Below are 1,099,418 nucleotides of genomic sequence, written 5' to 3' on the forward strand. Positions count from 1 at the left end.
GCAATGTTGCAGGCAGCACTGTGTCAGCACCCGAGAAGCAGGAAATAGAAATAAAGGGGAAATTACCAGAATTAGCATTGATTTTGATACTTAGGTTACTTTGCTTTGATGGAAGAGTAACTGTTGAAACAAGCAGAAGAAAAACAGGCTTCTATCTCTGAGAGATAACATAAGAGATATGGAGATCCCTGTGGAGGTTAACAAACCACCTTCTGCTGTCAGTTTTGGTCTGAATAGGAAAACTAGCTGGCACCCTTAAAATTTTTATCATTGCAGGCCAGTAAAGAACTGGTAACTGAACTGGTGTGAATATAGCATAATTCTTTGACTTCGGTGCAACTGAACCTCAAGAAATGTGCAAGATTATTTCCACTGATTTCAGCTAAGCTAAATCTTTCTATGCCATCTGGTATTTTGCAGTGTTTGCAGCCACATCAGAGATCAGCTTTCCCTAAGTAACCCTTTGGCGTTATTTGTGCTCCCAGAGGGAAACAGGAAAGGAATACAGGCATAGGTCAAAACACAGACAACTGAAACACTGGGTGGAACAGCAGCATTACCAGCATCAACTAGGCTGATTGAAAGGAATGTATTACTGGGTTGGGTTTTTTTTTTGTTTTTAATCCAGCATGATTTAAAAAAAAATTTGATCCCAAAATTATTCAGTTCTTCCCTATCACAATGGCTCAGCTAGTTTGCGACACTGGACAGCACTGTGTTTCCACAGATGCAGCTCCTTAGCAGTTGAGTGCACATCTGCAGGGAGGACATTTCACCTGCGCACACTCATTCAGGAAGGCAGTCCCTTTCACAAATTCTAAATACAAAATGCGCCTTTCCCTTTCCCCTCCTCCTTTGATATCCAAAGAGTTCACTTCAGTCCAGCTAATTTAGGAGAGGGATGTTTAGGAGACCTACATGAAAACAAAACATTTTTATTTCAGAAATTACCCGCCTTTTCGAATGACAAACTGGCCTCCCTTTAATGGATAGCAGCCCCTTGGCTTCCCCAGAGGCCTGAAACCAAGAATGGGTGGGGGTGGGGGAGGAAAGTCCTTTGCTCTTTCTTGATTTGTTGGTCATTCTCCCCTAGCCAAGAGGAGAAAAAGCAGGTCTGTAAGACAGTCTGTGCTAACCAGTGTCTTTTGAGATTGATAATTAGAAAGGAGATATGCATAATCAGGTATCTTCCCTGGCATAATGGTGAGGCCATGTTGACTGGAGGGGGGGGACTTGGTTTGGAGACAACATTCATTCCCCCCCATTACTGTTTTAACTCCTTGTGCTGTTGCTCTGATAGCACGGTGACAAAGAATACTATGATGAATTCCAATTGGATGGGAGAGGTATGAGGGGTTAATCCCGGCGCATTGGAAGCATGTCTAGGAAATATTCAGCAATCCCGATGAAATACACAACTTGTGCAATACCAAAGAGTGGGGCAATGACCAGGGCTCTGCAATATGCCCCCTTCAAAAAGGCTGTGGGACCTTCATTCCGCCAGATTTTCCTAAAAAGGCACACAAAGAAATCAGATGAGACTACGTGTGTTCACCACAACTCCCATTTAAGTGTTCCCAATCAGAATATCTGTTACTTCAGTCATGCCCGCCCCGCCCCTGTTTTGCTTTAGAGCACACAGTTATCTATAACAAACAGGCTTTCCCACATGAGCAGCATACTTTACAAAGGCATTTCAAGTACAATGAAAAACCAATTTCCTGCTCATCTCAATGGCTATTTGGCCAGGAAAAGCATAAAAATGGTTATCTGCTGCAAATTTCATTCACATATGTGTCAGCCTTTGCCCAAACAAAGCTCAGCCTGCGTTTCCAGGCTTGCTTGTAGTGGATTTTAAGAGCAATGCAAAATAAATGGGGGGGGGGGTGCAGGCAGCAACAGCTGATGGGGAGGTGTCTGACTTCCTGGCGATGGAGTTGCTGCCACTTAATGGGTGAGAAGAGTGGGAGGGACCAGGCAGTGGGGATGCCAGCAGTGTGTGGTTGCCCCTGTGGAGCCAATCTTGCACTCCCCCGCACAGCACCAATGCCCATGCCAAGCCCCCTGCTGCTTCACCCTTCCCCATGCTGCTAAGTGACAGTGACTCTGGGAGCTCAGATGGGCAGTGCTGTCCCTTCCTCCCAGTTGCTACTGGATGCAGGATGAGACACACTTCAAGGTTGGAACCTATCAACGGGTCCAGCCAAAAAAGCAAGGGCCCTCCTGGATCAGACCAATGCCCTATCTACTCCAGCATCCTGTTCCCTGCAATAGTCAACTGGATGCCTATGGGAAGAAAGTCCACAGCCGCCTCTCTTCTATTGTCGTTCCCCACACCCGCTGGCAACTTGTGCCTACTATGGCATCTCCAATCCTGGAGGAAGTGTATAGCCATCAAGGCAAGCTGCCATAGTTAGTATATTGTATTTCATTCACTGTATTTTAATAAGAATCTCACAGTTTTATCAAAGTGGATTTGGATACATGCAGCAGCCCCCACCAGAAGCATGTATCCAATTCATATATGAGTAAAATTCTGTTTTTATGCCTGCAACACAATCCTTTTGGTAGTAAGCCTCTGTGTTCACTGGTATCCTTGGGACAAACACCCAGGTTTTGCCGATTGCTGATCACCCTCAAAAGATCATTTACCTGGCACAGTCTATGATCCCTGAGTATGTGTCCTCGTTGACCCCCCTCTGCAAGGACTGCAATCTTGTCTTGATTACTGGGGAAAGAAGACAGCAGCGTTTGATACAATCAGTGCTCTAGTCTGTATCTAATTAATTTCTCCAGGCTTCCTTTAGCTGTTTAGGCATATACAAGTATCCCAGCATTGCTAAGCTGGAAGAGATTTTTATGACCTCCCCTTTTACAACTCTCTCTCCATGAACAGATTAGTCTTTATCATCCGGACATGCTTTTTACTAAGCTCTTCATTTGCTTCTGTCATTATGATGAAGTCGCCTCCCTCCTTTAACACATTATGCTGCACCTCTGCCACATTCTGCATCAACTGCAAGGCTCTCAGCCTCTGACTATATCACAAAGAAGTGGGACTCTGCCACAAAATCTTGCAATGCATTTCTGGTGTATGAGTGCTACCTGAGTCTGTGGCTGTTTGCTCCCTAGAGGGTTCAGATGTTCCTCTGTTAAGGTGTAGTACCTGAGGGCTCCCTTCTTCAAGGGAGAAACATGCTCTAACAGGCTACAGCCCTGGTTAGCTCCGGAGAGCTGTAAGCCCCCTCGTTGCTTTGAGAATGTCCCCCCCCCCAATCAAATGGCAAGAGATCAGGCAGAGATCACTTCTATAACTGACATGCATTTAGCGTTCCTTCAAATCTGTAGTACAGAATTTCCCCTTTCTACAAGAAGGGCCTGTGGCTGACTGCATCTCTTCAATTCTCTTTCTCAAGTGGAAAGTATACAAACCTCCACTAGCTGGAACAATCAGGATAGCAGCTTCGCTTACTGTGGTACTGGGTGCTTTGCAACTTAGATCTTTTGCCCCTCTTTCTTAACACTGCTGTAGTTCTCTGCATTATATGCCAGCTTGCCTCCTGTGACAGTGTGCTTCGTGAGAACACAAAAACACCAGTGTTCACACTCTTTCCTCAGTTTCCCCGTTGCCAACTGTTCTGGTGAACCTCCCCACATTTCACATGCACAGCGCCTTGACTGAACTTTGCTGCAGTACCTACCATCACAAGGATTCACTGCTACAGCTGCTGTGCTGCCAGCCAGGCACCCAGCAAGGAAGGACACATAGAATGGAGCCTTGACATCCGGGGTTGTCTGCCCTAGTTTGTTCAGGTTTGCAAACAATGGAAAATAAACAATGGAAAACGGTACATCCCTGCAGAAGGAGAAGCAAGACCATGAGGGACAAGGGAAGAGCTTTTTCCTTTAGTCCTTTAATACCAAGCTGCCCCATGCCAATTGTAGGGGTGGTTAGTTGTGCACAGAAAGAAGATTCCCCTTTCCATAGTTTTCAAATGCATCAGGTATTTCTCTTTCTACACTGTTCTCATTTAGTACTATGAAACTCCAGTGCAGTGTATCACCATCTCCCTCCCTTACCCACTCTGTCCCCATCCCTAACTGAGTCAATACCCAGGGAACAACATGTGTTCCTATTCATTCCTTGTTGTTACCCCAGACTACTGGGCACCATTTGGATTTTAGGTCCTCCAGAGGGCCTAAAGGGGTGCCCTACCTTAGCAACGTAGCGCCAAGTCCCTTATAAAGTCCTGCGATGCCTTTGCTCCGAAGCAAGTCCCTTGTGATTTGCATTGCTGTCGTCCGTGTCTCCACAACAGACTCTGCTGCCCCAGCACCAGTGGAAGGGTTTAACTGAGCTTGTGCGGCCATTAGCTTCTTCTGAGCAGCTGAAGAGGAATCAAGACAGAGTTGTCATTTACCGCAATAAACATGAATGCAGCATGCAAGTTACAGACAATGACATAACATAAATGTCTTGCTTCTGACAGGAGGACGAATAGGCCAGCCACAAATGTAATGAACTGAACATTGCTTAAGGTCAGTTGTACTGCCCTCTGATAAGTCACTAGAAACCGCCTTTATCCAGTTAAGTTGTGCTGTTGAATTTTAGCTCTAAGTAAAATATTTATGTGACTGTCACGACACCATATTCTCTGAGCATATCACAGGATTTAACACACAGTGCACTCCACTGTCATATATATATATATATATATATATATATATATATGACAAAGCATTTACCCAGAGATCTATGCAGTCTGTTCACTTCTTCTCCCCCAAACTACTTCCATTGCGCTTCTCCTATTTTATCAGAAGATGGAGCCCATGTAAATCCCCTGAGCTAATATATTTGCTCACATAGCCTCTGTTGCAACTGAGGCACTAAATCCCAGTATTGTGCTGCAGTGCGAATCTTTCTGCAGCCTTCTAATTTAACACATTAGTAACAGAGGATTTTAAGTACAACTGGAAACTGGTAAGATACAAAAAGATTCAGAGGCAAATGGGAAATCAGAAGCAGAGGGAGATACTAAGTCCCAGCGATGAGTGGTTGTTATTCACAATAGTCCTGTCTAACAGGATATTTATATTGGAGCTTTTGAAGACAAACAGCGTTGGTGGTTCAATTCTGTGGTTGCAAAAATTTCCCACTGAACTCCTCTGTGCTAAGCAGTTCCTGCATTATTAGAATTCATTGTTAATGCAATAGTATCATTAAGCTATCCCCTCTCCCAACTTACACACACACACACACACACACACACACACGCCCCTTTCCCCCTATGTTCCACACCTGTCAACAGAAAAGATCCAGTATTCTAGATTTTGTCCTGAAATTTACTTGGGGGGAAATGAGACAACACAACAATGGTAGGTAAGGTTGTTTGGGGCAAGAACACAAGTTCTTAATGCTTAAGGGCTTTGGCACACTGCCAGACCTTCTAACTGGGGTGGAAACAGAAAGAAAGTGTCATAGAAAAAACACACCATAAGGGGCAACTAATCCTCCTCCCTTTTTTGCATTAGTTATCCAGTTTAATAATTCACAAGCTGAACGCAAGCTATTGTTTTACCAGCCTCCTCTTCCCTATACAGATATCTAAAGATACAATTTCAGGCTCTCTCACATCAGGAGAATGGAAAGAGAACAACTCATCATTTGGCTCACAAGGCTGAGGTCCTTCCCAATGATGTAATATATCCTGGAGCTACTCAGGGAAAGAACGACTTCAGTTAACAGAACTGCTGAAAGGGCTCCGAATCCCTAAAAATTATTAAGGTATATATTGTATATTGTAACCGATTATGTCATTATGTTGTGTTCTAATTATACTCAGTGGTGTGCCCCACATTTTACTGATTCACTGTTGATGGCCTTTGGGCAAAGCAGTAAAAACTTAGTTTTGGATATTTGCTGAGGATATTTGTATATCACCCCTTAATAAAACCTGATCCCAGGGCAGTTCAGTCCTATTTCCCTCCCACCACTGCCCTCCCATCATCTGCAAAGCCATGGGAGACATTTTCTGTTGCTGCATGGGCATGGTGAGGAGAGAAGAGAGACAGGTGAGGTACCAATTCGGCCTGCATCCTGCAGCTGGATTTTGAGCATCTCCATGGGAGTGGTGACAATCACCTGGCAGGTCCCTGCCCCACAGCCAGCCAGCATTTCCTTAATCAGGGTCAGCTTCTTCCTGACAAAAAGATAGGAAAGAGAAGGAGAGAGAGACAAAGAAAAATCAGCTGATTGACCCCAACTGGGTTAACCTGCCTCCAGGCAAAGCAACAGCCAGGCTTGTTTCTCTCTGTGATAAGCCTTGTCTCTGTCACTTACGGATCACAGAAGGAACAAACCCTGGGGAATGTTAGTCATCAGACATGCCCAATTTTGACTTGATTGGTAATGAATGCAATGCAGTAAAAAAGTCTGGAGGTAACCAAGTGTCTTAAACTATCCAAGGCAGTGAAGAGACACTCAAGAGAAACAAAAAAAAATGCTGTTGGATATCCAGATGCACAGTGCTGAATAATACACCACCAAAGACCAGCTTTCACCACAACCAAAGCCATTCTTTGGTGAGAAAGTCTCCCCAGAAGCTCAGGGAAATGCAGAAGCTTTCCTTCTGATCCAGTGAGCATATGTTGCCATTGTGCTCCTACGAAAGGTACAGGCAAGCTAAACAAGTATAATCCCCCAGGCACTTAGGCAAGCAAGTGCACATCCAAAGAAAATTAAATTAAAACACTGCAGGGGAGGGGGTGCAGCAGAGAGAATTTCCAGAAGACTAGTTGTGTTAGTATGGACCAGGGAAAAATGTGAAGGTTGGTGGTCAACATGGGGCTATTCAGGGGCTCATCTTGCAAATAAAACCTCTCTGATGGCAAGCAATTCATCTATCCCTGATCTCAGATCCCCAGCAGTCAACACAGAATACATTCAACTGCTTTCATCAGTTCTTCTCATAATGATTCATCCTCTGTCCAAATATAAGACATATAATCCACAGGCAGAACCATCACTGTCATACCAAAATCCATTGGCCAAGGGGAGAAAGCAGGAACTATGAAGGAGGAAAGCTACTGTGCAGCAGTGGCTTGTGAGGGGATGTGGGGGTGCAGAGAGGCAATGCACCCACCAGAACAAGCATAGGACAAGTTGAGCTGAGCTCTGGAGCAACTGCGGCCACCCCAGAGCTCCCCCAATCTTGCCACCACTGTGATTTTATTTAATTGTATCTATTTTTATATATTTTTTGTTTTATGGTGTAAACCACTTTGAGACTAGGTGGAATAAAGCAATAACATAAAGTTGTTGCTGGTGTTGTAACAAAGTAAATAAATAAGATGTTCATTAGGTTCTTTAAAGGCAGGGATGTGGAGCATTTGGTCCTCCAGGAGATAATGGTGTTACTAGACCACAACTCTCATCATCCCAACCATTGGCCGTAATTTCTGGGACTGATAGGAGTTGGTAGTCTAGCATCATTGATGTCTGGAGGGCCACACCTTCCCCACCACTCTTTACAAGGGATCACAAACTGGACAGCCTAAATAACCAAGTGCCTAAGATAGATCAAAGGCAAAACAAATCAGAAAGAATTGGAGATCTGAAATGACTTGTCCACTTTTAGTCCCTTAAACCTGCAGGATATTAAACATCTCATTTATAATGGGAGTCCATTTAAAACAAAACAAAACAAAACCATGACACTTTGCCTGTAGCAGAAAGCAAAGGCAGAGTCCTGCATGTGCATGTAGAGCTGTATCACTGGACCACGCTCTCCTGCGCTGCTTCCTCCTGCGCTGCTTCCTCCTGCACTGCTTCCTATTAATTTGCAGCATTAAGGCAGGCAGTAAGATTTACATTTACTAGAAGGTCACATATTAAGTGAGAGAGAGAACATTCTCTCACTGTGTCCCATCCAAATTCCCTGGCTCTTTCCACTCTGGAATGATGTGATTGTCTGATGGAGCTGTGTAGAATCTGTCCATGTGTTCAGCACCATTTACTCAACTTTAATCTAACCCCAATTAATAAAGAAGTTGGTAATCCTACTGGAGGTGTGGGGGAGGTGAGGTCACCTTACAACTGCTCCATTTAGACCAGTACTCAGGTTTAAGAACGGTTTAAACTGGATATCAGGCTTATCTCTATATGGCCTTTCAGGTAGCCGTCCACCTTGCTTACTTGTATTAGCAAGGTTCAGATGCCTGCTTGCAGATCCACCCATGAAGGCATTTCCCAATGGCTGCTTCCTCCAGCAATTATGCTGCTTCTATGAACAGACACATTGATTCAGCACATTATCACTAGCATCCCACAACGTGAGTATGTCAATTGCTATGATGGTCGCTTCTGGCCAAATGGAGAGGCAGGATTGGCATAGATGGGACAGCAACCATTGCACCAAACTAGGCAATCAAAAGTGAAAACCCTCCCAACATCTGGGGGATCCTGTTAAGAGACTTCCCATTTAACATCCTGCGTTGCTGCTACAACACTGGGAAGCTCCTGTCTAAGAAGAAACTGCTGCTATTGCAATAACCAAATGTACTGCAGTGCTTTGAATTAGTAGAATATTATCTGACACATTGAATCCCAGCACTTTGCAATGGGAGGGATAAGGATAAACTTATATCATCACTTTAGTTGCCCACAGTAAGGAGAAAAACATCAGGAAGCAGCAGGCTATGTGAATTTGGTTTAAAGCCCAAAGAGATCCAAAAGGAGAAAAATCTCTTTACGAATACGGAAAATTCTCCAGACACAAAACTGCTCAGTTGCTGTACTTCCTCAGGAGATTTAGAACAGCCAAGGATCCTGGCCAATGGATGGCAACTTGCCCTAACAGCTAAAGGTGCAAACGGCGGCCTGTCAAGTTTACTCCTTCCAATCCAAGCACAACAGCTTTGAAGCTTAGCATCTGTGAACCGTCAACAACTTCAACCCTGTGGAAAAAGTCAGGTAGCATAAAGTTCACCCCCTTTGCCTAAGGGAACTGCCACTGCTGAAAGCTTCCTCAAGTACTTTGTTGACTTCCCTAAAGATATAACAGAATTGCTTCAGGGAACTACAGGCAGTTAATTTCTCAGACTGCATGGCTGCTGTTTGGATTCATCCTCCTTTCATCTGAGGGGATTATAGGTGGAAGGCCACAGTGAAGATTATTAAATCACTAAATATAGATTTCTCCTTTGAGAACATAGGAAGGAATTTTTCCATATCAAATCACATTGGTGTGAAAGGAAATTAAAGAGCTGTTGACATTTCCCCCAAACAATTCATTATTGCAGTTGACTAGCTACATGCGTGTGGAAGTGGAATCTGGTAGGGAGGGCCTCCATTTTCTATAAAGTCATACCTCGGGTTACAGACGCTTCAAGTTGCGCATTTTCAGGTTGTGCACCATGCTGAACCCGGAAGTACCAGAACGGGTTAATTCTGGGTTTCGGCACTGGAGCATGTGCAGAAGCACTAAATCGCGCTTTGCGCATGTGCAGAAGCGCTGAATCACAACTCGCGTGTGTGTAGACGCGGCGCTGCAGGTTGCGAACGTGCTTCCCGCACGGATCACGTTCACAACCCGAGCATCCACTGTATTCTTTCTCCGCCCCTCAAAGCTCTTAAGCCACCTCACAAATTTAGGAGAAAATGTGGATATCTTCAGGGAGTTACTGCTTTAGAACTTGAAGTGTAGGGGGGAAAGTTGGTGGCAACCCTTTGAGAAACATTGTCAGTATATATGCGGTATATGCTGCAGTCACTTTTTTGAAAGTCTCTAAAACGAGACACAAACTTAATTTCTGTCACAGTGAGTAGAAGATAGTGCATAGTCTACTAGTGGACAACTGGCTAATTTCTAGCAGAACGCAAAGCACCTGCTGGTTGCTGGGATATTTGCAGAGAATACTAAGACTAGGTGGATCTTAGTCTGATCCAGCAAGGCGACAGTTTCCATTTCAAGCAAGAGTATATAATCAAGATCAGTAAATACAGTGAAGTAAGGTGGCCAATACTAAATTATTCAGGGCCATTAAAACAAGATTGTGAAGAACTCCAGACTGAGCTAATGGGCAGTAATATGGCAAAGCATTTCAATGTATACAAGTGTAAAGTGATGCATGTTGGGTTTAAAAAATCTTAATTTCACATAAATGTTTATGAGGTCTGAACTGGTGGTGACAGACCAGGAATGAGACCTTGGTGTCCTAATGAATAGGTTTCATGAAGATGTTGACTCAGAATGCCACAGCCGTGAAAAAAGGCAAATGCCATGCTAGGGATCATTAGGAAAGGAAGTGAAAATAAAACAGCTGGTATCATAATGCTGCTATTCAAATCTATGGTACTATCGCATTTGGAATGCTGTGAACACTTCTGGCCATGCAGAAAAGGGCAGCCCAAATTATCAAGGGGCTCCCCTATGAGGAAAGGTAATAGCATTTGGAACTCTTTAGTTTAGGGGAAAGCTGAGTAAGAGGCAACATGATAGACATGTAAATAATTTATTTATGGTATGAAGAAAGTGGATGAAGAAAAGTTTCTCTCACACACATAACACTAGAACTCATGGACATCCAATGAAGCTGAATATTAATTTTTTCAAGACAGATAAAGGAAAATACTTATTCACACAATGCATAATTAAATTATGGAAGTCATTTCCGCAAGAGGCAGTGATGGCCTCCAAATTGGATGGTTTTAAACAAATTTAGGCAATTTCTGTTCTCCAAGCAAAATAGAACACAAAGCAGGAAGGGGGGTGGTTTAAAGATATTGGTTTCCCTGCCGTTTTTGATTACGTCCACAAAGAAACAACTAATGTAATAATGCTTAGCAGCTAGGCAGAGAAAGAGCTAAAATCAGCAGCTTTCCAGCCCCACTCTAGAACAACAAACAAAGTGAAGGTCAAGATTAAAAAGCAAAGTTATGTGATACCACAGGAAGGAGTAAGCTTGAGTGATGATATGGTACCGAAATGCAGCAATATTTTCAAATGCTTGAAAGTGATTTTGGGAAAGCAATGCTTTTTAATTACAAACGTCGAGACACAGTAGCCAACATGAAATTAATGAGACAAGTCAGGCTTTCTTAGAGCGATGATGTTCTTTACTGACAGTGTGTAGAAGTCATAACTATGTAATGCAATACAGCCTGGGAATAATATAACTTGCTTGCTTCATTCATGATGGTCATTTTCAAAGTCTTGTAAGTAAGTATCCTTGTGGCAAAGTTTGCCATACTGAAATCCTATGCATGTTTACTTGGAAGCAATCCCACTGGGTTCGACAGGGCTGATTTCCTTGTAAGTGGATTTAAGACTGCAGCCCTAGAACCCTGAAGACGTGCATCTAGTAATCTAGTACTGCAGTTTTAAGCATTTCCCTAAATTATAGCAACTCGTCTTCTGAGATGATGGAACAGGTGGGCTGCTGTGGAAAAAGAGTTTGTTACGGCAAGTGTACTGTGCCTGGAAAAATAAAATTAATTGATTGTTCAACAGAAAACTCATCTCCATGACTTAAAATTGCTGGCGGAGCATCTTACATTGTTTTGCTTGCTGACCGATCCGCAGCATTTTTTTGTAGTCATTTCGTTGTTTTGATATACTGTTTACTGCTTTTGGAGCCTTTGGGCTAAAAATAGGGTTGTTGTTTTTTAATAAAAAGAATGCCCAGACTTACTGCCACATTGAAATGGGCAGAAGAAAGAGGAGCAGCTCCAAATTTCAGATAATTCCCATAGTCTAAAAACCTATTTTCTTATTCAACAGATACACTATAGATTATGTGCGATAAACTAAGCCACTGTTGACCTTCTCTTGTTGAACAATGCAAAATCTAGTTTTAATTACCCCTGTAGTTTTTTGTAGGTTTAATTTGATGTTAAATTTACAACTCTGAAGCAAGTGATGATTTCCCATCCTTTGAAATGGGAATAAAAATAAAGTAGCGGATTGCTCATTTATGCAGGAAAAAAAATAGTTTGTAAATGACAATGAAAATTAAAAGAAAAACGAAATACCCCAGTTGCCTATTCTCAGTGGCTTCTAGAACTCACAGGATCATGAGAAAGTCCATTAGCTGGGGGAGCAGGAAGGGATTAGAAGCGGGGTGTAAGGAATTGGTTGGCTTGAGCCACTAACAACTTATAGTATTCTTAGGGTTATAGGAATGTACACCCTGAATATTAAAATGCTCACCACTCTGCACTACATGGGGAGGTTTTGATATGGAGGAAAGAAAACATATACCTTTTCTGTTCCCCACAATCCCAGTTATACAACAAGACTTCAGGTTGGGGGCTAGTACAATGGGAGAGGTTCAGAAAGGTGAACAATTGCTGTGTGTGTGTGCATGCGTGTGTGTGTGTGTATTTCCCCCTCCCCTACTCCTAAAAACTACCACCATGAGCCACAAACAGTGCTAAGGCTGCTGTTCCACGATGACTAAGATCCCTAAAAATGAGCACATCTGATGATACACTGCAACATTTTGTTGAGCTTCCCAGTAAAAGAAAGATCCCTGTGTTCTGTCCCATCCTTCCAATGTCCTGTCACATTGTAGTGCAGCGTTGGGGAACCTTTTTGGCCCAGTGGGCCAGACCTTTATCTGTCCCCACCCCCATGGGCCAACTTTGATAGGTGGGTGGGGCATTATGACATCATAATGATGTCAGATGCTTGGCAGGTGGATTGCCCCACCGACCTTTCAAAGATCCTTGCACAACACTTCCTGAGCTCCAAACAGCCATCTGGTTGTCAGGCACTGGGGAGTCACAGCTCAAGGGGCTTTGCTAGGTTTTTTCCTAAACTCATAGCACTGTATGAGGATGAAGCAATTCTGACAGGAACAGACTTGATCTGTGGTGGTTAGACTCATGTGAGGCAGGAAAAAACTGCCTCTTTCCTAGTGGTGTCTCTGAATGCACATTTGTAATTTCCCCCACATAACTGAATAGCTCCCACAAGGAAGAGAAAATGACTGCATCTGGAAACACTCTTATATCTAGGACAACTTGGAGACACTTGCTTAACATCACCGCTCTACTGTCCATTAAATTCAACTGCTTCTACTTTTGGACTTGTGAGCTGCAATGCTTAATGAAGACATTAAAAATTTCAAGCCACAACAGCAGTGGATTTTTGCTGCCTCTGCAGTCTCTTTACAAAAGCTGCAATAGCATTAACAGGCTGAGTGCTAATGCATTTCCTATCTCTGTGTACATATATAACACATGGTGAATATGCAGTGCTACCATTTTTATCCTTATGCAAACATATCTAAGATGCTGCAAAGCAGTCCCTGTAGCCAGATGTTTTTACCAAGTAAAACCGGTTCCACAGAACTGGACCTGCATTACAAACAAGCCACTTAACATGCACAACATACTAATAATGTCTGCCAAGAAAGGAACTTACAGTACTTTTCTGTGTATAAGCTGAGGTTTTTTTTTATTTAAAAACTATGTTAAAGTTTGGTGATTGTCTTATACACAGATAGTGCACAGGGGGGACGTGTGATTGGTTGCTGCCGGGAGCTGGAGATGGTCAGCGGCTATTTGGCGTGTCACTGGTGGCAAGGGCTGGTGTTGATTGGGTGTCGCTGTGGTAAATGGGCGGCTTTATGCGAGTGGCAGCATATGTCAGGCGGGTGAGCGATTTCCAGCAATCTCCCCCCCAAAAAAAGCTCAACAACTCTGAGCAATCTCCCCCCATTTTCTGAATTCTGAGTCCCCCAAAATAGGGGGCGTCTTATACAGGAGGGTGTGTTATGCATGGAAAAATATGTTACATTCATCCTACAAGCAATTCGACCTTGGAGACTGTCTTTAGTGGTCATTTTTATTGTAAATACATAGGCTGTGATACACAAGTGCTTGTGGGCCAGGAAATTAATAATTAGAACTAAATACAGAAACAACATTTGAGAAGGAGTTATAACACTCTTAGGCTAATAACTATGCAGAGTGTTAATGGGACCATCTGAAAACTATCAATAGTGGTCTTCATAATCAGCACGGCTACAGAACTTCAAATGTGGGTTATAAGCACATTAGAATGAGAACTAAAACTCTGTGTGAACCTTCTTAGGGCTTAGCCATGTTTTCTAACATAGAGTAAATTGATACTCCTCATTCAGGAGACTATGCCTGTTCTTTCTGGGGTGGATCAGGGAAAAATTACAACTTTCTACTCCCACCACTTGAAATTTGGGTTACAAACTGAAATTTTTATAACTTTTGGGCTGAGCTGAGAAATGAAAACAAGACCAAACGCAGCAGGCATAGAGGTGATGCTGCCTGTGGACTGCATCCAAGCAGCTTCATTGCAAAGCGTAGTGGTATTTCTAGGCTTGAAAAAGTAATATATATTTAGCCTTCATTGTTTCAGAGAATGCCTTGAAATAGCTTGAGTGTATCTGTGTTTGACAGGTTCAATAAACAGAAAGCATTTCTACCTTTGTTATATTGCACTACCCAAGAGGCTACTACTTTTATAAATAAAAAAAGACAAGCACCTGTGTTTTAGGATTAACTACCCTTTTGCAAAATTTTGCCGTGAAGCAAGCTCTCAAGGATCGCACATAGTAATGGTCAGAGTGTTTAGCATACCGTACCTTTGTATAGGGAAAGGGACCCCTGACCATTAGGACCAGTCGTGGCCGACTCTAGGGTTGCGGCGCTCATCTTGTTTTATTTGCCAAGGGAGCCAGCATAAACCTTCCAGGTCATGTGACCAGCATGACTAAGCCGCTTCTGGCAAACCAGAGCAGCTCATGGAAACGCTGTTTACCTTCCCTCCAGAGCGGTACCTATTTATCTACTTGTACTTTGATGTGCTTTCGAACTGCTAGGTTGGCAGGAGCAGGGACCAAGCAATGGGAGCTCACCCCATCGCGGGGATTCGAACCGCCGAACTTCTGATCGGCAAGTCCCAGGCTCTGTGGTTTAACCCACAGTGCCACCCGCGTCCCTACAGCGCCACCCACATCCCTTAGTATACCAAAAGGCTAAAATCACCACCAAAGCCCAATATGTTGGGAAATGTGAAACTGATTTTAAAAACAAAACAAAATAAAACTGAAATGCAGCTGCAGATGGCCTTCTACAAAATTTTGAACTAGAATTTTTTCCTATATTTATTTGCATTAACAAATGTTCAGTTTGCTTTGGAAATTGTTCTGGTGCCCTAGAGAGTGATCTAATTTAGCTTGTTTACTTTACTTGTATTTAGTTAATGAAGCTAAACTCCCATGCTTACCTAATACAGTGTTACCTCTGGTTAAGAACTTAATTCGTTTTGGAGGTCCGTTCTTAACCTGAAAACAGTTCTTAACCTGAGGTACCACTTTAGTTAATGGGGCCTCCCAGTGCCGCTGCGCTGCCGCCACACGATTTCTGTTCTCATCCTGAAGCAAAGTTCTTAACCCAAGGTACTATTTCTGGGTTAGCGGAGTCTGTAACCTGAAGCGTCTGTAACCTGAAGCGTCTGTAACCCGAGGTACCACTGTATTGTATTTGCAACTGGCATTCATTCATCATTACTAATGAACTTATGAAACAGAGCATTTTCCACAGAAAAATAAGGCACTGGGTAATCATCTGCCCCACATTGCTGTCTACAAGGGAAAGGTTTTCTTATCTGTATACTTAACCCCTTTCTGCCTTTGACCATTTTCTCACTAACTGCTTCCCCATCCAAGAAACAAGGCATTCAAATCCTTTCTCCTGCTGGTAGGCAAGCAGGAGAAGTGGAGCCTATTTCGAGTGAAGGGGGGGGGGGACAGTCTAAAGAGATGGGTTAATACTCCTCCTGCTGAAATGAGATTTGCATTCCACCCATGGCCACAATCCAGCTTTTAAGAAATGGCATTTGTAATCTATTTCCCAGGCCCTGAATTTTGCATAAATCCAAGTTTAAAGTGAATTTTAAGTGCCTTGCCTTGGTGAAATGTCATTGGTGAAGGTCACTGAAACAATTTCAGTGAGATTCCCAAAGGCAGTCTCCAGAGGATACACCTCTTGTATCATTTTGCACAAGGCCATTCCTCAAATAATATATTGGTAAAGAACAAACAAACAAACTAACTAACAAACAAAGCAGTTTAACCTCTGTTTGTTAGTGCCAAACTTGCAATTCTTCAGCAGCTAGAATTTGCAGCAGAAACAAAGGGCCTCTAAGCATTAACACATGAATAATCACAGATACTGCCTTTGTTTTTGGATATTTTCCCACATTTGGTGGCAAAGTAACCTTGGCTGAGATGCAAAGGAGTCCTTTCAGTCAGCAGCCTCTCACTTTCAATTCCCGTGCATCATCTTCATCAAGTGTGCAGAATGACACATCTACTCTGTTGTATAAAGGCTCTGTAAAATTCAGATACACCTCTACTACTCAATGCCTCTTTTTGATCATCCGAAAGCAATAGTGAGGTAATACCTTTATTCGCTTCAGCTAAGGGCCAAATGTGACGATGATGCTTTAAATGTGCAAATTAAATGTGTTTGGAAATTTATAGCTGTGGTGTTTCTGATCAGCATCATGGAATGCAGGGAGAGGGTAGGTAACCTTTTGCCTCTGCAAAAAAAATCTCAGCTCCCACCAAATGCTGCAGACAGAAAAGTATGGTCACTGTCCCTTTGGACAAATAAAAGGCAGCAGTTACTGGGGTTGTCATCTCTGGTAGGAGGACTTCATGGTATGCACAGTGTCCTGCAAACAATCCAAGGAAATTGCCAGGAGAGTGTGTGACAATCAACCTAGAAATGCAATTGCGTCTTTCCTAGTCCATGAATAGCTCCACAACTGGCCTTGGGCAAACAAGATATTGAATATTGTGTAATCTCCTTTGCAATTATTTATAAAAAGCTTAACATTTGAACCCCAAAATGATCTCTGTGATGAGCTACAATACATTAATCATTACTGAACAAACCAGTCTACTCAGATGCCAACTTTGTTCTCAAAGGAGAGCCCCGGTGGGACCAGCAGTCACTCTCTGCATTGGCTCCTTGTTTGCGGAATGCTCTCCCAAGGGAGGCTCACCTCGTACCTTCATTATACATCTTTAGGCCCCTGGCAAAAATGTTCCTCTTCAACCAGGCATTGGGCTGATTAATATTCTTTGTCCTTTTAAATGTGTTTGTAGGAAGGAGGGGTCATTGCTTTGCTTTGTTTTTATTATGCATTTTGTGTTTTTATTTTGTATTTTTATGATGTGAACTGCCCCGAGATCTTCAGATGAATGGCAATATATTACTTTAATAAATTAGTAAGTGAAAGGGAATAATATTGTCTTGAGCTATGGTCTCCACAAAATAGGGACAAGTCACCTCAAACCAAATGCAAAGCAGCAAAACAAAGTGCATCCACCAAAAGAAAGAGAAACACTTGTCTGTGGTATAAATTAAATGTGTCAGTGGTATCCCATTGTTTTCAAAGCAGAGGCAGTCAAGCAGCTGAATAATACACTTGACTCGATGGCAACAATACCAAGTACTATGGACAGCTGCCTCAGTGCATCCACACTGGAAGCAATGGGGTGCCATCAAAATATCCCAGTCATGCCACCCCTCCTAGAATCCATTATACACAGTGCCCTCTATCACACTCACCCATCTCTGGCCAGATGATGCCGGAAGAAATCATTGGCAGCTAGTTTGATGGCTTTTTCTGGAGTCACTAGTGTCAGATTCACTGCAGCCCCTGGGCAAGAAATATGGAGAACAGAACGTTAAGAGAATTAGGGAAGACTTAAAAGCTAAAAAATTGTGTTTCTTGGTGACCATCAACCTCACCCAGAAAACTGAGCTGGAGGAGATAAGGCACTGTAGAATCAACAGAAGCTAGAAATGCAGACCAATTCTAGGAGCCACACCAGAAACAAAACTTATGCTATGTTGGAAGCCAGTGGTGGTACCCATTTCCATCCAAACCAATGTTTGCTACTTACATTAGCAGTTGCCTCCCCTGCCATACTGTGGCATAGGATTCATTCAGTACTAACTGGGACCACGGATGCACTCCATTCAGATGGGTCAGGGAGGAGGGGTTTTTCTCTAGTGGGGCAGGGCCAGCCAGTCCACTGCCAGCAATCAGATGCTGCTTCAGTTGCATATGCACAAACTGCTACTTGCCCTGCATCATCTAGATCAGAACCTGTGGCCCTCCAGATGTTGCTGGTCTAGATCTCCAATAATCCCTGCCTATTGTCCACGTTGGCTGGGGCTCATGGAAGCTGAGAGCCCAACAGCTTCTGGAGGGACACAGCCCACCCTCAAAAAAAGCCCTCTTTCAATAGTTCAAGGCTTAGAAGGAGTCGGTGAATTTTTCTCTTCCAGAGGCATGTCTCTCTTCCCTCTGCCAGCTTTGATTTATTCGCTTTACAAACAGGTTACATCTGTCAAAAAGTGTTAAAAGGCATTGCTCCCTTTAACATACTATGCCCTGACCCAAAGGTCATGCACATTAATGGAGCACACCTCAATTCTGGGGGGAAAGGAAGAGCTAGGTGATGAAAACCCTGGTTAAATTCTCACCTCAACTATCTGTTCACTGGGTAGCCTTAGAGAAGCCACTGTCTGCTTCACACACATGTGCAGAAATTAAGGTACTCATCTACTTTATAGAATTGTTGTAAAAATTGCTGAGTTCATGAATGCAAAGCACTTTGCTAAGTATTTATTTTGCACCACAAAAGAGAGAGAGAAGTATTTCCTGTGGTAACTCTGAATAATCATCTCTACTTAATTAACAGCATACACTGACCTAACTGTGGCCTCAAGCTCCTTTGTTCCGAACTAAAACTTGCCTCAGTTCAAAAAGTGTGTTCAATCTATGCATCCCTATCAGGGTCAGCATCAGGGGTTGGCAGCTAGTTTGCGGCAGACCATACTAAAGCACCTTTCTCCAGTTTCAACAGAGTAGGCGCACACCCAACTCTGTCCTCTGGTATGTAAACAGCACGTGACGTTCACATGGTGAATGTGTGTACTCTATTATCGGGAGCAACAAACAGCAAATCCCTCTGAAGGCATTACAAACTGTGTGCTGCTCTGGATAACAAAGGAAAGCAGCATTAGTGACACCAGAGTGACCCACACCACTGAGGTCACTTAGGAAAGGGAATCGAGTTACGGCCGCTGCTTTTCCCCCATGAGAAGGATGACCTCTCGTTTGCTTGTTCCCCAACTATGCAGAATTCACAGAGTACTTTGCATGATGAAGGGCCATCTGCAGTAGATTAGGGCAAGAGCCATCTCCTGTACAATCTCTTCCTCTAAAGGTTGCTTACACTTGTGATTCAGGGCCAAACTAGACATGGTGCTCAAGGCATCCCTGGGGTCAGGAGTCAGAACAGCTGCTGAAGCCTTCACCCAACAGGGAACCACTGCCACCCACTGGAGTCCTGTTTCTTCTCTTCTTTGCTGTTGTCACTTGTTACCTGGCCCTCTAAGCTAGCGGGAGCAAGGAGGAGAAACATCCGCCTCATCCGCTGGCCTCTCCCTTCTAGCCAGCTGGGCAGGCTGGGCCCCAAAGGGAAAGGTCATGGGAATGGGTATTAGCAGAAGTGGGAGCTCATTCAAGGAGAGTGGTTGAGCGTAGAGCTGGCACTGATTCCTATCATCTAGGTAATGGCTATCAAAGACTGGCATATTCTTTCTTGCTAAAGGTAAAGGTAAAGGGACCCCTGACCATTAGGTCCAGTCATGACCAACTCTGGGGTTGCGCACTCATCTCGCTCTAGTCACTCTCCCACTTGAACTCCTTTCAGCATACAAAAACCTGGTACACTGTATACTAATACTAATGAAACAGCTTCTGGGTCAATATTTTTGTATCTCAAATGAATTAAAGTCAGGAAAAATGTATTTCCAGATAAAAGGTCAATCTGATTTTCTTCTAAATCTTTAATGTTTTCAGCAAAGCTGCTTGGTGGGGGAAGGGGGGAGCTATAATAATCCTTGTCCTCAGTAACCCACTGTGGCTGCAAATCACTGGAGAAAGACAAGCACACCTCCACTGACTCCCAGTATATTTTAGTCTCCGAAATGCAGTCCTCGGCATACAGGCCAGGGGTGTTGGTGCTAGACGTTGCCTAATTTACTAGGGCTGAAATGTAGAATTGCTCATAAATAAGGCTGCCTAGGCTTCAGACGCCAGCAAATGACTGGGAGGCAGAACAGACAGTCACCATAAAGCCAGCATTTTACAAGGTTTTACTAAGGGCCCCATAAACCTTTGATAGATTGACTACACATCAAGAACAACTACCTGGTTGATTTGTTGCTCTACTAAAATGCTTCATGTATTCCTTTCCATTTAAAAAAATCCTCAGTATTTCTCATAAAATATATTTTATTATAAAATCTTGTTCTATATACATCCTTCTCATACAAAGTAGTACTGTTTAATTTGTTGCTTTAATTGGTAATGAATCAACACTGGGAAATTTTTGCTAATCATCAGTGTGCTTGTACAAATCAACCAGTTAAAAAAAATAATGTCAGCCATATGGAAGCATTAAATATTAGAAAGAAACCAGATAGAATGTGTGGTTTTTCTTCCCTTCTCCATCAGTCATCTAATTCCCTGCCGTACATTTGCAAATGCAACAAAGCTTCTACTTTTGTTATCAGAATATATTACCAAAAATACATGCAGTTCTGTATAGGCAATGTCCTAATGCACACAATTGTGGTCAACGAATCTGAGGGTTATGCATATTTTTTTGCACCTATCTGCATTTATCAGGCTAAAGAGAAAATAACCTCAGCAGAGCTGATGTTTGACGCAAGTGGGATCTGCATCAATGTACTACTGCGTGCTGCTGGAGGACACAATCGGAGAGATTATAGAACAGCCACAAAGTGTATAAATATACTATGTATTGAAGTTAAATAAAGCCTCATTATGTTCCATCCAGCAGCTAGGAATAGTCTGCCTGTTACAGTGGGAGCCCAGGGATGACGTTGAGGGTATTCTTAGTAAGAAGGCTGCCTGCCTTGGGTGGTCTTCGCTGCTCCAGTTCTGTGCTACAGAGACCATTTGGCAAAGGTTTGGCCCTGGCACACTCACAACGCAAGAGGAAACCAATGCAGAGCAAACTGGAGGGAAGCTTCATGCCCTTAGTGTCCAAGGGCTAACTAGAATAGGAGCTGCCATCCAGAAACTGTACTGAGATATTTAACGAGCTGCAAAGGAATCTCACCCTTTCCTGACTCAAAGTAAAGATATCTGCTTTGTACATCTATATTTTCCAACGTGTCCAGAGAGGGCACATGATGAACTAAGTAAAATCTCAACTCCTTGCTTGTTACAACGGATTTGTCAGAGCTGACACAAAACACAGCCATTTGCTTCCCTGTCTAGGGACTGTTCTCCACTCAACTGTTCAACCAGCCAATCCTAATGCAGCTCCCACTCCACACACCTCTGTCTGTCTGCCCACCACCCACCTGTAACTTGGCAGCAAGAACACTTTGCCCTCAACAGTCAGTCATGGCATCCCCATTGCCCAAAACTAGTCCCCTTTCCTGGAAAACCTGAACAAGATCTGGTAAGATCCTATTCAACTGGGAGAAACAAACTTCAAAGGTCATTCAACTTGGACTTGTGTAATCAACTAATTAAAGGTAAACTGTCAATAGTACTGCCAAGGTGATACAACCATGGTTTACTGCATGAATGCTTCTTATAAACAGATAAATATCTGCACGCTCTTGCAATTCTATACTACAAGAAAATGAATGAGATTCCAGTTGTGACTGCACCCTCCTAATCACATGAGAAACTTCCAAGGTTTGCAGCTGTTTGAACTCCAGCTATGTGTCTTTGATCTCTGACCACATACAGAAATATGCAAGCCAAGACAGATAAGACATGTAAGATTAACTGAAAGGTAAATTGGCTAATTTGTTACATGCTTCCTCCCCTCTGCAAGCACCGACTACTTTTTATTATCCAAGAGAGCCTTTCTGCTTTTAAACAGCTGCATGATTAGCAAAAATTCAGCACAGATGAAGTTTTTCCTCAGTGTGCAGATACAGTGGTGGGAAGAGCTCTACCTGTTGGGTTTCAGCTTCTCACACAGCCACTAAAGTCATAGGAGACCACCTAGGAAAAAAGCAGCAACTGTTGCAACCAAGAATTAGCCTCTGGAACCCACTGCTACAATTGTACAGGAGCCCGGGCATTGTACAGGAGCCCGGGCACTTAAAAAACTGCAGTGTGCTGTTTCCATCTTGATAAAAAGAATCCCTTCCATTGCTCCAATCACATTTGTTGATTCAGTTGTTTTAATTGATTAATCAACTGAATCAGTGTGCTGATGTCAAATAAATCTGCGTAAAGTAAGAAGGATAGAAACAAAAAGAAACAAGAAAGCACTTTGCTAAATGATTTGGGCATATCTCATAGCCAATGCCACCTTGGTGGTGCAGGAACTCTGCTCTTCTTATTCACCATATCTCACCCCATAGGCAAACCTACACAAAAATTAGCACTCTAGGCCAGAGAAAAGCTTTGCCTGTTGATTTTCAAATTACCATGCAGATCCTAAAGGCACAGAAAGCCAGGACTAAATGTTGGCAACCCAAACCCAGGAATAACATCTTTTCCTCCTTCTCCAACAAGGCTTCCTACTGTGATAAATCATTCATAATAATGCACCTTAACACTGACCTCTGTACATGCCAAAATACCCTTCGGAACGGATTGTCTTGATAAGGCAGTCAGACCTATTGAAAAGAGGGAGGACAAGAAAAGTCACTGATTGGGGTTTTAAACATAGTTTCAGTCCCTTGATACAACATAAGTCATTACAAATAGTGTTTTAAGTCTGGCCACATTGCTCAGCTAGCTGCTCTTTGTCCTGTGTTAGTCATCTGGCTGCAGGTGAGAAGAGCAGGCAATTCATACACCTCAGCAGGCTTCACTAGAAAGGCAGAAAAGAGATGGAACATTTTTTTCCAGTTTTATGTTGGTGGAAAAATGGAAGTCTTTGTAAAAACTGATACAAGACCAGGTGCAGCAAAAAGCAACAGCACCTCTCTCTGAAGGATGCACTGCCTTTCATAAGACATATCAGAATAACCCCCAGGAGTTATCCTTAGCTAATTAAAAGGCAATGCCAGAAGCAAAACTGCTTTCCTGATCTACAGATTTCTTTGGAATCATGTACCTAACGCTTTTTGCTTGTCCCCATGCTAAAGCCTACAGATGAACGGGGGGCATGGAGTGCAATGCTATTATTGTCCACTCAAAAGCATCCGCTGAGTTCAATGGTACTTACTCAAAGGTAAGTGCACATAGGATTGCAGCTGTAATCCATTAGGAATGTTGAGTATGTAGGGGCTTATATTGGATTTTTGATGGCTCAATTATTAAAGTTAATACCCTGTACAAATGATAACCAAGAAGTTAATCATGAATCGTTTCAATTTTTAAAACTGAAACTTAAAAATATATATATTATGTTCTATAATAAGAGATGACAGGGTGGGTGACAGGAGAAGGACTGTTGCACATTTGATAGTAGTATAGGAGAAAGAAATTCTCTGTTCTAAACAACTACTAAACAACTAGTGCAAGACCCAAATGTAAAACTCTTGTTCAAATAAGAAAAAAATAAGCACAGTACTGCAAAGCAGCTTTACTGTGCAAATTGATTGTTCAAAAAAGAAATGATTGATGAATAACTACTACACAATTTCTTTCACTTTGTAACTCAAGTACTTACATGCTTGTGTACATTCTCTGGCCATTCTGCTGATTCTGTAGGCGAGTTTTTGCCAGGTCAATAGGAAATACACAGGTGACCCCAATTAGCCCAGCTATCCCTCCATTGATCAGCTTGGCAGGTAAACTGTGAGGAAAAGTGATAGAGAGGCACAAGAAGACATCAAAAGGTGAAATAACTATAGCAGCCATATGTTCAATCAAGATACATGAGCAATAATAATAAGAAAAAATAAAAAAAATTATACCCTGCCCTCCCTGGCCAGAGCAGGGCTCAGGGCAGCTAACACCAGTAAAATTACAATAAAAACATAATAGGGGGGGCAATTTAAATTCCAATTTAAAATGCAGCCTCATTTTAAAAGTAGCCCAAAGATCAAAACCATAACGGGAGGGAAACATAAGGGTCAGACTGAGTCCAAACCAAAGGCCAGGCAGAACAGCTCTGTTTTGCAGGCCCTGCAGAAAGATGTCAAGTCCCGCAGGGTCCTAGTCTCTTGTGACAGAGTGTTCCACCAAGTCAGGGCCAGTACTGAAAAGGCCCTGGCCCTAGTTGAGACCACTCTAACCACCTTGCGACTTGGGACCTTCAAAGTGTTGTAATTGTGGACCTTAAGGTCCTCCGCAGGGCATACCAGGAGAGGCAGTCCCATAGGTACTAGGACCTCAGAAAACTCTCATTGCATCTTAGGGACCAACAGGTTTGTTGTGGTGGAAGCTTTCATGGATTAGAGTCCCATTCATCAGATGGGTTAGTTATGGAGACTCCTCTTCATGAAAGGTTATGGTACTTAAGGAATCACAAGACTCTTAGCTTAGGTTTTTCCGTGCCAGACTAGAGTTCCTCATTTGGAATGTGACTATTCAGATACAAGATCAATGGGTGCTGCTGTCAAGCAAGCATGTGTACAATTGCCATAGAAAAATCTACATAATCTCATGGTCACAGGACATCAGAAAATTTTTTCATGGAAAGCCTGAGATTCACATAATTCTTTTATGATTGCAACAGTTGCAGAAAAAAAGAAAAAGAAATAGTAGTAGTAGTAGTAGCGCCCATAGTATAGTAATGACTCACTAGTTGCACAAAAGCAGTATTGTAGAACTTTGCTGAAATTTGCTGATTTCAGAATAAAGAAGCCTAAGAGCAGGAAACCCACCTCTCAAATGAAGTTAAGTTTAAAAGACCCCCCCCCCAAAAAAACTTTATATCTTTGTGCCCAGTCATATATTAGGGCCTATAATGCCTGGCACTGAGCCTATATCAGAAGGTTTATAAGAAGGGGGGGGGTTGAGAAGTGAGCTCCACTTTGGTCAACTGACAAAAGAACTCTGAGGGCTTTCAAATAGGCCAGAAATGGGACAGTTGGTCATGCAGAGGATGGTCTCAGAAAGAGAGACATACCGTATTTTTCGCTCTATAACACGCACCTGACCATAACACGCACGTAGTTTTTAGAGGAGGAAAACAAGAAAAAAAATATTCTAAACGAAACAGTGGATGTATGATTTTTGTGGTTCATGCTGTGGCCACAGACGTGATCCAACGGTGAGTTTGGGGTAGCCCAATGCAAAAATCCTGAGGATCCACGTGGAGCCATGCTTTGTAACCACGTTTTTGCGCCATTGCAGCCCCATGAAACAGTGGGTGCGTGTGTGTTTTTTGGTGCAGGCTGTAGCCATGGATATGCTATGTGATCTGATGGTGAACTTGGGGTGACCCAGTGCAAAAATCCTGAGGATCCATGTGGATCCGTGCTTTGTAACCACGTTTTAAGTGGGGAGGGAAGGAAAAGCATTCAAGGGACAAGGAACACGCGTGGGGTGTGTGGAGAAGGATGCTGCTAATAATGCAGAAGAGGGGTTTAAGGGGAGAAGGAACACGCGTGGGGTGTGTGGAGAAGGATGCTGCTAATGATGCAGGAGATGGGTTTAAGGGGAGAAGGAGCTCATGTGGGGTGTGTGGAGAAGGATGCTGCTAATGATGCAGGAGAGGGGTTTATGGGGAGAAGGAACACGCGTGGGGTGTGTAGAGAAGGATGCTGCTAATGATGCAGGAGATGGGTTTAAGGGGAGAAGGAGCTCATGTGGGGTGTGTGGAGAAGGATGCTGCTAATGATGCAGGAGAGGGGTTTATGGGGAGAAGGAACACGCGTGGGGTGTGTAGAGAAGGATGCTGCTAATGATGCAGGAGAGGGGTTTAAGGGGAGAAGGAGCTCATGTGGGGTGTGTGGAGAAGGATGCTGCTAATGATGCAGGAGAGGGGTTTATGGGGAGAAGGAACACGCGTGGGGTGTGTAGAGAAGGATGCTGCTAATGATGCAGGAGAGGGGTTTAAGGGGAGAAGGAGCTCATGTGGGGTGTGTGGAGAAGGATGCTGCTAATGATGCAGGAGAGGGGCTTATGGGGAGAAGGAACACGTGTGGGGTGTGTAGAGAAGGATGCTGCTAATGATGCAGGAGAGGGGTTTAAGGGGAGAAGGAGCTCGCGTGGGGTGTGTGGAAAAGGAGCTTTTCGGTGAGCTGAGCGGGGAGGGGGGAGGGAAAGAGCACTGTTGCTTTAAAGGAGCCAACCAGACAGCAGCCACTTACAGCAGTGTAAGCAGCTCCTTTCCTCTCCCGCTTTGCTCCTTCTCTCCCTCTTTGCTGCTTTACGCAGCTAATGGTGAATCCCCTGCAACCCAAGTCCTGCTCAGCGGATCAGCTGAGACGCTGGGAGAATCGTAATTTCCCCCTCTCCCTCATCCCGTGCCCTCCTGTCCCCAGCAGCCTTTTTAAAAACTTTTTTACTGGTTTTCACTGCGCTCGTGGCTCAGAGCCCTCCTGTGCCCTGCCATCCCTCTGCAGCCTCATTGCTCCGTTTAGAGAGCGCACGGACCTTTGCTAGCTGAGGCTGCAGCAGCTGTTGCTGGCTACACGGCGCTTTTCCGGCTCGCTATGGCTCCCGTTTGTCCCTCCTCGTGTGTAAGCGGCTGCTGCCCACTTTGCTGCCATGGCTCTCCTTCCCTCCCTCCTCCTCGGCTCCTCCCCCTCCTCCTGGCTGTAAAGCAAGCAAAGCTAGAGCCGTGCAAAGCCCTGCAAGCGGCTCCCGCTTTGCTTGACTGACGGCAGCCATAGCTCCGGTCGAGTGCATTCGCTCCATAACACGCACAGGGATTTTCCCTTACTTTCTAGGAGCAAAAAAGTGCGTGTTTTGGAGCGAAAATTACGGTAATAGCCTTTAAAAAAATAGTTATCCAGAGCTGATTATTCCGAGTTTGCATTTCATGATTTATAAACAATTAAAATCATGGAGCCTTCCCTTCCTCTAAATCTGAAACTATAGTAAATTAACACTGGCCCACCTTGGAAATTCCGCAGATTATGAAAAACATCCCAGAGTAAAGTTTATAATGACAATCCCGTTGTATTCTGCAACACAATTCTGCAAGTAGACAAAGAATCTCTTACAGCAAACAGGTCTAAACCAGTATTCTCACTCTCCAACCCACACTCCCTGGTGCGTGTTATGCAGCCTAAATATTATTAGTTGAGTACAGCCAGGCAGCTGGACTAATATAAATCCAGACACTTACCTACATACAAAATAAACCATGAGAACAAAGCCCACTATACTCTCAAAATCAGAAACACTAGAAAATCTGAAAGGGCCAGACTACAGAAGTTGCATAGAACACATGGATGAACAGAAAAGTCTTTGTCTGGCACCAAAAAGACCACAAAGAGCAGGCATCCCCAAACTCAGCCCTCCATATGTTTTGGGACTGCAACTCCCATCATCCCTAGCCAACAGGACCAGTGGTCAGGGATGGTGGGAATTGTAGTCCCAAAACATATGGAGGGCCGAGTTTGGGGATGCCTGACAAAGAGGGTGAAAGGCTAGCTTTCATGGGAAGGCTATTGCATAAGTGAGTGCCACTATTGAAAAGACCACCCCCCATTGGTTACTGCCTTACTTCATTGGGCAGGGCCACCTGAATCAAAGTCTTTGAAGAGGGTCTTAAAGTTCCACCACATGCATATGGCAGAGGACATTTTTTTCAATCTGGTCCCAAATGGTTTAGGCTCTATGAATTAAAATCAGACCTTTAACTTGGGCCTAAAACTGGACGGACACAGCTAATATAGTCAAACTGCCCAGCGCCAGCTATTAGTATTGTGCTCTATTCTGGAACAACTGTATTTGCAGACTTTTTTTATTAGGTGGCTATATACAATGCATTGCAATAGTCTAAAATGGAAGGTTACCAGAACATGGGTAATTGTAGCCACACTATCTTTACCCAAACAAGGTTGCAGCTGGTGACTTAGCTGATAACAGCGCTTTGAGGAACATAGGTCTCTTAGCTTCAGATGAAAGTGCTGGATCAATAAGCACCCCAGATTGCAAACTGTGGTCCTTTATGGGGGATGGAATCCCATGTAAAATAGGCTGAAAATAATCACCTGGGTGAATGAACAACTATCAGCATTCTTGTTTGAACTGAGTCTCAGTTTATTCACCTCACCCAGCCAATAATCACTCCCAAATACTGGTTCAGGGCTGTGACAACCTCAGTCAGTTAAGTCCAATGAAAGTGAGAGAGAAAGCTGGGTGCCATCTCCTTAGGGGGACAAATCAGATCAAATCTCAGGATAACCTCTCCCAGCAGCTTCATGTAGATGTTAAACAGCAAGGAAACCCTGTGGACTCACAAAGCACTAAGGGGTGAAGAGTATTATCCCAGCACTACTTTCCAGAAATGGCTATCAAAAAATGAGTAGAACTACTGCTGAGCAGTGCCTCTCAAACCTACCCTAGACAACCAATATCAAGAAGGACACCATTTGTGATGGCACCAAAAGCCTTTAAGGAGTCCAGGTCAGAGAATCAAAAGGGTTGCGCTTCCCTTGTCTTTCACTCAAAAAAAGTAATCCCACGGGGCAACCAAGGGAGTTTGTTGTCACACAGCTAGTAGTTCTCTGTGTCGTCCCATCCTGCATTTTTAAAAAACCACACACATTAAAACCTGTTGTCTCAATTATAAGATGTGCCAGTAAGAGGATCTCTTTTCCCTGAAACCATTAAAATAACAAAATCCCCAACTCTTTGTCAGAAGACAACACTCATTGTCTCGCTAAGGCTCTCTCTACAAAAGCTGCTCTTAGGTAACAATGAAATTGGAAAATCACTCATGAAATAGACAATGGCTGGACGTAAGCAGAGCCAAAGGATCAGAAGGCATTTTCTCAAAGGGCAACAGCAAGTAGAAAAGCTGCTCAGATTCTCAGAGGGAGACTCGCTTTTCAGGAAAGGTCTGGCAGCACACCCAAAATGGTTGATTCGGAAGAGCCAGCCATTAAGCAGAAGTATCAAAGTCGGGCCTTGACAACTCACCTGAGCATTACGTGCCATTTGCTGTGATATGTTCTGTGTCTGTTAAACAGCTCTGTTGTCTGTTAAACAGACACTGCAAGAACACTTGCTTGATTCCATTCTAAAGTCACAGATTGCTGTGATGGTAGGGTAAAGGTAAAGGGAGCCCTGCCATTAGGTCCAGTCGTGACCGACTCTGGGGTTGCGGCGCTCATTTCGCTTTATTGGCCGAGGGAGCCGGCGTACATGTGGCCAGCATGACTGAGCCGCTTCTGGCGAACCAGAGCAGCGCACAGAAACACTGTTTATCTTCCCGCTGGAGCGATACCTATTTATCTACTTGCACTTGGATGTGCTTTCGAACTGCTAGGTTGGCAGGAGCAGGGACCGAGCAACGGGAGCTCACCCCGTCACGGGGATTCGAACCGTTGACCTTCTGATCGGCAAGTCCTAGGCTCTGTGGTTTAACCCACAGCGCCGGTACAAAACAACAAATTAGCTACATAATTACAGCGTATGCCAGGGGTTGGCAACCTTTTTGTCCTAGTGGGCCAGATCATCATCATCTCCCATCCCCCAGTGGGTAGAGTAACCCACCTGACAAAGTTGAACCATGGGGTTTGGGGGGGGGTAGTCTACTTCCCCAGCATGCTTCCCCAAAGGGAACAAGCATCCAGCAGGACTAAACCCATCAGCTAACATCACCCAGTGAGTGACAGGCAGCTGTGGTTTGCGGGGAATGACCTCACATGCCAACTTGGAGCGCCTGTCGGGCCAAGGTTGGCCAGTGAGCCAGAGGTTCCCCACCTCTGGTTTATGCCCTAACATCTTGTAGTTCATTGCCTGCTGGTCAACTGTAAACCCACAAAATATAAAATACTCTGGTTTATTAAGACAACAATGGTGACACATAAATAATAGAGATATGCTGAGGACCAAGTTTTTAGTTTGATATATGGTACCTTAAATGACTCAGGACCGCAATACCTCAAGGACCGCCTCTTTCCATATGAACCTACCCAGACCTTCAGATCATCTTCTGAGGCCCTCCTTCGTGTGCCTTCTCCTTGAGAGGTCCAGAGGGTAGCAACATGAGAACAGGCCTTCTCTGTAGTGGCTTCCTATCTGTGGAATGCCTTCCCCAAGGAAGTTTGCATGGTGCCTTCATTATACATCTTTAGGCATCAGGCAAAGACATTCCTTTTTAACTAGGCCTTTGGTTGATCTGATTTACATCCTATGCCCTTTTAAAATGTGGTTTTTTGGGGGGGGGCTATTGTGTTTTTATTATGTATTTTGTGGTTTTATATCTTGATTTTATTCTGTGAACTGCTCTTATACCCCCTGGTATAGGGTTGTATATAAATTCAATTATTATTAGTAGTAGTAGTAGTACCCAGAATTTTGTGTGTTGGCTACCAAAGAAGAGATAACTTATTGCTTGTATAGCATATTAGGAATTGTTAACTTGTTCCTGGATCCAAATTGGTTGCTGGAGGGTCAGGTAGCCTCATTTGAAATGAAAACCTTTTACCAGCTATGGCTGTTACATTCTCTATGACCATTATTGGACAGGGATGGTCTGGCCACAGAAGATTCAGGCATTGGTAACCTCTAGACTTGATTACTGCAATGTGCAGTACATGGGGCTACCCTTGGGCCTGGTCTGGGGGCTCCAGCTGGTGCAAAATGCTTCAGTCAGACTATTGGTGAGGTAAGACTCTCCCTAGCACATAACACCTATTAAGCTTTTCTATAGCACTAACTTTAACCCCTAGAAAAACATGCCATTACTATAAGATATTATGCCTCAGTTTAATATAATTTCTGCAACATCACCCATTGCTTTAACCCAGGATTGGTAAATATTCACCCAGTGGAAAGCTGTCATGGATCGCCTTCCAGTAATATATAGGCAAGCTCACAAAGCTATTTCCCATGAAAACAGGCAGTATATTTCTTAGTAACCCCACTCAACTTTTCACCTTCCATTTTCCTCATACTTCCCCCCACCCCACAACGTTTGCAGCAAAAAAACAACAACTCTGCAATATCATTTGCCTGTCCTGACTGTGCAAAAGGCAAAAAGAGCTCAGTAAACCCAGCAGAAGAATTAAAGTAAGATCACTGCACAGTCTTACTTTATAGCCTCAAACTTTGCAGCCTTAAATTGCATGCATACTATATTTGTAAGAAGCAGAATTCCGATGAGACGTTTTGCTCCCTGATTTGATCTTCTCACAGAGAAAAGAGTTGAAATTGCACAACCTTGCACAACATCAAAGTCCTTTTCCCTCCCTGCTGATAGTTGGGAGGGGAGCTGACGTGTTGGATAAAATCTGGCTGGAGGCTGCATATGGCCTGTTTTAACTCCTCTAGACTTTCTATTTCCCAGATAAATATGTACATTAATTAAAAGATGTTTGCATGCCCCAATTTTTTATTATTGGTATTTCAAAGGTGCATTCCTGTGCTTCTAAAATAAATTAATAATATTGCCAGTATCATACAAAACTTATTTATCTTACTTCTATTTTAAACGTCAGAATTATAGGGTTAGTTCCAGAGTGACTTAAGTTGAAATTCGCTCCCACTGATTTCAATGGGAGTTAAATCAAGTTATGATTAAATTAACATGGATCTAGTTCTAAGGACAAACAGGCCCATATACTCATGGAAAGTAATTCCACAGTGCATTATGAGTGTGAGTTTGATTGTTTACTAATTTTCCCCGGCTGAATCCACTCACATTACATTGTATGCTGCTGCATGGAGTGTCCTGATAACTAGCTTTTTGTAGAGTGCAAGTGGCTGCCAAAAGAAGGGGAACAGAAAAGACCTGATGCAGACAGAAACAACAACCCAACTCTTTGCACCCCAGTGCAAAAGTGTATCTATCCACCTCAAAAACTAACAACTGGGCTTGTCTCCCAAACATGCAGGATGTCTAAAGCTTATGAATCACCTATGCAGATATGATTTCAAGCATGTGGGTCCTTGTATCAAAAGTATTCCTGTCCCATGGAATACAGGGCATACTCTCAGCTAAGTGGGCACAGCATTGCAGCCTGAATGTTTGAATCTGCTCCATGTGCTGCTCCTCCTATCCTGTTCCAACCACAAGACCATCAGGGGCAGTAATGAAGAAAGGCAAAGGGGCAGAGAAAGACGAGAGTACTTTGGGATGTGTTGTGGACCTTACGAATGAAGAAAAGCAAATGTGGAAGAACAAAAGGAACCAGAAGCAGAGACAACAGTTGAGAGAAGAAATGCTTTTACCTGATCTGCTTATCAGCCATTTAATACAGATTTGATCTTGTGGAAACTAGATTTGTTCTTCCAGAAGTCTTTCAAATTCTTTGGCGTTCAGTCACGTATTTCTGAGCAAATGGTTATCTAGAAAGAGACAGAAATACCAGGATTATAGTTTCTCATCATCGCTATAAGCTTTTTATATTCAATAAGAGCACTTACAATCTCTGTCATCATCAGGAGAATCATGCAAAGTAGATTAGGCATCCTCATTTTCAGAAAAGAACCAAAAAACAAAGAGGCATAATCTAAAAACATCCAAAGAAGAGTATAAAATATTTTCTCTTCCACATCCAAATTTTAAAGCAGTAAAGAGCAGTCTTCCAGGGTCTATGACCTACAAAGGAAGATGCCAAGGTTCAAACATCCCAGGAAAACCACATTATCTGCCTAAGAAAGGGCATCCCTGGATTCCTTCTCCGGAGACATGGAGCTTCTGCTCTTATTTCAAACAAGGTAGAGGTACTCTTTCAGCAACCTTTTTCAGCCATGGGCCGGTCCACCATCCTCAGACCATGTAGTGGGCCAGACTATATTTTGAAAAAATAAATAAATGAATGAATTCCTATGCCCCACAAATAACCCAGAGGTGCTGTTTAAATAAAAGGACACATTCTACTCATGTAAAAACACACTGATTCCCGGACCATCCACGGGCCCGATTTAGAAGGTGATTGGGCCTTAGGTTGCTTACCCCTGCTCTACACCATTCTTACTTCTTGACACTCTGGCAAGTGGAAACTTGCAGTGATGTCTGTTCCCCCTCTACATGCTCTCATGAATGGACCATACCTCTCACATTCACACAAGATTGATCTGATGGGACAGCACCAGATTTAGGGTGCTGTGGGCAGTTCCCCCCCCCAAGGGTGCTGAGTCGAGGCAGTGCAAAATTGAGAAGATCTGTTTGGGGGCGCCAAATTTTGGCCTTGCTAAGGGCATCTTACTACCAAAAATTACCAAAGTCCGCCCCTGGATTAGATTTCCTTTAAATCAGGCTAACTTTATTAAGTCGTCAGATTGTTGAAAAACTGGTCAAGTAGGCATGCCAACTTGTTGAACTAACCCCAATAATAATTTTAGTAAACCATTACACAGCATTGTTTTAACACTGCAGACACAATGTAAATCATGCCTCTTGAACCTTATATTACTTTGCAATCTATACCAGATCCATATGGAAGTTCCTTCCATTTGTACTGGTTGTTGGCTCAAGTCATGCAGAAACAGCCTTATCTTGATTCTCAAAATGTTTACCAAACCTACACAGAGAACATCATTTCATTTGTAAGTTATTCATATTCACGTTTAATCTTTTTTTTTTAAGAGCAGTATATTTCCAAGCTATTTTCTGCTGCTAACTGAAGCAAGACTGTGAAATCACACCCACTCACCCCGCGGTACCCAGGCAAGGCGCCTGCCCAAAGGTGCCAAGCTGCTGTGCTGCCAGGAGGGCATCGGAAGAGCTAAAGGGGGGGACTTGCTAAAGGGGGGGGGACTTCTTTTTAAAAAGAAGAAGTGCCTTCTGCATAAAACTCTTAATGAAGAGAAGGGTGGAGTAGAATGAATCAGTAAGTATGAAAAAAGGGGGGGGAACCTTGCAGGGTGGAGGTTTTTTTTTCTAATGAACCTCATACTAAAAGCAACTGTGCAGAGTCACAAAAAGAAGTAACAATAAGCCCCACATGCAAAACAGAAAAATTGAAAAAAGTAAATGCTGTATCCTAAAGTGACTGGGCATTGCCTGAAGTGACAGCCTTGGATTTAGGAACTGTTGAGACCCTATAACACCGGTCCTGAAAGATGTACATTGTCTCCCAGTACGTTTCCAAGCACAATTTGAGGTGTTGGTGCTGACCTTTAAAGCCCTAAATGGCCTCAGCCCAGTATACCTGAAGGAGCGTCTCCACCCCCATTGTTCTACCTGAGGTCCAGCTCCGAGGGCCTTCTGGCGGTTCCTGCACTGTGCGATGTGAAGTTACAGGGAATCAGGCAGAGGGCCTTCTTGGTGGTGACGCCCGCCCTGTGGAATGCCGTCCCATAATATGTCAAGGAAATAAACAACTATCTGACTTTTAGAAGACATATGAAGGCAGCCCTGTTTAGGGAAGTTTTTAATGTTTGATGTTTTATTCTGTTGGAAGCCACCCAGAGTGGCTGGGGAAACCCAGCCGAATGGGTGGGGTATAAATAATAAATAATAATAATTGTTGTTGTTATTATAACCTGCTTAAAACTCACTCAGGATTTTCAGGCACACTGGTGTATTAATTTGATCCACAAACTTGTGGTGCATTTTGTATTTGGTTTCATAAATGTTACTGTTGTTTTATACTGTTTGCCAATATGATATATCATTGCTTTACTCATAGAGCAAGGTAAAATTAAAAATAACCCTGCAGTTTTAGATGCTGAGCACCGCTCAATGCATGTTTTTTGCAACAATCTCTACACACATATTTTCTCATCAAAAATTGCATAACACATTTCAGAAAAAGGAAGATATATTTGCTCTCTGCAGGGTTTGAAAATTTTGATCTATGCACATAATATGCAACAGTGATACTGTTCCAACGGGATTAGGTAAGCGCTAGTGCAAATTCACACACACATAATTGTACTCTATTTCTTCACTATTCAGATATGGCATGTACTGTATGTGTGAAACAGTTATTATAAATCAAGAAAATGCAGAGCTTTTGTTTCCCCCACCTCTGCCACCACACTGCAACACTTTTCAGCAGTGCTTCTTTTCTAGAAAAACAGGTGCAGGAACTCCCACTTCTCCCACTTTAAGGACGACTCAGTTTCCCCGGCTGGGGAAAAAACCCCTGCTTTTCAGTACAGACAGTTCACACATTCATCAGTGTCCTAAAACAATGTCATCAAGTGATGAGAGAAGTGATGTAATCTGTGATAAATTAGCTCCTGAAACTTCAATCTGGTAGCATAAGGACAGCAGTACAGAACAGGTTAAGATGGAAGAATACAGGCTTGAAAACATTCTGCTGAATAGCTGAAGAGTTACTAAAGCAAATAAAAAAGACAATTGTCTCCATCAGGTAGTTTTTATTACCAAAAAGACTCTGGAAGATATGTTTGGCAGTGGGCTAACATCTGCTAGGTCCTTCTAAGCAGAAGCCTGCATGCCAACCTGGGTTCCTAATGCAAGCGATTGGGGGCTAGGGGAAGGGGGGGCGCTGTTTTAGCTGGATAGCAAACTAACTGCAATGCAATTGAGCTCTTGACCCACAAATTTGTCCATGCATCAGAAGTGACAGTAGCATAAATGCACCCATTTCAAAACATCCCATTCACAGCATTACTGTGTTTCACCCAGATACAGAACAGCAATAGTAACCAGTGGTGGCTACTTCCCTTTTGGGACTGCTAGGGTGGAAGGCATGGAAGAAAACAACAGGAGCCAGAGCCAACTCATTCTAGTTTGTCCCTATCCTCTTCCTCCCTACAAAGGAGTATAAGGGCAACAATGAGATGGAGGAGGAGGAGGAGGAGGAAGAGGACAGTTAAAGCTACCCACCCCAACTGGTTTTAACTAAGACAACAGGCAAGCAGAGGCTGGCTGAGGGCAGATTGAGATTGGTGGGGCAGTGTCTCATTTGCCCTAATGAACTAGCCTCCTTTGATAGTGAGGGCTCATCCAGACTTGTCCCTGCCCTGCCGCTTTCCCCCTAGGAAAACTCATTATTTACCACTGAATCGGACCAAATGTCAATCGGGTTTTCTCTGAACTGACATTTTCCTGATTTATCACTGAAGAGCTGGCTTTCCTGGGGAAAGTGGCAGAGCATGGGGGAAAACGCTTGGACCTGTGCTTTCTAGACATAGGACAAGTCTGGATGAGCCCTGATTTATGTATTGCCTCTAGGTAAAACGTGTTCTTTTATGGCCCAGTAGAAATAACAGTTGATGCTGTAAACATTCCAGCCCCCTGGAGAAGTGGGAAAGCATGAATTAAAAACTAGCCGTTTCCAAGTCTGAAGCTGAACTGCATTCACCCTTTCTTAAGTGTTTTGCTTGCCTGACATCAGCTGGGAACCAGCTTCCGTCTAGCAATTCACCATATCTCATTTGCTCTCAGAGACATTCCACTTCAAATGACTGACATGCCCCGAAGGTAGAGAAGTTGTCAGTTGTTGGCATGGGAAACAGGTCAGCTACCATCCTCCCCACCAGAGGCTCTTCATTATCAGCAACTTTGGAATGAGTTGTACAGATACATTTGCATACTGTAAGGGAATTATACACATCAGTTCCAGAAGAGGGTTTGATTCTTGTTTACATTTATAAGTGTGTCAAGTAATTGCAGAGAGCCAAATATATTCCAAAAAAAAAAAGAGAAGAAGATGTAATTTTGACAGACCAAGAAGATCAGCTTTCATTTAAATAATGAAAAATAAACAGGCTTAGGTGTTTGGTCTGCATTATTTGTTTCAACTCTCTCATATCTCTGCAAACCACTGGTAGCATATTGACTGAGCCCTCCAGTCTAGTGGTGCTGTTGCAGAACGCCAGATCTGCCCATAAGAAAACCATGCTCATCAATGACTTGATTGTGGATGAATGGGCAGATCCAGCAGGCATTACAGAGACTTGGGCAAAAAAGCTGGGTGGGCCATATCTTACCCAGCTATGCCCACCTGGGTTTTCAGTACTGCACCAGGCTAGACTGGGGTGGTCAAGGCAGTGGTGTTGCTATTGTCCATAAGAGTGCCATCTCCCTGACCAGGAAATCTTTTGACCTTGAGACAGGTTTAGAGGGTCTGCAGCTGGTGTTGGGCCAGAGAGGCAGATTGTTGTTCACCATTTCTGGGGTATTGCTGGAGGATCCTAGGATAATAGGGTATTTATACTCTCTGTACCACCACTGGCAGCCCTACAGGTGAGGAAATTATTGTAATTATATTATTAAGAGATGCCAGAAGTTCTGAAAAGAGGAAATATTAAGATGACCAAGTTTATTCTATCTTTCATCATTTCTCAATAGCGAGAAAGCACTAATTTTAAAGCACCTACTTCCCCCACCCATACACAAAAAAGAGCCCACTATCTGGAAGCAATCTTCAAGGTTAGCTGCAAGGTGGAAATTCAGAGGGAATGTGGAATGACGCATTATTTAGGAAGGCTTATCTTAATATGAACTGATGGCATGTGTTTTTTTCTTTCACCCCCCCCCCCGCTTTTCTTTCTTTGTTACACTGGTTGTTAAAAATAATTAAAAGACTTATCTTAACCAGGTGCCGAGAAAAGAATCAAAGGCGGTACTTCAAGCAAAGAGGAGCCTCAAAAATTATGTCATGGAGATCTTGGCTGAAAATCTACCTCTTTGAAGGAAAGGACCAAAGGATAATCTACTCCAGCATTCTGTTCCCACAGCAGCTTGTGGTAGCCCACCAGCAGGACATGAGTGCAATAGCACAACAACAGTGCTAATTGACGGGTGTCTGTGTGCTTTCTTCTCTCTGCTGTTGAACAGATGCCACTCTGCTAAGTAAAGAACTGTGCACAGCTCCAAAGTTCACACATGGTTGCATCAGTAGAAACTGAGCCAAGGACAGAAATCATTAGCTATTTTGTACTTGTTCCTTGGGGACTAACACAGCAACAATTTTAGGAATAAAAAACTTACTATAGGAGGCAGGCAAATCCACTTCTTGAACTATCCTATATACAGTAAATATTATGAGTGTGGACCATGCTGCTCTAAGACTTTTCTGACGTTATCAGTAAGATTTCCTTGGCAAGCCAACAAAACAAATACTGTTCAGGGCAGAAACGCCTGACCTATCACAACAAAGGACACTGCTTAAGGTTTGCTATCTTTTATTAAACTGTCTGAAGGCGCTCCAAGGTTTTGAAACCAAATTCTTTTAATCTGTTCTGTTTAACATTACACTTACAAACATGTCTGATATTACACACACACTGTCTTTCATCCACTCTACAAGGTAAACTGTTTCATTGAAAGGGAGATGGCATAGGAGAGTCCAGCTGACAGCAGCTTAATGTTAACACTTTCCAGAGTAAAAGAAAAAGAAAAAAGTTGCCCAATTAAGAAATATTAATTATACAACAGGACATTAATTTTCACCTGCAAGTGGTGAACAATTCAGTGCAAGTGGTGAAGAAACTGCTATATTATTCATTTAACTAATGATCAATTTATGTTTATCCTATTTTTCATTAGTTTAAAAAGAGTAGCAAGTTGTTTGAAACAGTTTCCAATGTTGTTTTCATTGTTGCAACCCACCCAGGGACGAACTTTTGACTAGAGTTTAGATGCTAAAGTTGATCAGAATCCACATGGGCAGTCAAACCTACTCCAAGTATGTTGTTTTAGGTTTTCAAATTATTATTATTATTATTATTATTATTATTATTATTATTATTATTCCTCCTCACTCAATTTACCGCTCTTTCCTCTATGGTTTCCTTTTTGTCTATTGCTTGCAAGCCCTGTGGAGTAAGAGGCCTGTCAAACCTGTTCTTTGTAAAACACAATGTACACAAATTAATTATACCAGCTTTTTGGAGGGGGGGTATGAGAAATATCTTGTGATTTAAATGTGTGGGCAACATCTGTTGAATAGATCACTGGATTTCTTATCTTTCATGTGCTGTTCTCTTACTGTAGGATCAGAGAAAGCCAAACAGCCATGTTTTCTACATTATTTCCAGTTACCTATCTCCCTCCACTCGCACCCCCAGCAGGGTTCTGGCTGATACTAAACATATGAGAAATTGTATCAGAGGATTTGTACATTATTTCAAGATTCACTTCCCTATTTCTAGGGATAGGTAAGACTCAAGCATTTTTAAAAAAACCAACAACTGATGCAGATTAACTTCAACAGAACTGTCCCCTCCCCACCCCCCCAAAAAAGTCAGTTTCCAACCCTACCAATTTTCTAATCCTATAAACTGATTTTAGGATTGTGTTCTTAAAAATGCACCAGCGTGTATACATTCAGTAAACATTCAGTTGCTTAGCCTATCACTGCAGCTCTGTGACAAAACAAGTCCCACCTGCTGAACTGCTCCCTGCGACACAGGGCTTGTCCACACTTACCTTTAGTCCAGGGGTCAGCAAGGTTTATCTTTCCTGGGCCGGATCAGTCCCGCAGAGATTCCTCTGTGGGCTGGATCATGCGCACCCACAATTTTCAGAGTCTGCGCACACATGATTTTCGGCGCCGCAGAAAGAAGTCCCCATGCTCTTCAGTGCCAGTTTAGTGCAGTGGGCAAGCAAGGGGCTTGGGGGCGGGTCAAACAACCTCTGCAGGCTGCTTCCGGTCCATGGGCCTTAGGTTGCTGACCCCTGCTTTAGCCCCACACTTTCCAGGCACAGCTCCATGCTTTAAAGCTCTGTATCTGAGCTCTCTCTCTCTCTCTCTCTCTCTCTCTCTCTCTCTCTCTCTCATTTCCATTCCAGAGCTTTTCCCATGAAAACTCACTCTTTAACGCTGAAACACAACAAACCGCAATTTGAATTTTCCATGGATTGCTTTTTGCTCTGATTCATCAGTAAGGAGTAGGGTTCAACGGGGAAACCTCTGGAGCAAAAGAAAGAAAGAAAGAAAGAGCACTCAGACACAGAGTTTTAAAGCACAGACCATGCCTGGAAAGCATGGAGGAAAGGTTAAGTGTGGATAAGCACACAGCTGAGACACAATAGTCCTCTCTAAGCCAGTAAGCTCCCTACCTGAGTTTTAAGCACAAACCCTTCATTTCTGAGAGGCTGGTAATATCCCAGCAAAGGCCTCTCCATCCATGATCAGAGCTATATTTACCTAGAAGCGTTCTATTTATGGGCCATGACCCCACTAAATTTTCCAATCATTGTTGAAGCTCCAGTAGTACAAAATCCCCCCACAGCAAATACATTCTTGCATCGCAACAAATGGATGCCTTTGCATTTTGTGCCAGTGCAACACTGCAGTGGTTAAAATCTCTTGTAAATATAAAGCCTACAAGTTCCATGATCACTGCAGATGGTGACAGCAGTCACGAAATTAAAAGACACCTGCTTCTTGAAGAAAAGTAATGACAAACCTAGACAGCATCTTAAAAAGCAGAGACATCACCTTGCCAACAAAGGTCCGTATAGTAAAAGCTTTGGTTTTCCCAGTAGTGATGTATGGAAGTGAGAGCTGGACCGTAAACAAGGCTGATCGCCGAAGAAGTGATTCTTTTGAATTATGGTCCTGGAGGAGACTCTTGAGAGTCCCATGGACTGCAAGAAGATCAAACCTATCCATTCTGAAGGAAATCAGCCCTGAGTGCTCACTGGAAGGACAGGTCCTGAAGCTGAGGCTCCAATACTTTGGCCACCTCATGAGGAGAGACGACTCCCTGGAAAAGACCCTGATGTTGGGAAAGATGGAGGGCACAAGGAGAAGGGGACGACAGAGGACGAGATGGTTGGATAGTGTTCTCGAAGCTACCAACATGAGTCTGACCAAACTGCGGGAGGCAGTGGAAGACAGGAGTGCCTGGCGTGCTCTGGTCCATGGGGTCACGAAGAGTCGGACACGACTAAACAACAACAACAATAACAAGTTCAAACTCGTTCTTTCCATTAATTCCAACAGCCATTCAGGTGAATTACACTTTAACCACTAACACTAACACTAACACTAACTAACACAGGTGGTCATTCTGTTCAGTAAACGCAACTGCAGATACCTTCTGGGGCACAGCACAGATTTGGCCTTGTTTCAGTGCCTTCTCTTGAGCCAGGGAGACACCACCATACCTGCATATAGCTGCCGCAACAATATCCTAGCAGGATCCCTTTGTGATCTTGGCTGTTCCCTAATGGCTGTCCAAAAGGAAATACAGTTCAGTGACTCAAGAATCCACAGCTTCAATCACACATTCTCACATTCTCGCCTGCACTCTCTTTCTCACCTTTTTTCCTACCTCTCAGTTTTACGTGTACCAAAATTGAATTTCTCTTTCTTCAAACACTCCAGAGTCCACATATCAGGGCAAATGCACCAGGAACCTTATTGCCATGCTGAAAAGGCAGCAATTAACTTTTGCCCCCACTTTATTACAGAACGGAAGTACTTTATCAAAAGAAGCACAGTCCACTTTGTTACACAATGCATTTGGAAATGCTCTGTGTCCTAATAGCAAGGCTCAAAAGAAACCAACAAAAGCAACATAACAACTCATCGTCCAAGGTCCCCTCTGCATTCTGGCCCCTAACTGCCATGTTGGTAACTTACAGATCTACAATGAAGCTGCAGAACCCCAGACACAGATCCCATCTCTCTGCTGGAGTGTTCTACTATCCCAATACACACCATCCTTGGGTGTTCTATCAAGAGACTCCAGAACAGGATGTCCAGCATGATCTGATGGACAGCTTACTTTGAAGTAAAATTCACTCTCTCAGCCAGCAGAGGAATTAGCTTCTCTTGGCATCAGAGGCTGAATGCAACCCCTTGCTGTGCCGTTCTTGGGCAGACATTTCATACAAAATCATGCCAAATGGAGGAAAGTAGTCTTCCCACATCTAGAACGCAACTGCCACCTAGGGAATTTAGATTTACTTACCTACCACCACCACGGATCATGAAATGCAGCAACAAATATACACAGAGAGGCAGACACCAATAGGAAACAGATCTAAATCCAAGTCAAGCCTCTCTACTGCCACCCCTCATGCAGACACTTATTGAAGGGGAAAGGAACCAAATAGAACCAAATGTTCAGATGGAACAGTGCTGCACCTCAAGCACCAAGAAGCAGAGTCTGGATTGCAGCTATCAATATGAAAAGTTAGTTACTAATCCACTGCCTGTGCCAGACCAGTCTATGATCAGGGAAAGAAAAAGTGCCCAGCCTCCGCCCCCACCGCCTCCTTCAGGTACAGAAACACAATCTGGAAATGAAGAGGAAAAAAGACAAGCCCAAGAAGCAACATACACTGCAAAAAGATCGTGACCAGCAATATGCAATGACTTGCATGGAACATTATTAACTGAAAGCCTAATTCTTCTGTGATAAATGTGCCAGGTCAAGGCAGCTTCAGTGCTGTGCCCAGGATTTACAATGGTGAGATGGGAGTGTTTTGCCAAAACCTACAAAAGGTCTATCAAGGTCTCAGCAGATGCCGAGTTTGCCCCACTTCCACTATGGTCAAGCAGATACACTGAGACTCTGGGGCACATCTCTGTCTCTAGAGCATTGTATAAATGCTTTTTCTGCAATGTTGAAGAGCAGACACTCTGGCCTGCATGTTGTCTTCCCACTTCCCCCGGCAGGTGAGGCATCATTTTGAGATCACATGACATCAGCTGACTGGTGCGGAGAGTGAGCCTCTTTGAACTTGTGCTGTCAGAACCAATCAGCTGGTTGATGCTAGGAGTGCATCTTTCAAGTAGATGCTTCAAAAGGAGCACAGTGCCTGCAAACGGGAGACACCAGTCCAAAAGATCACTAGGGATGCTGAGTTACAGCCCTCCAACCCTGTATGGTGTTGAAACATTCTGACAAAAGTAAAGAACACCTTACCTAAAGATCCAGCAGTGTCTTCCTAGTTCAGAGCTGCCAATCAATCAAATGGCCTGGGAGTCTTATCTCCAGTATGGTCCATCGCACGCCTTCACTGACCACACAAATTACTGAATCACCTTCAGGGCAAGGAAGCAGTGGAGCAAATAACCTTAGAAGGGCCAAAGTGACTGACTCAGCATTAGCCTCTTCCACAATTCCCTTTAAATAGCAGCACAGGTGTCAAGGAGTGTGAAGATGAATGCACTGGAGCACAGAGGTGTAAAGTTTGCAGTTTGCTTGTACTTGCAGTTAAAGAATTTTGGGCTGGGGAAGGAGAACTGTGATGCAGGTGAAGGCAAGATGCAGGAGGACAGCACAGCATGATTAGATGTGAGATGTCATTTTAAAAGTTCTTCCTGGGCACCTGCTAGACGGGTGGTCCACCAACTCATCTGAATCTTGCACCCCTGCCATACACCTTTATAAACCAAGTGAACAGGCTAACTATGCACTCATAATTGTGCATAGTTTGGCAATAACAGAGGTGAGAAAGGGCACAGAAAGTCAGAACCAGGGTTCTATGCAGAGTATTAAAGCTGTCAAACTTCTCTTCTCAACAGACAATACCTCCACATTTCCCATAATTTTTGTTAGGAGGATTGCAATAACAAGAAACAATTTGGGGGTTTTGCAGGCAAATGCACACACAATCACATAAACATTTGTGCAGTGCATTGGATCAATGAAGCCCTGGACATAGGCAGGAAGGGTTCATGAAGCATGAATGTTCTCAGGCCCTCCAATATATGGGAGAGGGGGAGAAGATAAGGTATCAGCTTTAGGTCAATTGACAGAAGCAGTTGTCATCATATGGTGAGTGCAATGTCATGTGTAAATTGGCCACCACAGATCAAACACCAAGGGCGGAACTTCCATATTTATGTAAAATCACGTCGAACATGATAATCGTCAAAGGAGTCTGTTCATCTACTCAGAAATGAGTTTTCAAGTTTTAAGTAACCAAGAGTGAGGTATCAAGAGAATTGCATGTACATGTGATTCAAATTATTCATTAGAATTCCACAGACTGCACTTCTCAATGGAAGAGATAAAAATGCCGTTACGTGGAACCTTCACCCAACAGCCTCAGAGTTCATCTAATCCAGCACCCTGTGGATGCAGGAAATCCACTGCTATTGCATCCCTTACACAGGTTTTTTAGCGAAGGCTAGAAGAATCCACCACCATCCAAGGCAGTCTGCCCACTTTCAAACAGCTCATATGTTCAGGAAGTTCTTCCTAATGCAGAGGTGGTGAGCCTGTGGTCTTCTCAATGGTATTGTGACTATAACTTCCATCATCCCAGACCACTGGCCATGCTGATTGGGCTGGGCAGCAGTTGTGAGTCCAAAACATCTGGAGGGCCACAGCTTCCCCACCCACAATCTATGAACTATAGCGTGTTCAGGGCTCCCCTCATCCTGGGCATGCTGTCTATAGAGCGTGGAATTCAACCAATTGTCAAGTGGGGAATGTGCATGGGGAACTGGGTCTACTCATGCCATGAAACTTTCCCCCTCTCACCTCCTGCCGTGTGCCCCCCAACCCTGTTCTAGGTTTCCCTCTCCCAACCCTTCAGAGCAGATTTAGGGTGGGGGGAGGGAGGAAAGTCCCACTGTGTGAGTAGACCCCATCCCACACATGCAATTAAGTTGAACTCTATCCATAGGACTTTTTACCCTCATTGGAACCCAGGAATGGGAAATTAAACAATACTCTCAAAAATCCTAGTCCTGCTGCTGTTTGTTCTTTGTATAAGCCTTACCAAATCTCCTCAAAACAACTAACCATATGAATCTGTTTCTCAGACTGCCTAGCAACCAGTATCTTCATTGGCTGCATGCCTTCTCTTGCACACGTGGGGGTTTCTAAAATATTTTGTTTGCAGTCCTGTTAAACAACAGAGCAGAACAAGTCTCATAAAATGAATGGCTCTCTGCACAGACATTTTTCAGTTCCAAATCACCAGTCTGTCTACCCAACTATTATCAAAAGGTTTCCTTTTGGGCACTAGAACAAATAAAATATTTAAGATGACTACTTTCCTTACATCTTGTCTTTTAAAGTAATCAGGGCTCTGCTGGTGTTTCAAGAGACAAGAAAAACAACCACATTCAGAAAATACTGAAAACCCTGGCAATTTGAGGACTGCAGAAAGCAAACTGGTGTACCTAATCTTTACTGTAGCCTTGAGGTGTATATTTTGAGGACCCATCCTATTTTTGCAATAATTAAGCTCTTTTAAGCTTTTTTTTTTAATGCTGCAGTTTAAATTATTGTACAGTGGTACCTCAGGTTAAGAACTTAATTCGTTCTGGAGGTCCGTTCTTAACCTGAAACTGTTCTTAACCTGAGGTTCCACTTTAGCTAATGGGGCGTCCCACTGCCGCTGTGCCGCGATTTCTGTTCTCATCCTGATGTAAAGTTCTTTACCCGAGGTACTATCTGTAGGATAGCGGAGTCTGTAACCTGAAGCGTCTATAACCCGAGGTATCACTGTAATCCACCCTGGGACCTCAGAATGAAGGGTGGATTGTTGTTATTAAATAGTCCAAGGGGACAAAGCTAAGAGACGAGACTCTAAACAACAGGTTTGTTCTCGATATCCACCAGCATGACCATTACAAGACTAGGCTACATTACGTAGTCAGGAACAATCAGTTTGCATTTACCCAATTCATTTTTAGAATTACCGTATTTTTTGCTGTATAAGACTCACTTTTTCCCTCCTAAAAAGTAAGGGGAAATGTGTGTGTGTCTTATGGAGCGAATGCAGGCTGCACAGCTATCCCAGAAGCCAGAACAGCAAGAGGGATCGCTGCTTTCGCTGTGCAGTGATCCCTCTTGCTGTTCTGGCTTCTGGGATTCAGAATATTTTTTTTCTTGTTTTCCTCCTCCAAACACTAGGTGCGTCTTATGGTCTGGTGCATCTTATAGAGCGAAAAATGCGGTAATTTAAAGGAGGGAGGCAGGGTAGTGCCTAGAAGAGCCTTCACAAACCTGTACCTTCCAAACATTTTGGACTACAATTCCCATCAACCCCAGCCAGCATGCAGAGAGAGCTGTAGTCCAAAACATCTAGGGCACCAGAATAGTGAATGTGGCTCTAATTAGCCAACACCGGCAAATGCAGACGTTTGCGGCATCCCTAGTCAGGAGGAGGAAGATATGGGAGCCTAGCAACAGGTAAGTCTGGCCTATATTCCTGTCTGCCTCTCCAGTGCTGCACAGGAGCCTATTCCCTGGCGTGGCAGATTAAGAGACTAAACTACACTCCAAGGTAGATAGGGGGTTGTGACATTTCAGATTTGGGGAGGTGGATTTAGGAAGGCACAATTCAATGCACAGCAAGGTTCAAAGGCCCACTTTTGGATGTTTTCAACAAGCTTTTCCCAGGTCTCTGCTTGGAGGTTCATTCCATGTTGTTTTTAAACCTCTGTAGCTCTTGTGCTGTTTAAAAATTATTTTAGCTGTTTTTAAGGACATGTCGGCAAATTGCAATGGGACATATGTGTGGAGGGCGACTCACAAAATAAGAAGTAACAACAGAAACATTTTTAAAGCACTGTATTTCATGTGCTTTTAGGAATAATTACTTGTAGTCTGAAATGCAGAGGGATAGGCAGTTTGCCCCTCTAGATGGCATGTATCTAGTATTAGTTGAAAGTCTTGTAATTTGGGCCTTCAGTAATGACACAGCCCCCCCCCCTTTTTTGGCCACCTACATTCTAAGGAGAAGGCAGGCTGGCAAATTAAGGGCCTACAGGCTTTAAATGGCTGAGTAATGCAGGATCTCAGGTGGGGGAAAGGCTTCAGGTAGCCATGAAGGGTTAGAAAGCATCCAAAAGAATGCCTTCGAACCTTGATGAGAATCAAATCTCCTCTTTCCCTGGAACCTGAAATGGCACCCCAGTGTGTAGCCCCCTGTTGACAGGCACAGCTGCCTACTCCCTTGAAGCACACGTCAAGATGTGAAGGCTGACATAGAAAATGAAAGAACACATCCTAATCCCATTTTTAAAAAGAAATATCAAAATATTTTGATATCTTCCTGCAGCCACGAACCTTTGAACGTCTAAAAATAGGCACACCGGATCTATAACAATGAAAGCGCTCTCCGGCACCCTGGTTTTCCCCCTTTTATTTTTAGTCTCAGTATGCAAGGTCTTTTTTAATCTTGACATTTGCTTATATAATTTGATTATTAACCTTAAACTTAGACAGTATTTCTTAAGTAGGAGAGGGGATTGAAATGTAATGGTTTGCATGTTGCCAACACACACACAAAAACACAGCCCTACCATTTTTTCTTGCAAATAACCTTCTAAACTTTGCCACCTCTTAGCATGTTTCAACCTCCTTCACCTTGGGAACCATATATCCATATGAAATTATTATTATTAGTAGTAGTAGTAGCAGCAGCAACAGTAGTAGTAGTAGTAGTAATGAAGTATAAACAGGTAAAACACCTTAGGAGCTAAAGATCACACTGCTGTTGACCACAGGCAGGTCATGGATAGTCCCCCATACAGAATGATGCAACTTCTGTGCAAACAGTGGCTGGTTTCGCTTCTTTCTCCCCCACATGCTAGCAACAACTAATTCAATATATCTCTAGCTCTTATTACCTGTTAAAGCTGTAACATGGCCTCTGTTTGCTCCATGTTGTCCATCTGGGATGACACTTTCTTTTTAGTTCAATTTGCATAGGTTTGACACAACTAAAGGAAAATGGACGCCTTCTGTTTTGGTCCTCTAAGAACACAACACAAGGACAAAGGGAGGTCGTTTTTATTTAAAAACAACAACAACCCACTAATATTCAAAGATGACTTCTGCTGCTCGCTCTTGGTTAATGTTTGTAAGAGGAATCTGTAACCACGAGGGCAGAGTGCTCAGACAGGTGAAAAACTCAGCACAAAACATGTAGTTTGCACTGCAAAACCCTGTCATGGTATTGGGGCAAAGGTACAGCTTTAACATGAAATAAATGCCAGCAATCTATTTAATTCATTGTTGCCGATACCTGGAATGGGGGGGGGGGGGAGAGAAGCATCCACTGAAGCTGCTCCCAGTTACATCAGGGAGTGTGTCGCTGGTCTTCTCCAGAGCAAATGAGACAGGGAGGGCACCATGGAGTGAAGTGGCCAGAAGAGTTAAATGACTAGTAATAGGTAGAATTTTGCTTCCCCTTCCACAAATCCCTCCGTGTTCAAGGGAGCAGATGAAAGAGCTGCCAGAATTCAGGCAACGAATGGGAAACACACACAAGAGCCCGTTTGGGAGGCAGGCAGTCTCCAAGCAACAGGTAGCAACTGTGCAGCAATAGCCTCTCTGCTCAGAGACCCACGGGTGTTGCCATGTGCGCACAGAGCTTCCTCGTGGGTAACAGGAGCTCTCCAAGTACATCAGAATGCACACAGAGAGTAGATGAAATCAGGCCAGAAGTTCATACCGTAGACAGAGGAACAACTTGGTAAATAATATTCACTCTCATGGGTGAAAGGAAATATATCATGTATACTACTTCCTGAACCATTGTTTGTGCCTACTGGGGAAAAGCAGACATTCAGCTTGGCATATCCTACGAGCTGCAGAGACTGTAAACTGAAGCACACACACAAACATTAATTTGTTGTTGTTGTCGTTTAGTCGTTTAGTCGTGTCCGACTCTTCGTGACCCCATGGACCAGAGCACGCCAGGCATATATATAAATTCCTGCCTGCGCAAAACTAACATGACAGGACAAAGTTTGCCAGACCAGCCATCTTTCTAACAAACTGGTTTAGTATGGGCAGGAATATTTTTTTTGTAGGAGCAAGGAACATTCAAACATGCAGTCTCAAACAGCAGAGCCCAGCAAAAGCTACATTGTTAAAAAAATGTTCCAAGTAACTGTAACTCTAGCTGGATGAAAGAGGCTGAGTTTAAAAGCTATGTCAGTCTGCAAATTTCTGACTCGCACAGCACTCTTCCAAATGAGCAGCATTGGAAAATAGTCAGTTTTCTCAGCAAGAGGGAGAGCATAAATATAACAAATATAAATAATTTTTCACTGTTTGAAAGAGGAGGGGAGGGAGGGAGAGCAAATCATACTATGTTTTTCACTTTTAATACCCAATACCCAAGGACACTGTATGGAAGGATCAATGGAATGTCTCAAGAGCTCCATCAATTGCTTTGGCCGTTTGACTATAGCTTTCCACTTGGTTCAGTCCCTAAATGGAGTTGCTGGCCATTGAACCCGAGCTTCTGCAGGCAACACAGATATTCTACCAGCCTTTTCCTTTTAAACAGTGCCGGTCTTGCCCTTCAGCCTGCATGGCCAGCTGTAGAAGCGGCAGCTATGGGGAAGTGCTGGGTTGCTTGGATTACAAGCTGCACCTCTAGTACACAGTTATTAAAAGATGTAGGAGCCACATCCTCTCATTTCCTGCAAACCCCACCACCACCATTCAGCAAAGGAAAGCGGCCTACTTTAGGTAGTACCATGAGAGAGGGAGGATAGAGGGAGGGGGCACCTGAATGGTGCAACAATAACTCTCTCTCTCTCTCTCTTTTTAAGTACTGTATTGCTCCTAACAGGAGGGGTCACATTTGGACTCCACTTCAGGCAGCAAAATGTCTTAGGCCAGCGCTGCTTTTAAAGGCATTGTGTTCATCATCAAGGCAAAGCACTTGGACAGAAACGTGCATATTGGGGTTTTTTTAATAGACAAAGCACAGCCTTTCTGGGCACTGGGGGCCTTGTGAGCAGAGACAGCATAGCCGGTGTTTAATACATTCAAACAGCATTGAAAGATCATTAAAAGAAACCTCAAGAAGCCTTGAAGAGTTTGGGAAGGGGGGAAGGAAGAGGATCAACATGTTCCAGTTCATCACTTTGTGGGAATATGGTGCAGCCATGGCAGCATCCCATAGGCATGAAAGGTCCCATTCATTCCCCATTAGTAACAAAATACAGTTCCTGCCCAAAACTGGCTGCTTCATCTGAAGGAAAGAGAGAGTGCTTCAAGAGCCTAGGAGAAAAATCCTTCTTTCTGGCAGGGAGCCCTGGATTGCCTCACCAGCAAACAGTTTCCAGCAGCCTTAGGAGATAACTGTTTCTTGGGGACTGCATGTGCTCATCTGAGTCTCCCCTGGGGTGGGAGGTGCTTCGGAAAAGAAACACAAGTTTAAACAAAGCAGAATGTTGCCTCTAGTCTTAGTTTGCATCGCGTAAATGTGTGTTTGGGGATGCAAGGGAGAGAGGAGAGAAGTTGAACCACCTCTAAGGTGAAATCCCAGCTGCCAGGAGAAAGCTGTCACCAAGACAGTAGGAGATGCTTGCTGAAAACAAAAGGGATTGAAGGATATCCTCAAAAGTCTCCGTATCAGTTCCTGCTAAGCTTTGGGTTTTTGCCAGTATGGAAATCGTAGGTTTAGCATCTGGAAGGCTAACTGGTTTGTGTGTCTGTTATTGGGCCCAACTATACTGACAGGGGTGTCCAAATGTTTTTCAAAGAGGGCTAGATTTGATGAAGTGAAGGGCCGTGAGGGCCGACCAAAGCTGATGACCTTTATTGTGGTTGTGGAGCTTTTTTATGATTCTACCCCCAAGTTGTTGTGCTTTTTTTTTTTAGGATTGAAGTTCTTGAGGGTTTTTTTGGGATTTTACCCCAGGAAATAAACTGCCACAGGGGCCGGATTAAACTGACCAGAGGACCAGATTAGACCCCCGAAATGGACTTTGGACATGCCTGGTGGACAGTAAAGCTGGTCCGGTAGCACAGAGCTTCTCTCATTTTCAGGACTTTTGTTTCATTTTCTTCCTCACCGCCCTCCCTCCCCTGTCTCTTGAGGTGTTTTGTTACCTCTTGTATTGTTATTTGGACAGGTATGCAGCAATTCCACTAAAAGCCCAGAGGGGAGAAAAGGCCAGTATCAGCTATTACTAAAGCCAGCACTTACCTATACAGTTTTCAACGACTCATATCTCTTTTAATCAGGCAGCAGGCAGGCAAGAAACCACCAAAAGCATCATCATCATCATCATCATCTCTCTCTCTCTCTCTCTCTCTCTCTCTCTCTCTTTACCATGAGTCAGTTAATTTCAAGAAGATGCAAGGAAAAGCATTATGATGGGCCAAATGCCAGGTACTATGCACTTATGTCCTTTGGGGGACATGTTGCTTGACTACAACTCTCATGACTGTTGGCTGTGGGGTCTGCGGCTGATGGGCAGTTGAGAGTCTCAATAACACCTGGAGGGTCATGGGTTCCCCACTCCTAACACCACCTTTGGAAGCAAACTAAATATATATATATATATTAAATATTCTCCAGCAACCCATGAGCTCTTCATTTAGAGTGAGAGAATAACTTGATGGCCTCCGATGTTACACAAAGCAAGCTGTAGCCAGCATGTTTTGCAGCAGGCACCCAATGCTCACCGTTTTTCCAATGCACATTTTTGGGTGCTGCCATTCAAGGCAGGACATAAATTCTTGAAATCAAGCAAACCTTAAGTGACACAGTCCAAATGGGAGCCTCTTTCTCTCATGCTCTTGAACTACTGCTGCTGCTGCTTCCTAACACACCCTCCTGGCAATAAGAATGGCACAGTGTGCCAAGAGCCACTTGCCAGAGCCAAGAACGGATCTTTCATTGCTTTTTGGCATGGTGGGTAGAAACCTAGAAATGCCCTATTCATATCTGCACAGCTATCTTTTCTTTCCTTATAGAAGGTAGAATTATGGGAACAAGTAATTTGCAATTTATCTGATAGGGGCAAATACCAATTAATCAGTAGCTGCCATTTTTTGACAGATACACAGAGCTGAAGATTTCTTTCTTTGGGGGAAGAGTTAAACCTTTTTGTTTTCCCCGTCTTGATCCACGCTCGGCAGCTAGTCACTAGAAACACACCTCTAATGCAGCAAATAAAGGCTATAGGAAGAAAGAGTGCAACCTTGTTACACAGCCTAACTCCAAATTAGGCAGCAAATTTGCAAACACTGCACATGATGCACCTGGGGCCTTATCTCTATCTCTCTGTTCTGAGAATACCACGGGCATACCAAATGCCAGCAGCTCCTGCCAGAGATGTTTTGGACTATCAAGAAACTAAGAAACCACAATAATTAGCAGCAGAGGTAATAACTACTATGATACAAGCAAGATTGCTTCCAGGATCAATGTTCCATAGGTGGTAGGTGAACGCTAGGTGATATGTTTTTATAGGACTAGAGTTTAATTGCTAATAGTGAAAGTGCAAGAAGATTTCCTTCCCTCTGTGAACATAGCAAGTTGCTCCTGTGTTTATGCAAGCAAAAGGAGGAAGACAGAGCATCACTGTTAGTCCTCTTCATAGATGGAATGTGAGCGTCAAGAGAACTCAGGTTTAGCAGCCACCACTTATGGGATATACAGGCCTGAAAATAAGCAACCTTTCCATTCTGCCCAGTGGTGAAGTGCTCTATGAAACACAAATGCTTGCACGTTCCTACACCACCATCTCCCCCGTTCAGTACCTCTTTTTTTCCCCTCAGAGCAGCTTGGCAACTGTGGAGTGTATCAACGGGCTTTTTAAAAAGAATCGGTACACACTTCAGTCTTTTAGCATTTTATGCTCTTAAGAGTGAGAACTGATGCAAGACACGTACAAGCATACTTAACCCACAGGCATATCAACAAGCACATCACAAAAAAGAACAAACAAGGTTAGGCCACCTATCACAGTCTCTGCTTGTTGAAGTCTTCTTTTTCCTGTCACATGAGCAAAACTAAACAAATGTTAAGGGCAGAAGCTCAGCTTTGTTATTGCATTTCCACCAGTTAGGTCCCTGATCTACTCTCACTGAAGGCTTACATCAGAGCATGCAGTGCAGACTAGCTTTACTTATTTAGAATCCCACAGAAACCACACACACACACACACACACACACACACACACACACACACCATTAGGCATGTAGTCTCAGAAATGTAACTCAAATTACCTCCCCACCCCCCACCCCCAAAAAAACTCTCAAGGAAGGGAAAGTGGTGTTTTACAATCTCTAGGCCAGAAATCTTTCTACAGAAGAAGAATGATGCTTTTGATTTTTTGTGAACTTGACCCTTTGCCAAAACCTTGCAGGATGTCATGAGATCTGTGTTCATCCTTTCCCTTGGGTAATAAGATAATATTTTCCAAGGTATTATCTTGAAACGATAAACCACTTTGGAGAGCTCCCCTACCCTTTTTGCTTGAAAGCAACAACCCAGAGAAACTGGGATTATTTACATACCAGTACTTGACCAAGTACTTTTACTCTTTGTGGGCACGGATGTGTATCTACAACTCTACCTGAAACATTGTGGAAAGATACCCCACTGGCATATTAAAAAAATAATCCCAGCTGCAGCACAGCAACCTATTGTAACCACTGACAGATAGGGCACTTTACGTAGTGACACAAGCAGTGAGGCAGGTTCCTGGCCCAAAGAACTTGCAGTTGCAGTTTAGATCATGTGAAAGACAACAGAGGGGTGGGGAAAGGGAAATGAACAAGGGATGCAGCTATACATTTGTGCTTTACTTCATTTTACTGCAGCAAGCCTCAATGTCAGTTGCATGAGAGCAGCTTTTATAGTGGGAACATACTGATGGTATTATAGTAGAGAAAATAACTGTCAGTAAGGCCTTGTGGTAAAGAGCCACATTAATCATCCCAACAGTAACTGTGACGAATCGTGAGAGGAAGTTTTTCCCAACTGGCACAGCCCATTTTTGAAAAGGGTTTCCCAGAAGAGAATCCTGATAGGTGTCCATCAGGCTGTGGGCTGTGGGTGGCTGGGAGCAGTTTCCAAGCCTGACAAGGGCTCCTTCAACCCAACTCGGGGGGGGGGGCTTTAGATTTAGTTTCTCACAACCTAGAGCAAGGGTTCCTAACCTGAAGGCCACATCTGGCTCCCCAATAGATTTCATCTGTTCCAGCCATTTTTGTTTTTGTTTTTTAAAAAAATATTCCAGCCATTTTTTTCTTTTTTCTTTTTTTTTATAACAAAGCCTTAACATTTGACTATTCCTCTGGGTTCTCCCTCTGGGATATCATACCAAAAGGTTGTTTGGGCTCTACAATTTCTTCTACTTAAAAAACAAAACAAAAACAAAATGTATTTTTTAAGTGATGCAAAAAGGTTTGTGCCTCTCTCCAGCATCCCCTCAAAGTTATCCTTTAAACAAAATAAACCGACGCACCCACTTTTTCTCCTCTCCACTGGTACTCAGAACAGTCTTGAAACAGCTTCCAAGGTTTCTTTCTGCCTGTGCAACCTTGAGTCAGCAACTCAAGTAATAGGGATTGATCTACTTCAGTGCGTGGGCCATTTGTCCCGTCATTTGTTAATGGGGTTACTTAAGACGGTTACTAGACATGCACACAAGTTCTTTGTGCTTAAGTGATCTAATAATGCACCTACTAATTACATTAATTCAAATGTGCTGTGAAGTAAAGGCGCAGGGCCAGTTCAGACAGAGGAAATGACATAAAGAAGGACAAAAGGAAATGAGGAAATGAGCTACAATGGGAGAAATATTCTAAAGAATCTTACAGTACGGGACAGTGATGGCAGTGTATTCTGCAACTGCTGAATATGTTTGAATTTAACTCTCACTGTGGGGAAAGAGTAACCATGATGGATGAGGGGCTGCTGGGATTTCTGTTGCAGTTCCAGCTGTATCATTAACCTCTTGTGTGCTAGCAGAAAGGTACCAACAGGCTTTCTTTATCTCATGCAGCTGGGAAAAGAGGTCTAATGTGTATAGGGAGTGGGGTTTGAGAATATTGACGATTCCATCCCTGATAGGTAAAAATGGAAGCAAAGCTTTTTAGCGTCCCCCTTCAGAAACGTGACCATGGACTCATATTATAGTTAATATTTACTTTTACTAGAAATGAGCAGAAGCAGTAGTTTGCAGCACCAGAGCATATATAGGGGCAGCTGAAGGCATATGAGCCCAATATTACGTTCTGCTGCACAACAGCACTACACAAGATGAGGCAGTAGACTTCCAATTTTTCTCCCAAAGAAGAATGCTCTTGTTCCAGGCCCACTCCCTGCATTGGGAAATATCATCTGTCCTGTCAAAGCAGGTTTGGGTCCCCCATGTGTGTCTGACAAACACTTTTTGACATATTGGTTGCATTGTCTTGCACAACATATACTATATTCAAACCTCCCTTTCCCCTTCATAATCTCTTTACTTTTTCTAGGATGAGGCTTCCTTGTGCTGTGCTGCCACTTTCACCAACTAGTGGAAGTAAAGCAGGGAGGAAGTCCACAAAATTATTATTTTTTATTCTCTGCTTCTTTAAAACTTTCTGCTTCCATGATCCCCACCACCAACAGGCTCAAACTTGCACTAAGCAACAACAGACTGCAGATAATGGATATTTAGAGGTGTAGGGTTAAAATCCTATTATTAAAAAAAAAACAAAAAACCCACCCTCGGTGGGATCCAGAATGGAATAGATGGACAAGGAGTGAAAATCAGCATGCCAAGTATGTTAAACATACATGAAGAAGCAACATGTATTTAAAAACAGAATGTGCACGGCATTTAAAAGCACTAAAAATGAACTTATGAAAATAGCAAACAAATATTTAAGCAAAATAATATACAATTTAATTATTATTTAATGTAAGATTTCTTTTACACTAATTAGCCCAGATCTTATTGCTAGCAGGATCCCACAACAGAGGTGAGATGGGGGTCAAAGTGGGAGAGAGAGAGTTGTTGTTGTTTTTTGGCAGTGATGCCCCTGTTATAGAATAGCCTCCCTAATGCGGGCTGATGGTGCCAACACATCTATCCCTCAGACATCTCATGAAGAACACATTCCAATAATTTAAAATCGTCTTGCCACTTTTAGCGTCTTATCTGATATTTTTGTTCTGGTCTTGTCATTATATTTCTATTTTTGTAGCAAACTCTCCTAAAATAGAGTGAGGTGAAGGGCAGCATACAAATATTTTAATATCTTGCTTTCCCAAGAGTCTTTGGCTGACCCCATTTCAAAATGGAATCAGCCACGTATAGTCTCAAATAGTGAGCCAGGAAAAGCAGAGTGTTCACACCATGGCTAATTTGGTTTAAATGAATGCTACAAAGAAGACCTTGTCTTTCTTAACAGTCTTTCTGCGGGTTTTAAAAGATGATCCAAACAGGATGGGCAGAAACTGCTTTTTAGCCATCAGAGTTCCAAGTCTAATGCAAATACAGCAGACATTCTGACCTGGCAAACATAGCTGGCACCTGAACACATTCAAATAGAACACATCCACACATTACACTGAACCAAGGGACAGGTTATATTCACACCTATAGACATTTTTCTCGGAAAGAGTGTACACTGGTTGATATGTTCAGCTCAATTGTTGAGTACACACATTCTACATTCACTGAACATTACAATAACTTTATGAGTATACAGCTCAACTATTGTGTACACGTATTGTACGCTTGTTGAATATAACATGTGAACACCCCTACAGTCCAAACAGGATCCATGGAAGTGGTTAGGGGCTTCAGAAGCGGACTGGTTTGCTTACCAAACTTAAAGTCCGACCAAACATTAAGTTGGGAGGTTTAAGTTGGGAGGTTTAAGTTCCTCAGCTCTACGCCAAATCTTGCATTCCTCTTGATTTCATGCCTTCAGCTATTCTACCTTCATACGACCAACAACCTGATTTCAGAGGTGTCCAAATTCTGGTTCAGTCGAACTCATAGTTAACAACTATGAATTAGGAAATAAATCCCCTTTTCAAAATATTGGCATGAAAGCTAAGTTCTCCAGAGATCACTATAACCCCTGATCCCAACGGTATTGGGATTATGACTTGGTTATGTTATCTTTCACGTAGTCAGGATATACAAATTCCATACAAACCATCTCAAGGTCACGCAAGTGCAGGATCTGCTATTGATCTCACAGTGGCCACAGATCTTGGGGGGGAGGGGAGAGAAGCGATAGCTTAGCGGTAGAGCAGCTGCTTTGCATGCAGATAGTTCTAAGAAGGTCCCAGCATATCCAGGAAAGGCATTGCCAACATAATTGGCACGGATATGGAATAATGAAAGACACATGAGACTCTTGAGTGCAGATCATTAAAAGTGGTACCTCCAGAAAACCAAGCCACATACTGACGCATTATGCGCTGTTAGAATCAGAAGAAGCATAATATGGAGGGAACGTTGTTCTAAATATAAACAGTTTTGAGGAAAGCAGCTGACATGGTCCTGAAGAATGAATTAGTGCCGAAATAAAATGCTTCTACCCAAAGGCAACTATTGATTACACAAGTAAGATTTCATCTGATAGCACAGGCTTCCAGACCAGTTAGAAAATGGTAGGGAAACAAACCCTAGTTTACACAGTTGTAAACTGGAGTGTAATGGTCAAAGGGTACCTCCAGGCTCTCACTATTTTCAGGTGCGGCTTAGTCACACCCTGGCAAATTTGGGCTGTGCAATTAACACTCTTGCAAAACAAGCCCAATTCCCCAAAAGACTGGACTTTTTGCGGTAAGAAAAGTTGTGGAGAAACGCTCTGCAACATCATCTAATCTCCTCACAAACATATCAGGCTAAATGCTCATTAAGCAGGCCATCAGAAAGTGGCCAGAACTGATACTGCAAGGAAACCATTGGGTGATGATAGGAAACCAATGTGCCCAGCCAGATCTACTGATTTCATCAGAAGACAGTGGTTCTCCGCCCACCGCCCCCAAGACACTTTGGTCTCCAAGTAAGGACAGTGTGCATGTCAGAAGCCCTCCAGTAAGTGTAGAATTGAACCAATAAGACAGGGCAACCAACATGATGATTATCATGTTGCAGGCTTAGACTGCAACTCCCATCAGCCCCAGCTAGAATGGCCAATGGCCAGGGATGTTGGGAGTTATAGTCCACAGTATCTGAACGTGACATTGGCAATCCCTGCAGTAGGGGGATTGGGCAAATTAAATGCCAAAAAAACATGGAAATGAAAAGTGGAACTGCTCATACACTTTGGGGGCAGCATGGCAGTTTAACTCTGTGCTGCAAAATGAAGCAGTAAAGGTCCAATGACAGATCAAAGTGAGACAGGAAAGAAAGGATATGACTAAAGGTTTCTCACTCCCAGGTCTTTATTCTTAGGCGCACTCACTAGAGAGCTCTAGGAATAATTTATAGTTTCTCCAAGGCCATCTCTCTTGTCAAGCACACACAGCTCAGGAGAAACAGCTTCATTTTACAGCCCCTTTCAGCTGACAGAGCAAACCACCTCTACATTCCCACTGAGTTGCCACACTGGGCATCCCATGGAACCCCCCCACCAACGCTTCTCTCCCCACTTCTTCTGAACCCAAACGTCATCTCAATCAGAGACTTTACCCCTCCCTCCCCTTTTGTAATATACGGGACTTCACGCAACCAAGGCTTTTTTTCAGCCTTAACCCACCAGAACCCAGTTCAAGCACCTCTCAGGTGGGCGCCATTGCTTTTCTAAGAGAACAAGGGAGGCATTTGCTGTGAGTTGCAGCACTTCTTTTTCAGGAAAAATAGCACTGCGCCCAATGGTTCAGCTGTATGCCTATTTCAGGTAAACAGCTATGCTTGCAAGTGCGTGCGTGCGTGCCTGCCTGCATGCTGTGCCACCCCATCTGCTCCAGACCATGGATTATCATGATCAGCCTGCAAAGAGCAGCTCAAGGCTGCATGTACACAGAAGCACAATAATCACACAGATCTCCTCAGCCATTATCCAACTGCAGAGAAACCTCATCACGTACTTCACGTTGCAGAACACCCTCTATCAGGCTCTGGAATACCAGGCATACACAAATATATATATATGTACATGAGTCACATGCAAGCACATTGACAACAGTGGCTGTCCTTTCCTTCCAAAGCAAAATCCAGGCCATCTGTTGATCAATTTGTGAATACAGTTCCCTCTCCTGGGAGAAAGCTAGGAGGGATCCTTTCGTTTCTTTGACTACAAGACATTTAAAAAGCATTCTCTGCTCACCACTAAAATATCTAAGTCTCAATTACGTTTGCAAAACAGTACTGATGCTCAGAGCCCCCAGGTTCCAAGAGCTTGATAGAAACTGTGTTGGTGTGCAGGTGGAGTAAAGCAGAGCCAATTGCAAACCAACAGGCCATAAAACTGTTTGCAAGCACAATCTACATGAATAAAGGGTTTCAGTCAATGGAGACACAGATTTATACAAGCACCACTTTTCAAACTGATTTGGAGTGCTCCCATAAAAACTAATTGCCACAGCTGGTGAATCAGACAGGCTTAACAAGGAACCCTGTTAAAAGGACTCCTGAACTGGGAGGCTGGTCTTCTTCCCAGTGGATTGCATTGGCAGCAAGAGGGAGGCCACTAAAAACAGAAGAAGTGGTGGTAAAACATCATTTTGAAATAAAGTGCAAACTGACAACGACAGTGTTGTGAATCAATCGGTGGCACAATTTTGGACGCATGCAGAAATGTAAACAACAATCAGTGAGACATAGAATTTGCCCCAAGGCAAGCATTTCTGAATCATTATCTGATATACTGGCAACAAGAGCATCTCTCTAGTGGGCCCTGAAACACATGGGCTGCTGGTTAGGACATAACATTACTGACTTAATAAACCATGGTTTATTAAGCTGGGAATGAAGAATGGGCCTTCTTCACATCCTTCTGTGACCTGGAACCAGGTTCAGACAATGGCTTCCTGTCCTATTTAGCCAACTGACATTTAAAAATGAAAAAGAAATCCTGTTTTGGACATAATGGAAACTGTGCTTTCAATAGGAGCTGTGGTTTAAAGAAGCCAGGGCCAAAGCACTGAAGGCAGTGTACAGTGTAAATGACCCATGCTAATTCCTGGTTTAATAAATTATTATTTATTAAGCTGGAAATATTGCATCTGAACCAATTCAAACATGTTGTTAATTTATATGGTTCTTCTCTGAACGACAACTCATTTGCATGGATAAATTCAGACATCGTGCCAAACCAGGATTAAGGAAGTTTGGTGCAGTGCCTGAACTAATGGACCATTGTTTATAAACAGCCAGCAAAAACAAACTAGAATCTAAAACAAGGTTATGAAGTTTGCTTGCAAATAATGGTTTGTGTCAAGTGTTTAAATTGACATACCATAGTTATGGCCATAGCTCCTTCTTAAGAGAAGCTACACCATGGAGACAAGAGTGAACTTATTAAAGCAGAATTCTGAGTGTACAGAAAACAGAAAATGACAAGAAAATGACCTATAAGCCATGGTTTGCCTCTTGTACATTTGGAATTTCTAACCATGGCTTGGGTTGTGAACTATGGCTAGGCATTAGAGACCGAGAGGTGGGGAAATGTAGGTGGTTATATAACCTGTGACAAGAAATAATGGTTTCATAGGTAAATCTGGCTCTGGCCTCAATTCTCTGCTACTAAATTCGCATACTATTTAGTGGGAATGTGTTTTGTCTTCTCAACTTTAGAGATGACAACAGAAGTGAGAATTATAACAGTTCCAGAAAGTATACACAGAGATCCTTCAGGATCTCTACCAGAGAAGAATCGGTGCACAGACATATTAAAGAACTGTTTGTTTACTGCAGTAGAAACTTGTGAGAACAGAGAGCTACTTTTCAGTTGCATACCATGACATCGAGAATCAAGGAAATGACAGGCAAAGAGAGAGAGAGAATGAAAAACACTAGGAAGTTTGGGACAAACATAAATGGGATATAGGACTGCTCTGCCTAAAAAGTAATATCCGAAGGAGATAGTGGGTGCTTCCCCCTTTTTCTTCTTTTCCTTTAAAGCCAAATGATATATGGAGAATTGGAGCAAAGAATTCGTGATAAACACACCACAGCTAGATTCACAGATGCAGGATGCACAGAATCCTGCTAGACAGAAGCTTGGGATGAATCATCATCACACAGCCATATGGAGCTGTTTCTGGAGAGGCAGAAGCACCCACCAAAAACAGAATGATTAAAGAGGATGTCATGACTCAGTATGAAATGTCATTGCTCTAATCTGAGATATTAAAATGAATCAAAATGCAAAATGTAAAAGCCCTCAGGCCTTTAACTCAATCCAAGATGCTTGTGCATATACCAACCTTCACCAAGCTGGTGCCCTCCAGCTGTTTTGGGCTACAACTCCCATCAGTCTCATCCAACACAGCTGTGCTAGCTGGTCTGATGGGAGTTTTAGTCCAAAACAGCTGGGGGGCATCTGTTTGGTGAAGGGTGGCATATGTGGTAGCAGCCTCTGGATCAGCAAATTCTGCCTAAAATCGGGTAACTACATCTGAGTCAATGTCTGCACTCTGCTTGGTGAAAGTAGAACCATGGAACTCATTGCCACAAGGAAAATGATGGATGGCAAATGATGGCAAAGAATGGATAAGACATCGGTAGAAAGTGATGTCAGTAACTGTCAATCAATTATGCCAAAAACTGTCACCATTTTGTGTCTGGCTCTGCCCCAACCTTTTATGACTGGTTGGCCTCAGCTGTCTCAAGTGGGCCATGGGGATGGAAAGTTTGAGCAGTCCTGATCTACAAGCCACAGATTCCCCAACCCTTAACTACTCCAACAGATCTTTCCAGCAAGCTGAAAATTGAAGTGATGTACATAAATTTGTGAGCTTGGTTATAAAAAGTAGATACCTTTACTCATTACCGTCTAGCACGTTTCTTCTGTAGTAATGCTGAAATGTTATATAAGTAATTGAAAGGGGACAAAAGATCATCTCCCTCTTCCATGTCTGTAAAAGGGAACAGAATCTTTGGTGTACCAACTTGAAAAGAGATGGAAGTTCATGCAATATTATCAGAATCAGGGTATCAGTTGTAGCCTATTTTGGTAGATCCACTGAAATTAATGGGCATGGCAAATTTAAGGTCCATTAATTTTTATGAGTGTACTTGGAAAAGAATCTAGTTGGATATAACCCCATATCCTCCCAACTTCCCTCCCCACCTTTATTTGTTTTTTATAAGTGGTGGGTGTTTCGTTTGTTTGTTCTTTTGTTTTGATTTGTTTTATTTTGTTTTTAGGTTTCTGATTAACCTTACAAAGCCCATCAGTATTGTTTGGCAGGTCAAGAAACCTATCTGAAATATTTTGATCTCTCTCTCTCTCCTTGCAAATTGTGAGTGGGGGGCCTGCATGTGTGCTGAAGACGCACCTCTTTACCCTGGCCTTTGACACCTGAGATGTGTGTTTTCAAAGCCCACCCTGTTCCTGTGGTTGTAATCTGCCCTGTTTTTAATTTGCTGTATGATCCACATAGAAAAGCACAAGTATAGCCCACCCCCTTCAATCCCCTCCTGCTGTTTATACCCACATCTGACTCATCTAGAGCCACTCATGATGGCGCAGCGGCATCATTTAACACAGGTCCATTGGTCCCAAGTGCTGCACCAGTGTAACTCTGATGCAAAGCCATGCTGATAATTTTGTACTAGTACTGTGTCATCCTCCCCTCCTTCTGTCTCTTAGACTAGGATAGCAGACCACAAGGGCGGGCTATGAAACCTGTGGTCTTCCAAGTTCTAATGAACCACAATTCCCATCATCCCTGACCACTGACCATGCTGGCTGGGGCCAGAGGGCCACAGGTTGTCTATCGCTTCCATAGGGCTTTGTTCTTAGCGTAAAGGGATATGGTGGTTAGGGTGTTAGGTGGGGGAGACCGGAGTTCAAATGCTCATTCAGTCATAAAGTTCCCTGGGTGCCCTTAAAACAGTTTTCTCCTCTTTCTTATACACCCACATCTCACATGACTGTGTGAAGTGAACTGTATATGCTGCCCTCAATGTGCACTTCCTGTGGCAGCCTAACGCTGCAGTAAAATGCTAGTATTAAAAAAGAAAGAGTTACCAAATGTACTCCGCCAAATCAATAGCACATCAACACTGCAACATAAAGGAGCACGTTACAAGGAACTAAATAAAATCAAGGAATCTGCATGTTCGGGGTGGGGCTTTGAAAAAACTGTAATGCCTTTACAGCAACTGTGTAGCTTCCCCTGAAATCTATGTACACCTCATCAACATCTAATCCAGGCATGGACATACTTGGCCCTCCAGATGTTTTGGGACTACAATTTCCATCATCCCTGACCACTGGTCCTGTTAGCTAGGGATTATGGGAGTTGTAGTTCCAAAACATCTGAAGGGCCAAGTTTGGCCATGCCTGATCTAATCCAATGGTATTAATTTGCATGATTAAACAGCATTCCAGCATGTCTGCTTGCTTGCATTATGGAGAGGCATCTGCTTTTACTTAATACTTTGGCAATCAATTCTCTGGATAGAAGGACGGTGCGAAACTGGGAGGCAAAATTATTGTATGAATGGTCTATCATTCATCTTGCCTGAAATATGTTAAGGTTGGGTCTAGATATATGGACAAATGAGGTGGTGGAGTCTAGAGGCAGAATAGACAGGACCACTTCAGACTACAGTGGTACCTTGTTTTAAGAACAGCTTAATTTATGAACAACTTGGATTAAGAACGCTGCAAACCCGGAAGTAGGTGTTTTGGTTTGTGAATTTTGCCTTGGAAGCAGAACATGTTCGGCTTCCTGTTGAGTGTGTGCCATTTGTAAACTGAATCCCACGCTGCTATGGGAAAGAATGCTTTGGTTTAAGAACGGACTTCCAGAACGGATTAAGTTTGTAAACCAAGGTACCTCTATACTTGCAGTAGTGGAATATAGTGGTGAAAAGCCAGTGGTGCTGTAGTGCTTAGTGTGTTGGACTAGGACCCGGGTTCAAATCTTCACTCAACCATGAAACTCACTAGGTGACCCTGGGCCAGTCACAGTCATTCAGCCTAACCTCCCTGACATGGATAAAATGGGAAGGAAGGCAACGAACCATGCATGTCACCTTGAGCTCCTTAGAGGAGGGGGTGGGATATGAGTGCTGTAAATAAATAAAATACTGAATCTTAAAAACCATAGAAATCTCCTTGCAAATATTAAAAAATAGCAGCTTAGGGAGGAAGATTCAAGCCCAACCCTCTCCCTGCCATGCTAGCCTTCTATTTGCAGGGGAATTTGACATAGGGGAACATTCATAGCGTGATTTCGCCACATACAATCTGACATAGCACAGCCCATTCTACCATCTCATTCCCACCTCATTCTGCTGTATGTGAAGATGTAGCCTGATATCAAGGTCAAAATGGAGCTCTATTAATAAAGCCTGGTAAATAGGCCTGCCTATGTTGCCAGCCCGTTGGCAGTTTGGTAGAGAAGAGGTGGAGAGCTCTGTCCCTCCTGCAACAGCAACCTGCATCATTTCAAAACTGGGTGCAGAGGAGGGGGGCTTCCCCCTTCTGGTAGACCTTTTGGTTCTCCGTTGATTTACCTAATCCTCTTTTAATGCACACAGCATCTTATCATCTATGACTAGTGCTTAAATTAAATGCCATTTACTTAGGACAATTCCCTCATCAAAGTGCTATTTATCCAATACCACTACAGCCTGCATTTTATTTGACATTTGGTAGCATCTGCAATTTCAGCCATGCTGTGCATTCTTGGTTTCAATAGTTTGTTTTATTTTTTATTTTATTTTACTTTATTTTATTTGCAGTTCTGTACCATGGTTCTTACTTAGCTTTTTCATTTTTCAGCTCAAACATCCCCCCTTTGCTTGGCCTCCTTTAAAGTGCAATATTGTGCAGTGCTCTCCAGGAAAAGGGATTATATAAACTAATGTACTTTGGAAAAACCCACCACACATATCTCAAAATCAGTGCCTCTGCACACTCTAACTGCATGTACCCAACTTTTAAGAGAGTTTGAAGTCAGAGTTCTCCTTTAGTGATTATGTATAGAAGGCCAGTATTGCACAAAATCCCAGGATTTGCAAGCAAATGAACTTTCCCATTGGAGCAATCACATTTGTAATTAACTTTACCGTCTTTGCTTTGTGTGTGGTTGCCTTGGGGGGGGGTTGCCTTAGGAAAGCATTTTTCAAATAAGTAAAACAATGTCTAGATTGATCCCTACTCTCTGTTTGATTATGCTGGTTCAGATCTATTAGTAACTACAGTATTCATACAGCACCTTGTTCCTTAGCACACTTTCTCCATTAATGCAAAGAACAGCATATTTAGGATTGTGGTGGCAGCATGGGAAATACTGTGCAGCATGGTTTCCCAAACTTGGATCCCCAGCTGTTTTTGGACTACAATTCCCATCATCCCTGACCACTGCTCCTGCTAGCTAGGGATGACGGGAGTTGTAGTCCAGCAGCAGCAGGTGACCCTGCTTTATGGTCTTGAATATTTAGTTCTTCTGCAGTCCTGAGAGGCGAAGGTTGCTGTTATTTACATTTCGCAGATGAGAAATTGGGACCAAGGGATAGTAGCCTACCAACAATCACACCTAGGAAGCCTATGCTTGGGCATACACTGGAAACCCAGATGTACACAAACCATTTCCTTCACTGGATTACACAGATTCATGGGATCTTCAAGTAGCAGTGGTTTGTTTTTGTAAAAACACATGCACGTCTCCCTAGTCTTACTGTACATTGAACTTTCAAAGTTTCATATATTAACAGATACAGCATAGAACTAAATTCAGTGGGCTACACTTTTTTCAGCCCAGAGAGAAACCAGTGGAGGAAGCTGTATTTCTTGGTGTTTATGGGGTAATAATCCTAAAGGAGGAAGAAATACATGGCTAGAAACATGGAAGTGGCTCAACAGCTCAGAGGAAGAAACCTGGGCCACAATGCCAGATACAGATTAGAAAGACCTGAATTCAAATCCCCACTCAGCCATCATAATCAGTTAGTGACCTTGGATAAGTTACCATTTCACCCTAACCTATCTCAAAGGGCTGCTGCATGGATAAAATATGGAAGGGGTGTGTGGAATGACTCCCAAATACGCCACTCAAAGCTCTGTGCAGGACAGACAATGTTAAATAAATGGAATAAATGCATAAATTGATTTTCTTTTGAACAACTATATTAGGAAGCTTATATGTGTGTTTTCTTTTCTATGCTGCCAAGATAAGTTGATAAGGAAAGCATAAAGCTAGAGAAATGAGTTCATCACATCAGGCCCCTCTCTAAGAAAGATGTGGCGACTTATGTATTATTCATTGCTTCATTTTAATGAATGGCCTATGGCAAGGATACTGCCTTGTTTAAAAATTATAACTAAAAACCCAGCCATCTGTCTACAAAGTCTCTGAGCATCACATTCACTGCAGCTACCCCACGGCTGAGCAGAAGCCAGATAATTGACCAACCTCTTTTTGTGCTAGGTGCTGCAGGAGCTCAAATCAAAGCAAGCCAAGAGAATGGCAACACCCAATCAGATGGGAGACCCAAGGTCATATATGGCAGAGGAGCTGCAGAGTGAAGATCAAATTCTAATCTCCAGCATGGTAATCCAGTGCCAAGCCTATGCTAGAAAATGTAAGCAAATTTAAAACAAACAAACAAACACACACACACACACACACACACACACACACACCAAAGCAAACATATTGCATAGCTTTCAGAGGCCTGTTTTTCATGGACACATTTTTGGAAAATCACCCTGAGAATGCCCATTTGGATAGGATGGAAGGCAGCTGAACCCTGTGGCTGAACCCAAGTGCTGCTTAGGGCGGCAATACTCTTTTCACAAGCAGCAGACTAGGAAAAGGAGCCTTTATCAGTGAATCCCAGCAAAAGCTTTGGATGATGAGTCTGAGACCCTGTGCACAATCCTGCCTTAATATTCGGAGTTAACCTACCACAAGGCTCACACCATTTTTATATACTGACAGGGAGATCAGTTACAAACCACTCAGGCCTATAGCGCTGAAATCAAGCTAAGTGAGCAGATTCAGTCCTTCAGGATATGTGGAGATTTGTCGACGATGACAAATTTGTCCTTTGTCAACATACTGTGGTCACCTCTGATTCTGTACATCAGCTGGAATGTTAGAAGGATGTTGGAATGAAGTTACGTGGTTTTAGCAGAAATGTTATAAAAGATTAAGAAAAAATAGATTGTTAATTGGTGAGAATGTAGAGTTACATCATATTAAGATAAATTATTAGGATAAAAATAAAGAGGGAAAGGATTTGCTGAAATAGCTAACTGAACTAGAATACAAAAAAGGGAGGTGTAAGGAGGTCAAGGAAATAAGCAAATGAAAGATAAGTGATGGAAGGATTGATTTGTTTTTTTCCCCCTGTCTTAATTGTTTTTACTTTTCTGTGTTTTTGCATTTTTTCTCTTTTCTTTTTTTTCCAATTTTGTAATCTTCCAAAACCTTAATAAATATTATTTTTTTAAAAAAAAATGTGTGTGTGTGTGTATACATAGATAGATACACACATGGATAGACAGATACACACATATACACACACACACACACAAAGAGAGAGAGAGAGAGAGAGAGAGAGAGAGAGAGAGAGAGAGAGAGAGACAAGCTTCATGCAGCTTGATTGGTGCTGGCAGGCTAAGGCTGCCGTCTCCCTCAGAGGAGGTGGAGACTTTGGCCTGAGAATCTGCCACGCTGCTTCCAGCATGTAGGAGGCAGCACAACAAGAGGCTGCCCTGCTGGAGAACCAGGTTGGAGGGCAGGCACTGCTTCTGCAAGGGGAGTGGGAATCTAGAAGGCATTTGCCCAGTCCAGTATCCACATCAAACCGCTGGGCACCAAGATGCTTAAAAACACTTTAAGCCACCCAAGGAGAGGAGAGGGCCACAAGAGTCCCTGCATTTTCACGGGGTTGAAACAGCAGCAGCAGCAGCAGCAGCAGCAGCAAGGTGGTATTACTTTGTTTCCGCCACGAAGTTCCCAGGGTCACTGGCAGCATTCATAAAGGAGCACCCCTCAAACGCTAAGTCAAAGGTCGCGCTATCGGAAGCCAAGCTGAGGCTGAGGGGCGAGCAGGTGAAAAGGTCACGCGGCCGCTTTGGCGCGTGGCCTCGAGAGGGAGCCCCGCGGCGGGGCTGAGGGAAAAGTTAAGCCCACGCAGGACCAGAGCGCGGAGCATCCCAGACACGCGCAGAGCAACTGCCCTCTTCTTCCCCCCTATTGACCTCACACGCCCCCAACGCTTCAGTATTGAGCTCCGGGCACTTCCCAGCCGCCCCAGTGCTCTAATGTCAGGCTAGGCAACGCAGCCAGATACGGGGAGGATACAGGAAGGGGTTCGTGGCCACGCTCCCGAGGGGTGCAGCGGGGCTCCCCATATGGCTGAGGAGGACGCTGGGCTCCAGTCAAACTTTCCGGCTGCTCCAAGGGAAAGGGTGGAGATGTAGTAAAGATAAAGGGGGCATGATGCAACAGATCCCTACTCCCTCGGGGGTGGGGGGTTGGAGATGGAGGGAGGAAGGAAGAGCAGGATCTCCCGGGTGGAGTTGGCCGAGAAGACGCCCTCCTCGCGCCGCTCGGTGTCCGCGGCGGAGTTCCCTGCGGGCGCCGCGGCTTTAATCCTGCCGTTTCGCTCTGCATTTGAGCAGGAGGAAAGGACACGCGCGCACTAGGTGGGAGGCTAATCCCTGCCGGGTTGCAACCGGCCGCGCCGCGCCAGCTCACCATGCAACGGAGGGAGGGACGGAGGGCGGAGAAGGGTTGCAACCCCGGCTGCATTGGCAAACCATTCCCAATAACGCTCAGCGGAGCAATTCCAGGCGCTCATCCGCCCGCCCGCCCTTGGGGCTGGAGCGAGGAAGCTTGTGAGGAAGCGTGGGGCAGATGACGCTCCCCACATCCCCACAGCCCATCTGGCATCCCAGAGCGGCAAGGGAAGGGGGCGAAAAGGAACCAAGGGCACTCACCGAGCCGTACGGGCGCTCCGCCTCTGTCGGGAAACAGCCGGGAAAGCACCGATCTGGCTGAGTCTATGGCTGGCTGGCTGCTCCCTCGCTCGCTCGCTCTTTCCCTCCCTCGACTCTCTGGCTGTTCCTTTAAGTGGTACAAACCAGGATGTCCGTGCAGTTTCTTTCCCAGCACCAGCTCGGCACCGCCGCCTCTGGCTGCTGCGCGCAATGGCAGCCACTTTCCCCGCTTGCTGCCACTCTCTCTCTGGGCTCCGCACAATAGTTTCCAGCCCCAGGAGGGCTCACGTGAAAGCGCCCGCGTCAAAACTCTCCCCGACTTAGTACACTACTCACTCCTCCCATCACCGGTCCAGCGCTGCTTGCTGCTGCTTGCTGCTGTCAGAAGCGGGAGGGGGCCGCCCGCTGACGTCACGACACGCCCGTTTGCGGATGAGGTCAGATTTCGCAGCCTGCGAAAATCACACACGAGAGAAATAAAAAATCTCGCCGAGGGGGCGGGGGAAAGCAAAGTTAGGGAGAAACTTTGGGCTTCCTAATCGACGCTTTGCATAAAGATCGCCCTTATTTTTCGGAATTCTTTTGGTTTCCCCCTTGCTACCAACGTATTAAGAAAATAAGACGTTGTTTGCAAAAAGGTAGGGAATAAGCCTACAATCATATGGGCACTCATTTGGGAGCAAGTCCCCTTGAAATCAGTGGAAATAACTTTATGCATAAGATTAGTCTGTGTGCATCAATCAGTTACCTGGGATCCTGGAGAATCTAAAGGTCAGTTAGAAGGCAATCTATGTATACTCAGAAGTAAATCCTCCTAATTAATTAAATGGGGCTTACTCCCAGGTAAGTGAAGTCAGGATTCAGCCTAAATACCCCACTCTCAAGACTGCCTTTCCCCCCCTAGATAACCATCTTATGCCCACAGCTGAGATTGTGTGTGTGCATGCACAGATTGCACACTTCTGAACTAAAGAGAGAAAACAAGGATGTGTTTCTTGGCAACTATGCATATTGCCCAGAGAATGTGCATATTGCTCAGAAAGTGCATAAAATGCATTGGAGATACGCACATTGGCGATTATGCATATTGGCAAAAGAATGTACAAAATTCACTCAAGATACTCACGTACCCCAGCACTTGTTGGGGCTTATGCATATTGGCTAGTAGAAATATGCACATTCCCCAGTACTTATTGGATATTGTGCATATTGACTGGGAAATGTGCACAATTCACTCTTCATGGACAGGTGATGCACACATTCTCCATGCAACTTAGTTAACATGTACAATGGTCAATTGTTAGGCACTTTATAACAACTCAACTTCCATTACCCCTAACATATACACAGCATCTCAAACTGGCCTCTTGGGCATAACATTTCTAGTGGAAACGAACACACTGTGTAACTCAGTTTTCTGCAGCATGGATCGGGCAAGGGAGGCACCACTGCTTCACCATGTGACGTGCCATCCACCAAGCGCCTGTGTCATCAAAGCACAGCCAACTTCCACAGTCCCACTTCCTGAGACGGCAGTTGTGGTTTTCTAGGAACTTGTGTTAGCAGTTTGAGAGCAGATAGAGAACACAGATGTCTAGATTGTTCAGTCATGTACAATATTACCTGGACAAATTGCAGCATCCGGAAAGCTCCTGGGCTTCTGAAGAATGTGGGGCAGGACAACAGTGCTATTTTGCATATGGACAATTTCCAAAAAGAAAGACTAGTTTGCTTTTCATTCGTCTTGCTGTTTTAGATTGATGGGAAGGCACAAATATATGTTAATATTCACTTAGGCTGTGCATGCACTATACCTTTAAAGTGTGTTTGAAGCACATTTTTCCACTGAAAGAATTCTGGGCACTGTAGTTTACTCCTCACAGGGTTACAATTCCCAGAACCCTTAGCAAACCACAGTGCCCAGAATTCTTTGAGTGGAAAAATGAGTTTTGAATGCTTTAAAGGTCTATAGTGTGCACACTACCATAATCTCATTTGTCTCCATCATTAGTCTGCAAAATTAGTCTGAGGGCAAGCAAGAAGAAGGGGAGGGGAATAATTTTAAAGCAAATATCAAAGGCATACAGGCTCCAGCTTGGAAACTGCCTTTTTGCTTGAAAGGAAGCCATTCAAAGAGACCCACTTCCTCTTTCACACAGAAGCTAGACTGGTCAGGGCAGCATGTATGACAGTTACTTGAACAGCTGTCAGGTGCCATGTATGCCTGCACACTTAAATGAGGAAGAGGAGCAAATATTTTGGCTGCTTTGATATTCAAAAAGGGTGAAAGAGTAAGGATCAGGAGGCAGAGCTATAAAAATAAGAGATATTCCTGCAATAGTATTCTGTGTCATCAGCATTCTCTCCTAATGAGTTATCATCCTGCCATGAAACATCGTCCTTGGCAGCTCCAACTATTAAATAATACTGCCTATGGGGCTTTTCCTCCCTCCCTCTGAAAACAATGTATAAAGAATTATTCTGTTTGTTTTTAAGAATGTGGGCATTTTCTTTTTAGTGAAGACAAAACTTTAGCCTTGCTCACTGCCTAGGATTTACATTAGATAATTCAGCAGAGAGATTTTGAGACGCGAAACTGTTTTGCAGATAGATTTTGGAGGGGGGATATTTAAGATGAATAAACAGGGAAGACTCCCTGGAAAAGACCCTGATGTTGGGAAAGATGGAGGGCACAAGGAGAAGGGGACGACAGAGGATGAGATGGTTGGACAGTGTTCTCGAAGCTACCAACATGAGTTTGACCAAACTGCGGGAGGCAGTGGGAAATGACTGGCAGAATCCGAGACCAGGGAGAAGAGTCGGTGGAAGAAGATTGGAAAAAATTTAAAGTTTATTTACAGAAATACTGTAAAATTAAGTTACAGATAGGTAGCCGTGTTGGTCTGCCATAGTCAAAACAAAAATTTTTTTTTCCTTCCTGTAGCACCTTAAAGACCAACTAAGTTAGTTCTTGGTATGAGCTTTCGTGTGCATGCACACTTCTTCAGTATCTGAAGAAGTGTGCATGCACAAGAAAGCTCATAACAAGAACTAACTTAGTTGGTCTTTAAGGTGCTACTGGAAGGAATTTTTTTTTTTTTTTTGTAAAATTAAGGAATGTTAGAAGGATGCTGGAATGAAGTTACATGGCTTTAGCGGAAAGGTTATAAAGAATTAAGTAAAAATAGATTGTTAATGGGTCAAAGTGGAAAATTTAAGGTTAGATTGGGTTAAGATAAATTATGGAACAAAAATTGAGTAAGATGGAAAGGATTTGCTGAAACAAGTAAATGAAAGATAAAGATATGGAAATATTGGATGTGTTTTTAAATGCTTTTGTTTTTCTTTTTTCTGTTTTACTGTATTGTTTTTTGCTTTTTTTCTTATGTATTTAATTTTTCATTTTTTCATTCTTCTTTTTTCCTGTAATCTTTAAGCCTTTAATAAATATTATTTAAAAAAAAACCTGCGGGAGGCAGTGGAAGACAGGAGTGCCTGGTGTGCTCTGGTCCATGGGGTCACGAAGAGTCGGACAAGACTAAACGACTAAACAACAACAACAAACAGGGAAGACAATAATGAATTATTTTGCACAGTGCAAGGGACAAGAAGAGCTTGAGTAGGAAAAGTAGGATGAGGCTCACAATAGGAATACACATTTTGAAAATGCAGAGAAAAACCACTCAGCAGAAAGCAATGTGGGTACATTAATGATTGCACAGCAATAGGAGCAGATAGGCCATACTACATCAAAGTGTGAGGCAATTTCTTTGAAATCAGGGCACACTGTTACACTTCACCAATTTCCCCCCATAATGAAGCAACGGGCTATTAGCCAATTAGCTTGCATGTATCACATCCTTGACAGATATATGTGCAGGCAAAAATTAATGCTCTTTGACCATAAGAGAACATTGTTTAGAGTTAGAAGAATCAAACCTCTTTCCTAGCACCACCACACTGCTGACTCTGCTCTTACACCTGCAGCTCTCACTGGTACAGTAAGAACATTGCTGTTTGCAGGTGATAAATCACATTTCAAGTCATGTAGGAAAGCGCTTTTCAACTGTGCTTGGCAATTATTTTTGAAGAGAATGGGGTGGGGGACCCCTCCCTCCTCCCTTACCACAACAGTGACACTAGTTTTGTATTCTAGTTCAGTAGCTTGAGAACCATTCTGTTGTGTGAAGCAGGAAGCAGTGTGGCTGTAAGGGATAGCCTTCTAAACAGGGAATAGGGCAATGTTTTGCTTCCTAGGAACCCACAATATTGTTATATGGGTTGCATCCCAATTCTTTACTGCTGCATGTGCATTTTTTGAGCATATTGATTGGGGAACTACACTGCAAAATTCAGAAAAGTGTGCTTTTAGAAGGATGGCTGCATTTTTGTTCTTGTCTTGCTTTGGAAAGTATGGATTCAGTGGGTTCACCTTACAACAGGAACTGAATTGAATTTCTTCCCCAGCACTACTCAGAAGGAGTAGTGCTATTCCTATTGAATTCAGCTTTCGGAAGGAATTCTCAAGGTTTGAAAAAGATTTGTTGGAAAATAATGAAAAAATATTAACAAAAATGTATAAACTACTGTAGGAATGGGAAACAAAAGATGAACAAGTTAAAGATGTAATGGTAAAATGGGCAATAATATCCCACTCAAGGACATAATGTCCCACTCGGGTCATGGGAAAGCTGTGGAAGAAGGATCTAAAATTTACTGCATGTAGTTCGTTAAAGGAAAACTATAAGAAAATGATGTACCATTGGTACCTAACCCTAGTTAAGATTGCAAAGATGTATAAAAATTGCACCAAAACATGTTAGAAATGTAAAGATAATGATGGTACCGTTATGCATATGTGGTGGACTTGTAGAAGGGCAAAAGACTTATGGGAAATGATTTATAATGAGTTAAAAATGTTTAAGATAACCTTTCATAAAAAACCAGAAACCTTTTTGCTCGGAATAGTGGGGGAAGAGATATCAAGGACTCTAAAGAGACTGTTTATGTATGCTACCACGGCCGCTAGAATGTTGTTTGCCCAAAAATGGAAAGAAGGTACACCGACGAAGCAAGAATGGATAACGAAGAAGATACTATGCCAAAATGGCAAAACTTACTGTGAAGATCAGGCAACAAGACGAGAAGAAATTTACACAAGATTGAATCAAATTTATAGAATATGTTAAAGAACACTGTAAATATGTTAAAACATTAGCAGGGTTGTTGTAACATTTATGACGGGATAAATTTGAACAATTTATTTATTAATAAGGTTTGAAACTTAGAGGAAAAATAATGATATGCAAGATTATGACTGATTGAATTTGGAAGCAAGGGCGGGGGGCGGAGAGGAAGTCAAACAAGATGAATTTGATATAGAATGGAATGTAAAATGTTGTTATCAAATTTTTTGGGATTTATTTTTTTAAAAGGAAATCCTATTGAATTCAATTGAGTTTACTCCCAGGTTAGTGGGATTAGGACTGCAGCCCATGCTGCTAAAAGCAGCTAACTCAGATAGCTGCCTGTAGGAAAGAAGTTTCACATCTCTTTTTATCTGGGTTTTAAAAAATTATGTAACGGAATAATTCATGTTCAGCCAACATCAGGCTGTTACCAAGGTTTCCTGCTCAAAACAAAAATGAATTATTTTTTCCCCTTCTTTAGACAAGAGTAAGAGAAACAGACTGCATACTAACATACAATTCCATACAAAAAGATGCAACAAATTTCATGATTTAAATAATGTGACCAGCAACTGTGCTTAAGATCATCAATGCAGGAGAATACCAGACTTCCACACAAACCCATATCAGGGCAGTGGATTCCCTGGAATCTACAGCACGCTGTCAGTATCAATGTAGAACAAGAAAAACATGCAGTGGACCCATTTTGTATTGGCTTTTATACTGAGGAATGCTTTCCTCAAAAGCCTTGTGTTCAAGGGCATTTTCTTTCAATTCCTCTCTCCGTCTTTTCTTCTTCCCCATTTTGCACATTGAGAAAAGCTGAGAGCCACCTGTGGCTCATTGCATAGGAGGTCTAAGTACCATGGGGAGGGGGTGATAAAACCTCCCCACTCACCTTTGGGGGTGTCTCTAGTGCCGAGTTTCCTGCACAGAGCGAGGAGTTGCACTAGTTGATCTAGGTAGAGCACTGGTTTTCAGCTGGCAGGTCAAATATGCAGCGGGCGATAAAGAAATGGATCCCAAAGTGCATGCTTGGGTTAAAGGTGAATTTATGTCTAAAAACACTGAAGACGACTCATCTTACACATGCATACCAGAGCAACATTACCGTTTCAAGCACCACGAACACCTAATTTTTTAAACATTTTACTGTGGTCTATAAAGTATTGCTGATCTCTTTTAAAAATAAGCTGCAACACTTGTTTTTTTTGCATGTTGTTCCCACAGCTTCATCGGTTACAGCAGCAAAAGGGTTAATTCTCCTCTCCTCTCCCCCTTTAATTTGGTATAGCTTTTCAAGAAGCAGTTGCCAAGCACAGTTCAGCCTGTGAGTTAAAGGAAGGAGAGAAAGAGTCTAATCTGCTCAGGTCTTATCTTGGGGCTAAAATACTTTACGTTCTTTATTGCAGACTGATTGATGGGGTTGTCTTGGCCAAGAAACCAGCCTGGCTCAGGCAAGGTTCCATTTTCTTCGCACGTATAAAATCTGGAGCTGTGTTGCTTCCACCTAGTGTACATCAGGCTGCATTACAAGCCCAGTTTATGGACTTTAAAAATTTACATGGCTAATATAAGTGATTTAAGTTCTCGTGCACTACTTATGGTAATTTACGGACTGGACAGGTTAGGATCAGTTACCCCATGCTCCAGTGACCTCTGATCTAGATTGGTGCAATGTGGTCAGCACCAGACTACCTGGGAAAGTGTTCTGGAAGCTGCAGGATGCGGCTGGTAGGGTTGTAAACAAGTGACCCAGTTTGCCACATTCAGAACCACATAATACTGCTTCTGAGTGTACAGTGGTACCTTGGTTCTCAAACTTTATCCGTTCCGGAAGTCCGTTCCAAAACCAAAGTGTTCCAAAACCATGGTGCACTTTCCCATAGAAAGTAATGTAAAATGGATTAATTCCTTCCAGACTTCTAAAAACAATCCGTAAAACAGCAATTTAACATGAATTTTACTATCTAACGAGAACACTGATCCATAAAATGAAAGCAATAAACGATGTACTGCAGACACACAATCAATCAATCAGGAGCTGAACTGGGTTCCACACAGTCACAAAAAAACAAAACAAAAAGAGCAGCAAAAACAAAAATGCAAAATAAATAGCAAAAATTGACAGACCTCAGAATAACACTCAAAACGGAAGTGTGGCACTCAAATCAGAAGCATAACACTCAAAATGGAGCATGTTCGGCTTCCGAAAAAAGTTTGCAAACCGGAACACTTCCAGGTTTGCAGGGTTTGGGTTCCAAATTGTTTGAGTACCAAGGCGTTTGAGAACCAAGGTACCACTGTACTGTGTTGGCTGCCTATATGCTATTGGGGCCCAGTTAAATGTTGTCTTGCTAACTTACTTAGCCCTGAATGCCTTGGGTCTCAAGTATCTGAAGTAGAAATAGCCCAACTTATGATCTGCTGGGGAGACCGTCTGTACCGTCTGTTTCCGTAGACAACTGGACCGAGGCGGGTCGGGACTGCTGATTCTTTTAGACTTGTCAGCAGCCTTCAGCATGGTTGATCATGATCTTTTGGACCACTTGCCTTGCCGACAAGGGGATTCAGGGCACAGTCCGACAATGGCTGCGTTCCTTTATCTCAGGTTGGGAACAGAGGGTAGCACTAGGGAAGGAGATGTCGTTGCGGCACCCCTTGGTGTGTGGAGTGCCACAGGGCGCAATCCTTTCCCCGATGCTTTTAAACATCTTTATGTGCCCCCTTGCCCAGATTGTCCGGAGTTTCGGGCTGGGTTGTCATCAATATGCTGATGACACCCAACTCTTTATCTGTTGATGGACGGCCATCCTGAGTCGGCCCCGGACACCCTGACCAGATGTCTGGAAGCTGTGGCTGGATGGCTGCATGGGAGCCAGTTGAAGTTAAACCCTTCGACAACAGAGGTCCTCTGGCTGGGTCGGGACGGCATGGGATTGGGGGGCCAACTCCCATCTCTTGCGGGGACTCAACTTGTGCCAGTGCTTCTGTCAAGAGTTTGGGTGTAACCTTCGACGCCTCCCTCTCCATGGAGGCGCAGGTTGCAGCTACAGCAAAGGCAGCATTTTTCCATCTCCGCCATATCAAACAGTTGGTCCCTTACCTTTCCCGCCCTGATCTGGCCACAGTGATCCATTGGACGGTCACCTCCAGGCTTGATTACTGTAACTCACTCTACGTGGGGCTGCCCTTGAAGTTTTCCCAGAAACTCCAGTGGGTGCAGAATGCCGCGGCAAGGCTCCTTACAGGGTCCTCGTGGCGGGACCATATTCACCCAGTGCTTTTCCAGCTGCACTGGCTCCCGATGGAGTACAGGGTCAGGTTTAAGGTGCTGGTTGTGACCTTTAAAGCCCTTCGCGGCCTAGGACCCTCGTACCTAAGGGACCGCCTCTCCTGGTATGCCCTGCGGAGGACCTTAAGGTCCATAAATAGCAACACTCTAGAGGTCCTGGGCCCTAAGGAAGTCAGATTAGCCTCAACCAGGGGCCAGGGCCTTTTCAACACTGGCTCCGGCCTGGTGGAACGCTCTGTCTCATGAGACCAGGGCCCTGCGGGATCTGATTTCTTTCCGCAGGGCCTGTAAGACAGAGTTGTTCCGCCTGGCCTTTGGCTTGGAATCAGCCTGATCCCCTCCCCCTTTCCTTTTCCTTCTGTAATGGAACCCCTTATTTGGGGACTTCCCTGGCTTTTTTCTGGCCCACGTAGGACCAGTCTGGATAGTTGGCCTTGGTGAAGATTTTACGTTTTCTCCCCCCAACAGTTTTTGATCTGGGCTTCCACTGAAATGAGGCTTCATTTTAAGTTGTATTTTAATCCTGTTTTTAAGTTGTATTTTAATCCATTGTTTTTATACCTGATGTTAGCCGCCCTGAGCCTGGTCTTGGCCAGGGAGGGCAGGGTATAAATAAAAATTATATTATTATTATTATTAATATTATTATTATTATTACCAGCCTGACACTGAGCATAGCAGCAGCATGTCCCTGAAGGTCCAGAGGGCATAGGTACTGAGAGGTGAGGGTTGCTGAAACCTATCCTCCTCAAACAGCCATGCATCCCACACTTACGACCAGTGACAATGTGAAGGTTTGAATTTTGTTTTTATTTCATTTGTGTCGTGCCTTTTTCCTCCAAGCAGCTCAATGCTTTTGCATTTCATCCTCACAACAATCCTGTGAGGTAGGCTAGGTTGAGAGATAGCAGCCGAGACCAGAAGAAACTGGCAGTTAATAACAAGGCATAGCAACAGTTCCCCCAACTGGGAGCGTAAGTAGTAGGCCCAGAGTCCTTCCCCAAGTGAACCAGATGTAAAGTCTGATAGCAGATAGCAGGCACATGTCACTTTTCCTGGTTCCCACTCCCAAATCCCATGATCCTTCAGTTATTAAAATAAAATCTAAAGCCATGCATGTTGTGGGGGAATACAAGAGAATCTTCTCTGAGCAAGGCCCTCCAACCTTTCTGGACCCAAGGGGTGCATTTGGAAGTCTAAGAAAATGTCATGATGCCAGATTTAACTAACTGGTCCTGCTCCCAGAAGCCCACACAAGGACTCCTGTTAGCACAATGAGGCTTTCCTCTCCTTACTCATGCCCCTGCCCAGTTGGGTAAGGAGAATCCCCAGAAACAGCAGATAGGGGAGGAGAGAGGAGATCCCATCAGTCAAGAGGAAGGGCTTGTGCTGAGAAAACAAGCTTCTTAGAACAACGTGGGATTTCGTCTACGGGTTCCACAAAATACCCATTCCACAGAAGAAAAACTACCAATGCTCAGGAAACCTCCCCCTCAAAACATGAGGCAAAATACCAATTGCCACCCCCAAAAAACAAAATAAAAATGGAGACAAAGTAGGCAACACCCAGCCCAAAAAAGCAGGCAACACACACACCAAACTATTGGCCAAGCAAAAAAGGAGGCCAAGCACCCTATTGTGGGGCCCACAAGCATACAGGGTGGGGGAGAGCTAAGGAGGAGGTAGCGTCTGTTTTCCAGATAGCTGAGCCCCATGGAAGAATCGGAATGCAATTTAGGAGGGGCAGGAGGCCTTGCCAAGAACCAAGGAGGGTGTCTGAGGGCATGGTGACACCCACAGAAACCATCTTGAATTTAACAGCAGATCACAGATGGTTTTCCCCCCTTATAGGAGTAGTGGTGGACATGAAATAAATAAGTCACCAAACTGGCAACATTTAGGGCTCAGCATGTCTCTGCGTCATTAATGTTCAGCAGGGCATTCTCAAGCTAGCAGCCCTGGGTGAGAACATCTGGGGGCTTGACAAGAGACCAAGCATTAGTACTTGGGGCTAGATGCATGTTGTCAACAGTCCTCAGCCTCAGCTCCTTCACAGATCCACTGCCAGTCCTTTGCCTGGTTCCTGCCTGCCCCATGCAAGCCACAGCAAGGCAATGGAGGCCTCTTGCCGGCAGCTACACCATGGCAATGGCAGAGTCTTCGGTGCTGCTCTCCTGGTCTAGACCCACTCTCCTGATGGACTCCCTGTACTTTTGCCTTCCCAGCGCAATGATGGCTGTGATTTCATCTGCTATGTCTTGGCGGCCACTCTCCTTCATGGCGCTGATCAGCTTGTCGACACAGTCGGGGTGTTTTTCATTTTGCTGAGCCCAGGAGAAGAGCATATGCAGAACCTGAGCACCAAGGTCGTCTCTGGAAAATACAGATGGCGCAGCACACAATGGTAAGTCTCATTGAAATATTTACAATATGCCTTTTCATTTGCTCCAGAAAGCTTACAATAGTTTGAAACACACAAAGCATAAAACAATAAAATCCTAAGACATGTTTCATTAGCAAATAAATTTCAGATTAGGCAGCGACCCAAGCACTTCTCCAGAAGCCTACCGACTGGCTTCGTAGAGCAGGGGACACAGAAACAGAAAGGTCGGCATTATCAAAGCTGCAGGTTCTTCTGCCTAATTTAGCACCACCTGAGAAATCACACGTGTTTTAAAAACAAGCTTCAGTCCTTATGGGGCAGGGAGAGAGGAGGAGACATGGAAGCTCACAGACATTTTCTATAATTGTCTAAAGACCAGAAGGATTCTGGTTTTGGATTTTGCACTCATCAAAAGTTCCAGCCCCTCACTTCTTTCAGTCCTGGCCTCCACCCATCTATTGCCAGCCACCCCAATATTTTCCAAATCCCAGCTTTCGTTTTCCAGTCATTCTCTGAGGTTTGGAGAGAGGGAGACAAAACAACTTCTGCAAGAAAAAAATGAGAAGCATCTAAGACCTGCTACCAAGTGTTGGAGTGCTCTTGTTCAGGGTGCCAGCCAGTCACACCCTCCCCTCTAGGCTGTTGCTATATGCTAGCAAAGTTCTTCAGGATGTTGCTACACAACAACTTCCTTCATCTCTGACCACTGGCTGTACTGGCTGGAGCTGAATACCACCAACATCTGGAGTTTCTCATTCCTGTTATATTATGCTGTAAGGAGCTCAAGGACTCCCTGCCTTCCGGTCAAAATAATCAGTGTTTCATTTTTCTTTCTCAACTGATACTCAATATTCTGCAACTACTGAGCCTGCTCCATCATTATTTGGCTGTTTGGGCAGTGTTTTTGCCACCTTAGTGCTAGATTCAGCCTCACTCACCTGTAATTGTATCGTATCTGCTCTACTTCCTGGTAAGACAAACCCAGGTTTAAGCCAATCGTTGGCCAATCAGCTCCAACACGGCCAGCAATGGCAAGTAGGTTGGCCTGGGTCAAGTAGCCAGTTTCAGCATTCCCCAAATTCAGAGGGGGAAGAGAAAAGCCATTTGGGGTTGTAGGCTGCTCCTTCCCCTGGGATTTCAATTTCTGCCAAAACAGAATAAAAAAACCACATATGTCTATTATTCATGGGCCAAGAAAAACCAGCAACACAGCAATCGAACCTGCCACAATTATCTCTCCACTTAGGAACATAGAAAGCTACTATATATTGAGTCAGTCTATTGATCCATCTACTTCAGTGCTGTCTCCATTGTCTGGCAGTGGCTCTCCAGGGCTTCAGGCAAGAGACATTTTCAGCCCTATGTGGAGATGTTGGGGACTGATCCAGGGATCTTAGGCAACTTACGGGTAGCTTGATTGGCAAGGTGGCTAGCCAATGGGAATCAGGGCCTTTCCTCCTCTTGGTAACCTCTTCAGGAATGTCATCTGGAACAGCACCTCGGTAAAAGGAAACCTTAAAAGATCAAAAAGTTACAAAAATGCAATTATAATAATAGGAAACACATCATAGACTATAGATCCACATACAATACAGATTCTCTTAACCGCTGCAGCATAACAAAAATAAGGGAGGAGAAAATCAGCAGCAGGATATTTAAAATACAAAAATGGTGCCCAAATACAGAATCTTCCCTCTATCCGAAGTAACTCTTAATCCCAGCCAGCCACAGAAACGACGCCTGGGAGCTCTCCTCTCTTTTCCCAGTCTCTCACCTTGGGTGATCTTTACTTCCCTGCCTGTCCCTCAGGGTCCTTCCACCATTTCCCCTTGTTCCTCCTAGCACAGATATGAAGGGCAATAAAGTGAATCCTCCACTGATTACAGAGGATTCATGCTATGTTCTTCGAAGTCAGTAAACCAGAGTTGGCATCTTCCCCACTTGCCCTCCTCTGCCCCACCAAAACCATTGAATTTGTATGCCAGAGAAGATTATGTTCCTATCCAGGCACAAAATGATGAAACTAAATATAATTTATGCCTATGATCTTATTTGGAACAAGTTACACAACACGTACTAAAATTTATGATCTCTCAGCTTGCTTAAGAGAGCTTTCTTGGAAAATATAGCTAGCTAAATTTGCATGGTTTATTTTGGCACCAATATTTGAGGTTTTATAACAGTTTTGATGCTTGGAAAAGTGAAGGCGTTTGGGCAAGCCTAGGCAGGAGACCCTACCTGGACCCCATCAGTCACTGAAGCCTTTTGCAAATAGGGCTTGCATGTTTTGAAATTTCTCTCTATAACATTTTGCATTTTTTTAAAAAAAATTGAGATTCTGGGCTAGGGACTGGATTCTGCACCTTTCACAAACATTTAAGTGCAATCCAGAGAAATACGTGGGACTGGAGCAATTAACTCTGATTTGTTTCAGCAGGATTTAAGTGCACTCATGTTTTGGATCGTGGCCAAGGACTCTGAGAAGATAAGTAACCCTGCTTATGAACTGGCATATGATTAGGAATGAGGACAATGAGGAAAAGGAATGAGAGATATGTCCATTTATTAAGATGCGTATTATAAGTGAATATATCATGGGCAACTTTGCTGGGGCCAAGAAGGAGAAACTGATGTACCTGCCCTTTCACAGATTTGCTTTTCCTGTCCACTTCAGAGGTGATGTAGACTTCCTTCACATTTTTCAAGTGAGAGAAAAAGCTGAATGAAATTCTTCCGTCAGTGCAGTCTGGGCGGTCTGAGTTAAGTTGGAGGCAATGCAGGCAAAGCATCAGTTTGCATTAAGCCACAGTGCTGTAAAAGGCTAAAAATCAAGAGGCAACAAGACAAATGGGGTCCTGCCCACCTGTCAAAGTTGGCCTGTTGGGGTGTGTGGGCAAGATGAGGATCTGGGATAATCCAGTTCCCCCCACTGATTCTGCATCATTAATTGGCCGGCGAAAATGAGAAAATCAATGGTTTTGCATGGACATACTCACTGATAGATGATCTGTCTTCACTGACTGGTTTGGGGGATTTCCCACCATCCACTATGTCCCAATGCAGGAGAATATCACCTGCTGAGCAGACCCCTTTTGACAGGCAAAGGCCAGGAAAACATGGTGTCTTATCTTACATTAGCATCTCAATGCTAGCCAAGGAGGGGCCTTCCCCTATTCAGTGGCCAGCACAAAAATCAAAAGGTACTGCTATTATTATTTATAAGCAAGTCTGACTTAAGCTTGTGGCTGCACAATCACTTCTGAGCCCTGAAAAAGCCTCCTTTCATAAGACCCCTTTGTGTCAACAGATTTGAGGATGGTGGGCAAGGGCCAAGTCCCTTTGCTCTTCAGGGGTATTTACACAAGCGGGCTCTGCTGCACTTCACCTGCATCAATGCTGATGCCTCGTTCAAAGGCTGCAAAGAACTGCTCCCCTTCAACCATCTCTACCATGTCCGATGGCTCAGGGCCTCGGTATCTGTCGTGGAGCCTTTTCAAAACAGGATCAACCTACAAGACATCCAGGAAGAGATTTTTTAAGAAATAGATCTTGGGGGTTCACGGGGCCAATTCATTTCATTACTCTTTGTGCGGTTTCAATGGGAGGATGAAGGTTTCTGAGGGAGAAGCTTTGTAAATGCAAGAGCAGCTGGTGCGGTGCTGCAGTACCATCCTCCTGACCCCACTTGCCAGGCCAGTACCAAGGTCTGGGCTGCATGGGCACACCAGCAGGGGTACCAGACTGGGCACACTAGTGCACCCATAAAACCCTGAACTCACTACCACCCTGCCACACCCATCCTTTGCAAACGGCAGTGACACCCAGTGTTGAAAGGGTAGCTTCTGCTGCACTACCCCAGCCATTCTTGCTGCTTTATTTGCTTCTGTTACCCCTATTATGAGGACTCGTGCCAAGCTGACCACCTAAGCTGGCCTCGCTCACCCTGTTGCAGCAAACCATAGATTGCACTAGCCAATGTTTCCTGCTCTCGCCATGCTTGCTGCTCTTACTTCAACTAAAGCCCATCATAAAAGAATGCACAAAGCCAATCTCAAGTATTCATAGGAGAAGGCTCTACTCACAACCAGCTGGTTCCCACCCACCCCGCTTCAAACCCAGAAAGGTCTCTCTGGATTTCATGTATTATATAGCTCATGCTAGTGAGCACAGCTTCTGCTCCAGTCCTGCACAACTTGTGCCCTCCTCTTTTTTTTGCAATCCAGGAAGAGAGCAACAGCAGGCGACTTACTGATCCCCTGGTGACCAGAGGGCTGTGTTTAGTTTGGTGGGTTACGAGATGCTCTAAACATAGATAAGTTTTTGGCTGCATTTCATGCTTGCAGATCACAAGCGGATGGGCACTACTGCATGCGCATGTACACACACAAAACCAGGACAGTGAACAATTTACCTTGTGCTTTGGGACACACTGCAGCAAGACTTGCTCAGGATCTTTCTTCCTCTGCAGAGCTATGAAGTTCACCTGGTACATGCGCAACCTTTTATAGACATATTTGGCAAAGCCACCGATATAGGTCTTGGTGGTGCACCACAACCAGTACCTGGGGGAAAGAGTGGGGATTTGCAAAATCATTTTGATTTGTTTGTTTTTTTCGCTTGTGAGCACATATATTGCAAATGAGGGTGGCATGAGTGCAAAGTTCTGTTTCTCTATGCGAGAAGAAACATATGGAGGTGTGCAAGTGTACTTCTATGTCAAAGGAAAACTGAACAGATGATACAGAAAACAGACCCGCCCCCCGCCCCAGTAGGGGCAATCTGATTCACCTATTTAAATACCTACCAAAAGCAAGGAAATGATGTGTGATTGAGGAAAAGGAAGAAGCTGTGAATCTCATTATTGAATACACATACAAAACAAAACATGATCATTCCACAAGGTACAACTCAGAGACAATACTTAGCGTGATGAGTTGAATGTGCCTGTGCTGATCGGCGTTCATGATGAAATGCATATGCAATTTCTTCACCCTGAGCACAACTCTGAACTCAATCCCAGTATCTACTATTCCGCAGCAAAGCATCTAAAAGCAGATGGATCAAGTGCCATGGTGCATTTGAGTTTACTGTGAAGCATGAGGCATCAGCACAACTGCTTCCCTGCAGATACAAAGCCCGCCTTCATGTGATCAACTCACATTCTCCATGTCTGAGTGAATCAGCAACATGAACAAGCCATTATGATACTATAAATTTTGTCCAGCACACCTGGTACCTATAAGATTGGATTCCTCTGTGTCTATATTCTTTGCTAAATGTTCTAGAAAGACAAAAATAGCCTGAGTTGGACTACGTTCAAGTATACACTGCAGGAAATCACTAAGAACCAGAATCAGATCTGCAGCCTGGCTCATATAAGCCCAATATGATCCTTCTTGCCTGGTGGAGAAGCAGGAACCGAGGACCATTTAACAAAGAATACTAAACAGTTATCTTACTGTTGACTACCCACTCCCACCCCTTGTTCAGAGGAAAGAGGAAACAACTGGATGAATATGGTCTCTTCTTTGTGGAGCTCCCAGTTCTTATGCTATATATAATGTGTATGGAGGGCAGGAAGGGATGGAACCTTCTCTTCTTGCTGGCCCAGGAAGATGTATGAAGTGTGCCTCCTGGGTCAACTCACCAGGAGAAGTGTGTGACTTCAAACAAAGCATAGAGGTGGGTGAACTCCAGCACCACCTGACTGGTGATGTCATTCCAGTTCTGAGCATTCCAGTCACTGTGCAGCAGATGCACCCTGGAGCGATCCAGGGTCAGACCTGTGGACCAAAAAAAATATGCTGTTATCTACAGACCTCAAGGACAAACTATATTCAGTGCATAATCAGGATGGATGAGGTTTTGTTCCAATAATAATAATAATAATAATAATAATAATAATAATAATAATTTATTATTTATACCTTGCCCATCTGGCTGAGTTTCCCCAGCCACTCTAGGCGGCTTCCAATCGAGTGTTAAAAACAATACAGCATTAAATATTAAAAACTTCCCTAAACAGGGCTGCCTTCAGATGTCTTTTAAAGATAAGATAGCTACTTATTTCCTTCACATCTGAAGGGAGGGCGTTCCACAGGGCGGGTGCCACTACCGAGAAGGCCCTCCGCCTGGTTCCCGGTAACCTCACTTCTCGTAATGAGGGAACCGCCAGAAGGCCTTCGGCACTGGATTATCAATGGAACATGTGAAATTGTGAAATGACTGGGGCGGCGTGACCCAGAATAAACAAGAGCACCTTGCAGTTCAGTGTGCTATAGTGCCCTATACTTGCACAACCCAATTTCCTCAACAGAAGATTAACTGTCCAGCTTGAAAGCGCATTTAATTGTACCAACGTTCTGCAAATTTAACTAGCATGTGAAATTCAGGTGTGGTAATTCTAAGGAAGCATTAACAGTTCTGTCAAAACACTTCTGCTGAGGGAATTTCTAGATCAAACCTACCTGTGACTCCTGGGGGCAGAGGGAGCTGAATTTTTACAGGCTGAAGGAAGTCGATGCTGGAATTCTGGGAGAGGCAGAGGAGGGGGCTAGCAACCGTCTCAGGATCATTTGTGATCTCCTGTAGGTCCTCTGAAGACACGGGCAGCACCTGAGCATTTAAAAAAAGGGGGGGAATTGGCTCCATCAGGTAGTGTGGGGGCTTCCTACACAAGCAATGGACTTCGTAGGCTCCCCTTCCCACAGCAGCTATCAATGTTTTGAAAAAATGGTCCTGAAAGTGAAGGGTCCCACCAAAGAGGGATCTAACACTGTGGAAGAGGCTGCACTCAGAAGCAATATTGGGAAAGCTCTTTTGGATTCCAGCCACAGGTGTCAATAGTTTTATTCCTAAAAGTAATTATTTGAGCAGTGACTGTATAAGTCAAATAGGAGCTTCCAAAATTCTTTCAGGGCATGTCTTTTTGATTTTATAACACCAGGGCAACATTAAGGCACTCATGACCTAAACTGTGCAACCTGACTGGAATAGGACTTAAAAAAAATTAAATCTCCAATCTTTGAATACATTTCTGGACTCTTTAGGCTTCCTGGGCAGAGGCTTACCTGGAGCTTCACTGTCCTCATCTCCTCAGTCACGCCAGGGGGAAAGGTCACTTTGATGTTGGGATCGACAGTTGAAAAAAGCAAGGCTCCCTCTTGAGGGACTCTGCATTCATTCTCCACAAGTCGAGAGACAACCAAGAACCAGGAGAAGTGAGGGACGCTGCAGCAGGCCACATGCTTCTGTCAGAGGGTGTGGAAGGACAGACAGGCACCATTGTAAAATGCAACAATACTTTAAACAGAGGGAACCAGGCACTGAAAGTGAGCGCAGGTCTTATACCAGCCTTACAAATATCCACGAACTGGCCTGGCTCAAATGTAACAGGGCCACTTCCAAAAACTGGCCATAGCCTGTTGGGTTGCAAATAATGAGCAACAAGCTTGAGTGTGCCCCTTCATCCTCATCTCACACACCCAGCTTCAGAAGAGACCTCCTGCTTTCTTATACCAGAGTTCCCTGTGGCATTCAAACCAGGAAACTCTGGTTTTAAGAAAACTAGGACATCTCCTCTGCAATCTGGGCATGCTGGTTCAGATGATGAAACAGCTAGCTGACTCACAGAAATAACTAGCTCAAGCATGTTGATCATTCATAATCATCACATCTGAATTTGTCCAATTTGTGTTTGACAGACCTACTAACTTACGGAACTTTCCCTTAAAAGCTCTCTCTTTGGCAGTACACAGAACAGACAGGCCAACAAATAAGAATGCAATTCCTAATGGTACTACACATATAACCAACCTTTCCTTCAAAGAGCTCAAAGTGGCACACATGATTGTTGCCCTATCCAATTGATCCTCACAACAATCTTGTCACGTAGGTCAGGTTGAGAAGACAGTGACTGGCCCCTACTGAGCTTCACCAACGAGTGGGGATTTGAATCTGAGTCTCCCCTGCCTAACCACAACACTATGCTGGCTCTTTGTGAAAGGCCACCCATCTCAGTTGCAAATAAAACCAAGTATAAACTTACTTAGCATGCCTAGGTGCAGGACCTTAATGAGTTAACGAACTAGGTGTTGTGTATGACAATCTCTAGGGGAAACACATGGCAAAACTGAAGAGAAAGCAGCTGCAGATTACAGCTCAACCCTCCCTCCAAGCTTCCAGCAGGAATTCAATATGGCACCCAACTGATGAAAGAAGAACTCGCTGAGAAGTGAGGTAACTGGCATGTTTTACAACACGCTGCGCTTCACGACCTACCTTTGGCTTTTCTTTCCATTCCACTCTGGTTCTCAAATCGCTCCAATTTTGCCCACTGAAGGTTCGAATTACAATCTCACGGTCGTGCAGGTACTGTGTGGAGGCATATGGCAGCCAGATCAGCACCTCCTTGAAGAACACAAGACAGAACAAGACAGTTTCCATGAGTTAACCTCCGAGAAGGAAACTTCTCCATAACTCCAGGGAGCAAGAGAAGGACCTCAGGAGCCGACAGCCATTGGGGAGGACGTGGAGAGCAAGTGAAGGTTGTTAGTTTGTCTCATTTCTGCTGTACCTCATAAAGAGGAAGCGGAGAGGGCAACAGCATGGAAGGTTGCATATTACAGCGTCAAGATTGGGGAAAACGCAGCAGTTCCCACATAGCTCACAGACATGCTAGTAGTAAGAGATCGGTTTTATTGCATGGTGAACCGAAAAAGAACTTCTATACACTTCCAGCCAACCTTCAGACCTGCACTGGTTCTTTAACTGGGGATGCTGCACGCAACACTGATTGCAAAGCACAGAAGGTGCAATGCATACAACATGCAAGAACACAATTGCTGAGTTTCAGGGGCCAGGGCTATACAGCCAGAGAGATGGGAACTTTGATGACATTTATTTAGTCATCAAACGTCTAGCAGGTTTTTCGTCTTGCGAGGCATTCGTCTTGCGGGGCACCACTGTAACGTGCTTAATTGTTCTACTATTCTTAAAACGTATTGCAAAAAGGAGGGATTATATTACTAAATACCTTTTCAGCTGTTGTTTTCTAAAAAAGGAGAGGTCCTATCCAAACTAGAACTCTATTTATCTTATTCCCACATTCCACATATCTCACAAGCAGAATGGTTGTCCTGGGGCATTTTTCCTGATGGAACTCGCATTTGATTAAGCCAAACCTCATTGGCAGCAGCCTAAATTCCACAAATGGAATTATCACATTTTAGCACACAGGGTTCTCAGTGGCCAATATTTTTCTTCTTCTTTTCTCCCATGCCCAAGTTGAAAGATTTGGGGGAATTAGCACAGTTCTAGCCTAAACTCCTTTATGACTTCATGAGCTCTTCTTACCTTCTGGAAATGAATCCCATGAGGCTGCAGCTCCAGGACTTCACTCAGCAGGATGTCATGGTCCTTCAGCTTTACCCACTGGGGGTCAGGGGAGTGCTTTTGGAAGTGGATAGTTACCGAAGTGGTGGTGGCACCCAAGGGGAAGCAAAACTGGACACCACAAGCTAGGAAAACTCTGCAGCCTTCAGGGGTCACAGTAAAGCTTAGAAGATACAAAGAGAAGCACAGATGTTTCTACAACGTTACAGGTCTCTTTACTCCAAAGTTCTGAGTTATAAATATCTATAGACTGTCAGAATTCTAGATACAGTTCTAAGGCTTGACTACGCTGTGTTTCACTTAGCTGCAGATCTCCAGATCACTCCAGTCCCATGGGCTTCCCTGCTCTCCCTGGGACCCTGACTGTGGTAACTGAGTTTTGGATACTTGCTCCAAAGGAACAGATAGTCTCACCACCTTCAACAGCATCTGGGTTCCATTTCTAGAATATCTGGAGGATAACTGAATGACTATCAGATACGGCTGCTCCTAGCCATGACTGAGTGCAGAGTTTGGAACTTGCAACTACATGGCTGTTATTATGGGGGGTGGGGTGGAGGCAGAATCATTTTATCCTCAAATCCCTTACACTTGTGACATTCCAGACCCAATACAAGCCCTAAACAACTTGGGATCCAAGTACCCAGGAGAGCACTTCCTCCAGTTCTGCCTCAGCCTTACCCATCTATGAAGGTTTGCTAGGGATCAGCTGTTTGTTATTCCAACTTTAGCTTCTGCTGGGTGTGCAACGATAGAAGACAGAGCATTCTTGGTGGTGTCCCCTTGCAGCTAATTATGACACCCCCTCCCAAATGGCATTTGACTGTCTCCCCACATTGGCCTCAGTTGGGCACAAGGTGAAAACGTTTTCCCAGCACTGCTACTTGATGTAATTTTTTCTTGATATGGCATATTGTTAGCCACTCTGTGTTTCCGCACAGTTGATGGGTGGGATATAAGAGTGACAAAGTAAAATAAGAAACTAAAACTAAGCCTATCCTTGCTATTCTCAGATATTTTCCTTGCTTTTTTCCTCTTTCAGGGCTGGTATGCAGAGGTCCCACTTGCAGGCTCCAAGAATGAGGGGGCCATTGGCCTCTGGATGTATAAGCCTCTAGGCTTATCTGGTGATGATTGCTACTACTGGACTAGTAGCAATCCTAACATCCCAAAGATTAAAACAGTGATGGCACTCCGACTGCAGAATAACCAACAACAGCAAAGACAGTGGCCGCTGTTCCACCCTCAAGAGTCCCATAAGAAACAGAGACCCAGGACCCATGTCCCTGAGCGCTGCTTTGAGATGTTACTTGGTGGTGCCTGCCCTGCTCCCTTCAATAAGTTTGCCACTTGCAACCAGTTTCTTTTTAGAAATCCAGCTTCACCCATTTGTAAAAAACAGGGATGATTAACCCACAGAAACTACCCCTGCATCAACAACTGAACAAGGCATCACAGTGCAATTAATTATTATTAGTATTAGATGTATATCCCTCCCTCCCAGGAGCCATGGGAAGCAAGGAGAATATTATGCCAAAAGTGAATTAGGAAGATACTCTGACATGACGATAGTACAGAAAGACACCGGCCAAAAAAAGTACGTGAAATACCTATCCTCACCAGCTTCAAGGAATAGTCTTTGTAATTTTTCTGGCCTTGAGTTTGAGTCTGCAACAAGTCAGAAAACAAAGTTTACATGAATATAAACAGAACGTGTTAAGTGCTTCTGTAGGAATGAGTATAGTAGTCTTCAACTTTTTCAAACCAAAAACATGCACTTGGGCCTCAATTCTTTCTTTATCATATATTTGTATGGTGGGAGGGCTACTGTTGTGACTCCCCTTTGATTAGCTCTCAAACCAGCGGTGGGTCCTGCTCCACCCGTTGAAGACAAATGGCTTAGTCAAATGTTTTATTATGTTTTTATATGTGATAGAAGCTGCCCAGAGTGGCTGGGGAAATCCAGCCAGATGGGCGGGGTATAAATAATAAAATTGTTGTTGTTGATGCCTTGTTCCCACAGGGCCAGCCCCAGATATTTCACCACTTGAATATTAAACCATGATTTCTATGACATGAACTCCCACCATAATTTCAAAATAAAACCTATGACAGGGTCACTAACATTTATGGATCGGTGGGCACATTTCAAATTTTGAGAGAGTGACAAAATAGCTGCTAGGCAGAGCAGGGCATAACACAAAATGGCTGCAATGCACAACACAAAATTAGAGAGGCAGCCACCCCTGACAACTTTATGCTAACCATGGGAAGACAGCTATGTTCTGCTGGTCATGATTACAGACGTTGTCATGCTGTATAGGTTTTACTTACACACACAGAGAGATGTAGCTGCTGTCTATAGCAATAGGGAGCACCCCTCAGAACCAGGAACATATACAAAGTGGCCACACCAGATTCACTCGCGTGCCACAGATGTTGCTTGGAAGGCACCTGCACGTTTTACCTCACAACTTTGTTTCTAAGAGGGCTACAGACTGACTTTCCTTTTTCAACATGAAAGCTCGGAGACTGGGACATCTGCCCTGAAGTACCCATGAAAGTGTGGGCACCAGATTGGTGACCCCCGTCCTATGAGAAAGTAACATTCACAAGCAACGCCTGTCTAAGGGTAATGGCGATTTTCATTTATCAGCGACTGTAAGTAAAGTCACCAAGCGAATCAACCTGTTTGCTTCAAAGTCACCCACCACAAACCTGGCTTTAGAGTGCCTGAGATAAACACCCAAGAAGCTTTAAGGCAATTTGCATTCAAATTGGTCTCTCTTTTGGCTTTAAGGGCTGCCCACCCTTCTTAGCAGCCTTCTCTTTCTTTTAGCTGTGCCTCATTTTGAGCTGAATCTGAGTCCACTTCAGATGATGTGCCCTCTTGCAGTTGCAGTAATGTGAGGGGAAAAGCAGGGCCAAGCTTGCTGCCCCCCTCAACCCTCGCTCCCCATGCATTGGATGGGAAGGTCTGAAGAAGGAAGCATGCTGTAGGCAAATGCGCTCCCCACATGATTTACTCCCTGTTCACATGTAGTTCTGGGCAGTGCTAGAAAAGGAGGTGCCAGAACTCACCATGAGTGCCTCCCTTGTTCTCTTAGAATGGCAATGGCTCCCATCTGAGAGGTGCCGGAACTGAGCTCCAGTGAGTTCCAGCTGAAAAAAAGCCCTGGATCTGGGTCACATGAGGAGCCTATACTCATAGGGCAGGCTCCCTGAATGGTGGGGAAAGGGCCAGGAGAGAACACAGCAGCAGCAGCAGCAGCAGCAGCAGCAGCAGCAGCAGCAGCAGCAGCAGCAGCAGCAGCAGCGGAGCTTAAGGGCAAAGCCCAGCTTTTTCTATCCAGGCAATTTTGATGGGATGGAGAGGAATGACTGAAGGGGGCTCAGCTGCCTGTGAAAACCAACCAGGTGGTCTTTCAACCAGTCCTTCATATTGTAAGGGCTGCAATTTCAGATGTGTCTACACACATCTCACAAAAAACAACAACCACAGAGCTGCCCTCTGCACCAGCCACACAGATCACACGGCAGCTTCTGGCTGTCGCCAGTTAGAGCAGCTGTTGAACAAATCAGACAGAAGAAAAGCAATTAACCTGGTTGCAGTGGCACCTCTGGCTCTCCTAGAGGATTACCACGGAGGTGCACAAAGGGGAGGCTCTGGATCTCTGGGGGGATGCTGCGCAGCCTATTGTTTTGCAGATCAAGCCTGGACAAGTTGGGAAGGCCGGCCAGGGATGCAGGAACTGTCACCAGAAGATTGCTGTGAAGACGTAGCTGCCGCAGAGACTGCAAATTGCCTGCAAGTCAGAGCAGGAGTGGGAAAGAGAGAGGTCAGCCTACGCTTTGTAAATCCTTATATGCAAGCAACTCTCCCCCATTCACAATTTGCAAATCCCTTATAACAAAAAAGAAAAGAACTCGGGGTCTTGCTTACTTCCACCACAATAAAAACCAGCCCTCAAGCATACATACATACATACATACATACATACATACATACATGCATAGATAGATAGACAGATAGATATAAAATTTATACAGCATACTCATACCATAAACGTTTACTATAGAAAGGTTCTCGTACTAGCCAAAAAGAACGTGCCTGGTATTCGAGGAACACAATGTAATAAATAATCTAATTAACAAAGGTCAGGGGGAGTCAGGCTTAATCCTAGTATTCCCTTGGCATTGTAGCTCACCTCAACAGTGAAGAGGTGTGTGTATGGAGGTGCATGTAAAATCCCTATGGTTTTTGCAAGGCTAGAACGTAGCCTTTTGTACAAAGAGTCAAATCACTTGCTCTACCCACATTGCCTCTAGCCTTGCTCACCACTGTCATGCGGCCCCCAGAATGTGGCCCATTGGGGAATATGGCCCTCAAGCTAAAAAAGGGTTCCTTCCCTTTGTGCTATAATACACTTACATCCTGATTATGTGGGTACCACCATCAGTAGTAGTGGATCTCTCTGCAGCTATACAACACCCTCCAGACTTGCCAAATCTGAAACAGTGGCCAGAAAAGTTTTCCTGTTTAGTCAGGACTCTGGTTATCAGTAATGTGACAGTGCTGCAACAAAGACTGTGCCTTGCTTCAGCCTGAATACAACAACAACAACAACAATATTTATACCTCACCCATCTGACTGGTTTTCCCATTGCAAATCTTAACAACTTTAAATATTTTAGATTGTAACTATTGGGTTTCCTAAAAAGTTGTATCATAAACCACTTTGAGAACACCATATATTTCCTTAAATATTTGCATTTTTTGTATTCCCGTTCATCAAAAATGACCTAATTTAAGCTCATTCTGTGAAAGCAAGCCCCGCTGAGTTAAATGAGACTTACTTCCTAGCAATTGCACAGAAAAACTGCAGCTATGCCATGTGACCCTGAACGTGTCGTAGCCTTAATCTCGTAATTTGTTTAGTCTCAAATTGCATCTTAAAATATTTACTCCCTTTCTCTTGCATTTGGGAACAACTTACCAAGAGAGCTAGGGATTCCTGTTAATAGATTCCCTGAGAGATCCAGCTCTGTGCAACTATGCAGGTTTCCGATCTCTTCGGGAAGCGATTCCAGTGCATTTTCAGAGAGGTCCAGTGTTTCTAGTGCTGCCAGCTCCCCTATGCTCTGTGGCAGACTTTGGAGCTGGTTCTTCATGGCGGAGAAGAAAGTGAGGTTGCTGAGCTGGCCAAAGTCCTCGGGCAGCCCCTGCAGGCTGTTGTGACTCACCAGGAGGCTCCTGAGGCTGCCCAGCTTGGTGATGCAGGGAGGCAGAGCACTGAAGCTGTTGAAGCCCAGATCCAGGTGAGCAAGGTGGCTTAGCTCCCCCAGCTCTTGCGGCAATGATGCCACCAACCCTCTCTGGGGAGTGCCAATTTCATCTCTGGTGTGTCCACCTGCAGGCCAGGAAAATGCAGGAAGAGAAAGTCTCGTTGCAAGGATCTCCGTTAACTAGCCTCATATAAGCACATGGATATCCAATGGAACAATATGGAAGACTGAACAGAGATAACTGGAAAATACAAGAAGCTTGAAGGATTTGGGGCGTGAAGGGACTACAGGTACCCGATAACTGTCAGTGGAAGTGGGTCTGGATTTTTTGCTTTCAGGGCTACAGCAGGAGTGATAAACACGCTACACTCACAAAGAGGTGTCTTTTTTGGCCCCTTAGCTTTCAGTCCAATATAATAACAACGATAATAAAGCAACAAGATTGGTAGCTTGCAGCTGCTTATGAGACACACACAGCTACTGTTGCTTATATTCAGTATAAACTGGTTAATATAAATACCTGTACTAATGAAACATAGGTTTTTAATAGGTTGGCCAGCTGAAACTGTATTAATTTAGCTGCATCAATGAAAGCTACAGTTGCTGTTTTGGCTGTAGATTATTGAAACAAAGAGGATCAAAACAGTTCAAGAGTTAGGCACACACACTTATTCCTAAAGGGCGTGTCACACCAATTTCAAGTATATAGCACAGGAAGAAGAAAAAGACCCCCTCAGCTTAAACTATACGTATAAAAATCAGAGTAAATATCTCTCCAAAGGTTTTTGATGTTGCTACATAGACGCACACAAGATTAAATCATCTCTAATATAATCATAATAAGAAGGGAAGCTACTGTCCCAATTTGGCATTTTCTGAATTTTGACAGATATGGAACTGTCATCATCATTTTTCACTTCTGCAAGCCCCATTCTACAACTAAAGATCAGAAAGCAGTCTTGTTTCATTCACTGTTGAAACAAGGTCTGTTCCAAGCCAAATGTCAGAAGCAATACAGTAGGAAAACCTGACTTTTGTTCAGCCGAAGATAACGAAGGCTTCGAAAGCCCCATGTCTATTCCAACAAGAGAAAGCCCTATTGAAAAGAGTGGGTTTACATTTGAGTAAACACAACAGGCCCATTCCCAAGAGAGGGTGCAGACTCGCCCGTTGTAGGTTTCCTAAGCAGTAAATCTCACCATGCTCAATTCCTGGGTAAGCGTGCATAGGTTTGAAGTTTTGGACTGTACCATGCACTTTCCTGGCAGTAAGTAAGCCCCACTGAACACAGTGGGACTTCTGAGGTGGGGAAATGCATAGGATTGCAGCAGAGTCAGACCATTTTGCACCTTCATGAGAACAGTGGCCTAAGGTCATTTTGATGCGCTTGGTCAGGGAAGGAAACCTAAAAGCTAATCTAAACAGAGGGGAGAAATATAAATTAAAAAGTGAAACAGTCAAAAGACAGAAAGAGAAAAGAAGCATGCAGTTTACCTTTGAGTACAAGGGATTTTAAGCCCTTCAGGACCGGAATGGTGCTTAGTGTGGAAGTGATAAGTTCCTCATTGCAGCTCAGCCTCAAGAATTCCACCTGCTCCACTTCTTCCCTTCTCTTCTCATACAGCTTGAGGAACAGGCGACAGCCCTCTGGGTAGACATCTAAGTTGAGCCTGTTGCCAGCCAAGCAGGAACTAGCAGGTGCCTCGGCCTCCAAAGCACCCTCCCCCAGAGGGTCCCCAAGCTCCTGCGGCCCAGCCATCTTCTGGTGTCACATTGCCAGGGGCTGCGCATGTTTTGACTTGCCAGCCAAACGAGCACCGGTGCCACCGCAAGGGATTGAAATGGAAGATGGAGGAGAGAGGCAGCCCCTGTGAAGAAATGGAGGGAGAGGAGCAAAACGCTGAAGAACCAGTGCACACGCAAAATCCATCCAGATGAAGGAAATAGCAGAAGCTGTACTTGAGGCACTGAGCATAAATGAGGGCAGAACAACACCTTCCCCAGCTGGGCTGTTTAAGTGGCATATTAAGGCATATAATGGGCCCCAAAGCTGATAAAACTAGGAAGGAAGAATGGACGTTTGAAAGACAACGTGGGGAAACTGATTGCGTTTTGAAGTTTCTACATCTTTCATGTACTATTAGAGTTCTTTGCCTCCTCTTTAGAACCACATAAATGCATCTTAATAAAAGAATATTAGATATTTGCAAGCAATATAGCAAGAAAAGTTTAATAGAAAAATTAAAGATCTTTGAGTACCAAATCCCCATCCCTAACACACAGGCAATGCCAGGTATTTCCATGGCATTTTACACATGGGGAACCGATAAAGATAACGAGCTGTGCAAATGTGATTTTTTAAAAAACAGGTGCAGCTTCATTCACAACAGCATGACATGCCACCCATCTACAGGAAGCTAGAGCACTTTCATCCTTGACATCTGGGCACAGTTTCCCTAGGAACTGTGGATGAGGAGTCAACTAAAAAAGGCCAGGATGAATACAATTGACACAGTACAATCCTATGCACATTTACTCAGAAGCAAGTCCCACAGAGTTCCATGGGACTTGCTCCCAAGTCAGCACAGCGCCACAGCTCTAATGCTTTTTTTCACGTGACCCCTTATTTTCTTCTTCAAGTGTAACTTATCCTTATCATTCTTTCATTAGGCACTGTTACAACCTTCAAAAGCAAAAAGCCAATCTTTGGCAAAAGAGCCGTTTTTAAAAAAAAACCTGTCCCCTCTCAGAGCGACTGCACCCCCCCCCCCATACACACACACTCTTACTTACAATTATTTCCCCAGAGAGAGATTTCCCTGATTTAGCAGTGTGGAAGTGATAAATTAACAGATAGCTGCACTGCAATGACAGAAGTGGAACCTGTTGAAACTTTCCCTTACAATATGCACGGCATCTTTCAAGGACAGATGCTGGCACCTCTAGAAATCAATTTCTTGTAGCTGTGTTAATGCAACTATTCCAATCTATTCTGTTTCCCAGCATGCTTTAAAGTAGTGGTAGCCAAAGTGGTGCCCACCAGATATTGCAGACTACAATTCCCATCAGCCCCAGTTAGCAGAGAGAGTCAATGATGGGGATAATGGGAGTTGCAGTCCAAACCATCCAGGGAGCACTATGTAGGCTCTCGCTGCTTTAAACGCTGTTCTCCAGAACTAAAGGAGACATGGAAAACCTGTGGCCCTCCAGTTGTTGCTGGACTCCAACTTCCATCAGCTAGCGGCCAGGGATTATGGGAGTTGTAGTGCAGCAACAACAGGAGAGCCACATGTCCCCCATCTCTAAAGCACATGACAGGGACAGAGATAATGTTTATTTCATTACAGAATTAAATAGGATGGAGAAAGTCGTGGAAATAATTCATCAACAATTGCGTTAATCTGCAGCAATGCCGTTATTACCCAAGAGGGTGCAAAATTAAGCGTGGCGAGTGTCAGGCCAAAGGATGAACCCTGGTCCTTGGCTCCTAAAACGGGAGGGAGGAAGTTCAGGTCAAGTCTTTCTCCCTAATTCCGGGGTGGACGGTTAGCTGTGATTTTTCAGTGAAGAGAAATAAGGCTCTAAGGTGGTTTTAGTCATCAGTACACATTTCCTAAGAAACAGCTTAGCACTGGAAATACAGACTCCAGAGCAAAGTCGTGGCAAAGAAAGGAACGTACGGTTGCAGCCTTGTGCTGCGACGCTACATACAACTCACCAGGAAGTGAGCCCCATTGAACGCAGCGGCGCTTGCTTCTGAGTACCCGCACTTAGGATCAGCTTCTTAGGGCCCGGAGCAGGAAGAGAAAAGCTTTGCATGAAGTTTTCAGATAACCAGCAGAGAAATTGCCCGGATTAAGCAGTGACGTAGGTCTCTAGCCCAGCAGAAGCAAAAGAGCTTCCAAACAAAAGTTTCAATCGAAACGCGCCACCCGACCCGGCCTGTTTCCTCCCGCCCTTTCCTCCGCTTTCCAGACAAGAAAATGTTCTGACATGGGCCGGACAAGCATATTTTGCCTTTTGCCGGTGCTTCTGGCTACTCCGATCCTCGCCGTGCTTATTGGAAAGTTTGTAAAGGCTGCTGATTTCAGTGGCAACTGCTAATCCAAGTAAGCACGCTCCGGATCGCAGCCTTCGGGTCTGCTTGTCGACCTCCTAACGGCTTGCGGCGCAGTTCCAGTCCCCCGCTGTTTGCACATTGCCGCCGAAGCCACAGCCCAATCCTCCCACTCCCTCCTTCCCCTAAAGGAGGCCGATCCCTCCCGCCCTCTTGCACAAGTTCCCGCTTCCCCGGGCTTCCCCGCCTCGGCCAGCGCGGAGGCGGCGAGCAAAGCTTGGGCTTGCTGGGGACGTCCCGGCGAAACTGCGTCCATTGTGATCTGTTCCTTCCTAACAAATGCGCGCTGCCGCGATCCTTAAGGGCTAGTTTTGCAATTGCGATTTGTAGGTCATTGCGGATTCTTGTAACTCGTTAGGCCGGTTCCCCCCGCCCGCCCCCCTGAAACAAGCGGGACCTGCGACAAAATGTTGCCGCGTATTCTACCCCTTTAAAGACGAGTATTCCTATTTAGGGTTTAGCTAGCTAGACAGCCAACCGTGTAATACTCCAGTATGTACTATGATGTAAGAGGCTCAAGCAGACCATTTCATGTTTCCCCTAGTTTTCCACACACATCCCAACATTTTATGGAGGCCATGGAGCATGCTCAGTCCTCATCAATATTTATTTGTTCTTACTCTACTTCTGCCTACTTCAGGATTGTATACATAATACGGAAATACCCAAGTAGTATTTCCTCCCCTTACATATAACACTGTTACATGCCACCCCAATCTCTGAGCGGTATGATATTCCAGGGAATCCAAGTGCTTTACTCAAGAGTTTGTGTTTCCTTTTGGAATGAGGCACAGTGGAGTCTGTGATGTCTTTATGATATATGGTTTATTTACACATATATACAACCTGGGCCTATGATGGAGGGGTTCAACGCATTTAACTCCAATCGGGTCTTGTTTCTCCCATTGCTGCAGCCCTGGATCCAAAAAGAAATCAAAACATGACTCACTGTCCCTCTGCTCAACTTGCTGCATTTAACACACTGCTTAGTGGAAGGAAGGGCTCACACCCATCTGCTGTCTAGCACAAGGTATCTGCTTTATTAATCGGTATACAAATTTAATAAATCATTGTTGTCGTCATCATCGCCCATTACCTTCCTTTGGTTCTCCATAATGGCTCTTCTCCCAGGCCTCCAAAACTCCATTGGCCTGTATTTTTACACTGCTAAATGCAGTGTTTGTCAGCCCTTCTTAATACTCCAAGCATTGATTAAACTCCAGCAGCCACTAGACTTAGGAATTATGGGGAGGGTGTGGCACCCAAGAATTTATGGGTGCGTCAAGGCACCCACAAACTCATAATACCCTTTTTTCTCCTATGTAAACTTAGGTTGAAAAACTACCCCCAGCCCCAGACTATGTTTGCAGTATGTTGTTAAACTGCATTTTTTCAGATTATCAAAGGATGAATGGCCCTTTACTGATAACCTGGGTTTTCAGTGTTCTTGCTTTTTTAACTGTTCCAGTATTCATGCTATTAGCTATTGATAAGTGATTCCCCTCCCCCAAGTTATGCATGGCAGTCTTAATTCTGTTGCACACTGAAAAATGATTGGTCACCTGGGATAGAGGCAGGGCATATGGTTTCCTCCTGTTCAGTGCCTAATAAGATCTCCCCGGAGGGTGTAGTGCTAAGCCCATAACAATTGTTTATGTAGCTATTTATCCTTTGGCTGTTTAGCTACAGATCGTGTGTACAGATCAACTTTTCTTTTTCAGATATGGCTTACTGCTTTAAATGCAAATAAGATCATTATCCAGACAAAGATTTACACATTCTGAAACTTGTTGTCCTTTTGTCCCATGAATAATTTTGAAGATGAGTGATAATACTTTTATTTTATTGGATCATAGTGCTGGTTCTAGGAAGGAACATTAATAAAACACAATGGCATTCCTTTAGTCAGACCCAGTCAAATAACGCTAAGCCAAACCATGGCTTAGTGCAAACGTGCAAGCTTCTGGAGAGATCGTTGCCATGTTGTTTCTCCTCTGGTCCTATTGTGGCTGCAGTGCTGGGAGCTAAGGTTTGGCTTGGCTTGGCATGTCATTTTCAAGCTCCTGGGTTGTCTTCTCCAGACTGAGAGAACAAATATTGCTAACAGTGCATTATTTGCTATGAGCCTGGCTTCTGATGGCATGCTAAGCCAAACCATGGCTTAACTCATAGTAGCACAGGAGGAACACAAGGAACAAAACAATCTCATTCTATTCTCCTGGAGCCTGCACAGTTATAGATTAATATTAAAACACAGTTTAGCTTAATTGGAAGCTGGTTTAGTGTATCTCACCCCTGACTAGTGTGGCTGCAGCCTCTCATACTTTCTCTTCTGCTGTACTTCCTTTGTGCATTGCTATTCATTGGCTCCTTTGAGAAACTGATGCTCTCCTTTGCCAAACTGCTCTTCGCATCATCATCATTTTAATAGCTGTTTCTTGAGAACCATAGTAGTTCTGGATCTAAGGGTCATGAGACCAAGAAACAGGATGAAGGCATGGGTGTAGAAAGGACTGGCCAAATTAATTGCTCTTTCTTGCTGTTTTAAATGATCGAGAGAATGGAGCAGTTCCCCTGTATGCAACAATTACAACATTAGAAGCTTTTTTAGTTTAGAGAAAAGGCGACTCAAGAGGCAACATGACAGACGTATAAAATTCAGGATGCTATGGAGAAAGATGGTAGAAAAAAGATTTTCTTTGTCTCGCCTAATGTTAGAACTCAGAGACATCCAGTGAAGCTGAATGTTGAAAGATTCAGGACAGACAAAATAAAGTACCTCTCTTTGCACAGCACATAGTTAATTAAACTCACTCCCATAAGAGGCAAGTGATGGCCAACAACTTGGATGACTTTAAAAGAGTGTTAAGAGAAATTAATGGAGGGCAGGGTTAGTAACCATGATGGTTATGTTCTACTTCCAGTACAATATCAGAGGCAGTATTCTTCTGAATACCAGCCACTGGAAACTGCAGGAGGGGAGAGTGCTCTCACACTCAGGTCCAGCTTGCTGGCTTCCCACAGGCATCTAGTTGGGCAAATCCCAGCTCTATGTGGAGATGCTGCGGACTGATCCTAGGACCTTCTGCATGCGAATCATATGCTCCTTCACTGAGGCACAGCCTTTCATGGGGCTTACTGGCAAGTCAGTGTACTTAGGACTGAAACACCCCTGGGGCTCAAAAGGTTACAGCAGTATATACAAAAAAAAATTAGTAAGCAGACAAAAAGGGGGACAGGTAAATGGTATGAGAAACTGCTCCTCAATGTTCACTTATGCAACAGTCCTCACACAGTTTCCTGGGAAGAAGCCCCATTGAGCTCAATTGATTTTACTTAGAAGGAAACGTATCTAGGTTCATATTGTTACTGAGTTTGAGAAACCTGCAGCGCAATCCTACGCATGTTTTCTCATAGGCAAGTCTACTCTGTTCAGAAACATCGCCCAAGGCTGGCCGCCTTAAAGGGCTTAGTAACAGAAATGAAAACCACAGGCTGCATTCACACAGCTATCGCGTAATTCAGAGCCGCCACCGCCACAGATCAAAGAAAATATAGCCTCTTTCCCTTCATAGGGCGCTTGCTGACGCCTCTAATCCCGAAACAGCAGTCGCAGAGACCGATTCCTCCCTATGGGCGTCGCTGGTACCTCTAGTGACATGGCGGCTGCAAAGGCGGGCAGGAAGCGTCTCACTTCCGTTTAGTGCTACGACCGTAAGGGCGCCGCTAACTATGCGGTTTCTGGTTGGCTATGCCTTGCGTCCAATGAGAAACCCGGTTGTTGGAGAGTACTGGGAAGAACCCCGCGCCGTAGGCTCCTCCCTTTCCTTTTTGCTATCGCCGTCGTAGAGCGCGCACGTCCAGAGGCCCGAAGTGAGTAGGATTGGGGGGCTTCTTTTACTCTGCGCCCCCTTTTTTGTAATGGATGCGTCCAGAACGTGCTTAGATTCCATCTCCACCGCCTGCCGTTGCGCGGGTTTATAAGCCGGGCAGCTTATAGGCGATACCATGTGGGCCAGGGTGGAGGGGGTGACATGGCGGCCATGTGCTTCCTGATCCAGGTTAGGGAAGGCCCGGCTGGGAAGGAGAGGAGCCTGTGATCGTGGTGGTCTGTGACGAAAGGATGCGGAGGGCATATCATACCCTAGAAACGGCGAAGGCGAAGGGAGTGCTTTAGAAGCCTCCCGGGCAAAAAGGGCGAGTGGAGGTGGTGGGGAGCAGCCCCCCCCATTCCGATTTAAAATAAAAATTTAGAGATTGCAGCAAGTGGGTGAAGATCCTTTTGTGCCCTGGTAAGCGACCGTAGTGCATTAGGTTTTCCCATTTCCGGCTTGTTCTGGCGATGGAGAGTTGAAACTTAAAATCTCAGCGGCATGGCGGCTTTGTCCAACGTGAATGTGGGAGTTGTGATGGTAGCACGTGTCTCCCGTGGGGGGGCTTATTTTTAGAAGGCCCTGAAGTGAAATCGTTATTTTTATAGCCCCCCTTCCGCCCAAGTTAAATATTTTATTTGCAGTTGAGAGAACATGTTGTGTGTTGTAATGTAAGAAGAGGGTGCCTTATACCAAGTCAGGCTGTTTGTTCATCTGCCACAATATTGTCCAGTCATGAATAGTGGTGGCACTGCAGTGTTTGGTAAGGAATAGTAGCATTCACTACTAGATCCTTTTTAAAATTAAAGTCGTAATGTCAGGAATTGAACCTGGTGTTTTCTGCAGGCGAAGCATGTGCTCTAAATAGAAGTTACTTACTGGATGCCCCTAATATGGAATACATAATGGTAGTTCTTAAGCATAGATATATCAAAAATTAAGAGGGCAGCTGTGCATACTCCCCTGGAACTTTATGTGGTATCATCCATTTTAAAACTCACTGGACTATCATATGTATTAAACACAGGAAAAATCATCTGCTGTTCAAATAAGTACCGTGGTACCTCTGGTTACGTACTTAATTCGTTCCGGAGGTCCGTTCTTAACCTGAAACTGTTCTTAACCTGAAGCACCACTTTAGCTAATGGGGCCTCCCACTGCTGCTGTGCGATTTCTGTTCTCATTCTGAAGCAAAGTTCTTAACCCGAGGTACTATTTCTGGGTTAGCGGAGTCTGTAACCTGAAGCGTATGTAACCCGAGGTACCACTGTATCGGCCAATTTTTTTTAAAAAAAACCCTGCCTTATTTTTTCTTTCCCAGAATGCGCTACGTTGCAGCTTACCTTCTTGCTGTCCTTGGGGGCAATGAGTCCCCAAGCTCAAAAGACTTAAAGAAAATTCTTGACAGTGTAGGCATTGAGACGGACGACGAACGTGTGAATAAGGTGAGTGACAGATAGGTGTGCAGTGTGGCATAAATGCCATTCATTGAAAAGACTACACTGGACCACAAGCCCCTTATCACCCAAAGAGAGACTATGCAAAATGAAGGCTTGAAGAATGTTGTTATTGGTTTCTATTTCACAAGTATTCTCTGGATATTTCCTGTGTACCTCTCAGCTGCTTTGGGGCTAACTTTCAGTGCCCAGAATGAATTGGAATAACTAATATTATACTGCATATCCTGTACTAATGAGACTTCCATTTGTATACTGAAGATCACAGGGTGATTTATAGTATTAAAACAAATGAGATCACAAAATACATAGAAAACAAACCAATAACCCCCTCTCCCACAAACATATTTCAAATACCATAGATTGTGTAAGTAGCCAAAGGCCTGGTTATAAAAGGCTTCTTCTGAGCTAGATCTACAGTTCAGTGTTGCATCTTTCTTTGGCTTCTGGACTTAATGCCAACAGGATGGAAGAGCAGATTGCAAGCTGCCATAGCTCAGTTCTGTGTGCGCTATATCTGTCTTTTCTAGTATTAAGATTGGGACAACTGGTAGTCATGCAGAATTTGTACAGCATAAAAAGAAATGCAAATTAAAGTTTTCTCTCTTGAACTTTACTATGGTAAACAACCTAAATGAGCTAATGAGCAATGAAAAAACACCTTTGCTTAATGAAAGGGTATCACTTTTTTAGACAGAAGGTTAATTTTTAAAAGTCCCAATGTTTTGGCTTGGTAGTTTTTCAGCCATTATTAGTAGTTTCTACCAACTTTCCCTGGTTTCAATCACTCCATGATAGACTTTGAAGAAATCTATCTGCCTTCTCAAAAGCCCAGCAAGCATAATGGGAAACTGATGATTTCCCCCACCCAAGGAAATATGGGGCTTGTATAAATTGTATAACAATTCAGTTATTTGAGTTCTTGACTCAGATGAGATTCCAGATGAACATCATGCTGTGCTTGGTAAGAGGTTATTTTATTCCCACTTGGATAGCTAATCTGCTTGACTGTAGCTAACCAAAAGTGCCCTGGGGATCACTATATTTTTTGTGCAAAGCTGCAATAACGCATCTGAGAAGATGGTAATCTCTTTCTGAGTTCAGTGTGGCACAGTGCAGTTTCCCCAGGGCAGCTCTAGGCAAGACCAATTGTATTTTTTTAAAAGTGTTTTGAGTTGCTTCAGTTTCGCAGTATTTTGGCCACAGTTGTTAATTCTTTAGTTCCCTGCACTTAAAACCTTTTTTAGGTAACACTTTTCAACTTGCTTCCCACAGGTCATTAGTGAGCTGAATGGGAAAAACATTGAAGATGTCATCTCCCAAGGTGAGTTTAAAATGGAGACAGGTTTGAAAGGGACCATGAGTCCCTCTTTGGCACTGAAGGTGTTGGGGCTGAGAGGTCATTAGTTCAGAGGTATTTAACTATTTTGCTTACAGCAGAGAGGGTTGTTGGGAGTGAAATTACCACAGCGACATGATTCAGTCTTGAAATAGTCAAGTGGCCAAACTTTAATACTGTAGTTACTCAGCATAGCAAATGGCAATCCAGAGTGTAATCAATAAATATGTGTGGCATTAATGGAATATGCTTGGAAATGTAATGGGTCCATCCTAATTCCTACAGGCTCATGCTGGTGCCTGCTGGGTTTCGCTGGTGGACCACATTAATTTGGGGAAACCCTCATAAAAACAGGCACTTGTTGCCTATTTGTATAGAGGATGTTCTCAACAAATTGCTGTTTAAAAAGCAGCATTGCCTTCTGGGGGGGGGGGGGAATCTTGCTGGTTGAATGGGTCTCTGAAAAGAATAACAATTTCTGTCTTGCCAGTTTGCTCTATTAAAGTCTTCTGCTGCCATCTTGCTCCCTGTCCACCATGCCTCCTTCTGTGATAAAATAATGAAGCTATTTGTCCTAGTCCCAACTTCATACCCCTCTTCCATCTCCCTCAAGCTATCTTGCTTGGTGAGATGACCACCCTACTAGCATCTCCCCGCATTTCCTTAATCCTGTCTGCCCCTCACCTCCTGGTCTTCTCCTTACATCTTAACACCAATACTTGGAATATATGGGTTGCATTTCAGGTATATATCAACATCCTCCTTCTTTACTGGCCAACTTTTTTCTGCCCTCTGCTTCTGGACTTTTGGAACATGCTGTGTATTTCCTAGTGTCTCATGTTTCTCTATTTAAATTTCTCTTTCCCTGTACAATCTCTGTGATATTGCTGATTGTGCCCTTTCCCACACCTTAGGTAGAACTCTTGTTATAGGCTGGTTCTTTTCCATCCTGTCTTCGTTGTTTGCTCACTGTTTCCATTGTGGGCAGTGCCTTCTGGACATACTGAGAATCTTCATGGCTTGTTCATTGGTCCCATGCTACTCATCATTTGCACACTTGGACAACTGTTTTTTTGTAAATTCAGCAGTAGCAGTATCACTTTTGCGCTGTCTTTCCATAGTAATCCATGCTCAAGGTAGCCCACAACACCAAAACATTTTACATAATTCACTAACAGTTATAAGCTATGGCAAAATTTAAGCAGCCGTATGCTCAGTGAACTAATGAAAACATCTCATGGTGGACAAATCCAACAGTGATATATGTATATTTTTGCTGGTAATCAAGTTGTGTGTGTGTGTGTGTGTGTGTGTGTGTGTGTGTACATCATACACACACACCCTTGGATCACCAACAAAAAATAATGCACATCCAAAAATTAATTTTGCCCCAGCAACAACAGTACCCCACCCTGTGGGTCCCTGGGCGTCCTGGGGAGCATGTCAAAGGTCTTCTTGTGCTCTTTGTAGCATCCACCTTGTAGACCAGCAGTGAAGCCTTGGCTTTATTTTGGATTGTTCCCTAACACCCCCCATTGTTAAGTCATGTCAATCAACATTGTAAAACATTCTGGTTTGGTCATCTCCCAACCTAATTATAGTAGGCTTCTATGTTGTTTCCCCTTGTCATTCTGCCCTCCACTCCATGTAGAACTCTATGCCACCCATTGAACTCCTCTTGAATGCCAGCACAGTGGCATTACCTCTCTTCCTGTGAAGCCCTTCTGAACCCCCCATCCTTGTGTGGTCACAGATGCCTCCTTTTTGTTTCCACTGGCAAAATGTTGGAACCTCCTTTCAGGAGGGACTTGCATCTTAGGCTATTAGGTGCCATGTAAATTGTTGGTGCTGAATACATAGTCATAGTAACTACAATGATATGGCTGTTCCTGTTACTATAACAGCTATATCCTTGATTATCTGATAATGTTGATGTGTCTAGATGCCTGCAGGAAAACTGGTACAGCAAACTACAGGACTTGTTAATGCTTATATGAGGCCCTTTGTATTGGCTCTGCTGTTACACATACTCTTTTCTGAGAATATGCTGAATGGTTATAAAATGTGTTTACTGTTCTGGCTCCAGGAATACCATGCAATTGTTTGGATTTATATTCCTAGAAACAAAGAACAGGCATTTCCCCCACTGACGTGCTTGTTCTCACAAGGGAAATAGTATATTGCCAACTTCCCTGGAACTGTTGGCATTAATTGGTAGCTAGTCTTTAAATCTCTAGGGTCCATTCATCATGTAACTTCTGTAGTTGCACAGTGTACTCCTTACCACAGTTCTAAGTTTGGCTTCATGCTGCTAATGGGAACAAAACGTTCCCACTGGTTGCATGGGAGAAGGGCATTGAAGGACCAGTTGGCCTGGTTTATATGCAGGAACTAGGCTGATAGAATATTAAGACTTCCTTTTCTAGCACCTGGTGTGAGTTTGGTGGTCAACTGAAGTTGATCACTGGTATTGTGTCAATAGCCTGTGGTATCTGATGTATTGGGGGCCAACAACCTGAGGCACTTGTGACAAAACTGGTCTTCTAAAGTGCTAGGCAAAAGTTCATCCTTCTGTCCCTCCCTTTATCAGAAATGGACTGGGGTAGGAAGGGGGGAAAGGGTTGGGCAGTAGGGAACAGTGCAGAATTGGGGGTTGTCCTCTGGTTTCTCTCTCATTGGCTTCATACACAGTTCTTCATTTTCCTTGTTAATGTCCCCCAGGTAACAGCAAGCTTGCCAGCATGCCAGTTGGTGGGGCTGTAGCAGTTTCTGCTGGAGGTTCTGCTGCTCCTGCTGCAGGTGCTGCACCAGCAGCTGGTAAGTATAATGCATCATGAAAAGGAAGGTTGGGTGGGCGGGCGGGCATCAAGCGGGAGACTTCAATTTCACGTTGAGTAGCCACAACTCGTATGATATGAGTTGTTACTTTGTTTGGAAACATTGCCCAGTTCGACATTAAAAATTAAAAAAATGTCTTGGCAATAGCTCTTCCAGTTGTAAGGAAAACATTATTGCAAGGTAATGTTCTAGCTCAGACTTCAGATACATTCTCTTCAGCTAAGATACTCTGATTTGGTATGGATGCTGAGACCCAGCCAATCTTCTCTGCTTTCTTTTTACCTTCCTTTTTGCTTATTTGCAGTAGGCAATGTTGGCATATTGTAACATGGGGTTATGAAGTGCAGTGAGACGACATATGGCCTACATGGGTGCTGAACCTAATACAACTTGTTGATGAGCAGTGTCTGCCTTCAGCTATTTGCATCATGACTTTGTTTGGATTTTCTTCTTCTAACTCCAGATTGGTTGACCCTCACACCTCATCTTTAAGGCAGCTGCAGTTGTAGTGGTGATGGGAACATGTGATGCTCTGGGTGTTTCCTGAGCTACAGCTTGCATCACCCCTTGCCATTGACCATGCTGGAGGGAGTTGAACAATGTCTGAGGGCCATAGATTCCCCACCACTAGTATATAGAATTAGCCTATAAAAATGCTGTTTTGAGAGTTGTCTGCTGAACTGTCTATATCTACTTGTCTTTTCAGCGGAGGAGAAGAAAGAAGAAAAGAAAGAAGAGTCTGAAGAATCTGATGATGATATGGGATTTGGGCTGTTCGATTAAACTTTTGTTGAGGGCTAATCTATAATAAAACTTGGTTAAAATATTGTTTTGTTGTGGCGTACTTGATAAGCTTCCTTGCTTTCTACATGTACAGTGTTCTGAATCATTTGGTAATTCTTTAGAAGTAGCATCTTGTGATAAAGTTACAACTCTTGTTATTGTTTTGTGAATTACGGATTTTCTAGAGTGGTTCAAAGCTGTTTGGTATTAACATAAAGTGAGCAATTTGATGTTATTTAACACTGCTAAGAGATTTAAAATAGGTTTTTCCGCAACAAAAAAGTTTTTGCAGTAACTAAAATATTTGGAAGAGAAATAGGCTGATAAGGATGTAGGCAGAGCCTTTTATAAAAACCAGGAGGCAGCTTGTTCATGCTTTTACACCTTAAATGTGATGCCTTAATCTGATATATGTCAGGTGTAGAGGCAGACAAGCTGATGCCTTTTACACAAATTTTGGTTCACTTTATAGAAATTGAGTAAGAGTGTTTCAAAATATGCATCAGACGCATTTTGAATTTAAAAGACTTCTAAAGGGTTAAATGTTCTTCTACAAAACTAATACTGAATTATGGTCAAATCAAGGAGCAGTATACAACCATGCAGAACTACCTCCTGGTTACCCAGACTTCACTATGTCTTACCTGTTCGGAGAAGTTTTTAAAAATTAGATTTTTGCTTTTATTGCCATAAACTTTGCTCTTCTGTGTTAGTATGAAATACAGAGCCCCACGTGCCATGAAATATATTTAAAATACATTTAAATTAGGGTTGCCATATTTCAAAAAGTAAAAATCTGGACATAATAGTTGAATATTTATTTTTTTTTTGCAAGAACTCAAAAAAGGTGTGGGGGGTTTGCTGTTTTTTAGGAAAATCGGCAAAAAACCAACACTTCCAATATGGGGTGCCACATGTCCAGGTTTTCCCATACATTTTAACCACTGACGGAAAATTCCGCCTAGACACCATTTTCAACAGACTAATCCCAGCTATGTCCAGGGATTTCCGGATATATGATAGACCTATTTAAATATATTTAGAATACAGAGCAGCTGAAATCCTCCAGCAGGTTTTCAACACCTGCTTTAAAGAGTGATGGCCATGGCAGAAAAATCAGTCCATGTAACATGCATTGCATACACTCAATATTATACTGGCCCTTGCCTCCCAAATATGAAGTAGAAAAAATGGATATAATAAAGTGATGGCCAAACCAAAGTGGCATAACCTCATAAATTGAAAAATTCTAATTTGAACCCAGATTGGTGCCGTTTGGTATCTTGTCTGTTTTGTGGCCTTCATGAAGCAAAATAATGGCACTACAGTTCTTCAAGTGACAGGGAGTGTAAAGTGAGCTAAGAGTTGGTAGGGACCCCGGGGATCATCTGGTCCAGCCCCCTGCAATGCAGGAATATGCACCTGTCCCTTATGGGAATTAACCTGCAACCTTGGTGTTATCAGCACCACACTTGTGTCCAGTACCTTGGAATACAGATGTAGCTGACTTGGTCCACTCACCTAAGATAGGGTATTTTTAAAAAAAAAAATTCTTGAAGACTGTTAGGAAACTTTTGAAAGTAGCATCCAGTAACAACATACATAACTTTGCTTTAATACATAGGTATTGCACCATGTTACAAGAGATTATATAAAATGCAGCAATTATGTAAACGGAACTAGATACTTGGTCCTCGGAGTGCATATGCTTGTAAAAATGCAATGCACTGCATAAAAGGAAACTGCTGCCATAGAGTTCTAAATATTGGCACAGAAACAAAAACAGCTATAATAAGTGCCTTGGGCAAAGTGCAAAGGCAACCCTATAATGGACTATGGACTTCTTAGCTAGTCTTGAGTAAAAGCTGGCTGGTTCCTAATTCCAGTGAAGTTGGGATATTTTTGCATCATATTTTTAAAAAGGATGGGGAAATTCTGTGACCACACTATAATGTTTTCATATGTAGGCAGCAAGCAAGGCATAGTTGTTTACATTTCTTTCAATGGGTTTGAGACAGCAGCAGGATCTTACTGAATAGGAGAGGTCTATTATGAGCTCCACTCACAGTGCCAGATATTCAGCCTATGAACAAGCATGTGACTTAAGGAATAATATACTGTAAATGAAAATATGGTTTAGAGAACACTGGTGTGGCTTCTGACTGTGAAAGAGCTGACTTTGGGAGAAATGCACACACCCCATTATTGTTTGTCCACCTCTCCCTCTTGTTTCTGTAGACTATTATCACAAAGGATTTCTAATCACATTCCCTGCCCCTCCTCTAGAGTCCAATGCCATTTATAAATAGAGAAAGCAATATGTAGACAGAACAATATGTAAAATAATAACTTCAGCAGTGTTATTAAAACAAAAGTGTATTTCAGAGGATCAGAGTTGAATTCCAGAGATTCACCAGAGGCTCCAGGTAAAGTACACCTTTAATCTTTGGCTTGCTATTGATTACATTTCAGTTCTACAAGGTACCATTTCTCATATACGCTTACATAGATAGTTAGACCACTGCAACCACACACAGCACAACCCACCTGCCATATCTAGTTACCTTCACGAGTCCAAACCTTTTGTTGAAAGTATTCCAGCTGGCCTAGGTATCAGTTCATAAATTTTCTGCTTCCACTTTCTAACTTATAGTTTGACTGACAACAAAGGGGTGGTGAAAGTAAATGGAAAGATGCTAAAACCCTATGAAGTAATCTTGGGTAGTAGGCATCTATAGGACCTTCAGGATTTTTGACAAATAATTGGTAGCTTTCATAATCACTGGAGAATTAGTACGTGGCCTCCAGTATACAGTACTGGACTACAACTTCCAACATCTGTGATGGTTTCATCTGCTAAATTTCAACTTGGAATGCAACTTAAAAGGCATGTCTGCATTGCCTCCCTAACACTCATTGGTAGGACAAACGGGATTGCTGAGGAATTATTTTAATTATTTCCTCCATTCCATTTCATGCTAGCATACAAGGAAAGGTAACAACTTGTAATTAATACATCATGTACTGATATTGTTTAATAGCAAATGTCTCATTAAAAGATCCCAATTAGTATAGATAATCTCAACTAGATTGCCCAGTTAAATTGTCCTTTGATAATTTACCAAATGAATTGCAGTGTTCATGCTGATAATTAACAGTACTAATCTGGTGTGTGAGATCACACTGGCTTTCAGTATTCTCATTTTGGCTGTAGACTTGCCAAAGATGAAGCCTGAGCACCAGGTTTCCTTCTCATTTTAGTTGATGTAGATTAAGTAGGCACTGATTTTATTTTCATTTTAGTATCACAGGCCAAACTGATGTGCCATGATTGGATCCATTGTAGGGGGGAAGATGCAAAATCGATCAGGGTATCACCGTGCGGGGTGGGGGTGGTTATTTCTTACTTTCGAAAACATTCTTCCCACCCCTTGCTGCTAAGTGATGCAAATTTTCTGTGTAGAAAAATAATATCCCAGCCCCCAGACCAGTGTCTCAAAACAGAGCAGCCTGGAGAACATGGGAACTGGCTGTTCTCACTTTACATTAGTCCCTGAGGCCCCAATTTTTAAAAGAAATGGTTAACATCTGAATGCCTACTTTTGAAACACAGGCAGCATGACAAGCAAACAGTAAAGAAAAACAATGGGATCTTTTTAGGTAGCTTGCTACTATTTGGACAGAACCGCTAACCCAGACCATTTCTGTCTAGTCTCTCTGTTCCAACAGATACCCTGAGCTGGTTCACATATAATACTAAGCCAAACCATGGCCAAGCATGAATGAGTGAGTGAGTGAGTGAGGGGGTCACAGTCACCCTTCATTCTAGCAATGCTGCAAATGGATATGACAACAAGTCTCATTACAATTGACCACTGGCTATAATGGCTGGTGAGAGTTGTAATCCAAGAACATTTGGAGGGTCACATGTTCCCCATCCCTGGTTTAAAGACCAACAGATTTGTTGTGGCATACATTCTCATGAAACCAAGCCTGCTTTGCCACTTCATGCATCTGATTAAGTGGACTCTAACCCACCAAAGGATATGCTAAAATAAATCTGTTCGCTACCAAGGTGCTAATTACAAGGCATTTTTCTTGCTAGCTTTTTTTTTTTTTTTTTTGCTGCAACAGACAAGCAGAGCAATCTTGTCATAGCTGTCAACCTTCCCTTTTTTTTGCTGGAAATTCCCTTATTCCAGCTCCGTTTCCTGCTGCTTCCCGCTGCTATCCCGGATTGTTAGATATCCCGTACACTGTCCCCGGGACAGGTGAGGCTGTTGATCCCTTATTTTCGAGGCTGCTGATCCCTTATTTTCAAATCTGAAAGTTGACAGCTATGAATCTTGTACATGTTTACTAGTCTTAGGCCCACTGTGTTTTATGACACTTCCTAGTAAGTCTCACAAGCTGGAAGAAGGTCGTGGTGCAGTCGGGCAATTTTAGACTCCGGACTTACTGGTTTGATAGCTCTCCCATTTATTACTTCACCTCTTCGCAAATGCTGCAGCATTTGGGGGACCCTCTTACTTCTCCTGCTGAGGAGGGCCCCCTAGCCTTGTCCTGAGAGCACCACCGGAAGATGGTCTAACTTTACTTCTCCCCAAAACACCTTCCATAGCTGTCAACGTTTTCCTTTTTTTAAGGGAAATTCCCTTATTCCGAATAGGATTCCTCTCAAGAAAAGGGAAAAGTTGACAGTTATGCTTAACACCCCAATCTCAGGTACGTTGATTTGGGACTGAGCTCCGTGGGGCTCTTTCTCAAGAAAACAAACGCAAGGAGACCACCCTCTTCTGAGCCTCGCCCTTCAAATCCCCGACCCCCAGCCTGGCAAACACAGCGGCCTTTCCTCTGCGCACCACATACGTACCCTTTAACCTCCAGTGTGTACACGCGCGTCACCATAACACGCCTGAGGCAACCGCAATGAGCGAGACCTTCAAACTTGGCTTCCTGGGAAAGCCAGGAGCTCTCCCAAAACAAGCATATCTGGGTCGAAAGCTACAACAGCGGAGCTTGCGAAGATGGCGCCCCCCAGATGCGCGCTCCGGGCGCCCCCGCGATTGGATGCCGCCTCGGAACGCCCTCGAGCTTTCTGGGAAATACTCCCCAGCGGCGGGTTGCTGGAGCCGGTTGGCGAAGCCCGCCCACCCCCCGTCCCAGGCTCGTGCGCGCCCGTCCCCCGAAGGCTCCGAGTCCACCTTCCGAGGGGGCGTGGAGAGTGTCGCCACCGCCTCTGCGCAGCAGCCATTAGCCGCTCGCTGGCGTCGTGGGATTGTGACCAAGCGGGGCTCCTCCCCTCTGCTGGCGCGCACCCGATATAACGCTTCCCTCCCGGCCGTCGGCGCTCAGGTGGAGTTTGCTGCGACTAGAGAGAAGGCGGAAGAAGCAAGTGGCAGCGCGGCGACCACCGGGAGAAAGCCCTTCCTGCACGCCAGGCGCTGAAAAGGAGCCAGGCAGGGAGCTGCCCGGGAGTGCCCAGCCCCGCGCCGGGAGAGCTCGCTCCGTGTCCCTCTTCCTCCGTGGTTGCCCCCCTGCCTCGCTCCGCATCCGTGAGGGTGTGCGAGGAAGAGGAGGTGGTTGTGAGGCGATGTACCCGCTGGGCTCCACCTGGAATATCTCCTTCGCGGGCTGCGGGTTCTTGGGGGTGTACCACATCGGGGTCGCCAGCTGCCTCCAAGAGCACGCGCCTTTCTTGGTAGCGAATGCCAAGAACATTTATGGCGCCTCGGCCGGAGCCCTGACGGCTACAGCCCTGGTCACTGGAGCCTGCCTAGGTAAGGAGCCTGCCTGTGTCATCCTGTGCCTTTGCGTTCCCTTCTGCGCGGTGGGTGGAAAGCAAAAACAGACTCCTGGGAGAGGGGCGCCTTCCTGTCAGTCCTGCCGCTTTCCCTTTCCTTCTGAAGGAAGAATCCAGATGACAACACGCGCCCCCCCCCACCGAAACTAATGGGTGGGTGTGCTTTTTTCAGCGGTGACACACGCAGAGACGGGGCGGGGGGACACACACATACCGCTTATTTGACCCGCAGAACGGATGACTCTCACCTTTTCTGGTTCACGTGAACCTGCCTCATGCTGAGTCAGACCTTAGTACTGCATGCAAAACATACGCTCTTTTGCTGAACCATGCCTTTTTCTCTTCCTTGTTATTAATGTGTCACTTGGGTGTGGGTAGGTACAGGCTTGGATTCTGTTTAAAAGGTTTGCATACTTCTGCCCTTCTGTGGAGATCTCAGGGTTGTTTATAAAAACAATATAAAACTGAAATGATGTGTTTTAGGTGTTGTCTGTTTTTATTTTAAAATGGAATAAAATAAAACACTGCGGAAAAAATTGATTGTCTTTACCTCGTAACTAAAAGACAACAATGTTGGCACCGGCAAGGCCTCTGGGGAGGGAATTCCACAAAGGAGGCACTACCTCTGAGAAGGTTATTGCTCCCTGGTTTTCACCTGCCTTACTTTACTTGGATGGTGTGGGGCCCTGGAAAGATGATCTCAAGGCACAGAGAAGTTGATATAGGAGCAGGTGTTTCTTCAGGTTCCTGAGCCCTAATTTATGTAGTGCTTCAAAATGGACTGGAAGCCATGGAAGTTATTTCAATGCTGGGAAGTTAAGTTTCTACCAAGCAGACCGAGGCAATAGTTTAGTACCTGTTTTTGAACTAACCAAAGATTCTGAATTGTCTTCAAAGCAGCATGTACAATGCAACACAGTGCTCAACCCCAGTGGATGTGTGTGTGTGTGTGTGTGTGTGTGTATACAGGGTGAGTCCTTTAAAAGATGCCCCATGGATTCGGAGTACACATGTTCCACAGAGCCTCTTTTAAAAGACTCACCCTTTGTATATATATTGTTATGAATCTGTGGGTGCAAGACGCCCTACCTTCTTGGAACCAATTGTTGGCATCTCTCTGTCTTGAAAGACAATGGAGTGTGCATTTGGGGGTGAAGTCAGACGGGCTACCTTCTCAGGCAAACGAGTCCCACCTGTCCCACACTTCCCTCTACAGCAGGGGTCAGCAACCTAAGGCCCATGGGCCGGAAGCAGCCCACGGAGGTTGTTTGACCAGCCCGCAAGCTGCCCTCGAACTGAGCTGCCTGCTTGCGCACTGCGCTAAACCGGCTCAGGGACTTGCTTCCATGGCGCCGAAAATCGCATCTGCACAGACGCAGATGCCGAATATCAGCAAAAACATATTCTAACAGTAGCATCTCAAAATCATTTTGCCCTTCCCTAAATATTCATTCATATTCTTTGGGCTTCATGGATTCAGACCTATGCTTTCTACCATATCTTATAAGTGGTGTTGTTTTGTTAATCTTGATTTATTATTTGCTTATCTCTCCGGGAACCTGGAACACAATAAAGCTGCATGTCCTCTAAATTAGATCATCTGTTTGTTTTCAAGCCCTCTGTATGCACACTATCTGAAAGGGAGTGTGGTGTGCATTAGGGGGCACTAACTGTCCTTTAAAAGGATAGTTAGTATTTGTTTTTACCTTCAAAATTGTCTCTCGTGGAATTCTCATAAAGGTTTCTTATAAAGTGTTTTTTTAAAAAAAGGTTTCTAAGGCTGCAATACTGTGACTTAATTCTGAGTAAATATACTTAGAATTGGGCAGCAAGAATCCTCCTTGAAACATGAGCTTAGTCTGTGCTGGACTGAAGGAAACAAGATGTGAGTTGCCACCTGCCAGCTCTGTTTTTTTTTTTAAAAAAAAGATATTTATTGAGATTTTACAAAAACATAAGTTTACAAAATAGAAAAAAGTCACATAGAAAGAAAAAGATACAAAAAAGAAGACATAGAAAAATACATAAAAGAGAAAAAAGAGGAATAAAAATACAAAATACAAAAAACAAATAAATAAAAAAGAATTAAAAAACAAATCCGTTTTTAGTAACTTTAAACTCATTAGCTTGTTTCCTTGGCCTCCCATAGGCTTTGCTTTTGCTTTTAAGTATGGAGGACTGGCTAGAAGCAACACCGATTCTGTTGGGCCGGAGCCCCTCCGAGACCTGGGGCTTAACATCAAGGTCTATCAAAGAGACCGGCAGAAAGGAACTGAGAGAGACATAAGGGCCTCGGACCTGAGATCTCCAGGCTAAATAAATAATATAAAGTCTGATGGATATTGGTTGGGGACTGGAACCGGGAGAAGGGTGGGTGGAGGTTGGGAATCCAAAGGGTACATAAGGATAATTTGCATTGCTTTGTTTGTTTTATATTTTGTTAGTGGTAAGGAAATTGGGTAAACCGTGGAAGGGAAATTTTGGTCGACCTTAGGAAAAAGGCTTAAGAATAAATTAATGAGGTATAAGTATGGATGTGTAATTTTAATAAGGTGAAATTGGTTTTTTTTTCTTTTTTTCTTTTTTTAAATTAAGTGAAAATAAGGCTGTTAAAAATAAATGGAGGAAATGGAAAAAAGATGTAAAGTAAAATAACAGTATGTTAGAATAAATGTTTAAGTCAAGGTGAAGAAATAAGTTAAGGACTTGCTGAATTGACAATTTAAATTGGAATACAAGAAGGGGAGGTGTGAGGAGGTCTGAGAAATAAGGTTGAGGAAAATAAGTATCAGAAACTGTATGTGTTTTTTCTATTTTTCTGTTTAGTTTCGAATATGTTTTTTTGTGTTGTTTTTATTTTGTTTATTTTTTTTGTTTTTGTTTGTTGTGTGTTTTTTGAAAATACCAATAAATATTTAATAAAAAAAATAAATAAATAAATAATCAAATCAGCAAATCCTTATCCTCTTTCGTTTATCTTAACTCTATATCTTAACATATTATAACTCTATATTTTCATCCATTTATCAATTCATTTTTGCATATTCTTATTAACTTTGTTGCTAATGCCACTTATTTTCAGTCCAACATCATTTTAACATTCATTAATTTTACAGTGTTTCTGAAGGTAGTCTTTAAATTTCTTCCAGTCTTCTTCCACCAACTCTTCTCCCAGGTCTCAGATTCTGCCAGTCATTTCCGCCAATTCCATATAATCCATCACCTTCATCTGCCACTCTTCCAGGGTGGGTAACTCTTGTGTCTTCCAATACTTTGCAATAAGCATTCTTGCTGCTGTTGTTGCATACATAAAAAAAGTTCTATCCTTCTTTGGCACCAATTGGCCGACTATGCCCAGGAGAAAGGCCTCTGGTTTCTTCAGGAAGGTATATTTAAATACCTTTTTCATTTCATTATATATCATCTCCCAGAAAGCCTTAATCTTTGGGCACGTCCACCAAAGGTGAAAGAATGTACCTTCATTTTCTTTACATTTCCAACATTTATTATCGGGCAAATGATATATTTTTGCAAGCTTGACTGGTGTCATATACCACCTGTAAATCATTTTCATAATATTCTCTCTTAAGGCATTACATGCCGTAAATTTCATACCGGTGGTCCACAACTGTTCCCAGTCAGCAAACATAATGTTGTGACCAATATCTTGTGCCCATTTGATCATAGCAGATTTAACCGTTTCATCCTGCGTATTCCATTTTATCAGCAAGTTATACATTCTTGAAAGTATCTTAGTTTTGGGATCTAACAGTTCTGTTTCCAATTTTGATTTTTCCACCTGGAAGCCAATTTTTTTATCCAAATTATAGGCCTCTCTTATTTGGTAATAATGAAGCCAGTCTCGCACTTTATCTTTTAATTTCTCAAAACTCTGCAATTCCAATTTGTCTCCTTCTTGTTCCAATATTTCCCAATATTTCGGCCATTTGGTCTCCATATTGAGCTTTTTCTGAGCCTTCGCTTCCATTGGTGACAACCACCTTGGGGTTTTATTTTCCAGTAAATCTTTATATCTTATCCAGACATTGAACAATGCTTTCCTGACAATATGGTTTTTAAATGCTTTATGTGCTTTAACCTTGTCGCACCACAAATATGCATGCCATCCAAAAACGTTGTTAAAACCTTCTAGGTCCAAAATGTCTGTGTTCTCAAGAAGCAGCCAATCTTTCAACCAACAGAATGCTGCTGATTCATAATAAAGTTTAAGGTCTGGCAGGGCAAATCCACCTCTTTCCTTTGCATCAGTTAATATTTTAAATTTTATTCTAGGCTTCTTGCCCTGCCAGACAAATCTGGAAATGTCTCTCTGCCACTTCTTGAAACAATCCATCTTGTCCAAAATTTGCAATGATTGAAACAGAAATAACATTTTTGGCAATACATTCATCTTTATAGCTGCAATTCGACCCAACAGGGAAAGCTTCAAATTTGACCATATTTCCAAATCTTTTTTCACTTCTATCCAACATTTCTCATAGTTATCTTTAAATAAATTTAAATTCTTAGCAGTCATATTAACCCCCAAATATTTTACTTTCTTAACTAATGTTAAACCTGTCTCCTTCTGAAACCTCTCTTTCTCAATTGGTGTAAAATTTTTCTCAAGCACTTTGGTTTTTGACTTGTTCAACTTAAATCCTGCCACATGACCAAATTCTTGAATCAATTCTAATATTCTTTTCGTACTAGATTCTGGCTCCTGTAATGTCCAAACTAGGTCATCTGCAAAAGCTTTCAATTTATATTGTTTGGCTCCGACCTGAATACCTTTAATTAGACGGTCCCTTCTAATCATATTCAGCAAAACCTCCAGAACCGAAATAAAAAGCAATGGGGAAATTGGGCAGCCTTGTCGTGTCCCTTTCTCTATCTTAAATTCCTCTGTCATCACATTATTAACTATTAACTTAGCCTTTTGTTCTGAATAAATTGCACTTATACCATTTTCAAACCCTTGGCCCACCCCCATTCCCTGAAGATTTTTCTTCATAAAATTCCAAGAAATATTATCAAAAGCTTTTTCCGCATCTATAAAAATTAAAACTGCTTTGGTATTGATGTTCACTTGCAGCTTCTCCAAAATGTTAATTATATTCCTCGTATTGTCAGACAGATGTCTATCTGGGAGAAAGCCGGCTTGATCTTTATGTATCTCTTCGACTAGTACCTTTTTTAATCTATTAGCCAAGATATCAGCAAAAATTTTGTAATCCACATTAAGCAGGGATATGGGGCGGTAGTTCTTAAGTTGTGTCTTTTCAGACTCAGTTTTCGGTATAAGTGTAATGTAAGCTTCCTTCCACGACTCTGGCGCCTTTTTCCCCTCCAAAATTTCATTACAGACCTCCTTTAGTGGCTGAATTAACCAATCTTTCAAAGATCTATAGTATTTGGAGGTTAGACCGTCCGGCCCTGGAGATTTACCCAACTGCATGTTCTGAATGGCACCTTCAACCTCCTGTTCTGTAATTTTGTGCCAGCTCTGGACTAGGTGACTCCAAGGTCCATTCCAACCCTAAAATTATGTGATTATTTCCTTCTCGGTTGCAGGGATTTTGTGCCCTTAAGACCCTAACAGATAGAAATCCAGCAGATAAAACAGAGCCTTTGTTTGTTGGGAAAACCTTTCATTGCTAATTTTTTATTTGACCTGCAGCAACTGAAGGCCCAAAGGGTATGCCAGGGCAACAAGGCAGGGGGTGGGTCAGTTCATTTGCTGGCTCTGCATGCAGCCCTGAGTAGTGAATGCACCAGTACTGTACTTTTGTTGGGGCTTATTCCTCTCATTATTCTGCATGTAGGGGCAACACACAGCTTTGTCGCAGAGCACTTGCTTTGTAAATAGAGGTTTCCTGATTCAGTCTCTGCTCTGGCATTGCCTGTTAAACAGGGGACTTGACTAGCTGGTGATAAGGAAATACCCTTTTTTGCCTTAGACTTCAAAGAACTACTGTACTGCTTATCGTAGTAGCCAGTGCTGAACTAGTTAGACTAGTGGTCTTGCTTGTTATATAAGGTAGCTTTCTGTATTCCCAAACTGAGACCTGGTGCTAAGCAAGCACAGGGCTGAGCTTTTGCCAGTGGCATCGCGGGGGGAGGTATGCCCCAGGTGCCATGTTTTGGTTGGTGACAAGAAGGCACCCCGTGGGGTGCTCGCACCGCTGCAGCCGCAAGCGGAGGATCCTGCCACCATCCATATGTCGTTCGAGCGGTGCTGGTCGCAAACACATACAACACATGCGTGGTGTCACGCGCATGCACTCTACAAAGCGACACCGCACATGCGCTCTATGTAGTGACACCACACATGCATCATATGTAGCGGCGCAACGCGTGCGCTGCTGGCGGTTTGCCCCGCCCCAGGTTAGCCTTCGTTTGCCCCTGGCTTTCGCCAAGACTAATTCCTAACTATAGAATAGCTAGGAAGTTCCCTGGTTTCAGCTTTCCCCATTGCATAGTTACAGAACATTGCTTCTGATTACTTTCTTTTAGGCCATTCCTGCTAGTGAGTAGGGGTCTATTTGGGAAGAAGTAGGAAAGCATAATGTTCAGTGCAAGTGGCAATGAAATGGCATAACCTTTCATACATCATGTTGAATGTTTACCATGAGTGCACACTTGCCAATGAGCAGCAACCAATCCCGGCTCTTGAATGAGTCTGTCCTACATGTTTTACACATACAGTACTGTACATGCAAATTTGCTGCTCACAGCCATCTATTCCTTTTGCTGTCCATTCACCAATATAAATACCTATAAGCTTTAAAACATGGGTGGCTTATGGCCACATTAATTGTGTCACTTTATATCAGTAAGAACAGTGTTCAAGTGGCCACTTATTTTAATCTTGCTCGTAATCTAACTGGTAAGCAAAATTAGGCAAACCATTCTGTCATGGAGATTGTACCTTGTGCTGTAATTGCTGGTGATAATGAACATACTTTTGTACTTTGTTTTGTGATTAGTCATTTGAAAGATTCCCTTTCAATTCCATTGGTAATTTAATCAGCTTTGGTGAACAAGAACAGTATAGAGAAAGTTTTCAACCATTTTTTAGAATGCTTAAAAAAAAGATGTGTTTGCTGCCATGGGCTCCTTCAGGAAGAAGGGCAGTATATAAATTGTATTCTTATAGCTTTTGCCATTCTGGGGACATCCAGATGTTCTGAACTAGAACTTCCATCACTGCAGAGCACAGAGTTGTCCAAAATGCCTGGAGAGCACCTGGATGGTGCAGGCTATTTTACACACAAGTGCACACTGGTAATATAATCTTCATTTACTCATTGCCCACCTATACTAGGAGCCATATATGTACATTCATCCCATGGATTCGGGATCAAACACTTCTTTAAAAAGCAAATGGCAGCTGAAACAGCCCAATGAGATATAAAGTGTAGATATGAACTTTGTAGAGGTAGAAACGACAGGAACCCAGGCTTGTTTTGTTAATTAAAAATACCTTTACAAAGTGAGTGATACTAATGAGCATCTAGAAACTTCCAGTTGTAAACTTATTAAGATGTACCCCATGGAGTAACCAGACTTACTGGTTATGGGATATATAGTCTTGAAATGCATTTAAAGTGACGTTACATGCCTCTGGGCGCCAGTTGAACTGGAGTCTCTCCCAATGAGAAAACTCAGTATGTATGCATATTGTGTATGCATACAGTATCTGTTTTAATTGTGGCTCAGGAAAGGAAATCCATAATTAAGATTGCACAAATTTCTGTTAAAACAGACACAAACACATTTAAAGCCTCTGCTGTTCACTTTGTATTGCTATGTGTTATTTATTCAGTAAGGTGTACTATATCCCTGAATACAAAGTGGATGGGAGATAAAGCCCTGGATGTTGCTTTCAAAATCTACAAGTTCATAATTACGGTAGGTTCCTGCCAGCTCCTTCCGAAAAATCTATCTTTCAGATTCCATACTGGCTGCATTATATGGACACTTTTCATTGTCACTCTTTTATGGATGAAGAACAAACTTGCATTTGCCCTTAGAAAGCTGTTTTTCTTTTTAGGGAGGTGAATGAGAGGGGGTAGAGAGGATGTGTTCACACTCCTGTTTTCTGTGCATTCCCAGTTCTGGGGTTTTGATCCAGAACACAACATTAACCCAATATGTATCCTGTATTTTGTTATGAAATGTTGCCATTTGATGCATTGTTTCTCAAACCAGCTTCACACTGATTGGAGTCCTTAAGTCCAATGGTGGAAGAAAAGGAGTGCGGGGGGAGCACACCACCCCTGGCAGCGTGATCCCAGTGGGGTGCCATCGCGGCTGCCCCCCCTCCCCCGTGCTGGGCACCACGCCCCTGCAGGCGGTATGCCCTGCCCCCAGGATGTGTGCCATGCCCCTGCGGGCAGCGAAGGCTTCCAGTGCTGCCTGTGAGCTTGTGCCCTGACTGTAAGAAACTGTTGATCTGTTAAAGAGCAATTAATTGGTTTTCTGTCAGAATAGATAATATTGCTAATTAGGGCTTCTAGGAACAGTTTGGCACATACACATTGATTATCCTATGCTCTCTAAGGCTTAGAATCATAGAACTGTAGAGTTGGAAAATACCCTCAGGGTCATCTAGCCAACCCCCTGCAATGCAAGAATCCTGCCCACAACCGTCCCTGGGCTGCTGGTTAACAGCCAGATGCACTGACCAATTCCACCACTAAGCACCATTGAGTTTTCACATTGGGAGTGACTTTTTAACGTTTACACACGCTACTCACAACTAGGCAAATTTTCTCTAGGTCTGCAGATTTCTCTAGTTCTAAGGCTATAATTACCTGATAAGAGAAGAAGGGAAAGACTAATGAAGGCTAAGGTCTGGATTTAGCAGGTGCCTTCTGTGCCAGCTTTTGAACGCCTGCTGCAAACTTTTCCATCCTGTCAAGCCTATGCAGGGAATTAAGAGTACACCCCCCACAATGGTCTGTTGATGTTTGCTTTTAATTTCTTTTTGCTTTTAACTTGTTATGATGTTACTGTTTGGCTTTATGTTTTTATATTGCTGTAAACCACTGTGATATCTTTTTATGATACAGTGGTATGTAAATATTTTTATAAATAAATGAAATGTTCTGTCATGCCCATGGTGAATAGTAATCTAGTAAAATTTGCATGCATATACCTTAACAACTAAGGCACCATTTCTGGGGCCTTTTTTGTTTTGGGGTCAGGGGATTGGTCAAGCCCATGGAGGGTTAGTCACATTTTGATCCGACCCACTGGATGAAAGCCCTGTGGGGTAGCATGTTAGGTTTGAGGAAAGGAAAGGAAAGAGAAGAGAGGAAGTGGACAGAGTGGCTGGTGGAGTTTGTGGGAAGAAAGAGAATGACTGTGAAGGCGGAAGGGGAAAGGAATAGTTAGACTGAGGGAGAGGAACAGTAGAAGATTACATATAGAGATGGCCTATCAATAGGAAATGATGTTGGTAATTGTCAGCTAATATTGCCAAACCGCCTCCCATGCACACCACAATTCCGTATCTGACTGTGCCCTTGCACCATCGTTTTGTGGTTCATGGGCCTAAGTAATCTATCTCCAGCCTAGAGTGCTGTACATCTGCCTCACCAGATGCCTACATCTTCTCTCAATGGAAGTGTACTTCACCCAGTTGGGATGTTGAACACGTGGCTTCAGAATCATATACCCCAAAGTAATGTGTGCATGAGCCAACCCTCAAAATCATATACTCCTACTCTTAAAAAAAAGTAGCATCCCTAGAACTTGACTCCATAGTTTTAGGGAATGATATCTTTGTTACCAACAAGTTATTTCCAATCTGTCATGTTGAGTTACCTTTGAGGGCAAAACCTCTGTCTCACAAGATCTAGCATAGCCTCAGTCCTGGGTTCAATTTCTCCCCACCCACCCCCTTTTTGCTGTGTGTGTTAGGGTCACTTTATATTAGTCCAAGTGTAGGAGCCAAAACAGGCATGGCAAAGGAGATAACTTTTATTTTAAACATTTTTTAAAAAGCAATTGCTGGTGGCTCACAGTTCGGCGGGAAATAGTAGCTCTGAGTCAAGTAGTTTAGTGTCTAACCCTTTCCTTCCACGTTATTATTAGAATTTTAACATGCAGGCACATTCACACAATGAAGTTGTTCTTAGAACCTACTGGGAAATAATATAGACATCATTTGGGAATCTCTTTTCCCCATCCAACAAAGCTGATCTTGGTTGCAGGAGGGGAGTGTCATGGTCAATGCAGAAATAGCATGGGAAGAGGGTTAAACAACCCTTGCGCCTCTGCCAATCAAAACTGGAGCTTTAAATCTGTTGTGGCTTTTTGTCTATCATATTATTGTTGGCTTGGAACTAGAAGACTTGTACACACCCATGTTGACAGCTGCCAAAGTCCTCTGTGCTCTTGCTGGGAAGCTGGCAACACATTTGCAGAAGTACCAGTGATACACTGATGAGTCAGAAGAATCCCTGTTGTGATGGATCATATGTACCAGTATAGCTCAAGTATCTCCAAAGAAAATGCAAGTAACTGTGTTAGCTACTGCCAGAAAATGGTCATCAACAATAAGTTATTTGAGGGAATCTTACTAGCCTTCTAAAGCATCACTAATCTTTGGCACAATCAGCAAAACCATTAAAGCATGCGAGGACATTCTCAGTAGTGAGGATTCATGCACACACATCCTCTATACTCTGCAGTCAAGAATTGCATATTTTGTGTGATAAAGATGTTTGACATTCCAGAGAGGTTTGCTTAGGATGATATAAGAAGGGTTTTACTAGTGTCTTCCTTAAGACCTTTGGTTCCAGCCTTGATCCAGGACTCAGTGTTGGCTACTCTGTGATCAGGTCTATGTCATTGGGTGATAAAGAAGCAAGTTTCCATGTGACTACAGGGAAAAGAATATGGCTTGACAGGAGACCCTCCTGTAAGGGTGGTGTTAGACATGCTTTTTGATCTGGTCTTCTGAGGCTACTCAGTAACTGTTCCCTTCGTAAGAGGATATTGTTGGCACCTTTGAGCCCTCAAAGACATGTGGTGCAGTCCTAAGTGTGTTTATTTAGAAGTAACTCCAGTTGGGTTCACAAAGGTCTGTTCCCTAGCATGAGTGCAAGGGACTCAATCCTTAATTAAGGGTCTGTGTTTGTATAGAATGTAACCTCTAATGTGCTCTGTTGTATATGAGCAGACCATATAGTTCAACCTTGTATAAGATCAGTGCTTCATTTGCAAGCAATGTGTGTTAACTCTGCTTGAGTTTTAGAAATAGTGACAAATGGAGATGAGAGAGCAATAAACTTGTAGTAAAGTACTAAGACAAGGATGGGCAACCTGTCACCCTCCAGATGTTGCTCTACTACCAATTCCCATCACCTCTGATACGACTCCAACAGTGTCTTGATATTGCTCATCTGTGCACTAAGATATCAAGGAGTCCTATTCTTTTGCACTGTGAGCACTGTTCTCGTGTATTTGTGGCTAGGGAGGAATCTTCCCTAGGTTATATTCTGATGGTTATTAAATGTCTAATTTTATTTTTTGTTATCTCCCGTAGCATATAATAATTTGTTCCTTGGGGCATCTTCATGTGTTTGTCCCTAGACCTGTTCATTACTCTGCAGGAAGCATTGACATGGTGATTATTAATTTAGATATAAATGAATACAGCATATATATTGTCTTTCCAACAAAAATGGTCCCCAAGCTGTTTTTCTAGCAAGGTAAAACCAACATAATAGTACCAACTAATAGCAGCATTCAAAGGTAAAACATAATGAACCAAAAAATCATTAACACCCTATAAATCCTGTCTGAAAAGTATTCCTCTTAATAGCTTTGTGGATTGCCTTTTGTAAGCATTTGCTATTCTGTGCAGATAGCATGCATTCCTGGGTTGTAGGCGTTGTCTGTTCTTGTCACAAGTTTTCCCTCATACTCATGCCTGAGAGAAGTGCTGTTTACAGTACATAATGTTAGGAACGGCTGTGCTTCATGTTCTGGTAGTCAGATAAAGGAGATGGTCACGTGATTTCAGAAATCAGCAATTGGCACAGGTCAGCTGCTAATCTCCTTTCAGAGCCCTTAGGGGGTTATGCGTATATCAGGTGCAAGCTGGCTACTACTAAATTTGTTGTTCAGTCATTTAAACATTATGTAACTACCTTGAGTCGGACAAAATCTCAGACCTTTCTCTTTAAGAATGTGATGGCAACTCCTTTTTTATGAGTGGGTGATCAGGTGACAACAGCATAACTTGGGGGCATTAAGGAGCCATCCTAGTGAATTCTAACCTACTTCATTAGTAGATCTTACAACTTACATTTCATAGGATCATAGAGTTAGAAGGGACCCCCAAGAGTCATCTAGTCCCCCTACAATACAGGAATCTTAACTAAAGCATCCATAACAGATGGCCATCCAATCTCGGCTTAAAAACCTCCAGGAAAGGAGAATCCACAACCTCCCATGGAAGACTGTTTCACTGTTGAACAGCTCTTACTGTCAGATAGTTTTTCCTGATGTTTGGAAACTCTTTTCTTGTAACGTGAAGCGAGGAACATGATTGCTAGATGATGAGCGTTCTTGTTATCTCCCTGTAACTCTTCCAATGCTTCAGAAGGCTCTAGATGTTTGAAGCCTCTTAGGAGTTTTGTGATGGTGGGGCGCATCATTTGTCACTTTCTAAAGAGCCGCCTTTAGTCCTGTCAATTTGTCACTCGAGTATAAAAAGAAAGAGAGAAGAATGAAATTCAGCCCCAGTTGTGCACCTGTCCAGGCTGCCTTTGTTACTTGTGTTACTCAGTATGGACGTAACTTGCTTCAGGAAATGGGAGGCGTTGTACAGTACAGTGGTACCTCGGGTTAAGTACTTAATTCTTAACCTGAAACTGTTCTTAACCTGAAGCACCACTTTAGCTAATGGGGCCTCCTGCTGCCGCCATGCCGCCGGAGCATGATTTCTGTTCTCATCCTGAAGCAAAGTTCTTAACCTGAAGCACTATTTCTGGGTTAGCGGAGTCTGTAACCTGAAGCTTATGTAACTCGAGGTACCACTGTATAGGCTTTCTTGCTTCCGAGATTTGGATTCTGTGATAAGGCATCAGTACTAGAACTTGGCTAAATGAGTTTTCTTAACTGAGTTTTAATACCTCCTCCAATCTCTTACCAAGGACCAGATGCTCTGAACCCTTTATAAGGGCCAGTTGGGTGGAAGCATCAGCTTGTATAGAACACAACTGCCAGAACTGTGGTTCACTGGGGTTAATTGTTGCTCTGGTTTTGTTATGTCTACACTGGTTACCAGTTTTGTTTCTGGGCTCAGTTCAAACTGTTCTTGTTGCCACCGTTAGAATAGAAAACCTCCTTTTAAAAAATGTAATTGAATTTAGTGTCCACAGCTGTATTTTGTGCTTCCACATGATTGCAGTATGCAAGCAGCCATAATCTCTGGCCTATGTTTAGTTAGAGGAGCCTACATTAATGAGACTCCCTTGCAAATTCTTGTTTGTGTACAATGCAAACCTGAATTGTGCAACTGCTCCCCCAGAAACAGACTTGTGGAAAGCTGAAGGAATCCATGGATAGTCTGCTGATGAGAAAGCTCCACTTCTACCACCAGATATTGCAGCACCAAGACTCCCTTGAGGATGGAGTATGCCAATGGCTTAACCAAGTGTATGTGGAAAACTTTAGTCTTTGAACCACACATCACTGTGCCTTGCTTGTGAATTATATTGCCCTTGGGAGGCAGTCCATTGGAATAAATTCATTATAACTTCACTGTTGGCAGCTTGCCCTGAGTAACCGAACACCAATGGGGCAAAGTTAAATTGTAAACCATAAGCCTTAGTACGTAAGCACTAGATGGAAGGGCAAAGAGGACAGAGTTTCAGAGGGAGAGAAAGCCAGTATATGAAGCAACCTAGCAGAGTGAATCCTTGGTGCTTTCATGAGAGGGGATTTTGAAAGGGCGCAGAGGGCCTCCCTAGTGCTGGATCTAGCCTCTAAGGCCTGAATTTGCAATGCAGACTTTTCTCCTCTCTTATCTGGTTATCTCCCTAATGTAGTGATGGCCAAACTTGGCCCTCCAGCTGTTTTGGGACTACAATTCCCAACATCCCTGACCACTGGTCCTATTCTCTAGGGATGATGGGAATTGTAGTCCCAAAACAGCTGGAGGGCCAAGTTTGGTCATCACTGTCCTAATGACTAGAATACTCATGCCTGACTCTTTATTACTATGTTCTCTGGAAGTTCTAGGCCAGCCAGATTTTTAAAACAAAACAAAACAAAACAACCCTTCAACACCATAAAAAAGAACATTGCAAACATGCTAAGGAGTTGTGGGTGATAAAATAGCAAAACTTGCGTATCCTCACAACAGTGCTGTGAGACAGGGTTAGCTCAGAAAGGGTGTGAGTCTTGGCCACAGCCCCATTCAGTGAGTGAGCTTTGCAGTTCATCAGGGATCTGAACCCTGGCCTTTGCACTTTACATTAACACTTGCAATATAGTGTAGTTAGCCTTGGTGAAGACTTGACGTTTTCATCCCCCCAAAAAGCTTTTGATTTGAGTTTCTATTGAAATGAGGCTGTATTTTAATGTTTTAATGTTGTATTTTAATTTGTTTTTAAGTTGTATTTCAATCAATTTGTTTTATACTGGACGTTAGCCGCCCTGAGCCCGGTCTTGGCTGGGGAGGGCAGGGTATAAATAAATTTATTATTATTATTATTATTATTATTATTATTATTGGTTAGAGTGTTGGACCAGGACCCGGAAGACCAGGGTTCAAATCCCCCCATAGCCGTGGGCAGTCATTCACTCTCAGTCTAACCTACCTCACAGGGTTGCTGTGAGAAATAATGGGGAGGAGAAGAACTACGTAGACCACTTTGAGCTCCTTGGATGAAAGATGGAATAGAAATAAATGGGAAGATTAAGTAAATAAATAAGCAAGTAAGCAAAAAAGCAATGCACAACACACTCGGAGTTAGGATTCATTCAAACCCTGCTAAGCTGGACTTGCCAGGACATGAAAAGCAGCCTGAAGCTATTGGGCAGGGTGAGGCACCGCATAAGAGAAGAGATGCTTAAGCTCTACTGGCCCTTCTATTCACATCTTATGATAATTATACTCTTTCCTGCTTCACAAGTGAAAACTGGAGGCTCATGAGAAACCAATGAGTCTCCCCAGCCCCATCACATCTAGTTGGGCACTTGCACTTCTTAAAGGCCTCTGTTGAAGAGGAAAGGGAGAGAGTGTTATAGGAAAGCAAATGTAAGGTAGCACAAATACTCTCTGCTCTCCCCTATGGTCTCACTGGCCGTACAGAATAAATATGGTGAAGATGGTTAATTCTGCATTTCACCAGAAGCAGTCTAGTTTTCTCTGGTCTGAGTGATTAGGAAAGCTTTGGTAACAAGGGTGGAGTCTTGTCTGCTAACTTCACTGGAGGGGGGATGGAGGGGAATGACCTCTGTTCTTGCAGCCATAAGCACTCAAGAAGTGGGGTGGAGGAGTGCAAGTAACAGCATGGTGTTTTTCAGTATAGCTTCACAGCCCACACGTCTGATGAAATGGCTTTGTATCTAAAAGCCACCCCGCCTTGGTAAACCGCTATGGAAACAAACTGCAGTTTGCGCATTGGTAGAGGTAAACTGTTAGTGGCCAACACTTCTTTGCAAAGTATTGATATCACCCAGTGCCAGAATTAGGGCAGTGTGGGCTGTCTCCCCTCACAGGGTACCGAGCCGAGGAGGCGCAAAATTGAGAAGATCCATAATTGAGAAGATCCATTTGGGAGCACCAAATTTTGACCTCACACAGGGCAGCATACTACAAAAGTTTACCGAGTCTGCCCCTGAATCACCACTTTACTTATATCCTGCCTTTCTCCCAAGGAGCTCAAAGCACCATACACAGACACCCACCCACACTGTGGTTCTCCTTATCAGGTGCCTTAGACACACACACACACACACAGAGAGAGAGAGAGAGAGAGAGAGAGAACACGCGCATGTGATTGGACCAAGACCGCTCAATGGAAATTTGAACGTGGGTCTTCCAAGTTCTAGTCAGCCACTCTTAACCACTAGACTAGACCACATTGTTTCTCGTGAGCACTACTGTACACATGCAGCCTTTCCCCAGCCCCTCTGTCTTGTTGTTTTTCCTCTAGTCTGCTGAACTAGGGAGTAGGCAGCAGTGGAATGAGGTGAGGCGAGATGAGGTGAGACTTCAGCTGCATGCAAGACAAGGTAAGGCAAGGCTCAGGCTGTGCTTTAGATACACAGATACACAGTTCCTTCAGCAACAAACAGACTGAGCTCTATATAGTGGCAGGAGCTGCATTTGTTAGCTCCATTTACACTGGACGGTGCATTCTTTTGTTAAAGAGGTCCAGCCTGCCCCATTAGTCTCCTACTGTAGGAGAACCTCTGGTAGGAAATAAGTTAAATAATTGTGGCTGCTAGGAGGTGTCAAACCAGCAGAACTCATAGTTTGCACAATATCACTCAGGACAGTACCATTTCTATTCTGGATGACTCAACTCTGGCTGGCCTTACTTGTTAACTGTAAATTGCAAAACTATGTGCATCCTGAAAATTCTGGTCGCTTTAAACACTGTCTACAGCCACCCACAGCCCTTTTGCAAAATAAAGTGTTCAGATGCTTATCTTCTCACACCTTGTTAGTGGTACTTTATACTTTACTTTCATTCATGCAATGCAAGATGTTAAGTACACAACATACACACCCTTACAAGGAAGATCTCTGTTATTTTTGAAAGTCTGTGACTAAACATGAATGTGTACATAATTATAAGTATATAATCATATGAAATTAGGATCTTTTTGCATTTCAGACTTATGCATCAGTGGATGAGGATTTTTCTTGGAAGAGGGGAGGATTTTCACCTTGATTTTGACGTAGAGCTGAATTATTTAGTGTTGTTGTAAATTGTGGTAATTGATCGCTACGGGTTATCATTGCAATTTGGGAATTTATTGTGCTTTATAAATACAGTGGTACCTCGGGTTAAGAACTTAATTCGTTCTGGAGTTCCGTTCTTAACATGAAACGGTTCTTAACCTGAGGTATCACTTTAGCTAATGGGGCCTCCCGCTGCTGCTGCGCTGCCACGTGATTTCTGTTCTCATCCTGAAGCAAAGTTCTTAAACTGAGGTACTATTTCTGGGTTAACAGAGTCTGTAACCTGAAGCTCCTGTAACCTGAAGCGTCTATAACTCGAGGTACCACTGTACAGCATTAGTGGTAGTGATTTAGATTTAGATTTAGATTTAGATAAATTTATTGTCATTGTCCGTATATACACAGTATACACAACAACGAAAATCAAACACCCCCCCAAAGACCGGGTTCACATACACATTTACACGTATCTCCAACACTCTCATCCTATTCAGACATAATCTATAAAACATAACATAATCCAGAATATAACATAACCTATTTAAAGGCATAACATAACCTAAAACCTATCTCATTCCTTCCTACTCCCTGCTTGCTATTTCTTGCAACTGAATTGAATTGAGTAAATGAAGCTTCTTGTCCCTCTCCCCATTAACAGTACTTTTTCTGGAAAATGCTCATCTCAGTCCTAGTCAGAATCTGAAACAAGGCTTACAAAATGGAAATAATATGCTCTGGAATCTGTTAGGTTCTATAACCAATATTCATCCCCAAATGAATTTACTGCTGCACAGTTATTGAAACCATTTCATTTTCTTAAATGAAAGTGCTGCTAAAGGTAGGGTTCAGAGTGGGGATATCTTGCCATCATGATGTTTTTCATCTTGCATTATTGCATAAAGCCAAAATGCTGTACTGCTTGTGCAGCATGTACGTATGTGAGCTTGCTGAGATTTCTGTATAAAAAAGACGGTCTATCTACTCATTCTCCAGAATCATTTATATATTGTAGTAAAGTAATGCTACCAACAATGAAGGCTGAGCTTATAATTATAGTTTATAATTAAGGAGACTAATGAATAAGGCTAGCTTTAATTGCTCCAAACCCAATAAGCCACAGAACAAAAGGATTCTGATGCCAGTCTGTGTTAAGCTTATCCAGGATGGAAATAGGCCCATCTAGAGAGCTATGTTTTCATGATGCAGCTTGATAAAATTTGAATTAATTTGAAACCTTCTCTTCCCCACTTTTATGGGGAGCTGTTCTTACTGTCCTTGCTTGGCTGAAAGTCACTTTGTGCAAGTGGTATGTTCTCACAGGAACTGGAAGCATAGCCATGGCTCTTGGCCAGGCTTTCTAAGAACTTTCTTTTGCAGAATTATTTGTTTGTGCAGTGCCGTTTCTCAAATATTTGTGCAAGATGACCTTTTAAAAAAAATAATTAATGTGGCAGCTTGTAGTGTAGGAAGGATGGCTCGTGTTCTCTCCTCGTAGAGAATGGCCTTTAACATAGGGCTGCTGTTGTTCAGGGAAGTCTCCTTGCCTTTTTTGCACTGCATCCCAAACAAAGAGGAGTATGAAGAAGTTGCATAGCTGGCCCCATCTTCCCCACCACCCCTCACCCCACCTCAGAAACTGGAAGGCCTGGGAGTGCAGAAGGCCACTCAGACATCAGAACAAATTGTTCTAGTGTACACCATTTCTCAACACTTCTGAGGAAACAAGCCCCATAAAGAGGCAGTAGTCACGTGAGTGTCTTAATGCCTGCAAAGAAGCTTTGTCTCCCATTCAAGGTTATAAACTTCTGTTCTTTTCCAATGATTTATCACTTTATTGGGGTTTTGTTTTTTGCTGCTGTTTTTCGGATTGAGGCAAGGCGTTCTAGGGTGGTGCAGTCTATTGACAACAACATTGCCAGCTGCCAACTTAAGAGATAATATCTGTCCTTGCTTTGTTTGTGCGGTTTTTTGTTTTTTTAAAAAAACAGACTGGAGCAGTAAAGGAAGATGCACCCTCTCCTACTGTGCTCCTCCACTAGTGCCTTTGCCCACCTTTCTTCCCACTTTGCCACAGAAAGTGGGGCTCTCTGGCTCCACAGCAAGAAGGCTGAGCAGAAGAGCAGTGGAGGAGCAAGGCAGGAAGGGCACCTGCTGCAGCATCTTCCGAGGCTTCCAGGCTTTTAGAGGGCTGGTAGGCAGCCTTAGTTAACAGAGAAGGCAACAACTCAACAGCCGGGGAAGGGCTGTCGCTCAGAGATATAGCATCTGCTTTGCAGAAGGTCCCAGGTTCAATCCCTGACATCTCCAGGTGAAGCTGGGGAAGACCTTTTGCCTGAAACCCTGTGTTCCTATGTGTGCAGAAAGCATTTCATAATGGTCTAGAAGGCTAAACCGACTCATTGAGTTCTTTTCCCGAAACAAGCATCTTAAAAAGATACTGTGACTCACTTAGTAGATTGTAATTGGTGGGCATCATTATGACAGTCCCCCTTTCCACAGTTTTTTTTTAGTTACAGAGGAACCTCTGTGCTTATTCCGTGGGTGATCCATAAAAAAAAAGAAGAGTCACTATAAACCTGGACCAGTTGTTGCTGTGGTCGCCTGAGGGTTTTTGACAGATGTGCAAAAATTTGCCTCCCTTGAGATTCTAAGCTTACATTGTGAGAGATAGTTTCATGACTGCCGTATGTACATGGAGAAGGAACAAAGCGAGCAGGAGGAAGGGAGCTTAGTTGTTTATTGGGAAACCACAAAGTGTGTTTTCCTCGGCTGTTCATCTCAGCCCCACCCTCCACTGACTGGAGGTATACATGGTTGCTTCTTGTTGTGTACAATATAGTTGAAAACTTCTTCATTGGTGGTCTAAGGCAGCCTCTTCTGGTGCCTCTGTCAAACTTCCCCAAAGTTAGCAAATAAAATGAGGCAGGCATGGGATACTGCTGGACACTGGGACTGCTGAATTGGGAAAATTGAAACTTTGACAGGAAAGAAGCCCCTTCCCCAATTTCTGCTATGAGGAATCTATGATATGGTTGCTGACTGGAGAGTTGCTATCTTGGGTCTGACCACTGAATACCTCTACCTTTAGTAAGTACCCCCAGCCTTAGCTGCAGGTAACTTAGCTGGCTTCCTGTCATTTGCAATACATTTGTGTGTGTGTGTGTGTGTGTGTGTGTGTGTGTGTTTGTGTGTGAAGTACTGACTGGTGTTGCTGCCTTTTCTTCAGGGATGAAAAACAAATTGGCAAAAAGCAAAGCCTGCTGGAACAGATATGGAATGTGTGAAAACAGGAAGGGTGTGATGTAAAGCAGAATGCCAAGTGGCGGAGAGAGAAAGAGCAACCAGTGTGTCATGGTAGCCTTGTAGGAAAATCCAGGCAGCTGTCATGATCCTGGCTGGAATAAGATGATTTGCAACTGGGAAGAGGCAGAAGGATGCTTTGGAATCAGTGTTTGATAAATCTGTGCAGATCCTACACTGTTGGGAAGCAGCTCTTTTAATGAGGTTGATGCCCAGATGTATAGAGTAGAGTGACCTTGATAGATAAGGCCTATAGCATCTGTTCCAAAGAACTCTTGAAGAAAACAAGTTACATAGCTCTGGCTACTCCCATCACAATGTTACATTGGGGGTGGGGGATTGCATGTGCCTCATAGTTAGAAACAGTCTAGCCTGATTGCAGAGTGGCTGTTTCTGTCTGAAATGGTCCATCTCCCATCCCATCTCCTATATCATGTTGGGTCTCTTTGAGATGGTCTGTTTTTAAAATGTAGCTGGCATACCTTGGAGGTGGAAAGCTGACTACCGTATTTTTCGCTCGATAACACGCACCTGACCATAACACGCACATCGTTTTTAGAGGAGGAAAACAAGGGAAAAAACATTCTGAATGAAACAGTGGATGTATCATTTTTGTGCTTCATGCTGTGGCCACAGACATGTGATCTGATGGTGAATTTGGGGTGACCCAATGCAAAAATCCTGAGAATCCCTGTGGATCCATGCTTTGTAACCACGTTTTTGCACCATTGCAGCCCCAGGCAACAGTGGGTGTGTGATTTTGGGGGGGCAGGCTGTAGCCATGGACATGCTATGTGCTCTGATGGTGAATTTGGGGTGACCCAATGCAAAGATCCTGAGGATCCATGTTTTGTAACCACGTTTTTGCACCATTGCAGCCCCAGGCAACAGTGGGTGCGTGATTTGGGGGGGGGGGCAGGCTGTAGCCATGGACATGCTATGTGATCTGATGGTGAATTTGGGGTGACCCAATGCAAAGATCCTGAGGATCCATGTGGATCCATGCTTTTTAACCACATTTTAAGTGGGGAAGAAAGGAAAAATACAGAATGGACAAGGAGCACGAGAGGGGTGTGCAGAGAAGCAGCTGGCTAAGAATGCAGGAGAGGGGTATAACGGGAGGGAGGAAAGGAAGGCAAAAGTTTTCCCTCACCTACCCACCCAAGCCAGCCAGCGCTCGCTCTCTCTCTCTCTCTCTCTCTCTCTCTCTCTCCCTCCCTCCCTCCTGCATGTTTTCAGCAGCACCGGAGCACAGAGACCTCTGCTTGCCTGGAGGGGAGGGGCTTTCCCTGCTCTTTGTTCCGTTTGAGCAAACACAGCAAGGAAACAGAGGCTGGTGGGCAGTAAGACCCTGAGGCAGAATGCAGGAAAGCAGCCACTTCCTCTTTTCCGGTTTCCCTTCTCCGAGACGTGCGATTTGATTTTTGCCTGATTTTTTTTGCCATTTGGCTCCAGGGACCACACATTCGCTCAATAACACGCACAGACATTTCCCCTTCCTTTTTAGGAGAAAAAATCTGCGTGTTATAGAGGGAAAAATACGGTAAATGATAGCCCTTGCAACAGCGGCAGACCTTGAGGTCTCCCATTTCATCAGCTCCCTATGCAACACCAAAATTCGGCACCCCACCCAATCGAGCCTCTCCCTTTCCATTCTACCTCATAGTCGTAGTGCCCCTGAGGCTCTGCACCCAGTGTGACAAGACCAGTTGTGCTTCCCTAAATCCGCCTCTGCTTGCAATTGTGCAATATCAGTATCAGTATCTGAAACCGCATGTTTTGAAAGGACAAACATTTGTTCTTTGCAGCTCCCCACCTCCAGAATCCCTCTGCTTGTTCCCCTTTCCTCATGCAACAGAGACAGCACCAACTTTCTCAATCAAGGTTTGCATTCTTCAGTCTTAAATTCAAAGTGTCTCCTTGCAGGTCACGCAAATCATATCCTTGGGCCCTTTCTGATGCCCTTGTGAGACCATTTTGATGCCTTGGAATTTATTTAGTTATCCCTTCATCTGTAATCGTGGCTGTGCTCTCCCCCCCCCCCCCATACAAGTGGGTGTGTATTTTGGCCAGTATAGCTTTACTTTCCTCTTGGAATGCTTTTTAAGCCTCACATGTTAAAATGCCCTCTGTGTTGGTCTGTAATGGAATACCTAATGAAGCTGGAATGTTCCTGGCTTTAGCTAGTGCCCTTTGCTCTGAGATGGATCCTCCCCAAGAAGAACCGGGGCTTCCAGAATGACTGTCAGTAGCTATGCCATCTCTTGCTTGCAGATAAATCTTATTTGCCACTAATTTGAATTGCTTTGCTTTTGTGAGTTGAATATTTTTGCAGGTCAAATTGACCCTTCCTGGGAAGAGAGCTGGTGGTGCTTCTAATTATTTTGTGTCTCTCTGTTGCTGTCGTGTGGGACCTCTGGCCTTCTAGATGTGGCTGAATTACAAGTCCTATCAACCCTGGGCACTAGCTATGCTTGCTGGGAACTCTAGTTCAGCAACATCTGGAGGATCAAAGGTTCCCCACCTTGGTTCTGTTGGTTTAAGTATTGGGAGATTATGAGAAGGTACAGGGTTTCCCCAAATTAGAGCTTCTGGGCACCAGCAGGGAGGGCTTATGGAGATGGAGGAGGAAGAGGGGAGAAGAGTCTGGTGGGAACCAGGGCAGCTTGTATGTGATGGTCATGTAGCAGCACCCCAAACAAACATGGCTATAAGCCCACACAATTTGAGGTTAGGTTGCCTGGAATAGGGCCTCCATCTGTACAGCCTTGCTTAATTCCTCTGTGGGAAGCTTATTATGCAGTGACACAAGGGGCAAGCCGTCTCTGGGTTGGTGCCCCAGCTTTGGAATCCCTCTGAGATGTGACTGGAGCTTACACCACTTGAGTTTCCTACGGTAATGTTGGGTTTTCTGGATTTCTTTTTCAAGAATCAAAATACAATTAGGGTAATTTCAATTGGGAAATTTTCTGATGCCCTAAAGCAGACACCCCCAAACTCGGCCCTCCAGATGTTTTGGGACTACAATTCCCATCATCCCTGACCACTGGTCCTGTTAGCTAGGGATGATGGGAGTCGTAGTTCCAAAATATCTGGAGGGCCGAGTTTGGGGGTGCCTGCCCTAGAGAGTGGTCTAATTTAGCATATTTGTTTTTCTTGTACTTAGTAAAGAAAGCTAACAAGCTTGCTTAATACTGTATTTGTAATTGGCATCTGTTCATTGTGAACTTAAGTATTTATGAAATGGAAAGTTTCCATAGAAAAATAAAGCCCCACTTCGTTAGTTTCCAGTGCTAGGTGAAAGCCTTTCTATTCACTCAGGACTTTGGTGGATATTAGTGTCAGGCTTGATGTGTTTTTTTATTATTTTTATGCTTGTAATTAACTGCCTTGTTTTCTAAGGCACTGTAGTATAATGTAAATTTGTATATTATTTGTAACCCTCTCTGGAGCTGCATTGCAATGAAGAGCATATTATAAACAATATTGAGATGGTTGACCAAAATATTGGAGGTTGTATTCAGCTAGGTTTTACTTAAAGAAGATTCACTGAAATTAATAAACATGATTAAGGTTGGGTCCATTAATTTAAGTAGATCTGCTCCAGTAAAGCCTAGCTGACTAGCACCCTGGGTGAGGGATGAACAGAGATTGGGCATACACACAAATTGAGATCACCCATCTTTTATATCCTCTACCAGCCTTATGCTAGGAACTGGAGATAATATCTTAAGGATGTTTATTACTGTGATTCCTCAATAGGAGTCACCTTCCCTCTCCTTCAGCACTCTAGTGTGCGTTCTCTAATTCCCATTAATAATCCTCTCTAGCATTGCCAAAGCTCAGCTTGCTGGTGGCCTTCTTCTGTTAGTGTGTGAGTGTGTTCATAGCATTTCATAAGGTTATAGCACATGCTCAACTATCATCACTGCTGTCATCTACTTTGGAGTCTATCCAAATAAATCCACTCTCCTTTGGCAGTGCATCCAAGCTGAATCGCTCTTCTAGGAAGTCTGAAGTTCACTCTATCCATGTCCCCCTTAAAGGTTATTTGGCCCTTTCAAGGTACACAGCTATGTTCTTGCTTTTAAATAAGTAAAGGACACATTTTATGCATAAGAACTGTACTAATATGTTTGGTAAGGACCCCCTTCCAGAGGACTTAAAGGTCAGCTGAAGAGGAGCTATTCCTTTCGCTTCTGGCTTTCCCTAATTTTAGGGAAGGCTTGCCTCTCTCCAACTGCAACCCAGTGCTTAAGAGTGCAAAGTGTACAAATAATTACAGTCCCACCCTCAGTGATGCCTTGCCATGTCAGTTTCCAAATGTTGCCCATGACCCTAGTAGCACTGCAAAATAAGAGTGTAGTCTGTTTTGTAGATTATTTTTTGTCTTTGTAGGTCCAGGGCAGCAAAGGCAAAGTAGCATCACAGCTTCTGTGCAGCCACTCTGAAGAAACTCATTAGGACTTACTTCATCTCTCCTTCTTTTGTACACAAAATTAGAAAACTAGTTTTAAAAGCAGCTTTCCTCTAGATATCTGCTAGTATTTCTGGTCAGTTTTCATGTAGTTGATGGTGTGTGTGCAGTGCTCAATCCCACATATACTCACAGCATCCTCACTTCTCCAAGTTTGGATCCTTATGTAGCCAAAACATCACTAACCTTCCCTTGTGCAGGGGGTCAGCAGGCTTTGGGGAGCCTCAAGATTTTAAGAATTGCAAAAAATCTTCAGGAACCAAATCAACTCAGTGAACACCGTGCATTCTCAATGGCCATTAAATGCTGACTTTTTTGGGGGGGGGTAGTAGAATGGAATATTCTGGAACCTGCACCCATAAACAGAAGCACTGCACACTGTTAACATTTTGTTGCAGGTGCTACTCGCTTTGCATATTTGCTGGCAGCATTATGAAAAGCAGAGCACAATCTGCTGGTTTTTATGTGCTCTCGCTAGAAACCTAAGAAAGGATATTGGGGCTGTCAGCACCAAAAACTGTGATTGTGAAAACAGTTGACATTTTCTGACTACATCTCTAATCTGCAATATCAGCACTCCTACACTGCAGTTCCTTGCTATTGTTTTGTTGTCGGTTGTCTTTGTGGTTCTTACTTTGTTTTTAATTGTGCAGCTGTACTTACCTTAATTATATATTCGTTAAGCTGCCCTGGGGCTATTTGGTGAAAAACAGGCTAGAAGTACAACTAATCTAAACATTAAAATAAATACGGTATATATATTAAAACCAGGAGATTTTTTTTTAGTGTATATTGCAAGGGCTTGGTTGTTCCCTAAAATCGGTCTCCTCCAGGAGGGATGCCAAGAGCACCTCTCTTTTGCAGGAATCCAAGGAGGAGCAGGCTATGGCTGCTAGTCATGGTGGCTGATGTACCTCCAGGGTCAGGGGCAATTTGGGGCTTTTTAGCTTAGAAAAATAATGGGTCAGACAGGGTATGATAGAGATATATAAAATGATGTATGGTGTGTAGAAGGTAGACAGAAGTTTTTATTCCTTTCCAATAATACTGGAAGACATGGCAATCCATCAAAGCCAAATGGTGGGAGATACAGAACTGACAAAAGAAAGAACTCCCGTACTTCATACAGTGCAGATAAACTAAGGAATTTGCTACCACAAGATATGAGGGTAGCAGATAGGTAAGCACAAGTCCTAACAAATCAGTCTAGGTTCATTGTGAGTTCTGGCAGTTTGAATCTGACAGCTTTTAGTCTCTCTGCCCACTGTCTCTCCCCTACCCCCTTTGCCTTTTGCAAGTTTTTCTGGCTGCCATGCCCTAGAGAGAAAGTGGGAAAATGGGAGTCTTTGTTTTTCTACTAAGTCAGCCTCTGACCCACTGCAGATCACTGGGACAGTTAAGAATGAAGCAGCTGGGCTTTTGTTCCCACAACTGTGGACTGTTTTGGAGCGACGTGATAGAGCAGTGGAACCGTCTCAATAGGGAAAGAATTGCTGGGTTGTTGTTGTTTTGCCCAGTTCACTCCTGTCCAACAGAACTCTGAAGACTGAATCAAAGCCTGTGTTGCTGCCAAGCTTAAGAAGTTCTCTTTGGGGAAATCAGTCCTCCTTTGTGGGGGTTTGTGTATCAAAGTTGGTGGCAGTATCTCACACAGTACTTCAGACAAGTTCGCTCTGAATCATGGAAGGATGCATTTAATCACTAATACCATGTATTTATTTATTACAGTGACTCACAAACTGATCAAATTATTATAGCAAAACATTTTGGCTTCCACTTCCTCAGCCGCTCCAATGTGAGTCAAAGAGTGCTGTAGCCAGGTTGTCAGTTATAGAATGTGGAGGACTGAATATCCCAAAGCGTTGCATTTGCTGTAGCTGAGTGACGCTGCAGTATCCTTTGATTGACATCAGAGCAGTAGAGGAATGTGGAAGTCAAAGCACTTGAAATTCAATTTATTGTGTGTATGTGTGTGTGTACTGGGGGAGTGTCTTTTAGGCCTGGTAGAACGAAGAATTATTGTGGACCAACACCCACTTAACAATCTTAGAATCTTTGCTCAGTGCAGGATCTGCAATGCAGGGTACAACTTCAGCATCCCTGACTGATCGTTATAGCTACTGGTCATGATAACTGAGTTATGGGATAAGTCAGTATCAGAAGCAGTATGCCCTGGATACCAGTCACTGGGGGAACACAAGTGTAGAGTGAGCACACATGTCTTGCATGTGGGTTTCCCATAAGCACCTGGTTGGCCACTGTGAGAGTGGGATGCTAGACTGGAATAGTCTGGTTTAATCCAATAGTGCTCTTTTAAAAATCCACAATGGAGGCTTATTTCGACACTTAAATTTCATCTGCCAGTAAGGGATCATAGAAGTTTTATTATTTTTACACCTGGAATGCTGAGCTCCCCGAGATGCACTGGGCCAGCCCAGATGCTCTGAAATATTCCATGTGAGCACGCCACTGCATAGCAGAAGTAACAAATTATTCTCCAGTTAATGTTTATGATTTTCTGGTCGCAATTTGCATCAGTTTAAATGTTCCTTGACTAATATTTTGAGATAGTGAATATGGTACATTAGGGTTTTGTGGTGCAAGAACAAATATGCCAGATTGCTGCTGATTTCATGATGAGACCATGTTTCAAGAACTAAGACATAGTTAAGCTACATAATCCCTGCTGGCTGCTTTATTAGATGGTATCCTATAGATGTGCAGTATCCAAGTTTGAAAACCAGTGATCACGTAATAGAAGAAAAAATAGAATAGCCTATTATAACATGGTAGATTTGTTTTATACTTAACCTTGAGTATATTTTTGTGGTTAGCAGGAGAAACTGCATGAGAAGGTAAACAACTCTGGATATGGGGGGCGGGGAATAAGGGAAGGGCTTATGGCAGTGAGGTCATTTCCCAATGAAGCTCTAGATTGACAAACAGAAGTTACTCACTATACTAAAATTACAACATTTGAAACATGGGTGCATGCTGCAACAAACTGCTTAGTGGCTGCGGCTTCTTGCAGTGTGCAACCTGTTTGGGGAACCATGTACTTCCTCCTCAGGACTATTTAATTGCATGATTTCTATTACAAATGGCACAAAGGGCATTGCCATTCTGTAATTTTAAAACCACCATTAAAACAACAGTTTGCTGACAGAATATAGCAAGGCTGAAACTCAAATTCTAACTGTTCTTTCAGTCACTGACAAGCCTTCCATGAGCTGTTTTGTCCGTTTCTCTTTCTCGGCAGTACCATAGTTTTGTGATTCTGAAACCACCAGTCATTGTGATGCCTGCATTTCAGAGATAACTGCTGTTTAGAGTGCCTTAACGTGTAAAGCCTGCTAGCTTAGTATCATGCAGCAGCGCCCTCCTAACGTCCGTTGTTCTCTTGTGCCTTAGGTGAGGCTGGTGCAAACATCATCCATGTCTCTAAGGAGGCTCGGAAGAGGTTTCTTGGCCCCTTGCACCCCTCCTTCAACTTAGTGAAAATCATCCGTACCTGCCTATACAAGACCCTGCCAGACAACGGGCATGAGGTGGCCAGTGGACGCTTGGGCATCTCGCTGACGCGGGTCTCAGATGGAGAGAATGTCATCTTATCGGAGTTCAGCTCCAAAGAGGAGCTTATCCAGGCAAGTAATAACATGATGACTGCCTCGTTGCTTTAGATGTGAATCTGTAGGTTCCCAGCCACCAGGGACTGGGACACCTGACTTGACTATGCCTTCATGGTGAAAGGCTGTCTTGTAGCTATCACTTGTTCCATCAGATGATATTTACTTGGTGCTCTGGATACATAAATCCCCCCCCCGCATGTTATTTAGGTTTCATGTGGTGTTTTCCTGTCTCTCTCAGGCATGTGTTTGCAGCACTTTCATCCCAGTCTACTGTGGCCTCATCCCTCCCAGTCTTCAAGGAGTGGTAAGTAAGCCATCGTGGACTTAGGCTTCCAAAATTGCTTGCATTGGTACGAGGTCATGCTGTGATCCTTGCAAGGTTGGCTGTTACTGTCTCCGTATTATACATAGAGGGCTAAAGCTGGAGAAGTGGCTTGCTACTGATTGTCTCGTTTTCATTCCTGTTGGAACTGACGGCCATAAGCCACAAGCTTTAGTCATCGTGTCATCATCCCAGGGACACATCAGGCAGGCTATTAAGTCAAAAGGAGCAGGGTTGAGGGGGAGTATCTTGCTTGATGCTGAAGCCACAAAGTCTGTATTAGTCATAATCTTCAGATTATAAAATGGGTATTTAATATGTGTCTGTCATGACTTACGTAAAGTGGTGAAACTCCCTGCTATATGCAGCTGTGTTTTATCCAGCGCCTGACAAGGGTGCCAACAATATTGCCTTAAGAAAATACATCTGTGTAGCACAGAGCAGTAGATGTTAGCAGTTTTTCCTCTTGTTTTTTTCCAAACTTGAGATTATTTGTTTTCATGCAGTCCTGTTTCAGGCATCAAGGGTGGTGTGTGTGTGTGTCTAGCAGCAAATAAGCCAGCATGTCAGCTAATTGCACTCTTGTTGAGGGCACAGCACACACAGCCTATCAGTGCAGCAGCACCCTTTCCTTGAACTCTTAGACTTTAGTGCCATTGGAATTGGAGATTGCTCAGCACCACCCAGGCCAAAGGGCAATAAATCTGGGGAAGGCAGGAAAAACCCTCTGGCCCAGCTTTCTCTGAGAAGCCCCATGTGACTATTTCATATATAGCAGTAAACCACAACTTATGGCTCAGGGAAGTGAGGCAGAAGCTCCTGAAAAAAACCCTTTTTTCTCTGACAGCATGGCTATGAGGAAGTGTTGTCTTAAACCAGGGGCCAGCAACCTTTTCCAGCAGGGGGCCGGTCTACCGTCCCTCAGACCATGTGGTGGGCCAGACTATATTTTTTTGGGGGGGGAATGTACGAATTCCTATGCCCCACAAATAACCCAGAGATGCATTTTAAATAAAAGGACACATTCTACTCATGTAAGAACAAGCTGATTCCCAGACTGTCTGTGGGCCGGATTTAGAAGGTGAGTGGGCCGCATCCAGCCCCCAGGCCTTAGGTTGCCTACCCCTGCCTTAAACTAACTGCAGTTAAACATAATGTCTGAACCCTGGTTAGGCTTGTTTACATACTTTTTAATGTTACTTATCTTTTCTATATTATTTTTTGGCCATTTTACTATTGAAAATAAATAGTAAAATAAACAAACCATAATGTCTGAACCCTGACATGCTGTGGCTACCCTTTGTCAAAAGGAGCCAACTTCAAACCATAGTTTTATTACGGTGGCTTGTTTCAGTTGACCACAGTTCAGGGTTTTAATACTATGCTAAGCTGTTGTTAATTGAAATCGGAAGTTAAGGCTTCCAGTTTCCTTGCAGCTATGTTGGAGAATAAGAAGAGAAGGAAGATGGCGCAAGCCTGAAACACATCAGCTTATTCCTGCAGTAAGCCATGGTTTATTGTCATTTCAGAACAAGCCACAGTGAACTGTTTAAAGGTAGCTGCACCAAAGGGTTTTGTTTTTCCTTTTCTCCTGATATCTGTTCCATTCTGGTCTGGCTGAGTGGTATTAAGAAAAGCCCATTTGCAACGGCACTAAATCAAATTGAGGTTGTGAACTCAAGGAGCGTCTGGTAGAAGCAGAGTTGTGGAGTTTGTGGAGAAGGTTGGCACGAACAGTTTGTTCCTAACTGGAATGTAGGCGGAAGGTCCCCGATAGACGGCTAGCTTTATTTATTTATTGCTATTGTTACATAATGTTGTTAACAATAACAGCTGGGGGGGGTGTATGTCTTGTTTGGAGATGTGCCTGCTTCATCACCTCTCCCTGGTCTTATTTTAGTTTGGCTCCAAACTCAAAGTATCCCTCTCCTCTAGATTAAACATATTTAGCCCTGTCTATGCATGCAGATAAGGCTAGAGCCAGCAGAGCCTTCACCTCTGTCTCTAGCCAGTCTCATTGCAACCCAAGAGTCTCCCAAATACCTCACAGCAAAAAGCCGGCTGTCTGAAGCAGGAAGCCCTGTTGGGCCAGATGCATCAAACAATTAATAAGTAAAGCAATAATTCAGAAGTGCTTGCCTTCCAGCTAATGTAGGTAGGCAGTGGGTATGTCAGTAGAAGGCCTAGGGATCTTCATTGATTGCTGTCACCCCATGGATCTCACTCATTTTATTTAGATATTTTGATACTACTCTTTATCATAAAGTCACAGGGGGATGCGCAACATATTAAAATGCACAAATGCATATTCCAAGGCCAATTAAAACACCTATATGAAATAAACTCAGCACAAACTAAAATAACAGAGGATAATGTAAGGTGACAAGGGGTGCCATACACTGACCTCAGTGCATTATGCCTCCTAACCTCCAGAAACCTGGGGGTGTATTCACGTCCCTCTTGCATTGAGGCAAGACACTACAGTACTCAGGAGGGAGATAGTTCCATTGTTTTGGAGCTGCCACAGGAAAGGCTGTACTGTGGGTCCTCACACTACTGAATACCTCTGTTGTAGTGGCCATCAGGAGGTTCTCCTTAGCTGATCTTCAGGCCCAGGTGGTAGGTTGGTAAAAGAGAAGTTCTCTTATTTTAATGTCAACATAAGCACTTTGACTTAGGTTCGAAAGAGAATTGGCAAGCTGTGCAGCTGTTTTAGTACTCTGGACCCCTGCATTTTACACTAGTTGCAACTTCTGAACCATTTTGGAAGAGCAGTCCTACAAAGAGTACATGACAGTAGTGTAATCTGAAGGACAGTAGAGCATGGATAATAGTGGTCAGGCTATCTCTATTCAGGAAAGGATGCAAACGAGTGCAACCCCTTCCAGAATAAGGGTGTTCTACTGATTCTCGGACTCTGTGCAACCACAGCACCTCTGCTTGTCTAGATTCAGCGTCTGTTTCTTGGCCCACATCCAGCCCATTACTGCTTCCCCAGGCACCAATGAAACAAATGGAGCTGTGTGTCATCAGTATATTGGTGGCAATTCATATCCCCTGAATATGGCTGCTATAACCTGCCAGACTCGCCAAGCAACTGTGAACTGGTACATTTGCAATTGCCTATAAGTGTTTGGAAATTTGGGGGTGGGACAGACTGTAAACTGTATCTGTATAATAAAACCTTCAATGATTCCTTGTCATTCTTTCTCTCCTCCCAGAGGTATGTTGATGGAGGGATTTCTGACAACCTGCCACAGTATGAGCTGAAGAACACCATCACGGTGTCCCCTTTCTCTGGGGAGAGTGATATCTGTCCACGGGACAGCTCCACAAACATCCATGAGCTCAGGGTCACGAATACCAGCATTCAGTTCAACATGCGCAACCTCTACCGCCTTTCAAAGGCCCTGTTTCCACCAGAGCCTCAGGTGAGAGCCCAGCATGATTGTCTATATTTTTGTAGTGACACTTGAGCTTCCATAGATGGTAAACATTGTTTATGGCTCTTCATTTGAAGGAACTTCAGGCAACCTGAATTTATATACTTTCTAAATACAAATTATGGTAGTCATTCCTCATCAGAGCACTTCATCTGTCTTAGCCCTTATGCTTCTAACACAAGACTGTGCATGTTTACTTGGAAGTGAGTCCCACTGAAGTTGGATGGAGCTTACAGACCTATAGAAACCAACCTGCCCTCCATAAAGCTTCAGTGGTGTTTATGCCACCCATTTCTGAGAGACGGGCATATGGTGTTTCATGAACAGCTGCACATTTCCTTTTAGAAACAAGCAACAAAGTCACTGAAAGGCACGTGGGTGATCAGCCAATGCACTTCATGTAACTTGGGACTCCCACTCCCATTCTTTAGAGGGTGTTGACAGGTAGCCTAATTTGGAGTGGCAAATGCTCATTCTATGATTTAATCTGACTTGTTTTTTTAAAGTGATGGGACAAGAAGCCTTCAAAACTTTTGGAATGCACTGAATGCCTTTTTTTATCCCGTTGGAATAACATGAAGACACCTGAAAATACCTTCAATTAGGCATTGTTTGAAAATGCATATGGGCTGTATTCAGTTGGTGTAGATTGACATTCCTTTGTTGGCCTTCTTTCTTCCCCCATGGGTCAGAGCCATTGCCCAGACCATAACATGTCTCCTCCGTGTTCCTGCCTCTTCCTTTAGTTAGCAACATAACAAATGCTGTTGGTCCGTTCTTGCTTTCTGCCCTTTCTCCCTCTTTTATTGCTGCAGTAGAAAACACTGTTGGGGTAGCAATGGTTGTAACCAGAAAAGAAGCACCTCTTGCCCTTCCAACTGGAATGTTTAGACACAGGCTTTCATCATCATAACTGGCTCTCCTTTATCTCTGTGTGCAGGTTCTGCGGGACATGTGCAAGCAAGGATACAGGGATGCACTGCACTTCTTGAAAAAGAATGGTAAGCACTTAGCAAAAGGTTTTGCCTTCCCTCCCCACCCAAATTTTCTAGCAAAAGTAAAACTGTGTAAAAACATTTTTCTTCTCTGCTTTATAAGTTTCTGTGTGTCCTGTTTGTGCGTAAAATCCATTGGCGGCCATGCTTAACCCTCAGTTGTTCCCTCTAACCAGTTGTTGCTATGCAGAAAACATTTTTAATACTACCTATGCAGCAGCCAGCTTCATTATTACCAATTGTATTTCCACTTAGCTGAGGTTGAGCACCCTTTCCATTCTACATAATTAGAAAAGTTCTGAGTAAATCAAGAGGTTTTACATACATCCCTTCACTACACAAATCGCTGAATGAAAGCAAAATGTTGGATATGACAAGAGAGTCTATTTTGTATTTGATCACATAGATGCAAAATGGCACTGGGTATGATCCACTGGGGTCTTCTCCTGCACAAAATTCATTTAATGGAAGCTGTGCAAGAGCATAACAATGCTTCTCTAGCACTCTGCCTATTATTCTGGCATGAGCCGGTGCTGTGGCCAGAGCACACTGTTTGTGTCTATAGTGTCACCTTGTGGTGACTGTCTGTAGTGCAGCAATCTTGTGCACTGTATTTTTTGTCCTTACAGTTCATGAGTTAACTACTTACATTGATGCAGTTCAGGTCTTGCCTGTGTGCTTCCTACAAGCAACAGTTGGTCACTTGAGAACAGGATACTCAACCAACTGAGGCTTTGCTCTGATCCAGAAGGGCTCTTTTTATGTTCTTATATTACATGATTCAGCAACCCCACTGTGCTATCCCAGAGAAGGCAATTAGAGAGGAAATTGACTTGGTGACAGCCAGAGATTTCTTATGGTTGCAGGTGTGAAAGGGTCTACTTGGGACTTCTTATTGAAGCTATCTATAGTAGTTCTAGAATTCAAATGGTACTTTACAGAATGTGTAGGCATATACATTGGTACCTCTGGTTACAAACTTAATTCATTCTAGAGGTCTGTTCTTAACCTAAAACCATTCTTAACCTGAGGTACCACTTTAGCTAATGGGGCTTCCTGCTGCTGCTGCGCTGCCGCCACGCGATTTCTGTTCTCATCCTGAGGTAAAGTTCTTAACCCGAGGTACTATTCCGGGTTAGCAGAGTCTGTAACCCAAAGTGTTTGTAACCCGAGGTACCACTTCAGGCATGTCCAACAGGTAGATCGCAATCTACTGGTAGATTATGGGGTGTTCCTGGTAGATCCTGGTTGATCTCTGGCCCCTCAGCGATCTCCTTACGAAAAAGCAAAAAAACAAACAAAAAAACCCAAAAAAACTCCCACCAACTCTGGCTTCCTAAAAAAAGCTCCACAACCTTTGGGTAGATCACTGCCAGTCTTTTTATGACAATGAGTAGATCACTGCCAGTTTTGTTATACTGTCAGCAGATCACAGATTATTGGGAGTTGGAGGTCCCTGGATAGATAAACCACATGGTACTGAGTTCTTAGAACTACGTTGCTTCAGTCTGCAGAGGTGGGGTATATTGGTGGGCAGGATTTAACATTTGAATGTCCCTCTATGCACATGTTTTACAAAAAACAACATACTTCTGCTGCACGATACTTCCAGGCATTAGACAGCACATAGTATGTACAACATATGTGTTACAATATTCTTTTAAAATAAACTAAACTTTATTCAAACAGATCCAATGGCAGTGTACAGTTATAACAACAAAGAAAGGAAAACATAATCCACCATGGATCTATTGTTTTAAGATACCTGTGTGGTTTTTTTAAAAAAAATGTTACAAAGACAAATGTAGCACTTAAAAAAGGAAGTCTGAGTAAACAAATAAGTTTTAACCTGATGCCAAAAAGAGTGTAGCATTGATGCCCACTGAGTCTTTTCCCGAGGAGCTATTTCTCTCTGCTTTGTAAACCCTCTTGCCTTGCACAGCTGTCTCACATGCCTTGGTGGCAATTTCATGTCCAGTGCTTATTGTACACGATATCCTCTGTGACAGCAGGTGGCTTTTGGCTGTGACTGCCACTTTCTCCACTGTTAGGAAAGATAATCTGCAAAGCACATTAATTTTTTGGTTGAAGCACAACAGTTCCTTCTCCCATCTTCCTCAGGTCTTCTCCATCGTCCAAGACCCACCAACCCTTTGCTGGCTATTGAAAATGGTGCTGGGGTGAGGAATGCTGAAGAAGAGGAGGAGGAGGAGGCAGGGGAAGAGGACCAGCTGAGAGAGAATGCTGCACTGGCAGAGGCTGAAGATCACATTCTTGAACACTTGCCTCCTAAACTGAACCAAGGTATGATCTTGGGTTGGAGAGTCTGCAGTGTGTCTGTGTCTAACCCAAGGCTCTCCTCATTACACAGACTAGGCTGAGGCTTTTATAATGCTCTAGGGGTGAGGAACATGTAGTTCAGCAGCATCTGATGATGGGCCTCCGCCACGAGTTCCCCACTCTTGACTTATGTCCTGCTTTTTTCCTTTGTGGGAGAAAACAGGAGAAGCGGAGGAAAGAAGACTGCTGAGAGGCTAAAAGATAGACATTCCAATTCTGCACATATGCATACGTTTTATTTTGTTCTGTGCAGATGATTTGGTTTCCCTGGTACATAGTCGAACTACAAGTTCCAGGCTCTGCGGAGGAAGCCATGACGGTTAAATTGATTTCATTGTATAGTTGGCCATAATTGGCCATGTCCAAAGGTAAATTAGGAGACTGTGAATACATGAAATACACAGGGTGGGCAGTATGGCTAATGTAAGGGGATACAATTTGCTCCATGGCCCCCTGCAGACATATCACAGGACTTCAGAAAATCTCTATTTCCCATTAATAACGCAAGTGTACTGAGCAATGTTTTGAAAGTGTGCATGTGTTCACATATGCATGTGGAAATTCTGAAGTTGGTGCACAGCATTGACTTGAAACTCTGGTTCCAATCTCCACTGCCCAGTAAAGTTGGTATCTGAGAAGAACAAGCTGCCTGCCTTGATTTAGGGTCTGGCTATAGTTTTTTATTTTCCTATTGGAACTTCTCTTAGGTGACTCATGAGATAACGCATAGTGGACACAGAAGCATAAAAACCAGCAAAATTGTCGGGAAATGCCTGTAGACAGATAAGATGGGGATCAGTGTTGAGGAGAGATGAATAAAGTGATTTGCTGCCAGCTCTAGAATTAACACAATCTTCCCCCCTAGAACAAACCTCTTGGTCCCCCTGCTTAGTAGTAGATGCATGTTTATGGCTAGAGAGATTTTGTGGATCTTCAAAGTAGTCTGGACATCCAGTAATTGCTTTTAAAATGTTGATGACTTGTGTTTCCAATTCCCACTTCTGTTGTAGCATGTGAAGTCCCTCACTTCATTTCAAACCTACACCTGCAGTGGGAAATTACAAGTTAATGCTGGTTTTTTTTTGTTTTTTTTTGAACTGCGGGGCCTTCAGGGCCCTGGCAATAACATGTTGCTAACTCATACAGCCTAACAGAATTGAAGGTTTCAGAGGCATTCAAGTTCTATAGTGAATACTACCTTTTAAATGAGGCATGGGCCAAACAAAGCAGGCTTGGTCTCATTCTCTGGGGAAGAAGAGTAATAGAAATCCCTCTGGTTGCTTCTCATGAGCTGGGCAAAGTCTTATACTGTATTTTTATTCCTTGCCTTTTGGGCTGATGTTTGGAGCCACAAGCGGGCTAAATTTTGGACAGGTGTTTCTCCTCTAAAAATTGAGAGGGGCAGTTTCTGCTTTCCCCATTGAATTGGTGACTGGAATAACTCACTGTCTCCATCTCTAGCCCTCTTAGAAGCCTGTGCTGAGAGGAGGGGATTGTTCACCGGCATTGCCAACCTGTTGCCTGTGCGCCTGGCCTCTACCTTGATGCTCCCATACACTCTTCCTCTGGAGTCGGCTCTCTCCTTCACTGTTAGGTATGCTCTAAATCCTGTTTCTGATATGCTTTTGGGAAATGCTTGTGATTGGGACCTAGATTGCTGTATCATCTGCATCATTAAGAACTTGATATTCTGTGGGACTTGGTTCTAAATAAAACAAGGGTAAAATCCACTCCAAGGAAATTTATTGAAAGCCAAGAACCCTCTCCCATGTGGTTGTCAATGGCTACTAGCCATGAGGTCTATGTGCAGGGTCAGAGGTGGCTATCAGGAACAGGTAGCAGGAACAAACTCTTGCTCTCATGTGCTGCATCTGGGCTTCCCATAGACACCTAGTTAGCCACCATGGGAAATGGGATTCTGGACTAGAAAGCTCATTGGTCTACTCTAGGAAGGGGAGGCATGCTCTCTATGTGAATACTTGCCATTGTCACAAGAGGCGCCCTTGTGCAGGCTGTTTTTAAGAACACCTTTGCAAAGCTGCAACGTGGCTGGTGCTCCTTCGTGCTTGCAGTGTAGCAATGGCCTGCATTACGTAACAGCGTCCCTGTTGGTCACCTATCTCCTTCAGGTTGCTTGAATGGCTGCCAGATGTCCCTGAGGATATCAGGTGGATGAAGGAGCAGACGAGGAAAGTCTGCCACTATCTGATGAGGAAAGCCAAGAAGAAGCTGGGAAGCCATCTCTCAGCCAGGTAGGATTATCTTGTTTGCTTTTCTAAGTATTGCGACACTGGGAGTTGCCATAGGACTGGCGCCATATAAATGGTAATCAGGGGGACTTTGGCCTCCAATCTGACCATGCTTATTCAGAAATCAGCCCCTTTGTACTCTCCTCCAAGTTTGTGTGCTTAAGATGGCAGTTCTAGATGTGTCATCTTACTTTGCACAGCTCTCTATAAAATAAAGGTGCCTTACTCTTCAGGAAGGTTTAGTGTTACTGTGCCTAGGTAACCGAATACATGGTTATGAAACTACAGTCAATTCCAGCACTGTGCACTTCTTTTTCAAGAAACCAAATAACCAAAAACCCAGGCTTGACAGTCCCCAGTTTTGTTTTGATGGTGAAATAACATAACTAAGTGCCTGAAGTCCTTAGATATTGTACGTAATATATTTGAAAGGGCCTAATTTTCTTTCCAAAGAAAGGGTGGTGTTCAACTAAGTTTTACTCCAGAGTTAAACCCATTGAAATTAATGAACCTGTTAGGGTCTTTGATTTCATTAGATCTACTCTGAGTAAAACTTAGATATAGTAGCACCCCATATACAGAGTGTTCTGAAGAGCTATCTTGGATTAAGTTTAAAACCCAAGCAACCCTCTTCAAATGCATCTATTTGCTCACTCTTGGTTCAGTTTCTTTTCTGCGTGTGAACATGTACCCAGGGCAGTTCAGGACAGTGGGCAAAAATGTATTGTGTGTGAACTGCCAAAAAGTGATTGGATGCTATCTCAAAGGTAGGAGGGGGATGGAGATAGCCATGGATGCTGGAAAACTGGCTTTGGGCTGAACATTGATTCTTGGTATAATAGTCGGTGGTCAATAGCATTGGCAGAGAAACTAACATGTCAGGTCAGAACAACAAAGGGCAAACACAATCCCTATTCTTTTTATAATACATGGCAAAAAAATCATTGAATATATAAATTGTTTGGATAGTGGTAGGAATCCACCTAACACTCACAGGGAAATGTGGTGTGATCTTTTAGAGTAACCAAATGAGATGTTGTATAGCATGACAAATGTATATGATTATATTGGGACGAGTTGTTTGTTATTTTCTACTTTAGCAATTGTTTATATGCTAATAATAATAATGATAATAATAATACAACTTTTTAAAATGTAAGGGGGAGAGAAAGCCACTATGTATATATTTTTCCAACCTAACAACAGGGACCCTATTTCCCTTTAGTTTCCATTGAATGACTTATAAAATCGTTCGTTCCTGCAATAGCAGATGATTTTTATATGATCTTCCAATTCACACATTAATTTCTCAGGACAGTTCTGTATGTCAACTGTCAACCTGCAAAAAATATCAGGATGGTTTGTGCAGACGAATGTGTTGTTTGAAACAGCTTTCAGTAACAAAGCTGTCATTTAATGTTTTACAATATAACAAATAGATGGTTTTTCAAGTGATTTGTTTGCATTTATCGTGTGACAATAAACAGTTACCACTTCAACGGGTGGCTCGTGCATTACATCTGGGTGTCGCACAGTCCACTTGCACTCGGCGGGGTGCGGGTTTTATTGAGAGATAATGGAGCCCATTCTGCCAGTGGAGAATCTCATTTTGCAGAACAGCCCACTCTATGCAGCTTGTGTTCTCACTTGTACACCTGACTCACTTTCTCAGACCGAATGAAACTCAGCAGTGTGACGACCGTCAGCCTGGGGACTCTGGAGGCTCAAAGTTTCCCCTGGACCTCAGTCAGCTCACGTGGCACTTTCTGCTTATGGGCCAATGACGGGACTAGGAAGGGGCAGGACTAGGATAGCCAGGGTGTCAAAGGTCAGTATTGAGGCATGCAAGGAGAATCTGAGCACTGCTCACCTGCACCTTCCATGATCCTAGCCTGTGCTGCTGACTTTTTGTATGTGACGGTAGCATCACACTGGCATCTTGTACTGTTAAGGGGAAATTGCAATGAGGAATGTGTGATCTTTTATCCACCACTCCTCTCTCTGTATCTCCATGTCTAGCCTGGAAGCTCCAGTGCAGCAAGCAGCGCTTGTGAGTACAGCATGACAAACAAACTAAACCTCTTCCTCTCTCTCTTTCTCTCTCTCTCAGGCTGTACTACCACCTGGAACTCAGAAAAAGCCAAAGCTTGCCCCTCCCCTTGAGCATCGGCTATGGGGAGGCGCTGCCCAAGTGGCTGCGGAGTAACCTCTCCCTGACGGACGTTATGACAAAATGGGAGGAGTACCAGCGCCAGCTGATGCTGGGGTTGTTCTGCATTAACGTGGACCTGCAGGCGTCCATCTTCCCATCAGAAGGGCTCCAGATGAGGCACCCGCCAGCAAGCTGCACACAAGAAAGCCTCCAGCTTTTCTGATCTCGTTGCCACACTTTGGGCAGGGGAGGGTAGACAGCCGCTGCCTCTCAACAGCGTCCTAATGGAGCTGTAACACCTGCTAAGAGACTTCTTATTTTCTCATTTGCAGAGTGAGAATTTACATCAATATAGCCATTGTGCAACTGCTAATCTGGTGGCTGCACAGTGTTCAAACCCATAGCAATGTGTCGGGCGTTGCGTACACTCTTAGAGATGATGGTGTATAAATGCCCAGCACATGTGACAAAAGTGCTTGGTCTCTTGGTTGAACCGAAAAGAGTTTTGCTTGGGACACCTTTTCAGAGGCCTCATATCATGTTGAACTTGCTGTTTGTGATAAGAGGATTGGGACACAAATCAGTACTCTGGCATTTCTTTGCTTTTAACCTCCTTTGTTTTACATTAGTGTTGTAAAAGGGTCTTTGTTTTGAAGGAAGCTGAGTCCCTCATAGATCATCTTTGCCTGTGCTACACTGAATAGTGTAAAGCAGGCAGGCTACAACAACTGGCTGCCAGATTGGCTCTTGTTATCTAAGGCAGCCCTTGGTTTTCAACTCTCAGCTGATGCACCTTTTTAAATGCCTGTGCCCCACATTCTCTTTCAAATCTCTCTGGGTGCCACTGCTCTTAATATAGATGTTAGGAATGTAGACATGTAAAAATGAACTCTTAGAACACTAGAGTTCCTTGTTCCTCTCAGGATCACCCTCTTCTAAGGGACTTTTTTTTTTAAACTATGGAGAGAGAAAATATTAGAAGCTCTGAAACATGCTTCGTAAGGGTTGTACTAAAAGTAGGCCCATTGAAATTAATGGCCGTAACTAATTTAGATCCATTAATTTCAGTGGGTCTCATCTGAGTAAAATTGAATTGAATACAATCCTAAATGTATGCTTGAGCTATGCTGTTCTTTTCTTTTCGATGCTCCATGTTGTTTGGATGATGCTATTTCCACCCACCCACCCAAAACAACACTACTACGTTATTCTTCAAATGTGCAGAAAGGATGTAAAGAAGGATAGAGGAAGAATGCAGGAGCTAAGAGAGCTTAGTGTATGTTTTTCAAATGGTTTGTGGCTCATCTGATGAGCTGGAGCTGAGCATGTGAGGAGAGAAGGGGTGTTTTGCCACTCACAAAATGAAAGTGAAGGTGGAGGCCAAAACTGATGCTGGCCAAACTGGATTTAACCTCGAGGAATCCATATGCACTTTGTGCCAGTGGTATATTTGATCACTTTTGAAAGGACCTGGCAACCCCAACAGAATTGTGACTGGTGTGGTGGTTAGTCAGGAGGGTCAGGAGCTGGAGGTCCTAAAAGGGATGGCAGTACAGTGTGAAAAGGATGAAAGAGTGCCAGAAGGTGTCAGAAGTGAATGCACATCCTTCTTTCTATCCACCTGTGTCAGAGGTGGGGAACCTTGCACTCTCCAGATGTTTTTGGACTCCATCAGCTGCAGAAAGCATGACCAATGGTCAGGGAAAGTGGGAGGCGTTGTCCAACATCTGGTGGACCACAGGTTCCCCTCCACTGTACCACAGGCTAGTTCAGTGGATCTTGGTTCCTGTTCTGCAAATGAAACAGGGATTCATGTCTTAGGTTAACCTGGAGGGCTTCCCCCCTATAGTTCATAGAGCCAGAAGGACATTTAGTTACTTGCCAGGTTCTCAAGTTTTCTGAGCCAAAGATCTGGTATGTGTTCCCAATGCTTTTGCAAAGTTCCCCAGTTGCTGGAATTGTTCACTGCAGTGTGTGTTAAAGGTTAAGCACTCCATGTAGCAGTACATGTCCTGTCTGCTATATAGAATCCCTCTCCCTACAGATGCCTTTCAGATGTGATGTACAGACTACTAATTGTCTCAGCACTAAACTGTTATCTCACATTTCACTGCTGTTGCCTTGTTCATGCTACTGCGTAGCCTAGCAGAGATTTGCTGTGGCAGCAAAGCAGCAGCATCCCTTATCATATAGCAATACTATTTTCTGTGGCTTGCTTTTCCATTGGCTTTGGGGCATATCTATATATCTGTATATATAATATAAATATATATTTCTTCCCTGTTGTGATTTGTACCATGAAAGCACAAATAGGTTTGTGCTACAGGGAGAAACAAGTCTTTGTATTTGTACTGCGCAGAGGTTGACTTCCTTTGCACACTAACCTACCATCTTCGATCCTCTCACAACGCAGTCAGTCAGTTGAATGCCAAAGAGAACCCAAGGGGTATTCAGGGGCAGGGGGAGCTGACACAGTACATATCAGTTAAGCAGTGTTAACAGAGATGCAATTCAGAGTGCCACTGCAGAACAAAGGGGTGGGTATTCTTTGTAGGCATACCTCACTACTCAGTGTACATTGAATAGGCTTGTGTTTTTGTTCATTCCAAAGCATCTGAGTAGTGGTGTGTTGCACTGCTGAGCTTTATGAGACTCTTTGAGCCCCATGAGGTACATCCTTGGGGCGTTGTTTTTTTTTAAAAAGAAAATTCAGAGTATAATGATTTGAAATGGGCTCAAGTCAGGACATTATGACTTCGTAGTGCTTTTTTTTATGGTGGCCAATACTAGGATTTCTAGAAATGCTTTCATTTGCAGAGCTTCTGGAGTGACACAGCTGCTAAACAGATTTTGAGAATGAGTAGCGTTATGAAAACCACCTTGATGCTAAAAGAAAAATATTCCAATTCATAATTGACTGCTCATGTAGCATAAGTGCCTGCCTTAACAATTTTGTAAGTAGTTTAGAAACGTGTAATTATTCAAGTCTGAAGCCTTTGTGACTAGGCAGGATGGGAGTGGTGAGCATTTGGCAGTAGCCCATGCAATAGTCCCTCTTCTATAACTTTATGTAAACACACAGGGTGGCAAGGAATTTACTGTTCTCTCTACAAACATTTGCCTTGGAGCTCTAGCTGCGGACTTAACTTTGGAGATGTTGCATGTGTGTTTAGTTTTATGTTGGTTAAGAAAACAATGCAGCCAGCAGCTATTTGTGCAGAGGAAAAATTAGAGGTCCTCTGCATTTTAACTGAAATATAGTCTCTGGTGCCGTTTCTGTGGAAGGCCTTACCTAGAAATGGAACTCCTTATTTGGAGGAAGACATGCCGTTAAATTGTTGCTACCTGTTTCATGCAAAGATTTGTATGATCCCCTGTATTCTCGTTGGGAGGGAGGAAATGCTCATGAAGAGTGCATCATAGTAAACATCTATCTCACCCTTCTTCCATGAAATAATAGCAAGCATCTCTAAGCAGGGCTCTTGGAGTCAACCTATTGAAATACTGTAAGTCCATGGATTTCAGTGGGTCTGCTCTGAGTGTGAGTAGCATGAAATAGCACCCAGAATCTTTTTTCTCTTAAGGAGTGCTTGTATATCAAAAAGTCTTTTCTCTCCTATATAAAGATAATAGCTAGAGACTTGTAATTCATGTGAACTACCATTTGGTCTGCTCCAAGTAATTTTTTTTCCGGGGGGGGGGGTGTTTCTTGTATTTTGAAATATTCAGAAAAAAGACATTGCCTTCGTCATCCCAAGTTCTGCGATGTGCTAATTTCCCCCTTTTGTTTTATCATAATGTAAATGTGAACTTCTTTCCTGTAAGAAAACAGTAAACATGTTTGTATGTGTACATATATAGTCAACCACTAACTTATTCAACACTGTATCTTATGTTGTTGTTTTTTTAATGTCTTGCACAATTTAAATCAGGGGTTCCCAGACTGTGATTTGTGGACCACCAGTAGTCTGCTAGCTTCATCTAGGTGGTCTGTGACATGTATGCAAAGAACACTTACAATTTGAATTCTAGGGGATTCAAATTGTAATACATTAAAATACAAGAAATAAAAGAAGCAATAGAAATGAAATTAAAAATCATACAGCATCTAGCGCAGCACATTGCAGTTGCTAGAACAGGCGGGGGGGATCATTTTAGTCACTCAGCAATTTTTGAGTGGGAAATAAAGTGTGGGAACCACTGATTTAGGTTTTTCTAGTAAGTTGCTGCTTAAGGCAGAATGATTATACTGCTGTGTTTGTTTTGCTGCTAATATGTTATAATTTATATGGCCTCTTCTGTACCAACCCATCTGGTCAGATGGGAAAATAACCAGGGTTATAAATGCTTGTTTCATCAAGTAAAATTCAGTATTTTTTTTCTGCTTTAATTTTTAATTGCTTTAGTTGGACGAAATCCAGATTTTATTGCCAAAACCTAGTATTTTGACATGCATTGGGTGTTTGAAAGGAAAAGAGATCCGTGATGTTCTTTAACCCTAACTTCTTTAAAAAAACAAAAACATGTTAAAATGCTATGGTCTAGGTTAGTCTCAGCTCTAATAACCACCAACCTATAAATTAAGCACAAGTAGTAAGAAGCTATGCACCATAGATGTGTGCCAGCTGGGGGAAGCCAACCTCTCCCACTTTTTGTCTTGGAAAAGGCTTTGTAATGCCAAATTTTGAGTCTTTTGGATAAAGGCTGAAATAGGGTGACGCAGGTGCGAGCTTTTGCGTGACTTGGCACTTAATATGGTTTCCTCAGACTAAAGAATGGCATCTGATTACACCAGAAGCCAATGGAACAATAGCTTGCCTTAATGGCTTGCCTGTATCTTGCTAGTGTAGCATTGTTCTCAAGTTTTCACAGTGCCTTTTCTTCCTTTTTTTAATGCCACTTGCTGCTGCTGTCCTTACAGCACCCATTCCTCTCCTGTTCTCTCTATATCCAGTTTCCTTGCAACCAGTAGCAGCTTGTGGATTGGTAATGTTGCCACAGATGCTGTGGTTGCTGTGACAAGGGACTGGTGTCCTCTTGTTCCACTGATGCACACCAGCCTGACCTGCAATCTGCAGAAAATCCAAAGTGCCAAATAGAGAATAAGACCCAGCCTTTAGAAGTAATTTTATTTTGTATTAGTCTTACTTGAGACCAGAAATCTCTGGGCTGATTTGGGGGGGGGGACGGTACCCTGATGTGATTGTGCACTTGTGGGACAGCCTGTCATAGATCAATGTTAGCACTTGCTCACGAGTAACATGTTTTGTCTGAAGTCAGAGCAGCAACAAGATTAGTGAGGAAACAATTTTATTTTACATGGCGATTATCATTAAGGGAGCATTTTAGTAGTCATTGCTTGAATAGTTCCATGTTTGATATTGTTATGCTTTGCTTCCCCCCCTTCCCCATGTTTTATTGGAAATGTGTTAAGTATTTATTTTGAAACAATATACCTCCCTAATAAAATAATTCCTAAAAATGTGAACTGGGCTGTGTGTGTTTTAATTTGTACCTCCTGGGCTTGGCAGCTGTAATCACATGGTGCTTTCTATTGAAAGCTGAACTTGTTTGATGCAGTCAGCTTGGGGGGAGAGGTGGAGAGAGATGCCTGGCCATCCAAAGATGGAAGGCAGACCCCGAGGTATCCTAAGCTTGGTGACACCAAGGTGCCTCGTGTGACCCTACCCTGACATCCCATTCTCACAACTACTCCTTTGGAAGCCACCAATTATTCTCAGGAGCCCATTAGGAATTGGAGCCATAGCTTGTTACTCACCCAGCCCAGCTAGACTCCTCATCAACCCTTTGCCTCAGTTTTCTACCCCCTGTCTGTCATGAAACCAGGTGATCCAGGAGAACCACCATGTATTTTGCACTGAGATCCTTTGCTGATTTAACAGACATCCAGAAAACCTTTCATTCTGGCCTCTCGTTTAGAGCAGCTATCAACCAGTTGTGAATTCTGAAAGTGCAGGGACTTGTTGGTCCCATCTGACTCTCCTGTGTTTGTGTTGGCCAAGTTGATACTCGTGGGTTTGTTAGTGCTTCATCTGGGACAGATGCAAAATCTATGCACCCCTTATTTATTCCAGCCTCACCATTTTGTGCATATATCGGCCAGATATGCTTATTGTAGCTTAGTGGTACGGACACACATTTCACTTATATAGGTCCCAGATTCAATCCCTGACATCTCCAGGTAGGGCTGGAGATAGGTAGACCCCCATCTGAAACCTTGGACAGCCACTACCTTGCAGTACAGACAACAGTCAGCTTAGATGGTCTGACTCGACATAAAAGACTTTCCTGTGCTGTTAACCAAAGCCACAACACCCAAGATTATGTAAAGGGGAAACGGGGGGGGGGGGGCTTAATAAAAGCACCGTAAAAGTACCTGAAGGAGCGTCTCCACCCCCATCATTCAGCCCAGACACTGAGGTCCAGCTCCGAGAGCATTCTGGCGGTTCCCTCACTACAAGAAGTGAGGTTACAGGGTACTAGGCAGAGGGCCTTTTTGGTAGTGGTGCCCGCCCTGTGGAACGCCCTCCCACCAGATGTCAAGGAAATAAACAACTATCTGACTTTTAGAAGACATCTGAAGGCAGCCCTGTTTAAGGAAGTCTTTAATGTTTTATCGTGCTTTTAATATTCTGTTGAGAGTGACCCAGAGTGGCTGAGGAAACCCAGCCAGAAGAGTGCAGTATAAATAATAATAATAATAATAATAATAATAATAATAATAATAATAACAACAACCATGGATGGTAGCATTAAAAAGTAACATGCTTCTATGATATCCTGACCTAGATACTAACAACAGTCAAAGAAATGTAAGCCAGATTCCCATGGATTCCCCAGATTCCCTTAAGCTAAGGAAATGATTCTCAAAGGAGGCAGTGACAGCCACCAACATGGACGGAATTTAGACAAATTCATGGGGGATATCAATGGCTATTAACCTTGATGGTTATGCTCTGTCTCTACAGAGGCAATAAGGCTTCTGAATATCAGCAGCAGGAGCGGAGAGCGCGCTTGTGTTCAGGTCCCGCATGCGAGTTTGTATCAGGCGCCTGGTTGGCCACTGTGCGAACAGGATGCTGGACTAGATCGCCGTATGTTCAAAGAAAGAACAAAAAGTCCTCATGGATGGCGGCCAATCCACGACAGGTTATGCCGCTGCACCATGCGTTAGTCTTCAGGTGCCGCAGGATCGCTGCTGCTGCTGCTGCTCTGGGAGCTGCCACGAATCTAGGAAGAAGCAAGCCATAGTAAGTCCCTTTTAACTTATCTGCCCCTTCACTGCTTCCGCATACCGTCCGCGTCACTTTCAGACGTGCGCCGGACAGGGAGGGCAGCAGCTCCTGGCGCGGCGAGCGGTTTCCAAGCGCTGCCTTTCCTCCGCCTGGAATCCCTCTGGATCTGTTCTGTTCGATCGAGCCAGGCATTTCGCCACCGGCGCGGCTATATCTGTGCCCGCCTCCCAACCTCCCCCCCGCTTCCACCTCGGCCTTGGAAAAAGCAATACATTGACGCGGACGGGGCTGCTGGTACGTCAAGGTTAATTCGCGCGCTCGGCCAACGGCTTCGCTGCGAGCATTCCCCGCCCGCGGCCCTTGGAGCCTCCCCGCTTCACAATTAGCTGGTCCCGAGGAGGAGGAGGAGAGCGGGGACCCGCCTGCAAACTTTTCGCGCGGCCCTGCACGTGCGCGCCCCCCAAAAGTGGGGCCCGCCTTGCGCGATAGCGCCTCATCCCAGCCACGCGCTACTCAGAAGGAAGCGCCGTCCAAGTTCAGCGGGGCTTCCTCGCGGGTAGCCGCTTATAGGGCGGCAAGCCCGGCTTCGACGCCTCGAGGCAGGGCCCGGGGCAGCTGCTGCAGCAGCAGGAAGAGGTTTGGACGCGGCTCTAACTGGCCACGAGGCGAGCTTCCTTTCCCCTCAAGCAGCCCCAGGGAAGCTGGCCCTGCCCCGCCGCACCTGCTGCGAACACGCTGTGCGCCAGGGAGAGAGAAAAAGTTCAAGCAACGACCGAAGGGTTTCCCTTCTTTCTTTTCCTCCCTCCTCATCTGGCGAGTCCGGCTTCTCCAGGCATTTCCGGGTTGGGGGGGGGGAAAGAAAAGCCTCTCTCTGTTATTTTTCTGTTTGCACATCGATCCCAACTCTTTGGACTGCTGGGCTTTTGTTTAAGATCAGCGAAGGAAAAGAAATTTCCCTCCCCCTTCTGCGTCTCTTCTCCGGTGCCTTCAGGATCAGGGGTATAAGGTAACGCCGGGAGCGATCGGAAACTTTGGGTCCCTCCCCCTTTCTGAGAAGATATCTATTAGAGGGTCTTGGGGGCCGTTTCTCTCGACCTACGTCTCACACGCATATCCAGGTGAGTTTGTGCGGCACCTCACCTGGCTAACGCCGCGGCTTCCCCTCGGAAAGGAACCACTCTTCCCACCTGCAGCCCCATCTGTGGTCTGCCTTGACCTGCGGACAGGTAGCTGGGAGGCGACGCCCCCGAAAGGCTTGCCGATAATGGCCATTGGAAGGAATGCGTCGGTATTACTTGCGAAAGGATGTGATTATTGAGCTGTAGAAAGCTTCCTTTTGAGGTATCCGGAGCCTTCAGTGCCTCGAATGCGTCCTAATCGGCTGACAGAAAATTCCACGAAAGCTTATGGTGCTGGGCCACCCACCTCACTTACTTACGTGGCTCCTCTCCCCGATGAGATTTCTAGAGAGTCAGCTGTTTTCATTCTCTTTTAGCAAACACGTTAAAGATTCTTGTGGCATCTTAGGTGTGTTAATAAACGCTAACAAACTGATAATGAGGTTTTGTGAACACAGAGCCACTTCTTCAGTGCAATCTTAGACGATAAGATGGTGACTTTATTTAGTTATTTTGTTTATAACCACATTTTAAAAACTAAAATGCGTAATGTGGTTCTTTAGCAAAGCACTCCTGAACCTGCTATCTGAAAAAATCCTCTGGGTTAGTTCTTGTGCAGTGACAGGAAGAATTTCATCAGGTGAAGCTGAAATGGATGCGGTTCAGTACTGAGAAAACTGCAGGTGTCAAACTCTTGCATTGTTCTTCACTGCAGTTCTTGCCACTCAAGAGTTGCCTGAGACACTGAAGTTTGGCAGGTGGTGCTTTTCCTGGTGTGGAAAGAAACATGATGGGAAATGTGTCGCCTGCTAAAGTTAAGCGTAAAGGCATATGAGCAAGACCACAAAGGTGTTTGTGTGTGTGTGTTTAAGATTACAGCGGTACCTCGGGTTACATACACCTCAGGTTACAAACACTTCAGATTACAGACTCTGCTAACCTGGAAGTAGTACCTCGGGTTAATAACTTTGCCCCAGGATGAAAACAGAAATCGTGTGGCAGCAGTGGCGGGAGGCCCCATTAGCTAAAGTGGTACCTCAGGTTAAGAACGGTTTCAGGTTAAGTACGGACCTCCGGAACGAATTAAGTTCGTAACCAGAGGTAGCACTAAGAGTATTGTCATGTGTGCTAGCATGTGTCCCCATAGTGTTGCTACATCTTCCTATAAGAGAATCTGCAACCCTTAGTGCATTGCAGACAGAAATGTAACAGGTACAGTTTCCCCCATCACTGTAGTGTTTAATTTCTGCTGCTTATGTCACTGTTATGGGCACAGAACCTTAACAATGACCCAGTTAATGACCTCTGATGCAACCACTCTTATCAGTAATAACTTATGACTCATTTCAATGAGGAATTAGAAATTCTTGTCTTGGCATCTTAAGCACCGTAGGAGTAATTATCAGTTGTCGTAACAGCTGTGGTGATTGATTGTGATTGGATATCTGACACAAGGTGCTCACAGGCTTCTCTGTTGCTCTCCTGTAGAGGTAGAAAAGTGGAGCCTTTCACAAATTCTGCTCTTCGAGTTGAGATTTGAACCAGGGCTCAAGGTGGTAAGTCCCACGTAACTTTTACACAGATCTGCTCTTAGTATTATATAGTTGCCTATGGGTAGGTTCAATTTTCTTGTAGGTGTGTTATTGCTGCAGCTGTAGAAACTCAACTGCTGCATGCTTGGTGTCTGGAACAAGGGCAGTTTTAGGCCCTTAAGGAATGAGGGTAATTAGGAATTGGGATTGCAGATAGATGGAGCAGTCTATACGGACCAAAGGAGTAGCAGAATGAACAGCCACTTGGGGTATAGAAAGAAACTCCAAATTTCAATGAGCCATCTTTCTTCTCTCTGCTACCACATGGAATGGGGATTCTTAGCAATTGAAAAGAGGACAATGTAATTTTGAGACCAAAGGATGGAAAAATCAGGGTATCAATTAAGACAGGTTCCTATTTGCGTAAGACCTATTATCAAGAACAGAAACTTTGTGCTGTTTAAATTGTCTTGTATAGCAGGAGACATTGTTTTGTTGGCACAGTATTTCCCTCTCCCCCCCCCCCCCCATTGCAAATTTTAAGCATTTTTGTAAGAAGTGTCCCATCAGGTTGAGTACTTGGGTGTGGAAGTTGAAGAATGGGATAGAGATAATAAATTATTGTTTCATTTATTTAGTGGCATTTGCTTCCTGGAAAGTGTGCCCTGGTTGCAGCTTTAACTGAACTGTAAATAACATGTAGGAACCAATCCAACTCAATCATACTTAAAAGCATTGACTTCAATGGGATAGAGCATGATTAACTTTATCTTGAATTATGGTGGTGTTGATGTGGAGTTTGTTTTGCTGACATTCCATGGTTTGGTGAAAGCTCTTCAAGGCCATTGTCACAGGTGTGGATTGTTAGTTTACCTGCGAATCCCAGCTCCTTTAAAGTAAATTTATTTGAACTGATAAGCACTTCCAGAAGAAAACTTGGGAAGCATATGAGTGTAATGCTCACATGGAGTGGATGAGGCCTTGCACTTGCAATATTTTTTCTTTCTCTTATTCCTCTTCTATGTCCTTGCTCTGGATAACTGGCTGGATATGCTGAGAAGAATGTCAGCATCCTCACCTGTATGCAATAGTATTTCTGCTGTGAAGTTCATTGGCTCAAATAAGCCAAGACTGAGTGTTATGTACAAATACTATATCTCCTCCATAGGTTAAAAAATAGGAAAGAATGAATAATGTATATAGTGTGGCAAAGGGAAACAAAGCCTATTATTACTCAATTAGTTGTAAATTAACACAGTGTATCTGTGTATCTGTGTATCTGAAGAAGTGTGTATCTGAAGAAGTGTGCATGCACACGAAAGCTCATACCAAGAACTAACTTAGTTGGTCTTTAAGGTGCTACTGGAAGGAAAAAAAATTTTTGTATTAACACAGTGGTCAGATGTGCTCCATTGTTAAGAAAATATATGCCAAAGTATCAGTTAAATAAAAGCTAACTTTTATCAGCCTTTTTCTTGATGATTTAAATCACTACAGCCTGGTTGGGCTTTAGATATTGTTAAGGGGGAGAGAGAGAAAATGGCTGAGCTGTCAGAGCATTCAGGTATGAGCTTGACACACCCAACTGGATGACCAACTTCAAAGACCTGTAGTGAGTGTTTGACGCTGTTTTTTTCTGCCCCATTAAGCACTCCATATCTTGTCATGGCATCAGTCCTGTGAGTTCTTGGTGACATTTTCATTCTGTGTGCTACACATTTTGACTGCCTGATCCTCTGCACCAAATATAAAGTCCGCCAATCACTGAGGTCACACAACCCCCAAATGACATCACTTGAACTTGTGTAATAACAGTTCTCAGTAGCTGCCACTCTGTTGCATCAATTCTTTGCAAGTGCGCCTGCTTCCATTGTGCACGTGGCACTCCTATACCCTCTTTCATTACGTTGCCCATTCCAGTGAAGTAAATGGGAAGATGTATTGACACTGGGAGTTGTGTTCATTGGAGCCCAAATGGCCCCTGGACTGGTGCTCATGTGTTTTTGATAGCAGTTGTCTTGGGTTACTGATATAATAAAGCTTGACTTTTTACTGTTAGATCTGGGTTCTCCTGCTGCCCAGCCTGCCTAGCGTGATGAGTTTTCACTCTAGCCAGGTGTGGAGTGTTTGACAGCAGCTCTCCCTTCGTAACCCATTATAGCGGTTCATTCCAAAGTGCCTGACATGACTCATGGGCGGTGGAGAACTGTGCAACAGAACGCTTTAATGGATGCTCTGGGGGAAGGGTGTGGCTATGTTGAGCTAGAAGAAGTGCAATGGTTTTGTTGGTTCTCTGCTAGATAGATTCATGGTTTAACTTGCTATAATGCAGCTTTGTATATGTGTCCCCATATTGCAGCTTTTGTTAGTGCTTGTTCCTTTTTAAAGGATAAAAGCCACTTCTCCATGACCATATTAAAGACTTCTTCTTACAGAAAACTGAGAATTTTTAGATTTGTGAGAGTGCTGAGAACGCGATTGGGGATCAGAGCCCTACATTCATATGCTTCCAAACGGAACATGGATATAGGGGGTAAATATTGTCTTTGAGGACTGTTTTGCAGACCCATCAGCTGACCAGTCAGGAAATTGAAGGGATTAATCCTGTATATCTATTATTTGAAGTTTAAAGGGAGCATCAAAGTGCAGATAATTTAATTTCCTTCCAGAGACCCTTTTCATGTCACTGGATGATTCTCTGCCCCCATGTTACATTAATAAAATGGACAAAGGGTGAGAGCATATTCTTTTCAACATTAAATGGAAGCAAATGAGCTCCTTGATGAAGAGAAGAGAGAAACAAGCACTTGTTATTTTTCAAGGAAAACCGACCAAAATCCATTTGCCGAAGAGATTATATTTGCATGTGTGGCCTGTTTTGAGTTCCTGAGATTCATATATTTGCATGCATCTCATTGAACTCATATTTCCTGCTTGGTTTTCTTTTTCTGTTCTACCCCCCCCCCCATGCTCCCCATGCTCTCAATAAAACCATTTCTTTTCAGCTGTACATGAGGGAGAGTAATGACATTGCAGCTTGGATTAACTTTGAATAGTGACCTAAGAATCTTGAGTACAAGCCCCATGCCCAAGTATGCTTACAACACAGTTGCCCACCAGGACTTGATTCTCCCTACAGAGGAACATTCTGAGCAGGCTGCCACAAGAAGTCCAAAAGTATATGAGGCAGAAATTATAGGACTTGAGATATCAGAGTTGTTTCAGGAAATACTGCCTTGGGGCAGGAAGTTCAATTAAAGGACCACTAGGTATCCTACCAATTCCATGCTCTTGGAGACAACGAGGGTATGTGTGATGTTCGAAACCTAGGCCTAGCTCACACAAACAGTGGTGGTAAAATGATTCCTAGACTGCATCCTAGACTCCTGGGGCTCTCATGCAATCCTTGGCATTTACACGTTAGTCCACCTCCTCAGACACTTAACTGTAAGAGAAATCTTCTTGCAGCAGCTAATAGTCTAGCTTTACAGCAGGTGCTACTGAAGGATGCAAATCTGGCCAGAACATGATGTCAAGTGGTGTGTTTTGCATATTGTATACCTCCCAATGGATAGTTTGGATTCATGCAAAACCAAGATAAAGCATTAATTCTATGATCCTTGGAAACAAGTGTTTGTGTGTGTGTGTATGTGTATGTATGTATGTATGTATGTATGTAAATACATACAGTGCTTTTTTCTGGGGGGACACAGCATACCCCTAAACATTTTGTGAATCTAAATTTGGCCTCATTGAAGGGCAGTATTTTAATATGAGCAGGAAAATGAGAGTCCCCTTAAACTATTTTTTTTTAAAGAAAAAAAGCACTGCACACACAGAGATAGAGATGTGGATGCATTTTATAGTTCTATATATCTGCATGCAATCCAAAGGGGATTGAGAAAAGCTTGTTCTTCTCAGCTTTTTCAAGATCACCAGCTCCCATTTGACTTAGCAATGTACGGTTTTACCTTTGCTCTTCCTGCGTGATCTTTGATTCTTAGAAGGCATTTCTGCAATGATTTGTGTTCTGTAAATGGCCTTGTTTCAGTCACCTCCATGACCCTAAAAGTGTTTTTAAAAATCCATTCAGGCTCCAGTTAAAATCTTGAAGCAGCTAATAAGGAAAGAGGAAATAAAATCCACAGGCAGCCAAGGCACTCCTACCTGAACTCATATATTTCTCCTGGTATTGGTATGTCAAAGTTTGTTTTTGCTGGGTAAATATTATCTTTGAGGGCTGCTTTGCAGGCCCATCGGGTGACCAGTTGAGGAGGAGGTAAAGGGCATTAAACAATGCTGCTTAGAACTCTCAGGGATCCTGTCAAGTGGCTCCGGTGCTGTGTCCTTTCTCATGGCCCTGTGATAAAGCCTTGTGCTCCTTGATAGTTGCTGCTGTGGCCAAGGCCAGCTTTGCCTTGGCTTGCAGCCCTGAACGGCTGCTTTTCAAAACAAACAGCATCCTACCATGACATTTCCAACAGGCTGGGGTGGCTTTTTGTTTCCTCTGTTTCTGTGCAGTTGAAAACAAGCATATGGCAACAGGCAATTACAGGACACTAAAAAGGGGAGGGGGTGCTTGTAGTTGTTGATCCACACTGCTGCAAGAATATGTGCAACTTTATCATTATCAAATGCAAAATGAATAAGTTCCTAAAGCAAGCATAATTGGTACTCCTTCCCTCCCCCTGCTTCCTTGTCCCTCTGGTCTTGCCTACTTATCACATAATAAATGGCCATCACCAATGCCAGTCTGAGGGCTGCAGCAATTTGTTCAGCCCAAGTGAAAGTTGAAATTTAACTATTGTTTAAATCCCTCCATTCCTAGGCTATCTGACCTGACCTAGAATAAAGCAACAAGGAACAACAAGTAATAGTTCTCCAGGATGCTGTCATTTATCTACAAAGAACAGTTGCCTTCGTGAAACAATTCACTCCTTTCCTTTTATCCCTGATATTATTCATGCTTAGATCCTTGTACCTGCTGCTGCTATTAGTATAGCTGTCACCAATGTGTTACGCGGGTTGGTATGCAGGTCTTCTAGTCATGTTATGATTAGTTGGTGGCTCCATGTTGCCCTCAGCAATAGGCATGCCACAGGTTCAAAAACCCTACACCAAAAACCCTTGAGCTTGTTCTCACTGCCAGTTGCACTGCAGTTTCCCGCGGACTGCTGTTTGCTCCGATTCAGCGGTAAAGGATGGGTTTCCCAGACAAAGCTCTGGGACAAAAGAAAACAACCAGCCTTATTCAGACATGGAGCTTTAAAGCACAGGACCTGTCCCTTGAAAGCATAACACGAAAGGAAGTCTGGATGAGCCCATAGTGCTGCAGGGATTTTGGGATTGCCATATCTGTCCGTATTTTTAAGAAGCAGTGAGGAATGATGTGCGGAGATGGTTAACTAGCAGATACAGGCTGCTCTTGCCCAATCTGAACACATTTCGCCTTAGACCACATGCTATACTGGGCATGTGTATATATTCCAAGCTGTTTTGTCCGCATGACGTGTTAAAAAGTGTCAGGCAGAAATGCTTACAGGCTCTGCATTTGTTTTGATGAGGCAGAGAGCCAGGAAAGTATGAAGATATTCCAGAGATCCTGAAGGAGATTCCAACAGCACACGGAGGGCACTGGGCCACAGTCTCGCTTCCCTCTTCCCACCAGTGGGAAAGCAAGTACATTGGGTTATGATGTGCTAAGCGTGCAGACTTGGGAGTGAGGTCAGTGGTAATCTATAACATATGTGCTTGAGAACGAAGAAAACGGCTCTCAAGAAGGATAGACTCCTTCCAGAAACAGAGTGCTCTAGTTTCTAATGTTAAAACGTTAATCCTCTGAGGTGGGGAAGGGGCATTGGAAAAGCAGGCCTCACCTGGGCACCCCTGCTTGTGTTTTGTTATTGAATTATGTTAAAAGGTTAATCTTTTCAGAAGCCTTATAATCCCCTGAAAGGGTGAGGCTAATACAGCAATAAGCACAGCTTGAGAGAGAGGGTGTGTTGTTTGGAAACCCTCCCTCCTGCTTTTAATTTCCACAAACTATTCATGACCTTTTGAAATCCATCTTAACAGGAGGTTATGAATAGCAAGCAAAAGATTCTCTAAGCAGTGGTCCGCTCCCCCCCCCTTTTCCACCTACACACAGAAACAAAGGCCAGAAAACTGTCCATTCTGAAAATGGCTTTGAAATACAAATTTGATGTGATCAGGGAACATCCACCTCAATGGGTCTTAGTTTTCATCTTCCCCCACAGCTCCTCCAGCCTCATGTGACTCATGGTGGATGTTGTGGATGTTTCATGGGGTCTTTTGACAGGGAAACTCTCTGCAAAGCAGATGTGATTAATTATGGTGCTGATAAGCATATAGAGTGCCTAGTACAAAACATCTCCCCCTTTTTCCAGTGTCGGATTAGGAGTCTCTGTAGAGGCAGTAAACACACCATGCATGTTGCAATTCTTTGTTACTGGGCACCAATCCTTGGATGTTTCTTAATTATGTAGCTACTAAACTCTCAGTTTAGATCGCTTGCCTATGATTATCCTTAGAAATAGATCTAGAAATGTTAAAAAATGTTTATCCCACCGTTTTGTTAGGCTGCAGTACACAAGGTAGCTTATCAACATATAGGTATGTTGATTTACCATCTCTTCAAGAGGCTGTTCTAAACACTAGGTGCTAGCACTGAAAAGGCCTTCTCTCTGGTTCACATCTACTTTATTTTAGATGGCAGAGGGGTCCTAAAAGAGAACCTCAGCTGTTGATTAAAGGTGCTGAGCAGATTCATCGTCATGAAGCAACCACAAGGGAAGGGAACAGCTTGTACTCATTAAAAGAATGAGCTGTGAGCTTGGATGTTTGATCCTCAGTTCAAACCTCACCACATGAACTCACTGGATGGCCTTGCGCAAGTCACTATTCCTCCAGCGTCAGTCCTTATCTCTGTTACATGAAGCCAAGAATATTGGCCTGGCTTTCAAGGGGCATTGCATGAACGTTCTGCTGGACTTCAGCAAATGTGCTTATGCTTGGTACTTTAATGTGTGCCTTGGGACATACCAAGTAAACATAGATGAAGGTAAGGAAGTACAGATTATTTTCACCCACCACTGAGGAACTACAAAGTCTCTGCACACCAGGGATTAGGTCAAAGAATGCTATAACCAGATCATCTTGAGCCCTGGTATCTCCCACTCTTCCCCCAAAAGTTATTTAAAACTGCAATTTTCTGGTGAGGGAGCAGGTTGTGTCAGTTCTTTGACATAATACCAGTGTGTGGAAGGTCTCATTTTGGTTCACCCTGGTATGTTTCTACATTTGTTTCTACAATGTCTGTGTCTGTTCAAGCTGCCAAGTAATAGGAATGAAGCGGCTCTATCTTTCTCAGTTAATAATGATCTCTACAGTCACTCCTCTCGATAAGATATTATTCCAACTGTTGCACAATAAACTGAGCAAACAATCTCCTTGATATCTATTAAAAACTCCCCAAGTATATGCTGACTTTCCTGCCTTTGGGTTAGGTCAGATAGTTTGGCCTTCCAGAGGTTTGCTGAACTGCAACTCCCATAATCCCTGCCCATTGTCCATGCTTGCTTGGCCTGATGGGAGTTGTAGTTCAGCAACATCCAAAGGTCCTCTGGGTTAAGTCCTGTGCAGGTGCAGGTGCAGGTGTCTGTGTGAACTGGCCACCAGCTTTAATTATATCCATTTGTTCAGAATCAGAGCATCTCAAGCTTTGTTGTCATAACCTGGGGGAAGTCTTGTTTTTCCTGCGAGCTCCAAAATTCTGGTTGCTACTGCCAAAAGAAAAGTGTTACTTTCTTTAAAATTCTGACAGAACACCACTGCATGAATTTGGTCCAGAAGTATGTCGATAAATCTGGCATTCTTTCTTGCTTTCCCTTATTCCTCAAACTTCTCCCTGGAACAACTATGAAGTAAAACTTCTCTTCCCTTACTCTTTCCCTACTACTTCAAAGGCCCTTAAAAAATTCACCAGGTTTGCTGATGATTGTACCAAATGATATAGGTTATTAAAAACAAAAGGGGGGAGCCAAGAGCTCCAAAAGCAGTGGGGTGATTATTATTATTTTGGTCACATTGATAAATAAGGACTATTTTAATTCTGTCTGGACATGGCAGGTTATATTTCTGGTTTGTTCCACTGATTGATCATCAGTAAACATTGTTGTGGGTAGTATGAGCACAGTCTGTTACCTTCTGTACTAATCCTCTTCTGCTGAGCATACACCACTAAAACTTCAGACAGATCTTTCCTGTTTTCTTTAAAAGGGATGTTAAAAATAAACTTAATGGGCTAGAAGCAGAAACAACAGGCTTGAGTATTACACCTGCCTGTAGCACCTCTGGGCAATTTTGTACAGCCTGCGACTTTCCTATCCCCCCCCCTTTTTTAAAAAAATCTTAATAAAAATACTGGTGGCGGTTCTACATAAAGTATTGGCAAAAACTTCCTTCTAGCTGGCTTCCTTGAACTTTGACTGCATATGATTTATGATCTGATATTCTAAGCCACATGACATGGACATAAAAAAATACATAGAGAGAGGCTTTGATAGTTTTGAGGGTTGTCTTCACACACACTTCATGCACAGCGGCTCCCAGACTTTGGAACTCCCTCCCTAGAGAAGTCAGACTGGCTCCCTTCTTGCTGTCTTTCTGCCAGCAGGTAAAGACTTTCTTGTTCCAACAGGCTTTTGGGAATTAACTGATTTTAATGAAAGGGTTACTGCCATGCTGTTTTTATTGTGATTATTGCAGTGTTTTAAACAGTTTTTTAAAAATATGCATATAGTTTTAATTCTTTCATTACTTAATTGTATTTTAATGATGGATTTTTCTATGTTTTAGCAGTTCTTGTTTTTATCTGTAAGTCACCTTGAGTCCCATCTAAGAAAAAAGGCAGGGAATGAATGACTGAATGAATGAATGATGCATTTTATTTCTACGCAAGATGGAAACCCCAACCCTGTGTGTCTTTGTGCCCATGGAAGCCTAATCAAGAAAAAGCTGCTTTCCTAGAAGATTACTTAATTGCTCCCAGTCTTCCCAATGTAATTGACATTCCTGTTTTAATAGGAATTACTTTTGGCTATATGGATCAGGAAAGTTTCCAGACTGCACAATTATTTGGGTAACCAATAAACTGGGGCTGCCTCTGGGCTTCATTTGGAAGTTGCAGCTCATGCAGAATGCAGCAGGTAGGGTGCTGAGCAGAGTCCCTGGCTGTACACACATTACTCCTCCGTTTAAAAAATTGCAGTGGCTGTTCATTGGCAACCAAGCCGTGTTCAAGGTTTTTAATATTGCCATTTAAAGCCTTAAAAAACTTGGGACCACTAACAGATCACTTTCCCCAGTTCAGACTCAGTGGACCCTGAGAATCATTGTAGGAGGCCTTGCTGACTATGCTGTGGCCTTCCCTTGTGTCATTTGGGAGGCATCAACAATGGCATTTTCAGATGCTTTTAAAAAATGTATTTGTCTTCCCTGATTGCACTGCTTAACATTATGATTTCGTATATATCACCTAGATTTTATTGGTGATCTGACAATTATATTCTTTCTTGTTAACTGTTTGGAGATTTAGTTTATTTTTAGGTTAAGCGGTTGTATAAATAAAAGTTAGAACTGTTGGCAGCAATGCTTAACGCCTTACCCTTTTTCGTCTTCGCGCAGAATTTGTGGACATGCTGTTAATCTACATTTAGGCAGAGGAGCCTGCAAAACAGATGCGCCACAGAATGTGTGTGTAAGTAGCTCATTTACTAGAGTGATCAGAAAGCAGTGCGTTTCTACAGTTTGGGACAAGCATACAAAATATCCTGTGGAGGGGGCATTATCTATAGTGAATAAACAATGGGATAAATATTCTAGTATGAGTAGAAATTAATGTACAGTACATGCTGGCCACATAACCCGAAAAGCTGTCTGTGGACAACCGCTGGCTCCTTCGGCCTGAAGTGAGATGAGCACCGCACCCCATAGTTGCCTTTGACTGGACTTACCGTCTAGGGGTCCTTTACCTTTATGTATAAGGGATAACTGGGAAATAATTTATTTGCATCCCTCCCCTAATTGACTTGCACACAGTGCAATCCTTTGCATGTCTGCTCAGAAGTACATTCCAGCTAAATATGTGTAGGATTGCAGCCTTAGAGTGTGTTGCTATGTTGGAGCATCCTAAGAAGTGGTCCAAAGAGCAAACTTTCTATGCATACAAAAGTGCCGCTTAAGTTGTCTTCATTTCCTTTCAAACAGTTATATGGATTTTAGTTTGGTGAGGGTGCTGAGAATTTTTTTGAACATGCTAAACTACCCTTGTAGGATTACAATTACCTAAGGAAAGGAGACAGTTGTTAAAATTGTTTTAAGGATGTGGCGTTGTTAGAAAGTGCTTCATGGAAATAAATAATAAGCAGCTTTCAACTGGACATATCAGGACCCCAAGGGTTGCATTCCGCTAAGTTTTACTTAGAGTAGAACCATTGAAATTTATGTACCAAAGTTAGTCTTTGTCATTAATTTCAATGGCTCTGCTCTCAGTAGACGTTAATTGAATGCAACCCTTGGTAGCAACTTCAGGAATTTCGCTTGTGTTTCTCTGAATCTGAACCAGTGGTGTCTTGAACACTAATAATAATAATAATAATAATAATAATAATAATAATAATTAATTAATTGCTTATACCTCGCCCATCTGACCGGGCCTCCCCAGCCACTCTGGCCGGCTCCCAACAGAATCTTAAAAACATGATAAAACATCAAATATTAACAACTTCCCTAAACAAAAGACTGGCTAATCTAAAAGTCCAAAAATGTGTGCTTATTCCAGGGGCGACTAAGCATGTTTGGCCTGGGAGCTGCATGACAGCAATGGGTGCAGCCACCAGCACATTATTGAGTACATACAGCGGGAGCCAATCAACCCCTCCTTTCTCACCAAGTGACAAATCTGATGACCCAAGAGGGGACCAGTCTGCATCCCTGTCAGGGTTCTGGGCTGGACAGGGAGGATTCAACCTTTGTGCTCATCCCAACATGGCTGCCTACTTTATATTCCAATTGCCAATTGGGAGGGTCTTGGCTCTTCCCTGTCCTATCTTCTCCTAATTAGATTCTGTGGTGATCTCTTGCTTAATGCTTTTCTTCTCTTGGCAGCCCACAGCTGCTGACGGAGAATTTTCATTTTACAGAAATATAGAGCAAGTGTAAAAAGAGGGGATGTGGGTAGGCCTCTACCCATAATGCTCAGGGGCACTCAGTCCTGTTCTTTCAAGAAAGCTGTCAGCTGCCCTTTGCTTTTGAAATGCAGGCTTCTGTGAGAAAATCGCAAGTTAATCCCATTGTTACTAGACGTCAATTTCCCTTCTCTTTATTGTCTTTCAGTAATAGGAATGGGGTAATCCCAGTCCTTTGTTTCATATTCAACAAGGCATATTACTTGGGAGCATGATGATGGCCTTTCACTCAATCAGCTGGTTCCCACTTAATAAATACAAGTGAGCAAGGTGAGCTGGTGGGTGCAGCTAATACAGTGCTTATTTCATTCCTCCCTGCTCCTCTTGCTGCTACTGCCATGCTACAGACAGAACAAGCCAGAGTCCAGCTTATTGTGACCTCTGAACCCAGGCTCATCACTTGTTTCTCTTGATATAAACCATGAGTGTTAAGTCAAGAACAAATTTTGGCTTCTATGGAAACATCACCACGAGTTGGACTCTGGCTTATTTCTTGGTGGCAGGGAAACAATGGAGGGTTGAAGGAAGCATTGCATTGGCTGCACCTACCAGCACATTCCTCCTTTGTGTTAAGCCATAGTTGATTTTAAACTATGGTTTAATGTTACTTGCGAATCAGGCCAGTGTTTTGAGGAGTCTAAACAATTCAATCCAACATTGCTTTTTGAAGAAGAATGCCTTATATTTGCAGTTAGATGCACTCCAGTCCATGCGAATAAATGGTCATTTGAAGCAATGGAAAGACCTGGGGAAGAACTCTCTGAAAGTTCCCATGCGGAGGACAAGGAAGAGGATGGAGCAGCCTCAGGCATCTCTTCTTCTCTCTGCTTGAATGATGTGGGAAACATGCAGGTGGAGATGCTGGAGAAGGCCAGGGAGCTCTTCAGGCTCTGTGACAAGGAGGAGAAGGGCTTTATCACCAAGCTGGACATGCAGGTAAGCAGGAAAATTGACCGTTGCCACCTCCTTTGCAGAGGAAAAGCTCTTGCTTTCCTGAACTGCCACCTATGAGCAATGTACTGCCATGTGTAGATTTTATTTGCCATTGTGCTGGAGAGTGATTTCATCAACACCCCACTGATATCAGAAGTCTATAATGTGTGTGTGTTAAGGGGTGTGTGTGTAAGACTTGAAAACTCCTGTTGACACATCAGGGGCTGCTGTTGCTGCTGCTGTGAAATTTGCTCTGTCTGTACTTCCATTCCTTCTCTATCTTAGGGTGATGAAATGCCAGGGAGGACAAGGGATCCTGTATCTTTCACAGCAGTGTGGAATTTCTGGCAGGTGCAACCTGTCATGAAAGCTCCTGCCCAAAAGTTCCTTCGTCCACACAGCTATTAGAAATGTAGAGGCCCCTTTGCTCTCATGCCCCTGATCTACTGTTTCTCCTTCAAAGGCTATGCTGAATGACCGGTGCTTGAGCAAAGCACTAAGCACCTATCACCCAGACACAAAATTCCCCACTCTATGCTCAACAGGTTGATAGTGACCCAGCCTCAGACCTGCTCTCATTTCAGTATGGCTTCAGGCCTGGACATCAGGGCCGGCACAGCCGTTAGGTGAGGTGAGGCTGCCAGCAGAGAAGCAGCACCGGCAACGATTTTGGGTAAGATTGCACCAATTTCTGGCAAGATCTCACCGAAATCATGTAAGATCTTGCAGAGCACATGAGCTCTTGTGCAATTTCAGCGAGATTTCTCTAGAAATTGTCAGAATCTCACCCGAAATCTGTGCCAACAGTAAAGGCGGCAGGGCAGTACTTCCTGTTTCACCTGAAGTGGCAAGTGTGCTGGACATGGTACCGAAACTGCGTTGGTCCCCTTGGCTGATGACTTCTGGATGAGGGAGTTCAACCCTGTGCTTGAATTATTGTTATGGGTGGTTGCTTATGTTATGTTTGTTGCTGTTTTGATTGTATTGTGCGTGTTTTCTGTTGTTACATGCTGCGACTCACCCTGCAACCTTCTGATTGAAAGGCAGGGAATATGTATTAGAAAGAAATCATATCATTAGGCTGAGTGAGGGAGCTAGTGAGTGCACCATTTGCCCTCTATTGGAGGGCAGAGCTTGTCCTGTTCCTCCCAAATTGGTCTGCTTCCCTCAGGTGACACGGAGGACACTATCCGCTTGTTGGCGTTGGAGTAACTTTCACCTGCCAGTCCACTTGGCTTCTGGAATGGGGGGTAGCTTGTCCTTGTCTGAGACTGCAAAATATATTGGGCTGGCCCTGGGCCATTTTATTGCTTTTGTTAAAAACAAAACTAAACTGTAAATCACTCGGGCATCTACCACCAGATCCAGATCTCACTCTGTGCCCATCTTTGGTTTAGGGTAGCAAGGTGAAAAAGGAGGGCAGGTTTCTTGCACCTTTGCAAGAGTTCTGTAGAAGAAAGAATGTCTGCAGGTGGAGTTTGACCTGCAAACTTCCACCTGCTGAATTCCCTTCTTTTGTACAACTGTTAAAGCTCCCAGAGCTCCTGAGGTCACTCGGGGAATTTATCCTGTTTCACGCTTATTAAGCAAGAGCTGGTTTCCCCAGTGAGTTGTGCAATAAATTATGTAATGCCAGATTTTGTACACACACCTGTTAACAGAAGCACTTGCAGTATCTGTCCTGATGGAGTTGCAGTTTTGGTCCTCTTGTACCAAAACATCGTCTTTGCACCACCCCTTTCCTTATTATGAGATTGGACTTCATAGACTTCTGTTGCCTTCTTTTGGAGAACGGCATGAGCTCTCAACAAGCTCCAGTGCTCATTGACTTGAGTTTGGCAAGGGTGAAAAATAAATGTAGTGAGGGGGGTATAGCAACCTCTGGCCCAATCTGTATGTTCAGTAGAAGCTTTCCCTCCTATCATGCATGCAAGCCATGAGCTAGAATGTTTTTGTTTGTTTGTGGAGGTGGAGCAGGAGCAGGAGCAGTCATGCAGCAGGAGGAGAATGGCAGGGGGATGCAGGAGGGACAGTCGAGGAATGGCACTGCTGTCCCCCAGCATTTGCTCCTTGAGGCAGCTGCCCCATCCTGCCTAACAGTAGGGCTGCCTCCTTTCCTCAGGTCACCTTTTTCTGGGTTTGGGCTCAGATTAAGAATTTGCAGCTTGCACACTTTGAATTTGGGCACTTGTGGCAGTAACAGTGAAGGGAGCTGGGAAAATAGGACGAATGGAAGTTTTTTCTTGTGGTTATAATGGTCTGTCCTTTCTTTTTCCTCCTCCTTCACAGCGGCTACAAAGTGAACTTCCTCTCACTCCTGAACAACTAGAATCTGTTTTTGACAGCCTAGAACAAGACAATAATGGGTATCTCACGCCAGTTGAATTCAGTATGGGACTAGGTAAGAGGAATGAGGGAGTGTGAAGCTCAGTGGCTATATGGAGAAAATGACAACTACTGTTGCTTAGCATGTATGTGGGCAGTGGACAGAATGGGAAGAAATGGCCTTAGCTCAGTGGTAGAGTTTCTGCCTTGCATGCAGAGGGCCACAAATTCAATCCCCAGCATCTCCAGGTAGGACTGGGAGAGGTTTCTTGCTGAAAACCCTGGAGAGCTGCTGCCAGTCAGTGTGGACAGTACTGACCTAGATGGACCAGTGAGTCTGATACAGTATAAGGCAGCTTCCTGTGTTCTTAACATAAATATTTTCCTTCCTTGGAATACTGGCAGTTTACCGTATATTAGGCAGCCAAGGCAACTGCAGAGAATTAAGGAACTGTGGTATTGAGATAGAAACCCAGGGACCAGATTCAATACTCCTACATGGCAAATGTTATTTTTGCTAAATATAAAGCAGGCGTGCGCGCATGCGCGCGCGCACACACACACACACACACACACACATATATGAGAATGATGTGCAGCTTCTGGGGCTGTCTTTGCCATACATGCTTTCAAACTTATCTCCAAAAGTGCAGTTCTTGGAGTAGTGAATTCCTGTATATTGCACCAGATTTCATGCTTGCACAGCATGATTGTGGAACGTGCACCCACCCTACTGGTGAGCAATGCTGAGGTGGGGCTATATCATGCCATACACTCACTGTTTCTGCTGAGAAGGCTCTTTCCAATGCTTCCAGTTCAGCGCTCAAGCACGCAGCTCCTGTGGAGACATTGTGCAGCAGCCACCGCAGAGAGATCCACCTGCAGCAAAGTGCAGCCGAAGCTTTTTTGCCAAGTATGAGCTGCATGAGGGAGGGTTTTTCTTTCTTTCTATGGCCCTGTGCTGATTAGAAGAAGCCAAGTTCCTTTTTTCTCCTTAAGAAAACAGCTTTAAGTCAACAGTTCCAGGAATCTGACGAAGATTCCAGGAAGAGTGCTGATCAAAGCTATCAGGAGTGGGGAGTTAGGCAAGAAGGTAACGGCAGGCTCTAATTTGAACTAGAACACAGTCATGTTCGTAGTGTGTTTTGCACAAGCCATAAATGTCGTGGTGTCCTAAAGCTCAGTGGGTAACATCTGGAATTGGACCGACCTGTATTGACATTGTGCAATTGTGCCAGTCCCCAGTCTCTAAGGCCAGAGTGGTTAACTCTTAAAACAACCATACTTTAATGGATCAAACCAATGATGGGTTGGGGAGGGCTGTGTATCAGGCTGTATTGCCTTTTTCATTTAGTAAGTTCTAAAGTGTGACAGATATTGTGCTGCTGTGCATTAAAAGTCTTCATATGGGCAAAGTAAGAAACCATAAGGCATTTTAATTTAAAGGTGTTTTCTATAAAGAGAAGCTTATTGCAATATATGTTTTAGTCAGATGGTTATTTTTTAGTTTTACCCTCCCCTATGTACCAGTCCGTATGCAAAGATAAAACTTTAATTTTTATTTCTGTTTTTATTGTCCTTTCTGTTAGAAGTTACACATTTTGGGGGGGGGGGTAACACTATGGAAGTCTCTCAAACTTGGCATTGTTTAGAGCCTCAGCATGTATTAATCTGGCCCTGATCACTTACCTGGAAGTAAGACCCATTGAATTCAAGTGGGGCTCATTTCTGAGTAGACATGTATAGAACTCCATGGTAAATGCGTTGTTTAAAGTCCAGGACGCAGTCCTTGAACCTGTTTTGAGTGGAACGGCTTACCCTTGGAACATTTGGAATAACAAAAGTGATATGGAGTAATGCAGAGTGCCTTTGAGCATGTGAAGAGCTTCCTTCCTTCATTACAGAAGTGAACCATGGTTCTGTGTTTGAAGTGGACCAGTTCCAGTTCTTTTAATTTTTACTGTTGCCCTGATTTGGCTAAAAGAGGAAGGAGTCTGATATGGAGCTTGTGGATTTCACAAGCTCTCTCCCCTCATAATTCAAACACTGATGCAAGCCATACCTGGGATTAGAGAGATCTTATAGTCCTTTGTTTTTCTCATTCCACTGACTAGGCAAATTCATAGGGATTGAGCAGTATGAGAGCTCTGGAAGCACCAGGCACGAGGAGACTTTTGAGTCAGGCTGGTCAGATGACTTGGACCAGGAAGAGGAAGAGAAGAGGTTTTGCTCCATGTTGGAGCAGCTCGAAGCATCCCAGGTCTTTGAAGAGTAAGTTGGAACTTTCCAACCTGTGCATGTTTATTACAGTGGTACTTTGGTTTAAGAACAGCTTAGTTTATGAACAACTTGGATTAAGAACACTGCAAACCCAGAAGTAGGTGTTTTGGTTTGTGAATTTTGCCTTGGAAGTAGAACATGTTCTGCTTCCTGTTGAGTGTGTTCCATTTGTAAATTGAGTCCCACGCTGCTAGGGGAAAGCACGCCTTGGTTTAAGAACGGGTTAAGTTCGTAAACCAAGGTACCACTGTATTACGATTGCTGTTGCTATCTTTAGGAATCTTGTTTTGCAGAAGCATTGCTTTGACCCTTTCTATCTATCATGTCCTCTTCATTAATATGCATGTGCTATGTTTTCCTGGGTTGCATTGCTACAACAGGAATGGGGAACCTGTGGTCTTCCAGATGATGTTGGGACTAGCATGGGTAGCAGTGGACTAGTAGAAAGGGATGGGTGTATTAGGAGCATAATAAGGCTCGGACAAAATCACATAGGGGAAGAGATTCTCCAACAGTGTATACATGTTCAGATGCATCTTTACTTTTTAAGATGAGGACTTTTGACCTCTTATTTCCTGGATTTTCTCATCTCAGGGAGGGATGACTAGGAGGCTTAACTATAAAGTACTTTAGAATAAGTTCTTTATAGCCTGTTTGGTGCAAGGACTATGCTTATCTATTACTCTCAAGCTAATAAACTTTACTGTTTGTCTTTGCTCCAGTCAGAACGAGGTTCAGGAGCTCTGGGCTCAACTCCGGAAAGAAAAGCCAGAACTCCTAACCAGTTTTGAAGAATTTCTCTTCCACATTTCCTCATATGTCAGGGACATACATCACGAGAAGGAATCAATTGAGCAGGCGTTGAAACGGTAAGCAGTTTCTGGACATCATGTGACTACGCCATAGAAAGTGCAATGCAGTCTTAGGATGCTGTAAGTGGGAGGGAAAGTTTCACTCAGCATCCACAAGAGGATTCGTGAATGCCAAAGAAGGAGGTGGAAGTGTCCAAATGCCTTCAGCGGGACCTATTGCTCTATGAATATTTTCTTCCTCTATAACCCAATCACACCTGCAGCAAACAGGCTGTGCACACACTAAAATTTTGTCTGTATCCAGTGTGCTTCCACCACTAGTTTAGGAAGCGGTGTACACACAGTGTTAGCCACGATCCACTTCCATCTGGTACTTATCCTGTCATTGCTTTTGAAATACTGTTTTGATATATTTTCCCACAACGCTCCCCTTCCAAAAAAACGCAAAAACCTTCCCCAGCTTCAACCCAGATTGGGAAAAAGAACAGACTAGCTGTTTTTTAAGCTAGTAATGTGTACACAGCCTTAGTCTAACCTTAAACAGCATAAGCAGTCGGGTTACAAAAGTTTCCTGAGAAAATCTTCTCAATGTGTAGCTTTTTAAGCCTTTCTGGCGCCCCCTAGTGCCAGAGGATTTCCATATCAATACTCAAGTTCCTGAAAAGTGAGACAGCACATCTTATGTTAGCTGAGATGTATTTATTTTCTTTCAAAGTGGAGAGGCAATTCTCTCTCTTCCCCACCCCCAAATCCCATCTCCCACTTTGTCTTTACGCTGTATCTGTTCCTTGCATTTCATCCCTCTTGCTCTGTGCTTTTAGGAGGGAGGTAGACCATGACCGCGAAATCAGGTGCCTTTATGAAGAAATGGAGCAACAAATCAAAGCAGAAAGGGAGCGGCTGCTGAGCCAGGTAAACACCTCATTCCTTCACTCTCAGGATGCCTGAGCTAGACACTGAGCTCAGTTGCTAAATCAATGAGCCACATCCTTCCAAAGTGCCTGAGATTTATTTTTATGCTGAACGTTGGAGTGAAGAAAAAAACGAAAAGCACCAATTTATCTGCTTTTTGCAGGGATCAATGAAGCATGAGAAGAGCAGCTTGCTTCAGAAAGAGCTGCAGAGCAAAGAACAAGAATTTGAGAAGATGTTGTACCACCAGAAAAAGGTGACTTGGAGGGGGTGACCCTTGTTTCTTTTGCTTGGATTTGGATTTTACCCTCCACATTGTCTACACAGGTCCCGTTGAACTGGCTGGCAGTGTCTTTTGACACCAAAGTCATCGCTTCTTACACATGTACAGGGCTAGAGCTGGATTTGGGCTCTTGTGCCTGAGATGCCACCTTCGCCCCAGCTCCTGCTGGTTCCTGTTGGTGTTACAAGAAAAACCAGTGCCAAAAGCCTTCATTGTAGGGAAACAGACAGCATTGCATACTCTGCTGTGACCAGCTGTTTCACTTCTGCAAGTCATGGGAAGCCCTGAAGTGATGAGTAGACATATGTGAGTGCCCCCCAGTATATAAGATACTTTAGGGAAGGGAAATTCTTCTCACTGTTCTCCTCCCCACCCTCCATCAGCACCAGACAGACTAGGTGTGCTAAAGGAGGAAAAACTCTCAAATCCTCAAATGCATCAGCTGTCGGAGAATCAGTGCCCTGTAAGGTGGGGAGCAAGTAATTTTTTGGAGGGGCTCCTTGGCCCAGTGTAGGAGCTGCCTGTGATTATTTTATCTCTCCAGCCTTATTCTTCAGTGGCTTAAGGGACTTGTAGGAATACAATAAGAGCCCCTGCCAGATCAGGCCAAAGGCCTCTCCAGTCCAGTATGGGAAGCCCACAAGCAGGATAGGAGTGTAACACTCTCCTTCGCATGTATTCCCCAGCAACCGGCGTACAGAGACACATACTGCCTCTAATACATGCTCTACACTAGTGTTTCCCAAACTTGGGTCTCTGGCTGGTTTTGGACTACAATTCCCATCATCCCTATCTAGCAGGACCAGTAGTCAGGGTTGATGGGAATTGTAGTCCAAAAACAGCTGGAGACCCAAATTTGGGAAACACTGCTCTGCGCGCGCACACACACACACACACCCGGCCTTCATGTCCAGTAGCCATTAGCCATTTATAGCTTTATCCTCCAGGAGTTTGTCGAATTCCCTTTTAATGGTCACCACCACCACTTCTTGTAGGAGTGAATTCCATAGTTCAATCTTGCACTTGGTGAAGAACTTCTTTTCTGGCTGCCTTGACTCTCCCACCCTTCAGCTTCCCTGAATGATGTTGGATTCTGGTAATCTATAAGGGAGGGAAAAATTATATTCTCTTTCTCCGTGCTTTGCATTATATGAAACATCTTGCGTCATGACCCCACCACAACCACTGTCCTTTCCCTGACAAGCTAAAAAACCCTGAGCATTGTAACCTCTTCTCATAGAGGAGTTGCTCCAGTTCACCAATAATTTGGCTTGTCCTTTTCTGCACCTTTAGATTCATCTGTACACTTGCATAAGACACAGTGTCCTCCTTTAACCTCCAAGGCCCACAACTTTAGTATGTGATGCCAGCCCCATTCATATTTTAGCTCCAAACAGGTGACTCCACCTCCACCAACCCAAGGAAGGCCATCTGCTCTGTTTGCACATGACGTTATCATCGTGCCATAATATCCTCTTAAAGGAATGCGGCTGAGAGATAACACTGTGTAATTTGCGTTATTGGTGCAGTTTGGGTAAGTCCAGTGTCAGTATTTGCTCTGGGTTGTTTAAAAACTAAAGAGCAGTTACGTTGGGGCAAAACAACAGAGAGGAGATTAAGAATTCCCCCATCTGGGTTTTCTCAGTTCAGGGTCCCTTCCAACTCTTCAATTCTATGACTCTGAGGTTACCCACTCATGTGACCAACAGACATATAGATTAGGACCACAAAAGACAACTTCACAATAGGGAATGAAAATGCAGCTAAAAGGTCTTTGGGGTATTGGTACAATGGTAATTACTGTACCCCTGCAGTGCAGGAATCTCAGCTACAGCATCCATGACAGATGGCCCCCCAACCTCTGCTTATAAACCTCCAGTTCACCACCTTCCAAGGGAATCGCTTCCACGGTCAAACAGTCCTTACTGTGAGAAAGGTCTTCCTGATGTTTAGTTGGACTTTCCTTTCTAGTAACTTAAATCCATTGGTTCAGGTCCTTAACATGTTATCATTATTACTTGAATGCATTGCATCTTAAAAAAAACCACAGATGTATTGCTCTGCTTTCTGTTTTCCATTGTGCAACTTTTTTTTTAATTTAACATATTCCCCTACAGCTCAAAGCTGCTTGCAGACACTGGCTACTGATGCCTTTGTACTTTTGGTTTTTCAGAACTGTTCATCTTGATTTCTTACATATTTTTAGCTGGAACATCAGTTACAATCCCAGAGCTCAGAGCAGCTGGAAATGCGGGTGCAAAATGAGAGGTTGAAAATCTTGAACGACAATCTCCTGGACCAACTGGAGAGAAGCAAATGGGAGCTGGAGGTAGCCCGAGGTCACCTGCAACAGCTGCAGAAAGAAGCCCAGCTAGAGCAGGAACAGAAAAACAGGTGTGTTGGGGTGGGGCTGTAGAACATGCAATGAAAAGTGCCAGTTGCTTTTGCTGTGTGATGCTGGTTTACGCTAATTAGTTAATCAGTGGGACTACAGAATGTAGAAATGAATAGCAATAATATGTGGCTACTGCAAACTGCAGTACTGGCAGTATTTTCAGGTGCCACATAATACCTGGTCTGCATTTGTAAAAAATTGATCTTTTGGTGTGGCAGCACCTACATTTTTGAACTCTCTGACTATTGACATCAGACAGGTCCCTTCACTGTACTCTTTTCAGTGCCTGCTAAAAGTGTTTTTGTTTAGGCAAGCCTTACCCAGATATGTAGACAACCACCTTGAGGTTGTTGTTGTTGTTGTTTTACAGTCAAGTGTTACATTATTTTTATGAAATAAAATTAAAGGGGGTCTGTAAGTACGTACACTTTCTAGCTTCCAGGACTGAGTTAAAGGATTAGAACATGCATGATGTTTTTATTCTCTTCCACAAATCTACTTCCTATGTGGCCTTGAGATAGTAACATTTCTTTTCTCTCTGTCAGGGGTAGCTAACGTTGTGCCATTTAGATGTTCTTAGACTCCAGTTCCCATCGGCCCCAGTCAGCATGGACAATGATGGGAGATGGAGTCCAACGATATCTGGAAGGTAGCGCATTGGCTATCCCGGCTCTGTATAAACTAGAGATAAAAATAATAATTTTTATATAAATATAAATATTTCCTGGTTACATTTCCTAGAAGACCATGATAGAAATGGCTCGGAAAGCAAGCCCCACAGCAATTCACCATAAAAGGTCAATCCAAATCTTGTATTGTCGAAACCACGGCTCCTACCAGTCTGAGAACAAACAATGTGGCAAACAATAACACTGATCTCCACAGCAATCAGTCAGATTACTGTTCAGAATGTATGATGTCACTGCAAATTGGGCAACCTTTTGCTTTATTGAAGAGTAAATCTACTTTCTAATACTGAATTGGCCAAAACATGACTTGAGTTATAAACCGGGATAAGAATTTGGACGCAACGTCTGCAGAACAATTAGATCCCAGTAGGTAGATCTTCAGCCACCTTTTCTTCTCAGATACAAAGTCCCAAATGGTACAGTGGTGTTGTTTTTAGTAATAATAATTTAAAAAATCTAGAGCTGATGTAGGCATTTTAACTTAAATGCAGTATGCACAGTTGACATTCTTTTTCTTATTTTGAACTGTATGCAAACATAGACTAATGGATCATTTTTAACAGGAAAGGCTGCTTTGGGAGGTGGAGTGATTGGGGAGCAGAGCAGTGTGGTGGGTGCAAAAAGGGTGCGTGTAAATTTGGTCCTCAGCTGGAATTTCTCTTGGAAACCAAGAGAATGATATTTTGCATCAGCAAGTCATGGAGAGCAAGAATGGGAGTCAGCTCCTAACCCAGTGTTAATTTAATTAGTCCACCCTCTGCCCTTGATTGCTGCCAGCAGCTTTGGCATTTGGGTCATATTATCAACGTTTGCACAGGACAAAACTTGTAGCCCTTAAAACATTAACCCTCCCTTCCCCTTTTAAATGTAGGGATGTATTCAGAGTCTCTAAGAATATGCAGAAAGAAAAGAAAAGCCTCCTGCGACAACTGGAACTGCTCAGGTAAAGGTGGGGGCATCTTGACATCTGCTCTTCACCATCTGCCTTGAGGGCTTGTTCACATGTATAGGGAGGTATAGAATAAAAAAGCTCCTTGGTGTTATGTCAGCTATTCAAACAAAACCAGCAGAATTGGCGAGACCCACAGGGCTGCCACTTGACCTAAGCAGCAAGCTGTACAGGGGCCAGTGCTTTGGGTGATTCAGGTCCCCAGTGGCAATAGATGGTGCTAAAGTACAGTCATACCTCAGGTTGAATGTGCTTCAGGTTGAGCGCATTCGAGTTGTGCTCCACGGCAACCCAGAAGTAATGGAGCACGTTACTTCCAGGTTTTGCCGCTCGCACATGCGCAGACGCTCAAAATGACGTCATGCGCGGAAGCGGCAACATGCGCAGACGCGCCGTCGCATCTTATGCTGTGTTCAGGATGCAAACAGGGCTCTGGAATGGATCCCGTTCACATCCCGAGGTTCTACTGTAATGTCTGAGAGCAGCACCAAAGCAATTTCTGCAGTGAAGATTTAGGCCACATGATGCTTCTGTGAAAACTGAATGGGGATTTGTGGTTGCGAAAAGGAGTGGTGTCTTCCCCTTTCTCACTTCTCTTTGAGGATTGTTAGTTCCCTACCGTAGTATGTGTAGAGCAACAGCTACTGCTTACCTCTGTGTGTCTTTCTTTCCTTTGGAGCAGAGAGATGAACAAGAAGCTGCGAGACGAGAGAGATGCCTTTGAAGCCAAGAAGCTGGTTAGTCTGAGAAAGAAAATTCTAATCCCCCGTCGCCTCCCCTTTGCAGCTTGCTGTTGTTGCCATCACTTGGGGTCATTTCATTTACAGGGGGGGCATTGACTGAGAAACCCTGTAGTGCCTGCATGTGGACTTATTATTATTATTTTTAAGAGAGAGCTGCACATTTTTAAACCAGGCAATTACAAAGGGGGCAATAAGGACTGCTGGCTCCTGACTCTACAAGAAAGCGTTTACAGTTGGGTGTCCCTCCAACCTGGAGGGGGAGAAAATCTTTTGCACATCTTGAACTTTGTACACTAAGGCTTCCATTCAGAGGAACCGTAGCTGAACCTCCATGTTTTAAGGCTGAGCCATTGCCACCTAGCTTGGAGAAGGCCCAGTTACGTTCTTTCTCTTCCCACCACCACCATTCTGCAGAGTAGTCTGGAATTCATCTCTGGAACCACCTTGCCTCATTCCAGCCTATAGTTCTTCTGTTATATCACCTTGTGCCTATATCCTTCTAGGCTTCCATTGTCATGCAGCCCACAATTAAGAGACTGAAAACAAGATGTCTTTTTGTCTGTTTCTGCCTCTTAGTTTGGCCTGCTCCTGGAATGGGCCTTTTCCATCCCTGGGCAGTTTGTTTTTGGTAGGAGAGATGTAATGTCCACAAAACATACCACTTAGTAGATTTGATCGTAGACCAATGAGGCAGACAACCAAAATGTGAAGATGAGCCAAAAGACCTCTTGCTGCTGATTTCCCTGCTCCACAAATGCAGGGCAGGAATGAAGTATAAAGGGGGGGGGGTGTATGCTGATCAGCTATCTAGTCTTTAGTGTTGTACAAGCGTAGGGTGGATGTTTTTATTGAAGCTGCTATGTATGTTTTTGTGTAAAAAGGAGAGGGAAGTTTCCAGTGCAATGTTCTAGTCTTTGGGTATGATTGTGCAAACATATGTGCACCTGTCTGTCCATGGGTGGCCCATCCTGTTTTGTCCCTCCCCAACACACACTGCTGCTGCCTCCCCACTGAAGCCTTGCTTACCTAGGAGTGGAGAGAGAGAAACTCCAAAGCTGAGCAAGTGTGAGCTGTTCTACAAAGCTTTGCTGCAGGCCTCTCCTACTCGCCTAGAAGGGAGCGTTCCAGCTGCAGTGGAAGTGGTGGGGCAGGCGGAGAGCCGGTGGGGCACCGCCTTTTGTGTTTCCACCACCAGAGGTGGCTTCTTTACCTTGCCTTATGAGTGGGCTGGCTCTCTGGCTGTCCCATGACTCATCTTTCTGATTACTAGGCCTGTGGCTGCATCTCCAGATAAATCTGGGGGCATGTGATCTCCATAGTCTCAATGATATCATTAAATGTAGCAGAAGCAATAGGGAGAAACTGTCTTCTGCTGTTGCAGTTCAGAGAGAGCAATGCAGGGAGTTCTCAGATCCTATTTGGCACTTTAATGTCTTTTTTGAAGAGCATCCCTTTCATGCTGTACCGTGGGATACGTTTTAGAACTCTTGAGTGGGGTCGCATTGAAAGCAATTTACAGTATGGCATGGAGGGACGTGGAGAGACTTCATATGGACATAAATTGGTTTTTCTTCACATGTCGAAGTAGTCGCTGGATGGTCCCTTTGGCAGTCTGCTATCTCTGTTCTCTAGTGGAATATGGGCTCCAGGCAAGCTACAATGGCTTTTGTTGTCTGATCCTCTTTGAAAAGTAAATATTAATGAGATGGAGGTTCTGTTGGATACTGGGAAGAAAGGCACCCACCACTCTTCATGCAGATTGCATCTGATGTGGGAATTCAAAAAGAGCAAGCTTTTGATCTGCATACAGTCATTCTGCAGATTTAAAGAACTGATATAGTGCAGAAACAAATAATATAACACTGTGGACTGTGCTTGCATAAAGGCAGGTTGCATGGGTTAGAGTTAGCACATCAGACTCTTGAAGTAAAATGTAAACCTTCAGTTAATGGAAAAAAGGATCCTTATTTGTTTCTATTTTTTAAACATCCCCCCTTTTTTCTGAACCTCAGTCTTGTATCAAGATGTACCAACTACAGCTATGCTGGATGAACTGGAATGAAGGAAGTTGAGTTCTAATTTTTCTAGGGGGGGGAAATATGTTGCATTATCTTCCTGTCAACTATATATGCGCGCGCGCGCACACACACACACACACACACACACGATATCTGCTCATGCTAACTGCAATTTGCAGCAATCTATCCATTGCAAGAGTGCGCAGTAGAATAGGAAAAAACAAAAGATGTCTGTTTGCCTTAGTTAAAAAAAGTATGGTGTTTCTAGAAAGCTTTTTCTACCATCAAAGAGAATTATCAAGGAGAAAAGAAGTCTGCTGATGCAGCAGCAACTTCCTGTCTTGAAGCCTCTTGATGATGGGCCCTTTGTATATTTCTCTTTTGTCCAAGACTGCAGTGCTTGTGTCTGTCTGTTGGAGCATCTGCAGGCTGTTGCTTTTCTAAGATAGAGAAGAGCACAAACTCCAGTGCACACGTGGGGTATACTGGCATAATGTGGATCTAGTGAGGTTTTTGGTTTTAAAGCCTGAAGGGCCTTCCTAGCCTGATGTTTCTGTTGCTGTTAGATTTGCAACTGTACTGTTTTTAGCTAGAGATTACTGGTTGGTAGTCAATACCAGTCTTCATTCACTGTGACGTAATGATGGACCAGTCAGGTTGCCAGAGTTTAACAGTGCATCATTCTTTAGGAGAGATATCTGGCTTGTTCTTGCCTGCACGTTTATGGCAGTTTGCCAGCGCTGCAAGACATATTTCCAAGTCTGCTTCAACATATAACAGGGAGACCTTGCAATAGTGAAATATTAAAATCTTCTAAATACGCCAAGACTGTTTATGCATAAATGCCAGCACTGGAAATCATTTGGCACTGTGAGGGAGAAGGCCAAACTGGACGAAAGAGATCTGAGTGGATCCATGCACACTTAAATGGGAGGAAATGTCCTGCTGGATGAAGAGCTTGAACTTTGATTTCGGTTTCTGCCAAAATCTTTAATGCTTCAGTCAGCACAGTACATAGGCAAGACAAGAGTTAAAAGGCACAGCAGGTGCCTTGCATGGCGAAGTGCAGCTAAGACATTGATCCAGCAGGTGATTTGCCCCCTGCTTCATCCTTTTGAAGAGATTGCAGTGGGCACATCTGAGTTCTCAGATTGGACCAAGCAATCAGGCACTCCAGTCCTAGTCTAATTTGCTCACAGATGCTTCTAAAAGCATTTCGAAAGAGTTTTCCAACGTTTACTCTAGTAAGGCCCTGAGATACTGTGCAAAACTAGGACAGTTGAAGCACAGTGTGGAAACTCTGCTGATACCTTTACAAGTTCCAAGGCTGCAGAGGACTACTCGGCTCCTTGCATCTTCTTTTCCTCTGCCAATCCCTTCAGGTCCCCAGTTGTTCATTAATCCGGATTACCACCCTAAACATTCTGAAGTTTTGAAATTGATATTTGGAAACATCGTGCCTTGAGCTTCTGCATTTTGTACTGCGCTTTGTTGTACCGCTGTGTGTTATGAATGGAAACTGAGTTTCCCCAAGTCCATACATCCACAAGTTTTGGAGGGAGTTGCGTGCCATGTACAATCTGGTCCTTTGTGTGTCCCTTAATGAGAAACCTGCATGCACCTTCCAGAAGTCTAGGAACCGGTCTCCAGGTACAACCCATTCATTCACAGGTCTAGTTACAGTATATGTGTCTTTGGTATGTGTTTATGACAAATATGATGATGGCAAAATACTGCAAAATTCATGCTGTTGTTGGAATGTGAGCCTGTGATCCAGACTTCCATAATAAAATGCCATGCACCCTGTTATCGTTCTCATCAAATATTTCATGCTTGTGTGTTCTGTCATTGCAATGCAATATTCCTTTATCGTCTGTTTTTAAATGCTAATGTTACACTGAGCCAATAAAAGCTGGCAAGAGCTAGAGAAACAGCCAGGAAACAATTGTCTCTTTCGTGCTCATGTTCCATTGCGTAAAGTGTTTCTTTTGTATGACTGTATTATGACAGACCATTTAGAGGTCCAATGAGATGGTTAAGACTGGGTTCTGAGTCTGCCCAAAGCACACAATAAAACCCACTTGAATGAAACAACTAATATATTTATGAATAATCTTTCCATTCATCATTCTAAACCGTATTCAGCACAATAAATGTCCCATTATGATTAATCTGTTGTGAGCGATCCACACAACTTTGGAAGCAGGGTGCAGAACTGTTACATCTCTGGGATGCATTTTAAAGCTGGGAAATTGTACTTTCACCCTGAGAATGCATTCTTTGCTATTGGAATTTAAATTTTAAATATAAATAACAAGTGGGGTACTGAAGTACCGTAAGTTGAGTACTTTCTGTATGCCAAACCCAAAACTGAAAAACCTTTTAATGTCTCATCAGCCACAAAATGGCAGCTCCTGGGGTAATCTTGACTAACTATTGGAGAGCCTCTCCCAAAGTGACATGGTGGTTGTTTTTTCTTAATTTACTTAGATGACAGATTCCAAATTGCTCTCTCTAATTTTCAGGCACTTGAAAGCAAAAGACCCCTCTTGAAGAAGGGGTCAGCGATAGGCAAATACCTAGTGGAGGAGAAGCCAGTCAAACGGTCAGAGCTCAATATGTTGTGTTGTGTCCCGCTGCATGCTGTCGGTCTGTAGTCACCACAGTCGGTCTGTTGGGTCACACTGTTCTCTCCCTTTCTCCTCTTCAGCTGAACTAAGGTTGAGGCAATGGGTGTCCTTGGGGAATTGCCCTTTGATGAACTTGGGACTGTGGGGCACTGGTGACTGAATGAGACTGTGTAGGTGGGTAGGAGGGGGTGAGTCTAATTTTGATAACAAGGAGATTCAACATATACACACCCTCAAGTTTCCTACATTGCATGCATTTAGAGAGGAGGGGCAGAACACCATAAGCAAAGTTATTTAACACATTTCTGAACTATGTGAGCAGCCCTGGCCTCCTTTGGGATGGTAATATGTAAATATAGAGCACAGATAGGCATATTGGATAATCAAGGCAGTTTGCCAAAAATTATGAACCTCTGGCCCTGTCCACACCTCCACATGTTAATTGTTCATTTGTTTTGTTCATGCATTCATTTCTGTGGGTGTTGACACTTCTTGGAGCTCATCCAAAAGTACAATTCTCAGTGTCCCATCTAGTGGAGCCCCAAGAGGCAAAACCAATTTAAAAACCAGCATACATTTGTAGTGTGGATATGCCTTAGGGATTCTGGAACCCATTGATATACCTGCTGCTGCTCCTCTCCTCCCTCCTCACATTTTAAGATTGTTGGTTTCCTGTCCTCATCAGTGCTGACGTTACATGAAAGTATGGGTAAGTTTTCTGTAAATGCTGATGTTGTTTGTGCTGATGCTTTTGGACATTTCTTCCCATCGTTTGTGTGCCTTGGCACAGGCAGCTTGCTCCAGGAAGTACTCCCCTTGTCCTGCCAAAAGATTTTTATTTGGAAGAGAAAAACTGTAAACTCTTCCTGACCAACACTGCCAGTTTGAAGCAGGGAAGAGGAATCAATTCATCTGTGGAGGACTATGCGGTTCTTAGGAAAACAGAGAGGCAGGAAACAGCAGGAAATGTTGGGAAGCCAAAGTCTCTGATGAAGACCAGCACATTCCAGAGAGAAAAGACCAACAGACCTAATTATCTTCATTTATCGCCAAGAAGGCTGCCCATTGGTAATGAAACTGTGGTGAGTCTAGCTGGCGGGGGGTGGGGAATACTAACCTTATGTATTGTCTTTTTGTTATTGAATCTTGAATCATTTGTGGGCTTTTTTGTGTATACTAAATGGCCCATCCTGACTTTAAGTTGGAGTCCACAGGTCACGCTGGGGTATAGGAAGGAAGAGTGGCATTTCAGTACTTTGGAGAGCTCCAAGTGAGCAACTTGCTCAGGAAAAAGCTGAAGCTTGACTGCAACCTTATAACTCCTATAGTCCAGGTTACCTATATCTCCTGTCTACTTCCCTGCCTGTAACTTTTTAAAACGAGGACCTCCTGGCCTGGAGGTGAGTCCTTCTGCATCTGACAGTTGCAGGCATTGTGGAATGGGATGTACTTGGTTCCTTGCATGAATCAGGCTCATGGGAGTGGCCATGAAGTTCCCTATGTTTAGGGTCCACAGGTTGACAACCATCACCCCGGGTTCAGAATTGTAGCCTCGTTCTGTTCTTCAGCCAGCAGTATAGCAGCCACAGCCTCAATTGATTCAGTCTTCCAAGAATCGTTTAGGGCCAGGGACATGACAATTAGCTTCCTGCACTAATATGCATATTATATTCCTAGTAGCAATTATATTTTCTAATTTTGAAGTGACATTGAACAGAAATGCTAAGGAGAAAAACAAGAAAATCCATCAGCAAAACCTTTGGAATTTTTTTGTTTACCTCCTGTATCTATTCAGGGCCAAATGTTGCAAAGCAGGTGGATATTTTTAAAATTGCTCTTCAGTCTTTGCTTCCTCCCATATGGTATAGTCTGAAAACTGTTTCAGCTAGGTGAATATTAACAGGCTCTGTACAGATATTTTGTACTCCAGGTGAGTTGGGGAAAAGGCCATCACTTCACTATAGGGGTGACATGAATGACTGGATCAGGAGATCCCACATTTATTTAAACACATTATCTCCCTGATAGTGTGAGGTTAAAATTGCTGGACCATGTGAGCTTGAGTGTTACACCTGATCTTTATGCAGATGCTTTCTAGGCAGTGAGAAGTGGGGATAATATCTGAACATAGCCTCAGTCTATGCAACTGGTTGTGCAGATATGAACATGGGTATAAATTTGCTCATATTAGTGTTCCCACTGTCCGTTCCTTGCAATGTTTTAAATGCAATTTGTACCCTAGCTCTATAAACTTTTCTTCTTCCTTTTCATTCTTACCTTGATAATGGCTTTTACATCCAGGTATTGGAGCCAGCTAGTTCTTCTCCTGACCGTGTCTTCAAAGTAGTGTTTCTTGGTAATTCCGGAGTTGGCAAGAGCACCTTCATCCATCGCTTCTGCTACAATAGATTCCTGGCTGGGATCAGCTCAACTATTGGTAACTGAGGCTCCCAAACTGCAGAAAGGAGAGGCATAAGGGAATTTAAGAAGTGCTTAAGTGAGGCTTGTGCCATGTGCTCAACAACTTCTGCAGCAGAAATATTTGTGAACTACACCCCCCCCTTTTCAGTTCTACTGTAAACATGGCAATATTCCCCATGGACATGCCACACTATGTATTCCTTTAGCAGTATAATGTTTAAAGTCAACTAATGTTGAGGATTTTTTTAATGGGTTTTTTTGAATAGTTACAAATGGATAAGGACAAGCTAAGTGCTAAGATCTGACTAATTCAAATCACAACCAATCAGTCAGAGGCAAGGTTTATATATATTTTGATGCTCTAAAAGGCACAATGGCAGGACGCATGTAGTCTGTTCTTTCACCAGGCCTCTTGTCAAGTCTACTCCTTTGCTGCTGTGATCATGGGACTCTTAACTTTGCTCTGTGGCAGGTAGTGGAGGAGTAGGGGATGGATGAGAGGACTGGTGGAGGGATGGTGATAAGAGCAAATGGTGGCTGCTTTCTGTCTTAGTGCCTTAAGAGTGTTTAAAGGCATTAACTCCCAAATCCCTACTAACTGATGGCCATTGGGAAGACTTTTAACTTCAAATTGTAGTAGCATACCAGATGCTTCACGTGCTTTCCATGCAGACAGGAAAATAACCTGCAGCCCACTCTGTATAAATAATGAACCTATTTGCAAGGCCACCCATTTTTCCCCAGCCCTGACCACCTACTGTTTTCTATAGAACCTTTAATTTGTGATTATGCTTTACAGACTTTTCTGTGGTGCCTTCTACGCAACAGTACTGTGAAGGAGTTCATTGCCCACCTTTAACTGCTGGAAACTGCAGCTAAGGGTTCCCCCTCCCAAGCCCAAGGCACAAAAGGAGTCAAGCAGACATGCTTAACCTGGACTCCCAGATTCAAAGTCCAACTCTGGCCACTGTGCTATCCTGGCCTTAGACTCCTCTTGTTTCTCCTGCAGGCGTTGATTACCAGGTGAAGAGCCTGATGGTTGACAACACACAGGTGGTTTTGCAGCTATGGGATACAGCTGGGCAGGAAAGGTAAAGGATTTTGGGCGATTTAGATCAGTAAAGAGCCATAAAAGCACGCCGTGCTACTGAATATGAGGAAACTTGAACCTTCTTCCAAAATTTCCAGATGTTCTTGAACACTAACAGCAATAACTGACTAGCGTAATACTTCGCATATCCAGTACTTTTTTTTTTGCATGCAAGACTCCTTGAATCTGGCCACTTACAGTTTTCTTTATATAAATGGAAGTACTGTATGCTGCACACAAACATGTGTAGCAAGTCCTGATGACCAAGGTATGAGTGGGCATTTAAAACAAAACTTCTCTTGGGGAGAGAGCAATTTGAAGCACAGGGGTGGGGGTGGGGTGGGGGGTCAGGGGAGAAGCAGCTTGAGGAAATGTTTTGGACCCAAGAAGTGAGCAAGGCAAAAGGTTGTGTGCTTCTTCCCCTCTCCCAGCACTTATTTCCTCCAAAGTTCCCCCTTATGAAACTGCTGTTCTCTTATACACATTTGTTTGTCATGTTTAGACAAGCCCTCTAGCGTAGGGTTACCAGATGTTCCTGGAGACAGTTGCCGGATTTGCAAATCTGTCCCTGGACAAATTCTGTCCCCAGAATGTCCCCAGATTTGCAAATCTGTCCCCGGGAAACGTGGCAGTGGCATTCAGCAGCCCGGAGCCAGCCTGGTAGCGCAGTTGGCTCTGGCTGGCTTCAGGAGCTGCTCGCTGCCGTGGCACCTGCCATTTTCCCTTGCCGGTAGTCCCCATATGATGTGTCTTGTGCCACTGCCGAAGGGAAACCAGGGACGTCCAACGGTACAGATCTCCTGCCCCCTTCCCCCTTTGTTTTGACTGATGGGAGAGGCTCAGGAGTTGCGGGCGGCTGGCTGTTGCCCAGTTTTTTAAAAAACTCTGTGCATTTATGTTTCACAGGGTGCGAAAGAAGGCCTTTGTGCCTTTATACAATATGCATGTGTGCTTGGGCCCAGGGTCTTTTGCCTCACCATTCCCACTACCACTCCCTGTTGCTACTCAGCTTTTTTAAAAAAGAATGTCCCTAGATTCATTGAAAAAAATCTGGCAACCAGCCTCCTTTCTCGCTGGCATGCTAACTTTCTACTTGCAGTGAGGTTTTTTGTGCGGGGAGGGGGTTAGAATTCAACGTGTATCCTTCCACCTACTTTTCTGAAATGGCACCCTCTAAGCAGCTGAGAGAAGGGGGAGGAGTAGAGACACACAACTCTACAGGAAATGCAATGGGGACAACGCGGGTCAACATCCAGACCCTTCTTTGCCTAAGTGGCTATATCCTACCTTTCAACTAAATAATTACTTAAAGGGAGAGTAGAGACCCTGCTCAAAAATGTGTGTAGAGGAATATTTATATTAGTTTTGCAGCTATCCACTGCAGTGTAAAACTCTGTGGAGACTCGTTAGCTGCTGCTGTGATTCAGCAAGATAGTGTGATTCAGCAAGACAGTCTTTCTTTTAAAAACCTGTTTTCTCCACCCATGTTTTGAAGCAGAATCTTCTCTATCTCCAAAGTGAACACAAGGGTCCTCCTTCTTATTGGTGCACCTCTTCCAAGTTAAGGGTGTTTTATGACAGTCATGCCAGTGGCTGTAGTACTTCCACTGATGAGAGGCTTGCTAAAATTGTGCTCCTGGTTTATATCCAAGCCCCTTAGGACTGTGCCGTTCCTTGTGCTCTTTGCTGCTGGTGGGAGGGGGGAGAGAAACAGCAGGCTCAGGCCAGATGACACAGCAACTGTTGCACAAGACCAACTACAGTGGTGCCAAACCTCAATGCTAGGAGGTACACAGGAAGCTGCCTTTTGCCAGGACACACTATTTGCATAGCTAGCTGAGTATTGCCTATGGCAGGAATTGCCAACCTTTTTTCAACCTCTGGGAACATTTCAAACTGAAGAAACTGTTGTGGGCACACACCACAACCTATTATATTGGCTGCAATCAAATGCTGTCTTCAAGTCTAATTTCAACCGGGGAAAGGGTTATTGTAGATGCACTCAGTCATCACATTGGGGGCCCCTGGTCTACTCTTGACTGGCAGTAGCTCCCCAGAGTTTCAAGTAGATGCCTGATCTTTAAAAGGAAATGAAACAAACATGCCAGAAATTGAACCTAGGAACTTCTGCCTGCAAAGAACACACTCTGCTATTGGGTTATGGCCCTTCTCAAAACTTTTCCTTTGTGATACCTCCTGTTTTGGCACAAGCACTGCTTGGGAAGCTGTTGTCAGCATGTAACCCAATACCTTACCCAGTTGGAAATCCTCAATTCTTCCAGGCTGCTTCTAAGGTCTCAGCCTTCCAAAGGAAATGTCTGGAATGTGCTCCATACACCATTTTGTAAGTGGAGGCAGGCCTCCGTTTTGAGCTGTTAGCAATAAGAAGGCCACACAGAGGGAGTCCAAATCTGGGTTCAGTTAGGAGTAGTGGAATGTCTGCCAAGATACGAATGCATTTAAGGTTCTCAGATTTTGTTTGGCATTAGATTCCAGAGTATTACCAAGCAGTATTTCCGGAGAGTGGATGGCATCCTGGTCATGTATGACGTCACAGCAGAGTGCTCCTTCATGGTGGTCCGAAACTGGATGAGTTGTATCCAGGTCAGAATAAACTTGGAAGGGAGCACAGATAACTTGGTCTTTACTGTCCATACCTCTTTTTTTTTTTTTTTTTTTTTGATACTGCAGTACTAGCAAATGGTGTCTGTGTGTAGACACACCCCATTCAAGCCATTCAAATATGGTCCTCCTTACAGCAACACTCTGGCCCAAGGAGTCTTAATAACAGGGCAACAAACTGGTGGTGAGAGCTGGAAACCTTGTGGAGCATTAGGGCAGAGGGAGCATGTGTGGCTGTGCAGTTAGCCTATTCGTCTATCTGGAGAAAGGTGTAGGAGGAATCCCTGTTGGCTCTAACCTGAGTAAAGGAGAGAGCTAATAGAGAAAGAGAAGGGTGCTAGCAAAATAATCTTTCCTTAAATTGAGCCTTTTCTGCTTGGCAGGTAGCCTAACCTTAACAATACTCAAGTATTGACTTTAATTATAGTTGAAGCATGCCAAAAAATATTGAGGCAAAGCATTAACTTGACTCTTCTTTAAATAAAAAATATGATAGGTTTATCCCCAATGTTCCTTATTCAGGACATGCAAATTATTCAGATCCCTAAGAACACAAATCGGATTGAACCACCTTAATATTTCTTCTCAAAATGAAAGGCACTATGTAAGTTATTCTAATAATCATAATCTTTATGGATCACCATTTAACTAGGTTCTAGAACCATGCTTAGCTATTGTCTAAACTGAAAATGGTCAGGTGTTCTCTAAGTACCCTTATACTTGAGTGTAGGAATTAGCCTCTCCTTAATTATGAGCACACGCTTCATTGAGCAATGTCTTATGGCTTCTTTTCTTCAGGATGGAATTGAAGATGGTGCAGTGATATTTCTTGTTGGAAACAAAATGGATACAGCAGACAAAGAGGAACCCAAAGTCCCCAGGGCTGAGGGGGAAAGGCTGGCAAAGGTCTGGTTCTCTGTATCTCCCTTTCCTCCTTACACCAATCTCCTTCACTGCTAACAAACTTTATGGCATCTTCCATAACTGATGATAATATTTGGAAATACTTAAGGGAGTTGTTCTGCGCATGAAAATATTTTCTAGGATGGTTCTATACAGAAGGAAGTGAATGAATATTTCAAAGTAGAGGATCTGCCTTGGGAAAAGTCGATCATAAGGCATCACTTTGGAAGCCAGTCTCCTTGCAGTCTCAGAGTAAACCTGTTTAGGGTTAAGCGTTGGTGACACCGGGAGGTAAATGAATGTGTTTTACAGATATAACAGTACAGTATGAGAATCTGCTATTTGAGAAGTAGGGACCTGGAGGAAAATTCATGCTGCTCAGGGATATGTGTGAATTTCCTCTGTGCCTCAAGCATTCCTGCGTAAACATTCTTCCAGTAAACTTATTCAAACCTTAGAATGTTACCTTGGACTTCTGAAGGTTTTGTGAATGGCCCCCACTGAAAAGAACTCAATGTGAGTGAGCTTTGACTCACATAAATTAGGTACCTCATTGAGAATTAGAAAGCAAGAAACCTTTAGGAAGACAGAGTATCTTCACTGTTCATGAAGGTAAACCCTGAATATATTAATGGGTGTAGCAAGAAAGGGGGGAAATGTGATTCCAGTGGCAGATTCTGACAATTGTTGATTGAAGTTACTTTCTGCCTTCTTTCCCTCTTTTTGCAGGAATATAAAGCTGTCTTCTATGAGTGCAGTGCAAGGACTGGCTATAACATTCAGGAGCCCATGCTGCACATGGCAAGGTCTGTGCAAACAGTTCCCATAAAACTGGAAAAAGAGCAGAAGCCACTCATCCAGTTGCAGCAAAGTTGCTAGGCTTGGTCCTGGTTAAACAGCAACAGATGACAAAACATAGCAGTGTGTTGGTTCCAGTTAAACAGTAAGAGTCCAGTGGGTAGAGATAATTTCTTCCTCCGTGTTTTGCAGTTGCCTGGTGTGCTTTGAGCACTGCCACACTGCAAATGTTAGTTAAACTCCATTTATCACAGGGTGGATACTCTGTAGGATTATATATTAAAGACTGCAAGATGCTCAGATACCATACAGCAGGGCTGGGGAACATGTGGCTCTCAAGATGCTGTTGGATCCCATCAGCCCCAGCCAGCATGGCCAATGGTCAGGAACAATGGGAGCTGGGGGTCCAGTAACATCTAGAGGCCTTTAGGTTAACAAGTCCTGCCATAGAGCTTCACCACCACAATCTCACAAGGCAGAATGTTAGCACTTCATTTTAGTGTTTGGGGAATGGAAGGATTGTGGGGGAGGTATATGGCCAATGTAATGATTATATAAGTTCTTAATTCTTTGCTAAGGTTCTGTCTCTTGTTTTTGTCTTGGGAATTCCTGACAGGAGCAGATCTATGCTGGAGATCTGTCCTGTTGGAAGTGCTGCCTTCCCCTGCCGCTGCTACCACTCCCACGCCCACCATGATACCGGCTGCTGCCGTCATTGCCTGCACAGCCCACTCTGCTGCCACTGCATACCCTACCACATCTGGCACTAGTGGAGAAGCAGCAGCACCGTTGGTGCTGATTCAGTGAGATCTCACCAAAAATCGTGTGAGATCTTATTGTTATGTACTGGGTTGAATAGGATCCAAACTGCAGCAGTCTGATTGGTCCTAGAACAATAGGATCCAAAAGGCAGCAGTCTGATTGGTCCTAGAACAATAGGATTCAGAATGCAGCAGTCTGATTGGTCCTAGAACAATGCAGCAGTATGATTGGTTGGCAGGAACCACCCAATCATGCTCCAGATAGAAGTGAATCCACAACCTGATTGGCTTACAGTAGAATTCCGGAATTAGCCAATCATGTGTAGCCCATTGTGTAAATAATGTATATAAAGCAGATACTTTGAGGGGACATTCATTCATTCCTCCTCACCACTATGAGTTGAATAAAGAGCATGAAATCACTTTGCGACTCTGAGTATATTTCACTGGCAACGAGGATGGGATCCCGCTGAGCTGACTGCCACACACAGCAACGCAGCACCGCCACCTGCCGCACCGCTGCCTCGCACCGTGTATCCAGGCTTCAGCTCCGGGACACAAGGAACTCAGAATGGCAACCGACAGCAGCTTCTCACTGTTCAACCCAGCATCTGGAGACTGGGAAGCGTACGCCTCCCGTTTCACCTTCCTCCTAGAAGCCAAAGGGGTCACCGATGAAGAAGACGCCAAGAAGAGGGCAATATTCTTCAGCGTCTGCGGAGAGGAGACGTTTGAAATCGCCCGGGCTCTGCTTGCGCCTGAAGACGTTGCTACTGTTTCATACAAAACAATAATGGAACAGCTGAAGGGGCACTTTTCGCCACAGCCCTCAGTGGTGGCTCGTCGAAATGCCTTCTACGCAAAGCGGCAAGCCCCTGGGGAAACCATAACTGGGTTTGTGACCTCTCTCCGCCAAGCTGCCCGGTTCTGCAACTTCTCAGAGCTGGAGAACATGCTTCGTGACCGCCTCGTCGGTGGCCTGAAGGATGAGAAACTGCAACGACGCCTCTACGCTAAGAAGAACCTAACGTTCCAGGTCGCTCTGGAGGAAGCCCTGGCAACGGAAGCTGCCGAGAGGTCGACACAAGAGGCACGGCCGAGCCAGCTGTCCCAACCGAGGGTCCACCACGAAGACCTCACCGATGACTCAGGATCCAACAGGGAGGAGGTGCACCGAGTACAGCAGCGCACTCATGCAGCCCACATACCACAGCTGCCTCGACAAGAAGGAGGGAACTGCGCAAGCTGTGGAGAAAGTCACGAGAGGAGGACCTGCTGTTTCCGCAACGCAGAGTGCAGGCAATGCAGAAAATTGGGACACATCGCCCAGGTGTGTTGGGCTCGGCCCACCCGACGCCAGGCATCAGATGACCAATCCAAGAGCCCCAGATCCCGGGGCCCAACGCACCAAGGCAACTCGACGGAGCTCACGGACTTCCAGGTATACCAGTTGCCCCACCCCAACGTAGAGAAAATTTATGTAGAGGTACAGATAGAGGGGGGCCCATGCCGCATGGAGCTTGACACGGGTTCAACTCTATCCATAATCTCGGCATGGACCTTAAGGAAACTGTGTCCTACTGGGGGTCCCAAACTCAGGCCGGCCCCATTCACCCTCCGGGACTTCCAGAAATGTAAGGTTCCCACAATGGGGGTGGGGACCTTCAGGGTGCAATACCGAGGGCGGACGCGGCAACTGGACTTGCTTGTGGTCAAGGGCCCCTACATTAGCTTACTGGGATTAGCATGGTTTGGATCACTGGGGCTAGCCGTCACCGGGGTGAACCACACGAGCTTACAAGTGGACGTGGACGCCATATGCAAGGAATTTCCAGGGGTTTTCGATGGGAAATTGGGACAGTATACGGGCCCCCCCATTGCTCTACAGCTTGACCCCGCAGTACGATCGGTCAGGCTCAAGGCCCGCCGGGTCCCATTCACCCTGAAATCCCGTATAGACGAGGAATTGGACTGACTCGTGGAGCAAGGAGTGCTGGAGCCGGTGCCTAATGCCCCCTGGGAAACCCCAATCGTCACACCCGTCAAGCCTAATGGTTCGGTCCGCATCTGCGCAGACTACAAATGTACCATAAACAAGGCCCTCACGGCCCATGCATACCCAGTGCCAGTGGTCAGCCATGTCCTTGCCACCCTGGCTGGGTCGAAAATTTTTGGCAAGCTGGACTTGGCCCAAGCATATCAACAGCTGCCAGTAGATGAGGCCACAGCAGAGGCACAGACGATTGTGATGCACAGAGAAGCGTTCAGGGTAAAGCGGCTGCAATTCGGTGTTAGCGTGGCACCAGGCATATTGCAGAATCTAATGGGCTCTCTCCTTAAAGGGATTCCTGGTGTCACCCCCTTCTTCGATGATGTGTTGATTGCCGGGCCCACACCAGAGGAGTTTGAGGACCGCCTCCGCACCGTTCTGCACCGTTTCCAGACGGCGGGTCTCAAGGTGAAGCGGGAAAAATGTCTACTAGGAGTGCCTCAGGTGGACTTTCTGGGATTTATGGTGGACGCAGAAGGGGTCCACCCGACTGGGGACAAGGTACGGGCCATTTGTGATGCCCCAGCGCCCAAGAACAAGACTGAACTTCAGGCCTTCTTGGGACTATTGAACTTTTACCATTCCTTCCTTCCCCACAAGGCGGCGGTAGCGGAGCCCCTACACAGACTCCTGGACAAGTGGGCCCCTTGGGTGTGGGGCCAGCGCCAGAAGGCCGCATTCCAGGCAGTCAAGGACTTGCTTGTCTCAAACTCGGTCTTGGCACACTTCGACGAGAGGCTGCCGGTGGTGCTAGCATGCGACGCCTCGCCCTATGGCATTGGCGCTGTCCTGGGACACCAACTCCCGGATGGAAGAGAGGTACCGGTGGCATACTTTTCCCAGACACTCAACGCGACCGAGCGGAACTACTCGCAAATCCACAAGGAGGGTCTGGCAATCGTGAAGGGAGTAAAAAAATTCCATGATTTCTTGTACGGGCGGCCCTTCACCGTGGTGACTGACCACAAGCCGTTGCTTGGCTTGTTTGCCCCCGAAAAGCAGACCCCTCAAGTGCTGTCTCCTCGCGTCCTCAGGTGGTCAATTTTCCTTGCCAGCTACCAGTATGCACTGATTCACCGCCCTGGGAAGGCGATGGGCCATGCGGACGCTCTCAGCAGGCTACCACTACCGGAAACAGGCCCCGACCCAGCACCTGCACAAGAGGTTATGAGCCTGGAGCTGCTTCCCGACCGCCCCATTCAGGCACAAGAAGTTGCACACCATTCCAAGAAAGATAGGGTCATCTCCCGGGTCCTGGACTGGGTGTGGAGGGGATGGCCCAGCAATAGCCCCGGGCCAGAATTCGCCGGCTACACAACCCGCAAACATGAACTGTCAGCCCACAAGGGGTGCCTGTTATGGGGAAGCAGGGTCGTTGTTCCCCAGCCCCTCCGCAAAAGGGTCCTCACAGCCCTACACGAGACACACCCAGGGGTAGTAAGAATGAAGGCCCTTGCCAGGAGTTACGTGTGGTGGCCGGGGATCGACGGAGAGATAGAGGCCTGGGTCAAACACTGCCAGGCCTGCCAAGAATCCCGCCCAGATCCCCCAAGGGCCCCAGTCCAGTCCTGGGAGTCCACCCGAGCACCATGGTCACGCCTGCATGTGGACTTCGCTGGCCCCTTCCAGGGGAAAACATTCTTCATAGTGGTGGACTCCTACACCAAATGGCTGGAAGTCGCACTGGTACCGTCCACTTCTACGTCCGCAGCCATCCAGGTACTACGCAGGCTGTTTGCAACCCATGGGCTCCCTGACACTCTCGTCTCAGACAACGGGACTACATTTACGTCAGGAGAATTCCAAACCTTCACAGCGCAGAACGCCATCTGCCACATCTGTTTGGCGCCATTCCACCCTGCCACCAATGGCCAAGCAGAACGCATGGTGCGGACCACCAAGGACACCCTTCGCCGCATGATGCAAGGAGATTGGGAGTACCGCCTTGCCACATTCTTCCTAGCACAGCACAGCACCCCCAGCTCAACGACTGGCCGGAGCCCCGCTGAACTACTAATGGGTCGGCGCCTTGCAATCAGATTGGACCGCCTTCACCCCGATAGAGCTCAGGATGAGGTAGTGGTGGGGGAAGGCAGGAACCCCCGGACCTTCAAGGCCCAGGACCCAGTGTACGCAAAGAATTTTGGGGCAGGCCCTGCATGGGTAGCCGCCACAGTCACCAGGGTCACTGGCCCCGTGTCGTACGAGGTGCTAACAGATGGGGGGCAATGCTGGCGCCGCCACTGCGACCAGATACGGTGACGATTCCCGGGAGAAAACCAGGAGGAGGAGGACGGGTCAGAGGAGTCCCAAGGGAACAGTGGGGCAGTGAGGCCCATAGAGCAGCAGGGGCAAGCAGGAGAGGCAGAATCAGTAAATACAGAGAGGACCCGTGAGGCCGAAAGGACACCGGAACCAGAACCACTACTGAGCGAGCCGGTTGCACCAGACCAAACAGCCCCATCACAGCCAGCATCCTTGGAACACGAGCCAGAACCTGAACCCCGGACCAGGGAACACCCCAGGCCGCAACGCACACGTAGGCCGCCGGCGTACCTTGAGGACTATGAATGCGACCTCCTGGGCAGGACTGGAACTTAGAGGGGAGGGGTGTTATGTACTGAGTTGAATAGGATCCAAACTGCAGCAGTCTGATTGGTCCTAGAACAATAGGATCCAAAAGGCAGCAGTCTGATTGGTCCTAGAACAATAGGATTCAGAATGCAGCAGTCTGATTGGTCCTAGAACAATGCAGCAGTATGATTGGTTGGCAGGAACCACCCAATCATGCTCCAGATAGAAGTGAATCCACAACCTGATTGGCTTACAGTAGAATTCCGGAATTAGCCAATCATGTGCAGCCCATTGTGTAAATAATGTATATAAAGCAGATACTTTGAGGGGACATTCATTCATTCCTCCTCACCACTATGAGCTGAATAAAGAGCATGAAATCACTTTGCGACTCTGAGTATATTTCACATATACTCCACAAGATCTTGCGTGTTTTCAGGCAAGATCTTGCCAGAAATGGACTCAAACTTGTCTGAAATTGACACTGATGGTGGAAGCGCTTCTCCGCTGCTGGCAGAGGTGGCAGGGTGCATGGGGGGGTGTTGCCTCAGGGGGTTTCTGCTGCCTGAGGTAGTGCCCTCACCCTGTCTACTGGTTGAGCCAGCTCTGCCTGTTGGGTTAACTTGCAGATTCCCCAAAAAGGTCAGTTTCTCTCAGCAGATATCACATATTAACTCATAAGCCAGTTTGAGAATACTTGAATTCAAGATCATGTGCAGTCCAGCAAATACATGCACACTCTGTCCCATTAAGTTCAGGAGAAATTGCTCCCAAATAAGTTGTGAAAGATGCACTTTGATTTGAATTTGGCTTGGCTTGGATTGCCTTGGATGCTTTAAGGTACACTGGAAGTCTCTGAAGGAGCAGTGAGCTTAGTCTGGCTTTTTGGATTGTCAGTGTGATGCTAGAGTACTCATCTTTTCATGCTGAGATAATGTATGCTCCTTCCCCCCTCAATTTGAGATTAGTGCCAAGATTTGTCTGTCTCTTACTTTACTCCTTCCCTTCTGTGCTGACCTCCTATTTTGTGTGTGTTGCAGAATCCTGACAGCACATGAGGACAAGCAGAGAGAGCAGGCATTGCACCTGGAGGAGTACAACAAGAGGAAGGGATGCTGTTTGTAACAGAATCGTTCAGGGATATGTTAGAAAATAAAGAACAGCCTAAAGCACAGAGTTGGCTGCCTCCCTGCAAGAAGATAGGGATAACTGTGATTGAACTGAAGGAAGAGTCAAGATCTTTTTTTAAAAAAAAGGGAAAAAAATAGTGCTGTATCAAAGTGACATGACATCTTTTGCAGCTGCAAATCGCTCCTGCTTTTTCCACAATGCTTCAGGGAAGTGCTTCAAATCACAGCTCATAGATCCAGCATTATTGGCTTACCTATAAAACCATTCAAGCTACTTCACAGGGTCTCAAGACTACACTCAGAAACAATGTGAGTTATGCAAGTGTAAGTTATTGCAATGGAGTCGTGCAACAATAAATTGATAATGAGTTAACTGGAGTGGAGTGGTACCAGCTTTCTGCTATAGTCTCACTGCACCAAAAGCATCAATTCCTTGCCTTCATCTTCCCTTCTCTTCCTGGTTCTGCCTGAAGCACTTCCCTCCTGCATGGCAGGGCTACCTCTGGAGATGATCGTAAGTCATGAGCTCAGGAACATAAGAGCCTTCTGGATCAGGTCTGGTGAGGCAAGCTGTTCTCACAGTGACCAACTAGACAGACCCCCGTGGAAAGCATCCAGGCAGGGCATGAGCACAACAGCACTCTGCCCACATGGGATTCCAGCAACTGGTATGCAGTGGCATAATGCCTCTGACCGTGGAGGTAGAACCTAGCCATCATGGCTAGTTGCCATTGATAGCCTTATTCTCTATGAATTTGCCAAATTCTTTTTTAAAGCCATCCAAATTGGTGGCCATCGCTACCTCCTGTGGGAGCTTACCAATAGGATACCTGCTTATTGTGAATGGTTTCCTGCCCAGCTACATATGTTAATACAATCACCTCAGTAATTATCACCACTCCGCTGTGTGAGCCTGTTGTATTTAAGCTGTAATTATCACTGTGGTTTGCATCTCACTGCTGTTCAACTTCCACCCTACATTTTTCTCATTTATTTATCTAAGATTTCACTTCATACACCCAACGAAGGGTGCTTGAGTCCACCAAAGCATACACTAGTGCTGGGGAACCTAGTACTCTTCAGACATCATTGCACCCCAACTAACACCAGCCCAGCCGGCCTGGCCAAAGGTCACAGGTGATGGGAACTGGAACTCCCGCAACATAGTAAAAATAATTTTAAAAAATTTATTATTGATACCCCACCCATGTGGCTTGTGTTGCCACTGGCTCCCCATCCTGACATACAATATAGTATTGTAAATGTGTTACGTCTGTTTAAGCTGGTCAAAAACTCGGATTGCTAATAAAAGTAGGCTCCCCAATATTACTGATAAAGAGCAGTGAAGGAATGGAAATGTATACATAAGAGGTGGACCAGGAATAATACCATTTTACTTAATTCAGTTGCTACCAAGGCTTGACCGAAGCTATAGATCTAAGCAAAATGGGCCTCTAGAGTTAGCAAAATCAGCCCTTAGTTCCGTCTGTTATTTCAATTAATGCTGTATTGTGATAAACATGCAATAATCCAATTGGATTTAAAGATAGCTGTGTGTAAAAGGGGAAGCTCTTTGATGCATTGTTTGCTGCAGCACTGTTCTCTGGAGGGTGGGTGGGGTCATGGGTATAGTCAGGATTTTTGTTAGAGGGGGCAGGACTCTGCTGGGGGAGCTGAACTGATGTGATTGGTTAGTTAAGTATTCCTATTGTTTTACTTTTTCTAGGGGCTATGCCCGTGGGTGGAGTGAAGAGGTCCCCCCCCCACCTAAGCCGAATGAAATGCCCTTGAGGTAGTTTCTGTTCTTGACATGCTGCTGTATATACACACATTATAGATTGGAGGCCCTTACTTGCTGTTCATTCAAGTGAACACACGGTGGTGCTGTGTCATAACAACAACAGCTATCCAAGATGTCAGCAAAGGCGTGATAATATATTTGGAATGTGTGAAGGCCTTAAAGGGAAGTTCAGGAGCCTATTCCTTTCCAGTCTGGGGCCCTCCAGCAGCGCTGGCAGAGGCTGACGGGATTTGTAGTTCAAAAATGCTGGAAGACAGCAGGTTAGCAAAGGCTGCTCCACACACTTTACAATGTGACTGCATTTAGGGCAAAATTAATTGATTAATCCAGTGGGCTGTGCACCCTACCCTGTTTTAATATGCCTAATTTTATGTATGGCATCAAGTTTATCCTGCCCTTCTTTTAAATAAAAATCAAGGCAGCGTAGAAATAGCTTAAAGCCCAATACATGTGCAATTTCTTCACACAGCAGGACCCACTAGAGTGTCCAAGGAAGGACGGAGGGTTTTTTAGTATATTGTACCCATGGGAGCCAACTGCTAGGGGCCAAGGGGTCTTTGCCCCCCCAATAAAATATTTGAGGAGGTTGCCTCCCCCCCCCCGGTTGATGGGCATTGCCATTCAAATGGTTTGCGTGCCTCATGTCATGTGATTATGCAGGGCGGGGCTTACCTGTGCCCCTCCCCCATATTTTATTCAAGTTGGCACCCTTGATTGTGCCCACCCAGGCTAATGACAGTGATGGCACCCTCACTACCCACGTGAAGGAGAGCACATGAGTTGTACCCAGCCACGTTGTCCTATTAGTACAAGGGCTCCTGCCTGTTCAATGGGACGTTCTCCCTCTGTGAACCCCCAAAGCTCTTCAGGTGGTTCCCTAACCCCCTGGAGCAGCGTGGAGGGGGCATGGGAGCAACCAGAATGCATGCCACCCCTTATTGGGGAAAGTTAGGCCTTTCCCCCCTTAGGTGAGTCACTTGCCTAACCCTCCCTCACAGGCTTTTGTAGAAATAAAAGGGAAGAAGGAGAGAGAACCACGCATGCTTGGAGGTCCTTGGAGAAAAGAAGATATACGTGCAAAGAACCAGAAGTGGGATGGGGAGACTTTTTCAGCCATTTTGGGCAACCTTTCAAGTGCTGCATGCCAGAGATGGGTGGGGCCAGAGGCAAAAGTAGGAGGAGCAGCAAATGTCAGATATTAATTTTGTGCAGTAAATTTGTTTCTACACACAATCCTCTCTGTCTTCCTTCCAGAGAAATGAGAGGCTAAAGACACATTCTTACTCATTTATTGTATTAATTATTACATTTATATACTGTCCATCATAAAATCCCAGGGCGGTTCACAGAATAAAATGCAGGATAAAAACAAGTACTGTAAATGAAACAAAACAGGAAAACAATACCCCCCTTCCCACAGACACATTTAAAAGGCTGCAGCATATTAATCAGCCAAACGCCTGGTTGAAGAGGAACGTTTTCGCCTGGTGCTTAAAAATATATAATGAAGGCGCCAGCCAAACCACCTTGGGGAGAGCGTTCCACAAACGGGAAGCCAATACAGAAAAGGCCTGTTCTCATGTTGCCACCCTCATGTGGCGAAGGTATATGAAGAAGGGCCTCGGATGATGAATGCAGAGTCCGGGAAGAAAGCAAGAACACTTGGGGTGCAAAGCTGGGGGGGGGATGTCCTGAAGAAGCAGGTGTTCAATAAAGAAGCATTTGCACCCCATTTGTTAGGTTTCCCTGTAATAATTAACCATATAAATAATACAATGCAGAAGAGGATCCCAGCAATACAATCTTCACAGCCCAGGCTGATCCATGTCAGTCATGAACTGGCAGGAACCAGTGCAGACTGAAGTATTTCATGCACCTAGAGTATAAGTGCTGGGAAAGCTCTCTTTAAAAAAAAAACAACCCTATCACTTGTAGCTGAGCTTTATATTTGGGAAAGTTACTTAGAGCATTAGCTATTAACATTTCAGTCTTGGTTTTAAGATATTTCCTCAAGTCTGCCCTGTTTGTAATTGTGTCGCATGCATTGCGGAGGTTGGAGGTGGGGGGGGAGGAGTGGAGGTGAAAGCAGAAGCTGCTCCTTTGATTTGCCATGTAAAAAAAGAGTTTCAGTTTTCCCTCAGAAATGACTCAGATTCCTGTGAAGTTGGTCCAGCGTTGTTCTTACATTTCCTAAGGAGCTCTGAGGTAGACCAAAAGCTTTCTGAGTCAAGCAGCTGTAGTGTACAAGGGTGATGCATGTTTCCCCCCCCCCCCCACTTCAAATAATTCTGTCAGGTGTTTGGAAGCCTGGCACTAAGGGAAATGGAATTTGTGACTCTCAGTACAGGTAATGTGTCCCCCACCCCTCCTGACTCTTTCATTGCTTCCCAAAAAGGAAGTGTTACACTCAATTAGCATAAGAATTACCTCACATAGATTCGGATCTCTCCTCTTTCACTGTCAGTAGAGATGGCGCATTTAACAACCAGGGCTGGTGTAAGACATTTTGCTGCCTGAGGCAGAACAGTAAGCACCATGCTCACCTTGAGTCAAGGTGTGTAGCACCCAAGACTTACCAGCATATTTTTGCACCAGAAAATCCCTCAAATGCCTTTCCCTGGGAGTAACAACACAGTAATAAAAAATAAAATATGTTTTTCTGCCCTTTTTGTGACACTCAAAATCTGCTTCCTGAGGCAATTGCCTCAATTTGCCTAATGGTAGGACTGATAGCACACAAAAGGTTGTTAATCCTGGGTCACATAAAACATTTTCATAACCGATAACTGCAAAATCAAGTGTTGATTTTAAGGTGTGTATGCAACATAACAAATTGGGAACAGTCCATGGTGGGAAATGGCATTTAAATTAAACTAAAACTAAGCACTATAGATAGATTTAGATGTTGCCAATTGGATACTGACAGATATCAGACTGACTTCCTTTAAAAAAGAAAGAAAGAAAGCTAAGAGGCTGGGCCTCCTGTCAGGGGGAGGAGAGAATAAATTGGAAAATGAACTAAAAATCGTTCTAAGTTCTACCCCAGAATGCATCTAATTCATATTTAGATCACTTAGCAATTATGGGAAGTACTTTCAGGTTTAGTTCAGAGACTTTTGAATTAGTTCAGTGAATTTTGATCAACTGAACTTTTCCATTCCAAGCAGAGGCATTTAAGTCATATCCAGTTTGGCTCTCAGGCTTTATTTACAATAATGCACTGAAAATACATTCCCTCTGGACAATATTAAATAGGAAAATGATGACTCACTTCCAATTCTAAAAAGAGATGCTTTTAGCAGGGGAAATGTTTTTTCTATGACTATCACATCCCGTCATGCCTAGTGCCCGACAGTATTGTTATAGGAGACACTGTATTGAAGTAGGGGAGTCAGTGAGACAAATACATAGGCTCAATAGTCATTAGTGATTTATTACAACACACTTATACCAGTAGATAATCTGTTGCTGGAAGCCAGAGGATTAAGGACTAAAATGAAGCAAGTGCTGGAATGTGCATGTGTATTAATTCACCCAAAATTACGGCGCTTCCACAGTTAGTTGCTTATTCTTCCCTAACCTGGTGCCTTCCAGGTGTTTCCGATTACAACTGTGATTTTTTTTTAAAAAAGAAAGTAATGTGAACATTAAGAAAATAGCGATTCACTACTGCTTTGGGGCGCCTACAGCAGCGCCTGTTGAAATCAGCACAGCAAATCTCACAGGGAGCCTTGACGATGTGCTGTCACTCTCAGTGGGAATTTTTTGCACGTGTATTTTACATATTTTAAGATAGATTCGCTTCTTAGAGTCTATGGGGAAATGGTACCAAAAATATGTAAAATGTATTTTAAGTACATTTTACGCACAATTCTGCCTAAGACTATGGGGGGGGTGTTGAACATAAAATACATTAAAGGTACCATAGATGCACTCTAAGTCTCCCAAACAAAAATATGACATCAGAAATGGCAATATTTAGAAACCAGTAGGCAAATATTTCAACCTGTCAGGACACACTGCTACTATCCTTAAGATGGCCTCCCACAAAGAAATTAAACTTTGAAAAGAGGATCCAATGTGAAATTGCTGAATTACAATTTATCAAGAAGTTCTGTTCTATTCATTTGGGTCTGAATCGAGACAATGGTTTTCTGCTCCTGCTGCTGTGAAGCCTGATTTGCTTATCTCAAGCTCTTGTTACAGAATGTACTTTTTGCATTCCATTGCCATTTGACTCCAACATCTGATGGAAAAAACTCTTCTACTTCGTGAAAGCTTATGTGAAATGTGCTAGTTTTAACGTGCCTCAGGAATCTTTGTTGTAGTTGGTTGAAGAGTACTGTATAAAACTTTGGAAGGTGTTAGCCACTTTGTGATTGAAACTTTATGGAAGAAACTCACAAGTGTCTCAATTCAGGAAAAGCTCTGCCAATTGACTCTGTTGAATGTACAAACTGGACCATACACACATGTGTAAGCATATTTATCAGTGGGCAGGATCCTGATAGAAAGGGAAACAGAAGTTGCATTTTACCACGGACAAAATAGTGTGGTTTATGTGCTGAGAAAATACATACCTGCAGCAACAGAAGCACCACAAGGAAGAAGATTAATTGTAGTCCTCAAACAATAAGACTTGCATATTTTCCTGTACTAGTAAACAATGGTGATTGTCTGGCGCAATTTTGCAGATCAAAGAATTTCCCAGCCTTGGTCCAACCTCTTTGAAATCAATAGAGTTGGATGTGCCTTAAAGCTGCATGGGATTGCAGCCTCTAGTAATTTAAAATAATGGTACCATCCTTTCTGTTCCACACGAATTCCAGTGAGCATTTGTGTGATTTTATGGTTTTGCCACATATTTTTTTTTGTCTGCTTTGATGTTTTTACTGCTATTTTAAATGTTAGAATTTAAATGTTGTGTTTCATGTGAGTTGCTGTAACTCACCTTGGGAGGGTATATGCACCCTAAAGAGGTGGGTTTAGAAAGCAATTTAAAAAATAATCGGCATGGCCACGCCCTTAGAGAATCCAGTATAGGAATAATCCCCCTCCATTCACAACAGTCGCTCCTACAATCCTAGTCCTGATTGAGGACTAGGATTCAAACTTTCTCTGCCCCGCCTAACTGAAGGGCAATGATCGCCTTCTCCCGCTAGGCGTCCCAGACTCGTCGCAGAGAAAGATCAGAGTTTATTCAAACAGTTAAAAATATTCCATTAGCCGCAGGGGCCGAGAACTGGGAGGGGTCTGCGGAGTAGTTGCGGCTTGCTTTGCATTCTCGCTCGCCGCGCTGTCTGGAAACGGATTCTCGCCGAGAACAGAGAAGACCACCGTCATCGCGAGGAAAAAGGTCTGCGCCGGCTCTGGGGCCCGGGGGTTTGTTGGATCGTGCGCGCACGAGGTTGCCTGCGTGTAAGGGAAGGAAAGCAAGCAAGTGGCCAGAAAGAGGGGAGGGGAGGCGGGCGGCGGCGGAAATCCATCCACCTGGAGCGGCAACAAAGGCTCTGGCCTTGAAGCCGGGAGCAAGGAAAGCGGGCTTGCTTTTGCAAGGTTGTTTGGGCGGGTTTGAATCTTCCTGGAGTTGAGCGAGGAGGAGGGGAGCAAATGTGGGCGCGCGAGGCCCGCGAAGTTAGTGAAAGCGGCTTCGGTGAGAGTGCGAGGGATGGGAGACTTCTCTTCCTCTTTGCGCAGGTCTTGGGAAGCCAAGATGCCTTTTGCTTCGAGGAGGAGGAGGAGGGTGGGCGGTGCAGGAGCGCCGAAAGGGGCCCTTCGGTTGGGGTCAGGCTTGCAAAGGGCGGCGCGGGGAGAAGAAGGTACGAGGCCCACGGAGGTGAATGTTGTTTTGATCTCCGAGGGAGTGAGCTCGAACTTGGTGTGTGAGGGGGAGAGAGCAGAGGGTAGAGTTCCTCTTGCTTTGAAACGCATGGGTGGCTCAAATTCCTCTCTCAAGACCGCATTTCCCCCCGTTTATTTCATAACATTTTTCTTAACCACCCCTTCATCATGCGAATCCAAGGGTGTGGAGTGCAGAAAGTGTGACAACCATTTATAAATGCAGTGTAACAAAAACAGAACGAGCCACAAGATTAAAAGGGCAAGCTGGAAATGCTAACTAAGGAACCCAAACAGTTCTGACTAAAAATTCAGACTAATATCTTGATGTTTCTTTAGCATGAAACCTAAAGGATACAGTTGGCTTATATACACTTAAATGTTTTCTTTCTGTTTAAAATAAAAAAAACCTTCTGCCTACATCCTGGCCATCACAATAGTTAAGGGAAAACATATGAAAAGAATGAACTTCTGTACAGCAGGATTCTGCAACACAATCTGTTTTAATCTGCCTAATCTGGACCCTTCCTCCTGGATAGCTGTGATAATAGTGAAGAAAATGTGGGAAACAGTCTAAAAGTATATGGCTTCTGAGGGAAGTTTTTGCTATCTGGACTTTAGGCTTAACTGTATAGGCACACCTTCAAAGAGTTCATTTCCTGTGCTGTGGGGTTTTTGGTTCATCCAGTGCCTGGATTAAGGGCTCAGTCATTGGGAATCCAAGCCTTACTTAGGTCAACAAGGTTGGGGCAAACAGTCAGCTGGAAATGATTTTGCTTGGGTGGAATAACATTGAGTACAGATGAGAGATTTCAGAGACTTCACCCATCATTGCCCACCATATACGGTATATGCACATTTGGCAAAAAACAGTTGGAGTAGAGTACATAGCAGGGCAGAAAAGAAATGAATATGTATTCCAGAGATATGTTGCTCTATGCTACTTTTCAATCTGTTTAATGCATCATTTCATTTGCTGCCTAACTTTTTTTAAAAAATTAAAATGTACATGAAATGTCAGGTTTAAAAAATCGAATATATTTTTCTATTCAGTGTGATTTACTGGATTGCAGTAGGGATTGCATAAGGCCCTTTATCTTGAAGTGTTTCTCAGGGGCGAAAGTTTTGTTTCAGAACCCATCACCAGCAAGTTAAGTTCAGTATTGAACATTCAAGGGGCTCCATGTGATCTGCCTCTGTTTTAGCTCTGCACCTGTCTGACTACTCTTGACTTCTGAAGGCAGTTCTGCACATGATGAGGAAGCATAAGTGAGCCATATTAGCACCATAACGTGGGAAGAAGGTACTTGCATATCTTTCTCTGCAGTGAGACAAATGCAGAAATAGTTCGTATGCATCTTTTCTGAGGCGTGATGCAGGTTGCCCCTACACATGTAGCAGCGGAAGCAGGCAATGATAAAGCACTTGTTCACTTCCTCCCATGATTTTTCTGGGAACTATATTTCACTACATTTTCTAAAGAACTGTAAATGTGAATGGTGTAGAACAAAGTTGAGGAACCTGCAGCCCTTCAGATGTTGGGCTCCCAACTTCCATCAGCCCCAACTGATGCCTGAGAATGATGGACATTGTAATCCAACAGTATCTGGAGAGTGACCTCCCCTGATACAGGCCTTTGAGAGCCCCCTTTGGACTCCAGAAGCAACTAATGCTGTTTACTTTCATTCTTGCGGACACACCCTCCCTCCTCAATAATGGGAAGACATTATAGTAAAAGGAGCTTTTTCTTGCAGTGCTGCATTACACCACAGTGCCAGGCTGGCTAGGGCATCCACTAAGCTGCCCCTCTTAATTATCTAATGGATTGTACAATCTTGCACGGTCTGGGGTGGGGCAGGGCATATGCTTCTTGCAGTTGTATCATTTGTTTCGATCCTCAGTTGACTGAGGAGGGTATGTGTTTATCTGCGTGTTTGTATGTGTGTGCGGGCCATGATGGAGGAAAGGAGAGGGTTGTGGCCTAGCAGGAAAAGGGGCAAATGGTGTGGCTCAGGCAACTTTGAGGAGAAAATGAAAAAAAAAGAGAGGACTGCAAAGGGCAGTTGGACCTGTAGGCAGTTCTGGGCAACTGTATCTAGGATCTTAGAACAAACAAAGGCAAAAAGTTGCAGGCTGCAGTGGAATTTCCTGGCATTGACTGTCAAGGGCTGGAACCGAGCCTTAAAGGAGCAAAGTCCATTTTTTAAACAATGCCGGCCATAAGAAAGTCAAGTTTACCTGAGTTTAGAGTGAAATACTGTAATGAATCAGATTCTGGGTCTTGCATTGGGGCAAGGGTTCTAAGGTGAGAGATGTCTGGAGAGCATGTTAATTTCCGGACCAAAACATACATCTCCTTGTGAAAGAGGTTGTGAAAGAATAACACTGTTTTATTTATTTTTAAAGGTTAGACACATCATCTTGCTTTGGGTGGCACAGGCTTCCTCAGAGTTTAGGAGAGCGAGTCTATGTGTAGCCTTGGTGCCATGCAGAGTTAGCTGTGGCCTGAACCTATCACATTTACTGGGTTGAAGCAAGCCTAACTGATTAGTCATTAAACTACAATCTTTTTCTACAAAGTACAACTTATTTCAGAGGAACCTGCTCTTGTGTAAATATGCATAGGATTGCAACTGGTCTAGACCTAACTTGGACCATTCCCCAGGTTGAAATGTGGATACATAGAGAGCACATTTTCCTAGACTGGGAATGTCTGCACCTTGCTGACCTGGAGGCTTTGTCCCAAGTGTTAGTGGGTGGGCCAACTAAAGGAGTTCATCTCTCATTCTCTGGTCCTCATCTTTTTAGGTTCACTTCTGTAGTCTTCCCATTTTATACCATTCTCAGTTCCTTACCTCTGTGGATTCAGCCTCTTGTGGCAATGGAAGAAAGTGTGTGGAGATTCCAAATATGAACAGGCATATATTTCAAATGTGCAAATTAGCTTGCACATACTGTTAGTATTGGCTTGTACCCTCCCCTTTATGCCTTTGTTAGTGGCAATTGATCAGCTGAAAGAAAATAAAGGGCATACCCCCTTCCCATTTATATATTAAAAATGTCTGGTTGGCTGCAGGTGATTCTGAGTCACTATAGTTGAATGGCGATTTACAGGCTTGACACACATTGTGACCAGGCTTCTTTAAGCATTTACTTTAGACTGGCTTAGGTGGGAGGGTCTGATTGAAGGCAGGGGTAGCAGGCAGCAAGAGGCTGAAGACTAGAAAGCAAGTATTTACCACAGTGGGGCCCTGAACTTCGCTTGGATTTCAGGATACGCCACCAGTCATCAAAATTCAAAACCTGCCGTGATGTTGTCAGCCTTTCATTTGCTCACATTAAACTTAGTTAAAAATTAGTGGGGTCGTGGGAAATCAATGTAAGTAGGCAGGGACTATGTCAGTGGGTTTTAAAAGCAAACAAACTTGGAATAAATTCAATAGGTTTTCACAAGAAAAAGACTGCCTGCCATGTTAAAATTCTAGCTACCTTCACTTTGAATATGTAATTGCTTTTGGCAAAGAAAACATGTGTTTAAAAGAAACATAGCTGATTTTCCACCCCCTGCTCTGAAGGTTGTGTAACAGAACGGGATTCTTGATGGAGTAAACACACACCCCGTGCCAGCATTTCTAGCATGCCATTTGCCAAGTTGCATCCTTGGGGTGCTCATAGTGTTAGCAATGGGGATTCACAGGAGCAGGCCCTCACACTTGTCTCTGCAGCAGGGGAAGGGCCATTTTTTATTTATCCATTTAGACGTGAAAATGTCCAAGAACCCAAACTGATTTTTCTTTAAATGACACATGTGTGTGTGTATGTGTGTGTGTAAGGGAAGTTGGATTCCCTCTGGAATTTGCTATCCCATGCAATCTGTTCCACAACACTTCGCAGCTTAAACCAGCCTTGTTCCATGAAATGTGCTTCCCCCCTCCGCCCATCCTCTCAAAAACCATGTCCTCTGACCCAGGAACATTATTTCCTTTTGTTCCTAAAGGAAACATGCTGCCCTAGGACTGCTGAGTACAGCTCCCACAGAGAGTGCTGGAAGTTGCCCTAAAATAGCATATGGGCCTCCTGCAATGAAAACAAAGCCAGTATTAATTCCAGTTTGAGAGGAGCCACTCCTGCGGGGCAGGCTGGACTTTGCTACTAGCCACACAGATGGCTAAAGAGAAGCCAGTGTAGCAGAGACAGTTCAGCATTGCATGCTGGAAAAAAGGCCCACAGTTCCCAGTGGTAATATGAACCTTAAGCCTATGGCCTACTGCAAGACCCCAAGCCCATCCCCTCAGTCAACATGTGGCAAACCGTCTCTTGGCTACTTGTTCCTGCTTCTTTTGCACCAACACCCACCATTTACCTTCCCTCCCACCTGCCAGGGCTAGAAAAACATCTTTTAAAATATGACCTTGAACTCTGATAGAGTGGTACCTTGTTACTCGAACGGCTTGGCTCCCAAACAAATCGGCTCCCGAACACCGCAAACCCAGAAGTAGGTGTTCTGGTTTGCGAGCATTTTTCGGAAGCCAAATGTCTGACGCGGCTTCTGCTTGAGTGCAGGAAGCTCCTGCAGCCAATCGGAAGCTGCGCCTTGGTTGGCACACGGTTTCAGGAGTTGAACGGACTCCTGGAATGGATTAAGTTCAAGAACCGAGGTACCACTGTAATGTATTTTTCTTGCTGGATGGAGGACAGAGGGGGTTGTGTGTGTGTAGAAATTGGCCTACTGTGCAAAGATAAAATTTACACTAAGTGCTCTGCCTGCTTTTGCCTCCGTTCTCACTGCCTGCCACTGGCATTATTATTATTATTATTATTACTCGGAAGGTTCTCCGGAATGGAATGCAGGCCTTGGACTGAGAAAAGTTCCCCACCCCTGTGTTAAGCCAAACCTTGGCTTAGCTCAGCGTGGTGTGGGAGTAAACAGGACCAGGGTGGAGCAAAGCACTGTCCGGTTCAAAGACATTGCAAGGAAAATCCATATTCTTACAAGTTTTGTTCATCCAGGAATAAACTGGGTAGGGAAGGTAGAAATCATTACCCACATATTTCCCCACTTGCAGTGGTGGCTGTTAAGAGTCCCTGCATTTAAACCTACATGCCAAGCAGGAAACTTTACCCTGGGATGCAGCAGCATTGTGTTGCCTCAATATTTTGTTTTGTTTTTTCAAAAAACAGGAAAGGAATTGATTCTTGTTTCCACTTAGTAACAGAAACCAGGGTAAATTATTCCGCCTGTGACCAATAACTATAGCATTACCTTTTGACACTATAAAGACATATAGGAAAGGGGTTGTTATTTATAATAAGCAGTCAATTTACCTTTTTCAGCCTGTTTCTTTGATTCTGAGGGATAGTCAACATAAGTGTATATGATTATATATCACCTTGCAGAACCCAAGCATACTGATGGTTAGAGGTGCTGGGTGTCAGATATCCGTCTTATGCATTATGCCCTCTGGTGATTTCTGGAAGAAAATGGAAGATAGTGTTCATCATGTTTGGTTGTCTATTGAAACATTTTATGATTTTATAATTTAAATGAGTCTGCTTTGGTAAAACTTAAGACATTTATTGAAAGTATATTATTGGAAGTAAAAAAAGAATTACCGGTAGGTTGTATCCAATATTTGTCACACTCCATTATTGCCTTTAATTTCGGTGGGTTCTTAACTTAAACCCATTAATTTCAGTGTGCCTGCTTTGAGTATGTCTAACATTTGATGCAGCTGGTTACTGCCAAATACAGTTAGCTGTATTTGATTGTATATTCATTCATTCTCAGTGGAGAGCAAAGATCCTTATTCCTCTTATAAGACCCAGTAGCTCTCAGAGCAGTCTTATTTTCGTCTTTGTGAAATAAATTCCTGTGTTTCGGTTCAAATACAGTTCACCTGTCCCATTTCAGAGACATGGGGGTAGCTGGGAAGTGGAGGAAGAGAAAGATGGCCATGTTCTTTCTCAGTCTCGAAAGCAGATAGTGCAGAGGCTTGAGAGAGGGATAGTTGTGTCACTTATTCCCCATTTGTGTTGCAGAAGACCATGTCCAGTGGGCACCTATGACTTGTGCAATTGCATTCAGTATGATGATAGACATGGTCTGTCCACAAAGTGTGGCATTTTAAACATATAAGGTATTCTGCTTCAAATTACTGGGAAAATGAGGGCAGGATCCTGCACAAGTAAAAAAGAAACAGCTGTATGCTTCTTTTGTGGAGAAAAAGTGATGATATGGAAAAGCTCTAGCTGCCTGCAGTAGTTCCTGCTGTGAAACCTCTGTGCATCCAGTGTATAGTGTCTGTTCAGTCACTGCACTGCTTTTGTGTTCAATAGATAGATGTCAGCTGAAAACAAAGGGAGCTACGCAAGTGCTTCTTTTATGTGAAATTATTTAGAATCCTGCTGCTTAAAACAAGAAAGAAAAGAAAAGAGCCATTTAGCTACATTCACTTTGATAGGCACTGTGTATAAGCATTTTAACAGTGCGGTAAACTGTGTCCTGATCCCTTTGTGGGAGTGCTTCCACTACCTTTGTGGTGGAGCAGAGGTGGCTAATTAGTCCTCCAGATATTGCTGGACTGGCATTCCTATCAAACCTGACCAGCATGGCCCAGTGGTCAGAGGTGATGGGCTTTATAGTTCAGCAACATCCTGAGGGCGACAGGTAAGCCAGCCATGCTGTAGTGTAGAGCAGTGTTTTTCAACCAGTGTGCCGTGGTACCCTGGGGTGCCTTGAATGATAGTCAGGGGTGCCACAGTCAACACTGGCCTCTATCCTTCTTTCTTTCCCTCCCTCTTTTGATGCCCTCTTGAGTTTCTGCCTTCTAAAGGCTTGCACAGCTGTTCGTTGTGGCAGCCCTGCTGCTGCCACTGCTGCTTCATGTTCACCTTTGGCCAGTCTCTGTTGGGCCACTGAGCCTGAGGGCATCCTCTGCCCAGGTCCCTGTGGGGCAGCATGAGGAGGCACATCTCTTTGGAGCACGGGGGAGCAGTGGCTGCCCAAGGACACCCAAGGAGACAGGAGAGGAGGCTGAGAGAATATTCCACGAGGGAGGGTGTTCAAAAAGGGGTGAAATGCTGCTAGCTCTGCAGACAAGGGGTGACATAACTGGGCTTCTGAGCCTCACAGGGGTGCCGCAGAAAGAAAGTAGTTGGTCAAGGGAGCCGTGGACTCAGAAAGGTTGAAAACCTCTGGTGTGTAGAGGATTTGCTATGGGAACTGGAACTGGGCTGACTGTGTCAGTTCCACATTCAGAGAAATGTGCTTTCCACAGTTTTGTTGCAGAGTTTAGGTGCTGCTGTGCCTTCCCTCCAGCATTGGCGTCTGGCTTGCCAATAAACTGCCTTTTTAAACCGCCCTTGTCTTTTTGTTGATGGACTGCCCATTGATTTCCCTCTGATGTATACAGAGAGCTCTTCAAAGCAGCTGAGCAACAATTTTGCTGGGTCCTCTCAAAACTATGTGGCGCTGGGAAGGTGGGGAATATAGGGAGAGGGAAGCACTTGTGTTTTTAGCAACAAGCACTGTTAATTTTGGTTCCCCGGAGGATTAATTTCAGGATCTGGTTTAGTTGGTGGTTATGGCTGTTGTAGCAACAGAGCGGGGAGGGGAGCTTGACTGAGAACCATCCTCTCACTGGCACTGATGCATCTTTATTCAGAAGTAAGTCCCACTCATTTTAGTAGTGTTTATTCCAAAGTAAGTGTGCATGGAATTACAGCCGTGGTTTTGGACAATGCAGTATACTGCACCCCCCACTCTGAGCAGTCCCCTTCCCTTCCTCTGGAAAGGATAGGAATGAGGCTTCCTATTTATTAATAGTGACAAATGTGCTTGGATTTCAAAATGGAAGGCAGGGAAACTTGTGTAAATCTGTCCACGGCTTGCTGTAAGAAAGGAACAGAAATGTGGCTGGAAAAGTGGTCCCTGCCTCTGCTGCAAGTTAGTGGCACATCCTGAAATTACATTTGCATCCATTTCTGGTCCATTCAGATTATGGTAAATCATTGGTTTCACGGCTGTTGATAATGTGTATTCCTGCTCTTGGTGTGTGCTAAATGTTCCTCTTGTTAAAAAGCAAGGGCTCCCATCTCTGCCAGCGTGGATTGGTGGACCCAGGCAGCTCATTTCCAGCAGGTTCTGCTACATTTATTTAATATATTTATATCTTGACTTTCACGGGCGCCAACTTGGGGCCCAGGCCTTGTGGGGCCTCAGAGATCATGCCCGAGTCCTCGCGAGACCTCCCAACGTGACTTCCGGTTTGTACCGGAAGTTGCATCAGAGCCCCCAGGCCTCCTGGGCCTCCTATAGTTGGCACCTATGTTGCCTTTACATCATTTGATGTCAAGGAGTGTCTCCACCCCCATTGTTCAACCCAGATGCTGAGGTCCAGCGCCGAGGGCCTTCTGGCGGTTCCCTCACTGTGAGAAGCGAAGTTACAGGGTACCAGGCAGAGGGCCTTCTCGGTAGTGGCGCCCACCCTGTGGAATACCCTCCCATTAGATGTCAAGGAAATAAACAACTACCTGACGTTTAGAAGACACCTGAAGGCAGCCCTGTTTAGGGAAGTTTAGGGAAGTTTTTAATGACTGATGTTGTAATGTATTTTTAATCTTCTTTTGGAATCTGCCCAGAGTGGCTTGGGAAACAAAGCCAGATGGGTGGGGTATAAATAATAAATTATTATTATTATTAAATTATTAAGGTGGCTCATGTAAAACTATCAAATCATGTTAAAAAGTTGACTTATTTTTTAAAAAATGCATTTAAAAAAGCCAATAGAGCCAAACACACCAAGACCACATCAGAGAAAGGGAGCAATTTAGAGGCAGCAATCTTTAGGAAAATGCCCAAGAGAAATGTTTTGAATATGCTTGCCATATAAATGAGAGTGGAGACGTGCTAACTCTGTTTCTTTGGGAAGTGAATTCCAAAGGTGGGATGTGAAAAGTAAGAAGGCCCTGTTCATAGTCACCAGCCACCTCAACTCTAAAGAGGTGGTAATATGAAAGCTATGTCCTCATAAACTCTAGCAAGGAAATCTCCACCCCTGTCAATACATTCCTAATCACACAATCGGAATCCTGTGTATTAAGCAATAATTACATGTCTCCCTGTTTTGGTTATGAGTCACTATCTTATTTCTAGAACTCTTGCCTCTTTACTCATCCACCATCAATTTTCTTATGCCCAAGATTTCTCTTCATCAGTGTGCATTTTTCTTAGGTGTCCGTTTATCAGTGAATCTCCTCCCTTTATCGTCTGTTTCCTTCCATTTGTCAGTATCTTCAAGAAGTACTTATAGACTAATCTTTTGCTCAGGCCTAAGTTGTGTGACTCACTTCCTCAGTTTTCCTCTTAAGCAGCCAATTCTGTGACAAAATAAAGGGCACTAATGATTATGCACTTAAAACAGACAGGAGGGATTTGTGGACAACTTCTGCTCTCAAGCTGACTATTTTAGAAGAGACATCACACAAGGAGAGCAGAAGTTGTCCACAAGTCCCTTCTGTCTGTTTTAAGTGCGTAATCATTAGTGCTCTTTATTTTGTCACAGAATTTACTTTGCTTCTAGGGAAAAGTTGAAGGCTTCATTCCCTGGGGCAGCCTTTCTCAACCTGTGGGTTCCCAGATGTTGTTGAACTATAACTCCCATCACCCCTAGCTAGCAAGGCCAGAGCTCAGGGATGATGGGAGCTGTAGTCCAACAACATCTGGTGACCCACAGGTTAAGAACCGCTGCACCTGGGGCAAGGGGTAGGCGGGGCTGTAGCTCAAAGTGGGCAGGGCCAGAGCAAGAGGCCCTCCTCTTCTTTCTCCCCCTCCCCCTCTTCCTCTCACCTCTCTTTCCCTCACTACAGAAAATCTCCTCACTCCATCCCAAGGCAATTAGACTTGAGGGAAGGGGAGAAATTACCAATTCATGCAAATTTATATCCTGACTTTCACAGTCATTTTGCATCAGAATGCACAGCAGGTTATTTCAGCTTGTTTTTAACTCTCTTCCTAAAATCGGTGGTCTGATATTTTCTTTCCTCCCTACCCAGCAGCAACACACAGTAGTCCTGCATTAGGGCTTCAGTTGCAAGAAATTAGCTTTCCTTGTGAAAGTGCCTGGAGTGAGGCTGGGTTTAGCAAAGTTAGGCCAGATCGAAAAGGGTTGTGTTCCTGAGCCTCACTCTTGACACTTCACTGAAAGACGCTAGTCCTTTTTTATTGTTCTTCTCATCTCAATAACTGTTGAAGTGGCTCCTGTAAATCAATGGTGCAAAGTACTTTTAGAATGAAAGGAGCTTTATTTAAGATGATGATGTTCTATGCAGTGGTGTTTCCATCAATCACCCCCTCAGAGAGCTGTCTTGGAGGCTGACTTCCCAATATAAACACAACGGAGCCAACTGTCTCTCTTGAGGATTCTATAGCACTCTCTGTAAGATGATATTATTGAATACACAGAGGATCTATTGAACACACACACACACACACACACACACACACACACAGGCTTTGTCATTAGCTAAACAGTTCTCTAAAATATGCTTGGTTAAGGCCAGAGATAATTCTCCTTAAACTCTGCAGATTGTGAAATAAAATCCTTTCTACTGACCAAATGCATTTTCCCTTAGCTGTGGGTTTAAAATAGAGATCAGCAACTGGAAGACCCAGGGCCACATCTGTGCAGCTGAGACCAGAGCCATAGCTCAGTGGTAGAGCATACAGAAGGAGCCCTCCATTAAATCCTGGAGAGCTGCTGCCAGTTTCCAGTGCTGAGCCAGAGGAGCCAATGGCCTGTCTTGGTATAAGGCCGCTTCCTATATTTCTAGAAGACAATTGGTGGCAACCACAGCACTCCCAAGGAACAGGATCCAAATTCTCAGAACTAGGCCTCAGCCTAGCCCTAGACCATCTCAGTGACCCAGAAAAGAAATCGCATTACAAATATGCCCACATGCCCCACGCTTTGCCCCGTGAACTCACTGGGCTACACATTTAACACATTTAGCTTGTTAACTCCTACCATGCTCATTATACTCCTTCAGCAATGTTATTAATGCAGCAAACCTTCCATCAGAGCCAGTCTGTAGGGTGAAGGAAGAGATTTTTGAGCCTGCACAACTGCTCCAGTATCCTGTTCTAACAGTAGCCACTCAGTTGCCTCTGGGAAGCTCAAAGCAGAACCTAAGCGCATGAGCACACTCCCAGTGGTTTCCAGAAATTGATATTCCTTTGCCATTGTTTCCATCAGCACCCTTGCTTCCTTAACAGTCATTTCTTTAAGGATTGTTAGCACCAACCCCCCCCCCATCTAGTATTGCTTCAGAAGACAAAAGTGTTGTGTAGTTTTGTGCCACAAGTGTCAGGTTTTGTGCTGTCATCTCTTAGTTGGCATTTTTGTGGGAAGTGACACTAAACCTGGGTTCTGTGGCACAAAACATCATTGTAAGTTTTGATGTGATAACACAATATCTGTTTTTTGGGGTGGGGTGGGGAGAGGTTAACTATGAACCTCAACTGGAACATGTCAGTACCAACTAAGATCTATGGAGGCTTTTTGATATTTTGTGATATAAAACACCACACAGCTTTGGCAATACCTATTTTGGGGTATTGTTGTTAACACTCCTATTCCTTTGGGCCACTCAGACCCAGAAAATATACTGAAAATGAATTATAACCCTGCCTTCTTTTCAAATGCTACTCTTGACACCTTTTGGCTTTACGCTAAGCTGGTCAACGCTGAGGACTAGCCCTGACAAATTGGATCCTATTCCTGGCAATGCTGTGACGACCATCAGTTATGTAGCATCATGGCAATGGCAGCGCTGTGATGACTGCCTTTAGTGCTGGTTTATAGAATACCTGGGAAATAGTTCCCTGGCAACTTCTTTCAACCAAAGCCCTGTAATTTTACTCCAACTACAGACACACTATACCTTTAAAGCACATTTGAAGCACATTTTCTGCCTCAAAGAATTCTGGGCACTGTAATCTGTTAATGGGTTGCTGGGAATGGTAACTCCATGAGGTGTAAACTTTACAGCCCAGAATTCTTTGAGGGGGGAAATGCATTTTACAGGTATAGTGTGTACACATGAATGCCTCCTATTGCAACATAGGGATAACAAATGTGAAAAGTTCCTCCTCGCTCAGTGTGTATTTCTCCCAAGCTGGTATAAGATTGGTCAGGCTTGTGTGTGTGTCTGCTTTCCAAATTGTTTAACATTCAGTTAAGCTCTCTAGGAACCATGCATTTTAGGCATTGGAAGCCATATAAGAATCAGGTGGCTTGTGTCTGAGGTTCCTTTCTTTCCCACAAGCGTCTTGATAATAGAGGAATTAATTTAGATGGGTTCAGGTTTGTGCCTGTCAATGGCAGCAGTCTTTCCCCAAATATTTGGTCTTAAACCTGCAGAGAACATATTTGCTCTTCATAGAGCAAGTCATGCAGACCTTGTTCAGGCAAACTTCCTAATGTCATCAGGTGCAGTTTGGCAGAGTTTTAAAAAACCAACCAAAAAGTCCAACAGCATCTTAAAGATGAACAGCTTAATTGTGGGATAAAGATTATAATAACCAGGAGTCTTTGGCAACTGTTTGCTTTCTATGGATCTCTCAAGAAATCTCTGTAGAAAACAGGGACAGTAAAGTCTAAGTGAGGGAGAACTGTGGGCAAATCTTACTTTTTTTGGGTGGGAGGGAAATCATGGTCTTCTGATTGAGGGCAAATTTCCATGACCTTTTCCTCCACCTCCCTGTTGGCTCATTCAAATAGTTTACAAAGCCGACATGGGTTAAAAGGCAAGCCCTAATAATGTTTGCATGAGTTAGTCTTGTATTTGAGAGCAAGGAAGAGTGGTTTGTGACTTTTGTTTGTTGGTAAGTGTGCAGGCTTATTTTTAAACATCCCTGCATATTAGTCCATGAGTAGAGCTGCTATCAGCTTTGTTTTTAACTCTGTGGAGATACCGAAGGGTTTTAGAACCACATGTCTATTGTCTTTGCAAACAGTTATTTTTGTCTGTTGTTATCTGATGTAGACACTTTCTTAGTCATACAGAATTTGCAGAGTGCTCATCATAAATATATGACCTTATGCATGTTTCAAGACTTGACTAACAGTTACCTAACATTTTTATTAAGGATTTTTAAATGTTACTATTCAAAAGAAGTCCAGAGACCAGGGTAAACACATTTTTTAGAATTGTTATTTATTATTGTGGCTTGTTATGTTTTTTTGAGATCATGGGTGCTGTACAGAGAATGATTAAATTGGTTAGTTTGTTTTAACCATTTTTGTTGTGGTTTGATGTTTATGAAATTGTTTTAAAGGGTTAAATTATGCTTGAGCTGCCTATAAGGTAAGGTAAGTTAAGAATATGATGAATAGATGAAGAAATATTTTGTTTAACATTCTGTTGACTTACGTGTCCTGCTATCTTTTGAAAAAACACCCTCCAATAAAGCTATATACTGGAATGCATTAGGCATATCTTGCAATAAATATTTCTACTTAGGGTTGCCATATGTCTGGAATTTCCTGGACATACCTGGAATACTGCAGTTGGAAGCAGTGTCTGGGTGGAAATTGGCAAAATGTCCGGGAAAATATGGATGTATGGCAACCCCAAGTAGAAATATTTATTGCAAGATATGCCTAATATATTCCAAAATAGCTCAACAACTTTTGTGTCTAATTTTTTTGAAATATGGCAACCTTATTTCTCCTTCAACCATAGTTTTAAGCCTTTGGTCAGGTTCACACACAACGTGAAACCTTTTTGGGCACAGAAACACATTTGAAATTGAAGAAATTGCTGTTGGCATCACAAAATACCCATTTCACAGAGGAAAAAATGGCGATGCTTTCCCTCAAAAAGAAAACCAGACAAAACATTGACACCCTTGCCAAAAACAAATATAACACAGACTAAATGTGCAGGCAGCCTCTGCCCCCCCCCCTGAAAAAGAGCTTTCACTTTTTGGGTTGGTAATGCTCAGTTGTGCTATTTTTGTTGACTTATGTTTCCGTTTAAATGTAAGGATTGCTTGGCCTTTGTTTCCTAAGGTCCTGTTTAGTGTTTAGATCTAAACTCAGGATAGGTTAAAGCAGAAATAGCTTCAGGACCTACTTTCTTTGTTCCTGTACAGGTTGAGACAAGTGTATCTGGCAACATGTGTGTGACTCAATAGATGTATATAGTCTGTAATTATATGTTTGTGTGAGCAAATGGCTTTGCAGAGCATATGCATGCTTGACATTACTTGGGGAGGAGCCCCCAAAGTAGGTGTAATGTATGTGACTGGAGAGTTAGAGCAGTTGAGAGAGAGCTGGGCCCTACCCTTGTGTATGTGGCTTTGTGTATGTGGCTTGGAAAATCACTTGCCCATGCCTAATGTTCATTGTGAGTTACAAAAATGCTTAAAAACACATGTGTGTGCAAATGTGCTGTATAAATGGGTGGACAAAAGGTAGATTGGAATCAAGTGGTAGATCTTGTGGGATAACCAGCCTCTTAGAACCAACATGCTCCAGTCTAATTAGCACATGAAGGGGTTAATACCATAGAGTGAGCTGTCCTGCCAGGCTTAGCTAGATCAATTCTCCTCTCCCCCCCCCCCACCTTGAGAGGAAGGTAATCAAACCTGTTGTTCCCCTTCAGTCTACCTGAGAAGCTCAGCATGGAACGTGATATGAGCTGTTTGCTCCAAGCCATTCTTCTATTCCTATCCCAATAATTTATACTTTCACCACTATAACCAAGCTAAGTTTTACTGCCTGTGTTTTCTGGCTGATATATGGAAAAGCACATGAACCTGACGTTTGAAGAGTTTCTAAATCCTACTTTAACTTACCAAACGTGATCTTTTTCTATGCTAGGGGAAGAGGGAGCTTTGGGAGGAACATAGAAGGGCATCTCACTCCCTTTCTGATTCCTTTTCCTTGCTTAGCTGGTGAATGAGGACCCCAAAAGACTTACATGCCTGCTTTCATTAGCAGAAAAGCTGATGGTGAGCATGAGGAACTGCGGTAATTTCCTTCTCTGTGTATGCATTTGTAAGTAACAAGATGACATTGCCTGCAGGATCTTTGTAGTCTTGCTAATAAAGAACATCTTGAGATGTGTATAAACAGCTCCAGAGAATTCTGCATGTTACGCTTTGCACGGTCTTGTGCAGCCAATAACTCATTATGGTGAATGAGAACAGAATGTCTTAGAATGAAACACAGGCTGTGTAGAAAGAGGGGTGGAACCAAAGAGCACCCCAAATCTAAACACTGCCTGAGTTTGGTGGAGTTTCATGGCCTCTGCTTGTCTGGGCACACTAGTGAGGTTTTGTAGCAGTAGGTTGATGTGTGGGCATCTATGTCTTGGCATGTGGTTGGGTTTGCTGGCCTTTGTGATCTCTTTCAACTCTGTGATTCCTTTTTCCTGCAAGCCTGAAGTTGCAGGCAGAGAATTTATTAAAATATTTATATACTGCTGTATCAGAAAAATGTTTGCAACAATATAAAAACATAAAAACCAAACAATAAAATCATATCAAGTTAATAACAAGTTAAAAGCAAAAAGAAATGAAAAATGGATTGAAATGCTGTGCTGAGGCTCACAGAGAAAATTCTGCTTTCGACTCATGGGTCAACCACTATCTTAAGTGTGAGCACTTCTGTTTTTCAGACTGAGCATAAGTTTGATTTGAGGATGAACCACCTTACCCTTTGAAGAGGGAGAGGTGCAGTTTCTCTTAATAGTAGTTCAATTCTAATTTCCTTTCTCTGTAAGCAAAACAGCTCACTAGGCCTAGATTTGAAAGTTGCCAGTTGCAACCACATCCCTCTTTTTTACAGCCCTCCTTAAGATATAGTGGCATTCCTTTCCTATGGCTGCTAGAGGAGAATATTGTTATATTAGGCATCCATTTCGTATAACTACAAGTGAAGTGCAAATTGAGTGTTTAGTTAATAGGTTCATTGCCGTGTTTCAGTTGATCTAACCAAGCTGTTGTGCCGAGACAGTCTTGTTGCAAAGTTGACTTTGTGGTAGCGCCCCTTTACGCCTAGCTGGTGACTTGTCACATAACCAGTGTGCCAGTGCTCATCCCATTTTTTTCTTCAGCTTTACACTTCGTGTTTGAAGTCAGATTTGTGTGCACAGTGATGCAATGCTATGTGAATTAAGGTGCGGCAGGGATGGGGCGGGGCTAGGCTTGATTGAAAGGGGAAATAATGCCTTGGGTGGTTTTAAACTTGCAATCTCCTGTGTTCAGACTGAGGCAATGTGCCTAAAGCTAAAGGGATCTTTGCCTCCTTTCTTCTGATAAGCAGGGACTTGCGGTGGTTTCCTGAACTTTGCCCTTGATTGGATCAACACTATGAGTGCAGTGAAGGATTTTGTGTGCTCTGCAAATGTAGGCTAGTACATTTCTATTGAGTGCAAATAAGAGAACACCCTCAAAACCCCACCTTTCCAACTCCCCTTGTTTTAAAGAGAAATTTCTAGCCCCTACCGTTGTGAAAATGTATAGGCAGTCATGTTGAATCAAAGAAGTTCGAGGGGTGGGACCGAGCAAGTTTTCCAATTAGTGGGGTGAGGTTTTTTTGTTTTTGTTTTTTGGTGTGTGTTTTTTTGCAAAAGCAGAATAAGCAATATAATCACTTGCTGGATTTGCCTAATTCACATAGGTTGCAGAACCCAGATTTCCTTGGAATGGAATGCAGGATACTGGAACACAAAATTCTGGGGTGGGAATTTTAGTGCAGCATATACAGCTCTGGCGCTAGATAGTCTGTTCCTGTGAGTTGTGTTGACTTTGCATTTCCAGAGCACTGTAGAAAAGACTGATTCCTTCTTCTTGATGGAAATGAAAATAATATGCTAGCAGTGAAGTGGGATGGTCTGTATAGCTTGTTTAATTTCCAGTAGTACTTTCCTTGGGTTGCTGATGTAAATGCAAGAACAGTCTCGTTGTTCAATGGGATGCTATTCCTGGCCAGGGCCAGTGGAGACAGCAATGATTGTTCTATGACTCACTGGCCATCCGTCTTCCATAAATCAGCATGCTTCATAAACCTTCTGCTGTTCTCTGACTACAGCACTAAAATCGATGGGAGAGCCCTCTTTTAGCACCTCTTCACAATCTTGTTTGCTTTACTAGCAGTGCTATGCAACTTGTGGAAGATGGGGATGGGACTAACAAGATCCCATGTAGCTTTAACAGCTTCGTGGAAAAACATGTGGCCAATAGACCAGTTCAATGAGCATTAATCAGAACCCAAAAACTTCAGATTGTGTTTATTATGTACACACAGAAGTCTAGTCAAGCTACCCATATATTTTAAGCATGTTGGATCAGAGTCATGCATAGCTAAATGCTGTCCCTCACTGGGAGAGAAAATATGAGAACATGGTTAATGTGCAGTTGAGTGCAGCTTTAAAATGGAAATATAATACTTTGAAGCAGCTGGTAGCATTTACTTTTGGGTGTCTTGTTCCATAGTTAACATGATACTTCCAACTTCTTCCAGCTGTGACATGTCCATACAAGGGTTGAAAGAACTGATTCATGCACTATGATGGTACATCTCATCATAGATGTGGCCTCTGCTGCACTGATCTGGAATCAGCCCAGCAAACTGCAATCCTTACCAGCATTCTACAGGGGAGAGGAGAGGTAGACTCTCATTCAGAAAAAGGGCAACCAAAAGGATCCAAGGAGATGAAACAACTGCCCTGTGCAGCGGAAAGGTTGCAGCGCCTGGAACTTTTTGCTTAATAGAAAACTTCTATCAGGGCTGAACCCGCAGCCATTTCTCTTGCTAACCACAAGAAGAGCCACAGGCCTATCTAGCCTAACATTCTGTTTCTCAACAGTAGCCAACTAGATGCCAATTGGAAGTGTAGAAACAGGATACTCACCACCATAGCAGTTTCCCTCTTGTGTTCCCAGAAGCTGGTTTTCAGAGATTTACTGTCTCTGGTACTGGATGTAATATACAGGCATCACTACTTGCAGCCATTGATAGTCTTATCCTCAGTGAATTTATCTAATCTCCTTCGAAGGCCATCCAAGTTGGTGACCATCAATGTGTGTTGATCTGTCCTAAATCCATCACCATTCAGCTTCACTGAATGACCCTGGGTTTCTAGCATTATGAGCGGAAATTTTGCATCCTTCTGGGACTGGGACGTGCATTTATCCAGACTGTATGAAGGTAATGGAAGTCATCCTTGCACTGTGTATGTACCTCCAGGGAGTAGGGGGCAATTCAATCATAATTGTATCCATGAAGAGCTGGGTTTGTGACAGGTTTGTAGACCGGATGGCAACTTGCCTGCTGAGATGAAGGTTATAAATGCTACCCATAGTTTAGATAGCCTGTTAGATTGTGCAGAGGAGGAAGTCAGTGTTTGTATGAGCAGGTCTTCACCAATGAGAAGGAGAACTGTAGTTGTGCAGAACTGGAAGGTAACATTGAAGACCACAACCTCTGAGGTGGTAGCTTTCTCTGAAATGCCACCCTGTTCCATGTGCAGGGTGAGTTGGTTAAGTGAAACTGAGCTGTCTCTATGTGTAGATGAGATGGTTACACAGGGAGAAAGATTAAGGTGTTTGGGGCATTGGGGAATGTTTTGGGATAAGCTGGGCCTGTACCACTGAGAGGGGATCCTCTGCTTGAACCAAAATGGAACCAGATGCCTGGTGCTTAACATCAGAAAGGTTGCAGAGCATCTCTTAAACAAACCCTTGGGGGGGAAGCCCACGGAAATGGGAAGGTGTCCATTTCAGGATGAATTATCCCTACAGGGTGAGGATGAACATGTTTCTGATCATCCAAACAGAGGTGGGGTAGAGCTGGACCCTGAGCAAGCAGCAGAACATGAAAGCCAGTCAAACTGCCAGACAGGGAAAACTGTAGTTTCTAGGATCCTGGGTTTTTTTTTGGGGGGGGGGAATCATGACAGCAAAGCCAGTTTATTTTTGTAGCACGTATGTCTGTTTCAGTTGTTGATATAATCTGTTCTATCTATAGATAAACAAAAGGATTTTGTTTTTTGTCCTGGGGACAGTAAATCTCTCATCTTATACAAGCAGTATATCCCGAGTGGTGGTGGTGGGGGAGCAGTGGATGAGAGTGGGATCTTTGAGGACAAATGGATGCCTCTGAAGCTCCTTTTTATGTTTTGGCAGAGCTGTGCGGTAATTTCTCATGAAGACTGGGCTGTCAGGAAGCCTTGTTGTTCTCTCCCTTTTACTATCTTGGATGTATGCTGTCATCTCTCAGCCTCTCCCCTTTGCTTGTGAACCCTGCTTGCTGCCAGCTATGCTGTCACATATCCTAAGAGAAAAAGAATAAAACTTTCCTTGCATAATTGGGTAAAAGGGACAGACTGAGATGGCTCAGACATGGAAATATTCCCATTCTGGGAATCTCCTCCTGCCCCCAGTGTCATGTACCAGTTCCTGAGGAGGTCACATAGCTTCTGAATCATGTGAGGGAGGAAAAAAGGGAAAACTTCTCTGCACCAAACACTTAACTGCACATGAAATCCAGGAGTGGGCTGCTGTTTCTAGCTCTGCATCATTAGGGGAAGCTGAGCAAGATGATTTCTCATGCCTGTGCTCTGGGTTTTTGTGGTTTTCCAGCACAATCCAAGGTGCTAGTGAAAACTTATAACAGGGATGGGGGGCCTGTGGCTCTCTGGATGTCTCTGGACTCCCATCAACCCCGGCCAGCTTGGCCAGTTGTCAGGGTTGAGGGGAGTTGTAGTCCAACAACATCAGGAAGACAACAGGTTTCCCCATTTCTGGCTTATGAAATCTTGGATAGCCTGAACCCAGTCTTCCTTGAAGAAGACTTGGCCACATGACCACATACCTGCTAGTATCAGCAGGGAGCCATAGATTGGTAGAGATGTGCCCTGGCACATAGTGATCTTAACACCAGCGGTAATAGTAGGGAAAGGGCTGTAGCTGAGTGGTAAAGCATCTGTTTTGCATGCAGAAGGTTCCTCCAGGGTCAGTCCCTGGAGACCCACTTCTGGTCAGTGTAGACAACAGATGGACCAGTGGTCTGACTGGGTACAAAGCAGCTTCCATTGACCTGTCCTGGAACTGACAGGGTGGGCTTGCAGTATTACCAGCCGTGTTTTTCCCCTTATGTGTTTCTTAAGTTACATCTTGGCAATGCCTGTTAAGAGTGGTGGTTGAATACAGAAGAAAGCCGGTTGACAGTTGCACACTGGGTGTCAAAGGGGGAAAGGGTTTTCTAACAGAAGTCTTCCCTTTTCTTGAAGCTTTTCCACAGCCCTGCTAAATTGCGACAATGCGTGACTACTCTGAAAACAAGGAAACATGTGGGACCATCTGTCTCAAATATCTCCTCTTCATCTTCAACTTCTTTTTCTGGGTAAGGAGCCAGCTTTAACAATTTTGCTGATTTGTACTATGAATTTGGGAGTATCCTGGAGCAATGGGGCGATTAGGATGACTTTTAATGCTCTTCTGCATGATTTAAAGAGAACAGCCAGTCTGCTCCAAAATTAGCAGATAGTTGGAGCTTAGCTTCTAGCTGCTCCTTTATTTCTCAAAAAGCACAGCCATATTGAGGTGAGTGCTAGGTTAGAACTTCTCCCTAATAGCTTTCTGAAGATGGGGTGTTGGTGGCATAGCCATAGGGGAGCATTCCACTGGGTTATCCCCAGATTGCCTTCTGAAGTGGTAAGTTCCAGGAGGGCTGGAGGCCCTCTACACATACATAGGCCTTTCTTTCTTCCCATAGCTTCCGTCAAAAGTGACCATTAGAAATCTTCGAAGCAGTGTCATAGGCAAGGATAAGAGTGAAAAGGTACTTCACTTGAACTTAGATCCTCATTGAGATCAGCAGGAGCCCCTCTGCCAAGGGACCCTGAATCAGGCCTTGGTGATCCACCACTGATGAGGCAATAGGTGGTTCTGCTAGATAATGGTGCCTCATGTTTTCTCCACCCCAGCTGCATTTAACTCATTATCTTCCTTTCTCTCTTAAGCTGGCAGGTGGAGCTGTGATGGCAGTGGGCATCTGGACCCTGGCTGAAAAGAGCGATTACATAAGCCTCCTGCAGTCCAATACATACATGGCAACAGCCTACATCCTGGTGGTGGCAGGCGTTGTGGTCATGATCACCGGCATCTTGGGCTGCTGTGCTACATTCAGGGAGCAGCGGAGCCTCCTGAGAGTGGTGAGTGTTCTTTGAGCAAGGGGGAAGAACTCAGTGTAGGCAGGGATCGACATGGAGAGCCATGGTAAATTGTAGCAGGGAAATAGGGGTTAAGATAGAAAGAGAGAAATGTTTGGTTGGGGAGACCCACCACTAATTCAGCCCTTGGGAAGCTACTGCCAGTCAGTGTCTGCAATACTGAACTAGATGGACCAGTGAACATAACCCCTGTTGGATCAGGCCAGTGGCCCATCAAGCCCTGCATCCCAGCCAGATGCCTCTGAGAAGCCTGCAAGTGGGACCTAAGCTCAAGAGCATTCTGCCCACCTGCAGTTTCCAGCAACTAGTATTCAGAGGCATGGCTAGACTTGTGTAAGGCATTTTCCTGTGTTCCTATGAGATCCTTCATATGCTCCTCTTTCTGACATCAATAGGAATACTTGTGTTGCAGAAAGTGTGTCAGAGTATAATGTGAAAAGTAGGCTTGCTCCAACTAAATGTGTTGGTGGGGCTGGGAAATGGGCGCGTTCTCTGCCAGTGCAGCAGTGAAAAAGGAAGGTGTGAGTTAGAGGCCTCTTTCGCAGGGACACCGTACAGTAAGGACAAAGAAAGTGCTATGATATTTCTGAAGTGGTATTTCTCATGGCTTGTGATGATACTGGAGCTGACATGGCCTGTAGACCATACCAATCCCTCTTGGCAGGCACACAATGGCCCAGTGTGCAGAAGACTTCTCCCTTTTTGTTTCTGTCTTTCCAAGCCAGCAATTACAGATGAAAAATTTGGTACTGTCCTTTTTTGTTGTTTTGCCACAGAAAACTAATGATTGTCTCTTGGGAACAAAAGAGCCTTTTGTTGCCATTCTCCCCTCCCCTGAGTGGCTGGTTGTGACAGATCTATTGTCGCCTGTCTCTTGGTCTCCGGTTTAGTTAAGCAGCATGCACAACAAACACTTTGTGGCCAGCCAGGCAGAGTTGGCTCAAAGGCTTCTGCCAATCCTGAGCTTAAGCCCATATCCCAGACTTCGTCAGCCTGGCGCCTTCCCTCCAGCTACGTTGGACTACAACTCCCATCAGCCCCAGCCACCACCATGGGAGCTGTAGTCCAACGCAGCTGGAGGGAAGGCACCAGATTGGCAAAGGCTGCCATACCCCAAGCATATTTTCACAAGTCTAGAGGGCCACTTTGCACCAGGTAACCCCAGTTTCTTTCAATGTCATAATCTTGATGCTCAGTACAGAATGTCATATGTAAGGATAGTCTTTGTGGATCATCATGATGAATGAAAATTTGAGGAGTGATGTGTCGGTTGTGTTATTTTATAGCCATAATGATTGAAAGCTAGAAGATATTCCTTTATAATGATGATTGTATGTAGATGGCCCACTGAATTAGAAAGTGTGGGGTCTCTCTCCTCCCCCACCCCTCCAACTCAGATCATATGACTTCCATAAAACTTTATTTTGGAGGTACTCCAGTAGATGATTCACATAGGATATTTAACTGATCTTCCTTCCCAGTTGTGGAATATCATCCTCTCCCTGCCCCAAAGGCAGCTCTCTTTGACTAATAGGAACTCTGATGGATTCTGTCTTCCTGCTCCAACCTCACCTCTTAAAGAAGAAACGTGCTTCTATATATATTAGATGTCTTACAGCTGTGCTGTTTTAAATCTGGACTTTTCTATCAGCCCTGATCGTTCTGCCATTGGAGAAATATACATATAGATATATCTCCTCAGTGGTCTGGTTGTGGGAGGAGGAGTGTACTTTCAAAGGGGACAATGTGAGAACACAAGCACTGGAAATTACAACTTTCCAGCTCCTTAGTTGATTGTTTCCTCTTTCCTTAATGTACAAGCTGGACAAAGGGATGATGTCAGTAGCTCTGACTAACTTGTCTCCAAAAAGAAAGCAAGAAAGCGGTCCCTTGGGTTAAGGTGTGCTTCTGTTCAATTTCAGTCTCCCATTTTGGTTAGCCAGAGCGCTGCTAGGTTACTCATTCTCATGGTATGAAAGGGATACCTTGTCCAAGCATGCAGTTGGTCTGAGGCTTCAGCAACACTTTGTGGGGTGAGTGAATGGCTGATGCAGTGTTCTCACAGACTGAAGGCTGCCTGGCAGAGAAACCCTTCTAACTTCTACTGTTCAGTTAAATAACATTTATGCTATGACCTTCACTAGTGTGTATTTCCAGGGCAGCTAGCAAAGGAAGTAAATAAGAAAATTAAATCCCTCAGATGAAAGATTGAAAGGCAGTTATTAAAGAGCATAAAAAACACACATGCTGGTCTTTAAAAAAACTTTTCAAGAGCAGCATAGAACTTCATAGGTTTTCCAACGGTTGGAAACACTCTGTGAGATAGGGCACCACAACTGAGAAGATCCTTGCCTAGTCACTACCTGCCTTAACTCCAATGGCAGGGGCTTTGCAGGATGGTCTTTGGGTGTCCTAAGTCAGGGTTTGCCTGCATGGTGCTGCAGAAGTCTCCCCTGGGACTTGCAGGGATCCTGCTGGCTGCTGACATGGGCTTGTAAAAAGCAGTCTATTATAGCCAATAGACTAGGTTGTGGTGTGTGTAGCACCTGTGTCACTAAAACTGCAATACCAAAAAACACATTATCAGTAATTGTGTGTGGCTAAGTACCATAATGCCGGTGGCTGATACTTGTATACAAAGAGTTTCCAAGCAAATACATTTCAGATTTCTCCCATTATATTAATTCTAATTCTGTTGCTGATGGTACATGTACAGGTCAGACTGTCATAATCTTAGTGATGTAACGTGTCATGAGTTCTGTATGATCCAAGCCTTGCTCAAGTTCTGGGTTGGTTGTTAGCAGAATGGTCCGCTTTAGGGGGTCTCTGAGCAACTGGGGCAGGGAAATTCTTCTGTGTTGCACCCTGTCCCTGGTTTTATTCTTTGACGGTTCAGTCAAAAGTTCCGGAAGCTGCCCTGTGCTGCTGCAGGCATGTTGCTGACTCTTGCCCACTTGGGAGAGCCCTCCCTGCAAGAAGCCCAGCTATTCTGAAACCCTCCCTGCCCTCACCAAGGAAGCATTCCACTGCCCCCTAACAAGCTTGTGATGAGCTCCTAATGATGTCGCTTTGGAGGGCTTGCATTTCAAGACAAGTGGCGTTGGCAGGAGAGAAGTAGGAACCACAGCTGTGAAAACCGCCCAGGGACGAACCGAGGATTGGTCACTCGTGCTTTGCATGCAGGAATATTTGAGTCTCAATCCCTGGTATTTCCAGTTAAAAGCATTGCAGGTAGCAGGACTATGAAAGACAGCTGTGGAGATCCATTGCATATCTGAGTAGGCATGCTGGGCTGGGTGGACTTGAGTCAGCGTAAGGCAGCTTCATATGTTAACTACACTGGTTTTTGTTGCTGAATCTACTGAACCCAACATTTCATCTCTAGCTGTGCCACTGGATCCCAGCAAGTTACTTTCCCCATTCCGTGCTGCCCATTCTCTGGGCTTTCAAGCGTTGGCACCCACCTCTGCTGGTTTTGCCAGTCTATGTTTCTTAGGGAGGAAGTGCAGTCAATTTGTTAGCTTTGAGCATTTCCTCAAAGATTTGCATAGGGCTGCCTTTCACCGGTGGTGACATTATGCTTTGGTCTTTTCTAACACATGTCATTTTGCTTTTTTTGCAGTATTTTATATTGCTGCTGTGCATCTTCCTGCTTGAGGTAATTGCTGGAATCCTGGCCTATATCTACTACCAGCAGGTAAGCAGCCACTAATAACTAGCAAAGAGCCCCTCAGTTTGACAGACTGTATTTTCCAGGGTTCTCACACCATTGCCTTTCACTTCTCACAAGTGTCCTGGTGTTTGTCATAAAAAAGCATGCACATGTTTGTTTGTTTGTTTGTTTGTTACACTTATATACCACCTTCTCCTTCAAGGGGGTGTACAAGGTTCTCCCCATTTTATCCTCACAACAACCCAGTGAGCTTCATGGCTGAGCGGGGATTTGAACTCTTCATCGCTATGTCACACTGGTTCTCCTTTCGCTCTGCACAGCCCCACCCGTCATTCTGCTGTGGTTTCCCTTCATACTCCCATGCCCAATCCCAGCCAGCCCTATAGTGACAGCAGTGGCAACATCACAGGTGAAAGAAGCCTGCTGCGGGCAGAGGCACTTCGGTTCCCTATGAACATGTCTGTTGCAGAGATGAGTGATGCCCCATACCAAGGCCACTGTGGCCAATAAACCGATACCCTGAACTGATGGGGTGAGGGGTGGGTGTACAAGAGATATTTAAGTGTCCTCGAATAGCAGGCCCGCATTGTGGCGACTGCTGAGAGTTCAATTTAAAGGTGTGTTATGAGCCCATCTCGTCCTACCTTTTTTCTCTCCCGGTACCTTCCTCTGGTGTATAAAAAAAACTTACTTTCATTTCAAATCTTATTTGCATGCATTCGTTTACAATGTTGGCCCAAGCAGAGCCAGTTTTGTGGTGCAGCAATGTATTTATTTATTTGATTCCATTTATGAATCACTTCCCATAAAATATGTTGAAGCCATTTCACAGTGAAAAACGTCATCAACAAAAATAATTCTATGTGTAAAAAAAACCACACCATTTCGTGGGTCTACTCTGAGAATGTCTCTGTACAATATGACCCAGTGATTTATATCAATTTGATTTTTTTTAAATTTAAAAAAAAACTACCACTGCCACCCGAAATGGTATTTGCCTATGAATTGTGTATGAGTTTGCCAATTTAATACTGCATGAAATAGATCAGCATTGAGCTGATCTAGAAAAAGTGTCTTGATGTGTGAAAATACCCTCTAACAAAGCATCTGGCTAGCTGCTGCACCTGTGCTTGGAATACAAATTTCCCTTTGCATTGCCTCTTTCTCTCTTTTCCGTTGTCACATTAGTATGAAATGGACTAACAGTCTGATTGCTTGTGCTGAAGATTCCCCCCTTACTAGCAAAAAGCTGTTGTTACTGTAGCACCTTCCTATTGCATAAATAAGTGCGACTAAACTCAGAAAAGCTCAGTGGGGAAAATAAGAGGTCTACATGCACCAACTTCCTCAGGATCATCCATATTTTGTTTAAACAATTCTGATGTCAGCATTCAGCTACAAGTATACAGATCTGGTGGCCTAAAGGCAATGGGAAGATAGGTATGTGACAGAACACCGTAACTCGGGTCTTCACACATATCCTTTTATAAAACTGATGTGTGCATTTCAACAAAGCTTGATCTCCTGGGCTACACCACATGCTTTCGTAAGCTGCCACCAGCTTTGCATAGATCAGCCGTTCCCAACCTGGTGCTCTCCAGATCTTGCTGAACTACAGCCCCAGCCAGCGTGGTCAAGGTTATCAAGGATGGAAGTTGTAGTCCAAAACATCTGGACGGCACCAGGTGGGGTGGCTGTTCTAGATGGGGTTTTTTATAGTCTGTTCCCTCCACCCCATAGCCTCTTGCAGGGATTTTGTTGCATCTTATTTATTTAATGGGTAAGGTAAAATGAAGCTAACTCCTATATCCAGGTTTGCATGGAAATTTTTAATAGGCTGCCTTGAACAATTCCTAAGCAATCACAACTTCATATGGACAGAAATCATCCAGCATAGAACAGGCCAAACATTTTTTCAAAGAGAGGAAGCTTTCTTTTTCAAAAGCTGTCTGAGGAATCATTAGCTCTTAGGATGGTTATCCAATCAGCTTCCCAGGAAGGATGAGCTAATTTAAAATGCTGTTTCAGGAATGCATGGGATTGGCTTTGATAATGCAAGCAAGTGAGCATGGCATGCTGGGATTTGTAGTTTTGGGAGGGACACCAGTGTTTGTGTGGCTCCTACTTGTTTTGCAAGCCTCTGTTTCTTGTGTCTGCCACGCCTTCCTTGCAAGCCTCCTTTCCCCTTATATCTAGAGTTGAATGCACTTTGTCTTTTGTGATTCTTCCTCTTATTTTCCCCTCCTTGCTTCCCTTTCCCCCAATATGCTTATAAAACTCTGTGTATTTGCTTTTGCTGCCTTTGTTCCACGCTGCAGTTCTTTCCTATGAGCCCACAGGTAATTTATTTTGTTTTTCCTGGAAGGCATCTGCTAATTGAGTCTCTCTCTCATTTTGCTTTTGGTGCCAGCAAACCTTTCCCCTTGTATTTGTGTTAATTATTCATCTCTAAAGCCTCATATCATTTGGGTTCAAATCAAAGCACTAGTCTGGCAAACAAATGATGCTCTAGTCACTCCTTTGATATGTTTACCTTGTACAAGTGGAATTTAAGGATGTATCACTGCTGTATTTTGATGCAAAAACCCTTGCTTTGTTTCCTGGGGCATCTGCTCCCCTCCCCAAGTGCTTCAGTGGTAGAGCATTTTCTTTAGATGCTGAAAGGTCTCTGGGCTGAGTTCCTGACATTTGCAGTTAAAAGATCTCCATGGGTTGGATTGAGAGAGATCTCTGCTCAAGATCCTACAGATATGTAGCCAATCAGGGTTGACAGGTAGTTAGCTGGACGAGTCCATAGTATAAGGCAGCTTTGTTGTTTCTGTGTACATTGTAGTAAGAGTTTGATGGAACTTTCCATGTCATTCACCAGCAGTGAAGTGCATGCATGAGAGAAAATGTAGCTCATGGTGACAACTTCAGAGTTGTACTTTCAAAAGTATTGGGGTTGCTGATAGCCTGTCCCATGAATCCAGTCAAGCCCAGGTGCTTAGGCCCAAGCCAGTGGAGCCCCAGGGCCATAAAACAAGCTAGAATTCAAGTGAAGTGGGATGCCTGTTTATTTTACAGAAAATCTTAGAAAATAAGCTTAGGCTAGAAGCGGCCAGACTTCAGGATTGTGGGATGTGTATTTGGCTTTTTAGAAGACACCCAAGGTCCACCAACTGGAGCAAAATAGTGGCAGTGTGATTCTGGTAGAACGTTGTTGGAACACTTTCAACTCGGGAATTGTTTTCAGTAGCAGAACTAAGCTCACAGTCCAGTTGGACACAAATCAACTGCTGGTTCCCCTCCTGCAGCTTTCTTAATCTCAGCAGCCTAATTTAGAGGGGAGAAGGGGAGTGTGTCATTCCTATTGTTAAAGGATTGGGAGTCAGAATTCTTACAGATCACTCAGATCTCACCAGCAGATTGTGATCTACTTAGGCAAAAGGGAAGAAAGGCTTGTTGCATCTTGGGGATTCTCTAGAGCTTGGGGATTCTCTAGAGCAGGGATGTGATCTTCCATTAGTCCTGGCCTACATGGCCAGTGGCCAGGAAGTTGTGAGTTCTAGTCCTGCTACATCTGGTGAGCCACAGGGTCCTAATCCTGCTCTAGAGCAACCCACTTGCCTAACACTCTGCAACTCTCCATCTCACCTTTGTTTCCCAAATTTATTTATCTTGTAAAATTGGACCAGGGATCTATTGAGTCATTCTGGGTGCAGTTTTGTGTTGGTTATCATACAGAGAGCTATGTCAAAGAAGGATGTTATTCATATTTTTTTTCCATCCCCACTACCTTTTCCCCACCCTATGCAGCTGAATACGGAGCTGAAGCAAAATCTGAAGGAGACAATGACCCAGAAGTACATGAAGCCGGACGAAGTGTCTGTGACTAGTGCGGTGGACAAACTGCAGCAGGAGGTAGGCTTAGGAAATGGATTTAAATAGGGTGATAAGATTCTACATCTTTTGACTATGGAAGGAAGTATTCCACCAAATATGTGGAATGGTTTCTCCACTTGCCTAAAATGCACAACAATTGATACAAGATAATAAACACCAAGGCATCTATCTGTAACAAACATCCATAAAAATGGCAAAAGTAGTTTCTTTCCCAAATAGGTTTTATCTTAAACAATTGCAAACGGAGTAAATAAAGAGTTCACTTGTAATATATCAGAGGTTCAGTGCTCATTTCTTCTCTTTCCAAAATAGATTTTATCTTGAACAACTGCAAACTCAGTAATAAAGAGTCCACTTGTGATATTCCAGTGGTTCAGTGCTTGGACATCGTTCTGGTAATCAGACGTTTCGTCACTAAACTGTAGGAGGTTTGACAAACTGAATGACATCGTTCTCTTTCTATGTTCCTCCCAATGGAAACATGCAGATGGGGACAGATATACCCCTCCTTCAAGTCGTTTACATACTGTCTTCTCTTGTATATATTATTTACTACAAAACTCGATGACTAAGCTCTTTAGCGATGAAACGTCTGATTGATATCCAAGCCCATGATATATCACAAGTGAACTCTTTATTTACTGCATTTGCAGTTGTTTAAGATAAAACCTATTTGGGAAGGAAACTACTTTTGCCATTTTTATGGACATTTCTTGTTTGTTTACATATAGTTGCCTTGGTGATATTATCTTGTGTCGATTGCAGTAGTCTGTTCATTGTTTTATTGTTAAAATGCACAAGGGCATCTATGACATGTATCTTCTGGCCTCATCTCTGTGAACTAGCCTCTGCCCAGCTGGTACCATCCAGATACTGTATTTTGGCCTGCAATGCCCATCAGCCTCAGCTTGCCCTACTGGCTGAGGCTGATGGGAGTTGTAGTCCAAAATATATGGAGAGCACCAGCTGGGCAGAAGCTGGTATACACAGTTGCAATTTGGACCTGCATACTGCTGTTGCAAGAAGATCCTATGTGCTGTGGAATGGGGGTTGCAAGAATCCAGCTGTGCTGTGCTATGGCCTGTAGATTCTATAAACATGGTGGGAATGAGCTTCATTCTCATGCACACCTCCTGTGCACATGGACGATTTTATTATGCGAATTGAGGTCTTGCACACACATTGATGCGCAACAGGCCTTCTTTCCACCTCCCTTTTTTGTGGCAAATGCTATCTGCGTTGCAAAATGAGAGTCTAATTGCATAGAAAAATATATAGGCCTCTGCTCATCTGGATTGTTTGATTCACAACTGGAGAGGGGGAACGCCAGACTTCCATTTTCTTGAGTAGCACATGAAATTATCAAATTACTGTTTTATCTCTCTCTCTCTCTTTTTGTAAATGGCTCTGAGGTTTGTTTGCTTTTTACAGTCAAGCGGTATATACATTTTATGACATGAATAAATAACTATGAACCAGCCTTAAGAGATCTAGAGTTTGTGAGATACAGCTTGTCAGAATATTTGCAGAGTATTTGACCACACAGAGCAGTCCCTTGGATACCCTGACTGGGCTTTCCAAATATAGATAATTTCCCCCATGCCTCCTACTTTGTACAGATCACTTTCCCATGCCTTCTACTTTGGTTAACCTCCTTGGTCAAGAGGTGCTGTACAGGCCACATGTATTATTAGCACATTGCTGCCTCTTGGCTTCATTCCTGGCACAAGAAGTCCCAAAAGAGAAGCACAAGTGCAGCTGGTTAAAATAAACAGGTGGCCATATTTAGTGGTTGCGTCTCCGAAGCACCAATCCACTATACCTTCACATGTCATTTGAAGAGAAAAGTGAGAGCGCAGACACATCTTCATTTGGAGCAAATGTGGCAGCCTTTCCGAATGTGGAAGGTGATGAAGCCCCCGCTACTTCTTTGTCACATCTTTTTCTCGGAGCCAGTAATCTCTAGTGATGGAAGTGTATGATGGGGAATCCAGTTTACAACAGAGCACAGAGAAAAGGCAGAGATTTTATCTTCCATCAAGCAGAGAAGCCCTATTTTAGGTCATTCCATCAGGGAGCACTTGTGTTGTCTGACACACCTAGTTTGGAAAACTTGGACAGGCATCTCATTGTTTTAGGCTGTAATTCATACAGGAGAGGAAGTGCACTCAGCTGCGTAGCTCCAAGGTTACAGAAAGTTATTTGAGACTTGCCGCAGTTCAGAAAGAAGGTGAAACCTTGGCTAGTGACAGGGGAATGATTGGTTCCTACTATTCCTACTTTTTAGTTAGTAAAACCACTTTACCACAGCAATATTTTTATACTTATGTGGCTTTTTAAAATGTTGATATTCTAGACAGTAGTCCAAGTGGGAGATAACCAGAGCATGCACCGCTCTGGTGAGACAGCCCACGGGCAGGTAGGGTCTCAGCCTGCATACCAGATGGAGCTGGTAAACAGCTACCTTGGACACAGAATTAACCTGTGCCTCCCTGGACAGCTGTGAGTCCAAAATGACTCCCAGGCTGTGCACCTGCTCCTTCAGGGGCACAGTTGCCCCATCCAGGACCAGGGAGTCCTCCACACCTGCCTTTCCCCTCAAGAACAGCACTTCTGTCTTGTCAGGATTCATCCTCAATCTGTCAGCCATATTTCAAAAAGTAAAAACCAGGACACCACCCAAATTGTTGGGTTGTTTTTTTTTTACTTGCCTAAGATCCAGGACAAAGCACCTTCTTTTGGAAATTTCCCCCTTTGATATCCCAGTAATGTCCAGGAAAATCTGGGCGTATGGCAGGCCTACACATGCCGAGCTTCTGTCTGCCTGCCTAGGGTGTTTCTCTGCAGACATGACATAAGACGGGAAAATGCAAGGAAGGGAGGAGACTCGCTTGGACTGTAATGGATAGGAAGCATGTGAGCGTACAGCATGCCTGCCAGGAATGAGTTCACTCTATGTCTCTTCTACACCATGCCGAATATTTGATCTGCTTACAGAGAATGTAGCTTGATACAGCGAGAACAACCAGAGTAGCCTCTTCATTGACTGTCAAAAGAGCAGCAGGATGTTTATAGGCCAGCTTACACACATCCCATATATGTATAGTAAGTAGCAGTGACATCACCATGTATATCTTTGTTCAAGGATGGCTTTATATTTAAGGAATGCTTTCTTTAAAAGAAACCAGTCAGCAGTCATAGTTATACTCCCTTACAGAAATGCCAGCTAAACCCAGCTTGGTGTTGCTCTTGGGAAGAAATGTGCACAGCCCTCTAGCTCTGCAAAAGCTCAATAGCTCTTCTATTGTATGACTGGTGGGCTGTATGCTCCTGCAGTTGTGCAGGCCAGAGGTACAGGCATTCACAGACATGATACCATAGACAACTTGAGTGTTGCAACATCTTTTGGCAATAAGCCCTGCAAACTTTACCTTTATGTTTGTGTGTGTTCAGTTTAAGTGCTGTGGCAGCCATAATGCTTCAGATTGGAGTGACAGTGAATGGATCAAATCTCCTGATGCATTAAACCGGAAGTTCCCTGACAGTTGCTGCAAGACAGTGACAGATAAATGTGGCCAAAGAGATCATCCTTCGAATATCTACAAAGAGGTAAGAAATCAGACCTGAGCTGCCTCCCTCTTATCTGAAAGTTAAGTGGATGCCAGATGGCTCTGAGACTACTTTTATCAACAAGTTGCATGCAAGGCACCACAGCAGATTCAGCCTCTCAGCCTGAAGATTTTCTTCTAGAGTAGTCACAAAACTAGTCGCAAATAGATATTTATATTCCTCAACCGTTCTGTTCCAACACGTGGGCAGGTGAGGCAGAGATACTTTGCCACCATCTTGTGGTGTTCTTGGGTTGTTGTTTTTACCATTTTCAATGAAAAGGGACAAACAGTCAGACTTGGCAACCTAAACTGTATTTTTTTTAAAAAAAAGTTTGTCCCCTTAAACTCAAAAATACTTTGGGAAGTTTTTTTTAACCACGGAATTCCAATTTTCCAACTGTCAGTTGATGTTTCAGTCTACAGAGTGTTCTGCCAAAGAGTGATGGCAATGAAGCAATCATTTTTCAACAGGATTCAGAGGGGGATTAAATGATATGAGGAGCATGAATAACTTCTGCAACTAAGCTTGTTTTAGTCAGGCAGAGACAGACTAAGCCCTGTGCCTCGGGGCATGATTGCTGACTGCTGGGCCCAGGTGATTCCTGCTGCCCACCCCCTAGCTTCTTTTCCAAAGTGCAATAGGACATACTTTTGGTGAGAAAAGATACTCGTTTGAAAGGAGATTCCACCATTTTGTATTTCCTTCCCCAGCTTGCCCTGGCCTCCATATCCTCCTCATTCGTCTCTTCTCTCACATTGTCTTGTTTCTACATTGTAGGCCTATTGGGGCAGGGAACTGTCCTCTCATGTAAATCACACAGAAGTGCCATTTATGTGGATATAAAGAAATGTATTAAATAATATTTCCAAAGATTTGGAAAGAATAGTGAAGTATTTATATTCTGCAACATTTGCCTCCAGTCTGCCTTTTGAGATTGACCTGCCTGTGACAGGCTGCTGAAAGGAAACGTAGAAAGAATGACCAGTTTACATAACCAGTTTAAACACATTTCAAAACACTCGTTCCCTCTCCTTAGGGAATCCTGAGAACCATATTTGTATGGGAAGGGACAGGAGATCCTTTAACAAAGGATTTTAAGCATCTTCCCCAAACTAGACCTCTTTGGGGGGAGACATAGAAGTTAAATTGGTACAAAGTACCGTATTTTTGGCTCTATAAGACTCACTTTTTCCGTCCTAAAAAGTAAGGGGAAATGTGTGTGCGTCTTATGGAGCGAATGCAGGCTGCGCAGCTATCCCAGAAGCCAGAACAGCAAGAGGGATTGCTGCTTTCACTGTGCTGCAATCCCTCTTGCTGTTCTGGCTTCTGAGATTCAGAATATTTTTTTTCTTGTTTTCCTCCTCCAAAAACTAGGTGCGTCTTGTGGTCTGGTGCGTCTTATAGAGCGAAAAATACGGTAGTTATAAGTGTGTTCTGTAGATACTCCTTTCCATTTTCATCCTCGCCAGAGCTATCCCATGAGGTAGGCAAGGCTGAGGGATGGTGACTGACTGAAAGCCATCCCATGAGCTTCATAGCTCATGGGGGATTTAAACTTGAGTCTCCTCAGCTCTGCCTTTACTGGCTTGAGCTTTGAAACCATGAGCCATGTACTCATGTGCTTTCTTCCTTAGGCCACTACCCAGTGGGAATACATTTGTGGAATAATCAAACAACTTAAAAAATAAAGCTTGCCTCACACTGCAGCTAATCCTGTTATTTCTCCTGTCTGCAATGACTTGGCAAGGCAGATAAACAGGCCACCAGGAGGCCAAAGACAATATTTTAAAGATGGAGGCAGACAGCGATTGAGCTTCCCTAACGCTGTGTTCTACTTCATCTCTTTTTTTAGTGCCTGTTGATGTTACAGGTTTACAGTTGGCTGCTGATGCTCCACTGATTCAAGCTACTACTACTGATTTGACTTTGTAGGAGCCCTCTATTCAGGCCACATGTGTAACATGGTTAAAGTGAAGCATTAGGCCAAGAAATCCTTGCAAGGATGAGCATTTCTTCAGATGCCCCAGCCCATTTTTTTATTTTCTTGCATTTATTTGCTGTGTGAAAACTTTTTTTTCACATGCGAATCTCGAAACAGCACAAGAAGACACAAATTAAACTTGAAATTATGTCAACAATTTTCTCTCTCTCTTTCTAGGGTGGCTGCATCACTAAACTGGAAAACTTCATCCAGGAACACCTGAAAATCATTGGAGCAGTGGGGATTGGCATTGCTTTTGTACAGGTATGGGCTAGTAATATGCAAGATTGAAGTGGGCAAGGTTAGAGCTTGGGAGACCACCATGCTACAGTTCCTGTCTCAGGTTTACTGTTATGAGCGTAATTGGCGACTGGGTACCTGTAAGCAAAGTCTGACCCATGGATACCTGTCATGCAGTTTACCATTGATCTGAAAGCTGCTATAGGACAGACAAACAAACAAACAGCGCTGCAGAAAACATATGGGTAATCAACCACAGAAGAGAAAGAGAAAGGTTTCAGGAATATCATGAAAGGTGCATACTTCCCCAGCAGGGGCTAGGCAGGAGTGTGGCATAGCACTTGGCCAATTGCTCCGGTGGTTGGCTTTGGATTGGCCTGTTGCCCACTCTAGTTGCCAACAACACTGCATTAGGGCAAAAAGGACATCGATTTCTCTTTGCATCGATTTTTCTCTTTCTCTCTGTAAATTAGAGATAATAGCTTTGCAGTATCCAGAGGATCCTGTGTGCAAATTGTAACCATGTAAAAGCAGCTGGAATTAAGCAGCAGTCCAGCACCACTGGATCCTGGAGGCTTCGTTGGGTTTGCTGTGAATGTGGGAAGTGATTCTATATTCCATCTCTGTGCCTTGAGCAATCTTCTGGTCATGGAAGTAGCTGTCATCTCTGATCTTATTTTTCACACACACACACACACACACACACACACACACACTTTAAGCTCAAGTATCATCTCACATTGCACTGTGTGTGTGTGTGTGTGTGTGTGTGTGTGTGAGAGAGAGAGAGAGAGAGAGAGAGAGAGAGAGAATATTCTCACCCATGCCAATTTCTTTTGCAATTTTCTATATCTCCATGATTTGTGGCAGTCATGAATTTCTGAAGCCAGTGTGTTGGCTGAGCACAGTATATTAACTAGCATTGCTAATGAGTTCTCAAAAGTTACTAGCCCGCGCACACATACACCCAAAGTTGCCTGCCAGCCTGCATACCTGCACTTACCTGTCTTGCCATTTGTGGTTCATTAATGGCCTCAAAAGTTGGCTTGCTTTCAGCTTTCAAATTGCTTCCCTAACTGGAGACAATTCCCACTCAATACAAGCAACCACACAAAGGACTGTTTACATGCCTGATATTAACCTTTGACCCTGACAAGTGGCCCTCAGAAAGTTGCCCTGAATGGAATGTGGCCCTCCCCACCTCCTGGGTTCCCTGCTAAGAAGCTACAGTAGAAGCCAGCTTTGGTGGTGTTTTCTTAGATGTGAGTTATCTGATTCACTGTCAAATTGAGAGAATGTCTCCCCCACAATCATTTTAAAGTTGCAATTTTCCAAAAACATATACATGTAAATCCCTAATAACCTGTGTGCTTTAAAAAAATCCTACAGTTTATGGAGTAAGGGATGGAGGCACTTCTAAAGGTTTGAGGTTGCCAACTCTAGATACAAATGACTCAGTAAAAAAAAAACACCAACATACTATTTACTGAAGGGAAGGTTGTGAAAAACAGAAGTATTTCTGTAAAGCAGTGAGAAGGCAGCCTCTAGTGGTGATTTGTCCCAACAACTGCTCAGACTGAGCAGTGTAATTAGAAGGGGATGCTTTTAAAACAGGGGACCCCAAACTAAGATCCGCGGGTCAGATAAGGCCCGAGGAACTCATTTATCTGGCCCGTGGCGACCTCGCTGCCACTGCCTGCTCTTACTAGCACTGTGCTGCACAGTTGCCCAGAGGAGCACCAGAGGAGCACCGGAAATAGCTTGTGTGCATGCGCAAGTGTTATTTGAGCATGCACAAGTGTTATTTCCAGTGCACATCTGGGTCAGAGGAGGCCCGTGCACATGCGCACAAGCTAATTCTGGTGCTCCTCCGACCCGGAAGTGCACCGGAAATAGTGTGTGCACACGCATATGGGCACGCGCTCTCCAGCCCGCCGCACAATCAGCACTGGAGACACCGGCCTGAGGTGCGGTAAGTTTGCTGACCCCTGTTTTAAAATAACTTCTTTTTCTTAAAATTCAGAACACTACCAGAATAACCCACAGTGATATCTTGGGAGTTTTGACAATCACATAGTAACTATCCATTGCTCGATTTCTCTCTTTCCTTCCCATTTCAAATAATTATGAGAATGTTTCCTTTTCCTTTTTTTTTTTTTAATGGCCAAAGGTGAAATGTGCAGTGATCTTAATGTAATCGTAATGCCAAACCAGTGCATTTCTCCCTTCCTCTCATGCCTTTGCAGCTGTCATTGTAAAGTGCAGTTCACTCAGGACTGGCTCTTTCTCACTTGGGCGAGATTTTCCTTTTACTTCTTACAGAAAACAGCTATTACCAGCTGTCCAAAGGAATGCCCTTGCTTGCAGCATCACATCTCTATTACAGCTGAGCTGCCCTGCTGGAGCATAGGAAATTACCTTTTACGAAGTCATACTTTTGGTTCATTGAGCGGTAACTGAGAGGCAGTGGCTTTCCAGGGTTTTTGACAGGGGTCAGCTATACCTGGAAATGTTGGAGGCTGAGCCTGGGACCTTCTGTGTGAAAGCCAGATGCTGTCCCTGAGCTACAGACCACTGAGCTTGCCCAGGCTTCAGGGTTCACCTGCTGAGGTTTCAGGTCATATTTTCTCTGTACCCATATTGGAAGCTCGGTCCCTTCTGACTGCAAAACTCTGTATGATTGCAAGGGACCAACATTCTCTTCCATGTGAGAAGAATGAAGAGGTGCTGAGATACATGGCTTGATGCATTGCTTCTCCTGTTGCTTACCCATGTTTTGTATTGTTGGTTTTTTTGCCTTCTAGATATTTGGGATGCTCTTCACTTGCTGTTTGTACAGGAATTTGAAATCTGAGCCTTACTAGGGAAGCTTGGAAGACCACCCCACCTGCTTGACTACACCACGTTCCATCCCATCACCCTATCCTTTTAGGCGGCAGCACAGAAAAAAATCAACCTCGCAAGGACTTCTGCTGCTTAAGGAAACTTATTCTTGGATCACCCAGTGCCTCTGCCAGAGAGAGAGAGATCAGTTGTCCTCCTTATGGCAGTCGTGGAGGCCCAGGGCTCACCCAGTCTTTTCTTTGTGGTCCAGAGTCATGGAGTTGTAGAATTCTTATCTGCCAGAAATGTTTCCAAGCCCAGGCCCAAACATTCAGTCTGAAAGAGAGATCATCAACGCTGCCAGGGGCCCTGGCACCTTTCCTGTTTCACTTTTAGCCCTCTTTTAACCAAGACATTGACTCTCCGATCAGCTGACAACTAGCCCACAAGGATGCATAAGGCATTCACAGGTTGGGAGATTTAAATCCTCTCTTCCTGCACCCAGAAGAAGTGCCTTTCTGGACCAGTGGAAGTTCTGATGCGATGGCTCTTTCCCATCCAAGGCAGTGCCTCCTTCTGCTGGGTAATCTCTTCTCCCGATCTCCTTGAGGTTGTGCCTGAGAGATGGATGGACTAGGTTACCCACAAAGCCGGCTGCTTCATCCTCAGGGCCTTCCCTCTGCCCCAACAGGAAGCCCCCCTGGAGACGAGTCTTGTGCCTTTCAGGCCAGGTGTTGGAGGACGTTCTTTTATTCTCTTAATTAGAAGCCTTGGCCTACTTTTTCCAACAGACACACAAACAATAAGCTTTCTGTTGAAATGGTTTCCTGCCTCAACTGTGCTGTCAAGATAACCCGACACTGTGGAATCGTGCAGCTCCCCTTTTCATAGGAATGAGCATCCTCTCCCAGAATGACACATCATTTAACCGGGGAGAACATACTTCTACTTGCTTTTGTGTTGATCTTCAAAGTCTGATTAGCCAGCCAGGTACTCTCTGGCTGGCATGAAAACCCAGAATTCAGCTCTCCTATCCCCCTCTCTCATTAATTTACTGAGTATGCTTCATACCAAAATGATTTCAATTGGCAGTAAGGCATAAAATTGCAAATTGAACTATTTGGTGCAAGGAGAGAAAGTGGCCGGTATCTTTTGTATCCACAGCAGTTGCCTCTTCTGCTGTAGAGGAGGCTATTCTAGGAATGGCTTCCAACAGCGGATTTGCTAGTTTTCCCAATAATTCACCCACTCTAAAGGTTTTCACAGAATATGTTTTAGAAACAGAAAAAGCATCCTTGATAGAGTAGGTGTCCAGATCCTGTTTGTATAGCCAGTGTCCAAGTATTCCTTCCCCATTCTTACATTGACCTGTTTCACGACTGCCTCACATTTTGATTTCAGTAAGGTACCTCTTCCATTTAACAGCTTTTCCCACACCTCATTTGTAGGTCCATTGTAGCAACAGCAGCATGCTGAAGAATATACTTCCTGTAACTGATGGGGAACCAGGTGGGCCCTCCAGATGTTGGACCACAGCTCCCATCATTCCTGGCCATTGGTAATAGTAGCTGGTGGCTGATGGTTGTTGAAGTCCAATATATGGATCCCCATCCCTCTCCTATCCCACTGAAAGTCTCCCGAGTAAACAGTGTGGCCGCTTGTGTATTTGCATTCTATAGGTTCCGTTGAAGCTCTTGCATTGCCCCTCCATAGCCCATTCTTCCCTGTCCCCTTTCACACACCTGGCTGGGGGCAAGAGCAATCACATGGCCTAAAGAAGCTTTTCCCCAGTCTCTGGCGCCTTCCTGACATTGCCAGACTCCCAGCTTCCATCCTACCTTACTGTGGTTGATAGCAGTTGGGAGTCCTAACAACACTGGAGGGCACCAGGCTGTGGAAAGTTGATCTAAGCCCCCACCATCACCACCAAAGGCCAGCGTATACAGGTTTTGCCCAAACTGGGAACCTAGTCTTACACTCCAGGATTTTCCTTAGCTGGCTAAATGTGACTTTCTCCAACTAAAGTAGAGACTAAAGGTAATTCCATCTCCAGCCCTTTGTGGGCTCTGATAGGCAAGCACTTAATATAAACACACCACCCAAGAAAGTCCATGTCACATAATTGCCTCTCATGGGTGCAGTGAAAAATGGAGTGTCCTCTTGGCTGCTTTGCTCAGGAGGTTCAGGAACAGTTCAGGAGGCAGCTGGGGAGATGTAAAGCATGATCACACATGGTAAACGTCCTTGCAGGAGAAAGGTTTTGCGCCATTCTCACTGTAAAGGTGGGTGAGTATCTAAATTATTACAAATTAAATTGCTAAATTATTTCTTTATACCTACCTGATATTTCTCTCCCCACTCCCCAACCTGCAAGAAAACAAAAGATCCTGATTGCAGTTGCTTGAAACAGTATTTGACTACTGAAGTGCATTTGTGTGGATGGCTAGCTTTCTCTCCACCTCCCTCCACTGGGGAACTATATTGTGCCATGGTAAGAGAGGCCAGGGGTTGCCAGTCAGCAATCTGTGCTTGCTCTTTGGTTTTTCCTCATATAATAACCATGCTTTAAATACAGTTTATGTTGCTGGCCAATAAAGCTAATATTGTCTGTATTTTGTCCTGTGTGAGGCTGAAGTGATAACGTGGGTTTGCGGAGTAGCCAAACACCTCATCAGTAACAGGGACGGGGGTCTGGGAGATTGTCAACTACCATATTTCAAATATTTGCGCATCACATGATGCGCCTGACAGTACCTCCTATGATGTCTCAGTCAATATCTCCTGAAAAATTCACAAAGTGCTGGAGGCAGTTCAGTCTTCCTGCTCAGTTCCTATTTCTGACTTGGCGTCTCCTGCATTGAACATGCTGCCACTTGAAAGATGAGCATGTTCATTGGATGCCAGGATTAGACACCCACCCTTCCCATTGGTTCTGAAGAAAGAGCAGTGGTGACTGATGCAGATGGTTGGGGACACATACCTACTCCACACTTTTGTGGTCCTGTCTCTCTTTCTGTTGTTTTAAATGTGGCACTCATTTTGTGTTCTTCTGGGCCCCTTGGCAGCCATTTTGTGACTCTCAAAATTCCAAATGTGCCCAATGGCCCCCTAAGGTTGATGATCCCTCCCCGCGAACCTCACCCTTGATGTAATAGAAGCAGGCTCTTGTGCAACCCAGACTATTGTGCATCAGAAGCACACCAGAAACTCAACCTAATGAGTGAATCCCATGTCTATCTCTGGGTTGGTTCACTATTTTTGAAACTGGAATTACAGTCATTCATACATCCATAGTTTCTGCACTGTAGCATACCATTCAATGCATGTGTAAAGCATATGACTCCCCCCCACCCCCGATCCTGGGCACTGTATCTTTTTTGAAGAGTACTGGGAATTGTAGCCCTGTGAGAGGGCAACTACAATTCCCAGTATTCATTGGGGAAATCATGTGCTTCAAATGTATGGTGTGCATGCAGCCTGGAAGGAAGCAAACCTGCATGTTAATTCTCTAAAAAGCACCTGGAAGGAGGCACCAACTAGTTCTATTTGCCACTAATACGGTTCAGCTGCAGTGAATGCTCTGCCCCAACAAGCTGGGAGAAAGTAGTTAACAGTGCCAGCCAAGCAGTGTGAAGAGTTATCTCATCCAGGTACTAAATCATTTTCCTTTTTAAGCAGAAAAAGGCCAGATTTGGTCGTGATTATTACTTTCTTTGTACCTGTATTGACTTCTGGTGTCCATGTAGCCAATGAGGTGGCTGGGTTTGGTTTGTCAATAGTGTGATACTTCAAGAGAGAAAGCTTTACTACAGATCTGGGAGAGAACCCTTGCTTTCATGTGCTTGGCTGATAAGAGTCCTAACTCCACCCCAGGATGTGATGTTTCTGCGGAGTATCAATGAAACTAAAATATCCAGCCTTTGGTTGAACTGTCTCTGCTTCAGATGGGTTCAGATTGGTCTGCTGAGCCCACAGCTGCTTCTGATATCTTTTCTGATAAGAGAAACTGTTTAGCAGCCACTGGTAGCAAGGAGCAGCATAATTTAACTGTAGGGACGACTTAATCAATTAGACCTTTTGAAAAATATGGCTAGGTGAGCTGGCTTTGTTTTCTAGGCGAATAAACTAATCTCTCTGCCATATAAGAGAGGAAATGTGCTTGTGATAAAAGCATTCCTTCCAACATTCATTGGATGAAAATGTCCCTCTGCCATGGTAGCTTGAGGTGCAAAAAGGGAGAAGGATATCCTTCACCTTTCACTGTTGGGATAGAAGAGGGGATTTCAGCAAGTGTAGCTTGTCATGCAAGCAACTCCTGCTGAAATTCTAGCCAGTTCCATTCCTGGGAAGCTCAAGCCCCACATCTACTACATGGTATTTCCTCTCCCCTCCCCAACCTTTTAGCTCCCCAAGTCTAACATCTGTTTTACCTGATTCTTAGGGGCAGTTTGAGATTTCCAGCATTGCAATACTATTCACGTGGCAGTTATGTATGCTTTATGTTGCAATTTGATTCACACTTCTGGGTGTGTCCCTCCAGTTGAGCTCAGAGGGGCTTGATTCTGATTAGACACTGGATTGCACTGCTAGTATGTTGCTTGTTTTTGATGGACCTTCATTCAAGACAGTTTTTCCTTCAACTAGTAAAAGTGAAGCATTTCAATTTCATGTCAAAATGTTTAGACGGGAGCACTGTATAATATTTTTATAACTTTAAATTTATAGCTTTAAATTGTTTATAGAATTATAGCTTTAATAGAGTCTAAAAAACAAAACACCACCCGCAAACTAATGTGTGGTTTTCTCCAAGGCCACAAATACGTGGGCACATGTAAACCTATGTGCACATATGTGCATCTCCAGAAATGGGAAAAACCTTATTTTGCCATTAATTCCTTTCCAGCATCTGACCACTAGGTGGTGCTTGACATTACACAAGTATGTATATTTAAATGCCAAACATAGCATGCTGCAGGCTAAGAGCAAGGAGTGCTGCTTTTGTTTGTCCTTACAGTGAACTCTGCATCTGCCTTGTGTCCTGCAGCTGTGGTTACTGAATCATCCACTGCCACTACAGCACAAGTTGAGCCTGCCTCTTTCCTGCAGTGGAAAGCAAACTAGGCTGGTGTTCTTATCAGCCAAGATGTCTCTGTGTCTCTGTGTGATTCATTGCTAATCCTGAATCAAAAAGTATGTTTTCTTAAGGACCCCATTCCTTCAATAGTGAATAGTCAGAAGAGAAAGTCTCAATCTAGTGCTCCACCCATGGCATTGATGTGTTCAGTAACACTTTTCCAGCTCCCTAAGGATAGAGAAGCCATGGCCTTCCAGCCATTCATTGGCTCCAGCTCTCATCAATTCCACGCCAGTGGCTTGGTATAGATGAGAGCCATGGCTCAACAACATGGGGTGTGTGTCTTGTGCTCCCCATCCTTGGTTTACCTGAGCCAGAGCAGTGACTATCTCAATTTGGTAAAAGCGGGATCTGTCTGCTTACTGAAGTCACAACTTAGGCTTTGAGTGTGATAGGTATAACAAAGGTGTGAACACTGTGCTCTAAAATGGCACATCCTCTTGAGATGGGTTGGAATTGTTTTCCCTTCACATGGTGAAGACATGAGGCAAACCAAACCAAACCCAAAAACCTGCCCAAAGACTCTTGCCAGCTGACAATGTAGAATCTGAACCTAAGTCATCCATGACTAAAAACTCCATGCAGAGATTCACTCTGTCTTTGCTGCCATTAAATACGAAGGAGGCAAGCTCCACTGGCAATTATAAATATAGGTTAAAAATGCAGAGGAGAAAGTTACCTTATTAAGTCTGCATCGTCTTTGGCTCAGGTCACTTTTCATCATCTTAAATTGGATGGGAAATCTCTGGCCGGATGCAGCTACCTCTGTTCCTCCCCCCCCCAACACCACCCTCTTGGGACTCTCCCCAGGCAACACCACCTTTCCAGAAAGCCTCCCTGGCAATGCTCTGCACTCTTCTCTCTCAGCTGCTTTTGCCTGGCTGGAAGGTGCCCTTGAAGTCTGATGATGCTTTTTGCTTACCTGGATGGAGGATGGGGACTTGACCTCTGCCTAGCTGGAATGTAGGCTACTGTACAAATAGCTTCCCACTGGCCAATAGGAGACGAGCACCAGGGATGATCATGGCCTGGTTCCCAGCCAGATGACAACAAAACAGGCTCAGGTGGTGGCATAACTGCTGGTAATATGGTAACGTAACACATCTGGCCATATGTCACCAATTTAAAAAGAGTAAGTACCAAAGGTGAATCCCCTTCTCTCCCTCCACCAACGGATTGTTGAAACACTTTCAGCAACTTTCCCCCTTTAATCAGCGATAACTACCCTTTCATAACCCTGTTTAATTACCCTGATGTTCTTCCACTTGGGGTAATTAATGGAACAGGCTTTTGAGCCAAATGTTTTTGTTGATATTAACAGCACGGGCTGTCCAGTGCCAATCAAGTATGGCAGGGACACACACACACACACACACGGGGGGGGGGGGGAGACTGTTCTTTTCAAAGGTGTGCTACAGGTAGATATTCAACAGATGCATCTCTTCTTAGCATAGAGATGCAGCAAATGGTTTTCAAAAGGAGCAAAGGCAACGATCATACCAGGCAGCAAGATGCTGGCTGGTATTGGTCAGGTCTATTATGCCTCTGACCTCCCACCAAGGAGAAAGATCTGGCTCCTCCAAGACCCCTGGGATGAATAAAGGATCTTGGATGGGGGGGGGGTATGATATTAGTTTGCACAAAGTGCTTAGGTAGTCTGGAAGCAGAGCAAGTCTCACACACTGCTGCTGCCGTGCAGCATAAACTAGACACAAAAGGAGAGGATGCCAGGGGGAGGGGGCAAGCACAAAGCTGGAGGACCAGGTGAATGCAGGAGAGGGATGAAGCCCTGCACAAAGTGAGAGCAAGCCCCCAGAGGGTGTTACATAGTTCACGTGCCCCAACCTTTTTTGCTCCTTTGAAGTTATGCATAGGTGGCTCGTTGCTTGCTTACTCCCCTTAATCCTGTTCCTCACCCTTCAGAATCCTAAAAAGCTCTGCAATCATGTAGGGGGCATCTAGTGATGCAGCAATGATGGGAGAAAGGCATTTCTTTGCAGCTGCTCCACAAGGACAAGAAAAATATTCCGTTTTAGAGCACACTGCGCAAAAACACAAGCTGGAAGCACATGCTCAACCTATAAAGTATCCTTTGGCCCCAGCCACACTTCATTGAGAGTATGGGGCTAACAATACTTTGCAACTTCACAGTGTTCTAGCAGGGAAACAGTGGCTGAAAGGACTCTGCAAATATTAAATATATGCATGGGGGGGGGGGACCTGACAGCAAGCTCAGTCCTTGGCAACACTCACATTTTACTTATTTACTTTGATTGACAACCTGCCTTTCGACAAAACATTCCCACATGGAATCTTAGTAATCGAAATAACTGCACAATAATAAACCATATTTCTTTTTAAAATACTAAGTATACAGAGAGCTAATGCATCTCGGAGATAATAAAGTCATCCATTCTTTTGGAATAAAAGCATTTTCAAAGCCCATTTTAAACTGAGAAGGTATGTGGTGGAGCTCCTAAGAAAGGAAGCCTCACAGCTGTGGTGCCACTCCTGAAAAGGCCCTGTTTCTCTGAGGTGCACTAAGGGAGGGTCAATGGGCAGGCCCTCTGAAGCTGTGCTTAGGGTTTGGGCTTTCTTAACATCTCTGGCAAGTTGCAGTAGTCCTGTGCTGGGGCTATTCAGTTGTATATTTTTGTTTCTAGTGTTTCAGTTCCCCCATAGTGTAGTGGAGATACCAGGACTGAGTAGGAGCAGCTTAAAGGTAAAGGTAAAGGGACCCCTGACCATTACGTCCAGTCGTGACCGACTCTGGGGTTGTGGCGCTCATCTCGCTTTATTGGCCAAGGGAGCTGGCATACAGCTTCCGGGTCATGTGGCCAGCATGACTAAGCCGCTCCTGGCAAATCAGAGCAGCGCACTGAAACGCCATTCACCTTCCCGACGGAACAGTACCTATTTATCTACTTGCACTTTGACGTGCTTTTGAACTGCTAGGTTGGCAGGAGCAGGGACCGAGCAACGGGAGCTCACCCCGTCGCGGGGATTTGAACCACCGACCTTCTGATTGGCAAGTCTTAGGCTCAGTGGTTTAACCCACAGCACCACCCGCATCCCTAGGAGCAGCTTACTGGCAAGCAAATTTATGACAGAGACGTATCAGTCTCTTAAGCTGCAGTTCTGTACAACCCATGGTGAACCTCTGCCTCTTCCTCCTCTCATTTCCCATTGCAAGCATATCGGAATACTTTGTCTTTGCTCATATTGCAAGGGGCAGGGGCATTTCTCTCCCTTCTGGTCTGTGATAGGGAGGAAAATCACTGTCTGTGCTCTTTGGAGACTGAAGAACAGCAGGACTGATTTCTCCTCCCCACGGCAGTGCTGGGCTGGGAGAAGAGGAACCTCTTTTCACAGCGCTGCAATGGGGAGGACACCCCACTTCGCTGCTCAGTGGAAGAGCAGGGTTTGCATATTCATACCAGCCTGTCGGGTGTGTGGTCATGCTCGGTCTTTGGCAAAGACCACTTTTGCTTTGGCCACACCCTCCACTGATAGGCAGCCTTGGGAGGTTGGCCAACAGCAGATGTGGCCCCTGGGCACCCCTTGGAAGTAAACACAACTCAGCAGGGGCATAATGCTATGCAGGATGGCACTGTTTGCCACGATGCCCAAGTAGCTCGGAAGGATGCATATGCCATGATCATGTGGCCCAGAGAGGGAGTGTGGAACCTTGGTGAGTCTAGCAGTCCATCCAATTTGTTTAGGCAGGAGCCCTGGCAGGGAGTGGTCCTGGCCGCATTCCTCGGCAGTCGCCGGGGCTGTGTGGGGCTGTCAGCTGCGCTCCTGCAACCCCCCCCCACTTCCCCTCAGTCAGCAGGGCGAGAAAGGGTCGCATGTTTGGTTCAATTCATTTCTTCCTTGGAATCTGGCCAAGCTGCTGAGTATTTAGAGAAGCCTAACCGCTCTTTAAAGCCATGTCATCAAGAGCAGCCAAGAAAATGCTGGTGGTATCTTATGACTTACGGCGGTGGGGGGAGGAATGGGCAGGAAAGATAAAAGACCCACACAGTCCAAATGAAAGGTCAATTTTGGGGTGGGTGGGAAGGTTATTTTCTTCACTAAATAACTGAAATCATGCAAGCAGCAAGTATAGCATGTCTCCGGCACATAGATTTGGTGAATCACTCTGTCTCAGAGGGCCGTTTAACTAGCAGGGAATTTGAAGATTGCCTTCATTTGCTATAAGGGAAGCACATTCCCCTTAGCATTGTGGCGGGTTCCTATTCTCTCTCGCACACGGAGCCCATTAGGGTTGGCAGCTCTCTCTCTCTCTCTCTCTCTCTCTCTCTCTCTCTCTCGTGTGTTTTTACCTTCTAATCACTCCTATTGCAGACAAAGAGACTTTTCAGGGCACTTGTGAGCAGCGAGGAGCAGATTCCGCGCAATAAAAGATTCCTGCCCAGCCAAGATAATGATCTCTCCAATTTAAACAGTCTCCCACCTCCACCCACTGCAACCTGCCACTGCCATTCTGCCAAGTGGGCCCAGTGGAAGAGCATTCTCCCCTTTGCCTCCAAAAACAAGTCCTTCTTCCCAGCCCTCTCTTGGCAGGAAAATGAAGGAAGCAGGCCACCTCCTCCTCTGCCTACGGACATGGTGCCCTGTTTAAAAGGATATTTGAAACGAGGAGATCCTCCCAACCTCCAAGCACAGTCATGGGGCTACCCACTTCCCATTCAAAGCAAAACAAAACAATGGGAGCCTTGCTGTTGATTTTACTACATCACAACCTGCAGCTCACAATTCACATTTTATTTCCTGCACCCGGTGTGCTGCCAAGTATCCACTTCCCAATGGCTATTTGGCTGCTTTCTTTTAATAGGCTTGCCTCCCACTTCTCTCCAGCCTGCATGAGGCAGCTCACAACAATCACATAGCTAAAACAACACACAAATATATCAGCTACAAAACTCACAGAGGACATCGCGGCACTGTATATTTCACCCAGCACCCATTCACTCACGAGCAAGGCATGACTCTCTTTGCTGCTGAAACAGGCACCCTTCCCAAAAGCCAAGGAGGATACATTCAGAGGAATCTCTGCTGGAAGACTGTTCCATGGACTTGGTCTCAGAACCAGAAGAAATGCATCACGGGGCAATGGGCTCATTCACATTTTGACTTGTCCTATATTTTGACTGGTCTGTATACCAGTCCTCAAAATGCTCTATCTGCACTAAGATCCATACGTTTGGTTTGTTCTACGTGGTGTAGCAAAACCTGTACTCGTTATATTCAGGCACAAAGCGTATCCCAAGAAAAGAACATATAATGACTCAGAAGGCCATAAGGGATGAATGTAAGCCAGAGAAATGCTCACCATACATCCGTGATATATAAAATCTGCATGCTTTTATTATGTGCTCACTAATGCTATACACCTTTATATCTAGATTTTCTGGGGCAGCTTTTCATTCCTAGGACCACTTCCTAATATTAATTATTTTTCAAGAGACATGCAAGTCCAAACGTTTTAGACTAGAAGGGTGTCTTCCAAGGATTTATGCCCTCTTATTGTATATCAAGGAGATAATCAGATATGTTATCCGACTGTTCTCCTTCCTTACAAATCCCATTCTGTTCATCGCACTTGGGAGCTCTGTCACATTGCTGGGTCTTGTCCTTTGCAGCTATCAGTATGTTGTCTTGCCGCCCCAACCAATCCTTTTTCTGGGCTGCCTAAAGAGAAAGGTAATACTTTTCTATTATGCATCCCCATGCTGGGTGCTATTATAGAGTATTTTACATTTACTGTATCTAAATTAAATCTCATCCCATTTAAACTCATCCATTTGGCTGAGGTCTCTCCGTCACTAAGTGATTCCATTTATCTGCTGTTTTCGCAAGCCCTCCTTGTTTGATCCATGAACATGATCAATATTGCAATGTATTTTCACCTCCAAAACCACTAATGAAGATTTTTGAGAGCAGCCAGCTTGAGACTGACCTGGCACTTCCTGCTCCTAACTGGCTGCATGGGTGTTCTGCATAATTGATTTGTTGACGGGCTGTCAGCTAGCTCTTCTCAGCAATATTCTCAATGGAGATATTTCAGTGATTTATCACATGTTCAGAGTGGGCAGCCTCAAGTCAAACAGGATGGTGCCTTTCCATATACAGTGGTACCTCTGGTTACGTACTTAATTCGTTCCGGAGGTCCGTTCTTAACCTGAAACTGTTCTTAACCTGAAGCACCACTTTAGGTAATGGGGCCTCCCGCTGCCGCTGTGCTGCCGGAGCACAATTTCTGTTCTCATCCTGAAGCAAAGTTCTTAACCCGAGGTACTATTTCTGGGTTAGTGGAGTCTGTAACCTGAAGCATATGTAACCCGAGGTACCACTGTATTTTCAAAAAGCTGCCATTCTCTCTGACTCTTAGAATGCTTCACATATACTATCAGCCTTCATTGGAGGTAAAGGATTGTGAGACTAGGTGGGTATGGCTTTGTCAGGCGAGCGCTCATGCTCTTGGTTTGTGATCTGTCAGGCTGATGGGTCTTTGGGATTGGACCCAACCTGATGCTTTAGACTACAATTCCCATCACCAGTGCTATTTTTTCTAGAAAAAGAGGTGCCGGAACTCACCATGAATGCCTCCCTTGTTCTCTTAGAATGGCAATGGCTCCCATCTGAGAGGTGCCGGAACTGAGTCCCGGCTGAAAAAAAAGCTCTGCCCATCACCCGAGCCATCATTGCCAGTGACTGGGGATTATTTATTTCTTTTAACAGATGCATAACCTGCTTTTCAAGGAACATTCTTCACAAAGCAGCTTATAAAACACGCATAACCAATAAAATATAGTTTTGACCCATCTAAAACATATCTTTTGTAAGACAGCTAAAAGCCAACACAAAAACAACAGATACTCAGCATAATTAGACCTTCCAAAGCGCAAACCAACACACTGTTTCCACAGCTTTGTTTCCAATTAACCACTGGATTAATGGCAGATGTAGTCCAAAAAATTGGGAGGGTACCCAGTTGGGACTAGATAACCTTCCAGCTGTGATCTTGTGTGAACTGTAGGAAATCCCTGTCCTCCAGCTGTTTCCTGGGAGTGCTGCCACCCTTTCCCAGGACCTTCGCAACCAGCTGTACTTTTAAAACCCTGAACCTTGCATCTGGAGCTTCTAAACACCAAGTTGCCTCATGTGTTGTATTAATATTTATCTGTGCAACACTTTGATAAGAAAAACTCTGATGCTTTCTGATTAGAAAAGATGCTTTGTGTAGGTCTCCGCCTAAAGCCTTTCTGTATCTAGCTATATTAAATTCCCTTTGTCAGCTAAATCTGCAATTTTGTCAAAGGAGGCTATTGGAGTCTGTCTGGCACGATCTGTGCTTTATGAACCCAAGTTGCTTATCACTCACCGTGTTGTTCTTTCATAAGGGCTGACATATCGATTCCCATAAAACATTAGCCTGGCTTGGAAATGCAGGCTTGCCACAAGTGAGTGAAACTGACAAGCTGCATGAGAGCTGCCCATTCTTCCATGCAGAGAGGGCTAAAGGACGGTGGCTCCTCTCCCAGGAGGGAATGTCTGCTTCTTGGAGAGCTGAGCCATCGAGGCCATTGGCAGTGGACCAACACATTAAGATGGGCTCGTGCTATGATCACCTGCATGTATGTAGCATACACAGCCGGGATAGCTCAGTTGGTTAGAGCATGGTGCTGATAATGGCAAGGTTGCAGGTTCAATCCCCCTATGGGGAAGCTGCATATTCCTTCATTGCAGGGGATTGGGCTAGATGATCCTCAGGGTCCCTTCCAACTCTACAATTCTATGATTCCAGGATGCAAAAAAGGAAGCGGCTTCCAGCTTACTCACAGTTGTCGGAGGTTGATCTATTAGGGAAAATGGGGCCCCACCCCTACCAACTTCAGTGCTCCCCCAAGGAGCTGCTCCAGTCCAGAGGAGGGCACTGCCTGTCAGTTTCCTCCTCCTCTTCATTCTTAGTGTTACAACTCAGCAGGGAGGCGGACAAGAACAAACTAGAATTAGTTGCTTCAGCAGTATTATTGGATCTGGCTCTGCCCCCTGCTGGTCTCCCTGCCTCCCACCTTCCCAGTCCCAAGGGGTACCTCCCACCCCTGCACACCACTGATGAAACGGGGAAGAGGATACGGAATGTGCAATGCAACACCATTTGAGTGCCAAATGAAAGGGCCACTCCAACAAAACAGGCAGTTGAGGGAGCCACTGGGGGCACCATTTGCTTAAAAATCTCCAAGGAAGGAGAGTCTACCACCTCTCGTGGTCACTGCCCTCGCCAAGGTTTGCTGCTGCTTTCTCCCACCACCCTCGCTCACCGATGGGCCAGAGCAGGACATGCAGCTGACAGGGAATCCCAGGGCTTGAACTGAAAACCTCAGGGAGGTGGGCAGGGAAGGGACAAGAAGGACCCGCAAAACCAAAAAGAAGGAGCCAAGAGAAACCTGGATGTGACTAATGGCCCAATCCAAATCTCTCTGCTGAAATAAATGGACAAGGAGAGGTGTAAAGGTTGTTCTGATCCCAATTGTGATTTTGGGTGGTGTCAGTGACGTGTGCGCCCCATATGTGTATATGCAAGCTAGGAACAGGTAGAAATAAATGGCATGAAAAGCAACAATTGGAGAAGTGAGATGTCTGGGAGAGGTGAGATGTCTGGGAGAGCAATACATGCATAGGCTGTGTAAAGGAATTGAATGGGGTTTTGTTTTGTGTGCATTCAGGCTCTATGCATTATGCTTGCTGTAAGAGAGAAGAGTCAGATTTATCAATGAAATTGACAAAAAATCTGTGCAGCACTTATCTCCCACACAGAGCCCCCGAACCATTCCCTTATCTATAGCCTGCCATGTGATTAGTGACTATAGACAGTCCTTTTGTGGCAAAGAATTTGAAAGCCGCTTTCAGCCATAGGTGAAATCCATTGATGTCCACCTGCCAGCAGAACGGGCACTCTCAGCAGAATGGACTCAGCCTGTAGGGCAGATGAGGGGCTCATGGGGGAGTTCAGTGGGAGAGGAGAGGAAGGGGAGGTCTACATGTGCAGTGTAGGGTGTTCACCAATATCAACCAGTGGAAAAGAAACTGTACCATGAGCTGTCTTTTGAAATATTGTATTGCTCCCACACCATGGATAGCGGCATTATGACATTAAAAAAATAATACCTTCTAAAAGCTACTGATTAATAAAAAGCTAAACTTCTTTACTGTATACATGTTTTGTTTCAGGTATGAGGGTGGGAGGAAAGATATTGGGGCACGAGAGGGGAAAGGAGGAAATTGCCAGCAAATTTTAAAGGTCAACATCTGACTATTGGCACAATTAAATTGCAGCAGAAACAGGAACAACAGTCTACATTAAGAGCATTTGTTGCTTCCTTATACTTTATATAGTAACTACAGTAATGCTGTTCTTGTTCAGATAGTTTTATACATATACAATGGAGGGGAGGAGCAAACAGATTTGTATGTTTGGCGTGCAGGCTTAGCAGAAGAGTCAGTTGTTTACAACAACAGCTTAAAATATAGAACTGGTGAGTTGGCCAGAGAGAGAAGTATACTTATCTGTGGTTCAAAACACCAGTGGGGATTTCTTGTCAAACAATAGAATTGGTTTACTCAAAATTTAATCCGGAGCCTTGAATTGTAAAGACAGATAGTTGTTTGTGGTGCTTAGCCTTTAGATCTCACCTTGGAACAAAGGCTTGTCTCACCTGTGCTCCCTTCATCCCTCTCCAGTGCTCTGCCACCCTAATTCCCCCTTCTTGTCATGTGACACCTCTCCTTAAGTCCCTGCCACAGGTTGAGGCCACACTTCTCTTTATCTCATGTTGTTGTTGTTGTTTAGTCGTGTCCGACTCTTCGTGACCCCATGGACCAGAGCACTCCAGGCACTCCTGTCTTCCACTGCCTCCCGCAGCACCATCTCATTTTTGACCACATCCAACTTACCAAGGTTTATGGTTCTTACATTCCAGGTTCCTATGCAATATTTTTCTTTACAGCATTGGACTTTCCTTTTGCTTCCAGGCATATCCGCAACTGAGCGTCCTTTCGGCTTTGGCCCAGCCACTTCATCAGCTCTGAATCTACTTGTCCTCCGCTCTTTCTCAGTAGCATGTTGGACGCCTTCCGACCTGAGGGTCTCATCTTCCAGCGTCATAACTTTTATATGCCTGTTGTCTTTGTCCATGGAGTTTTCTTGGCAGGGATACTGGAGTGGCTTGCCGGTTCCTGCTCCAGGTGGATCACGTTTGGTCAAAACTTTCCACTATGACCTGTCCATCTTGGGTGGCCCTGCATGGCATAGCTCATAGCTTCTCTGAGTTATTCAAGCCCCTTCGCCACGGCAAGGCAGTGATCCATGAAGGGGTATCTCATGTTAGATGCCAGCAATGTGTCTGAGCACTGCACTTTAACCCGCTCTTTTCATTTGTAGTCTTTCAGCTGATGGTGGGGAAAGTGGTGTGTGTTTCTGAAGGATTTCACACATTATGTTGGAATATCCCCTGAGCAAATAGAAAGCCGGCCGCTGCTCCCATAGACCTTAGCAACCTGACAGAATAATATTAAAAGAATGTGTGAACAGATCACCAGGAAACTTTGCTGGAATGCCACAGGTTGGTTTTGCTCCAAGATGAGCTTGGATACGCTTGCTGAAAGCAACCTTAGACTGAATGTATCTTCAGCCGTTAAGCTTTCACTCAGCATGTTACATACTCTTTCTGTCACATCTAATGCCAAGCTAAATCTATGCCTTTGGACCAAAGCACTTTGGGAAAAGCTCTAAACCTCTTTCCTAACTTTCTTACTGCTAGAATTTATTCTCTTCCCGTCCCAGACAACCCTGAGCTATGGTTTACAGTTGAGTTGTGGCTCAGCAAGTAGGCTAACAATGAACTCTCCTTGTAAGCAGCCTGTCCTGAGACTAGCTCACATTATACATGGCCAGCTTTGTTGCTCTCATGGTTTATAGGAGGATGTCAGCTGTTAATCCTCCGCCTTTGTCTCTTTTCCGTCTCCTAGAGCTCTTCAGTGCTGACTCTGCCATTGCTGCAGCACCCGGTATAAATGCTTCTGATGCAAAAGGTTCATTTTCCTCTTTTGTATCTGCCCTGTTTGGTGGAATGACAATTCCAGGAAAGCCCGCAGGCAATTATGTTAAATTGAGAGCTATATGGTAGTTATGCTGGTTCTACTTCCCAATAAATACAGAGGAAATGAGGCATTGCCTTTATTTGACCACCCCTTCTTCAAAATGCTAAATATTACATCCCTAGGTAGTGTGTGCATGTTTATCAAAATGACAGGGCATCACTGCGGAATGGTGGCAGTGGAAGAACTTTGCTAGTATTTAGCTTTTTTATTGTATTTGTAAAAGGCTCGATAAAGATCTCTGATTTTCAAGATATTGCACTGTGTTGGATGTAAAACCTTTCTGAAAGGCTGGCCATCCATAAGCACAATCGTGCTGTGGATCCTGGGATTGCAGACATACTTACAAGACATGTCAGCTGTTGCAGAATTTTTACGGAAATTGTTTATTGCTGCCAAAGTGCTCGGGGCAGACCATTTTTATTTTTGTTTCTACACAAACAAATCACCTTTTACATTTCCCAGGCCTCTGCAATTACCTCACTCTGGCCCCACAATAAGCACCTCCACAACACTTTATGAAATATAAATACCCTGATTTCCTAGCACAGGAGGCAGTCGCTGGAAGAGAACCAAGATGATCTGTTTACTGCAAAAATAGCAATCAGCATTGTGCATCTTTAAGTGTGTTTGTTCCTAGGAATAGGAAAACAAGTGACCTCCAGATCAATCCAATTAAGTAGCCCATTTTCTATGAAGTAACAATCAAATTAAAAGCAGCTGCTTCTTGCATTACACACCATCTCAACTGCATTAAAAGATTTGCTTGTTTACTTCTAGGAAGCATGCTCAAATTGCCTTTCCGCCCACTAAAAAAACCGCACGCATAGGAACAAAAATGCATTTTTCTGCATCACTTGTGGCAGCATGCTAAGGCACAGCAGCTGTTGCCAGTCAGGAAGATCAATTAGGCAGAACCTGCCCCACCCCCTGCTCCCAATCTGTCTCTAGCGACTCCTAACATGTCTGTACCACTGCAAAGCCAGACCCCATCTAGCCAGATGTTTGGTGTTTCAGGTTTGTTAGGCAATATACTCCACACACAAAGGTGCTCTCCATACTGGCTCCTGCCCTCAAGGCCACACACAATTTTTATGTAAAAAAAAAAAAAAAGAGGTGAGAAACCTATTGTGTGTGTTTACATACCCTGGGGAAGAAGAAGAAAAGTTGTGCAAGATGAATTGCAATTGTGCCTGGGAACTTTGCCCACTGAGCACATCACATATTCATCTACATCTAAGTCTAATTTACATCATGCTGCCTTTTTGCCAAGACTGGCCCTCTAGGTAGCTTACCTTGAAGTCCTAAAAACTTTAACGATAAAATGAACCAGCCACACACACACCAGGCTTTCAGAATTAACATGCTCAAAAACTGACTAATAGCAGCAACACAGAAGAACACCTTAGTAAGCAAATTTTTGAAAGCTATAAAAATCTAGTGGAAAAGATAAGGTTTGGAAAAGCTCTGGATTTACGTAATGCTGGATTCACCGATGAAAAAGCTCTGTTCCAGAACATTTCGCTACCAACAGTAGAGGCATCTGGAGCAGTGGCTCTCCAACATACCTTGGCACCATGGTGATTGTGTCTGTGTGTTTCATATGTGAAAAAAACCTCCCTCAGGTCCAGACTTCCTCAAACTCGGCCCTCCAGATGTTTTGAGACTACAGTTCCCATCATCCCTGACCACTGCTCCTGCTAGCTAGGGATCATGGGAATTGTAGGCCAAAAACACCTGGAGGGCTGAGTTTGAGGAAGCCTGCTCAGGTCAGTTGGAACTTTTTCATGTAAACCAGTACCTTGAAACTGACCTGGAGAACAACTGGTAAATAGCGCAGATCAAAAATAATTGGTGTTACATGCACTCTTGAGCCTGGCAGAATTAGCCTGTTTTAAATATACTGTAAATGTGCAACTTCAATGCCAGAAACTGAACTGGGAGAAGGAGCACCAGCTTGCAAATTTGTTTCTTTCAGTGTCAAGTGTTGGACCCATTGACTGTGTTACCCTTGCCGCAACCACCATTTCTGTGCCCTAAATGAATAAATCAGATTTCACAAGAAGGTATTGCAATGCCTACCTCTGGTTTTGTATAGAATAATGAAGGAGAAAATATCTGATTTGCATATTCTGATTTGCCAAAGTGTGGTTTGCTGTAAAGGGAACTTGATAGTTTTGTTACATAAGTCAGCTTCGTGACCCTAAGCAATTTGCACAGTGCTGGGAGCTGAACTGATGGGTGGGGATGGTGTCTCACCTCCGCCAAGAGATGCCACAGAAGCCCTTTGAAAATGGAGTTGTCCCCAGAGGTCTGGTCACAAACACGTTTGATAACTGAATTCCCACCATGTCCCTTCCGGGACAACCAGCAAATGCATAAGATGCATAAGATGTGAACACCGGTACAATGTTCATAAGCAGAAAATTTGGCAGAAATGAAATGTTTGACTTCCTTAAGGATAAGGAGAACATGGGAGACAAAACCAGGTTTAGTGAGAGTTTGCAACATTATGCCTTTTCATTCTGTCTGATTGCCAGCTGGCAGCTGTGAGATCTGTTTAAAGTTCCAAATGAGAGAGAGAGAGCGCAGATGCTGTGCCTTCCATTCAGGCTTAACAATCAGGACGAAGGTTTTGTCTCATAACAGGTGGAAGAACAGGCCTGAAAGGGCAACAGCTACATCTTCCACCTGTTGCTTTGGATCTTCTGATGCGGGAAAGGGGAACATGTGGCCCACCAGATGCTGTTGGACTCCAACTCCCATAAGCCCCAGTCAGCGTGGTCAGTGCTCAGGGATGGTGGCAGTTGTAGTTCTACAACATCCAGAGGTTCTGGACCCTGTAAAGCTGTGATCTCTGGGTTTGGCAACCCTCACATTCTGGTATTTTATACTACAGGCAACAACTGTTTTAGGCACGTCTGATATGTAAGCGACTGCAAACACGTGCATTGCGCCAACCCAAAAAGTGAACCAAAAATGTCACAAAAAACAGGGTGGGGTGTTTGCAGCCTTTATCAATGGTGTTTCAAATATATGTGATTTCACTTGAATGCGTTGTGCCTTGGAACGTAACCCCCGTGTAAACTGGGAGTTTCCTGTATGTTGTACTTTGAATGTTTGGCAATGCTACATTTTCTTACATTGGGATCAATTGAGTGCTTCTTCTTTTTCCTTCGGCGGCAGCAGCTGCTGGAGGTGAGGAATCTCTTAGCGCTTTTGGATCATGTGGCCCCAGCCATTCCAAAGGATGAGCTGCCATCTCTCTTTCATTCTCCTACAAGCATTTAGGGGATGTGGGACTCAACTCGCTTTTAAAGTAGCATCTCCTAACGAATCAATGACATGACTTTTCCGATGCAGCTCCTTTTAGGTACGCATTTGTTTCGACTAAGCTCTTGAGTATGGCCGAGTCCTTTTTATATTGAAATCCACGATCCTCGATAACATTTTATTATGAGGTTTGCTATTTTTGGTACCACTGTTACTTTGTCATGAGCAAAGCACATAACATTTCATGATATGAAATCATTATGGGTACTGCCGAGTTCATTACTAGGGCATCTCACTGTATTAAGAATGAATCAATAGCACATACTAATATGGCAGCGTGATACCGAGCTGGAGTTATGAATAGCGCATCTAGAAATAGACAAGAGTATTCTCTGGGCCTTTGTCTACTCCTCTTCCATTATCTTGTACAATTGTTTTCTCCCAGGTGCTGGGATGGTTTTAGACGGTGATCTAATGATTTTGTTTAAAGTTGTATGGGCACCATAATGTTGTTTTTCTTTCTTGAAGTTTGGGAAAAAAAATGTCTTTAAGGTCAGGCCTTGCACTCTGCAAATGCCTTCTATCCATCCTTCATTGATTTGTGCATATTTTAGAGGCCATGCTATATGCAAGAATTTACTGGAAGTTCCTTGGAGGAAGACCATTATTTGGTTGCTTGTTTATTTCCTTATCACATTTTTTATCCACCCAACAACAAAGCACAAACAATAAAATGAGCACACACACCCTTGCCCCAAAATCAAATCACAATTAAAATGCAATGTGGAACTTTCCTTGTGCTTGGTCTGGAAATTGCAGTTGTGTAGAATGCCACAGCACGACTGCTGACAGGAGTGAGAATCTGTCAGCATATTACATCCTTCCTCAAGGATGTGAACTGGTTGCCAATTTGTTACTGGGCCAAATTCAGGGTGCTTCTGTTAGTATATAAAGCTCTCAACAGTTTGGAGCCAGTTTACTTTATGGATCACATTACCCCACATATGCCCACTATGGCTGCTCCAATCTGCATAACTGGCCCTTTTCCAAGTGTCACATACAGTTCATTCTGCACTTGCATTTTACTGTGGGAGCACCTATTGTCTAAAACACCCTGTTGCTGTGCTGTTATTGACACCTGCTAAAAGACTTGACATGTAATTTTGTTATGTACGTGTGTGTGTGTGTGTGTGTGTGTGTGTGTGTGTGTGTGTTTGTGTGTGTGTTTTAATCTGGTCATTGAAACTATATTTTGATAATTTTGTGCCTGTTTTAAAGTCTATTCTTGTTGCTATTTTTAATTGAATATTTAAACAATTTTATGTAAACTACTTAGAGATTTAAAATAAAATGGTATATGCAAAAGCAGTAGGAGAATTTGCACTCCCCCAGTCCTTCTCCTCATGTAGGTCCTCTGTCCCTCTAACTTGTGCTGTTAGCAGCTTAAAATGAATTTGCAGTTCAGTCTCATCCAAGACAGACTGGAAGTGCCTAGCCACCTTGCCCAAGCAAGGGACATTTTACGGCTACCTGATAGTTGATGCAAACCTCTGTGTCCAAGGGGAACTTCAGAAGCAGCCTCGCAGCTGCCTCCTTCAAGTTGATTCATAAATGGAGCCCATCCATTTATCTACCGCAAGCATTCTAGACCCTTCAGGTCTGAACTGTCAACTTCAGGTAGGAAGCTGAATGCCCATTATAACAAAGCCCAGATCAGGAATTGTACTTTTTTGGGGACACATTGCCCAAACAGCTCAATCGATTGGATAAGTCCACTTACCTTAAACACGGTGTTGCAGCCGACCACGGCCCCATGTCAGCAATCCACCAGCTGGCTGGGAAGAACTGCAGACCTGCCTGCGAACTGACCAATGGCAGGAGGGCCTGGGTCTGGGGATTCCCCGGGGGCAGGCCCAACTGGGCAACTGGCATCACATGTGTCCGTCCCCCAGGGAATAAATTGACGCTGACACAACACTCTTCCCTGGTTTTTCCATCAGATCTCCCAAACTCCAACCCTTTTTGCAAATGCTTCTTCTGTCATGCTACGACCTTGCTATGGACATTGTCGGCTGCCGTATTCGGGGCCGAGCAGGAATTTTTCCACTTGGCAAATTTGGTTTTCAGCTACTTCACAGCAATCGTCACAACTTTGTGAAGTTAGGCATTGGGTAAGCCTTGGTCTTGGTTGGAGGGGAGGCTGTAGCCTGGGCCTGTCGCTTCTTGGTTAAGCGTATCCCATTAAAGGGATCCGTTCCCTGCCTTGAGATGGCAGCACAGGCATAGTTAGGGTCAATATCAGTGCCCACAGCAAAGAGCTGCATCGCCGCCACCCCCAAATCACTTTACTGTAATAGCCACTTTATAAATTACTACATTTTACATGACCCAATTACTCAAAGCACCCAGAGTGAGGGCAAGGTAAGGAGGGAGGGTGGAAAAAAGCACACCTTTGTGCCACAGTGCAAGAATGGTGGGAACTCACCATGACACACATATACTTCATAAACTTCACAGGTTGATAGGGAATTTTTGTGCCCCCACCCCAGACCTGCACCCCCAGCAGGGGCTGGTTTCCCTGAACCCTAGGTATTCCTCTAGATGCCAGGACTGAATGCAACGCCCTTTCCTTTGTTTTTACAGCCCTTAGCCTGAGTTTTGGCTTGTGCGGGGGGAAAAGTTATACAAGAACGTAATATTGGGTGTGATGATGCGGAAATGGGAGAGGTCTGGGACTGTGGCTGTGCTTAATGTCCAGAAAAAATGATTTGACCCTGACCTGGAAAGAGATGCTGGGGCTGAGCCCTGGTGAGCCCTGGCACCAAAAGGCTGAAACTAGGCCCTGTGCTTCCAGTTTGATAGGAAGCTCCTCTGGGCTCTCAACTGCACCCACCCCCAGCTGGCTGTTGCCTATCCTCAGTTCATGCAAATGGTGTCCAAGTTAGGGGATTCGTCTTCCTCTTTAAAGGACAGCCCAGAGTCCTGCTCCTTCTTCTCTCTTGTTGTAAACAATGCAGCGGATAAAAGTGTAATAAGAATCCTAAAAGTGCTCCTTCAGTGGAACTGATTGCTTGTGTGAATGCTGCCTAATTAGTGTGTGAAGCCCCTCTCCTTAACTGAGCCCTTGCGACATCAGCATGAGGCCATACCCATTTCACAGGCAATACCCCCAAATGGAGCTGGCTAAATGGAACAATCCCCGAGATGCAGGGGGAAAGCATTATTACTGGTATATTTTATTTTTCAGCCTATGGAATCTCAGTGGGCTGCTGCGTCCAGTAATTATTCTTTTTCACCCGTGCTATTAACTTTTAAGTGGCATTCTCCACTGAAATTAATGGGATGTAGAGCTTATGGACACATTCAGAACACTTTATTTTGCTCTGAAATGTGTTGCTGTGTGCGTTGAAACATTACTATTTCCAGCTGATATTATGGCTTTAAAAAACACAAAAACAAACACCCCCAACTTATCTTTCCTACTCAATTTTTTTCTTCTTATGTTTCAATTGCATTTTCTACCAGCCATAATGCCAGTAGCATAAGTAAACAAAACTCCATGATTATTTCTCCCTCTCTCCCCAGCCCTCCCTCAAATAACAACAATCCAATCCTAGAAGTTAATTATGATCGTCCAGGAAATTACGCACCATGGAGAAGGGTATCCATTTATCAAGGTTGCATTTACCAGCGACTGGTGGTATGTTTTTTTTTTCTGACTCAGCTGACAAGAAGAAAAAATAAAGTTAGCGATGGCCCAAGCCTTGGGCCATTTCTGGTAATAATGTGAAGCGCTCAAGCCATTATTAGCTTAATGGTTTAATTTAATAGATCATTCCTGGAGGTAGGCTTTATAGTGCAAACAGTTAGAAAAAGCAAAGTTAATAATAGCTTGAACTGCACAGATCTTTATATGGGAATTGGCCTTCAGCACTAATTATGTTTTGCTTTTCAAATTTTAAGCAACACCTCTTGCTCGATTATTTCAGGTCCCCAGCTTGGATGTTTGGTGTTTCATTATCGTTTGTTATGCTCTGGAATGTATTATGGGAGCACTGAGCTGCAAACCCCTCTGGTTTGAATTTACCTGCTTCCAAATTACGTTTAGGAACGTAGCTCCAACACCGTGTAATATCAGTGAAGAAACAAAACTCCTGCTAAAATCATTACGGTGCACTTATGACTTGTTCACACGCTGCAGGGAAATGCAAAAGAAGGGATTTCAGCAGGTCTGGCTCACATGGCATCCCCTCTTCTATGCCACTGTTAAACATGCCAAAGCCCTGACCCCTTTACATCCTATGGCCAAACCCCAAATGCCAGGTTCCACCCCACTCCTCCCCTTGAACAAGTTCAGGGTTATTGCTGCAGGTGGCTAGTTACTAGTTCAGCACTTGCTGGAGTACGGCTGCTATGGAGCGCCTGTTCCAGTCTGCAACAGCCTTGGATGAGATCAACCAACGTCTGCAAAAAAAGCCTCCGGGAGACACTTCCTTGGTGGAGCCATAGGAAGGATTAACGAAGAGATGTTGGGTTTGCTGAGTAGAGTCAGTTGCCCACAGAAATGTGAACAGGGTGCTGGCTATGGGCTCTGTTCTGGTGGAAGTGGATGAGTAAGAAGGACTTGATGTGAAAAACAATCCCCCTGAAACCTAACCTGGGCTGGATCTAGACACATCAAAAATGGGTTTCAGGAAAACGTGTTGTAAACTTCATTATGGGAAATCACGTTGGCGAAAAACTCCACAAAGCCATATGGTGTCACAGTGTTATAATGCATACAAAACGCTTTTTCTTTACTAGTGTAGCTGAATCCCCAGGCCTGTTATGTTGGTAGACTAGGAGCAACATTTGAGAGCACTTTAAGAAATGGTGGTGGCGGCGGTGGCAGTAGCAACAAACACAACCATTATTCTGGCCACTCCCCCCCCCGCCCCAGCTGGGATGCTTCATGGTTATATTGTGTGTGACTTGTCTGCCTAGTCTGCAGTAAAAGCTGCCCTTCCTTCTCTGGGTTTGGTTCCCTCCATAGTCAAGTGGGAATTAGTTGGAGTCTTAGACCACATTCACAGCATACATGTAAAGCACTATGAACCCACTTTAAACAGTCATAGCTTCACCCAAAGAATTCTGGGAGCTGTAGTTTGATAAAGGACTCAAGAGCCCCTATTCCCCTCCAAGAGCTAAAATTCCCAGCATTTGCTGTGAAGAGGGATTGATTGTTAGCACTCTATGGCAGTTGTAGCTCTCTGAGGGGAACAGGGGCTCCTAAAAACTCAGTACCGTTCACAAACTACAGCTCCCATAATTATTTGGGGGAAAGCTATGACTGCTTAATGCGGCATCATAGTGCTTTAAATATTTGGTGTGAATGTGGCCTTAGTCTTGCCTGTGTAGCAAGCCTTACTTGCTATGCTGAGTTGTCCATCTGTTGTTCACAAATAAATACAGCTATTGAAGTTTTCATGACTTCTGCTTCCTCCTGATATTAGAGGCTGACCCACTGGAGTTTCCTCACACAGTGAGTATCCTTCCCAAGCCCACAGGATGTGGGTCATTGGAATCCATTTCAACAGTTTATATACCACTCATTTCTAAGTGGTTTACAATGGGGTTACACAAGATTAAACTGGTTAAATTAACCATAAAATGAGAAAAAAATAAATGCCAAAATTTCAACAGAGAGGGAGCCCATCTGATCTCAGCCAGGAGGGGATTTTGCAGAACTGGGCCCACAGTATTGAGCCTGGCAGATGCAAGCCATGCATTCATCAAAAGCACAGCTTTAGCACCCGCACAGAAACATATCCAGAACTGGCTGAGTGGTAGTGCAAAATCAGCATTGCATGATCTAGCGGAAGGGTCATGTGGTCAAATGCTGACCAGTTGTGCGCATTCAGGGTTGCCTCCCCCCTTCCTTTCCTTCCCCTTCTCCCATGTCTTTAATAACATCCCCAGAAAGTTTCTCTCCGGTTGTGGGAGAGAGTTGGTGGGGAAAGCTAAACCAGATTTATGATGACAGGCCAACTCTCGGTTGAAAGGTGCTCGAGCAGAAGATTAGCATTCATATGTGAGCTGACCCTGACACAACATCAGAGGCATTGGTGCACAGGCTGGAAGTGAAGAGCTACACAGTCTTCCCTGGGTGCTGCAAATTCAAGCTGCCACTCCTGTTGCTTTCCTCAGTAAACAACTAGAAGAACTGATTTGGAGGCTGCAAAACGACTCCTGAAGCCTGCAAGGGGGTTGTTGGCTGTTGTGTCAAGGTGACTGATAATGCAATAAAAAGGATCCTGGGGAAAGACCCTGGAAGGATGTCTAGAGCAGCTAGAGCAGTCTTTCAGGACTGGGAGAACGTAGCACCTGAAGTTTATAGAGGGTAACAGGCATGGATAAACAAGTGCGGGTTAGCTTGCTTACTTATGTGAGGGGAACCATTAAGTTTTCTGCTTGCAGGTTAAGGAAGTGTGGCACAGGTGAAGGCATTCTTCCTCTCTCTGTGAAGTGACTCTCTGATACCAGAAGTAATCTGGGGTGCTGAAAATCTGGTTGTAGCAGAAGGTGCAGTGAAGAAAGACAGGGGGCAGGGTTAGGCACCCCTCTTTTTCAAGTAAATTGTATTTCCTCCTTTATATTTGGAACAGGGGAGACACATGGCTAAAATGCACAACAGCCCTCTGTCACATCTTCTTAGGCTATGCACAGTAAACAAAAAACAGACAGAAATAAAATCCTTCAGTCTTGAAAGTGGTATGTCAGCTACGAGGCGTTCCTCTCACATGCCACGGAATACATCTGTACATATTTTCTCTTTAAAATGTAAAGTCAATGCAAATATATGAAGTGCCACAGGTGGCTTAGAAACTACTGTTTGATTTCAGAGATGACAAGACTGGGTTGTTGTTGTTGTCCAGGAGTCCAGCAATCAGCAGAGGTCCTAGAGAATGTAGCAGAGGTGGCCAAGGTTAGGTTTATTCTTGATCGTGGAATGCAGTTGGCAAATAAATTCTGAAGTAGTTATGAAGAGCTGTACTGGATCAAACCAAAGCCTTTTCCAGTCTAGCATCCTGTTTGCCTCAGTGGCCAACCAGATTCCTCTGAGAAGCCCACAAGCATGACGTGAGCTCAATAGCCCTCTCCTGCTCTTTCTACTCTAGCAATTAGTAGTTGGAATCATATGTCCTCTGATCCTAGAGACAGTATGCAGCCAGTAGCCATCAATAGCCTTGTCCTCCATGTACTGTATGTGCCTAATCCCCTTTTACAGCCATAGAAGTTGGTGGTCATCACACCTAGCAGAAGCACAGTCCATAGTTTATCTATGCACTGTGTGAAGAAGTCCTTCCTTTTGTCTGTCCTGGATTTCTCAGGCTTCAACTTCCCTGGATATCCTTGGGTTCTACTATTACAAGAAAGGGAGGAAACATTCACCCACTTTCTCCAGAATATACATAATTGTATATAGTTTTATCAAGTCCACCCTCATTTGCCTTGTTGGTCTTGCGTTGGACATCTGCTTGCCTTTACCTTAAACTAAAAAGCCCTAACTGTTGTAACCTTAGCTCCATTAATGGTTTTTCATTGCTAAGAATAAATAGTTGGGCGCCACGCAGGAGCTGCATGTGATTTTTTTGCAAATGTAGACATGTGGTGTCCAGGTACAAGCTTGTGCAATGCCCTTAGCTAAATAGGAAAAACAACGGAAGCAATTTGTCTGCTCTGGATACTGAAACAGCAGACATAGATCCTTGGCAAAGCAGATGTAAAGAGCTCCAGTAAACCTGGCCATTTGGAGTGTGCAATTTTAGACACACTGGAAGAACTTTATGTTGGGAAATTACTTACCAAAATCAGGCTCTTTTATGGTCATTCATCCAAATTTACTAATTCGTTTTCTTTTGTAACTTCCCCCCTTTTTAAAGGAAGACCCTCTACTATTTTCATTCCCAGAAAGCAGATGTTTATGAACTTATACCATTTGCTTTTTCCCCAAAAGTAAAAGCTGGCTAGTTTATTACAGCACTTGCTCTTGCATTTGGGGTGTGGTGTTAGGGATAAACGCGGGATTTCCTTGCATATATATATCTCTAATTCAGCTTTTAGAAAGCATTATGATGATACTCAGTGCTGGCAGGAGCGGGTGCAATGAAAATGGGTCAGGCAGTGGAAATCTGTGAGCTGCTGGCTGAGGCAGAGGGAGGAGGACTGCGACTTTTCCGGGATACTGCTGCATGGAGTAGAGTAGATGTTACAAAAGGAGGCTTCTGATTGGTTGTTCAAAGCGTCCCTTCTTTATTATTGCTGGAGGTGAGGGGTGCCAGATTCTTTTGCTCTGGTGGCTACATAGTTTTAAACCATGGGTAGGCAAACTAAGACCTGGGGGCCGGATCTGGCCCAATCACCTGCTAAATCCAGCCTGCAGATGGTCCGGGAATCAGCGTGTTTTTACATGAGTAGAATGTGTCCTTTTATTTAAAATGCATCTCTGGATTCTTTGTGGGGCATAGGAATTCGTTCATTTCCCCCCAAAAAAATATAGTCCGGCCCCCCACAAGGTCTGAGGGACAGTGGACCGGCCCCCCTGCTGAAAAAGTTTGCTGACCACTGTTTTAAACCCACGAGAGCCAGCAAGGTAGGAGTATGAAGGAGAGCATGGATTTCATGTGAGTGGGTTAAGAAGTCCAAGTAGGGCCCCCACCAGAGAGGAAGGGCAAACCAAACTGATGGACTATGTGGTGGTGGTGAAAATGACTGGGAAGATCAGAAACCAGGAAGAACAGACTTTTAACACTTGTAATGTAACAAGAATTAGGAGTACATGGGATTTATTTATTTTTAATTGAGTGATTTAAAATATGCAGCAGAAAAGGATTAGTGACAAAACCCATGGAGGGGTGGGGGGAAGTCCAGAGATTTGATTGAATCTTTGTTTTTTGTTTTTATTTATGATTTTGAATGTAAATTTTAATTTGTAAAATGAAATAAAAATAAATAATAAAGAAGTCCACAATCCTTTAGCCAACGATCCTTTAGCTCCGTATCCGTGCCTTTAGTGCACAAAATTGCCATTATGGGGCTCCCAGTTCAGACTGGGATCCTAGCAAAGGGTAGGTAGGCTTTTATCCCTGTAGCCCTCCTACAGTTTCCATTCTCCCTGACCATTGGCTATGCTGGCTGGGGCTGAGGGGAGCTGGAGTCCAACCATTTATGGAAGGCCACAACTTACCTGTCCCTGCTTTAACCCATTCCCCACTGCTGGGGTCTCCAGCAATTTGTATAGGAAAAAGAAGTCCAACTGAAGCAAATGGGAGGGTTCCCCCCACCCAATGCAAATTGCTATTGTGAACCCCCACCTCCAAATTGGGACCACATTGGGGGACAAATGGTTAAAGCCTCCTAGCCCCTGCTAGGGTCCTGAGTTAGATGTCCCCTGCCATGCTGGCCATTTGTGTTTTAAAATAGCAGCACTCCATCTAAGAGCACAAATATGGAGCTAATGTGCCATATAGTAAAGTCCCATAATTGGAGCTCCCCATTTTTCTCTCTCTCTTAAAAAGCATCTTGGACAAGATTTTGGTTAGGGCTGCAATACCAGGGAAGAGGGTCTAACCCTTTGTCCCCTTGATACAGTCTGTCCATCAGATCACCCACCCGATGCTGCTATTATAGGTGTTTTGTGGGGCATTTAGAATCAGGATCATGGCTCAGGGATAAATGGTAGCTCTGATTCAAACTGCCTCCCACTTTGCAGAAAAGCAAGGGGAAATCAAATCACCAAACGTCCATGTAATGTCTAATCTTTAACTTAAAAAAAATTATATTGATTTCCTAACTTCAGATCATAATTACAAATTCAGGTGCTCAAAGTAAATTCAGCAAGAACTGAACACGTTTCTTCCCACATACTTTTTAAGGCATAAACATAGTAAACGGCATCTTCCTTCTCCGTTGACCAAATAATGTCTAATTTGACCTTTAGTCCTGAAGTAAGTCCAAAAGTGAAAATGAATTGAAAATCAATTTCCTTTCTCCCATGTAATTATTTGCCACAGGGTAAGTCTAAGTAATGATCTGTGGCTTGCTCGAAACCTTTTTGACCCTCTAGTCACTTGTCCAGTGGCTGCAGGGAATTGAAACAGAATTGCTTGATAATTTGCCCAAAATACATGTATCTGAAATGAGCTATGGGTGTTACTGGCAATTATCGTGGCAAGAGTCTACTTTCATCTATATAATCTCCTCCCTGGAATCAAATATGAGAAAACTCCAGAGTGTATGGACTTTATATAGAAAAGATACATACTCCCACATAGACTATATCTGTGCCACTTAATATATAAAGTATCTCTAAGCAGGGCACAGCAAATTTTAAAAACGTAGATATTATAAAAATAGATAATAAAACCATCAATGCAAATGTCAACCAGTACAATACTAATAAACCATAACAGATGGTAACCCCTTATTCTTCTCACACATATCCCCACTCAGCACCTCTCAGCCTCCTAGCTCTCACTTGTGGCCTAAGGAAACTCACAGGTCATCCCAAAAGATCTCACAACAAAGAACCTGATGGCCTCACCCTAGTCTCTCACTCCAGGGCAGGTGTGCGGAACCCTTGGTCCTCTGGATGTTGGTGCACTGCAACTCCCATCATCCCTGGTCATTTGCTATGCTTGCTAGTTCTGATGGGAGTTGTAGTTTACCAACATATGGAGGACCAAGGGTCAGGCACCAAGGTATGATGGGGTGGCTCCAGACTGCCACAGTTGTGCCCTGTTCAGCAATCCAGCAGCAGCACTCCACATAACTTGTTCCAGGCCACAGCAGGCTAAGTTGGTTTTCCACAGGAGGCCAAATGATGGCAAATAGGACTCCCTCCACTCACAGTTCTTTCACTGGCCTCTGCACATCATAATGCTGCTGGGAGTTGTGAAATACAAATTGAGGTCAAATGCCCTGGCCAGAAAATATTTGTTGGCAGTGTACATAGCAGATGTCTACTGGTGGCTGGATATGTTGTGACATTGTCATGGAGAATTATTGTAAGTGATGAAGGAACCAGCTAGACCTTCTGCTCTTCAAAAGAAGGCCTGTTAGGACTCTGTGATATATGTTTTAATCATCATGGAGATTGTGAAAGTGAGCTCCAGTTTGTTGTCCAATGTGGCAAAGTAAAGTAGGGTTGTTTAATCAGGACTATGATGCTCTATCAAGCCTAGGGAGATTGTACCATAGTAACCTTAAGCACTGTGATTGTGAAAAGAAAGTTTGGTACACATTAGAATTCTGAATGATGGTGCCAAGACAGTCACACTGCATTGTGACCAAGTGACTAGATGGTTTGTGCATATTGTATAGGGAAAAGAGTATGCAGTAAGGCAGCTGAGGTCTTTTGGAAAGAGTAACACTATGCCAATGTGGTGGAAGCTGGTTCAGGAAAGGCACACACCTGGGACTAGGAACTGCAGTGGTCTGGAAAGGCTGACTTTGCTTAAGAGAGAAAGAAGAGGGCTGATTTGTATAAGCATTGCTGGTGCCATAGAACCCAGGTGTGTGTTGTAACTACAAACAGCTTTTTAGTATATTACTCTGGTATATAAAATAAAATATGTTTTTAAGAGACCTGTCAGGAAATATTCTGGCCCCGCTCCCTCCCCTGCTGGCCTAGTCGTGTGGTTTAGTTGGAATGGGCATGGCTCTTGTTCTGTCTCTCTGGCCTTGTTCACATAAAGCATGAGACCATGATTCATTAAACTATGGCCTAGTGTTATGTACCAGCCCTGCTCAGCAACTTAAGTATGCTTGTTTACTGTTAGCAAAGCACAATCTGAAACCATGGTTTGCTTTAATTATGGCTGGGTTAGGTACAAGCCTATGGTTTGTTTATCTACCCCACCCCAGACACTCAATCAAGCTACAAAGGCATGAGGGAAGAGCAGCCAGAAAACAAATCATGCTTTGAAGAAACAAGTCATGGTTTGATTGCCTATGAGACAACTCATGGTTAACTTGTGGGTTTGTTTAGACAAACCGTGGCTTATGTGTTATGTGCGAAGCCCGCTTATGGTGAACTGCTTTCTCAAAATTCAGTACAACTTGTGGTTTACGCATGAATTGTTAAATAAACCATGGCCCAGGGATATGTGCGAACCAGGCCTATGTATATGTTGGAGTAAGTGGAAGATTGCATGAGTTGCTATGCTTGACTAATAATCCTCAGATGTTCATTTGGCTGTTCAACTTACAATTGAACACTGCCAAAATCTGACAACAGTGTCCTACTGCATAGGACAAACAGAACAGTTTCTAGAAAAAAGAAAAAAGAAAAGAAAAGACACATATCTGGTAATACAGAGAAGCCAGTGGAGGAAACATTTCAGCCTCCCAGTCCACTGTGACCTTTAGATGTCCATCCTTGAATAAAGTAATTTCATAGGGCATCTGCACTGTGAAACCCTTGAATACACCAGGCAATTCAGTGCTATAACATGTGGACCAATTTTTAGCACACTACATGCATTAACTGGCTTACCAACTACTGTTTGTTGGTGAATGTTAATGAGGTAATGATCACTGCCTGTACTATTCTGCATTTCCTTTCTTTCTAAACTCACTGTTTACAATTTTCCTTCCCTCCCCATCCAACCATGTATATCTGTAGCTGCAACTCAGAATAACACTTCATGCAACTGATGAAGTAGACTGTGCTAGTCTTTAAAGTGCCACAAGAAGTTTTCTAGGAAGCTCTAGCTCATATATTTTATCTTATTTCAGATATAGAATTGGTTGTGAAATTAGATTTTCCACTGGATCAGATTTTTAGCTGAAATGCTTCTGGGTATTACTTGGAACTGTGATGTGTTTTTAGACAAAGACTGGGCCATCTGGAAGAGAGCCCTGAAGGCAAGGAGGAGTGTCCCAAAGCCTTTACGAAGCTAGTCACCCACTGCTAGTATATCTCAGGTCTTTGGGATGCTTGATTGTAAAGAACACACCTGATTCTAAACCCTCCAAGGTGTCTAGGCTAAGAAACTGTGGGAATTTGATTATTGCCTTCCAGTTGCTGTCGCGTTCTTACACATCTTGTTAGCAGTGGGGTGTTCCCTTGAGCATTTCCCTCATATAATGTAAGCATCTCTTGACCTTCTGTTGACAAGCATCAGGGGATGGGTGGGAGAAGTTCAACATGGTCATTACTGTCTTGCACTTTCCTTGATACACATCAGAGGGGTGGGAGCAGGTGTCAAAAGGACTGCTTGGATTATATTGCTAATGTGCTCAGGAAAGCATGTGTCAGGAGGCAGCCTGGATTGTTTTACTGTGGGTTGCCAACAGCAGGTCAGAGAGCACCTTTAGAGTACAAAGCTTGTAAATCCTAACATGTTACAAGGGATGCTTTATCTAGGTACTGCCATAAGGACTTATTTTATACAGCATTTCTGCAGAAATGGCACTCCTGTTAAGAACTGTATTAGGAATACTTTTAAAAGGACTTTCTGTGTTCATATAGGCCATATTGCTCCTGCAACAATACTGTGAGTTAAATCTGTCCCTGTGTGTGTTTGTTTGTGCGTCCGTGCAGTGCTTTTCTCTGAAAAAATGTTTAGGGGTAGTCTCATTTTCCTACTCATATTGAAATACTGCCCCACAATGAGGCCAAACTTAAATTCACAAAATGTTTAGGGGTATACGTACCCGTGTCCCCCCCAGAAAAAAGCACTGTATGTATGTATATCTTTCCTAAGTCCACCCATTGTTTGTGTTAACTGTATCCCTTCAGGTTGCAAGTGGGGGCTCACCTGACTGAACACTTCTAGAATTCTCCATGGAAGGGCGCATTTCTGTGTATAATACACTTTACTTAGGAGCATTCCGTAATGGAAGCCCCCAGTCGTGATATGAAGTGGGGAAATGTAAGGAAACAGATTCACTTATTCAGCTGCTGTATGTAGATAGCTAGCATCTAAATATTAAGAAGTGTGAGGCAGCAGCTGTGAGCAGCAGATATATATAATATATCATAAGACTCAGAATCTCAGGGCCGTGTGTTTAAGCCCCACGTTGGATGAAAGAGTTCTGCACTGCAAGGGTTGGACTAGCTTATCCTCATGGTCCTTTCCAGCTATGATTCTATATGAAATGTGAGCAGGAAAGCACACTGTAAAATGGAATCGGGAAAGGGCCTAGTTGCACTACACATAATGGAGGGGGAGACTAAACACCAGGCTGCCATTTCCAACTGCAACTTTGTAATATTTAATTCTGCGCTAAGTTATCACATTATGGTAAACAGTAATCTGTATTCACCTATTATGCTATGTGGGTGCCTTATCACTGGGCAAGTGTAGCATCTGAAAACACCGCAAGACTGTCTGTCCTAAATATCTTATAACTTTTAATAGATGGGAGAAAGCATAATCATATTATCTTTATTCAACATGTTGAGAGAGGCACAGGTTTTCAATCAAAAATTCATTTACTCACATATTTCAACTCTTTTCTAACCACTATGATATCCAATGAAAATATCTATATTGGTCTTTGAGAAATGATTTATATTTTTTAAAAAATTAAAATGTATATATGCAGCCCCATACATTCAGGCTCAGCAAATTCTTTTCTTTGTTTGGGGTGGGGGAGAAGAGAGAGGGAGGGAGGGAGGGAGAGAGAAAGCTCAGCAAATTCTAATTCTGTACTGCAGAAGCCAATGCCTGTCTGTCTTCCAGGAAGAAAAGCAGATCCCATGAAATGCTTGTCATAGTTTCCTTGATATTACAGAGAAGAGTAATATTTTATATAGGCAGCACTCACACAAAAAAGTGTGGCTGATCAGATAACAAAGAAGGTAGGAAAGACAAGCTTATACTGTGGAATATGCCTGACAAGCAGCTGGAAAAATACATTGATAAAATATTATCTACTTCATTGTATGTAGGTAATTTCCTGCCCCCATCCCAAACCCATCATTCTCACCCTCACTCCTAAGTTGTAGGTCCTTAAGTTTAAGTGATTTTTTTTTTTAGCTGTTGTTGCCAAGGAGTGTGGTGGTCTCCTTCTTTGGAGGTCTTTAAGCAGAGGCTTGACAACCATATGTAAGAAGTGCTCTGATGGTGTTTCCTGCTTGGCAGGGGGTTGGACTCGATGGCCCTTGTGGTCTCTTCCAACTCTATGATTCTATGATTCTATGAACATTAATAAAATGTTATAAATGGAAATGGGCAAAAAGAATCACATTATAGCAAGACACTCCAGTCTGCACAGGTTTTCTAATATTTTCTAGGGCTAATTTTTATGCAGATAGCTCAGTGGATAGTTCCACGCGTCTGTACTCGCTGGAATTGGCCACACTCAGTTCATGGGCTGCATCAAACCCATGAAGAGGGTTGTTTCCCCACCCAATCATTTCTGCCCTGCTACCACCTCCTCACCATGCTCCTTGAAGAAGCTAAGTGGGAGACCTTGAGTGGGAAACCCTTCTTTATTTTTTGGCTTTTCTCAACTTCCGGGTTGGCGCCTCCAGCAATGGCTGAATTCCTCTGATCGGGAGGAATTTCCTTCGTGTAAATCAGGGTCTGGCCGCCACGACGAAGGCGGGGACCCACTAAAAATCACAGGCGGGAGAAGCCTGTGAACGTGGGATTCGGCTGGCACCTTTTGCGCCTCCCCTACTGGCGGGGAAACCCGGTTTTGGGGATCCGGAGCGACGTGGGGTGAGTGGTGCGGTGCTTCGAATTGACTGCTTCTTTCACGGAGCGAAGCCGCATTGCTGTTGCCAGAGAGCGCTGACTTTTTCCTGTGGACAATTTGATCTTAAAACAACTACCCGTGAGTAGAATGGAAAATTGGATTTTTAAACGTCTTAATTTGGCACCGAAACGGGGAGGTTCCAAACAGGAAGTCCGCCTTCCCCTTTTGTAAATAGACTGAAGCAAAGAGGCTGCAAGCTAAAGTCTTGGAAAGTCCTCTGTAAAGGGTTAAACTTCCATCAGCTAAAATCATTAAACTCCCCTTGGAGGCAGGAGAAGAGGGGGGAAATTTTGGACCGCGTAAGCCTGCAGGATAGAGAGTGAAGAAAGTTAAATTACCACCGCTCTGAACCTAGAAACGGGCTGCTAGTAAGTCTGACGTTTTGGGAAAGTTCATTGACTGTGAATAAAACGTTTGTTGACAGATAGTTAAATAAGAGAAATACATTGTTTCCATTGTTTCCTTCTGCGTTTAAAAAGGAGTAAAAGTAACTGAAAATTGAAACTAATTTTATCGCTTGAACCGTGCTTAAAAGGATTGATACAAATAGAAAATGTTTTCCTCTAGAGGGAGCCTTTGAAACTGTTACAAGAGTTGAGCTGGGGGAATCTCCAGCTGCAAGATAAAAAACCGTGAGAACCAGGGATTGACCTTGGATCGGTAAGAATGTCGACAGAAAAAGCCTTAGTGATTGCATTATGCAAGATAAGTGATTCATTGGAACAGCTCCATAAGAAGACAGACGTGATGACTATCAAAATTGATAACTTGGGACAAAAAGTGACTAATTTGGGACAAAAAGTGAACATCTACACAGAAACTATTTAGGAACTGATATAGGAATCTACTTTGACATGGCAAATTATGGAGAAGGCGAGGGAGAAAGTTGTTGTTGTTGAACCTAAAGTAATACAAGTGGAGAGGGAGAGAGTCCCAGCCTTACAGAGGCAATTTGATGAATATAAGTTGTTGCCTTCTATGACTGAATTTAGAGAAAGTCAGATTTTGAGGATTGGAGCCCTGCTTGGACTGGAGAAGGAAAGTTGGATAGATCCCCCCATGCAGGGATGTACTGACCTTTGGGACCTGGACTTGGGTCAGGAGGAGACTGGAGTTGTGGGGACCTTCAGATTTGGAGGGATTTTGAAACACGTCCTGAAATATCTTTTGGATTTTAGTTTTAACTACGGAGATTTGGCCGACCTGTCGAGAAGGAATAAAAACATTGCTAAGTCGGAGCTTCCCCTAGATCTACTCTTCAGTATCAAAGGAAGGAAATTAAGAACAAGATCAGCAGAAGACAAAGTAAAGTGCATGTATAAATATGAAGAAGATCTGCAGAAGGGACTTGGAAAAGAGTTAAGAGCCTCGGACAGAAGATCACCAGGTTGATGGACCATATGGAATTGACGGAAAGGACTGGCAGAATCCGAGACCAGGGAGAAGAGACGGTGGAAGAAGATTGGAAAAAGTTTAAAGTTTATTTATAGAAATACTGTAAAATTAATGAGTGTTAGAAAAATGTTGGAATGAAATTATATGGCTTTAGTAGAAATATTATAAGGAGTTAAGCACAAATAAGTATTATAGTATTAATGGAAAATAAGGTTAAAATAAGTTAAGAAAATTATATGACAGAAAATAGAGAAAGATGGAAAGGAATTGCTGAAACAATTAATAGAAGTGGAATACAAAAAGGGAGGTGAGAGGAGGTCGATGAAACGAGGGAATGAAAGATAGGGCATTGAAATGGTATGATGTATGTTTTTAAATTGTTTTTGCTTTGTTTTGTTTAGTCTAATGTGTTAACATTGCGTTGTGTATTGTTTATATATTGTATTGTATTTTCTTTCTTTTGCTTCTTCTTCTTTTTTCTTCTTCTTTTTTGTAAGGTTTAAAAGTAATAAATATTATTTTTAAAAAATATATTTTTTGGCTTTTCTCTTTCTTCTAGTGAGGAGTCTCCTTTTCTCTCTGCTCTGCTCTCCCTCCTTGCCTTCTCCCAATTCAGTAAGTGGGAAGGGATATGGTGACAAGCAACGACTGTGTTGGCCACATAGGGAATTTTTGTCTCGTCCCAATAACACCCCCCCACACACACACCTTGAAATGGCACTCAGATAAAGATGGTTGCTGTGGTTGACTATGGTCTTCATCAGCTCCCCTTCAGGCATTCCTATGCTTAGCATAAACGTCTGGAGAAGAATTCTAAGCATGCTCATGTGACCATGTTTGGATTCCTCCCTGTTACTGGCAACCCCGATAATGAAGGCTTCCTGACTCCAGGTAGGAGTCTAGGCACATTCACCTGAATGCATTTATGAATCCCCTTCAGAACTTCGCAAGGAATACAGGGAGGTCTGAAGTGAATGTGGAGCAGCAGGGCTTTCATGCATACCTCCTTCCCACTTTAAGCCTGCAGGCCCGACCAGAAGGCTAGAGTGATTTGCCCAAGGCCATTCAGTCAAGGCACTCAGAGGCATTTCCTGTTGCTGTTTCCCAAGCTATGGAACTCCTTCCCCTGATAGACTGCCAAAACGTTTATCATGTTCTGCACTGGAGCATGATTTCCTTAGTCTGAAAATACTCTTGTGGCTGCTTGACATGGAAAATGGGATGCACACTGGTAAACTGCATATTGCCTGAAACTTGCAAGAGCTGTACTTGCTCCCCTCTCTGTGCACATACTGTAGAACAGGGATGCCAAACCTGTGGTTCCCCAGCCAGCATGGCCAAAGATCAAAGACAGTGGGAGTTGTAGGCCTGACCAACAACATCTGCTCCAGGGAGCCCTGGGTCCCTGTGGAGTGTATGTGCAGTAGAATAAGAAAAAAGACCAGTTTGGTGGTCACGTGTTACAGGGACTAGAATGAGTGTGCATGATGTACAGATGTGAACCTGCCATGAACAGTTAAGTTTCTCCTTTTAAGAGGTAGGTAAAATTTTGGTTAACACAACAGGACTACATTCACTGGATGAAAGATAAGCATCTTCCTATTGAAGCCTATACAGTACTAAAATACAACTCTCTTATAGAGGGGAAATGATTTAGTCTGATTTTTTACTGTGTTACACATGAAAGTAATAGATCACACAGAAGTTGGTAAACAAACAGCTGCAGCACATACCCACTGACAACTTTGTGTACCTTTAAAAAGAAACCAGGGCACGTCCTCTGCGCTAATTACTTCCAGAGCTTAATTGCCAGAATGGAAGCATTTTTCACTTCCTATTTACATATTTAAAACGAAGAGGGTCAAATTCTCATCTCAGTAGCAAAGAAACTGTGACTGAACATTTAAGGACCCATCACACTTCATTTCTCAAGTGCATACTATTAAACGTGTTGATTTTACAGTCCTCAAACATAGGTGGAAAAATCCATTTCACCACATGGGGCCCAATTCCCTTCTGTCCATATAAAACTGTTTTAGTTTTATTGACTGCAGGACAGATTTGAATGCCAGTGAAGAGGATGGCCTATTGTTGTTAGCTGCTCACTTTCAAAAGCCTCTCTCTGCCTTTTGTTTTCTGCAAATTTGTTTTCTGCATGTGCTCTGATAAATTTTATCTCTTGCCAGGAGGACTCCTTAAGCTTTAGTCTCCCCTCTCCCCCAGCTCCAGAGAAAGCTTGTCGTGGCACATGCGACTTGCTTTCTGTTGTATGGCTTTTTAAAGTTTTCCCCAGGTTTGGGTTGAGAGAATTCTTCCCCCCTTCCAACTGCTTATGGCAATAACCAACCTCCACAAAGACTCCTATTCAATCCCACACCCTTTCTCCATGACTGGACTCTTCTTTCTCTCCCCCCTCCTCCTCTGTATTGCTACAGCTTGCTTCCCACCCCACCGCACTCAGCTTGTTATCTCTTTTGCCCACCCTTCGAAATCCTACACTCATCAGCCTGGGGACAAAATGGGTCTGGTAGCCATGACAATAGATTGTTTGCAGTTGCACCAATGGTGCCCTCTTGTGTTGTGTATCTGCATAGGCATGATACCAACCATCTTGGGAAGGTTCAAGCTCTTACTCAGTGGTGGCAAAATTATGAGGGACATAAAACTGGGCTGTAAAATGATCAAGGATAAAACCGGCACATCTGCTAGAGTCAGATAATGCAGGGGTGAAACTCACATAAAAGCTTCTTGCTTCATCTGACCTGGCACCCAGAAGCTAACACAACCTTGTTCCCTAAAGACACAACTTTGGATGGGTAACTTATGCACTCCAGAACCATGTAGCCTAAAACAGAATGTTGTTTTTCCAGGCATTTTCCTAGATAATGTGGCAGGCGTACAAAACATAAGCTCTCCAACCAACTGTGAAACACAAATGCCAGAATTAATCACTTAATGCCCTTTGCATTAGGATAAAGTATGTGGTTTAAAATACAACAGAGCACTTTTAAATGAGGAACTGCTGAATGCTGGGGGAAAAAGAAGAGCAATCTCCTGCATCCCAGTAATAAATGAAAAAGGAAGCTTAACTTGTAAAGATTCACAGAACTGATGAGAATAATAATGGCTAGGAGCTTAATAATGTTCCCAGATCTGAGGGGTTTCCAAAAAGGGAAAGCAAATTAATAAAACTCAATTAAAGCAGTCTTGGCAAAAGGGGACCTCTATAAGGAAGACGCTGTGCACAGCTAGCTATCTCAGTAACTAAATAAATATCCATAGTTTGTCTTCTCTACAGTGTTCCTTACCCCCATGTGCAAAAAATTCACTTATTTACTAGGGACCAAATCATGCATGTGGAGAAAAAGCAAAACTTTTTGGGTACCAAGCCCAAGGACTATTCTGCAGCATTTATTTATTTATTTATTATATTTATTTATTTATTATATTTATACTTACCTTTGTTCTTCAGAAAAACTGTAGGCAGCATACATGGGATTGGATTGTGTGATGGTTTCCCATTCACACACTACCCAGACTTCATCAACATTTCTGTATTGGTGGGACTCTTAATTTCTAGGACTCCGGTGTGCTTTATAGATGCATTTTCTTTCTCAAGCATGCAGGTTGCTTTTATTATTAAATGAAAGACAATGAAAAACAAAAGGGGATGCAAAATCTCAGAACAATCTGCACCAGTAATTTGTGAGATGCGTGTGGAAAAGCAGGCCTACTTTCCTGTAACTAGTTTTTTTTTTTAATGAAACTAAGGAGACTTTATCAATGGCTTTAGGAGATAGCCTGGCAGCGATATGAAGGCAAGATTTCAAATTACAGTGTTTGTAATTTGGTGGTGAGGTTACAAACTTTGCATCTTGCTAAATAAAAGGAAAGCAAAGTTCCTTTCCTCTGTTTTAACAGCTGTGTAAAAGAGATGATCAGCAGCCAAGTATTTATTTTCCAACTTTATGTGCCTAATGAACAGCTGGCTCTGCAATGATTATGGAACATACAAAACAGGTAGAAGCAAAACCTTTTATTTTGCACAGACAAGAAAACAGGCCTTTCACCTGCCCTGTATTACTGAATCTGCTCACTTCCTCTTTAACTGGAGCTTACACCACAGTTCTGGAAAATGGACTGCCAGTTTTGCAATGTGACATGCGAGAGAAATGGAAGGAAGAAGATTGTGCCAGCAATATACACTGGTAGCTTAGAAGATGTTCCCTCAGTCTGAATGCAAGAGATTGAGTTTGATGGATAATGCCCCCCCCCTAAACCCACAGACTGGCTTTTCTAAGCAAACAAAATCCACCCTCCATTTTTATTACTTTTTCATATCACAAGTCATGGTACTTGTCACTCAACTGGATCTCACGTCTTTAAGATAACTTCATATAATGTAATAGTGTGGATCAACACCAGAGAGGTTATTTCCACCCCACCCCTAAAATGATAGGAAGTCCAGGAGTGAACAAGTGAAATAGGTTAGCATGCAGTCAGTTCTCTTTAGTTTCTTGTATGAGAGTCTTGATAGAGTAAGAGGAGTACCACAGGATGAGATGAAGGACAATCCTTACAAAATCACAATGTGGCTATAACGACAACCTTTATTAAAACTGCTGCCAGTGGCACAAAGTACAGTTTTTTTTAAAAAATCACAATTCTCCACAACCCATGAGATTCTGATGAACTTCCACCCCTGTTTTAATTAAATCTACAGTCCCCAACTGTGTGTAAGTGGATTTCATCTTTCAGTAATTTCTTTTCAAGAGGTTAGTGGCTAGGACCTATAGCATGCCCAGAGAGTGAAATCCTTCACTGGACATGATGATCTGCATTTGTAACCCCCTGCAGCTTAGTTTGAGGAGTTCTAGCAGCACGCTGGTCCATATGTATGTAGTATAATACATTTTTTCTGCTATTTATTTCTCCAGAGGGGCATAATTCAGGAGCTTCTCAATCAGATCCACGTGGGCAAGCAGCATTCGCCGACAGCAATATCTCTTCAGACCCAGAGCATCCAAAGCGTCACTAAGAACAAACAAAAAGCAGGTGTGTTTGAAAGAAAAGCAGCATGCTGAAACCTGATCCCAGCCAAATAAAGGGAAAAGCCTTGTCCATGAGATAGAAGAGGAACTATATTACTGTTGTTGTTACAATTTATATTCCTCCCCAAAGATCATAGGGTGGCAGGCACAGTGATAATAAAACAATATTAAAAAACTAAAACAATTTCAAAATATTCTAAAAATATTAAAATATAGTCCATAGAAGCAAGGCGATTGACTGTGGTAGGGGGCTGAACCCCCCACTCCCCAATGATCAAATAGGATTGCTATTTATTTTTCATTTCATAACATTTATATACGGTTTGATTTTAGAAAATGCTATCCTCAGAGCCATTTACAAGACTGTTGCTGTACTCAAGTTATTGTTTCACTTTGATAATCTGCTAGTTTTTAGTTTTTTAATTCATTATGACCATAAACACATTTTAACAATACTGAATGTGACAGGCTTAACTTTATTATTTGCCCATTAAAGAAGCAGATGTAAAAGTACACAACGTCCATCATAGCCTGCCTTGAGTTTCTCTTTAAGAACAGTTATTGGATCCCTAAGATGAAATCTCAGCCACCTGTCTCTTAATTAAGGTCTACCTAGCCACAGACTTTCCCCCCCTTATGTTCCAAGAAAACAAAAGGCCTGGAGGGTAGGCGGGAAACCCACAAGCTTGTATGTCTGTGGACTAGTTTATGTTAGTCTTGTAACAAAGCATCAAATGCACAGAACACCGTTTCTGCCAGTATTGGGCTCCTGAAGGAGCTTCATTCTCCCAAAGACATATAAACAAACCATTACCTGAAAACACATCTAGTATTAGCTTACTTTTACGCCATGCCTGTGCTTTGCGATTCACTGTGCTCCCCATCACAAACACTTCTGGCTTCTAGCAATCTTCAGGAGCCCTTTCTAATTTTCCTCTCTCCCATCCATACAATAAGTGCTGTTTTCACCACAAACCCAGGAGGAGTGAATATGCATAGTAGGGGAAGCAGGATTACAGCAGATGGTCCACACCAATCTAAGTATTATTTGTCATTGTTACTACTACTACTACTACTACTACTACTACTACTACTACTTTTTATGTATACCCAAATGTCTCCTTCAGCAAAGAAGTTAGCAAACACCGGAAGGCTTTGGAAGCACTCTCAAACAACAGGTGTCCATTTTGACACATTCTGTAGGTCCAATATAAAGTCTTCCTACACACATATATTTCGAACGCTGCAGTAGCAGCAGGACTGGAGGAACAAAAGCAGTTTGGTAAGAGGCCATGAAGTAGGCATGGCTAGTCTAAGTCAGGCTATTGGTCCTCCTAGCCTAGTACTGTCTACACCACCAGCAGGTCTTTAATGTTTTCAGACCTGGGAGCCACCTTTAACCTGGCATCATATGACATTCACAATTATTTGCAGCTACAAAGGAAGAATTGGGATCACTCCCAATTTTTAATTTCAAGCACTATATATATATATATGCACTATATATATATATATATATATATATATATATATATATATATATGGAGGGTGGGTGGGTTCCTTTTTTTGCAGCCAGGCAGGGCAACAAAGGTGCCAAATTCAAGAAGTGCCAAATTGAAGCAGAGGCTGGAAAGGAAGAATTGGCTAGAAACTTAAAGTTTACTCCCAATTCCAACTCTGGAATTTGGCTCTGTGCCTTCACCAGTCATGATGGACAGGTGAATGTGTGCCCCCTGCATCACCTTACCAGCCAAATGGGGAGGTCTGGCAGAATTAGTATGCTGGTGGGCCAGAGGTTTCCCAGTGCTGCTCAAATGAATGTGATAAATGATCAGTGAGGGGACAGTAAGTTGGGTGACTGTTTTAGACAGGTTCTTTCTTATTAGTGCCCAGTTAACTCCAAGTTCAGGCTTTGCTATCTATCCTCTACCTTAAAAGATACAGCTTCTCTGGTGTCTAACCTGACCGTTTAGGTCAGCATTAGTTTCTGTTCCATTGGGGCTTTCAATGGAGACTGACGAGCTAAGATTAGCAATGGCTGGGCAGTTGACCCTCTGATGTAGCAACACATTCAAAAAGAAGTTGAGTTTTTCCAAGTGTTATTAATGTACATTTTGACATGTAATAAAGTAATAAATTTCTCATTTAAGAATTTAAATTTCCCATTTAAGAATTTTGCTCATGATTTATGCTAGGGTGGTGGTATGGGCAAACCAAGTTCTCATTCCCATTATGGGCCTACTAGAGTAATTAACATTCAGTTTGAGATGTGAGGTGCTCACAGATCAAGTAGGTAGAAGTCATAAAATAGAAGCAGAAAGCTGATGAGCATAATAAGACAGTGCCTCTTGAACTTAAGAGGCCTCCAGCACACACACTAGATTTCCACATAGGATAAAATCTTCAGTACAGTGTATGACCTCAGAAGTTATTCAAATAATGGTAACAACATAAATCACCCTGTCAAATATTTTAATAGAGGCTCAATCAGTTTCATATTTATTTTATTTTTAGAACTTAGGCTGCAATCCTAAACAGTGGGGTTTACTTCCAAGTAGACATACATAAGATTGTGCTGTTAACCTTCCCAAAATTGCAGAAACGTTTGACACTACAAAATACTTAAAATAAGCCCCCACACTTTGATTGTTATCAACCCATGGTGTAGTTTTTAAAACTCTGAATGTGGAATATTTTTAGCTAAACTAATCAGCAGAACTGAATAGATTTTTGAATATTTTTACCACCTCCAATATTCTAAATAACTGTCTGAAGAAACTCAATGTAAGAGAAAAACAGCATTTCCAAATTCCGCAAAATCTCTGCATCCTCAGACAAGTAAATTATTCCCTTTAGCTGACCCATTTTTTTGCTACAAGAAATGATTTTAATAATATCTGACATATAGATCTGCCCTCAAAATTGTGAGTAGGCACTGAGCTAACAGACAGCTTTGCTGCAAGGGAGAAACTCAAATATGTATTGTCTACCCACTTGGTCAATGTAAAATCATACAATAAATTGCAAGAGAATCTGATTTATGCCTAAGGCATAATTCAGGTGCATTTATCATGCAAATATTGTACTAAAGTACTACTTAATCTCAAATTCTAGATCCATAAATTCCAATTCTGTATTTGCAATGGAAAATCAATTGCTAGCAGAATGGCTATGATTAACTACAACCAGAAACAATGCTGCAAAGGTAAGAAAAATGATGGATACAGCAACAACGAAGAATTATATATGAGACTTCTCTAGACACTAGCTAGTCAAGAAAGAAAGCCTTTCTTCATCCTTTCCTTCTGTATGTTTTTGATTTTATATTATCTAGATGTTTAATTCATATTTGGAAAATAGTGTTACACAGGTCTCAGAAGCTGAATTATGTAGCACCCATAAGTGAAGCATGTACTAGCATTTTTCTTAAAACACATGAGCTCTTAAAACAAGGTTAATAGGTAGAAATCTGCCACAGCACTTGATACTTTGTGATTTTTAAAATCAAGCAAGTGTTCCTTCTGCTTTTCTATATAATTCATGCATTTGAAACTACCATGTTGAAAGAAAGGCTCTGAATGAGCTGGAACCACTGTTCAGATAACATATTACATGTGTTATACTCTATTTTTAGCAGCATCAGCGACACAGTAGAAATAAAGAAGCTTCTTCGTTCTAGTATACAAAACATCTTTTCATATCATCAAATTTAAACCAAGTGTTCATATCATGCAGCTCACATAAACCTGTACACCTTTTAAGAGCTAATTGGTATTCTAAAAAAATCAGATACTATTTAAAATGCCCTAAAATAGAATTTCAGTTCCTTTTAAAAGTGTCTAACTCCTGTAACCACAGGGGGGAAAGAAGCGTGACAGCAGAAAGTTTAGGTACTTTCTAAGATTAGCCTTTAATTAATTATAGGATCTTAGATGTTCTAAGTTCTCAAGAGTTCTGAAGACTCAGCAAGACAATGGGGCCTGTCATTTCATACTACTCAAGAGAAACAGAATTGTTTTCTGAAAAATGGAACCATGGCTACAATTCTATATGTACCTGGGAATAAGCCTATGGAACTATGGAAGCAAGGATAGGACCGTACTGTTAACAGAAATGCAAGAGAGTTATGTTTGTGCGAAACATTACACTGAAATACAGTGGTACTTCAGGTTACAGACGCTTCAGGTTACAGACTCTGCTAGCTAACCCAGAAATAGTACCTTGGGTTAAGAACTTTGCTTCAGGATGAGAACAGAAATCGCGGCACGGCGGCACAGCAGTAGCGGGAGGCCCCATTAGCTAAAGTGGTACCTCAGGTTAAGAACGGACCTCCAGAACGAATTAAGGTCTTAACCCGAGGCACCACTGTACAAAAGATGGGCAACACTATCTTCTGTTCATTGATTTGTTTCCCATGTCAGATGGTAATGCTTAATCAGAGCACTAGAGGATGCTTGAATATAAATGCTGAAATGGTGTCAGTTCTTGCAGCTCTACCTGTGGGGAGAGATTGAAATGCTCCAATTGTATTCGACATTCACTTCTCACTTTGTCAGTAAGTTTTATATGTGGGAAAGTGCTTTCACTTAAGGTTCAGCAATGTAAGACTGAGGTCAACCAAATGATTTTTTCTAAATCAACCTAAGAACTTTCACTTGAATTTCATACCCTGTTTCCCCGAAAATAAGACAGTGTCTTATATTAATTTTTGCTCCCAAAGATGTGCTAGGTCTTATTTTCAGGGAATGTCTTATTTTTCCACGAAGAAGAATACGGTACACATTTATTGTTGAACAAAAAAACAAAAACAAAAAGGAAATTTATTACCTGTATACGGTACAAAGCCTTACAGTAGCTTTGGGGGCCTTATATTCCGGGGTGGCCTTATTATCGGGGAGGCCTTATATTCGGGGGAGGCCTTATATTACAGCAAGAGGCAAAACTGGAAGTAGGTCTTATTTTGGGGGGATGTCTTAATTTCGGGGAAGCAGGGTAGTTAGGCAAAGGAAATTCAAGTTTATACAATCCAACTTAAATATGCAAATCAAGCATGTTTATGGAAGTTTTTCCAATTTTCATAATTCATTTCAAGTGCAGCAAGGGATTCGTTTAATCCGAGTACAACCTTCTACATTGAGCCATATCTGAGAAAAAGCAAAGCAAAGCAAAGGGGGGTTTAAAATGTCTCCAATGTTAGCTCCTCAGTACTGTAGCTACATTTCCCCCATGGAACTCTGAAAAGCCTCCTCAAGAAAATCAGGCAATCTCAATTATTTGTAGGTAACTTGCTAAGTCCACTACCCTTGGAGTTAGCCCCACTGAATTCATTGGACTAAGTTTTGAGTAGACAGGACTAGGATTGCACTTTAAAATATCCCTGAGTTTATGCTTTCATTATTAATATGGTTCTATATGATGTAATTATTATTTATAAAAATTGGACCTACACTTCATAAAACATGAGCACAGGATAAAGAGTGTTATACATACCTTTTTGTGAATGATCCCTGGACTACTGCAAAATGTTAATGGATACTTTTCTCAAAACAGTTGTGAAAACACAAGTGTGTGAAGCAGAGTCCTTACCCTTCTGTATACTCAGCTTGCAGAAGACCAAGATACGCCTCCCATTTGTTTCCAACGATTTTGCCGCAAGTGAAGCATCTCACTGGTATGATCATTTTACACCTAGGGAAACATTAAAAACAGGAAATTTAAACAGTAAGCGCATGATTTGATGTATCTAAAACTAATACCAAGCAGTCTAACCAAGGCATTTAAACTGCATTAGTTCCAAAGGCAAAGGTAAGTGGGTGTGGACCTGGTCAGTGTCTGAAAGTAGGAGCACCGGAGCCCTCTTTCTGGTGTTCAGCCTGAACTGGTCAGGGCAAAAAGCGTGTACAGGGCAGAGGCATGCACACTGGCCCCACCCACATTGTCCCCACACAAGCTGGCTCTACCACTTAACCTTCTTGTGTTGAGCTTCCTGAAGGGGCTTTAAAAGATTTTTCTTCCTGCTCAGTGTGGGAAGGCTGGGGTTTGAACCAACAAGCTGGGGATGTTGTGGGGCAGCACCAGCATGCATGCCCCAGGCTCCTAATGCACTTTTTGTTCTTGCATGCTTAGTCTGGACATCTGAAGCGGACTCCTGAGAGCCCTATGCAATCGGGACAAAGTGTGTATTCAACACAAATCTTAGTACAATTCTGAATATGTGCTCTTACATATGCTAAGGCTGCAGTCCTATGCACACTTACCTTATCAAGTTATTTAATGTATGACTTGAATGTATTTAATTCCAAGAACCTTAATGGTTTTGAAGAAAACCAACACTGGCTATAGATGCTGGTTGGCAAACCAATATCCTTTCTTCAAAATGTTGTCAGCGCTTTGACCTAAGTATATGTTTGCATTTCACCTTTGTATAAGACAGCAGTTTTGATAGGAATTTCACTGAGTCTAGCTTAATCTGGGCTGGCTATGAATTAATATTTTTAAGTTTTATTGAAGCACAGTAACCATTACTGATAACTCAAAGTTACTGATTGCCATTAAGAGTAATCGTTTTTCAATAAACTAATAATTTGATAGCTCAACCAGTTCTCTTTTGCCTTTAAACTGAAGAGCATTATTCCAATAATTTAATTTTTTTTAAAAGATATTTATTGAGATTTTACAAACAAAGAAAATTACAATATAGGAAAAGAAAAAAAAAGAAAAAGAAGAAGACAAAGAAAAAAGATACAAAAATACAGAAAAAAATACAAAATATGTAAAAAATAAAAAAAAATTAAAAACAAATCAAACTTTTCATGTCTTATATTTCAATTACTCGTTTCCTGACCTCCTCACACCTCCCTTTTTTGTATTCCAGTTCACATAGTTAATTCAGCAAATCCTTTCCCTCTTTGTTTTTATCCTAATTATAAATCTTGACATGTTAAACATCATATTTTCATCTAGTTATCAATCCTTTGATATATTCTTTTAATTTTGTTACTAAAACCATCTCATTTCAATCCTGCATCATATTAACATTCATTAATTTTACAGTGTTTCTGCAGATAGTCTTTTTTTTTTTAATTATTTTTTTTATTAAAGGTTTTTATAACAGTAACAAACATATAACAAATACATAAACAGACATAAACAAAAACAAAACAAAAAACATGTACCATTTCATATCTTAATTTCTTATACCTTTCTTCCCCGACTTCCTCATGCTTCCCTTTTCTGTATTCCAAATTCTTATCAATTACTCAGCAAATCTTCCCTTATTTTAATTTAAATTTAATCTTTCCTTATTCTCCTTGTCTTAACCCTTACTAATAGTAACCGTTTACTTTCCAGTCCAACATCATTCTAACTTTCATTAATTTTGTAGTATTTCTTTAAATAGTCCTTGAACTTTTTCCATTCTTCTTGCGCTGCTTCTCTTCCCTGGTTTCGGATTCTGCTCGTCATTTCTGCCAGGCCTTTCTGCAGATAGTCTTTAAATTTCTTCCAATTTTCTTCCACCAACTCTTCTCCCTGGTCGCGGATTCTGCCAGTCATTTCCGCCAATTCCATATAGTCTATCACTTTCATCTGCCATTCTTCCAATTTAATTTAAGACCCATTTACCTCTAAGCAAAAAGGTGAATAAAGATTAAACTGCAGTTAACTGAAGAAGTGTGCATGCACACGAAAGCTTATACCAAGAACAAATTTAAAGGTAAAGGACCCCTGACAGTTAAGTCCAGTCGCGAACGACTCTGGGATTGTGGCGCTCATCTCACTTTACTGGCCAAGGGAGCCGCCGTTTGTCCGCAGACAGTTTTTCTGGGTCATGTGGCCAGCATGACTAAGCCACTTCTGGCGAAACCAGAGCAGCCCACGGAAATGCCGCTTACCTTCCTGCTGGAGGGTACCTATTTATCTACTTGCACTTTTTGTCGTGCTTTCAAACTGCTAGGTTAGTAGGAGCTGGGACTGAGCAACGGGAGCTCACCCTATCGCGGGGATTCAAACAGCCAACCTTCCGACTGGCAAGCCCAAGACTCAGTGGTTTAGACCACAGCGCCACCCACATCCCCAAGAACAAATTTAGTTGGTCTCTAAGGTGCTACTGGACAATTTTTTTATATATATGTCGACTGCAGTTAACTGTTTTTTACAATGCAAAATAAATATTAGAGGCGCTCCTTATCCACCCCTTGGTTTGAGTCAGGCAGCATGCATGACCGGGTCCCTCCATGGGCATTGCTGGGGGGGGGAGGGCAGCTGCCCCTCCCAAATCAATAAAATTCAACAAAAATACAAATACATAGCAAACTGAGGTTCTGCCCCCCAACAAACATCCTGGCTATGTCCCTGGGCCCCACCTATGCTAGAGTGCTGAGTTTGGATGCTGGAGGAACCAAGGAGCTTGCTGGGTGGCCACCAACCAAATCAGCCTCTCGGCCCAGTGCCAACTTGCCTCATGGCTGTGGTGAAGATGAAAAACTGCAACTTAAGCTGCAATCCTATGCGCGGACACTTGGGTGCGAGTCTCACAGCAAGCAATGAGATCCAGAGGAACAGCTTTGTTTGGAATGTCATAACAAACGCAAGTAAGACTCTTGTAGCACCAGAAAGACAACCATATAACTTGTGGCATAAACTTTAGTGAACTACTTGGTAAGAGTGAATGGTGGCTCCAAACGGCGAACTCATATGTCACAATAAATGTGCTAAGTGTTCAAGGCACCACGAGGCTCTTGCTTGAAATCAACTCGTCATCCTCTTGTTCTCCTTAACCCTCCAAGTAAACATGGCCAAGCCCTCGCCCGCCCCAGATTTCGGCAATACTTTAAAGCTACATAAAGAGGGGCGGGTGGCTTCCGTCCTTGCCCACATCAGAGTGCCTGGCCGGGATCGGTGGCCCCGAGCAAGTTGTAAATATGGTGCTACAGAAACTGGAGGAAGGGGCAGAGGAGAAACCGCCCGCGCTCACAGAAACCGGTCTGAGCCTTAGGAAGCGATTTAATCCCGCTTCTCACTCTTTTCTCCTTCAGAATGAAAAGGTAACGCATCATTATTTATTAGCATTACCGTTATGTTAACAGTAGCAGCGGCGGCGGCGAAAGAGCAGGAAAGTCACGACTGCTACGAGATACCTTTCCTTCTCTTACTACGAGCGTTTTTGAAGAGCGGGAGGACGGGGAAAAGGCGACAAAGGGAACCCCGAACTAAAGCGGGAGGCTTGGCGGACCAACTGACCTACCTAACGGACACTCGCCGTGTCCCGCGCGCACCGTTGCCGCCGTTACCAGCTTTGCAAATCGCCACGCCCCCTCCTCGCCGGGCGCTACTAATCCACGCAATGGGGGGAGAACTGTTTTCAGACTTCCGCAGCAGTACGCTACAGTGAGCACGTTAAGAGACAACCGCGGGAGATTTCCGCGCAGATCAACACGCCCCGTGGAGGGCTGGGGACAGCGCCCTCTTCTTTTTCGCTCTATTCTGAACCCGGCCCCTCTCCGAGGGTGAGGAATGGTACGGTCCGAGCGGTACGGCGTCGCGGTTGGCTCAAGAAAGTTGCGTTCAGCGAGGGCTTTCGCGTTTCTCGTGCGCGCTGAGTGGCAGCTGGGGCGTTCGGATTGCAGAGCGCTGAGTCTGGGCAGCGGGAGCAGCTTGAGCTCGCAGCTTCATTGGAGCAAGTGGCGGCGGAGCGTCAGGTACCCCTTTCCATTCGTGTTTCTTTTCGCGCTGTTCTACGGGCACTTGTTGCTAGAGTTTTTTTCTTTCTTTCTCCAAGCGAGAGTTTTAGAAAACGAAGGCTGATTTTTCTGTCTTCCGTACATTGAGTTGTGCTGTTGGCTGGAAAAGTGCAACTGGTGGTGTTGCAGTAGTTCAGCCCCGTCAAGTTTTTCCTTGCTGATGGGAGCTATAAAACGGGAAAAATATAAGGTGGGGAGAGGAAAACGGTGTTTCCTCCGCTCCAAATCTAAATCAGGCTGCTGATGCCTTGCAGAGGAACACAGCTGCTCTGGTGTTATGCTACTTGTGGCGATTTCTTTCTCTCTTTTTTGCGCTGCCAAAACCCACTCAAGTTAGTGGAGATTTGCAGTATGTGCTTGGGAGAAAATGCCTAGATGGCTGTTTCCAAATGGTGATCGCAATCTCGTTGATGTTTCTACGGAAATCACGAGAGAGAACTTTAAATGGAAACACGCTGCCAGAAAGGAGTTTTCGTTTAAAAATCCCTTCATTTTGGAGAGCCTAGGAGAAATAGCAACAACCGCTCTTGGACATTCAATCCAGCCAGACTTTCCCTAATGCTGCTGCCCCGGCGCTCGCTCTCCTTCGGAAATGAAAAACGACCCCCCCCCCGTCCCCAACAAGGAGAGCATCTTTTTCCTTCCTCTCGGGTGTTAACTTGATGGATCCGTGGGTCGCTGGTGTCACGCGAAAACTTGCCCAATATATATATATTAATATTTATATTAATAATAATATAAAATAATATGCGGGGAGTAGCTGCTCTCCAAACCTTTGGGAGGCGGGACCTACAACAGTCCTGTTTTTTTTCTCTGGAAAACAAACCTCTCTGTGCGTCTCGCGCCCCAGTCTCTTCGCACATCGGTAGCCCGATCCAGTGCACGTTTACTCTGAAGTAAATTCCAGATCACGGGTGACAGTGATAGGTTTACTTCCCTTTGAAAGTGCGTAGGCTTTGCAGCCTGAGCAAACCGTATCAACGTTTAGGTTGCATGCCATAATCCCCCCCCTTCGCTCCCCCTCCGGCATTTCTAGGTAGTGGTATATGGTGGTCGGTAGAGCCACATCCTGGTACGCCCTCAGTCCCATGCACACTTATTGGCGGGTGAACCCATGGAATTGAGCGGGACCTCATCCTCCGGAGTAAACAATTACAGGTTACTATTTACTATTTTTATTTGTATTTTGTGTGCCACCCTTCTCCAAGGAGCTCAGGGTGGGGTGGCGTATGCCGCTCTTATTTTCAAAACAGTCCCGCGAGGGAGATTTTGGGCTGAGAGATGTTGACTGACTCAAGGTCGCCCCTTGATGGGTGAGTGGAGAGGTGAGCTGGGGTCTCCTTGGAAAACCTCGTGAAAGGAGGACTATTTGCCATAGCGCAGATTTTTCGGGGGGGGGCGGGAGGCAACATTTCTTGCATATTTTACAGTGGAATTTCTCCCTGTGAAGGAGAAATAAACGTGAATGCAGTTGGAGTTAATAATGGGGCTTCTCTACACTATGGTTTGAGAAGTGTGGGCCTAGTACAACTTTTTATGCAGTCCTCTGTTTGGCTGAGGTGAATGGGTGTGGTCTGCTTGACTTTTCTAGAGTGACTTTGGCTTCTCTCCTGCCACTGGTGCCGAATTAAATTTTAGAGTCTCCTTTAAAAGGGTGAGATTTATTCACAACTGTATTTAAGAACAAACTGTTCCCGCTTCAGGGGGATTAGCATGTGGTGTTTGCAGGATTGTATCCAATGGCAACATTTTATTTGGGAAAGAGCTATAAATCATGGGGGTGGGGAGTTTGAGGCAGAAGAGCAAATGAATAGGATACCAGAGTTTGCAAGCTGTAAGGCTCTGTGTCCTTCCACAAACTATTGCTATGTCTTCAGGCAAAAGACCAAGAGAGATGCTATCAGATTTCTTGATCTCTCCCAGTTGTGTCTCTGAGTATGCTTGGCATTTGAATTGAGTGGGATTGTTATTATTGGTCCTCATTCTGCAAATATTTATCCAACGCTGTGGGTCATGTAGATGTTTACTTCAGAGTAAGTTTCCTTGAACTCCCTGCAACTCACTTTTGAGCAAACACTTGGAAGATTGGGTTCTATTTCTTTCTTACTACAGACTTTCTTTGAGAGATGTACCATTTCCTGAGACGAAAGGGAAGGTGGTGGTAGAGGTTTTTGGTGGGAAAATTGAATTGTGTCCTTGGAAGATTAAGTCTTACTGGGAGAGGTAGACCAAGGGAAAGCAATACATTCTGGCATCTGAGGCAGACCCTAAATTGACGCCTTCCTCCCTGCCAGGGAAGAAGGGGTGAGGAAAGATCTACATCAGGAGCAAGGTGGGGAAAGGAAGTTCAACACCGGGATCTGCTATCCAAGAGGATTCTGCCACCTGAGGCAGTTGTCTCACCTTGCCTCTTGGTTGGGCCAGCCCTGAGGGAACTATCCCTTATAGCAACAGTAGCTAACCTGTTGCTCTCCAGACATTGCTGGACTCCAACTCCTCTGAACCCTAGCTAGCGTGGCCTCTATTTGGGGATGATGGGAGTTGTAGTTCAGCAACATCTAGAAGGCCACATGTTAGCTACTCCTGCACTACCACCAGGAAGACACCATGGTGGCTTATGGGAATTGTATTGGATGGGGTGAGGGGCAAGAGTCAAGGTCTTTCACTTAGGCTAGCTTGCTTAAGCTATAACTTTTACAGCTAGTGGGGGGGAGCAAGATCTGTATAGTCCTCCCCCACCCAAAGTGCACTGGAGGCTATTCATTTAGCAGAAGGAGGAAAGAGTCTTCCAACATCACCTCCTCACAAGGATGAGATTGTTTGTGTGAAGGGCTGTACCTTGAGGAGTGGGTGATTTTTCACATAAGACTTTGTTTCCCATTGCTTTGCCCAGCCGAGCCCAGCCTGCTATACAGTGGACATGAATATATACTGGTGATGCTTGGGGAATCAAAGTATGTGCTGACTATGTGCCCTTTCGAATTACTGTGGACATAATTTCCTGGGACCTCCGTTTGGCCTCTGTAGAAAACAGGATGCTGGACAGGACTTTGCTCTGTTTCACCAGCGTTGTTCTTATTTTCTTACAGCTTGTCTGTCACAGAAAAAAACAAGTCTTGTGGCACCTTAAAAGACTCAATAAATTTATTATAGGTGACATAAGCTTTGGTGGACAAGTTTGATGCATAACAAGTTATCCTCAGTTGGCAGATTTGGGTATAGGTCAGGCATGGGGCACTTGTGGCTCTCCAGATGTTGTGGGATTCCATCTCCCATCAGCCCCAGCCAGGAATGATAGGAGTTATAATCCAGCAACATCTGGAGGGCCGCAGATGCCCCATCCCTGGTACAGAGGATAACAAACAAGTAAGACTGTGACAATCCTTTATATACAAACTCCTCCTTTCACTTCTAATAACTATGTAGCCAAAAATGGCATAATCCACACCAAAAGACATTGGCATGTTTTGGGGAACCCTAAAAGTTGAAGTACAATTAAAAAAATCCTAGAAGTGTGGGGAGAGGGAGAGGACATGCACAAGTGTGGACTGAGCATGCTTAGTGGCCAGAGAACATGGAGTGTCTTTTGGGGGAAAGAAAATGTGGTGGGTTGGAATGTGGTATTCAGACAGTCATTCTCCCCAGAATACTCTATTCCAGACCACCCAGTTTTCTCCCCCCCCAAAAAAAACCACTCTGTGTTCTCTGGCGCCTGAACATGCTCAGTTCACACTGGTGCATGTCTGCTTATGTCCTCCTCCCACCACACACACTTTTAGGATTTTTTGTATTTCTGCAACTTTGGGTGTGAATGGTGCCATTTTTTATTTTATTTTTTTGCTACATGATCATTCGTTGCTGTTATTGTGATTTACTCTTGGGTAATTCTGGAGTTCCTGTGAATAACCAACCTCCTACCTGAACTGCTCATCTTGTCACTTTTAATCCAGTGGTGATATAGATAGGGAAAGGCCCTGACTCATTCCAAGTTCTTTCATTCATTTCTTCCGCCTTTGATTTATTTCTTGACTGTGTGTGTGTGTAGTGGGAGGCAATCAAGTAAACATAATCTATGTAGTTTGCGGAGGCTGTAGATCAGAGGGAGAGAAGCCAATATTTTGCTGAGAGACCAGCTGCCTTTGGCCTTCCTTCAACGGTCACTTAGCAGCAGCAGCAGCCATTCCTTCAGGCTACCTGAACTGTTTCTTTCCCAGCTGGTCATCATAAGAACTGTAACTTTAATAATTGGTATATGAGCTTGCTTGATACCTCCCTTTCTATCCCTTTCCCTTTCTGAGTGATATATTTTAGATTGTTTGTAAGCAGCTCTGGGCGCAAGTCTGAAGGGGCAGGGTAGAAATGCTTTAAATAAATGAAAGGCCTGCAAATAACCAGGAAAAATGTGTCTCACCTCCCCCCCCCTTTCCCCCCTTTCTTTCTGGGTCTTTACATCTCTAAGTTTGTTATTTTAAGTTGGACATTGATGAATTTGGACACTGATTGTACATCATGGACCTTTTAAAACTTACCGAAGTTGGATTGAAACTAGGGTGATTGTGTGTCCTACATTACTGAGACAGTTCTTGTGTTTGAAGAGCTGTTTGGTCCAAGTTCCATTTAAAGATTAAGAACCTTAAGAAAGGAGAGCAAGGGGGCCATTGAAATTGCCTAGCAGTGGTTAGCACCTGGACAGCAGTCTGAGCAGGTGCACAGGTCACCTAGTGAGATGTGTTGTTTCTCTATGTAGTTTCCCCCCTCTAAATTTGCATCTATGCATAGTCATTAGTCTGCACATTTTAAGCAAATTGTGCCATCTTGTCTCTTTTGGGAATGCATTTCATCTCTTTTGGTGATATATGACTTCCTGAAGCTGGTGTTGCACATTAGAAATAAAGATGGAGTGATTCTCAAATTGGATCATACGCAGATTGCTGCATTCCCCCTAAGAATCAGTAATGCTATGTGGTCATTGATCAGGGTGTTGTTGTCCCATGTTTGTGGCTATCATGCACCATCGCTTTGTGCTTTGACAGTGGCTTGCTGTTGGATCAGATTCATTTATTATTGGCAAAGCCAATAATCTTTCAAGAAATCGAAGGAGAGCCAGCATTAAAGTGATAGCACGTAAAGTTCCAGGGTCCAATAGCTGTTTTTGTCATCCTGAGCAGAAGGAGTTAGGCACAATGCGTCTCTTTCAAAATGCAGATTCTCCAGTAATCCCTTATTCATGGGATAGCTGCAATGCTTATCTCAGCATGAAGTGTGCATTAGGAACAAACCAGGGGGAAAATAAGAGAAGTTAAATGAGAAATATGTGTGGGTACTACTGATGTTCAGTAGTTCACTAAAATTACCAGTGGGATAGGGACAAGAGAGTAAAGAAAGGCATAAAAAACCTAACTGTAGCTCCTCCTATGTTGGTCTGTTGCATTACTTAATTGCAGATTCATTAGAATCAGATTCATTTTGATTATGTGTGGTATTGCATTAAGAGTGCAATCCTATACACTTATATAAGTGTGAATAGGATTGCAGCCTTGATGAACTATCAGTGGATTATATTTGCATGGATTTACTTCTAGGTGGACATCCAACGATCTCCATATGGATTGTAAGTGGTCTGTCATTCTCAATTTGATGAAAGCTTTTCAACGTTGAAGCAATGTGACAAGCAAGTGACGGTTTAAAACACCGCATGAAGTGTTTTTAAAGCAAGGTTGGCCAGTAAGTCCCATGGGCTACATCTGGTCCCCGACTTAATTTTATTTCCCTTGACAAAATGTCCTATTGTGTTTTGGTGCAGATGTAGTACTGTAAAACACTTGCCAGTAGTTTTGCTCATAAAGAAGATTGTTTTCAGGGGTTGAGTGTGAGAGAGATTCCACACTTCCCCCTTGGATTTTCAGTGTAATGCCCCATAACTGTGGAACTCTTACTGCTAGATTGTGTTGACTGTGTTATAGATCCTGACTTCTCAACTTCTAACAGCAGAAATGAAGGCAGGGAAGCTTTTGCCAGCTGTTTCTTTTTGTGTCAGAGAAGTTTCACAGGCTAAATTTATGCATATTGGACTGCTGTTAGAAGCAGAGAAAAGGACCAGTAAGAAACAGAAGAAAACAAGCTGGCATCTGAATAGGAAAGGAGGTGGTGGGTTGTGCTGCAAAATTTGCTTCTATTATCTGGAGCGCTGCTGGGAGTGAGCAGCCCCCAAGAGTGCAGAAGTTGACTGGCCCTGGCCTGTTCTAAAGAAACACGCTTTGCAAGTGAAATTAACACATTTTAAAATGGGCACTGAAATTAGCTGCACATTAAACCTGAGTGCCTCCTTGAGGTCAGATCTTAACCATTATTCATGTTGTTGGTAAGTAATACACATACCCATTAACATTCAAGACTTGCATGCACCACCAGGTCTTGATTCATTTCCTTGTGTCTAGTCGCTCTAGTTAATGTTGTGCTATTGTATTGATAAAAAGGTCTTGCAGTACCTAGGGCAAATGTCTGGAAATAAAGATTTCTCATCTTTCTTTCTTTTTTACTTTAGAAGTTGGAACAAGCAAGCCAAGAAAACCCCTTGCTGTGCACCATAGCAAAAGGGTGACATTTGTCATGCTCCCGCAAAACACTTAGGCACATACTTTCTATCCTACTTCCTGTGAGATGCAGAGAGAGGGCCCACATCGCCTCCAAAGCCCCAATACACTGATGGGGCTGGATATAAGCATACAGAGCATCATCTCCAGTCCTAGGTGGCTACTTCCATTGATTTTAATGGAACTTATTTCCACATTAACAAAACAGTAACATGGCCATGTTCTGCCCCAGCTGGTCTCCAGGATATAGGAGAGCAGTCAACAGTTGTAGTACCTCTTCGTTTACCAACTGTTGTGGTAGAACTACATTCAGGCAAGCCCATTTCAGAGCCTTGCCTAGAGTAGAGTGGAGCTGTTGTTTCAGAGGCCTTCTGAAGATTGGCTCAACTAGTCTTGCCGTTGGCCCCTCCATCTCCAGTGAACTGTTTGCATCTTTAAAGGGCTGGTGCCTTGTTCTGCAGGCTCCTGTGGCCCTGGGAATCAGTCTTCTGAATCTCAAAGAGTTCTGCAAAGCCATGTGTTATAGGCTGGAAAGACCTGGTAGGAGAGATGTGGAGAGTCCTTGTTAGTGCCAGCACCAAGGGTCAGCATGGTCAGATATCTGCTGAGAGCCTTCACCCTGGCAAGGGACCCACTGATAAGAGCCCCGTGGCAGTGAGGAGGTAGACTCACAGAGAGTATCTTGCCCAAAGGCCTTGCAGAATGTGGATGCAATATAGCTTGTCATCTAGGTCATCCTGTGGTGGGGTGTCAGCATTTGGCTGAGGAAAGTAGAGAGCATACTTGCATAGATATTAATTGGATGAATATAGCTGAATGAGCAAAAACACAAAACTCAAAGATAGAGGGACTCGGGTGGCGCTGTGGTCTAAACCACTGAGCCTAGGGCTTGCCGATCGGAAGGTCGGCGGAACGTTGGGTCCCTCGGCCAGTAAAGTGAGATGAGTGCCGCAACCCCAGAGTTGTTCATGAATGGACTTAACTGTCAGGGGTCCTTTACCTTTACCTTGATAGATAGATAGATAGATATAGATACAGATACATATGGACTACTTGGGGTGGGGAGGAAGGGCAAGATGCAACTCAAATAAAAAGGGCAATAAATAAAGAAATAAAGCACAGGTGCAGAATTGATATTTTAATTTCCAGAATACAGCTTCCATCACCCTTTACAATTTGCTGTGTTGGCTGGGGGCTGGTAGGAACTGTAGTCCAGCAAAACATCTGAAGTGCACCACATTCCACATTGAAGATCTTGCTCTAACAGCTAACACCACACTGGCTTTTAGGATTGGAGTGTTTCCTTCAGTCCATAAAACAAGAAGAATAAACCATCACTGGGCTAATCAGAGCAAAGGACTCCTGTCATGCACTTTTGACTGGTGGTGTTAAGAGAGAATTCAGCAGATGCTGCTCTTTTTTCCTTTTCTCTTTTCCTTTTCTTATACTGTATCTGTGCATGGTTAGATGCACCTGTTGAAATTCCTTAGCCATCTCCATCTTGTTTGTATGCCCCTACACCCTTTTGATTTTCTAATAGTTCAGTGCAGTAGTTTATGGTCCTGGTGTAAAGTTGCATGTGCAACAGAGAACTAATAAGGCATGCTTTGAAAATTGAACTCTCTGGGACCATATTTCCCCATAGTGTTGTTAGCTAATTTTATTGAATTAAGCCATTCTTCATATTATGTGATTTCCATCGGCATCAGAAAATGAATGTGCTGCTTTGCCATCCTTATGGGTTAAGTTTGTTAGTATTGTATTACTTTTATTAAAGTGCTAGTTTGTCTAGAAATGGAATTTCCACTTCCCCTGACGTGAGAGTTGATAGAAGCCATTACTGATCTGTGTATAAATAATTGTGCCTTAATGCACAGCTTATATTAATGCATTTTCCGTGACTGGGTTTTGAACACATGGATTATTGACCTGATGTGCAGAAACTCCAGCCTCAACTTGAACTGTGGCGAAACCCAAGCAGTGAGTTTTTGCGGCTGTTGAAACATGATTTTTATGACTTGGAGAGCTAATGAAGATACAATTTACTCCCCTTTGCTTACCCAAGGACAGTAATTCTCTACAGCTGTGAACAGAGGGAATTGAATTGGCACTGAGCACAGATGGAACTGCTGTGTACGGTCTTTGGAAACCAATGGGTTATTTTCCCTTCCTTAGCTGTCGAAGTTTTCACAAACTTAAATGTCATTCTGTAATCCTTTGTCAGGAGTGCAGTCGTCTTGAAGAAATTATGTTGTTTTGAAAGTTTTTTTATTGAAGTGGGTGTAAAAAGGGAAATGTTGTTTAAAGCTGAAGACCTAAATGTTTTTGCTGAGAGATAAGTCCCATTGAGCGTAGTGAGATCACTTCCAAGTAAACCCAAGGAGCATTTTGCTGTAAGGCTTTGTGCTCCCCACTTTCTGAGCTGTGAGAAGACTTAGAACAGTGTGATAGGGTCTACTTTCCTTTTGTATAATCAGAGCTTGGTGATGCAAATAGATTCCTGCAGCAGACAGCATAACCTCTGACCCTGCATGAGATATTCATAGAAAGCTACAGCATCCCAAGGTGCTTTACCTTCTGCTAGCCCACAGCCCTTTCTTGCTCTGTCTCTGCTCAAATTCATACTGCAAAAACTCTTTCTAGCATCCTTCTCTGAAGCTGAACTGAATGGAAGCTTGGAGTTGTTGGTTTGGAAGATGACGTTGTACTATGGTGCAATATGGGCTAGATGCCACTGCATGATGCAAACACCAGTCCTGCCTATCTATTTTTCTCTCAAGCTCTGGTGGGTATTACATTCCAACTCTAGAGTCCTAAAGGGGCATTTGGCACATTTAAGTTTTTGATCACCTATGAATTTTATCAAATAAACTATGGTGGTATTGTTTATTCAGACAAACAAACTCCTAACAGTATACTCATAGCTTTGTAATGCTGCAATGTAGGTTGTTATTTTATTAATTGCTTGTACTGTTATAGCCTGATGTTACTTTGGAAGAACTACTGGATTCAGCAGTTATTCTCACAAGTAAGTTATTTTTACAGGAAGAAGAAGGAAAGCAACCTCTCTACAAATGACTATTCTCCTGTCAGGAAAGGGGCCAGGGCCATGAGAGTCTGATGAGCTTTTTTCCAGCTCGGATTGTACCTGGCAGCATGTGTGCTTTGTATGTACTCGAAGGCACACTTCCCATATGCCACCCAGCTGAGCAAGAGGCAGGTGTGCATATTTCCCTTCCTTTTAGGTGGCAGGAGGAAGACAGGCCCAGGTGCTTGCTCACAGACAGACCCAGGGCTGGCCAGGGAAAGGGAGAAGCTGACCTTGCCCTTCTGGAGCACCAGACAGAGGGAGACAGCTTGAACCTCACTCCTAGCCAGGCACACTTGGTGAGCATGTCTCTGTCTCTTCCTCATCTTTCCTTGGCTGTGCATCGGTGTTCTTGAAGTTGCTGGAGGATGGGAGGTGGTGGTGAATGGTTGGGACCTGCAAAGCTCTGAGAGCCGGAGAGAGCAGCCGTTGTGGCAGCAGGAGATGCCTTGAGAAGCTGTGCCTTCTCAGGGTTGTGGTGTCTCCTGGCCTGGCAGCAGCGACAGCTGTCCTGGGCAGCATCTCCTCTTTCTCACTCTCTCACCTCTTTCTCCTCTTTGCTCTCCCCATGTTACGCCATCCAGGCTCAGGGCATGATGTTGTTTGCCACTCCCAACTTGCTTCCTGGGGGATATGCCACCGTTTACCCCCTAGATCTGGGATTGTTGCAAACCTGTAATTCTGAAGGGTGGTCAACGATGACTTGCTGTTGTTCTCTCTTGCCTTAGATGTGATTGGTGTATGTTCAGGGAAACAGCAGGGCTGAGTGAGCCTGTGTTACATAAAATCAGTGATAAGTTGTTTTAACTTGAAGGTCTTTGACACATGCATGTTGTTTCCCTTGTAACACTAGCATAGGGCACTAACAATTCCCATATATACTGATTGTCCCCCTGCCAATGCCAGCCCACAACTTACCTTCATTCACTTTTAGCCTGCCTTCTGCTAGTTCTATAGTACCATTGATAATGAGCCGTAGAGGGTTCACACTTCCTCGAATTCTTAGCACTTTGATGAAGTGATAGTCCCTTGATCTTTGTGACCTTGGACTGTTCTTGGAGACTGCAAAATGTTTTCCTGTACTTGACATTCTCCGACGATTGTCAGAATATATTTTCCTGCTATGAATGGACGATACTCCTATGGATTAGACTGTTGAGCTGGAACAGGGTAGGTAGGCTGTGTGGTGTGTATTGTGTGGCAAAACTAATAGCTACGTTTGCTTGAAATCGATTGACTTGTGATCAGTTATTTGGAGTTGGAATTGTATTGAAATGCTTACTTTTGCATATAGCTCTTGTTACTTTATGCAGAAGGATACACTACTTGGCTGCGCTGCTTCTTAGCCAAAGTTCAGCATGTAGGAGGGTTTACAGGTAGGAACCTGGAGTTCCTTTGTCTAATGAGATTGATACTACTCTTGTTTAACAAGAGATTTTCTCATATGTTGAGCAACTCCAATATGTATTTTCATGAAGTTGTAGTCTCTAATTTAGCGCTCATCAATGTGTAAGACAATGATGACATCTTTGCTCTTGAGCTTAACCCAGTTAAGTGATTCAAGTGGCCAAATAACCTCTCAAATGATTTTATAAATTATCGGTTGAAGTGGGGCGAAGTGTGCTGCATCTTTCTTCCTCGATCTTCTAATTTTCCCACCATCATGAAAAATGGAGTTTCTGTGTTCACACCTTACACTAAGCAAAAAAGTTTTTGTAACCATGTTCAACAAACCATGAGTTATATCACAGGCAAGCTAACAAGCCATGGTGGGGGTTATCCCTTCTTCTAAACCTTGGTTTATTTTCTCAGCTGTTCTTGCCTTGTTGAGTTTCTAGGGTGGGGTGTCCAAACAAAACATGGTTGTGCAATGTCTGGGTTCAGACATATTACCAAGCCATACTGAAAACAAAACATATTTTGTAAGCCACTTGTTTGTGAACAAGGAGCCCTCAAACATGCCCAAGTATCCTGGGACATATGGGCACATAACTCTGTTCACACAGAGTTGTACCTGTTGTACCTTATTTCCGCCTTGAGAGAACTGAGAATGCATTCTAGAACAGACCTGACACCAGTGGAGGCTGATCCATTTAGGCGAATGGTGTACACCTCAAGCAACCCCCACTTGCCTGCCTTATTATTTACAGCCAGTTGGTGGAATTGCATGCTGTTGGCTTAAGCTCTACCTATGGTTTGTCTCTCTGCCTTCTGCCCTGCCAGTCCCAATGGAAAGCAGTTACCACAGGCTGCCATTCTGTCACAGCAGTGCAGTGCAAGATAGTTAGGAGTAGTGTAGGTGAGATGTATTTCAGGAATGTTTGTCCTTCACTACTGAAGTTATCATTGAGGGATCTCTGATACCTCTGAGGAATCTCTGGGATCTCTAAAACACAGTCAGAAGACCCACTCTATAGAGGTCCTCAATCAGTAACAAGAAGATTTACTGGCAGTTTTTCTGTTTTGCTCAAGGCTCTGACCTACCACCAAAAGGTCTTTGCACCTTCACCTGTTTTGTTTCTCTTTCACTCTCATCCCTTGCTGAACGTGGAGATAATACAGTATACTGTACTTCCTGGAACTGCAAGCTCAGGGTATTTTGTTTTCTAATGAACATTGAATTTCTATATATACACCCAGGCGCTTGGATACCACCCAGTAAGTTTTATGCTGTGAAAATGGGAGATGTAGGGGTGGCTAGAGCCTTTTGCTAGGATCCAAAAGTAACTGAATTCTGGGATTATGAAGTAGCCAGAGTGTACAGCTTTTTGCCATCAAGTTTGCTGGGGTGAGCGTCAGCTGTGAAGGAAGTGGGCAAAACAGTGACCAGGAAGAGATGCCATACAGGACTTTATAAATCACGCTAGTAGCATAAATTGCTTGTACCTCTTCTATAAGTGTGATATTTGTGATTCCTTTAATGTGCAAAGAAGCTGGTACATCAGTTGATGTGGCACGGCTTGCACCCCTTCTTCATGGGCAGAAGATGCAGGAAAGATGCAGGGGAAATGGCCAATGCAGTTGAGTGTATAGGGGCTTTGTGGCTGCAAATGCATCCTTTTCCTATCATGTGCGCATGGTGTGGGAAGCTGTGGCCAATCTCCCCTCCCATCATGCCCAAAGCTGTCCCACAGCAGAACTGCCTTGGTGTGCATGCTCTCGCTCCTGCTAGTTAGGAAGAGTGGAATGTATTTTGTCTTTAGATTATAGAACTAGGCATAGGTTTGTGTTTTTGTGCAACTGAGAATTTCTTATTTTTTCTTAATCTTGCCTGTCGACTATGGCTGAAAGTCAGCAGGGACTGCTGACCCTTGAATGATATAAGGAGAGAGAGAGGAAGAAGAGAAGCAGAAATGCACAATTCTACAGGAACTATTAAGCATGTGAAATAAAGCAGCAAAAATTATATTGAAAAAGAAAATAATTGTTAGAATTGGTGCCTTTTTCTTTGTTGTTTGCTTTCTGGAACTTCAGTTGAGCATTGCAAACCTTTTGAGGCAGGCAGTGCATGCTTGGCTGTTTCAGGAAGGAAAGGGCCAAAATATAGATGTCTCTCTGACAGTGAATGGTGATTTTTTTTACCTTCCAGTCTTCTCCCGGTCCCTGCTAGTCAGAGGCATAGCAGTTCAGACCAGCCTTTCCTAACCTGGGGCCCTTCTGCTCTTTTGGACCACAACTTCCATCAGCCCCAGCTAGTTGTAGTACAAAATATCGACGGGGCACACCATGTTGGGGAAGGTTGGCCCAGACTGCTGTGCCTCTGGCTTCCCACTTAGTCAAGGAATGTATTGGGAGCTTTGCTTTTCATTGCCTATTACAGTGGTACCTTGGGTTACATACGCTTCAGGTTACAGACGCTTCAGGTTACAGACTCCGCTAACCCAGAAATAGTACCTCGGGTTAAGAACTTTGCTTCAGGATAAGAACAGAAATCATGCTCCAGTGGCATGGTGGCAGCGGGAGGCCCCATTAGCTAAAGTGGTGCCTCAGGTTAAGAACAGTTTCAGGTTAAGAACAGACCTCCGGAATGAATTAAGTTCTTAACCCGAGGTACCACTGTAATATCTTCTGAATGGAAGAAAACCAGAACAAAAGAGTGGAAAGAAGAAGAAGTGGGTATAATCTGTATTAGCACACTAGTAAGTGCATTAAAAAGACTCATAGAATTGTAGAGTTGGAAGGGACTCTGAGGGTCATCCAGTCCAAACCCTTGCGATGCAGTCTAACAACACAGGCATGCCTTTTCTACTACTTGTTCAAGAATCTAGAATCTAGCTTCAGGCTTGAGGTGGTCAATAATGTTTGGTTTCTAAAGGAGACTTTAATAGAGGCACTGTTACCTGTGGTGTGCACTGCTATCAAAATTCTTTGCTGGTTTTCATTCTGCTTTAAGAACTGCCTGGCTGGAGGTGACAGTGGGATGATGATGATGATGATGATGATGATGATGATGATGATGGGCAGTTGGGTTCTACTATATCAGGTCTGCTAAAACTAATGGCCTAGATCTTGAGCTCTCATCAGTGAATCCAACAGGATGCTCCCTCTGGAGGAAGTGGGAGAAGCTGTTTTCACTGCCACCCCCTGCAACTCTCTGTGCACCTGCTAATTTGCTCCAGAGAATTGAAAAACTTTCCAGAACAGTCTTGGGAGGAATAATAATAATAATAATAATAATAATAATAATAATAATTCGTCCCTGCTCCCGCATGCCGAATTGCTCAGGATCCAAGCTATTCTGTCTCCCAAGTTCAGCGAAACAAATTTAGAACCGCCTGAAGCAGAACAAACGAAGAGGGAAGGGCCCTTTAAGCCTGGCAATGTGGCTGGAGATGTCACAGTTCATATTTGCTAACTTCATATCCCTGATTTCATTAAGTTCAGTGCTTTACAGTTTGCTCTGGAAAAAAAAGTCCCACCATATTAGGTAAGCTTGTTATGTTGGGTGCAATGAAGAACAGCTGTGGAATAAATGCATACATAATATCCATTGCCAATTTGGAAAGCGGCGCCAAGACCTTGACTCGTTTGAAAGGAGGAAAGGGGACTGTTAAGGCAGGTGGCAGGCTGTTTATTTTACACCTTGTTAATTGCTGACTGCTGATTTATATTTCAGTGGTAGGGCTTGATAAAAGGAGAAGAATCCTCTTTTATGTTCGCCAGTTTTGTTAGTGAGGCCCAGGAGAAACTTTTTGCACCTTTCTACTGAGCATGGTAAGTTTTTGGCACCATTAGATATCCTTAAGTTGGGGGATGGGAGGCATACAACAGCTAGCATGATATAAGCAAAGATGTTTCTTGGAAACTAACTGCAATTCTGAAACTGGCAAGCAAAATTTCCACAAATCTCTGTTCAGTGGCATTCAGGCATTGAGCTGGCATGTTGCTAATTTCCACCCTGAAGTTGGCTTTATGGTTTTGTTTTGTGTGGGCAAAAGACACACCGTTTCTTGTCTTTATTGCTTGTTTCCGGAGCTACAATCCCAGACTGAGCTGCTTTAAGCCATCTAGGCATGTCCCTGGTATACACAGCTAAGTGCGGCACACATCTGTTCCATGTGTTACATCTGTATTTTGTAGAATGCTTCCCAAAATCTCCAGTGCACTATGGTAAGCCAAGAATAAATAAATACTAAAGCAGCCTGCGCTACTAATCTGCATCCTTGTAATTGGGTGACCAGATGCAAAAGAGAGTGGTGCTTTGCACCTTTCCTCTGAATGCAACATTTCTCGTTGCTTTTTGTGAGTCCCATCTGTCCAAATTCTATTGTTCAGATGACTATTAAAGGGGCACGGCCCCCTGCCATCTCCTTAGCATCTGGCCACTCTACCTGTTTGGCTGATGTTGCCAAAAGCTGGTAACAGAACCAGTGATGTAGGGCAGAAGAAATTTCGCAACTCTCCCTAGTGCTTTACTTTTCCACGGAAGATAATCCATTTTGAAAATTTCACAACTCCATTTAGTAACAATGAATGGATGCCGATTGCAAATAAAATATTGGGCAAGCTTGGCAGTTTCATTTCTTTTTCTTCTTTTAAACTTTGTTTGCTAAATGCAGGGGAAATAAACATGCTGAATTGGATCACAGTGGCATCAGAAAGTTTTCCAATGCAAACCAGAAATTATCTAGTGCAGATCTACTGTAATTGGCACAGGGTTCCCCCCCCCCCCGGAAGGCCAAACAAATGCTGAGAAGCTTAATGTGTCTGCTCACATCCATATTGTGCATTTAAAGCACACAGCTTCCCTCAAAGAATCCTGGGAGCTGTGGTCTGCTAAGGGTCCTGGGAACTGTAGCTCTGTGAGGGATAAAGCTGCAGTTCCGTGATTGTTAAAGTGGTGTAAATGTGCTTTAAATGTATGGTGAGATTGTGACCTCGGGTTCAACACAGGTGTGCTGCAAAGCCTCCTTTCCCTAGAGTGTTCTCTATCCTGCTCGTTGAGAAAAAGGCCTGAAATTAATTAGTCTGCAATCTGAATCTTCGGGAATCTTTTTTAGGATCAAGGCAGGGATATATAAGAAGCTACTCTACACACCAATGCAAAGCAGCAGAGCAATGCTGCTGTGTATGTCATGGCTGGCCTAATAATAATAATAATAATAATAATACCAGTCTCAGGAATACTAGTTTTAAAATACCCATTTTACTGTGGAGAGGATATATATATATATATATATATATATATACATATATATATGGAGTTAAAATGTTGAAGCAATATATATTTTATTTTAAAGTAAATTTGAGCCTATTCCCCTGCTGATACTCATGGTGGCACAGCATAAATTATAAATGGAGTATAGCTGCAGAGGATGCACACCTGGGGAATTGTGCCGATTATTCCCCCCCCCCCCGCCCCCCGGTAATATTTATTTTTGAAAGCACATCCGAGTGAATCAGTGAATGCTTCCAACTGGGACAATTGCCCAGAGGCTCAAATCTAGGAGTTCTCAATTTAAGACAATAGCACAATATCTAGTTCAGATAATGGATTGGGGATGGGGAGGGCAACCTTCTGGTGATGAGTGATAGTTTTTAAAAGGCGGGGCCAGGATTGTACTTTGCAGTTAAAGATTTTTTTTGGGGGGGTGTACAGCTTTAAGGAATCAAAAGCAACCATTTAAAAGAGGGAAAGGATCACTAAAAGGGCGGGGCACTGCTACAGGGTGGGGGTGATGTTTTTATTTTTAAAAGGGCTGCTGGGGGCTCCTGTGGTTGATGCGGAACAGCAGGAAACATTCAGACCCCAAATAAGCACTGGCAGCAAAGGGTGGGCTTGAGTTGCATCACTGATCACTACAAGTGTCACAAACTCTCTGCATGTGAGCTCAGTGATGTTGGCACAGCTAGGTCCTCTTGGAAGAGCAGTAGTAAAGCATCGTGTATCTGTGGTTTACAATAAAGGGGAAAAGAACAAAGAGTCAAGGGCTCTAAAACATAAAACAACTCAGTGCACATATACAGATAATACAAATAACCACCTAATAATACTGATGATGATGAGCATTAACACTAAAAATAATAAGTAGTGTGGTCTAGTAATGAACAGTCAAGTTGCTTAAGCTTGATTTAAAGCCCTAAACAGTTATCTATAGGAACAAATTCTCTCTTTCTCCCCCCCCCCCCGCCGCCCCATTCAGAGCTAAAGCAGGTGCCAAACAGAGAAAATGCCTTTTTGGCTGTGGTCTCCCATCTAGGAAACACTCGCGCCCCCCCGCAAAGAGTCTTGGCTAGCACCAACATTGTCTTCTTTTGAGGTACAAGCAAAACCCATTTCATTCTCCCAGTCTTTTAGATAGCGAGGCACTTAAAAATCTTTCCAGTTTGCTCTTTTTATTTACCTGCTTGGTGCTTGAAAAGCAACAACAGCAACAGGTGGTTGTTTTGACAAGAGCTGTTCTGTCTATGCTCAGAGACAACTTGGTTAGTCCAAATATGCCAGAGCTGGCACTGAAAAGAAGTTTCATGGGTGAACTCGTGTATTCTGGAGCTGAGCCCTGGCTCAGTTACGACCTGAGTATGTGGGGAGGTGGCAGCAGTGTCACCTTATTTATACTGACACAGAAATGGAAGGACGTATTGGAAAAATGGAACCCAGCCTGTGATTTTTATCTTGTGATAATTTGAGATCACAAACTGATTGGCAGTTCAGAAGCTTAAGGCTGTATTTCAAAATGCACATTTCAAAGGTATGTTGGCAGTTGTATTTGTACAGCTTGATTCTTTCTGATGCAGGGGGAGAAGATATAATCTTCACAAGAGCTCTGAAGCTGCTTAATGACAGCTTTTAGTGATATTTTTGGGCTTTGTTTTAAAGCAAAGCTGCCATTTTGACTTGTCTTTGGCTGAATTATCCTGTGCTGTCTGACATGCCCTTTCTAACAGCAAAGCTGTTATTATGCCAGTATATTGCTGACTAATTGTGACCACTGTCTGCGCACAGATTCTTGGAAGATGACTAAAAGACCCTCCCCCCTTGGAGGGACATAAAGAAGGCTGGCTTTCCTCCTTCTTTGCTTTATATTGCAATCCCTTCCTTCAGGTAGGCCTGCCTTGGGTTAATGAACAGAAAATGGCTAAACCTCTGTTGTATCGCTCCTTGCAAAGGATAGAAAGGTGCTTTTGGAAATCTCTAGTCTTACTTGTCAAGTGAGTGGTGCATAGTGAATATGCAGGAGTGGTCTCTTTTCAGAGCTTGATTCGGTTTCCTGTCTGTAGTTGATCACAAAGCTTTTTATTAGCTCCAAATGGAAAACAGGGCACATCAGTCCTATTTTTCTAGAAAAAGAGGTTCCAGAACTCACCCTGAACACCTCCCTCTTTGTCTTAGAAAGGCAATGGCTCCGACAAGTTTCCCCCTGAAAAAAGCCCTGGGGAATATGCATGCCTGGCTGTGCTGCTGAAATACTGAGAGATGGAGAAAGCCTTGCCTAAATTAAAGTGACTGGACTAATAGCCATTCATTCTCTCTCCTCCCCAGCCTTCTCCAATTGAAACCCCTGAGAACTGAAATTTAGTGCAGAGAGGCAAGAGATCTCCAAAAGATTTTTTTGCCCCCCCTCCCCAAACTATGTTTCACACAGGGGGGAAATGACAGTTAAGCAGGTATACAACAGTTATATAACTTTGTCCATAGGTCTGCATAGGAGAAACTGAGAAAACACTTTATTAAGATTGTGGGGGTGAAATGTTTCTCTTTTAGGTAGCTCATCCTTGGACTTGCAGGATAGTGATATGCCATATGCCATTTCATTTAGGTTTTGATATAAAGGCTCTGAAAATCACTCCACCTAAAAACAGTTTCCACTGAAACCAGCTTTTTCAGCTTTTTAAAAGCAGAATTGCTGCCCTGGGCTGGATAGGGGAGGCACTGTGGGCTGCTTTTTAGCCAGTAGTTCTGCAACCATGATTTACGTAGGCAATGAATCCAGGCAGAAACCATCAAGAGGAGCAGTGGATTTCAACCACTGGGCTGTTCTGCCTCTCAGACAGCTGTGGTTGCAGCTTTTGTCGCTCCCCCCCTACCCACTCTGGTCTGAGTGTTGTGTACTTAAATCCTTGGGAAAGTGCCAAAATGAGCTTGCCATTTTGGCGAGCAGTTGCTCCAGCAACTTTGAGGCAGCGAGATGGAAGTATATCATCTGTTTTTTCTTCCTGATGTAAACAAGTTGGAAAATACTGGTCTGTGAGTTAAATCTCCTGCTTCCCTGCTTTAACATCCCAGTACTAATCCTCTTGATTGACACTAATATATTAACTGGCAGACTGAACCCTTTGTTCCTTTTTTCTCACTGCAAGGAACTATTTTGAACGGCTTTCCCCATTCCCTCTTCTTTCCTATGTCCATGTTGTCAGTGATCCCGCTTATGCAGCCAAAACAGCACCACACATACGTGAGGGTAGGGTGGACAGTGGTGGAATAGTATCTTTTGTAACCCTGACCTGTCTTCTTCTCTCCTATTTGCAAGTGAGGTTCAGTCTGAGTCCAGGCAGCCCCTGCAGGAGAGCTGACGCTGTATTAAACTTTGTGTATGGCAAAAAAGCCCAACTGCGTGACAGGCTTGTGAGTGACAACCAGGCTCTGAAATGACAGCCTTTGCAAATAGAGCCTGAAATCTGGAGTGAGTTCACGTTTCAGCAAGGTACAGACATGAAGGAGGGGACAAACAGGTGAACCAAAGGAGGCTGATTTGAACCCAGCCTTGATCCATTTATGAAACTAATGCTTGTATAACCCCTCCAATGTTAGATTTGTTCTGTCTAGTGGATTTAAAAAAAACACACAAAAACCCAAAAGAAGAATTAAACAAAAACACAAGCTCAGATGCTTCTTTGTGCAGTATTAATGGGCATGGCATTGGCTTCTCTTGACAAATTAAGCATGTCACTTTGAGTGCCCTTAGGGTGATAGACGCTGCTCAGCGTGGTGGGTCTCTCACCTTAAGCATGCATTAAGGAGACATGCTCGGTCTTGCAAGAGATAGTGAAGCTATTGCTCTGCGAATCCAGGAACCATAGGGGTCCTGTGCTTAAAGCACTGCTCTTAAAATCACTTTCTCTCTCTCTTTGCAGTGGGGCACTCTGTAGAACAGCAAATTGCTTTTCCGTTGTGTTCTTCTCAAAATGGACTCTTTTGGGTCTTAAAGCAACCGCTGTGCCTGCACAGTTAACGACTTTTGCAAAAGGTATTTTTATTACAGTGTTTAGAAACTATTATAGTCTAATGGGTAAATAGGAGGAAAGCCCTTAAGCCTGTCCGTTGCCTTTATAAATATGGATTTTGCTTCTTTTGTGTCTCAGGCGTATGTGTTTCATTAAAGTGCTGCTGCTGTAATTTATCTGCAGCACACTGAATGAGAGGATGGGTGCAGGTGGGGAAGGCGGGCGGCAGTGCTGGATGTGTTTCACGCACTTCAAAACTATTAGCAAAGAAGGGATGAAGCCGATTTGTGAGATGCATTACTGGTGGGGGGCGGAATGGGAAGTGTTCGGGACTGGCACTTTTATCAGGGACTGGCACATTGGCAAAGGTTTTGTAAAGCTTTTTTTGGCAGCACAGAGAACTTCAGACAAGCAATCCAGGCTCTCCCTTTTAAATTAAGGGGTTTACAAGGCTAGGCCCACTGAAATTAGTAAGCATGACTTTAACAGATTTGTGGACATATAATAAATGATTGAACATGACTAAGTTAAGTCCATTAATTTCTGAGTAAAACTTAGCTAAATACCACCCATTGTGGATAAACACTGGACTATAACACAGTCACAATATGTTCTCTGTGCAGGAACCCTTCATGCCTCCCTGCAAAAAGGGGGGGGGACAAAAGAGGGAAGAAATGAGATAGTGAAGAAGAAATGAAAGGGAGATGGCGAATCTTTTAAAGTTGTAGATGGCTAGCAAACAGGACAAGTTTTACTAAAAGCATGCTAATTTGTCCTACCTTTGCCAAGGCTCTCTGCTTGCAGCTTGTGCCTAATGCTCCTGGGGAGGGAAAGCATGGACCCAGGAGGAGGTTGTGTACGGGAGCATATTTAGATGGTGAATGTGGGTCTTTGGTGAACTAGAACAGACAGGCTGCAATGCTGTGCTTACTTGGAAGTCTTCCTTCTCCCCCAGAAGTTTCTCCAGAGGGTTGGGAGGCCACACAGAACAGCATGGGAAAGATGGAATTTGTGCAAATGGCCTCCATCCTCCAGGGAACCTCTGCTGGATCTCAATCCTTCCGCAAGCAGAATGTAAACGCTTCCCATCCACAGAAGAGCAACTCTTGAATCCATGAGGAACAGCCTGCTTTAAAGCCCTTCACTTTGCCTAGTCCTGCTAAGAGAGTTTTAGCATTTAATTTCTTGTCTGTTGACAAGGCATGCCATTTCTCTGAGCACAGTAATAGAGTGGTATGAGCTGCATGTTAGAACTCTGGTGCTCCTGGGGTGCATGATTAAATCACGTAGCCCAGCACATCAGGGAACAAGTTATTTAGGAGTTTCTTCTGAAGGGTGGCAGCATCTCCTCTCTCTGATCTGATCTGCAGTTGCTGCTATGCTTTCCTTTGGAGAGTGGGAATAATAAAATAATGTTTTGATCAGGAGGTCACATGATAAAGCTTTCTAGTGATTGAGAAACCCTTCCCTGACAATAGATTGACTAAGAGCAGTACACAGAAAATGATCGTTTTGCATTTGAGATATTTTTACAGCAATGAACTCTCTCTCTCTCTCTCTCTCTCTCTCTGTGTGTGTGTGTGTGTGTGTTTCTGAATAAACATAAGTTTGATCAGAGTTTCAGTTCTGGAGATTAGCTTCACCTTGTTTATTGCCTGTCGAAAAATGTGCCTCACAGCTGCCTGTCCTTCAAGTCATTTTTGGGACATGGAGAACCTCTTCCAGCTTTGCATCAGCATGAAAGTAGCATTTGTCAATTTTTTTTTAATTGTTTCTTGAAATTCTTCAATGTCTTACAAATGTGTTCACGCCTCTGGGTTATTTGCATGCTGATTGCCGTTATCACTTAATAACCTGAACTTGTGAAATTGGTAACATCAGTCATCCCATGATAAGTCTGTCACTGGAGTCCAATCCAGGTAGTGAGAGAGTCTGCAGACTGTGTTCTGAGTGAGACCAAAAGACCTGTGGAAGGGGAGACGGGGAGGTTCAAGGAGAGTAAGAAAAATGACTAAGGATCCAGCAGTGTCCTTTCCTTCCTCTGCAATCACTCTGCAGATGGTTTTGATTAAATGGCAGGTCACAATACCTTGTGATGATGATGCTCATCTTTTCCAGCCTCATAATTCACTCTTATCAGCTTACCTCTTCCTTTCCCCCCACTGGTGAGCAGTTAGTTTGTCACTGTAGCTGACACAGGCCCCACCTGCACTATACATGTAAAGCAGTAGCACCCCACTTGAACCAGTTTTGGCTTCCCCCAAAGGATCCTGGGAACTGTAGTCTGTTTGGGTGCTGAGAGTCACAGAGCTACAATTCCCCAAGTGTATTAACAATCCATCCCTTTAAGCAATTGACTTCTCTGGTCATACACAGCACCCACAGTTGTGGACTGTTTTCAACTATGGGTTGAACTCCTGATTGCTGATGGAGAGCCTGTTTTGTCCGCAAAATGCAGTTAATAAGTATTTTCTTAAATCCTGTGTGTTAAGTAGTGAATTTAATTTCCATGATGAAAAGAAACTCCTTTCTAGCAAAACACTTCCCCTTCCCTTCTGAATGTCTTGTAATTATCAGATTAAATGAAGTTATTTTTTAAAAAAAGGGCTTTGCACATTATACAATTAAAAAGCTTTAATTGCGTAAAGTAAATGTGGAGTGGTGGGGGAGAGATTAATAGTTGTTACTGCAGTGCTGCAATAGATGGAGAATGTAAAAAGCCAAGGTGTAGAAAATAGCTTTGCAGGGTTTAAGTTAAAGTGAACACAAGAAGAAGCTGCTGGATCAGGCCAGTGGCCCATCTAGTCCAGCATCCTATTCTCACAGCAGCTGACCAGATGCCTGTGGGAAACCCACAAGCAGGATTCCAGCACAAAGAGCACTCTCCCCTCCTGTGGTTTCCAGCTACTGCTATTTGGAGACATGAAGCCTCTGGCAGTAGAGGTAGAACATGGCCATCGTGGCATCCTTGTCCTCCATGAATTTGTCTAATCCTCTTTCAAAGCCATCCTAGCTGGTGGCCAGTGTTGCCTCCTGTGGGAGTGAGTTCCATGGTTTAATTATGCACTGCACGAAGAAGTACTTTATCTGTCCTGAATCTTCAGCTTCATGGGATGTTCATTAGCTCTAGTGTAATGAGAGAAGGAAAGATACATTTTTCTAGCCACTTTCTCCATGCCATGCAAGCCTTTATAAACTTCTGTTATGCCCCTTGTTATGTGCCTTTTCTCTAAACTAAAAAGCCCCCTCTTACTGAATGAATTTCATTAGGGACAAATGTAAGAGTCTGTACTTAGGCAGGAAGAACCAGGTGCACAAATATAAGATGGGGGATACCAGGCTTACTAATAGTACATGTGAAAAGGATTTAGGGGTCTTAGTAGACCACAAGCTTAACAAGAGTCAAAAGTGTGATGCAGCAGCAGCAAAAAAGCTAATGCTATTCTGGGCTGCATTGACAGAAGTATAGTGTCCAGGTCAAGGGAAGTCCATAGTCCCTCTCCATTCTGTCTTGGACATGCTACATCTGGAGTACTGAGTCCAGTTCTGGGCACCACAATTTAAGAAGGATATTGACAAGCTGGAATGTGCGCAGAGGAGGGCAACTAGGATGATCAGTGGTCAAAAAACGAAGCCTTATGAGGAGCTCTTGAAGGTGCTTGGTACCAATATGTTTAGCCTGGAAAACAGGAGAAGAGATATGTTAGCCATCTTCAAATATCTAAAGAGCTATCACTTGGAAGACGGAGTTAGCTTGTTTTCTCCTGCTCTGGAGAGTAGGACTCAAACCAATGGTTTTAAGTTACAAGAAAGGAGATTCCTACTAAACATCAGAAAGAGCTTTCTGACAGTAAGAGCTGCTCAACAGTGGAACAGTGGGAGGTTGTGGCTCCTCTTCCTTGGAGGTTTTTAAGCAGAGATTGGAGGGCCATCTGTCATGGATGCATTAGCTGAGATTCCTGCATTTCAGGGGGTTGGACTAGATGACCCTTGGGTTCCCTTTCAGCTCTATGATTCACCAAGGAACATACATAGATATGGGTGCTCTCTACTGTAATAGCATTACAAAAACGTTTCTTCATGATCTACTGTTTTCTGAGGTCCATGGGCATTCTATTTACAGTATTAGCAGCCCTATGCTGTGTCCTACATGTATGGACATTGGGGAATGGCGTAGTTGATGGTAACTGTGGCCTTGTCCACACTTCTGCTTCTCCCATGCCTAGAATTGGCATTTGCTGTGATTGAGCACTGAAGAGCGGTTTTCCCTTGGGGGAAAACAGTGGGGCGAGGGGAAGTGTGGATAAGCCCTGTGTCAAGTTCTTAGTAAGGTTAAGCCTGGGATTTGGGACTCTTGACACCACCATGCTGCAGTTGGAGTTTTTACCCAGGAGAAATAGATGGTAGATGTTTTATTGTGTTTTTATATTTTGCTGGAAGCCGCCCAGAGTGGCTGGGCAAACTAATCAGATGGGCAGCATATAAATATAATAATAATAATGACGACGACGACGCATCTGGCTGAGTTTGATAATCGCTGGAGGGAATATTGGGAGAAGAAATGTCAGGCCAAGTTGTGGAACAGATGTGTTGCCTGATACTTGCATTGCTGTGTTTAGGAACCCTTGGCGTTCTGATTGCCTTGCTGCACCCGTAGGCTTTTGCAAAACAAATGTACATTGTTTTCCTGTTTGTTGTGTGCATCTTGTATGTCAACACTTAAGGTAGTTGCTGACAGGGATGCTCCATTTTCTGAGCATTTCATTTATGTATTATTTTTCTACCTTAGGAAAACAAACGTGATGCTTCCTTCAATAGCAATGGCACGGAATACATTGTATGAAGTGTGGTTGCACATGTGTCCTTTTTATATAATATACAGTGGTACCTCAGGTTAAGAACTTAATTCCTTCTGGAGGTCCGTTCTTAACCCGAAACTGTTCTTAAACTAGGGTACCACTTTAGCTAATAGGGCCTCCCACGCCGCCACCGCTGCACGATTTCTGTTCTCATCCTGAAGCAAAGTTCTTAACCCGAGGTACTATTTCTGGGTAAGCGGAGTCTGTAGCCTGAAGCGTCTGTAGCCTGAAGCATCTGTAACCCGAGGTACCACTGTTCTGGAGATCTGCTGTGCATCTTCTGCATTAATGCTGATGTTTGAGCCTAGGAATCGATGCCATGTGCGGCCCAAGGCATGGGGATTGAGGTAGGGCAAAGTGCAAAAAATCAATTGGAGGTAGTTCTCTAAAAGCTTCCTAGCAATGGATCTGCCACAGCAGTATGATCAATGTTTGAAGTTTTGTTAAGTTCACTGAAGGAAGCTAGAACGTTGGTTGGAAAATCTCAAGCAATTACAGTGAGGGCAGAAGCATTTCCTCAGAAGTAAGTCCCACTGAGTTAAGCCGGTCAGCAAATGTGTTTAGAATTGCAGGTGTAAGAGTGCTATCCTAAGTGGATGTAGCTGTGTGCAAAGCATAAAATCTACTGCCCCTTCCAAAGCCCTGCTGCTTTCTGCAGGCCAGAGCAGGAGCGGGTAGATGTACATGGGGCAAACATCCCTTTCCACCTCTTTAAAAAATTGTGTTGGATCGGGTGGGGATTAATTAAACCATCTCCAAGTTAGCACAAAGGCAGTGTCCCATCCTAGGGCCTCTCTGACTTAAAAGGGGCCTTGGGTCCTTCAGATCCCAGACCGTCACCATCCCACCCCTGCCCCATCCCAGAAGTGCCATTTTGGGGCCTGACACTGACTCCTGGTGGTGAAAGAACTGCCAGTGGTAGCTTTAGGCAGGTGGATATTTCTGTGGGGACCTCGAGGTGGAGGGTGCCTGCCCCGCTGGTGGTGCTCTTCTCCTTTGCACAATCTTAACCCCTTCCAGCCAGCATATCTGGAGGTTAGGATTGTTCTGTGGAAGGGGCTGTTGCTGAGCATTGCATGTTATATACTTTTCCTTTGTCTTTATAGCCCCATGTTGCCCATTTTCTGATATTACATTGCATTTTAGGAGATTTGAAACAAGGCCTGGCTTTAGCCTTTGATGATTACATTAACGGAAGAGCGTGAGGTGGACAATCAGGTGGTTTTAAAATCTGGATCTATCAATATTCTGTTTTAATAGCAGACTTGATTATCTCTTTCTACAAATCCTGTTTAAAAGGAAATCTGAATTTAATTGAAGCGTAAAGTTCTCAGAACTTGAATTCCCTGTCCGTTTATCAAATCTGTTTAAAAGTTGCTTTTTATGTAGAATAGAGTTATGGGAGAAAATGTCTGACCTTCACAGTTACTGCATTATGAATAAGTTGTGCGTTGTATTTGTGGGAGGGATGCAGGTGGCGCTGTGGTCTAAACCACTGAGCCTCTTGGGCTTGCTGATCAGAAGGTTGGCGATTCGAATCCCCGCGACGGGATGAGCTCCCACTGCTCTGTCCCAGCTCCTGCCAACCTAGCAGTTCGAAAGTACGCCAGTGCAAGTAGATAAATAAGTACTCCTGTGGCAGGAAGGTAAACGGCATTTCCGTGCGTTCTGGCACTCGTCACGGTCCTCCGTGCACCAGTAGCGGTTTAGTCATGCTGGCTACATCAACCGGAAAACTGAACAAACGCCAGCTCCCTTGGCCTAAAAGCAAGATCAATGCCGCAACCCCATAGTCGCCTTTGACTGGACTTAACCATCCAAGGGTCCTTTACTTTTTAACTTTTGCATTTGTGGGATTCCTACTATAGACGGGGAGTAGCAAGCCAGTGCAGGGACTTGGAGTCCTGAGATGCTATCCTGTGTCTCACTAGTGCTGTCCACAGAGCCAGTGCAGTTGAGTACTACCTGCCTGAAGGCAGAGATGATTTCCTACTGAACTTACCATCCAAGGTTAAAGTGTTAGAAGCAAGCGGCCCCTGTGGGCTTGTAAGAAGGGCTTGTGAACTCACTCTAGACCTTTAAATTTAATGAGTTCTTAACTGAATAGTTAAGCCATCAAAATATTATTAGAATCTCCATACATGTTTTCTGGCTATCTGATGTAGACAATGATTAAGCCTTGCCTTTTACAAGGATTGCTTGGAACAAGCGGCCAAGGAGCATGCTGGCAGCACCGAACACCTTTTATGGGGCAGCGGCAATTAAAATCTGATTTAAAAGCTCCATTTAAAACTGTAGTTAACGAAATAATCAATTGTTTCGATTAATGCCTCTGGGCCTATGCGCAGTGCTTCTTGGCGTAAGGGAAATGAACTGAGCAGTGGAGAATCTTAAGAGATGAGAATGGCATTCTTGAACTTCATTTCGGGGGGGGGGGGAGTTTCAAAGGAAAAATCTGTTTGCTAAAATTTAAAAGTTGGCCCGAAAGAAAAGCAAATGTTCAAACGCTTATTTATTTATTATTTATTTTTGATGATGCAAAAAGAAGTATTTTCTAACGGAGGGAGGATTTCTTTTCTTTTCTTTTCTTTTCTTTTTTAACCAGGGACAGAAATCCTTCCGACCTGCATCTGTTCTAGTGAGTTCCCAAATGCTGCATGTGGCTGCTTGGTGTCTTTACTTAAAGAAGGTGCTTTCCCCCAGCAATTCTAATGCAGTGGGGGAAGGGGGGGGAATGTTTCACATCTGTTACCCTTGCCTCAGAGATACTTGGATCCTGCCAGATCCTTTCCCTAAATCTATTCTCTCCCCCAACCCCCAGTTTAGTTTTAAGAAAATTACTGATTTACCAACTTTACAAGGAATTAAAAACAACAGACAACTGGCTTGCTGACTTGGCAGCTGCTTTGCCACTGCCAATTCTCCAATTCCTGTTGAGCTGCCATAGTATTAATAGAGAAGAGCTTCAATTTTCTAGGGGAAAATTGAAAGGTGTTCATGTTTTATATTCATTTGTTAGAACATTTAGAACATCCTGGCTTTTGACTTTCAGACATCTCCTAAAGCCCTTTTTTTATGTCAACAGGCCTATGCAATAGCTTACAATTTTCTAGAGTAGCCAGTCATTTTAATGATTGTCCCGTGCTGCTTTTAAAGGGCTTTATGTTGTACACTGCCCCAGCGTTTTGCGAGAGGGTGCTGCATAAATACTTTTATACATAAATATTTATAGCCTGCCGTTCGTGTGAAAACACACCACTCAAGGCCATTTGCAATGTATAATAATGTAAAATTAATTAAAACGGCGCAAAACAATTAACGAAAGAGGCAGGGTCAGCAGTTTAAAAATCATTAAAACATTGTATGCCCAACGAATTAAAAGCCTACACTATCCCTCACTGTTAGCCATGTTGCTGGGTGTTTGTATTCCAACAACATCCGAAGGGCACCGTGTTGTCTATCCCTGCTTGAAGGATTTTGAACGTACCATATAAGACGAGGTTTGTTTATGATAAAACAATGTTAAAAATTGGGGGTCGTCTTATACACAGATAGTGAAGAGGGAGGCGGACCGGGGATTGGTTGCTGCCGCGAGCAGGAGATAGTCATTGGCGATTGGGCGGCTGATTGGCGGCGAGCAGGCATACGATTGGTGGCTTCGGCGACACGTGTGATTGTTTGTTTTGGTCCGGATGGTGAGCAATCCGCCCCCCGAAAAGCTCAACAACTCTGGGCAATCTCCCTCCATTTTCTTAATTTGGAGTCCTCCAAAATAGAGGTTGTCTTATACATTGGGGGGGAGGCGGGTGTTATACACGGAAAAATATGGTAAGTCATTCGGGGCTTTAAAGGCAATTGGCAACACTTTTGAAGTCCACCCAGAAGCACTGCAACTGCTGCATGATCAGTATAACGTCAAAAAAAGCAGATGCCATACAGCCGTACAGAATCCAGCAACATACCAAGGGTATGAAATCCACATTTTGAAGTGCTCAGGGCTCCCACCCCCCACTTCATCAAATAAGATCTCCCACCATTCAAGGGCTATGCTTTCCCCACCAGTTACCACACCCCTACAGCTAGTGTGGGAATAGACTCTCCTCTCCTATTTGCTTACCCCATATGTTGACCCATGCTGCTCTGCAAGTTGAAGGAAGGCCAACAGCATCACTTGGTCCCACTGCCATTTCCTTTACTTTACCATCCTGCTGCGCATCCAGTTTTTTAAAAATAAAAATGAGATCAAATACTACTGTGCGTATTTGCCTCTTTAAAAGTCCACCCCAAACTCTTTCTTCGCTTTGTAGAGCAGCAGCAGCTCTGAATGCCTCATGGAAAGTGAATCATAAATTAAGTAAATATTAATAATAATAACAATGATAGTGGCAGGGAAGAAAGGTAACATTTCCCCAGAAATGGTGAAACTGTGACAAGGCTTGCCCCAGAGAGAGGGGAATGGAACAGAGAATGGTGTAGAAAATTCGCATCCGTGAAATTGCTAAGTTTCCCCCTGCCTCGTGACCGCACAGGAGAAGTTGACATGCTTTAAAAAGCCCTTCCCAAATGTGCACGACTTCTCTATGGCAAATATGGTTGGTGAAGGCCAAAAAAAGAGGTTTTGGTAGAACACGCCTGTTGATAGGTTTTGCAAAAAAGTTCAGGAAGGTCGACACTTGATTTTCCTTGTGGCCAACAAGCATATTTCTGAAACTCAGAAACTTCAGTGCTTAAGTAGTAAATAAATGCCTTTAAATAAATAAAAGTAAAGTACATTTAAAGGCACACACCTGTCTTCCACATACGTATACCAATGGTAGGAAAGAGCCCCAATAGCACTTTAAATGACAGATTGAAATCTGCTTCAGGTAGTGCTTTTAACATACATGCCATTAACACATATTTAGGAAGGCATATTGGGAAGACGACCACTCGTGGCTGTTCTGTAGTTCTCTATAACGAATTGTTTTAAATGATCAACTGTTTGTCTTGTTTATAGCAGAAGAAAATAAAATCTGTGCCTAAGATAGATTCAAGTTTTCCTTTCTAAAGAAAATGTTATTGGTTGTGTTTTTTAGCTGCAGGCGAGATAAATGAAAGAATCCCAGCAGAATACAAAACTTCAATTTGCTTAGTACGTTTTAATAAACTTGCATTTCTGCTGATACTCCTTCTATCTCATAGTGTCATATTCCAATGTACATTATTGCAGGAGTAATATAAAGTGCATTCAGCCACCCTTTTTTTGTTGTGGCTTTGTGCAACCTTTCCTGTTACATCACGACCACATCTAAATTAGATACGCATGTGTAAAACATCCTGTTGCAGACTTCTGCCCATTTTGCCAAGCTGGAATGTGAAATTGGCAAGATTATATCCCATTTAAAAATAGTTCTTGTTCTCGGGAAGTACATTGTAGTGCTGGGATAGCCTAGTTGGTAGAGTTTGAGCCTCTTAATCTTAGGGCTGTGGGTTCAAGCCCCATGTTTGGCAAAAGATTCCTGTATTGCAGGGGGTTGGACTAGATGATCCTCGTGTTCCCTTCCAACTCTGCAATGTTATTATTTATTTGCTGAATTTATATCCTGCCCTTCCTCCCAAAGGAGTCCATAGTGTTGGAAAGAGGGATTCCACAGTATGGAAAAGCGAAAAGAAGCAAATCTACTAAAGCTGAGAACAATACTACTTTAAAGCATTTCAACCCTGCCTTTTGGCCCCCAAAGAGCACCCTCCCAGCTGGCTTCCAGCAAATAGATACAATGATGTCTTCTTTACAAAGAACATTAAATAACCTCAGTTAAAACAGCAGGGGATATAAAACCAGGTCAGGTAGAAATGCAACAACCAGCAGCGTGAGGATAAAAAACACAAGGCAAATGAAAAACTTGACAAAATAATGAAAAGGTTTTTGCAGCCTAGCTAAAACGCAAAAGCAAGGGAGCCAGCTTAGAATATGTTGTACCGTAATTCTCCCAGCATTTGGAGGCACTAGCAACCCCTCATTAAAGAGATCAGGAACACTGGCCTTTTCTCATGAAATAGCTTGTGAGTAGTAGTTGCTGCTGCTGCTGTAATGCTATAAAAGACAACTCCCATCATGGCATAGCTGTCAACCGTCCCTTATTTGGCAGGAAACTCCCTTATCCTAGCGCCGTGTCCCGCTCCTGTCCCTTATTGATGATGTCCCTTAAATTTCCCGGGTTTCATGCTCACCCGGCTCGGGAGGGAAGCAGCAGCTCGGGGTCCTCCGCCACGAGAGAGAGCGCACACTGGCGCAGTCGTCCTGGCGCGAGGAGTTCCATCGGCCCTTCCCCGCCCGAGAGGAGGGGGAGGGAGGGAGACTCTCGCCCACACCACCCGCGAGCCCGGAGGCGGTAGTGATGGTGGCGGCTGAGGAGGCGGCCTGAGAGAGAAGGAAGAGGAGGGGATGGGGAGGGACGCAGAAGGGCGCCGCTGCATCCGCCTCATGCTGGATCGACAGCATCTGTCAATCCTACCAATGTTTGTAACTCTTTACAACAGCAAAATCCCTTTTTTTGGCTGCAGATCCCTTTAGCTGCTGGTCCCTTATTTTCAAATCTGTAAGTTGACAGCTATGCTCCCATCCTCTTATTCTTCTGCCTGCCCATACCCTTGAAGAGTCACGATTTTCTAGGGACAGTCCTGGAATTATGAAAGCCATCCAGGCTTCTGATTTGATCCTGGAATGTCCCTATTTTCCCGGCCAGTGCCTCTACTGCCATGCTCAGGGAGGAGGATAAGCCAGCACTTTCCCTGAACAACGGTGGTGGTGGTGGCTGCCAGAGAACACCCCATTGCCTCTCCATGGACTCTCCATGGCTGCTGCTTCTGGCCACCTCCCCTGGGCAGCCCATAGTGGCTGATGGAATGTGGGCAAGAGGCTGTGGCTGCCAAGGGCCAGGCCCTTGTGACGTGCCAGCTCTGTGAGGGGCAAGCAGGGGCAGGGCTGTCCTGGGCAGGAAGAAAGGGGGAGTGGAGCACAGTGGGGAGCAAGGAGTATTGATTAAACAGAAAGTGCACCCATGTCTAATCTTGCCCTTTTCTAAAAATTGTTTATTATTGTGTATTTCTCTTTTTATAAAACTACCAAAGAATCAAACCAGAATTTAGGGATTTTCTCAGGATGGTGGAGGGTATGTGTGCTGTGTCCCATTGGCGTAGTGGTAGCGGCAGTTGCTCTTCTTTTGATAGAAAATGCTAGGTAGGGGGGAGGGGGACAAAAAAATGGGGTGTTAAGGAGGGTCTGTTGCAGGGAGTGAGAAATGTTCCTATTTTCATCTGAGGAGTGTTGGCGGGTGTGCCAGCCTATCGTGCCGGTTTTTCAATGCACTCACCCACGTCTACAAAAAGTAGTTAATTTGCATTTATAAGCAGTTCTGAAAACCTTAGTTGGTTGTGATTTAAAAGCAAAAAAAAAGAAAAAAGAAAAAAAGAACCATGCTTAATTTAGGATATGGGGGGGAAAGATTTCCCATGTTTCTGTGTCCTTTTGTGCTATGAATGAAATTGTGCACTGAATGCTTTCTGATAAGAGTTAGTTATTGTATTTATTAGTTCTATGTTAGCGCAAGTAGATAGAAGAAATGCCGTTAATGGAGGGACCAGAGTGACATCTTTTCCTGAGCTTGCCCTACTTTTTTTTATTTAAAAACTCGGATATTTTTGGTGTGTGGCTGTCATTTCCAAAAGGGCTGCTTCCTTGGAGAGTGGATGTTCTGGTCCCAAAAGCAGCAATTTCCTTGATTTCAGATCTGGCTTCTTTGCTCTCCGGGTAAATGAAATTATTTTAAAAGGGATCTGCTAGAGCAAGAGAGCCATGAAGTCGCGCAGCCCTCCCACGGCTTTTGGAGAGCTGCGCGAAGCCTGAAGCCTGGGGGGTGCTGAGCTCAGCGTGCCCCCAGGCTTTGGGGTGCAGGCAGCTCTCCAAAAGCCATGGGAGGGCTGCGCGACTTCACACAGCCTTTCCACGGCTTGCGGATAGCTTCCTGAAGCCTGGAGAGCGAGAGGGGTCGGTGCGGCTTCAGCGAAAGCCTGCATTCGCCCCATAGGACGCACACACATTTCCCCTTCATTTTTGGAGGGGAAAAAGTGCGTCCTATAGGGCAAAAATACGGTACCTATTACATTGTCCTAAGTTCTTTGGACCCCCCCTTTTTTTAAAACACAAAAAGTTAATTTACAACCTCACATATTTTTAAATTACTAGTTGGCCCCATAAAAGGTCTATCCTCACTGATTCTGTATCTTTCTTCCTTAATGTGCTTGGTTTTATTGTCCATTCAGCGCTAGATATGCATGAAGCAGGCAGGAAAGCGGAACTGTACAGCATTTGGATGTTAGCGATTCCTTGTTTGCAAATAGGTTTTAATTCCTAATTGTGTGTGACCTGCGATGAGGAAGCTGACATTCTGAGCATAGAATGGATATATGAAAAATGATCAGTCATTTGCATAATTATTCTGCAATCTTTTGGAATGAGTTTATATGGAAGTTATAGAGGGAAGAAAAAGAACTAGGGTCAATGGGGCACAGAAAGTGGGGAGGGGTGAACAAGTCCTACTGATAGCCAGAAGGCTTCCACACACACCCCTTTTAAAATTTTTGAAATATACAGACAAAGATGTTGAAGGTTTATAATGTAGATGTTGAAACACAAAAAACACTTAAAAATAAGTGCCTCTCGATGCTGAATCTTGTGCCAGATCCTTTATTCATGCTTTGTGCAGAGATGTGCAGAATGCTGACTCCTCTGTGTATTCCTGAAATGCCTGCCTTTTGTGTAATCCTTTCTACCTGTGAACTTTTCTTTCTAAAATTTAATGATTGGATGAGACTTTTTCCGCCACAGGAATGATGGCTGTAGAGAGATACCTGTGGAAAGCATTACTTTGGAACTGCAGATCGACTTGGATTTCTCTGGGAAAGCTCAGTGTGCAGAATGCTAGATTCCTTTCCTGCTGTCTCTTGCTCATGCTTCTTTTCTGAAAAGCAAAGCCAAACCCAGCTTATTCTCTTATGCGTATCTATATAAATAGCTACACACGTACAGCCTGAAACATGGCTGAGCTGACCACATTGTTTTTCTTGATTGCCAGGAAGAGAATGTGGTTGGTTTGTTTTACTGTCAGGAGAAGGTTGCCTGGCATGCGGGTATCTCACCCTCCACTGTGATGCTTTTAAAAGGAAGAGGATAACACTTTCATTGAGGTTGCCTCACCGAGTTTTGTACACTTAAGACAAATATCCCATGTACTGAGCTGTGTCTAATACCTAATTAAAAAGGGATTGGGGGGGGGGGGAGGAGAGAAAGAAGCCAGAATCACAGAGGTGAGAACTTTGTGTTTCTAATCTGCCCTGTTTTGTACTTTTCCAAGTGCTTGACGTAGAAGAACATCCAAGTGCTTGATTTCAGATCTGATAGAAGAACATCCAAGCAAGATCTGATAGAAGAACATCCAAGCACTTTTCCAAGTGCTTGACATAGAAGCAACATTTGGTTTGTGTTGGAGAATCTGAAACTTGAGACACATTTCCATTTTGGCGTGGTGAGCGCATGGATCTGAAATGGGGAACCTGTAGCCCTCCTGGTGTCGTTAAATTGTGGTTCCCATCACCCCTTACCTTTGGCTGTGCTTGCTGGAGCTGATAGGAAATGGAGTCATAGAATCATAGGATCATAGAATCATAGAGTTGGAAGAGACCACAAGGGCCATCGAGTCCAACCCCCTGCCAAGCAGGAAACACCATCAGAGCACTCCTGACATATGGTTGTCAAGCCTCTGCTTAAAGACCTCCAAAGAAGGAGACTCCACCACACTCCTTGGCAGCAAATTCCACTGCCGAACAGCTCTTACTGTCAGGAAGTTCTTCCTAATGTTTAGGTGGAATCTTCTTTCTTGTAGTTTGGATCCATTGCTCCATGTCCGCTTCTCTGGAGCAGCAGAAAACAACCTTTCTCCCCCCTCTATGTGACATCCTTTTATATATTTGAACATGGCTATCATATCACCCCTTAACCTCCTCTTCTCCAGGCTAATCACACCTGGTGGCCACAGTTTTTCCATCTGTGTCTTTGGCTTTGGACTGGCTTGCATATCACTTTACACTGCAGTGAAGCTTAACTATGGTGTAGAAGTGAACACACAGAGTTGTAGTGCAAGGAGATAAAACTGCAGCCACTTGGCTCCTCTCCTACTGCTTGCAGAAGCTCTAAACAGAGGCTTGCAATTTCCCACTCTTTAAAAAACCATGAGTGGTATAAAGTCTTATTTACAGTTTGTGGTTTATTTTGAGCGAGGTATTAAACATGGGTTTGGATGTAACACCAAGCCAAACCATGACTTAGGTGCTGGCTTCACGGCAGGAATAAGAGAGGAATGAAGCAGCTGTGATTTTAGCCCAGTGTACCACCAGCATGCGCTGCATTCATCTCTAAATTCTAGGTGAGTGCATTTATGTATTTCCTTGCACATCCCATTCACACAGAGTTTAAAAAATCACACACTTATGTTTCCTCCCTCCCCTGTGTGAACTCTTGGCATGGAATTTGCATAGAGCAGCTCCACTGGAACAAGAAGTGACCTTTCCCATTCCGTGTCAGTACTTAGATTACTTCCATTCCTCATTTTCAATTTGTACTTCTAACTTTCTCGCCCTTGGTGAAACACTTCACTTTGATTAGCATCCCATTTGCCATAGCTGGTCCAGAGTGCCTTGTTAGACAAACCTTGCCCCGACTAATAAAACTGCTTGTCCATACAAAACGTGAGGATAAGCTCATTAAAACGTTTGGTTAATAGTTTGTAATGCTGTTACAATGACTTGCGGCAATCTGTTTCTTCCCTTTCTATCCTGGCAAGCACTGTGGAGATGGCAAAAGCAGCGCCAGTGTTTGTGGGTGCAAAAACCTGAATTGAACACTGAATTATCATACAATGTTCAGGAGGAAGAGGGTAGAAGGAAAAGGAGCACAGCACGGAAATTGTAAAGGTTGTGCAGCCTTGCTTTAAAGGCAGCCCAATCAACAACTGTCCACTGATGGAAGCAGTAGACTTCTGAATAGCAGTTGCTGGAAACCACAGGTTGGGAGAGTGCTGTTATGCTCAGGTCCTACTTGTGGGCTTCCCATAGGCTTCCAGTTGGCCGCTGCAAGAACAAGATGCTGGACTGGATGGGCCACTGGCTTGATCCAGCAGGCTCTTCTTATATTGTCCAATAGCAATACAACTTGAGTATTGCAGCAAAGAGCTTGTGCAGATAATTTAGTTTCAGAGCAAAAGGAGTGACCTCCCATCACTGCCAGTGATTAGTGCTGTACTTGCTATAGCCTCAATTCTGCAGCACTAGCAAGAGATCTCTACAATTATAAGATTCTACATAAGCACTTGACATTCTGCAGCCTTTGGCTTCTGTCCTTTGGTATTTGACAACACAAATTCAGCAATAATCGACAGTTAGCCTCCTGCGGAGTTCAGTATTAGATGTCTGATACTTAATAGTTAACATGGATTAGACCCTGTTGTTTGTCAGCTGGTGTGCAATTTTATTTAGTAGTTGACACAGTTCACTAGGAAAGATCCATTGAAACAGGTGATAAGACTAAAGCAAAACAGTCACATTTTGAACATTGAGGCCAAATTTTGAATTTTAAGTGTTTCAAATTTTAAATCTGCATTTTGGGCAAACCTCAAAACGTTTAGATCAAGGATAGTCAGTGTGATGCTTTTCGGGTCTTATTATAGGGCCAAACCTGTAGCCAAGGTTTGCTCTATGGTACTGTAAGCTGTGGTTAAGGAGGACTCTTACCACAGTCCTGGGGTCAGATGACACACAAAGCCAAACCTGGGTTTAGCTTCCATCCTGTGCTGACCTACAAAGCCTGGGGAGGAGCAATTCACTCCAGTCCCCTCTTTGAGAGCCCGCACGTTTGCCATGAGCCACAAAGTCAATGTAGATAAAATACTGAGCTAAGTGGACCAAAGGCCAGACTCTGTATGAGGCAGCTTCCTATATAGCAGAGCTTGGATGAGATGCAAGGCAAAGTTCTTAGTGGACCAGCTCTTCTTGCTGAAAACAACTAGTCAACTGAAGGAAATACTCTGATGGCTGTTAGTGAAGAGAATACTGAAGAACAGAATCAAACCATTCTGGTGTTTTAACCAAGTTTAATTGGCTAGTTTTAACAGATGCCACTTTCAAGTTAAATAACTGAGTTTTTTAATAATTACATATGCTACGAATGCTGTAAATCCCTCAAAGGGGTGGGAAACTGGATTGGGTTGGTGGGCCACCTCCTGGGTTCCCCCACCTTCGGTGGGCCATTTTAACACATGGGTGGAACCTGCCTACATGCCAATCACTTGATGTCCCTATGATGTCAGGTGATCAGATTTTCCTTGGCACTATAGCACACCGTACTACAAAGGAAAGTCCAAGCCCTCTAAGACCAGCGCTGACTTCAAGCTTAGCTTTCTACAGAGATTGGTTGCACTATAGAGTTGCTCATGTGGGACTCAGTAGCGCATCTGATCCCAGTGAGCATAAAGGCACCACTTATCAGCTGATTGGTGGTAACAGTAAGCCCTGCTTGCCAATGTGCTATTGGGCACATTCGTTAAGGCTTCCAGCTGGCAGCTGCAAATCAACCTGCCCCTCATCTGACATAACATATGACATCATGATTTGGGAGGAAATGGCCTCATAGGCCAAACTGGGATCCATGCAGGACCTGATTAGACCCATGGGGTAGAAGTTCCCCATACCTGCCTTAAATAGTGAAAATATTGTTTTTTGATGTGCTCTGTTTATATCTTTCTCATCTTATTTTGACTTGTTTGATGTTTTATGTTTTAACTATGGCATGATCAGGAAAATACTCCCCTCCCCAACCTTTCTTCCCATTGTGAGTTGAGTGTATGCTTATTCTCTGGAAGCAATGAAATTGCCTAGTGCTTTTCATGCTCGCTTTATCCAAGAAGACTCTGTCCTGAAGAGCTTATCTATTAAACAAAATTGTGGATTTGCCCATGGTATCTGAGCAGATAAGGCAAAATCAAGGCAGAACTAACTGCAGTTCCTAGATCCATGGTTTATCTGCTGGTTTATGCAGTCTCCTAGAAAGGCACACACAGTTGCTATAAGAGGGATAATGGGACAGGGCACTTCTCTTCTCCCTTGGGGCATGGCTGGCTAGTTAATTTGCTGCATGTGGACACTCCATTGGCCAGTTGTGACGGTCTGCTTGTATATAGCAGATTATGTCACGGAAGTGAGTAAGAGAACTTGTGATCCATGACTACCCATAACAGAACAAAAATAAATAAGATGATGAATTACACACAGTCTCCCTCTCTTTTTTGTTTACAATCTGGTATTTTATCCAGTGCATTTGATGACAGTGCAAGGGTCCGTGTTGGGGAAGTTTGGAAGAGCTGTATATCCTTGCTATCATTTTTAGATGATCAGACAGTTGTAGAACTGGTTGAAATTTTAAAAAGAACTTGGTAGCCTAATTTTTTGTGCACTGGGGGTTATTAATTTGTGTGGGGATGTTGGCTCCTGACTTAATTAAATGAAGAAAGCTGGATAAATGCTACATAACTGTTTGCCAGTTGCTTAATTATGATAGCTTTCTTCTCCTGAGATGCCCAGTCCACTTTGACCACAGGATGTGAGATTTGATGTGGTTTAGCTCCTTGGTTAATTCCTTTGCAAGATCTAGCCATTTTTATGGTTCGGTTGTGACCTCAACTGAACATTGTAAAGCTTTCAATATGTGGTTTAAAAACAAATGCATATTGTCAGAGATAAGACATTGCACTATAGCATGCTGAGCAGTGCTTGTGCTATTTTGGGCTGCCCAACACTGTAAAAATTTGCCTGTGATATGCTGGAGTTGGGGGGAAGTGACCTTTTTTGCTCTTGCAAAGTTCTATAAAGCAGCAACTTTGGCATCGCTTAGATTTCCTAGGGTTAACAATGTTTCCCGGAGGGAAGATGTTTTTCAGCTGCAGGGATCTGTAACTAGACGATGCCATCTGGAACTAGACTATTCCTAACCTGTGGTGTTTTGAGCCAGGTAAAGGCTTCTTGTTGTTAAGTGCCAGATTTGCAAATCCCATTTCCAGCAAACACTTTTGTGCTGTCTGGATGAGGAATTGATGCATATGCAGGTGAGCCTTTTGGCCTGGGTGGGATTTTAAACAGTTTTGGGATTCAATCATGTACATAAAACTCTTCCCATTTGAGAGGCATTTGCATCCAGGTTTTGGAAAGAGCCTGCTGTCTAACAAGGCACCTGGCTGGATAGCTGGAAGTCGGAATAAATGATCAGACTATGTCCCCATCTGCACTATACATTTAAAGCAGTATCATTCCACTTTAAACAGTCATAGCTCCCCCGCCTTTAAGAATCATGGGAACTGTAGTTTGTCAAGGGTTCAGAGAGTTGTTAGGAGACCCCTGTGTTGCCCTCACAGAATTCCCAGAGTGGTTTAACAATCTCTTTTCCCAGGAAGAGACCACCATTCAAAACCCTGCTGTGCCATGAAACTCACTGGGTGACCTTTTGCCAGTCATTGCCTCTCTGCCTAACTTACCTCATGTGGTTGTTGTGGGGGGAGGGGGGAGGGGGGAGAGAACCATGTGCCTGCCTGAAGCTCCCTGGAGAACAGCTGGAAAATAAAAGTAGTAAATGAATGCAGGCCTCCAGGCCTCTTGACCTGTTGCTTGGAACTCTCTTCCCAGGTCACACTCCACACTGGCTATTCAAACCCCTCCCCCCCAATATTTTCCATGTTTTCCCTAAACTCTTATAAATGCCTCTAGTTTGTATGGAGGACAGAGAGGTGTCTGTGAATGGGTATATAAATTAGTCTACTGTACCAAGGTATCATTTACATTCATTGCTCCACCCCTTTTGCCTTTGACCCTGCCCGCCACTGGCATGTGGCCCTCAGAAGTTTGCCCAGAAGAGAATGTGGCCCTTGGGTTAAAAATGCTCCCTACCCCTTGTCTGAATGAAAACATGTCATCTCTGCCTTGGTTGTTTGGAGGCAATTTTTTTACCACAAGTGACTAGGTGAGTGGCTTTTTAGAAACTGGATTTAGGAGTAGAGCAGACTTACCAGGAAGGCAGCCATCTAGGACAGGCTGCTGAGGGGCACGACGGTAGACCATTGCAGAGTTACAACACAACAGTTTTCTATTACTAGATCCAACTGATTGCATGGGACTGGTTGTTTTTTTCAATTCCTCTAGGTGGAAACTGCTCTTGCAGTGGAAAGTTTATGGGCCCAGAAGGAAAGATGGTCACCAATACACGGGAAATGCTGTTGGAACGTTGTCATAGTAGAGATGGCAGCAGGAACTGGAGGGAGAGAGGATTTGCATTCTCATTGCTCACTGGAAGAGCAAGCTTCACAAAGCTTACGGTGCTTTGAAAGTTTATTAAAACACACAAACTCATGCACAGAACCGATCTTCCTGCTCTTAAGAAAACCCGTGCCTCTCTGAGAATACATTTGAAAGACAGCCGTTTGTACTGGTTGCAGTTCTGAAGCAAAGTACTAAACAATCTGAGACCAACAAGCAAATAATACCATCCTGTATAACTTGCATCCAGGCCAAGCAGGCAGAATATACTTGGTCTGTTATTCCTGGTTTGTGCATAAGGCTTGGAGTGACACCACAGATGCACGCACATTCCTCTGTGACTTGGGCATGTGTGAAACAGCCAGAGCTTTCATAGCAACCTCCTCAAGCATAGTCTTTTCCATGGAGGCAGTTCGCACATTCGTCTGCAACTTATCAAGTGATGTGAGATGCTGAGTGATGGGCTTACACAGGTGAATCGGCTCACAGTTTCTGTCAGGGGTGCACTATCTATAAATAATTCATAAGAGCGCACTACCCCAAAGTAATTTGGATTTTTTTAAAAAGTCAGTGCTTGTGAGTTGGTTGCAAGTTCTTCCTTTAGGTATGTACTAAGGAGAGGGGGATTTATCTATTTTTTTAAGAAGAGGTGTTTTGGTTCATATAAAAAAATTAATTGTATAATCTTACTTTTTTATTTTACTTCTTTTAGCGCTAATCCCCAAACCTTGTGAAAAAGGCTCAGCAAGCGGGTTCAGCTGAAATGTGGTATATCAGCAACCCACAGAACCGACCCACACGTTCCCTGCTTTTTTTGCCAGCCCAGCAGGTTTTCCTGCCCCTCCTTCACATCGCCCCTCCCTTGCATCACTACTCTTGGGGCTGGAGTAAAGTTGCACAATCTATAAAGCTGTAGCTGTAGTTCAGAGGAATATAGGCTTTGCCATATGTCTGGCACTTGAACCTTCTGCCAGCGTATCTGATGTGTCCTGGCAGTGCCTCTCTCACGGTGGTGGCAACGCAACAAGGTATAGCCCTCAGTGTTCCTTGAGTTCCTCACCCTAAGAAATGCACATAGCAAAAATTCATGAGGCTAGTTCTTTAATGCCCATGGACTTTAAATCCATATGAAGCAGTGTCTGCTCCTCAACCTTGAGCCCATGTCCTTCTGCATCTCTCTGTATTCCTGAACAGAGAGATCAGATGTGAGATGCAAAGCAAACCAGTCCCCCTTGAGGCTTAGGGCGACGTTGATGGTCAGAAGGAAGCAGGGCCACTTAACATTTTCCTCGTGTACCAAACTACCCGCCCTGAAGGCTGCTAGTAAATCAATGGTATGTGATAACTTGCTTGAATCATTACTGAATTTCAGTAACTGAGAAGCAAGGAGGCAGGTAATCATTGTCCGACCTCCACATCATCTGGAAGGAAGGACTACACCTTTTTATAGCCTTTTTGTGTGTGTAACTACTTTCTACTTGGGGTGGAGCCGCAGTAATTCTTCCTTCCTGACCAATGCTCCAAAACCAGTGTGCAGTTCCACACATGTAAATATGTCACGGCCCTTGCCTCATGTGTGCAGGATTGTAGCCCAAATGCAGGAAGCGCAGGATCTCCTCTTCAGCTGCTGGATTTGTATTTGTATTTTATTTGTGTTTTGATGTTTTTCTAGCCACAGTAAAACAACTATAACTCGTGGCAAACCGCAACTTATTTTCCTTCTGTCATGTGCTCGCTTCGTTCCAGGGTGCTGCTCTGGCACAAATATAGCAAGGCTGCAGTAATGATTTGACTTGCATTGGGTGGAGGCTGTTGAACCTCACAGCAAGGCATACATCTTTTCCTCGTTTCCATGCACTTAATGCAGGCAGCATTTCCTTGCCCTTGGTTCCACCATTAGGCACTTTAAAAAAAGTACATTGCCCTAACCTTGTGGGACATGGAAGTCCAATTTTTCATGGTGCTGGCAGGCCCTTCACATTCTCCCTCTCTCTTTCTCCATCCCCCTCCCCGTCTCCCTCCCCTCCTCCAAGGTTTCCTTTTTTCCTACAAAACTGCAAGGGTGGATTGGGAAGCTATTTCTTGCAAGCTCTGGTCACACTGTGAAGATTTCAAGTCTGCCCTCCATGTTTCTGTCTCCCTGATGGTTTGCCTTGAAATTCTTGGCTTTTTGGCCTCAGCTGGGGCTTCTGCTTCTCTTTCTTCTCTTTCCTTTTTATTTTTTTAGCTGCTTTCAAGGCAGATCACATGAGAAATTCAGTGCCTCGCAGTTGGCAGATTAAAAAAAAGAAAAAGCTGGGAGGAAAGATGATCAGCGACTATTTGTCTTTCAGAATGTCTTGACAGTGGTATTTCCTCAGTGGGGTTTATGCTCTTTTAAAACGATGTGGAGGAAGGATGGAAGACATCTTTGGGGGCCCTTGTTAACAGGGCTGCTGAACAAGAGTGTGGAATATTGCTGTGGCTGGAAGGTTAACGCATAATCACAGATAAACTGGAGGACTACTTTGGCCTGGATGTGTTTGTGCACTCATGGCTCTCACTCACTGCTTATGTAGATGCACAAGTGCCAAGGTTATGACTGCCTAGTAGACTTACATCTCTTTCATTTGGTGTAAAAACCACAATACTCAAAAGTGTGCCGCTTCTTATTCCACATGCTCATGCTGGACTCTCAAAAGTCATTATCTAGGACTGGGGGGATCTTTTTGGCTCCACAGGCCAGATCCTTACCAGAATTGGTTCATTGGGCCAAATCTGACAGGTGGATATCATTACCTGACATCACAGTGATACTGGTTGCAAGGTGTTTTGACGTTTCAGCATTGAGAGGTACTGCTATAATCAAGTCCGTCCGTCCCCATTTCAGCAGAGAATTCCATGCAAAACTGTACCTGAATCAGGAAGGGGTTTGCATTGAGTCCTGCCAAACTGCCAGGATTTGATGGTCACCCTACCATCTGAGGAGACGTGCAAATAGCTTTTCTTTCTGAGTAGGCATGGCAGTGGCTGATGTAGGTGTCATTCCGACTCTGCAGCTCTATGATTCTACACATGGGGGGGTATGCCTGCACCATTTAAGAGCTACTGTCTCTTTTTCTACTCTTTTACACATGGCAGCCATTATACTACACTCCCATGTTGGCTATTTTGTTCCTGGCGCTGATGACACTTCCTCAGATTTCCAAATGTGCCTACTGGTCCCAAAAGGTTGGTGGACCCTACATTATTTCCTGTAATACACTGATTTTCTTTAAATAAAGAGTTGAAGCTATGAGTAATGGATTATCACCTGATTGCTTAAAGCAGGGTCTGCTCCAATAATCTATAAGATGGGTGATGGGATCTGATTTCTGGAACAAAGACACATGTGGATGAGGGATGGTTATGCTACTAAAATGCGCTCTGTGTGTGTGTGTGTGTGTGTGTGTGTGTGTACGTGTACATACAGCATAGGGAAGCTATTTTGCAAAGCTGTTTCCATTTAGACATTTTCTTGAAAGTTTTTTTTTAATAGAAATAATATTTGTTGGCTGTGATCTCCAAAGATGTCATTTGGGAGCTTCAAGTATGAAAGATTTACTCTCTGCGTCTTTTGTTGAGCTGTTCATGGTCTGTCCCACATATTTTCTCAGAGATGGCAAAGTACCAGCTTTATTCTAAAGTTTCCCCGGTCTATTATTTCATTTTCTGCTTTCTTCAATTGTAAACTAATTGAGTGTTTCAAAGGCATTAGACTGACAGCCCTCAAGAGATGCAAGCTTTATAATTCCACCATAGAAGCTTAGTATGGGCAGAAACCAAACAAACTTGCCAGTGTGGTTCTTTTGAAAGTGTTCAGAAATTAACTTAAGGGGTATTTGCGCTGGTGCCAGTTCCCAGTTTCTTGCGCTCCCACTTTGAATGATGAAACTGGAGTGGGAGGATTTTATTTTATTTTAAAGAAGAAATGACAAGATACAGAGGAATCCTATGTGGACATGTCTTCTTGCATTATTAGCACAGAGCCTGCTTATCAGCCTGAGTGGCCATCAGTAGAGCTTACCAGGTGTGGGCTTTGGTATGAAGTTTGGGAGCTCAGAATGAAAGCCTCAATGAAGTGAACATTACAAGACACTTCCCCCACCCCCAAATTCTTTCCAGGCTCAGATTTTCATCTGAGCTGGAGAGGGCAGGGGAAATCGGCTCGTCTGCCACCCCCAACTTACCGTCCCTTTCAAAATCTGGTCTCCGTCAGAGAGAAATGAGAAAAGCACATACACACTTGGGGCAATACACACAAGGATCTCTCTCCTCTCTCCTCCTCCTTTTCAATTTGCACACCTCTTAAAGTCACTTCTATGGGCAAAGCAGTTTTAAGTGTGTCCGTCCCACATATGTGCAAAACCCGAGGAAGCCCAAGACCCTAGCTCAGCACTTACCCAACTTGGTGCCCTCCAGATGTTGAGCTACAACTCTTATCCTCCCTCACAATTGGCTATGTTGGCTGGGGCTGATGTCAGTTGTCGATTAACAATCCCTGGAGGGCCACAGGTCTACAATCCCTGCCATAGAGGGACCATTCCTGGGTATGGTGGGGCCATCCTTTCTTTAAAAGTATTTGCTTAGAGCTGCTATATAAGGGACAGTTGTTGGTATGCCTTCAGTTTTAAAAACCACAGATCCTCTTAAGGCATAAAAATATAAACTGTCCTATAGGTTTATAGGATGGAATTGATAAATCAATAAAGCTGCTATGAACTTACCGATTTTCATATTTTATTTGTTGAATTTTTAAATTTGCATAATTCCCATCCACCCCACCAAAAAAATCCCACTGAAGCAGGGCTGGCTCACCCATGAGGCAAAGTGAGGCAACTGCCTCGGGTGGCAGAATCCACAGGGGCAGCAGATCTGGCCTCCTACGGATGCATCCCTCGGTGCACTCCTTGGAGGCTGTGCCTGCCTCCTCCTCAACATTCCCCCTAGTGCAGCCCCTCTGCCCTGTGTGGTAGGTGCGTGTGTACACCATTTTGTGGTTTGCCTCAGGTGTCAAAATGGTTTGGGCTGCCCTGCACTGAAGTAGCTTTGACATATCATGTCAACTTGTTGAATATACTCCTGAGACTCCTTTTTTGGTTTATGACAAAATTTCCTTCCTTAACACTTCTTCATTCACTTTTGCAGCCTATTCCGCCACTTCATATGGAAGGCCTCCACACTGATAATTTCTATCTTACTCATTTCTTTGTTATGTTTGTGTTCTGCCAGTAAGCTTGGAGTGAAGGACTTCTAGGCAGTATCCCATCCAAACCCTGAGCAGATCCTGAGCTGCTTAAGTCCAGAGATGAAACTGCATCAGATTCACTTTTCTTGGTCTCTGGACTCTGGGGAGGGTGGATGTCCTAGTTAAGCCCTTGACTGATGTTGTTGGAGGTGGTTTTCTTCTTGCATAATGATGCCATCCCAGTTGTTGTGCAAGAAGGTTCGGAGCCGGGTGTCAACTGTTATTGCTTCTAAAGCAGGCATCTGTGAGACCTGTGGTAGGCATCTCCAAGTTCCCACTCTCTCTAAGTTGTCAATGTTTAAATGACATTTCCATTTAAGTTTAAATGGTGGTTGTCTTGACAAAGGAAAGTAGTTCCAAAGAGAGTGTTAATGCAGCACCGCAGGCTAGAGAAAAGAAAATATTCTTTGTTCTAAATGAGCTCCCAAGTAAATCTGTCTTCTCTAATGTATGCAGGGGAGAGGAAATATCTTTGTTCTAAATGAACTCCTGAGTAGTGCTGCTTTCTCCTAATGTATCGTGTTCAGTGGCTACTTCAATAAATGACAGTGGCTTGTTTTGATTTAACCCTGGTAAACAAATGCTCTTGTGCCTGGCACTTAATCTTCTTGAGGTTGGTCTTTTTGCAGCAAGGACTGGTGATGAGATTTTCTTTACCCAATCATTTTGAGATGGTGCAAACATCATGGACCCTGTGAGGAGGTATCTCTAAATTGTTCCGCACATGGCAGCTGAAACCACACGGCAAGCCCTTCTACTGCAGCGATTTACCAAGTGGATTAGACTAGCAATGCTACTATTAAGGGTCCAAAGCTACGTATAACGTGACATGGCCACCTGGAAAATGTTCCATGATTTTGCACAGGTACTTCATCCTAAGAATTAGGAACATAGAGAGCAGGTCATTGGTCCATGTAGTTCAATATTGTCTGCACTGGCTGGCAGTGACTCTCCAGGGTTTCAGGCAGAGGTTTTCCCCCAGCCCTACCTGGAGATGCCAAAGGAATCTGGGACCTTCTGCATGCAGAGCATGTGCTGTGGCCCTTCCCACAAAGCGTATGTTGTGCAATAGCATCTAACATTTGAATTATTGAATACGTGCATGTAGTAGTTGTAACATGTCAGAGATCCTAGCTGCAAGACATGTGTGAAAAATATGCACAGGTATACCTCATTGGGCATGTGGCCAGCAGTGGTGGGTTAGGGGACTGTAGTGGTGCAAGCTACCCTCATCTGTTTCTGTTTATATATCAGATTGAGACGTCTTGTGATTTCATACAGTTATGGCTGCTTAATGGTGATCAAATGTTAATATGCCATTAGCTTTTCTGGAGACAAGAGATGAAGACATTCTCCCCAGGTTTGCTGCGTTGATGTCTCTGTAGGGACATCTGAGCTGCAGGGCATCTTATCTGTTAACTCAAGATTCTCTTGGCCCCACACAATTGTCATGGCAGGTTGTTCTTCGTTTCTTCTCTTTTTCCCCTCCCCTTGGTCATTTGCGGTGGATGCTTTGGTTCCCAGTTGGGTTGTCTGACTTTTCTGTACTTGCTGAGCTTAAATCAGCTGTGGGTGTTTGTTTTCCCTCTATCTGCAGCCAAAGACTTTTACTCCTCAACACTTGTTTGCTTACATTCAGCCTCCTGCAATCTGTGATGCAAAAGTACAACCTGGATCTTTTAATACAGGTGACAGATCTTCTTTTTAAAGCAACATTTCTCATGTCTTTCACCTTCCCCCAGCTGTTATATTTCCATCTTTTAATCCATTTGAACTGGTGAGGGAAATGCTGTGTTTGTAGCTGTTAATGTTGGCATTCATTCTCAGGCGGTGTACAGGGTTGGCGCTTGCTGGTGCCACAATGTGTTAAGGTGCCTATGGGTGATCAGTGCTGCCATTTTTTTATCTTCTGGGTATCCTGGTCCCACACAGCAGGACTTCCCCAGCTTCCTCAGGCTTCTGCCTCACCTGTCATTTACATCCGCCGCCTGTAGGCTATAGGAGAGAGAGTAAGGTGAGCTTTCCATGCCTCTCCATTGGCTCTGCTGAAATTGGCTCCTTCCCTCTTTGATTTTTTTCCATTCCAGTTGATCATTGTAAAAAAATCTGTAACTAAGAAATGGTCTCTGAGTTCGCTTTTCATTACCTCTCTCCCAGCTCCTTTTGTGGTGTGTTTTTTTAGGTGACTAAGCCCAAAGGCAGGGGTTCGGTTTTATCATTTGACATTTGATAAGCCGCTCTGTGGGCCTTTTGCAGCTGAGGAGCAGGATATCGATGTTTTATGTAAAATACTAAATACTGCTTGCCTTTAGAGTGTCGTGCAACCGTACAGGGGGTCTGAGATGTGCTCCTCATTCTGGTGTGGCTCAAAAAGGTCAGAAGCAGCAAGTCTTGTCTCTCTAATATGTCCTATGGCAAGAAGGCAAGCTGCCCAGGAGCCCATTAAAAGCTTGGAGACACCCATAAGAAAGACTTAGGCCCAGCACAGCTGTGCTGGTTGAGGCTGATAGTTGTAGGGCACTGGTTTAGACGTCATTATTGGCCTGGGTCAAATGTGTATGGAGGAGAGAGCACAGTTATAACGACGGATTTCTCTCAACTAGAATTAGGTCTCCGTCTCTCAGTAGCTCTGGATTTTTCTTTCTTGTGAGCTTGCTCAGAGTATCTGAATCTGTATTGTGCTTCTGGAAAGGAATTCTGAGCACAGCCCTTTCTCTGACTCACTTTGGGCTTGCTGCACTTTTCTACAAAGCCAAAGGTGGCTGGCTTTGTTGTTTCTTTCTCCCTATCCTGCCGAACGACAGGTGTCTTCTTTGTACTGTTGCCCTGTGAGATGTAAGGGGAGTTGTCAAAAGGAAACGGATTCCTCATCCCGCCATGCTTTTCTGGCATCATTTTTGTTTTGCACAGGGGTTCTTGTTTTGGGGCAGCCTGAAAAAGAAAGACAAACCTTCACAGAGATGTCAAGTGTTGGCTTCCATTGGCCAGGTCTCCTGTTGCCCATGGGAACTTCCTTTGAATCTCTGCAGCAAAGAGAATCACAGCTTCAGGGAAAGTTGGAATCCCAAATCCAGCCCTTGAGTAAATTCTATAAATTTACTTATACCTGCTTACTTTACATAATTATTTTTTTTTAATGGCGGGTGTGTGTGGAATGGGCCTCTGCATGGCACTGATAGCATATATCCTAGTCACAAGAATCCCTTCTCAGTTCTCTGGCTTTTTCTCTTTTTCACCAGGCACTGCCTACATGTTTCCTCTATAATCTTAAAAAACTAGAAACTCTCCCTCCCCACCACAATAAATGCTGATAACCTGCCAGTTAGCAACTGATGTACTGGCACACCGGGCCCTGCCCCGTTTGCTCCTTGAAGAGGAAGGTAGTGAGGAAGCCAGGAATAGTTGCAGCTTCTCAGCATTCAGGAGGCAAATAGGCACAGATGCTGCTTTTCCCTTAAGGGTGACAAAAGAGGTGTATGGCCTGTCACACTGACGCTGCAGTGGAGGTGATGTAGTATGGCTCTGGGAATATGTGCTTGCTAGGAGAAGCATGAAGATACATAGTGCTGGCTGAGTAGTTAAAAACACTTGGTTGCTGCTTGTTCTTATAATAAATGGTAGTCTTTGGTTCTCTCGCCCGCTGAAGGATACTCTTTGACCAAATCGGGCTAAAGAAACAAAAGTAGTTGAATAGGGTACTGTTCTAGGTGGGTGGGGGGCAGGGAAAGACATCAGCTCACAAAAGTGGCAAACCACAGAGGTACCAAAATAGAAGAAGTCGTGCATACATGTGTCTGTGTCTGTGATTTATTCTGGTGTGTTAGTTTGAGCCAGAGGAGTTCTTCATCAAAGGATATAATTTGGTTTATGTAAGTTACTATTAGAGGCTTGCTCACATCTCGGATATCATTTGTAGAGTCAACTGTGTGGTCTGCCTCTTTTGTTTATTTGCGTGAACCTGGTGCTGACCGCATCATTTTCTCCATATATCACCGATGATGGAAACTGGCACACCAGCTGGATGCAAAGTGCAATTTCTGCCTGAGAGGAGCATGTCTTATCAGCATTTGATCACAAAGCTGTTTTGGAAGAAATTGCTTGCATGGTCTGCCTTCTCCCCAAAAAAGTGCAGCGGCTCAGCAGAAGGAGGAGGTGTTGATATCTTGAGGAAAACAATTCTGCAGTCAAATAATGCTTTTCCTCTGTCACATTTTTGTTTTCCTTTACTCTGCTTTCACCACTGGTTTCATTGGATTTCCTTCCTCTGGCTCATCTGCCTGACTGTGGGCACTCAATGTGCTCTCTCTGCTGCCAAACATAAACAGGAATGCAGGTAGCCATGTTCTTCTGTGAAAGGTCATGGTTTTATTGGCAGCAAAAGGCATGAGATTGGTAGTACCAAAGCTATAACGCTAGCTAGCTTTATAGCTGTGATCTTCTTGGACAGGCTCCTCTGAAAAACAGCTTTTGAATGCATTATGTGCAACTGACCATGGAGTTTTGTCACTTACAAGATGAAAACTGTGTGCTGTTACCATGAGAGTACTGTATAGGTGCTGCTGCTGCTGTTCAAAATAATGCTAGCCCTCAGAATGGATGGCATTGGTGTCTTCAGGGTGTGACAAAGAGCAAGATCAGATAAGTTCTACAGAAATGTTTCTGCATTTCCAGTCCACCAAGGATTTAAACAAGGGCCTTGCATACACTGGACTCTGAGTAAGGAGAATGTTGATAAGTAGTAATGACAAAAACTGAGCACTTGGGGACTTGAAAATGTGGCTTAACAGCAAAGTCTGGTTACCTGTTAAAATGACATGAGTTAAGAAAAACTTGCAGATGTTTTCAATTGTGTAAACCTAGAAAGGAACAAGGAAGCCCTGCTTATTGTCACTGGAAGTCCTGCTCTATCTCCTTCAGGTTCCTTCACCTACTCTGACATAAAAGCATAAGGAGAGCCTGCTGGACCAGACCAGTGGCCCATCCAGCCCAACATCTTGTGGGAAGCCTGCAAGCAGGACATGAGCGTGATAGTACTCTCCCCTTCTGCAGTTTCCAGCAACTGGTATTCAGAGGCCTCGGAGAGTGGAGGTAGAACATGGCCATCATGGCTAGTAGTAGCCATTGACAGCCTTGTCTCATCCTCTTTTAAAGCCATCTAGGTTGGTGGCCATCGCTGCTTCCTGTGGGGGCTTTGCTCCATAGCTTAACTATGTGCTGCATGAAGAGGTTTTTTCTTTTGTGTGTCTTGAATCTTCCAGCATTTGGCTTCATTGGATTTCCACAAGTTCTAGTGTTCTAAGAGAGGGAGAAGAACTTTCTCCACTTTCTCCATGCCAAATGTGGTCACTCAGAGGTCCCCACACTCCTGCTGGCATTCTACCTGCATAATTGTTTCTGTAGTTTAAGTTACTTCAAGGGCAGAGTGGTTCTCCTTGTCTTGCTGCCAAATTTGTCTTGACACTTTGCCAGCTGGGGCTTCCTGTAGCTCATAGATTGGGCTCCCCATGCTGGGTTGCTCTAAATGCCTGGCTAGTTCTTCCCAAGGGCTGTAAGAAGCCAATGAGGTCAGGAGTTGTGGCTCAAATTCGGTTTAGTCCCCTGGGAATAGGGAGTGAACAATGGATGTTGATTAAGCGGAGAGTGGGCAATGGCTGGTGAGTCAACCGACAGCAGACTCCTTGTGGGATGGGCCTTCCTTCCTTCCTGAGAACATAGTCCAGTTTAAAAGCTTTCAATAATGCTACCAAAAGAAGCTAACTACCTGGCAGTGATGTTGTTTCTCACACAGTTCCAAAGCTGTCTTCACAGTTGTAAGCATTGGAGGGTGTTTTGTTAATTAATTAATCAATTAATTAAAGCTCTGTTTGATTCTTGTATGTGCTCTGTCTTGACTTGTGAATTACTTCCGCAAGGCCATTCACATATGCAGTGCCTTATGGCTTGCCAAGGCTCCTTCCCTTCAGTCCCCATGAGACCCACAATTCTGAAAGAAAAGGATCACAAGCCTGTAATAAACCTGAGCCTTAAACTTCTTGCTGAATTAGAGTTTATATTATGTTAATATTCTTAGTCATAAAGTGTTGCATAAGAACCAGGAATGAATTAAGGGTTTTATTTTTGTGTGTGTTAAGTTTTAATGCTTTGAGTAGGAAGCCCGGTCAGCCCCCAATGAAGATATTGAGAGTGTTCTCTGAACTTCAGGGAGCCTGAGAGCTTTCTTGGAACAGAAGTACCTCCCCTGTCTAAAAGTGAAGAATGCTGCCACCAGTCCTTCTTTTTCCTCTGAGGGCAACTCTCAAGGCTATAAGTAATTAATGTTGGTTAGAGAGATGAGGAAGGATTCAGCCCAAGGAGCAGGGTACTCTGGTTTCCTCCAGTTCTCGCCAGACATGAATGTGTACCAAAGGGATCTAGACAGAGTGGGAAGAACACACATCAAATCCTAGCAGCCAGTTTTAAGAGAGTTTTATTAAGAATAAGGTTTAAGAGAGTCAATATGAAAGGCAGAATGGTGCATGAAAGGCAACAGGCTTGAAATGTTTATCTATCCTTAGGCAACTACTTATAAATAGGCTTTGGGTCTCCTCATGAGTAGCATCCTGGACAGTCAGATGAGTAATAAGGGATAGTGAGGGACAAAACAATGATGGCAACATTCCACTTTTAAGGGCTCTTGACCCAGGTGATTGGCAGGTGACTCTGAGCAGCCAGTGACAGGGAAAATGTTGTTACCTCTTTTTTGCACGTTGGAAAGTGAGGCTACTGCATCATTTATTATGATTTGTTATTATTTTGTTTATTTATTGTTTTACTTATTTCCCGCCCTTCACTCTAAGTTCCAGAGAGGGTTACAACAACTTAAAATACAACATTTAAAACTGTCTTGGAAATGGCTGTTGGAGTTGCCCAACTTCCTTGCCAGGCAGAAACTCCACAGGCTGTGAATTGAGACTTGGCAGAAATTATCATAAAGGGACAGGCTGGGGAGAGGCCAGAACCCTTGCCCCAAATGTGACTTACCAGCCTAGAACTTAGAACAGTGGTTGCCCATTGAACTTGAAGAACAACTTGACTGCATGTTCTCTGAATACTCTGCGCTGAGACAGGTTTCAAGCTTGCCTGTATGCTTGAGTGCCTGTGTGTGACTCTCTCTGGGTGTATTCACTCAGGCAGGATGGAACACACAGTTTCCAGAACAGGAGATTATCTGTGAGTGTGGTTAGTAGATCTTTTTTGGAAGACTATCCTCATTTTGAGTAAATATGCTAGGCAAGACCAGATACTGACATAGTACCTGGAGGTGTTCTGGTTGGTTAGGATGCCTTTTTACCTGCTTAAACATTAACTCAATATGGTTGATCTGGGAAGTCCTACTCCATAAGATGCTTCCAGATTCTAACTTCAGTAGCTGAGTCTTGTGCAGCAGTAGCTTATGATTTTGATTGCGGTTTAAAGGTTATGGGTTAAAAGGGGGATTTATCAATTTTGTGGGGGCAGCTGTAAATTTGCAGGTGATCTTTTGCTGAAATATCTGTTGAATAGAAGATGAACCTGTGAAAGGAAAAAGAGTTACTTTTGCTTCCATTTGTTTTTCTTCCTTTCTTGTTGGCAATTTTACCTGGGTAGTGGTCTGAGGAATTGATTTAAGAAAGCCAACACATCACACTTTTCTTTCTGTTCAAAGCAATGCAAATGCTGTCTTTGCTGTGTTTTGGCTGTGGGCACTTAACATTGTTGATGTTTTTGCACACCACACCAGTCTCCGAGTGGTGTGAGATTCCAGGGGTTCCAGATGCTTACCCAGGGATCGTGTTTCCTTTTTAGGAAAGAGGCACTGTGGTGTCTTTATGATATATTTACACATGTATACAACCTGAGCCTACGATAGAGGGGTTCACAGCATCAACACCCCAAAGGTGTATGGTTTTTCCCATAGCCGCTGCCTTGGATTCAAGCAGAAATTAAACACTGCTCTCAAGGGCTGCTATGACTCTCTCTCCAGTTTGCTGCTTTACTTCTAGTTTACATCACTGCAAAAAACTCTATTCCAGACTCTGGCTTTTTCTGTTCAGGGAGGGCCCCCCACCCATTTGCTGTCTCATACTGAGCCCCTTAATCCCCCTTAATGGCTCATCACCCAGGTGATCACCTCACCAAGAGGCTAGCTTGGCTATTCCAATAATTAAATTCTAACACTTGCTGTATCCAGGGATTAGAAGGATCTGGCACCCAGTTTAGCACCCCAAACTCATAACAGTATTATGAAAACAAGACTCGAGGTGCTTTGCTTTGCAATGTTCTTCAAACTATTGATTGTAATCTGGATATGCACTTTGATGTTTTTGCTCCTGTTTTAATATGTCTTTTTTTTTTTTTACTTCTGTGTCTAAAGTAGGTGGGAGAAGGTAGACAATTATGAGAAGAATTATTGCTTTGAAAGCAGAAAGTACCTTTGTTTAGACTGGGATGGGGGCAAATGTGCTCCTTCAGACCCCTCTCTCTGGCTCTTGGGCATTCTGTCTAGGCCATTTGTCTTGTTCACCCTGATTTCCTTTCCCCTTGAGTGCTTTTGCTTTGCTGTAACGGTAACGTATCTTTGAACTGCAATGGTGCCTCTTGCTTCCCTGGATGAAGGTGAGTGCGTATAAAACTCTGGCTTTTGCATATCTGGTGTGTAGCCTAATACTCTGACTAGAAGTAGTGTCTCTCCGGGATTTCAGTCTGGGGACATTCCCAGTTATACCTAATCCTCAGATTCTCCTGGGACCTTCTGCATTTAAAGCAGATGCGGTACTGCTGATCTGCACCCATCCCCTAATGTAGAGCTGCCTCAGTGAAGATGATGGAAATTGTTTCTCAGTAAGCATCTATAAGACTGCAGGTTGTGCCAATTAGCCAGGTAGCTTGTGAGAGTTGCTACTATAATGCACAAGATAAAAAGTGTAAAATAACCACTATCATTTTAATCAGTCGTTCATTATCTCATATGTCAATCAGGGATTCTAGGAAGAAAGGTTTTGTCTCGTTCAACAAACATGTTATCAGCCACAGTTACTGTTTAGTATTTGGAACTGTTGTTTCTACTGCAGTTCTTAAAAAACGGATAGATCTATATGCACTACAAAAATGAATTTTATTTCCCTTGCATTCAGCTCTTGCAGAGGTACATTTCTCATTTTAATAACATTTTAAAACTGCCTGGCTTAAGGATTTTCACTTGAAAGATCTGCTGAAAATCCTTGCTTACATGGAAAATCTATTACATGAAGATATGATCTAAAATTTCATCAAACTCTTAAGATTTATTGTATCTCATCTGACTCGAGGCATGAGTTGCGAGGGTAAGAAATATGAGGCATGGAGCCCTGAAGCAAAGGTGGATTAAAAAAACGAAAAGGGACAAAAGATTTGAGATCAGGGGAAATAATCTATGTTTTCTGGTATGAGGTATTTAAAATACCCTAATTGCCTTCCCACCAAATTCAGGGCTTAAAGGAAAAATGCAAAATGAGATGGCAAAATAAAGTAATGTGAAAGTCTAGCTACTATCTCAATTTTGCAGTCAAACCACTTGCTCAGGTGAGGAATGATTGTTCCTGGGCAAGTAACTTGTCAGAACTGCTGCCCTGGGAGGTAGAAAGGGCACGTAGGAAAACTCAGGGGGCAGAATTGCTAATAGGTTTCACTGGCCCTGGTGCTGCCTTTTCTCGCACGGCAATAAAGTAATGGGGTGGGGTGGGGGAAATGTAACAGCTTAATTTCTGTGTGTCAGAGGCTGCTGCTGAAAGCATGGAAGCAAGGCCAGTCATTTAAAAAAAAGGCAACATAAGTCAACAACCTTGCTTTAGGATGGTGGTCAGTTTTCTGCACTTTCCTGCAAAATTGCATTCCACGTGCCATTTCAGAAATGCTTATCTGGAGTGTGACGTGGGAGGACATTGCTAAAAGGTCTGGCGAAGGTGAGTAACGGTTTTCTATTTTATCGTCTTGGCATGAGATTGGAAAATAAAGTCAGATTGTGATTAATCATGCCATACAGTGTTTGCTATGATATTTCATGTGTTGCCTGTCAATCAATAATAAAATCTCTTCTATCGTTTAATAGATAAAAATAGGGACACATTTTTTTTTTATTTTGTACGCTTGGAACACATCCCTAACCGTTCTTGATTGAAACCCACCAGATGCTTGTGGGAAGAACTGTGTGGTAGCAGCAGTGCTGTCCTTCAGATGTGGACATAATTAGCTTCTCCATTCCTGCACCTGGTGAGGGGAAGTGGTTGCTCTTTCATCTGACCCCCAAGGCCACTGACATGGTCAAAGAAGGAGGTCAACTCTACCAATTTCCCAAAACTGGCGGCCTGAAGGAATGACTATATGCTTGGAGCAGCTCTGACCCCCTGGCCCAAGCATTGTTATCTGCTGTGCTCTGATTTTGGTTCCCAGTGCGTGTGTTTTTCTGGGAAAGGCTTGCTCTTGTCCCCAATGTCATGACTGCCATCATGAGTTGACATCAGCTGTTCTGATTTCTATGTGGAAGCTGGATTCCTGCCGAGACTGTACATGGCTTTGCTCAGATGGAGTTTGTGAGCCAAACTGGTCATTTAAGTCAAATTGTATACCTGCAGTCCAGATGTTAATTGGGCACTTTTAATTATTAAAACGTTGGCACATGCAACCAGATACGAGGTTGCATCCATTTGTGTCCCTCTGCTTGTGCAAGGCTCTTTGCTTCAGCAGATATTTCTGTGAATGGAAGGGGAAGGGAAGTGATATTTGCCAATTTCTCTTTTCTCCCACAGCCCCGCTGTGCCGCTTTCCATATCATTGCAGCCTGCTGTTCTGTAAAGCAGATTTTGGGGCTGCAGAGAGAAGAGAGACTCAGCAAAAAAATGGCTTCTCTTCCCTCCCCTTTCTGCTCATGGAAACCTTTGCTGGATCAAAGAGCTTTCCATGAGCCTACTGACACAATTGGATACAATCCAGAGCTTTTATAGTACCTGGGGGCAAAATTCAAAAACTTTGGTCATGCATCCTTCATTGTGTGATTGTGATAGGATTCCTTTCTGTGGTGTTTTGATCAATGCCTGTGTGCTTTGCTGCCCACTGGTAACCTGTAATGCTTTTTGGGGGGGAAGAGAGATGGAAATTTAAGACTGCTGTATTCTGCAAATGTGCAGTGGCCTGAACATAAGTCCAGAAATAATAATAAAAATAGCTGCAGCTCTCCAAATAATCAGCAACATTTACCCTCTGGATTGACAGTTTTTGTAGAGGGCAGGGATAGAAATAAATTGCTGCTCTGGCCTTTTATGGCTTGATTTTTCTTGATGTAGCTCAGTTGGTAGAGCATGAGAGTCTTAATGTTAGGGTTGTGGGTTTGAGCCCAATGTTGGGCAAAAGATTCCTGAATTGCAGGTAGTGCTTTTTCTGGGGGTTCTCAAGGGTGTGCGGTACTGGCACCTTCCTCCTCTCCCATCCCAAATGTTAAAAGAGTGGCACTTACAACTTCATGGTGAGTACCAGCACCTTTTTTCCTAAATAATAAAAAACTGATTGCAGGAAGTTGGACAAGATGAATTTTGTGGTCCCTTCCAACTCCACAATTCTGTGATACTCTATAGCCACATCCTGTGTCTGATCACATGATTTAAAAGTAAGGAAGAGCTTTGGTTCCTTTGGAGAAATACATATTAGAAAGTAGCTTAAGAATGCCCTATAACAGATTGATAAACTTAATAGCAGAAAATGAGCTTCCCCAAGTTCAGCGTGTAACAGAAGACGATGGGCAAGAATCAAGATGCAACCCAGCCCCCTTAACAAATGTAGGGGAGAGCCATGAAACCTCAAGAATGGCAGTTCTTCGTGCAAACTATACAGTGGAAGCTCAGGTTAAGAACTTAATTTGTTCTGGAGGTCTGTTCTTAACCTGAAGTACCACTTTAGCTAACGGGGCCTCCTGCTGCCGCTGCACCACTGCGCAATTTCTGTTCTCAACCTGAAGCAAAGTTCTTAACCCAAGGTACTATTTCTGGGTTAGCGGAGTCTGTAACCTGAAGCGTCTGTAACCTGAGGTACCACTGTACTTTGTTTTTAAAGTCGTCCTCAAAATATTTGCTAAAGGTAAAGTAAGGAAAGCACCATACTGATAGAAAAAAAAAAGGGGGGGAAGTCATTCCTGAAAATGGGAGACAATAATTGGACTGTTGGTATTAAATAACCAGTTCTTCAGTACTAGTGCAAGAAATGGATATATTGGCCTTTGTATATGCACAGTACTGGAATTTAGCATCACACAAGCTTTCCTTCTGAAATATGTCGGCTGAAGGAAGCAACGTTTTCCCCCACAGCTACATTTTTTGACTTTTTTTCTGTTGGTGGAGGTCACCTTTGTGAATGAGCTTGCTGGGGCCTGGCTTTCTGAGACTGATAACTTATTCCATTGTGAAACAGACAAGTAAGTGCAAGATGGCACACAGGCCAAGGAACTTAAAAAGGGCAAAGGCGTTAAGTTATCTTTTAAAAACCGAATTGAGAAGTGCAGAGTAGGTAATCCCTTAGAAGTAGTAAAATATCTCAGCAGGCCAAAATTACAGTGTCAGTCTTCTGATGTTCTTATCTAAATTGGCATCTAATCTTAGTCTCTAGGAGAATGAACAGGCAAGGATGTTGTTTATAGGGATGTCTGTCTTATTGTTCAAACAGAAGGTGGTAGGTGAAAATCTTCATGATCTCTAATCAAACAAGGCAATTTCAGGTGTAAACTGTTTCCAAATAAAGTCTCTGAGAAAGCTGATTTGTTTGTTTAGGACAAAAGTTATTTTAACTTAATGCGTTGCACTGGGAGATGGAAAAATGCATGGTCTGGCATCAGCGTGGCTTCTGACTTACCCAGCAAAAATGCAAAAGAAATGGGCTGCTTGCTCTTATCTTGGAACTTAGCAGACATCCAGGCTGGCCTTGGGCAGTTTTCTAGAGAAAGATCCTTGCTTTCTGTCGTTGTGAATCCTTCTGAGCCAAGAGCTGCTGCATGATTTCTGAGCTGATGTGAACATAGACAAATTACAGCAGGGGTCATCAATGTGGTGCCCTCAATAACTTGTCCTAACACCCACAAAGCCTCGAAGATTCCCCCCCCCCACTCCCTGTCCCCTTCCATAATGAGGTGGTGAGGTTGATTATCTTTTTCTCCCGGGAAAAGTACATAGAGCTAAAGGAGGATGTTCTTTCTGCTTCCTCTTTGGGCTCTGTGTGCTTTTCCTGCACTACAAGGGTGACAGTGGTGCTGGCACTGGGTTTTCTGATGAAATTTTAGTCTACTCATATTATGCAGAAAAAAAATTATCCACATCCCAAGATCTTTGTGTGCATTTCTCTGCCAGCGACAGCCTGTTATACACTGCAGGAATGCATAGGAGTCGACTCCCAAGAGCCCACTTCTTGTTCCTGTTAAGCCATAGATTGTTTGGATTGCTTTGATACTCTAGGACCTAGCTAATGGAAAGAGAACCCTCAAACCTGCATAAGAATAAACATGGTTTTCAGAGAGCATCAATTCACCCCCGTTTCCCCTTTATGTTGGTTTTGACATGTGAATTACCATGTCCCATCCAAATGGATGGAGATGGCCAGATGGCAAGCCTAATTGCAGTAGCAATTTCCCCCCATCTTCCTGGAGAATGATTTGATATTCAGAACTGCAATTTAAATCCCAGCTGATTAATCAGCCTCCAAGCCGATCATGCTAATGTTCTAGAATGTTGGAGACCAATTCACTCTCCAGTTAACTGGAATAAGCAGAGGCATTCTTCTTGGCATCCTTAACTACTTTGGGCCAAACAATGCACAACTGAATTTCTGTTAAATTAAAGTCTTCCTCTCCCCTACCCGCTTTTGTGTACTGCTCAGTTTTATTTGTATGGTAATATAGTTTTACTGTTTCTAGTTAGCTCTAAAAAAAAAATCTTATTTGAATGTTTGTTTATATAGATTTGATACTGATTTCCTCCTATTTTTTATGCAAGCTATTTAAACTGTTTAGAAATTCTTTTTTATCGTAAGCAGTATATAACTTACATAAATAAATAAAATAGTGTGTGGAAACACAACCTGCTGTTTGCCCAACAGAGGACAATTACATATATATGAACCTCCCCTCCCCTGGCCCATATGCCCGTGTGTGTGTGTGCATGCAATTGTGTGACTGGAAAGATCGCCCAAGGGAAAGGGTTTAAGTACACACACTCTGCTATTGTGCTGAACAAATTAGCATCATCTCCCCTCAGCTGTATTTCAGGATTTTATTTTATTTTTTAAGTTGGGAGACTGCATTGTGAGTAAGAGAACTTAGTGGAAGGGCACAAGACCTAGAAAGTGCTGGGACAGGAAGTTAGGGGGAGGGCCCTGGCTGTGCTTTCCTGACAGCTTCCCCAGGGCAGACTGGTGTGCGTACCTGCACAGAATGCCGTAAAGAACTTTAAGTCAGTGCTATGTTTTAATGAAACAGAGACCTGACTTGATCACAGATGTCCTGTGTAATAGTTGCTCCTCAATTTGCATTTTGAGAATGTGGGATTGGAGTTCAGGGTTTTCTGAGGTGGACATGAGAAAAACCCCTGAAACACTAAACTGTGTTTTTCTTTAAAACTATGATTGTGTGAAAAATGATACATTTCACTAAAGGTCATGTGCTGATGTGGAAATTGTCTTAATTATATATCTCTATCTCTATCTCTATCTCTATCTCTATCTCTATCTCTATCTCTATCTCTATCTCTATCTCTATCTCTATCTCTAACTCTAACTCTAACTCTAACTCTAACTCTAACTCTAACTCTAACTCTATCTATCTCCAGACATCAGTCTTTGAAACAATCCAGATTAATGTTGATGAGAGTGGTGGGGTATTGGACAGTAGACATCAAGCAGAGATAACATTTCCAGGATACCTCTGTGATGATGAAACCTAATAATAATAATAATAATAATATCTTTATTGTCATTGCCCCCTCTCAGGGACAACGAAATTACTTGACTGCTGCATAAAAACACCAATTAAAACAATACAGTATAGTACAGCAAGGAAGATTAGATGACTTTCAAAGTCCAGGCTTCCCATTCAGGGCCGAGATCGCTCTGGAGAACCTGTTGTTGTTTTTTCAAACCCATCATTTTCATGGCAGTTTTGGCACAGCCACCCAAGTCCCCATATTCTACTGTAACCTAGTCTTATGTATGTTTAATAAAGGCGAATGTATATTCTTGATCTGTCACAAGTTTTCTCTCCTTCCTTGCATTAAATTTGAGATTGCAAGTTTCTTGTGGCAAGACGTTATCTGCTTGTACTTTGTGAAGTAATACACACATTGAGGATGCTGTAGTATAAAACAACAACAGTCTGTTGTCAGATTTCCTTAGGTGGAAAAAAATGGGGATTCTTGCCCTGTTGAACTCAACCCTTTGATTAGAGCACTGTATTGTACCTTAAAAATGCTGGGACTACAATAAATTTTCTTCTGGGAATTGATGTTCAGCCTGATCTTGACAAGATGAGACCCCCCCCCCACTTAAACTTTAAGCTGAAAAAGGCACACTTTGCCACTGATGAAACCTGATATTCAACCATGGATCAATAGGCATTCTAGGCTGCAAACTAGATTCTTCAAAGCTTAAAGAATGTAGTTTGCAGCCTATGATGCCCATTGATCTGTGGTTGCTGCTTGAATTTCAGGATGGACAAGGGGTGCCTTTCCAGGTCCATTTCATATGCCAGAGGCACCCTTTCTTCTGAAACTGAGATCTCCCCAATGTTACACACACCATGCTTAATGTTTATCTGGATTCCTACATTGTATGAAATGTAGGGCAACCTTCCAAGACTGCTTGGAAACTACGGTTAGCCCAGAATGCAGCGGGCAGAATCCTATCTGGGACTGATTGTAGCGCCTGGCTCATGTACCACCTATCCCAAAGCAACTGAACTAGTTAACAATTTGTTTCTGAGCTCAATTCAAGGTGCAGTTGTTGATCTTGGTTTTGGTTATCTGAAGGAGTCTCTCCTCCCATATACAGTGGTACCTCGGGTTAAGTACTTAATTCATTCCGGAGGTCCGTTCTTAACCTGAAACTGTTCTTAACCTGAAGCACCACTTTAGCTAATGGGGCCTCTTGCTGCCGCTGCGCCACCGGAGCACGATTTCTGTCCTCACCCTGAAGCAAAGTTCTTAACTCGAGGTACTATTTCTGGTTTAGTGGAGTCTGTAACCTGAAGCGTCTGTAACCTAAAGCGTCTGTAACCTGAAGTACCACTGTACTATCCTTTGTACCTTCTCATCCTTTAGCAAGGCTGTTATGCATGTTGCTTTCTATTCTAAGTGGCCATTAGAAGTGCTGGTACTTAACTCTTAAGAACTGGGTTTGGTTTTTCCCTCTTTCCTCCCTGTCCCTTTCCTCTTTCGTGTATTGCCTTAGATTATAGGTCTGTGGGCAAAGACTTTCTTCTTCTAGTTCATCGTATGGAAGCCACTCTGGAAGCCTTTTTGGTTGAAGAGTGGGATACAAATGCTCTAAATGTAATGTCAATGGGCTTAATAATAATAATAATAATAATTATAATAATAATAATAAATGTTAACAGTAGTAAGTCCACATTTGTGGAATTAAAGGTATCTTATGTATAAAAACCAAATTTATACTTAGAAATTGATATATGAAACTTCACAGGAGGATGACAAGGCAATTCACTTCAAACCTCCTTTATAAACAACTTAGCTAGACAAACCAATGGATTTTAGTAGTCCACTCATTAAAATTGCATACACATCCATCCTAACAAATACCAAACAATAGAATTAGTCTTGGTTGTAACATAGTTGGGGTTTTTATATTGTTATACATTGATTGCGCAGAAGTCTAGTGGTAAATGAATTTGTGAGTTTAGAGCTGTTGTGGTTTATGGGTGTGATAAGAAGGTGGGCAATATAACTTGGATATCAACTTGCTAATGGTTGAAATTAAAAAAGTTTATCCGTGCTTTTCAGAGGCTTTGACTCTGAGTAGAAGATGCATTTGTTTGGAGGATGAGATTATATTTACTGTCCTGGGAAAATCTATATTGATGGTCATTGGGATGTTATGGCAAGACTAAATCTGTAATTTGGGAGTTGTTAGGAAGGACTTTTAATTAATTTTCTAGACATTAAAAAGCGACACATTTTGCCTACAACTCAGAATGACAGTTCATGCATTTGATGAAGTGGACTCTGGTCCATGAAAGCTTATCTCATAATATGTTGCTCCTTTAAGGTGTCACAAGTCATTTTTGTTGCAAGGGAAAATATGGCTACCCCTAGCAGTGTGAAGAACTTGGGTTTTTAGCAAAGAAATTGCTTCTCTCTGATGTATTTTTCCAACTGCCTGAGAAAAAGCTGGATCCTTCTTCTGACATTTGATGAAGGTTTTGGTCAATAGATGTCTGGGTCTTTCCACTTGTTATGCCTACCAATTGTTGGAAAGCTTATTTCACTTCTCTTGTGGATAGTGTATTGTGCCACAGCTGTAGTCAACTATTGGCTGTGTTGTCCTCGGGGGAATCTGTTACTAATGTGTGTTTTGTTTTCAGGCCTCCTTCAGTTTGATTAATAACACTCATGAAACTTTTTTTTTTTAAGCCTGCATAAGAAATAAGTCAGATAAGTGACAAGCATTTCTAATATCCTGTTTCCATCCCATAAAAGAGATGAAGTGAAATAAGTATTGAGCTGTGGGGAAAATTGGGACTGTGAGAGAGGGAGGGCACTTCACTCCCTGACCCCCAACATATATCAAACTGGCAAGGGTCCTAATGCCTTTCTATAAACCTATGATATGTTCTGATATGATATACAATTCTGGTTGCGCTGTATTTAAAAGGATATTGTAGCATGCAACCCATCTGTTGTTTTTGACTGCTAAAGCTTTAAATAGCTGAGTCCAGGGTATATGAATGTGTCTCTGTTCCCTAGCATGGTCACCTATCCTGAATGGCTAGGTTTTTCACTGTTTCACTATCCTGCTGGGCTTAGGGCTCACAGGGAAACTGGAAGCTGTCCAACAGAGTTTTTTCTGGGCAGGTTGAGTTAGGCAAAGGTAAACCAAAGGCAGAGTCAGAACTATGGACAGCTCCCAGTAGGCTCTGCTGGTTAGCTATGGGCAGATATAGTCTCAGTCAGGGGTAGGCAACCTAAGGGCCGTAGGCCGGATGCGGCACAATTGCCTTCTCAATCTGGCCCGTGGACAGTCTGGGAATCAGCATGTTTTTACATGAGTAGAATGTGTCCTTTTATTTAAAATGCATCTCTGGGTTATTTGTGGGGCCTGCCTGGTGTTTTTACATCAGCAGAATGTGTGCTTTTATTTAAAATGCATCTCTGGGTTATTTGTGGGGCATAGGAATTCGTTCATTCCTCCCCCCCCAAATATAGTCCAGCCCCCCACATGGTCTGAGGGATGGTGGACCGGTCCACGGCTGAAAAAGGTTGCTGACCCCTGGTCTTAGTAGTGAGGTGAGGCCATCTGAAGCCAAAAGTAGGCTGTAGTTCTGCCTCCTTGGAGGAGCTGGCTGCGCTGTCTTAAGATGTGGAGGAGATGAAGATGCTCTTGGGGGCTTATCTGCTGAGCTGGGGAAAGCAGAAGGGCTATGTCTTCAGGATGTGAACGCATAGCATGAAGTACTAAGGGCCACACTGCAACCTGAATGGGGCAGCTTGTGTTTCCTTCTCATTTATATTTGTCCCAGGGTAGCGGGGGGGGGGGGGAGTTCAAAAATCATGATACTAGCTATGTTACCCACCTACCATTATCTGCCCCATATCCCCAGTTTCCTGTTTCTTTAGCCTATTGAAATAAGGGATACAAAGCAAAATGTCAGGTAGTATTCTGTCCAATCATTTTTTGGGGGAAAGGGCCTGCTGCCTCCTCCTATTGTTCTTGGCCAAGAAGGAAGTCACACCTAAGTCTGACACCTGTCCCTAGCTCAGTGTTTATGAAGACAAGACTGACAGGGCATGTTTTGAGTTGCCAAACTCATAATATGTTGACCAGCTTATCGTGTGGTCAAGTCTGTTGCATTGCCTTTTGTCTTTGAAAGCTCTCTCTTCACCAGAATAGTTATTATAAAGTGGCCTGGAAACAATAGGTTGACTTCTTCTTCTTTTTAGCTAGTGCAATTCATTGCTGAGTCTGCTTATCACTCTGTCTTTGTCTATTACTCCTTGGAAGGAACCTCTGGTTGTCATGACGACAAGAAATAGGGACTGAGGAAGTGCTAAACTGGCTCTTGCTCTGCTGTAATATTGCCAGTGGGTTGAAGCTCTTCCCAGTCCAAACTTCCAACCTAGCCAGAAGGCTTTTTTAGGCAGTTTGGTCTTGGGGTTGCTAGGAGGCAACAGTCCTTTAACTGAAGTTGCTAGACAACTTCATGGGGATGCTTGTGGGCACTGGGGCAGAGCAGCGACCTTGAAAAACAGTGGAACAAGATCCACAGGCAGCTTCTGTGACTACTGTTTGGCTTGAGCTGTGGGTCATAGCCACAAGGCAACCATGGTGACTGATGCTGGTAGCCTCCTGCAGCACCTGCTACTGTCTTTACATAATGTCTTTAACACATCCATAGTGGTGTTCACTTATCTGGAGCCAATCTAGTATGATCACAGCAATTCAGGCAAGTTCATCCCCTGATCATAAACAGGATTGAGGCAGACCTCAGACCTCACTCTAAACCTTCCTGGTCCCCACAGCATGCTAGGACCCTGTTTTCCTTCAGCTTCCATCTTGATGTGGGGAAAATATGTGGCAAAAGTTTCTCTGTAGTGGCTTCAATACTGTGCAGTTCTCTGCTGAAGGTTCTCTACTAGAGCCCAAGTATATTGACATCTTAGGAAATGCTGCAAATCGTTTTCGCTTACCCGGCTCGTTGACATTGAATTGATTTTTTATGAACCATTTGATGGGTGTTATGGTCTTTTAACAGTACAGGTATGGCTTTATATTGAATTGTGTGTTTACTTTTATATCACCCACCTTGAGCCCATGTAGCAATGATAACAGTAATACCTTTTTTGGATTCTTTCTTTCTTTTTTTGTCGCCATCCTATTGACTTTGTTCCCACGCCTCTCCCTATCCCTCTCTGCTGTATTTAGGAGTGTTGTCTGGCTAGATGAGAGTATGGTGTGCTTTCAGCAAGCTGCCACTTGAATATTCCACTCTTCCAGACGGGATGTTGCCTGTGGAATGTTAATCCTTTGTTCACATCAGGAGAATGAACTTTGTGTGTATACAGACTGACCTGGAGTTCTAAGCCATTACTAAGGGCAGTAGCTCAGTGGCAGAGCCCGTGCTTTACATGCAAAACATCCCAGGTTCAGCCCTTGGCATCTCCAGGTAAAGCTGGGAAAATGCCTCTGTCTGAAACCCTGAAGAGCCACTGCAGTCCGTGACAGCAATACTGGGCTACAGGGACAAATGGTGTGACTTCCTGTGCAACGTAAGGCAGCTTCCTGCATTCCTGTGTCATTGAAATTGGAGGGCCGGGGTGGAATGACCATGATTGCTGATGATGCAGATACAGACTCCCTTTACTCCCTATGGGAGGCAACAATCCCCAGAACAGTATCTCACTTCTTATTGCCCAAGCTGGCAGCAACAGAGAATGGTGTCATGGGCACACTGTTTCGAATGCTATTTAAAACGCGGGTGGTGCTGTGGGTTAAACCACAGAGCCTAGGACTTGCCGATCAGAAGGTTGGCGGTTTGAATCCCCGTGATGGGGTGAGCTCCCGTTGCTCAGTCCCTGCTCCTGCTAGCCTAGCAGTTCAAAAGCACGTCAAGTGCAAGTAGATAAATAGGTACCACTCCGGTGGGAAGGTAAACAGCGTTTCCGTGTGCTGCTCTGGTTCGCCAGAAGCGGCTTAGTCATGCTGGCCACATGACCCAGAAGCTGTATGCCGGCTCCCTCGGCCAATAAAGCAAGATGAGCGCCGCAACCCCAAAGTCAGCCACGACTGGACATAATGGTCAGGGGTCCCTTTACCCTTTACCTATAGGGGCACAGTGGCATTCAACTCTCCAAGGCTGATGGTGTGTGCCTTCTGGTAGCACGAAGGGGACTTTGATGTATTGTGGGCGCCCTTTGCACTGTGCCAGTACCCTTACATGGCACTTACATGCTGCATCATAGAGATAAGCACTGATGTGCTGACCATGGAGTTGGGGTGCAAGCTCTGAACATTCAGGCCTGATCCTGTGTAGTAGTAGTAGAGCTCCATGTTGGATGCAATCCTTACCGGTGGCAGTGGCAGACTGTGGGCTTTAAAATTTCAGCTGCACCCCATGCGACACCAGAATTCAGTGCCCCACTGCCTCTCTCATTCAGTTGTTCATCGTTGTTGCAGTGCCCCGTACGGAGCCCTCTCAGCTCAGCACCCAGTGCGTGTGAACTGGTCCCGCTCCCCTAAATCGTCCTCTGCCAGCGACATGGTTGCCACTGTGTCTCTGGGCTGCTCCCACAGTACTTTGATAACGTTTAAATTTTCCACCCCATGTGGTTAGAGTAGGCTGCATGGTTCTTAAGCATGGCTGCATTGATTGGATCAGATGACATAGTATGCAGCCATGCGCACAGTCTGAACTGTACAGAGCAGGAGCTCTACACGTTTCTGGAGCAGTGTGGGAGTAATTGCAGGAAGTGTTTTGTTTTTAAATTGGCCCTCAGAGTATAGGAGTGGGCTGGTTTGGGGGTGGGGGAGAATAACATACGAAACTGCAAATCATTCTTTTGCAAACTGGATCCTTTTAGAGAGAAACAAGCAGTCAAAAGCTTACATAATGTAGAATCTTGCTGCACCACGCTCACACATTCACTTAATACGCCCCATCAAGAAAATTCCTTTGCAAGCTGATACTATGTTTTCAAGCAGTTACAGACTGGAATAGGATTAAATAACATGGCTGCAAGCGAGAGTTACTTTATTCCACCAACACCCACCCCCATCTCCTACAAATTTACAACATTCATCTGTGCTCTCTTGCTGTAGGGACCTCTGTGTTTAGATCTCTGCTGCGAGCCAGAGTTTATTGCAATAATCAACTTGTATAAAATGACAGGAACTGGAGAAATGAAACGTAAGACACTACAGAATCTCCTATTCCTTGCCGCACCCTTTCCTCCATTTGTTTAGATGGTTATTTTATCTGAAGTAACTTTTACTTATGCCAGTGTGGTGTGGTTAGAGTGCTAAACTAGGACCTGGGGAGACCAGGGTTTAATCCCCACTCAGCTGTTGATTTCATTGAATGACTTTGGGCCAGTCCCTTGCCTTCAGCCTGACCTACAACAGGGTTGTTGTAATGAGATAGGAGAGAAATATATATATATGCCATCCTGGACTCCTTGGAATAATGGTGGGATAAAAATGAAAAAACAAATGAAAGGACAGTTGGTTTATGGCGCAGAATTAGTATTTTCTATTTAAATTAGTTTTTTTTAATCAATTGCTTATTTTTGTTTAAACTGAATTTCTTGTAGCTGTTGCTCTGTGAAAAATGATTTATTATTTTTACTAATATTTTTGAAGCACAGCTTCATTACTATAATTGGTTCATAATCTTAAGGTCTAGTAATCTTGTTAGCAATTCCTGCTCATGTCTTTGAAACATAAATGAGAAAACAAATGTGTCTTGGATTGTAAGGCCATGGAAGCAGCTGTTTACCTTGCAGTTTAATAATAATAATAATAATAATAATAATAATAATAATAATAAAATCATTTATACCCTGCACATCTGGATGGGTTTCCCCAGCCACTCTGGGAGACTTCCAACAAAATATTAAAATACAATAGTGTATGAAACATTAAAAGTTTCCCTAAACAGGGCTGCCTTCAGATGTCTTCTAAAAGTCTGGAAGTTGTTTTTCTCTTTGACATCTGGTGGGAGGGCGTTCCACAGGGCAGGTGCCACTACCGAGAAGGCCCTCTGCCTGGTTCCCTGCAGCCTCTCTTCTCACAGGGAGGGAACCGCCAGAAGGCCCTCAGAGCTGGACCTCCGTGTCCAGGCAGAACAATTGGGGGTGAAGAATCCCTTGGGTAGAGAGGGAACTTTCTTCTCTGAAGCCAAAATGACATGGACAAGAATTGACCAAATCTGGATAACTAGAGGACTGGCTCCCAAGATTCGAAAAGCGGAAATATGCCCTAAAACTTGCTCCGACCATAATGCTGTGAGAATGGAGATGAAACTAACACCAACTGGTTCCTTTAGATGGAGGATGAATGACACCTTGTTTAGAGATGCAGAGGTTACTAAGAAGGCCCAAAAAACCTTGAGAGACTATTTTGAGATAAATATGAACACTACTATGGAAAAAAGAGTAATCTGGGACGCAAGCAAAGCGGTTATGAGGGGGTTTCTAATTCAACAGAATGCAATAAAGAAGAGAACTCAAAATGAGAAAAAAGTTAAAATTTTGGAGAAAATAAAAGAGGAAGAGAGGAAATTGAGAGCGAAACCAAAGTCACAAGAGATTCTGAGAGAAATAAAGTTATACCAAGTTCAATATATGAAAATTATGAACCAGGAAATAGAATGGAAAATCAAACAGATGAGACAAAGGACATTTGAATCGGCTAACAAATGTGGGAAATTGCTAGCTTGGCAAATGAAAAAAAGACAAAAACTTAACACTATTACCAATTTGGAAGTGGAAGGAAAGAATATACAGAATCCAGTAGAAATTAGAAAATGTTTCCAGAGGTATTTTAAACAGTTATATACACAAGGGCCACAGAAAGAAACTGACATAAATTTTTAAAAACAAATGGACTACAAAAAATCTCTCAAGAAAATAAGCTAATGTTGAACTATAAAATAACAGAACAGGAGGTGGAAGGGGCCATCCAGAATATGCAGTTGGGCAAATCTCCAGGGCCGGATGGCCTAACCTCAAAATATTATAGATCTTTGAAAGATTGGATAATCCAACCACTAAAGGAGGTCTGCAATGAAATTTTGGAGGGGAAAAAAGTGCCAGAGTCGTGGAAGGAAGCTTATATTACACTTATACTGAAAACTGAGTCTGAAAAGACACAACTTAAGAACTACCACCCCATATCCCTGCTTAATGTGGATTACAAAATTTTTGCAGATATTTTGGCTAAAAGGCTAAAAAAAGTATTAGTGGAGGAGATACATAAAGACCAAGCTGGCTTTCTCCCGGGTAGACACTTGTCTGACAACACGAGGAATATAATTAACATTTTGGAGAAGTTGCAAGTGAACATTAACACTAAAGCAGTCTTAATCTTTGTAGATGCGGAGAAAGCCTTTGATAATATTTCTTGGAGCTTCATGAAGAAAAATCTTCAGGGGATGGGGGTTGGTCAAGGGTTTGAAAATGGTATAGGTGCAATTTACTCAGAACAAAAGGCTAAACTAATAGTTAATAATGTGGTGACAGAGGAATTTAAGATAGAGAAAGGGACACGACAAGGCTGCCCAATTTCCCCATTGCTCTTTATTTCGGTTCTGGAGGTTTTGCTAAATATGATTATAAGGGACCATCTGATCAAAGGTATACAGGTCGGAGCCAAACAGTACAAATTGAAAGCTTTCGCAGATGACCTAGTATTGACACTACAGGAGCCAGAATCTAGTACTAAAAGAGTATTGGATCTGATTCAAGAATTTGGTCAAGTGGCAGGATTTAAGTTGAATAAGTTAAAAACTAAGGTTGTTGAGAAAAATTTAACACCGATTGAGAAAGAGAGGTTTCAGAAGGAGACAGGGTTAACATTGGTTAAGAAAGTTAAATACCTGGGGGTGAACATGACCGCAAAGCACTTAAATTTATTTAAAGACAACTATGAGAAATGTTGGTCAGAAGTGAAAAAGGATCTAGAAATATGGTCAAACCTGAACCTTTCCTTGCTTGGTCGAATTGCTGTTATAAAGATGAATGTATTGCCAAGAATGTTATTTTTGTTTCAATCGTTGCAAATTTTGGACAAAATGGATTGTTTCAAGAAGTGGCAGAGAGATATTTCTAGATTTATCTGGCAGGGCAAGAAGCCCAGAATAAAATTTAAAATATTAACTGATGTAAAGGAAAGAGGTGGATTTGCCCTGCCAGATCTTAAACTCTATTATGAATCAGCAGCATTTTGCTGGCTGAAAGAATGGCTGCTTCTTGAGAACACAGACATTTTGGATTTAGAAGGTTTTAATAATGTTTTTGGGTGGCATGCATATTTGTGGTATGACAAGGTTAAAGCACACAAAGCATTTAAAAACCATATTGTCAGGAAGGCATTGTATAATGTCTGGATAAGATACAAAGATTTACTTGAAAATAAAACCCCAAGGTGGCTATCACCGATGGAAGCGAAGGCTCAGAAAAAACTCAATATGGAGGCCAAATGGCCGAAATATTGGGAGATTTTGGAACAAGAAGGTGACAAATTGAAATTGCAGAGTTTTGAGAAATTAAAAGATAAAGTGCGAGACTGGCTTCATTATTATCAAATAAGGGAGGCTTACAATATGGATAAAAAAATTGGCTTCCAGGTGGAAAAATCAAAATTGGAAATAGAACTGTTAGATCCCAAAACTAAGATACTATCAAGAATGTATAACTTGCTGTTGAAATGGAATACGCAGGATGAAATGGTTAAATCTGCTATGATTAAATGGGCACAAGATGTTGGACATGACATAATGTTTGCTGACTGGGAACAGTTGTGGACCACAGGTATGAAATTCACGGCATGTAATGCCTTAAGAGAGAATATTATGAAAATGATATACAGGTGGTACATGACACCAGTCAAGCTTGCAAAAAATTATCATTTGTCTGATAATAAATGTTGGAAATGTAAAGAGAATGAAGGTACATTCTTTCACCTTTGGTGGACGTGCCCAAGGATTAAGGCTTTCTGGGAGATGATCTATAATGAAATGAAAAAGGTATTTAAATATACCTTTCTGAAGAAACCAGAGGCCTTTCTCCTGGGCATGGTTGGCCAATTGGTGCCAAAGAAGGATAGAACTTTCTTTATGTACGCTACAACAGCAGCAAGAATACTCATCGCAAAGTATTGGAAGACACAAGATTTACCCACCCTGGAAGAATGGCAGATGAAAGTGATAGACTATATGGAACTGGCGGAAATGACTGGCAGAATCCGAGACCAGGGAGAAGAGTCGGTGGAAGAAGATTGGAAGAAATTCAAAGACTATTTGCAGAAACATTGTAAAATTAATGAATGTTAAAATGATGTCGGATTGAAATGAAGCGGCCTTAGCAACAAGGTTAATAAGAATATGTAAAAATGGATTGATAACGGATGAAAATATAAAGTTATAATATGTTGAGATATAGAATTAAGATAAAAATAAAGAGGGGAATTAACCATGTGAACGGGAACACAAAAAAGGGAGGTGTGAGGAGGTCGGGGGAATAAGTAAATGAAATCTAAGATATGAAAAGATTGATTTGTTTTTAACTATTTTCTATTTATTTTTTCTGTATTTTACATTTCCCCCCCCATGTATTTTTGTCCTTTTTGTATTTTTCCTTCCTCTTCTTTTTTACTCTGTAACTTTTTTCTTTTTGTAAAACTTTAATAAATATCTTTTTTTAAAAAAAAACAATTGGGGGTGAAGACGCTCCTTCAGGTATACTGGACCAACACTCCCCAAAAAATCCTCTCAGAAAGGGCAGGAGTCCACCCTGAACAATATGGGATTGGAATAGGGGGCCAGGGGCAGATGGCAGGTAACTTTTTTATTCTATGAACTTCTCTCAGGACCCAGTTTTCCTCAGTGCATCTTGGGAACTTCTGGTTTGTGCAATTACAGTAGATCAAAATGTTCTGTAGCTCTGGTGCAACAAACTCACTTAAAAAAAAAAGTAACTTTTTGTAGTTAAGGAAGTGATGGAGAAATGCATTGGGAAGCTTAGAACGAACAAAAGATGAGAGGGAAGGTGTATAACCTCCCAGCAAACAAATCAGAATGGATGCTCAGTAAAGACTGAATGCAATCTACCGGTAACTTCAGTGCCAGTTTTGTGCAAGCTAACGAGGGTGGGTGCTCAGGGAATTGGTCATCTGAAGAAGCTCTGATTCACCCAACATATTTCACATGCCAAAGCGAGTTTCCTTGCTGGCAGGTTAGGGAAGGGCCACACCTCAGTGGCGGAGGGTCTGCTTTGCAGGTTAGGTTTAGTAGGTTACGGGTTGAATCCCACCATATCCAGGGAGTGTAATACACTAGTTTCTGCCAGTTAGTGTAGGCAATGCTGAGCCGAATGGACCGATGGTCTGACTCTGTATAAGGCATCATATTACATTATAGGTTTGGCTAAAGCCCTGAACATAAATTTCCTCTGTAAATCCTATTTTCTAATGCAGACCTCTCCACGCACACACAAGAGAGAGACTGGGGTGATTCATTATTGTTTTAAAAAAATTTAAATAGCAGGTCCCAGGGTAGTGGTGGTGAGGGTCAAGACTGGGGCCACCACCTTTGATCAGAGGGATCAACCCTTTCCCACATGCTGTAGTGCTGATGAAAATATATCCCTTCCCTGCAAGCAGTTATTTTCGGTGGGAGAGAAACTGCCTTTGGCTCCAGTGGAAACTTCCCTCCTATGCCAAGTACCATCCTTGGGCGGGGATGGGGGAAGGCTTTGGGATCACAGTGACAATGTCACTGTGTAAAACTCAGAGTAAACCCATTGAAATTAACCAAGTTTGCCATGCCCATCAGTGGGTCTTCTCTGCATAGAACTAGCCTTGGCTACCAGGCACAATCGCTGTTGAGCCTTGCTGTGGCTCCCATTTTCAGTTCTAAAAACAAGCAACCATTGCCAAGCCATGTGTTTAATGTAACCTGCTGTTTGGTTCATCTCGGTGACTCCTCATGCATGTGGGAAATCCAGTATACACACTGGCTTCTCCATTATCTTCAGTGCTCATGCAGCTTTTCATATCATTACTGTCACTGAAATGTTCAAAGCAATATTTCCAATTGCCAGCCTTTTGTCATGTTTTGGTAATTATGTATAATGGAATGCTTCCTCCCTCCAAAAGAATTGCATGACTGGCTACTTCTCTCTTGTATCCTGAGAGTGCAACTTCAGTAATGTTGTCTATGTAGTGTGTCCGTTTCCGAAATATTGCTTGACAGTATGTTGCGATTATCAGCTTAATGTTTCACAGCAGAGCTGTCATTCTGCTTTCTTCCACCCTTGAATGCCTTGCCTTTGTCCAGCTTCTTTCATATATTTATTTCATTGAGATGATGGGATAAAACTGATCTAGATCGCCTGTTCACCAAGCAAACATTGTGTCAGGGATATGCAGGGTTTCTCCACTCCCTGTGGTTTTCAATATATAATAATACATTGCTTGTCTGATATATGAACCAATACACCAGAATTGCTGTATATTTTATCCTCTGATTTAATGCTCCATAACCTCATACAAGTTTCATCAGTGGTACATGGTGATGTAAACACTTGTTACCTCAGTTAGAATCATAGAATTGTAGCTGGAAGGTAGCCCAAGGGCCATCTAGTGCAATCCCCTGCAATGTACTTTATTTATAAGAATATTTATAAACTATCAACTCCTTGATGATGTGGAGGTGCACAATAAAATTAATTTTAATGTGGTAAAAACTAATGTCAAAATAACTGCACATAAGCTATATTTGCTTGCTTCCCATAACCAGCAATATGGTGCCAGCAGTATTCTTGGTGGTGGGTGGAATGTGGCCCGAATGTGGGACAGCCATCATGCCAATGCTAAGCAGGTCTAGTTCTGAACAGTGCCAGCATGGGAGACCACTTGAAAAATCTGTCTGCTGCCTTATGTTCCATTGAGGGGGGTGGGAGGAAATAGATGGGATAAAAATGAATGAAATAAAAATAGTGACCTTGTTGCTCTCATCTTTCAATAGATGTGCCTTCACCAACCTGGTGCCCTCCAGATGTTGCTGGCCCTGAGTACTAAATTTGGTTTTAGATTAATGAACAGCCAAATACACACAGAGCTTTTTACAGGGCAACCCTGTGTCCCTGAACACATTTGCAAATGCACAGGCCCACAGGTTTTTCCACAGTGTCTTTGGTGGAAAAGGCCAACAGAGCTGCCTGAAGCAAACAGGGTTGGAGAATAAGCCATATCCCAAGAGAGTGGTGAAAGACGAGGATAGTGGGGCTGCATTCATCAGGCAGGGCTGTGTGTAGGATGAGAGCCATTGGGGTGTGGTGGGCACTCTTCCTGACAATCAGAGATCTGTTAAACTCTCTTTTTAATATGGAATAAACCTTCAACTCTGTGTTGCTATTTATTGTTCTATTTATTTGCTTGTTATAGGTACCGTAAGTATCCAGTGGATTTGTCCTGTTGGTGCAAGTACTTCCACTTGCATAATGGAACTTCCCCTCCATGGGAACTAACTCCTAGGGGCTGAGCTCCCTTTGCCTGCCCCCAATAAAATATTTGAGGGGGCTGCCTCCCCAAGTTGATGGGCATTGCTATTCAAATGGTGTGTGTGCGCCACATCATGTGGTTGATTCTATGGGTGCAGCTTAAAGGTAAAGGTAAAGGGACCCCTGACCATTAGGTCCAGTCGTGACAGACTCTGGGGTTGCGGCGCTCATCTCGCTTTATTGGCCGAGGGAGCCAGCGTACAGCATGACTAAGCCGCTTTTGGCGAACCAGAGCAGTGCACGGAAATGCCGTTTACCTTCCCGCTGGAGCGGTACCTATTTATCTACTTGCACTTTAACGTGCTTTCGAACTGGTAGGTTGGCAGGAGCAGGGACCAAGCAACGGGAGCTCACTCCGTCGTGGGGATTCGAACCGTCAACCTTCTGATTGGCAAGTCCTAGGCTCTGTGGTTTAACACACAGTGCAGCTTACCTGCCCCCCAATATTTTATTCAAGTTGGCACCCCTGTTCCCTTCTGTTTTCTCTCCCCCCTGCCCACCCCATACCTCCCCAAAATCTGCTCCAGAAGGTTGGCAAAACAAAATCTGCTCCAGAAGTCTGGGAAAACAGATTGGGGGGGTGCATGGGGAGAGGAAAAGGAGGGGTCATCCTGTTGCACATGCTTCATTGGATACAACCCTCTGTCTTTAAAGCATGTAAAACACTCTGGGTGATCCCTCTGAGGACTTAAGGAACACATACCAAGCACACTAACTAAATAAATAAAGTACAACTCTGTGTTTGACAACCTCCTTCTATTGAAGCATTTTTGCTGCTCTCTAGATCTTAAGTTAACAAAGTAAGATAAAATGCCAGAAAAAGTCCGTACAGTGTTTTGCTCAAGATGCATGTGCAGTGGTTTGAAGTATTGTGTACTTGGCATTCTTTAAAGGTCATCCTTTCAGAGTAAGATGGGTAATTACCCAATTGAGCACTCTGTTTTAATGACATCTAAAATGAAAAAAGGCTTTCTTCAAAAAGCGGCGTAAGGACCTGGGCAGCAGATAAGCCAGAATGTGGGTTTTGCAGGAAGTTTTAAGTATAATGTGTCAATCTCTCTTGCAAATGTGTGTGGAACACTAATGCATATAGTGGCTGGGTGGTTGTTTTAGATCACTTTAGTTTTAGCCTAAGGCTGCCCAGCTCTTTTAGAGGGGAAAGTGTCATATATCTGCATAAATTACTTTCTATATATGAACATTTTACCATTGGTGTGTGCAGAGCCAGAGCTTTAAAAGATCATTCCTGGGTTTTTGCCTTCTCCTTCTTTTAGTATAAGGAAGAACAACAATAAGCCTACATTAGCATTTATTAAAAACAAAACGAAAACATTGGCAATAGGGGACCTTAGTCCTTCCAGCAGTAACAGCATAACTTTGATCCAGTTGAGCAATAATATTCCATTGGATGTGAGACTGCTATCCTTTTAAGAAGCCGAGAAGCATACTGCAGATGCTGCCCTCCTCAAAAACATCATTATAATGAGGAGCTACACCTGTGATTTCAGCCTTTCTCAGTCTTCTTAGGAGACATGCCCAGCCTTGTTTGGAAGATGGTCACCTCCACTCTCAGCCATTATCTTTCAGGTATGTGTATTTTTTAAAAGATGTATAATAGCGAGCATCCAAACTGGTATGCACACTAATGAAACACACTTCTAAAGCTGCTTTTACAAAATGCTTTTAAACTCTGGGTGTTTCTTTTTCTGTAGCATATTTACATAATGACCTGTAGTACACATGTTTTTGAATGTCAACATTTTGTGCTCTTCAGAAATTCTGAACCCACTCAGTGTTAGTGCATGTGAGGCCAATCCATCAGCAGGAGTTTCTAGGTGCTAGTTTCTCTGTGGTAAACGCTGACCAAGCTGGAATCTCTTCCTAGGAACAAGGAAACCTGTGTTCATTGATTAAATAGCCACACTTCCAGGGGCTATCCCTTGAATTGCATGGTTGTTAGAAAAGCAATTCTGTACCACAAGAGGTTATTTTAAAGTCATTATGGCTCTTGAATTATTGAGGTTGCAATCCTATATCCTCTTAACTGGGAGGAAGCCTTTTTGAAAGACAGTGGGACTTACTTGAGTGTAGGCATGTATAGGACTGTGTTGTGAATCAGTAAAGCCAGAGCCAATTTTGTAGAGAAAGAGGTGCCGGAACTCACCACGAACACCTCCCTCCTTCTCTTAGAATGGCAATGGTGCCCACCTCTGAGGGGTTGGAAGTGAGTTCCAGCAAGTTCTGACTGAAAAGTTGCAGACTGCAAGGCCTTGTGGCAGCATCGGCATGAAATTACGGCAGCAGCACTGGCAGCCTTCAAGGCCTCACGGCGGTGACAGGGAGGGGCAGCAGTAGTGGTGGCAGCCTGTGATGCCTTACGGCGGCAACAAAAAGTGGTGATATGCTGAAGTTTTAGCTGGTGATATGGTGAGGTTTAGATGCTGATAACATTGCAGTATTTAGCTGGTGAGTTAGCGCGTTGATGGAAACCAGATAACGCCTAGCCCTTACACACATTGGATGATATATTGATATATCGCCCAGACCTAGCAGACAGCTGCACAGGAGACTTTCCCACCCCATGCCCCAAATTAATGCATTATTTTCAGACACCCTGATGGCATGCATCTAAAAACTCAACAGATTTTGTTTCTAAAGGGTAATATTAGGAGCAACAAGTATTAAATTTAAATTCATTGGCTCTAGAATGTATCCTACCAGTTGTTTTGCTTTCAGACCCCTCTTTGTTATCAGTATTTTCTTATAACATTTTTTTTAAAAAAACCCAAACTTCTTGTTATTAGCTACCTTGAGTCTTGTCAGGAAAAAAAGCGGGGGTATCACTTACAGGATTGATAGCCATATAAAGCAAATAGTTGTTAGGCCTGTCTATTGAGACCCTGCAAATGAGAAAGCATCTGAAGGGAAATAATTTCCATTGCAATTTGTACCGGTCATTAGTGATATCATTCCTGACACTTGTCAGAATGAAATTTAAATATTTCTGCCAACAGTAAAAATAAATGCTTGGCTTGTCCAGAATGCATATAAGATAATGATAGGAGGAAGATACTTGTGCCTGGATTTTCGTCTTCTCTTTGGTCCCATGGTGCAGAGCATGGTGATGCTGAGACTGACCTGATAGATTGTTTTGGCTGTCCTCTGCCTCCACTGCTGGAGACAGTGTGCTTCGGGATACCAGTTGCTAGGAATTGCAGCTGGGAAGAGTGCTGTTTTGCGCAGGTCCTGCTTGCAGTCATCTGGTTGGCCATTGCGAGAATAGGATGCTGGCCTAGCTTGACCCATTTCTTTTTATGTTCCTATGTACTGATGCCCAATGTGCTTAACTACAGTCAGCTTCTTCTATTTGATGACTGCTTGCCAAAAGCTGCAGCAGTTTAAATATTGCATCTCTCTTACAGCAGACACATTGGTGGTGTTTGCAATAAGAATGGCACAACCTTTCCCTAATTTGAAAAGCAGATCCTTGAGAAGGGCACAGGAGCTTTTTTTGGAGGCTAGTTGTAACAGAAGGTCAGGCCTACGCTGCTTGCTGCCTCTTCTGTACTGCACTCCTATCTGCTCTTCAGCTCAGTAGTCTGGAAGAAAACCATAATAAGACACAGGTGGGCTCCAAGTGCTAAAGGGGCACTGTTAACTATTCTGCACTCTGTGTGGCACACTTGCCAAGAAGATTGTCCACCTCTGCTTGAGGCAGATCCATGCTATGCACAGGGTCTTGTAACTAAGGAGAAACTGTATGACCTGAGTTACTGTTGTGTCGAGCCCAGCAGTAGCTTTTGTAGGGTCAAGATCTATCAGCTAGACTCTGATTCTATAGACTCAGCTGCTGTTTTGATCTCTTGTTCAGTTGTTGTGTTTTTGTTTTAAGCCACCCTGTGATCCCTATGAGAGGAAGGGCGGGGTATAAGAATAATGAAATACAGTGGTACCTCTAGTTACGAACTTAATTTGTTCCAGAGGTCCATTCTTAACCTGAAACGGTTCTTAACTAGAGGCGTGCTTTCACTAATGGGGCCTCTTGCTGCCGCTGCGCTGCCGGCACACAATTTCTGTTCTCATCCTGGGGCAAAGTTCTCAACTCGAGGTAATTCTTCCAGGTTAGCAGAGTTTGTAACCTGAAGTGTTTGCAACCTGAGGCGTTTGTAACTCGAGGTACGGCTGTACAGTAAATCATATGCAAAGATATAGTCATTTCCTCCCATATAGTCATGCAGCACCAAGTTCTGTAGTGTATGTGCATGTGTGTATTTTGGTAAGGTCATCCCTGACCTTAAAGATAGCTAATTACTTTACTGCAGCTTATGCTCACTCAGGAAATCTTTTCCACCACCACCCGCCTGCTCACCCCTTGCAACTGTGTTTTTACAAAACTCAAACCAAAACCACTGTTGGCATCAGAATATTTTCGTGCTGCCAGAATTCACTGCCATGTGGAAGAATTAGGCTTAGGCAGTTATCTGCCAGTGCGTGTCGATTATGTGTGGCTCAGTCTGACAGACTTCACATCTGCTGCATCCTACATACTTCCAAGAAGAATACTGTTGTGTGAAGGACATTTCAATATAATTGAGGATGACACAGGCTAGGGTAGGTACCGGTACATACCTTTTGGCCACTCTGAACTTTGCTAGTGTGCTTCTTCTTTGGAGAATGAGCTGTGTCCTGTATGTTCCTAGAGTGTATCTGTGGAGGACTAAACTTGGATGTATTTCTTCCAGACAAGGCAACACCTTCTCAGTTGGTAGAGCATGAGACTTTTAATCTCAGGGTCATGGGTTCAAGCCCCATGTCGGGCAAAAGATTTCTGCATTGCAGGGGTTGGACTAGATGATTCTCATGGGCCCCTCCAACTCTACAAGTATATGATTCTATGATAATTGGGAAAAGGTGGAGCAGTTTGCACTGCTTTCTGCTACCTCTTCTAAATCTTTGCCTCAGGTTTCTTGAAGGCGGCATAATCTTTTGTGTGATTAGTCTGATGAGGAGAGGTCTAGCACTGTTACCTATTCTGACCTCTATTTGCCTGTCCTTCAAAACCAACTGGAATTCAAACTAGATCCTCCACTCCCAACCTACACTTGTGGTGCACTATTTGGCACACTGGTGCTATTTCAGTGCTATTTTGAAAAGAAAGGAGGGGTGGAAATCCCCCCATAAGCCCTACAATGTTGCTACTATTATTAATTTATTGATTAATGCTAGGAGAAGGGTACTCATATGAATAGAAAATACCCAGACACTGAGGGTTAAAAGCAAAATTAAATGCTGCAAGACAGTTGGTCTGGACCAAACCCTCAGGTGTTTCTGCAATATGGATAATGAATAGAGAATCCAGAAAAGTATCTTGGATTGTTTCTGACTCAATGATGCTCAGAGTGGACGCACTGAAATCAGTAGACAAGTTGTCCATGGAATCTTATAAAACTCCTTCTAGAAGAAATGGGAGAAATCCTAAAAGCAAGTTGCAGCTGTGTTCCTGCACATTTTACTTTTTTTAGTACTTGGAATATCCCTGTTTAAGTATGAAATCATTCCCTCATACTTTTACCTCCCTCTAAATGTCGTTTCATTCTTGTTTACTGTAAGGTACAATTGAATACACAATACCCAAATCATGTTTCATTAGGGCTCCTGCACAGTTGCATTTATGTTTTTCTTTTGAGCTGTTAGGTCTCCAAAACAATTGAGGAGCATGTGGTGCTTATTAAAGATTACTCAATAGGTCAGCACCATTAGGGGCTCTCAGGAATGGGGAAATGTGTCAAGATGGCTGCCAAAACCGAACAGCTGGCAGCATGGGAGTTGGCCAGCTCTGGATTCATAATTTTGAGGGTTTTTGTTTTGTTTTTTGGATTTATTTATTTTTTGTAAAAGGAAAGTACATTCAATGTGCTGCTTTTGAAAATGATTTTTATAGCAGTGCAGGGACTAAAGTATTGAGACTTCCGCAACCAAATGGGATGTGGTAATTGAATAGCAAAATGTTTTTTAAAACCTGATTCATAGTGCTCATTATGCTTCGTTTCTGGATTTAGCATCTCTAACTTGTTCCTGTTCCAAAATACTTGCAGCAGTGGTTCTGCACATGTGGATTTGTGGTTAGGCAAGACTACATCTAAAGAACTAAAATAGTATAAGTAAATTAGGCATGGCTGAAGATAATCAAATTCAGAGCTGATCCCATCTGTTTAGAGAAATTGATGCCCATGTGATGGAGGTAAAGGCAGAGGGACAAAAATAGTGTAGATATCTAAAGTCCCATATTTTAAAAACATACTTAATCTGACATACTTAATCTCTGAACCCAGTATAGAGGTATGTCTTTGGACAATGCTCTCTAAGCAATGCTTTCTTTTTGTCGGGTGGAAGGAAGTTATGTGTGTGACATATATGTTGACTACATTATAATAGGTATTCTTTGTAAGTCATAGTGGACTTTATAAAGAAATTTGGAGAGCAGTGTTGTTACTTAAGAGGGATAAAGGTTCATGCACTAAACTCATTCACCCTAATTGGGATGAGCACTCTCAATCCCACAGAAATCAGTAGGATGTTTTCGGTGCAGATGTGACTATCCAAGTTGTCTCAGAATTTCTCTGAAGACTCTCTGATATAGCTGGACTTTATCCAGTGTGCCAGACTTCTGAGTTTATATCCTATAATTTACTCCTGTGTGAAACAAAGAGCACAAAGTGTCTGCATTCAAGAGAATTAACAAGAGGTAGATTAGATTGGTATGACTGAGAGACAGCAGTACACTTGTTTCACAAGCAGATTTTGACTTCCCTGGGGTGAATTCCAGAGACTGTTAGCAGAAAATATCAAGAGTTCTATTTTTTGCTTTGTCAGAGGCCATAAGCACAACATCGCTCACCTTTAACCAACCGATGTGGAAACAGGATGCTTTGCTTTCTCAGACATGATTTTAGGGCTCAGAATGGAGGCTGCTGATACCACTCTTTATTTTTTGTTCTACCCAAAGCAGTACACTCATTCACCTGATGTTTCATGGTACCATGAGAGACTGCCATGCACCTAATGAATAATCAGCTCATTAATGCTTTGTTCCATGGGGAAATCCTATACAAGAATTACTCATGAGACATCGAGTTTCATGCCATTACAATGTGAGCCTGAAGAATTAATCATTATTCAGCTGTTATTTTATCGTCACCAGTTAATGCAAATAGATTATTAACGCTTATAAAGAGCAGACTGCTGAAATGAGTGAAAAGTCATGAATTCTCCCTCCTTCTATAAGCACCATAAATTGATGAATTCCTGTCTTCACATATGAAATACCGTATTTTTCGCCCTATAGGACACACTTTTTCCCCTCCAAAAATGAAGGGGAAATCTGGGTGCATCCTATGGGGCGAATGCAGGCTTTCGCTGAAGCTTGGAGAGCGAGAGGGGTCAGTGCGCACTGACCCCTCTCGCTCTCCAGGCTTCAGGAAGATATCCACAGCCTAGGCAGCCCTGCGGGAGTTCCCGCAGGGCTGTCTAGGCTGCGGATAGTAGCCTGCTTCCCGGAGCGCCGGGTGCGCTGAAAGCAGAGCGCCCCGCGCGCCGGACAGACATCCGCAGCGTGGGGAGCCCTGCAGGAGTTCCCTGCAGGGCTCCCCACACTGCGGATAGCAGCCTGCCACCCGGCAGGCAGGGCGCCCTAAAGCAGAGCGCCCCTTGCGCTGGGCAGACATCGGCCAGCCCCACAAGCTCGGGGGACAGCAGGGAGGCGCAGCGCCGCCATCCTGCTGTTCCTCGACCTGGTTCGGTTTCCCCGACCTGCTTTTGGGGGGGAAATAAAGGAAAACATTTTTTCCTTTATTTCCCCCCCAAAAAACTAGGTGCGTCCTATGGGATGGAGCGTCCTATGGGACGAAAAATCCTCGACCCGGTTCGGTTTCCCCGACCTGCTTTTGGGGGGGAAATAAAGGAAAACATTTTTTCCTTTATTTCCCCCCCAAAAAACTAGGTGCGTCCTATGGGACGGAGCGTCCTATGGGTACTAGGCTGCAGCAAGGATTTGAACTCAATACTATGGCTACAGAAGCTGTACAGCTGACAGTACAAAAGAGATGTGGTTCCATTTGCAAAGTTTTTTCTTATCATTGGCTTGGCTTCTGGGACCAAAAGCCTTGAGTCTAGCTGTAGATACAGTGGTGCCTCGCAAGACGAAATTAATTCGTTCCGCGAGTCTTTTCGTCTTGCGATGTTTTTTGTCTTGCGAAGCACGGTCCGTCGCAACTGCGCCTCTTCAAGCGGCTTTAGGAAAAAAGCGAACAAACTCGCAAGACGTTTTCGTCTTGCGAAGCAAGCCCATAGGGAAATTCGTCTTGCGAAGCAACGCAAAAACCGAAAAACCCTTTCGTCTTGCGCGTTTTTTGTTTTGCGAGGCATTCATCTTGCGGGGCACCACTGTACTTATTTGCAGACTTCTATTTAAGCACTTAGTGTGCAGCTATAAACGACAATGAATTACATTGCAACAACCCTCCTTTGAGAGGAGCTACTTATTCTGTGCCGGGCACAGAAATGCACCAGGCTGCTGAAGGAAGAGCAGAGCACTCTGTGCTCTTCTGCTAGCCCCCAGGAAGCTAGTAACTTCTGTGGGTAGAAGGCTGGTTTAATATACCTGTAGTTACTGCAACAAGTGACTGCTCTCAAAGCAGAACACTGGATGCAGCCAGACAAATGGAAGAGGGAAAACACTCCAGTTTTTCAATCTGGCCAGAGTAGTAGTTGCAACTGAGGGGTATCAGCTATTTGGCGGGTTTTTGCTCCTCTTCTCAACAGGCACCTGGTTCTGAAAAAAGTGGGCTTGAGAGCCACTGCCACTTTAAATTTTTTGACTTCTTGCGTCAGATGGCATGAGTCAACATGGTATTCCATCCTTGTACTCATTTTAATATTACAGTGGTACCTTGTTTCTCAAACTTAATCCGTTCCAGAAGTCCGTTCCAAACCAAAGCGTTCCAAAACCAAGATGCACTTTCCCATAGAAAGTAATGCAAAACAGATTAATCCATTCCAGACTTTTTAAAACAACCCCTAAGACAGCAATTTAACATCAATTTTACTATCTTAACGAGACCATTGATCCATAAAATGAAAGCAATAATCAATGTACTGTACTATAAAATAAATAAGACAGTATTGTAGATGACAAAAAATATTTTTTTTCTTCTTCTTACCTGCACTGATGATAGTCATTGTTCGGATGTTGGGCTTTTATCCATTTCCGCAGTCACACAATCAATAAATCAATAGCTAAACTGGGTTCCACGCAGTCACAAAAACAAATTAACTGAAAAAGCCTCAAAAACAAAAATGCAAAATTAATAGTAAAAACAAAAGTGCCAAACTTAATCCGTTCAGGAAGTCCGTTTGACTTCTGAAATGTTCAAAAACCAAGGCTCAGCTTCTGATTGACGCAGGCACCCCAGAAACAATAGCCGACAGCCACATTGGACGTTCGACTTCTGAAAAGCATTCAAAAACCGGAACACACACTTCTGGGTTTTCAGCATTTGAGAACCAAAGCGTTTGAGTTCCAAGGCGTTTGAGAACCAAGATACCACTGTACAAATAAATGCACCAGCAGAATGAAGTACTAAGAGCAGAAAACCGCTAACATTCTGTGCTGGAGTCTCCCAAAAGTTGTTTCATAATTCAGGTATTGTTATGAGTTTGGTGGGGGGTGCCAGACCCCTCTAAACCCTGAATCAAATGTATGTTAAAAGCTGATCAAGCCAAGCTAGTTTCCTGTTGAAGTGATGGGGATCAAGGGACTTGGTACAAGATGGCAAATGAGTGGGGTTCCCTTAACTCACAGGTAGTGAGAACAACAAAGCCAAAGCGGAGAGTAGAGTTTGGGGCAGTGATGTGACCTAGAAGTAAAGCAGCAAGCTGGAGAGAGTCAAAGACCAATGTTTGACATTTGTTTGAATCTAAGGCTGCGGCTATGGGAGGAACAAGACCCTCTTGGGGTGTTGATGCTATGAACCCCTCCATCGCAGTCTCAGGTTGTACATATGTGTAAATAAACCATATATCCTAAGGACATCACAGTCTCTGCTGTGCCTCATTCCAAAAGGAAACACAAACCCTGGTTAAGTGCTTGGGACAACTGGAATCTCGCACTGCATATATGCCAAAGTTGTAGGTTTGGTCTCATAAGGGACAACGGCATATTCTTGCATTGCAGGGGGGTTGGACTAGATGATCCTCAGGGTCCCTTTCAACTCTATGATTCCATGAGGTATCTATGCTTGGAGATTGAGGTGGCATCCAGCAGTATGTATACTGTGGCCTTTCAAGGCATTCAGGGTGGTGGTGACGGTTTAGCTGCATACACTCTTGGATGAGACCGATTATCTCGAGCCATTCTAATTTGGGTTCAGGCCCAGTTGGTTTTCTCATGAAATTGGCCTTTGTTGCCCAGACAGATTACCTTCTCCATGGGAGAGACAAAGGAAGTATGGCCCTGCTGGATCTCTCAGTGACTTTTGATACCATTGACTATGTGTTGACGGTTGGAGGGTCTGTTTTATGGTGGTTCCACTTCTACTCGCAGGGCTGGTCTCAGTAAATAGCATTGGAGGACTATGTCGGTACTGTGGTAAATTAGCTGCAAGGTCCCACGAGGCACTATTTATCCCCAGTGCTATTTAACACGAGGCCAATGAAAGCAGTCATGAGGAGATTTGGGGCACTGTGTCATCCATAGACACAGTCCTTCTAAGTCAAAGACACTATGGGTGAGTGATTCCCAGGGAATTTGGGATATTTGCTAGTTATAAATGGAGTTGCCCTCCCTCTGAAGGAACAGGAGTGCAGTTTAGGGGTCCTTTTGGGATCATCTTAGTTCATGGACACCTAGGTGGCCTCCATGGCAGAATTTCTACCACCAGCTTTAGCTGGTGCATCAACTCCAATCTTTCCTGTACAGGGATAACTTGGCTGCTGTGATTCTTGCACTGGTAACTTCATGTTGAGACTCCAGTAGGTGCAGTGGGGGCTACATCTGTTGAGAATGTTGCAGTCTGGATGATGAGTGGTGCCCCTTACTAGGCATGTCAAGACCAGGCCCCTTGCCTTATGCCAGTATGGAGGGATCTTCACTGACTGCCTATAAGCTACCAAGCCAGTTTTAAGGTATTGTTGCTTCCATATAAAGGCACAAACATCTCTGGACTAGGTTACCTGAAAGACCAGCTTGCCCATCACCACCTGGCAAGAGTGTTAATGTAGCAAATGGAACCCAATTAACTCTGTCATGGCCTGATGATTATCAGTGTGTATGTGGTAATGCAGAGGCAGGCTTTTTCCCTGGTGGCATCAGAGAGGGCCCATCTGTATCGGCATTCTGACAGCTTCTGAAGACATACCTATTTCCACTGGCATCCCCTTGATTTCTTGACCTGAATATCCTGTCCTTCAGTTTCTGTATTGACTTAATGGTACTGCTTTAATTATGGATATTTAGATTTTTATGGTTTTGTGTATCTTGAGTTTTCTGTTTTTTAAACCATTTCAAAATCTATGCTGGAATCGTAGTACTGTAGATAAACGAATAAGTAATATAAATGTGAGCCTGTCCTTAACATTTATAGTTGCCTAATTTCTAGTAACAATTTATAACACAACATAAAAGACTTGTTTCACTTAAATCTTTCTTTCTTTCTTTCTTTCTTTCTTTCTTTCTTTCTTTCTTTCTTTCTTTCTTTCCTCAGCCCACTTGAACTTCTTCTGGAGAGAGAGAAAAAGAGACTCTGACTTTATACACATTTCCCTGCTGATGACCAACAGATTTATATTGTAATACAGTAGAAATCTGGGAACCACCTGTGCAGCTAAAATGGCTTCTAAAGATAAAATCTATTATGCCTCTTGAAAGGCCATTTTGGTCTCCAGAGGAAAAAGGCAATTTTGACTTGACTGGGACCTCATGTATTGATCTTACACAGGAGGTGTTAACAGAAGAGAGAGAGATTAATCTGAGGAAGAAGGTGTTCTCTCTGCCTTGTGGAACATGCCCCAGAATGGTTCTAAAGGAGTGTAAAAAGGAATGCTTATTCTTTGAGAGAATGTGCATTTCATTCTTAAACTTTTCCAAACTTCAGCTGTTCATAGGGAGGAGCCAGTGTGGTGTAGTGCTTTAAGTGTTGGATGAGGACTTGGGAGACCAGGGTTCAAATCCCTTCTTGGCTGTGAAGCTCACTGGATGACCTTGGGCTAGTCACTGACTCTCACCCTAACCTACCTCACAGTGTTGTTGTGGGGATTAAATTAGTGGGGGGAGAGGCATGTACACTACCTTGAGCTCCTTGGAGAAGAGGTAGAGTACAAGGGGAAAACAAAGACTTTTGTGCTGTTCACAAGGAATTTGGCTTGGCAGTCTTTTATCATAGCACAATATGCAGTTCAGTCCAATCGACTTCTGTTCCCTTTTTTTTTGGAATAGCTGAGTAGTGATGCACTTGTTGGTCCAGCTTTTCTATCCCAGACCCGAGCCAAAAAGGACTGACCTGACTTGCAGTGAAAGCAGGCTTGTTCCACAGCAGAGCAAGGCAAAGGGGCCCTTCAGGATTCACCTGTCACAGGGCAGCTATGACTTTTGCAGCCTGGAGCAGCCTGGGCCTCAAAGCCATTCCTGTAACTGTCAGGTGGGGAAGCCCCACAACATCTTTGCAAGCAAGGGATGTCTCAGACATCCATTTCCTATTCTAGATTTCTGCCCCAGAGCCCTGCCCTTTGCCATTTTTCTTGAGGGGAGGGATGGGGATTAAAATAGCGTTTCTCTGTGTGGTTAGGCTGGCAGACGTTGGTTGAATATATGTTGGACCAGGGATAAACAACCTTTTTTAGCCATGGGCCGGTCCACCGTCTCTCAGACCATTTGGGGGGCCGGACTATTTTTTTTTGGGGGGGGGGAATTAACGTATTCCTATGCCCCACAAATAACTCAGAGATGCATTTTAGATAAAAGCACACATTCTGCTCATGTAAAAACACCAGGCAGGCCCCACAAATAACCCAGAGATGCATTTTAAATAAAAGGACACATTCTACTCATGTAAAAACACATGGATTCCTGGACCGTCCGTGGGCCGGATTGAGAAGGTGATTGGGCCGCATACGTCCCCCGGGTCTTAGTCTGCCTACCCCTGTGTTGGACTTAAATATAAAGCTCAGCGTTATCAAGCATGGTTCCCCACTGGAAGGGGTGAAAACTAGAGCATCCTCAGCTGTGTAACACCCAGAAAACTGGCCCTAGAGGTTTTGGAAAGGTGGCTGCTGCTGTGGCCTCCTCTGGCATTATAACTGCCAGCCCAAGATGCCACCGAGACAGTTGTATTGGTCTTCAGAATGGGGACACAGGAAGCTGCCGTATACCAGGTCAGACTGTTTGTCCATCTAGCCTATTTCAATTGGCAGTAGATCTCCAGAGTCTCGTGCAGTGAGATGCCTTTCACTGCTATATAAATACTTTCGATATGCCATTTGACCCTCCATATGCAAAATAAGTGCTTTGCCACTGAGCGGTTCCCCCTCCCTGACCAACCTCCTGGCTAAGGCTGGGAGAATTGCACTGAATGCGAGACACCTGCATATGAATAAATTTTTCTCTAGGCTTTGGGTAGTCTGGGTCAATGGACAACCTTCTGGGTAGTAAGCTGTGAAAATATGTGCTAGATCATTGGCACAACTTATAGGCCTCAGGGTCCAGGAGCACAGATGATTTGCCATTAGATACTAATCCCATCCTATAATATATGCAGCTCGGGATGGAACTTCCAATACTTGATAACTTTTTAGGAAAAACACCTGCCTACTGTTTAGTGATGTATGATGCTGTTCATTATTTAATATCCAGCTGAAAAAACCATTTGAAAAGTGTGGGTGCTTGAATACCTCCCCCGCCAGCAGTGTTAGGGCTTCTAATTGTTTTTCTCTCCGATAACAACATTTTTCTTAGTGGTTAGAACACTGAACAATTTATACACACACAGACCACACACATTCCTAGTTTCAAGCCCATGGAAAGAATACTTTTGAATTCAATAAGCTTTGAATCAGACTTCTTATGATTTTTAGATTTTTGCCTTTGGTACAAAAAGTCAGTCAGTGAGCTCAGCAACCGTGCTGCAGGAATCTGAGTTGGGCAGCTTAGGCTCTATTATATATTATTGGCAGTGCCGGATTTACATATAAGCTAAACAAGCTATAGCTTAGGGCCCCACTCTCTTGGGGGCCCCCAAAAAATTTAAAGGGAAAAACACTGGACGTACATTTCCAAAATAAAATAAAATAAAATAAAATAAAATGGCCTTAGATACCTGTTAGGTCCATAAATTACCATATAGCATATATTCAGCACAAAACCCAGCAACAATCTGTTGTTGACAAAGGACAGCTGGACATATAAAGGGCCCCATTACCTTCAGTAGTTTAGGGCCTCATCAAACCTAAATCCGGCCCTGATTATTTGTAATGGATTATACGTTTAAAGCAGCATCATGCCCCTTTAAACAGTCGTGGCTTCCCCAAAGACTCCTGGAAACTGTAGTTCAGGTTTTGGAAAGTTTCCAGAAGACCCCAGCTCCTCTTATAGAGCTACGGCTCCTAGAATTCCCTGAGAGGAGGAAGCGACTGTTAATCCAGTCTGGGAATTGTAGATTTGTGTGGGAAAACAGGGGTCTCCTAACAACTCTTGGCTCCTCATGCCACCTGCAGTTCCCAGGTGTACTTCCCACTTGCAGATGGTGGGTTTGTACTTTGAAAGGTTTGTGTCCATTACTTAAAAAAAAATAATATTAAAGTTTTCTTGGTTTACAAAGGTATGTGTAATGTCTCATTTGTTGGGACATTAGGGTTACATTAGGAAGAAAAAAGGGGGGGGAGAGGTGGAGGGGCGTTTGTGTCCATTACTGAGACCTGATTACTGAAGTTCTTTCTGTGGTAGCTGATGTTGGATAAAACATGATATCACAGTTTCGAAAAATGAGCATGTGAAATCTGTCTCCGCTAAGGCTTGCAATCCTATCTCATCTTACGATTTTGTTAAATCCTGGTTCTGTTGAGCTTTTTGTTTTGGCTTGAAATCTATTTTTGTCCCCGATTGTGTTAATATTGCTAATCTGACTAAGGTGTGTGTGTGTGTGTGAGAGAGTTTTTAAGGTAAAAGAGAGTTCCAGGCTTTTTTTTGTTATTAACATACCCTCCTCTCTCTCTCTCTCTCTCTCTCTCTCTCTCTCTTTCCCTCTTTCCTCCTGGGTTTGTTGGTCATGGGGTTATTACATTTTGCAGGAATTAGTTTAAGAGAGAAATAGCTGCAAGGCTGCATCCCTACTCTCACTGGTGCACTTGGGTTTCTGTAGCATTAAAAACAGTTGCTAAGATGCCTGGGAAGCAGCATTCAATATCACTGCCACCATCGATTCTTAACTGCAGTGGCCCATAACCTTGGATGAGGCTGTCAGTTTAGTGGATCTCACTCTTGAGTAATGTACATAGGTTTGCAACCTTGGCCGTTTGCAGATATGACACCCTTAAATGCCACTTTCAGCCTCTTTCTTGCTGTTTGTATTGTGTTGCTTTGTTGGGATAGAAAACAAAAAGGGATGTAAAGTGAAACCTACATTGTAACCAATCTCATTACAGACTATAGAAATGCAACTAGCACTTCAGTGTCATTTCAAAAGACAAAGGGAGCTATTCTTCTTAACAATATCCCCCAAGTTCCATTGCAGCAAAACACTGGAGCAGAAAGTTCAGATTTGTATTTCTTACAGGCAGTGTGCATGTCTGTGGTGACCATCGTCCAGCTCGGCTTTCCATATATATATATATATATATATATATATATATATATATATGTATATGTATATGTATATGTACATACACACAATATGCTAATACCAGCCCTAGCGAGTCCTAATGGGGGACATGGCCCCCTCATTTGGTGTTGACTCCAGGCTTGGTGGGATCTTCCAGAAATGCATGGGTAGTTCTGCTGACATATTTTCTCTCGCCCTTCTTCTTTTTAACCAAGGAAGGTCATATGTGAATCTTTAACCTCATTTGGCTGAGTATGCTAGTCTGGCATGAAGGAACAAGAGGCAGAAGCAATTTGGCACCTACACTCTGTCCTACATTGGTGCTTCCAGCCAATCAAGACGCTGACCGCTGCATTCTAACCAGTGGCGTAGCGTGGGGGGTGCAGGGGGGCTGGCCGCACCGGGCGCAACATCTGGGGGTTAGGGTTAGGGGGCGCAAATCCACGGGTTAGGGGTGCAAATTACTTGCCTTGCCACGGGTTCTGACAACCCACGCTACGCCACTGATTCTAACTAACCTTTCCTAAGGAGGGTTGCCTAGCACCATTTTCCTGGTCTTTTCAGTAGCAGCAGAAGACTTCTGTTCACCTAGGTTATTGCTGCATGGATTTGGGAAGGTTTTTTTCATTCACATCTCTGCTTCACAGCTTGATTGTTAAGTGATGGCTAGAATTTGGTTTCATTTATTAACATATCCTAATAACCGTGTTTGCATTTTATTACATTTGGACCTAGCATTGGAAAATTCTTCAATATATTCTCAGCTTGAAATCAGTTGTTCAGAAGAGGTTTAAACTCAAGTTGTGCTGGTCTAAGTTGACATAAGCATGTAATTATTTAAGTGAATCTGTCCTGTATAAATATGGCTCCATGTGCCCTGTGCTTTAATGGTATGCTGATTTTCTCCCCTCTCTTTCCAAATTTTGTGGCAGATACTGAGGGAGTGCTGAGTGACATAAAATTACACTTTTTATGGTCGTTTTGAAAGCACATCCTGTCCTTGTAAAACATTGAAAGGCATTTTGTTTTCATTAGAGCTGTGTGAGTAGGTTTTAACAAGCAAGTATTAACCAAGCAATTTGGAGATAACATTTGCAGCACAGCAGAGTGCTAGCAGTACAAATTTAATGGCAGCAATTGTCCTAAAAATCTGGGAGAGATTTCAGTGCAAAAAGGAGAAAGAGCCGGGCACTGAAGACAGAACACATGAAGGAAAGTGGGTTGTAAGAGGTGCTGGATAGGATCTTGTTCCCAGGAAGTAACAGAAAGCTAGTTTTTTTTGCAATATCCTAAAACTATCTGAGGCTGCAATTCTATACTCACTTTCCTGGGAGTATGCCTCACTTAAATCCAGAGGACTTACTGTGCAATCGTATGCATGTCTGTATAGAAGTAAGAGACTGAACACCCATATATGTGGCCAGAATGTATATACTGGAAGCATTTTTATGATAAATTTGAGCTCCATCTGATGACTGTGGGCATAAAAGATGTGGCTTCATGATGTTTTGACAGCAGTTATGTATGCTCTTTATGGTGTATCTAACCTCTCCAATCAAGCTTGTGCTGTTTCCCCATGTGTCTGCATGGATTGGAGCAACATGGTCTGTGCAGGATCTGTACAGGAGGCTCTGTTGTAGTGATGTGGGAACTTTACCCAAGTACCTTAACTTCTCTTATAGGAATTTACCATACTTCTGACTTAGCCCAAAGTGCTGAATCAGAAAAGGAGGATATTATTGTACAGGCAAGTCAGTTGTTTAATGACAGAGGTAACTGATTTTTCACAAAATGCCCCACCATTGGTACCCATGGCGGTGTTTCTGTACATAGGATGCCTAGTGTTAAGGTTTAGTCTTATTATGAGTTAAGTTTATAAGTGCTGCAACTGGATTTTTGTATAGACTGAGTGAATCCTGATTGTATTGGATTTGATAACCATTACGCTACATTTGCCTTCAGCACAAGTAAAGCTCTGCTGAATGAAGTACTATTGCCTCTGGTCTATTTTGGGGGGAACTCTGCTGAACTCTGTAACTTGTTTAAGGTTTTCCTCCACATGTATGACATACAAATGACAACGTATGAAAATATGGTGTAAAGCTTTGGGGTTTCAGGACTTGAAGAAAGTACTGGCCCTACTTGTTGGTATTCCTTCTGCATATGTCCATACAGAAGTGGGCTTGGCCTTCTGTCCAAGCTAGAATACAATTTTGGCTCTTACATTTTCATAACAGAATGCTCATTTTGCCATCAGTGGCGGATTCTGGGCTCTCAAATTTCAGTGGCACCCTGTGTGATGCTAAAATTTGGCGCCTCCTGCTTCTTGTGCTCCATTCTACAGCTTTGTTGTATCAGCCCCTGCAGTGTGCCAGCCAATGCGACTGCACCAGTTGCACTACCCTAAAACCGCCTCTGCTGCCATCTTCATGTTTGGTGTCTGTAGTTTATTGTTCACTCTTAAATTCTCAAAAGCAAGTTACTGTGTTCCATATACTTGCTGGAGAACTTTGTAGTGAGCTGACTAGGATCCAGCCAATGTCCATATAACAGTTAAAGCATTTTGTGTATGTGCAAGCTTCTTTGACAGATACACTGTACATTCTTTCAGATGTTCTAGGCTGAACCCACGTATCATCAGAAAGCTAACTGGAGTTAATTAATTCAATTCCACATAGAATTGCTTTTACAGAATTGAGGCTTAGTGTCATGCCCTTTGCCTTTCTGGATGACCACTACTGGGCACAGCATTTCTGCGTATTTTGCAAAACAGCTGTAGAGGTGTTATTCATTATATTACTTAGTGCCATCTATATAACTATCCATGGCTTTTCCCCCCAGCCAGAACTCAGTTCTGGCACCTCTCAGGTGGGCGTCATTGCCAATATAAGAGACCAAGGGAGGCATTCATGGTGAGTTCTGGCACCTCTTTTTCTAGTAAAATAGCATTGTAACTATCCTTCTGAAAAAAATATCAGTTTGAGTTTAGCCACAGGAAAACTTTTGTGACACAATGTGAGTTTGTGTACTTTTTGCTGTTAGGTGAGAAAAATTATGTTACTTTGCATACTACTCTATTTGTGGTGGCAGCCGGGAAATTAAGAGCCAGGTTTGTGTCTTGACACTGAATACCTTTTTGTCTAAATAATAACAGCTCCTCCAGTATTAGGTGAGGTGACACTTTTTGACTCTCTTAGAGGCAACAGTGACCACTCCTTATAAGTATTGTAGTATTTTGTTACATAGATATTCATGAAAGGGTTAACGTTGATATGATTTCCAGTAAAAAGTACAAATTTACAGAACTCTTGTCAAATAATGGCTGCCTGTATTAGAAGTTTTTGTTTATTAATCTTCATGGTGTGATCATTTTTTGCTCTTAGCATCTCAGCTCCTTGCCTAGGATTTTGAGTCATGGTAGCATGTGTTCAACAAGCCTTGACAATGGAAAAGCAAGTAGAAAAAATAAACAAAACATGAAATTCACCAGCTGAAATGGATTGGCTGAAAGCCAATACTTCATTCCTTACCCTGGCACTTGCCTTTTAAGGAATTCTCTAACATTGTCTTTTTTGCACTTGGAGATTCTACAAGAAGTACTTTTCCTGTCAACACATCCAGTTAAAACAGTTTTTTCTTTTCTCTTCCCTTCCTGTGACTTATTAATTAGCGCTGTCATAGTACCTGGAAGAGCCAAATGAAATAACAGTCTCTTTACTAGGTACTGTGCTTAAATATAAAAATTATAGTCCCCGTTGTCAGTAACCTATAATCAAAACACTTAAAGCAATCAAAGGAAACAGGCTAATTATTTTAGTAGGTAAAACTTCTTGATATTCACAAGACTGCATAATATTGGTTGTTTAGTCCTTAACAAAGATATAGACATAAATGCTCTAAATAGAATGTATGGATCACGTATATTAAACGATATGCAGTTTATTTTTAAATAAATAAATAAAACTTGGTTCAAGGAGAAGGAAAAAACAAGCTTCTCTCTCTCTCTTTTTTTTAAGAAGAGTATTTAGAGTGGAGTAGCAATAGCAATGCCTTTAAACGTACAATGCTGGAAAAAATATATATACATGACCACCACCCATCCCATATTTTACGCAACCTTTGGGAGTAATCTGCATTCATTTATTTTCCACATGTATGCTAAGATTTGCAGTGATACCCCCAGCCTTGTAAGTTTAATGATTGCAGGAGCGTGTGGTGGTGGAGGACATAACCTGGAGTCTAGTTTTGTGGGCTTCACATGGTGTACAGAAAGTTATTTAAAGAGCCATTCTGTGCCCAGGCTTCTGCATTTTGTCTGTCCTTGCTTCTTGTGGTGAATGTGCTGCTGCTGCTACTGCTGCCCTCTGTGGAGCAACTACCAGGACAGTCCCTAGTCTGGGCTGACCCAAAACATTTCCTTGCCTAAGGTGAAGGATGAGATCCCACCCCTTCCTGTTCCTTATGCAGAAGGTCTCTGGCCTGAGACTGTGGAGTCTCACGTCAACACTGGCAGCAGGACAGTGTCCTCCACCGTACCTGATGGCACCAGGCTAGCTTCAGTGGCCTGTGTCCTCCCCCCTTTGCTGCTTATCCTTGTCCTTTAGCATCTCCCTCAGTCTGCCCAACTGTGGGGCCAGCACTTACCCACACTCATCCCTGCAGCTCCAGCCTCCATGTGTGGGAGAAGGCTGGGAGTTGACTCGCAGCTTTGTGAGACTGAGCCGCCCTAGGTTTCAGCTTTCAGGAGACACTGACAAGTTTATTTCCTGTGACGGGAACTGTTATAACATTTGTCTAGCTGCCTGGTATGACAGATTTGAAATGAGAGACAGTCTTCTTTGCTGCTAGTGTGCACGCTGTTGATTTTGCCTGAGACGTTGAATAAATTTCTTGTTGGGGGGCACAGCCAATAAGACCCCGAGTAATTTTCCTTACCAAAGCAGGGACCGTGTACTTAGAAAGTGAGCATTGGGAAAGACAACCAGAGTACTCAATGATCTTGGTTGAGAGGATAGCTACAATGCACTTCCTAAACCATGCGAAGAGAAGGAACTTTTTGTAGTAAGCTCAGTGAATACAAAGACTGACTTTAGCTCTTGCTTGGTGGTAGTAATTTCTGCTGGGCGAATGACATTTCTGACACCTAGGCTGTGGGTGGCAAAAGCCACTTTCCTGAGGCATTGAGTAGAGCCCCAGCTCCAAGAGCACCAAGCACCCTGACAGGTGTTTATGCACAATTAAGGAAACATCTTCTATAATAGTGTATGATTTGTGATTTTAGGGTGGATGTTTTTTTTTGGCTTTTTATTGTATATATTGTGTGTGTGTGTGTGTGTGTGTGTGTATACACACACTGCAATATGCAAGTATTTATGAATAAGAATAAAAACAATCCATTATTTACAAACAAAGTGGGGACATTCTTACTGTGTTTTGTGAGTGAGAGTTTAAGCTTTTTAAATGACCTAGGAAGACTTGAGTGCTCTAAGCGCTTCCTTAGACCCTTAGAAGAGTGCCATAAATTAAAGCAGCCCTCTGGATGTTCTGAGCTATAACTCCCATCATAGCATCAGAATTATAGAGCTGGAAGGGACCCTCAAGGGACCTCCAATGGGAAGGGACAATTGGAAGTGCAGTCCGAATGGCTGAGTTAGAGGTATACAACAAGCACAAGACTTCATCTTTGATGTTTCTAGTTAGAGAATCTGTTCAACCAAGGTCCAGAAAAGTCCCGGGTTGAACACATCCTACAGAAATGGATTTGGTGTCTGTTGAGAGTCCAGGGCTGTAACTCTTTTAAGGGAAAACAAAACCTAACAGTCATCAGGAGTATGTTTTGCAGCAATGTAGTACAAATCTAGAAACACATCAGATTTCGTCTGAATGAGAGTATGAGTTGCATGGTATAACATCAATCTTTTAAAAAACTCACCATGAAAATAAGCAAAGCAGTATAAGCAGTCTATTTATCCCTGCAGTCCGATGCAAAACATGCAGACTCAAGTAGGAAAAATGGGCTTGCTGGGGTTATAGAATGGCAAAAGCATCGCTTTCAGTGAGTAAAATTAGGAGGCAAACTGTTCTTAAGGGATGAGGGAGTGCTGAGCTTACATGGTTCTCTTTGGATATATTTTCTCTTATTTGCAGAGTGTTCTCTTACTTGTACATAACTCTTTGATGCTAAGAATTCACAGGTGAGTCCTGGATACAACCATTCATCAGAGAGCTTGTCCTTTTGTGCTGATTTCCCCAGGATCTCTGTGTGTTCCTAATCGGTGTCCAATAGTGTTTTGCTGTCAAAGAGGGATGTCGGTTTCAGAGCAATTAGCTCCTTTCTGCCCAGGAGGGTGCAAGACTGCTCTGGAATACTCTCCCACTGCACTTTGGAGTCACAACTGCTGATTAGTCTTTCCCAGAAAGCAGTATTCCAAATGTATGTAGTAGCGAAGTAGTCGTTCCTTACCTACAGGGGGGAAAAATACACAGTATATATATTTTGATGTTATAGCTAGACAACAGTTTTTATGGTAAATCACAGGGATAGATTTAGTCGCTGAAGAGAATGCACCAGGGCAGCATTAAAAGCAGGCATGACATAATACTGTGAAGTTGAAATTGTCTAGGAAGGCAATTGCTTAAGAAGTATGTGGCTGCCTGGGGAGTGTATAGGGAATCCTGTTGTAAAGTTGCATCTGAAGGTTCCTCGTGAATGTGAGTTCTTTCCTTTCTGAAGATACCCATAATTCATTGGTGGCCATGTTGTATTCTTTCGAATGTACTTTTATCCGATGCCCTGTCCTGATGCCAGCTGTTTGATGGAAACTACTGAGAGCCTAGTACTACTTGGCTAGAGCAGAATGAGAGAACAGCTGCCTGCAGCCATGCTGCCCTTCTAGGCGCTGGCTGCCAGAATGCTTGCTTTCATGAGCATGGATGTCAACAGAGCAAAGACGAGACGTCAGTTTTGAGGACTTTTTCTCAGCATGGAGCTGAACCTGTCTTCGAGATAGGCTTAAAAATTTTGTGAAATAATATCCCTCTTAAAACCAGGAACCACTGGGCACAAACACTACATAGCATGTAACACTAAATATTTTGACATGGTCTGGCTGTGCTCTTGAGTCTAAATGGAACCATGCGTTGGTGATGCACCATTTAGTTATGGCAGCTGAGGCACAGCTCCGAGGCACTGATGTGCACAAAGTCAAAACAGTTGGAGGGTTTGAACTGGTCTACCCACACCTTGAGTTTCTCTGAACTTCCTGCTGAAGAACTGTCCTGTAGTCCAGGGGCCTTCACACTGTGTTTCAGGGGAACCCTTAGGTTTTTAGGAAGCTTATCCAGAGTTCTTCAGTGCCCATGTACATAATGACAGACAAGGTTCCCTGAGAGACAGCTTGTCTCCTGTCATCGGTCATCTCTTACAGTGGGAGTTGGGAATCTGTGGCTCTCCAGGTGGTATTGACTCTAACTCTATCATTCCCAACCACCATGACCGAAGGGTCAGGGATGATGGGAGCTGTAGTCCAGCAACATGAGAAGAGTCACATCTTCCCCATCCATCTTACACCAGAATTTCACCAACACACTATGACAGCGAGGCCAAACAAGCCTGGTCAGCAGTCCATGTAGACTGTGAGTGTGTGGCCTCTGCAACATACAGAGTTTTTCTTTGACAGATAAATGCAAAATGTTTCAAAATATCTGCTGTAATTAATGCTATGGAATGCTTGGGCTCAGAATCCTGAGGTGCAACTTAGGGTCAAAGTTCATATGACTGGCAGTCAATTATTCTTCCTCCCCTCAGTTTTCTTACTGAACAGGAAGCAATTGCAGAAAGTCAGGAATAGAAGATTGGCAGGGAGAGGAGCTGCTTAGCCCTTCCCGCTCCTGCCATTTATCCACTGATATCCTATCCTACCTGGAAGAGGTAGAAACAAGGCCATGGCTGCCACTCAAGTGAATGGTATATTCAGTGTCCTTTCATAACCAGGGGGAAAAGCAGCTTAGGTAGTAGATACAGTGGTACCTCGGGTTACAGATGCTTCATGTTACAGACGCTTCATGTTACAGACTCCGCTAACCCAGAAATAGTACCTTAGGTTAAGAACTTTGCTTCAGGATGAGAACAGAAATCGCGCCATGGCAGCGCAGCAGCGGCAGGAGGCCCCATTAGCTAAAATGGTACCTCAGGTTAGGAACAGTTTCAGGTTAAGAACGGACCTCCAGAATGAATTAAGTTCTTAACCCGAGGTACCATTGTACTTTTCAGCAGCAATTGGCCAGAAGAGAAAAGTTTGAGCAGAACAATAATATTCCCTCAGCTCCCTGACTCCGGAGTGTGTTTTCAGAATCATGGAACTGTCCATCACACATTTGTTTAGCCCTAGGAAACCCAACTTTGCTCTTCATTGGCCTTCGTTACATGGAGTTTGATTGGACAAGTAGAAAGTAAGAGGAGTCCAGGGATATCTGAAAAAAAAAAAATTTCTTTGTTAAAGACATTGTGTTTCTCTTTCGACAAGTATTCATATGCCACTTGTAACAAAGCAACCAATCGTGTAGAAGTTTCAGCAAACTATGGTTTGCAGAAGAAGAGTAACACATAAATGGATCTTGTCATTGTTTGCTGTGTCCAGAGAGGTGTGAAGCCTGTGAAATCAATGCAGAATCCACGTGTCTGTCATACATAACATTCCCAAGCCATACAGCAACAAGCAAATGGAAAGCAATGCTTCTGGAGAAGGGTGAGTGTGCATGACTTGCATAGACAACCTCCCCAGTGCCCATTCAGCTCCTAGGGGCTCCTCTGCAGCAGTGCTGGTGAAGTGGGGAGGAGCACAGTGCTGGTCATTTGTGGGTTCACCCATGTGACCTGGAGCTTTTGATGTTATTTGAGCAATGTGGGAAAAGTACAAAGTGCAGCAGCTCTGAGTGGAAGAATGCTTGAAGGGAACCTTTCATTTCTTTTACCCCTCAGGGTGTAGAGTGCAAGTATGTCAACAATCTTATTTCAAACTTTACATTCAAAAATCTCTCTGTACAGTGGTTCCTCAGGTTACATACACTTCAGGTTACAGACGCTTCAGGTTACAGAATCCTCTAACCCAGAAATATTACCTCAGGTTAAGAACTTTGCTTCAGGATGAGAACAGAATCGTGCTCCGGCGGTGCGGCAGCAGCAGGAGGCCCCATTAGCTAAAGTGGTGCTTCAGGTTAAGAACAGTTTCAGGTGAAGAACAGACCTCCGGAACGAATTAAGTACTTAACCTGAGGTACCACTGTACTTAGAATCATAGACTTGCAGAGTTGGAAGGGACCCTGGGGGTCATCTAGTCCAACCCCCTGCAATGCAGGGATATGCAGTTGGTCTGTATGAGGATTGAACCTGCAACCTTGGCGTCATCAGCGCTGCTCTCTAACCGACAAAGCTAATCTGTAGGTTCAAATAGCAGTCTATATATGGAGACAATAAGTTAATGTGATGTCCTCATTGGAACATCACCAAAATGTTTTGATTTTTGTGCTAAGTCTGATGTGAGTGGGTCTTGGGAGCTTTATCTCTTGGAAACACCACTGCTGCTAAAAGGTGTAAATATAATTGGGAGGTGCTGCTGTAGAATGTGAAAGAAATAAGCCAAAAGAGTATATTGGAAAGGGCTGACTCTAGAAGGTGACGGAATATGTAGCAGCAGAGGGGAGACCACATAGATAATTTATAAATCTGTAGAGACGGCTGTCTGTAAGTTTAGACACAGTGTCTTTTATTTGGAGGCAAAGTCAATAGTCAAGACTTGTCTGTTAACCGTGATTCTGCAGTTATTGATGGGGGTAGGTTGAAGTCCCACATTGCATGTCTTAATCTTTTTCTCTAGGATGAAAAGTGAGAGAAGGAATGAAACAGGCACACTGACGCTGATTAGGCTTAATTTCTGAAACGTGCAGTTGTGTTTTCTAACAGCAACACAGCAAGGGAAGGGTAGTGCTTTCAGACTGGGAAACCTCTCATGTAGATATGAATTAGCAATGTCTGCCATCGAAAAATGTCCGAGGGGTGAGTCATGGGCTCCCTTCCTTTTTTCTACCACGCAATGAAAATTAACATTTTCTGGAGCTTGAAAATCCCACAATCTCTAGAGTCCTTTCTGGAGGGTTTTAATTAGATGTTGAGTGAATTTCTCAGTCTTTTATGTGAGCATTTTCAAAACACAGGGAAGAATTCGTTTTATGATCACTTTTGTTTAGTGATGTTCAGTGAAGCTGCATGGGCTAATGTGTGTCCTGTGTGTGTGCTTGCCAATGTCATGCTGCTCACAGTAATGGATATGTGCTTGCCGAAGCTCCACCCAGTTGGCTTTGACTTGCAGCGCACATTTTCAGAAGAGGTCTATGATCCATTAGCAGCAGGGAGCTCAGGGCTATTTGCTGGCCAAGGCTGGGACAACATGCTGCTGCAGCTGATTTGAAGAAAACTTGCACAGTACAACTCCTGGCAGTTCTGCGTTTTAGCATGTCCTTTTTCATAACCAGCTCCACTGTTTTAAAAGAAAATGAGTGTCAGTGACAATGAAGTGGAAGAAGGCAGGCAGGCACAGGAAGCTGCCTTATACCAAGCTAGACCATTTGCTCATTGACCATTTGTTCACCTAGGTCAGTGTTGTGGGTAACCTTTGGCCTTCCAGATGTTGCTGAACTACATTTTGCACCAGCAAGCATGGTAAACAGAAGTTCAGCAACATCTGGAAGGCCAAAGGTTACCCACACCTAGTCTATAGCGGCTGGTAGTGACTCTGTAAGGTTTGAACATGGGACTTTCAACTTGCAGAGAATGTGCTCTGCTACTGAGCTACAGTCCTTTCTCCACATGTGCGTTTTCACGCAAAGGCATGGAGGAGCATTTTTTCATTCTCTGTCTCCTGGAATTCTGATCCACGGAGAGCCATATTGCCAGTGACATCTCCGTAATCAGGCTTCTAGAATTCAGGTGCCACGACTTAAAATTTACCACATTGTCTTCCAGGAGCCAACTTGAGACTGAATCAGTGTATGGGCTAAATTACAAACAGATGTCAAGGTAAGCTGCTATAAAATGCGCACATATGCCAGGGCTTTCTCGTTCCTGAAGTGCCACAATAGAGAGAAAATAAGGAGCAACATTTGAAATAGTCAAAGGCTAGTAGAAAAGCAAAGATTTATCTTTGAAATTATATATCTTGCTGATTCACTTTCTTTATTATAATAATTTAAATAGAAAAATGATATCTAGTGGTAAAGTTTACTGTGAAATTCATTAATCATCATTTCTGCAGAGCAGCAGGATCATCTTCCTCTTCAGCATTAGATGATAATTATTCAAGAGTATTGGAGGTGGGCGGAGGAAATTTGGTTGAAGAGGAAAAAAAGCCTTGTTTATTTTATCTTCCCATCCCATACAAGTCAGTGGGATGGAGAAATTGAGCAGACTGGACAGCTTCTAGTCTATTTAAAGGAAGCTCTTGTAGAAACTGACTGAATATGCTGGAGAAGAATCAAACCCCATATTTTACAATGTTCTTTTTTTTTTAATAATATTTATTAACAGTTTAAAGAATATAAAAGAAAAAAATAATTCAACAAGACAATACAATACAATACAAAAACAAAAACACTACATAACACTGACACTAAAACATTAAATTAACAAAATACAACAAACACAATTTAAAACACATCCATAATTTCAGTATCTTATCTTTCATTCACTTGTTTCCACGATCTCCTCACACCTCCCTTTTTGTATTCCACTTCAATTAACTGTTTCAGCAAATCCTTTCCATCTTCCTCAGTTTTCTGTCCTGTAATTTATCTTAACTTATTTTAACCTTATTTTTTCCCTTTGATACATTAAAAATCCGTTTATACTTAATTCCTTATAACCTTTCTGCTAAAGCCATATAACTTCATTCCAACATTTTTCTAGCATTCATTAATTTTACAGTATTTCTGTAAATAATCTTTAATTTTTTTCCAGTCTTCTTCCACCGACTCCTCTCCCTGGTCTCGGATTCTGCCAGTCATTTCCGCCAGTTCCATATAGTCCATCAACTTCATCTGCCATTCTTCCCGGGTGGGTAAATCTTGTGTCTTCCAATACTTCGCGATAAGTATTCTTGCTGCTGTTGTTGCATACATAAAAAAAGTTCTGTACTTCTTTGGCACCAATTGGCCGACCATGCCCAGGAGAAAGGCCTCTGGTTTCTTCAGGAAGGTATATTTAAATACCTTTTTCATTTCATTATAAATCATCTCCCAGAATGTCTTAATCCTTGGGCATGTCCACCAAAGGTGGAAGAATGTACCTTCAGTCTCATTACATTTCCAACATTTATTGTCAGGTAAATTATAATTTTTTGCAAGCTTGACTGGTGTCATGTACCACCTGTAAATCATTTTCATTAGATTCTCTTTTAAGGCATTACATGCCGTAAATTTCATACCTGTGGTCCATAACAATTCCCAGTCAGCCATCATAATGTTATGTCCAACATCTTGTGCCCATTTAATCATAGCAGATTTTACCATTTCATCCTGAGTGTTCCATTTCAACAGCAAGTTATACATTCTTGACAAATTCTTAATTTTGGGATCTAACAATTCTGTTTCCAATTTAGATTTTTCCACCTGGAAACCAACTTTTTTGTCCGAGTTATATGCCTCCATTATTTGGTAATAATGAAGCCAATCTCGCACTCTGTTTTTCAATTTCTCAAAGCTCTGTAGTTTTATTCTGTCTCCATCTTGTTCTAAAATTTCCCAATATTTCGGCCATTTGGCCTCCATATTGAGTTTTTTCTGAGCCTTCGCTTCCATTGGAGACAGCCATCTTGGGGTTTTATTTTCTAACAAATCCTTATATCTTATCCAAACATTAAACAGTGCTTTTCTAACAATATGGTTTTTAAACGCTTTATGTGCTTTTACCTTATCATACCATAGATATGCATGCCAACCAAATACATTGTTGAAACCTTCTAAATCCAACACATCAGTGTTTTCAAGAAGCAGCCATTCTCTCAGCCAGCAAAAAGCAGCTGATTCATAGTAAAGTTTAAGGTCTGGCAGGGCAAATCCACCTCTTTCTTTAGCATCGGTTAATATCTTAAATTTTATTCGAGGCTTCTTGCCCTGCCAGACAAATCTAGAAATATCTCTCTGCCACTTCTTGAAACAATCCATCTTGTCCAAAATTTGCAATGTTTGAAACAAAAACAACATCCTTGGCAATACATTCATTTTTATCACAGCAATTCGGCCTAGCAATGATAACTTTAAATTTGACCAAATTTCTAAGTCCTTTTTCACTTCAATCCAACATTTTTCATAGTTATCCTTAAATAAGTTCACATTCTTAGCAGTCATGTTAACCCCTAAATATTTCACTTTCTTAACCAATGTTAATCCTGTCTCCTCCTGAAACTTTTCTCTCTCATTCACAGTTAGATTTTTCTCTAAAACCTTAGTTTTCATCTTGTTCAACTTAAAACCTGCGACCTGTCCAAATTCTTGAATCAGTTCCAATACCCTTTTAGTACTAGATTCTGGCTCCTGTAAAGTCAATACTAAATCATCTGCAAATGCTTTCAGTTTATACTGTTTAGCTCTCACTTGTATGCCTTTAACCAATTGGTCCCTTCTAATCATGTTTAACAGAACCTCCAGGACCGAAATAAAAAGCAATGAAGAGATTGGGCAACCTTGTCGTGTTCCTTTCTCAATCCAAACTCTTCTGTCACTACATTGTTCACAATTAATTTTGCCTTTTGTTCTGAGTAAATTGCACCTATACCATTTTCAAAACCTTGACCAACCCCCATCCCCTGTAAATTCTTCTTCATAAAATTCCAAGAGATATTGTCGAAGGCTTTCTCTGCGTCCACAAATATCAGAACTGCTTTAGTATTAATATTCACTTGTAGTTTTTCTAGGATGTTAATTATGTTCCTCGTATTGTCAGACAAATGTCTGCCCGGGAGAAAGCCCACTTGATCTTTATGAATTTCTTCTGCTAACACCTTTTTTAATCTTTTAGCCAAAATGTCTGCAAAAACATATTTTACAATGTTCTTTCCCCCCCCAAAAACATGCAACCATTTTTGAAATGCCAGTGTGAGGGACTTTTGTGAGTACTCATAAGGATAGTCTGCTTACCTTACTTGGTAGGCGGCATTGCGGCTGGGCATCAGGCCCCACAGGATCTGGCCGGGGGTGGAGATCGACACCCTCCTTGTCATGTTTGGCTGCGTTGCCAATGCCAGGCGGGGCCCAGCCCAGGGGCGGCCCTCACTGTCCAATCAGCACTGGTGGGGGCCGTGGCCATGGGAAATTTTAACCGCATCGCGGCCAGGAGACTGTCCTCTTGTGTCCCTTTGCCTGATCTTTTTATGATTTGCCTTGATATGACCTTGCTATGGACAAATGTTGGCTGCCACATTTTGGGACCAGGCAGGATTTTTTCCACTTGGCAAATTGACTCCAGCCATTTGGTTTTCGCCGACCTCATAGCAATTATCACAACTTTGTGAGGTTAGACATTGGGTAAGCTTTGTTTGGGTGTGTGTGGGGGGGGGTGTTGTAGCCTCCACCTGCCCCTCCTCATTAAGGGTATCTTGTTAAAGGGATCCGGGAGTGTGGATTCTGTCCGATGCCTGAATGTGAGCTAGGGATATGGCCCTTGGGGGCCCCTCGGCTGCTCCTGTTCAGTGTTGTCTGATTGTTAACCTAAAGCTGTTTTAGCAAAGAGATGCAATATGCAGAGTGGTGATTTATACTAGGAAACTACCAATGGGGAGTGAAGAGTAGTTTGCTGGTGGTGGTGGGTGACACAGAGGGATTTCCTTGTGCTTCCACCACTCAAATCTCACTCCCTTCAATTAATTTGTTTCTACAATGATACCCCTATGTTGTGTTTCACGTGTATTTAAAATTGCCTGCTGCTTTAAAACCCATTCTACTCATGATACTAAGATTCCCTGTTCTTCCCAAAAGGGACTTAAAGATTTGTCAGACAGCTAAGTCCTCTCAGAGAACACATCATATTAACTTCATTAATTTCCTTCATAAAATGAAAAGGCTTTATGGGATATCTTACTGAGTTTCCTCATTGCTTGTTTGATTTACAGCCTGGCAAAATGTCAGAGACAACAATCTGGCCTTGTATAACAAGGGCTGGGAACATTCTGTTACCTAGTTTCTACCTTGGTTTTCTAAACCCCTGAAAACTATTTCAGTTTAGCACCTGAAAGTGCCAAATGTTTTTGGCTAAGGTCCTCAAAGTGGCGAACACTAAAACTACAACAAACACAAAAATACAATAAACCAATCCAATAAATATAAAATAGCAGAAATTATAAAATAGCAGAAAGCAGGTGCACCGCGAATCACGTTATATATTCATGAGTTGCATGTGTGCCGTCCCCACAAACTCAAATGCCATCCACAAACAGTTGCCCAAACAGTAGACTTTTCCCTAGAAACAGCTACAGATGTGGCAAAATCTCTACAGTTGCTCTCTAGGATAGGGCTAGTTGCTCAACCTTCTGGCTCCTCAACAGGCTGATGTTTTCCAGGGGCAGGGGCAGTGCTTGAGAGGCTACAGTTGGCATTCACCTTGCAGCCAGCCATGGTCTTCTTACTGCTACCTGCCTCCTCTCCTGTCGTGTTGAGATTCCAAGAGCCTCTTGCTCATCACATTCCTCAGCTGTTTACAGTACCAACTGTACAGCTGGAGAGTGGGGAGGGCATCTGTAGATTGCACGGAAGGTGACTGAGGAGATGGGATGCCATATGTGAGCCGGTGCATCCTAAGCAAAATAACTCTATAGTAATTAAAAGAGAATGCACCACTGAAGTACTGTTTTCTCCAGCTCTTGATCAAACATCTGGCTCAGTATGACACCAAATGCTTTTTATGGGACCAGTGTTAGATTGCTTGGATTTGATGAGAGACCTTGTATTCATTTGTAAAAGTTAATACCATTGATATAAAGCCACTGATAATTTGTTATGCTGATGGTGCTTGTCACCTGTGATGTTCAAGTGTCTTTTGATTTAATTTCCGGAAGGGGAGGTGCCAAAGCTGAAGACTGTTTTCTTTGGTGGGCTGAAATTCACCAGGCATGCAGAGTGATGGAAGTGCAAGAGCTGCCAGGATTGGAACCTGAGTTAAGAGCTGAGCATATCTCAGAGGAGGGCTCATAGGAAAACACTGGATGTTTGGGCCACATATATGTAGCCCAGTAGGGCCAGGGTCTGTGTCAAGGAAGCTACAACAGTGATTTTGGGAAATTCAAGCAGGAATGCAGACAGCTAGACAAGGGGATCGGAGGGCCAGGAGCTTGGCAAGCAGGGAGGCTGGAGAGAGGGATATTCTTTTATAAATACTTGTGGCAACAATGCCAAAGGCATGTGCTCCTTCTGAAATGCTATGAACAAACTTTCCTTGATGAGAACATCATCCTTTATTGACAGGGATGGCACAGTTCTGTTTTGAAACTAGGACCGCTTAGGGTAACTTTACACATGATGATGCTGTGAAAATAAAACTAGAGTAAAACCAGGAACAGATTGCACTGCAACTGGAAAGGATGAGAAAAGTACTAAAAGATAGACAATCCAGGGGGAAATGAAAATATATTCTCATGGCACTAAAAATGCTGCAATGTAGGTGCCAGGTGAGTCTCTCTAGGGAGAAGGAGAAGAAGAGGAGTTTGGACTTGATAGCCCACCTTTCACTCCCCTTAAGAAGTCTCAAAGCGGCTAACAATCTCCTTTCCCTTCCTCCCCCACAACAAACACTCTGTGAGGTGAGTGAGGCTGAGAGACTTCAGAGAAGTGTGACTGGCCCAAGGTCACCCAGCAGCTGCATGTGGAGGAGCAGAGACGCGAACCTGGTTCATCAGTTTACGAGTCCACCGCTCTTAACCACTACACCATGCTGACTCCGTACACCATGCTGGGAGGGTATTCCACAACTGGGGACCCACTACTAAAAAGGCCCTCCCTTTTATAGACACCTGCTATACTTTATTTGTATTTTGTTTTGTTTTGTAAGAGAACAATATGTTTGTTACAACTCCAGTATAAAGGGCTGCACATGGAATAGAAACATAATGGGAAAAGATGTGAAAACTGGATGCATCCATCTGCTGTATTAGAGAATTACCATGTTAAAATCATGTGTCTTAATCTCATACCCGCTTTCCTTCCTTCCTCCCTCCTCTTCCTTCTTTGAACAGTTGCATAAGAGAGGACCATTATTGCCTTGCACCTTCGGAGGCTGTCTCTGACATCATTCACAGACATCTTTACCCTGGTGAGTTTCCATAACTTTATAATAGTCAAGGCAGCTAAAGTATTTTTAAAAGCTGGATTTTGTTTACTTCATATTTGTTCTGCAGTAATAACCCACTTAAACTTTTATTGAACAGCTTGGAAAGACCAAAGTTGGAAATTCAGATTGCTGTCTTGAATCTCCTAGTGGTGGTCTGTTCTAGCAGCTTTCAAATGGAAGCCATTTATGTATCTATGTGTTTGATCATTCTTAGAACAAAGCTGTTCTTCATAATGACACCTTTAATCTGTCGTTCTTCACATGTGAATACAAATCATTTTGCTTAAAATAAGGGAAAAACTTGGGGGGTGGACATTAAACATGTATGATTAGACATCTCCCTTTATAAGTGTTAAAACAAAACTGGGCAAAGCAAAAAGAAGTGGAGCAAAACGGGAGGGAAATAGTCCTGCAATGACTTCAGTATAGTAGACATTTAATAGATTTTTCTTTCCATCTATCACTTCTGTTCTATGAAATCTTCAAAACGTTAATGCTTTGATTTCCCCCCTTTTCAGAGGCTCTTGAGAGATTCCATGGGTTTTGGTCCCTGATTTATCCTCTTAGCCTCCTTTGAAAATACTAAGGAAATGTTTTTTCCTCTTTTTCTAGCCTTTATGAAACGATTCATTGACCTCTGTCAGTCTTCTGATCTTTTCCAGCCAATAAATCAGTGGAACATACAGAGCCATCGTAAAGCATTAAATCTTTCAAAATGTAGTTTAATGGTGGTGTTTTCCTCCAGTATACACAGCAGACATCTGTGCTCCCTGTGTTTATATTGCCATCTATCTTTTGGTCAATTTAAAAAACTTCAATGAGTTACAGTGCTCTTGGATCTGAACTCCTCGCTGTGCGTTCATCTTCCTAACACCCTTGTAATGTAAGGATGGGCCGTTTTCAGCTTACATCTGGGAATAGAGCCATAGAATGAGGGAACTCAGCCACTAGTCCTAGAGGTGTAGGAAACTGGAAATGAATTTCTGGAGTTCCAGTTGAGTACCTCTTAGTCTTGGGACTGCATTGCTGTATTTGCCTAGAATCTGGAGAATGTATTTGAGTGTGCACACAAATGTGCATGCAGGCCCATAAACACATGAAATACCATGTAAGAAATGCCTATGTTTCCATCTAACGCCATATTTATATTTTGTATATTAATTCATATTTTTCCATGGGACTACAGCATTTAAAAAGAAAATAAATTAAAACCTTAACCTTTCAGTTGTTACCTTTACTTTAAACAAATAAAAAACCCTAAACCCATAGAATTGTAGAGTTGAAAGGGACCCTGAAGGTGCTATAAGCCAACCCCTTGCAATGCACGAATATCATTTAAAGCATCTATGAGAGATGGCCATCCAACCTCTGCTTAAAAACCTCCAATGAAGGGGACTCCACAACCTCCGGACAGAGTCTGTTCCACTGTTGAACAGCTCTTACAGTCAGAAAGCTCTTCCTGATGTTTAATGCGCATCTCCTTTCTTGTAACTTGAATCCTGCATTCATTTACCTGGGAGTAAATCCCAATGGATGCAGGGGATCTTAATTTTGAGTATACATGCATGGTATTGCACAATTTATAGACTGTCCCACATTGCAAACTGGGGTTTACCAAAAACCTTCATTCTTCTCCCCATTTAGTTTAGTTTAACATTAAATTTGAGGAAGAGTTCTTTGTCATACTCGAATGATAGCTTGCTACTTTGCAACTTTCAATTGTTCCTTATAAAGGTGTTGCTATACTGCTGCTGGGTCGTTGCTGTTTTGAGCTGTATTTTTAATCGGCACACCTGACATTAAAGCTTGAAAACATACAGAGACATGGGAGGCAGTGGGATATCAGAATGTGCTGCACTTGCTGTTTCAATATGTCTTTGTCCTGCCATGTTTTCTCTTCACTTTCACAAGCTCAGCTGGCTTCCCAGTGTCCCTGTGCCTAGATAGAATTCATATATGCTTATATATTGTATATATTACAGTAGACACTGTGTGTGTATGTGGAAAAGTGTGTGTGTGTAATATATATTGTTTGTGAACAGTGATGCCATAACAAAAGTTATTTCTAAAGGTAGTACGACACTAGGATAACCTTTTGTAAATGTGCCACTATTCCTCTAACATAGCAAATGTCATTTTGTGTGGTATATGGGTGCCCATGGTCATGGAAGTAGTTTTGCCATGTAACACGTTCCTTTTTCAGCTGTTAATGGCAGCTCACATATCTAAACCTTTAATTTTGCCTTACTTATTGATTTATGCATAAATAATTCAAGAAAGTAAAGCAACTTCCATACCAACATAAGAAGAGTTCTTTTGGAGGAGACCAAAGGCCCACCTGGCCTAGCATCCTGTTCTCACAGTGGCTAAGTAGATGACTATGGGAAGCCTACAAGAAGGACTTGAGTGCAACAGAGTTTTTCGCTTATGCTTCCCAGCAACTGATATTCAGAGGAATACCACCTCTTGATATTGGAGGTGGTACACAACCATCAAAACTAGTAGCCATTGAAAGCCTTGTCATCCATGAATCTGGCTAGCCTCCTTTTAAAGCTGTCCGAATTGTCAGCCATTACTACAGTTTGTGCTAGCAAATTCCGCAATTTTCCCCTGCACTTTTTTTAAAATGTGAAGAAGTCCTTCCTTTTGTCTGTCCTAATTTTCTAGCTTTCAAGTCCCCCATCGATTTCTCACCCAAGCAGGCTACAGAGCCTGGTTGCTTTCAAGAATTCGAAAACTCACTTGAACCTGAAGAGTGATAGGGCATGTATGGCTCGTTTTCCGTGTTTCATTTGAAGTCAGACCGTTGTGCTTTCTTTGAGTTTGCATTGAGCAGAAGTTAATTGCCTTGATTCAGAAGAAGTTTTAAAAGGTGCCTGCCTTTTGAGGCAGATAAAACAAAGGCGAGAGCCTTTGCCAGAGCTGGCTGGCTCTGCTTTTCCAGCACACGACAACATCTTGTTGCAGGTGCTTCTCCCACCCCCACCTCTATTAATCTCACAGAGTCTAGTCCTGTTTTTGCTGAGATATTGATCCTTAGAAAAAGCTGTGATCATAAGCCTTTACCCAGTATAACTTAGGAAGGAAAGGTAACTGACAGACAGTAGTTTGTTGTGCATGTAAGTGGTCTTTATTTATATACCACTGTATCATAAAAAATATACCACAGCAGTTTATTACTGTATAAAACCAAACCATAGTATAAAATCATTAAAAGTTAAAAAAGCAAAAGCAAAATAATTAAAAGCAAGCATCAGCAGACCATTGTGGGCGTTGTACTCTTAATTGTCTGTATATGCCTGGCAAAATAGAAAAATTGTCAGCAGACATTTAATAGTTGGCATGGAAGGTGCCCACTGAATCTCTTTTGGCAAAGTGTTCCACAGGACTGGGCTGGTGACACTAAAGACTTAGTTTCTAGTCATCATCAAATGAGAACAACCAGAGAGCCTCCTGCTTGTGGGATTTAATGGCATTCTCCATGTACACTAATTTATATGTGCATGAGAATCTGGTCCATGAATACCTGGGCCCTCTTTGACAGTGTACCTTGATTCTTATATCTGCATATCTGGGAGAGGTTCACATGCATTCCTTCATCCAACTAGATTTTATTAATACAGACTGGGTTGGCATATTCTTCTAGGATCAGATGAGAGGTTGTATGCACTAGGGATGGGGAAGCTGTCACCGTCTAGGTGCTGGACTACAGTTGCCACCAACCTCAGCCAGCCAATAGTCAAGAGAAGACTGGAGTCCAACAACATCTGGTGGGCCATAGGTTCGTCCATAGAATAATATCATATAGGACCATCTTTCCATTAAACGACTGGACGTTTCTTAGCAGGACCCCTAGGGCTGAGAGAACTGCAACTAAGTATTCAAAGTTATTGCTTCCCCACCCCAATCACCACCTGCTTGTTGCTACTAATATGGTGGCTGCTCCTTCCTAGCTCTATAATCCTTTCACATTCCCTCCTAAGCACATTCATGGTCTTCAAGATAAATAAGTTCCCAGGATAAAACACAATGGGGAATTCAGGATAGAAGACAAATAACCCTTACCTTCTTACTGTTCTGCTTTGGTGGTGATCTCCTCAGCAGCCGCCCATTAAAAAGACTTAATCCTGGAAGACTTGCTATGGCATTTCTAACTTTCCCCAAAGCTCTGATGTGCCACTTGTTTGTACCATTGCCAGAGGTAATCTGGACCTCCCAGCAGCAATTATGGGAAGCAAAGGGAGATGTCAGGAAAAATAGTCCTCCTCATAGTCCCCAGGTGTCTCGGTAGCTACACTGATCTTTCAGACTGCTTCTTGGTCTAAAATCTTCTCCTCTGCTGTCAAGTCCACCATACTAACTTTAGTATAGTATCTGGGAAAAGCTGTGTCATGCCACAGACTAAGAGCCTTTTAGCTTGTGCCAATGACTTGGGCCTCTGTCTGGTATTTTGGTTTGTTTCCAGCAAAGTCTTTGTACTTGTGGAATGACTCCCACACGTGCAGTGGAACTTTCCCTCCAACTTTCCCTCCCCCTGCCCACCTCAGATCTGCCCTGGAGGATCGGGGAGACACCCCCCCCCCGAGCAGATGTCAGGGTGTGTAGGGTGGAGGAGAGTTTTGTTGTATGAGTAGAAGTTGCTCCATTAGTGCAAAATCTTCATTGGATACAACCCTTTGTTGTGATCTGGAGAGAGGAGGGATATGAAAACAACCCCAGTCAGTCAGGTGGACTGAGTACCTCCTGCAGACTCTGATCCCCCCCCCGCCACAGCATCCTATCTCTGGTGTTGACCTGTTGTTGTTACTTAGAACTAAAAATAAGTCTAATGATCAATATATTCCTGTGCTCTTTGTTTGAAGCTTACATGCAAAACTGAAAGGGAGGGTGCTGATAACTAGAATTGTAGGCTGTGCATCTTTCATGTGTGTATTGCACTGCCCACAACACACACATTGATATGCAGACCGAGGGAATCATTAATGTCTCTGCCCAAGTGTTATGAGCCGAGTTCCCCACCCCAGACAACTTGTGAGTATGCCTTGAGAATTCACCCATTGTTTGTGTATCTTTGATAAAAGCAGATTGATTTTAGAAACCAAAAAGGAATTGTATATTAATATGCAATGGTCTTGTGGAGTTATCAAAATTGTTAAGGCGCTTGAATACATGAAAAGCAGAAATTTGGTATGCACATCATCTGAGACAGCCTGATTACTAGAAAAGTCTGAAAAATAGGACGTTTTTATGCTTCTCACTCAAAATATTCCAGCAATGGGCGAGTCGAACCACATGGAGTAGAGAAGCATGCAATTTCCCCCTTCATTCACTTCAACAATCCTCGGATTGTGGGAGGGGGTATTTCAAGTGGCAGGCAGGAGTGACTCTGTCTGTAGAATAAAAGCCTGTATATTCTAGCACCGTATACGGCACTGTTCTCATTCCTATATGTCGGGATTCTATTTCCCTAGAAACCAAGTGAAAAAGAAAGAATGAAGTCTTCATTAAGGCAACATTCATCCAAGGAAAAATGTAAAGCTAATGCTTTGAAAGGGGGGGGGGAGTCTTTCCCTCCTCTCTCCCCATCCAAACTCAGTTTCTTCTTTTGTGGTCCTACCCTATTACTTAATTCCCTTTTTGGAACCATTTAAATTCCTCCTTCTCTTCTGAGTGAAGGAGTTTTTATATTCAAGAATCTTTCCTTTGTCAGAACCAATATTCTGTTGCTTTGTAACGCTAACCTTCTTGGCTAACTCTCCAGGCAATATTTTTCTTTCTGTCATTTACTGAAGCTGCATGCTTGATTGTTCTGTATATCTTCCTTATCTGTACACATTTCCCCAAAGCTGATTTCTCCTAGTTTTGCGTTTTATCGTCAGATCTTATTCATGATTGGTGCTTTTACCTCCCCCCACCCACCCGCCCTTCACATTTAAGAAGAAAAGTTAAGGTCTAGATAAAGAGGCATGTGTTTTAAGGATTAAGTGAAGAAAATGCTAGGGCCAAACTGCCCCCCTCCCAGTCCCCCCCTTCTAAAACTGATAAATGCTGGTTCAGATAAATGCCTGCACAATACATTGGTGAAGCAATAATGTTTTTTTTATTCTTCCTTAAAAAAAATGAATACACCAAATGCTTTGGGGAAAATCTGTTCAAAGGAAACATAAATCTTTAATTGCTGTTCAATTACTAACAGATCCTTCTCCTGAGATGCTCTATAAGAGGAGCCTATTACACTCATTACGTGTGTGTGTGTGTGTGTGTGTGTGTGTGTGTGTACACAGAAGCAATAGCTTAGTGCATCACACATCCTTTGCAGGAAGAAGAGCCAAACTGAATCACTGGCAGAGCTGCCTGTACTGGGCAAGGTATACCATTGGGTTGACTCTGTATCAGACAGCCTCATACATTCATGTCATAAGCAGGAACATGTATCTTTGTGAAAACCTAAAGGACTAGTTCCCTAATGTACGTTTGAAGAACATAAAGCTGAAAAGGAGACATTAGGGTTTCTGTCTCTTAATAACGCCCGTGGCACCCAGTTAGTGAATTGACTCAAGCTCTGCTGCTTTCTTCTACTAGTTGAGGATCTGGCCCAGTACTTTGGAGAGTATCAGCTTCAAAGGAAGACACAGAAATTGATGGCTGCATTTTTCATTTCTCCATCTAGCCCAGCAGCTGAGAAAGAAACATCCCACTTCTGTGGTCGCATTGGCCTTATGTGTTGTTCACGCCAGCAGACCTTAATGAAGCTCTTGCAGTGGATTGGAATTCAGTCTCCTCCTAGGTTGACGGATGTATTGATCATCCAAGTGAGGTGGAAGTACTGTGGGAGAGAACATGGTTGGGGGAAATGCAGAAAATGTGCAAATTTAGGCAATGTATATTAAGAATCACTATTCATTTCCTTTAAAAGTACAGAGGAAGAGGGGAGATTTCTAAGCTACAACTTTTGAATACTTCTGTGAAGAGCAGGAGATGTGTGGAGGAGGAGAGCAGTATGCAATATGACTAGCAAAATAATCTCCACGAACAAATTCCATTTAAATGTAAATTACCTAAAGTGATGATTTTGGAAGCATAGTCTAGAAAAGCAGAATCATTTCCCCCCTGTCCCCACCCCACCCCCATTCAAATATGTGATTCAGGCATCTGCACGTAGCTAAAAATGACTCCCAAACTCTCCACCACCTACTATGAAGTTCTTAGCAGTGGGCTCCTCCAGGCTGTTCCCCTGAAGCAATGCCTGCAGGTGCTGACAGCTGAGATGTGAGCTTCCATTGCCACAGCCCTGTTGGTGCCAATTAGAATCCTGATGACTGGCACATACCATCTTGGCAGTGCGCTCTGCTTTCTGTTTGGGCGACCAGCTGTATGGAGCCCCTCTCATCCCCTGCAACCTTCCCCGGTTCTCTAAACCTCGCCAAAAACAGGGTAGGGAGATAAGGAAATAGTCATATTTCCTGAAATTCCTTTTCTGTGTGAAGCACAGAATTAGCTTCCCTCAGAGTGTCTAATGAAATATATTAAGAGTGTATGCCCCTGCCCTGAAACCTGGTCTTAGAGTGCATTCAGTTGCAGAGAATAGTGCATTAGTTTTCTTTACTATAATGCTAGCGCTTCTGTTCCATTTTCTAATGTTCCTGAAGTGCCTGTTGCAATACTGAACTGTGGCTTTTTGAAAGATACACCAGCATGTCATGCTAAATTTCACTCACACCAGTGGGCTTGATGTGACGCAACAGTTGAACACCATTGGACAGCATCACTACTCTCCGCACATGTGTGCTTCTATTTCCCCATAATTCACCCATGAAAAGGGCAGGAAAGAACTGTGTGCTGGTGTACCACCCCAAATTTCATCACTTTACACCCCACAATTTTCTGGATTAATGTGGTTGCAGATGGATTTTTTTCTGGAAGCAATTAATACAGAAACGAATGTTAAATTTCAGCTATATTCTGGTAGATTTATGGAACTGGCTTTGATGTCACATGAAGGCCCAGATATAATGCCGAAATTAACGGTTAGAGAAATGGAATAAGTTACTGTGTGAATGCAGCCTCCGATGCCACCAGTGATGCTTACTAAAAACATGGCTGGTTCCTTATTCTATTTGGGTGAATACTAGCAGAGTTTGACAGTCTGGTTGCATAGGGATCTGGTCCAAGTTATTAGTTTTCCCAAACTACTATCTGAAGTTGTGAAATACATATTCCCCTGGCTATTTTCTTAGTGGTCACAGCTGGCTTGCCTTGCTGGCATATGGAACTTAGTGGAGTTATTGTGTCTAAAGATGCATACATGTATGTACATGACCCCAATATGCTGGTGATTGTGCCTCATTCATTTCTCCAAGTCCCATTTAGTTCAGCATTTGGTTCTCACAGTGGCCAACCAGGTGCCTGTAAGAAGCCCATAAGCAGCACCTGAGTGCATCAGCTTCTCTACCCACTTGTGATTCTCAGCAACTGGTATGCAGAGATATCTTGCCTCTGACAGTGTAGGTAGATCATAGCCATGGGTAGAGCATATCCATAATTTATTAATGATACGCACAGTTTGGTACATAATAGCAAGATATTGCAAGGAATTATTTGTCATCTGTGTGGTGAGTTTCCTTTGTGTATATATGCTGATTACTCTCTGTACATTTTTCACCTTGTCTAAGTTTCTCCAAAACTTTCCTGGAGGAAAAAAGCTGACGGCTCATTGCTCTTTAGAGACTTGAAAACAAGACCTTGCATAATCAGGGCTGCCTCTAACATTAGGTAGGGTGAGGTGGCTGTCTGGGAGTGGTGGTGAGGTGTTGGGAGAATCAAGTTGCTTGTGCCATCTGCACTCCTTAAGCTAACTTGTTTCCTTCAGGGGCAGAGGAGCACACTGCTGAAGAGACAGTGTTGAAGAAAGAGTCGACCACCAGTCTGATTATCATCGGCGCATGGATGGGGCATGGCACAGCATCTTGTCTTTTGCCTTGGGCAGCAAAGTGCCTTGGGCTGACTCTGAGAGCTGAAACGGTTAAATTAGTTGACATATAAGATTTTTGAATTGGAGGTGGTGGCTCATTGTAAGGAAAATGGCAGTAACCATGTTACAACTGAAAAAGGGCAACTATTAAACTTGCCCACTATAGGTTGTGTGAAGGTACGTACCGTAAGCTGGTCCACCATGAAGGACCTCCTTAGTCTTGCAATAAGAAGGGTGTTTGTGTTGCAGCTTGCTGACTTGGGGCAGATTGAAGGCATGTTGGAGAATATTAAGCATGCTTTGTTTAACAAGGCATCCTTTTTTAAACTGTCAGACCCTAAAGACAGGAAAAGAGAAACCTTCAAGAAATTACCGTATTTTTTGCTCCATAAGACGCAACCTAGTTTTTAGAGGGGGAATGGAAGGGGGGGAAATTATTTAAAGGGAGCGCTGAGGAGAGCCTGTATGCATGCCAGGCTCTGCTCAGCGCTCCCTTTCATGTGTGGAGCATGTGTGCGGCGATTGCAGGCTTTTCCCTGAGGAGGGAGAAGGGCAGCCTGTCACTCGGGGAAAAGCCCCCAAGAGCCGCACACACGCTCCGCGCAGCTCTTTAAAGGGAGCGCAGCTCTTGGGGGCTTTTCTGGGAAGTGGGGGAAGGGACTGAGGGGCTGCCCTCTGTCCCTTCCCCCACCTCCCACAAAAGCCACGTACCATCCTTTTCAGGAAAACTTTTAGGAGATTTTGACTGTCAGAGATACTTCTATAATGAGCTTTATACAGATAACTTGATGGTCTGAGGAACCCCTTAACAATTTTCATTTGCAGAGACTAAATGTGCCTGCTCAGTGTTACAATGACATTGTTGCTGCCATTTATCGTTATGTTTCTGAGTATGTTCTTGATACATAGAAAGATAAAGGATTATGGCTGGAAAGTTGTAAAAATCCTTGGCATTGCTTAATGGAATTTCATACTCAGAATTATGCTGTTATTGTGCAAGTAACTTGTTTTTTTCTCATAGCTTTGACGCTCGCATTCCTCCTTTGTCTCTACATACTCTGGAAGCAGAACTTCTCAATGTCATGAGCTAAGAGCCTTACCATAGGCTGTGTGTTTTGGAAGTACACATTATCGTGTCTCCAGAGATAAAACAAATATCTGGGGTCTAAATCCTGTAATAGCCCCAAATCGTCCCAGCCATGAAAAGCCCTGGTCCTTGATCAAGTTCCCTGATGGCATTCTCCCACTCAGTGGGTCTTGGTTATGTCAGTCAGGGAAGTTATAGTTCCATCTGATATATTCTAGTAATATTCCTGCTCATGGTATCCCATTGGTGATAACAGTGGATAGTAGTATATTGATGTGCTTCATTATAGGAGAAATGCCAGAGGTAGTAGAATGGCAGAGATGCTTGTGCTTTCTTTTCTAAAGTTTACTTTCAGATTGGGAGAAAACATAGGTAGCTGCAGTGGGAGATAGCCCCAGAAGCTAAGGAGTGTGTGGAAACTGATTTAAACTTAGAAGGATTGACTGCAGCCTTGGTAGCTTCTCTAGACTGGTAGTCAAGTGGGAGGAAATTATTCTTTGTTGATTTTTAATCATCTTCACTGCTGATGTGCATGGTGTAGCAGAACAGCAAAACCTGTCAGGTTTTCACGGGGCCATCTTCCCTGGAAAAAGAAAATCAAGAGTTTATTATGACCAGTGGTTGCAATTTGTTCAGGACTTTCCCCTCAGGGTCCCATGGGCTCTACCTGGCCCTCCAGTCCTGCCCTGTTTGTGTATCTGAATGAGATATTGCATGCGGTGTCCTTGTATAGTTACGAAACCCCATAGTGTGTAGGGTATAGTATGCTATTAAATCAGTATATCACCACAGCTGGAGGAGAATAGGATTATTAAAACTGGATCTGGACAAAATCAAGATAATGATGGTTGCCAAGTTTTGTGGACATTGTGGGGTTTAGACTTCACTGACCACAGAAGAAAGCACCAAGTCTAGGTTTATCATGTTCCCACAGGTGCCAAGCATCTTACCCACTAAGGGTGGAATTATGCTGGTTTCCAGCTTGTACTGAATTAACACCATTTTTCTTGTTTGAAAGCTCTGTGTTTGTTGCGGATTATAGAACCCTGAATTCCTTAAAGGTCACTTATTTCTTCACATCACACTGTGATCATCAAGGCTGACATAATGCCATCTTAACAATGCCATCTATGCAATTATAAATTCCCAAGGTGTGTACAAAGTCATCATGTGGCTATTCCTTTGTTATGGTGCACCTTTCTCCGAAACATCTCCAGGAAATGGTTTTTAAGTTTATATTTCAAATGGCATTTTGGTTTGAGTAAAACAGCACTGGGCAATTCTTTCAATTGACATAATCTTTCACTTAGTATTTTAATCTTTCTCCAATTTTTAGTGCTGGTATTACGTGCTTTGTGCATTTTAGCTGCGGAAATAAATTAATGCATCAGTATCGCCAGCCCTCTGATAATTTTATATAGCTGGTGACAATAAACGTAAATTAGATACATTGAAGTTTAATAAATTGAATAATACATTTATGATTAAGATTTAGTATGTTGAATAATTTATCCTTCAGTGACACCGGCAGCTTCTAGCTTTGGAAAGGAGTTTGAACTTCTGTCCAATCGAAACAGAACTTTATGACTTCTTATGGCACATCAGTCATTGCAAATGATTATGCAAAAGGCTGCAAATAAATATTTTCAGAGTATATTTTCTTCATGCAGCAGTGATTTTAGCAAAATGATAAATCGCCTTAAACTGGAAAGTGAACTGTGTCTCAGTGTCAAGATGGATTATAATCTTAAAGGTGACCTGAAGATAAAGTGTGTTGGTCTTATGCCTTTCTTCTCACATCTTGTGTTGCATAAACATAGTCTACGAATTTATTTCCCTTTTACATTAGAAATTTCAATCATTCCACATCTCCAAAGCTCTGGTTCAAGGAAAAGGAAAATCTGCACATGTTTCAGGGCTGAGTCACATATTCCTGAAAAGTGGATTTCAATCATATTTCTTTGGTCATCCCACAAGTCCCTCAGCTGCTACTGGAGAAGGGCACTTAGGGCATCCCCCCCCACTTACATGGGGGTTACCTTCCAAGCCGTTGCGTGCATAAGTGAAAATTGCATAAGTGGGAAGCACTCTCAAAAAAGCCTTTCCAGCTATCTCTCCTGCTCTGTCTCCAGTCCAGACCAAAATATCTAGAGCCAAAGTTCTGGGGATGGCTGGAGCTGGAGCACACGTGGGAAAGTGGCTGCTGCTGCGCTACTCTGTGTGCTAGCTGTTAGGCAGGGGAGGCTAATCAGCCTAAACAAAGCCTCGCTGTGCCTCTGGTCTCTCTGGGGCTTCCTCCGCCCTCACGGATGTCCTCTTTGAGTAGCAGGGAAGGTCTCCAGCATGCGCTCGCTCTCTATATTTATTTCCTGGCCCATGTTTATATACGGCACCTGTGAGTTGGCACATAAGTGGGGGCTGCCTGTATTGGTTTTTTTAAAGCAGAGTTGTTGATGAGAGAGCGTAATTACTTTTTAGTGTACGCACTCAATTATTTCATCCCACTGCTGTTTCTGGTCAAATCGGTTTGCAGGGTTTGTTTAAGACTGCAAACACTTGCAAACACCCCTTTACTGGGATGATAATGGAATGAGTGCCCTGTTAGTAATGTTGCAATGGAAGTGCATTGAACACTTGACAAGACAAGAGGAATTGCTGTGACTGGAGGTTAGTGGTGTGTAATTATAAATTAGACTAGATAGATGTTTCTGCTCTGAAACTATAAACTGAAGGAGTGAGGAGTCTTCAGAATAATATTAATGATGATGATAATAAAAATTTAAAACCGCTAAAAGTCAGTTCACAAAATGGCGTGGCTGTGGGGATTTCTGTTTCCAGTCACTAAGGGCAATGAGAATGGTTGGGGTTCACCTATGAAGTGATAGTTCACCTATGAAGGGAAGTTACAAAGTCTGGGGTCTCTTAGTTTAGAAAAAAGGCAAGTAAGCAGTGATTGCGACAGAGGTGGATATGCATGGTGCAAAGAAAGTGAACAGGGAGCAGGTTTTCTCCCTTTCTCGTGATCCTGAACTTCTGGGTCATTCAATGAAGTTGAGTGGTGGAAGGTTCATGACTGACAAAAGGAAAAACTACTTCCCGTGACGCATAGCTAAACAGTGACAACAGGATGATGTAATGGTTAGCATTCTGGATAGCTTAAAAGTAGGATTAGACAAATCCTGGAGGATGAGGCTGTCAAGAAATATTGGTAATGGTGGTTGTATGCTGGCTACTGTGGGAGCAGAATGATGAACCCTTGGTCTGATTCAGCAGGGATGTTCTTATGAAATCATTATCCGGTGTTAATGTACTAAAATCCATTAATGGCAGTGATAATAGCAACAGGTGTGCTGTCTGATGGTAGAACTATACTTTTTTTGTTAGTAACAAAATACAGTAGTAATATGAATGCTAGGAAAGTTGGATGGCCTACAACTGAAACACTACTAGATCCCAAAGAAAAAAGGTATAACAAATGCACATTTTATGGCATTCTTAGGGTCTTGAGGCCAATTTCGCTGTGGAAGGGGGACTTTCTCATGCTTTCCAAATTGCACCTGTTGGGCTACAAATACCAATGCTTGAGATAATGGCTTCTCTCTCAGGTTGAAAATATCATACCTCACAAGCTTGTTGCTTTAGGTTGTATAAACATTGTGAATACTTGTACATTTGCAGCAGGGTCTTATCTGCACTTTTCATGTGTTCTAAGACTCTTAAGGCAGGGTTGGGGGCACATAAATGACAGCTACATCCCAAAAGAGCCCCCAGAAAGAGAACGAGGGCCTGAAATTGTCTTCCTGCTTTTGCCAGATAGTGAGCCAGTTTTCAATGTGTGTCTCTTCCCCACCACACCCAAACCAACCCTCTCTCCCTATCCCTGTTTCTGCTCGAAAATGAAGTTGCTTGCATAAGCTGAAATGCACTCACTGGTCTTCCTGTGTTTTTCCCCAAAATGAAATTTCCTAATGGATTTCAGCTTTTGGCCATCTCTGGTCACAAGCTTCTCGCCCACTGGGGCAAATTAAGGCCCTCAGTTTCATTGCTGTCTGCCTTTCATCTAAGCCTCCTATGCCAAGCTATTGTGTTGTACTACCCTGTTATCTCCACCTTTCCCTCTGTTGCTCCTAGTACTGTCTGCTAAATACAGCCCAGGTGAGTGACAAATTGTCTTATGTGACTATATTTACCTAAAAATGTGCAGAAGAGAAGAAGTTCCGTTCTCACTGTCCTGGTTAGCCATTCCAGTTTCCCTGCATTATGCATATACGGGTCAGTTTCCTTTCGTGTATTGCTTACAAAGGGTTTTGTCACATTCTCATTATTTTTCGAAAAGTTCCTGTTAAAATGAATGGTAACTGGATCAGATCCAAAATCAGTGCCTGCAGGTATATTGTTATCACATGAATGGACCCACAGTGTAGGTATTTGAGGCCCTCTAGTGTCTTGACAGTGTTAGATCCATCATTTGCTAGGAAAGATGATTATTCAGCTTCGGAAATGGATTGCCTGCCCTGTCCAGCAGTCTAGAGCAGGTGACAATATTACAGAGATGCTGCTGCTCCCATTGCTTAATCAGTGGCAAGCCATTATCATGATGATGAAATTATTTCATGTACTGGGGATAGTTGCCCTTGCTTCTGATCATATGTGTGTTTGCATGAGTATGTCCTTAAAGTCAGAAGTAAATCATCAGAGGATACTCTGCAAAGTATGTGTCTCTTCTTTCATAGTTCAGTAATGAAGGATAAGAGTGCGTTTGATGTGGGAAATGGCTTCAGTTCCGTCTGGAAGTATTAATATATACAAATGATCTTTAATTTCTGCGGCAGAATGCCTGATGGGGAAAACTGTAATACCTTTGGCAAGTGTGAAGTGCACACTTTTATGGAAAGTGAACATTAAAAAGCAATATTGTAAACACTGTATATAACTTTGCTTATATGTCAAGGCAGAACGAGCTGGAAGAGAAAACTGGCATTTAATAGATGCCTGAAAATTGGAGGAATTAAAAATGCATACATTTGGTAATGCCCATCTGTTACTTTATTTTGCTAAACTTATTCATATGATTTAGTATGCAACTTGGAGGGCAAGATATATTTTTTTGGAATGATGTATATTTTCCCTGTAGCAAATTAGGCCTTTAGGGGAAGAGGGAACAAATTCAACTGCACTTACTGCAAATATGCCTACTGGAAGCCCAGAAAAACTGGTGGGAATGTGTGCTCCTTATTTCATTTTCCTTTAACTCTGGCTTAGTTTTCTTCCACTTATGCACTTTTTTGTGTTCTGGAAATTTAGCACTGAAAAATTTATAGGTATATCTTGCACATCTTTAAACCCCTGGCTGCCGTCCCTTCTTTTGTGAAAGTGGCAACATAACATTCTGCATTTCAATTCAGTGCTTTGCCTTTAAAACAGAGGCAAATTGGTTAGCAATTATGTCTGTAATTTGACAACTTAGTGCTTTAAGCATATTTATGGATGTGTTTGAAATCGCAAAATATGTCATTTGCGACATGAAGCTGTTCTGAGGAGAAGATTGAGTTCCCTAGACAGCATTATGGATTTGGGTGTGTACAGTTCTCCCCTTGCATTATAGCTCCCATCATTGTGCGTACCAAATGCATTTCAGACTTACTGTTTTGAGGGATACATTCCAGCATGGTCTTTTTTCCCAATGAACCCTCGTCCTTTGCAGAGGATTCTGGGGCATATTCTAGCCCAATCACAGTTAAATGTAAGGGGGACTGGACAGCTCTGGACAGCTCATGTTTCCTTAGGTGAATTAATAGTGTATCTACCAGAGATCTAGCATTTATTCTCAGTGCTCCCTCCCTGATTCTTTTTCTACAAGTTAGTTTCTTTCCCTCTCATTCTCATACATTTGCCACATTCATTATATCATGACTACCTTTCCTCATTGCTGTAGGGAATAGTGATTAAATGGTTAATGCTTGAGGCTGACAACTAGGATAGGGGATTCTACGGGTTTGTCTGCACCATAGTTTACTGTGTGTTCTCAGCTGCTTACATTCCCATTAATTTGCATAGTCCTCAAACAACACCAGTCTTGATGCTTTTCCCTTGTAAATTTGGGTTTACCCAATACAGCAATGATCTAATAAGTTGTGGACAATCTGGCTCAAAACTGCTTCACTTGTGGTCACAGACTATTTGTTTCAGTATTTTGCCGTAAGGTGGATCGATGGTCACTTTCTGCTACTCCCATTTTCTTGCCCCCTGCTTTCCATGCGTTCATTTCTTAGCAGGCGGCAAAAAGAGTACAATGAAAGCCCCTTTTCAGAAGCAGATTATAAGAAAAAACAGTTGTAATCTTTTGTATCGTTAACCTGTTCTAGGCTGTAAAACTTAACAGGGCTTTCCTCATTTAGCTATTTGCTTGAAATATTTTCAGCCCACCCTTCTTCACAAGGGACCCCAGGGTGGGGTGCAGTAGCGCCATTTGAAAAATAATAACCATCAGCACAATGATAATCAGCACTCTTGCATCTGCCCGCAAGACAGGATTTTAGGTAGCTCTGAATTTCACAGGTTCCTTTTTATCTGAGAGGTATTGTAGCTCTGAATGCAGTGCTGTGTCCCTGCCTTAAGAAGATCTCCCTGCGCTCAGTAGTTAAACAACTATTACACTGGCAAATAGCAACAGTCCAGGTACAGGCTTGCTTGGAGGCAACTTGGATATGTTCTAGTCTGGCTTCAGGGCTGGCCATGCCGCTGAACCTGCCTTAGTAGCCATGGTTGATGACAGTTGTTGGGAGAAAGATAGGTGGAATGTGACCCTGCTTGTTCCCCTTCATTGATTGGCAGTTTTCAGTACCATGGTATCCTTTTGGAGCATCTCAGAGAGGTGGGGGTTGGGAACCCTATGCTTCAGTGGCTCTGATCCTACCACCAGGGCCATTTCCAGAAAGTAGTTATGGGAGGCTGAGCACCATGGGAGTTGTCCTGTTGTGCTCAGCAGGGTTTCATCTTGTTCACTAAAGCAGCTGGTGGTGGCGGCAGTGTAAGTTACCGGTACCAACATCTGAAAAGAACTGTGATTTTTTTTGCTGGCTGGGTGGAGGGAAATAGTTTATTGTTATGAGAAAGTGACCCTCCAAAATTAATAATTTGCCCCCCCCAAATGCTTTTTATTGAGATTTAAGAACACCAACACCAACCAACAAAAACATCAAATCTTTTTACATATTACATATATCCTACTTTATGCTCCATAGAGCCATTGACTTCCGTCCTTCCCTTCTGCAAGTTTTCTTATTCCAATCTATAATTCACAGTTTCATTGGTTAAAAATTACTCTGTGACATAAGATTTAATTCAATCCTGCCAACGTTTGCATATTTCTACAGTTCTCACTTATATAAACCATAAATTTACTCCATTCTTTTTGGTACTTTGTCTCCTCCTGATTGCGAATTCTTTGTGTCAATTTTGCCATTTCAGCGTATTTGACCAGCTTTATCTGCCATTCCCTTACAGTCGGAATCTCCTGTGACTTCCACTTTTGGGCCATCAAAACTCTAGCTGCTGTTGTTGCATACAGATATAATCTTTGGTCTGTCTTCATAATATCTTCTCCCACCAAGCCTAGCAGAAATTCTTCCAGCTTTTTTGGAAAGGTATATTTAAACATCTTTTTAAACTCATTATAGATCGATTCCCAAAACTCTTTTATTACATGACCACCACATGTGGTAGAAATCGCTGTCCTTTTCCTTGCATTTCCAACAAGTTTTGCTACTTGTCCTATACATTTTTGCCAGCTTGGTGGGAGTGAGATACCAATGATAGACCATTTTCATAACATTCTCTTTTAAAGCAGAGTATGCAGTGAATTTTAGAGTCTCGTTCCAAAGTTTAGCCCATGCATCATAGTCTATGTTATGTCCCAAGTCAATAGCCATTTTGTCATGGCTTCTTTTATGAATTCATCTTTCTAATAAAAGATTGTACATTTTTGTTTGTACAATGTACAAAATTAATAATTTGGAAATGAGTCACTAGGTGCAGACCAGTACTCTAGCAGTTTTTACTTCTGGGTATAGATAGTCCTATAGCCCTTTAAATATCTCCAAAAGACATCTCTGCTGATCATGGAATCCTAGATCATGATCTTTTGGTAATACAGTATACAAATACTGTAGTCAAAAGTTATTTGCTTAACCCATCAATCACCTAAATGGCACCACCTGACCTTATTACGCCACTGACGATGGCGCACTCCTGATTTCTCTTTGGGAAGGGGCAAAAGTGTGCGTCGCCACACCTTCCTGCAGGTATATTGTTACCCCTTCCGGCCAGGGATGCTGTTTTCCCTGGTGGTGTTCTGATATGTTATTTTACCTGGCGCCATCTGCATGCTGCTTTCCCTGGCGCGATCGGTGGTATGTTTTTAGCAGCGTGAGACTCCCTAAAAAAAGCTCAACAGTTTGGAGGGCATTTTTTCCAAAGTATTATTTATTTAATTTTTCAGAGGACAAGCCTTATATTCCCATAGCTCCCAAAGTCCGATTTATAGGTCTCTATAAGGGTGACTAACCAAGAGACATACATCACCAGTTCTCATGAGCTTCTCATCTCAGCCCTGCTAAATATGTTGTGTGAATCATCAGAAGCACCCATTCCAATTTGATGTGTTGCCACAAGCCTTCTTAATGTCTGCTGATCCAGCAGGGTGCCAGATCACGATCATTTTGCATGTGATAAATGAATCAAATTGCTATATGCATGTTGCAGACTGGGCTAGGCAAGGAAATAAAACTGGCTTCTCACACGGTGTTTTTGTGAAGCAGGACATTAGGTATTCCAGACTCATAGCTACACTTTTTGCTTATGTTGAACTGCAGTAGAATAGTAGAATCAAGCTTTGTTACACATCTGTCCTGTTCTTGGCCCTTTGGCAATGACTGGCTTCTTCTTCTAGCTGTGCTGAAACACTCCTTTCCTCTTCCCTCGTGAAAGAGGTTTCCATTTGTCTGCCTGTTTCTTAGGGCACTTTAGAAATTCTTTAGAACCTTGGTGGACTTGGTTGAGCTAACTTCATTGCTGTGAGATGGCCATGGGTGGTGTGCGTGTTTCCTTTCCATTAAACATTTGTCCAGAATTCTTCAGCCTCCACCAGCTGCCTGCACTTTCTGATCTGAAAAAGGTTCATGGGACTTGCATGGCAATGTTTCCCCCTTATGCTTTAATTTCAGTATGGGAAGCCAGGGAGGCCGGCTTGCAAGTGCTTGAATTCTTTAAAGGTAAAAATATGGTACTTAAAAAAACAACAGCAATCAAACGAACAGCTGTCGGGTGCATAGTAGGCAGACCCTTCTAAACTTACAGAATAGCCCAGCTGAAGGCATCATGGCATTTTAAGGAACTTCAGGCACCCAGGAAGACAGCAAAGTACAGACCACCAAAAGGATGATTTGTGCAATGAAATAAAGAAACACCTCTTAGGCATCTTGAAAGTGAGTGCAAACAACCTCTGCACCTCAGTGATGAGAATGTCACTGAGGATATTTGCAGAGGATGCTGGAATAGGTTGACCTTGGTCTGTTTCAGCAAAGCACTTCTCATTATGATAAGCAAGAGTGCATGGTCGGGGCAGCTTAACACAGTTAAGGTAGGCTTAAGTGGAGATCCTGAATATGCATTCTTGTATTGTGATTTTTAAACATGTCGTGTTTGTTTCATTTTTAAGTAGGCCTGCTTCAGAAGTATAAGTCAGTTCTTGCCATCCTATTCTATTTCTGAGTCCTTCTGTTACTTCACTAATGCACACAATCATGTTGGCCTGGAATGTTATGGCAAGATTTTTCCTCAAAGGTTCCACAGTGGAAGTTTATGATGATGGAGACAAACCAAAGTGCAGTAAGAACAATTGCCACTAGTTGTCGCTCAATTACCATTTAAAAGATGGAATACCTTTAGGAAAAAATTGCACCGCAGCTGCTCTTGCCAGTGGGGGGGGGGGATCAGCTTTTCATGTTCAGCTGCTGTTGAATCTTGATTGTGGGGTTTACACAGATTGCTAAATGTGTAGGAAATTCTTTTTCTCTTTCAGATATTTTTGATAGCCAGAAATATGTTCTCTCTCTCTCTGTGTGTGTGTGTGTCTCAACATTATCAGGCTTTCTTTTTAATTTTTAATGTATTTGGCCTGGATGTTGTTGTTGTTTAGTCGTTTAGTCGTGTCCAACTCTTCGTGACCCCATGGACCAGAGCATACCAGGCACTCCTGTCCTTCACTGCCTCCCGCAGTTTGGTCAAACTCATGCTGGTAGCTTCGAGAACACTATCCAACCATCTTGTCCTCTGCCGTCTCCTTCTCCTTGTGCCCTCCATCTTTCCCAACATCAGGGTCTTTTCCAGGGAGTCGTCTCTTCTCATGAGGTGGCCAAAGTATTGGAGCCTCAGCTTCACGATCTGTCCTTCCAGTGAGCACTCAGGGCTGATTTCCTTCAGAATGGATAGGTTTGATCTTCTTGCAGTCCATGGGACTCTCAAGAGTCTCCTCCAACACCACATTAATTGGAGGAAATGAATGAATACATGGTGGAAATATTACATTAGAGGAAGGGCCATAACTCAGTGGCTGAGTATCAGGTTCAATCCCAGACGCCTTCGGGTGGAACTAGAAATGTCCCCAGGCTGAAACCCAGAGAGCCATTGCCTGTCAACATTGACAGTGCTGAACTGGATGGACCAGTGGTCTGACTCTGTGTAAGGCAGTTTCCAATATTGCCAATGCTGAGAGAACAAACACGAAAGTAGTGAAACATTTGGGTCAAGTGATGACAGGCAGACAGACAGACAGACAGACAGACAGACAGACGGTGCAAGACTTTTAAGATGATTCTGCTCGAAGTGGAATTGGAAGGCAGCTTGACTTAAGCAAATAGGTTTGGGTGGTAAATCTGTTAAGATAAATGTAATAGGATGCTAGTCAAACTGTTGTGTCCTCAAAGACTTAGTGAATGTTTGTAAAGCCTACCAACCCAGCAAGCTGCTACAACAGATCTTTAAAAAAGGCATCGAGCTTATGAACACTGAAGCCTTGAGGAAGACATCATCACTTAAATGAAGATGATGGAGTACCCTATGTGCTCATCTTAATGGATGCTGTTGCTGCTTCCTGAGCACCTGGCGGGGGTGGGGGTGGGAGATCAGTATAGATTGTCACCTTACATTATTAGTATTTATGACATGAATTGCCTAAATTTTCTTTGCAGGCCTTGATTGCGCTTGGTGCTCTGAAATTATCGAGTCAGAGGCAGTTTTCATTTAAACCACGGAAGCCAAAATTACAGGAAAAATGCAAAATGTGGCCTCTGTATTCGTGTGTCTGTATGTGCTGCTGTAGACCATTGCTTCTTATAGTATCTGCTGATGCTGGGATCCACTCTGCTGGTTCTCCCTGGGAGGAAATAAATAAATAAATTTGCAGACAAGGAAACTAGCTTGAAGCCTTGGTGTGCTTGTTAAGGTGTGAATCTAATGGGACTGCTGGAAGTTCAAAACATCTGGAGGGTTCAAGATTGGTGAAGGCTGGGTAAGCTTGCAACCAGAGTAGACTAAAACAAGGAGACTTGGGTTCAGATCTCAACTCAGCCATGAACCCTACCTGTGGCTTGTCATACTATCTTAGCCTAATCTTTGCTAAGATAGGTTGTGATGGAAAAAAAATGAGAGGAAGATTTATATTGTGTACACTGGCCTGAGCTTCTTTGGATAAAGGCAAGATTGAAATGAAACAAACCAATAAATAGAAGGGAAAACTGAGCAAGACAAGACAAGGCAGGGACAAAGTGAAGCAGATCAGAGAAAATGTGATGGGCATGTATGTGCATCTGTGGAGTATGTGGGGAGAGGGAGGAGAGATCAGTCTATTCTGTAAGCAGTAAAATGGAAACCCTGTGGCTGCTTTATCAGCACAAAGGGCTGAGCTGGCACAGCAAGTGGTTACAGGGCTAAGCAGAGATTATAAACCCAATTTGAACTAATTCTGGTATAAGGTGTAAGACTGTGTAAGAGTCTTGTTTCCTACATACGAGGTTCCAGCATTTGTGTGTTGTTGTTGTTGTGAGTACATTGGTTTGTTGATTATGCAAAGATGTCTCTAGGTGACTTTCTTACACAGTAAAGAAGCAACCAAGTTGTACAATAAAACAAGTCCAACAGGAGCAGGTGCCTGGTATTTTGTTTGTTTGTTTCCCTCTTTTTCTTTTGCTTGCAGCAGTTGGTATAAGATAGGTCGGGTGGCACAGTCAAAAAGTCCTTACTCCTGGATTGAAAATAAGTGGCATTAGCAACAAAGTTAATAAGAATATGAAAAAAATGAATTGATAATGGATGAAAATATAGAGTTATAATATGTTAAGATACAGAGTTAAGATAAACGAAAGAGGGTAAGGATTTGCTGATTTGATTATTTAAATGGGAATACAAAAAGGGAAGGTGTGAGGAGGCCAAGGAAATAAGCTAATGAGTTCAAAGTTACAAAAAACGGATTTGTTTTTAATTCTTTTTTAGCGATTTGTCTTTTGTATTTTGTATTTTTATTCCTCTTTTTTCTTTTTTTCATGTATTTTTCTATGTTCTCTTTTTTGTATCTTTTTCTTTTTATATGACCTTTTTTCATTTTGTAAACTTATGTTTTTGTAAAACTTCAATAAATATCTTTTTTTTTTTTAAAGAAGTCCTTACTCCTGATGGTGCTCCACACAGCTACAACAACAACAATTTATTATTTATACCCTGCCCATCTGGCTGGGTTTCCCCAGCCACTCTGGGTGGCTCCCTACAGAATATTAAAAACACAATAAAACAAAATACAAACTATACAATAAAACAGAAGAAAAGTTTTGTTTTTAAAAAGTTACATTTATACTAAAATTAAACTAATCCCCAGCCCCAACTAAATGTTTATCCCACCCCCAACAGAGAAAGAAGAAATAAAACAATCAAAATTTAAAAGGCCACAGATTAAAAACTATTTTAAAACATTTTAAAACATTTTTTACATTTGCCCCAGTTTGTTCCAGTCAGTCTGGGCTCTTCAGGACTCCCAGGAGTCTCTTATGCTGAGCAGAGTGAGTCTGGTCTCCGCCCCATAGGCCAGGTGGAAAGGGCCTTGCAGGGCGCGGCCTCCAGACTCACAGCAGGGCAATGTCCTTCCGGTTTCCCAGGAGTCTCCATGATGTTAGAAAGGTTCTTAATGCAGACCCAGGCCCATAGAAATGCAGACCTTGTTCTTTTGCCATTGTTGGCTGGGCCTTGCATTGCAGCATGCAGGGTAAGTAGCCTTTACACATTAAGGTAGTTTAGAGATTTTTGGGGGGTTGTGGTGCAGGGATTAGCTGCATGAGGGAGTTGTCAGATTGAAATCCCAAGGTCTGCCTAGCTCTAGACCTGTTGTGGGTCCAGGATTTGGCATTTTGTCAGCCCCCCTGTCTCTGCCCTTTGGCTTTAGAGGTGCAGCGGCTAACTGCCAGAATCTAATGGTTCTGGTGCCTTTTATCTAGCTGAATTCCAGGCAAAGTCTGTGGGATACATTTCTGCGTACTGCCGCTTGCTTGGTTTGGAGGCATATCAGTTTGTCACATCAGATATGGAAAAGGTGGGGCACTGAGGCAGATGGCTCTCCTGGTTCTTGTAGAAGGACCGCCTTTCATATTACTGTGAGAAAATGTGTGCTTACACAGTTACGCATTTGGAAGAATTTGTCTGAAAACCAATCCAAGGGGAGCTTTTCGTTCTGCTTTCGTTGTGGATTGCTTTGTGCTAAAAATGTATCCTCCTCCACTCATAAATCTGTCACACCATTCCTTTGTTTGCTTTCTCTGATGGCAGTTTTTATTCCGCTGCATACTGTTTACTGCATGGTTTTTGCAGTTTTAGATGAAAAACAGAATGAAAAGTCCCAACAGGAAATTAAAAGTGCATAAAACCCTAAAATGACTTTTTAAAAAAGAAAAAATCTACTGGCTCTGACTCTTGTCTCTAAATGATCCACACTTAATTAAATCTTAATATTTTTAAAGAGCTTGTTCCGTGAGGGATTTTAAACTCCAAGTAGTATCTGCTGTTCTGCCAGAGCACAGCCTTACTGTGTGTGAGTGAATGTTTGCAGTAATGTTTTCTGTTGATAACAGTTGTACTAGCCCGCTACTGCTGATACTGTCACCGGAAGTGCTTTTTATGTTGCTTCCTGAGTTTTCTGGATGTTGATGCTAAATTAAACAGATGTGCCTGTATCTCTGTAGAGATGTACAGCTTACTGATTACAGTTTCTTAATTTTTGAAAATGTATTTTTGAAAATGTATTGTCACTTAAGAAAGGGTTACGACCCTAATATACCATATTTTCCCATGTATAACACCCCCCCCTATTTGGGGGGACTCAAAATTAAGAAAATGGGTGGAGATTGCCCCCGTGTATAAGACAACCCCCCCCTTTTAACATTTTTTAGTAGAAAAACCCCATGTCTTATACATGGAAAAGTATGGTACTTGGTTGTGGGGTGTATGGGGTGTTAGGGAAGGGGAAGTACTTCTGGTGGGAGACATGCTGTGCTCCTTCTGGTGTAGTTTATCCACCTATGGTCTTCACCCTGTTCTCAGCTCTTACCTGTGGCTCCTAAAAGCTGTCAGCATGTGACAGCAGCCACACCACGGCAACGGCTTTGACTGGCTGGCTAAATCAGGTGAGGGTAGCCAATGGGTCTCACACCCTCGGTGAGTTAGGGACTTTCCCTGCATGCAAAGACAGGCTCCAGCAGATTGAGCTGACGAGACCAATTATGGGTCCAACGGTCAGGTCAAGAAGGTGGTTTCTGCACGTGCTATAGAGGGAAGTAAGGGGGTGATGCAGCTCATCAACCTGTGAAGGTTGCCCATTGTCAGGCATGGAGAGTCCCATATAGGAGAAGGAAAACTGATCCTAAACATCTGCTGCCTTGCAGGATATCTATGGGAGAAGAAAAGTCTAAGGAGTAAACCCTACTTCAGCCTGGAGTTGAGTCCCTAAGACCAGGGGAGCCAACTTGGGCCCCAGGTTATAGGTGCCCAGTACGCTTGATGTCATGCATGATCCCTGGCCTTGGAACCTGACTTCTGGTGGCACCAGGAGGTTCTGAGACCTCGGAAAGCATCTCCGAGGTCTTGTGAGACCTCAGAAGTTGCGTTGGGGCCCTGTAGTGTGGGTACTGAGCACCCACAACAATTGCATCTGGGAAGGTCACTTAGGTGCTTTTAACGCAGTGGTTTTACTTTACCCTTAGAGGTGCACTCCATTGTATCTTGAGACAGACAGATGCCAACAAGATACTTGGTTGTTTCTCTTGGTTTAGATTAAAACAGCGGTTTTAGATCCTTAAAAACGCTTGTCGTTCAGTGAAGATAACCTTGTGCCTGTCATATTGAGTAGCATATTTACCACCCAATAACCTTTTTCATTCCCATGTATGAGGATAAGCAGTTCCCAGCACAAAACAGTGGTTGTATCTGTTTACCAGGAACAGTGTCACACAGCCTTAAATAAGAAACAAAACCACTGTGTCTCAGCTAAGTGTCTGTTGCACCCCATACAGATAAACCCCATTAACTGAGCTATTATGATCTCACAGGTTTTATAAACTTCTGTCAGATGAGCTTAGAACTGAAGAAGCAAGAACAAATTTATATTGACACTGTGGTTGCTTCCAAGTTCCAGGCAACTTATTTAATAAGCATTCATACTGAGGAAGACAATACAAACTGCAGGAAAATATTGAAGAGTCATAGAGAAATCTACCTGTCTGAGCCCCCTGCCTTTACATTGTCTTAGCAGGTATGATGTCACTGGGACCTGCACAAACATATCATTATTACCTCGATATTCTATAGTTTAATTACCCAAGAACAGGGGTCTGCACTGCACACTCTTTCCCTTCCCCTCACATCATGCTCAAGAGTTAGCATCTCATTCCTGGTGTCTTTAAACAATAGTTTCCTTTGCCATCTGAAACAGGGAACTGTGTTGTAATGTTGTTTTACTAATCAAGATATACAGAGCCATGGTTTGATCGTGTGGTGTGTCAGATGAAGGGCTCTTGGTACTTTCTAACAGTTTTTTTTTTCATTTTGTGTTGTATGTGGAATAACAACAGAGGATTTACACTAGTGCAGGATTTTTATTTTTTTACAGGCATTCTGTTGTGTTCCATCCTTTCTCTCAACCACTCATGCTTAAAAAGTCAAAAGCCATTTCATCCTTCTAGTATGAAGCAGTAAGGGAGCCGCTGTTGGGTGATTTTCCCTCTAGCTTTACATTCTCTGTGCTAAAATGTTAAAATTTTGCCAGTTCTTTCCTTCTTTGCAGCTAGAGTAATTATATCTATATATTACACACCCACCCCAGCTCTCTAATTAAGGGCCAATCAGATTAGCAGGGGTGAAAAGAAAAAACAGTTAATCATGTGGAAACCAGCAGGAGGAGCCTTAAAGAAAAAGAAGAAGGGGAAATAGTGATAAGAAATAGCCCCACCTGCGGAGTTTCTCTACTCTTCCATTCATCATTCCTTTTAGAAGTATTTTTTTTTCTGTAGTAGGAGAAAGCATGTGATAACTGATGGGGGAGAAAACAGTTTGATTACACAAGAATGTCAGTACCATTCCTCCCCCGCCCCCCAGCAAAATGTGGGTGAATGAGGCATGGCGATTTCATACAAAATACCTCATCTGGAAGAACCTACAGTTTCAGATCCTGGCTAGTACTCTGACATTAAATCACAGTTCCCCATTTCAGATGTAACGGGAAATTGCCCTTTAAAGACAACAGAATTAGAACACTGAAGGCAGCACATGAGGAGAAGGGAGAAGAGGGAGAATGTGGGCCTGATACTGATTCTCAGCTTAATATACTATTAAGCTTTATGAACTTTGTCTGGAACTCTGAATCCAATTTCCAACTGCTTTCTAGTTTAAGTGCGCTCTCTCTCTCTCTCTCTCTCTCTCTCTCTCTCTGTGTGTGTGTGTATGAGAGAGTTGTTTCATAAACTCTTCTTCTCCCACACCTTTGGTTTTCTTTTTAATCATTCTGTTAAGGAAAACACACTTTCTTGAGAAGCTCATTAAGCCCCCATAAATACTGTGCATCTCAACATTTACCCTCAGGAATTAGCAATTGATTGATCGTCTCTCATAATTATGTTTTCAGCCATCTGAAGCCACAAGAAATTATTTGGAGTCTATGGTTGGAGTTATTTAAAGTAGCTGTGTTTAACAACACCAGGCCTTTGGGAACTGTGCTGATTAAGAGAGGAGTGCCAGATGTCTCAGGTATACTAGGTATCAAGGAGGGATTAATTAATATTTTGAATAAATATGTAATTTTCTCTACACAAGTCTCAGGCTGTGCCTAACAGAAATGTTAGAATCCATTGCCAACATTCTTGACAGGAAAACCCGCCAAATAAAAAATTACTTTTTTTCTTTTGCACTTTGCAATCATGTAGGTGGAATGGACCCACCAAGGGCACTCTAACCTCCTAGATTTTTCTTTGAGGCGATTTTGTCTCTGGAAATCAGGTTACATTCTCCATTCTCCAAGCTCTGAATAACAACAATTAATAATACTTTACATTTTATATAGCTCTTCAGAATACACACATGCACATTGCATACAGTTTCTGCTTTTAAATTTTTACCGGGATCACATTGTGGTAAAGGATGGGTTGGCTTAGTGCTATGTATGAACTGGTCCATGGAAATAGAAAGATACGGGATTTAAGTCAACTGGAATTTTAAGAAGGATAAATGTAAATAATTTTCTTCCTCATAAAATGATCCTCTTATTTAATTCTAGAAAATATAAAATGCTACTTAGACTGTAAGCAGAAAATTGCCTTAATTATTAACAATATTTTGCCATATGGCTTCTAATAATGGATGTGGGTTGTTGGAATCCTGCACTTAAGTGCAAGATTCCCATAGGCACTATAAATCTGAAGGGAAATATTTCAGATTTCAGATTGGGAATGATGGTGAATTTCTGGTGAGCTCATTGGATACTCAGGGCAAGAATAGGATGAGAGGCAGGGCATAGAGAGTGACCTGTGTAAGGATTGGAAAACAGAGATTGGTAGAGGATAGTCTATGTGGACATGTGCTATATTCCCTGATCCCTGAAGGTTTAGCAAGAAGCCTTATTCTTATCACATGCTGACCACATATTTCCAAGCTTCTCTGTTGTTAGAAAAGAGAGAAATATATGTAGAAAATGAGAGCTGAAGTTATCTAGCTCCGTATCTGTGCCAGATTATCTGACTGCCAGCTCTGTGCCAGATAAATTTATGCACCGACTAGGTAAATTTTTATTGTATTTATTAATTTACTAAATTTGTTTACCAGCCTTAATCCTGGTAGCCTCCCTGGGGAAAGCATTCGGAAAGCAGGGGCCACCACAGAAAAAGCCTGTTCTTGTGGTGCCACCCCCTGGACCTCTTGTGGAGGGGACATACAAAGAAGGGCCTCAGCTGATGATTTCAGGGTCCAAGTCAGTTCATATGGGGAGAGGCAGTCCTTGAGGTATTGCTGTCCTGAGCCATTTAAGGCTTTAAAGGTCAAAGCCAGCACTTTGAATTGAGCCAGTTCAGTTGGCCAGGATTGGCATTATATGCTCAAATTGTCTTGCCCCAATGAGCAACCTGGCCGCTGAATTCTGCACCAGCTGAAGTTTCCGAACTGTCTTCAGAGGCAGCCCCAGGTTTAATGTGTTGCAGTAATCTAATCCACAGGTTGTCGGACCATAGGCAACAGAGGTTAGGCTATCCCTGTCCAGATAGGGGTGCACAATCATGAAAATTGTGCAAGGATAAACTGGAACCCCTCCCCCACTGGGCATGGTATTTTATACATGGTGGATTGGGGATAATAAAACGTAAATAGCTGGAGGACGTATTTTCCACTGTTAAAAATCAGTTTATTGGTGTTTTTTCTCTACTTAAAGTTAATCTTAAATCTTGTTAATCTGAGCTTTGATTACATGTATGCGTATACACATGCTTGTTGAAGCAAAAATAACTCTCATACATTATAAGAGGAACCGCAGCCATTTAGTTAATTTCCTCTTGCCTTTATAATGCTATAAAGCTATTTTACAAGCTGCCACTATGAAGCTCAATAAGAAAAAATGGATTATTATTTTTAAAAAAGGAAAACACTGGAAATCACATCTTTATGTGAGAGTACCTTTGTTACCGCTGAACTCAATGGTCTAATTTCTGGACTAATCTTTTCCTTAAGCTCTTTCTTTCTTTCTTTCTTTCTTTCTTTCTTTCTTTCTTTCTTATCCTCCAGCAAGGCATTTTGCGGAGAAGTCTGTAGGTGACCAGATATTCTAAATTTTGGGGGAAGATAGTATGTTAAATGTTAAATCAAAATAAGCTGGAAAGTATGTCAGTGGAATTGAGTATCACCGGGAGATAATTTCTCTGTTGCTAGATAAAGGCTATCATAAATCCTCTGTGCTTTTGTATCATATCAGGGGTGCTGAGCCTGTGGCAGCGTTCTTGCTAAGGCGGCTTTCTTTCTATTATCCTAAATGACAGGTTGCATTATTATTCAGTACATCTCATGAATAGGAGCGCTCACCAGGAGGCTGCCCAATAGATCTTTATTGATCTAGGTCTTGGCAAATGCTGAAAACAAACTTTTTTGCAGCTAGCCTTGTAAAGTACAGTTTTCGGCACTGGTTTGAATTCCTGACAGCAGTGATACCAAGCAGTCATGGCAGGTTTTATTACCTGTTCTTATACAGTGGTACCTCGGGTTAAGTACTTAATTCGTTCCGGAGATCAGTTCTTAACCTGAAACTGTTCTTAACCTGAAGCACCACTTTAGCTAATGGGGCCTCCTGCTGCCACTGCACCGCCGGAGCACGATTTCTGTTCTCATCCTGAAGCAAAGTTCTTAACCTGAAGCACTATTTCTGGGTTAGCGGAGTCTGTAACCTGAAGCGTATGTAACCTGAGGTACCACTGTACCTGCTGTTGCTCATGCAAACATTTATTACTTTCCAGGTGACAAAGGAATGGCAACATGTATGCAGCCAACCAAAGTGGTGAATAATTGCCTGATTCAGTCTGTTTTGGTTTCCTTAGCAATGGGCCACTCAGTTGCCTGTTTTGAAATTTGCAAAGCAGTTTGAGGTCAAATTTTCTCAGATCTGTGCCAAAATTAAGGCAGTTCTGTTGGAGGTCTCTGGAGCACTGTCTAGTTACAGCCAGTGAACTCAGTTTCGGGGTTTTTTCTTTTTTTCCTTTTTCAGTTGTACAGAATAAAGTGAAAAAAGAAGAAAAATGTGCAACGTATGCTAATACACATATGATTATTATTAACCTACTATATTCTGTATAAACTCATTCCAAATATCAATATACTTATCTAAACAAAGTCTGTGTCTATAAGCAATTCCAGTGTCTATAAGATTCAGTTGTTGAGGCCTGAGGATGTGGACAGGACACTAGATTCTCCTGTCACCTTGGCAGGCGATAATGTTGAAGCTCTGGTTGATCTCTGGAATGGAGAAATGACTAGGGTGGTTGACATGATCACACCTGAGCGTCCTTTTCCACAGAGTAGAGCCAAACCGTCTCTCCAGGTATGCTGGATCTAGGCCATATGGAGGCACATAGACTGTGAACAGGACACAGAAGTTAACTGTTGTAAAGTGAATGTGGTATTTTTGCCCCAGGTCCATAGGAGATGAAGTTCCATAGTCTGCATCCTTTGCAGCTGGGATGGGGAACCTGTGGCCCTCCAGATTCTGTCAGAAAACTCCCACCAACCCCAGTCAGCAATGAGAGTTGGAATCTAGCCATATCTGGAGGGCCTGTCCTTGCTTTGCAGCTACTAAAAATAATTAAGGGACAATCCTGTGCATTTATGACACTCATATTCATGGAGCTTTTGAAGGCATGGATGGTTATTGATTGATTGCTGCACACCAGAAAAGGTAACATCAAATAAGGCATACTGATGCTACCCAAGTATTTACCTGCACCCCAGGCTGACAAGCTGCTTCACAAGAGGTGAAGACCCCCACCAGTGACTGAGAAACACAGTTCCCTATAACATGCAGATTTCATCTAGTTTGGATTCTGCTTCACTCATCTTCAGCCACTTGACCAGAGTGACCAAATGCTGTTTCAGAATGGAAACTATAGCTCAGTATTATAAGAAAATGAGAGTTAAGTGGCCTTGGGCTACTGATGACATTACACTACAGATCCTTTGGCAATCACTTCCAGCGATGTGTGATGATTGAAATACAATTGACACTGCAAATCAGGTGTGCATACATGTTAAGGATAATCAGGAGCAAAATTATTCAGCAAATTATCCATAAGGCTTTTGTTTTTACTTGCCTGTTTACTTCTGCTGCTTTTTGCTAGAAGGCTCCAATTTATATCTGCCTGATTACATTCCCCACAAAATCAAGCTTAGGTAGCATAGGCTATAATTTAAACTTAAATCACAAATCAGATGTATTTATTACACAAAATTCATACTACCTCTTACTTCCATTCTGGATATTAGCATTTTTGTTGTAGATTTTCATCCCATATTACATACCTTTCATTTAAAATTATGTTTTGAACTTCCCCCTGACAGTTTACATGATCCTCTCACAGCCTCTTCCAGACAAATTCATGGAGGAGACGTCTATCGATGGCTCCTAGTCACAATGGGTCTGCCGTGCACGATTGGAGGCAGCAACGCTTCTGAGTACCAGTTGCTGGAAACCACCGGAGGGGAAAGAGCTCTTGTGCTTGGTTCTGCTTGCATGCTTCCCACAGGCATTTGGTTGGCCACTGTGAGAATAGATGCTGGACTAGATGGGCCACCGGTTTGATCCAGCAGATTGTTCTTATGTTCTTAGAAGAAGAGAAGAAGAGTTTGGATTTGATATCCTGCTTTATCACTGCCCTAAGGAGTCTCAAAGCGGCTAACATTCTCCTTTCCCTTTCTCCCCCACAACAAACACTCTGTGAGGTGAGTGGGGCTGAGAGACTTCAAAGAAGTGTGACTGGCCCAAGGTCACCCAGCAGCTGCATGTGGAGGAGCGGAGACACGAACCCGGTTCCCCAGATTACGAGACTACCGCTCTTAACCACTACACCACACTGGCTCTCTTAGGTAATAATAATAATAATAATAATAATAATAATAATAATAATAATAATTTTTATTTATACCCTGCCCTCCCCGGCCAGAGCCGGGCTCAGGGCGGCTAACACCAGTAAAATTACAATAAAAATATAATAGGGGAAGAAAAAAAAACCAGTTTAAAATACAGGTTAAAATGCAATTTAAAATGCAGCCTCATTTTAAAAGTAGCCCATGGATCAAAACTGTAAGGGGAGGGAATACATAAGGGTCAGACTGAGTCCAAACCAAAGGCCAGGTGGAAGAGCTCTGTCTTGCAGGCCCTGCGGAAAGATGTCAAGTCCTGCAGGGCCCTAGTCTCTTGTGACAGAGCGTTCCACCAAGTTGGGGCCAGTACTGAAAAGGCCCTGACTCTAGTTGAGACCAATCTAACTACCTTGTGACTTGGGACCTCCAAAGTCTTGTCGTTTGTGGACCTTAAGGTCCTCCGTGGGGCATACCAGGAGAGGCGGTCCCGTAGGTACATGGGTCCTAGGCCACATAGGGCCTTAAAGGTCAAAACCATCACCTTAAACCTGACCCTGTACTTCACAGGCACAGGGTTAGGGCTTCTGAAATGGCACAATACTGGCTTCTCTCCCAGCATCAATGGGCAATAACTTCCACTGACTGACTAGCTGCCTCTTGCGCACTGTCCTAACTGTTCGTGGATCTGGTTTCTGCTTCATGTTTCCTGGAACAACTGGAGGAGTGCGATGGCGTTGTGAGGCCCTTGTGCTCCTGGAGTTTGAGCCTGCCAGACTGTGAATCCAACTAAACATAAGGAGAACTTTCTGGGGTTAAACACTGTTTGGCAGTGGGAAGGATTCTTGGAAGGTGGTGGGCTCTCCTTCACTGGAGGTTTTTAAGCAGAGGTTGGATGGGCGTCTGTCAGGGATTCTTGAGCTGTGATTCCTGCATTGCAGGGGGTTGGACTAGATGGCCCCTGGGGGTTCCTTCCAACTCCACAATTCTGTGATTCTATGACATCTAAAATGCTTTTGTAAGAGTAATAAGAACATCTCAGAGTCCTGTGTCACCTTAAAGACTAACAAATTTATTGTGGAATTGCAACATTTAGGAGTAAAACTCAGAGTGGGCTGCCAGGGGACTACTGTTCCCCAAAAAGGTCTTAGCAGTCTTACCTAGAAAAAGCCATTTATTAGTACCTTGGGGCTGCTTTTTTCAAGACATTATTGTTGCATGCATATGATGTATTGGATATTTTAAGGGTTTTTTGCCATTATATATGTTCCATAGCTTGGAACAACTGGAGATGAAGTGTTTAGACAGGACAGATTTTACTTGGGTGTTTTATAGGCAATTTACTATAAAACAGGTTTGTTTTTTTAAAAAAGTATAAGATACAGCATGGGTCCTTCTCCTTCTCCTTCTCCTTCTCCTTCTCCTTCTCCTTCTCCTTCTCCTTCTCCTTCTCCTTCTCCTTCTTCTCCTCCTCCGCTCCCTCCCTCCCTCCCTCTCTCTCTCTCTCTCTCTCTCTCTCTCACACACACACACACACACTGCCTTCATGACTTTAAAAAATCCTTGAGACTATTTTCCACAAACCAATTAATCTGGATATACATGTATTTAAGCTGGCCTTAGTCATGTTGATTTTTTTAGCTTTATTTTTGGCTCCATTGGTTTGTGAATCAAGCCAAGCATTGCTCTGTGTCTCAATTTTCCATCCATAAAGTGGTGGGGGTTTGTGTGTTTTTTAACAGGTGTATTGCGAGGATTAATGAATGTAAGCGAAGCACTTGGATGATGTAGCGGGGTGGCCATCTGTGCATCTAGATGGATGGAATGGTGTTCTCAGATCAATAATCCAGAACTGGCAGGAAAGAACTATATTGGTTGTTGCCAAAGAGTAAGAAGGATAGACTCTGATAAAGAGAAAGAGGTCTCCTGATCTTAGTCATGGCTGATGACAGTCAAAAACTATTTACACTCGCTAGCTCCCTGTGTGCATTTGTCACTGGTGACTGCCACTGATCCACGGAAAGCTTGCTACTGCATGAGTGAAAATCCTCCTTGCTCTGATCTGTACTTTTCCATCCTTTAATTTAGCACCTCATTCCCTCACTTTAGTCAACAACAACAACAACAAATGCAACATCCTTGTTCTCAGAAGCTTACAGTCTGAATTTTGACTGTATGGGGAGGCAACGGAGAGGAACGGAGGAAATTGAGAGACAGTTCATATCATAGGAGACTGCTTTACATCGAAACAGAGTTTTTGTCCATCTAGCTTGATACTGTCTACTATGCATGACAGTGGCTCTCCAGGGTCTCAGGCAGAGTTTCCTTCTCAGCTGCATTAAGCCAAAAGTTTTGAGTTTGCGCTGGGATTTGAATAAAGAGAATAGTTTAGCACCACACAGCTATTCTAGAAGCAGAGTTCCAGGTATAAAGTGCAGTAAAGGGAGGATGGCCCCCCCCCCGAAGGTTAGAGAAGCAAAGGGCTAAACAGCTTAGGGATTCTTGGAGGGGTACATTGAAAAGCTCTGTGCAGGACCCAGGCTGGGAGGCTTCATGAAAACAATCTTCCTCAGACTGAGCCTTAAACAGGAGCTGCAGTTCTGTCCACCTTTTCCTTTAGCAGCCGTTGTCGTTGATGGAGCAGGGGGATACTGTGGTTGCAATACAGCTTCTGAGCTGGAGGCCTTGGAGTCCGTGGAGGGCAGTGTGGCACCCTCAGGCTGGAGGGTTGGAGCGTCATGGTATCCTTCTTGCATAAGTGCTGTTGGAGCTGCTCCTGAGTGCAGTTTCCTCTTCCCCTCTGAATCTCCTCTGAGTCTGTCCCTGGGTCATGACATAGGTATTCCGTAAGTCTCTAGGTATGTTTATTTTTGTTAACTGCACTTGGCTTTTCTCTCAAATCTGGATGAGCACCCATTTGTCTACTTTGGGCTGCTTGCTGTTTGAGGTATCTTACCAATATTGTTGTCCCCAGTGAGGCATGTCCCCCCCCCCCCAACAAACATTCTAACAGATGGACTGGCTGTTCCTTTCTATATTTATTAGACATCTTTTGAACAGAAGAATCCTGGCCTGTGCTGGTGAGTGAACCAACAGTGACCCTTGGTGGCTAAATGTGCTCAGTGCTGAAGGTTGATGGCACAAACTTGCTTTCTTTAGCACCCTGGCTTCATGCTGTATGCAAACGCCTGTGCTATATTTGGCTGTCTGAAGCAGCGGATATTTTATTTTTGAGTTTTAAAGCTAAAGCATTTTCGCACCACATGGGGAAAAGCTTTATACATGCATGGGCTTTAATTGAAAAACAAAACAAAACCTGGTGCCAAATTCAGCATAGCTGTAATGATTCTGTATTAATAGCAGGGCTGTTCAGCGTAAAGTTGCCCACTTCTGCCTACAAAAGAGCAGTTTCAGACAGAGAATTTACATCACAGTGCTCTCAGTCCTTTCTCTTACTCAGAGGGTGCTGAAAACTGTGTGATGTCAGCATTATTATACTTGGCAGATATCAATTTGTTTTTGGGGCATCTGATTTCTGACTCACTTTTTCACCAACTGGTATTTTATTCATTTCTTTCAGATTTTTGTTAGCTAGCTGTTCCTCATAAGCACTTGATAGGAAACTGTGCAAATCAATGTAAATAAAGTTGAAATGTATAGATATTCAGCCTCTACATGGGAACTTGTGAGCCATTTTTGTGGATGAAGCTCAGATAAGTCCCTTTTCAGTCAAAATTCAGTTTTGTGTTGTTTGCTTTCTCTGCCCCTGCCCTTTGGCAGCCAGAGAGGACTTTAATTTTTATCATTACATTGGAGTCTGTTCTACAAAGGCTGTCACAGGATCCAAGCAAATAGCCCAGAGGAGGCCACTGTGAAAGTTCATGGATGGGCCTAAAGTGCAGCAATCAGAGGTATGGAATCAGATCATTATCAAGGTAATTGCTTGAGGGTGGCAGCTGGCCACATCTTTTTTGTCACCCTATCTGTACACAATTCGTCATTGTTGCCTGGTCTTTCTTTCTTTCTTTCTTTCTTTCTTTCTTTCTTTCTTTCTTTCTTTCTTTCATACCCACATTTTCTCAAGGAACTCAAGGTAGCATACACAGCTTACTCCAACCTCATCTGATCCTCTCAACAACCCTGTGAGGTAGGTAAGGGTAGGCTTAGAGCAGTCCTTGTATCTTTTTCTTCCTTTTGTGCTTTCCCCTCTCATCTTATCAAGTGGGGAGCACACAGCCTAAGAGCTTTTGAATTTGAATGTAACAAAAAATGACCCTGAACCATGAAAGAGAGAGGGGAGGAGAAGCTGTTAAGCAGACATTTGTAGATGGCTGGTTTATTCACCATATATTTGTAGAGCTACAACATTAAACCCTGATCGCTCCCCTGTTTGTTTGCATGTTACTTCTGGCAACATAAATGTTACCACTCAGGTCATGGAAAGCATATACAGTATTGTAATGAATGAACCACCTCCTTTTACCTCAGGTATGCTCTTCAAGATGGAACTTTATTGGAAGTGAACTCCTGTGACTTTGTTGTTGTTGTCGTTTAGTCGTGTCCGACTCTTCGTGATCCCATGGACCAGAGTATGCCAGGCACTTCTGTCTTCCACTGTCTCCCGCAGTTTGGTCAAACTCATGCTGGTAGCTTCGAGAACACTGTACAACCATCTTGTCCTCTGTCGTCCCCTTCTTCTTGTGCCCTCCATCTTTCCCAACATCAGGGTCTTTTCCAGGGAGTCGTCTCTTCTCATGAGGTGGCCAAAGTATTGGAGCCTCAGCTTCACGATCTGTCCTTCCAGTGAGCACTCAGGGCTGATTTCTTCAGAATGGATAGATTTAGTCATTTTTTTTATCTTAATAGACTATTCCAGGAACTTCAAACAGATCTTGGCAGATGGACAGAGGTTCGAAATTCTTGTATGAAGAGAATATCAGTGATTAAAATTAATATAATTCCCCAACTGCCCTATCTTTTTATGAATATTACTTTAGAAGTAAGTCATAGAAGAATAAATAAGTGACAGTACTTGGTCTTGGGTTTTCTTTTTTTCAAATGGGCTAATAAGGCTGTTCTGTGGTACTGTTTGCTACAAGGAAACACCATTTCCCCCTTTTCAAAACAGTTACATACGTTTTTGCTGCATTGAAAAGGGGGGAATGGTGTTTCCTTGTAGCAAACAGTACCACAGAGCAGCCTTGTTAGCCCATTAGAAAACTAGATTTATTGCTGATAAGGTAACAAAGACAGAGCAATTAAATCTAATTAAAGTATAATGAATATGCTTCAGTACTGGAACAGAAAAGGTGCTGGATGCTTTTTGCTAAAATCCTTGCTTAAGCAATTATTTAAAATCTGGTGGGTATACAAAGGGAAAATAAGCCCTGGCCTGCTTTGTGAAGCTAATATAATGAGAGGATTGGAAGTTTGGGAAGGGTGTGGTATAATAGAAGTCGAAAAATTACAATGGCATGGCCTTATGAAAAATTACAGGTAAATTATGGGAAGAAGCTGGTGGATAACCAGGGGAGTCTTTAGTATATGCACCGCCGGAGTGCAAAGATCCACCCAGTGCCCCCAGTCTGACGAGTGCAGCCGTTGTGAATGATAAGCGCCACCGCTGGCCCAGCACATCTTTGGTAAATGAGTGCACAAAGTCAAAAGTCCTTTAGTGAAACAGTAGGTATACATTTTGTTAATACCTAGGTATATATGTATTTTGTTTTTCTAGCTTCATCAGAATTATTTATTATTTCATAACAGGTATAATAATAATTATAATGTTAATAATAATAATAATAATAATAATAATAATAATAATAATACTTTATTATTTATACCCCGCCCATCTGGCTGAGCTTCCCCAGCCACTCTGAGTGGCTTCCAATCAAGTGTTAAAAACAATACAGGTAGATAGTTAAGAGCTTAGATGGCTTCAGCAGCGGGTGCCTGGTGCCCCCCAGAATTTGGTGCCTGGGTGCCCTGCACCCCTTATACCCCCGGGAACATATCATTTTGCAATGAACTGCTGTGTCATGTTCGCAGTGAGACATCCACAGATACAGAGTGTTGCTTGATAACTAACTTGTCTAAGGTAAAATGTTACATGTTTAGAAATCTATATGAAAGAAACATGTGTTGTCCTGTATTGGTTAAAAACTAGGACAGAGCACTAACATTTCTCCCCCTGAAAAATCTGTATGTGCATTTTTTTGTATGTATTTTTTTTTTGGGGGGGGGGCTTTTTTCATGGGGTGAAGGAATGCTTTAGAACTACGGTACTTCACTACCCATGTCACATGTAGGCAACCCATAGCTGTCTGGCCCCCATATGCAGCATTCAGGCACCACACCAGCCTCTTTGAAACACTTGACTGCTGCAACTTCTGTTCCGTTGTGGTTTTTTTTAGGGGGGGTTCTGAGAAACATGCTTTTTTCCTAGTTAACAGTGACACAGGCAAAGCCATTTGGCTGTATGATGAAGTGACGACATCACAGAGCTAATGAATAATGAAGCTAGTTCAGAGTAATGTCTATTTGAGAAAAGCGCTGCTCTCACTCTGAGCTAGCTTTGCTTGCACCAAGTGACATGACATGTAGCTGAATGATATCACTTTTAAACAGAGAAGGCATTCTTTTGAACAAGAAAGGGTGCTGATGCTCCAGCCAATCAAGACTGCACACAGCAGCAAATTAATTTGTTTGGAGGCCTTCTGGGGTATTTTCTAGCCTCACTGAAAGAATCTTTATTTCAAACCAGAAATGTTTCTGGGAGACCTCAGTCCCATTAAAAACTGAAAACGTACAGAAGTGAATTACACTTCACACGTGTCATTCTAAGCCAGGGGTGGGCAGAAGGGCAGTCAGGTTCTACTCGTAGATCTCTGGGTGCTTTGCATTAGATTGGCAATGGTTTGCCAATTAAACTCACAACTGTTTAATAGCATTGACAGCAAAACAGCTCCCCTTCCTCCTTACGTTGCTGCTATGAAGAAGGCTAACCAGGAGTGGACTTTAGTGTGAAAGGAGGGTGGGCTCCTTTCTGGTACTGGAAACAAATCCCTAGGCTTAGAACGTGCCCAGAGTCACTTTGTTCTTTAATTATAACTGCATCTAGCTCTACACCTGGTTCTTTACCCTGGATTCTCATTGATAGAGCTTGGGAGTCTAGTAAAAAAGCAACAACAAGAAACAAAGTAGATCTAGCAAGCCTATATAGTATGCCAATCCATGTTCTAAACCAGGGGTAGGCAACCTAAGGCCTGTGGGCCAGATACGGCCCAATCGCCTTCTCAATCTGGCCTGCGAATGGTCCGGGAATCAGCGTGTTTTTACATGAGTAGAATGTGTCCTTTTATTTAAAATGCATCTCTGGGTTATTTGTGGGGCATAGGAATTCGTTCATCCCCCCCCCCAAATATAGTCTGGCCCCCCACAAGGTCTGAGGGACGGTGGACCGGCCCATGGCTGAAAAAGGTTGCTGATCCCTGTTCTAAACAGTGAAAAGGCACCAGCCTTTTTGAAGACGCAACCCTGCACAAAACTTGTTTGTTTCTGTGGTGGGCAGAGTGATCTGGATTACATTCCAATGGAAAGGGCCCTTGCTGCCGCTTTGTTCTGGGAAACATTACATCTACCAGAACTATGAGAGTTAAGTTTCAGTTCCATTTGCCAGTTTCTGTTTTGATCTCTGTGATATTTTTTTTTCCCTGAAAAAGAATTGAAGGGGGGATTTCAGAAGTCAGGGAAGGTTGCACTGCATTTAATTCATGTGAATTCCCTACAGTAGCATTAGATTTATTGTTGCTGGATTCTCATGGAGAGAGCGTAAGTCAGAGCAAGGTTGCCGAAGACAAATAAATCAATGGGTGACACTGGAATTTATGGTCCACTGCAGAAAACAGAATGGGGACCATGATTTATTTATTTATTTACTTTAATAAATTTTAAAAAATAAAATGTGGCGTTATTTATAGAGGTCTGTGGCAGTGAACGATGACAGTTCAATTTGTTTTTGTCTCTGTAGTAGGCAAGTCTTTCCCTAGAAGAAGGCCCTGAGCTATGGGCAGTTGTTTATGAATATGTCTATTCGATGATTTGTCTGTTAAAAACTATATGTTTAGGCATAGGAGAACGAGATGGGGGCTGCTAGGCAGGGTCAGATTGCACCCATCAGAATGAAGTCCGTTAGGAGAGATAACCGTGTTCTGTATTCTTAGTGCCTGCACGATTTCTCTCAACATGAATACGATAAAGCCAAAGGAAATATTCTTTAAAGAGCTTCTGATTTCCCTCTCGTCATTCACAGTGGTGGCTTTAGTTATCAGGCGATAACTGCAACAAACATGAGGTCACTGAGTTGTGAGCAAATGTAGCCCATCTTCCAGTTGCGAACTTTAATCATCCATTTGTACAACCGCTTCCAATTGCTTTACAACTATCCTCTGAATGAAATACTAGTGGAGGGGAGCTTGCCAAAATAGTACCCTGGTGTATGTATTTTATAGTTCTGCAGTCTTGGGAGGACTATAGATACAGAAATTCAAATAATATTCAGACCTTGTAGAGCCAAGATGACAGATAGACCTTTCCCTGGTTAGAGGGGAGTCCCATCTGTAGCATTGTGCTGAGCATGGCTGAATTATAATGGTGCACTTGCAGCAGTTGAATCGGGGCCCAAGATTGCAAGGGGGACCAGACTCTGAGCCTTCTCAAAAACAAAAATAACTTATGTCTGTAGTAGTCCTGGAAGTTATAAAGCAAAATGTGCTGGCGACTTTCTAAGCAATTTATATGAGATGAGCCAGCTGGCTTTTCCCATCTTTCAGTGGTTTTAGCCAATGAATGAAGTCAGGCTGACGAGTGTCTTGAAAAATCCTTGTAGTTATCTCCATAGTTTTGCCAGTGGGGTGGAACACTGGAAAGTGGGAGCAGGTAGGAATAAGAATAGGAAAATTAAGAATAAGAATAATTGGCAGTTAGGGAAAATATGGACCTTGCTTTTCCTTACCATTTTACCTGTAAAAGTAAAATAGCATGTTAATTATGACAATAATGAAAGTGAAAGCAGACCACTCTGCTTTCTAGAGGCCCCTCCCCCCAATGGCTATAGGCCTAAGATTACTTTTCTTGGATTATTAATCCCCTGGGTGGGTGTAAGCGCATTCAAACACAAGGAGACAAGACTTATTCTAAGGTGTCTTATTTCATGCACTCCTTTTTGGGGGATGGGGCTCTTCTTTTGGAAACTGCGCCAGGGTCCCCAACCATTTTGGTGCTGAGCCCTCTGAAATTCGACCCTGGCTAAGGGCTACTTCACACTTGCTAATGGCTCCCTAAACCAAGCACCTTGGAAGCCTGTTGAACTGTGCTCACATAGAGGTGACATGTATTTAAAGTGACCCCACATTCAGGCTCCTGCAGTTTGTATACATACATATCATTTCCCTATGTACCCCTTCCCTTTTTTGGGTCTTCCTTTTGTTGAATTCATTTTGTAATCTCTTAGGAAGCAGGGACTGATTGTCTTGTACTCTTGTAAAACATTGTGTGTGCATTGATATAATAACTAATGTAATTTAATTCATTAATGAACTAACAAATATTGAAAATAATTTGTCAGTTATTTAAACTAAATGCTCCTCTCTATCCCTCTCCCCCTCTCTCTCCTGCTTTGAGGGAATATCTCCTTCTGAGCTTTCCCCGTATTTCTCTTCACAACGGGTTATAGGTATTTCTCCTAGGAGCACCTTAACAGAGAGATTATAGCGTGCAACATGTGTAGAGACCTCACAATCCTCCAAGTGCTAATACTAGCTCAGTTGACACAGTTCAATGGTTAGGACTGCTAATATAATTCAAAGTCCTCCCTTCCATTCAGAAGATGTGTTGAGGAGAATATAGTTGTTAATTAGAAATCAGAAGAGCAGGATTGATAGCTGGAGAACAAGTGAGGCTTTGGGAAGGGGCTTCTTTTGAGTGTGACTCAAAGTAAAATATATACATCTGAGTGCATCTTTTCTTATCATACACAGACATTGATATCCTGTATAGTTATTTATTAGCTGGAATATCAAAATTGTACAGGAAAGGGTATTTTTGATCTGTGCCTACAGTTTTATTAATCAATATGGGGAGAATCCTTTCCCATCACCACTAAGTAAATCTAATCGAGGATTAAGGGGGGAGGGAGGGAGAGAGATCCCAAGCACAGCCTGTGGTAGAAGCAAAGCAGGGAAGGTGGCTGGGAGTGGAGCCTTTTGCAACATCCATGAGGTCACACCCACACCATACATTTAAAACAATTCTGTATGACTTTAGCAATCATCGCTTCCACCAAAGAGTCCTGGGAACTTTAGTTTGTTTAAAAGTGATGAGAGTAGGAGACTCCTCACAGATCAGCAATTCCCAGTGCCTTTAACAAAGTATATTTCCATGATTCCTTGGGGGAAGCCATGACTTTAAAGTAGTATAAGTGCTTTAAATGCCAATTTAGAATTTTTAAATCCATTAAAAACATAAGCATCTAGCAATCTTTCTCACACATCTTCTGCTCATATACTTTAAAGGCTGTCAAGTATATTTAACATATTCACAAATTGGATGTGGAATTGGTTATAATATAATTAGGCTTTATAGGAGAAACCTGTTTTATTACATTATTGTTGTTTTTGTTGTTGTTAAGCTGCTTTTGCAAAACTATTCTAATTGCTTCCAGCCCGCTGGTGAGAATTCTTTTTTCACAGTGGTTTTGCATTAGGTCTGTACAGGCAATATGACATAGCGTAATAGAATCATAGAATTGCAGACTTGGAAAGGAGGGTCATCTAGTCCAACCCCCTGCAATACAGGAATCTCAGCACATGGTCCTCCATGCAGTTTGAAACCATCCTGGACCCTGCTTAGCTTTGCAAATGTGCTAGCAGTTTTATTTCTGCACCAGTAGGATACATCCTCAGGGTATTCTTGTAAAAGCTAAGGAACAGGTAGGGACATGAAAGCACACAACTAAACTATGACGCTACAGGTTTCACTCTAAATACATCATGAAATCCCATTGATTCAGTTCTCCTTTCACTCCAGTTCTCTGCACATTTACTGGGAAGCAGATCCCACTGAGTCCTGTGGAATATACTCCCCAAGTAAGATTGTTTTGGATTGCAAATTCCCTTCCATGTAATGTGCTTATGGCTTGGGTTCTTAGGCTTATGATTTCTTCATGTTCATCACATCTTGCCTCCTGGCCGATATTATTTTGAAGTTCAATGTGACTATAAGAGTTTGGAGCTTAACTTTCCACATGCAATAGTACATTGGTTGCTGGAGTAGCTTTCCGTTGGTGTTCTTATCTGCTATCAGTGCAACTTTTGTCTTTGCAAAGTGATGGCAATGACAACTGAACACACACACACACTGGAGTGGCATTTTGTTAATCTTTTTGCTGGAGGCAGACTTGCTACTCACTCTTTTGAGTAAAGGAAAAATGATGACAGCATTTATCGGGTAGAAAAAATAAATTTCATGCTTCCCCAGGTTTCTTCCAGGTAATGTGTTTTCCTGCCTGTTTGGACTATGAATGCGAACAAATACCTAGGGGGCCATCCTTCCATAGAAAGGGGTTGGATTAAAACACACAAACACATACATTTTCTTTAAACATGTTTAAATAGGCTTTGGTTGGATAGCTATGATAATTATCCCTGCTCAAATTTTCCAGAGTCGTTACGCTTATATATCCATGTAAGTTCTATTTTGAAGTTGCAACAAACCTACTTTTGTGTGCTTTGAAAGCCAATGTTAAAATGATTTCTTCTCTGTAAGCTTCTGATATCACTAGAGAGTATCTGGTAACAGAAGAATAGGAAACTGGATCAAAGTATAGACATAATGAACAATATTGAAAAGGCAGATCAGAAATGTCAGTTGCAAGGCTAGTGAAACTGAAAGGTTATATTTGAAATGGATAACAACTTGTTTTTCCCACACATTGAACAATAAGTCCAGGGAACTGGAAACTATTAAATGTAATCGTTTAATTGACTTCTAAGAGTATAAATCTTTAGAGATTATTATTGTAATGGCTGGTTACTGACTGTTGTCCATGTGGTGAATAACATCTCTGTATGTTTTGGATTCCAAAATACATTCAGTAACAAAGTTTCCTGAATGTTTGGCTGAATATAAGAACTTAATACAATCATATTCATTGTTTATTTAGTCAGTCCCACTATGTTCGATGAAGCTTACTCTCTAGTAACTGTTTGATTGATTTGTATCCTGCCCACCCCCACCAAAGAAGCTTTAGCCTACAAGCCAAATCTTCTGGTTTCGGAAAAGGCCATTACTTTTCCTTTTCACAAAATGGGGATAATACCACCAACTTTGTTTGCAGGGGTTAATGATACAACAGTGACAGCCCATTTTGCCACATTAATGTGCCATGTTGATTTCCCACCTCTCATGTGAAGCAGCAAGTGCAATTAGTGGTAGATTAGCCCTTGTTGCAGACGCCTGTCAGTTTGCAAGTGCCAAGGGAATGGGGCGGCTGTGGCTCTTGTGCATTGAGATTCCAAGCCAGGCTCCCAGCCGTTGCAAATGGATGATCCCATTCTGACCATGCTGGCAGTGATGAATTGAAGCCCTTGAGATACAAGGCTGAGTAGATGCAAGTGACCTTAACTGACATAAAAAAGAAGCCTTATCTATATGAGAGGGGATGCTCAGCTTGTCAACCTCTGCTGTCTGATACAAGAAAACAAGGGAGGGGAATGGGGATGATTTGCTCAAGTACAAGTTGGCATGCTGGAAAACATCTGTGAAAATGCCCAGCCAAGCATGTATTTCTAATCTACAGCCCAACAAACAGGGGGAAGTGTGGTGTAACTGCTTGGTGATAGTAACTGCTCTGCCAGGTGTATGTCTGTATGTTATTTCTTTCTCTTGGCACAGTATTTACTTGTATAGTTATTTTATTGCCGCTTTTTAAAAACATGTAAATGCTGAAATAAAAATTGTAGGGGGCAAGAATCTACCTATCTGAGCATTTCGCTGATACAGGTATGAATTTAAGCACACTTACTTTTGCCATTTTCCAAGGAAATGTTGGCAATTTGCATTTAGTTCACAACTCCAGTGGGTAGGGTGTAGCATGAAGCTCCTCAAGAGCACTGTTTTCAGGGTTTGTGTATGAAACAGTTTACAGGCCTGTGTTTCATCTACATGACCTCTGTCCACATTTGGGCCCTCAATTTCCAAATGAGATACACAACTGCCCGATCAGTTGGAAGAGGCAATGTACACAAGGGGCTAAAAGCTCTATTCTGTGTCCCAGGATTATTATGAGATAGTCTGTAGTTGCATTGTCCCGCAATCTGATTTTGGAAAAAGGCTGAAAACTGCCTCTTTCTTACTCTGCTAACACTTGACTGCTAACTGAAGGTCAAGGTCAAGGAATCATGCAATCCAGAGGGAAGTGTATTGCATACACACACACTGGAAAGGTTGCAATCATGTGATAGGAAAATCGAATTTGTATAACACATTTTACTCTTTATTGAATATGAGTTATTTCTTTTGGGGCAGCTGCCAGGAGCTCAGGTTTTCCAAGAGAGAGCTTTAGTGGGCAGTATTTCTGCCCCTGGCGTTGTTGACACCTATTCCCATGTGCTAGTGGTAGAATGCAATTGTCACTCTAAGATTCTGTTTTGAGTCTAGCAAATTGACTGTGGCCACTACATACAAGTAAGCTTGCAGCAAACTAAATAAATGGAGCACTTACCTCCTGGATAAAACCTAAAGTAAGTGAATTTTATAAACTGATGCTTACAAAAATAAGTTATCTAAGATTTTTACAATTTAATTTTAAGATGCAAGGTAAGATTAAGAACATTTCATTTGTATCTAACCGCTCTGTGTTTATGCATTGCTGGGATGTTCCTTAAAATTTCCTGTAGATTCATGATAGTCCTTTTGTGAAGTATGCTGCTTTGTCTTAGTTCTGCTTTTATTCTCTATCTAATAAGATCTAGCCATTACAAAATAATGTTTTTCTTCTTCTTCTGTAAAACTGTCTCCCTCCATCCCTGGTTTATTTAAATATCTGCTGTTGTTTAAAACTGAATTTTTTTTCTGTTGTTGTGCAAGCTGCCTTCTCTTTTGCTGCTCTCCCCTGCCCTGACTTCATGCAAATCCAGGGTTGTGATGTGGCACTACAGATCCTCCAATGGCGGCTGTGCAATGATAGCCTTACATTTTTATGTGTATAGAAAGATAAAGTCCTCTGCCCAGGGTGATTATTTTTGTAGACCCCTGCATTATCTGAAACCTTTTTCTGTCTGTTTCTTCGGTCTTGAAGCAAGCTCTCATATCCTGTCATCTTCTTAGTTTCAGATTTGGGAATCCGGCTAAGTAAAGTACTGTGCCAAACTTTGTCTGTTAAAGATATGTAATCCAGCTTCTCCTCTGCAATTTAAGTAATGTAGTGGGAAAGATCATGGCAACCTAGCAGTTCAGAAGCACATCAAAGTGCAAGTAGATAAATAGGTACCGCTCCGGCAGGAAGGTAAATGTCTTTTCCATGCACTGCTCTGGTTTGCCAGTAGTGGCTTAGTCATGCTGGCCACATGACCTGGAAAAAATGTCTGCGGACAAACGCCGGCTCCCTCAGCCAGTAAAGCCAGATGAGCACCGCAACCTCAGAGTTGTCCGCGACTGGACCTAATGGTCAGGCGTCCCTTTACCTTTAATGGGAAAGAAACAACAGTTGTTTTAGTTGTTGGCTGTAACAATGCTGAAGACAGCATTGGTTATATCATGACCCTGGGATCAGACTTCCCTTCTTCAGAGAATGAGGTTGGGGATTTGATGTGGGAGACGGAATTGTCCTCAATGCCAGCTCCAGATATGCATTGAAGAGCCAGTTGTGCCAGTATCTCTCTAGCCTAAACATGTTTTGTTGCCCTCCTTTGACTCAGAGGACTCCGAAGCCCTAGAGGGGACCACAGTCTCTTCTGCTCCGTTGGAGTCTATAACTGCTAAAGCAGGCCAGGCCCCTTTATTTAAAGAGGCTGCTCTCATGGTAGGCAGAGCCAACAACTGAAAGAGAGCTGCAGCTCCTGTTTACGGTTCAGATGTCTAGATGTCAGCCTCTGAAGAAACACCTGAGCCCTCTTTTGGTGTCTCCAGCCCACCCATGAGGCAAGGTGAGGCGAGCACTCCAGACAGCAGGCGCAGCTGATCCCGATGTCTATCTTTCTTTCGCCCTGTTCCTGATATAGATATTCTCTTGCCCCTTCTTCCTTGGCAAGGAGGGGGTGCCATTTTGGGGTCTGCCTCAGGTGCCAAAATGTTTTGGGCTGTCTGTGCTCCAGCGTGAGCCCTGTGCTTCTGTACTGCTGAGACCATTGCTCCAAAGCAGAATCCCCCCCCCCCCATTTCTAAACAAAAATATAAATACTAAAAAAGAAAGAGTACTCATTTCTCATTGTGGAATAACAAATCTTTTGGAGGTTTTGTTTTGATCGTAGAAACATACTACAAAAATAGTACCGGTGTCATATTCTTCATCTCCCATATTTCCAGCTCTTAATCTGTAGCCTAGCTGATCTCACCTTGTAGCATCTATTGAGGTACTAGAGAGAGGCATGAAATGATGTAGGCTATGTAGAGCAGCCATTTTCTCTGGGCAGTGGAAACACCCAGATGGCTGGCTTTGAGAAGTGTTCCAGTTGTAATCTCTGATCAAGCTCTTTATCTCCCAATTCCATCTATTAATTGGATGATTGGTGTTAGCTTTACTCATTTGTATTCTGAGGAGATTGAGAATGCAGAAGCAACACATCCAACTGAGCCAAGTCGTATTGCTGCCCTATCAAATATGGTGGTAAAAATAGATGGAAACAGCACTCATTTCTCTCACTGAATTGCAGTAAAGTAATAGTAAGAAGTACAAAGTGGACTTTTGACATGGTTAGCCTTGTCATAATAAGGCATACAAATAAGTGGTCAATCTTTTTATTATTATCAAAGATTTCTTAGATTACAAAAGTATGTGCAATGTCTCCTTTTTTAAATTACATTTTCTGCAGGTCAGTTTCATCTGTTGAGACTTTAGTGTTACATTAGGAAGAAAAAGGGGGGGAAAGGTGGAGGAGACCATGGTGCGTGGAGGTGGGGTCTGGTGGCAATGTTTCTATTTGCTTAATGTATGTGTGGGGTTTTGTGTCAGCGTCGTTTGTGTAGGTTCTCTTGGCTATTCGCTTGTGTTCCTTTGGTGGTGAGAGAGGTTGGGGTTGGCCTAGGATGTGGTTGCTTGTTTGTGATTGGCTGCAGGTGAACTTCGTTTTCATGAGTGAGTGGGGTGGGTGGGTGTTTTGAATCGGATTAGCCATATTGATTCGTATGCTGTTGATGGATTCTTGTCGTTGACTTCTTGGGCTGTGTATGTGATAAAGGGGAGCCATATTGGGGTGAAGGCATCTTCTTCTATTTGTCCCCGTGTCAGTTTCAGTTTATTGGTTAATTTTTCTAGTAGGGCTGTTTCCCATACTATTTGATACCACTGGTCCATGCTTACTTGAGACAGGTCTCTCCAGTGTCTGGTTATGATGCTTCTGGTTGCTGAAAGTAGGTGGGTTATGAGTTCCTTGTGATGCAAGTGGGCATTTTTGATAAGCAGTCAATCTTGAACTGCCACTTTTATTGCTTATCAGCAAAAATGTGCAAATAAATTGTAGGATTATCAGCCCTTGGCGCAGGTCCTGGACTTTGAGGGGTGTGAGGTAAGGCACTGCCTTCAGTCAAGCTCTGGGTAAAGGAAAGAACTGCAGGAAAGCTAATCAGCGAGCGTGGGTCATGTGGGAGTGTCTGGTTCCTTTAAAACAAGGCTGGCTAACCTTTGGCCCTGCAGATGTTACAGGCTACAGTTCCCATTATTCCTATTGACTGTGCTTACTGGGACCCCAGAAGGCACTTAGCACACTGCTGCCACCACCTGGCCACCACCATGACTATGCAGCATTTTTTATTCTGCTTCCAACACCATTCACTGTCTTTCCCATAAGCCTCTGGGATGGCATTTTAGCAGTGGGTGTCAGTGAGGCCACTTTTGAAAGGAAGTGAAGCTGTCCACCGTCTTAATTCACCCCAAATGCAATGCTTTACCTATAGATCTATAAATGTGATGCTACATATTTCATGGAATTATAGAATTGTAGAGTTGAAAGGGACTCTGGATCATCTAGTCCAACCCTCTGCAAAGCAGGAATTTCAGCTAAAGCAACCACACTTTATCATCTTGGCCACCCTCCTCTGCACACATTCCTTTTTGTCAGTATCCTTCTTAAATTGTGGTGTTCAAAACTGGACACAGTACTCCAGGTGTGGTCTGACCAAGGCAGAACAGAGCAGAGCTATTACTTCCCTTGATTTGGACACTATATTTCTGTGGATGCAGCCTAGAATAGCATTGGCTTTTTTTGTTGCTGCATCACACTGTTGACTCATGTGAAGCTTGGGGTCCACTAAGACCCCTAGAACCTTTTCACATGTACTACTGGCAAGCCAGGTGTCCCCCATCTTATATTTATGCAGCTGGCTCTTCCTGTCTAAAAGTAAAACTTTACATTTGTCCCTATTGAGTGCTTGGGGCCATCGGCCAATACCCAACCTGGCCCAAAAACACATGAAGGGCCACAACTTAGTTACCTCTTCTTAGAAAGCTTCCAGGTCAGGCTTGGCCCTTGCAGAATTTAGCATGCTGAGAAAAGTCTTAGACTAGACCCATTCGAACATGATGAAGTTGGGTCCATTAATTCCAGAGTGGGTGTACTCTGAGTAAAACTTAGTTGGGTACCATTTGTTGGTGGTGGGATTGTGAAGTAAAAAGGTTTACAATCTGTTAAAAGACAAGGGGAGAGTGGTGCCATTTCAGGAGGGGGGCAAATAGTAATAAGAAAAGAGGAATAGTAAGAGTGTTGTCCTGATTCCAGTAATGACAGTTTCTATCTCCCTTGGTTTCAAGTTTTTCTGTGAGAGGAACCCACAGGTGCCCAGTTTAATAGCAACCAATCACAGGATAAGACAAGGATTCTGCCATCTCATCATGCAAACATCTAAGCAGACTTTGGGGAATGCAGACAATATGGATGTATTTCTTAGTGTTTTGAAGCGGGAATTAATTCTTGTACAGCCCTAAAGACACTAGAAACCTGTTTTCACTCCACTGAAATACTACCTGTTGCTATGAAGTCCCCCACCCACCCTGACTCTAATTTTGTTGTTGTTATTCCCCTTCCCTTGCTTGAAGCGGGGAAAATGTCAGTGTTTTCGAAGCAGAAAATAAATGAAAGAAATGAGGCCTGGCATTTCTAGAAATCAGTTTTCTGTAGTTATTCGGTAGTGTGCAGAAAGGCCATAGGAGCTTACTTATGCATCCACATGCTCCATATCTTAAGACATTTCATTAGTTCTGCACACGTATAGGTAGTGCGGTGATAGACACATGAAAGTAGCATGCGAATTGGGCGACAAGAGAAAACGGCTTGTTGCAAATCCTTGCCTTAAATGTTTAATACTCTGTTTATTCAAGACAAAGTGTTTCCATCAGCCCTAGTTACGTTGTTTACATTTTTAAGAAGGGGGGAGGGGACTGATTGAAGTGTTTTTATGCTTTTCTGAAAGAAGTCAGATCTAGCCTGCCAGTTCCAATACAAAAGGCGGGGTATCTCACTTGTAAGCTAATGGGATAGGGCATGTGAATGTGGGAGTATATTAGATAAAGAGGGTGCATGGAACCCTCATCTCTTTTCTACTGCTTTGTCCCACAGAGAACACACTCTGTCTGCAAAGGTTGTGCTACGGCTGAAGGAAAAGAAAGAAAGAAAACTGTCTAAACTCTTCAGGTCGGAGCTAAACAATATAAACTGAGAGCATTTGCAGATGACTTAGTACTTACATTGCAAGAGCCAGAAGCTAGCACGAAAAGAGTTTTGGAAATAATTCAAGAGTTTGGTCAAATGGCAGGATTTAAATTGAATAAGTCTAAGACAAAGGTTTTGGAGAAAAATTTGACACAGATAGAAAAGGAAAGGTTTCAGAATGAGACAGGGTTGACTGTGGTTAAAAAAGTGAAATATTTGGGTATAAATATGACAGCTAAAAATGTGAATTTGTTTAAAGATAATTATGAAAAAACTTGGAGAGAAGTGAAAAAAGATTTGGAGATTTGGTCCAACTTGAAGCTTTCCTTGTTAGGCCGTATTGCAGCTATAAAGATGAATGTATTGCCAAGAATGTTGTTTTTGTTCCAAGCATTGCAAATAATTGATAAAATGGATTGTTTCAAGAGGTGGCAAAAAGACATATCTAAATTTGTCTGGCAGGGCAAAAAGCCCAGAATTAAATTTAAGATACTAACGGATTCAAAGGAAAGAGGGGGGTTTGCCCTGCCAGACTTTAAACTTTACTATGAAGCGGCAGCTTTCTGCTGGCTGAAAGAATGGCTACTTCTTGAAAACACAGACATTTTGGATTTGGAAGGTTTTAATAACATTTTTGGGTGGCATGCATATTTGTGGTACGACAAGGTTAAAGCACATAAAAGTTTTAAAAATCATATTGTCAGAAAAGCACTACTAAATGTCTGGGACAGATATAAAGACTTGCTGGAAAATAAAACTCCAAGGTGGCTGTCGCCAATGGAAGCTAAGGCAGTTAAAAAGTTAAATATGGAGTCCAAGTGGCCAAGATACTGGGAAATTTTGGAAAAGGAAGGGGACAAATTGAGATTGCAGAGTTTTGAGAAATTAAAAGGGAAGGTGAGAGATTGGTTTCACTACCATCAAATTAATGAAGCGTTTAAACTGGACAGTAAAATTGGCTTCCAGGTGGAAAAATCAAAATTGGAGACAGAACTGTTAGAACCCAGTACTAAGAATTTGTCCAAAATGTACAATTTGCTGCTGAAATGGAATACACAAGATGAAACGGTTAAATCGGTCATGATTAAATGGGCTCAGGACATTGGTCATAATATTTTGTTTGCTGATTGGGAAAAGTTGTGGACCACCGGGATAAAATTTACGGCATGTAATGCCTTAAGAGAAAACATTATGAAAATGATATATAGGTGGTACATAACCCCAGTCAAGCTTGCAAAGATTTACCATGTGCCTGACAACAAATGTTGGAAATGTAAAGAAACTGAAGGTACATTTTTTCATCTTTGGTGGACCTGCCCGAAGATTAAGGCATTCTGGGAAATGATCTATAATGAACTTAAAAAGGTATTTAAATATACTTTCCCCAAGAAACCAGAGGCCTTTCTCTTGGGTATTGTCGGCCAAGGGGTGTTAAAGACGGATATAACTTTCTTTATGTATGCTACAACAGCAGCTAGAATACTCATTGCGAAGTACTGGAAGACGCAAGAACTACCCACACTGGAAGAATGGCAGATGAAGGTGATAGACTATATGGGCTTGGCAGAAATGACGAGCAGAATCCGAAACCAGGGAAGAGAAGCAGCGCAAGAAGAATGGAAAAAATTCAAGGACTATTTAAAGAAATATCATAAAGTTAATGAAAGTTAGAATGATGTTGGACTGGAAAGTAAATGGTTACTATTAGCAATGGTTAAGACAAGGAAAACAAGGAAGAATAGTCTAAATTTAAATTAAAATAAGGGAAGATTTGCTGAACAATCGATAAGAATTTGGAATACAGAAAGGGGAAGCATGAGGAAGTCGGGGAAGATAGGATATGAAATTAGGACATGAAATGATACATGTTTCTTGTTTTGTTTTTGTTTTTGTATGTTTATGTTTGTTGTATTGTGTTTATATGGAAAAATAAAAATATTTAAAAAAAAAAAAAGAAAACTGTCTAAACTCACTTGGGAATTTAATTGAAATGTACCATGTCTGCAGCCAGCAGGGGGCCCTGACTCTAAGCTTTCATTTTTTAAAAAATGCAAGTCAAGTCTAAATAAAAAGGTAGCCAAACTACCCAGGAGGTAAGCAAGCTAACCCCCTGGTTACTTAGTTCACTTGGATGAGCTCTGCACCCAGGCTATGGTTAAATAAATAAAAAATGTTTTTCTTCTCTTACAAACTAGCTCTGCTTTTGACTGAGAGATACTGCTATGAGAAATCCGCTGATGGAGTAGCAGGTTTGGGTTTCAACATAAGATATATTTTTTTGGTGCTGCATGCTTCATAGAAAGCATTAATATAGTTGTGTTACCTGAAGAGTTGCAGGCTATTTAAAGTGGCAATAGCTCTTTAAAACACTTGGTTAATTGAATGTCAGGAAGAGTTACAGAGCCTGATCAGTCACGTTCAAGCAATGTAATAGCTTTTATTTATTTCAGTAGTTCAGATGTCAGCCTCTATCCAGGGATACTGGTGCAGTTGTTAGTATGTTTTTACCTTCCCTGTTTTCCTCTGCTGCTCTTAATTGCAAAGGAGACAGGTGGAATTTTTAAATTAGTTGGCCTATTACTATCTCTAAAGAGGCTTTTTACCAATATAGAAGCCACTATTGTTGCAGAATGCATATGTGATAGGTAATTCTCCAGCTTCCTTTCCAGAGCTTCAGACATTGGACAATTAAGAGGTTCCTTGGAGATTTACGAGCAGATCCTATTGGTTTCAAGAAATTCCTTCCTCAATCCCCAAGGCGATTCTTCCCCCTCAGATCCTCCGCAATGTTCTTCCATACTTGGCTAAATTGACTCTTCAGACCCTTGACTTGTTTGACCTAATAACAAAGGATACTGACCTGTGTGAGTGTATGTACTTGTCCTTCTGTGTTTAATACGAAAATGACAACCAAAAGTATTGTGATAGTAGGTTTATTGGGTGCATAGTAAAGAGAGAAAAAGGAGCAGAGAAGGGGATTCATTGTAATGCGGTTCTCTGCATCCATCATTCATGGCTTGACTTGAAATATCATACATAATGTAGAAAGTACATGTAAGAGTACAAACTCCAGCAGCTATATAGGCTCCTTCTTGTGATAAATCATCCCATCTCGCAGTCCTGTTTTGAAGTCTTGGTTCTGTATACTGGCTTGTGAAAATGGATTCCCTCCCTCTTACGTTTTCAGAGGGTGGTGGGTGGGCCTTTTTGTGGAGAACAGTATGTGGCAAGGTGAGCTCTTGGCACGTCCAAGATGCTTATTGAAGATGCTAAGCTGGAATTATTGGGTTATCCCTTGGGATGCTTAGCTAATGCTTCTAATTTCTGATGATATCCTGGTTCTGCCCATTTTTTGACCAGATCTAAAGGTAAGGCTGGGGTGGGGGAATAGATACGCCTGCTACTGGCTTAAAATAGGGCATAGGGTAACTGGATAAATCTATTACTGCATATTGGCTATGGGAATGGGCATATTAGTGGACAGAAATTTGACATGCTTTGCCAGTATTTTTGGATGATCCAGAGTATATGTGGAACAGATTTCCTCTTGCCAGAGAAAATGGAATACAGACTGTAAGGACTTCACTTCTACTCATTTAGTAGGAAGGAAATGGATTTGAAGAAGGAAGCTTGACTAAAATGGACTCCAGTGTACTTGAAAACCTTCTTTTGTCCTATTTGATGACCATTAATTGTCCATTTATGTGCTCTCAAGTGCCTACCAAAAATCACTACTTTAGTTTGGAGTAATTAATACAAATACGCTCTTGAGAGCAATAAGCCCCAAACTTCTTAAATAGGCTTTGCATGCCTTCTTCGATAACTGAAACTGCCTTAACATTATCACGTAAAACAGCACTTTACACTGCTGAGCTGGGGAATGGGAAACTTGAGGACTACAGTAGAAGGTTCTTTGATCACTGACAGATGTTGAAGAGAATCAACAGCTAGCTGTACTCAACACCTTAGAATCATAGAATCTTAGAGTTGGAAGGGACCCTGAGGATCATCTAGTCCAACCCCCTGCAATGCAGAAAGATGCAGCTGTCCCATAGGGAGATTGAACCTGCAACCTTGGTGTTAACAGCACCATGCTCTAACCCATGGGTAGGCAAACTAAGGCCCGGGGGCTGGATCCGGCCCAATCGCCTTCTAAATCTGGCCCACGGACGGAATCAACGTGTTTTTACATGAGTAGAATGTGTGCTTTTATTTAAAATGCATCTCTGGCTTATTTGTGGGGCAAAGGAATTCATTCATTTCCCTCCAAAAAATATAGTCCAGCCCCCCACAAGGTCTGAGGGACAGTGGATCGGCCCCCTGCTGAAAACGTTTGCTGACCCCTGCTCTAACCAACTGAACTAAGCAGGCACTTGTTATTGTTTATGTCCCTTTGACTGTCATTGCCCCAGTATTTTTAGTTTTATTTTAGTTTTATTATTTTATTGATTTAATTTTATTTCCAGTTGCTGTTTGGAGGCTAAGATTGAGAAACAGAATACAAATACTTAAAATATGTAAAATAAAATTTAATTTGCCATGTGCCCAGCTGTGCTTCCCAATTTTGTTTTGAAATATTAAGTCCGTATTATAAACAGTAGACCTTTTATCAAGGGTGGACTGCAATTCTTACACTTAAACACACTTAGCGACTCTATTCTAAACTTACTTATTTTGAGAGCCTTATTGAGTAAAGTGGGGTTACTTACAAGTAAATATCCTTAAGAGTGTACTGTCTTGAGTAACTTGCCTCAGAAGCACTGTCTATCCATAAGGTTGTAAGCTGATGTAAAATTAACAAAGCCAGTGTATTTTTTTGTGCATTGTACAGTCTCTGTGGAAGCTGTAGTGTATTTAGCTATTAACTGGGCTAAAATAAAGCACCAATCTCTGGTAATTCTCCATTCTGGAAGCCAGTCTGTTTTGCAATTATTTGATTGGTGTCAACCCAGTATTCCAATTTAGTTAACAAATAACAACTATAGATTCAGATGAGATGTCCAACAGAGTAATGGGCCTGTAATTCTCGGGCTGTCTCTGTTTCTCTTCTTGTGCATGGAGATTATTATGCTATCCATTAGGCAGCAAGGCCTTAGAATCGATGTAAATAAATAATTTAGCCTCCTTCACTCAGCGGAGACCTTGGACTGTTCCAATAGTTCCTCTTCATAAGCTCCCCAAAGCCAACTTAGCCAAATCATGCATGCTATTGACACAGGGGGTTGCCACTTTTTTATTGGCCCTGCTCCTGTGTTTTTAAGAGAAGGCTGATAGAAGAAGTCAAGCAGGAGAAACCTTTATTGGCCTGGAGACAAGACTTGGATGGGCAACCTTTATGGCCCTGAGGGCTTTATTCTGTGGCGGTAGTAGTTGGGCCAACACTTGCATGCATTTGGCGCACACATCCATAGGCCAGATATGCACAGGCACACTCCTCAGCTCTTCCCAGTTCTAGTCAGCTTGGCAGCAAGGAGGTGCAAGATGGGCAGAGAGGCTACTGCCTACCTTCCCTCTCCCTCCCATTTGGTGCTGGCAACCACACTCCCCTCTGCCTGTCCAAAGGGCGTGCAATTGCAATGGAAGAAAGGCATGTAGGCAGAGTCCTCTGTATGCGTCTTCCTCCCTAGGTAAATTGCAGTCACCACAGTCTACCAAACACCTGGTGAGCTGAGGGGTAGTGCAGATTTATTTTGGCACCGGGACTGGGCCATCCACAGTGGTCCATAGGGAGAGCCTGTGTCAGCTGAACGCAGACTTATGGTAATCTTTTGCATTGGGCTGCTGTTGGCATTTGGAGTTGGCGCAAGGAAGTAACTGCACTGCAGCTGGGGTTGGGACAGAGCAGTCCTATGGTGGTGGTGAGGAATTCCATGGCAGAGCTCTGAGTTAGGATCCTTGGCTGCCCTGACACCCCCCCTAAAAAAAGCCCTGCACTCCTTTACATGGGCATAACAGGGTCTTTAGCAGTGTAAATGTCACCCCATGGGCAGGCCTCCCTGTCTCCTGGCAGAGTAATAGTTATGGTACGTTCAACAAGCTCTTAGCCAGTGTTTGGCCACCTTTAGGGTTACACCCTTAGTGGCATTCGGAACAGGATGCACTGCTCACTGAACTGACAGAATCAGACCATCTGCACTTTGTTGTGTGTTTTTGTGTATCAGATGCTTTCAGATATTGTATCATTATGTTGGTTAAGTTACTTGTTGGGCTGAAGTAGGAATCCTACCAAAATGGGCCAAACTTCTTTTTAAAAGTTTAGATACTTGCCAGAAGAATTTCCTGACCAACAGCAGCTGAATCATCACTATTACTGGTTAAGGGAAGAATGTGTCATGTAAAGGCAAAGGAGACCATTGAACAAAATGCAACAATTATCATTAATATACTGTTGTGCACTATTTTTTTTAGACATCTTTATTTGTGGCAGAAATGTGTTGAGAATAATTCATTTTGGGTCCAGGTCAAAATGAATTAAGACTGATACACATGTAGCAGAATTTGGTGGTAAAGGTAAAGGGACCCCTAACCATTAGGTTCAGTCATGGCCGACTCTGGGTTTGCGGCGCTCATCTTGCTTTATTGGTTTGACTAAACTCTAAGGCTGCAGGTGAGGAACCGCACTGTTGGATGCTCCTCCTATAATACAAAAAAGAAGCTCCCTTCAGTTAGAAAACTGAAGGGAATGTCCAGACTGCTCACTGCTGTGCTAGTTTCCTGCTTGCAGAAGGGTTATCATTTTTGAATGTATGGAAGTATCCCAAACTGTGATTCTTGTCCCTGCAGTCCGAAGTGGTGCACTCCATTCTTCCACCTCTTCCTATTGCATGTGTGCAGACCAGGCCTGAGTTGTCATTGCTGAGTGAGGAAGTATTTGTATTGTGGCTTCCAGCCCTTCTTTGTAATGGTTGCTGTTGCATTCCTGAGCTATATTGTCAGTGGCTGCATATATGTGGTCTTCAAAGTTTGCATAAGCCACTCCACAACTGCTGTATATAACAATAGACTATCAAATGACCTGTGCGGACAGTTCGTGATTCTCTTCTCTTTGAACCCTGAGTACCTGAAAGTTGACATTATCTTCAGAGGTCCTTCTCCAGGTGCCCTCTCTTTCAGGGGTGGGAACTGGAAAATTTTGTCTTGTTCTCCCCCATCCTCAGCTGCTGCAAGGAAGGGATCCCAAGCGTGGAATTCAGTGACATGTTTAACATTATGTCCAGTTTCTACTTCTTTGGCGATCACTCGTAGCCAAGTAAGATTGTCTGTTAGGCGACTGTAGAGGCCAATTCTGGAGCCACACGTCCTTCCACAGTGGGGACATAGGCTTCCGGGTGGGAGTTGATCACAGTGAGGATTTGCCAAACGTGCCTTCCTCTTAGCTCTTTTCTCCCTTTTGTCCTGAGTTTGTGCTTCTTCAAAGTCCATGATGCCTTGGTAGAGGCTATTCTCCAACTAGAGCACTCACAGGCCTTGTTTCCCAGTTATCTGTGCTTATACTGCATTTTTAAAGATTTGCCTTGCGAGTGTCTTTTGTTGTCCACCGGCATATCGCTTTCCATTCTTAAGTTGTGAATAGAGTAGTTGCTTTGGAAGATGATAATCAGGCATCCGAACAACATGATCAGTCCAATAAAGTTGATGCTGAAGAATCATTGCTTTGACACTGGGAATCTTTGCTTCTTCCAGTACACTGACATTAGCCTGTCTTCCCAAGTGATATGTATTTTTTTCTGTCTAGTTTACCCATAGTTTTTGTCTAGTTTACCCCAAGAGGTCTCATGGACCAGTGCTAGCTGATTTCTGAGAATGTACGTTGCTACATCTTGTGTTTTATTTCTTTAGGATTCATGATTTTGTGCTTAGTAACGGAGTTGCATCCTCTTTTTCCTGTCTTAAGTGAGGATTGAAGTAATTCACGGCACTGTCATACCTGCATTGTAATCCGTTCGATGAGATGTGTGGGAAACCTCCTGTCTTCAAGCTATTGATCTTTGCCTGCACAAATTCTCATAGGTAATTTTTCTGTAATGCCTAGATTTGGTTTACATATTCTCTGCAGTGTAGCCTTTGCAGTTACTTAAAAAGCTGACGTAAGTAAGACAAGAAGAGACTGACATTTCATCAGTGTGGTGTTGTCCTGTTTCCTTATTCTCATTGATTTGAAGGATGTTTGCTGGGTACAGGTTATGGTCAGTGGGATAAAATAATAATGGGATTTACGGCAAAGAAATATGTCAGTTCAAGGGATTAGAAAGACAGACTGGTGGGGGGGGGGAATCTAACTGTGAGGACTTTGAGCCTTCAGTATCACACCCCCCCTTTGCATTCTTTGTGCAGTAGACTGCTAGAACAGGAAAAAAATATTATTGGTACAATAGATTTGCATTCAAAACATTTTTAATGCTGCATTATAGGGGGGGAAACTGCAAAAATTACATTTGGAATATACAATTCAGATGTTGAATTCTCACCCCCTGTGTTGCTCTTGAGAAGAGGACGTGAATTCTGGCAACTAAAAGCCATTTGAATGGACTTCTGTTTGGAAATGATTGCTTTCGATGCTTCTGTTTTGGTGCTGTGCTGCTGATACTGCTGTTACCAGCAATCTTCCCTGCTCTCACATTTTGAATCTTATCTATAGCCTCACATTTTACTACTGTTATGATCAATTTCAAGGAAAGTTCTTCAGACTGTAGTGGTTCCCTCCTCCGCCCTCTACTCGCCCGCCTCTTTCGCATAGACAGGATTGTTGTCAGTAATTAAAATAAACCAGAAAATGCAGTGGGATCAAAGCAGAGTTTCTGGCAGAAGTTCAGGTGTTTTGCATGTTAACGGTAGATAAGTGTGACAGTTTTATTGTAATGGTTGGGGCTTTGCTTCTGTATGTGATGCTGTTGTGCATTGTGCAAGGTGCTATAATGGCCTGTTCAAAGATTTAGGTGAACAGACCGTTCTTGATCCATCAGGATGAATTAACCAGGTAAGGTGTAGAGAACCAGCTAATATCCCCCACCCTGCACCCCGTGATCCACCGTGTCACTTCAGACTAATGTAGGATTGCCTGTTTGGATGCTCCTCCCCCCCCCCCCGCAAAAGCCCAAACTAAAGCATGCCTGTACATATCTCCATTAGGTGCTTTCTCCCCTATGTGCAGGGAGGTAAGTTTAGTTTTAAAATAAATATAGACAAGCATATAAACATATGATTCTCCCACTTCAAGTATACATTATACAATCCAATAAAAGCACCACAACTGCTGTGTATGTAGATTAGTCTCTTAAGCGCAGATTTTGTTTACAACAGATTGAGGCATAAATGTCACACTCTCTCACAATTGGGAACAAGGGCAGGGTCGGCCCATGCATGAGGCAGACTGAGGAAGCCGCCTCAGATATCAGAATCCAAGGAATGCCTCCACAGGCATCTCCTTGGCAGCCACCACAAAAGCATAAGTAATAAATTAATTAAAAAACACAATTAACATAATTGCTAATTGTGTGAATAGTTCATCTAGTTTGGCCTTTTGGAATTGGAAACCCAAGCTTGTGGTCATAATTTGTTGTATCAGTGCTTGCTATTCGATGTTCAATTCCCAAGTCAGGGTGCAACATTGTCTGCAGATTTTTGGTGCCTGCTGAAAACATTCTTGTTTAGACAAGCCTACCCAGATGCTTAGAAAGCTGAGGTGATTTTAATCTGTTCTAGTATTTTGTGTGTGTAGGGTTGTAATTTTTCCTTTATTTTATTATTTTATCTTTTTGTAAACTGCTTTGAGGTCTGCCCCCCCCCCACAATCAAGCAGTGTATAAATTTTATGAAATAAATAAATAATAAATAGGTTTCCACCCCCATTTGGCAAAACTGAAAGGGAGGAGGATTACAAGCTTGCTGAATATCATAAAGTAAAATGTGCCAAGCTAAACCCAGAATCCCAGCCCTGCCATATAATTTCGCTCCCTGGTAATTAGTCATTCTTCACTGTTTATATCTTCACTGTTTATATTATCAAAAACCATGCATGCATTTCTCCCTCAAAGAGTTTCATTGTTTCCCCTCATAAGCAGAATGCGAGGTGATATATATGCTCATTAGCGGTTTTATATCCCATCCAAGGGAACTGTGTTTGCATCTTCTCTTTCCTTTTTAACAGAATGCCCCATTCTTTTATTTTTTTTTTTTTTAAATAATATTTATTGAAGTTTCCAAAATACAGAAAGAGAAGAAAAGAAATTATGAAGATACATTCAGAACCTTATTTTCAAACATCCACTTTCTGGGACTCCCCCCTTCCCCCACCCCTACTGTATTCCCCTTTCATATTGTTGTTTCCACAAGTTCTATTTCTGATTTAAAGCACAATTTATATACCCCATTGTTCAAATTTAAATTTATACAAACCTTATGCAACACCCTTGATAAAAAAAAAGCAAAAGATCTCTCCCCATAGCCCACCCCCTTTTCTTTCCACAATGTCCCCCTTTTTTCCCATTAAAGTAAAAGCACACAGAATAAAAGTATAAAAAAAATAAAAAATATATTAGAAAAAAGAAAACCAATTCAGAAAATAGTTGCAAGCCTTTGGATTCTAATTCTCCCTCCCCTTCCCCGGTTTAATTTCCCTTATCCTCCAATCTATGTTTCCAGCCTGGAAATCTTAAGTCCATCAATCCCATTTTTCCCCCAACTCCTTGCAGAATTATTTCCCATTTCTAGGATTACTTTCTTTAAAAATTAATTCCTAAATCTTTAAAAATGTCAAATTATAAAATTCCCCCCATTGTTCTTTCAAGGTTATAGTCCAGCTTCCTCTTGTTCCGCTGCTAAAACTTTCTTATTCCGAAGTTTAGTAACTCTACATGGGTTGTTGTTATTCAGGAACAAAAACTTGCGTTCAGTCCCTTCCTTCTTCAGTAAGGTATTCTGTTGTCTCCTTTTAGTCTAAACACCCTGTAGACAAGATTCAGTTTCCGTTTTGCAGCTTTCCCAGGAGATAACCAGTTCTGTGAAATTCCGGAGTGTTGTATTTTTCCCGGCTTACGCCCATCTTTGTAATGTCCCGAAACTCCTCTAGGGGGGTTGTTGTAACTTTGTTTCCAAAAATCCGATTGTTCTCCGTATTTTCGCCATTTTGTATTCAAGTCTTAACAAATTATATCAAGTTGTAACAAATTTGACCAGCAAGGTCCTTGTAATAAAATCCTCTTTAATATTCCGACTTTGACAGCTACTTTGACAGCTGTCAAAATCACCGGCTCTTTTCACCAGGCTCACTCCTCAATCGCCCCGGTTCCCAGGGAGGGGGGTGCATTTTCCTTCTCCTTCAATTCTTCCTCCAGCACAATTCTTGTACTTTCCCATCATGGAATTCTTAATTTAGCAAAGATACCGTTCTTTTTGGGCCTTGGCTTCCCAATCCTTGTTTTAAAATGTCTACAATAGGGAGGGGGACTGACTTCCTTTTTAGATCCCCCCCCGCTCGTCTCAAATCCCAAAAATTTTTCTTCTTTTAAACCCGATTTCCAATTTACTCACGGGTTGTTGTTAAAAGTCCAAATTCTCAATGGAAGAAGTCAGCGCTCTCCGCCGGATGGCATGCGGCTTCGCTCGGCAGGGATGGCAGAGGACTCAAAGCACCACGCTTCTCCCCGGCACCCGATCCGTAGCCTTTAAAAAGGCTCCTTCACGAGTCGGGAGGGCGCTAGCGGTGCTAGCCGAGTCTCCAAGTCCACGGCCCCCGTGGCCGTGGTTTCTAAGGGTCCCCGCATCGCCGGTGCGGTAAAACCCAGCCCCTGCCGAGCCGGCTCCCTCCGGAGCTCGGAGGGAGTCCGCCATTCGGCGATGGCGCCAACCCGGAAGTCCAGAATGCCCCATTCTTTTAACCGGGGTTGACATATAGCCTGGAGAGCTGAATTCTAGGCATACAGCCCAGCGCACCTTTAAGCATCCTCTTTACACTGTAAACTGAAGGACCTGCACAAGAAAGTATTTCTTCACATACCACGAAGTTAATCTGTGGAATTTGTTCCTAGAAGGCGTAGTGATGGTTTTAAAAGGAGATTAAACCAATTCATATATAATAGGGCTGCTATCCATGATGGATGTGTTCTGCCTCCACTCTCAGGAGGCAATATGCCTTTGAATAGCGGTTCCTGGGGAGCCCAAGTTGGTGATGCACTCAGGTCCAGCTTGTGGGCTTCCTGTAGGCAACTGGTTGACTGCTGTGAAAGCAGGATGTTAAACTAGATGGGCCTTTGGCCTGATCCAGCAGGGTTCTGCTTATGTTCTTATTCCCACCAAACTGCCAGGTTTCCCTTTCCTCATAAAGGCTGCAATGCAGCCTTATCTCCTCATACAGTTAAATATTGCAATGGGGGCTTCCCCTTATACTTGGAGCTTCCACTCTTTAATGGCATGAGCTGTTCTACTGCTCCCACCCCAGCTTTTGGTGGTATTTGTGAGGAGCAGATGGGGGGGACATGGGTAGGAAATACACAGTTATTGTGCTTGATTTACATAATTAGAAAACAACTTGCATAAATGGATTTGAGGACTTGGAATGTGGCAGCTTTGACCCAAGATACACACATTCAGCAGGTGATGTTCTTACCACCCCCCACTCTCAGTACATGGAGATAAATGAAAAGGGTTTTATCAGCTACATTTTGTGTGGCCAGCCACTATTAAATGGACAGGAGAAGAGACAGTACAAAAAAATGGCAACCCTGTTTGGAACCGCAGAGCAATCACCTTGCGTAAAATGAAGCTTGGGGTGGGCTGAGGAGAGAGCAGTTTTGAAGAAAATATGTTCAGCAGTTTTTAGCACAACCCTCCAGAGAGTCTATTGTTAAAGTTTCCCTTTTTTATAGGAATTTCAATAATTAATCATGTTTTGGCAGTTTGGTGCAGATTATCCTTCTAATAGCTTTGTTTATACTTACAGTCTTTTCCCTAAGGGAGGGGGGAGCTGTTGTTCATCCTCTTTTCTACATTAGACAAATGTCAATTTCAGTTACAGTGGTATTTTGCTTTATTTCCACAGCTGTGCAGCACAATCCCATGCACGTTCACTCAGTGGGGCTTGTTCACAGGACAATATCCTTAGGATTGTCGTTTCAATGATGGAATCGGGAGATGCTTCCAACCTGACCTAACTGAAGGTGGCATTTAGAGTTGACACTAGTGGTGGGCTTTTCAGTGTTTAGCACACCATTTGAACAACACATGGCTGCCTTGCCTTCTAGTACCAGCATTCTATTGCTGTCACTGTTGTCGTCCTTCCCCTGAACAGAGTTTTAATAGCCAAGGGATTGTGGAAGAGCTTCCAAAAGAATGAAAATCAATATGCAGTGTGCATACTAGAAATTGTTGGCCTAATGGTTGTCTCTGTTTTAACACTTCTGCAATTGGACCAGTGTACACACCTGCAAACATTTGAAAATTGGTCTTGACAAGCAGAACTTGCTACAGAACGTTGCAGTGCGTGGAGTGCAACTGTTAATTTAGCCATGTATTAACTCCGTTTCCTTCCTCCCTCTCTCTCGTTTCCCATTTCTCTTCCCCACAGCTATCAGTCAGCATTCTGCGGCCAATGAGCACACTCACTTCTGATTACACTGCATTATTTGAGGGGTGGGGGTTTTACATTAAGCTGGTTTTTTAAAAAAAACAATTTTTTTTGTACTTCTGCTAACCTTAAGCTTCCCTAGAGCCTGTTAAAACATTCCTCTTGTGGGTAGGTGGTGCCATTTTGGTGACATAAGTACCACCACTCAGAGAATTGAGATGGTGGTTAGTATATACAGTGGTACCTTGGATTAAGAACTTAATTTGATCCATTTAGTTTCTTGTAATCTCCCCATGTTCACCATGTTCTCATTATATATTTTTAAAAGAGAAACATGCCCTGAAGGCTGAATTTTCATTCATGCTTTATGGATTTTGTAGTCTATTACTGCATAAGCAGCTGTTCGCTGCAATTTTATGCCGTGTTTCTTTTGGGAAGTTCACAGCTGCTTTTAAGGGGTTTTCTTAACTAGCTTCTGGTCAGTTAAGACCTACTACATTTGTACAAGAGAACAGATCAAAGACCCTCAGATTTCTAGGTTGTTAAAGAAAAAACCACTTTTACTAGTTGTCATTTACGATTTAGAGATTGCCCTGCAACCTCACAACCTGTCTTACCCTTACTTGTTACTTCAGCTTCAAAGCTGAATGAAGTTTTGACTTCTAGTTCAGGAACACTGGATTTTGCTACTCCCAGAATCTCTGACTCATAATCTATTGCTGTTGAGTGCAGACAGATGAGTGTATCTGTTAATAGTTTTGTTTGTCACAAACTAGCAGTCCTTGGACTATCTGCACTAAGCAGCCCCAGAAGTAAAGAGATGTCCATTCTGCAGTCAGGAAGCTCACAGGTTAGGTTTATTGAATTTATTACTTTCCACAACAAAAAGTCCTGAAGCAATTTACTAGGAGAATAAAATACAACAATAAAAATGCATAAACTTATTTAAAACATAGATTAGAAACACACAGTCTTTGGTGATGCCCAAATGTGGGTCTCCATGGGGAGAGAATTCCGTAGATGGGGAGCTGCTACAGAAAGGGTCTGAACCTCTTTCGAAGGTGGCATGCAGAGAAAGGCCTTGTCACAGTCTGGTTCACAGGGGATCGAAGTCCCGGCAGGGGGCGTCAGAACCGGGGGCAAGATGGCGGGTTGAGAGCAGGAGCAGGGGTCCAGAAGCCAGGAGTCAGGAAGCCAACAGTCCGAGGGTCAGAGAGCTGGGAGTCACAAAGTCAGGGGTCCGAGGATCAAGAAGCAGGGAGTCAAGAAGCCGAGGTTCAAGGGTCAGGAAGCAAGAAGCCAAACGCAGCAAGGCAGGAAGCGTGTTGCTGTGGCAAAGAGCCGAAGGGAAATGCTGACCTTACATCCCTTCCCGGCTCTTGCCACCAGGTGCTGTGAGTTACCAATTGGCCTCACCTGTGTAGCCGCACCTTGTCTCTTCAGAACAAACTTAGGAAGGCCCTAGTCCTGCAAAGTCCTATTGGTCACAGGGCCTGGCTCCAGCACACACACCTGACAGACCTCAAATGACTATTTTCAGGGTCCTGGCCAGTTCATATGGGGAAAGGTTGTCCTTTAGGTATAATGGTGCCAATCCATATTATCAAGGCTGAACCACCCATGAAGCTATGTGAAACAGTCACCTCTGGCTGCGGAAGTGCCCAAGGCACACAGGGTCCCCACACTCCACCACCTTTGTCACTGGCAGAGAAGCAGCACAGGCATTGGCGCTGATTTCCGGTGAGATCTGCTGGAGGTGGGTGGCACGATTGTGGAGGCAGTAGAGTGGGACAGCACTTTCTGTTTTGCCTCAAGCATATAATGCTTTAATGGTTGACCAGCATTTTTAATTGTTATATATTACACCTTCTTGTTCTACTTAACAATCTAGCTTCTCTATTCTGCACTAGTTGTAGTTTCAGAACCATCTTCCCTCATGTGCAATATGATACTATAATCTAACATGGTGGGTTTTTTATTTTTACTGCTGTTGTTGTTGTTATTATTATTATTTGATTATCACACTTATTTGAGGCCCTGTTAAAACTCTCAGTGTTATTTAAAGAAGCAATTGTCTTATCTAGGGACTATTCTAATGTTTCAGAGCTTTAATATTGTGGACTGAAACATCAAATTACATGTCTTATTTACTGTGTAAATACTCTTTTCTGCCAAACATTATTAGTATAGAAGTTTGCAAATGGTAATCACACCATCACATTTTGTAAATGGATTAAAGTGCCTCAGATTATTTTTCTGGGCCATTAAGTTGTCCTTGTGCTTTCACAATGGGCAGCATTGTGGGTCAAATGATGGGCAACTTCGGATTTGCTATTCTCCCTTCCAAACAGAGGACTGTCCTTTCTCTGCAAAGTAGGACATAGGACCATCCTAGCTATTAGATAAATTAATGAAGGGAAGGGCTATCAACAGCTACTAGCCATGATGGATATGCTGTACCTCCACAGTTGGAGGCAGCAATGCTACCCAATACCAGTTGCTGGAAACCACGGGAGGAGAGAGTGCTCATGTTCTGCTCCCTGGTTTCCACAGGCATCTGGTTGGCCACTGTGAGAACAGGATGCTGGACTAGGTAGGCCATTGATCTGATCCAGCAGGATATTCTTATCTTCTTATGTGCCGTCATCTATGTTTGATTTGAAGATTTGTAAACAGACACAAATATTACAGAGTGCCTTAAGGGCACTCCATCTTCAAAAAGAATCAGAGTCCAGGTAAGGAAGTTCTTGTAAGTTTTAATTTCTTTGGGAAGCGGAAAGCACATAGCAATATGCAGAATAGTCTTGCCTCTCCAAACAACAGCAGCAGCAGCAGCAGCAACAACAACAACCCATTTTCACTCTGGTTTTGCGCAGATTCACTTTTTTGTCTCAGCCAGAGATGAAGAAAAGAGTGTTGAAGAACATTTCTGAAGTAGGAAGCGAGGCAAATATATTAGTGCTAGAAAGACACAACTGTTTAAGCGCAGGAACAAGCAGCAAACCAAATTTATGCCTGAGGCATGAAGAACAAGAGAAGAAAAGGTGGCACTCAGTAGCTTCCCCAGGCTCCTCATAAATTTCAAAGTGGTGTCTTTCCTTTTTTAGTAGCCTGTAAAATGCAACTGTGGGACCATTAGATGTTGTGCTGGTGAAGGTGATAGGAAATGAGAGAAGAAATTTCCTGGCCCCGGACATTTAATGATTTGTCAGTCAATTAACTGGAGGTCAGATGTAGCTGCAGGCTGTTAGTGCTACACTCCAGCAGACCATGTTATCAAATTCTTCTGGTTTGTGTCTTCGAAGAGGCAGATGTTTTGAGCCTGTGTGTGTGTTTGTGTGTGAATGTGAATTACTGGTATGCCACATTTTGAATTATGAACACACCCATTTCATTTGTAGAGAATGATGGCACATTGCTCTTTTTAAAAGGAAAAAGAGGAGGCATAACTGATGTATCTTTTCCTAACTGCTTTGGATGATTGCAAAGTCTCTCTGGAGATATACCAGTATATACCAGCAATCGCTGGTCATGTTTAGTGCTGAAGTACTAAACCTACTCCAGATAGATAGAGAAAGAGAGAGAGATAAGGAGTTGGTTTAGTACTTCAGCACTAAACGTAACCAGCGATTGCTGAGCTAGTGAGCCATGGTAACTGCTTATTTGGCTAATCATAATATTCTTTCCACCATGTCCTGCTAAGCTTTTTGCATGGGTTTCTGCATTTTCTGCCTGCTTACTCTCCTGCTGCTGTCATACACAGAGAGAATCCATCTTTCTTGCAGCACATGGAAGCAAAGGGTCGCCAAAGAGACTATACCAAGCATCAAAATCAGAGGTGCCTCTGACATTTCCTGCTGCTTGGGGGTCCTTAGACTTGGGAATTTTGCCATTGAGTTGATTTTTAGCATAATTAAATCTGCAAAGCTGAGGTTTATGAAGGAAGTTTAATTCAAGTCGACAAAACTTCTGCCCACTAAGCTGAAAGTAGACTGCTAGGTACTTCCCACCTAGTTTTACAATTGCAGGCAAAACAAAAATGAGGGAGGCGTTATGAAGCACCTGGCAGGCGATAGTGTTTGTTTGTTTGTTTGTTTGTTTGTTTGTTTGTTTATATCCCACCTTTTTCTTCCAAGGAACTCAAGGTGGCGCACATGTTCCCACCCACAACTTAATCCCCACAGCAGCCCTGTGAGGTAGGTTGGGCTGACAGACAGTGTCAATCTAGGCCAAGTGTTCTTTATGGCAGAGTGTGGATTTGAACCGTGGTCTCCTAGGTCCTAGAGCAAGACTCTAACTACTAAATCACTGCTGGCTTGGTGGCCTGCATTTACCTTGGCATGCAACAGGTTGTGTGACAGGCCTGCCCTCCATCTTTGCTGCCTAATTTAAGGAGAAATCGGATGAAATAAAAGGGAAATAGTCAGAGATGTAGATAAATGCTTTTGGGGGGAGTGGGCAGCTTTTGCTAAAATTTGCTAGAATTAAGCTGTTCAAAAGTTACTGGTATAGATGTGACTCCACAAATACACCAAAAACAAAAGACACCCGGCTCTATTTTGTTTTCTTTTTTATTGAAGAAAAATAGCAGGGCTGAGGAGATGGAAACAGCATGTTAGCTTGACATTGATGATGATTTAAGAATGAAGAAGTGGTGACAGCAAAATAGGGATGTATGCATATGCCTCAATCCTTTCTGGCATTAATTCACACTTTCTTACAGTATTTTCAGTTCCAGTGCAGTTGGTTTATTTTGCAAAAGCATTTTTTCCTTTTAATCATCACTGATGCAGATACACACCCACAAACCCACACAAAATAGACTTGCATAGCTCATCCATCAACAGAACCATTTACCTTCATTGTGTGTTCCCTTTCCAAGTTTATGAATTTCAAGAGGGGCAGCCCCCTTTGTCTTTAAGGTGCCACAATATGTTGTGTTTTGCTGCAAAAGACTAAATCAATGAAGTGCGTAATGACCCATCGCAAAACCATATATTCTGTCTTCTCAAAATTAAGTTTCATTCCATTCTGTTGGGCTTACTTCCATGTAAATAGGATTAGGGCTGCTGTCTCCTTATATTGACGAGAGGACAGTTCAGTATAAACTTGCTGTCCCATCTCATTTCCCTCACTAAGTCATCAGGGAAGGACAGTTTAGGACCCTGTTGATATTTTGCTCTTCATGTTCCTGATGGTATGAGTATCATGTATTCCATAAATGCCTATTTTATAAAGAACATGCTAATGTTTGTGCATCCCCTGAAACACAACACTCAAAAGAGATGTCACAGCACACAGAAACAAGTCACAAAAGAGATTGCTTCTTTCCATGTGAAAAGGACAAGTATTCAGGGATGCACTCCATTGAGTTTTATTCTCTTTCCTGTAGCCGTATTGGAGGAGGAGAGTGGAGTTGGGAGCGGGCTCATACATGTAATGCTAAACTGTGGTTTAGCGCTAATGTCCAAAGACAGCACAAGGACAGCACAGACTCAACTGCTTATAGACAGCGAACTACACAAGTTTGTAATAGCAGCAGCTTGGTGGGGGGAAAAGCACCACGAGGAATCTTTAAACCGACTGTAGAAAAGCCTTTAGCCTCTGCAAATCCACTTCCTGGCCTCCAATCTGTTTCTGATCTGTAGATTTCCTTTAGCAAAAATCCCTGTTGACACTTCCTATCATGTCATGTTTATCCATCTTTAACCAATCTGTTCTTAACTACAATCTCTCTTAATTTGCCTAGTAATGAAATAAGGATTACTAACTTGTATTGTCGAAGGTCATCGCCCGGAGGTTCCCCTCACCTTCAACGTGATGTTATTTCATTGCATTGCAGTGGTTTACCACAATAAGACCCTTTTCTTTATTGAGATGTCTTGTGTGGTGTTAATAAATAAATCCTACTGAGATATGGGAAGGGTTCTTTTTTTAATTCTCATCAATTCATCAGACTTGTTTAATGTAAGTGCTGCAATCATCTTAAATCCAAGCCTATCTGAAAACCTATCTGAAGGCGAAAACTTTTGCTGTTTTGGCTAGCTGTTTTAACGTTTAGACTGTTAATAGTTTTGTAATGTGGTTTTGAGAAAACAAATAAATTGGGCAATTGATCAGGTTACAAATCAAAATATCCCTACTAAGATATACAGGTGAACAACAATCGCTACAGTACTAATTGCATTATGGCTTCCATTAAGCTGAATGTAATTAATGCCACTTTGGAAATTGCTGCAGTGAGGACAGTCTGCAGTTTAATTCTTTGTGGAGTGTGAATACAACGTTCAGTGGGGAAATTTAAGAAGTGTTAAATTTTCTATTATGCCTCTGAACTTCAGAATACAAAGCAAAGGACTGTACTGTTTTTATTGTAAATAGAATAAAAATAGCATTCAGGCATCATACTAAACCATAGTAAGAAGAAGTCTCAGCGAGCCTCAGCTAATGCACTACCCCCCACATTTCTCCTCCAGCATAGCTGTGAGATGAAAAATATTTGCTTCTGATTTTTACTAGCCACAGTTTAGCATGCTTTTCAAACCTTAAATGATGGTTAATGTTAACAATGACTTGTTTAAGCAAGCTGCCTCATAATTCAAAGTTTTAAGTTAGTTTGTTTAAAAAAAAACACAGTTGAGAGTAACCACAGTTTGTTAGGTTTGGATGACACAACAACCCATGAGGCAAGGCGAGGTGACTCCCTCAGACAGCAGGATCCACAGGGGAAGCAGATCCCAATGTAGATCTTTCCCCCCTACCTTGTCCCTGATGTAGAGCTTCCCTCACCCCTTCTTCCCTGGTGCCATTTTGAGGTCTGCCTCAGGTGCCAGAATGGCTAGCTCTGACCCTGGCATCAAGCGTCAGCTACTCTAAACTGGAAGGAAGAGCTTCCAAACCCTTTTGAAGCTGGAGGTGGGTGGTGGGTGGGTGGAAGCATGTAAACACAAACCTTACTGTTACGTATTCACATTGCTCGTTTGAACTGGGCCCATTCATTAACGTCAACAAACTTTATTAATGCGTCTCCCAGATTTGTGCAAAACCTAACATTAGATTGTGGCATGCCCTCAGTGCAAATTTGTATTTTATTATTTATTTGTGATATTTTCTGTGTTTAAAGATGAAAGCCTTCTCAAGGCAGTGTATTGAAACAAAAAATGTGAAGCAGTAACATATATATTACAATTAGCCACAACAGCATTTTTTTTAAAAAAAGCATTCCAAATAATAATAAAAATATGAGCAGCAGTTGAAACCATAAAATACAAAGTAAAGTTAGAAAGGGCTTTGCTGTTCAATTAGTTTTTCAGTACACTTACAGCATAATGAATGTATGTTTACTGCATAATGAATCACTAGACATTACGTTGTAAAAATGGTGACGGGCCCATTTAACAACAATAGTGCCCTAAAAATTTTAAGAAAACAAAAAAGTTTGTAATTTCCCACCAACCAAGTGTCAAAAAAATGCAATATGCAATACAGAGTGAACCACGTTTCTGTCTCTCCCCCCCCCCACCGTTTCTGACACTTCGTTGATCAAATATTTGGTATGCCAAGACCAGTTGCTGAAATTTTCAGATTTTAAAGGCCAAAGCTTGAAAACAGGAGCCAGAATAACTTGTGCCTTGTTCTAGGGGTTCCTAGACCAATACCAGCAAGTTCTCTCTCTCAAACACACTGCCACTTGGTATGATTCAAGGAATGACATGTAGCAAGGTGTGCCAGGAAGAAGAACCCTGGACGTGGTGGCCATTGGTTGTAGAAGAGAATGAGCCAGTGGGAAAAGAGCCCAGCATGAGACTCTTGATCTCAAGCTCATGAGTTTGAGCCCTGACGGGCAAAAGATTCCTGTATGGATGGCCCTCATGGTAGGATTCAACCCTATGATCTATGATTATTTATACAGTTATGGTTTGATATCATTCACCTCTTTAATGGGTTTCTTCAGTTCTCATCCTAATTTAAGAATATTCCTAAGTGCCCATTATTTCTTGATCTGACTCTTGTCCTGTACTTGTCTTGTTCCATGGAAGCTCTTTTGTTAATGGTAGAAAAGACAGTACTCCTGCAATATTCTCTTTCGTGCAAGTTATATCTTTCAATAAAATATGTTCAATAAAAATATCTTCCAATAAAATACTCTTCAACTGAAACCTGCCTGCTTAGATTGTTTTTTAAATGAATTCTGGGTAAACAGAAGAGAACAGAATGTTTGGCTGAGTCCCCTTGTTCTTAAAGAGTTAAACTCGTGTCTGTGTGTGTGTGTGTGTGTGTGTGTGTGTAGCTTCAGGCAGACTATTAGCCTTTAAGTATCTTGTCTTTGAGGATTAGCCTGGACTGTAATAGTCCATTATTGATGACTTCAATCACACTACACTAATTCTCTAAGCAGTTGTAACATACAGTGTGCTAGACCAATGATTCCCAGTTAGCTAGGTACTGCAGACCCCCTCTTTTTCAAAAGCCAAGCCATGGATCCCCTACTTTTGAAACTTTTGACATCTTTATGGTAGTTTTTGTTACATGAGTGTTGCCACGGATACCATGGATGGGTTATGTGAACAACCTGGTGTCTGCGGATCACCAATTGAGAACCACTGTGCTAGACTAATTTTCAGACTTTGGTTTTAAATGTATTTCCATCTCTGCTAGGTATGCTTATGTGTGTGTGGTGGTAAGATGTGATGTCTCATCTGCTTTGCTGTGATCTTAGGCAAATGTTTGCAACACAACTAGTACTGAAGCTGATAGTACTGTGGACCCCAAGCAAATCCCAAGCAGGTTTGCAGATTGGCATGCTTCCTGTGTCTTATTTAGGATCAGGTAGCTGGTGCAGATCTCAGGTGTTCTCTCAGTCTGTTATGAGGTGTGCAAGCTTCACAGTTTATGATTGTGGTGAAGCTGTTGGTGGGGTGGGAGGAATTCGCCCACCAAGCCTCTGACCTCAATGCTTAGCTAGATCTGAGCACCCGGTACAGGAGGCTTTTGGAAAGCAAAGTTTTACATGAGTATGCAAACACTAGAAACTGCCCCATTGGGAGAATACTTAAGAAGGTGGTCTTTTCGCTTTGACATGCTTCCATGGAGACCCTTGTGCTGTGTGTTTCGGCTTGTTCTAATTTGATGCAATGTGTGAACCTTGAGGGTGAATAGAAATCTATCGCCTAATGCTTTGTTTTCTCATCGATACTAATTCAATACTCATATATTGCTCACTTATTTGCAGTATTATGCCCATGTACCTGCAGGAGTTTCTTGTTTTGCTTATTGACCACGTTGCAGAATATTGATCACCTCCACTTTTCCTCCAGTCGTTTCACCACCTTACTCTCTTGTCTGAACCTCCTTGGGCTGTTGGCCATAAGCTAACATTTTATTGGAAAATTAAGATTTGTGTATTCCCCTGTGAAGCTATAAAAGTTTTTCCGTCTGTGTTGGAAATTTGGGAGCAAGAATGAAAATTACTTCCTCCACTGTGAAATGTCTGCAGTGGCTTAATAGTTGCTTTTTCTCTGATAATTGTTTCTTAGCCCCTTCTTTCCTTCCTTCCTTCCTTCCTTCCTTCTACACAGCATAGCTTTCTGCATTCATTTGAAATACTACATTCGAGCAAAGACTGCAGATTCCTAGTCTGTCTTTCATATAAGCATTTCCCATTCCAATACAGGCTTTGCATATACTGTACAGTGGTACCTCGGGTTACATATGCTTCAGGTTACATACGCTTCAGGTTACAGACTCCGCTAACCCAGAAATAGTACCTTGGGTTAAGAACTTTGCTTCAGGATGAGAACAGAAATCGTGCTCCGGCGGCACGGCGGCAGCAGGAGGCCCCATTAGCTAAAGTGGTGCTTCAGGTTAAGAACAGTTTCAGGTTAAGAACAGACCTCCAGAACGAATTAAGTTCTTAACCCGAGGTACCACTGTAGTTATATTTATTTAAATATATATTAACCACACTTCCATGGAAAAATAGCAAGGTGGTGTACAGCATGAAAATGCAATACTAAAATAATTACATCATTAAAAGCATTGATATCTTATCAGTATAACTGGTTGGTAAAAATATCCAAGTGCCAAAGGCCTATATGAAGAGTAAAGTATGAAAAATAAGGTTAAAAGAAATCAGGGATTACTTCTGCCAGACTTCTACTGGCAAGGAGTTGCACAGGGCAGGGTCTGCCACACTTCCCTGGTGAATGAATCGCAGGGGCATGGGAGACCACCAAAAGTGTCCCATCATAAGATCTCGGTGTTCAAGGTGGAGCATAAGGAATCTGTCGATCCTTAAAGGACTTTGGTCCCAAGTTGTTGAGTTCTCAGTGCCTGATTTTTGTAGCCTAACCTAGGGTGAAAGTTTTATATCTCATTACTGTAGTCATAAATGGGAACAGTAGGATTTGGTGGCAACTGGGGGATTTTGGAATTGGAAGCCTACAACAAGGAAGCATATTTGCTGTACTATGTGCATCCTATATTATTAGCGTTGTCAGCAACGTGACAATAGCATGCAACACTTAAGGCAAGGCTGGAGGAGCTGTGGCCCTCCAGTTGCTATTGGTCTCCAGTCTTAGCCAGCATGACCAGTGGTCATGGATTATGGGAGTTGTGGGTCAACAATATCTAGAGGGCCACAGGTTCCCCCATACTAGGCTAACGCATACCTCTTCATTTTTCTTATGTCTTTGGATGTTTTTGCACACACCATCCTGTCTGCTCAGTGCATAACAGCCATCCCCACCCCACTTCAAGGATCATGTTTACCAAATCACTAGCTGTATTACGATTACTAGAGCTTCAGAAGGAAAAAAGTGCCTTTGAATGCAAGCAGAGTACATTTTCTTTATTACCAAATAGCCAAGCCCTCCACCCAACAGCAACAGTATTCATATATTGCTGTTCTGAATGAGTAGAATAATCCCCTTTACCTTTATTTCAGTAACCTAAGTATACATTGAAAATGGTGGTTGAGTGGTTGATACCTACAGCTAGTACAAAAATGGAGCAAGCTATGATTGTGTTTTAAGAACAGCCCAAAAATAAAATAAAAATGCAAGGATATAGTAAAGTGATTTTATCAGGATGAAAGTTCACGCTATGATCTGCCAGCTTTTGAATTAGAAAGCTTTCCCTTCAGACTGGTTGCAATTAGAAATGGAGAAAATAGATATTTCTGGAAGAGGGCACAGAATTTAGCCCAGTCTGCAATCTGTTCGAGTGTTAAGATGACAGGAGAAAAAGTTTCCCCTCGACTAATTAAGAACAGTGTCCTATTTATTTATAACATTTCTATTCAGCTTTTTGCCAGAGTTGCTCTTTAAAATTGTACAGTAAAAACATCCTAATAAAATTAAAACAGTGCAATATGACTTGAATTAAAAGTCTTGCATTATTGTTGCATTGAGGGTAGATAAGCAAATCTCAAGCATGATTCTGTGCATGCCTACTCAAAAGTAAGCCAAATAATTTCAGTAAGCAGTGCTTACTCCAAGTTTGTATTTTGCAATGATCCAATTTTGGAAATACATCAGGCTGCTTGAGAACGAAATGAAAGTTGCTAGTCTCAGAACGCTTGGTTGAACTCGGCAGGCGTTTGTGTGCATGGGTGCTACAATCCCACCCACTCCTACCTCTTTTTCATCTTAATGTCTAGCATCTCTTAAAAAACACTGGGCTTCCCTTCAGTGTTTAGGCAGATGCTGTCAAGAAACCAAACTGCAACACGGTATCGGCACAATACTGGTTGTAACTTTTATTTCCGTGTACACAGATGGTATATAAAATACAAAACAACAGAGGCACAGTCGGTAGAGCTAAGCTAGCAGTCTTGACAATCACTGTCCTCCGCTAAGCATTTTTGGATTTCTTAATTTCTCCCCCAACCCCAGAACTTGAAAAATGGTAGTACTAACGTACGAAGGAGTGCCTATTATTCCCAGGCGAGTGGCAAAGGCAATAATAGCATTGTCAGAATTGGGGGTTTTCGTATTCTCTGGTTATATTATGATTTGCAATTCAAATTTCTATTAAAGTGGTCAGAAAATATAATTAAAAAATTTTTTTTTGGAAATACATCAATGCTTTATTTTATTATTATTTTTTGACAAAGTAATAATAATAAATAAAAATGTGCACGCCATACACAAGACCATTCCATTATAACTATCCAACCTCCCAGAATTTCAGCACCTCTTGCGATGGTTTGACCCCTTTCTGTTTTAACAGTACAAATTCTACAAACATATTCCATATCTCCTCAAAATCATTTCCCCTGCTTATTCCCCATCTCACCTTAATGGCACATGTTAATCTATCATTAATAGCTTATATTTCACACCTCTTTATACCATTCTTCCATTTTATATTCTGTTTGCCCCTTCCACTTCCTAGCTATCATAATTCGTGCAGCTGTCAATAAATTTGTGAGCAAGTCCTTCGTAGCCTGTGAACCTTCCACTGCATCGTAAATTAATAATAACGCTACCTCTGGATTTAGCATCAGTGCTTTTAGCTAAATCAAGCAAAGGGTTTAATTTGAGCCAGACCTTAGAACCAGAACCTGGTTTGAAAGATGCCATGGCTGAATCACAGATGTGTAACTTCTGAGCATTAGCAGGGTGGGGATTAAATATGTTCTAGAACCTTCCCATTTGGATTAAAGTAATGTTAGGGTTTACCAAGGTCCACTGTCCTTCCTCATTTTTAACTTTTAAAGAAAAATATGCCCCTTTTTGTTTGGGGGTATTGCCAGTTTTTTTGACAGTCCCACCCCACTATAAAATGGACATTTGGCAGCGACTATGACAACAGCCCCCCCCTCCAAGTTTGGGGAACTCTGCTCTAGTGTGTTATCTTTGGAGCTGCCTTTGAAGACTGTTCTAAAGCTTCAGTTATTGAGGATATTGGAATGACTGTACCCTTTGCTGCTGAAGTCTGAGAGAAAGATCACAACACAAAAACATGGATCGGTGTGGTGATGCATGAACAAAGACTCTTTAACTGCATTTTTTTGCATTTTTTAATCTTTTCAGAGTGGGCACAGCCTACGGTGGAGGAGCCTCCCCTGGTAATAATCTGAATTTCGGAGAGGTAGCCTCTACAAGCAGAGGGGAAGGGCAAAAGGAGGCCATTAATTCTTCCTCCCAGAACCTTGGCCAGACTATGCCAATTGCTGTGGCACTCCTTGATTCTACATTGATTTTTTTTCCAGGACTCAACAAGGCCAGTTGTTTTGCTCTCTGGACCTGCCACTTACTATTGTTTGTTGGCTTTCTGCTCCTTTTTCAAACTTTCATAGCCACCTTGCATACAGTTGGAAAGAGTGTCAACCGTAATCAGGTGGCATTGACCGCTTCCTCGTTAGCCAGTAGGGGACTTGTGCTCTCGGATTTGTTGCTGGGTCCTGGTAAGATATACCTTCTAATTGGCAGTTAATTAATTTGGACACATTTTTCTTTTTCAGAGTGTTTGAAACTCACAGACTTTGAGGAGCTCCTGCTGTGGAACTGTTCAAACTTGGCGCAGCCACAAATCAGGTACTTTATTTTTTAAGATTAGATCAAAGCTAATTCTTGAGCAGTCATTACAAAGTTTCCTAAAGAGTGGGGAGGATATATTCTAATTTTTAAAGGAATGCTGTGGGTTATTTTGGGATCTTTGCATAGCCAGAAGTAGCCATGTGGTCTGTCTTTTCATTATGTGCCAGCTTGAAGCCCACCATCTAATCCACTAGTCTTCAATAGGTGGGTCAGGACCCTAACCTCTAACCCCTGGGGGGTCACAACTAAATGAAAATGAAATAAAAATGAAATAAAAATGAAGCAACCCCCCCAATAACCCTCCTTTCACAAACACATTTAAAAGACCACATGATGTTTATTTAGCCAAAGGCCTGGTTATAGAGAAATGTTTTCACCTGGCTAAAGAGTTAAGAGGGGTAAAAGTGGGGATCCTGGGTCTGAAAAGGTTGGAGACACTTGGTCTAATTCAGCCCAGAAAGAAAGTGCAAGACCATTCTAATGATTGGCCTTTGGGTCACAGCCAAGCTGCAGAATAAGATGGGAAGGTTTTTTTTAAAAAAAGAGTTTTCTAATGGTGAGTGGAAGAGGCGGGGGAGGAAGAAGGGCCAGCGTGGAAAGGGGGTGAGGACATGGAAGGGGAAGCATCTCTGCAGGATATTGCAGGGGGAGATATTAATGTTTTCATCACCTGGAATGCAATTGTGCTCTTACATAACTGGCATTTGCAAAAACAGTATCAAATTGAATGCAGGGGTGGCTGGGTGATGCTGAAATGCATATCCCAAGGGTCCTCTTGGTTTTGCAAAGTTCTTGATTTCCCTTTTACTGCTGTATGAAATAAGGCCACCTTGCAGGCTGTTAGTGGCAGGAATTGCTCAGTTTTACAGTTCCTTGCTTTTTAGTGCTTAAATTGTCTTAATTTTATGCCTCAAGTTTATGCCTCAGCTCTCTGCACTTAATAGGTTGTGTTAGTTTTTATTCTTCTTTTTATTTTTTCCCCCCAACCAAGAATCCGTTGACATATTTATGAAACAGTATATCCATTTGCTGGTCTACATTGTTTGCTGGATGTTCCAAGGGTGTGGGAGCCCAGGGCTGGAATCTTAAGCTATTATGCATTGCAGCATATTAAATGGGAGAAAGGAGGAAGGACCCTGATTCCCACCAAGCTGCCCATCCCAATTCCAGGACTGAAAAAAGGCTTTCTCTCTGCTAGGAAGAATCTAGCTTATGACACCTTTGAGACCAAAGCAGACAGTTTGGTTCACTGTAGACCCTGGCCTAGGAATAGAGGTGCCATTCCTCAGCACTGAACTGGCATGTGTCTGGTTCCCAAATCTTGGGGAATTACTATTTATAAAGAGGTATAACATGTATGAAGTTTTGCTTCAAAAAAGCAGGTGCTATCCTATTTGTGAATGACAAATCCTTTTCACCTTAACTTTGGGCTCCGTCTCCCCTCCGCACCTTGTAGCACACGACTTCTTTGTTAGACCCTTCTCTTATCACTCTAAAGATCTTCTGCCAGCCCTGTCCCTGCAGTATAGATTCGGCACTTGGCAGGGATCCAGTCATTGGTTTATGTCTGCCATGTATCCTTCCTGTCACTTGAAAAAGAAGCTTTCCTGAATGGTTGTGTGTGCTTGCAGTGCTGCATTGCAACCTTGTATAAATTGTGCTCCCAGACTTGCTGCTAACGCAGCAAATCCTTTTGTTGCCCAGGTTGTACGTGTGCCCTTAGAGAGCATCCGCTGCCGTCTAAGTGATTTCCTTTTACATACCTTCCCAGGGCATCACGTGGATGAATTAGCTAATGTTTGTAAAGCACGCCAAACAGAAGAAAGGTCTCTGCAAGTGCTTGGCGTACTTATTACATAACATACAATTAAATCCGGCTGCACTGTACAAAGCCCACTTCATGTGAAGTGCTGTGTATTTCAAATTAATAGATTTCAGAAGAATTGTATTACATTCAATATGTTGTAAAGCAATCTGTGCCAGAGACTAGGAGATCTCCTGTGTTTTCCCTTGTTATGTTGAATTGCTGTGAATTGCTGTATCTGCAATTTAAATTCTTATATTACAGAAAACCAGAATTGCTAAGTGCTGTACTGCCTCATGTCAAACACCCAGCTAGTACACCAATTCTTTAAACCTCTTTTGTTGACCACAAGCATTATGCTTTCCATTTTAAAGTTCAGAATAGAGTAGTTGCTTTGGAAGACAATAATCAGGCATCCAAACAACATGATCAGTCCAACGAAGTTGCTGCTGAAGAATCGTTGCCTTGACACTGGTGATCGTTGCTTCTTCCAGTACACTGAAGTCTCTTCTGTAATTGATTTGGTTTCTGTAGAAAAAAGCATGCATCACCGAAACATTTCTGAGAAAGTAAGCTCCCGGCCACCTCAATTTGTGTGGCTTTTGTAACTGATAGTGGTTAATTCTCATCCACATTGAGGCTGCTGGTTTATTTTCTGCTCTCCTTCTACAGTAGAACCTCTACTTACGACCGCCTCTACTTGGGCCTGATCCAAGTTGCGACTGCGGCAAACCCGGAACTAAATACCGGGTTTGCTGCGATTTGCGCACGCGCAGAAGTGGCTGCCACCATCTGCACATGTGCAGAAGCGTGCTGCCACTGAATGCACCTGTGCACAATAGCGCTTCTACCAGCAACCCAGATTGACATATGGACAGACCTCCAAAACTGATTATGTCCGTAAGTAGAGCTTCCACTGTATTTTTTTGCTCTCTGGCTATGAGCAGGACCTCCCCCCCCTTACAGACTGGGAACTTCCTCTTGGCAGCTGGAGCTTCTAAATGTCTATAGAGTAAGGAACATTACCAGCCTCTTTAGAAACTACGGGTTCCAGGAGATATTTGGGTATATATTGAATATTTTATGCCCACAACATGCAGCATGCAAAGTCAAATATCTAAACCCGAAAGCCTGCATCAGAGCTGAGATTGCTGCTTGTACATACACACAGAGCCTCCTCTGATCAGTATTTTGCCTTTACAGCCTAAGTTTCATTTGCCTTTGTAGCCAGAAGGAAAAGGAATTGCTCAGTGAGGATTTCACTGCTTATTGATTACTGCCATCAAGTGAGATTGCAGATGCCACTGTCCTGTCATTGGCTAGATATGTGTACAGAATGTGCGCTGGGCTGCCTGTTAACAGCAAGGAGGGTTGGAAAAAGAAGGATTTGGGGTGGTCGGGCGCACATGGTTGTTCATCCTCTTTCTAATGCCACATCTCTGTATATCTTCACAAACTGAATTGTGAGATGAAGGGCATTATCACTATCACAAAAAAAGAGAAAAGCATGGCTGAGAAGCAGGAGGTTGGGTGGGCAGAATGTTTCTCCTTCCTTTTTCTCATCTGAAACCGGTTGCAGGTCCCCACTTGACATGTCTTACAACTGTTTAATAATTCAGGCTCTCCGTTTGTTTGTTTGTTTGTTTGTTTGTTTGTTTGTTTGTTTGTTTTGTTTGACCTAGGCAGCAGTGGCGGCTTGGCAAGGGGCCCACTCCCTTTTCACTTTCCTGGTGCTGCCCATCAAACTGATGAACCTTTTGTTGTGTCCAATAGAGAAAGCGAACTGTTCTGGACAGCCTAGAGAGCATTTATGTATTTGTTGGTTTGATTGAAATTATTTGTATCTTGCTCTCCTTCCCAAAGGAGATCAGAGCAGCATATGCAGGAAAACAGTATAAATAAACAAGTCTCTCAGCAGCTGTAATGTCCAGGAAGGCAGGGAATAAACTAGGCTTTATTTCACCTGGGTCAAAGACCCAGTTTGGCACCCCCTTATGCGCATTTGTGTACACACACACAGGCTGGGAGCCTCAATGGTGCCCCTCTGAAGGTTTTACCTGGGGCAAAATACCCAACTAGCTCCCCCCCCCCAGCTATGGCTCTGTGTGAAGGATCTAAAGCCTGATTACTAAGAAAAGTTTTACCGTATTTTTTGCTCTATAAGACTCACTTTTTCCTTCCTAAAAAATAAGGGGAAATGTGTGTGTATCTTATGGAGCGAATGCAGGCTGCGCAGAAGCCAGAACAGCAAGAGGGATTGCTGCTTTCACTGCACAGCGATCCCTCTTGCTGTTCTGGCTTCTGGGATTCAGAATATTTTTTTTTCTTGTTTTCCTTCTCCAAAAACTAGGTGCGTCTTATGGTCTGGTGCGTCTTATAGAGCGAAAAATACGGTAAGTGCTCTCTCCACCCCCAACATTAACAGTGAAAGAGCCATAAAGACATCCTGGGAGAGGGAGTTCCAGAAGTGGGCACCCCATAATCGTCCTCTCCCCACCCCCATTTATCTTGGTAACTATTGGGCTTCTCCTTTTATAACACGCATAGCACCTGTTTGAAATAATATAGAAGTTTGTATATATGGGCCCATACCCAAAGGATTTTACCATCTATCCTTTAAGGCTAATTCAAGTATAATAATCTATTTTCTTCCCTCTTCCTTTTTTCTAAGTACAGAAACAAAACAAACAGTAGTAATCTTTTAAAAAAATATTGTCCAAGCTGATTTAAAATCCAGTATATCTTCATAAAAACCAGGGATTACAGCTCTAATTATGATCAAGGATGGGCTGAAAATTCCCATAGCACCTGTTTAATCAAGAGCAAAAGGCTTGTTGTATACAGCAGGATTTTCATGTTGCATGCATGGTGACAAAACGCAAGGTATGTACAAACCCTAATATGAAACTTAATGTTGATGTGCTCAGTTTTATTTTGAGGTTGTATGTATTGCTCCTTGCTTTTCCATTTTGGTTTATAATAACTTAAGGTGATATTGACACAATCTTGTTCATTTGGTTTGCTGTATAAGAATACTGCTTGTGTATGTGCTTGCACTTGCCACTGTGTGTGTGTGAGAGAGAGAGAGAGAGATGCGAACCTGCAGTCATACAGTACCTTGGTTTTTTAACAGCTTGATTCCGCAATGTTTTGGCTCCCGAATGCCTCAAACCTGGAAGTGACTGTTCCAGTTTGCAAACTATTTTTGGAAGCCGACTGTCTGACTGGGCTTCCACAGCTTCTGATTGGCTGCAGGAGCTTCCTGCAGCCGATCAGAAGAAGAGTTTGGATTTGATATCCCACCTTTCACTCCCCTTCAGGAGTCTCAAAGTGGCTAACATTCTCCTTTCCCTTCCTCCCCACAACAAACACTCTGTGAGGTGAGTGGGGCTGAGAGACTTCAAAGAAGTGTGACTGGCCCAAGGTCACCCAGCAGCTGCATGTGGAGGAGCGGAGACGCGAACCCAGTTCCCCAGATTAGGAGACTACCGCTCTTAACCACTACAGCACACTGGCCGCACTTTGGTTTCTGAACGTTTTGGAAGTCAAACGGACTTCCGGAACAGATTCCGTTCGACTTCCAAGGTACTGTTCAACTGTATGGGCATATATCCGATGCCTACAACACTTCCTTTTGAGGATGGAATAACTACAAAAATGGGATATGTTCATGTATTGTGGCAGAGAACCCATATGGGAGTCTATAACCCACTCACTCCACATATTATTATTTCTAGAGCCAGCCTAAGCTGAACTGGGAAGTTGCTGGTGGCTGTAGGGAGGCTGCAGTCCTGGGGCTTATGGTCTTGTCTCACTGCTTTCCCCTGGGAAACCGCTCTTTAGCACTCAATCAGAGAAAAAACAGTCAGGTTTTCCTTTCCCCCGAGAAAGCCGCTTATACCCTTGCCAAAAACACAGAAAACCCCTTGGACCTGTGCTTTCTAGGCATGGGACGAGGACGTGTGGACAAGCCCCCAGTCTCAATGTGTCCAATCGCCATTAGCAATATTGACTTGTAGTAACAAAGTGCTATGGTATGCTTTGTATGCAGTAAATTGATTTCAAGCATGTAATCCAAATATATAGTTGCCTTTTCTGGAAGCGGTCATGCAAAGGGCATAAAAAAAATTCCAGCTGTGCAATTTCATGCCTGTTTCCTGAGACGGGAGTTCAGTGTGGGACTTCCTAATACATGTGTTTCAGATTGCAGCCTGAGTAGCAACAGCTCCAGAGATTTATTTTTGTTGCCCTGAGAAAGTTTATTTCTAGTTTGCCACTTTATTATTAGAAGCATCTGCTTCTGTATTAAAGGCTTGGTTTTTATTGCTGCCTAAAAGAGTGATTGTCAGTCTTGCCATTTGATTTGTTTCCCTTAAATGTGAACAACTCGACAAATACAGTCATACCTCGGGATAAATACGCTTCAGGTTGAGTGCTTTCAGGTTGCACTCCGCGGCGACCCAGAAGTAACGGAGCGCGTTACCCAGAAGTAACGGAGCCGCTCGCGCATGTGCAGACAATCAAAATGACGTCACACGCTTGTGTGGAAGCGGCGAAATGTGACCCGCGCACATGCAGACGCACTGTCGCATCTTACATTCTGTTCGGGATGCGAACGGGGCTCCAGAACAGATCCCGTTTGCATCCCGAGGTACAACTGTAGTCAGATCACTATTAGAAGAAGAAGAAAATAATAATCTTGGACTTGTTCATCGGCCTATCAGCTTCGTCTGGGATAGATCCTTCTGGAGAAAGATCTCAAGATCTGCATAATGCAGGTGACCCGTGCACACATACATGGGAGCAATCCTAATTGAATACGACACATGTGTGGAGCCTTGGGGATGCCACAACTATGATGTCGAATGGAAGGCAAGAGGCTTTGGCATCACACAGGGTGCCACTGAAATTTGACATACTAAGGTCTGCCACTGATCTCAAAGTTGAGCTCTCTGTCCCCTATATCCAGGTCTGCAAACATACCTATTATACACATTTCAGAATGTTAAATGTTATCAGAGCTTCTTATAACAATGATTTAAAAAACAAAACAAAAACCGCATCAGATGATTTGAAGCCTGTTAGGCTAACACATGTTAGATCCTATGATTTACACCATGGGTAGGCAACCTAAAGCCTGGGGGCCGGATCCAGCCCAATCGCCTTCTAAATCCGGCCCGCGGACGGTCCGGAAATCAGCGTGTTTTTACATGAGTAGAATGTGTCCTTTTATGTAAAATGCACCTCTGGGTTATTTGTGGGGCATAAGAATTTGTTCTTCTTTTTCTTTCAAAATATAGTCCGGCCCCCCACAAGGTCTGAGGGACAGTGGACCGGCCCTCTGCTGAAAAAGTTTGCTGACCCCTGATTTACACACCTGCACACCAGATGTAGTCAATGTTTGTGAGAGTTCCAACTCCAAAAAGATGGCATCTTCCTTTGCCTCAAAAATGTTGTTTAAAGCAACCAAAGATTTGATTTCTCGTTGTATTGAAAAGATCAGTCCTTGTATATTGATCTTTTGTGCGATCCATATTTCATGCTGCTTTTGCACATATCTGGCTGATAGGATTGCTGCTGGCTCTTGTGGTTTCTGTAATACTTGCCTAGTATATTCAACACACCATCAGAGGAACTCTGTGGAAGCTCTTTTGTGCATCCGGAATAAATTGTGTGGGAGTGATCATAGCACTAACCAAGCCAAGTGGGATACATGCAGAAGGGATCTCAGATGCATATCCTACTTCTCTTACCAGATTAATCATAGAAGACATGAGTACTGACATCTTCTGTTTGCTCTAGCCACTAGCCATCTCAACCTGCTCTTCCTTCTTTTGCTTATTGCAGTTTAACTAACTGATTGGCTTTTTGCCATTGTTGTAGAATCCATGGCACAAAGGAAATGTAAAACACTGTTGCTGTTTTTAGCCCAACTGGAAATATATATTCCAGTGACTTTTGCTATAAAACAAAATAAGGGAGCAGATTACATTGACCTGACCCATGAGGATACCCAGGGGGAAAGCTATATGCCAGGTTTCTGGTATGGTTTTTTTTTTTTTTTTTTTTGAAGTTTCATCTCAAGCAAGGGCTTGGGAGGATGGGGTTACTGCTTGCTTGCTTGCTTGCTTGCTTGAATGCATGACTAAGTCTAGAAACAAAAAACAAAAAAACAAAAAAACTGCTGTCATTCTGCCTACTGCATGGGGGACAGATATGTGTATGCGTAAGAAAAGTCAAAACAGTTTAGCAGAAGGAAAGCACAACAATAATAATATAAAGGAAGCTTTAAGCAAACATGTCCCAAGTCTCCTTTCTTCAGAAATACGTTTTGCGAAGTTTGTGCATATCTGCATAAACAAGAAAAAAGAATGGTGTACACAAAAAGAGAACAAGTGCAAATATTTGGCTGTGCATAGACTTGTCTGTAAGAGGGTAGTGTCCAGGCAAGAAGATGGGCCAGACTATCTAGTGATGTGAATTGTTCATATTCACACCTAAGAATTTTAACCAAAACCAACCATGCTTTCTGAGTGAGAAATATGACACAATTTCAGCAAAACCTATTCCCTTCTTGTCTTTTCAATACTTTTTCTTCCTCCCTCCTTTTCTCTAGCCTTCTTTCTTTCTGCATTATTGCATTATTTTTTTCAGGTAACATGATTTGCTCTCTTCCTCTATCTTCCAAGCTGGAAGCTCCTTGTCTCATTCTATATTTGTGGAAAAGGAATAAAAACAAAATTAAAAGTGGATTCTGTTCCTCTGGTGGGGGGGGGGTGAGGAAGGGAGGAGGTTTTCTCTGCAAGTTTGCTACTTATCCCCCTATTCTTTTCCATGTTTTAGGGAACCTCTGATTCAGAATCATGTGCTTTGGTTTTTGCAATGGGGAAGAGTGATTTCAGGAAATGTGGTACTGAAAAACTAGCTTGGTATATGGAATGTGTATATTGGCATATTGATACTGCACTAGGGGTGATGGTGAGAGAGGCAGAACCAACTTCAGGAATTGGGGCAGAATGAATAAAGCAGGAGATGAAGAATTTAGTTTTAGGACAGGGATGTCTAACTTGTGCCTCTCCCAGATGTTGATAAACTACAATTCCCATAATCCCTTACCATTGTCTGTGTTGGCTGGAGCTGATGGGAGTGTAATTCAGCAACATCTGCAGGACCACAGGTTTGCCACCTCTGTTTTAGGAACAACCAACTTTGACAAATAGGTTTTGTTTGTTTTTTAATAAAAATGTTTATCTGGAAGCTTGACTCTTTAGCCTAAAATCCCTGTGTTTCTGTGGCTACTTGGAATTGAGGGGGAAATGTACTCTACACCTGCACAGAGGCCCCTTACACCAGGGGTCCTCAAACTTTTTAAACAGGGGGCCAGTTCACAGTCCCTCAGACACTGTTGGGGGTCGGATGGGAAGTTTTGGAGAGTGGGCTAGCACGCTCGCGGGAGCTGGGCGCCTCAGAAGCCGGGAGCCTGCAGGAGCTGGCCGAGAACGGTGCACACTGCCCGGTGCACCTCTTCAAGGAGCACGAAGATAGAGACAAGGACAAGCTGGTGCCTCACCTGCAGCTTCCGCCCCGTGTGGGTGTTTCCGCCCCTTCGTCGTCCTGCTCCCTGGAGGTGAAGGCCACCGCCTAGGCTACTTCGCCGCTGGCCTCATCGTCCTCCACCGTCATGTTGGCCACCAATGGGAGCATGGCGGGGAAGGCCCCATCGAGCCCTAGCCCAGGCTGGCTGTCCTCCTCCAGGAACGCCGCTGCTGTCCCCTCACGGGGACACAGAGCAGCAGCAGCTACAGGGGCACCAGGGCGGTAGCGGCGACAGGAGGAAGAGGCCGAGCGGTGGCAGCTCTGCCAATCAAACGCCGTGCCTGGTTTACCTCAGCGTTGCACAGAGACATCTCTGCCAATCAAATGCCACCCCTGGTTTACCTCAGTGCGGCGTTTGATTGGCAGAGACGTCCCCGCACTGAGGTAAACCCAGGGGCGGCATTTGATTGGCAGAGCCTCCATCGCTCAGCCTCTTCCTTCCATTGCCGGGAGCCTTGGCTTCGTGCGGGTTCTTAAATGGCTGGGTAGGCCGGATTTAGAACCCTGACAGGCCTGATGTGGCCCGGGACCGTAGTTTGCCAACCCCTGCCTTACACATTTTGCAATTGAACACTAGCTCATTTTAAGCTCCAATCTCACTGAATCACCAGTGAAGTCAGTCATATTGTTGCTTATCTGCTAAGTGTTACTAATTTGGACCCAAAAAAAAGCTCTATACCAGATGACTATGACTATGGAAGTTCATTGTAGTGACTTTTTGGCTTAGATTCTGAAAGCTGGGAAACTTTGGAGAGGCTTTATGAAATGTATAAACAGATACATCACAGGCACAAAGCTGTCATATTCTAGGCGCCTGCAATCATGTCTGTCTACAAAACCATACATTGAATTGGCTGAGTATCTTGTGCCTTTCTCTCTCCCACCCCAGCCTTTCCAACACAACTGTATTGCTGTAATTGGGAGGTCTCAATTCCAAGGACCCTTCTAGTCTGCTACTATTTTGTAGGTGGGAGTCAGTCACAGACCGGCAAATTCAGATTGCACCATTAAGTGGATTTGGTGCTCTTGTGCAGTAAACCCACTTCCAAAAAACCTGACATTTTTTGTGGCCAGGAAGGCAGGGGGCAAATGTACTGGAAAATGGAGGATAGCAATTGATTGACATGATGATGTGTTCCTTCCTCCATTCAAATCAGAATGAAGGCTCAATAATCAGCTGGTGTTGTATAACCTCCTCCCAAACTTTGTTCAAACAAATCAGGATGACTGCTCAATAAGTAGTTAGTCTGGAAGTGTCCCAAGTCTTAGTGTAAGACCATACACCCTATTTTCCTCTGTCCGTAATCTATATTGGAACTGAGTACACCAAATAACATTGCCTTTGGGCCTCTCTCTCAGGTAATGTTTGAATTCTGTGGAGCATTTCCTGAATGCCATTATGCATTTACAACTTTCCACAGATACATATGGTTAGATCAGTGTCAGAATAAATACATTTTGTGGTACAACATTCACAGCTCACTCATATTTTGTTATCCTTATTGTCAGCAAATCAGTTGATTTTATTATGGCTAAGTCTACCATAACTATACCAATACAGTGGTACCTTGGATTACGAACTTAATTCGTTCTGGAGGTCTGTTCTTAACCTGAAACCATTCTTAACCTGAGGCGTGCTTTTGCTAATGGGGCCTCCCACTGCCGCCGTGCTGCCGGTATACAATTCTCATTCTCATCGCGCTGGTCATGGGACTGAGACGGCTCTGGTTGCCCTAACAGATGATCTTCGTAGACAGCTGGATCGAGGCGGGTCGGGGCTGCTGATTCTTCTAGATCTGTCAGCAGCTTTCGACATGGTCGATCACGAACTTCTGGACCACCGCCTTGCCGACGTGGGGATCCAGGGCACAGTCCTTCAATGGCTGCGCTCGTTTCTCTCTGGTCGGGGACAGAGGGTGGCGCTTGGCGGGGAATTGTCATCGCGCCACTCCTTGGTGTGTGGAGTACCTCAGGGTGCGATACTCTCCCTGATGCTTTTCAACATCTTTATGCGTCCCCTCGCCCAGCTTGTCCGGAGTTTTGGGCTGGGTTGCCATCAGTATGCCGATGACACCCAACTCTATCTGTTGATGGATGGCCATCCTGACTCGGCCCCAGACACACTGACCAGATGTCTGGAAGCTGTGGCTGGATGGTTACGTGGGAGCCGGTTGAAGCTAAATCCTTCGAAGACAGAGGTCCTGTGGCTGGGACGGGACGATATGGGATTGGGGGGGGCAACTCCCATCTCTTGCGGGGGCACAATTAGTGCCAGCACTGTCCGTTAAGAGTTTGGGTGTAATCTTCGACACCTCCCTTTCCATGGAGGCGCAGATTGCAGCTATAACAAAGGCGGCATTTTTCCATCTCCGCCAAGCTAAGCAGTTGGCTCCTTACCTCTCTCGCCCTGACCTAGCCACTGTGATCCACGCGACGGTCACCTCCAGACTCGATTATTGTAACTCGCTCTACGTGGGGCTGCCCTTGAGACTGACCCAGAAACTCCAACGGGTGCAGAATGCCGCGGCGAGACTCCTTACGGGGTCTTCGCTGCGAGATCACATTCACCCGGTGCTATACCAGCTGCACTGGCTCCCGGTGGAGTACAGGATCAGGTTTAAGGTGCTGGTTTTAACCTTTAAAGCCCTATACGCCCTAGGACCCTCGTACCTATGGGACCGCCTCTCCTGGTATGTCCCACAGAGAAACTTACGGTCTTCAAATAAAAACATCTTGAAGGTCCCAGGCCACAGAGAAGTTAGGCTGGCCTCAACTAGAGCCAGGGCTTTTTCGGCTGTGGCTCCGACCTGGTGGAACACTCTGTCACAAGAGACTAGGGCCCTGCGGGACTTGACATCTTTCCGCAGGGCCTGCAAGACAGAGCTGTTCCGCCAGGCCTTTGGCCAGGGCACAGCCTGACTCCCTCCCTCGGCAATCTTCGCGGAGCTCTGGCCCAATGGTGGCCAGTGGCTTGAATTTAATTAATTTTATAATGAATGATTTTAGAGTGTTGTTTGTGTTGTACTTTTGTACTGTTTTATTGTTGTTAGCCGCCCTGAGCCCGGCTTTGGCTGGGGAGGGCGGGATATAAATAAAATTTATTATTATTATTATTATTAGCTGCTTATGGGGTGTGAAACCCACATGCTATTTTGGACTTTCGAAATGCAAGCATCAGTTTTATTCATTAGCGACCAAAATGGTCTTTCATCAGCTACCAGAAAGGCAGAGTCGTCTTAATTTATAATTATCTGCATAATGTTTACCACTTGCCCCTTACCTCAATGTTCACAGCTCTGGTAGCTGTCTGGTGTATCCCCTGACAAAATGACTATTCTGGTATGCTGAAGTCTTATAGCCTATGCATATCCCTCTTTCGAGTACTTTTGGACGCCACCCCAATCTTTGAGCAGTGAGAGACTCCAGGGTTTCCAAGTGCTTACCCAGGGTTGGGTTTCCTTGGAATGAAGGTCAGTGGAAACTGTGGTGTCTTTAAGATATATGGTTTTATTTACACATATATGCACCCTGAACACAGGATGAAAAGAGTTCACAGCATTAACAGCCCAAAAGATCTTTCTTCTCCATTTGGTTTCCAGGGGAACCTCAAAGTCCAATACGGGCTCAGCACAGAACTGGATATGCCCCTCTGTCTGCAGCTTCCAGCGTTCAGATTCAAAACACAACTCTGTCCATTGTTATCCTTCATAGCAGTTAGATGAGCAGGGTGGAGGAAAGGCCCACCCATTTGTTCTGTGGCACAGAGCAGCTTCTTTGGATATGCTAGATTGTGGTGCCTTGACAAACAAACTAGTTTTGCAAGCTTCCTCTTATGCATTCTATCCTCATAGATACAGGGTCCCAAGAATCAGAAGGGACCTGAGGTATCCTCCATACTGACAGACTCCTAAACTCATAACAGTACTAACAAGACTATGCCACAAGTTGTTCACATATAGTCCATTATGATAAATAAGAAATGGCCTTTCTGTCTGTGGGTACAGTAATCTGCAAAAACAAAATCTGTTGAATTGTCCCAAATCACCTGTTGACAGGTATTTCACATACTTGTTTTGTCCAGATTCATTTTATCTTACCAGATTCCTTTAACCTTTCCTCATTGAACTTTGTTTCCAAGCCCCTCGCCATCTTTGTCACCCTCATCTGAACACATTCCAGATTGTCAATAATTTTCTTAAACAGCAGTTATTGACAAATTGGGTATCTGAGCTTCTTTTTGGAATGATATGTTGAATTAACTTCAAGCAGATGAGTCTATCTATCTGTCTTGCCTGTCTCTCTGTATCTCTCTGCCGAGAGAGATTTTTCTGCTTTAACAGACTTGTTGTGAAAACCACATTAAAAGTCATATGCTAGGAGTGAGGTCTGATGGGAACGAATGGTGTATTGGGTACTGGGCTTCTTAAAATCTCAAGATGTGTCCTACGGTCCTGATGCAAAGGACCCTAGAGAGCTGCACAATAGAACCCCTTAACTGTCCCAGCAGTCAAGGTGTCAATCTTTATATTCTTTCTGCTTCACTGAGCTAAACAGCCACAAAAAGCCTTCATCAGTTCCCTATGTAGTCAGTTGTGCAGAGATGAACAAAGCCCTGTCAGCCATGAATCAGGGGATCCGACGCCAGTGTTATGGCTTGTTCTGATCCTGCTTCACGTCAGCCATCAGCCTAGGAGAAGTGTGGAGCCTTTTATAAACAGCTGTTGAACTTTCTGAAACACTGGGACACTGTGATTTCAAAATAGACATTCCTTTTCAAGAGAATTGATCCATCACAATGTGTTTCGAATTTCCACACACACCAGCTTGTCTATTAAGAAAACTCTGCATTCGGCACAGAACCCCTGTGCATTGAAGAAGATTCTGGAACACGTTCTTGGTTTTCCAATCATGTCAACAAGGATCACCGGTCATGCCTGTTGGACCTTAGTGTTGTTCCATGTGTACTGAGGACGTATTCTAGACTGTGCTTAACATTCTTTTCTGAGGCTGTGCTCTGCAGGAGAAGATTGACAGTGATAGTAAACTGTTCTTTAGCAATTCGTGTCTACCCTTCTTTTCTCTGAAGCATTCTCCATAACTTCCAAAGAAACTTGAGGGTTCCTTGGTGCAGAGTCTGAAGAACAAAGACCAAGTTACGGATTGATTAAGTGTTACCACTAAGCACTTGTAGCTCATCACTTAAAATGAATCAGTCCTTTCAAACAAAGGTCAACACATAGAAGTATCTTACAAGTTAGAATAAATACTCTGAAGGCAGAATGCAGTGGTGGGGAGCCTTCAGCCTGTTGACCTAATGAGAGCCTCCTGGCCTCTGAAATTGGCCTGGGAGGCTGTTTGGGGCCTAACACTTGTACCTTTTCCTGTGCCTGACACCAGATGTGGGAAAGTTCAGAAAGAATTCAAACCCTGGAAGGTGACAGAAAAAGATGGCGAATTCAAAAAGTGCCGAATTCAAGCTATGACTGCAAAGGAAGAATCAACTTGATGTCAGGTGATTGGCAGGTAGGAGCCCTCTGCCCAATCAAAGTGCCCTGTGAAATGTTGGCCACTCCTGAATCTGGCCCTCAAGCCAGATTTTCCATAACTGGCATAATTGGTAGCTAAATATAGGTGGTGGCTGTTTTTATCTGTGCTCATGCAGTGTCTTCTGTAGTCAGCCACATCACAAAATTGAATGAGGTGGTACAATTATGTATATGCACACATGCAATGATTAACCTTTCATAGTTTCTCCAACATTGTTAGTGATATGCTGAGGCTTCATTTTGCAATGCCCATCCCGAAATGGCTTCAGTTGACCTAATTTTTCACAATGTGATGAACACCTCTGCCTCCATGGCATCTCAAAATGGTCTCATTATAAAGAGGCCTGAGCATCTAAAATCTCTAGCTGTTTTTGATGATTTAGGCCTCACTGACTTTAATGAAAGATAACATCAGGTTTCATTACCAAGGCAATCAATCCAAGTTCAGCTCTTGGTTAAGTTAATGAAGATATAAACTGGCTGAATTTAGAAAGCAGAGACCATCGCCCATGATTTTTATTGCCTTGCTATAATTCTTGTTTGCCTACCTTTCTCAAAAAAAAAAAACAAAAATATGAAAGGGAAAATTTCACATACCCACAGCTTAAAAAAAACAGTGGTACCTTGGGTTACAGATGCTTCAGGTTACAGACGCTTCAGGTTACAGACTCCGCTAACCCAGAAATAGTACCTTGGGTTAAGAACTTTGCTTCAGGATGAGAACATAAATCGTGCGGCAGCGGCGCAGCGGCAGCAGGAGGCCCCATTAGCTAAAGTGGTACCTCAGTTTCAGGTTAAGAACGAACCTCTGGAATGAATTAAGTATCTCCTATCTGATTCATCATTATTCTCACTTTGTGTGCCTTCCTAGGATCTTATCAGTTCTGTTCAAGATTTTCTGAGAATTTATATGGCAAAAATCCAGCTGCTTTGTATTTGAATTGAACAACTTTGTGAAAATGAGGCAGGAACTGAGACAATCAAATGCTTAAAAGTTAAGGGCAGGTATTAAGTTTTACTCAAAGTAGACTCCATTGTAATTAATGAGCGAAACATAATCATGTTCACTAATTTCTACAGATCTACTCTGAGTCAAACTTAGTTGAATACCAACATGTATTCTTAGGCTGGAATTGAACACTGCACTAATATACTCATTCTGTCAGTGCAATGATCTTCCCACCACCCCCATTCTGGAAATTCTCCTGACACTCCCTTTTACAAGCCAATTAGGGAGGCTGCAGGGACACACACTGGAGGAAACCCCATTGCATTAGTGGGACATGTGCTGCCTCCCGCTAGCAACTATTTAGTTGAATCTGACTCCAAAGGTTGTATTCAGCTAAGTCCTACTTTGAGTAGACAAATTGAAATTAATGAACCTAAGTTAGTCATCTCCATTAACTTCAATATGAGTAGGACTAGCATTGAATACCATAGCTCACAAGCAGCGTTTTTTTTAAAAAAGGAACTGTCTGAACCTTAGGTCATATAAACTACCCTATGTTCCCATACCATCAGAAGCAGTGACTGCATCATTAACTCCCCTTGCTGCTACCCCAGCGTATTAAAAAACTGTTGGCTCATAACAATCATTGCTTTTATTGCAAGGACCACTGTTGGCTGATCTGGTATGGCAGAATGAATAAGAGCAGGAGTTATGAGAAAGAAGTCTCAGCTCAGTTACCACACGTTCTGTTCTATTTAGAACAGTTTTATGTGTTTTATAATTGCAACGGTTTTATTTGGTTTTTATAATTGTGTAGTTTTATTGTTGAAACCCACCCTGGGAACTTAAGGTGAAGGGCAGGTAAGAGGTCTTATAAATAAGTAAAGAACTCATGAGGGGGACTTAAACAAGCCACTGTCACTTTGCTGTATGAAATATGGGGATAATCAGTTATTTATGCTGGCCTACGTCACAGATTTAGCCTAAAGTTTCCTGAGATAATGAATGTAAAGCACTTTGAGCATTTATTATTTATAGTGCTCTTTCCTCAAGAATCTTATTACTATCGTCAACCGACTTTGAGGGCAAGAGCATGTTGTAGCGCATGTTGTAGAGCGTTTTGGAGCATTTAATACAGCCTTCCCAAATTGTACTGCCTGTGGAGCACTAGGCTGGGGTTCTCTGTGTTGCATGCATGTTTGGTGTATGGGGTGTTAGGGGAGGGGTAGCACCTCTGGTAGGGGACACATGGTGCTCCTTCTGGGGTGGTTTGTCCACCTTTGTTCCTCACCCTGCACTCAGCTCTCACCTGTGGCTCATAGAAGCTGTCAGCATGCAACAGTGGCCCAAACCTGGGCAGTTTCTGCACATGCCCAGAGGGAAATGAGGGGGCACATGGGGCTCGTCAACCTGGGAAGGTAGCCCATCTAGGAGAAGAAAAGCTCTGATCCTAAACCTCCACTGTCTTGTGGGATATCTTTGGGAGAAGAAAAGGCTAAGGAGTAAACCCTAAACAAATCCAGAGTGGAGTCCCTAAAATGGTTGGCCTCCTTCTGGCAACTCCTGCAGCCAAGCTGGTGCCAAACGTATTGCTCTGCTGGAGAGGTCACTTCAGTGGTTTGACTTCACCACCGGAGGTGCACTCCATTGTCTCTCAAGACAGATGGATGCCTACAAAATGCATAAGCTGAACTCTATAGAAGCTCACTTTGATGCCAGTGATGCCTGTTTTTAAATCCAGAATTACAAGTGCAAGCTGTAATAGTGGCACTGTTCCCTAGGGCAGTCTCTGAACCCAGAACGAAATCCACAAGCCTCACCCTCTGACTCCCACAAGGGTTAGCCAAATCATGCTCTTCCACAGCATTCTCCTAACTAAAGGGGCTGCCAGAAGTGGAGCTTTCCCCCTCTGCTGTCTTAGCAGAGGCAGCCCATCCCCACCATTCAATGAGGAATTTCTCTCTCACGCTCTGCAGCAATACCCTCCTCCTCTTCCTCTTACATATTTCCATATTCTGCTGGCAGAGTAAAAAAAAAAAGAGCTTGATGGAATATGAAAGCTGGAGAGTGTATTTGTTAAGAAAAGTCCCTGAAGCAATTGCTATCCCTGCCATGGTGGTGACTTTATTATTGGGAGATGCAGTGCTGTGAAGGGTTCCTTCCATCTCCTTTGTTCAGCCATTTAGCAGCAAGCAGCAAGAGCAAAGGGATGTGCAATTGGTCTTCGTGTTCCACTTCCAAATGTTTGGGAGCACCATACGTTCTCGTAGTTGAGATATTTATTGACTTTGAGCCATAATCCCGCAAAACTCATTTAATGGCATCCAGCATCTTAGACTCATTAACTTTTTAAACTGGATGCTTGTTTCGATAACCTACTTGGATTGTGTCTGAACTTAGATCGTACACAGATCCTGGTGTGGAAATGTGTATCTAAATATTAAACAGACCCAATCTGGAGTCAAAATTGGTTTTGCACGAACCACTATAATTACTATTGGAATGAAATTCATCACCAGTTGAAGGGAATGCAGATGGCATAAGCATGTAAATGAAAAAAGAAGAATGGGGAGACAAATATAGAATAAGGAAAGGAACTTGGTGTGGTTAGGGAATTTTAATATTGGTGTTCTTAATGTTATATTTTAAATTGCTTCTTCAATGCACTCTCAATTGCTGAAATATTTTACCTGTAAAATAAGGTAAAAGCTGTATCTTTCTGCTTGGCTCTTAAAAAGGTAGCTTTTTACATTTTTCACCGATGTCTGTAGATTATAATGACATAATCTTTTATTCAGAGTAAAGTATTGACAATTTAACTTTCTAGCTGTTGTATTCTCCTCATGTCCTGTTGTGCTCAATACACTGGGTGGTGTAGGAACTGCAGCATAAATCCTTGACTTGGCAACAGAAATTCCATCCAATTATCTTACTGGCTGGTCTTTATTACACTTCATCTGGTTTTCTGATTTCATTTCATGTCTGCTGACATCTGTTCTGCAAGCGACTCTGGCAGGCATAGATATTTATAGATATACAGATAGATGCACATGTATGTATGCATAATAAATACATAAGGCAATACAATCAATTGTGGGTTATGATACCACCTATTATTGTACAGGAAGTGAGTTATCATTGCTTTCCCCCCTAGTGGCATCAACTCTTAAGATGGCTAAAATAAATGGGGAAAAGTGCAACAAATTAATTCAGAGAGCACACATTCCAACAATCATTCAAAAGTGAATGAGTTGACTTGACAAGCTCAATTTTCAAAGGAATCTCTATCAGGGTACTACAGAAAGGCAGCAAGTGAGGAATTCTACAAGAAGACTCAATTTACCAAATGTCAGGTCGGTGACATTAATTTTCAGCAAGAAGACCAAATTTTCCAATTCTGGAGATTTAATTGGAGGTGTGACTCAGACGGCATGTGTTGCAGAAGGTAGAAGCTCTTTTAATACTGGCCTATGCTTATCTCTCTCTTTTTGGGAGTTTTTCTTTTTGGAAAAAAAGTATTTCTCTTCTCAATAGTAAGTTAACTTGAGGAACATCGACAAAATTGTTTCAAATTGGCATTAAACAGGTAAAGGGACCCCTGACCATTAGGTCCAGTCGTGGCCGACTCTGGGGTTGCGGCGCTTATCTCGCTTTATTGGCCGAGGGAGCCGGCGTATAGCTTCCAGGTCATGTGGCCAGCATGACTAAGCCGCTTCTGGCGTAATCCAAGCAGCGCATGGAAGCGTCGTTTACCTTCCCGCCGGAGCGGTACCTATTTATCTACTTGCACTTTGATGTGCTTTCAGACTGCTAAGTTGGCAGGAGCTGGGACCGAGCAACGGCAGCTCACCCCGTCGCGGGGATTCGAACTGCCGACCTTCTGATCGGCAAGTCCTAGGCTCTGTGGTTTAACCCACAGCGCTACCCGCGTCCCTTAAATTGGCATTAGCTGTACGTATATAGCTTGTTGCATTCCTGCGGGCAGGGAACACCATTGTTCACTTTGGCATACATTGAATGGGTGGTTGAGGTTTTCTAATTGGTGGGTTGGTGTTTGGTTGTTGTTGTTTTTTACTTTGTATGCATATTTCTAAGATTTCATAGAAGAGTTTGGCCAAGATTGCATTTGGCAGCCTGTTCTCATATAACTTTTTGCACTTTTTGCAAAATGCAAACTTTTTGCACTTTTTGCAAAATGACGTCACATACATGCGCGGAAGCTGTGAAACGTGACCCGCGCAGACGCATCTTACGTTTACTTCAGGATGTGAACGGGGCTGCGGAACAGATCCCGTTCGTATCCAGAGGTACCACTGTATTTGTTTTTAGGACCCACCCTATTCTATTGACTGAAATTTGTTTTAACACATTTAATATTGGATCAAATATTAATGCCTCATGGTGAAGGATGGGTATAGACTGAGGCAACTGCTGTCAGAAATAGTATAAACCAGAGACAGGTTTTCACCTCAGTGAGAACTAAGCACCCCCCAAATTCCTTATGTGAACCATATGTGTGTATGCATAATTTGTGATACTGTTTTGACAAAAAGATCACTTGGAAAAAAACAAAGTGAAAAGGACAGGTTGGAGGAAATGAAATTGAATCGAGCGTAAATTGAGAATAAATCTATCCCATCGTTGCATATTTCCTGGAACATTTTACGACAAGAAGTAGACAATAGTAGTAAGGCAGACTGTTTACACAGCAAGAGTCTTAAATGGTTTAGGAAAGCATGCGAGTCCACAATAAGAACACTTTAGAAAGAGGATAAAGGCTTCTGGTACAGAAACGAGCCTACTTTTTCTCTGATATCCATTACACATTTTCTTGACACCACCCCAACCCAGAATTTATAGATGCTGCTGCAAGGCAGCCATTTCCAAGCCAAGAAAATCCCAAGATGCTTGCATCTGTCTAGATGTCAGGGGCATGGTGTGGAAAAGATATTTCAAAAGTGCTAGTCATATGAATGGTTGTGGAAGAGGCAGCTTGTTAGAGAGGATTATGTGAGATGTTAGTTATTACTTCACTGGCCAGCTACCAGCTTCCCAGTGGAGAATGGAGACAGAAGAGCAAAAGCAAATCAATGGCAATTCACCATGAGTTAGAAAAGCAATGTTTAAAGTTTGTACTCCATATTGTTGTTTTTTAAAAAAACAACAACAACAGATCTAAGCATATTGGAATTGTGAGTGACAATTTTCACTTCTGTACCAAACCATTGCTTCTAGTGCAGCTCTGAAATCTGCATATGAAAATGAAGAAAGCAGATTATTTGTAAATATTTCAGTACTCCTTTTCTTTACCTTAACTCTTAAGAAGTTCACGATGACAGAAAAAGAAAATGGAATTACCAGATTAAGATTACCAAATTAAAACAATAAGCAAAAAAAGAAAAGAAAAAGCTTTTCAAAAGTTCAAGGCCTATGTGTGCCTCTGAGTAACAGATGGTCTACATTCTCACAGAAAAAGAAGGGAACACAAGTTAGGTGTGTGTGACATTATATAATAATGTGAAGTCTGAAGGGACTTGTCAAAGAGGTTACATAGCTGGAAATAATGAATAGTTAATGATCAGTCAAATTTTTGGCCCTACATCTAGTATATTTTCATCAGAACTATATTGTAAATTACAAGGCAAATCCCAACAGAGTCAGAATTTGATTCTGTTGTAGAAATTACCATAGCGCTGTGTAACTTTCACTCAGAGAGCATAATCTGTGTCTTCCATGTTTGGGGCCAAAACCCCAACCATTATACTGCTTGTTTCTGTATATTTTATATTCACAGAAGACTATATGCTGACTGAAATGTTCTGTTTCAGACTCAAGTGTCTAAACGAATCTAGTCCACAAAGAATGGGATTTTTTTTTGCCCTGTGATTTTTAATACTTTTCTTCAGCCCTCTGTATTAACTGCCACCTTTAGCAATGGGCCAAGGGGGCACATCTCCATTTTCAGACCCTTATGAAATTGAAATAGCTGTGTCATTGATGCTTCTGACCACCAGCCCCAACAATCACCCCAAGTTATCCTCAGTCATAGCCAAGGGACACACGGTGTTCACTATTGCTCTCTTTCTGGCATGTCAGGCCTGGATCCCTCTGTAGTGCCACCCCAAAACAAATTAAGAGACTGAGGTGATTTTTGGATTGTTGCCTGAGGATATCATTTCAGCTTATCAAAGTCTTGCCTGGCTGAGATGAAGATGGCAGTCCTTAATTGTATCTCAAGGCTGTAGTGGAGTCAGGCCTCCCAAATTGCAGATTCAGGCCAAACATAGTTTCGGACAGCAGTCCTACTCAGGTGAGGCACTTGATGTAATGAACTTTATGCTGTACTATTCTTGTCAGGTGTTTTCTTTAGTAGAAAAATTGAGATAAGCAGTCAAGCCCTATCTTTCCCCTTCTGTAAGTTTAAGATCCCTTCCCTCCCCCACCCCACCTTCAGAGCCCATTGCTTGCTCAGGCCACAGCAGCCTATAAAGACAATTGATTTAATGTGGCAGCAGAGGTGAAGGAAGAGCTGTGTAAGCTGACGGAGCTAGGCTGATATATAAAAACAGCTCCATGCCTCATAAACCTAGGCTTATTATTAGCAGGCTGAGTTAGATCACAAGATGTCAAATGGTGAGCTTGAGAGTCCATTACACTTTAATTCCTCTTTGCTTTCCACACAAGAAAAAATGCACCAAAGTAAGTTTTTTTTAATGGCATTTAAGAGAGAACTCTGCTATTTCAGGATTGTTATTGAAAATAAATATCACTGTACATATTTTTACCTAGTAGGGATAATGGGCTCCAGAAATGAAAGAAGTTTTAGTAGAAGAGGAGGGATGTAAACTGAATTGCCATCCTTTTTCTGGCCTCATGAGCTTTTAATTGTATGTCAGGCAGAAATTCAACAAGTGTAGCATTCTACCATGAGGATGGTATAAACTTCAAGCCCAACGAGAAACAGTTGAGGGAGTTGCGTATGGTTAGCCTGGGGAAGAGGAGACTGAGAGGAGATATGATTCTCATCTTCAAATATGTCAAGGGCTGCCACATGAAAGATGGAGCAGGCTTGTTTTCTCTTGCTCCGGAGGGTAGGACCTGAACCAACAGTTACAAGTTACAAGAAAGGAGATTTCGACTAAACATCAGGAATAACTTTATGTTAGTAAGAGTTGCTTGATAGTGGAACGGACTCCCTTGGAAGGTGGTAGAATTGCCTTCCTTGAAGGTTTTTAAGTAGAGATTGGATGACTTTAGCTGAAATTCCTGCATTGTGGGGGTTGGACTAGATGACCCTTGGGGTCCCTACCAACTCCACAATTCTGTGATTTTTATAAGCACACTCTAGCCATGAGCTTTTGAGCTTATGTATAACAAAGCAAATGTGTTTTTTGTATGTTGTACAGTTTCTGTGGAAACACTAGATGTAAGGTTCATACATGGTATATAAACTGGCTTGCTTATGTAATTTTTGGCTTGTGAGATTATGAACTTTAAAAATTGTTCAATAAGTGCAGATGATACGTTACAATTTTGACGTTGCTTCATAAAATAAATCTCATAAGCCTCTAACCTTGTCTGAACATAGAGGGAAAGGGCTTGCCTGATTTATTGGGGAAAAGCCTTAAGCTCTGGGTGACATTAGCAGTGAAAATGTCAAGTTCTGCAGTATGTAGTACATAAGCATGCTGTAATTTCACTGTACTTAATGTTATGGAACAATAACCAAGGCTTTGTATGGTTCTACGCAGTCGTTTTGTAATACCAAAGGCTGGTCTATTTATCACAGAGGGATCTTGAGGAATGGTCTCTGCATGATGACTTCATCTGCCAGTGTAATATTAATTTAATTTAATTTAATTTACATACCACTTTTATCTTCTGAGGATCTCAAGGTCATGTACACAGTTCTCCTCCTTCCCATTTCATCCTCACAACAAACCTGTGAGGTAGGTCAGGTTAAGAGATGACTGGTCCAAGGTGAGCTTTATGGCTGAGTGGGGATTTGAACCCTGCTCTCCTAGTCCAACACTCTAACCGTTACACCACACTGGCTCTCAGTACATAGAGCTGATCACCATATTTTGCTTCTGCATTACATGACAGTCCATTACATGTGTTATGATCCTGGGAGCAGACCACATCTTCAGGCTGCAGATTCAAAATGGGAGACGGAATTGTCTCCAGGGCCAGCCCCAGATGTATTTGCTAATCCAGAAACTCTGTTGCAAAAGGAGCCCTTTGTGCCAGTATTGCTCCAGCTCTAGGAGGTCACATTGCCCTCCTCTGACTGCAAGAACTCCATCTCAGAAGTCGTAGGGGAATCACAGTCTCCTTTGCTCTTATTTAAGGCTCACTCTGATGTTGACTGCTGCTGAAACAACATTTGAAGCAACCATTCTTATGCATGTTGCCATCCCAATCAGTCACACGCACCACAGTTTGGGCATGTGACAGAATATTGACACAGCCTTTTCAAAACAGCAGATCACTGAAGGCAATTCCTAAAATGCATATTTGGAAAATAAGTCACCCTATTTAGCGGCATGTTGACAAAGTTAGCAAGCTGAGTGATAAAGTGGGCTTATAGTTCTATTTATTCCCAATTGCTGAGATAAATTAAGGGTACATTCCATTTTGGGACCCCTTCTTGCTATCCTAAGAAATTATTCTTTGAGGATCTGTTTCCAGGCCCTCAGGTCCCAGACAATGGCTTCTCAGTTTTTAAAGGGAAGATTTTGCGAGATTTCATATCTGTGGTGGAATACCTTCCCTATTTCTTGCTTATTTTCCAATAGCATGTAAAGTTTGCCTACGATAATGGCAAACTTTTCACAGCAAGTTGTCTGTTGTATCAGGTTTAAGCTGATATGTCCATTCCACATGACTTCTCCATCCTTTTCTCCTTTTATGTCATTTCATTATGTTGTAATCATGCCTGCAAGGGTGGTCATTTTTCATTTTTTAAAAACATCTATATGCTGTGCTGCGTAAATTTTAGGCACCTGACTGATAATATTTTGTCAACTGAAAATATGCTTTAATACCTCTGATCCCATCATAATTTCAAAAGTAGCTTGTTATGCATGCAGTGTTTAAAAATTTGTTAAATTATGTGACAACCATCATTATCACCTTGACATCATAAAAGTTAAGATTTTAGGTTTCGTATAAATTGTATTTCCAATTTTTCGTGCACATTTGTTCTTAGACTTTATTTGGATTTTCATATTTTAAAACTTGTTTATTTAATATTAGCAGTGGCTATCAGCTGCACAATAAAGTGATTGGCTGAAATCATCTTCTTACAAAGGTTAGAATTATTCCACCATGACTGAACTTTGGTGAACCAGGGATGCCTTCCAATCCATTTCCCCCTGTAGCTTTACAATTCTTTATTTTGGTATTGCATACTACTGAAAGTAAGGAAACAGATGTACTGTACAGCAAACTAGATTGTTTTTGTTCCTTTTCTAAAGGAAATAGTAGTGATGGGTAAGGAAGCACTGGAGATTGTAGCGCTCGTAACATTTCATATGGGGATTAGGTGCCATTTTTATATTTAATCTAGTGCAGCACCATGTCATGGCTTGACACCTCATTTCAGACTGGCTTGTAGGAGCCTTGGCAGAGACAGAGGACCACAGAGAATACAGAGTAGGATTAACTGAATTTATATTGAAGATATGTCTCCTTTCATCATAATGGATTTCCAGTCAATGTTCATTAATATGATTCATGTGGAGAAACGTAGAACCAAATTACATCCATATGTGTGAGAAGTCCCTATGGAGGGATACCTGCCTGCTTTCTTTCTGCAATAAAGATTCAAGGCCCTTCCTCAAAAGTTCCTTCCCGAAGACTCCCAAGTAACACCCTCACAACAGAATGACCTCCAACAGAATCTTAAAATGGAAATTCATCGTAAGAACCAATTTCTGACCCCCTCCCAATTCCCCCCTTCCCCTGCAGTCCCAGAGGATTGGGGGATCCTCCTGAACAGCATGGGAGGTGACATGAAGGACATGACAATGGCCTCCGTCCCCCTTTCCTCTAGCAGGATTTGAGTCCCTTCCAGGAATGGAAGGGGGTCTTTCAGTTCAGGGAAGGGGCATTCTGAATCCAACTCAGTGTTCATAACTCCAGTTGTTACTTATTCCTTTGTTCAGTTACATATAACTAACTGCTCAATAAAGTTTAATCCCAATACAGTGGTACCTCGGGTTAAGAACTTAATTCGTTCTGGAGGTCCGTTCTTAACCTGAGGTTCCACTTTAGCTAATGGGGTCTCCTGCTGCCGCTGCACCGCTGCTGCACGATTTCTGTTCTCATCCTGAAGCAAAGTTCTTAACCCGAGGTACTATTTCTGGGTTAGCGGAGTCTGTAACCTGAAGCTTCTGTAACCTGAAGTGTCTGTTACCTGAGGTACCACTGTAGTGGTATACCTGCTTGTGTTTACACATGTAGATACGAAGTGCACAAAGTCGACATAATAGACGTGTAGATGAACAGCAGATGATAAGAATAAGAATATTTGTACCCCGCCCATCTGACTAGGTTGCCGCAGCCAGTCTGGACAGCTTACAGCATATATAAAAGCATAGTAAAACATTAAACCTTAAAAAGCTTCCCTATACAGGGCTGCTTTCAGATGTCTTCTAAAAGTCAGATAGTTTTTTATTTCCTTGATATCTGATGGGAGGGCATTCCACAGGGTGGGCGCCACTACGGAGAATGCCCTCTGCCTGCTTCCCTGTAACCTCACTTCTTGCAGTGAGGGAACCACCAGAAGGCCCTCAGAGTGGGGGTGGAGACGCTCCTTCAGGTAAACTGGGCTAAGGCTTGGAAATGTATTGGGGGCAATGTAGGTCTTTCAGGACCAGTGTTATATGGTCTTGGCAGCTGCTCCCAGTCACCATCCGCATTCTGGATAATTTGTAGTTTCCGAGTCATCTTCAAAGGTAGCCCCACATAGAGCGCATTGCAGTAGTCCAAGCTGGAGAGGGATAATGAAAACATGCAGTACTAGTCTCAGTGTAGTAAAGTGAATTAATTAAACAATGTTGAGAAGAACATGGAAACCAAGTTTAGTTTCAAATGTCAATAGGCTATGATTTAAAAGAAATAAATATTAACAAAATTTGGTTTTCTATTTTTGTTCCTTGGGTTTCTAAAGATAGCAAAGAAATCTCATGTGGAAGCAATTGTTTGGCTTTGGAGAAACAGTGTTAACCCAAATGGGAACCAATTTATTTCTGTGGAGTAGAGACTGGCCCAGTGAAAGCATTTCCATGAACCTGAGTGGAGTCAGCTTGACTCAAATTGAGATGTAGCACAGGCCTCTCTAGAGCATCACTTGGGCACATGGGTTTTCCATTATGTGAAATGAAGGATGTGTTCACCCTGACTAAACTGGGCTTGTAAAGGATAAAGGAATCATTGGCTCAAATTCTATATCCTGTCTTACATGGGGAAGCAGCCTGCATTATCTGATCTCAAAGTATACAAAGAAGTGAGCAGTTTTCTTTGCTCACCATTCCTGTTTACTTCAGAAATGCAGTATAATCAGTAAAAGAAAAAGGTAATAGAATAACATAAACCGGGGAGGGTGGAGGGGAGAGACACAAGAGAGGTCTGGCGGCAAATGAAATGTGTTATTTCCAGCTAGCTCTGCATAACCAGTAAAAGGAGACATAAAGAAGTTTTCAGTGTGAGGCCGGCTCATAATATAAAAACAAACCATCAAATTTTAGTGGAAGCTAAAATAAAGGCTGCAGTATTGGGGGGGGGGAACAGATTCATGTGGAACATCTTTAATGGCAGAGAGAGGGGGAGAAAGAACATGAGTGCATGTTTAGTGCATTTGCTTTTGTTCCAAAAATCATAAGCTTATGCTGAAAATCACCTCAGATCTATTATAGGCTCCAATGCATTGGGGGGGGGGTGAGTGGGCAGGTTGTTGATTATTTTTAAATGCAGGTAGACAAGATTGGGGTCTGTTTGAATCTTTTATACAGCTTGAATTAATACTGGCAAATGTGTAACCATATGGTTTGACTATGTAGAGAAATAAGATGTGACTCTAGAAGATCCTTGATCCGGCTTTGTGTGTGTGTGTGTGTTCACATATTTGTGAATATTTTTTTTTTAATGTAGTGAAACAGACCTACAGTTTATACAATAGGGCCTGACTGTTTTGACTGCCATTGTAGCAATACTATGTGTATTCATGCATACTGTATATTGCAAACATTACCAAGAGAAAACTGATGGGAAGTAATGAGAGAGGGCTCCCAGGCTTTGGAAGAGAACTTTTAATTTTTCTCCTTTATAGTATTTTCTCCCCTTGGGTTTGTTTGCAGGCTGCAGGCCTATTCGTATGCTATCTTTGATTGCTGACATGTGCATTAAAAATACCTCTTGTGAGGTCTTAAGGCACCTAACAACAAGTTGTAATAAAATAAATGTTGATAGTTCATGAAAGCACCTAGATGCAGCAGTTTAAAAAGAGTAAATAAGCAGCTGCTATTAAACAACAATTCTGATTAAAAGGAAGGAACTAAAAAATCTAAGAACAGTTAAAGACCAGTTAACAGTTAAAAAGAGCAGCATTTGCACTGAAAAGGCAGCCATGAAGGTGTCAGACATAGTGAGCTTACTGAAAGCTTCATGAATTTGTATGCCACCCTGGCACAGGCGCCAATCTAATCATTCCAGTTTTTCTAAACATGCAGGCATGAGTACTATACTTTTAAGCTGTTCTTTTGCTGCTCCCCATGGCTTCTCAATTTTAATTAAGTATAAGTTCCCACTGTTTTAATTGCAACCAACAGACAAATGTCATCTTCCCCAGCTGGCAACAGAGTCCATTTATTGGAAATCAAATGCAATTCAATCCCTTTCTCATCTGCAACTTACTTAAAATTTTAAAACCACAGGCCAGTTTCCCATGCTTTCCCTCAAAGCAGCCTAGATTCATAATGTAGAAGCCGTCTAGAGTGACTGAGGCAAAACAGTGTATAAGTCATCATCATCATCATCATCATCATCAAAGCCAAACATTTATACAGGTCTGCTAGCTATATCTGACTGTGCATTTCAACTTTATAGGGAGCCCACATAGAATCATAGAATCATAGAGTTGGAAGAGACCACAAGGGCCATCGAGTCCAACCCCCTGCCAAGCAGGAAACACCATCAGAGCACTCCTGACATATGGTTGTCAAGCCTCTGCTTAAAGACCTCCAAAGAAGGAGACTCCACCACACTCCTTGGCAGCAAATTCCACTGTCGAACAGCTCTTACTGTCAAGAAGTTCTTCCTAATGTTTAGGTGGAATCTTCTTTCTTGTAGTTTGGATCCATTGCTCTGTGTCCGCTTCTCTGGAGCAGCAGAAAACAACCTTTCTCCCTCCTCTATGTGACATCCTTTTATATATTTGAACATGGCTATCATATTACCCCTTAACCTCCTCTTCTCCAGGCTAAACATGCCCAGCTCCCTTAGCCGTTCCTCATAAGGCATCGTTTCCAGGCCTTTGACCATTTTGGTTGCCCTCCTCTGGACACGTTCCTGTTTGTCAGTGTCCTTCTTGAACTGTGGTGCCCAGAACTGGACACAGTACTCCAGGTGAGGTCTGACCAGAGCAGAATACAGTGGCACTATTACTTCCCTTGATCTAGATGCTATACTCCTATTGATGCAGCCCAGAATTGCATTGGCTTTTTTAGCTGCCGCGTCACACTGTTGGCTCATGTCAAGTTTGTGGTCAACCAAGACTCCTAGATCCTTTTCACATGTACTGCTCTCAAGCCAGGTGTCACCCATCTTGTATTTGTGCATTTGGCTTAGTATTGCAGACAAACCAGACCAATGTGAGTACAGTGTACGGGAGACTTAAAAGGACGTTAATCATCTGGTGCAAACTGGATGCTTGATCTCAGGGAACAGAAGCCACCTGAAAAATACCAACTGTGTGATGATGATGGGGTCATACTACCAGTCTTGTAGGGCATGTAACTACAGACTCATAAGAAGGTAAGTACTGCCAAGTTGGTGGAGGGAGATGATCCTTCTACATGAAGTTTATCTCCCAGGGAGGCTCACCTGGAGCCATCATTACATATATTTAGGCACCAGGTGAAAACGTTTCTCTTCAACCAGGTGTTTTTTTGCCCAAGTGCAATACTTTACACTTCTCCCTGTTAAAATTCATCTTGTTTGTTTTGGCCCAGTTCTCTAATCTGTCAAGGTTGTTTTGAAGTGTGATCCTGTCCTCTGGGGTGTTAGCCACCCCTCCCAGTTTGGTGTCATCTGCAAATTTGATCAGGATGCCCTTGAGTCCATCAGCCAAGTCATTGATAAAGATGTTGAATAAGACCGGGCCCAAGACAGAACCCTGTGGCACCCCACTAGTCACTCTTCTCCAGGATGAAGAGGAACCATTGATGAGCACCCTTTGGGTTCGGTCAGTCAGCCAGTTACAAATCCACTGAGTGGTAGCATAGTCAAGACCGCATTTTACCAGCTTCTTTACAAGAATATCATGGGGCACCTTGTCAAATGCCTTGCTGAAATCAAGGTAGGCTACATCCACATGAAAGGACAATGACTATTTCTCTTTTTCCTCTGATATGAAGTGAAAAAGATGAAGCTGGATAGCTTAACTTAGTATGGTTGAGCGGTTGCCCTGGGCAGCAAGACCAGAATATTTGTTGGAACCCTGTAGCATAACTTTTAGCTTATTTTAGAAGCAAGCATGTATTTCAGGTTGCAGAAAAAAATCTGAGCAGTTTCTTGAATGCATTGCTCACAGTGATGGTAACTCTAGCCCAGTGGAAGATCCTGTGATCATAATTTCTCACAGAACAAATACTTTCTCCTAGCCTCCAAGGGCATGTGAAAGAGCTTACAATTTAAGAAGGACGCCTCAGAAGTTATAAAAATGGAATGTTATGCGATGAGATGGCTTTGGCCACAGCAATGGAAAAGGATGGGCCAGGAAGATAAACACCTGTGCAGCATGAAGGAGAGGGCCTTCTAGGTAGTGGCGCCCTCCCTGTGGAACGCCCTCCCTTCATATGTCAAGGAGATAAGGAAATATACAACGTTTCGAAGACATCTGAAGGCAGCCCTGTATTGGGAGGCTTTTAATGCTTGATGTTTTTATTACGTTTTTAGGTACCAACCTCGGGTTACAGACGCTTCAGGTTACAGACTCCACTAACCCAGAAATAGTACCTTGGGTTAAGAACTTTGCTTCAGAATGAGAACAGAAATCACGCAGTGGCAGCAGGAGGCCCCATTAGCTGAAGTGGTACCTTAGGATAAGAACAGTTTCAAGTTAAGAATGGACATCCAGAACGAATTAAGTTCTTAACCCGAGGTACCACTGTATGCTGTAAGCAGCCCAGAGTGGCTGGAGAAACCCAGCCAGATGGGTGGGGTATAAATAATAACATTATTATTATTAGGAATCATGGTCCCAGTCTTGTGTATGGAGACGGATGTGGAGGATGAGCTGGCCAAGTGTGTGGCTGATGAAGAGCTGAGCAGGGCCTCTAACACTGAACCTGCAGAGCTAAGATTGTGGAGCCAGAGTCAGGACCCTCACAAACACCCTTCCCTTCCTTAAGCCCAGTTGCCTCCTGCAGTACCATGCCTGCCCAACAATACAGGGATCATGTTGAGCAAGAGGCCACAGAGTGCATATGAAGTACCCTTTAAGAGTCTCTATTCTCTGAGCAAGAATGGGGTATAAAGCTTGGGAGACGTGGACTTGAGGCAGAAGCTCATACGACCTCAGTTCACTTCCAGCCATAGAGGAAGCAATGCTCATCCATGGTACCACATTGCTCCAGTGGGCTTCATGGGCTGGGGTAGGAATGGCCTATCACTTGGAGTGCACAGCATTTTGTTATTATAAAGACTGAAAACTTTTCGTCATAAAATAATGCCTTTGTGTGCATTTGTGCGATTGTGTGGTTGCATGTCACTTTCACATGAAGAGGTATAATCTGGACAAATTTCAAATAGTTTGAAAGTTACAGCAGTTTAAAAGTGAATAGCAAGTGCTGGAGTCATTTTTGCGACCACCTAAAATGCACGGGAAATCTCTGCTTTTAGCAGCTGAGATTATGCCAAAAATGCAAGGATATTGCATGGCTCTCGATTTCTCTGGTTGTGAAGAAAATACATTGTGTATTCCTAAAAAATATCAGATTTCAGTGTTCCTTTTTTAAATTACTCGTTACAGTCAGCATATGGTCATTGCCAAATTGACACTTCCTGGATGGAGTCAGAAGAAAAATGACCATTATTGGAGAGAGCAGGCTGAAGATCAGAAAGACAGTAGGTGGAGAAAGAGGAACTGCTCTTTTCTGTGTCTTTGTGTGTGAAGTGCTACAGCATATTCTTGCACATGGTGTGCTGTTAAAGGTCTTTGCAGGAGAGGGGAGCTGTCATGACTTCACTTGATTTGCAGTCTCTGTCTTGGCTTGTTTCCTCTAGTGATCATTTGTGCATTTCTTTTGAGAGCTGTGCCATGTCCATTTGTTATCACAGAAAGCAGATCAACAGTGGTTAAATGTGGTCTAGGTGATAATACAGTTGGGTAGATTCAGAGCTGATTGGAAGACAATGCTCAAAGGTCTGTTTCACATTTAGCAGTAAGCCAAACGATTGCTTATTGTAAAAATAAGCAAGCATGCTGGTGCCTGGATGGAAAATTAGAGCTGCTTCACTCTTTCCCTGGCCCTGCTGCTCCCACACAATGGTTTGGCTTAGTGTTAGGCAGGTCAGAAGTGTAATGTGGCTGCATAAAACCATGGATGTGGTTTTAGACTGCATTAAACCATAGTTTCCAAGTTACAAAAAGTAACAGTTTCACTTTTTTCTGCACTAGTTAAATGCCATCTGGAGTTGTTCGTTGAGTTCTGGACACAGAACATTAAGAAGGATTTTGACCAATTGGAATGGGTTCAGAGGAGGGCGGTAAAGATCATCAGTGGAGTGGAAAACAAGTCCTATGAGGAAAGGTTGAAGGAAGAGAAGACTGAGGGAGAACATGATAGTACCCTACACAAATGGCAAAGACTTGTTTTCTTCTGTCCCAGAAGGCAGAACAACAGATAAAGGGCTTAAGTTACAGAACGGTAAATTTGGCTGAACATTAGGAGATTTGTTTAACAATGGGACTAGTTACTTAGGGTTCGTGATGGATTTTTTTTATTATTATCCTATATTGCATTGTCTTTCGTGGAGCATTTGGGAAGATTTTAATACATAATACTTTTATAATGGGGCCGACTTTCACCCTGATGAATTTTCTGTGGTGAATGGCATTGTTTTGGAATGCTAGGAATATCTCCCTGAATCAGAGACCACCTCTGCATCCATTCCATTAAAGAACCTTTATCTAGACAGAAGCAGAACATAGCACATTAATATAGCTTTGCCGTTGTCTGGGAAGCTCCAAGTTATTGCTGTCCTCTGCATCTCCCACTGTGCTCTACAATGGGCTTCCAGATGGCTTTTCAGAGACTAAGCTTTTTGAAGCAAGGAATGATGCCCTTGAATAACTCCCAACATTTGCTAATGGAGTCTGAGTAGGATGCTGTAATGCTTCTAAGTGGCTACTTAAAATTTCTCCAGCTATCTGCTTTTATTTGAATAGCCTGGGATTTAAAATGCAAATGTGCATCTTTTTATAAAGTGCTCTGTGATCAGTGGTACAGTTAGGTAATTTTAGACTCTGGGCTTGATAGTCTCTCGGGGCCCACGTGTATGGTAGCGTGTATTCGAAATGTGGCAATTCAGCCCCGCTTGGCTTAGGGGCCCTCCTTCCTGCTTTGCTGAGTGTAGCCTTGGACTCTGCCCCAAAGCCCTGCCCAGACAGCACCATCATCTGTGCGCTTTGTGGTGGTGCTTTTGCAGCAGGCGGTGCTCTGCTCTTTTTACAGATGAAGGCAATGAAACTGACTGGCTGATACGGCCAGTTTACACCACATATGGATTTTAACTCCTTGCCACCGTCTGGTCCACTCTGCCTAGCTCCTCTCATCCATGCACACATCACAGATGTATTCATAGAATCATATAATTGTAGCGTTTGAAGGGGTCCCAAGTGCTATCTAGTCCAACCCCCTGCAATTCAGGAATCTCGGCTAGAGCATCCATGACAGATGGATGGAATTTTGATAGATGGAATTCTGGCTGGAAAAGTACACAGGGTTACCGAAGGGTGAGACTGGTGTGCTGCTGATGTCACCCATCAAGTATCACACACACTGCAGTCTGGAATTGCTGTGAATGTCACATGCAGCTACCCCAGCTGGGAGCAATTCCATCCCTTTCTGGTAGCTGAAGTATGTGTTCCTCCCTGAGAGGAGAATGCTTGCTGTGCATCGCCAGTGGGAGAACATATGCTATTGATCCTTTCCAGCCAGTCTCAAACTTTCCCCCCTTGTCCTCTTTTATTTGTGGGGCGCTTTTCTTCCTTCTTTTCCTTTTGGTTCTCCTGGTTTTCGCTTGGCTCTTGCTGCCAGTTGGTATTGCAGATTCCTAATAATGGGTTCGGCCAGGCTTATTTGTTAGGGCCAGCTGAGGCATCAGTTCACAGAGCTGCTGCCGAGAGCTTGTTGAATGATGTTAAAATCTGAATGGTTTCAGCTAATTGGCATTTCTCTTACATTTCATTTTCTCTGTGGCAGCAAATTGTCCTGAAAGGTGTCAGAGGAAAATTAAATGACAAGTGCCTCCCTCTCCCGAAACTTCATGGGAAAGCACATCAGCTCTGTTCTCTTGTCGTGAGTGCTTGGGTCTTATTAGCTTTAATGGGAATTAGCTGTGCATACACTGCTGCTGGGCACGTGCTTGGAGCACAATGCGCTCTGTGGCTCCTGGGTGTGTACCAACCCTTATCTTCCATTTCCATATGGATGGTGTGGAAAGAAAAGCTCCTGCAGAGACAGATCCATGCCTCCCGCTTAAGGGCTTGTTCTTCTGTCCCTCCTTCTCCCCCTCCCAATTTCCCTCAGACCCTGATGCAGCTCATCCCCCTTCCTTTATAAGAAGGCAACAATAGAAATGCACGCTATGTTTCAGCCTACTGAGAGGAGAGAATAGATCACTCCTGTGCAATATGGGCACCTCCCACTATTTATCTTCAGGTGTGGAAGGTCTGGTAGATGATCAGAATTATGACCCCCTGAATCATGGAAAATTGGGAGAAATTAGGGTATTGTTTTTAAAACTACAGCAACTGTGCTATATAGGCTCTTCATAAATGAGAGATGTGTAGGATGAAAATAGGAACTAAATGTTGCAACATTTAAATCGACAGAAAGCATTTCTTCTGGTGATCAAAAACTAAATGGCCTTCCTGCCATTTCCGAGGAAGCTTATTATAAGATGCTGATTTAGAACTGTGCTATGAATTTACAGTAACTCAGTTTGTATTTTGGCCAAATTAGTTTTCTGAAAGAAAAGTGACCCATTTCCCAAAGTTCTCATGCCTGTATTGAAACTAGATTTGCCGTGTCTTCCTCACTTCTGTATTCTGCTAGTTCAGAGTCTGCCATGCTTTTCAGTTCTTCCTCCTAGATTTCCTCTCTCATTTTTACAGGATTGCTGCAGTATAAAGCACTGAGCTACTGAGCATGCTGCCTCTGCTTCTGCTGCTGCTGTCACAATTGCTGCTGGCTCTGTTCCTGCTGCTATTGCTGATGGCTTCTTGACTTTGATTTCCATAAACGTTATTGGCTGTGCAGTACTGGCCGATCCCATTCAGCACACAATGTAGCATGGTATTGTGATGCCCTGATGTGCAAAGGTGCAGTAATGCTATAATCATAGTTCAGTGTAGCTCTAGCAACATTTTGATAAAGGGAGTGAAAGAGGATTGAGGTGGTGATCAGTCACACTATATAGGGGCTAAAAAAAAATGGATTGCTTTTACACAGCCTAACACAGAATTCTAATCTGAAACACCCCTCCATTCCCCAGGTATAATATTCTTCAGCTTGTGCATGAATGTGGATTAAGCCTGAATATTTAAGAGTTTTGCTAGTGTTCCTGTGACAGCATCATGCCATAACCCATAGCTGGAGGGGCTCTGGTATTCCATTGACAGCTTTTCCAGTTACATCCTCCCTCTCATGTTCTTACATTGGTGACAAGGTTAGTAGATTTCCCCCTCTTCCCTACAGCGTGTCAGAGCATTTCTAAGTCTCCCCATTCTCAGATGTCACTTGTTCATTTCCTTAACATTAATGCTCACATCCAGATTATTGCTGTCAGTTATAGCAAACGCTGCATGTTTACAAAGGAACACCAATAAAGAATTCTATTTACTTCTCTAGCCCTTCTGACTGTCTCTGAGGAAAATAGCAATATTGGTAATCATGTGCTTCCAAAGAGAGCCTCATCTTCACAAGCAGACCCACTTCTTCCTTTCGAGTTCATATCACATAAGAACAATACCATCTGACTCCCTTCTCTCTGCAACAGATGTGTGATTCATCAAGAGCTTGCAAGGTGTACAAAATTTTCCTCTGCTCCTCTCTTCCTTTGAGAGTTCTGTATTGTTCTGAATCTATTGTCTCCACTCTGTGTTTGAGAAGGCCTTCTGAATATTCATCTTTAAAAATCATTTTTCAATAGAAGATCTAGTCCCTAAAGGTAAACTTACAATGGCTTCATAGAAAAATGTATTCTTTTAATAAAAAAAAGTTGGGATAGAGACGGTAGTAGCAATCCGTGTGCGTTTAACAGACACACCTTATTTCAGAAACCATTTCTGTAGCCAGATAAGATCCTGTTTCCACACACCTTCTTCCCTGCCAGCTGCAGCATTTCTAAAAATGTTTTATTGAGAACCAGAGTCAAGATTATTTATTTATTTGTATATTTATTTCATTTATATCCCACTTTTCCTCCAAGAAGCTCAAGGGTGACGTAAGTGGTTCTTTATCTCCCCATGTATGCCACCCAGTGATGTGAGCGGGTGATTTGTAATAGAAGAAATGATGACAAGACAATAAGATGGGATTAAGATTGGCCACAGCTTTGTTGATTGTAGATGTAAGTAGGGTTTGGCATAGACATTGGGTATGTATCCTAAATCAACCAGCCTGTCTGCTTACTCCTTCAGGGTTCAGGAATCTCCCTGTGACGCAGATCAAATGAAGTGATCCTGATAGGAGAGCATCAGGGTATTCTGTGGCCCAATGGCTCCTTTCTGGACCATTGGACAGAACTCCCTCTGGTCTCCTTTACTGGAATATCCTGAATTCCAGTTCCAGTTAGGGGGGTGGGGGTAGCTGTCAACCCCACCCCCCTGAACTTAGACTATGGATCCAACCCATGCCTTTCTCCCACAAAAGTTATGACAAAAAGCAGAACCCCCAGATAGGCCCAATTTGTCTGCAGGCAAATTCCTTCCTGGCCCATAGATGCCCAGTAACCATTGATTGCCAACTGCTCTGCCCATTCCAAGAGCAGATGACATTTATACTGGAAAATCTTGTGAGCCCCTGTGACTGGCCAAGACCAATGATGACATCAACTGGCCACACAAATGACAGATCCCCGGCTCCCCGTGGCTGAGCTGGACCATAACCACCACTGTCCCTAAAGTGGTAAGTGGTCTTTGCATGGTCTAAACCACTGAACCTCTTGGTCTTGCCAATCAGAAGATCAGCAGTTCAAATCCGTGTGACGGTGTGATCTTCCATTGTTCTGTCCCAGCTCCTGCCAACCTAGCAATTTGAAAGCATACCAGCGTGAGAAGATAAATAGGTACAGTGGTACCTTGGTTTAAGAACAGCTTAGTTTATGAACAACTTGGATTAAGAACGCTGCAAACCCAGAAGTAGGTGTTTTGGTTTGTGAACTTTGCCTTGGAATAAGAACGTGTTGCGCTTCCTGTTGAGTGTGTTCCATTTGTAAATTGAGTCCCCCGCTGCTATGGGAAAGCACGCCTTGGTTTACGAACCCTTTGGTTTAAGAACGGACTTCCGGAACGCATTAAGTTCATAAACCAAGGTACCACTGTACTGCTGTAGAAGGATGATAAACAGCGTTTCTGTGCATTCTGGTACTTGGCACTTGGCACTTGTCACTGCGTCCTGTTGTGCCAGAAGCGGTTTAGTCATGCTGGCCAGTGACCCAGAAGGCTGTCTATGGACAAACACCGACTCCCTTGGCTTGAAGCAGGATGAGCGTTGCACCCCATAGTCGCCTTTGACTGGACTTAACTGTCCAGGGGTCCTTTACGTTTACTAGTGTCCACGAGTACTTATTTGCATTAGATTTAAACTTGGTAATAGCAGGAAGCAGTCTCACATTTTTCCGTGCCCTTTGCATTATGATATTTATTTATAGCAATCTCTAGGAATTATGTATGCAGTAGTAATAGTTTTTAATAATTGCAGTTTTTGTTTTGTTTTTTACTTTTGGCATGCAGATCTATTAATTTAGGACTGGTTGTGACCTTTTTGGTACATCAAGCAATTTTCAGAATGGTTAGCATAGTGAAGATACTGGAGACTATCCCTCTCCCAGGAACCTGATACCAGTGGATATTTTTAGATGCATCAGACAAATTATAGATTACAACCTTCTTTCCTTTTGAGGGAAAACTCCTTTCAGGGTCAGTTGCCAAGGTGTGGGGCCACATAACAGCTGGCTGCGTGCTGATGCCATTATGCTAATTTTTTTTGCATATGACCAGTGAAACAACATTTAACATCTGCTTTGGAAGTTTTGCCTTACTATGCTAAATCTATCTGCATATCACTTTTAGTTACATTAATTGATTGGTTGTCCGTTACCTCACTAAGCCCATTGCTACTACTTCCATGGCTGCTCTCACATCAGCCTCATGAGTGCCTCTGTCTGGCATCAAGGTTAGCCATGTTGTACAAGATAATTCCTTTCAAGGCCTGGCCTTTTGTGTGGTTGCTGTACTGAAGAAGAGAAAACTTTGCACATACTGGGATCAATATGGGAGCTTTAAGAGGCAATCCTGAAGTATGTATAAAGCAGGTCTAATAATGGAAAAGGTATCTTAACAGTTTGCACTGTAATCCCACATTTTCCTTGAAAGGAAACGACATAGCTAGGTAAATTAGGAATTTCTTTATTCACACAATTCATAAACCAACTCCTATTGAGAATATGTCACATGATAGAATTTTTTAATTCACCATTCGTTATTTTACCTCCATTAAAGAGGATGTATACATGAAGGATGATGGAAATCTGACTCATCTTACCTGAAAAGAAAGTTTTCCCATCCTATGTGTAATGTGTACCAGGATTAACAGCATTTTGCAAAATCAATTAGATATCAAGGAGGGCATAACTGAAAAGGCTTGGCCGAACTAGAGGCTAGGGCCTTCAGAAGAAAAGGGCTCAGTGATTTAGCAAAATTGCCTGTCAGATCTATTATTTTAAGTTAGTGCTGTGTCATGATAAGCACACACAAAGTCAATTAATCATGAATTGCACACACAATTCATAGTGTCTTGGATGGGTGGTTAACAAACATTGTCCTCCTGAAGAAGCGACTCATTTATCTCTCTAAGCAGAAAGAAACACCTCTGAGGTCATTCTTCTTGCTGACATGTGCTGCAAGCTGCAACTCTAATAAAGAATGAAAGCCCATTAGCAGAATATACATATGATGACTTCAGAAACAAATTTTGCATTAGTCATTCCTATATGAGGGCATCAGTGCTCAAGTCCCAATTTATATGAATGATGCTTCTTGCTGCCTGTCTGAAAAATCTGCTTAGACATTCTCCCTGTTGTGTGTGGAGCTGCTTTTTTGTGAGTAGCTCCCATGCCTTTTTGAGAATGTCTAAATGAGGATATTATTATACAAGGAGGATATTATTATTATATGTTTATTTACACCTCACCTTCTCCCCTAACAGGGACTCAAGGCAGCTTGCAGATAAAATATGAATAGCTAAAACATGGGGGGGGAAGGTTTTAAAATGTCAATTAAACATTAATAGAATTGGAATGAAGCACAGTGGCCAATATATGGCTTATTTACACATATATACAACCTGAGTTTATGATGGAGGACTTCACAGTGCTAACACTCCAAGAGGGTCTTGTTTCTCCTGTAGGTACAGCCTTGGATTCAAGCAGAAATCAGCCATGACTTTCTCTCTGCCTTTTCCAGCCTGCAGCTTTTTGCAGCCAGCTTGTAGCTCACATAGCAGCAAATTCTCAACTCTCAACTCTGGCTTTTGCTCTTCTATCTCAGACCAGGAGGAGGGGCCCTGTCCCTTCTCCTTTACTTACTTAAAGACTTGCTTTGTTTTCTTAATGGCTCATCACCTTTCCCTTTGTTCTCTCTTAATGGCTCATCTACCAGGCTTATATTTTAACCCTTGCTAGATCTAGAGGCACCTTAAAGACCAACTAAGTTAGTTCTTGGTATGAGCTTTCGTGTGCATGCACACTTCTTCAGATACACTGAAACAGAAGTTGCCAGATCCTTCTATATAGTGAGAAGGTGGGGAGGGGTATTACTCAGAAGGGTGGTGGGAATGGCAGACCAACACGGCTACCTATCTGTAACTAGATCTAGAGGCTCAGTGTTTGGCACCCAGAAACACATAACGGGAATCTGAAACTCATGACACGGAAATCTGACAGCCTCAAACTCATAACACTATATATTTCATCTATTATATACATGGGTAAACTGCAGGAAATTGTGATTGTCTGAATCTGTTCCCCAAAAACGTTGACCTTTTGGAACCAGTAGTCTTCATTAAAGGCCGCTTAGCTACAATCATGTCCTTACATGTTCCAAAATCTTGTACCTGAAAAGCCTTGCTTCCTGTTTGTGAAATAAATTTAACCTCTAATTGTTTTTCAATTGCTTTACATAAATTAACAATTTCTGTACAGAATTTTATGATTAATATGGAGGCTAAAGCTGCATGATAAGGGAATGTGTACAGATTTGCACATAATGCTAAGCAATGGTTAATTTAGCTACCATTTATTAAACCATGACTGAGAATACTGTGCAGATCATGCCCAGAAGCTTAAATATGGTTTGTTTGCAGCCAATAAACTATGACCAATAAACAAAAAAAATAAACAAAATAAACAAAAATAAACAAAAAACAAAAGCCAATAAACAAAAAACCATAGGTCCGTATAGTTAAAGCTATGGTTTTCCCAGTAGTGATGTATGATCGCCAAAGAATTTATGCTTTTGAATTATGGTGCTGGAGGAGACTCTTGAGAGTCCCATGGACTGCAAGAAGATCAAACCTATCCATTCTTAAAGAAATCAGCCCTGAGTGCTCACTGGAAGGACAGATCCTGAAGCTGAGACTCCAATACTTTGGCCACCTCATGAGAAGAGAAGACTCCCTGGAAAATGACCTGATGTTGGGAAAGATGGAGGGCACAAGGAGAAGGGGATGACAGAGGACAAGATGGTTGGATTGCGTTCTCAAAGCTACCAGCATGAGTTTGACCAAACTGCGGGAGGCAGTGGAAGACAGGAGTGCCTGGCGTGCTCTGGTCCATGGGGTCACAAAGAGTCGGACACGACTAAACGACTAAACAACAACAAATAAACTATGATCTGAAGCCATTGTTTTTACTATGATGTAACATTCTTTGTGAACCCAGTACCCTTGCATAATCATGTGGCTTGACCATCCTGTCCTAGATGCTCACCAAGCTACAAAGGCATGAGTCAAAAACAACTAGAAGACAAACCAAATTTTGGAGAAACAGCCCATTGTTTATTTGAATTTGGTCAGGTGGGGCAGCTCATGGTTTGGTAAACAAACCATAGCTGGGTGTTATGTGTGAATCACACCATTGTCTTTGTCTTAAGTGCAGTCAGTAGAATCTAAACACACAATTTTCACTTTCTGTCCGTCCGTCCCCAGTAGCAGGGGGCACATCAAAATCCAGTTTTGTAGTGTCTATCTATAGTGTCTTTGATTTGTTTATCATCACTGCAGACTGGTGAGGTGGGTGAATTTATAACCCCAAACTTTTACAAGAGTAAAGGTTTACAAAGACTCCTCCCTGTTCAATGTTTTGAGAGCTTGAGTTTTCTTTCTTGGTTGTGACTTTCTCTCTGTGCTAAGTAATTAAAAATCAATCAATGACTCAATATTTGGGAAACTATAACAAGCAAGAAAAACACAGTATAATATACAAAGGTTCTATTCCACAAGAAAAATAGTTTAAAGAAATGGAATCAACAGGGAAATATGCCTATTGTTCTACTGTACTGTGAGGGCAATTTAAAAATAATAATTGAGAATGTCCCTCCAGTATTCATGCACTAGGAAGTTAACAGGCTGACTGCAATTCTTTTTGATGATGTGCTTTTGTGTATCTGTGAGAGACAGAGATGCTCACAATCAGATTCAGAATGATGATGATGAATGAATGTATTTAGCATCAAAAAAAGAGATGGATGAAAGTTAGCAGACTACCACAGCCAATAGATGGTATAGTCTCTTTTCATTGTGCTGGTGCTGGCATGATAAGTATAATCTTTTATCTATTACTGATGCTCTTTTCCCTAGAGTTACCTTGTGAAATTGTTTCTTTTTCTGCTTTTTACAAAACTTTGAAGGAAGAAATGTGGATTATTGTGGATTATTGTTAGTTTAACGTGACTGAATGTGTTACATCTGTAAGAAATGTTGAGGTGTGCTGTGTTTTAATACATTAGTAATGTCTTATTAACAACTTAGAAAATATATTTTATTAACAAAGTGCTTTAGAACATGTATTGTTGGGATAGATTATCCTGAGGGTAGCAACCGTTGAATCTTATTTCAGCCTCTGAACATTTAAACCAGAGTTCCAAGTGAGCTGAAAGAGCAGAAGCACCTCTGGCAAGACTCCCTTCTCTTTCATCCTGTTAATAAGTTGTCATGTGTAAGCAGTAGCAGGATGGTTATGAAATCTAACGTCCTGTGATTATGCGGGGGCAAGCTAGCCAAGGATGCTTAAAAAAATGTTCTAATTGGTCATCTTGCTTCAATCTTCCACTGGAAACTGCTCTGAGAACTCTGTGGCTTGTCAATTCAGATGTCAAGCCCACCTCCCTGGGCCCCCCCAACCTCGTTCAATGCCAATGAAAACTAAGAAATGAATAGAAAGAGAACCTACCCACAATAATGTAAGTTTACTACTTCCCCCTTTTCTCTTTCCCTGCTTTCTCTCTCCACTGTTATACTGTATACAACATTAAAGTCTCACATCGAATATAACTGATCCGTAGAAAGGACTTTATGATCTGAAAATAGAGACAATATGTGTACTTCTGTAACCCAAGAAAATCTTTAACAAAAACAATTTTTAAAAAATGTCAAGCCCATCTGAACTGACAAATTGTGATTCACAAACTGTGGTTTCACATCACACTCTAGTGAAGCCAAAGTGATGTTTCTGTGCATTTTGTTAAACCATATATAAAAATCGGAGTTACATTTCAGAAATCAAATATTATTGCTGCCAACCTACTGCTGCAGGATGAAAAGCTTGAAGCACATATCAGTGCATGTGTGGATTTACCGTCTGTTTTATCCTCTCATGCAATCCAAGGCTTTAAAAAGATGGATAGTGGAAACAAGTCCAAAGCACAAACAGAGCCCAGTTTCTCTGGATCTGCACAATCCTAGCAGACAAGAGAAATGAACTTTTATGTGGCTGGTCAGTGAGGAAGAAACACAAATTCCATTTCAGATTAATAGGCTCATGTTAACCTGCATTGTAGGTTGTTCTGTGTTAATAAGTGTATTTCAGTTGGTTAGTTTGTTAGACTTTATTTTTATGCCAGAAATGGCGAAACTTACCGGAAAAATAAGAAATCAAGACAACCAACTTTAATAAAATTATGGAAATGGTTTATTTAATATTTACAAATAAACTGTAAACATAAGAACATTGGCAGGATTATTGTAATAACCTGCAGTTTTATAAGAGTATATAAAGTAGATGAATAAATGAGTAAATTATGTTAAAATGGAATATGCAGAAAATATAAAAAAATAAATTTAAGGAACTGCAGAAAGAGGGGGAAGGAAGTAAAGTTTTGAAATGTTAAAATGATTCTGAAATTATTGAAATGTATAAAACTGAAAATCATAAATAAAATAATAATAATAAAGACATTATTTTTATGCCACCAAAAAAGCCCCCAAGACAGAGCACAAAGGTTAAGAAAAAATACACATTCAACCAGTAAACTGTAGCTTTCAGAATGTTAAGACAACAATGTCTGATAGAGCTGGAGTTAAGCACTTCTAAGGTCCCAGGCAGGGTATGTGGCAGAGCAGGTTGAAAAGCTTGCCCCTTTATACTCTGAACATAGTCTGCCCCCTGCATGTAAGCATGTGATGTCATTTGATTACCCAACTTCCCAGGTTCCATTTTTTTACAGTCTGAGTGATCTGTGTAAACTGATAACTTTCAGAAATATTTGGGTTAGCCATCCACGCACTAGAACAGTATTGGAGGGAAAATAACTCTTGTTGAAGAAAAACAGGGGAAGGGATTTTACCAAAGATTGGTTAGAGAACCATCAGCAGAGAAAGTCTGCAGGCAAAATGAAAACAAAGATGAGATTCCTTGTCTCCCACTATAAGCTTTTTGTGGTTAAGATAAATGTTGCATGTCACATAGTCTTTTAGGGCTCTTCCCTTTCAATTTGCTTTGGGAGTCTTATTTATCCTTCTAGTTTCCACTTGTATCTGAAGTCATCTGTAGGTATTTGTTACACAGCATATTTGAGACTGAAGGCATGAGCGGATGTGTCATTCCTAATAACCACCAAATCAATGTGCAGAAACTTGAATGTGCTACACTGAAATTTTCATGTCTCCAGAGGGTGTCACAAATCTACAGTCCTTGCCAGCTCAGACATAATGGCAAACTATAGTTAAAGGTAAAGGTAAAGGGACCCCTGACCATTAGGTCCAGTCGTGGCCGACTCTGGGGTTGCGGTGCTTATCTTGCTTTATTGGCCGAGGGAGCCGGCGTACAGCTTCTGGGTCATGTGGGCAGCATGACTAAGCCGCTTCTGGCGAACCAGAGCAGCGCACGAAAAACGCCGTTTACCTTCCCGCCGGAGCTGTACCTATTAATCTACTTGCACTTTGACGTGCTTTCGAACTGCTAGGTTGGCAGGAGCAGGGACCGAGCAACGGGAGCTCACCCCGTCACAGGGATTCGAACCGCCAACCTTCTGATCGGCAAGTCCTAGACTCTGTGGTTTAACCCACAGCACCACCCGCGTCCCTTTTATGGTTTACTTAAATGTCTGAACTGACAAACCATCATTGTGGCTGTAGCTGTACAACTTGAAGCCACTGTGACTGGTTTGCCATGAGATGGAAAAAGAAATCAGGTGAATAGCACAAACCATGGTTGGGCAAAATGCTTGCGTACAATGATAAGCAAAACCATGATTTAGTGCAAACACGAGTGGCTCCTGAAGAGAAGACTGGCAGATTTGGTCCTCTGGTTCTGCTGCTGCTACACTGCTATGAACTGAGCCATGGTTTGACTTAGCTTGCCATCTGACCCCCGTGTCATGGCCTGTCTTGCTTTAGATACAAGTTGTAGTCAAAGTTTGTTATATGGCTTACCGCTTGTGTTTTGTCCAGAGAAGACAAACTATGAGCCTGGGTTCAGATTACACAGTAAGTCAAATCGTCACTTATCTCACTGGAGGGGGGTCAAAGTCCCCTCTCTAGGAGCTGGCACACTTACATGTTTGCACTAAGCTATGGTTCCACTGAGTGTTATATGCAAACATGGTCATTGCCCTTTTTTTATTTCAGATGGGCAATAAATTGTTTTGAGAGACTTAGAAAGTGACTTTAAACCCTTTGTAGAGTAAGCATTCCATATGGAGATCACATAAAGCGTAAATACATGAGATTGTTCATTGTTCGTTCACTGTGCATTCTTTGTAAGTGAAATATTGCTTTGACAAATTTGATGTCCCATAGCTCAGATGAATTGTTTAGTTTTCTTTCCTGTCCTATTTCAGTGCCTTTAGGTAGGATATTATATGGATGCTTATTTGATTTTTATCTTCACAGTAGCCTACCGAAGGAGGTTAACCTGGGAGTGACTTTGCTCAAAGTCACCCAGTAAGCTCTATGGCTAAGTAAGCGACTTGAAAATAGATATTCCATGTCAAAACCCAACCCTCTGTGTCGTTGATATCTCGTTACTTTTATTTCAGGTTGTTTCCCACTCCTTTATTTCAATCATCAGCTTTCCATTGCCCAGTTCCATATCCTGTCCCTTAAAACTCCTTCCCTCACCATACCAAACTGGCTTTTAACAAGCTGAAGCTCATGGTCTTCTAAATTCAAGCTATTAAACAGTCACTGCATAATCACTTCTTAATTAAAATTGTTGGGTTGGATCCGATTAACAGAGTTCTAATAACAGAGACTTCTGCTCATGCAAGTGGGTCTTGTGAAGAGAGAACAATTTCCCACGAATTCCCACTCATAAATATATCCTAGAGGTTGGAGAAAAGGGTAGGAACTGGACAGGAAGCTGTGGCGGGATTGATGCAAATACTTGCCCATTCTGTGAGCTGCAGCCTCTACTGAAATGTTGATTCTTCCACCAGTGGAAGGGGTACTCTAGATCCAGGTCAATGTCACTGTTCACAAGCTCATGTAGCTCATGGAACTGAGGACATTAATAACATGCAAACATCTTTTAAAAAAGAATTTAAGCAATATATAATGAAACATTGTGTTTATTTTTTATTTTTTTAAATCTGACTTCTAAAATATCAGGAGGGGCAAATTATTGTATATTTCTTGGTGAAATGGTGTGATTCAAAAAATAATGATGATGATGATGGTACAAACAGTTAAATTAACTCTTGTAATTTGTTCACAATCTCCCAGCTGGAACAAAATGGAACCATTAAAATGTTTTCTGCAGTAAACCAATATTTCAGCTGGTTTGAGACCCTGATTAAAACCGAGCCAGGTCTACTGCTATAATATTAATAGCTGTGGCAGCTTCTGTGAAAATAGCTGTTAAATGGGGAGTAAAAAGCTTTCCACACTGCCAAAAGTGTAATAAAAATGGAACTGTCAAGTATATAATGTTGTTGGCCGAAATGATTGTGACTTTACAATTTTCCAATGCATTGAGTTTATTTGATGTACGAGATACGAGTGTTGTAAGAGGTTAATATAGAGCCTTGACTGGGGAGACTTAAAAAGTGAAAGAGCACAAGATGGAAAGTTTTTACTTATTCCATAGATGGGACAATCCTTAGTTGTGTGCTATTCTGTGGTCCCCATCCTACAGTTTTGGTCAGGCGTTGCAGCCTGCCTGAGGAAGAGAACTTTATTCGAATTGATTGTTGTGGTGATCTCTTCTACACACAAGTACAGTGTGTGCAACTGAACATATTTATAACACCAGACATATAAAATATAATGGATAGAATAATGCCCCTCTACCCTGTCAATTTAAACCTGGTCAAAAAACCCCATGCAAATAAAAATGATTCTGTGCTGCTTCCAAAAGATGCTTAAAGGCTTGATAAGGGGAAATCAGTACCATTAAAACTTATCTGCATGTGTTTCATGGTCTGCATTCACATACTGGTAGAACAGCATGTTTCATCGATATCTGAGATATTATAATGATAGGCTTCTAAGCCAGGCACATTGAATCATGCCTAAAAATCAAAGGAAGAACCAGTGCAAATAAAGCTCTTGTGTAATATAGTCCTATTTTGGCCATTCCTTCTTTTTACACATATTAAAAATAACCACCACATACCTTATCTGGGCAAGCCCTTGAGGACTCAGAACTGATATTACAAAGTCTGGCTGTAATTCAAAGAGTTTAGTTAGCTACAGAGAAAGGAAAGATGCACTTCTGGGACTGCTGAGAATTGCCTGATGACCCGAACAAAGCATTTTCAGATGCTTAGTAAACGTGTTTTCTCTGTAAAGTAGCCTTTCCCAACCTGGTGCTCTCCAGATGTTTTGGACTACAAGTCCCATCAGACCCAGCCAGGGTTTGAGAGCTGTGTAGCCTAAAACAGTTGGGAATGCACTGGCTTGGCAAAAGACTGCTGTAGAGTATCTTTTAGAGGATGCATAAGCAACATGACAGCTGAAGATTCCTCTTTCCTTTTGGCTCTTAGTACATGGAGGAGAGCCTGCACCAAATTCTCTAGGATCCTCACCAGCCTCCTATAACAATTGTGTAGGGATTGCTGCCAACTGTATAGTGATGCTGCACTTGTATGGCTGGTATCATTTTGCCTATATCTACCCAGCTGTGTACCAGTTAATTTAGTTCATTTATTGAGCAATTACACCCTGTGTAAGAAATTTGAAACAAACCATCATAAGAAATAATGATGGCACTGGACATCAAGCGGTATTTGTAAAGCTAAGTGAAGTAACATTGTGGTGGCGATCCTGTGCACACCTACTTAGGAGTATCCTTTTGAATTTAGTGGGGTTTATTTCCAGGTTAAAAATGCACAGGATTCCATTATGCAAGAACTTTATTTCTGAATTTAAAATACAGGTCCTTTTGACTAGTGTGATTTCAGCTGGGGCACATGGGTCCCCCACAAATTCCTTCATTTCATTTCCTTTTAATCTACCCCTTTTCCTTCTTATTTATTGACATGGTTCTTGCATTGGTATCTAGAGATGGTTTTTCCTTTGCAGCAAGACCTATTGTTTAAGAGCATATATCCTTTAAGTGTAGACTGGAGATACAAATATCATTTACTTTGAAAATTAATAATTCTGGCACATACCCAGCAGGTTACTTAAGGGACCACCCATAAAGTATGTCATGTATTCAAGAGAGTGGAACCGGTATGGAAAAGTGGCAAGAAAGTAAGTATTTATTACTGGTTTAAAATAGGCAAGGGAGTAGTTAAACAAAAGACCTTAAAGTGTGACATACTTTATGGATAGTCCCTAAGCATATTTTCAAAATGGCTTCACTCAAGTTCTTAAATGAATTAACTTTGGTTGCTTCCACACGTAGAGCCCTTATTGCTGTTGAAACATGGATTTTGCACAATTGTTTGGAAGTGAACATTACATAAGAATGTAGGAAGAGCCTGCTGGCTCAGGCCAATGTCTCATCTAGTTCAGCATCCTGTTCTCACAATAGCCAACCAGGTGCCTGTGGGAAGCCTACATGAAGGACATGAGCAAATCAATGGAATTAAAATGGAAGTTACACACAAGCACAAGTGTTACATTACCCAACAATGCCTGCCATACAACCAAGATCTTTCTATAATGTCTACTCACAACTGAGATATTTCTTCTTCTTCTTCTTCTTCTTCTTCTTCTTCTTCTTCTTCTTCTTCTTCTTGTTTAGTCGTTTAGTCGTGTCCGACTCTTCGTGACCCCATGAACCAGAGCACGCCAGGCACTCCTGTCTTCCACTGCCTCCCGCAGTTTGGTCAAACTCATGCTGTCCAACCATCTCGTCCTCTGTCATCCCCTTCTCCTTGTGCCCTCCATCTTTCCCAACATCAGGGTCTTTTCCAGGGAGTCTTCTCTTCTCATGAGGTGGCCAAAGTATTGGAGCCTCAGCTTCAGGGAGATCTTTCTACTATTAATTGAAAGCTTCCTGTGTTCTGGCTATGCCCATGTTGTTGCTTTCCTGCAGCATGGTTGATGGATGAAGGCTGAATTGCCCCATAATTGCCTTGGCAAGATTCTCCTAACTACCCTCATCAGCTGAAGACCTGGGCAAGAACTTCTGCTTGTGTAATGGGGCTTTCTCCACTCTCCTCTCCTGCATGTCCCCAGAAATTGTAGTGTGTGTGTGTGTGTGTGTGTGTGTGTGTGTGTGTGTGTTGGGAGATGATTCCATCTGGCAGGCTGGAATGTTTGCACAGTCAGAATTATTGAAAGAGCGAACATTCAATTCCGCCCCTGCATATTAAATCGTCTTTTGTTCCCTTTGTGTGTTTATATGCATGTTTGTTAAATTGCTGCTTCATTTCCATTTCCCCTTTTCCTTTCATTATAGTGAAATAGCACTATTTCACCATAATGGTAAATAAAAAGGGGAAATAAATAATGAAAAGAAACTAGTAATGTAATACCCAATCTTTGGGGAACACTGGGTGATTAAATAAGGGGCAATTCATCACTGATCTTCCAGCTGCACTGAGTAGGAAACCAGTAAAATTGGAAGAACCCATACTGTAATCAGGAAGCTTTACATTTGAAGGAATAGTTACTCTAAAAACAACCTGTTTTTAAAAAGCAAAAATCCTATCACAAATCAGGCCTGGAAAAACTAGAGGAGGATGAACAGAATGCAATGATTTGACAAGGATTCACTGTAAAAAGTTGCAATTCCAAAGCAACCTTTGTTGATTGCCTTATCTTATCTATATCTCATATCAAAAGTCTGGTGTTTTTTCCCTCATTTTGAAGAAAAGGGTAATCCAAAATTTGCTAAACTAAAGGTTGAGTGCTTCTTTTTAATCTTTAAGCCTACTGCATTCATTGCAGGCTGTTTATATTCAAAAGAAGAGAGAAAGCACAGCAAACAATTGCAGATATGAAAGTATTTATCAGCCCTAAGCTGCCATGTTTTATTAGTTTATATCCCTACCTTCTGGCTCCGTTAAATTTGCAGGTTTGTTCAGAATTATTTATCAATTGAATGGTAACCACTGTAATAAGGAAGATGCATGATACAGCTTATATGCACGAGTCAAAAAGCTTTGTTTTTAAGCACACTGCTCAAAATTCAATTAAAAGGTCTGTTGAAGTAAAGGTGATTTGTTTTACTTTTGCTCGCTTGCTTTTGCTGCAGCCTTCACTACAGCTCTATTTAGCGAAGTTAAAATGTGAACCATTTTTTATTACAGCGTAGTGAGGAGAGAGTGAGAATGTGCACAGCAACCATCCTGTTCTTACCAGTTTATCAACTAAGGATTCCAGCTGGGAATTTACACATTAATAGAGGAGGATGTAGGAGAGTATTTCCTTCAAAAGCTACCATAGTATGATTTATTTATTCTCCTTGGTAGAGTCTGTGGCTGCTGCCATTTTAACTACCCAAACTACAGACAGAAATAAATTTCCACTTCATACTAGCGGTAGATGAGGGATTCTCAGGAGGGGAGGATTAGGGAGGGATCCTTGTGATTTACTCCTTATAGAAGACTGATAGGAGTGATTCATTTCTGAGCAGGTGGCATGGCACACTGCACAACGGGAAGACAAAAAACAAACAAACACAAAATTGAACCTTTATTTTTACCCCACCCATCTAACTGGGTTGCCCCAGCCACTGGCTCCCAACACACACACACACACACACACACACACACACACACTATTAAACATTTAAAAACTTCCTTGTGCAGGGCTGCCTTCAGATGCTTTCTAAAGTTTGTATAGTTACTTATCTCCTTGGCTCGGGGGTCGCATAACTCCATACCGTCCAACATTTCTCTGTTGAAATAGAGATATCCTGCCATACCCTCCAAATTTTCTCCAGTGAAAATAGCGACATCCTAAGGAAAAGTGGAGCATTCTGGGATCAAATCAGAAACCAGGATTGCTTCTGTAAATCTGGGACTGTCCCCAAAAAATAGGGACACTTGAAGGATCTGAGAGTCTATTTGGCCAAATACGTATCGAGAATATTGGTGTGTGCACATTAACAGAGGTAGACGATATGCCAAGCTGAAAAGTAACTATCCTAGAAATAAAGAAGAGTATATAAAGGCTAGTAGCAAAACCTCTTTTTGAAATTGAAAATAATATTTGACATTCCACTGGGGCTTTGGAGTGTTCAGTGCATCATTCATATACACTGGAAATTTTACACCATCACATTTATCTTTACAACAACCTTGTGTGATAAAAAAATCATATTTCATTTTAAAAGGACAAATCTGGATGCCTTGGAGGGCTGCACAAGCGCTCCAAATCTGCTTCGGTTGTTTAGTCTGAATTTGCCAGTATGCCATTGAATCCCACCTGCAAAATGTGATAATGTCTTTGCTGATCAATTGGTGGCTGGAGGAGCCCTTCATGTTTGGGAGAAAGCATCCTAGGTGCATAAATAATAGTCTTTGGGGCGGAAGGCTGTGCAAGGTAGCCGGAGTGGGCCCCTGGATTGCCTCTTACCAGTGTTGGCAAACATCTGTTCCAAATTGAAGGCCACGGAATAAGTAAATCGTTTAAGTGGAAGAGGAGTAGGCAGCAAAGATCTACCTCTTGCTGTATGAAACCTATCTTGTTGAGTTGATAAGAGCAGATCAGGCCAAACCATGAGGGAAGAGAGGGGATATATTTCTATGTAAAACTCCAGTTAGTATTGGATGTTACAGTGTTTTCGATTTGATACAGAATGATCCAACATTAGCATTATGCGATGTAAGCATTTTGAATTTCCCAAGATGAGGTTTTTATACTGAATGTTTGGTGCTCGCTTTCTGGCATTTAGTGTTATTGAATGTTTACTTCTGAAACAAAATTACTTGGGACACTGCCAGCTCAGATGTTCAATAGCAGGAAATACGTTGCGGATTGAAAACACACACACACACACACACACACACACACACACACACACCATGAGTTGTAATCTTCAATCATGCAGGGCTGTTTGGAGTTGTTGTGAACATTTGCAATTTCTGTTTCTGTGTGTCTGTCAGATATCCGTAGCCATTGGTAATTTGCTGGGAATGATGGAAACAACAGGTTACAGCAAGGACAAGGGCTGCTGTGATCAATAGAATAAATTCCCACTGGGAAATGGACTTTGAAGTTGCAGGTACAAACTGAGGTTTTGCTTATCCTTGTTTTTATTCGTGCAGCAAAAACACATATTGGACATGGATTCTAATTTCTGCTTCGTTGGGGATACAGCATTCAGTACCTTAGAGGATATATTTGGATGATATTTGGAGATAATTTTGTCCAGGATTTGCACCTGCTATTCTTTGTTCAACAAATAAGGTGTTTTCAAACCAAGAATATGGTTGCAAATATTGTAAAACTGCACTTAATCCTTGAGCACTAGGGAATTGGGCCGGTGGGTCGGGAGCACGGGGTCTGAGGCTGCCTTCCTATGAGAAAATGAAGAACAGGTACCTTATGTGAGGAGCTCTCTGTTTGCATTGGGATGTGTGTGCAAAAGGAGATTAGAAAACAATTAACTGGAGGACGTGGAATGAACTTGCTGCTTTGGAATCTGCTCTGTTTGCTCCCCCATCCCCTTTGCATATACTCCTGAGGGAGCAAGGATAGCTATGGTTAAATATTCTTAACAGCACTAACCTAAACATCCTTACTTAAAAATAAATTTAATGTGGCTTGCTTCCTAATAAGCATGCTTAGGGAGTACAGCCTCAGTTAGCCTTTTATTATATAATGCCTATTTAAAGGTAAAATATCAGGAGTCAGTGTTGCACGCTGCAACGCTGCAGTTCATGTGATTGCAGGAGCAGACAAAAACCCACTGAAAATAACACTGCCGATATTGTAGCACTGGCAGCCACTTTCCCAATAACTCCATCCTTACCCCTCATTAGTCATAATGTGATTGGTTCAATATTGCCATACATTAGCTATACATTGGCTGTTCCAGCTTACTGTGTATTCCCTTGTTGCTTCTCTTATCATTGCGGGGGGCGGGGGTGGTGGTGTCTGGATTTGGCCAAGTCCAAAATCCTTATCTCACCTGGAATACTGGAACCTAGGGAATGGACACTTCCTATTCTGTTCTCAGACTTGATTTGGCTGTTGAAGCTGCCCAGAGTGACTCTGGGGCAACCTGGTCAGATGGGTGGGGTACAAACAAATTATTTTTTTTAATTTTTTTATTTTATTTTATTTTATTTTATTTTATTTTATTTATTTTACTACTACTACTACTACTACTACTACTACTACTACTACTACTATTCTAGTGATTGAGATAGAATGTGAGTTTAGGGGGCATGCTTCATGGATAAAAGATTATGCACATTTAGTTTCCTACACATGCATCACCAAAATATAAATGAGCTCCTCATTTCAGAAACAAGAAGTGATGGTAAGAAAAATAGACTTGCTTATTGAGGAACTTGTTGTTTTTTAAACTTAGTGTCTGCTGTTGCTTCAGTTCTGCCCCTTTTCTTTTTATTAAGACAGTGATATATTAGAAATTGTTTGATTATAACAGAAATAGAAGTGCTTATGAAACAATAGAAATGTAGTTGGCACCATTTTGTTTTAATAACTGAAGACATTCACAGAGGAGTGCAGTTTAGAGCTTGGATTCAACAGATGTTTAATGGACTTGTTCATACCAAGATCCCATGAGTATTTATCATTTCTCTAAGTATTTAGCATCAAACATAACTTAATATACACCCATGGAGGAAAATAGTCTTTGAAGCAGCCCCAGGTCTATGGCATTCTGTAGAACTCAGCAGTTGTTTTTCATGCTACTGCTGTCAAGTTCAATTCCTCTGTGCAGCAGAAATCATGGGCTTCTGTTGTGACTTTAGGATTGTAACCGAATCTGCTGCATAGAATGTGTGTATCTGCTGATAAGAATTCATTATATTGGCCTTTTAGGAGCTACAGTGCTTTCTGGGGAGATAGTTTTGTTTCATCCCTTCTGCATTTTGTGGGTGTGTCTTATTTGAGGGATTGCAGCTTCCTATTCAGTAGATATGGTATTATCTACAGTTATTCATGTTATGTTACTTGGTATTATACACAGAAAGCTTCTGAATATTCATCTGTTATGCTAATGGCCCTGGATGATTGGCTAAGGTGTCTTGTCTCCTAATAGTGGAAGATCTCCCTTGATTGGTTAGAACAGAGGTTTTCAACCTTTTTGAGTCCATGTCTCCCTTGATCAACTACATTATTTCTGCGGCACCCCTGTGGGGCTCAGGAGCCCAGCTATGGCACCCCTTGCCTGCAGAGCTGTTAGCCTCTCACCCTTTTTTGAACACCCTCCCTTGGGGAGTGTTCCCTCAGTCTCCTTTCCTCTCCCTGGGAGTCCTCTGGGCAGGTGTTGCTGCCTCCGCTGGATTGCTATTCCACCATGTGATTGTCCTTTTTATTTTTATCCATCACCAAAGCATGATTCATGTTTATTGTGACGTTTCCTGTTATTAGGACATTCTGGAGCTTGTGTACAGTGGACCCTCGGGTTACGTTACCTTCAGATAATGTAGCTTTCGGGTTGCGAACGCGGCAAACCCGGAAGTGTATTCTTCCGGGTTTCGCTGTGCACGCATGTGCAGAAGCGCTCTATTGCACCACGCGTGTGCGCAGAAGTGACGCCTCTATTTGCGGATTTTTCAGGGTACTTACAGACCCCTGGAACGAATTAAATTCGTATCCAGAGGGTCCACTGTTTTTGGTCTGTTTCTTCGAGTCCACCAACCTGTTTATGATGAATGAGGTGCATGAGAATCAGGTATCCCAAACAGAACAGTCCACTTCAGGCACAATGATCTGGGTTTAATAGATTATGGTTTATTAAATCATGAAGGAACATTGTGCCCATGCGTTCCCTTTCCTCCTTCCTTTTTTCACATGTCATAATATAGTAGCCCAATTTACACATCACATTGAAGCAAATTGTGATTTAATGTGAATGAGCTGTATGGTGGTGCAGGCTGCACATAAGTTTCCATAGTGTTCCTTCCTGCTGCTGGACTGAGCTTTGGGGGTGGGGGGTGGGATGCTTTCTCCTGGGAAAGTGCCCAGTTTGTCCTTCCATAAATAGTATTTGGATGGGCACAAGGGTCATTCTCAGTGCAAAAAAGACCTGGCTTATTAGAATGAGGTCTACAATTGAACTGCGCCATGGTTTGCAGACTTAAGGTTCCTTTACCCCTGTTTCTTGCAACCTAATATTTCATAATTTTCATGTCTGCAAAGAGATTTCTTTCCTCCTCCACTTCTTCCTTTTTCTTTTTTATATCAGTTGGGGGATAAAATCAAATTCTTAAAAGAAATATTGTGTGCATATGAAATTAAGCTCCTTGTTTTGGAGGAGCTGTCCCTAAAATGTTTACAGTGAAAAGTAAGAAATAAATTATACACACACACACACACATACCATGGATCAATAGCCTGACTTTTTGATTGTTGTCAATAATAGCAGAGTATAAGCTCACTTTTTCCGGTTAGCAACTGTGCAGTTTAAAAAGCTACAGCAAATGCCAGAGAACCATAGATCCCTAAAGCACATCCTGAACTAGCTGGGAATGGTTTTTTCTTTAGAAGTCTTTATAGAACAGAGAGGCTGCGGCTGGTCAAGGGTAAAAATAGTTCCGAGTTTTCAATTGCTACATTCCTGCTGGAGCCTGAAATCATGAATCAGGACTCCACTCAGACACTGCAAGGCTGAGCAAGGGAGCTGTGGTATGTAAGGCAGGAGGGGAACAAGCAGCAAGCCGAGATGAGCGTACCCACAGCTTCGCTAATTCTTTGGGATGGACCTGTCTTACTTGTACAGCCCCAACCAGGTACAGTGTATGTAGTGTTGTCTTGGGTTCTGGTGGCTCTCTCTAGCACCATAATGCTGTAAATACAATGATGACATGGTCTGAACTGTGCAAAATGTTTAATTTCCTCACCCTCAACCAAATTCAACTTTTTAAGGGCTCTTTCATTGCACGTTAAAGCTGACAGAGCTTTTAAAGTCCTATGTGTTGGCTAAAGTTTTAGATATACACATTCTGGCCACTTGCTGTGCTTGAATTTGAGTTCACCTATGTTCCTAGTTCTTAGGGAAAGTTTCCAGCCGCCAATTGTTTGGGGGGGGGAATCTAGCTACTGGAATTTATAGAGATTCCAAGCCGCTCTCATCTGGCCAGAAGCCTGATAAAATTAGCACTACTTCCAAGGCAGTTTTCAGCAAGAGAAGTTGCTAGAGATGGATAGTTCAGTTTTCAGTATGCATTAGTAGAGTGTGGTGTGTCTGGTTGTGAATTAGAGCCTAAATTATGTGAATGATAATACACATGAATGAGGTCAGAAATAAATAGCTAGGAAGTTGCATTATGGATTATGGAGATCAACACCAATTTAGGTTGTAGTGCTGATCGGACTTCTTATCTGGCGTTCAGTTTTAGGGAGTTGCTGGAAAGGAGTTGGTAAGGCATAAGGATGTAATTTTATTTGTATAATGTATATTTATTTAACTGCTGATTTTATTTAGATGGGAGGAATTAGGCCAACTGTTTTTTAATTTCTGACTTCTATCAATAATGTTAATATGTGTATGTAAACAGTTTAGAATTGTTTACAGGTTAGCACTATACAAATTCTGATAAATTCATTGTTATTTATTATATTTAATATAAATAAATAAAATTGGTAAAATGTTAAAAAGGAAGAACGTTCATATGGCTTATCATCATCATCATCATCATCATCATCAAGTATTTTTGATTTAATAAGATCAGGTATAACTCAAAGCATAGTTCATATTACATCCAAAGATCACAGGGCAGTTCACGGCATAAAAATACAAAATAAGCACACAAAATACATAATAAAACAAAAACAAACCAGTTAGCCCCCTCCAACAAACACATTTAAAAGGCCATAGAATGTTTAATCAACTGAACACCTGGTTGAAGAGAAACGTTTTCACCTGGTGCCTAAAGATATGTAATGATGGCACCAGGTGAGCCTCCCTGGGAGATAAACTTCATGTAGAAGGATCATGTCCCTCCACCAACTTGGCAGTACTTACCTTCTTATGAGTCTGTAGTTATATGCCCTACAATACTGGTAGTATGACCCCATCATCAACACACAGTTGGTATTTTTCAGGTGGCCTCTGTCCCCTGAGATCAAGCAACCAGTTTGCACCAGATGATTAACGTCCTTTTAAGTCTCCCATACACTGTACTGACATTGGTCTGGTTTGTATGCAATACTAAGCCAAACCAGTGCTTTTTTCCTGGGGGGAAACAGGGGTATGCACACCCCTAAACATTTTGTGAATCTTTGTACTTTTCTCCATTTACTGTATTTATTTTTCTGGATTTGAACTATAAAATGGTGATTTTCTTGAGTCAAAATGAGCGTACCCACAGCTTCGCTAAACCTTTGGGATGGACCTGCCTTACTTGTGCAGCCCCTTTAAACTTTTTTTTTTTTTAGAAAAAAAGCACTGAGCCAAACTATGGCATGCTATAGTGTGAGCTAAGGCATGGTTTGACTTAGCATTATGTGCAACTGTGGGCTTGTGGCTTGTGGACCACAGCACATCGGGCTAGGGTTTACTGGGAGGGCTAAGGATTCTGGATGTGTAACACCAGCGTGAATGATATGATAGCATTTTGGAGTTGAAAACAGCCACAACTTTATTGATTATTGATGTACGGTAAGTAAGCTTTGGCATAGGCATTGTGTATGTATAGGCATTGGGCTTTGGCATAGGCATTGGGCATCAATGGCTGGCCGCGTGGGTCAACCCCACCCCACCCCACTTCCTCAGCATCTGCACCAGGCCATAACTGCTTCCCCACAGAAAGGTTAAGTGGTCATTGACTAAACAAGATTTGCTTGTGGTTGATACTCATGTTATCTTTGCGGGAGACAAACCACAAGCTCTCGTTCACATGTAACACTAAGCCAGACCATGACTTAGTTCTCTGTAGCATGGCAGCAGCAGGACCAGGAAAGGAATACAGTGGCCACCATTTTCTAAATTGGTGCTAGCATGCTTGCTTATTCATGCTAAGCCATAATTTGGCTTAGTTTTCTGTGCAAGTAGAGCCATTATACTTGGGCTTTCCAGACAGTGTTTTATCTACCCTGGCTCTACTGTCATTCCTCTGTGCCTTGTAGACATACAGGGAACCAGCATTCATTCTGCAATTAAAAAGGGGTCATGTGCAATGCATGGGCATATTCCATTCTCAAAACAAACAAACATGTAGATATTCCCCACTAGCAACAAGGATAATTTTATGTAGCATTGAGCCAACCAGGATTATGAAAGACTGTGACCACTTGCCCTAAAGATGGCTCTGACTTACTAGTGGCAGATATAGAGCATGACAGTTTAGGAGATTTGAGAGCTTGGTTTGTGTATTTGTATTTTATTGATCATCTGAAGAGAGCACAGTCATGGCAACCTTTTGTGTTGGCAAAATCCCTCTGACACATGATATTTCCATAGCTTTCTTCATTTAGGAACAGGAATCTTACAGAGCATTGCAATTATAAGGTTAAGAATCTTCCACACAGCATTTCTGCAGAAGGGTGTGGATTCTCATTATTTGTGTGTGTTTTTTCCTGTTCCCTGTGAGATACCCTGTTGTACTATCAAAGAATTTCACCCAGTCTTAAAATACTGTATTGCATGACAGGCAAATCTCCAGCAGTTGCGGTGTGGGTGTTTCACCTGTCCCATAATTTTCCTATTAATATCCAAAATGCAAAGGGTATTTGTGGCATTTGCTGATAGTTTACTGTACTGTTAGTATCTATGGGAAACTTGCTCTGATGCTATATGTCACACACCTCACTTGTAAGACCCTGGTACTTTTTATCGTCTCTCCAGTTGTCTTTTGAATACTGCCGTCTACTGACATTTCTGCAAAGGACTGGACACAAGCTTATCTTTAAGCACATGAGTAGTTTCATAGCCATTCCGCTTTGTTATGCCCAGAGTGAAGTAGCTATTTAAGAGCTTGGCACGATCAAGGCAACATTGCACTTTTGTAGGGTCAAGTTCTAAGCAAAACAACTAAGTTTAGTGACAGAGGCCAAGTCAGGAATTGTATTCAGCTTGTCTTTTGTCCTTATGACCTGTACTCCTGTGAGAAGCTTGCTAGGTGTGAGCAGCAAGATTTTTCAGGCTGTGACAAAGCATATCCTTTATGTAAGTCTGTTAGTAGTTAGTATTCATTATTAGTAATAGTTAGTGTTTCCAACTGCCAAAGAACTTGTGTGTACATAAGACATTGAAAGAAGTGGGCTTAAGCACATTTAATTCTGCATTGCATTATGGCCAATAAGTAGAAACTTAAATCTTAGGAAAATCTTTAGAATGTATGTTACTGCTACATTCTCAAATTGTTGGAGTAGTTGTAAACAAGAAGGGCATTATCTCCACATGTGGTGGGCTTGTTCAGCTGAGAAATCTTGGAAGGAAGTAATCATCCAGGCAATTAGACAAATACTGCAATTAGACAAAACTCGAGAACCTGCTAAGCACCTTATGAGGTTGTTTTAAAGATTTTGCTCTGGATAAATATGACAGATTAGCAGCAAATCTTATAGTAGGGGATAGCATACTGAATATTTGTCATTGCAGTGCTTCATGAACAAACCCGTTTGGAATATTGTGAATAAGCAAGATTTAGTAATTATATTAAAATGATACAAGATTAATATCAAATTGACAAATGTGAAGCAAACTAGGGTCAACCAGGCTTTATGTTGGGGGGCAGAACCTCAGTTTGTTAAGTATATTTATTGATTTACTTTATTGGGGGGCAGCTGACCCCCTCCCCCTTGGCTATTCCCATGCTTGCAAAGGATGCCTTATAAATTTCCCATTACTTAGGGCCCAACTGCACACGAACAACAGGCATGTATAAATTCCTGAATTTCTTTCAAAAAGCAGCTGCAGTCCACCCGCCCTTGATTCAGATAGCAGGGGGAGAAGGATTAACTCTGTACCATTTCCCCAGTGAACACCCCCCAATATTTAACTAGTAGTGGTATATGCGACAGCTACTGGGGCCGTGACAGTTTCACCCCCTCAATGCTTTTTGAGGGGACCAGGCTTTTCGTGATGTTGTGTGTGTGACGTCAGGACATTGTGTCGGGCCCCCTCAATCAACTTGAGAAGATGGCCCTCTGAGTAGCAGAAACAGGACAGAATGAGAATGCGGTTAGGTCTTTCAGAAAAGAGCTGCCTTGAAAACCTCTGCCTGCTTGCCTCTCCCCTATTTTGTAAATGGGAGTGGGTCTTTATGTTCAATCATGGTCGAGTGCCTGCTTCTCCCTGGTCTGCCTGCCATGGCACTAATGCAAAAAGAAAAAAAAAGGAATCGTAGAATCATAGAGCTGGAAGGGAGGGTCATCCAGTCCAACTCCCTGAGATGCAGGAATCTCTTTGCCCCAACAACAACAACCTTGTTGCTTCAAGGAGTTGCTTTTTTCACAAAAGCACCTAATGCTGTCCAGTTTATAAAAAAAAAAAAAATTTCCTTGTGCAAGAGACTTCTATTTGTCTGCCACATTCTGTTTTTAAGCAAACTCCTTCGTTTTACCTTAATGCCCCTCTCTATTTTCCCACACTGCTTTCCTTAAAGGTAAAAAGACTTCACTTTTTTAAAAAAACAAAAAACACAGCAAACCCTTGGCAGCCTTCCTGTGCTTACAGGAAATCCCAGCTGAAAATGTCCCAGGGTTTCCTGGAAAGGCAAGTGCCCAGGAAGGCTGCTGGTTGCAGACCAGCAGAGAAAAGATTTGTAGAATGAAAGAAAGTGCTCCTTGGCTGCCTTGAAAGGAAGGTGTGTGCAAACTCCTCACTCCACTGCAAATTTCTCTCTCCTTGGATAGTTTCCAAGCACAAGCATTTCTTTTCTCATTATTGAATGGAGAATTGATGAAAAATAATGTGGGATAAATTTTTGCATAGCTCTAGTTCTTGGCTTCATTGTCCTTTGGAACCAGTGTGTGTGTGTGTGTGTAGAAATGTCCTGAGGTGCCTAACAGGAAGCCAAGAGCATTCTAAGGCTTGGTGTGTATTGAGTTGTGTTTGTTTTTGGCACACATAGAACAAGGAATGGCAGAAACTCCAGGCAAGTTGCTTAAGTAGTTTCACTCGGGTTAAGGGTCACTTTGGATTAATCCCAAAGTTTATTTGGGAAAATGTTTTGTTTTATCTAAATTAGCATACTTATCTTTAATGTTTGCTTTAATAAGAAGCTGCAGCTCCTCAGCACTTCTTTTGCTTTATCCTTGCAACCGCATGTACTTTGCCAACATTGATTTAGCCTCCTAGGAGCCATTTCAGATAACATGGAACGTGCTTCCAAGTTCTTATCTTGTCTGAAATAACCCTATGAGGTAGGTCGATGATATTTATGGAGTGGGGGGGGGCATTCCTTGGCTGAACTGCTGAATATTTCTCAAGATGAGAAATGGTTCTACATCCACTGTCACAGGCATTATGCCAGTTGCTGGGAATCACAGGTGGCCAGAGTTCTGTTGTGTTCATGTTCTGCTTTGAGGTTTCCCATAGGCAACTGGTCGGCCACTGTGAGAACAGAATACTGGACTAGATGGGCCATTGGCCTGACCCATGTTCTTGTTGCTAACACTATCTCATAATGCCATACTCTCCAAAACAAGGACGCACACATGCTTATAAGGCCTCCTTTTGTCTCACAGATGGACCTGCTTGCCCCGGCCCCCCAGGATTTCCCCCCAAATCTGTTTTGTGCTTTGGAGCTTTCTTCTAGTTTGCCAATACCTCCCCTTGGTTTGGGGTGGTGCCATGTTGGCTGTGTCAGCAATGACATTCGCCTCCTGAACATTGTTTATATTGGTTTTTCATGTTTTATTATATGAAGGCCATAAAGGTGTATAATTGTTTAAGAGCTTACACAAATAGTCTTCTTTCATGAACAATAATGAATGATTCTGTGAATGAGAAGGAACCTTATATGATATCAGCATTTTTAGGAGGGATGGGGAGAAGTGAGCCACACAAGCCCGAGGGTTCTTCATGGTTAATGTATGTAGCACCAAGCCACAAGTTTGCATTATGTCTGGTGGCGTTTGTGCATGGAGAATATCAGTTTGGTTCAGGATTAAGCAGGTGGCAAAATATTTCCATTGCGTGCAGCTCAAGTTTGGAGGCTTTATTTATTTATTTATTTATTGCCCCTTAGTATTCCTAAATATGCAGAGTGATACCGCTTCTGGGACCTGCAGAATTCTAGAAACAATGTGCAAGGGAATGAGTGCAATCAGTTCATGAGACCCTTGCAGGCTGCAGAAACAACAGCTGTTGGTACCATTGGTTCATACATGCATTGCAGGGCAGTTCTTTTCTCATGATTGGTGTGAATGCAAGTCACTGCTGGCAGCGGAGGTGCTGAACAGTGAGAGCATTGGTAAGCTTGGGTGCTGACTCATTTTGTTTTAGTACATGTCAGTCTGCAGCATCTAGCAATCTCCCATCCTAACTAGCATCTCCAGTGCACTAGCAGGGCATGTGCTCTCCTCTTTCAACTATTTCTAGCTAGCATTTCCACCACAGAGTGTAAGACTCTGTTATGGATCATGAGCTAAGAAATCCATCACATGAGATGTGCGCGCTCCTCGCATTTTCTGTCTATGAGGCTGTGGCATAGCTAATAGCTGAAGAGTCTTATTCTGGCAATGGGTAGTTTTTTGAAAGCAGTAAAATGTTCGTTCTCATCATGGGTAGCTTTATCCGCTGGATGGTGAGTTAATGGAATATTAAGTGTAGAAGATGACCTTTCATTGAGAGTGAGTTATGAGGGCGAGAATTGTGACAAAAGTCTATTGCGTTTCTAAAGTTGTAAGCAGAACTGAAAGTTAATGCCATTTTGAGAAAAGTTCACTCAGGAATCTATCTGACAGAGATGCTTGGTAATCATTTTAGCTTCAATTATATAAGGCCACATAAAGTATTTGCTTGGAAATTCTCATGCCATAAATACAGATGGCAGGTACTAAAACAAATTGTCTCGTAAAGAGATGCTACAAAGCAAGGAAATGAAACACCAAGTCCTGCAGTTTGTGATCCAAGGTGAGATGGGGGCAGAAGTAGCCGCATCTCTCCCAAACCCTTTCCCCTCCTTTTCCAGATTCCTCTTGACCCTGTGTGTGGGAAAGTGTGTGTGTTGGCAGGGTAGGTAGATAGATCACAATAATATTCTGGCCCCACCTACTGCTTTTATAGTACATGAACACCATAATACTGTATTGTGAAGTACCACTCTAGTGTCAAAGCACAATATGTCAGCTGTACATTTTTCTCCCCAGGGGCTGTTAAGAAGTAACTTAAAATGCCTTTTCCCAAAGAAAAACAAAAACATTCCATAGGATGCTGCCTGGGCTATTAGCACTTTCAGGAAGAGAGAACCTTCACACATTTCCCCATTTTTATGTTTTCATTCTCATAGTAATAAATAATGTACTTGCTTTTCACAGGTGTAGATGTGCTCAGCCAGGCCTGGATGACTGTGGTATGCAATCCAAACGGACTTCTTTCCTGTGAAATGTTTAGCTGGAGGAGGGAAGGCTTCTCTTCCACCCTGAACCAGAGAGCTGCCTATCTGGAGGAACTGCAGGTCTATCATTGTGGGTGTTTTGTTCTGGAGTGTGGAAACACTCTTGTCCTAGGGCCATTTCATTAGGCCCAGCATGCTAGGTCATTCTTGTTTCCTCTGAGCTTTCCTGCTGGTGGGACTAGAACTATTGCTGACATAACAAAAAAAAATTTTTCCTGCCAGTAGCACCTTAAAGACCAACTAAGTTAGTTCTTGGTATGAGCTTTCGTGTGCATGCACACTTCTTCAGAACAAGTCACAGTTTTGGCAGGAGCACAGAGAAAGCACAGGATGTGGCATTGTGCATGGTATGTAGCTCCCTGAAAATCTCAGCCATTGTTTTAAAAAATAAGTTTTTAGCCCATACATGTGAGGGAATATGCAATGGATAATGCCACATAGTGTGTGCATCTGAGTGAAGCCTGCAGTTCTACAGCTTGGATTCCAAATCCTGGGAATGAATTAAGCACTGAATGCTTGCTTTTTGTAATAGTTTGCTTATGTTCCTGTTTATAGACCTGTCAATGGCGTTTTCTCTAACCTAGAATAATGGAATAGCCTTTTGCCTACTATTCCACCGAGAAATTTTCTCCTTTATGAACTTTTTGTAGAGAGGGAGGGAGATATGGAGTCATTCCATCTTAATATCTCCTCCCTTAAATATATTGTTTCCAGTGTAGTAAACCTCCATAAAAAAGTAATAGCTTTAGCTAACTTTTATGTTAACTAAATGGGCACACCCTTTTCTCTCCCTCCCCTTTGTTTTATTGCTGATAAAATATTGCTGTGGGGTTGTTTCATTAGGGTAGTTGAAATCGTGAAACTCAAACCGAAAATAGTGTGACAGATGGGAAGAGAAATGCTGAAGACTTGTTATACTGTATGTCTGTGGTCACACCGTCTGTTTTGTAGACAGATGCCTTTTAGTTCACCTTGTACATCTGTAGCCTTAGCAGCAGGTGCTGCTTCCAGGCAGCTGAATAACGCTGGTGTGATTTCTGAGGAATACAGAGGACATCTTGTTGTATTGTTGCCATAAGTGAGTTTGAATGGGGGAGATGGAGTCTGTGGGGTGTGTGTGTGTATGTGTGTGTGTGTACATGTTGGAGGTTTGGAAGATGGGAGAATGTCCTGACAAGAAAGGGGAAGATGAACCTTTCAACTCTGCTTGGCAAGGAATAAATATGAATAGAAAGGTGTCTTCCCTGCAACTGACAGTGCAGATTGAATGTGAGATGACTTGTCTCAGAAAGACAGGGGCACAAGTTCACTTTTGAATGGGGGACAATCTGCCAAACATTTCAGAATAAAATTAAATATGTAGTAGGTGAGAAGTCAACATATTCCCCCCTGTTTTTGAAAGGATAAGTGGCTTTACACAGTTGTCAGAAAAGCTGTTGAGTTTGAGTTTCTTTTCCTTTGCCATCCCTCTGATGAACTGGGGGTTCTGGTCCCCAAAAGCTTATGCCTTAATAAATGTGTCAGTCTTTTATAATGCCACAAGACACTCTGTTTTTGCTACAACAGACTAATATGGCTACCTGCTATAAAATTTATCAGGCCTGGTACCTGCTGAGATGACAAACCACTTGAGTCCTGAGGCATCTCTTCTCTGGAGGTGTAGGCATGGTTTCACTTCTGCTAGCCAACTATGAATTGCGTTTCATTGATCACATTGAGTTTCATATGAATTGAGTTTCATTGATCACAAGCAAAGATCAAATACCATGAGTTCTGTTTTTGAGATTCCCTTTAGCTTGGGAGTGAAATTCATCATTTTGACATCTACAGGCTGGAATTCTCATGCTTGAGAATGGGAATTCTCATGTATCCAGTGTAGAAGAGGGCTGGAAAAGGTGTCTTTATAATTAGTATATGGCAGGTGTGGTTTATTTCACCCCATATCAGTCTGAATAACAGGGAATGCGGGTAGTTGTTTCTTTTGCACAGCAGAAACATAAATGGCTGGCATGTGTCACAGAGCTTGCTGGTCAGTAATCACACAATTCAAAGTTGGAGTTGAGTGTCAGGCCTAATGAGTGCAGCAGCTCATTTCCGGTGGTCTTGCTCTGTGAAATCAGTTGCCGAGACTGAAAGTCCCCACCTCCCCATAGCCACCTAAAGTCCCCTCTTTTCTGGGGCTGTTTTCAAGCAGTCAGAGACTGTGTGCAGCCTGTTGCCACGCCACTGGTTCTGGAAGACAGGAGGAGGGGAGCTTGTCACAGCAGAAGGGAGAGACATCCGTGACTCTTCACCAGCCTGACTCATCTCTGCCTCTTGACCTCACTTCTCCCACTTGCCTGCTTCATCTTCTGCCCCCGATTCTTGACTTCTGTCTGCCACAGGCTCTCCTAGCTCACTAAGCCCTGCCACCCCTTCAACTTCTGCCATCTCCTCTTCCCAGTCTTCTTCCTCTAACCACCCATCGTTGTCCCATCACTGCTCCCCAGACTCTGAGCCTTCTTCCCTTGGTGGTTCCCCAGCCGCTTCCTCCCACTATTCCTCTGCGTCCAACCAGTTCCATGACATCACGTAAGTCTGAAACTGGCCCCTGAAAAAGAATGTGGTCCATTAAACTCAGACCTCTGAATTCTGTTATATCTTAGCTAAAGGACGGGGGGAGCATTTGTACCTGCCACTTCTCTAGGGCAGCATGGAGCATTCCCGGAAGGATGGGGAAGCCAGTGACTGGTTAGCTCCATGTTTGGCCTCTGAATACCAGATGCTATAAACCAACTTCAAGGGAGTGTTGCTGTCCTTGTGCCCTTGTAGCAGGCTTCCTGGGGGCATCTGGCTGACTACTGCTGGAAACAGACTGCTGAACTCAGTGGATGCTTGGTCAGCTCCATCGGAGATCTTCTTATTAACTGGGGCACCTCCAAAGGAACAGGTTCACTTTTAACTTCAAATGCTCCCTCCCCAATCCCTTCCAGGAAAATAATTTTAAAACATAGCAAATTCTTATGCAAGTACTTGATCAGTTTGATAGTAAGAACACGAGAGGGGCCCTGGCATATTTAGTCCAGCATTCTTTCCTCATAGTGGCCAGCTGGATGCCTATGGGAAGCCCACAAGCAGCATATGAACTCATTAGCCCATGAGCTCATTTCCCCCAGTAACTGGTAGTACATCTTGTCTGACTGGACTCTGCTAACATACACTTTCATTATATGACCCCTGGTATTATAAGAGAGTGAGAAAAACCCACCCACTCTCTGCTTACCATACCTAATTTTCCACACCTCTTTCTTGAAACCTCTCCCCGCACTTGCCTTTCAATCCCCTAAACTAAAAAAGCCCTAAATGTTGTCACCTTTCATTATAAGATCTTGCTTCAGTCCCTTGATCAGCTCTGTTGCAGGAATTAGAACGATACACTGTATTCCAAGTGTGGTTGTTCTGTAGATTTTTATAAAGGCGTTACAATATTGGATGTTTTGTTTTTGTTCCCTTTCCTAACAATCTTAACATGGAATTCGCCTTTTTCCGCAGCTGCTGCACAAACCTCCATTGAGCTGTCTCCCATAACCTCAAGCCATATTGATTCTTCTTCAGATAGACTTGTTCCCCTATATGCTTGATAATTTCCAATATTCCATAGCTGAATTTGTTGGAAACAAGCCATTTCCCCTTCGTGATACCATGTGGACCAAGTGATTTCTGTGGGGGAAGAGGTGGGAAGCTTGTCTTCAGAATCACCTCACTTGGAGTGAAATAAAAAGGGCTATTTCTTATTCCTCTTAGTCCCACAAATCCTACTCTCAGTACTATACACTGGCTACTTTCTTTCTCCCAGATCAAGGATCCATTTAGACCACAACTCTTCCTATCAGTAGACAGTCAGATGCCACTGGAAAGCAAACAAGCAGGGCATAGTAGACAGAACCATCGTCTGTCATTTTACCTAAGTGTCTGGTAAGCAAAAATATACTGCATATCATTCTTGAGGATCCATTCTTAGCTATCCAAGCTAAGCGCCTTTGATACATTTGTCCTCCATACACTTGTTTAATCCTTTCCTAAAGCCCATCTAAGCTAGTGACCATCATCACATCTTACAGCAGTGAATTCCGTAAGTTCATTATGCATTGTGTAATGGAATGCTTCCTTTTGGTGTCATGAACCTGTTGGCAATCCATTTTTTTTAGATGACCACAAGCCCTGATGTTTAGAGACAGAGGGCTTATCCACACTTCCTTCTGTTCCACTGCTTCCCCCACACCCCTGGGGAAAACCACTCATTAGCACTCAATAAGAGCAAAAGGCAGTTCAGGTTTTCTTTGGTTTGGCACTTGCTCTGATTTAGCACTAAAGAGCGGGTTTTCACTGGGAAAGGTGTAGGTCAAGTGGAAAATCACTCACACTTTCTAGGCACAGGACAGGCAGATGTGGACAAGCCCAGAGAGAGAATAGTTCCTCTTGGTTTTGTGTACGGTCTTGTGCTCTCATACTGCCTGGAAAGACTTCTTTTGTGTTTCTTGGCCCCTTCATTTGTACTGATACCTTGGGGTGGGAGTAGAGGAGAGGGATTGTGACTCAGTGGCAGAGTACATGCTTTGCAAGCATAATGAAGTTGTTAAACTGAAGGTCACATACAAATATTAAAAATCCAGGATCACCAACCTTTTGGGACCTTGTGGGGCACACTAGCAAACCAGATATACTATTGTGGGCACCACAAATGTACCACAACCATATGCACAAATGAGCAAATAGCAATGAAAGCTGGTATGATAGTGTGAGCCGAGTGCCTGTCTTGAACAAGCGAGGCCAGATTTCAGCTCCCCATACAACCCACTAAGTTGTCTGGTTGACCTTCAGCTAGTCACTATGCTATAGGTTAATGAAGCTCAAAGACAAATTGTGAAGACAAAATTATTATCACTTTAAAATGATGCCTAAGGCACCTCTTGCATTGCTAGGCACTGTTCCAAGGGTTATAAAAAGAAAAGTCTCTGACTACAGGCTCACATTAAAGACTGGACACCTCAGAGAAGGAACAGCAAAGGGTAAACGATGAGCTCAATTCAAAATGTGAGGATGAAGGGATGGGTTTTTAATAAAGGTTTAAAATTAGAAGCTGAGGGAGCCATGTAATGTTCAAGAGGTACAGCATTCCAACAGAAGGGAGCAGCAACGGAAACATGGCACAGGTGTAATGCCAAAGTTACATTTTTCAATAAAATGGGGAAAACCTTGAAGGAAAGGCAGTATAAAAGGTAAAGGTAAAGGGACCCCTGACCATTAGGTCCAGTCGTGGCCAATTCTGGGGTTGCGGCACTCATCTCACTTTATTGGCCGAGGGAGCCGGCGTACAGCTTCCGGGTCATGTGGCCAGCTTGACTAAGCCGCAGTATACAAATGTGGAAATACATGAATCTGAGTTGTGCAATAATAAAACACAGCCTGTAGGCTTGTGACCCTACAGATATTGTTGGACTCTATTTCCCATCAGTCCCAGCCAACATAGCCAGTAATCAGGGATGATGGGAGTTGTAGTCCCAACATATGGAGACCCACAGGCTCCCCATCCCTGACTTAGAGATATTGGTAGTAATTTTGAATTCTCCAGTTGTTCATTATGCCTGTATGTCAGCTTTAACATCCAAACTCTTAACTTTCCAACTCTGCGGCTTTGAGGAAATAGCGACTGGTCTTTAAGATTTCAAGCTCACCCTGGCTGTAATGCTGTGAAGGTAGGGGCTAGTAATGTGAATTGGGTCTGATAGTTAAATGGCATGTTTGGAAGGAAATCCAAAGAGTTGACATGAGGAATTATGTGGCAAAAGAGATTGAGAGAAGAGTGGTGTTGGGCGGGGGGGGGGGGGGTTGGGAGGCAGCCATTAAAATGCCAATCTCTTCTCAGCCACTTGAAATTGCAGCTTAAATTTAGTATCATTTCAAAGCTCAGAATAATCTTTTATATGACTTGGAGCAGAAGCTACGTTTTCTCTGTGGTTTTAGAGAATATTGCCATTTAAAGAGATGTCAGCATTTTCAAGGAACTGGAAATTGAGTTGCTCAGAAAGTATAGCGCCCAAGATGGCAAAGGCTGTGTGGAGTACAGATGCAGAGTGGGGGGAAAACGTTTTTCTCTTTCTTTTTCTTCAAAGCCCTCTCCCCAGTCATGACATTGGGTAACACTTTAAAGTGACTTGACGAGTGACACAGTTTTTTCTGGCAATAAACTTCATATCTGAAATACAGCAAACGTATTCTGCCAATACTCCTCTCCCCCCTCCTGCAAACGTTCTTTTTTGTGTGAATGTGAAGAAAAACATATTGCGCATTATCAGCCCATTTCATACCCTAGCTAATTTGAACTACTTGAATCTAAGCTTCTTCTTTAAAAAAAACACGCACACAAATTGAGGGCACTTAGTTTGATTCAGTGGGGTTAAAGTTGGTTAAATCCTAGTCCTATTTTAAACCAAATGGAAATTAAGGCTAAAAGGGTCCATAATGCAGCTAGCACTTTTGCCCAAATCCTTAATAACACCTTAGATTTATGTTTTGTCATATCTCACAATTATTTGATTTTCCCTTCCTTAATTCCCAAAATCTTCAGCTTTTAAAAGTTCAAAGCAACCTTCAAAATGTTGCTGGGCTCCCCACTCCCTTCAATCGCAGCCAGCATGGTCAGAAGCGTGACTCCTGAGCCTTGTATCTACAGCTGAGCCTTTACTATTATTTGCTTAAATAAATATATCTTCCTTACTTCCAAGGAAAAGTTATCTGCCTGCATGTTTCGGGGTGGGAGCTAGGACAGGTTACTGTATTGGATATCCAAAATGGTGCCCCCCAGAAGCAGTCTGGTAAAAGTGTGTATTTGTTACTTAAGGACTGCAGTGTCATGATTTTCATGCCTGAATGAGCCATGACTGAAAAGTTTTATATCATGAAGCTTGTCAACAGAGCTGTACCATTTAGTCAACGAATCATTTACATCAGTATAGTGGTACCTCAGGTTAAGTACTTAATTCGTTCTGGAGGTCCGTTCTTAACCTGAAACTGTTCTTAACCTGAAGAACCACTTTAGCTAATGGGGCCTCCCGCCGCACCGGCGGAGCACGATTTCTGTTCGCATCCTGAAGCAAAGTTCTTAACCCTAGGTACTATTTCTGGGTTAGCGGAGTCTGTAACCTGAAGCGTCTGTAACCCGAGGTACCACTGTATATTTATTGATGAACTATTGTAGTTACCTGAATTAATTAAGGAACCCCTTGAGATTGTAGAAAATGTTCATTATTTCTAATGTAAGTGCTTAAAAAAGGAGTGTGGTTTCCCAGACTTGGGTCTCCAGCTGTTTTTGAAATACAATTCGCTTCTTCCCTGACCACTGTTTCTGCTAGAATGATGGGAGTTGTAGTCCAACAGCAGCTGCAGACCCAAGTTTTGGAAAGCCTGCTGTAACGCTTCAGGTAATGATGGGCTATAACTGCTGTCTTCCCTGACCATTGATCATATGGGCTTAAGGGCCTTGGGTTTCCTATCCCTGATTTAAAACAAGAACCACAGGTGTCAGACGCCATCTTAGAAGTGGCATTCTGCTTCTCTCTCACACAGAAACCTTCCAAGCAAATCCAAGAGAGTTGGTGTTACAGACATACTCTCCTGTATTTTTCTAACTACAGTTCTATTCACATGCAGATTCAGTGGATGGATTTATAACTCATATAAGTAATGGACTTAAGTTTCCGAAATCTGTTCACATTCTCAGCTGTGCATCATCGGATGTTTACAAATTTGGCCAAGGGCTTTTGTGTATGTGTGTTTTTAAAGCCCTGGGAAAATTAGATTGTTGCCCTTTTCCCGTCCCCTCTTCCACATCAAACTTGGTGTCCTGCTGTGTCCTAAGCAGCACAGCAGCAGCAAACTGAAGGAGGAAGTGTTGACCAATACCATTTTCTCATTTTTTTTGAAAAAGTGCCTGTCACTTCTTTACTGCCCTTACAACTATATCTATGCTCTTGGCAGCTGGTGGAGATCAGAAGGCCCTGGAATGCAGGGGATACCACTCAGCTGATGAGCTGCCGAGCTGCCTCCAGAAATGCAGGCAGGCATTTGCATAGCTGAAGCAGCTGCCCCAGGATCTTGCCACCCCCAGGCGGTTGCCTGCTTTGCCTCCAGTGGCTGTGCCGGCCCTGAAATGATGCATATGCAAGAGTGAATCAGCTCCTTGATCTTTTTTCATACCAAAGGTTAGCTTGGGCAATTTTCTAGTATGTGTATCATATACTTCTAGCTTTTAAAATGCCCTTCTCACACCACTGAGGGCTGGTTTAATCCCTGGAAATTCTTGGAATGCCAGGCGTAAGTCTGAGGAATGCTTCCTGGGGATCTCTGCAGTGAGACAATGTGACTGCAATTAAAAAGAAAAATCAATTCTCTGTGTGGGAACTGACTCTGAGGTATTAAATGTACTGAAAACGCCTGTTTTCTGCTATGTAGAGTAGCAGGTTCCTTAGAAGCTTGCCACTCCGATGTTTTTCAACCAGCGCATGACAGACTTTCAATCTTCGCCTTGGAATGCCAAGAAACATAGAAGAGCAGAGACAAGTCCAGAGCTTTTCTTTTCTTAATTGTTGTCAGTCCAATCTTACTCTCTTGCTTTGCCCAGAACATTGATGCTGGTAGCAAACGGGCTACTGCTCAGATGCTCACCTTGTAGGGTGAGGTGATTTTATTTGGAGTCCCCTGTGAAATCCTGCCTAGCAGCAGATTGGTCTCTTGGCAGGAGAAGCTCAAGCACAGATTACTTTGTCCTTGTTTTTGTTCTGACTTGCCAAGGCTCCCTCTGAATGACGGAATGACATTGCGTGATGCAAATAACCCATCTTTACCTAATAATGATTCAGACTGTCATTGTGTGGGAAATATTCCAAGAGAATTCAGAACTCTGTGGTATCACTCCTCCTCCCTGGTTTTGCATAATATAGTATTGACAAAGTGGTACTTTATCCATTCCCAACTGGGTTCCTGGTGTTCTTGAATATGGCAATCCCTCCTTACACCCTGCCATGCCCCGAGTACCAAGAGAGAGAATATTAGCCACTCTGGGGTGTGAAATATAAATCTGGGGGTCTAAGATAGAACTTAGTCTGGTGAGCTACAGTGTGTGCTAGTGCTTCAGAGCTCTCCTCAGGTGCAAAAAGGGACAGGGGTGTGTAACATTGGCTACTGTGACTGGTGGGTGCTATGAAGCCTCCAGATGTGCCAGGTCTTGCATAAGTGCTACAAGTCTGTTCAAGGCAGCAGTATCTCCTACCCACTCAGGCCTTCAAGCCAAATTTAAGTATGGATGCCCATGGTCCTCTCAGCTTGTCTGTCGCACAGGTTTCCTGACCCTGCCACTCTCCTAGGATTAGGCCAGTTCTGGTCACCTCTGAGGCCCCATTTCCCCTGGGTTCTAATGGGCTGCCCTAGTTTGCCTCTTGTCTGCTACTCAACCTTTTCTTGCACCAATAATAGCCACTCATATCATTCCATCAGCTTAGGCTGGCTCAGTGGCTGTGGCCTTTCCTGGGCCACAGCTAAGTGATGCTATGGCAATGTGCTGTATGTGAGGCTGCCTTCAAAGATTGTCCAGAAACTGTATTTAGTTCAAAATGCAGCCTCCACACTGTTGACTGTTTTGCTGATATTGAAAGAATTTCACTGGCTTCTGGTTTGTTTTCAAGCACTGCTCAAAGTGCTTGTGTGATTACCCCAGATGCCTGATGGGATATCTTGGGTAGTGTGGTCCAACACAAGGCCCAAGGGCTGCATATGGACTATGAGGCCTTTTTTGGTGGCCCTTGGTAACATTTGATGCCCCACGACCACCACAGCCCTTGTGCTGCCTTCCCCAAGCTGGGTTAAGGGAGGTACTGGGCTTTGTGAAGGAGGTGTGAGGGCTCTGACAGGGTCCTAGAGTCCTCCATTCTCCTTTCCAAAGCCTAGTTAGTGCTTTCCCACTTTGGGAAGAAGGTGGGAAGGCTCTAGGACCTGCCAGAGCCTTGTGTCTCCTTCCCAAAGCCGTGTCTCACTTTGGGAAGACAGCATGAGGGCTTGAGCAGGGGGCATCAAATTTTGGCCTTGCTCCTCCCTACTGCACAGCAAGGCAACGTGTTGCCCACTGGTTCTGTGTTGAAGTACTCCTGCAGCCTACTTGGTATGAAAAGTTGAACTGCCCTGATCTTGGGGGTGGCTCAATACCACAGTAATAGCAACTCGGCTGCAATGTATACCGCAGATCAGGAAAGGTACCACCAGTGCCCAAAGGATGCCAGCATGTTTTAATAAATCAAGAAAACTACTAGGCATGTGAAGGCTTCCCTCAGATAGTGGTTTGGGGAGTCAGTTCCCAGCACCCTTAACAAGCTACACTGTCCTTTCAGGGATCTGCGGACAACTAAGAATCCAAAAACAGAAAACAAAAACTCCACCCCAGAACTGCCTCTCCATTTTGTAATTCCATGTTTGTTTTATGTACAACTTGCATTTGGGCAAAATATATATATATATATCTGTGCATGCATGTTATTAACGAATGTGTCAGTTAGGCTGTAGTGCTGGCAGACATAAGTGGAGGGCTCTCATTGCCAGCCACTGATAGGAACAGATGCAGTGGCAGCAAGTAGAGAAACCAAGCTGTAGGAGAACTGCTCGGAAACAGGGGGCCTCTCTTGTAGAACTTGCACATGCTGACATATCCAAGCTGTCTTTGAGATTCAGATCAACAACATATCAGGCAATCCTTCTGGAAGTTGTTTTTCAACATACTGAACAAACACATGCTAATGCCTGTTTACCCACCGTAAAGAAGTGAGCAGTTTATTGCTCTTGCCAAAAGAGCGTTTTCCCCCTCTTCCACGTAGGAATAATGAAAAGGAGGCCATGATCAACACAAGGTGCTGCTAGTGTGGGCTGGCTGACATGCCAATTCTGAGTCTCCCGGAGTCTCTTCTTTCTTACAGCTGTCAGCACATTCCTATGGGTTTTTTTGAGGCCTTTCATCTTGGCTCCCAATACATTGGGTCAAGCGATCACTTCACAAGGTGTATGACACTGGGATCAACACTAAAAGTGCTGAAAATGAAATACGGAGCCTGTGGCAGCGCTGAAGCCAGGATGTTAGCACAAAACATTTTGCCACTGCATCGGCTGGTATCTTACTTTCTACTCTTATATTGTTCAGATGGCCTTCACTCAAGTCATGTACTGCACTGGGTCAGAGATGAACAGTTTTTTAAAGATTGCAGGGCTTATTCCTCTGATAATACCTCTGTTTTTAAATCTGTATTCAGGTTGCATTTGATGCTATAAACTCCTTTGATTTTTGTGCTTCTGAAAAGGTCAGACTCTTGGTACCTCTTAAAATGGAAAGCTGAAGGATGGAGGCACCCTGTATGAGTGGCTTCATTTCAGATCCTTGCACATAGGTTTGATTCTCCCTCTCTCACTTTGCATGCGTGGAAGGAAAGCTTCTGGACAGATAGCTAGGTACAAGAACAAGTGAGATCAAGAAAACTAGGCTAAGAAGGCGAAACCCATGTTCTGCCTCATGATCATGTGCCTTGAAACTCATGCTCCCATTTCTTCTTTCTAGAGTGACTGAGAGGGGACAGTTTGTAGGGCAGAAGCAGTCAGAGGGTGGAGGAGGGGTGTTTAGGAAAGAGGGAGCCATAAGCTCAGAGACAGCACACTTGCTTTGCATGCAAAAGGCCCTTGGTTTGATCCATGGCATCTCTGATTAAAAGGATCTACAGTGGTACCTTGGTACTTGAACTGCTTGGCTCGCAAACAAATCAGCTCCCAAACACCACAAGCCCAAAGTAATTGTTCCTGTTTGTGAACGTTTTTCGGTAGCCGAATATTCAATGTTGCTTCTGCTTGAGTGCAGGAAGCTCCTGCAGCCAATTGGAAGCCATGCCTTGGTTTTCGAACAGTTTCAGGAGTTGAACAGACTCCTGGAACGGATTAAGTTTGAGAACCAAGGTACCACTGTAGTTGCAAATGATAGACCTCTGCTAGAGATCCTGGAGAGTTGCTATTAGGGCTCATCTATAGGTCCTTTTAGAAGGGACGTGGGTGGCGCTGTGGTCTAAACCACAGAGCCTAAGGCTTGCCGATCAGAAGGTCGGCGGTTCGAATCCCCGCAACGGGGTGAGCTCCCATTGCTCGGTCCCTGCTCCTGCCAACCTAGCAGTTCGAAAGCACGTCAAAGTACAAGTAGATAAATAGGTACTGTTCCAGCGGGAAGGTAAACAGCTTTTCCATACGCTGCTCTGGTTCGCCAGAAGCGGCTTAGTCTTGCTGGCCACATGACCCGGAAGCTGTACGCCGGCTCCCTCAGCCAATAAAGCGAGATGAGCGCCACAACCCCAGAGTCATCCGCGACTGGACCTAACGGTCAGGGGTCCCTTTACCTATATTTCCTTTTGTGACACTTTCAAGGCACAGGTCTAGGATTTCCAGGTCCCTGTCCAAGCATTTGTTTAATTTTTTTGTCCGGGAGCTTTCCCTGGAAAAAGCTGCATTTTACTGCTGAATTGATGCAAACAATCATCTGTGGAAAACCCAGTTGTGGTTTCCTCTGATTCAGCGGTAAATGTGGGTTTTCCTGGGGAAAGTGATGGACAACAACAGCAACCAAAACACTTGGGCATGGACCTGGAAATCCCAGATCAGTGCCTAGAAACACAGCACAAAAAGTAATGTAGATGAACCCTTAGTCAAAGTAAACAATACTGGACTAAATAGACCAGGCATAAGGTAGCTTTCAACATTTCCCTCCCTGCTGTTCTCCCCCAGTAGTTCCTCCCCTAGCCACTGTCTTCCTGCCAGCCCCCCAGACCTGCATTTGCAAACAAAAGGCATTCCCAGCACCACTCTTTCATTGATATTTCAATAATGCAATGGGAGCAGATAAGAATTTCAGTAAGATCAAAAGTTGAAAAAGAACTGGCATAAAGCATTTGTTGTGATTGGTTTCTAAACAGAATACCTGTAGCAATGTTCAGACAAGTACCTTTTGTGTTTGAGATGAAAGGATTTGTTGCTTTGGCATTTATAACTAGCATAGGCCCTCTGAAATCAGGTTCTTTTGGCTATTTCAGATTAATATTCTTAATAATTGTAATCTCCCCTCATGCCCAATCTGAAGTGTGGTTTGCAGAAAGTTTGACAGCTGGATGGATTTCTTAGATGAGGAAGCTCTCTTGCTTCACCAAAATCCATTTTGTAAAAGGCAAATGGTTCATAAGTGCCCCACGATGCATAGATTCTTATATGTGAAGGCGCCAATTTTCCTCTCTTATTTTCTTGTCAGAAAGCAAATGCCTTCCTAGCAGGATGTTAATGGCTGCTGATTATAGGTCCTAACTGATGGAATGGTGAAGGTCAAGTTAATTTTCCTCAACAGACAAGGTATGGTGTGGGTTTCCAGGGCAACCAGTGCTATCCCACCATGCTGTCCAGAACACATGTTGAAATATAAATACATTAAAATATCATGAAAAATATCAAAAAAATGTCAAAGCCTGTATAGAATCAAAAGGCATGTGTGCATATGGGGATAAACTGATTAAGGGAATCTCAAACATTGCCATAAAGAGTCTGAGAAATGTTTTCAAGCCTTCCCAAGGCAATGCCAACGAAGTGCAAAGTACCCGGCTGTCGGGTGAAGAAGGGGGAAGAGTCATTTCCCCTTGTGTCAAACTGTGACAAGTGGACTTGACTTAAGGTCCTCATTTGAAAGATCCAGGGAGGTTCTTAAAGCTGACAAAAAATGTTTTCTCCATCACCCTATTCCTAAAAAATCACGAGAGAAATGGCACTGAGTAAAGGAGCAGAGCAGGAACAAGCTGTTCCTCCCTCTCTCCCCGCTTGCATTCTTGTGTCAGGTTGTTCCATGTACAATTTGCCTAGTAGAATTCCCAGCAAGATGTATTATGGTTCCTGCCCTGGCTGATGAAATGTCTGAATGTTATGCCTCTTGAATTCACAGAGGCCTGCATGGTGGTAACAGCTGCTGAACATTTTAACTAGGGATGAGCAGAGCAGTGTATTTCTAGGCCATGTCATTTTTCACATGGGTCCTTATTTACATCCTGTCCTATCTCTGCACCAATCCGTGAAGAATAAAGGATAACAGCATTCTGATCCAAGGATTAGTCCAGGAAGCGTGGATTGAGTCAGTCTGATTAAAAATGCAGACCACATTAAATCCTTGAGGAGCCCAAAATTCAGTTCCTGTATAATTTGCTTTTAACTTGAGCAAGGTATCTGATTATAGGTGTGTGAATTCTGCACTAGAAAATTCAGGTTTTGCCATTTACTTCCACTTCATTTTCCATTTGTCTTGGCTCCCCTGATGGAAACCTACTTTCCTCTGCCCAAATATAAACCAGCTTTTAAGCTTCCAAACGTTATGGACACTTCTGAAGATTTTGCCTTTTGGTGCCCTGTGTGTGCAGCTGGATCGGTATGGGTCCAGGGCAGCGGGTAACGTTAAAAGAAAGCAGATGTCTCCAGCATTGACTTGACAGGAAGAACACCATAGTTTTTATAGTAGTTGTGAATATTTCCCATACCTGTATAGCAAGCTAGAAGCTTCTGCCTTTTTTGCGTTAAACTTTTTTTTTCTTTCTAAAAAAAGTTATGAGGTAAACTAAGAGCTGCAGTGGATTTTTAGACCTACTTAATTCTGTTGCAATACTTTTTAAAGAATGTACTCAGGAGAGTCATAATTCCACTTACCCTTGGCATAGGTGATGGAGGGAATGGGTTAATGGGGCAGAGGGGAACAGTTATGTGTAATGTGATAAGCATGCTTGTTTTGTGTCTACCTAGCACACAGGGGCATCCCTTATGCCAAGGTGTCTCTCGAGAGTGTTTGTACTGTGTGCCCCGGTGCCAGTAATTGCTACAGTGCTCTTTTCCTAATAGCTCAGGATTGATTTTTATTGCATTGCCCCTTTAGGAATACTGGATTTCTTTCCCCAAAAGTGCATCTTTGTATTAGGGATTTTATTGAAAATGATCTCATCTTGCCGATTCTCTGGCTTGTTGCAGGTAGAAGAGATTATTTTGCTTAGTCCCACACTTTGTTATTCATTAACAAGCTTGGCACCAATATCCATCTGTAGTAATTTCTATGATCCATTCTTCAACCACATGCTTTGTGTTGCATTATTGATTTTTTTTTTACTAGGTCTGCCACTATTCCTCAGTTTTTATCTCTTGAATTAGAAGAGCTCCAAAAGTTGCAGGATACCTTTCTAGCTGGGATAGATGAAGTAAGTGGCATAAGTGGTCAGCCAACTTCCCAGCCACCACTGTATGAGTTCCAGTGGGGCAGTGGAGCAGGACCAGGGCTGGGAGCACGGCTCCGGTACTTTTTTGGCAGCAGGAACAATAATGTCTTCTGCTGGAGCACCAGAAAAAAATCTCACAACTCCTTGCGGAGGATTCTCCAATTAGGCATGCCTACAAGGGCTTGAGCACACCTCTAGGGGCAGAGTTGATTTTATTTAAATCAATCAATCAATCAATCAATTAATTAATTAAAGTCTGCCCTTCACTCAAAGGTCCCGGGGCAGAGATACAAAAAATAAAAAGCCAACATTGATTTAATAATATCAACTGCAACAATATACTAAACAAAATACAAAATAATAATAATAATCCACAGTAAAACTGCAGGTAATTGAAATTGCAAAAAGTAGAGTCAAACAGGCAGTCTGATCTTCCCTTGCACTTCATCCAAAGGCCAGAGTGAAGAGGTGCAAGTTCACCTGCTGAAGAAATTACAACAAAGGTGGTGATTAGAATCACCTGGGTAGAGGTCACTCCCCAAGTGTAGAGATTCAAGAAAGGCTCAGCTGCAAAAGGAAGGCCTCATACTCCTTCTTGCCCAGGAGCCATCAATAGCCAGATATGGAAGCTTCTTCCATGAGAGGATGCAGTTATGTGGCTAACCGCATAGGGCAGTGTCCAACAGTTCCTGATGAATGTGGTTTTTTAAAAAATCTAGGGAGCATGACCTGCAGAAAATGACCCTCAGTATTCCTTTGATGACATCAGGTTTGTGCAGAAACTGTCAGTTTGCTGTTAGTATATTGATAGTTGTTGGCAAAAGACTTTTGGAATAGAGCTGAGATATGCTCTGGAGCCATACACACACAGTAGTTATTGTGAAGTGATGGCTGCCAAACTCCTGTTGCCTGTGGGCAGAACATCTTCAGTTAATAAAGGTGCAGGGTGCTGGACTGGGTCTCCTACTGCCATCAAAGGATCAGCTGCGGTAAGTACTAAACAAGCAAATAATGTGAAAGTCAGCTGGGCCGCAATTTTAATTGAACTTTGCTTTGAGAGAAAGTCATAAGATAGACTTATGAGTGGTTACCTGTTCAATTATTATGTCCTGTGTTTTTAATCCTAGCTCAGGCTACTAGCTGTTGCTTTTATAGCAACTGGCAATCCACCCCCCAAAAGAAATAATTACAAGGAATATGCATGCATACTCAGATTAAGATTGAATAACCCCAAATAAAAATGATATTAATAATAATAATAATAATAATAATAATAATAATAATAATAATAAATTAGTGCAACCTTCCCTTAATGTTGGGGCAGTATGTTTCTTTGTTGTTGCAGCTCTTGAGCTGTGTGCTACTGGAGCAAATGCAAAAGGGGTCAGTTTGATGCTTAATAGAAAGTGAGATTGCAGGGTAGGTTTGCTTGTTTGCTTGTTTGTTCAATGTGAATTCCTATACAAGATGACCCATAATAAATATTCCAAGCTTTAAAAAGAAAGCTGTTGAAAGCAACCCACAACATGGTGACAGGTGTGTATGTAGGGCTGGAGGAAGCCTTCTATGGCATCTAATCAATCCACAGATGGAGGTGGTCATGGCAGGAAATCCACATTTCAGAGCATCCCAAACAGATAGCCTCTGCCTGCAGACCTCCACCAAGGGAGAGCACCTCCTCAGCTTCTGTTCTTAAACAATAAATATGGAGATACTAAGATAATGAGCAAATATTTTGGGTGCCCAGTATATTTATTGGGCAAAGCTCAGTTCCATTAATAAACTGCAAACAATAGACAACTAGAATATCCAGTATTCACTAGTAGCCACTTGGAAAAGCTTGACAGCTCTCATTTGCTTCTAAGTCAGTGGGACATTTAATTTATTAGTAAATGTAGATTCCATTCCCATGACAGAAAGGATCATGTCAGAGATGAAATTCTTGTGAAAATATATTGTGTAAACTATGTAAAGATTGGAACTGGGCAACAAAATTCCTTGGGCAAGACAACTGACTGCACAATAATTCCCCTCCCTGGAATTTTGTGGGCCGTTCTGGTAGCTGCCATGATTTGCACAACACATTATGATGGCACATCACAATAACACAACTATCTGTGGCAAATATCGCCGAAATGATCTGATGTGAGGGATATGCTGTTCAAAATTGTGGGTTTCCCCCCTGTCACAAGGTGTCTTTAGAGTATGAGATTACAGTGGTACCTTGGTTTAAGAACAGCCCTGTTTACGAACTATTCGGTATATGAATTCCGCAAAACCGGAAGTAGTGTTCTGGTTAGCGAACCTTACCTCGGTCTATGAATGGAAGCCAAACGGTGGAAGGGCACCAGCGGCGGGAGGCCTCGTCAGGGAAAGCGCACCTTGGTTTAAGAACGGTTTCAGTTTAAGAACGGACTTCCGGGATGGATTAAGTTCGTAAACCGAGGTACCACTGTATTTACTTCGCTCAGTTTATTATCTGTTGTCATTTCTATTTCTTACACAATCTCCTTCACCATGAAGTCCCTGGGCAATTTACAGCATATAAAAGCACAGTTCAATTAAAACTTCAGTGAAACACTGGGAAGTTTAGAGAGTTTTGTATTTTTGTAAGTGGAGTGTCTAGAAGTATTGGCAACGCTGCCGTGCCTCTTCCTCTGGGTATACTAAATATCCTTTGTGAGGTTTTTTTATGAAACTTGTGGCCACCTGTACACGCTAACTGGCTCCGTGTGGGCTATAGTTCATGCATTGCTTTCCTATATAAATAATATTTGTGGTCTTCTGTGATTTGTGCTGTCATATGTGATTTGTGTATATGGCTTGACATACCAGAGGGAGCAAAATGTTTCTGAAAGCCAGCTATTGATTTATAAATATCAGAAGCAGAAAGAGTGCCGAAGGATGCAATTTAGTGGCTTCTCTTTCGTGCATACTTGATATGCCATAACATCTAGTACTGTAATCCGCTTTGCATCTGCGTTATAATTCACTGGACCCCTGTGGAGAATCACTGCTTTGGCTTGTTGAAACCTGGAAGCCTTGCTAGTGAATGCTGCACTGCTACCTGGCCTCATTATCTTCAGAGGTGCCAGTGGGATTTTCTGGGCCCAGTACAAATGTATGAGGGTTAGGTCCTCTGTCAGGATGGAGGAGAAATCCACAGAACTTAGATTTAAGAGGGGACTCTCATGATTTGATCCAAGAGGATCATCATCCCAGACTGGATCATAAGTCTACCTGTGGATCCCTTTAAGAGGCAGTCCAAGGCCTCTACCACTGCCTCTGTCCTTTCAACTATCCCCCCACCTTTTAAAAAAGCTCTGGTCAGGGTCATCCAGCAGGTTCTGGGCGCCAGGCAGAAATCTGTCAGTTTCCATTGGGAAATCTGTTGGTTATGTTTTTTCGCAGTTTCTCATCTTTCCGATCTTAAGTTCAGTTCTCCACATTAGTTTGTATATTAAAAAATGAAACAAAAGCAGAAAAGTCCCACCTCCTGGTTGTGCAGGACCTTATCTGCCCCTCTCAGTGAACATGCAGGCCTATGTGGGAGAGGGCCTAGGTAGCCAGGCCCAACGCCGGTCAGGGCTTCATATATCAGCAACAATTGCTTGGATGTGATTAAACTTACACACAACACAGGAACATCAATACAGCAATAAATATACATAGCAGTTCATTACAAGAAACAGCCTAATAACAATTCATTTTAAAAGTCCAAATAAACAATTATTTTCAGTAGTCCAAATATTATACAAATATTATACATTGACTATAAAATAAGCAATGTTCATAGTTCTAAACACATATCAATAGATAGTATTTATAAATTGTAATCCTGAGTCAGAAATTTTCCAGCATAGTCAGATATTTAATAAGTATAATCAGTAACCAATTCCTCAAAAGTAGCAAGTATGGTAAACAGAAGCCAGATTTCTTACAGATCCCCTTTCCCTGCTTTTCCTATTGCTATATACTTCTTCATCCCTCTCTTGGCACATCATAATTTGTTTTGGCCAGCGACTTTCTAGCACTCAAACCTTTCAACTCCTGTTTGCACCAGACCAGGACTGCTATTATCTTACATGGCGGGGTTTTTTGTTTTTGTTTACTTTTCACCACTTCTAATCTGCATGGCGGGATAAGCTCCCGTTGCTCTGTCTCAGCCTCTGCCAACTTAGCAGTTCAAAAGCACATCAGTGCAAGGAGATAAATAGGTACCACTGTGGCGGGAAGGTAAACGACATTTCCATGCACTCTGGCTTCCATCACGGTGTCCCATTGCACCAGAAGCTGTTTAGTCATGCTGTGCACATGACTCGGAAAGCTGTCTGTGGACAAACGCCGGCTCCCTCGGCCTGAAGTGAGATGAGTGCTACACCCCGTAGTCGCCTTTGACTGGACTTAACCGTCCAGGGGTCCTTTACCTTTTTATCTCTGCTAACAGTTGGATTTTTGAGGTGTGTGACAGAAAGGCAGGCACCATCATTCTTCCCTGAAGAGTGTGTTCCCTGATGGTCAATTGCACTGCCTTACTATATTGCAAATAAGTTCAAAGGCAAATTCTGAACATGGGGGAAAAGTAGCATGAGGAGTTTTCTCACAGAACAATCAATTTTCATGGGCACCAGCCATTTTGAAAGTTGGTGGAATAATGGATCTCTGAGTGTTCTTGTAATTAGGCTTTTGTTCTTAAACCAGTAGGAGCACCCCATGGGTTTTAATTAGAGCTATTCAGTATTCATTCAAGGAGCAAGACAAGGTGCTGTGATATATTTGACCGCTGCTTCTAGTATCTGGATTAGATGAACCTGAATTTAATTTTAGTTTTTTGTTTTTTTAAAGTCTTGTGACACTTTAAAGGGTACCAAATTTTATTACGACAAGAGCCAATTTCATAAGGTGCATGGCATGTGATCCTGGCAGAGTGAGTGAGGAAGTGAGATATGTGTAAAGGGGAAAACTACAAAGGTTGGAGGTAAGTGATAATGAAATGTAAAAAGTACAGACTGTGACCATTCAAGTAAATATATGCAAATATATGCATATGGTTGCACTCTGTCCCAGGATCAAACTTGATCCCCATTTAATTTGCAATTAAAATTGCAAAGGAGGGCAAAGGAGGAATGCTTGTTGCTTCCTCTCCTGTTCTCCCTTTTCCTAGAACCTCTGGATGTGGCTTTACATAATAATCCTAAAACACAACCGTTAAATGGCAAGTCCCACGCTATTGGCATACATGCTGACAACAGTATGGCTTGCAATCAGTCCCATAAGCGCTTACAGAGCTTAAAGAATTTGGATTGATCACAAGCTTGAAAATGAATATGTCAAAGACAGAAATAATGTATCAGAGTATAACCTATAAGGTTCAATGCCAGATTAGGTGCAGTCAAGGTTTACAGTTACAGATAGGTAGCCGTGTTGGTCTGCCATAGTCAAAACAAAAAAAAAAATTTTCCTTCCAGTAGCACCTTAAAGACCAACTAAGTTAGTTCTTGGTATGAGCTTTCGTGTGCATGCACACGAAGAAGTGTGTATCTGAAGAAGTGTGTATCTGAAGAAGTGTGCATGCACACGAAAGCTCATTTTCAAGGTTTACAGTTTGTCCCAAACTTATTAAATATATGGGAGTGTATCTCTCAAAACACTATTGTTATCTCATAAATAATCATTATGCAATTTGCCCTTTTGAGCCCAGTTTAGAAGGACTTTAAGAGTTGATTGAAACTAAAATGTCATGGCTTGGTTATTGAAGTGTGAATTTTAGAAAAATTCCTTTTTTATTTTCCAGATGCTGCTGGTTCTGATAAAATAGGTGCTAATAGCTGAACAGGTGTGGAAAACAAATTCCATCTCCAAATAACTTGAAATCTCAAAGCAGAATCCTTGCAGCTTATATGTCCCCCCCTTTTTTTTTGCATTATGTGTTTGTTGCATTCATCCTGAGAATTGAGCTTTCCTTTGGGGTGGTCACCACCTGTTCTCACATAAACACAGTAACTATTGAGCCTCCGAAGTGAATATCACTGGCTTAGTGATAGGCCTGCAGCTACCTGGAGATGACTGCAACAGTTACCTCCCAGTGTCAAGAGCTGAAGTGTAACAAGCCCTAAGAAATAAAGGGACTCTTCTGATTAGCTGTGTGCCTGTGAAGCAACATGCTGTTTCCAATTATTTTCTTTGCACCAGGCTGATTGGAGATGAGGTTGATGCTATTAGAAATGTAAAGGCTCTCGATTTACTTTGCCAATAGAAAGGGCTGTTCACTCCATTTCAAATCTCTATCACTCAATCAGAGTGGATTTATACTGGGATATTTCTTCTGCCTCAGCTGGTGTCCCAGCCAACTACAAAATAATCAATGTTAAGGGTGACTGTCAACATATAATTGCTCTTATAGTAAAACTATAAAACACTGTAATTAAGGCTGTTAGTTGTTACAAGAGCAATTAACAGTAAAGCTGACCTTCCACTCTGGATAGCAGCTTGCTGGCACCAGTTACTACAGTTGAAATGTGGCCCATTGCCATTCTCACTTGGCAATTTGCCTCTTTGAAGTTGCAGTTATTGTCCTCGGCTAATTGTGAAATACCAGGTTCCATTTTGGCATGTTTGCTGTTTCTGCTGTGGTAGCAATTGGAGGCTTGTGCCGTGATCAGAAAGCCACTGTTATGCCTCCACAAGGTGCCTCTGTGTAGTGAGTGATGGACACTTCCTGCCCTAAAGGGTTTGCTGTCTAATGTACCAAATAGACAGTGGTGAAATGACTTCCCTAAAGCCACACTGCAGCCTGTCAAGTGGCAGATTGGAGCTGCGAATAGCAGCCAAACACACTGACTTTCAATCCTGTGTGCTTTCTCTCTGTTGCTGGCTTGTAGAAGCTTGGTAGCTCTTTTTCATGTGTTATGATCTAATTTACCTAGATGGCCTTGGGGATATCCAAAAGGTTCAGATAAAAGTTTAAGATAAGTTTACAGACCGGTTTTTTTGACATTGCAGATGATTTTTTTTTAAAGGGCTAACTGAATATGCATTTTAGAGATTTTTTCAAGGAGGAAAATGATACAGCTTTTTGTGTTGGGGGTTGTTATTGTGTACTGGTGGCGCCACTCCCTCTAAAATGGTGTGCACACTTCTGACCTCCCAAATTTCAGCCTCAAATACATTTTGAATGGTACATTCTCAAAAGTTTAAAATTAGGCTCAGTGCTAAGAAAACTATTATTTGACACAGTCACTTTTAAGCCGAATCATATGTCAGAGTGATTTTAACAATTACATAAAATATCTGCAGCTCCTATAGTTGCAGTTCGTGCCTTCATCAGCCCTAGCCAGCGTGGCTGATGGGTTATGGGAGTTGTAGTCTAGCAACATACAGAGGGCCATAGGTTCCCCATTCCTCATCTGTAGCATTGTGTGTCCTGCATCCATCACAAACAGAAATCTTGGCTAGATTCTGCCCACCCACCAACCATAGGCTATCAACTCAGAAATATTACAACTACTGCAGCAGCTAACAATCTGCTGGAATGATGCTGCAGCGCATAAAGGGCAATATTTAACAAGCCAGCCAGATGCCACAGAATCTCCAACTGCAGGGACTACAGATCTTACATCTTCCAACAAGCAGCAGTAATATCAATTAGAATAATAATAAATGCATTGTATATAATGTTAGCCTTGTGTGGATGTTTGGAAGTTTGCATCACCCTGCAGAATAAGCTGCAAAGGAACCCACTTCAATATATAATACATTTTTGTCACCCCCCCTTTGCTATTGCCTTTCTAGCCTGTATATATTTTCAAGTCTGTGTCTGCAGCTGTAACAGATACAGGAGATACGTACATCAGGTTCAGGCTAGCCAGGATTCCTTCTGCGTGCTATCTGGTAGCTATCACTTTACTGGAAGTACATTTTCTGTAGTTGGAAGAAGGCAGGGAGAGATACTGTGTTTTGGGGGGGTTTTTGCTTTGCTTTTAAAAACTCCATTCAGGTTTCAAGTTATTCATAGTTGTTGCCTGCTCTGAACCTTGTTCCAGGGAGTTGTCTTTGGGGAACCTTTGGGAACCTGTGGCAATCTCTATCCCATCCTTCAGTACCCATCCATAGTTGTTCTTCCCATCTGTTTGAGAAGTACTCAGTCTTAGAGGTATGTACAACACCAGAGGTATAAGCAACTGAAGAACAGCTTATAATGAAAAACCCCCAGACACATTTAACAATTGTGTTTACTGCACAGGGAAGATTATAGTAAAGCTGGCCTTGGCTGCAGTATCCATCCAATGCCCATTACTGCTCAGGAAGAAATAGTAAACATAACAATGGCCTTTTTGTAATGCAATGGGCATTCACGGTGAATATGGATCAGAAGCTGAAGCTAACAGTGTGAGATGACCTCTGGAACACCTTGGCTGTTTGCCTTCCGGAAGGAAGGGCCTGAACTCTGCCAGAGATGCTGCTGAGGAGGAGGAGGAATCATTTGCAGCCCAGCAGTTAAGCACCTGCAGTTCTTTGGCATCCATTATACCGGAATAATATGAACTGCTGCTTTGGGGCTGGCTGAGGACCAAAGCCTGCTAGGCCAACAGGCAGAGGGCAGGAAGAATACCTTTGTCCATTCTTCTGCAGTACCAGTTGAAACTGCAGGATTCTAGCTTTAGTGCATAACAATAAAAAACCTGTGAGCTTCAGTTAATCTGCTGTTAGTGTTTTGCATAGAATAAAGTCCCAGGATGGACTTGTGTGTTTAATGCATACACTAGAATCTCTGTGTGTTTTAATCCATGGAGCGGTGCTTTCTGCCGCATGTACAGGCTCACAAACAAGAGCAATTAATTATCATTGTTCCTCATTGTTTGTTATTGGGAAAAACTACAATTAATCTCTTTGCATGTGTCCTTGCACAAGTAGGGAAAACTACCACCCAAACAAAAGAATGCCAACTTGGTGAATATAATTGTAAACTATAAACAATTTGAGCAGTTAAGAATACTCTCAGTAACAAATAGGGACACAAGTTTTAAGTAATAAGTAAACTTATTTTCCCAACAGATAGGACACAATTGGACCACCTAGGTGCTTGGAAGATCTTTTAACAGTCTCCAGGTATTTTATAGGTATGTGCCCTTTCCAGGGCACTTCCAAATATATCAAAAAGAATGAAACCCAGGTCTACTCTTTCTGCTCCTGCTTTTTGGTTGCCCACTAAGCTAAGGTTACCAGACATCCCTATTTCCCGGGGACAGTCCCCGGATTTACAAATCAGTTCCCTGACAAAATCCATCTATTTATTGATTGATTGATTGATTGATTGATTTTGATTCCTTATACCACATCATACATTAAAACAAACAAAAGAAACATACAAAACACAGACACTCAAAAGAAAAATACATAAAAAAGGAAAATAATAATATAGAAGAAAAAAAAAGAAAAAAAAAGCATTACCTAACATAAGACATCAACAAATTAACTTACATTAACTAAATAACTGAATCACACAACAATAATTGACTTCCCTTCAGCTCGGTTTCGGAATGTGTTATAAAATTTTTATCTGCAGTTTCATTTCCTCGAAAAACTCTTTGCGTCACAAGCGTTATATCGCGCCTACTGTGATTTTTAGATTTTTTACCTCTGTTTCAATGTATGCCATAAATTTATTCCATTCGTTATTAAACTTTATGCCTTTTTGGTTTCTTATTTTCTGTGTCATTTTTGCCAATTCTAAATAGTCAAATAGTTTGGATTGCCACTCGTTTATAGTTGGGATTTTTGATGTCTTCCAATTTTGCGCTCTTAGGGTTCTGGCAGCCACTGCTGCGTATTGAAAAAGTGTTTGATCTTCCTTTTTGATTTCCTCACCAATTATCCCCAGAAGGAAGGCCTCGGGTTTTTTTGTGAAGGTATATTTGAAAATTTTTTTTAGTTCATTGTAAATAGATTCCCATAATTTCCTGATTACCTCACACGACCACCACATATGATAAAAATCGCCCTCCTTGATCTTACATTTCCAGCATAATTTATCACCAGTTTTGTATATTTTTTCCAATTTTACAGGCGTGATGTACCACCTGTACATCATTTTATACATATTCTCCCTGAGTGTTGTACATGCCGAGAATCTCATACCTTTATTCCATAATGCCTTCCATTTATCAAACTCTATGTTATATCCAAAGTCCATTGCCCATCTCACCATTACCTCCTTTACTTCTTCATCTTTGGTGTCCCATTCAAGCAACTGGCTGTACATTTTCGATAGGAGTTTTGTTTTACTTTCTAATATTTCAATCTGGAATCTAGATTTTTTCTCACTCATCCCATTCTTTTTATCTTCAGTCCAAATAGAATTAATTTGGTGAAATTAGATCCAACCTGTCAATTTGTTCTTTATTTCTTCATATGGCCTAATCCTCCAACCGATCTCTGTTTTTACTAGCAAGTCTTCGTAGGTCCATCTTTCTCCTTCGATGTTTGTTTTTTTTATTGTTAAAATATCAATTGGTGATAACCACCTAGGGGTATTTTGTTCCAGTAATTTTTTGTTTCTTTCCCACACTTCTAGTATTGGCCCTCTAAAAATGTGGTTAGAAAATCCTTTGTGGACCTTTCCCTTATTACGCCATAGGTAAGCGTGCCAACCAAATCTTATATTAAATCCTTCTAGATCTAACAGGTCTTTATTTTTAATAACAATCCAATCCTTAACCCAACAAAGGCACGATTCATTTTTCCAATGAATCCGGGGACACTTTTCAACTTTCTACTAAACAAAATCCATCTATTTAGTAGGAAGTTGAAAAGTGTCCCCGGATTCATTGGAAAAAATCTGCTAACCTTACAGTAAGCACACAAAGAGAAAACACCTCTGTATGCTTTCCTTTTGATAACTTGGCCTAACCTCTACACCTCAAATGGATATCAGCAGGGCCTTTGGCATATTGAGGGGTGTGGGAAGCTGGGACTTTTCCTGTTAGGTTCCTTGATGCTTTTGGGAACTCCCCTGCTTTGTATACTCCTTTCCTGATATTGACCTGGATTGCACATCATGCTGAGCCAAACCATACTTTTAGTATGTGCAAGCATGTGGGCTCCTGGGGATGAGATTGAGACCACTTTGCTCCTCCCTAGTTGTTTTGCTGCTGTGCTGTGTTGAGCCAAGCCATGGTTTGGCTTCACATTTTGCATGTCCTGTTTTAAGCAGGACACCCCGGAATCGCAGAAGCCAATCCCGGCTTCTGTTTGCATCCCAGAATGTCCTGTTTTTTGGTTTGGCACTCCTATTTTCCAGCTTCTGACTTGTATATGCCAATTCCCAGCAGGAAAAGGTGCTGTTAGGGCATTCCCACAGCCACCTCTGCCTTTTATTTTTCAGAGGGAGCAGCCTTATACTGAGATTGACTGTTGTTCCATCTAGCTCAGAATCATCTGCACTGACTGACTGCAGGGGCCTTCTAGGGCTTTAGGCAGGAATTCTTCCCAGCTCTACTTGCAGATGACAGGGATTGAACCTGGAACTTTCTGCATGCAAAGCAGCTGCTCTGCCACTGAGCCATGCACCTTCCCCTGTTTGCCTACCTGAAGGTAAACCTCTCTGCCTTCGGGGAGGGGAAGGCAGAGAAGGCAGCAGGAGGGTAGTGAGCAGTTCTTGAGTGCCCAGGGACTTTGTGTATGCTTGTTTGTTATGTGTACAAAGTCCAGACCCCTTTCATTGCAAACATGGGGGTGCTCTTTCATCTCTACTTCGAACTGCATATTGGGGCCTTGATGCACAACCACAATATCTGTGCCCCATCACCACAATGAATAGTGTTATTTGAGCTGGAAATGTTAATAAAGCCATTTTGGAAGTCATCTGTTTCAAGAGCAGAAAGAAAAATCCTTGTGCCTATTGGGACCTAAACACAGGGAGAATAGCAACTTCTAAGAGTGAATTCTCAAAGCCACAATAGTACTGAATAATTTACAATCTAGCTATGGGAAGAAATGTTTGCATTAAGCATTAATTAGATTGGTGGAGATTTTCAAAGGCACAAAGGACAAATTGTCTTGTAGCTCTTACTGAAAGCACAGAGAGTTTTGTGCCTAGTTTCCATTTGGGCATTAAAAACTCCCCATTTGTTAAACGTGCATTTGTGTGCTTTTCAGATCCCCTTTTCAGGTTTTTGTATGTTGTAAAGCAAGCTAAAGAAATTGAATAACTCTCTGTGGAGCTTGACCCATCAAAAATATGTGTAATTATCTATTATATTTCATCTTACGTACTGTACCTGGAATGAAGTTGAAAGCATATTAGATCATCAGCATTTTGTATCTGAATTGTCTAAAATAGCTTTAGTGCTGTGGAGTTGGGGGGCGGGTTGCTGTGGCTGCTCAGGAACGTCAGAGGAAGTTAGATTGATGCAAGAATAGCAGATCGATTGGATCTTGTACCTATGAAACTGGGGCTATCCCCTGTTTTACCTTTCGTTGGTTATTAATTTTCTGATGTCTGCAGTGCTTTATTAAGAAAAAGTAAGAATAAACTGGAGTTACATAGTTCATCCAGCTATGGAAGAATTACTCCCATATGAGCAAAGGCTTTTCTTCTTCTAATTTTTATTCAGTCCTCCCCTGCCCCCCACAATGATGACAATGAGCAGTTTAGCTCTAAAAATTCATATTAAAATTCTGTTTGAAACATACTGCCTAATTTTTGCCTTGATGTGTGCTTCTGTTTACATGTTATTATGGCTATTCAATAATTACGGCCCAAAATACTCAAGTTAACTTCAATGTATTGTCTACCAAGACAAAATTATAGTTAAGAAAACAGGTGCATAGGATTCAGAAATGATGGTTCTTGGAACACTGCTCCAAGTATGTCTAAATTCTGAAAAGTGCTAAAATATAAAGTTGGGTCATGGACCAGTATGTCCATAAAAATGCAGTACATGACTCTGGAAGAACTAGGTGGGTATGACTAACATGTATAGAGCCTTCTCTAGCCTCCCCTCCTCTACTCTGCCAAGGTAGGGAGTCTCTGTGTATACTGTGGTTATTGCTAAAGATATTTGCCAGGAGTCCATTAACTGCAGTGGGGAAATTATGTCCCTTCTGGCTATTGTTGCTAATGGATATTGAGCAAGCAGCACAATCTGCTTTCTAAGGGGAGGCAAGTGCATTGGCTCAAGATAATGAAAGGTCTGGGAATTACAGCCAGTGCAAAGGAAGGATTGGTTTCAGTCATCCATATAGATGTAGGTGTGGCACCAATACAGGCATCCACAAAATGAATGATTGCTTACTGACTCAAAAGGGGATAGAGTTGCCATGCCAAAGGCAAAGGCTCTTGAAACCTGGATGAGAGGTTAGCACCTATAGTCAAGAGGATTCTCTAAAAAGAAAACCCATAGAAGGAAGGAAAAATGAAGGCAGTACCCAGGTCTTACGCACAGCAAGAAACAGCTACACAAACCCCTACTTCCTACTCTTTTCAGCAAACTTGGTCCCAATTGGCAGGCCAAATTTTTGTTGTAAGTAGTGACCATATGGCTGGTTTTGTGTGTGTGTGTGTGTGTGTGTGTGTGTGTGTGTGTGTGTGTGTGTGTTTTGCTCTAGAGCACACTGTGGTCCATCACTGTTAGCATCTGATCAAAGTGGTTTTGTCCTGCATTTTCACAGAGTGAATAAGACAGCCACAGAGTGGGAAATGTTGCAGTGATGTTTGGGGAGAAGCTAATTCGTGTGGTTTTTGTGTTGCAAAGTTAATGCAAGTTGACTTTTTAAAAAGATTTCCGTGTGTTGAATTAGGCTTGTGAATGTTGCCATGCATAATCAGGTCACCACTCGGCATGTGCCTGTTCTTGCCAAAAATCTAGTAGAGTGTGATCTGAACGAAACATCCACAAGATCCATACAGCATACCCAAACCTAGTGGGAATGTCAGCTTGACTTCACAACTTAAGGAAAAAGGATGTGTGAACCAATCTTAATTTACCAAACCCAGGAAGGAAGTTTAGCCAATTTTGAATCTGAACCTAGATTTCTCATACCCTCCATTCTAGATCCTTACCTTTTGTACCAATTGACTATTTCCCTTTTGTGGATGCGGAACATGAATACTCAGAAGTGTAGCTCATAATTCTTTTGGCCAAGAATTAAAGTGGATTTTTCCTCTCTTGGAAAAACAACAAGGTGTTTCTGCCTCTCCCCACTTGCCCCAGTATTTGAGCTGTTGCCATCCAGAGTGCAGTCATTTGAATACTGTTGTTGTTGATAAAGGTGTGTTATATGAAATTAATGTCATCACAAAGTACTTTTTATTTAATTTGCAATAAAAAGTAGTCTTTGGGGCCTCTTAAATAATTGACCACTACTCCTGCAGAGTCCTTTTAGTGCCTGCGTGCCTGCTAGCACCATCTCCCTCTCTCCCAGAAATTGGACGCAGTGTTCCAAAGAACATATTTCTTTCACTGCAGTTTGTTTGCTGGATGAGAACTTTAATGAGACAGATAAATAAAATAAAATGGTGGTGGCATGGCTTATGTTAGCTCTCTTGGCCCAAAAGAAAGAGCAGATACAAAAGGCAAGAAGTGTTTTACTCATCCCAAGAGACACAATGTCTGACTCTGATATGGTAGGTAAGTATGAAGTTATGGCACATATTTGACATAGAATCTCTTCTCTCATCATAACATGCAAGGGCCTGCTTACTGTAGGAAATATGTTAGACATGATTGTGTTTATTGTTTACTATATTTATAGACTGCCCCTTAGTTAGTGGTGCATGCTCTAGTTATCTCCTGCTTGGACTACTGCAGTGCACTCTGCGTGGAGCTACCTTTGAAGGTGACCTGGAAACTACAACTAATCAAGAATGTGGCAGCTAGACTGGTGACTGGGAGCAGCCACTGAGACTATATAACACCGGTCCCGAAAGACCCACATTGGCTCCCAGTACGTTTCCGAGCACAATTCAAAGTGTTGGTGCTGAACTTTAAAGCCCTAAACGGCCTTGCCCCAGCATACCTGCAGGAGCATCTCCACCCCCATTGTTCTGCCCGGACACTGAGATCCAGCACCAAGGGCCTTCTGGCAGTTCCCTCCCCGCGAGAAGTGAGATTACAGGGAACCAGGCAGAGTGCCTACTTATTAGTGGCACCCACCCTATGGAACACCCTCCTATCAGATGTCAAGGAAATAAACAACTATTGGACTTTTAGAAAACATCTGAAGGCAGCCCTGTTTAGGGAAGTTTTTAATGTTTGATGTTTTATTGTGTTTTTAATATTCTATTGGGAGCCACCCAGAGTGGCTGGGGAAACCCAGCCAGATGGGTGGGGTATAAGTAGATAATAACAACAACAACAACAACAATAATAATAAATAATAGTTGTTTTGTTCTTGTTGTTGTTAAAAGGGCTTCCAAGGAAGCTTATAGTATAAACATACTAAAAACAATTTACAATTAAAACAATTTAGGTCTGAAAAACAAATTCATAAACCAGTACATGTAAGAAGCTCAATGTTCATAATGTTAATGGATTCAACTTCACATGGTGCATGAGCTATCACAGATCAAATCCGCAGGTAGAGCTTTTATATCCTCTCACATGCCACACCTGTCAGTGAAGTGTATTCACACATTCAGCTCCTGTCAGAATGTGAAGAGAGTAAGAAATCAGCAGAGGGAAATGGACTTTGAATCCTTCACTATTACTAGAGCAAAACACTTCCACCCCACCTTGTAATATGTATAGTCTATAGAAACTGCCCTGTATTTGAAACTGCAAAGATGCACTTTCCTGCACTAAAGCTGGATCCTCGGATGTAAATGTCAGAAAAGGAACGTTGATGTTGATTTCAACAAGGTTAGGAAATATTTGGTGGTCATTTTCCAGATGTAAAAGTGTTTTGGATGCAAGTTTTGTATTTCTGTTTTTGAAAGCATTCTTATGGGTACCCTGTGTCACACACGGGACTGACCCAGCTGCCATTTTAGTATAGCACCTGCAGTGAGATGGAGAGTTGTGTGTCTCCCTGGGGCTGCTGTCAGTTCTACATGGTTGGCAGACCAACAAACAAAACTCAGAATATGGCAGGTATATGAGCTCTTCTTCCTCTTTCAACTTCTGAAAATCGTCATATCTCTCACATGTGTATTTAACTTTCTTTACATCATAGTTCCATGGCAAAAGTATACAAACTTCCTCATGCACAGGACATTGTATGACTATTTCTAACCTACCTTTTGGCCACAAAATAGGTCCCCACCCCAAAAGGGTTGAAATTGTTGTCTCAAAATAAAAATGGCCCCAGTCCACCGAACACTGTTCTCCTGTAACTTCCATTCATTTGGGTGAATTTTTTTGCTTTACAATTTGTACTGATACTGTCAAAAGAAGAAATATGCTCTGTTCCAGAATGTTGATAATTTAAGATTTTTTCCTAAAGTGGCCAGCGCTGGGGGACAGAAAAATGTGAAAGTAGTAGCTATATAAGGCCAGACACATGAAATATATATTGCACATATGTTTTGCTCTAGTGCTAGTTCATGAGTTACTTTTTTCTGTTTAACGATTGATCGAAATATGCATAGTCAATATATTCTGTGGTTGCCATACCTGTGTAGCTGTGTCGGGGTGTGTGTGTTCCCCCTCTTCCTTCATGTATGACACCTCTAACCAACTACACAATTCTTCCTACCAGGAGAATGAATAAACTCATTTTTCTGCCCATACATTAATCCAGGTTAAGAAAGGAAATATTCTATAGATGGAACCAGTGACAGAAGTTGACCTAATTTACATCTTGCCATTTAAAATTCCAGTTTAGAGGCCTAAACCATTTCTGAGATTACCAAACTGATGGCATTCAACAAGGTTCAAATGTCGGTTTATTTTATTCACCTTCATCAGGAACACTTCCAGTGCTTTGTGTGTGTGTAAGAGAGATGGACTTAAGTCACTTCATTTTGCTTCTTTTTTTACTGCCCCTGGCAGCTATTTGTGTTGTCTTGATTCCAAAGAATTATTCCCTACCAACACACAGAGGGGCAAGGTTTGTAATTATGAAGAAGCCATCTCTTTTCCACCAGGAAAGCTGAAACTAAAGTTAATAGAGGCCAAAACACATACTTGCTATCTAATAAGTTGTTTTTTTAAATACACCAGTGTTTTGCTGTGTGTGTACTACAGTACAATATGTAGCAAGAGTAGATTCCATGTCTATATGTGACCAATTTATATATAGCGTATTACATTCCTCGGACCAAATTCTTTACATGCAGTGAACCTTGCCATTTTCTTCTGAAACCAAGCATGCCATGCATGCATGCATGGAAAACCATGAGTCTGCATACAGAAGCTTGTGTGCAGCATCCCAGGAAAGCAAACACCCCTCTGTGAATATTCATCAGAAGGGGAACTTCTTTTCTTCCATTTGAGTGGCTTCAGAGTTGTCAGGGAGAAAAAGAACCCCTGCTGTGTTCTGAAGGTATTTTTGGATGAGAGAAGCCACATCCAGGAAGAAAGAGGGAAGTGCTGATTGCATTCTAGGCAGCTGGCTTCTTGGGTTTGCTTCCTCTGATTCCAGTGCATTCTTCTTTCATGTTAATGTTTAGTATTATTTTTATGTATTGTTTTTCTTTCAGATAGTCTTCACTAAACCACTAGATTGTTTCATGTTTCCATTTTAATGTTAACTGCTCCAGTGAAACTTTATTTATAAGCTGATTATAGTTTGGAATGCCCATCATTTTTCAATGTGCTTTACCATCAAATTCATGCTCTTTGAGCTTATTGCCACACTGGCCACCTACTTTTAAATGGAATAAACATTTTTAATGAGGCACGGATAAAATCTGCTGCTGCCAAAGTTAATTTTTAAAAGTTATTCCTCAGACCAGGAATTTCATCAAGGAAGCTAATAACCTGTTCAGCTGAACAAAGTTCAGTTCAGTATGATTTCCATTATATGACATCATGAGAATTAATCAAACTGGTGTGGTTGTCATTGCTTTGTTAACTTTTCCTTATGGAAAAGTAGGTGTAAGCTCCAATACTCCTTTGTAAAAATGCATAGGATTGCTACACACACACACACACACACACACACAAATGTCCAAACTGGAGAAACCAGGCAACAAATGCGCAGAAGGATATGACAGCAGTTCAAAGAGGCCCAATCACAGATAGGCAAAATGCATATGCCCAGGCATTTGGAGACTGACACCATTCATAGGTATTTATATGCTAATTCTAGAAGCCTTTGAGCCAAGATGGATGAGCTGGAGGACTGGGTTTTAAAGGAAAGCATAGCAATAGCAAGTATAATGGAAATCTGGGGAATGGAGAAAAGCAGTATGGCATGATTATTTCTGGATGCAAACGCTATAAGACAGGCATGTTGAAGGTGGTGTCACCCTGTACATCAAAGAAAACATAGAGCCCAACAAGCTGGAAACTGCAGGGCAGCAAAACTCTTCCAAATAATTGCCAAGGATGATGATTCAAGTCCCCAGTATTAATTTAGTACTGGGAAAGTGCTATCATTGCCCCTCCACCCCATTGACCAAAATGCCCAGTGTGATCTTGAGAAGGAGAATGACATCAAGGAGATGTCAAAAGAAGCAAATATTGTAGTAATTGATGGGTTCAGGCAATCCCACGCAGACTGGGTAGATATGTGTCAAAGTTATGCCAAAGAGGTACAATTTATTGATAATCTAGATGCCTTGAATCAAGTAGGTAGCCGTGTTGGTCTGTCGTAGTCAAAATAAATTAAAACAATTCTTTAAAAAGATAGTGAAAAAGACTCTTCTTAAAAACCTAAAAACTCCCTTAAAAGAATCAAGTCTTCAAAAAAGTTATATGATCTAAGAAAGTCTTTAAAAGAATCCTTCCAAAAGAATTTAAAAATTATAATGCAGCACCTTAGAGACCAACTGAGTAGTTTTAGGTATAAGCTTTCGTGTTCGTGCACACTTCTTCAGATACACTGAAACAGAAGTCACCAGACCCTTATATATAATGAGAGTAATTGATTGTAAAGAGAGTAAAAGATGCCTTACAACAGTTGATTGGTCATGGAACCAACCAAAGGGGTGGCAACTCAGAACTTGATATTAAATGGTGCCCAGAATCTGCTGCAATATAGTATATAAGTGTGGTTGAACCATTGGAAACAGTGACCACAGTGCTATCAAATGCAACATTTATGTAAGTGGACAGTTGCTAAAATGTTTGACTTCAAAAGAGGAAGCATCTCAAAAATGAGAGGATTGGTAAAATGAAAGAGAAAGACAATATGGTCAAATCTCTCCAGAATGCTTGGAGGTTATTAAAAACCACAATAATGGAAGCTAAGATAGATTGTATACCATAGGTAAGAAAAGGTACTACGAAGGCCAAGAGGATGCCAGCCTCATAGGCATGTGATTGGCCACTGTGATTACAGGATGCTGGACTACATGGGCCTTTGTTCTGATCCAGCAGAGATCTTCTATTCCCATGCATGCATTGGAAGTCTCTACAGCCAGGTTATCTTCCTTTATGCACAAGCATCCTATTTTGCTTCACAGTAAGGGTCTTTTTGGGTTGTTAAAAAGAAAACATAGTTTGCCAATTGCTCATCTTTTTTTCTTTTATTTTAAGGATGCAGGGCATGGGAGATTCTTTTTCTTAGTGTAACCTGTGAAAATGCCCTGTGTTGGTGCGAAACAGAAGTTGTAGCTACTTATAGAAACTTCAGCAGTGTATAACAGCTCTGTTTCATTTTTCTTGCTTTGTTTATGGGAGACAGAGGTCACTTTGAATCAACCTGCTGTAAAGGCAGACTGGAGCGGACAATAAACATTGTGGAGATGGTAGCATAGGACTATTACTTCTGCAGGCTAATATTGTATTGTTTGAATTCCATTCTTTACTCCCACCTTGAAATCTCTGCTTTTAAGACTCCTTGAAAATGGTTGCTGTCTCGGGGACTATAGTACCTATTGAGAGTTAACACTGATTTTTGTGCTTGATTGAATGCTTTGTACTAGACAGTGAGAGCATTTGTACCGTACGTGTACCTTTGAATTGCTGCTGCTTTGAACCTTAGCTGATCTCCCAGGTTAGAAGATGCACCGGCATGCATGATGGCTAGCATATAAATTACATTGCCGCTGTAACTGCATGCAGGAGGAGTATAGAAACATCTAACAATGAGAATCTTCTGAGCAGAAATTGGCTTGCACAATAAGCCAAATGTGATATGCACTTCTTTTTATTATTGATATTAGTATGAGTGCAGGGCTTCAGCTTCTTTATAGGGATAATTTGCAAGGGCTGCTTATTCCTCATTAGAAATAATAATCATCTTTGTGTTTCTGAGGGAGATGGTGCATAGTGTGTAATGTGCGTTGTCAGAGTAGACATATGACTGAAATATATCAGGAACTCTTACTGTGTGTCTACTGCTGTCAGTGACTACATGTGTTAACAGGCAGAACTATACATGTTTCAGGCTTGCATCAAGGTTCACAGTGCACCATGGGGAAAACTTAACAATTGATGTATAGAGAATTAACAGTGAAATGAAGAGCCAGGATCACAGTAATCCAGTAAACTGTTTGTGACAGAATAAGGAAAAAACAACAACTGCTAATTACAAGGATCACACTAAGATTAGTCTGGCAACTGTTTGGTTAAATCTACAGATGACAAACGGAATCAGGGTGGATAGAATAAGGAGTCACCTGCTGGTGGTACTAAGGCAACTGGAGAAAAAGCGGAAAAGTCTGACACCAAATAAGGACAGGGGAAGCTGCTAAGGGGCAGGCAGGTATACAGGGAGCCTTGTTGGATTTGAAAGAGGAATTTAGGAAGTAGATAAAACCCAAATGCTTGTTGTAGATTTGTAGCAAAGGTTTGTTTCTAGCCCCAGCTCATGATTAGTGAGGGGAGAGCTTAACTGCAAGATTGGGTTTGGACAACATGCTGAGCTCTAGTAGCCCACAGGGCTTCCACTGATAGGACTCATTAGTTTTAATCCCACCCAGTATCTATCTTTGTGTTTGATAAGACCATTTGGGTTGGGGAAAGAGAGAACAGCTGATTGCCTGTCTTTTTAATAAATTCCTTGTAGTTCAAACAAGTACATGCCTTGCAAGGATGACCTTGCAGAGATGGTTTGCAACACCATGATGTATGATGTGATTATGATATGATATGATATGATATGATATGATAACCATCTTCAAATATCTGAAAGGCTGTCATGTGGAAGATGGACAAGCCTGTTTTCTGTTGCTCCAGAGGGTAGGACCCAAATTAATGGATTCAAAATACAAGAAAAGAGAATCCAACTAAACATTGGGAAGAACTCTCTGATGGTAAGAGCTGCTCAACAGGGGAACAGTAACTCAGAAGGTGGTGTGCTCTCCTTCACTGGAGGTTTTTAGACAGAGGTTGGATGGCCATCTGTTAGGGATCCTTTAGCTGAGATTCCTGCATTGCAGGGGGTTGGACTAGATGACCCTTGGGGTACCTTCCAACTCTACAATTCAATATTTCTATCTTCTATTCTTTTTCTATTTTACTGTTTAATTAAGCCAAATTCTCTTTGATTGCCTCCCCAAGAAAGATGATTTGGGAAAGAGATCTGCTTTCAGATTGTGTATGTTCTTTCTGCATCCAGGTGTTTAAATTGCTAACCAGTCACTTCCTCCTGCTGCCCAATGATATATTTCATGTGATGTGTGTATTGTATCAGTGATTCCTAATCCCGAGGGACATTAGTACACCATAGGACTATGAGCTGTGCATATTCAGTGCCTGTCCCCACCACGCAGACTGAACTGCAAAGACACAGTTTCTCAACTGAAGCTTGTATAAACTTGCCAAAAAATAGCACCCATGGTGGACATGCATGCAACGTTAGTGAAATGCCCTGAACAAAAGGGGGGAGAAGGAAGAATTCAGCACTACACTTTTGTTCACTATAAAGGCAAAGCTTAGAAAGCTGTTTATAGTATTGCTGACTCCAGCGGTTCAAAAAGAAAAAGAAATCAAAGAAAGTCGAAGAGAAGTCTGTCTGTCTGTCTGTCTGTCTGTCTGTCTGTCTGTCTGTCTCTCTCTCTCTCTCTCTCTCTCTCTGTGTGTGTGTGTGTGTGTGTGTGTGTGTTTACTTTCCATGGTTTTGCTTTGCCCTGTATGGCTTTCCCACACTTTTCTCTGCAGGTCTGGGCTATTCTTGATGTTCATGATTTATTTTAGTGTCTCTAGCTCATTAGAGCTTTATGGAAGCACCAGCAATGGTCCTGTTTGTGATGAAATCAAGAGAACTGGCAAAATGTGGCATCATGGCAGCAGAACATGATCTGGTTTTCTTTCCCCGAGTCATTTGCCTGGGCCTTGGCCATAAGATAATCTTTCCTCCCATGTAAGCCTGAAATCCCTACTGCTTGCTGAATTAAGTAACAGATGGAAGAGGACCCCGCCCCCCCCCCCGGACCTGGCCAGTTTGGTGGTGTAGATGGAGGCTCCCTAACCTGTAAATGGAGAGACTACCCACTGCAGTCAGTATTAGAAGTACCCCTTCCTAGTTATATAAAGGTAAAAGGTAAAGGTACCCCTGCCCGTACAGGCCAGTCGTGTCCGACTCTAGGGTTGTGCGCCCATCCCACTTAAGAGGCCGGGGGCCAGGGCTGTCCAGAGACACTTCTGGGTCCCGTGGTCAGCGTGACGAAGCTGCTCTGGCGAGCCAGCACCAGCGCAGCACACGGAAACGCCGTTTACCTTCCCGCTATAAAGCGGTACCTATTTATCTACTTGCACTTAAGAGTGCTTTCAAACTGCTAGGTGGGCAGGAGCTGGGACCGAAAGACGGGAGCTCACCCTGCCGCGGGGTTTCGAACTGCCGACCATACGATCGGCAAGCCCTAGGCACTGAGGTTTTACCCACAGCGCCACCCGCGTCCAACCTTAGTTATATAAGGGGGGAGCATATCCACCTCCGACCCTCACTTGCCCAAAATAGTATCACCCATGCTTGTCCTGTCCACATAGCCAACCCAGGGTTTTTGTTGGATCAGTCGGATAGTGGAGGTGGCATGCAGTCTCTATGTTTTGTTTCACTGATCCATTTATAACATATATGACCTGTTTTTCCTCCGTGGAGTTGAAGGCAACATGCATGCCCCACCCCCATGTCATCCTCACAGCACCCCTGTGAGGTATGCTAGGCTGAGAGATGGTGACTGGCCCGGGGTCACGGGGTGAGCTTCCCAGAGTGAGGAAAGGAAGCAATTTTTCAGAGCAATTTTTCCAGAGCAATTTTTGGCACTTTTTTTTTTTTTTGCACTGAATTGGGAGTTCTGGGAATCTGCTGTGAGGGGGCTATTTGAGAGAGAAACTTAGCTGTCAGGACAATCAAGTGAGTGATGTGTTGGATCAGAACAATGAAGAAGTGAAACACAGACCTTCCCACAGTAAGGGATCATCTCAGCAGCTGCCCAGGCATGCCATTGAAGTTTAGGGGTGCGGGGATGGGGGATGAAGAGGGAAGCAGAATCTCCAGGGAAGCTTAGGAGTCTTTCCTCCATAAACAAAACACCTCGTACAAGACTTAATACGCTCCCTGCTTTTGAGGGCAATTACACTTAGAACACCTGTAAATTCTGTGGCTCCTTCCTAAGGGACCATAAATCTAAGGAGCCAATGGCAGCCGGGATGATTAAAATCCCACCCCGTACACCGGACAGAGTGAGAATGCAATTATCCTTGGGGACGTCTCTGGTTAAATCCGGAGACACATGCAGTAGTTTCTTCACCTGTGCACCGATTGGTTAAAAGCAGCTCATGCTGGATTTGCTGTGAAGAAACAGAGGGGAAGTGTTTTTTGTTTTTTTGAAGAAGGTGATGGAGGGGGGAGGGAGGGAGAGTAGCGTAGCGTGAGAGTAAATTTGATTGGCTAGGGAGGGGGGCATGAGCCGGAGAGAGTGCTGAGCAGGCATTCATGAGATACAGTAAAGAAAAGCGTCTCTCCTCCTGCCTCTCGCTTCAGATGCAGGAATGGACCAGGAGAGCTGGGACTGTGTTAGTAGCACAGGGAGAGCATGACTGGATTGGAATCTCTAAGGAGTGACAGCGCTGTGAATGAAGCACGGGTCGCTCTTTCTTCCTGCCGTGGGCTTTCTCTGTGCGAAGGGAGACGGGGAGATCATTTAAAGGGAACTGAGCATCTCTGGGCAAAGCAATGTGTCCAAGAGGAGCCGGGCACGGGAGCTGCTTGCCTTTTGGATAATCCCTCTTGTTCTTAGCCTCCGTTCCGTGCAGCATCCCTGGTTTTTGGTTTTTGAGAGGCAGTGTGGAGTCAAGACTTTAAATGGCATTTGGGATAAAACAAAAACAAGATCACTTTTCTCTCTCTTTCTCTTTTAAAAAAACCAAAGCAAAACAATTTGTTTGGGTATAGTATCTCTCTCTTTTGCTTTTCTTTTTTTGATAGCAGGGGGGAGGGGGCGATTGTGACACCAAAGAGAATGTTTGCTGTGCAGGAGAGACTTCTCAACAAGTAAGCGTGTTGTTTTTCTAACTCTTGGCTGAGCAGGCTTCTTTTAGCCAACTGGCTCCATTGACAGCACAATCTTTTTTTTATTATTATTATTTTTTATTTTTTGACTTCCTTGTCAGGATGGTAGGCAAAAGAACAGCTGGCAGAAAGCAATAGGGGGTGGGGAAACCAAATAAAGGAAACCACCTGCAACCTGCCCCCCCCACTCCCAGTAAAACAAACCTACAAATATCATTGTCAGTAAAAAATTGCGGAACACTTTTGACGTCACCATGCGCAGATCTAGCACGGATGAATCAACCTATCACAGGAGCCCTTCTTTGGACAGCAAGGATTACAGTTTTCCAAATGGCGCCTTCCGTCGCTATAGCAGCATGTATGGCGGCCAGTTTGGGGCCGCGAGCAACTCTTTTTTTGGATTCCATACCAACCCAGGCCCTAAGGCCACCAAGGCTAAGTACACATCCCCCAAGGGGAACAAGTATGTGGTCTTTTACTTGGATCTCTCCTTTATTTTTCTTCTAGAACTGAAGAGGTGCAGCATGGCTCACAACTGCCTGCAGTGCATTAAGTACCTCATGTTTGTGTTCAACCTCCTCTTCTGGGTGAGTATGTGTGCAGGTGCGATTCCCCCCCCCCCCGGTTGCCTCTAAATTCTATAGATTTGCTTTCCTCCAAACTTCAGGGCAGTGTGTAATGGCAAAAGTGAAGAACTGGGTGCTGTTGTGCACTTGATGCAGAATGAAGTGGTAGGCTGAGGTGGCAGCAGAAAACTGGACTGTTGCACTTCAGTCTGCAGGAGGAGGAGTTCCATAGACCTGAAATGTTCTGTCCTGGAGAAAAGAATAAAACAAAGCAACTTCCTTTCTCCACTAACAGACCAGGGAGAAAGGTTCCACATATTTCTGTCTCTGATGTTTGAGTTTCTTGCATATTAGAGCCTTTTTTTGTGAGGAGCATTCAAAAATATGGAACCCCCCTCCCCCACTTTCACCATGAAGTGGTACTGCCCAGAGTTCTGCCACTTCATTCTCTATCTAATGTGCAGAAAGGCTCTCTTTCCCTCTTTCTAACTCTTAAGTTGCTTGATGAGTTGTTACAGGGCCAAGAAAATATAGATGTTTCCCATGTTCCCCTTTTCCTGTGTTCTTTATCGATTTGGTTCAAATGCATGCATGTTTAGATACTGCTTTGGAGTCTGAGAATTCATTGTTTGCCCTTGTTCCACTTAAAGGTGTCTGCATGCTCAAACCTAAGTTCAGCTTGGTTTGGAGAGGGATTCTCTGTTGTAAAGGTGGTTCTTGTTATGATATTGTTGTTCTGTGACACAGAATTGTCTGGATCAATATGCACATCATAGGAGTGCACGTGATGAGGTGTCCACCTATGCCTGGCAGTGTCATTAATAACAGTGATACTGCAGCTGGAATAAAGTAGGTTAGCAGGCAAGCACTCAGCTTTCTGCACTGAGCAGAGACTTTGCATCACAGAAATAGATTTGCTGGGAGAGCGCTGCACACCCTGATAGCAACTTCCTAGCCCTGCTTTAAGCTGCCACGTTAACTTTTATTCCCAGGAAAGTATCTGAAGATGCAAATCTGATAAGAATTTTGCTTTCTGAAGGAAGATTGTGTTGGTGCAAAATCATGAACGACCCGGGTAAACTTTTCTTTTGGAGGAACATCAGAAGTTTTGCAAAAGCCGCTGGAATTGCCTTGCACTGTATTAACACAGCCTGACTGAAAGCAGTGTGATTCGGTTTGTTAACCGGCTTATGTGGCATGTTTGCTTGGGTGCCAATGGGCCAGCATGTGGAGAGTGAAGTTTTTTTTTTTTTTTTTTGCAGGTTGCAATGGCATATGACATTCCTACTGTGTGGCATCCTCATTTATGCTAGGGAAGTGCTAAGCAATGATTTAAAAAAATCATGTAAACTAGCCCTCATCTCATTTAATCAGAATGTGTTTAAAGAAATGGGGGGGGGAATGTAGGGGTCAGCAACTGGCAGTGCCTGACCCCAATCTGCAGTAAATTCTAAGTGGCACCATAGTTGCCCAGTCACGTTCCCTGTTTTCTCACTCCTCTTGCCATCATAGACAGAGGGAATGAGGTTTGAGAAGAGGATGGGGAGATAGCTCTGGCCTTCATGGGGGTGGGGAGGAGAGGAGAGGTGAGGGGATGGATAGCTACTTAAAATTTAAGGCTGGGCTGGCTTCACCCACCACCCTACCTTTCTTAAAACACTCCCCTCTATTTCCCTGCTTTCCCCCTGTTGCAGACCAAATATACGTATATTCAGCATTGGCTCAGTTCCAGAAGAGAGTTCTGAAACACAAGGAGGTGAACTCCATTTAAGCTCGGATAAGCTGAAAGAAAATATCAAATCCGACTAGTCTGTTTTCTAGTTCCTGATTCTCTCACACTGCTGGGATCCTAAATATCCCCTGGTGTTTATCCCAGTTTACCCCAAAGCTTCCTGACAAGTCAGGGACTGTGATTCTCTTGTCCCTTTAAGCCATCCACTTCTCTAAGGCTTTGTCCATTTCTGGTGGAGTTTCTTGCTCAGCCAGCCAGCTAAAATGTTATATGCAGAAGATAAACAAGAGGGCTGGCATGAATAGCCACCCTTAAGATGATGCACGGCAGAGCCTTAAAGGACATTCCCTGCAGGTTCTCTCCATCCATCCTGCACTGTAGTACATGCACATATTTTTTTAAAAGAAATTACTGCTTGCAACGTGTGTGCACTTCCAATGGGATGACTGCAGAACATCTCCTTGGGATATTTCACAATGTAATTGCTATTATGATCTTTCTGAACAAGCTCACTACAACCACCACCGTCTTTCTTGCATTCTTCCTATTCTCAAGGTCTTGGTCAGTAGAGTGCAGGAGTTATGAGCTGTCTGTGTCCCAAGACTAGATGTGAAGAGCATACAATAAATTATTTATGATGCTAGTTTCCAATTGAGGAGCGGAAATTTTCATTATTCCATTTTTGTTTATCTGTAAACCTCTGGGGTTTCTTTTCCTTAGCATCAAAAAGTTGGAATTATCAATGTTTTAAGAATCTAGATATATCCTGTGTTCTTAAATGCACCCCCGGTCAGTCATATATTAACACATTCTTCCTGTTTCACCAAATGCAACTCAAAATCCCACCACAAAATCACTTGTCCCCAATCAAGCAAGTCTTCTTTGCTCAAACAGAAGCAACACCTTCAGTCTATCAGGGCTGCTTCTCTGCCCCCCACCTCACCCCACCACAATTCATGTTAAGTGGAAAGATACAGTGGAGAGCAAGAATGTAATACTTATACTTTCAGTTACCCCCATCATTTAAGGAAGAGGGTGCACCTCCCACTTTCCAGACAACAAGTGATTATTCCTCACTAGCCAGCTCACAGGTTCTGCTCAAGTGAGTAGCCATTGTTGTAAAATATGCATATTTAGAAGGTATGCATATCAAAGACACAAATCTGTTTTTTTAATAAAATGTATATAATTGTCCTGTATTGATATTGCTATGTTATTAATTGAATTTAGAACAGCAATCACCATTAATGCTCTTACTGTGTCCTGCAGTGCTGTGTGCATTGTAGCCACCATGGTGCCCCCAAATATGGTGGACTACAACTCCCATTGTCCCTGAATATTTGCCATGCTGGCTGGGGCTGATGGGAGCTGTAGTCCAGGACACCTGGCAAGGGACTGTTGGCTGCCTCTGCTGTATGCAGTGCTGCTCCCAGTTAGAGTCAAGAACACTGAGATATGTAGATCAGTGTTGGGACTCGTTCATGTTGACTGTAGCCAAGGGTGGACCTTTGCACCTTGCTGAGCATCTCTTGATCTGAAAGAACTTCTTCTACTGTGAGATACCATCTAAGGGTCTAACACTGGCCCTTCTCCAGAAATGGACACCTCAGTGGAACCAATTGCTGTCCAGATGTTGCTGAACATCTGATGATGCTCCCATCATCCCTGAAGATGGCCATGCTGCTTCAAGCTGATGGGAAGTATCCAACAACATCTGGATAACCACAGGTTTCCTATCCAATTCTAATTGTTCATTTGGTGTGAAGCTACAGGATACAGGGAAATGTGACGACAGGCATGGAGAGGTGTGTGTCTGTCCTAAAACTGCTGAAATTGTGTGAGAGAAGGGCCAGGTACAGATGAACACCATTTTATCTCACGAGTAGTGTGTGTGTGTGTGGATGTGAATGTGCCACCCTCCCTGAGCTACAGCTCTCTTCAGGCTCTCTGCCTGTGAGGGGAGATGAGCCACTCTCCCATCACTTGAGGGCTGAGCAGGCAGGGGAAGAACCCCACATGGTTTTTGAAAGTAGTGGACATGGAGTGAATGGCTTCCAACACCCAAAGGCTGCTGTTTGCAGCTTGTTCTTTTTCTTGTCCAAGCCGGCAACCTGCTGCTGGTATTTGCTGCTATTTTCATTAGCTGCCACCTCCTTAGGAGTGCTCCTATCAGAACACCAAGTCCAAAAACAAGAAAAAATATGCAGCTGTGGTTATTCTCATTGGAGATAGACACCATTGCCACCAGGAAAGAACTGATGATGGGTAGGGGCATGGAAAGGGTAGCAGCAAAAATGGAAATCTGATCCACCCACAGGGGAAAGTAATGCATCTGCTGCCCCAGATGAAGTAATTTGGAGTCATCCCCCCCCCCCAATTTACTGGATTATCCCTTGATTAGGAAAATTTATATGGGAAAACCAGAAGGGTACCTTATGTTTGTGGGAAACATCATGTGGATGATGCAAATTAAATGGGAATGCAAACAACTGCAACTACATGTTAAACTCTGGCATGGATAAGCCCTTATAATATGTGCATATCATATACACACCATAGGGCAATGAGACCATCAGAATTTGGCAGGATGAATTGTTTTGTTGTTGAAGTACACTGCATTGCGGGATTTGTAGTGTTCATATTGTGGAGCTAATTAATTGCTGTGCATCTATTTTGTGTATATGTGCACATTTTAGAGATGCATGAGATTTATAGGCTCACTTGAATTTGGAGCAAGGGAGCTACCGATCTATCTGTTTGTGGACACACAGTATCAGTGCTAGGATGTAGACAGTTGAAGAAGAGCTAGATAGAGTGACAGCAGGTTGCTCCAGCAACAGGTGGTGAGAAGGTTGACACAGTCTTGCTGACTATCATGCTCACACTTGCTAAAGGTGACAAAAAAGTAATCTTCTTCTTCTTCTTCTTTGGCGATCACTCGTAGCTGAGTAAGATTGTCTTCCATAAACACGGTTTTAACAATGAGTCCGTAAGTGACTGTGGAGGCCAATTCTGGATCCACACGTCCTTCCACAGTGGGGACATTGGTTTCCGGGTGGGAGCTGATCACGGTGTGTATTTGCCAAGTGAGCCTTCCTCCTAGCACGTTTCTCCCTTGCGTCCTGAGTAAAAAACGTAATAGACATGCAAGTGCAAGATCAGTGATATAATGTTTTCCTCATTTTAGGGGCAGGCAAATATTTTGCATCAGAGCCATGTCTAACTTGAACACTGCTGTTCCTTACAATTCTGAGTTTAAAAGCCACACAGTTTAAGATCCTACCAGTCTCCTCAGGGCAGAATCAAAGAAAAGTGCTATTGATCTTGTATAGCACCACCTGCTGTGCATTTAAGGGTTGTAGTGGATAATAGGCTTTCAACCCATATGCCTTCAACTTACCTAAGTCACCATAGTTCCACATGGTTCCATTCAATCACCCTGGCTCCCTCTGCCTGCTTTCTCCCTCCTTCCTGAAACATGCCTATTGTGGAAAAGGGTTTGTCATTACAATAACATGCTACCCACTAATGCATTAACCCCACAAACATTTACATTTTAAGCAATGTAAAATGTTTAACTTATGGAACCCGAGGATGCAGTGCTGCTGTTTCTCTAGTTCCGATAAAGAAAAACATATCAGTTTTAGTCACTTAATTCAACTAACATGAATGACAAGTTGTTGACATTGAAGCACAGTATCAATAAATAATTTGCTGCAGAATCTGGAGGAAGTTGATACAGTATATGTTTCCTAAATACAATCAAACAATTTCAGCAGATACCAGCTACAAAGTATCTTGGCAAATATGCAGTTTGTCACACTATAGACCAGTAAATAGAGCCCATGATGGGGTGGAGCTATAGAGATGAGGAAGGCTTCCTAAGCAGGTTTAACACCCACACCCATAGTTCCTTGAAGGCATCCCTATGCTTCCTTTCACATCTATGCTTATGAAGAAAATAAAGTGGTATGTGTGGGAATCCTGTTGTAGTGAGGTCAAAGTCTGCTATCAACACCCAGTGCTGCTCCTCAGTCTTCACTTCAGGGGATCCCACAGCAAGGGGAGGTGGGGTGCGATACGTGCAGAGTGCTAAGACATTTGGTGCGCCTCTTTTGTTAATTACACGGGTCCCTGGGGAAGCATATTTTACATGGGTAGGTAAGGGAGTGAGCATCTTGTCTAATTGTACTGGGCAGGGGCCTTTACATTATTAAATGTGGAATTATGGCCTAAATACATTCCCACCCATCACAATGACACAAGATACTTGCTTCCCTGCCCTAGCTCTTAGAGGATACTGATTTGTGTCACTCTGGATTATCATTTCTGTTGGCAATTGAAGTAATTGAAGGGAAAATATAACATTTCCTTCCTAAATAATTTGCACAAACTATGTGGGACTTGGTCCAGGTGAAAACACTCCATCAGTTCTGCCCCATGTCCCACTAGTGAGACTTTGAGAAGAGCTCACATGTAGATCACAGTGCCTTAATCAATGCCACTTGTCTAGTCTACCTTATTTCCATCTTAGAGAGCAAGCAGAATGAATAGGAGGTTGTGGGGGATTTTGTCCTTTGCATCTCTTAAGATGGCAAGCCAGTCTGCTGCCCTTATTAGGATTTGTGTTGAAATGTCACAGCCGAGCTCCTTAATCTCTGGAAGAGGAAAAGCCTCCAAAAGTAGAGGCACTCCAATGTGTGCTTAACTGTAGGGGCAGTTTAATCCTAAAACCGATAACTGGTTGGCTGCCGAATGGATAAAGAATTCAGTCCTCGATGTGCTCCCTGACCTCCCCCTGAATGTAACCACTGGGTGGTGATAGTGAGACATTACTTGGCTCCTGAGAGACCTCATGGGGGAAGGGAACTGTTCAAAATTAAATTAGAGAGGTTTCAGCACAGCACCTGCTGCTATGTGCATTTTCATATAGTTCACTGTGCATGAGCAAAGATTTGTTTGTGCTGCTTTTCAGCCTGTGACAGAGAGCAGCTAAGTTGGATAGAAATTCTACTCAGTAGAATCTACTGGCACAATTGCAAACAGTGCTGCAAACTATTATCCATGTTGTAAGGCAAGACGTTAAACAAAAAGGAAACCTCTACTGAATGGTAAGGCTTCCAGCATCTCCATCATGACCTTCATCCTAAGATCTCATCAGGGATGTATTTCTGTGGAAATTATAGTAAATAGTTCAAAATTGATTTCTATAGATATAGAATCATAGAATGGTATATAAATTAGCATATGCACATTTTGTGTCAATCGGTGTCCTTTCTTGGTAGTGGTCAGTTTGTAAAATGTATGGAATGGTGGGGTGGTATTCCTCTGTTCTGTATATAATTTATTCCACAGCAGTAGATGGCACTGTGAACTGAGCCAATAGCACAAAGGCATTTCCAAGCCTGTGTCTGAAAAGCAGACAGTCTTTTTTCCCCCTTTTCAGTGGTTGACAACTCAGGCTAAATAAGGCCACAGTTCTAAAATAAGCCAACAACAATTTTATCTTAGGAGCATGTAGGAAGGAAGGATCACTTGGAAGAAGAAGAAAAAAGATATCATAATGTTATTTTAAATTGCACATAAGAGATAATGCTGAAAATGGCTTCAGGCTGATCCATAGCACGAAACCTATTTGCATAGTTGGCTAAATCAAATATCCTAATTTAGGAGCGAGATGTGAAAAATACTGGCATTTCCTGAAAAGGCACTTACCGTTTCTGAAAACTCTCCTACTACACTCTCTGCTGAGATAAAAATTATCTTCCATTTTTTAAGTGTTCCGTCTGCCAGAAAAATGGTAATATACTTTATATTTAGATGAATAGGTGAAAGATATGCAGCCAGGTAATCTGATGCGACACCTACCCTCCAGTAGAGGGACCCTGCTTGCTACCCTCTGGTGTTTTTCTTACAGGTTTACAGTACTTAGTTCGGAAACACCTGGCTGGCCCTTGCCCAGGTGGAGAGATGGAGTGCTGTGGAAACAGTGATTTAGAATAACATTCTAGTTACTTTTTCCAATGTAAAAGCCATTTTCTGTAAAGAGGACATTCTTTTTTCATATTTCCCTACCGCAGTTTCGTTAATGGATGAACTGCTGAATGCAAATTCAATAAATAAGCACCTGCCTGTGAAAAATGCTGCTCTGGCATTTGCAAGAATATGGCACATTTTCAAGGTCTGTTGCTTTTGAAGGATCTGACCCTAATTTCATGAAAACCTTTGGGGGAAAAGTACTGAGCTCACAACCATGAGCCAGTTGTGGGAGCAGCAGGGAGGGAGGGCAAGCAGGGTGGAGAGGAAAGCATATGTCTATCCTATATCTGGTAGAAGTTCTAAGCCTGAGGTTGTATGTCAGAGGTAGAACACCCGTTTATGCAGAAGGCCCCAGTTCCATCCCTGGTGTCTCCAGTTCTAAAGGATCAGGTAGCAGGTGATCCAAAAGACTTCTTCCTGAGACCTCGGAGAGCTCCTGCCAGATGGAGACGGCAGTACTGGACCAGGTGTACAAATAGTATCACTTGGCAGAAGGCAGCATCCTCTGTGTGGAAATATGATGGCCCATTACTGCATTCAAGCAGATTGGATTCTGTGAAAAGAGCTGTGGTGTTTCTCCATATGTGTTAACAATATGTGCAGCTGGGAAAAAGCTGGGTACCTCTTTGGATTGTTCTCTATCCCTAGTAATGGAGGGGGATTAAAAATAGACTCTGGCCTGATTCACTTTTAAGTTGGTTGTAGTACACAGGAGCATAGGGAATTACCTTATACTGAGTCAGGCCATGGGTCCATCTAGCTCAGTATTATCTGCACTGACTGGCAGCAGCTCTCTAGGATTTCAGGCAGGGTTCTCTCCCAGCTCTACCTGGAGATGTTGAGGATTGAACCAAGAACCTTCTGTGTGCAATGAGGATGCTCTACCACTGAGCTACAGCCCTTCCCCTAGTAACTAGGAGCCAGCTTTCAAGATTAAGCATCCTTGCCCTCACCACATTCCTCTTGCACTAGACTTCCCCCTGCCTACTCTGTGCGTTTTGTACCACCACCTCCTTTGTTTTTGAATATATCTATAGTTCTTTTATTCAGGTTAGAAGTCAACTTGATACTCTCTTAAAATAACCAAAGATGCAGATTCTCGACATGAGTTTAGGAACAGAACCTAGTTGACAATGATACGCATTATGCCCAGCCTAGATAAGTTGGACAGGGGAAAGTTGCGCATGAGAGGAGGTTGGAAGGGGGAAATTGCACATGGCCCCACAAAATGCCTTAGCCTGTGTTTCAGCATCAACTTTGGAGCTGGCCTGTGGTAAGCGCCATCCTCATTTTGTTGTAGTAGTTGCAGAAGGAGCTAAAACAAAAACAAAACAGAACACACTGACATACGCAGTTCATTGGGCACAAACCTTCCAAACTGAAAAGCCACTGAGTTTAATGAGAGAGTTAGTTAAGCACCTACTTATTTGCTACTGAAATCAACGAGACTTGTTCGTACTTCAAAATGTACATACTTGGAGGCCAAACCAAAAATGAAAATGGGAGCAGAGTTGGGGGAATAATTGGGCCCGGTTTCCATTTATAGTTGAGCTTTGCTAATTTGTGCTTTCCAAAACAATATCTGAACTGAAACCAAGCCATCTGTTGAATTTTTGCACCTCTCCAGATTTTTCAGTGCAGTTCTCCAACTAAGGAATGTATTCAAAAATGCACGTAGTTGGGTAAAGTGTGCATAAGCATGTATATATTTGTGAAACTAGCATACAGAAAATATTAGATAAGGAGAAATTGCTTTTCAAAACTGTGCATACACTGTATATATTGGGGAAAATACACACTAAAATGCTGTTTAATTTTCAGGTGGGCATTTTTAATAAGCAATTTCAAAAAACTGATATGGAAATGTGGAGAACTGAACTGAACGGTGCACATGCTGTTCTGGGGGTTTTCCTGACCCCTCCAGAGCAAATTGGGGGGGGGGCATGGGGAAAAACAAGGAGAGGAAAGGCCTATTGCCCAAGTGGAAGCTCCTTCGCAGGGTTTCCCCTGATGGAATTCATTAAGTGCATCTCACCCTAAGTGTGGGAAATGAGAAATCAAAATCTATGTATTCACCCATCCCTTTATGGGAGATGCATGTCCAGGATTCCCTGCCCTTTTTGAGTAAAGTAAAGGAAAGCATAGATTGGGTTGGGGAAGTGGCACGGAGGGGTGGGCGCATAACTTCCCACATTTAATTACATGTCTCCAGTGCTGCTTTTTGCCCTGTGGTGGGGAGAAATCACTTAGTATCTGTACATAGTATAATGAAGTCCTGAATAAGAGGTTCTGAAACCCAAAAGTATGCCAGGTTTGAAATCGATATTGCACTGATTACATAACCTTACTAGGTAGTACATATTCCGAAAATGTGGAAAGAAAGGGAAATGTTTTTTGTAATGATTTGAAAACAATGTTCTATAATAATAATAATAATTTATTATTTATACCCCGCCCATCTGGCTGGGCCTCCCCAGCCACTCTGGGCGGCTTCCATAAAAACCAAAAATACAATAAAATATCACACGTTAAAAACTTCCCTGAACAGGGCTGCCTTAAGATGTCTTCTGAATGCCAGGTAGTTGTTTATCGCTTTGACATCTGCTGGAAGGGCGTTCCACAGGGCGGGCGCCACTACCGAGAAGGCCCTCTGCCTGGTTCCCTGTAGCTTTGCTTCTCGCAATGAGGGAACCGCCAGAAGGCCCTCGGCGCTGGACCTCAGCGTCCGGGCAGAATGATGGGGGTGGAGACGCTCCTTCAGGTATACTGGACCGAGGCCGTTTAGGGCTTTAAAGGTCAGCACCAACACTTTGAATTGTGCTCGGAAACGTACTGGGAGCCAATGTAGGTCTTTCAAGACCGGTGTTATATGGTCTCGGCGGCCGCCCCCAGTCACCAGTCTAGCTGCCGCATTCTGGATTAGTTGTAGTTTCCGAGTCACCTTCAAAGGTAGCCCCACGTAGAGTGCATTGCAGTAGTCCAAGCGGGAGATAACCAGAGCATGCACCACTCTGGCGAGACAGTCCGCAGGCAGATAGGGTCTCAGCCTACGTACCAGATGGAGCTGGTAAACAGCTGCCCTGGACACAGATTTGACCTGTGCCTCCATGGACAGCTGTGAGTCCAAAATGACTCCCAGGCTGCGCACCTGGTCCTTCAGGGGCACAGTTACCCCATTCAGGACCAGGGAATCCTCCACACCTGCCCGCTTCCTGTCCCCCAAAAACAGTACTTCTGTCTTGTCAGGATTCAACCTCAATCTGTTAGCCGCCATCCATCCTCCAACCGCTTCCAGACACTCACACAGGACCTTCACCGCCCTCACTGGTTCTGATTTAAAAGAGAGGTAGAGCTGGGTATCATCCGCATACTGATGAACACCCAGCCCAAACCTCCTGATGATCTCTCCCAGCGGCTGCATGTAAATGTTGAAAAGCATGGGGGAGAGGACAGAACCCTGAGGCACCCCACAAGTGAGAGCCCAGGGGTCTGAACACTCATCCCCCACCACCACTTTCTGAACACGGCCCAGGAGGAAGGAGCGGAACCACTGTATGACAGTGCCTCCAGCTCCCAGCCCCTGAAGACGGTCCAGAAGGATGTTATGGTCGATGGTATCAAACGCCGCTGAGAGATCCAGCAGAACTAGGAAACAGCTCTCACCTTTGTCCCTAGCCCGCCGGAGATCATCAACCAGTGCGACCAAGGCAGTTTCAGTCCCATGATGAGGCCTGAATCCCGACTGGAAGGGATCCAAATGGTCCGCTTCTTCCAGGCGTGCCTGGAGTTGTTCGGCAACCGCTCGCTCAATCACCTTGCCCAAGAATGGAAGATTTGAGACTGGGCGATAGTTGGCCATCGTGGCCCCATCTAAAGATGATTTTTTAAGAAGCGGTTTAATAACCGCCTCTTTCAGCGGGTCTGGGAAGGCTCCCTCACGGAGGGAAGCATTCACCACCCCACGAAGCCCATCGCCCAGTCCTTCCCGGCTAGCTTTTATAAGCCAGGATGGGCAAGGATCTAGGAGACAGGTGGTTGGTTTCACTCGTCCAAGCAGCCTGTCCACATCCTCGGAGGTAACAGATTGGAATTGATCCCACTCAACTTGACTAGACAGAACTCTAGCACTCTCCCGCCCTGGCCCTGCTCCCACGGTGGAGTCTACTTCTTCCCGAATCTGAGCGATTTTATCTGCAAAAAACTTTGCAAAATCATTGCAGGAGAACATGTGGCCCGTACTGGGCCCTGATGTTGCAGGTGGTTCCGCTAAATTGTGAACCACCTGAAAAAGTCTCCTGCTGCTGTTTTCTGCAGATGCAATAGAGGCGGCGAAGAAATTCTTCTTCGCCGTCGCTATCGCCACTTGGTAGGCTCGACGTTGAGCTCTAACCTGTGTCCGGTCAGATTCGGAATGAGTTATCCGCCACCGGCGCTCTAGCCGTCTCAACGATTGTTTCATTGCCCTCAGATCCGTGGAAAACCACGGGGCTGTCCGGGCTCCATGCAATCGGAGAGGGCGCTTCGGAGCCAAACAGTCAATAGCCCTGGTTAGCTCCACATTCCAGCGGGCCACCAGGGAATCAGCTGAAAGGCCATCAACATGGGATAAAGCATCCCCTACCACTCTCTGGAAACCATTTGGATCCATTAAGTGGCGGGGGCGGACCATCCGAATTGGTCCCACCTCCCTGCAGAGGGGATGGGTCGCAGAGAAGTCCAGTTGCACCAGGAAGTGATCTGACCATGGCACTTCTTTCGTTTCACTTTTACTTAGTGTCAGATCACCAACATCCATAGAGGTAAACACCAGGTCCAAGGCATGTCCACGGCTATGGGTTGGGCCAGACTTATTCAGGGACAGCCCCATGGAGGCCATGCTTTCCACGAAGTCCCGAGCGGCCCCTTGTAAGGTCGTGTCGGCATGGATGTTAAAATCCCCTAGGACGACCAAGCTAGGTGTCTCCAGGAGAACATCCGCCACGACCTGAAGCAGCTCAGGCAGGGAATCCTTGGTGCAGCGGGGAGGTCGGTACACCAAAAGGAATCCTGTACTGCCCCTATTGCCCAACTTCCAGAACATGCACTCGGAAAACTGGGTCTTCCCAATAGGACGCCTGGTGCAAACTAATGACTTCCTAAAAATCACTGCAACCCCCCCTCCCCGCCCACATGACCTGGGTTGCTGTGCGTAAGAGAAACCTGGTGGACAAGCAGCGGCAAGGACAGGCCCATCTGCTTCATCCAACCAAGTCTCTGTTACACATGCCAGGTCAAGTCCTCCATCCATGATCAAGTCATGGATGGCAGTGGTCTTATGAATCATTGACCTGGCATTGCACAGCAGCACCTTCAGGTCATGTGGGTATCCCTTGCTGATTCTAGTATCCATCCGGTCAAGACCAGACCCGGAGGCAGGAATAGTCCTCAGACAACGACTAAACCTGCCCCCTCTGTAATGACATGGTCTAGTCTTAGCGTAACTCCTCCTCCTACCCATGATCACTGAGATCGGTTGCCCCAGTCATCCCCCCCTGCGGGACATGCCCCAGCCATTTTGTGGGCTGGGGCCCACTCCCCGGCAGCCCTGACCCCTCCCCCTAACAACAAAATAACACCTTAAACAAACAAAGAAACCCAATAAAACAATACAAACAAAAAAGTAAAAATTACAAAAGCATCAAAATAAAAAATAATTCCCCAAGCCCAACCAAACATCCATCCCACCCCCACCCCCCACATACAAAAAATCCAAAAGAATTTTTGTTAAAAACATTTAAAAAACACTCTGTGCCCCTTCGGCAGTAACAACTGTCCTAGTGAGGCCTCTCAGGCCCCGCCCTGGGCCAGGTGGTAAGTAGCAAGAGCAGGGCCCTCAGGCACTCACTCAGGGGAGTCCTCCTGGGCAGCGGCAGCAAGCAGCAAGCAGCCCTTGTGAGGCTTCAGGCCCCGCCCCAGGCCAGGTGGTAAGTGGCAAGAAGGAGCAGGGCCCTCAGGCACTCACTCAGGGGAGTCCTCCTGGGCAGCGGCAGCAAGCAGCAAGCAGTCCTTGTGAGGCTTCAGGCCCCGCCCCAGGCCAGGTGGTAAGTGGCAGGAAGGAGCAGGGCCCTCAGGCACTCACTCAGGGGAGTCCTCCTGGGCAGCAGGCAACAGGCAGTATGCAGTCCTTGTGAGGCTTCAGGCCCCGCCCCAGGCCAGATGGTAAGTGGCAAGAGCAGGGCCCTCAGGCACTCACTCAGGGGAGTCCTCCTGGGCAGCAGGCAGTAAACAGCACGCAGTCCTTGTGAGGCTTCAGGCCCTGCCCCAGGCCAGATGGTAAGTGGCAGGAAGGAGCAGGGCCCTCAGGCACTCACTCAGGGGAGTCCTCCTGGGCAGCGGCAGCAAGCAGCAAGCAGCACGCAGTCCTTATGAGGCTTCAGGCCCCGCCCCAGGCCAGATGGTAAGTGGCAGCAAGGAGCAGGGCCCTCAGGCACTCACTCAGGGGAGTCCTCCTGGGCAGCGGCAGCAAGCAGCAAGCAGTCCTTGTGAGGCTTCAGGCCCCGCCCCAGGCCAGGTGGTAAGTGGCAGGAAGGAGCAGGGCCCTCAGGCACTCACTCAGGGGAGTCCTCCTGGGCAGCAGGCAACAGGCAGTATGCAGTCCTTGTGAGGCTTCAGGCCCCGCCCCAGGCCAGATGGTAAGTGGCAAGAGCAGGGCCCTCAGGCACTCACTCAGGGGAGTCCTCCTGGGCAGCAGGCAGTAAACAGCACGCAGTCCTTGTGAGGCTTCAGGCCCTGCCCCAGGCCAGATGGTAAGTGGCAGGAAGGAGCAGGGCCCTCAGGCACTCACTCAGGGGAGTCCTCCTGGGCAGCGGCAGCAAGCAGCAAGCAGCACGCAGTCCTTATGAGGCTTCAGGCCCCGCCCCAGGCCAGATGGTAAGTGGCAGCAAGGAGCAGGGCCCTCAGGCACTCACTCAGGGGAGTCCTCCTGGGCAGCGGCAGCAAGCAGCACGCAGTCCTTATGAGGCTTCAGGCCCCGCCCCAGGCCAGATGGTAAGTGGCAGCAAGGAGCAGGGCCCTCAGGCACTCACTCAGGGGAGTCCTCCTGGGCAGCAGGCAGCAAGCAGCACGCAGTCCTTATGAGGCTTCAGGCCCCACCCCAGGCCAGATGGTAAGTGGCAAGAGCAGGGCCCTCAAGCACTCACTCAGGGGAGTCCTCCCATTCTATCCATTCTGTTAATGTGAGAGTATTAGATTTGGACCAGGAGTTGAAAGACACTGCACAAAATGCATTCATGAAATGATTCAATTAAAAAATGATAACATTTCCTGATCCACAGATGCTAAAATATAGCCAGCATATGTTTAGAATTTTCTGTCATGAGCATTTTTAGGTCAAAAGATTCTCCTACCAAACTGCTGCTTTCTCCGGAACTGGAGTTCAAAACAGCAAGCTGCATCTAAAGCCACTGGGGAACATGCCAATGTTTTTAAAATTCATTTTTATTTATTTATCATCTAATTAAAAGAAAAAAACCAGACCGTGAAAGAATCACATTTCTGCTAATAACATCACTTGTGTATTAGAGTACAATGCTCCCTTTTACACATGACTGTAGTATTGGCCTTTTTCAGCCTGGACTGACAAATGCACAAACCCTAATGCAGCTGCTTCCCACTCCTTATAGAGGAAGTGTTGTACTTGGGACACCAAAGCAATGGGCAAACTCTGCCTATTACCTCTGGCACTGGGTCACCCCGCATCCATTGGCAGGGATGCTACGGTGTGCAAGATGCATCTCTGTGAGATGCTGTGTAGCTCCAACAGATCCCCTAAAATCTTCTTATAGTGATGCACATTTCATCAGTTACAGAATACAGTCATACCTTGGAAGTCGAACGGAATCCATTCCGGAAGTCCGTTCAACTTCCAAAACGTTTGGAAACCAAAGCGTGGCTTCCGATTGGCTGCAGGAAGGTCCTGCAGCCAGTCGGAAGCCGCAAAAGCCCCGACGGACATTCAACTTTCCAAAATAGTTCGCAAACCAGAAGAGTCACTTCTGGGTTTGCAGCATTCAGGGGCCAAAACATTCGAGAACTAAGATGTTCAAAAATCAAGGTACGACTGTATAGAGCAAAATCCAGCCAAAGTTATACGTTATGGCTGCAATCCCACACACTTCTGCGTGAAGAAAGTCCCATTAAAATCAAAATAAATAAAATAAGAAAATTGTTCAGTAGCACCTTAGAGACCAACTAAGTTTGTTCTGGGTATAAGCTTTTGTGTGCATGAACACTTCTTCAGATGCAAAAGCTAGAACAAAAGCCAGAACAAACTTAGTTGGTCTCTAAGGCGCTACTGAAGAATTTTCTTATTTTTTATTTATTTCAACTGCGTCAGTCCAACACGGCTACCTACCCGAATCTAGAACCATTGAAATCTGTGGAACTTACTTTCAAAAAAGCATTTGTAGGACTGTGCTATACAACTCACTGATTTATGTGACAGAAAGTTGAGCATTTGTTTAACTCTCCCATAGCTGGCTGTGCAAAGTGTGCAAGTTAAAAGTGCTGAACCTTGTTATGAGAATCACATTTGCAGAGTATAAAGATACAGTTGTGGAGGTATTGTTTAGAGTGAAGATCTTTAAACTAAACTTGATTAGGCGCTTGCTTTATAGTGGGGTTCTTATATGTCACTTTGAGGTAGGTGCCCACTCATGTTATCCCAAGGTGGTGGGGTATAAAGCAGCCTTAGTGGTCCCTGATCCCCTGCAAAGTGCTTGATTTTCACTGGGTCTTTAACCCTTTCCCAACTAGTTGTGCTTTGACTGAACCCCTCATTTCAGCTGCTTTTTTAGTCTTGCTAGGGTTTTTGACCATTCTTTACATCACAAACAGGAGCGTGGAACCATGCATGGGATAAAAGCTGCTGTGGAGGAGTTTCAAGGGAAATGGCTGCCTGTGAAAGGGTTAAACACTCCCTTCCCCTCTGATCTTTCTCTGTTCCAAATTACCTCTTCCCAAGGCACTTTGCAGCAGAGGAGGAACATGTTTGAAGTGTAAGATGCTGTGAGTGCTGACTTAGAAACAAGTTGCTAAGACTGTATATGTGCCACTAAATACTGAAGCTGCTTAAGAGGAGAGACTGTAGACTTGCCACTATGATTAGATGTCTACCTGCAAGATGTAGTTTTCTCCATCTGGGATGAATTCGACACTGTCAGACAAAATTCCTATTAGTTTTCCATTCTTTCTGTAATGACTATAAAGACAAGAGAGGGAGAGAGAATAATCTCTCGCATGGTGGGAGACAGTTATTACAACACTGTGACACACTCCTGCCTAATGCAGTTTCTCACCTGTGAAATGACAAGCTCTAATGCTCTGACAGACCTAGCATTTTGGAGAAATGAGAGAGGTCAGCATTATGGAGATATGGTGGGCAAATTTTCTAAACTGCAAGTAGCATTTAGTAGGTAGGGTGAAGAAAACTCATCCTTACACGTACTAATAGCAAACTCAAGCGCTATGTAGCTGATAAGGGGCTAGGAGGTAAGATACTGGCATCCTCTGAGAAACCCCAAGAGTTGCAGATGTGGGAATATATATATATATATATATATATATATATATATATATATATATATTTGGGAGGAAACCCTTAAATGGACTACACCCCCCCAATAATTCAGAAAGAACTCTGAGCATGCTCAGTGGCAACAAAATGTAGAATATCTGGAACTGGGAAACTAGATGGGGTGGAGAATGGAATAGGGTATTTGGAAAGATGACATGACTGGCTAGAACACTGAACAGGAATGTCCTGTGCAGCAACATTTTGTTGCACATCTCAAAAAATGTTGCTGAATGTTCATGAATATTCAGTAGCAGCACATCTGTTCACTGTCACAGGCATGCATTTTTATATTGAACATAGAGCGGAGAATGAATTGTGTTTGTTTTTAGCCTTCCTCCATGTTACTTCCATCTTTGGAAGTGACTCTCAGGGTGCACTCCTATGAGCATTTACCTGGGAGTAAGTCCAATTGAACTCTCTGGGGCTTATTTCTGAGTAGGCATGCACAGACATTGCACCGCTTGGGGTTTCATGAGCAATAAGCCTTTCTACTTTCTAAGTAAGGCAACCATTAAGGAAAATAAAATATTCTGGCTACTATGTCTATGCAAACAAATCCTACCTGTACCTCTCCCTCTCCCAATAAATTAGGGATGTTTTGGGCATCTTATTTGCAAACAAGACATGATTTTTTTAAAAAATTAATTTTTATTAAATTTTCCATTTCCTCCCCCCAAATTACATTATAATATATATCATAATTCACCAATCCCAAATTGTCCCCCCTCCGGACTTCCCTCAATCTCCTTTTCTAGTTTGTTTCCACACATTATTAAATCCTGCTTATTTCCTTTCCATTCATTTTTTTATATATTTAATCTTATAATTTATATAAATTTTGTTATTTGTAAAGTTTACTCAAAACCTGTTAATGAGTCCAGTTCTTTTCATTGTTTCTGTAGATAAGCTGAAAATGGTTCCCAATCTTCTTTAAAGGATTTTTTTGTCCTTATTTCGTAGTCTTGTCAATTAGTTTTGCCATTTTTGCATATTCTGTAAGTTTTTCTTGCCATTTGTCTTTCGTTGGTATTTTATCGGTTTTCCATCTTTGTGCCAATAACATCCTTGCCGCACTTGTAGCATACATAAAAAGTCCATGTTTTCCCTTTGGCAAATCTTGACCTAGAATTCCTAACAAAAAACCTCCTGGGGTTTTAACAAAGGTTATCTTAAACATTTTTTTCATTTCATTATATATCATTTTCCAATAATTCTTAACTATTTTACAATTCCACCATAGATGATAGAAGGTACCTTCTGCAAACAAGACATGATTGCTTGTGGTGATGGCCACGGACTTGGTTGGCTTTAAAAAAGGGTGGCTATGTTCTACTTCCACTGTCAGAGACAGTTGCCTCAGGAGGCAAGAATTCTGTTGCACACAGATTCTGCTTTTGGACTCTCCATAGGCATTGGTCACTGTGAGGCTAGGATGCAACACTAGGTGGGCTTTGTAATGTTCCTATGTATTCTGACCATAGTAATCAAGGTGTGGACTCCTTGCCTTGGTCAGAACCTGTTGCTTGCCCCTATTGCTACTTTGACCATGTGTGTCCTTCAAAATTAACATTCAACGTTCATGATCAACATTGACACCCAATTTTATAGGAGAGTTACAGTGAATATGACACATTGTACTACGTAACTAAGAGTATAATCTCTCTAGCAAGAGGATCTGAGTGAGCAATGTAAACAGCTCCCTCATTTTATTTGATCAGGTTCACAGAATTAGAAAGCGATTTTCCATTTTGGGAATTAAATATCTCTCATTTTATTTAGAATGTGGAATTTGAAAGGGTCTCTATATTTTCTGAGTCCCTTATTGGCGGGAGTGGGAAGGTGAGGTGGGTTTGGGAAACCGTATTTTTTCTCCTAGTGCCAGGGTTGGTTAGCGTCAACTGGTGAAGCATGTCTACATGGTTCACAGGTGCCTGTTAAAATCCTGTGAACTTCCATTTGCCAGCTATGATCGCTGCAGAGGCAGCAGAATATTCTATAAGGCTTGGGAACCAGAAAGCAGATAATCAGAGCACCGGTTTTTTATTATGCTTTTAAAATCTAACATTTTCTAAAGCACTCTCCTGAGGGACATATTTATGACTTGAACCTTGAGAGTTAGTGATTGCAGTACCTCTTGATTACCCAATTGGATCAGAAAAGTTTTGTAGCGAGGAGGGTCTTGTTAAATATTATAACATCCCTGAATTCGTTTCCTGAATCAAAGCACCAGGGATCCCTAATGCTAGCTACTTTTTTCTGGTTCCATTATGCCAACTCACTCCATCTTCAAAGATTGCTTTGTAAATAGAGATTGCTCAGAAGAGTGTAATTCCTGGCCTTGAGGATTCCCAAGAAGGCAGCAAAATTTGGTTAGCATCCGTCCATCACAGAACTTTCCCAAAGTCAGCAACACCAGCAATGTAAAAAAGACAGTCCAGGGTCTTTATGAAGGTGAGGTAACTGCTTCCAGACATCCAATCCCCTTCAGGTTTCCCACCAGAGACAAGTGATGGTAACACCAAAGGAACACCTGGACACTGTTGAAAGATTAAACTATAAATTTATTTGTGTTGATTTTTGTCAAGAAATAGGTTGTCTAGATTTTTTAAAAACCCTCTTCAGTTCCCCAACCTAGAAAACTCTCTTCAGTTCCCTAACTCATCCCTAGAAAATTAAAATTAGAAAAAACAAACTGCAACCCCACATGGAAGTCACCTGGTGTAAGAAGTCTTAATGATTCAAAATAATACATTCTGTCCCTTTAAACATCCTAGAAAAGAATACAGTGGTACCTTGGGTTACATACGCTTCAGGTTACAGACTCCGCTAACCCAGAAATATTACCTCGGGTTAAGAACTTTGCTTCAGGATGAGAACAGAAATTGTGCTCCGGCGGCGCGGCAGCAGCAGCAGCAGGAGACCCCATTAGCTAAAGTGGTGCTTCAGGTTAAGAACAGTTTCAGGTTAAGAAAGGACCTCCGGAACGGATTAAGTACTTAACCCGAGGTACCACTGTAACTGATTGGTACCAGAGCAAGACTCACTGGGCTAGCCTTGACATCTGCAAAAACAACCAGTTGTACCACTTGGCTTGGCAAGATAAAATTACATGAGTTTCTCTGGCGTGTAGTTGAACTTACTGAGAATAATTCAACAAATATAAGGAAAAAACACCCATTGAAGTGATACAAGTGACATCCTAGTGATTCGGACCTAATCTGATGTTTTAGGTGCCCGTAGAGATGCTGGTTGTGGTTTGTTTTTAACCTGACTTCTGATGTTTTCTTATCCCCACCCCCAGCAAAAAATTGTGGATAGTTGCAGTCAGATCTTAGGAGCTGGTTCTAAAGTGATACGGTGGTGCTTTGAAACAATGTTTTATTTGGGTTGCTTTGTTAAATTGGTTGTTCACTGATGACCACATTTCTCCCTCTGATCTAATTGAGGGTGTTCTTGACTTCCCCCTGAAGAATAATGGCTTAATTTTTTTGTATCATCTAAGGATATTTTATTATTGACTCACTGCAAGTTAAGAAAGGTTTCTTACATTAATTACCTCCATACTCTGTGCTGGCTGCATAATATAATACATATAACTGTCGATATAACTCTGTGACTTCGTTACATATCTTTAGGCGCCTGGCAAAAACATTCCTCTTCTCCTGGGCCTTTGGTTTCATTAAACAATCTATGTTCTTTTAAACTGTGGGGGGATTGTTTTTGTTTGTTACTATTTCATGTATTTTTATATTGTAAACTGCCCTGTGATCCTTTGATGAAGGGTGGGATAGAAATTTAATACCTTGGCTGGGACGGGTAGCTGGGTTCATATTTCTATACGTCTCTGTTGATATCTCACCTTTTCTCCAGAGAACTCAAGGCAGCATACATGGTTTATGGTTCTCTTCCCTCCTATTTTATCTTCACAAAGAAGCCTGTGAGGTAGGTTAGTGGCTGGCTCAAGGTCATCCCAGGTGAGCTTCATGGCTTGGTAGGGACTTGAGGAAGACACAGGATGACATGCTCTGGTCCATGGGATCATGAAGAGTCAGACACGACTAAACGACTAAACAACACCACAAAAGCCTACTGGATCAGGCCAATGGCCTATCTAGTCTCACCATGGCCAATAAGATGACATGTGCCCTCTCCCCTCCTGTGGTTTCCAGCAACTGGTAGTCAGGAGCATTGCTGTCTCTGACTCTGGAGCCAGAGCACTGACAACCTTTATCCTCCATGAATTTGTCCAATCCTCCTTTAAATTCATCCAAGTTGGTGGCCATCACTGCCTCCTGTGGGAGTGAGTGCCATAGTTCAAGCACTGTGCTACACTGGCTCCATATATGCTGTTAACAGGATACACTGAGAGGATGTCAGAAGAGTATCTCTCATTCTCATTTGAGGTGTGATCCATTTTTGCCTGGCCTGCCTATCTGGCTGTTGACCTTCCTTATAAGACCTACATTTCTGGAACTATGTATTCAGGAGACACAGCAAATACTTCACCTTCCTTATTTCAGCAGAGCAATGTCTGCTAGTCAAACATTTGAAAGTTGACCTGGGAAAATCTTAGCAGACGTCTTCTGCATTAAATAAGGAGCTTGCACCATGCATTTAAATCATACAGCATGCTCACTATTTTTTATGGCACAATAGTGCATTATGTTCATCTTATGTTTTGTAATTAGAAGGTGGAACAGATGGGGAACTTTCTCTCTCTCAAGTTTTGTGCCATTAAAGTAAACTACATTGTGCCTGTGTGCACCATGCTGAGCTGGGTGGTGTCTTGTTGGAAACAAGGTTTGCTGCAGTGATGGTTTTAGTAGACAGTGGCATTGCTGTTTCTGCACATAGATGGATTCGATCAGTCTATACTTTCTGCCCTTGTATATGCCACTTAGAAATATCTAGAAGATAGTGGGGGCCAAAGCTAATGAGTTGAATAATTGTTTACTTCCTCATGGCAAAGGGCTACTGCTGCTGCTTTCTTCCAAACCCCCCTCTGGTTTGTATTGCTTTTTTGTTAGCTTTCCAACCCAATCTGCATCTTGCACAGCTGCTTCTCCCCCCCCCCATCCTCTTATCACAGCCATGTTTCACCCCGATACTCTTCTTTCTGTCTCTTCTCCTGATTGATCCAGGATCATTAAGGAGCCCCTATTTTAGGATCTTAGATTCCTTCTCCTTTGCTATGCAGCTGAGGTAGAAGACATACAGGGGGAAGTCACCTTTCTGCAAATGCTAGGATGTTGCACTTGAATAGCTTGTCAGCTGTATGTCAGCATCAAATCCAGTTTGACCATTCATGGTCTTTGTGCTGTAGCAGATTGTGTTGCAGTTCTAAGTTGGTGGCAATCTCTCTTGGCAGCTTTGAATGTATAGTTTTAATATAGTAGTTGGGTTTGCTGCTGTTGCTGAAGTCTTCAATCTAAAGAAGACTTGTGGCAATATGAACATGGGGTTCACCCTGGAGTGCCATTTCTTATAAGCTTCTTGAGAATGCAGATTTCCTATTAACCCCTGAATATTCATAAATCTTTGAAGTGTGACATTGTGAAAATGCAAATGTGCAGTGAAGCAGATATTTGCTTCCACAACTGGAAAAGCTTTGTGATGCTTATGGAGAAGAGTTCAGCCAGGCTTAGGTTTGTGTTATGTTTCTAAGTGAGAGGAATGCATGTGCATTTAGGAATCTTCCTTTGTTGTTTTCCCTATTGTCCTCATTTTAAACATTTTCTTTCTAGCCTCTAATAATAATTTTAAAAGCTATTTTAAATAACTAGATAAATAAATGGGAGGGGCAGGGACCTGGTGGGCACCTAGAGGGTGGTTTCAGCATTTCAGGACACCATCGTCCTCACAGTCGCTATCCAGCTCTACTGTAACCAACAAATGAAATCTATTTTGGGGCAATGCAGATAAGGCTTTTCAGATTTCAGATCTATTGGAAACTTCTCTTTATTTTCTATCCAGGTGTAAACTCTTGAAAAGCAATGGCTCATAGAAGGGCATTGTAACCCACCCCTCAGCTGTGAAACAACCTGCCTCCCCGAAGATTTATCAGAGCCTGAGCTGCTTTTGGAAGTTGAGAAATCTTCAAATGATCTCAGTCATTCATAATTCCAAAGTGGTACATCTGATTAGGCCACCCTGTTTACCACTTGCTGATATTTGTTTAGAACAAACACCCCCCCCCAAAAAAAAATTGAATCACTGCTTTGCTTTCTTTTATTTCAGCCCTGTACTGAAATAATATCATCATTTATATTTCACAATCCCTCTTTAGGTACTAATTGGCTTTAGCAAGAGACTATTATTATGACTGTATTTTTATGCTGCAATCAGGAAAGATTGAATCCCTGATCCCCTTTATGTAAACTTTAGCAATTAGATTGTGAAGAGTCCAACACTCTGTGTGTATATGTGAAAGAGATCAGGTTTTATATGCATCTAGGAGAAAAAAGCCGTCTGTGATGAAGCATAAGGTTTTGGTATAAATTGGATTTGTTTGAAAGGCATGAGAGATGTAACTGGGTCTGTAGAAGCAATTTACAGCAGGTGTGGATAAGCATGGACTAATTTGCAAAGGGAAATGCTGTGTGAGAGAGAAGGAGCTGCAATATGTTGCAAAGGAAACATCAGAGTGCAGCCTTCAACAATACTACCATGCAGTGCTTAGCTTCTAAAAAGGGATACCATGAGCCCAGCTTGTTGATCCTATAGGTTTGGGCACAGGCTGTGGTTACTTAGTAATGAGGGGAAGATACTTGGAACATACTTAACAGAAGTTTTCTAAGTTTTCTCCTAATACTTTATACATTCCAGGACCTGCCCAAGGTTCTGAAAGCAAATTCCAGGTCGGAGTCATAACACACATTATCAGTTTGCTGTAGTGGATGGTGCATCATGTTGCATTCCCTCATCCTGGGTCAAGCTTACTTAAGAATTGGTATATCTTGACCAGGATTTGCCAAACTTGGGTCTCCAGCTGTTTTTGGACTACAGCTCCCATCATAGCTAGCAGGGATGGTGAGAATTGTAGTCCAAAAACAGCTGGAGACCCAAGTTTGGCAAACCCTGGTCTAGACCACAAAACCCTCCATTCTCCCTCCATATACTGGTTTTGACAGTTTGCCTCTGAGGCCCTGAAGGGGATCACCCCCTTTGTCTGAATACACCACAGAGAAAAGTATGTTTTGTTTTCAGTTCCTGTTCTTCTTAGTTTTAAGACCTAAACAATATTCATGTATGACAAATATGAGATATAACTGAGAAGTTATTAGTGGCTGTGTTTGCACTTGTCTTTTCAAACAGCAGTAGCTAAGTTAATGTGAGAGCTTCTGTGCTGTTTACACCATTGTTTCAGTGGACAGTAAACTTGCCATTCCTCTCTGCTTTGTCCCCAAAAGAAAAATAGTGATTGTTCCATTTTTCCCTTGCATTGAATAAAGCAACAGTGGTTGCTACAGCACACCATTTTGTAGAAGAGACAGAAATAGTAACACTCCTGAAAGTTGCATTGACTCTTTCATGCATCCCAGAAGAAATAAAAGTAAGTTACACTTCCAGAGCAAATCTTTCAGTAGTAGTTTAACTCTGGATGGAGTGTATGCACATCCATAATTAGTATTATCAAATAAATTGACAGTTGCACTTTGGTGCAGAAGAGCAAGTTCGGACTTCAGATAGAGGAGCAAGGATACTCAACAGGTCACTACATACTTCTCAGAACCTAACAGTGTACTGTGCTTGAGTAGGGTATACTTGCATTTTTAAACTTATGATGTGCCCCGTTCCTAAACTTCAGGGAGCTAACATTAAATAGAGCTAACATATATAGAAATATATATGCATTATATGGATAGTGTTGCCTTATGTCTGGTGTTTGGCCAGTGGCCTTTGGATTGTTTCAGGTGATGTACAGAAATGTCGATGGTCTTTATTAGAAGCAAGAAGAAAAACCAATCATTCCTCAGGACTTTAAGGGTTTTGAACTGTACAAACCAGTGCAAAAGTTATATGGCAGTTCTGGAAAACATTGCAATTGTCTCTACTACAAATGTGATGGAAGAAAAAGTTTACAGGAGACCTTTTGAGAAGGGTACTCAGCCTACTTCTAAATTGCAAATATTTTATAATATAAAATCAAATCTACCTGCATTTGGAGCTTCTGTCTGGCTATTCAAGTGCACTTCAGAATAGTTAAGGAATTTCAAAGCAAAGTTTGTGCACAATTCTGCCACACTTGAGCACTTGCCAATTTAAAACTGTTTTGGATAGGAAAGAGTTAGGCACAAGCTTAACATTCTCCCATCTGGCTTAGCTATTTTACAGACACATGCAATTGTGTCTCTCTCTGTTGCTTGGATTGAAGAAGGAGGCTAGACATGGAAGCTGTTGTTGGGTTAGGGCTTGTCACATAATTTACTCTTAGAAGTTAATTGCTTTGAGGGAGCCCCCCCCCGCCCCCTTTGGTGGCTGTTATATGTCTGGCTGGTGCCCTTGATGTTTTGTCTTTTGACCAAAGATAATTGGTAGTGCACAAGCTAATGCCTTCTAGGTCCCAAGTTCAAAACCGTCTACAAGGCTGAGTTATAGCAGCATGTTGTGTGAAGAAGTCTGAGCATAGTCTGGTTTTCACATAACCTCTACCTCCAGTGCTTTTCAGTGGTGATTCGTTGCTGTTATTATTTGCTCTGTAACCCATTGCATGTTTCCTGATAAGCTCCATGTGATTACAGCATGGATAGCTGATGTGGTGCCCTCCAGATTTTGTTGGACTCAAACTCCCTTCATCCCTGATCGTTGACCATGCTGCCTGGAGCAGATGAATCCAACAACATCTGCCACTTTGGCAACTCCTATATTAGAGGATGATACTGCTGCTGTTCATATAGGAATCATAAGAGAGGGTGATGCTGATGGCTAACAGCAAGCCAGCTTGATAGAAAGGTTCAGCTTGTTTCCAAAAGCTTCCTTCTGTGATCTCCAAGTTTGATATTTATTGTTTAAGGGATATTGGCTCTGTTTTCCCAATTCTTCACAACAGGACTTCTGCTCAGAGAAGAGCTTGAAGAATGGATCTTTACTAAAATGTTTGATCTGTATGGTTGGGAGCACTTGGATTTCTTTGCCCTAGAGATCTGTGCCCACATGAAGTAGTTCATGGGAAAGATAATCAAAACAGCCCACTTTGTAAGTATTGCATATGCTCAAATAGAGAGTACTTGGCTGTGTGAAAAGGCACAGTTCTGTGCCTCATTAATTCATTAAATTCCTCTGCAGGCCACAAGCGGCTGCAGTAATGCTGGAGAATCAATACTCCTCTGTACTTCCTCTGCCAAGATTCATTTTCCTCGGCTCCAGTTCAAGCAAAGTGTAATGTTGACCTAGTCTGAAGGGGAAAGATATATAATTAATCTTCAGGTTTGGTTCCCCACCTTCCCATCCCCCTTGTGATCCTCTGAGCTCTTCATGGAGGCAAACTGTTCATATTTGGGTTAAGAATCAAATGTAAGTGCTATTTCTCTTGAGAATTCAGTTGCTGGAAACCGGGAAAGGGGTGGTGGAGGAGGAGGATTTTATTTAATCAGGCTGCCCATCTTGAAAATGGACTAAGGTCCTCCATGAACTAGCAGGACTCAAGCCTGCATTAATTTTCGCACTCACCTACCCTTCTCCCTTCTCCTTAATTGGAAACTTCCTTATTGCTATGATTAATAATGCTGCCTGGAGGCTAGCATTTCCTCCCTGTCCTTCTGATAAGTAATCTCCTAGTGCTTCTGACAGGACTGCTGCCCACAGAATCAATTGTTGACATGTGTGGCCTTCTCCCAAGGGAAGGACCAGGGAATACCAATGAGGGGAAGGAAGGGTAGGATCTCCCTAAGGAAAATGCAGCCAAGGGTTTTCAAAAGGGCTTGTAAACCTGAGTGCAGTGCTCACCTAGAAAGGACGGAGCTGAAATAAGAGTATGGGGAGCTTCAGGTTTTTAGTGTTGCTTAAGTCAAATTTGATGGAGTTGCATATAAACTATCAGTGTGAAAAAATTCTGAGTAAATTGTACTGCTGGAAGGGGTTCTAAAGGCCATATAGCCCAGTTTTCTGCATTAAGGCTGGATGATGTATCCCAAAACACTCATGACCCTCACACACACTAAGTGAGCTTCTACTTAGACTCTTTCATACCCTTAATTGTTCAACAACTTCCTCATGGCACAACTAAGGACTCTGTTCAGTGAGTTTCCTTTCCCTCTTGATTAGGGAACACCAAGTTGTTATGGGGTGCTTTGCCTTTTTATTACTTTTAAAATATATATATTTCAGAATAGAATTCCATGCCACATTGTTGCTGATAGTGGTGTTTTCTCACTACCCTTAATATTATAATTATTTTTAAAAGAATAAATAAAATGAGCCTTTCCAAGTTATAAACCATGTTGTATGTACAACATGCATCCAGCTATTCATCCTGCCTTGGGTGCTGTATGTGATTGAATTAACTTTTGTCCATTTTCTAGGCAGGCTCTTAGACCAATGCATCCTCCTCCCCCATCTCTTCATCTGTATCTTCTCTACATTTATCATCTCCCCCATGCCATTTAGCTATAAGTAGACCTTACTGCAAAGAGTTTGTACTGAGGGAGTCTATACAAGTTAATGATTTGGTACAAACTTATCTTGATTTCTCCTTACAGCTGCCTCTTCTGTTTCCAGACCTTTTAACCTGCTCTGTTGTGCCGAAATAAACACCAGCCCCATGTGCTTTCTTATCCACTCCAGAAATGACATTGCTTGTGTTATTTGTCTCTGGGAAGCTATTCTTCCTTTTTGTAGAATGTAGGCTGATTGTTACCTTTCACTTGCCCACTAGACTCATGTTTGACTTTAGGATTTATTGTAACTCTGTTTATTTCCGGCTGCCCTAGACTAGTCTAGGGCATTATTCTACAGCAATGTATGGCACACTAGCATGTGCTTTTTGATTCAAAGTAATTTTCTGCAAGTTCGTGTAAGTAGTTGCTATGCTATGAACCTGTAACGAGAGGAAATGAGAATGCTCTGTGGCCACTATAACTGTCATAAGGCTTGGTACTGAGCAAAGAATTTCACTGAAACTGCTCTGCCTTTCTGTTCCTTCTGTTATTCTGGGAATGAATCAAAGCATGTGAACATTTCTATTTAACTTTAAAGAAGCCAGTGTGCTTATGGCACAATCACAGAACTAGTGTAGTTCAGGCTCTGTTGAATGTGAATAAGCTTGGCGCTGAAGACACTTCATGTAGAAAGATGCTCCAGGAGATGAATATGTTAGCTTGACAGTTAGGTGATCCAGGCTTGGTTGTCATGTAGTTGATGTAGTAGTAGTTGTTGTTGATGATGATGATGAAATCCCTGCTTGGCCACAAAATGTACTGGCTTGACTTTGGTCCTGTCATTCTCTCTCAGATTAACATACCACTCTGAGTCATCATGAGAATTAACAAGAGGTCCATGGTTACCCTGAGCTCCTGAAAGGAACAAGATAAAATTTTAATAAATCAATCAAAATATGCAAATAAAGAGCAGTGGGGGTTTTGAAGTCTGTTCACCTATTCTGGTAATGGGAGAAAGAAGCAATGCATCTACGTAAGAGACATAGAGCAAGACAACTGACTTTTGCTGATACGTGTTCTCAGCTCAGAAGCTGAAGAAGAGGCTGTGGAGTAAGTCAACTATACTTAGCAATGCATTTTCAAAGTTTTTCTAGCTAATAGCCTTCCAAGCACAGTAGCTTTCTTAGCCATATCCTCTTTGGGTACAACTTTGTGTGGAGAAGGCAAATTGCTAGTTATCCTTTTACCTCTGCTTCCCAGACCTGGATTGAGAGGGAGCAAAAGGGGGGATGCGCCTTGGGCAGCAGTTTGGTGGGGTTCCAGACAGCATCATTCCTTGATGAGAGGAGGAAGGTGTACTGCAGTATATGCTTATTGATGAAGAAGAAGAAGAAGAAGAGTTTGGATTTGATATCCCGCCTTTCACTCCCTTTAAGGAGTCTCAAAGCGGCTAACATTCTCCTTTCCCTTCCTCCCCAACAACAAACACTCTGTGAGGTGAGTGGGGCTGAGAGACTTCAAAGAAGTGTGACTGGCCCAAGGTCACCCAGCAGCTGCATGTGGAGGAGCGGAGACGCGAACCCGGTTCCCCAGATTACGAGACTACCGCTCTTAACCACTACACCACACTGGCTCCTCTACATTCCCCTTATTAGAAGAGCTGAGGTGGATGGCCATAGAAAGACCTGCCCCAGGAAGAGGGAGGTGAGAAGCCATGTATTTGGAACTTGGCCCTGGTGGGAGTAAGCTGCAGTGATGCCAGGGGTCAGGGTCAATCCCCCCACACCAGCCACTGCTGCTAAGAAAGCCTTCCCAATTCTAGTTGGGTTTTCAGGAATTTATTCAGTAATTCTACCCTCCCCAAAAGAAGACAAACCCTTGCCACCTCTCCAAAAGCCATTTGCTGTTGGGGTGCTAAATGGGGATTCAAAACAAGACCATTTTTGAGGAGAAATTGAGGCCACAACTTTACTGGCAAATCAGGAGAGCATCTAGTGGAAGAAGTTCATTCAAAAGTAGGGAATCGTGAGAATGCCTGTCTCATATGTTGTAGGTGGAGGGAGTTCCAGAGGGTAGGTGCCACCAGACTAAAGGTCTGATTCCATCATGATATGGAGTGGACCTCTTGATGCAAAGAAGCCCTCTCCTGCAGAACACAGTGATGAACTACAGTAGGTGCATAAGGGATGTGACTATCTGTTAGACATCTTGGTCCCAAGCTGCAAGACTGTAGCAAGTCTTGCACATGTAGCCAGAATCAGAAATCTAACTGAAACTACTTGCTAAATAGAACAAGCAATGTAATCATGCGTAACTGTCTGACCATAAGTTAGATTGGTCCTAGCATAGATTAAATCTGTGCATTGACCATTATTAGTTCGCTTTCAATCCATGCTACTTAATCTGGGCAGGCTATCCCAGGCATGCATGTAGAAAGTCTGGACCCAGCTCAAGACTGGATACTACAGTGCAGCTTGGGGACCCTTCAGGCTTATTGGAAGTGAGGATGATAAATAAGAGCGGGTATTTGAAGAGAACAGCCTGGTCTCCCATGGAGTAGACTTCCTACCAGAAGAATATAAAACAGATGCTCTGGGTAGAGGATATTTTTCACCTAAAGAAAGCTTGAGAGAGAGAGAGAGAGAGAGAGAGAGAGAGAGAGAGAGAGAACTCGCTGATGGAATCTAATTAACTAAGGCCTAGGAGAGAAACGCAAAACTCTTCTTAAGTAGAATCATTTACTGGCAATTTGATTTGAAATCAAGTTACTAGCAACTGCTGATTGGCTTTTTATCTCTCCCCCCCCTTCCCCCCAAAAAGAAGATTCTGAACCACAAAATGCATTCACATAGTTGTCTGGCATCATTAACAGTTCTCTCAGATTTGTTTTCCCTGTCACTCTGTGATGTGCAGTGAACTAGACTGATATCAAACCAGGCTTAATGAGTGATTGCTTTTAAAACTCTGGTTGCTTTGTGTTTTTGAGAAGTTTCATGAAGGAGTTATTGTGAGCTTAAAGATATCTACATACAGATTCACTCCTGTCCTACGTGACTCCTCAAAGCCTTTCTGGAGGTTGTGTTGTGGGGTTCCTCGGCAGCGCATATATGCAGTTGTGGTCAGTTGCAGCCAGAAAGGGGAATCCACCCTCCAGGTGTGAGAGGCCATGACTTATTACCCGTCTTCTAAACCATAGCTTATAAAATTACCAAACTTTTAAAAAGGGTTTTGATCCAAAGAATATTGCAGTCAAATTAATGGAAAATTTATGGTGGGTGGGTGGGTGTCTACTCAGTCATGAAGCTCATTGAGTGACTTAAGGTCACTCACCATCTCACAACATAATCATGTACTCTACCGTGAGCTCCTTGGAGGAAAGGTGGAAGGAAAATAAATAATACTATATGTAATTTCCCATTGGTTTTAAAACAGGCTTTAAAACTACTAGAATCTGGAGATATCCAATAAAGCTGAATGTTGGAATATTTAGGAGAGGCAAAAGAAACACTTCTGCACAGTATTTAGCTAAACTGTGGTATTCAGCCCCACAAGAGGTAATGATGGCCACCAATTTGGATGACTTTTAAAAGAGGATTAGACAGCTTCATGAAGGATGAGACTACCAATGGCTACTATTCATGATGGTTATACTCTCCTGTTATTGCTTTCATTTAGTTTTGATGTCGTATATTGTGTTGCCAAGTAACCAAAGCCCAGACAAGGACACAGGTGTCACTGAGTGGGAAAATATCCCCCATCTGCTCTATTGAGTCAGCTCTTCAGCTTTGTTTTGTTTTTTCCTAAAGGACTAATTTCAGCAACAGGCATCCTTGCAGCCACGTAGTAGTTTTTGAGCAGTGACTGTGAAAGGCTAAATGGCAGCTGCAACAGGTCATTGAATAAGGTGCATTCGGCACAACATTGTTGATTGTGAATGAGATACAGTGTACATCCTAATGGCACACAGCTCAGACAGCAGCATTTGTTATTCTGCCATGTAACTGTTTGTTCTTACATTCTGCAGCGGTTGTTGATCAGTATGCTTAATGCTGATTTTATTTTGTTGGGATGTCTTTTATAAGTGAGAGAAATTGGATGTGAGGAGAATGAAGTTAGACCCATGCTGGTGGGTGGAGTTTTAATTAATGCAAGACCACAGACATGCTTGGAGTGTGTGTATACCTCATTCTGTTACATGTTCTCATCTAGAAAGTTCATTCTTTTGCCCTGCTGACCAAATGTTGCTAGTGGAAATATCGCTGATTTAGATTTAGTTATATAACTATTCCAGTTTGGGTAAAAAGATAAAGGTAAAGGGACCCCTGACCATTAAGTCCAGTCGTGACCGACTCTGGGGTTGCGGCGCTCATCTCACTTTATTGGCCGCTGGAGCCGGCGTACAGCTTCCGGGTCATGTGGCCAGCATGACTAAGCCGCTTCTGGTGAACCAGAGCAGCGTACGGAAATGCCGTTTACCTTCCCGCCGGAGCAGTACCTATTTATCTACTTGCACTTTGCCGTGCTTTCGAACTGCTAGGTTGACAGGAGCAGGGACTGAGCAATGGGAGCTCACCCCGTTGCGGGGATTCGAACCGCCGACCTTCTGATCGGCAAGTCCTAGGCTCTGTGGTTTAACCCACAGCGCCACCCGCGTCCCTTCCAGTTTGGGTCTCTACATGCGAAGCCCACCCTTGGTAGCCCCACTGTCTCTCCTCCTCCTCCTCTTCCCCAGTCCATGACATTCAATGCACAAATGCTTGCTACACTGACAGTGCTATGGACCTGGTTAATACTTTCAAAAGAGAACATCAAATGTATCCTTTTAAGGATACGCAGGAGTCCCCTACCCTAGCCATGTACAGTCGTACCTTGGAAGTTGATCAGAGTCCGTTCCAGAAGTCCGTTCGACTTCCAAAATGTTTGAAAACCAAATCGTAGCTTCTCATTGGCTGCAGGAAGCTCTTGCAGCCAATCGGAAGCCCCGCCGGATGTTTGGCTTCCAAAACAACGTTCGAAAATCGGAACAGTCACTTCCGGGTTTCGATCGTTCGGGAGGCAAAATGTTCGAGAACTAGGCTGTTCAACTTCCAAGGTACGGCTGTATTTCCTACTTGCCCTCTCTCCAGTGGCTAAAACTCATTGTTTTATACAGGGAATGTTCATTGATGGGTGGCTACCATATAGGCCTTTAGTAACAATAATTAATTGAATTGGGAGGCAAGAGCTTGGGAGCTGTCAGCTGCATCTGGCTTAAATCAGTGCAGCTGTGGTTGTGGATCTGACCTGCAACTCTCAGTACCTCTCACTGAAACCTCCAGAAAGCTTACAGGAAGCTTAATTGGCTTTTATTTCTGGTTAGCCTCTTTCTTTTGTATTTCACGGTAATGACTCCCAACTCGCACAGTTGTTATACTTGTACCTTTGGAACCTCCACCAACCATTCCCATTCCATGCTTCAAAAGAAGAAGCACTTTCTAAAGTTCAGCCAGCCCTTAGAGGATACAGAGGACTGGTAATGAAGTCACATTTCTAAAAAAGCAGCTTCCCCCTCCCTAAATTACAACTGTGAGGCTTGTACCTGGGCAGATGAGCAAATGATTGCAAGACTTCTGTTCTTTCCAGCTCAGAAAGTAGTATACATGCTGTCAGATGAGTAATCAAAGAGTGTTGCTTGAACTGATTAATTTTAGGAGTTTTGCTACACATCTGAACATGCTGTTTAACAAGGAATTCCAACAGACGCACACCCCTAAGTGGTTATTTCATTCGTTATCGCCTTAGTGACCCTGCTCACAACTTTCACGTCTCTGCTTAAAGGAAATTCATCTGATTATAAAGTCCCACAGTCATACGACCGATGTAATGTTTAATCTTTTTTTTTTAAAAAAAAATGTGGGCTGTATCCTGCTGTGTTTTGCTCAGAGCAGACTCACTGAAATTAGTTGACACATTAGTCATGCCCATTAATTTAATAGGTCTACTTTGAGTAAAATTTATTTGGATACCACTTTACATTCCTTCCCCCCCCCCACCCCACTGCATGAAGCGAAGTTAGAAAAAATGCAAGATCTGTTTGCTGCTTAACTAGGCTTCATAAAAAGCTCTTGTTAGAGAAATTGGAGGGACCTGGACTTAGACAATCCATGCTAGACAGAAGTGCTCTAGATCTAGTACTACTGTACTGGGAACTGGGGTTTGGACTGTATGAAATGGGATTATAAGGTGTATGGTTTGGGAGTGCTCATGGATCTCACTTGGCTCCTAGAATCCAAGTTAATCACTGTGGCCAGGAGTACTTTTGCAGAGCTTAGGCAAGGGCACCAATTATGCACATTGCTGGTGAAGGTGAACTTTGCCATAGTCATGCATGCCTTAGTTACATCAAGGTCGAATCTCAGTTATGTAGCATCTTTCCCAAAGATGCTCACTTAGCACCAATTCTACGAACTTTTTGTGCCAGCTTAAATAACTGTTATTCTCTGATATTTTTAAGACCTCTTCTCTACCACTTTAATAGTAGCTTATTAAGGTGTCATATTTTAAATATTGTGTTGCTAGCAAATTTTCTACTTTTCTGTTTTATGATTTTTTAAAAATTGCATTGTATAGTTTTATAAATGTGTTTATTATAGTTATCATATCTAAAATTGTGCTGTAAACCTCCCTAGCATAAGATTGTATGAAAGGCATAACACGCTAAATAATGATAATGATGATAACTATTGTTGTTATTATTAATAAAATTTATATCCTGTCCTTACTCCCAAAGCCCAGAGCAGCAAACACACAGGTGACAAAACATCTAAAAACATATATTTAAAGATATCCAGTACAGATGGAGATTGGGAAAGATCTCTACTTAAAGGTGTGTTGAAAGAGGACAGTCTTCTGGAGGTGCCAAAAAGACAAAAGATATGTAGTGGGAAGCAATTCCAGACAGATCTTCTGGTACGATGTGCTCTGCAGAAGACTCTTACCTGCAGAGCACAGTGGTTGACTAGGTATATAAGGGGTGAGATGACCTTTCAGACATCCTGGTCCCAAGCTGTAAAGGGCCTTTTGATTACTGTCTTCCCACAAATCTCTAAAAGGTCTCCTGAAGGAAGCATTAGACTGGCAGAAGTGTGTTGCAGAAGAGCATGGGAAAGGTGTTACATTAGCCAGGTTTGCAAAGTGCCAGGCATACTGCACTTACAGGAAGCCTCATTGATGCAAATGGATAAGTTTGGCCTGGATAAGGTTGGACTTTGTCTGCAGAAATGCGGCTTCTTCCAGGAAAGCTCTTTAATGCTTCAGTGATATTGCAAAGCACATTTTATGAGCTGCCACCTGCCCTGTTCAAGTTCTTCACTCCTGCTTTATAGTGTGTGTCGCTTAAAACTGGGTGCTGAATCTTCCTCTCTGCATATAACAGCAACCTTATTTTAGTAGCTGCAGATATGCAGAAAATAACTTCTGCTTTGCCAACTAAGAAAAATGATGGGCTTTCATTGAATGTGTTTGAAATGTCTGATATGCAATTCACAGATCTTGCATGACATTTTTTGTTTGTTTAACCTTGCATAACTGTTGACAATGACATCTTTTTGTTGTAGTCTATGGCCAATGAATTTGGGTTACAAAATATTATTATTTAATTGTGCAGATGAATTGGAACTGTCACAGAAGGTTTCCATGTGTTTTTCAAGCACTGCAGAATGTCTTTGTGGGCTTGTGGAGGGAAAGACACTTTTGGTTTCTGTGTTTTAAAATTTGGAGCTGACTGGGATGTATGTTGCATATTGATGCACTTTTAATTAACACTAACTACAAGCTTTGTTTTTGATGGGAAAACAGAGCTAATAATTTGCTTGAGGCTCCTGAAAAACTTTTAAAAAGAGGCTGGCACTAAGTAATTAAATATAAATGCCAGAGTAATACACCATGGGGGCATATTGGTTAATATCCAATTGTGCTATCCCACATGTGCAACACACCACTTGTACAGATCAGACTTACCCTCCTTCCCCCTCCTCAACCCCTGCATACCCCTCAGAATCTGCTCCATGTGGTGCAGGGGGGAAGGGATAGAGAAAATTCCATTATATCCACTGATACAACATTGGATCTTGACCATTGTTCCTTATACAATAAAATTGTTTCCTGTAGATAGGAGGGTTCATGCTATCTTGGACTTGGTCACTTAAAAGCCAGTTATGACATGTGCATGAAGTGCTCTGCATGAAAACATGAGCAATGTCTTTTAACACTCTTGTTTAAGAAGACATTGCATATTACTGCTGCTGCTGCTACTATAATTTATTACATGTCCTTCACTCTAAGGGCAGGTTGCCACAGTTAAAACACAGCATTGTAAAGGTAAAGGAACCCCTGACCATTAGGTCCAGCCATGACTGACTCTGGGGTTGCAGCGCTTATCTTGCTTTATTGGCCAAGGAAGCCGGCGTACAGCTTCTGGGTCATGTGGCCAGCATGACTCAGCCACTTCTGGCGAACCAGAGCAGCACACGGAAATGCCGTTTACCTTCCCGCTGGAGCGGTTCCTATTTATCTACTTGCACTTTGCTGTGCTTTCGAACTGCTAGGTTGGCAGGAGCAGGGACCAAGCAACGGGAGCTCACCCCGTCATGGGGATTCGAACCGCCGACTTTCTGATCGGCAAGTCCTAGGCTCTGTGGTTTAACCCACAGCGCCACCCGTGTCCCTAAAAAAACACAGCATTAAGCCACTACAAAAATGATTCACACTACCACTTTCCCCCCACTCCGTGGGTGTTTCGGAATTGCCTGGTGGGGTAGATTTATTTAGAACTTAAGAGTAACCTGCTGGATGATAAGGTCAGTAGCCCATCTAGACCGTAAACCTGTTATTGCAGGATAACCAGCTTCTTATGGGAAAGCAGAACATGAGGACAACAGCACTCTTGCCATTTGTGATTCCCAGCAACCGGTGTTCAGAGTCATATTGCCTCAGACAGTGGAGGCAGAGCACAGCCACCACTGATAGTAGCCACTGATAAACTTATCTTCCATGAAGTCATCTAATCTTCTCTTAAAGCCATCCAAGTTGGTGGTCATCACTACCTGGGAGCTTTCCTGTGGTGTCCCGAAGGGTTTCATCTTGTCCCCCTGCTACTTAACATCTATATGAAACCTCTGGCAGCTGCCATCAGGAGTTTAGGAGTGAATGGGCACCAATATGTGGACGACACCCAGCTTTACCTCTTCATGCCATCTGAATCAGAAGAGGTGACTGAGTTGCCACATGTTTGGAGGCAATGATGGGCTGGAGGTGGACTGAAAAACTGAAACTGGATGGGGGGGGGGAGTGTTATGAGATCCAAGTTCTCAAGCAGAGCAAGTGGGGAGATGGCCTGTTCTGGATGGGGTTGCTGATTTGTGAAACACTCCATAGTTACTCTTCATGACATGCTGTCTCTTTTTTCTGTCATTCTCGTTGCCCTGGTTTGCATCTGTTCTATTTTTAATTCATCCTTCTTGAGCATGGGCGACCCAAACTGGGCATGGTATCCCAGCACTAATATCTTAACTTGCTGTAGTTAGCTGCTATACAACTTGCTGTAGTTAGCTGCTTATTTAGCTGCTATACAAAAGAACAGAAAAAACACCATTTGATGAATCTAGAACTTGTCTAAATATCAGAAGGGTCGCATTGCTGTATGTGTGTCCTGTTCATATGAACCATACAAAGGTGTGTACTTCAGTTTTGGTGTTCTGTTCTTGGTTTAGATGTCACATTTCAAGGTCATTTTTGCCTTCCGGCTCAGACATTATTAAAAACCACTCAGATTTAAATAAGCGACACTGAGCCAAGATTTTCCTGGTTCATCTAACAATGTGCCCTACTTCCACCTTTCACCAGCAGCTGTCCTTTCCTTTTTTAATTAAAATTCTCTCCCCCTCCTTGCATATTTCATTTCATTGGCATACCACAGGGCTGTAGTTTCAGGGTTTGTAAAGGAAAAGAATGTTATTCACTGATGCTTAGTGAATCCCAGTAGCCTTTGTGAACTGTTGTCAAGGTCTGATATACTCTGTAAAGTTTTTTTTGCTGTCCTTTTTTGTATTCTGAAACTTTCAAGCTGCTGTAAAGATCAGGGGGATAGCTAGTGAAATCTCCTAGAAGTTAAATGTAACATTCAAGGATTTAAATGGGTCTTTGTGGATTGCTCTTACTGTATGAAGCAAAATGAATACTAAGGTCTTTGCTGCCAATGTGTTAGCTTACTACTGTGCTTTTTAAAGGACTGCTTTCATCAATTGTTAGGAGCATATTCTCTGTTGGTTTGAATCAATGAGGTACCAGTGTCTTCAGAAATCTTTATTGTGTCTTAAAACCTAGCATAATGAAGAGCTGGATCATTTTAGCAGAAACTGTTTTGTTAAAAACACTTGTGGTAAAATAGTATCTCTGTGACCTTCCATAGGTGTTGCACAATGCAAAATTATTAATGCAATAGAAACCATAAATTTGTGTTAGTAAGTGTTGTATTCAGGTTGTACACTCTTTAGGACTTGCCACTTTTCTACTACTTTGGAAAGGCAGGATTTATTGGCTCTGTGCAGATGCAGTGCTCCTTGACCATGGTTAAGAAATTGTGAGTGTTGATCAGCCTTTCTCATTCTTTCTCTGCTTCCTTTTTCTCATTCCTCTTCTTTCCCCCCTCCCTTCCCCATTCAGTTTTCATCTATGGATAGCATTTGGTCTGCACTGGGTTGAACATTAGTTATGATTAGCTTTAAAACATCATTTGAAACCTGCTTTTAACTTTGGTTCACACCATGGTTGGTGTTGAGCATGGTTCCAGCCATAGCTTTGAGCATGACACCAGTGTAATGCTCTGCATATATAACGGCAAAGGTGGGTTGAGTTCAGAAAAGGGGTTAAACTGTGACTTGAGCCCATACTCCAATGTACTAGTGTGGAAAACAAAAGTAGAACTCAGGTTAGAATAATGTTGCAAGTTTTAATTAATGATAACTAATATAAAATAGGCTAAAGCTCAGTTTCCTTACATATAGAAATGAGAGAGGGTAGGAGGAAGAACATGCAAGCCTGAGGAGTGCTCTTGACCTCTTAACTACAGATAAATATTAGGAAATAGCAGCTCTGCCTTGATCCATTGGGATTTGCAAAATTGATGAAGAAAAGTTCCATGTCAGATTTTAAGACTTTGATTAAAAAAGCACACCTGAGGCTGGAGGAAAAGGGATAGAATAGGCAGCAGACTGGGAAGGAGGATAACTCTGAGAAAAAGCATAAGATAAAGGAATATTGTGTGGGAGGGTAGGAGGACAGCAGCTGTGGAAAGGGGAGTTTGTGATATTGTCAGGCAAAGCTGTGTACAGCTGAGGTAACTTTTGGAAACTGGGAGAATATGGGACTGGGGAAGACATAGTTGTAGCAGAAGGGGTGGCGAATGGACTGTAGGGTTTGAAATTACCTGCTAACCTGTGACTCCAGTTCCCACCAGCCCCAATGGACAGGGATGATGGGTATTGGAGTTCATAAACATCTGGAGGGCCACAGGTTCCCCACTCAGAGTTCATTGTTTTTGTGCAGGTCCTTTTTAATAGGTTTTTTAAAAGTGTTTTCTTTTTGTCTGGGTGGTGATGTATTGCACTTTGAGTGTGAAATACAAAATGTATTCTAATACAATTCCTTTCTTCTGCTCTTTGGAAGGGAGAAACAGCAGTGCATGTGGAGTAACTTCCCCTGAAATCATTTCTGAAAGTCTAATGAGCAGAGAATGGCTTTGCTTTCTCTCATCATGCTTCTGCTATAAACAAGTAGTAACAAGTTGGCTATGAGGCATATGGAAATGTCAGAACGTTATTACCTTAAATAGTTTTTTTCTGCTGTGAAATGATCTTTCTCTTCCACATCATTTGAAAAGAAGGAAGGTTTGAGTTATGTTGACAGTCAACATTTCCTTGCTCTCAGACACTTGGGAGAAAAGGAAATGGGTGTTTCAGGCATGAATAAAGAGAACTGGATGTTGCTTTTGAACCACCACCTGTGTGACCTTGGCTTAACACGTCAGTGCCTCAGCTTCCTTATAAATGAAATATGGCTTAACCCCACAGTCCAGCGTGGACCAGTACACCAAGTCAGAGATGAGAGTGGTACTTACTGAAGAGCTAGGCTAGCCTTCTGTTGGTGATCAGGGGCCCACAGGCGAAAGCCTGCTAAATCAAACCCCACAGCACTAAGGTCCATGGAACCAGAGACAAATACCTCTCACATATACTTTCCCTGGGCTCAAGGAACTAAGTACCTCAGACACCACTTTGCCAGGCCAGCAGCACAGGAAGTACTCATTGGGTGGCCATGGAGTGCAGGAGAAGTGCCCATATTCAGGTCGGAGGGTAGGCCCTTTTAGAGAATCTTGTTCTCCAGCAAAGTGGATTGAGTGTGCACAAAAGGCCTCAGTTCACTTCTTGTTAGAGCAAGTTGCTGCCTAGTTGCTCTGCTTGGTGGTGTGAGAAGTAAACTGACTTGCTTGGTGTGTTCCCCTGTGGGACCAGAACAGAAAAGAAAGGATACTGAGGTCCTTCACTGTTGTTATAGGTGTTACTGCAAACATATTTGTTAATCTACCCTCAGAAAGTGATTTGAGTGTTTCACACTGTTAGCTGAAGTTCAACAGTAGAGCCTATTTTGATCTCGTGTTGGTACTATAATGATATTTAATTGCATACATCCCGTTCTTTCTTCATAAAATTTTGAATTGTGGCTCTCAGGCAGTCAGGCACCCAAGCACTTCCTTGGCTGAGAGACCCTTCCTTACCTTCAACAACATCACAGCTTTTGAGAAGGACTTGTTTTATGTCACCAGTCGAGACTCTTAAGTGGATTTGTGCCTCAGGGGCGCCTGCTTTTCAACAGCAAAGAATTATGGTAGTTTTATTTTAGAGTGTTGTTATTTTTACAGCTCTTTGTAGTATTTCATGATGTTTTGAGATGTAAGTAATATGGATTATCTTGTAAGAAAGACAGGTTATTATGAAGTGTTTCCTTTCTCTCAATAAAAAGCATCATATGCCTTCCAACCATTCTCTTTGGGCACATCCACAAGGCAATTTATTGTGGACTCAGGTCTACTTATGCATCCATTGCCTCCTTCCCCCAGTAGTGTCCACATGACTTCAGCCTCATCAAAATCCTACCCCGCATCCCCATTTAATCCAGATTTACCATTTCAGTGGTGGATAATTTTTTTTTAACTTATCAGATTGGTTGCGGAAATGATTGATCCAGATCAAATGGAAAAATAACATGGAACAGTACTTAGGATGAGGACAACATCATGGGGATGCTGTGTAAAACTTGTAGACTTGAGCAGCCCCACACCCTCAATAAAATGTCATGTGGAAGTGCCCTTAGTCTACTTTTTAATGCATTTTTAAAATGTGCTTTTGGCTGCTTTCACATGAAACACCTAAAATGCTAACTAAATGTTTGCTATCTCCATGCTGGCATCGAACTAGTTACTGCAGTGCCCGTTCAAAAGTTTTGTTTGTGAAGTCCCTAACTATATCACTTCTTATTGCTGTTGAGAAGCCTAGTGAGACCAAAGTAGGGATGGAGAACCTGTGCTCCCCTCAAACCCAATATTACTTGACTGTAACTCATAGAATCATTGAATTGTAGAGTTGGAAGGGGCTGTGATGGTCATCTAGTCCAACCCCCTGCAATGCAGGAATATGCAGCTGGCTCATCATACCTGACCATTGGGAGTTGGAGGGCCCCACATTGGCTACGTCTGGATACAGATCTGAGTTCAAAACAAGTGGGGAGGGGAGGAAAGATTTGTGTATTTTTTATGTGCTGTATTAGACGGTAGCATTTATGTCTGGCTAAATTTTGAAAAGAAATGGCATGCCTCTGAAAGAGATTTTTGTCTGTGAATTTCCATGTTGTTGCCAAATTTGTCATTGGGTAGAGAGTAAAAGCCTTGCTACATGGTCATAGTTCATATGACCATGCCACTAACAAAAAATTGAGCTGTATGTGACTGGTAGGTGGATGGGCTAACTGTTGATAGGGATGTTAATTGAGGACCCTTTATTAGGAATTCAACCATTTAAAGTGCCATGCACCTTGCTGCTGAATGAATGAAAGAAGCCCTTGCAAGTGATGTGAATGCAAATTAAGAGCATTTAATTCAAAACAAATTGGCGGGGGGGCTCCTAATAATCTCCAAATGAATCTACCTTTGTTCTGCTTGAATAATAAGTTTGGAAAGGGTAGAGTTCTCTTAGAATTTCCCTATTACTTTAGACTTTAACAAAAATGCATTTAAAATAATTTCCATACTTACCCACATGAATGCAGAGTGGGAAAATCTTTCATTCCATGCCTGTTGATGCCTGCATTATGCCATTAAGTTTTTGACTTGTGGTGTTCCTATTACCCATTCATTGCTAAAAGTTTAGGTTGCTCTCGGAGCTACCATGCTTTACACAGTTTTTGTGTTTTGACCGAGGTGGTGGTCATAGCTAAATGGGGTTCCAGCCTGAATGGGAAAGAGGCAGGGAGGGGAAGGGGGAGGGAGAGAGAGATGCTTGGGTTTGGGGAGGCAAGGCAGGCAGTATCAAGCAAGGTTAGATTGAGGTTCCAATAAAGCAGAATCAAACAAATCAGAGGTCAAGTTCTGGAAAGGCAAAGTTCAAGTCCCAGCTAGCACCCTGGATATCTGTGTATGTAGCTCAGACTATTGAGTCTTAGAAGCTCAAATGTTTCTTCTGCAATATACAAACCTCGACCCAACTTTAAATAGAGCTGTAGCTCAATTGTGTGTGTAGGGTAGGGGCCAGCTGGCTGACTTCACCTCTGGTAAAAGAATCCTCTTCAGTTAAAGGGTCTAGCCTTCTTCAGTCAGTATTTACTCTAGTTCATGGGAGGCCATGGCTGTTGTGGGCTGGAGCTCATGAATGATGACAGGCTGGGTAGATGCTGGCAAAACAGGCCCCTATTGTGCTGGTACTTCCGAAGCAGTGGGGACATTTGGGGCCAGATCTGAGAGCAGTACTGCCTTCCATTATCATAGCCCCTTGGAATTCACAGATGTCTCCCCTGAAAGCTAGACCCAGGAGCAGGACACATTGCAGACCGTGTGAGGTCACACAGAGGCTGTCATCCTATTGGGGCAATGTGAAGTTCATACACCATGAGGTTATCACCCGGGTAGCTGGAAGGATTTCTGAGCTCCACATTCAACACTGAAATATTCCCATTGTGCTGCATGAACCATTGCTACCCTGGCTTGTTTCATGCCAGAATTGTGGCATTTGCCATAAATTCTGGTTGTTCTGTAGCCTTATTGGAGTTCAGCGATTGGGTCTGCGTTGCTCCCGGACGGGAGGAAGGAAGTCAAATGACACCAAGGTTGATTCAAAGAAAGAGTTTATTCCGCTCTCCAGATAGCAGAAGGCACTTGCGTGGTCAGTCCACAGCAAGTCCAAAGAAATGAGAAATTTCATGCAGTATATATATATCTTCCAGGCACCCTCTCCCTCCTCCCCCAGGAATCCAACCACGTCAGCCTATACATGCAGGTTGACATCACATATGTTCCTGCTCCGGTATTCTTAACCATAAAAGGGTATTCCTTCCTGTACTTCTGACCATAAAAGGGTATTCCTGTACTTATACTCTTATCTTGGAGTAAGAGGTCACCAATTCCAAGAACACACTCTGCCGCTGTTCCCGGACTAGGTCTGTGCGTCTTTGTGGTCTTTGTGGTCAGGATGTAAGATAAGGCCCAGAGTGTCATCCCTGTTCCACTTTGGAATGGACAAAGCCACCCGTCATTACCGGCCTTCATGGACTGATAAGGGAGAGAGCTTTGAGCACTTGTTTGTACAGCTGGGTTTTTTGCTCAAGAGCTCAAGTTAAAGCATGTTAGCTAAGGAAAAATAGGGATTTTGGTGCAGTTTCAAACTGCCTGCACAGTCAGTTTTGGGTTTGGGAAACCCATTCCTTCAGTTCTACATCACATGCAGTCACATCATTCATTGGGATGGCTGCTGGGTCCTCCCCGCAAAACACACATTTCAGTTGCTGCAATTGGTACACTGTTAGGCCAACTCTTTCAGTGCCTTTTGCTATTAAATTCCTTCCAAGTGTTCAGACTTGGCTGCTACCAGAACAGCAGGTGTCTACTGATGAGATTTGTGTTTGTGTCCATGTTCTGGTGCTCTAATAGATTAGTTCCTCATCCTTTCCCCTCCAAATTGTTTTCTAACTTTTATCTGCCACAGCTTTTGAACAATAACTGGGTTTTGGAAAAATCTCTCTGAGCTCCCATTTGGGCTTTATGTATGCAGCATTTCTCTTACCTAACTCTCTTTGGCTCTAGCTACCTTCTAATAAAACAATTTAATGATCTTTCCTAGATCCTTCCCCTTCAATTTGATACACCCTAGTCGTCCCAGAGTAACTCTTGATCCCCAGCAGAATGGCTGAATCCCTGAAATTCATTAAAACAAATTAATCTCTCAGATTAACAACATGCCTCATTGCTTTTGTCCTGCCTTGACTAACAACTTTTGACAAGTAAATTATTGGGTCGGTAGCCCTTGCAAGATGGAGTGAATTTAGGAAATTGGCAACAGTTTCAAAGCACAAACAGCTTATTGTCATGAGGAACATGGCAGATTTGCAGGGAAGCTGAACCCAATTATCCATACCCTCCTTGGGTAATGCCAAGCTGTTGGAGGCTAATTGCTTAGAGTTTGGGCCAATTTATCAAGACATTTTGTGTATTTCTAAACAAGCTTTCCCCCCATGGCCTCGCTCCTCTGAAATGCAGTTACACATTTGAATTTTCAGTGTGGCTTTTGTTTTAATTATTCCACTCCAATTGAATTGGCTGGCTTGGGACTGATGAATGAATAGCTTGGTGTCGCACATTAGCACTTTCATTATCTGGGAGGGGGGTTGTAGTTGTTGTTTTGAGCATGTTGATAAATAGCTGGCTTCCACATTTATTATCCTAAATGAGATGTCTTATGATAGTCAGTCCACTGATCAAAAGCCATTGCTTCACTCTACCACATTGGCAACATCTGACTCCACTGTGCAATTCCAGTTGGCCTAATTGAGACCTTGATTAGGCTATCACTGTGTTTAGCAGCTCTGGGGTTTAGTCAGGGAGTCTTGTGCCTTGAGACTGGGATCTAGCCTATAGTGACCATTCATGGACTATTTGTGCTCTGACCTTGGAGTCCTATTCAGGCACAAAAGAGAACTGAGGTATCTTAACATCAGCCGCTGCTTGATTAACCAGGCTGGGTGCAAACGTCTGAAGCTGACAAGACACCAATAAAACTGGATTGATTGGACCTGGTAGAAATTCTAGAAGCCTGTCCTTTTGCCTTTGCTTAGTTAACAGAGCCTTACAATTGCACAGAGTGAAGGAAGCCTTAGGCAGCTGAATTTGGCTCTCATAAAAGAGCAGCAAATGAGCACTTATTTAATTTATTAATGTTTATTTACCACAAGGGAAGGAGAAGCATGTGGGGTTTTCTGCCTCAGGTGCCAAACTAACTTTACTGGTTGGTGGGTACCATGTACCTTTACTGTGAGTGATGCAATTTGCTCCTCAGCTGCAGGCAGCAAAATGTCTGGCTGGCTCTGACTTCAGCTTAACTTTCTTGAAGTGAGAGGATGCATCCTGCAGTCTGTCCAGTAATGGTTAACATACATCGCTAAACACAGACGTTCTTCTGGGCCACTGGAATTTATCTACATATTAGTAGGAACCTTCTGTTTGCATTTGGATGCCCCTTTGGGGCACATAATATGTTCAGAGATGCTTAAGTGTGCGACCCTATACATGTTTACTCAGAAGTACGTCTTCATTTAATCAGGTTTTACACCCATCCACCCACACACACTGATGTAGATATGTAAAACAATTCTTAGTATAATAATGGTTATCACCCAGGAATGGATTAATGTCTAGGAGATCATAGAATCATAGAATATTTATATATTCTTTTTATATTAAATTCTGGCTCAAGCCCCCACCCAGGAAACCTTGGGACTCCTATTTGGATGTCCACGTGGCAGCCTTCCCACAATACACACTTAAGGTGTATATACAAGCACTTGTATTTATTCAACTAACAAAAGTGGATCAACAAGATTTTAACGATTAGGGAGCAGTACACAAATAGATTTTAGTCTAGAAAGTGCCATCTTCTTTCAGAGGCCACTAACATTTGGGGCGAACCATCATTAGCACTCTAAATTGAGGATAGGTACCCAACAAGGAGGCACAAGTGGTCCAGTCACTCTTCTGTTCATTAACTTACTCCAACAATTCCAATAAAACATAGAGTGCTACTCTATCCAGCATGTAAATGAATGTGGTGTGTTGGGATCAGAAACTACATTTTCTCTGTATCTTTTGCTTTCACTACTTGGTGGAATGTATTATATTCTCTAGTGGCGTAGTGTGGGTTGTCAGCACCCGGGGCAAGGCAAGTAATTTGTGCCCCCTAACCCGTGGATTTGCACCCCCTAACCTGTGGATTTGCGCCCCCTAACCCGTGGATTTGCCCTAACCCCAGATGTTGCGCCCGGTGCGGCCGGCCCCCCCTGCACCCCCCACGCTACGCCACTGATATTCTCTACAACTTTGCATTAGTATTTGCACGCATATTTATATTCCACCATCTTCCAAGGAGCTCAGGGTGATATTTGTGATCCTCTCCGCAGAATAAATTTGTGAGGTAGTTTAGTCAGAGAGATAGTGACTGGTCCAGTGAATCTCTTGACTGAGTGGAGATTTGAACTTGGGTCACCCCAGTCTTACTCCAACACGCTTAACCACAACACCACAGTTGCTCTGTAAGAGTTCAGCCTAAAGTATAAAATTGTAGCCTCAAGCACTATGCTGGTAGATTTACCAAAAGTAGTAGTTCTAACAAATTATATATGCTACATGAATCACCAGAAGATATAGACCACAGCTGCAAGGAATACTGCCTATCAGAAACTGAACAGCATGTACACACAGTAAGAAAAGAGAAAAATCACCTCATTTTTGTCTTCGTTCATGTAGTGTATATAGGAGTACTGGAAATATGCAGCGTTTGATTCATTTTAATTTAGTCACCCCAAAGGAAAATCTCTCTAAGACTGGATATTTTACTTTTTTCTCTACTCACTTCTTTTGATCACTTATAAACCTTCCTTTGAAGCTTTGCAGGTTTCAACTGATTAAGCAATCCCTAGGAAAAGGATTGCCTCAGTTTAGCCTCTTTTCTTTAATGCTATTCTTACAATTGTGTCTCGGAGCTGGTTGACATATGTGTGTGTGCAAACCGTGTTCATGCATGTATTCACACATACATACGCAGTATAATACTTGCAAGCTCTAATACAGCAGTCAAGGTACACACAGATTAATGTATGTTGACTTCACAATAAGGTATTTGTGGCTGGTAGAGAGGGTGGAACCAAACAGGACAGAGTAATAACTAGGATATGAGAAAGGAGTCATCAAAGATCTGTCACATCATATCACTTCCACACTTTTCAAAAGAGTCAGAGCATGAATTCAGGTGCAAATCACCATTTGTTGACACGTCAAGTGACGAGAAACCAAGCTATGTATTTGCATGTGTGAAGTGGCACCAGCTTCTGATCCTGCCATAATTAATGCTGGGTGATCTTCAAAAGTTAAGTTTCTGTTGGAGTGAATCACTATTTTATATATCTCTTGTAAGTGGTGTCCCTACTGTTTTTCTGCTTCGTTTTTATTTAACAAGACCCATAATTGTTTACAGTACATTCCCAGCAATCAGAGAAGGCATATATATATATGCTTTAAAAAACTAAGTATGAAACATTCCATTAGCATTCAATTTAATATAGCTAAAATCATATCAGATACCATTTCAGCCCCCCCAATCACTTAACCCCAGCCACCAGACTAAACAGAAATGTCTTGCAACACTCTGAAAATGAGTTTCACAACTGGAAATGGTAACTATAATAATAATGAGAAACTCTAATCAAATACTTTGGGTTTGTGTATAATAATGAATTTGCCAGCTCTTGCATTACGGAGTCTATTATTTCCTTTCCCATTTATTATTAGAAATAATTATGTTTCTTTTCCTTATATAATCTTAAATTATTGTTTATGATTTAGAAAATTTTCAGGGGGTAGACTCAGCAACACAATCCTTTTCTGTCACATCATTCTCAGATCAACCCCTTTTCTTGTTTTAATCATTGTACTTCAGTTTCTGCCGCTGAGATCTTGATTTATGGGAAGTTATTTATTTATTTATTTGCTACTGTGATTCAGTGAACTATGTAATGATAGTTCATATTTAATCTCCTAGAATAAATCCTGCATTTATTTCTGTAAGAGTGCATGTTTTTCTCTAAAGGTTACACGAAGATGCATTGCTATAAAAGACCCAACAGCATCTGGTAATAATGTAGAATTAGAACTCCTGGAGTTGAGATGCAGCCAATATTAATTAATTAATTGATTGATTTTTAAGATATGTACCCTGCCTTTAAAATACACACATATCACACAAGTTGCTTACATTGATTAAAATTGTAATATAAATATATAACGATACTATCAGCAATAAACAAATCACTCAAGACAAGGTCTGTTATCTTTAGTATTTCTGATCCAGCTTAAAAAATTAAGTGTCATGCACACCTTTGGGAAATAAACCTTAGATGTAGGAGGGTTCTGCACTGCTCACCCATTCATCACTTTTGCCTTTAAAATTGGATCCCCACTTTCCTCTTTCTGTGCAAGTAAAGCAGCTGTAGTTTGGACCTAATGCCACCTGTGACAAGTCAGACCTCCTAATGTTGGGGTTTTGGTGGTGTATTACAGGTGGCATGAAACTTAAGGCTGCCATTCCCAGCCTGGTTAGGAGGACAAGCAGCTGCTTGGCATACCTAGCAGCTGCTGGAGGAAAGGTCCTGAGGTGCCTGTTGCTAGTGTCATCTGTGAGAAAATGAACTCTTTCCACCAGGGGTGACATCTGGGGGTGGGGGTGGGGGAAGCCCCCCAGTATTTTCAAGAAGGGGGCTGCCCTCCAAATTCTGTGCTGATCTTCAAAAGGACATGCCAGGACGAAGATGCTTGGCCCTGCCACCTCCTTTTGAGAATCACCAGGGATGCAGCAGTGCTGTTCTTATTTTAATGATTTTTATATTGCTGGCAATTATGACAAAGAAGCAGCTTTTTGATAGGCAGGCAGCTCAAGTAAAAGATTCCAAAACAGTATGTAATCCTTTTAATTTCCAGATCTATGTTTGGGCCTACACTACTTGACATTTTCCTTTTAATAACTGTAATAATGTGAATGATTGAATAATAGAGGCTTGATGGCACTGCCAATCTAATCATCTTACTTTTTTTAAAAAAAATTTGCATAGATTGCTGTTACAGTACAATAATGACTTTGCACTGGGTTACTCTGTGCAACATTGATTGAATATTGCAGATGACAATTTAGCATTTATATTGATTTCCCTCCCAACAAACATGATTTAATGCTGCGCAGCAAAGTCATTTCAAGCAGGAACTATGAATGAACCTAGTATTAAGAAGTGATACAAACCGGCAGTGGTCTTATAGAATTTCTTGATAAGAAATTGACTGTTCAGAATGAACACATCTCTGTATTAGAATAATAATCAGTTCATTTTTAAGCAGAGCATGTGGCAAATTCTTAAAACACATCTGAATTTGTAGTTCAAAAAAGGGACCAGCTGAATATCCAGGCAACCTATTCTTATAGAATAAATAATTCCATTGAGTAAGTGGGGCTCATCAAACATATCTGTAAATGAGGGGGACGTTCACAATGGAGGTTCTACCATTAGGCAGAGTGAGGCAGCAGCCTCAGGCAGCAGGTGCATGGGAGGTGGGAGAACAGTAATGAGCTGTTGGTCAACAGTTGTGTTGCTCGAATGGTGGAGCATATTGACGTACCGGTATCTCTAATGTTGAAGATGCACCTGCAAGTCCAGTCACCCGTGTGGGGTGTGGGGGCCATCTTGTCCTTTGCTTCCTGCAGCAAGATATTTTGGGCCAACCCTGGTTCCCAAAGAGAAAATGTTACAGCAGCTATGATACCCAGGGCCAAGGTTATTACAATGCTGCTTGACTAAATGGTTGTAAAAACTGAGTCATGGTAGTAGGAATGCTTGAGAAACTAGGTCTTTGAAGACTCTGATAAAAACTTGTCTGATTTGTACCTTCCAGACTGCTGTGCAGATCAGAACTGGTTAACCACTGGCTTTCACATTTCCTGAATAATATTCCTACCTCAGTACATTTAAACAATGAGAGAAAGTACATTTAGAAATGTGAGAGAAATTATTTTTTGAATTGCATATTTTATGAGGAAATACATTTAAGAAGAGTATTTAAATATGTATTTTAATGTGACTGGGAAAATGTGCATATTAATGTGGAAAAGGGATGGCACAGACAAGAGCACATGCAAAAGTAAAATACTGACCATGAATAGCCTTATTTTCCCATGCCTCTGGATGCAGTAATGTGTGTCCTCGGTACAAGTATCTGAGTTTCCTCTCAGCTTCAGAAGGACACAATTAACTGGTGCAACAGAAAATATATTTGGTTCCTCCTGAACAGATACTGAAAACTGCATTTTCCATTGGTTCTTTCTTGTTTTCAGACATCATCTGAAAAGAGAAGGTCATGCTACTGGAAAACTACTTTCTCCAATAAACAAGGGGATGAGGGGGAGGAGTTCAAGGGATTATAACTTCACATGGGGGAGTGGAGGTGGCATAGAGTACAGCCAGTTCCAAAGTATGCTTTTTAAAGACTGTGTGTTCCAGAGACTGACAAATTAAACTCAACTTATAGCATATAAAGCAGTTAAAACTGGGAAACATTGTTGAAGGTTATCCTGAATATTATTGTTCCAAAAATTTGTAAAGACTATATTCCAACATTATTTTCTGTTTGATTTCTGAAACGATTCTTGTGGAACATGTTAACATTGCTGAATGAGCAATATCCAACATCCCTTTAAGCCAGTCTGCAGTGGATAGTGTTTGTATTCAATGCAGTATTTCCATTCATAGAAAGCTCTTTGATTCAGCAAAGATTTCCACTAACAGAAGGGTGAGGGAGGTGATTTCTGGCCTCCCCTCCTCCCTGTTCTGTCCCCTGCACATATAGAATCTGATCCGGAGGCTTGGGCCCCCCGCTGCAATATCATGGCAGTTGCAGGGGAAAGGTAGGATATATGCAAATCACCTCCCCCCCCATTAGTTTACAAAGCTTCTGCCAGATGAGAATATTAGACATTTTTACTCTTTACCCCCCCAAAAAAAACCCCCCTCATAACAACACCTGGACTAAGTGGTGGAGGAGAAGCCTTTCTAAAAGTACAGAATTCAGGCAGGTATAATTCATTTCATGGAATAACATCCAGTTTTCTCAGCCACACATCACTTGTGTGATGGCACAGCCCCATTTTCTCTGCTTCCTCCTGCAGTTCTCTCTTCCTTCCCTTGGCCCAACCCACTTCTATTGCACTGGTGAATTGATACCATTGGATTTCATCCACTGAAATACATAATTATTTGAACATGGCAGCTGTCTCAATAAATTAGTTTATCAATCTGGGGGCACCTCATTACCTATGTTATTCTCATGGGGATTAATTTAAGGATGAACACAGCCACTGAACCTCTTTTGAATGCCAGTGTGGTGTACAATGTTACAGAGATAATGAGTCAGTCCCCAGTGACAAATGCTTTTTCCACACTTATTGAGCCCACCCACAACTGAACCATCTAGATCAAATGGTGTGAGTTCTAGACAGAAAACACTGCAGTCTCTCCTCACAGTGCCTAAACATGCTACTTGGGAAACATCACTGGCACTAGTTTCCAAAAATAATGTTTTATGCCTCTTGGGGTTAAGGCTACCAACAAAACACCCACCAAATTGTTCCGTCTTGGCTGGTCCCTTGAGTAAACTGTTGAGAAATGTTTCAAACTGCCAATAAGATAGTATCTCTGGTTGTTTCAATGGTTGCACTAAAAGGTAGTTAAACTTGGTAATTTGTAATGGGATGTGACCTTCCTTGGCACTTTTTCAGCAGCTGCTGTAATATATAATTAATTAGATTCATTAAAAAAAACCTGACTGCTGCTAATGTGCCTGGGACTAAAGTTTCCCTTTTTTTGCTGTGATTGTGGAATGTAACTAGAGCTGAACCAGAGCAGGTTTTTTGCCATTTCATTAGAACCTGCCTTCCAATTCCCAAATAGGTGATGAACGGCGCAATCCAAAGCTTGTTTACTAAGAAGTGAGTTCCTCCTGAGTTTAATGGGACTTACTCTCTACTTAGTAACTCTGTTTGGGATTGCAGCCTAAACATGGGGTCATTGCTTGGCTGCACTTAACAAAAACTTCCTTGATGGTTGCTAAAAACTTTAGGTCCCACCCCCTTGAAAAATGACATACACCATTATGCCAGTATTTTTTAAAAGAAAGGGAATCATTTCAAATTTCCATGCACAGCTGCTCTTAAGATGAGATGGGAAGAATACCTTAGCTGAGGAGCTTTTTACTGCACTATTACTCGACTCTGGAGTCTAACTAGTCTCTCTGCATAAACCCAGGGAAATCTATGATCATAGAACTGTAGAATTGGAAGGGACCCCAAGGGTTATCTAGTTCATTGCAAACCTTTGCAGTGCAGGAATCTCAACTAAAGCATCCATGACAGATGGCCATCCAACTTCAGCTTTAAAACTTCCAAGGAAGGAGAATCCACAACCTCCCAAGGGAGTACGTCCCAACTCTTGGACAGCTCTTACCATCAGAAAGTTACTCCTGAAGTTTAGTCAGAATCTCCCTTCTTGTAACTTGAAGCTATTGGTTCAGGCCCTACCCTCCAGAGCAAGACAGAAGAGACTTGCTCCATGTGACAGCCCTTAAGATATTTGAAGGTGGTTATTGTATCTCCTCTCAGTCTGCTCTTTCCCAGACCTGACTCCAACCGTTCCTGATTGCTTAATAGCCAGGAGTACCCTATGTGGTGCTCCCTACATGTTGATAGACTCACAACTTCCATCACCCCCCAGCCAGCATGGCAAGTGGTCAGAAAGATCAGAGTGGGAGTCTGGAGGACACCAAGTTGGCTTGCTCAGTTGGGTTCCTTTTTCATTGGCCAAGGAGCACCACCTCACTGCTCTCAGCTATAGCCACTGATAGAGTAATTCACACTGATTGCACACAATCCCTCCTTAAAGTCATTCAAGCTTGTCACCATTACCACATCCTGCGGCAGCAAGGACTATCCTGCCTTTCCTTCAAAGAGCTCAAGGTAGCATACACAGTTCTCTTCCTCCCCATTTCATCTTCACAACAACCCTGTGAGGTAGGTTAGGTGGAGAGACTGTGACTGGCCCAAGGTTATCCAGTGAGTTTCATGGCTGAAGAAGGACTTGAACCCTGGTCTTCTATTGCATTGTAGGAATAAGTACACCTTTAATACCTAGAGGAATTTGCTGAAATTGTTAACAGTTCTGTGAAGGACCCTTGGAAGTTTAAAAAAAATGGGAAGCAAGGGTTTGTTTTCAGAGCCCAACTCAACTTCTCTATGCCCAAGCCAGGAATATTTTGTGTTTGTGTGTTTGGGGGAATCACAAATATTTTTTGAACTCTGCTGACTCGATCTCTCTAGTATAGGGGTCGGCAACCTTTTTCAGCCATGGCCTGGTCCACCGTCCCTCAGACCATGTGGTGGGCCGGACTAAATTTTTTGGGGGGAAATGAACAAATTCCTATGCCCCACAAATAACCAATAGATGTGTTTTAAATAAAAGCACACATTCTACTCATGTAAAAACACCAGGCAGGCCCCACAAATAACCCAGAGATGCATTTTAAATAAAAGGACACATTCTACGCATGTAAAAACACGCTGATTCCTGGACTGTCCGTGGGCCGGATTGAGAAGGCGATTGGGCCGCATCTGGCCCACGGGCCTTAGGTTGCCTACCCTGCTCTAGCAAGAGCCAGGGCAGATACGACGGTGTTTGGAAGGTGACAACGGGAGGGATATGGTTCAGTGGAGACCTATGGCCCTCCTTTGAAAGAAAAATCATAGGCTGCCTTTAGAAATAATGGGATCTGACTGGCTCAGTCTTCCTGCTGGGAACTTGTATTTCACGCTGAAGAGGTTTGTGCTATTAGTGGTGTGAAGTATGGAAAAGATGCATAGCCTGCTTCTGGGAGCTGGCATCTCCTCTTCACTCAGCTGTGAGAAACACATAATGTCATTTTCCTCCCTGAAATCAGCATTTAAATGTTTCATTAGGAACAGTCAAGCCTTGTCATGTGCTCAGTTGCTCCTTGCAGTCCCTGTCCTCTCCCTAGCCACTTCTCCTTGATTGCTTGTCACTGCTAAAGACATATTCGGCCTCAAACAGAGTTGGGTGGGTGTGGGGACGTGGAGTGAAATTACACAGGGGGTCTCTGTAGGGCAAAAGAACAAGGACTTCTTTCCAGGAATGTAAACTGGATAGAAAGTGGTTTCATGTCCTGCTGGGCAGTGGTGTGTGTAGAAAATGTAGAACAAAATTGGGGCTCCTCGACAAGTTGTAGCCATGCAGTTAAAGGGGCAGCAGGGCTTCAAGGCTGGCCTCACTTCCAAGGACATCCAGCATTCTCTGGCGCCACCACCAGCATCCTATGCATTAGGCTGGGATGTCCTCAAGGGAAAATCCTTTGCATATAAGTTGGCTTTGCTGGGAGCTGGAACGCTGTGCAACCAGGGTTCCAGCTCTGAGGAATTGTATGTGTATAGACTTTTCCCTGCAGCATCCAAGCCTAACACATGGATGCAGGGGCAGGAAAAGCCATGCAGCTCTGAGGGTGTGACTAGTGGCACAGCTGCATGGCTCATTTAGGCATGTGACGTCCTTTCATGCACATAACATATGTGAAGGCAACTAAGGAGAGAACAAGATTAGAATGCAAGCCAGGACTGAGCCAGATGTGGCATGTGAAATGTGTGATCTGTGCTTGGAAGAGACAGTACTTAACCCAACTATTTTTTTACCCACCCAGATAAAGATACATGTCCCCTGCTCCCCCCCCCCCCCCCGTTTAGTGAAAAAGACAGCTGGGAATGTGGGCATTGATCAGAAAAAATGGCCAGAAGGAAAGAGTTAATCACTGCTTCCCTCCCCAGTGCTGCTCTAATCAAATTTGCAGCTCACCACAGCTACAATTTAGGAGTGTATTTTTGGTGTTGGTTTTTGTTCTGTTTTGTTTACCATTGAGATAGATCTCATATATTACCTGTATCAAGTCCACTTGGGCCCTCAGTCTCATTTACTTAGGCAAGGAAAAGGTTTCTCTTGCCCCAGAGCAGAATATGAGGTTATGTGAACATTTCCAAATGCATCTGCCTGGAAATAGCTTGCTCATTCAACATTTATTCATCCTAATTTTCATCACAGTGGGAAATAACCATCTCACGATCAGGATTTCCGCACTTGAATTGTATGCAACTTTGATCTTTCAAGAATCAGCTAATTATTTTCATTTTGAGAAAGGGAGGTTATCTTCATGGTGTGGAAGCTACTCGCAGTGCACCTCCTTTCCATACCATTCCAGTAATACCAAAATACTTCAACCATGTATGAGGAATTCAACCTAGCTCTATGGCAATCATTTCATCACTGCAAGCATTTCAGCTTGCTAGATGGAAAGATCCCTTCTCTCTCTTCCCCCCCCCCCATGTGCTTTTCTGGAGAGTCTCCCAAACCCCACCCAAGCCAATTGTAGGGGGTGCATGGGGAAAGGAGAGGGGGAAAAGCCCCACTGTGGAAGCAGAAGTCCTTGTGCGAGGCTTCCATGACAGGGCTAGACCGGGGCAATGTATCAATACATTGTCCAGGACCAGTTTAGGGGACAGAGCACGGTGGCGCTTTCACCCGGCAGTATATTATGGGTGGGGCTTGCCTGCCGCCGGCTCCTTCCCTTACTTCTCTGCCTTCTTCTTCTGGCGGCAGAGGGAGCTGAGACGGTTTCACCCTAGCCACTCTGAGCGACTTCCAGCATATACAAAAACATAATAAAACATTAAACATTAAAAACTTCCCAATACAGGGCTGCCTTTAGATGTCATCTAAAGGTTGTACAGTTACTTATCTCCTTGACATCTGGCGGGAGGGTGTTCCACAGGGTGGGTGCCACTACTGAGAAGACCCTCTGCCTGGTTCCCTGTAACCTCACTTCTCACAGTGAGGGAACTGCCAAAAGGCCCTTGGTCCTGGATCTCAGTGTCCAGGCTGAAGGACTGGGGTGGAGACACTCCTTCATGTATACAGGGCTGATGCCATTTAGGGCTTTAAAGGTCAGCTCCAACACTTTGAATTGTGCTCAGAAACATACCGGGAGTGTAAAGCCTGTAAATGGTGCAGCACACACATGGATATAATTTTTATACTGTCATTTAATGCTTTGTGGATCTGGAACACATTCACCTTCAGAAGCCCTCAATACCTGGTAGTGAGCAGTAATGCAGTTTTTACAAGAGTATGAGTAATGACACAAGCTTGCAGTATAACTTGCTAGCGGTGATAATAAAGGCAACTCGTGAGCCCTGCCAATTTCAAGCTCTTGTATTTTCTTCTGCAATGGACAAGAAAAGAATGTTCTTATTTCCTTTTTCATGCATATTGTTATCTGCTCTGGGCTGCCATGATAGGATGTCTAAGCATGAAAAGACAGTGGATAAAATCCCGACTTTGCTGGGTTCAGTATTGAACTGCACAATGCAAGATTTATGGGAAACAAGGAAATGGGACCTCTGTACCAAGTTCACCCTCCTGCTTTAAAATATGTTCTCCTTCCCCCTTATCTTATCCCAATATCACAAACTTCTGTTTATGATCTCAAGGGCAGGGAAAATGCTTCTGTATAATAAGATTAGAATCACTGGGTAAGTGGTACATACTGCACATTATGGATTGGGAAGGAGATTATCCAGTGCACATCTCCATTTTTGGTGGTGGACCTACATTGTAATGCAGGGATAGGCAATGCACCCCCCTCCTGATGTTGCTGGACCACAACTCCCATAGTCTCAGACTATTGGCTGTGTTGACTGGGACTGATGTGGCCCGCAATATCTGGCAGGCACCATATTGGCTATCCCTGTTGTAAAGTACAGTTTTTGTCCTGAGTAGCCAAACTAACTTTTTTCCCCCTCTTAGAGGAAAGTTAGAGTCTTCTCCCTCCACTCTACAGTTCTTCCAAATTGTGGCTACTTTTAGAAGTAGACCATTTCATTGGGATATCTAATACATGAATGACATCAATTTTGGCCCTTTGAGCCAAGATTTCAACTCCTAGAGAAGGATGAATGGCCAAGGGAAAAGCAAGTAAGTAATGAGTCATGACAGTACTCATCAGCCACAGGTTAATTAGAGAATATAGAAGCTCTGGCAATTATTAATTCAAATTGGAACCTACCTCACGTTTAATGCCTTATGTTAATTAATCATTGCTATCAAGGAAATTGCCACTTACTGAATTTAACTGTCTTTTCACCTCTTCTTTATTTTTATTCTTTTGCAGTTCAGGTATGATGGTGATGTGCCTGTATCAAGATAAAAAATCGTTTCATTCTTCCAAAGAATTCAGAGCCCACATCTTGTAGATTGTATTGGGAGGATATGCACCGCGCAATCTCCCGGGGACTCTGATCCTATCTTGTTTTCTTCTATCCTCACTACCAAGCACAAGTAACTTATCACAGTTCAATATACAGTTGTCACAGACACAGTCCCTTTGCAGTATGAATGTTGTATTATAGCTTGCAAATATTTTGCAGACAATGGAAAGGAAAGTGCCAGTGGGTGAAGTGTGTGCTTATCTTGCTGTATATGCAGTTATGAGTGTGTGGGAAGAGCATTCTGTCCTGGAAGGGCATTCCAGACTATGTACATGAAACATTTTCTTCTTGAAACGTATGACTTTAATAGCAGACTAATTCATTTCACATAGTAATGACGGGCGTAGCCAACCTTGTAATTCCATGGAAGGTGGTGAGAGACCATTATCTTGCCCTGCAAAATCTAAGGGCCTCCAGCTGGCAAAGCATAGTGACTAGGAGTGTGAGCTGCGAGTCAGGAAATCCCCAGTGCAAATCTCATGGCAGCCACAATCTTTACAAAGTGGGTTTATTTCAACCAGTTCAGACATAAAAATCCTGATTGCTAAGGAAGGGCTGTAAAATCATAAACTTGTAAAATCATGAACTTCCCAATTTGTTGGGACTCTCCCCCAGCCTAAAATTTGGTTAACAGATTTTAACCATAATGCATGTGTATTTATTTAATGTTTCTAAAGTGCTGTGAATCCTAGCAAGATGAAGGCACTATGATTCCCGTGTATGAAAAATGGGTCAACTGCCTGCACTGGACAGGGCTGCACTCCCCTTGAAGGAACAGCTTTGTGGTTTGGAGGTGCTTGTGAATCCAGCTTTGTCAATGGAGGCTCACGTAGCCTTTGTGGCTAGAACTGCTTTTTTTCCAGCTGCGACTAGTAGTACAACTCTTGACTGTTCTGGACCAGGGAAGCTTGGCACTAGTTCATGACAGGATTACTGCAGTATGCTCTGTGTGGGGCTTCTGGTTCAAATCTCACCTCACCCATGAACTTGCAGGGTAAGCTAAGGATAGCCACTATCTCGTAACCTTCGGCTGCTGCAATAGTTACCTCATGGTTCACATATACATAGTGTGTCCCTATTTCTAGGTTGGGAAGGAGATGAGCTAGAAGGCAGGCCAGATAAATTTGGGAGCTGATGTGCCTTTCAAAGCCTTGTATAAGCCACTTACACACATCTAACGTGCTTCTCCATTATTTCATTACACACTACTAAAGGTTGCTGTGCATTATGAACATTAGCACCATTTCCCCCCCTTCCAGGAGTACCATAATGCGCATCTCCTGTGCTTGACACACATCTTTTATGCTGGAGATGTTGCCCTCTGAGAGGCAAAAGAATTTGGTTCTTTTTTCTCTCCAGCTGTCCATCTGACACTTGATGCATAATTAACTCAGAGCTTACCTGCTCTTCTGCCTTTATCTACTGACAGCATCAGTTTTTCTGGTTTCATGGTTGATGGGCTCTAACTAAAAATTAGTTTTGGATACAGATGTCTTCTGTAAATGCAAACCTACCTTGATTCCATTCATCTGTGGGAGTAATTGGCCACTTACAATTCTAACTTCTTCTAATTCCCTCCTCATCTTGGCCATCCTAACAACAGAAAGGCAATTGATTGATGTACCTGTCTATCAGTCTTGGAGCAGACTTTGAGTGGGCCATGGGCAAGGGGAAACACTGGGAAGGAGGCCATTTAGCATCCCTCTCCCACACCTTACATTGTGGGGACACTGATTATGCTCTGCTGCTGTAGTTCTTTCTCTTCCTCCTCATTGCCTGGACTGTCGTATCTGTTTCTTTCACTATTATGTGATAAACTTTGCAGCAGAAACAATAATAAAGAGCCAGATGGTTTTCCTAATCTGGCTCCTTTTTGCACAAACCATATTCTGGGGGCTTCAAACAACACCTAGGTCCAAAGAGTGACAAACGTTGGGCAGCAGTAGGGCTGTGTGTAAGAGCCCATTGGTAAAGCATGGGGGAGGGGGGACCTTTGGCCCTCCTGATGTGGATGAATTACAACTCCTATAGTCCCTGGCTGTTTGCCATATTTCTGTTCTGGGCAAGTCACGTAACCTGTGCCTCACTCTCTCAGAGTGAGATCTTGTATGGCACCCAAAAATGTGGCTTCTTATGAAGCACTTTTTGAGGGGCAACAGTGCAGAGCAAGAGTGTGGCACCCAAAATAGCCACCAAGATCTCGCACAAGAAATTGGGATGTCCCAATTTTGGAACTTGGGAAGGTATGTGCTCCTGCAGGCCTGGCATCTGCACCCAACATGCCTATGCACCTTGGCAGAGCCCAATGAGGTTGCTGCCTTGCTTGCTGGGCCCCTGCTACCAATTGTCACCCCCATGGATCCCTCCATCAGCTGGAAGGAACCCAAGGGGCTGCTTGCTCCAGTCAGAGGTGGGCATTGTTTTGTGGGATATAAATATGTTGTCTGTCTGGCTCCAGCTGAAGCTGTGCAGTCACTCAGATCCCACCAGGTTAATGTTGCAAGTAGCTGGTTTCATTGTCACTGCCTGGCAAAGGCTGGTAGTTGCTACAGGACTGCATCTACCAGTGCGGGTGGGAAGGGGCAGGCAAGTGACAGCAGGGGATGTGCTGGGGTGGGACCCATAAGTGGAGGTATATGGAACACACTCCCAAATTTGCTGCCAGCCCTGCGCTGTATCTGAAATTCTGGAGAGCTGATACCAGTCAGCACAGATGACACTGAGCTCAATAGACCAGTGGTGCAACTCAATACAAAGGCAGCTCCCTATGTTTCTAACTTGGGTTTGCAGCTACCCATTCTCTGTGTTCTCTTTTGTGAACTCTTTCTGTGACAAGTAGAAAATAAGGTTATCCATTTCTCTGTGTAAAGGCAACAGAACTGTGTGCTTGAATGAACTTTGGTGGGTGGCCTTCATTTTCAAAACTGTGTTTGAGCAGGGCGGGGAGGATTTCTTGGTGGCAGCAATGAACAACAGCAAATATGCTGTCCAGGGGAAGAAGAAAAAAACCATTTCCAACAACCCAATGAAAGAGAGAGGATAGTGTCATACTTTTTGTATGCCACATCCACCCTGTAAATTGAAATTGCCAATAAGTGGCTTATAATGACCGATAGGGACCAGTGGCCTGTTGCTCAACTCTATTTGTAATTCTTTCATATAATTTGAATGGCCAGCCACGATGATACTGTCTCTGCAGAAGGTTCCTTGGCATCCTGCTTGTTTTGCTCACTTGCAGAGTTGTGGCTGGAGTGTCCGCAGTTTGCTGTGTTAAAGGTTGCAACCCCAGCCCTGCCTTATGAAGAAACCAATGCATAATGAGGATGCATGGAAAGAGCACTTTGAAATATTGTAATGAACAAGGAAGCTCTTGCATGCGTGGCTCGAGCGGCTGAATCAACCTGCCGACCTTTACCTCACCCTTGTCGAATTATGATAATGAATGCAAAGATCATGTGATGTTTGACCTGTGTTGTACAGCTCATTTGTTCGTGGAATGAGCTGCTCTCTGCTGAAGGATTCTGTAGGAGTATAAGCGTGTCTAAAACTAATTGCGTGAAAAGAAATGTTTAGTTTTATGAGAAACAGACTTTAGAGTTTTGTCTTCAGCATCTTTAGCTAGAATGTCAAGGAAGCACAAGTTAAGCAATTTGCTGTGCAAAAAGGAGGCATTAGCAATGTATTTGATTAATAAGATGTACTTTTTATTCGACTCTTTAAACATTACCCAGGAAAGGCACTTGATCTTCCCATAACTGATTCTGTAGTAACCAAAGAAGCCCTAGAATACATTTTGGGGTTGAGTATTCCCCCGCCCCCGGTGCAAGGCTGCTTGCTAGTGACTAGCAGACATTCCCCTCCCATCTTGATTTGGAACAGGACCATTTCATTCCCTTGCAGACAGCCTTCTGGGTGGCAACCATGAGTGGGCAGAGTAAGGGACGTGACTCTTACACCTGTAGGCTACCTTCCAGCCACATAGAAACCAGAAGTTTCTTCTACATACACACACATTATCACATTTTAAGGACACATTCCAGTCAGGCAAAGCATTTAAAGAGGCACGGAACAGGACTGGAGGCCCAGGCGGAGTCCTGAGGGCAAATGGAGAGGCCTGAAGGGCTGCATTTGGTCCTCAGGCCTGCAGTTCCCCACCCCTGCCCTAAATCTATCAGATTTAAAACTGATACCATTAAAAAATGGACCAGCTGTAATGGGATATATGGCACATTGGGAGTGTGGCAGGTTTTGGAGCCCTCTCCTCCACCTACCAAGCACGTCCCCTGCTACCTTCTTGCCTTTCCAAAGTTACTGAGGTGAATGCTCCAGGGATGGCTGTTACTTCCAGGGCTCCTCAGTTTAAGCCCTAGATGCTGTTGGAAGCATGCAGTGGCAGCCAGGGCCACCAGGAACCACAAGATGTGCCCCATCCACAGTTCCTGGGGCTTCAGTTTTAAAGTCCTGTTACTAGCAACTGCTAAGTTTGAGAAATGGAAGGGAATGGTGAAGACAGAAGCTATCAAATTCTGGAGGGTTTATAGGTCCCAATTCATGGGCAGACCAATAAAATCCACTCATTTTTGGATTCCACCCTATCATACTGTCTGCTTGGGGTTTTTAATGTTTTTTTGTGTGTGTTCAGGTTGGTTGATCTGCTTTTGGTTAGCAGGCTAATGTTAACACAGCTTTTATTATTACTATAAAAGAGTGAACAGCTCCCTTACCGGAACAGGCAGTTATCAGTCTGACACAATATTCCAGCTTTGACAACAGCTGCTAGGATGCAGGAATTAGCAACCCGGCTCCCATAGGCATCAGGTCGGTGGCTCTTGTGTATTTTTCCATTTTTATTTTTATTTAAATGGAAACTTGTCTTGGGTGTGTGTGTATGAAATGACAGATGTGGAGAGATTTTTTCACTCATGGAGGGGCTTTTCTGGATGTGTTGGGCAAAGCTCAGGTACGCTCCCTGCCTCCCTTCTTCTCTCTGATGGAAAGAGATGCACTTGGGCAGATATATATGTGCCATCTCTGTGTATGTGTGGTCTGTGAAAAAGAGTGAGAAATGCACTTTGGCAGGAGAGAAGTGTGTTTGGCTATGCACACGTACTGCGTATGAGTGTATGTGTGGGAAAGAGATGTATGTGTGTCTGTAGCGTGTATATGTGTGTTGAGTGTGTATGTGCTGTGTGTGCAAGAGAGAGGGAATGTGGTATGGCCAACTTTGTATATTTTCCCTGGTACTGGGGATTACTCCCTGTTATTGGACAAGCAACAGCGTCTCTCTCTGTGTGTGCATATTTGTGAAATCAATCAGGACCAGTAGGACATAGGTGGCTTTTCATGTGGTTCTCCGGTGCAGGGGTGGGGGTGAAGCATCAATGCTTGTACTACCTCTAATTTTGTGTTATGCTATGCTCCAATGACAGTCATTCTTTTGTGACTGGTGCCCGCAACACTTTCCCAAGATTAGAAATGCGCTCACAGGTCCAAAAAGATTGCCAACCCCTGACCTGTAGCATCTTTGGGCTGATTTCATACCCACATGCATATCACTTGATGTTTCATTACTTGCACTTAAAGATGTGAACTGCCTTTATTGAAAAATACTGCTTTGGGTTGTTATTGTTGACAAGAGAGCTCTATGTGTTGATCTGTGGTGGCTGTTCTGTACATGTTTATCATCATTTGGTGTTGCATTCATTCCATGATGAGTATGCATTCAATAACTTAACTACTAGGCAAAACAGGAGGAATTGTATAACTTTTGACACACTGTATCTGTTAATCAGACTCTCAGCATCCCTCCCACTCACAAGTATGAGGTAACAGCCATGGACATCATCTTCTAATGATAGCCAGAATGACAAATAGTGACAATAATGACTGTTAATGGCAACAATTACTTTTTCATTGACTTCTTGACTGCAGCTTGTTCTCCCCCATCAATTAGTTCACAATTTTAAAATGTTACACATGTTTGTTTTCCATTTCATTAAGCTCCTGCTTTTGTTGTGGTGAGAGTGTCTAAATATATTGCAGCTTATAGGAAAACGACCACTTCCAAATGCTGCCAGAATTGTTTTGCTGTATGTGTTGTGAATTGTAAACTGGATTATTGATGCTCTCTGGTGTAATTTGTATTGCTGTGCATTCGGTTATGGTTTGTAAACCTTTACTGTTTTTAAAGAATTTTGTTAAAGCTCATGGCTAAATAATGTATCGACTTCAGTTGGGATTAGCCTTGGCTTTTAAAAAAATGCTTCCATTGTAAGGAAAGTTGGTTAGCCATGTTTCCGACATTACAGAAGGCCGTACACTATTAGAAAAGCTGTCAGAAGACGCCTCTGTTTAATGGTCTGTCCCATCCAAGTCTAGTTTAAAGATAAGGAGAGCAAAATGGGACCTTTTAAGTTGCCCATCGCCGCACTAAAACATAGCATTTTTCCCCACAAAAGTTGCATTCATACATATAAATGAGCATATGCAAATTTCATTCAGACCTGTGCCTTCTTTTTTGGCAGTGTGTAAGTGGCCATTCTTTCCTTTTCGGCTTCTGTAAATCTGCAGCTGCAAGCAGTCAGTGGTGCTGAGAAATGGCTTTTTGGTAAGGCCTAGGCTAGAGAAAATAGCATTGAATATAAAATTTGTCTTTAGGGATTTTTTTAAAAAAATGATTTTTATTATTTCATTTGGTCTGGAAAAATGCACATCAAAATTCCAGACAATTGTTCAGGAACCCATTTATTTTAATCAATACGAGGGATTTCCCCACAGGCAGAAATAAATATTAAAACTTGATTTATTGCCTTTTGTGTCATAATGAAAATCTGATGCTAATTTTTGTTCTCCCCCCAAAAAAACTTTTGTAGAAGTGAAGAGGCCTACAGATATGGAAAAGGCTGGAGTATGTGTGTATGTTAAATTAAGTCTGAGTATCATAAATGCAAGGAGAGGGAGAAACAATGCAAGAAGCAGCAGCAGATAAAAGGAAAAAAGGAGGCAGGGATAATAGTAGTAGTAGTAGTACTAGTGGGTTTGCATTACAGAAGACATCTGTATCCAAAACTAATTTTTAGTTAGAGCCCATCAACCATAAAACCAAAAAAACTGATGCTGTCAGTAGATAAAGGCAGTAGTAGTGGAAGAAGCAGAGGGCCAATGAAGTTGCCTATCACCAGTTATCACTTGGGATGCAGACCAAGCTGGTATTGGTTTAAAATTTGTGCATGTAAATTAGCATATGCAAATTGAATGCAAACCAGTGACCTTTTCTTGCTAATGTATTTCCTTTTTTAACGTGATGTGTTAGTGGCCACCCTACAGTTAGGTAAGGAGAACTCAGTACAGTGGTACCTTGGGTTACAGACGCTTCAAGTTACAGACTCCGCTAACCCAGAAATAGTGCCTCGGGTTAAGAACTTTGCTTCAGGATGAGAACAGAAATCGTGCTCCGGCGGCACAGCGGCAGCAGGAGGCCCCATTAGCTAAAGTGGTGCTTTAGGTTAAGAACAGTTTCAGGTTAAGAATGGACCTCCGGAACAAATTAAGTACTTAACCCGAGGTACCACTGTAGTTTCATATGCAATTTCTGCTGTTTTGAGGGTACAGTATTTACGGTACTTGCTTGCTAGCATGATTAGAAAAAGATCAGATTAGTTTCCATTTGGAGAGAGTCATTCCCACTCTCATGTACTGCTGCTTTTAATTACTTCAAGATTGTATAATATTTAAAGTACTATTTTGTTCTTATTGATGTAAGCCACTTAGAGTAACTTCTTTTGGAAAAGCGATATAAAACTTCTTTTTTTAAGAATCAACCGATACAAATAAGTACATTGAAGTTTGTCCTTTTGGTGAAATGAGTGCAAAGTCTGGGCTTCCTAGATTAAGAGAGTACTGGTGGGCCACATACAACACACAGGCTGTTCGTTGCCTGTATCGTCTCTTGAATTTTTCAGTTGAAATATCTGGATTTGTTTTATTTTGAACCTATAAAAGAAGATAGTTCTTTCATCTCACTTTAAAAGATGGAAATATCAATTTTTTGAAGGAACATGTAATAAACCTGTACAGCAGGAAGAACATTTAATGTACTCTTATTAATCTTGATAGCTCATTCTGCAGGTGTGAAGCTTTTTTTGGCATGTGTGCTTTCTCGGTCACAATCGCTTTAATGAAAAAATGACTTTTCAACAAAGTAAGAAGAACTAAGTGCCTAAACTCTGAAAATCAATAGCAAATCTCGAATCCCATCAGCAAACACGCAAGGGTCTTCTGTTGCTCAAATCCCTTTTATTTTCACCTTTAATGAGGTAGAAAGTTTTTCATTTGACATACTGTGCCCTGGCCTTTTCACAATAATTGACCTGGACCACTGGGCCATGCCTTAATAAATCTCTTGTTTAAGAAAATGGGAGAGAGTGTGACAGAGAGAAATTTATTTGTTCTATAACTTGTTAAATTTGATTCCCTTGTTGGAATTTCATGGTTCTCTTTTGCATTTTTGCTTCTTTGCCTGAACTGGATTTCCAATATAGCATGAAGAGTATAATCAAAGTAGTGTGTGAGTGTCTAATATTTCACTTGGTTTTTATTCTCTCAAGTGATTGGGTATTTACAATATACTTAGAAGCCTGAAATCTAGAATGCAAAACTAGGAGGCATTCACATTTTTTTACTTCATCTCTGCATTACCAATTAAAGCCTTAGGGTTGTAAACAACAAAGTTGTCCCATTTGTGCAAGGACTTCCGCTTGTGCAACAGAACTTTCCTTCCCTCTCCTCTGCCCTTGCACCCCCATAATTTGTTCTGGGAGCTCAATCCTCCAGAGCAGACTGGGAAGCAGGTAGGGAGAAGAGGAGGACAAGTTCTGTTGCACAAGCAGAAGTTCTTGAGCAAACAGGGCAGCTTCCCTGATTACAAGCCTCAGTCTCCGCTTCTGGTGTGTATTCCCAAAATTCAGTTTGTATAATACAGATCTGATGCTGATAAAACAATACAAACCAAGTAGAAAAATAGGTTCACCAGGGACTCTACATCTTGTGACATAGAAGGAAGGCAAAGGAAAACAGCAGCTGTCATACAGTGGTCACAGATACTCAGAAAGAACAAAGATATGCCAGCCACAGCAACCTGAAGTACCTGTTACATGGAAGAGAGATTATGGATTGCGATTACTGTATCATTTCTTCTTTTTTAATTAAATGTAAGTCATAGTTGCAGGATGTGCCACCTTTTATTGTCTGAATCCTCTGCTCTTGCAATTGCCATCAGTGACCATATTCTTCTCATCAGGTGTAAGTGTAAAATTGGGCACACACAAGGATATTGGGTAGTGTGACTGGACCCAATCATATGTAGAAGGAGAGTTAAATAGAGACCAGATCAAACTCCATTTCTGTCAACATATGGGGGAATTTGTTTCCTCTTTATTCTTGCATTGAATGTGGACTGGAAAAGATCTTGCTATGCTTTCATGAGCTGCTTGTTTGACACCCTCAGCTGCAAAGAAACTGACGATGGATTGGAAGGTTTATGATTCCATCCTGCAATATGACAAATGGACAATGAGATACTTTCATCATTAAAATAATGTTGTAAATAAAAACAACAGCAAAAATCTAAATTTGATTACGTAGATAAATAATAAAAATAATAATAAATGCTAGTTTTGAACCAGCTGTAGCAGCCATTTTGGAACATACAGCACAAGGCAGAGGCTTGCTGCCACTGCTTGTTCTAGTTTCGGCAACTGTGCTGCTGCAGCTTGGTTGTTCTTGCTCTAAAATGATCCGCATCCCGAAGTGAACGTAACCCATGTCCACATGTCTGCGCATGTGCAGGTCGCGTTTCGTCGCTTCCGCGCATGTGTGTGACGTCATTTTGAGCGTCTACGCATGCGCGCATGGCGAAACCTGGAAGTAGTGCGCTCCATTACTTCTGGGTCGCCACGGAGCGCAACACGAAAATATTCATCCCAAAGTGTATTTATCCCAAGGTATGACTATATAAAGTGCTTGCTTGCTGTTTGCCTCTTCTGAGGTGATAATTCAGCCAATGAGTTGTGTTAGACCTAAAACATCAATTCCCCCACAATTATGCTTTTTGGTGCAGTGTTACAGCATGATTGGCCCTAAGTATGCAAGCTGCAGAGCTGTTTTCAGCACTGGTTCCTTGGCATCTGCAGCTGATAACTTGGCGATGAATCCATTTGCAGGTGCCAACATCATTGGACGAGATAGAATAGTTTTTAGGTAAAGTAACACACCCTAGTGTAGATCTTTCTGTTTCAAAGGCTAAATATCACATTGCCCTTTTGCAGAAATCTATCATTTCGTTTTCTGTCAGTTCTTTGTTCCCAGAGATATCAGCTGTTGGTCTGAAAGACTGAAGGTCTCACAGAGGACACAGGCAGGCTGTCTTGAATGAAAAGATGGTATTCTGACCTAAGCATACTTTTCACATTGAACTTAAGAAGATTGCGCTAGAGAGAAAGCCAATGGAAGAAGAAAAAATGTAACCATTTACAGAACAATTTCAAGTCCCCTTCTTTCCTTTTCAAATTAAAGTAGGGGTTTTCTGTTTGTTGTTTGTTTTACATTCTGTTATTAGGGAAGCTGCATTATACCGAGTCAGACCATTGGTCTACCTAGGTCAGTATTGATGAGCAGTGGTTCTCCAGGGTTTCCGGCAGGAATCTTTCCCAGCCATAGTTGGAGATGCTCTCCCAATGACCTAAAGCCTTTCCTCATATTATATATCTCCCTGGTAAATCTGCTTTTCCCCACTTTAAGGTTTTATATTTCCTAATCATTGGGTGTCAAGTTATCAGAGCCTACACAAAGTGCCTATGTGCTGAGAATGTAAGGATGTTTCCATTAATTTCTTTTAAAAATCCTTTATTTGCTTTCAGCTCTATATTCTCACTACACCTATTTTGATATAGTAACAGAGTAAGTCAGATTTAACAGACTTAACATGTAGTATATTAGAGGGTACTTGCTGCTACCTGGGAAATACCTCTTCTCTTCAAATTTTGCCTTGTAAATGTTTTAGGCTACATGTAGGAGAATGTAATGACATGCATTTCCTTTGTGTATAGCTCTGGTAGCTACTTATCCTCAAGTAGGTCAATGCTGCTGCCTTGAATGTGACTCATAAGGGTCAATGTATAATATATGGTTACCACTTCTTTGTGGATGGATCCAGTGTTACACTGGCACGATTCGTCTGAATGAATAAGTGAATCGCTTGCCAGCATTATACTCTGATGTCTTGTAAACTGCTGGCTCTTGTGATTATCGCTGTCCTTCCAGAGGGTTTTCACGACCCCATTTCATAAAACTTTGAAAGTGTATATGAGAGAAGATGCTGCCTTTGCTTTTGCTGTGAGCTACACATGGAATTTTGCAGTCCCTGGCTCACCCTGGTCTTTAGTCGAAAAGGCGGCGTTCCCTCTTTCATGCATGGGGAAATTGGTAGCATATATCTCACCCATTTGGATATTTATTTATTTATTTATGCTGCTCCCAGGACTTGAAAATATATTCCAGAACTTGCCACAGAAAGTGTCACGTTGCCTGAACTGCTCCAGCTTCATGAACAAGAAACAGCTTGGGACTTGGCTTTGAATTTCACTCTTTGTGAAAACACAGCAGGGGGAAAAATTGCACTCAAGAGCAAACCCTTCCTGTAATGAGGCCACACTAGCGCTGTGCAATGTGTACTTTAAGGCATGTAATTTGGAAAAGTCTCAGAATGAACCTAAGCCTACCATATTTCCAATTTAACACTGCAAATGTTGCATAGCTTAGGTTTATATAGGTTTTCTGTTAGTCCCCTGGAAGTTATTCACTGGCATTTTTATTCTGCTCTGGAAAGAACCTTGTCAGCTTATCAACTGTTTTGTAAGGCTTCAGAGGTCCTTAGGTACTTAGAAAACCTGTACAAGTTGTGCCTGAGATAGGGAAAAAGAGTTCCATATATGGAGTTCTCACAGCATGTATTCACAGAATAACACAAAAATGGTGTAGCCTGTGGCTCTTTGTATTTCTCTTGAGTGGTCTATTAAGCCTTCTTACTCTTGGCTTTTTGTGGGGGAGAATGAGTTAAAAAATAACAGATGGGGTGAGTTTTAACCTGCAAAATAAAATTAAAAGCTGAATATAAAAATATTTTTATTTATAAACAACTCATTCACTCTCCCCCCCCTACACACAATCAATCAATCAATCAGTCAGTCAGTCAATACCAGGAGCAGTACAGAACACAGATAACTAAAGTCTTTGATGTGTCAGAGGTATTGATAGAGGTAGTTTAAGATACCCAAATCTCTCCCAGGCAGAGGAGTTTGTTTGTTGGGACCAGACATAATATGTAATGAAGCCCCACCATATGACATAAAGATGTTGTGCGTTTTCTGCACCAGTAAAACTTTTAAATTAAGAGTAATATTTTTTTCTGAAATGGGTATTGTCCTCATGTTCTTACACCAGAGCATGATTTGCAGGTTCTTTCAGTCTCCCCAATTTTATGTGATTGAAATATGAGCTACGTTATGTCACTAAATCATTTGGGCATGGAGACCTGCATGTCCATCCCATCAATTCAACAAAGTAAGTTCGGGAGACATAATAATAATAATAATAATAATAATAATAATAATAATAATAATAATAAGGTTTTCATATTTTAGACATTTCTTTATAGATTTCAGACCAAAATTTGGAGATCATTGGGCATTCTCACCATAAGTGGTACAGAAGGTGCCTTTCTTGAAACAAACGTGAAAATAATTTACCAGAGTTATTTTTTAAAAGATCAGTGAGTCAAAAAAAATGTTGAATTCAAGTTTATACCACACACATTTAGAAAGTCTTTTATTGGCAACGTTGTTTAAAATGTAGCTATTTTGCCCCAAATCCTTGCTCCTTCTTAGTGGTTGGTTTTAGCATAGTTCTGTGTTTGGATGCTGTGGCCTCTCACTTTACATTCTGTATATTTGGGATGCAGCTGAACAGGGAATGAGGGCCAGGTTCTCTGTGTATTGCTTCTGGCTTCTGTCCAATTGGAAGTGCCTTCTGGTGATTATTACATCGCTGAATAATGGCATTTAGTCTGTGTGGAGGGGAAAGGAGGCAGTTTTATAGGCCTTGGCTGCAGTGAAGGCTGTGCCTCTGCATATTAGACAAGTCATTAACATGTCCTGAGCTAGATTTTGCCCTTTGTAGTAAATATATTGTACGTGAATATTTTAACAAACTGACATGTTGGAAAATGAATGCGTAGCAGCAGCGTTGTTCACATGAATGCGAAAGGGCTGTTGTTGCCTCGGGTGGGAACTGCCTGGGCTCTGGCAATACTGAGAAGTGATATGAAGGATTATGGGGAACGGTAATCAATGTAGCAACAGGCAGCATACGATTATGGAAGGAAAGTTGGGGTGGGGGAGAAAGAGAGAGAGAGAAGTCTAGCACTGTTTCAGCAGGGCCAGCCCTACTGTTCAGCAAGAGTATGGCGGCTACCTCAGGCAGCAAATTTGGGGTGTCATTAAAGGGAAGCAATGGTTAGATACTAAATTTGGTACTGATGTATTTTTAGTGCCTTGGAGAGGGAGAGGTGCTTTGCCTCAGTTGCCAAAATAAATGAACTGCCCTTGGGAACTGTGTATGTTGAGTGAGGGGGCTGCAAGGAATGTCATTTCCTGCTTTGCCTTGGGGAGTGTAATGTTTTGGGCCAGAGTTGTGTTCAACACAGAGTGTTTTAACAAAAGTATTGCTTGAAGGATGTGGGAGACAGTGGAAGCTCTCGGGCCTTGGCTTGATTGTTTTAATCAAGAAGATCTACTTAAACAAGAACTTAACTCTTCTAGACCAAAAGAAGAATAAAAACTGGAGAAGTCCCAAAGTTAGCAAAGGAATCTGAAAACATGACCCACAGATGGCGACTTGAAGAATCTCTGTTTGTTGACTGTAGAGATTTAGAGAGGGACGACTGCAGTTTTAAAACATCCTAAAGGACACTCTATCAAAGTGGAGGAGGAGCCTTTAAACACACACACATACACACACACACACACACACACCCACACCCACCCACCCCACAACTAAGTGATGTCATAGTGTAATTAGACTTCTTGATTTAATGGTTTTAGAGGGGGTCTTTAGATGTGTTACTTCGAAATGTAGTAAGTCTACATTTGGGAGCCCTCCTGCTCATTCTGCTGAATGGGGTCCTGGATTTTGATATTTTTCACTAGTGATTTCATCAAGCTGTGTCCAGGATTTTGTGATATAAATTCCTATGTACTTATTATGATGTGGGCAGAGCAGTTGATATTCTTAACAAAATGTGATTACATGATGGTGGCACAGATGTCCTTCTTTTGAAAATTGTAATCTGTAGCTCCCAAGTGGACAGGAAGTGTCAGAAACTTTTCAGAGCAAAGAGAAAGAGTGGATATTTTATTAACAAGCGAACAGTTGGCACTTCTGCTTCTGAAACAACAATTTATTTCCAGTGGACAAGATGTCCTTCTTTGTGTGAGACAATCTGATTTTTAAAGAAAGGGAAATGTTTTACTGCTTCACAGACAGTATTTTTGTTGCACCTGAGGAGGCATGAACAGTTTACCTTCATACTGAGTGCTTTATTATACAGAACTTTGAGGATTCCTGCAATCTAGTCCTGGAGAGGTAATTTATAAAGTTGCAAACTTAAAGCTCAAGGGCTTGTTTTCAGATGTAGGACTATTGGTGGGTGTCATCTGGAAGCTGCTAGCACATGTCCTTCGTGTATCTCTTGCCTTTTCATTAGCACTAATATTGATTAGAGGCAATGCAGGCCTTAAGAGTAAATAGGTGCTTTGTGAGCTTTGCTAACTGTGGCTTGTATATATAAACAAAAATCCTGATCTCTCACTTGGGAAGTAATTTTGTTCACTTAGGTTGACTCTGAAAGTGAATTAATTAAATTGGAAAACACTTTTACCAAAGACCATGTACCACCACGAGTGACAAACTGCACCATTAGGCATAACAAGGATTCTGAAGCATCATTTAACTTGAACACCAAGTAGGCAGATAAATAGCCTTTGTGGAAGTTCTGCTGCTTCTCTTACATTAGTGAGATAGATACTTGTCAGTTTGAAAAAAAGCCTGTCCCCTTTTCATAGTGAGCCATTCCTGCTGTCTCATGCCATCTCAGCAAGAAAAAGAAACATTCCAGCAAATGGAACCCCCTAAATGCCAGCCATTCATTATGTGCAGCACCTCATAAAAGAAATCCCATCAGATTGTGATGCAGCCCAGGACATATTTTCATTCAGTTTGGTTTTCAAGTTAAAATATGCGTGTTCAGTGCATGAGAACCTTTTGGGAAGCATTTAACCAAATACTATGCAAACTGAATGGGCTTTGCTGCTTTTTGTCCTCTGCTTTTTGTGCAGACAGTAGGCAAGGTATAGCTCAGGAGAGTACCTGCACCTTCCCTGAGCTATGTCTGGCCAAGCTTGGGGAATCTCTGTAGGCTTGCCCAGCCCAAGTCACTTTAGAGATGAAGACTTACATAGAACATAGAAAGGATTGGTCAGAATTGCCCTCTGTTTCAACAGTGACTGAGCACATTTAACAAATTACTGTTCCCAGAATTCTTTGAGGGAAGCCATGACCGTTTAAAGTGGTGTGCTACTGCTTTAAACATACAGTGCTGTTGGGGCCTAGGAGATTCCTACCTGGAAACAGCTAAAGCATGCTTCCTCAAACTCGGCCCTCTAGATGTTTTTGGCCTACAAATCCCATGATCCCTAGCTAGCAGGATCAGTGGTCAGGGATTATGGGAATTGTAGTCTCAAAACATCTGGAGGGCTGAGTTTGAGGAAGCCTGAGCTAAAGGGACTCTGCCTAAGCTTTAGCTTATTCAGGTGAGCTAACTGTGTTTGGTTAGGCAAACCTGGTCACACCACTTCTGACTCAATGGATTTCAACAAGAGGGTGTTCACTTACGCAGGTGAAAGTCAATATTTGATAATATCAACTGAGATATATGTGTGTATTATTCAGACTGTAGCTTCCACTACTTTTTAAAACTTTCACTGTTTCTGAGAGAGGAAGTAATTTGAAGGTGATGGGAACATGCCTCTATTAGATCTGAAGGCATCTGTTTGGGTTTCAAAGCAGACCTCCGCTGTTCCTGATCGCACGAGTTTGAAGTACTCCTAACACCCTTGCAGGCTATCAGAATGACACTTGACAGCAAACAAAAGCTTTGCCACGAGGTGCTCCTCAAAACTTTTTAGATCCAACTGCAGTTTAGGCTGTTGTGAATGATACCCCCAGATCTCTCTGCGGAAAAGAAATGCCACTTTAATGGAACCAGATCAGCAGTTTAAGTGCATTACTATTTTATTAGACTGTATTGTGAAGTAAGTGCATAAGTGCCGATCAGCACTTCTCATTTATACTTGGGTTTTTATAGGGGTTATCAACAAGGCAATGTGTTAAAAGCTCAGTTGGTCTGGATCAGCATGTCAGTGCATTAGTGGGTCATGTAAATGCTTAGATGTTAGACTCCTGTGAGACTATTGAAGTATTTCTCTCATTAATCTTTCCATTCCTGCTTTGTGTTGCTTTCAAGTAACTGTTTTGAACTTGGTGGATCTCAGTTATCATCATGTATAGGTGTTATTGGCTCTTTTGTGGACTTGGTTTTAAAAAGGAGTAACATACAGTTGTAATTGATTTCTTACTTCCCTTTCCTCTTTCTGAATATAATAAGTGAATATTGAGAACAGCATTTTTTCCTTTGCTTTTGCTTTTCAAGCTTTCAGTATATAACTCAAAGGAACCAAAAGGAATAAAATAGTGCATTTATACGTACAGTAAATACAATACAATAGGGGAAAGTAGATTGTTAATGAATAGCATAAAATGGAGATTATATTGATTACTAACATAGGCTAACCCTATCATATAAACAAATACGAGGCATAAATAGCAGACATGAGAAAGCCATCAATTTATTATCCTGAAATTTGTTGCTCCAACACTATATAAATAAAAACCATCTCTCAGTGAACCTGTTGGTTTGAGTGTTTTGTATGTTTTGCTTAGTCCTGGAAAAGTATGGTGGTTTTGTTTAGAAATCTACCTTACAGACTTTCCTTAACCATTATGTGGTGCTTAGTAAGTCTGACAATTTCGAGTGTTCTCCAATGCAAAGTGCAACCATTAGTAATGAACTTAGCACATGTTGTAGATCAAGTTGTTCAGTTTCAGATTTATGAGGTGGTATGCGGGTGGCACTGTGGTCTAAACCACTGGGCCTAGGGCTTGCCAATCAGAAGGTTGGTGGTTCAAATCCCCGCGATGGGGTGAGCTCCCATTGCTCAGTCCTTGCTCCTGCCCACCTAGCAGTTCAAAAGCACGTCAGAGTGCAAGTACAGTGGTACCTCGGGTTAAGTACTTAATTCGTTCCGGAGGTCCATTCTTAACCTTAAACTGTTCTTAACCTAAAGCACCACTTTAGCTAATGGGGCCTCCTGCTGCCGCCGCACCACCGGAGCACGATTTCTGTTCTGTTCTCATTCTAAAGCAAAGTTCTTAACCCAAGGTACTATTTCTGGGTTAGCGGTATGTAACCTGAAGCATATGTAACCCGAGGTACCACTGTTAATAAATAGGTACCTCCGGCGGGAAGGTAAACAGTATTTCCGTGTGCTGCTCTGGTTTGCCAGAAGCGGCTTAATCATGCTGGCCCCATGACCCAGACACTGTCTGTGGACAAACGCCGGCTCCCTCGGCCTATAGACCCAAGTCGTCTGTGACTGGACCTAACGGTCAGAGGTACCTTTACCTTTACCCTGTAAAAAGTAGTACAGCAGAAAGAACTTCAGTCTAAAGCTGCTGAATATTTTCCCCCAAAATTGCATATGATCTGCTTTTGATGCTTGATATTTCCAGCAACAATCAGAGATTGATTAATAGATTTTGCTCGACTTATTAAGAGTGAAATGCCATTAAATATGATTTTGAAAAAGTTCTCTTTTTCTGGTTTTCATTTATTAATATTGAGGGAACGTTACTGAACAACCAAACCCATTTTTATTCCTGCATAGATAAGCTCGTTGTATTTCCCCCATTTTTAAAAAAATGAAATAAGGTTTGATTATGGTTCAATTGCGGATTTAGCAAATACTTTTTTTTAAATAAAGCTGATAATCCAGTTCTTGAGCATTGCAATTTCATTAGGGTGACCATGTTTTCCAATCAATTAGATAACAATATGCCACATTTGAAAGAATTGGTCAAGTGAAGGGTAATAGCCTTCCAGTAAAATAGCAAGCTTAATATAGGATATTATACATTTGTTAATGATCTGCTTACAAATTGGTATAATGAATTTTCAGCATCAAGTTGAACATTTCCCCAAAATTTGCTCATAAATATTAGAGAGAGAGAGTGAAAGCTGATGGTCCAGGCTTAAGTGTGGTTAGAATTTGCACAAAACTCTGTTTAATAATTTTGGTGGTAGCAAGACCATGGGATTTAACAATAAAGTTTGTGGTTTAAATTTATCCATAATTTAGCTGGTTGGTACCAATCTTCAATAGAGGTTACTCTCACAGCATTGCACAATGTTTGGTACTTTTAGAGCTTATTTATTAATTTTTTAAAAAGTATCTTATTATGCATCATAGAAATGGTTATTCTGCCATATAAAAGTTATGATCTTTTGCCAACTGAATAATAGTGTGCATATCTCTCAATGAGATGTTAATAAACAAAAACAATATTTGTAACAGGATGTTCAATTTAACTGTGGATATCCTGCTTCCATGTCATCTTGGAGTCTTTGTCACTGTCTCAAAGTAATATATGCAATGAAACTAGCAGTACCTGATAACTATGCTGTGTTAAAATAAAAAATTAAAAAGAATGCAGATTCTCCCACAGCAGCGATGGCAAAGTAATATCTTCCAAAATTCCATTAATAGTCCTTTCAGGTAATGGGGTCTTACTTTATAAAAGTCTTGTTGAGGGGTTTTGAATTGGCCTCCAATATTAAATTCTTTCAAGGTCCTGTGTAGGAAACCTAATTCCACCCAATCAAATGCCTTTTCAGTGTCCAAAAAGAAAAAGAAAAAGTCATTTTTGATGAGGCAAATGATATATCTTTGTGCAGCTGATGAATAAGTATTTTGATGTTGGGTTTTGGTCCATAAGAGATTTTATTAACTTGTTAAACCTTTTAAGTTGTTTAATCAGTTTTTGTTGTTCATGGGCCAGATTCAAGTCCTGCTAGCAGGAGCCCATGCAAGGACTTCCACAAACACAGCAGGGTATTCCCCATCTCTTCCCCACCACTCCTTCTGCCACAAATTGTCTGGAGGGGTTAGGAGAACCCCCAGAACAGGAGGGAGATGGGGAGGGTCGCTCTGTCTGGCAAGTTGAAATGCTTGTCCTGGTGGAACAATTGCAATTGTTCCATGTTGAATTCATTGGTTCTTGATTATTGGTTTGGAAGTTATACTGGATGGCCAGAACTTGATATTGGGAAGTCTTTGCCAAATTTAGGTATTACTGTCCCCCGTGCTTCTGATTGCGGTATGTTTTTTAGTTTAATTAACTCATTTATTGTGATGCTTTAATATTCAGCTGTTCCTTCTTTAAATTTTCTATACAGTTATGTAATGAAACCATAAGGTCCTGTTGCTTTGCTATTTTTGTATATTTCTAATAATCTATTGCTCTGCAAATGGAACTTCTGGCACTGTTGTTTAAGGATAATTAAATTTGTGTAGCTTGATTATAATGAAAACTCATTAATTACTGCTTCAGAGGGGTTTTGTGATGAATAAAGATCCTGATAAAATTGTTGAAATCATTGTGCTGCTTTGGCTATTCCGTTTTATAGGGAACTCAGGGGATCAATTTCTTCTTCTTTATATAAGATTTTGGAAATTTTGAGGGTTGCTATTCAAGTTGTTCTCAAATTTAAAGCTTTGCTTATATTCTTATTTGAGCATAATACTATCATATACATTTCCACAGCGATTTTGTTTATGGAGGTGTTATAGCTTCTGTGATCATTTGGTTTACTAGGTGTTAGTTCTCAGAGCATTCTGAAGCTTTCTGAAAAAAATAACGGTTCCTGTATAGACTTTCACTGTGTTCCATGTAACTGGGCAAATTAACTTTGGGTAACATTTAACTCAAATATTGTTTTGAATGTTGTTGAAGATATACTGTTAAATCTTCATTGTGGAAGTGAGTGCTATTTAGTTTCCCAATTGTCAATTAAATTTGGAGAAAGTGCCACAAAGGTACATAGTATGTGTGTAGGATAGGTTTTTCTTTTGTATCTGTTGTTTGCATGACCAGTAGAGGGGTACCAGGAATAAATGAATACAGAAGTAAGAGTTCTCTACAGATGAAAAACTAAAAAACAAATAATAACCTTAGGATTGGGAAATCTCCACATGCTAACTACATAGTTATTCTTGATATGTTTAATAGAAGTTTTGGTAAAGAGTTGTGTCCATGATATTCTTAGCTGAGCAGTCAGATTTAGAATACAAAACTCTGTTACAATCTCCTATTATTTTCCATGTGGGGAGAGCATTGGTTTTTTTCTTTTCTTTTTTGTATCATTAGTTTGCACCATCAATTGCCAAAGTATTCAGCTTGTTTAATATGAGGTGCATATACAGTATGCAGACAAGTGTAACATTGGTTTTCAGTAGAGATACTTATAATTAGATAAGTACCTAAATTGTCGAAGGATATCCCTTTATAATTAAAGCAGAGCTTTTTAGCATCATCATAAAATAACTTTGTTAAGCCTCGTGTTTGTTATTCTAAATTTTTTCTTCTCTATTCTTGATATGTATTTATTGTAAGAAGATGTCTGGTGTTCTCCTGCTTTAATAGTCTTGAGTGTTTCCTCCATTTATTAGGTGTGTTGTCCTTTCCCATTTAATTTAAAGGAAGATTGTCAAGGAGTGTGCAGGTGTGCTCTGTTGAACAGGAATTTTTGTGTGGTTTGTCTATTGCCTTTTAAGTGTACACGCACCTCACCACCCAATTTGTTCAGCTATCTCTAACATAAGCCTAGAAGGATATTTATATGGAGAGAAATCTGGTGAGGAAAATCTATGTGTTTTGTGCTGCCTTTCATTCATTACTTTTTAATTTCTACTTCCTAAAGAAACAAACAACTGTGTTACAGATGCTTTGGTAGAGATTCCTGCATTGCAGGGGGTTGGCCTAGATGACCCTCAGGGTCCCTTCCAACTCTACAGTTCTGTGATTCTATAAAAGAGAGTCTGCATCAACACAACACCAGTGGAAGCAGATCGTCTGTTTTGTTATCCCTTTGTGCTGCTTGCAGTCTTTACTAAGTGAGATATAAATAAAGATGTTTCTCTTCTGATTCTTTTAAGCCGTGGGATCTGTGTGATTTGTGTCTTGAAATGCTGAACCTCTGGGCTGCTGGGCTCCAGGGAATATACCAGAACCTTTTCTAATCATAGAGAGAATGTGCTTCCTCCACTCCAAACAATAGTGAGAGCCTGCCTGACTTGAGAGAGACTGCTGTCTGCTTTCCTTATTGTCATTCCACAGAAAATTGACCTTTAGAGCCAAAGCAGACAGAGCCATTGTTATAAGATTCTTGAAGAATTGAGGCTCGGTGCCAGGATGCCTCTGAATCATTCCAAACATCTGCGCTTGAAAGAAATATATTTTGACTATATATATATTCAATCAGAAGTTGTTTTATCTGTGAGTATTATGGAGGAGGAATTTTATCAGGTAAATCAAATATCTTGTGAAGGAGCCAACAGGTTGCTGGTATATGAAATGGCTGCATTCTGATTTGTTTCAGTTTTGTTTTGCTGGCTTTAAAATTAAGGCAGCCTTGAAAAAAATGAAAACAAACAAAGTGTGATTGCGGGGTTGTCGGGTTGTCAAACAGATTGTATCTGCATTCTGATTATGGAGATAATTATTCAGGATTAAAATGAGTGAAGTGTATAGGAAATGCAGATTTGATCTGTTTCCGAAGCATATAATTTAAAATTAAACTTCCTCAAGTGTAAGACTGTGAAGAAGAGAGAGCATGATGTAATGAATGTGTGTTGGACTTTTTAAAGAGTGAGGCTTGGGTTTAAATTCCAGCTCAGCTATGAATCTCACAGAGCTTCTGACCTGGCTCTTGATATGTTGGTCCATAGTCAGGAAGCTCAGAAACCCCATAGAACAGACCCAGAAGGGGTCTTGCCCAGCTGTGGCCTATTTCTTTGAAGAGTCTTCCTTGATGAGTGTGGTTAATCTCTGTGCAGCTGGACTCTGGTGGTGGCAGAGACTGAAACCTCCACCTGAAATCTTCAGGTTGCCATTCAAAACCTGCTGTAACCATGCGTCTCTGACACTAGCTTGCCTTGAGCAAGCTGATCAGTTGCGGCTGCAAAACCCATTTCCTTTGCCCACATAGTTTGAAATTGCAGGCAAAGAAAGCTCCCTTTGGGGCTTGTTGTAAGTGCTGGGTTATGCTTACAGCAATCCCCACTTTGGGTAGGAATCAGCTGTAGTATGGAGTTCCTGATCAGGATGTTTAGAAGGTGTTGTACCTCCGCCCTGAGATGACCTCTGAGTTCCACTGCCCGCAGGCTTTGTTTATGTCTCTCCAGAATCAGGTAAATAAGATCTTACCATTGACCAGCTCCGGATGACTGAAGAAGGGCAAAATAAAAATTTTTTAAAAAAATGTCCAGTAGCCTCTTAGAGACCAACTAAGTTTGTTCTGGGTATAAGCTTTCATGTGCATGCACGCTTAGTCAGGCCTACCTGGCATGGGAGAAACAGCTTTCAAGGGGCCTTATGGCATCTTCTCTTAAAGGAGCAGCTCCTTTGGCAGCATATATAGGTATTTTTCACTTTCTGGGTATTTTTAACCCCCCTCCCCCACTTCTGTGCCTGTGCACACCTTTCCCAAGGACTACAAAATAGGTTCAGTAGTGTTGTGGGATGCAGTGTTTGGAAGTAAAATGCTGCCGAAAGTTTGGAGTGGAGGATCCCTTATCCCTGGACACACCTTTCCTGCATAGATACTGTTCTGCTATGTCAAGAACATCTTCAGTGCCCTCCAGGAGCATCTAGTGAAAATGGAAATTTCTTATGTGTAACTTTCTGTCCACAGAGGCTTCCGTTGTTCCTGCCGTAGCGTGCGGGGACCATTTTGCAAAGGTTTCTGTGTGTTCTTACATGATCTACTGTAGGTCCTTACAGCTTCTGCCAATGCAGAAGGTAGGGGAGATGTATTGCATTCAATTCCATACTCTGTTTTCCTTTTTTATGGCCATTCTTTTAGTCCACAGTTGATTTCTAACATGCAGATCTATGCATAGTAGCTGAGTTTTGTTTTACAGTTCCAGTTTGATTTGGAAAGGTTGGCTGCTACTTGGTCTGGAAGGTGCTGCGTGGCTCCTCCAACAAGAAAAAAGCAAATTTGCATGGCTCTGACTGTGGACTCCAGTAGGAGGCACTGCCCTGAAGGAGCTTCGTGTCTCCTGAATGTTTCTGTGAACAAAGTTCACAGGGGAAAAAGTGTTGCTTTTCTCCCACCAAGGATGCCTGCCTACTGAACACTCCTCATATTAAACGTCTCTGCAGGCTATTTTCTGCCTGCTGTGCATTTAAACGGATCATAACAATATACATTTATGCAGTGATTCCAGGGTGGGTGGCCTTTATTTATGGAACTTCCTATCTCCCAGAATGGAAGGCAAAAAAACACAAAAAATCTTAACACAAAGCTCAGCAACTGAAAACAGAGCTAAGGAAAAAAATATGTGTTTAAAAAAATTGCTCCCTTTTAAAAAACAACAAACAAATACTTCAGTAATATATCCATAAAATATGTTATAAGAAAAATAAACCTGCTCCTTTTCCCTTCTGGGGTACCATATAGTCCTTTTGTAGGCTCTCTATTGGTAGGAGAAAATAACAGAGGCCAACCAGATAATATTGAGAAGCAAAGCAGCTAGTAAGCCTGATCTTTATTAACTGTTGCAACAGGGTGCTCACAACCACGCGCAGGAGGCAGGAGAGACCCAGAACAAAGGTGTGCAAACTCATATAGACTTTTGAAATTTCCACCCTTTACCTCAAGACCACCTCCAATACATCATACATACATCACAGAAGGGGCAGTCTACAACAAAATCCTGTCTGGCAGGAAACCTGTTGATGGGTTTACCTGGAGAGCCTGGCTATTCTTTTGTGATGATAAATACTTAATTCCTGAGTCCAGGTCACAGGCTCACCCTATTCATACCCAAATGTGCCTTTAAAAATGGATTTGTGAGCACAGAGACAATATTTGAGGTCACTGAAAGAGTGAAAGTGGCTTTAGGACTGTTTTCCTATACAATGGTACCTCGGGTTACATATGCTTCAGGTTGCATACGCTTCAAGTTACAGACTCCGCTAACCCTGAAATAGTACCTTGGGTTAAGAACTTTGCTTCAGGATGAGAACAGAAATCGTGCTCTGGCGGCGTAGCAGCAGCAGGAGGCCCCATTAGCTAAAGTGGTGCTTCAGGTTAAGAACAGTTTCAGGTTAAGAACAGACCTCCAGAACGAATTAAGTTCTTAACCCAAGGTACCACTGTACTGTTTCAGACATGTTGTGTGTGTGTGTGTGTGTGTGTGTGTGTGTGTGTGTGTTTGCCTGGTACATTTATGAACATTTATTTTATATCTTAGACCTTATAATTCTCATAACAAATATATTACAACATAAGCCCTTAATGTAAACTTTCCTAGGACAAAGAATATAACTTCATTTACCACATAAATTTGCTTTCTTTTTACATGCTCTGTTGAGCAGGAATAAACTTCTTTAAAAAAAATAAAAATCAACCCACCACATGTTTTCCCTTGATTCTGTTTTTGGCTGCTCTCATCAAAAGACACATGAGGTTGCTGATTATTAAAATAATCAAACAAACCAAGAGAGATCTTGAGCATGATGCTCCTGTATTATGCCCTTTTTTTGCCCAAATAGGTTTATTTACATTATAGCATTGTGGTAGTTAATTATTGTTTTTACCGGAAGCAAAAATAATCGATTCATGAATGCCTAAAGCACACAAATTGCTGCTGGCGGGAGATTGATATTTTGCCTTCAGCACTGCAAGTTATTAAGGGGAGATTACTATGCATGGTGTCAGTCAGCATCAATATGGGGGCTTAATAGAATTAATAATATTTGCATCAATAAGATTAACAGAAAAAGAATCTCAGGGTAATTAATATTCTAATTAGCAGAAGCACCAGATTTGTTGTAGTTATCTGCCGCAAGATCAGGTTATAAAACCAACCTACTGGCAGGTGTGGATTCAGCAAAGCTTTTGCCTTCAAATATTTTAATTAAGCCAACCACTTTTAGTATGGGGGGGGGGAGACATTTTACATTGACACAAATTTGCATGATTACTTGGATTTTAATGGAACAACATATCCTTGCTTTTTTCACCCATACCTTGTGGGTGCTGTGACAATTTTAGGACAGGGGTGGCTAACCAGCCCCCTGCCCCATGTTGTTGGGCTGCAACTCCTATTACCCCCAGCCGGCATTGCAACTGATCCGGAAGGGCACAAGTGAGCCACTATAGTTTAGGACCTTGGAATACAGACAGTGAGAAACAAAAGGAGTCCAACAACTAACCAAACTTCATAAATATGGGATGATTAGCAGATAATGGCTGAAGAGATTAAATGGTTACTGTATGCCTATTCAAACAGTGTTTCAACTTTACAGTTCTGCAGTTGGTGATATAGTGCATTTCCCATTTTCTAGGTATCTTTTGGTGGTCATGCTGATTACAGAATGCTGCTGTTAAGAGTAAAGATAGCAGCGTAAACATGGAAGAGAAGTCACTGCTTGTTTGTCTCGTATAGTGAGCCAGTTTTCATGTGCAACAAGTCAAACATTGACTGATTGAAGCTCGCCAACTTGTACTCTTGAAAACTGCCTGCCTTTTAAAAAGTGCCACATACCTTTACTAATTTGTGGAGAATGTATTGCTGATAATATGCACTAGTGAATTGGCGTTCCATAACACTAGTTTTTCATCAGGTCAAACTGACTGATATCAATCGGAGTTCATCCCAGAAACAGAAAAGTACATTTTGGCTGAAACTAGCAAGCTTCCTCCTGAGGGTGGCAGCACCGACCATGGAATGGACTCTGGGAGGGAGGGGGCAGTTGGCCAAAAAGGAGAGCAGGGCAGCATCTAGATAGTCCAAGTTGCTTGAAAATGGAAGAAAGTTTTCTGCTGGTCACTGGAGAAAGGGTTGGGGGTAGCAAAGGGAGCCCTGGACACTTGAGCAGATTTGGAATTACAAATTTCCCATACAGATCTAAAAAATGTTACCCTTGCCTTCATTTTGAAACCATGGGTTTGAGCATAGCTAGGGGTTTGACTATTGAGTAGATCACTATCCTAGTGGCAAACATTTTATGTGGCTTTTAAACAGACTACACTTAGAGTATTTGCAGGACAAAGTGTCCCAGTTACCTGTACCCACAGAGATGGCTGTAACTGTGGTGTCTGAAGGAATTTGCTTGAATGATGCTATTGGGAGCCATTTCTGAAATCCAAGGAGCAATATCCCACATCCAATTGAGGTGCCACTGCTCATGAAATGACACAGTACCATTACAGTGTTTCCTGCAGGAGTAGCCTTTTCATATAACATTTGAAGATACTTTGAATTTCTCAGTTTGCGTTTGTAATACTAAGATAACATTGCACAGTTGTCTTAAGTAGCTAAATAATATTGCATTTTTAATAGGGCAGGAAGAGCCAGACACTTTCTATAGGAAGCAATATAAAAGCATACCAAATAAGCATGCATTTATATTCCCATCCTTTCCATATTTGCATTAGGAACATAACAGCACATTGAGAATTGGTGCTTAAGAAGTGCAGTCCTTAGGAATAATGATTATACAAAGCAATGCAAATATCTCTCTGCTAAGGTCCTTGCGATGTCTGCCCATTTAATTGTCTCAGTTGCACATAATAGAAAATAATGTTTACATTGCTTTGGAAAGAGAATGGTTTTAAAATAGTCTCTGCTACTTAGGGCACACTTCTTAACAGGAGAAAGGCTACTGAGAGTGACATCCTGCCATAAGAAGCTGGCAAGGTAGTTCATTTCATCTGAAGAGTCTTGCTTTGCTCGACCTCCCCAGGAGATGTGTTCTTTGAACCCAATCCTCTGACAGCAAATGTTTCTTCTGGTTCTGTAGAAATGTAAGCCTGCCTTTCTCTACCAGAGTCTGTGTGCAAATACACAACAGAAAGGTTGGCCCAGACTATCATTTGATGCATCCCAGTTTGTGGAGCAGATGGAAATATTTGGCCATTTTGCACCACCTTAGTTTGTCTTCCTTTGCCGAGTTACCAATATTGTTCTTCCCGTTAGCAGTAATACTTCCCAAAGTTACACCTTGCTTAGAGAAATGCACCACTGTATATAATCAGCATGAGTAAAAAGCAATAGACCGGTGTATCTGTAATGCAATGGAGTCATTAGCCATCTGTGTGTACAGTGCTAATTGGAAGCAGCAGAATGCACAGGCGCAAGGCTCTGTTTCCTATCTTACAGAGTTGCCAATGGGCTGTAAGAGCCACAGCGAATCTAAATCTTCCTGAATATCACTACTTCAATTTTATCTTCGCCCATTATCATATTTTTGCTAGTATTAGTAAATTTTCTAGACACTGTGCAAAGATTTAAAAGATGACATGGCTCTGCCCTGAGGCTTACAGTCGAAATAACACAATGTAAAAGGAAGGAGGGGGGAGTATAAGGAGAAAAGAGAAAAAGCAAGCCATTTCTGGTGCCCAAAGGTTCTAGTTACAAAATGGCCAGGTAGAATTGGCTGCTGAGGAGAAAGTTCCAAGAGTGGAGTTCTGGTTTCAGCTGAGCTGATGGAGCTGCCTGCACTATCTCATCTCTCCCTGTAGTATAACCAGACAGAATGGCTGCTAAAAGAGAACTTGGGGAGAGGAAGAGACAAATGGCAACTGGGTCCACAGTTTTCATCCATCGCTCCTTAAAAAATAAGTAGTGACCCTACCAGTTTGTCATATCTGTATGTAATCAGAATAAATAAAAAGATGTGGAATAATGGATGGCATGATGCGAGGAGCTTTAATGACCTAGCCTTTTATTGGTAAAACTTTTGTGGTTAGGTATGTATCCCCAGGCAAATGCGTGTAAATCCTTGATAGAAGGTCAAGATGGCCCCGTCCCTCAAATTCCACTTGCCCCCAGTGAGAAATTCTGAATTGAATATATATAAAAACAGGCACCCTTGTATTGCCTATAAAAGAGGCAAGGCTTAAAAATGAAGTGAGATGGTGCAATGATCCAGGACTAGTCCTAGGAAAAATAGTGCCTTTCCCCAACCCCTCCATTTCTGTGTTGCCAAGTTGTGCAAGACTTCAAAGCATGGTAGTGTAACAGACTTCATTTCTCCCAGGCTTTCCTAATAATCAGGGCCTTTCTTCTGGGGATACTCAAGGGTACGCAATACCGGCACCTCCCCCCCCCACCCCGAGAAGAAAAGCACTGGTTAAAATTATGGCACTACTGTAACAACTTCATGGTGAGTGCCATCCCCATTTTTCTAGAAGAAAAGTGCTGCTAACAATGTTCAACAAATGACTCAGAGATACCTCTCAATAATTTTGCCCTAGTACAGTGGTACCTCGGGATGCGAACAGGATCCGTTCCGGAGCCCCGTTCGCATCCTGAATTGAACGTAACAAGCGATGGTGTCTGCGCGTGCGTGGGTCGTGTTTTGCTGCTTCCGCACATTTTGAGCGTCTGCGCATGCGCGAGCGGCGAAACCCGGAAGTAACGCGCTCCATTACTTCCGGGTTGCTGTGAAGCACAACTCGAATGCGCTCAATCCAAAGCACATTCAACCCGAGGTATGACTGTACACTGTAGACTCATAAACACTAAACACTAAACTTCAGGTTGGCACCCAGGGCACACACCCAGCTCACCCTCTCTTAAGGCTCTCCCTGCAGAGCCCCATTCTTTGAAAGGAAGTAGAGTTTCCAAACTCAGATGAGCAGTAGAAGCTGTGGAGACACCACAGGTAAGAGTTGCTTTCAGTGGGGCTATTGCACATTTACATGTCTCACAGTCCACAGAAGTGACAAGATCACAACTTTCCTCTAAATACCAGTTGCTAAGATTCACAAGTCACGAGAGGGCTATTGCACCCGTGTCCTGCTTTGGGGCACCCCATAGGCATTTGATGAGAACAGGAAGCTGGACTGGATTGGCCATCTTATGCTCATAACCTGCTACTGTCTTGCTCAAACCTGATTTCGTAAGTCTTCCTGGCGGGAATAAGTCACAGTCTCAGTGATTCTCCATGGTATACCAAATAATTAAAATGAAGGGTTGTCATATTAATAAAATGCAGTACTGTATATACATAGTTTTGACTATATGCTGTATCTTCACATAGACTCACTTAGAAAAATTCATTGTCTTAAAAATTACTTAACATCACATGGCAATAGATCTTATAGTTGAATGCACTGGTTGGATAATAACCTACACACAATCTCAAGCTTCTCACATTTATCTGATGGCAGAGAGAGAGAGAGATGCAAACATCTGTAGATTTGCTCTCCTTGTTGGGAGAGAAGGTCTCCTAACACTCCTGGAACTACTCCCCCAAACAGTTTCGTTTTCTTCTTAAGATGCCTTTTGGGTTTTGCTTTTGCTTTTTGCCATGTTTTTGGTCTACAGTACAGTATATACAAGGTTGGGTTTGTGTGCTTTGCTCATGCAGTGATGGTGATGGTGATGATGATTGCAATGTTGTTATAATGAAAATGGCTTAATAAAAAAGATGAGCCTTTTTGCCTGGGGTTCCAAGGAAATTATATGAGCTATAACAAATACATCCTCAAGGTGTTCTTGAATAGCCTCCTTGTGGTGTGTGTGTGTGTGTATTTGTGTTTGTGTGTTTCTTTCCATTTTGTAGTTTACAAACAAGGAGCATTCTGAGAATTGTAACTATTAGGAGTGAGAACATACAGATAATTATAGCAATTTTGCAACGTTTCAGCGATTCATTAGTACATGCTGATGGTGCCAGTAATTTTGCTCCGTTTCATTACTAGGCCTAGGAACTTCCCACTGAAACAGTGCTAACATCAACAAATGTTTGTGGAATTTATACCCATCCAGTAAAATTCCCAGGACAGCTTACAGAATTTTAAAACACAGCAAAGCGTGTTTTAAGATACATACCAAAAACGAAACACACAAGGTTACTGGATGATGCTTGGAGCCATTCTTGGTGTTTGCTTTATGGAGGTGCTATTTCTTGCTCCAGAGCAAGGATGGGGAACCTGCTTCCTGCTCAGGATCCCATTTTGTCAGGAGTAATCTGTTAAGGGCTGCATGTTAAGAGGTTCTATGTACAATTAAGTGGTGTATAAATTTTGGGCTCAACTATTTTATTCAGGAATGAATTATCATTACTAAGTTAAGTCAATTAATTTCAGTAGGTGTATTCTGAATAAAAATTAGCTGAACTTTGTTAAATAAAACAGTGCTGGCAATGGATGGTGCTAGAGCCCAAAGTGGACAAGGCACTCATTTTCTCTCCCTCTCTCTGCCACCCTCTTTTCCCTCTTCTTCCTTTTCACCTGTGTGAAATTAGGCTGAGGCTTCAGACACAGGTAGCTCACACCTGCTCTCCTTTTTTTTTTTTAAAAAAAAGATGCATATTATTATGTCGTCTTCTTCTTTGGTGATCACTCGTAGCCAAGTAAGATTGTCTTCCTTAAACACGGTTTTAACAATGAGTCCGTAAGTGACTGTGGAGGCCAATTCTGGATCCACACGTCTTTCCACAGTGGGGACATTGGTTTCCAGGTGGGAGTTGATCACAGTGTGGATTTGTCAAGCGTGCCTTCCTCCTAGCATGTTTCTCCCTTGCGTCCTGAGTTCAAGTGTCTTCAAAGCCCATGACACCTTTGGTAAAGGCTGTTCTCCAAGTGGAGCACTCGCAGGCCAATGTTTCCCAGTTGTCAGTGTTTATACTGCATTTTTTTAGATTTGCCTTGAGACAGTCTTTAAACCTCTTTTGTTGACCACCAGCATTATGCTTTCAATTTTAAAGTTTGGACTAGAGTAGTTGCTTTGGAAGGCGATCATCAGGCATCCACACAACATGACCAGTCCAACGAAGTTGATGTTGAAGAATCATTGCTTCAACACTGGTGATCTTTGCTTCTTCCAGTACACTGATATTAGTTCGCCTGTCTTCCCAAGTGATGTGTAAAATTTTTCGGAGACACCGTTGATGGAATCTTTCGAGGAGTTGGAGATGGCATTTATAAGTGGTCCATGTTTCAGAAGCATATAGTAAGGTTGGTAGTACAATAGCTTTGTAAACAAGCATTTTGGTTTCCCTTCGAATGTCCTGGTCCTCAAACACTCTGTACTTCAGTTGGGAGAAAGCCGCACTCGCGGAGCTCAGGCAATGTGGATTTCGGCATTAATGTTGGCCCTTGTGGAAAGATAACTGCCCAGGTAGGAGAAGTGATCGACATTTTCCAACGTTACACCTTTGAGAGCCATTGTTATCTGCAGTTGTTGCTGTCATATTATCATGGAGGAGACGAATGAAGCTATTGCACTGCGCTGGAAAGAACATTACCAACATCTCCTTAACCGCAACTCCCCCGTAGCTGCTGAGGTCCTCTCACAAATTCTGCAAAAACAAGTTAGAGATGAGCATCTCCAAATCTGGGAGAGTTGTGTACAGCTATTAACCAAATGAAAAACAACAAAACCAGTGGACCTGATGGGATACCTGCCGAAATCTTCAAAGTAGGCGGAATTGAACTTACACAACAACTTCACAAGCTCATTGAAAAAATCTGGGAAAGAGAAGATATCCCAGCAGACTTTAGAGATGCCAAAATTATCAATCTCTTTTAAAAAAAGGTGACAGAACTGATTGTGGAAACTATCGAGGCATCTCTCTATTAGCTGCGGCCTGCAAAATTCTTGCAAGGATCTTAGCAAACTGTCTCTTAACAATATCCGAGGGTGACCCTTCCTGAATCCCAAAATGGTTTTCGGCCTTCTAGGGGGACAGCGGACATGATTTTCACTGCTCGGCAACTTCAAGAAAAATGCAGAGAGCAAAACCAACCCCTGTATATGGTGTTTATTGACCTGACTAAGGCTTTTGACACTGTAAATCGTAATGTCCTGTAGACTGTCCTTCTGAAAATTGGCTGCCCAGATAAATTTGTAACCATCAATTTGTAAACATATTATTATGAGGCCTGCCTTGAAAGTGGTATACAAATACGAAAAAATATGGATAGTACATGGTACATGATGGTACGTGATGAGACATGAGGTCATCAGTGTGTGTGTGTGTGTGTGTGTTCATGTTCATGTGTGAGTAAAGAATGTCAAGGCTTTCTGAGATACCCTCTCATGAAGCGAGTTGTCAGTGCTCTCTGTCTTTCCAGAGGGAACTTGAATGGTTTCATGGGTGGCATTCAATGTCATGCTATTACAAACGTTCCATCTGCACAAACATTGCAGCTTGCCCTATGGAACGAACCCCACCCCCTTCTGTAGATGAGGAAAGTGGGGAAAGCAAGCCCTCTTGCACAAACAGAAGTGCTTGAGCAGGGCTTCTGTCAATGGGGCTCCTTCGGTGAATCCCACTCATTAGCTCTACTTTATTGCAATAGAAGATGGGATATGCAATTAGCCAAATCAATATCTAGCCTGTATAGGAAAACACAAATGCAAACCTATTTATATCTTTTTTCTTATAAGTGAAACTCTTGTACTTTTCTTTTGTTAATTTAACCTTGATTGAAATTCAGTAGAGCCACTGTAGGCCAGATGCAGTTGCTTCAGGTGCCAGATTTAGCCTTGGGGTCTCCAGTTGGCCATCCCTCCTAAAGTCTAGAGGATAGAATGGGGTTAGACTAGCAAACGCTTTGTAAAAAGAGTTGAGGGCTGCCATTTATGATGAAGGATTATAATTATACAATGACCTGAAGGAGAGTTTTGACAAGCATTCTGCCGCAGACGTTTTGTAGCGCAATATTTTATTTATAAGCCTGAGTCTTTTCCTTGACACTGTCTTGAGACGCATTAAAAAGTTTCTAGAGTTGAAATAAACTGTTCACAAGGTTTTGATGCAAATTCAGGCAATTGCAAATAACAGTTGCATGCTATTTTTGTTGTGACTAAATAGACATAAACCACAACCTTATTGTAAATTATTTAGGCATTACAAATCTGGCAACAGTCAGCACTGCTACTGTCTAGGAGGACAACAGACTGGGCTTATCCACATTTACTTTCTGCCCCACTCTTTCCATGCTCCCTGTCTGAGTATGCGTTGTTGCTTTCTGCCCCACACTTTCCCTGTGTTTTCCACGGATTGCTGTTTGCTCTGATTGAGCTTTAAAGAGCGGGTGATCACAGGACAAACACACACAATACAAACACATACCAGCTTGGACATGGAGTGTTAAAGCCTGGATGTCTGCATGGAAAGAGTGGAGGAAAGGTGAGTGTAGATAAGCCCTGAGTAAGGTGCAGGAATGAATGGAACAGAAGGGAAGGATGCAGGGCCTTGAGCTAAGAAGAGGCAGTCAACTTAGACATAAGGTTTCCATGAGACAAGAGAGAGCAGGTGGAAAGTTCCAGCTAAGAAGGGAAGCTCAGGCTGGCACTCACCCACCCACAGCTGGTCTTTATAGCCAGATACCCATATTATTTGGTGTACAATTAATTATTTGGTGTGTAACTTATTTCATCTGATGATGATTCAAAGGCATAGGATAGAATAATAGAATTAATTCTTCCCTCCATTAAAAAATCAAACATGTGGGTTTTCTCATGTTGTGTCTTGTTGCTCCTTTGTGACATACTGAATATTTAAGCCCAATAGTACTATAGTTTAGCTAGTAGTATAGAGAATGAGAACAGCATTAGGTCATCAATCAATGTGACATTGAGAATATTTTGGAGCATACTTGTTGGATCGTGCTCTGCATCCACTTTAAAAGTGTGCCTTGCATGAAATGGTTGCATTGCAGTTATGTGAAGTTACGTGGAACCATGCTACTTAATTCAGTAGGCTAGGCAATGCGGCCATCACAACCTATACTTGCAGCTTCCAGCACATTAGGTAACAACCCTTTAAAAACAAAACACCATGATACCATAATCAGTTTGCAATAGTTTTGATATCCTTCTTTAATAAAAACTGCAATCCAGTTTTGATATACCCTTGATTAACAATCCGCTATTGCATTGTGCTTAAAATATAGGGCTCTGTCCTATGAAAATGGAAACATAATGTCCTTAATAGCTCCATAGATGGCTGAAATGAAGTGTGCAATGGGTTCTTATCATATTTTCAAGTCAATGTTCTTTCCCCTAAAGCAAAAATAATTAAAATAACGCAGAAGGCTCTGAGCAGCTTTGCAAAGGCAGAGTGGCTTTGCATGCATAATGGAGGTAGAAAGATGATACTTAACTGAGGAAATTGACTAGAGCAACACTTGTCTTAAAACAACTGTAGGAAGGGTTATAGATTGTTCCATTTACCCAGAAATATACAACATGACAAAGATAAATGTCAGCAACCCAAATGCAAAATTATGGTTGAATGTGAAGTTGCTAATAGAACTGGCATGGTTAAACCAATAGTAGGGTAAAATGTGATTGGAATAGTCTCTTAAATTTCACATTATACAGAAGCTGCCTTGAATATTATATGGTGTGTGTTTGCACAGAATACATAAATCAATTAATTCATCGCCAGGAGCAGTAAATGTGTACTTCAGTTAGAGGTGGTCTACATGCATCTAAAAAGTCATGTTATCAATCTGGCAGGTAGTGTAAGCTGCTAGTGTATTGGAATCCAAGACGGCTGTCATGAAATTATGTTTCAATCGATATTTCAGTTGGCACTAGACTTAGAAAATGAACTCCAGTGGCAAAGCCAATGGTGTGTGAATCAAGGGGATCAATCTTAATATTTCTATCAAGATTGCCTTATTCATTTCAAAAGTAGCCACTGTTTTGTTCATGATTAGTTACTTGAAAAAGTTGCAAAATTGCTACACCAGCTCTGTTTCATATGTGTCAATAAGAAACCAGGTTTGTTGGCTGGGACTGCTCCTTCACCCATCTTTATCATTTGAGGTCCAAGTGGCGTCAGTGGCAAGAAATGCCCTTTTCCAGCTACAGCTAGTTTGCCAGCTACAGCCATTCCTGGAACAAGGCAGCCTGACCACAATTTCGCCTGCTCTGATTATTTCCTGTCATCTAATGCAGTGCACTCTGTCTAAGACTGCCCTTGAAGACTATGCAGAAATTGCATCTAGTGCAAAACGCTGCCACTAGAGTGCTGACTGGCAACTTGATGCACAGTTGTTGACATCCGTCTGTCTTGGGAGACAATGGAGGAGTGCGCCTTTGGGGGTGAAGTCAATTCATTGAGCTGCTGGCTAAAAGACCATGCTTGAATCTACCCTGCAGGAAGATAGATGTCTCTGTTCCAAATCTCTGGTGTTCTCATTCCACCTCTTTCCTTATACACCCAGAAAATATTACTACACTCCTTTCTTTTTATCCTCTGCAGTCTTTGTTCCCTGTTTTCCTTCATCCTGTCTTTCCTTCATCTCAGGAAAGCAAACTTTTACGTTTGGAATATAAATTTTATGGGTTTTACTTGCTCTTTTCTTAATTTGGCATAGAATGTACACAAGCCTCCCTTTACTTCTATGTATAAATTGAGAAAAGACATTCAAGTATTTATGATGATGGCTGAAGATATAGGTCTTCCAGTTTTAATGCTGTGTTGTACAACAGAACTGTAGTGTGACCTTTAGTCAGAGGTCCAGTTCTCCATCTGTAAAATAGGGATAATAGCCAGTCCCCATCTCACATAATTGTGAAAATAGTACAAATTGTCAGGCAATGAGAATCTGTGGAAATAATTCAGAAGTCACTTACCTTAAAGTAGCACTGCTGAAAGCAACCAGCCCACTCCAGGGAAAGCAATTTTGCAGTTTATAGGTTGTTTTGTAATGGGGGTTGTATGAATAACACTTGATAGAATTACAGAGCAATATAATTGAAGTTGAAAGTAAACTCATACAGTGAAGTGGGTTTCAAATTACATGTCTTGAAAGGAAGTATAAGTAGATGGAATGCCATAGAAATGTATGTGCTGAAATTACACTGAGAAGTGTTTTGTTCAGAATGTCCAGTTTGAGATTCTAAAGCTTTGGTGTCCTTGCTGAACTGCAATTGTTTTTTGACAGAGGATTGATCCCTGATACTTTTGAAAGCATATTATCCTTTCTAACTTGCTTTGCCCAGCCCACCCTGGAACCAAACGAAATGTGGATGCTGATTTTGGAATTCAAATGGGTCTCATTCTAGATAGGTCATAACATTTGAATTATTTTATTATTTTTATGTTTACATTCATTATTTATTAGATTTACATCCTGCTTTTTTGACTACCAGATCCTATCAGATCGTCAACTACTTTTAACTACTGTCTACATACCCAGTTTCTTATACCTTAGACTCACTACGAGTAATAGTTCTACTGCAGCCTGTTGCCCTGCAGTATAATTGTTCTTTCCCTATTGTTTAGTAATTGATTAAAGAAAACTCACACCATTTCCCCTCCTGGCTACAAACTACTGTTCACATACACTTGCATGTCCCCAGAGCGACAGTTTCCATAGGCATCACCTTTTGCTAGGTGTCCTCTGGGGCTGCAGAACTCTTCTAATGTCCAAGGAGCTAAATAGAGAGGAACCTTGTGCTGTTCAGCATGAAGCAGTGCTGTGCCAAAATTTTCTCCTGCATTTCCCCCAGCTGTTCTATGTCAATTTATTGGGGGGGGGATTACATTAAAATTTATCAAGGGGGAGAGAAAATTTTGGTGAAATTCTCATGCATGTGGTCTTGTCAATCTTGCCTTACTTTTGAGGTGGCCAAAATGCCCTTTCATTCTACCGTTGGTCTCATTGGTAGTCTGCGTTCTGCAGCCTTCCTAGGTGCCTGCTCCTTAACTGAAGTCCAGGGGAAGACAAGGCATAACGAGTTAGCTTCTTCCATAGAGCTTTTTCAGATCAGGAAAGGTGGGCAGCCTGGGAGGTTACAGAATGCTGGGATAAATGTTTACTGAAAAGAAACACACACAAACACACACACACACACACACACACACACACACACACACACACACCACCCTTGGCCATCTCACAATGAAAAATTAAGATCACCTCCCCTGCAATGTTGACATTTTTAAGTGCCCTGGAAATGAGGCAGAAAAATGAAGGCCTCCTTTGCAGAGGAAGAACACTTTCGAGAAAGTTAAAGATAGATTTTGGCACAGCATCAGCCTGAAGTATCTTCCATTCGTAGGTATAGAATGAGCAGTTGACTGGATGCTGTGCTTTCTACTCTCTCCCTTTTGGGGCTAGAGATCTGCTAATGTGTGGGGAGCCAGGTGCTCTCCTGCTTGATGTTTCTTCCATTTGGTATACTTTGATTTGTACTTAAGTCACAGATCAAAGTTACCAAATCCATATGGCTAAAAGCAAAACAGATGTGCCTCCAGAGTAGAAGGCAGTCATCAGCAGGGTGTGTCAATACAGTGATCAATAAAGCACTAAGTTGGACACCACCTTACCCCTTCATCATGGGAATAATCCCTTTCAAAGTGGAAGGACATCACAATTCCTTATGGGCAAACTGAACTTTCATGGTGTCATCAACAATAGCTTCACTCTTCCATCGGCCCAGGGAACACAGTAAGTGAATCATAATAATGTTAAGATAATCTGATACTAAGGGACGTAAACCACAGAGCCTAGGGCTTGCCGATCAGAAGGTCGCGGTTCGAATCCCCGTGACGGGGTGAGCTCCCGCTGCTTGGTCCCTGCTCCTGCCAACCTAGCAGTTCGAAAGCACGTCAAAGTGCAAGTAGATAAATAGGTACCGCTCCAGCGGGAAGGTAAACGGCGTTTCCATGTGCTGCTCTGGTTTGCCAGAAGTGGCTCAGTCATGCTGGCCACATGACCCGGAAGCTGTACGCCGGCTCCCTCGGCCTTTAAAGCGAGATGAGCGCCGCGACCCCAGAGTCGGTCACGACTGGACCTAATGGTCAGGGGTCCCTTTACCTTTAATCTGATACTGCCTTTCTGTCTTTATTGACTCAAGCACTTCTTACACTGTGGTCTAAACCACAGAGCCTAGGGCTTGCTGATCAGAAGGTCAGCGGTTCGAATCCCCGCAACGGGGTAAGCTCCTGTTGATTGGGCCCTGCTCCTGCCAACCTAGCAGTTCGAAAGCATGAAGTGCAAGTAGATAAATAGGTACCGCTCCAGTGGGAAGGTAAATGGAATTTCAGTGCTTCTCTGGTTCGCCAGAAGCGGCTTAGTCATGCTAGCCACATGACCCAGAAGCTGTACGCCGGCTCCCTCGGCCAATAAAGCGAGATGAGCACCACAACCCAAGAGTCATCTGCAACTGGACCTAACGGTCAGGGGCCCCTTTACCTTTACCCTACTTTTTACTGGAAACTTAATTCTGCTAAAAAATTAAAGAGAAGTGATGACCTTCTCAACACACATTCAGGAACAATTAGCTAAAATGCCCTATTATGGCTGATGCAGAGATTTTGCAAGTATTTTGAGTAACCGTAATATAGCTATGCTTTCAGAGTGATAAAATATGAACATCTGTTAATATTGAACAGATTTGTTGAGCAATCGTATAAAGCTTTACTTACTTCAGAATAGGAAATTAAAAAAATATTTTAACAACTAAATTGTGAAAATAAGTTCCATTTCTCCCATAATCCAGCCAGCTTTCCCTGTTACCTTAGCCACAGGTTATCGTGAAACTCATATGATACAGTTAACACATTTGCCGCATCAAATTATGCTCTGATGCAGAATACACAGGAGGGGGAGAGAACAAGAAACTAGAGTAAAATGGTGAAACCCTGTAACTGGAAACTAGAATAAAGTAATGAGATATAAGACTATTGAAAACTTTAAACTCTAGTTTTAGAAGCCCCCAAACAGAAGTGTATGTGAACCTCTGTTGTATCTTTACTTACAAATTGGTTTTGACCGACTAAATAACCCTTTTCTCCTTAGGTGCTTGAAAACAGTATTTCTTCTGCATATATAGGAGAGTTGTTGCTCTAACTATGGGGAAAGTCTTTACTCTGCTGCTAATTTGACCCTCTGAGAATGGCAGAGGCATTATCTTTATATGCCTTCCAAGAGTTGCAAACTGCAGGATTTTTTTCTTTCTATCTCAATGGAATGTGATGCAATGGGGAAAAAGAACACTACTTTTTAACTGTCACTAAAACAGATTTTAATTGCACAGTAACTCTAGGTATGCACTTCGTACCAAAATAACCTTTAAAGCTTGTTCAAAATGAGGGAGCAAGAGAGAGAGAGGAGCAACAGAAGTGGGAAGCATAAAATGGCTAGCATACAATATATTGCCATGTCCCTCTTGGCAGCCATCTCTGACATATTTCATTCTCACTATAGAGTTCCTTGTCACTAAATAGTGTCTTGGCTCCTGGAAATTAGTGTTTGCATAAATGTAATTGAGCAAATGAGAATTCATTTCTGAATCAGGAAGCAGGATAGCTTTTAAAAAGCATCTTTAAAAAACCCAAACAGCTTAATATCTCTGACCCAACAGCTTTGTGACATATGTGTGATCTTTGGTGCATACGTAAGCTTTGTGTTAGCAGTAGCTGCCTCAGTGACTTCAGTACCAAGGAAATGCACTGTGCACACAATTGAGGATTTTGGTGCACAGCAGTGCTATAGCATGGGTGGCCAGCATTGCACCCCCCCAAACCCGAGGCTCTCAGGCTGTGGTTAGTGGCCTCAGGGCACTCACAGGAGGCACCCTGGGTGGTCTCCTCCTTCTGCCTCTTGCTAAGAAGTGCGAGAGAGCAGCTGCCGACAGCATGGAGCTACTTCCATTGCTGGGAAGAGGGGAGCCAGGGCTGTGCCTCCAGGAAGACTCCTCGTCCTGCGCTCGGCAGGGAGGCAGATGTGAGCCATGAGTCACAACCAACACGCAGGTGGGGCCCAGCCCAGCTCTGCCTCCCAGTTTGTTTCTGCGCCGTAGCCCACCTGCAGGAAAGAGACCTTTCTGGGGGAACAGCTGTCTCGCCGCCATCTCCCTCGGCGAGCAGGTTTTGTGAAAGAGCCCTTTCAGCTTGCCCACCTCTTCAGCTGGGAGGTGAGGTGCCAAAACTACAATGCCCAGCCTGCAGCTCGGGAGTAGGGATGTTTCCCAGCAAGATCATGCAATCAAATGTGAAGCAGGAACACTCTTGGGCTGCCTTCTGCAGCTGGAATGTGCAGGAGCTCCTCAAAGAACAGCCTTCTGAATTTGGAAACTTCAGTGTATTTAACCGAAAGCAGCTCCAGCAGTAGCTGAGGTTTGGAGGCAGGGAAGCATCCCTTGCCTAATTTGTGCCCTTAACAATTTTGCCCCTCGGGCAAGCACCCAGTTGCCCCCCCCCCCAAGCTACACCACTGGTGCACAGCAATTCCTCAAAGTTGAGGACATTCTGCTTATATGGAATTTGTGGGGATTTTTGGATCTGGTTGAACACATCATGCTTTGGGTTATTCTACACTGTAGATTTACCATTGATCATTGTAGAGTTGAAGTTTGATTGAGCCGGCCATTGAATTGTGCTGTCTTCTGTACCTGCTGCTTTGGGAGTATGGACTATCCTTCAATGAAGGTACAGTCAGCCATCTGTCAGGGGCACTTTAATTGCATCTTGCACTGCCCAACCTGCATTGAGAAGTGGGTTGGTCTACATGACCTCCAAGGTGCCTTTCAACTTGTGTATGTTTCTATCAATCTGCACAATGTTACCCAATTTCCTAGGTCAGATACCAGCAACACATGGTTTTCTTCTCCCTATTCTCGGCATGTCTTCCTTCCCATCACCGATTAAATAAAAAAAGGTTTAAATAAACAAAAGTTTATTTAATTCCACTTAATTTTTATTTTTTTAAAAAAACTAACTGGGAGTCACGTGTGGTTAACAGGCTGCAGTTTGTCTAAACCTGGCATAGCCACAACAGAAAGCTCTTCTTGCATTGTCCACATTGCACCACATTGTAGAAGGGATGGGTGCAAATGTTCCTGTTAATATTTCAAAACTTTCAGAGCTGTGTGGGGATGGCAATCTGACATTGTCATTGCCATGTGCAGGCTCAGCTAAGCTTGTGTTCTCCCTTTGTCCCTCCCTGCTGCCTTGGTCTATATTTCACCTGGAACAAAACGGTGATTGTGTACAAGGCAAGCTTGTTTTCCCCCATGTAATTCACAGACTGGGGTGAATGTTCTGTGCAATTTTCTTAATAGTTTTGTGTGAGGTTTTTTCTTTTAAGTACAAACAACAATGATCTCAGTGTGGCGAATTAAAACCCCAGGATACAGGGCAATAATGCAATGCCTACCCAGATAAATGTACGCTAGCCACATCCATTCCTGCTGTAGCCTCCCATCACATTTGGTTTTTTGTTTTGTGCTTTGAAGAGGAGTGAAATGTGCATGTTTGGTAGAACTTTCAGGGCAAAAACTTCCCTTCTGGTCTCCAGAGCTGTTTCTAGATAGTGTGGGATAGGTGGGTAGGTCCTATAATTTTTCTTACGTAACCCTTGGGAAGTGTTCAAACTCTCCTAAACTAGGTAAAAGGTAAGGTAAAGGACCCCTGGACTGTTAAGTCCAGCCAAAGGTGACTATGAGGTGCGGCATTCTTCTCGCTTTTCAGGCCGAGGGAGCCGGCGTTTATCCACAGACAGCTTCCAGGTCACGTGGCCAGCATGACTAAATCACTACTGGTGCACAGAGGACCGTGACAGAAGCCAGAGTGCATGGAAATGCCGTTTACCTTCCCACCACATCGGTACCTATTTATCTACTTGCACTGGTGGGCGGCTTTCAAACTGCTAGGCTGGCAGAAGCTGGGACAGAGCAATGGGAGCTCACCCCATCACACTGATTCTGATCAGCAAGCCCAAGAGGTCTAAACCACTGAGCCACCCACTCCCCTAAACTACTAGTATACCAGCATAGGAACCACTATAGGGGAAAAAAGAGATTTGACTTTCTACCACGTGTATGTGCTATTGGGGGGGGGGGAATTGCCTAATGAGTGGAGTATTTTGCGCTACAGTGTGCCGTGAAAGATATCTGTGCAATCCGTTTTGAGGGGAGGAAACCCAAGGTTGTCTAAGGACATTTATTGGCACACACTGCTAACAGTATTAGATACATTGTGTGAATTTTAAAATTAATGATACAGAATCTTTTGCAAGCTTCACTAAAGCAGATGAGAGCAGGATCGTCTTTGAATTATAAATTCAATGACAGAAACTTCAATAATGAAGGACTAGTGTAAAATAACTTCTGCACTTTAATGCATTGCAACATCGGGAATCTTTGCTCATCTAATCCTTGCATTAAAACTCAGGAGCCAGCTGGGCTGCTGTAACCCTGGTGAAACAAAATGGGAAAAGAGCTGTAAATGCTTCTGGTGAGTGGTCAAACCATTGTCTTGTGATTATTTGGCAATTCATTAGGTCACTTTTGCTTTTTTCATTTTCTTCCATGAACACTAAAAGGCAGAGCTGCGTGCAGTAGGAGTTGTAGGGAAGGGGCAGAGCTCAGTGCTTGGCGTGCAGACGGCTGCAGGTTTGACCCCCAGGTAGGGCTGGGATAGGAATAAGGAAAAGAGGTTAGGGTGCATATGAGGCACTAGACAGAAGCGGTGATCCTGAAGGTTGGAAAGGAGGAAGATTAAGAGACAGTGTGAGAGAGAGAAGGGTGTATTCATGCTAGCTGGGAAAGGAAGCTGGGGCTAATACTTACTATTATTATTATTACTTATTTATTGCATTCATACCCCATCTTTTCTCCATAGAGCTCAAGTTGGCATACATGGTTCTGCCCCTCCTCACCGAACCCCCACAGCAACCCTGTGAGGTAGAGAAGGCAGTGACTGGCCCAAGGTCACCTAGTGAGCTTCACGGCTGAATGGAGGGATTCGAACCCTGGTCTCCCGGGTCCTAGTCTGACCTTCTAACCACTACACCACACTGTCTCTGCAAAACTTGCCCTCCCATTCAGCTATACAACTCACCTTTTAGGCCTTTTCTCCTCAGGCATTCCTGTCACTTGGGTGGGCATCCCAGGAGGCCTAAGAAATAATTCCTAGAATCCTCCCTGACCCTCCCGCAAAAGTGAACAATTGCCTGTAGAAACGTCGTAAGTCAGTTTCTGTTCATATTCATCTAGAAATGGATGTTTCAGGGCCTTACTGGGAAGGAGGGTGCACCTAAATTAACTTGTCTTCTTCAGCGACCCTCTCACCTTCTGATCTGTTGTACCTTTAAAGGAGTGCAAATGTTTGATAGATCTCTGGAGACAGAAGAGAGCACTTTTGTTATATTTTTTTAAAAAAGTTGTGCCATTTTAATTTGTGAAGGCAGAAAGCCAATTCGGATTGACAGTTTAAGTGCCCACATAATAATAAACGGAATGCAGATTTTATTTTCTTTGTGACCGTTTCTCTTTTCCTTTCAGCCCCTGTTGGGACATAACATTGGAATGCCCTTGTTGCATCTGACTTTCTTGCAGAATATTGGAGAGCTTCCAACCTTTTAAACTGCTCCAGCTTTAATTTATCCCACTTCTGATGTTCTCCCCTACCGTATATCTCATCCCCCCCTATTTCCTACCCCCTTTTGCTCTTAGAGAGTATATATTTATTTAGCAAAATATTTTAAAAGCGGCCTGAATTTATGTTTAAAATTAGTTGTCAATGTTATTATCCCTGTGAATAAAATATATGTTGTACATTTGAGAGGGGGATCAGTAGTGGGAAATGACTCATTTCGGGAATATTTCCAGTAATACAAAATGGTGAAAGAAGTAATTCCTGCACCACCCATCTGTGTTCAATATGACTTAAATGAAAGGCAGCTTATTAGAAGGGCACAAAGGATCTATTGAATCACAAAAACATTTGCAACCCCAATATGTTTGTGCCAACAATAGCCACGGCACCAACATGTTTGGAGTGGTTGCAGAGACCACTGGTTTTGTGCTGCAGAAGCTGGTACTGACTGGGAGCTCAAGCAGCTTTTCTGGGCAATCGCAGCAATGCAGATAATGACAGCTGGGTCATTCTTATTTTTCCAACCAAGTATATGCTGGCATTTGTTTGGATTTGGCTGTCTATGACGGTGCAAGGGCAGCTGAGCCCTGCTGGTAGATGAAGCCTGAATGGTTTCAATCCAGGTCATTAGCTGGTAAAGGCAGGATCTTCTTTGGAGTAATCCTTGAGACAGGGAAGGCCTCAATAAATGAAAAGGCAGCACTGCATTCCTCAAAGTGCCAAGATGTGGCTCATCTTTTCCTCTGCCCTTCTTCTCCACCCTGGGCCAACTGCTTTCTGACACTCCGCAAGCCTCCATTACGAGAAATTAAAGCAGCCCATGGCCACCTTAAAATTCAGGTGCCACATTCATGTTTCACAAGGAACCTGCTTTTTATGGCTAAATTTTATGTTGGGAAATGGACTGCAGAGGAGAGCTCTGCACATTAAGGAACGCCATGAATTATGCACGAGGCACAGCAGTCGGGCATTGGCCGTGCCTTTTTATGAGCAAAAGAAAACGATATTAACAATTTACACAGGGCTCGAGCTCTTATTTTTCATTGGGAAGCAATAACAGGCCGTGGTGCTGGGAAACGAGTGGTGTGTGGCTCCTCCTCCAGGCCCCTAGGGGGGCTTTCAAAAGCGATTTGGCAGCAGGAAACAGAAAACCAGTTTGAGCACCATGCGGGGGTGAAGTGCGGCAGGAGGGAAAGGACACAGCAGTTTTGTAAGTCCTTTGGCAGTGCTTTGCGAGAGTGTCGGGACCGGAGCCAGGCTGACAGATCTGTGCGTTTATCCGATCTGTGTAATGGGGCTGTAAGGCCACTGTACAAATTGGCTCATAGACATCTCCTGAGAGAACCACATCTATCAAATCCATAAGGAAAAGACTGAGAGCAGGGGTCTGGGCGGGAGGAGGTCACTGGTAATCAGGCTCATTAGCTGCTGTGATGTTTAAAGGAGCAGAAAGGGTGCAAGGACTCATATCAGATATCCTTGCTTTATGCCCAGATGGGCTTTTCTGTCCCATTGCCCATTGCTCCTGGCTCTTTTTATACTCACTTCTAGATGGGGAAGAAGGGGAAGTGGTACCAGATATTTCCATTCAGTAATGATGAAAAGAGGCAGTTTTGGAGATTTATCACTTGGATAAGTGACCTAAATGGTGAAATTTCTGTACACTTTGCTCCCTTTTTAATGGCATATTGCTTTCTTTATGCCTGTTTAATAATTTCTATTCATAACAATATTGACATAAAACTAAACGTAAGTGCTATTTCATGCCAGTCAGGCTATGACAGATTTGGGCATTAAGAGATTTGGTAATCAAGATTATTTAGGGAAAATGTGTTAGCTATATTTAGTCCTATGGGCCTTTCTTTTTGTAAGGGGTTGGGTCCCATGATGCATCGTACATCAATTGAACTTTGCTGACAAATTTAGTAAGGATAGCAGAGTAATTTGGCAACTTTGATTTATCACACAGTCCATTGATATTATAGCGCTGGTGGCATGGACAACTTCTGGCTGATTCTTTCAAATTTAATTTTTTTCAGGGAAGAAAGTTACTTATAGCCGGATAGATCTCTGAATATGCATTTATATGCAAGCGAACCTACTGTGTGTATGTGTCAGGGGCTCGGGAGCAGGAGCACAGGGGAGAGAGGAAATGGAGAGCGAAGGGGAAGAATCCGAGGGCAGCGTAGGGGAGTATGACAGTGACCCGAGAGATTCCATGAGCTTCTCCAGCGAATCAGAAGATTCCCAGAAGGGGGCGCCGATGGTCAGGGCAAGGGGGGTGCCAGGGGGGACGCACCAGAAACAAGGAGCCAGCGGGGAACCCCAAAGCAGCAGCGGGGGATCAGGACCAGTTTCCCCACCAGAGCGTAGTGGGGGGGAAGAGTCACAGGTGTCAGGACCAGCGTCTCCTCCAGCGGGGAGAGAAGATGAGTCAGGGCTGACCACGCCTCCATCGGAGAGTGGGGGAACGGAGGGGAGGTCAGTTGCAGCTAGCCTCCCCGAAGGGGGAAGCAGTGACAACAGCAGTGAAACGGTCAGGAGGAAAGTTGCTGGCTGGGCGCGCGCGCCAAGTTCAAATGTACAGGCGCGGGGGACAGCAGGAGACCCGGATTGGGAACCAGCTCCTAAAGCCCGCCGGAGGGAGGGGGAAGGCTCAGGGGATTCAGCGTCAGAAGAGTCTAGAAAGGGCGAGACCCCGACGGACAGGCGGAACCAGAGGCGGAAAGAACAGAGGAAGAGGTGGAGCAAGGCTAGAGTCTTAAACTGGTGTCTGGGGGGAGGAGATTCAGACGGAGCATCAGCGGTCTAGACTTTGAGACGTAGAGCTGCACGCTGCGGCTCTGGAAGTGAAACTGAACTTCAATAAAGACTTTCGTACTTAACAACGAAGCGGCGTTGGTCCTTTGTGAGCTGGGACCTCGGGCAGCTCTGACAGTATGTGTGAGTAGTTACAAACACTGTTGCACTTCTGGATACATATTCCCTTTAAAGCAAGGACAGCATATACAAACGGAAGTGTAACTGTTCTTTAAAATTCACACTTTTCCTAATTTCACAATGCAATTATTCAGCCAAACAATGTGTACAAAAATGCATATACAAGGGGAAAGTGTGCATAAAAATGGCAATATTGTGATACTAACACACCAAAATGCTTTATATTAGGGTAAATTCCTTGCAAAAAAAATGTTATGTTACTCAATAGTGTGTACACAACTGTGTGTGTTAGGAGAAATTCACACCAGTATGCTGATAACTTTTCATTCCCTTTTTAAAATGGCAATCTGTTGTAGAAAGATGAAGAATTTAAGATTGTAAAAACAAGGGAATGGGGGGGGGTGAATTAACAGATCCTTCCATCTCTCCCCTTAACCATCTCCACCTCATTACTCATTATTTCTGTTGGAGAAAAAGAACAGAACCCCTTTAATTTGGCTCTATCTTTACCTCCTTGATTAACAAAAAGTTGTGAATGTTACTTAAGCACCGAAAACTGTTCTACCCAAATCAGACAGCATAAGCACACTGCATGAGGCTTCCTTCATCCCGCCAGGGTGGGGCATTTTGATTACCTATAGGTGCTGCGCCCACTTCTTCCCTTGATGCAGCTGCCAAAACAGCATATGCAGAGGCCTGTTTGAAAATTGGCAGGAGGAGAAGTGGGTCAGCTGCTACACATGCACACAGGCCAGGTCTTCTGGGTTTATTTGTTCCTCTTGCAGATATGCAGCACATAGCGGCGTGGCATCCTATTAAAACACTGATTAGGATTATTGTCAAACATTTATGATTCTTCATCTAATTAGTGTGCTTTATTGGCTGTAGATTGCCAAGCTACGTTCAGGACGTAAAGCATCTTCTGCACACATAACGTAAAAATACAGTATCACTTCCAGTATGGACTCACTGAAATGTTCCAGTTTACGTTTACTGTGGTGTGTATCTGAAGAATTAAGCCATCCTTCTTTACTGCAAACAGTAAATTGCTTCCCTAATTGTTTTCTTTGGGGCAAAATGTTTTCCTAATGTAATTACACGTGTATCCAGGGGACATATGGAGCTGAATTATGAGGTGCGACCTGCCCTCGGTTTTCATTTCTTCTCAAATGCCCCATAACTCTGTTGTAGGTACCTCTTTGGGGATAATACAGTTGTATAAGTAAAACAGCAAGACAGCAAGTTCAACGCTCTAGATATTTCACAGAGTGTACAAGTCTACTTAATTTTTTCCCCCTTTTAAGATACTTTTTATCTGCTTTCTGGTCTCCCTTGGACATGGAAAGCGTTTGGATGCTGTAAAGCAGGGATGGCTAGCCTGTGGATTGTATACAACCCCCAAGAAGCCTCTACGTACCTCCTGAAGCCCACCCCTAAAAGGGCACATTTCTGTGCTCCCACAGTTAGCCAGGTGCCCTGGTTTGTGTTTTACTTGCATTTGATTTGTTTTGAGGGAGAACTGATCCCCCCATCACTTTGCAATACAGTGGTACCTCAGGTTAAGAACTTAATTCATGCTGGAGGTCTGTTCTTAACCTGAAACTGTTCTTAACCTGAAGTACCACTTTAGCTAATGGGACCTCCTGCTACCACTGCGCTGCCGGAGCACGATTTCTGTTCTTAACCTGAAGCAAAGTTCTTAACCTGAGGTAATATTTCTGGGTTAGCGGAATCTGTAACCTGAAGTGTATGTAACCTGAGGTACCACTGTACTGTCATGGAAATAAGGAGGTGAGTCTTCCCTCCTCTATGCTCATCTACACCATGAGTTCTTGGTGGACACTGGGAACAGATACTGGCTGCCCATAGAACAACCACCCGTGCTGAGCAGTAGCCACTTGCTTATCATCATCTGAAGAGTTCACAAAAGCCCCGTGAAGGAGATGGTTTAGATCTTCCTCTCCACCCTCTTTTCTCATTGTATTTCAGGCGTTAACATAAAGGAGCAAAGCTGCTCTGCTGGTGCTCCCTAGGTTTCTTTTTTCCAGCTCTATTGGCCTCCCATTCAAACATTAAGCAGATGGTAATGATATGCCATGGGTGCAATAGGTAAAGCTAATGGTAGTTTCCCTTTTGTTATTTTTATTTCAGTTGAAAATAGCTTATGCACCAAAAGGAAATCAGAGGTTCTTGTTCTATACCCTTTATAGTATTGTAGGAAGCAGATGGTCCTTTATGAATCTGTATAGCACATCAAGAGATGCCCCCTAAAACTATTACTAGGAATATGATTTATACTGTATTCTTTTCTCTTTAAGCATATAAATGGTAAAACAGTGTTTACATGCAGGAGTTGTATTTGTCTTTCCAGGCCTCTCCTCTAAATGTTATTTACTGTGTCTTCCAGGAGAAGCACACTCACATAAGAGATCTTTTTGCCACACATTAATAAGTATTATCTCTTAATTCTTCGGTTGCCACTTAATTAAATTGTCGCCTCTTGTTTTGTTTCTGATACAGACTGATAACTGCTTTGCTGTAGGCTCAGGAAAGTATTAAAGTGCTTTACATTGTTGGCCTGACATAAAATGCCACGCAAAAAATTAATTCTAATTTTTTTCGAAAGAAAAGTCTAAGAAAGTAAACAGCTATTATTGTTCACATTGGAAATAAACTTCCTTCCATAAAGTTAATTTTCATAATTGTAAATGAAGCAAAATCTCTATCCTAGGGGGTATCAGAGTAGAGGAGCACTATCCAACATTTCATGGCTGCCAATAAACTAAGGCTGAATCCTAAAACTTACCAGGCATCCTCCAGTGACTTTAATTGATGCAGGATACGACTCTTGATCTCCAGCAGTAGTGCCAGGCAATCATATGAGGAAATAGTAAGAGCCAAGCTGCCATCTGCACATTATACTTCTCTGTCTGCTGTAGCAGGAGAACAGCCTTCCTGGGTCCGGCCAATGGTCCTTCTAGCCCAGAGCCACCCTCCTGACAATAGCAGCCCACTCCATATGCCATAGTGGAAATTTTAAGTGGAGCAGAGCAATCATGCCAACTTTCCAGCAGGCTAAGATTTAAGGATTGCCCAAGCGATGAGGTTCATCCTCTGGCCATTTGAGCTTGCAGTTTGTGCATGTTCTCGGGTTCCATTCCTAGCTGTATTATTATTAAAAACTGTTTACATTATATGATATATTGTTATACAATACCTCAACAACAATGGACATATCTCTTGTTTTTCAGTGATTAGTTCTCTCTTTGAACAGCCCTCAAAACAAAGTCTTCTATTTGAAGGGCTGCCCAGTCCAAGTCTAGTTTAAAGATAACCATCAGAAGGGAAAAATAGCAGAGGCTTTGAGGTTGCCGAACAACAGTTTGCCACCTAGACTTCAGACTGAACAGGCACATGTGTCACAGTCTCAAAGTTTTCCCCAATATGGAGTGATGCACTGTATTTCTTGTTACTTGATAGTTGTTATTTCAGAATTTGCATATGCAGATTTTATGCAAATCAGTGTCGCATTTCTCCCCCTCCCCTTTTTTGGGTGAAACAATTCTTCTCTTTTAGTGATTTTGGCCACCCTAACTCCAGGTCAATATACCATGGGAGGAGACTGCACTGTTTGTTTATAAAGCATTCCACTTCTTTCATAGTGTCTGGGATAGGATGGACTAGAAGTCCAAAAAATAAAGCAAATAGTTAATCAGATGTTGTTTAGTTAGTTTTGTGTGAAAACAGGGGGGAAATCATCTTCACTCTTATGAATTCCAAATCCAAGTTTGGCTTATTTCTTTGAATTGATGCTATTAATTCTTGTGGAGTCCATAAAGCATTCCTAAAGTGTGGGCTACATGGACATTGATTTAAGGCAGCACGATGGCTCCAGAGCTAAAAGAAATCTGGTTCCTAGATCAGATTTTTAACTTGGCTAGCTTTCACCTGGCCAGCTATCAGATTCCTCTTTTTCCAACTTCTTTTCTGCATCCATAAAATAGGAATGAATACCTGCGGTGTTACTATTCTCTAATATTGTGTGCAGTATTAATATTGTGCACAGTGTTAGAGGAGAAGATCCTCAAAAGGTGAAAATATAAATATTGAGGCATTCTGAAAAAGCTATGGCACTCTTTTTGAGCTGTTTTGAAAAGCCCCGTGACAGTCCCAGAGATTATATTGCAGAACTTTTGCTGAAATGCAGAAACCCATTTGTTACACCTTAGCAAATTGTTTTTAAGTCTGGGGCTCTGATACAGCAGGGGTGCTTCCTGATTAGTTAAGGCGTTGTTCAAGCCTTCATCCTCTGGACCATCCAGGGCTGTAAACATCCTGTCCTTGCAGTGCTTTCCACTACTATGCTGACTTTACAATTTTGGCAACAGGGTTGGCTCCATCAGGAATTGAAGTTTGCAGAACTTGGAATCAGGTCACAGAGCTAAAGCTCTAGCTTTCTGGCTTATATATGCTGGAATAGTAAGGTGCAAGTCAAGTGTAAACACCACGCTATAAACCTTTCAGGAAGATCTCATTGTGTGCGTTTCCCCAATGCATCTAAACAAAAACCTCTATCTGTACCTTTCCGTAGCTGCTAATCTCATTCTCACCAAGAAGAATAAAGAAAAAGGATAAAATTGCCATGGTGTTGATTTCTTATGATGTACTAAAAATGTAAGGGTCTTTGGAACAAACATGTCCTGAAACTCCATGCAAGATATCTAACTGAGCCACTTCAGAGCAGTAACAACGTAAGAGCATTATATTTAGAAACAGGAGCATTGCAAATAAAGTTCCAAAATAACACCCCAGAGCAGCAACCCTGTGATAATTAAGGTAAAGCGATTTTCTATTTAGAAAGCCATTTTAACTGCTGGTTGCCTCAGCCTTCCAGTTTGCAGTAGAAGATCTATTGCGCACAATATGTTCATGGTGTCGTGCTTTTGTTCTTTGCAGTCTTACAGAATGAGACTTGAGCTTTGGAGACTTTTAAAATGTTCACTGTGGAGTGGAGCTTATAGGCTCCACACAAAATCTGGCTTCAGGGGATTATTATTTTTTAAAAAAACAACAACAACACAACTGACCTGTGTGGCAAAGAGGGTGGAGAGCTTTAGACATACCAAAGCTAAACTGTCATGCCATGCCATTCAGGTAATGAGCACCAGTACTGAATGCTGGAAAATGCCTTCACTGGCTGCCTATCTCTCACAAGGAGTATCATTTGTGGTCCTGGTCCTGAGTGCTAATGTTCTACTCTTCCCCCCATCTCCCTCATAGAGTGCTGACACTCTTAGAACCACTACTTACGTATGCAGAGATGCCATTCTTGGTATCTCCTTCCCTTCACAAGGAATGTATGGAAACTGCCTCATTCAAAGAATCATAGGGGTTGGTTTGTATCTTCATCAAGCCAAATACTGCCTTTTTATGGTGTGTGTTCCTCCCCATCATGTGTACAATGATATGAGTGACTCAGATATCCTGTGTGTACCCTTGATTCAAGTGGAAGGCTTGTCCAAATTGTGCCTCTGTGCTAGCCTTACTCAACCTGTTGCCCTCCATATGTTTTAGACTACAAGTGCAAGACGTGATGAGATTTGTTGTCCCAAATATTTGGAGGGCACCAGATTGAAGGAGGCTTTGTACATATGGCAGGACTCGGCTTTGGCATCTTCCTTCTGGAATATATGAAATAAGAATGGATGAAAATGCCCTAAAAGAGTGAGTACAGGATGTGCTTTCTTCATTTGAGCTTAAGTGCAGAGCAGTGTGCTGTTCCCTATTGTCTGGTGGTGGAAGGTGCACATCTGTTCCATCAAACAGAGGATGGACTTGGCTGGGTGAGCTTATGAACAGGTGGAGAGGATGGAAACATATCCAAAGGTCGCCCATGTTGGAAAAAACAAAGCCATTTATCTACCAATCTCTCCCTCAGCACCATCTCAGCCATAGTAAGCAACAGTGAGTCAGAAGGTGCACTGTGGAGGGGGACAAGAAAGCTTCAGGCATACACCGCAGGAAAGAAAAGAAGAACCCTATACATCAGTGTACCCTAGCCTTAAGGGTCATTTCATACGTCATGAAGTAGCACTATAGATTGAGATTCATAATGTATTTATTGCCCCCAAACATTTATTCTCTCTGTGTAAGGTCACATGTAAAGTAACACATGGGGGGGGGACTTAAACCTTCTATGAAACACAAACATATATGTCAAAAGTTTTTTTCTGGTTTTTGTTTGTTTGTTTGTTTGTTTTTAAATTATGCATTTTCTACCTTTGAAGGGTTTAAAACTGGGGTGTGTATTTACATTTATATTATGTTTGGTTATGTTACCCTAACAATTCCCCCCTCCACATCTCTATAAATAAATATAATAGAGGCTTATGTCATGTGAAATTATTGTTAAAGCGGGAAGAATATTGCAAACTGTGTCCTCCAGGTATATAACTGAAGTGTAGCGAGTTAAATGAATGTGCCTTAGGTAACACAAGGAGCATAGCAGAGGCCCTCAGAGCCCGAGTTTCTCACCCTTCCTATTTTATAGATTGTACTTTAAAAAGAGAACCCTTCCTTGGTTTTCATTTAAAATTGCCTTTATCAAATTGCCTGGGTTTCTTTATCTAGTCTGCTATGCTTTGATGTTTGGCTTGTTTACACCATTCTGGTTCAGAGGATCGAGCCATCAAAGGGAGCCAGGCTGAATTTTTAAAATGTCAGCCAGGAAGCCAAGTTTTATCGCTGCCAGTTCTCCAAGAGCACTTCATAATTTTTAATTTCTCCTTCCTCCAGGTGGGTACAGTCTAATGCTAACAATATGAGAGGGCGCATATCCAGCTGTGCAGTGTGCAGCCCCTTAGTACCAGGCGGTACTGCTATTAGGCTGGCGGTGTGCACTCCTTATCCAACCATCATTATCTGCTCTGCTGTTGTTTTGATTTTCACTTGAGTGGGGTGCACCTGCTGCAACCTTCATTTCCGTTGGGCCAAAAGTCTTGAGACCTTGAGACAGGTGCAAGATTAACCTTTGCCTTCTCTGTAATTATAACAGCAAATGGAAGTAGGTTTTTTAAAAAAAAAACGGGGAGGGAACATTGGCTTGAAACTGAAAACAGCCAGCCTGCCTCACAGTAGGGAGAACATGCATTTCCTAGCAAGCAAGCTGCTCTTCAGTAAAGCAAGCAAGCAAGGGCATTTGCTTCCAGGCAGCAGGTGCACACGCCAGGTGCAGGTGAGGATGGATGGATGGAGGGGCATGTTGAGCTCTGTGTGCATACTTCCATGCGATCCTTGGCCAACTATCTGTGCCGCATCCATTTCCCTAGGAACACCACTTTAATTTATTGAAGTTTAGCTGCCTCATGCAGTCATGAACCAGGGGAGAATTGTTACAGAACTTTGAAGCCTTGGGGGAAATGCCCTGTAACTTCTTTCTTCCTCGACCTCGGCCCCTTTTGTACAGTAGGTGCAGGAAGAGTCTTCGTTGGTGTTCTCTACGCACATAGTGCTGTGGAATGTTAAACAGAGAAACTGCAGGGTAATTTTACTCTAGCGTGAAGGAAACTGCACAGAGGTGGGAGGTGGGGCAGAAGAGCTCTGGCATGTGATGCTTGGCATTCTAAGAGTCTCCTTGCCTTCCTCCTGCACAGGGTTTAAGGCCAAAGGCAGCATGTGTGTCCAGAGGTGCCAACCTGTGCCCAAGATTGAGGGGCTCCAGCACGTATTGCACTTGTGGGACATCACATCATTGGGAGGAGGCCCAGTGTGGCGTGGCTTCAATGGCTGGCAGCTCTTCCTCTTTCATGCTTAGGGGGAACCAGCCACTGAAGCCACACTGAAGCCCCACAGATATTGAGCGGGCCGAAGATACCTCGGCACTATAGAGTTGGCACCTGTGTGTGTGTGTGTGAATTTGCTTCCTTCTCTTTTAGTCCTGTGACCATCAAGGGGCTTTGCAGTCTAGCCCTCCCAATGGGTTTGTGATTGAATGGTAAAGCTCTCTCACACAACCTTGGCTCAGTGCAGAGCCTTCTGTTGGGCAGAAGGGAAGCAAACACCAAATCTGCTTCACCTGGCGGTCTTTTGAACCAGTGGGGTAATTCTGACTCCATGCTGTTTTTGGAGCAAGCTTGGGGAGTCTCTGCTGTGGGTAGAGATCAACAACAAAGCTGTTTCCCCTGCTCAGTTCCTCACTTTCCATGTCTGTGTGTACAGAAGGGAGGTTGCAGATAGGAAGATGCTGCAGCAAGCAAACAAATCAAGCATTTGATTTGGAAGATGCTCAAAGTGGAGAACAGGAATGGTTAAGTGCAGAGTCTAGAGAAAGCAATTACACTCAGGCTGAGCTTGCCAGCACAGAATCCTTGGAAGCAAGTTTAAATGCTAGCCCAAAAACACTGGAAGTTCTTGCAAGGAAACAAAGACTTGTGGGTGGGTTTTTAACATATGCAATGTTAGAATGGGGGTAAGTTGGGTTCACTTGGCTTGCATGCACACTTGAGTCCTGGAAATCATCATCTTTAGAAATGAATCCCTGGAAGGAAATCAGGGAGAAGAGAGTTCATTGATTGAATCCAACAGGCTGGGCAATGGTCATGTGGCATGTCTGTGTTGTGTTTATGACTCTCTATAAATGTCACAATCCTGGCAGTTTATCACTTAATTTCAGCAGAAAATATTGCATGGCTCCAAGGATTCCCAACATAGAAGAGTTGGAACTCATCCATGAAAAAGCAAAACAGGGAAACTAGAATGAGCTGTCTCCCCTTAAGCGGAATATGAGATTATTCTGTCACAAATGACATGCATGTAAAACACTATATAATTACAGGTTGCTTGTGGGTGGCTAAAGGAAGCTTATATGCAGATCTTTCTCTTCGCATCCCTGCCAGTGTTTCCATTATGCTTCATATTGGAAATCTGGTTTCTTTCTTCTTTGGACAAAACTTTTAAAAATTCTTAGTATTTTTTGTAAGTTTTTAAAAAGTGCCTGCTATCCTGGAAAAAAAAATCAACGCAATGCAATTTTGATGAAAATCCTTGCTGAAATCCCCTGCTCCCAGTCATGCTGGAACATCTATTGAAAACTGAAGAGAAGAGAGGACTAGTTCCCCTTCTTCAAATTAGAAAAGCACAGGTTTTGCAGTATTCCCTTTAACATATTAAATGAGCAGCCCTAGTCTTAGAACGTCCTAGTAGTAGATTGTGTGGAAGATGGTTAGAAACACAGTGTGTACAGATTTGCATTGTTCTTGAGTTTGGCATTCCAACAGGCAATACATAAAACTCAGCTTTTCATAAATCTGTTGTTTTGCTGTCAGCTTTCTTTCAGGCAAATGACATTAGTTATATATATTAACAGTCCAAAACCATGCGGTTCCAGTCCAGTAGACAAGAAGCATCTTTTTCCAACCATAAACAATTGACATCTTTGCAGCTATTAACTTCATGATCTGTTATATTTTGTATGCAAGTAAGAAACATATATTTATACATGGCTTGACAGGATTATTAATAAATGTACTTGATAAACAGTAAAATTGTTGGTCTCAAGATGGTCGATAAACGAATTGTCATTGTGAATAAGATTTACTGAGCTGTTTGTTGCATCTGGTTTCCATATAATTAATATTGCGCATAGCAACCAGCAGTCAGGGTTTCTTTAGGCCATGATTCCTGCACTGCAGGGATTTGAACTAGATGGCCCTTGGAGTTCCTTCCAACTCTATAACTCTATGCTTCTGTTACTGTAACCCTTTGTATGCTGTATGTTACCTTCAAATTGTGCCATAATGCAAGATGTGCCAATCACACACCCCAGATCTCCACTCTTCTGTTATTGTTCCTTATCCCTTGGCATCTTTTTAATGGACTGGCGTAGGACCATAAACACACTGGTGTCCATTGTTGCTCATTGTCCACCACCTGTAGCTCTGTGGTGGAATAACACAGGGCTGGGTAATTCATTACAGCTGCTTTGGAGGTGCTGCAACTATGTTCCCTGTGAAAAATTATGTGTTGGTGAGAGTCTCTTCAACTTACTTCCACCATTGTTCCACCACTAAGTGCATCCAACTTGTGAGAAAATTAACAAATTGAACAGTGGACGGATGCAATCCATGCCAACTGGCTTTGTTTAATGCTTTCAAGCTGCTTTTAACTTAAACACACACACACACACACACACACGGTGCAAAATCAGCAGCAGACAGATTTGGTTGTATTATCTAGAAGTTACAATTATTTCATCTAATTTCTCCCTCTTTCTGTCTCCCTCCCTTTTCTTCCTTTCTTTCATTTTTGCTATCTCTAATTTTTCTTTTGTTTCCATTTTTTATCTCTTCTATTGATGCCTTGCAGACTATTGTACTGGTTAAGTATAATTGCTGAATTAATCACATGTTCAAGGATATATTATTGTTTTTAATGTTCACTCATATAGCATTTCCAAAGGGTACACTGTTTGATACACATATCATTATAAAACAGATACGGATTTATCTTGGGAGGGGGAATCGGGAATAACAAATAAAGATGACTCAAAATGGCTAGAAAAATCGTAGAAACCTATCTACATGAGTTGAATAGAAATTTAATTCTGAAATTTGAAATTTTAGCAGGCCTAATGCATAAAAAACCCATATTGTCTCTTGTAAATTTGGGGTTCATGACTGTGATTTATGTATTTTTCAGGGGTTCACTGACTGCCACTCTAAATGCAGCACAGCAGAACATAAAACTCAATTGTCTTGGAGGACTAAGCTCCCCACCCAGCAAATGTGCATCAGGCATATCCACAATATTTTTTAAACCTCTCAAAAATCTGCACTCTTGTTGGGAGGTGGTAGCTGCGAGACTACCAGCATGTTGCTTTTCTGTTTTCTTGTCTGCCAAAATCCCATCATAATGCTAATGCTGATCATTAATTGCTAGTGCCCCCAACCTGGGCCTTAGCTCTTTGCTGCAGCTCCCAGCTCCCTATCATCTAACTCCCTTCTGAGATGCCTCTACTTGCTCTTCAAAATCTAAAGGAGCTGCATCCCACCAGCCTGAACACCAGTCTAGGTCTCCTTTTATAATCATAGCCTCTTTTTCCATAGTTTCAAAATGTGATTTATGGCCTTTTAAACTGTGTGTTTGGGGTTATTGTTTTTGTTTGTGATTATCTTATTTATTTTTATGTTTTTATATTGTAAACTGCCCTGTGATATTTGGATGAATGGCGGTATAGAAATAACATTAATATAATAATAATAATAATAATAATAATAATAATAATAATAATAATAGCATCCTCTGCACATACCCTCCCACATTCTGTGGCTGCAAGAACTGGCAAATTGTATTTTATCCCTGCTTTACACTGTTTGGTTCCTTCCTGCTTTGCTAATCTAAGCAAAATGGAGAAAAGGCTGACACTTTGGCATACAGCAGCACAATTTGCTTTGCTAAGGGCATCGTTTACTAGCTCTGAATATAGTTCAATAATTTCCATGAAGTATGGTAGAAGTGCCATTGGAGCTCCTTAAGGGCAGAAGTTGCTAACTTGCAACCGACCAGATGTTCTTGGACTCCAGTGCCCATTAGCCAGTGGTCAGGGATATGGGATTTATAATCCCAACAGCATTTGAAGGGTCACAGATTAATTATGTGGCTGCCTCTTCTTATCTTTGACATTCTTGTGCCAGAATAACTTTCCCCCTTTTCTGCACCAATAACTCTTGAAGCTCCATTGCAGAAGGTTAAGCAGCTTGCTTGCCGAAAATAAATGTTAAAAGGAATTGAGTGGTACCATTGACCAAAGAACGGGTACCCTTGTTCTTCTCAATGCATTTCCACAGTAATGCAGCTGCTCATTACTTCAAAAGGCTCTTTTCGCCTATGAGTTTGAGTTAGGCACTGAGCATCCTTGGTTCCATTATAAATTTTCCTGTCTTTCATTTCACTTTGCCTGCAGTTCCACTAGCAGCACTAGTAGTGTCACAGGTCTGAACAATCTTTAGCAAATTGCCATTGTAACACCACTTCTCTCTGTTTACAAGATTAACCATGCTTGATTTGTGCTGTGTTGGGATACAAGAATGTTACACCGTGAGCCCTCAGGTCTGCTTGTCAGAATTAATATTTCTTTTTCCTAGCCTAGTAATTGTGAACTTGTTTTTGTCAATTTACTAGTGGAAGGAGCCAAGTTCTTTGTAAAACAACAGCAGAAATAAATAATCCATTTTAGGACCAGTCCCAAGAAGCCCTAAGAGAAAGCAGGCTAGTTGCCCAGAGCTTTTGCACTGCTGACTCCCTGGAATTTGGGATTATTTTCACTTGCTATCACCAACTGTACTCCTGGATGCTTCTGTTTTCTCAAAGTGGGACAACCAACAAATAAGGGGAGGGGAATTCTAAAATATAATATGTGGAAATAGTACAGAGGGCATTAAAATGCTAACTTGATACTTGTCCCCCCTCTCTCGTCTCTCATCTTAACTAGTCCTACTGCAACTTTACCTTGGAGTCTATAAAACTGCCAATGTTTTGAAAGACATGATAATTCTTCTGTAGGCATTTGTCTTACACGTTTTCCAAAACATTAGGGAGAAGCAGGCTATCTCTGATAGCTAACGTTTGGGAAGAATTGGCTTTGATGGGAGGCTAACTGTTGTGTTGACCTTTGTTCAGTGTTCCTCAGAGGTCCTTTCAGGAGTGTATTCTTCTTCTTGGCATTGTCAGTGCAACTCACATAACACTTAAAAACACTTTTAAAGATAACGCCTTATAGGGCCACATGTCAGTATAGCACCGGCTCAAGGCATTTGCCCCCTTCTCATCTCTTAAGAGGCACAAAATGCAAACCCAGATTCTCTTATGCTGCTTCTGATTGTCCTGGCTACAAAGTGAGAATGCAGGCACTGCTAGGATGGTGTGCCCTTTGCTGACTTTGGACTGTCAGTAAATTGGCCAGCCTTGCCACACTTCGGGGTTGGCCATGTATCGGCACACAGCTATAGTAGGTATGCTAATCACTTAAGAAAATATAATGTTAATATACATTCTAGCCAATATCTGAAGCCCATGCCTGGCACCTCAAGCGAACATAGGGAAATAAGTGAGGTTGGTTAAAGACTATTGGGAAATGATCTACCATGAGTTAAAATAAAAGTTTAAAATAACCTTCCCAAAAAAACCTGAGGCCTTTTTGTTAGGAATAGTTCAGTCTGAAGTTCCCACTTGTCAGAAGAAAGTATTTATGTATGCAACCGCAGCGGCTCGAATTTTGCTAGCCCAAAGATGGAAAGTGAAAGAGATTCCTAGTAAGGAAGATTGGCAACTTAAGCTGATAGAATTTGTAGAAGCAGCAGGTTTAACATATAGAATAAGAGAGCAGGAATATTTTTTTCCCCCAAAGAGGAGTGGAATTTTTTTGCTGAAAATTTAGAAGATAACTGTACAATTGAAAATGCGGGTAGCATTTAGATAAATTCAACAGTATGGTAAACATCTGAAGGATGTAAAATGGAGAAATGTTTAGAGTGGTTATGGTAAAATATGCAGAAATGATAGATAAGTAAAATGAACCATGAAAGGGAAGGAAGTCCATAGTTACATGGCATTATGTAAAATGTTTATTTTGAGATGCGTAAACTTAAAAATTAATAATTGTTATGAATCATTCAAAAAAGGGAAATAGGTGAGGTTTGCTGTGGTACTGTGACTTAGAAGGGTTTGTGAAATGGTGGGGAAGCCCCTTATGTATTCTTTGGACCACTGAAAGCCAGAGAACTTGAGCACACTTGTATGGTGGGTACATGTTCCATTTCCCCCTGTGTGAAAAGAGAAGCCTTAATTGTTTGGGCAGATGCCTCTCTCATCTGTAATAATGAAAATACTCTGTTTGCTCATCTTTCAGAAGGGTGAGTTTACATTTCAAATAGCATTCCATCCTGAAAATCAGCATAAGTTGAGGATTAAGAAATGAGTTGTGCCAGGAATGAGCAAATCTTCTGAAGGTTGAAAGTACACCGTGCTTTTCTTTGCCAGCTCACAGGAGATGACCATTTGTGAGCCCCAAACCACCAAGCATCAGCTGTATCATTGTTCCTGTTTAGTGGAAGGTCTTGCTGCTTTGATAGAGAAGAGAATCTTATTGTTAACAAACAACAGGGGCCTTCTGTAGAGTAAAAGAAAAAAGAAAAATGCATGTCAGAATTAAAATACTGGTAGAAATAGCAGTGAAGCAGGAAATTCATTACACTCTGTTCATACAGTAGCATTTTCACCTGCTATTCTCTTTTTTTTTTTATGTGGTTTGAACTTTTGCCTTTAAATGTAACTTCACTCTTGAAACAACAAGATGGATTGCAACCATCTTTCCCCCCCCCCAAGGCAGTATGCAGTCAGTTCAACCTGAAAGTTAGGGCTATGTGGTTTAATTCTGCAATCCTTTCCTGGGAGTGAACCCCAGTGTACACAGGGAGGCTTTCTACTTCATTAACCTGAACAGGGGTGGCCTCTTAAATTACCGTATTTTTCGCTCGATAACACGCACCTGACCATAACACGCACATCGTTTTTAGAGGAGGAAAACAAGGGAAAAAACATTCTGAATGAAACAGTGGATGTATCATTTTTGTGCTTCATGCTGTGGCCACAGACATGTGATCTGATGGTGAATTTGGGGTGACCCAATGCAAAAATCCTGAGAATCCCTGTGGATCCATGCTTTGTAACCACGTTTTTGCACCATTGCAGCCCCAGGCAACAGTGGGTGTGTGATTTTGGGGGGGGCAGGCTGTAGCCATGGACATGCTATGTGCTCTGATGGTGAATTTGGGGTGACCCAATGCAAAGATCCTGAGGATCCATGTTTTGTAACCATGTTTTTGCACCATTGCAGCCCCAGGCAACAGTGGGTGCGTGATTTGGGGGGGCAGGCTGTAGCCATGGACATGCTATGTGATCTGATGGTGAATTTGGGGTGACCCAATGCAAAGATCCTGAGGATCCATGTGGATCCATGCTTTTTAACCACATTTTTGCACCATTGCAGCCCCAGGCAACAGTGCGTGTGTGATTTTTGGGGGGCAGGCTGTAGCCATGGACATGCTATGTGATCTGATGGTGAATTTGGGGTGACCCAATGCAAAGATCCTGAGGATCCATGTGGATCCATGCTTTTTAACCACATTTTAAGTGGGGAAGGAAGGAAAAATACAGAATGGACAAGGAGCACGAGAGGGGTGTGCAGAGAAGCAGCTGGCTAAGAATGCAGGAGAGGGGTATAACGGGAGGGAGGAAAGGAAGGCAAAAGTTTTCCCTCACCTACCCACCCAAGCCAGCCAGCTCTCTCTCTCTCTCTCTCTCTCTCTCTCTCTCTCTCTCTCTCTCTCTCCCCCCGTCCTGCATGTTTTCAGCAGCACCGGAGCACAGAGACGACACTCTGCTTTCCCCTCTGCTTGCCTGGAGGGGAGGGGCTTTCCCTGCTCTTTGTTCCGTTTGAGCAAACACAGCAAGGAAACAGAGGAGGGTGGGCAGTAAGACCCTGAGGCAGAATGCAGGAAAGCAGCCACTTCCTCTTTTCAGGTTTCCCTTCTCCGAGACGCGCGATTTGATTTTTGCCTGATTTTTTTTGCCATTTGGCTCCAGGGACCACACATTCGCTCAATAACACGCACAGACATTTCCCCTTCCTTTTTAGGAGAAAAAATCTGCGTGTTATAGAGGGAAAAATACGGTACATTGACAAGGGCTGATTCTTCTACCTTCTAACCGTGTGGTGGTAGTGGAGAGCCAGTGTGGTGTAGTGGGTAAGAGCTATAGACTCATAATCTGGGGAACCGGGTTCACGTCTCCGCTCCTCCACATGCAGCTGCTGGGTGACCTTGGGCCAGTCACACTTCTTTGAAGTGTCTCAGCCTCACTCACCTCACAGAGTGTTTGTTGTGGGGGAGGAAGGGAAAGGAGAATGTTGGCCGCTTTGAGACTCCTTCGGGTAGTGATAAAGCGGGATATCAAATCCAAACTCTTCTTCTACCACCAAAATAGGGGGTACAACTGCTGCCCAAACATATCATGACCTGTGGCATTGCACCAAAGAGACTTTCCCCACATTGCCAAGACACATGACCCTCCAGCTGTTCTTGAACAATTATTCTTGTCACACATACTCGTTGACTTGCTAGGGCTGGTGGGAGTTGGAGTCCAACACAGCTGGGGGGCCGCAGGTTCCCCACCCCTAGTCTAGTACATTTATTATGCTAGCAGTTATTGCCAGCACATTCGCTGTAAGCCGTTTCATAGTATGAAAATGTGTATGGATGGGGATAGGTGAAAGATCAAATTAGATGTAACTTGCCTAAGCACTGTCCTAAAGGTATTTCAGCTTCCATGGACTCTCCATGCCTCATCTGATAATATAGTAGTAATTTCTGATAGAAAGCTTGACAGAACGGACTTGCTCCCTATATGTTGCACATAATTCTGTTTGCAGCTGGGTTGGTGCATACCAATGACCCAGTCCTACGATATACTCTGCAAGCAAGCAAGTGCTTCAGACATAGTGTACCAAATGCTGGGTTTTTATGATGCCCTGTCGCCCCATGCATGGGGGCATCTAATACCCTTCTGGAACCTGCTGCCTTTCCTGGCCCAATTGGACCCTCTCCCCATCTAGTTAAAAGTGCAAAAGTTAATGGCAGGGAGATCCTCATTCATGCTAAAAAGGGTGCCAGCAGGCCTTTAGGCTCCTTCAACCATCTTATGGTATTAGTCATGTTTAGAGCTTAGAGGTCATTATCTAATTAATCTTGGGAAAGTCAATTAATTTGACTTAAATCAATGACTTTAATTAATTAATTTGGGAGTATCCAGTGGACATGTGACCAAATGGATCCAAAATAATTAAAATTTGGATAGTGGGCAATATCTGCCCATCAATAGACAAGTTACACGTGCACAACCTTCCCACCCATCCATGTCTTTTTTAGTACACACCCACACCCCAATTGTAAACTCATACACACTTTATCCACCTAACCAAAAACATACAAAAGCTTGCTGTAGTGAACATCTAGACTGCAGCTACCTAGGATGTGTCTGCTGGACATTTAGAGTTATCCACACAGGAAACGCACTTGCTCTGTGAGGAAGCCATGAGAGAGAAATCACACTGTGTTTAGGAAGAGTACGTTGTGCTGGGTCCACAGAAAGTTACAGCCACGCAGATACTTGATGTTCGGAACCCCTGCGTACATTTGAAAGTTTGGGGAGGAAATGGAGCATCTGCAGAGCTGGGTTTATTGCTTTATATGAGCATGTCAGCACAATCAGCACAGGGAGATGCACTGTACCGTTCCCGATGGAGGTGAGCCATCGCTCACTGTTTCCGAGCCATCAAGCATTTTCTTTCTTTTATCGTCTGCTGTGTTGAGAATGTCTGCCAGCAGTTGGGTAGCCTTTACCCAGGGTCAGCACGTTTTTTATTTCTTTCTGGTAGACCCAGACAAAGTATTGAAATGGTTTTGCTCCACCGGGGACTCTTCAAGTCATCTGAAGGTGAGCTATTAGAAGGAAATCAGAGTGCTAACCGCTTTCTATCCCCTTTGCTGTGTTTCACCTGTTAAATAGTTAATGTGATAGGAACGAAGCTCTCTAAAGGTCCCCCCCTCCCAGTATAGTCTTACTCCAGGCACTTACTGTTCACATTCATTGAGCATTAGGTTCTTAAGGGGTCATTAATTAGAAACAGTTTCTTTATGGCGAAGTTGCAGGTTTTACATTGCCTCAAGGAGCACATACTGTTGAATGAAGCAGAATACCTGGCTTTTGTCTTCACGGAGCCTGACTTCCCATTCCTGCTGTTAGTGATGGAGAAGGGAGCCCTGCAGCTTCTCTCACGGATTCTCCTCTGACAGTGGGGGACTTTGGTCTTTCAAATTTTAGCAGATGCTAAAATTTGGTGCCCTCTGTCTCTGCCCTAAAACTGCCTCTGCCTCTGACTTCTGAACAACCCAGAAAGGATTCCGCAGGCAACTGGTGTCATGTATTCACAGCTGCAATAGCAGCACAGTGAGGGATTGCTTATTGTATCATAAAAGCCCTGCTGGATCAGGCCAAAGGCTGGCCTAGTGCAACATTCCCTTCTCCCAGTGCCCAACTAGATGTCCATGAGAAGCATTCAAGCAAGATATGAGTGCACAGCATTCTCATTGCCTGTGGTTTCCAGCAACTGGTATGCAGAGCTGTATGGACTCAGACAGTGGAGAGAGGACATAGCTGTCATGGCTGGTAGCCCGTTGCTACACCAGAGGCAGCCAATGCAAGGTAAAGGCCTGGCATGCCTAAAGATCTTTTGCACAGTGAGGATACCACTAGCCTCACACCAGAGCCCCCAGAACACAAATGGTGAAGCCAGTGACAGCCATTTCTGTCCTCGATTCATTCCCTTTTGTTCGTTCAATTCTTCAGTTAGTTAAAATTCTGCCTGTCTATCTTGCATGTAATTGGTTATTAAAATGAAAGAGAGCTAGTAGTAGCGGCAGACAGTGATAACGGTGGTGGTAGCTTATAATGTGGGTGCACCCCTCATGTAATCTTTTCCATTTTTGTAGGAGAGGTTGTGTGGAGTGGTGTCTTGGTGTGAGTGTGCACCAAAGTACCATAGAGTGGATTACCTGGTTCATACCTTGATACTTCGCTGTGGCAAGGACTGCTTCATGCAGGGGATTTTGGATGTTTGAACCATGGCTTTAACTCACCCACACATTTCCCATGCTTGCTGTATGGGCAGCTAATTGCAGCAGTGAACAAACTAGAGGTAGCAAGCTTATTATTGGAACATTGCGCTTTGAAAAGCAAGTACTAGAGCTTTAGAGGGCCATGCTATTTCCAGGTGTGCTGTGTAAATAATATAGCTTCGTGACATATTCTTATGCTGTGATAACTGACAGCAGTGACTACATAGAAATTTAATATATGAAGAGCCGTGACGGCTGTTCAGTGTTGTGAGCTTGGAAATAAGTTTATTTAATTTATAAAGACATACTTATTTAATGGTGCTTTATTGAAGAATGAATTATTCTGAAGAAACCCTGAAAAGTTTATATAATATTTATTTCTCCTAGGTTGCTCTTTCCATCAGGGAAATACCACTTCATTTTAGACAAAGATCACCCTACAGTATTGAAAATCTGCCGAAATCTCTCTTTCCTTCCACCTTCCCCCCCTCCTCAGACAGCAAGGGAGAGTATGTAAATAAAGCTGGCAAACATAAAATTGCAATAAAGTGCAGCCGCTCCATGAATTTATAACATGAGGGGGTAAAGTAATAAAAAGCTATAAATTTAGTGTCAGTCAACCTCCTTTATCAATCTGTGTAAACAGTGTGTACATGAGGCAGTGCAAGAATAGGATTAAAGCGTCATGTATATATACTCAGTGGGCAGTTTGCCAAGGTTTCCTGTCATATGTACATCTAATGCAACTGCATAAAAGATTTACTGGCACATTCAGAATGAAAAATAGCCAGGTCCTGTTACATGTGGGAGCCCTGGACAGATATAATTGGACCCCATGGTGAGCTTTGGCCAACTTCTGAGCATGCTCCAGAGACTCTTTGTGACTGTGGTGATGCAGGAGACACCAAAAGTTAGCAGATGTTTCCGAAAGCAAAGGAAGAGTGTTCTTCAACCTCGTGATCCTGCAAGTGTGTTCCTTCCTTAGGCAATGAATTTCAGAACACTGGACAAAGAAAACTGATGCATTAGAAAGAACAGAGCACACCCACAAACTCAATTTTGTGTTTCAGTAATCTACAGCTGAGGATAACCAATGAGGCCTAGTGAGCAGAGTGATAAATTTGGACTACTTAGGCTGAGGTTACAATCCCTGCTTTTTTGTGCAGTTCAGTAGGTATCCTAGAGTATGTCACACTCTACATAACCTGGCTTCCTTTGAAGGTAGTATGATAACTCCTCCATATATACTGCCCCGAGCTTCTTGAAGGGTAGGGTGCAAAACGTGACAAATAAGATGGCTACATAATAATGACATTTGCTCACATACAGCAAAGGAATTATTTGTCATTTCCCTTTTTCTTAAACCCTGGAAAATTAAAAAGCAACTTGAAACTTATTTTGAACTTCTCTTAGCTTTATAGTGAATTTCAAAGCAATCAGATGCTGTCTTTACTTTGTGAAATGTCACTACTTGTTATTACAGTGTGATTATTGTTCATAAGCCTGCTATTGATCAAGTCAGTCAATGCCTCATGCTGCCAGGGTGCCTCTTGCCACAAGCTGCATGTTGTTTGAAGAGTATGTGCTATAGCTATTTCTCGATAAAGAGCAAGTTTGTCATCTTACAAACTGAAGATGCAGAAAGTGGCTGCAATCAGCACCTTTATTTTATGGAGATTATTAATATTATTCATGCTTGGGGGCACATGAGCATTTCATATCTCAGCATCCTAAGCATCTGCATTAATCCAGAAAGCGTGTTTCTGTGTTTGTAGTGGAATGCATACCATTTAATGCTTCAAAAGTCAGTTAAAACATAATCCTTTGCTTTGATGAGGAATTCTGAGAGAGATGGTTGCGGACCAGATCCAGGCACTCTTGGAGAAAAGTGTCTTTTGTGTTTTCTTTATGTTATGAACTGCCCTGTGATCTTCAGATGAAGGGTATACAAATTTAATAAATAATAATAGTAATAGTAATCTGGGGTGGGAAATGTTGTTCCTTGTTCCTAGCAGTAGCTAATAATTTTTTTCTTCCAACATATCCAATCATCTAAGGGGTTAGATGTACTCTTCTAGAGGGTGTACTCTACTTAAAGAAATAGTAAGAAGACAGGAAGGCAGCCAACACTTAGTATTATTTCCTTCAGATTAGTTTTCCATGGAGCTGTTTTGTGGTAAAACACAGAATCCAATATGGGCTGTTATGAGTCTTTGGCTTCAGTTTGTGAATTATTAGATAAACACTTCAGTATCATTTAATGGCATATTGGGTATCATTCAAGTAATTCTTCATAGTACCTCCCAAAATATGATATGTTATGCTAGAGCCAGAGAACAAATGGGGTGTGTGTGTGTGTGTGTGTGTGTGTGTGTGTCCCTGTGGCACTGGTTTATTTCTGCATGCACATGCCTCTGGCAGGGATTAAAGATATCAGATTGGTTGCCTGTCAGGCAGGAGATGGGGGAACCCAAGTTATTACTCAGCCAGAACTATATTATCTTGAAATACATGCAAACCATTATGAGGAGTGTAAGCAGTAATGAGTACAGAATTCACATTTGAAAGTGGAGGCACTTCAGTTCAATTCAGCATGTAGACTGATGGCACTGTATAAATGGCTTGGATCCTAAGTTTCAGCTTCATCGAGAAGTAGGATCTAAACAAATAATAACAGCTTCTGTTCCTGAATAGTGTGTATTAAACATGCTAGCACTCAGATCACACCTGGAGTACGGTATCCAGTTCTGGGCAACACAGTTTAAGAAAGACATTGACAAGCTAGAATGTGTGCAGAGGAGTGCAGCTAATATGATAGCTAGAGGAATATCACATGGAAGATGAAGCAAGCTTGTTTTCCTCCTGCTCCGGAGGCTAGAACCCAAACCAACGTAATCAAGTTACAAAAAAGGAGGTTCAGACTAAACATCAGGAAGAACTTTCTGGCTGTAAGAGCTGTTCAACAGTGGAACGGATTCCCATGAGATGCGGTGGACTCTCCTTCCTTGGAGGTTTTTGAACGGAGGTTAGATGATCATTTGCCATGTATGATCTGGTTGAGATTCCTGCATTGCTGGGGGTTGAACTAGGTGACCCTGCCTTGAGGGTCCTTTCCTACTCTACCATTCTATGATGCATCTTCCTGATCCCTGGTTCACTATCTATTTTGTAGTGTTGTGAGGCTGTCTGGACTTGCATACTTAATACCATACAGTGCTGCCAGGCAGTCTACTAAACTTTATTCTAGTTTGGCAGTTCAGAAAATACCTTGCTAAATTTTGGAACCCATCTTGCAAGCATAGTGGATCTTATAACTTTCTTTTAACCTTAAGATGTTCAAGTGGCATAAATTAAGCTTAAAACATGAACTAGTCTGATAGAGAAGTAAAGTTGCTCTTGAAAGCCATCAGCATTCTATTAAATCCAAAATTAAGGGCAGCGATACATCTTCTGTCAAAGACTATATTTCAGCACCAAGGACAGCAGTGCAGAATCCTGCCTTGCAAGCAAGTATTTCATTCAGATATATGTGGCTTATTTGGGGGATATTTAAATTTGCAAGAAAGCTCTTTATAAGTCCTGCATTATTATACTACCAGAGATCCTTGTGAACTAACACCATCCTTTAAAAGTCAACTCAGAATGACTAAATTAATTCTCAAAGTTCATATAGGGCTATAAGCTACTATAGGCTTATCTTCCTGATGATTTGGTTGTTTGTGTGTTTCACAGTGGCATTTTCTTCCTTTTATGTAATAATTTATTTCAACATTTTAAAGTGTTATCTTTACTGCCAGGCTACTCTGTGATTTGCACATTATCAGATTTTATAAGTAGTTCAGCAGGCTGATTTGTATGCTACACAACTACTTACGTGTTCTACCAGAACTGCCTTGGAAAACATCAAATAATTCTGTGTATAGGGATTTTGATCACTTCAGTCACCTGTAGTCTCATTATTTAAAACCTATCCCTTATTATAAGCCACATTTCAATACATTTGTCAGGGGATATGGCCAATTTCTTTTCTTTTTTTTATTGAAGACATATTATTATCCAGTGGGTGGTCTGAGGGCCAGAAGTGTATTTTTCTGTGCAAACTGATCTTACTTAATAAAGCTGCAGTCTCTTGGCATTTAGAGCATCCCAGTTATGGGGCACAGGTACAGCTGGTGCATTTCATTAAAAAAACAAAATACAGAGAGGGATGTAACATTAAAATGTGGATTATCTCCATCTCTTAGAACAGGAAAAGTTTGTTTCCAATTTTTTATGAATGAAACTATGGACAAACTTTCCCACACCTTGTTAGGGTCACCAGGGACTATATACAATTGCTTTAAGAGCCAGTTCTGTCCAGTGGGCTACAAATTAGCAATCTCTCTTTTGAGCTAAGATGTTCCAGCATCATTGATTTGCTTTCTACCCCTTGGGGCTTCTATAAGGAATAAGAGCTCCAGAGTACTGCCTGCTTATGATCTGCCATTTTTGGTTGCCATTTCAAGATATTGAACTTGATCAGTTTGATTTCAGAGCTCATAAAACCAACCTTCCCTTTGATTGTGTTGATTTCATTATGGTCAATCCCAGCTGCATTTTTGAAATACCATTTTGAGAGCAGATGACTCAGTTTTAACGTTTTGAAGTTTGCATTGTTTAAAACTGGAACCTGAAGTGAATTGATTATTTCCGCCTGCGCCCTATCACATGCACACACTTTATATTCCTCTCCCTTTTTGTCTTACATATGTATTCATTGTACATTTTCTGTTGAAACTCATCTCCTGTTCTGCTCAAATTCCCTGCTTCATTTTGATTAAAATTTGAGAATATGCAAGTTTAGATGCTGTGACCTTGTTAATCATCACCTTCAGGGTATTCTATTCCAGAGGGGTAGCTATGTTAGTTTGTTCCAGGAAAAACTTCCAAAAGTCTCATGAAACTTAAAGGCTAACAGTTTCATGAAACTTAAAGGCTAACTGTACAAAAACTGGTACAGTTTTTGTGGTCTGGAGATTGACTGCATGACTATAGCTACTGAAGAGGCATCTATTCCACAAAACCTTGTTAGAGCTCCTGTGGTTTTTAACTCTTTCTCTTCTGCGCTAGTACCATTGATAACTATCTTCCCCTGTTAAAAAGGTAATGGCTTAATCTAAATATGATGGTATGACACAGTATAGGGAATGGGGCTCGTTTACAATGGTGACAGATATGGCAGATATTATGAGGATATGAAGGTGCCTTATACTGAGATTCTGTTAATCACAAATTGAACTTGAGATATCCTGCATGCAACGCATATGTTCTACTGCTTAGCAGCACCCCTTCCCTGTTGTTCATACAGTACTGAAGCATTAGGGATTTTGCTTATTTTTTTTCTTGGAGAACCTACAGATAGTACTTCATGAGCGCTCTACCATGTTTCACTGATAACATGAGTAGACCACTCGTGTAAGCTCTTAACTACCCAAATGAGCCAATTCTGATGTATGAATCAGCCAAAATATCTGTAGTAAGATAACCTTGACCTCTGTCTACAAAACCAGGCGGCAAAGGACTTGGAACCCACAAATATTAACTTGACTTTCTACCCAGCCTCTATTTTGGCTTCCACTGGCCCCTTCCCCTCATCTGTATTCTCAGTCATGCACAGTGGGGTTGTGGGAAATGCAGAAATCTGCCTCATTTGTACTGGTGTCTAGAAAGGCAAGAAATGGTGGGAGAGACTTTGCCTTACTTATCCAAATCTCATTGCACCTGTCTTCCAAGCTCTCTGTACTTCTTCAAAGAAGAAGTAAGTTTTGCTTCTCATTTGCATTGCAGTTTGGAGAAAGCATAAAAGGTAGTTTATATTCTCAAAACATTACTGCAAATGAGATAAGACATCCCCAACACACATACACTTTCCTCACTGGTGCAGGCAGGGCTTGAAAGAGAAGCATGAATTTTTCTTTATCTGCACTGCAGTATGGGTAAGGAAGCGGGGGGGGGGGGGGACCAGCCAGAGAGAGACATTTTTTTCTTATCTCATCAAAATGGCAGCGCAAGTGAGAACTCGGAGGAGTGTATTTAGGCTCTTGGGCATCCTTCTTGCCAAAGTTCCAGGAATGCCCACCTGTGGTAAGCAGGTGGGTGGATTTTGTGAGTTCCTGATCAAAGCACATGAAAACTATTATTGTGCTATTTTGCAAACTATTTAAAAAGTGGCAGGAAAAAAAGACCATGGCAAAAACCTATTGGAAATGGTCTTCTTATGAAAGATACTATGTGAAGGTTTATGGACACCAAAACATTATTTGTATTGGCAAACAGAATAAAGTTCGAAGCTGTAGCAGATGGCACTGCCGAATTATACATTGGCATCTGGAAAGCTGGGCAAAGCAATGGCTTTGCAGCAGGTCCATTGCACTGTGCTGTTTCTAGCAATCTGTAAATTGCACATTGGCAAGTATTGTGAGCCAAAGCTCAAACCAGGAACAAAGCCCAAGGCAAAGCTACATATATTGGAGTTCTGGCTACATATATTGGATTTCTCTCAAAAATCATTGTTTGCAGCTGAATACAATGAGATCTTCATATAGCAATCTGATATGATTCCAGTTCTCCAAGACTGATGAAGAGACAGGGAAGCAAGTCAGGCAGTAACAGAACTTGTACTCAAATATATGTTAAATAGCATTGGGCACAATATGGCACCCCACAGCACAACTGCCAGGGAGGCAAAAGACAAACACCCAATGTTATTCTCTGAAACTGACCCTGGAGGCAAGAACAGAACCACTCTAAAACAGTGCCTCCAATACCCATCCCACTAAGTCAGCTCAGAAGGATATCATGATCAATAGTATCAAAAGCCCAAACTAGGTCTGTCCTTTTCCTGATAAGTGTCATCCATCAGGGCAACAAAGGGCAATTCAGTCACGTAACCAGGCCAGAACCCAGATTGAAATGAGTCAAGATAATATGTTTTGTCTGCGAGTAGTTGCAATTGTTGCACCATAAGCTGGAACCGCTCCCTTCTGCAAGGATGTGTTGACCACACTCTGGATCTATTTGGCAGGCTGTAATAAGCCAAGAGGGGCAAGGGTTGAGGAGACACGTTGATGTCTGCATTGTCACAAGGACCTTGCCCACATCATCAGCTATATAAACTGAAACTGAAGTAAGGAAGTTGCAGCAGATGCTGCACTGAACACCTCAATTCTTCACTGATGGAAGCAAGCATGACTACAATGTGGGTGTGCTTGGGTTTTGCAGAGAGGTTGGTATGTTCTTATGCACAATTCCAATTTATGTGCTGGTTTTGATGCTCAGAAAACCAATCTGCATCAGCACTGCAGATTGTAGCTTTTTGTTTCAAGCTAATTTTTCAAGCAGATAACAAGGATGTGAGATGGCAGGCTAAACAATTAGTTTCAGAGAGCTTTTAATTTTTAATCACCGCACACTGTTTATCATCTTCAGAGCTGCAAGGAGTGGCAGCTGTAATTCTCTGTGATTTACTCCGTCCCATACATCTGAAACTCATTCTATTCCTCAGGGTTGTAGCAAATCTTGATGCAATGGGACAAAGGAGAAATAAATGACACTGGGACAAAATGAAGGAGTGTGAAAAGGAAAATACAGCGAGCAATAGATTTTGTTGTAAACTAACGCCATGAGACCCATCACAGAGAAGCAGCTGTTGTGTGATGTGTTATTACTTACGGCCGTGCAGCCTACGTGCCAGGCTGACTTGCCATGAGTTTGGAAGGGAGGTTGAATGTGGCTTGGAAGCAAAGCAAGCAGGAGGAAAAGCACAGTTGGTGGGGGAACAGATCATCTTGTTCCACTTTGGCACAGCATACCATAGCAGCTTGCAAACAACTTCTGCAAAGTTTGAGGAACACTTCCCACTATATGTGTGTGCATTTGCTTAATTAATTAAAATATTTGAAACCCGTCTTCCCCACTCCTCAAGGCAGTTTACAACAAAATGGTAAAGCACTCCATTCAACATATACAAAATACATTTAGAAACAAAAAAGTGGAGCAGTGCTGACTTTAAAAGTTTTCAACAACGCAGCCTCCAAAAAGCTTGCCATCCTTCTGTCCAAATAGATGGATGTCACAAAAACTGAGATGGAAGGAACATAAAAATGGCTTCTGGGCAAGGTCATTCCACTGTGTTGGGGCAACCAGAGAAATGGCTCATCTCCTTGCAGCTGATGTTCTGACTTCCTGAAATGAAAGAACTTTGAATGAATCTGATTATTAGCAGGTGAACGGCCTCAGAAACTCATGAAGGTCAAAGCCAAGTGGAAAGGTCCATAGTTCAGTGGCAGAGCATCTGTTTTGCGTTCAGAAGGTCCCAGGTTCAACCTCCAGCATCTCTTGCTAGGGCTACGAATGTTCCCTGGATGAAACCCTAGAAAACCAGTGCTGGTCAGTGTGAAGACAGAACTGAGCTAGATGGTCCAATGGTCTGGCTCTTATGTTCCTAGATGTGTCATAGGTCAAGTAAAAAGTAGTAGACAGTTCCACTTTAGTGTGCACTACAGTACCTATGAAACTTGCCTGTCAAACATCTATGGGCTATCTCTACCTCTCAACAGCTGAGCTATTGATGTGAGGGCAGCAGTACAATGCCGGGGTACCAGGAAATAATGTAGGTTTTAGGAATGCCCCCCTCCCAGCTTTGGAACTGAGGTTCACTTGACACCGTTTGAGCTTCCCCTTTTTCTTTAGTTCATCTCTCAGCAGACATTGTAAAAGGAGGCAGGAAGTGGCTGCTGGAAGGCTGTTTAGCAGCTCTTACTTAGAACGACTTGACTGTGCTTTGAACCTGCTTATGGACTGGAATTTTCTCTGCCTTGCTGTGACCAGTCTCTCCTTGAATCTCAAGCCTACTATGTCAGAGGAATTGGCCACTCTCCAGGTGCCCGGCTTGGATTCCTTGTTGATCTCCCCCGTCTCGGCTCCCGGCAAGACAAGGCCAGATCTCTATTGGCCGATCCTTCTCACGAACGTGAGAAGAACACAACCACTCCTCCCCTCTTCCCTGCCATCCCCAGGGAGGGGAAAGAGACAGACAGAAATGTCTTTACATGCCTTTATTTCTGTCTTTCCAGCAGTGCAGAGAAATCATGTCTGCACTCTCTTTACAGCAACAGCAGAGAGAGAAAAACTCCTCCCATGTACTTCCAGTACAGGGTCATGTGCCACTCTGAGCTAACATCCGGTGCTCAGTGCACATAATAGACTGTCCCTTGTTCCCACGGTACAGTCCCATAACATCAACATCCTGTTTGGCTTTCCAGCCATCTGGAGCACTCTTCAGCATTGCTCCTTTTTCGTAACAACCTCCCCCAAAAGAATCAATGCGTGTTGCGGCAAGCAAAGCGTGATCCAGAGAAGAAAACAAACAGTTGTTATACACATAACACTCCCCTGTTGTTTCAGTTCCACTCTTGGAACTCCCCGCCACTGGTTTCCCCAGTGTACCTCTCTGGTTGTCTGGCTTCCAAGGAATGAGTGCATCTGCATTACCTTGGCTAGCAACTCTCTGTTGTTTCTTTCCAGTAGCACCTTAAAGACCAACTAAGTTAGCTCTTGGTATGAGCTTTCGTGTGCATGCACACTTCGTCAGATACACACCTGGTACACCTGGTCACACTTCGTCAGATACACAAGGTGCTACTGGAAAGAAAAAAAAATTTTGTTTTGACTATGGCAGACCAACACGGCTACCTATCTGTAACTGGAACTCTCTGTTGTGTCTTTGTCTCTGACTTAGACACAGCTCCAACCTGTCCTCGGTTGTTTACAACAGCAAAACATGCAACAGCTAAGTTAGCAAACTCTTCTGAGTACCTTTTGGGTGGTTCACCCTTTGTAACTCTCTCAGACCTGCGTATGAGGTGCTGATCCTCTCTGCTCACTGGTTCAGTCTCAGGACTCCTGGGAGAACCAGTTCCAATAGCAAACAGTGGCTCATCCTTCACCTGTGAAGGTCTATCCATTGAGTGAGATTTCCTCTCAATGACTGTGACAACTGAGCTCTCTGAGCTATCACTGTCGCTCTCAGTACCACTGTAATCTGTAAAATCATCATCATCATCTGAATCGTCCTCTGTGGGAAATGTTTGTACTATCACTCTCTCCTGTTCAGGAGCACTCTCTAGAAATTTTGTGAGAATCACCTGACCAGATTCAGACAAAATTACTCTGTAGAGACCCTTTTCATATCCCACAAAAATGCCTCTGGCATTCTTTACTCCACCTGGAGCTTCTGTCCTCACATGAGACCCAAAAACCTTGAAATGGGCAACAGAAGGTTTTCTCTGGAACAGTTTCTCAAAAGGAGAACTTCCCAACTCTTTTGAAACCTTTCTCACCCACGCATAACAAAACAACATGAGTGACTCCGCCCAGAACTCATGTGGCAGATGTGAACTAAGCAATTGCGCATTCATCCCCTTTTGCAATTCTTTGTTCACCCGTACACAGACACCCCTGTTCCACGCTTCCGCTGAAACAGCAACCTTGTGTCTTATCCCTTTCTTCTGCAGGAACCTCTGGAAATCCTGTAAAAGAAAAATTTGCTTCTCATCTGTCAAAAGACAATCAATGTTAGCATCATGCATATCTTTAACCTTGTCACAAAACTCCTGAAACCTTTCCAAGGCTTCTTGTGGCCTCTGTAACACATAAATCCAGACAAAGTTAGAGAAATGATCCACACACACAAGATAAAATCTTGCATTGCCTCTAGATGGTTCTAGAGGACCAATCACATCAGCATACACCCGCTGAAACGCTCTGTCGACCCTGGCCATCTTTTTGGCTCTCGTTTTGGTCACACCTGCAAGAGAAATCAAGTTAGACTCAGAATTACATTCCATGTAATCACTTTGGTCAAAAGTCAACAAATACAGTCCATCTTTCTCTCTGGCAGAAAGATACAACTCTCCATCTTTGAAGATCTTGCAGCTCTCAGCATCATAGGACAGTTTCAGTCCTTTCTTTGCAATCTGCGAAACACTCAGCAGATTGAACATCAATTCAGGAACCAAGTAAACATTGTGTATAGTCAGGTTCAGACTCTTAAGATACACAGTTCCAATCCCGGTCGCTTCCAGCTCCTGACCGTTGGCTTGTTTTTTTCACAGCGAAGCTTTGCTTCTTAAACGTTGAAAAGAGTTCTCTGCTTGGAGACATATGAACAGTACAGCCCGTATCGATTATAAACGAATTTCCAACATCTGGCGTGGTTCCTTTCGCCATCAGGGCCTTTGCAGGTTTCACCGAAGACTTGGTATGACCTTTGCCTGCTGCCTCAGGCTTTGCTGAGCGGCCCTCAGCTCCTTTTGGCTGGCGTGGCTTCTTGCAGCTCTGCTGAAGATGCCCAGCCTGTCCACAATTGTAACATCGGACAACGTTCAAAGCTACAGCATTCTCTCCAGTAGCAACATCAGTGGGGGAATTAGAACTCCGTTCTTCCCTCCCCCTGTCCTTGGCATCCATTTTGAATCCAAGTCTCAGCTTTCACTCTCGAGCTAGTAAAATCCAAAAGTCTCTTTTGAGCTGTTTACAGCCTCTCTCGGGCAGGCAAACTGTTTCAAAGTCCTTGCATAGCAGCGAAGACAAAACATCTTTCCCAGGCTCTCACTGAGCCAGCCCCACGTGTCAGTAACTTTCCACTGTACTGACTGTCGTTGCTTAGCAACTGTGCATACCTCTTCTTTCAGGCAGGATTTTCTTATCTAGCCACAAGAATGCCTGGTATGCAAGCCTTTGCTCTCAGAGCTGTTTTTCCAAACGCAGCTCCTGTGAACCACTCCTGCGTTCACACTTTCAGCCCGAAATTCAGCATACCTTTTTGGGGCTCCGTTGCTTGGAAAACACCCCCTCTTGGTGTCCAGCCGTCTGTTCAGCTTCTGGCTGCAATGCAGACGTTATCTTTTTTCCTTGGTGCAGAGGATGGCACACGATCCATCAACCTCTCACCTCTCATGCTGATTCCCATGGATCAGATAACCAGCGGCGTCTGCTACCATATGTCGAAATCTCAAGCCTACTATGTCAGAGGAATTGGCCACTCTCCAGGTGCCCGGCTTGGATTCCTTGTTGATCTCCCCCGTCTCGGCTCCCGGCAAGACAAGGCCAGATCTCTATCGGCCGATCCTTCTCACGAACGTGAGAAGAACACAACCACTCCTCCCCTCTTCCCTGCCATCCCCAGGGAGGGGAAAGAGACAGACAGAAATGTCTTTACATGCCTTTATTTCTGTCTTTCCAGCAGTGCAGAGAAATCATGTCTGCACTCTCTTTACAGCAACAGCAGAGAGAGAAAAACTCCTCCCATGTACTTCCAGTACAGGGTCATGTGCCACTCTGAGCTAACATCCGGTGCTCAGTGCACATAATAGACTGTCCCTTGTTCCCACGGTACAGTCCCATAACATCAACATCCTGTTTGGCTTTCCAGCCATCTGGAGCACTCTTCAGCATTGCTCCTTTTTCGTAACAGTGTTTGCCCGTGCCTGCTTATGGGTCCTTCAGTTTTCCTTCAGAGGTACCTAATCTCCCAATGTCCCAGTTTGCCCTTCTGGGAAATAGTCAAGCCTGTGGACCCTCCGGCTCCTGTTTTGGAGGATTCTTGCCCCTTGGGCCACTTGAACTTGGCTATCATACAAAGTCAGATCTGTACTCCAGAACCCTCTCTCCTCAGCTGCTGCCTTGTCAATGTCTCAATTGTCCAGAGCAGCGAAAGGAAATATTTGGCCTTCCATGTTGCTGCACTTCAGCTACCAACATCCCTGACCATTGGCAAAGGCTGGCTTAAGCTAATAGGAGTTGGAGACCAGCAACCTTTGTAGAGTCTCAGGCTCCCCACTTCTGGACCAGAGGCAACGTTTACCAAGGTGTGGGGACTATATATTTTCTGTACAGCAGTACATGTCAAATTTGATTTGTGACACCATTGCCTTCCCCTGCACAAACTGATTATTCCTTCATCTTGCATCCTTCAGCATATATTAGAGCAACAGGCGTCTGTTGCCAGTTTTGTGTGAATCTCAAGTAGCAAGAACATGGAGCCCGTTGCTTAGAAGTCCTTGGCTTTAGGTCTACTTCTGCTGTCAAACTTCAGTGTTAACACATAAGGTGACGAGCTTCTTGTCCTTGATGCCTATGAAATTAGACAAGCTTGAATAAGATCCTTATGGCCACTTAAAAAACAATCTGGTTTAGCTATCTAATCCATCTAAGGGGGGAGTGTGTGCAAAAACCTCACCATCTTAGCTAATGGCAGGATTTAACAGTTGTGTCTTAAGGGGATTTGTTCTCTCTCTGGATTTCAGCTTGGTGAGATGAGCGAGAAGAGCCGTCTTATTAATTTGTCCCCATTCCTGCACATTCCCGCCTCCAAGAACAAGGACCTGCCATAGCTGTCAACTTTTCCCTTTTCTTGCGAGGAATCCTATTCGGAATAAGCGAATTTCCCTTAAAAAAGGGAAAACATTGACAGCTATGGGGCCTGCCCATTCACAAAATTGTGCTGGTACTGGGAGGGGCAAGTTTCCAAACACTCATTTCATGGGAGCTAAGACTAAAATACAATGAATATCCCCCCCCCCCCAAAAAAAAATAAACCGAGTACAAGACAGAGGTGGTGTCTGAGCCTCCAAACCACTTTATTGAATTCACATTGCTAGGAAGATCCTGGCACACAAAAACCTCACAGCCAATGGTAGCCCCCCTTACAGTCAGTTTTCAGGGCCAAACAGAAGAAGAGTTTTCCTTGATCAGACACATCCAGTCCAGCATCCTGTTCTTAAGAATAGCCAGACAGGTACCTCTGGAAAACCCGTAAGTAGGACATAAAGGCCTTGTTGTATACTCCCAGTATTTGGTATTCTCAGGTATACATACTCTGATTGTGGAGGTTCCATTTTGCTATAATTGCAAATAACCTTCCATGTACATGTCCTCTATGGATTTCTCTGATCTTTTAAAAATCCATCTAAGCTAATGGTCCCCACTGAGTCATGTGGTAATGAATTGTATAAGATAAATATGCATGGTATAAAATAGTAGTTTGTTCTGAACCAACTGCTAGTGAGTTTCACTGAGTGAAAGGTGGACAGGTAGGAGGCTTGTTGGGCAGGCAGATGGTTGGGGAGGAATTGGACCATGCCATGCTCCCAGTTAAGGTATGAATTGGACTCAGAATAAACTGGGCTATTGTGAGATTTGGGGCAGTTTTTCTGAGCCACAGTTCTAAGCATGCTGAGAGGAGCTCTCCCTACCATTAAAAGCAATGTTTGTTTCATGTTTATGCCTTTAAACAATTTGTTCTTCCAAAGTCCTTCTTTGCTTGCCTCCTCATCAATGTGCATTTGTTTTGCCAGCAACTGTTTCTGATTTGGGCAAGATTCCCATTTTTAAAAGGAAGGGTTGACACTGCTTTTAGCGATGTAAAGGCTTCCTTTTAAAAATGGAAATCTTTTCTTGAAGGAATTTAACCTCCTCTAACCCCACCTTCATCTCCTTTTTAGAAGTCTTCTCATTTTATTTTGAACTTGAATTCCCTTTCTGAAACAAAATGCAGCTGTGTGAGACTTTCTAGGCAACGTGTGTGTGTGTGTGTGTGTGTGTGTGTGTGTGTGTGTACCTTCTTTTCACATGTTATGTTGAGCTGTGCTGTGGTCACTGTTCCAAGCAGAAAACAAGATCTAGGTGTTCCAGCCAATGATGAGCCCATGTGACATTCCTGTGTTTTCATGTGAGCTTTTGAGGATGCTGGGGGTAAATTTAGACCTGGAAGGTGTGTGTTCTTCAGGTCAGTGCTGTTACTGTCACCAGGTCATGGGGAACAGGGCGGGCTAGCAGGAGAAGGTGTTGCTTGCCATGTCTAGCCTTGCCCACTATGTATTTTATTTACTGTAGCACTAAGGATGACATTCTGTCAGTGCTGCGCACCCTCTCCCTCTTCTCATCCTACTATTCACCCTCTAAATCTGTTCTGGGGGTCTCCCGACACTCCAGAGCACATGTAGGGATGGTGCAGGGAGAGGAAATGGGGGAATTCTGATGCATTAGTGCAAACTCTTACACTAACACAACTATTTAGTTGACTCCCACCCTATATGTACCCTCTAGGGCAGCAGTGAGGGAAACTGACCTTCTAGATGTTGCTGGACTCCCAACTCCTGTCAGCTTCAGCCAGCATGGCCAATGGCTAGGGATAATAGGAGTTCAGCAACATCTGGAGGCATCCAGCTTCCCCAGCCCTGTCGTCAGGGTCTTCAGAAATAACTTGACTTAAAAGCATTGTCATTATAGCCTTCTGCTGAGTTGAAAACACTCAAACCATGCTGTGTTTTTAAGGCACCAAATTGTTCCCATGTCCAGGATATAACAGTTGCAATTTTACGAGGGAAAACATTTAGCTGCCAAGATCATGGACAAAGTATAACTAACAACATGAACTGAAAACAACCTGGGGCGTAAAGAGGAAGTCTTTTTGATTGTGTGCAGCTTCCCACTCCTGAAACAAAATAGGCCTTTCAGTATTTTTCTAAGGAGATTTTTGCTCTGTTAAAGTTGACGCCTTAGAAAGAACAGCTCTGACTTTTTTTCTAAAGCTGTCAGCGCATGTTGTGAACCCGAAGAGTTATGGGAACAACAATTTAGAGTTCCTAAACAGCAGAAAGGGGCCAACTATTGCTGTTAGAAATCTTTCTTAATGCCTTTGAAATAATATTATAGTGTAAAAAGAAAGAGACAATTTTATTTTCCTTGGTGTTAAAATTGTAGCAGAATGTGCTCACAGAAAATTAACTAGAATTATTCTGAGAGCATAGCATTCTCCAACTAAGCCCTATAAGCAGATGTAAAATACAACTGAATAGAAGAACAGATTTCCCCCCACAACTCCCTATGTATAATGCATGACCAGTATTAGCTGAGTTTTTGTGTGTGTGCTGTTGTTGCAAAAAAAAAAAAAAAAAAGCTTACTTAAAGCTAAATGAGAAGGCACTGCAGTGTGTGGGGATCCTAATCTGATAACAAACCCAGGAGCTGTTGATTAGATGCATTTTCTAGACAATAAAAGCAATAAAGATCACTTAGGGGCACAAAGACCGTTAGGATGAACAATGAGGCAATTTCTACCACCATATTATAAATTGTGTGCAGAACTGAAGCACCCAATTGAATTCTTATATTTGAAGTTACTTGGGATTACTCCGTTTACAGTAGTGCAAGATCAATTGAAGCCTGAATAATTTACTTTCTAACTTGCTTAATAACCAAGAATCTCTAAGTCTGCAACCCCCCAGCCGCGCCCCAGTGTTTGTATGTAAGAGGGATGGGTGTGCAAAGCAGTGACTTCATGGTTTACTTAGTGTGAAGGAAGTCTGCTTGTAGAGATGTAGCTGAGTTTTGTTATTCCTTGGCTCAGAAAACGATTCTTGGTGACTTGCAATTCTTGTCTTAAAAACAAGGTGAACGTTATGATCTTAAAGTTGTTCTCTGGCTTACCCACTTACCAGCTACCCTCTCCATACGTGTGTGCTTTCATCTGCATGATGCACGAACTCATGGGAGGGGCAGTAACCAGAGCAGGTGGCGCTCACAACACTGTCTCATAACTCCAGCTGTGCCTATGGGCCCCACAAAAGTTAGCCACCCCAATCTACAAAGTGCAGCAGCATCAATAAAAAAGAGAACACCATACTAAAACGTGAAGCAAGGTACCAATCCATCAGAAGAAAAACTGAGTTCTAAGAAAAAAAATTAAAAAAATGAAAAACTCTGTCAACACCAGCTTACATGTTTTCAAGAAAACAATTTATTTTCAAAATGAAGGCTCTCCTTCACCTCTTGGCAACTCCAAGGCAGCTCACAATGAAGAAGAGTTGCCCGGCTTACATGAAAGTCCTTCTTGTGTTACCCCTGTCCAGGCTGTCCGGAGAATAAAGATAAGGAAGAGAAGTGGCAGTATATCTGCTGTAATTGGGTAGGAAAGAGGAGGTGTCAAAAATAATTATTCAGTACAAGCATTCAGAACTTGCTGTCTTTTAATTCAAGGCGGGATAAATGCTGCCGTCATCAGGAAGCTAGCCGAAGGTGTCATCTTTGATAAACAGGGCCTGCTTCACACATTTCCTGCGAAATCAATATAGGCCTGGTACTTATTTGCTAATATATCATGCCATCTTAGCAGTTCTGTTTTTGTTTTTGTCACTCTTTTGTTTCAGTGATTAGTGTCTCCTTTCACCGTGACAATTTGGGGGCCTTCTGGAAGACAGTAAAGCTATCAAAACCAGCCCCGTTAGTGGTTTGGTTTTTGTTTTATTCCACACAGCAGCAAGCTCTGAAAACTGTCAGGAGTCATTGTTTCATCACTCTTCTGTGAATTGTTTGGCACTGCAAACAAGAAATGGTGGGGAACTAGCGGAAGGTTCGGAGGAGGGCAATACATTAATAACTGAGTACAATTATCCATAAATCGCAGGAGCATGGATGTCAAGGGTAAAAAAATCAAAACAGACAGGCATCAGACAACCCTGAAAACAAAACTTTTAAAGCGTATTTCTGTGTTTGTTTCAAAGTCCCTTGCTGTTCTATTTCTTACCTATATCCCACCTGACCAGAAACCCCTCTCCTAGTATCCTTTACATGCAGTACCCGCCAAACTATTCACAATAAACATTTTAAGAGTGTACATAAAGAGTAACCAAACTGCATGAAAAGCAGTTGTTTTCATATGGCCCAATAGACCTTAGAAAAGGCTCGGGGATAAATGTTTATGTTTCTTAAAGGCAAGGAGGCTCAGAGAAATCTTTGTATGAACAATTCATTCTACTAAGTAGAGGCCACCACCTCAACTTGGCAGATCTCACCATCCTCATAGATTTCAAAGTGTACTATCTACTCTCAGGCAACTGTACCTTTCTCATTAGTATACAGTTATCAGGGGAAGTGGTAGAGACATACTTTAGAATGTGTTTGACTGCATTTTACCAATAAAAAAAATATTTTCCATGATAACAAAACTTTTAGCAACAATCTAGTTCTATAATTGTTTCAAGCATATACCATACTTAAGACATTAATGGTTAATATAGCATCTCCCGAGCCAAGGAGATGAGTAACTATGCAACCTTTAGATTTGAAGGCAGCCCCATATAGGGGAGTTTTTTAATGTTTCATTATGTTTTTATATACATTGGAAGTTGCCCAGAATGGCTGGGGCAATCCAGACAGATGGATGGGGTACAAATAAACAATTCTTCATGTTGTTGTTGAACAGGATGTCCCTGTTTTCATCAGAGAAATGTTGGAGGGTATAAGATGGGAGTATGCTGCTTCAGAGAGAATTATATGTGTAAATCCTATGTGTGTAATTGTCTGAATAGTCATATGATGTGTTCTTGGCTTTCTTTTTTCCTAACATCTTCTAATTCTAAAGATTTTCTGTGACCCCTTCTTTCTTTTTACAACCCACGCCCTTCTTGCAGACATTTAGTTAATATTTTCTCTATTGTTTGAGTGAAAATGGCACATCTGTCTTGCATGCATAGTTTCTCTTTTGGCCTTTTGAGATGGGTAATGTGCAGTTCTAAATCTCAGTTTTGAAAGGCAAGGAACTTAAATGGCATTATTCTTTATGATTGGTCTCATGCAAAATCCCTTTTATTTTGTTTTTCCTGCTTAATTTTTGGCATTTCTATATGAATCATTGCAAATGTTAGCGTTTGCTCACCGTTATAAACCACAAATTAATAAAAGTTTGCTGTGTAGACTAGATGCGCATACTGACTGAAAGCTAATCTAGACAGGATTTTACTCATCTCGTTTGGCCTTGTGGGTCAGTTGTTTTAAACCAATAACTTGCATGGGGATGAGGGGGATGAGACGAGAGGGATTTAAGTCTTTGCCCCTGCCATGGTTCTAGCTGGAATCATAAACCTCCCCCTACAAACCTGCTGTTTATAGTAGGATGAATACTCTGATTGGTGCCAAGTTAATTCAGTAAAAGAGCAAGTCTAGGAACTGGGATTTCACCTACACTGGATAGGGTAGCACGTCCCTTAAAAACACAGTTTCATAGCTTGGGGGTGCTCCTGAACTCAGTCTTGAACCTGGATGTCCAGTTGGGCATTGTGGCCAGGAGTGCCTTTGTGCAGGTTAAGTGATATCCGAATTGTGCCCATTCATGGAAGAGGGTAGTTCTGGCCATGGTGACAGATGCCATGGTTACAGCAAGCCTTCCAATGTACTGTATGTGGAGCTACCTTTGATGAGTGTCTGGAAAAAAGTCACATTTGCTCTCTGCCCACATTTTTCTCATCCATGATACTCTCCCCACAACCAGATCGAGAGCATGAGCCTGTGGTACCATCTCTTACTTGAAAAGCAGCTTTCTTATTTCCTGGTAGGGGAGCTTGCAATGCAAGGTTATCACCAGCCCTATATCTTGCACACACAGTATATGATTTGGATAATCGTACTGGATTCCCCAGGAGTCTCACAATGGAGGTTCCTTGAAGACACACCTCCTGTTGGAAATGAGATGGGACGGAATCCAGTCCTTGAGCAGTTTTGAGAATATGGCTGTCCTTGGCACACACCTCAGCTGGGAAATGAATAATAGAGGAAAGATCTGTGCATTATTTGCCAACAGCAGAGAGCAAGATTGCAGCTGGTTATTGCCTTGAAATTCCAAATATCTGAACTGCCTTCATTATTTTGCGACTCTCTTTTAGTCTCCAGCTACACCAAGACTTCATTAGCTTCTCTCAGTGTGTGCATGTCCTTTAAGCAAAAAATGTCAATTTGAGCAAAAGCACTCTGTCGAAATCCTTGGGCTTAATTTCCAATCCCAGCTGTGTGGCATTCTTTCTTCATGAGACTAGTCCAAATTTCCATATCTTGCCTGTGAGAGGGGTGATCACAACACTTCCATACCTCCTGCTCGTTCTTTCTCCCTTGTCTCTTTCATGTGAAGGCTTTAAGGGATCAGAGTCTCTCGCTTACTATGTTCATAAATGTACCCAGCATAACTGTGCATCAGTCCTAATGGATGATACTCTACCAGGCTATGTGCACTGTGTGATTTCGATGAATAGAAATATGCATAACTGTAAAACTAATTACAGCTATATTTTGCGCTTCTTAGATACTGCTACGTCTGCTATTAGTGATAATGAAGGATACTGGTGGTGATGATTATGATAATAGCTTCCTTGGAAGTGCAACTGTCTAATCTTATGTCTCCTTTTGTTTTGTTTTTTTCTCCTAGCTGGGAGGCTGTGGGATCCTTGGAGTTGGCATATGGCTAGCAGTTACCCAAGGGAACTTCGCTACCCTCTCTTCTTCCTTCCCTTCCCTGTCAGCTGCCAATCTGCTGATCATCACAGGGACTTTTGTAATGATCATTGGCTTTGTGGGGTGCATAGGAGCCATCAAAGAAAACAAGTGCCTCCTGCTCAGTGTGAGTATAACATAATGGTGTTTCCGTTGTCTACCTGCATCCTGCTTTGTGGCCTCTGGCTGCTTGTGTTGATATTGAATTGATGCACAGCATTTTCTTAATGTTGGGTACTGTGCATTCTAATTGTACAGTCACCTCAACACCATATGCTGGAAATAGCCAACTGTTTTTGTCTGGGGTAAGACATATGCACTGATTATGAATGGCATTCAAGATACATAATAAGCAGTTATGGATGATGTGGTACATGCCAATGTGCATCTAGGAGAGCCACCTAGCTTGCAAAATGGCAACTTAAAACAAGGCTCTTAACCCTTGAGCTAGACAATGAAAAAAATTATAAATTTAGACATTTAAAGATGCAAGTGGGAGCACATCAGTAACATTGTTATTTGTTTATTTGATAAACCATAGCCATCACCAATATAAAGATAAAAATGGCAGTCCTGTAGAGCTGGTTGTCCTGTTTTTAGTTCTTAGCTATGATTTGCTTTTAACTATCAAATATATGAAATACTTTAATAATTTTCCTGGAATGGTCATGGAAGAAAAGAATGTGCAAGTTGAGTGAGGGTTTAAAAGAGTCCCCCCCCCCCGATTCAAACATAATACAGAGCTGTGGGTTGCACTTAAAATGGAAGTGGAAGCCTTCAGTCTTCGCCTCTCACATATAGATGAGGAGAGAGGATTAGGAGTTTAAGAATTAACATGGCTCATTCTCAGTTGCATTAATCATAGTTTATATAATCATCAGAACTGGGTGGTAGTGTGGCAATAGGTGAAATCAGTGCTTTTTTCTGGGGGGACACAGGGGTACATATACACCTAAACATTTTGTGAATCTAACGGGAGAAGAAACGAATTCTTTTTTAAAAAATACCGTAGTTTCTTCTCTAGCACGGTGAATCGTCAGTTACGTTGCTACCCCCGATGGCGGCCTCATTTCCTGTCACAGTGTTTCCTGAGTCTCAGACAAAATGAGAGTACCCCTAAACATTTTTTTTAGAAAAAAAGGCATTGGGTGAAATAACTCACCAATGTGTAGATGCCCACACATATCATGTAGTGTTAGAGAGCCAAAATGAGACGGGGTTTCACGAGGGTTCCTTCTGTTTTCTGTTGTGTATTTTATGCAATTATGATATTTTGTTCATAATTCATTTTTAAAATCATATGGAGTTTGGGACAAGTACTTTCTCAGTCATAGATAATGAAAAACTACTTTTCTATGATTTTGGGGCTGACAGTAGTACACAGCAAGTGATCTGAATTGTCCCCTTTGTGATCTGGGTGATCCTCACGTCTCTCATGTTTGAAATAGCTGCTTAGCAACCTTTGCCTCTTGTTAAAGTTTAGGGCAGTGAGCAGAACTGAATGCTACTTTTCATTCTGGAGCAGTCATTCCCATTAAATCATTCCAGTCAGCACAATTTAGAGCAGGCTGAAAGCTAAAAATGAGAGGCAGAAGAAAGTTAGCTTAGAGGCAATTTTGTTCCCATTGTTTCTTGATTTTCTTGAAGTACGGCACACCTTAAATTGTACCCTGCCATGTCGGAGAGGAAAGCTGTCATCTTGTCCTCCTGTGCCTCGTATAGTGTGCAGTGCCTATGTATGTGGACAGTGGGTTGTTATTTTTTGCTGGCTTTTACATCAGTGAGAAAACATCAGTGTGGGGCTTTGCGCCCTGCACAAATGTATTCAGAAAATCCCCAGGGATACCATTAAGTACATTGGTGAAACCCAACTACATAGATGTTTAATACATGTTGGCATTAACATTATATATATATATATATATATATATATATATATATATATAAAAGATATTTATTGAAGTTTTACAAACATAAGTTTACAAAATGAAAAAAGTCATATAAAAAGAAAAAAATACAAAAAAGAGAACATAGAAAAATACATGAAAAAGAAAAAAGAGGAATAAAAATACAAAATACAAAAGACAAATAGTTAACAAAGAATTAAAAACAAATCCGTTTTTTGTAACTTTGAACTCATTAGCTTATTTCCTTGGCCTCCTCACACCTCCCCTTTTTGTATTCCCATTTAAATAATCAAATCAGCAAATCCTTACCCTCTTTCGTTTATCTTAACTCTGTATCTTAACATATTATAACTCTATATTTTGATCCATTATCAATTCATTTTTGCATATTCTTATTAACTTTGTTGCTAATGCCACTTATTTTCAATCCAACATCATTTTAACATTCATTAATTTTACAGTATTTCTGAAGATAGTCTTTAAATTTCTTCCAGTCTTCTTCCACTAACTCTTCTCCCAGGTCTCAGATTCTGCCAGTCATTTCCGCCAATTCCATATATTCCGTCACCTTCATCTGCCACTCTTCCAGGGTGGGTAGCTCTTGTGTCTTCCTTAACATATAAGGCCCTGTGCAGCTCAGCCCTGTGCACTTATATGCCAAAATGGCCTCAAAATAGCAATATGGATTCTGACTTGTTAACCACAAGCAGTTTGGTTCCAGTTTTCATAGGATAGAACTGTATACAGTAACATAGACCCAGCTCCCTGACTGACTTGGGAAATCCAAAGCTAAAGCAGCCCCAACAGGTCTGACAGCACTCACCCACCCCACCAGCCCAGGAAATTGGTTCCATCGTCAAACTGGGTTTTTTGCACACCTCTTCAAATCACCTCAATATGTTTTGGCTGTGACATTCAAACTGAGCATTTATTTTTATTTTCTGCTTGTGTTGGCCTACTCGCAATAAGCAAGGAATGTCATAGCTGGAATTTAGAAGAAGAAAAGAAAAGAAAAGCACCGCGAGTCTACTAGGCGTGTGAATTGGCTTTCAGGTGTCATTTTTTTAAAAGGTGCCCAAGCTTCAGAGTCTCATCTGTGACAGGCCTATATATTAAGGGGGGAAAGAAGAAAATGTACTTGAAATAGGCTTCTAAAAAGCATTCTGTTTCCAGCTTTATTGAAAGAACTGACGCCCAAAACTCTTACCAGTGACAGGGAATTTGACTAGCGAGATGTTAAAAGGTATGTGAGGGAGAATGGTAAGAGATTGTCCTGTGAATGATTTTCTGTCCATAGTTTTCCCACACAAAGTTGTAGGTATTGATCCTTGTCTGGTGTTTCAGCTTCTGTTGTTTTAATGGCTTGAGACAGGAGTTGGGAAGGAGGTGACATCTGTAAGTCAGTTGGCTGGCAAGAGGCGTCCTTTGTGAAAGAGCTCCGGCTTTTTTGCAGAGCATGCAAAAAGTTCCAGGTTCAGTCTCGTGACATCTCCAAACAAGGCTGGTCAGAAACCCCAGAGAGCTACTGCCAGTCCACTTAGAAAATGCAGAAATAGATGGACCAAGGGTCCAACACAGCATAAGGCAGCTTCTTAAGTTCCTGAATTACCAGAAAGGAAGGGGATATTTATCACTGACCTATAGTTGTTGAGTACCTCTTGGTCTAGGGATGGCCTTTTGGGGAAGGGGTGTACTGGTGCTTCTTTCAAGGCTTCCAACATGATCCCTTCTCACCCAGTCAATCCCCACCTGTTTGCCCACCCTGTCTGGCTATTGACCATGTTGGACTGCTGAGAGTTGGAGTCCCAAAACAGATCAGCAAAAGATAATCTACACCGCTTGACTGCAGCTTTCCAAGTTTCCAGACATGGGTCTTTTGCAGACTTACCTGGCGATACAGAGGGGGGAACATGAGACCCTTGGCATGCAAACCATGCGCTCTGCCACTGAGCTATGGTCCTTCTAAACTCAAGTGGACGAAGAAACCGAAGTCTTTTCTGGATTGTGTAGCACTTTAGAATGCAGGTGGGGGAAGTCACATCTTTGGCTCCTACGACCTCCATGAGGAAACCAGCATATCCAGGAGAATGAAGGTGATGGTCCTACAGCTGTTGTTTCCCCCCAACCAGACTGAACATTGGAAGCTGCCTTGTACTGAGAAAGAACATTGGTCCAGCTAAATCAGTATTGTCTACAGTGACAGGCAGCAGCTCTCCAGGGTTTCATCTTTCCCAGATTTACATGCTGGGAACTAAACCTTGGACCTTTTGCGTGTAAAGCAGGTGCTCTATCACTGAGAAAATTGGAGAAAAAGCAGGGCTCTTTCTGAGGATAATTGTAGATGGACCTCTTCATTGCCTGTTGATTGAAAAGTACTAATTGCCCCTCTCACTTGCTGAGTTCTTTCCAAGCTCCCTTCCATTCTCCTTTATTCTTTTACAAAGGGAATTATTTGAAGTTCATTTTTCAGAGCCTAGATAAAGCCAGAGGGTCTCCCCACACCATGCTCCTCTCATTTGTTTTAATTAGTAGGCAGAGCCATTGCTGAAGGCCCAGACAATGAGATGTAAATTAAGATCTAAAACCCTAGACATAACCCTTAGACATAAACCCTTTTTTCCCTGTTAAACTTTCCTCAATCTATTTTTAGCTGACCTGAATAACATATGGGGACATCAGACCTTTAGCTAGGATTCGAAGAGCAGTTCAAATTGTCGGGTCTTCTAACAAGGCACAGGATCCTCTTTGGGACAGAGCAAGTCAGTTGTTGGCAACCTGTGCAGTCTGCGGACAGAAGGAGAACCGGGTGTGCAAAAAGAAATTCTCAGGAAAATATAGTGGACGGTGCTAATGGCAATTTTCAGTGGGCCAGTCACCAATCCCTTCTTGACTCTTTTTGAGGGGGACTTATCTGCTTGCAAGAGAGGTTCTCATAAAAATAAGCCCTGCTGAATCAGACCAGGGGCCCATCTAGTCCAGCATCCTGTTCTCATAGTGGCCAACAAGATGCTCATGGGAAGCAAGCCAACAAGCAGGATCTGAGCAGCCCCCCTGCTCCGTATTACATAGAACACAGGAATCTGCCTTATGTTGAAACAGAACATTGGTCTATCTAGCTCAGTATTGTCTGCACTGACTGGCAGTGTCAGCCCTGAACACACACCCCCAGCCATTGCCACACAGTCTGCCCTGGGAGCCCTAACCTGATCCATTGCCTCAGGTATGGTGCAGGATGCTATCCTGTTTCTAGTGTAAGGGTTAACTGCCAGTCCAGTGGCTTCTGTAGGGAGGGAGGCGCTATCTTGTCCTTCGCCTCAGGCAGCAAAATGTCTTGGGCCAGCCCTGTCTCTGACTGTAAGGCCTGGAGCTTGCCTATATTGCATTGCTGGGAAGGGAGCATTGTGCTTAACTTTTGGCTAACACATTTCCCTCTGATCAGCTGCCTGCATTTCCTAAGAAAGCCTTATTCTTACTTTACACCAGTGTATCACACAGAGATATAGGGTTGTATTCAACATAGCACTAAGTTCCTTCAGTGCAAGGATTTCTCCTTGTACAATGGAACTCTCTCCCTTTCTCCCCCCCCCCCGTGTGCCCTCCGAATTTGAGGGGTCATGCAGGGCCTGCATTACGGGAGGAGGGGGAAAGTCCCATTGCGCTGTCACGGTTATTTAGTTGCATGCCATACCTTTCCCCCACCCTTTTTATTTCACATACTTTGCTTGCTGTGAGGCATTGCATTCTTATAACTATGATTCAAACCTGGCTCTTTCATTAACTGCAGTGTGAGTTACATAACCCAGGGAGGTTGCAGGTTCAAGATCTATATATGTATCTGCTTTGGCATTTAAGTGAAACAGCTATAAGGTTTCCTTATACAGGAGGCTCCTCAGCTGCTGCGACTTCTTAGAGCCCCCATTAAAGTCTAGGAAATAAGCCAGCTTCCTCTTGCTTAGCATCTGGCCCACTAAATCTTCTTAAAGGGTTCTTTGCTGCTTTATGCAGTAAAGATGCCTACATTTTTAAAGTTCAGTGGTGCTGTCTGTTTAGAGCAGATATTCCACACCACTCTGAAATCCTCATTTTTGCAGTATTGGCATCCAAGACCTGTGGTTTCTGAAGAAGCATATAGCTGGCTGTTGAATCCAAGGGTCAGTGTCTCTTGACCTCCTTTAGCCACATTGGATGGCTAAATGTTTGAGATGGCACAGAAATGTACTCTGAGTGCTACTTATCTAGCCCCAACAGCTGGTTGCGTTCAGAAGCAGATGGCGCGACACTTGTATGCCCAATGAGGTCAGGGCTTATGATGGCAATCTGTAGATCCTTTGTGTCCCAGGGAAGGTTAGTAATGAAGGGGATGCTAAAGTTAGTGCTCTCTTTCTTTGAATTAACATTCCGGTGTTCTGTGCCTGTGGCTAAGTAGCTAAAGCTGCATTGAGTGCATGCGTTGAATATGACAGAGATCTGTGGTTTTGGTATTTTATGACATTTTATTGATTTGGAGTCTGTTTTCTTCCAAAAGTCATAAAATACAGAAAATGCCATAAAATGCCAATTAAATCTGCTGTCTGACATACAGTTCTAGGGACCGCTTCCCCCCTCTAGATTGCTAAACTAATAATATAAAATGATTCATGTGGGATGCCCAAGTGAGAATGTGGTGGACTCACCCACTAAAAACCACAAACTGTGATTTATGAGTCTTTTGCGTTTTAGAAACTGTGTTTTTCTTCTGGAAACTGGTAGCAAGTGCTATAGACCTTAAGCTATCACATATTGTCTAGTATGCTACACATCCTGAACTGTACTCAGCCCTCACATCAATTATGTGCGTCCCCCCCTGCTATCTTCTAGTATTATACCACCAGCCATAATGCACCAAGTCCAACAATAAGAGATATTTGCATACCTGCCAAGGACATGTGTAATTCTCAGTGAGTACCAATAATCTGGAGCAGGGTGTAGAGTCTGTGGCCCTCAGATGTTTGTTGGGCTCCAGAATAGACAATGTGGTCAGTGCTGATGGAACCAGGAGTTCAATAACATCTGGCTAGTTACTGATCTAGATCTTACACATTGCAGAGGATGTGGTAAAACTGTCTTGGCTTGAGCACTTCAGCCTGTAGGAGGGAACTGACATGTCTGACCCTTCATACAATAATGGTGTTAAATATACTAACAATAATCTCTCCACATAGAAACTTAGTACACAAGGAAAACGGCTTACTAGGATTGCATAATAAGGGTGGTATGAAACTAAGTTTTATTCTGGATAGACCCACTGAAATTAATGGGCCTAACTTAGTAATGTTCATTAATGTCTGTGGGTCTACTCTGAGTAAAGCTTAGTTGACTCCCACTCTTAAGTTGGAACCATTTTCCCTATCATCCAGTTTTGTTTGTTTGCATGGAACAGTCTGTCATGTGAGCAGGCCATTAGGAGAACCCCAGCAATATCCTCCCAGTAATAGCCTTCAGAAACACCATCCGCTAAGGTAGGGAAATGGTTAGGAAATATAGACAAGCAGACTGAGAGAGGGCAAAGATTAAAATAAAATAGAAAATTGCAATGAAAACACAAACAACATCCTTATGGAGGAAGGAAGGAAATATGGCAAGGCGGGGATCTAAAAATGAGTTAGTCTGAAAATAAGGGTTTGATCTGGGAAGCAAACATTGGAGGCAAACATATGCCAAGCACTTGGCACACAGAATTAGCAGCAGACAAGCGACAGTCCCCTGCAGTAATAGCTTTCACAGTGCTCTCCCTCCCATCCCCCCCCAATAGATATCACTAAGTTGTGACACTGTCAAACAAAGCCCTATGACAGAGGTTATTTTCTGTAATTCACAATACTTGTCTGCTATGTTTGCAGTGGCAATTGGTCAACCAGGAGTGTGAGTCATATGATTAATATGCTCTGCGTCTCCTCCTCTTTCAATCTGGTCCAAAATTGCTAAGATTTTGTTTGCTTTCAATTTAGTGTTAAAGTAATGCAATCACTGAAATAAAAGTGACTAATAATGTTAGTTGTTGACTGCATTCACACATAACACTAAGCCCTAGACCATAGAATTACATACATAAGCTCCAGGCTCATGCACTCCTCCCCCTCTCTTGTCCTCCACCTTTCACTTCTCTTTCAACTTTGTTTTTCGCCCTCATTACTTCTAAACTCAGACAAACTATTGCACGTGCTAAGAATGGTTTATTCTTTGAAATGAATCAACTCCAACCTGTGGTAAATGATCCTACCTTGTTTCAATAAACCCTGGTGAAACCATGGTTCAGTAAACCAAGGTTTCAGTGAACCACAACTACTGGTTTGGACACCAACATTTTATTTGTATGCTGCCTTTCCATAACTTACAACATACTTAGAAACATAACAAAAGAAGTCATAAACAATAAATAAAATACATCAAAAAAGTACACAACCAAATTGAACAATTTCCACATAAATCATAAGATCTAAAAATAAAATACAAAAAAAATAACATCCACAACAACCAAAAACTCCTAAACAATACCCCAACCCTATGGGAAACCATGGTTAGTTGCTGCTTAAGATGATATGTAAACCAGGCCATTGCACTAGCCAAAATTAAGTGCTTGTGGGAAGAAAAGAGGCTTGCAGGACTCAAGGTTGCAATGTAATTTGAAGGAACCCTGTTGTAAAAGTAGTAGGAAGTTGCAGTATAAACTACTTCATTTTCCTCCCCTTGCTCCTACAGAATCGTAGCATATAAAGGCTTAAAAAAAACCGCCAGCATAGTGATTCTTAGCCTATAGGTACTCCCTCAGCAAACTTCTCTAGATACCATCTTAGCCATGGAAAACTTCTGTGGTGAAATATGTCTCACTGCAATGTAAGATTAATCTTCTTTATGAGCTTCTGTGTGGATGGTTTGCATTGGGATTGTGTTGTCTCAAAGCATAAATCTTTCTTATATCAGCAGCCTGCAGTCCCACTGAACCACAGCAAAGTGCATTTTTATTCTCCTCCTTATTTATCATTTGAATTGGGAAGCTTACTTGAAAGCAAACCGTAAGAATTTGTCGTGGTCCATGCCCTGAGCCTGTCTAGTCTTCATTGCGCTTTGGCCCATTCCAGTTAGCCTTATAACCTGCATATATTTCCATGTTAGAGCATAACAAAAGACGAGGCTGTTTCTAAGGGTGGGTTTTAGGAAAATGAACAGGGGTAGAAGTGGCTGGATTTACTAGTGGTTTTTTGTTTAGCTACTTAGTACATATGCAGCTTCTCGAGGGAAGGTGGTGTTGTACTTTCCATAGCATTTTAAAATTGGGATAAAGGGTCAGCAGTGCCTGCTATGGAAGTTGCCATACAAATATGAAAGAACATAAAATGGGAAGTTGGCCTGCAGCTGGAACTCTTTTAAATATATGCTCCTTGCTCCCTACACTCATGGTTCTGATTTAGGTTGCATACATATGGCATTTTATTCTAGAATCAATGGTAGCTCACACACAATCTAGATTGAATGTTTTTATGTATGCCTATTTGAAAAAAAAAAGATGTAGGCAGACTTGAAAGGTGTGTGTATGTGTGCATATCCACACCTGCCCAGTTACATTGTGAGTGGGCATATACCAAATTCACAATCGTCACTTGATTCACCTGGGACTTGTACAGGGAGGGAAATGCATGAATAACCTAATCAAGGGAAAGGAGTTCAAACACATATTTGCAAACCACACCACCCTTTGTGGACAGCAGAATCAATCTAGATTAAGAGCAGCAATTTGAGGACATAACTGAGGAAAAAAACTACAATTGGTTAGTGTGCACACGGCCTCATATCCAGTGCCAGATTTATGTATAGGCTAAGTAGGCTGAAGCCTAGGGCCTCTAAATCTAGGGGGCCTTACCAGCCTGCCCTTTCCCCAGTGCCGCAGTCTCCCCTCTCCCAAAATTGTAAACCCAAGACTTCATGCAAGGGCAGGGCAACTCAGGCCCAGCAACTATTAGACTCAGGGCTAGCCAGTGGGGCCTAATTTGAAGCAGTGGGGGTGCAACTTGATTTTTTTTTGTTTTTGTAGGGCCCCAGTTCACAGCCAAAGTCTGCAAAATCTTATAGATATAAATAAAATCCATCAAGATTGCCCTGGTGCAGGGGCCCCCTTAGGAGCGGCCTGCGGGGCCCAATTTGGCCCAATTGCTCCAGTTGCCTTAAGGTCAGCCCTGATGAGACTGTACAGGGGTTGGACTGACAAGCCCTGCACCTTCTAGGTCCCTGGTGTCACCATTCAGAGTACAGACTCGAGGACTTGTTATGGAAATAAAGGGGGGCACTTACTGGAAATCAGTTTTGTCACCTCTTCCCCCCCAAACCCCGAGACAATGAGCCCAGCCACCTTTTATTCACAGTTGCATAAGCATTACACTACAGCATGGTCATAAACTTGTATGTTCAACTGCTGAAATATACACCCAATATGTAGCTATGGAGATTTATGTTACTGCTTTATGAACGTACACTGTGTTTTATGAATGCACTCTGTATTTTGTGAATTACCTAAGAGCCACCAATAGGGAGCTCTAGAATCTGACAGCTAACCAATTGGGTACTACCAAACAGTGACCCCTATTGCTGAAAGCAGGTAACCAGCAGGGAATGCTTCAGCTTAGCCTTTGCGCTGTTTACTGAACACCCCCTGCTGTGCAGATAATGGATAAATTGTATCCCTTCTGGCATCTTAGCCAACTCTGGTGCACCAGAAGCACAGAATAGCAGCAAATAAAATTCGCTCATACGTCAGCAACTGATAAGACTTGTCAACCAGTTCTCCCAAAGTCTTCCTAAATTATAAAGCTCCAAAATACAGGCCAAAAGAGAGCAGGTCTGGGAAGAGTGAGGTATACAATGGGCACCACCAGTGAAAAGGCCCTGCTCCATGTAACTCCTGTCCTGTCATTTGATAGAGTGCCCACTTGCCCTCCTTCTTGACATGGAATGCTCTCTATTGGAGTCTCCAGGCCCAGTACAAAGGCCATAAGAAGGGAGAGCAGGGACCTTGAAGTTTCCAACAGCTGTTAAGCAAGCAAGCAAGCAAGCACACAGGTCACCTTTGTCACAGTCAGGACACCTATGTCCTGGCCAGGTCTGCACCCAATCTTTTTTTGTAGAATCTTGTTTGTCCTCAGTAACCAAAATTATATTATCAACATACAGTGGTACCTTGGGTTACGAACACTTCAACTTACTTTTTTTGGGTTACGAATGATTGTAACCTGGAAGTAAGTTGTCCGAGCTCTCTGAGGCCTCCACGGATGCTTCAGAGAAGGTTTGGGAACCTTCAAGCTTCCAAGAGGTCCAAAGTTTAACCTTAGAGGATGTTAAATGCCATGAAAGCTGAACTTGATTCCTTAGAGAGGAACAAGACATGGGAACTAGTTCCAGGCCTGCCCAGGCCACAAAAGGTTTACAAAGTTCAATTATTGCAAAAGTTTTCCAGTGTTAATTTTATGCATTTTTTTTAAAAAAATCGCCATGGTATTTAACAATAATATCTTATGTCCTTTAGAGGAGAAATTGTGAACTGTAGATTTTTAAATACCCGTCATCATCCTTGGCCTCACTCAATTTTGTTTATAACACTCTTCCATTTTCTTCTAGTTGTGAGGGTGGGGGAAGGGGAGGGGCCTCACAAGTGGAGTTGCCTAGGGCCTCACTTCATCTAAATCTGGCCCTGTGTCATTTCCCCCACATCACAGAATGTTGAAAAGAACAATATGCATGTAAGATCTTGATACACATCTACTGCAGTTACCCCTGAATTCGGGGAAAGCTGGATGCAACACAAGTTCCATTTGTCGCCTTTGAAAAGCCTCTTTTTCTCAAGCCACGCAGAAGAGCCTGTAGTTGCATTTGCTGCTGTTTGTTTTTTTATCAGAATAGCGGGGGGGGGGATGAGAGTAATGCCATTTTAACTGCTGCTTAGTTGTCTAATGCTGCGTTGAAGTTGATCATCAAGGATTATTTTTATGGAAGTGGAATTGGCTTGCTTAGCAACAGCAGCTCCCTAGGGAACAAACAAAAAGACCAGAGAGGCAGCAAAGGGTTTATTTTCTGCAAAAGGAAAGAGGAATAGAGTGGGAACAAGAGAGGATTCCCTGCAGCACTTGGGGTGGGGGCTGTGCATAGGAACAGCAGGAGCCAGCAAGACCCAAATACTAATTTGCTTTTATGTTCTTAAAAAAGTATACTGCTAAATTAAGAATCGGACTGTGTCACCTTTCCCTGTAACTTCCCCTGTTGCAGAATGCAGCACACGCACACAGAATAATCCTTCTCACTTTGTACCACATATACTGCTTGAGCAGCAGCTTAGGGAGAGGCTGGCGCTTAGAAATAGCAAACACTTATGTCCCCATTCCTGCCCTTCCCCCCACATTCTTTTGCATCATGTTCAGTTTCCCTACACATCACATTTTCAGTACAAATTCAGCAATTGACTATGTCAGGTACCATTTATATACAGCAGACATTATGCAGAAAATAGTAAGAGCCACTGTGGTGAAGAGCTCTGGGTTCAAATCCCCATTCAGTCCCTCAGTGACTTCGGCACAGTCACTATCTCTCAGTGTAGCCTACCTCATAGGGTTGTTTTGAGCATGAAATGGTGAACGGTGGGTGGGGGCGGGGACCATTTATATTGCTCTTAAGCTCCTTGGTAGGAAAGGTGGGATAATAAAACACAGTGTGACGAAAGAAACATAGAATGACACTGACTGGTTAAGATTTAAATTTTAAGTCAACTGAAACTTAGCAGCACAGATATTGACTTGCAAAACCCAGATATTACTTTCCCCCCTACATATAAAATCATGTAATACACTTGTGAGGCCTGATTTTGGAAACAATTGTCAGTTGCTCTTCTTACTTGCCTCATGGCTTCTGAGTGTTTTAGGGCCAGACTAGATGTGACCTGCGGTCTTTCCCATGATTCTCTCTCTTTTTCTAACTAGAAGCAGTCTTGGGACACTGGGGGTCTGAGTGGAAGGGGGGGGGGACTAGTTAACCCTTTCCCCTCTGTCCATTATCCTGCTCAAAATTACTGTGTTTTTCCGTGTATAAGACTCGGGATTGTTGTTTTTTACCAAAAAATTAGGTTTAAAATCTTGGTTCGTCTTATACAGGGGTAGTGTTGAGGGGTGTTTTCTTAATTTGGAATCCCCCAAAATAGGGGGTGTCTCATACATGGGGGCATCTTATACACTGAAAAATATGGTATCTCCCAGTTGCTTCCCATCTACATTCACTTGACATTTCTTTTTTTTTTTTTATAATATATTTATTGAAGTTTTCAAATAAAGCATATATTAGATAAGCACCATTTATCATTGTCCATTTAACATCTCTCAATTGTTACATGGGACTCCCCCACACCTCCCGCATACACTTACATCATTATTAAATTAATTTCAAACAAATTATCATTTAACTCATCTTAATTAATAATCTTAATTTGGTTTGACATATAATTCAGCCTTAAATCTAATTTAATGGTAGACAATTGTCTGCACTGGCATCCAATTCAGCACTCAGCCAAATTACAATATTTTTGTAAATAAATCTTAAATTTCCTCCAGTCTTCTTCCATCCTTTCTTCTCCCTGGTCTCGAATTCTGCCGGTCATCTCAGCTAATTGCATATAGTCCATCAGTTGCATCTGCCATTCTTCCACAGTGGGTAGCTCCTGAGTTTTCCAATTCTTGGCAATTAATATTCTTGCTGCTGTTGTTGCGTACAAAAAGAATGTTCTGTCCTTTTTTAACACACTCTGGCCGACAATACCCAGGAGAAAGGCCTCTGATTTCTTAGTAAAGGTGTATTTAAACACCTTTTTTAATTCATTATATATCTTCTCCCAAAAGGCCTTCACTCTAGGGCACTTGACATTTCCTATGAGGAAAAAAGCAGCAGGGAAGGTGTTATTTCATAGGAAAATGTCTAGCAAGGAAAAGATTGTTAGTCTTCTATGTTATTCCTCACCCTCAAATTTTCAGGGGTTTTTTTAATAGTGGAAATATACATATGGCTACCTGAAAATCCTAGTTTGATAGCCCTCAGATACATTATCACTACAATTTTATTTCAGCAACTACCAATATTAGAAGCATTTTTTAAAAGTACCTCACTTATGTTTTTAGTGCACCTGGGAGATTTTCTAATGTGCCTCAGGACTGAATATTCCACTACTTTTGAATGTTTAAAAAACTCGTGTCTTCCCAAGAGCCTCTCTCTCTCTCTCTCTCTCTCTCTCTCTCTCTCTCTCTCTCTCTCACACACACACACACACAGAGAGAGAGAGAGAGAGAGAGAGAGAGAGGAGAGAATGAGAATATATTCCACAGATGTGTACATAGAGGAGAGCCACCCTTTCTCCAAAACAAGAAGGCCAAGTGTTACTGCAAAGTTAGATAATGGAATATCTGCTAGGTAAAAGTCTGTGAAAACACAATGAATGTCTGTTCTTGCTGAAGCTAATGCAAGCATCCCCCATAGCTGCAGTGCTCGCAGGTCACTGATGTGGTTAGAGCCTTGGTTCTCCTGATCAATTCTTTGACCTCTTTCCATATGAACCTCAGCCACAAGGCTAATAATATTGTCTGTACTTTCGTGACTTTGGCCTAGTTCTCACTGAGGTGGTCTGGACTTTGCTGCATCTGCCTGCAGGTGGGACTCACATGACTGAGTTCTTTTCCACACATAGAAAATTGGGTGTGTGGTGTGAAGAGTTTTCTATGCGCAGACAATTTTCTTACGTAGCGAAACAATCAGTCATGTCTCACCTATGTCAGAAATGGTACCATTCAGGCAAAGATTTACCTCCTCAGTGAAAACTAGGTCTGATTCCTTCTATGCATGAATGCATATGCTGTGAAGATGAAACAAATATTGATGTCTCTGGGCTTTTGTTTCTCTCCCACCCATTCTTCTCTTGACAGTTTTTTATCATGCTGTTAATTATATTTGTGCTGGAGCTCACTGTCGTGATTCTGTTCTTCGTCTACACCGACAAGGTATGTCAAACTATTTCTTCTTCTTCTTTTCTTTCCCCTTCAGCAAATTTGCTTGCCCCCTTTCCTCATATAAATAAGCCATGAAGCCTTTGCCTTGGCACGCATACCATGTTTTCTTAAGAGACCACCTCATATCAGAAATAGTGCACACAGAATACAAAAGTGCTCTTCTAGGACATTGGTCCCCTCCTTCTCCCTCTCAGTTCAAGGTCAGACGTATTCAGAAATATTAGCAACACATTTATGATTTAAATACAGAGAATTCTAATCAGGAAAGGCTGATGAAAACTCATGCACTAAAAGGCAGATAGTAATCACATTAAGATGTTCATTAGTAAGGGTATTTATGTTGCTGTGAAAGTTTCTTAATTGGATATTGTTGTAGACATTCACCAGGAAATGAGAAATTGGGCTTTGTTGGTATGTAAATGTTGACAATTTTTACCTGGTTTTGTTGGAATTGTTAACAGAGAAGGCTCCTTTGATGATGCTGTCAATATGTCTCGTCAGACAAGCTCTACCTAGATGACTAGAAACAGTATTTATTCAGAACTGCAACTGTAGCTGTTAGGCTTTGTATACACTAAAGCGTTAATGTGTACAAATCTGATTTTTCCTTGTGCCTCTTTGTGACGTTTCATCTGCACATTAGTGCTTTCAGTTTAAATCTTTCTCAGTGTTTCTCGTACACACTAGTAGGTGGTGCTTGGTAGGATGTATTCTGTGTTGTTACTCCTTCCCCTCAATTACTGCTGTTTGCCCACTGAAAGTTCTCAAAACCTGAGGCCCTTTGTAGGTATTCACGCAGTATGCATACATCTTTTCTTTTTTTAAAAAAGATGTTTTGTTCATGGAATTCCACAGTAATGAGCTTTCACCAAATGTTTCAAACAAAGCAGGCAATTTTGTATTTTTATCCTTTTTTACATATTTTTCAATTTATGGGTTTTGCACAAAGCAGCAGTTTCAAAAATAAATACATATCTGTGGGTTGTGTGTGCCCACCCCGCCATGTAGAGAAGCAGCAACCCATCAGTGAGCTCCTCGTCAGGGCAAACAAAATTCGGGTAGGCAGATGCATGGGCACCTCCAAACCACAGACACTCTATGAATACCAAAAACACAGAAAGCTGCATAAAACCATATATTTTACAAACAAGTACATATAGCCAAGGTGGGATGGGAAGTGGGATTTGGAGAAGAGGGATTTTGAGATACTGTAAGTGTTCTTCTTTTTCATTTCCCCTTTTCCTTTCCCATCTCCTGTTGATGCAAGAGCAGTTCCGTTCAAAACAGCTTTTCTTAAAATATATATATATATGTGCCTTCAGCAACAACCAGTGAAAATAGACATGCTGCATGCTTTCTCTTGGGCTGATGAAAACCAAATGGCTAGGTTGTGCTCAGGCAATGAGGAAACAGACATGAGGGTGATAGATGGCACCCAGCAAAACGTCAGCACACACTTTTTTTTAAAGTCCATACAATGTGTTTCAGTGTGCCAATATGTGGGTACCAAGAGATGTTCTGCTGGATTCCACTGTCCTCATTTTATTGGTTTATCCATGGATTGGGAAAACCCAAATTAATTGGAGAGAAAGCTGCAGGTTGCCACTAGGATAAGATTGACATCATGTAGATGATGCGAAAAATATGCACACATGGGGTGCATCAAATCCACTTTAAACTGCTGTGTGCTCATAACCTTAATCCCAGTGCTTTTCCTGATCTTTTCTTGTTTTAAGTTAAATTGTCAGCTCCCTCTTTCTTCCCTTCCCACCTTCCCCTCCTTGTCCAGCCATGGAGACTAGATAACCTCCCCCCACCCGGTTGCTGGCTTCTCTTGTCAAGAGTAGAGGTTCAGCAAATACTCTGCCCCCTTGTTCCCTAATAACCTGGTGTGCGTGAAAATATGGGGCAACAAAAAGACACAATCTGTCCCCCACACCAGCCTGCTTGCTTGTCCCATGTAGCGAATTATGAGATAAAAATGCTTAAATTTCCTGGCCACACACACACACACACACTGAGTAGCTCATTCTAACCAGTATTGGCAGGTTCCCATTGGGCCTGGTAGAGCAGAAGGCAGAGAGACCAACAGCAGAGCAAATGGTAGGCAGAGCCAGGTAATTCTAGTTTTGTCCATGTCCTCCTCCCTACTGAGTTCCACATGGGCAAAACTGAGCCTAAGGAAGAGGAGGCAGGCAGGCAGGCAGGGCTGCTCCAAGGCTGGTAATAAGAAGGCAGATTGAGGTTGGTGGGGCAGTGCCCACTCCGCTGATTCTAATTATGTAACTAACCTGTGAGGTATGTTTGGCTGAAATGCAGTGATTTACCCAGGGTTTTCAACATCCAAGCCCATTAGGTTAGTCACAGTACCACAGAGACTCCGCCGAAAGACCCAGAATTGTGTTTTTTGCATTGTAAAAGAAGCCAATTGCCAGAGAGATGCGCGTTCAGAGTTACCATGCCAGATGATTTATATTGTCAGTGGTAATTTTAAATTACTCACATGCTGTAATAACTCATGAATTAGCTGTTGCCTCTTAAGAGGGAGGCTTGTGCATAATAGAAAACAGATTAATGAAGGGATCTCTACAGCGTGCAGCAGTATTCAAAAAATAAAAAATAAAAAAGAGCTAACACCACACTTGGTATGCTAAAAAGGGGGAAATAATGAAGAAAGTTATAGTGTCATTATGTGATTCAAAGCCTGTGTGCTTTTGGAGGGGGGCTGTTTACTGGGAATAAAGCATAGAGCTGTCCCACTTCACAAACACCCCTCTGCCCTAATCTCTGAAAAGACAATGAAAACCATTAGAAGGACCTGGGTGAGATGGTATTTCAGTGAGATTGTTTGGGGAAATAAAATGTTCAGAGCAATATATATGTAGACTACATCAGTGATAGACCACTCATAACAAAGACAACATAATTAAAAGAGGGAAATAGTTGCAAATTGCTATGTATAAGTATGTAGTCTGTTCAGGCATTGCATTATGAGGTTTAGGGTTATCTTATATTGCATTATGCTTATGACGCTGAAGTCTTGCCCAGACACAGTGTATTGTTGTGAGGGGTTTTGGGGGGGGGGGCTAAACCCTAGAAATTAATAAATGGTAGTATTTTGATTATTTGTGATATGAATGAAAAAACCATGCTGCAGAACTAGGCCAGACTAGGAATCTCTGAGCTGGGTTATGCAAACTAACCTGGCCTAGCAGAGGTGTTAACATGACAAAAGGTGTTGATGGCCCATCTAAGAGGAATTTTGGGTCTGGGCAGACAGTGGTTGCCAAGGTGATGGTGTGTGTGTGTGAGGGAGGTCACAGGAAAAGGGTCCTGGAAAGAATGAGAGAAGAAAGACAGAGATCCATCTTGGGCAGGCTGGCTGAAGGCTGGCTGGGAGAGATGTCTTTGACTCCAGTGCTGCACTGCTATGGGGAACAGCCCAAGCTGACTGTAGCTGTCAATATGAGAATAAATCGTATTTCTTAAAGCTACAACAGTCTCCGACATGTCTTCAGTTCTCCTAAGGAGCACAAATGGTGGGTGAGCACCTAGAACCCTCTGGAACCTTGCTACTGCTTGGCAGAGAGAGGGGGGAGGCACCCAACTTTTCTAACAGTATGTATCATGGAAAGATGAAGGAGGGGGTTCTATTGTTTCACCCCCCCCCCATATTCTTCAAATTGGTTAGCTGAGCGAGTGGGGTGAGGAGCATTTCTTTGAATTTGCTCCTCTACTTTTGCTTGCTGCTCTCCCGTTAGTATCCCCATCTCAATAGAGTTAGTTACCATTGGCTGACCAGCCTGCCTGCCTAATAGCTAATGGTACAATTTCAGATAAATGATTATTTTCCTTAGCTATACAGCCCTTAACAATAGTAGTGAGGGCAGATGGACATATCTCCAGGGTTCCTGTAGTGAAGCAAGAGGTGAGAATGTATATCTGTATGGTCTATGTAGCTTTCACCAAGAAAGATAATTTATTCCTCTGTGTTACATGCAGTCCAATTGTAGCATAATTTCTGGCTTTAATATTAATATTGTATCTTTTCCAGAATGCACCATTAAAAATGTGACTTAGCCACTTTACAATTGTGGCAAAAGGTTATTTTAAAATGTATCTAAAATAGAAAACAAAAGGCATTATTTAGATTATTTAGATTGCATAAGGATATCGGGCTACTGGATATTAAGCTATATTTTGGTTCTATCTTCTTTATGGAAATAATAAAATGATCATAAAAGGTATGGCCAGATATTGTATTTATTGAAATCCTAAAACAGTGGCTCTTGAATATTTGAAAGCTCAAAACTTGCAAGTGGATTTTGAACTAGTGAATAGTTTAATGGCTATAACAAGACAAGTTATAGCATCATTATGGAAATCACCAAGAATCCCTTTCAATATCAAGTTGGTATGAGTGAGTTTGAACAGTAGCATTTTTGATGATGCTTACATATTATAAGAGATTTAAGAAAGGACATTTGCCAGACAAGTTTATTAAAAAGTGGAATTCATTTATAAATCACTGGAGCATGAAATGAAATATCAAGATAGTATTCTGTCATATGCATTATTCTCATTGATGTAAGTTTGGGCTATATGGATTGGTGTAAGTTTCATTTATACTTTATAAATATTGTATTTTGTCAGAAAATAGAATGATTTATGTTTTGGGACAATTTCTTTTAGATGTATTTGTAATTTCACATAATAGTGGTTTCATGGGAGACTCTTATCTCTACCCTCCTGGTAGAACATAGGTTGCTAACTCTGTAGACACTCAGCAAAGGACTTGGTGTATTTTCTGCCTGTGATTCTATGACATGCTTCAGGGAGGAATGAAAGAAAAGTCAGCCTTCAATGGCAATGTGTACTGTTGTTCCTCAGGAAGGAAAGAAGGGAGGGAGGGACTGCCAGGAGGTTAGATATGAAGTACAAGTTAACCTTTTCAAACCCAGCTGTCCATTATACCCTGATAGCTAGTTTTCTATGAAGATTTTGTGTGTGTGTGTGTGTGTGTGTGTGTGTGTGTGTGTAGCTTGCTTAGTTGTGTGAGTGTCCACTTGCTGACAGTTTGAAATGGTGCTTCCAAGAAGTAGGTTTAACACATGAGCACTAGGCTTCAATGTCACTCTAAAGTATTACAAAATGCACTGGTTGAGGATGCAATCCTAACCCCATTTATCTTGGAGTAAGCCCCAGTGAATTCAGTAGGACTTGCTTCTGAATAGATGTGGTTAGGGATGGTGCTGTAAATGAAGTTATAGGACTTGAGAGATACAGAAGCTATTCATACCAGGCATTACAGTTTCAACCCTTAGCAAGGGTTCTGTTCTTTCTGTAATTGATAGCATGTCTGGGATTTACCTTAAAATGAATCAAGCATCATTTAAACAGATTTTCCTTGTCCCAGGAGGTGGCAATTTGTGCTTCATCAACAAGGGCAGGAAATACATCACACAAGATGTTGTTGGTATCAATCTCTCTCCCAAAACCTTCTCACAAATGAGTATAGCCACAAGGCAGCAGAAGTTTAGGATCAGAGTTTTCCTTCTCCTAGATGGGCTACCTTCCCAGGTTGATGAGCCCCATCTGCCCCTCATTTCCCTTTACAGCTTGTGCAGAAACTGCCTTCTTGACCATTGTACCCACTATTGGTCTTGTCCACTCAATCTGACCTGTTTGAGATAGTGGGTTTGAGACCCATCAGCTGCCTTCACCTGGTTTAGCTGGCCAGTTGAAGCTGTTTCCCAGGTTGTGGCTGCTCTTTCAACCTGACAGCTACTAGAAGCCACAGGTGAGATCTGAGTACAGGGTGGGAGACCAGAAGTGGACAAAATACCCCAGAAGGAACATGATGTGTCCTCCACCAGAAGTGCTACCCCTCTCCTACCCCATATACCCAATTGATAGGGCACTGCGCGCTCCACCCTTTTTACGGTTCTTGTTTTTGTAAATCAGACTTGTACAGAACAGCCCTTTAAATAGAGAGCTGCCTTCTGATAGCACTTCAACAGAGAAGTGTCCTCTGTCAGGTAGGACCCTACATACCATTTTTAGATTTGTGTGCCCAACCTTCTCCTGACAAGAAGGGGGAAATATTATTTCTTCATTATTTTGTGATGAATACTACTGAATGAGGACAACTTTGATTTGGCTTGCCAAGTTTCTCTCATTAATGGAACTCAGCGAAATAGATTCAAAGGCCTGGAATATTACCACTCACGTCCAAAGCAAGGAGAATTGGGTTTATACCATGAATAAATCAGGCTCAGTTGGTGTCTTGTGTACTGCATGTATCTAGCAATCAAGATGGTATCTGCAGCACAGAGAGCTCTCTTGATCAGTGTTGTTATGCACAGTTCTTCCTTGATATAAAATAGAAAAATAAAGATGGCCACTTTTTGGCATTTGGGAAAGATAAGCAGAAAAATCAGAAAGCTTCCCGTCCTCCCCTAGCTCACGTAACATTAATCTGATAACTTGATCTCACAACTCAAATCATAAATGACATTATTTCCAGCTGGCATTTCTGTTTTTAAAGGATTATCTCCCTTCAGACGCTGATCATTTCTGACTTTTAAAAGGATGGGTTACATGGACTGAGTTGGTCTTTGAGCCCAGTTTAATGCACCTGAGACCTGCAATTTAATTACATGTGTTCCCGAAAGAAAACTACCTCACAAGTAAGAAACTGAGGTCTGCTGATTTGCACTAATGCAAATCAATTTGTGATAGATTTTGCTACTTCACTTTTTCATGGGGATCTCCTCTTTAACCCTTCTATTGCAGCCTGTGCAGAAACTGTGTTAAAATTGGATCAGCAGATTATGAAGTTTGAAGGGATCGTGCCTTAAAACATATCTTTATATTAATATGTAAGTCATCTGTTACAAAACAGACCCTATCTTTGTAACTTGTTATGAAACATGATTCAGCATTCAGATTGCTATTATGTAGGGACAAAACATACTCACGGTATGTTGAGAGCTAATGTATTTATTTATTTGCTTTACAAGAGAGACATGCAGTACTGAGTATTATGAAAAACTCTCAGTGAGTCCTAGAAGATTGTTTAGCTTGCATCAGTTCCTTTTCTTTTCTCATTAGGGAATTTTTCAGAGTTACTTTAATGTTTCCTAAAGGTAGGAGATGCCATTTATACTGAATCAGATCAATGTTGGATTGTTCACAGTACTGGCAGTTACGTCAGTCAACACTTCTGGGTCACAGAGAGGTCTCTTTTATCTAAAGTTCATTAACTGGAAATTGTAGGGATCAAGTCTGGGGCGTTGTTCATGCAAAGTCTTTGTGCTGTTCCTGAGCTAATGGTTTCTCTAATTCGGTTCAATTTCTTCAGAACTTTATTTTGTGACTATGCATATGTCACAAGTTGGGCAAAACAAATATTTCTTTTTGGCTACATCATCTCCTTCAAGTCTTCTTGACGTTGTTGTTGTTGTTTAGTCGTTTAGTCGTGTCCGACTCTTCGTGACCCCATGGACCAGAGCACGCCAGGCACTTCTGTCTTCCACTGCCTCCCGCAGTTTAGTCAGACTCATGTTTGTAGCTTCGAAGACACTATCCAACCATCTCGTCCTCTGTCGTCCCCTTCTCCTTGTGCCCTCCATCTTTCCCAACATCAGGGTCTTTTCCAGGGAGTCTTCTCTTCTCATGAGGTGGCCAAAGTATTGGAGCCTCAGCTTCACGATCTGTCCTTCCAGTGAGCACTCAGGGCTGATTTCCTTAAGAATGGATAGGTTTGATCTTCTTGCAGTCCATGGGACTCTCAAGAGTCTCCTCCAGCACCATAATTCAAAAGCATCAATTCTTCGACGATCAGCCTTCTTTATGGTCTAGCTCTCACTTCCATACATCACTACTGGGAAAACCATAGCTTTTACTATACGGACCTTTGTTGGCAAGGTGATGTCTCTACTTTTTAAGATGCTTCTTGACGTACAGGTTTCTAAATAGAAGAAAATCCCTTCGGGATGATGGCTAAATAGCACAGCTGTGATCCCTCTCTTCAAGACCTTATGCCAGCTGCCTGCCACAGTTCATGTTCTGGCTCTCTTTTAAACCTCTTCACTTCTGTTCTTGACTATACTACTTCTACCATCTCGCCTCATTTCCTTGACATACCATTAAAAAGAAACCAAAACAGCTGGCATAGAAAATTATAGTGACAATAATCTACCCCCTACTTCCTGCCCTGGCCACATTTTGTTGCATTGGCTCCTTACATTTTGTGTTGTGAGGTTTAACATGTATGCATAGAGGGCCTGAGTTAATTCCACCAAGAGTTAAACTTGACATGAGCCAACAGTGTGACGCGGCAGCTAAAAAAGCCAATGCAATTCTGGGCTGCATCAATAGGAGTATAGCATCTAGATCAAGGGAAGTAATAGTGCCACTGTATTCTGCTCTGGTCAGACCTCACCTGGAGTACTGTGTCCAGTTCTGGGCACCACAGTTCAAGAAGGACACTGACAAACTGGAACGTGTCCAGAGGAGGGCAACCAAAATGGTCAAAGGCCTGGAAACGATGCCTTATGAGGAACGGCTAAGGGAGCTGGGCATGTTTAGCCTGGAGAAGAGGAGGTTAAGGGGTGATATGATAGCCATGTTCAAATATATAAAAGGATGTCACATAGAGGAGGGAGAAAGGTTGTTTTCTGCTGCTCCAGAGAAGCGGACACGGAGCAATGGATCCAAACTACAAGAAAGAAGATTCCACCTAAACATTAGGAAGAACTTCCTGACAGTAAGAGCTGTTCGACAGTGGAATTTGCTGCCAAGGAGTGCGGTGGAGTCTCCTTCTTTGGAGGTCTTTAAGCAGAGGCTTGACAACCATATGTCAGGAGTGCTTTGATGGTGTTTCCTGCTTGGCAGGGGGTTGGACTCGATGGCCCTTGTGGTCTCTTCCAACTCTATGATTCTATTCTATTCTATGATTCTATTTCCCCCCAGAGGAAAATACATGCAATTTCAAGAAGACCCATTTCACTGTCCCTGCCATAGAATTATCACAAGCATCCCATCATATCACCTTTCCATCAACCTCACTCCACCCATTTGAAGGGCAAATGTGAGTGTAACATTTTCAGAGTCACAGGGCTTATTACAGGCACATTATTTTCAGAGTGTTAACTCTGTAAATAATGGGTCAGTGATAACTTATTCTGCCCTTCTACATTTAACAGCTGTATTTATATTTCTATTATGGATGTTCTACCAAAGGCAAAAATAAAGGCTAGATTTACTTACTTTTTCAGTGTTAAATATCATTCCCTATTTGGCTTATTTAATCAGTTGTCCCCCATTCTTCTGATTTATGCATAGAACTTTAGTATTACTATTTAACACTTCCAAAACGAGAATTATAAGCCCAGGGTTCTTTTTTTTTTTTTTTATTCAGTAAAGGTCAAAAGAATTCTTCTTTACAAATACAAAAAGTGAGAGTCAGATTGTAGTTTTATTACAGAGATTTGTGTTATTTGGCCTAGCTTGTGGTTTTTGAAAACTCAGATTAGCAAAGATGAAGTTGAACATCCAATTAAAGGCTGCTTAGGGCAGATCCTGATGCTATTTTGGCAAATGTATATATCCACAAGATAATAGGAGAAAACAGAGGCAGGGCACCTAGCAGGGGAGACGAGTTGCTTCACCCTTCCTGTGCTCACCAGTTTTCCCATACATAATCCTCACCCCTTGGCTTCTTTACCTTCAGTTCAGCTTCCCCACAGTTTCATATCCCTACTGGAGATAAAACTGTCAAGGGGCATTTACAGAGAAAAGTCCTTCCTTCCTGTAAATGATGCTCCCCTCACACATTAGATTTACTAAAGAAACATGAGCTTAGGTCTTCCATGTTTTCCTCATAACATGTGGTTCCACCTTTAGGCACAAAAGTACATGGGTGTGTGTGTGCAGAATTCTCTCAAAAATTTCTTCCCTATTTCCAATTATAAATATTGTTAGATTTAGGGATTTGGGGAGCAGAGTATAAATACTCAGTTCAGCAAATTGATACTCGGTATTGCTGCATTAATATAATAATACCTTGGAGAGTTTGGAGTTAGATTTTGTACAAGGATTATACGAAATTGAGTTTCAGAAAGAAAATTTGCAAGGATTTAAAATGGCAAAAGCTGATTTTTAACCATTTCAAACATTTGTCAGATTTTGAATGTGAGTTACCATTTTGTTTAAGCTGGGAATGAGCTGGGTTGAAGGAGGCAAAGTAAAAGTGGCTGTCAGTGCTGGATGTCAAACTTCAGGGTGAGCAGGATCCCTTTGAGAACCGGGCCACAGGTTAGATAGGGTACGTGAGGCAGGAGGAACTTGGCCTACAAGGAAGTGAACAGGCCTAAATTATCACTTACTAGGCCACAAAGAACTGAGTGTTATATTTTGTTCCGGTTTTACAGGCCCATTGAAGTCTAAGACCATGACTGGAATGGAGTAAATTCTCGTCCCTGAAAGCACTACCACATTAGATGTACATGCAGTGATGTACAGGTCCTTCTGAACCCAGAAAGGGGCAGAATGTGGGTGGAACAGGGGTTCAGGCGTGCTTATACATGCTCTGCTGACACACATGGGGGCTGGTAACAGAACCCTCACACAAAATGGTCGCCACCTGTTGTTTTTTCATCTGGGCACTCTCTCCAGATACTGTGCTTTGAGAGTGGCAGCTGCCTTGTACTCCATAGGGAACCTGATGGGAGGAGCAGAATTTGGATCTGATTGCAGCACCCTTGTTTGTAGTATGCACCCTTGAGGCCATACATATCCACTTGGAAAGTTCTGCAACTCCGAAGACATCTGTTGTGATGTGGAGTATGCTAGATAATGGACAGCCACTCCAACCTTAATTTCAGGACCCATGCCAAGGCAAATATGAATCTGTACCACTGGGCCAAGTGGCCTACATAAATGAAAGACACATTGAACACATAGTTTCATTCTCTTGAGATTAGTGCAATGTTTCAGATAGGCTACTGAGAATGAATGTGCCCATAGCAAAATTAAGGATTGAATTGAGTTATTAATCAAGTGCTGCATAAGGTGAATAATTCAAACTGTTCGTACCATTGTAACAATTGTGGCTACTAGCCATGATGACTATGTTCCTCCTCCACATTATTCCATATTCTGAATACCTATTGCTGGAAACCACAGGAGGGGAGAGTCCAGTGCTATATTTAATTCCCCACCTGCGAATGCCCATGCTATTAGATGCGAGGATGCAGAATGGTGTCAGTGTCAACAAAAAGAATGATGGGCACATGCAGACACAGGTATTATTTAAATACAACTAGACATATAAAAAGCATTAGTACTCCCTTCTGGGAATCCCTGACCTTTGGTGCTCATGGCTTAATGGAGTCTCAGAATAAAGCACTAATGCATTAAGAAGGCTCTTATAAACAAAAGTTCAGTTCCATACGAAAAGATACAGTTTCAAGTCTTGGAATCAATGCACCTGCTTGGTACAGGTAGGAAATCCCTTGATTCATGTAATACAATCTCAACTTTTTGACCTCATTGAAACCTTCAGTTGCCCTTTAGCTGTGTATCAACTGTTTTGTTTTATTTTTAAATTAATTGTGTTTCAGTATGCATTTTATATAGCAAAAACTACCTTCCCTGAATTCATTGTTCAAGTGCACTAAAATATCACAGAATCATAGAATTGTAGAGTTAGACGGGAACACAAGGATCATCTCGTCCAACCCCCAGTTAGTTAAAATACATAAACCAGAATCAGATGTAATCAAATATTAGCAGTGATATGACCCACATAGCATTTCATGGAGAGCAAAAATTAAAAGTGCACGCAGTTCCTAACAGCTTGATCATATACTATGAAGTGCATCTCTCAGTTCTAGCAGGGAGCCACTCCTGTGTTGACAACAGGCAGCTTCAGCCTTGCTTCTCACCATAGACTCCCATTAAAGCCATCAAATAACCACAGCAACTTAAGAATGTGTATATGAAACCAACCTGCCTCTCATGTGGGGAGGCCCCAACCACACTCCTCCCTCCCTTCCCTGGCTCTCACCCAGAGATGGGGATCTATAATGAATACAAGAGTGCTCCCTACCCCAAACTCCTCCAAGGGAGAGCCCAAAGGGATAATATCCTTAGTTGTCTCTCCTGTGACATACCCTCCAACATTTCTCCAATGAGAATAGGGACATCCTGTTATAATAATAATAATAATAATAATAATAATAATAATAATAATAATACCCTGTCCATCTGACTGGGTTGCCCCAGCCACTCTGGGTGGCTTCCAACATATATAAAAACATAATAAAGCATTAGACATTTTAAAAAAACTTCCCTATACAGGTCTGCCTTCAGATGTCTTCTAAAGGTCGTACATGTACCTATCTCCTTGGCTTGGGAGTCACATAACTGCATACCCTCTGACATTTCGCTGATGAAAATAGGGATGTCCTAAGGAAAAGCGGGACATTCTGGGATCAAATCAGAAACCGGGACAGCTTCTATCAATCTGGGACTAGCCCTGGAAAATAGGAACACTTGGAGAGTCTGCTGTGGAAGCTGCAAACCTCTGTGGTTTGCTTTCAGAGTTTCTATTGCTGCCCTAGTCAAAAATTCCTGCCTCCATTTTTAACCTCATTGTTTGGATTCTTATAGTTGTTTTACACAATTGTGCGTTATATTTGTGCCATTTCTTTTGCATCTTCCTGATACATTCTCTTTCCTACACCTTTGAAATGAGGTAGTCAAGCCCAGAAGAGTAAAACAGTTAACATGAAAGCAATTTTTCACAACCTAGTGCAATAAATTAATAACTGAGGCAGAACCAACCATGGGTTGGGTGAGGGGGGGGAGATGCATAAAATGAAAAGAAATGATTAGTATTGTGTATTGGAACAGACAGGATATTTTTTATTCATTCCAAGAGCATTTTGAAGTGTCACTATATATTTAAGCCAACATAATGTGTTGACAGTAAGCTGTTCTGTATACATAAAACTGTTAAACAGAGTATAAAATGAATGTTCATGTGCTGTGACTCCACATGGGCCAGTAGATAACAGCCCTCATCTCATATGTTGCAGTTGCCAATGAAAACAAATATTTCAAAGTTACCAGAAATAATAAATAAATAATATGTTCTTAAAAATAGCACTTAATTAAATATAGCCTGAATCCACTGTTATTCTCAACATTTAAATGTGTGGAAGAATTCGTGTTGCAGTAAGAGTCTTTGTGGTCATATGATATGCCCCCATCTTGTCTGCTTGATTGACTGATCAAAAACATCCAACCGATAAAAAATTGAAAATCTGAATGCTAGATGAATTTTAACAATAAATAAATCTGTCTGCATTGTTAACATTAGACGCTTGGAATACAATAACCCAGCAGCTTACATGGGGGTTACATTCTGGGGATCTCTCCTGAAGCCAAAATCATGTATCATCAACCCATTGGTTTCAATGGTGGGTGGGATTGCCAAAGTCATTTTCCGTGGAACCCTGCCTCCTTTCTGCTCCTGAAAAGAAAAGAAACACACACATAAAGCTGAATGCACACAAGTTAAATGTGCACAAAATATGGGCTTGCTGTATTCACAGTTTGTATAGGTAATATGTGGCGTCACATCAGGGTACATCCAATATAGTAAAGAAAGTAAAATGTCAGACAGATTTTACCAGATGGCTAAAATGTAGTAATAGATGAGTAGTGTTTGTTGAACATAACATGGAGAGGAGAGGGAAGTTACACATCAATTATAGTAAAAGAATGGGTTCTAGACCAGGTGAACAATTCAATTAAAATAAAGTTAGTGAGGGAATATTGACATAGATAAAACAGCAGAAACTCTAAAGAGGAAGACAAGAGACAGAATCGCCATAGTTCAGTCGTAGAACAGAAGGTCCCAGATTCAATCCCCAGCCTTTCTGAATCCCTTGAGAACCACTGCTGGTTAAGACAAAAGTGAGCTAGATAGAGCTAGAGGCAGCTTCCTCTGTTCCTAGACCAGGAAGCATTTCTAAGCAGTGGCTGCATTCCAAGAAAAGTTAGTCACCCTCTTGCATCCCATTAGTTACAAGTAACTTGTCCCATTGGATTCAGTGAGACATTATTGTGTTTCTGATTTAGGGATAATGGGTGATACCCAATGTTAGTCATACTCAAAGTAGACCTATTGGAATCAGTGGAGAAGTCTTTTTTATTTTAATATGTCTACTCTGAGTATGATTTAGTTGGATATCAACACAGTGTTTTTAGGAGTAATAATTCCCCAGTTTTTATTCATGCATTGCAAGGATTCACCCCACCGCACCCCGCTTCTGTTAGCATGGCAGGAAGAATACATTTCCCAGCACTCGATGGCAGTATTGGTCACCAGAAGGAGAAAAAAAAACCTCTTTCAAATAGCAAGAAAGTTTACAGACTAACCTCCACAACCACTGCAATGTTAGCATAACATAAACATAAAACATCAGCATCCAGGGGGAATGAAAAATTATGCATGCATACCACTTACATAATATAGTTTGATTAATTAGAAAACAACATAAAAGAAAAAAATAGAAGATGGACATATACACAATCAACAAAAATTCAATTAGCAATTTGCCGGAAGGGCAAATTTAGTAATAGCCCCTATAATATATATTTGTTCTTTTTTCTTTTCTTTTCTTTTTTTTAGTAAAATCTAATTGGCATGCCAATAGGATTGTCCATCGTCAGATGAAGCTTCTTGTGGAAAGCTTCCCTCTAAACTTGACTACAAAACAGTAAATAATGTACAAAGTCTGCCACTTCCCCTGAATTATAAATGCATTGTTGATTTTCATAGATAATATTATTCACTCTCTCATGGAACACCATACTAGGCATGGAGTGCAATCGCAAAGATGTAAAAGCATATCTCAGCCTATAATCAGAGAGACACTCATCAGTCCTATGGCCCCACTCGCTGAGATTTGCCAACCATAGAGCAGATTTTAAGTTGTTTACTATATCTTAGTCCTCAGTTTCCAAGATTTTCTCTTTAATTTTCTGTTGCATTTCTGAATAAGCCAGATCAACTATAGAAAATTCATTGTATCACTTTCTGATAGATTGCAACAAGAATTCCTTTTAGTACAAATGTAATTTCCCAGTTTATGGTAAAAGCAGAGGTATTGCTCCGTTGAACATGGTTGTATGACCATCATGAACTCAGTCTGGCTACCATTTTTGCTATCACTAGTGGCAAACAAAATAATTCCTCTCTGTATTTATAATTGCTTATTTGTTCTTTATATGTGTGTGAGACTATTCTATGCATCCTTTAAACAAATGTTTTTAAGCTAGAGTCCTCCCAGTTGAGCAGCGACTTGCATGAATGCTCATCTTGTTCTTTAAACAAATTAAAAGTGGGGAAACACCAGCACAGCTTCTCTCCCCCATCATGAAGCCTTTGTGATTATTCTGTTCTAGGCAGTGGTCACAGATGGAAGACAGGTGGACGCCCAAGTGAGGGCATGTACTAGTCACATATTCCTGGGATAAAAGGGCACGTACTGCTAGTTCAGGAAAGTCAGGTCCAGCAAAGGCTAGGTTCTAGTAGGCCAAGGTCTGACACGTTGAGGTCAAATTCTGATGAGCAGGGTCAGGCAAAGTAGAAGCCAGATTCCAATAAGGTGTGCCAAACAAAGCAGAGGGTAGCTCCTGCTCAGCCAAGCAATCCAAAGCAGAGACCACGGTCTAAGAAGGCAAAGTACCAAAACAGGGAGCACTTTGGATAGTTCCAAGCAGACTCTAGATAAGGCAGGCTTGACTATTGTTCCAAGAACCATCATACTGAGCCTTAAACAGGACTTTTAAAAAGCTTCCCACCTCTGATTAGAGACATCAAAGGCTGTTTCTGAGGACAAATCCTCTTAATGGTGCTCTTCTGAGGATGGAGAGTTAGAATCCTGGGTTGTGACAGTTGTTTGTTAGACCAGTTACTCAACACCCCTCTGCCAATCTTTTGAACCCTGCAACTCTGTCCAATCATTCTAACATAAGCACCATCTTGTTAAGGAGAAGCTGGGGAAGGGAAGAGGCTGTAGCTCAGTGGTAGCTCATCTGCTTTACGTGCAGAAGGTCCCAGGTTCAATCCCTGGCATCTCCAAATAGGACTAGGAAAGACTTCTGTTCTCTGGAGAGTCACTGCCAGTCAGTGTAAACAATACGGACCTAGATGGACCATTGGTCTGACTCTGTGTATGGTAGCTTCCTAAGCAGGCAAAAGCCGTTTGACAGTCCACACATGTTGGGGGCTGAGCTTCTTCAGCAGGAAGCCAGCTGGACTTGAGTAGGCTGTCCACACTGTTTAGGATCCTGATCTTCCAGGGTTCTAAATCACACAGGGGGTCTGCTTGAGCAGAGAAGACTCCCTACTTTCAAGTTCAGCCCCAACATGGGTTGCCTTTTTGCTACAGGGCCATGGCCTGCTGTTCTCACACAATGGTGACTGCATGGGAAAAATGAGAATGGCTGGCTTGTGTGTTCCTGTCTCCACGACAGAAGCATACACACCTCGTGGTTGTTGTACTACTCCTTCTTTTCAATTCTTAAGCTGCATTAAGTTCTTCTTAAGGTGGTGAACTCTTTATTGGAGGTTTGTAAGCAGAGGTTGGTTGGCCATCTATCAGAGAGGCGCTAGCTGAGATTCCTGCATTCAGGGGCTTGGATTTGATGACTCTTGGGATCCCTTCTAACTCTAGAATTCTATGATTCTATGATTTGATTGCAGATTATGTTAAAATGAGACAAAGACACTTGGCACTGATGTTTGTGTAATCTAGTGGTAAGGGTAGGGCTGCCATATGTCTGGAATTTCCCATACATTACTGGGATTTCAAAGGTGGAATTGATGTCTGGGGGGAATTTCAGAAAGGTGGTGCTTTGTCCTGGATCTTAGGCAAGTCAATCGGGGTTGTCTTTAAAAAGCTCAACAAACTTTCAGCTTTTCCTTAAAAAAGCAACCCTAGGTAAGGGGGAAACACGTGGCTTCCCCACCATGGCTGCCACCTTTGATTGGAAAGGTCGTTAGCCACACTTGGTCTTCCATGTCCTTCCCAAGCAGTGTCTCCAGGCCACTAAAGGGCACGTATTATGAATTCTTTTTTTCTAGGCATGTAAATCACTTTCAGATCCTATAGCAGTGCAAATTGGAATATTTAGTAGTATAAGCTGGGAAATTATTTAAATCATAAGAAATGGGGGTGGGCATTAAAGCACTGAAGTACTTTGGGGGAAAGAGATTATTGATTCCTACCCACCCAGAGATTAATGAAAGAGGGAGTAATGAAACATGTCAGAGAAAAGACCTTATGGCAGGGAAAGAGATGTTAGTTCGATCCTCTGCTTGACACATTAGTTTCCTTCATAGGCATTTGAAGAAATGCTGTAGTAAAACCAGAATTAGGCCAAATTACCAAAGCAATATTTAACTGCAACCTTTTCAGTGGGAGATACAACAAAAGTAATGCTGTTATTTGACAGCAGCAAAGGATAGAACATGCTGCAATTTCCTTCCAGGACTGTCGCCTTGATGAATATTGCAGTCAGCAGAGAAGGAGCATCTGATATGTTTTAACAAAGCAATGTAAGACTTTCCAAGGGCAGAGCACTGAAATGGGGAGTGAGGGAGAGAAATAAATTGATTTTCCCAGGGGGTGGGGGTGATGAGAGAAGAAAGCAGAAGGAAAATAGCTGCCAAGAGCCACCAAATGTATTGAAAAGATCGTTTAATATTTAAGTAATAGTCAGCTAAGGTTCTCCTACTACCAACAGTACAAGCCATTCAGCTATCAGGTGTCAATACACTTCGGAGGCTGTGCTCAGTGGAATGTGGCCTCACTGGCTGTGGAGTTTACAGTCTTGTTGGATGCTGATTTATGTACAAGTAGCAGAGGCAACCTTTTCATAACGACTTCTGTTACCACAGATGAGCACAAAGAAGTGACAGAAGATGTATTTTAAAAATAAAATAAAATTGACGCTCCCTTCTTTCCTGCTCTGGAAAATGTCAGCTTTGCACATACAAGATAATGATGTAGCTGAAACTGTGCAGCATCTGTATGGCATCCATTTTGAATGCTTTTTGGGTACTGAGTCATTGCTCCCTACTATGCGTCATCATCGGTGAGACTTTGCAGCAGCCTTCCCCTACTTGATGCTGTCCAGATTTGGGCATGGCAGTGCTGACTAGGGCTGATAGGAGTTCTAGCCTAAAACATCTGGAGGATATATCAGGTCTGGTGGAAGTTGCTTTGCTGCTTGTTTGACTTTTGCATGTTCTTCCTCCGCACCAGCAGTTCTGATAGCTGCCTTGTTAATTTATTTCATATGTCATTTATTTAGCTTATGCTATTATATACCCCCTTCTTTAAGGATAGCTCCTCACAAAGTTGCCTTTCAGAAATTAGTCATTCAGCTGATGAGAGGAGGAGAGCCAACACTGAAAGTTGGGATGCAACAGCAGTTTCTCTGATATCAGCCTTCGTAGACGTGTGTTTTTTTAAAAACAGAGGTTTATTTACCCTTGGGAATAGGATGCTAGACTAAAGGGGCCTTTGGTCTGATGCCACAGGAGTCTTCTTATGTTCTTATGTTCTTAGAGTATGGGGCCCTAGCAGACAAGGTTTACAGAAAGGACCTCTGTGATTATAAGCCTATCACTGTAAAGCAGGTGACTTCAAGTTTTGATTCCACCCTCTTAACTTTCGCAGAATTGAGGCTTGTGCCTTTAGAAACACCGACTCAGAAGCATAGCTAATTTATGAAATGTGCTACCACAATAGGTATTAATGGCCACCAACTTGGACAGCTTGCAAAGGGGATTTTGCAAATCCTTAAAGAATAAGGCTATCAAGGGCTACTTAGCTGTTATGGCTATGTACTATCTCTAATATCACAGGTATCAATTCCAAAGCAATTTTCCATTGTTTAGGCTGCATAATACTAATTATAATTCCCTTCTCCACACTTCTCTAAATTAAGATTACCAGTTTTTTTTCAATGAATCCAGGGACACTATTCAACTTCCTACTTAATAGATGGATTTTGTCTGGGGACTGTTTTGCAAATCTGGGGACTGTCCCCAGGGAACGGGGACGTCTGGTAACCTTATTCTAAGTTCCTGAACCTTACCAAAATTAATTAAGCATTTATAAACAGTGGTTTTAAGTTTGGTCTTCTGTACGGATCCAGTAATTCCCTCCTATAGTTTAGAAGATGCCAAAGCACTCAAAGCAGGTGCCACATAGATAGACACCAACTGATGTTGTAATTGAAAATATTGCCATTCTGTACTCATTGGTAATTAATACTTAAACTGCGTAAAGTAGGAAGTGATTTTTAAAAATCTCCATCTGAGCTGGTCTAATATATATATCACACATTCTACCCATTTCTTTCACAATAAAAACTTACAAGGATCAAATTATAGCTGACAAGCCAATATATTGTCGACATGCAGAGGTCTGGGAGGCCAGCAGGCAAGCCCAGCTCGGACGTCTCCATTCATCGGCCTGTGCTCCGACGTAAGTCAGCGACCCGAGCTTCAGAAGCCAGGGCATGTAATTAGCAGAGTGTACTGCGCACACAGAAGTAGGTGTGAGATGTGTGAAGTCATGCTACAGCTACAGATTTATTAAACATAAATCAGAACAAAGAAACATGTTGTCTCTGTCTCATGTCATCTCGGAGAGAACAGCAGAAGCAAAAGCAATACACAAACAGAAATTCCCAGCATACTGTGCTGGAATGTAAACAGACATGTGACACACAACAATTCCACATGCCTGTTCCTTAAGGTGGAATGGAAATGTCAACATATATACACCATGTCTCTCTAGCTGCTAAAACTGAAGGTGGTATAGGTCATTTTAAAAAAATCATATGTAGACCCCAACGCTAACCATACAAAGTGAGGTGTTAAATAAACCATCTCCTCTGGAAGCAGATATTCACCAATCATTTGTATGTGCTAATGAATATGCCTCATCATATAGACTAATATCTGGAAATTTATTAATGTTTGAGTTGCCATTAGACATGGAATTCATCTGTTAAAGCAATATAGGAAACAAAATTGAAAATGATAAAGAAAAAAATCCTTACTATTTCCCACTGCATTTGTTTAGGGAAATGACTCTAAATATTTGGATTTAAGGGATTTATAAGCTGTCTGTAGCCCTCCCCCCCCTCATAGGGGGCACTTGCCATTTCAGTTTCACAGCCCTTCCAGGCAAATAATGATGTGGTAGAACCAGAGGGGAAAGATTAGTATTTGCCTATTGGAGATAAACTGGAGATGAGGGTGTGAATTCCACTTACATAACACTCAAAGGTTGAGTAATATTGGGATGGAGTGTGGATGGTTGGACCTCACAGTTTGCATATCTATGACCAGCCCCAGATGCGGTGACTGGAGCCAGAGTCAACAGTGTAGCTGGAGCTAAAGCATTCATGAGGTCTGATGTTAACCTAGAGATGTATTGAGTCACTCACTGGTCCTATGCATGCAGCAGGATGGTGGCTTGCAGCTAGATCTCCTCCTTTCTGACAGACAAAAAGGATGCAACTTAGTGCTTCCTGTCTGGTACACTGCCACTTTTGCTCCTCAGGCCCGAGGTGTATGCATTGGAGGAGAATCAGGGTTGAAGGCAGGCCTCAGGATGAGGTCGTGGAAGGGCAGGAAAGGCATCTTTGTGCTGGGGCTCTTGAGGATGCCTTTGGACTGGTGCAAGTTTCTCCATGGAAGCAGGGCCCTGAATGGGATCTCCGGCCTCTTCCTCTGATGAAGACTCTCTCAGCTGGGACCTTGACACATACCCCTTTGAGCCAGTTAGGAGAGCTGCAGAATACCTTGCTAGACCTTTTCAGAAACAACCAGGTTGGGTTCTTTGTGTCATTCTGAAGGAGCAGCAAGAATTGTCTGTTTTCAAACCACAATACTCATTTGCTTCATTAATATCCTCTACACCAACAGCGGCATGGACTGACAAGCAGAAATGATAGTATGTGATTGAAAGCAGAGCTCCCCTGGGAGAGCCCCAATGAGGATTCTCTACTTATTCCTCATTAGTCCTGAGCAGGTCTGCTCATGAATCCTGTCACCTTGGCAGCAAAAGATCTCCTTCTTGCTTTGCTGTCTGTGGGAAAATGAATTGCACATGCATTGAAATTCATAAAGGCAGACTATTGCAATTAATTTTCCTAAAATCTCTCTTTATATATTTAGTTTGGAGACAGGAGGGATAGAGAGCAGAGGAGGCTTTTAACTGTTATGAATTTGAAAGCACGGTCTTATGCTGTCCTCGCTTTTTGAGATGAAAAATTGTCTTTAAAAATGAATCCCCAAAAAACTTAATTTTATTTTACATTTTGAAACTAGCAAGAAGCTGAGGGAGGGAGCAGTATAAAGTGCTATTAATGTCAAGATTTCCATTATAGATTTATCTGACATGTGGAAAGAAATGGGTGATGTGGTAGGCACAACTAATTTATTGAGAAAATAGAACAATGGGCTGTATCCAGAATAAGTTAGTTGAACTTATGCCCACTGAAATCAGTGAGACTTAAGCCATGACAAACGTGTCCCTTTGACCTCAACAAAGAGTGCAATCCTATGTGGAGCATGGTGTGTGTGCGCACACACTCAAAGTGGCAGATCTACCACAACTCCCAGCTTCCTCTGACTCATGTCGGTTAGGGACAGGAGTTGTGTAAGAGGTACAAACCCTACCCTATTCTGACAGTTCTGTCACAGTAAGATATATGATAGCAGGACCACATCTGTGAAGTGTGTGTGGTACATATTGGTAATGTTACCTATCCACCATCCATGCATCATCATTTTGGAGGCACCATTTCCTCCCTTGGTGTCCTTGGTCTAATACATTTTGGTAGCAAATTGAAAATTTACACCTCACTTGTTTCTCCATAAACCAATCCCTGAATGAGAGTTACACAAACAAAATTACTAGCAGTACGTGATCCATTGAACACTTGAAGTCAAGCATCTGCTAATAATAATAATAATAATAATAATAATAATAATAATATGGCTTTGCTTTAGAAATATTAACTGACATCTGGCTTTATTGCAGGCAGTGTTTCCTTGTAACCCTCACTACTGTGTAGCAATGGACTGCATAAATGCTGCCCCTGTGGAGCGTTTTCAGGTTGTGCCCTGCGAATAATTCCTCATTTGACTGAGGATTATTTGCTGGGCATCAACTGTGAAATTGCTCCACAGCAGTTGTTGCCTAATCTGCTATTCTCCATTTAGTGGAGGTGGGCATGCTACTTTGAGTGCCCTTGCTCCACCCGTATTAGGACTTTAAAAACAGGCAGCTACTGAGAGTGCGGAGGTCAATTGTTCATTTGTTTTTTGGGGGGAGGAAGCTTTTTTTTTTTTTTGAAGGAGCAGTACAAGCTTTTGTCCTGCATCAAGGTTTGCTTAGGCATGGCAGGTTAATGGTTGGTAGCGGACTCTGCATGAGTCTGGTGGTTTATCCGCACAGAAGGCCTCATTCTTTTTATTACTTGCTTTCCCTTTCTTCCTTTATTAGTGATAAACATTATGTTCCGGTTTCTCCTGTAAAAATCAGCGCTGACAGGTTCTCCAAGTGTTGTTGTTGGTTTTTTTTTAATGAGCCTTTTAAAACTGTAGACATCTTACACATTGTTCACAGTGTAATGAGCTTGTTTTGCTTGCATGCCATTACACTCATACGCTTGCTTGCTATATTAGTATAAACACCCCTCAAGATGCTAGCCAATCTGTGTTCTACTGTAGCCCCCTTCACATAACTAAGGGGAAGTGGGGCATATCTCTAGCCCCAGACAGCATCACACAGCTTTTCTCTCCTGAGGTCCACACATTAAGCACTGGCGGCTGTGTAGGGAAACCTGCCATAGACCTCTTTGTGAGCTGGAGCCCTCTGATATCAGGATTCCAGCCTATGTGGAAAGAAGTTTGCTCTTGTAGTCTGTCCCCAGCAGATGTCAATGGCTAACAAGCGACTGTTAGGACCAGGGAAGCAACAGGCCCATAGGAGCCAGAGCCAGCTATGTGATCCTGCTTCACCCTTATTCAGGTGGAGCTCCCTTCATTTGATTAGCATGTGAAGGGGGCTTGCAATTTGCCTCTTCCAAGACTGCTGCACACCTTTTTGATAAGTAGCTCCTGAGTACAAATAATCATGATTTTCCAGTGTATGTAATAGTACACTGAATGCACTACACATACATACAGTTGTGAAATATGATAACATATATGTATGAAATTTCAGTGTAGGAAATCCACAATGTGTAAAGTAAATACTATACTTGGATGCATAGTGGGCTTATTTTTGTTTTTGTTCTTTTGTTTTTAAGCTTCTGTCATTAGCCTCACAAATATACTTGTCATCTTGAAAACCTGTTTTCAACTTGAGCTGGGCTAATATTTTCAGCACAGCTTTTCTCAGCAATTTGGGATGAATAGAAACTGCCTGTGAAAGCAGAGGGGAGCCTGGGAAAATATCCACATACCCCTTTATTTCTAATGTTTCACACTTTCCCTGGTCCCATGAGGTTCATTTTAAAGCGGACACAAGGTGTGCTGGAACCAGCCCATCCTGCTGCAATTCCTGATGGAGCTGAGCAAGATGTCGATTAGACCATCCCCATCAGCATTCTGGCCTGCCCTCAAGCAGGAAGGCCCAGTTACCTCTGGAAGTATTGACATGCAGCATAACTGGTAAGCCAGATCCTTTCCCCAAAACATTTTGGTGTATTCCCCCTACTCCCTTGAGAATTTCCCTTACCCCTTTAATGGGGGAGAACTGGAGAGAGAGAAATTAGGCTCAGGTGATGGCGGGATATGAAAAAGGACTCTCTAGCTAACCAGAGTGTATAGCTGATTGACTTGGGACCAGAACCCATTTAGGGATTTTAAGGAGATACTTAGCACTTTGAATTGAGTGTGGGAATAGGCAGTAGCGTGAATACAGAAGAGGACTCACATGCTTCCAAAACCCAACTCCAGTCAGAACTTTACTAGCTACATTTTGAAGTATCTGAAGTTTCTGGTCATTTTTGAAAGGCAGCTTGTTGCTTTTTAAAAGATGACGTGAGCCTCTTTGAGCTTGTGGAAAGGTAAGGTATATTATTCCACCCTTACTTCATTCAATCTCATGTTTTTAATGTAAGAGAGCAGAGGCAAATGAGTTTGAAATTAGTGACTCAAGGATTATTTTAAGTAAATAGAGAATATATTTGTTTTGGAAGTGAAGGTTGGAAGTTCTATGTTTGTTTGTTTGTTTGTTTATGTATGTACATTTGCCACACCTGTTTGCAAGCTTTGTTGGCATCTGTCTGTCGCAGGACACAATGGAAGAGTGTGCCTTTGGGGGTAAGGTCAGTATGTTAGATGGCTGCAGCGCCTGCTGTAGCTGTAGAGACCTATGCAGGAGAGACATGGTTTGTTGCAGTTGGGGCAGATGAAGGCATCCAGTTGTGCTGCTGCAGATGCACCATAGCATTTCTTCTCTCTGCACTCCTCCCAGTGGTCGTTTCTCCTCTGGTCACTCCTATAGATACACAACTCAACTGCCTGTCTCCAGCACTGCGGAGACAGTGCTTTAAGGGTGATCTTAAACATCATCTAAAAAGGCTGAGACTATGGTGCATGATTTGCCACAGGAAAAGTTCAGGGCGGGAAAAGGAGTCTTTTTACATCCACCATTCATACCTTTCTATCTTATTTCATCATGAGTCACACTCCATTACTGTCCTAATGTTTCTATCAATAAATGATGGATTTGCCAATGGTGGTTTAAGTTTAAAATTACTTGTGAAAGCTTAATGAAGCCAGCAAATCAGGAATTATATTTCAAAGAAATTGCCTGTGACAGTTAAAAACTACAAGGCCAAAGTAATTTCAAGGGTGGCACTTTCTTCATCATCTCTCCTTTGCTGTTGGTTGTGAATGGGGTAAGGGGGGGGGCTCTGTAGAAATTGCTCTTAACCTTTGTAGAGGAATTTAAAATCACTTTTTGCCACCAGCGAGGAACTCTCTGGTACTCTGGATTTATTCTCAGCATGGTGGAATAGGCAGCTTTTTAACCTGAGAAAAATAAAGCTTGCATAGGGCATCTAGATAATGTCATCCTTCCATTTGTTAAACTTCCACCTGCTTTTATTGAGACAAGACAAAATGTTCAAGATTGGCTTTTAATGAACTGGCTTGGGCCACAATTTTTCATGTTTATTATGTTTTTATATGTTTTTGATCTGCTTACAAGTTAGTAAATGTTACATTTTCTCTTTTAAAAAATATTTTTAATTGGTTTTTCAAATAAGAAATTTTTGAAAAATGATACAACCCCCTTTAATAAACAGTTCCCACCCATCTCCTCTGAGCTACAGATTCCTATGGGAAAACATAATTCCGGTGTTTCAAGTGTGAGTCTGGTGGATGCCACTGTAACTGATATTCTGTTGAGTGTTTGATGAAAGGGTACCACGTCACTATAAAATGTTTTCTCAACAACCACACAATTTCCTTTGCTGCAAATGGAAAAGCCCCTTTCCCCCAATCTAATAGTGGTTGTTGTTGCTTTTGTAAAAACAAAAAAACCTCTGTTGCACATGTGTTTCATCCCATTTTAAGGCTAATATCCTTGCCTACCACTGCAGACCCCCCCCCCACACCTTGAGACTGGATCAAAGGTGTGTAGGGGGGACTTCTTCACCCTCTGTTCCAGAACATGGATTGCTTGGCCTGCTGTTTGTTGGAGCCCTCCCCAGTATAACAAGATGGGTCTTCTGAATTTTGACCATATTTCCCATTATTTTTGGCTATTAGGGTGTCCGGAAAACTTGTCTGCCCAATGTCAATATTCTATCCATCATGGAAGAATTCTACAAATTTTGGATTTTACTGGGCGCGTGTCTAAATATTCTTATCTGCCCTGAAAATGGGTGGGTCACATATTCTATTAGATATTTCTCTTACTTCAGAAGACTTTATTTTATTTTGGCATGTTATACTGGCAAAGAATTATTTCTGTCACTAGCATGCTGGTGAAACTACTTTAGGAGAGGAATGGATTGCCCTTTTGAAGAGAGGGCAATCAAAAACAAATGAAACCAAAGTAAGTGAGAAGTTATCCTGTCCAGCACAGCCCATGGAGTTGCCCCTAACCCCTTTATCATTTGTGACAGATCTACCATTTTGTGGGAGTCTTTGCTCATTCTGGTGAATGATGAGACAACTCACCACTTGTGACAGAGGCCACTTCTGGGTAACCTTAATCATAATTGACAATGGCTTAGCTTGCCTGACTTGCCATCTAGATCCATTAAATGCAGTTTCTGTGGTGGGTGTCTGAGCTTGTCTAGCAAGGAGCCACTCCTGAGAAAACATCTGGCTTCAGGTGAACATAAGGGTTTTAAAGTGAAATAGAACCCGTTTTCTTGTTTGTTTCCAATTAGTGTATGGACCTTTATTTCACCATTTCCTGAAATGGCAGAATGTGTTGCAGCTTGTTTTAGCCATTGCTGCATTTGGCTTAATGCAGAGTATGTTTTATCTACTCTCTCTCTCTCTCTCTCTCTCTCTCTCTCTCTCTCTCTCTCTCTGTGTGTGTGTGTGTATAATCTCACTTTAGCAGTCAAATAATCCTGGGAACTGTAGTTTACCCCTCAGAGCTACAGTTCCCAGCACCCTTAAGAAATTACAGTTTCCATGATTCTGTGGGGAAAGCTATGTGCTTTAAGTGTGATTAAAATTGGTGATGTGAATATGACTGCACTACATACAGATTAAGTAAGGTACTGCATTCTGTGAACACACGTAAAAAAAATTCTCCTTCCTCGGTGAATGTATTAATTGCCTTTTTCATGTGTCTCAAGGTGATTTGCAAACATATAAAAGCAGCTGAAATAATTTTTAAAACAGTACAAAACAACAACAACTAAAGATAGATTTAAAAACAGTGCAAAATGAATACCTAAGGCAAAGAGACCTTTTCATCCAACAGGAGAAGCTTGGAATAGTGCTTATAAAGCAGGTATTAAGTTGCTGTTCTTGCAGCAGTTAAGATATAAGCTTGTTAATATTTTAGCCCTGATTTGCCAAGTAAATCTCTAGGCAGTTTTGAGTTGAAAAATGCACAGGTAAGGCATCAAGGCCTAAGATAACTTCAATGGAAATGGCTAGTAAGCACCACTTTAGTTGCTTTGCATTGATGCAGTAGTTAAGGCAAGAGATAGTGGTTTTTCAGTTCTGATTTTTTCTTACTATAGGAAGGGCTAACCTCCAAGAGTGCATTACCAAAAGGAAGGTCAGGAAGGTACTGTCTCTCAGAGAGTGGAATCAAAAGGCAAGCCAAGTTACCTGCAGGAAAAAATAACCCTGAATGGTGAAAGGTAGAAAGGTCATTTCTAGAAAGTTTGGGAAGGCAACATATCCGAAGTGATGGCATCCAAAGATTCACCAGGGAATGAGTGCAGCTACAAGAAGTCAGGAATATAACAATTAGGAGAATGATACCCATTGACTTTGTTTTATTATTAATAAAATGATTTGATTTACTTTTCTGTGACAGCATTCAAAGTTGAAATAGAGCTATATTCTACCAATAAAAATAATGATAGAAATTCTCAAAACAATCAGTTATAAAATGAGCAATAGCAAAAATTTAACAAAACCACAAGACCAATATGTGGTTTCAGGACCATGGATAGTACTCACTCAGCTAAGTTATCTCAACAAGGTCTTGAGTACAGTCATACCTCAAGCTGAATGTGCTTCAGGTTGAGCGTGTTCGAGTTGCGCTCCGCGGCAACCTGGAAGTAACGGAGCGCGTTACTTCCGGGTTTTGCTGCTCGCGCATGTGCAGACACTCAAAATGATGTCACGCGCACGCGCGGTAGCAGCAAACCACGCACGTGCAGACACGCCCTCGCGTCTTTTGTTCAATTCAGGATGTGAACGGGGCTCCAGAACGGATCCCGTTCACAACCCGAGGTACCACTGTATACTGTGTTAGGCTGCATATGTACTACAGTGGTACCTCAGGTTACATACGCTTCAGGTTACAGACTCCACTAACCCAGAAATAGTGCTTCAGGTTAAGAATTTTGCTTCAGGATAAGAACAGAAATCATGCTCAGGCGGCACGGCAGCAGCAGGAGGCCCCATTAGCTAAAGTGGTGCTTCAGGTTAAAAACAGTTTCAGGTTAAGAATGGAACTCTGGAATGAATTAAGTACTTAACCCGAGGTACCACTGTATATACATTTGAAGCATATAACTTTCATTGGAGCTGTAGTTTAAGGATTATGAGAATTGTAAATCTGTGAGTGGTAAACAACAGTTCCCAGGATTATTTGGGGGAAACAATGTGCTTTAAATATATGAAGGCTACGTAATCTTTAACTGGAGGTCTTGCCCTTTGAGTGCCTCCTTCTTCTGCAGCTGTTGGTTCCTTCTGGGTAATGGAGTTCCCAGCTGTGGGGATTTTCCCTCAGGGGTTTCTTAAGCCCTCCAAGAGTCTGTGGGCCACCCATCAAAGTCTGATGGCAGAAATATCTCCTTGGGGCTCAGTAGAGGTTGAAGTGTCTGCAGATTCACTTGGGATTGGTTGAGCTAAGGAGTGGGTCCTTCTCAGAGCTCCTATTGCCACAGGACTCTGCCTCCAAGGAGTCCTGGGCCAGGAAAATGACCATTCCATGATCAACTGATTGTCAGGTGACAGTCCTATGTTTTTAATACTGTGATTCAATTGTGGTCTATTTGAAACCAACACTACTTTACTACAGTGTTTTTTCCAAGCATAGGAGAGTTGAAAAGGTGTCATTAAGGTCCATGGAGTGGATATTTTCTGTTATCACTTCCCCTCCCACAGAGCCTTTATTAGGCCTTCCCTGACACCAGGAAGAGGCAGGAGTTGCAGATCACTCACCTGCCTGGGTGAGATGATAACCCATTCATACCCAGGAACAAAAACACCTGGTTCTGCAAAGCAGCACACATCAGGGTGTGTTGGGTGGGGGGCATTCTCGTTTATGTTCACCATGGACTCTGCAAAGTCATAACGGAACATCTAAGGCTGAGAGAGAGATTTTTACACCATCATTGCTCCCACCCCCAATGCCTTTGTAAGTCGCTACTGCCTTTTAAAAAAAATCATGCATTTATTATGTATTGATTTTTGCATATTATCAGTTGCCTTTGACCCCTGTGATCAAGCAGCTAGGCAGAACTACAACTATTTTAATTAGTTAACACTTGCTAGGACAAGACAACAACACCACCTCCACAGAAGGAGGTGTGTTTTTTGGAGCTGTTACCAAAATCTAAATGTGCCTGTTTCTTGGTCTCTGCTTAAGCATGATGAAGTTTTATATGTAATATGTACCACAGATTCTCAGGTGTATAGCAGGACATTAGAACTACCCAGTTAAAATTGTCCTATGGATGAGTAAACAAATGAAGCTGTTGGAGAGAGAGAAGAGTCAAGCTCTCTTGAAATGCATCGAATTAGCAATCTGTTTATGAGGTCTGTACAGACAGTTGCTCGTTCTTTTTTATTTTTCCATAAATTTTGGCAGGGAAAGGAAGGGTCAGTCAGGGTGTAGGCTGTGCTATGTCTGTGCCCTGTGAAATATTCTGCAGATGGGTATTGCATGCGGTTTATGACCCCCGATTTTTATCTTTGTCCAATTCTGCTTTCCTTGATTTTGAAATGAGGTTTGTAAACACTGTGCCATCTTTGCATGTTGTGAATATGAACCCCAGCTTGTCTCCCAGCAGGATTCCTTGTGAAAGAGAGATCTGAACCTTAAGTCTATGACAAATGCTGACTTTGATAACTGATCTCGTGGGCTGTTCGTTTCATTGACGTCCTGATAGAACTGCAAACAGAACTGGCATTTATTTGCCTTGGGGGTTGTCTGGTCTGCATTTTCTGGGCAGCACTCTTCTTCCCCTTTTGATGAGCTTTAGGCAAAGAAGGCAAGAGCTCTTAATTGGGCTGGCCCATTAAGAGTGGTCCCATGGTATTTGCTTTTCTGAAATGGCATTGCTCCCACTGGGCCACTTTTGAGGGTCACTAACAGCTTGCTGCCTCTTATTGAAACTCAGTGGCTTTGTTTTTTTTAAGGGAAAATAAATACTAACTGAACTACAACTCTCTGCCACCTCTCATCTGTCAGGCAAGCTGTCTCTGGATTTTATTTTATTTTTAGAAATTCCACCTAGCCTTCAAAGATCACAAAAATCTTAAGTGGCCATTATCCCTCCACCCAACTTAAAGAAGTTGTTGGGCTGAATACCTCAGCCTGACACTAATCAGAAATGAAACTTTAAATCACACTTTTAGTTTAAGCAACAGGTGGTGGATATATTCACTATTTTCCAGTTTCAGGTCAGTCTTGTAGACAGCACAGTAGAAAATTTGAATAGTCTTTCCTCAACGTCCTTCAACTAACAAACATGGAATAACTCCATGAGCAAGAAGACTATGTTATATCCAGTTTGACAGATCCTTCTACATTTGGGTTTGGGTATACTGGTCGGGGGTACCTTTACCTTCACATTTATACACTTATGCAACTAAAACTGCAAAGGAGGCAGCAATGACGATGCGCCCCACTCCCAGGTTTGCAGAGTCTAGGTGCAAGTACACAGTCGGGAGAGCGAAGCACTCTGCTCATGATCAACACACACTTCCCATGTTCTGAGGCTAGATCTGGCATTAAAACAAGTTATTGCATGCTAGTGAGTCTGGAAAGAAGAGGAAATGACATGTGTAGTTTTTAGGTAGCCAGTGTTAGAAAACTGAGATATGAAAGCTAGGAGCTAAATGGCACCTTAAACCTAGGTTATGGGCGCAACAATGGAATATCTAGGTGTGGTGTTTTTTTTTAATAGCAAGCATACAGAGCTGAAAATGAATGAACTGCAGCTAAAATATTATGTTCATTTTTCACATGGTCTAGTCCTTCCCCTGCCAACCCCCCTAATATTCTTAGGAGGGTCTCTTCTCCAGTCTTCAGAGAGTAGCTGAAAGTGGGGAGATGGAAAAAAGTCCTCCTTTCCTTCCACTCTGCAGTTTTAATCTGAAATTTTAGGCACAGTACTGTGCCCAAAACCCAGAAATTGCTTGTGCTAATGAAACTCCCTGTCACAAAATGCCCCTAGAACAATGGGAGTTTCGAACACTGTATGGAGCATAATGATCTCATAGTGTTTTCCAATTGCATTTTTAGTCCAAATGCAGATGTCAGCTTGAACAAGCTTGGTATGACTTAATTTCTCATACAATCCAGCACTTGAGTTGATTCCAGGTTATCATCATGGTCACATTGGGTTCCTATTGGGCTCCTATTTGGTTCTATCCTTCCTTAACTAGTGCTTTGCCAAGATGTGTCCAAGGCAGGCTTTGTGCAGTATACCAAGCTAAATTAGGTAGTTAAGGAGCTACCATCTTGGTATTGTATCACATAATGTGCCATTGTGCCCAGGGCTGAGAAACATTCCCAACAGCCACCATACAATAGCCTTCACCATCCTGGTGCCCTCCAGACTTTATGGACTACAACTCCCAACAGGCCTAGCCAGTATGGCATGCTGACTGAGGCTGATGGGAATTGTAGCCCAAAACATCTGGCGGTCACTGGGTTGGTGAAGGTTGTGAAACAAGGTCAGCAGTATAGATTAGATTAGTAGTGCAGTGAAATCTTTGCTGAGAATAGTAATTCAGATAGAGGACTCAGACCTGCAAATTTCACCATCTTATTCTGATTATTTATTTATTCATCACATTTATCACAAAGGTCTCAAGGTGACTTACAATAACACAAAGAAATAACATAAAAACTACATGCACTAGAGCATAATATAAACTGATCACACTCCAATTCCTAACAATTAACACACACTCCAGTTTCCCAGTGTGCATAATCACTATTAAAACAACAAACCAACAAAACCATAAAGCAGCAGAAGAGAGTATTAACAATTAAGAAAACCATTTTTATTTTGACCACTGTAGTTTGCTGTTTTAGACTCAGCAGTAGGGTATTTTTGATTCTCAAATAGTATAATTTTTATCCCCAAGTTGCACAATTTTTGTATTAATACTCCCCCCACGCCTTTGCTTCTATGTTAACTAAATGGATAATACAGGTAATTGACCCAAAGGTTATTCTCTTGAGATTGCCGAATGGCTCTATGGGCATAGGGCCAATTCTTTCATCTCTACATAAACCAAAAGCTCTTCCTTTGCTGTCTGACAATTCCTGGCTGGGATTATATACACAGTGTTTCTGTTCTGCTCAATTTAAAATCATACAGTGGTCATTAGTTTTAACAATGGAAATGATGACTTTCCCTGTTGATCTGCTTCTGCCTCATGTAGCCTTTGTAAAAGCTAATTGGAATTCTAACTCTATTGACAAGTTCATCCCAGGTTGTGAGGGGTTCCTGTTTTTTGCTTTGACAAAGCAAGTTAATAACTGGCTGTTTAACTTATATGAAGGTGTGGCTGGCGCCCACAATATTTGACATAATTTGATGTGCCAGCGCCAAGGGTGAACTGATTATTACAATCACAAAATCAGTCAGCATTAAAATGAATAGTAGACTACCTTATTGTCCACATATGACATGTATTTTCTACATGCTTGATTTCCACAATTTCCACCCATGTGATCTTTTGTAAGTGGTAGGAGCCCCTGCACAGCCGATCCTAGGATTCAAAGGCTGCAGGATTTATGGTGATGTAGGGCCTATAAATGCTCGGTCACCCTAATAGTAACAACCCATTAGAACAGCAGCCCCTGTTTAGCAGCACAACTGCTACATAATCAACAGTAGGCCAAGACCTGACTATGTGGTTTTTCTGTCCCATACGTGCATGTTATGTCATTTCCCATTGCAGCTTAAGATTTTGTATCATCCTGCAAAATATGGTATTTTAGCAACCTATACCTTTGTCACACCTAATTATTATCTCAGCATCTTAAACTGCTGATTTACTCTTTCGCTCTTGATTTCTGTTTTTAAGCTTGGAAAGTAATGCCTTGATATTGCAAATGCTTTCTTCTGCTCAGCAGCATGCCAGGTCAGTTTGCTAGTCAATATGAAATGCTGCCAGCTTAAAAGAGCTTCAGCAGATCAGACAGCAAGGTGCTTTATTTTGGGATGGTGGAAGGGAAGGGAAATAACTGAAACACAGAAAATATAAAAGAAAAAGTACAGCCATGTATAATGATTTTATACAGTATAAGACAAATTTCTGAAATTGAATGTTAATCTAAAACGGGTCAGCAAACTTTTTCAGCAGGGGGCCGGTCCACTGTCCCTCAGACCTTGTGGGGGGGCCAGACTATATTTTGAGGGGGGGGGAATGAACGAATTCCTATGCTCCACAAATAACCCAGAGATGCATTTTAAATTATGGTACACATTCTACTCATGTAAAAACATCAGGCAGGCCCCACAAATAACCCAGAGGTGCATTTTAAATAAAAGGACACATTCTACTCATTTAAAAACATGCTGATTCCCGGACCGTCGGGAATTTAGAAGGCGATTGGGCCGCATGGGTAGTTTACCTGCCCATGATCTAAAACAATTCAGATCTGATCCCAAATTAGCCTCTCCTCTGGCAGGTGTGCCTTTGATATAGTTTCACATCCAGGACTTGGTGCAGCCTTTATCCTAAAATAAAGTCTCCGTGTAACGTTCACTTTCATGGCCAGTTCATGTACTGAATAATGTCCTAGCCCAGTATTAAGCTGTCCTCATCTAGTAGTACAATCAATCACATCTTTTCCCCAGGAGAAAGCGGGGCTCCTGCAAATGACCTTATAGATTAGGTGCTCTCTATTTACATTCAATTTCCAGCTCCGCGCTATCTGTAGAGAATGATTATCAAGGCATGAAATTAGAAGTTTCACCCAGTGGGAAACAATTGGATATTTTGTCATTTCTTTACAGCTTCTTCTCCCTTGTTAGTGGGGAGGAGGGAAGCAATCATCAGAAAGGTCAGAAATATTTACTTACCAATATCAAGACACTGCCTAGGAGGCTTTCCTCAGTATGAAATAATTGCTGCTTGGGCTCTCAGTAATTGGGAGGGTGGGGGTGAAGAGAATGTGATGCACTAGAGAGCAGTGGGGCCTGAAATTAGAATTTCTGTCCACAGGTGGGAATCCATGGGAATGCTGCTGTTAAGCTCAGCATTTTTTAAATATATTTTTAAAGAAATCAACCCATGCTTCCTTCATCCAGACACTGATGCTCAGTGCTGGACAGGAGTAATAATGACTCTAAGGACATTTTTTCTAAAAATTAGGGATGGGTGTGTATTTAATAAAGAAATCCCTGTGATGCTGAGGTACAAAGAATCTGCTCATAGTGTCTAAATCCACATTTTAAGTTCCAGTGCTTTCTGGAAGCTGTCTTTCCACAGCTCCTCCTCCACAGGGAGGCAACAGTTCCACAGAGTCATGGCCTCCATGGCTGCCTCTGCCTCAAAGCTGAAAAGTATCTGCATTTTTCTCCACTCCAGGCTTTCATTTTATTACTTATTTTGATTGTAAACACTTCAAGACTACTTTTTTTTTTAAGTGGGAAGCAATGTATTCATTTAATAGGCCTCACCAGGAGTCCACCAATGACCCCCTCCTGCTCCCAGAAGGCATTGTGTGGCAGCCACTGGCTGAAGAGCTCTTCTGTTAGATTTACATGCCCTCCAGATTCCATGGGTCACTCCTCTTTCCCATACCCAGGCCCAGAGTCCCCTGTAGGAATGATGACCAGGACCACAACACCTTCAACTCCCATTCCTCTCAAATCACAGGAGGCAGCCAATATCATTGTTGGCTTCACAGCCCTTTTTATATCTTCCCTCCAATCCATAAAAACTGGCTGCAGCAGGCAGCATTATGTTTTCTCCAGAGTCCAAGCGCCTCCTATATCATTCTGCCTTTCCCCAGCTCTAAACACAGATAACACTACTTTCCTTCCACCCTGCTGCTGCTGTGAGGAATATATTGGTGCAAATGGAGGTAGAAAGACTCCTACAGCACAAACTCTTCCTTGATGTCTTTCTTGGAACTGTTTCACCCCCAGCAGCTACCTAAAATATTTCTTACTTTCTCAAATACAAGTCACTGGAGCTGTGTGAACATCATCCGCCTGACAAGATTCAAAAACTGTTGAGGTGGGGGGGGTATAGCTTAATATGCACCATTGTCTACACTGGATGGATGGATAGTTGGGAGTGGGAGAAGAAAGGACTACTCTGGATGTAAGCACATACTGTATATGCCCAAACGAGGACACCTAAAAAGGAACCTCACACATATATGAACTGATCTGCTGGAAAATAAGATACAAGGCATCTGGTTAATTTTAAATGGTTGGTTACTTTTTTATAAAAAAAAAATTGCATGTTTCACAGTAGCTCAGATGCTCTTGTAACTAAACATTAGAATGATCTGTCATGGCTTATGAGAGTTACATTACTATAATAAGGTAGCATTTTAAGCATTTTGTAATCTGCAGCATATTTATCTGTATCCCTGAGCTATGAAAGAGACTTTATCTCAGTTGCATGTACAGAATGTTTTGCTCTTCCAAGGCTATTTTAACTTTTTCTATTGTATCTGGCAGCCGCCTTGAGTCTTGGTCTGGGGGAAAGGGCAGGATATAGTATAAATAAGTATAACAACATCATGTATTTGCTAGAACTCTTGAGTATGCTTTGCAAAGTCAAATCAAGAATGGTGGTGTTTAAAGTAGTGATAATGGCTAATCATTCAGAATATTCAAGCTGGTAAACATTCATGGCACAAAGTTGGTGTTATGAAATGCATGCTGCAACTTGCATTTACTGTTTTTAACCAGGTATTCTGAAAACTGGGCCACCCCTGGTGGTTAACCTGCTTCTGATCAGTCTGTGGCTGGTACACCTTCATGCCAGACATCATATAGTAACTGATAGCAACTATTTCTTCAATGCAGTGAGAATAATCCATGCAATATATGCACATATTTGTTTGGGCTTTTTAGCACAGTGGGAAGGGGCTCAGCATGAAAAATCTGCTGTGCCTTGAGGGGTATTAATTAACCCATAAGCTTTTTTCCTGTCACTCAGGTTAACTTGTGTCCTGGGAAAAGGTGAAGATCTCCCAGATGTTGTCACCTGCTGCTACTGATTTCTATTTATACAAGTTGCACATTAGTGATTTTCTTACATGGTACAATGTTGAACAGAAATGCATGGTTAAGCAATCTATTATGGTAAAATGAGAAAATGTGTTAAAGCACACCTGAGCTAACAAAATATTCCTCTGGATTCTTCAGGCATTTTACAAATGTTGACTTGGGGTTATTAAAAATTATTGATCTGAAACAGGGCATGAAGATTACATTAAGTAGGGCAACATCTGAATCCTAGTCAGAGGGATTATCATGCCGTGCAACTGTGTCAAATGGTTTGCAAAAAAGCAACCTTGGCATTTTGCATTTCATTGAGTTTGCTGCTTAGACACTTTTCTGCTTTTTTTAGTTTGGGCACTCCTATTCCATATTAATCTGCAGGTGAAGTGTACGTTGATATAGCAGCCACCTGTTATGAAGATCAGCATTTCCAAGCTGCCTTCTTTCTAAGCTGGCATATCTTATTTACCTGTCAGATGCCTTCAATTTCATGGCTGCCTTTTTTTGCACTCCTCTTTATTTTTACTTCCACAGTTCATTTTTAAAAATGTATTTATTTTCCAAGTGCGGTGTAGTTTGTTATCAATTAACTCCATTACTAAGGAAAATGAGTGCCCATTTACATTCACTGGTCACCCAGGGAACTCACTTTTATCCCCTTGGCTGTTCCTTCAGCACAGTTTTCTTCTCCCTTATTACATGATCCAAGCAAGTGAGGTATCAGATAGAGTGAGGATGGCAAATTTCCACGTAGCCTGTCAGATTTGGCTACATGACACCAGCAAGCTGGTTCAGAGTGATGGAAAACACTTCCTGTGCTCGGTTCATGACAATGCCACCATAGGTAATTAGAATTGACTGCATAGTGATGCTATATAGACATGCAAATGCAGAGGGCAGGATATATTTCCTTGACACTTAGTTGGGTGACCATGGTTCATAGTGCTTCTCATCGGATCAAAATGTTTGTGAAAAGTGGCTTCTGCATGTCGGCTCTGCCCTAAGCTCTTCATATAGAAATAACCATTTTTTATTAAGGTGAACTGCTATTGGAAATGTGATGTCTAAAATGCATCTATCCCGCTCTGCAATATTGATAATGTTCCACAATACTGAGCTATACGACACACCCTTATTTTGAAACTTATTATACAATACAGAATGTGCTAAAAAAATGTAAGGAAGGAGGCATCTTTTCTACACCAGAGAAAGCAAGATCCTCATCAATAAATATTCTATATATAGCAAAATTATTAAGTAAAGAGGACTGAATGAATGGAAAAGGCCAGCATTGTTCCTTCAAAACTTCTTTGATACTAAAAAAGCCAGATCCATGGCTCAGAGAATCAGAGGAAAAGTCAGGATATGGGCTAGGTGTTGAGGCCATTTTCACATCAGATGCACATTTGCCCAGATCCCACCTAGTTCTTTCTTTGCCACATTTTGCACACAAATCCCACCTTCAGTGCAATCATCACCATGGCTTTTCAGAGGAGTCTGCTTTAAAAGTGTCATTTTGGAGTTTTCAAGGTCTAGCATACTTACATGCAACCGTATGTGCTTCATTTCCAGATTGATAAGTATGCTCAGCGGGACCTGAAGAAAGGGCTTCATTTATATGGAACTGATGGAAATATTGGCCTAACTAATGCATGGAGCATCATACAAACAGATGTAAGCTTGCGTTGTTGTTCTTTTTGTCTTTTATCCATCTGCACACAATATATCCTTTTGGCTTTGAATTTCCAGCATAATGGGATTTCATATTGGTTTCTAAAAGTGTTCTTGGGACTGCTTCAGCCCTATAAATATGTGGCACTTATTAAGCATCATGACCCTGGTGCACAGGTACTTACCTATGAACCAGGACATGTAGCCTAAGAGTCCTTCCACATCTGCATCAAAATTTACCTGCAGTGGATTTGTTAGCAGCTTTGGACTTATTTCCATCTGCTCTTCTTCATGCAGACAGACATGGGCAAATTGTCTAAAAGCGCCTATTTATAGTAGCATGGGCAGGCAGTGAAAATTCATTAAAGGGGGTAGAACCAAGCCACTCCATCTCACGAGTGATTTTAATGCACAGGAGGTGTCACATTTTCATTATAATTTTGGAACAGTAGTGGATACAATGGGAAATGAGCTCATCTGGTCTCTCTGGCAGTTTATATGGTAGAACCTTTTGATTTCTCCATTTTTCTCTTCTTTGCCTGAGGCACCTTTCCATATGTCAGGGAGCAAAGAAGGAGAACATTTCCCTTATCTCTGTACTTGTTTAATATATCGTATACCGTGATGACACACCACTACTCCCAGACCTTTTAAATGTAGAAATGAGTCACATCAATGTTGGTGGTGTGGACCTGGGGAGTTCAAGATACGAACTCCATCTTAGAACTTCTAGGCAAATTGTGAGCCAAGACCAAACCTCTCTGGAGCTTGGTATCAGTTTATTACTAGCTCAAACCTGGCTCTGGTCCCAGCATCAGCCCTCCACAGTGTCATCTCTTATGTTCAAAAATATTTATTTATGCTGTTCCTATACCATCTTTCAAGGTTGTTCACAGTAATAAAAATAATCAAAAACACAACAAACCATATAAAACACAGTAAACGCAAAACGTACTGGGACAGGCATGACAGTGACAATAAAAGGGCCTATTGCTGTGACCTTCATTAGATGGTAACAGCACTGAGGATACCAAGTGCTGTTGGATGGCCATCTGTCAGGTTTTATAGTCATACCTTGAGTTGAATACGCTTCGGGTTGAGCGCGTTTGAGTTGCGCTCCACAGCAACCCGGAAGTAACGGAGCGCATTACTTCCAGGTTTCGCCGCTCGCGCATGTGCAGACGCTCAAAATGATGTCGCACACATGCGCAGAAGTGGCAAAACACGACCTGCGCACGTGCAGACGTGTCTTGCGTTCCATTTGGGATGCGAACGGGGCTCCGGAATGGATCCCGTTCTCATCCCGAGGTACCACTGTACTGAGCTGGGATGCCTGCATTGCAGGAAGTTGGACTAGATGGCACTTGAGGTCCCTTCCAATTCTACAGTTCTATGACTCTAAAACCCAAAACCCATAAAATAAAACAATCTGAATCTGTTAATCCATAATAAAAATACTAAAATAGTATTTCAATATGCACTTAGTTTTTAGGCTGTCTGATGTGCTCTGTGCCTTCCCTTGATGTGAGTAATTGCTCCAGATTTACTGCAATTAATCACTGGGAATCCTTGTGTTTAAATATTCCTTTTGTACTCAACACAATAGGAGAGGTTTGTCATAATCCCAGTGGCTTGTTCTCTTTCTATCTTGAGTAGCTACATTGTCTGCCAAGACTCCTCTTATACATTTTCATGGATGTGCATTCCCAATCCTATATTGCTGTGACATATTGCTTTGCACAAATGGGAAATGCTATTAATTTTAGGAACTCTGGAAGAGCAAGGAACTAAAGGAGTTATTGCAGGGAGTATATATTAATCAAATTTCAAGAAAGGTAGTGCAAAAAAATCAATAACCTATTCAACATAGCCCATGGGGGGCCAGAATAAGGAACCCCTTTAAAATATATGGTGGCTGTAATAAGACATTCAATTACTCAAGAAACTAATTCTGAAAACAAAAACAAGAGCCCAGTTTTGAAATACTGTAAATTATAATGGATTTCTCTGTTAGTGCAATAGATTTGATCCTTTACAAAGTAGTAAATAAACATCCACCTTAGAAGATTTTATCTGGAGGGATTTGAGAGGCAAGAAGGCACAGCAGCAAATCTCCCAATCACTAGGGACAAGAGACTAGCACCACCACCACCCTTTTTCCCCCGTGTGGACAACATAGTTACAAATAATTTTGATCACACCTTTCCTTTTATTGTTCCACAAGATGGTACTGGGATACTTTGAAGTTCAAGTATCCAACCAAGCTTTTTTTTTAGTTCAGAATTGTCACATCCCAAGTAGTGATGAGTGTTCCCTTGCCTGCCACTGACTTCCAGTGCTTTCAGAACAAGCTACAGTTATTTCCCCCCAAATGAGAAAATCACTCCCCTTACTCACACCTCGTTGTGGTTGCGAGTGAAGTGGGGTTCACTCCCTCCACTCCTCCATGAGCCTCTAAGGCCTCTCGCCACGTCCTGCCCGTGAGCCTGCAGGTTTCATGGATGCAGCAAGTTAGATGAAGACTATTTTGAAGCCGCAGCAGGAATATCTCAGAATGGTGAATGAATTCAAGTGCCCGGGCTGCACAGTGCTGTAGGCTGTATTTCAGGTTTGCAGACTGGAGTGTGTGAGAGAAGCCTGAACTCCTCCAGCGAACATTTTGCCTGCTTAGCCAGAACTGTAAATCGCTCACCTTCACGAGGCACTAAAATGCTCATCCACATGCTGGGAAGGTACGATGGGAGAGATACAAATCAAAGTTTAGTACTCTGCTACTTGGAGAAAAGTTTGCTGGCTGCAATCTCAGCTCCCAGATCATGAATATCTCTATTACTAACTGTCAAAGACAATTTCAAGGCAGAGTATATGCAACTCTGAAGCCACTCATCTTTACAAAAATGGTTTCATTGCTGTAACCATTTCATTTGCTGTTCTTTATTTTTTTCTAGTGATAATAGCATACTTGAAAAGTAATATCATTGCACTTTGGTGTGCTGGCAATCCAGTGTTTGATGACAATCCATTTGCTGAGTCATGGGTTTTTTATTATTAAATACCAAGCAGAAGAAATTAAGAAAAGAAATAGTTTTTCTGCTGGGTTTCCTCTACCACCACTATCACATTGACATAAATGTTAGTTCTTTCTCATTTTCCTTATGAAATGCAGAGATCTCCACCAATAACGCTTTCTTGGGCTTTCATTTATACCTAACATAGGGTTAACTTAGTGGTTCTGTGCAGTGTGGACTGGATTCTCCACCCTCTGGTGGGAATGTTTCCTCCCCTGAATCTCTAAGGCCAGTGAAAAGAGCAATTCAGAACTATTAGGATTCTGGCAGTGCTACTTATACAACTCCTGATGTAGGCAGGCTTCTTTTTCTTGCCCCCTTTTTTGCAGTGGTTGAACCCACCAACTATCTGATGAGGAGGTGCATTTCTGGAAGGAAATGGTTCTGTCACCCACCTGACCCCTGTGCTATGATCAGTGAGTGAGTGCCATGCTTTGATGTCACAGTGGACCTGGGAAGACATGGGGACGCTTCTGGCTGCCACTAGCTTTAACTGTCTTAGACTAGGTGTCTAAATGCTAGGGGGCCTTTGGGAGACCTTACAATTGTAAGGTCAATTACAAAAAAATTTAATAAGAAATTAAGAAAGTGCTGCAAGAGAATTGCACTGAATATTCTATGATGACGGGATACCTATTGAAGTCCATTGGTTCCCCATCTGATTTGCCAGTGTCCTTGTGGCTTCTAAGCCCTTGCATGTCCTCCTTGTCCAATGGGCTTTTCCCCTCTTTCTTTTTTTTCAGTTCAGATGCTGTGGAGTGTCAAACTTCACTGACTGGTTTGAAGTGTACAATACCACACGAGTGCCAGATTCATGCTGCTTGGAATTCAGTGAAAACTGTGGTCTTCATTCCCCAGGGACCTGGTGGAAAGCTGTGAGTAGCTGTCAAAACTTAATTCTTATTTTAACCAAGCTGACCTAGAATTGTAAAAGGAAAAAGGGCTTGGGCTTGCATAGTTGCCAGATGCTATTGTTTCATGATCTAGCATGTGTCAAAAAGGCTGCAATGACACATTCACCATGAATTTGTATGATTATTTGACAAACACCAAAGAAAAGTCTTTGCTGACAAGATGTAAAATAAACAGCTCACCTTAAAGCACCAACAGAGAAAGAGCATGAGCTTAAGGCTAGAGCGTGTTGTTAGAGTAAGATCTAAGTGACCTTTGCAGAACAAGTTCTGGTGGTATAGTCAACACATGCAGGTTTCCATTATGGGTGTGAGCTAGCCTACAAAGGAAAACCCCCCACAATATATTTTCTAGGAAATATTTCTGCAGGACCAGTGTATTATGGCACCCAACTAGGAGTACAAGTGGTTGACATGTCCCGGGTATAGATAAGAGTGTTGTATTTGGAAGGACAATGCCAAAAAACTTGCTGGGTGATCTTAAGCTAGTGTCTTCCCCAGTTTATGTCACAGGACTTTTCCAAGGATCCAAACCCATTAACTATTTTAATTATGTGCTGGTTCAACAAATCCTACTATGCAACTGTTAGCGCCCATGTTTGATATACCAAAAGCAGAGCCAGGGGGTCACCAAATGTAATGTTATCTCTCTACTGTACAGTTGCTATGAAGCCAATAAAAGCTGCTCTATCAATGGAAATATTTTTGTTCGAGCAGTAATTGCCTTATAGTTGCCTTTGCACAACCCACCATTGCACTTGTGCTTGAAGCAGAAAGGTGTACAGTTGAATTTAGAAATGTAGGTATTTGACTCACATTGGGTAAAGCGGGGGTTCAAAAGAACTTGCTCCTTATTACCGCATCTTGCACGCAGCATGCATCCATTTCTTCTTCAGATGTATAATGTTTGAACCGTTAACACCACACTTCATTGTAAGCGAGCCTCCTACCCCCGGGGTATTGCACTTCCAGTGAATGCTGAAATAGAGCAAACTGCTTAATCTTGAAATGTCAGTCTTGTCATTGCTACTTGTGTCTTTTGACTCCCCACACACCAAAAATTCATGTTTCTCAGTAAATAAGCATTCTCATGGTCTTTATTTTTCCCCTCTCTCTCTCTCTTTAAAGCCTTGTTATGAAACAGTGAAAATATGGCTCCAGGAAAACCTGTTAGCTGTGGGAATTTTTGGACTGTGTACAGCTTTGGTTCAGGTAAAATTTTAACTTATTGCTGGGGTGCTTTCTGTTGGTTCCTACATGCAAGGGCAGTGAAGGGTTTAAATGTCCCTCGGCTTTTCTCTCACAGAAGTATTAGTCCAATATTGACTGTCAGACCCATAATAGGAGGGCTCCTCCAGCAAAAATTGTACACATGTGTGAGAGAGAGACATGTCTCTCCAACTGCTGTCCTCCATTAAATTTGGAGGCCTATTTCGATGATTTTCCCTTTACTGCTGCAGTCATTTCCCCTTCCATCGCTTGGGGAACCCAGTGTGTGGAAGGGGACTGCACCTCCCGGGTCTGTACTTAGCATCTAACCATAGACCACAGGAACCTGGAAAGAGAGAATTTCCTTGTTAACAAGGCTGGCAGGGACTGTGATTGTAATGGTTATAGGGGTTGCTCTTGCGTAAGTTACCGCCACTCCTGGCTAGGTTACCTGGTTGAACCCTTTCTGTCTGGACAGCCCTTCACTTCGTGGCTGTTTCAGTCGCTGGCAGAATCCGTCAGTGGGCGTTTCTTGAACTTCTTCCAGCAAAGAAGTTCTTTGACGCCAAGTCTCCTCCTACTCTCCCTGCACGGAAGTCTTCTGCGCAGGGAGGGCGTGGGCAGCGGAGCACCCGTGCTCTCTCCGCTGGTCTCCGGTGAAGAGTCCTGGAGCCTCCTCTCCGATTCTCCCATCTGCCCCCCCTTCTCCACTGGTGTTACGCTGATTTCCTTCCCCAGCAGATGGGCTGCCTCTCTGCCTGCTGGGACCCTCTCCAGCATCCCTCTGGAGCCTTCCCTCCGCCTCTGGCTCCGATGGCAGTTCCCTGACAGTGATGTTGGCTGGGGACGCTGCCAGGAGACACAGTTCCCCTTCCGGGAGTAGGACTAATGTCTTACATCTCTTAAGGGCAGCCTTTAATCCTGCAGATTGCATGCAGTTAGTTTGCTTATCTTCTATTAACATGAATGATGTTTATGCTCCTTTTCCGGCATGAGCTCTGAAGCTCCCATTCATGTCAGTGGGGAGAATTTGTGAGCAGCTGCTGTGTGATTTGGGTCATTGTGTATAGCATTCCCTACTTTAGCCAATGTGTTACCACAGTCTCCTTTTAGCTCACCATGATTCTAGATTAATTTGTCTACAAGCAAGTGCACTGAACAGCACCTCTTTCCCTATTGGACACTGGAATCCCTAAGACAGGAGGTGGGGCAACTTGTGACGGTCCAGATGTTGTTGGACTTTAGCTCCCATTCATCCTAGCCAGTAGTCGGAAATGATGGCAGTTGCAATCTAGCGACATATAGTCTCCATGCCCTTGGACAAGAAGGCCCTCCTAAAAGAATCAACAGCTCTACCTTTTTGGAGTGTTTCATGTGGCCATAAGCCAAGCACATTCCGGAATGCCATTTTGTTTGGCACCGGCATTGTTTATAGGGCCCTTGGAAGCTTTTCTTTAGTTACTATGTAGTATTCCCCATGTTAAACATATTATGTGCCAAGAGTCAACACTAAAAGATACACATTAAATATAGTATAGGTAATAGACCACTTGTTGAGTTGCATGTTGTTTAATCTTGATATGCCTTTTGTACCTACAGATTCTTGGACTGACATTTGCAATGACCATGTACTGTCAGGTTGTCAAGGCAGATACCTACTGTGCATAGAAATGATAGTCAATGTCTGTCAGCCATGGCTCACCTCTCTACAAGACAAAAGAGGACTCTTCTTCATGCTCATACTTTTTTTTCTATGTAAAATAAACTGTGTATAATCTTCTCTGGAAATTTTGTGACTCACCTTAGTTTGTCACCATCGGAACTCAGACTTGCTTGGACAAAGGAAACTACTAAGTAACAAGAAAGAAAGAAAAAATGTTCCCCTTTGGCACAGACTGGCAAGTGGGAAGAGGCGGCTGCTTTCATTTTCCTGGAGGCTGCTGGCAAATAGAAGTTTTCCTGCGTGGAAATAGAGAATCAAGTTGTAGCAACACAAGTGCAGAGGATGTGGAGGTTCCATTTAACTGGAGTTTGTCTTTAACAACAGCCAGTGTGGCGGATCCAGGAAGTATGCTTCTGAACTCCAGATTTTACCATGGAGTGAAATGGCTCCAGGAAACTTTTCTACTTAAGGAAGTGGTTTCAGTTTTGTGGCCTCTGAAGTCAGCTCAGACAGGATCTACCCTGGCCTACATTGTAGGTGATCTGTAAGCAGAAATTGGGTCCTGTCTTGCAGACTAAATCACTAGTGGTACACACATGATGTGTGAAAATTTATACAACATATGTGGATTCATACACTCTGAGCAGTTTAAAGAAAAGTAGTCTAGCAGCTGCCTAAATAAGTAGGGAAGGGTTCTATCCTGTTCTATATTCAATGGGACCATGCATTCATTCAAAAGGAAATAGTAGATGATTATTTCTTGGAAAGGACATTTTGGCCATTGGAAAACACAACAAGAAGCAAGGAGTTGTCTTTCTGTCACTGTCCTCTGGATTTTCTTTTAAATGTCATTCCAGTTTCAACTTATATTGTGTTTCCAGGCTTGAAGTACAACAAAGAGCTTTAAGCGACTTGTCACTAATATGCCATTTCATTAATTTGCTCCCTACTTATTTCATCTTCAACTAGGATAGGCTTACCAGGCATCAGAACAATCCATTAATATACACTTGTTTGAGTTGGGTTTTTTTGACCTTGTACCTCTATTAAAAGAACTAAATCAAATTATCTCTAGGAAGAGTAAGGACGTTTGCATAATTTTCCTGCTAACATAGGTAGCCCTAGTAATGGCTTTGAATTGCCAAGAAAGAGGTGAAACTTTACATAGGCATTTCCCTGTTTCTTTTGCAAGCTTCTTGTACATCCCTATAACCTTTTGCCTGATATAGTATAGGCTATAGAGCCAGAATTTTGCTGCACGCCACCCCCAATCTCTGAGCATTGCAAGATTCCAGGCACTGGCACAACAGAGACTGTGGTGTCTTTATGATATATGGTTTATTAACACATACATGTAGCCTGAGCCTATGATGGAGGGGCTCACAGCATTAACAGCCAAACAGGGTCTATGTTTCTCCCATAGCCACAGCTTTGGATTGAAACATTGCTCTCCCTCTCTCTGCAGCTTGCTGCTTCACTTCTAGGTCATATCACTCCCACTTTTAACTCTAAACTCTGGCTTTGTCCTTCTAACTAACAGCAAGCTGAGAGAGGGGCTCCATCTATTTGTCATCTTGCACACCTCTTAACGGTCCACCACCTAGGCGAGCACCTCAACACAGAAAGCTAGCCTAGATCCAGGGGGTTGAAGGATCTCGCATAGAGCCTACTTCCCCCACCCTCCCAAACTCATAACAATATTCTCTTACCTTCTTACCAGCAAACATGTGGACCTAGGTACTAGTGTGGCATGTCAGGTCCTCTCTATGCTGGCAAACTGCAGTGTGTAATCTGTGAGCAAAAAAAGATAGTGATCAGTTCAGCTTGCCATTATAAAGAACATATTAACATGTGACTCAAGCATTTTAGTATGTAAGCAAGCATCAAGAGAAACACTGTGCTAGTAAATCTTAGTTAATACTATGTCTGCTCTAGTCACACAACAAAGCCAGCATGTAAACCCTATTTTTACAAGCTAGGGAGCCATTACACGTACAGTTACCCTTCCTGATTTTCTCCCCCTTGAACAGCTGAGGGGAGTTAACCTGCCCTTCCCATTCTCCCCACCTTCAGATTCAGCTGCTCCTTTGTGCTTGCCATTCTGCCTGTTAATATGCAGTCCTGGATTGGAGTATATAGGAATATGCAGATTAATTCCCACTATTTATAAATCTGGAAAATCTCATCAGATGAGTTAAACTCAAGTGATATCATAGCTTTAAATATTTTCTTTTGAGCAACTCTTTGGCTGCAAAGAGTCACTCAGTAGAGTTAATAAAATATAAAAAGCTAAATATGCCATTGGGTGTTAACAGTCAGGAGTTTATGTATCACAGGTAGGACTCACAGAAACCCATCTGAATTCTGGAGAGCTGCCACCAGTCAATAGACAGTAGTGCACTAGATGGGTCAATGGTCTGACTCAGGAACATAGAAAGGTTGCCTTCTACTATGAGTCGTGGACACCACAAAAGATTTGGGAGGGGGGAAGCATGTAGTCTCAGCACCCACCCAAGAACTATGACATCTTGTGAAGATCTGGAAACGTAACGGCAATATTGAGAGAGTCTAGAGCCTTCAGCTATTGCTGACATCACAGTTAGGCTATAGCACAATTATACATGAATTGCAGGTGTGGGTTTAAGGGCCCATGGTCTATAATCTTTTGCATCAAAGATGAAAGTATATCCTGCCATATGAGCAAAGAGCCAGAGGCAAGTTGAGAAGCAGGCAACTATGGGAAACAAACAAAGTGTGCAATAAAAACTAGGAAGTAAATTTCCCACCATGCATCCGAATCGTTCTCACTACCCCTCATCCTTAGTGTAACTTGTGCAAGCTTTTAATAATGATGTCCTCAAGCAATAGCATCTCTCTCTCTGGCATCTGCTTCCTTTCCCCACCTTTTTCTTACATATGAACAGATTGCAACTTGGGAGTTCCCGTGCTGTTAGTTGTTGTCATGGTTCATTACCGCTGTTGTATTCACAAGCATGCCTATTGATAGCTTGTGGATTTGCAGAATAATGGAGTGATGGGATACATTAATAAAACATTGGTTCCAAAAAGATTAAAGACAGATGAAATCTATTTATGGAGGTCCCCATCATTAAAAATTAACACAGCAGTCCTGGTGGCTCAGCGGATAAAAGCACAGAAGTTGTGCTGTAGAGGTGAATGGGACAGGATGTTCCCACAAGAGGTCTTAAATTAATCCTTTCGTAGTATTGCCTCCAAAGAGGAGGGAACTACTATTGGGGGGAAGGAAAAAAAGTTGCATTTTTGGTGCTCTCTCTGGAAACTGCAGTTCTGCTGAATGGATGCTGCAGTACCAGTGTGCCGTGTGGAAATTTAGATGAGCAGCCCTGCTGCTCTTTCCAGTGAATCCTTTCCATCTATCACTGAGATTTCTCTACCAGCAACAAACCATGCAAACAGCAATATCCATAGGGCCGTGCTACATTTAAGCAGCAGCGATCTGTCAGCAAAACTCATTATCTTGTCCAGAGTGGATTCTGATGCCCTTCGGTATAAGGCTTAAAGGGGTCCTCTGCTAGGCCTTATGAAATGAATAGAGAAGTCAGAGTTACAAATGCACACATCTTTGTCCTATTGTGTGCAACCAATGGACTTGTTTCCAAGCTGCTGATGAGATATGTTCCAGAGCATGCAAACCCACACAGCGTATTTCACTTTAAAACCAAAGGAACTAAAACTGACCAGTTGAAGGTTGAGCCCAGTTGTGAAATCATCTCTTTAGAAGCAGCTTTCTGGACACAACACTGCCAACCTTGGTGCTAAGGCAAACAGCGGCTGCATGTAATGCCAGAAACAATGCAGACACTGCAGTTCGAGGGGAAAGGATTTCATCCAACACCAGCCATCAAAGGGAGGAATCTGCGGCTAAGCTACAGCTTACACATCCTGCAACCAACTCTTGCCATAATCTCTCACCTGCTGTGTTCTATTAGCCAGCCACTCTAGTCCTCGATTTTTTTGAGAGGAGGAAAAGGAGTTCACTTCTGACTAAGCCACTCCCTTGCTCCTGAATCCACAATAAGCAACACCCACAAAAGATTTTTTAACAACTTTCCCTGTGCACATGCCCCACACAACTAGTTTGTTAGCCAGGCACGCATTCAGAGCAGCATGAAAGAAGCCAGTGCCGCTGTTTTTCTATGTCATGATAAGCACAGGGCTTTTAAATGTACAACATGACCAAAGCCATTTAGGGTTCAGGTGTTGAGCCTGTCCCTAAATATATGGGTTTGGGTCCTTGGTGCTTCATTTCTTGTTTATGGCCCAAGGCCTTATTGTAATCCTATCAAAGTCAATGCAAATTAGGATGTGGGTTTACATTTCCGTCTATCATTTGTTGGGACTGTGTTGTCTTGTGTCTACTATGAATATACCTGATGCAGTGTGTGCTTTAAATATACTGTAAAAATAACTATTGATAGCTGCCCAGTTTTGTTAACTGTCCGGGGGGCGGGGGGAGAAGGAGTACCCTACCACACAGAATTAATGATCGATTACTGATCTATAAATAGATCTATGACACTTATTTCATCTTTTCTTTTAATTGTACTGCTGTTTGGCCACAGCGACAAAAGTGAATTTGCCATACATGCTATGGATGGATATGCACCTTATAAATAGGAAGAGGCTTGTTAGGAAGATAGTGCAATGTTGTCTCAGAGGTTCTCGGGCAGAGGCCTGTTGTGGTTAAAGCTTTCTGTATATAACAGGACAGGATTCTGCAGGTGAAAAAAGTACTGCTGTCACCCTTGGTTCACAAGGTTGTGCTCTAACTATGGCACCAAAATGAAGGGGGGAGGCTTACTCCCAAGTAACAGGGCAGAGGAGCAGCCTTAGACACTTGAAGGCCATTTTGCAAAACAAGTGGGGCAGAGCTGAGTTTGAAACTTGAGTGTACACTGGCAAAACGTCTAGGCTAGACATCAAACAATGGCACATGCATTTCCCCCTACCTTAAAAAGAAAGAATAGCAGAGAAACCGTGGGGTAGAGGGTGGAAGGGATCTGTTAACCCTTTCCTCCCCAGTCATTTTGTTTCTCTCAAAATTGCCGTTCCTCAGCTGCTCTTTGTCTCACAGGCGAAACTATGGATTTACTATTATGGAAAGAAAAGCACCTTCAAGAGCCAAGACCAAGCAGAAAAAAGCTGCTTGAGGAAGACCCCCTCCTCCCAGCTATTCTTCCATTCAAACTCATAGTCTCTTGAGGCTCTTTTGTTTTTTTTAAAAAGGGGGGTGGGGGAGGCAGGCAAAAGATGCATGTGACTCCCGGTCTCAGCCGGTTTAGCCCAGAAAATTACAGCAACCCCTGTTTTTGCATTTTTAGATGTGCACTTAAAATATCTCATGTGGATACCTGAAAATGTAATGTGCAAAGAGGCCCATGTGTCCAATTGATGATGTGAGAGATTTGAGCTCATTGGAGCCTACACCCAACACTTTTGTAAATGTTGCCCTCCATTTTGCAAAACATTTTCAACTCGTATGTAGCTTTCTTTCATTTCAGGTTCCATTTTGAATATAAATTCTTTCCAGTGTTACCTGTTCCTGATCATTGTAGCTTTCCTTGGGTTTCTTGGATAGTCTTGCTGCAACAAAAAGGAATGGTATATTTTCATGCACCTCATAGGAAGGGGGGAAAGCTATACATTATTTTTTAAAAACTTATTAAATATTCTTTAAAGTTTACAGTGGAATGTGTTTTGTATTCTCTAATACCTATGTATAAAATTATAATATATGCTGTCATACCTAAAATCACTTTCAAGTTTTATTTACGTGGAAAAAAAATATATGGCACATTTCTCTATTCACAAGTTTTAATTCCAATTTTTTGCATGCATGGAGGAAGTGGGGAATGGGGGCTAGAAAGAAAAATGGTATGTACAAGGACAGTACTTCATGATATAGAAAACCTGTGGTTCAATTTTATTACTACAACTCTCTATCTCTGTGTGCATATATATGCAATCTGACCTACTATTGCAGAAAGGAAAATACAATGACATGACTCTATTAAGGATTTGTTAACACCCCATGCATACAACTGTTTTATAGTTCACCTGCCCACACCTAGTGCTGGCATTAGTATGGTACATTTGCCATATTGTAGATGCATGGTTTCAACTAAGATAATAATGATTTTAATATGATTCCCAATGAGCATTTCACAAAGTTATAATATACTTAAACATGCTGGTGTTTGAAAGAAGGTCCTGATTTGGTTTCCCATCCAAACACAAAACCATCAAGCAAAATGTTAGGTAATAATGATTCACTATCATCATTATTTGTTTGTTTTATTTGCTTCCTTTTTGTCAAGGCACCTAAGGCAGTTTAAAATTAAACCCTAAAACAAATACATTCTATAAAACCAAGACAGACAGAATCCTCCTATGTCAGCTGGGAGTTGATGCAACCTGCAGTCCCTGGCCTGGGCTCCCTTGCTTCTGCCTTCCCTTGGGGTACGAAGGTATTTGCAGCGCCCAGGGAATAATACATTTATCACCATAGAATCATAGAGTTGGAAGAGACCACAAGGGCCATCGAGTCCAACCCCCTATCGAGTCCAACCACCATGGGAAAAGTTGCAAGCATACATTACTAGATTGAGTACTGTTGGCAGGGTAACTGCTGTGGCATGCAGACAAGAGTTTCCATTTCCAAACAGTCTTACATCACTAGTGGTAAGTAAAAAAAACCAGTGGTATCTCCACTGTGTCATAGGAACAAAGGCAGCTGTTTTATACTGAGTCAACTGGTCCAGCTAACTCAGTACTGTCTGCAGGCAGTAGCCCCCACCCCCTTTCCAGGTTTCAGAGGGAGGACATTCCCGGCCCTACCTGAAGATGCCAAGAATTGCACAAGGGACCCTCTGCATGCACACCATACTGAGTCATGGCCCTTCTCTTCCCCTCACTTCAGTTCACACCAGCAGTTTCACTTCCCATTGAATTCATTCCTGGGTTACCACCATCACCAATGAAACTACCGTAGCCACAATGCATGCCTGACACGCAGCCTTAACACAATCCCAACGTATACTGACCAACACAAGTACTGAAGAATAAGTGGCAAGTGAAAACCTAAACAGATAACTTGCAGAAATCACATGGTCATAATGGCTGCTTCACATTTTACAATTTTCAGCTAAAAGAGAGTTCCTTCATGTGACTTCCGTGATTCCATCACACAATTTTAAATAAAATAGACTTCTTATGTAGGTCATGACCGGAAGTATTCATGTACAATTGTCATGAAATATTGGCATAATGGGTCTGATTCTGAGTATCAGCAGGAATATGAATGTCAGTCCTTTAACCTTTCAGCTATATAAGTTTTCAGTAAAGATCTGCATTTGCCTACCAATAATAAAAGTAAATTTGTAACCATCTAATGAATAGGGATTACCTTGGCATCCAACAGATATCTGCTTAGGGTGTAGTATCAATGGGTGGCTTTCAACTAGGTCATTGTTACTTCATGGGAGGCATTGCAGCGGTACTGTATTTATTTTGTGTTTCTTTTAAATTAGAAAGTCAAAGGAGAGGTAGGAAGAAAGCAGACGAGGCAGGCAGATAAGGTAAAAAAAAACCAAACTAAAGCAATTCCCATGTTGCTAAAATACTATTAAACTACTCAGCAGAGTTTTAGTCTGCAAGTATTTTTTGTACAATTCTGTAGAATCGTGTTAAAGGAAGTATTAACTACATTTCATACATTTAACCTAGGGAAAATCCTTCTTTGATCATTATCTTTCAAAGCTACATTTTGTCTAGAATTGTTAGTATGTACAATGCAGCCATACCATTACTAACATTAATAATGAAGTTTTTGTACAAAGTAGAACATAAAAGGAACATGTTAAAAGCTACAGCTGTTTTGGTATCTATTTATTATTTCCCTGAAGTGTAATGATTAAACCTAACATCTATTAGTTTAGGCACTTCAGAAATATATCTGATAAATTTACAGTTCCTAAGTTTAAAAGGTGGAAGTTTATGAGAACCTGCTCTGCTGGTCCCCCCCCCCCCAATCACAAATTCAATAACTGCCTCAAAGCTCTTTCTTATCTTTAATGAATCAATTGTTGGTAATCTACATGGAAAAATATGCCACGATGCTTCCATATATCATGCAAACTACTAAATGTATATGCATATCATTAGAGTGATCAAAGCTTATCCTTTCATTGGGAAACTTAACAATGCTGAGAGTTCTCTGTCCTGAAATTTCAGTATCTGTTGCTGTTTCAATGAGAGTATTAGAACTAGCACTTTAGCAAACTGAAATATTGAAAAAGTAACACTATCAGATTAATATCCTAGAATGTACACTTCACAATTAGCAAAATGTGGCAGTCTAATGCCAAGCAAAGGTAGTCATGCTTTAGCCCCATTTAAATCAACTACATGCAAATTAGTCTTACTGATTTTACCTGGTTGCATTTTCTTGCTTTCTTATTTTATTTTTTACGGACATTCTCATGTCCATAAAAAGAAATTCAGGTGACATATTAAACACAGAACCCAACCGATTCAAATGTGATGAGGATGCATAAGGTATGGTGGTGATTGCTGCTGGAGTCAAAAATATATGTATTTATTTTACAGATATTCCCATAACTGAATGCCACACTCCTGTTTCAACTCCTTGAGTTTTCTTGCAGTTCTTTAATTTCATCGCATTTTCTTCAGATGGTGCCCTGAGAAATTATGGTATTACTTTACTCACACAACTTGGCCTACTTTTTTTGGATGTTCGCTGTGTCACATGTCTGTATTTTGGTTTAGTTTTTTACCATGCCTGTTAGGAGGTAGTTTAGTTAACTTTGGTAAGCTTTGCTTGAAACATCTCATAAAACCTAAGAAGTAATTTGTATTCAGTTCACTCTGCTGAATGAGGAGTTGAAGGAACATAAATTACACTATGAAAATTCTTTTGAACTCTTAACATAAAGCTTTAGGGCCACCTTCTGGTAATTTACATAACATCCAAATGCTCTTCTGATTAACAACTTGCTTCACTAACTCCTCAGACATAGTCCCCAAGTAGCTCACTTGATTCAGTATTTTCTTAGTCTTTTAAGCATCCCACTCAGGTCCTAAAGGCTAACGCTGCAGAGGAGTGGGGTAGGGGACATGGACTACGTGATATCTTCCTACTACATGTTTAAGCTTGTGGAAAGGATGCTTGGATATACTATAAGACACTGCTGCAAGCAAATGAGTCAATTGGTATTTTCAGAACATACCTCCATGGAACATGGCTGCAAAATTATTTTTAATACCATAGCAAAAGGTAGCAAATGACCACCCACACCAGTCTCATCTCTCCCCCTCCCAACCCGGGCAAAAATTCTCAGCATATTTGGTCAATCACAGTGTGCTGTGACATCAGTGACATGAGAAGGAGGCAACCAAGCCTCTTCCAGGTAACATTGCCTACTTATCTTTTAATTGCAGATACAGCAGGGAGAGGAATAAAATTGCCTTGCCCACTGAATCATCTGATGCAGCTGCCTTTACAGGGAATCCAGATGGTGCAAGCTTTCCCTTGGCTTAGGCTTCTACAAGCTGAGATGTTAGTTGTTATATGTGTTTCAATCACAAGTGACATTGTGGGCCTCCTAAATGGAGTTTTAAAAGTACTAAATGGCATATAAGCAGGCCAGATATTAACAGGCAGAGGTGCACAATGATCACAGGGAGAAGAACCTTGTGATGGGATCATAAAGCAGCTGCTTTGCCACCAGTGCTAACAGAAAAGGTAGCAAACTGTCTAGACTCTAAACCAGGAGTGAAGAAACCTGTGGCCAGAGGCCTGGATGCAGTTCATCTGGCTCTGCAGACACTTTGGGAGCTATGCTTGCACTCCACCCAGCCCCACTGGAATTCACTTCTGCTTCATTTGTATGTGTGTGAGAGAGAGAGGTAGAGATGGGATAAGGTAGAACAAACGACTCTGGGGTTGCAGCGCTCATCTCGCTTTACTGGCCGAGGGAGCCGACGTTTGTCCACAGACAGTTTTTCCGGGTCATGTGGCCAGCATGACTAAGCCATTTCTGGCGAAACCAGAGCAGCGCACGGAAACGCCATTTACCTTCCCGCTGGAGCTGTGCCTATTTATCTACTTGCACTTTGACGTGCTTTCAAACTGCTAGGTTGGCAGGAGCTGGGACTGAGCAACGGGAGCTCACCCTGTTGCAGGGATTTGAACCACCAACCTTCCGATTGGCAAGCCCAAGGCTCAATGGTTTACACCACAGCACCACCCACATCATACCTGTTTAAAGAGAGAAATGGTGATGTGCAGCGCAACTGGGAAGCACAAGGCAAAGAGTGGGAGGCCACATGAGGCAGGGCAAAGACTGTACTACTTCCTCACAAATTCACAGCAGAAGCCAGTGCAGGGACTGCCACCTCCGCCACTGTGGGCTGGTCAGTCCTCGCACCACTTGCCATGCAGAGACCTAACAAAGAAAACAGACTCTAAGGATATTCAGTCATTCTGCTCTATTGATTAATTGAATGCTCCAGTGCCTTGTTTACGGGAAGAGATATTGCTGCATATAAACGGAAATAATAGATGACACTTCTATTGTTATTGCTGAGGGTGCACAAGGCTTTCTCTTTCTAATTTAGCCGGCTCTTCCTCTGATACTACTGTTTCGCTCAATGCTTTACAGTGCATTAAATGCAAAATTGAAACGTAAATTGAAAGTGCCAGCACTCCGCATAAATATATGCATAGTAATCTTGTGGAAGCATAGCAGAGAATTTGCATTTAATTGTTCCGAGAACTATATTGGCAATTTTGGGTTCATTTATTCTGGAATGCATCATTTACTCTTTGGCGGTATCATAGGCATCCCTACCTGAAGCCAGGCAGTACAGGGATGTCTAACCTAGAAAGTGGAAGCTGGCTATAAACAGGGAGGACCACTCAATGCATAAGGCTTAAAACTGATCTGCATCCTGAATATCCCTCAAATCTCTCTAGATTTATCTCGGCTTTCATATCAGATTGCCTGTCTGCTTATTCATGTCACCACATAGTGAGTGGCTCTGCTTATTTTAAAGAGCCAGAGATTGCTTTACTCATTCTCACCCCTTCTCCTTTTTAAAACTCTCTGACAATTGTTTCCATGATACCACTTAATAAGCATCAGGATTTTAGGAGGTGAAGGAATTACATCCATGCTCAGGTTGAGCAGATGCCCTCATACAAACTAATAATGTTCCCAAAACCCCACATGGCAAGCAGGTAATGATGCCCAGGAATTGCAAAGATGATTTATATTCATGAAATAGGGAAAGAGAAGGATTCCCAGCGGTGCTGCAGAGAGACAGTGCCTAAGCATATTTACAGATTATCACTGGGGGCTTTTAAACCCTGCTGCCCATTTCCATTAATCCACAGAGCTGCCTGCCCAATTTCACATTGGCACACTCTCCATATAACAATAGAGAGCTTATTAAATATTAAGGCTTTAATCTTAAGTACTTCTGTGTGATGGAGGAGTCCTACACACTGCAAAGACAGACAATGTTTACCACATTAAAAAAAGTTATCTTGCAGAGACACACTAAAAGCCAGTAGCCAAGGACTATGTCAGGTATGCTCACTTGCTTTAACAGGTGCGGCAGGCAGGATGCATTAGCCCCATCATTATCAATATTGGTAACGGGGTGCTTGTTAAAGACAGAAGCTCAGAATCCTTGTGACTCTAAACGCCAAATTTGCAGCCTCTGTGCTGCCACTTCCCAGCTTTATATGACTATGGATGGTTTTATGTGAGTAGAAGCCTCACGTCTGTAAACCAAATCCAAACTTTTCCCTCCTTTATCTGACCCTAGTCAATGCAGGAATCAATTACAGGTGACATTTTCTTGGAAGGCAGGACTAACTCAAAAGGTGAAATGTAATGTAGACAGCTCCTTACTGGGGTGGTAAGCACAGGAAACTGCCTTATACTAGGTCCATCAAGCTCAGTACTATCTCCACCAGGGGTGAGCAACAGCATCTGTTCAGCAGGCCAGATTCTTAGTTCCCCCGTTCTGGCCAAGTGGCCCACCTGTAAATCACCTGATGTCAGGTGACGCATTTCTGCCCACAAGGCTTGAAAATTAAACCATCTTGTGTGCACGGTGCCTTGTAACCATGACAATCAGCTGTCGGGTCTTCAAAGCACCGCAATGGGCTCTCAGCAAATACCAACGATCAGCCCAAACACATGTCGGATCAGACTGGCTAGACATCCAGGGGCCATTCCAAGCAATGTGATGTATGCATGCTGCAAATGCGGTTGCAATCCAGCCCAAGGCAAGTGCACCAATAGTAAGGAGCTGGGAGCCGTTGTTGTTCTGCCATATGTGCGCACACAATTGCTGCCGCATATTGTATGTAAAAAGCAGGCAAGCCCTAGGATCATTCTTGAAACATTAAACTAGGTTAGCATGTCACTTAAAACCAGCCATGGATTAATCATGCCTCATTTCATACACATGGGCACATACAGCAGAATGAGCTGCCCACTTTAGCTAGCACAGAATGTTGCTGCCCATAGATTAAACAAGTGAGAGCTAAGGAGCAAAGATATTGTACCTATTCTGAAACACCTACATAGGCTAACACAGTTGGGTTTGTGCCTCAGTTCAATGTGCTTTTTTGCTTTTGTATTCCTAATCTTTGAGGTTCTACATGATCTAAACCCTGATCATTTCAAGGAAGACTTTCCCCCATATGAACATCCTGTGCTACAGGGTTTAAAGAATTGCCACTGTGCCCCTACTCACGTTTCCATATGTTGGTGAGGCTGGACTTCTCTCTTCTGGCCTTGGAGCTATACTCAACAGGTTTGACCTGCAAAGCTAACTCTAAACCAGGTATTAGCTGATTGGCACTGACATTGAATTAGTCCATGGGCAGGTGCTATTTGGATTCAAGCCGTGCCTGCAAACTGACATTTTTCTTTTACAGACAGCTCTGCTAGACTGCAGAGGAGAAATGCCCATTTGCAGGCACAGTTTGAATCCAAACCGTTCCTGCAAATGGACAAAGCCAAGTACACTGTTAGCTTTCGTCAGCTGATTGGTGCTGACAATGAGCTTCTTTGAAGCTGTCGTCTGACGTCATGATGAAGTCTGGTGACTGATGGAGTGGACTTGCCCATCTGCCACTTATGGTCACTAGTGTGTGGGCCATTTATTGATCCAGCCCTCAGGCTCAAAAATGTTCCCCAACCTTCCCGGTCACTGCTTAATAAATATATTTATTACTTATCTGGAAACTCAGTCAAACTTGGGTCACCCTTACTATGCACATTTCACACTTTCTCTCTATTGAATTCCTTCCCACAGTCCCCTTTCAACACAACAAAACTTGCAAACGAACAAAACGTTGCAAGGCCCAGTCCTTGCTTACAAGATAACAGGCGATGGGTGCTATCAGGAAGGCTGTTTATTCACACAAAATCTGGCTGCTATCCCACACTTTCTAGCGCAATCATGGTGTCACTTTTCTAACTGCAAAAAAAGGGGGAAGATAAGAAGGGTATCAGAAAACTGCACAGGAAAGTGAGGGATAACAACCTGGCAATGTCATATATAAACAGGCAACGCTGAATAACTTCCATGCAAATTTTATGGAATCATATCAGCATGAAGGCTCACTAGGAGGATAATCACAAACCAAACTCGAGAAAGAAAACTTAATAACCTTGGCTCTTCAGAAATTGTTGATCTTAAAAGTTGCTATTATCCCCAAAGCTTTTAGTGGGAATCGTGATAATAATACATAACAGAATAATTATGGCATCATATTTCTTAGAATCTTTAATTGTAACTAAAATCAAAGAGTGTGCTAATAACAGTTTCAAACCGGGAAACATATTCTAAAATCTTCCCCAAATTACTTTCATAGAGTAAACCTTTCAATACGTGTATTGACACAATCACATGTAACTTATGTAAGCCTAAGAAAATAATTACTTTGATAACCTATCGCTGAGGAACAACCTACGGCACATTAAATGAAGTAAGATAACGCTTGTGTTTCTTTATTGGTTTCTCAACTATTGAACTGCTTTATAATCTACATTCAGCAACAGCCAAGTTGAATTTGCTGTACCATCCCTCTGTTTGCTTCCAGACAAGGTTTGGTAGACCTTTCTTGTCATAATGGAATTCCTTTTCCTTATCGCTCTAGATCTTGATGTCTAACTTCACCCTGGCAGGAATAAATTGAAAGTGCTCTGATCAAATCCAAATGGGCAGCATTTATCAAGAAGATAAATACCCAATGTTTCAACACCTTTGACAGCTGCTGGGAACAGGAACAAAATGAAATTAACCCTTCGAGGCAAACCCTCCAAGTGCATGCTCCTCAACTTCCAATGGGTCAAACACAAAGCATAATGTGCAACCAAATCAATAAATGCCTAACATTTAAGAGAATTACAACACCAGATTTTAATGTACAGCATCAGTTTTGTTAATTTGTTTATACTAGAAGTAAATTTAACACCGTGCAACACTTAGGAGGGCAAATTCCCATAAACAAAAGCTTGCGGCTGAAAATGAACTTAGCTTTTATATGTACAAGGAGTAAAAGAGAGAATGAATGCTTAAACCAGTGAGTTCACAAGCGAGCCCCATCAGATTTGTGTTATGCATTCTAATCTAATTATGCCTGAAAAAATACCAGTGTCCAATAAGAGAGACATATCTGTCTCTACCATTTGCCAGGGAAATCCTTCTAAGATGTATTCTGCAAGTTGAGGTAAGCTAGAAAATTGAGTAAGTCAAAAGACCCATAGGATACCCTATAGAGAAGTCATTTAGAGCACTTTCCTTCACTGGTTTAATTAGGGTTGCCATATTTCAAAAAGTGAAAATCTGGACACAAAAGTTGTGGGGTTTTTTTGGGGGGGGGCAAAGTTGCTGAGCCTTTTTTGCAAAATCTTCCCCCCAAAACTTGAAGTTTTTACCAGACATTTTTGCCAGTTTTCGAAAATTACACCTGGACTCCATTTTCAACAGACGAATCCTGGCTATGTCCGGGAAATTCCAGACGCATGGCAGTCCTACCTTAATGCGGTGCAGTGGAAGTGACTATCAGGAGGGGCAATCACGTTACATTCAACAAGCGTACAATATGTGAACCTCTACTACACAATAGTAGAACTGTGCAAATCAACAGGTACACTTTAGATGTGTAGAGACAGCTTGAATACTTCTGTGAACAAGTGTATAGACAGGGGTAAAAGGATAACAGGCAGGGGAATTGTGTGCAAGTGAGGGTGGCATGTGGTCACTGGGGCTGCTGTCATGATTGACCGCCGTGCACTAAACCCTGAAACCCTGCCATCAAACTACATCTTGGTTCTAACACCTAACCTCTAAAAGTAGTATGTTCTTAGCTCCCCTTTGCTGCACAGCCCTAATTCCTACTCCAGTGAGCTAATCCTGCTATTGCTTGTAGCTACTCAGCCAGTATTAGGATCCCACTGGCTTCAAGGGTAGTGATAAAGAGGACATCACTAAGGGAAGAAGCATGGAGAGCTAATCAGGGAACATCATGTCCTGAGTTGGGATACAGAAAAGTGCGTAAAAGGGGATGGAGGGATAGTGTGGTTCTATTGGGATACTTTTTTGGGGGGACTATTTTCTGGAGAGTGCAGGCTGAACGGGCATTGCTACTAGTAGAAGAGTGTCTTCAGAAATCTAAGAAACCTTTCTTTGTATTTGAATGTGTGCAGCCTATGCATGGTATTTGTGAAACTTTAAAAAGAAGAAAGAAAAAAGAACACTGATAAAAAACCCTTTGAGCTACTTTCAAACTTTTCACAGGTTCAGATAACATTTTAGCATGCAGTGGGTTACTGCATCAATATCATTCTATTCTGTCAGTGGCTCCAGCCACACTGCATGACATCCATCGGCATTGCTCTTTGGACCACCAAAGAGCCTTCAAATTTTAAAGTCAAGTTATCTGATGTCTGTGTTGCAGAATACTGATGGTCAAAGAAAAGTTCACCCTGTAACTTTCAGAATTTGCTACAAGCGCCACAATCTTATTGCCTGAATAAGGCAACAAATAAACACACACACACTAAAAACAAAAACATACAACACATATCCACCAAGAGCAGTAAATCACAGAAAGCTTAGACTTCTAAAAAGTTGCAAAAACACAAATCAGCTCTGTAAAGTGTTATCCAGGCATCTTAGCCCTATTTGGGCATTAATTCTACTCACGTGTAAGCACACATGCCAACAGGGAGTGTTGCCAAGCCCTGCCTCCACTAGCTCATCACTTTCCTCCAGGTTGATTTGATTTATTATATTTCTATGCCACTTTTCATTCAAATGAATCTCAAAGCGGCTCACACACAATAAATAACAATATCATAATAAACACAGTTAAGGCTCCCTACACAATTGTCTCACAAACACAACCTACCTATTGTATGCATATTCTATTTGAAGCACTGATTTCTGATCACAGCCAGAATTCCATATAGGTAAGTACAATAGTACCTAGGGTTAAGAACTTAATTCGTTCTGGAGGTCCGTTCTTAACCTGAAAATATTCTTAACCTGAGGTACCACTTTAGCTAATGGGGCCTCCCACTGCCGCTGCACGATTTCTGTTCTCATCCTGAAGCAAAGTTCTTAACCCAAGGTACTGTTTCTGGGTTAGTGGAGTCTGTAACCTGAAGCGTCTGTAACCCGAGGTACCACTGTACCTGTTCTTGGGCCCTGGTATATTCTAGCACTTTTTTTCATTAGCGGCTATGCCCAGTACTCCCTTCCTAGGGAGGCTTGTCTGGCCCTCTCTCAGATGTATTTCCAACAGGAAAAGGCAGGCTAGACAGATGTTTGGTTTTATCAGGGTGATTCAATTTTTCTGATGCTTGTTCTTAATAGCCCAACCTTCTGCAAACTTGTGTCCCCATATGTTGTTGGCCTACATCTCCCTTCAGCCAGTGGTGAGGATGGCCAGTGGTCAGGATGATGGGAGTTATGGTCCAACAATATCTGGGGAGCTGGACTGGAAAAGGCTTTTCTAATGTGATGAAGGAAAATGTAACCCAAGGTCCTTATGCAGATACGGGTTGATTTTGTTCTCCTATTGAGTTCTATTAGACAATGCAAATGGGCAAGCCTGACCTTATTCCGACACAGGAGTCTTCTCAGGAAGGATTAAAGAGAGGAGCTGGGCTTTTCTCAATGGGTGAGAAATCCTTCCCTCTGGAAATCCTTGCCTTGGTGGGCCTGCCAGACTCATTCCATATACACCTCCAGAAAACTCATCAAGATGTTTCAAGTTCAGAAGTTTTTGGAGAGAGAGGTTAACAGACATTCAGGCTTATTTTACTGCTTATGTATCGCTTTAAAGTTTTAACTGGGATTTAAATCAGTGTTAACATTTTATGGTTTTTTTTTAAAACTATTGTTTATTGAAAGCCTCCCTGAAGGCCTTTTTATTTAGTGGAATATACATCCAAATAAATAAATAAATAAAGTCCTATTTTAATAAAATAAAATCTACCCTGCTACACACAATTTGTTGCATTTAATTTTAAAAGCAGTTAAAAACCTTTTTGTCATAAATCTACACTTTCATAGGTTTTTTCCAACAATCATGTCCAAGAATCTTCCATAGGTACAACTAGAAAACTGCCAAGGTTCTAGAGGCATTGGAACAACTCTAGAAATGGGATGCAAAAAGCAGGATCGTTCACTCTGACACCAATCAGCTAAACCCCTCAAGCATGAGTCTTGATTATATTATGCTAAGGCACACAATCATAAGTGTTATTACGGGCCAATTATTCAGCCATTTTTGAACCAGCTGTGGTCTTTGACTTTATGACCCCATGCAGCAGTTAATTTCTCTGGCTGATCGCACGCTCTGCACAGAAACCATTTCTGGTTTATTTCTTCCCCTTTCTAAATTCACTTGATGCCGTTTCCAAACAGCGCTTCCTTTTCCAATTTATTTTGCAATGCAGAAAGAGGGACTGATCACTTTTCAGTATGAAGATGTATGAAGTACATCTATTACCTGAATCCCTAGTACTACAGAAAACCAAGCAATGGGTATATTTTAAAGAATGAAACGGGTTAACTTTACACCTAGGGCACATGACCATTTGTGTTTTGTATTCCCCCCCCCCATTTTTTCCATATGCTAGCTATTAATTTCTTCATCTGATGAAAGCAATGCAGTATACAAGAACCAGCACCACCACATACAGACATGAGAAACCAGCATAGACCAGAAACAGAGTGAACTGCCCATCCTTGCATTTGACCTTCATTAATTTAGTGAAAAGAAACGGCATCTTAAAAAACAACAACTATGCATCATCCCTCACATCATGAGAAGCAGCTTCTGAGCTTTGATGGAACCCAGAGCTTGAATGTCTCCAGTTGAAAATAGTCTTGCATTCACTCTGCTCAGATGTGGGGTGGCAGCTATTTCATTTAAGCACAACTTGCTATGTTCCAATGCTGCTCAACTAGCTTGAAGGGGGGGGGGAGGCTAAGCTTTCTCTAAGAAAAACTCTAGTTAAAACTTTGTGTATGTCCCCCTACTATTTGCATGGTAGCAACCTTGTAGATGCTCCTGTGTGTGGTGGGAGTGGGGAAATAAAGCATGCGCACATAAGCAAAATGTAATTCTACATTGCGAACAGTTATTTGAACAGAGCTTGAGATATTACAATTGGTTAAAGAAAATTACAACAACGGAACACATAACTCACTGGAACTGCAGTTATTTCTCCAAACGAAAGGATGACCTGCCGTGATTTAAGTATTCCAATCTTCCTCGTAATAAAGAATACAGTATTCTCACTAATAGTTCCCTCACGAAGACTGTATCGTATCTACAGTGCACAGAAGGCAGCGATATATGGCAGTGCTTGCAGCTGGGCACAGAAGGTGGCACCAGATATGGCAATGAGAGAACACATAACATAGCTTCCCTGCTGGGCTCACTGAGCACTACAGAAAGGGCGAGATGTAGCTCAGTGGCAGAGTGTCTGCTTTGCATGCAGAAGCTCCTGGGCTAAATCCAGTGTGAGAGCCAGTGTGGTGTAGTGGTTAAGAGCGGTAGACTCGTAATCTGGTGAACCGGGTTCGATTCCCCGCTCCTCCACATGCAGCTGCTGGGTGACCTTGGGCTAGTCCCACTTCTCTGAAGTCTCTCAGCCCCACTCACCTCACAGAGTGTTTGTTGTGGGGGAGGAAGGGAAAGGAGATTGTGAGCCGCTTTGAGACTCCTTAGGGTAGTGATAAAGCGGGATATCAAATCCAAACTCTCTAGGGCTGGGACACAGCCCTGTGTGAGGTCTTGGAATGCCACTGCCTGCCAGTATAGATAATACCAAGCTAGATGAACCAATGGCCTGATGCAGTGCAAGGCATCTTCCCATGTTCAGTTCTGAAAAAGCTTAAACTACAGAGACACCTCAAAAGCTCCAAGGACATTCCTCCCCCAATACTCATCCCTTATTGATCAATGTTGACTGCATGGGCAAGAGTGAGGATTACAAGCCTCTCTCCCTCTCAGACACTAATGTTGGGGGAAAGGAACCAGAATCTCACCCCCTTCCCACCCCTGGCCCCAGGAGACCTGAACTTTTCATTAGTTTCCTGGAATATGGGGGCTTTTCAGATTTTTTAAAATAAAAAACCCCAGATCTCCACATTTCAATCTATACCAGATAAAAAACTGTGTTAGCCCTCACTTCAGCTTCTCATGTTTTGGAGAATGGCTGAAGAAAAAGCATGAAGCGGTGCTCAGATTATGTTAATTGCATGCAGCAAAATCTACCCGTTAGCTGTGGCCTTTGGCCGATCTATTCCGCTGAGACTGCAACGTGTTGCCTGACTCCTCCTGTACTCAACTTGCGAACAACTGCAGTCGCCAAACACACCGCAGCATTTCTCAGCTGCTTGAAATTCACCAAACAGAAATAAGCACCGACAATCAAAGCAGAGAGCCAGTAGTGACCCAGTGCTAATGAAGATAGTGATGGGATTTTTAGAGGCAAATGTCCGCATTAATGATCTTGTCACTTCACTTAGTTACAAAACAGCTGGCGGAGATGACATGATTCAGAGGGATCAATCCATCATCACACTTCAACCTTCCTCCGTGCTCATATTTCATTATCCATATCCTGTTACAGGAGCTACTGTAAAATTCATAGCTTTGGGGGTTGAGGATTTTGTCACAAAGACCAGCAGGGGTGGCTCAAAACTGTCAAAGGGAGACCTAGAAGATGGCAGCTGCTGCCATCTTAGGATCTCTGTGTGGAGCTATTTATGCCAACGGAAGATAAAATACACAGCTGAAGAAAATGTTAAACGGAAGGGGGAAGAATCTAAAATGGATGCAAATTCAACTCTGTTGGAAGGAAAAACTTCCCACTCAGTAGATGTTCAGAGGCCGCAGCCTAATTTGTTTATGAACGGGGATCACAAGCTTTTATAAAGGAGGTAGTAAGACTATGTTATAAAATAGCCCTAACCATATGGCCCCAATGTACTGTCCCATGTACAACTTGTCTGCCAAAACCCCTTTTTCAGTTCCACCATAGCTCCTAATTACAGCTCCAAACTTCTCATAATCTGAACCCTCTTTCTACATGCCATTGCTTGCCATCTAAAATCCTGTTCCATGTGGGCAGAGAGGCCCCTATGTCCACACAGTTTGGGTGAAACTTGTTATCCAGCAAGCCTCATTTTACACTATGGGCCACTGCTGCTTGTTCCATACATTTCCACCTTGCCTTAAAGCCTGGCAGATTCCAAACTCTCCTTCTCTTGCCACTGAAATGAGTATGGAGCTGACAGAATCATAGAATCAATTCCCCTGGAGAAGGGGTAGCCAATGCTGTGCCAACCAGATGCTGTTGGACTACAACACCCATTGTCCCTAATCATCCTTGATGATGGGGCTGGGGCTGATGGGTGTTGTAGTCCAACAACATATTGGCTACTTCAGAGATACAGGCTAGCGTATGAGTGGGGAGATGGTTCAGTTTTGCCCTGTTTGCCTCACAATAGATACAATTATAGTGGTTTCCAAACAAGCCTCTACACTGCAGTAGTAGCTGATGGGTTCAGGTTAAAAGCAATATTCGTGGGAGGGAAGGGGGGGCAGTCTGGGATTTATATTGTACTTTAAAGTCCTTGTGTATGAAGCCCCTATCAACACATTTCCCAAAGCCCTAAGAGATATCTGTTAGGCACTCAAGGTAAGATTCCAAAGGAAAGAGTCATTAATTCTGTATAGATAAGGTTAAAAAAAGAAGAAGGAGAGAGACAATAAACATTTCAGAAGCTTTTATCTGTTGTTACCCAAGCCCTTAAGGCTAAAAAGTAAGCTGTTGCCACTTATATAAATCCTGTTAAAATTTAAAATGTGGCTAAAAGGTCTTTTTTCATAGCACTTTTCATATAACACTCACCCTTCTGCTTCTGTGTTGCGTAAGAGATGCCAGCCTCTACTTTTCTTTTTCAGTGGGAGACATATCAATGATCTTCTGGTTTGATCGGCTGGCCAACAATGCTGCAGGCTGAGGCCTCCGTGCATAAACTGAAAAGCAACAAGGAAGCAAGTTTCTCCTAGGTATGAGCCTTGCAATGCTCAGGCAAATGCCCACTCTGCTATTGATTCACACATGTATGCTACAATGCTAGACTAGCTTTTGAACCTTGGAGCTCAGCTTTAACATTTCTGATACGTTTTCACACAGTAGGTTTGTCGTCACTGACATACTGATAAATTAACTCCTGTTTTCGTTTTGTTTTGTTACATGGGCTTCCCACATGCATCTAATTGGCCAACAGGATGCTGGACTCAAAAGGCCTTTGGTTTAACTCAGAAGGGCTCTTCTTAGGATTAGAAAAGCTAAAAGGTCCCTCGGAACCAGCTATCACCTAGATATTAATAAACCTTTGTGCCCTCCACTTATGAATGGACTCCCAACTCTCACCACCCCCAGCCAGTGTGGCCAATGGCCAGGGATGATGGGATTTTAATAACATCTGGAGAGCACAAGGCTGGGAAGGCTCAGCTAGGTGGATCTATAGGCCAACTCATTACAAGGCTGTCTCAAATGCTTGATTATCTGTGCAGTCCCTTCCACTTTTTTTTTCTTAATTAAGAAAAGCTTAATTAAGAAAAGCAGAGGCTTATTTTGGCTCTACAGCTGTTTTGTCCCGTCTTAAATGCCTAACTGCTAACACAAGCAATTTGGAACAGCCTAATAACAGTATTGAGCAAAACTGCATTCTCACAATGTTTTCCCCCAGACAAATAATGCTTACTTATAATTTATATTTAACTTGACAAAATGCTCTATCATCTTAGAGTTTTATACCACTGGTATAAAACATTTTAATCATTTCAACAAACAGCAAAAGTTTCCTGTGCTACACTGTGGTGCTGATAGTCCTTTGTCTTCATATTTTTAAATGCAAGGAAGATAATGAAAGTCCACTGTCACTTTCGCCTTCTCAGGTATGTTATTTATGACTCCCGCTAACAAAAAATGCTGCTGGTCAAGAGCCTATCAGCTTGGAAATGAAGTGGTAAATGTAAAGGTAAAGGGACCCCTGACTATTAGGTCCAGTCGTGGACAACTCTGGGGTTGTGGTGCTCATCTTGCTTTATTGGCCAAGGGAGCCGGCGAACAGCTTCCGGGTCATGTGGCCAGCATGACTAAGCCGCTTCTGGCGAACCAGAGCAGCGCACGGAAATGCCGTTTACCTTCCCGCCGGAGCGGTACCTATTTATCTCCTTGCACTTTGACGTGCTTTCGAACTGTTAGGTTGGCAGGAGCAGGGACCGAGAAACAGGAGCTCACCCCGTCGCAGGGATTCGAACCGCCGACCTTCTGATCGGCAAGCCCTAGGCTCTGTGGTTTAACCCACAGTGACACCCGCGTCCCACAAGAGCCTATCAGCTTGGAAATGAAGTGGAGCCACCCACAAATAAGCTGGTGGTTTCTAGTAAGGCTGAGTAGAATGTTTCTGCCCAGTAAAATTCTGGAGATTTCAGAGGGCTTTGGGGGCCCAGGAGCAGGAGACTTTCCAAAGAAGGATTCTGGGTGCTGTTATTGTGGACTTAGTCGGCTTACAGTTAGTTACAAGCTGGTCTGAGGGCCCTTTTACTTCAACCCCAGCCAGCACGGCCATGGGAGCCATAGTCCAACCACTTCTGCAGGGCACGATGCTGGGGAAGTCTGGCCTAAATGAACCAGAAGTTGGGCAGATCAAATGAGTCTGCTTAGTTCCTGTTTGTTCTAGGTCAGCTTCTCCTAAAATGAGCAGACCACCTTAAAGTTGCCCACATTTAGCAGGATGCCAGGATTGGACACCAACACTTTATTATGTTCAGAACAGAGACGTGCCAAGAGCTCTGTGACATAGGGATATAGGGACTTTTCTTCCTCTGTTTATGGAGAGGTGCATGCCTACACCATTTTGTGGTCCCTTTTCTGTCCCTTTAGATGTGGCAGCTGTTTGGTGTTATGCTGTGCCCTGATAGCAGCCATTTTGTGAGTGCGCGGCCAGAGCACTTTTTTCAAAATTTCAAACATGACCCCCAAAGGTTGCTATTGCTGTTCACCTACAGTTGGTAGGAGAACAGAATTTTAGAGTGGCAGTTGAAACCTGTCCTTTCCCCTTCTATCAATCTCCCCTGTCCAAGGGCCTGAACTGCATTACTCAGGCCCTATTCCAGGTTGACTGACACCTTGAACAAGAGCACTCCTAGGAGTGGGGATACACAATTTAATAAGAAAACGAACAAATAAGAGCTGAGGGAGAATGCATCTGCTCTTGCTTGAAACAAATGGAATGCAGTCTGGGCACTTATCTGAAAGAAACCACAGATTGAAAGTCAAGAGGAGAAGAAATTTACCTCAACTAGCCTGTCAGGCTCCTGTGCCCTGGACTTGTAGGTAACATCAACTACACATGTTAATCATCTCTGTGACTGCTTAATGTGGTGGTGCTTATTGTGTTTCTCCCCCATTCAATATCCTTCTTGGGTATACAGGAGAGATTGTCTAATTGATGTCTGGAAAAAGGGCAGTCCTGAAATTAAATGTGGAACCAGACATAGTAGCAGCAGTTGGTGCCTCAAAAACACTCCCACAGTTCTTGCTCGCTATGTTCTGGTAAGACTCTACCAGCTGAATTTACAAGGCAATCCTAAATTTAGCTAGCAAGCTACAATATGATCTAGTCCTTGTATGTTGCTAGTTCAGTCAATTATTAGTTCTTCATTTCTCCCAGATCTATTGAAGATTATAAAGTCCATTCGCAATCATGGAAGGTGTTTCGTTTGCTTTTGTTTTTAATTAAGTGGGTGTTCTGCTGTACACTGTTAAGAGACTCCTGCAAATAAGTAATTCCAACTATGACACCGCCACCAACAAAACTGTCTCCTTTCAAGCACATTTGAGAACCCAAATAAAACAGATTGATGTGCACCTCATCAAACTTGTGCACATTGCAAATGAAACTCATGCACACTGATCATCAGATTGCAAAACAAACCAGAGGAAGGGAAAATGAACTGAACATAAACATCTAACACAAAGTGAGCACTCTGCAAAATAGCATATTAAAAGCAGAACAAATTCCAAAGTATAAGTAACACACTCAGAATTTATATGAAGTGAACACCATCCAGATTGCAAACAGAATAAACGACCATATACACTAACAACAAAATCATTCTCCAATTGCCAATCCTTATGATTCCAAAACCGGCAGGCTCAGAGGAGCTTCAAGGTTGGCAGATGTACAAAAACCTTTAAGTGGGGAAAACACAAGGGGAGAAGAAAAATAAGTCCTACCTGGACCAGGGAAACAGAATGGAGTATCCAGAAAAATGGCATGGCTGATGGGATGCAATCCTGAACAGGAACACTCTACACTGCAGCATTATATTACGGGTTCAGCTTAACAGTCTGAACAAGTTGCTGAAAGAAGCATGAAGGTAACACAGGAAAACAGTAACAAATCCAGGAGAACCAATCAGGAACAAATCTGGAAGGGTAAGGCAAAAGGAATGACATGCAAGATTTAGCCTGGGAATTATCTTTTTCTTGTTCCCAGGTTGGGAGTTGGGGGAGACCAGTGCAAAGGCATTGGGCTGTAATCATCTAATCTATACTCAGAGCAGACTCATTGAAATTAATGCCTGTAAGTTTATCGTGTCCATTAATTTCAATGGGTCTACTCTGAATAAATGTTAGTTTAAAACATTATAATATAATAACCACCTTTTCCCTAGTTGTTCCCAAGTTTTTAATTTTTTTGGCAGGGGGAACCCCCTACAGAGGCATCATTATTACCACCACTTTTCCCTCCTGCCTGACCCACAGCAGAGATTGTTCCCAAGTTGTATGGGGAAAGGAGAGCACAGTGCAAATGTAGAAACATTGGGTGGGATTTAACTAATGACTCCTGTCAGCAGATGCTCTGCACAAGGATATGTGGAACTGGGATTTTCCCCCTTTTCTCCCTGACGCATGCCTCTTGCACCCTCCAAAACTGGGTCAGAGGTGTGTGTCAGGAGATCCCTTTGAATAGCATGTGGGGAGAGGAGAGGGGGATCGTTTCACTATTAATAGGCATTAATAGTATTAGGTCACATCTGCCATCCTGTATTAAAAGCTCCTATTCATTATACATAAGGATGAAAATATGATATGTATATATAAATCTGTAAAAAGCTACAAATAAAAAGAGCTCCTATTCATCTTGCTTGTTTCCCATACACTGTGCATTAGCATAGAGATAACTGAAACCACAAATCATTCCCTCCAGCTGATTTCTTGTAGTTTCCTGCCCTTTAGCAGGTTTCTGGAGCATTACCTCAGTTTTCTGTGCATCAATGAAGCTATTATCCCCAGTATGAGGTGTTTCCCTGTCGTCTGTAATATTGTCTCTCCCCGCCCCCATAGGATTTAATTTCAAACTCTCTTGATCAGGTTTGCGAGACTTTTAGCAAACACATTCTTGCCAATCACTGTGAGGTGCAGTCTATCTCTTGCCAGAAGGCCTTACTTAAGGAAGCAGAGACCATGGTCTAAGAAGTCAAACTCTTCCTGACACCACCTGCGCAGCCAGTGGTTTAATTATTCTCTCTTCCTGGGCCCTGACCTTCAACAGGAAGGAGTGTTGAAAAAGCCACTTTTGTGTCCCAAGGCCCTTCAGCTTCCTGCACAGAGTCTCATAGGCCCTTGTCATATGTCGAAGGCTGTGTCTGGCAATATCGTTTGTACCTACATGAATCAGAAGGAAGGGGTTGTGTTCAATGGGCTTTATAAGACATGGCAACTTTTCTTTCACATCATGACTCTTTGCACCTGGAAGACAGCACACCTCCCGGGACATCCTGTTACCTCTGCACACTGCTGCCTCTGTCCCCCATTATTACTTCAAATTCCTTTCGACTGGACCAGCAACCTTCAGGTTAAATGAATAGAAAGATCCACATGGCAAATTACAGCTGTATTGATACAGCAAAGTGGGGCAGGGGCCTGATTAGGAAAGCTGTGGGATACTTTATAATACACATGGAGTCAAGAGGCTCCAGAAGTGAATCAGAGAGGTGAAAATCAATGGGACTTTAATCAGCACTGGATTGCAGAGGATTTATTTGCTTGAAGACAGCAGATGTAGGCAAGCTCCCTGCTGAGATTAATTAGTGGGGAGGGGACAAAAGTACCACCATTATTTTAGCAAGTGCTGTGAGTAGAAACGGGAACATCAGCAGGTCTTTAAGTACGACCTCATAGATGTCTCTGGTGGCGTACAATATTCCTGTCCTCTCTCTGTGAAATCACATTCCTAGCATTCCCTCTGAGCAGTGGTATCAGACACTCATGCTTCTTCACTTAAAAGCGCTTTTTCTTTTGAATGAATACCTGCAATAAGTATATGAGGAACATTGCTTCTTAAAGAAAGCTTTAAATTAAGCAGTAAAGGAATGCAACCCCATTGCAGAATATTTAAGCATTTTAAAATGCTAAAAGTTATTAGTGCTTCCAACCTGTTCAGCCTGTCTCTTCCCCAGGTGCTTTTTTCTTGGTCCATGAACGTCTCTGCACAGAAATTATTTTACTTACTGTGATCTGAAGGTCCATTAGACCACCACCTTGCTGAATCTAAGCAGGTCTGGGTCTGGCCAAAGCCTGGATAGGTAACCACCTGGGAATCACATGTGAGCTGTCTTGGATTCCATGGTGGAAGAAAGGAGTGATATAAAGGTAATAAAATAACTATAAAAAAGAAATAAATACACATGCCACCTTCTATCCAAAGTTTCAAGGGCATTTGCAAGAAAACAAAGCAACAATAAAAAGCGACAACAAAACCAGCAGCTAAAAGGTGTGTAAAAGCATAGTAGGTCTAAAATAATTAAGACAGAAAAATGCTTTGAAATGCCTGGGTAACTAAAAAGTTTTTTTGCCTGGCTTTTAAAGGATGGCAAAGATGGCACAAGGCATATCTGCTAGGGAGGATAGTCCATTGTTGAGGTGCTAGTTCTTGCCCCCCCCCCTTTTAACAAAACCCTAATCTCTGTTGGAGGTGACATTTAGAAGTAAGCAACACCAGCACTTTGAATAAGGCCCACAAATGAATACACAACCAGTGGAGTTCTTTTAAAACTGGCCAGATACCATCCATGCAAGCAGTGCCAGTCAAAACTGGTTGTTGCATCCAGCACTAGTGAGCCTTCCAAACCATTCTCGGGAGGCAGCTCTACAAATAACACACCGCAGTACTCCAGTTGGGATGTTGGCAGATGCTGCAGCTGATGCACCAGTGAAAGGCATCTCATGCTAAAGAGGTCGCCTGGGCCTCCAAAGACAAAGCTGGACCAAGGAGCACCTGCAAGCTGACCCTTCAAGAGGTGGACAACTCCATCCAGAACTATTTGCCTACCATCTGTGTGAACCTGAGAACTATCAACCCGAAGGACCCCTATCTTGTCAGGGTTAAGATTCAGTTTTACCAACCTAAAACCAGCCCCTTATCAAATCCAGGAAGCAGCTGAGCACTTCCACAGCCTCTCCGGACTCAGATGCCAAGGAGAAACAGCTGGGTGTCAAGAGCATACTGGTGGTACTACACTCCCAAATCCCCAGGTGGCCTCGAGGAATCCCTTCTGGCATCTTGTGCAATCCCATAGCACAAGCACCAGGTGGCCAAATAGAAGTCCCCCTGTGCAACCCTCTGCAAATCAGTCCGCAAGTAGAAGTAGAAGCACCACAATACCATGCCACCAACTCCCAGAGCCGTCAGAAGGATGCTGTGGTTGATTGTGATTTCCAGAGGAACAGCCAGGTTTGTCACTTGGATCAACGAAGATCCGTGTGTCATCCACGGATGGTAGACTCAAAAGCCAGCATGAGGTAAAGGGAGAATCAACAGGTTGCCACCCTCCTGACATCTCTCATCACATACGTTATCCAATCAGTTAAAGTGCAACTGCAGGGACTGAACACTTTTAAATGGCTGTATGATCAAGTGTACTACACACACTCAATTTAGCACTGGAATCTTATGCATCCTTACCTGTGAGTAGGTCCCACTGAATGCCAAGGATCGGCTTGCAAGTGTTACACCCTGACTTAGCTTTAAACATGAAAAAAAGAACCAGTAAAATAAATACCTCTTACCTCCTCTCGCTGTAGTCAACTCTCCTGTAACCTTGTCAGAACACTGGAGTCGGCAGCTCTCCTTACTTAACCCATCTCCATGCACTACATGAAGCGCAATAACTCAAAAGATACTCTTTATTGGGAAAATTTGAAACTGATTCCATATAAATTACATTGCCCCCCTCCCCACAAAAAAATCCATCCTGCACCCCCCCCCAGCTCCAGTTGATTGAAGATGAAATGTCAATGAAAAAAAGGATGTCATATTTTTAAAGTAAGTCATAAAAATAATCCAGTCCTTGGCCAAGTTCCCAGATGGCAATTCCTGTGCCCAGTTCCTTTGCAAGCTCTAACCGCAGTTGGATGGACTGCAAAACACAAGAGACACATGAAGGATAATTAATTTTGCTGAATATAGACATTATGAACTGATCAGCTGGGGGGGGTGTTGCACAGAAACAAAAACTAAGCAGCATAAATACTTTTCATTTTATTTCATAAGAAGCCATTAAACTAAACAGCATTTGCCTTGAATTTTTGTCATTAAGTAATCTGACAATTTATTCCTAGCAAACAGAAGAATGTAATGTGCAACCAATTTATTCAGCTGATGTATACATCCTGCCTTGGAGTAACTGTATATAAAATAAACTCGCGCTTTGGATGCATTCCAACTCCATTAAAATCAGATTGAGCCTTTGGCCATGTTCCTTTTTGTTTCCAAAACAGAAGGGTGCATACCTTTAAAGTTGGATAGAAGACTGCATGCTTGCCTCCTTTACTTCTACAAAGCACAAAAAGAGAAAACAGTTATGAAAATTGATATTATCATGAGACATATATCTTGTGTATTTTATCCCACCCTGAAATTGTTTTCCAGGGAACAGAGAAGGGAGAGACAAAGAATTATGGGTTGTTTGTACAATAAAATAAAGAAGTTCATACTAAGAAAGAGTGACAGAGACTGTACTTTAAGTAGCCTGCAGGCTGAAAAAAACTCAGAACTAGCAAAGTTGTCCAGAAGCAGCTTCTAGTATAATCAATGGGTGACTGAAGGGCAAAGAGGTTTGAAGGTGAGCATAAGTTGTTTAAACTTCTATGGTTTCATTTCTTGGCTTTTGCATTTAGTTTAGAATCTAGACTTCTCAGCGACTGCAGATGAGATGCTTCACAAGTGGGCATACTTTTCTGCCGTGTGGGTAGCCAAAATCCATCTAAAGTGAGGGGATGGGAAGGTGGAAGAGGAAAGTGCTTTGGTCAAACCATTATATAGTCCGGTGGTCAATACCTAATGGAAAGAAAGGAGATGAGCAGAACAGCAGCTGCTCAGAAAGGGGCACGTGGTGGAATGCCACAGATAAGGTTTCACCCTTTTTCTGAGTTGTGGTCTTAAAAGGATCTAAAGGCAAATGGTAGCCCCTCACCCCAACCTGCACTGCTTAAATTCAATGTCTCTTGGCATTCAATTCTCCGAGGACATGCTTAGGGCCAAGCTACACGTTATTCACATTTTTCAAAAGCTCGCTTACATTTGCTCACTAATACTGCCATTTGCACCCAAAGGCGCTGTTTGCTGCAAACAGTACATGTAGGAGCAACCAGGGAGCGGTGATTTTCAAGTAGGATACCAACATGGGGCTCTTGCAATTAAAAAGTGGCCAGTTTAAGTATGCCACAAGAGACATTGGGCAGGATTTACCTATCAGCGGAAGCCCTAAGCAAGGGTTTCCCTTGCGCTGTAGGGGTTTTCCCCATCTCTTCCCCACTGTGTTCTTCTGGACCCCTAAAATTGGCTCAGGGAACGGGGTCAGGAGAAACCCCAGAACAGCATATGGGTGGAGGGGGATCTGATATACTTGTGGAGACAGAGCATCTGGAATAACCCAACATTTAATGTCACCCTTTGAAAGCTACTTTTTGAGAATAGGTTGGTGTTTAATTTCCAACAAAATAAAGTGTATCCTGATTTACGTGCATAATTTTAACTGGATTGCTATTAAAATCAAGGATAGTTTCACAGTAACTCCTCACTGAAACCTCTTATTTTCCTTAAAGGAGTGGCACTTGTCTATTGTAAAGGTGGCAAAATCCTGCTATTGATCTAATCACACTGAGTATTGCTGAACTGATTATTATGCTGTTTTCTACTTTTTCAATAAAACAACAAGAACAGTTTTTCATTCCTCTTCTTTGAGTAAAGTAAAATCTGGAGGCAGTTGCTCCCATGAATTTTGTATAAAAATAAACAAATGAATATTAAAGGGGGGGGGGACATTTTATGATTGCAACTCACTTTTTGTATTCAAAATAGTGTTCAGCTATTTGTTCATCCCAAACCAGCTTAGGTTTATGCTCCTTCAAGATTTCTATATACCTAAAAAAGGAAAAAAAGAACAGAATTCCTGAATTCTCTCTAGAATTTATATATAGCAACAGTAACATAATATTTTAAAATGACCATCTTCCAGCCACACATTTATATGATCTATGGGCTACTTTTAAAATGAGGCTGCATTTTAAATTGCATTTTAACCTGTATTTTAAATTGGTTTTTCTTTTCCTATTACAGTGGTACCCATTCGCATCCTGAATGGAACGTAAGACATGACGGCATGTCTGCGCATGCGCAGGTTGCATTTTGCTGCTTCCGTGCATGTGTGTGATGTCATTTTGAACGTCTGCACATGCGCAAGTGGCGAAACCAGGAAGTAACGCGCTCCGTTACTTCCAGGTTGCCGCGGAGCGCCACCCGAAAGCGCTCAACCTGAAGCACATTCAACCCGAGGTATGACTGTATGTTTTTACTGTAATTTTACTGGTGGTAGCCGCACTGAGCCCGGTTCTGGCTGGGGAGGGTGGGGTATAAATAATTATATTATTATTATTATTATTATTATTATTATTATTATTATTATTATTATAATATAGTTGGAGCTGTCGTGTACGGCATCAACCATACCATGTAGCTCTACATTCCCAACCAGCAAAAAAAGAGTTTGCTACGCATTAGAAAAAACCTTCTTATTGAGAAGAGGTGCACCATAGCATGATCATACATTTGCTATTTTCTTTTACAGTTCATTATGTGCCCTCCAGTTCTGGTAGCATTGAAAATGATCTTTTTTTTAAAATTCCCTCTCCTTTTTTGTGGGGGGAAACAAGCCAATGTTAATATCCCCTTCTTCTGTAAATTGAGAAATCTTGTGGTATTTATATTTCCACCTGCTTCCATTTTCAGTTCAGTACCAGGCAACGTACACTATTTATCTATCATCTTTTACAAATAAGGATCTCACAAACAAGTTTTGTCCATTTCTGGTAAAGCCCTAATAGTGGATGCCTTCCTCCTTTTCAATTCCATTTTGCAAGTACCCCAACGCTATTGTTCTTCCAAGTGGGTGACCTTCATCCCCTGCCCTCTACTACATTCAAAAATAGAACGAGGCAAATGCTCTTTTGAAGATGAGCAGAACTTTGTCATGTCAAAATTAATCAACACCAACTTTCATCTTTCGCTTTGCTTGAAGTCTTTCACACAAGAGTTCTTTTCAGTATGGCAGCCCTTGGTAGGGAAGTCTGAATTTTCTATTACTGTTTGCAGAATCTCTGGTTCAAGGAGCACCACCTTGGTCAATCATGAACATGGATTTTTAAAGACCTATAAGGACTGTGTGTTTAGTGACCCCTGTAACAGCTGGAAATTATAAGGAAGAACATCAAGGCTGCATTCAGATAACTTGTGTCAAGAGAGGGGTTATGACTTCCATGCTCATTGTGGTAAGCATAAGGAACTGCATCCTTGATGCAGAATCTCCCTGCTGTTGCACTGCAATTTGGAGGTGCCCGGAAGCACAACTCAATGGTATGAACAGTCTTCCCAACACACACACACACTCCAGCTTGAAATTAAATAGGAAGGTTGGGGTTTGTCTTGGTCCCGTGCTTCCAAGGCACATGGAAAGAACTGCAATGCAAAAGGACAGCTATCATCTGCTTCCTTTGCAAAGGATTCCAAAGCCCTCCCAAAGCCTCTGAAATGAAGTGGAACTGCTGGACAATCCCCACCCATCCCTTTGCAGCTGCAAGCCGGAGAGCTTGTTTTTGTGGGCATTTAAAGCACAGCAGGAACACTGCCCTTCTGTCTTCCATAAGGTAGATGTGGGGATCATCTCTAACCTCATGTTAAGATTCAGACACACAGCCTGAGGCCAAGTCCAATATGCTGCTCCTTAAGGGACGGGCAGATAGCTGTTGACCCCAAGTTTCTGGGTGGCTATTAAAGCCAGAAAACCTTGGTGGGCTTCTCTTTGTGTTACACAAAAAGCCATTCTATCTCTTCTATTTTCCCCTAAGTTGTGTTAAGCTACCATCTGCCCAATCAGTGTAAGGTTTTATTATGACAGATATTTCTCTGCTCATCATTTTGTTCAGAGCAATCAACCTTAGCTGTATATTTTACTAGAAAGCTTCCATTTCAGATGCTACAGACATTAAACTGATTTCCATCAAATAATAATCAGCTTTGCTCATCCTGAAATTTCAATCAAGACTCTCTCTCCCCCCCCCCTCGTGTGTGTGTGTGTGTGTGTGCGCGCGCGCGCGCAGAAAAGGAGAAGTGCAGTCTCTTCTAAACTGGAGAAACTTAATTTCTATACATTTAAATCCTGAACAGAACTACAGCCTTTACAGGTGGTTAAAGGTAAATCTTATGTTGCTACACAAGGTCAGAGAGATCCAACAGCACCTTACTGGATAAAAATCACAGAAGTGAATACTGCCTTTCCTTTGGGTCTAGAAGTTGATGATACCAACACCTAAAATGGGTCTGAAAGTGTGCACTTCCAGGGCTTTCCACTTTTCATTGTTGCCACCAGTGCCAAATCAGCGTTGCCAGACAGCGACAGCATGGCCATCGATCTACTGACAGAGCCCTAAGAAGCATCACAAGTAATGTTGGTCTGTTGCTGAGCTGGTGAGAGCACTGAGAAGATTTATTTTGATAAAGTGGCTGTGACCTTGAAAAAATTCATACAGGTGGTTATTGCAAAGGAGATACAGTGACAGGCAGATACAGGATAAAATGGGGAAGGAAGAAGAAGAAGAAGAAGAAGAAGAAGAAGAAGAAGAAGAAGAAGAAGAAGAAGAGGAGGAGGAGGAGGAGGAGGAGGAGGAGTTTGGATTTGATATCCCACTTTATCACTACCCTAAGGAGTCTCAAAGCAGCTACACTCTCCTTTTCCTTCCTCCCCCACAACAAACACTCTGTGAGGTGAGTGAGGCTGAGACTTCAGAGAAGTGTGACTAGCCCAAGGTCACCCAGCAGCTGCATGTGGAGGAGCGGGGAATCAAACCCAGTTCACCAGATTACGAGTCCACCACTGTTCCACACTGGCTCTCTAGTAAAGACCACAAAGGGGCTGATCTTCTTTCTGTACTTGCTCCTAGCCTGAGTGGCATGGCTTCAGATCTCCAAGCTCCAGCAGTCCATATGCACATGTGTTTGTGCTACACCATGCCAAGTCACTGTCAGTTCTTCTTACATGCCTCTCAGTGCACTAGCAATACCACTGTTTATAACAGGGCTCCAATTACATATAGGATTAGCAAAGATTGAGCAATTTTATTTAAAATTGTGGCATCAAACCCCTGAACATAAATAAAAATATTAAGGTAGCCAGGCCCTTAAAGCAACACACATTCTGATGCATTTAACCATGAGAGAAAAGGTTCAAAGGGGGGGGGGGCTTCTATGATTTCTGAAGTGTGCTGTATGTAGAAGATGCACTTTGGCTGGGATGCGAAAAATGCTGTGGTTCTTCAGCATTCGAGACAGGAATGATCTATAATGGTGCAAGAAAAATTGTCTATTGCACATTGGAAGAAAAATCTTCCAATACTTTTTTCTTTACAAAAAAAGAAAAGAAAAAAAGATTACAGCTGGTAGAATGTGCAGGGGCATATTTTAAACTCTGCACTTTGGGATGTGTTCTTTTAATCTACCAACTTCCAAATCGCTCCACCATCTATTTTAAGGAACAGTTCCACTCGTGGAAGTGATGTAACAGTGCTAACTTGGTGATATCAGATTGCCAGTTGTACATTTTCAACTGCCAAGGCTTTCCTCAAAGATTGAACAGATTATAGTTCACAATGTATGCTTAGAATTCCCTGGGTTCATTTGTACCTACCGTGGGAGTCCTTAGGCCAAAAAACTATATATATTTACTTATTTCTCGAACAGAAGTAGTTTGCTGCAGAAGTTACTTCAGTAGTAAAGCACCTGCACTGTATATGCTACCCTCAGTGGGGATAAACCTATTCCTTCCACTTCACTTGCATTACCTATCAAATGTAAGCACTTTATTGCTGATGCTATATGCCGTATTTTTCCGTCTATAAGACGCCCCCATGTATAATACCCCCCTCTATTTTGGGGGACTGAATTTTAAGAAAATGAGGGGAGATGGCCCAAAGTTGTTGAGCTTCTCCCCCCACGCAGCTGCAGGCAGGAAAGACTCCCTAGATCTTTTCCCGCGCACAGTGGCATCAGGGGAAGTTGCGCTCCTGGCCGCCAGCCGGTTGGCAGCAGTGTTTCCTGTGCACAGTGGCATCAGGGGAAGTTGCGCTCCCACCCGCCTGCCGGTTGACGGGAGCGCAACTTCCCCTGATGCTGCTGCGCACAGGAAATGATCTAGGAAGTGTTTCCCCTGTACAGTGGCATAGGAGGAATATGCGCTACTGCCAACCGGCTGGCTGGCAGCACACCTGTGCAGATGACAGCTTCATAAATAGGAGCTCCAGAGGGGTTGCAGGTTTGGGATAACTGAACAGGTAGCAAAGGTGAAGACATCCCTGACCCCTCACCTTTGCTACCTGTTCATGCATGTACATTGGCGCTCTCAAATGTACACACCTGGTTTAACTGTGAAGTGAATGTGGCTCAAGTTTCCCAGCTGGACTGAAGCTGGTTTGAGGAAAAACACATCAAACAACTGTATTTCTCAAGGAACTGCAGAATCGATATTGATTGTTGCTAATGTCATATGCATGAAGCTTCAAAAACTAGCAATGGAAGACAACTGGATGCAGACTAATTGGTAATATAAACACAGCCTAAATTACTTCTCAGTTTCTGCTGTCAGAGAGGTGTGAACACACCCTTTGTTAGAGATCACCATCCCCTCTGCATTGTGCAGGGCCCTCAGACGTGTGTGCTAATAAACGTCACAGTGGGTGGCATTTAAGCTACTGGGTAAACACAATTTGAGAATAACTGTGCCATGTACCTGTGAGCTCACTGAATAATTCAGGAGTCCTATTAAAAAACAACAACAGACGGTTCAAAAGTGTTCTCACCAGCACTGTGTACTTAAGACATACTTTATTTGAGCAGTTAAGCAGCATTAACATTTTAATGAAAGCAGTGACCATATGTAAACCTTGACATTTCTAAATAAAGTTTAATGGGACCCGGAGCAGCACTCACACAGTGTAAGTACACAACCCTATATTTCTTAGAGCATTCTCTTCTCAACAGCTCCCACTCCCCACCCCCAATGCAAGCTGCTTTTCATGCTCACATAAAATAAAAGCACTGGGTCTTGTACACATATGCTGTTTCACTTTTTAAAGTTTCTAAGTTTCACTTAGAAAAGCTTGTAGTCACAATCTCTCCATCGCCCACCACACGGGTGGGGAACTAACAGAGAAAGTTAAATGATGCTCTAAAACACTCATACAACTGATCCAGTAACTTGAATTACTCTGCAAAATTTAACACTTAAGCTTCTACGTTAACGGTGCACAGATGTTTAAGATTAAGAGAAATGTAAATATGTTATAACACATCAAATTTACTTTTAAACTGATATTCTTTTTCCAGGCAAGTGATACCATGAATTCATAATTACTTATGCACATTTAATGCATCCTCCTGCTGTTACATTGGTTAACTTAGTCTGTGTGTTTGCTTCTTACATGCTATTTTCCCTTTTTGTTTCTATTACTAGTGGCAAGTGTTAAGTAAGTTTTCCCTTGCCCATACTGCACTTCCCTGTTATTTTCAAAGCATCAGGGCACTGGGCTCTACAGACTATATCCCAATATTTCCCCTCGAGCATTTGTTCAGTAAGCCATATATTGTTCTTTTCAGTTTATCCATTCTTAACACTTGACAGGTCACTCTTTACAGTGGGACTGTTTTTGACAGGTTAGCCCACCTTGACAGAATGGTAAGACTGTAGCTTTTAAAAGAAAAAGAGAAAAAAGCAGTCTGGACATGCTGCAATCCATAGAAAATACCATTCTTGTCTAGTGACCGACAGGTTAATGGTAAAGTAATTTACTTTGCCAAGGCCAACCTAGATCCAAGCAATCCCATAAAAAAACACACCAAAAAACTGGCATCTAAGAAATGAGATGCAGAGTATTGTTCTCTGTAAAGAAAGAGGGAATAAGCTTGATTACTTAAGATGAACTGACTTTGATTGTTGATCCTACTCTCTGCTGGTCTAAGAACAAATGATATCAACCTCTGGTGAAATGCTTCAATTAGACTGTACACTGAAGTTTATTTCCAGTGTTCACCTCAATTTGGAAGAAGGTACCCCTGCATAAATACACATTTTCATAGATTTTAGAAGGTCTCTATTAGAATAAATAGGTTAAACTACCTTGCTTGGAAAAATAGCAATTTGTAGCCTGAGAGTTGCAGTGATCAACAGGCAGCCATGATGGATAATTACACCCAGTCATCCTGCAAAACGATGACTGATGATGGAATTTTAAATTGCTTAGCCATCGAACATGTGGCACTTATCCTAAATTCTCCCAAGGAGGAGAGCATTGAGAGGCCTGCCTGGAATCACTTGCTGGGAAAACGTGTAAAGCATTAATTATTGCTGCGTCAGCCAACTAATTAAGAAGGCAGTTGTTGAACAAGACATTTATTAAGAAAAGTACCCTTTAAAAAATTGCTTGTTGAGAGATGTGTTAAGAATTATTGATTTGGGAGCTCGTATAAAAGATGCCAGTCATAAAAGTATTAAAATTTCATCAGTTTGTTACGGTTTTCAGCAGCTTCAATACTAGTCAGTTAATGCAGCAGACGATTTGTGTTGGAATAAACAGAATTCTTCAAAACCAATTGGTTCATGTGCTCTAAATGGTATTTCAAATTCATGCATCTTTGGTGAAACTGTAATTCAATGAAGAGGTTGTGGTTTCAAATCTTGGAAGTAAATGGTCAAATTATTGCGATTAATCTTAATTTGGATTTTTTATTTTATTTTTTTTGAAGATAACAGACTTTGACTGCCAGCAAAACGGTGCTATGCATTTGCTGGTTGTCACCAAGATTCTGTTAGCTACTTATTTGAAAACCGCAATACCACCATATATTAAGGAAGGGCTTTCATAACGTAGTGCGGAGATATATCAAATGCTTTTAGTGTGGCTGATCATGTGGCTGAAGAGGAAAGACATTTGAAAAGAAAAGCAGCTTGCCTAGTCCAACAGGCAAGTGTGCAATTTCTTTTCTTTTTTAAAAATGTGTATATGAATGTATCTTCCACACCCGTATTACTATCAAGAATTGTAGCCTGAGCTATTAACAAGCAGCTTACTCAAGGATCTTGAAGGTTCTGAGCCTCTGAGCCTTATTCCCTCCATCTCTTTATACCCCCTCCCCCCCCCCACTCAAAGGAATTAAACTCTGCAGGGAAGGGAGATCCAGCCAAAGCAATGTTGCTCCCCAGTGTGCTTTCCCTCCCTGTTTATGTTTTGCTACCGCCAGGTGAAATGTCTTTATTCCTCCAGGCTGCCTTTCACCAAACGGTCTAAGACTCCCTTGTGTCTCTTGGTGCGTGGGGCGGCTTAAATTAAATTAAAGGCTTTGAGGTTTTGTGAAGTAATATTAAAAGTTCACTGGGAAGATAATGATGTTTGTTCTTAGGAAATAAAGTGTAAATGTATGGTTGCATGCACACAAAGCAATTTCCCAAGTGGAGCAAAGTAAAATGGGTTAAGTGCATCCAGCTTTTCCCTCACTAGGCAGTCCCTAAGTCAAAGACTTACATAGATCTCCTTTCTTCATTCTCCACTGCAACAGGGTTGTCACCTTTTCTGAGATCCTCCTGATCTGAACGTCAAGGAAGACCCTGGCTAAATTACAGCATGGAGTTGCCTTTGATTTGCCCCTCAATCCACAAACATTTCAAAAGCTTCACAGAAAACAATTGCCTATGATATATCTTATCTTCCCTTGATTAATTTGTGACACCTTCCAAGTTATTTTTCTGGATCCTTCAGGTCATGAATCAAGCCACAAATTAATCCCTCCATCTCCTTACAAAATACTTAGAAGATTTTTATTTATTTTTTTATAACAGCCCATTTTCTTCACAGGCTGCTACTGCCAATGCTTTTTGGTAGTATGGGAGCCATGTGCAGTGGGCATCTGAAAGGCTAGTCCTCAGCCCCGTGTGTGTGTGTGTGTACATTCTTCTAAAATATATTTTTCAGCCAATCTTGGAGGTATTTCTGGTCTGTAATCCTGTCCTGTTTGCAGCTTCACTAAACTATGCATCCCCAAACCAGCAAACCACTTAGAGGGAATAAGACTGCTATTTTGCATAAAATGCAGCTACCTGTATGAAGATAAAGATGCAGGGACTCAGAAATGTCCACTGACGCTTAACGAAGTTAAGAACCTTTGAATCCTATAGATGTCAAAGGGAGGTTTAGACATGCTTAACTCTCTTCCAACTGAAAACACTGAGACTTCAAAGTCTAACTTTGGCCAGATAATACGCATTACACTCACTATGTAATAACTACGTTCAATCAGAAACCAGTTGCAACGTAGATATGCCATTCACACTGGCAATACTCTATCAGCAGGCAATTTCTCCCGCTTGTGCATCAATACAAGAACAGCATGGTGGATACACGGAAAATGCTTTTGATTGCATGGTTCTGTGGGAAATTGCAGGCACTGTAATAGATCAAGAAAAGTCCAGTTGGTAAATCCATGTATGTGTAGGGGTCAAACTAAATATGCAACACAGGAGATCTGTGATCAGATCTCTTGACATTTTTACTGGGAAAGCAAGGCAAAGTACTGTGATTTCAACAGAATTTGCAGCAACTGTTTAATTTAAATGTCAAAACAGTATTACAACCTATCAGTTAATAAGGGTAGCAATGTTAGCATGCATCAATTAAAGCATATCCCCTGAGAAACAAACTATTTAATAGTGGTCTAAGTTTTCATAGGCCAGAGCCTACTACAATAAGTGTAAGACACAGACTGAGCACATGGCAGATATACAAGACGACGTATACAGTAGAAGATAAACCATGAAGTGATAATTCATGATAATAGAAATGTATGTCCAAATTGCTAGCATGTGAATATAATATACACAGCCAGGCAATTTGCTGGGGCAGTAGACACCAAGAGAACAGAAAGACTGAATAGGAATTTAGGGTAGAACCTGTTATAACCTGAAATAGCTTAACAGAAGAAAACAGAATTTTAATTCTTGATTTCTATTCTGTTATTGATTTCTTCCAAAGATAGACACCAGACCTAAGCTTGCCCTTTGTCTGATGCCAAAGGGCAGGTAACCATTGGTGCAAAAGGGGTGCATCTGGCAAGTGCAATTTTCCTGGGAGAAAACAAATCTGGAATTTAGCAGCCATTTTGTGACTGGTGCTCATGGCACACTCTCAAAATTTGAAATGTACCCACTGGCCCGAAAAGGTTGACCAACCCTGCTCTACTTGATTTGGGAAAAAATGGAGAGAGAGAAAAGTTGAATGAAATGTTATTGTTCTCTGGAAATAATTGGGTGGACCCAAATGTGCTTGTGTAAACAGAAGGCACTTTTGCTAATGGATGGCAGCCCTCCAGATTTCTGCTACTTTACCCCTCCCATTATAGGTCTGCATCATGCCACAGACCATAGAATCATCGAGGTGGAAGGGTTCTTGAGGATCATCTAGTTGTTGCATGTCTCCTCCTCTTACCTTCCCACATTTCCTTGCCCAATCCAACCAAGGAAATATGCACACAGAAGCAGTTGTTGCATGCACATCACTCACTGAATTAGGAAACACAGATCTAAGTCACATGGACCACAGAGTGTATGTATTAACCTGAATGGGTGGCATCAGTTTGCACCACCCTTCTTTCAATGGAATGCACCCTTGGATGTGCATCCCAATGTGGATGTCTGTATGGATGCACCCACAATTGCACATCACACTAAAAGCAACATAGCATGACCTGACCTCAAAGTTTAAAATATCTTAGGGCAGGGGAGTTGGTAGCATGAGAGCAGTGCAACTGGAAGTGGGGAGGAGGGACAGAATTTTCCTACATGCCACAAAAGTCCCTTCTAGCCCTAGGGACACCAGAAGGTTTGCAGGTAGGATACTCCATTTAGAAATGAGAAGGAAAATAAATAAATAAATGGGGGAGGCTTATGTGTGCTCTGTTTTAAAAAAATGAAATTTTAGCTCCATCACTAGTAGAATAGCAGCTCCCTCTAGTGCATGAGTGCTGAAAGAAATTTTTGAGAAACCAACCGAACTGCAATTTGTAGCTTCAGCAGAGTGTCTGTATCAGGCAAATATGTAAGGATCAAAAAAACCTACACTTTCTATAGTTCAACTCCAGTAAACAGAGCCCAGTCCAACTCTCACAAACTATGAAAAGTCAATGGAACTAAACCCTCCACTGACAGGTCATGGAGGTTCAACTACTGGTGGTAGACCAGGTAGGGAACCTGTGTCCCCAACCTAATGAGCCCCAGCCAGCACAGCCAATGTTGATGGTTGATGTTCAACCCAACCATCTGGAGGGCTACAGTTTCTTCACCTCCGCTCTAAGAAAATATTAGTACTGGACACTAGCACACTGTGAGTGTAATGGGCTTGTGACACAGATGCTAGCCTTGACTAAATGACCTGTTACGAAAGTAGGCTATGTATGTCATTGTTTAAAATCAATTCACATTATGCTTAATGAGCACATGCATTGATAAATGCTCTGCTTTCTGTATAGCTTTTAGGAAAATCCTAGAGTACCCCACACTCATCTACTTACCTGCCTTATTCCCTACGATTGGAAGCATTCCCACGGGTCTGTCATCATGGACTTCAAAGTAAACCTATGTTGAGCAAGTAAGCACAGCTTACTGGATATCCAAGATGGCCACCCCAATCCGAATGTGGAATGTTCTCCCCAAAGAAGCATGCCTGGCAACAACATTTTTAGCTCTTAGGTGCCAGGCAAAAAAAATTCTCATTTTCCTGGGCTTTGGGAACTTAATGTGGAGTGATTTATGGCCTGTTCTGTGTTTTTTATATATATTGGGGTGTGTGCAGGATATTTTCCTTGTTATTGCTGGCATTGGATGAAAAATTTAGCATTTCTGTGTTTTATGGGCAGTATTCTACTAGTGAGTCCCATTAGCGCAAACATTTCTGCTTGTGTGATGGGCCTTCTCTCCTCAAATTCTGCTGCCCAAGCAGAAATCCTTGTATTTACAAAACATTCATGAAGTTCTATGTTGGATGCAGCGCTATACTTTTTATCTATTTTATGTGTTTTTGGTTTTTAAACATTTGTGTCAGCTGTTCTGTATTTCATATATTTGTATAAGACGTCTTTGTAAAAAGTAGTACACACATTTATAAAATAAAACAACGCAAAATAATAATGCATCCCCACCTGGAAATAAGCCCCATTGGATTTAGAGCCAGTGTGGTGTAGTGGTTAAGAGCGGTAGTCACGTAATCTGGGGAACTGGGTTCGCGTCTCCGTTCCTCCACCTGCAGCTGCTGGGTGACCTTGGGCCAGTCACACTTCTGTGAAGTCTCTCAGCCCCACTCACCTCACAGAGTGTTTGTTGTGGGGGAGGAAGGGAAAAGGAGATTGTTAGCCGCTTTGAGACTCCTGAAGGGGAGTGAAAGGCGGGATATCAAATCCAAACTCTTCTTCTTCTACTTCATTGAATTGTAGAGTTGGAAGGGCTGCCAAGGGTCATCTAGTCCATCCCCTGCAATGCAGGAATCCTAGGTGGGCTCGAACCACCAACCTTCTGGTTAACAGCCAGATGTACTGACAACACATAGGATTTGGCTGCACATTATCCTGAGAACTTGAGCTCAATCTGCCAGTTTGCAGTTTTTAAAAATATTCCCAAACTACAGTATGCTCAAACAGTTAATGATAATCCCTCTTGCATTGCTGGAGATACAATAAATTTAATGGTAAATGATATAAGTTCAAGAAAAGGAAGCAATCTTAGATAGTAACAGCTATCTGCCAAGTCATCTATGCCCTTTTCATATATATATTTCTTTTTCCCAAAAGCTTTGGGGAATCTTCATTCATGAATACAGAGCGCCTTCCAGCAAAGCATAACTGCATATTTTTAATTGGAAAAAGAATCCCACTGAACTAGAAAGGGAAGATGGAAGAAAATATTCGGCACTACATATAAAGCATTATGTTCCTGTGAGGGAAAAAAAAGTTTCTGCAACAGGGCTATTCTTTAAGAAGTCTTCCTACCCAAAATGCCTAATTACCCCCAGCTTTTCATACTACAGAGATCAGCCTTGCTAAGTAGAGAACTTGAAAATATTAACCAAAACAGAAGCACTGAATACTCTCGCTGCTGCTGCTGTTTTCCCTGTTAAAGCAAAGGTAGACAAAATGGTGCCTTCCATATACTGTTCTGCTCCAACTCCCATCAGCATGTCCAAAGTTCAAGGAAGATGGGAACATCTGGAGGGCACCACATTGGCTGCCCCATACAACAGGGCGGGGAACCTGCATCCTTCCAGATGTTTTTGAGCTCCCACTTCTATGTGCCCCAGCTAGCATAGACAATGATCGGGGGTGCTGGGAGTTGCAGAACAACATTTGAAGGGTTACAGGCTCCCCATCCCGGCCCTGCTGTAACCAAAATCGATAAAGCCACTTCTGAGCTGGAGAGGAGGTGGGGTTGCGGGCCCACCCCCTCTCCACGCATGCGGGGGCTGGCTCATAGCCCCCGCGAGAGTAGGGGAATCCTCGGGCACGTCACCGCCCCAGCCAGCCAATCGGCGGGCCGGGGAGGCGTGGCCTAGCACATTTAAGGCTGGCGCGCCCAGGGGCTTTCCTCTCTTCCCCGTCCCAGCTGCTTCGGTTTCCCACCCCGCCCTCCCTTAGGTTTAGCTCCCTGACCTTGCTATGGACTCCGGTTGGTCGCCGCAAGGGGCCTGGTAGAAATTTTTCCACTTGGCAAATTTCCAGCCATTTGGTTTTTTCGCCTACCTCGTAGCAAACGTCACAACTTTCCCGGTATTGGCGGTTAGGCATTGGCAGGGGTATTGTTATGCAAATGAAGGGGGAAGGTAGCGCCATCACCTTCCCCCAAAGAAAAGGGGTAGTCCGGTAAAGGACTCCGGGGGGCGTTGCCCTGTCCGAAGCCTATGGAGGTGTGGGCCTAAGGCACGCCCCCGAGCGGTGACACCCGGGGGGTCCTAGTTGGCGTACTTCAACAGGACTCCCCCGGCTGGTGGTTAACCCTTCCCAGTCTTCATGCAATTGGGCTGAAGCCGGGTAGCCGATAGGAGCCAATGCCTAAGGGCAATACCTCTCAATTCCTGTAATCAATAAAGTTGCGGCCTTTTACGCCTATTAACCTTAAAGTGCTCTGTGTCTTCATTTCACAAGGGGGGAGGGGACTTGCCACGCAAAGCCCAACTCAATGACTGACATCACCCTGAGGAGCGCTGCTAGATGCCGCCCGTGTTACACAGCCCTGCCTGGCCTCAACTGGAAGGAATACATTTAGTGTCACCAGCCTTATGGTATGCAATGTTCTACCAGCAGGGACCCTCACGTTTATCTTCTGGGTGCCTCAGGAAGACCTTTTTATGCCAACAGGCCTTGGCAGCTGTTTAATTTTAATAGCCAGCCACCTTAATGATTATCTGTGGGGGTTTTTTATTGTGTTTTATACCTTAACATTGTACACTGCCCTAATATTGCATGTTTGGATGGTTTGGATCAAAGAACACTTTTATAAAAACAATTTTAAAAAAGATCTTCCCAGCATTACAATAGAAAGGTGTAAACAGATCTGACAAATGAGACACCCTGTGGCCAAAAAACTAATGTATGCACAATCGGGGGTTGACCGCCTTGTTTATACTCCAGGTTTCTCCATTTATCTTTCCAAAACAAAAACAAAATAGATACGTAGTAGCACAAGAATATTAATATCAAAATAATATCAATAATAGATATGTAGTAGCATGAGAATATCAATTACAGTTTTGAGTTTACAAACAGCTGTGAAATCAGGCAACACAGTCCTTTGGGGAGCCCAAGAAGTATCCTTGTATTTTGGTAAGCGCCACCTTTTCTGTTTTGTTTTAACCTATACTATGTGCTTTTCCTGGGAATTGCTTTACTCATTTTTGTAAACTGTATAAGACTAATAGGCTCTGGCAAACCTATTGTCTGTGAATAAATGCAGGTGGTCCTTTTCTGAGATTCTAAGTTAGCAGCCGCCATCGTGTCTTGAGACAGTTCCCAAGTGCCATACATTCTATGGCAAACAATGAAATGCTACCGTAACTTTGTGCCCCCTTTTGTAAGGTGCAGCCCCTGCTGTAGACACGCTTGTATTTATACTATGTTAGTCCTGTTGTCTTCCTTCCTTCGCACAAGCTGATTTGAAACTGGCATTTTCTTATCAATATCTTTATGTGTTAAACAATACCAGGGTAAAATGCACAGTCCTTCAAAATACAGGAAGTTTGCTTGCCTTGCATCCACCTAGATAACCACAAACATACTGCCTCTGCAAGGATTCTATTATTGCTTATCTGCATTTCAGAGGAAGAGGGGGGAAACAACTATCCAGCAAAGGAGCGAAATAGAGAAAGGAAGCCAGTTCTCTCATTATTTGGAGTGATTTGATCTTCAGTCCAAGGTTTCTGGGTGGTATTTTTCTTTAGCACAGTAACTCAAATTTAATTGTAATTCAGAGTTCAGGTGTGCATATGATTCATAATAATTTGAGAGGGAAATGGGTGGAAGTCTCAATAACCTGGGATGCATATTATAATTTCCCATCATCCTGATAGCAAACATATTTCAGTTACAACTGAGGTCCTGGCCTTTTTGGTTCACTAACATCCTAAACAGATTGAAGTGATGTCTCTCATTTATACAACAGCTACAATTAAGTACCAATAATTATACACCAAAAACTAAGCTAACCCAATTTATCATGATGGGAGCTGGCCCCAGCTGAAACACACAATGTAATCTCATATGCCATTAGAGCATCATAGCAGGTTCCTGGTCCAAACAAACAAACATATTGCCAGGTACCTCTCTTAATCATGACCATGTTTTCAGGTGAGGGTTTTTAGTCATTTTTAAAGAATGTTACAATAATCAGAAGTTTTTAAGCTGGAAAACTAGCATGGGAAACAGCTCATCCGACTCACAAGACCCTTTTTAAAACCTTTGATGGTTTATTTCCTTGGGGGGGGTTATTTGTTTCTGTTTAAAAAAAAGCTTAGTGCTGAAAAGTGAATGAGGTGGAGAAATTAAGAGAACACATGCTGTTGGGTCTTTCAGTTCACGATACTGTACTTTTTTAAAAAGTATGCATTTTGTCTATGGCTATGCATACCGATCAAGAGGGAGGTTGAGAATAGCTGAAATAAAAGATAGAAGGCCTATTTTTGCCAGAGACAAGAACATGATAATTTGGCTTGATCTTTAATTGACTGTGGTTTCTGTGATTTTTATTCAATTAATAGAGGTTAAGTCAACAGTTCACTATTCCTCTTCACCCACAAATATCCAGGTTTTTTAAAGCAAACTAAAATTAGCCACACTGAAACCAATGAAATGAGTTATTTGTAACTTTAAAACCAAAACTTTTCCATTGTTTTCAGTGATATTTAGACTGAATTCATACAGTTGTCCATGGCTTTATAACCATGGGTTGATATCCAATGAAGTCATATTCAGAGTAGACTCACTGATATCTATGGACTTATTATTTCAGCAGGTGTACTCAGAGTATGACTATCACTAGTTATTACTCATAGTTCAATAAGGGCAAAGATAAGCACCATAGCTGTGTGCTCCTACCCTCCTGCTCTGCCTTTGTCATGGCAAGCCTACACTGCATTAAGCTGCACTTCCTCATTGTGTCTGAATGATCTCTTACTTAATATTGGTTAACAAACCAGGATAATAAACCAGGATCTATTATCCAGATTTGTAAACCAATATTAAACTTGAGTTCCCCTGTTCGGATACAACAGGGAGCTTAGTGCAAAGCAGAATGTGAAAGGGAAGAGGAGAGGGTCAAGGAAGGAGCACATAGCAACAGCACTCATCCATGGCTCTGTAATTCATCCAATCTCACTAACTAAAAGTTAGTTACCAAGGCTGTGTTTGGACATTCATCTACTACTTCATGCCCTGGTTTATGAAACAGTGGACTAACATAGCCTGAGTTGCAACTCAAGTTGGACTGGAGCCACAATATCTCCATTCCTTTGCAACAGTACGTTTCTTGACTGTGTACCTCTTTGGGAGAGAAACTGAAGCCACTGAGAGAAGCAAAGCAAGGCACAGCACAGTACTGCTTTATGAGAGAACATTTGCCAGTTAGGAGGGGAGAGAAAATTGATCACCCTGTTACAGCTGTACAATTCATTCATGGCAGGAAACAGGAGTTTTGTTAAGGAAAAGAAGTAATGCATGTACCCAATCCATCACAGGGAAAACTGAACATGGTGGCAGTGTACTAGCTTCCAGGAGAAACAGACAGGCCACCTTTCATTAGCAGAAGCAAACACGGAATAATTTAACTCTGCCACTTCTTGAACTTTACTAATTGGTTGCTGAAGTTACTCTGCTTCCAAATACATTTTAATAAAATTATGCAATCACCATGTGTGATAAGAACTAATTACTTTTATGACTTATGCATCCCAGAGAAATTATAAAGGCTAATGAACCTTGCTGTTGATTTATCACACAGGGTAAGTCCGAAACTTAAGTCAGTCACCAGGAATTGATTACTGTTTAATGAATGCAAAACAGCACAAAGGTATTTATTAGTGATGAAAATGTAGCAAATTGCATGTTGCCTGGAATTTATGTATTAATTTGCTAAAGACTGTTTCAGGAAAAATAAAATTAGTACGAAACAAGCAGGTTACTTGTTAGGATTATATGCAACTCTTATGAATTAGACAGAAGAAAGTCCTTAATCATGTGTTTTGCAGTCTTCCAAAGCCTTTTATAAGCATTGCCTAATTAATGCTCTCTAAACTCTCATTTTCTTGATGAGAAAATAGGCCAAGATGTTTAATTATTTGTTCAAGGTTACCAAGAGTTGCCGAAGATGATGAGCAATGTATTCCTCTTGAGAATTTCATTGTTTTAATCAACTACAAGGTATTTGCATGTGGAGTGCCTTCTGACCTTGACTTCATTCTCCCTTTTAGTTGTAATGAACATGTAAGAAAAGAAGTGGACCAACTTCATGATAATTTGCTGAACCCCAAGTTACAATGCGCTAATTATAAGCCAATTTTATTACAAAATGTACCTGAACATTTTTTTGGACTGGTATGCCATATTAAAGGTAATTCTTGGCATAAATAATTTTTTTTTTAAAAAATATGAAAAGCTTCAACCAATTATGTATATATTTGTATGCATATGTTTTATTAAACCTATATTGCAATGACCGGTGGTTGTAGCCAATGACAGGTTAAGTTTCAAGTTTCATATCATTATCATACCTCTGTATAAATACGCATCATTATCTGTGCTTTACTTCCAATTGAAGAGACTATACTTCTCTTATCTGACACTGCTGAGACTGCAGATGTCTCTTCCAAAGTTTCCCTAGCCCAGCCCATCCATCTTTCTGGAAAGACATTTTAAACTAAATACATTTTCAAGTACTTAAACCTTATTGCAACTTACATAATAACCTGTTTATAAATCTTTGTCTAAAAACTGAGTAAGATCTCTGTTCAATGTACATTGCTTTCTTTACTCCTTTGCTTTCTTCTGTATTACTTTCACCTTTGTACGCTGTTGATAAACTTATTAAAAAGTACCAAATTTTTCCATGTGTAAGACTCCTCCATGTATAAGACACTCCCTATTTGGGGAGACTCGAAATTAGAAAGTACCCTCAGAACGACCTTTGTATAAGACGAGCCCCAATTTTAAACCTAATTTTTTGGTAAAAAAGAACCCTAGTCTTATACACAGAAAAATACGGTATATATGTGCATAAAAAGAGATTGCAACTGACATGGAAATGATAGGGAGATGCATTCACTCCACTCTGAAAAACAAGTTACAAAATGGGCAGAATATTACCCTTTGCTGGCTTGCGAGGCAAGCCTAAAACTTTCCCAAAAGGTCTCAATCCAGACAGCCCAAGTATAGCACCATTACTTGACAATGGAGATCTGAAGTTGTGTGAATACCTGGCTGTCAATCCCAAGAAAAAAGATTTACATTTGATGCCACTTATCTCACCACCAGTGCTAAAATTAATAGGTTTGAGGGGAGGAACCTTAATGATATCCACAAGCCATCTACACCCAGGTTTAGTCAAACCATGGCACTTGTAGCTTTCAGAAAACAGTAGCTAAGGAGTTTAGAGTGTATATTTCAAAGAATAGCTGCATTTTGGTTCATGTAGTAGTTTGGGAAGAGCCAATTAGGTAGGCTCGCATATAATGCAAAATAGGATTATGTCTCTATCCTGAGTGAGATCCAATGCTGCTGTGGCAAATGCTGGGGTGGGGCAAATCATTTTGGTCTGGTGAAGTGGTGGAGCATATGCATCTGCCGCCTGGGACAGGCATGTGGAGCACACACACACCCCCAAGGGGGGAGGGGGGCTCACCGACTCTCCCCCACTCCGTTATACCTGACCCGGGAGCGGAAGTGCGGCTGGGTGCACGCTGGACCCAGGCTCCAATGGGAGGTTGTTGTGGGGGCGCCTGGTTGCACTCCCTCCCAAAAATGTGCCAGAAACAATGGCCCCTTCAGCCCTCCCACACTATGTCAGTGGTCTGGTGTACCCCATCATTGTCCTCCTTTCCAATTAGATGGGAGACATCCACTCCATTGCCTCTACTTGTGTGTTTCTGGCATTCAAACTGCTACTACAGTGACATGCAATCTCACCACAGGGAAGCATCTCTTATGACAATGACAGCCATGTATGTGTGAGAAAGTCCTTTGTTTTTCATAAATACTGTGAAATCTCTAACACATCTCCTACACAGGGCTGGATTTATGTTTGATGAGGCCCTAAACTACTGAAGGTAATGGGGCCCTTGATATGTCCAGCTGTCCTTTGTCAACAACAAATTGTTGCTTTTTTTGTGTTAAATATATGATATATGGTAATTTATGGACCTAATAGGTCCATACACAACACAAATCACAGTTGCTGCATGTAAGTTTTATTTTATTTGTTTTTTATCTTACATTTTGGAAATGTACATCCAGGGTTTTATTCCTTTAATTTTTTGGGGGGCCCCCAAGAGATTGGGGCCTTAAGCTTTACCTTGTTTAGCTTATACGTAAATCTGGCACTGATCCTACATTTTGTAATGTTCAGTCACCCCTTCAAAGACCAAAGAGTTGTGCGCAAAAAGATGATGGGGCCCTGCAAAGCCTATGAAGGTAGGATACTTTTCATGCACAACTCTTCTTCAACAAAGGAAGTTCCCAACCTCACAATCCAAGATGAATATTCATCATGCCATATTAATGCTGAGCAATCATTCATCCTAAATGACACTCAATTTAAGAATTCTTATTCCCCAAAGATTATGTTACATCATCCAAAAGCAAAAGGAGATGAATACTGTTTTTCTCCCTGTCTGGTTTCTATTTGGTTGTACAGAGATGACATCCCAGATAAGTGTGATGCCTAAGGCAACTTGGGGAAGTGTACATCCTCAGACATAAAAAGACTATGCCGTATTTTTAGCAATCTGCGCAAGACTGATGAGTCCACAGTCATGTTGAGAGATTAGTGAGATGTGAGGACAGGACAGATTCATTTCAGGGACTGTTAACACAGCATGACCAAGCAAACAGACACACAGAAAAACACGTTATGTATTGGTTAAGCAATTTAAGGAATTCCAGGTTAAGATTTTTAGTGGGATCCCAATATTATAATTATTTAAGATATTACCTGCAATATTCAGTTATGGTATTAGTTAGGAACATAGTGGTGAAAAGCAAATCTACCACCACTTCCCACAAGAAAATTAGTGGCAAACTACAAGTCTTAAAACACTTGTGAATATTTCTTCCAGTTCAAAGAATGTTTCAAGAGATGCTAAATATAAATGCTACTACACGTGTCATGTTTGGGGTGGGAGGCTGGGGGAAGTTGAGTTATTCAGCTTATGCACATAAATATCCTGATCAATATATTGCAAAATTATTTCCAAATGAAAGTGAAATTATACTTATACCCCAGTTTTCAGTCAAGATTGGTCCCCAAAGCACCCAGTAAAAGTATGTCTCTACTATGAATCACGTAGCTCTCTTAAGTGTTCAAATGTATATCCTCTAAAAGGATCTGAAACCTACAGAAAGGACTAAAATTAAAGGTCAGAGTTTCTCCAGCTACAAGCGTGGTTAAAAATATTGCCTTGACCAGTGCAACTGAAACATATGCCAGCAGACTATCAAGCAGACATGTTCAGGATATTGTGCATAAAAGTTGGCTATATCAAATACAACCTATTTGAATAAGTAATCTATCCACAGAAAGCCTCTTCTTCAAATTTTCAAAACAAAATGTATGTTATTGATAACTTCACTTGTCAGACTATAAAATGCATCTGAATATACAGCCAGGACCAGAAACATGAATAAATTTATTCATAAAAATGAATAAACAAATCTTAAGGTAACTGAATTGCTGGTGGGGTTTTTTTGTGGCAGTTTTTGCTTTACTTATTAAACAAACAGAATTCTCTTTCTTCCCCCCCCCAAAAAAAAATCCACATTCCAGGCGTACTTTAGCCGCATGTACAAGATTGGAGATAAGGCTGTTATATTTTCAAATGTCATAATTTGGCCTTTTGGATGACTGAGCATATTTTGAATCATTTTCAAAAACTTAAAAAAATACCAGTGCCTGTCAGCTGGCTAAGGCAATTAAAAACATTATCCCTGCTCCTACTTGCCAGATGCAGCTATTTTAAATATTGGCTGGTATATTAAAAGTCCCTGTGTGTTAGTAAAGATTTTAGAACTATGTAGTTTTTGACATGCTATAGAAGCTCTTACTATTCAAAAGCCTTATCCAAATTAGGAATGGCGTTGGTTCCACTTGGATGAACCTAGTGGAATTTCAAATACAGTAGTAGTACCTCGGGTTAAGAACTTAATTTGTTCCGGAGGTCCGTTCTTAACCTGAAACTGTTCTTAACCTGAGACACCACTTTAGCTAATGGGGCCTCCCACTGCCACCAGAGCACGATTTCTGTTCTCATCCTGAAGCAAAGTTCTTAACCCGAGGTACTATTTCTGGGTTAGCAGAGTCTGTAACCTGAAGCGTCTGTAACCCGAGGTACCACTGCACAGGAGAAGATTGAGGATATTTGGGAGCCTTTTCACTGAAGCCATCTATCTGAATTCCAGTTTCCAATATACTTTACAGGGCAAGAACCAACCCTGCCCTTTCACGAATGGACAAGCTTCTTCATGGAATGGCTCACATAGGTATCTGGTTGGCCACTGTAACAAAGGGATGATGGACAGGCCTTTGGCTGATCTAGCTGAGCTCTTCTGATGGAAGGGAGCCCAATGGAGCAGGTTTAAACTGGTGGTAGGCAATCTTTGCTGACTCCCGCTTCATCTGCAGCCTCCGAAGTCACATCCTACGGTGTTCCAGAAGGCCCCCTCAATCTTTAGGACTTTAGGGTAAAAACTGGAGACCGAATCTGCAAATATCTCCTACACTCTTGCACCAGTGGGAACATCCTATTAGTTGAATGCTGCTCAAGGAAAGGGCAGATCCAGCCCATGGATTTTGCAACTGAACCCCCATTTCAACAGGAGAAGCCATATTCCTAGTATACAGTCCCAAGAAGTTTTAAAAAAAAAAAGATTGGACATCTGAAATACAGCCTCTAAAGTGGCTCAAAATAAACTGGATGTCAAATCCTGCTTTGATGCATTTTTGTGAGTGCTGAATACATCAAAGGGAGCTGTTGAGCTGAGTGACATAAACGCAACTGCCTGCCTCAATGAGAAATGCAGGCAAAGTAAATGAAGTAATTTTTGGATGCTCATTACCTTAGTGAGGTCAAAGACAAAACAGGGTCTTGCTAAGTAAAGTAAGTGGGCTTTTATATCTAAAGCAGCATGCAAAACAATGACATGTTTTCATAGGGAAATGAGATCTATGAGAGTGAATTATATCTAATGAATACATCCCATTATGGTTTTTTTTCTAGCCTACTTAGAGCTTTCTACTCTATTTGTGGTTGAATACTGAACAACCTACAACAAATAAAGCCATTTTATACCACAATGGACTATTGGGTCATCTAGCCCAGTGCTGTCTGTCTACTCTGACTGGCAGGGCTCTCTGGTGTCTCCATCAACAGCGCCATGATCCTTTTAACTCGACATGGCAGGTACTGAACCTGGGACCTTTGGCATGCAAATCACATATCCTGCTACCGTGTTATGGCCCCATTGCCTGTTCTATAAGAATCACACAATCAATCTATTGGGTCACAGCATCCAACATTATCCAGATACTGATCTTCAAAAACTTAATAAGCACAGTGGGAATTAACAGAATGCCATCTGCATTTCACTCATTCCCATCACTCGTAGAGATTAATTTAGGGGGTTAATGTCTTTACCATCCTCCCTCCAATTTAATGTCTGCTATGACCATTCATTTTTTAAAAAAAATGAATTATTGGCAGTTATTTTTTGTGGCAGATGCCTAGAGATCAACCATGAGCTGTGTGGAATGGAAGTTGCTTCCTTGAGAATGGTCCTTCTAAGTCTCACTTATAGGAGCTGCCACAAAATATGATGAATCACCATGGCGTTTTTGTAGCATATTGTGCTGGAGAAAATTTCCATCTCACAACTGTTACAGACAAGGGAAGGGAAGGGCTTCTGTTAGAAGTTCCCTTACTATCAATATATAGTCTAAGAAAAAGATGACGTGTTGTGCAAATAGATAGGATCACTGTAGTATAACTGCACTTACGGGTAAGTATTGTTATTTTTTTCAGCCAAAGACTCTGTCCCTGGTGCCAAGTGATCCCAGGTGGAAAAAAGGCCAATGTGGGATATACTTACCTCTTAATAGTTTGGACTACCTCTGAACAGGAGAACTGCAGTAGGATAGCTTCAAATGGCCTGTTTATCCCAGTAAAAATGTAAACGTGTTTCCTATCTATAATCTAGTAACTCAGTCTTGCTCTGCCTTTCCTTATTGTGTATTATCTTTTATGCCCTTGCAACTTTCATTTATCCCACACAAATTACTACACACATGTTTTATGGCAGCTTAAATCAAAACTGCATATTTTGTTCTTCACTGCACCTCAGTCTCTGGTACCCCAAGCATCGGGTTTAATGAAATACATGTTGTTTTTCAAATGACCTGCTTTCTCAAGTCTCTGCACATCATTAATATTCTCCAGACTGCCTGCAAGAATTTATTAATTCATTTGAAATGCATTTTCCCTAAACAAAGAAGAGAAGCCTGCTACTCCTTCACCTCTTGCACTCCTGTCAACAACAACATTAGTGAAAGGCAAATACTTATATCTAATGCTAATATCTGAATTGATCCATGGGGTGTTTTGCAGGTTGTTAAAGTTTATTAGCCATCACAGATTATCAGGAAAAAAATGTTTAGTTGGCTAATTACTACAGCTGTTGCTGTCAGAAGTGCATGAGCTTCTTACAGCACATACAGAAGAATCAACTCCTGGAAGCTTCTTACCAGCAAGATAATCTACATTGCAATGCATGTCTCCTAGTGGAAATAAGCTGTGCATCCAAGCCACGGGGGACCAATAATAGTGACTCCCCAAAATATATAAGGGAGTAGGTGGTCCCTGAGCTATTCTGGACCTAAGTTGTTAAGGGCTTTTAAATGAATACAAGCACCTTTAACCTGGCCTGGTTAGAAAATTCTAATCATTTATTTGCAGGGCTTCCAGCAAACAGAAGGCCCTCACAGCATTTCTCCCCACCCGGCCCCCACAGGTTGTTTTTTTTATTACTCCAGGGGGTGGGGCAGGGAAGAATGCAAAATTAGCACCACCATGATGAGTTGTGTTGGGGTTTTTATAAGCCACTCTCTTGGAGGACTTGGACCATTTTGCTTTTCAGTACATCTGAGCAATCTTTGCCCTGTCCCGAATAGAACACATTATTATTATTCCCCCTCTGGCTCCCTCTGCTTTGTCTGAGTGTGATATCTTCCGAGCAAAAAATATTATACTTGAAGTGGCATTAAAAGAGCTATAGCATCTCATCACTTTCAGGTATGCTTACAATCAGAGGGGGAAATGAATTGGTGATTTATATATTAGTGATGCTTTGCAACAGCTAAATTCACAGAATTAATAAAACACAGCAACATACAGCTCAGAATACAGTCCTACGGAATAATTACATTATCCCTGTGCTTGAATAGCTTATTCTGGGAGCTGCATTTCAAGCAAATGAGCAGTGCCAAAGACAGGAATAAAAAAAGCTTAAGTCTATTTCCAGTACACTAAAATTACAAATATTTTATTCTGACGAGGTATTAAAGCATTATGTGCCTGTATTTCTTAGAAATTAAACTTTAAGGAACTCATAGCAGGAGAAAATAGCATCAACAAGCTGCAATGTTATAGTGATCACTGGCCAAAAACAGTTGGTAATTTCCAGTAACTCATCTAAATGACTTTTTGAATTGGAAGAATCACAGCTCAACGGTAGAGATTAGGTATGGAATTTGCTCCCACAATAAGTAGTGATGGGCAACAACTTGGATGGCTTCAAAAGCGGATTAGACAAATTCATGGATGATATGGCTCTCGATAGCTACTAGCCACAATGGCTAGGCACCACCTCCATTGTCTGAGGCAGTGTATACTTTCCAATGTCAGCTGCGGGGACCACAAGTCAGGAGAGTGCTGTTTGCACTTAGGTCCTGCTTTCAGGCTTCCTACAGGCATCTGGTTGGCCACTAGATGGTCCACTGGCCTGATCCAACAGGTTCTTCTTATGTTCGTAACCCAGAAGGTACCAGGTAGGGCAGGGAAGATATTCCTTTCTGAAACCTTGGAGAGCTCCTGCCAGTCAGTGAACATAACACTCAATGAGATGAACCAATGGTCTCTCACTACAAGGCAGCTTCTTTTGTTGTTCCTTAAAGCACAGTCACACGGCCTCAATTCTTTTCCAGGTCATACGGAAATAAGCAGAGTTGCCTAACAGGCCTTACCTTTTAAGAGAAATAAGCTGGTGCATCTCTCAAACAAAAAATTATTCACAGTTGTGTAGAAACAGAGTGTTCAGTAGTCACCAGCACCTACCTAGGTTGTTGAAGTCAGGAAGCAAGTTTATCCTATGTGATTCCTCAAAAATCTTACCAGCCCCATAATTTCTGCATAGTGAAAGCTTTCCAATTCACATTTTGGGGGGCTAATTCATACACTACTACATGTGAGCCATCTCAACCTGTCCTTCGACATATGACTGTGTCCACAAGGTCCAAGATCTACAGAGGTTTAAAGGAGAAGTATGGGGTGGGGCTTGAAGGCTTTCTTGCCTTCATTCCTCCCCTAGCCCAGCTGCTGGTGCCACCAGTGCGAGAAAGGAAAGACAAAAGCCTCTCGGAAGCAGCATGCACGAGAGAGCTCCTTCAAAAGGTGTTTTTGCACAGGGCTTTAATACCCACACAGATGATGAGAGATTAGATATTGCTGCAGTGGCTGCAAGACATTTTTTCTCTGCTAGGAACAGGGTTTTGCAGCCAACGCAGGATTCAACCCTGTCCTCTTGCCTATCAGCTGACTTCACCAGTGATTGGGGGGGGGGGCTTCACAGGCTAAATTGGACCCTGTGGCAGGCCAGGATTGGCCCATAGGCCAGAATTTTCCTACCCCTGAAATAGACCATATAAATAAATAATTGCAATGACTACCTGCTGCGGGGGGGGAGCAATTCAATGACTGTGAAAATTGCAAACAAAAAAAAAAAGCATGTGGTCCGATGGAAGACATTACACACATTACATTTCTTCACATGGGCACATGTATGGCCAAGGACAGAGCTGCTTTACCCGGGGTGGGGGGGGAGACATATTGAGTGAATCAGCCCAAAAAGACTATTGAAATTGAAGCTGATAAAGTTTCACAAACCAAAATTAGACTGTCCCGCCTCTACTGCTCTTAATTTCAGCAGCATTGGTAATTAAGGAATAGAAACCCATCTGTTTTCTACAGAGTGTAACTATTAGGTTTAAAGTTTCAGCTGAATTGTATCACAGGACGTTTAATTTGTGTACACGGTTGCAGTCACTGCAAATACAGGCAAATTTATCACTCATCTGTATGCATGAAAATTTAGGCCTGTAATTTCCATGTTGAATATTGCTTAGTGATCAGGCTTCACAGACTGATGAACGTAATTTCCATAATGAATCAGGAGCAAACATAAATCAAACCATACATACTTACAAATAAGAGAAAGCAAATTAACAGACCTACTTTACAAACCTCAGGAGATGCTCACACTTTTGTTAGGAGCTTGCTCTGCACAAGACTAGCACAATTTAGAGAGTGAATTAAGGTGGGGGGCTAGGCCAAGATTTGCAACTGCAAGCGCAATGCATGGCATCGATACACAATACACCTAGATATCAGGGAATTTTAGCTAAACCATTAAATGAGTGAGAGTGGAACTAATTGAGTGGAAGGTTAATCTGTATTAAAATGCCTTCAGGTGTGTGATATTTAAAGATTGCTCTCTTTAAATGCTGATGAATTCTTTCATACGAATATTTGTTTCTTCCATGCCAACTTGGTTGTTAGAATTTCTATAGCACCAAGTTGTGTGCTCTTTTGATGCATGCAGGTAGAGGATGAGGGAAGAAGGACAGTGACACTGGGCACTTTCAGATGATCTGTTAATGGAGCATTCATCCCGAATTGCTTGAAGTGAGATAAGACTACATTAGCTATTTAATGAACATTCATTGTTATTTGTCTGCATTGAGATCACTGCTGTGTCAAAGCAAGTGCTCTCCTCCACACTTTCCAGTGCATTTTCCCTGGCACCTGCCTTATCACAAAACACCAGAACTTTGGGGGGAGAGCATATGTTGAGGAAGACCTCTCAATCAGCTGTAACTGCACATCCTGAATTTGCTGGTATGTGACTGAATCCCACTTGAAAATAGTGACAGCCTAGAAAAGCCCAGTGATAGGAGAGACAGGAAAGTGATATAACCCGAAGCACACCTTATAGAACTTGCATAATACATTTTTCTCATATAAATCCCCTCAACAGAGGATCAGCAGTTGGCGGGGGGGGGGGGGGGCTTATGAAAATAAGTTGAGAACCATATGAAACTATATTATTGGATACGATTCTATTGTATTGAAAACTGTAAATTTATGCTAAGAAGTAGTGGAGGGTGGATTGAAGATATAAACTCTGCATAAGTGAGAAAAATATCCCAGCAGTGAACTCTTCAGTCTATAAATGCCCGCTTAGAGCAATCATAGCTAGCAGCAAGTTACTGCACAAGAAACATTCAAATCACCAACCTGGTGCCTGGAGAGGAACCATTGCAGAATTTAAAAACGGAGGAAATAGACTATTCAGCAGCCTAATCATATTATTTTGGCCAAGAGCCAATGGACACACAGCAGCAGAGTCAAAAACAGGATAACTGCAGAGACCAAAGCTAACACAGCACATGCCCACATAGTTCCTTGATACTCGGCCACCATCCACCAAACATGGACTTTCCACACTAACACTCCCATATTACCTATATGTGGAAGCCTATGAACAACAGCTAAACAGTTGATGGCACCTGTAATGCAAATGAGAGGTAATATTCCATATGGAATTGTGGCACAAAACACAGGTCTGGATTCAGTTCTCCTTAAAAAGAGTCCTTTTTGTTCTCTATTTTGATGAACAGGAGAGTGCAAGCTCTCCTTTTCCTATTTTACAGCTTTGCAAGCCAGGAAGAATTTAGAGAATCAGCTGACTGGTCACCAGAAGTCAACAGTCTAGGCTTCTTCTCATTTATGTCATAAAGAATAACCCAGTTGTTAACTTCCACCCACCTTTCCAGAGCTCTGTGTTTCACTCACATCTTTTCTTCACCCCAGCTCGCTCCAATGTAAAGCACTCCTTGCCAGCCAACCCGCCTTTTCCTCTTCCTTCAAAACCGCACGCTAGCCCAAGGAATCTTTGAGCCTTTGTCTGCCACTATCCACCCCCTCTGGGATTTCTGGGTCACATCTAAATGGTAAGTCACTTGAGTTTAATATGTTCCTAAAGTATAATAATGATGGTGTAGCTTACTCAGATAAAACTGTACTGCTAGGACATAATTCATTCTTGGTGTTATTAACTCATGATACGTACATGGTGGTCACATGCAGATTGGCACTCAGATCCTATTACAGAGCCTGTGCCAGTACAAAGGTTAGTTTTTTTAGCTGTCACAACCAAGTAATGGAGGTGCAGAGTTCTTCGTGAGACACATCATCCTGAGGAAGTCAGAGCAGGGCGGCGGGGGTGTGTGTGTGACAGTGATAACGATGCATCTGCAGTTGCAAAAACAATTCTGAAGTAGGCAAGGAGTGAGAAGTGGGGGAGAAGGAATGGGGCTGGCAGGCAAGTGGCAGGACAACCTTTGGCCACCTCTGAAATTAGGTAAAGGTTGTGATGCATCATTTGGGAGCCCCCTGGGCAGTGTACAGCCTTCAGTTCAGCTTAGCAGGGCCTCCAATGGTGGCTTGCTAGGTTTTGGCAATTTCCCATTTGGTAAGTCATGGGCAGGTAGCAAAGCAAGTGGCTTATTATGTCCCTGACAGGCTTCCATACATGGTTTGTTTGTTAGTTAGTGGGTCACAAGTTGTCTGAGCCTGCTTTAGACCCTTAGCAGTTCTACTTAATTCACTGAGTGACCTGTAAATACAATGAACCACAAACACCATAACAGATGTCAGTATTACTAGCCCTATTGCTGGGTGGCACTGTGGTCTAAACTACTGAACCTCTTGGGCTTGCCAATAGGAAGGTCGGCAGTTCAAATCCCCGCAATGGAGTGAGTTCCTGTTGCTCTGTCCCAGCTCCTGCCAACCTAGCAGTTCAAAAGCACACCAGTGCAAGTAGATAAATAGGTACTGCTGTGGCAGGAAGGTAAACAGTGTTTCTATGCGCTCTGGTTTCTGTTACGGTGTTCCGTTGCGCCAGAAGCGGTTTAGTCATGCTAGCCACATGACCCGGAAAGCTGTCTGTGGACAAACACTGGCTCCCTCCGCCTGAAAGTGAGATGAGCGCCACAACCCCATAGTCGCCTTTGACTGGACTTAACCATCCAGGGGTCCTTTACCTTTACCTTTACCTATTGCTTGGAGTGTAGCATGATCCTTCAACTAAATCACATCAACTAGAAACAAGAAGAAAGTGTGTAGTGTAGAGCAGACATGCCTATTTTTTCACCACGCTGGAAAGATAAGGACTTAAAACATACAACACACACTTCTTAGGCTATCACAACCATACTTGGGTGCACGTAGTTTATTAAAATTTGCTGCTTGGAAACGCAGTTGAATACAACTTGGGAAAAAACTTGCTGTGCAATTTGTGCGAACACTCACATTAATTTCCCCAATAGCCGCAGCCTCATTACTGCCAGATTTGTGCATCCCATTATGATGCTGACATTGGCATTTGTGTGATTAGTGAGGAAATTACTGATTCATTCAGATTTAGCATGATCTTTATTGCTCTTAATTAAGCAACGGAATGTGAAAACTGTTATGACATTTTAATTATCTGAATGCAATACAATTTGTATATTTTCTTTTTTTTAAAAAATATACATCTGGTGGGATCAGTATCTTGATCAGTTACAAGTAACTGACTAACCTTCTGCTGGAAACTGAATTTCCTCTGCTCCATCCCCCAATTTCATTATCTCTTGTTAATAATCATCTATGACAGTTAAAGAAATGAATGCTTACTCTTCAAGATCCAAGATCTCTAGGATCTTAAAATAGCTACTGTAAAAGTTTAGGATGGTTTTTACTCTTTTACTTATTGATGATATTCTCCATGACAGAAGATCTCCCAAATTCTGAACTCTGTTGCATGGGGGACATCTACAAGTGCAGCAGGCTCTGCACTGCAGATTTTCACCATCAAACATCTAGAGGGTGGCAGAGCGGAAGGGGTCAGCTATTGAGAGGTCCCAGCTTTCCCCCTCATCACATTCCATAGGACTATGTGGCATCAAAAGAACAGTCTCTCAACTAGTGGCAACTGTGGTGCATTTGTTTGTAGTGCAGAGATGGGCGACTTGCTGGACTACAACTTCTGTCATTTCTGACCAATATCCATGCTGGATGGAGCTGATGGGAGTTGCAGTCCAACGTCATTTAGAAGACCACGTTCCCTATCTCTGATGGCCCCAACCTGTGCTATGCATTTAAAGCAGCGTTTAAACAGTCATGGCTTCCCCCATAGAATCCTGGGAACTGCAGTTTGTTAAAGGTGCTGAGAGTCATCAGGAGGCCCCTATTCCCCTTGCAGAGCTACAATTCCCCGAATGGTTTAACAACCCATCCCTCTTCCCAGAGAACTCTGGGTATTGTAGTTCTGTGGGTGGATGGGAATATGGGTTTCCTAAAAAAACCTCAGCACCCTAAAACCGCAGCTCCCATGATTATTAGGGGAAAGCCGCAGCTGTTAAAAGTGGTGGCATAGTGCTTTTAATGTATAGTGTGGATGGAGCCTGATATGGTAAAAAATATGTTCATTGCAAAAGTCTAAGCCAGGAATTACACATGTTTATTCTTCTTCTTCTTTGGCGATCACTCATAGCTGAGGAAGATTGTCTTCCATAAACACGGTTTTAACAATGAGTCCGTAAGTGACTGTGGAGGCCAATTCTGGATCCACACGTCCTTCCACAGTGGGGACATTGGTTTCTGGGCGGGAGTTGATCACAGTGTGGAATTGTCAAGCGTGCCTTCCTCTTAGCATGTTTCTCCCTTGCATCCTGAGTTCGAGCGTCTTCAAAGCCCAGGACACCTTTGGTAAAGGCTGTTCCTTCAAGTGGAGCACTCGTAGGGCAGTGTTTCCCAGTTGTCAGTGTTTATACTACATTTTTTTAGATTTGCCTTGAGATAGCATTTAAACCTCTTTTGTTGACCACTAGCATTATGCTTTCCATTTTTAAGTTCGGAACAGAATAGTTGCTTTGGAAGACAATCATCAGGCATCCGCACATGACCAGTCCAATGAAGTTGATGTTGAAGAATCATTGCTTCAACACTGGTGATCTTTGCTTCTTCCAGTACACTGATATTAGTTCGCCTGTCTTCTCAAGTGATGTGTAAAAAATTTTGGAGACACCGTTGGTGGAATCTTTCTGGGAGAGTTGTGTACAGCTGTTAACCAAATGAAAAACAACAAAGCCAGTGGACCTGATGGGATACCTGCCAAAATCTTCAAAGTGGGCAGAATTGAACTTACACAACAACTTCACAAGCTCATCGAAAAAATCTGGGAAAGAGAAGAGATCCCAGCAGACTTTAGGGATGTCAAAATTACCAATCTCTTTTAAAAAGGTGACAGAACTGGTTGTGGAAACTATTGCGGCATCTCTCTATTAGCTGTGGCCAGCAAAATTCTTGCAAGGATCTTAGCAAACCGTCTCTTAACAATATCCGAGGCTGACCCTTCCTGAATCCCAAAATGGTTTTCAGCCTTCTAAGGGGACAGTGGACACGATTTTCACCGCTCAACAGCTTCAAGAAAAATGCAGAGAGCAAAACAAATCCCTGTATATGGCGTTTATTGACCTGACTAAGGCTTTTGACACTGTAAATCGTAATGCCCTGTGGACTGTCCTTCTGAAAATTGGCTGCGCAGATAAATTTGTAAACATCATTTGGCTCCTCCATGATAATACGACAGCAACAATCACATATAACAATGGCTCTCAAAGTGAACCATTCACAGTGGGATTAGGTGTTAAACAGGGTTGTGTTATTGCTCTAGTCATTATTTTCATTGCCATGATCCTACACTTTGTCGAAGGGAAACTCTCCACCAGAGTAGAAATCATATATTGAACAGATGGAAAGCTCTTCAATCTGAGCAAGCTGAAAGCAAAGAGTAAGGTTACCGTAACTTCCATCATAGAGCTTCAGTAGGCTGATGACAACGTAGTGTGTGCACGCTCAGAGGATGACCTCCAAACCATCCTAAATATCTTTGCAGACGCTTACAAAAAGTTTGGCCTATCACTCAACATCCAAAAAACCAAAGTGCTGCACCAACAAGTACAAAACAACCCCTCTGCAGCACCACAAATCCAACTCAATGGTGTAACATTGGAAAATGTCAATCACTTCTCCTACCTAGGCAGTTATCTTTCCACAAGGGCCAACATTGATGCCAAAATCCAGCATCGCCTGAGCTCTGCAAGTGCGGCTTTCTCCCAATTGAAGTACAGCGTGTTTGAGGACCGGGACATTCGCAGGGAAACCAAAATGCTTGTTTACAAAGCTATTGTACTACCAACCTTACTATATGCTTGTGAAACATGGACCACTTATAAACACATGTTTATATGCTAAGCTGAGTACATGAGACTAGAAAAAAAACTCAGAAGGTTTGTAAGAATTTGAGCAATCCTTATATGAATGAATGACTTGGAAGAAGTGGAACCAGTATTTGGATCAGCTTGGTTTCTACATTGTTTCATAAATTCTAGAAGCTATTTGAGTGCTGCCTACATGCTGCCTATATGTTGCATGCTCATGGAAATTCACATGGGAGAAAAGTTATTGGGATCGGAGAATGATTTACAGCAAAGCAATGCACAGAAAGGGTTAAAAGCCCCCCCCCCCCGGCATACACACGACTCCTTCGCTTCAAATTTAATCACCTGAAGGCGTTTTCCTTTCTTAAATGGCACTGGAGCTCTTATGTGTAGAATGCAGTTCGCCTCTCATATAGGAGCTCTTGGGACTTTTTCCATCCTCTCTCAATAGGCAGCATTTTCCCAGTTAATAAACAAGTTGCCGTGTTAAAAGGCAACAGCATCTGTGCAACAGCAACCTCCTCTCCCAAGCCTGTCGTTAGTGGTGAACTGTAATTTGCTAAAACACTTTCCTAATGTTTGGTATGAGTTCAAGCAGAAAGCGTATTGCTCTTTTAAAAATGAAGTACTCTCCCAAGATCAACATTTTTCTCCAAAGCTAATAGGTTTGGGAATAGCCGGGGGTGATTTTTGGCTACCAATCCTGATGAGGAATTCCGGACTAAAGCACAAAGTAACATACAGCTTATATGCGTAAATATTCTGGAAGTTTGCTGTTGTCTAAGAATCTATCTGCTTCAGTCGCACAATATACCTGAATGCCGAGACCCTTCTAAACCCTGGATCTAGCAAGCGCTAAAGAATAAGTCAGACTAGCTTCCTGTTGAGGTGGTCGCCTAGCCAGGGTGATGGACCATTAAGGGAAACAAAGAAAAGAGGGGTTCTGTGTGAGATGGCAAATGGGGTGGGGCCCCTCCCCCAGCTGGCTGTTAGTTAGAAGGACCAAGCTTGTGAACTTCGAGTTAAGTTAAAGACAGTTACTGGCCCAGTATATGCATAACAGTAAGCAGGGAGGAAATAAATTAGAGGACTGACTTAGTATTACATGTGAACCAGGCAAGGCAAGGCAAGAACAGTGAAAGGTGAATCTGTCCATTTCTATTCCTCTCTAAGGCCACAATCACACCATACATTTAAAGCACTATTATACAGTGGTACCTCGGGTTACAGACGCTTCAGGTTACAGACGCTTCAGTACCTCGGGTTAAGAACTTTCTTTCATGATGAGAACAGAAATCATGCTCTGGCGGTGCGGCGGCAGCGGGAGGCCCCATTACCTAAAGTGGTGCTTCAGGTTAAGAACAGTTTCAGGTTAAGAATGGACCTCCAGAACAAATTAAATTCTTAACCCGAGATACCACTGTATTACTTTAAAAAGTCCTAGCATACCCAAGGAATCCCAGAAGCTGTATTTTGTTAAGCGTGCTGAGAGTTCATAGGACACCCCTATTTCCCTCACAGAGTTATGATGCCCAGAGCAGTTTAACAATCAAGCCCCCTCCACAGGAAACTAGGAACTGTAGCTCTGTGAGGTGAATAGGGATCTCCTAACAATTCTTAGCAAATTACTGCTCCCAGAATTCTTTGACAGAAGCTATAACTGTTTAATGTGGCATCATACTGCTTTAAATGTATGGTGCTAAAGTGGCCCAAATCTTCCATTTTTTTCCAATCTTAAGTTAAATTTTTCACATTTCCACAGCAGTTTGCAATTTTTAAAAAACCCTCACAAAAATACATCAACATCTTAGTGTGACATTCTCCAGATACATAATTTTTTTGAAAGCATTTCCCCCCCTAATATCACACAGTTTTGATAAGCTATTTTCACTAACGCATGGAGAAGAGGGGTGGACACAAATTGTTTATGGCTTACTGTCATGTGTGAACTGGGTATTTGCATGGTGCAGTTCTCCATTACACCCTTACTTGGTTATTACACCCAACATGGCTATGTTGATTTATGGTTAAAACCATCCTAACATACTGATGCCATTAGACTGTATAAAACATAAAAGTTACAAGTCATTTATATTATACAATAGCTTCAGAAACAGTGAAGTATAAGGAGTGAAGCAGATTTTCCATTTAAAGCACAGTGTTCCTCTGTTCAGCTATAGCAATCAATCAGCTGCCTAATCTCATGTATTCTAAGACTAATTTACAGGGGGAAAGAGTCTGATAAAACTAGTCTTCCTGCAGTAAATGATCTAATTTGAGAGGATTGCTCCTTCCTCCAAGACGTATTGATTTAATAGCCTATTTAAACTTTATTGGTAGGAAAATACATAGAATAAAAGAGAATGCAATAGTCCTCTGGAAAAGAACAGAGAACGTGGGTGAAATAGTTTACTAAGAGGTTGGCACTAGTGAAGAAGCGCAGAACGTTCACTGCTCCACATCCAGCTCCCTAGACAGCATAGCACAACAACAAAACACAGATTTTAAAATAAATTAATTGGTTATTTCAAAATGTGCTTGGTATTGCCAAATACTATAAAAGGGTTGAGGGAGTGGAGGAAGAATATACACAAATTACCTATGGATTACAAGAGTGCCACACATTGCAAATACTTCTGCAAATGTGCTAAACTATAAACAATAAGCTACAATTCTCAGAGGTTTAAACAGTCAATCCCTCTTCTCAGGGAACCCTGGGAACTGCCACACTTTGAGGAGAACAGGGATCTCTAACAATTATCAGTACCCTTAACAAACTGTAGTTCCCATGATTCTTTGGGGGAAGCCATGACGGTCTGAAGCAGTGACCACTTTGGAAACAGGATGCTGTACTAGATGGGGCCATTGGCCTAATCTAGCAGGCTCTTCTTCTGTTCTTATGGTGACACTGCTTTAAATGTACAGTTCAGAGGGCCTGAGAGTGGAATCTCAGCATTATGCATGCACTGACTCATCCTAAAAGTTAATACAAAGCCAGACCCTCTCTCTCTTTCACAAAAACGCACCAGAATGGCTCCCACTGAATTCTATGGAACAAAATAAAACGCTGCAATTTGGGAGTCAATAAGAATAAAACCTGTCCTTATTCAACAATGGCCTGGTTTGAATAAGACACTAAGCCAAACCACATATAGGGCAAATGTGTGAACCCTCAAAGAGGGGTACCAACTCTCTCCACACTAACCATGATCTGTAACCAAAGTTTGCCCTATAGGTTATGGCTTGTCTAGGAGAACTTAGGTTTGGACTAGCATTTTGCTAGTCAAACTAGTTCCTACAGTATTTCACTTCCTCCACATAATCATAAGAGTTATTTTCACTGGAAGGTATGTTATGTAGTAGAGCACACACTCACTCAAAGCTGAGAAGTTTTCTCAAATTATCACAAAAAGTAGGCAAATTTTACAAAAACAGAAGAAACCTACTCTTTAAGAGATGAAAGCATAACTGAGAATAAAATTTGATCTGTTGAGGAAGTAAAAATATTTATCCTTAAAATGTCATGTCTTTTTACAGTCTTATGCAGTCTGTCATGAAAGGGAAATGTGATTGTAACAGCTATGAGGGATAAAATAGTCTATAAAGTTTTTCACAATTGCTTCTGCTGAAGGATATTACACCCATAGAAGCCACCCAAAATTTTAAAGCAATGGTTCCTCTCCTCCCACTGACGCTGTATCTGAAGGGTAAACCCTCCCAAAGTAATGAAAATGATTTTTATAACTGCAGTATTATTATGGCTGCCTCCCTCACTGGAGCACAGTCGAAATTAATATGAAGTTGTCACTTTGCAATGTGTTGGGCGTATGAAGCACATGTTCAGTTCTTATATTCAAGGACTTGGAACATTTTTCTTAAAACCTTTGATCTGAGTTCTCAAGTTATAAATACATTTCCTTGACGTAACTGCATTTCAGTACCTTCAAACTGAAAAAAGTACTTCATTTTCCCCATCAAGATGGAGATCACACAAATGTGGAGGTCAAAAGCCAAAAGTGATTTTTGTGCTATTACTGTTTTGAGAAAAGGCAAGTCAACTTGGTTCATTGATTTCCAAAATTCAACAATGGTCTATGGAAAACTATTTCAGCACTGTGGAGCAGAATACATTGGGGAGCCTTCCACCTCCTTGTATACCCACATATTAATGGACTACAACCCTGCATCATTCCCAACAAGCATTGCCAATGGTCAGGGACTGTGGGATGGTAGTTCAACAACATCTAAGGACACAAGACTGGGGGAGGCTGCTTTAAGCCCCAGAAGCGCTTTTCTAGTAACAGAAGTAATATATGGACACTTTTTGGTCTGGTGCGATGCTGATCCAGAAAACACAAAATGCCTACACACAGTTCTGAAATGCATCCTTCAAGAGAGTGAATTTGAGTCCAACACCTATTACCGTATTTTTCGCTCGATAACACGCACCTGACCATAACACGCACATAGTTTTTAGAGGAGGAAAACAAGAAAAAAAAATTCTGAATGAAACAGTGGATGTATCATTTTTGTGCTTCATGCTGCGGCCACAGACATGTGATTTGATGGTGAGTTTGGGGTAGCCCAATGCAAAGATCCTGAGGATCCATGTGGATCCATGCTTTGTAACCACGTTTTTGCACCATTGCAGCCCCAGGCAACAGTGGGTGCGTGATTTTTTTGGTGCAGGCTGTAGCCATGGACATGCTATGTGATCTGTTGGTGAATTTGGGGTGATCCAATGCAAAGATCCTGAGGATCCATGTGGATCCATGCTTTGTAACCACGTTTTTGTACCATTGCAGCCCCAGGCAACAGTGGGTGCGTGATTTTTTTGGTGCAGGCTGTAGCCATGGACATGCTATGTGATCTGATGGTGAATTTGGGGTGACTCAATGCAAAGATCCTGAGGATCCATGTGGATCCGTGATTGGAACCACGTTTTAAGTAGGGAGGGAAGGAAAAACATAGAAGCGACAAGGAGAGGGGTGTGCAGAGAAGCAGCTGGCTAAGAATGCAGGAGAGGGGTTTTACCGGAGGGAGGAAAGGAAGGCAAAAGTCCCCCCCCCCACAAGCCAACCAGCTCTCTCTCTCCCCCCCCCCCACCTGCATGTTGCCTTCGAGTCCCAGACGCACGGAGAGGAATTAGAAGGAAGGACGCTCTGCTTGCCTGGAGGGGAGGGGTTTTCTCTGCTCTTTGTTCCGTTTGAGCAAACACAGTAAGGAAACAGAAGCAGGTGGGCAGTAAGACCCTGAGGCAGAATGCAGGAAAGCAGCAGCTTCCTCCTTTCCTCCCTTCTCCGGACGATTTGATATTTGCCTGATTTTTGCCTTCACTCGCGCTTGTCAGCTCCAGGGACCACACATTCGCTCAATAACACGCACAGACATTTCCCCTTACTTTTTAGGAGAAAAAATCTGCGTGTAATAGAGGGAAAAATACGGTATTTACGAAGTTCTGCATTCACTGAACATGGGGAATGGTGAATTCAAACAAAAGTTGACAACACTGAATTCTACCACACTGGTATCCACAAACAAAAGGTGGCTCCTGAAGTGATTATTCTGCAACTAACCCTGATCACCTCCAGGAACAAACAAACAACCCCCTAAGGCACACAATACAAAACTGCAAACAGGTGTCTCTGAAACATCTTTCAAAACCTTTCCAGTTCTTCTGCCTCCAGCCTGTATAAATTCTTTCTTCCTAAGGATCCCTGTTTGTCATCACATTTCACTCTACCTTCTCTGTAACCCAGCGCTCAGTCTAAATCCCATATATCCCATGGGCTCATCGTCTCTGGGCCTGCAACTATGTCTTATGGCCACTGAACCACCTAAGCAGGCGAAGCAAACTATGCTAGCTGCTTTCTCCACTTGGATGTAATACAGCAGCAAGATGTGCCCAAAAAGAAAAGTGCTGAATATCCAGCTGCCATCAGCTTTAGTTCCTTGCAGTGCAATAAGCAGGGCCAGCCATCGCTAATCATTAGGGAGAGTGAGGCAATCTCCTCAGGTAGCAGTGGCAGCCTTTCCACCACCAGGAGCAGTCATTCCTCCTAAGCTTCCTGGCCTGTCTCTCTGGAGAGCAGAGCTGTATGTGCTAGACATATTATACACCACCTAAGGTAGTAGAGGAAGGCACCCCATTGCCAGTGTTGAAGAAAGGTTCAATTATCAATCCAGCCCCTTCTGCACACAGAATGAGGTACAACCATTTTCTTCTTTGCTTCAGACTTCTAAATGTCTTGGGCTGGCCCTCATACAGTCTTAGCAGCTCACTTTCCACTCTTTAAAACAGATCCTCTATTCCCTCAACATTCATCTCCAGATTCTTTAAACTTTTATCACTTCTAGGGAGTGTACTACACGAGGAAACATTTCAAAAGATTTCTATTCCGTAAAACACATCCATATACGTGTATACACTGAGCGTTGTGGGAGTGCAGGCATTTCTCCATTCCGAAGGCCTCCATCTCAGTCAAAAGACACACAATTCTCCATAAATATTACTTTACTGAAAGCTTGGTGTGCCTCATCCTTTGCTTCACTGCAATATATTTTATTTCAAAATGCCTTTCACTTACAAAGCTTTGACCCATTCCTGCAGAACCCAGGTTTTTAGAGTTATGGACACTTCTGCAGGATGTCAGATGAGTTAATGCACCATCAACTCTAAAATACATAGGTTGCTGTTAACTCTGTCATTCCAGAGCATTTTCAAAATCTACAATATCAGTCTGACCACCACAAATATACAAACGTCTGGCTTGCTTACATGTGGATACTGTTCTATTAAAAACATTTTCTTTTTCGTAACATATTGACTGAGACCACGAGCTACAAATCCTCTTTAACAACAACAAATACCTCAATGAATTTCAATTTGAATGCATTTTTTTTAAAAAATGTTTCTTCTTTTCTTTATGTCTGGTTCTGACAGCTTCTGATGGCTCATTTAGGGCCACCAAGAGATTGAAGTTTTGACCAAACTAACATCACTAAGTGCTTTCAGTTCCCCCATATGTACAATGAGTGGTCTATCAGACTCATTTTTAATTTGAAACTGAGGCATATTACCTGAATGTGGATAATAAGTTCATTCTGACATTTCAGTTTTCAAGGGGAGAAAGCAAATTACAAGTGAAATAAACAAACAGAAAATGCCGGAGAACCAAGTCAACTTAAAGCACAGCATGTTGTACAAGTCACATTTAATGTTCTGTCCGTTTAAGCAAAAGGAGACTAAATACCAAAAGATCCATGTTTAGAATTTGTAATATGCCTTTGTTGCTCCTGCTCACGATTAGGAATGTCTGATCTTGGTTCTTTCGCTCCACCTTGCCTTGTAGCTGGTCTGAAGAGGTTTTGCTCCCACTGATACTACACAGCTAATTACTGGCGCTATTGACTGGAAGTAAAGATTAGACAGGAGACAGGATAACAAGAAAGAAAATCTTTAAGCATTCATGTTCACCTCACAGTATCTCTGCTGGTGGGAACCAGCAACAAAAAGTGAACACACTTCTTTGAAAGTTCAGACACGTCATGTGGACATGCACAAAAGCAAGGAACTTCTCTGGCACAAGGGTGGAAAGTTGCAGCAGGAAACCAAAAGCCATCAGATTGCTCGTAAAAATCATGTGTGTAACCTAAAAGGTCAGGTCTACAAACTTTTTTTTTTTAACGCTTTAAAATGGTTTAACATCAATGCCTCCTTAAAGGAAACTTGAGAAATTGTGTCCTGGTAGCTTAAGATAGCTTTGGGATTAAAATGTTAACACCAAAAAACACAAACAAACAAACAAAAACACTTTTTAAGGTAGATAGGGACAAGATGAAATTATACAATTGAATATAAATATAGATGGGAAACGGCTATGTATAGTGAATACTTATCTACTTAAAAAAAATTTCACCTGTGATCCTTTTCTTTTACTTCTTTATTTTTTCTTTGTTCTTTTTTTCTTTTTTCTGGTATCTTATCTTTCATTTCACTCCTTTATTGTGAATAGCATTTTATAGAGGTATAAATAACTGTAAATATGAAAAGAGACAAAGTATTCTCTAATTTTTTCCCTTGGTTAAATGTATTTTCTTTTTCTTTTGTATTTTCTTTTGTTGTAAATATGTATGTTTTCTAATTTGTACTTAATAAAAATTAAGGAAAAAATAAAAAATAAAACGTTAACTCCAAAAAACAATGGCACACTCAGACCTACAAGCAAACACTGGCCACAATCTAGAGAAACAGGATGGAGAAGATACTTATGCAGTGCACCTTGATTCTCTTTTGTCCCCTAAAGCCACTGTACCAAACCTCCTATCCTTCTGGCATAAAAGCAGCTTGTGGCGCCGCTAAAGGAAAAGGGGAGGAAACAGACCCCTTAGGATGCTTATAAGTGTGGGTTTGTGCTGGTGTTACAGCCTCTGGTTTAAGTTGATCAGTTGCGCTCAAATGGACAAGCATTAATAAATGTTAAGACAATTCAGATATATTATAAATTCTTCTGACTTAAGGATTTCCAATTATAACTTTAATGTGAAACTAAGTTAATGTGCTTAGCTTTCAGTGCCTATAAGCCTCGTAAGTCTTGTTTTTTATTACAATTATGCCTGTCAATGTGGGAATTAAATGTGGACAGATTGAGCAATCACTTACTAGAAAAGATAATTAGTGAAGGTGCAGAAATGGAACAAAAAGTTGTGTGATCAAGCAATCATGCAAAAGTGACAGATGCCCAAGATGCTGAATCAGGTAGCAAGCAAATGCTAAAGGCCAAGCGAATCTAAATTTCACCCTACAGTTAAAGGGGGAGAGGAAGTTCCGTGTGTGTGTGTGTGTGTGTGTAGATCACAAGCTCTGTAGCCTGCAGCAGCATCCAGGAAACTAAACTAACTTGCAAGCAGATGCAGAAAGAATTCTCAAATGTCAGACATAACAAACAAAGGCGCATTTACAGACTCACACCCAGCAGGATCTCCATTGGCTAAAACTTTAAAAGTTTTAAAGGTAACTGTTTAGCAAGCTGTGTCCTCGGAACTTTATGTAGAGGAAATAGCAAAAAATAAAATATATCCTCAAAGGTCTTCCTTAACCCCCCAAACATCCAATGAAGGTGAACTATTAACTGAACAACAAATGCTACATATTATGTCTGCTAGTTTCTTAGCTTTGTGGTCACTGATCTTTTATATGCCCCCAAGACACAAAAGGAGCAAAGCAATGGCACTAAGTATGGGTGGATGTCAATGTGGTGCTAAGTAAGGTATGGGCATGGGAAAAAATAAATGCCATGGCACACCTGCAACAGCACAACCGGACACCACCTTCTTCTTCTTTTTTTAAATAATATTTATTACTTTTAAAAGTTACAAAAAAGTAGAAGAAAAAGAGAAAAAGACAAAAAAGAGAAAAGAAAAAAAAGACAAGAAATAAGAAAGGCAAAAAAAATACAATATATTAACAATACAAACCCAACCTAAACCCATTAAACTAGACACATAAACAAAGCAAAACAAAAACGATTTAAAAACATCCCTCCTTTTCCATACTCTGTCCTTCATTCCCTTGTTTCCTCGACTTCCTCACACCTCCCTTTTTGTATCCCACTTCTAGTACTTGTTTCAGCAAATCCTTTCCATCTTTCTCTATTTTCTGTCATATTATAAATAACATATTCTTTAACCTTATTTCACATTAAGGGTAAATTACTTATATGCACCTAACCTCTTATAGCATTTCTGCTAAATCCATAAAATATCCTTCCACCATTTTTCTAACAGTCATTACTTTAACAATATTTCTAAATAAACACTTTAAATTTTCCAGTAATCTTCCACTATCTCCTCTCCCTGGCTTCGGATTCTGCCAGTCCTTTCCGTCAGTTCCATATAGTCCATCAACCTGGTGATCTTATATCCAAGGCTCTTAAATCTTTTCCAAGTCCCTTCTGCAGGTCTTCTTCATATTCTTTGATGCTCAGGAGCAAATCTCGGGAAAACTCCAGCCTAGCAATACTTTTGTTCCTTCTGGACAGTTCAGCCAAATTTCAAAAGTTAAAAATAAAGTCCATAAAGTGTTTCAGAACGTATTTCAGGATTCCTCCAATTCTAAAGGCCCCCAAAACTTCAGGCTCCTCCAAAACCAAGTCCATGTCCCAAAAGTCAGCCAATCCCTGGATAGAGGGTTCTTTCCAACTTTCCTTCTTCAATCTAAGCCGGGATCCTAACCTCAAAATTTGACTTTTGCTAGGTTCAGTCATGAAAGACCTCAATTTATAATCCTCAATTTGCTTCTGAGAAATTAAGGATCCCGCTTGTACTACTTTTGGTTTCACATCATCAGCTTTCTCCTTTTCCTCCACCATTTGTCCGACCAAGATATGTTCCTGTGCCAAATCCTGAATTGTTTCTGTATTGGTACTCACTTTTTGACTCAAATTAGTCACTTTCTGTTCCAAGTTGTCAATTTTAAAGATCGTGTCATCTGTCTTTTTATGGAGCTGTTCCAGCGAGTAGTTTATCTTGTATAATACAGTCACAATAGCTTCTCCTATCAACATTTTGAATGGTCCAAGGTCAGTCTCTGGTTCTCAGAATCTTTATCTTGCAGCTGGAGATCTCCCTGTTGCACTCCTGTAACAGTTTCACATGCTCCCTCTAGAGGGAAACAGTCTCCACTTGTATCAATTCTTTCAAGCACGACTCGAGCAAATAACAATAGTTTCAATTTTTGGTTACTTTTCCCTCCATTTTTAAACGCAGAAGAGGACAATGGAAACAGTACCTTTCTTATTTTAGCTAGCTGTCAAATCCGTTCTGTCAATGAACATTCCCCGAACGTCATCTGGCAGCCCTTTTCCAGGTTCAGAGCAGTGGCAATTTGATTTTCACTCTCTCCTGCAGGCACACTAGTTCCAAAACTTCTCCCCTCTTCTCCTGCTTCCAAGAGGGGTTATATATTTTCGTCCGGTGGAAATTTAATCCTTTATCAAAAGCTTTCAAAGACTTTAGCTTGTAGCGTCTTTGCTTCAATCTATTTACAAAAGCGGAAGGCGGACTTCCTGTTTAGAACCTTCCCGCTTCGGTGCCAAATTAAAGTATTTCAAGATCCAATTTTCCGTTCTACTCACGGGTAGTCATTTAAAATCCAATTGTCCACAGGAAAAAGTCAGCGCTCTCTGGCAACAGCAATGCGGCTTCACTCCGTGAAAGAAGCGGTCGATTCAAAGCACTGCGCCGCTCACCCCACGTCACTCCGGATCCCCAAAACAGGTTTCCCCGCGAGTAGGGGAGGCGCAAAGGGTGCCAGCCGAATCCCAAGTTCACAGGCTTCTCCCGCCTGTGATTTCTATGGGTCTCTGCCTTCACCGTGGCGGTCAGACCCTGCTTTTCACGGAGCAAGTTCCTCCCGATCGGAGGAGCTCCGCCATTGCCGGAGGCGCCAACCCGGAAGTCACAACCGGACACCTTCATCTGCCCCTGCTGCAACAAAACATGTTTCTCCTGTATTGGTCTCTACAGCCACAGCAGGCACTTTAACTCTCCAACAGTTTGACTTCACCCCTGAAGGCACACACATCCATTGTTTCCAGAGACAGATGCATGCCAACCATCCAGTGGGAAGTCCCACTGCACAAGGAGAACTCTTTCTGTGCATGAAACAACTTACTGTAGAAAATTTGGAAAATATTTATTCCATCTTTTAGGGCTTGCTCACCTATGACAGTTTGTATAATGATTGCATCCAGATGAAGCCAGACTCTTTTACCTGCTTCATTCTTTCCTTTGCACAAAGAAGTCAGGAAATGTTTAGCTAATTCTGAAGCAGGAAACTGTGGTTAATAGCTTCTGAAAAAGCAATGGTATTAATTAAGCCAATTTAAAACATGCTTTCATATCTGGGCTTTTAAGGAAACTATTGTTTCCTGTTGCAATAGAACTACAGAACTGTGATTAACTGAATCCTTCCTGGCTTGTTTTCCAGTTTGTGTAAGGGAGGAACAAGGTGACTGTATGTGAGAATCAGCTAACTGAGCCAAGATATGTTCGAAACATAGAGAATGCAACATCAAGTGTGATAAATAATGGCTTGCACACATGGATAAGCTATCATAGGCAGGCAGAACTTTTAAATTACCTCACAAAACTCAAATACAATGCATTGCCCAAGAAGTCAGTTCACACATTCAGCCACAGTCATTTGTTGAGAAATCAAGTGATATGCATGCCAAGTGTGAACAAGTCCTTAGAAGCTATTCTGTATTTCTGATTGAAGCTCCAGTTACCAGAAGCATGGATTTACCCACAGTTAAGACTGTACAGGAGACAAAAGCTACAAAGTGTAAGCCAAAGTTACTGCAAATGCAGGCTTTGGCAATTACAGGGCTTTTCTCATTTTCGGTTAATTAAGTTTTAGAAAATAAAAGGACTAAATGACCAAAGAACATCTGTTTCTATGGACCTTTATTAACCCCAATATGCAGTTCTATCTATTGGGTTTGGCAATTATGAAACCTAATAAAATTCACAGGAGAGGGGATGTTTTTCACTTCATTCAATTGCACCTCACTAAGCATATTAAAGACAAGCAAAGCATTGCAGTTGACTAGTCCATTGATTATAAAGCACAACACTCATAGGCTATATGTCAAAAGAAGAAATGTCTTATCTCACTTTAAGGAAACACACCAAAAAATTTCAGTACAGCATTTCTCAACTGATGAGACATATTCAGCCCAACAACTGTAAATGTGCCATTTCAATGCTCCCTGTGAAAGGACTGTGGCACAGCTCAGAGGCAACAGGAGCCCACAGTTCATCCAATATATGGATGAACTGAAGTGAGTCTCACAAACTCATTCCCTCTCCCTTTTTCAGTTCTTTCACAGCCACAAGGAGGAAATTGGAAGCTTCTGTTTTAACAAACAACAAATCAGTTTCCGATGACATCCAAGCACAAGGAACTGTGATTTACCGTATTTTTCGCCCCATAGGACGCACTTTTTCCCCTCCCAAAATGAAGGGGAAATGTGTGTGCGTCCTATGGGGCGAATGCAGGCTTTCGCTGAAGCCTGGAGAGCGAGAGGGGTCGGTGCGCACCGAGCCCTCTCGCTCTCCAGGCTTCGCGCAGATCTTCCTTTATTTCCCCCCCAAAAAACTAGGTGCGCCTTATGGGACAGTGCGTCCTATAGGGCAAAAAATACGGTAGTTAAACTATGGTTAGTAAGAACATTATAAACATTGTGACCGAACCTGGTCAATAGCCATAGCTACTGCTCATGATGGCTGCATGCTACCTACCTCCAGGATCAAAGGCAACATGTCTCTGCATACCATTTGTCGGGAGACACAAGTGGTAAGGGAACGGCTGCATCCATCTCCTGCTTGTGGGCTTCCCACAGATATCTGGTGAACCACCATGAGAACATGAAGCTGGAGGAGATGCCCTTGTGGCCTGATCCAGCAGGGCTTTTCGTATGTTCTTAGAATTCTCTGTGAACTCAGCTGCAGTGTTGTGCCTGCCAATATGCAGCCAAATGGTTAAGCCTCTGGCAAAGCCTCCCTTGCTATTCACATGGGATAGGCATATTTAAGAGTCCTTGCTTGTATACCAAGTTGTACACAAGAGGCAAGGGCAACAGATGCAGCAACAACACCCTCTCAGAAAGTGTAAGTATGTGGATAATACAAGTGTTACCAATATCTGCTCTCTGTAGAAGTGATTGACAAAACCTGGGAAGACTCATGAATGATTGTGCACCTGCTGTTCTACAGTGGTGGTGTCAAGAGTCCCTGCCCTCTATCATCTATTTCATCAACCATACAAATTTCTCTATCTTCATCTTATTTGCCAAAATTGTGGTGCCAAATGTCTTCTGATTTTGAATAAGATGCAGCTAGCAAAAATATCCCCAACAGCATTATTCAATGACTTCATTCACTGCACAAGGCTGAAAGCAACCAATCGGTGTGAATATGCAAATAGACCACACTCTGCCCAGCCAGCTGCCTTCACTAAGCCTCACCTGTTAGCACAATCCTAAGCATAACGATCCAACACTAACTCCCAATGAGTTCAGAGGAGCTTGCTCCTAGGAAACAAGCTGTGTCTCCTTATTCTAAGATGAAAAGAAAAGTATTATGTAATTTAGCTCTATTTTGACACCAGTCAAAATATCATTTCAATCAATATATTACATTACCTTTGTATCCCTGTTGCAGTTATGACCTTGGAAACACGTCCATATCTCCCCACAGATATGTTGCTGTAAACAAGCCACTGCTGCAAGCAAGCCACACCTAATAATTTTACTGGTACATCCGCTCATCACCACTCCAAATATTGGGGGGTCCTGTTCTCCGCCCCACTAAGGTCACTTGCAGCCATACCTTTAACATTCTTCATTACCATAATTTGCAGGGAAGCTCTCACCTCTAGCCTTTCTAAGTATCGCTTTTTATTACCCACTATTTACAGCATGGCAGGCGGCCAATAAAGCTCTCAGGGGAATTCTGCATCCTTACATAGTTTGCAAAGAATCTTCCTTTGTCTTTGAACAGCACAATTCAATGTCAAATCTCTTAAATTTTTCAACTTACAATTTATTATATCAAACCTTCTTTAGTGTGTAAACCGACATAAAAGACCCACTCAAGATTCTTTTAAAGACGTTAAGGGCACACAGCCTGATTTTAGAGTCAGTTTTGAAGATATTTCAATATGTCCTCATTGACGCAAAAGGAGCTATTACATTTGCACTTTCACTGAAGTTAATCTATGAAACGTTTGATGTGCTTCTCTCTTAGTTTCATAGGGCAAATAGTTACGCTTTGTTATATTTAACTGGAGGACTTCAGATAAACCTAAAAAAAAAAGAAATGACTTGCAGATTCTGCAGTTAGGAAGGAGAGGGAAATGGAATTAAGGCGGAAAGGCAGGAGCACACCCCTCTGAGTGTGCACACCCTGACAGCTGGGAATGGCTTTCTCACCAAAAATGTATTATCACATAGCTCAATAAAGTTCCACACTAGGCACAAAATACATGTGTGTGACTGAGCACTTTACCCAGCCTTTCAAAGTATTTCAGAAAATGCCTGATCACAATATTGCTCAAATTAAAGGCATTTTCGCTATGTGGTAGATAGGGCAGGCAAGGCACTAGTAACTAGGGACTGCCAACCTTTTTGGGCCCAGGAATATATGCACCAAGAGAGACTGTTGTGAGCACCACACACACAAACCGCAGCCAAGCACACACCACAACCCATTCCACTGGCTACAACCAAATGCTTATTTCAAGCCGACCTTCAGGGTGGGGGTGAATATGATGATGATTTATACCCCACCCATCTGGCCGGGGCTCCCCAGCTACTCTGGGTGGCTCCCAACAGAATTAAAAACACGATAAACATCAATCCTTAAAAACTTCCCTAAACAGGGCTGCCTTCAGACGTCTTCTAAAAGTCAGATGGTTGTTTATTTCCTTGACATCTGATGGGAGGGCGGTTCCACAGGGGACCACCACCACCGAGAAGGCCCTCTGCCTGGTTCCCTGCAACCTCACTTCTCGCAGTGAGGGAACCGCCAGAAGGCCTTCAGAGCTGGACCTCAGTGTCCAGGCTGAACGATGGAGGTGGAGACGCTCCTTCAGGTATACTGGGCCGAGGCTGTTTAAGGCTTTAAAGATCAGCACCAACACTTTGAATTGTGCTCGAAAATGTACCGGGAGCCAATGTGGGTCTTTCAGGACCGTTGTTATGTGGTCTCCTCGGTGAGGAGAGGGGAGAGGGGACAAAGGAACCTGGTAGGTGCCATGGAAGACCATGTGTGATGGCCACTATGTTGGCAATCCCAGTAGAAGTATTCAGCGCAAAGGACATATTTAAGCTCAAGAGTGTTGCTGTGTATCTGGGCTGTTATTAAGAGGGCTACAATTCCCAAAGCTGATACATAATAAATTATTGTCTAGTGCATGAATTTAATAAGAAGGTATGCTATCCATGTGCTGAATATTCAGCTGGAAAAGCCTACAATTAGAGCTTCATTTCATCTGTTGTAGAAATAACTTTCCATATTATTAAAGCTGCTCCTGTGCTAAGAGAAGGAAAGGCTGAAGAATTCCACAGCATTATGACCGTATTATTACAAGGCCAGTCCAGGACTCAGTGACAAGGCTGTTTACCCCTTAGCCCATTGCCAGATCTTAATTCCACACTAATTCTATACGGTCTTGAACTTGCCATAATTATGCACATCAGGCAAGAGAATAAAGACATACACATTGAACATAGTTGTGTTAAGGGCTGGAACGTGGGCCTAGGGAGAAGGTTAAGAAACAGAAAGCCCAGGGCGCAGGGTAGCTGAAGGAGAGGGGGCAGAGCAGGACCAGAGTGGAGACAGGTAGAATGTCCAGAGCCCCTGGGTGGGAAAATGTGCCAAAGAGGAGGGACCAGGTAGGAAGAAAACCCGTTATTTCCATTTGTTTGCTGTGTTTGCATATAAAGTGGGGAGGTGTAGGGTGTAACAGCAACCCCCAACCCCAAATTTGTTGTTCCAGGCACTTTTCTCCATTCTTGACTAACTTCTCCCCATATTTGTGCTATGACTTTCAGTTCCATTAAGTGCCAATATTCACTGAATTATCTAACTCCAGGTGAGAATCTAAGTTGGGCAACACCCTAAATAATGCTTTAAGGCCTATTCCAGCAAAGTAAAGACCTAGAGGGTGAGTTGATATAGTGGTGTTTTGTTTTGTTTTGAATAAGCTTACTGTTGTAGAATTGACTCCAGTACTATTTTAACACACCCTGGTATCTAAACTGCAATGAAGAGTAGCTGAAAATATTCTAAATAATAATAATAATTAATAAAAACATGTAATCAGATGGCTCTGTCACGTCTAACCTAGCCCCAATTTTCACTCAAGACACTAATAATAACAACAAAAGGCAGTTTTCTAGAAACCTTACTTGTTTCCAATTATTGGCTCTCCAGAAGCGCTCAGTGCCGAGTAGTCCATGCCATAAAAATTCAGACCCAGAAGAATTTTACTTCTCCACTTGGCTTCTGGATCCAGCATTTGAACACACGCCCGCATCCAAGGTAGAGGGGAATTAGGGCCAGGCCTGGAGATCAGCAGCAAAGAAATAAAATATGATGTCAAGGGACAGCTTTCAAAAAGAAGCAAAAGCATCTTAAACCAAACCTTTGCTCTAAGGAGATCATAATCCCCAAAACAAACTGTATTGCTTGCTAGGAGAAAGGAACATAGAAGTTGTCTTATAGTGAGTCAGGCCCATTGGTCCATCAAGCTCAGTACTGCCTACACTGACTGGTAGCAACTATTCAGACTAGAGACATTTGCAGACCCACCGAGAGATGTCAGGGATTGGTCATGGGTATTTCCTTGGATACTGAATGGATATTTCTAACACTCCCGTCTTGGAGAGACAAACTGTAAGGTAAAGGTAAAGGTACCCCTGACCGTTAGGTCCAGTCATGGACGACTCTGGGGTTGCACACTCATCTCACTCTATAGGCCAAGGGAGCTGGCGTTTGTCCGCAGACAGCTTCCGGGTCATGTGGCCAGCATGACTAAGCCACTTCTGGCGAACCAGAGCAGCTCATGGAAACACTGTTTACCTTCCCACCGGAGCGGTACCTATTTATCTACTTGCACTTTGACGTGCTTTCAAACTGCTAGGTGGGCAGGAGCTGGAACAGAACAATGGGGGCTTATCCCATCGCGGGGATTCGAACCGCCAACCTTCAGATCAGCAGCAAGCAATTACATACTATTTCAGAAAGCATTACTTAATTAACTTTTACACTTGTTTCCATTGCTGTTATTTCATGTCTGATTACATTTTATATGGTTTTCTTATATTGTTTTTATCTTGTAAGCCACCTTGATTGGGCATTTTGCCTAGGAAAGTAGGATATGGATGTTAGCATAAACAAGTATATAGAACCACTCAGAAGCAATGTTTATAAAAGAACCCAGAAAATTATACAGTCTTGTATCTCTAAAAAGGCATGCTGTATTTCTGTACATACCAGCAACCTTGTACCTGGCATTGCTCAGGTAAAGGGACCCCTGACCATTAGGTCTAGTCATGGCCGACTCTGGGGTTGCGGTGCTCATCTCGCTTTATTAGCTGAGGGAGCCGGCGTACAGCTTCCGGGTCATGTGGCCAGCATGACTAAGCCGCTTCTGGCGAACCAGAGCAGCAAACGGAAACGCCGTTTACCATCCCGCCGGAGCAGTACCTATTTATCTACTTGCACTTTGATGTGCTTTCGAACTGCTAGGTTGGCAGGAACAGGGACCGAGGAACGGGAGCTCACCCCGTATTGGGATTCGAACCGCCAACCTTCTGATCAGCAAGTCCTAGGCTCTGTGGTTTAACCCACAGCGCCACCCGCATCCCTCAGGAAGTATAAGAACCTCCCAAAATTAGTGCCCTTTTGAAATCATTAGTTAAAATCAGTGCAGTTTTGAAAGGGTCAGTCTGTCATTTCAATTAAAAATTGCATTTAATTGTATCTGAACATAGACAAAAAACTTGAACCCAGGCACCATCACGCAAAATTTTGTTACAGTATCTCAACATGAGTCCAAATGCACAGCAAACAGCTTTCTAAAATATATAGATGTACACAAAAGTAGGTCCAGCATTCTTCACACATACAGTTTTTCTATGTTCCAAACATGTCATTTTATATTTGTATTTTCAAGTACGCTTCAACCAATTCAAGTAAAGTGTTGCTGTTGTTTTTTTAAGAAAGGATCCTTGCATCCTTGACAGTTTGCCTTCTGTTGTAACATTCTCCTTGCCTCTTTTCAATATGCCTATCATTGGCGGAAGGCATCTGAAATTTTAAAAGTCCTAAAGGAAAAAAGCAGTACATTCTATGTAATATGGAATTCTGTTTGTACATTTCTTGGACAAGCCACTGGATGATTTCCCTTATCTTGTGTGCGCACTTCAAACTGACAGTCGAGATAACTAGATACAAATCCTTAAGACACCATTTGATAAAGTGGGAAGAAAATATAAGGGTGTATAGAGAGCAACTGTCAGAACTGTTTCAAAGCAAAGAGGGAGAAAACGTAAAATGCAAGATTCCTTTTTTAGTTCTTCATCCTCAGAAGCCATATTGGACAGGGATTTTAGAGGCTTATTTGCCAATCCAAGAACAGATATAAGAAAAGCTAATACAGGCAAGTCAAAAAAAAATGGTAGCCAATGGATGATATACACCTAACCAGGCATTGCCAAACTTGGCCCCCCAGCTGTTTTGGGACTACAACTCCCATCATTCCTAGCTAACAGAACCAGTGGTCAGGGATGATGGGAATTGTAGTCCCAAAACAGCTTGAGGGCCAAGTTTGGCAATGCCTGAACCATACTCATACTAGACTAACTGAAATTAATGGACAAGATACCTGTCCATTGATTTCAATGGGTCTCCTCTTGAGTAAGGCCAATGGTAGGTAATGTCCAATATATTTACTATGCAATCTCAAATGAAATGCTGAGGTGGGGAGAAATATACCATAAAGAAAGATAATAATGAAGTAAAAAAATAAATAAAGCCTAGAATCTGCCCACTCCTCTTCTAAATAATAATAATAATAATAATAATAATAATAATAATAATAATTTATTATTTATACCCCGCCCATCTGGCTGGGCCTCCCCAGCCACTCTGGGCGGCTTCCATAAAAACCAAAAATACAGTAAAATATCACACGTTAAAAACTTCCCTGAACAGGGCTGCCTTAAGATGTCTTCTGAATGTCAGGTAGTTGTTTATCGCTTTGACATCTGCTGGAAGGGCGTTCCACAGGGCGGGCGCCACTACCGAGAAGGCCTTCTGCCTGGTTCCCTGTAGCTTTGCTTCTCGCAATGAGGGAACCGCCAGAAGGCCCTCGGCGCTGGACCTCAGCGTCCGGGCAGAATGATGGGGGTGGAGACGCTCCTTCAGGTATACTGGACCGAGGCCGTTTAGGGCTTTAAAGGGTACTGATTAATTAGTGAGCTCCAGGTATGTTTCCTGATGTCACTACTACATCCCTAAAAGCCAGTTCAGTGTACTATTGTTTTCCACTGTCATTGCCTTACCGTTGAGGCGCTGAATAATCATATGTCATGAGGCTGAAGCTGTCCACTATTGGGGCTAGCTGATCAAATTCTTTCTTTGTGAAACTTCCCAGCTGGTTGGTTCTTAAAGAAAGAGAGAGAGAGAGAGAGAGAGAGAGAGAGAGAGAGAGAGAGGTTTATTTATATAAGGTCATCAGCATGCCTGGTGCTTTACAGAGTACAAGAGGACCAGTCCCTGCCCTGAGGAGCATACAGTCTTTACATTTGACACAGGGGAATCAACAGGGTAAACTGGGAACAAAGATGCAGTAGTTTCTGTTGCATAAGAACATAGTGAGAGACTGGGTTGGATCAAACCAAAGGCTCATCTAGTCCAGCATTCTGTTCTCACACTGCCCACCAGATGCCTATGGGAAGTCCACAAGCATGGGAAGTCAAATAGTATTGTCCCTCATTTATGGGCTCAGTAACAGTACAACATGGTAACTAGCAGGTTGCCAAACGTTTCACAGAAAATATGGGCTTTGAGGAGGAATTTGAAGGAAGTTTATCTCCCCCCATTTGTTCTTCACATGGGCTTTGAGGAACTCTGGAAATGGCTTTGCCCCTGGCCTACAGAACCCCCCCCCCCAATCCACTTAGGCCTAGACCCAACTGAAATTAACTGGGACATCTGTAACTCTTCTTTGGATATGAACCAAGCTTCTAAATGTCTTGGCCAGGAAGGGTTAGAGTATTTTATGGGGAAACCAGGAACTAGAGATAATGTGCTCAAGTTCCAGAGCAACATATATTACTGGGCTTCTTGTCTGAAAATCCTGACCTTGAATGGAAGGGGAAGTAGAAGAAAGAAGATCAGAGGACTTTGCTTCTGCACTTGGAAGTACTCTACATCCTAGTTCTAAATATTTGCACCCCTGTGATGGAATCACAATTCCCTTGCAGTAGTTAAAATACAGTGGTACCTCGGGTTACATACGCTTCAGGTTACATACGCTGCAGGTTACAGACTCTGCTAACCCAGAAATATTACCTCAGGTTAAGAACTTTGCTTCAGGATAAGAACAGAAATCGTGCAGCAGCGGCACGGCGGCAGCAGGAGGCCCCATAACTAAAGTGGTGCTTCAGGTTAAGAACAGTTTGAGGTTAAGAACGGACCTCTGGAACGAATTAAGTACTTAACCCGAGGTACCACTGTATCATGCTAGTACCATTGAAGTAGCCTCAGCTACAGCACTTTGTTGGAGATTGAAGCCTTAAAATGAGGGCACTGGTTAATGTTTTGTTTACCTCTGGACTAAGTTTACATTTAAATGGAAATGAATCCCAACCTTCCCCAAAGGCTCAGGATGAATCAACATTTTGAGACGTCAGAATATGATAATGTAATAAATAATACACTCTTCCAAACATCACAGTGCTAAAGGCACAAACCATAATGCTGAAACCCCAAACCCTCAATGCAAAGCATGGGAAATCTGTCAAGTGCCAGTAAAAACCCACACTGATGTGGTCCAATCAGACACTTGCATTCTGCCTTCCCCACCCAGGCCAACATAACCCATAAGACTTGTACTTTTGCCACTGCCACTTTTTTGGCTTGCTCCCGATAAACTGTGTCGCACTGCAGCCTCAAGATGGAACTAGATGTAATGCTACTCACACAAGTATTTATTTATTTATTTGGTTCCAGTAATGAAATGCCTCCCATAAAATATCTTGAAGAGGTTTCACAGCGAAGACAAAAAATAATAATCATCAAAACAATTCCATATGTACGCAAACAAATTCAAATCCAATGCAGAAACAGGGTAGGATAAAAGGTTTGTTGAAAGAAAAAATGTATTTGCTAGGTGCCAAAAAGACAACAGAAGCAATGCCTGTCAAATCTGTAATGGGAGGGAATTCCAAAGCGGAGGCGCCACAGTGCTAAAAGTCCAATTCTTTACATTTGTGCAGATGGTATCTGCAGGAGACTTCTTCGGCTGATTGCAGTGATGGATATAAGGGTTGAGATAATATTTTAGATATCCCTTAGCTCAGCAGCAAATTGGCAGCCAGTGTAACTACAGTCACAGCAGTGTGAATGGCATTTTCACCACAGAGAAAATAGCAGGCAGGGGCCACTCCATGCTTCCTGTTTGCACTGGGAGTGAAGTTTCCATTTATGTTAAAAGAAGTTTTCTTTCCAATGCAAACAGCAGGTGGGGAGGGGGAGGAATAAGAGCCACATTGGAATGCCAGCCCTGGGCAAAAATTCAAAGCCTCTTTACCCAACCCCAGCCAGGGGTTTACTTATTAGAGACCCATTCATGAAATTGCTAATTGTGTGAATGGTATTGTGCCCAGTTCGGTCTCTAGGCAAACATGCACACAAACACACCGAGTAGAAATGCAACACTGTTACGCGTTACCTGGTACAGCCTTGCTGCTGCACAGACAGGTGCAAGGCTTCACTGCCAGACTGTTTATTCCAAGCCAGGCCCTTCTACACCTCCACTATAAGTAGACACAAAAGTCTGCCACTTATGCTTCAGTGTGTGGCTGTATTCCAGAAAAAGCCAGTGGAGACAGGGAGGGCAAGAAATGAACTTGTGGATGCTTACAGGGAAGGCACTGAAGAGCCTGTCCTGGTTAAATGGCTTGACTATGTGGGGCATCCAAGATTTCACCCTTAGTCTCTATGGAAAGCATGACTAAAAGGGAACCACTTTTAGGACAACCTGTTTAAGCATAAAAGGTAAAGGGACCCCTGACCATTAGGTCCAGTCGTGACTGACTCTGGGGTTGCGGTGCTCATCTCGCTTTACTGGCCAAGGGAGCCGGCATACAGCTTCCGGTTCATGTGGCCAGCACGGAAACTCTGTTTACCTTCCTGCCAGAGCGGTACCTATTTATCTACTTGCACTTTGACGTGCTTTTGAACTGCTAGGTTGGCAGGAGCTGGGACCGAGCAACGGGAGCTCACCACGTCGCGGGGATTCGAACCGCCAACCTTCTGATCGGCAAGTCCTAGGCTCTGTGGTTTAACCCACAGCACCACCCGCGTCAAAAAAAGTTCTGTTAATTTCAGTGAAACCCGCTTTTAAAGTATCTACACTGTCAGTATATTTCTAATACACAAAAATGCTATGTTCCTTGAAACTGAGCTTCTTTAAAAAAATGAAATTATCCAAGTGCATTCACAATACATTCAGAACACAATAGAAGCTAACAGACCAGAGCAGAAGCAAAGCATCAGTTTTTTACTGAATATAGAAACAGTCAGAAACTGACATTAAATTAATAGAAAACAAGCACATTACCAGCCTTCTGTTTACATACACACATTTGAATTTTTTGCCTTGTTCAATTAAAGGGTTCCAACACAGAAACCTCAGGCCTAAGCTGCTATTAAAATAAAATCTAACCCTTTGGAATCATTTAATTCTTACACAATTCTTCTTCACAGCCAGTCTCCAGAGGTGTTAATTTAGTCATGAAGCATCATTTTTAAAAAGCGAACCAGAACAAGTGATTAACAGCGGCATTTCTAAGCACACTTTCCTCAGTGGAAGCACCACCACTGAAAACAATGAGAATGTATCCTGAATAAACATGCATAGAATTACATGGCACATCTATCATTATTCTTGCGTAACTGGGCATATGAGATAGGAGACAGGCAGATTACAACTGCTACAACCAGCAACTGCTTACAGAATGTCAAAATTGGATTATTAATGATAATATTTAATTACAGACGGATGGCACCTTTCCCTACTAATTGTAAAGGGTAATATAGGAAGCCCCATGCACATACATCTGTACCCACATAGGCCCCCCTCAGAATGAAGCCAAACACATAGTAGCAGGGGTGCATGTTTGGGAGATGCAGATGTGCTTAGGGGCAGGGCCAACAGTATGAATTCTCACTACCCCCCTTATGCATTCAGTACCCATTGGTACCATATGCCTGAATAAGTCTAGTCAGTCTCCTCCTTCTGTGCAATCTGCAGACTGGATCTTAGTTTACTTTTAGGTCAGCTGCTTCTAACAGGTATCTGAAGTCAAATGTTAAATAGTGAAAACCACAGAAGAGGATCATTACAAGATAACCAGTCAACCAACAAAAACCATGGTTGTGGAGCTAAAGATTTCTTAAACATTATCAAGTACTTTTCTTCTGTATAAATATTTTTAAATGGTACAAGAAAGGTATCTGAACATGGAGATTGCAATCCATGATAGTAATTCTGGGTACATACCTATATGGTGCCTAAATGCTTTAACCCATGGAGCAAACAACAGCAGTTGGGAAAGGAGAATTTGGGGAAACAGCAGGCATGGAATAGTTAACTACCTCTTCCCACAGCACAACCTTGATCCAATCTTCAGCCTCTCAGCTGGCATTCTGATCTTTAAACATACATGTCCCATGGCACATCTACTTTGGCAATAATAGGCAATACTTTGACTAATAGTAGGGAAGCTACAATATAAGCACTTGGAGCAGGATTCAACTTACCCATTCTGCTAGCGGAAGCCAGTGTAAGGACTCCTGCTAGCACAATGGAGCTTCCCACACCCATTGGGTTGGGAGAACCCCCAAAACAACTCATGGGGGGGGGGGGAGAAAAGGGTGACCATTCCATTGGGCAAGCAGAAAGATCATCGTTAATATTCCAATTGTGACATTCAAAAGATTGTGCTGACGGATCAGTCTCGTAAGTGCTACACTGAACAATCTTTAATTACAGAAGTTGCAGTAAGAAAGAAGAAGCACTTTTGAATGAAAAGTTGGGAACGAGAATACAAGTCACTTTAAAACTAAGTGTTCCCATTTCATGGGGCCATAAACTGCACTATGATGTAGTAATCAGCCCCGAAATAAATTCAGAGAAACAGATATCTTAGCCAGTGATAGGAAAAACAATTGAGACTCCCGCTGCACCTTAAAAGCAAACAAATTTTAGGGCAGGTATATTTTTAATAGTTACAAAAGAGGCTCCAAAGCCTAGCCTCAAAATATAAATTAGTTAAATGAGAAAGGTTTGAGGGGCTGGGGAACCAGAACATTCAACCAGCTGAGGCACTGCATTAGAAGCTAAAAACCACTTATCTGCTTAAAGGGTAACACAAATGCAATTTTGCACTGTCATCTCATTGGGCTGAAAGGGTATGTGCAACGATGCTGAACTAAAAATATGTCTGAGTGACATTTTTCAGTCAGGTCAGCAAGCCCAGAATATAAAGAACACAGTGGCAACAAAGGCAATTTGCCTCTGACAAGAGTTTAACGTGCGAGTGACTACTTTCTTTTGATGTACGCTGCAGCCACCTCATGTTCCAAGAACCAATAATTTAGTTGTCATATTAAGGAGCAGCACTTTCCCAACAGGAGTTCAAACATAAATTAAAAGCAGTCACCCCTTCCGGGACTTACTTGCACCCATCAGTCTTCATAGCAGTTATCTGGCATTTGCTGCACATTTAAATGGCAAGCACTGTACGAATGCGTAAAATGAAGGGCATCTGTTATGTTACAACAATCTAAGTGCCTAAAGGCAAAACAATTTCTTCCCCAAAACATGGCAATATGCATTTGCAATGAATATATTGTTATCATTTCAGAGCGGGGGCAGGAGAGGAATATAGCTTCCTTTTATCATGCACTGCATTTTATTGTGCATTATATCACTTTACATAGGTTAGAGGAGCATAGCATTTAATGAAGCTGAGATGCATCTTTGTTAAGCCAAGGAAAATATTTTAATAAGCAACTTGTAACCTAAGTAACTCTTCCCCACCTACTTTATTATTGATTACACTAATTACTTGCAGCACACACATAAGGATCCCAGATAACTTGTTTTTCCTCTCGGTTGAAGAGAAAAAATATTTTCAATAAAGCTCATCAGATGAATCACATGAATAATGAGCTTTTATTTTAGCTCTCTGAACATTATTTAGTTGAGGCCAATACTGCCTCTAGGTGCAAAGCAAATGACATACTCCAACTTAATATTCCCTTAAGTCAAGCATAGGAAACCTCTGGCTCTCCAAATGTTTTGATGTACTACAAATCCCATCATTGCTTGCTACTGAACATGCTGGCTGGGGCTGATGGGAGTTAGAGTCAAACAACATCTGGTAGGCCACAGGTTCCCCATCCTGGATTATGTGATTAGGATTGGCATGCTGTATTTTATTAATTACATAATTGAGAGTCCCATGGACTGCAAGAAGATCAAACCTATCCATTCTGAAGGAAATCAGCCCTGAGAGCTCACTGGAAGGACAGATCCTGAAGCTGAGGCTCCAATATTTTGGCCACCTCATGAGAAGAGAAGACTCCCTGGAAAAGACCCTGATGTTGGGAAAGATTGAGGGCATAAGGAGAAGGGGAGGACAGAGGACGAGATGGTTGGACAGTGTTCTCGAAGGTACCAACATGAGTTTGACCAAACTGCGGGAGGCAGTGGAAGATAGGAGTGCCTGGTGTGCTCTGGTTCATGGGGTCACAAAGAGTAGGACATGACTAAACGACTAAACAACAACAACATAGCACCTTGGAGACATTTGGGTGTAAGGGGAGTTTAAAAAATGTCAATACCTACATCGGCATGTGGTCTTCATGGCCAGTCTTCAGGCCAGCAGCAACAGCATAAGGACACAGTGACCACCAGTCTCTCACTTATTCAGGCAGACAGAATTAGCATGTGGTCACAATGGCCAGTGTTCAGATCAGCAGCATCACCAAGGTCACAATTGTCAGTCTTTCTCCATCAGGCATAAAGATACATTGGCCAGTCTCCCTGCGAAAACCTGAATTGTCCTTTATCTGAATATAAGAGTGCCAAAGCTCTCACACCTAGTTCAGATCGCCTCAGTTCTTGCACCACTGGCACCCACTCTGCGCGCTTTATGTGAAGTAGCTGCCAAATGCCTAGCCAGATAGCTTAAGGACTGCTGCAAACCACCTTTGGATATGTACTGGGCTACCAAAAAAAAAAGTTATGCATACAGTGGATCACTCCAAGCTGCAGCTGGCATGCAAATAAATTGGAATTTGCCATCACACCATTGGAGAGCCATCTGTATCAATCCTAAATTGTAGTGCCCTAATGAGATGGAACTTACTTAGGGAGCAGATTTGTAGAAACTGCCCATGTAGATACACCCGGTTAATGTGTCTCTCAGCTCTCCACAAATGCCACTGCAATTAAAAGACGAGATGCTAACAAAATCTAAAGCAGGGGTTGTCAGTGCCATGCCTGTGAGTGCACATGCACCCACAAAGGCCTTCCATGGAGCCACAGGTTCCCCTCCCCTTACCCTACCGAAATTAGGCTTGTAGCCAATATAACCAGTATGGTATGTGCTTGGCTGCAGTCGGTATGGTGCGCACAACCGTTTTTCTGGTTTGCAAATGTGTCAGGGGCCCAAAAAGTTTGGTGACCCCAGGTCTAAAGTGCAACCCAGCAGTCCTGGCATGGAACCCTGTGGGAAGCGGGTCAGGAACTGAGGAAAGGGAAGGATGTGAAGGCAGATGGGCCCTCCCCCTACCAACCAAGACACAGGTGGACTGAATGCCCCTTAGCACAGGACACTCAGTAAACTATGTTGAATTGAGGGAGTACCTGCTTTTCCTACTTACCCCATCATTTCCAGCTGATTTGGGAACAGCTGCTGATCTGTTTTGATATGGTTTTAGGAGGGCTTTTAGGTATCCAGTTCAGTTTCCTTTTCTAATGCCAGTGTTAGCCCAGGGATTGAAGTTAACAATTCCTTGTGGGAACAGTATATTGCAAGTTCTTGAAGAAATGGGAGTGCCTGATCACCTCATCTGCCTCCTGAGAAATCTCTATGTGGGACAAGAAGCTACAGTTATAACTGGATATGGAACAACTGATTGGTTCAAAATTGGGAAAGGAGTACAACAAGGCTGTATATTGTTTCCCTGCTTATTTAACTTATATGCAGAATTCATCATGTGAAAGGCTGGACTGGATGAATCCCAAGCCGGAATTAAGATTGCCGGAAGAAATATCAACAACCTCAGATATGCAGATGACACAACATTGATGGCAGAAAGTGAGGAGGAATTAAAGAACCTTTTAATGAGGGTGAAAGAAGAGAGCGCAAAATATGGTTTGAAGCTCAACATAAAAAAAACTAAGATCATGGCCACTGGTCCCATCACCTCCTGGCAAATAGAAGGGGAAGAAATGGAGGCAGTGAGAGATTTTACTTTCTTGGGCTCCATGATCACTGCAGATGGTGACAGCAGTTACGAAATTAAAAGACGCCTGCTTCTTGGGAGAAAAGCGATGACAAACCTAGACAGCATCTTAAATAGCAGAGACAACACCTTGCCAACAAAGGTCCATATAGTTAAAGCTATGGTTTTCCCAGTAGTGATGTGTGGAAGTGAGAGCTGGACCATAAAGAAGGCTGATTGCCAAAGAATTGATGCTTTTGAATTATGGTGCTGGAGGAGACTCTTGAGAGTCCCATGGACTGAAAAATCCCATGGACTGCAAGTTTGACCAAACTGCAGGAGGCAGTGGAAGACAGGAGTGCCTGGCATGCTCTGGTCCACTGGGTTACGAAGAGTTGGACACGACTAAACGACTAAACAACAACAACATTAGCATATTTACCAATGTAACAAATAGTTGGTTATTATACAGGGTTGGGAGTAGAAAAGACAACCCAGGAAGCTGATCTTAAAAGCATTTGAGAAAAACTGGCTCAGACATGGCTGGTAAAATGAGAGGCAGGTGGTGGGGAAGAGAGGAAACTCTCACAGGGAATCAAACTAATCGCTTTACTGGTACCTAGCAAAAAATAATACACAATTTCAAAACAGGAAAACACTTAGTAAGGAATTTCTGCTGGGCAAATTTCATTGACCTCTGTATCTAATTGGTCTTTAAACCTGATTAGACCAACCTTTTTTCTTTTCTTTTTTTTACAACTAGGGAATAATTGGATCAACCTTTTATTAACAAAGAAAACCAAGGGAATAATTAGTTTAAAGACAGAAGAGCATGTGTAGAATATGTGTTGGGCTTTTTGCACGAAAGCCAAGCAAATTCCTCTCTAAAAGTGATACCATAAGATACAGAATGAAAAACTTGAGTCAATGGGCTTGAATAGCAAAACTATATGTGGGATACATTAAAGATACCATTATACCCTATGATGAAATATACCCTTTCACTGAAATGTTTGTGTTTTTTGAAAGTGAGGTCAAAGATTAATGCAAAAAAGGTGGGGGGTTACTGCTCAATAGGAGAGTGCAATCTTCACTTTGGAAGCAAACCACCTATGAATTATCTGACTCATGACATTCCCAGAACCCCCATTATACAGGGGACAGTTATCTGAGGGCATGCATGGTATAAAATGAGATTGCTTAATACAATGTAATAGCTCAGCAGCTTCGTACATGGAATTAACCTTGCTCCTTAACTGCTGCCTCTGCCCATTTGGAGCTCATCTCAAAATTTTAAAAGAAAGATGAGAACGAAACAGATCCCCTTTGGTGAAGACGGAAGAAAAGCTCTGCATGCTACCAAGCGGATGACTTCTTTTAAGAGGCAAAGAAGCTTCCATTTCTGATATTACCCAAAAACACTTTAAAATAGTGAGCATAAAACTAAAGCAATTCAGCATGGAAGAGAAAAGAGAGAGATGAACATTAACTGCTGCTCCTCCATACAGGCTTTTAACATAATTTCAGCTGATTTTTGTCTCCTTTTTCAAACACACCTAAAGAGAAGGCCTAATTTTCTGTGAATATCCTATGCTGATTTGAAGGGTCTCATTCGTGTAAGTGATTAAAGCCCATAAGCTAGCTGGTGCTTAGTTTCTCCAGCTGAAATATCTTCAGTTTATCCAGTAATCTAAAATACACATAATGTGCATACAAATTGCTGTGCGCATGCATGAAGGGACATTTCATGAGCCATAACAATCGCCATGACTCAAAGTCACCCTGCTATATATGGGTACAGCCGTAGGACTGCAACCTGTTCTTCTGAATTGCATCCAGACTTAAATCTTTGAGGTTTTTCACAATCAAGCATGGTGTAAATTTTATGAAATAAATAAAAACAGCAGCCAAAAATACAACCATTAATGATAAAAAGTAAGAGCAGCCCCACTGGACCATGCAAAAAGGTCAATTCAATCCTGCTTTCAACTTCCCACAATGCATACCCAGATTCTTCTGGAAGCCCAGAAGTGGAGCTTGAAGGCAGTAGCTATCTCCTTCTGATATTCCTCAGTGGTATACTACTGCCATCTGGAGATTCCGCACAGCCATAGTGGCTGCCATTGGTAGACCTCTCCTCCATACATTTGGTCGAATTCCCTTTTAAATCTATCTAAACAAAGGCTATCTCCACAACTTGCGGCAGTGAATTAGCTAAAACAATGATGCACTGTGAGAAGTCTTCTCTCCTCGCTCCTGTGCCTCCCCACCAAAAACAATCCTGACTCTGTCAAAAACCAGCCCTCATTTGAAAGATATATCCAGTCAGCACAGCTAGATATTTAGAACACTGTGTTTATGATATTGTACACCGTGTCTGCATTTCAGTGTTGTGGAGTCACATAAGATTGTTTGAATATTACTGTATATTCCAAAAGCCATAGGCCTTAAGACTCATTATTGGTAATAAATAAATATAAATCATATCCATGTTGTAGAAATGCATGGTGTTTATTTACTAGCTTGACTTCATTTATTCTTTTGCATCTTATGATTCTATGGTCAATCCATTTCATTAGCTGAGCACAAGGAATTATATGTGAGAAACTTCTCTTTATCCATTACCTCCATACTATGCATAAAGTTATAGACCTATATTATATAAATAATAATAATAGTAACAACTTATTTATACTCCACCCATCTGGCTGGGTTTCCCCAGCCACTCTGTGCGGCTCCCAACAGAATACAGTCATACCTCTTGTTGTGTTTGCTTCACATTGCGGCCTTTCGGGTTGCGAACGCAGCAAAAACCCAGAAGTGTATATTTCTGGGTTTCACCGCACGCAGAAGCGTTCTACACACTTCGCAAATGCGCAGAAGCGCTCTATCACGCTCCGCGCTTGCGCAGAAGCTCCACTCTAGTTGTGGACTTTTCGGGGTGCAAACGGTACCCGGGAACAGATCGTGTCTGCAACTAGAGGTACCACTGTATTTAAAACACGTTATCTCCCCCCCACTCCCGAACTCAGTTATCTTTTGACTAAATAAAAACGCTCCAAAGAGCAGGAGTGTGGCTAAGTACCTAAAAGCACAGGTCCATGACTCCAATTTCCATTAAAAAATTGCATATGCTACTTTAGATCTGTAGGTGTCTATATTAAGAAATTAAGATGGTAAACAGAGGGGTCTCACCAGCACTGCAGTTCATGGTGCACTCAGTTATCCAATCTGCAAAGTTTTTTAAAAAATTAAAGAGAAGGAGTAGGAGACCCAGGGCTCAGGTCTCCTGAGTCTCCCTCTAACAATGCTCCTGTGCCAAACATTTGAAGCCCTTTTTCTGGCATTCAGAAAGAACGTGTGAGGGATCAAAGTGTGGCAAACATGCAAGCCTTCCCCACCCTCCAATACATAGATTCATAGACCTATGGGTCAGGGCAATACATTCTGGGTATACAGGCACCCCCCCCACTTGCGCACAACCACATATACATGTGACACTGGGGCCACCACTGGTGGTGGGCCTGTTCTTATCCCAAGACTTGGGCACCTTTGCCAAGAGAGTTTATTAAAAGCTTTTTGAAAGTCCAAGTATATACAATCTAAATACGCCATTTGCCATTTTGCTGTTCAGACTCCACAGATATCCTTCATGTGGGAGGGACAGGAAATTCAGCATCAATGGGAATTTCTCAGTAAAAGTCCAGGTCTTCACTTTCTTTGAACCACACTCATCAGGACCTTCGCACATCAAGAGTTATGGATACTACATTCAATAATTATGGCAAAACACATGGCCATTACACACATAGCATGCATACCAAAACATAACCACGGTCTGGGAGGAAGAGGGCTTTTCTGTTTGTTTGTTTGTTTGTTTGTTTGTTTGTTTGTTTATCTGACTTTCAAAAGCCATCAACAGGCAGCAGAATTGCTGATCATCTCAGTAAACTGAGAAAAGCTAACAATCCGATAAGGTTTATTTTGCTGAGACTGCATAGCTTTAATGTGCTTTCTTCAAAGTTGTGAGGTGTACAAAAGGTAGAGATAAAAGACAGCTGCTGAATTTTAACTTTCAACAATACTTGTCCTGCTTCCCCCCCAAAAAAACACAAACAATTGTTTTGCTCAATCAATAAACACCCCCCCAATCATACAAATGCTTTCCTATAGTGAGGACAGCACTACAGTCAAACTAAAGTGCTGCAGGTGTGATGAGACTGAACATCTACCTACTTGAAGGTTGAATTTCCAGGATACAGTGGTACCTCAGGTTACATACGCTTCAGGTTACAGACTCCGCTAACCCAGAAATAGTGCTTCAGGTTAAGAACTTTGCTTCAGGATGAGAACAGAAATCGTGCTCCGGTGGCGCGGCAGCAGCAGGAGGCCCCATTAGCTAAAGTGGTGCTTCAGGTTAAGAACAGTTTCAGGTTAAGTACGGACCTCCGGAACGAATTAAGTACTTAACCTGAGGTACCACTGTACTACTTGTGCTTCTTTCCAAATGGAGGAAGCCTTTTCAGTGAAACCAACAAGCCATAGAAAGTTTTTATTGCAGGTTACTGGAAATGTTCTGATAGACAAGGAGAGTAGTAAGTTATATCATTGCTTTTAATAGCCAAGCAAATATTACTGTTTTACTGCTTGTCTGCAAGTGGGTTCACTCTTGAGGGCAATAAAAATCCCTATAAAAGAAACACAGACTACCTGTCCTCATCTGTGATGTTATTTATGATGTACACTCAATTGAAAGCAGCCTTTAATGTCCCTGCTTTCTAAATAAACGTATCGTCAACACTTGCTAACATCCAGTATATATCACATGAAGTAGATACCTCTTTCCTGAATTGCTGGGATGAGTTGCAGACTACTCTAGCAAGTTCTGGTTCAGTACTCCAATTCTCTCTCCTAATAAGTGGTGTGCTGTATCAGGCACTCAAAATCTCCATGGTACTTTTTACTGGACAACACCTACAACAGAGTTGCCATACGTCCAGTTTCTGCCCGACATGTCCTCTTTCTCAGTGTAAAAATTCCTGTCCATAGGATTTTTTAAAGTAGGCAAAATGTCTGTGTTTTTTTTTGTTTACGTGTGGCAACACAGCCTTGTGCCCATAGCTTAGTTGTAGAGTACATGCTTCACATGGGATCACCCAGGAAGGCTGAAGAATGAATATGTATACTTTTTGTATACATTTTTAAGGTGGGAATGTGAACTTCTAAAGCCTACATATAGTATGGGTATTTACAATGAGAGTCGTTGTAGCGAAGTCGGCAAACGTTTTCTCTTCTTCGCTCTTCAAAATATGGCAACTCTAACCTACAATACATTCTAGCTTCAACGCTAGAATGCAGATGAAGCTGAACTCCAACTCCCATCTGCCCTAGTCAGCTTTGTCAATGGTCAGGGATGATAGAAGTCATGGTCCTACAACATCTGGAGGGCACCACGTTGGTTATTCCTGGGATAATACATCACTTTCCCCAGGTATTTCTTCTTGCTCCCCTCCACAGTATTTCTAGATGCAGCACCCTAAAACTCTCCCAGGGGAAGTCAATGAGAGCTGTCAACATCTATGGGAGTGAAGGTGGTAAGACACCGAAGGGCCCTGGAGAAAAGGCCCTTTCTGTATGTGCAACTGCCTATCCTGTACATCGAAAACTGGCACATCAGGGAAAAGCTTTCTCCCCACCGTGCTAGTTTTCACACTCTAAAGTCATGTGAAACCCGCACTTGCCATTTGAAGTGGTACACGCCAGGAACAGGTTTACCATCTCAACTGTCATTTATGACAACTAGGCCCAAGAGATACACTGGAGCGCCATTTATATATGCAGTACTATCGACTTCATAGGGCTGCTGTGAGAAGAGAAAATCTGCAAAGCCCTTCAAACAATGCCGTATGCTAATTTTGTGTTTTGCATATTGAAAATTAATGCTAAATTGTGGTAGTGAGTTGCCCAAGGCCACACAGTGAATCACTTGTTCAGCAGAGATTAGAATTGGCACTTCTCAGCTTTTTAATTATGTCAGATTTCTGTATTCCACCGTTCCATCAAAAACAACCACATGTCTAAGGCCAGCACTGAATCCACTATAAACATTGGTTATTCTACCAATTATGCCTACCCTGAATTCACTCAGCGTAAAAACCTTGTGGAAGAACCTGCAAAGGTAACACAAGTTTGATACTTTCCAGTTTCCCTCAATGTGCCTTTAGTGGAATTTAATGAAATATCTTGCATTTTCCAGATGTTAATTACCCCCGCGCCCCCCTTAAGTACCAGGATTTTTCAAGCCCTTATACTCTTCCTTTAACATAGCATTTTTCATCAATTTGATCTTAATGTGAACTGAATTGTATGACAGCAACCCGTTAAAAAAGAGCATCAAACTATGCTCTTCCTTTTAGGTTTTAATCAGGGCAGAACACAAAAGGAGCACTGTTTTAGCCACTGGGGGTCCTGCTCAAAAGGGTGATATTTTGCAAAATAGTCTCAGTCTACCTTATCAGACTTCTACCAGATATGAAGTCTACAAATGTTATTTGATTCTTTGCCATATCATTTTCTATGCCTTTTGCTGAATGGCTGATTAAATCTACTCCAAGTCCAACACATGAAGGATATTAGATTATTAAAAGTACACTTTCCATCATTTGTAAAGGTTAGACCCAAATTGATTCTAAAGTGACAATGAATAAAGATGACATAGTATTAAATATGCCAATGAAAAGCAGATTCCAGCAGGAGCTCTGTAATTCTATGAATCTAATTTACCACATATTGCCAGTCTAGCACTTAAAAAAAAAATATCAAAGAGACAAATGAGAATTTTTATGGATTCCGCCTACAAGGCAGGAGGAAGTCCTTTCAAGCCAATCAGCTAAACCATAGTTCAAGATGCTGGGTGTGAAGAGTGCTTTCCTTGTATGAGAAACAAACGCCTCAGTTTTGAATCTATGTAGTGCCAACATGTGTGGCACTTTACAGAACAACATGAACAAAAAACACAGGTCTGTACCAAGAAGTTCAATCAGGGGAGAGGCTAAAGTAGCCTGCAGTGCTGCATGTTCTTCTCTACTATGAAATTGTATATGTTTATGCAAATAATAATAATATCAAATAAATTGCGCGAAGTAAGAAATTAAGACAATATACTTGATTTTTATGATTTATACTGACTGTGCTATTCTGCCTTTCTTGGTACAATATTTGGATTACCTGGGTGCTTCTCCCTGTGCACAACCCACATCACCCCCAAATCTGTGCCAGTGGGTTGGGAGAACCCCCAGAACAAATTAAGAGAGCACGCAGGAGGGGAATAGCGTTCTTTTGTGCAAGGGGAAATCTTCATACTAAGAAGATGTTCCCCTTAGCATGCAGTGATTACACTTTAATCCAATTATGATAAATCTAATGGGCTGGAAATCAGATTATATTGCCACAGTGGTTTACACTGGCCTTAAACATGGCAGGATTCAGAACTATTTGTCATTCCCTGTCCCCTCTAATTCAGTATAATGCACTTCAGGGGAAGTGCTCAAAAATATGCTCGAGACCAAGAAGCTGCTTATGGATTTCCAAAAGGCCCTTATGCGGAGATCCACAAAAGAATATTCATTCTTAGTAATAATGTACTCTGCAGGGCAGCTAATGCTCTGTAAAAGTCACTCCATTTGAGCTGGCTTGTCCACAATTGTCCACTGAAAAACACATCTACGTACCAAATCATGTATAGCAATTCTAGCCAATTCTATTGAGTCAAGGGGGCAAGAGAATATTAAATTTGTGAAATTGCCTACATTCTACTTAACATTCAAAATATATAAATGCATTTTGCAAAGTCTATTGTTTGCTGCAATTATCCTAGATCTTGAAAAGAATGCATTAGCTTCATGATAAGCTTTGTGGTAATAATGACTGATAATGTAGAAGCTGCAAATGTGTTTAAGAGCACTCATTTGCTTTCTGTAGCAGACTACAATTAACAAGCTGGAGCAATCTGCTTTAAATCTAAAATAAGAAGATAAAAACTTGACTGATCCATGTTTCGGCAGTTCTTAACTAGGATGTGCTGGCCTCCTCGTATTTTTGTATTAACAACCTTGTGCTGTGTCCAACATTTAAAAAGGTATATACAGTATATACTATGGCTAACAAAAATAATTACACAAGAATGAAGAATCTCAACAGGAGTTTTAAATATATTTTTTCCAAACTTTACTTCTGCATATTCTCTCCCTGCAACACAAATATGAAGATGCAACTCCCTAATTAAGCATTTTAAATGCTGAACTGCGAGATGCTCTATTGTTCTAAAATTGTCTTGATGGATTGTGCTTTAGTTGTGTTGTTGCATTTTATTTTGAATGCCGCCTTGGGATCTAAAAAGATGAAGCCCAGTTTGAAAATAATTTAAATGAATAATAATTCTACAGTATCCTGTGCACTGAGCAGCATCCTGTACAAGGTAACAGGGCGCGGGGCTCTTGCACTGATGTACCGCAAGCAGCACAGATGTTTCACACATGCAAATGCAAAGGCCAGTGCATCTGTGCTCTGTAAGGCCTTACACAACAGAGAAGTAGCGGATGAGGGCAACACACTGTAGGATCAAGTATAGGAAGAGAGAGGCAAGGCTATCAACAGAACAAACTACTGGGTGATGCAACTGACTCCAACAGCACAAGTACTGAGGTTTGAAGGCCCATACCCTTAGCAAGCTACAGGACCCAGATTATGAAAGGGTGACAGTATTGCTTACCCCTTTGCAGGCACTCACAAGACTGAGCTGTAGGTCTGCATGCCAAGAAGGAGGCTGAAGTTATTTTAAACATCTATTCAAAACTCAGTTTCAGCTGCCAACACTGAAATATGTAAGTTCTATATCCTCTTCATCAGACGCCATTGAGCAATTGAACCTATTCACTAATACATATGGCTAAGAAGGGCTAATGTTTCATCTAGCCAGCACAGGCATTGCATGGTTCCTCCGCCAAGAGTTTAAACTGTGAACAAACCATAAAATTATGAATCCAGGGAGATTTTTTATACAAATAAATAAGCACTGGGGAAATGAAGAAGGTGCAGATTAAATGCAGGTATGTACTGCACAACTGGCCAATTTGTATAACCATGTGCTGTTCAGTTTGCGATCTTCCTTTCCAGCTGTTTTGTACTAATGAAGGCAGCTACTTTGCTTAATTATTACAAAACAATTTACTGTGAAATGGGCATTAGCAAAATTAAACATGTGGCAGGTAGCAAAGGAAATTAAGTTACATGAAGATGGCCTTTTTGAAGTGTCTGCACTCCTTCTTACATCTCCTCATTTGACCTGTGTTTACTGCAACTATACATTATGGTTTGGGACAAGGCCGGGGGGGGGCACCTCCAGAAGTTGTTGGACTCCAGCTCTCCCTCAGCCCCAGCCAGTAGAATCAGTGTTCAGATGGTACAGAAACTGTAGTCCTGCAACATCTGGATGGCACCACCTTAGCCACCCCTGGATTAGAAGATGTATGGTTCTGCATACCATTACAGATCTTATTTCCTTCCAAAATTTTATAATCCATTTATCAATATAAAGACTCTAATTAAAGTCATTTCCTTAGCACTGTTTGGTATACATACCACTTGATAGTTCTTTTGCTCGCTAGCTTCAATATTTATTAAGTGCCTTGATTGGGGTTTCATAATGAATACATGGTTCTTGCCCAGAGGGATTAAATCTTAGCACGGACTCATTTCCTAATCCAAGCCTCTTAAATGTGTCCCTCTCTTCTTCCCCAAGGTGCTGAGCCTGGCATTTTTCTCCAGCGGTGAAGAGGGAATACACGCTTCGCTTTTTAGGCTGCATATATGCGCTGGTCTCTCAGCAAACATTAAACCCAAATAGCTTGAATGAAGCTGAAAATAGATTCATCTGGGATTTTCTTTGAAAATAAGACACTCACCCTGGCATGACAGTGGGAGGGATAACAAGCATCAGCTTCAGCCGCGCCTGATGCAAAGCTTCCGAGAGGTGAGTGAGCAAGTGAATCAGACCCCTGTAACAAAAACATGGTGTTAGGTCTAGAAGTAAGAAAACTAAATCATGGAACAAACAACCTTTTCTTTTTTAAAAAGGTTAGGAAATACTCTTCCTTCATTAAACGCTGAAGACACACTCTAATAGGACTTGGCCCTGCACAATCCATTCTCCCTTTAAATGTAACAGAAGATGACAAAAGAGATATTTTTATTCAGCCTTCATTTTAGGACAGGGATGGGGAAGTTGGTTCCCTCTAGATGTTGAGTTTGGAGTACAGCAACATCTAAAAGGAACAGGTTTCCCCATCCTGGTTTATGTGATCAAGGAATGATATGCTGTATTTTTTTGACTGTATCTGAATACTCCCCTGGGAACATTTGGGTTGAAGGAAGATCAAAGGATGATTGCGATAATTATAATGGTAATGGTAACAGCAGCAGCAACAGCAGCAGCAAGTGACCACCATTGTACTCTCTCTTCTTCAGGCAGGCCAACTCAGCATGTGGTCACAATGGCCAGTCTGCAGGTCAGCATCTTCATCATGAGGTCACAATGGTCAGCCTGCCTTCAGCAGGCATAAAGACACACTGATGAGTCAGTGTCTCTTCCTGGAGGAAGCAGCAGCAATTTGTGGGCACTGTAATCTGTTGCTCTCTCTCACTCCTATACAGAGGCTGGCAGAAGCAGGACCATACAGGCACAGTTTGTCACCAAGGTCAGTATACGCATGAGCCTGTGGGCAGAGACTCTTCCTCTTACTAAGGTGGGCAGAAGCAGTATGTGGGCACAATGGCCACCTGGTTCTTATTTAAATGGGAATAGAAGAGGAGTGAGGAACCTGTGGCCCTCCGGATGTTGTTGGACTGCAGCACCTGTCATCATCCCTGACCATTGGCCATGTTGTCTGGAGGGCCACCAGTTTCCCCATCAGTGTTTGAGGATTAAGGTATATATGTTCTCTTAATCCCCAGTTCTTTTCTTACTATCTGGGCCTTTCCTTCTTCCCCATCTTCCTCAGTAAGCTAGTGATTCCATGCCTTATCACATGGCTGGCCACGATCAGGGATGCTTGGAAGGCACTCACAGAAAAGGGAAATCTCTGCTTGGACTTCCCTTTTCCTGGTGCTGTGTGACTCTCCCTTGCAGCAATGGGGAAAAGGAGGGGCGGCAAGTGCTGGGCTCCCTTCCCCTCGTCCACAATTAGCCGAGATATGACATGTTTGCAGTCCTACAACCAGCAACAGTCGTTTAGTACCTTGATGTCAGAAGCCTTTTAAGTACTTGGAGGTGTTCCATTTAAGGTGGTTAACAGCCCACGCTCTGCCAGCAAAGCCAGGAGGCAACCGGTTGAGAAGAAATAATTCTCCTACATTTTTTCCTGTCATGTTGCAAATGCATCTACACTTGCAGTAGCCTCACTGTAATGCTCTATTATCAAATATCTAAAAGCATTAAGTAAATGATATGCAGAAAGGGTGGGTGAGAAGATGAGATCATCCTCCACAGAGGGGAATAAAAGAATATTCAGCTATCTCTGCTTGTACTGGGTACCCTTCAGATTTTTGCCATTACCTCTGCTGATAATAGCGGGTGGTGCTCAGCCAAGTTTCATTGAGAGTAGACACACTGAAATTAATGAACATGACTAAGTTAGGTCCATTAATTGCAATAGGTCTACTCAAAGTAAACCTTACTTTAACACCGCCCAGTGAATCGATGGATTTAGCTTAATCAGCCGACACTGCCTGTTCATTCCAAGAGCAATCTATGGAGATATGTGGCCAACCTCTTCATCAAGATAGCTCAGTCAGTACAGCAGGAGGCTTTTAATCTTGGGGTTGTGGGTTTGAGCCCCACCTCAGGCAAAATATTCCTGCATTGCAGGGGGTTGGCCTAGATAACCCTCAGGGGTCCCTTCCAACTCTACCATTCTATGATTCTATGAATGGTGGGGAGACACTCTCCCCTCGCTACATGAGGTCATCAGCTAGCAGCTGTCCTGATCTCTTTCTTGTGCTTTGCAGCTTTGACTGGGGTAACATTTATTCATGGGCTGTGTAGATGAGTATACCCACTGGCACACACAATATAAAACTAAAACGTTGCATCTGCAATCTGGATTTTGCTGCTGGTGTTTCAAGCACTGTTTTCAGGGCACCACAAAACCTAACACCACCTCACGACTAATGTGGGTTCAAAGAGATTTTATACACAGAGAGATAATATTCATCAAATTGACATTGTTTTTTATACTAAACTTGGTATTGAGCAGTTTACCCGATTTATGGCAAAGGTGGGAGAAGGATGGCAGCTTCTCTTGTAAGAAAAATCGCCCGGAAGATTTAAGTACTGGCAGCCTAACTTGTCAAGCCATCTCTCTGGCCTAAGAGCACTTCTTGCCAATTCAAGGGATTAGTGGTTAACGCTCAGACTTCATTTACGTGTACTCCCATTTGTCACCCAAAATAGATTATGTAAATCAAGCATTGCATGCACTCCGCCATCCCCAAACAGCCCTAGCTGAGTGCCCATTTAAAAACATCCAATAAATTATATGTCTGCTCGTCTCTACAGTAGACTTGAGCATTTTAAGACCATATTTTCCCATATTATCACTGTCAACTCAGAAGGGAGGGAGGGAAATGCACATGCTGCATTGCATTTTTTAAAAGTATAATGAGGCTGGAGCAAACTGTCGTCATGGCAAAACATAGTTAAATATTCATTTTGTCCTCTGCTATTGTCAAATTGAACTTTCGGATGTTCCTCTGAAGCACATGGCACTTTGAGAATCTACCCAGACCCAATTAAAAGGTGAGGTATGCATTTTAAACTTTCTGACCTTGGTTCTCTCATGAATATACAATGCTGCTGGTCCCTCTTTTGCCTTCTCACCCTCCTCCCCACTACACTCTTGTTCAGACATCTCAGGTTTGTCCTTCTTGAAGCTGCAAATGATGCTGACCTCAGCAGAACATTTATTGCAGCTCACAGTATTTGTTGCATTCCCTTTAGAGTCTCAATTTAACTATAGCTAATGCTCAAGTTTGATGGTTGCTGCCCCCGCCCCCACAAATCAAGGATTTCCCAGAAGAATTAAAAAATAAAATGAAAAGATCCAACATAATAAAGCTGTGTTTGTAGACAGCTGACCAATAATAATAATAATAATAATAATAATAAATTTTATTTATATCCCGCCCTCCCCAGCCGAAGCTGGGCTCAGGGCGGCTAACAACAATAAAACAATACAAAAGTACAACACAAACAACACTCTAAAATCATTCATTATAAAATTAATTAAATTCAAGCCACTGGCCACTATTGGACCAGAGCTCCGCGAAGATTGCCGATTTATTAAAAAAAAGCAATCTCGGTTCAAGAATGAGTTATTGCTGTTTGTCCTTTCACTGCTCTAGGTAATACCAAGGAAGGAAGGGACTTACAGTAAGCCATTGATTAATAGGTTAAATTTCCAAGGCTCAGACTGAAGTACTGATGTGTCTACAGAAGTTTTGTTCTTTTCTTCCCACAGTTAATAAGGTACCTGAAGGTCAAATGCAGATGTTCCTGCAGCATATAGTGAAGGCAGCACTTTTCAAATAAACTATGTGATTGTGGCACCACCTACTGTTGACTATCAGCCTGAACAAAATTATATGTGTGACCTTGTTTGCACAGAATCAAAATCATGCCTGTTACAAATACCAATCTAAGGCATTTTCATTGCACTGAATTTTAAAAAGCAAGTCATTGGGTGGCAGTCAACTAAGTTTTACTCAAGAGTATACCCATTGACATTACTGAACAGAATAATAATAATGTATTACTTGTACCCCACCCATCTGACTGGGTTGCCCCAGATACTCTGGGCAGTTTCCAACAGAATATAAAGAACACGTGATACATCAGACATTAAAAGCCTCCTGATACGGAACACCATATACCGTATTTTTTGCACCATAACACTGACTTTTTTCCTCCTAGAAAGTAAGGGGAAATGTCTGTGCGTGTTATGGAGGAAATGCGTACGGGTGGCATGCCTACGGATTTTCCTCCTCTAAAAACTACATGCGTGTTATGGTCAGGTGCGTGTTATAGAGCGAAAAATACAGTAATTGGTTCTCTCTTTGACAACTGATAGGCAGGCGTTCCACAGGGCAGGAGCCACTACCCAGAAGGCCCTCTCCCTGATTCCCTGTAATTTCACTTCTTGCAATGAGGGAACCACCAGAAGGCCCTCAGTGTCCAGGCTGATCGATAGGGGTGGAGATACTCCTTCAGGTATACAAGGGTGTGGATGTTTAGGGCTTTAAGGGTCAACACCAACACTTTGAATTGTGCTTGAAAATGTACTGGGAGCCAACATAGATATTTTAGGACCAGTGTTATGTGGTCCCAGCAGCCACTACAAGTCACCAGTCTGGTAGCCACATTCTGGATTAATTGCAGTTTCTGAGTCAGCTTCAAAGGAAGCCCCAGTACTAAGTCAGGTTTATGAATTTCAATAGGTCTACTCTGAATAAAACTTAGTTAACTATCACCCAATGTAATCATTTGCAACTAAGGTAAAGGGTAAAGGGACCCCTGACCATTAGGTCCAGTCGTGACTGACTCTGGGGTTGCGGCACTCATCTCGCTTTACTGGCCGAGGGAGCTGGCGTGCAGCTTCCGGGTCATGTGGCCAGCATGACTAAGCCGCTTCTGGAGAACCAGAGCAGTACACGGAAACGCCGTTTACTTTCCCGCCGGAGCGGTACTTATTTATCTACTTTCACTTTGACGTGCTTTCGAACTGCTAGGTTGGCAGGAGCAGGGACTGAGCAACGGGAGCTCACCCCGCTGCAGGGATTCGAACCACCGACCTTCTGATCGGCAAGTCCTAGGCTCTGTGGTTTAACCCACAGTGCCACCCGCATCCGTATCATTTGCAACTAGCTGCTCGCAAAAGGAAAATGGTAAGACTCAAAAACCTTCAGCATCCAACTGCTGCAACCTAAATACAGAAAAACAATGCACATCCACAGATTGGAAGAGATATGATTAACTTAGCTGTGGCAAGAGCACACACCACAGTTAATCCTTGGGCTCACATATTTCCCTCTTCTTCATGAGCAGCCTTTAAGTTTCCTCCACTTGCACATGAAGGAGAAGGGAATCAAATCTGCTTGGGTTTCTATCCACTACAAACAGCAAAATAAAACCTAGCTTAGTATGGTTGAGACTTCTTCATCTCTGAATAGGTTCAAAAAGGAGGGGAACTGATAGGCTTCCAGTTTTGCCACTTCTACTTTAATGCGGCGGGCGGGTTTCAAGAATCTCACCTGCAGTTACTCCATGAGCTCCAGCTCAACATCTTGCCATAGACAAGCTGCTCAATTTCCAGGACAAAAGAAACGAGAAATGTTGGCCAGTTCTAACATCCACACCCCTCCACTATACCAAATCACCAGGGGAGTTCAGATTTCTCAAGGTCCAGTCTTTGAAGCTTTCTTTACTAAGATACAAGCTTACTTGCAGTTAGTTTACTTAAAAGGCTTCTAACAGCAATCCCTACAATTGTCCAGAATGAAAGCTCATTCCTGTACATTCAGATCTTTCACTTCTACACAATTATTATTAAAGTTTGGAAGCCTTAGTCTTCTCTAGATCTATCCACTCTGTACATGATTATTAAATACTGATAATAAGATCAGCAAATCTTAATTATGGTAGAAAATGATCCCTTGAGTGTTTCAGGAACACATCTTAGTTTTCTGTTTTAGGTAGTCAGTAGTATTTGTGTGACTTAGAACTGAACTCCACTGTCTATGGCTAATTTGAAAAAAATGCTAATGCTATTGTTTACGTGACTACTTATCCCAAATTTTAAAAAGAGAGAATAATCAGAGCCCAATTAACCTGGAGTTTTCTCCCTTTCAGACCACTTCAGCATGATTACTACCATCAGCATATAAATGTTGGGAACAGAAATGAGATGGCATTAATCCAGGATAAACCTCCTAATAGTTTCAGATCCCTCCCTTAACTTGCGATGGCTAAAGAAAAAATGATGATCCTCTAAAAAGATCAGTGAATAACAGAATTACCACAATACTGCCACTGTGTGGATAAGAATAAGAACAGCACATCATATTTCAAGCAGCAAAATCCAGTTTTGTTTGGGTAGGAAACAAGAACATAATTTTTCTCTAAATGTAATTATGACATGAACTAGCATGCCCAGGGTTAGAAACAAATAACGTTTGTTGAGACTGTCATCGTTCACATCCAACACTCCCCCAGAGTGCATGGAACCAGATGCATTGATCCGAGTTCAGAAACCCTGCAAATATAACTGCTCTGAACTCAATTTCAAGTAACTAAGATAAATTTCATGCATTCTGAGCCTCTCTCCTACCTTTGATGCACACGTATGAAATACAGAAATGCAGTTCTAAACAAATTTGTATCATGATTCCATGTTTTTAAAACAGATTGATAGCCATGTGGGAATGTGAATTTACAACCTCATTTCCTGCATTATTTGTGTCGCATCTGAACAAATGTGTTATCTTTTTTCTCTCCATAGAGTAGTTGTACACATTTGGGTACGGCTTTTTCATACGTCAAGCTTTGTTGAAGCAGGGCAGGGAAGCCTTGTCATTCATATATGCAGATTTCCTTCACCATCTCCCCTCTCTGCACTCCAGTGAAACTGACATGATCATCAGGAAAAGGCTTGTCAGCTCCATAGACTCCAGGGAGTAGAATGTGCTAATTCAGAGTCTTGTGTAAATACAAGCAGCTTGTCATTGCAGCTGGAATCACAATGAGAAAAAGACAAGAGGGCTGAACTGCTCTCTGTAAGGATTCTGATGGTGCTGGCAAACTCCCAGAAATCTGATGAGTGGCGGCAAATTTTGGGACAGCGGCTTGAATGTTTAAATTGCAAACTTCCACCTATACTCAACCTGTATCATTACAGGGAGCCACAAGAGCAGGGAGTGCTGTTGTGCTTGGGTCATGATTGCAGGTTTCCCATCTGGATAGCCACTGTGAGAACAGGTTGCTAGACTAGACGGGCCATTGACATTATCCAGCAGGTTCTTCTTATGTTCTCATATACATGCAAATACTGCAAAATGCCACAAGTCTTCTGTGACCTCATTCAAAGGAAACCAACCACAGGTAACTATTGGAAATCTTGAAACTTCCCACTACCCTGCAAAGTGGGGTGCTCTAGAGACTGATTTCAGTATTGCTTCCTAAGGGCTTGCTTGGGAAGTGATTCTACCAGACAAGAACTGTTCCTGTTTAGCTTCTTAGCTAGCAAATAGATCCCAGCACAAAAAGGGCACATGCCCCAAAGTCCTCTTTCTCTTATGGCTATTAGATGAAAGTAGAAATTTTTACTACTCACCTGACTTTCAATGGTGTCCAGTTGTGACAGTGAAGTTTTACCTGTTATACTTTCTTTGCCTTTTTAATTTCTGGTTAATTTTGTTTGGCATGTCTGACCTTGTTTCAGGATTACATAGGTCTGGAGTATTATTGCACACCACACTGGGGGTCCCGAATCAAATCCTATCAACAACTTGAGCAAGCTTCGCTCCCTGCCTCCAAAAACAGTACATTTTTTTCCCTTCAGAAGGTAATAACACCACCCCACGCTCAAAGAACTGGCATGATCTAACTATACAGATGATGCAGTTAATCTATCGCTCACCTTCCCTGAAAACAGCTTTTGAAAACATTGTGATCTTGATAAAATCCCACTGTCAGGTCTAAGAGCCACATTAAGGCAAAGGGATTACACCTATGTTACTTAATGATTGTTTTTTCTCTGGCATCAGCAGACACCACCAACATTACTCTTTCAAGCAAGGTGACAGGCATTTTTGCAACCTGAAATGGTTGGACAAACAGCAATCAGGAGATCAATGCTAATCTTGACTATAACACCTAGGATTTCTTTGTTGGCATCTCTGCCGTTAAGAATTGCTGGGGCCAGATCTGACAAGCAAAAAGTAGGGAAGAAACGAGGCAATGTGACAGTGGGAAAGAAGGCAGAAAGCCGATGCATTTATCGTTTTGCTTAAAACAATTTCCCCATACCCTCTTGCTTGACACCTTCTCGTGTTACCTGATTTCACAGATAACCACAAAACCAGTGGTAACCTGTTTGCACATGAAAAGTGGGGGGTGACTGTCATTTCAGGGTCCTACAGGAGGAACTGCAGCATATCTCTCTCTCAAGATGCTATTGTTTAGGGATATTTAGGCTACATGGATAGAGAGTCCAAGAGACACCATCTTTCCAGGCAACCATTACCCGAACTCCTACAATCACAGCTGTGGAGTCCTAATATGTGCTCTAGATTTTCCTGGTGCAGCATACACTGAAATAGTCACCACACAACAGTAAACATCAGAAAAGACCCTTAGTGGTACCTACTCTGTCAAGATTCTTGACCGTAATTTACTTACACAGTACTCCTAAGCATGTTTTCTTTTGAACGAATCCTATTAAATCGTCAGTGAAACTCGACATACTAATAAAAAATAAAAAATAAGTAGCATCTTGAAAATCCTGGACTTACGTTTGCTTCTGATTTCCCAACTGACTCCAAACTTCAGCCACAAAGCCATCAAAATTCTCATTCTAGAATAATGAAAACATTGGAGATTGTAAATTTACAATGGAACCTTGTGTTATGCACCGTCCTCCTTGCGAACACTGCAGGTTACAAGCTCCGCTAACCCGGAAGTAGATGCCCCTTGTTGTGAACTTTGCCCCGGGATGTGAGCGGAAGTCGAGCACTGGCAGTGCAGCAGGTGCCATTAGCAAAAGCGCACCTTCTGTTATGAGCGGTTTCGGGTTACAGACGGACATCCGGAACAAAATAAGTTTGTAACCGGAGGTACCACTGTATTCTGAACAAATATCATCGTGGTTATTACTTTTGATGATGTTGAAAGTTTAGACATCTCATAAAAAGAATCCTACCTTTGCCTCTTAATGCTTTGATCAGGTGTAGGTTATTCTTTTTCTGCTGTTGCTGTTTTGCCATTTAATTAGATGCTTGTGCTTACTGATCTTGTTTTAAGCTACGTTGTTATTTCATTAGTTTGCTTAACCGGACACCAACATGTAAAATGGCTGTTTATGCAGTTTTTGTAAATAAGGCTATGGATTTTAAACGCAACCACGCTGCCCATGTATACAATGCAGTATCATATCAAACTGCTTTGAGGTCTTTTTTTACAATCATGGTGTATTAAATAATAAATAAAGTATCAGTATGCCCTGAGTGCTCACTGGAAGGAAGATCCTGAAGTTGAGGCTCCAATACTTTGGCCACCTCATGAGAAGAGAAGACTCCCTGGAAAAGACCCTGATGTTGGGAAAGATGGAGGGCACAAGGAGAAGGGGACGACAGAGGATGAGATGGTTGGATAGTGTTCTCAAAGCTACCAGCATGAGTTTGACCAAACTGCGGGAGGCAGTGGAAGACAGGAGTGCCTGGCGTGCTCTGGTCCATGGGGTCACGAAGAGCCGGACACGACTAAATGACAAATGCACTGTGTCACCTAGGGATCTTTTATGTAAACACAATTCACAACCCCTGAGTTTAAACATGCCAGCATTGAGCCCACCTCCTTTTCACCCACATGCTATTGAGCACAAACAACATATTTACAAACTTACTTCCACACCTAGGAATCAAGCTTCCTTTCTTCACAGCTATATGTAATATATAAAACCTGTCTGTGACATCTAGGCCAGTCATCAACAATTTTACGTCATCGACAATTTTTAAAAGCCACACTGATATCTGGTATTATACTGGCTCTTTATTTCTCAGAGGTAGGCTTACGATACCTTGGCTATTTGGATCAGGTTACTGGAAAGCTCTTCTATCTCATCTTCACTGACAAACACACTCTCAAAGTCATGGTAAGTCCAGCCTTCAAACAAAATTCGTGGAACTGAAAAAATACAGAAAGGGAGAAAGAAAGACTAGAAAGAGTCATTAATTTTCTACGCTATTAGGAAAACTGCTGTGGCATGCTCACTCGAAATATGTATTCCACCCCTTCTCCACTACTAAAACTTGTTCTATCCTTATTAATGTACTTCAGGCAGAAATATATAACGAGGATGGGGAAACTGTTACCCCACCAGCTGTTGCTGGGCTCCATCGGCCCTTGTCACCACGGCCAATGGTCAGGGATGACATGAGTTGCAGTCCTAACAAAATCTAGATGACACAAGTCTTCCATCCCTGGTATGTGGAACCTTTATTGTAAGTATAGCAAATTTAGGGCCAACACTCCCTTTCAGCATAAACATTTGGAGTTCCATGTGGCTGCCCATATGCACTGAGGCTCCAAATCATGCCATTTTTACCTCAAATTTTGGGGTGCGGAGAAAGGAGAAGCTAAGCAAATTTTGTGTAGGAACATATTCTTCCCTTAATCTTCCATGGGAAATAGATTTCTGGGCAAGATAAACAGCAGAACCCAACAAGTGTAAGTGAGTAGGAAGCTACAGCTGATGCCAGTGTAAGGCACTGGAATGAAGTGCTGAAAGGGCAGAGGGGGGCTAGCCAAGGATCCAATGCTTGTCCATTTTGTGGAAAGGGGTCTGATCCTGGCCCGCCCGCTGCCCCATCATGGAGGTTGTGAAACAAAAAAGGACACATTTGAGCATCCCACACACACAGGTAGAATCTACACACATATAAAAAATGTGAAAATGCCTTTTTTTAAAAAAAAGTTTTGAAAAATGCATTGAAATTGCCATAGCTCACTGTTGCCATCTAGTGCCACATTTGTATATTGTACTTTAGAGATAAAGGTAAAGGACCCCTGACAGTTAAGTCCAGTCATGACCGACTCTGGGGTTGCGGCACTCATCTTGCTTTACTGGCCAAGGGAGCCAGCATACAGCTTCCGGGTCATGTGGCCAGCATAACTAAGCTACTTCTGGAGAACCAGAGCAGCGCACAGAAACGCCATTTACCTTCCCGCCAGAGCGGTAGCTATTTATCTACTTGCACTTTGACGTGCTTTCAAACTGCTAGGTTGGCAGGAGCTGGAACCAAGCAATGGGAGCTCAACCCGTCAAGGGAATTCGAACTGCCGACCTTTCTGATCGGCAAGCCCTAGGCTCAGTGGTTTAGAACACAGCGCCACCCGCGTCCCTATACTTTACCACACACTTAAAACATTTTATTTGCAGCTGCATAGCCGAGTCCACACACATTTCCCCTGCTCAGGGCTTTTACAGTGGTGATAGACCTGCTGGTTCATTCCACCCTTCTGCTCTTTAATGTGTGATATATGGGATTTGCAAAATACAATTTTTCGGTTGTGCTAAAAAGAGAGAGGGCAGAAAGCCTACTCCTTTGCTTTAAAAAAAGAAAAGCCTGCCAACTAGTTTGATCTGCATTTCCTCTTATGTACAACTAGGGTGGTCTGGGACCTATCAGTGAGAAAGCAGAGATTTCAGGAGGGTAGGAAATGGAGGAGGGGTGTAAATTTTCCTTTCCCCATTCCTGAAATCCCTCCATCACCACCCTGGTGATCCCCAAGCTGCACTACAAGATTCTTGTTCCAGGCTGACTGAATGACTTCTGTTAACACTGGCAGCATTTTGTTGTGAATCCCCAGCAGTCGATTACAATTTCCAACTACAAAGGCAGCAGGAAAACAGACCCAGTCATTATAAAGAATGACTGGGACAATTTGGCTAAGGCAGATGAGTGCAGGAACCCAGAATAGTATGACACAATTAAAATTAATGCTTCCGGAGTTGCCCTACAAGAATGGGTTCAATTTGTGCCAAACTCACAGTTCAAAAATTACGAACGTTAAGAGCCCTACTGGATCTGGTTCAGCAGCTTGTCTTCCAACTAAAGGCCCATGGAAAGACTGCAGGCAGGAACTAAAAATCATAGATCTGTAGACTTGGAAGGGGCCTTGAGGGTCACCTAGCCCAACCCCCTGCAAAATATGGAAGCTTTTCTACAAAGTCACCTATTTTGATGTTTTTGGCATTCCTCTTCACTTCTTTCATCCAACCTGTTAATAGAAAACATGAAGACCAAATATGAACCTGTCTAATCACAAGTGCCACATTTTCAAACACAAATATGTCTTTTATAATTTTTCTACTCTGTGACTGTCAAAGAAATCATGGTTACATGGATCATGATATAAAAATCAATGGTCTCTACACCACCAAAGATGTATTAACCATTAAGCAACCATGTGTTGTCAGCCCAGAGTAACACATATGCGCATATGCTCCACTCACCCTGGTCATTTTTGCATTTGGCCCATTCAGGAAGGTAAACACTAACACAGCTTTGAGATTATTCAAAGCAGAAAGCAGCATACCAAGGTTCCTCACTGCAAGGCATCAGCCTTCAAGCACTGGGTACCACTGGGCCAACCTACAGCTCCTGATGGATTGCTTACTGCCAAGTCACTACAGACAGTAATGATCTCACATGCAGCATCATGCAAATTGACCACCAGCTGGAAATGGTTGGCTGTGCATAAGCAAATAATGGCTGCATAAGCAAATAATGGCTGGATCTCCTTAATTTCAATAGGTTGACTCATATACATTCTCTGTTTTTAAGTTGTCTCAATATCAATTTGTAAAACAGTATTTTCCCCCATTGGGTGTTGTATGAGAGTGGGAAATTTTATGTTACCGTGGAAGTTTGCAAATATCAACATTCACATATGAATGCCGAGAATCCCTGCCAAATTTTGTGACTACCCGAGAATTCAGAGATGCATTTGTGTCACTGTTCACTTTAGGGGAGACTGCTACAATGCAGCCAAAACAGAATCACACTCAGATGTGGGAGGTATCAGCACACTTGCAGGGGAACCCCAAGTCTGCAGAAGTGCAAAAGCACTTTTAGAGAGAGGGAAACCAAACAGCCCAAAAACCAAGTATACTCTGTGGACACGAACTGCTGACTGAATGGGGGAGTGAGGGGTAGGGAATGGAATGAAATGGAGTGGCTGGAAACTGGAACAGGAGCACTCCCTACTGCAATTGTGATAGAGCATGCCTGTCAGTAACCACAAAGTTTAAAGCTGGAGTTAATTCTTTATTAGCAAAAACACAGTCTCCACTGACTTGCACGAGTGTCATGCCTAATGAGCACAGCAGCTCATTTCTGGTGGGTTTTACTCCATGAAATCAGTTGCTGATACTAAAGATCCCTGCCTCCCCACAGCTGTCTGTCTCCTCCTCTCCAGGGCTTTTTCCAAGCAATGGGAGACTGCACTTGCGTGCAGTCAATCTCTCCTCCACCTTTTTCATGCATCTCCAGGTTCTGGGAAACAGGGGAGAGTAGAGCTTGTTGCAGCAGGAACAGGAGACACATGTCACTCTTCACCAGCCTGATTCACCTCTGCCTTTTCCAGTCCCACTCACCAGCTTACGCTTCTGATTCTTGACTTCTCTCTGCTACAGACTCTCCCAGCTCACCAAGCCCTGTTACCTCTTCCACTTCCTACATCTCTTCCCAGTCTTCCCGTCTGACCACTCATTGTTGCCCCATCACCCCTCCCGGGGCTCTAGGCCTTCTTCCCTTGGTGGTTCCCCAGCTGGTTCCTCCCTCCATTCCTCTGCGTCCATGACAGCAACATTTTGATGCAGGCCCTACTTGCTCCTTTTAACAGCAGTCTCAGGTGGCTGAGTTTCAACAGGAACACAGCCAAAACGGAATCACCGAGACACAAGTGAGAGATATCAAGATGCTCAGGTGAAACCCACCGTATGCAGAAATACCAAACATATTTTAATGAGGGGGGGGGGAATCCCAAGCAGGAGAGTCTGACTGCAAATATTCTCAAAATTCATGAATGGTGAGACTTGAAACAGGAATATCAAAGTTACCACATTTTTCAGGCATTCACTGTTAACACACATGCTTGTATATGCACCTCTCTTAGGAAATGGCCTGAAAAGACTCGCATCATAATAAATTGTTTAACTTCAAGGTGCCAGAATACTTTTTGCCTCTGAATGAATTCAGCATCAGAGTTATAATTGGGAGTTCCTAGCTCAAGCCAACATGCTGGATTATGACAGAGCTAAAGCATACTTTTGTGTTATAGAGAATGCATCCAGCTATTCTATCAAATTTTCTGCCATGGAAGGAAAGCATTGTATGGCATCACAAAATGCATGTTAACACTGGAAAGCCAAACAGCAAATGCACTAGACACAGATCATGGGGTATGAGATATCAAGCACAAAAGAAAACCTTGGTCAGCATCATGGAGCCCTGTCACCTGGAACCTCTCCTTGCCCCTTCTCTTCACCTGCAACCAGACTGGCGAGATAGTCGTAAATTTGCTTCCAAATATCTTAGCAATGTCATAGCCATGGCTGTTCCACTGGAAAAGGGAGGAGGAAAAGGTATTAGGGCAAAATCCATCACAAACCACCTAGAATTGTATTAAATGCAAGGAAGAGGTCAATGGTCCCAATTTCAGCTCAGAACTTCCATTTCCAGCAGCTAGCCCAGTATATTTTGCGGTTTGAGGCAAAGGACAAGATGACCTTGTTCCTCACCACCTAGGCCACTTTTATGTACTGGAGAGGCAGTTGTAGTTTACTTAAATACTGACGGCTCCAAAAGTACTCTGCATTGCACCCAACGGTAGTTTAGACGGTTCATTACATGTTTGGCACACACAGATCTGCTCTGCAACAGAGGGGGATGGGGGATAGCCAGGTGGCTTGGAAGAAAGGGCTTGGTGAGAAGGATGCCCCTGCCACCTGAGGCAACTACCCTACCCCATCTAATGGTAGATCAAGCCCCAAATTTTATTCGAAAGAGAGAGCGGGAAAACCCAAATACTGTATATGCACACAAAGCCACAAACCATGCAACAGATACCAGCATTCCTACAACTAGCTGCATCCCAACTTTTTCATTTTCTCAGTACTTACAGACGTTATGTAGCCCAAAACATCTCCCCCAAAGTGTCGTTCTCGTGCTTTTTTGGCACAGTAGCTTTTGTACTCTAGGATAATATCCTTCGTCTTTAAATCGGTAGAAACCAGGCCACGGTCTTGCACTCTTTTATCTGAATAGTGAATCTGCCAACAAACCATTATCGTAGATTTAATAGCAACTAAAGAAAACATCCATGTTCAGAAGCAGTCTACTGCTAAATACCACTGTAAATATATTCATATTTTATTGCACCCCAGATATGATGGAAGCAGCCAGTCTTGTTTAATCATGCCTGATTCACATGCACAGTACGATGTGGAATGGGGTATGAAAAGGGGTGTGTAGATAAGAGAAAGAAACTCAACCATCCCACCCACATTTCCCTCCTGTCCAGCCCCATGTTAAAACTAGAGTCATACCCACCACCCAATTTACACATGAATCAGGGATACTGTAGTTCAGGGAGTTTGGCTCCAATTCACTTTTGCAATATTCAGTCACCCTATAGGCAAATGTTAACACCATTAGGTCAGAGTACAAAATCCACCAGAGCGTTCAATATGAATCTTTGCAAAAATTCCAAGCCATGAAGCAGCTTCTCCTACCTTTTCCTCCAGAGTTTTTGAGGCAGCTTTTTTGGTATCTGTCTTTGACAACGTAGCATTAGCCACCCGAGAAGCCAGGGCAAAAACAACAAGGCTGACTGCGATCCATCTCATGACAGCTTGAGCTATGCCCGTCACCTCTAATTTCTTTATTGAGGAAGAGAAAAAAATAAAATGAGTTTGTTGTGAGACAACAACCCTACTTGAGAATAAGAAGAGTAGTTGTTGCCAAAGGAATGTTCTTCAGTGGCAGAGCACATGCATGGCAGGTTCTGTAAATTTAATAAGGATCTCAGTGAAAGGAGGAGGGGAGTCTGCCACAGAGACCCAATGCCAGTGGAATGGAGACCAGGGATGGGGAAACCTGTGACCCTCCAAGTGTTGTTGACCCACTTTACCCCTGAGCCCCCTTTCTCTGCCGTTCCCTTTCCCTGTTATTCCCCTCCTTGCCAAATGCATTAAATTAGGTAGGGGATAGCATATGGCCCTTGATGCACAGGCTCCCCTCTCCTGCTTTAAGGCAACTTTGCACATTCATAACCAAAATGCTAGCTGGCATTGGCTGCCAGTTCATTTCCGGGCTCAATATGGCTGGGGGAACCCAGCCAGTTGGGCGGAGTATAAATAATAAAATTATTACTAATTCTTATTATTATTATTCTTATTATTATTATTATAGGTGCTCAATCTAGTGTCTGAAACCCTAAATGACTTAGGTCCCAAATACATGAAAAAACACCTTCCCTACAGACCCTCCCAGTTGTTAAGATCAAGGACCACCTCTCCCTATATACACTGATCCAGACTCTGCAATCATCATCTGAGGCCCTTCTTCATGTGCCCCACCACCACAAGAGATCCAGAGGGTGCCAATACGAGAATGGGCCATTTCTACGGTGGCTTCCCGCTTGTCGAATGCTCTCCCCAAGGAGACTTGCCTGTCACCTTTGTTCCATATATTTAGGCTCCAGGGGAAAAAACATTCCTCTTTTCCCAGGCCTTTGATTAATTAAACAATCTATGGCCTTTTAAACTGTTGGGGAGGGGTGATGAAGTTTTTGTTTGTTATTACGGTATTTGGGGGGGATTATATTGTAAACCGCCCTGTGTTCTCTGGATGAAGAGTGGCTTAGAAATTTAATTGAAGGGTGGGTAATAAATGTAATAATTATAATTATAAAGTAACAACAACAGCTGATGGGGGGAAATTAACATTTGTCATTGTTAGGAAAGAATGTTTGCCTGCAACTCCTACCCTACATGGGACACAACTGCAGTTTCTATAGTGTAATACTGGTATCAAAACAGCCCATCAGATTGTAATTTTCCTAAATGTACTGTACATGGTGCCTCTAATGCACTCTTTAAGACATATTATTAGTGGTGGTTGCAATGCCCACCCTGCTTCCAAAGTATTTACATTCTAATTTATCCAAAGCAAACTAGGTGAGGCTGGGGTAAATTTATAGAGGCCATTACTCTGGGAATGCCAGGGCCGTCCTTAATGTATCCAACGTTAGCCTAAGGAGAAAATTTATCTGCTCTTTAGCATATAATACAACTAATAAATAAAACAAGCTTGTTTTAGCTGCAAATTATCCTGTCATGCTTGCTTGCCAAATTCAATAGCTTTAAAGCCTCTTCTCAGAAATTGCGTAGCCCTCCTGGTCACAAATCAATGAAATAATTACATTTGTTACCCTTGAAGGTACCATAAGAGTGTTGGTTTTGCTGCAACAGACTAACCTGACTTTGTTATGGGCATCAGATACTACTCAATGAAGACTTGCAACTGTTAGCTGATTAATCAGTTAATTAAGGCGATTAAATCTGATTGGCAAAAAGGTGCCATCTAGCAAGTCATCAGATGTTTAATTTTTTTAAATATTTTTTTTACCAAAAGTGCTAATATGTCAATTTCAAACACTACTACAAAAAAGACATTATCTCCTTCATGGGAGAGGTGGAAATGCCCTTTCCAATACACCTGCTACACCACATGTGTATTATCTAAAAACAATGGAAGTATTCAGGGAAGGGCTGAAGTTCAGTGATGGCGCATCTGTTTTGCATGCACAGGGTCTCTGGTTCAATCCCCAGCATCTCTAAGTAGGGCAATGAGAAAACTGTCTGAAACCCTGGACAGCTGCTGCCAGTCAGTGTAGACAATATTGGGCTAGTGGAACAATGGCCTGACTAGGCAGAAGACTGCTTCCTGCGTTCCTGTGTAACCCCTGGCCTCTACATATGGGTCTGAGAAATACCCTTGTCTGAAAGTCTGTAGACAGTATGAACCTTGATAGACTAAAGAACCACCTTTGTTGGATACAACCCATGAGTTTTAGTTTACTTTAAATATGCATGAAATTGCAAATGAGAAAAGCAAGAATTCTACGGGGGAGGGGCGCATGGGAAGCATAGGGACATAGAAAGCTGTTGTTCATGCACCAGAACTTCCTCTTCCTCCACCTTTGCAGAGAATAGATTGGGGTGGGGGAAGTTTCATTGTGCAAGCGGAGGTCCATGCCCAAACTCGACATGATTAATGTTTATGCCTATTCCATTGCCCACCACAGAAATGCATTCTAGACACCCTACAGATGATGTTCCCCTGCACTTTCAGAATATGTTTTGTAATTGTTACTAATGTACATACACTTCAGTAAACAGATAAACAAGGCATCTGAAAACAGAAGTTTAGGCTGAGAGATAATATTGGGGGCAGACAGGATGAATTTAGTTATTTGACAGTGAACAATCCAAGTAAACAAATTATGCCTGAGAACAAAATCCACGAGGATTTTGCTGAAGGGATTTATTATACATATTCATCTCTCACCTTACCATGGCAGCTAACAACAATAAATTGGGTCCGGCAGCTCACTGGCAGTTAGTGCAGCAATGCTCTCAGGACCAGTGAAATACGGTGCCATCAGGCTGCCCCACTCGCCAACCCAGCAGCCGCATTACAAATATTATTCATGAACACTTTTCCGCAGAGACTTTACTCTTACAGTGTAATCCTATGCAGGTCTACTAGTTCAATGGGGACTTACTCTCAAATAAGTGTGCATGAGATTGCAGCCTTAATCATGTTGCTTCACTTCAAGTGTCTTTTCCCCTCACAGTTATGTCTACAGGCAAAGTGGGAAACCATATTCCTCTCACTTCACCTACCTTTACATCATGGTTTCTGTGAGGACAAGTTCTGCCTCACTAACTTTTTTGAGTTCTCCGAGTGTGTCAAAAAGCATATGGACAGAGTGAGGGGTGTAAAAAGTAGGGTCTCCTCGAGGATTGATACTGTGACCTGCACTTCTTTAACTTGTTCGTCATTAATGATCTGGACTTAGGGGTAAGCATTCTGGTGGCTTTGTCTGGAAATGCCAAATTGTTCACTGTGTTTAAAACAAAAAGGGATTGCAAGGTGCTCCAAAAGGAGCTCTCCACACTGGGTCAATGGATATTAAAATGGCAAATGCAATTCAATGATGTGCATTGTGATGTGCATTGGAGCAAAAGAGCCAGATTTCTTTCTTTCTCTCTCTCTCTCTCTCTCTCTCTCTCTCTCACACACACACACACACACACAAATATGAGTGTGGGGTCTTGACTGATAATGACTGACAAGGTAAGAGAAATTAGAATCATGGTGGATAGCGATATTAAGATGCTGGCCCAGTGCATGGCAGCTGTGAAAAAGGCAAATTTCATGCTAGGGATCATTAGGAAAGGGATTGAAAATAAAACTGTCAACGTAATAATAAAGCCATTATACAAATCTATGGTGCAACTGCACTTGGAATACTTTGTCCAGTTCAGGGCAACCATAATTATCATGGGGTTCTGACAATTCTCCTATGGGTAATCTCCCTCTCCCATAATAGTCGAACCCAGGAACAATCCATGAAGCTGCATGATGGAAGTTCAAGGAGAGACAAAAGTACTTCACACAGAGCATGGTTAAACTATGGCATTTGAGCCCACTAGGTATAGTGAAAGATCTCAGCAGCTTTAAAACAGGGTTGGACAAATTCCCGAAGGATAAAGTTATCAAGGTGTGATAGCTGTGTGCATTACCTCCAGGACCAGAAGCAGTACAGGTATACCACTGGATACCTGCTGCTGGGAATCACCAAGCGAGTTGCCAGCCTCCCACAGGCATTGGATAGCTGCCCACTCTTAGAACAGATTGTCCAACCAGACAGGCCTTTGGCCTGATCCAGCAATAGGGCTCTGTTTATTTCATTACTTCAGTAATTGTGAGCACAGCTGGCCCAAGACACTTTGGCACCTGAGATGGACTCCCAAATGGCCCCCTGCTCCCCACCATGGAGGATGGGATGAGGGAAGATTTACACCGAGAATGGGAAGAGAGGTGGCAGTCGCTTCATCTGGCCTCATGGGGCGGGGGGGGGGCTGATTGCCAGTCCCAAGCTGAAGGAGTGGCAGCTGCTACAGACGAGCGAACGTGGCTTGTGAGCTGGGAGTGCATAAGTGGAACTCAACCGACACAAAGCCTATCAGGAAGGGAGAAAAGTGTCGGATGCCGACGAGGGTGCAGAGAGAATAAATGGAGATGAAACGCGACGGGAAGGACACAGGCGTCCGCTGTCCACCCCCGACCCCCCTCCAGTCTTAAATAAGGCGGCCGCCTGCGGAAAGCAAGACGGAATTGCACCCGAATTACAAAGCAGCCCAGGGATCTTCCTTCCCGCCTTTCGCCGCTTTAACGCAGGAGCCCGAAGCAGCTCGCTCCCCGCCCCGCGCTCGCTTAATCAGAGGCGCGTGACAGCTGCCCCAAAGCTGACTCCAGGGCGAGGGGAAGAGCGCGGGGCGGGCGGGGGGCGCGCAGGCTGCCTCTCGGTCTCCCCTCCCACCTTGTCAGTGACTCGCGCTCGTGCCCTCGTTTTCCCTCTGCAAACCGGATCTGCTTCAACTCGGAAGTGAAAACGGCGGCTCGGGAGCCGCGTGGCGCACGCCTTTTAAAGGAGCCGCCTTGGCTGCCGGAGAGCGCTTCTTCCCTCACAAGGCGAGAAATGAGAGAGGCAGGGGCGCCCTGAGCCCCATTTGGGGTTGCGGGCGGCAATCTTGTGCGCGCGAAACTCATTGAAACAAGCAGGACTACTCCTGAGTCAGGGAAAGGGAGCATAGAGTTATGCCTCGTGCAGATAATCGCGCGGTCAAACATCGCAATCACAAACTTCCCTTTCTTCCTTGGATATTTAGGACTGCAAAGCAAGGGAGCGCAGGAGCCCGTTCCCCTGTTTCCTCGGACGTAAAGTCCAGGTAGGAAACACACACCCGAGAAATATTGAAGCTTTACTGAACCTCTGCTAGGGTACACCAACCTTCTCCAACCTGGCGCCCTCCACATCGTTCTTGGTATTACAACTCACAGCCGGCTGGGGCTGATGGGAGTTGTAGTCGGAAACATCTGGAGGGTGCCAGTTTGGGAAAGGCTGGCGTGGGAAATGCAGATCAGACTCGGGTCTAAGGAAGCTCGCAAATTAGAGAACATCCCAAAGGCATCTCTTAAAGAGCCATGTTCGAACATGGCGGTTTCTGATCGATTTCCACAAGCGCTATTGGACTTTATTTCCCCTGAATCCAAGAATGTTGATCTTTACTCGGAAGCAACTAACGGGGCTTCCTCCCAAGCAAGCAGCACAGATTTGCTGTCTTGATGGTTATCTGGGTAGATAAATATAAATGGACAGAATTTTCTTCCTTTTAAGAATTGCGTGAGCTTTTTTTCTTTTCTCTCGTTTTGCCTTGCTGTAGTAGTTATTGTGGTGGAGGTTAAAATAAAACTTCACATGCAGAAATTTCATTTGTACACAAGTATTCAAAGGTAGAGTATCCTTGTTTCATAATATGAACATAAACATGGAAGTCCATTATCTCCTTTGCCTGCACCATAAATGCAGATTTCTGCATATATCTTACCCAGGGCTGGGTTTATTCCACACAAGTACAGAAGTGAAACAGAATGTGGTTCCTGAAAATCTCAAGCTTCCTTATTTTCATTTTAAAGGAGGTTTCTAGCTATTATGTAGCAAACAAAGCTAGACAGTAAATGCCTAAAGAAATCTTAGAAAAGGAGGAGTGGTTGAAGCAGATTTTTAACAGGCACAAAGTGGGGGTTTGTGTCCAGTGCAGCTGTGTAGAAGTGAAGTGAATTATACAATAAAATAAAATGATTTGTGCTGCATTTTTAACTTTACATTAGGCTTAGAGTATTCACAGTTCTGATTCATGCTTCATGGCTGGCTGCTTAATTGTTGCAGAAACAATATATTTTGTCAACACTTAGACCAAAATATTTTGTACCTGAGAAAATGCAATGCTTGGCAGTGTTAGATTGCCACTTACTTCCAATAGGACTAATTCTGAGTAGACTGGTTAGAATTGTGCTGTTACCTACTAATAATAATAGTAGTTTTTTAAACCATGGTGTGATACAAGTACAAGAAATCTCCCTTTTTCTAGCAGAGATATCAGATAATGCAGCCTAAGATCTTTCAGCACATTAATCACAGGGCGGGGCATATAATAGTCTGCAAAAGCCCTAAATAAAACCATACAGAGCACGAAGCAAAATTGTCACAGGGTATCTTTGCAACAACTGCCTCCCATTTTCTCCCTCCCACCACTCTGCTATATGTGAATACTTCCTCTTACCCAAACAGCATTGCTGGGACACTCTGTTCCCTGGAATGGTAGGAACAGTTCCTCTCACGCAGGGCCGGCACCCACTCCACTGCAATTGCTGACCAAACACTTTGCCTTGCCGGATCACAGTCCCAGCGCATAGAGCAGAAGAAGCTACTCTTGCACATACACAGTTCAAGTACAATCCCCAAGGTCTCAATCACTGTAGTCTCCACATCCCTCCAGGACACTAAACCACCAGCACTCAGGTGCTTACTTTCAGCTCACATCTCCTCACCTGTTCAAGGACTTTGCGCTACAGCTGCTGCCTGTTGCTCATTTGTTCTATAGGCTGCTCTCCCACAGATACCAATCTTCTCCCACACTCTGTTCCATGCAGGCCAGGAGACAGGCCCATCTTGTCACCAGCAAGGTGTGTGGTAGCTTTGAATAAGTAGGAAACATGGGTGTAGCCAGGATTTTTGTTAGGAGGGGGCAGGACTTCTGTTTTGGTGGGCAGAACCGACGTGATTGGTCAGTTAAGTATTTCTATTGTTTTACTTGAGGGGGGGGCAGCTGCCCCCCCCCGTCTATGCCCATGGTAGGAGAGGAGATATATATATGCAATTTACCCTTCCAGGTGCTCATGTGTGAGAGTTTAAAAATCCCATCCTTGGCAGCAAAATTAGGAATTAGGCTGCCAAGTCTCCTTTGGTACAAGTCCAGCTAACCAAGTAAGCTGGCTTCCCGCTTCTTACCCTGCTAAACAAAGAACAAGGCAACAACTTGTAAAGTAAGTTTAAAAATAAAATGTAATTACTTTATAATCAAGCATTGGTTCACAGCAAAGGCTGCATTCAATGCTGGTCAAAGGAAGAGAGAAAAGAGAGGGACAGGAAGTACTATCTGCTCCTTCCTCTTTAGGCGAGGAGAAATTACATCACACAGAGCCAACTCTACCAACTGTATTTCTATGGTTTGAATATCTGCCTGTCAGCAATACAGCTCTGTGGCATTACTCCCTTCTCATGCTAACTAGCAATAATATGCATTTGTTAGGTTTAGCTGCTAATCTCCCATACTGTGGGGATCACACAGGGTCCCCGGACGTTTAACAGTCTATTGATCACCTGTGCCATCACTGTGCTCGCTTCCCCGCTGCCACCAATCAGTTACTCACTGGTAAAACACTGAGTCCAGTCAGTTGCTAAAAGTGAACCAAAAAAACATCAAATTTATTTTACAAACATTAACAAGTTTATGGTTTCTCAGATAATATTCCTGTCAGTATCTTAACTTCAGTTTCTTTACCAACCTATACCTTCCTAATACCTTCTGGCTGATTATCTCAACTGTTTGACTGACTCCTCTTAACAAATTCTCTCGCTCTCTCACACCAGAATAGCCCAACCCACAGACTTATCTTCTCTGTCTCTTCTAACTCCAAACTGTCTTCTCAACTCTAACTCTAACTCACTCAAAAACCCCTCTGTGCTTAAACCTTATACACAGTTAACTCTGCCCCCTGGGTTCCCATTGGTTAGTCATTTTACAATTAGTTAACCTTTCCCTATGAACCCAGTATGATGTCACACACATAGGAGGGCAAACACCACACATACCATGTTCAGGATGCTGCTGGTTGTTCCTCTTTGGGGCTGCCAACCTACTTGCTCTTGTATCCTTGCTAGCTTCTTGATAGACAGACAGCTTATGCATACAATAGGTGATGGGATTCTTCGCATAGAACTGGAGCTTGTTCTTCTGCTGTCCATTGGGCAGTTGTCCAAGGCACAGGCGCCCTGCTGGTGTGATAAGTTGGGAACCTTATGTGTTTTGTTTCCCATTCCCTCTTTTAATATTTCCACCCCATACGCTGGCCTGATTTTGCTGCCTGTGTTGTATCTTAAGTGGTAAGCGCCAGTATATATTTAGGGATCCCTTTGTCTCCTTTTAGCTAGCCTCAGCGTGGAACTCTAAGGATGGCAGGGTACTTGATGCTATCATGGTTCACAGCCTGTAAGCACCTTCACTCTTACTTTGCTCAGGTTCCCTGTACTGCAAGGGGTGTTGAACCTATAGCCCACCAGATATTGTCTGCCTCTGACACCCATCAGCCCCTGCCAGCATAGCCAATGACCAGGGATTATGAGAACTGTGGTCCAAAAACATCTGGAGGGCCACAGGTTCAACACCATTGGTGCAATGGTTACCAAGATTGTTGAGATACATGAAGATATCCACCCTTGAGATAAATTCTTCTCTTGCAGGGAAAGTGCATGTTCCTGGCATTCAAAAAGCAACCATAGCCCTGTTCAGTGGAGAGAGGGCATAGCCCATGTATACCAGCCAATGTTCCTGTGCATGCTGTCCACATGTGCTCTACTTCCAACCTTCTTGGGTTCAGTGGGGTGGTCTGAAGGTGAATCTTAAGGACATTTGGGAACATGTGCTTACAAGCTGCCCTGCGAGAGGCAACACTGAGATTGATGAAGACTGACAACCAGTGCTACCTCCCTGGACTGGATGCAAGTAAGAAGGTGGAGGCTGACCAAGGACAGAACGATCTTGGTGGGGCAGTGCCCCATTTGTCCTAAAGGACCAACCTCCACTGGACTTCTGTCTACGTTCATCTATGGGATAATGCATGTGATAATACAGCTTGCCAGGGGAGAAAAGTAGAGAGGATGTGCGGAATTACGCATTTCCATGTTCTAGATCATGTACACCTTATTCCTCAGAAGCATTTGCATTTCCCTCATTCTTTACAGTCTCTGTGCTTCTCCTCTTTAGTCCTGAAGAACAGAACCTAAAATTAAAACAAAGAAACCCACCTGTAGACATCATTGTCCCCTTTTTCAGCAAAATTGTTTTGCCTTCAGCAAGGCTTTTCCCTCCTGCATTCCCTCACTGGCCAGTCTCTCTTCATTAGGCAAGTTGTATCAGCAGCACATCACAGTGCTTAGTCTTCACAACTAGTATCAGCATGAGAATACAGAGGCCAGTCTGCTTTCATCAGGTGGGCTGCATCAGCAGAAGGTCACAGTGGCCAGTCTTCAGGCCAGCAATGTCATTATGAGATCACAATGGTCAGTCTTCAGGCCGGCAACATCATCACTGAGGACACAGTGGCCAGTCTGCCAGGCTCCCCTCAGGTGGGGAGCATCAGCACAAGGTCCTAACAGCCAGTCTGTTTTCTTCAGACATAAGAACGCTGTGGTCCCTGAAGCAAGCACCCATAGTAACAACATGTGGAAATGTTACTCTCACATTCACACATTGTGGTTGGCAAAAACAAACAAACAAACAAACAAACAAACAGATTGGCACAGTTTCTTTGTCAATTAAGTGGGTATATACATGAGCATGTGGGCACAGTTTCTTTCTCTTACCAATATGATCAACCACAGTCTGTAGAGCACAATAGCTACCAGTTTCTCAAATTGAAATGGACAGCTGAGTGTGGATGTAGCAGTTTGAGAGCCAGTGTGGTGTAGTGGTTAAGAGCGGTAGTCTTGTAATCTGGTGTCTCCGCTCCTCCACATGCAGCTGCTGGGTGACCTTGGGCTAGTCACACTTCTCTGAAGTCTCTCAGCCCCACTCACCTCACAGAGTGTTTGTTGTGGGGAAGGGAGGGAAAGGAGAATGTTAGCCGCTTTGAGACTCCCTAGGGTAGTGGTAAAGCGGGATATCAAATCCAAACTCTTCTTTGTAGGACCCTGTGCTCCTTTAGACATTGCTCAACTCCAACTCCCATCATCCCTGACAGCAGGGCTGGAGCTCATGGGAGCTAGAGTCCCAATAACATCTGGACAATCACAGATTCCACCACCCCTGAGATTATAGAAAGCAAAGGGTTGAACAGCACCTGGAGGCAGAGGCAGAAAGCAAGGTATGATACACAAGTACATAGGAGGACTTCATCTAACAGCAAGTGTCCCGATGCTAGATTAAAAGAGAAAGACTTGATGACAGATGGTGGGCAGAGGGAGGGGAATCGAGGAGAGGTAAAGTTGGGAGCACAGTGTGTGGACAGAATAATAATATAATAATAATAATAATAATAATAATAATAATAATAATAATATATTCATACCCTACCCATCTGGCTGGGTTTCCCCAGCCACTCTGGATGGCTTCCAACAGAACACTAAAATACAATAACCTATTAAACATTAAAAGCTTCCCTAAACAGGGCTGCCTTCAGATGTCTTCTAAAAGTTTGGTAGTTATTTTTCTCTTTGACCTCTGGTGGGAGGGCATTCCAAAGGGCAGGTGCCACTACCAAGAAGGCCCTCTGCCTGGTTCCCTGTAACTTGGCTTCTTGTAGCAAGGGAACCGCCAGAAGGCCCTCGGCGCTGGACCTCAGTGTCTGGGCATAACGATGGAAGTGGAGACGCTCCTTCAGGTATACTGGACCGAGGCCGTTTAGGGCTTTAAAGGTCAGCACCAACACTTTGAATTGTGCTCGGAAACGTACTGGGAGCCAGTGTAGGTCTTTCAAGATCGGTGTTATATGGTCTTAGCGGCCGCTCCCAGTCACCAGTCTAGCTGCCGCATTCTGGATTAGTTGTAGTTTCCTGGTCACCTTCAAAGGTAGCCCCACATAGAGCGCTTTGCAGTAGTCCAAGCGGGAGATAACCAGAGCATGCACCACTCTGCCGAGACTGTCTGCGGGCAGGTAGGGTCTCAGCCTGCGTACCAGATGGAGCTGGTAAACTGCTGCCCTGGACACAGAATTTACCTGCACCTCCATGGACAGCTGTGAGTCCAGAATGACTCTCAGGCTGCGCACCTGGTCCTTCAGGGGCACAGTTACCCCATTCAGGACCAGGGAGTCCTCCACACCTGCCTGCCTCCTGTCCCCCAAAAACAGTACTTCTGTCTTGTCAGGATTCAACCTCAATCTGTTAACCGCCACCATCCTCCAACAGAAGTAGTGATGTTCACCCTGGGCATGGCAGCTCCTTGCTCAGAATCACAGGGCAACTCACAGAAGACCAGCAATGAAAAATAAATGTTCATGAACAACAGTAGCTAGGGAAGGGGGGGGCGGGAACCAGGGATGCAGGAAAGCAAGCCAGCAAACTGGAGGAAGGAGGACATTAAAATGCAACATTTTTAAAAATGGCAATAAAAGTAAAAACAGCACCCAAGTAAAAGTAAGGCCTTCGATAGGGGAAGGAAACACAGCAGGAGAAAATTGAGAGGCACTGAAGAGAGGAAATGGGCATCATGCCCTCCCCACACAGAATTATCAGCTGACAATATTCAAGCAAAGCTGTAATTGTTTTTACAGTCAGGGCCGTCTCTACCTGGGGGTGCACGGGGTGTGGGGCACCCGGGTGCTGAATTCTGGGAGGCGCCAGGTGTCCATTCCTGAAGCCACCTAAGCTCTTAACCGAGATTGGCGGTCGATCACGGTCAATTGCTGGGTCATTTCTTTAGCGGAAAAGTTGCAGAATCAATGTATCCGGTGGCCCCCCTAGTGGTATCTTTCATTTTCGCATGATCACAAAAACTGAAGATGGAGCTATCGCTGCCGTTTTTTAATTTTTCATGTTAGCAGTTTTCGCTTTTTCCCTCCTTAAAACCTCAACAACTTTGACCTGCCCCCCCCAAATTGGGGGTAGTGGGTGGACTTTTGCACCCCAGTGGCGCATATGCTAAAGACGGCCCTGTTTACAGTGGCCCTACCCTAACCACTTTGGGTATTCCCAGTAAGTGGTATCACCACCAAACGAAGCCCACTGGGTCTACCTAATGTGTCTTCAATTAGCATTCATTCATTCATTCATTGATTCTAGTTTTCCTTTCAGTCTCATAGCAGTGTAGGAAATAAAAGTTGTTGAGCTTCTCTTGGGAAATCAAGGGTAAAAATACCCTGTAAATAGGATATTGTGGGGGACAAGCTTCTGCTTGGGGGGGGCAGAACCTCAGATAATTGAGTACTTTCAATGCTTTTCCATAATATTTGTAGGTGGGAGGCAGCACTGATTTATATATCTGAAAAGTATGAATAAATTTATTTAAAAAAAATATTTTTGGTCAATGCAATACTAAAATGAAAGTGACTAATTTTGTTTTAGTTATGCATTAATTAAAACAAAACACTTATCTTATTGCTAAGACTCAGCCTTCCCTCTGTTGTGCAGTGACTTACACACTAGTCCCAAATGCTCGGAATATTTGCCCATTGACCCCAAGATATCTAAGGGCAATTTCAGATGTCGGTTTGACAGTTTGTCTGCTGAATGCCAGTAAAAAGCTAAGAGCTTATCTTTCTCCTGCCTGCTGAATCCCTCACGTGTGTGCATTATAAGCCTGTTGAACTCAAGTGGTCTTACTTCTGAGTAGGCATATATAGGATTGCACTGTAAGGCGGCCTTTCTCTCAGTTTCCTGGGAGTAAGTCGCGTTGGACTCAGTAAGACTTACTTCTGAGTAGAAATACTTGAACACGCGTTTGCTTTTTTTAAAAAGTGTGGGTCTGACTTTTGAGTAGACATGCGTGAGACTGCGCCCGCATCAGTAATCCGAGAGCCAACGCCTACGTGCGGCATCTTTCCATCCTACGCAAGCTAATTTGGGGGAAAATCCCCCCCCCCCGGGATTTCCACGGGGCCCTTTCTGCCTGAGGCTGCGCCGGCCCCGCGGCCCCCGTCGCCCATTCCCTCCTCCGCACACGAGGTGGCGCTTCGAGGCCCCGTCTGGCAGCCGTCGGGCAGGGCTGGGAGGCGACGGAGCCGAAGCGCCGCGCTTGCGCCCAAGAGCAGCGGCGGCGGCGTGGGCGGAGAGGCGGCTCCAGAGGCTAAAGGTCCTCAGAGCGAGTAGCGGCGGTGGCAGCAGCAGCAGCAGGAGCAGCAGCGGCCGCGGGAGCCTTCGCTTTGTCGCCAAGATGCCGGCTGTGTCGAAGGGGGACGGGATGCGCGGGCTGGCCGTCTTCATCTCCGACATCAGGAACTGTAAGCGCGGCAGCCCCGGACGAGGAGGAACTGGGGGGCGGGGGGTCCCCCGTTGCGCTGGTAGTGGGGAGAGGAAAGGGAGGTCACTTGAGCAGGGGCCGTTAGCTATGGGGAGAAGCGGGGGGTGGGGAGGTATCTGGGGGGCCGGGGCTGCCTCTGTCGGGCGGGGCTCCCGGGGGACTCCACGGCTCGCCCGAGTCTTGCAGTGACTTGCGGTTCCTTTTCCTAGGAAAGGGCTCCTCGGCTCAGTATTGCGGAAGGCGGGGGGGGGGGGAGGGAAGGGAAGCGGCGTCCCTTCTCCGTAGGGCTGGGGCGGCGTGAACTCGGATTCCTCCAGCAAGGAGGGGCCCTGTTTACAAGGCTTGTGGACGTGTGTGTGTGGAGGGGTGGGGGGAGATGAGGGCATGCCTGTCAGGCAGAGTGGCATTTGGATCCTTTGCAGAAGAGAGTGAAGGAGCTTGTTTGCATGTGATAGCGTGGCTGTTCAGGATGGGGGGATGAATTGTGGGGGTCAAGATCCTGGATCCCCTTCTCCCTTAAAATGATCTTGTTGGCTGGCTGGCTGACTGGCTCGCACGCTCACGGAAATCCCTAGTTGTCGTTTCTGAAATAGCCTTAGAGCTATGGTGGTGCTAATCCTGTATATTTTGATTTGGAAATCTGGGCTGGGCTGAATCAGTCTCGCCGGTCGGCTGCCTTTATAAAAGGTGTAGGGAGCCAGGCTATGTGCCAGTTCACATCCTGAAAAATGGGTCCCAAGGAAAGGTGCAAATGGTTCCTAATTTGGGTGGGGCGAAAGTATGAGGGGCGAGGAAAGAAATGCACTGGGACCAGTAGGATGGAGGTAAACATGAGTATTGGAAGCGAAAAAGGCAGCTGGTGTAGGAAAGGAAGTATTCCCCCCCCCCCCCCGCTCTGGGAAGTCTATGTATGAACCAGGAAACTTACTCCAGTATTAAGAATATGCCTGTTAGTGGTGTCTTGTGTGCAGGAAAGCACAAAGCAGTAGGGCAGGTACAGTAAGAGAAGCTTTGGCTTCTCCAGTTCCAGCTCTTGTCAAAAATGTGGGTTTTTAAAAAAGCCGTCTCCCTAAAAATGGCCACTAGCACCACACACTAGAATCTCTTGTTTTTTAAATCACTTACAATATGTATGTGCTGAAAATGTGTACTGAATAGCTTTCACTGGCCTACTGAAATGTGATCCATTTTAGAATAACCAAATGTAGCTGAGTTGGCCTGCCCCCCAAACACATTTGTTGCCTAAATGACTGTTTTAATTCCAAAACAATAACAGTTGGAATGGCACAGGCTGAATTGCATGCATTTAGAAGGCAAGTTAGTTAAATTGGTACAGTTTCTGTGTCTAGATAAGCCTGCAGTCATCTGAGGTTTTTGCAAATTCCCTGCTGCGTCCTAATCTTCTTTTGGCAGTGTGGCCACTGTCTTCAGGAGATACTTAAGAGCAAAGCTGGAGAGGCCTGTCTAAACTGGTGAACTGGCCAGTGTTAATCTTAAGAACAGTTTCAAGAATACTAATGGCCTTGTGTAGGTATGCCAGTACACACTCCACAGATACAGTATTGCCAATTTTGAGGAGAAAATTCTGTATGTTGCCTGTCAGAGATTACTGATGCTGCACAAATCTGTGTATAAATATTATTGTTGCTAGAAAGAAGTTACCTGGCTCCAGGTAAAGGTAAAGGTAAAGGGACCCCTGACCATTAGGTCCAGTCGTGACCGACTCTGGGGTTGCGATGCTCATCTCGCTTTATTGGCCGAGGGAGTTATCTTAACTGTGGGAGGCAGTGGAAGACAGGAGTGCCTGGCGTGCTCTGGTCCATGGGGTCACGAAGAGTCGGACACGACTAAACGACTAAACAACAACAACCTGGATGAAAAGGGATGATTTGATTCCTAGGGTGCTTCAAGAGAAGGCATCTCCTTCATTAACCTAAGGCCAAATCAGGATGTACAACATGAAGTATCTCAAAGTAGTAGTACTTCTAGCACAGGAGTGTCACATAATGATGCCTAGCTATGTACTACTAGTTGATTTATTATTATTAGGGCAGTTCACAAGATTAAAAAGTAAATAAATCATTGTATTCCACTTATATTAGCTGTTGCTGTAACAGAGTTTGCCACAGCTTCCATTTGACTGTGGGTATTAGGCACACTGAATCAACATACCCATCACCTGCAGAAAATAAAAATACTAACGTTGCTGTGGGAAACCACTGTTCAAAAGTGACCTTTCAGTCACTGAGCATATTGATGTTGGTTATGCTCTAGTGCTAGAGTACAATTGAGAGCTATTGCCCAAATACCCAGTTTGAAGAAGCTTGTCTGCCCAGCCTGATACACAGCTTAGCTGCATTTTCATTTGTCAGTGCAGTTCTTGTTATACCTATTTGGAAGAAATTCCTCTTGACCTGCAGATGTAATAGACATAGTAGGACTTCAGTGAAACTTCCTTGTATATTTTGTGTGTATGTGTTGAGAAAATTGTCTCTTATCCTGCATACTAAGTGGAAATATATTGAGCTATTGGAATAAAATTATCAAAATGCTTATGTTGCCAACATGAATTCATGTATAGTAGTTTTTTTTCCCCTGAGGGGGATTACTTGAAGAAATGTTTCATAATGCTATAGTAAAGCTCATCTTCTGGGATCCATGTCCTGTGTTCTATATTTTGACAGGCAGAGGGGAAGAGGCAGTGTTGAGTCAGACCACTGGATCGGCATTAAATTTTGACTTTATGCAGATCTGATGGTCTGACTCACCACTGCCTGTCAAATTGCAGCAGCAGGACATGAATCCAATATGATTAGCTCAACTGTAAGATTCCTTCATGCCCCCAACATATAAAAATAAAAGCTTAGAGGTTTATAGTAACCCAATCCTTTAAGCAGAACATTTAAAATGCACATTTCAGCTACTTAATGCCTGGGGAGGGAAAGTGTCAAATTGATTGTGTCTCCCATCTTCTGTATTGATTTAAAATATCCTTTAAAGGTAAAGGTACCCCTGCCCGTACGGGCCAGTCGTGACCGACTCTGGGGTTGCGCGCCCATCTCGCTTAAGAGGCCGGGGGCCAGCGCTGTCCGAAGACACTTCTGGGTCACGTGGCCAGCGTGACGAAGCTGCTCTGGCAAGCCAGCATGAGCGCAGCACACGGAAACGCTGTTTACCTTCCCGCTATAAAGCGGTACCTATTTATCTACTTGCACTTAAGGGTGCTTTCGAACTGCTAGGTGGGCAGGAGCTGGGACCGAACGACGGGAGCTCACCCCGCCACGGGGATTCGAACTGCCAACCATACGATCGGCAAGTCCTAGGCGCTGAGGTTTTACCCACAGCGCCACCCGCGCCCCGGTAAAAAATATCCTTTAGATCACAACAAAAATCACACTGCACCCATGTGATGGGAAGCAGTAAAAATAATAACCCGCAGTGATTGTAAACTGGGAGAGGACAAATTTTTGTGGGCTTTTATTTTTAAATACAGTGGTCCTCGGGTTAAGAACATAATTCGTTCTTGAGGTCCGTTCTTAACCTGAAACTGTTCTTAACACGAAGCACCACTTTAGCTAATGGGGCCTCCTGCTGCTGCTGCTGCTGCTGCTGCTGCTGCTGCTGCTGCTGCAGCACTGCCAGAGCACGATTTCTGTTCTCATCCTGAAGCAAGGTACTATTTCTGGGTTAGCGGAGTCTGTAACCTGAAGCGTCTGTAACCTGAACATCTGAACATACCTTTCTCCTACTGAACCTGGTTCTTCATTTCTGTTCCTGCTAGTCAACTTCAATAGCTATATGTAATCCATTCATTCCTGAAGTTCCTGAGGCCCTGCTCCAAGCATCCCTTCTAAATGGAACTGCTACAGGAGAGGACATTCTTGGTAGTGATGCCCTGGTTTTATATCTGCCTCCCCAGAGGGATTCACCTGGTGCTATCTTGATGGTCTTCTCAATGCTAGGTCAAGGCCTTATTATCCACAGAGTCTTTTCCTCTGGAAAGGATGCTTGTAATTGATGTGCATGTAAGCAGCATGTTCCGAGCTCTTGCTTCATGCCTTTGTGGAATATATAACCAATATACTAAGTAAAATATCTCTATTAAATCTAGATGTTATTAATGATATTAAAATGTGTAATACGCTGAAGCTTGTGATTAATGCTGCAGTCCAATGTGGTGATGGGCATAATATAAAAGAGGGGGGAAATGTGTGTCTTAAACAGAAAACAGCTTTTTCTTGTGTTGCTTTGACTTTCAGTTCAGCTAATTTCAGCAACACGGATGGGTTTTGCAAGCGGAAAACAAACCACTCCATGTACTCAGTGATGTGTTTATATAATCAAGGATTTGGTGGCTGACGTCCTGAAATGATATCCCCTGTTGATCAAGACACACAATTAATTCCACATTGTTCCATACACACTTCTTTGTCACTGTGGGCACCTTCTGCACACCATAATTAAGCACTTCCAGCTGACTGCAGAGAAGGCTGGCAATGCTTGTTTGTAACATCTGAGGCTCTGCTATGTCTGTGGCGAATTCTGAATTATCTTCCTGCCTTTTTACCTGACATACCAGGGTAACTATTGCTTATGCAGTAGACATCTATCATAGGGCACAAGTGATGGTTAGAGGAGGAGCTGAAGGCAGCTGTATAGTGTTTCCAGCTTTGGGTGGTATAAAACTATTGGGAACTAATAATTTTACACCTGTCTTGGGCCTCTGAATATCCCTAAAAGGGTAGGTAAAGTAACCTTGTTAAAACTTGACGGCATTACCTTGCCTTTCTGTTAATGGTGCTCGTACAGAGTGGGGCAGCAGTTGTTCTCAGTAGGAAGTCTGGGAATATTCCAAAGAAACCTTATTCAGAACCCAGCTTTTTTCTCTAAACACTGTAGTACCTGAAATTTCAGCACTCACTAGGCACCACTGCTTATGATGTCCTCCCTTAGAGACTTCTCTGTAAGGCTCCCATGATGCATTGGCAGGTCCAATCCAGCTTTTGTGAGTAATTGGTGCAAATTGATAAAGGATTATAATAATATGCACTGATCTCCCACTCCCTACAAGAACTCTAGTAGGTACATTCTGGGCCAGTTGACTTTTTCCAGGTTGGCCTTAAGTAGCCCTACACAGATTGCATCTTGGTAATCTGCACTAAAGGGCACAGATGTCTGGGCCTAGGTCCAACCTCTCCAAATCAGAGCACAGTTGGCAAATCGGCTGAAGTTGTAAAATGTATGTTTGACACTCTGATTTCTGTCTGTTCCTGCTTTGCCCACAGTGTTTCTGAATGTTGAGTATGGGGAGAGAAAGCTGTATGGTTTTATCTGCCTGTCAGTGAAAGAGGCATGCCTCTGCAAAACCTGTTTGTTGAAGCGCTCTACCCTTGTGGTCCATGCAAATAAGAGAGTAGCACAGGAATAACTTCGCTGATGTGCTGTTGGTTAAAATGCGTCTTCCTCAAAGTTGCCTCCATCTGAGGAAGAGAGGGGAACTAGCCCCATTGTCTATTGTGTGTGTGTGTGTGTGTGTGTGTGTGTGGAGAGAGAGAGTCTCTTCCTTTAAATTCCTGGGAGTTTACCTTAGACCTCACCTGGAAAAACAATATAACTCAGGTGGTTAGGAAGGCCCAACAGAGACTCCATTTTCTCAGGGTCCTGCGAAAGAACAATGTTAAACAACAATTGATGACCTCCTTCTACTGGTCCACAATAGAAAGTGTCCTCTCATATTGTATCACAGTGTGGTACGTTGGCTTGACAGCCACGGACAGAAAGTCTTTACAGAGGGTGGTGAACACAGCACTTGATATCATGGGCTGTTCCCTGAGCCCACTAGATGACATTGCAAGGGATCGTTGCCTTAGGAGAGCGAGAAAAATTCTCAGGGATGATTCACACCCTGGCCAGCACCTTTTTAATCTTCTACCCTCGCGCAGGAGATAAAGAAGTATAATCAGTCATAAAGGTAAAGGTACCCCTGCCCGTACGGGCCAGTCTTGACAGATTCTAGGGTTGTGCGCTCATCTCACTCTAGAGGCCGGGAGCCAGCGCTGTCCACAGACACTTCCGGGTCACGTGGCCAGCGTGACAAAGCTGCTCTGGCGAACTGGCACCAGAGCAGCACACGGAATGCCGTTTACCTTCCTGCTATAAAGCGGTACCTATTTATCTACTTGCACTTAAGGGTGCTTTTGAACTGCTAGGTGGGCAGGAGCTGAGACTGAACGACGGGAGCTCACCCCGCCGCGGGGATTCGAACCGCCGACCATGCGATCGGCAAGTCCTAGGCGCTGAGGTTTTACCCACAGCGCCACCCACGTCCCCATAATCAGTCACAGCAACAGGCTAAAAAGCAGTTTCTATCCATGTGCTCTTAGGCTGCTGAACGGAAAATAATACAGTGCAACTGACTTTCGGGGTTGGTGTGTTGTGTGACAAGCGCACAGAGTGCAATGAGATTGAGTGTTTGTGTGGGGAGGAGGGAGGCTCGGTTGATTTCATTGTACACAGGTTGTACATTGACAATAAAGGTATTATTATTATTATTATTATTATTATTATTATTATTATCTGTAGAAAACTCAAATCAAATAGCCCCCTTCCATAATTTGTATGTACGTATACTTGGGCTCTCTGTGCATACTTCTCTTCTCCTTTTCTATACCTTGCTTGATACTTGCAGTGGCTCTACTTGGAAATGGCCATGGCTGGAGATAGAAATCAGATGAACCCCTTGCAAACTCTTCAAGGCATAGTGGTGTAAAGTTCCAAGTGGAGCCATCATCAGTACTGATGTCATTAAAACAAAACACTTGGTCCAATCCAAGGCCCTGTATTTCTGTATGTTGTGTGGGACAATAGTGCAGTGAATATGACTTATTCCTCTCAGGTAGCCATGTCAAGTTTGTACAATTCCTTACTGCAAGCTTTGGTAAATTGCCTTATTGAGTAATGCCTTCTTGAGCATTAGCAGCTTTCTTGCTGGAGAAGGAGCTCCCCAAAGTGCTGATTGGTTATGCTAAAGCAGGCATGGCCAAACTTGCCCCTCCAGATGTTTTGGGACTACAATTCCCATCATCCCTGACCACTGGTTCTGTTAGGGGTGATGGGAGTTGTAGTCCCAAAACATCTGGAGGGACAAGTTTGGCCATGCCTGCGCTAAAGCAAACAAGGCCTGCCAGAACATAAGTATTGTTCAATGTCACTATGTTAAAAATTAAATTAAAAAGTTGGTGGTAGGGTGATGGTGGCAAGCAACATTCTTAGTTGTCCAGCAAATTGTTGGAAGACACAAAAGGCAGAAACCCTATCCCTCGATGAAAGATGTGGCTGCTGGGAGTCGGGAGGGTGGTATAAGATTAGTACAAAATAGTTTTTCAGTTTTCCTCTTCCATCTTGATTTAAAGGTATACATGGCAAAAGATGAAAGGAGGGAGGGCCTTTTCCTTACTCCTAAGGAGGTACTTCAATGCACATCTCTTTATAGATTTTTTTTTTGGGGGGGGAGCAATGTAAAGCCTATCACTTTAAATCTGCTTCTGAGGAATTGGGATACTTTGATTGGGTGTAGTCTGTCCAAATAGGCCTCCTCTTGATTTCAATGGAATGTAGGTGATCTTTCTATTCCCACTTTCCTGAAAGTAAGTACCATTGAACTCTGTATAGTGTTGTGCTGTCAAATGCTTTAATTTTGCTGGTTTGCTTCTGAAATTGTATGTTGCTGCTATCTTCATTGCAGTTGTTTGTTTGTTTTGTGTGTTTTTTTTAATATGAAATTTCTAAGTTGCCTCAAGTTTTGGAGGAGTGAGGTATAAATGGAATCCTGCAGTTAGGGGATCCAGTGATGTGTTAACAGAGTTCTGCAATGGGGTATTCTGCCCTATCTTTGTACTGCATTTAGTTGTGTCTCCTTGAAAAGCAGCTCCTGAGATTATGGGACAAGGGAGAACTGGCAGAAATGGAGGGGTGGCTTTTGGTCAAGCAAGAAACTCTCTGGATCCCAGACGTAATGTATTCAAGTTGAAAAGCAACACGATGAACTCTTCCTCTCTTTTTACAGTAAAAAGGGTGTTATGAGTCATTGACTTCTATTGAAAATGGTCATTATCTAGCAATGTGAAGGCTTGATTCCCCTGCCCTTTTGCAGTTGATTGTATTTGCACTACTGAGTTGCCAAATCCTTATGGAGGGAAATGTATGTGGTTGTAGACTGTCAAGTATTTTGTTCTATATCAGCTACTTTGCTTATTTCTGATCTTGCATCTACATCCTTATTAAATAGGCCACCTTAGAAATGGTAATTAAATCAAACTGTGTGTGTACGTACAACCAAAAGATTTTTACTTGACTGGCAACTGTGTGATATGTTTAAGTAAATGTGTTTTGTCAGGTAGTATTACCATAAACATGAATGTTGCTCCAGAAAGGTATCTTCCTTTCCTCTCCTCTACTCCCAAATTATATTCTCTTTGAGGCAGCCAAAGCAACAACAGTCAATGATTGGTTTCAGTGTTTTTCTCCCTGCCTTGCTCCATTAAAAGGCATTTTGGATATATGGAAAACATAGATTATGCACCAGTTTATCATTATTGAGCAATCGGGACTCACAGACAGCTGGTTTGGAAGACGACTGGCTCTGGGGTGGCTCAGGACTTCATGGATGCCATGATGACCATGGGGCTGTCCCAACAAGTCACTGGCCCAACGCATGTGGCAGGCCGCATATAGGACTTTGTATCCTTAACTGGGTAGGAAGAGAATAATATGAAAGTGGGGGATATTGACACTCGTCCCTTGTCATGGTTGGATCACGTCCTGTTGAGATTTTGGCTTTCAGCACCTTTCCCCGTCTACAGAGGCAGGAGACCTATTAGGATAGTCCACTCTAAGGGTGATAGAGCCAATGGGTTTCCAGACAGCTTTGGGGGATTTTCCAGCTGATCTGACTGGTGTTCCTGTTGAAGCTCTGGCTGACCTCTGGAACATGGGAATGGCTGTTGACACAATGTTCCTGAGCTCCCTCTTCCATTTTGTAGAGCCTACTTGGCTCCCTGGTATATTCCAGAGCTTAGGGCAAGGAAACAAGCTGAGAGGTGGTTCGAATGTGAGTGGAAGAAACTCTGTTCAAATGCAATCAAACATTACTGAGGGCTCATCATTGAGCCTTCTAGTGGCAGTGGAGGCAGCAAAGAAGGCATACTTTGCTTCCTTCATTGCATCCTCATTGTGCCATGTGGTGCAGCTTTTCTGGGTAGTGTGGGGCCTCTTACAGTCTGGCCTGACGGAGGTGGCAGAACTGATGGTATCTCACTGTGACTTGTTTGCAAAGTGTTTTGAGAATAAAATTGCTTGCATCCACCAGGATCTTGATTCCATTATTACAGCAAATGAACCTCAAGAGGTGTTTAGAGCACTGTCTAGTCCTGTTGTGTTGGATGAGTTTTAGTTGGTAAGGCTTGAAGATGTGAACAAGGTGCTTGGATCTGTCTGGATGACGACTTGCGTTCTGGACCCTTGCCCCTGTTGGCTCATAAAAACTACCAGAGAAGGGTCAGGGAGGTGATTAATGCCTCCCTGCAAGAAAGGGTGGTTCTTGGCTGCTTGAAGGAGGCCGTAGAAAACCACTCCTCAAGAAATCTGGACCCTTGCCCCTGTTGGCTCATAAAAACTACCAGAGAAGGGTCAGGGAGGTGATTAATGCCTCCCTGCAAGAAAGGGTGGTTCTTGGCTGCTTGAAGGAGGCCGTAGAAAACCACTCCTCAAGAAATCCTCCCTGGATCCAGAAAATCTAAGGAATTACTGGTCAATGGCAAATTTCCTCTTTTGGAGCAAGGTTCTTGAGTGGGTGGACCAGATCCAGACGCTCTTGGAGGAACCTGATTTTGTAGGTCTGTTTCAGTTGGGGTTTAGGCCGAGTTTTGGCACAGAAACTGCTTTTGTAGCCCTTGTATGATGATGTCTGTTGGGAGAGACACGTGAAATGTGCCCCTGTTCATTCCCCTTGACCTCTCAGCGGCTTTCAATACCATCAACCATGGTATCCTTCTGGAGCACCAAATCCTTTATGTGATTCTGGTCCTGCTTGTATGGTTGTTTGTGCAGAGTGATGCTTGGAGAGTGCTCTTCTGCCCCCATGGAGCCTTCAATGTGGGGTTCCTCAGGATTTGATTTTATCCTCTATGCTGTTTAACATGTACATAAAGCTGCTGAGTGGGATTATCTGTAATTTTGGAGTACATTGTCAGCAATTTACTGATGACACACAGCTCTACTTCTCCTTTATATCTGCTGGTGTGGCAGTGAATGTGCTGGACTGCTGTCTTGCCTTGGTAATGGACTGAATGAGAGCCAACCAACTGAAATTCAATATAGATAAGACTGAGGTGCTGTTAGTGGGTGATTCCCTGCTTGAGGTTCAGGTGGCCTCAGTGGTGCAGAGTGCCTTCCATCAGCTTTGGCTGGTGGCCCAGCTGCGTCCCTCTCTGGACAGGGACAGCCTAACTTCTGTTGTCAAACAGCTCAGGACCACAATACCTCAAGAACTGCCTCACCCCATATGAACCAACCTGGGACCTGTGATCATCATTTGAGACCCTTTTTCATTTGTCTCTTTGTGAGGGGTCTGGAGGGTGACAACATAAGAATGGGCTTTTTCTGTGGTGGCTCCCTGTTTGTGGAGTGCTCTCCCCAGGGAGGCTCACCTTAGGTGCTAGGCGAAAATGTTTCTCTATAACTAGCCCTTTGACTAATTAACTTTCTATGCCCTTTTAAATGGGAGGTTGGATATTGGTTTGTTTTTGTTTTACTATGTATTTTGTGTTCTCTTTTTGTATTTTTATGTTATGAACCGCCCTGTGCTCTCTGGATGAAGGGTGGTTTACAAATTTAATAAAGAATAATATAAATGAAAATAGTGTGTTTTGTAAGGAACCTATGGTGTGTAAGAAAAATAGCTATAGTGACATGATGGAAGGACAAAACACTTCATACAAGTAAGCAATGTCTTAAAATATGGTAAAAAGGATAAATGGTACTTCGTAAGAATAGAGAATATACATAATATCATAAACTTGTACAGAACCGGGTTTTCTTTATCCAGTATTGGAGAGCAGAGCACTTTGTAGGAGTGATGCAACCATACTATTCGGTAGAATTTTGGAACATTTTAACTAAATACCCTCCGCTAGTGAGCTAATTCTAGCTCTAAATGCATCATGGTTTTTCTTTGATCTTGTTTGATCGGATGCTACCCTTGACCTCATACGAAGGGCAGCAAAACTAAATATTTATACTGGGGAAGCCATTTAGTCAGCATTCTCTTCTTGTTAGGTTGATCTCCTGAAGTGGATTGACTTAGCTTTTTTTTTAACCCTCTTGCTAGACTTGGCCTGAACTCTGGCAGTTTTGTTGTTGCCTCTTAGTTCTGGGTGGGGAGTCACTAAACAGTTTTGCAGTGTTTTATGACTAGCACAAACTGCAGCTTTTTGTGGCTTTTGCCATGTTATAACTGGTTTGTTATATTTATAATTCTCATTCTTCTATTTAATTTTCATTTAGAGGAAAACACTAAAGTGGCATTCAGCATATTAAAACAATACAACATTTTATTTATAATAAATACTTATAGACCACAGAGTGGCTGGGGAAACACAACCAGATGGCCAGGGAGTAGTAGTAATAATAATAATAATAATAATAATGGCATTACCAGGTAACATAGTAATAAAATATTGCAAATAAAAGCATCCCCCTCCCCAAAGAGGAATAGGATACTGTTAATCTGTCTGGGAAACCCTGTTACAAATAGGAGTTTTTGGCAACCTCTCTTGGGCAACCGACCTGCTCTTATCTGCTGAATAAACCTCTGAGCATTTAGGAATTTTCTGGATTCCAAAAGTCTCCAGCAGTAAGCCAACCAAATAGTCATCCCACCCCACCTGGCATCCCTGCAGGGTTTTCTTCCCAAACCTCCCTAGGAAGTGGTCTGATCATGACAATTGGTTTACACAACCCCCGCTGTAGTCAGACCACACCCCTCATCCTCTGAGGCAAAGGCCAAATCCATGTGTGTTGGGCCAGTGACCAGCTGAGACAGCCCCGTGGAGTGGGGGCCGGTTGGGCAAAGCTAAGTCAGTTCAGCTCTGTCCAGTTTACTCACTCAGATCTCAGTAATGCATGCCAGGCCAGTTCCCTCATCCCCAAGTCGTGGATGAGTGAGATCCTAATATGGACCAACCTGAAATTCAGTAACAGAACCACCAGTGTAGGGGAGCACAGTGGAATTTGCTCTTGGGAAAGGGGCTGGAGAAGGGAACAAGGCACAAACCATTGAAATTCCGCCTTCCACAATGACCCACCCCTGCACTGTTGCCATATTTCCCTCTGCTTGATATCACTGAAATAGGGACCCCCCCCCCCCCGTTGCCCAAATGTAGCCTCCCTATCATGCATTCTATTAGACTCACCACTAGAATGATGAATAAACAGCAAGAACATCGGGCATTGGTACTGTCAGGAAACACTGGAATTTTCATATGCCAACAGACACACTTCACTCTAAGCAAGTGACATTGATGGGAACTGTGTGTGTGTGTGTTGTGGTGTTTGTGAACAATCTGGAAAGGTGGGCTTGTATATCACACTGATTTTTCACTTGTGTTCTGGGCCACTAAGTGACCCAGAATAGTACCAGGAGCCAGCTCTGTGAACAGCTTTTGCCTTCCCAGGGGCCTGTGGTCTTAAAAATAGCTTTCCCCCTCCAAGGCTTGGTTGAACATATCATTTGAAGTTAATTGTGCAAAAAAGAGAACCCTCCAAGGGCAAGTGCATTTTTTGAAAAAGGAGAGAGTTAAGTATAGCTCCACTGTAAACCTGGTAGCTTTATTTATTTGTTTTTGTCCTGCAGCCTTGCTGATTTAGGCTAGAACACTGAATTTTGCCTGAACTGAGCTGTCATGAATTTCTCCACACTTATTAGCTTGTTGTTAAAAAGGGATTGGCCATCTGTAACAAAAACAAGAGGAAGCTCTGTGGTGCAGTAATCTGCAGGGAGCACATCACAAAGATAATCCTCTGCTGCTGAGAACAAATAAGGCAAAATAAACCACAAAGGCGTGAGGGAATGACTTGTCGATCAGACTTCGGAGAATGTTATTTCTAAAATTAACAAAGTAGGCTTGAATAAAGAAGAAAGTTGGGGTTATCACTTGTGTACTACGTGAATTGGAATGGGAGGAAGTGCTGTGTTTAATAGCTGCAAGAGCCAGACTTGGTTGGAAGGACCTGGTTTTTTCTGTTTTGTGTTTCTTTGTGTGTGCATGCAGGGACTGGTTTGTGCTATGAAACATTGCCAAAAGGACTTTAAAGTGGGTGGGAAGAAACCTCGCAAAACCTTTCCCATGAAGGTGATTCTCAGGGACAGGATGCAACTGTTTGGCCCCTCGTCCCTGCTTCACCATTCCCTCCTCTGCCAATATTTAGACTTGTGAGTGATATTTCTTGGGTAGCCATAAGAGAGGACCCCAAGGTTTGTGGATGTGCCAAATATATTTCCCATATTTTTCCAAATATATCTCCCCCCATATATTATGGAAAACCCTAAGGTGGGCAGGCTTTATGTTTCAGGATCCACTGATTTTATATTTATTTTATATTTTTATTTTACTTAAGATCCACTAATTTGAGCCCCTGCAAAAGACATACCTGTAGAGCTAAAGATTTTTGGCCTTAGAATTTGTTTTGAGTACCAGAACGGAAGGGAGCTCATAGTCTTTCCGCACAAAAATCTTCTCTCTCTCCTTTCTCCTTCTACTTCCCAGTTGTTTACCAATGTTCCTCAGATAACCTAGAGATCTTCTTCTGCCCACTCCTGATCGATTCTTGCTGATTTGGATGACTTAGAAATTAATAGTGAACATGATGCCTTCATGTGATGAATCTCACTATGAACACACAAAGCCAGAGATGCTCTGTCTTTATTTGCATCTTCAGATACTTTAAAAGTTGGAACTGCATTTTGAGGAATTTGCTGTGGCTTACAAGGACTTGAGTGTTTTGGTCGTCGTCGTCGTCCCCCCACCCAATTTTGTGAAAGTGAATACAATGATGCCTTTTAATTGTATATCTAACTTGGCTGATTCTGGCAACATTGTAGAAAGAGGGTTGCTGGATGTTCCTATCTATCTAAATGACTTTTCAAAGGAAGTCTTCTGTTAATCAGGTTTAGCCCTCTTTTCAGGGTTTGAAGGACGGTAGGGAAGGGGGAGGATAGTTCGTGGCATAGCATTTTTGTTTCCCTTTCAGGGTAATGTGGGGAAATGGGGGGGGGCAGAACGACTAAATATACAGAGGGTAAATGGCATAAATACCTGACTTAATGTTTCCCATCTGGTTCTTATGCAAATTCTAAGAATTATGTATTTATTGCATCTGTCAACCAATTAAAGAAAGCTTAGCTGATTATCTGATTAAATTGCACAGGAGAGAGCTGACAATAGTTTATAGAGAGGCTGACGTTGAGATGCATTGAGTGATGGCTTTGTGCTGGCAGGAAAATCCTTCCATTTGCACCCAGTTCCCGTCACCCCTTGCTACCCTGGGTGCCCTACCATGTACTGATCCTGAGAGTCCAGGATCAACCTTTGTGAGGGGCATGCCGTGGGTAGGATGTAATGTCCAAAACTGAGCAAGGAGTGGCACAACTCTTTGTTCTTTAGATCAGTGGTTCCCAATTGCTGTGAACCCCCTGTTTTTCAAAAGCCAAGCCATAGGCCCCCGACTTTGGATAATGCTGATGTATCTATGGTAGCTCCCTAATTGGGAACCACTGCTTTAGACGATGGCCAAGTGCTATAGCAGTCCTAATTTTGCAAGAGGTGTCCTCTGCCCTATTCTCAAACGGGTTCTGAAAACCCGTTCCACGCTTTCCCATAGAAAGTAATGCAAAACAGATTAATCCATTCCAGACTTTTAAAAACAACCCCTAAAACAGTAATTTAACATGAATTTTACTATCCAACGAGACCATTGATCCATAAAATGAAAGCAATAATCAATGTACTGTACTATAAAATAAATAAGACAGTATTGTAAATGATAAAAATTAAAATTATTTTTTTTCTTACCTGCACTGATGATAGTCATTGTTTGGATGGGGGGCTTTTATCCATTTCCACAGACACACAACCAATCAGTAGCTGAACTGGGTTCCACACAGTCACAAAAACAAATTAACCGAAAAAGCCTCAAAAACAAAAAAACGCAAAATAAATAGCAAAAACAAAAGTGCCAGACTTAATCCGTTCCGGAAGTTCATTTGACTTCCAAAATGTTCAAAAACCAAGGCGCAGCTTCTGATTGGTGCAGGCGCCCTGGAAACAATAGCCAACAACCACATCAGATGTTCGGCTTCCGAAAAACATTCAAAAACCAGAACACTTACTTCTGGGTTTTCGGCATTTGGGAACCAAGGCGTTTGAGTACCAAGGCATTTGAGAACCAAGGTACCACTGTACCTTTGAATTTAAAAACTGCTGCCTGATTAGTTGGAGATACCTATTATTGACAAACATGTTTTTAATGGTTTAATTAAGTAGGACTGCACTGCTAGGATTTATGAAAAGTTTTTTACTGCTTTTAATGGAATTATTCCATTAAAATAGTGCAATAGTGGCTGCTTGCTATGTTGGGGCAGTGACTTGATTGTCTTCCCCTTTTGTCAGTTCTCCATGAGTAGACACAATTCCTTTCTGTCACAGGTGTTTTATTGACTTTGTGTGCGTGCCTCATTGGTCACCCATTGCATTTTAGGCATGCCAAGGGGACACTCTTGGTCCTTGGCAATCCAGTCTCTATGGTGGGAAGTCCGCCTTCCACACCTGCGTACTTGTCATCCTACATGGCATGGTGCTCCTCTGTTACACCTGCATGCTAACACTTCTTCGTTTTGTGCATGAGCATGAAGAGAGATGATGTGCATCATTCCATGGCTCTTCGCATAACAGCTGATTCTTCTGAATTGGCTCATGTTGTCAGCTGACATTCTGCCCCCTAGATCATAGCTGGAATGAGTGTTTAGATGTAAAAATACTTTAAGTCATCTTTGGCAATTCTGTCATCAAGTAACAATGATGTTATTCTTTCAAAGTTGGCCCATGCTGCTGCCTTGCCTCTGCTGCACCTGCCTCTTCAGAAATCTTGTGTTTAGTCACTTTGGTCAAGAACTAACATAAAAAAGGATTCCCTTACTTATATCCCCAAAAAGGGCTTTCCATGCTTGTTGTTCAGCAGAATATCTTTTCATTTATGAGTCTTTCAATGAGTCATGTATGTAGTATTGTAGGCACAAAAGGAAGCTGTTTTTAAAAATACTATACTCTGAACTGGGTTCTTTCTATGTATTTTCAGGTAAAAGCAAAGAAGCTGAGATAAAAAGAATAAACAAAGAATTGGCAAACATTCGGTCAAAGTTTAAAGGTAAGTTAACTGGTACATTGTTGCAGTGCTATCTGTTCAAAACAAGAATTTATTTTCATGAATAAAGTGATACAAGAGCACAAACAAATGAAGAACAAGGGTCCAGACTCGCAAACTCATAGACATATAGAATTATCAAGTTGGAAGGGATCATAAGGGTAATCTAGTCTTCTATCCTTCTACCACCTCTGATCAAACAGATTTTTGACCAGGAAATGTGGTTCAGATAGTTTCTGGTGGTTGCCGAACTATGAATATTGTTCAAGATAAAGGCACGGAATTGTCTTACTGGATTCAAAACAGAACTGTGGCTTTATTACTGAAGAGCATGCTGTTATCCATGTGCTGAGCAGTTGACTACAACCTTGTAAATAAGTAAACAAGCAAGTTTAGGGCAACTAAAATATACAGGAATTCTTTTTTATATCTCTAGCTTTAAAGTGTAAAAAGCTTTCCTAACAGTTTACATGGAGATGTCAGATGAATGCTCCATAGGCTTGTGTTACTGGACGTCTGTGCAGGCCCTGCAGATATCTCTTGCCTCAGTTACTATGGGGCTTGAATAGAAAGGTTCAGAGTAATGATTCTCAATAGTCAGAAGCTCTCTGGCTTGTGAGCTAAATACGGTAAACTGTTTTGTAATCCCAAAGTAGTTGATTATTACTTACTTCCTGCTGAGAGCTCAACTTGCCTCCAGTTAAACACTCCTGTGTTACTTTTCTGCCCAATAAGCAAAACCTTCAGATCTCATCATAAAGCCAAAAAAAAGTTAAATATGTATTTCTTTCTATTTAACTGCTGGTTGTTGCAGCATATTCTGTGTTCCGTGGTCCATTGATTTCTATCCATAGTGATTTCTAGAAATGTCTTCTGGCTTTTTGAACACTGTCCAATTCAACCCACTATTTTATTTCAGTAAGTTTGGAGGTGTATTTTGCACTTCTTTTTAATTGCATACTTTTACCTGCTTCTGCAGCTAAACGCTGTCCAAAGTGGCTCACAATGAAGCCTTAAAAAACCAGCAGTGCCAATTATTAAAAACAAACTCCAGTGTAATAAATGACACAGCAGTAATACAACCCAGGCTTGCTGTGTGTGTTTTTGTAGAAGATAGGCCATGTGGTGCAGTGTCTTCACTGTCCTGTGATAAGAAAACATTTCCTAAAAACACTGCTTGGAAAAGACGATAATGGTTTGTCTCCTGGTGCAGATGCTACTATCTGCTGGATTAGGTGTTGCCCTTCTTATAAAAGAATGCTGATCTCTGCTCCATTAGAAGTGAACAAGCCATTTCCTGGCAGCCTGGGCTGAACAAAGATGTCTGCCAGTATTTGAAATCTTGGGTATCTGCCTTATATTGGTAGAACATTGGCGTTACAATTTTTTTGCCACCATGCTCCAATATAGAGGGTCTGATCTGAACATGCTGTTTTGGCCACAACCTTTAGAGCTGTCTTTTATGGACAGAAAGACGTGCCTGCTGAATGCAAAAACCCTCATACACTCTAGTGCACCTGGGGATAATTATGGACAGCTGTACTGATCAGTACTACCGGAAACCTGTGTCCTTTGGGATTCATATGCAGCATCCAAATTAAATGTATATTGGAAATCTGCTTCCACTTCTAGTGGCTAATTGGCTTTCTTCCATCATGTCATTTACATTGTTTACGTAGAGCTAGCTTGTTAGAATATGTCATCCTAACTCCCTGTACACATAAGCAGATGAGGTCTTACATGTCGAGAGACAAGTCCTGGGTAAGTAAACATTCTAAGGGAGTCAGCACTGCTCAACAGTGCCGCTTCATAAAATATTTCAAGAATTATGACCCCGATCAAGTGCAGCTAATGTGGTTCCCTCTGTATGTTGTGGGCTTAACTCCCATCATCTCTGACATCTGAGCATGCCAGCTCTGGCTGATGGGAGTTGGAATCCAACAACATCTGGAGGGCATTGCATTGGATGTCTCTGGACTAGATTCTTGCCTTATGGTTACGTGGGAGCCGGTTGAAGTTAAATCCTTCGAAGACAGAGGTCCTCTGGCTGGGACGGGACGATATGAGATTGAGGGGGCAACTCCCATCTCTTGCGGGGGTGCAATTAGTGCCAGCACCGCCCGTTAAGAGTTTGGGTGTAATCTTCGATACCTCCCTCTCCATGGAGGCGCAGATTGCAGCTATAACAAAGGCGGCATTTTTTCATCTCCACCAAGCTAAGCAGTTGGCTCCTTACCTCTCTCGCCCTGACCTAGCCACTGTGATCCACGCGACGGTCACCTCCAGACTGGATTATTGTAACTCGCTCTACGTGGGGCTGCCCTTGAGACTGACCCAGAAACTCCAGCGGGTGCAGAATGCCGCAGCGAGACTCCTTACGGGGTCTTCGCTGCGAGATCACATTCATCCGGTGCTATACCAGCTGCACTGGCTTCCGGTGGAGTACAGGATCAGGTTTAAGGTGCTGGTTTTAACCTTCAAAGCCCTATACGGCCTAGGACCCTCGTACCTACGGGACCGCCTCTCCTGATATGCCCCACAAAGGAACTTACGGTCTTCAAGTAAAAACATCTTGAAGGTCCCAGGCCACAGAGAGGTTAGGCTGGCCTCAACTAGAGCCAGAGCTTTTTCGGCTGCGGCTCCAACCTGGTGGAACGCTCTGTCGCAAGAGACAAGGGCCCTGCAGGACTTGACATCTTTCCGCAGGGCCTGCAAGACAGAGCTGTTCCACCAGGCCTTTGGTCAGGGCGTAGCCTGACTGCCTCCTTTGGCAATCTTTACAAAACTTTAGTTTATGGTTGCCATCAATTTGTATTTTAATTAATTTTTATAATGTTTTTATAATGTTGCACTGTTTTAGTGTTGTTAGCCGCCCTGAGCCCGGCTTCGGCTGGGGAGGGCGGGATATAAATAAAATTTATTATTATTATTATTATTATTATTATTATTATTATTATTATTATGAGATCAGCTGACAGCAGAGACCTTTTCGATAACTTGTCAAATTGGTTAGGACACCAGACTTCAAGGAGTAGAGATCAGAAGCAAAGTTCGCTTCTTAACCAGAGCAAGTTAGGTCATCTGAGCAGACTCACTTTGGCTTGTTTAAAACAAACTGGCTTCAAACAATGAGTTATAATGCTGGCATGCTTTTAAACAAGCCATGACTTAGGTTCGGATGACATGATAAACAGTGGTTAATGGAAATCAGAAGTGAAAACTTCCAAAATCCTCTGGGCAGCCATACTGCAGGGGGATCCGGTGAGCCCCAGGCTCGCTCATCACACTAAACCATTATTTGTAAAAGCCTCAATTAAGCACCATGTTCAGATGTCATGCTCAACCATTATATAGTGTGATGTCTGTTTCAGACATTTTAATGCTTTCAAAACTCGTGTAAATTCATTATTTCATTTCCCAGTTTCTGCTAAGACAGTTAAACCTAAGTGCTGACGTAATACTTGACATAATACTCTAAAACAGAGAGTAGTGTTCATTTAATACAGGATATGGCAAACAGCATGAATGAACATTTTAATCATTTCAGTACTTGTTTATGGGACACTTTGGTCCCACTAGAGCAGTGGTGGCCAAACTTGGCCCTCCAGCTGTTTTTGGACTACAACTACCACCATCCCTAGCTAACAGGACCAGTGGTCAGGGATGATGGGAACTGTAGTCCCAAAACAGCTGGAGGGCCAAGTTTGGCCACCACTGCGCTAGAGTGTCTGTAATCATCTGGATGTTGGGTATATTTGTATCAGTGATTTGCCTTGTGTTGGTGCAGATCACTCAAGACACCACAAGGTCTTTGAAAACTATGCCCTGTACTGCTGCAAATAGCTTTATTAAACAGTTCCAAAAGACTGGGCTCGAGTTGCCTAAAGTGAAGGATTAGATATAGCAACTTCAGCCATGCAAACACAGATGTTGCCTGTATGTATTTGGTTTTAAAATGTTAATTATGCCCTTAAAGCAATAGTGAGTAAACAACAAATCTAAGACTTGGAAAATACAGCGGCCACTTCCCAGACTTACTGACTTTGTAGTCTGACCAAGGGGCTGTTTCACAGGACTTTATCGCTGCCACACCCAGTTTTCTTTTTCTTTTTTAATGTATTTTTATTAAAGATTTTCTTGGTTTACAAAAGTATATGCAATCTCTCTCTCTCTCTCTGTCTCTGTCTCTTTTTCCCCCAAGTAACATTTTTTTACAGATCAGTTTTATTTGTTGAGACATTAGGAAGAGGGGGGGGGGAAGATGGGTGGGGTCAGGTGGCGATATTTCTATTATACTTAATATATGTGGGGTTTTGTGTCAGCGTCGTTTGTGCAGGTTCTCTGCTATTCACTTGTGTTCCTTTGGTGGTGAGAGAGGTTGGAGTTGGCCTAGGGCCACACCCAGTTTTCTGACTGCTACAGGTGCGCGCAAACCCTTGCTTGTCACATCAACACTGTTTACAGGGTTTTTTTAAAGGTATGTGCCTAATATCTGAAGTGGTCTACAATAGCTGTGCATGGCAGTGCATATCCCCTTCTTAGCTTACAACACCATTACTGCGTCCCATTCAGGAAAAAGCTAGGCTGAAGTGCATACCATACACCTGAAACACATTTTTCCTCTAAAGAATCCTGAGAACTGTAGTTTTTCCATCACAGAGCTATAATTCCCATCACCCTTAAACCATAGTTTTCAGGATCCTTTGAGGCGTAGGGGAGAGAATATGCTGTGTATGCAGCCTTAGAGTGTCACATATGTGTATAAAATCAGGAGAAGGCGGCAAACAGAGCTAAGGCTTCTTAACCATTTCCTCTCAGGCTATTTCCCCACCCACTCAGTCGGTTCCTCTCCCCTCCCCACCCCGTGTCCTTTTCCTGCTAGGGCTAGGAGCAAATACCTGGCTAATCACCTTCTTTCTGTAGCAGCATCCTACAGTGGCTCTTCATGTTAAAATACACACAATGGAGGGAGGTTACATGCTGCTCCATGTAGCATGTAGTTGGCTTCCAGGGGGTTTGCTGCTCTAGAAGCTGTCTCACACGCATTAACATGCATGAACAATGCTGGTTTGAAATGAATTCATGTACAACTTTAAAAAGCTGTTCTAAAAGGTATTACTGAGCACCAGACAGTTATTTAAAACTTAAGAGCAGAAGTGTTTTGTGGTGGTCAGGTCATTCAGTATTTTGATTCTCAAATGTTTGTTTGGGTTTTTAAAAGCCATATTTGCATAGGCTAAACATTGCATCTCCATCTGTAGTAGTTTCTCAACAGCTGAAGATGCGTCTCTCCCCTTCCACCTCCTTTGCCTTGAATACAAATTTCTGTCGGTCTGCCCTGAATTCTGAGAGCCTGAGAAAGTTACTGTAATGATCAAATTCATCATGGGGGAGGGATATTGGGGTTTTTTGGGGGGGGGAGGAGAGTCATTGTTTCATGACTAGGTGGCTAGCCCTAAATGTAGAATATGTCTCAAGGCTTCACTTTACCTCCCATCGTAGAGCCTTTTGCTTCTTTCTTCTGACACTGCTCAAAGGAGGAGCACTGAAAAGTTCTAAATTTATTCAGTGTCAGTAAAGAACAAGGCCAGCTTGGCTTAGTCAGGCAGAGGTTTTCAACCTTTTTGAGTCCACAGCTCCCTTGACCAACTACCTTTGTTCTGTGGCTCCCCTCTGGGCAAATGCATTCCAAGCCTCAGGAGCCCAGTTATGTCACCCCTTGCCTGCAGAGCTGGCAGCCCCTCACCCCTTTTCGAACACCCTCACTTGTGTAGTATTCCCCCAGCCTCCTCTCCTCTCTCCCCTTCTTGGGAGTCCTCTGGGCAGCCGTTGCCACTGTCCCTTGTCTCTGAGCCACCCCCCACCCAAGTGAGTTGCCTTCCCCCCCCTTCGGGCCTGGGAAGAGGATGCCCCCAGGCTTAGTGGCCCGAAAGGGACAGAGATGTGAGAGGGCATCAGAGGAGGGAGGAAATGAACTACGGTCAGAGTCCAGTGTTGCCTATGGCACCCCCAGGGTGCCTCGGCACACTGGTTGAAAACCCCTGGCTTTGTGGATGTCTGCTAGTGGGTCAGTGAAAAGGCCTTTCTGTGATCCCTAAAAGCAAACTCATTAAGTGGATGAGAAATGCTAGTTTATACATCCTGCTTGGGAACAGGGACATGGGTGGTGCTGTGGTGTAAACCACTGTGCCTCTTGGGCTTGCTGATCAGAAGGTCGGCGGTTCGAATCCCCATGACAGGGTGAGCTCCTGTTGCTCGGTCCCTGCCAACCTAGCAGTTCAAAAGCACGCCAAAAAGTGCAAGTAGATAAATAGGTACCACTCCGTCGGGAAGGTAAACGCCGTTTCCGTGCGCTGCTGTGGTTTCAGTGTTCCGTTGCGCCAGAAGCGGCTTAGTCATGCTGGCCACATGACCTGAAGAAACTGTCTGAGGACAAACACCGCCTCCCTTGGCCGGTAAAGCGAGATAAGTGCCGCAACCCTAGAGTTGTCTGCGACTGGACTTAACTGTCAGGGGTCCTTTACCTTTTGGGAACAGGACTTGGAAATCTGAAAACAATTTTTGTGACATTAGTATGTGACTCTCATGCGCCTGCCTAGTCTAGTTCAATACACAATGCTAAACAGAAGACTTGGATACAGAACTTGTCTTTTGGCATTTCCAAAATGCATGTTCTATATAATAAGTAATCCGTAGAAACAAAACTAGTAAGTAAATATTTGAGCATCAGAACAGGGGATGGAAAGTCAACAACTTCCAAAGGCACAGAAAAAAGAGTGAGGTATTAATTTGCCACTGCTGCCCTGGAGGAGGGGCAGGAAATAAATTTAATAAATAAACATATTAAATAGTAGGAGGGTGACAGAGCCACACTGGTTTCCAGCTGGAAGGCATTCCAAAACTGCATCAGAAAAGTCCTTCTACTTCATGGTGGCCAGCCTGGGCAATGTGTAAGGTGGTGTTTTCTGTGGAGCCTAACTGGTAGTTTCAAACTGAGAGGTACCATTTCACAGCGGAGGAGATATTCCTGGAGATAATTGAACCCCTGACAGTCTTAAGTCTCTCAGCCAACACGAGTATGCTTGTTTATACCCATCAACAATGCAGCAGTAGCTCTCCATGTGATGGAGGCAAATTGGCTAAGCATCATCACACACTGAACAACTTCCTCTTTATATATTGTATATTAAAGTAAACTACTGGTATGTCTTAACCTGTTATGGTCTTATTCTGCACTATGTCCAAATACAAGATAACCTTAATTTTCTTTATAGGTTTGGTTAAGTTTCATCATGTTTACAATTTATAATATGCATGCCTTCGCTGACAGCTTTCTTGTCAGTTTTAAGTCTCATAAAAGGTCAAGCAAAGTGCTCACCTAAGATCCTCAATTACACATATATATATATATAGAGAGAGAGAGAGAGAGAGAGATGACATATTCCCCTGTTGAACAAACACAACACTACTTGTTACGTGTATGTTTCTGCAAGTGGCTACGCTTCAGAATACATCAGATTTGGAGAAATTGGATCCATAAACTTCTGTCATGCATTGGTTGAGTAAAAAGCATTGCTAGTTCAACAAAAGCCTTTCCAAGAAAAGGAAGTCTCCTTTGACCCAGTCATTGTGTCTGACAAATGCTGACTTTCATTCTCTTTCTTCCTGTTTCTCTTGTACTGATTTTAAAGCAACCGGAAACATTGCCTCTATCTAGCCACTTTATCTTTCTCTCACGTCCAGTTCTGAAACTCACTGTGTTGAGTCACAAAACTCATAATTCTGGAGGTTCTGGAGGAAAATGTGCTTTAATCCAAAGCATGGATATGTGTCGTGAGATTTTCTTTGTACGTGGTTTGCCTTTTTACTGTACAAGCATGATGCCAAAACAAGGACCACTAATGCCTATCTTTTAAAAAATGTGTTATTTTGCATTAGTAGAGGCAATTTCACCCTGTTTAATTTCTTGACTCGAAAGTAGTAGCTGTGCTGTAGTCTAGAGACTGAGGCAGTTGAACTTGCCTATGTGGGGGTGGGGGATATATATATATTTAGACTAAGCAAAGATATCCTGGACATAAGGCATCCCCTGACATGTCTGTACTACTTCACCAATTATATTAGCTATGTAACCAGAAGGATGCTCTGTACATGCAGCCAACAATCTCTTGTATGTCTCTTCGTGAAGAAGAAAAATTGCCGAGAGGCAAACGTGTCCCCATTTCTCCACAGCTGAATTTCTGACCCTGTTCTTGCGTAACAGTTTTGCTTGTTAGAAATTTGCACTGTATCTGAAGCTATATTCCCAAGGTAAGGAGAGCTACATGGCTGATGTCTGGCATTGTTGCTGCCCGTATCCTTAGCTCTTGTGTTTCACAGGTTGCCTAATGGGACATGCTGCTCCCCCCCCCCCCCCCCCGTTTTGAAGGTGGATTCACACATGCATTTTCCGGTCTAGTCCGCTGGGTGCTTCCTATTAAGCAGACAACCACAAACCCCCCTAGATCTGTTAAACATAGCCAGTTGAGTACAAGACACCAGCAGCTGTTGTTGCCTAATCATCTGATTTAGGTGTCGGTTCAGCTTGCATACTCCTTTTCCACAGTGCTGCAGTACCTAGCTTAAACGTGTGGTGATGACATCTCCATGGGGCTCAGGGTGACATGCAGAAATAGTCACCCCAAAGATTCCTGATTTCTACTTCTGGCTGATCCAGCACCATGTTTGATACTTTTACTGTTACATTTGAAGAGATGTGTTAATGCATGGCATGAGTAAAGGTGGCACTGTAATAGATTGTTCGGGTGCACTTTTCTGAGGATGGGAAACCTTGAATGGATAATCACTTTTGAAAAGTGGGAGAGGGACTGTACCTCAGGGGCAGAGCACATGTTTGGTATGTTAGAAGGTCACAGGTTCAGCTCTACCTGGAGAAGCCAGAGACTGAGAGAGACTCGTATCTGAGACCCTAGGGCACCTCTGCCAGTTGGCATGGAAAATGCAGTAAGCTTCAGGCATTGGCATACAGCATTTTTTGCTTACGGCTTTTTATTTTGTCTTTAATTGCTCACTAGGTGATAAAGCCCTTGATGGCTACAGTAAGAAAAAGTACGTCTGCAAGCTGCTTTTCATCTTCCTCCTGGGGCATGATATTGATTTTGGCCACATGGAGGCTGTGAATCTCCTGAGTTCGAACAAATACACAGAGAAGCAAATAGTAAGTCATGTCCCATTCATGCATAGCATTGAGATATATATATATATATATACTACCCACTTCCCATATAATATTGGGGCTCAAGGGTGGGGACATTTTTCACCCTGAGGGCCATGTTTCCTTCTGGGCAACCTTCTGAAGGCCACATGCTGGTGTTGAGCAGGGCCAGAGGCAACAGTGGGTAGACCTACTAATGTGACTTACACCTTTGTGCAGTGGGCTAGTCTCTGTACGTCTGTACTCTCCTCTCTGCCCTCCATCTAGGCAAGTAAGAGGCATTGTCAGAATTCAAGGATGCATTACAGTCAGCAGGCACACAAGGGACACAAATGGCAGCTGTCAGTGCTTGAAATGTATTTCACATTTGGCATCTAGGCAAATGTAGGGGTGCATCAGCAAAGTATCTGTAACAGGTGTAGCACAGCAGAACTTTCAAGCAGACGCTGATGCAAAATGTATAAAACCAGAGGTGGGGTATAAATAAATTATTATTATTATTATTATTATTATTATTATTATTATTATTATTATGGATTGGGATAATAGACAACATTAATCATTTCTTTTATTAAATTAGAAAATAGGAATCTCTTGGTATTCAAACGTAAGAGAAAATATTTCTAATACAGTATAGTACATGGTTAAAAATATATATGGCTGTTTCAGAGTTGCAGCCAGATTGTCCTATAAGCATCTTGTTTGAAAGAGAGATGCATGCTATGGGCCCATCTCCCTTTCCCCTCTTAAAAAAAAAATCAAGCAGAGGCTGATTAAGGTGAACTGTAAGCGATGAATAAACCAGCTAGGCTTCCTTATTTCTCTAGTTATGCACTAGAGATGTACACTACAGAGAAATCCCCCTGCAGACATAAATTTTCCTCTTTCCAGAAATGTCTGGATCTCATCTAGTATGACTTTTAAATGCTGTGTTTTGATATGCATACATCTAAGCAGGATCCCCACCTGTCGAATTAATCTACATTTGGCTTTTATGTGTACGTACTTGGAGTGAAAACTGGCCGCATTGTGACATGTTTGGCTTTTAGGTGGGGTCCTTAAACCATTATTCTTGAGAAGCCTGAATAATTCACAATCAGGAGTGGCCAGCACCAAGTGCAGGGTCTTGATCCTTCTCCCAAAGCAAATTCATCTGCCCCTGCATTCTAAAAACCCATTTTTTTTGGTGGTAGCAGCAAAAATAGGAGCGGGGAAGCATATCTGGTGCTGGGGTGGGTGGAGTGGTTTAAGCATCTCTCTCCACCCTAGAGCCCTGTTGAGGATGCAGATTCTCTTATCCCAGGTTTCCATGGTCAGCCGATCATTTTACCGAGAGGGGAGAGAGAGAGCATTCCCTCCTCATTCAGTATCAGGGGCTGTGACCCTGTACGTGTGCATGCCCTGTAGGTGTATATGCAAGAGCATGGTGGGCCACCCCAACCCCTGGCATGCAGTCCCCAGAGGGTTGGCCAAGGCTGAATGCAGCCTAGGCCAACCCTGACCTACCTCATAAATGGCACAGGAGCCATTTGTTATAAAGCAATGTTGCCTACTAAGCAATGCCCCGGCTGCCCACTACTAATTCTTCTCTTAATTCCAGGGCTATCTGTTCATCTCCGTGCTTGTGAATTCAAACAGCGAGCTGATCCGCCTGATCAATAACGCAATCAAGAACGACTTGGCCAGCCGCAACCCCACTTTCATGGGACTCGCTCTGCACTGCATCGCCAATGTGGGCAGCAGAGAGATGGCGGAAGCATTTGCTGGAGAAATTCCAAAAATACTTGTAGCTGGGTAGGTGCTCCATGGGAATTTCAGGGGCTTGACAGAAAGAAGGCAATTAAACTGATTCTCGGGATGCAGCCAAGTATCTAAACGTTTGCTGACTGAATGTGGAGTAACAGCCTCCTAAAGGAAATCCATAGGAGATCCTATTCCACTCTGGAACGAGAGAAGACTCATTTGTTCCTGAAAGCTCTTTTGGCTTGGCCCCCCTGCCTTTGTGTGGTATTGCTTTATTGCTAATAGGCTCACTGCTTTCGGTGTCACGTGGATTTAAAATGTGCATCTGTGTTAACCAACTTTTTATATTAATTTGTTTTATAAAATGGTATGATGGCTGAGAATTCTTCTGTGGATAAAAATTTAAACAACTGTATGGCTAAACAACTGCAGCCCTCACGGACGACCAGCCCTTTTGAAAAGTGAGAGTGCTTGCTTAAGTGCTGGCATCGCATCCATTTATATATATACCTTTCAAGTGTTGTGGGGTATTTTCTTAACCCAGATGCTTCCAAATGAATGTTTCTTTGGCGTGATGGAGCCAAAATGTAGTTATCTACAGAGATTAGATTCATACAATACAAAGCCTGCAATACGAAACCTAACCTTGGAAAATATAGATTCTTAATAATCTGTTGTACTGCAAAAATATGTTACATATGGCATCTCATTCATTAGACTCATGTGGTATAAACATATGCAGCCTCATAGGTTAAAGAACACATTCCCACAATCAGTGGCCTAGCCATGTTTCCTACATATACAAATGTTCCTGCTGACAGAAACAGTATGCCAGTTTCATGAACTGGAAAATTATGTTTACTTTGTTGCATCTGTGGCCTTTTTTTGGAGCCGACACGATGGCAGTACTCCCATGTATTTTTGGTGCTCATGTTACTGCTTGCAGTGTGTGCAACTTTGAATGTGGATGGGTATGAGCTTGTATATAGGGAAATGGTCCAGCCTTGCTGTCTTCTAGGAGCTGCCGCTGAAGAATTTTGGGTGTTTGAGAACCCCTTGACCAGCTTTGGTTTTCTGTTGCAGAGACACCATGGACAGTGTGAAGCAGAGTGCAGCCCTGTGCTTGCTAAGATTATACAGGACTTCTCCTGACCTGGTTCCTATGGGAGACTGGACCTCCAGAGTTGTGCACCTTCTCAACGACCAACATCTGGTAAGATCACTTGACTAGACTAGATCTTTTTCTCTTGAAAGTGTGAATATTTGATTGTATGGATTCAGAATTTAATTATGTAGAACCATGGAAGCAAATATTTGGCAAGTTTGCCATTGGTCAACTCCTAACGGTGAGATGTGCTACACTAATGCTTTGGGGTCAAGTTGCTTCCAGACTAGAGATGAGTGAGCTTTCAAAAGTTCTCTTCTCAATAACTCAGAATTTGCCAAATTCTTCTTTTTAAAAATCCAAACTTGAATAAGTTGTGTTGAGATAGTATGAGGGCCTATCTGGGGAGCTCTTTTTTCTTGGTCTCAAAGGAACCATCAGACTCATATTGGGGGAGGGCCCAGAAGCTAGTCCTTGTGGGTAACATGGGGACTGGCTTTCAGCCCCCTCTCCTCTTTTCACTCTGGAAGCATCCATTTCCTTCCCCATAGGAAGTAGTGGAACCATTACTTCTTATGGAGACATGAAAATATACCTGTGGTGTGAGATTAGAAGATGTGGATGCAGGGAGTTCAAGCCTCGCTGGTTACCTGGCTTTGTCCACACCGTGGTCAAGGCTCAATTAATGTGTCCTGTCAGCAGAGGCCCTGTATAAAGACTTCTGCTTATGCAATAGGACTTTCCCCTGCTCTGCTCCCCCATATTAAGGTTACCAGACGTCCCCGTTTCTTGGGGACAGTCCCCGGATTTACAAATCAGTCTCGTACAAAATCCATTGAAGTTGAAAAGTGTCCCCGGATTCATTGAAAAAAATCTGGTAACCTTACCCCATATGCCCCCTCCAGATTGGCTTGGGGGTGTGTGGAAGAGCCCCTGAAACAGTGCACAGAGGAATGGCGAGAGAAGGGGTCATTCTGGAACAATGGGAATCATTCTGGAACAATAATTTTAGTACAATGGTACCTCAGGTTACATACGCTTCAGGTTACATACGCTTCAGGTTACAGACTCCGCTAACCCAGAAATAGTGCTTCAGGTTAAGAACTTTGCTTCAGGATAAGAACAGAAATTGTGCTCCGGCGGCGCGGTGACAGCAGGAGGCCCCATTAGCTAAAGTGGTGCTTCAGGTTAAGAACAGTTTCAGGTTAAGAATGGACCTCCGGAACGAATTAAGTACTTAACCTGAGGTACCACTGTACTGTATGACGTAGGAAGTCCTCCCATTGTGTTTTTCCTGCGCACAAGTAAACTAAAGGAGGGAAGCAGCGCCATGAGCTTGCAATGGGATTAGGAAAAAAATGCTGCAGGACTTCCTTTCCTGAAAGCTTGGATTTTGAGCACTTGCAGAAAGAAGTTCAGGGATTGAAAGGATTATGCCTGGCCTTCTGAACTCAGCCAGGCTCAGATGAGCATACTTCATCCCTGTTATCGCCTGGGAAAAGGCAGGAAGTGGCACAGCAGTTTGCTGAAGAGGCTTCAGGCAGTGTCATATACTGGCCAGGCTTGCCGCCCATTCCTGTCCAGGTCTGCCACAAACTCATGTGCCAGATTCCATGTGGCAAAGGAATGAAAGGAATGATCCTTAAGGTATTCAGGATCCTGCCTAGTAAAACGAACAAGCTTTTGAAAAGACACTGCAGTGTGTTCAGTGATGTTTCTGGTAATATGCATGCAGGTTACAGTCCACGGATAAGTTGCATCTGTGCCATAACTGCTTTCCTTTTGTCTTTGAGGAGAAATTGTCATTTTATACAGAGCTCCTAATGTACAGAGTGCTTTGCAAACTCACTTGTCCAAGATCTTGTGAAGTAAACAACCAGCTAGTTTTACTCTTGGTACGAGGGTGACTTATCACTAGTCACACAATCTAGGGACTGATCGGGGATTTCAGCACAAATCAAAATACAGTTTTCTGTGTGCCAGACCAGCAGCTGACCAAGGAAGGGTCTTTCCTAATTGTTTGCATTGTATCTTTGCAAAAGGGAATGAGTTATTTTCTTTCTCTCTTGATGGTGGTTTGTTTGTTTGTTTTTTTAAAGTCTGCAGTGGATTTAGTTAATATTTGAATGCATTACCCCAATATAGGGCAAGGTCATGTACAGGCCAGTTACAGAAGGTGGCAGGGCATGCATAGCCTTTTGTAAGAGGACATTGGGATCCTGAGATTGTAGTTTGTCTTATTTTAGCCCATTATTGCAGGCTACGGAAGATACACATCTGCTTTTAAAAAACAATTTTCCTGGAAAAATAGAAAACGATATAATCCAGAGAACTGTTGCATGAATCAATATGTATATTTTTTAAAAATTAATTGGTCATTTCAGAGTATCTTTCTCCCTGCCCCCTCCTGCAATATCACCCAAGCCTAATAAATAGTATACAGTATGGGTTGTCAATATGGCGCTATTGGGTGCAGTGACCCCTTTGAGGTCTTTTCCCTGGTGCCTGTGAAGCTTCTGAGCACCTTCTCACTTCTGCCTTGGTGGTGAAGGCGGTCTCCTTTTTCTCCCTTGGTTAAGTACCTAGAGCTGAAGGAGGAAGCTGGAAGAATGACACACTTTCCCACTTCCATTTTCCAGTTCTATGAACTTTTCAAGGTTCTGATGAATTCTCCTCCGAGATCAAATTGTGTGTGTGCATGCACTTTCTTTCCTTTCCTGTTGGGGGCAGTGGGGGCTAATCCAAAGGAAGGGGGAGAAGTGACCAGAAGAGATGGTGTCCAAGGCACCCCCAAATGCAAATGTGCCCATGGACTTTTAATTGGTGGGCAACCCCTGGTTTACAGAAACAAGATGTGCAGGGAAGAGGGAAGTCCTAACCATACCATACCACGTAAATCCTAAAATGGAAATAAGGGATAGCTGGGTAAGAGTAGCCAGGTGACTGGGGGGAAAAATGGATTAGGCCATCCTAATAAAAACACAATATACTTGTCAGAAGTCATATCCCAGTTTTTTATATAAATTACATTAATAAAACATCTAAATACATTAATACAGTTCGTCCGTTTTGAGCCAAATAAAGGATTGAATCATTTTTGAAGCAGAAGAGTAAAAACTTTTATGCTGCCAGTAGATGCCTAAGGGCCAAACAAGGCATGATGTGGACAGTCTATGAACAGCGTCTCCCACAGCTTTCTTTTCTTTCTTTTCTTTTTCTTTCTCTCTTTGCAGCTTTGGGGGAAATTAGATTGAGATCATGACATGATGGCAGGCTGGGGGAAGGTAACTTCTCCCATTCTGGTCTAAATCCTACTCCAAGCTTCTACTTTTTCTGTAGGGGGAAAGCCTTTTTTTTTTTTTGCCATACGGTACAAAGACTAGCTCTGATCTCGTGATCTAGTTCCCCTGTGGCATTATTGGTGCTTGGAAAAGAACAAACTGTGGGAGATCCTGCGCATCCAGCTTAATAGGCAATTTGGCTCTAATAATATCCCCGGAAACTGAGAGACCTGTGGATAGGCTTGATGTTGGGGACTTTGGCTCTGGGAAATGGGCCCATCCTCTCACAGTTTGCCACCTTAACTATCTTTATTGAAGAGCAACACATTTCTCTTTTTGATAGAGGTGCTTGCACTCCCTCCAGCAGTGCCTTCTGGGCTCATGGAGCAAGTACGATGGGAGTGAAACTGGGAGGATGGCAATAAAACTGGGGTATTTTGGGGTGTGGGGGAGGCTATACCATCTTGGATATTTGCACTCTTTTGGTTAAAAAGTACAGCCCTGTGGTGTAAAGTATGTGTGGCATAATAAATGAAACTTAATGGTGCTCTTGGTATACAATGCATGTGCTTAGTAATTGGAACGGATTTCAGGGAGCTGTAATCCTGTTTTTCTCCAGGGTGTGGTTACTGCTGCTACAAGTTTGATCACCACTCTGGCACAAAAGAATCCAGATGAATTTAAAACCTCCGTGTCTCTGGCTGTCTCCAGACTCAGCAGGGTAAGCAATTTATTGTTTAGACGCAAGTGCTGGAATGAAACTAGGCTAAAACTAAATTAAGCTGGCTGATTAGATTAACCATCTGGTTTAGCCTCATGGGAAGCTGAAGTGCAGTTGGTATGAGAGCCGTTCTGATAGTTTGACAGGCAGAGTAGCTGAAGGCAAAGAGATGTAATTTGCTGTGCAATATCTCATGCACAGTGATTGTGTTGGGCTGATCCAATCACTTTAAAAAAAATTCTTAGCTGTGCAGGAGATGGCAGATAAACACGCCTGTATAGGTATAGCTGAAATTAAATTGTAAATAATATTTTGAGGCTTTGCAGGCAAAGCCACTCCTTAATTGCAAGAAGTTTGGAAGACCAGGGTTCCACTTCAGTAGCTACCGGAGCAGGAAGAAAATGATGCTATCTGTGATCAAGGCCTTGTAGTCAGTTTTTTTTGTGTAATATAGTTTGGCAACTCCATTCATTGGTGCACTACTGAACAGTCTCAATGACATTATCTGCAACGGTAATCTATTAAAAAGGAAAGCTAACTGAAGTTTCAAAGGCCAGATAAGTACAGAGATATTTCCCAGCATATATACCTGTAGCTTTGTCGCAGGTTGTGTTGAGCAATAATGCCTGCTCAACTGTACACTTGAAGGAGTTGCTGCTGGTTGTGATGCCAGTAGCCAAAGATAGGGCTGCTGCCATTGCAGTAGTTCTTAAGATGATAGTTGACCAGTTTTCTGCTGCACATCGTACTTAATTCCTGCAGGGAGCCAGGTCTCGCTGAGGCCTGTTTGCAAGTAGCAAGCTCTTGTTCCGCAAGGCATTCTGCCTAATCAATGCAGGATGGATTCTTGACAGTAGACACTTAGAGATTTGCTACTTTGGAAACTTGAACCCCAGCCAGGCTAGCCAAAGCTTTTGCTGCCTGAGGTGAAGGACTGGATGATGATCTCACTCCCCCTTCCATCCCAGAATCTGCACACAGAAGTAAATGGAACTGGCCATTGAATGCCAGCAATGGGGCAACATCCGCCACCACATCTGAGAACAGCAGGACAGCTTAGGGGATGCATGGATGGCCCACACATTGTTGTCATCTAATTTCTGGCTGCCACTCTCCACTCTCCACCCAACATCTGCCAGCTGAGGTGGCTACCTTGCTCTGCCTTATGGTATGGCCAGCCCTGGATTTAAACTTGTTCCAAGGCACCCCGGAACAGCGTACGGGAAAGGAGAGGGGATTGTTCTGTCCGGCAAGCTATGCAAAATAGTCTTATGGCTTATTGTTAATCTAAACAGTCCTCACTTTCTCTTGCAGACTGTTATCTTCTTTCCTTTCCTCTTCCTTCCCACCACAATCTCATGGATATTCAGTGTGGACATCAGTTGTTTTCCCCATTTCCCCTAATTTAACATAGAGTATTTTAAAGCTTTCTGTCCAGATTTTTTCTATCCTTCCTGCCCCTCCTGCAGATCTCAAGCACAGTCTTTTATCTGCCCTTCCCTTGAAAAGCATGATGTAATTGAGAATCTGCTGTCCCTCAGCAGAAAGTACAAAAGGCATATTCAAGCACTGTACACTGGTTTGATACAGCTGAGTTTGGGAAAATCTGTCTTGTTGTCTGGTCTAAGAACGTTATCATTCTAAATTCCTCCTCGCCCAGAACTTCTGCCCAGCTGTATCTGCCTCTGTCAAATTTCCTGTTGTCTTCCCTTGTGGAAATGCTCCCATCATCCTGGCCCATTCATCATTCAGAAGAACAAATTAACAGCCTTCCTGAGTCAACCCAGCCTCCTGCAACAGAGATTTGTTGAGGTTGCTGGCTGAGGGCGTATATGGTCACACAGAGCTGTAATGGAGAGCTTGCAGCTACAGTCTCTCACTTCCTGCTTTGAGTTGTTGGTCTGTCCTCAGACAAGTGACTGGCAATCACTGATAATCTCTCTTGTGCTGCCAGGTTCCTCCCCACTCCCGTTAAATTGCTATTGAAATAGGAAGTTGAAGTTTATACAAATGATGAATTGTGGCACTTGTGTGCTAATTCCAATCTATTGTTCCTTTGTTCTACTATTATGTGAACTAGTTGTTGTTATGATGTAACTAACTAGCAACTACTAGTGATATGTTCATGTTCTACTTGCAAGCTGCCCATGGGAATCTGGTTGAGAACAGGATGCTAGACAAGATGGGGCTTTGGTCTAATCCCGCAGAGCCTTTCTTATGACTCTCCATCTTCTTCCAACATATTCATGATCTTGCCGATCTCTAGAATATTTCCCCCTCTACGTTTCTTCTATAGTGGCTGCTTGCTTGTCTTTGAGCTCCCTGACAAGCCTTCCACATTGCCTTACTCAGTCTTTTCCCTCATGGGCCTTATCTTGCGTTTTTTAAGGTTCAGCATCTTTTTACTATGGCTTATTATTATTATCTATTAAGCTGGACAAAGCGCCACAGGAAAATAACAGTTCTTGTCTTGCAGATTGTGACGTCTGCATCGACTGATCTCCAGGATTATACCTATTACTTTGTCCCAGCGCCGTGGTTATCTGTGAAGCTTCTAAGGCTGCTGCAGTGCTACCCACCCCCAGGTAAAGTAATTGCAATCACTCTGCTTTCACACTTTGCTTACACAGGAGAGAAGCCATTTGCACTAAAACAGCACGTTTGCAGAAAGAGAGAGAGAGAGAGGTTCAAATAATGAAACCCACTGCTAAGTCTGCTGCAGGCATAATATTCCCAGTATTTCTAACTATGGTTTCAATCTAATTATCTAATTATGTTGAAACAATGAGCAAATGTTCTGGCAAGACCATAATCAAATCAAACTTGATAACTGAATAACCCATTTAGTGGTCTTTGGTTTAATTTTCGGTACTTGGCTCTTTCATATCAGTGATTCTGTAATAATCGAAGGATAAACAACTAACTTTGCAGAACCAAAATGCTGGTGCCACATGCAGCTTTCTGAAACTGGAGAAACAATGCCATCTAATGGGCATTTAATGGTTTGATAGTAAAGGCTGTCAAAATTGCCTGGTGATCTTGCCTAACCGTTCTATTTCTCCCAGAAGATCCTTCAGCAAGAGGTCGTCTCACCGAGTGTCTGGAAACTATTCTTAACAAAGCTCAAGAACCTCCAAAATCCAAGAAAGTACAGCATTCAAATGCGAAGAATGCAGTGCTATTTGAGGCAATTAGTTTAATTATCCACCATGATAGGTAAGTTTGGCATTCATAATGCATGGCTGGCAGTAACAGTTTGAGATGTGAGCATCAGTTCTATTGTCCTAGATGTGTGGTTTCTGAGAAAGTATATACTAATTTTGTATTCTTCTGTTCTCTGAAAGAGGGTACAGTATGTACTTTTTCCACGGTCGTTCTGGCAAATGTCTGAGCAGCTCCTGAGTGAAAAACAATTATGGGAGTAGTTTTTGTTCTGGACTTTAGCATTACCCATGTATTGTAAATTTGTAACCTTGCTAAATGTACTATTGAAGTCCTTCCTCACCTTAAGACCATTTAAAAACTTACGGCTGAGAGTTGCTTGGCCCAACTAAACAGGATACTGGCAGGACCCAGTCAATGTCCCATGCATTTCCTAACAGTGGATTGTGTAGTACATGCACATTGGGGTGGACGGAGAGGCTTCACCCCCCCAGTAATCCCATCCTCCATCCAAATTGTCCAGTTTTGGAGCTCTACTGGGATAAAATGACTTTTATTGGCCTTTGTTTACCTGATGCCTTCCAGATGTTTTGGCCTACAACTCTCATCAACCCCAGCCAATATGAGTTATAGCCCAAAGCATCTGGAGGGTGCCAAGGAGGTGAAGGTTGACTTGAGAAGTTTTCTGAGGTAGTGTTTGGTACTATCCTCCTATCCTCCTTCTGCCCTGCCACGTATTAAGGATGCACGAGCACCTGATTCCACACACAAGTCTCCCACAGTCTCCTGTTTTAGCCCTAACTGGGCTTGCCTTTGCTCCTGTGTTGAACAACATGGGAATAAGGAGTTGGGGTACACCAAGTAGCCTGATCCCTGACATTGGATGTGTCCCCCTCCCCTCGATGTCTGCACAACTCCTCTGATGTCAGGGGAGTCGAGGGTTTCAGATTCCGTGAAAGCCTTTGTGCATACAGTTCTATGTACATGGGCCCCCTCCCTGCAGATGTTTGGGCTATAAGTTCAGACATTGGGGGAGGTGTGTACAATGGATGTGACAAGCAGCAGACAATCTGAAGATGAATTCAGTCCTTCCTTCCCACATGCAGTGCACCACACTGTGTATTACCTTTTTTAAAAATGAAAAAACCACCTTTTTAAAAAAGAAAAAAGAAAAATAATAGCTATGTTTCATTTTAGTCTCCTTCACTTGAGAGCATGTAAATCACTGGAAAAGCACAACTGAGAACATTGTTTTATAATCTGCTACAAGCATTTGTTGTATATTATTGGCTAAAATCTATGGTATGCACTATGCAACCTATTCCCCCTTGCAGACTGTTACTTGTATAGTTTGGCTTTATTCCTCTGTTAATGGGGAGAGGTTGCTTCCTATGCTGCTGTAGGTAACATACGATGTGAGACGGGCTGATGTTACTACTTCAACCAAAGGCTGAAATCCCTTGATGCAGGATGGCTCTCTTCCAGTCACAGTATTCTTGGCCCCTCCCACATCGTTGCATCAATTACACATTTCAGGAGCCGTGTGAGAGGTCACTATGCCTTCCCTCTATTATAAGAACTGTACCTGAGGCCACCATTGTGTTATCAGGACACGGCAGGATCCCAGACTCTGCAAAGCTCCTGATAAGCTTCCAGCTTTTAAAATAGAATCTTAATTACCTAAAATAGAATTTTAATTACTTCCTGCAATATGTAGCTGTGCTGCTACTAACCCTCCAAAAGGTATTAGCTGCAGTTTTGAAGCTCCTATAGTGAAGGTACCTCTTGGTACCTAACTCTTATTAATGTTTTCCTCGATGCACTTTCCTCACCCAAATTCTGTCTTTTCTTTTTCTTTTTTACCTTTTCCACGCACTCTCTTCTGCCTAGTGAGCCAAACCTGCTTGTCCGTGCCTGTAATCAGTTAGGCCAGTTCTTGCAGCACCGGGAAACTAATCTTCGGTACCTAGCACTGGAAAGCATGTGCACGCTTGCAAGCTCTGAGTTTTCACACGAGGCCGTGAAAACGCACATAGAAACAGTTATCAATGCACTGAAGGTAACTATTGGATCTGTGTATTAACCTGAAATTTGGAGTTGATTTTTGAAAAACAAAGCAGAACCAAACCATGTATCTGTGTGGGCTTGCTGCTTTGCATTCCAAGAGCAGCAAGTTCTCCAGAGTTTTATTCATGCAATAAAAAGGATGTGGAGTGGTCTCTTCATTGGAAGCTCTTTAAAACATAATGAATGGTAAAGAGAGGCTTCACATCCATCAGTGGGCCTGTGCTTGAACTGCAGCCTGAATCACATGCCACTGTCCTAGGATTTAACATGTTGAACAAGGGAGTGTTGGTTAGAAGGACAGAGGGCAACTGAGAGGAATGACGATGCCTCTGAGGATGCTGGAGGTGAGGAGGATACCAGAGAAAAGCACCTAGCTGAAGAGAAAGAACGGATTGAGGTTTCGACTGAAGGATGTTTAATTTTCTTTCTCTGTTTTCCTCCCAAATGACTGACTATCGCCATGCAGCTAGAGCTGGACTTGGCTTTAACCTCTTGCCCTTGCCACTAAAATTAATGTACAGCAACCCTGGGAGGGGACCACCGTCCCACAGGGAAGAGACCCAATACAGTAGTTGGTGGGTCTCACCACTACCCACTACCTCCTGTATCTGGATCCTTGTTCTTGTCTGACCCGTTCCTTCCTGCAGTTCATGGTGCCCTTGGATGCATCAACGTCACCACAGTCTAGTTCTTAATACTTTCTAGTCAAAGTATAAAGCAGGGGCCACCAATCTTTTTTGGGGTCCATGATATCATTTAGATTTTTGAGCAAGTGCTGTGGATGCCACCCACGCTGCTCACTTATCGTTTCTGTCTCCCAGATTAGCTCCTCCCCATGAGTAAGAAAGTTTCCATGCATGCAATTCTTTTTACTTTTCCAAGGGATCTGGGTAAAAGTTGGATCCTGTAGAATTCATCTGAACCATAAAAAGCATATAGAGCTGGAAGAGGAAGTAGGGTAGAGTGTCAACACTTCTACCTCCTTCCCTTAGATCTCAGCACCCACCTTCTGACAAATATGTGACAAGCCACTCTCTCCACTTCATGACCAATGGGGCTCAGAGGCTTTGTGGGCACCAGGGAGAGACCCCAGAGGGACCCTAGATTGAGCTACTACTAGCCATTGCCCCAGGGGTGGAGAACATGTAGCCTTCCGTATGTTGCTGAACTAAAAACTCCCATGAGACCCAGCCAGCATTTGAGAGACATCAAGCTCCCCAACTCTGCATTACTGCTGCTTTTCTTGCATAGTTTGTTGGCCCCCTACTGAGGAGTCTTATGTGGGTACAACCGGGGGTGGGGTGGGGTGGGGTGAATGCCTTGGTGTCATTCATTACATGGTTATCCTTCCCTTGATCCAGGACTCTTAATTAGTAATATTTAATAAATAATCATTCCACTTAAATTTGTTTTCCTGGCTTTGACCCCAATTGGGATGAAGCCAAGTATCTTGTTTCTTGTTATAAATGCTGTTTAGGATTATTGACTTCGAAACAAATGCCACCTGGTACTGATCCCAGGTGTAATTCAGGCGCTAGTATCTGTAGCGTGGGCACTGCGATAGTCTGCTTAAAAATTTGGACACGTCTTAATTGTTGTTTCCCCAAATCTCTCCCTTTGTGTTGATCTTTTACCATTGTGATGTCCTTTGCAGACAGAGAGGGATGTAAGTGTGCGACAAAGAGCGGTGGACCTCCTGTATGCCATGTGTGACAGAAGCAACGCCCAGCAAATTGTAGCTGAAATGCTGAATTACCTGGAAACTGCTGATTATTCTATTAGAGAAGAAATTGTAAGTAGTAGTAGTAGTAATAATAATAATAATAATAATAATAATAATCATCTGAGCTGTCTTCACCGTTGAGTGCTGCTATAAATTTAGAGCTGCAAGATGACATCAACCTTTGCTAAACTAAACATAGCATCTGACAATTTCAATGTGACTACTGTGTACAAATGCTAATTCCAGTAGATGGTCACCTTTGTGCTGACTTCTAGAGGAGTAGCCATAATAAATTTATTTTAAGGTTCCACAGGTGACAATCTTTTGGTTGCTCTTTAAAGTAGATGGCAGAATTTCTTGCACTGGGTTTATTAAACTGTATATGATCAGTCTAATCACAGTAAAATGTGCTTTGCTTTTACTTCAGTTGATCCTAAAATATATTGTCTCTGGATCACCCTTTTACATTTGTTTAAGGTATTAATCAATATTGGATATGTTGTACTAAGGAGGGTATTTATACTAACTAGTTTGGATGAATTGAGAGATGTAGGAACAGTGGTGCGTTTAGTTTTCCTTTATTTTTTTTGAATGGATAGGTATTAAATGCTGTAGAAATTCATTGTTTGAATGAGGTTGCTTCATAAGTTGGTGTTGTGTATGTTTGCTCAGGTGCTGAAGGTTGCGATTTTAGCTGAGAAATATGCAGTGGACTACACTTGGTATGTGGACACCATCTTGAATTTGATTCGAATCGCTGGAGACTATGTCAGTGAAGAGGTGTGGTACAGAGTCATCCAGATTGTAATTAACAGAGATGATGTGCAAGGGTATGCAGCAAAGACAGTCTTTGAGGTAAGACATAATTATTGTTTGGAAGCCTTTTTCTTCCAGCATCTCACTGTAAACTAGTAATGAAAGCCAAGTGGTAAGGAATAATTCTGGTCCAGATGGGTGTTTGACTTCTTTCATCATTCCCCTTTGCTGGCATTTTCTATTTATGCTCTTTTCTTACTTGCTTCTGACACTTCTGCGGTTCTGTAACTTTGCCTTGTCCCTTCCCTTAATTTCATTTTTAGCAATAAACCCACAGGGTATGACTTTTTCATTGTACTAATGGTGTATTACTTACATGGAGAAATCCTTGTCTCAATGAAAATAGACATGAAGCTAGACTAAAGATTGAATTGGGAAAAGTTTTTGAGGCACTGTGAGCGGCGAGAGAATTGTTCCATGTGAAAATTTGTGTAAACTGCACATCCATGGTGGATGAGGCAGCAGTTGCCTAGAATGAGGAAGAATGAATGATGGATGATGATGCCAAGGGGCCAATAAACTTTGATAAACTGTCTTGTGAATGCCACAGATAATTACACAATTATTACTGCCTGCACTTCCCCGCATTTTATTTCTGTTAACTACTCTCTTTCTCTTCCTTCTTCTTCTCTCTCTCTTATATATGTCTCTCAGGATAACACTTAATGCATCTGATGAAGGGGTCTGCAGCCCACAAAAGGCTATATGCCATAATAATTTTGCTAGTTTTTTAAAGGTGGCACAAGACTCTTCATTATTTGTAATGTTGCAGCTGGTGCTTTCTCTATATTGCCCAAATATGCTTCGATTGAAATAGTTTTATTAAAAATGAAATTTAGAAAGACTGGAATAGTCCAGTTCTGAATCCAAGAAATTATAATTGGCTAGTGATGCAAATAACTTTTCTATAAACACCTCAATAGTTTGAAGTAGCACTTGGCCAAAGTGTTGTAGTTATAACTGTTAGGGTGGATGGTCAATAACTGGTGCTGACGTGACCTTTGCACTTGGGTGACTGCTGTCACTTAGGCATGCTGTATCCAGGTTGGGTAATAATCCTTTTAGGGCTCTGGGTACCTGGCCCTCTTTCCCTGTTATGAGCCACTGCTGTCAAGAGTGCATTGTCATATGCACCCCTGTGCCGCCACCCCTCTCAAAGGCCAGGTTGGCACTTTCTTTCTTCTTGTCAAGATTAACTAGCTGTCTTGCACGAGTTGTGTACTTGGAACTGATCCTCGCTCTGCAGGCTTCTGATAAGACCCCTCTGTTTTGAGCAGCTTTCTGCACAAATTGCACTACTCCCTGACACAATGAGATAAACCTGCCTTGCTGCTAAGAGCTAATCTTCCATCTGTTCCTCTAATCTGTTGTGTTGCGATAGCACGAGCAAAAAATGTTTTCAGCGTGAAAAAGTTATTTGCCATTCTTATTTCTCTTAAGTTAGCCTTATAGTGCTGGCTTTGGAGGAGAGAAGAACTTGGCCATGCCAGAAAAATAATAATAAATAAATAAATAATAATAATAATAATGATGATGATGATGCAGCATTATATCCTGCTTTGCTGTGATTTGTTTGTTTCAAAAGCTTCTCTGAGAGCTTTGACTGACCAGTACCTAACAAGCACTTTTTAAGGATTTATGTATTATGCTAACTTTCGGAACCTTTTTTAAAAAATGGGATCTCTTCTCTTCCCACCTCCCCTTGCAAATACCTCCTTTTGGGTCTGTTTCTTTTATTTCTCTCTCTTAAAATATATTACTATTTTTAATTAAAGCTGTTAACTCCTTTTGTGATTTCTGGTCAAAAAGTAGGATATACATCTAAGAACGACAACTTTTCCAATACATTGGGCAGGAGTAAAAAGGAGGGCAACTAGTAAACGGATTTTCCTCATTCCATTGTGTTTGTACTTCTTGTACAGATGCAGGAAACTAGCAGTCCATACCACAGAATGGAACAGAACGTTCCTCCTAGAGCGGTAGAAGTTACTTCCATGTTTAAAGTGTTGTTGCAGAGTGCAGGGGAGAGGGAGGACTGCAAACTCTTCTCTCCAGTTCAAGCATATCTTCCCCACATACAGCACAATATCCTCCAAATAATGCCAACCATTTAGTATCGGTTTAGAAGAGACCAGTAGGTTATTGGATTCAGACTCATAACTTCTTGCCACCCTGCTCTCCATGTGAGTCCAGTTTGCCCCTTCACCTGTGCTATATGCACAATGCTGGACCAATACTCAAATGAAAACCAAGCTGCATGCCAAGGGATCCCAGACCTTCAGTCACTAGCCAGTCCCAGATTATAAGGAAACTCCTTCCAACCCAATGGAGATCAGGCAGGCCTCATGTCTCCCAGCTGGTAATCTTGCTCTAATCAATATCATGTTTCTAGTTGTGACAGTCACTGATGCCCTGGAGGGAAGGGAGAAACCCTATGTAGACACTACTGTGAGGCACCCAAATATTTTTTTTTAAAAAAATCCTGAATCTTCATCAGCACTAATGTTTTAGGTGCATGCATTTACTGAGTCTAGCAACTTTATGATGGGCTTCAAATGTCTTCAACAGGCGCTTCAAGCACCGGCTTGCCATGAGAACCTGGTAAAAGTAGGTGGCTACATCTTGGGAGAGTTTGGAAATCTGATTGCTGGGGATCCAAGATCTAGGTAAAAACACACTCTTGAACCTGGGGGTGGCAACAAGGAATTAATAACTATGGCATAATAACTATGCAGCCAATTTTAAAGCGGTCTATCTACAATAATAATGTATGATCTTTCTGTCATGCTATGCCAGCATACTCACTTGCCCAGTATGTCTCCAGAGCTTTTGGCTCTGCCCCTCCTAACTATGTTCTTCTCCTCCCAGAGTGGAGTGGGGGCCCCTTGAGTCAGGAGTCGCTGATACCCCATTTTTGTCTGACATGGCCCATGGAGAATTGATTAGGATAGCGCTCAATGTGTGCAGAAGGACATGCGGCTGTGAGGAGAGAATGCCATCCTTTGTGTTTAAAGTAACAATTCTGTAAACTAGTGGAGGAATAGGATTCTGAGATCATGGCAAGAGAAATTTCATTACTTAAGTACAGTGGTACCTTGGTTCTTGAATTTAATGCGTTCTAGGAGTCCGTTCGACTCCCGAACATTTGAAAACCAAGGCACGGCTTCTGATTGGCTGCAAATCATTGTCAAGTCGCAGTTTTAATGGTGACTTTGTTCTTGTTCCTTTTCCCTCTCTTTTCCTCCCTTCCACCCCAGCCCTTTGATCCAGTTCAACCTGCTGCACTCAAAGTTCCACCTATGCAGTGTTCCAACCAGAGCGCTGCTTCTGTCTACGTACATAAAATTTGTGAATTTATTTCCTGAGATAAAAACAACTATTCAGGATGTGCTGCGCAGTGATAGCCAACTGAAAAATGCTGATGTTGAGCTGCAGCAAAGAGCCGTTGAGTACTTGAGACTCAGTACAATTGCAAGTACTGACATCTTGGTATGTATTCACATGAATGTGAAGTTAATTCTTGGCAGCTGTGTCTAGAAATACCCCCCTTTTTTTACACCAGCAATAATTGTGCTTGGTTGGGGGGGTTTTGAGTGGGGCGAGGGGGGTCGTTAATTGACTGTAACAAATGGAATGATGTAACACACACCATGTGGGGGTTATACTTTAAGACAGAGGTTGAGAAACGTGATCCTCCGTGTTGGACTCCTGCTAGCCCAGCTAACATGGCCAGTGATCAAGAATGATGGGAATTATAGTCTAGCAACAACAACAGGAGGGCCAGAGATTCTCCATTCCTCCTTTAAGAAATCACAATTTTTTTCCCTACCTCTTCCAAGTATACATGCTCTGGTCTCTTATGGCTTGTTTTCCCTATAAGGCAACGGTGCTGGAAGAAATGCCCCCATTTCCAGAGAGGGAGTCCTCCATTCTGGCTAAGCTCAAGAAGAAAAAGGGCCCCAACACAGTTACTGACTTGGAAGAGACAAAGAAAGAGAGGAACTCTGATGTGAATGGGAGCACAGAAGCTACTCTTGTAAATGCCAGCACTGTGGTAGGTTGGTTTCAGCAGCGTAACATACCAGTTCTTGGAGCCAGGTTGATTATAAGGGAAATGGAATGTCTGCATATAATCCTAGTGGAGAGGTCTCCTTCCAGACCTTAACTATACTGGTAACCAGGAAAGGCCAATGTGGATACACTTCAAAATCCAAATTAATTTGCTTTATGAATGGCTGGGTTAGATATTTTCTCAGTCATTTTTCTATACATTTTGGTCATGCCATGCCACTGGGCCAGTTTCTTGTACTGAGATCTAAACCCCACAACAACTTGGGTCTGGGTTACCTTGTGACTGCCTGGGCCTGTATATCTTAGCTCAATCACTGAGATCATCCGGAAGATCACTGTTAGTTGTCTCTTGTGTTTCGGAAGCCCTATGGGTTTTAACTAGAGGTCAGTCAGGCTTCCAGTCCTATGCTGTGGAATATTCTTCCAGCAGAAATACAACAGGTAGCCTCACTGCTAACCTCCGGGTGTCTCTTGAAGACTTCTTTGTGTCGACAGGCCTGTTCCGTGGTTTAAGCTTTTCAGATGAGTGGGCCATTTTTATCATCATTTTGTATTTTTTAAAATGGTATTTTATATATATATTTATAAACCTTGTTGTACACTACCCTGAGATTTTATATAAGAGGGTGGTCTATAAATATTTTTATAAATATAAATATTATACGTACACAGGGAGGTGGGTCTTATTCCCAGTCTAACAATGTGTCCATGTTGATTTAATGGGGTGACAATGTAAGAAGCCTGTGAGTTTACTCCTCAGAGGAAAAGTATACTGAGAATCCTGGCGTGGGTTGCAAGAGACACAGCAACATGCCAGGCTGCCTCTTCTTATGACTTCATTTACAACCTTCTCAGCAAGTTCCTTTCCCCTTTAGATCTTATACCTGTGATAACTGCTTGTCTGCTCACGTTTTCATGCCGTGTTACTGTTCAAATTGATTTGCTGTCTCCTTTTCTGATAACGTTAAATGCCTTGTGGGTCAAGGAACGGGATGTTATTGCTAAATCAAATTAATGTGATGAACGACACAGTTTTCTTAATGAAAGAGCTTCACGTTGGCTGGGGAAAGTGAGCTGGGGGCTTGGCCCGGTTTGTATCTTATCAGCAGACATGCTTTAATCACAGAACTTTCCTGTTGTCTCTTACAGTCTACTCCATCTCCTTCAGCAGACCTTTTAGGACTTGGCACAGCCCCCACGACAAACTCTGTTCCAGCCCCAGCATCTAGTGGCAGTTTGTTGGTAGATGTGTTTTCGGACACCTCTGCGGCTCCCGCATCTCTAGCTCCAGGTTCTGAAGATAACTTTGCAAGGTACATAGTAAAACAAAGCATCATAGGAGTGGTGGGAAGCAATTGTTTCCCCTTTCTCTTTCCCAGCTACCACCAGGTTCCCTTCTTGCATGTTTCACTAAGAGAGCAACAAAGGTTGGCAAGTCATCTTAACTCATGTATGACACTATTCGCCTTGCTAGGATTGGCCACACTTTTTTATTTTGGGGGAAGACATCTTACTCATCACATAGTAGTCTGGGCACTGGATGTCACTTTCCTGTAAATCTTAAATATCTCTTCCATATAACTGGAAAGCATTTTTCTCTCCGTGGCTGAATTCTCTTGATTGTAGAATTGAATAGGGCTGCAAACAAATTTCATGGAGGGCCAGACCTGGCCCACCAGCCACAAGTTGACCACCCTTCCTTTAGGGTAAGTGCATGCATGGCAATGAGAATAATCATAATGGTATTAATTAAATATCTGGTTAATAGTAATAGATAATAATAAAAGGATGAATACAATCAAAATATTTTGATGTGGGAACACCAGTATTTTGTTCTAGTTTGGTAGTTTCTCCTGTAGCATGTGTGAACCCCCCCCTTTTTTAAAAAAAACACACACCAAACTAATGACATTCCTTCTCTGTCCTTTAAATCAAGTACTGGTAGCTTCATGAAACATCACTGGTCAGGTCTCTTGATTCAACAAGTGTTCACTTGCAGTTTTGCGCTTGCCAGTACCTTCACATAAAGTTCTTAGTGCAATGCTGCAGTGTTGCGGCCTGAGTTTGGGAGTTGTCTTTATTTATTTTAAACATTTAAGCCATTGTCTTAAAAGGCAGTGTAGAAAAACTTGAAAATGCTTGAAGACAAATGTCAAGCTCTGTCCATAACTCAGAAGAGTGCTGCAAAGTTGCAATGTGGTGGACAATCTTGAGCAAAGCCATTTCAAGAACTGGGGTATTTGATAAGAGTACATAAATACCATCAAGGGGGAAAATTCTCTCAAATTGTTACTTGAGTTTCTTTGTGCTCAATAATTCAGGATTGTGTGCGCAAGCAAATTTTAGATTTAATGTATCTATAAATTGGAATCCCAACATTGCTTGAATAGACTTCCAGGTCTGCAGCAGGACTTCAACCTTCCCATTGAACTAGACTAGCACAGCCCTGTTCCGGTTGTGCCCAAACAATGTTGGTTACAACCCACTGAGTCTTTCTTATAAGCTATTGAAAATGGTGCTCTTACCCTGCAGCCCTGTACCCACCTACCTGGGAGTAACAAATAATAATAATAATAATAATAATAATAATAATAATAATAATAATAATTATTATTATTATTATTCATACCCCGCCCATCTGGCTGGGCTTCCCCAGCCACTCTGAGCAGCTCACAGCATATATCATAACATACTAAAACATCAGGCATTAAAAACTTCCCTAAACAGGGCTGCCTTCAGAAGTCTTCTAAAAGTCGGATAGTTGTTTATTTCCTTGACATCTGATGGGAGGACATTGACAGGGAGGGCGCCACTACCAAGAAGGCCCTCTGCCTGGTTCCCTGTAACATCACTTCTCGCAGTGAGGGAACCAGCAGAAGGCCCTTGGAGCTGGACCTCAGTGTCTGGGCTGAACGATGGTACTTCTTTTTCACTAAGTAGGTCTAAGATAGTGCTGTTAATGGAGTTGGGAGGAGGGATTTTTCCTCCTCCCTAAGTTTTCCTTTCCTTACTAACTAACCTCTCCCTTTCTGTGTGCTGCCTCTTCTCTTCTTTTCTCTTCTCTTTTCGTCTCTTTCTGCTGCTTCACTTTAGTCCTGACCTATCTTCAAATGAGCAGGTGGTTTCTGAGGAACCAGCTGATGCTGTGCATGATGCTGATGAGCTTTTTCACACGTAAGCAATACTAAATCCTTGCAGGACTGGGCAACTAGTACAACTTTTTACTTTTTTTTTTTTAAGCACATCATTTTAAATGAGTTTACTTGTTGCTGCGTGTTCTGGCCTGAGTATGATCTGCCTTGGAGCAGGCGTGATCAAAATGTGCATGTGAATCGTCATAGGGAGAACAATCTTTTTATCTTCCTATCCAGTTTTTTAATGTAATCCAGGAAGGTAACTGAAAAGTAGCAAGCTTTTTTAGAGTGTAAGAAAGGCAATAGAATTGCTTGTAATGGAAGCTGGCATCAATTGCTTTGGATCTCGGTAATTATAGATCAAATGTTTTCAAAGTTTACATGTTGCCTAATTGCAAAAGCTGTGGGCTGGTTCTACTTGATATTGTAGTCAAGTGGTGAACATGCAGGTATGAGGGAGTCCTCACACAACTATCTCTTTAAATACAATGCAGCATTGTCATTTCACACATCCTGCATCTGGAGGCTGAGTGACACACACACACACACACACACACACACACACACACACACACACACATTTGTGAATCGGCCCTATGATACTCTCTGGCAGTCAACATGCAGCATATTCTGGGATAGAGCTCTGCAGTGTTGATGAGTATTCAAAGGAATCAAATATCGAGGCTTTGGCTCTTACAGTGTGCTAGAATGTCTAGTCTTTCCTTCAGGAAAAATAGTGAAGTAAGAACCAAGACTGTGCCTGGGTCCTAAACTCTTACTAAACTAAAGTAACGCAAATGCTGTTATTTGTTGTGCATTTTGCAAAGCAGTTTGCAATGTCTGCATACTCATAGCATTCCCGTGAGCTAGGCTGTCGATCCTATTTTACAGAAGAAATATTGAGGCTGCATGTTTTGTCCCAGGTCACATAGTAGATCTCCAGACCCATAGCTAGTTGGTACTGTTTCTCCCATTGGTCTTACCCACATAATTTACCTAATACATAAAATTCCAAAATGTTTTGAAAAACTCATTTGCCTTGGGCAACCGCAATTTGGCAACCACCATAATCTAAAGCTCTTCATAATGCATTGCTGTCTGTCTTCCGATTCATTGCATTGGTAGATAATTGATGTTTGAAGCCTGAGCTAATTAGTCATAGCTGGGAGAGAAAACACCATGCCTATCCCAATTTGGCAATAGTTAATACTTAGAGTGGCACCAAGCAAGTGATATGCCATTTTAATGTTTCTAAGATGCCCTAGGGGATATTGTCATGTCTTTCAAACTTCACTCTTTTGCTCCTACCAGTTGCCCAGTCCTCAAAGCATGGATGTTGTGGCTCCTTAACCCTTCCCCCCAATGTTTCTGTGATTGGGGCAGCTTGGAATAGTTGAGGAATAAAGCAAATTTTGCAAGGACTATTTGACCTACAGCTTACTTCTTGATTTTGATTCTATCTTGGTTCTTGCTTCTTCTTGACTTCTTCTAATACTCCTGGGTGCACAGATGTCTGACTGCATCCTTTCTATCTAAAGCAGTTGGTAACAACATGTGATTTATCTAAAACATAATTCCTATATTGTGCCTGCTTCTCTCTTTCTAGGTTTGTTTGCAAAAATAATGGAGTCTTATTTGAGAATCAGTTGCTACAGATTGGTTTGAAATCTGAATTTCGGCAGAACTTGGGTAAGAACAACACAGGTTATGATAAACTGCATTATACAGTATTACCTTAGGTCCTATGTTTGTAAGAAGTGTCATGTTTGGGCCCCTAATGAAATATTGCTGGGCCTTTGTAAGAATGTAAGAAAAGCCCTGCATATTATAATTAATTCCTTTTCAAGCTTAAGTAGGCTTGGGTGGTGGTTTAAATAAAACACTCATAAGTGTTGCCTTGTTTCTTTGCAGGTCGGATGTTCATATTTTATGGGAACAAGACTTCAACACAATTTTTGAATTTTACTCCAGCGCTAATCTGTTCAGATGAACTCCAGGCTAATATCCTTTTGTTACCTGATATCGCTAACAAGAGAAATAAATATTGTTCTTAAGCGCAGGAATCCGACTGTATGCTGCAAGGACTGCAGTTTAGTAGGAAGAATTGGAGAACATTGGGCAGAAGTGTTCATTGCATTTCTTGGGGGACCACAATATAGAGAAAGGTGATTTAAGGATAATCATCTCAGGAAGGTAGGCTGGTTCTGTGTTTGACGTAGAAAAGTGTGTTCCTTCTCTTTACAGTGGTACCTCGGGTTACAAACACCTCGGGTTACAAACACTTCAGGTGACAGACTCCGCTAACCTGGAAGTAGTACCTCGGGTTAAGAACTTTAGCAAAAGTGGTACCTCCGATTAACGGTTTCAGGTTAAGAACGGACCTCCAGAATGAATTAAGTTCGTAACCAGAGGTACCACTGTACTAGGCATTATGCAGGCAGAGTTCCTTGGTTTTAAATGATTTGTTTAAGTGACAATGTTTATGGAGCCCGTGGCTGCCCCTCTAGTGTCAAGGGATCCCCCAAAATGTTCTGTCACTCAAATGTTGTCAGGTTACTCTTGAGGATAGCTGTCATGCAAACCTGACTTTTTTAAGATTCTAAAATACCCGTATGTTATGATTATTTTTATGAATGCAATTTAATATGCATTTTGGGGAAAATATTAAATAGCTGCTGCATGGGATCGTGAGCACCATGGGGAGTTCAGGAGATAGAGATAATGTTTCCTATCCGCTGCTGTGCTTCTGGCAAAATGCACCCTGCAAACTGTTGTTTGTGTCAGGGGGCTTCCCTCTCAATGCAAAGAGCAGGGTGCGTGAGTAGGTACATGCCTGATTTTTCCATTTGAAGAGGAGGTTAAAGAGAGACACCAAATCTGCTTTCAAATACCTGAAGGGCTGTTGCACCAAAGATGGAGCAGGCTTGTTTTCTGCTGCTCTGGGTAGCCGGTCTAGAGCCAATGATTGGAAATGGCAGGGAAGCAGATTTTGGCTAAATCATTTAAAGAGAAACTTCCTAATACAGCGCAGAAGGCTTGCCTGGGAGGTGATGGGATCTCCTCCTCTGGAGCTGTTTAAACAATGGCTTAATGGTCATCTGTCTGGGTCCTGAGATGCTGTGGTTGTATCCTGGAAGGAGCAGGGGGTTGGGCTTAGATGACTCCCAACTCCCTTTCTACTCCTATGGAGCCTATGAAAATGCACCCCTGCCACCCCCTGCAGTCCTGGTGCTGCTCAGGCTCCCTTGCGGCTGTTATTTATTTGCACCCCCTCCCAAATGCACTTAAGTCACATTCTTGTAATCAATGTCTCATGTTTTAGTTTGGGTATTTGTGACTTTATGGCAGCACTTTCCCAATATTAAGTTAGCCAAATAGCCTGTTTCCTTAACCTGCCACGCCTGAATTTGCAGACGAAACCAGTTGATCCCACTGTGGAGGGAGGTGCTCAGGTGCAGCAGATAGTAAACATTGAGTGCATATCGGACTTCATGGAAGCACCAGCCCTAAATATTCAGTTCAGGTACAACTCTTAATTTGGGTCTATATGTGTTGGGTTTAAGTAAAGACTGCCTTCTAAACAAATGAAACCAAACGATTGGGGCGGGGAATCACATTTTGGGGTGGAGTTTTAATTCAACAGACACCTGTGTCTATATGCTTTGAAGACTTTAAAAAAAAAAAAAACCTGTGGCAACTGTTTCCTAATGCTCAAAGGTTTAAATTGTTGCTGTTTGCATGTTTCAGATATGGAGGAACGTTGCAAAACATTTCTGTGAAGCTTCCCATCACACTGAACAAATTTTTCCAGCCTACAGAAATGGCCGCTCAAGACTTCTTCCAGAGGTGGAAGCAGCTAAGCAGGTAAGATGGTTCAGATCCTGCACAGCCATTAATGGCACATGCTGTGTTGCTTTAGTCTGGTGGTGCCTACCCATTAACTTCAACCCTTCCAGGGGTGTATAAAGGTGTAAATTTTTTCATCAGTCAAGCTGATGTAGAAGAACATTGACCTCCTTTGTACTAATGTCTCTGCAGGATTGTACTGGAGAAGGACAAGTCCTGCATTTTTCTACAGCTAGCTGTGCACAATACATTTATTTTATTTATTTATTTTTTAACCCTACTGTTCTTCATAAATAAATCCAAAGCAACTTATAAAATTACTAAACATTAATAAAAGCATTTCCAGAATCACTAAAAAATAGTATATAGATAAGATGAGTTTTTAAATCAGAGAGAGAGAGAGAGAAACATTAAATGAAATCAAAAGTTCAGCAGAGTAATGTGCCTGAAGCTTATAAGGATGAGAGTTCCATGATCTGGGTGCTGCAGGAGAAAAGTATCCCAACCAACTGTGCTCCAGAAAATGTTGGAACATATAGCAGGACCTCCAGTGTTGAATTCAGCAGGTGATCAGGATTATATGGGAGGAGGCAGACCTTCAGATATCCTGTTCCCAAACAGTTTAGGGCTGAGGTGGTGGGTGGGGGTTGTGGTCCTCTAGATGTTGTTGGACTCCCAGTTTCCTTTGGACCACCCAGAATGGCCAGTGGTCAGGAATGGCAGCAGTCTACAACATCTGGAGGGCCACAGCTTCCTCATCAATGGTTTAGGGCTTTGTAGGCAAGAACCAGCAGCCTGAATTGTGCTTGGGAAAACACTGGGAGCCACTGCAACAAAACTGGAGTGAGGTGATCAGTAAAGTAGACTCCAGAAACCATTTTGCACCAGTTTAAATTTCCAAAAGCATTTCAGAGGACACTGTATGCAGAGCGTGCTCCAGTTATCCAGTTTGGGTGTCACCAGGGCATGTGTGTCAATTACCAGATCTGCTGAATGTTCCTGTCAGTAATTGATAATGATCCATATCTTTCCCTCTCCCCAATCCCCTGGGGTAATTTTGTAGCGTTTTAAAAACTGGTCCTGCTTGATAAGTTTACATGTAAATTTAACATTTTAGTTGGTTTTTAAAAGTGGGCAGCCTACCTGAATTGCGGGTGGGTGGTTGGGTGGAAGGAGGGAGGGAGGCAAAACAGACTGCTGAATCAATATTTGGTTCATTGGCTGGCTGATGTCCTTTTTGTGAAGGCAGGAGGAACCTGATGTAACCCTGCAGAGAAAAACTGCTTCAAGCCTCAATTTTTATAGGTTCAGTTTTAACCACCCCTAATTTGCTGGTTCTACATGAAATGCTGCCTAACTCTTTCATGTTTGTACTGTAAAACCAAAGCAAATGTTAACTACTTTAACCTTGGTGTTGCTTCGCAGCCCTCAACAGGAAGTGCAGAACATCTTTAAAGCAAACCATCCAATGGATACCGAAATTACAAAGGCAAAGGTGGGTAGCAGGTGGTTGTTATCATTCTTCTTCTTCTTCTTCTTCTTCTTCTTCTTCTTCTTCTTCTTCTTCTTCTTCTTCTTCTTCTTCTTCTTCTGCTATCACTCGTAGCCAAGTAAGATTACTCACCATGACAAGGTGATGATCCCACGATTGAGATTGTTATCACCATTGCTACTTGGGCATTTATAACGCTTCATTGCTGTTGCTCCCAGGGTGCTTTGCCAGAAAAACAATAAAAATAATCTGCAATAAAATAAAATGTGTCAAACAATGTTAAAACAAAAATGTAAATGCATGTAAAAACACACACACTGCAGCAGAATCAAACCCAGTTTAAATTGTATTTTTTAAAATTCTGGGCAAGTAAGAATAAAAAAGCTCTTTTCCTAGCCCCTCCAAAGGACATGAGCTTTTGACTTCGGGATATCATTCCATGGACAACTGTGAGCCTTTTCTCTGAGTACTGCTCATTTCTGACAAAAGAGAAATCTGGAGAAGCATACAGGAAATTTTATCTACATACAAGCCCACTTATACACACAACTGAGGTATGGATATTTGCAGTGTAGAGGCCTATGTGCAGTTGGGGTGCTACGTTCTGGGGAAGTTTTTGCACATAGAGACCTGCACATAATAAATAGGCTTTCTTCCTGCAGGTATCTATGCCTAATGTGAGAAAATCATGTGGTAGGGGGAAGTACATGAAATGTAAACTGCCAGATGTTACCAGTTCCTTTCAGAGCACAAAGGCTTGTTTGTGCCTAGATCAGGCTTCCTCAACCTTGGCCCGCCAGATGTTTTGAGACTACAGTTCCCATCATCCCTGACCACTGGTCCTGCTAGCTAGGGATCATGGGAGTTGTAGGCCAAAAACATCTGGAGGGCTGAGGTTGAGGAAGCCTGGCCTAGACTTTGTAGGGTGGTTCTTCCAGCTGTCTGTCTATTGTCTGCCACTTGTAGGTAGGTGCCTCATGAGTTGTAGCCAGCAATCAAAGCAGCTGAGTTCTTGAAACTTAAATAACCCATTCTGAAAGCATGCAAGGAGTCCAATACAAGGCATTTTGGGGGAAATCTAGTGCAGGAACCACTGCTCCACAGATATGCTCCCACTACAATTGGAGACATTCCTGCAGGAATGTATCTGTGGAGCCCCAGTTCAAACACTTCACTTCTTCTGGTAATCCTGTAACCCAAGAGTCTGGTTGCGAGGGGCTGCATGGAGGTTGTTGACCACCATTTGACCTGCTGTGTGTTCAGCATGTTGATCAAGCCCATCTTTTGTAAGGCCCCTTTCCTTCCTTTCTCACCACCTGCTCTTTCTTTTTCCTGGTCTCTGGTTCAAATCCCCTTTTTGGCTTTCCTTTGGCAGATTATTGGCTTTGGCACAGCTTTACTGGAAGAAGTAGATCCCAATCCTGCTAACTTTGTCGGAGCTGGCATAATCCACACAAAATCATTCCAGATTGGATGTTTGATGCGTCTTGAACCCAACCTGCAGGCACAGGTAATGGCTTCTTGTTTACTTGCTGAATGTTTTGAAAGTGTGGAAGAGCAAAACAGAAGAGATTTTTTTTAAATATACCACAAAGTTTTACTATGCCCACTTCTGTGACTCTAGCGTGCATCAGCCAATATAATGTCTGAGGTTGTTTTCTAGGAACAATCAGCTAAGACAGAGTGAAATATTTTGCGGCTGTTCTATGGTTCCAGCAGCTGTGCAATTATTCTGCTTCCTCAGTTAACATAAGACATAATGCATTCTTTTGAGACCCTGCTTTGGAAATAATACCTGCCAGACAAGTGGTAAAAACTGCTTTGCTGTGACTAATTTGCCACATGCAAGTCTACACCTCTGCTGAACTAGACTGGAACATTCTAGAGCATGGGTAGGCAAACTAAGGCCTGGGGGCCAGATCCGGCCCAATCACCTTCTCAATCCAGCCCGTGGATGGTCCGGGAATCAGTGTGTTTTTACATGAGTAGAATGTGTCCTTTTATTTAAAATGCATCTCTGGGTTATTTGTGGGGCATAGGAATTCTTTCATTCCCCCCACCCCATATAGTCCGGCCCCCCACAAGGTCTGAGGGACAGTGGACTCACCCTCTGCTGAAAAAGTTTGCTGACCCCTGCTCTAGAGCACTAAACGTAAAGGGCCATAGAACACATGCCTTATAGGCAGAAGATGCCTGGTTTAGTCGCTGGCATCTCAGGTAATGGAACACTTGTCAGAAATCCTGGTGAGTGATTGCTAGTCAGTGTAGGCAGTACTGAGCTAGTTAGACCAATGATCTGTTTATGAGGCAGCTTCCCATGTCACCATGTTTCTCAGGTTCACTTGCCTCAAGGGGTAGGATGAGCACCCTTCTGCCAGCTTCTCTCAGTAGCAGCAGCTAGTGGGACATTCTCTGCATGCTCATACATCTTTAGCACTTTTCTTCTTGCCCTTATGTAGGCAGCTTATTTCCTTGTGTGATACCTTTGTAGAAGTTGTTCCTCATTCTCCCCACCACCACCTTTTTATGCTTATGTGCAGCCCGAAGTATACTTCTTTCTCAGTTTTAAGGATAACTGGATTATTTTAAAATGCTGTTGTACTAAAACGTACAGCAATGCTACTCCAAAAAGCTCTACTTTTTTCATGGTCGTCGTCTTCTTCTCCTTCTTCGGCGATCACTTGTAGCCGAGTAAGGTTGTCTTCCATAAACACGGTTTTAACAATGAGTCCATAACTCTTATGTCATTTTGTGAGCGGTGGGAACTAAGCCACGTGGTAACGATGCACCAGTTTATACTTGCAGTGGAAGATTTCAGAGACACACCAGCTAGGAAGCCAGACAAAAAATTTTATTGTCTGTCCGTCTCTCTTAAACAAGGAAACTCCTTAATTCCACACAGATACATCTCAGTCCACTGCCACCTGGTGACTAAACTATGTAATGACACTATTGGTGTTTATACCCCACCCTCCAGCCTAAAAAAGTTCCCAGAGAGCTTACAAAGATTAGTCATGGAACAGTCTTTGTCTTAAGGCTTGCAAAACCAAATACATGATACAAAAGAGGTTGGGGGGGAGGGAAGAAGGGGCAATAGGCAAATTCTGGCACTGGTTCTTAGCTTCATCTTTGGTTATCTCTCAGTGAGTGAAACACCTTCATCAGGTGTGAGTGCAATATTACTGGATGTTGCATTCATGGGATCAGCCCTCTCGGGCACCAAAAATATCCTGGCATCTCATTTGGGTCTTGCTGGAAAGTAAGGCTTGGGGGGGGGAGGTCCTAGATGACACCCCTGTTGAGAACCCTAGGAGAGCCCCATTTGCCCAGCCAGCCTGTGGTCCAAAACTTTATTTAGAAAGTGGATGAAGAAAAGGCCACAAATAGGACATAAATAATTAAATGTTTCAAAGATTTTGTGTTTTTAAATGTACACCATCAGCCACTGTTCACTTCCATTCAGATCTTACCTGTATAAATGTGTTGGGGGTAGGGTTTTTTGGGGGGCAGCCACTGAAAAGTTGTTCTTCTGTTCTTTTCCAGATGTACAGATTAACACTACGGACAAGTAAAGAAACGGTGTCCCGAAGGTTATGTGAATTACTTTCGGAACAGTTCTGAGCCATAATGTGCAACCCCTTCTGATTCTCCATTTCTGCCATTCTCCATGTCCTGCTCCAAAAATGTTTTGTACACCAGTGTCTGCGAAAATAATTGCCACCCCATTCACATCCCTGCCTTAAAGGACCTGTCCCTTTTTATGTGAAACAAATGATATGTGCAACATAAAATTACTTAAATGTGAAAATAAAATAAAATGACTCTTAGATTTTTGGTGCAAAGAAGCTGGGAGGTCTTGTATGTGTGTGGGAGGTCTTGTGTGTCTCAACTCAACTGTGCTTCATATATTTTTGGCAGGAGTTGTTTTATTAAAATTCACTTCAGGTTTGGTTAATCCCAACTAAATGAAACAGTGGAAATGCCACCGTAAATTGCTAGAGGCATGATAGAAGAAGAAAAAAAAGGTATGAAAGAGAAGTTGGTGTGCAGAGAGGGCTAGATTCCATTCCTGCTCTATTGAATGTTACCCCATGTCCTTTTTAAAGGATCTAGATACATCTGAAGATGGCTTTAAGTATTTGCTTTGTAAAGAACATTTGGAGGCATAAGCACATATTCTGATTCATATTTTAATATCTTCAAATGACTTCCTTTAAATCCCAGCCCTCTACTTTTCTCCAAGTTCTGAACTACCAAAGAGTTATCGCCATGATAAATGCTTAAGTAAGAAAACCACATTGGGTTCTTGGGTACAATATGTTGTTGTTGTTTTTTCCAAAGCTCTGGTTGATCATCTAAACATCAGTACACTTTGACTTTAAATTAAGAAATCAGTTGAAGTATTCTTTTACCTAAGACTTTCCAAGCAACCCAAGGCATTGGTATTCCTGCCCCCCCCCACACTTTCCAGTTTAACAACAACAAAAAAGTATTTTTTTTACCCATTTAACATCTTCTGAATCATAGGGATAGCCACTAGCTCTGATCAGGGAGAGTTTAGTCTATTCAGATTTGAAATACACTGTGGGATTCTGCAAGTATGATGGTTAGGAAGCTAATTGCTGTCATGTCACCAGAACACTTTTGGTCTAGAACTTGACAGTCCTGTTTTCAAAAAGTGTAGTAATGGCACCTGTAGTTTGGTAAGATCTATGCATTTGTGGAACATGCTGTGGAACTGGCATCTTCTTTGACAGAAGTAGAATGATCATTAAACTGACTACCGTTACACACCTCTGAAGTAATTTATGACTACAATTATATACGAAGGCAATGCAAAAATTAAAAAAGTAAAATAAGCTACAATGTTGTCTGATGACAAGTGATAGTTGCTGCTTGAATTATGAGGCTTTTTAACAAACAACAACGTGGCTTATTCTGTCCCAGTGTCTGAAATTAACTAATTAAAAACTGAAAATCCACTTTCCTTCTTAATGTGGCTATTGGATCAGAATCATATTGACCAACTTCTCCAGTCAAATTTGGTGAGTTATATTGAAGCACATTGTATGGAACTACCTGGTGTGTAACCTGGTAAAATAATAAAACAATAACTCTTACATTCTCCTATCACTGCGGAAATTTTTAGGAATTGTCATTATGACAGGCCCATTGCATTACTGTGATTACACTACTGTAAATGGTATTAAGCATTCAGAGGTGTTCTGAAGTGTGTCTTATCACAGATGCTGGGAAGAACGGCCATCTCATTTTTAACATAGATCCATCCCACTGGAAGCATAGTTTGTCTCCTTTTTAATTCCACCTTAATACACTGTTTTTGTGTACTGTCCACTTGTGTAATTTTTGCAAATAAATGTGGTTTTATCCACAAAGGGTGATATTTAACTAAATTATACTCAGGGTAGGCCATGTGAAATTAATGGACTTCACTTACCGTAGTTAAGTCCATTGACTTCAGTGGATTTTCTCAGAGTATGACTAACATTGGATATCATTCATAGAGAAAAAGGACTCTAAATATAGGTGGCTCAATGACCAACTGTATATATGAGTAATCAAACTTTATGCAAGACTTCACCTCTGATATGAGCCATATAGGCATTGTTTTGAAGAAAACTTTTTTTTAAAAAAAGTTTCTCTTTATTGGGATAAATGACCTTGATTTACCAAAGTTGTGTGTCCTCCTCCATCTCAAGCAGAAGTTAACAGTTTCTGTGGCTAAAGCAGTATTAGTAATTAAGGTACAGTATTTGTTTTGTTGACATGTGAAAATACCTGAACAGGAAGACAAAATATTGTGCACTTTTAGGCCTACACTCCAATATGTAATGTGTAGTCATCTCACTTGTAAAAAAAAATAAAAATCACAAGCTTCTATGGTGGGCTTTGATTATTATGACTGTAAAAAAATTGAAAATATAAAAAAAACTAATCATGTTATCTTTAATGGAAAAAAATAAATGGCTAGAAGAGTAAAAATTCCTTTCCTTTTTTTCATTCCCAGAGCATGACTTCTTTTTCTACCTAGTAGGGCTAACAAATGTGAAAATTTCATTTTATAGTCAGCGTTTAGAATTACGATTTAGATAAATACAAAACATCACCACCTACTGTGCAGAGGAAACGAAAGCCTGATTGCATAGGACAAAGACTTTGGCCCTGATTTATTTATTGCAACTCTCCAGTCCTCTTGACCATTGAAGCAGAGTACTTTTGAGTGTTTCCCAGCCAGCAAACTCATAACTCAGCGCCTTCCAGCTAAATAAGCGATATATTATTATTTTATCACTCATTTCCCCCCAAGCTATTCCCTTTTTATTTTATGTTTTCTTCTCCTGGTCTTAGGGATCTGCTTAGAGTGAGGTTGGATGAAGACATTAGCCTCTTGGGCTCCCTGCATTAGTGCTTCCTGGCTCACATTTTCTCTGATCTAATGACAGAAATGAAGCTCACATGGATTAAAAGGTGAGGACAGGGCACATGCAAGTCTCAGGACCACTCCTTGGCTTGTCAGAAGTAGAACTGCAGGACATGTAATGTAATGTAATGAATGAGTAGCTGTTAGGGCTTTTGTGGAGCACCTCTGCTATAATAAAAATAAAAATAAATAAATAATCGTGTCCCATGGCAAAATGAGAGCATCCAAAAATAAGGTAGTACCATAGTTTACTAGAGAGGCTGCCTGGGTATGTAGAAGTATAGAAGTTTGAATTAGGAGAAAAGCCCACAACCTGACAAGCATTTGCAAGCTTCCAGGAGTGATTGAATGCTGATGGCAGATGAGGCTAATATAAGCCATAATGTTCTGTCTGAGGTCAGAAGCATCTAGGATTTAGAAAACAGCGATTTGACAATTAGCAGATACACATGGCTGTTTAAAGAAGAAAATATTGCAACTATAAAATAACTTGCAAGGTCCCCAAACGGCAAGCTGTGTTTTACAGTGGTACCTCGGGTTACAGACGCTTCAGGTTACATACACTTCAGGTTACAGACTCCGCTAACCCGAAATAGTACCTCGGGTTAAGATCTTTGCTTCAGGATGAGAACAGAAGTCGCACGGTGGTGGCACAGCAGCAGCGAGAGGCCCCATTAGCTAAAGTGGTACCTCAGGTTAGGAACAGTTTCAGGTTAAGAACGGACCTCCAGAACAAATTAAGTTCTTAACCCGAGGTGCCACTGTACTGAACGGAGGGCCAAACAGGAAGCAGGAAGTGAAGCTGAAAAGTAGGGTTAAGAATTAAGGGAGCAGCAGTGCTATTTTTCTAGAAAAAGGTGCCAGAACTCACCATGAACGCCTCCTTCGTTCTCTTAGAATAGCAATGGCGTCCACCTGAGAGGTGTCAGAACTGAGTTCCAGAGAGTTCCGGCTGAAAAAGGCCCTGAGGAGCAGTATAATTTCAGGCCTTACTGAGGACTTTTAAGCAGCCTTGGTTAGGAGTAGTTCCCTTGGAATAAGGTTTGTCACCTGAAGATGTTTGTTTATAAATACTTTCTCAGCATAGAAAATTGATTCCATAGTCAATCCTAACTGATCTTCCTCCCCCTTGTTCTGTTCTAGCCAAAGTATGTGTCGCACGTCCTGTCCTTCTCTCACAAGCTTAAGATGTCCCTTTTGGTTTGTTATGGTGATCTATCACTTGGGTAGTGGCATTGCCTATAGGCTTTAAAGTGTGTCATAGTGGAGTTGGCTTTTAAAATGAAGGAGCGTCTCCACCTCCATCGTTCAGCCCGGACACTGAGGTCCAGCGCAGAGGGCCTTCTGGCGGTTCCCTCAGTGCGAGAAGCCAAGTTACAGGGAACCAGGCAGAGGGCCTTCTTGGTAGTGGCACCTGCCCTGTGGAACGCCCTCCCATAATATGTCAAGGAAATAAACAACTATCTGATGTTTAGTAGACATAAGAAGGCAGCCCTGTTTAGGGAAGTTTTTAATGTTTGATGTTTTATCATGTTTCTAATATTCTGTTGGGAGCCGCCCAGAGTGGCTGGGGAAGCTCAGCCAGATGGGTGGGGTATAAATAATAAATTATTTATTATTAAAATGAGAAAAGGTAAGATGCATGAAGCATTTTAAGGAAAGATGGACGTTAACACACTGCAGGTGATCTCAGCCCTCTCTGTATCAACCAAACACTGTATGCAGATTTTCTTGGATCAATAGTACTCTGTGTGCATTCATTAGCCACGTGTAAATGTATGTGATTTGGAAGAGGTCATTGCCCATAACAGTACAGATCTCATGTCTCACTGCTAAGATTGCAAAACATTTGCCTTGTTCAATATGAACATAGGAATCTGCCATCCAGAGTCCAACCATTGCTTTATCTAGCTGATTGGTCTGCTGTCCACACTACATGGCAGGTGCTCTCTCTCCCACCCTTACCTGGAGAGGCCATGCATTGAACCTGGGATCTTCCATAGATACAGCCGTTAATGTCACAACTTGCCCAGGAGCTGGTTCTTGTTTTGTGAGGGGTCTTTTGTGGCACATTTTGTTTCACCACTGTATGATCCGGTCATTTTGAAGGCAACTTCAGGCAATCCCACCCCAAATCCACAGGTATGCTGGGCAGCTTCCAATTTTGTAATGGTGGTAATATTATTGCTCTTTATTAGGATTAGTTTATTCTGCTTTCGCCCCCAACTTAGGTTTAGGTTAACACAGTGAAATAAACACAGCATGGAATCAGCCCTGGCGTGGACCTCTATGGAAGATATTGAGAGGTAGGCTGCTTTCAACTTGCCAAACAATCACTCTGTATGCGTGACTTGGAATATTGGTCCTTGATCAAGAAAGCACAACTTTAGAGTTGTTCCTCTATCCCCACCTCTATAAAATAATATGGGGACACCATTCGTGTTTTGATGCATCCTGACTTTATTGGCAATCTATTGAACACTTTTTATTGCTAATTCATCTAACACACTGAAAACTGTGAGGGAGAAATATATGCCTTTAAGCAAATGTAGGCACGAAACCATTTCTTATAAAGTGCTGAAACCTTATACACAACTTCATCTAAACCAATCTGCACTTAAGGCCAAAGCCCCTTAAAATCTAGGACAAGCATCTTAGCCTAATCTGTTTATCTGTTGTGATAAGGTATGAGCCAAGTGCCTCCACTTAATTCATGACCTGCATGAATTGCTATCCTAACATTACATGCTTCCACAATATCCCATAGGAGTGCATTCATATGTAATCATTCATACCTGGATAGTTGTTTCCAGAGGGTGATGCTTAGGGAGTGCTCTTTGGCCCCATGGAGCCTTCAATGTGGGGTTCCTCGGGGTTTGATTTTATCCCCTGTGCTGTTTAACATCTACATGAAACTGCTGAGTGTGGTTATCTGGAGTTTGGGAGTATGTTGTCAGTAATATGCTGATGACACACAGCTCTCTACTCCTTTACATCTGCAGGTGAGGCAGTGGAAGTGCTGGACTGCTGTCTTGCCTCAGTAATGGACTGGATGAGAGCCAAAAACTGAAGCACATTATACGCAGTGCTGCCTCCGAAGACAGTTCAGAAACTTCAGCTGGTGCAGAATTCAGTGGCCAGGTTGTTCACTGGAGCTAGACGGTTTGAGAATATTACACTGATCCTGGCCCAACTGCACTGGCTACCAATTAGTTTCCAGGCCCAATTCAAAGTGCTGGTTTTGACCTATAAAGCACCTTCATTACATATCTTTCAGTACTGGGTGTTCAGCTGATTAACAGTCTATGGATTTTTAATTGTGTTTGTGTGAAGGGGAGTTATTGGTTATGTATTTTGTATTCTCATTTTGTAATTTTATGTTGTGAACCGCCATGGGATCTTGGGAGGAGGGGTGGTTAAATAAACAAACAAATAAATAATCAATCAATCAATCTCCCCACCCACTTTGCATGCTGTAGTTTACAATCCCTTTCTCCATAGGCGTGCATCTTCATGTAGTCTTGGAAACCATACTTGTTCTCCTCCTCTGAACCTGACTGCTTTTTCTATTTTTGCCACTTAATAGTGTCTATTGAGTGTTTGTTAGAGAAACTGGCATTATGGCATAGATGAACATTCCAAGATTCAGTAGCACCTTCAGAAAAATGGTGCAGTGTGGCATGCTCCTGTTCAGGATTCCAGCCAACCAGACGCTGTGCCCTTTTCTAGAATAGTTTGTTACATTATTACTCGCTCCGCTCCAGATTTATGCACAACCCATCAGTCAGCATTCCGTGTTGACTGAACATGCTCAGTCTTTACAGAGGTATTTTAAAGGTCTCCTCAGCACCACCTACATTTTTTCTATAGCTGCTTTGTACTTCCCTGAACCTGGTGATACCTCTCTCTCTTGTGTAGGGATGGTGCTGTTTTGGCAATGTGAGGATCCATGCTCAAAGAATGAGTTTGCTTAGTAGCACGCAGCACCTTGATACCACCCAGCTGTTTTAGACTACAACTCCCAACATCCCTGACTTTTGGCCATCAGATTAGGGAATGCCGATATACAGGAGTATGCTCATTAATTACTCGCCACTGAGAATGAGAATGACCAACTAAACTCTTTATTAAACCTATTTAACTATTTTACAATACATAGTCCTGTAGACGTTGCTTGGTGGAAACTTTCTGAGCAAGGCAGATATTTATTCCATCCGAAATGATGAATAAATTAGCCAAGGATGTTATCAGTACCAGTCTTCTTGGAAGTATGCTCTGCCTGCCTTCCCAAAGCTTGGATAAATCCATATGAACGAAGGGATGTTGAGTGTCAAATGTCTTTTTGCAAAGTAAGTAATAACCGATCATTATTTTCTAAACAATCCTTTTACGGTTGAGGAAGCTGAGTCTGCCTCATGTGTACATCCATTGTAGTTGCATACGCAGCCACCAAATAGGATGATTTCTGTAACAAGTGGCATATGTGGGTTCTCTGGGTCTGGACAAGGCATTGTCAGCTCCTTCTTGTAGAGTGTGAGTGGCATGCAGCACCCACACTCTGTGTGTACCATCATCTTGGCAACATTTAGCCTGTGAAAGAGAGGAATATTAATAATAATAATAATAATAATAATAATAATAATAATAATATACCCTGCCCATCTGGCTGGCTGGCCTCCAGCAAAATATAAAAACATAATAAAACATCTAAAAATGTGCAATTGGCTCATAGGACACCCCCTGTTAAACCTGCAAGAACTGCCAACTGTTTTTAATGTTTGATGTTTTATTATATGAGGGGGTTGCACAAGTTAGCCTCACTCCCTGCCATTCTCAGGAGTAGCCAATGAGGAGGAAGGAACGCCTTGTTCCTCACCTCCCAACAGCAGCAGCATTTCCACTTGCCAGGTGGGTGAGGGGCAGGACAGTGGAGCGGTTGGGGATAAAAATACCCTTCATCTGGGAGAAGGTCCTAGGAGTGTGTATGTATGGATTTCTGTGTTGGTGTGTGTGGCTTTGAAGCTGGCCATTTTGGGCCTTGGCCCCACCTATCATCCACATGTGGCTTCCCAGAAGTTCACCCACGAGGGTATGTCACCCCACCCCTGTTCAGCAGCAAAACCCTGAAAACAAAGCTATAGATCTGGAGTATCTCAGAAATTACCAAGAGCAAGAGATGTTGAACAGAAAACTATTGCCCTCCATCCTGCTATTGCAAGCACCATTGTACTGCTTTGTGGTATTTATAATACTTATTGATACCAGATTGTTTTAACAAGTTGTAAATTATGCTGGGATTTGTTGATGAAAGGTGGTACAGTGGTACCTCAGTTTACGAACTGTTCTGCAAGTCCGCAAGTTGCCTGCATGCTGAAGCCTGGGCACGCTGAGCTCAGCGCGCCCAGACTTCGCGCAGCTCTCCGCAAGGTGCGGGAGCACGGCGCCGGGCTCCCACAGCTTGCGGAGAGTTGCCTGTTCTGGGGACTGGGGTCAGGGGAAGCTCGGGCTTCCCCCGCCCCAGCCCCGCGCCTGGAGGGGAAATAAATCCCCCCCTTTATTTCCCCCCCCCCAAAAAAACTAGGTGGGCCTTATGGGACGGTGCGTCCTATAGGGCGAAAAATACGGTACTATATCTTAAAAAAGAAATGCAATATAGGATAATAGAATGCAATGTACTATATAATATTTAGCTGCTGTACAGTAATGGAAATAATTGACTTTGGTAATATTTACAGATTATTACTTTTGATTATGTAATAAGACAAAAGTCATAGGGACTGGCCATATTCACCTTGATGATGTTGGACACATTCCTTCGCAGCGAGTCAAAGTGACATTTGCAACACAACCCTTGTAAACCACTTGATCTTCATATTCAACAGATTCACACTTCCCTGAAAGACATGAAATAAAACAGTTAATATACAAGCAGCACTGGAAATGTGGTGAATCATCTTATGGCAATATAGATGATTGGTATTTTCTGTCATCTGGAAACAGCTGATATTGAATCCAGTGAAAAGGGATAATACATTTCTTTATCAGTTGTATCCCCTGTTCAGTCTGCTGTGGTTCTTTTAGAGTCTGTACTACTTTAGGTTTTCATGCTTATGGGAGCAGGTATATGGCCTTCCTTAATGCTGTTTGTAAATCCATGTATGGTGACAATTTTGTGAAATCAGTTATTTTAACCATTATAAATGAATTAATTTGATTTTTATTGTTAAAGAACATTTAAAACATTTTGACATATGTGAAAGGGTAGCTCGCAAGTCAAAGAACTTATCTGTACTTCAACCCACGTCTAAGCATACTTTTCTTGGAACAAGGTGCCAATGGTTTCAATGGGCTTATTCCCATTGAAACGTATGCAGGTGACTATAGCCTTAGGAAGGCAACCACTTTCACTTAGACCATTTATTTAGGTAGGTAACTGTGTTGGTCTGATGCAGTCGAAACGTATTAAAAAATTTAAAAAAATTCTCCAGTAGCACCTTAGAAACCAACTAAGTTTGTTCTTGGTAGAAGCTTTTGTGTGCATGCACGAAATCTGAAGAAGTGTGCATGCACACACGAAAGCTTATACCAAGAACAAACTTAGTTGGTCTCTAAGGTGCTACGGGACAAATTTTTATACATTTCGACCATTAATTTAGTTTAGGTAACCTATGATTTGAGGTTGTGGTGGTAGTTGTTATTTTAGGGGTGCTGCCTGTAAAATGAAAAAAATAAAAGCAAAATGTCTGAATGAAAACACATGCATAAACAAAATAATATGGGTATAATCCTGAGTCCATTTAAAGAAAATAAGTTGTTCATTCTGCAAAGTCAGGATTGCATCCAAAGTCACCAACCACAAGAGATCTTGAGACCAAACTTTTTCCTTTTTTTAATATATGAGTTTGAAAATCAAGTGATCTAGCTGTTGGATGGGGACAGAGCTGTTCAAATGCTTTTCCCCACAAGGACGTTTAGGCTGCAGTTCTACACAGATACAGGGGAATAAGGCCCATTTAATTTACATCTGTGTGTTGATTCATATAAGATGACAGTTCTAGTGTACATAATAGAGAACAAATATTGCTTTGCACTTTCCTGTTCCAGGAACATATTGTGCTAGGTTGTGCCTTCTAAAAAGATGTGGAACTAAACAGGCAGCTACCTAGGTATTTGTAAAAATTAACAAAAAAGGGAACAAACTGGATCAAAAGGAAAAATAAAATAGAAATGAACTAAAAAGAAAGTATAGCATTAATCCTAAAAACAGAAACTATAAACATTGTTGAATGAGCAGTACCACAGAATACTGTGAAAAGTGTGACCTGTGAAAAGATATTTATCCTGTATGATACTAAAAGTTTAAAATTAGGGGTGGAGCTGCACAGATGGTAAAGAAGCGGAGGGGATCTAGAACAAAATTCCAAAATGATGATGCAGTGACTATAGTCAACGTAAAAGTTCGAGAAATACAAAAACCACATTTCAACCAAAAAACATTTCCATGAAGTAGAAGCTCACCAGGAGATACAGTTGAGGTATATGACGTGGAGGTTGTCTTCAAAGACTGAGTACTACTACTCAAAGTACTAGTTCGGGTAGTTACTGGAATACTAATGATATTAGTACTGGATGACAATGGAGAACTGCTTGTGACCGGAATAATGGGAGTAGTAGAAAGAGTAGATGTAAACGGAATTGAAGTAGAGGATGTTTGTATGGGAGAATGTGGTGTCATGCTGGACGCCGTAGAAATCAAACTAGTTGGAGAGGTTTTTGGCGTGTTAGTTGCGGAGGTTTGTGTTGATACAGTGGTTCGGGATGTGGTGGAGGGAGATGTGGTTGGCGTGGTTTTCGGCGTGCTGCTTGGCGGTCTGGTTGTCGAAGGTGTGGTGACTGCAAAGGAGAAAGAAAGCAAGTGAAAGGGGGGCGACCACACGTGGGAACGGGAGAAGGAGGGAAGGAGAGAAGGAGAGAAGCAGAGCTCCTTCGGCACGCTCAGCGCCCTTACCTGTAGGCACCGGTGGTGGAACAGAAGTGGTGGTTTTTGGTGTTTCTGGAACACAAAAGAGCAAAGTCACATAGGTGGCGGTGGGAGAGGGAAAAGGCGGGCTCCCGTCCCGGCTGGGATTTTGGGTTGCCCAGGGCGCCACACGAGGACATGAGGAACAGGTTCCCGGATGACTGAGCCAGACGAGTCTCGCCCTTTTTGGAGGGCTGGCTTACGTGGGACCTGGAGGTGGGAATCCCTCTGCCCCTTTGGCAAGAGAGGGCTCCTGAAAGACTTGTAAGCTGCTGCTGCAGAGCGACCAAGGAGACTTACCCGTGGTAACTGGGACGGTGGTGGTTGCAGGAGTTGTGGTGGCCGGAGTGCTGAGCGTTTCTGTGCTGGTAGGGGGAGCAGTCATGAGAGTTGTGGCAGTGGGTACTGGAGTGCTGGTGGAAGTGGAGGTAAGGGTTGTGGGCGAGGTGGTGGTGGTTGTGGTGGACGGCGTCGGAGGAGACGGTGTGGAGGGGGGCACGGGTGCTGTTGTGGTTGTCGGGGTTGGTGTGCTAGTCGCAGTGGATTCTGTCGTGGTGGAGGGGGTTGTGGTGGTTAGGATTTTGGGGTGATGCGTAGAGGTGGATGGTGTGGAGGCTGTTGCAGTGGTCTTTGGCGTGTTGGTGGTTGCCGTCTGAGTTGATGCAGTGGTTCTGGATGTGGTGGAGGGAGAGGTGGTTGGCGTGGTTTTCGGCGTGCTGCTTGGCGGTCTGGTTGTCGAAGGTGTGGTGACTGCAAAGGAGAAAGAAAGCAAGTGAAAGAGGGGCGACCACACGTGGGAACGGGAGAAGGAGGGAAGGAGAGAAGGAGAGCAGCAGAGCTCCTTCGGCACACTCAGCGCCCTTACCTGTAGGCACCGGTGGTGGAACAGAAGTGGTGGTTTTTGGTGTTTCTGGAACACAAAAGAGCAAAGTCACATAGGTGGCGGTGGGAGAGGGAAAAGGCGTGCTCCTGTCCCGGCTGGGATTTTGGGTTGCCCAGGGCGCCACACGAGGACATGAGGAACAGGTTCCCGGATGACTGAGCCAGACGAGTCTCGCCCTTTTTGGAGGGCTGGCTTACGTGGGACCTGGAGGTGGGAATCCCTCTGCCCCTTTGGCAAGAGAGGGCTCCTGAAAGACTTGTAAGCTGCTGCTGCAGAGCGACCAAGGAGACTTACCCGTGGTAACTGGGACGGTGGTGGTTGCAGGAGTTGTGGTGGCCGGAGTGCTGGGCGTTTCTGTGCTGGTAGGGGGAGCAGTCGTGAGAGTTGTGGCAGTGGGTACTGGAGTGCTGGTGGAAGTGGAGGTAAGGGTTGTGGGCGAGGTGGTGGTGGTTGTGGTGGACGGCGTCGGAGGAGACGGTGTGGAGGGGGGCACGGGTGCTGTTGTGGTTGTCGGGGTTGGTGTGCTAGTCGCAGTGGATTCTGTCGTGGTGGAGGGGGTTGTGGTGGTTAGGATTTTGGGGTGATGCGTAGAGGTGGATGGTGTGGAGGCTGTTGCAGTGGTCTTTGGCGTGTTGGTGGTTGCCGTCTGAGTTGATGCAGTGGTTCTGGATGTGGTGGAGGGAGAGGTGGTTGGCGTGGTTTTCGGCGTGCTGCTTGGCGGTCTGGTTGTCGAAGGTGTGGTGACTGCAAAGGAGAAGGAAAGCAAGTGAAAGGGGGGCGACCACATGTGGGAACGGGGGAAGGAGAGAAGGAGAGAAGCAGAGCTCCTTCGGCACGCTCAGCGCCCTTACCTGTAGGCACCGGTGGTGGAACAGAAGTGGTGGTTTTTGGTGTTTCTGGAACACAAAAGAGCAAAGTCACATAGGTGGCGGTGGGAGAGGGAAAAGGCGTGCTCCTGTCCCGGCTGGGATTTTGGGTTGCCCAGGGCGCCACACGAGGACATGAGGAACAGGTTCCCGGATGACTGAGCCAGACGAGTCTCGCCCTTTTTGGAGGGCTGGCTTACGTGGGACCTGGAGGTGGGAATCCCTCTGCCCCTTTGGCAAGAGAGGGCTCCTGAAAGACTTGTAAGCTGCTGCTGCAGAGCGACCAAGGAGACTTACCCGTGGTAACTGGGACGGTGGTGGTTGCAGGAGTTGTGGTGGCCGGAGTGCTGGGCGTTTCTGTGCTGGTAGGGGGAGCAGTCGTGAGAGTTGTGGCAGTGGGTACTGGAGTGCTGGTGGAAGTGGAGGTAAGGGTTGTGGGCGAGGTGGTGGTGGTTGTGGTGGACGGCGTCGGAGGTGACGGTGTGGAGGGGGGCACGGGTGCTGTTGTGGTTGTCGGGGTTGGTGTGCTAGTCGCAGTGGATTCTGTCGTGGTGGAGGGGGTTGTGGTGGTTAGGATTTTGGGGTGATGCGTAGAGGTGGATGGTGTGGAGGCTGTTGCAGTGGTCTTTGGCGTGTTGGTGGTTGCCGTCTGAGTTGATGCAGTGGTTCTGGATGTGGTGGAGGGAGAGGTGGTTGGCGTGGTTTTCGGCGTGCTGCTTGGCGGTCTGGTTGTCGAAGGTGTGGTGACTGCAAAGGAGAAAGAAAGTAAGTGAAAGAGGGGCGACCACACGTGGGAACGGGAGAAGGAGGGAAGGAGAGAAGGAGAGAAGCAGAGCTCCTTCGGCACGCTCAGCGCCCTTACCTGTAGGCACCGGTGGTGGAACAGAAGTGGTGGTTTTTGGTGTTTCTGGAACACAAAAGAGCAAAGTCACATAGGTGGCGGTGGGAGAGGGAAAAGGCGGGCTCCCGTCCCGGCTGGGATTTTGGGTTGCCCAGGGCGCCACACGAGGACATGAGGAACAGGTTCCCGGATGACTGAGCCAGACGAGTCTCGCCCTTTTTGGAGGGCTGGCTTACGTGGGACCTGGAGGTGGGAATCCCTCTGCCCCTTTGGCAAGAGAGGGCTCCTGAAAGACTTGTAAGCTGCTGCTGCAGAGCGACCAAGGAGACTTACCCGTGGTAACTGGGACGGTGGTGGTTGCAGGAGTTGTGGTGGCCGGAGTGCTGGGCGTTTCTGTGCTGGTAGGGGGAGCAGTCGTGAGAGTTGTGGCAGTGGGTACTGGAGTGCTGGTGGAAGTGGAGGTAAGGGTTGTGGGCGAGGTGGTGGTGGTTGTGGTGGAAGGCGTCGGAGGAGACGGTGTGGAGGGGGGCACGGGTGCTGTTGTGGTTGTCGGGGTTGGTGTGCTAGTCGCAGTGGATTCTGTCGTGGTGGAGGGGGTTGTGGTGGTTAGGATTTTGGGGTGATGCGTAGAGGTGGATGGTGTGGAGGCTGTTGCAGTGGTCTTTGGCGTGTTGGTGGTTGCCGTCTGAGTTGATGCAGTGGTTCTGGATGTGGTGGAGGGAGAGGTGGTTGGCGTGGTTTTCGGCGTGCTGCTTGGCGGTCTGGTTGTCGAAGGTGTGGTGACTGCAAAGGAGAAAGAAAGCAAGTGAAAGGGGGGCGACCACACGTGGGAACGGGGGAAGGAGGGAAGGAGAGAAGCAGAGCTCCTTCGGCACGCTCAGCGCCCTTACCTGTAGGCACCGGTGGTGGAACAGAAGTGGTGGTTTTTGGTGTTTCTGGAACACAAAAGAGCAAAGTCACATAGGTGGCGGTGGGAGAGGGAAAAGGCGGGCTCCCGTTCCGGCTGGGATTTTGGGTTGCCCAGGGCGCCACACGAGGACATGAGGAACAGGTTCCCGGATGACTGAGCCAGACGAGTCTCGCCCTTTTTGGAGGGCTGGCTTACGTGGGACCTGGAGGTGGGAATCCCTCTGCCCCTTTGGCAAGAGAGGGCTCCTGAAAGACTTGTAAGCTGCTGCTGCAGAGCGACCAAGGAGACTTACCCGTGGTAACTGGGACGGTGGTGGTTGCAGGAGTTGTGGTGGCCGGAGTGCTGGGCGTTTCTGTGCTGGTAGGGGGAGCAGTCGTGAGAGTTGTGGCAGTGGGTACTGGAGTGCTGGTGGAAGTGGAGGTAAGGGTTGTGGGCGAGGTGGTGGTGGTTGTGGTGGACGGCGTCGGAGGAGACGGTGTGGAGGGGGGCACGGGTGCTGTTGTGGTTGTCGGGGTTGGTGTGCTAGTCGCAGTGGATTCTGTCGTGGTGGAGGGGGTTGTGGTGGTTAGGATTTTGGGGTGATGCGTAGAGGTGGATGGTGTGGAGGCTGTTGCAGTGGTCTTTGGCGTGTTGGTGGTTGCCGTCTGAGTTGATGCAGTGGTTCTGGATGTGGTGGAGGGAGAGGTGGTTGGCGTGGTTTTCGGCGTGCTGCTTGGCGGTCTGGTTGTCGAAGGTGTGGTGACTGCAAAGGAGAAAGAAAGCAAGTGAAAGGGGGGCGACCACACGTGGGAACGGGGGAAGGAGAGAAGGAGAGAAGGAGAGAAGCAGAGCTCCTTCGGCACGCTCAGCGCCCTTACCTGTAGGCACCGGTGGTGGAACAGAAGTGGTGGTTTTTGGTGTTTCTGGAACACAAAAGAGCAAAGTCACATAGGTGGCGGTGGGAGAGGGAAAAGGCGGGCTCCAGTCCCGGCTGGGATTTTGGGTTGCCCAGGGCGCCACACGAGGACATGAGGAACAGGTTCCCGGATGACTGAGCCAGACGAGTCTCGCCCTTTTTGGAGGGCTGGCTTACGTGGGACCTGGAGGTGGGAATCCCTCTGCCCCTTTGGCAAGAGAGGGCTCCTGAAAGACTTGTAAGCTGCTGCTGCAGAGCGACCAAGGAGACTTACCCGTGGTAACTGGGACGGTGGTGGTTGCAGGAGTTGTGGTGGCCGGAGTGCTGGGCGTTTCTGTGCTGGTAGGGGGAGCAGTCGTGAGAGTTGTGGCAGTGGGTACTGGAGTGCTGGTGGAAGTGGAGGTAAGGGTTGTGGGCGAGGTGGTGGTGGTTGTGGTGGACGGCGTCGGAGGTGACGGTGTGGAGGGGGGCACGGGTGCTGTTGTGGTTGTCGGGGTTGGTGTGCTAGTCGCAGTGGATTCTGTCGTGGTGGAGGGGGTTGTGGTGGTTAGGATTTTGGGGTGATGCGTAGAGGTGGATGGTGTGGAGGCTGTTGCAGTGGTCTTTGGCGTGTTGGTGGTTGCCGTCTGAGTTGATGCAGTGGTTCTGGATGTGGTGGAGGGAGAGGTGGTTGGCGTGGTTTTCGGCGTGCTGCTTGGCGGTCTGGTTGTCGAAGGTGTGGTGACTGCAAAGGAGAAAGAAAGCAAGTGAAAGGGGGGCGACCACACGTGGGAACGGGGGAAGGAGAGAAGGAGAGAAGCAGAGCTCCTTCGGCACGCTCAGCGCCCTTACCTGTAGGCACCGGTGGTGGAACAGAAGTGGTGGTTTTTGGTGTTTCTGGAACACAAAAGAGCAAAGTCACATAGGTGGCGGTGGGAGAGGGAAAAGGCGGGCTCCCGTCCCGGCTGGGATTTTGGGTTGCCCAGGGCGCCACACGAGGACATGAGGAACAGGTTCCCGGATGACTGAGCCAGACGAGTCTCGCCCTTTTTGGAGGGCTGGCTTACGTGGGACCTGGAGGTGGGAATCCCTCTGCCCCTTTGGCAAGAGAGGGCTCCTGAAAGACTTGTAAGCTGCTGCTGCAGAGCGACCAAGGAGACTTACCCGTGGTAACTGGGACGGTGGTGGTTGCAGGAGTTGTGGTGGCCGGAGTGCTGGGCGTTTCTGTGCTGGTAGGGGGAGCAGTCGTGAGAGTTGTGGCAGTGGGTACTGGAGTGCTGGTGGAAGTGGAGGTAAGGGTTGTGGGCGAGGTGGTGGTGGTTGTGGTGGACGGCGTCGGAGGAGACGGTGTGGAGGGGGGCACGGGTGCTGTTGTGGTTGTCGGGGTTGGTGTGCTAGTCGCAGTGGATTCTGTCGTGGTGGAGGGGGTTGTGGTGGTTAGGATTTTGGGGTGATGCGTAGAGGTGGATGGTGTGGAGGCTGTTGCAGTGGTCTTTGGCGTGTTGGTGGTTGCCGTCTGAGTTGATGCAGTGGTTCTGGATGTGGTGGAGGGAGAGGTGGTTGGCGTGGTTTTCGGCGTGCTGCTTGGCGGTCTGGTTGTCGAAGGTGTGGTGACTGCAAAGGAGAAAGAAAGCAAGTGAAAGGGGGGCAACCACACGTGGGAACGGGGGAAGGAGGGAAGGAGAGAAGCAGAGCTCCTTCGGCACGCTCAGCGCCCTTACCTGTAGGCACCGGTGGTGGAACAGAAGTGGTGGTTTTTGGTGTTTCTGGAACACAAAAGAGCAAAGTCACATAGGTGGCGGTGGGAGAGGGAAAAGGTGGGCTCCCGTCCCGGCTGGGATTTTGGGTTGCCCAGGGCGCCACACGAGGACATGAGGAACAGGTTCCCAGATGACTGAGCCAGACGAGTCTCGCCCTTTTTGGAGGGCTGGCTTACGTGGGACCTGGAGGTGGGAATCCCTCTGCCCCTTTGGCAAGAGAGGGCTCCTGAAAGACTTGTAAGCTGCTGCTGCAGAGCGACCAAGGAGACTTACCCGTGGTAACTGGGACGGTGGTGGTTGCAGGAGTTGTGGTGGCCGGAGTGCTGGGCGTTTCTGTGCTGGTAGGGGGAGCAGTCGTGAGAGTTGTGGCAGTGGGTACTGGAGTGCTGGTGGAAGTGGAGGTAAGGGTTGTGGGCGAGGTGGTGGTGGTTGTGGTGGACGGCGTCGGAGGAGACGGTGTGGAGGGGGGCACGGGTGCTGTTGTGGTTGTCGGGGTTGGTGTGCTAGTCGCAGTGGATTCTGTCGTGGTGGAGGGGGTTGTGGTGGTTAGGATTTTGGGGTGATGCGTAGAGGTGGATGGTGTGGAGGCTGTTGCAGTGGTCTTTGGCGTGTTGGTGGTTGCCGTCTGAGTTGATGCAGTGGTTCTGGATGTGGTGGAGGGAGAGGTGGTTGGCGTGGTTTTCGGCGTGCTGCTTGGCGGTCTGGTTGTCGAAGGTGTGGTGACTGCAAAGGAGAAAGAAAGCAAGTGAAAGGGGGGCGACCACACGTGGGAACGGGAGAAGGAGGGAAGGAGAGAAGGAGAGAAGCAGAGCTCCTTCGGCACGCTCAGCGCCCTTACCTGTAGGCACCGGTGGTGGAACAGAAGTGGTGGTTTTTGGTGTTTCTGGAACACAAAAGAGCAAAGTCACATAGGTGGCGGTGGGAGAGGGAAAAGGCGGGCTCCCGTTCCGGCTGGGATTTTGGGTTGCCCAGGGCGCCACACGAGGACATGAGGAACAGGTTCCCGGATGACTGAGCCAGACGAGTCTCGCCCTTTTTGGAGGGCTGGCTTACGTGGGACCTGGAGGTGGGAATCCCTCTGCCCCTTTGGCAAGAGAGGGCTCCTGAAAGACTTGTAAGCTGCTGCTGCAGAGCGACCAAGGAGACTTACCCGTGGTAACTGGGACGGTGGTGGTTGCAGGAGTTGTGGTGGCCGGAGTGCTGGGCGTTTCTGTGCTGGTAGGGGGAGCAGTCGTGAGAGTTGTGGCAGTGGGTACTGGAGTGCTGGTGGAAGTGGAGGTAAGGGTTGTGGGCGAGGTGGTGGTGGTTGTGGTGGACGGCGTCGGAGGAGACGGTGTGGAGGGGGGCACGGGTGCTGTTGTGGTTGTCGGGGTTGGTGTGCTAGTCGCAGTGGATTCTGTCGTGGTGGAGGGGGTTGTGGTGGTTAGGATTTTGGGGTGATGCGTAGAGGTGGATGGTGTGGAGGCTGTTGCAGTGGTCTTTGGCGTGTTGGTGGTTGCCGTCTGAGTTGATGCAGTGGTTCTGGATGTGGTGGAGGGAGAGGTGGTTGGCGTGGTTTTCGGCGTGCTGCTTGGCGGTCTGGTTGTCGAAGGTGTGGTGACTGCAAAGGAGAAAGAAAGCAAGTGAAAGGGGGGCGACCACACGTGGGAACGGGGGAAGGAGAGAAGGAGAGAAGCAGAGCTCCTTCGGCACGCTCAGCGCCCTTACCTGTAGGCACCGGTGGTGGAACAGAAGTGGTGGTTTTTGGTGTTTCTGGAACACAAAAGAGCAAAGTCACATAGGTGGCGGTGGGAGAGGGAAAAGGCGGGCTCCCGTCCCGGCTGGGATTTTGGGTTGCCCAGGGCGCCACACGAGGACATGAGGAACAGGTTCCCGGATGACTGAGCCAGACGAGTCTCGCCCTTTTTGGAGGGCTGGCTTACGTGGGACCTGGAGGTGGGAATCCCTCTGCCCCTTTGGCAAGAGAGGGCTCCTGAAAGACTTGTAAGCTGCTGCTGCAGAGCGACCAAGGAGACTTACCCGTGGTAACTGGGACGGTGGTGGTTGCAGGAGTTGTGGTGGCCGGAGTGCTGGGCGTTTCTGTGCTGGTAGGGGGAGCAGTCGTGAGAGTTGTGGCAGTGGGTACTGGAGTGCTGGTGGAAGTGGAGGTAAGGGTTGTGGGCGAGGTGGTGGTGGTTGTGGTGGACGGCGTCGGAGGAGACGGTGTGGAGGGGGGCACGGGTGCTGTTGTGGTTGTCGGGGTTGGTGTGCTAGTCGCAGTGGATTCTGTCGTGGTGGAGGGGGTTGTGGTGGTTAGGATTTTGGGGTGATGCGTAGAGGTGGATGGTGTGGAGGCTGTTGCAGTGGTCTTTGGCGTGTTGGTGGTTGCCGTCTGAGTTGATGCAGTGGTTCTGGATGTGGTGGAGGGAGAGGTGGTTGGCGTGGTTTTCGGCGTGCTGCTTGGCGGTCTGGTTGTCGAAGGTGTGGTGACTGCAAAGGAGAAGGAAAGCAAGTGAAAGGGGGGCGACCACATGTGGGAACGGGAGAAGGAGGGAAGGAGAGAAGCAGAGCTCCTTCGGCACGCTCAGCGCCCTTACCTGTAGGCACAGGTGGTGGAACAGAAGTGGTGGTTTTTGGTGTTTCTGGAACACAAAAGAGCAAAGTCACATAGGTGGCGGTGGGAGAGGGAAAAGGCGGGCTCCCGTCCCGGCTGGGATTTTGGGTTGCCCAGGGCGCCACACGAGGACATGAGGAACAGGTTCCCGGATGACTGAGCCAGACGAGTCTCGCCCTTTTTGGAGGGCTGGCTTACGTGGGACCTGGAGGTGGGAATCCCTCTGCCCCTTTGGCAAGAGAGGGCTCCTGAAAGACTTGTAAGCTGCTGCTGCAGAGCGACCAAGGAGACTTACCCGTGGTAACTGGGACGGTGGTAGTTGCAGGAGTTGTGGTGGCCGGAGTGCTGGGCGTTTCTGTGCTGGTAGGGGGAGCAGTCGTGAGAGTTGTGGCAGTGGGTACTGGAGTGCTGGTGGAAGTGGAGGTAAGGGTTGTGGGCGAGGTGGTGGTGGTTGTGGTGGACGGCGTCGGAGGAGACGGTGTGGAGGGGGGCACGGGTGCTGTTGTGGTTGTCGGGGTTGGTGTGCTAGTCGCAGTGGATTCTGTCGTGGTGGAGGGGGTTGTGGTGGTTAGGATTTTGGGGTGATGCGTAGAGGTGGATGGTGTGGAGGCTGTTGCAGTGGTCTTTGGCGTGTTGGTGGTTGCCGTCTGAGTTGATGCAGTGGTTCTGGATGTGGTGGAGGGAGAGGTGGTTGGCGTGGTTTTCGGCGTGCTGCTTGGCGGTCTGGTTGTCGAAGGTGTGGTGACTGCAAAGGAGAAAGAAAGCAAGTGAAAGGGGGGCGACCACACGTGGGAACGGGAGAAGGAGGGAAGGAGAGAAGGAGAGAAGCAGAGCTCCTTCGGCACGCTCAGCGCCCTTACCTGTAGGCACCGGTGGTGGAACAGAAGTGGTGGTTTTTGGTGTTTCTGGAACACAAAAGAGCAAAGTCACATAGGTGGCGGTGGGAGAGGGAAAAGGCGGGCTCCCGTCCCGGCTGGGATTTTGGGTTGCCCAGGGCGCCACACGAGGACATGAGGAACAGGTTCCCGGATGACTGAGCCAGACGAGTCTCGCCCTTTTTGGAGGGCTGGCTTACGTGGGACCTGGAGGTGGGAATCCCTCTGCCCCTTTGGCAAGAGAGGGCTCCTGAAAGACTTGTAAGCTGCTGCTGCAGAGCGACCAAGGAGACTTACCCGTGGTAACTGGGACGGTGGTGGTTGCAGGAGTTGTGGTGGCCGGAGTGCTGGGCGTTTCTGTGCTGGTAGGGGGAGCAGTCGTGAGAGTTGTGGCAGTGGGTACTTGAGTGCTGGTGAAAGTGGAGGTAAGGGTTGTGGGCAAGGTGGTGGTGGTTGTGGTGGACGGCGTCGGAGGAGACGGTGTGGAGGGGGGCACGGGTGCTGTTGTGGTTGTCGGGGTTGGTGTGCTAGTCGCAGTGGATTCTGTCGTGGTGGAGGGGGTTGTGGTGGTTAGGATTTTGGGGTGATGCGTAGAGGTGGATGGTGTGGAGGCTGTTGCAGTGGTCTTTGGCGTGTTGGTGGTTGCCGTCTGAGTTGATGCAGTGGTTCTGGATGTGGTGGAGGGAGAGGTGGTTGGCGTGGTTTTCGGCGTGCTGCTTGGCGGTCTGGTTGTCGAAGGTGTGGTGACTGCAAAGGAGAAAGAAAGCAAGTGAAAGGGGGGCAACCACACGTGGGAACGGGGGAAGGAGGGAAGGAGAGAAGCAGAGCTCCTTCGGCGCGCTCAGCGCCCTTACCTGTAGGCACCGGTGGTGGAACAGAAGTGGTGGTTTTTGGTGTTTCTGGAACACAAAAGAGCAAAGTCACATAGGTGGCGGTGGGAGAGGGAAAAGGCGGGCTCCCGTCCCGGCTAGGATTTTGGGTTGCCCAGGGCGCCACACGAGGACATGAGGAACAGGTTCCCGGATGACTGAGCCAGACGAGTCTCGCCCTTTTTGGAGGGCTGGCTTACGTGGGACCTGGAGGTGGGAATCCCTCTGCCCCTTTGGCAAGAGAGGGCTCCTGAAAGACTTGTAAGCTGCTGCTGCAGAGCGACCAAGGAGACTTACCCGTGGTAACTGGGACGGTGGTGGTTGCAGGAGTTGTGGTGGCCGGAGTGCTGGGCGTTTCTGTGCTGGTAGGGGGAGCAGTCGTGAGAGTTGTGGCAGTGGGTACTGGAGTGCTGGTGGAAGTGGAGGTAAGGGTTGTGGGCGAGGTGGTGGTGGTTGTGGTGGACGGCGTCGGAGGAGACGGTGTGGAGGGGGGCACGGGTGCTGTTGTGGTTGTCGGGGTTGGTGTGCTAGTCGCAGTGGATTCTGTCGTGGTGGAGGGGGTTGTGGTGGTTAGGATTTTGGGGTGATGCGTAGAGGTGGATGGTGTGGAGGCTGTTGCAGTGGTCTTTGGCGTGTTGGTGGTTGCCGTCTGAGTTGATGCAGTGGTTCTGGATGTGGTGGAGGGAGAGGTGGTTGGCGTGGTTTTCGGCGTGCTGCTTGGCGGTCTGGTTGTCGAAGGTGTGGTGACTGCAAAGGAGAAGGAAAGCAAGTGAAAGGGGGGCGACCACATGTGGGAACGGGGGAAGGAGAGAAGGAGAGAAGCAGAGCTCCTTCGGCACGCTCAGCGCCCTTACCTGTAGGCACCGGTGGTGGAACAGAAGTGGTGGTTTTTGGTGTTTCTGGAACACAAAAGAGCAAAGTCACATAGGTGGCGGTGGGAGAGGGAAAAGGCGGGCTCCCGTTCCGGCTGGGATTTTGGGTTGCCCAGGGCGCCACACGAGGACATGAGGAACAGGTTCCCGGATGACTGAGCCAGACGAGTCTCGCCCTTTTTGGAGGGCTGGCTTACGTGGGACCTGGAGGTGGGAATCCCTCTGCCCCTTTGGCAAGAGAGGGCTCCTGAAAGACTTGTAAGCTGCTGCTGCAGAGCGACCAAGGAGACTTACCCGTGGTAACTGGGACGGTGGTGGTTGCAGGAGTTGTGGTGGCCGGAGTGCTGGGCGTTTCTGTGCTGGTAGGGGGAGCAGTCGTGAGAGTTGTGGCAGTGGGTACTGGAGTGCTGGTGGAAGTGGAGGTAAGGGTTGTGGGCGAGGTGGTGGTGGTTGTGGTGGACGGCGTCGGAGGAGACGGTGTGGAGGGGGGCACGGGTGCTGTTGTGGTTGTCGGGGTTGGTGTGCTAGTCGCAGTGGATTCTGTCGTGGTGGAGGGGGTTGTGGTGGTTAGGATTTTGGGGTGATGCGTAGAGGTGGATGGTGTGGAGGCTGTTGCAGTGGTCTTTGGCGTGTTGGTGGTTGCCGTCTGAGTTGATGCAGTGGTTCTGGATGTGGTGGAGGGAGAGGTGGTTGGCGTGGTTTTCGGCGTGCTGCTTGGCGGTCTGGTTGTCGAAGGTGTGGTGACTGCAAAGGAGAAGGAAAGCAAGTGAAAGGGGGGCGACCACATGTGGGAACGGGGGAAGGAGAGAAGGAGAGAAGCAGAGCTCCTTCGGCACGCTCAGCGCCCTTACCTGTAGGCACCGGTGGTGGAACAGAAGTGGTGGTTTTTGGTGTTTCTGGAACACAAAAGAGCAAAGTCACATAGGTGGCGGTGGGAGAGGGAAAAGGCAGGCTCCCGTCCCGGCTGGGATTTTGGGTTGCCCAGGGCGCCACACGAGGACATGAGGAACAGGTTCCCGGATGACTGAGCCAGACGAGTCTCGCCCTTTTTGGAGGGCTGGCTTACGTGGGACCTGGAGGTGGGAATCCCTCTGCCCCTTTGGCAAGAGAGGGCTCCTGAAAGACTTGTAAGCTGCTGCTGCAGAGCGACCAAGGAGACTTACCCGTGGTAACTGGGACGGTGGTGGTTGCAGGAGTTGTGGTGGCCGGAGTGCTGGGCGTTTCTGTGCTGGTAGGGGGAGCAGTCGTGAGAGTTGTGGCAGTGGGTACTGGAGTGCTGGTGGAAGTGGAGGTAAGGGTTGTGGGCGAGGTGGTGGTGGTTGTGGTGGACGGCGTCGGAGGAGACGGTGTGGAGGGGGGCACGGGTGCTGTTGTGGTTGTCGGGGTTGGTGTGCTAGTCGCAGTGGATTCTGTCGTGGTGGAGGGGGTTGTGGTGGTTAGGATTTTGGGGTGATGCGTAGAGGTGGATGGTGTGGAGGCTGTTGCAGTGGTCTTTGGCGTGTTGGTGGTTGCCGTCTGAGTTGATGCAGTGGTTCGGGATGTGGTGGAGGGAGAGGTGGTTGGCGTGGTTTTCGGCGTGCTGCTTGGCGGTCTGGTTGTCGAAGGTGTGGTGACTGCAAAGGAGAAAGAAAGCAAGTGAAAGGGGGGCGACCACACGTGGGAACGGGAGAAGGAGGGAAGGAGAGAAGCAGAGCTCCTTCGGCACGCTCAGCGCCCTTACCTGTAGGCACCGGTGGTGGAACAGAAGTGGTGGTTTTTGGTGTTTCTGGAACACAAAAGAGCAAAGTCACATAGGTGGCGGTGGGAGAGGGAAAAGGCGGGCTCCCGTCCCGGCTGGGATTTTGGGTTGCCCAGGGCGCCACACGAGGACATGAGGAACAGGTTCCCGGATGACTGAGCCAGACGAGTCTCGCCCTTTTTGGAGGGCTGGCTTACGTGGGACCTGGAGGTGGGAATCCCTCTGCCCCTTTGGCAAGAGAGGGCTCCTGAAAGACTTGTAAGCTGCTGCTGCAGAGCGACCAAGGAGACTTACCCGTGGTAACTGGGACGGTGGTAGTTGCAGGAGTTGTGGTGGCCGGAGTGCTGGGCGTTTCTGTGCTGGTAGGGGGAGCAGTCGTGAGAGTTGTGGCAGTGGGTACTGGAGTGCTGGTGGAAGTGGAGGTAAGGGTTGTGGGCGAGGTGGTGGTGGTTGTGGTGGACGGCGTCGGAGGAGACGGTGTGGAGGGGGGCACGGGTGCTGTTGTGGTTGTCGGGGTTGGTGTGCCAGTCGCAGTGGATTCTGTCGTGGTGGAGGGGGTTGTGGTGGTTAGGATTTTGGGGTGATGCGTAGAGGTGGATGGTGTGGAGGCTGTTGCAGTGGTCTTTGGCGTGTTGGTGGTTGCCGTCTGAGTTGATGCAGTGGTTCTGGATGTGGTGGAGGGAGAGGTGGTTGGCGTGGTTTTCGGCGTGCTGCTTGGCGGTCTGGTTGTCGAAGGTGTGGTGACTGCAAAGGAGAAAGAAAGCAAGTGAAAGGGGGGCGACCACACGTGGGAACGGGAGAAGGAGGGAAGGAGAGAAGGAGAGAAGCAGAGCTCCTTCGGCACGCTCAGCGCCCTTACCTGTAGGCACCGGTGGTGGAACAGAAGTGGTGGTTTTTGGTGTTTCTGGAACACAAAAGAGCAAAGTCACATAGGTGGCGGTGGGAGAGGGAAAAGGCGGGCTCCCGTCCCGGCTGGGATTTTGGGTTGCCCAGGGCGCCACACGAGGACATGAGGAACAGGTTCCCGGATGACTGAGCCAGACGAGTCTCGCCCTTTTTGGAGGGCTGGCTTACGTGGGACCTGGAGGTGGGAATCCCTCTGCCCCTTTGGCAAGAGAGGGCTCCTGAAAGACTTGTAAGCTGCTGCTGCAGAGCGACCAAGGAGACTTACCCGTGGTAACTGGGACGGTGGTGGTTGCAGGAGTTGTGGTGGCCGGAGTGCTGGGCGTTTCTGTGCTGGTAGGGGGAGCAGTCGTGAGAGTTGTGGCAGTGGGTACTGGAGTGCTGGTGGAAGTGGAGGTAAGGGTTGTGGGCAAGGTGGTGGTGGTTGTGGTGGACGGCGTCGGAGGAGACGGTGTGGAGGGGGGCACGGGTGCTGTTGTGGTTGTCGGGGTTGGTGTGCTAGTCGCAGTGGATTCTGTCGTGGTGGAGGGGGTTGTGGTGGTTAGGATTTTGGGGTGATGCGTAGAGGTGGATGGTGTGGAGGCTGTTGCAGTGGTCTTTGGCGTGTTGGTGGTTGCCGTCTGAGTTGATGCAGTGGTTCTGGATGTGGTGGAGGGAGAGGTGGTTGGCGTGGTTTTCGGCGTGCTGCTTGGCGGTCTGGTTGTCGAAGGTGTGGTGACTGCAAAGGAGAAAGAAAGCAAGTGAAAGGGGGGCAACCACACGTGGGAACGGGGGAAGGAGGGAAGGAGAGAAGCAGAGCTCCTTCGGCGCGCTCAGCGCCCTTACCTGTAGGCACCGGTGGTGGAACAGAAGTGGTGGTTTTTGGTGTTTCTGGAACACAAAAGAGCAAAGTCACATAGGTGGCGGTGGGAGAGGGAAAAGGCGGGCTCCCGTCCCGGCTAGGATTTTGGGTTGCCCAGGGCGCCACACGAGGACATGAGGAACAGGTTCCCAGATGACTGAGCCAGACGAGTCTCGCCCTTTTTGGAGGGCTGGCTTACGTGGGACCTGGAGGTGGGAATCCCTCTGCCCCTTTGGCAAGAGAGGGCTCCTGAAAGACTTGTAAGCTGCTGCTGCAGAGCGACCAAGGAGACTTACCCGTGGTAACTGGGACGGTGGTGGTTGCAGGAGTTGTGGTGGCCGGAGTGCTGGGCGTTTCTGTGCTGGTAGGGGGAGCAGTCGTGAGAGTTGTGGCAGTGGGTACTGGAGTGCTGGTGGAAGTGGAGGTAAGGGTTGTGGGCGAGGTGGTGGTGGTTGTGGTGGACGGCGTCGGAGGAGACGGTGTGGAGGGGGGCACGGGTGCTGTTGTGGTTGTCGGGGTTGGTGTGCTAGTCGCAGTGGATTCTGTCGTGGTGGAGGGGGTTGTGGTGGTTAGGATTTTGGGGTGATGCGTAGAGGTGGATGGTGTGGAGGCTGTTGCAGTGGTCTTTGGCGTGTTGGTGGTTGCCGTCTGAGTTGATGCAGTGGTTCTGGATGTGGTGGAGGGAGAGGTGGTTGGCGTGGTTTTCGGCGTGCTGCTTGGCGGTCTGGTTGTCGAAGGTGTGGTGACTGCAAAGGAGAAGGAAAGCAAGTGAAAGGGGGGCGACCACATGTGGGAACGGGGGAAGGAGAGAAGGAGAGAAGCAGAGCTCCTTCGGCACGCTCAGCGCCCTTACCTGTAGGCACCGGTGGTGGAACAGAAGTGGTGGTTTTTGGTGTTTCTGGAACACAAAAGAGCAAAGTCACATAGGTGGCGGTGGGAGAGGGAAAAGGCGGGCTCCCGTTCCGGCTGGGATTTTGGGTTGCCCAGGGCGCCACACGAGGACATGAGGAACAGGTTCCCGGATGACTGAGCCAGACGAGTCTCGCCCTTTTTGGAGGGCTGGCTTACGTGGGACCTGGAGGTGGGAATCCCTCTGCCCCTTTGGCAAGAGAGGGCTCCTGAAAGACTTGTAAGCTGCTGCTGCAGAGCGACCAAGGAGACTTACCCGTGGTAACTGGGACGGTGGTGGTTGCAGGAGTTGTGGTGGCCGGAGTGCTGGGCGTTTCTGTGCTGGTAGGGGGAGCAGTCGTGAGAGTTGTGGCAGTGGGTACTGGAGTGCTGGTGGAAGTGGAGGTAAGGGTTGTGGGCGAGGTGGTGGTGGTTGTGGTGGACGGCGTCGGAGGAGACGGTGTGGAGGGGGGCACGGGTGCTGTTGTGGTTGTCGGGGTTGGTGTGCTAGTCGCAGTGGATTCTGTCGTGGTGGAGGGGGTTGTGGTGGTTAGGATTTTGGGGTGATGCGTAGAGGTGGATGGTGTGGAGGCTGTTGCAGTGGTCTTTGGCGTGTTGGTGGTTGCCGTCTGAGTTGATGCAGTGGTTCTGGATGTGGTGGAGGGAGAGGTGGTTGGCGTGGTTTTCGGCGTGCTGCTTGGCGGTCTGGTTGTCGAAGGTGTGGTGACTGCAAAGGAGAAGGAAAGCAAGTGAAAGGGGGGCGACCACATGTGGGAACGGGGGAAGGAGAGAAGGAGAGAAGCAGAGCTCCTTCGGCACGCTCAGCGCCCTTACCTGTAGGCACCGGTGGTGGAACAGAAGTGGTGGTTTTTGGTGTTTCTGGAACACAAAAGAGCAAAGTCACATAGGTGGCGGTGGGAGAGGGAAAAGGCAGGCTCCCGTCCCGGCTGGGATTTTGGGTTGCCCAGGGCGCCACACGAGGACATGAGGAACAGGTTCCCGGATGACTGAGCCAGACGAGTCTCGCCCTTTTTGGAGGGCTGGCTTACGTGGGACCTGGAGGTGGGAATCCCTCTGCCCCTTTGGCAAGAGAGGGCTCCTGAAAGACTTGTAAGCTGCTGCTGCAGAGCGACCAAGGAGACTTACCCGTGGTAACTGGGACGGTGGTGGTTGCAGGAGTTGTGGTGGCCGGAGTGCTGGGCGTTTCTGTGCTGGTAGGGGGAGCAGTCGTGAGAGTTGTGGCAGTGGGTACTGGAGTGCTGGTGGAAGTGGAGGTAAGGGTTGTGGGCGAGGTGGTGGTGGTTGTGGTGGACGGCGTCGGAGGAGACGGTGTGGAGGGGGGCACGGGTGCTGTTGTGGTTGTCGGGGTTGGTGTGCTAGTCGCAGTGGATTCTGTCGTGGTGGAGGGGGTTGTGGTGGTTAGGATTTTGGGGTGATGCGTAGAGGTGGATGGTGTGGAGGCTGTTGCAGTGGTCTTTGGCGTGTTGGTGGTTGCCGTCTGAGTTGATGCAGTGGTTCGGGATGTGGTGGAGGGAGAGGTGGTTGGCGTGGTTTTCGGCGTGCTGCTTGGCGGTCTGGTTGTCGAAGGTGTGGTTACTGCAAAGGAGAAGGAAAGCAAGTGAAAGGGGGGCGACCACACGTGGGAACGGGGGAAGGAGAGAAGGAGAGAAGCAGAGCTCCTTCGGCACGCTCAGCGCCCTTACCTGTAGGCACCGGTGGTGGAACAGAAGTGGTGGTTTTTGGTGTTTCTGGAACACAAAAGAGCAAAGTCACATAGGTGGCGGTGGGAGAGGGAAAAGGCGGGCTCCCGTCCCGGCTGGGATTTTGGGTTGCCCAGGGCGCCACACGAGGACATGAGGAACAGGTTCCCGGATGACTGAGCCAGACGAGTCTCGCCCTTTTTGGAGGGCTGGCTTACGTGGGACCTGGAGGTGGGAATCCCTCTGCCCCTTTGGCAAGAGAGGGCTCCTGAAAGACTTGTAAGCTGCTGCTGCAGAGCGACCAAGGAGACTTACCCGTGGTAACTGGGACGGTGGTGGTTGCAGGAGTTGTGGTGGCCGGAGTGCTGGGCGTTTCTGTGCTGGTAGGGGGAGCAGTCGTGAGAGTTGTGGCAGTGGGTACTGGAGTGCTGGTGGAAGTGGAGGTAAGGGTTGTGGGCGAGGTGGTGGTGGTTGTGGTGGACGGCGTCGGAGGAGACGGTGTGGAGGGGGGCACGGGTGCTGTTGTGGTTGTCGGGGTTGATGTGCTAGTCGCAGTGGATTCTGTCGTGGTGGAGGGGGTTGTGGTGGTTAGGATTTTGGGGTGATGCGTAGAGGTGGATGGTGTGGAGGCTGTTGCAGTGGTCTTTGGCGTGTTGGTGGTTGCCGTCTGAGTTGATGCAGTGGTTCTGGATGTGGTGGAGGGAGAGGTGGTTGGCGTGGTTTTCGGCGTGCTGCTTGGCGGTCTGGTTGTCGAAGGTGTGGTGACTGCAAAGGAGAAAGAAAGCAAGTGAAAGGGGGGCGACCACACGTGGGAACGGGAGAAGGAGGGAAGGAGAGAAGGAGAGAAGCAGAGCTCCTTCGGCACGCTCAGCGCCCTTACCTGTAGGCACCGGTGGTGGAACAGAAGTGGTGGTTTTTGGTGTTTCTGGAACACAAAAGAGCAAAGTCACATAGGTGGCGGTGGGAGAGGGAAAAGGCGGGCTCCCGTCCCGGCTGGGATTTTGGGTTGCCCAGGGCGCCACACGAGGACATGAGGAACAGGTTCCCGGATGACTGAGCCAGACGAGTCTCGCCCTTTTTGGAGGGCTGGCTTACGTGGGACCTGGAGGTGGGAATCCCTCTGCCCCTTTGGCAAGAGAGGGCTCCTGAAAGACTTGTAAGCTGCTGCTGCAGAGCGACCAAGGAGACTTACCCGTGGTAACTGGGACGGTGGTGGTTGCAGGAGTTGTGGTGGCCGGAGTGCTGGGCGTTTCTGTGCTGGTAGGGGGAGCAGTCGTGAGAGTTGTGGCAGTGGGTACTGGAGTGCTGGTGGAAGTGGAGGTAAGGGTTGTGGGCGAGGTGGTGGTGGTTGTGGTGGACGGCGTCGGAGGAGACGGTGTGGAGGGGGGCACGGGTGCTGTTGTGGTTGTCGGGGTTGGTGTGCTAGTCGCAGTGGATTCTGTCGTGGTGGAGGGGGTTGTGGTGGTTAGGATTTTGGGGTGATGCGTAGAGGTGGATGGTGTGGAGGCTGTTGCAGTGGTCTTTGGCGTGTTGGTGGTTGCCGTCTGAGTTGATGCAGTGGTTCTGGATGTGGTGGAGGGAGAGGTGGTTGGCGTGGTTTTCGGCGTGCTGCTTGGCGGTCTGGTTGTCGAAGGTGTGGTGACTGCAAAGGAGAAGGAAAGCAAGTGAAAGTGGGGCGACCACATGTGGGAACGGGGGAAGGAGAGAAGGAGAGAAGCAGAGCTCCTTCGGCACGCTCAGCGCCCTTACCTGTAGGCACCGGTGGTGGAACAGAAGTGGTGGTTTTTGGTGTTTCTGGAACACAAAAGAGCAAAGTCACATAGGTGGCGGTGGGAGAGGGAAAAGGCGGGCTCCCGTTCCGGCTGGGATTTTGGGTTGCCCAGGGCGCCACACGAGGACATGAGGAACAGGTTCCCGGATGACTGAGCCAGACGAGTCTCGCCCTTTTTGGAGGGCTGGCTTACGTGGGACCTGGAGGTGGGAATCCCTCTGCCCCTTTGGCAAGAGAGGGCTCCTGAAAGACTTGTAAGCTGCTGCTGCAGAGCGACCAAGGAGACTTACCCGTGGTAACTGGGACGGTGGTGGTTGCAGGAGTTGTGGTGGCCGGAGTGCTGGGCGTTTCTGTGCTGGTAGGGGGAGCAGTCGTGAGAGTTGTGGCAGTGGGTACTGGAGTGCTGGTGGAAGTGGAGGTAAGGGTTGTGGGCGAGGTGGTGGTGGTTGTGGTGGACGGCGTCGGAGGAGACGGTGTGGAGGGGGGCACAGGTGCTGTTGTGGTTGTCGGGGTTGGTGTGCTAGTCGCAGTGGATTCTGTCGTGGTGGAGGGGGTTGTGGTGGTTAGGATTTTGGGGTGATGCGTAGAGGTGGATGGTGTGGAGGCTGTTGCAGTGGTCTTTGGCGTGTTGGTGGTTGCCGTCTGAGTTGATGCAGTGGTTCTGGATGTGGTGGAGGGAGAGGTGGTTGGCGTGGTTTTCGGCGTGCTGCTTGGCGGTCTGGTTGTCGAAGGTGTGGTGACTGCAAAGGAGAAGGAAAGCAAGTGAAAGGGGGGCGACCACATGTGGGAACGGGGGAAGGAGAGAAGGAGAGAAGCAGAGCTCCTTCGGCACGCTCAGCGCCCTTACCTGTAGGCACCGGTGGTGGAACAGAAGTGGTGGTTTTTGGTGTTTCTGGAACACAAAAGAGCAAAGTCACATAGGTGGCGGTGGGAGAGGGAAAAGGCAGGCTCCCGTCCCGGCTGGGATTTTGGGTTGCCCAGGGCGCCACACGAGGACATGAGGAACAGGTTCCCGGATGACTGAGCCAGACGAGTCTCGGCCTTTTTGGAGGGCTGGCTTACGTGGGACCTGGAGGTGGGAATCCCTCTGCCCCTTTGGCAAGAGAGGGCTCCTGAAAGACTTGTAAGCTGCTGCTGCAGAGCGACCAAGGAGACTTACCCGTGGTAACTGGGACGGTGGTGGTTGCAGGAGTTGTGGTGGCCGGAGTGCTGGGCGTTTCTGTGCTGGTAGGGGGAGCAGTCGTGAGAGTTGTGGCAGTGGGTACTGGAGTGCTGGTGGAAGTGGAGGTAAGGGTTGTGGGCGAGGTGGTGGTGGTTGTGGTGGACGGCGTCGGAGGAGACGGTGTGGAGGGGGGCACGGGTGCTGTTGTGGTTGTCGGGGTTGGTGTGCTAGTCGCAGTGGATTCTGTCGTGGTGGAGGGGGTTGTGGTGGTTAGGATTTTGGGGTGATGCGTAGAGGTGGATGGTGTGGAGGCTGTTGCAGTGGTCTTTGGCGTGTTGGTGGTTGCCGTCTGAGTTGATGCAGTGGTTCGGGATGTGGTGGAGGGAGAGGTGGTTGGCGTGGTTTTCGGCGTGCTGCTTGGCGGTCTGGTTGTCGAAGGTGTGGTTACTGCAAAGGAGAAGGAAAGCAAGTGAAAGGGGGGCGACCACATGTGGGAACGGGGGAAGGAGAGAAGGAGAGAAGCAGAGCTCCTTCGGCACGCTCAGCGCCCTTACCTGTAGGCACCGGTGGTGGAACAGAAGTGGTGGTTTTTGGTGTTTCTGGAACACAAAAGAGCAAAGTCACATAGGTGGCGGTGGGAGAGGGAAAAGGCGGGCTCCCGTCCCGGCTGGGATTTTGGGTTGCCCAGGGCGCCACACGAGGACATGAGGAACAGGTTCCCGGATGACTGAGCCAGACGAGTCTCGCCCTTTTTGGAGAGCTGGCTTACGTGGGACCTGGAGGTGGGAATCCCTCTGCCCCTTTGGCAAGAGAGGGCTCCTGAAAGACTTGTAAGCTGCTGCTGCAGAGCGACCAAGGAGACTTACCCGTGGTAACTGGGACGGTGGTGGTTGCAGGAGTTGTGGTGGCCGGAGTGCTGGGCGTTTCTGTGCTGGTAGGGGGAGCAGTCGTGAGAGTTGTGGCAGTGGGTACTGGAGTGCTGGTGGAAGTGGAGGTAAGGGTTGTGGGCGAGGTGGTGGTGGTTGTGGTGGACGGCGTCGGAGGAGACGGTGTGGAGGGGGGCACGGGTGCTGTTGTGGTTGTCGGGGTTGATGTGCTAGTCGCAGTGGATTCTGTCGTGGTGGAGGGGGTTGTGGTGGTTAGGATTTTGGGGTGATGCGTAGAGGTGGATGGTGTGGAGGCTGTTGCAGTGGTCTTTGGCGTGTTGGTGGTTGCCGTCTGAGTTGATGCAGTGGTTCTGGATGTGGTGGAGGGAGAGGTGGTTGGCGTGGTTTTCGGCGTGCTGCTTGGCGGTCTGGTTGTCGAAGGTGTGGTGACTGCAAAGGAGAAGGAAAGCAAGTGAAAGGGGGGCGACCACATGTGGGAACGGGGGAAGGAGAGAAGGAGAGAAGCAGAGCTCCTTCGGCACGCTCAGCGCCCTTACCTGTAGGCACCGGTGGTGGAACAGAAGTGGTGGTTTTTGGTGTTTCTGGAACACAAAAGAGCAAAGTCACATAGGTGGCGGTGGGAGAGGGAAAAGGCAGGCTCCCGTCCCGGCTGGGATTTTGGGTTGCCCAGGGCGCCACACGAGGACATGAGGAACAGGTTCCCGGATGACTGAGCCAGACGAGTCTCGCCCGTTTTGGAGGGCTGGCTTACATGGGACCTGGAGGTGGGAATCCCTCTGCCCCTTTGGCAAGAGAGGGCTCCTGAAAGACTTGTAAGCTGCTGCTGCAGAGCGACCAAGGAGACTTACCCGTGGTAACTGGGACGGTGGTGGTTGCAGGAGTTGTGGTGGCCGGAGTGCTGGGCGTTTCTGTGCTGGTAGGGGGAGCAGTCGTGAGAGTTGTGGCAGTGGGTACTGGAGTGCTGGTGGAAGTGGAGGTAAGGGTTGTGGGCGAGGTGGTGGTGGTTGTGGTGGACGGCGTCGGAGGAGACGGTGTGGAGGGGGGCACGGGTGCTGTTGTGGTTGTCGGGGTTGGTGTGCTAGTCGCAGTGGATTCTGTCGTGGTGGAGGGGGTTGTGGTGGTTAGGATTTTGGGGTGATGCGTAGAGGGGGATGGTGTGGAGGCTGTTGCAGTGGTCTTTGGCGTGTTGGTGGTTGCCGTCTGAGTTGATGCAGTGGTTCTGGATGTGGTGGAGGGAGAGGTGGTTGGCGTGGTTTTCGGCGTGCTGCTTGGCGGTCTGGTTGTCAAAGGTGTGGTGACTGCAAAGGAGAAAGAAAGCAAGTGAAAGGGGGGCGACCACACATGGGAACGGGGGAAGGAGAGAAGGAGAGAAGCAGAGCTCCTTCGGCACGCTCAGCGCCCTTACCTGTAGGCACCGGTGGTGGAACAGAAGTGGTGGTTTTTGGTGTTTCTGGAACACAAAAGAGCAAAGTCACATAGGTGGCGGTGGGAGAGGGAAATGGCGGGCTCCCATCCCCGGCTGGGATTTTGGGTTGCCCAGGGCGCCACACGAGGACATGAGGAACAGGTTCCCGGATGACTGAGCCAGACGAGTCTCGCCCTTTTTGGAGAGCTGGCTTACGTGGGACCTGGAGGTGGGAATCCCTCTGCCCCTTTGGCAAGAGAGGGCTCCTGAAAGACTTGTAAGCTGCTGCTGCAGAGCGACCAAGGAGACTTACCCGTGGTAACTGGGACGGTGGTGGTTGCAGGAGTTGTGGTGGCCGGAGTGCTGGGCGTTTCTGTGCTGGTAGGGGGAGCAGTCGTGAGAGTTGTGGCAGTGGGTACTGGAGTGCTGGTGGAAGTGGAGGTAAGGGTTGTGGGCGAGGTGGTGGTGGTTGTGGTGGACGGCGTCGGAGGAGACGGTGTGGAGGGGGGCACAGGTGCTGTTGTGGTTGTCGGGGTTGGTGTGCTAGTCGCAGTGGATTCTGTCGTGGTGGAGGGGGTTGTGGTGGTTAGGATTTTGGGGTGATGCGTAGAGGTGGATGGTGTGGAGGCTGTTGCAGTGGTCTTTGGCGTGTTGGTGGTTGCCGTCTGAGTTGATGCAGTGGTTCTGGATGTGGTGGAGGGAGAGGTGGTTGGCGTGGTTTTCGGCGTGCTGCTTGGCGGTCTGGTTGTCGAAGGTGTGGTGACTGCAAAGGAGAAGGAAAGCAAGTGAAAGGGGGGCGACCACATGTGGGAACGGGGGAAGGAGAGAAGGAGAGAAGCAGAGCTCCTTCGGCACGCTCAGCGCCCTTACCTGTAGGCACCGGTGGTGGAACAGAAGTGGTGGTTTTTGGTGTTTCTGGAACACAAAAGAGCAAAGTCACATAGGTGGCGGTGGGAGAGGGAAAAGGCAGGCTCCCGTCCCGGCTGGGATTTTGGGTTGCCCAGGGCGCCACACGAGGACATGAGGAACAGGTTCCCGGATGACTGAGCCAGACGAGTCTCGGCCTTTTTGGAGGGCTGGCTTACGTGGGACCTGGAGGTGGGAATCCCTCTGCCCCTTTGGCAAGAGAGGGCTCCTGAAAGACTTGTAAGCTGCTGCTGCAGAGCGACCAAGGAGACTTACCCGTGGTAACTGGGACGGTGGTGGTTGCAGGAGTTGTGGTGGCCGGAGTGCTGGGCGTTTCTGTGCTGGTGGGAGCAGTCGTGAGAGTTGTGGCAGTGGGTACTGGAGTGCTGGTGGAAGTGGAGGTAAGGGTTGTGGGCGAGGTGGTGGTGGTTGTGGTGGACGGCGTCGGAGGAGACGGTGTGGAGGGGGGCACGGGTGCTGTTGTGGTTGTCGGGGTTGGTGTGCTAGTCGCAGTGGATTCTGTCGTGGTGGAGGGGGTTGTGGTGGTTAGGATTTTGGGGTGATGCGTAGAGGTGGATGGTGTGGAGGCTGTTGCAGTGGTCTTTGGCGTGTTGGTGGTTGCCGTCTGAGTTGATGCAGTGGTTCGGGATGTGGTGGAGGGAGAGGTGGTTGGCGTGGTTTTCGGCGTGCTGCTTGGCGGTCTGGTTGTCGAAGGTGTGGTTACTGCAAAGGAGAAGGAAAGCAAGTGAAAGGGGGGCGACCACACGTGGGAACGGGGGAAGGAGAGAAGGAGAGAAGCAGAGCTCCTTCGGCACGCTCAGCGCCCTTACCTGTAGGCACCGGTGGTGGAACAGAAGTGGTGGTTTTTGGTGTTTCTGGAACACAAAAGAGCAAAGTCACATAGGTGGCGGTGGGAGAGGGAAAAGGCGGGCTCCCGTCCCGGCTGGGATTTTGGGTTGCCCAGGGCGCCACACGAGGACATGAGGAACAGGTTCCCGGATGACTGAGCCAGACGAGTCTCGCCCTTTTTGGAGAGCTGGCTTACGTGGGACCTGGAGGTGGGAATCCCTCTGCCCCTTTGGCAAGAGAGGGCTCCTGAAAGACTTGTAAGCTGCTGCTGCAGAGCGACCAAGGAGACTTACCCGTGGTAACTGGGACGGTGGTGGTTGCAGGAGTTGTGGTGGCCGGAGTGCTGGGCGTTTCTGTGCTGGTAGGGGGAGCAGTCGTGAGAGTTGTGGCAGTGGGTACTGGAGTGCTGGTGGAAGTGGAGGTAAGGGTTGTGGGCGAGGTGGTGGTGGTTGTGGTGGACGGCGTCGGAGGAGACGGTGTGGAGGGGGGCACGGGTGCTGTTGTGGTTGTCGGGGTTGATGTGCTAGTCGCAGTGGATTCTGTCGTGGTGGAGGGGGTTGTGGTGGTTAGGATTTTGGGGTGATGCGTAGAGGTGGATGGTGTGGAGGCTGTTGCAGTGGTCTTTGGCGTGTTGGTGGTTGCCGTCTGAGTTGATGCAGTGGTTCTGGATGTGGTGGAGGGAGAGGTGGTTGGCGTGGTTTTCGGCGTGCTGCTTGGCGGTCTGGTTGTCGAAGGTGTGGTGACTGCAAAGGAGAAGGAAAGCAAGTGAAAGGGGGGCGACCACATGTGGGAACGGGGGAAGGAGAGAAGGAGAGAAGCAGAGCTCCTTCGGCACGCTCAGCGCCCTTACCTGTAGGCACCGGTGGTGGAACAGAAGTGGTGGTTTTTGGTGTTTCTGGAACACAAAAGAGCAAAGTCACATAGGTGGCGGTGGGAGAGGGAAAAGGCAGGCTCCCGTCCCGGCTGGGATTTTGGGTTGCCCAGGGCGCCACACGAGGACATGAGGAACAGGTTCCCGGATGACTGAGCCAGACGAGTCTCGCCCGTTTTGGAGGGCTGGCTTACATGGGACCTGGAGGTGGGAATCCCTCTGCCCCTTTGGCAAGAGAGGGCTCCTGAAAGACTTGTAAGCTGCTGCTGCAGAGCGACCAAGGAGACTTACCCGTGGTAACTGGGACGGTGGTGGTTGCAGGAGTTGTGGTGGCCGGAGTGCTGGGCGTTTCTGTGCTGGTAGGGGGAGCAGTCGTGAGAGTTGTGGCAATGGGTACTGGAGTGCTGGTGGAAGTGGAGGTAAGGGTTGTGGGCGAGGTGGTGGTGGTTGTGGTGGACGGCGTCGGAGGAGACGGTGTGGAGGGGGGCACGGGTGCTGTTGTGGTTGTCGGGGTTGGTGTGCTAGTCGCAGTGGATTCTGTCGTGGTGGAGGGGGTTGTGGTGGTTAGGATTTTGGGGTGATGCGTAGAGGGGGATGGTGTGGAGGCTGTTGCAGTGGTCTTTGGCGTGTTGGTGGTTGCCGTCTGAGTTGATGCAGTGGTTCTGGATGTGGTGGAGGGAGAGGTGGTTGGCGTGGTTTTCGGCGTGCTGCTTGGCGGTCTGGTTGTCAAAGGTGTGGTGACTGCAAAGGAGAAAGAAAGCAAGTGAAAGGGGGGCGACCACACATGGGAACGGGGGAAGGAGAGAAGGAGAGAAGCAGAGCTCCTTCGGCACGCTCAGCGCCCTTACCTGTAGGCACCGGTGGTGGAACAGAAGTGGTGGTTTTTGGTGTTTCTGGAACACAAAAGAGCAAAGTCACATAGGTGGCGGTGGGAGAGGGAAATGGCGGGCTCCCATCCCCGGCTGGGATTTTGGGTTGCCCAGGGCGCCACACGAGGACATGAGGAACAGGTTCCCGGATGACTGAGCCAGACGAGTCTCGCCCGTTTTGGAGGGCTGGCTTACATGGGACCTGGAGGTGGGAATCCCTCTGCCCCTTTGGCAAGAGAGGGCTCCTGAAAGACTTGTAAGCTGCTGCTGCAGAGCGACCAAGGAGACTTACCCGTGGTAACTGGGACGGTGGTGGTTGCAGGAGTTGTGGTGGCCGGAGTGCTGGGCGTTTCTGTGCTGGTAGGGGGAGCAGTCGTGAGAGTTGTGGCAGTGGGTACTGGAGTGCTGGTGGAAGTGGAGGTAAGGGTTGTGGGCGAGGTGGTGGTGGTTGTGGTGGACGGGGTCGGAGGAGACGGTGTGGAGGGGGGCACGGGTGCTGTTGTGGTTGTCGGGGTTGGTGTGCTAGTCGCAGTGGATTCTGTCGTGGTGGAGGGGGTTGTGGTGGTTAGGATTTTGGGGTGATGCGTAGAGGTGGATGGTGTGGAGGCTGTTGCAGTGGTCTTTGGCGTGTTGGTGGTTGCCGTCTGAGTTGATGCAGTGGTTCTGGATGTGGTGGAGGGAGAGGTGGTTGGCGTGGTTTTCGGCGTGCTGCTTGGCGGTCTGGTTGTCGAAGGTGTGGTGACTGCAAAGGAGAAAGAAAGCAAGTGAAAGGGGGGCGACCACACGTGGGAACGGGAGAAGGAGGGAAGGAGAGAAGGAGAGAAGCAGAGCTCCTTCGGCACGCTCAGCGCCCTTACCTGTAGGCACCGGTGGTGGAACAGAAGTGGTGGTTTTTGGTGTTTCTGGAACACAAAAGAGCAAAGTCACATAGGTGGCGGTAGGAGAGGGAAAAGGTGGGCTCCCGTCCCGGCTGGGATTTTGGGTTGCCCAGGGCGCCACACGAGGACATGAGGAACAGGTTCCCGGATGACTGAGCCAGACGAGTCTCGCCCTTTTTGGAGGGCTGGCTTACGTGGGACCTGGAGGTGGGAATCCCTCTGCCCCTTTGGCAAGAGAGGGCTCCTGAAAGACTTGTAAGCTGCTGCTGCAGAGCGACCAAGGAGACTTACCCGTGGTAACTGGGACGGTGGTGGTTGCAGGAGTTGTGGTGGCCGGAGTGCTGGGCGTTTCTGTGCTGGTAGGGGGAGCAGTCGTGAGAGTTGTGGCAGTGGGTACTGGAGTGCTGGTGGAAGTGGAGGTAAGGGTTGTGGGCGAGGTGGTGGTGGTTGTGGTGGACGGCGTCGGAGGAGACGGTGTGGAGGGGGGCACGGGTGCTGTTGTGGTTGTCGGGGTTGGTGTGCTAGTCGCAGTGGATTCTGTCGTGGTGGAGGGGGTTGTGGTGGTTAGGATTTTGGGGTGATGCGTAGAGGTGGATGGTGTGGAGGCTGTTGCAGTGGTCTTTGGCGTGTTGGTGGTTGCCGTCTGAGTTGATGCAGTGGTTCTGGATGTGGTGGAGGGAGAGGTGGTTGGCGTGGTTTTCGGCGTGCTGCTTGGCGGTCTGGTTGTCGAAGGTGTGGTGACTGCAAAGGAGAAAGAAAGCAAGTGAAAGGGGGGCGACCACACGTGGGAACGGGAGAAGGAGGGAAGGAGAGAAGGAGAGAAGCAGAGCTCCTTCGGCACGCTCAGCGCCCTTACCTGTAGGCACCGGTGGTGGAACAGAAGTGGTGGTTTTTGGTGTTTCTGGAACACAAAAGAGCAAAGTCACATAGGTGGCGGTGGGAGAGGGAAAAGGCGGGCTCCCGTCCCGGCTGGGATTTTGGGTTGCCCAGGGCGCCACACGAGGACATGAGGAACAGGTTCCCGGATGACTGAGCCAGACGAGTCTCGCCCTTTTTGGAGGGCTGGCTTACGTGGGACCTGGAGGTGGGAATCCCTCTGCCCCTTTGGCAAGAGAGGGCTCCTGAAAGACTTGTAAGCTGCTGCTGCAGAGCGACCAAGGAGACTTACCCGTGGTAACTGGGACGGTGGTGGTTGCAGGAGTTGTGGTGGCCGGAGTGCTGGGCGTTTCTGTGCTGGTAGGGGGAGCAGTCGTGAGAGTTGTGGCAGTGGGTACTGGAGTGCTGGTGGAAGTGGAGGTAAGGGTTGTGGGCGAGGTGGTGGTGGTTGTGGTGGACGGCGTCGGAGGAGACGGTGTGGAGGGGGGCACGGGTGCTGTTGTGGTTGTCGGGGTTGGTGTGCTAGTCGCAGTGGATTCTGTCGTGGTGGAGGGGGTTGTGGTGGTTAGGATTTTGGGGTGATGCGTAGAGGTGGATGGTGTGGAGGCTGTTGCAGTGGTCTTTGGCGTGTTGGTGGTTGCCGTCTGAGTTGATGCAGTGGTTCTGGATGTGGTGGAGGGAGAGGTGGTTGGCGTGGTTTTCGGCGTGCTGCTTGGCGGTCTGGTTGTCGAAGGTGTGGTGACTGCAGAGGAGAAAGAAAGCAAGTGAAAGGGGGGCGACCACACGTGGGAACGGGAGAAGGAGGGAAGGAGAGAAGGAGAGAAGGAGAGCAGCAGAGCTCCTTCGGCACGCTCAGCGCCCTTACCTGTAGGCACCGGTGGTGGAACAGAAGTGGTGGTTTTTGGTGTTTCTGGAACACAAAAGAGCAAAGTCACATAGGTGGCGGTGGGAGAGGGAAAAGGCGGGCTCCCGTCCCGGCTGGGATTTTGGGTTGCCCAGGGCGCCACACGAGGACATGAGGAACAGGTTCCCGGATGACTGAGCCAGATGAGTCTCGCCCTTTTTGGAGGGCTGGCTTACGTGGGACCTGGAGGTGGGAATCCCTCTGCCCCTTTGGCAAGAGAGGGCTCCTGAAAGACTTGTAAGCTGCTGCTGCAGAGCGACCAAGGAGACTTACCCGTGGTAACTGGGACGGTGGTGGTTGCAGGAGTTGTGGTGGCCGGAGTGCTGGGCGTTTCTGTGCTGGTAGGGGGAGCAGTCGTGAGAGTTGTGGCAGTGGGTACTGGAGTGCTGGTGGAAGTGGAGGTAAGGGTTGTGGGCGAGGTGGTGGTGGTTGTGGTGGACGGCGTCGGAGGAGACGGTGTGGAGGGGGGCACGGGTGCTGTTGTGGTTGTCGGGGTTGGTGTGCTAGTCGCAGTGGATTCTGTCGTGGTGGAGGGGGTTGTGGTGGTTAGGATTTTGGGGTGATGCGTAGAGGTGGATGGTGTGGAGGCTGTTGCAGTGGTCTTTGGCGTGTTGGTGGTTGCCGTCTGAGTTGATGCAGTGGTTCTGGATGTGGTGGAGGGAGAGGTGGTTGGCGTGGTTTTCGGCGTGCTGCTTGGCGGTCTGGTTGTCAAAGGTGTGGTGACTGCAGAGGAGAAAGAAAGCAAGTGAAAGGGGGGCGACCACACGTGGGAACGGGAGAAGGAGGGAAGGAGAGAAGGAGAGAAGGAGAGCAGCAGAGCTCCTTCGGCACGCTCAGCGCCCTTACCTGTAGGCACCGGTGGTGGAACAGAAGTGGTGGTTTTTGGTGTTTCTGGAACACAAAAGAGCAAAGTCACATAGGTGGCGGTGGGAGAGGGAAAAGGCGGGCTCCCGTCCCGGCTGGGATTTTGGGTTGCCCAGGGCGCCACACGAGGACATGAGGAACAGGTTCCCGGATGACTGAGCCAGACGAGTCTCGCCCTTTTTGGAGGGCTGGCTTACGTGGGACCTGGAGGTGGGAATCCCTCTGCCCCTTTGGCAAGAGAGGGCTCCTGAAAGACTTGTAAGCTGCTGCTGCAGAGCGACCAAGGAGACTTACCCGTGGTAACTGGGACGGTGGTGGTTGCAGGAGTTGTGGTGGCCGGAGTGCTGGGCGTTTCTGTGCTGGTAGGGGGAGCAGTCGTGAGAGTTGTGGCAGTGGGTACTGGAGTGCTGGTGGAAGTGGAGGTAAGGGTTGTGGGCGAGGTGGTGGTGGTTGTGGTGGACGGCGTCGGAGGAGACGGTGTGGAGGGGGGCACGGGTGCTGTTGTGGTTGTCGGGGTTGGTGTGCTAGTCGCAGTGGATTCTGTCGTGGTGGAGGGGGTTGTGGTGGTTAGGATTTTGGGGTGATGCGTAGAGGTGGATGGTGTGGAGGCTGTTGCAGTGGTCTTTGGCGTGTTGGTGGTTGCCGTCTGAGTTGATGCAGTGGTTCTGGATGTGGTGGAGGGAGAGGTGGTTGGCGTGGTTTTCGGCGTGCTGCTTGGCGGTCTGGTTGTCGAAGGTGTGGTGACTGCAAAGGAGAAAGAAAGCAAGTGAAAGGGGGGCAACCACACGTGGGAATGGGAGAAGGAGGGAAGGAGAGAAGCAGAGCTCCTTCGGCACGCTCAGCGCCCTTACCTGTAGGCACCGGTGGTGGAACAGAAGTGGTGGTTTTTGGTGTTTCTGGAACACAAAAGAGCAAAGTCACATAGGTGGCAGTGGGAGAGGGAAAAGGCGGGCTCCCGTCCCGGCTGGGATTTTGGGTTGCCCAGGGCGCCACACGAGGACATGAGGAACAGGTTCCCGGATGACTGAGCCAGACGAGTCTCGCCCTTTTTGGAGGGCTGGCTTACGTGGGACCTGGAGGTGGGAATCCCTCTGCCCCTTTGGCAAGAGAGGGCTCCTGAAAGACTTGTAAGCTGCTGCTGCAGAGCGACCAAGGAGACTTACCCGTGGTAACTGGGACGGTGGTGGTTGCAGGAGTTGTGGTGGCCGGAGTGCTGGGCGTTTCTGTGCTGGTAGGGGGAGCAGTCGTGAGAGTTGTGGCAGTGGGTACTGGAGTGCTGGTGGAAGTGGAGGTAAGGGTTGTGGGCGAGGTGGTGGTGGTTGTGGTGGATGGCGTCGGAGGAGACGGTGTGGAGGGGGGCACGGGTGCTGTTGTGGTTGTCGGGGTTGGTGTGCTAGTCGCAGTGGATTCTGTCGTGGTGGAGGGGGTTGTGGTGGTTAGGATTTTGGGGTGATGCGTAGAGGTGGATGGTGTGGAGGCTGTTGCAGTGGTCTTTGGCGTGTTGGTGGTTGCCGTCTGAGTTGATGCAGTGGTTCTGGATGTGGTGGAGGGAGAGGTGGTTGGCGTGGTTTTCGGCGTGCTGCTTGGCGGTCTGGTTGTCGAAGGTGTGGTGACTGCAAAGGAGAAAGAAAGCAAGTGAAAGGGGGGCGACCACACGTGGGAACGGGAGAAGGAGGGAAGGAGAGAAGGAGAGAAGCAGAGCTCCTTCGGCACGCTCAGCGCCCTTACCTGTAGGCACCGGTGGTGGAACAGAAGTGGTGGTTTTTGGTGTTTCTGGAACACAAAAGAGCAAAGTCACATAGGTGGCGGTGGGAGTGGGAAAAGGCGGGCTCCCGTCCCGGCTGGGATTTTGGGTTGCCCAGGGCGCCACACGAGGACATGAGGAACAGGTTCCCGGATGACTGAGCCAGACGAGTCTCGCCCTTTTTGGAGGGCTGGCTTACGTGGGACCTGGAGGTGGGAATCCCTCTGCCCCTTTGGCAAGAGAGGGCTCCTGAAAGACTTGTAAGCTGCTGCTGCAGAGCGACCAAGGAGACTTACCCGTGGTAACTGGGACGGTGGTGGTTGCAGGAGTTGTGGTGGCCGGAGTGCTGGGCGTTTCTGTGCTGGTAGGGGGAGCAGTCGTGAGAGTTGTGGCAGTGGGTACTGGAGTGCTGGTGGAAGTGGAGGTAAGGGTTGTGGGCGAGGTGGTGGTGATTGTGGTGGACGGGGTCGGAGGAGACGGTGTGGAGGGGGGCACGGGTGCTGTTGTGGTTGTCGGGGTTGGTGTGCTAGTCGCAGTGGATTCTGTCGTGGTGGAGGGGGTTGTGGTGGTTAGGATTTTGGGGTGATGCGTAGAGGTGGATGGTGTGGAGGCTGTTGCAGTGGTCTTTGGCGTGTTGGTGGTTGCCGTCTGAGTTGATGCAGTGGTTCTGGATGTGGTGGAGGGAGATGTGGTTGGCGTGGTTTTCGGCGTGCTGCTTGGCGGTCTGGTTGTCGAAGGTGTGGTGACTGCAAAGGAGAAAGAAAGCAAGTGAAAGGGGGGCGACCACACGTGGGAACGGGAGAAGGAGGGAAGGAGAGAAGGAGAGAAGCAGAGTTCCTTCGGCACGCTCAGCGCCCTTACCTGTAGGCACCGGTGGTGGAACAGAAGTGGTGGTTTTTGGTGTTTCTGGAACACAAAAGAGCAAAGTCACATAGGTGGCGGTGGGAGAGGGAAAAGGCGGGCTCCCGTCCCGGCTGGGATTTTGGGTTGCCCAGGGCGCCACACGAGGACATGAGGAACAGGTTCCCGGATGACTGAGCCAGACGAGTCTCGCCCTTTTTGGAGGGCTGGCTTACATGGGACCTGGAGGTGGGAATCCCTCTGCCCCTTTGGCAAGAGAGGGCTCCTGAAAGACTTGTAAGCTGCTGCTGCAGAGCGACCAAGGAGACTTACCCGTGGTAACTGGGACGGTGGTGGTTGCAGGAGTTGTGGTGGCCGGAGTGCTGGGCGTTTCTGTGCTGGTAGGGGGAGCAGTCGTGAGAGTTGTGGCAGTGGGTACTGGAGTGCTAGTTTTCGTTAAGGGTTTTGAAGTAACCGGTGTTGTGGAAGGCATGGGTCCTGTCGTGGTTGTTGGGGTGTGTTTGCTTGTTACGGTGGATTCAGTAGTCGCTGTGGAGATTGTCGTCTCTGGTCTCCTTGTTGTTGCCGTTTGTGTTAATGCTGTAGTTCTGGAAGTTGTTGGTACAGAAGTGCTTGTTGTTGAAATAGTTTTCTGTGGAGTCGTAATCATTGTTGTGTGTGTTGTATGTCTTAGCGTCGTTGATTCTGTGCTCTTTGTATTTATGGGCGATGTTGCCTTTCGCGAAGTTAATGTTGTGCTGCTGGTGCTTGTTGATTTTGTTGGCGCAGTCTCTGCAGGATAAGAGATTCCATGAAATAATGTGGTAACCTGATTAACCCAGGTTCATTTACTTAACTGTGTCTACTGTGAGAAAACTTAGTTGAATCCATCTTATACATCATTCTAACGCGACATGGGTTTATTTTCAAAGCAATTTGTCTTAAATCCTGTAATAACCTATTTCCTTTGAGGATATGCTCCTGAAAGTGAAAGCACTACAGCTCAGTGAGTATTGGTAAACTTTATTGTTATTTTTTCTTTTTGATGTTTCATGTATTCAGTTTTTCTGTATTGTTTCTATTTGTAATTTGGATTATTCTGTGCTGGCATTCATTATTTTAAGGTATATTGTTTCAACTGTTTGTTTTTGCTTTGCCTTGTTAACAACATACTAGATAAGTTTTGCTTTCTCTGCTTATGTTAAGAACAAAATAATAATTTTATTGTTTATACCCTGCACACTGGGCTGGGTTTCTCCACCTACTCTGGGTGGCTTGAAGCACATAAGAGATGGTAAAACATTAGACATTAAAAATTTCCCGGTACAGGGTTGCCTTCTTATGTCTTCTAAACATCAGATAGTTGCTTATTTCCTTGACTTATTTCCTGATAGGAGGGCGTTCCACAGGGCAGGCGCCACTACCGAGAAGGCTCTCTGCCTGGTTCCCTGTAACCTTGCTTCTCATAGTGAGGGAACCGCCAGAGGGTCCTCTGAGCTGGATCTCAGTGTCTGGGCTGAACAATCGGGGTGGAAACACTCCTTCAGTTATACTGGGCCGAAGCCGTTTAGGGCTTTAAAGGTCAGCACCAACACTTTTAATTGTGCTCGGAAACGTACTATATGTTCCCGGCAGCCACTCCCAGTCACCAGTCTAGCTGTCACATTTTGGATTAGTTTAGTTTCCGAGTCACCTTCAAAGGTAGCCCCACATAGAGCTCATCATTGCAGTAGTCCAAGCGGGAGATAACCAGAGCATGTGCCACTCTGGCGAGACAGTCTGCAGGCAGGTGGGATTTCAGCCTGCTTCCTAGATGGAGCTGTTGTTGTTTTATGTTGCAGAGAACCAGCAAGTTTTAATTGGGGTTATGAGGCTTATATAGTGTTTTTTGGGACCATGTTTTAATTAATTATTTAAAATTATTCACCTTTAAATCAATAAAAATCTCCATGGAGTTTATATTGAACAATGTAAAATACTGCTTTTAATACTAATAGAATCAAACATTAAAAACAAATGGTCATAGATATTCTCAAAATATAAAATCAGCTGGCTTGAATGAATATATGAAATAAAGTTACAAGTTAATTTGGGGGGGTGTTATTCAACTAAGGTTTACTCAGAGCAGACTTACTGCAATTAATAAGCATGGCTACGTTAGGTCTGTATATTTCATTTTGTCTCCTTCTTAGCTGATTTCCTTATCTGATTATCATCCTGTATGTCTTTTTAGGCTTTCCTAAACAAATATATTTTAAACAGGTACTGAAAACAGTACAGCACAATAATATTAGTGGGCAGGGAGTTCCAGAGAATATGTGCTACCACAATGAAGGATTGATTCATCGCAAGCTGAAAGGAAGTGTTAGGTGGCACTTGTAAAACCATCATTTTGACAGATCAAATTCGTCAAATGGGCCACATGGGCTAAGGCAATCCTTTAAGTAAACTAGTCTAGTCCAAAGTTCCTGATGTTTTTATACACTACAGTAGTACCTCGGGTTACATACGCTTCAGGTTACATACGCTTCAGGTTACAGACTCTGCTAACCCAGAAATAGTACCTCAGGTTAAGAACTTTCTTCAGGATGAGAACAGAAATCGTGCTCCAGCAGTGCGGCGGCAGCAGGAGGCCCCATTAGCTAAAGTGGTGCTTCAGGTTAAGAATAGTTTCAGGTTAAGAACGGACCTCTGGAACGAATTATTTAACCCGAGGTACCACTGTATTAATAATATTTTGACCTGGTAGCAAATCAACAGCCGTGCTGATCTCTTCATAGGAGCATAATATGTTGACAGGGTCTCACTCCTGACAGCTATCAAGCTTCACCATTCAGCACCAGCTGTGCTTTCTGGATCAAGTACAAGGGAAGCCCCTAGGGAAGTAACCCTATCTCAAATGTATCCATTCCTGAGATGCTGTGGTCCATCTATCCAGGTTCAGACAGGGTTGTAGCCATCTGAAGCTGATAAAAGGCACTCACAGCCACCTAGGCCACCAGTGACGAAGTTGGATCCAGAAGCACCCCTAAAATTGTGTACTTGCTCCTCCTGAGGGAGTATAGCCCCATCCAGGGCAGGCATTTGGACTATTTATCAGACATGGGGAACACTCACCTGCAGAGACTCCATCTTGCCAGTTCAACTTTGGGAGCAAATTGTTAATAGCCAGACAAGGAAACCAATTACAGGTGGTGGGGGAGAGGATAAGTCCTCGCTTCCCAGATGTCTTCAAGCAGTGCCTGGATAGCCATCTGTTGGAGGTAATCAGCAAGAAACCAAAACGGATAATAGAACTGACCTGTTGTTGTTACTTTGACTTGCGGTTTTGTAACAGGGTGAGGGTGAGCTACAAAGCAGAAGTGGGAAAATACATTTCAATTAAGGAGTGCAAACAATCCACACAGCATTCATATTTTAATGAGACTAAAATACATGATTAATCGAGGTCTCATTGAATAATTATTATTCACAGAGACAGCACTGAAACCATTTCTTTATTGTGCGGTTAATGGAATCTAAATGTGTGAGATTGGGATTCTGAGTAACATATTGGTAACATTTATTATTGATAGCATACCATGAGGCATCTTGGCTATTTAATTGTACAACCCCTCAAAAGTGGCTCATTGGTTTAAATATCATCTTGTTTTCCACGACTAATTTCAGAAACCTCTTCAAGAGGAAGGTAATGTCAAAGTATTTTAAGATTTCCCATTGGCAACTATGCAAAGACAGACAGATGTGATCCATTTATTTATTTTGATTTAGTATCACTTTTCTGTAAACATAGGGTTGTTGAGATGTAACATGACATATTATGTGAATGGGCCTTGAGCTCATATGCTCCACCCTCCTCTTGTGCCTTCTTTCATGGAAAAAACATAGTTTGCAATTCCACTTCAAACTCGAATTATAAAACAGCTATCAACAGCCCTGAACATGTCTAAAGGTAAAGGGACCCCTGACCAGTCGTGACCGACTCTGGGGTTGCGGCGCTCATCTCGCTTTACTGGCCGAGGGAGCCAGCGTACAGCTTCCGGGTCATGTGGCCAGTATGACAAAGCCGCTTCTGGCAAACCAGAGCAGCACACGGAAATGCCATTTACCTTCCCGCCGGAGTGGTACCTATTTATCTACTTGCACTTTGACGTGCTTTTGAATTGCTAGGTTGGCAGGAGCAGGGACCGAGCAATGGGAGCTCACCCCATCATGGGGATTCGAACCGCCAACCTTCTGATCAGCAAGTCCTAGGCTCTGTGGTTTAACCCACAGTGCCACCTGCGTCCCTTCCTGAACATGAACACAGAAGTAAATCCTACTGAATTCATTGGGAATTGCTCCATGGTACATGAGGATATGACTGTGGCCTCAGTTACTATCTCATGTAAAGAAAATATAGATGGCAAGTGTGATTCTTGTGACTATAATGACTGCTGAATCTAAACAAAATAAAAAAAAATCATTCCAGTAGCACCTTAGAGACCAACTAAGTTTGTTATTGGTATGAGCTTTCGTGTGCATGCACACTTCTGACTACGGCAGACCAACATGGCTACCTACCTGTATGCTGAATCTAAATGTAAGATGCTTTTGGCACCTTGGAAACAGTAGCATATAACAATATGTTGGGACATACTGAATTATGCACAACTTGTTACACAAACTCATTTCCCCCCATCCTGATTGCAGGATGGATGATAACATACATAGCTATCCAAATTGTGCAGGAATAACAAGGACTGCATGTGGCGAATGTTCATTCACATCCAAAATAGACCCAGCAGTGAAAGTCTCATTCCCCTCACAGATCACGCTTGTGGGATCAGCATACCTGTGTTTTATGTTCTTTGTTATTATTGGGCAATACTGGAAAATGGACTTGTTGCTTTCAGTGCACAAGAGTGTAACTTATATACCTGTAAGTAGCATGTGTTAAACTCTTATATTCACCTGTTTTCGGAGATGCTGTGGTCTGTGTTGGAGCTATGGAAAAGAGAAGAAGTGTGAGCATAATGTAGAATATAAAATTGAGGAGCTTCTGAGTTTTGAGAACACCAGTATATTTCATTCATATAGTCAAGTATTATTATTTTTTAATCAAAGGGTTCAATGTTCTGGAAACATCAGAATTCTTGCTTGTTCAATTAACACACACCATTCCCAAGTGGTAAACTGCCAAGCAGGGGGAGGAAACATTCCAACCATTTTCAGGGAGGAAGTAAAACAGCTCACTTTGGTTTTAGGAATGGAGGAAGGGGGGTACTTAGGGCCATTTATTGTGGAGCAATGGCAACTCCTTTCTCTTGACACCCCAACTTTCAATGCTTAAAAACATTGCTTGTTGTGCCTGAATCAGAGCTTTTGGGTACCATTTTCCTCAGAATGCATCTGAAATAAAACTGGCAGTGTGAAACTAGTGTCACAAGAAACACAAAGAAGCAGAGAATAGGGATGTAAGAAGAGGAGGAGAGAAGTGGTCAAACACTGGGTTCATTTTTTTAAAAAAAGCAAATGGAAGGGTGGAAGCACAATTTGGCCTTGGGATTGCCTAACATATAAAATCTGGATATCTGCAGCCCTGTCTCTCCTCCATGATTACATACTAAATAGGCAACAACATGCAAAATCACTTTATTCACAAATTTTCTGCAGTGCGCAGCTTTTGATTTTATTTTTTTTTTGCACAAAGTGCACATAACCCTGTGTGTGTTTGGCTCATTACTCTATATATCTGTGAATTATTTTGCCCATATGAATATATCCCATTTCTATTCTTTCTTCGAGAAACATTAAAAAAAAGTAAACATTACAACTGCCAAAGGCTGTAAATTAATTCACTATGAAAGGTACCAGACTGAATCAATACTTCATATGAGAACATGTAGATGATGTCTGGCTCTTTGGACTGTGGTCTCTGCAGAGTCTAAATAACAAAATTCTTAGTTCCATACATATTTGCAAATGACAAGGTGTTAACATATGATGAGTAACACACAACTAATGATTTGAGGATCACAATCATGTGCATATAGTAGATGGGGATAAGCATTCTCGTCCATGTAACAGGATTGATATGAGCATGCATCTCCATCCATATTGTGAAGTATTGATGAGGACTGCATGTGTGAGATGTTCATCCTCATACACTATGCACTGATCACCTGCTGATTCTAACCATAGCTGTCAACTTTACCCTTTTTTAAGGGAAAATCCTATTGGGAATAAGGGAATTTCCCTTTAAAAAAGGGAAACGTTGACAGCTATGATTCTATCCTAGGAAAGGGTGGTTCCTGTAAATAAACCCGATTTCCCCAAAATGGATTTTATTTGATGGATCAACATATCTCTGTCTTCTGTTCACCACCATAATCATCACCACTATTATTATGATGCAATACAGGCAAACTGATTGTTTCCTACCACTATGCAGACTTTACATTCAACTCAGTGTCATATATTTCAAAATACATGTTTTAAAATCTTATACTCACTTGTTGTTGGTGATGGGGTAGTTGGAGAAAGTGAACCTGGTGGAAAGACAATTTTTTATTTTATTTATTTGTTTCCTACAATTTATATATAGTCAACTCAACTTATGTGGGGGTTACGTTCCAGCAAAAGTGTGTAAAAGCCAGTCGTGTATAGCAAAAAATAAAATAAAAACCCTCCAAATGCTCTCCTAAGGCCTCTCACACAGTCTCCAATGATCACTGCACCTCCAAATTGGGTGGGGTGGGCTGGTGGTATTGCCAATGTCCTCCCCTCCAGATGCCTGCCCTGCCCCTTTTTTCAGTGATGCGTATTCACGCACGTTAAATTTGTGCAGGTTGCAAGTCGACTGTACTGCTTGAATTAATTGAATTAATTTTATAATGAAATGATTTTAGAATGTTGTATTATTTTACTGTTGTTAGCCGCTCTGAGCCCGGCTTCAGCTGGGGAGGGCAGGATATAAATAAAATTTTATTATTATTATTATTATTATTATTATTATTATTATTATTATTATTGATTGTAAGGAGGGTGGGGGACTAAGCCATTTAAAAGAAGAATAACACCATAAAATTATCAATAAAACCAGTTTTTAAAAGCTAAAATAGTAAGTATAAAACTGTGAGTGCAATGTAGCAGTGAGTATAAAATGGAATATGCAATGTTTTATAAGATCAAAGGGGTCGAGTGTTTTACGAACATCAGTACATCATGTAAATAATTCTGATTCCCCCCAGTGGATTTTATTTGATAGATCATCATATCTGTGTCTTCTGTTCATCATCATAATCACCATTATTGTTATGCAATACTGGCAAATGGATCATTTCTCATCCCTATACAAAATAGACATTATATTCAGTGTTACATACTTTGAAATATACATTTCAAAATCTTATACTCACTTGTGGTTGGTAATGGAGGAGTTGGGGAAACTGGACCTGGTGAAAAGACAAATGTGAGTTACAGTTGTACAACAGAAAAGCCTATATATAAATATAGACTTTTACATATTTAGTTTTCTTGCATGGAAGCAACATTTGTGTAGAAAAATTACTGAATGTTAAGTGACTCTAATTTGTTGATGGTGTTGTGATGCTAACCACTGCTATATTATTATTATTATTATTATTATTATTATTATTATTTCAGCTATATACTTTTTCCATAATGAGGATTTGCTGCAAATAATATATTTTCCCTCCGATTTCAATAGTAAAAGTACAACTCTGCATATGAAGAAGTAATCTAGAATTCCAGGATTCAAGTAATATGAGAAGTTTTAATTTATTGTGGTATAGTGATTAGAGTGTGGGACTAGGATATGCAAGACCAGGATGTTCTAATCCTAGCTAATTATGATTTTACTACTTTTTCATCAACCACTGTATACACATCCTTCCTGAATCACCTAAACTTTAGACTCTAGTAGATATAGTACAGTACATAGTACTGTACATTTCTTAAAGTTAAGAACAAACAAATGAATAAGTGAAGATAATGCAATGGCAGTTTTAAGAGGTCCTCTGGTTAAATAAGAGTCTTAAATAAGACGGTTAAATAAGAGTGTAATCCTATATATATTATCCACATTAGGGAAAAAGTCCCAATGAAATCAGTAAACATGCAAAGGATTTCACTATAAATGATGCTTCTTAAAATAGGAAATGTTGGAAGCAAGGAATTTGAAAGTGGACTTTTTAACCTACCGCTACAAGGCACACATTTTTTCTCCTTAGGATTATAGTAGTCATGCTCTGAACAGTTGTAACAGCCTAGGAGCAAAGAGGAAATATTGTTCATCATGCATATAGTAAAAGTTTTAGGTAAACACTAGTCTCAGAAAAAGGTTTCAGAAAGAAGAATTCCTGTAATGTATAAGACAGACTTAGAGAACCAGCTATAAACCCACATTTCCAATCATGAATTCAGGCCTATTATTTCCTACGAATTGTTTTGTAAAAGATTTACAAAAGCATTTTGCCTACTTACTACTAGTTTCCTATCAATAATATCTAGCACACACTGGCGGAGGAAGAGGAGTGCAGGGGGAGTGCACTGCCCCTGGCAGCGCGATCCCGGTAGGGTGCCATCGCGGCTGCCCCCCCTGTGCTGGGCGCTATGCCCCTGCAGGCGGTGTGCCCTGCCTCCAGGACACGCACCATGCCCCTGCGGGTAGCGCGTCATGCCCCCCGGGATACACGCCAGCCCCGACCCTGCCTGCTCTCCACCCCGCCCCCCCAGTGCCGAAGCATGAAGCTCCGCCACTGCTAGCACAGTTTCTGTTTTATAAAAGTAGGGGGGAAATACCTTCGATGTTTATTTCTCTGAAGGTTAGTAGCTGGTATGGACATTTACAGGGGCGATAATGCCAGGTGCAATTCAGTTCATTAATAAAGTTATGATAGGTGCCATCCATGGCATTCTTCTTGTGGCTGTTGAAATAGTCACAGTAGACAGCTAAAGAGATGAGAAAGTGATTGTTATTCAATCTATCCACTTACATTTCCTAAAGGAAAAAATAGCACACTGGAGAAGCATTGCATTGTTTTCCCCTGTGGCAAACTCATTTAAAGATGGAAGCATCTAGTGAAAGATCTTTATTATCTGTTTCTTATGTTATACTTGATTTCATCCTTGAAGGTTGTGGCCATATTCTCACTCTGGCTCAGTTTGCATGCAACAGTCACAACACTAAGCCAAACCATAGTTTAGCACAAATGTGCAAGGGTGCAGTTTCCTGAAGAGGAGTTCACTACTGTTTTTTTCTTTCTTCTGTCCTGCTGCTGCTGTCAAGCCAGCCATGCTCTGGCTTAGGATGTTGTCTGAGCCCAGGCTTGTGGTCTCCAGACAAACCCTGAATTGTAAACCAAGGACAAAAATCCTTGGTTACAACATGGTGAAACAAGCCATGAGCCTGGATTTTGATGGCATGCAAAGCCACACCACGGCTTACCTCACAGCAGCACTGGAGGAAGGCCTAACCAGCTGTGAATTCCTTTCCAGAAATCTGCATGCTCACACATTTGCATTAAGCCATGATCTGGCTTAGGTTTACATGCAAACTGGGTCATTGAATGCTTCCATACATGGGGTATATTGGTGCTTCAGTGTTGAGGAAATCTAGAAGAGCAAGGCTTCTTTACATAAATGAAGAATGTCTTGGCCATGTCTTTGGCAGTGGACCAGATGGATTTGGCTGTACTTTGACTTGAGATGTAAAGAAATCTGTGTAGAATCCAGTTTTTCGTCATGTGCCAAGACTGGATTTAAAACTTCCTAGCTCCAGGGATTCTGTCCCAAATCAGATTGTCCACTGATAAATTTCTGCATGTGAAATGCTGCACTGAGAAACTGGCGTGATTGAAGGGGTAGGCTTCATATGCTTCATTGTTGCACAATTGCGCACATAATGTGCTAATAATTTACCTGTGGCTGCAGCTGCACCTAGAAAACATTAAAGGCACTCCTACATCTGCACTGTGCAAGAGAGGCTTGACAGAGAGGACAAGCTGCTTGTAGTGGTGGCAGCTGGCCACAATTATTGATCTTCTCATTGAATCGACTTCAGAGGGTTGATACGGTTCATGAAAACACTGCTCTAAAAATATAATGCTTCCTGCTCCATAGTTTTAGCAGTCAGCAAACTTAATAGGTATTATCCAGTTCTGAATATTATTAACATATAGAAGTATCAATGCATTTTAAGAAACCCAGCACACTTTAAAAGAGGCATTGTTAAGAAACTTACGGCAGAAGTCTGGGGTTCTCCAGTCAACACAGACGCCAGCTTCTAAGCATGCTTTTGCATACACTGCAACAGCATCACACATGCACTCACAGTCCCCTCCTGTGTCACAGCCACATGAATCCCGGACACAAGCTTCATAATAAGGCCTGCGGTACACCTGGGGCAGGGAAAGAACAATGAAGCCAAACCAGAAAGTTGGTGTTAATTAAAAGTTCATCCTTACATTTTCAGTGGGACCAAACAAGCAATATCCACTAATCAAACCACACATGCACTTTACAGTATCATCTGCTGTATGAACAGAGAATGATATTTGGCCCAGCAAATTTCCCTTCCAAAGGAACCAATGGGAAGAAAATGTAAAACAAAGAAAGATGAGAACACTGGCATTGCTGGGGAAGAACAGCGCCCCCACCCCAGATCCACCATAGCCAATACAAGACTGAGAGGGCTTGGCTATGGTGCTTCCTAGGCTACAAATTCTCCTCTCCCACCACAGTTGGTTTGCTCTACCAGGCTGCAATCCTATGCACACTTACCAGGGAATAAGGCTCATTGAACTCATTGGCACTTACTTCTATGTGGAGACATGTATAAGACTGCACTGTTAATTTCAATCACATCATGAAATCACTGCTGGATTTTTCTCTGTGATTCTCTGTGTTGTTTTAACTGCTGATCTTTTATTATTGTAATATTTTAACGGTTTAGGCTGCAATTCAAACCCCCACCTTATGCTGGGCTCAGGGCTGGTGATGGATTGAGTGGAAGCATCTCTCTGTGGGCTTCCACTGGCTCAGCCAGACTTCTCCCACCTGATGCCAACAGAGTGACACTCATGACACTCCATTGATGGAGACCTCCTTCTTCCACTGCCTTCATTGAGGTGGGCGGGGGAGGCCCACCAGTAGTATCTCTGCTGGCCAAGCCAAAATGGGGCATTCTGAGGGTGGGGCTCATGGTCAGCATTAGGCCTGATCTGTGCACAATTGCGCTGGCGATTCGTCCCAATCTACCTCCCCACCTCCACTGTAAAGGAAGGATTTTTTTTTAAAGAGGTAGATAAATACATAATTAAATACATCAATTCAAAACAATAAAAAGGCAGCTGGCATTTGGAAGCATGCACAGGTGGAAATGTTAGCACTTGAAGAGGCAATGTTACTATCTTAAAGCATAGGATAAACTTTTACCTTGCTGTGGCAGGAAGCAAATACTTGACTGTTGATAATGGAGCACTTCTTTTCTGCCCATGCTTTGCGATAGGGGTTGTTACTGCATGGATCAGCCACAAAGAACACATCCCCACAAAGGGGATTCTCTTTCCAGGAATTCACAAACTCCAGTTCATTGGATGCCACATATCTGCTTCGAGTTTCAAAGTCATCTCTTACATTCCCATTGTAATTACCACATAAACCACAGAGGTGATCCTAGATTAGAGTAAAATAAAAATAAAAGTTATGGACGTCAGAACAAAACATAAAAAGGGAACCTTTTAAAATGTAAATGAGCCATGTGAGTGGATGATATTGATATTGAGTGGATGACCAGTGATGGTGGAGCCAAGTGGAGAGAAAGGATCTGTTTAGTCCTTTCTTTGACAACTCTTCTGTTTAAAATTAGCCCCTGCATTGCTTTCCCATTTTTAGGGGAGATATATCTATATGAGTTCCCCCACATCTCTTTCTTCTCTTAGAAAAGCAGCTGGAGTATGATTTTGAGCAGAAAAACACCCGACAAAGAAATAGTCCCACCTCCAGTTTCCTGCTCAATCTGACGTGGCCCACAGTCACTTTGCCTTGTAAAAAAAATATGAAAAGTGGAACTGCAAAGAGTGTCTGTCTTATCATTTCTCTGCGGAGACTAGCCTGTGATAAATCTTCCTCATAAATTTCTCCTTACAACAAATTTTGGCACTGCAACTTCCCATTCAGCTTTATTCGCCTTTCCCAAGAAAGGCAAAGAAACAACGGATTAGGAATTGGCTTCACATTGCATGCCCAGTTGTGTGGAGTGTGCTGCCCAGTGTTGGGGGCAGCCATGTTAAATAAGACACAGGACATTGGCATTGGGTTGAAATAGGCCACAGCTTTACTGATTATAGATGTAAGCAGGTTTCGGTGAAGGCACTGAGTATGTATCTAAGATCAACCATCCAATTGGTTGATAATGAGGTGGGTCGACCCTAAAAAAAAGGTTGCCCCCCGACGTACATTAGAGTGTGATGCTCCCTCCAGGGCTGCCCCTGTGTGGGCTCCCGGGCAGCAATACTTCTTCCTACACCCTTTTAGCAGGGTACCCAAATGCTAAAGAGCCAAACTCAATGACTTATCTGCCCAAGTTGTTTCATTTCCTATGAGACAGGTGAAAAACCGGCAGACAGACCAATTAGCCAGCAGGGAAAAATTCCTCCCTGGCCCCAAATAGGGTTACCGAGCATTCCATAGCAAGCTGCTCACACAATCCAACCCACTCACCTTTAGGCAGAACCACCATGTAATACGGTGGGAGGGTGGGAAATCCAGTATCATCAAAAGAGCCCAGAGTCCAAGCACCATTCCCTTTTATAGGGAAAAGGCAGAGCTGGTTTGGGCCAGGTCACTGCCTCCACCTGACTTACAAGCCTTGACATGATTGACTCACATCACAGGCCTCTTTCACATTATGCAACAGTAGAAGTTCTAATGTTCCCTTCTGGCTGCAAGGATGAACAAGTCCCCTAGCTCCCCACTGTCTGCGCTGCAGCTGCGCCGGTCAGCAAAGGGCCACCCCTGAAGCCCCATGGTAAGAGGTTATTTATTACCTTTGCTCCTCTGAATATTTTGATGAATATGTTCATGTGCCTGTTCCAGACAAGGGACATGTCATATTTGCCAGGGATTGCAATCTCAATAATCAAGTGGAGGGCATTCTCTTCTATAAAGAACTCTGTCATAGGATTCCAACCAGAGACAGTGTATGTTCTGTCTGCCAAAGTGATTGTCAGATTCTGCAAGGAAAATAACATGTGACTAGAAAAGCTATCTAACAGAATTTCTGTAGACTTTTGCAAAGAATGAGCCGTTTACTTGTGTGCAATGTAATTTGGTCTATGTTTTAGCAGCTCTATGGGAGGAGCCTAATCAATCTTTTTTTAACAAAAGAGACTTGCAGACAATTCAAGACTGCAATACAGTACACACAGACACTTCTAGGGTGCTGTCTACAACTTTGCTGCTCTTCCTTTAGAAAGGTAATCACCCAAGACTCATTAAACATCTCCATTCCTCACCCCCTTTGGTTTAGCCTTTGGCTACAAAAGAGTGAACAGTTCACAATATTATTATTATTAATTTATTCTTTTTAAATTTGCATACCGCCCTCCATCTGTAGATCTCAGGGTGGTTCACAGCATAAAATTTACCAACATGGTGGGAGGAGATCCTAGTGAACACCTGCTGTATAACAATCTAGCCCTCTTCTCTCTTCTCTAGAGCCCAACCCAGTCATGCCCTTAACTGAAATGATATTATCTTGCAAAAATATTTAATGTTTTTAGTGGAAAGAGTTTGTAAACTTTTATTTATTTAGAAAAATTATAAACCTCTTCCCCCAAAAGATACACCAAGCAGTGCACAAGTACAAGCAGTGTACAAGGTGAATGGTCATGTCTGCCTTTGAGGAATTTACCCACAATTCCCTATTACACATAGGGAATGAGTATAAAACTAGAATGATTCTGTTATAAGACAGTTCTCTCTGGGTCTTTGCAATCTATAGTTTAATACACATAGGATAAAATCCCACCTATAGTGAAGTATCCAGTTAGTGTCTCCATAACTTAGGTGTACACAGGGCTGGCCCAATATATTTTGCCGTCTGAAACAAAAGACAAAATGTATCCCTTCCCTCCCAGGTAGCTGCATTGGCAGTTGAATTTTACTTTAATTCTGGAGATGGAACATGGTTCTATATTGCACCCCGAAGCAACCAAAATCTGCTGCCTTAGGTGGCTGCCACACTCTGCCTAATGATAGAGTTGGCCAGGCCCTGCTTCTTCAGACTGGAAAATTTGTCTCTCAGGCCCAACAGCTGTATATTAGTTTGTAGTGCCTTGATACTAGAGGATGGCAGAGTGCTGGGATGACAAGAGTGATCAATCAGTTTCCTTGGAGGGTGTTAGGAAATTATTTCCAATGTGGTACAGATGAGTAAATATCCCATAACAACAACATTTCATCCTTACCCCAAGGTGGATCTTGATTGCTCTGGAACATGTGATCCCGGTATTTCCACAGACAACATTTTCAGTCACTATTTTGAAATGATGGGGAGAGCCACCCATGCCACAACCGTCCTAGGTAGAGAAGTACAGTCAGATAACCATGAGATAGCAACATGTATGTGAGGATTTAAAATACAGAGCACGGGCAGGATTATTGGATAACTCAGAATCAGAAACCCTTGCTGATCTACTGCAAACTACCCAGAGATCTACCAGTAGATTCTGATCTACTTTTTGCAGAGAAGATCTGGTTACACTTCAAATCCTGAAACTGAATTTAGGGAACAAAGGCCATATGAGTCCATCTACTTCCTATTTTTAAGATTATAGTTGTAAAATATTTGAGACCAATTTTTGTTCTACCTTAAGACACTCTTTGAACTGCAAGCCTTGATTTGAAGTGCCATATTGATTCAGATATGCTTATACTGATCATTAGCATCATGGCATGTAAGTGCAGTCAAAGTGATATTACCATAGCTAGTATGTATTCACAGTTGCCATCAAACACAAAACGTTGTCCATCAAACGTGGTGATATGACCTTCCCCATAGAGACTGCATGTTGAAGAGCATCTGGAATTTTGGATGCATTTCCATTTTCCTCTTGTGCAGGTGCTGATGAGGAACAAGAAACTTGTCATAAAGCCTTCAAAGGCAAATAAAGGTAGCACAATATTGGGTAAGCATTATTCCTTGATGCCTTCATGTGATGTTACCTTAGATTTCCCAAAGTCCCATATTCAGTTTAGCTATGTTTCAGGCCAGCTGGCACAAGCAATGTATGTAATAGAATTATGTGGATGCTCAGATGTGATGTTTTCTAAGCTCATTAACTATCATTTGAATAGCATACTTGCATGGTATAGCCAAAGGGATGAAAGCAAAAAAATCTTACCAGGACTTGCATTCAGTGTGAATCTCCTCTCCTTTTGCATATGAGATGCCACCATATTCACAGGGACACTCATCAGGTGGCACACATGTACCATCTAGCTTTTCATATAGTCCAGCAGCACAAACACAGCCTGATTCACACTTGCTGGGGACCTGGAAAACATCAGCCAATCTCAAACTCAGACTTTGAGATATGCGAAGTCCAGCCCAACACCAGCCAACTATAAGGTTGCTCTTAGCCAATGGCCCTTCAGATGTGGCTGGACACCCATCTCCCAACAGCACCAGCAAGCATAGCCACGAGTCAAATATGATGGGATCTGTAGTCTAGCAAATTCTGGAGGGCACCAGGTTCTCCTGCTCAATGCTGTTATGCGGCAACCATAAATAAGTATGTGAGTGATGGGATGAGAATAGAAAGGTGAGAACAAAATTGTGGGCATGCTCAGACCTGGTGTTTTCTAAGTCATTGTCATATGACTGGGAGAACATTTAAAGGAAATCTGCATGTATATAAAGTATTTAGGATAAAGTTGTGATTTGTATTATACAGATATTGTGAAGGATAACAGCTAAGTCTAAAAGTGAGGTACATATTGGGAGCTGGCCTAATGAGGTCAACAGTGCAATCATATGTATGTATGTCTGATTGAATTTAATGGCACTTACTCTGAGATCAGTAGGTAAGGGGTTGCATTCTAAGAGCCTGAGCCAGAATTTTCCTGCCCATGTTTGAGTTCTACAGGTGGAATATGGTGGCCCTCAGGTTCCAGGTCTGCCTTTCACTCACTGAGCTTCTACTGCAGTGTGTGGCTGAAAGGAGGTGGGAAAAGTTTTCCCCATCTTCCTTGCTTATGGTGAGAAGCTTGCAGTCCCCAAAGTGAGAGATTCCACAGCCCCACCACCAATTCAAGTTATCAACTGAGGGAAAATTCTGGTCTCCCACACTTCTGGAAACATCATTGTAATAACCCTTAAGGAGCCACCAGATTGTGGAGGCTGGAATTCAAACCAGCACTAAGCCTGGAGTGATGTCTCCCTGCCTCCCAGAATGGCATAAAGGTAGTTGTGAAATTCCTGTTATTTTTTTTTCTATTTATGCCTATTATCTCTTACAAAAAAATTGGTTATACACTGTTTTCACTGTTCTGTGTTAGTTTTGTTACACTATGAGTGTTTCAATACATGGTTTTAATTTCATAGTAAAGAATGAGAGCATTTGGCAAATTAAGTACTACAAATTATTGCATGCTGATGATAATCACAATGATTATATATATATTTTAATTTTGATTTTATTCTGTGCACCGCCCTAAGACCTCTTGGTATAGGGCGGTATATAAATTCAATAAATAATAATGATGATGGTAGCAAAAGTATTGAACTTACACATGCAATTCCAGTAGCCAGCATTTGGCAGGTTGGTGCACAGGCAGCTCCATATTTGCTTTCTGAAGGTGCTGAGCATGAAATATATTTTTTGGGAGGCTTGCAGTTTTCTAGGAAAAAGAAAATAAGATGCTTGTGAAATGATGTTTCTGCAACATTTGGAAAGCATGTGCTTTTCAAAAGAAAGGGTAAAGAGATCCATACCTGCAGGGTCAGCAGGTTTGCCAGTACAACTCAGATTCCCATTAATGCAATAGCTAGAATAGAAAAATGAACATTAGAATACACTAAGGGAATGTATGAGATCAAGTATGTCTGAGCTGGAATACCTTGCAAAAGAGTTTATCAGGTTTTCTCTTTGGGCTGGCATTCAGCAATTAGGAGTTCAACAGATGCGGAATAAAACAGATTTAATACTGGCTATTATTGATTTATTATTAAAAATCGTTATCTGGCCCAAATCCTTGGGAAGAAGCAGGATAAAACTTAAGTAAGCAAGCAAGTAAATAAAATATCAATTATATGGTAAATGCTATACAGAATGTAGAAGTGACATGACAATGACAGTTAGATGGAAATAACAAAGATGGCAGTGGAGTGGATGGGGATTAGTAAAGGGTTAATAAAAGGTAAGAGGTAAGATATTTCAGTCTACCTCCTTAATTGGTTCCACAAGTGTGCTCCAAATACCTCCCATGCTAATAGCAGTATTATTTTATTCGTTACATTTATAACCCACCATGATAGAACTTGAGGGTGCAGTCTCCCATAAAGACACTAAAGAGGCCTAGCCCGACTTAGATTCAGCAAGGTCGTTCTGCCATGTACCATGGGTTTTAATTATTTTACATTTCCTTTTTCTCTTAAAGCTCAGAAATATCTTTGATGGAATTTGTTTTATTTTCAACAGGATATTGAGTGTTCCTTTCTCAACTCCATAAACATTATGGGTCTGTTTAATATATGTCGCCCCACTCCCTTACAATGCCATTTGTTGAAGAGATTTTGCCTCCCTCTCCCACTTGCCATACTTTTATAATGCCCTTTAATACTTTTAATTCCTTTCAGGGTGTTTGACATACACAAACAACACTGCAACCATAGCATTTCTGAAATACCGCCCCACCACCACCACCATTACCAGTGTTTACTTTTCCTGCAAGACCATGCATTTGAGGAAATACCAATGTGCTAACAGAGTCAATGCAAAATCCTCATTTGCTGTAGCCTATGCTTACCAGGTAATTCCACCAATTATGGTCGACTGATCAGCATGAATGAACTTCCTGTCTTTCAAGTAGCAAGGGCACTGGGATTTACGGACGCACTCATTTTTGTGATTGAGATAGGTGCCTTTTGGACAATTGCAGCCGTCAATAGGGATGTCAGTGGGGTGGCACTCTAGGCCTCGATGGGAGAGGGACAGGCATGTCCGGTCACAGGCTTGAGTGTTGTAGCTGAATGTCTGATTTCCAGTACAAGAAATGGCTGTCAGTAGAAAAAAGTATAGTACAATTAGGTTTTTGCTTTCAGCTGGTGAGATATTCTTCCCCCTTCATACTTCTGTCTCATGCGGGGAACAGTTGGCAGTTCAGTGAAGCAAGCTACCGGAAGTCTCTGGGAGGGACAAAATCTTATTCCTCTTTTACTAGTTAGACTACTGATGGTGCAGTAGCTAGAAGGTCTGCAGAAAGTTCTCAGAGGACAACAAAACATGCTTAACTCTGCATTGGTTCCAGCGATCAGCCAGGTACTCTCTTCCTTAAATAGTGCTTACGTGAGCAGCGTAATGAGGGGAAATTTCACAGTTCGCTAGAGTAGACCACCTGTGTGATTGACTTTAAGCATATGGAATTAAATGTCCCTGTTTCTTGTTTTATGAGGGGGGACTATATTTATTATATGGGTTAGGTCAGACACAAGGTTCCTAAGTGAATGTTTCCTTCCCTGAGCACAATAAGTAAGGATGTATGTTATATGCAGGATCATTTGTGTGCATGGGCTCTCAGTTATCTAAATGCAATCATTTAAAAAATAGTCCTGCCATTTATCATGGAGCAGTGTTCAAGTCAGGGCTGCAGCCAACTTTAGTTTGCTGGGGCTAGATCTCAAAAACCCCCAAGAAATCTGACATCACAATAAGATAGTTCATTGATGGAAATGTCAGCATCGGCATATGTCTGGACTCTGAAGCAATACAGAGGTATCGCGGGTTAAGTACTTAATTCGTTCCAGAGGTCTGTTCTTAACCTGAAACTGTTCTTAACCTGAAGCACCACTTTAGCTAATGGGGCCTCCTCCTGCTGCCATGCCTCCAGAGCACGATTTCTGTTCTCATCCTGAAGCAAAGTTCTTAACCTGAAGCACTATTTCTGGGTTAGCAGAGTCTGTAACCTGAAGCGTATGTAACCTGAAGCGTATGTAACCTGAGGTACCACTGTAGTAATACAGGGGGGGTATCCCTATAAGTATCAGTTGGAGACTACTTACTGCAGTTGTCTACTGTACTCCGCCAGTTCCCAAGAAACAGTCCCATTGAAGCACACACACGGGCGTATGATCCCAGAGCGGAACAAATATAGGGAAAGGTTTCCTCATAGTTGCAGGCTTGGTATACACATCTCTGAAAACAAAGAGGCAGGATATGTTTTGTTAATAAGCAATCAGAACTGCTGACTGTAGATCATGAAATGGTTTGTCAGTGCATGTACATCACTTGATTGTATTGAAAAGTATTGGAACTGAGATTATATAAAAGTGCTATCTTTGGTGATCTGGGTCGGCTCTTTCACACAGCCCTATTCTGAGAAGGCAGTTAAAGTCCCTCCAGACTGGTGTTCCATTGTGCATGTGTTCTGCAACATTTGTGGTGGATTTATTCTGTTTTAGTTTACATATTTACGTTCTTTATTTTGGTCCAAAGACCCACAAAAGCATTTTCAAAAGCAAAATAAAACAGAAATACAGGGAAAGGATTCCATGGCAGTCACTATGTCTTATGCAGAGCATGTAGTTTTCTATTTCTTATTAAAAGCCTCCTCGACTGGTCTTTCACCATCTTTTTGGGCTACGATATTGCCTTTAAATCCTGCGGCAGAGGTAATGGGATATTTCATACAGTGATCTTCGCTCTTGATCTTACGTAATCTGTGGAATGTTTGCATCTGGAATCTACTATGGCCATGATTTTCAGTGACCATCATATTTCATGAATCTGTCTGTACCTAACTATTGCCAATTATTCACCAAAGCCAGACTAAATGTATTTCCATCAAAAGTACTAAATGGCAGACTGTCTGGCATACCCTATCAGAACTTACTCTGCTCATGTTCTCAGGGTGTCGACTCTATGAAGCATATCCTACTACACTGTGAGCCGTTCAAACAAGCCAGGGATCAGTTAATTAAACCTCTATTGGTAAACTTAACTGGAAAATCAAAAGCCATATATCTTAAGTACCTCCTTAGAGATATGTCAAATGATACTACCCTGGCCATGGCTAAGTTCCTCTTGGAAGTAATAAGTTCATTCTGCAATGCTTCCCCAGTGCTACCACATTATTTATGTCCAGAAGGGTTACTGCACAACAAAAGTGGGACAAACAAAAACCAGAATATTTCTGATATAAAAAGTTACAGGATTTCAGCTGGAAGTCATTTTGGCAGTGGGGGGGGGGGAATACAACCTTTTCTGATGTTTACAAACTTTGTAATTACCTGGGACTCAGTTATACAGCTGCAAATAAATGTTTGAAGTGTGCTGTAAAGTGCAATATACAAATGTGCAACTAGATGGCAGCAGTGAGCTATGCCAAATTCAATGTATTTTTCAAAACTTTTTTAAAAAAAGCATTTTCACATCTAGTTCACATCTGAACATCTAGTTGCTGTCTTCTGAACATTTTACAGAAACCCCTACCTTATAAAATGGAACAGGATTCACCACAGAATGACATTTCTCAAATACTGTTTCTTTCTTGATAAGAACAGAGCAATGGGTCTCGGCACACATTTCTAGACAAAAAGATACAACCAAAGGTATTAGGCAAGTTCATTTATTCCCAAGCTAATGTTAAAAGATGTGAACAAATAAGGGGGGAGATAAAACAAGTCCTGTGGTGCAGTGGGTCAGTGTGCCTGGCTGTTAACCACAAGGCTGGTGGCTTGAGCTCGTTCAGAAACAGCTGTAGGAAGGATTCCAGCATTGCAGGGCCTTGGGCTACTAGATGACCCTTGACATTCCTTCCAACTCTACAATTCTATGATTCTATGAATAATAGCCAGTGGCTATACTGATAGCCCCCTGCCAACCTAGCAGTTCGAAAGCACGTCAAAGTGCAAGTAGATAAATAGGTACCGCTCCGGCAAGAAGGTAAACGGCGTTTCTGTGCGCTGCTCTGGTTCTCCAGAAGCAGCTTAGTCATGCTGGCCACATGACCTGGAAGGTGTATGCCGGCTCCCTCGGCCAATAAAGCGAGATGAGCACCGCAACCCCAGAGTCGGTCACGACTGGACCTAATGGTCAGGGGTCCCTTTACCTTTACCTTATACCAATAGCCAATTTTATGGCCGACCTGAATACTTGTGACAAATGCTGTTATTTTGTTATGCTTTTCATGGACATCCAAGAAGTAAAGTGAATCTCATTTGCCATCTTCCTTTGACAATGATTATAGAATGTGTACATTTAAAAACTAACACAAGTGGCTCTTGGCCGCCTCTTTCACACTCATCAAATCTGAGAGGCACCTTCAAGGATACAGCCCACATTGACTTTTTAAATGATGCAGCATTAATGTTCCCCTTTCACATTTTGCATTTGTTGATAATGCCTCCTTCCCAGTTTACCACTTCTCTGATCTCCAAAGCAGCTCAGGGAGATGCGAATAGGTAAAACAAAAAGCTGCGGGGGTTCCTGTTCATAATTATTCCCTCTGTCCCTCATATACTGAAAGCAAGACAAAAATTCTACAGCTCATTCTCAGAATCCTACCATGGCCTTGAATGTATTTAATATTTAAAATGCTCAAATAAATAGAATAAAAGAGAGCGCAAACAAAAGTAGACCATGTCACTTACTGTTTAATTGACTCATAGAACAAGGATCTGTATCTCTTTCTATGGCAGGGGGGCAATTTCCTGATCTCCAAGAATCCACAAAGAGAGGAGCTGTTCCTTCAATAATATCCATGCTGGTCATGAAGTCATCTGTGGTTTCTCCATTGTAGTTACCACACAGCCCTAGTGACATGGAAAGAGATGTGCAGAATGAAAAGCTAGGAGCATTTTTTTACAGTAACACTGAAAAGCCTCTTGTTAATTCTATGGCAGGCCTGTGAATTATACCAGTACTATATATGCCTAATATAGGTAGCAATGTGAAAGGTTTCCTCTCCATAAAGTATCTGTAGGCCCTGGAGCAAAGAAGTTCTGGTCTGCCCAAAAAGGCTGCATTGAATTGTAGAAGCTAAAACATTTTTAACAGTCTGCTTGAATCTCTGACCTAGTTTCCACGCAAGTGCAGAGGCGTTACTATAATTATGATTATCAAGATTTCTTACCCTCTGTTCACCATGAGGTCCCAGGATGAGTTACAATTTAAAATACAATATCAAAAACAATTAAAAATAATATAGTGGTTCTCCACCCCTTACTAGTGTGGTAGACAGGTGAATGACATCTTTGACCTTTGCTGTCCCCCAGAGGTCAAGTATAATCTAGTATGGAGTGGTCACAATTTGAAGGTGTCCCCAGGCTATGCTAGATCTCATCTCACAAACTATTTCCACATCAGATCTGGAATAGTTCAACAGAAACCAGGTACTTTACCTCGGGTATTGTCTTTGAACTGAAGTCCAACTTTAATATAAACTTGAAACACTGGACTAACTTGAATTACCAGCTCCAGCCCAAAGGTTGTATACATTTGAATGTGAGTAGATGACTGTCTGAAGATGATGATGTCTCCTAAAGAAATGAGATAATTGAAAAGATGTTGACTCTGTTTTATCTATTTAAGTTATTAAATATATTACATATATTGATACGTTTACTTCTTTGTTTCTACTATTCAAGTTGAATAGTTTGTGTTATATAAATATTACATTTTTTGTTATTTTGATAGGAGGAATGGTTGCTTATTTATTTATATTTGCAGCTCACCTACTCCAAATATAGAGTGAGTAACAACATATTTAAACAGAAATAATATAAAATATAGAACATATTGTTGACAGGATTGTCTTTATCTGGATCTTCACTGGCTCCCAGTACGTTTCCGAGCATAATTCAAAGTGTTGGTGCCGACCTTTAAAGCCCTAAATGGCCTCAGCCCAGTATATATGAAAGAGCGTCTCCATCCCCATCGTTCAGCCTCCGAGGGCCTTCTGCTGGTTTCCTCACTGCAAGAAGTGAGGTTGCAGGGAACCAGGCAGAGGGCCTTCTCGGTAGTGGCACCTGCCCTGTGAAATGCCCTCACATCAGATGTCAAGGAAATAAGCAACTATCTGACTTTTAGAAGACATCTGAAGTCAACCCTATTTAGGGAAGTTTTTAATGCCTGATGTTTTATGTTTTTAGATATGCTGTAAGCTGCCCAGAGTGGCTGGGGTAACCCAGTCAGATGGGTGGGATATAAATAATAATTATCTCACTTGGGCTCTCACTTGTGGGGTGCCTCAGGGTTCTGTCCTCTCCCCCATGCTTTTCAACATTTACATGCAGCCGCTGGGAGAGATCATCAGGAGGTTTGGCCTGGGTGTTCATCAGTATGCGGATGATACCCAGCTCTACCTCTCTTTTAAATCAGAACCAGTGAGGGCGGTGAAGGTCCTGTGTGAGTGTCTGGAGGCGGTTGGAGGATGGATGGCGGCTAACAGATTGAGGTTGAATCCCGACAAGACAGAAGTACTGTTTTTGGGGGACAGGAGGCGGGCAGGTGTGGAGGATTCCCTGGTCCTGAATGGGGTAACTGTGCCCCTGAAGGACCAGGTGTGCAGCCTGGGAGTCATTTTGGACTCACAGCTGTCCATGGAGGCACAGGTCAAATCTGTGTCCAGGGCAGCTGTTTACCAGCTCCATCTGGTACGTAGGCTGAGACCCTATCTGCCTGCGGACTGTCTCGCCAGAGTGGTGCATGCTCTGGTTATCTCCCGCTTGGACTACTGCAATGCACTCTACGTGGGGCTACCTTTGAAGGTGACTCGGAAACTACAACTAATCCAGAATGCGGCAGCTAGACTGGTGACTGGGGGCGGCCGCCGAGACCATATAACACCGGTCTTGAAAGACCTACATTGGCTCCCAGTACGTTTCCGAGCACAATTCAAAGTGTTGGTGCTGACCTTTAAAGCCCTAAACAGCCTCGGTCCAGTATACCTGAAGGAGCGTCTCCACCCCCATCATTCTGCCCGGACGCTGAGGTCCAGCGCCGAGGGCCTTCTGGCGGTTCCCTCATTGCGAGAAGCAAAGCTACAGGGAACCAGGCAGAGGGCCTTCTCGGTAGTGGCGCCCGCCCTGTGGAACGCCCTTCCAGCAGATGTCAAAGCGATAAACAACTACCTGACATTCAGAAGACATCTTAAGGCAGCCCTGTTCAGGGAAGTTTTTAACGTGTGATATTTTACTGTGTTTTTGGTTTCTATGGAAGCCGCCCAGAGTGGCTGGGGAGGCCCAGCCAGATGGGCGGGGTATAAATAATAAATTATTATTATTATTATTATATCTTATATCTTATATCTCTTATCATCATCTTATTTATTGGGTACATTTTCCATTTTCTTCTTTCTTATCTTACCTGATTTATAAGGTAGCCTCTTAAGTTCGTCCTCATCCATCAAAATTTCATTTTTGGAAATCACAATTTTGTCCTATGTGGAAAAGATAACACAGAATCCTAAACACAGAGCTGGGTGAAGGGTTAAATGCCACTCTGGGTCAATCTTTCCATGAATCAAGACGGATATAGAATGTGTGTAACCACATGAAATAAAGTAATTTTTGGAGGAATCACTGAAATTAACTGCTACCATAATTTTTGCAACTGAGAACAATGATTGTGACTATTGCATCTAGGTACTTATCTCACCTTTTCACTCTGTTCTGCATTCAAATGCTCATATATTTACATCTGGACTACAATTTAAGCACATCCTTTAAATCCAGCTGAGATCAATGGGGCTTAGGCATACCTCATTCTGTGCTGGACTGTATCTGCTCTGATTTTTTTCATAGTATGCACTCAGCAGTAACGTTTCTATGAGAGGCACACTTACTTTTCCTGAGACATAAATGATGGCTGTCAGTGATGTCTCTGAACTGGAATAACCAGAGTTTTCATACACGGCCATAAGGGTTCCATTGTGTGGTAACATAGGACTCTAGAAGGAGAGGAAAAGCAAAATAATGCAAAGTTTGTAGAAGGGAGAAAACTCAATATGTTCACATCCGCTGTTTAAAATTATTGTCAAATGTTTCCATAGTGTACCAAATGTTTCCTTTTCATTGACATTTTATTAATTTTGCTGCAGCAAATCCAGGTATGCCACCAAACATACACTCAATATGGAGCTGTTGCCAATTGTGATTCCCTGACTACTTCCGTGACTGTGCAATTGTAAACATTTTGAGCCTGGTGGTTTGGAGGCAATGGTGCTTTGAATATGCTGGGTGCTTCCACTGCATTAGATTCTACCTCCTCTGCCCACGCACCCCCATAGGATTGTTCTACCCAATGAATAGAGTGGAGAATGTTCATTCTCCCATTTGTTTGAAGGCCCCCGTAATGCTTCTTGTTTCTCTTAATATTTGCACATGCCATAAAAAAGAGGAATACAGAGTTATGGTTAATAGCATGACTGTGGTCCTTCCAGTCCTCTATGAACAGTATAAGGTAAATGCTGACCCCTGGAAAATATTAAGCTCTCAGAAACGAAAAGTCAATGACTTTTAAAATGTTTTTTTAAAACAAATCTGATAATGCTGGTCTTTATTAGGTAGAATACCTTCATAAGAATGTAGGTGCAAACTCCATGGAAACGGTATGGCCTAGAGTCAAATGTGGTAACAAATGACCCTCCCTCCAAGGAACATCTGCCTGGACATGGCAGTTCTGTGCAGCTCCACTGACCCATCATACACTTACTAGTAAAAAGAAAAGTACATGTCAGCTGTTAACTGGAAAAGCAGATCTAAGCTCATCATCACTTTCTGGGTTATTTGTTTTAGGTCAGGATAGCTGCGCAAGTGCAATACATGTAAAAGCACATTCCCACACCCCCTAAGGATCCTCAGAACTGTAATTTGTTAAGGGTGCTGGAAGCAGCAGCTCTCTGAGGAATAAACTACAGATCCCAGGATTATTGGGGGGTGCTTTCAATGCAAAGTGCGCACACAACCTATTATATCTCTCTTCATTTGTGCAATAATATTTGAAACCAATAAACTTTAAACATGAAAATCCAAGTTGGACTTCTAAAGACAGTTAAAAATGCACGTCCTATCCTATGTGCAAAAATCTCTTTTTTTAAAAAAAAATCTATCTCTGTCTTTCTTTATGTATAAAAAGGACATTTTCAGCATATCAGTGCCAGGTACTCTAACCAGCTTCGTGACCACAACCCATCCTTCTTTAATTAGAATACCACCGTACTCACCAGGTTCTACATGTTGCTTTCATAACATCACCAGGAGCATACATTTCCCCATTCAGTGTGCATGGACACTGTTCTACCGGAACACATGTTCGGTTTTTTGAAATGTCATCCAAAACAGTTCCTGTCAAAGGTGAAAGCAATTGAATGACAAGCATTTTAATTCCTTCTGAATGTATATAGCATAAAGCTTGGGAACTTTTACAAGGTGTTTTTTTTTTCCTCTGGAGGAAATTCAGGGGCAGGTCTATTCACTTCGGTACTCTTCATATCATGGACAAATTGTGTTCCAATTTCATAGCAATAAATCTGAATAGAGACCAAAAACCACAGGTAATTAACTAAATATAAAGTGCACAGCATACACAGTCATTTGGCCATTTGGCATAGTTGAATTTAAGTTACATATTCCTAAACATACCGTATTTTTCGCCCTATAGGACGCACCGGCCCATAGGACGCACCTAGTTTTTTTTTGGGGGGGGGGGAATAAAGAAAAAATTTTTATTCCCCCGCCCCAGCCACGGCTTCAGCACACCCCGCGCTCTGGGAAGCAGGCTGCTATCCGCAGCCTAGGGAGCCCTGCGGGAACTCCTGCAGGGCTCCCTAGGCAGCGGATGTCTGCCCGAAGCGCAGGGCGCTCTGCTTCAGTGCGCTCCGTGCTCCGGGCAGCAGGCTGCTATCCGTAGCCTATGGAGCCCTGCGGGAACTCCCGCGGGCTCCCCAGGCTTGCTGATAGCTTCCTGAAGCCTGGAGAGCGAGAGGGGTCGGTGCGCACCGACCCCTCTCGCTCTCCAAGCTTCAGTGAAAGCCTGCATTCTCCCCATAGGACATACACAGATTTCCCCTTCATTTTTGGAGGGGAAAAAGTGGGTCCTATAGGGCGAAAAATACGGTACTTTATAAAGAACCTGGTTTAGCTTCAGAATCACAGATAATTTCCACTTTAAACCTGTTCCTAAATAAGATGATTCCTCCTAGAATGACTATTTTTTCTACTAAGCCAGGAAAACACTCCCAGCTCCATCAAGCATCTTTACCTTCTCCTTAGGGAAATAATCTGGGTTATCATGCCTAGCCAATCCATAAACAAGTCATTTCTGAGCCCCATCTAACAGTGAAGCCCTAACTCAGCCCTACCTGAAAGTTAAACTGTCAGGTTCTAACTCGTAACCCTCTATTCTCTTCTGATTGGATGACACTTCACCCACCCCTGATTATCTTATGGGTCTCCAGGAGGCTGACCCAAGGTCTATCCATCACAATGTCCTTTTACCTTCTGGGCAGAAGCAGCCATATGTACAGTAGCTGGAACAGCTGTAATCTGGATTGGAACATGTTTTGAGACAGGGAGAACCACACTCTTTGTAGATTTGGTTAGCTGGACATCTTCCCAAAGCTGCAAAACACAATGGTTCAGAGAGTGAAGTTAGGACAGACAGGAAGGAAAGAAGTACAGCAAATTGTCAAGAAGCAGAAAAAAAGCAATGGAGAATAGCTACAGGGGGAACAAGGAGCAGCAACAACAATAAGGAGCAGGCGAAACACTGATGGGGAGCATACTTTCTTCCTGTCCTCATTGGTAGCCCTGTCTGAATACATGTAAATAATGAGGCATTTACTAGCTGTGCACATTTTATTTCAGAATACAGAACCTGATGTTTATGGTAGTTTGGTCAATGTGTTGTTAATACCTGACATGTATAATCATGATCCAGAACCTCATAACTTACAGCAGAGGTCAGTGCTCCTCCAATCAGACACTTCCTGATGGGACATGGCACACTGCCTGGAGTACTCTGAAAGGGTAGCACAAGTACAGTTCCTCTGCCCTGGATCAGGGCAGTTTTGCATGTCAAGTTGGCAGCGGATAACAAACCCTTTCCTTGAGATGTTGCAAGATTGAGACACGAGTCCTAGAAGTTGGCTGCAGATCCTAGACTATTGGAAAGAGAAAGAAAGGCAGTTTCAATGAATGCAATGCATTTTGGGACAGGGCGCGATTGTACCACAGACTGAATTGCTTTGACAACTTGTTGTTACCAAAAGCATTGAGTAAGACTGTGTGCCTATCGTTAATGTAGCCTCCCCCTTATCACCATATAAGTTATGGACTGGCAACCGAAAGCCACAGGCGGCAGTCCCTGGATACAGTGCATTGTTCCACCATCACCCATGTCACTTTCAATGGTGGCAAAACGTCCCACCTTGCTTCCTGTTGTCTGAGGGCTGAATAACATTTAATCTTGGAGAGTAGATAGGCAGAATTATGTGTGATATCTGTTGCCGTGTAGGGATTAAAAGGAGAGGGTAAGACACACAAAGCTATGTCTTTTTACTCTTCCTTGTCTATCTAACATTAACCCTTCAGACCGCTGCCCTGACTGTGACTCTCCAGGGTTCCAGACAGGAGTCTTCTCCAGCCCTATCTGCATTTGACCTTGGATCTTTTGCATGTTCTGGTCTTTTATCGCATTTTGAAAAGTCTTAATAAAATCTTTTTCTTTTAAAAGAAATGAATGGACCCCTTTTTTATTTGCAATGCACAGGGACCACAGCAGGGGGCAAATGGTTGAAGCCCCTGCACCATCCTCCCACCAGAGTTCCGATCCAAATCATGCCCCAGTGGACCTGCCAAAAAATAATATATTAAAACAAATGGATCCTTTTCTAGCAATGCATATTGTCCACGTGAGAGAGAGAGAGAGAGAATGCATGGATGGGAGTGATATGTTTATGAGATAGCAATGACCACTTTGGGCTCTGGCCACACTCATTTGGGGCTCCTGCCCTGCCACCAAGAGAATACAGTCTCCATCCTGTTGTGCTGAAGCTAGAATGTGAGAGAAGCAGGGAACTAACTGGGGAGAATGCCATTCCCTCACAGCTGGAAAGCCTAAGTTCTCCACTTTTGAAAATGCCTTTTATGAAAAACCTCCAAAAAGATAGGAAGAGATTTGCACATCCCATTCCATTCTTTCCTCCCAGTTCTTTCAGACAGACTTAGCCAATCTGCTACTGTATCTTCAATCATGGCAGTGTTTTCTCAATTACTGCCTCTGTCTAAAAGTATTGAAAGGTAGGCAGATCCAGAAAAATGATATGGTACATACATATTTCTTGCGAGGAACGTTAGAAACTGCCATTTCCTCAACTGGGCAGATCTCTGCAGGATCATCAATTTTCTGCAAGGCAGCATATTTTTGAGGGTCCAGAAGTTTGTCTATTAATCAAAGTATAAATTCAGTTGAGTTTGTTAGTGAAGAGTCCATCTTAGGCAACCTATGCACTATATAAATGGGGATCCATTTATACACCTGGCTCATTTTACATTAAAAAACAACAACTGTGCATGTATGAAGATAGGCGGGTGGCTTGTTGTTGTCATCAATCTCTGGAAAAATAAAACATAAGGAGTGGAGATTTTAAGGGCAGTAAAATGATTTCTTCTTGACTCTAGTCATACTTTTCCCTTCATGGAAGGGCTGTTGACCCAGTGAACATCTTTGCAGAAGGCAATGTTTGCCAATTTCCCCATTCCACTACAGCCCCTATACTCTATAGAAGTTTGGAGGACCCTCCAAACAGCACAGAGGATGGCATAGGAGGAAGGGCTTGGCAAAAGATTGCCTCCTCACCTCTCCTGTTAATGGAAACCTCCACTAGATTGAAAACTCAATTGGATATAACCAATGCTTTTACCTTTTCTTATTATAATATCACAGAAAAGTGATGGGAAATAAAAAACATGGGACCTTACTGCCATGTGTGAGCAAGTAGTCCTCATATTATCTTCTTTATTTTATCAACTATACTAGAAGTTTAGGCAATTAGATGACAATGTTTGGCTTAATAAGTTGTCATGAAATCCAAACCTTTCTGTCATTTATTTCTGCACCGGAAAAACTCACCTTCACTCATAAACTCATTTAATTCTTTCCCATCAAAGTTCCCACACAGTCCACATGTTCTTGTCATGTATTTTTCCTCAATCAAAACCTAAAAGAGAAAACTGAATTAATCAGAAAAATAGCTATGCATTATATCTTGGTAAAATACAAAGCCCTGAGTGAATCAGGTCTCAAGTACTTAGAGGAGAGCCGCTCTCTGCCAGCCCGTACATTAAGATCTGCTGAGAAGGCCCTCCTTGTGATCCTGCTACCCAATGTGGCACATGTTGCTGTGATGTGGGGAAAAGTCTTGTTGCTAAGGCTCCCTGTCTGTGAAATTCCCTTCTTGTAAAATAGAGGAGACTAACCATTTATGGCCTGAAGGCCACATTCATCCATGGCCAGCACTCAGAGCAGGGGAGCTCATACCACTGCTTTGTGTGCCTACCCGAGACTTGCGCATGTGCACAGAGGACACACATAGGTCGGCATACACAGACACACATCACCCCCTCCTAAGTTGATATGTGCAGATCAGAAGATGAAGAATGTTTACAACCCCCTTTCCCTATATGAGATTATCAGTCTGATGACTGGGGTGAGGGTGCCCATCCTGACCCTGAGTCTACTTATTTCTTACGTCTGTCTGAGCACAGATTGATAAAATGCAGTGTTGTGCCATTTTTGCCAGGAGAATGCACACCTGAGTCAACACCAACCACAATTAGCGCAGCAGCAAGCTCAACGAAATGTCTGAGAACCGCTTTGTGGGCTGCTGTCCAGGTCAGATTGACCCATGATGCATTATTAATCGTGCGACTACCCGCTATTAGATGAGGTTTTGTTTGTTTTTTGCTTTGCTTTTTTGAAAAGGAGTCTTGTTGTGACACCTTGAAGGCCAACAGATTTATGCCAACAATTAATCTGCTAGTTTTTAAGACTCCTTTTTGTTCTTGCTGTTAACAGGTTAACAGGCCTCCCTCGCTGGAATTTGTCATCCTGAAGAATGTAAGTGTTCTCCCCCAATCATATTTTCTATGGGTGAAAACAGATGACCACTTAACCATGTGGCTACTGCTTCAGTGTGTTCTACCTGTCAGCCCTAATCAGGTACGGAGTTTGTCATCCCTAGGCTGTAGCCACCCAGGCAGCCCAATGTAATGCAATGCCTGCTTATATCCTTTACTTGCAGGGAGGTTTTGAAGAGCCAGCTCATGCCATGAAGCCGCTGATGCCCTTTGTGACCGCCAGGGCAGGAGGCAGGGAGCATAAAGAGTAGGTAGCCAATCCCAGGCACAGCCAGCTAATTCTAGTTTTGCCCCCCCTCTCCCTGCTGAGATCCCCAAGGGCAACACTTAGACTAAGGACGATGCAACTTATACCCAGGGACACACTCTGGACTGGTTGTAAGAAGGCAGGTGGGGGCTGGCTTCTTCATTACAACCATGCAACAATAATGTAAAACCTGTGCGATTTTTATCATTCCAAAAATATGCTCAGAAGGTGAAAGCAAGTCTTTACCCACCATGAGATAATCATCATTATTCCAGAAAACGGCAAGCTCTATCTCCATCAGCTTGGCCACTAGGCGGATGGTGCGTCCAAAAGGTGTAATCTGAATTCCATTTCTGGTATATGGCAGCCTGATAATACTATTTGGAGTAGTATGGGGAAGAGGAAAGAAGAAACACATAGACTTAGAAACTTAGTAATTCCAAGGAATTTCTAGGCTTTGTGTTCTAAGTCAAAAGCTGTCTTTTTCATCCAAACTTTTTTTTATCATCCATAAATTAGAGATGCTTAGCAATGTCTATTTCTCACCATACACTTCCATTAAAATTAATAATTAAAAGTTTCCTAGTCACTTTTAACATTAAATTTAAAACTATATTTGTTAAAGATCAGACTGAGTCTGGAAAAGACCACTTTCCCCAATTAAGAACGCAAGGCGGGTGAAATAGTACCAGCAAAAATAAGCATTTAACTCATTCATGCCTAGTGGGATGCCTTTTATTATTAATATTCATGGGACTGTTTGGGAATTTTAAAAAATGCAGGCAAAAGAGCTCTAAAATCTACTAGAGACCAATTTCAGTTAGGAGAGGCCTCAGCCTTGGATCACACAATCTGAGGAAACTTCTGAGCATGTGTAAAATGCCATTCCTACTATGACAGAATCTTGGGAGTTTGGCAAAGTCCAGCTTTCACTTTTGACAAGCTGAAGAATTGGAAAGAAATGCTTCATTTCTGCCATCATGTTTTCATAAAGTGCAAAATATGTTGCTGTTGTTTGGTTAAACCCTAGGTTTTGGGGCAAACTTCTTTTGCATGGCAAGTTTTATGTTTGTCTCCAAACAATTTCCATTAACACTATAAAAATGAAAACCATGCCAATCTCAAAGAATATTATGTCAAAAACTCTATTAACAACACCTTCAGATAGGAAAAGAAAAAGGCCTGCTTGAAACCTGAACCTATAGTTGTTGATTAAAAAAAAGAGCAAAGCTTTCACCACATGAGCATTTTACTATCACGTGCTTACCCAACATCCTTGACTGATATGATTCCATTTTCAATTATGATAACGTTGGGTCCCAACTCGATGATGATTCTGGTAATTTTTTTGTTCAGCCCACGACGGAACTGGATGTTGAAATCCGGGTTGACGTCATTGCATACGGTGGCAAAGATGTAATTGCAAGTCCCAGAAAAATCATACAAGTAGTTGTCAAAAGTTGAGAAATGCCCAGTGCCCCAGGTGGAGCATGAGCCCTTATCCACAGCTTAAAGAAAGGAAGCAAAACTATAGTGAGGTTCTGTTGGGCTCTGATTATTCTGTTGGCCATTCTGAATGGCATTGTGCATATACTTTAGTAGTATTTTAATCAGTTGAATGGATTCTTCTTTTAAATCTGTCCTCCTGGCTCATGATACATAAGCACGGGCATGTACCTTGTTGTCTACCAACATTATTTTTTCTAAGAGTTTCCATTCATAGCAGATGCCCCTATTAAGTCCCCATCCAATGTGCTTTTTAAAGAATCCAGCTTTCCTTGATGCAGAATTTGGACTGCCTGAGTGCAGGACTGTAATAGTTTTTTTAAAGTATAAAATTCATGCCGTGTTGCATATATCTGCCTTTTGAAGTACTGTGAACCTTTTATCATGATTTCCCACTAAAACAAGGGGAATAATACCTGTATGATGAAGACGGGCATTATCTAGACTTCTCAACTCTTCAGAATAGGTTTCTAGAAAATAGGAAAAGGTGCATATGTCAAGTCTACATAAGTTAGCATTTCTAGTTATCCTCCAGTCAAATGCATTTTCATAATTAAAATATGACCCCATACTATCCTGTAGCTCATTTTAGTTTCTAGAATGTCTGCAGGAGTATCTCATTATTAGGAAAGTAAAGAAAGGGGAATAAAAAAATGATCAATCCCCCCCCCTCTCCACTACAGGGAAGCCTGTCTCTGTAGGTTCTACTTCTAGGAAAAGAAATACTTACCAAGGTCAAGCCATTCAGCACTCCTTTGGCCTAAAGTGAAACAAAGGTATATTTGTTGTAGCAATATTGGACATATATATACTGATTGTATTAAAATAACTTAGCATTTATTGCTGAACCCTATAACAGAATTTCAATTCCTACTGCTAGAAAACAGGGCATAATGATAATACACTTCCCCTCCCCAACAAAAGGTGAAAGGAAAAAAACACTCTTAGATGTTATATTTCCAAAAGTAGAATTTATCTACACACACACACACACACACACACACACACACACACACACTGCTTTGTTAATTGAATTACTTTTTGTGGCTTCAAATGTAACAGCAAAGTGAAAACATTTCCATCCTTTGCCTGGCACATTTTGACCCTGAAGAATAGTCCCATGGACTTGGAGCTCGAAACAAGCATTCTAAACTATTGGGAATACTAAATACCATTCTTTTCCCAAGCATTACTTGACCTCTGATCAGCACTGATCTTCTTCTCCTGAGAGAGACCTTTTGAGAAACCTACTACCACAGTGACATGTCCTGATGCCCTCCAGATATTGTTGGACTACAAGTTCCATCTTCTCTTACCACTGGCCTTAGAGGGAGTTGATGGGAGTTGTAGTCCAACAGCATCTAAATGGCACTTGGCTGGGGAAGGCAGGCCTTGAGCCTCATTATAGGAGGGATCTCATTACAGTGACTGCTCTCCTGCGGTTCCATCCCATTTTGCTGCAGTGATGTTACAATGAAAGAAGTAGACCAGGAAGTGCTGACAACATGTTTTCTTTCCCCACTGGTCTTGCAAACTACTCCTGCATCATTTCTCCCATTCCAGTATCACCAGGAACACATGGAATGGGGCTCGGCCAGAATAGCAGCCCCGCCACTGCTGTCGTATAAGAAAGAGTCCACAATGGATGTTAAATGTGCAAATTATTACCTCCTCCTAATGCCACTTCCTGTCTTTGAAAGGAGGCACCTATGAAATAAAAAAGGAAATTAAATAGAGAATACATATACAATTAATTGAAACGAACAACTTTCCACAAGTATTCTTGGGATTATGCATCTTGGTTTTAAACTCATGAATGAAATAATTATTTAGGTTAAAAACAACAACAGTTGATCAAGTGGATATTGTCTGCATTAAAGCTATTCGAGATTGTTATTGTTTAGTCGTTTAGTCGTGTCCGACTCTTCGTGACCCCATGGACCAGAGCACGCCAGGCACTCCTGTCTTCCACTGCCTCCCGCAGGATCTGTCCTTCCAGTGAGCACTCAGGGCTGATTTCCTTCAGAATGGATAGGTTTGATCTTCTTGCATGAGTCTCCTCCAGCACCATAATTCAAAAGCATCAATTCTTCGGCGATCAGCCTTCTTTATGGTCCAGCTCTCACTTCCATACATCACTACTGAGAAAACCATAGCTTTTACTATACGGACCTTTGTCAGCAAGGTGATGTCTCTGCTTTTTAGGTTCAGTTATACAGTGCTAATCTTTTGCATGCACATTTACTCCATCAAGGGCCCATCATTTGGAGAACCCTTCCTCTGCCAATACAATGGATACAAAGGATAAGCAGCAGTAGCTTTTTACTTTTTAAGTAGTAGTAATAGGGCTGTTTTTTAATATAAAAAATAAGGTAGTAGTAGCATTTTTATCAGGAGAGAGAAAATGATAAGTAGTGTCTTGTGAGTGCAATGGTAGGGTTTCCATATTTGTTATGGAGCTGTCTCACTTTAATAATCACATTAAATGGACAGACAGTTTCCCCTTCATAATATTGCAGTGGCAAAAGAAGCTGCATGCATCTGGCAAAGTTTCCCATTTTATGCCACAGGTCTTTTTCATTGAATTAGGAATGTTTAGCCAGGAGAAGAGGCAATTAAGAGGTGATGTGATAGCCATTGTCAAATATCTGAAGAGCCATCAAAGATATGAAGGAGCAAATTTGTTTTCTGTTGCTCCAGGGGACCAGAGGGCAAGACCTGAACCAACATGTTCCAATTGCAGCAAAAGGGATTTTGACTAAATTTCAGTAAGAAATTTACATGTTCAACAGCCGATTGTTTTGGAAGATGTTGGGCTCCCCTTTATCAGAGGTTTTGAAGCAGAAGCTGGATAGTCTTCTATTAATTATGTTGTAACTGAGGATTTTCTGCATCGGAAGGGGTTGATTTAGATGACCTTTGAAGTATCTTCCAACTGAGAACTTGGCTCTGTATTTGACCTGACAATCCTGATATTTTAGAAGAGCTGGTCTCAGAACTGAATTCGCTTATTTCCTTCTACATTTGCCCACAATAAGTGGTTTTGTCAATGATATATGAGTCAGCCAAGTGTGGAATGATATATTTTGGTATTTGCTGCATAAAAGTAGTGGAAGGGGTGGGGGAAAGAAAGTATCAAAAACTTCCTGATGGCTAAACGGGAAGGAAAATAATATCTACTTTGCATTTTATTCCAGGAACTTTTACCCATGGAAGATGCCTGACAACAGATGGAATTGTGCCAAAGGTAGTTTCTGACATTACTATGCTCTTCCCATTATGATGCAAATCGACACCATTGTGGAAATGGATTGTTTCAAGATGCTACTGTATCTTCAGAAACAAAATCTTTACAGCTCTGGCCCAGCATCAGAGGCCAGCATGATCAGGCCCATGCTGACACTCCTAGGGCACAGAGGGACCCATAACCAGTCCTGCTCACACCACCATTGAGGGCTCCATCCAGCATTGCCATCAGGGTTCCCACCATCGGCTTCTCCTGCTCTGCTGCTGCTTTTTGCTGCTGCTGCCAGTCGCTGACTCCCTGGACATATTTACTTGGCTTGACTCCCACCCATCTATTGCTGCCGCCAGGAAAGATAAACATGTCCAGGGGCAGCACGTGAACAACAGGCAGCAGCAGCAGCAAGCAACAGGGCATGGTCCCAGATGACGCAATTACTGTTGCTCTCCCTCTGGACATGTTTACTTGGCAGGCAGCGACATTTTTTTGCAGAGGAAGTGAGCCAAACACTTATCCACTATGCATGGGCACCATCTTAGAGTGCCCCAAATGCAAAGCCCAGTATTGACACTGTACATTGCATTTTAGGCAATCTAAAATTATAGCTGTCCACAGCAGGTCTGAAGAGTATTGGCTTATTTCCTATTCAGAAACTTTGGGTTGTATTCAACTAACTTAACATAATGTATGTCCAAGTATGGAGCAAAGTTAATCCTGTGAGAACAGTAGATTAATGAAGCCCTCTTTCTTCTTAGTATCCTTTCTTGTGTAATTTAAGTTGCACCTTGATTTCAAAGACAGGCTGAATGCAAGGGCTGTTTTTCATATATGCTTATGTGTTCACTCCTGTAGATAGGCTAGAATCATAGAACCTTAGAGTTGGAAGAGACCATGGTTTAGTCCAATACCATTACACTATGATTTGTATCCATTGTAGTGCTAAGTAACTGTCCTATTAGCACAAAGATTTACATTTGCACTCCAGGACTCATCTACTCTTCTCCTTCACACACCCATTTACTGTGTTTTGCCCCTCCCCCATACTCTGGAAAAAGAGGTGCCGGAACTCACCATGAACACCTACCATGTTATCTTGTAATGGCAATGGCACCCACCTAAGAGGTGCTGGAAGTGCCTCTGGAGCAGATTTGGGGTGAGTACATGACAAGCACACAGGGCAGGAAAGTCCCATTGTGCAAGCATAAGTCCTTGCACTGACAGAATGCTTACTTAATGCTGCATTGGATACAAGGCAATGTAAGCCTTCAGCTCCAAATCACAGGACCAGACCACAGCCGCAGTTCCACATAGAACAGTATTCACTATTGCCCATGGAATCCAAATAGCAAAAAAAGAACAACACTTAACACTAGGTACAATATTTGTTCCTCTCAGAATTTTTCATATGTAATTATTTGCAGATGTATAACTTTCTGTGTGTCCTGTGTAGGAGCTGAACCAATTTACAAGAAAGAAGATTCAGACTAAACATTAGGAAGACCTTCCAGATGGTAAGAGCTGTCCAATGGTGGAATGGACAACCTTGGAAGGTGGTGGACTTTCCTTCATTGGAGGTTTTAAAACAGGTTGGAAGGACATCTTTGGGCCAAAATACACATGACACTAAACATATCATTTGAAGACCCTTATATTGGATGTGCTGATTGCCTTAAGCAGCAATCCTATGCACATTTTCCTGGCAGTTAGTCTCACTGAACTCAATGGGACTGACTTCTGAGTACACTTTTAGAGGTCTGTACTGCTAAGGAGGTTTATAAATTGATCTGTGAAGTTTAAGTGAACTTTTTAATTGTTCTTTCTGGGGGTTGTTCTACAAATCCATCTTTCAGGAATATGTTCTTCTATGTGGTTAGTGTCAAATGGGTCATTAGGTGCATTAGAAAATATAAAAGAAATAAATTTAGAACTGTTCAGAACACGTCTGTATTGTTTTTAGAAAGAAAGACTTAAAACTATGTGCTTGGAATGTTTTGGGCAGTACTGGGACCAGTTGTAACAGCAAATAATTACAGGTGAAAAAGAAAAAGAGCAAATAACAAGAAACCATAATCTAGAAGAGAACCAAAATGAGTTACAACAGAGTTTTAGATAAGAACCATATACATTTAGTAAGTAGGAAGAACAGTACATCTTTCACAGACTTACCTGATAACCTGTCTGAATGATCCATATGATTCTGATCTGAGTAATAAAGAAAAATAAATTTTATGAAACAAAAACTATGAAAGTAGAATATAAAACAGGTATTTTGAAACCACAATTGATAGCAAAGTGTTTATAGCCATCTTCATGGAGTATTACTGTATTAGCTATTAACCTGTGATAGGTAAATAGAACCACCTTCTTCAGAGGCAAAATACCTATCATTACCAGATTCTGAGGACAAATGGTGTCAACTTCATGCTCTATTTGTGAGCTTCTAGAATGTAGCTTGGAATGCTGAACTACATGGATCTTTGGATAGATGCGGAAAGACATATCTTACATCCCTAGAAGGATTCACAGAACAAATTTATTTTTCGAATCAAAAAGCGTTGAAATATTTATCTTCTTTCATGGAAGCATTTTTCAAGTGAAATATACAAAAGAATGTATTGTTGTTGGGTATAATAGTTGGGCTCCATCCTAGAAGAGTTTCATGTACAAGTATGCAAGATTGCTGAAGGAATATGTAAGATCTCTTGCTTCTGGGACCATTGGAGGTTGGTATTTATTGCAGTTTCCAGATATGAAAGTGTATTCCATTGAAGGTTCTATATGTCAAATAAAGAGGATGAATGCTGAACCGTGGCATGAAAAGCAGGGAGTGTTCCACAAGTACCCAAGAGAAATGTCAAAGTGCAAAAGTCAAGAAGAGAACGATCAAATCATTCAGTTTTGCCTAAATATTTTGTGTTTCAAACCAATCATTCCCACTTTATAAGCACACTGGGATCCTTCCTTCCTTCCTTCCTTCCTTCCTTCCTTCCTTCCTTCCTTCCTTCCTTCTTTCCTTCTTCCTTCTTATTTGGTTAATTAGATATGATGGGCATTCCAGACAAGCAGTGTCAAAGAAAAGAAGTGAGGTTAACTTATCTATAGCATCTTCTACCACTTTATCCCATCCTATCCCTATATATTGTATGTCCTCTAATGTTTTGGCATCCTTTTCCCCCAAAATGACAAGATCGAAAGAAGTCCCATGTTATCTATGTATTCTAGATGTGATTTTAGACTTACCTGAACTATGCAGGAGGCTGCAGAGGAGAACCAGTAGTGCCCAAAGCATGATGTTGAGTGGAGAGTCCTTTCCCCCACCTTGGACTCTCCTCCTCCCCTATCTACTCACAATGGGCAGTGCTGCTGCTGCCACTCTAGCCTCACCTTGTCAAGCTTGGATGCTTTATATATAGCATTACAAGGCCCTCCCTTATTCCCATGCACATTCTGAGATGGCTACAGCTGGGTAAAGTGGAGTAACCGCCAAACAGGATCTTCACTTTATCAGGCGTAATGCACGCAAATGCTATCTGGAAATATAAAAGAAAAATACACCTCCTCTACTTGAGTATCATTTTTCCATAGCTAGTTCAACGGGCTTGGCTTGCGACAATTTACACAAACACTTTTAACAGTATTTGCTGTAGAAGTGTGGTGTGGAGTCCAAAAGAAATGCAGATCTGTAGTGCAGGAAATCTGATAACCCTGATAAAGGCGGAATGTAGCACATGGAAGATGGAGCAAGCTTGTTTTCTGCTGCTCCAGAGGTTAGGACCCAAACTAATGGATTTCAATGACAAGAAAGGAGATTCTGACTAAACATTAAGAACAGTTAAGTTGTTAAACGGTGTTTTGATGGCCATCTCTCAGGGATTCTTTAGCTGTGGTTCCTGAATTTCTGGGGGTTGGACTTGGTGACCCTTTGAGTCCCTTCCAACTCTACAATTCTGTGATACATAGACTATTGGCCAAAGTGGCAAGAGGACTGAAGTTGGGCAGTCTTGCTGTGCTAATATTATGAAAAGCCAATGAAAGGAGACACACTCTGTGTGTGTGTGTGTGTGTGTGTTTAAAATAGAAGGCAAGGCTGATGATTTGAGATCCTACTGATACAGGTTCCTAATTTTCCTTTAAAATCTTTCTTTCCTCCAGTGTTTATCCCTTTCAAACATAGTGGGAATGAACATTTTTCAGCCCTAAGCAATGATATTTGTTCCCTGGAGGAGGGCTGGACAAGCATAATTATAAAGAACAAGCTTCAGAATGTTGTGTCAAAAAATGCCATTTGAATGCAGTTCCACTGTACTAGGACACCATGAAGTTCTTCTGTCCAGGTCCCGTGGAAATGAATGGAAGGTGTGTTCTTGTATGACTCCTGTCCAGTTTCAATGTGGGCTTTTGCCAGATAACTTTGTAGTGATTGTGCTCTCCAGAGGAAGAGGGAAAGAGCTGTAGCTCAGAGGTAGAAAATCTGTTTTGCATGCAGAAGGTCCCAGGTTCAATCCATGGCATCTCCAGGAAGGGCTGGGAGAGAACCCTGCCTGAAACTCTCGAGAACCGTGGGGTGTAGATAATTCTGAGCTACTGGCCTGAGTTGGTAGAAGGCAGCTTCCTATGATCCTATAAGGTTCTACAATTCTCCAGCCATCTCTTCAGATTAATAGGTAAAATATGGTGTGGTCTACCCATGCATTAAAATGCAGGGAAAAGTCATGAGAAAAAGTATTGAGTTAGTAGAATGTACTGCAGACTGCAAGTGAAGGAACACATTTTTAATGCTCTCCTTTGGCAAAAAACAATACAAAGCAAACATACAAAAATGCACTCTCCCTACTTCTACCATTAGGCAGAAGGAGGCAATCACCTCAGGTGGCTGAGCCTGAGAGGAAACATCCCTGAATATTTTGTCTGAGCCCTCCAGCCATTCCCCTTAGTTGTCTCATGCCTGTCCCAGGCTCCCTGATCTGACCTACTGCCTCAGCTGTGGTGAAAGTTGCTATCTACTTACCAGGTTTGAAGCAAAAGTAAACTGCTGGCCCAGTTAGCTTCTCTTTGTGGGATGGGAATGCCATCTTGTCCTTTGACTCAGGCAGGAAAATACCTTGCACCTGCCCCAGCAGAGAGGGGGCTTGGCTAGAACCTGTTTCACTCCCGAGTTACTGTTTTTTACTAGCAGAGGAATGTTTTTTATTTTGTTTTCTGAAAATAGGGTGTGTTTTAGTGATATATGGGAGGTCACAGAAGAACACAGAACTCTCAAGTGTCAATTCAGGGTTTCCGTAACTCAAATCACATAGAGCCAAAATGCCTTCTTTTCCAAGACAATACAAGACGGCTACTGGCTCTGCAAACATACTCTGTCCACAGTTGCCAGCCTCCTCAGTTAACACACAAGAGGAAGACTGAGAGTTGTAGCCAATACAGTAGTACCTCAGGTTACAAATGCTTCAGGTTACAAACTCCGCTAACCTGGAAGAGTTACCTCAAATTAAGAACTTTACCCCAGAATGAGAATGGAAATCATGTGCTGGTGGCGCAGTGACAGCAAGAGGCCCCATTAGTGAAAGCTCCAGCACAAATTAAGTTCATAACTAGAGGTACCACTGTATAGCACTAAGTATCTTGTTTCAGCAGCACAAGTGTTTCTCCTTGTGCAATGGTACATTCTCTTCCTCTCTTCCCACCTGCACATTCCCTAAATCTGTTTTGGGGTTTCCCCTAACCCTCCACAGGAGAATTGGGTATGGTGTGGGGTACATGAAGGGAGGAGAGGGAGAGAAGCCCATTGAGCTACCAGTAATAATTGCATGTGTGCAACTAGCGTAGGAACAACATGGAAGGGAAGAGGTACTATTTGGTAACACCTTTTTCCAGAATCCCTGGTTTGAATCCCCCAACATCTTAAAAGGTGCTGTAAAGCAAAACATCTTAGATACAGAGGATAGGACTGGACCAATCTTGCTTAAGCTCAAGTTCTCTGGCTGATTTGAGGATAATAAGATGCCTGAATGTAAGTGCATGTAACAATTTACACCAAGAGCTTAACAGATTTCTTTCTCCTTTGGCTGTCTTAAGAACTCTGCACTGCATGGGAAACATTATTTTGAAATTAATTCCTAGGGACAATGGTTTCATGCCTCACTGTGTTGGCTCAATGCCTGCAATATCTCAGATTCCCTACGTGTTAGACCTCTGAGGCTGGAACTACATGTGTCAGCCACTCCTTGCGTTCCCCCACAGCCTAGGTGAAGAGATATTTGTAAATGCTGCAACCCACAGAGCAAAAGAGCAAGTTGACAGGGACAGAGAGCAGCAGGTATCAAAAGATTTTTTGGGGGGGAGTTTCAGAAACATTTTCGTAAGTGCTAGAAAGCATCCTCATAATCAGTTCCTGCATTTTATTCATTTCCCCAAAGATTATCTACCAACAAAGGCCAGGTTTTATGTTTCTTATTTTAGACTGTGAATCCTCGGGTCAGCAAATTATCTGTTTTAAGCTTGTAAAGCAATAAAGCACCAGGATTTCCATAAATTCCTAACAGCTGAAATAGAAAAGTATTGCTTTTAAGACAGATCTGCACATTACAATGAACAAGGCAATTACAGAAAATGGAAAATAATGTATTGTATACCTCCTCTCCATCCTGTATCCTCTAAGACTTTGTCAAGACCAGACTGTGTGAAGACATCAGGGTGTTGGGAACTTCCCTGCTCCCATCTCATGCCATTGGCTTCTGCTGTCACAGAGACGGGTGTATGGATTCCTATGGATTACTATGTCATTAGGATACAGTAGTCACAGCAGGGCACAGACACAGTATGGAACCTGGGAGACCAGGGTTCAAATCCCCACTCAGCCATGAAGGTCACTGGGCCAGTCACTGTCTCTCAACCTAACCTACCTCACAGGGTTGTTGTGAAGAAAAACAAGAAGGCAGAGAATTGTGTACACCACCTTGAGCCCCTTGGGGGAAAGGTGGGTTATATGTGTAATAATCAATAGGACACAGATAAGTTGTTTGATGTATTGCAGAGGGGTAGGAGGGAGTAATTTTTTATTTTTGTGTTTCCCCCTTTCTTTTCATGTTACTACATGCATACTCACGTATATAAACAATTTTTTTGCAGGGGAAAGAAGTGTAACCTTACACAGAAGTATATGTACAGTATATACATGATGAATATTCAAAGAAAATAAGGTGAAATAGTTGCATACCCAGGTGCGCCCCCTCCCCCAGGAGCCAGGCCTCACGGTGAAAGGAGAAGACATGACAACATATATTTGGGATTAAAATGACCACAACTTTATTGAATTCAGATGTAGGTAAACTTTGGCATGGGCACTGGGCCCCCACCCTGCTGGGGGTCTGAGGCATGACAGGGTCAGTAAGGGGAAGATGGGACCAACACAAAATGCGTGTTTACACAGCTGGTCCCTCCCCAAATCGCTGAGGATAGCACCCATCTGCCATGCCACCAGAAGCGTGTGAGTCACCAATTCATCCCTCTTTTAGGTGTTTGACTAAAGGATTCCGCTGAAAGCCTAAGCCACCAAAGTTGTGACAATTGCTATGGGGAAGGCGAAACCTGCAAAGCAGGGACAATTCCTTCCCGGCTCTGAAGACAAAAACCACCACACAACCACAGCAACGCCCGCGTGCCTGGAAAGAAAAGGTTAGTCTGCAAGAAAACAAGATTAGAGGTGGGCTGGGTGGGTGACGCTCTGGGGCTGACTATGCTGCCGAGAGCAGCGCCAGACCCTTTTTGTTCTCTTGGAGTGGAGCGAAGCAAAGCCTCCTCCAGTGCAGTCCACTGGTGAGGGGAATAAGGCTTTGCTAATAACTCTCACCACCCTTAACAAACTAGATTTCCCAGGATTCCTTAGGGGAAAGTCTTGACTATTATAGTTGTATAAGTGTGTTAAATAGCTTGGGTGGGTTTGGCCCAAATGTGTCCGTCCAGTGTACCATGGGGGAAAATAAAATGGTGGCTACCAGGAGGCCGCCTTGCAGTAAATTTGACACTCCTTACAGTTAAAGAAAGCAAAACAAAAAGTCTGTTCTGCCATGCTATATGTTAAGGACCCACCTACTCATACAGCAGGAGGCCCAGCAGTTTGCCAAAGCTACCTCAAACCAGCAGTTGGCCTTATTCAGAGGCTCCCATCCTCTCTGTGTTTCTGCATGGAGCTACATCCTGAGGACAGAATAGACAGCAAACAGGGGCTGAACTGGGGCTTCATCTAAGATTTTGCACTTCTGAGGCAGGAAATGACAAGGATGTTTGCAGAACGCTAAGAGCTGGTAACAAGAAGCAAGTGATTAAATATCAACACAATGCTTTTACTCGGTTTTTTGTTTGTTTTTAAAGCTACAGATAGCATTTCTACTACCAACGTGAAAACAATATCTGGTTATATAACTTCCAAAGACGGCATGTTTAGTATGAGAGTTGCTGTAGTGGAGGTGAAAGTTTAGAGGCTGAGGCCAGAGGTTTTGGGAGAGTTTGGGTTGGAGGCCAGTAGTTATAGCTAGGTCCTCTTTCAGACCACAACATAAAAGCTGTCTATTCACTTAAGCATTATAGCTTTTATGAGGGGGATGTTCCCTTTCTTCTCTGGCAATTAATACGAAAACAAAATACAGTGGTACCTCGGGTTACAAACGCTTCAGGTTACATACGCTTTAGGTTACAGACTCCGCTAACCCAGAAATAGTACCTCGGGTTAAGAACTTTGCTTCAGGATGAGAACAGAAATCGTGCTCCAGCGGTGCAGCGGGAGCGGGAGGCCCCATTAGCTAAAGTGGTGCTTCAGGTTAAGAACAGTTTCAGGTTAAGAACGGACCTCCGGAACGAATTAAGTACTTAACCCGAGGTACCACTGTAAAAATAACTGGATGGTCCATTCTGCTCCCCTGCCCTCCACTGGTTGCCAATCCAGCCAAGAGGTTCAAATGCCTTTTAGGGACTCTTGGTTTTGAATGGGTAATCTTTGGGTATGAGGCTGGGACATACCCAATAAGCTATCCCTAGCCATGTAGACTAGAGCCTCAGAGCTTTCTTTAGACATATAAAGGAAGTGGCATATGCAACATCCCCCTCTGCAATTGGCAGTCGGTATGAAGCTGCTGGATCAGCAGCCCCGACACAAACACTACAAAGTTGGCCTTTTCCTTTTGCCTGGTCAACAGAGCAGTGTTGCTGTTAGGTCAAGTTCCACTTCCTTATCTCATGTCATGAGCTGACGAGAAGAGGACATATTTTAATGGATTGCCCGGTTTATATGTTGTTGGTCCCCCAGTATTTTATTCATACATAATTTTTAAATTATATTTCTGTGTATGTTGTAAACCACCCTGAAAGAGTTTACACTCACAGGCAGAATAGACAAATTTTAAATAACAAGAAGAGGAGTTCTGCTGCATCAGACTGAAGGCCCACAGCTTCCCACAGTGGTCAACCAGATGCTCCTGGGAAGCTGACAAACCAGACATGAGGGCAATGGCCCCAACTCCTGTTGATGTTTCCCAGGCACTGATATTCAGAGGCAGATTATCTCTGAACCTGCAGACAGCATATAGCCGTCATAACTAGTAGCTGTAGGTAGCCTAACTTTCCATTAATGGGTCTAATCCTCCTTGAAAACTCATTTAAGTTGGTAGTTGTTAGACAATTCTGACCTAGATTGAACAGGAGTTGGACTTGACATAAAGTAGTTTCATAAGTCCAACAAAGATACATGATTCCTTACAGGCGGCCATAGAGGGGTCCGCTGTTTTACATGACAATCACAAGAAGTAAAGACAAGAACATGTTTCCTACTTTTATAGCCCACTGGAATGATTTTTTTAAAAAACCCCAAAACATTTATATCCTGCTCTTCAGGAGAAACTTGCCCCCCCCCCCGGTAAACAAAAAAATGAAAATAAAAATTACAGCAAATACAAAAACCATTGCATACTAACACCAGCAGCAAAAAAGATGGAGCAGACAATTCAAATATTATAAAACTCCATTATCTAAAAGGCCTAGGCAAGTAAAACAAATATTCACTCGGCACCTAAATAGCATACATTTAATGGCTTCACTTCATGGATTTTTATATAATCTAGAAAATGTTAAATCCAGCATTAATTTATGAAGCCTCTGAGTCCCAGAAATGTCCCAGAAGTGTTGAGATTTTACAATCAATATTATCTTGACTGTAGTGTACCTGAGACTGTTTACTGTTAACTGAGTTTCCAGGACCTGCATTTGTTTGTCCATAGATAAGAGAGGGAAAGATTATATACACCTGGCAAAAAAGTTCCCATACTGATTTTGAGTCATTTTGACTTAAACATCAAAATTTGAGGTCAGAACCTGTACAAAGTCCTGATGCTGATAATGTCGGTGGATGTTATGCAATATGTCATAGCTTTTCTGAATAAACATATTGAAAAAATGTTTGGAATTGTTGATTTGGCTGTGATCTCATTAGTGAAATACATATACAGGGCTCAACTAAATGGTGTAATATTGTGCAGCCTGTAACCACTATGGACTTTGAAGCTTAGTCTAGTTCATCTGTTGTGAATGTTGTTTTCAGTGTAATCATTGCTTAAGACATGTTTACCAGCCTTTGGGTCTAAGGGAGAAAAAGTGGGTTGGAGTGGGCAAATTTTATGGGTTCCTCCCATGCTGTTTGTGTCCCTCCCATAATGTTACTTTGCTATTTGCAAGGAATGTGCTTCCCAGATCCATCTAAGTAAACATATTCAATTTTTGGCCTGATTTATATAATATTTATTGGAATTTTACAAAAACATCAGTTTACAAAATACAAAAAAGAACATATGAAAAGAACAAAATAAAAAAAAAGAAAACCTAAAAAAATACATAAAAAAGAAAAAATACAAATAAAAATACAATATACAAAAAACGAATAGGTAAAAGAGAATTAAAAACAAATCCATTTTTTATAACTTTATGCTCATTAACTTGTTTCCTTGACCTCCTCACACCTCCCCTTTTTGTATTCCCATTTAGATAATCAAATCAGCAAATCCTTACCCTCTTTCATTTATCTTAACTCTATATCTTAACCTATTATAACTCTATATTTTCATCCATTATCAATTCATTTTTGCATATTCTTATTAACTTTGTTGCTAATACCCCCTATTCAATCCAATCATCATTTTAACATTCATTAATTTTACAATATTTCTGTAGATAGTCTTTAAATTTCTTCCAATCTTCTTCCACCAACTCTTCTCCCTGGTCTCGGATTCTGCCAGTCATTTCCGCCAGTTCCATATAGTCCATCACCTTCATCTGCCATTCTTCCAGGGTGGGTAAATCTTGTGTCTTCCAATACTTTGCAATCAGTATTCTTGCTGCTGTTGTTGCGTATATAAAGAAAGTTCTGTCCTTCTTTGGCACCAATTGGCCGACTATGCCCAGGAGAAAGGCCTCTGGTTTCTTCAGGAAGGTATATTTAAATACCTTTTTCATTTCATTATAGATCATCTCCCAGAAAGCCTTAATCTTTGGGCAATTTTTGGCCTGATTTATAGCAACTGAGATTGTAAAGCAATTGTGTTGACACTTCATTTACTTAAAAGATTTATCCCCTGACTTATTTAAATATCCGAGGTGGCTTACTAGCCGGAAGGATTGGAGAAAACAAAGCAACTGCACTCCATGAGACTTCAGTTCCTCAGTGTATAGGTATGTCTATTAATTGCACATAAGGGGAAAGCATGGATGTGCATAAGACCTCAGTGAAATATTGAACATGCTCTAGAACAGCAACATGACAAGCCCCTGGCATACTGGGAAGATTCTGTGTTAACTGCTGGATCTAAAGTGTAGATACAGCACACTTTATAGGTGTAGTACATCTTTTAGGTAACATACAGACTAGTACAGGCTTTTGTGGTTATGCACTTGCAAATGTCAGTGTTTCCCCTTTTGTTTCCTCTTAAAAATAAATATAAATGAATCAATAATCAAAAACAAAACAAAGTCACCAACTATGACTCCTCAAATACAAATATGCAAATCAGAAAACGTTAAAAACTACACACAGATATATGGCTCCCTGCTAATAAAAGTCCAGACTGAATGGGTTGTAGCCAACTAGGTTTTACTTGGAGTAGACCCATTGAAATTAATGTACCTATGTACATTAATCATGTCCATTAATTTTAATGTGTCTACTCCAAGAATGTATAATGTTGATACAGCTCAGTCTCTTCTTCTGCAAACTCCACAGGTTGGTTTGTTTGTTTTTTAAAGTAATACTGTACTAGTATCATTTGTGGAAATCTAAGCAACAGTTGACATTGTACTGTGTTCTCATGCCTTGCCATGGGCCAAAGTTTCTCATTTAGCTCCTCCTCAGTGTGGGACCGGAAATCCGCTTCATCCCATGGAGAATCCGTGTTCCTTGGCAGGGCTTCTCTTTAAACTTGATTGCCCACCTAGAACTCTCCATTGTAATCCTTGAGGAAACCTGCCTGCTTCTGTTTCAACATGGCTATCCTTTAATTGATTAATGTAGCTTAATTTATTAAGCTCTGTTGACATGAGTAACATTTCTTTCATTTTATTTGAACTAGATTTGACCTATGGTTGAACAGTTAATGGCTGCTGGATTTGATGGTCATATCGCTGCAGTGCATGTGTAGCAACACTGTGCGTAATGTAGCATTTACTTTGGCACCAATTTATCCTTTTATGTAATTACAAATCAATTATGTAACAAAATAATGTTACACATCTTCTAACAGTCCAAATGATTAAAAATATCCTGGTGTAAATCAAGTACAAATTTGGGTGAAATGCTTTTCTAGAATATTGACCCAAGAGAATATTAACATCACAGGTGAAAACAAGATTCATGAACACTATGCATGGCCAGGGTCCAGGGATGATGAAAGTTGTAACCCAGAAGTGGGGAACCTCAGGTAAAATATGGCCTGCCAGGTATGTCTACCTAGCCCTCTGAACTCTCCCCAGGCCACGCCACTAAGCGACCCAGCTTCATATCCTGATTTTATGTGGATGGAATATATCTTTGAACTCTGAAAATGCCTCTTTGCTTGTCTGAATGGAGGACAAAGAAGAATATGTGAGCATGTGTAGAAACCAGCTTACTGTACAAAGGTAAATTTTACATCTTTGGTCTGCCATTTTTTGCCTCTGGCCCTATCCACCACTGGCATGTGGCCACAAGCTGAAAAAGGTCCCCCACCCCTGTTATCATCCAACAACATCTGGTGGTCCACAGGTTCCTCACCTCCAGCTTCCCCATTTCCTTCAAGTAAATTCACCATGCCGGAAACTCAAACCCAGCTGGTTATCTGCTTCCGTATGTAAGTACTTGCTCGGAGTAAGTCTTTCCAGGATATAATATTCCATTCTATAGGATGACTTATATAGATCTTTCCTTAAATTTGTTTTTGCTTTTGACTAAATTGAAATGCTTGTCTGATCAACCCTCAGCAATTGGGTAGCCAGGAGGGATAATACTAATACGTAGCGCTGGTTTCCCCTTGTCCTCTCCAGGTGATCAGCAGAGCTGACAATGGTGACCATCTCTTTGCTAGAGCAGGAGCCTCATGTGCATGACTCTGGAAGCTGAATAAAGTTCTACCCAGGAGCTTTTTGTGTGCCCCGTTCAGGATATTGGCAACTTGCCACAGCCCATCCTTTGCCTATAGATCGCCATCACTGGGTCATGGTAAGTTTAGCACTTTTAGCAAGACTTCATTTGATCAATGTTTAATGACCCTCTGGCTGTGTTCCAAATATAGTACACAGGTTATAAAATTCCTTGTGTCTTATCAGTTTGCAGTTCTTGGGAAGCTGGCCCTTTCATTAAGTAAACTGTTAACTGCATTAAGAGTGTCAACAACTGCACAACCCAGATTTTACATTAACTATTTCCTTAATGCTTCGAGTGTGTCATTTCTTTTTGTCATTTCAGGATATTCTTAAGAACAGCAGTGTTTAAAAACTGATTATTTAACAGTGGCTTGACCTTTCTGCCTCCGCTCTTTGTAACAATGCATTGCTTATTTCCATTTGGTCTGATTTGCAATCGGGGCCTGACTTGATAGGATTGTTGCTTTTTTCCAGACTTGAGCCAAAAAGCAGGGAGGGAGGCAGCAGCAGGTGATAGATTTGTGTGGCTTAGGATGTTGTGGCTCACGGTCTCAGTGTATGGAAGCAGCTACCTGGTTTGTGTGGTAGTTTGAATTAAAAATAATAATAACTCAAAATCAGACACACAGAAGATGATCACAGGCCCGTCATCAGTCACTTGACAGAATTGTTGATAGTTAGCTCTCTGCAATTAGTGGCTATGCCTCACAAAAGGGGCAGAGTTGGTCTCCTGTTGCAGTAAGTGGACTCATGTATTAAAATCTGATTTTTTTCTAGAGGTCATTTCATGCTAGTAAATAAATGAGCTTGACTAGTAAAAGCATTTTGGGGTTCCAGGCAAGCATAATTTAGACCTCCCACTCACACATGGGCACTCACACATCAGCAACTGGCTTCCGTGGGCAACTGGCAGGGCCCTCTGCTGATGCCTGTCCTGGGCCCTTGTCTCCCTCTGCCCCACTTCTCTCTGAACTGAATCAAATTTCTGCCCCATCTCCAGGGCTTTTTTCAGCCAGAACTCACCAGAACTCAGTTCCAGCAGCTCTCAGGTGGGTGCCATTGCCATTATACGAGAACAAGGGTGAGTTCATGGTGAGTTCTTTTTCCAGAAAAATTGCACTGCCCATCTCTGTGATGAATGAGTGAAAGATGTGTGCAATAGTTGAATTATCTGACTGTTAACGTCAAGGTTTCCTAGCAAAGCCACTTGGGTCTTCTAGGGAAATTACTGAAACAAGATTCCCCACCCCCCTCTTGTAACTTTTCTTACTGTTATTGCCTTTCAGATAGCACGGTGATTATCAAGCTGCCTTATTTTTGCTAAGGGGATATGAAGTTGAACATTTCTGTAAGGACTTGTGATATCCCCTCTTACTTCCCACAATAATGTGTGTTGTGCTCACTGCCACACTTGGATCAGTGCAACATAGGAGCCCAGAGGCATTCTGCAGTAATGAAGGTGGTGGATGCTGCTGCAGCCACTTCATCTGAAGTTTATTGAAACAGCATTGGGCTGAGCAGTGCCACTGATCCCTGGTGATGTCACCTGGTCCAGGCAGATTAAGGGGGTGAGGCAGCAGCGAGGATGGGCAGCAGCATCACTCTGCCTGGTGCTGAGACAGGAGATCCCGGGTGAAGTGCCTGTAGTAGCCCCTCCACTGTCATTTTTCTAGGCAGGCACCAAGGTGGTGCAGCCCCTTGGAAGGCACATTATCCAGGGCCCATTCAAGTCTGGTATTGGCCTTGCTGTCATGCACTCATTAACTGCTCTCTCATTGGTCACACATCCCTGCCAAACACTGTCACTGCTGTACCAACCAGACAAATTGAAAACATAGAAATGTACTATTGCAAAAGGATCTGAAATATTTCGGGGTCACAATCTATTTGCATAGCTGTTTATCTGCTGGTAGAAATGTATCCTCCGGAGGATTTATTTATTTTTAATCACTTGAATGTAATCTCTGAGCAAATTACTTTCTGTACCCTATATTTGTTTCAATAAATGAGCTATAGCGTACTGCCATATATTATTTTGGACTGGCATCAGGGATAGTATATGAAGTGAATATTTTGGTTGCAGTATAATGATCCCAATTGCTTCCTTATTTAAATAGAATGCATATGGACAGTCTGTTATTCATGTCTCTGAAAGAATATGTTTTGTTCCAGATATCAAGCACAGAATATAAAGATGAAACCAAGTCCAAATATGTTTTAGAGTTGTACTTAATGATGCCATTAGATACTGCATACTGATGACACCTTGCTCCAAAATTCCCAATGGTTTTGCATAGATGTGGAATAGGATTTGGGACAAAATACAGTGGTACCTCGGGTTGCAAATGCTTCGGGTTACAAACGCTTCAGGTAACCCAGAAGTAGTACCTCAGGTTAAGAACTTTACTTCAGGATGAGAACAGAAATCACGCGGCGGTGGCGCGGTGGCAGCAGGAGGCCCCATTAGCTAAAGTGGTGCTTCAGGTTAAGAACAGTTTCAAGTTAAGAATGAACCTCCGGAACGAATTAAGTTATTAACCCGAGGTACCACTGTACTGTCTTGTGGTACCCCACAGGGTAGTCACCAGGGGGCTAAAGAGTATGCTGCCAATGCTGTTCTCTGGATATGACCCTGCAGGTAGGAATGAATCCACCCCAACACAGTATCACTGATAACTGCCCTGCCCAGAAGGATACCATGGTCAATAGTATCCAAAGCTGCTGAGAGTTAGTGCAGAAGGGGAAGGGTTGCACTCCCCTTGTCATTCTCTCTGTAAAGGTCATCTAACAGGGTGAGCAAAGCTGATTCATCCCTAAACCCAGGCCTGAACCCAGGCGGGTTTCAATCCACATAATCATTCTCGTCCACCACAATTCTCAATCACCTTCCCCAGAAAGGAAGTATTTGTGACTTGGTAATAATTGTTACAATCCATTACACCTACTAATAATTCTGTGGTGTTTTTTTTAATGTTATGTTGAAATACCAGTAAATTCTAAAATGAATGTTTTTGTTGGTTTTCTTTTCTTTTACTAATAAAGTGCTGAGAGACAGGATTGACTGGATATTTGATACACATTCGAACCTAGAATGTGGGGGAGCCTAGCAGAGGCCCAGAGTATATCCTCATGACTATGAATCATCTCCCAAGTTTGCAATTTTTTGTTTAGGTGGATTAAAAATGTGTGTGTGTGTTTGTGTGTGTGCGCGCACCTGGCACTCTTTCTTTTTCCTTCCTTTCCTTGTATGATCCACCCCCTCCTGTCCAAACTTGGTATATTTCTGTACAGCGGTAGCATTATCCTGTTCTGTTTTTGGAAAAAGAAAAGCTAAACAAGCTAGAGGAAGGAGACTATTAGGAATAAAGTGATTGTTCAGATTAAGTGCATGTACAGATCAGACATTGCAAGCAGAACTTTCACATCCAGTCACATCTCCCTAAGACACAATGCTGTCATATGGTGGACTGTGGGGAAGCCTTGCAGACCTAATTAGGACTCCTGTGAGCTGGAGGTTTACCCACTGCTGGTCTACACCCTTGTTCTTGCTCCGTGTTTCTATTTTTAACTTAGATTACTATACACCTCATATATTTCAAGGAAGATTATGACATCTTCCACTGGCGCCAATTCTATAGGGCCAAGGTGTCTTCGGCCTCCTCAGTATATGTGGGGAGGGGGCCAGATCCCCTCAATGTTGAGGGGGCGGAGGAGGCCGAGCATAGTGCAGCTTCAGTGGCCAGCTTCTCCTGCGAGCGAGAGAGGAGGAGCTGTTGGCCATTGAAGCCATACCAGGCTCCGCACTTGTCCTCGCCCCAACGATGCAACGTCACGTGCACATCACGTGCAAGGCGTCACACGTGTGCCACACTCCAGGCCCTCTCAATCTTGGGCACAAGTCCGCCCTTCTGACACCATCAGTTCTAGTCTGGGGTTCTATAGAACACTTCTTTGACCACTCTTCCCCTGGAGACTGTTCTAAGGGTTAGCAAATGCGGAAGCGGCTCTATGCAAAAGGCTCTTAACTTTTGAAAGCCATGGAACATGTGGGTTGCCCCAATTGTGTAGAGTTTTCTTCCAGTAGCTGCCAAGAATATGCAGTGCTGACAGCAGGACTATTTATGCCGTCCACCTGGAGATCAACTTTCAAATTGTATTATGCCCCACGTGGAGCATTCCAGCAAACTCCACGAGGCAGCTTTAACACTCTGCATTTTAGGGACAGAATCAGCTGGTCACTCCCACTTGCCAACCAACAGTCTATATTACTTCATGATGCATGTTTGAATGCTATTCCAAAGCAAAAACAAAAGCACCTATTCCTTTCACACAAAGAACCTCATGTCAAGCAGAACATGCCACAGCAAAGCTTCTGCTTGACATTCTAGTTTTTGACATGTGAGGAAGATTCCCCCCTCCCTGTAGATGAGCAACCCTTCATATACCACCAGGACACTGGATGCCAAACTCAGCGATGGAGTATTTGCTTTGCATGCAGAATATCTCCATTGCAATCCTTAGCATCTCCAGATAGGCTTAGGAATGCTCCCAGCTTGAAACCCTAGAGAGGCACTGCCACTTAGTGTAGACAAGATGCAACTAATGTTAAATTTTATGTATTTAATGGCATAGGCTGAATAATAATAATAATAATAATAATAATAATAATAATAATAATACCCCTAATCAGTTTACATAAAATAGTGAAATTTTAAAATTAAAAAATACAATCAACAAAATTTAAAATTAAGAATAAAAGTTATATGTCTGGATAGGCTTGCTGAAATAGACTAATGGTCAGACTCTGTCGAAGGCAACTTCCACGATTCCTTTGTTGTAAGGTGATACTCTTATCATGATAGCATATTTCTGTTTCGTTTTTGGCATGCAAAATTGAGCTAGTAGGTTGAAAATATGCAATAAGAGGCCATTGTTGGGCAGAGAAAAAACAAGAGAAAACAGAGTGGTGTAATGAAGGCTGGTGCTAAATTTCTAAGATGCTGGGGTTCTACAGGAATGGGGAATCTGTGACCCACCAGACATTGCTAGACTCCAGCTATTGTCCCTGACCATTGGCTTATTGGTGTTAGAGACTTCTTCAGTGATCTGGAAGATATACCCTGTGAACTGGAAAGCTTGGCAGTAACTCCTGGTATATACATGTGCCTGAGTGTGACAGACTGCTCTCTGGACATACTCTGTCGTACCCTGTTTATTATCAATCCACATTTTCTGAGATGCAGCTGGACTTTCAAGACAGGACTCTGGAACTCAAATTTAGCTCAATGGGTAGGGCAAGGGTCCAGCTGTTAGATCAGCACAAACCCTTGGATCGATTCCCTGTTCAAATAGAGTTTAATGTGCCACTAAAAGAAAATGTTAACCCTGCTGCTCCTGTAAAACTGATTTCCCCTGGGCCTGAATCACTTAAGGAGGGCACTCTGGAATGACTTCCAATTGCATGCTACTTGTTTGTGTTTGTAACAGGCTTGCTGGCTGTGACTACAAAACTGAACAATGCCAAATTGGTTAATAAGTTACGGTGCCCTCAAACTAGTTTATTGTAAATGACCCGGTTTGTGCTGCAGGCTTTACAATACAGTCGTTTCTTGTGCCTTATTCTGAGTGCTCTCTTTGGTGAACTTTGGGATACATAAAGAGGCCAACAAGCCAGGAGCACTTGTGTGGGATTTAGAGAAGGCACTGCCAGAGTTTCAAAGGTCACGGAGTGCTTATTACTATGAGTGTTGCCTTGGGAGCTCTAGAGTTCTGCAAAAAAGGAACTCTACATTTGAGGGAGTGTGTGGGTTTGGCATCTGTCATGCTTTCTGTGAGAGCAGCTGTTTCCCTCTCCCCACATGTACACATACAAATATCTTCTACTTTATATCATCAGATAGCTAATTTTCCTATTGCTATTGCAGACTCCCTGGCTGCCTAAGGAACTTCCTATCCCCTTGGCTAGGTTGACTCAAGCTCCTTTAGGCTTCTATACTATAGAGGAGTCAGTAACAAGCAGCAATAGGTCTATTTTAATAGGCTGAGTTCCAGCCATTTCCTGGTTATAAGGTGAAAAGTGATTGCTTATTGATTGCTTATTTGATTTCTATACCCCTTAATATATTAAAAATACCTCTAAGCAGTATATTTAGTTTTAAGACTTGCTGTCATGTGGACCCTTTTATCTCTTTATCTGGGTCCGAAGTAAGCAAGGAAGCAACTTCTGGTTGTTGAATGAGCGGTGCCTTAATTTGTTTTTGTGTGTTGTGTGTACATCATTTTAAATTTTTATTGTGGGCAGGGGCCTCAAAAGCTGGAAGTGGCCTGTGCTTCTCTGGAGCTCTGAGAGGTTCTGTCCCTTGGTGGGCAAAATTATGTGTCCCCTTAACAGAGATTAATTAATGTATTGTGGATTGAGTTCTGACAGGCAACAGCCTATATTTTCAGCTTTTCCTGTGCCTGCTGAAGAAGGCAGCATCCCGTGGAATAGAAAGTTTAATTTTCCTTGCTGGAACAAAATAAATGTAAATGACTGGTGAATCTTGGGGCCATCCTTGCTCATTCTAATGTGAAAATCCTTCTTTTGCCATGTTATGTTCCTCTTTGATGAGTAGATGAGAGACCTTTGATTGACAGATAGCAATCACCAAATGAGAAAGCTTGGTTGAACAGTCATTGTGGTTACAATCCAGGAGATGGCGATATTTGTTTGTCAAACGGTCTTTCCCATAAAACAAATCTCTCTCTCGTAAGAGATGCAGTCTTTGTCCTAACAGATTTTAACACTCAGGAGCCATGGTAGATGTGACATAGTTGAATCTCTCTTTCTACAAATTGTGTCCTAATCATTAGCAGCCTGGGGAGACTGGGAAGCTGAAGAGAGGAATGGGGACAGGGAAATTTATCTGTTTCAGTTTATCTCTGTTTCTCATTTTTCCACTCTTAAGCTCAATTCTTCACATTTCCACAAGTCCAAAAGAAAATTCATCAGCATGTTAGAGAAAATTTATCCTAATATGCATGTTCTGTATGAAATTTTGATTAATATACAACTTTTTGCAACCAGCTTACCCCAATACAATGCATTTCTGTACATTATTTTCACTTCTATCTGCATTTTAATGCACACTCTACCCTAGTATATGCATTTTTGTACACATTACTTGACTGGAGAATTGCATAACAAAATTTGGAGAAGTGTGAATTTGGAAGGATGGCTGCATTTTAGTTAACACTTTATTTCAGGAAGTGTGAATTGGGTAGCTTCACCTTTATGTGGGACAAGAAGCTACAGTTAGAACTGGATATGGAACAACTGATTGGTTCAAAATTGGGAAAGGAGTACGACAAGGCTGTATATTGTCTCCCTGCTTATTTAACTTATATGCAGAATTCATCATGCGAAAGGATGGGCTGGATGAATCCCTAGCCGGAATTAAGATTGCCGGAAGAAATATCAACAACCTCAGATATGCAGATGACACAACCTTGATGGCAGAAAGTGAGGAGGAATTAAAGAACCTTTTAATGAGGGTGAAAGAGGAGAGTGCAAAATATGGTTTGAAGCTCAACATAAAAAAACGAAGATTATGGTCACTGGTCCCATCACCTCCTGGCAAGTAGAAGGGGAAGAAATGGAGGCAGTGAGAGATTTTACTTTCTTGGGCTCTATGATCACTGCAGATGATTACAGCAGCCACGAAATTAAAAGACGCCTGCTTCTTGGGAGAAAAGCAATGACAATCCTAGACAGCATCTTAAAAAGCAGAGACATCACCTTGCCAACAAAGGTCCGTATAGTTAAAGCTATGGTTTTCCCAGTAGTGATGTATGGAAGTGAGAGCTGGACCATAAAGAAGGCAGATCGCTGAAGAATTGATGTTTTTGAATTATGGTGCTGGAGGAGACTCTTGAGAGTCCCATGGACTGCAAGAAGATCAAACCTATCCATTCTTAAGGAAATCAGCCCTGAGTGCTCACTGGAAGGACAGATCCTGAAGCTGAGACTCGAATGCTTTGGCCACCTCATGAGAAGAGAAGACTCCCTGGAAAAGACCCTGATGTTGGGAAAGATGGAGGGCACAAGGAGAAGGGGACGACAGAGGACAAGATGGTTGGACAGTGTTCTTGAAGCTACCAGCATGAGTTTGACTAAACTGCGGGAGGCAGTGGAAGACAGAAGTGCCTGGCGTGCTCTGGTCCATGGGGTCATGAAGAGTTGGACACGACTAAACGACTAAACAACAACAACACCTTTAAAAGTGAACTGGATTTCTCTTCTGCCCCTATGCGGGGGCCTCTTTTGGGCATTTTTCAACTCAAAACCAACTTTCTACCCCTCTGCTTTAAAGGTAAAGGGACCGCTGACCATTAGGCCTAGTCGTGGACGACTCTGGGGTTGTGGCGCTTATGCCGCTTTATTGGCTGAGGGAGCTGGAGTACAGCTTCCGGGTCATGTGGCCAGCATGACTAAGCCGCTTCTGGTGAAACAGAGCAGCGCATGGAAATGCCGTTTACCTTCCTGCCGGAGTGGTACCTATTTATCTACTTGCACTTTGTGCTTTTGAACTGCTAGGTTGGCAGGAGCAGGGATCGAGCAAAGGGAGCTCACCCCCCTCATGGGGATTTGAACCACCAAGCTTCTGATCGGCAAGCCCTAGGGTCTGTGGTTTAACCCACAGCGCCACCCGCATCCTTACCCCTCTGCTTTACCCCATGACAATTTCTGGACAATCTGTGTATATCATTTTGAGTACCAGTCTGAGGCTTCTGCTCTTCTTTTTAAAAAGAATTGATACCCTTCCTGTTCTTTTTCATCCCATTTAAAATAAAAGATAAAGGTATTGTGCCAGGGCTCCTGGTGTTAAAAGTATCATATACTCTAGTATATGACTAGGCTCCTGGCTGAAAGTACGTCCTGTTTCACATAAATAGGTGCGTCATTTAGATAGGACAGAGGGCATTCCTCACCATTTCTTCCTTTCTTACAGACTGGATGTATCAGGAACATGTCTATGTCTGGTTTATAAGGTAATAAAAAAAGCCCACAATAAAAAGCTACACTCCTTTTTTGTTTGCGTGTGCAATGAATATAACCAAGTCTACCAATACAACTTCAAACTGATTAGTTTCCTTTTAACATACTTTATCAAGCCCATCTGTACAATCTGAGTTGAGCAGAGGGATGGGGAGTCTGATCAGTGGAGGCTGAGCCACAAGGTCTGTGGGGCACTAGCCTATCAAGTGAAATTTCAAACATCCCCCTCCTAAAAGTTCTCAAATTTACATTATTTCTTGTCACACTTATATATTTTCCCATTTGAACATAGACTCCTGGTGATATTTCTGCCAATCACCTGTTCTCTGGCCTAGGAATTTTTTGCACAAGTTATCCATTGCCTATCCAAAAGTATTGTTATGGCGCATATGTCTCCAGACAGAAAAAATCATGCAGTCAAATGATGTTTTACAGGAGCTGCACACTTATTAGCCCTAGTTCTTCAGGTTCTTCCTCCCTTCTAATGTCATGATGGCAGAGCAACTATAACGTATAACATTAGTAGGGGTGCTGACATGGTAGACCTGTTAGCGCTATCAGAATCATACATCTGCTCTGAGCATGTTCAGAGCTGTTTCTTCAAGGCCACACTTATATGCAACTGGCTATTACGTTCTTTTTTGTTTTGCTTAGTATTTGCTTTGCAATCTTGCTAGAGAGAGCGAGAGAGCAATGGTGTACACAGTGTGAACTTATTTCTATTATTACTATTTAGCTGGTTTTTTCTTCATTTTGTATTCACACCCTTAATTGGACCATGTTATTTAAATGATCTGGAGTGCCTTGGGAAGAGAGATAAGAACTTGCTCTGAGTTGCAGAGAGGGTAAGGAAGTATTTACAGTATATTGGAATAATGCCCACCGTGTGAGGTATGGGGTGAGATAGTTTGATCCATTTTATTACTGGTTATAGCTCAGCAATTTGCTTTTATTGCCTAGCTTTCTTGTGAGTTTGTCAGTGAATTTCTATACTAAAAAGTTTGGGATGTAAGCCTGTCAGGATATTACACTGACAGACTGACTGACTGACTCCCCATCCTCCCCCAATTTCAATGTCTAAAGTTTTCCCTAATCTCAGACCTAACAGAGGCTAATGGTGGTGGTCCACTGGTGTGATGTACTCTGTACAGACAAAGATTATGACTTCACATTTTCAGGACCAAGTCATCCATTGTAAACATATTCTTCTGGTGTGCTCTGATGTGCCTCAACTCAAATGAAGCACTCCCTTTCCCCCACAGATCAATCTGCTGCAATGTGTGTGTGTGTGTGGGGGGGGGGGTTTGCCATAAAGAAATACTTGGGAATTCTGCCATCTTCCTTTCTGTGGACACGACCAAGACAGTGTAGATGCCACTGAAACAGGAGTGCAAACATGTGGGGGGAGGGGCCTTGAGAGAACACATATTTGAGACTGTCCTGCTAGAGAAATGAATGTAATATTAGCACAGTGCAAATGGTGAAGGCTGAATCATACACACAGTGGCCTCCATGCAATTGAAATGGGATTGTGCATGCAGAACCACTGAGATTACTGCTTGGCTGCTGAGTGGAGGTCTCATTTATGTGAACTAGCCCCCTTTTGCCCAAAATATTTTCTAGGCCCGCATACAGGACAATGTCCTGGCAAGGTGGCCTACAACATAATAGTATGGATTGCAATCAGCAATAAAATAGTACCAATAGAAGAAACAGCAGAGAAACCAGCAACGTGCCCATTAAAACAATTAAGCTGCTCTAAAACACAATTGTCCAGATACAATCTAAAAGTTGGACATTCTGTACAATTCACTAGGAAGGGACTGCATGTTATGATGTACAGTCATTTATTAGGTGCATTTTCAAAATTATTTTACCACACAGTTGTGGAGCTGCTCTGAAGCACCTTAAAAGGCTATTTTTTTTCTTTACATATCAGCCAACTAGAAGGACAAATCAGAGCCAGCTTTGCAACACCAAGAAAATGGCTTGGGACAGAAAACAAAAAGAAGGTACCATACAGCGTATGGTTAAACTTTGGAACTCTCTCCCACAAGAGGCAGTGATGGCCACCAACTTGGATGGTGCTGTTGGGCCAGGTTCAAGGTTCTTGTATTAATTTACAAGGCCCTTTACAACTTGGATCAAGGATACCACTGGGACCGGAGGGGCCACTAGGGGCGCATCGGAAGATGGCTGACAATAACATCTCTCCAACCCACACGAGGTAATTAAGAGGCTGTGATGGGAGTAAACAGCCTCCCGCCCCCCCCCCAAGCGTGTGTGGGGGACTGCCCTTGCCTGCTGTGCCCTATAGCACCCCCAAATTTGAGGGGGTGGGGGCACTAGGCAGAAAGCCCTTGTGCGGACTTCGGCACTCCTGGACGCTGTCTCTGATCCGCGCCCCTACCTGCAGGAACTTCAAAAGAAACAATTAGGAGGAAGCGAATGCACATATTTCAAGGAAGAAGGGGGAGTAAAGACTGCTAACCGAAGAGATCTCTGAGAAACAAGACGGGTCGGAGGAACAGGAATAAATCACGAGAAGACAACCAAGGCTCGGTATGTTTGGCAACGAGACTGGATGGGGGAGGGGAAAAACTTTTCTTTCTTTTCTCTATGTGATTAACCAAGAATCCCCCCCCCCACAAGTCACAAGTCAGAAATGCCGTTTAAATGACTTAAGCTGAGGATTTAAGACTGTGTGGAGATAATTTTCTAACCAAAGCATGTTTTAAGGAGACCGTGGAAAGTATAAGAGCTTTGGAATGACGCAGCAAAAAATAGCATCGCCATTTTGGCAAGTTCTGTTGAAAGACTTAGGTCTGGGAGGAGGAATAGTTTTGTTTTCATACCATGAGTGAGCCTCCTCAGAGGGACTTAAGAAGGCGACAGAATAGCGAGACTGATGATGGAAAGAGTGCTTTTATTTATGAAAGTGATGATATATGGATACCATTTCGACATGATGATTGGATGAACGGAAAATTCACACAGGATTATAACTGGTGTTTACCTGCTTAAGGAGATTATCAGAAGAGATCATAAAGAAAAAAGAAAAATATACGAACAAGATGAGACGTGAGAATAGCAAGATAGGACTGGATAGAATTATGAATATTATTTGGACAGATTTGTGGATATTAACGCAGCAGCAAGAAGATGATTGGAATCCCCCTTCGGAACTTGAAATATGGGTCCCCTCAACAAAAAATATAAAATTCGGCTTTGTAATTTGGAACTTATGTGATGTGATTTGATTTGATTGGTCGTTTAATAAAAAATATTTTTTTTTTTTAAAAAAGGATACCACTGGGACCACATGATCACTTATATCACAGCTTGGTCATGGAGGTCTCTGTAGGAGTCACTGTTAGTGGCACTCCATGACTCAGATGCATGGCTCGTTACCAACAAGGAGCCAGACATTCAGTGTTATGGGTCCAAATTGGTGGTAGTTCCAGTTGAGGTCAGAGAGGTTCCCTTCCTGTTGAACATCTGGCATTTACTGAAGACTTTATTTTGGCAGGCTTTTTAGTGGTTCAGTCGTACCTTGGTTCTCAAATGGAATCTGTTCTGGAAGTCCGTCCAACTTCTGAAAACGTTGGAAAACCAAGGCGCAGCTTCTGACTGGCTGCAGGAGCTACCTGCACTCAATCGGAAACCATGGAAGCAACATCGGACGTTCGGGTTCCAAAGAATGTTCACAAACCGAAACACTCACTTCTGGGTTTGCAGCATTCAGGAGCCAAAACCTTCGAGTTGCAAGGCGTTTGACAACCAAGGTACGACTGTATTCTGGTTTTACAGTTTCAACTCATTTTTAGTTTTAATGTATTGGGTCTCCTGCACACCACTTTGGGATGGCTCTGTTGGAGCACTACAATTTTTTTAAAAAAATAAAGGAAGTAAATAAAAATAAGAGAATTATGCAAATTCATAGGGGATAATGATATCAGTGACTACTAACCCTGATAGATATGTTCTACCCCCACAGTAGCCACAGGTAGATAGCTGTGTTGATCTGCTGTGGTCGAAACAAAATTTAAAAAATTCTTCCAATAGCACCTTAGAGACCAACTAAGTTTGTAATTGGTATGGTATAATTTTGTAGTGTGTATGCACATGAAAGCTCACACCAAAAACAAACTTAGTTGGTCTCTAAGGTGCTACTGGAAGGAATTTTTTTAGTTTGTATCCAGTATGCTTCTAAATATCATTTGCTGGAAACTTCAGGAGGGGAGAGAGTCTGTTGTGCTCAGATCCTCTTTGTGTGCTTCCCATAGATGTTTGGTTGGCAACTGTCAAGAGACATTTCAATTGCTTTGTCATATATCAAGCTTATTTGTTTGAAGATAGCACTCCTGAAAGGTTTGATGATGTCGCAAAACCACCACATATGAAAATACATACCTTTGACCACACCCCCCCTCCAGCAATTAGGTTCTTATTTTCTTAACATTTGGAGGGCCAAAGGTTCCTCACACCTTTCAGCCAGAAAGATCATGATTGATTTCATCCTGAAATCAAAATATTGCTTCCCAAGACCTCATGGATTTGAGGCTCCCATCAAATCCATCATCTTGCCAAATAATGGATTTTTATAGAACAATTGTTCCCGGTTAGCTCAGTACTGTGGGCCCCTTGCTTTTCAAAAGTTATGGACCCCCTACTTTTGAAGATTTTGATATCTCTTTGGTAGTTTTTGTTATGTGAATGGTGCCATGGACCTTCTGGATGAGTTATGTGGACCACCAATTGGGAACCACTGTTACAGAAGGTAATTTTTATATATGATAGGGTCCAAACTAGTTTTATTTTGTTAAGGAGGCATTACTGCCTCCTTAAGGGTGGCAGGAGCTTCTTCTGTATCAGAGAAGCTCTTACCAGCTCTGAGGGCAATGTCCCCAGCCCAGCCCTGGAAGATTTAGGACAGAAAAGTTTCCAGAGTTCAAGTCATAGGCCACAAATTTCCAAGGAGCTCATCCATACCATCAGGCTGCAGAAGCTGAAATTTACCCATAATAACCAACCCAGATGGTTATTACCTGCCACTTGATGACTCTAGTCATCAGGCCAATCCATGTGATCATGCTGTGGATTCTCTATCACATGGGGATCCTCCATGGATGAACAATGCTTCCTGCTACAGAAGTTCACCTTAATCATGTGAGGAAGCAGGAGGGTTCAAGCATATGTCAGAGTGCCCCTAGAGTTCATTCATTCTGCTGTCCATCCAGTAGTACTGAGCAAAAGAGTAGATAACCTGCAGGGTGGATCATGACGTTGGTGGAAATGTCCCATGAAGGTATCCAAGTTTTGATGGAAATATATCTGTTTCTGTAGCAACGCAGATTTGGTCCATAAAAACAAGAAAAAGGCACACCTTTGATAGTTTACTTTTGCTCTACATGGGTCACTGAGAGGTGAAGTTTTCCATTTCTGTGGATTGTAGTGCCAAGGTGTTCAGCCCTATAATTTGTGTACTTACCTTTGACACTTTATCTATATTGCTGTTTTTATAAAAGGGCTTCTTGAGGAACTAACAATACTGCTTCTCTAACACCATGGCTCTGTTGCTGCTGGCCAAAGAACATGACAATTTATCAGTAAAGCAGTGTGAAAAGAGTATGACTGCTTTGGACTTGCCATTAGCTCCTGAAGTGACCTTGAAGGGCATGGAAGACTTCAGTTGCCATAGCCCCTTCTCTGTGATCTCATATTGTGTAAAGACCTGTGTGCCCTGGGGAAAAGGCAGAATATAAGCCCCCAACCACAAAGCTCATGAAGAATCTCACTTATGCTGTTGTTTTAACTGTTTTTTAAAAAAATCTTCTGTAACTCTTTTTGTTTTGTTTTTGCACTGTTGTGGGGAACTTTTCTCATCCCAAGGCTGCCATACCCTTGTGGGAAACCTTTCAGAGTGGAGTGTGAGCCCAAAGTGGGCAGAGGCAAAAATGGGTGGAGCAATAGATGTGACTCTGTACAATGGGCAATGTTCCTGTCAAAAGTCAGAGGTTTCTAAACACATGTGCACCTCTCTCAATCTTCCCTCCAGACCAGGAAGAAGCATTATTGGAGTTCATGGACTCATCCCAGCCAGAAAGAGCACCCAAGGAGGGCACAAAGCAGGGCTGGAGAGGAAAATGGTCTGGGGAGGGGGTGAGGCCTAGAGAGAGTCTCAAGAGCTGGACACAGAGGTTCAGAGAGCTGCATTTTGTCCCTGGGCCTGAGGTTCCCCATCACTGGTGTAACATATCATCTGATGATCTCGCTGGATAAGAATGGACAAAGGGCACACTGATCTGTGAGTGAATCATCTGCCATCTTGCCTGTGCCCCAACTTCATGAGGATTTCATAATTCATTTATTAGACACCCCACTTTTCTGCAACCAGGATGGCTATACTTGATTATCTGATGCTGGTGTTCTCAGTGCATGTCCACAACTGGTGGCATTAGTGGTTGTCAGGACTGCAGTGTCTCATGTTGCTTCATTCCCCTTAAACAGAGGGACCCTTTCACCATCCAGGTGTTGCTGAATGACAATCCTTATCCCTGGCCACTGGCCATGCTTGCTGGGGTTGGAAGGAGTTGTAGTTCAGCAACTTCTGGAGGAGCACATTGTTCCCCACAGCTGCCCTGAAGCAATCAAAGGTGATAACAGTGCAATGCATATGAAACACCAGGAATCCTTGGCATACAATTTCTTGTTTCATTTTTTTCTAGTTCCACATTCTGATTCCTAGAATCTGATAACAGTTGAGTCAGAAGCAGCACACTAGAGCAGCAGACCCCACAGCAGGCTTCAATGAAAGGGGAATTGCATACCCATGAAATAAGTTAATACCTGTTTATAAAAGCAAAGGAGTCCAGAGTGACTTTGCAACAATGTGAGGATGGCATCTATCTACCTATCATCTGTCATGCTGTAGTTTCATACTAGTTTCATTCCATGCAAGAATTTTTGCAGTCCAAATAAAGGCTTTCCAACCGGAGCTGAGTTCATTGACAACAGGAACTTGTCATAAAATGGAGAAATCCCTATGACAAAAGCTCAGCCACAGAATACACCCAGACGACCTCATAAACATGGGTACCTTTTTATCAGCTTGTGGTCAGCAGCTGTTGTGGATTTTTGCAGCTGAATCCTGAACATTTATTGTTTCTTCCTTTAACTTTCTGGAGCTTGACACAGAATTGCATTCCTAACTCCACCTGTTTACCAAGGGCCATAAAGCTACTGTAATAAAATTACTTTACTCTAGCAAGCAAGAAGCACCAGTTGCGAAAGCCCTTTATTACCTTTAACAGTATTACCTAAGAGTAACCATGGCTAGTAGTCAATAACAAGGCATCCAGAAGATTAATGATGAGGTTAAAGGTTATTTGACTGAATGAACTGATGCGGGCGTTTGGGCCATACCAATGGCTGTACTTTTTGAGCAGTATTCACAAATCTGAAGAAAATGGGGCAGACTAGTCTTCTTTTGCTCTGGATGGCAGGACTAAAACCAATGAGTGGAACCTGCAAGCAAGCTGATTCTGGCTACACATTAGAAGAGGCTTCCTGACTGTGTGAGCTGTTTGACAGTATGGCGGGTTGCCTTAGGAGGTGGTGGACTCTCCTTCACTTGTTTTAGGTACAGTGGTACCTCGGGTTAAGTACTTAATTCGTTCGGAGGTCTGTTCTTAACCTGAAACTGTTCTTAACCTGAAGCACCACTTTATCTAATGGGGCCTCCTGCTGCTGCCGCACCGCCACCGCACAATTTCTGTTCTCATCCTGAAGCAAAGTTCTTAACCCAAGGTACTATTTTAGGGTTAGCGGAGTCTGTAACCTGAAGCGTATGTAACCTGAAGCGTATGTAACCCGAGGTACCACTGTATTTAAGCAGAGGCTGGGCAGCTATCTGTCAGGGATGCAGTAACTGCATCATGCACTGCAGATCCTGCAGTGAGCAAGGGGTTAGAACATGGCTGGGGAACATTTGACCCTCCAGAGAGACCTTACACATCTCATCAGCCCCAGCAAGCACAGCTAACAGCCAGGTATTCAGCAACATCTGGTGGGCCAAAGCTTCTCCATGTCCAGGTCAGACTACATGACCTCTGAGATACTTCCAACTCTTTGATTCCATTATTCTAAGATGAGGTGCAGATAGGCATTTATATGTTGGATTTCATGCAAGCATATACAAATGGAGTGCTGTCTATATTATTTTTTTAGTAGCACCTGGAGCAAAACACAGGGCTGTAAACTGGTCTGGGATTGCATTTACAGCACCAGTCATGTCCTCAGCAGTGTCAGCTTTGGTAGTGCTGATCTCTCCTACAGGAGACATGAAAGCACAGAATTCAGGCTTGCTTCCAAAGACAGCCAGTGCACTTGTCTGAAGATGAGAGATCTGCTTTGTTTCTCAGTGAGAAGTGTCTCACTTTTTTTTTACTTACGATTTGTTTCAGCATGTGATTTCATGCTTATGAAAGTTCAGGTGACCTATTCCTTCTATGCAGCATTTTAATGATTAGCCAGAGGATGTATAGCGAGCACAATTGTGGGCATAGGGAGCTACAAGTAATTAATACAGTTGTAATACTCTCATTTAAAAATAGCTGGGAATATATTTGGCATAGAATGGATGATAACATCCAGAGAGTGTCTATAATACCTTCAACAGGGTACTGATAGGATGATTCTTCTTCTTTATTCATCACATTTACACCTTACTTGTTAGCCGCCCTGAGCCCAGCTTCGGCTGGGGAGGGCGGGATATAAATAAAATTTATTATTATTATTACTTCCCTGCTCAACAGCTCAGAGTGCCATAAAAGGGGGTTCCCTCTTCTGACCTCACAACCACCCAGTATGAGGTAGGTTAAACTAAGGTGAGCAGAGATATAAGCTCAGCTCTCCCTAGGCAAAGACAGACATTCAATATACCATATGCTGCCACTCTCCTTTCAATCTTGTGGCGAATGGGGTGAATTGTGGCGAATGGGAACAAATTTGTCAGTTTTGGTTTCTCTCAGTTTCTAGTTTTCCCAATTTTAAGATCAGTTCTCCACATTTCCACATCCATTTGTGATTTTCTTTTTTAAAAAATGCAATGGCTCATGAAAATTCACATTCATTTTATTGTGCATTTTTGCTCACATACACAGTTTGGTATGAAATTTTGCCTAAAATATGTATTTACAAGCAATTGCCTTTAGTATAATGCATTTTTATGCTGTTTCCACTAACATGCATCTTCATGCACACTTTCCCTCAATATACATATTTTTGTAGACATTATTTAGTTGGAGAACAGCATTACAAAATTTGGAGAAGTATGAACTTGGAAGGATAGCTGCATTTAGGTTCACGTTCTGTTTCTGGGTACACAACGGTGTGCAAATGAGGTAGGTGTGCATTAAAATATGAACCAAACCAAATTCCCCCCTCATCCCTACTACCTACCCTGCTATCTTGGGAACAACGACAACATAATAAATTTATTATTTATACCCCACCCATCTGGCTGGATTCCCCCAGCCGCTCTGAGTAGGTCCTAGCAGAATAGTAAAAACACGATAAAATATCAAACATTTAAACTTCCCTAAACACGTAGGATAATAAGGTCAGTTCAGACTCTGTATCTATAAATTCTTAGACATCTACAACCGATAGCAAACACATCAATTAATGCTAGCTGTTGTTATAATCTTGGTTGTTAGGAACTGTGAGATTCACTATTCAGGGTCTATAATAAACCAGTGACATTTCTTCAGTGCTTTGACCCAGAGGAACATCCAGGCCAATGTTAGTTGTGAATCCCTCTGTGTCCTCTGAATAGTTTGTGAGTTATTTAATTTCTTCCGTATGAACCTGTCACAAGATTTCTGAATTTAACCTATCCTTTTTGGTCCTACTGTACATGTGCAATACTTCTGTCCATGTAACTTTTTTATCACTCTTACATGCTTTTACAAGCAGTCGTCAGCAGCTGCGTAGAACTTGCTGTGCTTTTCCTGCCCCACCCCCCAGGTGTACTGGGTCAAAAGTTATAATATTTCCCCCTTCTGTATAATGCAACCTGACAAAAATTGATTTTTCTTGTCTGACATCTTTGTGCGCTTCACGCCTTACGAACCGACCCCAGTTGCTGTTTTTCAGCTCCATGCACTCTATAAATTACACCTAAAAGTGCCCTTGGAGCCCTCCAGATGTTGCTGGAGTCCAACTCCCATCATTACTGGCCATTGGTTATCCTCTCTAGAACTGATAGGATTTGGAGTCCAGCAATAGTTGGAGGGCCACAGCTTCCAAACTCCTGGTTTATAATATCCTCTTAATATTGCATCTCCCCAATATTTATGGAGTTTCTCTATTTTTTTATGGTGCCATTTTAATGTTCATTGGTAAATTAATTTTGTGCTCCATAAAATTTTGAACTGAGAAAAGAGAGAACTGTGTGAAGGTCAGTGCACCGTAAAATCACAGAAGCAAAAATAGGCAGATGAAGAGCAACTGCTATGGTCACGGCCTTGCTCTTCCTTGCTCTTCCTGGTGGTGTACAGAAGCAAAAAGCATTGCACAAAGCAAACAAATCTGCTTATTGCACATAATTTATTCTGGCTGCCCAATACATCTTTTCTTGATGAAGAATGTGGATGCTTTTAGCACAGTATACAGAGTCTTAACTCCACATTGTAGTATCTTCACATCTCTGTTCTGTGACTAGCTCCTCTCTCCCAGCAGTCTATAAGACCCAAAACAAGTGCACAAATGAAGTCATGGCCCTCCAGATGTTCATTGGACTACATCTCCCATCACCCTTGACCACTGGCCATGCTGGCTAGGGCTGATGGGAGTTGGAGTCCAACAACATCTGGAGGACCATAGGCTCCTCATCTTGGGTACTCCCCCCCCCCCGAATTGGGAGCCAGCCTCAGCCCAGTGTCTGACACATATGAAACTGTGACTGATAAGTTTTTGTTTTATTAATAGTTAG

General features: G+C 43.1%; 11 protein-coding genes and 7 long non-coding RNA genes across 61 annotated transcripts; 8 read left to right on the top strand and 10 right to left on the bottom strand.

The window, feature by feature from the left end:
- Positions 1-638: 638 nt before the first annotated feature.
- SLC25A22 (solute carrier family 25 member 22) lies at positions 639-69,189 on the bottom strand (the record flags this gene model as incomplete). 3 transcript variants are annotated; one of them, XM_083608234.1, is made up of 10 exons in its annotated part: positions 639-1,510; positions 2,653-2,728; positions 3,702-3,856; positions 4,217-4,388; positions 6,082-6,200; positions 17,624-17,714; positions 22,692-22,747; positions 23,749-23,874; positions 32,382-32,498; positions 68,848-69,189. In XM_083608234.1, 9 exons carry the CDS (start codon positions 32,399-32,401, stop codon positions 1,357-1,359), a joined length of 969 nt encoding a protein of 322 aa, XP_083464360.1. In that variant the 3' UTR covers positions 639-1,356. The 3 variants fall into 3 exon arrangements, with proteins under 3 accessions (XP_083464360.1, XP_083464361.1, XP_083464359.1); XM_083608235.1 differs by lacking the exons at positions 32,382-32,498; positions 68,848-69,189 and adding an exon at positions 29,124-29,215; XM_083608233.1 differs by lacking the exons at positions 32,382-32,498; positions 68,848-69,189 and having other exon boundaries at positions 23,749-23,939.
- An 8,934-nt stretch (positions 69,190-78,123) lies between these two features.
- PIDD1 (p53-induced death domain protein 1) lies at positions 78,124-98,868 on the bottom strand. Of its 2 annotated transcripts, none has more exons than XM_083580382.1 (16): positions 98,387-98,868; positions 95,888-96,261; positions 94,105-94,518; positions 92,710-92,913; positions 90,718-90,775; positions 89,069-89,270; positions 87,995-88,123; positions 86,785-86,964; positions 86,182-86,329; positions 85,362-85,497; positions 84,126-84,276; positions 83,100-83,223; positions 82,351-82,469; positions 81,121-81,228; positions 80,653-80,858; positions 78,124-79,704 (listed from the first exon to the last, which is right to left on the bottom strand). In XM_083580382.1, exons 2-16 carry the CDS (start codon positions 96,150-96,152, stop codon positions 79,467-79,469), a joined length of 2,682 nt encoding a protein of 893 aa, XP_083436508.1. In that variant the 5' UTR covers positions 96,153-96,261; positions 98,387-98,868; the 3' UTR covers positions 78,124-79,466. The 2 variants fall into 2 exon arrangements, with proteins under 2 accessions (XP_083436508.1, XP_083436507.1); XM_083580381.1 differs by having other exon boundaries at positions 98,112-98,868.
- A 3,361-nt stretch (positions 98,869-102,229) lies between these two features.
- On the top strand, positions 102,230-108,844 carry RPLP2 (ribosomal protein lateral stalk subunit P2). Its single transcript, XM_083587077.1, has 5 exons — positions 102,230-102,383; positions 103,704-103,827; positions 105,115-105,163; positions 107,900-107,995; positions 108,723-108,844. Exons 2-5 carry the CDS (start codon positions 103,705-103,707, stop codon positions 108,797-108,799), a joined length of 345 nt encoding a protein of 114 aa, XP_083443203.1. The 5' UTR covers positions 102,230-102,383; position 103,704; the 3' UTR covers positions 108,800-108,844.
- Positions 108,845-108,993: 149 nt separating this feature from the next.
- Positions 108,994-124,506, bottom strand: LOC310749715. Its single transcript, XR_014541702.1, has 4 exons — positions 123,312-124,506; positions 120,108-123,086; positions 109,533-116,508; positions 108,994-109,203 (listed from the first exon to the last, which is right to left on the bottom strand). It is a non-coding gene; the product is annotated as an uncharacterized lncRNA (long non-coding RNA).
- Positions 114,028-159,939, top strand: PNPLA2 (patatin like domain 2, triacylglycerol lipase; the record flags this gene model as incomplete). 3 transcript variants are annotated; one of them, XR_014541698.1, is made up of 10 exons in its annotated part: positions 114,393-114,579; positions 142,733-142,965; positions 143,189-143,254; positions 146,494-146,703; positions 147,656-147,716; positions 149,832-150,014; positions 151,512-151,644; positions 152,180-153,523; positions 153,669-154,127; positions 154,410-159,939. XR_014541698.1 is itself a non-coding variant. In XM_083587057.1 (10 exons), 9 exons carry the CDS (start codon positions 114,393-114,395, stop codon positions 154,081-154,083), a joined length of 1,308 nt encoding a protein of 435 aa, XP_083443183.1. In that variant the 3' UTR covers positions 154,084-154,127; positions 154,410-159,939. The 3 variants fall into 3 exon arrangements, 2 of the variants coding, with proteins under 2 accessions (XP_083443182.1, XP_083443183.1); XM_083587057.1 differs by having other exon boundaries at positions 152,180-152,302; positions 153,972-154,127; XM_083587056.1 differs by lacking the exon at positions 153,669-154,127 and having other exon boundaries at positions 114,028-114,579; positions 152,180-152,302.
- On the bottom strand, positions 158,147-162,553 carry LOC310749719. The gene is made up of 2 exons (XR_014541703.1): positions 162,429-162,553; positions 158,147-161,702 (listed from the first exon to the last, which is right to left on the bottom strand). It is a non-coding gene; the product is annotated as an uncharacterized lncRNA (long non-coding RNA).
- Positions 161,725-207,840, top strand: CRACR2B (calcium release activated channel regulator 2B). 4 transcript variants are annotated; one of them, XM_083587016.1, is made up of 20 exons: positions 161,725-162,825; positions 164,316-164,385; positions 173,238-173,290; positions 174,064-174,135; positions 176,316-176,560; positions 178,847-178,958; positions 180,997-181,153; positions 181,885-182,031; positions 182,796-182,886; positions 183,050-183,142; positions 185,376-185,563; positions 187,125-187,196; positions 187,885-187,939; positions 193,388-193,675; positions 194,895-195,030; positions 196,024-196,105; positions 198,594-198,708; positions 199,525-199,632; positions 200,359-200,435; positions 206,853-207,840. In XM_083587016.1, the coding sequence occupies exons 5-20, from the start codon at positions 176,360-176,362 to the stop codon at positions 206,935-206,937; spliced, it is 2,007 nt and encodes a 668-aa protein (XP_083443142.1). In that variant the 5' UTR covers positions 161,725-162,825; positions 164,316-164,385; positions 173,238-173,290; positions 174,064-174,135; positions 176,316-176,359; the 3' UTR covers positions 206,938-207,840. The 4 variants fall into 4 exon arrangements, with proteins under 4 accessions (XP_083443142.1, XP_083443143.1, XP_083443144.1 ...); XM_083587017.1 differs by lacking the exons at positions 164,316-164,385; positions 173,238-173,290 and having other exon boundaries at positions 174,063-174,135; XM_083587018.1 differs by lacking the exons at positions 164,316-164,385; positions 173,238-173,290 and having other exon boundaries at positions 162,185-162,713; positions 174,063-174,135.
- A 5,944-nt stretch (positions 207,841-213,784) lies between these two features.
- On the top strand, positions 213,785-254,650 carry CD151 (CD151 molecule (Raph blood group)). Of its 9 annotated transcripts, XR_014542048.1 has the most exons (10): positions 213,975-214,099; positions 229,538-229,597; positions 234,883-234,995; positions 235,615-235,806; positions 239,447-239,521; positions 243,296-243,400; positions 246,836-246,991; positions 249,153-249,239; positions 252,020-253,828; positions 253,929-254,650. XR_014542048.1 is itself a non-coding variant. In XM_083588163.1 (9 exons), the coding sequence occupies exons 3-9, from the start codon at positions 234,912-234,914 to the stop codon at positions 252,077-252,079; spliced, it is 759 nt and encodes a 252-aa protein (XP_083444289.1). In that variant the 5' UTR covers positions 213,975-214,099; positions 229,538-229,597; positions 234,883-234,911; the 3' UTR covers positions 252,080-254,650. The 9 variants fall into 9 exon arrangements, 5 of the variants coding, with proteins under 5 accessions (XP_083444286.1, XP_083444287.1, XP_083444285.1 ...); XR_014542046.1 differs by lacking the exon at positions 229,538-229,597 and having other exon boundaries at positions 213,820-214,099; XR_014542047.1 differs by lacking the exon at positions 229,538-229,597 and having other exon boundaries at positions 213,955-214,175.
- A 13,937-nt stretch (positions 254,651-268,587) lies between these two features.
- Positions 268,588-278,585, bottom strand: LOC310750371. Its single transcript, XR_014542075.1, has 3 exons — positions 278,047-278,585; positions 275,262-275,326; positions 268,588-273,873 (listed from the first exon to the last, which is right to left on the bottom strand). It is a non-coding gene; the product is annotated as an uncharacterized lncRNA (long non-coding RNA).
- Positions 278,586-293,346: 14,761 nt separating this feature from the next.
- Positions 293,347-303,155, bottom strand: POLR2L (RNA polymerase II, I and III subunit L). 2 transcript variants are annotated; one of them, XM_083588257.1, is made up of 3 exons: positions 303,052-303,155; positions 299,394-299,495; positions 293,347-293,790 (listed from the first exon to the last, which is right to left on the bottom strand). In XM_083588257.1, exons 2-3 carry the CDS (start codon positions 299,486-299,488, stop codon positions 293,682-293,684), a joined length of 204 nt encoding a protein of 67 aa, XP_083444383.1. In that variant the 5' UTR covers positions 299,489-299,495; positions 303,052-303,155; the 3' UTR covers positions 293,347-293,681. The 2 variants fall into 2 exon arrangements, with proteins under 2 accessions (XP_083444383.1, XP_083444382.1); XM_083588256.1 differs by lacking the exon at positions 303,052-303,155 and adding an exon at positions 302,880-303,045.
- A 169-nt stretch (positions 303,156-303,324) lies between these two features.
- TSPAN4 (tetraspanin 4) lies at positions 303,325-804,277 on the top strand. Of its 11 annotated transcripts, XM_083587759.1 has the most exons (11): positions 303,382-303,505; positions 359,314-359,367; positions 412,079-412,155; positions 490,372-490,444; positions 595,083-595,162; positions 738,725-738,916; positions 753,677-753,751; positions 791,603-791,704; positions 795,513-795,644; positions 796,809-796,892; positions 798,489-804,277. In XM_083587759.1, exons 5-11 carry the CDS (start codon positions 595,100-595,102, stop codon positions 798,555-798,557), a joined length of 717 nt encoding a protein of 238 aa, XP_083443885.1. In that variant the 5' UTR covers positions 303,382-303,505; positions 359,314-359,367; positions 412,079-412,155; positions 490,372-490,444; positions 595,083-595,099; the 3' UTR covers positions 798,558-804,277. The 11 variants fall into 11 exon arrangements, with proteins under 11 accessions (XP_083443890.1, XP_083443888.1, XP_083443885.1 ...); XM_083587758.1 differs by lacking the exon at positions 359,314-359,367; XM_083587761.1 differs by lacking the exons at positions 303,382-303,505; positions 359,314-359,367 and adding an exon at positions 304,623-304,705.
- On the bottom strand, positions 558,281-563,508 carry LOC310750379. The gene is made up of 3 exons (XR_014542078.1): positions 563,377-563,508; positions 559,075-559,215; positions 558,281-558,372 (listed from the first exon to the last, which is right to left on the bottom strand). It is a non-coding gene; the product is annotated as an uncharacterized lncRNA (long non-coding RNA).
- LOC310750358 lies at positions 694,733-696,946 on the top strand. 2 transcript variants are annotated; one of them, XR_014542068.1, is made up of 2 exons: positions 694,733-695,617; positions 696,667-696,946. It is a non-coding gene; the product is annotated as an uncharacterized lncRNA (long non-coding RNA). The 2 variants fall into 2 exon arrangements; XR_014542069.1 differs by lacking the exon at positions 694,733-695,617 and adding an exon at positions 695,631-695,788.
- Positions 804,278-827,409: 23,132 nt separating the features above from the next.
- On the bottom strand, positions 827,410-925,839 carry CHID1 (chitinase domain containing 1). 12 transcript variants are annotated; one of them, XM_083587532.1, is made up of 16 exons: positions 925,668-925,839; positions 924,456-924,635; positions 916,180-916,326; positions 915,568-915,717; positions 914,876-915,008; positions 912,618-912,662; positions 910,459-910,565; positions 909,176-909,237; positions 900,517-900,609; positions 882,373-882,474; positions 879,214-879,369; positions 838,248-838,293; positions 837,375-837,433; positions 829,594-829,674; positions 828,042-828,084; positions 827,410-827,668 (listed from the first exon to the last, which is right to left on the bottom strand). In XM_083587532.1, the coding sequence occupies exons 2-16, from the start codon at positions 924,606-924,608 to the stop codon at positions 827,570-827,572; spliced, it is 1,476 nt and encodes a 491-aa protein (XP_083443658.1). In that variant the 5' UTR covers positions 924,609-924,635; positions 925,668-925,839; the 3' UTR covers positions 827,410-827,569. The 12 variants fall into 12 exon arrangements, 10 of the variants coding, with proteins under 10 accessions (XP_083443658.1, XP_083443654.1, XP_083443662.1 ...); XM_083587528.1 differs by having other exon boundaries at positions 924,456-924,638; XM_083587536.1 differs by lacking the exon at positions 924,456-924,635 and having other exon boundaries at positions 925,668-925,838.
- LOC310750356 lies at positions 900,616-909,165 on the top strand. The gene is made up of 3 exons (XR_014542066.1): positions 900,616-901,308; positions 906,516-906,758; positions 907,561-909,165. It is a non-coding gene; the product is annotated as an uncharacterized lncRNA (long non-coding RNA).
- A 723-nt stretch (positions 925,840-926,562) lies between the features above and the next one.
- On the top strand, positions 926,563-988,671 carry AP2A2 (adaptor related protein complex 2 subunit alpha 2). Of its 5 annotated transcripts, none has more exons than XM_083587274.1 (23): positions 926,563-926,725; positions 946,228-946,296; positions 955,368-955,510; positions 957,108-957,301; positions 958,334-958,463; positions 962,256-962,357; positions 964,834-964,942; positions 965,423-965,573; positions 967,410-967,578; positions 969,241-969,378; positions 969,982-970,164; positions 972,694-972,791; positions 973,383-973,614; positions 974,006-974,179; positions 975,346-975,509; positions 977,290-977,370; positions 978,937-979,019; positions 979,242-979,331; positions 980,730-980,853; positions 981,078-981,194; positions 982,602-982,671; positions 984,044-984,178; positions 986,212-988,671. In XM_083587274.1, the coding sequence occupies exons 3-23, from the start codon at positions 955,460-955,462 to the stop codon at positions 986,287-986,289; spliced, it is 2,673 nt and encodes an 890-aa protein (XP_083443400.1). In that variant the 5' UTR covers positions 926,563-926,725; positions 946,228-946,296; positions 955,368-955,459; the 3' UTR covers positions 986,290-988,671. The 5 variants fall into 5 exon arrangements, with proteins under 5 accessions (XP_083443400.1, XP_083443398.1, XP_083443399.1 ...); XM_083587271.1 differs by lacking the exon at positions 926,563-926,725 and adding an exon at positions 929,554-929,797 and having other exon boundaries at positions 965,426-965,573; XM_083587270.1 differs by lacking the exon at positions 926,563-926,725 and adding an exon at positions 929,608-929,797.
- Positions 975,668-984,036, bottom strand: LOC310750382. Its single transcript, XR_014542079.1, has 2 exons — positions 982,801-984,036; positions 975,668-975,834 (listed from the first exon to the last, which is right to left on the bottom strand). It is a non-coding gene; the product is annotated as an uncharacterized lncRNA (long non-coding RNA).
- Positions 988,672-993,212: 4,541 nt separating the features above from the next.
- Positions 993,213-1,069,120, bottom strand: MUC6 (mucin 6, oligomeric mucus/gel-forming). Its single transcript, XM_083586906.1, has 83 exons — positions 1,068,973-1,069,120; positions 1,067,899-1,067,934; positions 1,064,157-1,064,195; positions 1,063,219-1,063,248; positions 1,062,905-1,062,958; positions 1,062,250-1,062,490; positions 1,061,233-1,061,359; positions 1,059,729-1,059,816; positions 1,058,931-1,059,040; positions 1,057,551-1,057,758; positions 1,057,094-1,057,216; positions 1,055,821-1,055,941; positions 1,055,170-1,055,308; positions 1,054,441-1,054,545; positions 1,053,963-1,054,035; positions 1,051,997-1,052,134; positions 1,051,247-1,051,408; positions 1,050,087-1,050,181; positions 1,048,658-1,048,790; positions 1,047,406-1,047,655; positions 1,046,372-1,046,424; positions 1,046,168-1,046,277; positions 1,044,780-1,044,931; positions 1,044,358-1,044,499; positions 1,043,844-1,043,954; positions 1,042,422-1,042,607; positions 1,040,809-1,041,048; positions 1,039,616-1,039,772; positions 1,038,175-1,038,324; positions 1,037,574-1,037,639; positions 1,036,770-1,036,805; positions 1,035,864-1,035,899; positions 1,034,323-1,034,355; positions 1,032,671-1,032,718; positions 1,029,703-1,030,161; positions 1,029,391-1,029,435; positions 1,028,826-1,029,275; positions 1,028,514-1,028,558; positions 1,027,949-1,028,398; positions 1,027,637-1,027,681; positions 1,027,080-1,027,529; positions 1,026,768-1,026,812; positions 1,026,195-1,026,644; positions 1,025,883-1,025,927; positions 1,025,310-1,025,759; positions 1,024,998-1,025,042; positions 1,024,433-1,024,882; positions 1,024,121-1,024,165; positions 1,023,556-1,024,005; positions 1,021,720-1,021,750; positions 1,013,990-1,014,417; positions 1,013,678-1,013,722; positions 1,013,121-1,013,570; positions 1,012,809-1,012,853; positions 1,012,252-1,012,701; positions 1,011,940-1,011,984; positions 1,011,383-1,011,832; positions 1,009,637-1,010,086; positions 1,009,325-1,009,369; positions 1,008,768-1,009,217; positions 1,008,456-1,008,500; positions 1,007,899-1,008,348; positions 1,007,587-1,007,631; positions 1,007,026-1,007,479; positions 1,006,153-1,006,580; positions 1,005,841-1,005,885; positions 1,005,284-1,005,733; positions 1,004,972-1,005,016; positions 1,004,415-1,004,864; positions 1,004,103-1,004,147; positions 1,003,538-1,003,987; positions 1,003,226-1,003,270; positions 1,002,669-1,003,118; positions 1,000,054-1,000,503; positions 999,742-999,786; positions 999,177-999,626; positions 998,865-998,909; positions 998,308-998,757; positions 997,996-998,040; positions 997,431-997,880; positions 996,629-997,003; positions 994,902-995,004; positions 993,213-993,700 (listed from the first exon to the last, which is right to left on the bottom strand). Exons 1-83 carry the CDS (start codon positions 1,069,019-1,069,021, stop codon positions 993,478-993,480), a joined length of 16,692 nt encoding a protein of 5,563 aa, XP_083443032.1. The 5' UTR covers positions 1,069,022-1,069,120; the 3' UTR covers positions 993,213-993,477.
- Positions 1,069,121-1,099,418: the final 30,298 nt, after the last annotated feature.

This window comes from Podarcis filfolensis, assembly GCF_964270895.1.
Source record: "Podarcis filfolensis genome assembly, chromosome: 1".
Classification (NCBI taxonomy): Eukaryota; Metazoa; Chordata; class Lepidosauria; order Squamata; family Lacertidae; genus Podarcis; species Podarcis filfolensis.

What these genes read in the sequence shown, in the direction of transcription:
- CHID1 (XM_083587532.1), bottom strand. Translation starts at nt 924,608, where the DNA reads ATGGACAGCAGAAGAACAAGCTCCAGTTCTATGCGAAGAATCCCATCA. An exon ending in TGCCAAAAACATCAAAATAG is followed by an intron (nt 910,566 to 912,617) that starts GTGACTTTGTAG and finishes GTATTTTTTCAG; the next exon opens with TTCCACGAATTTTGTTTGAA. An exon ending in TTGGGAAATCAGAAGCAAAC is followed by an intron (nt 900,610 to 909,175) that starts GTAAGTCCAGGA and finishes TTTTTGTTACAG; the next exon opens with GGGTCTGATTCACTTGCTCA.
- MUC6 (XM_083586906.1), bottom strand. Translation starts at nt 1,069,021, where the DNA reads ATGCTTTGGGCACTACTGGTTCTCCTCTGCAGCCTCCTGCATAGTTCA. An exon ending in ACGTTCCTCGCAAGAAATAT is followed by an intron (nt 1,057,759 to 1,058,930) that starts GTATGTACCATA and finishes TCTTTCCAATAG; the next exon opens with TCTAGGATCTGCAGCCAACT. An exon ending in CACCGTCCCAGTTACCACGG is followed by an intron (nt 1,024,166 to 1,024,432) that starts GTAAGTCTCCTT and finishes TTTGTGTTCCAG; the next exon opens with AAACACCAAAAACCACCACT.
- POLR2L (XM_083588257.1), bottom strand. Translation starts at nt 299,488, where the DNA reads ATGATCATACCAGTGAGATGCTTCACTTGCGGCAAAATCGTTGGAAAC. An exon ending in CAAGCTGAGTATACAGAAGG is followed by an intron (nt 293,791 to 299,393) that starts GTAAGGACTCTG and finishes GTTTGTTCTTAG; the next exon opens with TGACGCTTTGGATGCTCTGG.
- RPLP2 (XM_083587077.1), top strand. Translation starts at nt 103,705, where the DNA reads ATGCGCTACGTTGCAGCTTACCTTCTTGCTGTCCTTGGGGGCAATGAG. An exon ending in ACGACGAACGTGTGAATAAG is followed by an intron (nt 103,828 to 105,114) that starts GTGAGTGACAGA and finishes TGCTTCCCACAG; the next exon opens with GTCATTAGTGAGCTGAATGG. An exon ending in AGGTGCTGCACCAGCAGCTG is followed by an intron (nt 107,996 to 108,722) that starts GTAAGTATAATG and finishes TTGTCTTTTCAG; the next exon opens with CGGAGGAGAAGAAAGAAGAA.
- TSPAN4 (XM_083587754.1), top strand. Translation starts at nt 594,830, where the DNA reads ATGCGCAGATCTAGCACGGATGAATCAACCTATCACAGGAGCCCTTCT. An exon ending in TCTTCGTCTACACCGACAAG is followed by an intron (nt 753,752 to 791,602) that starts GTATGTCAAACT and finishes CTTCATTTCCAG; the next exon opens with ATTGATAAGTATGCTCAGCG. An exon ending in TGTGTACAGCTTTGGTTCAG is followed by an intron (nt 796,893 to 798,488) that starts GTAAAATTTTAA and finishes TTGTACCTACAG; the next exon opens with ATTCTTGGACTGACATTTGC.
- PIDD1 (XM_083580382.1), bottom strand. Translation starts at nt 96,152, where the DNA reads ATGGCTGGGCCGCAGGAGCTTGGGGACCCTCTGGGGGAGGGTGCTTTG. An exon ending in GCAAATCTGTGAAAGGGCAG is followed by an intron (nt 81,229 to 82,350) that starts GTACATCAGTTT and finishes TGATCTTTTAAG; the next exon opens with GTTTCCTTTTACCGAGGTGC. An exon ending in CCTTGCCAATCAAGCTACCC is followed by an intron (nt 80,859 to 81,120) that starts GTAAGTTGCCTA and finishes CTGTTTTGGCAG; the next exon opens with AAATTGAAATCCCAGGGGAA.
- AP2A2 (XM_083587270.1), top strand. Translation starts at nt 929,731, where the DNA reads ATGCCGGCTGTGTCGAAGGGGGACGGGATGCGCGGGCTGGCCGTCTTC. An exon ending in GCAGTGCTACCCACCCCCAG is followed by an intron (nt 964,943 to 965,422) that starts GTAAAGTAATTG and finishes TATTTCTCCCAG; the next exon opens with AAGATCCTTCAGCAAGAGGT. An exon ending in CAGCAAAGACAGTCTTTGAG is followed by an intron (nt 970,165 to 972,693) that starts GTAAGACATAAT and finishes TGTCTTCAACAG; the next exon opens with GCGCTTCAAGCACCGGCTTG.
- CD151 (XM_083588160.1), top strand. Translation starts at nt 234,912, where the DNA reads ATGCGTGACTACTCTGAAAACAAGGAAACATGTGGGACCATCTGTCTC. An exon ending in TGGACAAACTGCAGCAGGAG is followed by an intron (nt 243,401 to 246,835) that starts GTAGGCTTAGGA and finishes GTGTGTGTTCAG; the next exon opens with TTTAAGTGCTGTGGCAGCCA. An exon ending in TTGGCATTGCTTTTGTACAG is followed by an intron (nt 249,240 to 252,019) that starts GTATGGGCTAGT and finishes TTTGCCTTCTAG; the next exon opens with ATATTTGGGATGCTCTTCAC.
- CRACR2B (XM_083587016.1), top strand. Translation starts at nt 176,360, where the DNA reads ATGGAAAGACCTGGGGAAGAACTCTCTGAAAGTTCCCATGCGGAGGAC. An exon ending in TCACCAAGCTGGACATGCAG is followed by an intron (nt 176,561 to 178,846) that starts GTAAGCAGGAAA and finishes CCTCCTTCACAG; the next exon opens with CGGCTACAAAGTGAACTTCC. An exon ending in TGTTGTACCACCAGAAAAAG is followed by an intron (nt 183,143 to 185,375) that starts GTGACTTGGAGG and finishes ACATATTTTTAG; the next exon opens with CTGGAACATCAGTTACAATC.